Raw genomic sequence first — 1,153,433 nt, 5'->3', positions numbered from 1 at the left:
TGTGATTGTATATCTTCCAAATTGCATTGTGGAATTATTGAAATATTGATTTGGTTATATGTGAGTTGCGTGAAATAATGTTGAGGATTTATGGTTGGTGTATCACGCCTATTCATTTGATTATGTGTATGTGCTGTAAAAAAACTTGTAAAACTATATATTTTACTAAGTTTTAAAAGAATTTACTGAATTTTTTGGAAAGACAATTTGTAATAGTATTCATGGTTAATTTATATAGGGTTGTATCCTATAGGTGGTATCTGGAGATTTCCCACTATTACAACTGATCTCCAGGCGATAGCCATCACTTCACCTGGGAAAAAATGGCTGCTTTGGAAGGTGGACTCTATGGTATCATACCTCATTGAAGTCCCTCCCCTCCACAAACCCCACCCTCCTCAGGATCTGCCCTCAAAATCTCCAAGTATTTCCTGACCGAGATGGCAATTCTAGTTATGAGGTACATTTACATGTTTCAGATAAATACATACATATTTTAACTTTGCTGAGAGCCAGTTTGGTGTGGTGTTTAAGTGTGCAAACTCTTCTCTGGGAGTACCGAGTTTGATTCCCCACTCCTCCACTTGCAGCTGCTGGAATGGCCTTCGGTCAGCCCTAGCTCTCTTGCAGAGCTGTTCTTGAAAGGGCAGCTTCTTGAGGAGCTCTCTCAGCCCCACATACCTCACAGGGTGTCTGTTGTGGGGGGGGGGGGAGGTAAAGGAGATTGTAGGCCACTCCGAGATTCAGAGGGAAGGGTGGGGTATAAATCCAATATCTTCTTCTTCTCCCTCTCTCTGTGTATCTGCCAGGCTGGAATACCAATCATTTATATAAATATTGGTTGTTGCAGATTTTCCGGGCTGGGTGGCCATGGTCTTGGCATTGTGAAACCTTACATTTTGCCAGCAACTACAGATAAGATTAGAATTTCAATAGCCAGTTCATATACAAAAGAACCCCCTTAGGTAAGCTCCTCCATTAGCATGTCACAGCCAAGGAAGCTCCCACAAGATAATGACCCAGTCCTACCCCACCTACCTGAGTAGATATAAATTAAATGCCTGCAACTTCTCAATTTGACCCAGCAAGAACTCCAGTTTTCCGGGTTACACCTCTGAGGATGCCAGTCACAGTAGTTGGCAAAACATCAGGTCTCATAATGCCAATACCATGGCCACACAGCCCGGAATATCTACAACAGCCAATGGACTACAACTGTGAAAGCCTTCGACAACATATTAATATGAATAATCATTCTCATTGAGCCCACAGCAGTGGCTTGCAGGACTTACCATGCTTCCTGTTATTCACCATACATAATCTCCCTTCTCTTCCTTGCCCCATCATTTTCAAATTATTCTCATCATACAAAGCTATGCAGGAGTCAGTTCCATAGAAAAGGAATTGTACAAAATGACACATCTGGAAACCAGCCAACCTGTTTCTGATGCAGAAACTGAAACTAGAGAGTATAAAAAGGCAGTGGGGGTAGGTGGGAAGACAATCGCCAGGTGACCGAGTGCTGTAATGAAATAAATTTGTTCGGTATCAAGCTTTCTGCAAAGTTTGTAATTCCAGATTCCTGTAGGGTACAGCTTTCGGCAGCAGAGCCCCGAACGGCAGAGCACATGGAAGAAAGGTAAGTCTGCTTAAATCCCTCTCTGAGAGATGTCTCCACTAACGCGAGATGGCAGCTATGAAATGAGTACAAAAATATTGCCATTTTTGAAATATATTATTTATGTACCCTTTTGGAAAGCAGGGACCGGCGATGTCAAGAGCTGCTGGAAACATGATGTACATCTTAGCAGCACCTGGCTAGCGGTTACTAATAGTGGGTCAAGGAGGGTGGACGATATTGATTCTCTCTACAGGCTTCTGGGACAGCTGGATGGCCTCCACAGCCTAAGTTGGAATAAGGTTTTCAAAAGGATTCCAAGCCACCTCAAAAGAGGCCATTTCTGGAACTTGCTATCACCTACAGAACTGATCTAGCCCAAGTAGTGGTTGTCCATGATGTATGGTTGCCAGCCTCCAGGTAGGACCTGGAGATCTATTGCCTTTATGACTGATCTCCAGCTGGCAGAGATCAGCTCCCCGGGAGAAAATGGCTGCGTTGAAGGGTGGCATTGTACCCTGCTGAGGCCCCACCCCTCTCCAAACCCCACCCTGTCCCAGCTCCACCCCCAAAGTCTCCAGGTATTTTCCAACACAGACCTGGCAACCCTATTTTGAACTTTCTATAATTTTGTATGCATACCAGAGATCTTTTCGTTTCGTGCATTTTGACTGCTGGTCTTCCCAGTTCCTGTGTTTCTTTCATAGCCACTTTATACCAGTGTATGCCATCAGTAATGAATTAGCACAGTTGTAATATTTAAAATTGTACGTGACAGGGAAGCCTTGATTCTTGAAAGCTCATAATCCCCCCCCCCCCACACACACACTTAATGTTGTTGGTCTCTACTGAACTTGAATGTAGTTCTACCACAGGCCAATATGGCTACCCTCTGGAACTATTTAAAATTGGGTAACTTAATGAGGAACCAACTAACACAAGGAAAATGAATGTGGTGCCAAAATATGAACTCACAGGAGAAAATGAGAAATTAAACTTTCCACATTAGACTTTAATCTTGGTTCAACCCTGTCCAGAGAGCCAGTTTGGTGTAGTAGTTTAGTGCACGGGCTCTTATCTGGGAGAACTGGGTTTGATTCCCCACTCCTCCACCTGCACCTGTTGGAATGGCCTTGGGTTAGCCACAGCTATCACAGGAGTTGTCCTTGAAAGGGCAGCTGCTGTGAGAGCCCTCTCAGCCCCACCCTCCTCACAGGGTGTCTGTTGTGGGGGGAGAAGATATAGGAGACTGAAAGTCGCTCTGAGTCTCTGATTCAGAGAGAAGGGCGGGGTATAAATCTGCAGTCTTCTTCCCCAAACTGACATTCTACACGACACTCGATTTCACCTGTTTCTCTCTCTCTCTCTCTCTCTTATCATTTTCACATTACATTGAGTTCACCCCAGTTTCACCCCACAATTGTCCCATGATATATGAATGCTGTTTTGCCCAGGGTTTTCCTGCAAGGTAAACGAATGAAAGTTGAACTCGGAGGAAACATGAGTGGAGGTCCAAGAGTGGAAAGAGCCAAAATCCATGGGGTTGAGAAACGGGGTACCATCCTTAGGGTACATGTACACATATACATGTATTGCAGTAAACAAATTCAGGTGAAGCAATATTCTATCATCTACTGGAAACAACACAACAGAATAACTGGTCCTACTTTAAATCAACTTTATTGGAGATCTGCAACAAACTGATTACATTTGCGGCATAATTTTTGCAGTTTTCCCAGGGGAAGGATTTGTATTAATGGGCTGTTTTCATTACACAACGACTCCGCTGTTCTGAGAAAGAACTGGGGTGTTTGGCCCCGCATGTAGGCAACTGACTCCCCCCCCCCCAATCCTCAAAGAGCCCTTTGCATTAATGCAACAGATGAAATGTCAGTGTTTCATAATTCATGACAAGATGCCGGGGTATAATGGCACCGCTGAAGGTTCGGCTGAGATTGTATCTGAAATCAAGACAGGCTGATCTTTCCAGGAATGCTCGAAAGCCCCTTTTCTGTCTCAGGTTTTTTTTTAATTTTCGTGTTTGTGTTTGTCAAAGCCCTGCCAGCGAGCATATCGATGTAAAGTGATAAGCGTGGAACAAAACTATATGTTACCTCTAAAGGCTGGACTGGTTTAATCACTGGGGCATTTTTGTATGTAGGCAAAGAGTAGGACTGCCAAGCCTCAGGTGGACAAACAAATACTGCTACAAACAGTACCACTGAAAACAACAACAACAACAATAATAATACATATGCTTCAATCCTTATATTTATTTCTTCTTTCCTCTGAACTTTCTCCAGCAGGGATGAAGTTCTCTGGAGAGCCAGTTTGGCGTAGTGGTTAAGTGTGCGGACTCTTATCTTGGACAACCAGGTTTGATTCCCCACTCCTCCACTTGCTGGAATGGCCTTGGGTCAGCCATAGCTCTGGCAGAGGTTGTCCTTGAAAGGGCAGCTGCTGTGAGAGCCCTCTCCAGCCCCACCCACCTCACAGGGTGTCTGTTGTAGGGGAGGAAGGTAAAGGAGATTGTAAGCCGCTCTGAGACTCTTCGGAGTGGAGGGCGGGATATAAATCCAATATCTTCATCTTCTTCATTTTTATTTTATCAAATTTATATCCCGCCCTCCCCTAACGGGCTCAGGGCGGCTAACAACGGTTAAAACCCACACAGAATACTAAAAACAATATACAAGAAAAGCGATCCACACATTTTAACCATAATATCCAAGATGCACGTCGATCTTTCTGAATATCTACATTTGTCCAGTGGGATTGTCAGTGGTGAGGGACATTTGCTACCTCCCCATAACTATTGAAGGCAAGCTTAAATAGTTCAGTCTTACAGGCCCAGCAGAACTGTGGCATGTCCTGCAGGGCCCTGATGTTTTCGGGGAGGTAGAGCATCTGCTTGGGAAGCAGAAGGTCCCAGGTTCAATCCCTGGCATCTCCAAAAAAGGGTCCAGGCAAATAGGTGTGAAAAACCTCAGCTTGAGACCCTGGAGAGCCGCTGCCAGTCTGAGTAGACAATACTGACTTTGATGGACCAAGGGTCTGATTCAGTATAAGGCAGCTTCATATGTATATGTTCTAATCAATTGCTTCCAGTTTCCAATAGAGGGATTAATAGTCTTCAACAATCCCTTCCTTCAATAAATAAAGTTCATAATGCAGCCCATGAAAAGTTCTGAAATCCTTTTAAGTAGGAAGGACCAGGAAACCCTTACAGCCTTCATAAGACGTCCCCTCTAGATTTCAAGACATTTCAATACCGGTCTTCTTCAGTTATCAGGCTGTCAAACTGGAACTATAGTAAACCACAATTTAAAATGCCCGTACGTAACACCATGTTACAATTCTCTCCGTGCACAAACTTTAAAAATTACTCGCCCAGATTTCAATGACTTCGAATACAGACTCGAGGTTCATAGCTTACAGTTTACGATTGGGGTTTACTACAGTTCGGAGTGGAGGGCAGGATATAAATCCAATATCATCACCATCATCATCCAACCAGAGCGAGAGGTGTCAGATCAGAGACTGTTAAACAATATATTGCAAGTGTGCTAATATTTTAAGCGTGTTTTAAGTAAAAAAAAAATCTTTGCTTGCTCGTGCCCTTTATAAAGTTTATATCTCTGCTACCTGGCATGACATATGACGCACGTGGTCGAGCCTGACAAGGTCTCATGCAAGGCTTTTTTGTAGCAGGAACACCTCTGCATATTAGGCCACATAGCCCTGATGTAGCCAATCCATCTGGAGCTTACAGTAGGCCCTGTACTAAGAGCCCTGACAGCTCTTGGAGGATTGGCTACTTCAGGGGTGTGTGGCCTAATATGCAAAGGAGTACCTGTTACCAAAAAAAGCCCTGGTCTCATGTATGTCAAATCCATCCCTCATAACAAATGAGTTTGACACCCCTCCCCTACAGGGTCACCAAAAATCGGACCATGACTAGGGTTGCTAGGTCCGACTCAGAAAATATCTGGGGACTTTGGGGGTGGAGCCAGGAGCAAAGTTGTGACAAGCACCACTGAACTCTGAAGGGCGTTCTGGCCATCACATTTAAGGGAACGGCGCTCTTTTAAAATGCTTTCCCTTCATTGGAAATAATGGAAGATGGAGGCATCTTCTTTTGGGGCTTACAGAATTAGACCCACTGGTCCAATCTTTTTGAAACTTGGAGGTTTTTTTATGGAAAGGCACCAGATGCTATGCTCAGAATTTAATGCCTCTGTCTCAAAACATCCCAGATACCCACAGACTGATTCTCCATTATACCCTATGTACAAAAGGCCAGCAGGAACTCAGAGTGGCTTACAATCTCCTTTATCTTCCTCCCCCACAACAGACACCCTATGAGGTGGATGGGGCTGAGAGCTCTCCCAGAAGCTGCTGTTTCAAGGACAACTCTGTGAGAGCTATGGCTGACCCAAGACCATTCCAACAGCTGCAAGTGGAGGAGTGGAGAATCAAACCCGGTTCTCCCAGATAAGAGTCCGCACACTTAACCACTACACCAAACTGGCTCTTATTATTGCATCAAAAACTGGAGAATGCCTGTGCTATAGCAATCTTGAGTATGCTGTTCAGGTGTAAGTTACTTTGGTTTTCAAGGCAAGAGACAGAGGTGGTTCATTAGGGTTGCCAAGTCCCCGTAGAGTTTTTCCCTCCCAAATGGCTAGAGCGTCTGGGAAATTCATAGAGTTTTTCCGGAAACACCCAGAGCGGCCGCACGCAATCTCGCCAGCGTGATGACATCACTTCTGGGTGATGTCATCGTGCCAGCGACGTCAGGGGAGGTTCCCCCTGCCAGCTCAATGTGGCCAGCAGGTTGGAAACGTCCCGGGTGGGGGAAGCCTCGCCCGGACTGGGGGCTTGGCAGCCCTATGGTTCATGGTTGCCTGCCTCTGAATAGCACCCCTGGATTCCCTCATCCAAGTACTAACCATGGTTGACCCTGCTGAGCTTGTGCCATCTGACAAGATCAGGCCAGCCTGGGTGGTGGGGAGGGTGAAATGGAGAAGGGGAAAACAATGTTATAAAGCCGCTCTGAGGTCCCGCTGGGAAGAAAAATGCAGGGTGTAAATATCTAAATAAACAAAGAAATTCTGAGATTACCAAAGCAAATCCTTATGCAGCAAAACATAAAACTAAAAAAAAACCCACCACCCCAAGTATTTTTTGCCCATTCCTGGCACCATTCCTAGAAGTATTTTTAAAACAGGGAAACGCAGCATCGGAGCTGGTCTAATTTCAAAATATAATCCAAGATGGGAAGTCATCCTGTCTCCTACACAAACTGTTTACAGTGGAATGCTGGGATCCAGAGCCACAAGTTTAGAATTTGCCCATTTATAACCTTCAGGGCACTCAGGCATGAATGACCAACATTTTGCAATCTACGCCTGAAAACTTACCACAACCTATTTACCACCTAATGGCAAATTCTTTGTTCTATTGCTTCAGACCAAGATGGCTACAAATTCTTTCTGAGCCTTTAAACTGGGGGCCAACCTTGAACTTCCCCCTTTTAAATATTTCTTGGGGTATAGTACTTTGCTATATGCCAGGGGTGGCCAAACTTGTTTAAGGTAAGAGCCACATAGAATAAATATCAGATGTTTAAGAGCCACAAGGAAGGATGGGAGGGAAGGAAGGATGGGAGGGAGAGAAGGAAGGAAGGAAGGAAGGAAGGAAGGAAGGAAGGAAGGAAGGAAGGAAGGAAGAGGAAGGAAGGGAGGGAGGGAGGGAGGGAGGGAGGGAGGGAGGGAGGAAGGAAGGAAGGAAGGAAGGAAGGAAGGAAGGAAGGAAGGAAGGAAGGAAGGAAGGAAGGAAGGAAGGAAGGAAGGAAGGAAGGAAGGAAGGAAGGAAGGAAGGAAGGAAGGAAGGAAGGAAGGAAGGAAAACAGATGGGGAGGGAGGGAGAGATGGAAAGAAAGCACCTTTATGTTTAAATGCAATTCTCCAAGTTGGCCAGCCACAGTTTGGCCACTCCTGATATATACCATTACTTGAACTGTTGTCTAAAAAATGAGGGCTTATTGATGATCTTAGGAGGGTCAGAAGCATTCCATAAAGGAACCGATCCCCATAGGAATAACAGACTGTTGCAGCTAATCATGAGAACTTCATCTCTGCTGGAGAAAGTTCAGAGGAAAGAAACACAGAAATCGTTACGGGGCCAGGGAGGTTGATTAATGGGGAAAAACTGAATTAACTACGGCTCCTAACAGCATTTATAAACCATCCCTATTGCAGTGCATTGTATATTAAGAAGGAGGATGATAAAGAGAGGATCTTAGTGGGTGCAGCCTAACATCACAGAGACATCTGAAGGACAAAAAATGAAAGGGAAAGCCCCTGCCGCATTTTGTGTTCTTTTACAATCTCCTTGACAGGGTGGTCTCAGCCAATGAGCATTGAGGGCAGCTGCCCCAGGCCTCCTCACTGGGAGGGGCACAACAATCTATGGCTCCGCCTCCTCAAGGAGGAGAAAAATAAGGGCGACAGCCTTCTGGGGGTGCTGAATTTGGCACCCCCCCCCCTTGTGACTTAGTGACATTATCAGTGGGGGGGGAATGCCAGAAGTTAGCCTTGCCTAGGGTGCCAGAGAGTCTAGGGCTGGCCCTGAAGGATAGGTTCTTGCAGCTGCTCGTGTCTACCTTGTCTGAGGCCTCCTATGGAGAAAAGGGTACACCTTGCTTGGCCCTGGCTGGACGGGGTGGTGGCAGCAGTAGGGTGGCACTTAGTCTGCAGCCCTGTTCTAGAGTTTTGCCCAGGGAATCACTAAGATCCCCCCTTCTCCTTGGGCCTTTGAAGATATATGGCACGGCCACATTGAGAAGTGGTCCTCTCACTTAGAGTTTGATCCTTGCCTCAGAAATAAACCCAGTGAAGTTCAATGGATCTTATCTAAGTTCATTTGGGGGTGGGACGATGGCTCAGTGGTAAAGCATCTGCTTGGGAAGCAGAAGGTCCCAGGTTCAATCCCTGGCATCTCCAAAAAAGGGTCCAGGCAAATAGGTGTGAAAAACCTCAGCTTGAGACCCTGGAGAGCCACTGCCAGTCTGAGAAGACAATACTGACTTCGATGGACCAAGGGTCTGATTCAGTATAAGGCAGCTTCATATATGTTCATATATATGTTCACCAGAGAATCTCATATATGTTCATCTTTTAATTCAGTCAAGTGGGTTGTAGGTCAGGGACAGAGTGCACGAATACAAGGGGGTCTTTTGCTCAAACCCTGATATCTCCCGTTGAAGGATCTACAGGACAGGGCCCCTCAATAAGGAGCCTGTGGGTATCATGGCCACAGTTTGGTGTAGAGGTTAAATGTGCAGACTCTGGGAGAACTGGGTATGATTCCCCACTCCTCCACTAGCACCTGCTGGAATGGCCTTGGGTCAGCCATAGCTCTCATAGGAGTTGTCCTTGAAAGGACAGCTTCTGGGAAAGCTCTCTCAGCCCCACCTACCTCACAGGGTATCTGTTGTGGGGGGGGGGGGGAGGTAAAGGAGATTGTAAGCCACTCTGAGATTCAGAGTGAAGGGTGGGGTATAAATCCAATATCATCATCATCTTTCCAGGCACCCACCAAATAGGGTTTCCAACCTCAGCCTGGGAAATCCCTGGAGATTGGGAGGTGGTGTCTGGGGAGAGTAGATTTAGGGGAGGGGAGGGAGCACAACAGGGATGCAATGCCACAGAGAGCTCCATCCAAAGCTGCCATTTTCTTCAGGAGAGGGACTGATCTTTGCAGTCTTGAGATCAGCTGTAGTTCTGGGAGTATGCCAGCCCTTGAAGGTTGCAACCAGAGTTGCCAAGGGTGAGTTTGGCTTTTGTAGGGGGATGAGTGGAGAAGGAATGTAGTGCTGCCAATAACAAAAAGTAGTATAGGAACCGCAGAAAAAAAACCAGCCACCATTAGTACATTTTAATAATAATAATGATGATGTGATTATCCCTCATGAAATCAGAAGCAAGTTGTTACACCAGATGGGTAATCATGCAGATGCCTTTGTATTTAAGGAACTGCAGCCAGTAGGGTTTTGTTATTTAAGAAGTTCTTATGGATTATGTGAGACAGATACTACACAATCCTTCCTCACACCTATCTGCTGACCTCCAAGGCAAGAAGATACTGCCACAAAATTACTCTGGCAAAGCAGGGAACTGCAGCCTAAAAGACAGCTCTGTCCCTTTATCATTTCACTCCACTCAGCTTTGTTACTTTGCAGATGATTTCCTGGCTGTGTTTTCTTTTTTCACCTGATCCGTTCCCCATTGTCTCATGCCACCAGAACAGCCCTGAGGACGGGAGGCTGGCTTTACTTTGGGTTAGTCCAGGGGTGGCCAACGGTAGCTCTCCAGATGTTTTTTGCCTACAACTCCCATCAGCCCCAGCCATTAGCCATGCTGGCTGAGGCTGATGGGAGTTGTAGGCAAAAAAACATCTGGAGAGCTACCGTTAGCCACCCCGGGTTAGTCTGTTCTCCAGAACTGTAAACGTTGTCTCCTATTTTCTGTATTTCTCAAGCTTGTAGGCTTCCTGAGGCTAAGGAAGCTTTATTTACTCATAGTTGCCAAGACTTGCTATAAAAGCTGCCAGGAACTAACCTGGCTCTTTTCTTGAAGCAACCTGACTAGGCCTCAGGCCTCCCTTGTCCAGAGTGTGGAAGTGATACTGAGAACTTTGGTGAAGTCTTTTTGAGTGGATGACTGGAGAAGGAGAATGAGGTAGAACTGAATCACAACTGGTTATGAAAATGTGTGAGAGAGGCAAAAGGGGGAGGGACATAGGGTTGCCAATAGAGTTGCCAGCTGCAAGTTGTGAAACCCCTGGAGATTTGAAATGGAGCCTAGGGAAGGCAGTGAGACAGGCCTCGGCAGGGCATAACACCATAGAATTTACCCTTAGGTAGGGGATGGGGGGAAAGGTTGCCAGATCCAGGTGGAGAAACTCTTGGGAGATCTGGGAATGGAACCTGGAGAGGGCAGGGACCTCATTGAGGTACAATAGTATAGAGCAGGAGTGGCCAACGGTAGCTCTCCAGATGTTTTTGCCTACAACTCCCATTAGCCCCAGCCATTGGCCATGCTGGCTGGGGCTGATGGGAGTTGTAGGCAAAAAAAAAACATCTGGAGAGCTACTGTTGGCCACCCCTGCTATAGAGTCTACCCTCCAAAGCATCCATTTTCTCCAGGGGTGGTCAACTGTAATTCCAGGGGATTCCTATGACCTCCAAATAAGACATTTTCTCCAGGGGAACTGGACATTGTCATGTGGAGATCAGTTGTTATTCTGGGAGAACGACAGCCCCCACCTGGAAGTTGGCAACTATGGTTGTCAACCTCTAAGGTGGGTGTTGGAATACTAATGAAATTACAGCCGATATCCAGGCCGCAAAAATCAGTCTCTCCTGAAGAAAATGGCAGCTTTGAGGGAGCTCTCTGTGGCATTTCATTCCTGTGGTGCTTCTTCCCTTCTCCACCCCAAATTCAGCTCTCCCCAGATAATCTCCAGGGATTTCTTGGACAGGAGTTGGCAACCCCAGACATGCCTTCAAAGACGTGTTCCCCCTGCTCTGTGTTGGGAAATACCTGGAGATTTGGGGGATGGAGTTCGAGAGGGTTTGGGGAGGGGAGAGACTTCAATGGGGGTACATTGCCAGAGTTCACCTTCCAAAGCAGCCGTTTTCTTCAGGTTAACTGATCTCTGTTGTCTTAAGATCAGTTGTAGTCGCAGATCTCCAGCCACTACTTAGAGCAGGGGTGTTGATCCCATTTGTTATGAGGGCCGGATCTGACAGAAATGAGACCTTGTTAGGCCGGGCGGTGATGGGCCGGGCCATGTGTGTACCTATTTGAGATTAAATAGCAGAGATGTAAACTTTTTAAAGGACACAGACAAACATGACTGAAGATTTTTTTTTAAAAAAACCCCTTAAAATAAAACATGCTTAAAACATTAGCAGTGGTTGGTCTTAAAGGTGCTTTCTTTGTATTTTGACCATGGGATCTAGGGAGCTGGACAAAGGAAGCTCTGGCTCTTTCCCTCCCTCCCCAGGAGACCAGGAGGGGGAGGAGCCTCAGCCAATGGAGAAAAATCAAGGTTTTGCTCTGTAGCTCCTGTGCGACTGAGCAAGCCTTGCAAAGCAAGTTGAGATGCAGAAGGAAGCAAGAAAGAGGGAGAAGGAAACAGGCAAGAGCCAGTTGCTCAGGGGCCTTGTAGAAACCCTCTTGGGGCCTGATTCGGCCTCTGGGCCACATGTTTGACACCCCTGACCTAGAGGTTAGCAACCACATCACCATTCCTTTTAAACTATTTGCCTGTCTCCTGGATGATAGCTGATGTTCCACAAATATGGACTCTTTGTTCCCTTAACTGTTGCTAAAAAACTTATATCACAACACTGGAGAGAGAAATACAATGGCTTCCCCAAGAGGTGGAGCCAGGCACAAAATGGCTGTAGCAGGTTACCTTCAGTCACAAAGTAAAACTCCTTGTGCTATGGTGGCAGCTGCAGCCCAAGCAATGTCTTTCAAAATCTCCAGTGGCCAATCAGAAGCCTGGCCCTGCCTACTTTCTAAAAAATCTTGGCAGGCACCAGATAGATACTGGCAGGTGCCATGCACCCCTGCTGTACAAATATATATTCTCTCGAGATTTTGTTTTCACAATCGTGAGCTTCTGTGTAAGCTAGAAAAAAATCCAAATAAATAGATGTTAGTAAGTGTGAGAACTATGACAAATGTGAATATTTACCAGTTCATATCCAAATGTCATATTTATTTCAATCACAAATGGGTACTAACAGATAAAGGGCATTTACCATGTCACTGGGTTTAAATGTCAAAAACACGTCATTTCCGTTTCTGACGTTTCTTGCTTGGCCTATGTTGTGTATGTGGACTCAAGTGAGAACTGTATGGGGTGTTCCTGCCTGGCTCACTGGAGCCATACAAAGCTTGGGGACTGCGGAACAATGCGCAGCAGGATCAAAATACCTGCTGCCCTGCACCAATCACAGGCCCCCTGCTGGTTTGAATGATCCAATAGTGTGCTTGTGGGGGAACTCTGAGTTGTATATAGTTGGCCCAGTTAGGCAGTCTTACAGTGTAGCCCAGGGGTGGCCAACGGTATCTCTCCAGAGGTTTTTTTTTGCCTACAACTCCCATCAGCCCCAGCCAGCATGGCCAATGGCTGGGGCTGATGGGAGTTGTAGGCAAAAAAAACCTCTGGAGAGCTACCATGGGCCACCCCTGGTGTAGCCTACCTTATGCTGTACTCAATAAAGAGCTGATGTTCACTACCACCTCGCCTCTTCAGTGCATCGAACCCACTATATTATAGCCTACTAACAATTCTTAACCACACCCAGTGTAAACATTCACCAAGTTTCTGATATTTACTTCCAACAGCATTTCCCACACAGATGTCACAACTATCCAAAGTAAAGCAGTCCCAGATGGATCTGAAACAAGCACTAGATTCTTGTGTTCAGATTTGAAAACCAAGCTCAAGTTCTTTTTTCTTTAGGAACATGCTTCCATTAGGGTCTATTAGATTCAGCGAAGCAGCCATGTTGGTCTGAAGCAGCAGAACAACATTTGAGTCCAGTGACACCTTTAAGACCGACACAATTTTGTTCTGGGTATCACCTTTCTCACAAAAGCTTACACCCTGAGTAAAACTTTCTTGGTCTTAAAGGTGCCACTGGCCTCAGACTTTGTTCATTAACATCTATTAACATTCTGGATTCGAAGAACTGACTGCAAGCAGGGGTCGTTTCATAGAAAAAGAGGTGCTGCAGCTCATTAGCACAAAGTATTTGCATATGCCACACCCCCGACAGCACCAAAAGGTTTACTAAATTCCGTCAGCTCAGCATCTACCTTAAAATGCTTCTTGAACTATAATTGTCACAATAAACCTTACTCCTGTCATACTTTTTAAATTACTTTCTCCTATGTGGCCATGGTGGCATGATGAAGATTTCCATCCATCTGCTTTATATGTTTTGGTTATTTTCCCATTTTTTTTTGTGAGGGGAAATATTAGAAAGCTTGTCCAATCTTAGGAGTTTAAGGGTTTGAACAATGGAACCCAGAAACAAGTATTTTTTGCAGGGTGGGGTGGGGATTAAGAAAGAGCACAATAAAATTTAGAGGTTCCAGAGCTCCACTCCTGTGAGCGCCTGCCCAAAATGAGGTCTGTCTGCAAGTAAGTAAACTGCTTCTGCTGTACTCCAGCCCAGATAAAAGGCAAAGGACTTTTACTGTAATAAAATTGTAAGGGACAGAGCAGGGGAGGGAAAGAAGGCCCATCTAGCTATAGACACCAGGCTTTAGCAGTGAGTGACCACACCATTGCAAATTACTTATTCAAAACACATCTTCTTCCCCAAGTACAAAAAAAATCAGCAAGCAAGAAATGGGAATGGCAGTGGGCCAGAAGCATTGCCAACTCTGGTTGGAGACATTCCTGAAGACTTCATCATGTGATACAAGCTTCTCCGGGGCACACTGCTTCCAGTGGAGTGAGATGTTTTTGCCAGAGCTTTCCCCCTGTTGTTGACCCACAGCCCCCTCAGTTTCAGAGAGTACTTCTGAGCACAGCCCTGGTACCGAAGAGCTGCCGCTGACAGACTTCTCCTCTACAGAATCCCCTTTTAAATTCACCCGTTCATTTATAGCTTCCTTGGCCTTCTCGTGGCAATGAATTCCATAAGCTTAAACAGGGATGACAACTGAGCTCCAGGGGACAGATTCGCTTACCTGGAGAAGACGTTCGCTTTGGAAGGTGGATTCTATGGCATTATACCCCATGAAAGTCCCTTACCTCCCCAAACCTCATCCTCCTCAGGCCCAGCGCAGACTCTGCCACTAGGCAAACTAGGTGACTGCCTAGGGTGCCAGCCTTCTGGTGGAGCCGAGCTGGGCGCACGCCATGTGATGGTGATGTTATCAGCGCATGTGTGGGTATCAGAACTTAGCCTTGCCTGGGGTGCCAGACAGTCAAGAGTTGCCAGGTCTGTGTTGGAAAATCCTTGAAGACTTTGGGGGTGGATTTGAGAGAGGATAGGGTCTGGGGAGGAGTCTCAGCATAGTAGCTGGAGATCAGCTGTAAAAGCAGGAGAGCTCTAGCCGCCACCTGGAGGCTGGCAACCAACTCCAACCTGGAGCTGGCAATCCTATCTTTGTCTCTTTCGAATGGAGGTGATTTCCTATATTTGTGCACCATGTGTCAATTGGTGAGTGCGTGTCTTTTAAAGAAACAAGCCAGTATCTTCCAGAGTTCTGGGATAAGAACAGGAGGTCCTGGGCAACGTTCCTTCTAAGCTGCAGAGTCTTGTGGGCAAGAATTCTACTTCGTGAGCTACTGGTATTAAAGTTGTGAGCTGGTGCATCAATTATTGTGCTCTGGGGCCATTTTTCCTGAGCTAAGCCAAAAATGTGTGAGCTGGAGGCTAAAAATCTGTGAGCTAGCTCACGCTAACTCAGCTTAGAGGGAACACTGGTCCTGGGTTCAAATCCCCACGCAGCCCTGTTCACAGCTGGGTGACCTTGGTCCGCTCACTCTCTTTCAGGCTAAGCAGGGTTGTCGGGACTGTAAAAACTGGGGGGGGGGGGGGCAGGGATGGGCACTATAGGCACCCCTCCTAAACCGCCGGGCAGCAAACCGGGCTTCAGCGGAAGCAGAAGAGACCCCCATCGCCCTCGCCGCAAGCCTGATCTGGCTGCACTCTGGCTTCGGAAGCCAAAAGGGCAGGCGGACGAGCCAGGCGCTTGGCAGGCAGAGAGAGCCGTGCGTGAGCTAGGGCGCATTTCTGCGGCCGCCGCCGCCGCCGCCTCGCTTCTGCTGCTCCCATCCGAGGGGGGCTTCGCTGGCGACGAGAAGGCAGGAGCCAGCCAGGCTCTGCCCCCCGTGTGAATCTGTCTCCCTCTCGCCGGCGGGGGAGGGAAGCCGACCCCATTTCTGGTGGAGCGCAGCAGCAGCAGCCGGCTTTGGCGCTCTCTCCCTCTCTCCAACCGCCAGGGCTTGGGGGGGAAAAGGGGTTTCTCTCCCCCCCAGCAGGCTGCGCTGTGATCAGCAGCGGCGAGTTGGGAATCGCTGCTCTCTCCCCCCCCCTCCCCATCGCCGCCTTCCCCCGTTCTCTTCTCCTCCCCTCGAAGCCCCCCTGAGCCGGGAGCTGCTACCGAGAGCGCTTCTCCGCTCGGCACCAGTCCCGCTTTGCGCGCCGGGAAGGGGAGAGCAAACCGCGGCGGCGGCAGCGAGCGAAGGCGGCGCAGCACTGGGCTTCTTCCACCCCCCAATGGATACCTTAAGCAGAAAGGCGACGGGGGAGCTCCGGAGCTGATTCCCCTCCCGGCGGCTTGGAAGGGTGCGTGGTTTGATTTTGTTGCAACGCGCGTCTTGCGGTTGGTTTGCATGCAGGCGGCGGAGGGGAGATCGAGAGGAGCGGGCACGGGGGGGGGGCGGTTGGGAAATCCCCCCCCCCTTTTCCCCACTTTTGCAAACTTGCCCCTCTTTGCATCTGCAAGGCTCCTGCTGCCAACGTGGGAAGCGCAGAAGCTAGCGTCCCCCACCCCCTTTTCCCGGGGGGCAACGCGAAAGCCTCTCTTTCTCTCTCTCCCTGCAACGTGGAGGCTTTTTTTTTTTTTGTGCGTGTCTGTTTGCATCGCTTTGGGGCAAGTTGCGAAAGTTCGTGCTCGCCCGCCTGGGCTTCTGCGAGGGAACTCGCCTTCTTCTCCTGTGCCCCCCTCCCTTAAAAACACACCGTTGCTGGGGGCGAGCTAGCAACTCGCGCCTTGGGTTTGTGGGGTTTTTTTTATATTTTTGCTCCGCTCTTGCTGCTTTGGCCTCTGCACATGTGCTCCGGGGTAGCGGCAAACGGTCGAGCCCGTGTTTGGAGATGCAAGGTGCGGGCAGCGGCTGCTCCCGGCTGGGTTTCTGTCTGTCTGTCTCCCCTCCAATCCCTGCCTGCTGGTTCTTCAAAACGCAACCGGATGCCCTTTTTGGGGGAGGGGGGAAAGGGGAGAAATCTGGCTTTTCGGTTGCAGTCTGGCAAGCCGCGATCCCTGTGTGTGTGTGTGTTTATTTCTACTGTATTTCTTGACGGAAGGGAGGATTTGCATACGCTGCAGCCCAGCAATGCATTTTTCTGGGTTCTCGATGCGTGCGTGTGGAGGGGTCGGAGCAATCGCGCCGCTTCTGGCTTTTGCAATGCGGCGGCGTCCGGGGGAAGGCTTGCACCTTTGTGAAATGGGGAAGGCGCGGAAGGGGTTTCCCGGGGCTTGCGGGGGCCGGCGAGCGAGCGGCGGCTCCTGCAGGGGGAGCGAGAGAAATTCACTCACCGGAGATTCCCCGCGGGAGTGGGGAGGGAGGGAAAGGCTTGCGGCGCTATTGAGCAGCCGCTGCCCCGGGGGTCAGTGTTTTTTCTCCCCTCCTCCGCTATTGATCACTGTGGATCGATGCGGAATGGGTCGAGGCGGGCGGGGGAAGGCGGCGCTGCCATCTGTCTCCCGTGCTGGCTCTGAGGCCGTGCGGTGAGCAGAGCCGAGAGGGGCCCTGAGCGAGTGCAGAGTGCAGTTCCTTCCCGAAATGCAGAGATTCCCCCTCCCCGGTGTGTCTGCGTTTCCAAATCCTAAATTTAGCGTTAGATTGGCGGGTGTGTCAGGGATTCGCGTTTTTAACTTGGAAGTAAGAAACAGCGGCAGTTCCTCCCCTTAACTCAACCGTGTAGTCCTAGAGGTGTTTTTACACGTGCTAAATAATGCAGTTTCAATCCACTCCAGTGGCCCTTCGCACTTGGATTTTGCAAGTTCACGCAGTAAAATCCAGTTGGAAGGTGCACTGAAAGTGCCTTCTTTAGTGTGTGTGAAAGTGCAGCTAGACAGAGTTTGCTTCCGGGGGTTTAGATTGGAGTAAACTCTGCCCCAGGCTTAAGTAAAAACTGCCTAGGTTTGCATTGCCAATGCCGTGGGACGGGGAGAGATCTGGGGGCGTCGCGAAAGGTTTCGTGTTTTTGGCCCAGAAGGGGAAAGGAAAGGAAGCTTTGGGGGCGGTAGGGGCGCGGATCAGCCGCCGGCTCGCCCCCTAAGTGGGGTAGACTCCCCGGCCTCTTCTGCGGCTAATGACTTTTGCAGTCTCCATCCGGCCGGTTGGAAAGGCGGAGGGGGGGGGGGAAGAAAGGTAGACCCGGGAGAGCCCCCCCCCCATGCATTCGAGTTGGATTAAACTTCCCCTATAGAAAACTGGGAGGGGGGGGTGGCGAGAGGAAATCCAGCCCAGTTAAATTATAAAGCAACCGGTTTTCCAGATGGGAACGCCGTGGCTCACTGGCGGATCTGAAACTTGCTACGGTTGTTGTGGGTTTAGGATAGGATGCTTTGGCTTTGCAGCGTGTTTCCTCGGCAGTAAATTCCCCCTGAGTTCAAGTGGAGGCTTCTTCCAGGGCGCATGCACCCCGGGATTGCAGCCTTGTGCTCGAAAAGAACAAAAAAAATTCCTCTTCCTGCCCCTTAACGACCCCTCAAAACCGGCCAGAGAATAGCATTTTGTGCATCAGGATCTCCCCCCCCCCTTTTCGTGATACCTTCCCGCGTATTTCTCTGTGCCTTCTTGCCCTGAGTGTTCAAAGGATCTGCAGTGTGGGGAGCGATTATCCCCGCAGTCCCCGATCCAATTAAAATAAATGCAAGTGTCAGGAACATTACCAGGTGGAGAGACAGGCAAAACCACCCCCAAGTTGTCCGCCTCACCTACTTAAAAAGAAACTGCTGGAGGAAATTGGTGCTCTCCCTGGTTGCTCGTTTCCTTGGCTCCTTTCTTGGCGATCAGACAGCCTGGATGTGGAGCGAGCATCTTTTGTGGCTTTCTGCTCTGAGAAGAATCTCGAAACCGACTTGCGGCTTCTTCTCTGCACAGAACTTAATTTTAGCAAATGCTTCCCCCCCCCCCCTCTGCCCTTCTCCTCCCTCCGCTAACTTTATGAATGGCTGAGAAGAGAAAGCGTGTGGCTGAAACCCGAATGCTCAGCTGTTCGCCAGCCTGTGCGCTTGCAGTGTGGAAAGAGGTGGCGCAGAACCGGTAGCGGGGGGGAACTAGGTCGCATCTTCACCTGGTTTGCACGCGTCCCGCTGCTGCCTTGTATTTGAAGCTGCTGGAACTTGTGCTAAAGGTAGGCGTAAGAGAGGCTGAGAAGCAAGCCGGCTGTTACGTTGATCTTTGTAATAGCGTGATGATAAAGTGGCGTTTCCTAGGGTTGTTGTATGGACTGTGGCCCACCCCATGTGCTACAGGCTCATCACAGGATGGTCCTTCCACTCTCCCTTGAAGTTTTGTCTGCTTTGATTGCTGTCCAGGCTGATGGGAGTAGGGCCCATGGCTCAGTAATAGAGGCTTTGCACACAGAAGGTCCCAGGTTTAGCCCTCAGCATCTCCAACTAAAAAGGATCAGGTCAGGCGGTGCTCCCTCTAAGCTGTGGAGTCTTGTGAGCAAAAATTCTGCTTTGTGAGCTGCTGGCATTAAAGTTGTGAGCTGCTGCATAAACTAGTTTGCTCTGGGGCCATCCTTCTTCCCGAGCTAAGGCAAAAACGTGTGAGCCAGAGGCTGAAGAACTGTGAGCCAGCTCATGCTAACTCAACTTAGAGGGAACACTGGTCAGAGGTGATGTGAAAGACCTGAGAACTTGCAGAAGACTATCTTGGCGTATTCAGCATGAGGTAGCTTCATTCTAGACTGGGCTTTAACCCACAGAGGATAATTTGTGACCCCTTAAGCATGTGACTGGAAGGCTCATGACATCACAGTCACGTGACAGAAAGCGGATGAGTTAAGCGTCTCCATACCTGCCTGGGCTACAAAGGAATTCTCTCCACTGCTGAGTTGTTTTGCTCCATTGCTTCTCTGCAAAGACCGGTCGGCGGTGCTGCTCCATTTAGGATTGCCAACCTCCAGGTGGGGCCTGGAGTCCCCCTGGAATTACAATTCTCCAGACCTCAGAGATCTGTTCCCCTGAAGAAAACGGCTGCTTTGGAGGGTAGACTCTACAGCATTATACCATGCTGAGGTCCCTCACCTTCTCAAACCTCATCCTTTCCAAGCTCCACCCCAGTTTTTTTTAGGAATTTCCCAATCCATACTTGGTAGCCCCAATTCCATTGCTCTGTTTATGCATGCAGGTACCAGCAGGTCCTTCCCAAAAAGGCGGGAAATGGTAGCTTTATAAGGGCTTGCGACCCACCTGAGAGTCTCAGCCTCTGGTTTTGAAAACCCCCCCGGTCTGCGGTATTTTGCTAAGGAGATACCAAAGACTGAACTCTGAATTGTGTGTGGTGCTTTTTCCACAAGGTGGGAGCCCCTGTAGAAAAGGAATGGTCTCTATGCAGTAGCAGTAGAGCCAGCTGTGGAGTAGCGGTTAAGATTGGGGGGAGGGACGGTGGCTCAGTGGTAGAGCATCTGCTTGGGAAGCAGAAGGTCCCAGGTTCAATCCCTGGCATCTCCAAAAAAGGGTCCAGGCAAATAGGTGTGAAAAACCTCAGCTTGAGACCCTGGGGAGCCGCTGCCAGTCTGAGAAGACAATACTGACTTTGATGGATTAAAGGTTTGATTCAGTATAAGGCAGCTTCATATGTTCATATGTAAGATTCCCCACTCCTCCTCTACATGAAACCTGCTGGGTGACCTTGGGCCAGTGTTTGTTCTCTCAGCTCCACCTAACTCACAGGAATAGAAGTTTGAGTTCAGTGGCACCTTTAAGACCAACAAAGTTTTATTCAAGCTATAAGCAAAGTTTTATTCAAGCTCAAACTTTGTCCTGCTGCTTCGGACCAGCACGGCCACTCATCTGGCTCTACCTCATAGTGTGTCTGTTATGGAGAGAGGAAGGGAAGGTAAGCCACTCTGAGACTCCTTCAGGTAGTGAAGAGCAGGGTATAAAACCAACTCTTCTTTAGTAGGTGCTCAGTAAGCCACCTGAGGCAGGGAACCAACTAGAAGGCGGCAACCAGAAGACACACGAAGCTGCCTTATACTGCATCAGATGCCTGGTCCATCGGAATCAGTATTGTTTCCTCAGTGGAATTCACTGCCACAGGAAGTGGTGGCAGCTTCAGGCATAGCCAGCTCCAAGAGGGAATTGGCATAGCGGCTACCGGCATAGCCAGCTTCAAGAGAGGATTGGTTTCAAGAGGGGACTGGCATAGCCGATTTCAAGAGGGAATTGGATAAACGTATGGAGCGGAGGCTCATCAGCGGCTAATAGTTACAGCATATTGTTGGAACTCCCTGTCTGGGGCAGTGATGCTCTGTATTCTTGGTGCTTGGAAGGGGCAACAGTGTGAAGACTTCTAGTGTCCTGGCCCCACTTATGGACCTCCTGATAGCACCTGGGTTTTTTGGCCACTGTGTGACACACAGTGTTGGACTGGATGGGTCACTGACCTGATCCAACATGGCTTCTCTTATGTGGTTCTCCAGGGTCTCAGGCTGAGGTCTTTCACATCACCTCCCACCTGATCCTTTTAACCAGAAATGCCAGGGATTGAACCTGGGACCTTCTGCATGCTGAACAGATTTTCTGCCAGTGAGTCACAGCCCCTCTCTGAAGACTGGTCTTGGTGCACAAGGCCACACAAGAAGAGATGCCTCTTCGGATAGGTGAGTCCTAGGTTATGAAAGGTTATAAGCAGTGACTTGGATTGAACTCAGAAGAAATTGGCAACCATTGTACCTTCTCCCAAGAGGTATTCCTGTCTGCTTGCCCCTGGCAGTAGTTGAACTGCCTGCCTTTGAACTAGTAGTGTCTCGGTTTTCTTCAAGGGCAGCTTTAAATATGTTCAGCATACGTTTCTGGGTTCATTCCTTGATGACTCTCAAGCTAAATGACATAACACAGCTTTGGATGCATCCAACAAATTCCATAGACCCTGAGATGCTCGGGGCTAAACTTGAGATTGCCTTATCTACTTGAGGGGATGCCAAAGCTTAGAACTTGAATCTTCTAGCATCTCCCAGTGGTATGGCAGTTTTCCATGTATACACTCAGCACCACTTTATATCCTTTGCAGTTGTCAGGGATAGAACCTAAGACCTTCATCATTCTAGGTCCTCCTCTGATATAGCTTTACCTCTTTACCTGTGTCCAGATCCATCGCGAGGATCCGTCTTAGAGAGTTGTTTGAGAAGGTTTATTAAAAGTGCTGCTTCACCTAACCCTTTCCACGCTCCAGATTACTATGTTTATGGTGCCTGCTTGAGAGAATAATTTATTGATTTATCCCATCTAAAAAAACCCTTTCTCTTAGAACTGTACAGAGGTGTGTATTGGGGGCATTTTATTTTTACAGCGTCCCTCTGAACTTGGTTGTGGTGAAATGCATTGACTGACTAAAGCTGCTATTTTGCTTTGGAGCCCAGGTTTTCCTGGTCCACGCCTCTTAGGGGAAGGGCTGCGGTTCAGTAGAAGAGCCTCTGCTTTGCGTGCAGAAGGTCCCAGGTTCAATCTCCAGCATCTTCAGTTAAAAGGGCGGGGCAGAGAGATGTGTTAGCAGGGCTGGCCAATGGTAGCTCTCCAGATGGTTTTTTGCCTACAACTCCCATCAGCCCCAGCCAGCATCGCCAATGGCTGGGGCTGATGGGAGTTGTAGGCAAAAAAAATCTGGGGAGCTACCGTTGGCCACCCCTGTGTTAGAGCTTTGCCTGAGACCCTGGAGAGCTGCTCCCAGTCTGAGTAGACAATGCTGACCTTGATGTATGTTCATGTCACTGTATGTATTCAGTGCTCTGTTCACTTGAGCCCACTGGATCTTTTTGTTAACAGGTTTCAGGAGACACTGAATATAGGTAAAGGGGAAATGCAAAGGTCATCTAGTCCAGCCCCTTCAAGGAGACAGGAGGAGTGCTCTGTACTTGCATTATAGGCAGTGCATGCCTATGCATGTTTACTCAGAAGTAAGTCCCATTGAGTTCAGGGGGTCTTACCCCTTTTCAGCTAAATATTAGGAAGAACTTCCTGACAGAGCAATTCCTCAGTGGAACAAGCTTCTTCAGGAGGTGGTGGGCTCTCCTTCCTTGGAAGTTTTTAAACGGAAGCTAGATGGCCATCTGACAGCAATGCTGATTCTGTGTAACTGAAGTTCTGCCAGAGTTTCCCCCCTCATATCTGAGGATGTTGGCATATGTGGGAGAACTATGACAGGGCCTTTGATACTTCATTGGGGTAGGGGGGTTAAATCATAGAGTTGGAAGGGATCTCCAGGATCTTCTAGTCCAATCCCCTTTACAGTGCAGGAAATTCACAAATACCTACACACACACATACACAAATACCTACACACACATACATCCCCAGTGATCCCTGCTCCATGCCCAGAAGATGGCAAAAAGCCTCCAGGATCCCTTGCCAAATTGGCCTGGGGAAAAATTGCTTCCTGACCCCAGAGTGGCAATTAGCATTTCCTTGAACATGTAAAAAGGAGCCAAGAGAAGTAAGCACTGATGCAACCCTTCCTTGCCCTCCTTCTCATGATCTGCCTAATTCACAGAATCCGCATTGCATTTTCCTAATTCCTAATAGCCGTTTGTACCATCGAAGAGCCCTTTGCTTCTGCTTCACCGTGGGGATGAGAAAAGAGGCTGCAACGGTATCCAGTCCACCATAGAATTTTTCCTACACATTCTCTTATATTAGACAAGAGCAAGGACAAAAAAAAGGGGGGGGGGGAATCAACTCAGTACTGAAAAGATAACCAAGGAGGTTAGGGCGAACACAATAAACAAATATAGCTAAACACACAGTGTTAATATAAAAATACACTATATTTTAATTATGCATGGGAAATATTAAAACCATAATAAAAACCTCATGTCTGAGGTTCTGTATACAAACTGTTGCGGATTTAGAAATCCTTTAGCAGAGTTGCGTGGAGATAGCCATGAACAAAACAGACAGGCAGACAGTTTAGCTTAAGAATAAAGTAGTTTACTTTTACTATTGAGGAAAAGGTAGACTGGGATTACTAGAAAACAAAGAAGGATTCAATATCCTTTCTAGTTTCTAAGCTACATCTCGACTCTCAGGAGTCCAAACTCTAACTGCATGGAGATCTGAGGACTGAACACAAAGGGCAATAAAAACTGACCAAATGGTTGCCAACACCAAACACCCTTTAACTTGTATTTTAGCTATACAAGTACCTTTTCTTACATTTGTCCTGTTATTGGGTATAGCTACTTATAGCCCAGTAGCACCTTGAAGGCTATCAGAATTTGTGGCTGGTAGGAACTTTTGTGAGTCATTGCATCCAAAGAAGTGAGCAGTGACTCAGGAAAGTTCCTACCCTGGCACAAATTTTGTTAGTCTTGAAAGTACTACTGGACTGTTGCTGTTTCCCACTGCTACAGACTGACTAAGATGGCTGCCCATCTTGATCTGTTCTCTACTCCAAACCTCCATGGTTTTGACTGGGAAGGATGTACTACTTCAGGGATTGGTGTCTGCGGGAACATAAGGCCTTTCTTGGGACACAGGCCTCTGACAGGAATCTTATTTTTTGAAAAAAAAATACCCGTACCTTTCAAAAATGTGTGGAGTATTCATGAAAAGTGTGGGTTTTGTGTCCCAAGGGTGTTTTTTTGCGAGCAGAGTAGTAGATGGTTGTGCCCTTCTGCTCAGAAGTGCCTTCTGGGAAAACCTCTGTGGACGTGGCCCCTCAACATAAACGTATTCCATGATAATCCTGTGGCAGAAGAGCAGTATAGCTTTGGAAGTGGCTCTGAGGTACTATTTACTAGCAGTAATAGCAGTGAGCGGTAGGCTACATTTCCTCCTGTCCCTTGGCCGTTCTGCTAGTGCAGCGCTTGTTTCTTAGGCACTCTTTCTTCCTGTCTTCCACACAAAGTGCTTGCTATTGTCTCCGCTTACCTTATCTGCTGCGATCATCCAGCACTGCGATGTGACCTGCTACAACCTGGTTGATGGATTATGTCAGAGAGAGCCAATGGCACAATTAAGAGGTCTCCGTTTCTTCTTTAGGTGCCAGCTTGGGGAGCTGTATTCAGCTATAAATGTAGTCAGCTTTGGAGTAGAGCACAGATTCTTCATAGCAGCAGCTGCTCAGGTTTATAGGCAGGCATTTCTCCTAGATGCGTAAAGGCCAAACCTGGAAATGCCGGGGAAAAGAAGCTATTGATTTTTCACTTGCAAGTTTGCATCCCAGTCGGACAAAGGTGATCTGAAAGCGGAGTGGTTTGTTGGTTCGTTCATTGCATGGATTCTGTGAAATTCCCTCAGCTGCCTTTAGCATCTTCTCCAACAGCATTTGGACGTGGTGTGGTTTGAGTAGTGAGGAGGGAAAAAACTGTTACTTCCAGCTCAAGCTGGGCGAGGGGGACATGGATTGGGGACAGAGCATGTGCTTTGTATATGGAAGGTCCCAGTTTAGCCTCCAGTGAGAGGCTGTGAAACCCAGTGTGGTGTAGAGGTTAGGATATCAGACTGGAATCTGGGATATCCTTGTACAAATACCCAGTCTGCCTGGAAACTTCTTGGTGGTTTTGGGTCAGACATTCTCTCTTAGCCCAACATTCCTCAAAGGATTATTGTGATGATATAGCAGAGGAAGAGAGAGATATTTGTGCCTCATTGAGCTCCTTAGACGAAGGGCAGGATATAAATTGGATAGATCAGGGGTCCCCAAACTTTGTTAGCCTGTGGGCACATTTGGTGTTCTGACATGTTGTGGGCGCAGCCACAAAATGGCTGTCGCAAAAGAGCTGCTGTAAGAGGTGAAGCCAGCTGTAAAATGGCTGCCACATTTTACCTTCAGCCACACAGTGCTGTGGCAGCTCCTACTGCTGAAGCAAGCTTTAAAATAATTGCACAGCAAATCAAGTCTCCAGTAGTGAATCAGAAGGCTTGCTAGGCAAATGTCCACCTGGCCCCACCTACTTTCTAAAAATACTTGGTGGGTACCAGAAAAGACATTGGCAGGCACCATGGTATACATCCCAGGGATATATACGGTACATGCACTTCTACAGAGTCAGACCATTGTTCTGCCAGTCAGCATTGTCTGCTCAGATTGGCAGTCTCAAGGCAAAGATCTTTCCTCTCATCTACAACTGGATCCTCTTAAAATGAAGATGCTGGGGACTGTAGTATAGATTGCAGGTAGCAAGTCTAAGGAGGATCTCTTCTTGAGGCCTTGTAGAACATCTGCCAGTCAGAACAGACAGCTCTGAGCTGAAGTGCACTGGTGTGCTTCTGTGTACTTAACCTCATATTTTCACTCTGATCTTCCACCAAGAGCATATATGTGGTTTTAATCCCCGTTTATGCCCCTCCAGGTGATGTCTAGGGAAGAAGAAGAGATTGGATTTATACCTCACCCTTCACATGGGGTCTCAGAGCAGTTTACAATCTCCTTTCCCTTCCCACAACAGACACCCCTGTGAGCTAGGTGGGGCTGAGAGAGCTCAGTCATAGAACTGCTCTTGAGAGAACTTGTGACAGACCCAAGGTCACCCAGCAGGCTTCATGTGGAGGAGTGGGGAATCAACACTGGTTCGCCCAGATAAGAGACTGTGCTCCTAACCACTACACCAAACTGGCTCGCATTGTCATAGAATGCGTTAGTTCCATTCTGATGGGTTCACACACCAGAAGGAGAGTCACGGAATGTGCTAGTTCCATTCTGAGGCCCTTGCAGAACCTTCATGCAACACAAAATGTGGCAACCCCCCAAATATATGGAATGCAGTGGAATGTTGAACTTTCTTTGCATAGCTGGGTCTCAATGACTGAAAACAACTCGGCCAGTGGGATGGAGCTTATTTTGGTGTAGAGCCAGTTTGGTGTAGTGGTTAAGTGTGCAGACTCTTATCTGGGAGAACCGGGTTTGATTCCCCACTCCTCCACTTGCACCTGCTGGAATGGCCTTGGGTCAGCCATAGCTCTGGCAGAGGTTGTCCTTGAAAGGGCAGCTGCTGTGAGAGCCCTCTCCAGCCCCACCCATCTCACAGGGTATCTGTTGTGGGGGAGGAAGGTAAAGGAGATTGTGAGCCGCTCTGAGACTCTTCGGAGTGGAGGGCGGGATATAAATCCAATATCATCTTCTTCTATCTTCTTGTGCAGATCTGTGATTGCATCAGGACTGGCAGGGTGCCGTGTCTGTAGTGGTGGGGAGATCCACAACCACACTGGGGTGCATGAACCCTGGAATTACTGTTTCAGCACTGCATTTCAAATGGGATTTCTTTTTTTAACTTAAAGGGTTGGGAGTGAAAACATTGTGGCCGAGTTAAGGGGGAAAGGAAAACAACACACATCCATTTCTAGTTGGGATAGCTTTCTCCCATATAAATCTGCCTGGAGAAAGCTTTCTCTCCATATAAATCTGCTATGATCATCTTCAGAAGCTTTGGAATGGGTTAGCCATAGCTCTTGCAGAGCTGTCCCTGAAAGGGCAGCTTCTGTGGGAGAGCTCTCTCTGCCCCACCCACTTCACAGGGTGCGTGTCTGTTGCGGGGGAAGAAGATAAATGAGATTGTAAGCCACTCTGATTCAGAAAGATGGGCGGGGAATAAATCTGTAGTCTTCGTCGTCTGCTTTGGGTGCTGCCGCCACCTGAGGACTAGATGGGTGCCAACCCAAGAAAGGGCCTTTCTGCCTGGCTGTGATGCTGAAACATTGGAATTCCCTCCAGAGATTTGTCTGCCTCCTGGAGGGTAAAGGCTTCTTTTGTTTTGGTGTTCTTTTGTATGTACTCTCAGTAACTCTTATTGGCTGTTTCCCTTGGTTGTGTTATGCTTTTATGTCTGTATGTTTTTTATTGAATTGCTTAAATACTCCCCCCACACACACACACACACATTGCTGTCTATAGAGCAAAGTTGAGTCCAGTGGCACGTTTAAGTCCAACAAAGTTTAATTCTGGGTCTGTGCTTTTGTGTGCATGCACACAAAAGCTTAGGCCCAGAATTAAAACTTTGTTGGATTCCCCACTACCTTACCCCGCTCTCACTCCCCTCTTCTCCGCGGGGCGTCCGTTGGATTTCGCACAAACTGTCCCGGGGTTGCAACTTGCTTTGCTTCTTTCGCACGGCAAATAGAAACTGGTTTTTAAAGAATCTTTTTTGCTGCACGAAAGAGGTGGGAGTGAGTTGCAGCTTGTACGAAATCTGACAGAAGCCTGGCGGAGAAGAGGAGAGTGAGAGCGGGGTAAGACTCCCCACCGAGTGGGGAATCGGTCTTGGTCTTGAAGGTGTCAGTGGATTCAAAATTCATTCTATTGCTTCAGCCCAACATGACTAACCACCTAAATCTGCATTGCTGTCAAGTCACAGATGACTTACTGGCAACCCCATGGGATTTTTGAGGCAAGAGGTGTTTAGAGGTGTTTGCCATTTCCTGCTTCCGCATCACAACCCTGATATTCCTTGGTGGTCTCCTTTCCAAATACAAACCATGGCCGACCTTGCTTCGCTTCAGAGATCTGAGGAGATTGGGTTAGCCTGGGCCAGGGGTGGCCAAACTATGTTTTTTATTGAATTGCCACATGCAATTCGGGAGCCACATGTGACTCTTTCACACATACTGTGTGGCTCTCGAAGGACCCCCCCCCCCCAATTGGCCAGCATGGAGAGGGCATTCGTCTTTTTAAATCACTTCTCTAAGCCAAGCCAGTTGATAACTTAGAGAATGCATTTAAAGTTAAAGTTGCTTTCTTTCCATCTCTCTCCCTCCCCATCTATTTGCCTTCCTTTCTTCCACATTTTCCTTCCTTCCTTCCTTCCTTCCTTCCTTCCTTCCTTCCTTCCTTCCTTCCTTCCTTCCTTCCTTCCTTCCTTCCTTCCTGCCTTCCTGCCTTCCTGCCTTCCTGCCTTCCTGCCAGTTTGGTGTAGTGGTTAAGTGTGCGGACTCTTATCTGGGAGAACCGGGTTTGATTCCCCACTCCTCCACTTGCACCTGCTGGAATGGCCTTGGGTCAGCCATAGCTCTGGCAGAAGTTGTCCTTGAAAGGGTATCTGCTGTGGGAGCCCTCTCCAGCCCCACCCACCTCACAGGGTGTCTGTTGTGGGGGAGGAAGGTAAAGGAGATTGTGAGCCGCTCTGAGACTCTTCGGAGTGGAGGGTGGGATATAAAATCCAATAACTTCTTCTTCCTTCCTTCCTTCCTTCCTTCCTTCCTTCCTTCCTTCCTTCCTTCCTTCCTTCCTTCCTTCCTTCCTTCCTTCCTTCCTTCCTTCCTTCCTTCCTTCCTTCCTTCCTTCCTTCCTTCCTTCCTTCCTTCCTTCCTTCCCTGATATTCATGTCTTGCAGCTTTCAAACATCTGACATTTATTCTATGTGGCTCTTAAGTTAAGCAAGTTTGACCACCTCTGGCCTGGGCCATTTTCAGGTCAAGGGCAAGGCCATTTTATGTATACCTTATATGCCTTACTTTAAGTGCAGTTTTGATGTTTTGATATTTACAGCCTTGGGGGACGCTATTTGAATGGAAATGTGGCATAGAAGAGTTTTAAATAAATAATTAGTTTGCTGGCATTTTGGGGTTGTAGTTTTGCCTTCCTGTGCCGATCTTCGTTGTCATCTATTAGGTGCCGCGTCTGTGTCTTTGTGCACAGGCAAGTAGGCCACCCTGCCTTGTCAGTTTTCCACGCTCTTTCTCTTCTGTGTCGGGCTCTGGATGCCGTCCAAAGAGTCTCGCTTTACTGCAAGGAGAGAAAATGGAAACGACAAACCAGGAACGTTGCCAGAAGCTTCGTGTTGGTGAGGGGCAAAAGGTATCACAAGTTACTGTAAAACAGCAAAAACCTAAACACTGGTAGTTAAATGGGTTTGAAATGATGTGATTTTATTTGCAGGATTTGAGGCAATAAAACTGAACACTAGCCTAACCGAAGAGGTACTGTGCACCTACCAATTTGAGCCGCACAGACTTCACACCGATGCTGCCTCTGTGTTTCTCATCTCTGCAAATAAAAGGCCTTAGGGACATGGATTTTCTTAAAAGCTGAAAACAAGCAAATGAACAACAGCCCCCTCACTTGTTGGATCCAGTGGGAAAATGGTCCATTTGGATCTGGCCAGTGATCTGTGTGACTCAGTGCTTATTCTTCCTTCCAAGAGTTCCTTTTTTAGGTACCTCCAATTGGGCAGCTGTGTTGGTCTGAAGCAGCAGAACAAAGCAGGAGTCCAGTAGCACCTTTAAGACCAGGGGTGGCTAAACTGTGACTCTTTCACACATATTGTGTGGCTCTCAAAGCCCCCACTCCACCAGCTGGCGACTTGGAGAATGCATGTAAAGATAAAGTTGCTTTCTTTCCATCTCTGCCTCCCCCATCTATTTTCCTTCCTTCCTTCCTTCCTTCCTTCCTTCCTTCCTTCCTTCCTTCCTTCCTTCCTTCCTTCCTTCCTTCCTTCCTTCCTTCCTTCCTTCCTTTCTTCCTTCCTACCTACCTACCTACCTACATCTGATGTTTAAGTCTTGTGGCTCTCAAACATCTGACATTTATTCTATGTGGATCTTATGTTTAGCAAGTTTGGCCACCCCTATTTAAGACCAACAAAGTTTTATTCATAATCTAAGCTTTCATATGCATTCATACTTCATCAGACAATGGATTGGGGTTCATAGACAGGGCATGAAGGCCTTGTAGCTTCCCTTTATTGCTTGACCTAACCATTTGGCTTTCAGATGTAGCTACATCTGGGCATGGAGGTTCTGTTTAACTCTTTAGGTTCTATTAGACCTGTTCCTGAATTTTTATACAGCTTTATTAAATCTGTCAGACCAATGTCCCTCACTGTATCTAGTAGTTGTTATCTCCCTCCCTCAGGGCTATTCTAGCATCTTCTTTCCCCTTTTTATAGTCTTGGATAGGTAACGTTATTTCGGTCAATGGGATGGGTTGGCGAGTGGTGTTTACTTGGGCACAAGGCCTTTTGCTTGTGGAATGTGATTTTCCTCACACTCTCCTTCTGAGGGAGCCCACAAATGGGATCATTATGGCTCACATGAGGAGGAGAAAGGAAAATTGAAGTCTGTGAGCAGAAGTTCTGCCTGTCAAAATGGAAGCTGGGAATCCAAGCTAATATATGTAGGTACAAGCTAATGTGATTAGAGAGGAAACTGCAGTAAGTGTTCTAGTCGTAGTATATGATGTGTGTACAGGGTCTTTCTTATTTTTTGTGGTGCATTTGCAGGCACCGAAGTTGATTAGCCGGAGTTTTATGTCTGAGGAAAGAAAGTAGATTTTTCCATATAGCTCCTAATTAACTCACAGGACATACTGCCATCTAGTATGCGGGTCATTTTAAAATATAAAGAAAAATAACTCAGGCGGCTTTAAAAGGTTATGGTGTTGCCCGAAGCTACATAAACTAGATTGCATTTTGGTAATTTGGGAGGATATCCAAAATTAGTCCACATTTTGAGGGGCTTTGCCTCAGAATTATCATAGAGTTGGAAGGGAACTCCAGGGTCATCTAGTCCAACCCCTTGCACAATGCAGAAAGTTCACAAATCCTTCCCCTCACCACACACCCAGTGACCCCTGCTCCGTGTCCAGAAGATGGCTATCCCCCCCCCAAAAAAAAAAAAAACAAAAACTCTCCGGGATCTCTGGAGAAACTGTCCAGGAGAAAATTGCTTTTTGACCCCAAAGTGGCATTTAACATTTCCTTTAGTGTTCAAGAAAAGGCCACAAGAACTAGTTGATACCTTCCATAGACTAAACTAGGTAAAAGGTAAAGGTAGTCCCCTGTTGCAAGCATCAGTCATTTCCGACTCTGGGGTGACGTCGCATCACAATGTTTTCATGGCAGACTTTTTACAGAGTGATTTGCCATTGCCTTCCCCACTCAGCTACACTTCCCCCCCCCCACCCCCCAGCAAGCTGGGTACTCATTTTACCGACCTCGGAAGGATGGATGGCTGAGTCAACCTTGAGCCGACTACCTGAACCCAGCTTCCGCCGGGATTGAACTCAGGTCGTGAGCAATGAGCTCGGACTGCAGTACTGCAGCTTTACCACTCTGTGCCAAGGGGCTATCTTAGACTTAACTAAGTTATTTTAGACTAAACTGAGTTATCTTAGACTAAACTGAGTTTTGCTTAAATAAAAAAAGACACAAGCACGCATCTATATCTTTATTTTGTTTAAATGATTCACTCATTCCATTCACTTCTATGCCACCATTCTGGCAAGGAACTCAGAATGTATGAATTTTATTCCATTTTCTCCATCAAAACTACCCAACAAGGTAAGTTAGGCTGAGAGAGTGTTATTGGCCCAAGATAACTCAGTAAGCTTCCTGTTACAGCAAGAGTTTGAACCTGGAACTCCCTGGTCTAGCCCAGTGACCATGGCACCCGTTTAGCTAGCAGCTGTAAATACATTCTGTCAAACCTGCTCTGTAGTCAGTTCCAAGCAAGGGTATTTTTCCTGCGAGTTCAGAGGGAACTGAATTGGGCTATTGCTGAGTATGTTTCAAGAATTTTAACTTACGATGCCAGTGAACAGAAGGTTGCTATCCAGCTTCACATGTGCCAGCTGGAGCAATCCAGTAGTTCTGACTATTGTACAGAGCGTTGGAAAGAGATGGGGTATTTCTTCCCCTCCCCCAACAAATGTTCCCTTTAAGCTGTGGAGTCTTGGGAGCAAAAATTCTGCTTTGTGAGCTATTGGCATTAAAGTTGTGAGCTGCTGCATCAATTAGTTTGCTCTGGGGCCATTTTTCCTGAGCTAAGACAAAAATATGTGAGCTGGAGGCTAAAAAAACTGTGAGCTAGCTCACACTAACTCAGCGTAGAGGGAGCATTGGCCCCAACCAATGTTCCCCCTAAGCCAGTTGGAGAGCCAGTTTGGTGTAGTGGTTAAGTGTGCGGACTCTTATCTGGGAGAACCGGGTTTGATTCCCCACTCCTCCACTTGCACCTGCTAGCATGGCCTTGGGTCAGCCATAGCTCTGGCAGAGGTTGTCCTTGAAAGGGCAGCTGCTGTGAGAGCCCTCTCAGCCCCACCCACCTCGCAGGGTGTCTGTTGTGGGGGAGGAAGGTAAAGGAGATTGTGAACTGCTCTGAGACTCTTTGGAGTAGAGGGCGGGATATAAATCCAATATCATCATCATCTTCTTCTAAGCTGCAGAGTCTTGTGAGCAAAAATTCTACTTTGTGAGCTACTGGCATTAAAGTTGTCAGCTATTGGCATTAAAATTGTGAGCCATTGCATAAATTAGTGCGCTCTGGGATCATCCTTCCTGAGCTAAGACAAAAACGTGTGAGCTGGTGGCTAGAGATCTGTGAGCTAGCTAACGCTAACTCAGCTTAGAGGGAACACTGCTCCCAACATACCTGTGCTAGCTTGCTGGTTTTTGGAATGAGTGATCTAGTTGCAAGCAATACTTCATCTGACCTTCCCTCTTTCATTTTTGGCAAGTTTTAAAGATCACTGGCTATTAAGAAGTAGCCTGGCTTGGAAAAGGTGCCCTGCGTTTTGCTCGCTCTTTTGGCATCTAGGGTGACTCCAGATTGCAAACAGCCTGATAAAAATGGCAGCCACTTGAATGTTGCTAAAGGTTAAGCATAAGCCCTTTTCGAAGTCACGTCGTAGCGTTTTGCATTTATTTTGATAATAAATGGCCCTATTAGTACTAAATTAACGTCGCATCTTGCCTTGCAACCACTTCAGAGGTATAATACGGATTAAATTTAGTCAGGAGAGCGTATAATGAGAGGGTAAATGCCAATTTTGCTGTTGGATATGGTGCTCTTCCACAGTGAACTCTTTAATAATGTCTCACTTTGCATATACAAATTATTGTGGCATTTAGGCACTCTTTAAGAAGGAGGAGCAGCGTTGCATTGCAGGGTGGAATATTTCATTGCCTTTTCAGATTAACTTGTTTCATTATTTGAGAACCTCAGAAGATCCCTGCTGGATCAGACCAGTGGTCTGTTCGGACCAGCCTTGTTTCACATAGTAGTAGCCACAGTAGTTGTCGCAGACAGCCAACAAAAGGGCCATAGAGGGCTTTCTCCTCTCACCACTGGTATTCAGAAGTTTGTTGCCTCTAAATATGGAGGTTCTCTTCAGTCACCATGGCTAGTAGCAGGGCTTTTTTGTAGCAGGAACTCTTTTGCATATTAGGCCACACGCCCCTGATGTAGCCAATCCTCCAAGAGCTTGCAGGGCTCTTCGTACAGGACCTACTGTAAGCTCCAGGAGGATTGGCTACCTCAGGCCTAATATGCAGAGGAGTTCCTGCTACAAAAAAGAGCCCTGTTGGCTTCTGTGGTCTGGTGGTGTTTTAACGCTTTAAGTGTATGGTAGTGGTGGAAGGTGCGGTCAAGTCTCAGCTGATTTATGGTGACCCTGTAGGGTTTTCAAGGCAAGAGATGAACAGAGGGAGGCCACTGCATGATTCTTGTGTTAGCTACCCACCACTTCCTTGGTGGTCTCCCATACTAGTATTAACCAGGGCCAACCCTGCTTATCATCTGAGACCTGACGGGATTGGGCTAGCCTGGGCCATCCAGGTCAGGGCATTAGCGGAGCATCACATTTCAAGTTCTCGGCAGCTGCACAGCCTCTGACCTTGTGCATGGAATGCAGAGTTTCTTTATTCAGTTTCTGTACCCTTTTGCAGTCACCAGAACAATCATCTCCAGAGCTGTATGACCTGTGAGAATGAACAGCTGCATGGCTTGGGGGTGAACCTGCTCCTCCCTCCTCTTCAGCAAGCGGAACTCCATGATGGAAAGGAGGCAATTCCACACAACTTTCCCTCCTTGTAGAACCTCTAGAACAGGGGTGTCAAACATGCGGCCCGGGGGCTGAATCAGGCCCCCGGAGGGCTCCTATCTGCCCCCCCGAGCAACTGGCTGTCATCTGCTTCCTTCTCCCTCCCTCTTGCTTCCGTCTGCATAACAGCTTGCTTTGCAAGGCTAGCCCAATCACACAGGAGCTACAGAGCAAATCCTCTATTTTCTCCTTTGGCTGAGGCTCCTCCCTTGGAGAGGAAGAGGGGACAGCAGAGCTTGTTTTTATGTATTTATTTATTCGATTTATATCCCGCCCTCCCCGCCGAAGCAGGCTCAGGGCGGCTCACATTAAGAAGTCACAAGACCAATATTAATAGACAAAGGAAAAAAATACAAGTACATCATAAATAAAACATATGAAACAATTAGATTTTTCCATTCTCAATCGCACAGCAGAGCTACTGAGCCAGGCCTCTCTTCCATCCCCCTTCTGGTCCCCTTGGGAAGGAAGGAGGGAGCCAGAGTTTCCTTTGCCCAGTTCCCTGGATCTCATGGGAGAGATGCAAAGAAAGCACCTTTAATACCAACAAGCGTCAAGCATGTTTTAAGTTTTTTTTTTAAATTGTGTTTATTTTCATAAAGTTTATATCTCTGCTACCTAATCTTAAATAGGTATACACGTGGCCCAGCCCAACAAGGTCTCAATTCTATCAGAACCGTCCCTCATAACAAATAGGTTGGACACCCCTGCTCTAGAATGCATTCTGCTTAGCCCTAATTTTGGGAATTACGTGATGCTCATCAGAGTGACAGTACAGTTTTTTGTGGCGGCGGGATAGACATTCGCTCATGCCATGCATCAGAAAGTTAATGTCATTTTCTTCCTTTTCTTTGAGGCAGAAAAGCTTTGTAAATGGCACCTGTGCCCTGATCCCTTAGATCACGTGTTACCTTTTGTGGTCGATGGAGAAGAGATTATTGGGGCAGCCAAAAAGGTGGTTTTTCCTTTCTCCGTATTTCTGTGTCAGGTTGCCAGACTCCAGCTGGTTCCTGGAAAGTCTCTCAGAATTACAACACATCTCTAGACCAGTGATTAGTTTCCCCTGAAAAAATGGCTGCTTTCGAGTATGGACCTTCACCCATCCACTCACCTTCAAATTTCCAAGAATTTTCCAGTTCAAAGTTGGCAACCGTATTTCTCTGTCCGGTTTTACTGGCGATTGACGCGTACGGAAAAAAACTGACTGGCTTCAGTGGCTCCTTGTCAGGCCTAGATTTAATCGTGGCTCTTCTGAGGATCAGCTGCGATATATGCTAAAATACCTTACGGTGAAACATACATAGAATTAAGGCAGGGGGTCTCCAAAGTTTGTGAGCCTGTGGGAACCTTTAGAATTCTGATACAGCATGGGAGGGGCTGCTAGAAAATGGCTGCCGGAAGAGGCGGGGCCAACCAGGAAATGGCTGCTGAAGCTGGCCTTCAGCCACACAGTGAAGACCCTTGTGGTCTGGTGGGCAGCTGTTGCCCAAGGAACTTTTTAAAAAAATCTGCACAGTCAAAACAAATTTCTGATGGCCAATCGGAAATCTTCCTGAGCAAAAGCCCCACCCGCTTTGTAAATTTACAATACTTGCCAGGTGCCAGGAAGGGTGTCGATCAGGGGTGGAATTCTAGCAGGAGCTCCTCTGCATATTAGGCCACATACTCCTGATGTAGCCAATCCTCCAAGAGCTTACAAGGCTCTTGTTTGTAAGCTCTTGAAGGATTGGTTGTATCAAGGAGGTGTGGCCTAATATGCAAAGGAGCTCCTGCTAGAATTCCACCCCTGGTGTTGATAGTGCCATGGCCCTCATAGGGGGACCTCTGAATTTAGGGAATGATCCACCTACCAAAAAGCAAGCTGATTTCAAGGAGTGGCATTTAATAATAACCAAAGTAACACAAATAGAACGTAAGCACCTTTTTTAGCTTGCCTGTTGAAATTTAAAGAGATTTTTTTGAACGCTTTTCTTTGGCTGGCAGATGCTCAGGTTTAATTTTAAACTTGTGCATTGTTTGAGCTCATTCGTCAAAGCGCATTTTGCTATTTAGATTATTTCAGCCACGTCAGTGTGGGAAAGATGAATGTGTACTGAACAAAAAAAAAAAAGCCTACCTCGCTTCTATTCATAGGCTGGCAAAGGAAGACAAGTTTCGCTGCTTTCCCAAGTCCCCATTGAATTCCTCGCTCTGAAATGAATTAGTGCAACGGAGAGAATTTATGTCCGCACCTGCAGAAGCCGCTCCTAGAGCTAAGGCAGCAGTCCTGCAACACTGAGGATGCTTGAATCCCCACTGATGTCGGTGGCCTTTGTGGGCAGCCAAAAATGGGATTATCGCTTCAGTGGTGTGGGCGGGGGATGGCTTCCACCCATTCGGCCCTGCGACTTTTCCTAACACCTCATCAGGAAACGTACATTTATGGATTAATCAGTACCACTCAAAACGTTTTGGAAATTCTTCTCCCGGCTGCTTTGACTCCGTTGTATGCCCTGAACCTTGCCTTACACTACATTTCCTCCATAAAATGTACACATATTTAATGTTATTTTGTATTTATCATTGCCCTGACCTGAGTGGTTCAGGCTAGAGTGAATTCATCAGATCTTGGAAGCTAAGCAGGTTCAGCCCTGGCTAGTATTTGGATGGGAGACCACCAAGGAAGTCCAGTGGTTGCTATGCAGAGGCAGGGAAGAGCAAATCATCTCTGCTTCTTGCCTTGAAAACCTCACAGGGTTGCTTTAAGTCAGCTGCGACTGAGCCAGTTTGGTGTAGTGGTTAAGTGCACGGAGTCTTATCTGGGAGAACCGGGTTTGATTCCTCACTCCTCCACTTGCACCTGCTGGAATGGCCTTGGGTCAGCCATAGGTTTCGCAGAGTTGTCCTCGGAAGGGCAGCTTCTGTGAGAGCCCTCTCAGCCCCACCCACCTCACAGGGTGTCTGTTGTGGGGGAAGAAGATGAGGGAGATTGTAAGCCACTCGGAGACTCTGATTCAGAGAGAAGGGCGGGATATAAATCTACGGTCTTCTTCTTGGGCGGGGTATAAATCTACGGTCGTCGTCGTCTCTTCTTCGCAATCACGCATGAAGCTGCCTTACACTGAATCACACCATCGGTCCATCAAGGTCAGTATTGTCTGTCCACATTGGCAACTCTTCAGGATATATGTAGAGGCCTTTCACATCACCTTCTACCTGGTCCTTTTTAAACGGAGAAGCCGGGGATTGAACTGGGGACCTTCTGATTGCCAGGCAGATGCCCTACCAATGAGCCACAGTTCGTCTTCAAGTATTTACATAGTATTAGGGATGGTTGAACACCCACTGGCTCAGCTAATTCTTTGTCCACCAGTTATGAGCAGGGAAATGATCTTTTGGTGGTTGCTTTGCAGTCTGCAGGGCCTGAACTTGTTTATCGGGCCTATTGAAGCCCTCATCAGATGCTCTCCCTTCTTCTCCACAGGCTTAATAATAATAATAATAATTTTTTATTTATATCCCGCCCTGCCCGCCGAGGCAGGCTCAGGGCGGCTTACAGACATGGAAAGTGCCACGATTACAATAAATACATTATACAATAAAATACATTTAAATAATTTAATTAAAACCACAACAGTTAAGGTGCTATAATACAAGACAGTATATATCAGATGGCTAGGTGTCGTTTCAGGATCCAATCTTGAAGGCCATTTGAAAAAGGACAGTTTTACAGGACCTGCGGAACCGATTATAGTCCCGCGGGGCTCGAACCTCCGCTGGTAATTGATTCCACCGTTGCGGCTTGCTGTACTCCCTTGCTGTACTCCCCCGACCCATCACTACTGCCCATCCGTGATCTTGTGCCTCTCTCAGACCTACTGATTGGCAGCCCCAACATTCAACTCTCCCATGACATTTTTTGTAGCAGAACCTCCTTTGCAGAACCCCCCCCTCCCCCGATGTAGCCAATCCTTCGAGAGCTTACATGGCTCTCAGTGCGAGGCCTACTGTGAGCTCTTGGAGGATTGGTTATATCAGGGAGGTGTAGCTTAATATGCGAAGGAGCTCATGCTACAAAGAAAGCCCTGAACTCCCCTCTCACTGATGACCCAATGTGTTTGTGGGGAGGAGTTGATCCAGCCAACTTCCTCATTGGTTGGGGATGGAGTGCCTGGAAGAATGAGACAGAACTGGTTCAGTGCAGCAGTGGACCTACCTCACAGGACTGTTGTGAAATTAAACAAGGAAGGGAAGACCACATGTATTGCTCTGAGCTCCTTGGGGAAGGCTGGGGATAAAAATGCGCTAGACGTGACCTAGGGATATGCTCCATGCACCTTACTGTCTGTGCCTCTGCGATAGATTGTCAGATTGAGGGCACCTGCTGGCTTGTTCTCTGTAATACTCTACTGCCCCCGTTCAGTGTGGCCAGAAGGTAGTATTGCAGCTATCAGCTCAGGAGGAGTCAGAAGACATAACAGGCAGTGCCGTAGCCACTGTCTGTGTGAAACTTCTGACTCTTGAGCTTACTGTCTCCCTGTCTTGTCAGGATCTCTAACGGAGGTGTGGTACCACTTCAGACAACAGAAAGAGGAGGACCGCATGTGTGAATGCTCCTCCGTGTCATGAACTTGCAACGTGTCAAAGACTAACTCAGCAGAGAGATGAGTTTTATCCTAGTTTGTCTCCGTAATGTGCTAGCATTCTGTGTACTTGGATTTTTTTTTCTTTTACGGAGGGAAGCAGTCAAACATGCAGCTCCCCTTTCCCCTCAAGCCTCCAGTGGCACAATCCAAGAGGGATTGTGTCACCTGCACAGTTTCATTCAGCATTGATCCATGTTTAAAAGAGGTTTCCAAGGAGTGCTTCATGAATTGGGAGGTCTTCCCTTTGCTTTCTTCTAGGTTTCTTCTCATAAGAACATAAGAGAAGCCATGTTGGATCAGGCCAATGGCCCATCCAGTCCAACACTCTGTGTCACACAGTGGCCAAAAAACCCAGGCGCCATCAAGAGGTCTGTCAGTGGGGCCAGAACACTAGAAGCCCTCCCACTGTTGCCTCTTCCAAGCACCAGAATACAGAGCATCTCTGGCCCCAGACGGAGAGTTCCAACAATAAGCTGTGGCTAAGAGCCACTGATGGACCTCTGCTCCATCTTTATCCAACCTCCTCTTGAAGCTGTTTATGCTGGCAGCCGCCACCACCTCCTGTGGCAGTGAATTCCATGTGTTAATCACCCTTTGGGTGAAGAAGGACTTCCTTTTATCCGTTCTAACCTTGACTGCTCAGCAATTTCATTGAATACTCAACAATTTCATCAAGTGTTCTCATTTCTGCTTCCGGTGGTGTCTGATGAGTTTTTGCATTTGCCATTTGAATTTCTGCTCGCAGTTTGCTTAAAGCTTTATACATTTAACACTGCGCTTTCTGGCATGCTAAACCTTATGTCGCAAGTTGTTTGTTAGCATTTAAGATGCTTCAAGAGTCTGTAGAGGTTTTTTTTTTTTTACAGCTTGCCTATGACTTTCCTCTTTAAGTGTTCTCTTCTGTGTGGGTTTTGTGATATATCACTCGTTCCCATAAACCTGACAGACTCTTTTGCTGCCCTCGAACAAGCACACATTACCAGCTCGTTGTGGCTGTTTGCTCCACCCGTCGAGACCCAGGCTAACAATTTTTCGCTCTATCGTTTTCTGCTCATTGTTCAATTTCCTTCTCATAGGCTCCATCCATCAGATTGCCTGTGATAATCTACTCCGTCGATGGACGGTGGCTGGGCCGTTGCAACCGAAGCGTATCAGTGAAGGGTGTGCGCTCGGAATATGCGTTGCATAAATAACCCAAGCAAATTTGTCACCATTTCCGTCTTGTTGGAGCCCTTTGGTTCTTATTACAAAGCCATCTGTAGTTTTTCTTTGGGCGGAGGAAGATGCAAAAATACAGACAATAATAGTGTCTGGTACGTGTTTGCCTGGAACGCTGGTATCAGCAGATAACTTGAAGAAGAAGACTGCAGATTTATACCCTGCCTTTCTCTATGAATCAGAAACTCAGTGGCTTACAATCTCCTATATCTTCTCCCCCCACAACAGACACCCTGTGAGGTGGGTGGGGCTGAGAGGGCTCTCACAGCAGCTACCCTTTCAAGGACAACTCCTGCGATAGCTATGGCTAACCCAAGGCCATGCCAGCAGCTGCAAGTGGAGGAGTGGGGAATCAAGTCGGTTCTCCCAGATAAGAGTCTGCACACTTAACCACTACACCAAACTTGGAGACTGAAGATAGATTCAAGTGGGCAGCCGTGTTCGTCTGAAGCAGCAGAACAGAGTTTGAGTCCAAGGGCACCTTTAGGATCAACAAAGTTTAATTCTGGGTATAATTTTTTTTGCATGTACATGTATGTATCTGAAGAAGTGTGCATGCACACAAAAGCTTATACCCAGAATCGGGTGGAATGCTAGCAGGAGCTCCTTTGCATATTAGGCCACGCACCCCCGATGTAGCCAGTCCTCCAAGAGCTTTCAAAAAAGAGCCTTGTAAGCTCTTGGAGGATTGGCTACATCAGGGAGGTGTGGCCTAATATGCCAAGGCGCTCCTGCTAGAATTGCACCCCTGCCCAGAATAAAACTTCATTGGTCTTAAAAGTGCCACTCGACTCTTAACTTTGAGACGATGAGCGACATTTAGATGCTTGCTAGCCTCACTCTGCAAGGAACATTTCCAAGCAGTTAATGTGCTCCTTTGGTATTGTTAATGCTGTACTGAATATCCCAATACTCCCCCGGGTGAAAGCTGCATTGCCCATGCTGTACAGTGGAGGGCCTGGAGAGAGGAGCAGGTTGCATCACCTTATTCCGCTGCCTTTCCGAATCCTCTAGTTTTCTACACCTCCTGAGCAAGGGATACTTCATCCTCCCAGGCCTGCTGCAGATCCTCCTTAAACAGGCCAGCATTCCCATGCCTCCCCCCCCCCCCACCCGGCTTGCTCTGCCCCTGTACCCCTTCATCCAACCAGAAGCCCTGTCTCAGTTGCAGTTGCCTCCCAGGTGGCTCCCTTTCTCAGATAAGGCTTGCGATTGGCTCCACCTGGCTGCCAGGCAGAACTTGGGAGTATGCAGACCTGCCCTACTTGTCTGGGAGTGGCTGCTGCAGCTGCCAGTTGAATCTGGCTAGTTTCAGCCAAGCTAAGTTGATCCTCGCAAGTCCCAGGTGGGTCCTGTCACCAGGCAATACTCTAAATTAGGGGTGGCCAAGCTTGCTTGATGTAACAGCCACATAGAATAAATGTCGGATGTTTGAGAGCTGCAAGACATGAGTCAGACATTTGAGAGCCTCAGGGAAGGAAGGAAAGCAAATAGATGGAGGGAGAGGTGGAAACAAAGCAACTTTAAATGCATTCTCTGAGCTGCTGGCTGACTTGGCTTGGAGGAGTGATTTAAAGAGACAAATGCCTTCTCCAAGCTGGCCAATGGGATGGTGTGTGTGGGGGCTTCAGGAGCCACAAAATGGCCATTTCCCCACTGACCTTACTCCGGAGCAACGTCCCTCTTCACCGCGCAGCGTCTGCATGGATTTCCCACCAACTGCTGCGCACAACCAGGAAGTGCCGCGGCTTTTGCGTCGCAGATGTAAACTGCTAAAAACCAGTTTACATCTGCGACGCAAAAGCCGCGGCTCTTCCTAGTTGTGCGCAGCAATTGGTGGGAAATCCACGCAGACGCTGCGCAGTGAAGAGGGACGTCGCTCCGGAGTAAGGTCAGTGGGAAAACGGCCAATGTATGTGAAAAAGACTCATGTGGCTCCTGAGCCACAGTTTGGCCACCCCTGGTCTAAAGTCACAGGTAGGATTTGTATCCATTTTTTTTTTTAAGTATGAGAGCTGACGTGTGTAACGAATAAGGGAGCATTTGGCTCAGAGTTTGCTTCCACTGTTTACCCAATGTTGGCAGATCCAGGCAACAAAGCAGGGTCAGTACTGGTTAGTACTTGGATGGGTAAGCTCCAAGGAAGCCCAGGGTTACTGTGCAGAGGCAGCCAATGGCAACCCACCTCTGTTTGTCTCTTGCCTTGAAAGTCTTATGGAGCTACCTGCAACGTGATCACACTTTCCACAGCCCTGTACCTACTGGCCTGCGTTCAGATGTCAGATGTGATTGGGACAAGTCAGGCTTATTCTTTGGATCATCTGTTCCCTTTCTACTTGCGGCAATCAAAATCTTCCAAGTTCAGACTAACTGGTAATTTCAGGGGTGTCAAACTCATTTGTTACGAGGGCCAGATCTGACATAAATGAGACCTTGTCGGGACAGGCCATGTCAGGGCGGGCCACGTGTGAACCTAGTGGTAAAGTCGGAACCCTCTGCTCACGACCTGAGTTCGATCCCAGCAGAAGCTGGTTCAGGTAGCCGGCTCCAGGTTGACTCAGCCTTCCATCCTTCCGAGCTCGGTAAAATGAGTACCCAGCTTGCTGGGGGGAAAGTGTAGATGACTGGGGAAGGCAATGGCAAACCACCCTGTAAAAAGTCTGCCATGAAAACGTGAAATCAACGTCACCCCAGAGTTGAAAACGACTGGTGCTTGCACAGGGGACTACCTTTACCTTTTAGCAGAGATGTAAACTTTATAAAGGACACAAAGACAAAGATTTAAAAAAAAATTTAAAGCATGCTTAAAGCATTAGCACTCATTGGTCTTAAAGGTGCTTTCTTTGTATTTTTCCCATGGGATGCAGGGAACTGGGCAAAGGAAGCTCTGGCTCTTTCCTTCCTTCCCTAGGGGACCAGGAGGGGGAAGATTTTAAGTCAATAGAAGGAAGATTGGCTTAGCTCATTAGCTCTGTTGTGGGATTGAAGGATCCTGGCAAAGCAAACTCTGCCTCATTCCTTTCCTCCCCAAGGGAGGAGCCTAAGCCAATGGAGAAAATATAGGTTTTGCTCTGTAGCTCCTGTGCAATTGAGCAAGCCTGGCAAAGCAAGCTGTGATGCAGAAGGGAGCAAGAGAGAGGGAGAAGGAAGCAGTTGCTCAGGGGTGTGATAGGAGCCATTTGGGGGCCTGATTCGCCCCCTGGGCCACATGGTTGACACCCCTGGGTAATTTGTTGCAGTGGACAGCTTTGGAACTGGAACAAACGGGATTATTTCTTTCCTAGTTACTCTTAAACCCCACTTCAATGTCCGGTCAGAATCCTGGGGAAAAAACAGAACTCGGTTTGTTAAGATGCCCTCATTTGGACATCACAAGAAGCTGGAGTCAGATCAAAGACTTCTTAAAGCAGGAAGTCTTCGATTGTGGCTTGAAGCCTAAGTGGAGGAGGGAATTCTTGAGTCTGAGAATGAGCCAGGCTTTCCTTTCTCTTGAACAAACCAGGTTTGATTCCCTACTCCTCCATTGGCAGCTGCTGGAATGGTCTTGGGTCAGCCATCGCTCTGGCAGAGTTGTCCTTGAAAGGGCAGCTTCTGTCAGAGCTCTCTCAGCCCCACCTACCTCACTGGGTGTTTGTTGTGGAGGAGAGAGATAAAGGAGATTGTGAGCCACTCTGAGATTCAGAGTGGAGGGCGGGATATAAATCCATTGTCATCTTCTTGATATCTGATGAGTCCAGGCATCCTACTGTTTCTAAGCCATAGCCTCCTCTCATCACAACATGAGGTTAAGATGGTGACCAGTATTCATTGCTCATTAAGGATCATTAACATCATAAAGGACATGAGGAACAAGACCCAGGATCTGTACTCTCTTCCACTGCAGTAGTTTCCCATAACGGGGAGATGTTGACCCACTCTCCATTGGACTCATATACAGCGCCAAGTTCACCAGGCGAGGTGAAGAAGCCTTGCAGTTACTCTCTGAGAAGGGGCCTCATAGGACACCCAGGTTAAATATCTGGTGCTGTGCAGTTGTGACTCTTCCCAGACATCTTAGCTTGAACAAAGGTAGACCCAGGGCTTTTTTTTTGAGCAGGAACGCACAGGAACACAGTTCCGGCTGGCTTAACATCAGGGTGTGTGTCCTAATATGCAAATGAGTGGTGGTTGGTTTTTTTCTACAAAAAAAGCCCCATGTGAAACAATGGTGATGTCAAGGAGGTGTGGCCTAATATGCAACTGAGTTCCTGCTGGGCTTTTTCTACAAAAAAAAACCCCTCGGTAGACCAGACACCTGAAGTACTCTAACTGTAGAATGCTACAAGTTAGTTTTGCATTGCAATGAAATTCACAAGTCATCCTTTCAAGAAACATGATTGCAAGGAAGCTGGCAGTTTCACTAACCAGTAGATTTTGCGAGTTACCAGTATATAGGACTCCGTTCTGCACTGATAAGCGTTATCGCTTGAAACAACCTGTCTCACGTGGGTTATTCGAAAATTATTTTTAGTTGCAGTTCCAGCAGGAGGAGGGCTGGGCCAAACGTAAACAGAGCCAAAGCAGGTATTTGTGCATAATTGGTTTGCTCCTCTCCAAAGCATTTCCTGAAAATAGCATTCATTGAATGTATCTGAGGCCAATTAAACCAGCTAACTCCCTCTGGTTTCCAGTAGAGATTCGTAGCAAGGTGTTTTTTTTTTTCCTTTTTGAGTTTAATCAAAAATGAACAAGCGATCTCAGAAGGACTAAGCAAAGCCTGGTATTTATCATACACCCTCCGGCAGAAATGATGAGAGATTTCACAGAGGCCTAAGGCTTCTCCAGCTGGAAATGCATCAATTTCTTCCTTGTTTCCAGAATAATCTATGTTATAATGTGCTACATGATTTGTATTTCTTTTCTTTTCTTCTGGTGGGGAATTCCGTGGCAGACACCTGCAGAACTGGCCCAGTGTCACAAATGAGTGGAGTAGGCAGAAGAGTCTCTGAATACTGTTGGTTGAGGGTTTTTTTTTTATCCTGTATAGATTTAGGGCAGAGAGATGGAACTAGGAAAGGATAGCGTGAAAGCTTGGGAGTTCCAGTCTTGTACAGCCTGTGGGTTTTACTGGAATACTGAGAAGAGTATCGGGTTCCACCACAAGATGGCTGAAATAAGGGCTCAACAAACACAAAATGGTGGTCATGGTGGTGGGGGGCTGCAACTGCAGGGATCTCTGAACACATAGTATAGCCTGCTTCTTACTTACAGAAATTTGTATTTTAATGACTGCAAATTTATTTCTGTTTTCATTTAATTTTTTTTACCATAGCATAAGGAGAGCAGGTATTTTTGTCATTGGCTTAAATATCAAACCTGCTGAACATCATAGTATCATTATTATTGTTCTAATGAAGTTAGAGCTTCAGAAATAGTTGACAGTATGGACCGTTCAGTTGACCAAATCTTTTTTGAGTAGGGCTAGCCTATCCAGAACAATTGTCTATTGCAACTTTCACAGGCAAATAAGTAGTAACTGTAATCAAAGACAGAATTGTTGGGCGCATGGAGGGACAAAGCCTGTTGAGGGGAAAGCAGCATGGCTTCTGCAAAGGGAAGTCTTGCCTCATCAACCTTTTGGAGTTCTTTGAGAAAATGAACAAGCATGTAGACAATGGTGACCCAGTAGACATTATATAATTGGACTTTCAAAGGGTTTTTGACAAGGTACCTCGCCAAAGACTGATGAGTACGTTTAGCAGTCATGGGATAAGAGGATGGGTTCCCTTATGGATTAGAAACTGGTTAAAATGACAGGAAGCAAAGAGTAGCAAACAATAAACAGTTCTCACAATGGAGGGAAGCAAGCGGTGGGATCCCACAGGATTGGTATTTGGGCTGGTACTATTTACTTTGTTCATAAATTATCTTGAACTGGGATTGAGTAGTGTAGTGGCCAAGTTTGCAGATGATACCAAATTATTCAGAATGGTGAAAACCAAGGGCAACTGTGAAGAGCTCCCAAGAGGACTTTCATAAATTGAATGAGTGGGTGACTATGTGCCAAATGAAATTCAATGTTGGTAAATATAACACAGGGACAAAAAAAAAAAAAAATCCCAGTTTCAAGTACAGGCTAATGGGGTCTGGAGTCTGGACTTGGTGAAACTGAGAGGGAGAAAGATTTTGGAGTCATAGTGGGTAGCTCAATGAAAGTGTCAACCCAGTGTGCTGCAGTGGTGGGGAAAAAAAGGCAAACTCTGTTAGGGATTATTAGGAAAGGGATTGAGAATAAAATGGATGATGTTGTGATGCCCCCTGTATAGATCTATAGCACGGTGCAGCCTCATTTGGAGTATTGTGTACAGTTCTGGTCTCCGTATTGCCATATCTGCTACCTATGGTGACTGAGGGGAACCTCCACATTCAGAGGCAGTAATCCTCCGAATCTCAAAGCCAGGAGGCAACATGAGGGGAAGTCCTTGGTCTCTCTGTTGTGTTGATGACTGTTTAGAGGAACTGGTTGGCTACTGTGAAACAGGATGTTGGGCTGGATGGACCACTGATCTGATCCAAAAGGGCTCTTCTCTTGGAGAACCAGACCGATGTCACACTCCGCTTACTCCACTGTCACGTTCCTCTTCTCCGCGCAGCGTCCTTCGGATTTCCCGCTATCTGCTCTGGAGCTGCAGGAAGCATCGCGGCTTTTGTGTGGCAAACGGAAACTGCTAAAACCCAGTTTCCGTTTGCCCCACGAAAACCGCAATGTTTGCTGCAGCTCTGGAGCAGATAGTGGGAAATCTGAAGGACGCTGTGCAAAGAGGAATGTAACGACGGGGTAAACTGAGTGTGAAATCAGTCCCGGTTTGGTGCAGTCAATAGTTAAGTGTGCGGACTCTTACCTGGGAGAACCGGGTTTGATTCCCCATTCCTCCACTTGCACCTGCTAGCATGGCCTTGGGTCAGCCATAGCTCTGGCAGAGCTTGTCCTTGAAAGGGCAGCTGCTGTGAGAGCCCTCTCCAGCCCCACCCACCTCACAGGGTGTCTGTTGTGGGGGAGGAAGGTAAAGGAGATTGTGAGCCACTCTGAGATTCAGAGTATAGGGCGGGATATAAATCCAGTATCATCATCATCATCATCTTACATTTTTACCTTGGATAATGCGATAGCTTGCAACTGGATTTTCCTGTTTCACGCAGGAAAATTTCCACAGCTGCACCGTGTACCTAAACATTACTGATTGTTGAGACACTGGCCAATAATCCATAAAGCTTCTGCAGCCCGAGCACTGGCTGTTGTCAGTCATTTATTAGGAAGCGAAGTACATGAGGTCTCATGCTAAGTAATAAATATACACAGGGGCACCGTGTGCAATTGTTTTAGGGCACTTGGCATAAATCTGTGCGTGGTTTGCATTTGGATTACTGGCAGCTGTTCACTGTTGATCATCTTGCTATCTGTAAAGCATCTTTAAGAAGCCCTTTAGTCCCTTAAAGAAATCTTTGCCTGCCATTTCCTCCACGCACTGGTTATTCTGGCATTCCACCTACTTCTTCCTTGCACCTTGTACGAAAGATTTAATTTCCTTTGTGGAAGAGGCATGTTTTGTTCCGTTCTGAACCACACTGGGGTCCAGAGCTATGGGTTGAAGACCTCTGTCTTTGTGCTTTCTCAGAGTGCCACGGCTCTCGGGAAAACTCTGGGGAGACTGTATTTTTTTCCCTGCTCCTGCACACATGATTTAGAATGCTGCTGGCTTCTTTAATCTTGAGATTTACACGCGGTGTCTTCCTGTTTGTGCAGTTATTTTGCCAGTGTTTCAAAATCTCATTGTTGACCTTCTGCACTTTAATGTTGCTCTCTGTCTCTCAGAGGTTCTTTGCGGGCTTCCAGGACAGATTTATGGGCCTTGTCATGTTTTTTTATGATATTCCGAGGCTTGACCTTCCATCTCTTCCTCCTTCTCTCACTTCTGTAATTTCCGAGCAATTTGCTCTCTTTTGGTGGAGTTCCTTCTTCCCTCCTGCCACAGCGGGAATCGATGTACAGTTTTAATGCACAGCGGAAAGCGGTTCCCATTTATAGAACATTCTTGAGTTAATATTAGCTTGGGTGTTTAGCACAAGCCCATTTGCCTCCAGTCTTTTGTTTTCAGCTGTGGTCATATTTAATCCATCAGGGAAATTAAGACGTTTCTTCTTGGAGTGTAGTGAGTCTGTGGGTGCAATCGCATATGGATCAGAGATCACATAGGGATAAACATATGAAGAAGAAGAAGAATTGCAGATTTATACCCCGCCCTTCTCTCTGAATCAGAGACACAGAGCGGCTTACAATCTCCTTTATCTTCTCCCTCCACAACAGACATCCTGTGAGGTGGGTGTGGCTGAGAGGGCTCTCACAGCAGCTGCCTTTTCAAGGACAACCTCTGCCAGAGCTATGGCTAACCCAATGTCATTCCAGCAGGTGCAAGTGGAGGAGACTACACCAAACTGGCTCATATGGAGCAGAGGTCCATGAATAAACATCTGGAGCAGAGGTCCATCAGTGGCTATTAGCCACAGCGTATTGTTGGAATGCTCTGAGATATGTGATGCTCTACTTCTTGGTGCTGGGGAGGGCACAGTGGGAGGGCTTCTAGTGTCCTGGCCCCACTGATGGACCTCCTGATGGCGCTTGGGTTTTTTTGGCCACTGTGTGACACAGAGTGTTGGACTGGATGGGCCATTGGCTTGATCCAACATAGCTTCTCTTACGTACTTATCCCACAAGGAATCTGGCCCGGCAGTATCCCAAGCTTTGAAAAAGCCAATATTCTTCGATGCGTGCCAGGACATTCACACAGCCCCTGTCCTGCTGCCAGGAGAGGAACCAGCTGCACATATGCAAGAGGAGCATTCAGACTGCTCATGTGCACATGGGGTGCCTGCAGTGCGCCTTTGGCTGTTCAGACAGCTGGGAAACAAGCTATACGTACATTTTAGAGATTTGCTACTGGGAAGTACCCTGTGGCTATTTAATCCGGTTCCAGCTAGTCCTAAAACAAGGTAAAGATGGATGGGACTTGGGAGGCAGATGTGTGCGTGTGATTGTGCACATTAAATCCAGATGGGAGGAGTTGCTAGGTTGGGCCAAATGCTCATGTGATTGCGCCCAATGACTATGTATTGTCAAAAATCAGACCACAGTGAATTTTGAACTAAGGCCATAAAACTATCCTGTGTTAGAATCTTCCTGTTTTTGCACATCTTGGGCTGATGAGTAGTTTATGGAATGCTGGTGTGTCTGGAAGCGTACCTGGCTATGGCCTGGTCTGTGGCATTTGTTTTAAGCTGGGGTTTTCCGTGTGTTTATGTGTGATTCTTTGATTGTTTCACAGTTTGCTCTAGTTCAGGGGTGGCCAAACTGTGGCTCGAGAGCGACATGTGGCTCTTTCACACAAGTTGTGTGGCTCTTGAAGCCCCTTCCCCCAGCTGACTTGGAGAAGGCATTTCTCTCTGTCAATCACTTCTCCAAGCCAAGCCAGCTGGCAGCTTAGAGAATGCATTTAAAGTTAAATTTGCTTTCTTTCCATCTCTTTCCTCTCCTATCTATTTGCCTTTCCTTCCTCCCTCCCTCCCTCCCTTCCTTCCTTCCTTCCTTCCTTCCTTCCTTCCTTCCTTCCTTCCTTCCTTCCTTCCTTCCTTCCTTCCTTCCTTCCTTCCTTCCTTCCTGTCTCCCTCCCTCCCTCCCTTCCTTCCTTCCTTCCTTCCTTCCTTCCTTCCTTCCTTCCTTCCTTCCTTCCTTCCTTCCTTCCTTCCTTCCTTCCTTCCTTCCTTCCTTCTCTTGCTGCTCTAAAGCATCTGATGTTCATGTCTTGCGACTCTCAAACATCTGATGCTTAGTCTATGTGGCTCTTAGGTTAGGCAAGTTTGGCCACCCCCGCTCTAGTTTGATTTTTACCATCTTGGGTCTTTGGTAGCATATACTTGGCTTATCCTGTTAAATCCTTGGAGAACATGCAGAAGGCCTCTGCTGTCAACTCAGGGAACCTGCACAGCCTCCTACGTTTTGTTTTTTTAAAAGGAAACGAGGCTTGTTTTAAACCATTAACCCGACCCCTCAGTTATCAGGTGTTGTAAAGGCTTAAGGCTCGTTGCCTTGAAGTTATGTCGTGAGCAAATAGAATACGGTGATGATGAAGGAGGGAGGGTTTTTATATAAACAATAAAGAAGATTTATTTATTTACAGATTGGTTTCAAGGAACAGATCAGCAGCACAGGTCTCCAGCTGAGGCACATTAATTAAAACTAGTTATGGCTTCAGAGAGTAGTTTGAATTTCTTTGAATACTTTCAGGCCTAGACAGGCTCTTACTGACTAGCCTGTAGGTTGGATCCTCTCACACAGACGGAGTCTACTCACGCCAGCCTGCCCTTTCCCAAGAGTCAGACTAAGTGGCCCAAAGCAGGGCTTTTTTGGAAGCAGAACATCTTTGCATATTAGGCCACGCTCCCCTGTAGCTGTGGCATCAAGCCAAAATCAATACAAATACCCTGTACTAAGAGCCCTGTAAGCTCTTGATTGGCTACATCAGGGGTGTGTGGCCTAATGTGCAAAGGAGTTCCTGCTACAAAAAAAAAGCCCTGGCCCAAAGGTATGGATGGGATACTGTTTTGTTTGCACCACATGGAATGATTAGGGGCGATAGCGTATTGTTCGCAAGCATGTTTGAGTGTGTGGAAAACACACGCAAGGTCTCAACTGCTCTACCCAAAGCCAAATCAATGGTTAGCAATGCATTATCATAATGTGTCCCCGTTCTGAGTCAAAGTGAACTTGAGGGCATGCAGTTAGAAAGTAAGCTGAGGGGTTGCTAATGTCTTTCAGGCTAGCAAAGATTTATAGACACTAGGAGGGAGGGAGGTTTTTCCCACAAGTTGGTAGATACGTGAACAGATTATTGGAAACAAGCAGCAGAAATTATATTGTTCAGATAGGAGAGACAGATTCTCTATGAACATACTGTTGTGTAATTGACAATGTCCATGTGTAAAATGCTGTCAAGTTGTAGCCAAATTATGGCAACCCCTGGCTTGCCATTGCCTTCCTCTGCAGACCCTCCCTGGATAGTTTCCCTTCCAAGCACCCACCCTGCTTAACTTCTGAGACCTGATGAGATTGGGCTATACCAGGGGTGGGGAACAGTGGCTCTTCAGGTGTTTGGTTTTTTTTGCCTACAACTCCCATCAACCCCAGCCATTGGCCATGCTGGTTGGGGCTGATGGGAGTTGTAGGCAAAAAACATCTGGAGAACAACCATTGGCCACCCCTGGGCTATACCATGCCACCTCCTCTCTTTTGTTGACAATACATACCTAAAAGTCTTTAAGTGATAGCTTTTCATGATTACCAAAACCGGATTGGTCATACCTAGGAATTCGTAGCAAACAAATAGGCCTGAAATTCATGACTGGCTGAGGAAAGTAAAAGACACCAACACACTGGTAAGCACTAATGGCCTACCAATAAAATAGAGACACTTCCAGATTAGATAAATTATGGTTGAGGGTTGTACGGAGAATGGAACTTGCTGCAGAATCTGAGAAATAAACTTCATAATTTCACAGAGTTTTCATTGGATGGATGGACATGCTTACCATGGCCCTATTATATGCACTCTTTATTTTATATATTATCTTATGTTAATATATGTATTAAAGGTAAAGTGAGGGATTGGAGGTGTGTTGAGGATACATGGGAACTGCATGCTTATCAAACCGGTTCCCAACCATTTTGAGTCTATTCTGTGATACAAGATGGTGGGCACAACTACAAAATGGCTGCTCCAGGAGTTGGAACCAACCACAAAATGTCAGGGAGTAAATCTTGTAGTAATTTGACATTTCAGACAGAAGCTCAGTTTAAAAAGCTGCCTTTTAAAATGAGGATAGTGTTAAAAAAAAGATAGTGTTCTTGAATACTCACAAAGCAAGTATATGTATTGAACTGTGAAAGAACCCCACATCTGGTGGCATCTGTCTTCATTTTGCAGGCATCTAACTTGGCTATCTCCTAATCTGATTCCCCTGTCTGGCCCCTTCCATTTTTTAAAAAATCACCTGGGCAACAGGAAAGGTGTTGGTGAGTACCATGGCACCTGCAGGCACCTCAGGACCCCTGTTATAAAACAATGCCTCCCTTAAACTGATTGGTGGTTTTATGTAGTTGGAGACCAATCAACTGCGTGCTGGAAAATACCAGACTGTGTGAACAAACATTAAGAGCTGAACTGTGTCTCAGATATGAGGATGAAAGCTGTAGTGCATCCTGCTGGCTGGTGCTCTCATACTCTTTGAGTGTGGAGATTTTGATGCGGAGAACATTCAAAGATCTTCACATAGATTCTGGAAGTGGTACAAACCCATGGGGTGTTTCTCTGTGCTAGTTGGACTTTGTGGATTGGCTCACAAAGTGGTTCTTCTGGGACTCCTGTACGCGTGATAGAGCATTGGACCAAATCTGCAGTTGACGTCACACAGATAATTTTATGCATTTATTTTAAACACTTTTAAAATGCCATCCTTCTCTGCAGGGCTTTTTTTTTTGTAGCAGGAACTCCTTTGCATATTAGGCCACACACCCCAATCCTCCAAGAGCTCACAGGTCTCTTCGTACAGGGCCTAATGTAAGCTCCAGGAGGACTGGCTACATCAGGGGTGTGTGGCCTAATATGCAAAGGAGTTCTTGCTACAAAAAAAGCCCTGCTTCTCTGTAAAAATATGGATTCATTATGCCAGATGCCAGGCATATAAGTGAGTCAGCAGCAGCCTATAACGATCAGTTGGTGCGCATATCGTTTTGCCATGCTGTTTGCTGGTGGTTTCTGTTCAGGCCAGTGCGCCTTTCATATGTTTTAATGAGAATTCTGATGGGGGAAGACAGTCTGCCAATATGGAAGACAAATGTCCACATGCATTGAAAAGCAATTTGGGCTTTTCATTGGTAAAGACCTCCTGGGAGTGACATTAATTTGCCAGACATTAACTCAGCCTTCCATCCCTTCCATCCTTCTGGGTTTGGTCAAATGAGTACCCAGCTTGCTGGGGGTAAAGTGTAGATGACTGGGGAAGGAAATGGCAAATCACCCTGCAACAAAAAGTCTGCCAAGGAAACATCATGACGTAACATCACCCCATGGATCGGTAACCACTCGGTGCTTGCACTGGGGACTACCTTTACCTTTTAACCTTTGGAATTCTGACACAGGGTGATGAGCATAACCACAAAATGGCTGCTGTGAGAAGCTGAACGGCATACACAGAGAAAGCCAGAGTGCTGGGGAGAAGAGAGGTGATTAAAAAAATATACTGGGAAAGAGGAATGAGAGAGAATAAAACCAATATTGTGGTAGCTGGTGCCAAAACAACATTATTTTAATCTGCACAGCCAGTCAGATCTCCAGTGGCCAATCAGAAGACCTATTGGGCAGGAATCCCACCCACTTTCCAAAAACTCCTGGTGGGCAGGGCTTTTCTTGTAGCAGGATCTCCTTTGCATATTAGGCCACACACTCCTGATGTAGCCAATCCTCCAAGAGTTTACAGGGCTCTTAGTACAGGGCCTATTGTAAGCTCCAGGAGGATTGGCTACATCAGGGGTGTGTGGCCTAATATGCAAAGGAGGTCCTGCTACAAAAAAAAGCCCTGCTGATAGGCATTAGGAAAGGCATTAGAAAAGATGTTGGTAGGTGCTATGACATTCATAGGCATCATGTTGGGGATCCTAATGTGAGCCATCGGGGCTTCTGAGGCTTCTAGGGAGGGGATATCAAAGCTGTCCAATTCAGGATTGGGTTGAAGGCTCAGAACTTGGCAACCAAGGCGGAGGACTGCCTCTCCTATCCCTTTACTCTTGAGCTGAAGAGAAGATGATGGCTTAGATGAAGCCATGATTTGAATCCAGTAGCACCTTAAAGGCTACAGAATTTTCCAGGATATAAGTTCCCATGAGTCAAAGCTCATTGCATCAGATACAGAAGGACTGGAGATCCATCAGCCCTCATGTGTGGGTCAAAAAGTGAGTGTTACAAAAGAGGGCAAGTCGGGATGCAGAGGTACTCTGCAAAACTTAATTAGTTTGATTAGAGCTGGGAGATATATGTAGAGGAGGGTTGCCAAGTCCAATTTAAGAAATATCTGGGGACTTTGGGGGTGGAGCCAGGAGACATCGGGGTGGAGCCAAGAGCAAGGGTGTGACAAGCATCATTGAACTTCAAGGGAGTTCTGGCCATCACATTTAAAGGGACTGCACAAATTTTTAAATGCCTTCCTTCCATAGGAAATAATGAAGGATAGGGGCACCTTCTTTTGGGGCGCATAGAATTGGACACCCTGGTCCAATCTTTTTGAAACTTGGGAGGTATTTTGGGGAGAGGCACTAGATGCTATACTGAAAATTTGGTGCCTCTATCTCAAAAAACAGTGCCCCCAGAGCCCCTGATATCCACAGATCAATTCCCCATCATTCCCTATGGGAATCGTTCATGGAGGTGCATGATGGCTCTGGGGGCGGGGCTTCCCCCGCCGGCCAGCTGGCTGGGGGAGGGGGGAAGCCTGTAAAACCGGGGGATCCCCCTCTGGGACCTGGGGATTGGGAAGCCTAACGTAGAGGAGGGAAAGCTTATACTTCAGAAAATGTAGTTGGTCTTTAAGGTGCCACTGGACTCAACTTGAAGGTGCTACTGGCCAAACTTGCTTAATGTAAGAGCCACCGAATAGATGCTTGAGAGCCGCAAGACATGAACCTCATTCGTTTGAGAGCTGGGAGGAAGGAAGGCAGACAGACAGATAGATAAATAGGGAGGGAGGGAGCGGTAGAAAGAAAGCAACTTTAAGTGGCTTGGCAAACTGATTTAAAGAGACAAATGCCTTCTCCAAGCCATCTGGCATGGTGTTGGGAGCTGCAAGAGTCACACAATATGTGTGAAAGAGCCACATGTGGCTCCTGAGCCACAGTTTGGCCACCCCTGCTATAGACTGTACAGTTGAAAACATCCAATCCTGCATTAACCTATGGCAGGGTGAGAGATACATAATCATTAATTATGCTCTTTAGTACAGCTTGTTGTGAACTGGGGTATAGTATAGATCCAGGTGGGTAGCCATGTTGGTCTAAAGCAGGGGTCCTCAAACTACGGCCCGCGGGCCAGATGCGGCCCGCTGAGGACGTTTATGCGGCCCGCCGGGTTATGGCAAAATCAGACCGGAAGTGACGTTCGACCTAAATTCGCGTTAGCAACGCACACTTCCGGCACTGGGCTGAGGCGGTGGAGACAGAGTGTGAGGTGATACCGAGGTGAGGTGAGTTCCCAGGCCGGGGTGTGTGGTGTGGGGAAGGGAGAGAGATGCAGAAGACGGAGAACTGACGGCCCGCGGCCTTGTACAGTAACGGCAGTCCGGCCCTCCAACAGTCTGAGGGACAGTGAACTGGCCCCCTATTTAAAAAGTTTGAGGACCCCTGGTCTAAAGCAAATGAATAGAGTCCAGTGACATCTTTAAGACCCACCAAGTTTTATCCAAGATATGAGCTTTTGTGTGCACGAAAGCCCATATCCTGAATAAAACTTAGTCTTAAAGGTGCCATCGGGCTCTAACTTAATTCTATTGCGTTAATTTAAAAAAAATGGAATAGTGCTTTTCCCATCATCTTCTGATTATGAAAGGGGTGCTAGGTCTCGTTTAAATCTTGGATACATAGACGCATAGGCATATTAAGCTCATTTATATCAAATCTGTGCATGTATGTTGTGACTTGGATTTTGCCTAAAATGTCTGTGGATGGAAAGATAGTGCAGCTTCTCTTCTTCTGCCTTTTTGTTGCAGTTCAAAATCCTTCCCCCCATCGCCCCGGCCATTCCTAAGGGTGGGCCACCCCCAGGTATAGCACGGGGGAATTAGAGATTTGCTGTATGTGTGTGTGTGTGTGTTGGGGGGAAATCAGCAAAAATATCTCCCTCCTTGTACGTGTAGAAACGATCACTGGGCTCCAATCTCATACATTCTACGCTAAATTATTTCCTCATTTCATGTTTGTGCTTTTGTGTATATACATTTTAATCTCTTTTCAATAAAAGTATATATTATGTATGCTAAAATTAATATACTTGGCAACAAATGCTTGCATATGAAGTAACGGTTACGAGGAAAACAGGTTAATGCACTGTTATACATAATAATGTTGTAATGTAAGATATAATAGGTTTCTATCAGCCCCAGAGCTAATAAAAATACGCACATAGAACGTTCATGCATAAATCAAAGGTGTTTGAAAGAACACAGGCTCCATTTTCCATGTGCAAGCGCACATAACACAGTGGGATTTGCCCCTCCCCCCTGTCTGTAGGGTATTTGTAAGATCCGAGCCGTAAATATTATTACCTCTGTGAAGTCACTTGTGGTCATAAAGTACAAATAAAGCTGTACTTAAATGTTAACTGTGCTTTTAAAAAGCGGGTGTCAATGTATAAATTTGCTGTCTGCATTTTATAGAGGAGTTTGTTTCCTCTTCTTTTTAAGCACATGTAGATATCTGTAACCAGGGCTTTTTTCCTGGGGGGGGGGGGCACAGCAGAATGGAGTTGTGGAATCTCTTTGCGGAAACAAAATTCTCAAAAAAATGTTTCAAAGTTCGTGAGGGGTGCCTGTTTGTTTCTCCTTCATTTCCCTCTTGAGAGTTCCAGCACCTCCTTTTCCAGAAAAAATAGTCCTACCTGTAACAGAGAACAGCCATTTCATGTGTGGCGTGCCTTGTCAGTGACAATTCTCTCACACAGTTTAGTAAGTAGTAACTTCAAATGCACAAGAGTTATTGTAGTGATGGGCAATATCTCCCTTAGCTCAGAACAGGCACTAGTTAAACTGTTCTCTCTGTGGTTCCACTGGAAAATATATCATTTTCAGGGGTGGGATTCTAGCAGGAGCTCCTTTGCATATTAAGCCACACCCTCTTGATGTAGCCAATCCTCCAAGAACTTACAAAAAAAGAGCCTTGTAAGCTCTTGGGGATTGGCTACATCAGGGGTGTGTGGCCTAATATGCAAAGGAGCTCTTGCTAGAATTCCACCCCTGACCATGTTATTTCTTAGCCCGTTCTGAAGGGCAGCCCTGCAACATCCCCAGTTGATCACAGTGGCCATGATAGTTTCAATAAATTAATAAATAACTAAAAGCTACCTCCCTTGGATTGTGTGTTTAACTACTTCAGAACCAAGAGGAAGTCTTTTGTTCTGTTTTGTGTGGGAAGACTTGGAACTAACCTAAACTCTTCCAAGATTTCAAGAGAAAAAAAATCCCCAGTGTTTCAGGCTTGAAGAAATAGCAGGAGATGGTGGTGGGGGGAGGGTTAGATAGCTCTAGCTAGGCCTTGGTGCTTCTATAACCCTTTAAAATTCCCTTTAAATTTTAATGGTCCTAGGTGGTACCATTTTATCTTAATGGCTGCTTAATAGGTATTTGGCAATAGAAACTTTCTTCTCTTAAATGTAAAGTCCAATCACATCATACACAGAGAAAACAGCTGAAGGCTGCAACACACACGTCTTCTGAAAGTGCATCCCGGCCATTTCACTGATAAATTGTTTTGCAAATCGTCTGTGACTCTTCTTCACTCTAATCAGTTTAATGCAGTGATACTTGGAGGCTTGGGAGCTTGGTGGCTCATTCATATGCCATCTATGGCTCTCACCAGCGCAGTTCCATATGGCACCCATCCCTTTATTCCAGGAAACTGGGCAATATCTGTTGAAATCAGAATAAGTTTATCATTATTGTGGGTCTGAGATAAAACTGTTCCATATTTAAACTTGCCTGCGATGGTTATAGCAGGGGTGGCCAAACTGCGGCTTGGTGGGAGGGCTTCTAGTGTCCTGGCCCCACTGGTAGACCTTCTGCCTTTATATCACGTCTCTGATATTCTTTGGAGCTCTCCTATTGAAATGCTAGCTAGGGTCGACTCTGCTTAGCTTTCAAGATCTGATGAGACTGGCCTATCCAGTTCCGGATGGATGAATGGGGCATACCAGTGCTGAATGCTGGCCCATAGAACAAACTCCCAGTAGAGAACTCTAGATGCTCAGACAGAGTCTGGCTAGTAAAAGGGTATCATTTGTGTGTGGGCATGCAGGAATCATGTGACTCTTGGATGATGATGGGAATTGCTAGGGCTTTTTTCCATAGAAAAAGCCCAGCCCTTTGTCAGGCAGTCTTATTCCACTTAAGGATAATTCTATTGGTCTAATTATTCACATTCATCCAAGAAAATTTTCCTATTCGGGGTCCCGATTAATACATCCTCACAGCCATGCAGCTTCATAAAATTCAAGTTCGGGTAGAGGGAAGCTACCCGAACTTGAATTTTGTAGAGGGAAGCTACCCGAACTTGAATTTTGTGAAGCTGCATGGCTGTGAGGATGTATTAATTAAGGGCATTTTCGCACAGGGCTTACCCCGGAGCGACGTCCCTCTTCACCGCGCAGCATCTGCGCGGATTTCGCACCAACTGCTCTGCAGAGCCGCAAAGAGCCGTGGCTTTTGCGTCATGAATGTAAACTGGTTTTTGGCGGTTTACATTTGTGACGCAAAAGCCGCAGCACTTTGTGGCTCTTCCGGGTTCTGCGGAGCAGTTGGTGCGAAATCTGCGCAGATGCTGCGTGGTGAAGAGGGACGTTGCTCTGGGGTAAGCCCTGTGCGAAAACGCCCTCAGTTTTTTAAAAAAGAGTAAAGGTAGTCCCCTGTGCAAGCACCAGTCGTTTTTGACTCTGTGGTGATGTTGCTTTCATGGCAGACTTTTTTTACGGGGTGGTTTGCCATTGCCTTCCCCAGTCGTCTACGCTTTCCCCCCAGCAATCTGGGTACTCATTTTACCGACCTCGGAAGGATGGAAGGCTGAGTCAACCTTGAGCCGGCTACCTGAACTCAGCTTCTGCCGGAATCGAGCTCAGGTAGTGAGCAGAGGGCTCCGACTGCAGTACTGCAGCTTTACCACACTGTGCCACGGGGCTCTTAGGCATGTATTAATTGGGACCCCAAAAAGGAACGTTTTCTTGTATGAGTGAATAATTAGACCAATAGAATTATCCTTAAGTGGAATAAGACTGCCTGACGAAGGGCTATGCTCTGAAACGCACCAAGACATCTGGAAATCGTGTTGTATATCTCAGGAGGCTTCTGTACATCAGATTATACCTATTTGGGAATATTACCAGCAAAATATCTGGAGGAGGGCTTTCTGCCCCATTTCGAGGGCACTGTTTATAACTGAGCCTTTTGGATTTTTGATACTTGTTATTGGTTTGTTATGTGTTGCTGATATTGTAAGAATATTATTTGCATGATTTTGTAGCAATATTGAACACAACTCTTGACAGGTAGCAGCTTCCCAGGGTCTCAGGCACATGGTCTTTAGTGATTCTGCTACGTGCATGTACTACCACTGATGTAAGTCTGCTTCTCCCCCCCCCCCCCCAAAAAAAATTGTATTTGTAGGCTAAATGAAAACATTTGGAAAGCTTCCCAGCCTAGAGGCAAGTCTTGCTCCTTATGCATTATAAATGCTGAATTAGACATTACGAAGGTAGCTTCGTTCTACCATTGAAAGGCTTCTCTTGAGGGCGGAGTGAAACAACAGCTATTAATATTAGCGATGTTCTGATGGTGACACACACAAGTTTTGCCCCTTCATGCTTGAAGAGTTCTAATTGTCAGTGCGATTATGAGAATAAGTTTTCAAGGACAATAAGGGGGGGGGGATTTTTTCATTCCCCGAGTCATAAACTTTGTCAATGAGACTGTTTTTTTTTTTTTACGATACCAAACGTTGCTTAAAGAGATGGATTAATGTGTTTTGTGAGGGAAAAAACAAACATTGAATGTGATTGAATATGCATCATATGGATATAACATCCAAGAAGAAGACATATCTTTTTTGGGTACTTATTGTATCAAGAACCTCTTAGGGCCAAACTAGATTGCGATAGCATCCCGTTAGCCAGCCAGCGCAGGGACAGTGTGGCCATTTTAAAGTGATTTTCAAGTGCTGCGAAGGCCTGATCCACAGCACAGCGGGTTGAGGCGCTGTTACTCCCCTGTGCGCCAAACCAGGTGTCGAAATCTCCACCCTGCGCGTGGCCATTTGAAACTGTGCTGGGGGAAACAAGAGAGCCCCCTCCGCAGGCTCAACCCAAACCAGGCCCTCACAGCATTTTAAAATGGCTTTTAAAATGAGGGCGGTGTCCCCCGTGGCGCAGAGTGTTAAAAGTTGCAGTCCTAAGCTCTGCTCACGACCTGAGCTCGATCCCCGGCGGAAGCTGGGTTTTCAGGTAGCCGGCTCGAGGTTGACTCAGCCTTCCATCCTTCCGAGGTTGGTAAAACAAGGACCCAGCTTGCTGTGTGTGTGTGTGGGGGGGGAATGTAGATGACTGGGGAAGGCAATGGCAAAACCACCCGTAAAAAGTCTGCTGTGAAAATGTTGTGAACGCAACATCACCCCAGAGTTGGAAATGACTGGTGCTTGCACAGGGGATCTTTCCTTTCCCTGTGGTGGCCATGAGGACTCCGTCACATGTAATTTGGATAAGGTTGACAACTCTGGGTTAGGAAAATACCTGGATATTTGAAGGGGGGGGGTGGAGCCTGGGGGTGGTGGGGTTTGGGGAGGGGTGGAACCTCAGCAGGATTTGATGCCATAGACTCCACCCTCCAAAGCAGCCATCCCGCCCCCCCCCCCCCGGGAATGGATTTTTGTCATCCAGAGGTCAGCTGTGATTCTGGGAGATCTCCAGGTCTCACCTGGAGGTTAGGAACTAAATTTGGCCCTTAAGCTCTTTGCTTTGAGAGCTGAGCGGCCATCCTTTGAAATATAGGGCTTGGCTGGATGGCTAAAGCCAACTGGAGGTATTTGTTCTAAAAGCAATTTTCTGCAGTGAACCTCTCATAAACATATGAAGTGTTGCATACCTCTAGCCAGGGGTTTTTTGGTAGCAGGAACTCCTTTGCATATTAGACCACACCCCCTTGATGTAGCCAGTCCTCCTGGAGCTTAAAGGGCTGGAACACCTTCCCTATGAAGAAAGGTTGAACCGCTTAGGGCTCTTTAGCTTGGAGAAACGTCGACTGAGGGGTGACATGATAGAAGTTTACAAGATAATGCATGGGATGGAGAAAGTAGAGAAAGAAGTACTTTTCTCCCTTTCTCACAATACAAGAACTCGTGGGCATTCGATGAAATTGCTGAGCAGACAGGTTAAAACGGATAAAAGGAAGTACTTCTTCACCCAAAGGGTGATTAACATGTGGAATTCACTGCCACAGGAGGTGGTGGCGTCCACAAGCATAGCCACCTTCAAGAAGGGGTTATATAAAAATATGGAGCAGAGGTCCATCAGTGGCTATTAGCCACAGTGTGTGTGTGTGTGTATATATATATATTTGGCCGATGTGTGACACAGAATGTTGGACTGGATGGGCCATTGGCCTGATCTAACATGGCTTCTCTTATGTTCTTATGTTCTTACAGTACCTCAGGGGGGTGTTGCCTATTTTGCAATGGAGTTCCTGCAAACAAAGAAAGCCCTACCTCTGGCTATTCCAAGTATAGAATCCTAGACTCACAGAGTTGGAAGGCACCATACAGGCCATCTAGCCCAACCCCTGCTCAGTGCAGGGATTCAGCCTAGAGCAGGGATGGCCAAACTGTGGCTCAGGAGCCACATGTGGCTCTTTCGCAGTTATTGTGTGGCTCTCAAAGCCCCCATTGCTCCATAGGCTGGCTTGGAGAAGGTGTTTGTCTCTTTAAATCACTTCTCCAAGCCAGACAGCAGCTTGGAAAATGCATTTAAAAGTTGCATTCTTTCCACCTCTCACTCCTCCGTCAGTTTGCTTTCCTGCCCCCTACCTCACTGCTCCCAAACATCTGACGTTCATGTCTTGTGGCTCTCAGACACCTGACATTTATTCTTTGTAGCTCTTACCTTCAACAGGTTTGGCCACCTCTGGTCTAGAGCATCTCTGACAAGTGTTCATCCATACTTGTTGCTTCTTGAGTTTACCTGCTTTTTGTCAACAGCTATTGTCGAGCATTTTGAGGATATAATAGAACAGAAGCCTTCTCTGCTGCCTACCTACCTCTCTTGTGCTGACTTTTCTACATGAAGTGACTCTATGACAGTCATGTCTGTCCCAAACAAACCTTGTGTTTACTTGCCTGTAGTTTCTGTGGCTATTTTGAGCCTATGCTGTAGCAAAAGGATTAGGAAGTTTCAGCATATCGAGAATTTTGAGATGTTTGAAGTGATTAGCCAAGTGTTCTTATGGAGATGAGTGATAATTTACCCTTCTCTTCCAAGTCCTAGGTTGTGGGTGGAATCTTGTGCTGAATGTATCCTGATTGTTCATAGCCTTCCTAGGTGATTTCCCCCAACTGCACTGCAGTTGCTATTTTTGACTTACAGGTGCAAAGTTGTAGAGAAAAAACGCAAAATGGAATTGGAAGAACTAAAGACGCTGAGCATGTGTGTGTGTTTCAAATCTGGTTCCTTTGTTGTGGTCCTTTTTGCAGTGAGAAGGAGCATTTACACTGTTCCTGGATGTAGTGGAAAACCAAGATGGTGTTTGAGGAAGAAAAGAGCAACTTGGGGTTATGTTGGTGGTGACTTGTTTACTGCTTGCAGTACTCAAATAAGTGAGATTACTCAAATAAGTGAGTCAATTGTTTAGAGCAGGGGTGTCAGACATGTGGCCCGGAGGCCGAATCAGGACTCGGAGGGTTCCTTTCAGGCCCCCAAGCATCTGGCTGTCATCTGCTTCCTTCTGCATAACAGCTTGTTTTGCAAGGCTTGCTCAGTTGCACAGGAGCTACAGAGCAAAACCTCTATTTTCTCCATTGGCTGAGGCTCCTCCCTTGGGGAGGAAGGGAGGAGGAATAGCTTGCTTTGCCAGGCTCTGTCAGTCGCACAGCGGAGCTACTGAGCCAAGCCTCCCTTCTATTGGCTGAGGCTCCTCTCCCTCCTGGTCCCCTGGAGAAGGAAGGAAAGAGCCAGAGCTTCCTTTGCCCAGTTCCCTGGATCGCACGGGAGAGATACAAAGAAAGCATCTTTAAGACCAATGAATGTTTATGTTTTGAGCATGTTTTAAGTTTTTAAAAAGAAAATCTTTAATTGTGATTGTCTGTGTCGTTTATAAAGTTTATATTTCTGCTACCTGATCTTAAATAGGTACAGACATGGCCCAGCCCAACAAGGTCTCATTTATGTCAGATCCGTCCCTCATAACAAATGAGTTTGACACCCCTGGTTTAGAGAGTGTTTCCTTTCCCCTCTTCATCCTTTCGTTCTTCTGAAGAGTTCATGACAACATACATACTTCTGCTCTTCCCATTTTCTCATCAATGCTGTTGTATAGAACAGGCTCAGGAATCCAAGTCTGTCCAGTGAGTCTCATGTTTGGGTTGAACCTGGGTTTGCCTGATTTTAGTTCTAATCCAACACTCTACCCTACACTGCTCCTTGCCTTATCTGTTAAAAAAAAGGTAGTCCCCTGTGCAAGCACCAGTTGTTTTTGACTCTGGGGTGACGTTGCTTTCACAGCGTTTTCACGGCAGACTTTTTACGGGGTGGTTTGCCATTGCCTTCCCTAGTCATCTACACTTCCCCCCCAGCAAGCTGGGTACTCATTTTACCGACCTCAGAAGGGTGGAAGGCTGAGTCAACCTGGAACTGGCTATCTGAACCAGCTTCCGCTGGGATCGAACTCAGGTCGTGAGCAGAGGGCTCCGACTGCAGTACTGCAGCTTTACCACTTTGCGCCACGGGGCTCTCCTTATCTGTTACTTCAGACTTATCTGGACTATAGTTCCTTCATGACATCGTCTCAGTTTTCCTGATCATCCAAATCATGAGGGCTAGATGAAGCCGAGAGAACACGTTTTCCCATATTGAGTGAATGGATGTGGAAAAACCCACATGATTACTGAGCACAAAAATTATATGTTCAGTGTGTCTATTGCAGAGAAAGGCGAAAAGCCGAACTTGTGTATTAGCTGTGGGTGTGAGCAAAATTCATCCACTGAGCCAGTCAGCTAGGGGTGTGCATTTGGGCAGGGCTTTTTTTGTAGCTGGAACTCCTTTGCATATTAAGCCACACACCCCTGAGGTAGCCAATCCTCCTGGAGCTTACAGAAGGCCCTGTAAGAAAAGCCCTGTAAGCTCTTGGAGGATTGGCTACATCAGGGGTGTGCGGTCTAATACGCAAAGGAGTTCCAGCTACAAAAAAAGCCCTGCATTTGGGTATATCCAAGCTGAAAAAACAGCCAGAAAATACCTTATTGGTATTTTAAAGCTAGTTATTCAGCAAAATATAAATTCTCGGTTCATTTTGGCTATCCAATATAGCCAATTCTGAAAAAAAAACTGAAAATATTTGGGATTATTTGGATAGTTGCAGTTAAAGGGCATTTAAAGGGATTGCAGTACTTTTTAAGCACTTCTGGGGTGAACTATTTATTTAGTAAACTAGTAGCTGGTGGTCTGGATTTGTGTACCAACTGTGGCTTGGAGGCTTTCGACTTGGGCAGGCTTGAATTACATAGCACGTGGAAGGTCCCTTAACTGTCAGACTGTGCTAGCAATGCATTGATTTTGCTTCATCGTGAGCAATATATCGACCTACCTGACAGATAAAGGTTTAGGTACCCAGGAGGTTTGTGGGGTAGGGAATAGGAGCGAACAGCTATGGAAAACTCTTGGCAGTGGAGGGAATTTACATGCAGGAGCCTTGCCGACTTGTGACAAGAGAGAAATCAATTACACTCAAACCTACGGCACTTTGAATCCCATCCGTCGATTGCTGTTTGTTAGAAGCGGGAAACTTTACGTGCAAATGGACTGAAGTCTCCTCTGTCCGGATGTGTAGGTAATGGCCACTGACGGATGCTACCGTCACACCCGATTTCTTATTCTTTTAGACTTTGTGCCATCTAAAATACCTGGTAGCTTACTGATCGGCTTTTTGAGTCGTCGTGCAGGCTCATACATTACCTTTGGGGGAGCTGGATTGTTACTGTGACTCTTGTTCCTTTTCTTGCACCACTGATAATAGTTGGCACTTTGTGGGGTAACGCAGGGACCCCCCGGTTGAGCTGAGGGCACATTTGGTGTTTGGCAGGGCTTTTTTTGTAGCAAGAATTCCTTTGCATATTAGGACACACCCCCTTGATGTAGCCAATCCTCCTGGAGCTTACAGTATGCCCTGTACTAAGAGCCCTGTAAGCTCTTGGAGGATTGGCTACATCAGGGGGATGTGGCCTGATATGCAAAGGAGTTCCTGCTACAAAAAAAGCCCTGGTGTTTGGAAAGAGGATGGTGGGCACCATCACAGAATTGCCGTCACAGGAGATGGAGCCAAAGATGTGCATGTACACAAACTAGAGAAAGGGGAATGGGGAAAGCACACAAGAAGAGCGACCCGACCCAGATGCCCGCTGAGGGGAGAGGAGGAAGGGCCCCTTTATTTCTATTGAGGCAGCCAATTGCAGATCTGGCTTTCACACTGCCCCGCCCGCATCCCGAAAACACATAGCAGGCACTATAATGCCCATGGTCACCGGGTTGTGGAATGCTTTTTAGCTAGAAGAAATGACAGTTGACGGGTGACACAACAGAGGTTTACAAAATTTTGCATGGGATAGAGAAAGTGGAAAAAGAAGTACTTTTCTCCCTTACTCACAATATGAGAACTTGTTGTGGGCACTCGATGAAAGAGTAATTAAGGGGTGGGATTCACTGCCGCAGGAAGCGATGGTGGTTACAAGCATTGACAGGTTCCAAAGGAACTTGGATGAACATATGGAGCAGAGGTCCGTCAGTAGCTACTAACTACAAGGTTTAGATGGAACACTGTGTGGGGCAGTGATTGTAGTGTTCGGCACCCAGGAACAACGAACAACAATCCTGAGGTGTTGTTTACAGAACAGCTTTATTGGCAAAAGCAAAACACCAGGGAGGAGAGCCAACAACAAATAATATGTAGCCCAGAGTTCAGTGACCATTCCGCTCTAAACAAGTTAAATACATAACAATGGGATGGAAACCCTCCTACTTAAAGGCACATACATCACATCTCTCCTTCCAAGATACAAAAAAAAAGACATTTGAACTAACTGTTGAACAATTGATGATTAAAACATACACCTTGTATAACATTCAACAATAAAACTTCACATAACCGATGCAACAGTAGGTACAAGAATATAACAACATAAAAATACTGATTTCAAATTTATGGTGTGTATCTCTCTGGAGAGAATACACATCTACCATAAAATGTCGCACACCTAGGGATCCTTTCCACTCTCTGGAAACTATTAAGTTCTTCATTTTCCCTTTCTGTTGCTCTGTATTCTTGGAGTTGGGGGGAGGGCTTCAGAAGTTCTGAGTCCTCTGGTGGAACTCCTGATGGCCCCTGGGTTTTGGTCACTGTATGACACAGTGTTGGGTTAGATGGGCCACTGACCTGATCCGACATGGCTTCTCACCACGAAGATCACCACAGATGGCACAAAATCAGTAAATGCTGATAGGCTGGGGTCTTATGCCTCCCACTACCAAAGCTACCAAATTTCCTGCAGAATGTTATGATGTAATGATTACAGTAATGGAATGGTGGAAGAAAAACAAGCAAGCCAGAGACAACATCACATGATCAAACCGTGGCCCCCAAATGAAATAAATCATGAGTTGGGAGTCCTCAAATGGTGAGGGTTTGCTATACCTAAAACAGTGGTCCCCAACCTTTTCTGAGCCTGTGAGAACCTTTGGAACTTTGAAACAGCTTGATGGTCGAAGCCACAAAATGGTTGCCACAAAAGAGCTGCCACAGATGGCGGAGCAAACCACAAAATGGCTGCTATAGCTTACCTTCAGTCACAAAGTGCAGTGATGTTCTGTATTCTTGGTGCTTGGGGGGGCACAGTGGGAGGGTTTCTAGTGTCCTGGACCCACTGGTGGACCTCCTGGTGGCACTTGGTGTTTTTTTGGCCACTGTGTGACACACAGTGTTAGACTGGTTGGGCCATTGGCCTAATCCAACATGACTTCTCTTATGTTCTTAAAGTGAAGATTCTCGTGATGTGGAGGCAGTTGCTCACAGAACAATGTTTTTAAAAATCTGTACAATCTGATCTCCAGTGGCCAATCAGAAGCTCCATCTGGCCCCACCCCCTTCATGCAAACACTTGTGGGGCACCAGGAAAGCTGTTTTGGGGCGCCATCATGTTCATCTGACCCCGGGGGGCCCTGACCTAAAACACGCTTGTCTATTCTTTTCTTGAAAACTGTTGAAGAAAATAAGGTTGCCATAGTTTGCCTGTGTAGTGTATACTATTCCCTCGAGAGAGCCAGTTTGGTGTAGTGGTTAAGTGTGCGGACTCTTATCTGGGAGAACCAGGTTTGATTCCCCACTCCTCGGCTTGCAGCTACTGGAATGGCCTTGGGTCAGCCATAGCTCTTGTAGAGTTGTCCTTGAAAGGGCAGCTGCTGTGAGAGCCCTCAGCCCCACCCACCTCACAGGGTGTCTGTTGTGGGGGGAGAAGATATAGGAGATTGCTCTGAGTCTCTGATTCAGAGAGAAGGGCGGGGCATAAATCTGCAGTCTTCTACGTTTTTCATACATATACCTTTTTGTGGGCTCAGCACTGATCCATGCTTCCGATTTTGTCTGACAGTCTGAGTTCATTTGTCAGACTATGTTTGTTCACTGTGAGTGGGCTAAGATGGGGAAGAGAGAAAATGAAGTGCTCCGTACATTTGGCAAGAGAACTTTCCTTAACGATCTCCGCTTTAACTGTCATGTTTTAATAGAGTTCGCAAGAGGAAATTTCAGCGGCTCCGGAATCAAACTTGCGCTGCTTTTTTAACTCAAAAGACCCTGACTTGTGATGTATTACAGCAGGGGGAACCAAATAAAAGTCAGTTCCTACAATCATGATTGCTAGAAGTTGTTTTCTCAAGAGTTTTGCCAAGCCAAATGAATGTATTTATTCTACTTGATTTACTGTCCACTTTTCTCATGGAGACCCAGGGAGGATTAAGAAAGATCAGCAGATGCATACAATTAGCAGAATGAAATCGGATTGCACAGGGAATGGAGAAATAAAAATGGAAATAAAAATACATCCAATACATTTGATTGCACAAAGAACAATGAAATGAGGACAGTGTGATATATCCTGTGAACAATGGGGTGGTAGTGCAGACCGTTAAAACTACAACCTTGTGTGTGTGTGTAAAGTGTCATCAAGTCGTTTTTGACTTACGGTGACCCTATGAATTAATGACCTCCAAAAGGTCCTGTTATTGAGAGGACATTTCATAGAGTCATAAAGTTGGAAGGGACCTCCAGGGTAATCTAGTCCAACCCCATGCACAATGCAGGAAATTCACAAGCACTGCCCCCCCCCCCTCTAAATTCACAGGATTTTCATTGCTGTCAGATGGCCATCCAGCCTCTGCTTAAAAAGCTCCAAAGAAGGAGAGCCCACCACTTCCCAAGGAAGCCCGTTCCCTGAGCCTGCTTCGGTGGGGAGGGCAGGATATAAATCCAATAAATAAATAACTGCTGTAACGGTCAGGAAGTTCTTCCTAATATTGAGACAGAAACTCTTGTGATTTAATTTCAATTCATTGGTTCTGGTCCTACCTTCTGAGGCCACAGAAAACAATTCTACACCATCCAGTCTTGAAGATGGTGATCATATCACCTCTCAGCTGCCTCCTCTCCAGGCTAAACATTCCCAGCTCCTTCAGCCTTTCTTCATAGGACTTGGTCTCTAGACCCCTCACCATCTTTGTTGTCCTCCTCTGGATCCATTCCAGCTTGTCTATATCCTCCTTAAAATGTGGGGCCCAAAAGTGAACACAATACTCCAGGTGAGACCTTACCAGAGCAGAGCAAAGTGATACCATCGCTTCATGTGATCTGGACATTTTTTTGTTGTTCATTCGCACCGTCGAGTCTGACTCTTTGCAACCCCATGGACAAAGTCATGCCAGGCTCTCCTGTCTTTCACCATCCTCCGAAGTCTGCTCAAATTTGTGTTTGTTACATTAATAATGCTGTCCAGCCATCTCATCTTTTGCCGTCCCCTTCTTCTTTTGCCTTCCGTCTTTCCCAGCATCAGGGTCTTCTCCGGTGACCCTTCTCATTGGGTGGCCAAAGTATTTGAGCTTCAGCTTCTGGACGTTATAGTTCTGTTAATACAGCCCAATATTGCATTTGCCTTTTTTAGCCACCGCATCACACTGTTGACTCATTTTTCAGCGTACGGTCCACTAAGACCCCTAGATCCTTTTTGCACATACTACTGCTAAGACAAGTCTCCCTCATTTGAGTCCTGTAATCTGAGGATTGTGGCTTCCTTGAAAGAGTCAATCCATTTCACGTTGGGTCTTCCTCTGTTCCTGCTGCCTTCCACTTTCCTTAGCATTGTGGTTTTCCCAGTGACTCCTGTTCTCTCATAACATGACCAAAGTGCAATAATCTCAGTTTACTCATTTTAGCTTCTAGGGAGAGCTCAGGCTTAATTGGATGTAAAACACACAAATGAAACTGCCTTAATACTTACAGAGAGAGCCAGTTTGGTGTAGTGGTTAAGTGTGTGGACTCTTATCTAGGAGAACCGGGTTTGATTTCCCCACTCCTTCACTTGCAGCTGCTGGAATGACCTTGGGTCAGTTATAGCTCTCACAGAGTTGTCCTTGAAATGGCAGCTTCAGGGAGAGCCCTCTCAACCCCACCCACCTCACAGGGTGTCTGTTGTGGGGGGAGAAGATATAGGAGATTGTAAGCCGCTCTGTCACTGATTCAGAGAGAAAGGCGGGGTATAAATCTGCAGTCTTCTTCTTCTTCTTCCTCCAGCCATTGGTCCACCCAGGTCAGTATCATATACTTAGACTGGCAGTGGTTTTTCAGGGTGCTATACAGAGGTCTTTCATATCACCGACGGACGGGTCTTTTTAGCTGAGGATTGAAGCTGGATGCCAAGCAGATGCTCTACCATTGAGTCACAGACTTCCTAAAAACCCATTTATTTGTCCTTTTGGCAGTCTACAGCATCCATAAAACTCTCCTCCGACACCACATTTCAAATGAATCAACTTTCTTCCTGGTAGCTTTCTTCATTGTCCAACTTTCACACCCATAAATACTAGCGAGGAATACTGTCCCCTATTATAAAAGGCCCTCCTGAACTCCTCCATTGGTATACATTCTGTGAAATTTAGGAATGTACATGAGCGCATAAAATTGCCTTACACTGAATTTCAGACCATTGGTCCATTAAGGACAGAATTGTCTACTCAGACTGGCAGTGCCTTTCCAGGGTCTCAGGTTATTTCACATGGCTTCCTACCTGATCCTTGTTTATGGGAGATGCTAGAGCAGGGGTGGCCAAACTGTGGCTCAGGTGCCACATGTGGCTCTTTCACACATATTGTGTGGCTCTTGAAGCTGCTACCACTGGCAGCTTGGAGAATGCATTTAAAGTTAAAGTTGATTTCTTTTCACTTCTCCTTCCCTCCCCCCACTTATTTTCCTTCCTTCCCTCCCTCCTCCCTTCCCTCCTTCCTGCCCTCCTTCCCTCCCTCCTTCCTGCCCTTCTTCCCTCCTTCCTGCCCTTCTTCCTGCCCTCCTTCCTTCCCTCTTTCCTGCCCTCCTTCCCTCCTTCCTTCCCTTCTTCCCTCCTTCCTTCCCTCCTTCCCTCCCTCCTTCCTGCCCTTCTTCCCTCCTTCCTTCCCTCATTCCTGCCCTCCTTCCTTCTCTCTTTCCTTCCCTCCCTGCCCTCCTTCCCTCCTTCCTGCCCTTCTTCCCTCCTTCCTTCCCTCCTTCCTGCCCTCCTTCCTTCCTTGTGGCTCTCAAACCTCCAACATTTGTATCTTGTGGCTCTCAAACCTCTGACATTCGTATCTTGTGGCTCTCAAACATCTGACATTCATTCTATGCGGCTCTTACATTAAGTAAGTTTGGCCATCCCTGTGCTAGAGATTGAATCTGGGGCCTCCTTTATGCCCAGCAGATGCCACAGTCCCTCTCTTTAGGAGCCTCCCTGACACTACCAAGCAAGTCATTCCACCAGGTGATAACCACAATAGAGAATTCTCAGGTACAGGCAACTACTTATCTTATGAATTTGCAAGGTGCCACCTTCAGACACCTTTGTTGAGATGGATGAAACTGTCTTAGCAAAGCTGTCTTACTCAGACCTGTAGTCCACCTAGCTTGATGTAATCTATTCTGCCTGCCACTCCTGTGTTTTAGGTAAAGGTCTTTTGTAACCCTGCTCCTTTTAAGAGATGATGGGGGTATCGGGGAATGTACTTCAGCTGGCCTCTGAGCTCTGGGTGAATATATACCACTGAATATTTTATCATATTGCTGCATTAACAAAATGGCTTTAGTACCTTCTGAACAAATTGTTTTCATTCTGCATTTCGTAAATAAGAATGCCATTTAGAAGTGGATAGCCTCTTGTGCCATTGCCGCACTCCAGGAATGCAACCATTTTGAAAAGGTTTATGGAGCCTCTTCTTCTGCAGTGATCCTGCCCCCCTTGCTCACCCAGCATGAGCGAGTTGTTCGCTTCTCTGGTGCTGGCTTGAGTTTCTAGGGGACGGGTGAAGGAGCAAGTGAATTGGTAGCTCCGCTTCCTCCACCATCATCCCTTTCCCAAGATAAAGCAAATGAAGAGCTGGTGTCCGGGAGGAACAGGAGCGGCAGCAGCCAACACCATTTAATCACTTGCCTTTTTTCCTGTCAGCCAGTGTGGTGTACATAAGAACATAAGAGAAGCCATGTTGGATCCGACCAATGGCCCATCCAGTCTAATACTCTGTGTCACACAGTGGCCAAACCCCCCAAATGCCATCTAGAGGTCCACCAGTGGGGCTAGAAGCCCTCCCACTGTACCTCCCCCCAAGCACCAAGAATACAGAGCATCACTGCCCCAGAAAGAGAGTTCCAACAATATGCTGTGGCTAATAGCCACTGATGGGCCTCTGTTCCATATACTTATCCAATCCCCTCTTGAAGCTGTCTATGCTTGTAGTTAAGAGTGGCGGTGTCTGGTCTGGAGAATCAGGTTTGATTCCTCATTTGTCTGCTTGAGATCTGCTGGGTGACTCGGCATGGTTCTCTCAGAGCTTTCTCAGCCCTACTTACTTCACAAGATATCTGTTGTGGGAAGGCAGTTTTAACCCCTTTTGAAGAAGAAGATTATACTGGATTTATATCCTGCCCTATACTCTGAATCTCAGAGTCTCTCAGTGGCACACAATCTCCTTTACCTTTCTCCCTCCACAACAGATACCCTATGAGGTAGGTGGGATTGAGAGAGCTCTCACAGTAGCTGCCCTTTCAAGGACAACTCCTGTGAAAGTTATGGCTGACCCAAGGCCATTCCAGCAGTTGCAAGTGGAGGGGAATCAAACCTGGTTCTCCCAGGTAAGAGTCCGTGCCCACACACTCAACCATTACTGGAGAGCCAGTTTGGTGTAGTGGTTAAGTGTGTGGACTCTTATCTGGGAGAACTGGGTTTGATTCCCCACTCCTCCACTTGCACCTGCTGGAATGACCTTGGGTTAGCCATAGCCCTGGCAGAGGTTGTCCTTGAAAGGGCAGCTGCTGTAAGAGCTCTCTTAGCCCCACCCACCTCACAGGGTGTCTGTTGTGGAGGAGGAAGGTAAAGGAGATTGTGAGCCGCTCTGAGACTCTTCGGAGTGGAGGGCGGGATATAAATCCAATATCTTCTTCTTCTTACACCCAGTTGACTCTTGATACTCCTTAAGATAGAGAAATTGGGATAGAAAAACCTTCTCTTCTTCTCTCAGGAGGTAGGGACAATCAGGCCTGGAGGAATGAGGAAGGGGGCAGCAGCTGCTGCTGCTTCCTGCCCTTGTTCCTTCTTGGCTAATCTGAGTAGTGATGGAGGGTAGATGGAGCTTAGAGTAGCGTCTGGCTGGGGCTTGGCCTTCCATAAGGTACCTAGTTATTTTGACCCCTCTGCTGCCAGCTCTTGACCTGTCAAGCCAGACATCAGCCACACATGGAAGCCCACCTGGGCTTTCGAAGCCTCTTGCTTGTTTTGCCTGTCAGGGACTGGAGAAACTTCAGGTTCTCAACAAGTGATTGTGTTGGTAGAATTCACTGCTGGGTGAAGTTAATGATGGCCGCTAGCAAAGGCTTTGCGAGAGGGTAAGACAGATTCATGGAGACCCCCATGGCGCAGAGTGGTCAGCTGCAGTACTGCAGTCCAAGCTCTGCTCACAACCTAAATTCGATCCCGGCGGAAGCTGGGTTCAGGTAGCTAGCTCAAGGTTGACTCAGCCTTCCATCCTTGTGAGGTCGGTAAAATGAGTACCCAGCTTGCTGCGGTTAAAGCGTAGATGACTGGGGAAGCCAATGGCAAACCATGCCGTAAAAAGTCTGCCAAGAAAACATCATGATGTGACGTCACCCCATGGGTTGGTAACGACTCGGTGCTTGCACAGGGGACTACTTTTACCTTTACGACAGATTCATGGAGGATACCTCCAGATCGACCATGGTGAATAAAGGTACTCTCTATGCCTAGAGGCAGTAAACCTCTGAATACCAGTGCTGGGAGGCAACATCTTGGGAGGGGCCTTGGTGTCTGCGCCCAGTTTGACAAAAGGAGCTTTGACTCTTGAAAGCAAATACTTTAAAAATCTTGTCGGTTTCTAAGGCGCTACTAAAGTTGAATCTAGATGTTTTGTTGGAAACCGACGTGGCTCACCTCTGAAACGATAGCCTGCCACAATATTTCTGTCAGTCTCGAAAGTGCTGCTGGACTCTTGCTCCATTCTGCTGCTACAGATGGAGTAACATGGCTCCCCATCTTGATCTTTGTTAGTCTTGAAGGTGCTACGGGACTCTTAAGAACATAAGAAACACCACGTTGGATCAAGCCAGTGGCCCATCCAGTCCAACGCTGTGGCTGACTTCGCACTCATCCTTATGCTGCTCTCATGTCCGTCTTCTCAGCGCGGCGTCCTCCCGATTTCCCACTATTTGCATTGGGGCTGCAGCAAACATCGTGGTTTTTGTGCAGCAAACGGAAACTGGTTTTTAGCGGTTTCCGTTTGCTGCGCAAAAACCTCAATGTTTGCTGCAGCCCCAGCGCAAATAGTGGGAAATCGGGAGGACGCCGCGCTGAGAAGACGGATGTGAAAGCGGCGTAAGGATGAGCGCGAAATCGGTCTGTCACACAGTGGCTAAAAAAACCAGGCACCATCAGGAGGTCCATCAGTGGGTCAGGACACTAGAAGCCCTCCCACTGTATCCTCCCAAGCACCAAGAATACAGAGCATCACTGCCCCAGGCAGACAGTTCCAACAATACGCTGTGGCTAATAGCCACTGATGGACCTCTGCTCCATACGTTTATCGAATCCCCTCTTGAAGACTCTTGCTCTTTCTCCTGCTAGAGGCAGACTAAAATATTTACCCAGCTTGATTTCTCTCTGAAACTATGCCCAGCTTATGATAAACGATGCTGTACTAGACGGAGCAATAGCCCAATCGAACAGGACTGTTCTTACATTGGGGAAGGATGGTGGTTCAGTGGTAGAGCATCTGCTTGGTAAGCAGAAGGTCCCAGGTTCAATCCCTGGCATCTCCAAAAAGGGTCAAGGCAAGTAGGCGTGAAAAACCTCAGCTTGAGACCCTGGAGAGCCGCTGCCAGTCTGAGAAGACAATACTGACTTTGATGGACCAAGGGTCTGATTCAGTATAAGGCAGCTTCATATGTTCATATGTTCATTCTCTTTGGAGTGTGTATCAAGAACCCTGTCTTGATTCGCGTTTGTTGAGTTGTGCCTGGTTCAGGGGGTCACGAGTTATGAGTCTGAGATGGGCCCCCGTTTTTGTAACCGGCACATGATAAGGCACTCCGGTGCATCAGAAAGTGACAGTGATTTAGATGCTGACAACCAGCCCATGTCCAATTTACTTCTATTACCTTGCCACCTCCAGTTTATCCGTTTCTCTCTTGCCATTTACCCAAGCGTGTATGGCGTTGCTGGCATGAACATCTTAAGATAAATTTTCAACAGAGATCTCTTTTCACAGCTGTCTGCTCGGTTCCAAGTCGAGCCGAAATTATTAATCTGGTAGTTACATCAGAGATGTTCCATCTCAAAACATCAAGGCGAGAGAAGCGTCAAGCAGAGCTGCTTAAAAAAGAGAGACATACACAGAAGACCAGGGGAAAGCTTAGTAAAGCTTTGCATTACGTTATCAGGTCATTTAAAAATATATGAACTGTTAAAGAGTATTCTATCACTATAATTATGGATATATGTGTGTATATGTGTGTACATATACTGCAGTCCAAGCCCTGCTCACGATCGGAGTTTGATCCCGGCGGAATCTGGGTTCAGGTAGCCAGCTCAAGATTGACTCAGCCTTCCATCCTTCCGAGGTCGGTAAAATGAGTACCCAGCTTGCTGGGGGTAAAGTGTAGGTCAGGGGTGGCCAATAGTAGCTCTCCAGATGTTTTTTTGCCTACAATTCCCATCAGCCCCAGCCATTGGCCATGCTGGCTGGGGCTGATGGGAGTTGTAGGCAAAAAGAAACATCTGGAGAGCTAGCGTTGGCCACCTCTGGTGTAGATGACTGGGGGAGGCAATGGCAAACTACCAGGTAACAAAAAGTCTGCCGTGAAAACGTCATGATGTGACGTCATCCCATGGGTCAGTAACGCTTCGGTGCTTGCACAGGAGACTACCTTTACCTTCTTAAAATATGTGTATTCCCTCCTTCCTTCTCTCATTACAGTGTATGTCTTCAGACCATTTATTTCACTGCACAGGTTGTGTTACCCTAAATACTGCATCCCTAGGCTGTAATCCATGAGCTGGATAGCCCAACCTAGCCCCATCTCATCAGATCTTGGAAGCTAAGCAGGGTTGTCACGGCTCAGTATTTGAATGGGAGACATACCAAGGAATACCGAGGTTGCTATGCAGAAGCAGGCAATGGCGAACCACCTCTGAATGTCTCTTGCCTTGGAAACCTATGAGGCTGCCATATGTCGACAAACAAAGCAACACAAAAAAGTTGGCCATAAATTTATTTTATTTTATTTTATTTTATTGGATTTATATCCTCCCCCCCCCCCCCCCGCTGAAGCGAGGACTGGTGGATTCTGCCCTGCTTCTGATATTCTTTCATATGGGCGTTCATGTAGCGCTTCTTTTCCATGAGCATTAAGGGAGGGACGGTGGGTCAGTGGTAGAGCATCTGCTTGGTAAGCAGAAGGTCCCAGGTTCAGTCCCCAGCATCTCCAACTAAAAAGGATCCAGGGAAGTAGGCATGAAAAACCTCAGCTTGAGACCCTGTAGAGCCACTGCCAGTCTGAGTAGACAGTACTGACTTTGATGGACCGAGGGTCTGAGTCAGTAGAAGACAGCTTCATATGTTCCTTCCTTCCTTCTCTCTCTCCCTCCCTTCCTTCATTAGAGGAGGGACAGTGGCTCAGTGGTAGAGCATCTGCTTGGTAAGCAGAAGGTCCCAGGTTCAATTCCCGGCATCCCCAACAAAAAAGGGTTCGGGCAAATAAGCGTGAAAAACCTCAGCTTGAGACCTTGGAGAGCCACTGCCAGTCTGAGTAGACAATACTGACTTTAATGGACCAAGGGTCTGATTCAGTAGAAGGCAGCTTCATATGTTCCTTCCTTCCTTCTCTCCCTCCCTCCCTCTCTTCCTTCATTAGGGGAGGGACGGTGGCTCAGTGGTAGAGCATCTGCTTGGTAAGCAGAAGGTCCCAGGTTCAATCCCCGGCATCTCCAACAAAAAAGGGTACGGGCAAATAAGCGTGAAAAACCTCAGCTTGAGACCCTGGAGAGCTGCTGCCAGTCTGAGTAGACAATACTGACTTTGATGGACCAAGGGTCTGATTCAGTAGAAGGCAGCTTCATATGTTCAACACACTTCATGGTTGCTACAAGGTGTGAGAAGAAGAGGAGAGGCATGTTGGGGTTTTGGTTGACTCCTCTCACCAGCAGCTCGGGTGGGTTCATTTTCATCAAATTTGCAGTGTCCTATTTCATGTATTCCCAGAACAATTGTGCGCGCTATTTGGTTGCTATAACAATTAAAAGCTGTTGGGTTTTTAACTCAGTGTAGCTTTGATACTCCCTTGGAGCATAATCCAAAACCTCTGGCCAGGAAGCTGTTTGTCCTGTAGAATATATGTCTACTTACAAGAGAGAGACTGCGAAAGTAGAGGTTTGTTTGACTCTGTATATATTCGCACGGTTATTTAGCAAGACAAGTGCATGTGAAGACTTAGAGCGCCATCCAAAGAAGAGTTACACCCTTGAAATCAATATGCATGGAAGGGTGTAACTGTTAAAGGCGTGCACAGTAAGTGCCCAATAATTTTTTGGAAGGGATAGCTAGGAGTTAGTTCAGGGGTGGCCAAAGTTGCTTAACACAAGAGTCACATAGAATAAACATCATGTGTCTGAGGGCCACAAGACAGGCAGGAAGGAAGGAAGGAAGGAGGGAAGGAAGGAAGGAAAATAGATGGTAGGGGAAGGAAAAGTGGAAAGAAAGCAGCTCGCCTAGGGCACCAAAAACCCCAGCTCCAGCCCCGCTGAACAGCGAGTCAAGAACACTGGTCTATCAGGCCAAGGTCTTTTGCATTGCCTCCTACCAGATCCTTTTAACTGGAGATACCGAGGATTGAACTTGGACCTTCTGCAAGCAAACAGGTCCTACCAGCCCTGGCTACTTCTTGACTGGGAACCACCAAAGAAATCTAGGATTGTTATGAGACTCTTCGGAGTGGAGGGCGGGACATAAATCCAATATCTTCTTCTTCTTCTTCTTATGCAGTGTCAGCCACTGGCAAACCACCTGTATTCATCTCTTGCCTCGCTACTGTTTACGTCCAAGATTGCTGTGCAGAAGTAGATAATGGCAAACCATCTCTGTTCATTTCTTGCCTTTCCGCCAAGGAAGTAAAGGTGTGAGAAGAAGAGGAGAGGCATGTTGGGGTTTTGGTTGACTCCTCTCCCCAGCAGCTCGGGTGGGTTCATTTTCATCAAATTTGCAGTGTCATCTCTATTTATATTGTGCCTTGAATACCATATGGGGATTGCTGTAAGTCGGCTGCAACTCAGCGGCCCTTTCCACCGCCAGCATGCATTGGCTAGTTTGGATCCGGTTCAATACAATACAGAACCGTGTGACATCAAAAGATTAAATAGATTTTTTTTTCTTTTTCAACATTTATTGAGAGCCAGTTTGGTGTAGTGGTTAAGTGTGTGGACTCTTATCTGGGAGAACTGGGTTTGATTCCCCTCTCCTCCAGTTGCAGGTGCTGGAATGGCCTTGGGTCAGCCATAGCTCCCATAGGAGTTGTCCTTGAAAGGGCAGCTGCTGTGAGAGCCCTCTCAGCCCCACCCACCTCACAGGGTGTCTGTTGTGGGGGAATAAGATATAGGAGATTGTAAGCCACTCTGAGACTCTGATTCAGAGAGAAGGGCAGGGTATAAATCTGCAGTTGTCTTCTATATAAGAGATGATTCCGTAATAAACAACAGTTACACAGAACACACTGACTTGTGTTTGTCTAGTAATTTCCTAAGTACAAAACACCATATAATTATTGTGACCAAAGTTTTAAAATCCTTTTGTTCAGTCCACAAGTCTGCTACAGTTCACTTCTGGAACCCCTCCGATGTGTGCATGGAAATTTGGTGCAAAAGGAACTGGTTTCAGTCTTAAGACCAGGGCTTTTTTTGTAGCCGGAACTCATTTGCATATTAGCCTACATTCGCCTGATGTAGCCAATCCTCCAAGAGCTTACAGGATTCTTCTTACAGGGCCTACTGTAAGCTCTCGAAGGATTGGCTACATCAGGGGGTGTAGCTTATTATGCAAAGGAGTTCGCGCTACATAAAAAGCCCTGCCTAAGACCTTCTTCAGCTAAAAGGTTAAAACGCTTGGGGCTCTTTAGCTTGGAGAAACGTCAGCCGAGGGGTGACATGATAGAGGTTTACAAGATCATGCAGGAGATAGAGAAAGTAAAGAAAGAAGTACCTTTCTCCCTTTCTCACAATACAAGAACTTGTGGTCACTCAATGAAATTGCTGAGCAGTCGGGTTAGAATGGATAAAAGGAAGTACTTCTTCACCCAAAGGGTGATTAACCCGTGGAATTCACTGCCACAGGAGGTGTCGGCGGCTACAAGCATAGCCAGCTTCAAGAGGGGATTGGATAAACATATGGAGCAGAGGTCTATCAGTGGCTATTGGCTGCAGCGTATTGTTGGAACTCTCTGTCTGGGGCAAGTGATGCTCTGTATTTTTTGTGTTTGGAAGGGGCAACAGTGGGAGGGCTTCTAGTGTCCTGGCCCCACTGATGGACCTTCTGATGGCACTTGGGGTTTTTTGGCCACTGTGTGACACAGAGTGTTGGACTGGATGGGCCATTGGCCTGATCCGACATGGCTTCTCTTATGTTCTTATGACTTCGCAGCCCAAATTTTATAGTATTATTCTTGGAAGCACCAGTGCAAATTAAAGTCGACCCGTGTTCTGAAACTCTCCAGTCTGGATCTGGAGCAGGGGTTCTCTGACAGGAAGTTTGTTCTTCTGAAGGACTCTGAAAGCCCGTCTTTTGGGGCGTCAGAGTGTGAATCACAGCTTTCCACATTATTTCAGGGGGAAAAGAAGACGTCACCCACCTGAATATTTGAAAGCACTGCGGTACTGCTGGCTGTTGAAGTCCTTGCCGTAGTAATTTTGCATTGATCACCGTGCAGGGGAAAACAATAGACAAAGTGATCCTGCAGAAGTATCAATTTGGGGGGAGAGTGGCTCAGAGTTGCCTTAGCTCTAGCAGTTGTAATGCCATTATCGTTTGCATCGAGCCGCACTTCCAGATCAATCCCGGTGCCATTGTACAACTTAAATCCTGTGACAGTTACACAATGATGCCGTGTCGAGTACAAAAGTAAAAAAAAGTGCCGAGGGATCGATGCAAGTTGTAACCGCTCCCGGTCTCTCTGGGGTTTGTTTGTTTGTTGCCGCCACACGTTTTATGGTCCCGTTTCCAGTAAGGAAGACCATTAGTGGGGGATGGCTTTTGTTAGGTCTCCCTCGAGATTTTGCTGTGCGTTGCGTGAGGGAAATTCAGAGCTCAAGAGAGCAGCAGTCGCTGGCAGTCAGAGAAATGCCTGGTTTGTTTCAGTCGATATGCAAAAATCACTCATCTCTTTTTCCTGTTTGTTGGTCTTCATCGCCTCTTCAGGAATGTGTGGTCCCGGAGCCGAGCGGGCAGTAGGAGCCGCAACTGACAGTATTCACCTTCTCTCCACGACTAAATCTATGATATAGTGGGTTCCACACAACGAAGAGGCAAGGTGGTAGTGAACATAGCTCTTTCATTTGTACAGCATAGCGTAGGGCTGCACTCAAAGACTGACTACTGGGCCAACAGGGCCCTATATATATATATACATTCCACTAGCATCCTATTGGACCATTCAAACCGACAGGGGGCCCGTGATTGGAGCAGGGCAGAAAGGATTTGGAGCCTACTGCTCATTGTTCCCGAGTCCCCAAGCTCGGCCCTAAAGGCTCCAATGAGCCAGGCAAGAACATACAATACAGGTGTGGCCAAACTGTGGCTCGGGAGCCACATGTGGCTCTTTCACACATAGTGTGTGGCTCTTGAAGCCCCCACCACCCCATCGGCCAGCTTGGAGAAGGGATTTCTCTCTTTAAATCACTTCTTTAAGCAATCTGGCTTGGAGAATGAATTTAAATTTGAAGTTGCTTTTCCCCACCTCTCCCCCCATCTTTCTGCCATTCCCCCATCTTCCCTTTCTGCCTTCCTTCCAGCTCTCAAACATCTAAAATTCATGTCTTAAGGCTCTCAAACATCAGCTGTTTATTCTATGTGACTCTTATCTTAAGCAAGTTTGGCCACCCCTGATATGATAGATACATTACCCATCACATATATAACAAAATCTGATAGGTCTTGAATTTTCTCGATCTTGTTCTGTTTTCTTCCTGCAAACAGGTTAAATCCGTTGCTTTTCTGGGCCCATCCCTTTATTCATCCCTGTGTATCTGGCACCACTCTTGGTCACTGCTGTTCCCTCAGGAGGGTGGACCGGAGCCAATGGGTTGAAATTAAATCAAAAATGTTTTCAGTTAAATGTTAGAAAGGACTTCCTGACAGAGCGGTTCTTTCAGTGGAAGAGGCTTCCTCGGGAGGTGGTGGGCTCTCCTTCTTTGGAGGCCATCTTGACAGCAAATCTGATTCTGTGAACTAAGGCAGATCATGAGAAGGAGGGCAGGAAGGGTTGCATCAGTGCTTAGTTCTCGTGGCTCTTTTTGATCCACCCAGGGAAATGCTGCTTGCCACTTTGGGGTCAGTCAGTAATTTTTCTCTAGTTCAGTTTGGCCAGGAATCCTGGAGAGGTTTTTTGCCGTGTTCTGGGCATGAAGCAGAGGTCACTGGGTTGTGTGTGTAGAGGGAGGTACTTCCTGCATTGTGCAGGGGGTTGGACTAGATGACCCAGGAGGTCCCTGCCGACTCTATGAATCCAGCGGCAGTTTAAAGCATCTTCACCTTCCCTTGTGGTTCACCACTGTTGGAGGAAATAACCTTCCATACCTCTTTGTTGCCTCTCCTCTCTTTAAAAAGAGCACGGCAAAGTCTTCATGCCCTGCAGAGATTCCCAAACTCTCAGAAGATTATTTCATTTCACAAGAGTTTTGCTACTTTTGTTTTGGTTTTCCACGCAACCAGAAACTGCGGTTGATCTCTTGTTAGGAGAAGAAATCTTGGGCGAGTTTGGGAGCTGATCAGAACGGTTTGTTGAACTGCTTATGAAGAGGACTGGGGGAACAAGAAGATAAAGAGGATTGCCTCCTCTAGCTCCCATACGAGGCCAGCAGAGGGGACTGGATAAACATATGGAGCAGAGGTCCATCAGTGGGCATTAGCCACAGCGTATTGTTGGAACTCTCTGTCTGGGGCAAGTGATGCTCTGTATTCTCAGTGCTTGGGGAGGGGCAACAGTGGGAAGGCTTCTAGTGTCCTGGCCCCACTGATTTATTTATTTATTTATGATTTGTATCCCGCCCTTCCCACAAGTGGCTCAGGGCGGATAGACCTCCTGATAGCACCTGTGGTTTTTTGGCCACTGTGTGACACAGAGTGTTGGACTGGATGGGCCACTGGCCTGATTCAACATGGCTTCTGTTATGTAGCGGTCAGGCAGACAGCTGGGTTACTCTTGATGGGCAGGGCTAGAGGTTCCCAGCCTTCTCAGGACATTCCCTGCTCTGTGCTGTTCCTTCGTATCTGCCCCTTAAGTTCCCAATCTTCTGGGGCCTCTTCCCAGGCAATTACTTCTGTTCCAGTCAAACTGACAACGTTGCCCTCCCTGAGAGAAGCTGGAATGCAAGCATTCTGTGGGCTTTGTGCTCTGAACAGCTGGATGGATTGGTTGTGAATATTTTGTATCAGCTCAGTTCGTGCACATGGGGTGCAGGCCTTGACTTCAGCACAGGAGTGCAGCTCCTGAACCTTTCTGAGGGTTCCCCCTCCTCCTCCCCACCTACCTTGTCCATTGAATAGTAGGTGCAACTGCATAACAATCCCTGGATTAGGAGAGTGGGCAGCCAGACAGCCAGCCACCAGGAGCTTTGCCACGCCCCCAGCAGCCCTCATTAACCTCTGGAGAAGCCCACACCACCCTTTCTCCATTTCTCATGCGAATTTTGGCGGTAGGTGGCTTGCTGGCCTTTTGACTGTGGGGGTGGTGGCCCGGGAGAGCCCCTGGTAAGAGAGTTCTGCTTGGGCTGTCTGGATCTCTAGTCAGTCCAGGCAGGCCTCTCTCACCTGGGGCTCTCCTTTCTTGCATCAGGTTGCTTTTGGGGTGTGTGACATATGCTAATGAGTTATGCTAATCAGCTCCCACCATCTATTTTTTCTACAAAACAACCCCTGGAGGGGTGTATCTCTGCTGCAAGCACAAAACCATGCAGATAATAGGGAAATAGTCAGTTTTTACAGATAAGCAATCAGGCTGTGGCGGGTAATGATACAAAATCGGGATGATAATCAGGATTCAGCCCAAGCGATTGCTGGCCGTGTTAATTAACCACAGCTTCACACATTAGTGGTGTTAAGTGGCAACTCTACTTATCATGTAAATAACTGCATGCAAATAACTTTGTGAATTTTACAATATAGTGGGTTCAATGCATAGAGGAGACGCGGTTGCAGTGATCGTAGTTCTTTATGTAGTTACAGCAAGGTAACTAGTAGCTAAAGAAGGCTGCCAAACTGGGCCAACTATATACAGTCTTGGGTTCCCGTGCAGGTCCGTAGCCACAGGGGGCCTGGGGGGCACGGCCCCTCTATTGAACCCCCCTTTGACTAGAGTGGCCCCTCCTGGTGACCCCCAAACTCCCTGCCGCTCTTGTGGCTCCCACTCCCCTCAGCACCTCCCCCTTCCTTCCTCCTTCCCATCCTGTAAAGTGCCGGCTCCTCCCAGCTCCCCCGATCATGGGAAAAGCCGTGCGGGGAAGCTGGCGCTCCTCTGCCGGCCCTCTAGCGCTCTCTGGATGCTGGGGCCGCGGCGAAAGGAAGCACCAGCAAGCCCTGCAAGAGTGCCCGCCGACTCTGCTGCTTTCTCCCTACCTCCCTCTCCGGATCGTGTGGGAGGGAAGTAGGGAGGAAGCAGCAGAGGCGGCGGGCACTCCTGCAGGGCTTGCTGGTGCTTCCTTTCGCTGCGGCCCCAGCGCTAAAGCTCTGGAGAGCACTGGAGGGCCAGCAGAGGAGCGCCAGCCTCCCCGCACGGCTTTTCCCGTGATTGGTGTGGAGGGGGACCCTGGAAAGAGCCTCAGGAGGAGCTGGCGCTTCACGGGGTGGGAGGAAGGGAGAGGAGGTGCCGCGTGGAGGGGGCCGGGGGGGCACTTGATAAGTGGCGTAAGAGAGAGCGGGGGCTGCGAGAGGGGGGTCCCTCCATCCGAAATGCCCCCCCCCCCCCAAAAGATTTTCTGGCTGCAGGCCTGTTCCCGCACTAGAATGCCATTGGATCGTTTGAACCAGCAGGGGGCTTCCGATTGGACCAGGGCAGCAGGGATTTGGATCCTACTGCCCATTCTTCTAGAGTAGCAGTCCCCAACCTTTTTGTCACCAGGGATCGGTTTTGTGGAAGACAGTTTTCCCGGGGACTGGGGGTGGGGGGTGGGGCGATGGTTTTGGGATGATACAATTGTGCACTTTATTTCTATTCATTTGCCATGGTAGTTAAGTGTGCAGACTCTTATCTGGGAGAACCAGGTTTGATTTCCTACTCCTCCACTTGTGGCTGCTGGAATGGCCTTGCGTCAGTCATAGCTCTCGCAGGAGTTGTCCTTGAAAGGGCATCCGCTGCGAGAGCTCTCTCTCAGCCCCACCTACCTCACAGAGTGTCTGTTGTGTGTGTGTGGGGGGGGGGAGATAAAGGAGATTGTGAGCTGCTCTGAGACTCTGAAATTTGGAGTGGAGGGCAGGATATAAATCCAATATTCTTGTTATTATTTTTATTATTACTGCATTGTAATATATAATGAAATCATTATACCACTCACGGCCCAGTTGCTAACAGGCCACAGACTGGTACCGGTCCACGGCCCGGGGGTTGGGGACCTCTGCTCTAGAGTCCCCACGCTCAGTCCTCAAGGCTCCACTGAGCCAGGCAGAAACACTGGTGAGGAACCTACACATGAGTCCACACACACAACACTTTCAGTGGGAAGAAAGAAGGTAGGAAGATTCCAAAACATACTAGGGGTCAGTCCATATCAGGGGTGGCCAAACTTGCTTAATGTAAGAGCCACATAGAATAAATGCCAGATGTCTGAGAGCCGCAAGACATGAATGTCAAATATTTCAGAATTGCAAGAAGGGAGGGAGGGAGGGAAGGATTGAGGGAGAGAGGAAGGGAGGAAGGCAAATAGATGCTGAGAAGGAGGGAGGGAGAGGTGGAAAGAAAGAAACGTTAACTTTTAATGCATTCTTCAAGCTGCCAGCTGACTTGGCTTGGTGAAGTGATTTAAAGAGACGAATGCCTTCTTCAAGCCAGCCGACAGGGCAGTGGGGATTTTGAGAGCCACAGAATATGTGTGAAAGAGCCACATGTGGCTCCCGAACCACAGTTTGGCCACCCCGGTCCAGGTCAAGGGAAGTAAAGAGAGAGGTGGCCGGAGAGGCACAGAAGGGATCTGTCAATCAGTGTGCAAGAGGAACTACTTACAGTTGGGGTGTTTACACAAAAGAATTTAAGGGGACTTTGAAAGAGGAGGTCCAGCATCTGGGAGCATGATGGTGCAGTAAACCCCAAAAACCAAGGAGCGAGGTGCAGAAATTGGGAGCATTATATCGCTGTTTTCGTGGCTGATGCTTGTTCCCGGTGAGAATACTGCCTTTCACGACCAGTCAACGTTTTCATTTCCAATACTCCGAGTTGCTTTACAAGGTCAGGTGCTGGGTACATTGTGTAGCTAGCGTCGTCGTGTAGTTTGATCTAGCCTCTGCTAATGAGTCCTATAAAACAAGCCAGAACGTTGGAACCACAGGCACAGAGCACCCTGGGTGCTAAACAAGCAATAAATAAGCAGGGTAATGTAGAAGCAAGTCTGTGGGAAGAAAGGGAGGAAGCGATCGTTATCGTGTTGTGGTTTCCCCTGCTTTCTCCGTGTGCTTCGGGTTGAAAACCAAGGGGAGAGAACTCAGTGGAGAGCACATGCTTTGCATATAGAAGGATCTGGGTTTATCCTGTGCTTCATTATGCCAAGAAGAAGTCTAAGTGGACACGCAGGGGAAAGCAGTGGGCAAGGAAAACATTAAGCAGCCTCCATATACTCTCTCCCCATCTTGTATTTTTTTATGTTTGGCAGATAACAGGCTAAGAGATGAGCAAAGATTCCCTATTTTGTTCCCTTTTTCATTTGGTTCTCCAGTTGGCTTTCTCAATTTATTTTCATTGTGTATACACAGGGGTGGAATTCTAGCAGGAGCTCTTCTGCATATTAGGCCACACGCCCCTAATGTAGCCAATCCTCCAAGAGCTTACAAAAAAGAGCCTTGTAAGCTCTTGGGAGGATTGGCTACATCAGGGGCGTGTGGCCTAATAGGCAAAGGAGCTCCTGCTAGAATTCCACCCCTCTGTATACATATGTTATGGTTTTCATATGTAGTTTAGGTAGTTTCTGTTTGTGCCATGTGTGTCACCCATAAATGTAATGCATAATAAAAAACACAGATTTGATTTCGTTAAGGAAGAAGCGAAGGGAGAACAGGTGTTTGAGCTGGAAAAGCACAAATGAGACATTTGAACTTTGCTCAGGAGACATGGGGGATATAACATTGTTGACACCACTACATCCGTTCCTGATACAACCTGGAAGTGAAAATTAAAAACATAAGAGAAACCATGTTGGATCAGGCCAACGGCCCATCCAGTCCAACACTCTGTGTCACACAGTGGCAAATTTTTTTTATATATACACACACACTGTGGCTAATAGCCACTGATGGACCTCTGCTCCATATTTTTATCTAAACCCCTCTTGAAGGTGGCTATGCTTGTGGCCGCCACCACCTCCTGTGGCAGTGAATTCCACATGTTAATCACCCTTTGGGTGAAGAAGTACTTCCTTTTATCTGTTTTAACCTGTCTGCTCAGCAATTTCATCGAATGCCCACGAGTTCTTGTATTGTGAGAAAGGGAGAAAAGTACTCTTTTCTCTGCTTTCTCCATCCCATGCATTATCTTGTAAACCTCTATCATGTCACCCCGCAGTCGACATGTCTCCAAGCTAAAGAGTCCCAGGCGTTTCAACCTTTCTTCATAGGAAAAGTGTTCCAGTCCTTTAATCATTCTAGTTGCCCTTTTCTGGACTTTCTCCAATGCTATAATATCCTTTTTGAGGTGCGGCGACCAGAACTGCACACAGTACTCCAAATGAGACCGCACCATCGATTTATACAAAATTGACAGCTCTAGGAATTGCCGGAAACTCTTGCTGGAAACTCTGGTGATTTCTAGATTTCTGGTGATTTCTAGAGCTACCCATTGTCAGTTATGGGTACTAATGTAATAGATGATGATTTTAAAAAATTCTCCTTTTGCTGCTTTGGGCAGCAGCGGGCAACAGTTCCTCTTGGCATGAGGCCTAGCAACTGTAGCTGGAGTCCTTTGGCAGACGTGCGAGGATTCTCATGTTTGTTCCATGCATGTCAACTGTACTTATAATGAATAATAACAATCACAGATTTGATCTCATCAAAGAAGAAACTAAATGGAAATGGAGGCTTTTGAGCTGCAAAAGCAGAAATGAGGCATTCATACTCTGCTCAGGGTCTCCAGACTTCCGTTTCTCCACCTCGCTCCTGGTTATTTAGATGCTCTGAACACTCAGAGCTGCAAAAGTCTGGCTTGGCCTCTAGTAAGGTCTTTTCTGATGAGCAACCAGTTTAATCTGCTTGGCAACCTGAGGCTGTGATTTTAGGTCCTCCAGAATTTGAAAAGCTCTATATTACAAAGTCAGCAAAAGCAAAAAAAGAAAAGAAGAAAAGGTTTGTTTTTGCCATGATTATTCATTTAGCACACGTGGCTCTTTCTCACGTACTGTGTGGCTTTCAAAGCCCCCAACACCCTGTTGGCCAGCTTGGAGAAGGCATTTCTCTCTTTAAATCACTTCTCCAAGCCAACAATTTCATTGGAGAATGCATTTAAAGCTTCCTTCCTTCCTTCCTTCCTTCCTTCCTTCCTTCCTTCCTTCCTTCCTTCCTTCCTTCCTTCCTTCCTTCCTTCCTTCCTTCCTTCCTGTTTGGTGAGCCAGTTTAGTGTAGTGGTTAAGTGTGCGGACTCTGGGAGAACCAGTTTTGATTCCCCACTCCTCCACTTGCACCTGCTGGAATGGCCTTGGGTTAGCCATAGCTATTGCAGGAGTTGTCGTTGAAAAGGCAGCTGCTGTGAGAGCCCTCTCCGCCCCACCCTCCTCACAGGGTATGCGGGGAGAAGATATAGGAGATTGTAAGCCGCTCTTAGTCTCTGATTCAGAGAAAATGTTGGGGTATAAATCTGCTGTCTTCTCCTTCCTCCCTTCCTTCCTTCCTTCCTTCCTTCCTTCCTTCCTTCCTTCCTTCCTTCCTTCCTTCCTTCCTTCCTTCCTTCCTTCCTTCCTTCCTTCCTTCCTTCCTTCCTTCCTTCTCTCATTTATTCTATGTGGCTCTTACATTAAGCAAATTTGGCCACACCCATTTAGCATATTTCTGTGCTGCCTTTTCTTAGTCCTGCTCGAGGTGATTTATAATTAAAACACTGTAACTGCATAAAAGAAGCTACACGAACCATGATTATGCGCATAGAAAATTTCGGCTTTCTACAGGAGAGGGGGGGACAAGGAGCATTGCGCACGTTCCACCCCGACTAGATCCCTGGTTTGTGAAACAAGATGGAACTTCTGGCTGGGTGAGAATAAGAACTGTTACAGTGAAGTGCTTCCAGCTGTTAAACAAGCATGGGGGACTCTTGGCTGATGGCATCAAAACCAGCGAGAGATTCAGGGTAGTCAACAAGGTCTCACTCCCCCAGATGTCATCAGCAGAAATGGACTGTAAGAGCCATCAAAGCACTCTTAGTCCCAAAATTGGCATTATTACCTCTGTGGGAGGGCGACTGTTGTGAACTTGGGAGATCATCGTCTGATGAGGGTCAAAGCCTCAATGTCCTTGTAAAGGTGGTTGTTCAGTCGCACAGTCGAGTCTGACTCTTTGAGACCCCATGGAGCAAGTCACGCCAGGCCTTCCTGTCTTCCACCATCCTCCGAAGTCTGCTCAAATTCATGTTTGTTACATCAGCAACACTGTCCAGCCCTCTCATCTTCTGCCGTCCCCTTCTTCTTTTGCCTTCTGTCTTTCCCAGAATCAGGGTCTTCTCCAGTGAGTGCTCCCTTCTCATTTGGTGGCCAAAGTATTTGAGCTTCAGCTTCAGCATCTGACCTTCCAGGGAACAGTCTGGGTTGATTTCCCTTAGGACTGACTGATTGGATCTTCTTGCAGTCCAAGGGAATCGTCAGGGATTGCATAAATTGGTCTAAATCTGGAGGACCCTGACCCCAGATGGCCCGGGCTAGCCTGATCTTGTCAGATCTTGGAAGATAAGCAGGGTTGGCTTTGATTTGTATTTGGATGGGAGACCAGCAAGGAAGTCCAGGGTTGGTACACAGACGCAGGCAATGACATGCCACCTCTGAATTTCTCCTGCCTTGTAAACCCTATGGTGTCACTGTGAGCAGGATGCAAATTGAGGGCAGTTTCCATCACAACTCCTAAAGTCTAATATATCCTTTTTTTTTTCTTTCCAGAATGCCTTTGGGGTCTTGTGGGGAAAGTCACTCCCACTGAATTTTTCTGCTTATCACTTGGTTTTCAAAAGCTTAGGAGCTCCATCATGAAAGGGGGGGGGAAACAGTGGAAATTCAAGTATAGCACAGAAGAGTGTTCTGCAGAGACAACGTGACAGAAGGAAGGTTTCCAGCTCTTCAGATGGTTTCTGGACTGTATCTTGAATAAATGCCTTGACCTGGACAGCCAGATCTCAGAAGCTAAGCAGACACAGCCCTGGTCAGTATTTGGAAGGGGAGACCACCAAGGAATCCCAGGGTTGCTATGCAGAGGCAGACAATAGCAAGCCACTTCTGAATGTCTCTTGCCTTGAAAACTCTATGGGACCACTGTAAGTCAGCTGTGACTCAATGTAATTTTCCACCACCATCTTGAATAAGCAGCCTAATGCACATACATTTGGGGGGGGGGGGCTGTGGCTTAACGGTAGAGCATCTGCTTGGTATGTAGAAGGTCCCTCGTTCAATCCTTGGCATCTCCATTAAAATGACTGGGCAGTAGGTGATGAGAAAGACCTCTGCCTGAGATACTGAAGAGGTGCTGCCAATTTGAATAGACAATGACCGATTTCCCACTAGCCATATGCCGCTCTCACGCTCCTCTTCTCCGTCGGATTTCACACTATCTGCCCCGGGGCTGCAACTCGCTTTGCCTTTTTCATGTGGCAAACAGAAATTGGTTTGCTACACGAAAGAGGTGGAGTTAGTTGCCGCCTCGGGGCAGCTTCTGCGAAATCTGACAGAATCCCCACTGAGAAGAGACAGAGCGAGGTAAGACTAGTGGGAAATCGGTCAATAACTGATCTCGATGGACCAAGGGTCCGATTTAGTACATGGGAGATTCCTGTGTTTATTGGTAGGGGGTCATGTTCGTCTATGGGGTACGAAAAGCATCATCTAATTTTATCTCACCAGCTTTTGTGAGAAGCACTAGAGCAGCCTTTTCTGGTCAGTTGGTAACCCTAGACACTGGAGATAATAGCTGCGTCAGTAGTAGAATCTTCTACTGTTCCTGTTCAAACAAAGCAAATGCAGGAAACAAAACACAGAAACGGTGCCAAGCATTGTGTTAAAACGTCTCCCTTTTGGTAAGCAGGTGGGATGTTACACTTAAAAAAACAAAAGAATAGCAAGAACAGTATCAGACATATCCTTTGCCAGACGCTACTAATACGTCGTCATGCCACTTTAAAACCAAAATCGATATATGTGGAATGAATGGGGCTCTGCTCTTAACAAAAGCAGGATTCTGCAAGATTCCTGCATCTCCTGCGGTTTAGACCTCTCTGTGCCCCGTTCTGGTTCTCTTGATGGACAGTATCGAATTGCAGTGCTGCCTTGTATTTGTTAAAACTGCTAGGTAGCTTTTGACAGTTATCTTTGTCAATGTTGGCAAATGAGAGAGCACTGAAAGGATATGCAAATGACGGGACCTCTGTAGCCATCAGGGGTGAAATTGATCCCGTGCTACCCAGGAACACTTGGCTTGGAGCGGTGTGGACTGGTTTTAACTAGCTGCCTGTCTGCTGAGACAGTCTGCGGTGCGTTTTGTTCAGTCCTCGCATGGGGTGGCCAGGCATAAATGGGGAACGCGTCAGCTTTAACTTTATAGATTCAGTGGGTAGAATCTATAACAGAGTTTCAGTCCAGGGGCACCTTTAAGACCAATGTAATTACAAGGAGCCCTGCGGTGCAGAATGGTAAAGCTGCAGTACTGCAGTCCAAGCTCTCTGCTCACGACCTGCGTTTGATCCCGGCAGAAGCTGGGTTCAGGTAGCTGGCTCAAGGTTGACTCAGCCTTCCATCCTTCCAAGGTTGGTAAAATGAGTGCCCAGCTTGCTGGGGGTAAAGATGACTGGGGAAGGCAATGGCAAACCACCCCTAAAAAGTATGCCGTGAAAACATTGTGATGCAATGTCACCCCAGAGTCAGAAACGACTGGGGCTTTGCACAGGGGACTATCTTTAATTTTTTTTTAGTTTTATTCTGGGGAGGTCTCATTTTGGGCAGGAGCTCACAGAAGTGGAGCTCTGGAACCTCTAAATTTTATTGTTCTCTTTCTTTATTAACCCCCCCCCCCCAAAAAAAAAAATTATACACACACACACACACACACACACACACTTGCTTCTGGGCTCCGTTGTTCAAACCCCCTGTGAGAATTTTGCTGAACTAAGATTTGACAAACTTAATAATATTTCCCACCACAGAAAAATAGGAAAATAACCAAAACATATAAAGCAGACAGATGGAAATCTTCATCATGCCCCTGTGCCCTCATAGGAGAAAGTAATTTTAAAAGTGTGATGGGAGTGAGGTTTTATTATGGCAATTATAATCCAAGAAGCATCCTAAAATTGATGCTGAGCTGTTATAATTTACTACATCTCCTGGTGATGTCAGGGTTGTGTGGCATGTACAAATGAGTTGTGTTAATTGAGTTCCAGCATCTCTTTCCCTAAAAAATGATCCGATTCTGGGTATCGGGTTTTGTGTGCATGCACACTTCCTCAGATTGGTATCTGAAGAAACTTTGTTGTGCTTTAACTTTGTAGAAAAGGAAAGGAAAACGGGGGTATCAGTAAGTAGTTTGTCTGATTTGACCCGCTTGCAAATCCACTCCAAAGCTCACCGGGTGACCTAGGGGCAAATCTTTCTCTCTCCCTCTCTCTCAGTTTAACACACCTCAAAGCATTGTTTTGAAGATAAAAAATGGGTGTGTGTGGAATCTTTGAACTTGGAGGTTAAGAGCAGGGTACAGACAATTTGAGTAAGTTTAGCTTTTCTTACCTATATTCTCATGCCTGATTTGCTGTGGTCTATGTAGACATTGGACCAATTTCACACTACGGCTTGTTCCGGGTGGAGAGCCCTTTTGCCTCCGGCGCTTCTCTCGGTTTTCGCACAAGTGTGCCGCTTTTCCGCGGCAAGCAGAAACCACTTGTAAGCAGTGTTCCCCCTTAGCTGAGTTAGTGTGAGCTAGCTCACAGATTTTTGGCCTCTGGCTCACACATTTTTGTCTTAGCTCTGGAAAAATAGCCCCAGAGCAAACAGTTATGCAGTAGCTCACAACTTTAATGCCAGTAGCTCACAAAGTAGAATTTTGGCTCGCAAGACTCCATGGCTTAGAGGGAACATTGCTTATAAGAGGATCTCGCATGCTGCGGAAAAGCAGCGTGCCAACTCGCAGCTCCGGGGCAGCTTGTATGAAAACGGAGAGAAGCGCTGGGAGAAAAAGGGCTCTCCACTCGAAACAAGCCCTAGTGGAAAATTGGTCATCTTTGTTCCTAAAGATAGGAAGTTTGAAGATCATTAGCATTTTAGAAAGTATTTAGCTATTGAATTTTGATCATATTATTTACTCTTGTAAGCCATCTTTTTTCCCATTTGGGGAATGCTAGAAGTCTTCCAAGAGGACTTTCATCCAGGTTCTGATTGGATCAATACCTGCTAAGCTTCCACTCTGCTGCTGCGTTGTGTGCTCTTAGATCATATCCTGGATCAAACCTACCCTTGTTCCTAAGAGCCCATGACTCTCAGTTTTCACAGCAGCCCTACAAAGGGGGTTAAGCTAAGTTAGGTTTAAGTTGAGAGATGACTATTGGACACTGGCTATTGGTCACCTATGAAACGTTTGGCTTAGAATTTGAGTCTTTGCATCCTTATTTCAGGTCCCTCACTCCAGTGTGGTGTAGTGGTTAAGAGTAACAGTCTCTAATCTGAAGAACTGGGTTTGATTCCCCACTCCTTCACATGAAGCCTGCTGGGCGGCTTTGGGCCAGTCACAGTTGTCTCAGAACTCTCTCAGCCTCACCTACTTCTCAGGGTGTCTGTTGCGGGGAGAGGAAGGGGAGAGATTGTAAGCTACTCCAAGATTCCTTTGGGTAGTGAAAGGCAGTATAAAAACCAACTCTTCTTCTTTTATTGCCCTGACCTGGATGGATCAGGCTAGCCTAATATCATCAGAACTTGGAAGCTAAGTACTGTCAGCTCTGGTTAATATTTGGATGGGAGACCACCAGGGCACACCAGCAGGAACTCATTTGCATATTAGGTCACACCCCCTGATGTCACCATTGTTCCGCGCAGGGCTTTTTTGTAGAAAATGCCCAGCAGGAACCTATTTGCATATTAGGCCACACCCCTGACACCAAGCCAGCCAGAACTGCGGTCCTATGCGTTCCTGCTCCAAAAAAGCCCTGGAGACCACCAAGGAATTCCAAGGTCACTATACAGAGGAAGGCAATGGCAAACTGCTTCTGAGCATCTTTTCCCTTGAAAACCCTATGGAAGGGGGGTCCAACACGCAATCCAGGGGCCAAATCAGGCCCCCTGAAGGCTCCTATCAGGCTCCCAAGCAACTGTCATCTGCTTCCTTCTCCCTCTCTCTTGCTTCCTTCTGCATCCCAGTTTGCTTTGCCAGGCTTCCTCAATTGCACAGGACCTACAGAGCAAAGCTTTTGTTTTCTCCATTGACTGGGGCTCCTCCCTTGGGGAGGAAGGGGGGAGAAATAGCTTGCTTTGCCTGGCTCTCTCAATCGCAAAGCACTGAGCCAAGCCTCTCTTCCTTCTATTGGCTGAGGCTCCTCCCCTTCCTGATCCCTTGAGGAAGAAAGGAAAGGGACAGAGCTTCCTTTGCCCAGTTCCCTAGATCACATGGGAGAGATACAAAGAAAGCACCTTTAAGAAGGCGAAGTTCTAGGCATGAAAGCAACAAGAGCTGAAGTTCTAAGCATGGTTTATTTTAAGTTTTTTTAAAAAAATATTTAATTGTGTTTGTCTGTGTCCTTTATAAAGCTTATATCTCTGCTGCCTGGCATTACATTTTATGACATGCACGGCCCAGCCCGACAAGGTCTCATTTATGTCAGATCTGGCCCTCATAACAAATGAGTTCGACACCCCTGCCCTGTGGGGGGGGGTCACTGTTAGTGGGTTGCAGCTTGATGTCTCTCTCTCTCTTTGCCTCTCTCTCCACCACCTCCACGCTGGCTCTCAATGATAGCTCATGCTTAATTTTGAAACCACTTCCTTTTTAAAACAGAAATGTTGCTGTGAGACGGCAGACTCTTGTTCATGAGCCTGGTGGCTGGCAAGGACATAGATAATATGATAATGTGTAAACACAGTGTTGCCGGACGGAGAATAAATGCTCCATTGTACCAGGACATGAGCAGTCCAATAATTTTTTTTTACTAGGAAACGGGCAAAATTTATCTTCATAGATTAGATGGTTTAACAATTTCCTTGCTCTGTTCTTTAAGTTTAGGGTCGGCTATAAAAATACCATCTTATCTCTCGTTGGGTGGCCGTTAAAACCAAACCCAAACCTGCGTTAGTTCATGGCAATTATGTTTTAACCCTGTCTCTGAGCTGTGAGGAATGGCAATGGAGATATTTCAAAGTGCACTTGGAGTTCAGACAGTTTTTTTTTTCCCCCCTCCTGGCATGAAACTTGAAGGTGAATACGGAGACTTCTGAGAATGTGCAGAATGCAGACTCTGCCACTCGCTGGACTATGCCCTCCCTGGTTTATTTTTTTTAGACAATTTAAACACCGCCTCTCCAGAGAAGCGGCTCAAACTGAAAAGATAAAAGAGGCTCAAACAAAGCAAGTTTAAAAACAAGCCTGGGCAATAAAAACCGCACCAAACTAACAGAGGGCAGCCTAAAACGATACCGATAAACCAGTACTAAGGCCAGAGACAGACTATAAAACAGCTAAAAATGATGGAACCCTCACAGTTAAAAGCTTTGGTGAAAAGAAATACTTTGGCCTGATTTTTAAGAGATCTGTCACACTGACCTGGATGGACCAGGCTAGCCTGGTTTTGTCAGATCTTGGACGCTAAGTAGGGTTGGCGCTGAAATTGTATTTGGATGGGAGACCACTGAGGAAATCTAGGGTTGCTACACAGAGGAACAGGACCTGGTGGATCACGTCTGAATGCTCGTTGTCTTGAAAACCCTATTGGGTCACCATGAGTTAGCTATCTTGATGGTACTTTCCTCCTCCTCCTCTACCATCACCACCACCTAAGGGACAGTAAACATAGTGCCGCCGCCATTGAAAAAACTCTCTCTCTGCTTGCTACCCACCTCATCTCTGTGGTAGGCCCAGGGGTGGAATTCTAGCAGGACCTCCTTTGCCTATGAGGCCACACACCCCTGATGTAGCCAATCCTCCAAGAGCTTACAGAAAAGAGCCTTATAAGCTCTTGGAGGATTGGCTACACCAGAGGTATGCGGCCTAATATGCAAAGGAGCTCCTGCTAGAATTCCACCCCGGGTTCTAGGAATTGCTGGAAATTCTGTGGTAAAACCAGGCAATAGAGTTCCCAGCAGTTCCTAGAGTTATCCATTGTAATTCCCGGGTTGTACTCATAAGTAATCTACTGGTGCAGTGGACACTGGAATTTAAAAGACAGAAAATTCTCCTGCAGCAAGCGATAGCACTGATTGACAGGAGGGCTGGCAACCCCGACTGGAGTTCTTTGGCAGAAATGAAGGAATCCTTAGATGACAAACTGCTAACCAGAAAGATTCCCTGAAGCCGGAAAATTTGAAAAGCACAACCGTAGGAGAGTGTCATCTTGTTGATGTTTCCACCACTTGAAAGCAAGCGCTGTGGGAACTTTCCACACAATTCACAGGCCCACAGTCCTCTTTTAAGAGTTACTCATGTGAACCAGTGTGGTGTACTGGTTAAGAGCAGTGGACTAGTCTGGAGAACCAAGTTTGACTCCCCACTTTTCCTCTGCACGAAGCTTGAGACTCCTTAAGTTAGAGAAATCACCATCACCACCTCTTCCTCCTCCTCCTCTTTTGGGAGAGGAGGCTCACCAGTATGTGAGGAGATTGCGATCAGGGTCTTGCATAGAGACATAATTGTGGGATGCTATTTGAAGCAACTAAATATGGAGGATGCTTCCCAATCTTGCAATGCCATTTTGGGCTGTTATTTGATATATCTCTGTACCATTATTCTGAGCTCTTTGTTTATTTTTTATTCCCACCGTGTTGATTTGACTACTAGGGAAATGTGATATCTGTACATAGATATTTGCGGGAACAGATAAAAATCTGTTCAGTTATTGTACTTGGGGAGGGAAAAAAGGAAAGAAAGAAAAAAGACTTACTTTTCTTGTTCCAAGGGATATACGACTTCGGGCATATCTAATCAGGTTTAATAAGTCTTTTTCTCTGTGGGAGTTTCTAGGGTTATAATTCTGTGAGGGAAGGGTCTCTAACAAAAAAAATCTCATCTAATCTCAAATAAAGGCATGATTCCCAGTATTCTTTACATTACAATTAAACTTGTGTAAACGTGGCTGATATTTATAATGTACATGGGGCCTTTGACTATAAGATGCTGTCTCTCCACCCCCCACCCCCCACCCCACCCCCGGTTCTCTGAGGGAGAAGGAAGACAATGTAGGGGGAAAATGGGGAAATATTGAAGAAGAGGAACAAAGACCCATGTTTGAGAAATGAGCCAAACACTTGGGACTGTAAATCAGATTGATTTTTCTCAGTCAGAGTTGGTTGCCAGAATTTTGCTCAGAGAGCTTACAAGGTGCGTGTGCGTTCACACATATTAAGGCAGTTGCACAATGTGGAACAGAATTAGCATCTGTTGTAGATGACGCCTTTTTCTCCTGGGTGAAGATGACAATATATAACCCTATGTATATATAGTGGCATATTTCTGACTATACAGCAGCTGTCGTTGAGTCTATAAAAGAATTTTGCTGAGCGTTTCCCCCCCCCTCCCCATTGAGAGCGCTTTGTGAGGACTGTTGTTGTGCTATCAAATCCAGGATGCATAACTGACTCTGGAGTGGGGGTGGGGGGAGAGAACAGGAAATGTGTCTCCTTTGTGAGAGGAAACCCCCGCTTTTGTCAAAATTCTTGCACTCCCAAGTTTCAGAAAAGTAAGGAAACTAAGCAATATGAATGACATCAGTATAGACTTGAGAAACGCTCTCTGTGGGGGAGTATGCAGGTGGGAGACTCCAGGTTCAATTCCCGTTTTTTGTGATTGAAGGACCAGGTAGTAGGTAGGTTTGCCAACCTCATGTTGGGAAATTCCTAGAGACTGGGGGTGGATCCTAGGAAGGACAGGCTTTGGAGAGGGACCTCAGCAGGGTGTAATGTCTTAGAGCAGGGGTGTCAAACATGCAGCCTGAGGGCCGAATCAGGCCCCCCCGGAAGGCTTCTATTAGGCCCGCAAGCAACTCACTGCTGTCTGCTTCTTTCTCCCTCTCTTGCTTCCTTCTGCATCACAACTTGTTTTGCCAGGCTTGCTCAATCACACAGGAGCTACAGAGCAAAGCTCCTCCCTTCAGGAGGAAGTGGCGGAAGGAGAGCTTGCTTTGCCAGGCTCTCTCAATTGCACAGCAGAGCTACTGAGCCAAGCCGCTCTTCCTTCTGTTGGCTGAGGCTCAAGAAGCCTGTGAGGTGGATTAAGCTGAGTGTGTGTGTTTGTATCCTTTATAAAGTTTATATCTCCCCTACCTGGCATTACAGTTTATGGCACACATGGCCGGGCCCGACAAGGTCAAGATCCAGCCCACATAACAAATGAGTTTGACACCCCTGCCTTTGCGTTAACCTTTAAACAGGGCTGATCCTGCTGCTAGGCAAACTAGGTGATTGCCTAGGGCACCAGCCTTCTGGGGGGGGGTGTGCCAAATTGGGCAACCCCGTGTGACTCGGTCACGTTATCAGTGTGGGAGGGGGACGCCAGAAGTTAGACTTGCCTAGGTTGCCAGAGAGCCTAGGCCGGCCATGCCCTTAAAAGCCCACTTTTTCTCCAGGGGAAGTGATCTTTGTAGTCTGAAGATCGGTTGTAATTTTGGGAGATTACCCACTCTCTCTTTACGAAGAATGAGCTAGAGCCTTGTGAGGAGGAGACAGGATTTTTGGGTTCCACTTAAAAGCCATCAGTCTTGACAAAGGCAACGAAACATTTGACACTGGCTAGTGTGGACTGGCTGTATCCTAGCATCTCATTGAAACAATAGTGGACTGAATGTTCAAGGCTGTGAAGTGGGACAATTTGTTTGATAAAGTGTCTGTGTGCAATCTGGATGAAAGAATTCATTTCAGACTGTTTTCTTATGATTTTGGTTTATGAGTCACATGCAGACTCTTAACCTTTAAAAAGTGCCTGTGTGCACTCTGGTTTATTTTTCTGCAGACTGTTTGGATTCATTTTGTGCAGACTGTTTGGGAAAAGAGGTTTTGTTAGAGTGCCTGCGTGCACTCTTGTGGGGGGTTTTTTTGCAGTCTGTTTAAAGATAGAGGCTTTGGAATATTAAAGTGCCTATGTGCACACTTATATTTTTCATCACAGACTGCTTAGAAGTAGAGTTTACTTAGAAGTAGAATTTACTTAGAAGTACTTACAAGGTTTTTCCGATCACCCAATTTTTCCCCTGTAATAAATGTTTTGATAGTATAGTTTCACCCTGATATTTTTTCTATTATAGTACCACCTGGAGGCTGGCAACCCTATGCTAGTAGGGGATGTGAAAGACCTCTCTTGAGACCCTGCAGCCAGCCAGAGCAGAGTAGATACTACTGAGCTTGGTTGACCAAAGATCTGGTTCAGTGTAAGGCAGCTTCATGCGTATAGCTCCTTGCTTCTTAGAAAGAGCAAAACCTGTCAATCATTACCTTATTCGTATTCATATTTCTGCCTTTCTCCCTAACATCTTGGGAATGCAAGTCAAGTTATAACAATACAAAGCAACTGGATACAAATAAATCATAAGAACATAATAACATAAGAGAATAATCTTTTGTATCTCTACTTAAAACATAAGAGAAGCCATGTTGGATCAGGTCAGTGGCCCGTCCAGTCCAACACTCTGTGTCACACAGTGGCCAAAAAACCCCAGGTGCCATCAGGAGGTCCGTCAGCGAGGCCAGGACATCTTAAAACAGCCACATAACACACTAAAGCCATATTAGAAACCAAACTTCTGTACCATTACTAGGATATTCTTTTCTCTAAGGTCTCTGGAATAACTCTCTCTTACAACCCCACCAAAAATTCTGGTGAGTAAAAGTCCCTTGACCACTTCTGGGAGGCTGTTCCACAGACATGGGCAGCCATGATAAAACTTGAGTCCAGACAGAAGGTGGACTTTCCTTAGATTGAGGGACCCCAACTTTGTTGAGTCTGTAAGCATGCTGGAATTTTGAGAACAAGTGATGGGCACCAACACAAAATGGCTTCCTGCCAAGGACAAAATGGTGGGCCCAGCTTAGGACAAATGGGTGCTTTGGCGGCTGGGGCTATGCACTGAAGGCTGGGAAATTCCAAGCCAGGTATCCTCCTGTGATGGAGACAGCAGTTTCTAAATTGTAAATGCAAAAGTTGTGTCTCCTGGACACCATGTTGGGAACCACTACCTTAGATAAAAGGGTTACTGATATTAGGGTTGCCAAGTCCAATTCAAGAAATATCTGGGAACTTTGGGGGTGGAGCCAGGAGACCTGGGGATGGAGCCAGAAGAAAGGTTGTTACAAGAATAATTGAACTCCAAAGGGAGTTCTGGCCATCACATTTAAAGGGACAGCACACCTTTAAAATGCCTTCCCTCCATTGGAAATAATGAAGGACAGGGGCAGCTTCTTTGGGGACTCATAGAATTGGACTCCATGGTCCAATCTTTTTGAAACTTGGAGGGTGTTTTGAAGAGTGGTATTGGATGCTATGCTGCAAATTTGGTGCCTCTACCTCAAAAAAACAGCCTCCCCAGAGCCTCAGATACCCAGGGATCAATTCTCCATTTTTCCCTATGGGAATTGGTCTCCATAAGGAATGATGAGTGTTCAGCAGACATTTCCCTCCTCCCCCCTGCTTTCTGATGACCCTGAAGTGGGGGGAGCGCCTCCAAACTGGGGGATCCCCTGCCCCCACCTGGGCATTGGCAACCCTACTGACAGTAGACTATGTTGGTTAAATCATTTATTCATTTTTAAAGTTAATTTTATCATATTCATATCCCGTCCTTCCCTAACACCCGATATAAGCTCCTCAGTATGCACACAAGATACGTGTGCCTGATTATATCTCTTGAGTAACTACCATAAATAATGGAAATTAATGGAGAACATTTACTGGGATTTGTGTATTGTATTTACTATTTCGCTCTTACAGCATTGTTTTCTAATTTAGTTTTTTTTTTAATCGATCCTTTTGCTGTGCATTGTTTCTAATTTTTGTAATCTTGGTTTTATTGCATTATTTATTGGATGCATCATGCTATTTGATTGCATGGCTTTGCTCTATGCAGTACGGTTAAATAAAGAAAAATAATACAACCAAGCTGTGATTCTTAGAAAATGAACGGGGCATAGCTTTCTGAAGCACTTCTGTCTCCTTTGAATCGCCTTCCCTTCTAGTAATTTTACAAGGTGCCATGGAAAGAGGTTGCTAGGGGTTTGACATGTGTGTTTATGTGTTTGTATACATGTCCTGGTTTCCTCAGCCTCAACTTCTTTTTTACAGATAAGCAGGAATGGAAATCTAGCAGGAGCTCCTTTGCATATTAGGCCCCACACCCCTGATGTAGCCAATCCACCAACAGCTTACAAAAAAGAGCCTTGTAAACTCTTGGAGGATTGGCTACATCATGGGGGTGTGGCCTAATATGCAAAGGAGCTCCTGCTAGAATTCCACCCCTGCAGATAAGGCAGTCTAGTTTCTTTTGCATCAGTGTCTTTGTCACACATACATCTCTTATTAGCTGTGTGGCACTGTGGCATTTTTGTGTTCAGAGCATGATCCCTGACTGGAAGGGATCATTTTTTTAAACCATCAAGTTGCAGCCTACTTATGGTGGCACTTACTGGACTGTTTTAATGCTGTTAAGTTAATGTTTACTGTTTTATATTGTTAAATTTAAAGGCTTTTAACCACTGTATGTTTTTATGAAATGTTGTTAGCCGCCCTGAGCCTGCCGAGGTGGGGAGGGCGGGATAGAAATAAAATTTATTATTATTATTATTATTATTATTATTATTATTATTATTATTATTCTGTATGGTTTCCACGGTAAGGGACATTCAGGGGTGGTTTGCCATTGCTTGCCTCTGGGTAGTGACCCTGAACTTCCTTAGTTTCCCAACCAAATACTGACCAGGGCTGACCCTTTTTAGCTTTTGAGATCTGACAAGGTTGAGCTAGCCATGGTCATCTAGGTCAGGGCAGACATTCAAGGTGTTTGGCCATTGCTAGGACTTTTCCCTGGAAAAAGAGGAAGAAGAAGTCCACGGATTTATACCCCACCCTTCTCTCTGAATCAGAGTCTCAGAGTGGCTTACAATCTCCTTTATCTCCTTCCCCCACAACAGACACCCTGTGAGATGGGTGGGGCTGTGAGGGCTCTCACAGCAGCTGCTCTTTCATGGACAACTCCTACAAGAGCTATGGCTGACCCAAGGCCATTCCAGCAGCTGCAAGTGGAGGAGTGGGGAATCAAACTTGGTTCTCCCAGATAAGAGTCCGCACACTTAACCACTACGCCAAATTGGCTCTCTGGCTATTCTGGACTAATCATCATGGAATTTGACTCTTTTGTTAGTGTCATTTGTGGATCTGAAGTTTATTGCAACCTGACAGCTAGAAGAAGAATATCCTTTATCTAAAACATTCCTGAACTAAGAATTATAATTAACATAAGAGCTATATAAAGTGAAATACAGTGCCGGAACTCTCAAGAGGAAAATTAAGGAGAAGTACATGGATGCCCCTTGTGAACTTTTAAACATTTTTTGAGAATTTTGTTTCCACTAAGAGATTCCGGAACTCTGTTCCACCGTGTTCGCCCAGGACAAAAGCCCTGGCCATTGCCTGCCTGTGTTGCGACCCTGGTGTCCCGTCAAAATACTGACCAGGGCCAATCCTGCTTAGCTTCCAAGTTCTATCCACGTCAGGATCATATAGACCTCTCAAAATATTCGGAAGCGAATATTCAGTTCCATTCGGATTCGGAATGTACAAGTGTACAAGGTTCTCCCCCCCACCTCCACCCGTGGAAGTATGGCACGTCCTGATCATATCACGTGTTGACTCCTCCCCTCTTATTGTGTTCCTCTTATTCTTCTATATTCTGCTCTGTCAGCTGCCACGTGCACAAGTCTAAGCTTCCTCCCCGTCCCCCCCCTCCGGCCACCCATCTCAGATTAATACTTTACATATTTCCTAAGGCATGCTCGGAAGCCAAGTTGCTGTAAGTTCCAGAATGGTACTGATTACCATTTAGAGACATAGCTTAAAACTCACCCTTTTCTTAAGAGGAAAGAATCTGACCTACAATTTTGTTCTTTGAAGTTAGGAATGGCTTGTATTAGGGAGGGGCAACCTTCATTAATGAATATTAAGAGTTAGCTCTGATGTGTTTTGAGATAGGGTTGTTTTTTTTTAGTTTCTATCCCTTGATCATATTTGGAAAAAGGGGTGGGGAATAAAGACTGAAACAACACCGATTATGGAGTCTTTTATGTGAGGAGGCTGGAAATGGAACGTGAAGGGTAGTTCCCCGGCCCCTGTATTCTCCAGGGTGGAGAAATCACCATATCTGAATTTGCCACCTCTTAGAGCATATTAGCTGAATAATTCAGGATGGTGAAGTAGGCGAATTAGAAGAGATTTGTATTGGGTCTAGAGGAGGGGGTCAACAGCTAGAATTTTGTGCAAGAGCAAAATGAGTTGGAATTTTGAAAAGATATGAGTGACACGGCCCAATGGAGTGTCACAGTTAGAGTGTCTTTTCTCCTTAGCCCCTTTGTCCGGTAGTGTCTTGAATTCAAATTACCTTCCCCTCTTTTCTTTGCATAGCAGTGCTTGACCTTACACAGAAATGCATGTGAATAAAAATTTGTCAGTAGAGCATTAAAAAAAAAAAAGGAGGGGGGATTTTAATGAATAGTTCCAAGAACCTGCTTTGGTTAAGATAGATATTTAAAGCTGATTTTCTGTTCCTCCTTCCCCGCGAGCGAGCCAGACTGATTTCAGTTCACTTTGAGCAAGGTTTTTTCCCCCCTCGTTTGATTGATCTGCAAATAGCTTTGATGTTCCCTGACATAACGTTAATAGAGTTTGCGGCAGGGAGTCCTAAGGAAGGCATAGGGAAGGAGGAGGGGGGGAAATCCCTTCCTAAAAATACAGAGCATTGATTTCCTCTCTACCGTGCAAAATGAATGTGAAGTGTACAGAGCAGACAATTAAAGAGGAATCATGAGCCAGATTTGCTATGGGGAACTGGTCCACCTCGCTCCCCTCCCCCAGCAAAAGGCTTGGAATTTTGCATTCTGTTGCAGTCTCCGCCTAGCTGGTCTCTCCTGGAAATCAGAAACCAGACCATGTGCCTGCTTTTAATGCCTTTGCTGTGCAGTTGCTGCCGTGCTGATCACAGAGAATGAGGGTCATAAATGCATCCTGGGATTTGGGACTGGTGGAGCTTTGGAGTTTCACGGAGGTTTTTTGCCAGCTCTGGTTACTCGATAAGCAGCAGTTGTGAAATCAAATGGCTGTTCTGGAGCAGCGAGGATTTCAGATAGGGTTGCTTGGCCTGACTCAGGAAACATCTGGGGACTTTGGGGGTGGAGCCAGGAGACGCTGGGGTGGAGCCAGGAGCAAGCATGAGTAAGCTCCAGAAGGGAGTGAGGGATACCTGTGTGTACACCTGCCAGTATGTGTCAGTGATCAGAATGAAAACTGGGGTTGGGGTGATACCCAGGAGGTGGTGCGTGTGCGTGTGTGCACTTGCACCTGGAAGTCATGTTGACTTCTGGTGACTGATCCTTATTGGGGGCCTGGAGAAGATTCAGAGAAGTGACTGAATAAAGTCTGCCCCTGTCCTCCCAGCTTGGTATTTCAAAGAGGTCTCCCACCCAAGCACTTTAAAGAGTCGACCCTGCTTAGCTTCTGAGATCTGATGAGATTGGGCTTGCCTGGGCTATCCCCTTCAGGGCCCAGGAGGCGTGTTTTGAGTGGTAATGAACATCACTCACAGCATTCCGTAGTTTTGCTCTATCACATACTCCATTCTGGATCCTCGAGAATTTGTTTGTGAATTTCTTTGAACTTCTGTTGTCGTGATCTCATTCTGTCTGAATCCTGTAGGCATGTACCGCTATGCATACTTTCGCAATAATTAATATTGATCCAATATGTCCCTCCCTTTGTCATTATGGATACCTACTCCCTCCAGTACCTCAAATTTCAATTGTTAGATAATCATTTGAGGTACATAAGATTCCTGAGAGATCAGACCAGTGGCCCATCTAGTCCAGCATCCTGCCTCACACGGTAGCTAAACAAAGTTCGAGTTTAGTGGCACCTTTAAGACCAACAAAGTTGTATTCAAAGTATGAGCTTTGGTGCGCAAGCGCATTTCTTCAAATGAAATGGAAGAAAACCATTCAAACTTCTAGATAGGGTTGGAAAGCAAATTAGCATATAACATGATGTAGATATTCGAGACAAAACAGGAACAATAAGCCAAGTGTACAGGGTCAACAGCTGTATGGATCCAATTAAGGAGGAACAACGGTTTGAAGCAATAAATATGTCAAAATAGGAGATAAGTGTGTAAGAGAATCTTTTCTAATTGTGGGAAGTTAACTGAGATTCCTTTACGATGCCCCATTCATCCCTCCTCAAGGGTGAAGGTAACAAACACCATTTTTTCTTTTAGTTAAACAGTTCCTCTGGATGGCCAACAACACAGGGCATAGAGACTGAGGCCTTCCCCGGGCTGTGGGATTCACAGGCTTCTGAATGTGGAGGTTTCCCTCAGTCACCGTGGCTAGTAACCACTGACAGACTTCTCCTCCATGAATCTATCTAATCCCAGAGAATTCCACATTTTAATTACTCTCTGTGTAAAGTAGTAAGGCTTGAGGTTGCAAGAAGGGCCCGAGGGTGGTAAGATTGGGGATTTGTCGATCACGATCAGGGATACAGTTGGGGACAGGGGGAAGCAAGCTGTGTGATGGGCAATGACTCACCAACCAACAAGAAGACATTTTGGGCAGAGAACTTCCATTTGCCTTAATGGGAAGGGCTGCTGGGCAGTCATTGTTGCTGTCAGAAGATCAATAAGGCTATTCTTGCTGCTTCTCGCCTAGTCAGCTTTCACCTCAGTTATCGTAACAAACTTCAAGCTTCTCCCAACAAAGGATGAAGGGCTCAGGAGATCCCACTGGGATTTGAAACTGTGGCAGACAGGATTGGGTAGCCGAGGCTTAGATCAGTAAGCTTTCCCCCTCCAGACAGACTTTTCGGAAGAGATCTCTCCTGAATGCAGAGTAAGAAGGTTGAAAGCTTCTCTCCCCCCCCCCCCCCCATCCCGTAGGACTGTGTCTATATTTCTGTACATCACATTAAGGCATGTCTTTAGCTCATGCCGCAGCTCCCATCCAGCATGCAGTAAGAGCTTTCAGACTAAGCCTGGTTTTTCGCTTTTGCCATAAACCTTGCAAAAGGAATGAATGTACACTTTGAAGCTCTTAGGGAAGTTCAGAAGTTATTTCTTGAAGGAAGGGAGACCTGTGTGTGCCACCTCGAAAGGAGTGTGGGATTAAAATGTGATAGATGGAGAGAGAGAGAGAGGAATCTTGGCAGTGGCCTCCCCTTTTCATTTTCAGCTGAGAGCCTTTTAGCGGAGTGGCTAAGATTTCGTTATGAATCAGGAACTTGCTCAGATTCACTAAGTAGAGCTTCGGTAAGAGATGTGGGGAAGATGGCGCATCGTCCTCTGCTAACTGCAGTTTGGTGCAGCTTCAGTTTGTCCTGCAGAAAGCGCCGGGCTTAACCTTTTAGCTCCCTCTTGGTTTTGCTACTTGAAACGGATTTAATTTAATTTAATTTTTAGATTTGTATCCCATCCTATCCCACCAGCGGGCTCAGGGCGGCTTACAGCAATAAAACAACAGTTAAAATAATATCATAAAAACAGACATCTCTTCTTTGTCGTTAGCATTTTTCAATTAAGAGAAAGAAGTATATGTTTTAAAGGGCACAGCCTTTTCTTTTAAAAATGCTAATAAATGGCACAGCTGGTTTGGATTGAAAATGGGTGTACATCAAGATGGGGAGCTGTGTTAGCCTGCCTATCACAGGAGAAAAGAGCACCTTGAAGATTAACATAATTTGTGGCAGGGTACGAGCTTTCATGAGTCACTGCTAACTTCTTCAGAGATGTATTAGGACTAGATAGAGCATTGGAATATGGCGGGGAAGCCCAAGGGTCAAATCCTCGCTCTCCTTGGAAACTCAGTGTGTGATCTTGGGCCAGTCAGTAGCTTTCAGTCAAACCAACCTCCCAGGGTTATGATCATTGTCAGAATAAATGGAGGAGGAGAGGCAGATGTTTAGAGAGGAGCTGTGGCTTAGTGGCAGAGCATCTGCTTGGCAGGCAGAAAGTGTCTGGTTCAGTCCCTGGCATCCCCAGTTAAAAGGGCTCAGGTTGACTCAGCCTTCCATCCTTCCGAGGTTGGTAAAATGAGTACCCAGCTTGCTGGGAGGAAAGTGTAGATGACTGGGGAAGGCAATGGCGAACCAACCCATAAAAAGCCTGCTGTGAAAACATTGTGAAAGCAACATCACCCCAGAGTCGGAAACGACTGGTGCTTGCACAGGGGACTACCTTTACCTTTAGTAGATCAGGGGTGGCTAAACTTGGTTGAACAGAAGAGCCATGTAGAATAAATGTCAGGTGTTTGAGAGAAGGAAGGAAGGAAGATAGAGGGGGGAGAGGTGGAAAGAAAGCAACTTTAAATGCATTCCCCAAGCCACCTGCCAGCTTCATTGACTTGGAGAAGTGCTTTAAAGAAACACATGCCTTCTTCAAGCTGGCCAACGAAGCGGTGGGAGCTCTGAGCAGGGCTAGTGCATGGGAGTAGGGGCGCCACCTGGCCTAGGGGCATCATGAGGCGCCCCCTCTCCTCACCTGCCGCACCTGCTAACTTCCTGACCTCGCCGAGGCTTGGAAAGCCTTGGTGAAGTTGGAGGGGGAAGGGCGTGGCTGTCTTCCCGAACTGTCCCGTGCATGCCCGGTCCTCTCCAACTTCCTTTGAAGCGGGAGAGGGCCAAGCACAGGGGTGAGGTAAGCGCGCATGGCTAATGACGTCACTTCTGGTGACGTCATTGGATTGCGCGCGATAACAGTTGGTGGGGGTAGGGGGGCAGGTTTCACCCCGGGAGGCTAGAACCCCTACCGCTGGGCCTGGCTCTGAGAGCCACACAATATGTGTGAAAGAGCCACATGTGGCTCCCAAGTCACAGTATGGCCACCCCTGTAGTAGGTGATGTGATGTGAAGCATCCCTTCCGGGGACCCTGGAGAGTTGCTGCTGCTCTGAGTAGACAGTACTGACCTTGGTGGACTAAGAAGAAGAAGAAGATATTGGATTTATATCCCGCCCTCCACTCCGAAGAGTCTCATAGCGGCTCACAATCTCCTTTACCTTCCTCCACCCAACAGACACCCTGTGAGGTAGATGAAGATATTGGATTTATATCCCGCCCTCCACTCTGAAGAGTCTCAGAGCGGCTCACAATCTCCTTTACCTTCCTCCACCCAACAGACACCCTGTGAGGTAGATGAAGATATTGGATTTATATCCCGCCCTCCACTCTGAAGAGTCTCAGAGCGGCTCACAATCTCCTTTACCTTCCTCCACCCAACAGACACCCTGTGAGGTAGATGAAGATATTGGATTTATATCCCGCCCTCCACTCTGAAGAGTCTCAGAGCGGCTCACAATCTCCTTTACCTTCCTCCCCCACAACAGACACCCTGTGAGGTGGGTGGGACTGGAGAGGGCTCTCACAGCAGCTGCCCTTTCAAGGACAACCTCTGCCAGAGCTATGGCTGACCCAAGGCCATGCTAGCAGCTGCAAGTGGAGGAGTGGGGAATCAAACCCGGTTCTCCCAGATAAGAGTCCGCACACTTAACCACTACACCAAACTGGCTCTCCAGTCTGTGTCTTATGTTTACTCTGCCTGGTGCCTCTCTGAGGAGGGACAGGGGAGTGTGATGGAATAGATAAGCTTAGTGCTCTTGAGCCATTTCAGTGTGGGAGCGATGAATATAAAAAGGAGAAAAACCACACATTATACGAACGCTTCCCTAATTAGACAGGGTTGTGATGGTGAGGAATCCTCATGTAAAGCACATCTAGCAATCATTTAGAGTGTAACGTCTCTCTAAGATGTTTTAGGGATTTAAATTCTGACGAAGGGAGGATTTGTGACCTGCTGCGTGGCCTTTTAATGTTAGGCGGGGATATTGATCTTCCAATAAATTTCTCCTGCCGAGATGGCTGTAATAACGGTATGATGTTCTTGCACTGTATGAATGATAATGTAAAAAGTGCACATGAGGCTACTGAACAATCGGCTGAAAACAGACAATACCATGAAAAGCGGGGGCAGAACCCTTGAGAACCGTGCTGGGAAGGCCGGGAACAGAAGTTTGGAGGGAACATGACGCCTTAACCCAAGTTTTCACATTTTTAACAAGAAGTTTTTAATTATATGTTTCCCTTACAGTTAGAGCCCCGTGGCGCAGAGTATTAAGGCTTGCAGTACTGCAGTCCTAAGCTCTGCTCACGACCTGAGTGCGATCCCAGCAGAAGCTGGTTCAGGTAGCCGGCTCAAGGTTGGCTCAGCCTTCCACCCTTCCGAGGTCGGTAAAATGAGTCCCCGGCTTGCTGGGGGGAAAGTGGGGAAGGCAATGGCAAAGCACCCCGTAAAAAGTCTGCTGTGAAAACGCTGTGAAAGCAATGTCACCCCAGAGTTGGAAACGACTGGTGCTTGCACAGGGGACCTTTCCTTTCCTTCCCTTACAGTACAAGCTTGACATTAAATCGGAACTTTGTTGCCACTTCTAGCCAACAGGAGGCAGATTCTTGGAAATCCTGACCTGGGAAGGGAACATTCCATTTTACTGCAATCTGAATAATCACTTTTAGAAGAACGTTAGGAGCGTGTGGTCTGGCTTAGAAAACCGTCACAAGGCAAGCACAGCATTACTGCCTTGCGCCCTGAGAAGACAGGTACCTCTAGGGACTGATCTCAGATATTTCATAATCAGCCTCTTGACTTTCTTAAGGGGCTTTTTTGACCACTTTCCGATTCCGAGATGAACGCTTAGTGCTGTATTCAGAAAAAGTCACCAGGCAAGAATTCGTATTTTCATTCTTGCACGTCGTAGAACTGCTCCCATGCACTCTGCTGTCACGCACAAGCACAGAAGAGATCCAGAGTTTGGCAGTATTTTGTTTACTTGTTTAGGGTTCACCTTTCTGGCATAAACTCAGGGCAAATTACAAAACGCACCACCACCAGAGGAATAGTAAAAAGAATGTAATAAAGCACGTTTAGCCCGAAGAGGAGGTGGCTGATATAATCACCATCTTCAAGTTCAAAAAAGATGCGGACAAAATTGAGCGGGTGTAGAAGAGAGCATCTGCCCCGTGGCGCAGAGTGGTAAAGCTGCAGTACTGCAGTCTGAACTCTCTGCTCACGACCTGAGTTCGATCCCAGCAGAAGCTGGTTTCAGGTAGCCGGCTCAGGGTGACTCAGCCTTCCATCCTTCCAAGGTTGGTCAAATGAGCACCCAGCTTGCTGGGGGGAAAGCGTAGATGACTGGGGAAGGCAATGACAAACCACCCCGTAAAAAGTCTGCTGTGAAAACGCTGTGAAAGCAACGTCACCCCAGAGTCGGAAACAACTGGTGCTTGCACAGGGGACTACCTTTACCTTTTTTTTTTTTTTAAGAAGAGAATGACAAGGATGATCAGGGCCTGGAGGAAGAACCCTATGAGGAAAGGCTGAGGGCGTTGGGAATGTTCAGTCTGGAGAAGAGGAGACTGAGGGGGGACCTGATTGCTCTCTTTAAATATTTGAAAGGCTGTCATTTAGAGGAGGGCAAGGAGCTGTTCCACTTGGCAGATGAGGATAGGACTCAAAGCAATGGGCTCAGATTACAGGCAGAAAGGTACCGGCTGGATATTAGGAAAAATCTTTTTACTGTCAGAGTAGTTCAAAGGTGGAACCAGTTGCCTAAGAAGGTGGTGAGCTCCCCTTCATTGGCAGCCTTCAAAACATGGCTGGATGATTATTTGTCGGAGGTGCTTTAGGATGATCCTGCATGGAGCAGGGGGTTGGACTAGATGGTCTGTAGGGCCCCTTCCAACCTACGATTCTATGATTCTGTTTGAAGGGCTGTCATATTGGGCGATGGTGTGGAATTGTTTTTTGTGGCCCTGGAAGGTAGGACCAGAACTAATGGGTTGAAATTAAATAAGAAGAATTTCCAGCTCAACATTAGGAAGAATTTCCTGACCGTTAGAGCGGTTCCTCAGTGGAACAGGCTTCCTCGGGAGGTGGTGGGCTCTCCTTCTTGGGAGGTTTTTAAACAGAATTTAGATGGCCATCTGACAGCAATGCGGCTCCTGTGAATTTAGGGGGAGGCATTTCTGAATTTCCTGCATTGAGCAGGGAGGTTGGATTAGATGTCCCTGGAGGCCCCTTCCAACTCTTATTATTCTGTGATTCTATGAACACTGCGGTATAGCAGGAGTCGAGTTGCACCTTTAAGACCAACCAAGTTTTATTCAGAACGTAAGCTTTCGTGTGCTCTCTAAGCACGCTTCATCAGACGAGGGGATCAGGCTGCCCACTTGGATCTATTGTGTTAAGAGTGTCGGACTAGAATCTATGAGACCTGCATTCAAATCCCTACACGTGCCATGGAAGCTTGGCAGGTGATCTTGGGCCAGTTACTCTCCGCCTAATCTACCTCACAGGGTTGTTGTGAGGATATAATGGAGGCGGGGAGAACTATGTAAGTGGCTTTGGGTTCCCCACTGGGGCGACAAGCAGGGTACAAATGCATTACATAAATAAATAATAAAAATTGTGATAAGACAGGGATACAAAGTTAGAAAACAATGCAACAAAAACAGTATAAAACACCCTAAGAAAAGGGTTACAGAAATCAGGAAACCGTGCAGTGAAACAAAGAAATGCCTTGCATACAGAGTGGTAACAGTGTGATAATCTATAGCCCTTACCAGGGTTTTTTTTGTAGCAGGAACTCCTTTGCGTATTAGGCCACACCCCTCCTATGTAGCCAATCCTCCAAGAGCTTACAGGGCTCTTATTATGAGGCCTCCTGTAAACTCTTGAAGGATTGGCTACATTAGGGGTGTGTGGCCTAATATGCAAAGGAGTTTCTGCTACAAAAAAAGCCCTGGCCCATGCCCCTTTGCAAAAGCATTCTCCTGGACCATTCCAATTTTATTACAGCCCAGAGAGCCATTTTGGTGTAGTAGTTAAGTGTGCGGACTCTTATCTGGGAGAACCGGGTTTGATTCCCCACTCCTCCATTTGCACCTGCTGGAATGGCCTTGGGTCAGCCATAGCTCTCATAGAGTTGTCCTTAAAAGGGCAGGTTTTGCGAGAACTCTCTCAGCCCTGCCTACCTCACAGGGTGTCTGTTGTGGGGGGGGGGGGAGGTAAAGGAGACTGTGACCGCTCTGAGACTCTGAGATTCAGAGTGGGATATAAATCCAATATCATCTTCTTATAAAAACGCCTTCCATAACTGAAGAGTTCTGGGTTGCTGTTTTTTTTACATTCTGTGGAATAATAAAAATGCGGAGGCCTTCTTGACCTCCTCCACAGGTGGGGCATTCCACCAAGTGGGAGCCACATTCCCTTATGACTGTTCTGGATGACAGTATGTTTTGTGTGTTGGGGCAGGATCCAGGAGATCTGGGTTGAACTCCTCACTGTGGTATGAAGCTTTCAAGGTGGCATTGGGCCACATTCTTAGCCTAATCTAATGCGAAGGGTTATAGCTAGGAGGGAATGGGGGAAAGGACAATGACATTTGCCGCTTTGCTGCATTGAGTTCAGTAAAGGAAGAGTAGGAAAAGACTGTAAGACAGATTTTTGTTTTTCAAAAATAAATCTCTCCCGTTTTGGAGATTTCACCATCCATTGCCTTAAAAACAGGGCTTGGTTTCATATTACTGATACTAAGAGCATAAGAGAAGCCATGTTGGATCAGGCCAATGGCCCATCCAGTCCAACACTCTGTGTCACATAAGAACATAAGAGAAGACATGTTGGATCAGACCAGTGGCCCATCCAGTCCAACACTCTGGGCATTTTCGCACTCACCTTCAAGTGGTGCGACCACCCTCCTCACGCCGGCGGATCTGCAGGGATTTCGCACCAGAAGCGCCGGCGCACCCAAAAGAGCCGGCGACTTCCGTCGCGAAACCAGCTCAAATGTTTTCCTGCTTCTTGGCGGTTTCCGTTTGAGCTGGTTTCGCGACGGAAGTCGCTGGCTCTTTTGGGTGCGCCGGCGCTTCTGGTGCGAAATCCCTGCAGATCTGCCGGCGTGAGGAGGGTGGTCGCACCACTTGAAGGTCAGTGCGAAAACGCCCTCTGTGTCACATAAGAACATAAGAGAAGCCATATTGGATCAGGCCAATGGCCCATCCAGTCCAACACTCTGTGTCACGCAGTGACCAATATATGTGTGTGTACACAAATACATGCACACACACATATATATACTGTGGCTAATAGCCACTGATAGACCTCTGCTCCATATTTTTATCCAATCCCCTCTTAAAGCTGGCTATGCTTGTAGCCGCCGCCAACTCCTGTGGCAGTGAATTCCACATGATACTGTTTTGTATGTTGTTGATATAAAATTTGTTTTTGTATTTGATAATCAATGCTAATGCTAAAACACGTAGATAGTTCTTCTATGTTAGTTTTCCCCCCCTTTTCTTGTTTTTTCCATTATTTATATGGAAAAGTTAAACAGTGTAAAGTGATAAATCCAAGAGGGCAGCCGTGTTGGTCTGAAGTCAGCAGTTGAACAAGTCAGCAGTCAAGTGCACCTTTAAGACCAACCAAGTTTTATTGAGAACGTAAGCTTTAGGGAGCGCATGAAAGCTTACGTTCTCAATAAAACTTGGTTGGTCTTTATGGTGCCACTTGACTCCTGCTTTGTTCAAGTGTAAAGTGATGTACAGAACATGAATGTTGTTGAGTTGTTATATTTTTTTTCTTAAAAATTAATAAAAATTAAAGTGGCAAAAAAACCCAACAGAAAATGGTGCTTGGGTTTCCAGCTGCTGTGATACCTGTCTTCCTTTCGTACCCTCTGGAGCTCACTGGCTGCGAACAGACTGGCATTTTGGGCCGACTCAGAGACACTTCTGAAATCAACCCCAAAACCCTCTCCACACGCAAACGTCTGCCGCCCGTCCTCGTCCCACCCTCCAGCCTCTGCAGTGTGGCTGGAAAATGCGACCACTTCCAAAGCGGTAGCAAATTTTTGAGCCGCATGCCAGTTGCCTCCTTGGCGTCTGGTAGCGGAAGGGTGCAAGCGAGGTGCTTTGGCAGTGTGAAACTTATGCATGCGCATGCGTGTGACTACTGGAAATGTATGGGGATAGGAACGGTGCCTAACAGCTGTCTGAGCATGCCCATGTCATCCCATGGATGGGATGGGGTCAGCTTGTGGGGGAGCGTGTGGGGGCTCCAGGACGGTTCTTTTTGAGCTGTCCTGATTTGGGATGCCTTCCAGCCACTCCAAAACGCATGTCCGTTACCAGCCATTGATTCACAAATATTTTTTGATGTATGGTTCAGTATTAAATTTGTTCTCTAACAATGGACTTGGATCAACCAAAATGCTTCCATAGGCAGAAAGATTTCTTGGTGGGCATTTTTGGTAGGGTTGCCAGGTGTGTGTTGGGAAAAACCTGGAAACTTTGGGGGTGGATCCAAGAGAGGGCAGGGGTTGGAGAAGGGCAGGACCTCAGTGTGGAACAAGGCCACAGAGCCCACCCTTCCAAGCAGCCATTTTCTCCAGGGGAGCTGACCTCTGCCAGCTGGAGAATAGTTGTCAAAGCGGGAGATCTCCAGGCCCCACCCAGAGGCTGGCAACCCTAATTTTTAAAGGGGTGAGGGGAGGCGAAAAAGACATGTTCTGCAGACAGAAATCTTTCTGTATGTGAAAATGCTCCAGTGGATCAAGCCATGGGGAGGAACAAAATTAAGGAAGCATGCAATTATGTTTAATTTGCACAGTTTAGACACCACTTCAGCTGCTGCTGGAACAGTTTTTTCTTTCTTTCTTTCTAAAAACCTTAATATTTATATTTGGGTGCCGAATATATAACCTAGTAACAACCGTCTAAACACATTTGGTGAGACTGTATTCCCTTACAGATGTTTTGATGAGGGCTTCAAAGGCACGAATCCGTTAACACCCCAGGTTAGAGCCCCCAGAGGCAGGCGGAGAAGTCCTTTCCCTTTTAAGGCCTTATCATGGGACAGCCAGCAGTTTGAGAAATGGCTGCTTGCCATTTAGGCATTCTTATGAATCAGTTAAGTCACTCTTAGTCTAATGAGAACTTCCTATTATTATTTTTTAATCAGATTAAGTCTCAACTACAGACCTCGAGAGTGGAGCGGTGTTTTTTTTTTTTTAATTAAAACCCCTCTCTATAATTCAAGTTTCCTTCCACATTTCCCCCCCTTAATACTTTCATACCCTGTATGGCCTCGTGCTTAGTTTGCTAGGAACAATAGAGCACAATGAAAAGGAGAGTATCTCTGATGATTTCCCCCCCCCCCCACTCCCTTGTCTTATTCAAGAAAAGCTTTCTGGTTTCAAAGTGGTTCTTTCAATCTCCCCCCCCCCCCCCCCCGCCCCTTTAAATTAGATTCCTTTGGCCAGTTCACTTCTGGAGTTAAGGAATAATGAGACCCAGGGTATTCTGTGTGTTCCTTTTAGCTGTGGAGGCACAGTGCAAAATAATACGTCTCCTGCTTTCTCTGTCTCCGCCTCCGGGTGCATGGATGTGATGGTTAACACTCATTTTGCAGGAAGAATGCAAAATCTTTGTGTTGGGGGGGTGGGGGAGGTTGGTCTATATCAGGGTTGGTCTATATCACATGTGGCTCTTTCACATATATTGTGCGGCTCTTAACGCCCTGTCAGTTTGAAGAAGGCATTTTTTCTTTAAATCACTTGTTCAAGTCAAGCCAAACAGCAGCTTGGAGAATGCATTTAAAGTTAAAGTTGCTTTCTTTCCATCTCTCCCTACCCCAACTATTTGCCTCCCTTCCTCCCTCCCTACCTTCACTCCTCTCTCAAACATCTGGCATTCATGTCTTGCGGCTCTCCAACATCTAACATTTATTCTGTGTGGCTCTTACATTAAGCAAGTTTAGCTACCCCTGGTCTATATCAAAAGGTTCTCTTGGTTAATAACAGATGGGCATTTTGAGGTGTCCCAAATGGGGACAGCTCAGAAAGAGCCATCCTGAAGCCTCCACACGCTCTCCCGCAAGCCGTCCCCATCCCATCCATGGGGTGACATGGACATGTTCAGACGGCTGTTGTGCACCATTCCTGTCCCCATGCATTTTCAGTAGTTACGGACACGCGTGCACATAAGTGTGCATATGCTAATGCCTCTCCTCACCTGATAGAAAAATTGTGAGATCTTCCCACCAAACATGCTTTCATGAAAGTCTCTTTGAAATGAATGTCTCAGATGGCTTCAGGAATGAGTCCTAATTAGATTATGCATACCACTTTAACCAATTAACTGTGTGTGTGTGTTTTACTAGAAAAGGCAATTCTGTAGAATTCCTGGTCTGAGATGGTGTGATGGCTTCTTTCTGGTGCATTCCTATCCAGCCTTTTCCTAGTAGTCTACATGGTTCTTCCTTTTATTGTCACAGCAGTCCTGTGGAGTAGGCTGTGCTGAGAGAGAGGGGAGAGAGAGAGAGAGAGAGACTTGCTCAATAAGGGCTCATAATTGCAATAAAGATTTAAAATGCTTGGAAATCCAAAAACTTCATATAAACATTGTGCCTTATTAGATCTCTTCCCCAAGCCTAGGCTGACAGGCTACCAAGTACCCCCCAATCTTATACATGAAGCAGTCTTGTACATGAAGCTGCCTTACTCAGCTGTTTACTCAGACTGGCAATGGCCTTCCAGTGTCTCAGACCGAAGTCTTTCACATCATCTACAGCCTGGTCCTTTTTAAACTGTAGATGCTGGGAATTGAACCTGGGACCTTCTGCATTCAAAGCAGATGCTCTACCACTGAGCCACGGCCCCTCCCAGTTGCAAGTATGTGCTGATATGGGGAGGCTCCTTCCTTTTGAACCCAGGGAGAGGTTTCTTTGTCTTCTAGCCTGGCATGCCTTAATTGCTTTTGTCCAGTTGGCTCCCTGATTTCTCCTAAAAAGGGTTCTTTGAAAGTTGACGTTGTTGCAAGGTCCATTGAGAGATGCAAAAACATGGTGACTGGCTCTGAGGTTGCCTCATGGACCTGCTCACAATGTTACAGGTGTTAAGAACATAAGAGAAGCCATGTTGGATCAGGCCAATGGACCATCCAGTCCACCACTCTGTGTTACACAGTGGCCAAAAACAGGTGCCATCAGGAGGTCCACCAGTGAGGCCAAGACACTAGAAGCCCTCCCACTGTTGCCGCCCCCCCAAGCACCAAGAATACAGAGCATCACTGCCCCAGACAGAGAGTTCCATCTATACCCTGTGGCTAATAGCCACTGATGAACCTCTGCTCCATATGCTTATCCAATCCCACCTTGAAGCTGTCTATGCCTGTAGCCGCCGCCACCTCCTGTGGCAGTGAATTCCATGCGTTAATCACCCTTTGAGTGAAGAAGTACTTCCTTTTATCCGTTCTAACCCGACTGCTCAGCGATTTCATTGAGCGTCCATGAGTTCTTGTATTGTGAGAAAGGAAGAAAAGTACTTCTTTCTCTACCTTCGCTGTCTCATGCATAATGTTGTAAACCTCTGCATGCTGCTGCTAGATCTAATGTTATTTGCAGCAATGGTTTGTTCAACTCTGTTCCTATAGGAGCATGTCAGTAATGTAGGGAAAGCCACTGTTGTCATTATTTTTCACATATGGCACAAGGGTGTGTGAAACAGAACAACAGTGACTTTCCCTACTGTTCTATTTCACACACCCTTGTGAATATGTGTGAATAATAATGACCTCTCTCACTGTACTGTATTGAGCGTGAGACGCATTATAGGTTGACCTGGAAACTGTACAGGTGGTAAAGTCAAGATACTGAGTAGGATTTCTGCTACCAGGGAGTTACGTTTATACTTTGGAGACTGGGATAAGCAAGTGTACATGGCTTGTGGTTCAGACCTTGGCTTGAGTCCATGGGAATATTGCTGTGAACAGAAGAGGGAAATTTTCATTGTTTTCCCTCTTTTCAGCTTTGCATCTCAGACCTCCGTCCCCAGGCTATTCTTAGGGGTTGTTCTTCCAGAAGCAGCATTTGGAGAAAAGTAGTTTAAACTACAGTGGGAGGAGGAAGTCAAGAAAGTTCTGATCAACTGGTGGAAAGGTTTTTATTGAATTTACGGCTATATTAAAATCATTACTTCTGGCAACATCTGTCAAGACTTCTTTCCATGCTTGGGCAAGTCCACCAGTGAGCCAAACACTCATAACTTTGGTGATTAGCATCAGGAAGATTCCCCTCCCCCACGCAGTTCAACCCTCTCTTATTCTCTAAACATGCTGCTTGGCTTACTTTTTTGAGCCAGCTGCTTTGCAGAACTGCTCCCTGCATGTGGACAAATTTTGAACTGGCGCATGTATTTGGGCTGGTCCCTGCTTAAGACACACGGTAACCTGCGTACTGTAGGTTGCACTTCTGAAGCATGGAATTATTGATGCTGCAATCAGATTAGCAGCAGCTGGACTAAATGACCTTTGAGCTCCTTCCAGCTATAACATTTGATGGTATCGTTTTGTTGGATATGGTAACTCTGCATGCAAAAAGATCTGGAAGGGAAAGGGTTACAAGAATTCTCTCTCTCTCTCTCTCTCTGGGGTACACTGGGAGGTTGGCCCCTCTCTGGTCGGTTATATGTTGAGCCTTTTTGACCGCTGCTTGTCTTCTGTGTTTTTGTCTTATATAGGACCTCTCATCTTCTCTCTCACTGGAGGAGGGGGGGCTTGGAACTGTAGCAAATTAACTTTTTTGAAGTTAATCTGTTTGCAATATGTTAAATGTACCCAGGGCTTTTTTTTGTAGCAGAAACTCAACTCCTTTGCATATTGGGCCACACACCCCTGATGTAGCCAATCCTCTTGGAGCTTACAGTAGGCCCTGTATTAAGAGCCCTGTAAGCTCTTGGAGGATTGGCTACATCAGAGGTGTGGGGCCTAATATGCAAAGAAGTTCCTGCTCCAAAGAAAGCCCGGAACACAGATATATAATGTAAGATATGCTTCTATTTTTGTAAGTAAAATTTCCTTCTCTTGTTACCACTGGAGTCAGATCATCTTTGTAATTGAACAGCATTTTCCCCTGAATTGGGGATAGTACATAAAGCTGCTGTGCTTTCGAGGCAAATGTTTTTGGGTTTTTTTACATTGAACCCAATAGATTTATGGACTATCTATAGTGCACCCGTAGTTAAGGTCAACCTCCCTCCCCAGGTAAATAGGAGCACTATAAATTTGAGCCTTCTCTCTTTGAGAGGCGGCAAGCTGGCATTTATTGGATGCACTCCATTTTTGTCCCAACAATTTGGCCTTTAAGAGTGCTTGGAAGTATGGTATGCTGAGCAAGCTTCTATGTACTTGGGAGCCAAACAGCACAGCGGCGCTGAATGGGAATTGCACCCACTGCAGATTTGAGAAGTATCTGGCACTCATCATAACTTCCTCTCCCATTTTGCGGCTCCCACATGCTGCTTTTTGAAGGGCGCAGCTCCAGCAGCTAGTCCTTAGTCTCCTTTAACATCTGGTGGCAAGCAGATAGGTTGGATGTACGCTTGCCGACTGATAAGTACATAGAGCGAAATGTCAATACAATGCCGTTTATGTGAAGGCAGAAGTGGATCGCTGTGCAGCAAACTGTTTTCGGTACAATGTCACTCAGAGTCGATTTTGATAATGGTGATGGGCCTCTTATGCTGGGAAGGGTACCGGTTCTGGTGGCTCCAGATGCTTCTTTAGCTAGCAGAACGGACGAGGCTTTAACGCAGAGGTGTTGTATTGAATCAGAGCAGACCACGTGGTTGCAGAGTTACACAGAGCCACCATTTCTAGTTGAAACTAAACAATAACTACTTTATGACAGAAGCACATGTCTGATATTGCAGGGTAAGGGATAGAGAAAGATGTTAAGCGATCTACCTGGCAGATGGGGATGGATGCAGAGAGGAGTTCCATGCAGATGCATCTTGTGGGTAAAGGAGGAAGAGAGAGAGAGAAGAGGAAGGAAGGTGCTTTTCCATAGGAGTGCTCACCTGCATCTCGAAGAGAGACTGTGACAATAGACCAGGGGTGTCAAACTCAATTGTTACGAGGGCTAGATCTGACATAAATGAGACTTTGTTGGGCCAGGCCGTGTCAGGCCAGGCCATGTGTGTATCTATTTAAGATTAGGTAGCAGAGATATAAACTTTTTAAAGGACACAGACAAACACAACTGATTTTTTTTAAATAAACTTAAAATAAAACATGCTTAAAAATTAGCACTTGTTGGTCTTAAAGGTGCTTTCTTCGTCTTTCTCCCATGGGATCCTGGGAACTGGACAATGGAAGTTCTGGCTCTTTCCCTGCCTCCCCATGTGACCAGGAGGGGGAGGAGCCTCAACCAATGGAGAAAATTGAGGTTTTGCTCTATAGCTGTTGTGCAGTTGAGCAAGCCTTGCAAAGCAAGTTGAGATGCAGATGGAAGCAAGAGAGAAGGAGAAAGGAGCACACAAGAGTCAGTTGCTTGGGCGCCTGATAGGAGCCTTCCAGGGACTTGATTCGGCCCCTGGGCCGCATGTTTGACACCCCTGTGAAATGGGCAATAATGAAATAATTACATCTGTGAAATGGCAATAATGAAAAGAATGGATTGTTCAGTGTAGAGAGATCATCATAAGCAGGGATTCGAACACTGCTCAAAATTCAATTGATTACTTAACCTGCTACTTTTTTTTGCCATCAAGTTGCAGCTGACTTATGGTGACCCTGCAGGTGTGGGGTTTTCAAGGCAAGAGACATTCAGAGCTGGCTTGCCATTGCCTGTTTCTGCATAATGACCCTTAAGGCTTTTTTTGTTGCAGAACTCCTTTGCATATTAGGCCTCACACCCCTGATGTAGCCAATCCTCCAAGAGCTTATAGAGCTCTTAGTACAGGGCCTACTGTAAGTTCCCAGAGGATTGGCTACATCAGGGAGGTGCGGCCTAATATGCAAAGGAGTTCCTGCTACAAAAAAGCCCTAATGACCCTGGACTTCCTTAGTGGTCTCCCATCCAAGTACTGACCAGGGTTGACGCTACTTCGCTTCCAAGATCTGAGGAGATATTAAAGTCTATCCGTTGGCCCTCCCTCAATAGTACCCATTTCCTGTTTCAGTAGGAAATAGGAGTAATATTGGCACTCCAAGGTTAAATTATTAGACTGTGTGTGTTAGAGAGTGTGTCTTAACACTGTTGGCCCTTCAGAGGGAAGAATGTGTGCCTTAGGCATGCGGGTACTTAACTGTTTAGAAAAGCTCCTCAAGGGTTCTGAAGATGTGGTACAGATACAGGTCCTTTTTGTGTCTATAAAGGCAAAAGCATACAGGTTGGATCCAGATTAATTTTTCCATCAGCAGAAGAGGTGTGTGTTGCCTTCCCCTCTCCCTCTGCAGCTCACTGATCTCCTTGAAATGCTGCAAAAAAATTTTTCTCTTCTGATTTTAAATGGAATTAAAACGTTTTCGTGGGCCTCTAAAAGTATCATGGTCCCCTAGGCATTGTGCCTACTGTTCCTGATGGAGAGGTCTGCCCTGTCAACGTCTGTGAGGTAATCTAGTTAGACAGAGGCTGCAATGTGCTTTCAATCCACTCTCAATGTACTTTCCAACTGGATTTTGCCATTTCACACCGTCTGATTCTACACTCATTTTAAATGACTAATTTCACCACACCCCCTCCAGCCTAGAAATAGCAGCTCTCCAGCAGCCCTGGCCTCACTCAATGCACAGCAGCCAAGAAGGTCAGAGCGCCTGCTCCAGCTGCAACGCCACTGAGGATGTTCTCCGCAGCCGAGAACGAAACGTCTGGAAGAAAAACTTTCTCCAGTAGAACACGGCACTTGAGCCCGAAAGATTCTACAAACTCTACACTCATTGTTGATTCTGACTTTTTAAGCATTGAGTTCGCCTGCTAGAAATCCGCATAATATTATTGGATCTACATTGAAAATTTTGCTCCTCACCTTTTCTGGAGTTTCAGCTCTACACTTACGGCTTTAGATCCAAAGCTGCAGAAAACTCCTGTTCGAAAGTATTCTTGTAAGGTACTTGTAAGCAACTCCGGTGTAAAACTACTTTCGGTGCTAATCCAAGAAATTGATTGTGAACGACTTCAGAAAATGCAAAGCAAGACAGATGTGACGGCGGTATGCAATGTAGATGAACACTTTTAAATGCGCACTGAGAATCTCACGGAGAACCAGTTTGGTGTAGTGGTTAAGTGTTCCCAGAGGATTGGCTACATCAGGGAGGTGCGGGACAACCGGGTTTGATTCCCCACTCCTCCACTTGTACCCAATGTTCCCTCTAAGCTGCGGAGTCTTGTGAGCAAAAATTCTACTTTGTGAGCTACTGGCATTAAAGTTGTGAGCTACTGCATAAATTAGTGTGCTCTGGGGTCATCCTTCCTGAGCTAATACAAAAATGTGTGAGCTGGAGGCTAAAAATCTGAGCTAGCTCATGCTAACTCAGCTTAGAGGGAACACTGCTTGTACCTGCTGGAATGACCTTGGGTCAGCCATAGCTTTCAGAGGAGTTGTTCTTTGAAAGGGGCAGCTGCTGTAAAAAGCTCTCTCAGCCCCACCTACCTCACAGGGTTTCTGTTGTGGGGGGGGAGGAGGGGGGAGGTAAAGGATATTGTGACCGCTCTGAGACTCTGAGATTCAGAGTATAGGGCAGAATATAAATCCAATATCATCATCATCATCAATCATCGTCATCTTCTTCTTCCCAGTGTATAATCCAGTTAGAAAATGCACTGAGAGTGTCTTGCAAGTGCATTATTTAGTGTGCATGACTGCAGCCAACGAGAGTGATTGGCCCGAGTTTGCCCACTGAACTTCACGTCACAGTGACAATTTGAACCTGGGTCCCTCAGTGCCTAATCCGACACTTGAACTACAACTCCGAGCCCGTCTATGGATGCCCGGAGCGCTAACGAAGCACATGTAGCTGATCTGCAGGAGCCCAGACTCTGTTTAAAACAAACCACCCGTTTGAGTGCAAAGTTCCCATGAACCTTTGCCGCTTTACTGCAGGTTTAAATCAGGCCCAAGGCTTAAGCAGTGGAGTTGCTGATAAAAAGGTAGGTGGGTGGGAGGAAAATAAATCAATGCAAAACCATTTCCGCTCCTTATCTGCTGAGGTTGGCACTTTGAGGCTCTAAAAGCCTGCTCGTGTAAGTGTCTGTTGGGGAAGGCCTTGTCCAAGGTGGTTCCATGCTCATTAAAACTGGTGTCTTGTGGAAGACGCTCAGTATATCATCTTGACTGTAAGTTGGCTCGAGATGCCAAAGTTTGGGTGGGGAAACACAGAGCGAACAAAGCTTTATTACTGTTTGGATCCCTGCCTTTCAGGAGCTGACCTTTCAGCCTTCTTTGTAAACATGGGGCGGAGGGGGGGGGGTGTCTTGCTTTTCTGTGCTCAGTGAAATGGCCTTTTGTGTGTCTGTTCCAACGAGAAGAGCTGTTCTGGAGTTTTTTGTTTTGTTTTAAAAGTGCCCTAAAATAGCTTAACTCACAGCACTGGTCAGGAGCTACACATGTAGGACAAGAGCATGAGAGTCAAGTTTGTTCTTTTTTAAAAAAGGAGAATCTAGAAACAAATACTTGTTAAAAGTTAGGCACCTTTAAGACCAATGACGTTTTACAGGCTGTGAGCTTTCGTGTGCATGCACACTTTGTCAAACAGGATGGAATCAGACTTGCCTGTCCATATATATATATATAATCTTCAGGAGTGGTTTCTTAAAGTAAAGGAAACATATACTGTGGGGAAGTTGACGGCTTACCAAAAGAATAAAGACATAGACAGCTTAGCCTGCTCATGGAATAAAACAATTCAAATGATGGAATTGTTAATTGATAAGTAGACTTAACTGTAATGTTTTGGCCCTTTCTTATGACAGACTCTTCTCTGTATTCTGAGGTGAGGTAATTGATAATACAGTAATACAGTACACATCAATTGTGCAGGGGGTTGGACTGGATGACTCTGGAGGTCCCTTTCAACTCTATGATTCTATGATTCTAATTATGCTGTTTATATATAAACAGACTTATGCTGCATATATATGTGTATATATACAGCATATATATATGATTTATCCTTAGTTATTCCGTATTATCAGAAAGCTTCTGTCTGAGTTCCTTTCCTCAGACCTGCTGAGAGCAAGGGGTTCAGATCACCACTCTGCCACAAAACTTGTTAGGTGAATCACACGCATGTTGTGGGGACAAAATGGAGGGGATGAGAGCCCGGAGCTTTTTTAGAGGATGGGTATAAAGCAGAGAGCAGAGAGCGAGGCCTCATGTTGCAGAACGACATCGCTGAGGGGAAGTATATCAAAATGTTCATTTAAGGGAAGGGAAGACTAGTAGAGTAGTTTGATCTTGTCCAAGGTTGGAAGCTAAGCTGGGCTAGCCCTGGTTTGGATTTGGATAGGAGATCACCAGGGAAGACCAGGGCCAGAGCTTTTTTTGTAGCAGGAACTTCTTTGCATATTATGCCATACACCCCTGGTGTGGCCAATCCTCCAAGAACTTACAGGGCCAGTTTGGTGTTGTGGTGAAGTGAGCGGACTCTTATCCAGGAGAACTGGGTTTGATTCCCCACTTCTTCAGATGCACTTGCTGGAATGACCTTGGGTCAACCATAGCTCTTGTAGGAGTTGTCCTTGAAAGGGCAGCTGCTGTGAGAGTCCTCTCAGCCCCACCCACCTCACAGGGTGCCTGTTGTGGGGGAGGAAGGTAAAGGAGATTGTGAGCTGCTCTGAGACTCTGAGATTTGGAGTGGAGGGCGGGATATAAATCCAATATCATCTTCTTCTTCTTCTTAGTACAGGGCCTATTGTAAGCTCCAGGAAGATTGGCTACATCAGGGGTGTGTGGCCTAATGCGCAAAGGAGTTCCTGCTACAAAAAAAGCGCTGACCAGGGCTGATATCCAGGGGCAGGCAATGGCAAAAGCTCTTTGTCTCTTGCCTTAAAAAACCCACGATGGGGTCGCCATTAGGCAGCTGAGTCTTGACAGCAGAAAGAAAGAAACCAAAGCAGAGTAGCTAGCGGCCTGAAGAAGAAATGTCCCATTCAATTAACAGAACCATAACAGGATATTATTTAGCCACAAAAAAACCCTTTTCCTGCCCATTTCCAGACATTAAAACACTGTTAAGGGGGTAAGATGTTTTTTTCCAGGCCTGCTGGCAGCATTAGAGATTGGAAGTGTTTTGATTCTAACACGGATGGAATTCTAGCAGAAGCTCCTTTGCATATTAGGCCATATCCCCTGATGTAGCCAATCGTCCAAGAGCTTACAAAAAGGAGCCTTGTAAGCTCTTGGAGGATTGGCTACATCAGGGGTGTGTGGCCTAATATGCAAAGGAGCTCCTGCTAGAATTCCACCCCTGGATTCTAATGGGAAAGAAATACTATCTCCTGCCCTGCTCCTAAACTTGAGAGGAGTATTCGTCAAAGGTTCTTCCGGGATAAAAGAAATAAAACGTCTCTGCCCACCCAAATAGAGAATGAATTTATACATTTTTAATAAGGCTGTGATGATCTAGTTTGGATAGGATATAAAACAACTCAAGCCTCTAGCCACAGGGAGACCTGTGGGGGCACTGCCCCCCCCTGACATCCTGGCAGGGCCCCCCCCCCCAACATCCAGGGGGCCTCCAGCACACAGTCTGCTCTTTTCGTTGTGTTTTTCCAATGGCTGAGCTGGCGAAGCATCATCAGTAGCAGCCAGAGCCAGGGGAGCTGAGCAGGGCATAGTTCATTGTGGCAGCAAAAGCAACAGGTAGAGAGGAGGGTGGCAGAGGAAGCCGTATGGAATGGGCTGGGGATGGATGGAGCTGCTGGCTGCAAAGTGTCATAGTGGGAGAGAGGGAGTGGAAGGAAACACACACCCACACCCACTAGCACACAAGATGCAGCCCCTTCTTCACTCCAAATTTTTTAGGGCTGGCTGCCTCAATTTGGCCACATTCAGAGCCTCCAGCTTTTGCCCCTACCCCAGAAAGCTTCTGAGAAGCAGCAAGCCCTGCAGTGGATGGGAAACGGTGCCCCCTGACTTTTTAAGAAGCCCCCCAATTTGTAAAATCCTGGCTACGGCCCTGAAATAACTTCAGAGGTATTTGGCTGGGTTCAGAGGTGTCCCCCACCCCCCCGGGAAATGAATAAGATCTAAAGTGAAATATGCTTTATGCAATGGGCTGAGTAGAAATTTGCATCTAGAAATTTGCACCAAATGCTGCTTTTCCGCATCCTTTGACCTGCGCTTTGTGCTGTTCCGCAAGAGCTCCCTGAAGTTCCTTTGGGGGTGGTGAACTCTTGCCTTGCCCTCGTGCTCCGGCACTCCTGTCCTCTCTATTATCCTGCCAGGGTGACAGATTGGCTGACACGTTACCAGCTGCAAGGACCCAGCTGCTCTGTTACTCTGCCAGGGCAGCCCAGAGCTGTTTCGTATCCCTCCTACCTTTCAGTCTGTTAAAAGGAAAGAAAGAGAAGAAATGTTGGCACTCCATTTCCGTTATAGTTCTGTTACCCATAAGGTATAAGAAGATGCAGTCCAGTGCACGCTTCACCTGGGAGTGAACCCCCCTTGGAATGTGGTAGGACTGACTTCTGAGTAAACCTTCACGACATTGCACTGCTATGGATTTGGTTGGGTAACATTATGATGAAAAGCATTAGTGGGTTGAACAAGGCTGTCGAAAGGGTTCGAGGTTTGTAGCTTGTGTTTACAGGACGAAGGCAAAACCCTCAAGTTTCTAGTCCTCATCACGGCTTTTTTTGTAGCAGGAACTCCTTTGCATTTGAGGCCGCAACCCCCCTGATGTAGCCAATCCTCCTGGAGCTTACAGCAGGCCCTGCACTAAGAGCCCTGCAAGCTCCAGGAGGATTGGCTACGTCAGGGGTGTGTGGCCTAATATGCAAAGGAGTTCCTGCTGCAAAAAAAGCCATGGTCCTCATGATTGGCTGCCTAGAGAAGGTACCCCAAAAGTGCTTGTAATGTGTCTTCAATATGATTTTGTAATATACGTTGTTAGGCTTTGTTTTGTGGCGGCATGCAGCTGGCAGGGCTGTTCTTGGAGACTTTTGAGTGCCTTATAAGGAAAAGTATTTTCAGGTGGGTAGCCATGTTGGTCCACCAAAGAAGAGCAAGATTCTAGTCCACAGAACCTTAAAGATTTCCTGAGGATAAACTCAACAGAGTCAAAGCTCTGTTCATCAGTTACCTAAGAGATTTCCACAATGTATTGAACCAGCACAGCAGTTATGTAGGGTTGCATGGAGCTGAAAGAGTAACCCACAGGTCTTGCTTTGTGTTGACAACGTATTCTTCAGCTTGAGCTCCTGATCAAGCCCAAGTTGTGAAACTCACATTATTCTCGAATCACCCATCCCTGGTCACCAGGGCTTCTTTTGTAGCAGGAGCTCCTTTACATATTAGGCCACACACCCCTGAGGTAGCAATCCTCCTGGAGCTTACAGGGCTGTTCTTACAGGGCCTACTGTAAGCTCCAGGATTGGCTACCTCAGGGGTGTGTGGCCTAATATGCAAATGAGTTCCTGTTACAAAAAATGTCCTGCTGGTCACCATTGGCCTTTACTCCTTCTCTGGTGATGGTTGGCTCCCATTAACAGCTGCCATATTCTTTGCTAATGCTCAGTGGTAGTCACATGAGATGGAAATGGGGCAGCTGAAGCTTTTTCAAAGCATGGAGGATAGACAACATCACCCCGTAAAATAACATCCCATTCTCTCTCTATTAAAGGGATGCTCTTTGCTAGGCAGTTGGCATCTCTACTTTGCAGGGTTGTTGTGAAGATAAAATGGAAGCAGAGGAAACTATTCTGGGCTTCTTGAGTAGGACAAAAATATGACAGATCGGAGGTCGGCAAGCAACTACAAACTGCATAGCTGTAGAAAGGCTAATTGATTTCCTTCCTTCCTTCCTTCCTTCCTTCCTTCCTTCCTTCCTTCCTTCCTTCCTTCCTTCCTTCCTTCCTTCCTTCCTTCCTTCCTTCCTTCCTTCCTTCCTTTCCAGTACAATCCTAAGAAGAGTTAACACCACTGACTTTGATGGACTTGGAGGGGTATTAACTCTTAGGATCCTGCTGTTGATTCTCAAGGACTGCATTCACTAACGTTAATTGCGGCCCAGACTGGTCAGTCAAACCGGTTTAAATCAGATGATGCCTTCCAGGGAAGGGAGCCTCTGAAGATGACCCATTGCTTGGAAAAAACCAAGCCATAAACATTTTCCCTGCCCTGGCAGCTGAGTCTTCCTGAAAACTTGTGCTAACCCATTTCTCCCAGCTGCAGTTTAGACCGCGGGATGTGGTCCTGTCATATTTGTCCCTGACCCACTTTTCATCCTGGCAACCCCTTATTATTTTGTCATCGGCAGAGGCGACGTCTCAGTATAACCCAATTCCTCGAGGAAGGCCCTGTCGTTTCCCATCAGTTGGCCTTGTGCTTTGCCGGCTGTTGATCCGCCACAGTCAGGGGGTCAGAAGGGCACATGCATGCATCAGTGGAACTCCATCTCCCGTTTTGCCCTGGCCTCTTTCCTACAGAGCCAAGGAAGGCACCAAAAGCAGCTGAAATGCCTGGGAATGAAGATGGTGGTACATTTTTCCTTATGAAGGAAGGCTTAAATAATTAGGGTCGTTAGTAGAGAGGCTTATGCAATTGTGAACACTCCTCAGAGTGTTAATAGAAGCAAATAATTGTATCTGTCTTAAAATTCCCTGGTTAGATCTCTCCAGCTTTTCCACTGGTGTGAGGGGGTGAAGGCATTGCTTCAAATTCCACTGTAAGTCCAAACGAAGCAGAGCCTTTTTTGAGCAGAAACGCCGTTCTGACTGACTTGGTGTCAGGGGGTGTGGCCTAATATGCAAATAAGTTCTTGCTGGGCTTTTTCTACCAAAAAAGGCCCTGATAGCAAGCGTACCTCACAGCTCTCGACCAGTACGATTCATTGCCTAAGTTCAGAATATGCTTCGTATTGTAGCCCTTTTCCCCCAACCTTTCCCCCCCCAAAGAAAATTTGCCTTATTCAATAATTTCCAACAAACAATACAGATATTGCTACATTATTACAGTTGTGACAAGATTGCATTACTTTAGCTCAACATAAAAGGATACAAATAGTTGTCAAAAGTAAATTTGTTTTTTATAATAAAGATTCTTGGGAATAATGTCATCTTCCGGAAAGTAAGTCATTACAGGGTACCAAACAGCAACAAAGTGCCTCTCCTATGAGTCATATGTTATTGCATATGAGTTGTAGGCAATCTTACACATAATAAACATATCCCAGACTCTATTATACCACATTTCAAGGTAGGGATTGTTTTGTCTGTCCGTAGTGATGCAATGACCATTCTGGCTGTTGCTATTAGGACATGAATTAGTTCCGTTATGCCACCACTAAGCTTAATGTTTTTCCAATTATGTAGTAAAAAAATTGTCTGGCTCTAGTGGTAAATCTACTGAAGTGATTACTTTGATTAGGTTTTTAATTTGGTACCAAAATTTGGCAATGTGTCTACGCTTCCAGCATCCGTGTATGAAGTCTTCTTTCTCACCACATTGTTTTTTGCAACTCGGCTCAATTGAAGAATCAGTGTTCCTTTCCCCCCAACTTGGAAGGTTCAGTAGGTTCTGGGTGTTGGATCCTACCAGTTTGCCTGTAGGAGTGAGAGAGAGGAAGGGTGATTTCACCCCAGTCTTCACTGTAGTCCTTTAAAAAGGTAAAGTTAATCCCCTGTGCAAGCACCAGTCTGACTGCTCCCGACTCTGGGGTGACGTTGCTTTCACAACTTTTTCACGGCAGACTTTTTATGGGGTAGTTTGCCATTGCCTTTCCCTGTCAGCTACACTTTCCCCTCAGCAAGCTGGGTACTCGTTGTATCGACCTTGGAAGGATGAGTCAACCTTGAGCCGGCTACCTGAACCCAGCTTCCGCCGGGATGGAACTCGGATCATGAGCAGAGAGCTTGGACTGCAGTACTGCAGCTTTACCACTCTGCGCCACGGGGCTTCTCATTCCTTTACAGCCCTCCGAAAGCCGCAACAGAGATCACTGGAGCATTGTGGAGAAAAATGCACCTGGGAAAGATGTCAAAAAAACCAGGGAGGCCCGCCAAACCGGTTTGCATTGGGTTTTTGCACACTTGTGCATGCACAAAGTTGCTGCTGATTCAAGCCGATCAGTGGCAATTATCGACACTAAGGACCATTTAGATGAACACCGAAGGATAGGATTTTATTGAAAAACCATGTTCATTTACGAGTGATTTCTGTGATTGTTGAGTGATCAAATTGTCTATTTAAATAATTGCAAACTAAAGAATTTAACAATTCAAACAATTGGCTCAGGTTCGCAGGAAGGGTGAGGGGCAGTGGAGCTTGTGTCAGGATGTGCATACGCAAAAAGCTAGCTGCGCTGCAAGGCATTGTTAGGAAGGAACGAATACAGTGAAGAAATACAGTGAAGCAACCTGTCACTCGCTGACTAACAAACTGGCAAGCTGCTGAACCGACTGTTGAAAAATTAGGTCACCGTTCGCAGCCGGCAAAGAGGATGCAATCCAAACCAGTGTGTGTTTGAGCATCCTTAGAGAGGACTCTTCTTCTTCAGTTCTTAGATGACACCAACCTACGTGATGTTCTTTCTTCTCCTGCCCCCACTTCCCCTTTGTCTCTTCCACCTTTGCTGGTCCTCCTCATCTTCTTCTGGTTGTGACTGCTGCCTCTTTGGCATTCTGAGTTGCGTGGAAGCCGCTTTTGGAACTGGCAATGCCTCCAACTTGTGCTGCATTTTAGAGGATTCTGTAGGAGGTTTTACTGCCCTCTGCCAAGAATCCAGTGAGCCACTTTGCACCTTATATTTTGCAAAGAGCAATAAAATGCAACACTAAGATTTTCATAATGGAACCAGAAGTGGGGGGGTTCATTGTTGTGAGAGATTGTGTCGAAAACAGAGACATTGTGATGTGTTCTCCTGAGATCTTGGTTGGCCATGAACTCTGTGGGGTCAAGAGACGTAGGCAATCCATCATGGGGGGGATATGCCCCAGTTAACACATTTTTTTTTTGGCAAACCTCTGTTTTCCTGGGTTTGCAGAATCCTATACCTAGTCCAGGGGTGTTGAACATGCATCCTGGGGGCCGAATCAGGCCCCTGGAGGGCTCCTATCAGGCCCCCGAACAACTTGCTGCCATCGGCTTCCTTCTCCCTCTCTCTTGCTTCCTTCTGCATCACAGCTTGCTTTGCCAGGCTTGCTCAATTGCACAGGAGCAACCTCTATTTTCTCCATTGGCTGAGGCTCCTCCCTTGGGGAGGAGAGAGGGAGGGATAGTATCTCTCAGTCGCACAGCAGAGCTACTGAGCCAGTCCTCTCTCTTTTCTATTGTCTGAGACTTCTCCCCCTCCTGGTCCCCTGAGGAAGGAAGGAAAGAACCAGAGCTTTCTTTGCCCATAGATACAAAGAAAGCACCTTTACGTCCAAAAAGTACTAATGTTTTACGCATAGTTTATTTTAAGCTTTAAAAAATCTTTGTGTTTGTCTGTGTCCTTTATAAAGTTTATATCTCTGCTACCTGCTGTTACATTTTATGACACACATAGCCCGGCCTGACGAACTTTCATTTATGTCAGATCTGGCTCTTTTGTAACAAATAAGTTTGACACCCCTTCCCTAATCCTTTGTGGCCTCATTGTTTGGATGTTTTGATCCCCTTACATCAGAGGTGGACAGAAAGCTATCAAGTATGTTTGCTCTGCAAAGGTTCTAGAAGAAGAAGAAGACGACTGCAGATTTTATACCCCACCCTTCTTTCTGAATCAGAGACTCAGAGCAGCTTACACTCTCCTATATCTTCTCCCCGCACATCCTGTGAGGTGGGCGGGGCTGAGAGAGCTCTCACAGCAGCTGCCTTTTCAAGGACAACTCCTGCGAGAGCTATGGCTGACCCAAGGCCATTCCAGCAGCTGCAAGTGGAGGAGTGGGGAATCAAACCCGGTTCTCCCAGATAAGAGTCCGCGCACTTAACCGCTACACCAAACTGGCTCTCAAGAAGGAAGTTCACAGAGTTGATAGAAGAAAGGTCCCTGCCCCCTAGAGGTTTAGAGAAAAAAGGGAGAGGGGCAGGGGATGTTTTATGTGGATTTGACCTACCTGCAATATCTGCTGCCCTTCATGGGCATACCAACCAGTCCTGGGATCAAGGGAGGCAGGCATGGTCTTCCAGGTTGCCTGTCCTATGGAGACCCAACAGTATCATGTCTGAACAGGGTTACCGTGTCGAGGTTAGAAGTAGGCCTGTAGTTACAGTGGGGCCTGGGAGGGGCCAGACCCATTCCTTCACACACACCCCTTTCAACTATATGGCCTCTCCATTGGATGTCCTCTTTGCTCACCGCTACTCTGAACAAGTAGGAGCATTGCTGCAGGAGAGCCAGTTTGGTGTAGTGGTTAAGTGTGCGGACTCTTATCTGGGAGAACCGGGTTTGATTCCCCACTCCTCCACTTGCACCTGCTGGAATGGCCTTGGGTCAGCCATAGCCCTGGCAGAGGTTGTCCTTGAAAGGGCAGCTGCTGTGAGAGCCTTCTCCAGCCCCACCCACCTCACAGGGTGTCTGTTGTGGGGGAGGAAGGTAAAGGAGATTGTGAGCCGCTCTGAGACTCTTCGGAGTGGAGGGTGGGATATAAATAGGGTTGCCAAGTCCAATTAAAGAAAAATCTGGGGACTTTGGGGGCGGAGCCAGGAGACTTTGGGGGTGGAGCCAGGAGACACTGGGGGTGGAGCCAGGAACAAGGGTGTGACAAGCATAATTGAACTCCAAGGGAGTTCTGGCCATCACATTTAAAGGGGCAGCACACCTTTTCAAATGCCTTTCTTCCATAGGAAATAATTAAGGATAGGGGCACCATCTTTTGGGGCTCATAGAATTGGACCCTCTGGTCCAATCGTTTTGAAACTTGGGGGGTATTTTGGGGAGAGGCACTAGATGCTATACTAAAAATCTGGTGCCTCTACCTCAAAAAATAGCCCCCCCAGGGCCCCCAATACCCACGGATCAATTCCCTATTATTCCCTATGGGAATCATTCTCCATAGGGAATAATAGAGTGCCCAGTAGACATTTCCCTCCCCCCCCACACACACTTTCTAAAGGGAGGGAGGGCCTCCATACCAGGGAATCCCCCTCCCTCTCTCACACACACACAAATACTTACTTGGTCTTCTTCCGGAGAACTGTGCCTGCTGAGAAAACGAAAGCAAAGAAGGGAGGGGCCGTTCTCCGAAGCCCTTCCTGTTTCCTCCTTCCTGCCCAGCCTTAAAGGGACAGGGATTTTACAAACTGCTCAGGAGCTCTACAACAGGAGCTCTATAGGTATGTTCTCCCCCCCTCCCCCCCCCCGCTTCTCAATTTTTGAAGACCGGGAGATTAAGCTGGGAACCCAGAAGTCTCCTGCTAAAGCGGGGGGATTGGGAACCCTAGATATAAATCCAATATCGTCATCTACCTCACAGGGTGTCTGTTGTGGGGGAAGAAGGTAAAGGAGATTGTGAGCCGCTCTGAGACTCTTCAGAGTGGAGGGCGGGATATAAATCCAATATCTTCTTCTTCTTCTTAATCAGGCCTGAGAGCCAGTTTGGTGTAGTGGTTAAGTGTGCAGACTCTTATCTGGGAGAACTGGGTTTGATTCCCCACTCCTCCACCTGCACCTGCTAGCATGGCCTTGGGTCAGCCAGAGCTCTGGCAGAGTTTGTCCTTGAAAGGGCAGCTGCTGTGAGAGCCCTCTCCAGCCCCACCCACCTCTCAGGGTGTCTGTTGTGGGGGAGGAAGGTAAAGGAGATTGTGAGCCGCTCTGAGACTCTTCGGAGTGGAGGGCGGAATATAAATCCAATATCTTCTTCTTTTTGCTTTTTTCCCCTCTCCCCTTCCCTAACACACCTTGCAGAGCAAAGGCGGGGTGGGGAGATTCAAGAGGTCTCTGTCTCTTTCTGAGAGATGGGCACATAAGAAAGGGGTGGGGGGAGCAGAGCTGCTGTGACTGCCGAGGCGAAAGAGGGTTAGCTTGTGGAACTCAAGGCAATTTAAGGTGCCCAGAGCCCTGGGCTGTCAAATCGGATGGTCCCCTGCTCCCCCCTCAAACAACAAATCCTGCTGTTGGCCCCACCAAACCTGAAATCCTGGCTACGGCCCTGGCTAGTAGGGGCTTTTGTTCTGACCCGGCATGGCGATAATTAAGTTTCTACACGGCATGATTCAGGAGCGCAGTTCTCTGTGTTTCCCCCCTCGCAGGTCTTAAAGCTAAATCGAGTTGCCGCTTTGTGTTTAAGCTCATTCATCTGCGCTTTCTGTTTTATTTAGTTAGTTAGTTATTTGCACGGCACTCAGTCTCGATAATACCCTGGCATTCATTTTTGATGCCGCTTCCACCCTCCGATCAATTTTCTCCCCTTGATTTGACATCGAGTGTTTCTGCATGGGCGGGGAGGGGGGGGGGACTTAAAACAAAAAAAGCCTTCCACAAAACGTGCCATGTTCCGCCGGCTTTCAAGGAATTGGGTTGCTCCGATGCTCCCGATGCCTCCAGGTGGCTGCAGATGAGCGATTGTACATTCCCCCCCTCCCCTTTCTATTTACAATTAAAAACTTATTTTGCAGCAATTCAGGGGAAAGGGGAAGTGAACATTGCTCGCCTGCGGATCTGAGTCTCTCTGCTGGTATTCCGCATAGGTCTTAAATTAATGTTTTCTTAGCAAACGAAAACACTGATGTTATCCTGGTTTGAGGAAGGTTTTCTTTCTGAAATCTGCGGCCACTCTGCGGTTTTCACCCTTGCCCACAAGCTCGTGTTTTTAATGGCTTTGGGTCAGTGGAATGCTGGGAATTCTTAGCCGGAGTGTAGTTTTGTTAGGGTATCTTTTATGCCCATGGGAAATAGGAAGGATGGTGTGTGCTTGTGTGTGTGTGTGTGTGTATCCCCTGTGTGACTGAATTTCTCTCCCCCCCCCCCCCAATATACCACCATGCCCTATGGATTAGTATGTGCTGCCAATCATAACGGGTCTGGCTGCCCCTTCGAAATTGGAGATCTGGGACTCAGGCATTAAACACTAACCTGGGGCAGGGTGGGGGAAGAGTGTTCTAAAACTGCTTTGCCTGGCAGACCTTGTAACCGCCATAATGAGGCCTGCCAGCCCAAATCTTGTCTGCCATCTTCTGTGAAATGGCCTGCTTGTTTTGGCTGGGTTGTGTCAGCGAAATTCACTGTTTCCAGTGGCGTGTGTGAAAAACCACTGGTCTACGTAGCATGCAACTTCTGTGGAGGCTATCCCAGAGTTCTTTTTTTAACCAGGGACTTGGGAAGTTTTAGATAGGGATGTTGAGATGGTCAGTAATCAGGAACAGGAGCTGTAGTCCAGTGGCAGAGCATCTGCTTTGCATGCAGAAGGTCTCAGGTTTAACCTCCCAGCATCTCCAGTTAAAAGGCCCCGGTAATAAGTGATGAAGAAGATAGAAGAAGAAGATATTGGATTTATATCCCACCCTCCACTCCGAAGAGTCTCAGAGCGGCTCACAATCTCCTTTCCCTTCCTCCCCCACAACAAACACCCTGTGAGGTGGGTGGGGCTGGAGAGGGCTCTCACAGCAGCTGCCCTTTCAAGGACAACCTCTGCCAGAGCTATGGCTGACCCAAGGCCATGCTAGCAGCTGCAAGTGGAGGAGTGGGGAATCAAACCCAGTTCTCCCAGATAAGAGTCTGCACACTTAACCACTACACCAAACTGGCTCTCCTTGGGAAAGACCTGATGGGAAAGACCTCTGCCAGAGACCCTGGAGAGCTGCTGCCAGTCTGATAAGATAATACTGACTTTGATGAACCAGCTACCTGATTCAGTATAAAGCAGGTTTGTGTGTGTGTTCATTTGAGAAGGGGTCCTCTTTTTAAGGAAGGGCTGTGGCTCAGTGGAAAAGCATGCAGAAAATCCCAGGTGTAGTCCTTGGCATTTCCGTTCAAAAGGATTCAGAAGTGATGTGAAAGACCCCTGCCTGTGATTTTGGAGAGCTGCTGCCAGTTTGTGTAGGCAGTACAAGTAGATTTAGGTTATACATGTGTGGAGGGGGAATGTTTTCGTTTTTTTAAAATCTCTCTATGTATCAGCTAGGAAGATGGTTGAGAGCGGAAGTCTGGGAGACTGTTGGAGATGTCTTCTTGACTCTGAGTCAGGGATGGCCAAACTTAATGTAAATAGATCCCGTGTTGGTCTGAAGCAATAGAACAAAGCAGTAGACAAGTGCACCTTTAAGACCAACTAAGTTTTATTCAGAATATAAGCTTTCGTATGCTCTTAAGCAGAAGTGTATCAGAATATTTGGGGGTTTTGTTTTTGTTTTTTGTATTGACATGCTCAAATGAGGGATATTGGCTGTTTGTCTTATTGCATGTACTAACCCATCCTCCACTGTATTTTAATGTCTTCCTTTTTTTCTAATGGCAAACTATAATGGATGTTATAACTTCTTGAGAAACCATGCCCTCTATTTAAACTAACAAAGCCAGAATGTTATCTAGGTTTATGGCACTTCGCACCTACAGCAGCAGTCTGCTTTTTATCACCCTCCACTGTTGTTTCAGCCCTGCTTTGTTCTAACACTAACAAACACAGATCCCTATTTGTGGTTCTGTTGATCTGCTAAAAACATTCCCATGATTCTTCAGGCCAACTCACTGCCCACTTATATTAAGAATTGCTGCTTGCCATTCCCATTTTGTCTGACGAAGTCTGCTTAAGAGCATACGAAAGCTTACATTCTGAATAAAACTTAGTTGGTCTTTTTTTTTTTTGTCCAAAAACTTTTTTATTGAATTTAATAAACATACAAATAAAGCAATCAATGACTGTATCTGCAATCATTCTTTGTGTATAAGTATAGCATACCAACAGAAAACAAAATATAAAAATATATACAAAATACAAACAAAACAAAACATACATACATTCACTCACACATACATAATTGGCAGCTGAATTAAAAAAATAAGTACTCTGTCCATATGTTAATTACATCAAATTAATAATGTCATAATATCTACCAGGTATACATGTACGCATCTGATCTACAGGACCAAAAGAAAATTTAAGAAATGGAAGCCACTTGTACATCAGAGATTCGTTACTTTCTGAATTGTTTATATTGCATAAACTATCTGCTATCTTGTCCATAGCATAGACCTCCCAGATTTTAGCATACCAGGTTTTAACTGGAGGAATATTGGGAGATTTCCAAAATTGGGCTAACACCATTTTAGCAGCAGCTAGTAAAAGGGATATCAGGGATTTATTGAGAGAAGTAATAGAAAAATCTTTCCAACAGTCAAGCAAAATGAGTTCCAATCTTAAGGGTAAACTATAGCCCGTGATATCCTTGATTTTCGCCACAATTACTGCCCAAAACGACTGCACCCTCGGGCAAGACCACCAGCAGTGTATAAATGTGCCCACCTCTCCACAATTTTTCCACTTAGTTGGTCTTAAAGGTGCACTTGTCTACTGCTTTGTTCTATTACTTAGTGTAAGTGCCGCATACAAAAAATGTCAGATGTTTGAGACCCGAAGGAAGGAAGGAAGGAAGGAAGGAAGGAAGGAAAATAGATGGGGGAAGGAGGGAGAGAGAGGTAGAAAGAAAGCAACTTTAACGTTAAATGCATTCTCGAAGTCACCAGCTGGCTGGGCTTGGAGAAGTGATTTAAAGAGAGAAATGCCTTCACCAGGATGGCTGACGTAGCGGTGGGGGCTTTGCGAGCCACACAATATGTGTGAAAGAGCCACATGTGACACGTGAGCCACAGTTTGGCCACCCCTGCTCTGAGTTTTCCCCAAGGTAGAATTCAATAGTGTTGCTCCAAATAAATAATTATCTACTTCAGATGTCCTTGGATAGTCCCAGAGAAGTCACATTCCCTCATTTTCAGTCCCTTTGAGTTGATGTGAAGGCAAAAGCTACACATTATATTTGTATCCCATCCAGAGAACTCAGGAGGCATGCATGGTTCTTCTTTACCTTTTGGTCTTACAACAACCTTGTGAGGTAGGCTAGATGGAAAGAGTAAAAGCTCTAAGGTTCCTCAGTGAGCTTCATGTCAGAGATGGGATATGAACTTGGGATTCCCCAAACCACTGTATTTCATTTTATATAGCTCTTCTGTTAATTATAATTCCTAGTTCAGGAATGTTTGAGATAAAGGATATTCTTCTTCTAGCTGTCAGGTTGCAATAAACTTCAGATCCACAAATGACACTAACAAAAGAGTCAAATTCCATGATGATTAGTCCAGAATAGCCAGAGACCCAGTTTGGTGTTGTGGTTAAGTGGACAGATTCTTGTCTGGGAGAACTGGGGTTGATTCCCCACTCCTCCACTTGCAGCTGCTGGAATGGCCTTGGGTCAGCCATAACTTTTGTAGAAGTTGCCCTTGAAAGGGCAGTTGCTGTAAGAGCTCTCTCAGCCCCACCTACCTCACATGGTGTCTGTTGTGGTGGGGGTGGGGAGGTAAAGGAGATTGTGACTGCTCTGAGACTCTGAGATTCACAGTATAGGGCAGGGTATAAATCCAGTATCTTCTAAATCCAATAAATGCCCCCTTGGTTTTGTTTTCCTGTACCCCTTCAGATGTATACACACGTGTCAAGTACTGCACAGCTTCGGCGAGCAATACTTCTTCATTTTATAAAGGTGTTTATTGGATATCAGAAGTCATTACAGGCAGGCAGGCTCTTGCTGAAACGAATGACAATAGCCCCTGCTCACATAGATATACCCCTCCGTTACATGTTTCAAATGCTAAAGCGCCAAAATCTGCCAATAGCACCCTCCCTAGCATTCCAAGCCCCCCTAACTCTGCAGAAACGATGGAAGTCTCTGGGAGCCAGATAACAGTGTGTGGCCTTGGAGGCTGCCTGTAACCACTTCTCAGGGTGGAAGGTAGATACTTGATACGTTGCAGACACAAAAAGAAGAATTGCAGATTTGTACCCCGCCCTTCTCTCTGAATCAGAGCGGCTTACAATCTCCTTTATCTTCTTCCCCTACAACAGACACCCTGTGAGGTGGATGGGACTGAGAGAGCTCTCACAAAAACTGCCCTTTCAAGGACAGCTCCTACAAGAGCTATGGCTGACTCAAGGCCATTCCAGCAGGTGCAAGCGGAGGAGTGGGGAATCAAACCTGGTTCTCCCAGATAGGAGTCCACGCACTTCACCACTACACCAAACTGGCTCTCACCAGGTTCAGTGTGCAGAGCAAAACAATAACAGCCAAGCAAGACCCAAGGGTTACTACAAGTTACTTACAGGCCCAAACCTTCTTCCCCCTGAAATCATGGCAAGACATGCCCTTGACAACATGGTGAGCCACGTGGAAACTCTCCCACCTCTCCCCCAATAGTCCTGTTCCAACCAGCTGTGGGAAATATAGGAAAAGAGGCTGATTGCTTCGGGTTTCCCCACCTTCCTTCCAGAATCCCCAGTGTGTAAAACAGAGATTATCTGGTTTGAAGTTGATCCTATTGGGCTTTGGTGTGGGACTGGCACTTCCACAGTGGTACTTGTCCTGCTGTGCACTTAGCAGTGTTAGGTTACAAGCAACCTCCCAACAGTTCACTTCCCATGAGATTCTTTGGGAGAGTTTGACTGCTGGGTGCTTGCCTAGGATCTTTTTTTACAGCCATAGAAAACGTTTAAAGCCTTATGCGGCCTGGGACCAACATACTTGCGGGACCCATATATGCCCGGGAGGTCGTTACATTCAGCCTCCCAACATCTGTTGGCCGTCCCCGGCCCAAGAGACTCCTGCCTTGCCTCAACTAGGGCCAGGGCTTTTTCAGTCCTGGCCCCAACCTGGTGGAATCAGCTCCCTACAGAGATCCGGGCCCTACCCGGCCTATTAGCCTTCCGTAGGGTCTGTAAAACGGAGCTGTTCTGCCAGGCTTCTAGTTGAGGCTGCGGGCGTCTATTCTGGTTGGCCTCCCCTGACAGCACTGTCACCTGTGCTATCAAATGGAATGATATCTGCCACCTCTATGGGATAACATCTTATCGTGATGTGAGACGGCCAGGCTGGGCAGTATGTGAAGTTACGGAAAATGCTGATGATATGGAAAATTTTCTGAGTGTTGCTGAGTTGTCTGTTTATAAAATGTTTTTATTATATTTTATTGTTTTATCATATGTTGAGCCCTATGGGGAATGGGTGGAACAAATAAAATAAATAAAAATCCCTTCCCAGGGGTGTTGTCCAAGTGAGTGAGACACTCCTGATTGTCATGGGTGTGTTGGACATATTATTTATTATTTATTTATTTATTAATTTCATTTATATCCCGCCCTCCCCCACCTTGGCAGGCTCAGGGCGGCTAACAGCAATCCATAAAAACACACCATAATAAATAAAACATTAGAATTACATTATAGAACAATAAAACATTAAAACATTAAATTAAAAACCAGTCTAGTAGATACAATTATACTGCGGTATAGATCTTTGGACCGCATTGGCGGATCTTTAATTACCATTTTTCTTAGCAGTCCGAATATGCTGATTTAAAAAGGATGGTCTTGCAGGCCCTGCGGAACTGTTCAAGGCTCCGCAGGGCCCGCACCTTCTCGGGGAGTCGGTTCCATAGGGTAGGGGCCGCGATCGAAAAGGCCCGTATTCTGGTGCTCTGATATTTAACTTCCTTCGGCCCAGGGATAGTCATTAAGTTTTTCCCCGTTGACCTCAGTGCTCTCTGGGGTTCATATGGGGAAAGACGGTCCCTCAGGTAGGCAGGTCCTCGGCCATATAAGGCTTTAAAGGTAACGACCAACACTTTGTACTGGACCCGGTATATAATCGGCAGCCAGTGCAGTTCACGTAGTCCCGGCCATATATGCTCCCGTTTCGGGAGTCCCAACAACAGCCTGGCCGCCGCGTTCTGCACTAGCTGCAATTTCCGGGTCCGGCACAGAGGTAGCCCCAAGTAGAGGGCGTTACAGTAGTCTAGTCTTGAGGTGACCGTTGCGTGGATCACTGTTGCGAGGTCCCGGCGCTCAAGGAAAGGGGCCAACTGCCTTGCCCGCCTCAGATGGAAGAATGCTGACTTGGCAGTGGCTGCTATCTGGGCCTCCATCGATAATGAAGGCTCCAGTAAAACACCCAGACTCTTTACCTGGCGCGCTGCTTTCAATGGCGCACCATCGAAGGCCGGGAGAGCTATTTCCCTTCCCAGAGCGCCGCGACCCACGCATAGGACCTCTGTCTTCGCTGGGTTCAACTTCAGCCCACTCAGCCTGAGCCATGTCGCTACAGCCTGTAATGCCCGGTCGAGATTCCCTGGAGCGGGGTCGGGCCAGCCATCCATTAGTAGATAGAGCTGGGTGTCATCTGCATATTGATGACAACCCAGCCCAAACCGCCGGGCAATCTGGGCAAGGGGGCGCATATAGATGTTAAACAGCATCGGGGAGAGAACTGCTCCCTGGGGCACCCCACAATCCAGTGTGCGCCTCCGGGACCGCTCGCTCCCGATAGCCACCCTCTGTCCCCGACCTAGGAGAAAGGAGGAAAGCCATTGCAAGGCCAACCCCTCGACCCCAATGTCGGCGAGGCGGCGCGTCAGTAGCCGATGGTCGACTGTATCAAATGCAACCGACAGATCTAACAGCATCAGTACCGCAACGCCGCCCCGATCCAGTTGCCGTTGGAGGTCATCTACTAAGGCGACCAGCACCGTCTCCGTCCCATGGCCCGGCCGGAAACCAGACTGACATGGGTCTAAGACAGAAGCGTCATCCAGAAACCCCTGTAGCTGCAACGCCACGGCCCTCTCAATAATTTTACCTAAGAACGGTAAATTGGACACCGGCCGGTAGTTCGCCAATTCGGCCGGGTCTGCTGTAGCTTTTTTCAGGAGAGGGCGGACCAAAGCCTCTTTCAGAGGTGTTGGAAAATGCCCCTCTAAAAGGGATCTATTTATGATGTCCCGTAAAGGGCATCTAAGCTCCCCTTGGCAAGATTTAATCAGCCAGGAGGGGCAAGGGTCCAGATCACATGTTGTCGGGCGAGCAGCAGAGAGGATTCTGTCGACTTCCTCCAGGCTGAGTGGGTCGAAGTGGTCCAGCACTAAACCTGAAGACAGGCACGGAGCCTCAATTTCACTCACTGTATCTAATGTGGTAGGCAGGTCTTGGCGGAGCAGCGAGATTTTATCTGCAAAGTATTTCGCAAATGCCTCACAGCCTATTCCTAATTCTCTAACATTTGGTTTGCCTTGTGGCAACGTTGTAAGATCCCCAATTATTCTAAATAATTGTGCTGGGCGCGAGTTTGCAGATGCAATCTTGGTTGCAAAGTAATCTTTCTTTGCAGCCTTGACTGCCACCTCATAAGACTTCATAAACGTTCTATAGGATGTTCTCGTTGCTTCGTCCCGAGTATGCCTCCACTGCCTCTCTAGTCGTCTGAGCCCTTGTTTCAGCTGGCGTAACTCCAAGGTATACCATGGAGCCAGCTTCGTGCGAGGGCGCAGAGGGCGCCGGGGTGCAATTTCGTCGATAGCCCTGGACAGCTGGCCCTGCCAGATTTCCACCAGGTCATCGAGGGAATTGCCAGTGGGCCAGGGATCCCTTAGGGCCGTTTGGAACCGTTCCGGGTCCATCAAGCCCCGAGGGCGAGCCAAAATAGGCTCTCCGCCCATACAGGGTTGGGGCGGCATCCCCACACGGGCCTTAAGGGCTAGGTGATCCGACCATGGTACCGCTTCTCCGGCGATATCGTTCACCAAAATCCCGGCTGCAAAGATCAGGTCTAATGTATGCCCGGCCTGATGCGTGGGAGTCGTGACAAATTGAGAGAGTCCCAGTGTCGCCATGGACGACACTAGGTCCATCGCCTGAGTGGAGGCCGTGTCGTCGGCATGGACGTTGAAGTCACCCAGGACCATAAGCCTCGGGTACTCCAACGCCCAGCCCGCCACTGCCTCCAATAGTGATGGTAAGGCGTTAGCTGGTGCGTTGGGCGGACGGTACACCAGCCAAACCGCCAACCCCTCTCCAACATCCCATGCCAGACCGGTGCATTCAATCCCATCAATCTTTGGATCCGGGAGAGCCCGAAAGGAGTAATCCTCCCGTATGAGTAGTGCTACCCCTCCCCCCCGCCCGCTCATCCGTGATTGGTGAAAGACCGAGTATCATATGAAGCTGCCTTATACTGAATCAGACCCTCAGTCCATCAAAGTCAGTATTCTCTACTCAGACTGGCAGCGGCTCTCCAGGGTCTCAAGCTGAGGTTTTTCACACCTATTTGCCTGGACCCTTTTTTGGAGATGCCAGGGATTGAACCTGGGACCTTCTGCTTCCCAAGCAGATGCTCTACCACTGATCCACCGTCCCTCCAGCATCTGCAAGTGGAGGAGTGGGGAATCCAACCCGGTTCTCCCAAATAAGAGTCCGCACACTTAACCACTGCACCAGGCTAGCTGCAAGGATGAAATTGTGCAGGGGTGAAACCTGTGATGTGATCGGGCACTTACCACTCTGGAACTGAAAAGAGTCGGCAACAATGTTTGGATTGGATAAACATATGAATTGGATAAACATTTGGAGCAGAGGTCCATCAGTGGCTATTAGCCACAGCGTATTGATGGAACTCTCTGTCTGACTTGAAGGCCATTCCTATTTTAAGAATCATTGGTTTCGAAAATCCTTGTACCACACGTGGTCATGGTTAAAAATCAGAATTTATCAAAAAAATTCCAAGATGGGTCTCTCCAGTAGAAGCATCCAAATCTTCTAAAACCAAATCAGAATTATAGGTATGATGATCTGTTGGGAAAAGATAATCAGTTGAAAACCAGAGAAGAGTTGGAAAATATGGACATCAAAATGAACTGGTGGTTGAGCATGCAAGTTGAATCTAGGTATGCCAAAGACAAGACGACATTTCAACACAGCAGCCAGGTTTCTCTTGGCGCAGAGATGGAAATCTCAGGAAATTCCCACGAAAATGGACTTGGTGGGAAAAATTCTGGAAACAGCAGAGCTGGACTTTCTATCCCAGCTGCTGGCTGGGAGATCTAAGGAAGAAGCAAAAAAATACTGGATGAAATTCTATGCCTGGTTAGACCCTCAAGACTCTTAAGATTCTCTGATGTGAACTTATTTCTCCTCCCCAACCCCCCTGTATTTTATATTACAAAATTGCCTTTACTGGAATTGTCAAAACCAATAAATAACTTAACCAAAAGATTTATAATATAAGATTTTAAAATGCTGATGATGTCTAGCTTAGAGATAATAATATGGGACAATTTATGTAAAGAAACCCCGCTCCGGTGGGGTAGGGCGGGATATAAATCGAATGAAATAAATAAATAAAGATGTAGGCTTGTATTCTTTGAAAGTATCTTTATGCAGAATAAGGTTAAGATGTATTGTGCTCTCTATTCCCTCTATTCCCTGCTCCTATTTTTTTTCTGAAACTAATAAAACTTTTTAAAACTGGAACTCTCTGCTCGAGGCAGTGATGCTCTGTATAAATTATACAACATCAGAGAGGCTAGCGCCAAATCATTTTCTTTGCCTGTTTTAATTATTGAATGTGAAATTTTATAATACTGTATGGACTTTAATTGTTCGTTGTGCTTTTATGCTGTGAGCCGCCCTGAGCCTGCCTCGGCGGGGAGGGTGGGATATAAATCAAATAAAGTATAAAGTGCAAAGCGTGGCAAGCCCAGGCTAAATGAGTGTATGCATAACACATGTGTTGCAGCTGCATGGGAAAGCATCTTGGAAAGGTTTGCTGCTTGAATGTGTGAAAGGGGACCTAGATGCAGGCTAGAATCCATAAGCAGGCACAGATGGATGGGAAACGGAGAGGGGGGGGGGACTATCGCACTGTAACCAGCCCTGATTGCAAGTTACAACAGCTGGGATGCAATTTTTTTTTCCCGTCCTGGGGAAAAAAAAGGAAAAGTAATTTAAGAAAATGTTGCTTTTCTAAATACCCACTCTAAACCTGGCAGCTGCTTCATTGTTTGCTTGGATTTGTAGGAGTGATCGTTCTTTCTTCGCCTGAAGTATTTATTTGGCTGCCAGTGTAGAGGAGCAACCATTGTGAGGATTAACAGCTCCCCTTGACAGGGGAATAAATATCTCGTACATGCGTTTACACCCTTCTCCTGGTATTCCTGCTCCCTTTCACATGCTCTTCTTTTAGTTCTGTCTTTCGAAGCTTCGATTTATGTGTCTCTTCTCCTCGTGGCTTTCTGGGATGACTCAAGGCCAACTTGGTTTTAGGTCTGGTGTCTTCTTTCAAAACTGCAGCGTGCCCAGTCATCCGGAGATCCATTACATTATGGGATCGGTTCAAATAGTGGCTGATTTGTGCCAGTCTGTTATTTTGTGAATGTGTGCAAAATTTCCATTTTAATATTACGTTTGTCACAGCAGAATTGATTTCTGAACAGCCAGTTTGGCATAGTGGTTAAGTGTACGGACTCTTCTCTGGGAGAACCGGGTTTGATGCCCCACTCCTCCACTTGCACCTGCTGGAATGGCCTTGGGTCAGCCAGAGCTCTCTTATCTGGGAGAACCGGGTTTGATGCCCCACTCCTCCACTTGCACCTGCTGGAATGGCCTTGGGTCAGCCAGAGCTCTCTTATCTGGAAGAACCGGGTTTGATTCCCCGCTCCTCCACTTGCAGCTGCTGGAATGGCCTTGGGTCAGCCATAGCTCTCTTATCTGGGAGAACTGGGTTTGATTCCCTGCTCCTCCACTTGCAGCTGCTGGAATAGCCCTGGGTCAGCCATAGCTCTCACAAAGCTGTCCTTGAAAGGGCAGCTTCTGTGAGAGCTTCTCTAAGCCCCACCCATCTCACAGGGTGTCTGTTGTCGGGGCGGGGGGGGGGGGAGGTAAAGGAGATTGTGAACCACTCTGAGGGTGCTATCACACTGGGAAATTGACCAAATATTATCTCGTCCTGAAAAAACCCGCTTCAGTTATGTCAATTTCAGAGGGATCAGACAGACATCTCAGGCAGGATCCTGGCAGCAGTGCGTGCTTGCCTCTTCAGACTGCTAGCCTGGCTCAAGCATTCACCCCTGCTGAAAGGGAGGTTTTTTCTAAAATAAGATCCCCCTTGTGTACACTCACCCAGGGAAGTGCACAAGTGCACCTCAGAGAGACTTCCTGGGGGGGAAAAAACGGAGGTGCTGCAAACGGCCTGGCATGATCACACAGCTCTTCCGCTCATGAGTTGCCTTCAGACAGCAGGAGATTATGCGACCTGTAGCCGATTCTCAGGGATGCCACTGGGAAGATCCAGGTAGCTTTTTAAGGTGAATAGGAGGCGTCTGGAGACGGGGTGAGAATGGGCTGGGCTCAGAGGGCAGATGTGGTTGTGTGAACGTGGTTGTTTGAATCGAGTGGGAGGCATTTCTGGGTCGGGCCAGATCTCTAGTCTGAAAGCACCCTGAGATTCAGAGTATGGCATGGGATATAAATCCAACATACTCCTCCTCCTTCTTCTTGACTTCAGTGTCTACTGACTTCAGTGCATGTAGACTGGCATAACTGTGGTTAGGATGGCAGTGTAAACAACAAAAGAAAACGGTAAACTTGGAGGGTATCTAGAGTCCCACTTGGGCAAGCAAAAAGTTACTTCTGCTTGTGCATGTGCGGGTAGGTGGGCCATTTTTTCTATCAGTTCTTTCACTGCAGACCTCTGCAGTACACAAAGTAATGTTTGCAGGCATATTAAAGAGACATATAGCCAAAGGTATGAGTAGTGTAAATCCTCTCTTTCTTCAGAGTCCCAATCAAAAAAGCGCTTTTACTGTGCATTCATCACCTTACTCACCTTGCATTTGATGGCAAATGATACCTGGGTGCGTCAGGTATGGGAGAATAGCGCTATGGGCAAGCAATAGGGAGACATGCACATGTGACTTTGGATGGGTCACACGCACAACGCCTGGTGAGCACCAGGTACCTGAAACTCAGCCAACACTTGGACAGATCCTGAGATGCATTGGGTCTTCTTGAGATTCGGCACTTTGTAGCAGGAGCTCCTTTGCATATTAGACCACACCCCCTCGATGTAGCCAATCCTCCTGGAGCTTACAGTAGGCCCTGTATTAAGAGCCCTGTAAGCTCTTGGAGGATTGGCTACATCAGGGGTGTGTGGCCTAATATGCAAAGAAGCTCCTGCTACAAAGTGAGTTCCGGGCACTACACATGTTGAAAGAAAACTCTAGCTTTAAGGCAGCCATAGACAGCTGTAGAGAGAACTAAAGGCAGGGCTTCTGGAATCACAAGCCAGTAGATATTGTTCTTGATTAGAAGTCCTGTCCTGTTCTTAGAAGCCTTTTCTGTCCTTCCAGTCAAGGGAAGCCAGAATGATGCCAAAACCTAGGAACTCTCCACTATGGCTCTGAACTGCAGGCCTGCTGGCTCTCCACACAGCGCAGACACCCAGAGAGAAGTCACTACGGAGTATGCAATACAAAGCACAACCTACAGGTTATGACGATAGATAACGATGTAATAAACAGTACAATAAAGTCCCATCCAAAGTCACAGTCTCTTCTCATTATTCAAGTTACAAAGAGGAAGTCCATACTGTTCTTGTTCTTGAAGAACTCACAACCACTGCTGCAATAAAACCTGATCGCAAAGGAGCTTGCGAACGAATGTCTTCGTGCAATGAGAAGAAAAAATCCCGTATTTTCTCCTCCTCCTCCTCCTCTTCTTCATCCACTGTATAATATCAAGAATGAAATTCCCTGGACAGGTCGTCGACTTCTGCCACACCTGTTTCAATTCCTTTATCAACGGGGGATATTTCATAGCTTCAGTACAATGATTAAAAAAATGTTTTATAAATAAAACAGACGCCCCCAAAACCTAAGAACCTAATTACCATATACACTTAATCATACACTGTTCTGGGACTGCCCTTGTTTAGCTCTCTCTCTCTTTTTCCTTACACTATTTAGGAAGGAAATTTGCTCCATCTTGATGGGTGCTGTTGATGGAGACCAAAGGTGATGGGACCTTTGATATTTTTCTGCCCTGAGGACTCTGCTTAGTGGTGTATATTAAGTGCTGTCAAGTTGTTTCCTGCTTACGGCGCCCCTATAAATTAATGATCACCACATCCTGTTGATAACAGCCTTGCTCAGGTCTTGCAAACTGAGGGCCATGGATTCCTTTATTGAGTCCAGGGCTTTTTTTTTTTCTGTAGAAGGAACTCCTTTGCATATTAGGCCACACCTCCCTGATGTAGCCAATCTTCCTGGAGCTTACAGTAGGCCCTGTAAGAAGAGCCCGGTAAGCTCTTGGAGGATTGGCTACATCAGGGAGGTGTGGCCTAATATGTAAAGGAGTTCCTGCTGCAAAAAAGCCCTGATTGAGCCAATCCAGCTCATGTTGAGCCTTCCTTCCTCTTTGCCTTCACCTTTCCCTAGCATTATTGCCTTTCTCAGTGACTTCATAATGTGGCCAAAATAGCTTCAGTCTTTCTAGCTCTTAGGGAGAGTTCCGGCTTGATTTGATGTAGACCTTTGATCTGTTTGACTTGTCCTATTGCGATTGCCAGTCCCGCAAGTTAAGAGAGGAATGTCAAATCCAAGACTTGAAAATTCTAGGCATTTCTATAGCTAACCTACGCCGGTTGATTATTAGACTAGAATGTATGGAACAATGCGCTTTTGTATGCATGTGTTCACGACACAGAAAGGTGCGTGTGTGTGTGTGGGGGGTGTGAAACCATCCAGTATAACACTCGAGTTTGATTGACAGCCCAGCTGGTGGAGATCAGTAATTGGAAATTCATTGCACATAAATCTTCTGTACTTATCAGGAGACACAGGAAAGGAGAAGATCTAAGCAGTGAAGCATTTAACTCTTTCAGAACAATGCACAGAACAATGCACAGCCTTCCCGTGTATATTAAAGCATGTACCGTACACACTGTGTGAACAAAATTGGTTAACTTCCTTTCCGCCCTTTTTCTGTTGCATTAGCAAGAAAGGAGTGATAGCATTTGGCAGTTTGACTTACCATTTAAATATTTAATACGGGGCTAGGAAAACATTTTACATTTCTGAGCGCCAGCATCCGGTTTTTATGAGCTATGGGTGGAGGTTCTGTAGTCCTGCACAAAACAAAATAATTTATTTCAAAATTTCTGAAGGGGGGGGGGGCGATGCTCAGGCAAGTGATCACTTGGGAGGTTTTCGATGAATTGCTGTAAAAGCAAAACGTGCCATGGTTTGAAAATGTACCTTCAAATTTGGTGGTAAAGGTCATTCTCCCCCACCCCAGGAAAGCTGGCATGGTTTTGGACAGATGCATTGACAGCAGGCCTCAGATTCAGCAGGAGCTCACAGGAGCACAGCTCCTGAACCTTTCTGAGGGTTCCCCCTCCTCCTCCCCACTTACCCTGTCCATTGAATAGTACGTGCAGCTGCATAACAATCCCTGGATTAGGAGAGTGAGCAGCCAGCCAGCCATCAGGGGCTTCGCCACACCCCCAACAGCCCTCATTAACCCCTGGAGAAGCCTGCACCACCCTTTCTCCACTTCTTATATGACTTTGGGTGGCTTGCTGGCCTTTCGACTGGGGGCAGGGAGTGGCCCTGGAGAACCCCAGGCGAGCGAGGCCTGCTTGGGCTGGCTGGATCTCAAGCCAACCCAAGCAGGCCTCGCTCATCTGGGGCTCTCCTTTCTGGCATCAGGTTGCTTTTGGCTGGGGGGGGCATATACTAATGAGCTCCACCACCTATTTTTCTACAAAATGACTCTTGGTTGACAGGTATCCTTAACAATGGGTACTTGTGGCAATTATATCACTTAAATGTTGCAGGTGCCTTGTCTGGTGCTGTGGGAGTTGAACCAGGAAGATCGGGCATGGTCTTCCTGCTTTCTAGGGCGCTTTCACACATGCTGAATAAATGCACTTTCAATCCACTTTCAAAGCACTTGAGCAGTCGTTTGCAAGGGGATCTTGCCTTTTCACACAGTAAGATCCAGTTGCAACATGCATTGAAAGTGCCCTATTTAGCAAATGTGAGCTACCCTGATCATCCCGGTGGGAGGAGAGAACTTCAGGCTGTTCTGCGTGGGATATGCACATAATTATCCAGAAGCCTCTAGCTGAGGAGTCAGGTGATACTGGAGGGCCAACTCTTGCCACTGTTCAAAATAAATCTCCCCAAATGGTGGTCTGTTTGCAGCATTGGCAGCTTGTTGCTGAAAACGGCTATTAGATGGGTTGTTTTCAGCAGCCTACCTCTCTGTCTGCTGGTTGCATACCTGGTGTACACACGGTAATTCCTCCAACCTCACATGGACAAGTGACACAGCATTTGCGTGCTTGTTGATACTTGTATTTTTAATACTTGAGTGCAAGGGTGGAATTCTATCAGGAGCACATTTGCATATTAGGCCACCCCCACCCCCCCCACCCCGATGTAGCCAATCCTCCAAGAGCTTACAAGGTTATTTTTGTAAGCTCTTGGAGGATTGTCTACATCAGGGATGTGTGGCTTAATATGCAAAGTAACTCCTGCTAGAATTCCACCCCTGTTTAACAGATTGGAAGACGTCTCAGGGAGTGCCCTCCCATTTTTAAAGATTTTACTCCACCTTCTGAATCTGCAGAAAGGAAAACAACCACCTATCATTCATTAATCAGTTTCAGAGCTTGCCTGTCCACTAGGTATCCCCAGGCAATTGCCTACAACTTGAATCTGTCTGGAAGATGGAGGGGTGCCTACCCAGCCCTCTGTGGTGCCACAGGATTGGCCACAGCAGGGGGCACTATGTGGAGGTGGGTTAGGCCTTCCCCCTTCACAAATTCCAGGGTGGCATCTGGAGGTGTGCCTCCACAGCAACCTAAAAGCCCTAGGTGCTTTTTGGCGGCATAAAGGCATCTGGGCAACTGGTGGAACTTTCCTTTGTCACTAATTGTGGGATAGGTTGCAGGGTTGCTGTGGTAAGCTGCAGCCTCTTTCCCAATAGGGACGCAATGAACTTGCTGACCAGATGGAGGCAGCAGCATTCCAATTTTGTGCAAGATCTGAACATTGTGAAATTCTCTACACATATACTGCAAGACGCTCCCTGGAGGAAGGACCTGGCGGTCCGAAACGGACTTTACACTGCTAGCTGTCCGTTGGAGCTCTTTTTGGATTCATGTCTTGGATTTATTTATGACTTTGACTGATATATATATATATATGCATAAATATGCACATGCGGTATGTAAAATGATGAGGTAGCTGAATGGCACTTTTTTTCTTGTATGAATCACATTTTGTAAATATATTTTTCACAGAGTGGTTTTGATTTATTTGATTGCAACTTAATTCCTCTGTGTAGCCTATTGTGTATCTTCTCTTTCCCAGTAGGGGCAGGAAGAGTAGTGTTCTCATGGTGTGTGTGCATGTGTGTGCACATGCGTGTGTAGAGGAGCAGTGGAATTCACTGCATCATGGAATTCACTACTACAGGAGGTGGTGGCAGCTATAAGCATAGACAGCTTCAAAAAGGGATGGAATAAACATATGGTGCAGAGGTCCATAGGTGGAATATCAATGGAACTCACTCTGGGGCAGTGATGCTCTGTATTCTTGGTGCTGGGGGTGGGGGAAGCAACAGTGGGAGGGCTTCTAGTGTCCTGGCCCCACTGATGGACCTCCTGATGGCACCTGGGTTTTTTGACCACTGTGTGACACAGAGTGTTGGACTGGATGGGCCATTGGCCTGCTCCAACATGGCTTCTCTTTTGTTCTTATGTTATGAATCAGAGTCATTATGAATTTGCCTAGGTTGGCAGTCCTGATCAGTTTAGAAGCACTGTGTGCATTCTTTTTATCACTCAGCCTAGAACTTGGAAGTAATGATAAAGCCTTCTTAAATTGTCTCCTGGACTGGAGAATGCTGTAGATACCAATACAGTCATGAAGCTGCCTGGGATAGACTTCCTGACCTGACATGCATTTTTGTTTGTTTGTTGTTTGCTTGCCATTGTTCTCAGACCAACAAAGAAACAGTGATTTGTGAGAAATAATACTTATTGGAGCTGTTCTAGTAAAATGAGTACCCAGCTTGCTTGGGGGTACAGCGTAGATGACTGGGGAAGGCAATGGCAAACCACACCGTAAAAAGTCTGCCAAGAAAACGTCATGATGTGATGTCACCCCTTGGTTCAGTAATGACTAGGTGCTTGCACAGGGAACTACCTTTTCTTTTATCTTTAGAAGACTGCAGATTTATACCCTGCCTTCCTCTCTGAGAGACTCAGAGTAGCTTCCAATCTCCTATATCTTCTCTCCCCACAACAGACACCCTGTGAGGTGGATGGTGCTGAGAGGGCTCTCACAGCAGCTGCCTTTTCAAGGACAACTCCAGGGATAGCTGTGGCCACTCCAAGGCCATTCCAGCCAGGTACAAGTGGAGGAGTGGGGAATCAAACCCGGTTCTCCCAGATAAGAGTCCGCACGCTTAACCACTGCAACAAACTGGCTCTGATCTGACTGAGACAGCCATGTTTGTTCACAATTTGAAATGGAACGTGGGTAGGGTCTGTTTACAACAAAAAAGGTATGTTTAGGTAATTAAAAGCTTGCTCTCTGTTTCTTCTGCCATTAATGCTGATGTGCTCTGCCATTTGGAAATGCTTTTCTACCACTCTGCGCTTCTGCCGAAACCTGTGGTGAGTTATTCAGGGCCCCCCAGCAACTGCCCAGCCATGCCAACTTCTGCCTCTGGCCCCACACAACATGCACTGTGGTGACGCAAGGAAGGAAAGAGAGCTTTTCAGAAAGCTACTCCTCAGCACAATCTTGACAGCAGTATTTTTCAAACTGCTTTCTGTGGGGACCCCAGGGTCCTTTGGAATCGTATTAAGAGTTCATCAGTGAGAAGGTCATGGGTGGCAGACAATCATCTCAAGAATTAGATCCTTCAGACAACAGAGGCTGCAAATTTTGCCACAAACACATTCAGAAGTCAGACTTAACTGCCTGCGAAAGTGTCCCATCAGATGCGAGTTTGATCATCCAGTGTCTTCAGGTTGGTGTTAAAAATACAGTCTGTTCTCTTGAACAGCCTCCAGTGCGGACTCTGTAGGCTGGTGTGGAATACATTCTTCTTGCTGGGTGACTTGAGATATTTGTTTAAAATTCAGAGGTGATGTGCGGACAGAATGGAGATAAGACACATGCTTAAAAAAAGAAATTACAGTTTACTGGAAAAGCATTAGGGAAGGGTACTTGGGATCAGTGTTCCCTCTAAGTTGAGTTAGTGTGAGCTAGCTCACAGTTTTTTAGCCTCTGACTCACACATTTTTGCCTTAGCTCAAGAAAAATGGCCCCAGAGCAAACTAGTTTATGCAGTAGCTCACAACGTCAGTGCCAGTAGCTCACAAAGTAGAATTTTTTGCTCACAAGACTCCGCAGTTTAGAGGGAGTATTGCTTGGGATTCTCTCTCTTGGCTTGGCTTCGCGAACGAAGATTTAAGAAGGGTGCAATAGTCCATGTTTGCTGCAGGCTCGCTGGTGGCTGACAAGACCAATGTGGGACAGGCAGGTCCGGCCACAGCGGCTGCAGGGAAAAGTCTGATTTAGGGTTGGTCCTGTAGCAGTGCGATTCTTCCTCAATCTCCTTTTGTCCTCAAGACCAGCTATACGTGTGTTCTCAAAGGAAGAGACAGCCTGGTGGATGGTGTGCCTCCATGCTTTGCGATCTGAGGCTAGGTCAGACCACTGGTGATGGTTGATGTGACAGGTGCTAAGGGATTTCTTCAAGGAGTCCTTGTACCTCTTCTTTGGTGCCCCTCTATTTCGATGGCCGGTGGAGAGTTCGCCATACAGGGCAATCTTGGGAAGGCGGTGGTTTTCCATCCTAGAAATATGCCCTGCCCAGCGCAGCTGCGTCTTCAACAGCAGTGCCTCGATGCTGGTAACCTCTGCCCGCTTGAGGACTTCAGTGTTGGTCACAAAGTCACTCCAGTGGATGTTGAGGATGGTGCGAAGGCAGCGCTGATGAAAGCGCTCAAGGAGTCGCAGGTGATGACGGTATAAAACCCACGATTCGGAGCCATAGATGAGGGTTGTCATCACAACCGCTTTGTAAACATTGATCTTTGTGCCTTTTTTCAGATGCTTGTTGCTCCACAGTCTTTTGTGCAGTCAGCCAAATGCACGGTTTGCCTTTGCCAGCCTGTTGTCAATCTCCTTGTCGATCTTGGCATCTGAGGAGATGATGCACCCCAGGTAGCTTGGGATTAAAGAAATATAAAAATGCATTCTATCTTGCTAAAAAAGTAAAGGTAGTCCCCTGTGCAAGCACAAGTTATTTCTGACTCTGAGATGACATCACATCACGACCTTTTCACTGCAGACTTTTTACGGGGTGGTTTGCCATTGCCTTCCCCAGTCCACCTTGCTAGCTACATCCTAATAGTTACAGGCCTATATTCGTAATGGTGGTCTTTGTTGGTTCTTGTTCCCAGCCAGACGAAGACCAAAAGATCTGCTATTAACCTTGCATAGAAGATAAAAGCATTCTTACAAACAAGGTGCTAACTGACCAATAGTAAGGTTACAGGTCAAACTCACTTCCTTCTTGGTTTTCCTGGGCATACTACCGATGGTTTCTAATTGGTACAAGCTATGTAACATCATATCCTGTTTACTAGCAATTAACATCTGTTAACCCCATAATGGCTGGAATGTATGCAACTTGAAATTCCAACAGTGACCTTGGGCCAGTCACAAAGTCTGAGGCTAACCTGCCTTACAGGATTTTTGTGAGAATAAAATGGAGGAGAGAACAGTGTATGCTGCTTTAGGTCCCTGCTGAAGAGAAAAGTAGATTATAAATGAAGCAAATAAATAAATGAAGCCCAACTTTCCTGACCAGCATAGCATCCAAACTGAATATTCATTGTAGGACATTTCCCAGAATTCTTGGCAAGTGTCAGCCATTCCTCCACAAAAAATTTATGTGGAAAGGATTCTCCAGAAGTAGGGCTGCGATCACACACATGAAATAATGCACTTTCAATCCACTTTTCCAACTGGATTTTGCTAGTTCACATAATAAAATCCAATTGGAAAGTGCAGTGAAAGTGGATTGAAAGTACATTATTTAGTGTGTGGGATCACATCCTAGAATATTTGAAAACTACTGCTGTAATCAACTGGATTTTTAAATAATTAGCATACTAATTTACCTTCTTTGGATGTCTGCCCTCTATCACTCCATGTTTCTTTGGTTCATGTCTATGGTTTTTGGCTGGGGTGGAATTCTAGCAGGAGCTCCTTTGCATATTAGGCCGCACCCCCCTGATGTAGGCAATCCTCCAAGAGCTTACAAAAAAGAGCCTTGTGAGCTCTTGAAGGATTGGCTACATCAGGGGTGTGTGGCCTAACATGCAAAGGAGTTCCTGCTAGAATTCCACCCCTGTTTTTTGGAAATGTGAGGTTTTCTGAGGAAGGCTATAAACATGCACAAGGAATCGCAGGGCAACTCTTTCATTGCCTGGTGCCACTGTAGTTCAGCTCTGAAAGCTCTGAAGTAAAACAGATCTTATTTAAACCATCTATACAGTACAGAAGAATGGGCGGATTATTTTCCTAGTCTGAGGAATTAATATGAGAGGAGGGAGGAGTGGAATTTAACTAATGAGATATCCCCTGTCTGTGCCATTTTTGGTGCCCTTTCTCTGCTGACTCATCATTGGTCTTCACAGTTCCTTTTGTTTTCTTTAAAAGTTTGATATTCTTTTGTTTCTTGGCCGTTCAGACAATTCCCCCCTTCTGGAAGAAATCTGCAATAATCTGCTTTGATAGCTGTTGGCTTCCATTTGTACAATGCCTTTTATTTCCCTCTCTGGTCCCAGCGTGGTTTATTTATTTAAAGAGTTTTAAGTGTCTGTAACTGTCACTGAGTTTGGAAAAGAGAAGAGCATATAAAAAAAATATACAGAACCCCAAGCACTTAGCAGACAGGAGGCGCTTGCTTGCCTACTGCCATCTCCAGGAAATAACCATAAACTTAATTAATCAGAAGGGATGCCATTGACATTTACAACACTTGCCTTTTTCCACGAGGGATCTCATTCTGGCTTAGCTGTGGTGCTGTAATTGCAGATATGAGCAGCTGACGGATCCCAGGCTGAATCTGGCCTCCAGATTTAATCTGGTCCCCTCCCACCCCTCCCACAGTGGTCTTTCCAAATTAGATTGACATTATAGTAAAACAAAAATGGCTACAGTATTGCTCGGGGTGGGGTGGGGAGCAGAAAGCAATGATCGTTATTTGTAAGGCATGGAGATGTTGCGCATAGTAACGAGACCTCTTTCAATGATTTTTGTATAGAATTGTCACAGGAGGAATTTTGGAACAAAGGTGACGTCTGGGAAGGGATGCCAGCCTCCAGGTGGAACCTGAGGACACCCCAGAATTACAGTTTCTCTTGAGACTACAGAGATAGTTCCCCTGGAGAAAATGGATGTTTTGAAGGGTGGACTCTATTGTAGCCCAATGAGGTCCTATCCTTCCCAGGTTCCATCCTCAAAATCCCAAGAGTTTCCCAACATGGATCTGGCCCCCCATCCCCTGCATCCCCCTTCTGGGAAAGTTATTAGGTGCCAATTCAAGTGTGTTATCAAAACGTGCATGTTGTGTACATGGACTTTGCATTTCATGGAGAATGATCGTTCCTGCCTGGCTCATTGGAGCCTTTAGGGCTGAGTTTGGGGACTTGGGAACAACGGGAAGCGGGATCCAAATCTCTGCTTCCTCGGTCCAATCGCCAGCCCCCTGCTGGTTCAAATGATCCAATAACATTCAAGCACAGGAACTTTGGAGTGCATATAGTTGGTCCCGCTGGCCCAGTTTAGCAGTCTTAGTCTGCCTCTTTCCATGCTGTAATCACAATGAAGAACTTGGATCACTGCAACCTCGCCTCTTCATGTATCAAACCCACTATTTAACAGTGCATATATATATAAAAATAAGTGCTCAGTAACTTCACCCTTGCCGGACCAAATGTTCCTCTACTTCAGCATCCTCTTTTCCTCAGCAGTCAGCTAGATGCTTCTGGAAAGCCCCCTAATAGTACCTGAAATCAGTGCTCCCTCCCCGCAACACACACATTGTTACTCAACAACACTTGTTGTTCAGATGGTTACTCTGCTCTAAGGGAGATCTAATTTGGGCACTAGGGTTAATTGTCATTGATAGACCTACCCTCCAGGAATTGATCTGGTTGCCTTTTAAAGCCATCTGAGTTCGTGGCTGTCTGTACCTCTCATAGCCATGAATGACCTAAGTTAATTCTGCTTGGTATAAATATGTGCTCTCTTTTATCCTTTATGGAGCTACTGTGCATGTGTTTTCTTGATTGACCCTCAGTTCAGGCGATGTGAGAAAAGGGTCTTTGTACCTGGTTTTTCCACACCAGGCATAATTTTATAAAACTTCATCATCCCCCTGGTTGTTCTCCCCCCCCCCCATTCTACTACCCCCACATCAAAGGTTTAGTCTTTCTTTGTAGGGAAGGTTTTTCAATCCTCTTGATCACATTAGTAGTCTCTTTCTTACAATATCCTTTTGAAATGGGGCCACTAGAACTATGTGAGGTGTCCAGCGTGGATCTACACAAGGGTATTACAATACTGGCTATTCTGTTTCCAGTCTCTTTTGTAATAATCCTTCACTTGGGATGTGCCTTTTTCAAAACATTTATATCCGGAGCTTCTGTTGTTATGGTATCTACCACAACCTCAATATTTATTTCCTGGTTATTCCCTTCGAGTTCCACACATTCAGCTGTGTGGGTGTTGAGTGTAACATGAGAATTAGTCAATGCAAAAAGAACAAGTGTGTGTACACTGTAACCTGGGAATAGGGCTAGTGAGGTAAGGTGGGGTAAAGACTGGTTTTCCTTTTGTTCATGTGGTACAGTGGTTAGGTTGTCCAAGTAGGATATTGGAGGATGTCACCTGCTTTGGGTCCCCACTTGGGAGAAAAGTAGGGCATAAATATCTTAATAAATACAGCCTTAAGGGTTTGGACGTCTGTTGGCATTTGAGGGTAAAGGTATTTTGTCCCTGAGAAGGGGATGCAGGAGAGCCCTGAGGGGAAAAGGGGGAGAGTTCTGAGGGAAAAAGAGTTCTAAGGAGAAAAGGGAGAGAGAGGCCAACAAATTTGAGAGGAAGACTTATTAAACAAACCCTGTTCCCATAATCTCTTTCCTCAACTGAAGCTGGTTGGAGAAATGCGGGTTTCATACACACATAAAAATGTGTTTAATTTTTGTTATAAATACTAGCTCCACTTCCTTCTACTTTTAGTTTGACTGGTGGATGTACATATAAATATACATGGAATCCCAGCAACGTCTCAAGGGTTGTCCTGTGGTCAAGGATTCAGTTCTGTCAAGTGCTGCTACCCTTTTCATAGATCCCAGTAGACAGCCATGTTGGGCTGAAGCAATAGAAAAAAAGCAGTAGACAAGTGCACCTTTTTAAAGATCTTAAAGGTGCACTTGTCTATTGCTACGCTTTTCAGTGAGACTTGCTGCTAAAAGTAAGGTGAAGAAATTTGGCTATCCCTTTCTGAAAATCGAGTTGTCTCTCACCCTGTGAGGAAAAGAACAGTGCCCATTTCTTAAGAACCATCCAAGAAGTGTTACCAAAACAAAATATCAACATCTGGGTAGAGTGTGGAAAATCTTTGTTTATTTTAATACCTTTTGAAGGAGTAAAGCTTACAATGGGTATATGAGTCATTCCTTTCTCCTAGCCTTTGCTTTAGTCATCCAGAAGTCTCAGTTTTACCAACGCATTAATGAGCACCTAATAAAAGTCCAAGTTGGAAAGATTTGTCAAAGAAACAAAAGCTCCTTACCAAAAGGGAAAGGACAATTAGTGTTTACTGCTGTAGGGCAGGAACTAACGACCAGCGTTAATGGAGCAATACTGTAGAACATGCCGGAACTGTCAAGAAAAACCCTGTGGGGGATTTTGGCCTGTTCCCCCCTTCTGAGAAGAAGTGATATTAAAAAATGTCAGGGCTTGAATAAATGCTGGGACTTTGTAATTTGCACATGCTCCCAGCACACCTTTGACCCAAACAACAAATGTTGTAGATTAGGGGAAGAAACAAGGGAAGATACAAATTGTCTTAACACCATGTAGCAATTAATCCACTTTATTACAAAACAGCATCACCGTTTCTCATTATCTAACCCTTGTGATTTTAACTGCTTGTGCACCATAAGGCTTCCTGCCCTTAGGCCTCCTTGTAGATTTGATACCGCTTTGATGATTAGAAAGAAGGAGGGAAGAAAATGCTTCTAGTCTTTTATCAGTCTTTCAATCTTGCCAAAAGCAGAGGATCCGGAAAGCGCAGTACCTCGCTGCCAAAAATAAATAGGGGGAAGGAGATCTTTTGCTAAATAAAAACCCTGATTACTTCAAGGCATTGATTTTTTCATTTTTTTCAGGAACAATAGACCATACATGTGTTGATTTGATCTTTGTTGCAACAGAGCGAGCATTTACTGTGGCCATTTTAAACCACTTAATTCAGTAAGCATTTATCTTGGGTTACATAGGCCTGGGTTATCTATGTGCTTTCTGCAGAGATGAATATTGCAGTCGGGGACCTTTAAAATCAACTCCCTCCATTTAATTTCGTACTGGAATAAACAGAATGCTTCAACAACGCAATTACCTATTTTTCAGTGTTTGAGCCTGGAGATGGTTAGCTAGATAATTACAATTTATGATGGCCCCCTGAAGTTCAGCTGAGGAATGATTCTGGTCTTATTATGTCACCCACATTAGAGATAAAGGCCAAGTTCCTATTGGGCTGTTCAGTTTCAGCGAATGGCAAGTAGGTATCTGGTAGATGGATTATTACTTAGACAGGATCATTAATCTTACAAGAATCTAGGGACTGGACAGTTGCTCTGATCAGCATCCTTTTCTTGGCTTCCTCTTTCTGTTTCTATTGAACTCTGTAACCCTTTTTAAAAAGTGTTGTATTGTTCCATAATGTAGGAAAATCATGTAACGATTTGTGTAATCTGTCCACATTATGGAATTTCTGGGCATGCAGAGTACAAGTTGTGTTTTCACTGAAATTTGATTTGACATTGCTTATGTTGCCCAGATCCCTGTTCCTTATTGTAAAAATGTTTCATTTCGTGTAAAAGAAAAGAGAAAAACAGGCTTAAGAGCAGAAGGATAAGCAGAAAGAGTAGATTATATGAAACGCAGAATCAAGGCCAGGAAGTGGAAGACGAATGGTGCTAAGATCATGGCAGATACTTGTAACTGTTGTGGATAATAAGGAACTGACTTCCTTGTTACAGAGCACACAGGTTTGGTCTGGTTCCCAACTTTTTTGTTGGAAAGTAATACTGATATGAGTTGCAAATTCTTCTCATTTCCTGTGCATTCAGTGTCCAATTCAGATCAGAACCATGGTTGATGAGGTACTCCAGAGGGATCTGTTGAGGGTAGCCGAATGGGCGTCAGTGTGGCAAATGAGGTTCAAAGTGGGCAAGTGCAAAGTAATGCCCATTGGAACAAAACAGTTCAAACTCTAAATACCTGTTAATGGGGTTCGAACTTGTGGTAACTGACCAGGAGAGAGATCTTGGAGTCATGGTAGATAACTGACTGACAATCTGGACTCAGTGAGTGACAGCAATTTTAAAAAGGTAAATGCTACGCTGGAGATTATTAGGAAGGGGCTTGAAAACAAATCAGACAGTATCATAATGTCCCCGTATAAATCTATGGTACACCTCATCTGGAATACTGTGCACAGTTCTGGTCACTGTACCTCGAACTCATTAGTTATGAGGGCCGAATTTGACATAAATGAGACCTTGTCGGGCTGGGCCATGCGTGTCACAAAATGCAATGCCAGGTAGTGGAGATATAAACATTTTAGGGCGAAGACAAACACAATTAAATATTTTATAGAATCATAGATTGGAAGGGACCTCCAGGGTCATCTTGTCCAACCCCTGTGCATTGCAGGAAATTCACAAATGCCTTCCCCCATGTCCATGACTCCTGCTTTTTTTTTTAACTTTTTTAACAGTTTAACTTAAAATACAAACATGCTTAAAATATTAACGCTCTTGCAGTATTTTGTTGCTGATCCCCTGTTGATGCTGCCTGGAGTGGTGGAGTCTACAAAACTAATCTGGAGTGTTTGTCTTCCCCAGAAAAATAACTACAACTCCTATGAGGCAGTGCAATGTACTGCCCATGAGGCAGCAATGTACAGTGGCCAGTATAAGCCTACTATTTGGGAGGTTTAAGTTCAAAATACCCAGTGTATAAAAGGAAATGTGCTGGGTAACCTTGATCTGGACAAACAATCTCAGCCTAACCCACTTCTGTGTTTTGCATAAGCACAGAGATGTGGTAGCAAGGCTAGGGAAAAAGAGAGGGGGACCCAGTTGCACCAAAGAAAACTGCAGCATAAGGAGGAGAGGGAGGGGGAAGGGGAGAGAGGGGGGGAGTAAGGCACAGGAAAACTAATAACTTGAAAGAAATGTACATCTTTAGGTTTGCACACACCCAGATGCGTAGAGAAGAGGAAGGCCAGGGGGGTGGGGAGAGAGAGAGGGGGAAAGGGATCAGAGTCTTGAAATCAGATATCTTGAAAGAAACTTCTGTCATTTGGTACCACGAACTCAAACTTTACATACATACATATAGCCACGTGGGGGAAGGAAGAGGCAGGCGGGGAGGCGAGGCGGGGGGAGAAGAGGGAGAGGAGGAGGAAGTACAGCCGACTCATATCTTGAGGGAAAGGATCATCTTTAGGTGCCAACAGACTCAAACTTAGCTTTGAGCACACTCAGACGCCTGGGAGGGGAAGGGGGGGGGGGCGGAAAGGAAGCAGAACCAGCTCATACCTTGAAAGAAATATATGTCTTTAGGTGCTACTGGACTCAAGCACAGCCAGGCAGCTGCTTTCTGGGACTCAGCTTCTCTAGTTCTCTCGACCATGCAGAGAGCAGAATCTGCCCCCTGCCCCAAATTAAACGTTGCTGCTGCCACCCAGGAGCAAGGTGAGACCGTGACCGGCTGGGGAGCTGTTTTCTGGGATTCTGCCCCTCCAGTTCTCATGGCCATGCAGAGCAGCATGCCCCCCTGCCCTGCTCCCTCCCCCCAAGTTAAACATTACCGCTGCCCAGGAGCAAGGTGAGACTGTGGAGCTTCTGGGCCTCGGTGCTTCAAGCTTGCGCTGCTGTAACCCAAAGGCAACAGACCCCTTTGCTGCTAGCCCTGGGCCGAGGGGGGGGGGGGCGCCAAATTGGGTATGGAGCCCATTGTATTCTATGGGACTATAAGATAGAATGGCCCATAAGGGGGCGCCATTTTTTGATTTTGCCCCCCTCAAAAAAGCATGTAGATTCGGTCCTGGCTCCAACTTTATGCAGCAGCTGCCTGCCAGAGATCTCGGTGAGGTGGGCAGCAGGGCTTGAACTATGCGACATGCTGGAGGTCTTCCCTGCTCAGCCGCATCAGAGCCATCCCAGCAGGGTGTGTACATGACTCCTTCTAGCAGCTGATTACAGGAGGCAGCCTCTAGCCTCCTGGAAAAATGACAAAATGGGGGGGGGGGGAAGCTGCTACTCGGAGCTGTGGAATGAGCGACGATCACACAGTTAACCCAAGAGGGCCGAGTTGAGGACCTTGGCGGGGCGGATTTGGCCCGCGGGCCAGACGTTTGACATCCATGCACTAACCAATCCACTTTTAACGCGATTTGCTATTAGATTTTCAAGGTTAAATAGAAAAATCCACTTGCAAACAATTGTAGTGTGAATGCACCTTTTGTCACTTCCAGGTTTTCCCCAGAAGTGATGATGATGTTGCAGTCCCCCATGTCTGTGCCCCCAAACCTCTTACTGGTTGCCAGACTTGGCCTGATAACGCCCCAGGGTGTGCCCAATGCTCGCTAACTGGCCCAGAGCTTCCACCAATCCATTCTGATCATGCCAGCCATTACCTGCCAACATGGATTCTCATTTCTTTGCAACGCTAGCCCCGGATTCTCTCTTTCTTGCTGTTACTCCGTCCAAGCACACTGTTCTCCATACCCCCTTGCATCCCAATTCTGGCCAAAGCTCAGGGCCAGATTAACAATTAGGCCAAGTAGGCACTGGCCTATGGGCCCCTATTCCTTTAGGGGCCCCAGGCTGGCTTGGCCCCCTCGGTTTCCCCCTTACTTGCAACCCTCCCAGCCTCACACCAGCCAGCAACTGAGCTACTCTTTGCCCAACTTGCCTGGTGTGGCGGCTGCTGGTGTCGTTGCCAAGTTTGCATCTTTCTGCTTCTCTCCTGTAGTTTTGTCAAAGGGCCTTTTGGGAAAGTTCCTGCAGACTGCAGTGGGGGCTGCAGGTGGCGGGGTGGGCACTCCAACTCTGAGATAATTTGCAAGGGGTTTACAGTCTTCTGTCCTGATTTTCAGCTCTAAACCTCTCCTAGGCTTCCCACCCCCCCCCCCCCCGCCCTGCCGGGGGACCCCTGGATTAGCAGCCTTTTCCCCCGCTCTCCCAAAACGTGGCAGCAGGGGTGGGGAAACGGCGCGGCCTCCCTTCGCGAGGTGCATGCTGGGACTCGTAGTCCTTGCATCCTCTCTGGCTGCTACAGGCGTCTCCTCGGGGAGTCTGGCCGGCGGAGGGGGGGGAGCTCCGCCCCCAGAGGACCATGTGCGTTTCTACCTCCGGAGGCTTCAGTTACTGATTGAAAGGCTTCCTCTTGGGATGGGGTGTCTGTGTTACTTTGAAGAAGTTGGCAGCAACTCGTGAGTAGAGAGGCCAGTCCCCCTTCAGTGTTGCCAGAAATGGGGGGGGGGGGGAGAGTCTTCTGAGTACTTCATTATTCTCTATGTGGAGATCGATTCTCATAGGGTATAATGGGGAATTGATCTGGAGGTTTCGGGGGCTCTGGGGGCGCTGTTTTTTGAGGTAGAGGCACCAAATTTTCAGTATAGTATCTAGTGACTCTCCCCAAAGTATCTCCCAAGTTTCAAAACGATTGGACCAGGGGGTCCCATTCTGTGAGCCCCAAAAGAAGGTGCCCCTATCCTTCATTATTTCCTATGGAAGGAAGACATTTAAAAAGGTGTGTGGTTCCTTTAAATGTGATGGCCAGAACTCCCTTGGAGTTCAATTATGCTTGTCACACCCTTGTTCCTGGCTCCGCCCCGATGTCTCCTGGCTCCACCCCCAAAGTCCCCAGATATTTCTTGAATTGGACTTGGCAACCATAACCTCTCCCCATTTTTTTAAAATAATAAATAAAATGCTAGGGCTTCAGTACTCAGATTTGCATCTAATGGATTGGACCTAATCTGCTTTTGTGGTGATAAGTAAGGGAAGAAGAGTCCCCTTTGACCACCCAAAAAGGCTCAGCTGAGGATCATGGGATATGCATGGACAAAAGCCACACTGGATGGGAGGGTGGCTGCAGGAAGTAAATAGGGGAATTGGTTCAGGCGGAACAAAAAAGTTGGCTAGAAAGCCTAAAGTAGCATGTAGTTAAACTCTGAGCTTCTAATTATTGAATGAGGATTTTCAAGTTGCACTTAGGGCAGACATTGAAACTTCCCTTTCAGGAGTATTGAATAATCCATAGAATAATCATCATAATAACATGCAATTCAAAAACCTCTTGTGCTCGGTAATAATTCAGGTTCAAGAGTGTCATCTGCTCTCAACGTAATTCCTTAGCATGGTAAGTGGGGCTTTAAAAAAAAAAAAATCTAAATTAGAACTGACCTGCTTTTAGTTTGTAATATTTGATTTGTCCTACACAATGTGAGGTTCACCATGGTGAAATTCAGTGCAATCCTAAGAACAGTTTCTTAGAAGTAAGCCCGACTGAGCAGCCTTGAGCGGGGTTCTGAGTACCTTTCACTTTGTGGAGTGACAAAATCCACTTGCAAGTGATAGCTGAACTACATTCAAAGCGGGTTGAAAGTGAAATATTCAGTGTGCGTGAAAGTGAGAGTATTGCACTGATCAGTCATGGGTTGTGTGGATCTTCATCCCAACATATGAAGCTGCCTTATACTGAATAAGGTCCATCTAGTTTAGTTGAACAAAGAGAGCCAGTTTGGTGCAGTGGTTAAGTGCGCGGGCTCTTATCTGGGAGAACCGGGTTTGATTCCCCACTTCTGCACTTGCACCTGCAGGAATGGCCTTGGGTCAGCCATAGCTCTGGCAGAGGTTGTCCTTGAAAGGGCAGCTGCTGTGAGAGCCCTCTCAGCCCCACCCACCGCACAGGGTGTCTGTTGTGGGAGGAGAAGATATAGGAGATTGTGAGCCGCTCTGGGTCTCTGATTCAGAGAGAAGGGCGGGGTATAAATCTGCAGCCACGTCATTGTCAAGTTGCACCTTTAAGACCAACCAAGTTTTATTCAGAACGTAAGCTTTCGTGTGCTCTTTAAGCACACTTCATCAGACGAGGAGATCGGGTATTCCACAATACCTGATCCCCTCGTCTGATGAAGCGTGCTTAGAGAGCACACGAAAGCTTACGTTCTGAATAAAACTTAGTTGGTCTTAAAGGTACAACTTGACTCCTGCTTTGTTCAACTACTTTGTTCAACACGGCTTCCCACTTGGATCTATCTAGTTTAGTATCATCTGTTCTACCCATTAGCAGCAGTCCAGTATTTTAGGCAGAGAAATGTCTTTCTCAATACTTGTCACATAAGATCTGCAAATAACACTTTTTACCAGTGGGTGGGGATGTTGTGGACCTGAGTGTTTGGGGTTGGCTCAAAGTTGGTTCTAGTTGGGAGAGTTGACTGCTTAACTGTTGTAAATGTTTTAAAATCTGTTCTGAAGAGCACTGGGAAATCTTTTATTAGGGGTGGTTCCTTAAATAAGTATGTTACAGCTGTTGGGATTATCACAAGAATGAATAAACGGAAGATGTGGACCAGTACCTTCTGGTGGCTGAAAGCCGAATGAGACAGAAACTCATCAAAAGCTCTGAAATGCTGAGCTAGAGTGGAAGACCTAGATTTGAGTGCTGTAGAACCTTAAGATACCAACCAAGTTTAGGGGGTATAAGCTTATATCCCCAAAATATGGTTGGTCTCTAGGGTGATACTGAACTTCTAACTAGGGGAATGCTGACTCTTGAGAGCTTATACTAGGGTTTGCCAAACTGTGGCTCTTTCACACATATTGTGGACTGCTGAAGCCCCCACTGCCTTGTCGGCTAGCTTAGAGAAACTGTCTCTTGACTTTTTAAAAGTTTTATTGATTTAAACTACAAAAGAAAGAAGCATTGCAGAAAATACATAAAAAAGGGGGAAGAAGGGCCTGACAGAATGGGGAAACTGTCTCTTTAAATCACTTATCTGGGGCATTTTCTTTTCACCTTGCCCTCCCTTCGCCTCCCATATCTATTTCCCTCCCTCCCTTCCAACATCTGACGTTCATGTCTTGTGACTCTCAAACGTCTGACATTTATTCTATGTGGCTTTTATATTAAGCAAGTTTGGCCACCCCAGCTCATACGTGAATATCCTGTTGGCCGGCTTATAGCAACTCCAGCAAGGGGCTTTCAAGGCAAGTGAGAAGCAGAAGTGGTTTGCCACTGCTTTCCTCTGCAGTCTTCTTTGAAGGTCTCGACTGAGCCAGCTGTTTCATACTGACTTGGACCCCACATATTCCTGAAGATGGAAGGAAGAGGGATTTTTACTAATTCCCTCTCCCATGGGATTCCCTCTTCCTTTTTCATGCTGTTCCTGAGAGTCCCCATTCCTCCAGGAACATCATTTCTAGAGGCTCAGCAGCAGGTAGGAGCAGGTGAAAAAGTCATAGTACACTGGCAAGCATTCTTCTGTCACCAGATTTTTTTTGGGGGGTGGGACCTAAGCAATTGTTTTGCTCTGAGTGGTAGATAATAGGACTGTAGTGTAACAAAAGGGTTGTGTAATGAGGGTCCTCAACCTTTTTGAGCTTCTGGGTACTTTTGAAATTCTGCCATGAGATGGTGGGCATGACCACAAAATGGCTGCCTCGGGAGGCAAAGCCGCTTACACGGAGGAAGCCCAAGTGCAGTAATTTATAAAACACACTGGGAAAAAGGAGTGGGAGAGAATAAAACTAACACTGTGGTGGCAGCTGCCGCTGAAACAGTGTGATTTTAATCTGTCCAGTCAATCAGATCTCTAGTGGCCTATCAGATGCCTTGCTTGGGCAAGGGTCACACCCACTTTCTAAAAAGACTTGGTGGGTCCCGGGAAAGGTATTAGCAGCACTACGCAGCTCAGAGGCACCGCACTGGAGGATCCTTGAGTTAGGGACTGTGGTCTGTACTCCTGGGTACAGTTTGTACTGCAGGTTGGGTGCAACTAGGACTTTTGGGGGTTTTTTTGCAGGAAAGCAGTTGCACCTGGCTTGATGTCAGGGGTGTGGCCTAATACGCAAATGAGGTCCTGCTGGGCTTTTTCTACAAAAAAGCCCTGTGAGAAACAATAGTGACATCAGGGGGCATGACCTAATATTCAAATAAGTTCTTGCTGGACTTTTTTTGTAGAAAAAAAAATGGTGACGCCAGGGTGTGTGTCCTAATATGCAAATGAGTTCCTGCTGGGCGTTTTCTTCCCAAAAAAGCCTTGGGCACTACTGTATAATTTTTGCATTGTTTTAATGTATTTGCCAATACTAGGCTTTATTTCAGCTGTTTCAGATTTCTGGTGGGTTCTGCAATCCCAGATCATATTCTATTGTCTATCTGATGTCCCACCCTCTTGATTGTCTTGATTTACTCTGTGTAATCCACCTTGAATCTCAATAGAAGAGGTGATCTATAAATAATATAAAATAAAAACACTTGGGGATCTCCAGCAAAGAAGAGTCTTTCCCAGCAGCTGCTACCGGAGACCTTTCAGCTGGTGGCGCTGGGAACTGAACCCACGACTTTCTTTATGGCCCCTAGCACTGAGTTACAAGAGCTCTCTGAATGTATATTTGAAACTGCCCTTATACCAAGTTTGGTCCACGAAGCCCTCTGTTTGTTTTGACTGATATCTGCTCTCTCAGGAGCAGATCTTACTGGATAAAATATCTTACTGGATAAAATATACTGTGACAATATATGTTAATAAGGAATGGAAATTTCTTACAAAAATTAAAATAAAATAGCACCGTATTTAGGAGCCAAGCAGGCAGACCGTCATCAATGCTGACAGCTCACTGTCATTTAAATTTGTTCTGTTTTCTTCCCCTGGTTTAGTATCATCGCCCTGGAAATAATTTAAACATAGGCTGTTAATATTCATTAATTTAACTCTTCGGTGCCTTCAGCCTTCCCCGCTCCTGCATTAATGATACCTTCCTCCATGAGCATTTTAAACTGACCTTATTCTTATGGAAATACAAGCGCCTATTAAATTCAAGGGGCTAGATTGGAGGCTACTGTAAAACCCAGCTGTTGTATCAATGGACTTGCTGAATGTTTCTTACTGTTGATGCCTTGAAGGCCTGGGCCACCCACCCATAAACAAACATTCACAAAAGGTAGCTGAAAGTGAGAACGGAAAGGGGTGTATATGCGAAAGTTCACTTGGCGAGGGGGGATTTGTCTGGGTTTTGCATGAGCGATCTAAAGGCAGTGCTGGTTTTCCCTTCCTTGTTCATATTTTCCTTTCATTTTCATAGGATTAAAGAAGGGAGGGGGGATTAAATATCAGCAAAAAGAGAAGTTTATTAAACTGAGTGTTCTGAGCAAACAGTTCGTAGTTAATGGCAATACCTGAGCTTGTTCAATCATCTGCCATGCAAGCCGCTGCGGTACACGTTGCACAATACAGGAGATTCTATACCTGCAGTGTCAGTCTAGCTTCTGAGTTTTGCAATTTTTATTATTATTATTTTGGTGACACTCCTACATACTACTGAATTGAATGCTTGTTCTGCAGTCAGTTTTACCCTTTCATTTGGTTCAGACATACCACCACATGCTTTTTAAAAACGTCATTTTTCAAAGCACTTGATATGAAGAAGAAGAAGAAGAAGATATTGGTTTTATATCCCGCCCTCCACTCTGAAGAGTCTCAGAGCGGCTCACAATCTCCTTTCCATTCCTCCCCCACAACAGACACCCTGTGAGGTGGGTGGGGCTGGAGAGGGCTCTCACAGCAGCTGCCCTTTCAAGGACAACCTCTGCCAGAGCTATGGCTGACCCAAGGCCATGCCAGCAGGTGCAAGTGGAGGAGTGGGGAATCAAACCCGGTTCTCCCAGATAAGAGTCCGCACACTTAACCACTACACCAAACCGGCTCTCCACACCAATATGCATTAATATAGTCTTGTGCTGATTCCACTTAGAAGGAGACCAGGGTGTTTTGGGGGGTTTTTTAGCAGGAATGCAATTCTGACTGGCTTGGCGTCAGGGGGTGTGGCCTAATATGCAAATGAATTTTTGCTGGGCTTTTCCTACAAGAAAGCCCTGTGTGAAGCAGTGGTGATCTCAGGGGGCATGGCCTAATATGCAAATGAGTTTCTGCTGGGCTTTTCCTACAAAAAATAACCCTGAAGGAGACACACCAAAGAATTACAAATCTGCTTCATGAACTGGGATGGGAGGGTTGAGAACATCAAGCTTCAAGAGAAAAATAAAACAGGAGGCTGAAGGTATCTTAAAGATAGGGTTCCCAACCTCTGATTGCAGATGACACCAAACTATTCAGGGAGCTGAAAACTGTGAAGAGCTCCAAGAGAACCTCCACAAACTGGATGAGTAGCTGACAGTGTGGTGAATGAAGTTCAGTATATTGGTAAGTGTAAAGCAAGGGTGGTCAGACTCGCTTAACATAAGAGCCACATAGAATACACATCAGATGTTTGAGAGCAGAAAGACATGAACATCAGGTGTTCGAAGGAAGGAAGGAAATAGGTTTGCTGGCCTTTTGTCTACTTGGGGGGGCAGCCCAGGAGAGCCCCAGGCAAGCAAGGCCTGCTTGGGCTGGCTGGATATCTAGCCAGCTCAAGCAGGCCTCGCTCGCCTGGGGCTCTCCTTTCTTGCATCGTGTTGCTTTTGGCAGGGGGGCATATGCTAATGAGTTATGCTAATAAGCTCCGCTACCTATTTTTCTACAAAATGACCGCTGGTGACTCCACATTCAGAGGCGCTGATCCTCTCAATCCCAGAGCCAGGAGGCAACATCAGGGGAAGGCCTCAGCCTCTATGCCCTGTTGATGGGCCTCCAGAGGAAATGGTTAGCCACTGTGTGAGGCAGGATGCTGGCCTGAATGGATTATTGGTTTGATCCAGCAGGGCTCCTCTTATGTTCAGGTGGGGTGGCTTGACACCTCCCAGAATTACAGCTGGTCTCCAGATGGAAGATTAGTTCCCCTGGAGAAAATGGCTGCTTTAGAAGGTGGACTCTACAGTGCTATAACTTGCTGAAGTCCCTCCCCTCCCCAGACATCGCTCTCCCCAGGCTCCACCCCCAAAATATCCATGAATTTCCCAACCCAGATTTAGCAATCCTACCTAAAGATGAATAAAATTTATTCCAGCATACGTGTTCGTGACTTAGTGCTCACTTCATCAGATGCATGGTGGGTGCAGAAGTATTTGCCTTTCTTACATCTGATGACGTGAACTCTAACCCTGGAAGGCTTATGATGGAATAAAGTGGGTTCACTCTTTCAAGTGCTGCTAGACTCCAGTTTCGTTCTGCTGCTACAGATTGATGCAGCCACCTGTCTCGCAAGCCAAAAGGCGGTTTTTGGAGGTGCCTTTTCCTAGTCGAGCTCCACCACATTGAAAACCTGCACGGTTGTCTCTTTGCTTTATCCTTCTTTTAAAAAGTGTTTGCCTTGGAAAAAATAAAGAACACATTTGTGAAAAGCACCATGGTAACTTCTCCGACCGTCGCAGTAATGTGTTCCTATGCGCCTTAAAGAAAATGTTCTCTGGGAAGATAAGCTGTTTCCTTTATTGCTCTGATGCATAGACTGCAAATGATCACTATCTTTTCTTTGTAGATCTGTTTGGACTTCTTTGGCTCCGGCATCTTATATTGCAGGGGTGGCCAGCGGTAGATCTCCAGATGTTTTTTTTGCCTACAACTCCCATCAGCCCCAGCCATTGGCCATGCTGGCTGGGGCTAATGGGAGTTGTAGGCAAAAAGCATCTGGAGAGCTACCGTTGGCCACCCCTGTTATATCACACAGTTCAGGTTGTCTAATGTAGAGTTATTCCATTTCAGATTGCATGTCCTTCCTGCTTTGGCCCATTTTGATTTCGCTTCTTTTTTGTGCAGTTTGGATCTGTGATTCCTATTTTTGTTCCTTATTGGCAGTTTGGATTTGCGATTTCTTTGTTTTTGTTACTTGCCACCCCACCCTATGTTTGTCACCTTCAGATGGTACATTTTTGGCGGTATCCTAGCCTAGGCTGGAGGAAGGGTCTGAACTTTTGGCGGGTGGAGTGGTATACACTGCATATAAAACTCCTCCCTAGTTTTAGTATTGTGTGTTAAACGTGGTGTTAGGTCTGGTATCTAACAAGAGAGCAGTGAAGGCATTAGAAGAAGAAGAAGATGATATTGGATTTATATCCCGCCCTCCGCTCCGAAGAGTCTCAGAGCGGCTCACAATCTCCTTTACCTTCCTCCCCCACAACAGACACCCTGTGAGGTGGGTGGGGCTGGAGAGGGCTCTCACAGCAGCTGCCCTTTCAAGAACAACCTCTGCCAGAGCTGTGGCTGACTCAAGGCCATGCTAGAGGGTGCAAGTGGAGGAGTGGGGAATTAAACCCGGTTCTCCCAGATAAGAGTCTGCACACTTAACCGCTACACCAAACTGGCTCGTAGGCGAGTCGCATAGGGAGGGGCATTCCATAGGGAAAGTGCCACTACTGAAGAAGCCCCATCTCTGGTTGCCATCTGCCTCACCTCTGAAGGAGGGAGCACAGAAACCGGGGCTCGTTTTAAAAGGCAGCACCACAAAGAACGCATCGCAGCTAATCTAACCTGGCTGTAATCGCAGCAAGGATCACTGCGGCCAGATCATGCTTTTTGAGGAACGGTTGTAGCTGGTGTATCAGCCGCAGCTGATGAAAGGCACTGCATGCTATAGAGAGGATCAGAACCTCTAGCTATAGGCCATAAGCTAGCTGTACCCCCCAAGGTATTAACCTGTTCCCTCAAGGCCACCCCTGTGTTTGGGGTTGGTCATTTCTCCAGCCTCCTCAAACACCCATCATGGCAGCTTCTGCATTTCCCTCCCACATGGAGGCGCCCTTTCTTCAAAAGGGCAACTCCATCTGAGTGAACCTATGACACTGTGTTATACTGAATCAGACCCTCAGTCCATCAAAGTCAATATTGTCTACTCAGACTGGTAGCGGCTCTCCAGGATCTCAAGCTGAGGTTTTTCACGCCTGTTTGCCTGGACCCTTTTTACTTGGAGATGCCAGGGATCGAACCTGGGACCTTCTGCTTACCGAGCAGATGCTCTACCACTGAGCCACTGTCCCTCCCCAATTGGCCGCCGCCCCTCCCCGATTGGCCACCGGCTTGGTGGTGCTCCCGAGTGGCGCACACGTGGGAGGGCGGCTGTAAACGTGACCCGGTTCTGCGTGTTTTCGTTTGCCTTTGCCTAGAGCCATTCGTTTAAATAATGAGTAGTCCTGCCCAGTGTCTGGCTAGGATGGTTGTTATTCTCGCAAGCCTTTGGTGCGTTTTTTCTGTCGAATCATCAGTTCATTTCCCTCCCCCCCTCCCCCGTTTCTGTGCTGTTGGGAACAGAGGCAGCATGCCGGCGTGGCTTCTGCTGGCACTGCCTTTCTTTCCTCCCCCCCATCTAACACTTCTAAAATCATAGTTTATTTTAAAATCAATCGTGCACAGAGCAGCTTGCGAGGCAGCGTGTTAATTGGGTCCAGTGGAATTCTCGTCCCCGTGGGATGGAGAGAGAGCTTCTTAGGAAACAGTAAAAAAGGGGTGGAGAGTTGAAAGGAAATAGCTAGCTCCCTAAACGGTAAGCAGGCAAGGTATCTGTTGTAAGGGTGTGAACACACACACGGGACCGGATCTAGAGAGCCAGTTTGGTGTAGTGGGTTAAGTGTGCTGACTCTTAATTGGGAGAACCGGGTTTGATTCCCCACTCCTCCACTTGCAGCTGCTGGAATGGCCTTGGGTCAGTCATAGCTATTGCAGAGCTGTCCTTGAAAGGGCAGCTGCTGGGAGAGCCCTCTCCAGCCCCACCAACCTCGCAGGGTGTCTGTTGCCGTGGGCGGAGGGGGGGGGGAAAGATAAAGGAGATTGTAAGCCGCTGAGTCTCTGATTCAGAGAGAAGGGCGGGGTATAAATCCCCAGTCTTCTTCTACTTGTTTTTTTGAAAGGGCAGAATTTAAAAATGACGCCCCCTTGTGGGCCCATTCTATTTTATGGGACAACAGAATAGAATGGACTCCATACCCAATTTCCTGCCCTCCCCCCTATCCCTAGCCTTGCTCTGATGCTTTTATTTTTGGAAAGTCCTCACAGGTTTGGCCCACGGGCAACTTCTTTCTCCCTCTCTAAGCCTGGTAGTTCGGATGCAAAAAAGGAAAGGTGTGTGTATGTGGTGGGGGGTGGTATCACAGTTGTCTCTAATCTGGATGTCAGGGAGCCTGCCGGGGTCTCTCCATTGCAAACCCCTGCCCCCCAGTGCGGTCGCTTCCTTGCCTGTCCTGTCAGCATTGTTCTGTTACTAATTCCATATGTATGTCACATAGGAACTCTCTGCTGTCCCTCTCTTCTTCTCCCCCCTCCCCGCCACAGCCTACTTCGCTCCCCTTCCCCCAATCCATGCATTTTGCTCTCCCCCCCTCCTCTTCCTCGAGATAGACTCCCTCCCCTCTCCTCTCCCCTCCTGGGAAAAAGCGTGCAAGCAGGGAAATTCAAACTTTGGTACCTCTTCCCAGCATTGTGTGCCTACCTGGCAGAGATGAGCCGTCTGCTGAGCGAGGATGATTTCCCCCTCCTCCCCACCACCACCTTTTCAGATTTTTCCTCCCCTCTTTCCCCTTCCAGCCTCTATTTTTAACACAAAGCTTCTGAAAGAAAACTAAGCCCGGGCCCCCTGTTCTTTTTTCCGCGTTCCCCGTTACCGTGGCAGCATGTGCATCCCTGGCTGGCTGAAGAATGAGGCAAGCTGGCAGCCCTGGTTTCTGGTCGTGGCTTTGGGGAGCGCGGGAGAGGCGTCCGCAGAGAAATGTTTCCAGCAAGGGTTCCCCACTCAGAACTCAGAAGTCTTGTTAGGCGGCACTTGTTCCAGCTAAAAAAGGTGAGTGCATCTCTAGATGCTTCCCCCCTCCCTCCCTCTTCCCGTAAAGTCAGTGTTCATTGTTCTGTGGGGCTAGCCTTGGCTTAGAGAGGGAGAGAGAGAGACAAGACACCCTGTATGCGTCTGAGTGTGTGCCGAGGAGATGTGAAATCTTTGGAAATAATCCACCTAAGCCTTTGGTCACCCGGAGAGAAACGGCTGTTGCTTTGTGATTTTTCTTTGCTGCCTGGCACAAGCGCTTTTCACTAGTGAAATTATAAGCCCGAAGGTAATAGAACACAGCTTGTTTTGTCTCTCCATTGAGATCCTGAGGCGTATTGTCATATGGGGGGGTTGTATGGAAGGTTGGGCTAGGGAGAGAGAGGGGCTGGAGAAGGTGGGCGGATATATCTATATCTGTTCATAGTTTGAAGGAAGAAGGAAAAGAAGAAGGAAAAAAGAGGCAGCAAGCTGGCTCGATAAATCCCTTTTATGGTAATCATATCCTCAGCGGTTGGTGCATGGTACAGATGTCTTCATCGTGTAGACCCAAATTTACCTCTGTTTTAAAACCGTTTGGCTGTTTGGATTCCAGTTTGTATGGTGGAGAGTTATTAGCTGCCAGAACAAAGTTTGAGTTTGGTGTCACCTTTAAGACCAACAAAGTTTTATTGGCACAAAATAGGATTCAAGTTGCACCTTTAAGACCAACTTAGTTTTATTCAGAACGTAAGCACACTTCATCAGACGAGGAATCCGGTACGGTGAGCAGAGCCACACATAGTTGATAGTCGGTGGCTCAGAATGCAAACTGGTGCAAATTTAAGATCCAATGACAGTGTAGTAAAATTATCTGGTAGGGAGTGGTTTAGAATGCAAAATGGTACAAATGTAAGATTCAATGACAGAATAGTAAAATTAACAAATTGAGCAAACCCTTGATCTGAGTAGCATGAGCATGCAAAAGCAATAAAACAGTAATATGTCAAAATGTGAGAATGTCTGTTCACGACTATATTGTATTAAGCCTGGGTCAAAGCATGGAAGCTTATACCAGGAATAAAACTTGGTTGGTCTTAAAGGGGCCGTGGACTCAAACTTTGTTCTGCTGCTTCTAACCAACACAGCTACCCACCTGAATCTAGCTTCCACTGAGTTCAGGGGTTGGGTATGATAGTTGCAGTGACTCTGGTGTCCTTGTGTCACCTTTGGACAGTGTTGTTTCAGAACTTTTACAGTAAAAACCCGAAGTCTGTGTTCCTTCAGGTACCTTTACTTGTGAGTAAGCAACACCTCCCCAGAAATATTTATGCATCCAGGTTTGTTTGTTTTGTTAAATGCATATCCTGTGTCAGATGTAAAGTGTGCATTTTCCAGAGCCGGTGCCTTTTCGAGCACACACAGTTTTCCTCAAGTTCTGTTCGGGCAAAACTGTATGCATAGACACACACAGACACCGCTGCTCAACTTATACAACTCTGTACTTGGGAAATGCTCCCAGGTACAAAATTATTCTCACAAAGCATCCCTGACTCTTGTTGGTTTGGGAAAGTGTGTGAAATCAGTGGTCGAAGTGACGCCGGTGAGGTGTTCTTTCTCAGTACTAGATAGGCACACTTTAAGAACATAAGAACATAAGAGAAGCCATGTTAGATCAGGCCAATGGCCAATCCAGTCCAACATTCTGTGTCACACAGCGGCCAAGAACAGGGGTGTCAAACTCGTTCGTTATGAGGGCCAGATCTGACATAAAAAAGACTTTGTCGGGCCAGGCCATGTTCAGCTGGCCCATGTGTGTACCTATTTAAGATTAGGTAACAAAGATATAAACTTTTTAAAGGACACAGACAAACATGCTTGGAGATCTTTTTTTTTTTTTTAAACCCTTAAGATAAAACATGCTTAAAACATTAGCACTTATTGGTCTGAAAGGTGCTTTCTTTGTATTTCTCCCATGGGATGCAGGGAACTGGGCAAAGGAAGCTCTGGCTCTTTCCTTCCCTCCCAAGGGGACCAGGAGGGGGAGGAGCCTCAACCAGTTCCATTCATACAGCAAGCAGACTATAGGTTTGGAATTTTCTTTCAAGAGAGGCTCACTTAGGTGTGTACCTGGCTTTTAATGTTGTGTTAGTGTGTGTGAAGTGCTGTCAAGTTGCAGCTAACATATGATGGCCCCAGCAGAGGGCTTTTAAGCATGTGAGAAGCAGAGGTGGTTTGTCGTTGCCGTCCTCTGCAGAGTCTTCCTTGGTGGTCTCCCCCCCAGGTACCCACTCTACTTACCTTGCAAGATCTGTTGAGATCAGGCTATGCAATGCTGCCAGTTTGGTGTAGTGGTTAAGTGTGCGGACTCTTATCTGGGAGAACCGGGTTTGATTCCCCACTCCTCCACTTGCAGCTGCTAGCATGGCCTTGGGTCAGCCATAGCTCTGGCAGAGGTTGTCCTTGAAAGGGCAGCTGCTGTGAGAGCCCTCTCCAGCCCCACCCACCTCACAGGGTGTCTGTTGTGGGGGAGGAAGGTAAAGGAGATTGTGAGCCGCTCTGAGACTCTTCGGAGTGGAGGGCGGGATATGAATCCAATATCTTCATCTACCTCACAGGGTGTCTGTTGTGGGGGAGGAAGGTAAAGGAGATTGTGAGCCGCTCTGAGACTCTTTGGAGTGGAGGGCGGGATATAAATCCAATATCTTCTTCTTCTTCTCTGCCTTTAATGTTATAAATTGTGCTAAAATGGGGGATTTGGTGCCAGAGGATGTCATGATAGCCACAAGCACAGACAGCTTTAAAAGGGAATTAGATTCATGGAGAATAGGTCTATAAGAGAGCCAGTTTGGTGTAGTGGTTAAGTGTGTGGAGAACCGGGTTTGATTCCCCACTCCTCCACTTGCACCTGCTGGCATGGCCTTGGGTTAGCCATAGCTATTGCAGGAGTTGTCCTTGAAAGGCCAGCTGCTGTGAGAGCCCTCTCAGCCCCACCCACCTCACAGGGTGTCTGTTGTGGGGGAAGAAGGTAAAATAAATTGTAAACCGCTCTGAGTCTCTGTTTCACAGAGAAGAGCGGGGTATAAATCTGAATTCTAATTCTTCTTCTTCTTCTTCTTCTTCTTCTTCTTCTTCTTCTTCTTCTTCTTCCAGTGCCTGATGTAGCCAATCATCGTAGAGCTTATAGTAGGCCCTGTACTAAGAGCCCTCTAAGCTCTTGGAGGACTGGCTACATCAGGGGTGTGTGGCCTAATATGCAGAGGAGCTCCTGCTAGAAAAAGAGCCCTACTACTAGCGATGGTGATTAAAGGGAATCTCCACATTCTGAGGCAGGAAACCTCTGAACCCCAGCGCCAGGAGGCAATTTCAGGGGAAGGCCTTGGCCTCCATGCTCTGTTGTTGAACATCAAGGCCTCTGTGACTTCTTGTTGGCCTTTCAGAGGAACTGGTTGCCACTGTGTGAGAAAGGATTCTGGATGGACTGCTGGTCTGATCCAGCAAAGCTCTTATGTTTTAAGTGGATCTGGGGCAATTTGCAAAGAAGTAGCCAACCAGGAGTGGAAGATAACAAGGATCTAGTTCTCAGTTCATCCACAAAGCTCATTGAATGACCTTTGGGACAGTCATTATTATTACCTCTCAGCAGGAGTGAAATTGTAGCAGGAGCTCCTTTGCATATTAGGCCACGCACCCTGATGTAGCCAATCCTCCTGGAGCTTACAAAAAAGAGCCTTGTAAGCTGTTGGAGGACTGGCTACATCAGGGGTGTGTGGCCTAATATGCAATGGAGCTCCTGCTAGAATTCCACCCCTGCTTCTCAGCATGACATTCCTCAGAAAGATGTGGTAGGGATAATGGGGGAAGTCAGTGCATGTGTATGTGTGTACAAACTTTAATGCCAGTAGCTCACAAAGTAGAATTATTGCTTACAGAACTCCACAGCTTAGAGGGAACATTGCCTGGCGGTAGATTTTATGCCAAAACAGAGTTCCGCTTGACATTTATGTCAGATCCAGCCCTTGTAATAAATGAGTTTGACGCCTCTGTGTTAGAACTGAGGCTTTTTGTGTGCAGAAAGTCAGCATCTCCAGTTCAATTGATTTTTGACAGTAGACATGAGAAAGATCGTTGTTTACAACCTTGGAGAGCTTGCTGCTGATAGGATTGGGCAGCTTCATCTGTTCAAAAGGTGAAAGAGAGTCAGTCTGATGTAGTGGTTAAGAGTGCTGGAGTGGTATCTGGGGCAAACCAGGTTTGAATTCCCACTTCTGCTGCAGAAACTGGCTGAGTGACTTTGGGCCGGTCACACTCTTTCAGCCTAGCCTACCTCATGTGGTGGTTGTTCTTGTAGAAGGAGAAGGCAGAGAAGAAGAAGGAGACTGCGGATTTATACCCTGCCTTTCTCTCTGAATCAGAGACTCAGAGCAGCTTACAATCTCCTTTATCTCCTTCCCTCGCAACAGACACCCCCGTGAGGTTGGTGGGGCTGAGAGGGTTCTCACAGAAGCAGCCCTGCATGCAGCTGCTTTATGACCTTGAGCAAGCCAGTTCCTCACAGCTGTTCCCTCAAGAGCAGTTCTCAAAAGAGCACAATCAGCTGTACCTACCTGTCTGTTGTGGGGAGAGGAAGGAAAGGTAACTATAAGCCACTTTTGAGACTCCTTTGGGTAGTGAAGAGTGGAGTATAAAACCAACTCCTCATCCTTCCATCCCCCCGTGGCCCTGGTTAGTATTTGAATGAGAGACCAGGCCAAGTTTAGTATGCAGGGAAAGAAATTGGCAAACCTTGTTAGTCTCTTGCCTGTTCCTGGCTGCCATTAGTAGTCTGTGACTTGGTGGCACATTTATACACATCTAGAATGGGACACAAGTTTGGAACTGCCTTTAAATACACACAATAGTACCAGAGCCCTTTTTGTAGCGGGAACTCCTTTGCATATTAGACGACACCTCCCTGATGCAGCCAACCCTCCAAGAGTTTACAGGGCTCTTAGTACAGGGCCTACTGTAAGCTCCAGGAGGATTGGCTACATCAGGGGGTGTGGCCTAATACGCAAAGGAGTTCCTGCTACAAAAAAAGCCCTGACGGTATCTAAAATAGCTCCCTGTCTTACCAAGCTATTTTTCTTGTTAGAGAAAGCTGCGCTTGCCAGGCAAATTTTCGCTTAATGGGCCCATGTTGAAAAGGCACCCTTTCAGAGCATCTCCTCTAAGATGATCAGGAGGAAATCCAGCCGAACAGCCGCTTCTTCTTCTTAATCCGACTTTGCCTTGAGTCTCGCCTGTATGTAGGCTTTTAAATAAGTGGGAAGCCTAGCAGAAGCCTGGTGATTATGGGGAAGCTATCATCTGCTGTGCTTTCAAAAATCCGAGGTGCGATGGGAAAGGAAAATCACATTTGAAGGACACGAGTGCCGTGTCACAGTTATTAATACGCGCGTGGAACAGGGCGGGTTATTTTCTATGTGCAGGGCAGAGCATGATAAAAAGGTTTGAAGGTTCATTAGGGCTTATTTGGGCATTAATATTAAAAAGGATCTTATCCTCCCCCCCCCCCCCCCCATCCAAAGCCGGGAGCACGGCTTGCCAGCATCCCCCTGTTGTAATCTACACATGCTCAGCTGTTTGAGAGCCCAAAGAGCACACTGCAGCTGCCAAATTGATGTTTGCCTGGCAATGGCATCCTGAACTTATAACTCCCTCGGCCTTGGCTCCAGTCTGGTTGCTGGCACCTCCGTGGTGCCTGTGGCTATAGGGAATGAGACGGAACCAAAAGGTTGGCCTGGGAACCACTTCGCGCCAATATGTGGCACACTTATGGATTGGGATCTTGAAATAGCCCTGGAGTAAGCAAGAGTCACATGGCCCCTGTGGAGCAGGTGGAACCACAGGACGCATTTGGCTTGGACCCTTTGGATAGGCAGTCAATGGTTCTGCAGGTCAGTACCCCTTGTGGGACTTTTCCCAGGATTGTTCATGGTCCGGTCTGTCACCCAGCACTGCCATCAATGGGACAAACATTCCAAGCAAGCCTCATTTTGGTTAGCAGCTCACTGGAGCGGTGGAGTTCCGGAAACTCTAGATTTTATTGTGCTCTTTCTTTCTTGCCCCCACCCCAGATACTTGCTTCTGGGCTCCATTGTTCAAACCCTGGTTTTTTTGGCCACTGTGTGACACAGAGTATTGTACTGGATGGGCCACTGGCCTGATCCAAAATGGTTTCTCTTGTGTTCTTATGTCTGGGGCAGTGATGCTCTGTGTATTCTTGGTGCTTGGGGGGGGGGGCATAGTGGGAGGGCTTCTAGTGTCCTGGCCCCACTGATGGACCTCCTGATGGTGCCTAGTTTTTTTGGCCACTGTGTGACACAGAGTGTTGGACTGGATGGGCCATTGGCCTGATCCAGCATGGCTTCTCTTATGTTCTTACGTGACACAGAGTGTTGGACTGGATGGGCCATTGGCCAGATCCAACATGGCTTCTCTTATGCTCTTCTGTGACACAGAGTGTTGGACTGGATGGGCCATTGGCCTGATCCAACAGGGCTTCTCTTATGTTCTTATGTGACACAGAGTGTTGGACTGGATGGGCCATTGGCCTGATCCAACAGGGCTTCTCTTATATTCTTATGTGACACAGAGTGTTGGACTGGATGGGCCATTGGCCTGATCCAACATGGCTTCTCTTATGTTTTATGTGACACAGAGTGTTGGACTGGATGGGCCACTGGCCTGATCCAACAGGGCTTCTCTTATGTTCTTATGTGACACAGAGTGTTGGACTGGATGGGCCATTGGCCTGATCCAACATGGCTTCTCTTATGTTCTTATGTTCTAAACCCCCTGTGAGAATTTTGCTGAACTTTAAGATCTGACAAACTTTCTCATATTTTCCCCCACAAAAAAATGGGAAAATAACCAAATCCTATAAAGCAGACAGACGGAAATCTTCCTCATGCCACTGTGGCCACATAGGAGAAAGTAATTTTAAAAGGATGATTGGGAGTAAGGTTTTATGATGACAATTCTAATTCAAGAAGCCTTTTAAGGTAGATGCTGAGCTGATATAATTTAGTCCGCCTTCTGGTGATGTCAGCAGTGTGTGGCATATGCAAATGAGTTATTCAAATGAGTCACGCTAATGAGCTTCGGCACCTCTTTTTCTACATAATGACCCTTGGGGCATTGGGTGTGGATGAAATGAGTGTGTGTGCAGTACTACAGAGAAACTGGTTGGGGGTTACTGGGCGATGTCTTGGATAGTAGGAGGTCTTTTCGGGTCTCCTGCTATTTGACAAAAGGTGTGCAGCCATGACCCAGAGAGATGGCGTAAGTTCTGGTGTTCCGATTGTGTTGTCTAAAAATAAAAGCAGCCTCACAAACGCCAGCTGTGTGAAGTTTGCTGATATTCGCTAATAAATTTAATTGTTGTCATCGTTCAAAAGGAGTCCGCATTTACTGAGGCAAGCCCAAAGGAGCAAATCATACAGGGATACACCTGGCAACCTCTTCTGAGAATATACTCCTGGAGCCCAGAGCTTTTAATGTAATTACTTTTCTTGCCGCCTGATCTCTTCAAGGTGCAGTAGCCCACCTCTTCAGTTACTATTCTGCAGCTTTCTTTCAAGTCAGGTAGAATGTGGTTAAAATCAAGCCAGGGGAGAGGAGGACAGAACTGCAGTTTTCCAGCTTCTAAACATATCACTGGCTTTCGAGCTTCTCATTTTTAGCTATCTGCCATCGCCTGACTGGTCATTTAAAATATAAATTTGTTGAATACCCAGACAGTGGTTGCTGGACCAGAGTCTGTTTTGTCTTCCATGATGGTACAGTATATCCAGAGGTGGAATTCTAGCAGAAGCTCCTTTGCATATTACGCCACACACCCCTGATGTAGCCAATCCTCCTGGAGCTTACAAGGCTCTTTTTTGTAAGCTCTTGGAGGATTGGCTACATCAGGGGTGTGTGGCCTAATATGCAAAGTTGCTCCTGCTAGAATTCCACCCCTTGGTATATCCATAGATCTTTGCATATTCAGTGGTGCCTCTTGTGGAATGAATCCTTTGGAAGGGAATCCAGCTGGTGATAATTGGCTTATAGGCAGTTTTTGTCCCGCCTTCCCTTCAAGGAGCTTCAGGGCGACAAACGTAATCCTTGCCTACCATTTTATCCTCACAACAACCCTTTGAGGTAGTTTTGGCAGAGAGAATGATTGGTCCAAAATCAACCACTGAGCTTCCACAGTAGGGTTGCCAGCTCCGGGTAGGGAAATTCCTGGAGATTTTGAAGTTGGAGCATGGAGAGGGATTTCATTGGGACATAATGCCACCCCACCCTCCAAAGCAGCCATTTTCTCCATGGGAAATGGATCTCTTGTCATTTGGAGACTGGTTGTAATTCTGGAAGATCGCCGGGCTCTACCTGGAGGCTGGCAACCTTGTTCCATGTCCAAAGGGGGTTTTGAAACCCTGGGTCTTCCCTTTTTTAGTAGCAGGAACTCCTTTGCATATTAGGCCACACACCCCTGATGTAGCCAATCCACCTGGAGCTTACAGTAGGCCCTGTACTAAGAGTCCTGTAAGCTCTTGGAGGATTGGCTACATCAAGGGTGTGTGGCCTAATATGCAAAGAAGTTCCTGCTGCAAAAAATAGCCCTGGGTCTATTGGTGGCTATTGGTTGATCCTATGGTGGCCATTAGGCAGCCCCATGGCGCAGAGTGGTAAAGCTGCAGTACTGCAGTCTGAGCTCTCTTCTCATGACCTGAGTTTGATGCTGGTGGAAGCTGGGTTCAGGTAGCCAGCTCAAGGTTGACTCAGCCTTCCATCCTTCTGAGGTCGGTAAAATAAGTACCCAGCTTGCTGGGGGGGAAGTGTAGATGACTGGGAAAGGCAATGGCAAACCACCCTGTAAAAAGTCTGCTGTGAAAACGTTGTGATGGGACGTCACGTCACGTCACGTCACGACTGGTGCTTGTACAGGGGACTACCTTTATTTTTTTAATGGTGGCCATTGGTGGATCTGACCATTTTGGTATAGTGCCAGTTTTGGTATTTGAGCCAGTTTGGTATAGTGGTAAGTGCGTGGACTCTTATCTGAGAGAACCGGGTTTGATTCCCCACTCCTCCACTTGCAGCTGCTGGAATGGCCTTGGGTCAGCCATAACTCTTGCAGAGTTGTCCTTGAAAGGGCAGCTTCTTGGAGAGCTCTCTCAGCCCCACCGACCTCACAGGGTGTCTGTTGTGGGGGGGGGGGGAGGGAAAGGAGATTGTGAGCTGCTCTGAGACTCTGAGATTCAGTGGAGGGTGGGATATAAATCCAATATCATCATCATCATTTGGATCATCATTCAGATATACATTGAATCAGACCCTTCTATCCATGCATGGGTGTTCAAGGGAAAGAAAAGGAGGGGGGAAGAAAGAAAATAATAATACAAGAATTGTCCAGGCCTTAGTTTTCAGTCAATGTGGTGTCTACAACAGCAGTATACTGGCGTCGATGGGAAACGGCTTATAACTTTGTGGCAACTCCCCTTAATTTTTGCTTTGCTTTCCCTCCCTCCCTGGAAATGAATGAGCGAATCATGTTTTCTCTATGGAACTGGCGCTGTTCAAAATGACAGGGGAAAGTGTTTCTAAAGACAGGCTTACTGCCCAAAGGAGAGAAAATACAGGGCTCCTTGTTTGAAAGGCATTAGCATGAGAATGAAGGACTGCATGGTGTGCTGGTTAAGGTGGCCATGCAGAACTGGGGGGAGGGGAGACCAGGACCCGTGGTTGTTTGGGCAGCCCGGAGGCCATTCAGAGTCAGGGAGAGATAAACCTTCCTCCTGCAAAAATTGACAAGTGCGTAGAAGCGAAACTGTTTGTGAGCCATTAAAAGAGCGTGCATGTTTACAATAGCCACCTGCAGCCCTCTCCTCAGGCTCGCTTTCTGATTATGGTTATTTTCTGCGATTTTTATTTGAGGCTACTTTTCTTGCTCAACTAAGCAAAAGGAGGAGAAATTAAATTTTTTTAACCAGCAGCCAGAGTTGCAGTGTGAGTGCTCCTGGAACTTATTCCCTGTATTTCACTGAGTTGGGATGCTCAGGAACAAGAAGAAGAGTAGGTTTGTACACACTGCTTTTCTCTACCTTAAGGAGTCTCAAGGCCTGACCTAGATACCCCAGGCTAGCCTGATCTCCCCAGATCAGGGAATCTAAGCAGTGTCAGCTCTGTCTGTTATATGGATGGGAGTTGGGCTTTTTTTTTGTAGCAGGAACTCCTTTGCATATTAGGCTACACCCCCCCTGATGTAGCCAATCCTCCAGGAGCTTACAGTAGGCCGTGTACTAAGAGCTCTGTAAGCTCTTGGAGGATTGGCTACATCAGGAGGGTGTAGCCTAATATGCAGAGTTCCTGCTACAAAAAAAAAAAAAAAAAACCCTGGATGGGAGACCTGAAGAAGAAGACTGTAGATTTATGCCTCGCCCATCAGAGTGGCTTACAATCTCGTTTATCTTCTTCCCCTACAACAGACACGCTGTGCGGTGGGTGGGGCTGAGAGAGCTCTCACGGCAGCTGCCCTTTCAAGGACAACTCCTGTTATAGCTCTGGCTGACCCAAGGCCATTCCAGCAGGTGCAAGTGGAGGAGTGGGGAATCAAACCCAGTTCTCCCAGATAAGAGAGTTATGGCTGACCAAAGGCCATTCCAGCAGGTGCAAGTGGAGGAGTGGGGATTCAAACTCGGTTCTCCCAGATAAGAGTCCACACAACCACTACACCAAAATGCAAGGCATACCTGGGTCCAGTTGCGGATGCAGGCAATGGTAAACCACCTCTGAACGTCTCTTGCCTTGATGACCTTATGGTGTCACCGTAAGCCAGCTGTGATGACAAAAAAGAAAAGGAATCTCAAAGCATCACGTTCCCTTCCTCTCCCCATACCAGGCACCTTGTGAGGCAGATGGGACCGAGAGAGCTCTTAGAGGACTGTGACTGGCCCAAAATCATCCAGCAGCCTTCAGGTGGGGGAGGAGTGGGGAAGCAAACCCAGCTCTTTAGATTAGAGTTCGCTGCTGTTTACCAAGTGCATTTTTATTCTTCCTTTCCTTCCAGGGAGTTCAAGGTGGCATATATGGTTTTTTCTTTCGCTTTTTAATTTTCACAACAATCTAGAAAAGCTGGTTAGGATGAGAGAGTGTGAATGTCTCAAGACTACCCAGCAAACCTCAATGTAGAATCCAGAATTTGAATCTGAAGTCTATTCCAGGGGTGGCCAAACTGTGGCTCTTTCACACATATTGTGTGGCTTTTGGAGCCTGCCCCATCGGCTGGCTTGAAGAAGGCATTTATTTCTTTAAATCACTTTTCCAAGCCAAGCCAGCTGGCGGCTAGGAGTATGCATTTAAAGTTAAAGTTACTTTCTTTCCAGTTCTCCCTGCTTGTCTTGTGGCTCTCAAACATCTGATGTTCATGTCCTGTGACTCTCAAGCATCTGATGTTTATTCTATGTGGTTCTTACAGTAACCAAATTTGGCCACCCCGGTCTAGTCTGACTGCTACACAGTTCTATATCAAATCTCCAAATCTCCAAATTTCAGTACCATTTGAGAGAAGTTCACCTCTGCTTTTAGAATGGATGGTCCTCATCACCTATCTTAAGGCAGCTGCAGCATCATATATTCAGTTCTGTGCCTCCCTATTTTGCCTTGCTGTCTTCTGGTTGGTAGAAGCCAGCATGGTGGAATGGTTTGCGTTTCAGACTAGGATTGGGGAGACCCAGTTTCAAATCCTCTACTACCATGAATCTTACTGGGTGACCTTGGACTTGTCACTCAGCCTGTCTTACCCTACAGGGTTGTTGTGAGGAGAAAAGGGAGGAGAAGAGAGCCATGTAAGCCACTTTGGGTCCCCAGCGTGGAGAAAGATGGAATACAAATGAAGTAAGTAACTAATCTGCCTCTTTGTTTCCTCCTGATTCACTCTGGCATTTTGCCTTTCTAACTTAATCTGCAGATTGTACGTAAGCAAAGCCAGCTTTCTCCCTTGGCATCCTACCTCCTTAGTTTCATGTCTCAGCATTTCCTAGGTTTTCATAGCCACCTATCCCAGTTGATTTCCCTAAGGGAGATGTGTAGTGGCTAAAATGACAGAGCCAGGTATATAATATCCATATCCCCGCTCATATCTCCAGTGGTGGGCTCTTGCAGGGTAGATCTCTTGAATTCCCACCCACCAAACATGCCCTAGCAGTTATCTATGGTGCCTTACCAGAGATGTAAATACAGGGAGCTTGGTAAATACCCATCAGGCTGTGGTTCAATTTGGTGATTATGTATTGTGCAGGCCTGCCTGGATGGGTCGCTGGATTGGTTCAGTATAAATAAGGATTTATTCCGTGGTTTTGTTACACTCCACCCCCTTGAGTGAACAGTGTCCAAAGGAGTTTGGAGATTTCATTCAATAGTTCACCATCAATCATCTGTGCAGCCCCACATGGGGACTGCACATAAGAAGGCCTGCCTATCAGTATTTTTTCCTTGAAATTTTCCTCAGTGCTCATTCTTGAAATTTTCCCCAGAAAACGTTATATTCTCTCTCATGTCTCAGTTTTTTTGCCCAAAGTGGTTTCAAGGTTTCACCTCTCAGAATATATCATTTTACTTACCGTATATTTTCCCCCTACACTGCGTTTGGAGGGTGAAAGAAGATTACACTCCTCCATGCAGCTGCTAGAATGGTCTTGGGTCAGCCATAGCTCTTGCAGAGTTGTCCTTGAAGGGCAGCTTCTGGGAGAGCTTTCTCAGCCCCACCTACCTCACAGGGTGTCTGTTGTGGGGGAAGAAGATAAAGGAGATTGTAAGCCGCTCTGAGACTCCGATTCAGAGAGAAGGGCGGAGTATTAATATACTGTCTTCTACGGTCTTCTTTAGATGTTAGGAGGGCATTGTTGTTCTACCTGAAGTGGTCAAATGAGTTCCATTTATTGCACTTGTTATTTATATTGTTCTGGAGACCTAACAGAGGAGAGAAGGCCTCTCCTTAAACAGTTTCTCCATGGGTTGCATTTACTATAAGGCAGTGTTACTTTTTAGCCAATATTCCATTCCTCGTCCCCCTCGAGGTACAGACATGTTCTATTAGGGCCATGGCCTCTTCAGCTGCGTTCTGGAATGGAGTACCACTGACAGAAATATGTAGAGCAGCTACTTGGTCCTCTGAGGATACTTTCATTCGTCACACTCTGGACCTGCAGGCAAGATGTGAATCCCAACTGGGAAAGACGGTGCTTCAATCCTTGTTTAGATAGGTGAGCATGCCCTGCCACCTGGTGTTTAGCTCGCTAGCATCCCCACGTGGGCCGCACAGAAGATACTTGATGAAAATAGGGCTGCGCTTACCTATAATTGTTGTTCATGGATTATCAGAAGAACATAAGAGAAGCCATGTTGGATCAGGCCAGTGATCCATCCAGTCCAACACTCTTGTCACACAGTGGCCAAAGAAACCAGGTTCCATCAGGAGGTCCACCAGTGGGGTCAGGACATCAGAAGCCCTCCCACTGTTGCCCCACCCCACCCCAGGCACCAAGAATACAGAGCATCACTGCCCCAGACAGCGAGTTCCATCATTATGCTGTGGCTAATAGCCACTGATGGACCTCTGCTCCATATGCTTATCCAATCCCTTCTTGAAGTCGCCTTTGCTTGTAGCTGCCACCATCTCTTGTGGCAGTGAATTCCATGTGTTAATCACTCTTTGGGTGAAGAAGTACTTCCTTTTATCTTCTGTGCAGGCACACATACCCTCCTGCCCTGCTTTCTTCAATGGATTAGGAGGTACGGAGGGTAGGGGTGCTTCTGTGTGGGAGCACGTGATCTCTGGGTGGGAATGAGTTTCTGGATCCAGTGCGCAGCGCCCCCTGGAGGCTCTTAGCTGTAAAAACCTACTGATAGGCAGGCATGCTCATGCGTAGTTCCCACCTGGAGGACTTGATGATCAAGTTACAGGTAAATGCAATCCTGATTTCTATTGAATACCCTATGAATTTAAATTCCATATCACTGTAATGACCATCATTTGGAACCAAATGAAAGATGAGGAGTCTTTTGCTTCATTACAGGGTATTCCGTTTTTGCTCTTTCATTACCTTCTATTCATTTGCAACAAACATCCTCATGCATTCAGTTTTCATTATTTCCAGAAGTGTCATCCAGGAGCCTCAGACAAATGTTTTTCCTTGCTTCTGCCAAGGACCTGGCTGTTAATAATTCTATAATCCATGATGATGAGTCCTTTTAGTCTTGAGCTGATTAGGAAAGGCTCGATGTACACCGAGAGATCTTGATGACGAGATCTGCCTACATCTTTCACCCGTGCTCTGATCGAGAGCAATCCAGAGGGTAATTACAGAAGTATTCTGTGCATTTTGTACTGCAATATAAATGATGTCTGCTAATGAGACTACGAGGCTGGAAATAAATATTCCAGGTGCTTGAAGTCAGCCTGTTATTTTAAGTGGCCTGGGCCCATAAGTTTCTGGTTTTTGACTTTCCCAGTTCTACTGGTGTGAAGAAGGAGGCTAGAATCGTAGCATCATAGAGTTGGAAGAAACCTCCAGGGTCATCTAGTCCAACCCCCAAAGGCTAGTTTGAGAATTTTGAATTTGCAGGAAAGTTTTTCCTTGTAAGACAGACGTGCTGGTTCTGTCTGCATTTTGAGCCAGGATTTTCATGCCACTTTGCCTTTTACTCCGATTTGTTCAATGTTTGCAAAACCAGGATTTCAATACTTGGCATGCCACCACTGTGAATTAATGTGGCTAACTCCCCAGAAGTCCCCAAAGCATCACGACCAAGGTTCCTCAGGTGAGGAAAGGAAAGGTCCCCTGTGCAAGCACCAGTCGTTTCCGACTCTGGGGTGACGTTGCTTTCACAACGTTTTCATGGCAGACTTTTTACGGGGTGGTTTGCCATTGCCTTCCCCAGTCATCTACACTTTCCCCCCAGCAAGCTGGGTACTCATTTTACCGACCTCGGAAGGATGGAAGGCTGAGTCAACCTCGAGCGGGCTACCTGAAAACCCAGCTACCGCCGGGGATCAAACTCAGGTCGTGAGCAGAGCTTAGGACTGCAGTACTGCAGCTTTAACCCTCTACGCCACGGGGCTCTTTCCTCAGGTGAAGGGAGTGCTAAATATAAGGATTAAAAGATGGACACAAAATGAGTACCTGTTCATTTTACCTTCTAGCACTAAAAGCAGCCCAAAGTAGGGCGTTTTTCACCAGGAAGTTTGTGTGGGCCAAGAATTAAACCTTCTATTGTTTTTCAGCACTGCTACTCCATGATTCGTATTGCCCATTCAACCTACCTGCAGCTGTTTTTAAGGCTAAAAAGGTCACAATTCAGAACTGTAACATCATGCATAAAGTTGGGTAGGGTGTATATGTGTGTGAGATACCACCACCATTTCCTGTGTCAGACTAAGGTCTGGGAGACCTACGTTTGAATCTGCCATGGAAGCTTGTTGGGTGACCTTGGATGAGTCACACACTCGCAGCTCCACCTGAAGATAAAACGGAAGAGAGGAGAGCAATATAAGCAGGGGTCATCTTGTAAAAACGTGGTGCTGGAGCTCATTAGCACAACTCATTTGCATATGCCACACACCCTTGACATCACCGGAAGGTGTACTAAATTATATCAGCTCAGCATCTACCTTCAAATGCTTCTTGAATTAGAATTGTCATCATAAAACTTTACTCCCATCATACTTTTTCAGTTACTTTTTCCTATGTGGCCACAGTGGCATGAGGAAGATTTCCATCTGTCTGCTTTATATGTTTTGGTTATTTTCCCATTTTTTTGTGAGGAAAAATACTAGAAAGTTTGTCAAATCTTCGAGTTCAGCAGAATTCTCACCGGGGGTTTGAACAACAGAGCCCAGAAACAAGTATTTTTTTGCGGGGTGGGGATAAGGAAGAAAGAGCACAATAAAGTTTAGAGGTTCCGGAGCTCTGCTCCTGTGAGCTCCTGCCCAAAATGAGGCCTGAATATAAGCCTGTCTGGGTCCCTGTTGGGGAGAAATATATTTAAATAAATAAATTCTTAGCAGCTTTGTCATGTGTTGCTACAGAAGCATGGGTTGCATTCCTGAAAGTGTTGGTATTTGAGAAATGCACGTTTTTTTCCTCCTAAAATTGTTGAGTAATATTGATGTAAAAGGCAGAACATGTACAGTCATCAGGAAAAAAAAGATTTCTAAAAGAAGCTGGCAACGAAAATAAAAAAGGCGAAATCAGCAAGGGATGCTGTCAAGGTGAGTTGCACACCTTGAGTGGATCAAGAGCCCAATTTAGATAACAAAGAAATGAGGTATTTCTCAGATAGAGCCGTTGGAGATGTAGGGATGAGATTAGCGGATTGCTGCGAGGGGATCAGCATTTGGGCGGGATTGCTGAAGTTAAGTACGGCTAATCCAGGAGGAGGAATATGCCTCAAGAAGGCAAATTTCTGCTGACAGAAAATAAAGTAAGGGCTCCGGCCTAAGACCAAGAGAGGGATGGAGTTATCAGAGGCATCTCTTTTGAGGCAAATGGGTCTTCCAGATACTATGTAATGTAAACATAAAGAGGCAGTTTCATAACGACTAGGAAAGGGATCTAGCGATTTTCAGCAGTTGTTTCTGAAGTCTTGTTAAGGCCTTCTTTCTAAGTTTATTCTTTCTGAGCCTGCTGGCCCACCCTTTAGCACCCTTGCACTCAGCTGCATGTCTACAGCACTGTTTATAAGGATCTACAGATTGAAGCACTAAGCCAGAACAGAAACAAAGCATGTTAGATATCCTTAAAATAAGCCGTGCAAGGATGCAGTCAGTTATGATGGAATCTCCCATATGCTTGCTCCTAGCTTCTCTGTAGCTTCCATGGTTAGCATTTCAAGCTTAATCTAGACAATGCAGGCATCATACAGGGATATTTCCATTATGTGTCTATACAGTGCCGCCAAGTCACACAGCCAGTTTATGGCAATCTTTCATGGGGTTTTTGAGGCAGGAGACAAACGGGGGTGGTTCGCCATTTCCTGCCTCTTTGTAGAGACCCTGGACTTCCTTGCTGGTCTTAAGAACATAAGAGAAGCCATGTTGGATCAGGCCAATGGCCCATCCAGTCTAACACTCTGTGTCACACAGTGGCCAAAAAACCCAAGTGCCATCAGGAGGTCCACCAGTGGGGCTAGAAGCCCTCCCACTGTGCCCCCCCAGCACCAAGAATACAGAGCATGCTACCGGCCATTATATAGCCCTGCCTGACGCGATCTTATTTGTGTCAGATCTGGCCCTCATAAGTTTGACATCCCTGCATCCTGTTGTTGGCCTTTCAGAGGCACCGATTGGCTAGTGTGTGAGACAGGATGCTGGATTAGATGGACCACTGGTCTGATCCAGTGGTGGCCTTCTTCCTGAGGGTCCTATATTTATTTATCATTGCCCCTGAATTCTGTGATATTTTCTTCATAGAAGGTGTGCTTAAGATTGTGGACATTTTTATTTTATTTTTTGGCACAGCTTCAGCTAATTGTAAGCGAATAATAAAAGCTTCAGGTTTTAGATTTCAATTTCATTTGGGCAAGGTCACCCAGAAAAAGAGGAGGGGGGAATTGATACAGCACTTGGTTCAGTGAGATGGAATTCTGAGGAACCAATAGCACAAACTGGTGTTACCCAAATTAATGCCCATGTTAAGCCTATCACATGTAGGCCCTGTTCGCACAGCGTGTTGAGTCCGTGTTAAACTGACCCGGTTCTGTTCCGAATATCTTTGTTCCGGATATTATCGATCAGACTGCCATACTGCAGTTTGAATCACTCCGCAGTGAAACTGTCTTCTGCCATCCACACGACGGCACCATGCATTTCTCCCCCCCCTCCATTATTATGCACATGTGTGCATTATGCGCACATGCACATAGATTAAAACATGTGGTTATGCGGTTATGCGCATATTGCTAAATAGTAAAAAAAAAAAATGGTGACTGTAAACCGGCTGTCTGAGGCACCTTTTGCTCTGGGACAGCCTTCAGACATCCGGAAGTTGGTTAATATTGCAGCAAAACTATCCAGACGCAGAAAACGACAAGGTGAAACTGGAGAACTCAAAAAAACACTGCAAAGGAGCAGGTAACAAAATAATCCAGTTGCGGGAAGGGTGGGTGGGGGGGACTACCACGAGTTAATACCGGGAGGCAGATGTTGCTGTCTGATCGGCCGCTTTAAATCCGGAAGGAAACAGCAGTAATATCTGACTATACTGTGCGTCTGAACAGGGCCGTAGAGAGTTGTGGCAGTCATTCTTAAATGTCCCACCTCTCCTGCAGGACTCTGAACTTATCCAGGTGACGTCAGCCAGTCAGAGACCATGGAACTCCACTAGATGGGGGACTGGGCCAGCCTCACCTTCATAAGGTGGAAGAAACCTTTTCCCTTTTGGATAGGGATTTCATGTCTCTGGAAAGGAGCATCAACTTACCTGGGCTTTTATTTGGCTTTTTAGTTAGGGTTTGGAGGTCAACTTAGGGAAGAAAGCTTTTTTTGTGTGTGCGACCAATAAGGGCCCATCGTTCCTAACGGTGTGAGTGCGTAAGTTCTCTATTAAGGTCCTCCCTGAGAGAAAATCAGCATCCTTGAACCTGCTGAGATAACCTGTCCAGAGCAAAGAGGAATCAATTTTCTCCTCAAAGGTTATCTACCTTACTTGAGAGCCAGCTTTACTTTATATTTCTAAGATGGGTAGCTGTGTTAGCCTGTCCGTAGCAGTAGAAAAGAGGAAGCGTCTAGTAGCACCTTCAAGACAAACAAAATTCGTGGCAGGATAGCAGCTTTCGTGAGTCGCTGCTCACTTCAAATATCAAATTGGGTATCTTATCTAGGGCTCTGGCAGTGAAGTCAGAGGGTCTTTTGGGGTGAAAGAAAGTTCCAAAATGAAAATGAACTTTAATACTGGGGATTCAGGTGAAGGTGGTACCTTATGAGGTGTGTGTGTGTGGGGGTTTCATAAGTAACACTGGTTGTAGGTCAGACAGTAGTCCTTATCTATTCTTGGGAGTACCAGAAAATATGTACCCAAATGTGTTTATGTAAGGGTTTTTAATAATACAACAGAGAACAGAACCTACCCGCCACTTCCGTGATGATTAAGTGTCTCGCACAGGGATGGTGGCGCATCATGTTTTATGGTGTTTAATTAATGACAGGAGTTGAGGGTTGGCAAAGTATTTATCTAGTTTTCTCACACAGGAGAAAACAGAGTTTCAGTTTAAGGCATCAATACCTTCTGTTACCGCAACCGCTTTCTAAGAAGGAATGCTGTTGAGGATTATTGTTGTTGTTGCTGTTAATGACAAAAGTTGAAGCCAGAATCTAAGCAGTGGCAGACGGTTAGTCTGTATAACCTAATAAAAATTTACTGTGGCCGGCAAAGGCTTTCTGCAGCCTCAAATGGAGTCGTCCCCCCCCGAGCTCTTTTAAACAGATTGTTATGTCTGTTAGTGTAATTTATGTTTATTTGTGACCTCAGCATGGAGCCCCGTGGTGCAGAGTGGTAAAGCTGCAGTACTGCAGTCCAAGTTCTCTGCTCACGACCTGAGTTCGATCCTGGTGGAAGCTGGGTTCAGGTAACCGGCTCAAGGTTGACTCAGCCTTCCATTCTTCCGAGGTCGGTAAAATGAGTTCCCAGTGTAGATGATTGGGGAAGGCAATGGCAAACCACCCTGTAAAAAGTCTGCTGTGAAAACGTTATGATGCAACGTCATCACCTCAGAGTTGGAAACGACTGGTGCTTGCATAGGGTCATTGGATTTACAAAACCTTTATCCGGATGCCTGCAAAGGGAACTGAATTTCCTGCTAGGCTGGATGTCTGTGCTTTATTTTCACCTGTATGTTATGTGTTTTGAGCAGGAGTGTGCTAGCTTCAGTTCTGGGAGGTCCTCTCCCTTTTTTTTACTAATATCCTTCTGGTTTATCAAAGGGCCACTGGATTTACAAAACAATACTGCATGCTCAGGAGCAGTTATGGCATCATGAGCCTATGGCCAGTGATCATAATTGGGAGCTTTTGCTGAAGAATATAAGAAGTGCCTTGGAGAGTCAAATTAAGGGCCTCTTACTGCTACATTCTTTGCAATCGGCCAGGCTGGGCAGCAGAGGGGCACTGATGGTTCTGGAAAAGGGATGAGGTGCAGTGGAAGATCCCCTCTGGTTTGCATGCAGAAGGTCCCAGGTTCAATCCCCAGCATCTCCACCTAAAAAAGATCAGGTGGTGGGTGATGTGGATGACCCTGGAGAGCCATTGCTGGTTTGAGTAGACAATACTGATCCTGATGGACCAATGAGCTTAGAAAAGTGCACCTTTGCTTAAGAATGCACTGATAGCTTCCGTGACGTTAGAGGCTGTGATTTTTTATGAATTAGTAAGTGGTTCAAGGAAGCGGAATTCAAACTGTTTGACATGTACCGTATGTCTTTCTCCTCTGTTCTGGCAACAACAACTACGATTAATATAGGATTGCAGTAGATTGATGGCTTTTGTTTAAAAGGGACCATTCAAATAGATCAAGGGTGTGGTCACGCATGCTAAATAATGCGCTATATCTATCTGTTTTCAAGGCACCTTCCAACTGGATTTTGCTGTGTGAAATGGTAAAACCCACTCTCAAACACTTACCATTTGTGACTGCACCCCAAGGGGTTTATAATCAATTGCTGTAACCAGCTAATTGACTAACGTTATAGTCTTTTTATCAATTTGTATTGGTTTTTTTTTAAAAAAATTGTATCTTACTGTTACCCTTTTTAATGGTGGAGTTTATTGGGTGACCTTTACTGCTTCTAAGTCTACTCAAGAGTAAGTTCCTTGTTAGTCCATGGGGCTAACAAAGAAAGCATCTTTAGGATTGCATTGTCACAGTTTAATCCAAAGCGGAATCGTATCCGTCTAAATCTGTTGAAGTGGGTTTAGCTCTTGAGTGTTTCTCCAGCCTTCAGTCCATTTTAAATAGATCAAGGAATCTGCAATAGATTGATCCTGCCAGTCCGTTAACTAAACATTGCAGCTCAACTAATTTTCTTACGAATAATGTTAGCGGTGGTATTTATTGGACCATTTGCAGTGCTGTTCCACAGCTTAGTCCTGCTCTTGGGATCTGAGGTTATTTATTATGTCTGGGAAATCAGTCTCAGCTCCTGGCCACAGTGTGAAACTCTGGTGAGACTATTTGCAGCAGCTTCTTTAAACCAGCATAGGCCAGAGCAAATTAGGTGGCATTCTGAGTGGTCATTAAAATAATTTCAAATTGGGCTTCACCACTAGTCTGAGCACCTAGGAGATATCTAGTGACGCTTCTTCCTATCCTGGGGCCACAGGCCGGCTTAACTTCTTAGCTATAATTAGCCAGAATGGATCTAGTGGTACCTCATGACCCTTGTAAGGTTTCTGAGTGAGACATGCTTACCTTGTGTAGGGTTTCCAAGCTCCCTCCAGGGGTGGGGGATTCCCCGCCCGGGAGGGCCCCAACCCACTGGCAGGGAGCAGGCCCTGAAGATACCCGTTGGCATGCGCTGTTGTCGGTGCTATAGTCACCCAGAAGTGATGTCATCCTGCCAGGGATGTTGTGTGGGGACGCTCTAGGACTTGTGCTAAAACCTCTATGGAAATGCTCTAGGAATCACAATAAAACTCTATGGTGCCATAGAGTTTTACTGTGATTCCTAGAGCGTTTCCATGGAGTTTTTATCACAAGTCCTAGAGCGTCCCCGCACGACATCCCTGGTGTGATTGTACCGTGCACACAATGAAGCTCATCCCTGCCACACACGGTGAATTTCCTTTATTAAATGTGGTGATAGGAAAAAAAACCCCCTCTTCCTCCAAGAAACTCAGGGTGGCATAGGCAGTTTCAGGGCTTTTTTTTTTTTTAGAAAAACCCAGCAGGAACTCATTTGCATATTAGGCCACACCCCATGATGCCAAGCCAGCCAGAACTGCGTTCCTGCTCAAAAAAAGCCTATGCGGTTCTCCCCTTCATTGTTCTTCTGCCTTCAAAACAACTCTGTGATGTAGATTAGGCTGGGAGAGAGTGACAGGCCCAAGGTCTCCAGCAACTGTTATGGTGCTGTTCGGATTTGAACTCAAATCTTTGGCCGTACTGGTTTGACATTTTAACGACTGCAGCATGCTGGCTTTCTTGTGTGGGCTGTACATCTCGTCTTCTGTGTCACTTCTTCCCTTCTTGCTTTGCCCTGCTCCCAACAGTAAGAAAACCAAGTCTGAGGACGAGTCACCAATTTCAGTGCGTTGACCAAACTGATGCAAAAATAGGTTGGTGCAGCGGCGTCACTAGGGCGGGGCTTAGGGGGCCATCGGCCCTCCCCCAGAGCATTCTCATTGGCCCCAAGCACTGACCCATGGTCCCCCCCAACAGGAAGGGGCTGGCCCTGGGACTAGAACGCTGCTGCTGTGTGTGGGCTGGCCGGGATTCTGAAACCGGGGCCGCGCTGCCGCCGGCTCAGCTAAAAGCGTGTGGGTGAGTGGGGGAAACTTAAATGCTGCAAAACTGGTATCTTGGATTACGGATGAGGGAGGGGCCATGTGAAGTGGGCGGGGTTGTGTGCAGAGGGGGTGACGCAGCCCTCCAAAAGGGGTGATGCCCAATGGGGGTGACTTGAATCAGTTACACCCCAGGGTGCAACCCACCCTAGTGACGCCTCTGGTTTGGTGTGTGCAGTATCAGAAGACCTGTTTTCACAGGAGGACTAAATTGTCAGATGATTGCTTTCTTGAGGGCATCACTTGAACTCGGAGCACCCAAACCAGTTTCCCATGTACATACTGTGCTTTTCCTCTTTGGCTTCCACTTGCAAACCTCTCATTTCCCTACCAAACAATACTGCATAGTGAGCGCGTGGAAACCAGGAAATAAACATTTTTCTTCTGAGCCACCTCCTGTAATTTGCAGCTACAAAAATTCTGTTTGACCGGCCACAAATACTAAAATCTTACAAAGTTAAAAAAAAAGGGGAGGGGAAGAGCCATTTCCAGGAGTTAAATGATTGCTATGCTTCTGAATGGCTGCCCTTTGTGAGCTGTGAGCAAACTAAAATATGTCATTATATCCTTTTGCCGCTTGCTGTGGGATTATAGCTGCTGTTGGAATGCAAGCTTTTTTTTTTTTTTTTAAGGACAGGGAAGAGAAGGATAAAAAAGAAATCTTGTGAAGAATAGCAATAGCTCCGTGTATGCATCTGCTGTGTGATATTTCCTGCCGTTCCTTCTTGTAACAAGATTCTAAGAGGGGGCCCCCCGCTTTTCCCCTGCAAACAATAGGATCCTTTCTTGAAAAGGTACCTTGTTAGCATTTCCCTTCCTTCTATCCCACTCCCAGGCCTGAAACATGTTTAAGCGATCAGGGCGGCGTTAGCAGCATTGACAGTTTTTCACGCTAATAAGTAGCCCCAACGCTTTGGAAATTCTCGGAGCTGATTTAGGAGTTGTGTCGATATATACCACACGGTCTAATTTCACCGCAACAGTTTCCTTGGATACGGAACATTTTTGCATACCCTTCCGAGATGCCTTTTTTCTGTGTTCTAAGCGTTCCAAGAAAGTTGGGGGGCTTTGTAAAGAGGGAAGCTCAGGCGCGAGGGCTTGATGAATGCTTTTTGTATTCTCATCACTAGAGAGGAGGATGGGAGGAGAGGAGTCTTGAGTGTTGTCAATTAACCTGTGCGATTGGCTTGAAGTCGACGGCAGGCTGCGGTGTGGGCTCACGTGGCAGTCGTAGGTTTGTTAGCGGAAATGCCTATGGCAGGATTAGGCTGCAAGACTAGCGCATGCAACCCAGGTGAGGAGAAGTAAGACATTTCCGTAAGAGACATTTAAAAGAGTGTGGCTTCTTTTACTATTTATAGCCTCCTTTCTTGCCAAGATGGAATTCAAATAGCTATCAGGCAAGGGGAGGGAGGGAGGAAGGGAACAACAGTGGCCCAAAGACAGTCCAGGGTCAAGGCACAGGGGTTTAGAAGTTCAGGCCTCGAACCAGAATGTCAGATCCGAAGAGTGCAAGTCCAGACACAGTCCAGAAGGTCAAACGCACTGAAGTCTAGAACGAGACACAGATCAACGGCAGGTCCACAAAGGTTGTGGACGGGTTGCTTCCATGCAGGCTCATCTTTAACCTCATTCGGGCAGGGACAACTCATCAGTAGCTGAACAGCCTGTGGGGCTATTGGCTGTGATCAGGGGTGGAATGATAGCAGGAGAGCCAGTTTGGTGTAGTGGTTAAGTGTGTGGACTCTTATCTGGGAGAACCAGGTTTGAGTCCCCACTCCTCCACTTGCAGCTGCTGGCATGGCCTTGGGTCAGCCAGAGCTCTGGCAGAGGTTGTCCTTGAAAGGGCAGCTGCTGTGAGAGCCCTCTCCATCCCCACCCACCTCACAGGGTGTCTTTTGTGGGGGAGAAAGGTAAAGGAGATTGTGAGCCACTCTGAGACTCTTCGGAGTGGAGGGCGGGATATAAATCCAATATCTTCTTCTTATGCATATTAGGCCACACCCCCCACAATGTAGCCAATCCTCCAAGAGCTTACAAAAAAAGAGCCTTGTAAGCTCTTGGAGGATTGGCTATCTCAGGGGTGTGTGGCCTAATCTGCAAAGGAGCTCCTGCTAGAATTCCACCCCTGGCTGTGATTCTGTGGTGACCTGAACTCACAGCCTGTGTCAGGGGTGCAGGACGGAGGGTGTGACATGCTGGCTTTGGCCTGACACTCTCCCTCTGCACCTGACAAAGTCTTCTCCCTGCCCGGTGGTTCTTCCTGCAGCATCTGAAAGGGTGAGGCCAGCTTCCTTCATTATCTCATCCAAGGAGGCATTGCCAGCCACACCACAATGGCTCACTAGAATCTCTAGGAGGTTTCCTGTGCAGAGACTGAGCATCTTAGCTTCAGCAAGTCTACAGCAGGGGTGTCAAACTCATTTGTTATGAGGACCAGATCTGACATAAATGAGACCTTGTTGGGCCAGGCCATGTTGGGTTGGGCCAATACATGGCGAGCTGGGGCATGTGAGTACCTAAGATTAAGATTAGATAGCAGAGATACAAATTTTATAAAGAACACAGACAAACACAAATATATATATTTTAAAAACTTAAAACATGCTTTAAAAGTTAGCACTCATTGGTCTTAAAGATGTCTTCATATTTCTCCCGTGAGATCGAGGGAACTGGGCAAAGGAAGCTCTGGCTCTTTCCTTCCTTCCCCAAGGGACTGGGAGGAGGAGACTCAGCTAATAGAAGGAAGAGAGGCTTTGCTCAGTAGCTCCACTGTGCAATTGAGAGAGCCTAGCAAAGCAAGCTATTCCTCTCCCCTTCTTCCCCAAGGGAGGAGCCTCAGCCAATGGAGAAAATAGAGGTTTTGCTCTGTAGCTCCTGTGCAGTTGAGCAAGCCTTGCCAATTGATATGCAGAACGAAGCAAGATACAGGGAGAAAGAAGCAGATGACAGCCAGTTGCTCGGGGGCCTGATAGGAGCCCTCTAGGGGCTTGATTTGGCCCCTGAACTGCATTTTTGACACCCCTAGTCTAGGGTGTCATGAGCCATCTGACTGTACTGGATGGGGCTGTGGCTCAACAGTGGAGTACTTGCTTTGCATGGAAATGGTCCCAGGTCCATCCCCTAGCATCTCCAGTTAAGTCGGGAAGTAGGTGATGTTAAAGATCTCTGTCTGAGCTTCAGAAAGGGATATATTGAGTGGGAAAGTGGTGGGCAACATATGAACATATGAAGCTGCCTTATACTGAATCAGACCTTTGGTCTATCAAAGTCAGTATTGTCTACTCAGACTGGCAGTGGCTCTCCAGGGTCTCAAGCTGAGGTTTTTCACACCTATTTGCCTGGACCCTTTTTTGGAGATGCCAGGGATTGAACCTGGGACCTTCTGCTTCCCAAGCAGATGCTCTACCACTGAGGCACCGTCCCTCCCCTATAGGATTTGAATACCCTCTCGTTAGCTGTTGCTTCTCCATTCCAAACCATTGGGGGTTTGCTTCTAATACACAGGGCTTTTATTGTAGCAGGAACTCCTTTGCATATTAGGCCACACCCCCTGATGTAGCCAATCCTCCTGGAGCTTACAGTAGGCCCTGTAACAAGTGCCCTATAAGCTTTTGGAGGATTGGCTACATCAGGTGTGTGTAGCCTAATAGTATGCAAAGGAGCTCCTGCTACAAAAAAAAAGCCCTGGTAATACATAATTTTGTCACAATATGGCTGCCCCTCTGGCATTTCCTTCATCATTCACAAGTGAACAGGTCAACGTACTAGTCCAGAAAGTGCTCCCCTACCAAAGTCATATAATGCATCTTTACTAAATAAAGATATCTTTTACTTAAAAGCAGGGGTGGAATTCTATTAAGAGCTCCTTTGCATATTAGGCCACACACCCCTAATGTAGCCAATCCTCCAAGAGCTTACAAAAAATAGCCTTGTAAGCTCTTGGAGGATTGGCTACATCAGGGGTGAGTAGTGGCCTAATATGCAAAGGAGCTCCTGATAGAATTCCACCCCTGCTTAAAAGATATTACATGGGGTTTGTGCTCTTCAATAAGCAGGCCATCTAACAAGTGTTCAGAGCTTTGTCAGGGGAGAAACATCTTTACCTTTGTCTCAGAAACTTAGAAGAAGAAGAAGAAGAAGAAGAAGAAGAAGAAGAAGAAGAAGAAGAAGAAGAAGAAGAAGAAGAAGAAGAAGAAGAAGAAGAAGAAGAAGAAGAAGAAGAAGAAGAATTGCAGATTTATACCCCGCCCTTCTCTCTGAATCAGAGACTCAGAGCGGCTTACAATCTCCTATATCTTCTCCCCCCACAACAGACACCCTGTGAGGTGGGTGGGGCTGGAGAGGGCTCTCACAGCAGCTGCCCTTTCAAGGACAACCTCTGCCAGAGCTATGGCTGACCCAAGGCCATTCCAGCAGGTGCAAATGGAGGAGTGGGGAATCAAACCCAGTTCTCCCAGATAAGAGTCCACTCACTTAACCACTACACCAAACTGGCTCTTACAGTGTCAGGTGTTGGCAAGCCCTGTTGGGCAAGTGGCTCTGCAGTTCAGAGGCCACTACAGGAAAGGTCCTGTTCTGGCCCTTTAACTTTTTCAGGAACAGAATCTCACAAAGCAGCACCATATTGGTTAACGTCCTGGGAAATGTAGGTCAAAACCTGCCCCATTTGAAACACCCAGTCAAGTTTTTCATGCGGGAGTGCATTCAGACAAATAACTTCCCCTATCTAATCTGAGCCTCCAGGACAACCGCTTCCTGTAAGGAGCCTATTAAGCCTAACGCTTGGCCGTTTGAGTTGCAACCACACAGAAGGCACCACACACAAGAAATTATACCTACTTCTGGAGACAGTAACTTATTGAAGGCAGCTGATAAGCAAAGTGGGAAGCTCTATTACTGACTTCTTTTTTTTAACACTTTGTTCCTCGAAGTACCTTTCATAGAAACGCTCTGTCTTTCCGACAAGCAATATATTTCCCAGTTCATTTAATAAAATAAAGTTCTTGTCTCCCAGGCATGCAAAGCGCAGATAATACCACAATAACATTTGGACATAAATTCCTGGGACAGGTGCAAAATGAGGCTTTTCTCTCTCCCCCCCCCCCCCTCTTTTTCTTTTTCTGCCACCGTTTTGGCTGCATTTGAAATTCTGTTCATAAAGCTTTCCGTCTTCCGGATGCCAAAACCTGTTTTCCAAGCTTCTTTTTAGAAAATGACATATAGAAATGTATTATGCCTGCAGCAGTTCTTCTCAGCTGTAAGAGTTAGCTGCTGCTTAGAGGGGGGGGGGGGAGCTATTCCAGAGAGATTTTTAATATTGCAAACTTGATTTTAAAGGAAAAAAATCTTTTAAGCTTAACAAGGAGGCTAAGTATAATTTTCTACACAACTTGTGAGCCCAGGCCCCTCTGGCAAACAGAGCAGATTTACCATGTGTAGAATCCTGATTCCTGGCAAGTGCTTGATAATCCATGTATAAAAAGACAGCCCCCTGTGCAAGCACCAGTCTGGGGTGATGTTGCTTTCACAACGTTTTCACATCAGACTTTTTATTGGGTGGTCTGCCATTGCCTTCCCCAGTCATCTACACTTTCCCCTCAGCAAGCTGGGTACTCATTTTACCGTCCTCGGAAGGATGGAAGACTGAGTCATCCTGGAGCCGGCTACCTGAACCAGCTTTTGCTAGGATCAAACTTAGGTTGTGAGCAGAGGGCTCTGACTGCAGTACTGCAACTTTAGCACTCTGTGCCACGGGGCTCTTCAATCCATGTATACGGGGCTTTTTTGAGCAGGAATGCAGTTCTGGCTGGCTTGATGTCAGGGGGTGTGGCCTAATATCATAATGCCCCTGTATAAATCGATGGTGCGGTCTCATTTGGAGTACTGTGTGCAGTTCTGGTCGCCGCACCTCAAAAAGGATATTATAGCATTGGAGAAAGTTCAGAAAAGGGCAACTAGAATGATTAAAGGGCTGGAACACCTTCCCTATGAAGAAAGGTTGAAACGCTTAGGGCTCTTTAGCTTGGAGAAACGTCGACTGAGGGGTGACATGATAGAGGTTTACAAGATAATGCATGGGATGGAGAAAGTAGAGAAAGAAGTACTTTTCTCCCTTTCTCACAATACGAGAACTCGTGGGCATTCGATGAAATTGCTGAGCAGACAGGTTAAAACGGATAAAAGGAAGTACTTCTTCACCCAAAGGGTGATTAACATGTGGAATTCACTGCCACAGGAGGTGGTGGCGGCCACAAGCATGGCCACCTTCAAGAGGGGGTTAGATAAAAATATGGAGCAGAGGTCCATCAGTGGCTATTAGCCACAGTGTGTATGTGTGTGTGTGTGTATATACCGTATATATATATATATATTTGGCCGCTGTGTGACACAGAATGTTGGACTGGATGGGCCATTGGCCTGATCTAACATGGCTTCTCTTATGTTCTTAATATTCAAATGAGTTCATGCTGGGCTTTTTCTGCAAAAAAAGCCCTGTGTGAAACAATGGTGATGTCAGGGGTGTGGCCTACTATGCAAATGAGTTCCTGCTGGGCTTTTTTGGCAAAAAAGGTCCTGTGTGAAACAATGGTGATGTCAGGGGTGTGGCCTACTATGCAAATGAGTTCCTGCTGGGCTTTTCCGGCAAAAAAAAGCCCTGTGTGAAACAATGGTGATGTCAGAGGTATGGCCTAATGCGGAAATGAGTTCCTGCTGGGCTTTTTCTATCAAAAAAGCCCTGCATATATATGTTTTTTGTAGTCCCAGATGGGCTGAGAAGCGGATTTGTTGAATCCATGGTGGTTACCACCATGTGGGATTGGGAGGCTGTATTTCGCTAAGTAGTCTGCAAGTTTCTACGGAGGGGTGATATGATAGAGGTTTACAAGCTTATGCATGGGATAGAGAAGGTAGAGAAAGAACTACTTAAGGAGCAGAGGTCCATCAGTGGCTATTAGCCAACAGCATATTGATGGAACTCTGTCTGGGGCAGTGATGCTCTGTATTCTTGATGCTTGGAGGAGGGGGGCACAGTGGGAGGGCTTCTAGTGTCCTGGCCCACTGGTGGACCTCCTGATAGTGCCTGGGATTTTTGGCCACTGTGTGACAGAATGTTGGACTAGATGGGCCACTGACCTGATCCAACATGACTTCTCTTATGTTCTTATGTCATAATGAGCCAGCATGCTGCAGTGATTAGAGCAGGGGTCCCCAACTGCTCCAGTTTGGTATAGTGGTTAAGTGTGCAGACTCTTTATCTGGGAGAACCGGGTTTGATTCCCCACTCCTTCACATGCACCTGCTGGAATAGCCTTGGGTCAGCCATAGCTCTGGCAGAGGTTGTCCTTGAAAGGGCAGCTGCTGTGTGAGCTCTCTCAGCCCCATCTACCTCACAGGTCATCTGTTGTGGGGGAGAAGATATAGGTAAGCTGCTCTAAGTCTCCGATTCAGAGAGAAGGGTGGGGTATAAATCTGCAATTCTTCTTCTTCTTCTTCTTCTTCTTCTTCTTCTTCTTCTTCTTCTTCTTCTTCTTCTTCTTCTTCTTCTTCTTCTTCTTCTTCTTCTTCTTCTTCTTCTTCTTCTTCTTCTTCTTCTTCCTCCTCCTCCTCTAAGCCAGAGGTGTCAAACATGCAGCCCAGGGGCTGAATCAGACCCCTGGAGGGCTCCTATCAGGCCCCCAAGCCATCTGCTTCCTTCTCCCTCTCTCTTGCTACCTTCTGCATCACAGCTTGCTTTGCTAAACTTGCTTAACCGCACAGGAGCTACAGAGCAAAGCCTCTATTTTCTCCATTGGCTGAGGTTCCTCCTTTGGGAAGGGATAGCTTGCTTCAAAGGAAGCTCTTGCTCTTTCCTTCCTTTTCCAGGGGAGGAGCCTCAGCCAATAAAAGGAAGAGAGGCTTGGCTCAGTAGCTCTGCTGTGCAACTGAGAGAATCTAGATTGCATGGAAGAGATACAAAGAAAGCACCTTTAAGACCAACAAGTTCTAATGTTTTTAAGCATGTTTTATTTTCAGTTTTTAAAAAACCTTTGTGTTTGTCTGTGTCCTTTATAAAGTTTATATCTCTGCTATCTGGCATTACATTTTATGACACACATGACCTGGCCTGACAAAGTCTCATTTATGTCAGATATGGCCCTCAGAACAAATGAGTTTGACACCCCTGCTCTAAGCTGTGGAGTCTTGTGAGAAAAAATTCTACTTTCTGAGCTACTGTCATTAAAGTTGTGAGCTTCTGCATAAATTACTTTGCTCTGGGGCCATCCTTCCTGAAGTAAGACAAAAAAATGTGTGAGCTGAAGGCTAAGCAATTGTGAGCTAGCTCACACTAACTCAGCTTAGAGGGAACACTGGTCCCAAACATGATGAGGAGTTTTAGAAAGGGGTTGGAGACACGTGGGGCTTGTCCCCTCTAGGGCTTTTGATTGGCCACTGGAGATCTGATTGGCGGCACAGAGTAAAGTAACAGTATTTCAGCGGTAGTAGTGTTGGTTCTGTTCTCTCTCACTCCACTTCCCAAATGTATTTTTAAAAATTACTCCTTTTGTCCCTACACTTGGGGATCCTCTGTGTGTATGTGGCTCCATCTCCCACGGCAGCCATTTTGTGGTTGCACCCACCACTCGACATTAGAATTCCAAAGGTGTCCACAGGCTCAGAAAGGCTGGGGAACCCTGGACTAGGAGGTGGGATACTCAAGTTGGATGTCACGACCCGGACCTTCAGGTAGAGACGGGTGGCTGCTGTTGCCCTGGCAATCTGCCAGGACGCTGGCAGCCGGCTACGGTGCTTTCAAGGAGCAGCACAAGCGTTATCTAGCAGTCCTAATTAGTCCCTACCATAAATCAGTCCAGCCGAAGGGAGAAGCAGGGCGCGTCGTCACAGGAATGCAGTGGGTCAAAAGCCAGAGGAAGCAAGCCGAATATATTCAAAGTACCTAAGCCAGTCCACAGAGCAAAAGCAGAGTCCAGTTCCAAGTCCAAGATTCAAGCCGGGTCAGGAGCAAACGGGTTCTCTCAGCAGGCAAGAGGGTGCAGGGCGTGGTCACGTCCGAGGAGGATCGTTCGTTGCCAGCACAGTTTGCCCTAAGGCCAGGACTACAGATATACTGTGCTGGCTTGTTAACTCGTTAGTACTCCGGGCTTAGATCTCTCCTCCCACGCATGCGTGCTTCTTTCCGTCTGTCTTTGAACTCCTGCCGTCTCCTTTCACGGAGCCGGCTCAAAGGTGGCGGGGATTCAGGAGGTGATGCACTAGGGCCCGGTGTGGCCTGATCAGTTTCAGGAGGGGATGAGCTAGGGCCTGGTGTGGCCTGATCAGTTTCAGGTGGCTCCTGCTCTGGGTTAGCAAGGGCTGGGTCTGCTGCAGGCATGACATTGGAGTCCCCAGTCTGCCATGGAAACGTGTGGGGTGACCTTAACATAAGAGAAGCCATGTTGGATCAGGCCAATGGCCCATCCAGTCCAGCACTCTGTGTCACGTAGTGGCCAAAAAACCAGGCGCCATCAGGAGGTCCATCAGAGGGGCCAGGACACCAGAAGCCCTCCCTCTGTGCCCCCCACCCCAAGACTTGGCCCTGTACCTCTCTTGGTCTAACCTATCTCACAGAGTTAAGGATAAAATGGAGGAAAGTAGAAAGGTGTTATGTCAGGAAGATGCTTTGGCAGGGCTTTTTTTGTAGCAGGAACTCATTTGCATATTAGGCCACACCTTCCTGGTGTAGTCAATCCTCCGAGAGCTTACAGGGCTCTTCTTACAGGGCCTGCTGTAAGCTCTGGGAGGATTGGCTACATTAGGAAGGTGTGGCCTAATATGCAAAGGAGTTCCTGCCCTGAATTTGTACAGTAAATATAGATGATAATTTGGTAGATTTCATGACTGAATAAAATGTGCTCCATGAGAAACAGCTGAGGAATTCCCAAGGGGAAGACCAAAGCACCGCAACAAGATTTGCAAGTATTCCTCGCTGGATTGGGGATTTTGCACAGCCCCAGTTTTTTTTTAAAAATGATCCTTTTTTAAAAAAAAGTTCAAACATTAGCTTAAGTTTCCTTGCGACACAATGTCACAATGGTCTTGTATAGTTTCCCCTCTCTGAGCTTGCCGGAATGCACATCTCGTTATCCTTGCTGAGGATACATGTAGCTGATGTGTCAAGAAGAGAAGATACTCCTAAATTTCATCAATATGCTAATGAAATATTTGTCTTGGACTTTAGAAATCTGCATTTACAAGGTGAATGTCGGGCGGAGCGTCTTTGGCTCCAAAACCTGAGGATCTGTTGTCAAAGGGTTCTTCCTGCCAAAGTCACCTTGACTGGTAGAGAGAATTCCTCTAGCATGGCTTCAGTTTTTTAATTGACAATGTTGTTCAAAGGAGATTGTTCTCTTTTCTATAAAAGAATCCCAGCGTAATTTCAAGCAGTTGTTTCAAAACCACGCAGCAGTAATCACACTCTAATCTTCCACTCACAACCATAATATTTAGACGAGTTTGTTTCATTTTTAAAAAAAAATTAGAAATGTTTGTGAAGGGGATGTTTGTTGATTTGCATTTGGTTCCTTTGTAACTAGTTGCCTCTTATTGCATTGCATTTCCTGCCCACCGAACACGCCGTTCAAACAACAAAAAAGAGATTGCACAAGGAACATCGATCTCTTCCGTGCCAGTCAGCCATCCTGGTTGATTAGATTAGTGCAGGTTGCATATTCTGATAGAGAACTTGCATATGCTGTCCAGAAACCAGTTCGATGTAGTGGTTCAGTGCGCTGACAGGTTTGATTCCCCACTCCTCCACTTGCAGCAGCTGGAATGGCCTTGGGTCAGCCATAGCTCTCGCAGGAGTTGTCCTTGAAAGGGCAGCTTCTGTCAGAACTCTCTCAGCCCCACCCACCTCACAGGGTGTCTGTTGCGGGGGAGGAAGGTAAAAGAGATTGTAAGCCACTCTGAGATTCAGAGTGTAGGGCGGGATATAAATCCAATTTCATCTTCTTCATTCTATAAATACTGTTTTCATGGCCTATCTGAAGTTCTTGGTTAGACACTGACTGCTAGGAATGGGGGGCTGAGATCGGACTATGCTGTTGCGGTTAAGGGGAAAGAGAGCTGATTACATTTGCCACAGAGGTAGGAAGCCCAGTGTGCTCTCTCCAGGGCTTTTTTTTTGTAGCAGGAACTCCTTTGCATCTTAGGCCACACACCCCTGATGTAGCCAATCCTTCAAGAGCTTACAGGGCTCTTAGTACAGGGTCTACTGTATGCTCCAGGAGGATTGGCTACATTAGGAGGTGTGTCGCCTAATATGCCAATGAGTTATTTATTTATTTTATTTATTTTGGTAACTTTATATTCCACCCTTTCCCAAACGGACTCAGGGCAGATTCGCTCTCTCTCTCTCGGCTTAACTTCGCGAACGAAGATTTAAGAAAGGTGCAGTAGTCCACGTCTGCTGCAGGCTCGCTGGTGGCTGACAAGACCAATGCGGGACAGGCAGATTACAACCAAGTAAAAACAGTCAAATACAATAAAATGGAATTAAAAGCAAAACGACACAACACAGTACTATCTAACAAAGGCGGGTGGGCTCATAGTGCAGGTTGGAATATAATCAGTGGCCCAGATATAATAATTCAGATGACAGATCACTGTGGGAGAGGATAGCAAGTGGTTTAGGCAATGAGGCCCGCTCGCCTCAACCAAACACCTGGCAGAACAGCTCCGTCTTACAGGCCCTACGGAAAGGTAGCAAATCCAGTAGGGCCCGTATCTCCATAGGGAGCTGATTCCACCGGGTTGGGGCCAGGACTGAAAAGGCCCGGACCCTGGTCGAGGCAAGATGGATGTCCTTTGGGCCAAGGATGGCCAGAAGATGTTGTTTGGGAGATCGCAGCAACCTTCGGGGCTCATATGGAGAGAGGTGGTCCCACAGGTATGTCGGCCCCAGGCCGCATAAGGCTTGAATGTCAATACTAGAACCTTGAAGTGGATCCGGTTCTCAACTGGTAACCAGTGCAATTTGCACAGCACCAGTCAACTGCTTGCCCGTAAAGGCAATCCAGTTAGGAGCCGTGCTGTCGCATTTTATACCAGTTGGAATTTCCGGATCAGTCTCAAGTGCAAGCCTGCGTAGAGCGAGTTACAGTAGCTGAACCTGGAAGTGACCATTGCATGGTCCTGGAACATCAGATAGGGCACCAGCTGTTTGGCCTGCCAAAGATGGTAGAAGGCAGATTGTGCAACTGCTGTGACCTGGGCCTCCATGGAAAGGGAGGCATCCAGTATCACCCCCAATCTCATCACCTTCTGAGCTGGCACCAAAGGGGCACCATCTAGGGTGGGAAGTTGGATGCCCGATCCTAATCCCCACCAACCCAGGTACAGGACCTCCGTCTTTTGGAGTTTCCGCTCCATAACCCCCCCCCCCCCTCCTCGGTTCTGTCCATGGTGGGTGATCCCTTTCCATCCGCCATAGTCTTTGGAAGCAATTTCACATGGGTTGAGATGAGCCATCATGTGAATGAGCAAGCTCTTACATCACATAGTGGAGGGGCTGTGGCTCAGTAGAAGACCTTCTGCTTGGCCACCACAATAGGTGGACACACAAATATCGACACTTAGGAGGACTAAATGAAGGGGACAAGAGGAGTCATTTTTAAAAATATACTGGGGAGAAAAGGCGTGAGAGAGAATTAAAACCAGCTGCCACAATTGTTTTAATCTGCACAGCCCATCATGGAGCAGAGGTCCACTAGTGGCTATTAGCCCCAGAATATAGGTGGAACTCTGTCTGGGGCAGTGATGCTCTGTATTCTTGGTGCTTGGGTGGGCAACAGTGGGAGGCCTTCTAGTGTTGTGGCCCCACTAGTGGACCTCCTGGTGGCACCTGGTATTTTGGCTACTGTGTGACAGTGTGTTGGACTGGATGAGCCATTGACCTGATCCAATATGGCTTCTCTTATGTTCTTATCTTCAATGGCCAATCAGAAACCCTGCTCGGCATGTTCTAAAAAAAAAACTGGGCACCAGGAAAGCGATTTATGGGTTCCATGCTGCTCACAGACTCCATCTTGGGGGACACCTCTACATCACTTTGGTTTGTGTCACCGTTCCTGACACCCCATGAGGGTGAGGCTGAACAGTTCTTTGCTGTCTGGAAGCTATTAAAAATGGAGCCATGCAAGAAAGCGAGGATTTTGAAAACATGTATGCTTGGCGAGAACCTATGAGCACATCGATCAGGTGTTATTGTTTAATGTGCCGGGCTCTTGAGTATAGACTCCGGGGTTATAGCTAAGGCGTTTTGTGGGAGTGTTATAACATCATTGCCATAAATCGATTTCCACTGTACTTAAAATCAGCAGCGGAGTATGTTATAGAATTACATTCTGTTTGGAAAAGATGTCTGTGGTCAGAAATCCGGCCATAAAAACTGCGTTCAGCTGGTAGAGATTTCTCATTGGATGTCACTGTTCCCCGTCTCACCCTTTCTGTGCTCTGGCATTTTGTGGTTTTAGAGTTGCTCTAAAATTACTGCCACTCGACTGTTCCCGTATATGTATTCGTGTTCTGCAAACAATGGGTGTTTTCATAACTGAAGTCCATTAGCTAAAGTTATTTGTAACAAGATAACTGACTGGCCGGGCTTCAGAGACTCATCGGGGAATCAGAAGAAAACACGGTGCTTTTCTAGAGATAACCTACCCAAGTTATGTTTTTAAACTTCTCTGTCCAGAATCTCTTTGTAAATGAAATGAGAGTCACTCAGACTTGAACAAATATTGGACTGTAGAACTGTTTTACCGAGGGGGGGGAGGGGGGACAAGAACGAAAGCTCTTAAAAAGGAGAACGTGAAACTTTAAGATATCCTTTCCAAAAACTGCATTTACATGCTGCTTTTGTTATGTTTGGCAGGTGGTATTTGGAGATCCAGTTTATATTTAATGAATCACCAACCAAAGACACATGGTTTTTCCTGGTGTTCTTCTGTGACCCCTGGAAAGATTACTTCTGGGATCATGGGACCAGTTGGTGTGAATGATTGGCCACGCAGGTTGGGGGTAGGCTAAAAGAAGGAGAGGGAAGGGGGTGAAGCCACCCCTTCTTTCTCTTCCATCACTCCAGTTGCACTAATGACTGAGATGTATGGCTTTTCCCGTGCTCTAAAATGCCCATCCTAGAGGGTCATTTGGTTCTCTCTCTTCTGATGGTTTCCAGATAATTGACGCTCCACCCTTTAATGTTAACATTTGGTAACTAGCATTCATTTCTGAGTTTCCTAGTCCTTATTATATTTTACATGACCTGCTGTTTCATTGTTCTCTACTTTTTTGGTTGTAGTTTTTAAAAAAGTATTTGTGTTATGGATGATCTTATGGAGCTCTGTGCCATTTTGCCATTTCTTTCAAAGCGGGCTGTCCATTTTGCAAATGAGAAACTAAATAAAATAGCATTGTTCCTAAGTTCAGTGTTTTCCAGTTCCTCATTAAGCTGATGTCACTCTGCTAGGAAGGAGGGCAGTGACCATCTCTAGATGCTTTTTAGATGTAGCTGCAAGGGTAATTTTATTTGCTGGGGCGTTCAACCCCCTGACCTATATGGCCTAGGCTAGCCTGATCTCGTCAGATCTCGGAAGCAATATTCCGTCTAAGCCATGGAGTCTTGTGAGCAAAAATTCCACTTTGTGAGCTATTGGCAGGGCTTTTTTTTTTGAGCAGGAATGCAGTTCCGGCTGGCTTGGTGTCAGGGGGTGTGGCCTAATATGCAAACGAGCCCCTGCTGGACTTTTTCTACAAACGAAGCCCCGGCTATTGGCATTAAAGTTGTGAGCTACTGGTATTAAAGTTGTGAGCTACCTACTGCATAAATTAGTTTGCTCTGGGGCTATTTTTCCTGAGCTAAGACAAAAATCTGTGAGCTGGAGGCCAGAAATCTGTGAGCTAGCTCACACTAACTCAGCTTAGAGGGAACACTGCCTGGAAGCTAAGCAGGGTCGGCAGTGGCCAGTATTCGGATGGGAGACCCCCAAGGAGGCCTAGAGTTGCTACGCAGGGGTAGGCAACAGCAACTCACCTCTGAATGTCTCTTGCCTTGAAAACCCTACGAGTTTGCCATAAGTCAGCTGCAATTTGTCGGGGGGGGGGGGAGCTGTAGTCGTTTGTAAGTGTATTATTCTGGGTACTTTGTGTGATTTAAATTTAGATTTGTCAGCTACCTTGAGCCTCAAAGAAAAAGCAAGGTATAAATGTCTTAACAAATAGATAACTCTTATGAGAATTAAAAAGGGTGCACTCAGGAATGTCATTGGGTAAGGCAAAAGCTGGCCTGCAAGCCTGGTGTACCCCATTGTGTGATAGAGGGCAGGCACCCATGCCTTCTAAACTTTGCCCAAAATTGCAACCCATTTACAATCAGCTTTGTGTGTGTAATCAGATTCCTGGACTAGAGGGGACTTGCACAAGATGGGACCCACCCAGTCAAACACAGTCCCCCCCAGTAGGGTTGCCAAGTCCAATTCAAGAAATATCTGGGGACTTTGGGGGTGGAGCCAGGAGACTTTGGGGGTGGAGCCAGGAGACATTAGGGGTGGAGCCGAGATCAAGGCTGTGACAAGCATAATTGAACTCCAAAGGGAGTTCCGGCCATCACATTTAAAGGGACGGCGCACCTTTTCAATCCCTTCCTTCCATAGGAAATCATGAAGGATAGGGGCACCTTCTTTTGGGGCTCATAGAATTGGACCCCCTGGTCCAATCTTTTTGAAACTTGGGGGGTATTTTGGGGAGAGGCACTAGATGCTATTCTGAAAATTTGGTGCCTCTACCTCAAAAAACAGGGCCCCCCCCAGGGCCCCAGATACCTGCAGATCAATTCTTCATTATTTTCAATGGGAATAAATCTCCCTAGGGAATAAAAGAGTTCCCAGCAGACATTTCCCTCCCCTCCCCCCGCTTTCTGATGACCCTGAAGCGGGGGGAGGGCCTCCAAACCGGGGGATCCCCTGCCTCTACCTGGGGATTGGCATCCCTACCCCCCAGCCTCGTGGGTCAGCCTACCGCTGTCTCAATAAATATTCTGTTTTTTGCAGGCTCTCTATGTCAGGTTGGTTGTATAGCAAGAGTACAGTAACAAACTTATTGCATATGACTATCGGCCTTCACAACCCAAAACACATTTACAAGCAAGCAACCGCCCAAGTTGAACATTTCTAAAATTTATCGCATCCTATTTATTTCCCATCCTTTCTGTGAGCGGACTCAGGATGACTAACAATCCAAAAGTGGTATCTAAAAACAAGTACAATTAAAAACTTAAAAAACATTTTTTAAAAATCGTGGTGCTATACATCAAAATAGTACAAGCAAAATTTCTAAAAAGCCCTTTCGGTTTTTCACAATAACTGTCAGTAATCCTTAGAGGCGATGTTACAAACACTGGTAGACAATAGTCAGACCCAGGCAAGACAGCTGGTAGACAGTGGTCAGATCCAGATACATTGGCATTCCTCTCCTGTCTTTAGATGTTGCATGCAAGCTTGAATAATTCGGATTTACAGGACCTATGGAATTGGGAATGGTCCCGGAGGGCCCTAGGAGCCTCCGGGAGGGTGTCATCTTTAAAATTTCTCAGTCCAGCTCAACATTGCAATTCCATTTTGTTGTTTACTTTCTTAGAAACCACATTTGCTCTGATTTTTGTGACAGCCAGAGAGAAAAGTGCCGTTTTATGGGAAACAGAAGAATCCATACCTGACAACATAAAAACTAAGTTTTGGAGAGCCGGTTTGGTGTAGTGGTTAAGTGTGCGGACTCTTATCTGGGAGAACCGGCTTTGATTCCCCACTCCTCCACTTGCACCTGCTAGCATGGCCTTGGGTCAGCCATAGCTCTGGCAGAGGTTGTCCTTGAAAGAGCAGCTGCTGTGAGAGCCCTCTCCAGCCCCACCCACCTCACAGGGTGTCTGTTGTGGGGGAGGAAGGTAAAGGAGATTGTGAGCCGCTCTGAAACTCTTCGGAGTGGAGGGTGGGATATAAATCCAATATCTTCATCTTTTTCTAAGTTATTAAGGTCAGACAAGGAATGTAAAGTGATTAAAATCTTAGCCAGAAGTTTGTTCCTAGGCTCCAGTTATAGGGGGGAAACCAAGATATAATGGGGGAGGTCTTCCACTGAAAGCAGTCTGACAGGAAATGGCTCATGCAGGGCTTTATATATATATATATATATATATATATATATATATATATATATATATATATATATATATATATATATATATATATATATATATATATATATAACGGTCTCCTTTGCATATTAGGCCACACACCCCTGATGTAGCCAATCCTCCAAGAGCTTACAGGGCTCTTAGAACAGGGCCTACTGTAATCTCCAGGAGGATTGGCTACATCAGGGGTGTGTGGCCTAATATGCAAAGGAGTTTCTGCTACAAAAAAAATCTCTGTGTACATGCATGGGTTACTCTGAGCCTGGATGAGCACGTGTTTTGTTAGTCTCCGCTAGAGGCTGTTGCTGTTTTCAAAGAGCTGGAAGAAACATTGATAACTGACTTATAGACATTATGGTTAAGCTTACTGTGTTTCCCACCAATTAATCGTTGTCCTTTTCTTTTTCTTTCCCAAAGGATGAAAGAATGATGTGATGGAGAGAACTATGGGCCATTGGTCAGGTCCTTTGGCCCCCGTGTCTGGCCTTGCCTTCTTGCTTGCTCACCTTTTCGCCAATGTTTGCCATGGCCTTCAAGGGACAGCACCGCTCAGTTTCCACTTCACACATTCCATGTACAACGCAACAGTGTATGAAAACTCTGCTGCGAGGACCTATCTTAACAGCCAAAGCCGGATGGGAATCACTATGGCAGACCTTTCCTGGGATATCAAATACAGGATAGTGTCCGGTGATGAGGAGGGATTTTTCAAAGCAGATGAAGTCGTGATAGCAGATTTCTGTTTTCTTAGGATAAGAACTAAAGGTGGGAATTCCGCTATATTGAACAGAGAGATTCAGGACAACTATTTATTGCTCATAAAGGGCTCTGTCCGGGGAGAGGACTTGGAAGCCTGGACAAAAGTGAACGTACAGGTTTTAGACATGAACGATTTGCGGCCGTTGTTTTCACCGACTACCTATTCAGTCACGATAGCAGAAAGCACTCCTTTAAGGACTAGCATCGCACAAGTCACAGCAACGGATGCTGACATTGGTTCCAATGGCGAATTCTATTACTACTTCAAAAATAAAGTTGACCTTTTCTCCGTCCATCCAACTAGTGGGGTTATCTCTTTAAGTGGACGGCTAAACTACGATGAGAAGAACCGGTATGACCTTGAGGTTCTGGCTGTAGATCGTGGAATGAAACTGTATGGTAACAACGGTGTAAGCAGCACTGCCAAACTTTATATCCACATTGAACGTATCAATGAACATGCCCCGACTCTCAGTGTGGTAACCCACGTCCCCTTCTCGTTGGATAAGGAGCCTACTTATGCCATTGTTAACGCTGATGATCTCGATGAAGGTGCCAATGGTGAGATTGAATCTGTTACTATTGTTGCTGGAGATCCCTTGGAATACTTCGTTTTGACTAAGGAGGGTAGATGGATGAACGAGTACAAAATCAAAGAGCGGAAGCCCATTGATTGGGACAGTTTCCCCTATGGTTGCAATCTCACCCTCCAAGCTAAGGACAAGGGGTCCCCTCAGAAGTTTTCAGCCGTCAAACTGGTCCATATTGCCAGTCCCAAAAGAGAAAGCAACCCCCCAAAGTTTGAGAAGGAGACATACGATGTGGCCATCAGTGAATTCTCCCCTCCGGGAGTAGCTGTTGCTGTAGTCAAGCTAACCCCAGAACCCCAAGGGGATGAATATAAATTATCACCTAGCGAGGATGCTGAGTATTTTAAGATTAATCCCAGGACAGGTCTAATTACCACTGCACAGCCTTTAAAAATTGTTGACAAGGAATTTTACGATTTCGAAGTAATAAGTAAAGAAGGGGACTTAAAAGCACACGTCACTGTTAGAATAGAGGATGCCAACGATCACATTCCAGAGTTCACACAGCCTTCATACAGCTCCTTTGTCAATGAAAGTGTCCCTGTGGGGACTAGCATTTTGTCAGTTTCTGCATTTGATAAGGACAGAGGAGAAAATGGCTATATCACGTATAGCATTGGTAGTTTAAATTCACTTCCTTTTTCCATCAACCAATTTACTGGAATTATTAGCACGTCCGAGGAATTGGATTTTGAGTCTTCCCCAGAGAGCTACAGGTTTATTGTTAGGGCTTCCGACTGGGGTTCCCCTTACCGCCACGAGAGCGAGGTAAATGTCACCATATACATAGGTAATGTGAATGATAACAAGCCCTTGTTTGAAAAGGTGGCTTGTCAGGGGGTCATTTCATCTGATTTCCCTGTTGGTGGCCACATCACTGCTGTTTCTGCTATAGACATAGACGAACTAGAGCTTGTGAAGTACAAAATCATCTCCGGTAACGAACTAGGGTTTTTCTACCTGAATCCAGATTCGGGGGTTCTGCAGCTTAAAAAGTCCTTGGTTAATGCTGGCGTCAAGAACAATAATTTTGGACTTAAGATTACGGCGACTGACGGGGAGAATTTTGCAGATACCATGTTTGTGAACATCTCGGTAGTTCATGGGAAAGTATCTTCCAAGACCTTCAGTTGCCGAGAGACTAGGGTTGCCCAGAGGCTGGCAGAGAAGCTTCTCAAAAAGGCAAAAGCCAACGTGAAACTAAACTCAGAAGATGGCTTCTTGGATTTTTATTCCATGAACAGGCAGGCCCCCCACTTCGATAAATCATTTCCTACTGATATATCAGTCAGAGAGGACCTTCCTGTTGGTGGTACCATATTTAGAATCAAGGCCTATGATGCCGATTCTGGCTTTAATGGAAAGGTAGTCTATACTATATCAGACGGCAACACAGATAGCTGCTTTGATCTTGAAATGGAGACAGGTCTGCTGAAGGTCCTTATGCCCATGGACCGTGAGAAGACAGAGCTGTATCTCCTTAATATAACCATCTATGATTTAGGCAGCCCTCAGAAAGCCATGTGGAGATTACTTACTGTAACTATCGAGGATGCTAATGATAACAGGCCTGTATTTTTACAGGAAAGTTACTCTGTTAGTCTTTTGGAAAGCACAAGTATTGGTACTGAGATTATCCAAGTAGAGGCCAGGGACAAAGATCTGGGACCAAACGGTGAGGTCACTTACTCCATATTGACCAATACACAACAGTTTGTTATCAATACCTCTACGGGAGTCATATATGTAGGTGACCATTTAGACAGGGAATCAAAGGCAAATTATACATTAAAGATAGAGGCAAGGGACAGGGCAGACAGTGGGCACCAGCAATTTTCTGTTATTCCTCTAAGGGTGTTTTTGGATGATGTCAATGATTGCTCTCCAGCTTTCATACCACCCAGCTACAGTGTGAAGGTCCTGGAGGATCTGCCCATTGGTACTGTCATCGCTTGGCTTGAAACTCAAGACCCGGATCTCGGTCTGGGGGGACAAGTACGCTATTCCCTGGTGAACGATTACAACGGGCGGTTCGAGATAGACAAGGCCAGTGGAGCTATCCGGCTGAGCAAAGAACTGGACTACGAGAAGCAACAGTTCTACAACCTGACGGTCCGCGCAAAGGATAAGGGGCGCCCCGTTTCTTTGTCTTCCGTTTCCTTTGTGGAAGTGGAAGTTGTGGATGTGAACGAAAATCTCTACACCCCTTATTTTTCTGACTTTGCAGTCATTGGATCTGTAAAAGAAAATTCGCGCATTGGAACTAGTGTTTTGCAAGTGAACGCTCAGGACGAAGACGTGGGCAGGGACGGGGAGATCCAGTATTCCATCCGGGATGGCAGTGGACTGGGAAGGTTTAACATAGACGAAGAAACTGGTAAGTTGTTCTTTGTTTCCATTGCGATAGGCCATTTTAAAAGGCATAAAATGCCTCACAGCCATCCATCTAGGCCTCGATCCAAATATAATTGCACGCAGCATTGACCTTACCTTGACCTAGTGGCTGGAGATTTGCCTTTTACGCACGCATGACCAAAGCTGGATTACGCCATTAAAATTTAGGCATTGGATATATATGAGTTTCTGGTTTCCTTGAGCAACCTTTGTGCCGATGAAATTAGGAATGAATACATACATATACATTAATGGTTTCTATCCCAGCCTTGGTGGCAAAATGCCTTTCCTTTAACAACTTGCTCTGCCCTCATTGAAAGGCAATGGCAGCCTGTCTGCGACTCCATTAGGAGCAGTGTATTATGCAGCGATAACCGTAAATTATTCAGGTCACCGCAGTAGACGGTCAGTGCACTCTTCACCCCATTGAAAACGGGAAGCCAAATAAAGCAAAATTATGACTGCAAAATCAGAGCGTCGGATGTGTGGAAGGTACATTATTTTGGCTTGTGTGCATTGTGCTTCGTGCTTTGTTTGGTGCTTTTTTTGAAACGTAGGAATTTGGCAGCCTCTGAACAAATGTCAATTGCGGTAGAAACGAGCTTAATGTAGAGATCGGTTAGATGTTTGAGCTTTGGGCTTGTATCAGGGTTTTTTTTCAAAACGCAAAAGGCGTTTAAAAGTATTCGTTTTCCAAAGATGATTAAAAGTTTCAGAGATTTCAGTCGCCCCCTCACTGCCATTATGGAACATTATCAAAATGGGTGAAGGGGGGGGGGGATCCAGGCATCTGATAAAATGGCAGTTCAACAAGCTGGTTGTTTAAGTATCTAATAGCTGCTGGCATTAATAGGGCAGCTGTGACATTCGATTAAGTGAGGAAATTAGAAGGCATTACTTGGCGTTTTTTGAGAAATTTCATTAAGAGCTGCCTTCGCGTTAAGGTCTGCCCCGAGACGAAGCAGGAGACAAGGGCGATTGTCTCTTCCATCTTTCCCTACAGCCAGGGAAGCAAATGCATATAAAAGTTTACAACGTGAAGCTTGGAGGACTGGAAATCACTGATAAATGTGGTGTTTTCTTGGAGCCCAAGGAAAGATTGAGATGGGACTTTCATCATACCTTTGTGCATATTGTGCTCGTCATGAGGCGAGAGGATTTGGGAATGCACCTCTCACAGCTCATGTCCCCCCCATCAAGTCTGGTTCCAGGTTTTGGGGGGCCCTGGACAGAGAGTTCCCAGGGGTCCCCTTCCCGCTCATGCACCCGCACGTCTCACTTCCTGCTTGGACATCCTTCCCTGCCCTGCTCGTAAGCTGCCCATGCTCAAAGCTAGCTGCAATGCCCACGTTTCTTTCCCTGATGGCAGTGGGCCATGCGTGCACTTGAATGTTTTGCCAGGGATCCTTGAGGTTTTTTGCCATCTTCTGGGCATGGAGCAGGGGTCACTTAAATGTGTGTGTGTTGGGGGGGGGAGGTATTTGTGAATTTCCTGCATTGTGCAAGGGGTTGGACTAGATGACCCTGGAGATCCCTTCTAGCACTATGATTCTATGAATGCATGGGTAGCAAAGCATTCACAAGTGAGCAGGCAAAGGAATGGCACATTGTGGGGCTTGTTCACAGTAGGCCCTGTTGGAAGCCCTGGACCCTGGTAGCTGCCCACCTGAGGGGATGCTGATGCTGGCCCTGCCGCTGACATTAATTCCAGCCCCCATGCCAGGTTGTTTTGAGCCAGGGGTGGCCAGACTTGCTTAACATAAGAGCCACATAGAATACCCGTCATATGTTTGAGAGCTGCAAGAGGAAGGAAGGAAGGAAGGAAGGAAGGAAGGAAGGAAGGAAGGAAGGAAGGAAGGAAGGAAGGAAGGAAGGAAGGAAGGAAGGAAGGAAGGAAGGAAGGAAGATAATAGAGGAAGGAGAGGTGGAAAAGAAAGCAACTTTAACTTTAAATGCATTCTCCAAGCCGCTGGCTGACTTAGCTTGGAGAAGTGATTTAAAGAGACAAATGCCTTCTCCAAGCCAGCTGATGGGGTGGTGGGGGCTTTGAGAACCACACAAAATATGTGTGAAAGAGCCACATGTGGCTCTTGAGCCACAGTTTGGCCACCCCTGTTTTAAGCTCTTAATGGGTCCGCTGTCTGCACTGCAGAGTTCTTGGTGTAATTAATTAGAACAGGGGGAAGCACCTTCCTTCCGTCTCTAACGGAAGGGTTTCTTTTATCTTCAAAGTGCATAGAGCCCTTAACAACGCTTTTCTGGGCTGATGAGGAGGGGATTAAAGTAGGGGGATGTACATTAACCCAATCTCCCCTTTCGGGGATATTATAAGCCACTTGAGGAAGCCGGTTTGCCCATTTCCCCATCTCCTTCCATCTTCCTTTGTTTCCTCTTTCATTGGTGCTCAGCTGACCTCTTCATTCTGCGGCTTCAAGAGGACAATAAACTTTTCTATTTTTGGCTGGTTCTCCTTCAGGTTTTTTTTTTTTAAAAAGATTAAAATAATAAATTTCTGAATATCTATGGTGTTCCCCCAATAATGGAAAATTGTTATTTTGCGTATGGCCCTGTTTGGCTACTGTAGGCACAGGGAACCATCTCCAGGCACAATGTAAAGCAAAATTCACATTCTGTTCAGCCCCTTCAGGAGCCCTGTGGTGCAGAGTGCTAAGCTGCAGTTCAAGCTCTGCTCGTGACCTGAGTTCGATCCCAGAGGAAGCTGGTTTCAGGTAGCCGACTCAAGGTTGACTCAGCCTTCCATCCTTCCGAGGTCGGTAAAATGAGTACCCAGCTTGCTGGGGAAGGCAATGGCAAGGAAAGGAAAGGTCCCCTGGGCAAGCACCAGTTGTTTCTGACTCTGGGGTGATGTTGATTTCACAATGTTTTCACGGCAGACTTTTTACGGGGTGGTTTGCCATTGCCTTCCCCACAATGGTAAACCACCCCATAAAAAGTCTGCCGTGAAAATGTCCTGATGTAATGTCACCCCATGGGTCGGTGCTTGCACGGGGGGGGGGGGACAACCTTTTTAGCTTTCAGCCTAAACTAGAGGGTTTGTTTGGGGCAGACGAGATCCTTGTCGCTGCATAGTTGTGCAAAATTCTCCTCCGTAGAAGCTAATGATATATTTTTAAATAACTCCCAATATTGCCACGCAGTCAGCTATGAAATCTAAAGAGCCCTGTATATTCAGCACTGAGGAGAATTTTAATGATTCATGGAGCAGCTGTGCTTTTCCCCAGATAATTACCCCACCGAAAGGACTCCAGTTTAGTTGGATAAGTTCTGCGGTGCACCCGGCATAACGGTTAATCTGGCCCCAAGAATAGGGTTGTTGGTTTTGGGTTTTTTTTACATAGCTGTGGTTTGTGAGGTTTGCTGTGGTCAAAGTAGATAATGAGTTTCTTTCTACAAAGGCCTGTCATTTTTCAATTTGGTCTTAAAGCCCAAGATGAAGAAAAGTCTCTGTTTGGGCTAATTCATGCTGTTTAATCAGATGTCAGTATTCCAAGTTGATGGTAAAAGCCAGACAGCAGTGTATATACACTCTGGGGGACTGGTTTATAAGGGGAAAAATACTCAGCAAAAACATTTAACTCTCTTGGAGCTGCAACTGAGACACTTGAATTGTGCAAAGTCAGTGTAGCTAAACAGCGACAAGGTCCGAAGATTTAGGTGCCAGCCAATGTTCCCTCTACACTTCACAGTCTTGTGAGGAAAAATTCTACTTTGTGAGCTACTGGCATTAAAGTTGTGAGCGACTGCATAAATTAGTGTGCTCTGGGGTCATCCTTCCTGAGCTAAGGCCAAAATGTGTAAGCTGGAGGCTAAAAATCTGTGAGCTAGCTCACGCTCACTCAGCTTGGAGGGAACACTGGTGCCAACCTCTTTTAGAGTGTCTGAAGATTCCCCCTCACCCCCAGGTGCTGCGTAGCTTGGGAACCAGGCACAGCAGTGGAGAGAATTAAGGCCAACATCAGCCAAACTTGGTATTACAAGAGACATGGGCTTCCGCCGTTCTGTGTCTTTTCATTCTCTTTCCCTTCGTACATATAAACAAGCAGTGTGTAATACGACATCATTGCTTAGAGTGTGTGTCCACCCAAAGCAGTGGAAGAGGGAAAAAAAATGCATGGCTATCCAGTTGTGCGTCTGGTGTTTCCTTTTTGCGCAGCTCTTACTTGGAAGCCCTGCCATGTTGTTGGAACTTCTGTATTGTGGAAAAGAGGTGTTAGGATTTGATGAGGGTGTGGTGGTGGTGGAGAAATCACGCATAACATCTGAGAGACACATCCAGATGGTCTGAAGCAAAAGAACAAAGTTAGAGTCCGGTAGCTCCTTTAAGGCCGACAAAGATTTATTCAAGGTGTGAGCTTGTATGCGCACTTTCTCAGATGTCATTGGGTGCTCCCTTAAAGTTTGACCATGATGTTAGGGGGAAACTTTTCTTGATGACGCTTCCTGTTGTGCTTTTTCTCCCAAAACTGGACCCAAAGCATCTTGCAATACTGGCGGGCAGGGCTTTTTTTTTTTTTATAGCAGGCACTCCTTTGCATATTAGGCCACACACCCCTGATGTAGCCAATCCTCCCGGAGCTTACAGTAGGCCCTGTACTAAGAGCCCTGGAAGCGCTTAAAGGATTGGCTACATCAGGGTTGTGTTGTCAGGTCTATGACTATCTTCAATAATAACAGTTCTCCAGGGCTCTCCAGCAGCCCTGGCCTCACTCAATGCACAGCAGCCAAGAAGGTCAAAGTGCCTGCTCCGGCTGCAACGCCACTGAGGATGTTCTCCGCAGCTGAGAACGAAACGTCTGGAAGAAAAACTTTCTCCAGTAGAACACGGCACTTGAGCCTGAAAGATTCTGCAAACCCTAATGAGTTCTCCATTTCATCAGGATTTGCGTTTATTGTAAGACAGGATAGTACCACTGGCAAGGCCACTGGCGAAATTAAGGCAGTTAAAACGGAGGTGAATATATATAGAAACAGTTAGCTGTTACATGCACGCCTAGTTTTCTGCTGTGAGAGAAGACATTCTCATACCAACATAGTCGTTAGCAAAACACTCCAACAGATGATGATCTTGATGGTTAGATGGTGTTAGAGTGCCCAGATACTTTCGTTTTCTCAGCCAGCATAGCAGGTGTTTTATAACAGAACAGTAAGACAGTGATACAATAAAATGGCAAGGGATTGGAAAAGTCAAAACAGTTAGACCAGAGGTGTCGAACTCATTTGTCATGAGGGCCGGATCTGACTTAAATTAGACATTGTCCAGCCAAGGCATGTCACGCTGGGCTGTGTGTGTACCTATTAGGTAGATATATAAATTTTATAAAAGGCACAGACAAACACAAAGATTTAAAACATGCTTAAAACATTAGCACTAAACATTAGCGCCTTAAAAGATTAAAGGTGCTTTCTTTGTATCTGGACAAAGAAAGCTCTGTCTCTTTCCTTCCTTCTACAGGGGGCCAAGAGGGGGAGGAGCCTCAGCCAATAGAAGAAAGAGAGGCTTGGCTCAGTAGCTCTGCTGTACGATTGAGAGAGCCTGACAAAGCAAGCTCTCCCTCTCCAAGGGAGGACCCTTGGCCAATGGAGAAAATAGAGACTTTGCTCTGTAGCTCCTGTGCGATTGAGCAAGCCTTGCAAAGCAAGCTGTGATGCGGAAGGAAACAAGAGAGAGGGAGAAGGAAGTACATGACAGCCAGTTGCTTGGGGGCCTGATTTGGCCCCCGGGCTGCATGCTTGACACCCCTGAGTTAGACAGTGATACAAAAAAAATGACACGTGCGGCCTAATATGCAAAGGAGTTCGTGCTACAAAAAAAGCCTGACTGGTGGTAGAAAGTGCTATCAAATTGCACCGGATTTAAAGTGACTCTGTGGGGTTTTTGGAGCGAGAGAGGAACAGAGGTGGTTTGCCATTGCCTGCTTCTGCATAGCAACCCTGCACAGCAACACCAGCTTCCTTGGTGGTCTCCCATCCAAGTACGAATCATGCCTGACCCTGCTTAGCTTCCGAGATCTGACAAGGTCTAACTAGGGTCATCCAGGTCAGGGCACAAGTAATATTAATACAGCCTGGGGAGGGGGCCGTGGCTCAATAGTAGAGCATCTGCTTCTGATGCAGAATATCCCACTGACATCTCCAGTTAAAAGGATCACAGAGCTGCTGTCAGAGTAGACAGTACTGATCTGGATGGAACTGTGGTCTGATTCAGTATTACGCAGGTGCATATGTATGAGTATGTGAGCCATGGGTGAAAAACCCCTTTGACTCACAAAATTCTCACATCCAGGCTTTGAACCTACAAGGGAAACAAACTCAGCTTCGGTCTTAAACAGAATCATAGAGTAAGGGACCTCCAGGGTCATCTAGTCCAACCCCCTGCACAATGCAGGGACTTCACAAATGCTTCCCTCCCCCCCCCCCACACACACATCTCCAGTGACCCCTGTGCTAGGCACAGAAGATGGCAACAACCTTCAGGATCCCTTTCCAAACTGGGCTGGAGAAAAATAGCTAACTGAACCCAAAGTGTCAGTCAGCATTTCCCTGGGTGTGTAAAAAAGGGCCATGGGATCTTAGTGCTGATGCAACCCTTCCCACTCTCCTTCTCATGATCTGCCTAAGTTCACAAACTCAGCATTGCTGTCAGATGGCCATCTAGAAGGAGAGCCCACCACCTCCCGGGGAAACCTATTCCACTGAGGAACCTCTCTCTCTGGAAGTTCTTCCTAATGTTTAGTCAAGAACTCTTTTGATTTAATTTCAACCTTTTGGTTCTGGTCCAACCTTCTGGGGCAACAGAAAGCAAATCATCTCACCATCCCCCCCTCCCCTGTTACCCCAAAATCAATTGATTTTGTTTGGTTAGTACTAATGCACTCTCATATGAAGATACCTATATAAAACAATCCAAGCACTAATAATAGCTAGAAACACACTTTTTGAAGAGCACTTGCTTTTTGCTTGCATGGGCCACACATCTGGCCCACACATGGCTAGCTCTTATTTATATTAGGATGTTTCAGAAGGCCACTCTCTGAAAATCTGGAGAACTGGCAGTGCTCTGCCGGCAGAACTATAGAAGGAGATTCCTTGGTGGTGGAATCTGCTGCCAAGTTGCAGCCGACTTAGGCGACCCAGTAGGTTTTTCAAGGTAAGAACATAAAGAGAAGCCATGTTGGATCAGGCCAATGGCCCATCCAGTCCAACACTCTGTCTCACACAGTGGCCAAAAACCAGGCACCACCAGGAGGTCCACCAAGTGGGGCCAGGACACTTGAAGCCCTCCCACTACCCTCCCCCCCCCCAAGCACCAAGAATACAGAGTATAACTTGTCCCAGACAGAGAGTTCCATCTATACCTTGTAGCCACTGATGGACCTCTGTGCCATATGTTTATCCAATCCCCTCCTGAGGCAGTCTATGCTTGTAGCTGCCACCACCTCCAGTGGCAGTGAGATAAAAGGTGAACAAAGGTTGTTTGCCTTTGCCTGCCTCTGTGCAGCAAACTTGTTTTTCCTTGGTGGTTTCCTGCCCAGATAACTAGGAATGACCCTGGTTAGCTTCTGAGATCTGACAATATTGGGCTAGCCTGAGCCATCCTGGTTAGGATAAGGAGCTTCCTTAGTATAGAGCAGAGTTGGCCAAACTATGGCTTGGGAGCTGCATCTGGCTCTTTCACAAATATTGTATAGCTCTTGAAGCTGCCACTACCCCATCAACCAGCTTGGAGAAGGCACTTAACGTTAAAGTTGCTTTCTTTTCACCTCTCCCTCCCTCCCCTTCCTTTCTTCCTTCCTCCCTCCCTCCAACAGCTGGCATTCATGTTTTCTCTCAAACATGTGATGTTTATTCTATGCGGCTCTTACGTTAAGCAAGTTTGGCCACCCCTGGCATAGGGCATTAGCAAAGAGCCCAGGAACCTTGCCTGTGGGGGCTGGTCCATTCAGGGATGGGGTAGGTCTTTGGCCCAGACTTGTCCGATGAAACAACTTTGGCCTTTCAACCATCCATTTATGAGAAAAACATTAAAAGGTCACTTCAGGATAACATCGGCGGGAGAGCTAAACATTTTCCCTGCCCCTGGTAATTCATGACATTGAGAATTGATCCTGCTTTTTTGTGTCTAAATCACCTTTACTTATTATCTATTTTGTCAAAATAAATTGCTGTAATCTCAGGAAATAGCTGTTACGCGTAGGCTGATAGATAAATGAGGGGAAAGTCAGTGGCTTAGGGTTTTTCAAGAGACAGGAAAAGCAAAATCTGTTAAATCGTTATACAGAGACCCTACACAGGGCAGAAAAGTGGGATATAAAGTTTGTAAAATAAAATCCTCTTAGGACAAAGGGACAAGCTACTCGTGACATTTTTCTTTTTCTATTTTTTTGCTTTCCACATTGTCACCCAGCTGGAGTCCAGTAGCACCTTTAAGAACAACGAAGTTTTCTTCAAAATGTAAAGTTTTATTCAAAATAGCATCAAGTTGGATGGCAGAATAGATCAGTACTATTTTGCTTGCTTAATCGCTGCCCACCAGCTATATGTAGCTCTGCTCTCTGTATCCCATTTCATTGTTTGATGAAGTGTGCATGCACACGAAAGCATACATTCTGAATAAAACTTCATTGATCTTAAAGGTGATACTGGACTCCAACTTTGTTCTGTTGTTTCAGACCAACACAGCTGCCCACTTGGATCAATCTGTGATGTCCCCTTTGAGCTAGCAGTGTCAAACATGTGGCCCGGGGGCCGAATCAGACCTCCAGAGTGCTCCTGTTAGGCCCCCAGACAACTGGCTCTTGTCTGCTTCCTTCTGTCTCTCTCTTGCTTCCTTCTGCATCTTAACTTGCTTTGCAAGGCTTGCTCAATCGCACAGGAGCAAAACCTCAATTTTCTCCATTGGTTGAGGCTCCTCCCCTTCCTGGTCCCCTGGGGAGGGAGGGAAAGAGGCAGAGCTTCCTTTGCTCAGTTCCCTGGATCCCACAGGAGAAATACAAAGAAAGCAACTTTAAGACCAGCAAGTGCTAGTGTTTTAAACATGTTTTGTTATAAGGATTTTTTTTTAAAAAAAATCTTTATTGTGTTTATCTGTGTCCTTTAAAAAGTTTATATCTTTGCTATCTAATCTTAAATAGGTACATCATTACATGCATGGCTCAGCCTAACCCGGCCCGACAAGGTCTTATTTATTTCAGATCCGTTTAACACCCCTGCCCTAAACTGTGTAGTCTTGTGAGCAAAAATTCTACTTTGTGAGTTACTGGCATTAAAGTTGTGAGCTACTGCATAAGTTAGTTTGCTCCTGCGGCCATTTTTCCTGAACTGAGACAAAAATGTGTGAGCCAAAGGGGGAAAAAAAAAAGTGAGCTAGCTTACACTAACTCAGCTTAGAGGAAACACTGTCTGTGACAGTGTTTTTCTCGCCTTCTAATGTTGGGCAGCTCTTGCTGCATCAACTCCTCCTCTGCTGAGGGACCCTTTCACGTTGCAGACATTTCTAGGGCATGTGCCGGTTTCGGTAAGGCTTTGGCCAGGCGCATTGTGATTTGCTGGAGAGCGCACACATCCAGTCCTTCTTCCCAGCTGGTCATTTCATGCCAAGTACAGCAGCAGCAGAACTGTCTTTCACGGAAGCCTGGCTACTGTTACGGATCTTCCCACTGAGGAATTCCAGATTCACTTCTGAGGAATCTTGAAATCGACGAGGGAACTCAGTTTGTAAACTATCGGTCGAAAGTGTGCAAAGGCCATTGCGGGGACTCGGCGTCTGCAGCGTTTCTCCACTGTGACTACAGAGGAGCCTGCTCTGTTCTGCATAATGGTGCAAAAAATGATCAGATAATTTCTCTTAAGACAGGGACTGCTTAAACACCGTTGAATAGCTGTCCAGCTGTAAAGTCACAGGCTCAAATGAACTATTAAACTGAGAAAAAATCTATTTATTTTATGTGTGGCTCCTTCATCACGGCTTAGGAACTGACCTTGTCTATTGGATTTGTTTATTGGCATCCTGGAAACTTGTGGAAGGAAGCAAAATTGTGAAGGCAATCTCTCCCCCTTCAAACAAATAGCAAAACAAGATCGATATTTTTGTAACCTGTATTTTCACAGGAAGAGAGCTGCAATAATTGGCCCAGAGAACATCATTAGATACAGCATCTCAAACTCTGGCTCTGTGTGATCAGGGACAGGGCCTGAGGAAGCCAGAGAGTCTGTATCGAGACGTCATGTTTTTCTCCTCAGAGTCTCATGGGCAGGGCTATTTGCTGTAGCAGGAACTCCTTTGCATATTAGGCCACACACCCCTGATGTAGCCAGTCCTCCTGGAGCTTACAGTAGGCCCTGTACTAAGAGCCCTGTAAGCTCTTGGAGGATTGGCTACATTGGGGTGTGTGGCCTAACATGAGATTAGGTAGCAGAGATATTAACTTTTTAAAGGACACAGACAAACATGACCAAATTTTTTTTATTTTTTAAAAACCCTTAAAATAAAACATGCTTAAAACATTAATGCTTGCTGGTCTTAAAGGTGCTTTCTTTGTATTTCTCCCATGGGATCCAGGGAACTGAGCAAATGAAGCTCTGGCTCGTTCCCTCCCTCCCCAGGGGACTAGGAGGGGAAGGAGCCTCAACCAATTGAGAAAATTGAGGTTTTGCTCTGTAGCTCCTGTGCGATTGAGCAAGCCTTGCAAAGCAAGCTGAGATGCAGAAGGAAGCAAGAGAGAGTGAGAAGGAAGCAGACAAGAGCTAGTTGCTTGGGGATCTGATAAGAGTCATCCAGAGTCCTGATTCGGCCCATGGGCCACGTGCTTGACACCCCAGGTCTAGGGTGTCATGAGCCAGCCATCTGACTGTGCTGGATGAGGCTGCGGCTCAACAGCAGAAAACTTGCTTTGCATGGAAAAGGTCCCAAGTTCACCCCCTAGCATCTCCAGTTAAGCCAGGTAGTAGGTGATGTGAAAGACCTCTATCCTGAGCTTCAGAAGGGGATGTATTGTGTGGGAAAGTGGAGGGCAAAGTCGGAATTGAATACCCCCTCATTAGCTGCTGCTTCTCCATTCCAAATCATTGGGGATTTGCTTTCTAAGACACAGGGCTTTTATTGTAGCAGGAACTCCTTTGCATATTAGGCCACACCTCCTGATGTCGCCAATCCTCCAAGAGCTTACAGTAGGTCCTGTAAGCTCTTGGAGGATTGGCTACATCAGGGGTATGTGGCCTAATATGCAAAGGAGTTCCTGCTACAAACCGCCCCCTGCATATAGGCTAAGACACGGGAAAACATGAAACGTCTGAGCATTGCAGTCTTTTGTACATAAGTTGCTTCATGCCAAATGAAGAAAATAGATGCTTTGCTGTGTAGTTCCTGTGCTATTGAGCAAGCTTGCCAAAGCAAGCTGTGATGCAGAAGGAAGCAAGAGAGGGAGAAGGAAACAGATGATAGTGAGTTGCTTGCGGGCCTGATAGAAGCCCTCTAGGGGCCTGTTCTGGCCCACGGGCCACATGTTTGACACCACTGGGACAACCCATGTTCAAATCCTCACTCTGCCACGTAAGCTCAATGGGTGACCCTGAGCAAGCTCTGTCTCTCAACCTAACAGATCTAATAGGGTTGTGTGGATAAAATTGATATGGGAGAACAATGTTGTAAGCCCCTTTGGATTCTGGCTTTGGGAGAAAGTGGTACAAGTATCTAAATAAAATAAATAAAACGGAGATACAGCTAGTTTTACAGGTGCTTTCCACATGATTCTGTTAAATTCATCTGTAAGATATATGCATTTCACAATAACCACTTCTAATTTTTTTTTTAAGTACGCCTAAATGCTTCACGGGTGAGACACCTCTCAGTCTTGTGGATGTCATTGAAAGAGAGCAGACTTTAGTTGTGCTTTATTTGTCTTGTGGAGATCATTCTCCGAAGTGACATTTTCGGACACCTTTCACACATGAGCCCCCTCAGCTGTCAACATTTCTACCGGGTTTATTTTTGTCACTCCAGGAGAAGCTAGTTTGTTTATTTTTGCAGGATAAGCATATGGTACAGGGAGGGGGCTTGAATGTGTTGTGAACAAATGTGTTGTGAACAAAGTAGGAGGAGGTTTCAGAGAACTTCAGTGCGAGGAGTGGACAGAGTTAGGCTGTAATACTGGAAATCCAAATTTCAAATCTTCCCTTGGCTGTGCAGCATGCTGAGTCATTCTGGAAAGACATAAGAATGGGTCCAAACGATAATTAAAATTGGAGCCAACCATAATGAGGAGTTGGATGGATGGGAAAAGCAGCCTGTAGAGGAGGAGGATGGATGGTACTGTAGCTGCATCCTCTTGATAACCCCAGAGCACTGAATGTGTAGAATCTTAGAGTTGGAAAGGACCTCCAGGGTCATCTAGTCCAACCCCTTGCTCAGTGCAGGAAACTCACAAACACCTCCCCCTAAATTCACAGGATCTTCATTGCTGTCAGATGGCCACCCAGCCTCTGTTTAAAAGCCTCCAAGGAAGGAGAGCCCATCACCTCCTGAGGAAGCCTGTTCCACTGAGGCAGTGGTCCCCAACCTTTTTGGCACCAGAGACCAGTTTTGTGGAAGACAATTTTTCCACGGACCAGGCAGGGCAGGGTGTGTGTGTGTGATGGTTTCAGGAGGATACAATTGTGCACTTTATTTTGGTGCGGTGGTTAAATGTGCGGACTCTTATCTGGGAGAACTGGGTTTGATTCCCCACTCCTCCACTTGCAGCTGCTGGAATGGCCTTGGGTTAGCCATAGCTGTCGCAGAGCTGTCCTTGAAAGAGCAGCTTTTGAAGAGAGCTCTCTCAGCCCCACCTACCTTACAGGGTGTCTGTTGTGGGGGAGGAAGATAAAGGAGATTGTGAGCCACTCATATATTTGGAGTGGAGGGCAGAATATAAATCCAAATGTATTATTATTATTACTACATTGTGATATATAATGATATAATTATATATCACAACTCACGGCCTGGTTGTTAACAGACCACAGACCGGGACCGGTCCATGGCCTGGGGGTTGGGGACCCCTGCACTGAGGAACCGCTCTAACGGTCAGGAAGTTCTCCCTAATGTTTAGCCGGAAACTCTTTTGATTTAATTTCAACCCATTGGTTCTGGTCCTACCCATTGGTTCTGGTCCTAGAGACAGACCAATTTCTCAGTAGGGCTTGTTCCAGTCTTGGAGCTCTTCTTCCCCCAGTGCTTCTGTCCAATTTCACACATGCTACCGTGGGGCTGCGACTTGCCCTGCCTCTTTCCCGTGGCAAGCAGAAACCAGTTTTCAGAGGATCTTGTTTGCTACGGGAAAGAGACAGGGCAAATTGGCAGCTTACGCAAAATCGAACAGAAGCGCCGTGGGGACAAGGGCTGCGAGACTGGAACAAGCCCTAGTGATAAATCGGTCCCATAATGATGATTAAACCATGGCAAGTGAAGGGCTTCTAAACAGGGAATACTAGTTGCCCAACTCTGCCTGGTGGCTCTTTCTGTCTCTGTGCTCAAAATATTAATTGTGTAGTAGTGAATGAGTGGGCTGGCGGCCAGATTCACACAGGAGCTCCTCAGCAAGGCTGCATGTGATGGGAAGCCTCCAGGCGATGGGGCATATGCACTAGTGATTCTCTAACACTTTGGTGCTGTCACCTGTAGACGGCCTCCCAGCCCTAACTCTCTCTCATTGCCACCTGCTGCACAGGTGTGCCACTTCAATTCCTTGAGTCCAGAATGAAGCCAGGCGCTGCTGGAAGAAGTATGAGCCAGCAAGCAGATGGACGACACTGAGAAAGAAATGGAAGGGAACTGTGCTTAAGTGACTGTAGCAGCTGTCGGATCCACAAGCTACTGCTGTCACCTGGAGGCTTTTTGGGAGGTTCAGGCTTATTTGATATAAGAGAAGAATTCTAAGCCTGGTTGGGCCAATAGTTTAAATGTCATTACTTTGAAAAATGCCAGAACTGTGAGGCAGATTGTACAGTAAAGATATATAACGAGATTGTACAGTAACGATAAAGTTGAGCCAGTTTGGTGTAGTAGTTAAGTGTGTGGACTCTTATCTGGGAGAACCGGGTTTGATTCCCCACTCCTCCATTTACAGCTGCTAGAATGGCCTTGGGTCAGCCATAGCTCTCGTAGAGCAGGGGTGGGGAACCTTTTTTCTGCCAAGGGCCATATGGATATTTATAACATCATTCGTGGACCATAAAAAATTATCAACTTAAAAAACAGTGCTCCGCCGAGGAAGAATGATTCAGGCCAGCAAAATTAATGCAAATAATTGTTTTTCTACTTGAAGTCATGTGGGGAGAGCCTAATCTGGCACACACACACACAGACAAACGGCCCGCCACCCTAGGCAAATGCATAGGTTCAGGGCTTTTTTGTAGAAAAAGCCCAGCAGGAACTCAATAGCATATTAGACCACATCCCCTAATATTAGCATATTAGGTCACACACTTATTAGAATATTAGGCCACACCATCTGGGATAATCAAGTGCGAACTGAACTGTGACAGTAACTTTTCCAGGCCCCACAGCCGTTCTGGCTGGCCAGCCAGGCCCCAGGGAGGCTGCCACACAGTACACCCGGGCCCGTGATCCCTGCCTGGCCCTGGGGAGGCTGCTGCACAGTGCGGCTGGGCTCCACGATCCTCGCTGGCCAGCCAGGCCCCAGGGAGGCTGCCACATGGCTCGGTTCGGCCCAGCAATCCCTGAGGGCCACAACAAGCGATCTCGAGGGCCACATTCGGCCCTCAGGACGGAGGTTCCCCACCCCTGTCTTAGAGGTTGTCCTTGAAAGAGCAGCTGCTGTGAGAGCCCTCTCAGCCCCACCCTCCTCACAAGGTGTCTGTTGTGGGGGGAGAAGATAAAGGAGATTGTAAGCCGCTCTGAGTCTCTGATTCAGAGAGAAGGGCGGGGTATAAATCTGCAATTCTTCTTCTTCTATTGTGTGGAAGTACAGTTCCAGTCAAGACAATGAAGTGAACTCTCTTATTATTGGAAGTTCTGACACCTTCTTGAGGACCATAGAAAGTGTACAGTTTCTTGATATTTTAAGACCTGGTCTGAAAAGGATATTCAGACAGTAAATAGCTTGGGCTGAAATTGATCTCCTTAAATTGCATGGCAGATTTCAGTCAGCATTGTTAGGATTTAGGGGACGATCTAAGTTTTTTTTTTTTTATTATACAGCATTTAAATTGTTAACCTACCCTCTGGCTGTGCGGCATTATTTTCTCCTTCTTTAAGTGATAAAGGGTTGGAAATTCCATTAAGCGAAGATGGGATTTTAAATGATTACAAATTGGAAGGATGGATCTCCTTTGACTCTGCGTAGCAATTCAGTAACACAATCCTAAATTCTCTAATTTTCGCCTCCGGAGTGATTGAAATACCCTGACAAATGGGTTTTGCGTGAATCCAAATAGAATTGGGGAAGAGGATGGAAAGGAAATACTTGAGCGGTGAGTGGAAATTAACTTGTGCTGAGAATCTGGAACACCAAGAAATGCCAATGGGGCGGCGGCGGGGGTGGAGGGGGATATTTCCTGCTGCTGTTATATTGCAAGACAAAATGGAATAAATACATTGCTAGAGATAGCTTGCTTCTCGTTTTGGTCCTCCCAAATACTTTTTTCAGGTACTGGGCATATTTGAGTTGAAGGAAACTTTCATTTATCATTACCGTTTGGAGAGAGTTTGATAAATATGCATGTTTTGCTGCTGCCGGGATAGTGTTTCATTTAAAGGAAAATGAAATAAAAAATGAGAGAGAGAGAGAGAGAGAGAGAGAGAGAGACCCTGCAAGCCTACGATTGGTATTTTTAGCTTGCTCAATTTTTATGAAAGGGTGCCTTATCTATGGGCTAGATCGATTGGAAGAGTTGCCTGTGCCATTCAAGTTTATATTAAAATCTTGGCCAGTGTGATGCGAGCTATAAATGGAAGCTCCTGGATTTTGGTGTTGAACAGTTTTTAATTACCCCAGGATACAGCCTTCCCTAGATAGCCAGAAGCCACAGAACTGTACATTGCTCCAGTTTGCTCCACCAAATAAAATAAATCATTTGCAACTATTAAACAAAAACACACCACATAGAGAACCTATTTGGTGTAGTAGTGAAGAGTGCAGACTTTAATCTGGGAGAACTGGGTTTGATTCCCCACTCCTCCACATGCACATAGTTTTCCTTCGGGCCAGTTCTGCACTCAGGCAAACTAGGCAATTGCGTAGAGCGCCAGCCTTCTGGGGGCACCAAATTGGGCACCCCTGTGTTACTTGGTGACTTTATCAGTGTATTTGCGGGGGGGGGGGAGCTGTGTGCCAGAAGTTAGCCTTGCCTAGGGTGCCCGACAGTCTAGAACTGACCCTGTTTGCACTAGACCTTTAATCCTGGTTCAGCCCTGTCCCTAAACTGACATTCTACACTTGACTCATGGAATCATAGAAACCAACTCTATGAGTTTATGATTCTGTGATTCTAGTGTAGAAAATCAGTTTGGGCTGAACCAGGTTAAAAGGTCTAGTGCGGAATTGGCCTGTGTGTATTTCTGCTTCCTTTCTGTCTTCTGACCTGTGAATCCACCAAGTCATACTATAGCTTGGATCTGACCAGGTACAGGTGAAAAGGCCAGAAAAACTGCATGTGATACTATGGCTAGCAACTAGAACGGGCAGCAATTGATACGTGAGAAGAAGAGACATACAAGTCTTGCGGAGTGTGTCCCAAGTTTAAGGGCTTTTTGAACAGGCCAACAGAATTCTGTTCTGTAACAAAATGAAATTAAAAGACGTTTGCTCCTTGGGAGGACAGCTATGGTGAACCTGCGCTGTATAATAAAAAGTAGAGACACCACCCTGCCATGGTTTGTTCTAAATCATTACTCCACATGTGCTACCCGCTGTGTTGTGTATTTGATCATCTGTGGGTGTGGCCTACGGTATGTTGGCAGCACTACTCGAGCCCTTAGAGTACGTGTTCTGGAACACAGGAGCAGACTTAGGACCCATGTGATTGAAGCTCCTATGGTCAGGCATTTTATGCAAAAGAATCATGACTGTGAAGATTTTTGTTTTTTCACCTTATACAAATATGAACAAACAGATAGAAATGAAGACGTGCACAAGATCCTGCTGCAAAAAGAGGCATACTGGATACACCAGTTGAATTGCATTTCTCCATAAGGAATGAATATGACCAATGATTTGACATGCTTTTTATGAATGGTCTTCTTTATAATATTATGAGTGCTGTGCATAATTTGCCTGTGTGATAACATAATTTTGTATAAATTATGGGATTTGACATTCTTTGTATGGAATACTTTGTATGTTGTATCTGTTGTGATATAGTTTGTGGTGTTTGTGTCTTTTATCATGCTGCATTAGAAATATGTTACTTTACCTTTAAGAGGTTTGTGTAAAGGCGGCTGTAAATGAGATGTTTGCCTTTTTAAACATGTTAGTTGCACCATTAGGGTGCACAAGAAGCCACATACTGAGCTGCAGCCGCTGCTGGTGACACTCCGCGTCCCTTTTTTTTGAAAATTGTGTAAAAAATCTATATAATTGAATCAATATGTAAGTATGATGTATTTTTCCACTGGAAGAGGGTTGGTGGTGTCTAAATGTCCTTCTGATATTTTTGTATAATATTTTCTTTTGTTAGTGGTCCCAGGTCTGATGAAGACTGGAAAGAAACAAGTACTTAATCGATTGGCTTGTCACCACACTACTTTGGGACTTGAATATACATGTTTTGGACATTTGGACTGATTTCTACATACTTCTTAGTAAATTGGTCACTAGCATGCATTTTTTGTTGCATAATCCATTATAGTGACCTCTCTCGGATTGTATTCAGTCCCCACGTGGAGGCAGGGGATCCCCCTGTTTGGAGGCTCTCCCCCTGCTTCAGTGTCATCAGAAAGCGGGGGGGGGGGGAGGGAAATGTCTGCTGGGCGATCCATTATTCCCTATGAAGATGGATTCCCATAGGATATAATGGAGAATTGATCCGTGGGTATCTGGGGCTCTGGGAAGACTGTTTTTTGAGGTAGAGGCACCAAATCTTCAGCATAGCATCCAGTGCCTCTCCCTTAAATACCATCCAGGTTTTAAAAGAATTGGACCAGGGCGGATAGGGGCACCTTCTATTGGAGTTCATAGGATTGGACTCTATCCTTCATTATTTCTAGTGGAGAGAAGGCATTTAAAAGGTGTGGTCCCTTTGGAGTTCAATGATGCTTGTCACAACCTTGCTCCTGGCTCCATCCCCAAAGTCTCCTGGCTCCACCCCCAAAGGCCCCAGATATTTCTTGAATTGGATTTGGCAATTCTAATCCCGGCAGAAGCTGGGTTCAGGTACTAGACTCAAAGTTGACTCAACAAGTCAGTAAAACGAGTACTCGGCTTGCTGAGGGTAAAGCATAGATGACTGGGGAAGGCAATGGCAAACCACAACGGAACAAGAAAGCCTACCAAGAAAACGCCGTGATGTGATGTCACTGCATGGGTCAGTAACGACTCGGTGCTTGCACAGGGGACTACCTTTACCTTTTTAGAAAGGGACTTCTTTTGCTAGCAGCTAAGATTGTGATAGCTTGCTGCTAGGGGTGGGGAATTGGTTCCTATGGTTCGGAACTGATTCCTTAATGTTTGGGACCTACTTGTGTCTGATAAAATAGTGACTCAGCTATTAATAGCTGATAATCCGTTGTATAAATCTGATTTTGAGACTTGGTTTCTCTTTTTTCAATATGTTGCCTCTCATAATACAATAGATTGTAAATTGCCCAGGAAGTATCTCAATGTTATTTTCTATTGATTTGCATTTTCTAGTCTGAATTTGTAAATTATTATTTAACTCTATGCATTATTTGTTTGTAATTCTGTAAGTCTTGCTCCATTTTGCTTGTTTTGTTTCTTTGTATTGTTTTGAAATTTTGAATAAATATTTTAAATGGTATAGATGACTGGGGAAGGCAATGGCAATCCAACCCATAAGAGCATAAGAGAAGCCATGTTGGATCAGGCCAATGGCCCATCCAGTCCAACACTCTGTGTCACACAGTGGCAAAAAATTTTATATATACACACACACTGTAGCTAATAGCCACTGATGGACCTCTGCTCCATATTTTTATCTAAACCCCTCTTGAAGGTGGCTATGCTTATGGCCGCCACCACCTCCTGTGGCAGTGAATTCCACATGTTAATCACCCTTTGGGTGAAGAAGTACTTCCCTTTATCCGTTTTAACCTGGCTGCTCAGCAATTTCATCGAATGCCCACGAGTTCTTGTATTGTGAGAAAGGGAGAAAAGGACTTCTTTCTCTACTTTCTCCATCCCATGCATTATCTTGTAAACCTCTATCATGTCACCCCGCAGTCGACGTTTCTCCAAGCTAAAGAGTCCCAAGCGTTTCAACCTTTCTTCATAGGGAAAGTGCCCCAGCCCTTTAATCATTCTAGTTGCCCTTTTCTGGACTTTCTCCAATGCTATAATATCCTTTTTGAGGTGCGGCGACCAGAACTGCACACAGTACTCCAACAAAAAAGTATGCCAAGAAAATGTCGTGATGTGACATCACACCATTGATCAGTAATGACTTGGTGCCTGCACAGTGGTGCTTACACACCTTTACCTTTAATATTATTTTTTAACAACAACAAGAATAACAGATCCACAAGATTTCCCCACTTGTTGTTTCCTTGAACGAACTGATAAAAGGAAGTCCTTCTTCACCCAAAGGGTGATTAGCACATGAAATTCACTGCCATAGGAGGTGATAGCGGCTGCAAGCATAGACAGCTTCAAGAGGGGACTGGATCAACATATAGAGCAGGGATCCATCAGTGGCTATTAGCCACAGTGTATTGTTGGAACTCTCTGTCTGGGGCAGTGATGCTCTGTCTTCTTGGTGCTTGGGAGGGGGGCACAGTGGGAGGGTTTCTAGTGTCCTGGCCCCACTGATGGATCTCCTGATGGCACCTGGTTTCTTTTGTGTGACACAGTGTTGGACTGGATGGGCCATTGGCCTGATCCAACATGGCTTCTCTTATGTTCTTATGTTTCCCCACCTTTGACACCATTTAATGCAGGGGTGTCAAACATGCAGTTTCGGGGCTGAATCGGGCCCCCGAGCAACTGGCTGTCAAGCCACTTCCTTCTCCCTATATCTTGCTTCCTTCTGCATAACAGCTTGCTTTGCAAGGCTTGCTCAATCGCACAGGAACTATAGAGCAAAGCCTCTATTTTCTCCATTGACTGAGACTCTCCCCCCAGTCCCCTGGGGAAGGAAGGAAAGAGCCAGAGCTTCCTTTGCCCACTTCCCTGCATCCCGTGGGAGAAATACAAAGAAAGCATCTTTAAGACCAATGAGTGCTAATGTTTAAAGCATGTTTTTAAGTTTTTAAGAAATATATATTTTATGTTTGTGTGTGTTCTTTATAAAGTTTATATCTCTGCTACCTAATCTTAAATAGGTATACACATGGCCCAGCCTGACATGGCCCAGCCCAGCAAGGTCTCCTTTATGTCAGATCCGGACCTCATAACAAATGAGTTCGACGCCCCTGATTTAATGGAATTGAAAAATAACCCCAATTTCCTGGTAGCCATTAAGATTCTGTTATTCACACAACCTGGCATTCTTTACTTTCTGTTCTTCCCCAGCTCTTCTTGTCATTTGAGCGATACGATGCTAAAACTTTTGGCACAGGCAGTAAATAGGACTGAATTGTTGGAGCAGACGCTGCTGTATGGGAGAATGTCTCTTTTCCCTTTCCTCCTGACATACTGCACTGGTACGAGTCGTCGAGCTCCTTCCGCTGGGCGAGAATAAACCGATCAATATCGTCTGAGCGCCGTTTCCTTCTTCTGTGACTGGGGATTTGCCCTGGACCGTTCTGTCTTCGAAAGAACAGAAAAGAAAGGTGAAGGTTGACCATGCAAGCAGCGCAAGTCTGATCCTTGCCATCCAGACCCCGCCAGTGTTAGGAGTTGCTTGTACCGTGTTCCTTAACACATAGTTATAAGGCTGGCAGATCCCATGAGAACAATGCAGTAAACAATCTTCTGTTCTCTAGTAAGAGCTGTGGCCAATAAGACATTTTAAAAGGAAAGGTGAGACTCTGTAGACGGGCTGTTGCAGATAAAGAAAAAAAAAATCCATGGCTCTTTGGAACTGATGGAATTAGCAAGGTGCATTATTAAAACAGTGATTTATGAAGTCTGTCTTGCAAGCACGTATATCTTACTGGAAACCCAATATTGGGAGGAGTTGCATGTAGAAAAACGAATATCTGAGCTTATAGTCAGTTGATGTCATATGACAGGGAACTGCAGTCAGCGTGGTCCGTGCGGGGCTATTTTTGTAGCAGGAACTCCTTTGCATATTGGGCCACACACCCCTGTTTTAACCAATCCTCCTGGAGCTTACAGTAGGCCCTGTACTAAAAGCCCTGGAAGCTCTTGGAGGATTGGCTGCATCAGGGGTGTGTGGCCTAATATGCAAAGGAGTTCCTGCTACAAAAATGACCCTGGATCCCTGGTTTCAGATTGTGTCAGTTTCTTAACTGTGGTCTCAAGCTGCCAGCTTTCTACCTCAGCTTCCCATTTGTAATATGATACACCTTACAAGGCTGCTGTAAGAATTCTCATAATTATACTCCACTGCCCCCCCAGTGGGTACTCAATTACAATATTCTCCCCTTCTTCATTTTGTTCTTACAACAACCTTCTGAGGTAGGTTAGGCTGAGTGACTGGCTCCCAGGTCACCCAGCAATCTTCTGTGGTGAGTGTTGTTTCGAACTTGGGTCTCTCAGCTCCTAGGCTGAAACTCTGACCCACCACACTATGCCGGTTGTCTAATTTGTATATGCTGCTTTGAATACTGAAGCTACTAATTAATTATAACTATTGTACTTCGACAGACAGATTTTTCACCCCCATTCATCATGTATAGAAGCACCTATTATAGCAAGTTTTTAAAGTTTAAAAGCAACTTTGGAAGGGTGTGGTTTTTGGTAACATAACCTTTCCCCCTGCTATTTTAACACTCTGCATGTTTTGCTTCCCGCAGTGGTTCCAGATGTGCTTTTCCAATGATGTACATCTTGGAACCCTTTAGGACAAAAGGACCTCTGAGTATAAAAAATGGCTAGCACAGGGGGAAAAAATACAGCATCCTTTCCCGCTCAAAAATCCCGTCTTCCCAAAGTTGATTTTTCATTTTCTTTCTTTCATCCCTCAGATGCGTGCTTACTTACATGCATTTGCGTGTAAATACATAGTTTGCCCTTCAGTGTTCCCTCTGAAGTTAATGTTACTATAACAAGCAAAGTCCCTTTTCTAGCTGAAGTTCATTACGACTCAGTTTCATTGAAAGGAATGGAGTGGGGTTAATGAAGACTGATTTATTTTGGTATATCCAATGATCTAGTAGTCATAGTAGTTGTCATAATACAGTCTAGGACTGCACATCAGCTTTCCTGATTCAGGTGTGTTGTCTGCAGCCGGCCTTGCTACTGTTCATTCTTACAGATGGGCATATCCAGGCCTCAGATTCAGCGGGAGCTCACAGGAGCACAGCGCCTGCACCTTTCTGAGAGTTCCACCTCCTCCTTCCCACCTTGTCCATTGAATAGTAGGTGCAGCTGCATAACAATCCCTGGATGAGCTCCATCACCTATTTTTCTATAGAGTGACCACTGGGCATATCTATACTGTGCGTGGGTTGCGGAGGGACCTGTAAGCCTGAGCAGAATTATGTTATGGCCTGTAGAAGTCATGGACTCATCAGACAGACACCAGACTTGTAAGAGGCAGTATGGTGTAATGGTTAAGAGTTGCAGATCCTAATCTGGAGAACCGGGTTTGATTCCCCGCTCCTCCTCCACATAAAGCCCAGCTGGGTGCTTTTGAGTCAATCTCAGTTCTCTCAGAGCTCTCTCAGCCTGACCTACTTCACAGGGTGTCTGTTGTTGGGAGAGGAAGGAAAGGTGATGGTGAGCTGTTGGGAGACTCATGTAGTGAAGGGTGGGGGTATAAAACCAACTTCTCCTCCTCCCTCTCCTCCAGCTACAGCCTATTCACCTGTAATCTTTCTTCTGTTACTTCACCTCCTAGCCAATCACAGGCCTGTAAGCTAGTTCATTCTTGGCTAAGGCACGAACCCCTTGGCTCTTCAGTTTATGGGCCATACCCCAGTTTTATATCTGAGGAAAAGGAAAGATCCCCTGTGCAAGCACCAGTCGTTTCCAACTCTGGGGTGACGTTGCTTTCACAACGTTTTTACGGCAGACTTTTCACGGGGTGGTTTGCCATTGTCTTCCCCAGTCATCTACACTTTCACCCCAGCAAGCTGGGTACTCATTTTACCGACCTGAGAAGGATGGAAGGCTGAGTCAACCTCGAGCTGGCTACCTGAAAACCCAGCTTCCGCCAGGGATCGAACTCAGGTTGTGAGCAGAGCTTAGGACTGCAGTACTGCAATTTTAACACTCTGTGCCACGGGTCTCGTTTTATATCTGAACAGGGGTGGAATTCTAACAGGAGCTCTTTTGCATATTAGGCCACACACCCCTGATGTAGCCAATCCTCCAAGAGCTTACAAGGCTCTTTTTTGTAAGCTCTTGGAGGATTGGCTACATCAGGGGTGTGTGGCCTAATATGCAAAGGAGCTCCTGCTAGAATTCCACCCCTGTATTTGAAGTTATGCTAAGCAAATGAAAGAGCATCTTCGATGCTGGAGCTGGTAACAGTATTTCTCCCAGCCTGCCCTACCTGCTGTGACCAGACCCTCTTTGTTGCCTTCAGAATGATACGAAGAAACTGGGAATTTTTTTTTTTAAGCAAAGAATATGTGGCAGTGGTGCTTTCCCCTTTGTATGCCAGTGTTGGTGTTTTAGTTGTCATGTGGTGAATGTGCATTTGGTCACTGACCCCTGGTCAGAAAGTGAGTATTCTCGTTCTTTTCGAGATGCAGAGGGAGAAAAAAAATCCTGTGATGGAATCCCGACAATTGCACAGGGGTTTTGAAGAAATCAGATTAATCCCCTAATAGTTCAACTGCTCGGAAATCACGTGCCTTCTAGAACTTTTGCTGTGCTTTATCTGATGACCGAGTCTCCTTCTTTTAATGAAAAAAGGATACCGAAGCATTAATGTAATGCTATAATCGAGTTTTGGACCTCAGATGTACATTCTAAGGAATGGAAATGAATAGTTTCCTAACTAAGATTTTTGCTTTGGGCTGCATTCGGTCTTATTTCATTAAAAAGTGCTTGTTCCGGGAAGCCTAGTTTTCAATTTTGAGTGTAGATGCTGCATTATGGCTTCGATATATATATAATTAGTTCAGGTTTCCCTGGCCTTTTCAATCAAGAATGGGGCATTTCAATAACTGCGGAAATTATACATCAACATTGGGTAACTAAGAGAAAGCCAGAGGACTTTTTTTTTTTGCTGATCTGGACTTCTTTCTTAATCTGCTTGGAATGTCCTATTCAATTTTAAAACCTACCCATGCATATTAATAATTAGAAGAGAAAGAGAAGTTATTAATGTGAGCGCTGTATATATTTGCATGTGCTTTCCATCCCAGCTTCCAAGAATAGTTTGGTCGTTCTCCAGTTACTTACTACTTAGATTTAAGCTATAATTTAATGTAGACGTTCTGCCTGTGATGGTAATCTGCTGTCTTAAGGGTTGCTAGTTCTGTTTTGTTGTCTTTCCTATTATATGTTGGTAGGGTTTGTTGCAGCAGGAACTCCTTTGCATATTAGGCCACGCCCCCCAATGTAGCCAATCCTCGTGGAGCTTACAGTAGCCTCTGTACTAAGATCCCTGCAGCCTCTTAGAGGATTGGCTATGTCAGGAGGGTGTGGCCTAATATCCAAAAAAGGGCCTGTATATTGGTGGTATGGCTTCAGGGTGGAATGCATTTTGGCTTGCTAGTAGAAAAACTAAGGAAAGCAAAGAGGTTTTAGGTGAGGAAGGTCTCAGGTGTTTGGCTAGCTCTTGGTTTGCACAGCTTCTTTTCCCAGAGCAGAGCAGTGGTTCAGGAGCCGCATGCGGCCCTTTGACATGCCCCCTGTTGATTTTGTGAGCTCTTGGCTCCAGATTTGAGGACAGTACTCCTCCCCAGGCTGTGCTCCCAAATCTCCAGGAGTTTCCCAACTTGGAGCCCATAATCCTATCTCCCACTCCCTCTAGGGTTGCCAGGTCTGTGCTGGAAAATACCTGGAGATTTTAGGGAGAGGGTGAGGTTTGAGGAGGGGAGGAGCCTCGGCAGGGATGGAATTCTAGCAGGAGCTCCTTTGCATATTAGGCCACACACCCCTGGTGTAGCCAATCCTCCAAGAGCTTACAAGGCTCTTTTTTTGTAAGCTCTTGGAAGATTGGCTACATCAGGGGTGTGTGGCCTATTATGCAAAAGAGCTCCTGCTAGAATTCCACCCCTGGGCCCTCGGCATGGTACAATGCCATAGAGTCCACTGTTCAAAGCAGCCATTTTCTCCAGAGGAGCTGATCTCTGCCAGCTGGAGATCAGTTGTCAAAGCTGTAGATCTCCAAGCTCCACCTGGAGGCTGGCAACCCTAACCTCTCTGTCCGGTGGCCATGGGGGATCTGGAAACTCTAGGTGGGTGATTGCAAGGACTGCAACACGATAATGTGTTGGTTCTCAACTCCTGCAAATGGAGAGAATTCATGGAAGGAGACACCCCTCCAGTCTCCCTCCCTCTAGCAACCTCCATGTCCTCCAAATAGCCCTCCTGAGCATAACTGAATGCAGTATTGTGTGAGGACGGGGGCGGGGGGAGCGCTGTTGCAGGAAGAAACCTGCCTTGGCGGGGAGGGCGGGGTATAAATAAAAGTTTATTATTATTATTATTATTATTATTATTATTATTATTATTGTGTAATGGGAATTTGGCAAATTATCCCCCACTCATTCTTGCATGAGATGCCCTCCTTTTGTTATCTGGATTTTGGATGTATATAAAGGTCTTTGTACACTTCAAGAACATAGCTGCTATGATGTTTACCCCCTACAATTAAGAACCAACCAAAATCCAGAAGAGTTTTCAATAGTAAGGTTTAAGCAAATACAAGGCAATTTTCATCCACTGTAGATCACATGCTTCACAAAAGCTTTTTAAAAAAATTGTTGGCTTTATTTCCTTGTTTTAAGTGTCGCTGGGCGGAGGGGTGGGCACTTGGTACAGAACGAAGCACTTCAGAATGGAATTCTTGGAATGAAACACTTTAGAAAATGAGAGAGGGAGGGGGAATAAAATGAGCAAACTGGTTTTGTTATGTTTAAACACGAGGTTAAGTTGCATTAAAACAGATCAGAAGCTAATGGTGGTAGAGTACCTGTTTTGGATGCACAAAACCTTAGGACTCCTCTTGGGCCTCTCCCATAAAAAAGGTAGTCCCAGGTAACAGGTTTGGGAAAGATCTCTCCCCATACTTGGAAGAACCACTGTAAGTGGAAACAAACCATAATGAGCAGGACAGATTCTCACACTGGGAGTCCAATTCTATGAGCCCAAAAAGAAGGTGCCCCTCGTTCTCCATTATATCCAATGGAAGGAAAGCATTTAAAAGAAATGCGATCCATTTAAAATTGACGGCCAGAACTCTGTTTGGAGTTCAGTCTTGCTTGTCACAACCTTGCTCCTGGCTCCACCCCCAAAGCCTCCTGGCTCCACCTCCATTCTCCTGGCTCCACCCCGAAAGTCCCCAGATATTTCCTGAGTTGAACCTGGCTGCCCCTAGCACCGTTCCCTCAGTGTTTCCTGTTCTGTTTTTCCCTTGTGCAAATACAGCTTTGATAACAAAATTATCGGCAATGTTTCTGCACTGTTTATAAAATATGAAATATCTTTTCTCTGTCTCTATGCTCTTGGCTACCTCTTCTTTCCCCTTGCCCCCTTCCAGCTGTTTTATGGGTGGGCAGAAGGGAGGAATCGAGAGGTGAGCAGATTGAGGGTAAATCCTGTTTGACAAATTGAGGGTAAATAAGCCATTGCTATTACTGGGGGAATATCGCTGCAGAAGCCTGTGAACACTCAAGGCCTGCATTAAAATTGTGGGAGGAAATAAGCAGTGTCAGCTAAAACTAGTTGGAAATACAATATCAGGCTTGCAGCTATAAATCTGGAATTGGCCCGAAGCTGGGAGTGAAATTATCTCAGTGAGGGTCGCAGGGTGTGTTTACCACAGAATTCAGGTTGTATTTGGCAGTCATAAAGGGCCTAGAACACCTTGACACCCAGGACTGGACTGATGAATGGAGATGCCTTGAGAAGTGCCGTTCTTCTCATTAGACAAGCCATTCCCTTGTCTCCTAGGGTAGAATTATGGGGCTGTAACTTGTAAGAGAGCAGAAGGCCACCCAGCCTTTCCCATAACGGAGCCCCAGATTTATCTGCTCCCTTTTCTTTGTCTTCCTCATCCCGGAAAATGAAGCAGCAAAGTTGAGGTCGAAGAATGGATGATGACAAGGACTCCAGGTGGCAGGCGAAGGATCGTATTTTGGGAATACTTCCTGGTGTTAAAAACTGCTTGCAACTCTCACCCCCCAAGGCCCCCCTCCCCCACAGCAAGCATCATCATCTGACTGTGACAATCAGGGCATTTTTTGTAGCAGGAACTCCTTTGCATATTACGCCACACCTCCCTGATGTAGCCAATCCTCCTGCAGCTTACAATAGGCCCTGTACTAAGAGCCCTGTAAGCTCCTGGAGGATTGGCTACATCAGGGGTGTGTGGCCTCATATGCAAAGGAGTTCCTGCTACAAAAAAAAAAACCCTGGTGACTAATAACAATAAACCAGGGCTTTTTTCTTTTTGAGCAGGAACGCACAGGAACACAGTTCCGGCTGGCTTGCCATCAGGGGGTGTGGCCTAATGTACAAATGAGTCCCTTCTGGGCTTTTTCCACCAAAAAAGCCCTGTGTGAAACAATGGTGTGGCCTAATATGCAAATGAGTTCCTGCTGGGCTTTCTCCTACAAAAAAGCCCTGATTAATAATAATCAGGACTCACTTTGTAGCAGGAGCTCCTTTGCATATTAGGTCACACCACACTGATGTAGCCAATCGTACAAAAGCTTACAGTAGGCCCTGTAAGAAGAGCCCTGTAAGTATTTGGAGGATTGGCTACATAAAGGGTGTATGGCCTAATATGCAAAGGAGCTCCTGCTACAAAGTAAGCTGCCATACTACTACTACTACTAATAATAATAATAATAGAAGAAGAAGAAAGAAAGAGGAGGAGGAGGAGAAGCCCTCCCTTGAAAACACAACGTTTGAGAGCATTTTGGTCTGCCATAGCAACCGTCTTAGATAGCCCTTTGGCGCAGAGTGGTAAAGCTGCATTCCTGCAGTCCGAGCTCTCTGCTCACGACCTGAGTTCGATCCCGGCGGAAGCTGGGTTCAAGTAGCCGACTTGAGGTTGACTCAGCCTTCCATCCTTCCGAGGTCGTAAAATGAGTACCCAGCTTGCTGGGGGGAAAGTGTAGATGACTGGAGAAGGCAATGACAAACCACCCTGTAAAAAGTCTGTCATGAACGTCCGAAACGACTGGTGCTTAGACAGGCGACAACATTTACCATTTTTTTTTTAGCAACCACCTTGATCCACAGACACAGTCGGCAGACAGGCCATGATGCTCAGGAGAAGGTGAAGAGGAGGGGAATCCAGAGTTGCAGACAGGAGATATAGAGGTTGTGGGGGAGGGGAAAAGGAGAGCTTGCAGCTGGATGGAGGAGGGGAAAAGGAGAGCATGCAGCTGTTTCTGGCTGACTGGTGGGGTCTCTCCATGGCTCATACTGAGAGATGTCCTGCTGTGAGCCAGTGGAGAAGAGAGTGATAGGAGCCTCATTGGGTCTGCTTTAGGAAGAAAGATAGGGTATAAAAGAAGTGAATAAATACATAAAATAAATAGTAAAACCCTAAGCAAAGTTATTCCCTTCAAAACCCATTGACTTCAGTGAACATAGAAAGGTGCACTGTTGATTAAGAGGAGAGCCATTTTCTAATTTTGCTAGATTTGAGTCCAGTGGCACCTTAGAAACCACCAAGAGTTTCAGGGGAGAAGCTTCCGAGAATCAAAGAGCCCTCAGGCACTTGGTTCTCATGGCCCCTTCTTTCATGCCCAAGGAAATGCTGGTTGCCGCTTTGGGGTCAGGAAGCCATTTTTTCCCCAGACCAGTTTGGCCAGGGATCCTGAAGGGTTTTTCTGCCATCTTCTTGGCAAGGAGCAGGGGTCACTGGGGACATGGGGGGAGGTATTTGTGAATTCCCTGCATTGTGCATGGGGTTAGACTAGATGATGGTGAAAAAGAAGAAAACTGCAGATTTATACCCCGCCCTTCCATCTGAATCAGAGACTCAGAGTGGCTTACAATCTCCTATATCTCCTCCCCCCACAACAGACACCCTGTGAGGTGGGTGGGCTGAGAGGGCTGTCACAGCAGCTGCCCTTTCAAGGCTGACCCAAGGCCATTCCAGCAGCTGTAAGTGGAGGAGTGGGGAATCAAACCCAGTTCTCCCAGATAAGAGTCTGCACACTTAACCACTACACCAAACTGGCTCTTCAGTTTGGCCCTGGTTGGCCCTTCTACCTCTATGTTTCTATGATTCTATTCAGCTCTGGTGAAAGGATGAAGGCTGCAGGAAAACCTTGGAGCCAATAAAGCAGAACAGGTCAGTGGTTCTCTCTGACCTATCTCATGGCTTGTTAGCAGGGTTGTTTGCTGACCTTAGCAACCAGGAAGGTGTTCTCTTGTTGGAAGTGGCCTTTTCCCCCTTTTTCTTTTCGATTATGGTTCTTCTGTTTCTTGCTTTACCCAACCTGCCCCTCCAAACTTCAACTGGATTGGTAGTTAGCAGAATGTTTCCTACTGGACGCAACCTTTTCTTAGAAATAGCCAGAAGACTGTGGGTGGAATCTTACATGTTCACAGTCTACTACATATCCAGAATTTACTCCAGGGAAATTTTGCTGGAGAGCTTAGAGGAAAAATATCCCAGTATTTATGTCTCTCCCACATCTCTTCCCACCAAAGCCAGTGAGTATTTTCTGCAAATTGGGCCATGCAGGCAGATGTCTGGAGAAGGCTGTTTGTGAGCGCATCCCCTGGAGCTTCTTGTATGGCAGGGAGGATACAGATTTCATAATTAAAAGCCGAATACACGTTGAAAACTCGCAGGGGTGGGAATTGCAAGAGTTTCTGTGAGTCTTACTTAACTTCCCCCAATGGCCCAGAAGGGCTTTGAGCCCGCGCTGCGTACACCAGAGTTGCAATTTGTGAACAGTTAATATTCTCCTGTGTAGAGCAGGAAAAGCTTCTTGTCAGCTTTTTATCATCACAAAAAATCCTCCGTCTGGGAAAAATCTTCCCGGCTGGCTCAGTTATTTTATGGGTTCCATTTTTTGTGTTGTTTAATTTCTCACTTGTCAACAGTGACTTTATCCAGTCATTAGCTGAAAGTCTAGATAGAGTAACAGTCCGGAGGAAACTGCTTCATTGCCTAGACGTCTTTTATTTAAAAACAGTACAAAAACACATCCATCCGCATGGAAAAATCATTTTGAGATCTACCCAAATGATGACAATGTGTTGAGATATCATAGAAGAAGAGAGCCAAATTTATATAAGCTTCTTCCACAGATATCAACCAGATATATCCCAGTTCTTTGGGAGGCCACCTTGTTCTCTGGGCAGTGTTTCATGGCCTAAATAAAGCTTTACCCCTTCATTGAGAGGGTGTGTCCAAACCAGGGCTTTTTTGTAGCAGGAACTCCTTTGCATATTAGGCCACACACCTCTGATGTAGCCAATCCTCCAAGAGCTTACAGGGCTCTTAGTACAGGGCCTACAGTAAGCTCCAGGAGGATTGACTACATCAGGGATGTATGGCCTAATATACAAAGGAGTACTGCTATAAAAAAAAACCCTGGTCCAAACAGATGCTATGATGTTGACAGTTCCATGTAGGGGTTCCCAAAGTATGTTTTTTTGGGCGAGGAAGGAGTAGACCCTGATTTCGACTAGAAGAAGAGCATAAAGGGAAGGAAGATTTGTGTTGTCCCCTCACACTGATTTCCTAAAGTGAAATAAAGCTGCGTTGGCCTCCCATTTACCCCATTTCGTCCCTGATCCAGATCTGCTGTGGGGTCATTTTAGGTGGGGAAATGGCGTGGAGGTGGAAAGGCTTAACATCTCTCCTGTTTCCATAATCCCAGTCTGAATCATGGCTCCGTGCACCTGCTTATTCTTTATTTGCACTAGCTGTTGTCTAGATCACACCAAATATGTTGGCTCATGGCTGCTTTCAGTTCCTAGTGTAAATAGCAAGGAGACATATGATGTGAAGGCTCACACATTCCACTCCTTCTGGTATATGTCTTGTGTATTCATCTCACTCCCTGAAACTGGAATGCACAGTTAGAACTGAATAAACAATACGGAAGAATACCTGTTGTGCTTTCCTGTATTGGTTAGATCACTATGGATGTCTGATTTATCGTGCTTAAATACCTCTTACAGCGAAGATTATATATAAAATGTTGACTTTGTAGGAGTAATCATCCTATTAGTAGGAATCTATGGCTATGAAATTCTTGTTTTAAATTTCGTTCAAGGATATATGCTCTCTCTTTTTTATAACTTGATGTGAATTAACATGAGCAAGTAATTTCCATTTCAGGGCTTCAAGCCAACTTCTTGAAGACAAGGATATTAGAGAAGTTGAATTACCAAGGCCTACATTGTTTGATGTTTTAGCTCCGAACTGGGAAAGGAATTTGAGCCTAATTTCATTAGCATGTGCTCAGGAAGAATCAGAAACCACTTTAAATAAACTGGTGATTAAGGTGTAAAATGAAACGGAAACAAAATATACATTAATTTTTAATAAGTGGCTGGTGAACGTGAGCTGCGAAGTTTGTGGCTGAAATTTCACCTTAGCCGTGGATCCCTTAGGTAGCCTGTGGAAAATAATTTTTGGCTTCCTTTCTCTATCTGGAATATGGGGATGTCGCGGGGCATGACAGGGAGGCAATAGTGTTTTCCTACCTTACAAGCTTCAAAGACTCACAAAACACTGTAGCAATATTATCAATTCCTGGCCATGGAATATTTTTCCAGGCAGAAGAGATCCGGTGTGCTTTTAGTAGAACGCCAAGAAACTCAGTTTTGGTCAGGGCTTTTGTTGTAACGGGAACTCCTTTGCATATTAGGCCGCATCCCTCTGATGTAGCCAATACTGCAGGAGCTCTCACAGTAAGAACCAATGGTCGTTTTTGTAAAGCTTCAAAAGAGGGAGGCGGTCGCTGAGAATGGATTATCTGCATGCTCTTAAAATATGGTAAAGGAGTGAAGTTTGAGTCCAGCAGCACTGTTATGTCTTGAAACATTAGCTAAGGTACCGCATGGCAAGCGCTACAGAGGAGACCACGGGAAACCCACGGGTCCCCGGATGTAGCTCGCCAGACGCCCCGCCCATCAAGATCTGTGGTGGGAAGTTTAACTGGCCAGGATTGGACTGGTCAGACTGGGGGGCAGTTCCGGGAAATGTATATAAACGGGGCCCAGCCCGCGTGCTCCCTCTCTTGTATTGTACCACCGAATAAAGCATGTTGCCTTCAACCCATCTCGCAACTCAGTACATCACAAGCACATTTAAAACCAACGAAGTTTATGCATTTATTTATTCAGTTTGTATCCTGCCCCACCCAGCAAGCGGTCTAAGTTTAATTCTTTAATTCTATATATATAAGGTTTCATGTGCATGCATACTTCATCAGATAAAACATAGTGTTATCTGGAGCTATTCGCAACACATATAATTATCTATTAGCCAGTATGGTATAGTGACTACGATCTGGGAGGTCCAGGCTCAGGTCCCTGCTCTATTGTGGATCCCCTTGAGCCAATCAAGCTCGGTTTTAGCTTTGCAGAGTTCTCATGGTGAGGATCAAATGGAAGTGGGACATCATAAGCTTCTCTGGGTCCCTGTTTGGGAAAAAGTGTGATATCAATATTTAAATAAATCCCGGGGGGGGGGGGGGTTGTAGCAGGAACTCCTTTGCATATTAGGCCACACATCCCTGATGCAGCCGATATCTCCTCTGTTATGAAGCAACAGGGATTTAACAACTTCCTTGCATAAGAAGAGCCTTGCTGGATCAGATCAGTGGTCCATCCTGTCTCACACAGTGACTAGTCAGTTCCTCTACAGCAGGTGTCCCCAACACCCGGGCCGCGGATCAGTACCAGTCCGCGGCCTGTTAGCAACCGGGCCGCACCATCTCGCCCCCCCCCCCATATCCCCACGGTGCCGCACATTCTCGCCACCCCCCCCACGGCACCTCCTCCCCCCTCCGTTTTCACAATTTTAAGGCCCGGGAAGGGGCGGTGAAGTGCCTCTCAGGCCCTTTAAAGACTGACAGCAGCAGCAGCGAGCGACCAACTGAAAAATCGGCTCTGCCCTTGCCTCCTCCCCACTTCCTTGTGGGGAGGAGGCAAGGGCAGCACCGTTTTTTCAGCGGCCCGATCGCGGCTACTGCTGCAGTTTTTGGCGAGGGGGGTGTCAGCCTTTATAGAATCCAGGAGGTGCTTCACCGCCCTTTCCCGGGCCTTAAAATTGTGAAAACGGAGAGGGGAGGAGGCACCGCGGGGGGCAGGGTGGGGAGGCCAATTTTGGTGCCCCCACCCTGCCGGCCCTGGTGCTGCGGTGGGCTGGCCGGCCCTGGTGCCAAAAAGGTTGGGGGACACTGCTCTAGAGGGCCCACAACAGGGCACTAAGGCTGAGGCCTTCCCCTTTTGCTGCCTCCTGGCAGTGGCGTCCAGAGGATTAGTGGGGCCTGAAGACCTCCCACTTTTACAACTGATCTCCAGCTGGCAGAGATCAGCTCCCCTGGAGAAAATGGTTGCTTTGAAGGGGAGGACTCTGTGGCATGTTATCATGCTGAAGTCCCTCCCCTCCCCAAACCCTGCCCTCTCCCAGATACACTCCTAAAATCTCCAGGTATTTTCCAACACTGATCCGGCAACCCTAGGCCAGTCATACACTGTCAGCCTAAGGACTGTAAGGTCCCTCACAGGGTTGTTGTTGTGATGATAAAATGGAGGAGACAAAAAAAATGTAAGACGCTTTCAGTCAGTCAGTCAGTTACATTTTATTTGTATCCCGCCCTCCCCGCCGAAGCGGCTCAGGGCGGCTAACAACAAGAACTTAATACATACATTGTACAATAAATAACATTTAACTACAATTGATTAAAATCTATAAAAATTCTAAAAACATCAGTGTATTTGGTGCTTTGAGTCCCCATTGGGGAGAAAGAAGGGGTATGACATTTGTTACAATTTGAATGTTGGAAGGAGTTGGCAAAAAAAAGGGGGGGGGGATGATCGCTCATGCTTCATCTGGTATTGTTGCACCTCTTTTGGTGAGAACTGTGTTCATTCAGTATTTTGGCAAGAAACTGCTCATTCAGTATCACCTCTGTAAACGCTTGCTGTACAGAAAAACCGCTACCCTGTTGAATCATAGGCTGCTGATGGAGAGGGTGAGGAGGTTTATAGAGACGCTTGTAAAGTGTGTTGTGGAAGAGTTACCATTTGGGGGCTCTTGAAGCCCCGTATTTCTGTTAAGCTGCATTTTGACTTTTTGGCTTTCACTATGTATTCTGTGCCTGACCCATGAACTGATATAACTGTTTCTCTCAGCTAATGCTTGGGTTCACTCTCACGATTGCTGCAGATTAGGCACAGCATTAATGCCTTCATTACCACTGACTGGCAATTTTGTCTGCAAATGCTTTCTATTCGTGCTCGCTCTCTCTCTCTTCTCCCTCCCCCATTTTTGGGGGGCTAACGACGCAGATTCTTTGAAGGTCAGAATTATTTACCAAGCTCTTTCCTGCTTGGCTTTTTTTTTTAATATACTAAACTGGGGTTTCTAGGATTTCGGGATTAGCTGACGTATTTACCCAAACATTATGAGGTAATTTCCAGGGGATACAACGATCTTGTTTACACTATGTATAAAAAGCTTAAAGGGAATTAATTTAATTGTGGTAGAATATTTTGCAATCTCGTGCCTTCTGCTATGAATTCCACATGCCTTGGCTTTCCATTTAAGGTTGTGTTTTCACTTCACTCTACTCCTCTGATTAACCAGAGTGCACTTAGACCTTCCCTTAATGCGCCGAAAAGAAATTTTCTCAGGCAATTCAAATGCGGTTCAGCAAAATGTAATGGACAACGACACCCTGTAATCCCATTTCTTTATTCTGTGGACCACATTAGAAGTCTCTCCTGCTCCTGTTGACAGAAGACGTGGCTAGCTGCTGAGAGGTTAGGATGGTGGCTTAGAAGCTTTAACGTCTTGGTTTTTAGGGAATTGAAGGCTTGGCATGCTGTGCATACACAGCAGCTTATATTGAGCACTGTTTGCTTGTGCGAATTGCAATATCTCCCTGAAAAACTAGGGACGTGCAAAATTTTCTCTCGCTTCATTCTGCTTTCTCACACGCTAGCGTTGCCTTTCCATGACGCTTATTGGCAGAAAGAGATAGGGTCGTCGAGTCCTATCAAGCCAGTTAAGCGTGCGGACTCTTATCTGGGAGAACCGGGTTTGATTCCCCACTCCTCCACTTGCACCTGCTGGAACGGACTTGAGTTAGCCATAGTTCTTGCAGAGTTGTCCTTGAAAGGGCAGCTTCTGTGAGAGCCCTCTGAGCCCCACCCACCTCACAGAGTGTCTGTTGTGGGGGTGGGGAAGGTGAAGGAGATTGTGACCGCTCTGGGACTCTGAGATTCAGAGTATAGGGTGGGGTATAAATCCAATATCTTCTTCTTCTACTTTGGCTTCAGCAGGGGATTTTCCTTGCATTCACAAAGCACATGCAGCACGATGACATCACTCAGAAGTGATGTCATTGCGCCGGCACGCCACGCCAGGGATCCTCTAGGTACCATAGAGTTTTTACCTGAATGTTAGAGCGTCCCCTGTGTGATGTGCCTGTCACGATGGCATCTCTTCTGATGGAGAGACGTGGCGTCTCTCCACAATGGCTCTCCTTGACTGCCCCCCCCCACAGTCAAAAGGCCAGTAAGCTACCTGCTGTCCAGAATCACATAAGAAGTGGAGAAAGGGTGGCGTGGGCTTCTCCAGGGGTCAATGAGGGCTGCTGGGGGTGTGGCAAAGCTCTTGGTCTGGCTGCCCACTCTCCTAATCCAGGGACTGTTATGCAGCTGCACCCACTATTCAATGGACAAGGTAGGTGGGGAAGAGGAGGAGGGACCATCAGAAAGGTTCAGGAGCTGCACTCCTGTGAGCTCCTGGTGAATTCAAGGCCTGCTTTAGTGTCATTAAACTGAGTTAGAACAACGTTTGAGTCGAGAGGCACCTTTGAGACCAACAAAGTTTAATTCTGGGTACAAGCTTTCATGCGCAAGCCCACTCCATCGGACAAAATCTTATACCCAGAATTAAACTCCGTTGGTCTTAAAGGTGCCACTGGACTCAAACTTTGTTCTGTCGCTTCAGACGAACATGGCTACCCAAATTATATAGTTGTGCCAGTTCGGTGTAGTGGTTAAGTGTGCGGACTCTTATCTGGGAGAGCCGCGTTTGATTCCCCACTCCTCCACTTGCAGCTGCTGGAATGGCCTTGGGTCAGCCATAGCTCTCGCAGGAGTTGTCCTTGAAAGGGCAGCTTCTGGGAGAGCTCTCTCAGCCCCACCCACCTCACAGGGTGTCTGTTGTCGGGCAGGAAGATAAAGGAGATTGTGAGCCGCTCTGAGACTGAGATTCGGAGTGGAGGGCGGGATATAAATCCAATATCATCATCATGTTCTCTAGTCCAAAGCAAAGGCGTCGCTCTTAGAAGTTTGATACAGATCTAAATCAGCACTGTGCTTCATAAGCTTCTTATTTATTTGCAGTTGACTTAATTGCACATTATTATGTACATCCAGTTGCCCCTCCCCCCCCCTCTTGTGCAGCTTTAGTCATAATATTCTCAAATTCATTAATTGCCTGTCCTGGTCATTTATCTGAAGCAATGGAGATACAGTATTTTGCATAAGGAACAGCAACTTACTTGTTTGTGGCATCCCTAGCAAGAAATAGCTCCCAGTTCACGTATTTTATTAAATAACCTAATTGCAGCTTTTTGGGGGACAATCTTGTTACTATGCCATAAGTTGTACTTCTCTGCATTACTCAGTGGCAACATGAAGTGGTAAGTAACTTCCATATCTAAGAGTGCCATCAAAGATCCTGTGCTATAGGCCTAATTTAAATGTTTACAGGTTGGGCACTAGTAAAACTCACTGCCACAGGAGGTGGGGGCAGCTACAAGTATAAACAGCTTCAAGAGGAGAGTGGATAAACATATGGAGCAGAGCTCCATGAGTGGCTATTAGCCACAAGGTATAGATGAAATATTCTGTCTGGGACAGTGATGCTCTATATTCTTGGTGTTTGGAGGTGGGGGGGCAACAGTGGCAGTTCTAGTGTCCTGGCCCCACCGGTGGACCTCCTGATGGCACCTGGTTTCTTTGGCCACTGTGTGACAGAGTGTTGGACTGGATGGGCCATTGGCCTGATCCAACATGGCTTCTCTTCTGTTTGGGGCAGTGATGCTCTGTATTCTTGGTGGCTGGGACGGGGCAACCATGGGAGGTCATCTGAAGTTCTGGCCCTGCTGTTGGACCTCCTGATGGCATCTGGGGTTTTGGCCACTATGTGACACAGAGTGTTGGATTGGATGGGCCATTGGCCTGATCCAACATGGCTTCTCTTAAGTTCTTAACTCATGGGGGGGGGGAGACTCTCTATTTCCAGCCCTCTCTTACCACCCACCAGCATTTTCTCCACCCCCATTTTCACACTTTTCCTTCCCCCTGTTTTTCACCTGTTTTCACTTCCTCTGTTCATCACTTTCTCCCCCTTTTTCTTGCCGCTGCTTTCCCCCAAGGTGAAGTCTTGCTGGAGTTGCCTAGGCCCAGACTCTGCTGTCTTGGTTGATAGACAACCTCTCAGTACCAATTGCAATTTTGTGAGATCCCAGTCAGCATTGTTCATTTTGGGTGTGTTTTATACCTTCCAATTGTTTTATTAAGTTTGTGCGCTCTCCCTATCTTTTATTGCTCTATTGTATGGATTTTCCTCCCTGTTTTAAAATATATTTTATTTTTCAAAGGGATAAGGGGATGGAGATGAGCGTAAAAAAGGAAAATGCACATATCTTAAATTGCACTCCATATAAGATACTATAAGGATATTCAAGCCATTTCCTAACAAAGAAGTAGTTTCCATGAGTGTTTTAAATATAACATGTATGCCAATATAGCTTAATATAAGTATTGAGCCTCCATTTCTTAGTATAACATCATAAATGTATTTCGAGCCATCTGTAAAAAGGGTCCCGACTGTCTCTACACCTTTTTTATTTCACCATCTTTTATAAATGTTGATAATCTGTCCATTTCCGCTGCTTCTAGTATCTTCTCAATGGAATTCAACTTTGATGGTGTGTCAGTGTTTTTCCCTCCTTTAGCAAGGAGAATTCTGACTACATGTAATAACAAACATCTTACTTTTCTAACTATATTCTCAGGCAACATATTTAACAAGAAAAATTCGGGCTTAAAAGGTATTAAACATTTTAACATCTTCTGCAAACGTTCATGAACCATTTGCCCCAATATCTTTTTGTGATCTCATAGGACCACTGAACATGAATAAAGTTACCAGTTTGGCTTTTACATTTCAAACATTTATTTGATATGTTAGAATACATTTTTGCAAGCTTATCTTGTGTCAAATACCACCTGTAAAACTTTTTATAAATATTCTCCTTGTAAGCAACAGACTTAGTCATTTTAATATTAAATTTCCATATCTGTGACCATTTCTCCAAGTCAATACTGTGACCTAAGTTTTGAGCCCATTTCACCATCGACTCCTTCACCATCTCATCTGCCATCTTTGATCCACATTAGGGGGAGGGAGGGGCCTCAACCAATAGAAGGAAGAGAGGCTTGGCTCAGTAGCTCTGTTGTGCGATTGGGACAGCCTGGCAAAGCAGACTATCCCTCCTCCCTTTCCTCCCCAGCTGAGGAGCCTCAGCCAATGGAGAAAATAGAGGTTTTGCTCTGTAGTTTCTGTGCGATTGAGCAAGTCTTACAAAGCAAGCTTTTATGCTGAAGAAAGCCAGAGAGAGGAAGAAGGAAGCAGATGATAGCCAGTTACTTGGGGGCCTGATAGGAGCACTCCGGGGGGCCTAATTTGGCACCCGGGCTGCATGTTTGACACCCCTGTGTTAAGTCATTCCAGAGTGTCAGAGTTTCTTGATGTACAAATAAAAAGCAGAGTCACAACTTTTCTCTAGAAGTGGCAGCTTTCAAGTTCCCCCCCCCTCCCCTTCCATTTTATGCTGATTTCCCTGGATCTTTGTGAATGGCACCTGCAATGAACTAATAATTCATGATTTGACATTTAGCCATAAAAACCCTTGGAACACAGATAGCCTACATTTGTCCTTGATAAAGTTCAGGCAGACCCTGTTTTGTTAGATAAGAACATTGACCTATCCAAATAATCTTCCTAATATCCAAAAAATCATTCTACTCTTCGTTATATTATCAACACACTGACTGTTATAGCGATAACAGGATTTGCAATGCACGTTAAAAACTTTTCACACTGGATTTTTGAATATCGCATTGGATCTGTACAGCTGTACTGCAACAGTAGTCTGATTAAATACCAGGGTTTGGGTTTTTTTTAAAGGGAAATGCAGCCCATTTCATGAGATTATTTTGGTAATGGTGACCCCCCCCCCCCCCCCCGGTGTTCGGCCTGCTGAGGGACTATATGGTAGATTATTGGGGGAGGTTTTCTTTCAAATACATTTTATTGTAATTTTACATAATATATAGAATACAGATATGAGATGGAGTAGTATAAAATCACAGTACTTATTGCAGATAACCCAAAAACATTTACGAATAATCAGTAATATGAGACAACTGAACCATAAATACAATCAAATTTAGAAATGAGAAATAGAGGCGGCTCGGCAGTGCTGATGTTATTGGACCTGTCGGCGGCATTCAACACGGTTGATGATCAGCTGCTGACCCGTCACCTCACCGACACTGGATTGGCCTTGAAGTGGCTCTCCTCCTTTCTACAGGGTTGGGGACAGAGGGTGGCGGTTGGGGACGAACTATCCCGACGACTCCCACTCATGTGCGGTGTGCCGCAGGGAGTGCTTTTTTCCCTGATGTTATTTAACATCTTCATGCGCCCCCTCGCCCGGGTTGCTCAGAGGCATGGGCTGGGTTGTCACCAGTATGCAGATGACACCCAGCTCTATCTGTTGATGGGTGGTCAGTCCGACTCCACCCCAGATGATCTGTCCACGGCGTTACAAGCTGTGGCAGTGTGGCTCAAGCTGAGTGGACTGAAATTAAATCCGATGAAGACATAGGTCCTGTATCTAAGCCATCGCAGTCCGGGACCAGAGGTCCGTTTACCAACCCTTGATGGAGCGCAGCTCATGCCGGCGCCCAAAGTTAAAAGCCTAGGGGTGCTCTTGGATCCCTCACTAACAATGGAGGCCCAAGTAGCTGCCACTGCCAAGTCAGATTTCTACCAACTACGGATGGTGAGGCAGTTGGTCCCCTTTCTCAAACACGATGACTTGGCAACTGTGATCCATGCTATGGTCACCTCGAGGCTGGATTACTGTAATGCCCTCTACATGGGGCTGCCCTTGTCCCAAATCAGGCATCTTCAGCTAGTGTAGAACGCCGCCGCCAGGCTGTTAATGGGAGTTCCTTTACGGGAACACATTCAGCCTGTGCTGAAAGCGCTGCACTGGCTACCAATAATGTACCGAATTCACTTCAAGGTGCTGGTTTTAACCTTTAAAGACCTATAGGGTCCTGCATACCTTAGGGACCGTCTTTCCCCGTATATGCCCCAGCAAGCACTTCGGTCCGGGTCTCAAAACCTGTTGGCAGTCCTCAGCATCAGGGAAGTTAGGCTTCAGTCAACTAGAGCGAGGGCCTTTTCCACGGCTGCACCTAGCTGGTGGAATGAGTTGCCGAAGGATGTTAGGGCCCTGCGAGAGCTCCCACAGTTCCACAGGGCCTGTAAAACGGCACTCTTCCACATTGCTTTTCCATAATGACAACTTACAGCAACGGACTAGGCCCATAAACCGGAACTTAACATCATTCTGGACTTCCTACCACTCTATGGCGATTTGGGGTCCCTTGGAACATCTAATATTGACTATCCAGTTATACTGCTACCATCGAAATTTAATTGCATCATGAATCATTCTACTAGCATCTACTGTTATATTGTTTTTAACTGATATTTTAAAATTGTTTTATGTCTTATGCATTATCGATGTTTTACCTTGTTTGGTCGTTTTTTCGACCCTAACCTGTGAGCCGCCCTGAGCCTGCCTTCGGTGGGGAGGGCGGGATGTAAATAAAATAAAACAAAAATAAATGAAAATAAAATAGTACTGGAAATCCCTGTATTTTTGACCTCTAATCACTTTGTTAGCCAAAATGTAAACACTACCACAAAGAAAGGTCATTAACTATATCTGGAATAACTTCTTGTGAAAGGAGATATTCTAGAATAGGAAACCATATAGCAGGGGTGGCCAATAGTAGCTCTCCAGATGTTTTTTGCCTACAACTCCCATCACCCCCAGCCAGCATGGCCAATGGCTGGGGCTGATGGGAGTTGTAGGCAAAAAACATCTGGAGAGCTACCGTTGGCCACCCCTGCCATACAGCATAGAAGTTGGAAGAATAGAGAGGACGTTCTAGTTAGCTAATGTTGTCAGAAATTTTGGCCATTATATAAGTGCTCCAAAGTTGCTTGTGCCAGAGGTTTAGATCAGGAGATTTAATAGATTTCCATCTGTTGGCACAACAGAGCGAGCAGCCAATAAAAGGAAGGAGATTGTCTCTTTTTTATGCAATGGATGTGTAGTATTGGGGGGGGGGGGTTTAGGCAAAATTTCATTGGTACACTCCAGCTATTCCAGTGTGAAAGGTGGGCTATGTTCACACATATGCAAGCATAAGAGTGAGAAGGAGCAAAGAAATACATTGATTGGTGAGATCCACTTGCCCTCTGCCCTGAGCCTTGGGAACAAGAAGAGTCTAGGGCAGAGGACAAGTGTCTCCCCCAACAATGATTGCAGACCTTTCCCCTTTCTCAGTACAAATCAACAGAGCAGTCTTTTTGCAAGTGTGGCTCAACTCTTCTTTGGAACCACTTTTCTAAATGAAAAGGGGTTATCTTTTCTTGAGGGTCTCCATGCACCCATCCGTCTTATCCTCCTTGGCAATGAAAGCGGCCACCATCTTTCAGGGGAAAAGAAGGCACCTCAGAGTGTCCTAGCACAAAAGATTGACAGGGGGCATTCAGATGATTTATAGATAATCTGCAAACTGCCTCTTGAACAGAAGTAGCTGCACTTTGATTAGAAGAAATAGAGCATTCGCACCAATGTCAGCAGAAGGAAGACATAGGCCAGAAATGAGAAAGCAGAAGGATGATGGTGGGAAAAAATGAGATTTTTTGGTTTTTTGCTAAAATACTTACATTATTATATATCACATAGATCAGGGTACCCAAACTCCTCCTCCTCTCGGAAGCTAAACAGGATCAACCAAGGGTGGAATTCTAGCAGGAGCTCCTTTGCATATTAGGCCACATACCCCTGATGTAGCCAATCCTCCAAGAGCTTGCAAAAAAGAGCCTTGTAAGCTCTTGGAGGACTGGCTGCATCAGGGGTGTGTGGCCTAATATGCAAAGGAGCTCCTGCTAGAATTCCAGCCCTGGAATCAACCCTGATTAGTATTTGGGTGGGATACTACCAAGGAAGCCCATGGTTGCTATGCAGAGGCAGGCAATGACAAGCCACCTCTGTTCGTTTCTTACCTAGAAAACCCTATAGGGTTGCTATAAGCAGGCTATGACTTGATGGCCCTACACACATGTACAAAATAGAACAGAGTGAGGTGGTAGAATTTTGCGGTGGTGGTACGGTGCCATCCTGAGAATGTTTTTTGTTAGGATTTCGTTAGCAGATTAAATCACAAAAAAGTCAGGCACACGCATTTAGCTTTAACAAGGTCATCTTTACTTGTCTAGTGAAGGAAAGGGTAACTTGGAGTCCTAACTGAGAGCCAGTTTGGTGCAGTGGTTAAGGGTGCTGACTCTTATCTGGGAGAACCAGGTTTGATTCCCTACTCCTCCACTTGCACCTGCTGGCATGGCCTTGGGTCAGCCACAGCTCTCGGTGGGTTGTCCTTGAAAGGGCAGCTGCTGTGAGAGCCCTCTCCAGCCCCACCCACCTCACAGGGTGTCTGTTGTGGGGGAGGAAGGTAAAGGAGATTGTGAGCCGTTCTGAGACTCTTCGGAGTGGAGGGCGAGATATAAACCCAATATCTTCTTCTACAAAACAAGAAAAGGATTTAACATCCTATCTGGCTTCTCTAATTACATGTTGATTCTCTGAGTTCTAAACAGCAACTGGCAAGGAAGACTAGAGACTTAAACAAAGGACCATAAACTGAAAGCCAACACTTTCTCCCTAGTCCATCCCCAATGTATTGATTAGCCAATTAGAGTTTACCAACACAGGTTAATATGTGTATTGACACCTAGCCTCTGGCGGGAAGTACGTGCAGTCTAGTGCAGTGGCCCTACCACTGACTGGCTAAGTACCAGCATGCATAAACAAACAATTAATTAATTCATGACTCCAGGAAGTGAAGTTGCCAAAACCCAACAGTTTCCCAATTCCTCCTAATAAGCTCCACTGAATTGACCTGTGTTTGATTCTGAGTTAGACCTGCATCTCAGTGCCCTTTTCATACTGCAGGTGAGGTAGTGCCAGTTTAGAATGCTACCCATCTAAAAATCTCCTTGCAGGTACAAAGCTAGCACCTCAGGGGGAAAAGGTCCTAGCCAATCTCTTTTTTGGTCTTCTTCTTCACAGGACATTTTATAATGCGAAAGCATTTACAATACCTGATGAATGCACTTGAGATCTTCAACTTGAAGTGGTAGAGTCCTTTTTTGTTGTCCCCTGAAATTGTACTACCTCCTTCCAACATTACCCTGTTCTAGCAGGAGTTCCTTTGCATATTAGGCCACACTAGGGTTGCCAAGTCCAATTCAAGAAATCTCTGGGGACTTTGGGGGTGGAGCCAGGAGACACTGGGGTGGAGCTAGGAGCAAGGGTGTGACAAGCATCACTGAACCCCAACGGGAGTTTTGGCCATCGCATTTCAAGGGACGGCACACCTTTTTAAATGTCTTCCTTCCCTCCACCCTCCCCTTCTCTGAATTTACCTCAGAGGCGGAGTGGAGCGGGCAATGCCGCTGCGCTGCTGCCGCCTCTTCTCCGGTTCACCTTAGCTGCTCTTCCGAGATGGGGTGGCTCGCCATGCTCCTTGGCGCCGTTTCCCCCCCTCCCCCTGCGTCCGTTTTTTTGGAGAGCGGGGGAAGAGGCTGTAAATTCTGGGGTCCCCTGCCAGGGCGGGAGGGTTGGGAAGCCTAGGCCACACACCCCTGATGTAGCCAGTCCTCTTGGAGCTTACAAAAGAGAGCCTTGTGAGCTCCTGGAGGATCGGCTACATCAGGGGTGTGTGGCCTAATATGCAAAGGAGCTTCCGTTAGAATTCCACCTCTGCTCTGTTCCCATGTATAGACAAGGCCCAAATGCTGTAGGGCCAGTTTTTACATAGTGCTGGCTGGCAAAGAGAATTTGCCTGTGCACACTCAGTGCAGTTTTTAAAATGGGCCCTCCACCACTCCACCTGCTAGCATGCCAGAGAGATCTGTAGCACATGTAGCTGCAGTGTTGCCATGCTAAAGTCAAGCACGTATTTCTATTGCATGCATCGTAATCCAGTATAAATAAGAACCTGGATGCCTGCCCCAAATGCACGGGCAAGAAGTTCTTGCCCATCAATTCAAAATAATCCAATATATGTGTACACTGTGGCAGTGGAATTCTGAACTGCACCGCTTCAGTCTGTAGGTCGGCGAAACACATTTTTGAATGTTTGTAATGACCCTTCGCTTAACTAAATGATTATCTTGTTGATTATGCTTTAAGTCAAACTTAAGAAAAAAAACCCCTTCATGTAGAAATGTAGCACATCAAGAAGATGTCTATGCTAAGAAGTAGATTTATCCCCCGCCCTGCTCTCTGAATCAGAGTCTCAGAACGGCTCACAATTTCCTTTATCTTCTTCCCTCACAACCAAGGTCGGCGTGTGAGAGTCAGTGAAGTAGACAGCCGCCTGGGACACCACCTCTCTGCAGGGGCGGGGGGCGCCCCTCCCCATCCCACTCATGCCAACCCGAATGCGGAGCCTTGGAGGACCGAGCCAGGCCCACGCCCCAGCACAGCATGCTTCAGCCTGCCTGCAGCCTGCGGGGAGGGGGCCACCAAGCCCTCCAATCCAGGTGCACCTGACTTGTGTGGGGGGGGTGCAGCTGGCTGGCCAGGGGGCTGAGCGTTCGTGCGATGAACGCAGCCTGATAACGTCACTTCCGGGTGGGGCGCAGGGTTTGGCCTAGGGCGCCAGAACCCCTGCCTTGGGCCTGTCCACAACAGACACCCTGTGAGGTAGTTGAGGCTGAGAGAGCTCTCTCTCACAGCAGCTGCTCTTTCAAGAACAACCTCTGCGAGAGCTATGGCTGATCCAAGGCCATTCCAGCAGCTGCAAGTGGAGGAGTGGGGAATCAAACCCAGTCCAGAGTCCACACACTTAACCACTACACCAAACTGGCTCTCTAAACCATTCGCCTTGATGTGTTAGCGTTCTGCATGCGAAGCTTCTGTTTTTGACGTAAACTGTCATTCAGAAACCAGTGGCTGCTTCGGGCGATGCTTCCCAAGAACTGCCAGAGGTTCAAGTTCAGGTTTGCTGCCTAGCCTGAGCATCTTTGTTGCTGAATAATTAGCTTTGCTTTTAAGCAGGATGGGGAAGGGGGTGTTTTAAAGCAATATCAGGACTACGTAGGATTCTGGTTTTGTGCTCTCCCATCACATCCTTGGTTTGGTTGTTTTGTCCTGGGTGCAACTGGAAAACCTCCTTCAAAGACATTGCCATCATTATTTCAAAGTGTACACTTAACCCAGGTGCCTCCGGGACCTTCTGAGCTAGTGCTTTCACCCACATCTGCTCCTGGAAGACGGGGCCTGGCCGTGTGTCAACTACCCTTTCGGTGAGTCAGTCAATTAGAGTGCTGGCTGTTTGCTCCTGCGGCCCTGAACTCTTCGTCAGCCCAGGCTTTTAGCTGCACTTCATGAAGTTTCTTATCTAATTGCAGTTTTCATACATCATGAGCTTTTAACATTTTTTTTTTTTTTTTAAAAGAAGACAATCGGCTTGGCCCTAATGAGCTGTTCCTTAAATATTTAAGTCTCACAGTGTCTCCCAGCTCAATGCAGAAGCAAGATTTTGGTAACTCCTAATATACCATGGTCTGGTTGCTGTCTCCTAGAAACAATGGGTTGGATAAGAACTGCTTTGCATATTAGGCCACACACCCCTGATGTAACATATCTACGGGACTTCTGCTGACCATCCCTGGCCCAAAGGACGTCCGTCTTGCCTCAACCAGGGCTAGGGCCTTTTCAGCCTTGGCCCCAGCCTGGTGGAATCAGCTCCCCCTAGAAATCTGGGCCCTCACCGAACTGTTATCTTTCCATAGGGCCTGTAAAATGGAGCTATTCCGCCAGGCCTTTGATTGAGGCATCAGGCGTCCTACTCCACCGGCTGGCCCTGTGTGGCGATCCGTCTCTGCTGTGACATAAATTTATTTTGTTTACTAACTTCGGTTATGTGCCCAGCTGAGCCGCCATTTATAATTTGTACGATCTGTCAAACTGTATTGTCCACATCACTCTGGTTTTAACTCTTGTTTTTTATACTGTTTTTAGAATGTTGTTATCTGCTAGGGGTCCCAAATCCCCCGGTAGGCCTGGAGACTCCCGATTTGGAGCCTCCTCCCCCCGCTGGCCATAAAAGGGAAAGCGGGGGGGGGAGGGGAGGAGGAGAATGGCAGCCCTTCGCACCCAGCCCCGATCGCAGCAGCCAGAGCTCTTTCGTTTTCTCAGGCTGCTTCCCGCCCCCAGTCAGCTGGCCGGTGAAGGGAGGGGAGCCCAGCCACGCCCCCAAAGGACCATGTGCCTTTGCACCTCCGGAGGTGAGTGAGTTCTGTCTCCTGCATCAGATTTCCCAGAAAGGGGGGGGCGGGGGGTGGAGAGGGAAACGTCTTCTCATAGGGTATAATGGGGAATTGATCTGGAGGTTTCGGGGGCTCTGGGGGAGCTGTTTTTTGAGGTAGAGGCACCAAATTTTCAATATAGTATCTAGTGCCTCTCCCCAAAGTATCCCCCAAATTTCAAAACGATTGGACCAGGGGGTCCAATTCTATGAGCCCCAAAAGAAGGTGCCCTTATCCTTCATTATTTCCTATGGAAGGAAGACATTTAAAAAGGTGTGCTGTCCCTTTAAATGTGATGGCCAGAACTCTCTTGGAGTTCAATTATGCTTGTCACACTCTTGTTCCTGGCTCCGCCCCAAAGTCTCCTGGCTCCACCCCCAAAGTCTCCTGGCTCCACCCCCAAAGTCCCCAGATATTTCTTGAATTGGACTTGGCAACCCTATTATCTGCCCTGAGCACACCCTTGGGAAAGGGTGGATTATAAATTTGCGTAAAGTAAATAAATAAATGTAGCCAGAGCTTACAGTAGACCCTGTACTAAAAGCCCTGTAAGCTCTTGGAGGATTGGCTACATCGGGGAGGTGTGGCTTAATATGCAAAGGAGTTCCTGCTACAGAAAAAAAACCCCTGGGTTGGATCTTTCTATGAAATCTTTCTATGAGCGCAGGGATTTCCACCCATGGAGAGCAATACTCCTGCCTCCCACGCACAATGCCCCCCACAATCCTGTTCTTTTATTGTGTCTCTAAGGACATGCAAAAATCCTTTGAGGTTAAATTCCTGCCATATTACCAAAACCCTTTTGGCTTCCTTTGAAATTACCCTTATGTTTTAGCTGATGGGAAACACCCTGAATAACATACAAAATTGCCAGGGGCAAAATTTGCAAACAAAGGATCTGTGACATTCTGCCAATTCCCCCACTTCTGAGGAATCATGTCAAGACTTTGCTGACTTTCCTAGAAATTAATTCACTGCTGTGCTTCAGAAGGGGACCCTAAAACATCAGTGCAGAATTTCACGTGTACTCAGCCACGTACCCAGTACCTAGCTGGAGCTCCTTTGCATATTAGGCCACACACCCCTGATGTAGCCAATCCTCCAAGAGCTTACCAAAAAGAGCCTTGTAAGCTCTTGGAGGATTGGCTACATCAGGGGTATGTGGCCTAATATGCAAAAGAGCTCATGCATGTTAAGTTGCTTAGCATCACACTGGCATGGTTATTTTCCAGGGGTGATTTTTATTCAGAAATATAAAACTTCATTGGAGGAAACAAGGAAGCAGATTGAACATCTATACACTAGGGTACTACCAGGGTGACCTATACCCCATATTGTGTATTGGTATTGTGGAAAGTAGACCTATCACATGAAGTTGCCTTATACTGAATCAGACCCTTGGTCCATCAAAGCTAGTATTGTCTACTCAGACTGGTAGCGGCTCCCCATGGTCTCAGGTAGAGGACTTTCCATTCACCTATTACCTGATTTTTTTAACTGGTGTTGCCGAGCATTGAACCTGGTATCCTTCTGCATGCCAAGCAGATGCTGTACCACTGAGCCACAGAACTTTAGTGAACCTGTCATCCACATGAAGATAGCCTAAAGCTCCGTATGGCTTTTTCTTCTCCACTGAGCCACAGCCCCTACTAAAAAATAGTTGGGGACCCCTGCTCTACTCTGATTGGCTTTCAGAGACAAATACGTTGCCTATATTCTTAAAGAATGTATTTCATATAGTTAATTTTAGCTCCATCCAGGGGTGGAATTCTAGCTGGAGCTCCTTTGCATATTAGGCCACACACCCCTGATGTAGCCAATCCTCCAAGAGCTTACAAAAAAGAGCCTTGTAAGCTCTTGGAGGATTGGCTAAATCAGGGGTGTGTGGCCTAATATGCAAAAGAGCTCATGCTAAAATTCCACCCCTGGTTGGATAAAGCTTCAGTGAAACGGGGTGTTTGAATATTGATTTTGCCCATTAGCTGGATCTGTTTATCAGGTGCAACTAGGACTATTGATCTGCACTATGAATGTCTACATTATGTCTTTGCGAACAGAGATTCCCACCTTTGAAAACTTCAGTTTGTCTTACCAGGGACTTTGTGATTAGACTGCGGGGTTGCTTTCTCTGTTCCGTGACTCATGAACTGTGACATATTTCCCCTTTTTTGCGCAATTGTGTATTAATGTATGATTATTACTATACGTTATGAAGTTCTCTAGGAGCCCCGTGGCGCAGAGTGGTAAGCTGCAGTATTGCAGTCCAAGCTCTGCTCACAACCTGAGTTTGATCCCTGCGGAAGCTGGGTTCAGGTAGCCAGCTCAAGGTTGACTCAGCCTTCCATCCTTCCAAGGTTGGTAAAATGAGTACCCAGCTTGCTGGGGGTAAAGTGTAAGTGACTGGGGAAGGCAATGGCAAACTACCCCTTAGAAAAAGTCTGCTAAGAAAACTTCATGACGTGACATCACCCAATGCATCAGTAACGATTTGGTGCTTGTACAGTGGACTACCTGTACCTACCTTTATGAAGAGCCAGCTTGGTGTAGTAGTTAAGTGCCCGGATTCTTATCTGGGAGAACCAGGTTTGATTCCCCACTCCTCCATTTGCAGCTGCTGGAATGGCCTTGGGTCAGCATAGCTCTCGTAGGAGTTGTCCTTGAAAGGGCAGCTGCTGTAAGAGCTCTCTCAGCCCCACCTACCTCACAGGGTGTCTGTTGTGTGTGTGTGTGTGGGGGGGGAAGATAAAGGAGATTGTGACTGCTCTGAGATTCAGAGTATAGGGCGGGATATAAATCCAATATCTTCTTATCTGGATTTTTGGATATTATAATTAAGAATTTCTTTATGGGTTTTTGAGGGTGTTTTTACACGGAGGTTTTCCCTTTGTTTTCTCCTACTCTGATTGTCAGCAGCTCTGTGGAATCTAAGGAAGTGGTCTTCCACGTCACCTCCTACCTGACCCTTTTAACTGGGGATGCTGGGGACTGAACCTGGGACCTTCTGCATGCCAAGCAGATGCTCTCCCACTGAGCCAGTGAACTTTAGTGAACCTGTCAGCTTCATGAAGCTGCCCTAAGGCTCTGGGTGGCTTTTCCTTCTCTGCTTTCTGGTATCCTGGCTCTCTGGCAGCCCTTCGTTGCTTCTATAGCATGCCTCTCGAACGCTGCGTGACCATCTTCTTTTGCTTTAGCCGGAAGGCACGGCTCATCGTAAGGTAAATGTAATCAAGTGACAAGAGAATGTAACCATGCTATGAACTAATTTAATGAAAAAATCACCCAAATGATAAAGTGTGTAATTATGCTAAATTTCTTGACACCCAGGGTCACAAATGGATTTCTTCCTTTTGCTCGGCTGACATCAATTAATACCGGTTATAGCTGTCTGTTAAGCAGTAGATTTGGTAATGTATTATATTAAATGGACATTAATTCTTACTGAATTATTATGGAACTCCTGCTGCATTAGTTATAATAGACAGGCGAATGCTATGAGGCTTCTGTTCCCGTACTTAGGGCCGCCAGATATTATTAAAGGGGGGGGGTGGGTGGGAATCCATCATGAAGGGGGTTTTTTTGCCGTTAATACTGTTTTCATGTAGCACACAAGAAAGTGAGTTGAGTCAGGAAGGAATTTTCTTCCAGGCCAGATTCAAACAGGGATCCTGGAGGGTTTTTTTGGTGTAATTTTGTGCCAGCTTGGTGTAGTATATTCATTTATCCATAACTGCATTGTTTTAGGTGTTCCTACATGTATTCATGCACGTATATTCACAACTGTACTGACCCATGTATTACAATACCACTATTCACTAACCCCCATATATGTTCATTGTATTCTTTTAAAGTTTATGCATAATAAAACTGGTAGCCAAGGAGGCCACAGTACAGGGTAAGCCACTGAGGGAAGCAAGAGCCTAATCTTGTCTCCCTAGTAACGGCAGATAGGTGCCAACAAAAGATGCCTGCCAGTTGGAATGCGACCTTGGAGAAGAGTAACATGGGAGTCTGGGAACTAATTCAAAGACTTTTGAGTGGGAGACATTTAGCTGGGGAAAATGATGGGCCGTTAACCTATAACCTATATTTGGACTGTAACTTTCATTTTATGCCAGTCTGGCAAGACCAGTAGTCTTGCGTGCACGTGCTACAAGTGTTTGCTACCTGATTCCTCATTAAAAGCTTCTTTGGCATTTACTCAAGAAGCCTTGTGATAGATTCTGGGCAAAACCTTACAACCTGAGATCTTCTGCATGCAAAGCAAATGTTCTATCATTCAGCCAATACCCCTTTCTAACTTCCTCAAGCCCTAGGAACAAATGGGACAGAAACTGAATGAATGAACTAGCTACATTGAAAAAAAAATTCTCAGGTAAAGGATCCCTGTTTGCAAATATCCCATGAACCAGCTGTGAAATTTCCACCTTTGGTAGAAATGTAGTAGCAGGGATGTATTTCTGTACAATGCTCTGATACAATATGAGAACTCGTGGACATTCAATGAAATTGCTGAGCAGGTTAGAACGGATAAAAGGAAGTACTTCTTCCCCCAAAGGGTAATTAACACATGGAATTCACTGCCACAGGAGGTGGTGGCGGCTGCAAGCATAAACAGCTTCAAGAGGAGATTGGATAAACATATGGAGAGCAGAGGTCCATCAGGGGCTATTAGCCACAGCATATTGATGGAACTCTCTGTCTGGAGCAGTGATGTTCTGTATTCTTGGTGCTTGGGGAGTGAAACAGTGGGAGGGCTTCTAGTGTCCTAGCCCCACTGATGGACCTCCTGATGGCACCTAGTTTCTTTTTTGCCACTGTGTGACACAGAGTGTTGGACTGGAGGGGCCATTGGCCTGATGCAACATGGCTTCTCTTATGTTCTTATGGACTTCTTAGTTCTGTGGGTGTAGTTGGCTGGAACTCCTTGAGGGAAGAAATCTCTTGAGAGAAGCTATCAGTATTCAGTTGTACTGTATATTTTCAGAATCCGATACTCAGTTCTTATAATGTCCATCCCTCATGCTGGCACAACAGACAGATTTTGCACATAATGTTTCACTGAATCTAACAGTAAACTGGTTGGCCTATGTGTGGACAATGCAAGGTGTAAAAAGGAGCCATCTACAGATAAGTTAAGGGTATCTGGGTACTTGTAGTATCTCTACAGGAATGCAGAGAAGTGTGACTGTTAATAAATCAAAAGGAAAGGTTTTTGGGGAGGGGAGAGAAACAGGAAATGCTCCATAAGGGAGGAAGAAGACGATGATATATATATATATATATATATATATATATATATATATATATATATATATATATATATATATATATATGATTTATACCCTGCCCTATACTCCAAATCTCCAAGTCTCAGAGCGGCTTACAATCTCGTTTACCTTCCTCCCCAACGACAGACACCCTGTGAGGTGGGTGGGGCTGAGAGAGCTCTCCTGGTAGTTGCCCTTTCAAGGACAACTCTGCAAGAGCTATGGTTGACCCTAGGCCATTTCAGCAGCTGCAAGTGGAGGAGTGGGGAATCAAACCCAGTTCTCCCAGATAAGAGTCTGCGCACTGAACCACTACACCAAACTGGCTCTCAGAAGGGACAGCAGTGTCACTTAAGTGAATGGGAAGGAGAAACCAATCTGCTCAAATCCATGAGAATTTAGATAATCCTTGAGGAAGGGGATTTTGAGATGTAGGAGGGGCTTTTCAAAACTATCCCCCCCCCCTCAAGAGACACCCAAGTTGTCAGCTGCTAGCATCCACCAGCATTATGCAGCCCTGGTAATTATTTCAGATTTCCAGGAGAGCGCTTGCTGTCGAATGTGAGGTAGCAAACCCCAGTTACATACACCATAGCATCACACCACAGTGAAACAGGCTGTGATCGCACACGATATTCCACAGGCAAGTTATTAATATTACTTATTGAAAGCGTTAAACCTTTTAAGGAAAGAAAAAGGATTTTTTTGGGGGGGGGGGAGTGGAGTGGAGCGTTTGCTGTGATTCTGCCTTTCTTTTATTAAATTCAGCTCTAGGAGCACCCCGAGTTCCTCCTCTCTCAGTCGATCTTATCAGGTCTTGATGAATTAAACATTTTTGGGTCTCTTATAAAATATTATTCCGGCTTTCTCGGCAGTTTATAATCCTCTGGAGGGAGGGCTGTTTCCCCGTCTTCCTCTGTCCCCCTCCCACCCCGGCCCTCCTGCACCAATGAAGAGCATGCTGATCGAAGAGCGCTGCTAACTGCATCGTTCTGGTCCACATAGATAAACACATAAAGACTCATCCCCGCCTCCATTGCTCTTTTCAGCACATGCAATCCATTTGCAGGGGCGCCCTATTAGATAAGCCTTATTTTTCAATCTTACAAGGTTCTCCTTTGAACTCAAAGCGTCTACTGGTGGTTGTTGCTGTTGTTTTAAATTTCCATCTCTTATTTCCTGGTTTTTTTTTTAAACAAAAAAAAAATAGAGAAAAATCTTGCGAGCGTGTTCTGTCAGCCTGCCAAGGAAGCAGCTTCGTAGCTTCTAGTTAAATATTCTGCTTATAAGCCTCCGCTACTTAGCAATCTAACGAGCCTAATGCTGGACTGGGGGATAAAAGTTATATCTCGGCAATGTTCCTGGACTCAGCGAGAGCATTTATATCCCTCCAGCCTGGAAAGGTAACGCGGAGTTAGCTGATGCGATGAGCAGAAATAATATGCGTACCCTGTTGTGTGTGCTGTCAAATTACCGCTTTTTAGCGCTCGGTTCCTGTATTTATGTATTAAAGGAAACCTTCCATTTTAGGGCATTCAGGGGGAAATTAGATCACTGCTCTGTTTCATCGCCGCATTTCACAGTAGATAGCAGAGAGCAGAATATAGATGAATGCCAGCACTCTCCTCCCTTCGCATAAGAGAATCTGTTTTTCTTCTGCCGGCTGACGGCCAGCCAAGAAAAGAGTGAGCTTTGCTGGGTTCCCAGCTTCTCCTTTGGTAGGACTTGAACCCACACCCTCTAATTTACGATGTGTGTGGCTTGAGCCCCACTCGGTTATTGTCAGGATGGCAGAAATGCCTTCTGGGATGGTTCTCTTGTGTGTTCTCTAGTGTTTGTATGGTCTCCAGGCTGGCCCAATCTCATCAGATCTTGGATACTAGACAGAGTTGGCTCTGGGTAGTACTTGGATGGGAGATCACCAGGTAAGACTTAGGTTGCTACACAGAGGCAGGCAATAATGAACCACCTCTGTTAGTCTCTAGGCCTAGAAAATCCCATGAGGGGTTGCCATAAATCAGTTACGACTTGAGGACACTTTCCGCCACTAGTGTCTTTGCAGGATTGTGGGATGTTGTCCTCCCTTTCTAGAGACCTGTTGTCTCAGGAGAGGTCATGAGTTTTCCTGTGCCAAGCAGGTTATAGTCTAAGTGACATGGTTGGATCTCCATGCTTCTTTCTGGCCATGTACATTGTTGCAAACGTGTTTGGATAAGAACAAAAGAGAAGCCATGTTGGATCAGGCCAGTGGCCCATCCAGTCCAGCACTCTGTGTCACACAGTGGCCAAAAAAGCCAAGTGCCATCAGGAGGTCAATCAGTGGGGCCAGGACACTAGAAGCCCTCCCACTATTGCCCCTCCTAGCACCAAGAATACAGAGCATCACTTGCCCCAGACAGAGAATTCCAACAATATGCTGTGGCTAATAGCCACTGATGGACCTCTGCTCTCACATAAGGTGCCCTTTCAAGGACAAGCTCTGCGAGAACCATGACTGACCCAAGGTCATTCCAGTAGCTGCAAGTGGATGAAGAGGGAATCAAACTTGGTTCTCCCAGATAAGAGTCTGCACACTTAACCACTACACCAAACTGGCTCAGTTTGCAGTTCCAACTCACAAAGGCTTGTCCTGGAATAAACTTGGTTGGTCTTAAAGTTGGTTAGTCTTAAAGATTAATGGGTGATTTCTGTTTTATTTGTTAGAATATGATTATGATGATGATATTGGATTTATATCCCACCCTCCACTCCGAGTCTCAGAGCGGCTCACACATCTCCTTTATCTTCTTCCCCCACAACAGCCACTCTGTGTGGTGGGTGGGGCTGAGAGAGCTCTCCCCAGAAGCTGCCCTTTCAAGGACAGCTCTGCGAGAGCCGTGACTGACCCAGGGCCATTTCAGCAGCTGCAAGTGGAGGAGTGGGGAATCAAACCCGGTTCTCCCAGATAAGAGTCTGCACACTTAACTATTACACCAAATTGGCTTTCAGTTTGGCTACTGTTTGGAAATCATTATAATGGGAGGTGCCTCAAAGGAAGGGGGGGAAGTAATAATGCAGTAGACCTGAGTTTGCTAAGAGGTGGGCAAGTGTATTCCTCCAGGTAGAGCACCAACATCTGTGAGAGTGCTTGGAGAAGAAAATAGCAGGTTCCCGCCCAGTATCTGTGCTGTTTCTTTATAGAACAGTATGTAACTGGCTGCTTTAAAACAATCTAGTTTTTAATGTGTGGGTGATATCAGAATTTATGGTTGACTGCTCTTGTTGTGAATCTGAATGGCAGGAGAAACAGAATAAGGCTTGATCACACAATACCTTAAAAGACCAAAATCCAGATAATAAATTTTGTTACAAAAGAGCTCATATGTGTTTTGAGTTCTACAGTTTTTGCGTTAGGCTAGGTTTTGTTTAAGAACAGGGGCGAAAGGTACATCATGTCATATTGCCTCTTTTTCTTTTCTTTTTTTAACCTCCTGTATAGTTCTGAGCAGGACTGTTACAACAGGATGGGATTGGGTTTTTTTTGGGGGGGGGGGGTGGCGTCATGACTTCATAGGGTTGCCATAAATGAAGAGTGACTTAACCGTGCACAGACTGCTGGGAAAACTTGAACGGGGTGGTGCTGGATGGAGCTAGTATCTGGTGGCGATGGCAGCCTATCATTGCAAAGTAGGGTTGCCAATCCCCAGCTGGGGACAGGAGATCTCCCGATTTGGAGGCCCTCCCCCTGCTTCAGGGTTATCAGAAAGCAGGGGGTGGGGGGAAGGGAAATGTCTGCTGGGCACTCCATTATTTCCTATTGGAGACTGATTCCCATAGGGTATAATGGATAATTGATCTGTGGATATATGGGGCTTTGGAGGGGAGGCTGTTTTTTGTGATAGAGGCACGAAATTTGCAACATAGCATCCAGTGCCTCTCCTCAAAACACCCTCCAAGATTCAAAAGGATTGGACCAGGGGGTCCAATTCTATGAGCCCCCAAAAGAAGGTGCCCCTATCCATTATTTCCAATGGAGGGAAGGCATTTAAAAGGTGTGCGGTCCCTTTAAATGTGATGGTCAGAACTCCCTTTAGAGTTCAGTCATGCTTGTGACAACCTTGGTCCTGGCTCCATCCCCAAAATGTCTCCTGGCTCCACCCCCCAAATCTCCTGGCTCCATCCCCAAAATCCCCAGATATTTCTTGAATTGGACTTGGCAACCCTATTGCAAAGTTTTTAAAAAATCAACTTTCTCCCTCTAATTCCCTCCAGTGTAAGTCATTCGTGAGAGATTGACAATATGGAAGCGGGGCTGATAGACACCAACTCCCTGGCTCTTTTGCCTAAAGGCACCATTAATCAGCACAAAGCAGACAGGCTGGTGGCTATTTACAGGCCTAAAATAACTACCTCACAGTGCAGTCCTAAACAGAGTTCCACCCTTCCCAATCCACTGGGGCCAGTGGGTTTAGAAGGGCATAACACTCCTTACGATGGCACTGTCAGTTTGCTGGCGGAATGCGGGTCAGAAATCCAGGCTGCCTCATATCTATCTGATTTGCAGTAGGATCCTAAGTTAAATATAGATTTTGCTTTTCTTTTTTAAACACAGAGCAGTCCAGCGCTTGGCAGGATGTTGGAGGCTGGGTTGTATTTACATTTGCAAATTACGTGCTCTGTATTCACGCCTCTGCCTTCCCACTGACTTATGCTTAGCGTGAATCCGCCGCCGCCGTGTACACCACTGCAGAATGTGTCTCAGGCAGATTAACCACGTGGCGACAAATTGAGTCGGCTGCTCCGAAGCTCCCGGAGGAGCGCTTGATTGCCAATTACACTGTTTCTTCTTTCTCTCAAATTGCTAAGAAACACTAACTCACTTGATTTAAGGTTATTTCCATAGTCTGTACACTAGGCAACCGCTTTGTTATATTTAGGTATGCGATCGTTCTGCCTCCATCCATTGTGTGTTTTTTTCCCCCAGCCGTTCTCTTAATGATCCTGGTTTGACTTCCATTTATTAACATTTTTTCGCGCAGCATTATCTGTGTACCCGATCGGATCGTTCTTCCTGCCTGTTGTGTTGATTAAAAAGAGGAAGAAAGAACAAACAAAACCTACAGCTAGGAAGGGGATTGTTCATATGTGTAAAATGTTTTGATTATTTCCTTTTTAATGCGTTTAAACAATTGCATTGTTGTGGAAATGGGAGAAAGCTCTATTTGGATTAGGCAGTAAAAAATAGGGATGCCAGCCTCCAGGTGGGACCTGGGAATCCCCCTGGAATTACAGCTGCTCTCCAGACTACAGAGAGCAGGACCCGTGGAGAAAAAGGATGTATTGAAGGGTGGACTCTATGTCATCGTACCCCACTGATGTCCCAGTTCTCCCCAGCTCCATCCTGGTTAAGTGTGCGGATTCTTATCTGGGAGAACCGGGTTTGATTCCCCACTCCTCCACTTGCAGCTGCTGGAATGGCCTTGGGTCAGCCATAGCTCTGGCAGAGGTTGTCCTTGAAAGGGCAGCTGCTGTGAGAGCCCTCTCCAGCCCCACCCACCCCACAGGGCGTCTGTTGTGGGGGAGGAAGGTAAAGGAGATTGTGAGCCGCTCTGAGACTCTTCGGAGTGGAGGGCGGGATATAAATCCAATGTCTTCATCTACCTCACAGGGTGTCTGTTGTGGGGGAGGAAGGTAAAGGAGATTGTGAGCCACTCTGAGATTCTTCGGAGTGGAGGGCGGGATATAAATCCAATGTCTTCATCTACCTCACAGGGTGTCTGTTGTGGGGGAGGAAGGTAAAGGAGATTGTGAGCCGCTCTGAGAGTCTTCAGAGTGGAGGGCGGGATATAAATCCAATGTCTTCATCTACCTCACAGGGTGTCTGTTGTGGGGGAGGAAGGTAAAGGAGATTGTGAGCCACTCTGAGATTCTTCGGAGTGGAGGGCGGGATATAAATCCAATGTCTTCTTCTTCATCATCATCCCTAAATCTCTAGGACAGGGGCGGCCAAACTTGTTTAATGTAAAAACCACATAGAATAAACATTAGATGTTTGAGAGCCGCAAGACATGAATGTCAGATGTTTGAGAGCCACAAGGAAGGAAGGAAGGAAGGAAGGAAGGAAGGAAGGAAAATAGATGGAGGGGAGGGAGGAGGAAAGGAGAGGTGGAAATAAAGCAACTTTAAGTATATTCTCCAAACTGCCAGCTGGCTTAGAGCAGTGATTTAAAGAGAGAACTGCCTTCTCCATGTTGGTTGACAGGGCAGTGGGGGCTTTGAGAGCCACAGTTGACCATCCCAACTCTAGGATGTTCCCAATCTGGATCTGGCAATCCTACCCCCCCCCCCCAAAAAAAGAAAAAAAATATCTCCCACTGTTGGTCAGGGGGAACCTGCCAATCCCAAGTAAAAATGACCAGGCCCAATTTCCACAAAGATTTGAATAATATCCTCGCCATTTCTGCTACTGCCCCCAAGTCATCAAGAGCCAGTGAGGTGTTGTGGTTTGGGTGATGAATTAGGAGGCTGGAGACCCAGGTTGAAATTTCCATTCTGCAGTGGAAGTTCACTGGGTGACCTTGGTTCAGTCACAGTTTCCCAGCTCGGTCTAGCCCAGGGATCCCCAGCCTGTTGGATCCTGCAGGCACCTTTGGAAGTTTGAAGTTTGTGTGCACAGCCACAAAAATCACTGCCAAACGAGGGGAAGCCAGCCATTGAGTTGCCAGCTTCCTTTCTAGCATGGCATTTGTGCACTCAGCAGTTTTCAGTTTCCCTCACTATTTTTTTTTTCCATATCAGGCAGCTAAAGGCTCAAAAACCACACCAGAAACTCATCTGGCAACCCTACAATCTGAGTATCAGCAGGGTAGATAGATGAAGCTGCATCATTGTTATCCCTTCTCAGGTGGACTGAAGCAAGTAAAAAAAAAAGAGGGGGGGAATTGGCCCCAGTGAGGAGGGGGCCACCTAAACGGATCCAGCACCCTCCAATTGGAGAAAAGAAGACTGTAGATTTATACCCTGTCCTTCTCTCTGAATCAGAGACTCTGCGATAGCTATGACTGACCCAAGGCCAGTTTGGTGTAGTAGTTAAGTGTGAGGACTTTTTGCAATAGGGTTGCCATCCTGGTTAAGTGTGCGGACTCTTATCTGGGAGAACCGGGTTTGATTCCCCACTCCTCCACTTGCACCTGCTAGCATGGCCTTGGGTCAGCCATAGCTCTGGCAAAGATTGTCCTTGAAAGGGCAGCTGCTGTGAGAGCCCTCTCCGCCCCACCCACCTCACAGGGTGTCTGTTGTGGGGGAGGAAGATAAAGGAGATTGTAAGCCGCTCTGAGTCCCTGATTCAGAGAGAAGGGCGGGGTATAAATCTGCAGTCTTCTTCTTCTTCCACCAGGCATTTGTAAACTAGACTGCTGACCACTACAGTTTTTAGGCAACATACAGACCACCCCTTGCAATCTGCTGTACAGCAGCAGCAGAGAGGACAATCTGAGATCTGCTTTACAGGGAAATTATAAATCTGAAACTTAAGATCATAGCACCGAAATGTTAATTATTCTATGTGTTTTATGTTTTTATACTATTCTATGTTTTTATGGTTTTAACGTCACACCATTACGTCTACTCATGCATATGCACGTCTATGTAAGCTGCCCTGAGCCTGCTTTTGTGGGGAGGGCAGGATATAAATGGAATAAAATAAATACATACATACATACATACATACATACATACATACATACATACATACATGGAATAAAATAAATAAATACATACATACATACATACATACATACATATGTGATGCTGTCTTGGTCAAGCTGGAAGTCTAGAAGTGAAGGTGGGAGACAGGTCACTGGTGTTGCAGCCAACAGCACTGTATCTTAAAGGTTGTTCCAGCAGAGGCTGAAGGTGGACTGAAGTCAACCTCTTTGGTGAAGAAGAAGAAGACTGCAGATTTATACCCCGCCCTTCTCTTTGAATCAGAGAGGCTTACATTCTCCTATATCTTCTCCCCCCACAACAGACAACCTGTGAGGTGGGTGGGGCTGAGAGGGCTCTCACAGCAGCTGCCCTTTCAAGGACAACTTCTTGTGATAGTTACGGCTAATCCAAGGCCATTCCAGTGTGGATCATTTTGTGGTTTCATGTTGGGAAATGTAATTTCATAAAAGTAAATGTCACTTGGTGACCTTATGTGAGAGCCAGATTCATGTTTGGATTCCTGCATTAGTTTTGGTGGTAAGTTTTCACTTCTGAAATATGGACGAAGACCATGAAAAAATAAGGATTTATTGGCGGAGAAACATGCTGTCAACTTGCAGCTGACTTATGACATAAGCCAGTTTGGTGTAGTGGTTAAGTGCACGGACTCTTATCTGGGAGAACCGAGTTTGATTCCCCACTCCTCCACTTGCAGCTGCTGGAATGGTCTTGGGTCAGCCATAGCTCTTGTAGGAGTTGTCCTTGAAAGGGTAGCTGCTGCAAGAGCTCTCTCAGCCACACCTACCTCACAGGGTGTCTGTTGTGGGGGAGGAAGATAAAGGAGCTTGTAAACCACTCTGAAATTCAGAGTGAAATGTGGGCTATACATCCAATATCATCATCATCATCATCAGCTCCTCCTCCTCCTCCTCATGAACATAAGAACATAAGAGAAGCCATGTTGGATCAGGCCAATGGCCCATCCAGTCCAACACTCTGTGTCACACAGTGGTCAAAATATATATATATATATATACACACACACTGTGGCTAATAGCCACTGATGGACCTCTGCTCCATATTTTTATCTAAACCCCTCTTGAAGGTGGCCATGCTTGTGGCCACCACCACCTCCTGTGGCAGTGAATTCCACATGTTAATCACCCTTTGGGTGAAGAAGTACTTCCTTTTCTCCGTTCTAACCCAACTGCTCAGCAATTTCATTGAATGCCCACAAGTTCTTGTATTGTGAGAAAGGGAGAAAAGTACGTCTTTCTCTACTTTCTCCATCCCATGCATAATCCTGTAAACCTCTATCATGTCACCCCGCAGTCGACGTTTCTCCAAGCTAAACATATGAAGCTGCCTTATACTGAATCAGACCCTCGGTCCATCAAAGTCAGTAATGTCTACTCAGACTGGCAGTGGCTCTCCAAGGGTCTCAAGCTGAAGTTTGTCATGCCTATTTGCCTAGACCCTTTTTAGTTCGAGATTCCGGGGATTGAACCTGGGACCTTTTGCTTACCAAGCAGATGCTCCACCACTGAGCCACCATCCCTCCTTCTTCTTGGTGGTCCATCCAAGTGCTAACCAGGCCAACCCTGCTTAGCTTCTGAGAGTTGATAAGATTGGGCTAGCCGGGGCCATTGTCCCAGTCAGGGCAAGGATTCAGTAGTCATTTATATAATGTAAGCATCTGAACTTTTCCGAAGGTCTGGAAAACTGGCAGAGAGTTAGCTATGCACTCAAGGATAGCTCCTGTGCATGCAGAATATGTGTTTTCTCAATGTTCACTGCACTGTTAATCCCCTGTGTGCACCAGAGCATGTTACCATGTTAATTTTTCTTAACTAAAATCAATAGCTGAGCTGCATAATACATAGGAATATGTATGTGGGCTAGATTGTGAGTTTGTTAATGTTTAAATGATAAAAATGTTGACAATTTAAACAGTTTGCTTTATTTAATGGAATTTGCGTCCCTGTTTTTATGTTGGTTTGCACTCGTTATTTGCATTTTCTCGAAGTACTCCTCTGAAGAAAGACTTTGTGGTGTTAATTTATTGCTTTGAAGTTTTGCTAGCGATTAATCATAGAAAACTTCTGATCTACGATGTGCCAGATAAAGTTTTTGATATTAATCTTTATAACAGTCCCCCTCCAGTGTATGCCTTCATATTTGGTGAAAATTGTTGGTTTTTTTCTTATGTCAGCGTGGGCGTCTCTGTGTAGCTGATGAAGGTTGTTTATCCTGCATATCCATAATATATTGAGTTTGTTTCTTTTGCCTAATGAGCTAGTTAATTTTTACCCTTTTGTCTGACAACTCATATAATTCACTGTAGCTCTGAAGGTCCGCTGTGACTGCGTTGGTGAATCACAAGCTTGTGGATCATCCAGAACAGTCCTTTAGGGCACAGCATCTCTCCAGTGGAACTTCTGTTAATGAGAGACAGCAGAGCAGGATAGATCCTTAGGAGAAACGAGTTCCTAGATGCTCAGGCCAGGACACAAGTCTAACCCAGAAGCCTTTATGGGGATCAGGGAGTACCACCTGACCTCTTCTGGCCTGTTGGTCTAAGGCAAGGGTCCCCAACCCGGGCCGTGGACTGGTACCAATCCATGGCCTGTTAGCAACCAGGCTGTGAGTTGTATAGTTATTTCATTATATATTACTATGTAGTAATAATAATGAGATGACAACATTGGATTTATATCCTGCCTTCCACTCCAAATTTCAAAGTGGCTCACAATCTCCTTTATCTTCCTCCCCCCCCCCCAACAGACACCCTATGAGGTAGGTGGGGCTGAGAGAGCTCTCCCAGAAGCTGCCCTTTCCAGGACAGCTCTGCGAGAGCTATGGCTGACCCAAGGCAATTCCAGCAGCTGCAAGTGGAGGAGTGGGGAATCAAACCTGGTTCGCCCAGATAAGAGACTACACACTTAGCCTCTACAGCAAAATAAAGTGCACAATTGTATCATCCTGAAACCATCTCTCTCCCCCGCCCCCCTCCCTGCTGCCAGAATGGTTGTGGATCACTGGTCTAAGGAGACTTTGTTATTGCCATGCTTGGCTTCCTTGCTGATTCTGCCATTTGATCTGAACTGACCGAAGAAAAAGAAAGGAAGGTTTTTATACCCTATTTTTCTCTACCATAAGGATTCTCAAAGCAGCTTACAATCACCTTTCCCTTTCTCCTCCCCACAAGAAGTGGGGCTGAGAGGGTTCTGAGAGGACTGTGACCGGCCCAAGGACTGGCCCCTGCAGGCTGGATGAGAGGGGAATCAGGGAATCAAACTTGGTTCTCCAGATTAGAGACTGCTGCTTTTAGCTACCACACCACACTGAAGACGCAGTGACTCAGCCCTGTCTCTTATCCCTCTGTCCAAGATATGATAGTTTGCTCCACACTCTGAATTTTTTCAGCAGGCTTTTCACATTCTGAACAGGGTGATCAGTAGACCTGGAGGCTTAAATGTGCGGAAAGGAGCATTTAATGCTGTTCACGGTATGGAAGAAAAGAACATCCTATTAATGCTCTACTAAAGGGGCAGGGCATTTTTCTCCTGGCCTGTGGTCAGGGGTGGAATTCTAGCAGGAGCTCCTTTGCATATTAGGCCACACCCCACTGATGTAGCCAGTCCTCCCAAGAGCTTACCAAAAAAGAGCCTTGTAAACTCTTGGGGGATTGGCTACATCAGGGGTGTGTGGCCTAATATGCAAAGGAGCTCCTGCTAGAATTTCACCCCTATAATCACCAGTTTGGTGTAGTGGTTAAGTGTGCGGACTCTTATCTGGGAGAACCGGGTTTGATTCCCCACTCCTCCACTTGCAACTGCTGGAATGGCCTTGGTTCAGCCATAGCTCTGGCAGAGGTTGTCCTTGAAAGGGCAGTTGCTGTGAGAGCCCTCTCCAGCCCCACCCACCTCACAGGGTGTCTGTTGTGGGGGAGGAAGGTAAAGGAGATTGTGAGCCGCTCTGAGACTCTTCGGAGTGTAGGGCGGGATATAAATCCAATATCATCTTCTTCTTCTTCTTCTTCTTCTTCTTCTTCTTCTTCTTCTTCTTCTTCTTCTTCTTCTTCTTCTTCTTCTTCTTCTTCTTCTTTTTCTGTTTCAGTTTTGTCTTCTTCACCAGCACAGTTCCAGGAGCACACCAAGGCATTATTTCTGGCCTATCTTGTTTCTCTTTTACATAAAGGCTTATGAATCAAAACTCATGGAAGGGATTTTGGCCTCTGGAAAAGAAGTTCTTCCCTGTGGTCATGGTTGGATGTCATGGGACTCTTCTATCTTTGACCTACCCTTTCCTCAGGATACAGAAGACAAACTTTTAAATTGAGCCATCTAGAGAATTTTTATCCCCTTTCCTGCAGTTGTCCCATGCTTGTCCTTATATTCCTGCACCAACCATTCTACAGCACTTAGGCTTCAGGAATTTGTCATAAGAGGTGGGGTGGGGCTGTGACAAAATCGTAGAGCATTTGCTTGTCTAGCGGAAGGTCCCAGCTTCAATCTCCAGTATCTCCAGCCAAAAGAGCCAGGTGATATGAAAGACCTTCACCTAAGACACTGGAGAACTTCTGCTGTTCTTATACAATACTGGCCTTGATGGTTTAGTTCAGTGCAAACCAGCTTCATTTTCGTCTGAGCATCTTGCCAAGACTTTCTTTGAAGTGCTGTGATCCGTCTGTGCCTCCAATGACCACAGCCTTTGGTCTTTGAAGTGTTCTGGCCCTACTTGAGAGCCAGTTTGGTGTAGTGGTTAATGCGCGGACTCTTATCTGGGGGAACCAGGTTTTACTCCCCACTCCTCCAATTGCACCTGCTGGAATGGCCTTGTGGGAGTTGTCCTTGAAAGAGCAGCTTCTGTGGGAGCTCTCTCAGCCCCAACCACCTCACAGAGTGTCTGTTGTGGGGGGAAGGTAAAGGAGGTTGTGATCGTTCTGAGACTCTGAGATTCAGAGTATAGGGTGGGATATAAATCCAATATCATCATAATCTTCTTCTTCTTTTGTTTCAGTTTTGTCTTCTTCACCAGCACAGTTCCAGGAGCACACCAAGGCATTATTTCTGGCCTATCTTGTTTCTCTTTTACATAAAGGCTTATGAGATGTGCAAATTGCATTACTCGACACTCCACCCATCACACTGACTATTGTTTAGTCTAGACAGTTCAGGCATCATGGGGAAATTTCTATTTCTATGTGTCATATTAGTTTAGCCATAAGACTTGCTGTGTGCATTTGCCGCCACAGGAATCCAGTTCAATCATTCTGTGATGGTTTCCCCATTATTCTTTGAAAGGTAAAGTGTGCTGTTGAGTCACTCACAACCAACTCATGGGAATCCCATGAAATTCCACCTCATGGGGTTTTCAGGCAAGAGATAAGCAGAGGTGGTTTGTCATTGCATGTCTCTGCATAGTATTCCTTGATGGTCTCCCACAAAATTACCAACACTGCTTAGCTTTTGAACTCTGACAAGATCAGGCTTGCCCAGACTATTAGAAAGGGAAGTTTCAGTATCAGCCAGACATAGAGATCTGATTCCAAACTGTCTGGAAGAACAAGGACTATCTAGCCACCTGTGCCTCCATTCAAAGGGCGATGGCACATGGGGGAGGGGCACAGGCCTCCATATATGACTGCATTATAGGGTGATAGGGGGGTGATGGGAAATGCTGCCTTTTTGGCGGTACAGCGGATTTATCAATAACAGCTGAAGTTTAGCTGTAAATTAGCTACATCAGCTTTGTGGAATTACTCAACACTTGTTGTGGTGAGTCCACAAAGACCACAGATCAAATTCCCAACTTTGCCATGGATGATCATTGGGCAGCCTTAGGGTACCCGCTGTCTCTCAACCTTACCTATCTGACCAGGTGTATCATGAGGATGAATACTGTGGCATCTACTCCTTGGAAGAAGAAGAAGAGAGAGAGATTGAAATTGTGACCTGACAAAATCCAGTTGGAAAGTGCATGGAAAGTGGATTGAAAGTGCATTATTTAGTGTGTGTGATCGCAGTCATAGATGTACAAGCAACTGTAGCTGCGGCAGGAAGCAGTAAAGTTAAGATAACAATCGAATGGAGGCCTAATTTACAGTCCCATGTGCAGCCTGGAAAAAAAATGCCTATTAGGAATGCTGTGATACGGGAAGCAGAAGGATTTAGCGATGCTCTTGCTGTATGCACCCATGTGTCATAGGGCAAGTCAACTAATGAGTCCAGCATTTATTTGCCTGAAAATAATTGTTATTCACCTGGGGTGAGAGACTTAAAGCCAAGCTGTTCTAATACTGATTATGAAGTTAGGGTCTATATATTTGAAGTGTTAACTATTGGGGTGGGGCGGGGGGTGTATTCTGGCCTCTTATCAAGGGGGGGACAAAATTTAGAAGACTACGGCAATTCCAATTGCAGTAGCAGAAGTACCATTTTTTAACATCCACCCCTTTGCACGCTTCCCCTGCCTTGAGATGTTTGTTTCATTCAAAGCGGATGACGGATGGCCTTGACAGCCCTATCCAATTGGGATTCAATGTGCCTCTGTTGGTGAAGAGACTTTTGACAGCTTCAGACTGCGAGATGACACCGCACTGCAAGCAGGGGAGTAAATATGGTGTATCTAATACATTTTATTAAAATATTTTTAAGAAAAGAGTTTATATATAAAACACAGAGACGCGTTTGGTTCTCAGTGGCTCACACGCTCGCTCGTGAGGGTCTCCGTATTGCAGGGGGCTTTTCGCCCAACAGACTGAATGCTCAATTTTGGTTCCCCGTAAAGCAGCTTTTTATGAATTTGTGTGTGTGACTTTTCTGCACTGTTGGAAAGTGACCTTGCATTTTCAGGGCATTCTTCCACAAAAATGGATATGCAAAGTTTTGGGGATTTTTTTTTTGGGGGGGGGGGAGGTTATCCAAATGTGTGTTAGTGTGGACCGTTTCAAAAGCAGTGGCGTGTTCCGCTTTCATTGAAAGGCACTGGAGCTTGGAGTTTGCTTTACAGTTACATATGCATGTCCTTCAAAACAAAGTTTGAGTCGAATGGCACCTTTAAGACCAAAAAAGTTTTCTTCGAGGTATAAGTTTTCCTGCGCAAGCACACTTCTTTAGATGCAGTGAAACAGAATTTCCTCAACCATTACATATAGGAAGAGAGAGGGTGAGGTGTTCGTTTCCAGGGAGCAGCTTCCTGTTGCATTTGCTTCAGGCTATTTCTCAACACCCCTGATTTAAACTTTAAATGGATTTCCTACGCACAAGATTTTGTACAACAAATCAACAACTGTCCTTTTGCTTTTTTGTGTTTCTGCTATTACTGTATGGGGAGGGAGTACGTGGGATTGAACTTTCAAGCCTCTATAAATATGCTTTTCACCAACTTCTGGAAGCAAAAGAAATAGTCATGCAATCTTTATATGCATGTTGATGAGTCACCCAAATTGTTAGGCAAGTATGAATATAGGACATTTTTTTTATGCCTCTCGCGTGAGACCCTCAGCCTGCTTTTGACTTCTTAATAGTAGCCGGAAGGCTCGCACAAAATAAGCCAGCTCACGTCTTAGGCAGGATATAGGGATATAAGGGCCTACAAGGGATCATGTGAATGCGGAAGTCTCACCCCATCCCAAAAGATATCCCCTTTACAGCATTCTGTAAGCTCTCAGGGGTTGAGAAGTCCAGGTCTCTCCATCTCCTTTTTATGAACTCCCAGCTCTTCTCAGTGTCCTACCGTGCCTCTCGAAACATATTCAGTCCTAAGCAGGAGTGGGATTCAGCAGGAGCTCCTTTGCATATTAGGCCACACACCCTGATGTGGCCAATCCTCCAAGAGCTTACAAAAAAGAGCCTTGTAAGCTGTTTGAGGATTGGCTACATCAGGGGTGTGTGGCCTAATATGCAAAGGAGCTCCTGCTAGATTTCCACCCCTGGTCCTAAGTAGACATTTTGAGGTAAGAATTAATGTAAATTTTCTGCATACCTGGGGAGGCCCCCTATGTAAAGACCCCATAAGTTCTCTGAGGGCCAGTTTGCTGTAGTGGTTAAGTGTGCGGACTCTTATCTGGGAGAACCAGGTTTTATCCCCCACTCCTCCACATCCACCTGCTGATGTGACCTTGGGTCAGCCACAAGTTCTTTCAAAGCCGTTCTGCTTAAGAGCAGTTCTGGGAGAGCTCTCTCAGCCTCACCTACCTCACAGAGCATCTGTTGTGGGGAGGGGGAGGGGAAAGGAGATTGTAAGCCATTCTGAGACTTTTTTGATTAGTGAAGGGCAGGGAATAAATCCAGTCTACGCCTCCTCCTCCTTCTTCCTCCATTGCCGAAGTGTTGTGATCATAATGGGTTCCAGATCGAAGGAACAATTTACTGCTCTCTTATCTCACACACTCTTTTTCTGCATTTGCAGAAATACTTATTTCAAAACTGTGTCCAGATTTCTGACGCCCCGATGCTAATCGGCGCTCTTGCCAAGTCGTTATTTACCATGATGTCCTTCGGAGAAACAGTCCTGCGTTAAGTACTTAATCACTCTCCTGTTATCCCGCTTCAGGAGAAACACCGAATGCCTGGCCAAGTAGGAAGGAAATCAATGGGCCGATTTTGATGCAGAAGCAAAAACTTCATCAAGCTGGTTGACGAGAGGAGCTTTGCCCCGTAGCAGATGACGCTGAGCACATTTCTGATCGTTTAGTAGAAAATTAATATTGAATGGAATGGCTGCTGCTAATCAGAATCCATACTAAATTCCCTTGGCATTTTAATCATTCCAAGACAGGCGAGCCAGATGACCATTTTGGTATGCTGCAGACCCAGTAAGCTACTGGTTTGATTTCAGAAGGTGATGAGGCTGGAAGCAGGACCAGACATGGTTTTTGGTTTTTTTGTAGCAGGAACTCCTTTGCATATTAGGCCACACCCCTCTGTTGTAGCCAGTCCTCCAAGAGTTTACAGTAGGCCCTGTAAGAAGAGCCCTGTAAGCTCTTGAAGGATTGGCTACATAAGAGGGGTGTGGCCTAATATGCAAAGGAGTTCTTGCTACAAAAAACCCCTGTTGATAATTGATGTGCACTTAAGTCAAAAATTGAATATATTTTGAACACACTAGTCTTACCTCAGCATGCCCAGTGCAGCAGTTGTGTGAAAAGGTCAGTAACAGATATAGGTTTGTCTGAGAGGTGAAAGATTAAACCTTGCTTAAAATGTTTCATAATACCTGATACATTCTTCTAATGTATGTCAATAAGCAGGCCTCATTTTGAGCAGAGGTCCAGAACCTCTGGATTTTAATTGTGTTCTTTCTTTCTTATGCACCTGCCCCCCCACCCAAAAAAATAGTTGCTGTTGGGCTCCATTGTTCAAACCCCCTGTGAGAATTTTGCTGAACTCTTAAGATCTGACAAATTTTGCAATATTTCCCCACACAAAAAAATGAGAAAACAAGCAAAACATATAAAGCAGGCAGTTGGAAATCTTCATCATGCCACTGTGGCCACATAGGAGAAGGTAATTTTAAAAGTATGTTGGAAGTAAGGTTTTATTATGACAATTATAATTCAAGAAGCCTTTTAAATGCTGAGCTGATATAATTTAGTACCCGTGATGTCAGGGGTGTGTGACATATGCAAATGACGTCTGCCAGTGAACTCTGGAATTTCTTTTTCTACAAAATGACCCCTGTTAGTAAGTACCTTCCGATCTCAACTGACATGGCAACCCCAGCAAGGAGTTTTCAAGGCAAGAGAGAAGCTGAGGTGTTTTGCTGTTGCCTCCCTCAGCACAGTCCTCGTTGGTTGTCTTCCATCTGAGTACCAACCCAGTTTAGTTTCTGAGATCAGACGAGACCATGCCACCGTCCCTACCTTAAACTCCTCTTTTTACTGAGCAATATTTCATCCTGTGCGACGACATTCAGTTCACTCAATCAAAAATTAATAACAACACCATCTTGGGACAAAAATTGTATATGTTCATGTTGAGATGTTTTAATGACTTTTATGATTTTATTGTATATTTACTTTTGTGTATTTTAGCCTCCCTTAGCCCGATAGGGGACCGTGGGTTATAAATATAACAAACAAACAAAGTTCTGTGAATTAGCCGTTGTGTCATTGGAAACCTCTGTTTGCCCGTAGCAGCTGCAAGCTCTGTCCGCACTTATAAACATCGGGAGAGAGTTTCATTCCTTTCAGAAGTTCTCCATCTCCCAGGACATCTTTGTAACTCCTTTCTAATGATTGAAGAAGATGGGAACTCTCTCAGCCCCACCCTCATCACAGGGTGTCTGTTGTGGGGGGGAAAGGTAAAGGTGATTGTAAGCCGCTCTGAGACTCTGATTCAGAGAGAAGGGCAGGGTATAAATTTACAGTGTTAAAGCTGCAGTACTGCAGTCCTAAGCTCTGCTCACGATCTGAGTTCGATCCCCGGCAGAAGCTGGGTTTTCAGGTAGCCGCCTCGAGGTTGACTCAGCCTTCCATCCTTCTGAGGTCAGTAAAATGAGTGCCCAGCTTGCTGTGGGGAAAGTGTAGATGACTGGGGAAGGCAATGGCAAACCATCCTGTAAAAAAAAGTCTGCTGTGAAAATGTTGTGAAAGCAACGTCACCCCAGAGTTGGAAACGACTGGTGCTTGCTCAGGGGACCTTTCCTGTCTTTCCTCTTCTTTGAGGAGGCAGTTTGGGTAGAATGGGGTTTTGTAGCTGGCCACAGGAAATCAGAGTCCTTGTTTCTTAAGTCAACTGATCAGTGGAGGTCCTATTAGTTGATAGGCACCAGGAAGCTGGCATCCCTATGTCTTGATTCAGGCGGCTTCATGTGTTCAGCCAAAAAAGATCAGGCTGAGTTTATTTCTCCACTGCTTGTAGGTGTTTAAGGTCTGGGCATGCCAGAGGTATGAGCTAAGGGCAGGAGCCAAATGGCTGTTTGGCTCAGGACTCTTTTCTTAACGGGAACGCCTTTGCCTGTTAGGCCACACACCTCTGATGTAACCAATCCTCTGAGAGCTAACAATAGGCCCTGTACTAAGAGCCCTGTAAGCTCTTGGAGGATTGGCTACATAAAAGGGGTGTGGCTTAATAGGCAAAGGAGCTCCTGCTACAAAAAGAACCCCGGAAGCCTGTATCTAAAAGCTGCTTGTAACATCTGAGAGAGAGACTTGCTCTTTACCCACTCTTCTGCTGTTGTATAAAGGCCCTCTGGGTCCCCAGTGGGGAGGAAAGCAGGATATAAATGAATAACATGCCCTTCCTCCTGAGGTTTGCCTCACACCTGCTCTACTGCCTTTTAGGCTTCAGGACAAAATGCTTCTTTTCGCTGAGACTTTTAATTAAAAGGGTTGTTGCTTTAAAAGTGTTTTTACAGTCTGCTTCTAGCCTGAGGACTGTGTTATAAGAACTGTTTTATGTTGCTGATTTATTATGCTGTTTTTCTGCTCTGGCGGGGATTTTAGTAGTTTGTTAATGTTAAACTGTCATGATTTAATGCCGTTTAATGGTTTCCGCACGTTTTTGCTTTGCTGGAAGAAGAAGAGTTGGTTTTTGTAGCCCTTTTTTCTCCCACCTTACCAAGCGGTTCACAGTCTTCCTTCCCTTCCTCTCCTCACAACAGGCACCTTGTGAGGCAGATGGGGCTAAGAGAGTTCTGAGGGAAATTGTCACTGACCGAGGGTCACCCAGCAGGCTTCATGTGGAGGGGGAGTGGGGAATCAAACTATGTTCTCCAGAACAGAATCTACCACTCTTCTCCACGACTCTAGAAGTGCTATGCTCTTAACCTCTACACCACTTCAAACATGATATCTGGGAAAGACGGCCTATAAATTAAAAATAAAGTTGTCTCTTTCTGTCTGTCTGTCTCTCTCTGTCTCTTTCTGTCTGTCTCTCTCTCTCTGTCTCTGTCTGTCTGTCTGTGTCTTTCTCTCTCTCTGTCTTTCTCTCTGTCTCTCTCTCTGTCTCTCTCTGACTCTCTCAGTTTGGTGTAGTGGTTAAGTGTGCGGACTCTTATCTGGGAGAACCGGGTTTGATTCCCCACTCCTCCACTTGCACCTGCTGGAATGGCCTTGGGTCAGCCATAGCTCTGGCAGAGGTTGTCCTTGAAAGGGCAGCTCTCAGCCCCACCCACCTCACAGGGTGTCTGTTGTGAGGGAGGGAGATAAAGGAGATTGTGAGCCGCTCTGAGACTCTTCGGAGTGGAGGGCGGGATATAAATCCAATATCATCTTCTTCTTCTCTCTCTCTCTTTCTGTCTGTCTCTCTCTCTCAGAAGATGGCAATGGCTGCGTTTGAGAAGAACTTTTTATGCTCCGCACCAGTTGCCCCATATTCTAGGCCCCTAAACCAACCTCAGTGTCAGGTCTAGGGGGAAGCTTTCCTAAAACAGACCAGATTTGTCGAGTGGAATGCATGCTGTGGAGCAGCAGAATGGAACTAAATAGAGGACAAATCCCAATTGTTCTGTGAGGAAGGGATGCCCTGAGAGAGTTTATATGTTAGACATGCACGTGGCAAGTCAGATGCTAACCCCGGCCTGTTTTATTATTTTCCCCATTCCCCCTGTCCCCTGAGATGTATGTAAAAGAAGGAATGATGGGTCCTTGTGTTCTCTTTTTAAATACAGGGTGTGGGGGGGGGAATAGGCACAAATAAATTATATTGTGTTTGTGATCCACCTGGATTATGCAGCTCAGTGCTATAGTTTTGAGGTACTATTCCCCCGCCACCCCAAACCAGTTATAAATATAAGTTTTGATGTGGAATATAATGTAAAGATGAAAAAAAAAAGATGCACAAATATAGAAAAAAACCCTGTTCTTTGGTAGGGACTACCATCTGTTCTTCTGTTACAGCTGGAATGTGCTGCCCTCTGAATGGTAGGGAGAGCGCTCAGCACAGTTGACTGAAATCCAAGAAGCCAGGGCTATTATAGGCTAATGGTGCATTGAATATTTGTACCTTTCTGCCCCCAAAGTGATATATTTGGCATGACGGATACTGGTTCCCAACACGCAGCAGGCTTGCAACATCCTCGTAGATTTTGCAATTAAAAAAAAAAAACCTGTATCAGCTTCGTTCCAGACGGGTTTCTGTACAATTAAGCCAATGATTAGACTCAGGGATGGGTTTCAAATCTCTCATTCCCAACTGCTTTGATGGCAGGATCCCTGCTTTAATTTAACTTCTCCCCTCTGCGTATGGGATGTGTGATTCTTTTGTTTTGCACTATTTTCAGTTTGCTCTCACTTTATCTCCCCCCCCCCCAATAAAATATTCAGGGCTTTTTTGTAGCAGGAACTCCTTTGCATATTAGGCCACACACCTCTAACGTAGCCAATCCTCCAAGAGCTTACAGTAAACCCTGTACTAAGAAATCTATAAGCTCTTGGAGGATTGGCTACAAAAGAGGGATGTGGCCTAACATGCAAAGGAGTTCCTGCTACAAAAAAGGCCTGAAAATATCTATGAAATCATTACTGAATTTTTTTGGGGGGGTGAGGTGGGATTGACAACAACTTTTTTTTTAGTGAAAAGGGTAATTAACATGATAGAACATTCGCTCATTCCTGCTCGAAATAGGAATCTGTGTTACTATATGGTGGTTCGCCCTGAACTGGATGGCCCAGGCTAGCCTGATCTCATCAGGTATCAGAAGCTAAGCAGGGTCAGGCCTGGCTAGTATTTGGATAAGAGACCAGTCAGGATTTCCAGGGTTGCTAAGCGGAGGCAGGTAATGGCAAGCTGCCTTAGTTAGTCTGTTGCCTTGAAAAACTCTACAGGTTCGCCGTAAGTCAGCTGTGACTTGGTGGCAGCTCACACACACATAGGGTGATAACAGATGGGCAGTTTGGGGTGGATGGGAGGCGTTCCAAATCTGGCCGGCCCTGAAGCCTCCCCAGCGAAGCGGCCCCATCCTGCCTGCAAGGCGACTTGGCGCGTTCAGACAGGGAGGCGCCTCAGAAACCGAAGAGTCTCCCCTGAAGAGTCAAGTGCTTGTGCGCTCATGCGCTTGTGCGCTCTGGGAAGGTTTTACGGAAAAAAAAGAGCTGAAAATGCTTGAGGCAGCTTGGTGTCTTCACACCACCAAGGCGCCTCCCTTGCGTCCTTCCGCTTCCAGACGCTGAGGAGGCGACAGAGGTACTTTGACAGAGGTAGCTTTTTGAGCTGCTCTGAGGCTGTGGGAGGACAGGGTGTTTGTGTGTGGAAGGATTTTTTGGGTCAATTTCAGAGCCGTTTCTGAGTTGGCCCAAAGTGCCGGTCCACGATCACCCATAGAGTGGGTCTTCTCCAGATAACAGGACGAACGTGGATTTTTAAACTGAGATTGACATCTGGTCTATATTTGTATTTTCTTCATTAAAAAGGTAAATGCTGCAAGCACCATTCGTTTCCGACTCTGGGGTGATGTCACATCATGGCATTTTCACAGCAGACTTTTTACAGGGTGGTTTGCCATTTCCTTCCCCAGTCCTCTACACTTTCCCCCCAGCAAGCTGGATACTCATTTTACCGACCTCAGAAGGATGGAAGGCTGAGTCAACCCTGAGCCAGCTACCTGAACCCAGCTTCTGCCGGGATTGAACTCGGGTCGTGAGCAGAGAGCTCAGACTACAGTACTGCAACTTTATCACTCTGTGCCACGGGGCTGCCTATTTTCTTCATTACAAGCCTTTAATCTTTTCCGCATACTACATCCCCTCCCTCTCCGATTGAAGGACACCTGGTCTCCTTTGACTGTATAGTTCTGCTATCTCAGTAAGGAATTAATAATACAGTAAAAATGCTAATTAACTTCAGTGGCTTTTGGTATGTGGAAAGGGGGGAAATTCCCCAGAGCAGTAGCCTTATAAGGGAAAGGAGCTGGTAAGAAAGATAACACAGTGAAATGCAAGACTTTAGACTTAATATTTCCCAAATGTTCACGCTTAACACCTCAGAGGCTGGATCCAGATGGGTGATTTGGGGCGACAAGATCTGATGAGACTGGGCTAACCTGGGCCAATCAGTTTAGAGCTGCCACCTTGTGGGGGAGAATATTTCATGGAGTCTTTGCATTGGGAATCCTGCAGTGGTCTATTAATTTACACTGTAGGATTGCAGCAAGATGACTTGTCTCTACTAAAGGTTGAGACAAGTCATTGTCTCATTGGTGAGGGCCATAGCTTGCTGGTAGCCACTTTGGTATAATGTTTAAGTGAACGGACTCTTATGTGGGAGAACTGAGTTTGATTCCCCACTCCTTCACATGCACCTGCTGATGTGAGCTTGAGTAGGTCACAAGTTCTCGCAGAGCTGTTCCTCTCAAGAGCAGTTTCTGTCAGAGCTCTTTCAGCCACACCTACCTCATAGGATGTCTGTTGTGGGGAAGGGAAGAAGAAGAAGAAGAAGACAACTGGCATATATAAATCTTATCAACATCAATCTATAAATTATAAACACACAAACATATATACATATACACATACACACACACACACACACACACACACATTATAAAGAAGAGCACTGTGGTGGAGAGTGGTAAAGCCACAGTACTGCAGTCGGAGCCCTATGCTCACGACCTGAGTTCGATCCCAGCAGAAGCTGGTTCAGGTAGCCGGCTCCAGGTTGACTCAGCCTTCCATCCTTCCGAGGCCGGTAAAATGAGTACCCAGCTTGCTGGGGGGAAAGTGTAGATGATTGGGGAAGGCAATGACAAACCACCCCGTAAAAAAGTCTGCCATGAAAACGTTGTGAAAGCAATGTCACCCCAGAGTCAAAAACGACTGGTGTTTGCACAGGGGACTACCTTTACCTTTTTATACATTATAAACATTATATACAGTATAAACTAGAATGATGTTTATAATGTATAGATTGATGCTGATAATTAAATAGGTGGACTACAACTAGGAAATACACGTCCTTTTGTGATTCACCTAGATTTACAGAAACACCAATTGGCAGAGGACTTTATTACCTTTTATGGCTATCCAGACCAAATGGCCAAGCCACACTGGTTTATGGCTATCCAGACCAAATGGCTAAGCCACATGTGATCAGTCTGCATACTTAATCAACAAACTGCTTGTATTTCAGCCCACAATACCTGATCCCCTTGTCTGATGAAGTGCGGTTAGAGAACACACGAAAGCTTGCATTCTGAATAAAATGCCACAGGATGTGGCAGCGGCTACAAGCATAGACAGCTTCAAGAGGAGATTGGATAAAAATATGGAGCAGGAGTCCTTCAGTGGCTATTAGCCACCATATATTATTGGAACTGTCTGGGGGCAGTGATGCTCTGTATTCTTGGTGCTGGGGGGGGGGGAGCAAAGTGGAAGGACTTCTAGATCCACTTGTGAACCTCCTTATGGCACTTGGTGGTGGTTGTTTTTTTGGCCACTGTGTGACACAGAGTGTTGGACTAGATGGGCCATTGGCCTGATCCAACATGGCTCCTCTTATGTTCTTATGTAAAACTTGGTTGATCTTAAAGGTGAAACTTGACTCCTGCCTTGTTCAACTACTTCAAACCAACACGGCTGCCCACTTGGATATATCTACATTTAGTCTAGTTATTCACATCATTGGCAATATTGATGTGTGGATAGAGTGGGACACAAGCATTCTCTTGAATAAGGACATGACTTCTCCTCCCCCCACCCAGGACAGCCTGGGTGCCCCCCTCCAACCTGGTGATAAAACAGCGTCAGCATGTGATTCGGCTGATTGTGTAAATTGGCCCTCTGTTCAAAAAAGTGAGAATACAATTGTTGCCTTTAAACTTCAAAAGAAACGGGAAGATTTCAAAAGGCGGCAGAAGCTGCCCCCAAACCTAACCTTCCCCACTCCCACAACACACAGCTTCAAAAGCATAGCTTGGGATCTCTCCCTACCCCCTTCCTTTTTTTGTGGGTAAAAGGTTATCTTTTCAACTACAAAGTCGGGAGGGGGGGGGGGAGACATCATTTCTCTTTCTCTAAATTAAAGTTTTAAATTCCGCAGGCAGCTTTGGGTAAATAGGCTGGTGGGATTCGTCTTTAATCTTTAGTTTATTATTGCTGCGAGGTCAGAACTGGGCGCTCGCTCCTCTGAAGGGGATAGCTGAGAAGGGTAATATCTGAAAGGCTTTGCGAAGTCGATAATGGGAGGAGAGCAAAGATGGCATTCGCTGGATTTTCACATCAAAGTGAATTTGATAGGAGAGATCTGTTGTCATTTTCAGTGTGACCTCCCTTCCCCCCCCCCACCCCTCTTCTTTCCCTTCCACAGCTGGAACCCATTTGCCTGTTTTGCTTTGCATAGGACATAACAGATAGCATCTGACAATAGGGGCCCTGAGTTCAAAGTATGCTTACTTAGGAAGTTCACCGAATGCCCTTGCAGCTTATCCTCCCCAAGAACAACTCACTCCAAATTGAGCTCTTTTTTTCCAGTCCCATGGATTGTGATAGGAAGAGGCGATCTGTGTGCATGGTTAATTCTCCCAATAATTAATGTAAATAGGACGGGGGGGGGGGGAGAGAGGTTAATTGTCAGTGAGATCTAGGTTTGCCAGCCTCCAGGTGGGGACTGGTGATCTCCCAGAACCAGGGTTTTTTTTTTTTTTTTTGTAGTGGGAACTCCTTTGCATATTAGGCCACACACCCCTGGTGTAGCCAATCATCCAGGAGCTTACAGGGTTCTTCTTACAGGGCCTACTGTAAGCTTCAGGATTGGCTACATCAGAGGTGTGTGACCTAATATGCAAAGGAGTTCCTGCTACAAAAAAAGCCCTGGTCAGGACTGAAGGACACCTGGCCTTACCTAGAAGGACGGTTTATCTCCAGTTGACGGAGGTCAGTTCCCTTGAAGAAAACGGCTGCTAAGCATGGCGGACTCTATGGAGTTATATCCCACCGAGGCCCCTCCTTAAAACCCACCTCCCCCTGGCTCAGTGCCAAACATCCAGGAATTTCCCAACCCAGAGTTGGAAACCCTAATGGGATCGCAGCCAGGATGGTTTTTTCAGACTTGTGGTGCTTGAGTGGCAGCCATGCCCCTCCCCCACCCATCCTCAGGTTGTCCTTGAAAGGGCAGCTGCTGTGAGAGCCCTCTCCAGCCCCACCCACCTCACAGGGTGTCTGTTGTGGGGGAGGAAGGTAAAGGAGATTGTGAGCCACTCTGAGACTCTTCGGAGTGGAGGGCGAGATATAAATCCAATATCTTCATCTACCTCACAGGGTGTCTGTTGTGGAGGAGGAAGGTAAAGGAGATTGTGAGCCGCTCTGAGACTCTTCGGAGTGGAGGGCGGGATATAAATCCAATATCTTCTTCTTCCTCCTCAGGTGGCAAGCAAAGGGGTGGTGCCAATCCAATTTATATTGTTCAGAGAAGAGTCCCCCCTCTTTTTTAAAATAGGAAATGAAGCAGATGGAGGTTTTGCCTACTGTAATTAATCTATTGTAGTCTGTGATGCTAATGGGATGCTTTGGGGGGGAAGGCATCTTGTATTTAACAAATCCACCTGGAGGGGCCACGGCTATCTGTACAAAGAAAGATATTGAAATCCCTACTCTGCATTGTTGCAGCTTCATGCATTCATGTGTGTGTGTGCAGGGCTTTTTTGTAGCAGGAACTCCATTGCATATTAGGCCACACCCTCTGATGTAGCCAATCCTCCTAGAGTTTACAGTAGGCCCTGTAAGAAGAGCCCTGTAAGCTCCAGGAGGATTGGCTATATCAGGGGTGTGTGGCTAATATACAAAGGCATTCCTGCTACAAAACAAGCCCTGTGTGTATGAATGCAATCTGGATGAGAGTAAAATCAGCTTCCGCCCCACTCTCTGAAAACAAACTGCTACAAAAACCCCATGGGGCTTTTGCCAGAGGAGCCCCAAAACTGCAGAATGATGTGCTAAAAAGTTAATGCCTCTTTACTGACTTGCATTAAGGACTGAGAAACATTCTTTTCATCTTTGTTATAACTCACCAGTCTTTTATGAAAGCATTTCTAATGGCACATGAACATATGAAGCTGGCTTATACTGAATCAGACCCTCGGTCCATCAAAGTCAGTATTGTCTACTCAGACTGGCAGCGGCTCTCCAGGGTCTCAAGCTGAGGTTTTTCACGCCTATTTGCCTGGACCCTTTTAGTTGGAAATGCCAGGGAATGAACCTGGGACCTTCTGTTTACCAAGCAGATGCTCTACCACTGAGCCACCGTCCCTCCCCAGGCTTTCTTACGAGGTAACAGACTGGTTACAGTGAAAACATGTGACTTCCTGTTCACCAGCAAAACACAGATAGCGCTATAATTACTGAAGTGTTTCTAACTTGCTAAAACACTAGAAAATAGTAAGCAGGTAATGATTCCATACAGGTGCAGAACTCTAGTTCTGTGGTTGTCTCTGTAACGTTTTAGAATCCACTCATTTCTCGTTGGAGTTTGCCCCGTGATGGAAGTGGTTAATATTTCCCATTTTGCTCTGTGGAGCTGAGGCTGCAAAAAAGACATCTCTTCAAGGTCACCCTTTGGATTCACAGTCAGGAAGGGATTTTAACTCCAGTCTCCCAAACCCTTTTGCCTTTGACCATATCATCGGCATTTCAGCTACTGTGCAAAATTCCTTTTGCCTGACTGCGTTTCACATTCTCCAGCCTCTCTCATGCAGTGGCATTTGGACATTTAATGATTTCTTTTCCCCCTGTTGGTTCTCAGAGCTGTTTTGGCAACTGGGGGGTGGCATTAGTTTCCTGGACTGACAGCTTTACTCTGGAACATACGTTTTAAGAGATTAACGGAGAGGGCTGCCTCAGAAAAGTTTTAATCCCCTGCCTTTGGTGATAGTGCAAAACAGATAACTTAAAGTAGTTAATGGTTAACTACCACTCCCTCAAAGCATTCAAGTACCCAAAAGGAATCACAGTGGGGCCCTTGCTGTGTGAGGAGGCTTTGTATGGGCTAAAGTTAGAGTCCAAAGGAGAGCCAGTTTGGTGTAGTGGTTAAGTGCATGGACTCTTATCTGGGAGAACCGGGTTTGATTCCCCACTCCTCCACTTGCACCTGCTGGAATGGTCTTGGGTCAGCCATAGCTCTCACAGGAGTCCTTGAAAGGGCAGCTGCTGTGAGAGCATCATTAGCACAACTCATTTGCATAACTCATTTGCATATGACACATACCCCGACCTCACCAGAAGGTGTACTAAATTATTTCAGCTCAGCATCTACCTTAAAATGCTTCTGGAATTATAATTGTCATAATAAAACCTTACTCCCATCAAACTTGTTAAATTACTTTCTCCTATGTGGCCACAGTGGCGTGATGAAGATTTCCATTTGTCTGCTTTGGTTATTTTTTTGGGAGGGGTGTGTGTGGAATATTAGAAAGTTTGTCAAATCTTAAGAGTTCAGCAAAATTATCACAGGGGGTTTGAACAGCGGAGCCCAGAAGCAAGTATTGGGGTAGGGGGGAAAGAGAAAGAAGATATTGGATTTATATCCCGCCCTGTACTCTGAATCTCAGAGTCTTAGAATGGTCACAATCTCCGTTACCTCCCCCCCCCCCCACAACAGACACACTGTGAGGTAGGTGGGACTGAGAGAGCTCTGACAGAAGCTGCCCTTTCAAGGACAGCTCTGTGAGAGCTATGGCTGACTCAAGGCCATTCCAGCAGCTGCAAGTGGAGGAGTGGGGAATCAAACCTGGTTCTCCCAGATTAAGAGTCCACGCACTTAAGCACTGCACCAAACTGGCTCTCTAAGAAAGAAAGAGCACAATAAAATATAGATGTTCTGGAGCTCTGCTCCTGTGAGCTCCTGCCCAAAATGAGGCCTGATCTGCCTCAGTATTCCAAGTTCAAACATCACATATTCAACCTATAAGTAGGCTAGCAATCAACACTGTATAGTAATTAATTCTTTTTGTTGTTCAGTCGCACAGTCGATTCCGACTCTGCTACCCCATGGATCAAGTCACGCCGGGCTCTCCTGTCTGCTGTGGTTAGGTTAAATGCAGGGTTATGAAGGATTATCTGTTTTAGATGTATTTAATGGTTTAAATGGTTTTAATGGTTTTATGAATGTTTAATGGTTTTATGAATGTTTATTTAATGGTTTTAATGGTTTTAATGGTTTTATGAATGTTTAATGGTTTTATGAATGTTTATTTAATGGTTTAAATGGTTTTAATGGTTTTATGAATGTTTATCCGTTTTAGATGTATTTAAATGGTTTTAATGGTTTAAATGGTTTAATGGTTTTAGATGTATTTAAATGGTTTATGAATATGTGCGTTTGATGTGTTGGTATGTTTGTGGAAGAGCACCTCATTTCGTTGCTCTCTTTTTGTTGAGAACAATGACAATAAATTCATCTATCTATCTATCTATCTATCTATCTATCTATCTATCTATCTATCTATCTATCTATCTATCTATCTATCTATCTATCATCTATCTGTCTTGGACTATCCTCCGAAGTCTGCTCAAATTCGTGTTAGTTACATCAGTAACGCTGTCCAGCCCTCTCATCTTTTGCCGTCCCCTTCTTCTTTTGCCTTCTGTCTTTCCCAGATCAGGGTCTTCTCCAGTGAGTGCTCCCTTCTCATTTGGTGGCCAAAGTATTTGAGCTTCAGCTTCAGCATCTGACCTTCCAGGGAACAGTGAGGGTTGATTTGCCTTCTGATTTGATCTTCTTGCAGTCCAAGGGACTCTCAAGATTCTTCTCCAGCACCACATCTCGAAAGCATCTGTTATTCTACTCCGTATATATTCCCAGTAATAACTTGCTTCTATGCACTTATTCCAGATCCATTCTTCCTCATGTTCTCATATCCAATATGTGTGTGGCTTGAGCAACCTTGGCTGTTTTCTAACTGGATCCAGTTTATTTCTGTTTAAAATTAATGACATCATGCCATTTTGAAAAGAGGCAACATCTGGGCCACACATATCCGCCGGTCATTCCAAAGCTCCGTCGTTGCCATCTTAGAGACAGGATTAAAATTTACATTCTGCTAACATTTCTGAAAGGGATTTCTTGTTGTTGAAATTTTTCAAATAAAAATACATCAAAGGTTCATTCCTGAAATAGGACCAAGTTTTTTACAAGCAATAATATGCTTTTCCTTGGAAGTGATTTTTTTGTCAATCACTTGACTGCATATTGTCAGTAGATCTGTAACCAAGCTGTAGGTCGTCTCTAGACCAGGGGTGGCCAAATTGCAGCTCTGAAGCCACATGTGGCTCTTTCATACGTATTGTGTGGCTCTCGAAGCCCCCACCACCCCATTGGCCAGCTTGGAGAAGGCATTTGTCTCTTTATGTTGATGATGATGATGATGATGATATTGGATTTATATCCCGCCCTCCACTCCAAAGAGTCTCAGAGCGGCTCACAATCTCCTATATCTTCTCCCCCCACAACAGACACCCTGTGAGGTGGCTGGGGCTGGAGAGGGCTCTCACAGCAGCTGCCCTTTCAAGGACAACCTCTGCCAGAGCTGTGGCTGACCCAAGGCCATTCCAGCAGGTGCAAGTGGAGGAGTAGGGAATCAAACCCGGTTCTCCCAGATAAGAGTCCGCACACTTAACCACTACACCAAACTGGCTTTATATCACTTCTCCAAGCAAAGCCACCCAGCAACTTGGAGAATGCATTTAAAGTTAAAGTTGCTTTATTTCCACCTCTCCCTCCCTCCTTCCCCCCCATCTGTTTGCCTGCCTGCCTGCCTTCCTTCCTTCCCTTAAACATTTGGCATTCATGTCTTAGGGAGGGATGGTGGCTCAGTGGTAGAGCATCTGCTTGGCAAGCAGAAGGTTCCAGGTTCAATCCCCAGCATCTCCAAAAAAGGGTCCAGACAAATAGGTGTGAAAAACCTCAGCCTGAGATCCTGGGGAGCTGCTGCCAGTCTGAGTAGACAATACTTACTTTGATGGACCGAGGGTCTGATTCAGTAGAAGGCAGTGTTTCAGTGCTTCTACTGATTCAGTAGAAGGCATATGTTTGTGGCTCTCTTAACATCTGACATTTATCCTACGTGGCTCTTACATTAAGCAAGTTTGGCCACCCCTACTCTAGAAAAAAAAAGTCAAAATAAATATATAAGAAATCCATTCCACTAATTCTGTCACTTTCCACTGGCACAAGGCAACTTCCACTGGGCAAGAAGCTCTTCCATCAGTAAAAGAGACTTTTGTGTCAGTAGAAGGCTTGTGCTGGAGAAGATAACTTCCATTAGCATAACAGATCTACAGGATCCAGCCTGTTAGACAGAATACAGGGCTGCTGTTAGAAGAAGGAAGAAAAAGAAGAAGACGACCGTATATTTATACCCCGCCCTTCTCTCTGAGTCAGTCTCAGAGGGGCTCACAATCTCCTTTATCTTCTTCCCCCACAACAGACACCCTGTGAGGTAAGTGAGGCTGAGAGAGCTCTCCCAGAAGCTGGCCTTTCAAGGACAACTCTGTGCGAGCTATGGCTGACCCAAGGCCATTCCAGCAGCTGCAAGTGGAGGAGTGGGGAATCAAACCCGGTTCTTCCAGATAAGAGTCCACACACTTAACCACTACACCAAACTGTCTCTCAATGAAAATGGTATCCCCTGGTCAAGATCCACCCCTCCATGGTCTGTTAAGATCATATACCACATTTTAATTGGCTGCTAATATTGGATTACAGAATTAAGCATAATGTGTGTGTGTGGGTAAGCGGTACAAGGAGAGGGGGGAAACTTGCCATGGAGCGATTGTCCTTGGTGACTCCTCATATTGTGAATCTTGTTTCTGTCTTACTTGCACTGATAAAGTTGGCTCTAAAGGTGCCAGTGACAAAGCTTTGACAATAAAGTTTTGGCCCATGTGACATTTAATTATTTCTACATGTGATATGAACCAGTATGGTCTAATGTGGTTTAAGTCAGTCAGTCTAGAACTGCAAAACCTGAGTTCACATGTTGGATTGGGCACTCACTCTTAACCTTACAGAGTTGTTACTGTCAGGGCTATTTTTGTAGAAAAAGCCCAGCAGGAACTCATTTGCATATTAGGCCACACCCCTGGCATCACCATTGTTTAACATAGGGGTTTTTTGTAGAAAAAGCCCAGCAGGAATTCATTTTCATATTAGGCCACACCCCCTGATGCCAAGCCAGCCGGAACTTAATTCCTGTGCGTTCCTACTCAAAAAAGCCCCGGTTACTAAGTTTTCTGAAGGAAGGGTGGTATAAAATTATGATAAACAGTTTCATTTTGACATCATTTTAATATGCTTCTTGAATTATAATTGTCATAATAAAACCTTTTACTTTTTAAATTACTTTTTCCTGTGCAGCCGCAATGGCATGATGAAGATTTCTGTCTGCTTTATATGTTTTCGTTATTTTCCCCATTTTTTAGTGTGTGGGGGGGAATATTAGAAAGTTTGTCAAATCTTAAAGTTCATCTAAATTCTCACAGAGGGTTTGAAAAATGGAGCCCAGGAGCAATTTTTTTGAGAGGGGGGGGCGTTTAAGAAAGAACACAATAAAATGTAAAGGTTCCGGCACTCCAGTCCTGTGAGCTCCTGCCCAAAATGAGGCCTGGTCAGCATACTTTGTTATTTTTCTATGGAAAGCTCCAGAAGCCTTTGAACGGAAGAAGGAAGTACTCCTCTCCTCAGGGGTGAAAAGGAAATGACCTAAATCCTGTCTCCAGGGTTTGTAGGAGAAGAAGTACCCAAACATCAGGATGTCCTCTTCTACCTCAAATTGAAGGAACCTGCACAATAAGTCCAAAGTTCATGTCCATTCCTTTGTCTTTGTTCAGTTGTCAGTCATTTGGATTGTCAAAGATGGAGATTTTACAGAGACATCCACAACTGGCCTAATTTCTTAGTTCTCACTATAGACAGTTTAGAAGTGTGATTCCTAACATTTTACAGCACTGAGCAGTCTCCATAAGCAAGTTTTGGCCAATTGAGGCAATTCTATGGGGCTGATGTGTTCTGGAGGTTTGACAGGATATTCACAGTAGGTCTCTTGGGCCTCCAAAAACTATGGAACTATTACGTAAAATTATTAATGTCAGTGTTTCATGGCTGAGTTTTTTATTTTGTCTGTTAAATGCTAAATAAGCATCAGTTGAAGGATATGTGAAATTGATTTATCCAGTCATGGCCGAGGACAAAGGGTTCAACACATTTTATTAGTTTGGGCAGATCTGCAATAAATTGAAACAAAAGCTTGATAAGAATCCAGCCGAATATCGTATACGAATAGCATGCTGATACCATTAAGAAAATTATGACAAATGCAGAGTCTGTGACAATAACATTATAGATCTGGTTGTTGCCAAGTAGATAAATATATATATTCGTTTTATGTAAATTAGATGGTTATGGATTTGTAACTACATTTTATTAGAAATGCAGCTAAAAGCTTACATTCTCAGTAGAAAGATTTAATGCACAGTACGATATTTTTCCAGCAATAAATCAGGAGCAGTGTTAATAAAGAATACTGGGATAAATATAGCAAACTCTATAATAACTTCATTCTTTTGATAAAGGAATATAGTTTTGGAAGACAGTCAATAGAATAGATGCCAACATAACATCATTACAATGCTTTTATTTGCTAAACGCAAACACATGTTGGGGGCTTTTATACGTGTAAAATTAGAGTACTTCTACAATACCATATGGAAAGGAAAGGTCCCCTGTGCAAGCACCAGTCATTTTCGACTCTGGGGTGATGCTGCTTTCACAACGTTTTCACGGCAGACCTTTTTTACGGGGTGGTTTGCCATTGCCTTCCCTGGTCATTACACTTTCCCCCCAGCAAGCTGGGTACTCATTTTACCGACCTTGGAAGGATGGAAGGCTGAGTCAACTTTGCGCCGGCTACCTGAACAAGCTTCCACTGGAATCGAACTCAGGTTGTGACAGAGGGCTCCGACTGCAGTGCTGCAGCTTTACCACTCTGCGCCACGGGGCTCTTCACAATCCCATATAAACTGAAGTAAATAATTACTCCCAGTGTTTCCAAAACTATATGCTGGAATAGACTAATATACCTGCAATTCTGTGATCCCCAACATGGCTTCTGTGAGTGCCATGACACTTGACAATGGGTTTCCTGGTGCTTAATTTGCTTCATCCATAACGTTTCTCTTACCCAAACAACGAGCCAGTCCAGGCCTCCTCCACCTCATTGGAGCAAAAGAATCCAGAACTGTAACTTCCCAACATTTTATGATGGCCCCAGTGCCCCATGGGAGCCATTTTCTGATTGAAGAAGAAGATATTGGATTTATATCCTGCCCTCCACTCAGAACGGCTCACAAGAGATACCCTGTGAAATTAGTGTCTCACAGCGGCTCACAATCTCCTTTACCTTCCTCCCCCACAACAGAGACCCTGTGAGGTGCGTGGGGCTGGAGAGGGCTCTCACAGCAGCTGCCCTTTCAAGGACAACCTCTGCCAGAGCTATGGCTGACCCAAGGCCATGCCAGCAGCTGCAAGTGGAGGAGTGGGGAATCAGACCTGGTTCTCCCAGATAAGAGTCCACACACTTAACCACCACACCAAACTGGCTCTCGATTGGCTTCAGCCCTTGCTGGCCATTTTGTGGTTATCCCCATTCCCTCTACTCAAAAGTTCTAAAAGTGCTCTCTGTCTTGATTAGATTTGGGTACCCTCGCTCTATTTCAGACTTGAAAATTAGGCCACCATATTGGATTTGTCCACTGCTCTTTGTAAGAACATAAGAACATAAGAGAAGCCATGTTAGATCAGGCCAATGGCCCATCCAGTCCAACATTCTGTGTCACACAGCGGCCAAATATATATATATATATATATATATATATATATATATATATATATATATATATATATATACACACACACACATACACACTGTGGCTAATAGCCACTGATGGACCTCTGCTCCATATTTTTATCTAACCCCTTCTTGAAGGTGGCTATGCTTGTGGACTCCACCACCTCCTGTGGCAGTGAATTCCACATGTTAATCACCCTTTGGGTGAAAAAGTACTTCCTTTTATCCGTTTTAACCTGTCTGCTCAGCAATTTCATCGAATGCCCACGAGTTCTTGTATTGTGAGAAAGGGAGAAAAGTACTTCTTTCTCTACTTTCTCCATCCCATGCATTATCTTGTAAACTTCTATCATGTCACCCCTCAGTCGACGTTTCTCCAAGCTAAAGAGCCCTAAGCGTTTCAACCTTTCTTCATAGGGAAGGTGTTCCAGCCCTTTAATCATTTTAGTTGCCCTTTTCTGAACTTTCTCCAATGCTATAATATCCTTTTTGAGGTGCGGCGACCAGAACTGCACACAGTACTCCAAATGAGACCGCACCATCGATTTATACAGAGGCATTATGATACTGGCTGATTTGTTTTCAATTCCCTTCCTAATAATTCCCAGCATGGCGTTGGCCTTTTTTATTGCAAACGCACACTGTCTTGACATTTTCAGTGAATTATCTACCATGACCCCAAGATCTCTCTCTTGGTCTGTCTCTGCCAGTTCACACCCCATCAACTTGTATTTGTAGCTGGGATTCTTGGCCCCAATGTGCATTACTTTGCACTTGGCCACATTGAACCGCATCTGCCACGTTGACGCCCACTCACCCAGCCTCAACAGATCCCTTTGGAGTTCCTCACAATCCTCTCTGGTTCTCACCACCCTGAACAATTTAGTGTCATCCGCAAATTTGGCCACTTCACTGCTCACTCCCAACTCTAAATCATTTATGAACAAGTTAAAGAGGATGGGACCCAGTACCGAGCCCTGCGGCACCCCACTGCTTACCGTCCTCCACTGCGAAGACTGCCCATTTATACTCACTCTCTGCTTCCTATTACTCAGCCAGTTTTTGATCCACCTTGTCTTCGAAAGTGGGAGACCCTGGGCAGCAGTGATTGCTGTAGCCTTCCTCCCCCCATTAAATGTTTTTTTCAAGTAAGGTTCCAACAGATTATACAGATTTACATTAATATTTCAAAATTATACTTCTGAAATAATACAAAGGTACTAAGGCTGAATAAATTAAACAATTAACATTGGATAACAATCTTACAGTAATACAGTCAGGTTGTGCTTAGGTAATATATATAGAATACTTGTACAGGGCTTTTTTTGTAGCAGGAACTCCTTTGCATATTAGGCCACACACCTTTGACGTAGCCAATCCTCCAAGAGCTGGCAGGACTCTTAGTACAGGGCCTACTGTAAGCTCCAGGAGGATTGGCTACAGCAGGAGTGCGTGGCCTAATATGCAAAGGAATTCCTGCTACAAAAAAGCCATATAAATATCAAAAGCAACACCATTCAGAGGAGGGAATGAAGGCACACTGGAAGTCTTTGATGCAACCCCCATTTAAATGAAGTGGTTCATGAGAATTCTAGCATTTTTAGTCCCATTTCCCAGAAAGTATAGTTGTTTTTGCAAACCCTGGCAAAGAGACGTGGGATGGCCGAAGGCAATATTAATTGGGCTGTCTTACAGTTCCACAAGAATTCCTGGATCCAGGCAATTAAAATTTGCAGCTGTACTGACAATTGACTCCCAGTTCATTAGATCAGTTATCTCTGTGGGTTTTTACAAAAAAAATGTTAGTCGTATCAAACTAATTCAGGAATTTGTGAAAACAAAAACATGTTGTCTTTTATGCTGATTAAACGCTCTGAGATTTTTGGTTGCTGCCAGATATCTTTTGTACATGGCACTAAACGACACATTTGCCATGACATAGGTTGGTTCAAGTCTGCATCGCTTGTTTAACGGCTGCAAATTCAGGTCACACCTTTTAAACTTATTTTTGGTATATTGTGGTGGCGTACTTGGGAAAGGAAAAGGAAAACATTTAAAAATAGCCTCTGCTTCGAGCTACGAGCGGTAGCTAATTAAAATGCAAGTTATGTTGTTTTCCAGCGCAATAAGCCCATCAAATTTGCCTGATTAATTAATTGATTAATTGGGTAAGAGCAGATGATGAGTCATGTAAAATTTCTTTAATCAGTTCCAGCTATTTGGAAACCTCTATGTGCTCAAGTAGTAACCATGGGCTGCAGTAACTGTGGTCTGATGCAGTCAGTTCATGCACATGATTTGATTTCTGTAAACTTGCTGACTGGCAGCTGGGAAAAAATTAGGGTTGCCAATCCCCAGGTGGGGGCAGGGGATCCCCCGGTTTGGAGACCCTACCCCCGCTTCAGGGTTGTCAGAAAGCAAGGGGAGGGGAGGGAAATGTCTGCTGGGAACTCTATTATTCCCTATGGAGATTTATTCCCATAGAAAATCATGGAGAATTGATCCATATGTATCTGGGGCTCTGGGGGGGGCTGTTTTTTGGGGTAGAGGCACCAAATTTTCAGTATAGCACCTAGTGCCTCTCCCCAAAGTATCCCCCAAGTTTCAAAAAGATTGGACCAGGGAGTCCAATTCTATGAGCCTCAAAAGAAAGTGCCCCTATCCTTCATTATTTCCTATGGAAGGAAGGAATTGAAAAGGTGTGCTGTCCCTTTAAATATGATGGCCAGAACTCCCTTTGGAGTTCAATTATGCTTGTCATAGCCTTGATATTGGCTCCACCCCTAATGTCTCCTGGCTCCACCCCCAAAGTCCCCAGATATTTCTTGAATTGGACTTGGCAAGCCTAGAAAAAATGCAAACAGACACCACTGAAAAGGTATTCAGAGCGTCATTAAAAATAGCTATGAAATGATGAACCTGATGCAGAGATGAGAAGCCCCTCCCACCACAAAATGTGTGGAATACTCAGTGCAGGGGTGGAATTCTAGCAGGAGCTCCTTTGCATATTAGGCCACACACCCCTGATGTAGCCAATCCTCCAAGAGCTTACAAAAAAGAGCCTTGTAAGCGCTTGGAGGATTGGCTACATCGGGTGTGTGGCCTAATATGCAAAGGAGCTCCTGCTAGAATTCCACTCCTGACTCTGTGACACAAACACACCAGCTTTTTCTCGTTTTGCCCACAGAAACATTGGAATATTTGGGAAACACTTAACAAACCTACTATGATGTTCTCAGATCCCAGTGGGCAGCCATGTTGGTCTGAAGCAATAGAACAAAGCAGTAGACAACTGCACCTTTAAGACCAACTAAGTTTTATTCAGAATGTAAATTTTCGTATGTTCTTAAACAGACTTCATCAGACAAATGGGAATGGAAGCAGCAATTCTTAATATAAGTGGGCAGTGTGGAATCATGGGAATATTTTTAGCAGATTAAAAGAATCACAAATAGGGAACTGTGTTTGTTAGTATTAGGACAAAACAGGGCTGAAAAAACAGCGGAGGGTGATAAAAAGCAGACTGCTGCCGTAGGTGCCATAAATCTAGGTAACATTCTGGCTTTGTTAGTTTAAATAGAGGGCATGGTTTCTCAAGAGATTATAACATCAATATAGTTTGCCATTAGAAACAAAGGAAGACATTAAAATACAGTGGAGGATGGGTTGGTGTATGCACTTAAGAGCATACGAAAGCTTACAGTCTGAATAAAACTTCGTTGGTCTTATACACTTGTCTACTGCGTGGTTCTGTGATGTTCTCAGTTTGGTGTAGTGGTTAAGTGTGCAGACTCTTATCTGGGAGAACTGGGTTTGATTCCCCACTCCTCCGCTTGCAGCTGCTGGAATGGCCTTGGGTCAGCCATAGCTCTGGCAGAGGTTGTCCTTGAAAGGGCAGCTGCTGTGAGAGCCCTCTCCAGCCCCACCCACCTCACAGGGTGTCTGTTGTGGGGGAGGAAGGTAAAGGAGATTGTGAGCCACTCTGAGACTCTGATTCAGAGAGAAGGGCAGGGTACAAAGCTGCAGTTGTCTTCTTTTTTTATGAAATGATTTTTAAGACCGTAGACTATACATATTCAGAATGTGCTATATAAAGATTTTGAAGTAAGACAGGCTACCAGGGGTGTTGGACTCATTTGTTTTTAGCGGTTTACATCTGCGACGCAAAAGCCGCGGCTCTTCCTGGTTATGCGGAGCAATTGGTGTGAAATCCGCGCAGACGCTGTGCGGTGAAGAGGGACGTCGTTCCGAGGTAAGCTATGTGGGAAAACGCTCTTAGAGTTCTTTCAGCCCCACCCACCTTACAAGGTGTCTGTTCTGAGGGGAGGAAGGGAAGGCAATTGTAAGCTGCTTTTGAGATACATGAGGCCTGCTGGGTAACTTTGGGCCAATCTCAGTTTTCTCAGAACTCTCTCAGCCTGCCTTCTTCTTCTTCTTGCAGTTGCATCAGAAGGAACCATGCATACTTCTTCTGGGAGATTCTGGGAGGAGGGGCAAGATAAAAACCTAAACAAACAAATTGATGACAAAATTATATTTTTATATTGATTCTAAGAAGGTCTGTGTTTAATCAGTGGCTTCATGGGAGACTGCTGGGTTCCATGAACAGCATATTGAATTTCGTAAAAGAACACAGGATATAAATTTAAAGAATAAGTATGAAAATATTGTGCAATTGTTGTTGGAGAGAGATACCGTACATCACTACAAGGTAGCAATCAAATCTACAGAATAGAACAAAGCTTATTTCATTTTTTTATTTTTTTTTCATAGTTTTATTTTTGCAAATGCTGGATAAATTTCACAGAGGGGTCAAATGCCTTTTGTAACTCTGAACTGTCTTCATTAGCTGAGATAATTTCCTAATTCAGAACAGGTGATCCCGTTTAGAATGGCTGTTTTTATTCCGCTCTCTGGCCACCAGCCACCCGTTCCTTATTGCAGCGCGAAATTTTTGTCAAGAGTAACAATAAGACTGCTTTAAATTATTTGTGGCGTGCAGCCTTTCACCCCAATCCGGCAATTTCTTCCAGGCTTAGGAGCTCTTTTGGCATGCAGGGAGCTCTCCCTCTCCTTTTGAAGGCTGTCCGTTTGCTTCACTTGCGAAAGCGAATCTGCCCGTGAATTCTTTTGTGTGTGCAAATTTAGTCTCTTTGTTTTTTAAAGAGATGTTTGCAATCCTCTTGAGAAGCTCTGCTCACCATCAGGAGCTTTTTACTGCTTCTAAGGCACACACGGAGCTCCCTCCCCTTTTCAAATGGACATACAGTTCAACAGAGGAAGCAGATAATGCGTTCGCTTGCGTAATCGAATCTCCTTCTGGTTGCGTGTAACCCTTCTGAGGAATCCAGTTACTCCCGGTGTAATTTTTTGAACTTTTCTCAGAAAAAAAGTTTGGACTGAAGGTTTAGTCACCTCCTTCGCCATGCCATCATGATCTAAATTAGGCCTCCAGGTCACATCTGATTTATCTGTAAGAAGCAGGAGGACTTGGATGTCTTTCTGCCACATGGCTGAATCAATGACAGGCTTGGGAGACTTGATCAGACATTGCCTTCTGAAGCGCTTCCTGCTCCAGTGAAGAGGAAGAAAGCGAGATCTAGCTTTTTGCTTTGAGAAAGAAGCCAGTGGGAACAACCTTACATAGGAGTATATGTTAGACCAGGGGTGTCAAACTTATTTGTTATTAGGGCCAGATCTGACATACTGTAAATGAGACCTTGCTGGGCCGAACCACGTGTGTCGTAAAATGTAATGCCAGGTAGCAGAGAAGCACATAAACACAATTAAAGATTTAAAAAACTTAAAATAAAACATGCTTAAAACATTAGGACTCGTTGGTCTTAAAGGTGCTTTCTTGGCTCTTTCCTTCCTTCCCCAGGGGATCAGGAAGGAAGAGAGGCTTGACTCAGTAGCTCTACTGTGTGATTGAGAGAGCCTGGTAAGCAAGCTGTGATGCAGAAGGAAGCAAGAGAGCAGGAGAAGGAAGCAGATGACAGCCAGTTGCTCGAGGGCCTGATAGGGCCTTATTTGGCCCCCGGGCCGCATGTTTGACACCCCTTAGACTTTGGTTGGGGTGCTAGTATAAAACATTCACATGTAAATGCATTTGTTTAATGAACAAGACAGTCATTAAAATGTACAATTCTGGAAAGAGTTTTTTTCTTAATCCCAGGCATACCAGCCTAGCTTCAGAACAGCTTGATTGGTTCAACGGGCAAATAAAAACTCAGTGCTTGTGCTGAAGAATTCTGATTAAAAAAATTATCCCGCCTCTCACCAGCCTTTTTGCTAAGGGCCCATTACCTCCCCAAACAAGTCTGTTGGCAAGTCTTTAACATTTTGTTCTGGTGCCAACAAATGTGAACTCCTTTTCAGTCTGTATGCCCTTAATTAAGCATCGAGTCTCTTCCATCCCCCCCTTTCCCTGTGATGTGAGGGAGAGCAGGTGAAGTACGCACTTGTAGATAAGTTTCCCACAGGTTACAATTCAGCGGTACGAATAGTTGCTTAAGAGCTCTTTCTTCACACAGCTCACTTGATCCGAAGAGGCGTTGAGCTGAGGACATTGTGACCATTTTCCACACAGGTGTTTTTTTGTTTTTTGGTTTTTTTCTAAGGAGCCCTCTTGCGGACATAGCCAGAAGCATATATATATTTCGGTGTTTCAGTTACTCTGTTAAATTCTCAAGAGCGTTGCTGGGAAACGCCATCGCAGACAACCTGCCAAGGTGTGAATGACACAGCCTGCGGATACGCAGTGGGGAACCGAGGACCAGCCGGTAATCCCAGGCACATCTACCTGAGTGCTGAAGGATGTGCATCTGTCAGATTGTTAGCACGTCATACGGTTACACCAGTGAGACGTAGCAGTTGGAGAGTTGCACTAGGATCTAGGACAAGGGTGGCCAAACTTGCTTCACATAAGAGCCACAAAGAATAAATGTCAGATGTTTGACAGCCGCAAGACATGAGTGTCAAATGTTCGAGAGCTCACTGGAGAAGGCTCTGATGCTGGGAAAGACAGAAGGCAAAAGAAGAAGGGGACGGCAAAAGAGGAGATGGCTGGACAGCATTACTGATGTAACTAACATGAATTTGAGCAGACTTCGGAGGATGGTGGAAGACAGGAGTGCCTGGAGTGACTTGGTCCATGGGATTGCAAAGAGTCAGACTCGACTGTGCGACTGAACAACAACAAGAAGCCCTGGCTCCCATTCAGATTAAATGTGCACAATCACACAAGCAGATCTGCCCTCTGAGCTGCACCCTGTCTACAGATGCCTCCTATCTGGATTTAAAAGCCATCTGGATCTTCCTAGTAGTTTCCCCCTGAATCACATTTAGGTCACATATTCGCTGGCTGTCTGAACACCCGGGCATGACTCATAAGCAGAAGAGCAGTGTGATCACACCAAGCTGTTTCTGGCTCATTCAGGGTTCCCCCCACCAACCCTACTCCAAGGAGCGCTTGTGTGCTTGAGCGCACACACTGGGGGGACTTTAAATAAAAACAAAACCTTTCCACAGCAGATCCGTGGTTGAGGCATGCTAGCAGTCTGAACGGGCAACCATGGACTGCTTCCAGGATCCTGCCGCTTCAACAGCCAATGTCTGATCCCTCTGAAACTGACCAAACTCAAGCAGGTTTTTTTTGGCGACGAGATAATATTGCATTAATTTCCCAGTGTGATAGCACCCTGTAGGTCACCTGTAGCTTCCCTGAGAGAGGTTGGGACAGGTAGACTTGTACCCAGGCCAAACACAATGATGCTGCAAAGCATTAAACTTCTATGAAAAGTCATAATCAAGACCGGCTCTCCCACTAGGCAAATTAGGCATTTGCCTAGGACGCCGGGCTGGGGAGGGTGCCAACTTGGGCCCTCCTGGCCCAGCACCATAAACAAATGGCCAAATTTTGCCACCTGTGAGGGCTCCTGGCTGGAGCACAGTCTCTGTATCACTCCCTGAACGTCTGCTCAGGGAATGATACAGAGACTGTGCGCCGACCAGGAGCCCCCTCCCTGCCCCTCTCTGATGATTCCGATCATCAGAGAGGGGCAGGGAGGGCTCCTGGTCGGTGCGAAGTCTCTGTATCACTCTACAGAAACTGCATGAGCGTCCGCTCAGGGAATGATACAGAGATTGTGCACTGGCCAGGAGCCCTCCCTGCCCCTCTCTGATGATTCCGATCATCAGAGAGGGGCAGGGAGGGCTCCTGGCCAGCGCGCAGTCTCAGTATCGCTCCCTGAGTGTTGTCCAGGTGGAGGACGCTCAGAGAGTGCCACAGTCATCATTGTCAGCGGTGGGGGCCGGAACACAAGAGGGGAGGGGAGGTGGCAGCTTGGGGGGGGGCAGTTCCATGGAGGGGGCCGCAGGTGGCAAGTCTGCCTGGGGTGCCGTGCACCCTAGGGCCGGCCCTGGGCATAACTGTTACCTTGCTGCTCACACTGGGAAAGTTCACTCCGTTCTTGAAACATACATTGAGACTGTGGTTGCACACCTTAAATAATGCCCTTTCCAATGGGATTTTACTGTGTGAACTGACAAAATCCCGTTGGAAAGTGAATTGAAATTGGACTGAAAGTGCATTATTTTGTGTGTGTGATCACAGCTTGGATGAGGACACCATAGCACAATCAAAGCCATTTGTGTGGTACAAAACACACACATGCTTATGTATTAGTCTCTCCAAGCAGTCCTCGGCATGTCTACTCAGAAGTAAGCCCCACGATGTTCAGTGGTGCCTTCCCTCAGGCACATCTGCTTTGAATTTCACCCTGTATATACAACATATAAAAACAAAAGCTGGTACTTGATTTCAGCAGAGGGATACATTGTAGTATGCTTAATTATTATTACTATTACCTGAGTGTACCAGCCGGATTCTAGAGCATAGGAATTGTGGCCCGTGCCCTCTTTTACTCTGAATTGCTTCCTCTATTCCCCCCCCCCCTTTTATTTTTAAGTCATTATGGTACAACTGTGAAGTGTGTAAATGTAATAAACTGTTAGCAGTGGATGAAAAATGGCAAGAAATATCTTAAAGCAAAATAAGCAGTGGGAGATTTCCTTCGCAGTGTCAGGCTGACCAAACCCGTTGTGGTTGCGTGCAACAAATTATCTTCCTTTAGTTCATCTTCTTCACCCATTCTTCTCCCTCCCCCCACTATCTCTCTGGCTCCAATCGATAAATGCATATTGATCTGTATTTAAGGGAGTTATCTATTGGTTCTTCTCTTAAACCCTGCACAGCATATTAATGGCATCCAAGTAAATGAAGAAATAAAAAAACCTGAGACATTTGCAAGCCCATTCAAAATGCTAAGCTGATGCATTAGCTTTTCTAGCACCGCAACATTCCTAATTTTGCATTGATCCTAGATCAGCAGTTTTGCTGTTGTCGTTTGTTTTTGCCGTGATTTTTTAAAATATTCCTACTTTTGTATTTGCAATATTCCTATTTTTGTATTGATCCTAGATCAGCAGTTTTGTTTTTGCTGTGTGTGTGTGTTTTCTTTTAAAACAATTTTATTTATGGTAACAATATCTATTTCTTGCATCATTAATAATTCCTTTTTATCCCATATATTACTTTCTAACCACCCCTCCTCCTGTTACTTGACCCCCGCCGGTGTTATTTACTTAAAATACTAATGTTTAAAGGTACCCCTAACTAATAAAAACAAAAATTAATATCCTTCTTCCTTCTAATACTTAATCATTATCAAGAATTGTCCAATGTCCTTTTATTTTCCACTCTTTTCCTACATATCTTCTGAACTTTTTTCACTGCATCTTGAAAACTTCAAAATCATAGTTTCTTAAAATTATTGTTAATTTGTCCATTTCACTCCATGTCATAACTTTTACAATCCTATTCCATTTCTCTGGTATTTTTTCTTTCTTCCACAACTGCACAATTTATAGTTCTATCTTCTTTTGGAAATTTTTCCATTTGTAATCCCAACAGAAAAGTCTTTGCAACTTTCTTAAATTCACATCCCAGGATCCTAGAAATTTCTTGTTGAATCATCTGCCAATACTTTTTTGCTCTTTCACAAGTCCACCACATATGGTAGAAAGAACCTTCATGTTTTTTACATTTCCAATATCTGTCTGGCATCTTATTGTTCATCTTTGTCAATATTTTAGGAGTCATATACCATCTATACATCATTTTAAAACAGTTCTCTTTAATACTGTGATATGTCAAAAGCTTAATAGAATTCTTCCACAAATATTCCCAAGTTTCCATCTGTATTTCTTTATTTACATTAATTGCTCACTTAATCATTTGAGATTTCACTACTTCATCTTCTGTAGACCATTTTAAAAGTAATTTATATAGTTTTGAAATTAATTTTTCATGGTCTCCAAGCAGAACTTTTTCCATTTCTGTTTGCTCTTTTCTTATTCCTTCAGTTTTAATATATTTTTCCACCAAGCTCTTTATTTGTTGCATTTGGAACCAATCATATTTATTATTCAACTCTTCAGCAGTTTTCAATTCTATTTTGCCACTTTGTATTTTTAATAGTTGATTATATGACAACCACTTTTCTTCACCCGTCTCAGCTGTTATTTTTATTACTTCAGTTGGCACTATCCATAACGGCTTTTTTTTATCACCATATTTCTTATATTTCATCCAAGTATTTAACAAATTGTTTCTTATGTAATGGTGAGAAAAAAAAACATCCATCTTTTTTTTTCCCATAATACATATAAGCGTGCCAGCCAAATTTATTTCCATGACCTTCCAACGCTAAGAGTTTTTTGTTTAACAGCGTCACCCATTCTTTTATCCACACTAAACAAACTGCTTCATTATATAATTTTAAATCTGGTAATTGGAATCCTCCTCTCTCTTTTGCGTCTGTTTTGTGCTATTTTAATATTTTATAAATACGCTTCCATCTTTTCTTTCTTTATTTTAACACCTTTAAATAATTTGGCATAGTACTTAAAGAATTCTCTTTTTATTCCTTCCTGGTCTACCAACTCTCTTCCATCAACCACAATTTTATTAATGATTTTACTTTCTCTCTCTTTTTTTCAGTTGCCAGGCCAAATACTTTCCAGGTTTATTTGCTCCCTCGAAAGATTTCTGCTGTAATTTTTTCAAATTCCATTCCAATTCTTTATTTAACAAATGTCTCATTTGTGTTTGTAATATTGTAATCTCCCTCATAATTTTCTTTTTCCCTGGCCTTTTTCTCAATTCACCTTTTTTTATTTCATTTTGAATATCTAGCATCTCTTTTTCTTTTGCTTTCTTATCTTTATTGTTCAGTGTAATCAATATTCCTCTCATTACTGCTTTATAAGCATCCCAAACTGTCTGAAATTCTATATCTTCTTTATCATTTATTTGGAAGAAAGCTTTAGTTTCATTTTCTAGAGATGTCACAATTTATTTATTCTGTAGTAAATCTTCATTTAATCTCCATCTTCTCGACTTTTTAGATAGTTTTGTAATCCACATTATTGGGTTATGATCAGCTTCTATTTTAGGTAGGATCTCTATTTTCTTTGTTATAAGGCCTAAATCCTTAGTGACCAACAACATGTCAATTCTAGAAAAAAGTATTATGTCTTCCTGAAAAAAAGGTATAGTCCCGCACTTCAGGGTTGAATTTTCTCCATATATCTTCCAAGTTTTCTTAACCAGTTCAAAAAAAGACTTTGGCAATTTCCTTTCTTTTTTATTCCCCCCCCCCCAGACCTATCCAGTGTATTCTTAATTGTTTCATTAAAGTCCCCCATTATCAAAACTTGATCATATGTCACTTCAAATTGTTGTATTTTGTTTTTGTTTTGTTTTGTTTTTTAAAAAAGTATCCTTTGCTCCATTTGGTGCATACAATCCCAATAACAACGGGGTTTTTTGCATTTAATATTATTTCTACCGCTACAAATCTTCCATCTTTATCTTTAAACACTAATTTCGGATCCAATTCTTGTTTAATATAAAAAATCACTCCCCTTTTCTTCTGTTCAGCCAATGAATGAAATTCTAGTCCCAATTGCTTATTCCATAAAAATTTGTAATCCTTTTGTTTAATATGTACTTCTTGTAGACAAACTATATTACAATTTTGCTTTTTAATCCAATGAAATGTTGCCTTTCTTTTTGTGGTGAATTTAGTCAATTTACAGTCCAAGATAATAATTTGTAATCCATCATGGTGCAAATTCTCTGTGTTCTTCACAAAATCTACACAGTTCCTGTGTATTTGTAATTGTAATCCTTCTTCCTTGAAGTTCAAAGCTCAAACCTTCAGGTATTATCTATCTATACCTTATTTCATTGTCCCGTAATTTTTCTGTCAATTTCTTATATGCTCTTCTGTCATTTATCACTTGTCTTGGCAACTCCTTCATAATTCTTACTCTGCTGCCACCCACTATCAATGTTTTTTTTTCAAAATTTTTATTCATAATCTTTCCCACCATTTCTTTTGTGTTATATCTTATAACCACATCTCTTGGTAGATAGGGGTTTTTTTTGCATGAAGTGAATTCACTCTAAACATATAGTCATACATGTTTCTAGTCCCTTCAGGATCTTCCTCCAAAAATTCTGCAATTATTTTTATTATATATTCTTTCAAGTCAGTTTCTTCCTCCTCAGGTACTCCTCTCAGACGTATCTGGGTCTCCAATAATTTGCAGTCATGAATTGCCCCTTTTTCTTGTATTTTTAGCAAGGTGGAATCATGTATTTTCACTCTCCCTTCCACCTCTTGCACTTTCTTTGATGTTGCCACAGTCTCATTTCTGAGATCCTCTATATCTTTTTTTTAGCTCTTCAGTATCTTTTCTAATTTCTTTTTTGGAAGCAGTTATCATCTCCTTCATCCCTTTCATCATCCTGGCTTCCATTGCATCCAATTGCTCCTTTATTTTCTCCAATGAAGCAGCCCTTGCACGGGTTTGCTTGTGTTCTGACATGTAAAAACACTGAAAAACTTGACCTCACCAAATGGAATTTCAATATCAGGTTTAAAAGAATGAAGCTTGCTTTCTTCAATAAGCCTAATTTCGCCGTCCTCAGAGCCTCCTGGGCTCAGATATTAATTTTTGAAGTTTTTATTTTCTCCAAAATAGTAGTCGCGACTTTCTGCCTCACTTTAATTTTTTCTTTTTTCTCTAGAGGTTTCTAAAATAGTTATTAACAATAATGTCCAATAGCATTTACCTTATAATCGTCACCTCTGTCGGCTCCACCAATTTTTAATGTCCCAAACACTTTAAATTTGTTTTTGAAACTTTGACCTCCTTGCAATGGGTGCCAATGTTTTTCTATGATATTACAGTCCTAGAGTAGGCTGGCTGCTTTAGTGATTTCCTTTTTTCATCCAATACTCCCTGCTTTTCTGGCCACCAAATCCCGTTTTCACTGGTAGAGAGATTTCATGACTTATTTCCTGTATTGACTATGGAAGCTGCAATTCTATGACGATGGGGCTTTTTCTCAGAAACTGCAAGTAGACCAAACAATAAATTCCTTCTCATTTTTTAACACTGTCCTTTAAATTTACACAGTCCAAATTTCGCCCCTTCTCCCCTTCTTCTTCCAAGCTTTCTAAATTCCAATTTCCCACCTTCTGATTTTATATTGTTTAATTTTAATTAGTCCCGGAATGAAAGATAGCGATCTGTACCTTTTCTGTAGTTATCCAAATCAACACCGGTCTTGCATAGTTTTAGATGTTTAGTAGAATCAAAGAAGATTAGGATCCTGTCGAGCTTAAGTCAAATAAATGACTCTGGAAACCTCTGCAGATGATGAAAATGCAACTCGTCTCCGGAGACTCTTCAAAGCCTCAAAGGAGCGCCCCCCCCCGGGACTCCCTTTTAGCCAAGGTAAATCTTCTCAAAGTTTCCTGTGCATATCTTGGACTAATCTCTGACTGAGAAAAGTGGGCAGTAGGCATTGGATTGCCTTCCACTACCCCAAACAGAAGTTCTAGCCTGCTCCCCTTCTGAGAAGCAATTCAGCTCGGCATTTTCCAACCCCGGAAGTCGTGTGTGTGTGTTTTCTAATGCAACACAATGTGCTGCTTTCAGGTCACATTGTTTGGTTTAGCACTGAATCTTTTTTTCTTTCACAGCGTGGGGGGGGGGGGAGGAGAGGGGGGAAGATATTTCACCTTGGGCAGCCTTGAGGATTTGCATGCTTAATTCCCAAGAGCAGGATTCTCTGAAGAGCTCAGGGGAGACAGTCCGGATTGACAGGCAGAGCAGGAGAAACAAGAAGAATTTTGAATGGATGGTATTACAGACTGCCTAGACCAGGAAACAATTAACAGCAAGCGGGGTCCACTTGTTCTCTCCTGGGTGGGGGAGGAAATTTTAGGTCCCAAGACTAATGAAACCCAGGTAAGCAATTAGGAATAATCCTCCGGCAGACAGATTGTCCAGCGAGAGATGTCAAGCCAACCAATAAACCCTAATTGGTTTCTTCCTGTGGTCTTCTCTTTCCTGAGATAGTTGTTTCGGGCAGTCAGCCGCTAAACCAGGGCTTGCCTCGGTGCAGACAAGATCTAACGCAGGGGTAGCCAAACTTGCTTAACGTAAAAGCCATGTAGAATAATTGTCAGATGCTTGAGAGCCGCAAGGCATGAACCTCAGATGTCTATGAGCCGCAAAGCAAAAAGGAAGGAAGAAGATGAAGATGAAGATATTGGATTTATATCCCGCTCTCCACTCCAAAGAGTCTCACAGCAGCTCACAATCTTCTTTACCTTCCTCCCCCGCAGGACACCCTGTGAGGTGGGTGGGGCTGGAGAAGCTGTCACAGCAGTTGCCCTTTCAAGGACAATCTCTGCCAGAGGCTGACTCAAGGCCATTCCAGCAGCTGCGAGTAGAGGAGTGGGGAATCAAACCTGGGTCTCCCATATAAGAGTCCACACACTTAACCACTACACCAAAGAAAGGAAGGAAGGAAGGGGATGGGAGGGGAGGGTAGAAAGAAAGCAACTTTAAATACATTCTCCAAGCCACCAGCTGACTTAGGTTGGAGAAGTGATTTAAAGAGAGAAATGCCTGCTCCAAGCTGGCCGATGGGATGGTGGGGGCTTCAAGAGCCACACAATATATGTGAAAGACCTACATGTGGCTCCTGAGCCACAGTTTGGCCGCCCCTGATCTAATGCCTGATGCAGACAGATCCCTGTGAATGGTCAGACAGAGCATGACTGCAGGCACCTTGCTAGGCTGTGGACTTCTCACAATTTGCCATCAGTTGCTCTTATTCCTCCTTTAGTTGTTAACTGCTTGAGGAAGGGGTGTGTGTGAGGGACTAGAATCGTAAAAGCAGGAATGGTGAGCCCTGGAAGCAAAGTCTCTATGCTGTCACTATTGTTTCCGGAATGCTTCACTTGTGCATGTTGGGCTGTCAGTGAACATAAAGTCAGGGAGAGGAATCAGAAACAACAGTATTGACTGTCATACCAGAAGTGCAGTGAAGAATGTAAGTGGATATTTGAATCCAGAAATGTCTCCATAGACATAAATATTAAAACAAGCAACTATGCTGCTACTGCTACTAGTAGTAATTACTGCTGCTGAAACTACTACTACTTTGTTGTTGTTCAGTCGCACAGTCGAGTCCAACTCTTTGTGACCCCGTGGACCAAGTCACGCAAGGCCCTCCTGTCTTCCACCATCCTCCGAAGTCTGCTCAAATTTGTGTTAGTTACATCGGTAATGCTGTCCAGCCATCTCATCTTTTGCCATCCTCTTCTTCTTTTGCCTTCTGTCTTTCCCAGCATCAGGGTCTTCTCCAGTGAGTTCTTCCTTCTCATTTGGTGACCAAAGTATTTGAGCTTCAGCATCTGAGTGTATAGTAATTAATTCTTTTTGTTGTTCAGTCGCACAGTCGATTCCGACTCTGCTTACCCCATGGATCAAGTTACATCAGTAACGCTGTCCAGCCCTCTCATCTTTTGCCGTCCCCTTCTTCTTTTGCCTTCTGTCTTTCCCAGCACCAGGATCTTCTCCCGTGAGTGCTCCCTTCTCATTTGATGGCCAAAGTATTGGAGCTTCAGCTTCAGCATCTGACCTTCCAAGGAACAGTCAGGGTTGATTTCCCCTAGGACTGACTGAATTGATCTTCTTGCAGTCCAAGGCACTCTCAAGATTCTTCTCCAGCTCCACACCTCAAAAGCATCTGTTCTTCTGTGCTCGGCCTTCCTTATGGTCCAGCTCTCACAGCCATACATTACTATACTAGTAATGTATACTAGTATAGCGTTATCTATACTAGTAAAGTGTTATCAAGTCAAAACAAACTTACGGTTACCCCTCAAGGGGTTATCCTGTAATATAGGAACAGAGGTGGATTTCCATTGCCTGCCTCTGCCTAGCACCCCTGGACTTCTTTGGTGGTCTCCCATCCAGGGCTTTTTTGGTAGCAGGAACTCCTTTGCATATTAGGCCATGCAACCCTGAAGTAGCCAATCCTCCTAAAGCTTACTGTAAGCCCCTGGAGGATTGGCTACATCAGGGGTGTGTGGCGTAATATGCAAAGTAATTCCTGCCACCAAAAAAGCTCTGCTCCCACCCAAGTACTAACCCAGGCTAAACCTGCTTAGCTTCCAAGCCCTGATGACCTTGGGCTAGTCGGATCTATTCAGGCTGCTGCTATTACTATTACTGCTACTTATGCCAGTTGTTATAATCATTGGGAGGAAAGGTCATATGTTGACATCAGTACCTGAAGTGAAGGGTAGCCCATCCCTACATTTTCTTCCAAGTGGTTGCAGCAAGCTTGCGTTATTCCACAGAACCGAATCCAATCCTGTTTTCACAGCTCCATCGTGGATTCTGTTGATTGGTCGCATTGGTAAGTGCTCCCGTCCAGCATGCTGTCTTACACTTTGGCCAACCAGTTATTCTGGAAGGCCAACCACAGGACATAGAGACCAAGGCCTTCCCTTGATGGTGCCTCCTGGCTCTGGGTTTCAGACCCTGACTGCCTCTGAATGTGGAAGTTCCCCTCAGTCACCATAGGAAATATCCACTGAGCCAGTTTGGTGTAGTGATTAAGTGTGCGGACTCTTATCTGGGAGAGCCGGGTTTGATTCCCCACTCCTCCACTTGCACCTGCTGGAATGGCCTTGGGTCAGCCATAGCTCTCTTATCTGGGAGAACCGGGTTTGATTCCCCACTCCTCCATTTGCACCTGCTGGAACGGCCTTGGGTCAGCCATAGCTATCGCAGGAGTTGTCCTTGAAAGGGCAGCTGCTGGGAGAGCCCTCTCAACCCCACCCACCTCACAGGGTGTCTGTTGTGGGGGGAGAAGATATGGGAGATTGTAAGCCGCTCTGAGTCTCTGATTCAGAGAGAAGGGTGGGGTATAAATCTGCAGTTCTTCTTCTTCTTCCATCTCGTCTAGGATCCTGTCTTACACTGTAGTCAACTAGTTACTTTGGAGGGCCAACAACAGTCAAAAACATCGCACTTTCCTCCAATGTTGCCTCCTAGCACTAGTATTCAGAGGTTTACCACCTGTGAATGTGGAGGTTTCCCTTGAGTCATCAAGGCTAGTTCCCATGATAGACTGATCTTCCATGAAACTGTCTAATCCCCTTTTGAATCCTCCATGACTGTGGCCATCACTGCATCCTCTGACAGTGCGGGTTCTTAAGCGTGTGTCAAAGACAGTTTCATAACTATGCAGATTTTCACCTGAATTTTGTCAGCCCAGGATTCCAAGCTACTACTCTGCCTTGCTGTACATTATCATTTCATTAGCATTCATTTATTTATAATGCTATCTCCACCACCTGCCTTCTTTTAAAAGAGTATTCAAAGAGGCTTACGGTTAATGAAGACAATACAAATCAACCCTGAAGTAGCATAAAACAACAAGAAATAACAATTAGGCTGTACAAATATTACTCCGATGACAAACAGACTTTCTATTAAGTGCTTCAAAGGGAGATGCATGCAAAATTAAAACAAAACACATTTGTAGATTAACGGGGAGAAAAAAAACCCCACATAAGCAGGGCTTCGTGATTTCCAATTGGTTGGGGACTTAATTGGAAACAGTTCACTTTCTAAACCGAGGGGAGAAAATTGTAAAATCAAATGTTGTGACATTCCAGAATATTATGAAAGACTAATTACTAACATTTGAATCCAGTGTGTTAGTATTTAAATGTCAGCTGTGATTAAACACGATGGCAGCTCCAGGAGGACAGACAATGAAGATGTCGTTGCTGAGGAAAAAGAAACAGGGACAGTGAAGGTCGTCTTCTACAGCATTATATGGAGGGGAAATTCTGTATCCATCTGGGCTGCTGTATACATTTAGATTATATATGATTATTAGTGCCTATCAGGGGAATTTTTTGTAGAAAAAGCCAAGCAGGAACTCATTTGCATACTAGGCCACACACCCTGATGCCAAACCAGCTGGAACTCTGTTCCTGTGCATTCTGGCTCAAAAAAAAAATGCTTTGGTGCCTATCAAGGGTGGAGAGGAAAACCTCAGCGCCAGAGCTGGGTTTGTGAGGTAAAATTTGGTTTTAAAGCCGTTTAACCTTGCAGGACTTACTTTTGTCCGTTACAAGGATACATATTAAAGTACCTGTGACCAGAAGAACAGTCCACTTTATGATGATCCAGTAAAAAAAGAACCTGTTCTAGAAGCCCAATGCAAAGAGAAAAACTCCGTCAGTACCTCAATATTGTGTAAAATTACTTCTGCCTTCTAGGACAGGAAAAATATGCAATATTCCAAGTGACAGCATTTTTGCAAACATATATATTTCTTTCAGGAAAAGCACACTTCAGTAGAATACGGAGTGGACATAATGTGAGAAATCAAAAAGTAACTGGTGCAGACTGGAAATTCAGTGGAACGTAATTAAATAAGAACATAAGAACATAAGAGAAGCCATGTTGGATCAGGCCAACGGCCCATCAAGTCCAACACTCTGTGTCACACAGTGGCATGAGGATGAGAAAGTATGTTCTTAAAAGGAAACAGCAGCTTTTATTGGGAGAAGAAGACTGCAGATTTATAGCCCGCCCTTTTCTCTGAATCAGAGTCTCAGAGTGGTTTACAATCTCCGTTATCTTCTTCCCCCACAACAGACACCCTGTGAGGTAGGTGGGGCTGAGAGAGCTCTCACAGAAGCTGCCCTTTCAAGGACAGCTCTGTGAGAGCTATGGCTGACCCAAGGCAATGGCAGGTGCAAGTGGAGTCTCCAGACCTAAACCAAGCATGTCTCCAGATCTAAACCCTATTGAGCATCTGTGGGGCATCCTGAAATGGAAAGTGGAGGTGTGCAAGGTCTCTAACATCCACCAGCTACGTGACGTCGTCATGGAGGAGTGGAAGAGGACTCCAGTAGCAATCTGTGAAGCTCTAGTGAACTCTATGCCCAAGAGGGTTAAGGCAGTGCTGGAAAATAATGGTGGCCACACAAAATATTGACACTTTGGGCTCCATTTGGACATTATCACTTAGGGGTGTTCTCACTTTTGTTGCCAGCAGTTTAGCTGTGTGTTGCGTAATTTTGAGGGGACAGCACATTTACACTGTTATATGAGCTGTAGACTCACTACTTTACATTGTAGCTAAGTGTCATTTCTTCAGTGTTGACACATGAAAAGATATACTTAAATATTTACAAAATGTGAGGGGGTGTACTCACTTTGTGACATACTGTATGTATAGCTTTGGTGGCATAAAATACAACTAAATTGTATAATATCTAGGGCTTGTTTTGTAGAAAAAGCCCAGCAGGAACTCATTTGCATATTAGGCCACACACCCTGATGTCACCATTGTTCCACACAGGGCTTTTTGGAGAAAAAGCCCAACAGGAACTCATTTGCATATTAGGGCACACCCGCTGACACCAAGCCAGCCAGAACTGCGTTCTTGCTAAAAAAAAAAAAGCCCTATCTGCTAATTTACATAGAGTGATTAAAATATGGAATTTGCTGCCAGAGAATGTAGTGATGGCTACAGTCATAGACAGCTTTAAAAGGAGATTAGATAGATTTCTGGAGGATTATAGTCTGTAAATGGCTACTAGCCACTGAAGGGAACCTACCCATACAGAGGCACTAAACTGCAGAGGCCTCAGCCTCTGTGCCCTTTTGTGATGGCTGTCCAGAGGAACTGGTTGGCCACTGTGTGAGACAAGATGCGGACTGTTGGTCTGATCCAGCAGGACTTTTATGTTCCTAACTTCAATGGTGGAAGAGTGAAACTAGATTATTTGTTTTAGGTTTTATTACTGACTGAGACATGATATGGTTTTAATTGTGATTTTGTTGCTGGATGTTTATTGCTGGATGCTACGGATGGAGGGCGGTTTAAAAATTGAATGAAATAAATAAAAATAAATGAAGTATTGGTCACTTTGAAGAAAGAAAGTTATTTACATATCTCTGGACTCAGTATAATTGGTTTGAGACAGAGGGGAACGGAGTGAGGTTTCTTTGCTCTTTAAAATACGAAGGTGCAGGTTAATTCATGGATTTCAATTCTCTATTTTGTACAAAAATTGTGCAGAAAAATTCAGAACAAATATGGAGAGCAGAAATAGACTATGTCTTCAGTGAAGAGCCTGTTGGCAGTGCTGGGGCTTGTGGTGCTTAATCCGCCGCTGGCCAGAGACGCCTGGCCTCTTCTGGGAGATCACCTCAGAGCTCTTCAGCCTTTACAACTTTCTCACCAGTACTTGAGAGATGTTCTTGCATAGACTTGTGGGATAATCTCTCGTTTCCTGGGAGGAGGTGAGGGAGCCACACCTCATAGCTTTCCAGGTGACTTTCTGGCCAGGGAATGGAGGGGATCATTGCGGAAATCTCTGGAACAATCTCACAACCTTGTAGAGAGGCAGTCTCTCCCCCTCCCCCAACACTGCCTTTAGTCTGCCTCACCAGATCCATTAATTCCAGAGAGGCAGGGCTGATCTTAGACAGTCTGGCACCCCAGGCAAGGCTAACTTCCGGCACCCCCCGCCCCATACTGATAATATCACAAGTCACATGAGGGGGTGTCCCAATTTGGCACCTCCAGAAGGCCGGAGCCCTAGGCAATCACCTAGCTTGCCTAGCGGCAGGGCTGATCCTGCAGTTAGGTAGGTTGCATGTGAGTGAAGAAGACTGATGGAATGGAAGAGGATGAGGCATGGTGGTGTGCTTTGGTACAGTGTGTGTGTGTGTTGCCTCCCCCAAAATCTGGAGCGAGCTCTGTTTATTCATGCGGGATCACTGTCTCTGCTGCTTAACTCACATGGAAGCTAACAATTAATGAGCACATACAAAAAGCAAGCAAACAAACAAACAAAAAACCCAGATTCCTTTGTCCTGGCTAAAGAAGCCAATAAATCAACTGCAGATTAAGGGTCAAATTTGCTCTCTCTTTTTTTTGGCTGTGTTCTGCCACAGCTTCTGGCAGGGCCAATGAGCTGTCAGACCCCTCTTGGCTGGCATTGTGCAAGTTTTGTTTGTAGCAAGGGCTTAGGACACTTTTTGTATTCCCTGACTACTTCTTCCATAGCCTTCTTCTGGCAAGGACACCGGCCAGATGATGTAATAGTCCCCTTTCTGGTTTTCACAGAAGCAAAGCCACTGAAAAGAGCTTGTTTTGCCAACTTTCCTGTAAGTGCCTCTTTGTCCTCTCTTTAGTCGTGTTTTAAAATAAACAGAAAGCTGGATATTTTAGGAACCTAGGAAAGAGTGATAATATATCACGAGTACAGTATCAGAAGCCATATTTTTAATTTAAAAAATAAACTATTATTGGGTTGTTTAAGGTCTCAGTGCTGTTTTCGGTGCTCCCTGCTGTTTCAAGTGGCGGTAAGTTCCAGAGACTATGCTAACAAAGTTTGGTTTTTGTCTGGATAATCTATAGCAGCGTTCCCCAACCCTTTTGGCACCAGGGACCAGTTTTATGAAAAACATTTTTTCCACCGGCTGGGGGGGGGGTGGGGGCGATGGTTTTGGGATGATACAATTGTACACTTTATTTTGGTGTGGTGGTTAAGTGTGCAGATTCTTATCTGGAAGAACTGGGTTTCATTCCCCACTCCTCCATTTGCAGCTGTTGGAATGGCCTTGGGTCAGCCATAGCTCTTGTAGGAGCTGTCCTTGAAAGGCCAGCTGTAAATGCAATGTCATATTATTATTGCTGCTGCTGCTGCTACTACTACTACATTGTAATATATAATTAAATACTTATACAACTCACGGCCCGGTCGCTAACAGGCCATGGACTGGTACCGGTCCACAGACCAGGGATATATAGCACTGGAGAGTCTTGGGATCTTTGTAATGTTTGATTTGCAGTGTATACCTGCGGTACTTAGTGGAATCAAATGGACACTCTTTGTACAGGCTGCAGATTCCCAGAGCCATTTCTAGAGCATCTTTCGCCATTACTTCTGCACCCTTATTTGTAACCAGCTTCAAATAAAAAATCACCCCTTTGCTCCTTTGACTTTCTCATTTCAGATAGCACTGTGGCCTCTTGCTGTTTCCCTGCCCTATTCTCTAAGGTGTTCACCAAGCCTTGATGGGTATCACATTTCCAAAGCTCAAGAGAGAGACTGGATTATCTGGAGATCATCTCCTGTCATTACCTTCCTTTGAGGAGACATCAGCTGATTGCCTTGCATTATGAGCCAGACATGAGCCTTAGCAAAGGAATGTTCAACAATCCACTCTAAGAGTATGTTAAAAAAATAAATATATATCCCTTTTAAAAGTCTGCCTATAACCATTTTTGAAAATTAGGTGTGTTACAGAGATCCAGTATAAGAAACATCTTAGATCAGAGGTTTCAGACATGCGGCCCAAGGGCAGAATTAGGCCCCCAGAGGGCTCCTATCAGGCCCCCAAGCAACTGGCTGTCGTCTGTTTCCTTCTCCCTCTCTTGCTTCCCTCTGCATCAAAGTTTGCTTTGCTAGGCTTGCCCAGCTGCACAGAGCAAAATCTCTGTTTTCTCCGTTGGCTGAGGCTCCTCCCTTGGGGAGGAATAGCTCGCTTTGCCAGGCTCTTTCAATCACACAGCAGAGCTACTGAGCCAAGCCTCTCTTCCTTCTTTTGGTTGAGGCTCCTCCTGGTCCCCTAGGAAGGGAGGGAAAGAGCCAGAGCCTCCTTTGCCGAGTTCCCTGGATCACATGGAGATACAAAGAAAGCACCTTTAAAATGAATGAGTGCTCATTTTTTAAGCATGTTTTAAGTTTTTTTTTAAAAAAACAAATATTTAATTGTGTTTGTCTGTGTCCTTGATGATGTTTATAACTTTGCTATCTGGCATTACATTTTATGACACCCATGGCCTGACCTTACCAGGTCTCATTTATGTTGGATTTGGCCCTCATAACAAATGAGTTCAACACCCCTGTCTTAGATGATAAAACATTATGCCAAATAATGATGCCATTTAGCAAATCCAAATGTCATTTGAAGTTTCAAATGTTACTTGAAACTTCTCATACTTCTGAACTATGTTATAAAACATTGATATAGTTGTTGTGTTAACCATTTCTGATCATGGATTAGAAGATGAAGAAGAAGATATTGGATTTATATCCCGCCCTCCACTCCGAAGAGTCTCAGAGCGGCTCACAATCTCCTTTACCTCCCTCCCCCACAACAGACACCCTGTGAGGTGGGTGGGGCTGAAGAGGGCTCTCACAGCAGCTGCCCTTTCAAGGACAACCTCTGCCAGAGCTATGGTTGACCCAAGGCCATGCTAGCAGGTGCAGGTGGAGGAGTGGGGAATCAAACCCGGTTCTCCCAGATAAGAGTCCACACACTTAACCACTACACCAAACTGGCTCTAGAATTTTGTTGTTGTTGTGAGTTGTTTGATTGTTTTGTGAACTTCTTTTGGTTGTGAGTTGTTTGATTGCTTTGCAAACTGCCTGTCAGATATAGCTGTGTAGCAGCAACACACAAGATAGCTTTAAAATAAAATAAAGTCCCACCACCTTAAAACAAACAAATATCTGCAACTAGACAAGGCTAGGCGGGGCATGATCTGCCTCAGCCGCAGATCCCTGGCATGAGAACTACTCAAGCTGCCAAGCCAGCGTGGTTTCGAGGAAGAACTGAATGTGCAAAACACGGCATGGGGAGTTTTCCATACATGCCTGGCTCCACACTGAAATCTGGCCTCGTTTGGTGCATGCAGAGGATTTTTTTTCCAGTGTGGGAAAGCATTAAAACACCTGATTCTCTCACCTGCACTCAGAAATGATACTATGGTTGGCAGTCCAGCACCTGCAAATTTCAGGGGATTCAAGGAAAGGTGCCTGGAAGGCTGGAGTTTCAGAGGGATGCAGTATCATTTCTGGGTGGCACTCTAGGGATTGCCTCAGTCTCTGTGGTAAAAACTATACCACAGAGACAGGAAGTTCCTTGAGTGTCATTGAGCATGTGAAGTCACTTCCGGGGAGGGGGACTGGCATCTTTAGAGCTTGAGGAAATTCCTAGAATATATCATAAAGGCCGCGCCCCGCTCCCCTCGCAGATTTTTCTTCCTTCTCCTGAAATGATCAAGGCTTTGGAACTGAGGGCAGGGCCTACAGATTGCCTCCTGTGCCCCAGGCAAATGGCTTGGCTGTTTGGAAAGAAATTTCCCTGTAAAGGGGAGGGGAATTGCAGGCATCCTGCAAGCCTGTCATTTTCTGTAGCATAGGGAGGTCATTTTGATAAACTTATAGCTGAGAGGTGGAATACATCCTTTTCAAGATGACCCTATTTATTATTTATTTTAATTCATTTGTACCCTATATTTCTCCCCAATGGGAACCCAAAGGGGTTTACATCATTCTCATCACTTCTCAACAACCCTGAGAGGTAGGTTAGGCTGAGAGTTTGTGACCGACCCAAGGTCACCCAGCAAGCTTCCATAGCATGAGTGGGGATTCGAACTCAGGTCTTACATATCCTAGTCTGGCATTCTTAACTGCTGCACCACTAGACCACACTGGCTCTAGGTAGCCGATATTAGGAAAAAACTTTCTCTGCGTGAGATGCTGAAGAACTACTGATAATGCTGAGCCATTTGGGTCAGACTAAGTAGAAGGCAGCTTTATATGTTTATATATAAAGTTCATATTGGAAGAGTTAAATCCTGTTCTCTCCTACCCACTGCAGTGCCAACTCAAATACTTTATGTGGTTTTTGTGATATTTGTAAGTTCCTTTTCAATTTTTAAAAAAAATGCTCAATTCAGCTTACTTTAAAAATATTTAACAATATTTAAAAGAAGAACAAAACTATTGAATCAAAGCCTTTTTTGAAATTAAACAAAAATCTTCTGGGATTAAAAAAAAGAAGATATTTTTACCCGGCACGGATAGGAAAGGCAGGGATTTCAAGAGAATAGGAGCAGCTGCTGAAATTGTTTTTTTATGAATTCCCTACAGACTGTGTTGTGGATTGTTCTGTATTTTAAAACCTCTGGGGAGATGCACTTGTAGATCTCCCAATGTTTTTGGGGACCCGAACAGATGTAAAAACTGAGTAGCAGCTGTGTCATTTTGCGGCCTCACACTTCAGAGGAATGAAAGAGAGAAATAAGAGAAAAAGAAGAAAGAAGGACCAATTAGGGCTGACTGAGAGCAGTGGCGTTGGAGGGTCTGAAGAGATCAAAAAATCCCTAATTGGTTTAAACGGCCAATATGGGTTGACTGTGGACTACTTTACTTTTCTTGAGTAATTTTCCCCGACAGGCTGTAATGCATTCTGTTAAAACCTATCAGTACTTTCCAGAAGACTGAATCTCCACAAGGCTTTGATAATATTCAGGGTTTTGGCAACTGTCATTTGGAGCTCCACAGAGTTTGGAAAGAACAAAGTGAGGGTTTTCTTTTTTTTTTTTCTCCCTTTTCTTTTGTCTACAATAAATTCAGGCAAAGTATCAGTAAGAGCTTATACTCCCCCCTCCCCGCTTTTCGATTTCTCTTTTTGGCAGGTCTCCTCCTGCTGATGGTTTCATCCAGAGGTTTCACAAAGCCCATAACTTCCGATCAAGCTAGGAGGAGCCCAGTCTCTGGTTCTGAGGGAAAATATGTTAACTGCACTTCTGAGGACCGCTTCAAACACTGCAAAATGTCTGCCTAGGGATTACCGTGCAAACTGAGTTGAGAACTGCGCTTCCCAAACTTTTAAGGCACAGTGGTTTTTTTGTTCTGGATTAAAGTCAGAGATTCACTTCACCCGCACTTTCAGAAAGTAACCAGAATATATATTTTCTCAGTCACCTCTCAGAATAATACGTCGGCAACTGTAGTCGAGCTTCTGTTATCTAGGGCTGCCAATCTCCAGGTGGGGGCAGGGGATCCCCCGGTTTGGAGGCCCTCCCCCCACTTCAGGGTCATCAGAAAATGGGGGGGGGGGAGGGAAATGTCTGCTGGGCACTCCATTATTCCTTATGAAGACTGCTCCCCATAGGGTATAATGGAGAATTGATCCACAGGTAGCTGGGGCTCTGGCGAGCTTGTTTTTTGAGGTTAGGGGCACCATATTTTCAGCGTTGCGTTCAGTGCCTCTTCCAAGAATTCCCTCCAAGTTTCAAAAAGATTGGACCAGGGGGGGTCCAATTCTATGAGCCCCCCAAAAAGGTGCCCCTATTCTTCATCATTTCCAAAGGAGGGAAGGCATTTAAAAGGTGCGCAGTCCCTTTAAATGTGATGGCCAGAACTCCCTTTGGAGATCAGTTATGCTGGTCACAACCTCACTCCACCCTCAGTGTCTCCTGGCTCCACCCCCAAAGTCTCCTGACTCCACCCACAAAGCACCCAGATATTTCTTGAATTGGACTCAGCAACCCTACTGTTATCTCTGGCACAAAGCCCTTTTCATTGCTCAGGCATGGGATTGAGGTTTCAGAACCATACTGTTTTATCTGAAATTCCCACTTGCTCGTAGGGTACAGCTCCAGCTATATCAGGAAATCCCAGGGTGATTACAGACCGGCACTTTGAGCCAACTCAGAGATGTCTGAAATCGACCCAAAACATCCTTCCACACACAAACATCTGCTGCTTGTCCTTGTTTTGTACCCACTCCGGCCTCCGGCTTCCACAGGCCGGCTCAAAAAGCTACCACTTCCAAAGTGGTAACAAATTTCTGAGCCGACAGCCAGTCGCCCAGTTGGCGTCTGGAAGCGGCAGGGCGGATGCAAGGCGACTTGACTGTGTGAAAGCGCCAAGCTGCCCCAAGCCATTTCTGCCTTTCCCCCCCTTAAAAACTGTTGGGAGCACTTGGGCGCTTAACTTGCTGGGGAAGAAAAAGCAGTCCGGCTTCTGAGGCGCATCTGGAGGCACCCGACCACCTGGCAGACGGGATGCAGTTGCTTCACTGGGGAGCGTGTGGAGGCTTCCGGACGGCTCTTGGAACGCCTCCCAACCACCCCAAACTGCCAATATGGCTTGGGTCTCTCCCTCATTATGCTTCTGCTGGAATTCATGGGACAATCCAAGACTCAGTAGTATCTGTGGTCCCACCCAGGTTCAACCTTGGGCATATCCAGCTAAAAGGATCACGTAGTAGGTGAGCTGAAAGACTTTTACCTTCAGACTTTAGAGAGTGCCTGTCAGAGCCAACCTTGACAGAGCAATGATTTAATATTAAGGCACTTCCATGTTTGTGTTTGATATATCACCACCCGGTGTCAGGTAATAGGTGAGTTCAAAGACCTCTGCCTTGAGACTTTGGAGAGTGCCTGTCAGAGTCAACCTTGCTAGAGCAATGATCTGACGTTAATATTTAAGGTAGCCTCGTGTTTGTGTTTGATTTATTACTGTCCGGTGATGGGACTCACCATGGACGTTCAAGGATGACTCACCTTGGCTGAGAGAAACCCAACACAACTAGAAGCCAGGCCAAGAGGCTCCCAGAACTGGCATGGTGGGGTCATAGGATATCTGTTTGTGTGAGTCTGTGTGTGTTTTGCTTTTCTATTTGTCAATATTCCTGCTTTAGAAACCTCAAAGCAGTGGTCATGATCTTCCTCTGCAGTCTCTCATATGTCATCGCAGCAACCCCATGGGATACGTTAGGTTGAAAAAGGGGGATTTGCCCAGTGAGCTTCATGGATGAACGATAATCCAGGTTTCCTGGCTCTTAGCCCAACAGGCTAACCACCACACCGTGCTGAGGCGCTGGTTTGCACATGATTTCTCTGGGTAGCCCTCTTAAAACATCTTTGCAGCTGTGACTTATAGACGCACTCCCATGTTACCGTGCTTCCTTTAGAAAGAGGAATTTAATGCAAAAATAAAAGCACAAATGAACACGAGGCCATTATGGGGTGCAGTCAGTGCCAGCTCTAGGGCACATGGAGCCCCAGGCAGGCTCCCTGCCCACTGCCCCACCACCGCCGCCGTGCTCTGTCCCTCCACAGCTCTGCAACTCAGTGCTGCGCTCCGTTGCCCCTCCCATCAGAGCATGCTGCACCGTGACTGGGCCCTACTGGCTTCGATGTGGCCGGCACGCCATCTAATCCTTTGAAGCGTGTGCGGGAGAAGGCTTCTCCCCCCTCCCTCCTGGAACCGGAAGTGAGGGAAAGCGAAGCCTTCTCTTGCACATGCTTCAAAGGATTATATGGCGCACTTCCCGCATCGCAGCCAGTAGGGCCCAGCTGGGGCACAGCATGCTCTGATGGGGGGGGGGCAACAGAATAATAGAATCAGAGTTGGAAGGGACCTCCAGGGTCATCTAGTCCAACCCCTTGAACAATGCAGGAAACCCACAAATACCTACCCCAAATTCACAGGATTTTCATTGCTGTCAGATGCGTTGCAGCACTGTGGAGGGAGGGTGGTGGGGGAGGCAGGCAGGCAAACTAGGCGGTTGTCATGGGCACTGGGAAGGGGGAACCCAGTTCAGTGCCCCCCTCCTCCCGGCGCTCTAGGCAACCACCTAGTTTGCCTAGTGGGCGAACTGGCCCTGGATGCAGTATAAAATAATTTGTTATTTTCCCTTGGCATGTTAGGATCTCCAACAAGTGCAGTTGTTCAACCTGTCTATTCCTCAACTCCGACCTCTGTCTAGATATTTGCTGTTTCTTGATCATATAAGCCTGGATTAATATTAAGGAACTGTTTGAGCCGCTCATTGGGAGGTAGATGTGCTTTGTCATTTTTTTTCCCCTTGTCCAAGAGGTGACAAAAGGGGCCCAAACACTGAAGTTTTTGCTGCTGTTAAAGAGAGTGTAGATAATTAAACAGTTACCTGGGTCTGAACAGCTTGCAGTAACTTGCACATGATTTCTCTGGGTAGCCCAGTTGAAACGTCTTTGCTGCTGTGGCTTTTATAGATGTACTCCATGTTGTCGCGCTTCTCCTGTAGACGGAGGAATTTAATGCAAAAATAAAAGCACACATGAACACGAGGCCATTATGGGGCGCAGTATAAAATAATTGGTTATTTTCCCTTGGAACGTTAAGATCTCTGACATGCTCAGCAATCTTTTCTTTTTTAAGTGCAGTCGTTAACCTGCCTATTCCTCGGCTCCGACCTCTTGTCTAGATAGTCGCTGCTTCTAGATCATGCACGCCCGGATTAATATTAGGGAACTGTCTGAAATGCTCACTGGGAGATAAATGTGCTTTGTCATTTTTCCCCCCTTGTCCGAGAGGTGAGAAAAGGGGCACAAACGCTGAAGCTTTGGCTGCTGTTAAGGAGGGTGCAGATAATTAAACAGTTGCCTGAGTCTGGGCAGCTCCTTGACGTGTTTTTGTTTTGCGGCGAATGAGTGATGGTCTTCAAAAGAGAGCTGTCGCCAGGGAAATCAAAGAGCCGCTGAGGCATGGCAGCGATCCCTCACATTGTCATGTTTTGAAGCCCGTCCAGGGCTAATACAGAACCGCCGCTGGGCAGAGTTAATTTTTTGCGACTGTCAATAGGAGAGGCCTGTGCTCGGTGTTCCCGTGCTCCGCGTGTGACGTGTTATTATGTCGATCTTAGATGCTGAAACGTTTGCGCAGATTACGCAACAAATCCCGTTTTTAGACGCACAGGCTGCCTGCGGCTCCATAACTGTGAACAGAGCTGTCAAACAGAAGGCTGGGAGGTCTTATCGGTCCCACTAGGGAGTTTCCTGTGTGGGCTGCAGGTACCTCTCCGTGGGCACCAGAGGAAGTGGCAGCTCAGCTCTAATCACTGTGTTGGACAACCTTGCTTTAGAACGGGGGTGGCCACACTGTGGCTCAGGAGCCACATGTGGCTTTTTCATGCATAGTGTGTGGCTCTTGAAGCCCCCACCACCACACCAGCAGCTGGCTCGGAGAAGGCTGGAAGCATGGGGAAAAGTTCGGGAATGCAGATAATTTAGAACAGGGGTGGCCAAACTCGCTTAACATAAGAGCCACATAGAATGTGTTTGAGAGAAGGAAGGGAGGGAGGGAGGGAGTAAGGCAAATAGGTGGAAGGGAGAGGGAGAAAGAAGTGGCAAGAAAGCAGCTTTTTCAAACGCATTCTCCAAGCCGCTGATGGGGGGCAGTGGGGGCTTTGAGAGCCACACAATATACGTGAAAGAGCCACATGTGGCTCCCGAGTTGCAGTTTGGCCACTGGGTTTTGATGTGGGAGAGCAGTCGGCAACTGGGGCAGAAGCGGTGCTGGTAAATGGATTTTGCCAGACAAGACATGCAATTTTAATACCTGTTATGGTTGCAGTATTTTTGGAGGCCAATTGTAGGCTCTACTGCTAGCCTTTCATCAGAATTAAAGTGGGCTAATTCAGGTGTGACTCTAGGCCTTACATGGGTAAGGTATAATAATGACAATAATAATTTTTTATTTATACCCCGCCCTCCCCACCGAAGCAGGCTCAGGGCGGCTTACAGGACATGGTATAAACCATGTTATAACAGTAAAAACAAGATAATACAGTTAAAATACAATTCATAGGTTAAATATATTAAATAAATAGTCTAAAACCAGTATAACTTAATAGTGCCACAATCTCAGTATGTACAAAGATGGCTTGATGTTACTACCAGGTTCTGTTTTAGAAAGCTAGTTGGAAGAGGGCGGTTTTGCAAGCCCTACGGAACTGATTGAGATCCCGTAGGGCCCGCACCTCCTCCAGCAGCTGGTTCCACCATTGGGGTGCCTGTATCAAGAAGGCCTGCCCTCTAGTTGTTTCTAATTTGGCCTCCTTCGGCCCAGGGATTTCTAGAAGATTTTGTGAACTAGATCGCAGTGCTCTCTGGGGAATAGAATGAATGGGCCTGCAGCCCAGAGTTCTACGATGATAGTGTCAGGGCCCCTTTTGGTGTTGTTCCTACTATCTCTAGCAACATGGATTGTTTGTGGTGCTTGAAATAACAAAATACATAGAGTCACCTGTGATGTAGAAGCTGCGGCATAGCCATTGTGGGGTGCTGCCACTTCTGTAGGTATGAAGTGACATGGGTGCTTGCATGCTTCCGTCTTGTTTTGATTGTCTGATTGTTTTTAACTTGGCTTTTGTTGTATGTTACTGTTATTTATTTATATCATAATTGCTGTGTGCTACCCTGAGCCCATTTTTGGGATAGAGTGGGATATAAACCCAAACAAACAAACAAGCTAGTCTTCTGTCCTTGTGGAAAGCTAACGCATCAGGGAGCAATGTTCTACCCTGTGGTGTTATTTTCCCCTCTGCTAGTTGTCTATGTCCAACAACATTTCCATATGGGGGAGTATTCATACATATATCTCTTCCACCTGAATTTTCCATTGGAACTGTCTGGGGATGTCTCTCTATCATTCCCTCTTCCCCCCACAGTGAACCTAGTTGAATTAAGTCTGGACGTTTTGTCCAGGAACATAAGAACATAAGAGAAGCCATGTTGGATCAGGCGAATGGCCCATCCAGTCCAACACTCTGTGTCACATAAGAACATCAGAGAAGCCATGTTGGATCAGGCCGTTGGCCCATCCAGTCCAACACTCTGTGTCACATAAGAACATAAGAGAGGCCATTTTGGATCAGGCCGTTGGCCCATCCAGTCCAACACTCTGTGTCACATAAGAACATAAGAGAAGCCATGTTGGATCAGGCGAATGGCCCATCCAGTCCAACACTCTGTGTCACATAAGAACATCAGAGAAGCCATGTTGGATCAGGCCGTTGGCCCATCCAGTCCAACACTCTGTGTCACATAAGAACATAAGAGAAGCCATTTTGGATCAGGCCGTTGGCCCATCCAGTCCAACACTCTGTGTCACATAAGAACATAAGAGAAGCCATGTTGGATCAGGCGAATGGCCCATCCAGTCCAACACTCTGTGTCACATAAGAACATAAGAGAAGCCATGTTGGATCAGGCCAATGGCCCATCCAGTCCAACACTCTGTGTCACATAAGAACATAAGAGAAGCCATGTTGGATCAGGCTGTTGGCCCATCCAGTCCAACACTCTGTCACACAGTGGCACAAAAAAAAAGAAAAGTGCCATGGCATAATTTCCTCTGTTGTGCTTTGAGCACGGACATATCACATTGCCCTGTACTAACGTAAGACCATTGTCCCAACTAGGTCAGTTTTATCTACTCTGGCTAACAGCACTTATTTCTGTATCTCTAGCACTGAAAGGTTTTTTTCCACTGGAGATACCAATGAACTAACATGATCTTCTGCACAGAAAGTATGTCCTCTATCACTGAGCAACGACCCCCCCCCCTCTTTACTTCAAAGTTATAAACATTTTCATTGCAAACCCTCCCCCCACCCAAAAAATACAGACTTTTCCAAATTAACATTGCAGTCCAAAGCAGAGGTAGACCCTTCTAAGTAGACTGATGTTAATGAGCTTAGAAGGGTCAGTTCTGTTCAGGACTACAATAAGGGTGCAAAACATGCATTTAAAGACGAATAATTTCATATTAACTTGAAGAGAATATTAGTTTAACAGACAAATGCTGGCCGTCTAAAAAATTTTCAACTAGCTGTCTTCCTGGGTGCACGGATCAGAACCGCCGCACCCATCTTCTTCAGAACCACTTCTCTACGTACAGTTAGAGGCCCATTGTCTGTCGTGGCCCTCTCATTATGAAACAGAAATATCCTACGGCGCAAATGACCTACTCTAAAAGGACAATGCTGTTTCAGGCTGTGTTAATGAGAAGTCCATGGCATACATATGATAAGCTTTGTCATCCTTTTGTCTGAGGATCATAGACCCTGCATTTTAATTTACTATACATAATGCTTTCTTAATGAGTTCCAGTGGATAACCATTGAAACATGCCATTGCAGCTGCCGAGGTGATTATGGGAGAGTCTCCATTATTTGATTTACGTGATAGTCCGTTATGGTAACTAATATTTGCAGACGGTGTTCAATAGACGGGGAGGGGGCTGAGAGAACCCCTCCACCCCTCCATTTAGGCTTTGGCAGAAAACGAAGAAGATGCTAAATCAATTTATTTTGCCTTACGTCTGCAAGCTGCTAATTGAAATCTAACAGAATTACAGTGGATGTTGAAATTCTTGAGGGACTGCAGTTTGCTTTGTTTCTGGCGAGTTCAAGCACTGCCAATAACACAAGAAGGTTAGAATTCTTTCCTCCTCTCCCGCCACCCCCCCCCCCCCCATGCAAATTACTTTTCTGTTTCGGTGCACAGAAGCATTATTACTGTATAGGCCTCAAAACAGAAGCAGATGGAAAAGATAAAACAACACAAACAGATGGGAAGAAGTTGCAAAACTACAGCAAAGATAATGTTTCTCTTACGTTTGGGGGAGGGTTCGTTTGTTTAGAGGGGGTTAGGTTTCTTTTATTTTGTCCTCAGTTGGCAGGAGAGCTTAATGGAGAAAACCAAAAAAACGAACCCACAATATGCCTTGCAGTGATGCTATCTCGAGGCCTGCAAGTTCAGTTTTCGGATTCACTCACAAGTTTCTTTCGGAATTCTGGGGTTCTTCATGGCCATGCTGAAGCAGAAGTACCTGGTAGCGGTTAGAGTGTTGGATTAGGCTAGGCTTGCCAGTTTGGTGTAGTGGTTAAGTGTGCGGACTCTTATCTGGGAGAACCGGGTTTGATCCCCCACTCCTCCACTTGCACCTGCTGGCATGGCCTTGGGTCAGCCATAGCCCTGGCAGAGGTTGTCCTTGAAAGGGCAGCTGCTGTGAGAGCCCTCTCCAGGGTGTCTGTTGTGGGGGAGGAAGGTAAAGGAGATTGTGAGCCACTCTGAGACTCTTTAGAGTGGAGGGCGGGATATAAATCCAATATCATCATCTTCTTCTTCTTCTTCTTCTTCTTCTTCTTCTTCTTCTTCTTCTTCTTCTTCTTCTTCTTCTTCTTCTTCTTCTTCTTCTTCTTCTTGCCATTCCCCAGTTTGGAGTGGGGCATCCCTTAGGGTTGCCAAGTCCAATTCGAGAAACATCTGGGGGCTTTGGGAATGGAGCCAGTAGACTTTAGAGATAGAACCAGGAGACCTTGGGGGTGGAGCCAAGAACAAGGTTGTGACAAGCATAATTGAACTCCAAGGGAATTCTGGCCATCACATTTAAAGGGACAGCACATCTTTTAAATGCCTTCCCTCCACTGGAAATAATGGATAGGGGCACCTCTTTTGGGGGCTCATAGAATTGGACCCCCTGGTCCAGTCTTTTTTTAAACTTGGAGTGTGTTTTGAGGAGAGGCATCGGATGCTATGCTGGAAATGTGGTGCCTCTGCCTCCAAAAAACAGCCTGCCCCTTGAGCCCCAAATACCTGAAGATCAGTTCTCCATTATACCCTATGGGAATCAGTCTCCATAGGAAATAATGGAGTGCCCAGCAGACATTTCCCTCCCCTGCCCCCCACTTTCTGATGACCCTGAAGTGGGGGGAGAGCCTCCAAAACCAGGGGATCCCCTGCCCCCACCTGGGGATTGGCAACTGTAGTATACCCTGTTTTTGCAGGCTCCTGCCAACTGGCCAGCAGAAGGAAATCCCCCCCCCCCCCCCACAGCTATGTTGTGAGGTGTACCTGTGTCACCCAGAAGTTACATGGGCACGGTGGGGGTGATACTCTGGTTTTGGGGCAAAACTCTATGGTTTGAGGGTGATTTTGCCATAGAGTTTTGCTCAGAAACCAGAGTGTTGTCCCCAATATGCCTCTGTCACCTGGAGGTGTCGTGGGCATGCTGGGGGCAGTGCTCTGGTTTTGGGGCAGAACCATGATCTGAGGGTGATTTTACTATAGAGTTTTGCCCCAAAACCAGAGTGTCACCCCTAGACATGCGTACATCACTTCTGGATGATGTCGGCGTGGCGTGCAATGTCACTTCCGGTGATGACATGTTGGGGGTATAAATAAATAAATAACCTCAGCTAACTAAACACTGGTGTTGCATGTTCAGGATAATTTTCACAGTTTCCCCCAGTGGTTATTCCACATTGTATCACAGGAAGGTTATTTGTACTGCGAGGTGTTCTCTAGATATATTCATGAAGGAGAGGTCCTTCCATGGTTTTTAGCAAGGATGACTGAAGAGGATCTTCACATCCAGAGTCAGTAAACCTCCGGTTACCAATACTAGGAGATAGCATCCAGGGCAACTGGTTGACCACTGTGTGAAATAGGTTGCTGGTCTAGATGGACCACGGGATCCAGAAAGCCGCTCTGAGACTCTGATTGTGAGAGAAGGGTGAAGTATAAATCTACGGTCTTCTTCTTCATCATCATCATCATCATCTTAGTTGTCTCAGATTGACTTTTGACCCCTCAGCTTTGGAGTGGAAGAGGTTAAATGAATAATAATCCTCCTCTTTTGCTTGACTGTACCCTATAGGTCTTCTTTCTGTGCAGAACCTCAAAAGAATCTGTGCTCATGTGTTTGTTTTTGTTTTTCAGAACGGGCATGGTTACTGTTTTCATGACATTTAGGCAAATTTGGAGGTGCAGGAATATTGGGTATCGGTAGACGGTTTGGTGGAAAGTACTGTCTAGTTGCAGCCAATTTATGGCAATCCTATGGGATCAACACAGGGTTTTTTTGTAGAAAAAGCCCAGCAATGACTCATTTGCATATTAGACCACACCCCCTGAGACCAAGCCAATCGGAACTGCGTTCCTGCTCAAAAAAAAAAAAGCCCTGTTTGTTAATCAGCTGTACAGCAGTTATCACATTATTTTTGTCCCTTTCATGACACTTGCATGTGCTCACATTGCAATCCATCTCCATGCCAATAGGGCTACTGCTTACATCTCATTTCGCATTGTAGACTCCCCATATTCTTGGTCTCTGATTGCCTTGGCAACTGGAACCTTGTTGATATCCGAATAAGTCTTAGGACAGCTTTTTTTTTCAGCCGCTCAAGGGGGCTGTTCAGATGCACAGTATAATCAGTTGTTGCTGCTGTTTCATACCAGATTAAAAGTGGCTGATCAGACAGCAACATCTGCCTCCCGGTATTAACTCATAGTAGCCCCCCCAAATCCTTCTCAGAACCGGAGTATTTTGTTACCTGCTGCTTTGCGGTGTTTTTTGAGTTCTCTGGTTTCACCTCGTAGTTTCCCCTTCTGAATAGTTCTTGACCAACTTCCGGATGTCTGAAGGCTGTCCCGGAGCAAAAGGAGCCTCAGACATCCGGTTTACGGTCGCCATTTTTTTTTTTTTACTACTTAGCGATATGCGCATAACTGCATAACCACATAGTGTTTTAACCTATGTGTGTGTGCATAATGTGTGCTTGCGCATCATGCGCATAAAAGTGGAGAAAAAAAGAACTGCATGGTGCTGTCGTGTGGACGGCAGAAGTCGGTTTCACCACGGAGTGATTCGAATTGCAGTATGGCAGTCTGATCGATAATATCCGGAACAAAGATATTCGGAACAGAACTGGGTCAGTTTAACACGGACTCAACACGCTGTGTGAACAGGGCCTTGGTGTAATCTTGACCCACTGCAGGAATCGGAGATGAACCCCAGAGGCATGTATTATTCCCTACTATGCTAAGTGCAGGCTGGCTTGATCTTGCTTACAGTGTTGAGTGCCTACTTTAGCCAACACTCAGTACAGCGATTTTTATTTTATCCCTGTTTATTCATGAGATTTACAGGTCCCTCTTTCAACAGTTGTGTTTCCAGGGTGTTATTAGAACATAAAATAAAAGATAAAAATCCTGTAACTGAATAGCAGTAAAAGATCAAATAAAAACAGTTGCCTCTTCTCTTTTAGTTAGTTGCGTCAGGGCTTTTTACATACATAAAACCTGTGCTTTATGTGGGATATTTGCATGTCCACTTGCAAAACTGCTGTTTTAACTCAGAGATGACAATTAGGGAGATTTTCATGTTCTACAATAGAAAGTAGAAATTAGCTTCAAAGGTACAGTCCTGAGAAGTCAGTTTTTGGAGGAAAATGCTATTATTGCTATCACCCCATCGTTTCCAGTGGTTCTTCATTCGTATCAACATCTGCCCATATGGTGAAATCATAATCCCTGAAAGCAAATGCTTCCCCTTTAGTGGCAGCATCTTTTAAAAGAAAATAATAATATAAGCAGCTTACATTTTCTTTAACAACCATGGTTGCGGAAATAACCGCACGAACACATCAGCAGATTGGAAATTTGGGGAACATGACTCAGTCTGTGTAGGCTTCCAATATTGGCTTGGCATGCCTCTTAAGTTCTGCATGAAAAGAATAAATTAAATGGTTGTAGCCTTTCCTGGCATGGCAGTGCAATGAGGGACGCTCTTTTTAAACTAAACCTGCCTTGAAGTTTTATATAAGTACACACACACACACACACACACACACATATATAGGGTTGCCAAGTCTAATTCAAGAAATATCTGGGGACTTTGGGGGTGGAGCCAAGAGACTTTGGGGGTGGAGCCAGGAACAAGGATGTGACAAGCATAATTGAACTCCAAGGAAGTTCTGGCCATCACATTTAAAGGGACAGCACACCTTTTTAAATGTCTTCCTTTCATAGGAAATAATGAAGGGGCTCATAGAATTGAACCCCGTAGTCCAATCGTTTTGAAACTTGGGGGGGGGGTACTTTGGGGAGAGGCACTAGATACTATACTGAAAATTTGGTGCCTCTACCTCAGAAAACAGCTCCCCCAGAGCCCCTGAAACCTCCAGATCAATTCCCCATTATACCCTATGAGAATCGATCTCCGCATAGGGAATAATGAAGTGCTCAGCAGACGTTTCCCTCCCCCCCACCCCGTTTCTGGCAACTCTGAAGCGAAGGATTGGCTTCTCTACTCACGAGTTGCTGCCACCTTCTTCAAAGTAGCACAGACACCCCATCCCAAGAGGAAGCCTTTCAATCGGAGACTGGAGCCTCCGGAGGTTGAAAGGCACATGGTCCTCTAGGGGCAGGGCTCCCCCCCCCCCGCCAGCCAGCTGACTGGGGGCGGGAAGGAGCCTGGGAAAGCAGAAGAACCCCTGCTGGGACATGGAGATTGGCAAGCCTACACACATACAGCAAGCCATCCTGACCTGGATGGTCCAAGCTAGCCTGTTCTCATTTAGATCTTGGAAGCTAAGCAGGCTTGGCTTTTATCATGATCCTAGGTCTAGCGAGGCCTATAGGCTCCAAGAAAGCCTATGTTAGAGTAGCTATTGGGCCTACATTTCCCAGGATCCCTTCTGTCCCTCTGACTGGGTGCACAGCGGTTTTGGAGGGAAAACTTGCCCAGTGGAGACTAGAGGGGTAGGACCTAGGAGGAAATGATAAAAGGGTTTTATCGTGAGTCCTAGAACGTCCCTGGCGTGATGTCCCCGGCACAACATCGCTGGTGTGATGACATCACTTCCAAGTGATGTCATTGCAAAGCACGTATGAGGAACAAATCTCCCGCCGCAGCGGCAGAGGGACTTGGCAACCCTAAGCCTGGAGGAAGGCTGCAGTCATGAGAGCTCCCTCATCCAAAGAGTGGTGAGTCAGTTGGAATTAGAGGAAGGGAATGTATAGTTGGTTGCATCAGGGCCTTTTATTTTGCTTTGTACCACCTTTACTGTTTCCATGTTCACTATTGCACTAAAAGTTACAACCCAGTTTTTGTTCTTGAGCACTTACAATAAAGTTATTGTTGATATATTGCCTGGGTCTGCATGCCTCTTTGGTCACAGATAAAAGGTGCTTGCTGAGAAGGAAGACAGGGGTCGGGTGGATGCTCTGGGCCCTCCTAGACAGTCCCTTATCAGTGGTGGCAGCCAGTAGAGGCCCTTCTTGGTCAGTACTTGGATGGGAGACAACTAAGGAAGTCCACAGTTGCAATGCAGAGGCAGGTAATAGCAAACCACTTCAGTCCACTTCTTGTCTTGACAGTCCAAGAAGGGTTATTGTAAGTCAGCTGTGACTTGATGGCACACAGTGTGTGTGGGGGGAACCCTGCAGAAGAACGGTGGTAACTTCAAAAATGCATTTCCAGGATTCCTCCCCCCCCCCCCCCCCGCCGCCCTTTACAGTGGTGTGATCTGGCAACCTGATTATTTTAAATGAGATCCTTGGGCTTTTCTTCAGGTTTCTCAGTGCTGCCTTTCATTCCATGTTAATGTATTTGTGGCAAGACCCCAGCCCTGTATATTCTGTGATAAATTATGGCACCGATCTCTAATGCGCAGCTCCATTACATGCTTTATAACAAGGTATATCCATATGTGTGCTGGTAATGAAGCTATCCGGGCCTGCACAATTGGTGACCCACCAAACCATGCATCCTGGCCTGCAAGGTCCTTTTTCTTCATCACTTTATTATACTGTCTATAGGCTGCCAGTTTGGTCTTCAGCTCCATGTGAGCAGTACAGACATTCTATTGGCTGATACATGTTAGGGTTGCCAAGTCTTACCTTGGCTCTGGCAGGGGATCAATCTGGAAGTGACATCATCATACTGGACATGTTGCACCAGGGACACTCTAGCATTTGGAGTAAAACTCTGTGGTACCATAGAGTTTTTACCTGAATGCTAGAGCATTCCCAGCATGATGATGTCATTTGCGGGTGATGTCATTGCACCAGGCATGTCATGCAGCGATGGAGCTCTTTGGAGGCTGGGATTCCCCGGTGGCCTGCTCCGTGCCAGTGGGTTGAGGGCCTCCAAACCAGGGGAAACCCCTCCCCTGGCAGGAGTTTAGCAGCCCTAACACATGATTACTTAATTTAATTTAATTTCTGTTTATACCCCGCCCTATCCCTCAAGTGGGCTTACAGTTCAATGCTGCTATATTTTGCCTTGCTTGCCAAATCGGCATCCCCACTCATGGACATTACACAGAAGTTAATTTCCGTATATAAATTCTTGTATGTGTTTGGTGTTAGGTGCCCAAGTTGCCAAGGAAAAGAATGAGGGATAAAAAACACACGACAGGTGTAAGCAAGCATGTATGTCTACCACATTTGTACAGTACTATTTGTATAGCACAGGAACTTACCATTTCCTGGTTAGGGTTGCCAAGTCCAATTAAAGAAAAATCTGGGGACTTTGGGGGTGGAGCCAGGAGACATTGGGGGATGGAGCCAGAAACAAGGGTGTGACAGGCATAATTGAACTCCCTGGCCATCACATTGAAAGGGACAGCACACCTTTTTAAATGCCTTTCTTCCATAGGAAATAATTAAGGATAGGGGCACCATCTTTTGGGGCTCATAGAATTGGACCCTCTGGTCCAATCGTTTTGAAACTTAGGGGGTATTTTGGGGAGAGGCACTAGATGCTATACGAAAAATATGGTGCCTCTACCTCAAAAAATAGCCCCCCCAGAGCCCCCAATACCCATGGATCAATTCCCTATTATTCCCTATGGGAATTGTTCTCCATAGGGAATAATAGAGTGCCCAGTAGACATTTCCCCCCCCCCCCAATGCTTTCTAAAGCAGGGGGAGGGCCTCCAAACCAGGGAATCCTTTGGCTCCTCCCTCTCTCACACACACAAATACTTACTAGATCTTCTTCCTGCAGAACTTTCCTCGCTGTGAAAACGAAAGCAAAAGAAAGGGAGGGGCCGTTCTCCATGGAAACTGTTACTGACCCTTTCCAATGAAGCCCTTCCTGTTTCCTGCGCAGCCTTAAAGGAACAGCCTTAAACGGATCAGTTTGCAGGTTTCTAAACCTGCAGGAGCTCTACAGCTGCATGTTGCCTACACGCATGTTCTCCCCCCCCTCTTCCGGGTTTTTGGAGACCGGGGAAGGAGGCTGCAAATTCGGGGGTCCCCCGCCAGGGCGGGTGGTGGTGGTTGGGAAGCCTATTCCTGGTTGTTTGGAGTGTGAGTGTATTTCTCAGTTCCTGGACTGTACCCTTAATCTGAAGGATTTCTGGAATGTAGAATATTCTATAGGCCTGAGCTAGGGTTGCCAATCCCCAGGTGGGGGCAGGGGATCCCCCGGTTTGGAGACCCTCCCCCCGCTTCAGGGTCGTCAGAAAGCAGGGGGAGGGGAGGGAAATGTCTGCTGGGAACTCTGTTATTCCCTATGGAGATTGATTCCCATAGAAAATCATGGAGAATTGATCCGTGGGTATCTGGGGCTCTGCGGGGGCTGTTTTTTGGGTTAGAGGCACCAAATTTTCAGTATGAGCCCCAGAAGAAAGTGCCCCTATCATTCATTATTTCCTATGGAAGGAAGGAATTGAAAAGGTGTGCCGTCCCTTTAAATGTGATGTCCGGAACTCCCTTTGTTCAATTATGCTTCTCACAGCCTTGCTCTTGGCTCCACCCCTAATGTCTCCTGGCTCCACCCCCCAAAGTCTCCTGGCTCCACCCCCAAAGTCCCCAGATATTTCTTGAATAGGACTTGGCAACCCTAGCCTGAGCCCTGTGGGATTAAAGACAGCTAGGCCCAATTAAGACTGGCCTTGTGGGCCTGCCAGCAATGTGTGGTACTAAGAGCTCTGGATTGGAAATACCCGGAGATTTTGAGGGTGGAGCCTGAGAAGGGTGAGTTTTGGAGAGGGGAGGGGCCTCAATGAGGCATAATGCCACAGGGTCCACCATTTTCTTCATTTCAAGTGGTTTCTGTTGCCTGGAGATCAGTTGCAACAGTGGGGGATCTCCAGCTACCACCTGACGATCCTATTTCTCACCCAGCTGTTCAGATGTGAATGTTTTGCTTTCACCGGTGCGTTGTGAAAATGAAACTTGCAGGGTTGTTTTTAAAAAAAAAAAATCAGACCATTCCCTTCCACCAATTTTCCCCATGAAATCTGAACGTTTTTCCCAGTTGACTACCAATGAACCAGCATTAGAGCTTGCACATATAGATGACACATGTGTTGGATACATATACCATATAAACATTTATGTAATACAGATGAATATATGAAACCCGACAGTAAAAAGGTGTGGAATTGAACCTCTTCAGTACTGCTAGTAGATAGTTGAAATAAAAATCAAATAAAAAGGGATGCTTGAAGGTTTAAATCCCCGCTGTGCATATGAAGAACACTCATCTACGCACAGTTAATATCTGACGGCTTTTTTTGAATTTGCTCTGCAAAGTAAGTGCATATCTGCTTTAATGGTAATATATAATGTGCTTTTAGGTAATCAATCAATATTAACACAGTTTAAACTGACAAACTATAAAACATTCTTCTGATGAAGACTAGTATATAGCGAAACAAAACAAAATATCCCCACTTCATTTGAGCTAATGGAACATACCCAGTTCCTAAATTATTGTCATTTATTGTTTTCGAAGGTAATTAGGAAAAGATTGCCTCGCATTAACTGCAAAGAAAATGAGAACTCTTTATTGCCCTTGTTTATAAAGCAGCCCACTTTGCTCTTATTTGCCTCCCCAAATTATTTTGTTGTCCAAGTTGCCATCTGTCTTTCCAGAGCAAAACAAAGCAGCTCGAAAGAACCCATAGAGTATGGCTTGAGATAATTATGGGGCAACTAATAAGAGAGCTGGAGTTGTACTAATTGCTGGGGCCCATGTGTTCGAGAAGTCCCCACAAGGTTGAATTCCTTTATGTCTTAGGGAAGAGACAGCAGATTCTTAGGAAAGTTCTCTTGTTAAAAAAAAAAAAAGCCCCCCCCCCCCCAATATAGCAAGACCTGGTCTCCAGAGGCCTCTACAACAAGCCCCCCCCCTCCCAGACAATAAATCAAGTGCTGCTGGTAAACTCAGGAGGACTGTGAAGCAGAATTTGGGATGCAGTGTTAAGCATATTTATTTGGAAGGCCATCCTGCTGAGATCATAGAATCATAGAGTTGGAAGGGACCTCCAGGGTCATCTAGTCCAACCCCCTGCACAATGCAGGAAACTCACAGATACCTCCCCCTAAATTCACAGGATCCTCCTTGCTGTCAGATGGCCATCTAGCCTCTGTTTAAAAGCCTCCAAGGAAGAAGAGCCCACCACCTCCAGAGGAAGCCTGTTCCACTGAGGAACTGCTCTAATGGCCAGGAAGTTCTTCCTAATGTACAGCCGGAAACTTTTTTGATTTAATTTCAACACACTGGTTCTGGTCCTACCTTCTGGGGCCACAGAAAACAATTCCACACCATCCTCTATATCAGGGGTTCCCAAGCCCCAGGTCGGGGACCGGTACCAGGCCGCAGTGAGTTTGAAATGGGCCGTGTAGCCTTGCCACCCCCCCCCCCCCGCGGCACCTCCTCTTTCCCCCCATTTTCACCATTTTAAGGCTGGGAAGGGAAGGAGGCAAGGTGCTGCTGCGGTTTTCCCGCCCATCAGCTGATGGGGGGAGGTCAACCTGGGAGGTCCTTCACGGCACTTCCCAGGCCTTAAAATGGTGAAAACGGGGGGAGCAGATGGTGGCGAGGCTGTGGGGGGGGCGGTGGCAAAGGAGGCAGGAGGAAATGAGAGAGGACAATGGGAGGAGGAGGCAGTGAGGCTGCACGGGAGCAGCGAAGGAGGGAGAAGGAAATGGGGGGGAGGAACAGGTGGTGAGGCTGTGGGGGGGAGAAGGAGGAGGAAACGGGGGAGAAAAATACGAGGAGGAGGCTGCAAGGCTGTGGGGGGGCTGCATGGGGAGCAGAGGAGGGAGGAGGAAATGTCATGGGGGGCGGGGGAGGCTAAATTGGGTGCCCCCACCCTGCCGGCCCTGGGGCCGTGGTTGGTTTGGCCCCAGGGCCAAAAAGGTTGGGGACCACTGCTCTATATGACAGCCCTTCAAGTACTTGATGGTGATCATATCACCTCTCAGCCGCCTCCTCTCCAGGCTAAACATGCCAGCTCCTTCAGTCTTTCTTTGTAGGGCTTGGTCTCCAGACCCCTCATCAACTTTGTCGCCCTCCTCTGGACCCGTTCCAGCTTGTCTATATCCTTCTTAAAATGTGGTACCCAAAACTGAACACAATACTCCAGGTGAGGTCTTACCAGAGTAAAGTGATACCATCATATCACGTGACCTGGACACTATACTTCTGTTGATACAGCCCAAAATTGCATCAGTGGGGCTTTTTAATAAATGGGGTTAGGACTGGAATACTAGTAAAATGGATGAATAGTTGCTGTTAAGATGGTGGGCTATGTAGTAGTCTGAAAGGAAACCAGGTCATGCGGTTCCAAAGTGTGTCACAGCTGATTGTGGGTCCATTCTAGTTGAGCTCAAGAGGAACTCTCCTGTCCCCTCAGCCTCCTGCAGACCCTATAGGAAGTGGCCATAACATCTCCTGTAGCACGCGTAGCCTTTTATATGTACCTAGAATGGGCCCCGTGGCGCAGAGTGGTAAAGCTGCAGTGCTGCAGTCCTAAGCTCTGCTCACGACCTGAGTTCAATCCCAGCGAAAGCTGGGTTCAGGTAGCTGGCTCCAGGTTGACTCAGCCTCCCATCCTTCCGAGGTTGGTCAAATGAGTACCCAGCTTGCTGGGGGGAAAGTGTAGATGACTGGGGAAGGCAATGGCAAACCACCCCGTAAAAAGTCTGCCGGAAAACGTCATGATGCAACGTCACCCCAGAGTTGGAAGCGACTGGTGCTTGCACAGGGGACTATCTTTACCTTTAGAATGGGCTCAGGAGGGAAGGCAGCTTGTTAATGCTCAGTCTCCTTAGATCTTGGAAGTTAAGCAGGTCAGGTGATTGTATAAGGTTGCCCTGTCTGATTCAAAAATATCTGCAGGGGAAGACCATGGCAAACCACCTCCACTTCTCACTTGCCTTTATTATTAGGAAGGGAATTGAAAACAAATCAGCCAGTATCATAATGCCCCTGTATAAATCGATGGTGCGGTCTCATTTGGAGTACTGTGTGCAGTTCTGGTCGCTGCACCTCGAAAAGGATATTATAGCATTGGAGAAAGTCCAGAGAAGGGCAACTAGAATGATTAAAGGGCTGGAGCACTTTCCCTATGAAAATGATTAAAGGGCTGGAGCACTTTCCCTATGCCTTTATTATTAGGAAGGGAATTGAAAACAAATCAGCCAGTATCATAATGCCCCTGTATAAATCGATGGTGCGGTCTCATTTGGAGTACTGTGTGCAGTTCTGGTCGCCGCACCTCAAAAAGGATATTATAGCATTGGAGAAAGTCCAGAGAAGGACAACTAGAATGATTAAAGGGCTGGAGCACTTTCCCTATGAAGAAAGGTTGAAACGCTTGGGACTCTTTAGCTTGGAGAAACGTCGACTGCGGGGTGACATGATAGAGGTTTACAAGATAATGCATGGGATGGAGAAAGTAGAGAAAGAAGTACTTTTCTCCCTTTCTCACAATACAAGAACTCGTGGGCATTCGATGAAATTGCTGAGTAGAAAGGTTAAAACGGATAAAAGGAAGTACTTCTTCACCCAAAGGGTGATTAACATGTGGAATTCACTGCCACAGGAGGTGGTGGCGGCCACAAGTATAGCCACCTTCAAGAGGGGTTTAGATAAAAATATGGAGCACAGGTCCATCAGTGGATATTAGCCACAGTGTATATGTGTATATAAAATTTTTTGCCACTGTGTGACACAGAGTGTTGGACTTGATGTGCCGTTGGCCTGATCCAACATGGCTTCTCTTATGTTCTTATGTTCTTATGCCTTGAATATTCTTGCTGGGGTTGCCATAGGTTGGTTGCCACTGGATGGAGCTTATGTACATGCACAGAATGGGCTCAGGAGTAGGATTGCCAACTCTGGTTTGGGAAGTTCCTGGATATTAGGGGTGTGGAGCCTGAGGAGGGTCTTCAGTGAAGTATAATGCTCAATTCACAAAGCAGCCATTGTCTTCATTTTCTGCTCTGTTTCCTGGGGTTTAGTTGCATTTCCGGGAGATCTCCAGGCCCTGCCTGGAGGTTGGCAACCCTAGAATCCACTTGGCACGAGCTGGTCTGGAGCCTACTGTTTCTGTGCCAACAGAGACTGCGATGACATTGACTTCATATCGGGTGACATAAAATATCTATCTCCAGTAATGCGTTTCTAATGGTTCATTCACATCAGCAACTTATCATTGGATGCTGCAGCTAAACCATTCATTTCCAAACGCTGTGCAATGACAAATAAAATAATACCCAGAGAGCCGTGTATCCTGAGCATTGCCAGAAGGCATTTACAGAGCAAATGCATCAAGCTGACCCTTGGCAAGTGATAACACAGAGTGCAAACTATGCACACTTAAGGGGCTTCGTCTCCGCACTGCTCTCCCCCACTCCTCATTCTTATGGGGATCATTGTAATGACATCATGATGTATGTTGGCCAGCAAGGATGTCTCCAGGAAAAAAGGTTCTTCCCTGTAGTAGCCAAGGATATGGATTTAGCGGCGTGAGCAATAGCATAGAACTGGGAGTGTGAGGACTAGGGTTGCCAGGTCCAATTCAAGAAATATCTGGAGACTTTGGGGCTGGAGCCAGGAGCAAGGTTGTGACAAGCATAACTGAACTCCAAAGGGAGTGCTGGCCATCACAATTAAGGGGACCGCACACCTTTTAAATGCCTTCCCTCCATTGGAAATAATGAAGGATAGGGGCACCTCCTTTTGAGGCTCATAGAATTAGACCCCCTGGTCCATTCTTTTTGAAACTTGGAGGGTATTTTGAGGAGAGGTACCAGATGCTATGCTGCAGATTTAGTACCTTTACCTCAAAAAACAGGCCCCCCCGGCAGAACTCCAGACACCCATGGATCAATTCTCCATTATACCCTATGGGAATCGGTCCCCATAGGGAATAATGGAGTGCCCAGCAGACATTCCCCCCCCCCCCGCTTTCTGATGACCCTGAAGTGGGGTGGACGGCCTCCAATTGGGGGGGGGGAATCCTCTGCCTCCACCTGGGGATTAGCAAACACTAGAAATAAACCACTGCATTTTTATGTTGGAAATAAACGCTTAAGCAATTTCTTTCATAATGATGCAATTATATTATCATCATCACAAACCAAAATTCATTAAATGTCCATAGAAAAATCAAAAAGTTATTTCACACCGCTCTTGTAAGGTAGTCCTTTACAGTCCACTGTCTCAGTTCTCCTTTGCTTGAAAGACGTAGACAGTCCCATGCTTGTATAGGATTCCTCCTATGGGTAGCAGACCGAGGTCTGACAGATGCGGTGGCTACACAGGTCCTAAGTTCAGTTCTGTGTTTCGTTTACCTTCCACTGGCCGCTTTTCTTTTAGCTTTGGAACCTGTGCTAAAGGCAGTCGCTCACACATTACAATACAATGTTACTTTGCAACTTGCACGCTGCACCTGTCGGAGTGGTGTGAAATAACATTTTTATTTTGAAAGTACTACCTTACAAGAATGGTGTGAAATAACATCCTGATTTTAAAAGTACTACCTTACAAGAGTGGTGTGAAATAACTTTGATTTTGAAAGTACTACCTTGCAAGAGTGGTGTGAAATAACATTCTGATTTTGAAAGTACTACCTTACAAGAGTGGTGTGAAATAACTTTTTGATTTTTAAAGTACTACCTTACAAGAGTGGTGTGAAATAACTTTTTGATTTTGAAAGTACTACCTTACAAGAGTGGTGTGAAATAACATTCTGATTTTGAAAGTATTACCTTACAAGAATGGTGTGAAATAACTGTTTGATTTTTTTCTATGGACGTTTAATGAATTTTGGTTTGTTATGATAATAATATAATTGCATCATTATGAAAGAAATTGTTTAAGCATTTATTTGCCACATTAAAAAGCAGTGGCTTATTTCTAGTGTTTGCTAATCAGTACACTGCAGTTTCCGGTTTGCCCACCTGGGGATTGGCAACTGTAGTGGGGACCCAGCCTATTTCTTACGTGCCAATGTGGGGGGGGTGTGTGGAAATGAAATGTAGCAATGATAGAAAACTGGGCTTAACAGTTGTGAAGATGAACTGTGGTAATGAAATATAATTTTCTGAAGCCCATGGTGCAGAGCAGAAAATAACGTAGATTTTTTAAAAAGTAACTGATGTGTGCAGACAGCTGTAGTTTGGATCTAGGCTGCACAGCAGGAGAAGAGGGGATTTAATTCTTCAAGTCCCACTCAACTTTCACTAATTGAAACTGAACTTCCAGTGCTGATATCCTGAGTTTTTAAAAACAGCAATCTTTTTATCTCTTTAAAATTCAGATAAATAGTGTGGCCGTCTTACTTTCAGTTAGCAAAGCAAAGTAGGGGTTGAAGGGTTAAACCCCTCCTCTTCTTGGGCTTCCCAAACCTAAATCGTGGATGAAACACAATTTACTTTTCAGAGGCTGGAGGGAATCTGTGTTCTCTGTCACGTCTGGCTTGGCCCTGAGGTCACAGCAAACTGTGTCAAATAGAACTTTCCCCCACAGAAATTTGATGTTTGTTTTATTTTCATGTGGGTTCCTCCCCCGATTTTGGGATTGTTGTGTTTTTCAAAGGGATTGTACAGATGGTCTTCCCTTTACTTCATGTAAAGCACTGAAGTATGTGTAGTTTTGTCTTCTTAAAACATCAGGGCCCAGAGCTGCAGAATATGCCAGTTTTCTGATAATGCGACTTGCAGAGGCAGATGGTCATAGGCAGAGTTTTCATCAGTCGGATTTGAAGGGGGGTGGGAAACGATAAAGATTTTATGAACTCAGGGACTCACTACACAGATCTATCTTTCTTTCTCTCTCTCTCTCTCCTTCCCTCCCTCCCTCCTCCCTGGAGAGCCAGTTTGGTGTAGTGGTTAAGTGTGCAGACTCTTATCTGGGAGAACCGGGTCTGATTCCCCACTCCTCCACTTGCACTTGCTGGAATGGCCGTGGGTCAGCCATAGCTCTGGCAGAGTTGTCCTTGAAAGGGCAGCTTCTGTCAGAGCTCTCTCAGCCCCACCCATCTCACAGGGTGTCTGTTGTGGGGGAGGAAGGGAAAGGAGATTGTGAGCCGCTCTGAGACTCTTTGGAGTGGAGGGTGGGATATAAATCCAATATCTTCTTCTTTGTCTTCCTCCCTCCCTTCTGGGGTGGAATTATACATATACATACAGTTTACAAAATGGACCATGCTAGAAGGAGACTTTAAAAAGCTGAGAATAACAATTTCCATAAGGCGAGCATAGGGAAAGTTTAGGGAATTATTTTTTGGCACCACCTTCACCATTCAGCTGGATAGGAGGGGACTTACTGGCAGGGAAACTAAGCCAATAGTCCTAGGCCTGAATTGCCAGCCAAGTGGTGATGCCACTTCTGGTGTGCGCTAGAAGTGATGTCATTATGTTGTCGGCAACTTAGGGATGCTCTGGTATTTGGGCACTCTATGGTAAAAATGACTTCTACCATAGAAATTTTGCCCAGATACCAGAATTTTCCCCATGTCACCAGCAATGTGATGACGTCACCTCATTGTGCGACAGAAGTAATGTCACTATGTCACTGGTGATGCAGGCCCAGGCCTTGTTTTCCTGCCATTAAGTCTTCCCCTACCTCCTGCCAGTTGCCAGGGAGATCTTGGCAACCCTTTCCAGGAAAGTCAGTGTTAACTCACCATCTACAAATTACAAGGCCTATATACAGATGTCCCCCTCAAATCAGAAACTAGTCAGGTTTGAAAGACTTGTTCAAGGGGTCCTTCTTGTTTTCTTGCTGATTTTACAGGGACAAGGTCCTCACCCAGCAGACCTGGGACTCCAGTGCATTCATTCATTCATTCATTCTGGATTTATATCCCACCCTCCCTGCCGAAGCAGGCTCAGGGCAGCTTGCAAATGTGCTCCCGCATAAACACAGGTATAAGAATGCTCCTTCCCCCCCCCCCAAAAAAAATTGAATTTACCTTATGTAAAGAAAAGGAAAATGACCTTTAAAAACGAAGCCACTCCGTCAAGCATAAGTTGTGGTAAAGCACACATCCAGTATCTGTTTGCCGACACTAGGGATTTACCGTTTCAAAGTGTGTCACTTCCTAAAGTTTTGGATTTGCAGGCATGGAGGTTATGCATAACCACAGTTGTGGTGTTATTCTGCAGCCCTTCTTTCATGGCCACCTGGCTCCAATCTGTGTAAGCATTCCCTCAAGACTTCAAAAAAAAAAAATGCACGGAAAACTTTTATCTTGGAAGAAGAAGCAAAAATGGCAAATGGCGGCATGTTGTCATGCATATTTATTCACTAATTAAAATATTTCTGTCCAACCGGCAGGGCTCAAGGTGGCTTACAAAGGAAGCGTGTGCCCCTCAAAAACTAGGTGCAGTTCAAAATACATTAAAAAGAACAGCGGAGACCCTCACAAACCAAAAGATATCCACAAAAAATTGGCAAAGTTTCCAATCTGATACCCACTGGAAAAAAGCCGCAAGAAACATAAAGATTACTCTCCCATATACATTCTCCTAAACACCACTGCTTTATGGAGCCTTTGAAAAGTTGCGAAGGTGAGAGGCCCCCTCCCTCTTACTGTTCCCTCCATGGGGCTACCACTAAGAATGCCCTGTGACCAGACTTGAGACAGAAATAATTACGAGCCAGTAGTTAATACATAATGTTGTCATTGCAGAATTTGGTTGAATTTGGTGCATAATACAGATAGCCATGATCTTTCAGGGGTGTTTGGGCTGTAATGTTTTGTTGTTGGAAATAAATGCCCTTTTCCACTTAGGGTTGCCAAGTCCGACTCAAGAAATACCTGGGAACTTTGGGGGTGGAGCAAGGTGCAAGGGTGTGACAAGCACGATTGAACTCCAAAAGGAGTTCTGGCCACCGCATTTAAAGGAACCATGCTCCTTTTAAATGTGTTCCTTCCATAGGAAATAATGGAGGATAGCGGCACCTTCTTTTGGGGCTCATAGAATTGAACCCCCTGGCCAATCTTTTAGAAACTTGGGGGAGTATTTTGAGGAGAGGCACCAGATGCTTCTGCCTAAAAAAACCCAGCCCCTCTGGAGTCCCAGATACTCATGGATCAGTTCTCCATTATACCCTATGTGAATTGGTCTCAATAGGAATAATGGAGTGCAGGCAGACATTCTTACAAATGTCCATGAATACAGCACAACTCAAAATACAAATTAATTTCCAATTGCTTTAATGGTACCAAAGTCCACTGTCTGTATCCTTTCGTTGATAGATGTGTGCAGTACCAATAAATTTGCTACTTCTTGCTTGGGTAGCAATCTGAAATCCAACAGGTACGGCGTATGCTACTTCTTGCTTGGGTAGCAGTCCGAAATCCAACAGGTGCGGCGACACAGGTCCTAGGTTCAGTCTGTGTTTCATTCATCTTTCTACTGGCTGCTTTTCTTATGTTCTGGAACCCGTGCTTAAGGCAAAAGCTCACATGACATGTTATATGTCTTCAGTTTGCACGAATGGTTCCCCTACCTGGGGATTGGAAACCCTGTTTCCACTTAAAGACAAACCAACAGTGCAGTCCTAAACAGAGCTACACCCTCCTAAGTACATTCACTTCAGCAGATTTAGAAGGACATAACTTTTCTTAGGATTCCATTGTAGGGATCTGATTTTTATCCTAGAGAAGCTGTTTATCCTAGCTTAGAACCAACAACAAGTCATTCCCAGCATATTCCACCTTCTGAGCAAATTGACAGTTCAGGATTCCCTCGACCACCATATGCTCACGTTTAATAACAGTTTATAAGAATGTGAATTTTGCCTAAGGGAGAGTTGTGACAACTCCAGGGTCATGTAAACTAATACGACGCAGCTTCTTATTGTGTATGTAACTGAATTTAAATACCTCAAAGCAAACATAAGGGGATTATTAACTCTTCCTCTTATTAGTTTTAATAAATTTTCTGTACTTGAGAGAAGTATACCCATTAAAAACTCGTCCTCCTAAAGTGGGTGTACTCAGCTTTTGCAAGAAAATGCAGCCAAGAAAGAGATGAATAACCAAAATATATCAGGGTTGTTGTTGTTGTTTTTTAACTTGCTTGAGCATAAGGCTTTTACAAAATTGTTCCATACATTGTTTAATCTCAGTAATTAATTTTTTAAAAGTCTAATAGTAACTTACCGACAGGAACTCATTTACATATTAGGCCACGCCCCTTATCTCACCATCGTTTCAATGGCTTGTAGAAAACAGCCCAACAGGAACTCGTTTGCATATCAGGCCACGCCCCCTGACACCAAGCCAGCCAGAACTGCATTCCTGTGCATTCCTGTTCATAAAAAGCCCTGGTTACTGACACTGCTTTGTGGGTAATTTGGCTGGCCAAGCAAAGTTGTCAGACTGTTAGCCAGGTGCACTGAGTTAGTAGCCCACAGCACTTTCTTACAGCAGGAACTCATTTGCATATTAGGCCACACACTCCTAATGTAGCCAATCCTCCAAGAGCTTACAGGGCTCTTAGTACAGGGCCTACCATAAGCTCCAGGAGGATTGGCTACATCAGGGGTGTGTGGCCTAATATGCAAAGGAGTTTCTGCTGCAAAAAAAAAGCCTGGTAGCCCACATATCTACAGTGGATCTGGGCCAAGTGCATCTCATTAGCATCCTCTGTTTTGCTTAGGGCTGCAAGGATATGATGGGTTATCAAGTATATAGTGGCCACAATATTCAGACTGGTGGGTGCTTTTGTTTGGGTGGGTCACATTTTCCAGGCCTGCTATAAAATGAGCCTCTCTGTCATCGCAACGGTCCAAGGTTTTTCTTTATTCTTGAGCTCAGTAGTGTGGGAATCCTCCATTTCTTGTTTTGGCCTCTGCTTTAGTTTTCCAGTTGACTTCGATCCAGTTGAAAATCTCCATTGAAAGAGGTATTTCATTGGCCAAGTACAATTTCTCTACTTTCCCCCTTCCTACTATGGCCCCAAATACTCCGCTAAATGCTGATTCTGCTAGGGAACAGTAGGAGGGGGTCAGAGGTCTTTTAGGGGAGGGAGAAATCAGTGAAAATCGCTCTTTCCCTTCCATCAACTGATTGGTTGGACCCTGCTATGTAATCTGACATTAAGAATGGCTGGGGGATTTGCCATGGCTGCAGCCCAGAGCTAAGGCAGGCAGTTCCATGATCCTAGTATGTTGCAGCACGTTCTGATTGTGGAAATGCCTCCTGTGAACAGTTTGGATATGCCATTGTGTACATCGTCTTGCCTAGCTTCGTGGGAATAGAATCATAGAGTTGGAAGGGACCTCCAGGGTCATCTAGTCCAACCCCCTGCACAATGCAGGAAACTCACAAATACCTCCCCCTAAGTTCACAGGATCTGCATTGCTGTCAGATGGCCATCTAGCCTCTGTTTAAAAACCTCCAAGGAAGGAGAGCCCACCACCTCCCGAGGAAGCCTGTTCCACTGAGGAACCGCTCTAACGGGTCAGGAAGTTCTTCCTAATGTTGAGCCGGGAACTTTTTTGATTTAATTTCAACCCATTGGTTCTGGTCCTACCTTCTGGAGCCACGGAAAACAATCCCACACCATCCTCTATATGGCAGCCCTTCAAGTACTTGAAGATGGTGACCATATCACCTCTCAATGACTTGGGGTGGCTTGGTGGGTTCACTCCACCAAGCCGCCTTGCTTGCACGCTTTTGCGTCCAGACACTAGTGAGGCGACTGGTGTCCGGCTCAGAAGTTTGCTACCACTTCGAAAGTGGTATTTTTTTGAGCCACGCTGAGGATACCAGAAGATAGGTTGAGTACAGGATAGGGGTGGGCGGCAGATGTGATCATTTGGACAGGTTTTTCTAGTTGGTTTCTGAGGCGCCTCTGGGTTGCCCTTAAACTGCCCTTCTTTGAGCAGCCATAGATTATTTTATAGTCTATATAGAAAGTCCTGTTTCTGGTTGGCAAGTTCTCTGTTCATCTTTACACTGTGTTATTCCTTATTATTTATTTGCCATGACCTGGATGGTCTAGGTTAGCTTGATTTCATCAGAAGCCCTGTAGTACTTGGGTGGGAGACCACCAAAGAAATCCAGGCTGGCCGTGACAAATCACCACGGTTCATCTGTCGCTTTGAAAACCCTACAGGGTCACCGCAAGTCAGCTTCGACTTGATTGCACAGCCCGTGTTTATTTGGGGAGTGGATAGAAGGAGTAGCAAAAATATGGCTTTATTATAAAACAGACTAAACATTTAAAAAGCAGCAGTATACTTAAAACCTACAGCAAAGATTAATGCCTGATTTAAAAAAAGTTACAATATTAAACACACTTAGCTTGGAAAGTATTCCCCTAAGCCAAGGGTAGCCAAACTTGCTTTTAGTGTAAGAGTCACATAGAATGAATGTCATATATGAGAGCCGCAAGACATGAACATCAGGTGTTGGAGAAAGGAAGGGAAGGAGGGAGGGAGAAGAGGGAGTGAGAGGATGGAGGAGGGAGGGAGAGGTGGGAAGAAAGCAACTTTAACTTTAAATGCATTCTCCAAACCGCTGGCTGATTTAAAGAGACAATTGCCTTCTCCAAGCTGTCTGACAGAGTGATGGGGGCTTCAAGATCCATACAATATCTGTGAAAGAGCCATATGTGGTTCCTTAGCCGCAGTTTGGTCACCCCTGCCATAAACTCTTGTTCTTCCAAGTGGATAAACCAATGATCTGACTCACGATAAGACAGCTTCCTGTTCAAATGTGTATCCTTGGTATCAGGATATAAATTTGCCCCTAAAAATGTATTTGGTTTGGGTTTTTCAAATTAAGATTTGTCATAGTCTTTCTGTCAGCGCAAACCGATTGGTGAACGATGCCAGAATCTTATAAAGACAGGAACTCTAATCTTGTAATGCCCATTTGGGGGATTTTGGAGCAATTTTACCATTAGTGGTTCAGGCCTCCTTGACTGTTATGTTTTCTCTCACACACCCTCCCCCCCCCCCGTTCTTTTTGACATCAGTTCCCTGGGTAATGTTACATACTTCAATGAGTCATTGCTTTTGGACCAGAAATAGAGCTATCATCCTTAGTCCAGAAGCCTTTAGCTGACAGCCAGCTTACATGCTTTTATAGATGAGTTGAAAAGGGTCTGAGCAGGGAATGGTCTTTTCTTTTTGCAATCATTCCGTCTGTCCCAATATTGCCGCAATGAAAGCTAGATGGAAGGCAGCGAGGCACAATGAACTCTTGACTCCCTTGGAAAATAGCAGTTCATACTAGAGCCACCAGTAAATATTGTAAAGGTGGAAAATACAGTATTCCTTTGGATGTGCGTCCTCCGCCTAATTCTTCCTAGTACTTTTATTTCCAGTTGTAGTTGTGATGCTCCCTCAAGCCAGGTCGTTAGTCTATTAAGTTCAGCGTTGTCCCCTCTGACAAGCTCTAAAGGAGTTTGGGGCAAGGGCTTTTCCACTTCGGTTGGTCGAGATCCTTTAAACGGTGAGTTTCTGCAGATTGAATCCAGGATCTTGTACACGTGAAGAATGTGCTGTGCTGTTCAATCCACAGCCCTGCCGCAATCCCCACAACCAGCGAGCATCATTCAGGGAAGGAGAGCAGGTCTCCCCTGAATTTCTGACCTGGTCTCTGGTTCGACATGCAAACAGTGAAATGAACCTGTGAATCAAATATGGATGCCAAATAGACTGATCTCTTAAGATAATAGTTCCATATGGCAGAAATGCTGGTCTGCAGGAGAACAGAAGGATGTAGATTCAGTTGCACCTTACAGACCAAGAAGACATCCAAGAATTATAAGTGTCCAGATCATGTGAAGTGATGGTATTGCTTACTCTGTTCTGGTAAGAGCTCACCAGGAGTATTGTGTTCAGTTTTGGGCACCACATTTAAGAAGGATATAGACAAGCTGGAATGAGTCCAGAGGAGGGCGATGAAGATGGTGAGGGGTCTGGAGACCAAGTCCTATGAAGAAAGGTTGAAGGAGCTGGGCATGTTTTAGGGTTGCCAAGTCCAACCCCAGAAATATCTGGGGACTTTGGGGGTGGAGCCAGGAGACACTGGGGTGGAGCTAGGGGGAGGGGGGAAACGGCGCCAGGGAGCGTGGCGAGCCGCCCCGCCGCTGCCGCCTCTTCTCCGCTCGCCATGGCTGCTCCTCCGAGATGGGCTCAGGCTGAGCCCATCTCGGAGGAGCAGCCACGGCAAGCAGAGAAGAGGCGGCAGCGGTGCGGCGGCCTCGCTCGCTCCGCCTCTGGGGTGGAAGGGGAGGGGGTGGAGGCGGGCCCGGGGGCGTGGCGAGCCGCAAGTCCGGGTCCTAGAAGGGCCCGGATTCACGCTCGCCATGCTCCTGGCCTGCCTCGCCCTCCCCTGCGCTGCTGCCGTCTCTTGGCTGCTCCTCCGAGATGGGCTCAGCCTGGGCCCATCTCGGAGGAGCAGCTGCGGTGGGTGGGGAGGGGGCAGCAGCGGTGCGGTGGCCTCGCCCGCTCCAGGATCGGGCCGGCTCGCCATGCTCCCCGGCGCCGTTTCCCCCCCTCCCCCCGCTTCCTTTTTTTGGGGAGCGGGGGAAGAGGGTGGAAATTCTGGGGTCCCCCGCCAGGGCGGGAGGGTTGGGAAGCCTAGCATGTTTAGCCTGGAGAGGAGGCAGCTGAGAGGTGATATGATCACTTTCTTCAAGTACTTAAAGGACTGTCATATAGAGGATGGTGCGGAATTGTTTTCTGTGGCCCCAGAAGGTAGGCCCAGAACCAGTGAGTTGAAATTAAATCAAAAGCGTTTCTGGCTCAACATTAGGAAGAATTTCCAGACGGTTAGAGTGGTTCCTCAGTGGAACAGGCTTCCTCAGGATTCTAAACAGAGTCTAGATGGCCATCTGACAGCAATGAGGACCCTGTGAATTTAGGGGGAGGTAGTTGTGAGGAAAACTCTTACAGGTTATACTAGTTTTTGAAATAAAATCTCGAATATATCCAAAACAGGCCTTTCAGTATTGCAGAGAAATCTCTTCTCCATCCTATGGCTGCTGTAAATCAGATAACTTTCCATGTCTTGCAGTGGGCTCTTTTGAATCCATGAATTAATATGGGGGTTGGGGAGGTTCAATCATAGAGGTTCATTACTCAATGATTGCGGTAATATGCAAACGATAATATGCAAATATGCCATGAACCTATAGTCAGAAGTAAAACTTTGGAATACCGACTGTGACTTGAGCCCTATATGGCCTAGGACCTGCCTACCTTAGGGACCGTCTCTCCCCACATGTTCCCCAGAGAGTACTGAGATCGGGTTCTCAAAACCTGCTTGTAATCCCCGGGCCAAAGGAGGCCCGTCTGAAATCTACCAGGGACCGGCCTTTTCGGTAATAGCGCCTTGCTGGTGGAACCAGCTGCTGGAAGAGGTGAGGGCCCTGCGGGACCTTGGGCAGTTCCACAGGGCCTGCAAGACAGCCCTCTTCCGGCTGGCCTATAACTAACTGACACTGGAAACTTTGGAAGGCTGTAGTGTAACATTTCGACAGACCGCTGTTTTATATGTTTTATTATCTTACTGTTTAAAATTGTTGTAAATTGTTGTAAATTTTAAAGTTAAACCTATGTTAGATTTTATATGTTGTAAGCCGCCTGAGCCGCTTCGGTGGGAAGGGCGGGATATAAATCGAAATATAAATAAATGAATGAATGAATGGCGGGATATAAATCGAAATATAACTAACTAACTAACTAACTAACTAACTAACTAACTAGCATGTTGCAATTGAACCAGGCCATATATTTGGGTCAAAATAACCACCTTCTGAGAAATGTAATCTTAAGAGTACTCATCTCTCTATCTGTTTGACAGTGTGTGAGAGCAAACGAACCTGCCCAAGACAGATCCAGTGGGCAGCTGTGTTGGGCTGAAGCAATGGGACAAAATTGGAGTCCAATAGCACTTTTAAGACCAATGAAGTGTTTATTCAGGTTGTGACCTTTTGTGTGCATGCACCCTTTGCCAGACAGGATTGAAGCCTCTTTGACAAACTGTCCATGCACATGAAAGCTCACATCCTGAATTAAACTTCCTTGGTCTTAAAGATGCTATTGGACTCTGATGCTCTGCCTGAGACAGAAAACAGATGAACATAGGAAGTAGATGAAGAGATTTGGTAGACTTATCTGTAAGGATAGCCATGCAATTTTTGCTTTACTGTTTTTAATCAATACCCAGGGCTTTTTTTGAGCAGGAACGCACAGGAATGCAGTTCCAGCTGGCTTGGCATCAGGAGGTGTGGCCTAATATACAAATAAGTTCCTGCTGGGCTTTTTTCTACAAAACCCTATTAATACCGTCCATAATTAACACATCAGTTTTGCCAATCAAAAGTGCATATGCTTCTGTGAGCACATGACACGGACCTCAGTTTCTTATGCACAACGGCTCTGTGTCCAGAGAGAGCTTTTTATTTCTCTTTCAGCTTATTCAGGACACTTCCTCTGCAAAAGTGAATTTAAAAACCTTTGGTTTTTTACGCAAGAGGAAAACTACAGCTATTTGGGACATCCTATTTTTACTTTGTGCAGGGCTTTTTTTGTAGCTGGAACTCCTTTGCATATTAAGCCACACACCTCTGATGTAGCCAATCCTCCAAGAGCTTACAGGGCTCTTAGTACAGGGCCTACTGTAGGCTCTTGGAGGATTGGCTACATCAGGGGTGTGTGGTCTAATAGGCAAAGGAGTTCTGCTACAAAAAAAGCCCTCACTTTGTGTAACACAGCACATTACTAAGGCTGCCTTTCTCCTGTTTAAACCTATATAAATGTCTGTTTCTTCCACAGGGTACTATGGCAGATTGACATTTAGTGGCACAATTGTATAGAGTGTAATATATACATGTAGGTTGTGAGTAGGACCAATTTTCAAGCTGGTTAGCATCATTACCTAATTATGTACAAAACCAGCTCAAAATTAATGGGTTGCTCAAAAGAACTGGCCTTTCATAAAAGCAATTACAATTAACTCCTACAAAACTCATTGGCTGATGCCAAGTTCAGTGGCGGATGTGCCAAGGAATATTATGGCTTTCCTAACGGTATTCAAAATTCTAATTAAAAACAGAGATATATAAAGTAGGTAGGTTAGCAAAGGTAACATTGCCAGAGGGATTCTCTGGAGAAGCTCTGGCGCTTTTCCTGGTTGTGGTTTTGGATTTTGTTTTCTCCCCACCTTTGCAAAGACATACTGATATTCAGGGCTTTTTTTGTAGCAGGAACTCCTTTGCATATTAGGCCACACCCCCTGGTGTAGCCAATTCTCCAGGAGCTTACAGGGCCTACTGTAAGTTCTTGGAGGATTGGCTACATCAGGGGTGTGTGGCCTAATATGCAAAAGAGTTCCTGCTACAAATAAAGCCCTGCTGATATTGAATGGGGACGATTTCCTTCAACTACTTATCTACTGCTGCGGTCCCTATGTACATTAGAACTCACTCTTCATGCCTAAAGGTAAAGGTAGTCCCCCTGTGTAAGCACCTTTATGCAGTTCCACAGGGCCTTTAACAGGCAGAGATGTTCCGCTAGGCCTTTGATTGAGGACAGCAATTATTTGTCATTGGCTAGCATCTCCTCTTTCCAGTGCTTTGTACATTTTTCTCCCCCCCCACCCCCAACAATGCTTTGTAAGTTTTTCTCCTCCCTCTGGTAGTCCAGAATGTAAACAAAAACTCATAGGATTCCATCTGGGATTTAATTTTTTTTTTAATTTTTGTGTTGGTTTTAACTATATGTTTTTATGATGTACATCCGGGGTGCCCAAATTGTGGCTTGGGAGCCACATGTGGCTTTTTCACACACATTGTGTGGCTCTTGAAGGCTAGCTTAAAGACATTTCTCTTTTTTAATCACTTCCCCAAGCCAAGCCAGCAAAGTGGCTTGGAGAATGCATTTAAAGTTGCTTTCCCCCCACCTGTTCTCCCCATCTTTTGACTTCCTTCCTTCCTTCCTTCCTTCCTTCCTTCCTTCCTTCCTTCCTTCCTTCCTTCCTTCCTTCCTTCCTTCCTTCCTTCCTTCCTTCCTTCCTTCCTTCCTTCCTTCCTCCCTCCCTCCCTCCCTCCCTCCCTCCCTTCCTTCCTTCCTCCCTTCCTTCCTTCCTCCCTCCCTCCCTCCCTCAAAGATCCAATGTACATTTCTTGTAGCTCTCAAACATCTGGCATTTATTCTATGTGGCTCTTACATTAAGCAAGTTTGACCACCCCTGATATATGTTGTACATTGCCCAGAGACCTTGGGCTAGTCACTCTCTCTCAGCCTACCCTACTTCGCACGGTTGTTGATAAAAGATGGTGGACTTGAGAGTGACGTGTGCCTCCCCGTCTTCCTTCAAAGAGGGGCAGGAGAAAAACTGACAAAATAACCAAAAATGCATAAGTATGAGTTAGATTTGTGTCTGGTAGCAACTTAGAAATCAACAAGATTTCCTGGGTGAGGGCTTTCAGGAGTCGGAGCATCCCTTCATTTTGTCTGACGAAAGCTCATACTCCAAAAATCTTTTTCGTCTGCTGAGGTGTTACTGAGCTCGAATCTCGTTCTTCTGATGTTGACCAGCGGGGCTACCTTGCTGAAACTATACATAAATATGGAACGTTACATTCATCCTTAACCCCGAGTTCACAAAAACAATAGGAAATGGTATTTTCATTCTGCAAGACCATTGACAATGCGTTACATAAATCGTGCGCCATGCTCTTCAGTTGTTTTTCCGTTCCTTTATTGGTTATTATCTCTGCCGCATTATAAATTCATGCAGCGTGTTATAGAGTAACGGAGGCGAAATACAAGATCCTAGTCTTCTGGAACTTGCAATCTAAATTTTGATGGAGTGGTTGATGGAAAAGGTGAAGGAGGTTGATGGAAGCAATAGTAAAGGGGGGGGGGGGGGACATGCACAAACACAACTAAATGTACTAAGGCTTACTATGCTGTGAGAGGCGAAAACCATTGCATGTAGTTCTCACCTTAGGCATTGTTAGCTTCAATTACGGACAGATTTGCTGTCTGTCTCGCTTCCCCCCTCCTATAGTGATCTCATTTCCCCCCCTCCTTCCCACATTGCTTTCATTATAGCCTCCGGCTTACAAAATCCCCAATTATTGGACTGTCCTCCTGGGATACCCCCTTCATCCCTCTTCTCCTCAGACCATGACAAGCCCACCATTGTTGGCCCGGCATTTTCTGCATTATTTACGATAGCTGGTCAGAAGTCCCAGCTCACTTCTTTGGACGGCACTGCGCCCTTTGTGAAAGCTGATCTCCAGAAATGAGTGAACGGAGTAATTAAAGGCAGCCATATGTTGTACAACAGACACATCAGGATTCAGGTGTGATGTTGCACAGAACGCACCAACTGTTACTGTGAATTGCCAGATGCAACTTGAGGAGCCAGGAATAAAAGCAAAAAAATTTAAAAAAAGAATAATGTTAATTTACCTCAGGGTAATGGAGGAGGAGGAGGAAAGAAAGAAAGAAAGAAAGAAAGAAAGAAAGAAAGAAAGAAAGAAAGAAAGAAAGAAAGAAAGAAAGAAAGAAAGAAAGAAAGAAAGAAAGAAAGAAAGAAAGAAAGAAAGAAAGAAAGAAAAGGCCCGTGTCATGCCTAAGGCCTTCGGTATATCATCATCACCATAACATAACAAAATAAAAGCTGCCATAGGGCCTGTTTTCAATGACAAGGAAATAGATTCCCTCACATTAATCCATTACATTCAGAACATATGTGTCAATGTAATGGTGACATTTAGACTGGGATTCCTGTGAGCGAAATCCCTGAGAAAACTCGGGCTCAAATTGCCCGTGACAGCAGCAGGATACATCTGTGAAAACTAGGCCTGCCCCCAAAAAGCAGAACTTGAAGGGTTTGAAGTTAAGGGTCAAGGGAGAAAGAGTCTGAGCGGGGAGCTGTGAGCTCTTCCCCCCCCCCCCCCGGTGTTTTGCCTTCGCACAGTCTGTGCCCCTATTTCACATTTCCCTCATTCAGGGCCCAGCTCCGCATTACAAAGTCCTCTTGTTTGTTGGAGAACAACACGAGGAGTTTATTTTACACAGACAATGAGGGAGTTGTGCCTCCCAGAAGCACCCAGGCTCTTCTTAGTTTTCAACTACAATACAAAGGGGGGAAGTGACTATAGCTCCCTGCCTCCCTCTGTCTTTGCATCCTCAAGCGGTCCCATGTAGCTACTATTGGATGGTGAAGGAAAGTGCTGTTAGCTCACTTTTGATCAACAACAATCCTGTAGGGTTTTCAATGCAAGAGGCCATCAGTGGTGGTTTGCTGTTGACCGCCTCTGCGAAGCAGTTCTTGGTTGTCTCCCGTCCATGCTTCCCAAGGCTGACCTTGCTTAGCTTTCGAGATCTGACGAGATCGGGCTAGCCTGGGCCACCCACAGCACCTGTGCTAGAGTGCTGACACAAGGCTGGTGCCCCAGGCACAGCGCCCCTCCCCACCCCTGCCCGGTGCACTCCTCCTCCCCCCACTCTCACCCCCAGTAAGGGCGAGCTCGGTCAGTGCAGTTCCGTAGCTCCACCTCATGTGCTCCGTCTGTGCTTCAAGCACCGCCGCCACCAAGCTAATAAATTTTGTGGGACGAAGCCAGCACCCTCCCCCGCAGGCTGCCTTCTAGGCAGCCACCTAAGTCCACCTAATGGATGTGCCGGCCGTGGTCATTCAAGTCAGAGCAACTGCGGTTGCCTCCGTTATAGAAACTGCAGGTGTGCTGTGTGGTTCAGCCCTTGAATCTAAGACAGGGCAGAATTGAAATCTTCCCTTTCCCTTAACCCTCCGGATTCATTGATAAACAGCGCACCTTCAAAGGGTGATGATTCTGAGGCTTCAAGCAGAAGTCTCTGGAGCTTGGACCAAGTTTTGGAGTGCAGAAAGGTTTCTTCTTGCCGCTACAGCGATTGAACTAGAATTGGTGAGCTTGTCCGCATCTAGCACCAAAGCCTGGTGAAAGGGCCTCAAGATTTGGGCATGGAAAAATCTGCTCTCCTCCTCCCTCTTCATATTAAGTTTTCAAAAATCTGTCCAAATAAGCGTTCTGATGAGCATGAAAGTGGACAATGTTTAATGTCATGCACATTGGACTCAATAAAAGGTATTTCAGGGGTTTGTTTCTTTTCCCGTATTTTACATGAGCCAATATAGCTTTTTTTTTGGAGGGGGGGGTGTTGCTGCTTAAAGACTGTCAGTGAGCCAGGTCTGGTCTTTGCATCATAATTTTTTATCCCATCCTTCTTCCAGGAGCTCAGGGCATGGTATATGGTTCTTCCCTTCTCCATTTCATCCTGTGAGGAATGTTAAGTGAAGAGATGCGATTGGCCTAAGGTCACCCATTTAATTTCATGACTGAGTGAGGTCCGAATGCAGTTCACCTCAATCAGAGCTCCTGACAGCCACCACCCAACCCCAGACCAATTTCTCCTGTCTTCTCTCCCTACACCAGCCTCAATCCAAATGTCACATAAAAACACATCACATCATTTGCCTAGCCTCATGGTCCCTCATGTTGAATCTCCTGGCAGCACAATCAAACCTGCCTTATACTGAACGAGACCCTTGGCCCATCAAAATCAGTATTGTCTTCTTAGACTAGCAGCAGCTGTCTCGGGTCAAAGGCAGAGATCTTTCACATCACTTCCCACAGATCTTTTAACAGGGGATGCCAGGGGTTGAACCTGGGACCTTCTGCATGCCAGGCAGATGCTCTACCACTGAGCCATGGCCCCTCCCCAACAGACTGTAACCATTAGGGTTTGTAGAGTCTTTCGGGATCGAGTGCCGTGTTCTACTGGAGAAAGTTTTCCTTCCAGACGTTTCGTTCTCAGCTGCGGAGAACATCCTTAGTGGCGTTGCAGCCGGAGCAGGCGCTCAGACCTTCTTGGCTGCTGTGCATTGAGTGGGGCCAGGGCTGCTGGAGAGCTGCTATTTGTAGGCTGGAGGGGGTGTGATGAAAGGGCAATTGTTTTGTGGATGTGCCCATTGTTTGGTGGGGCTTCCTGGAAGGGTAGTGATAAGGAAACTGGCTGTTGAATGTGACCATTGTTCTGTGTTAATTGCTGGGAGGGTTGGAAGGGGTTTGAAGATAAGGAAGATGGTTGTTGACTGTGCTGTTCTGTGCTGATTGTTCTGACTGTGCTGATTGTTTGATCTCGAAAGACTCTACAAACCCTAATGATGTTACCAGCCGTGAAAACCTGAAATCTTTGATAGACTCTAACCAGTCCCTGTATAACTATTTACACTGCATAGACTTCAGCAGAGTCTCTTGCTCTTTCCTGGTCAACAGAGAAATGACACCAGTTATTTCTACACATTAAACTCTCACTTCCACCTCACATGAAACTACCTTTGATTGGGTCAGGTTGCTGGTCTAGCCAGGTCTCTGTTGTCTACTCTGAGTGACAGCGACTCACCAGGGTCTCTTATGGGAGTCTTTCCCATCACCTTCTGCCCAATCTGGGGATGTCAGAGGTTGAATTTGGGACCTTGGGCATGTAGAGCAGGTAGAGACCTTTGAGTCGTGGCCCTTCCAACCTCATTTCTAGCCACTAACATCCGGGACTAAGTTACAGGGGTGGCCAAACTTGCTTAATGTAAGAGACACAGAATAAACACCAGATGTCTGAGAGCTGAGTCATGAATGTCAGATGTTTGAGAGCCACAAGACAGGAAGGGAGGAAGGAAAGCAAATAAATGGGGGAGGGGGAGGGAGAAAGAAAGCACCTTTAACTTTAAATGCATTTTCCAAGCTGCCAGCTGGCTTGGCTTGGCGAAGTGATTTAAAGACAGCAATATCTTCTCCAAGCCAGGTGGTGGAGTGGTGGGGACTTGGAGAGCCGCACAATATGTGTGAAAGAGCCACTTGTGGCTCCCGAGCCACAGTTTGGCCTCCCCTGGACTAAGAGCTGAAGTATAGATTCATGGTTGACTGCTGATAGCCCTGAATAATATTAAAGATTAAGAAATTGCTTGTAAAGTTAAGACAGAGGTGTTTTGTTCAACATGTTCCAGATGGGCTTTTCTAAAAAAATGATTACACACTGGTCTCTTTAGGTCCCTGCTCATTTCAGTAACCATCCAAATGGGACTCTTCCTTCCAAAGGTGATGCTCATACCCAATGTTCCCTCTAAGCTCTGGAGTCCTGTGAGCAGAAATTCTGCTTTGTGAGCGACTATCATTAAAGTTGTGAGCTACTGCATAAATTAGTTTGCTCTGGGGCTGTTTTTTGTGAGCTAAGACAAAAATGTGTGAGCCAGAGGCTAAAAAGTTGTGAGCTAGCTCACACTAACCTAGCTCAGAGGGAACACTGATCAGATCTGTGAACAGACTATTCAAAGAAGGCTCCCTTTAATTAGTTTGCAGCGGCAAATTTCACGGGGGATTTCCCATGAATGGATTTTTGCTGCTGAGTTTAGAAAGTATCAGTTTTGTTTTGTTTTTAATTGTGCTGAGATCCTGTATTCCAGGTCTGTTTACTAGCCTTTTTAAAAACGAATTAATGATGACAACAAGCTGTTAGGAAAACTTATTATGTTGCATAAATCCTGGAAATAGTCTTTTTTTTTTTTTTTAAAGGCAGATGATGAATGTGACTGGTGATGGATGCCTGAATCACCGCAGGAGTGGTTTGTGTAACTGAGCATAAGGCAGATCCATATATCTCAAGTATGTCCTGGGGAACAATAACAAACAAAACTTAGTCCTAACAAGATGGATGGGTGAAGGGACCGGATGGATGATCGGACAGGGAAGACGAACTTCCAGTTTTTTAGCTGAGAGGCCACTCGTGATTCCATGTAGGGCTTAGGCCCCAGACCCCAGCACATCAGCAGTACCAACAGTGCTCCTACATACCTTGTCATATCCTATGCACTTTCAGTAGATACATGCGTTTATTTTAAAAATTTGAAGGAACTGAGCACAGAATTTGAAGTCCATGCCGACATCTGCCAAACAAGTGGCATGATGACATCCCCATATTAGTGTAGTGATTAAGTGTGTGAACTCTTATCTGGGAGGACCGGGTTTGATTCCCCACTCCTCCACTTGCAGCTGCTGGAATGGCCTTGGGTCAGCCATCGCTCTGGCAGAGGTTGTCCTTGAAAGGGCAGCTGCTGTGAGAGCTCTTTCAGCCCCACCTAGCTCACAGGATGTCTATTGTGGGGGAAGAAGGCAAACGGGATTGTAAGCTGCTGTGAGACAGTTTCAGAAAGAAGGGCACGGTATAAATCTGTGGTCTTCTTCTTCTTCTTGGAAAGGAACATTGTGTAGATCAGAGGTCCCCAATGTGGTCATGAAGGGAACCATGGCAACCCACTGACACTTTTCCTGGTGCCTACCAAGTGGCTTTTCAGAGAGGGCAGGGCTTTGCCCAGCAAGGCTTCTCATTGGCTATAGGAGATTTGGTTGACTGTGTAGATTTTTAAAAAAAAATGTTTCCACAGCAGCTGCCATCACAGCACCAAGGTTCTTGACTGTATGGCTGAAGATAAGCTGCAGCAATCATTGTACGGCTGGCTGTGCCTCCTTTTGTGGCTGTGTCCGCCACACTGCGTTAGAATTCCAAGGGTGTTTGTAGGCTCAAAAAACTTGGGGATTCCTTGCGTGGATTGTTGTAGGGTTGTGTGTGTGAGATAAAACTTGTAGAGTGTCCCTTTAAATGAGGATGTAATCTACAGCCCAGGGTGGAAAGCAATGAGTTGGCACAGATTTTCTTTGCGCAATGCCCAGATCACTTCAGCACGGCACACCCCCTCAGTTTGACCAGACCCTTCTTCTGTAGCATTCTTAGAATAACGATGGATCCACTCTTTCTCTCTCGGCAATTACTTAGCCTCATTTATTTTTTTAAAAATGAAACCCTCTTTGGATCTTCTCGAACAACATTGTTCTGCCTGAGAGGCCTGGAAAATGTTTACACAACATCCGTCTAAATTTAACAGTTTGTAAAGCCCATTCGAAAAGTAACTTCAGAGCAATTCATTATTGCTTTAATTAAATGACAAAACGTCAGGATGGGCTAGGAGAGAAAAATGATAATTTACCAACTCTTGTTTTGGGACCTTCAGAGGAGAGCTTTGTTACCACCTGGTAAGAGATGGTTCAATATGTTACTTTCCTGCTTGCCTCTCTGGTGTGGCTACCTTTCCAAATGGTTTCACAGCAGCGCAGAATGAATGAGATTTCTACCCCATCATTCCTCTGCTGTTATTTCTATCTATCTATCTATCTCTTCTAATCGATACTTAATTGCATTTTTTCCCCTTGCCCATTTATTGGCTAAGTTTCCTTTTCTACCTTTCCACAAAGTTGTATTAGTAGTTATTTCACCTACTTATCATGCTATCTTCTGCTCCATTCTACTTCTAAATTAAACAATGTAGCCAAAGCAACAAACAGCCTCTTAGTACCTGTGAGGTTAACAAATGCAGGGTTTTTTTTGTAGCAGGAATTCCTTTGCATATTACGCCACACAGCCCTGATGTAACCAACAAGCATGGCCATCTTCAAGAGGGGTTTAGATAAAAATATGGAGCAGAGGTCCATCAGTGGCTATTAGCCACAGTGTGTGTGTGTGTGTGTGTATATATATATATATATATAAAATTTTGGCCACTGTGTGACACAGAGTGTTGGACTGGATGGAACATTGGCCTGATCCAATATGGCTTCTCTTATGTTCTTATCCTCCAAGCGCTTACAGGGCTCTTAGTTCAGGACCTACTGTAAGCTCCAGGGGGATTGGCTACAACAGGAGTGTGTGGCCTAATATGAAAAGGAGTTCCTGATCCAAAAAAAAAGCCCTCAACAAATTTATCATGGCATATGTTTATGGCGTATCCTTTTGTAAATGAAAGCGCACTTCACCACTGAAGCTCACAATCGTTTAAGCCATGAGAAATGGGTTAGTCCTTGCTCTGAGGAGTTTTTGTTGTGTCTCCACCAGGGGTGGAATTCTAGCAGGAGCTCCTTTGCATATTAGGCCACACACCCCTGATGTAGCCAATCCTCCAAGAGCTTACAAGGCTCTTTTTTGTAAGCTCTGGGAGGATTGGCTACATCAGGGGTGTGTGGCCTAATATGCAAAGGAGCTCCTGCTAGAATTCCAACCCTGGTCTCCACCCACTGATGGGGTCAAGGAAACTTTTCCTGGAGATGCTGGACTAGATGGACCAGTGATGCGACCCAGCAGGACTCCTCTTGTGTTCTTATGTTTAGGTATCAAATATAGAGAGAAATAATGTGGCAAAGGTTAGGAGAGGGAAAGAAGTGGGGCAGATTACACTCCCCTTTATCTGATGGGTACCACATCATCATAATCCCATACAGAGCAGTGTTTACAAGCCTCCTTTCCACAGAGGGTGATTTTCGAAACGATATATCTACTGAGAAACCCCTGGGCATCTGCTATGGATTCTGGTGGGAGACCTCAGGGCTAAACTAGATGTGATGGCCTCCACAAAGATGCTGCTATCGATTTAAAGTAATTTAGAAATGCTCTGAATAGGTCTAAAGTGTGGCAGGCTGAGGCGCACTACCCTCACTGTGTGACTGTTTTGGTGCTTGAAAAGGTGCGGGGAGGGGGCAGGGAGGACTGTGCCACAGGCTCAATCAAGATTATGTCCTCTGCAGGGGTGGAATTCTTGCAGGAGCTCCTTTGCATATTAGGCCACACACCCCTGATGTAGCCAATACTCCAAGAGCTTACAAGGCTCTTTTTCATAAGCTCCAGGAGGATTGACTACATCAGGGTGTGTGGCCTAATATGCAGAGGAGCTCCTGCTAGAATTCCACCCCTGGTCCTCTGTCACATTTAGTTCGGCCCTCAGCCATGCATTCTGTTTGCATCAGACATCAGAGATAGCTGTTAGAGTCTTCATCCCAGCGAAATTATTTAGCTCTCAGAAATACCCTTCTGTGGTGGCATATTGGAAGGGAAGATTGTTTAGGACAGATAGATCATCTGACAGGAAATTTGTCTTCCCCACTGATCTTTTCACTTGAGGAACCTTCACTTTGCTTCTGAAGAACTCCAGGATTCCACAAAACACATTTTAGAAATCCACCATCACGCAACATAACACGGGGCTGTAAAACATAAAAAAACTCATCAGGCCCTTAGGGATCTCCAGTACAACCTGCTGCATCTGAATTGTCACTTCTGACAAATTATTTGAATGAATGAGATGTAAGAAGAAAAGACATTCCCCTCAGAAAGGATGAAGGACTCATTCAGAAGCTGTTGACACCACATGATATCCCATCATCCTCTCTGACCATCCATTTTAGACTTAGTAGTACAGGTACCTTGGCAGAGTAGAGATCTGAACCTGAGTCTCTCAGATCCTCAGTCCTGAACTGTTTAGCCAAGGCTAGCCTGATCTCATCAGATCTTGAAAGCTAAGCAAGGTCAGCCCTGGCTCGTACAGGAACTACCAGGAATTCCTTCAGATATTAGGCCACACCCCTCTTACGTAGCCAATCCTCCAAGAGCTTACAGTAGGCCCTGTAAGAAGAGTTCTGTAAGCTCTTGGAGGACTGGCTACATCATGTGGCCTAACATGCAAAGGACTTCCTGCTACATCATGTGGCCAAACATGCAAAGGAGTTCCTGCTACAAAAAAAAAGCCCTGGATGAGAGACCTCCAACAAATACCAGGGATGTGACGTGGAGGTAAGCAATTGCAAACCACCTCCAAATGTCTCTTGCCTTGAATACCCCAGGGGGTCACCGTAAGTCAACTGTGACTTCATGGCAAAAAAAAAAAAAAATCAGGGAGAAGGCAGGGAGAGCCTGTTTGGTGTAGTGGTTAAGTGTGTAGACTCTTATCTGGGAGAACCGGGTTTGGTTCCCCACTCCTCCACTTACAACTGCTTGGAATGGCCTTTGGTTAGCCATAGCTCTCGCAGGAGTTGTCCTTGAAAGGGCAGCTGCTGTGAGAGCCCTCTCCGCCCCACCTACCTCACAGGGTGTCTGTTGTGGGGGGAGAAAATATAGGAGATTATAAGCCACTCTGAGTCTCTGATTCAGAGAGAAGGGCGGGGTGTAAATTTGCAGTCTTCTTCTTCTTCAGTGGATGGGTGTGTGTGTGTGTAGAACAACACAATACAATACATGACTATAGAACTATACTGTCATTCTTTGCAGTCTTCCCTTACTTACAGCCAGGTTTGGAAGAGTGTGGAATGTGGTGCATATGACCTGTGGCTAACTGTAGAGGATAATCAGCAAAGACAAGGGACATTCAGGCTAATTGTGAGCAGTGGTACTAGTTGTTCCGAACACTCAGCAGGGAGTGGCCTTTACCTGTGAACTCTGCTGGTGCACTTTCAGAAGCCTCCAGCTGGCCTCCTCCTGGAAACAGGTTGGATGTTTGCAACATTCTTACTTCAGAGCCTCAGGGCAAATTACGCAGACCAGTTGAGGATGATCACATCTAATCTTGGTCTGGCCTGATATTCTTTGTGTATGTATAAATTCAGTGTATAAATTAAGCAGATTTACATATATTTGTGCATCCTTTCTTCTGTTATGGCACTCAAAGCAGGTTAGATAGAGTTCCCTTGAGATCCCCATCCAGGAACCAAACTGACCCACGCCTTTTCATTTCCACAGGGGCTGCTATTGTTAATATCACATATCACAATCTGAGACCAGGGGTAAATGTGTTAATTTTTAACTGGTTCTACTTCTCACTAACCATGGTGGAGGGACATGCATGGTGCAATCTTAAAAGCCCTTTCCTGGGAATAAACCTCTTTGAATGTACCTGAGTAAGCATGATTCTGAGTAAACATCCTTAGGATAATTCTCATAGGCCACGGCCAAATGCACCATTTAACCCGTCAGCAAGGTGCCCCCTTATTTGAAATGCAGTTGCCTGATCACATGTCCTGACCTTAATCCGCCTTGCTGAGTGCCTGTCCCATCATTGACCAATCCGACAACCCAGCCTTTGTGCATATGCATAAACAATGCTGCTGATTGGCTCACCCACGTAGGGACTATTTTTTAGGAGTGTGGACCAAATGGTGATGGTGTTACTCACAAATCTCAGCCTAAAAAAAATAAACTCCAAAAAAACTGTTTGCGCTTGCTAAGAATGTGTCTCTTGCAGTGCTTAAGGTACCCACAAGCTCCTGCCAGCTTTTCACCGATTATGCAGTTATGCGTGTATTGCTAAGATTTTTTTAAAAATGGCACCAAACCTGGATTGACGGGGACAGAAGTTGCAACGGTTTGATTACTCTGGAGCAATCAGACAGGGAAAATATGTTTGTGGCCCATCACCAAGCGTTTAGGACTGGACTTTATGCGCTGTCAAATAACTCCAGAACTAAGTTGGGGCAGGACGGTTTGCCCGTGTCTCACAGACCATTCCCAGATGTTGCTCTCTGGATGTGCACTTTAAATCCAACAGGCATCCATGGCTATTTCAGATATAAATTCATATCTGACCATAGTAAGGCAGTGCACACCACAGTCAGCCAATGGCTTCAGTTCAGTCCCCAGCACTTCCAGTTAAAAGGGGGAAGAGTGTCGGTGTTGTGAAAAATCTCTGCCTGAAACCCTCCCTTTCCAGTTATGAAAATAAAGTTTGCATATTTGCTTTTCATTACGTTTAAAAATATCACTCGCTGCCAAATGCACTGCATAACGATCGTGTCACACACTGGGCTTCCAGACCACTTGCAATCCCAGTCATCCTTCGCGGCTGTGCCGCTGCTCGAAGAAAATACCGTTCGAAAGGCGAACAGCAAATTGCAGAGATTGTGCTCCGTTTGCAAATAGTTTTAACTTAGTGGTTTAATATTGCTGCTCTGTGGGAAGCCATGCAAATGCCTGATTATCTTTACCTATTAATGTGAAAAGAAAAGAAAGAAACCCTCACGATTATTTATAGCCGAATTAAAATTAAAGCATCTGTTGTGTCCCGAGAAAATAAAAAGAATAAGCCACCTGCGTCAGCTTGTTCTACTTCATGTACTTACTGTCTCTTGTCACCCCCTAAATGTTTAACATTTCTGTTAATAATGCTCTGTTTCTTTGCCTGCGAAACGTGAAGCAGAGAGAGATTTGCCCACCGGCCGTTTGCACCATATTGTCACACACCTCTGCGGCACACTTGCTTTCGCCCATTTAGTAAACCTGCCCTGTTTTACATGTGGGACCCCAACACAATCATTGGGGCATGTTTACCCAGTCGCTTGGTTAAGCTCTCTGGTTAATGATGTGTAAGAACTTTGCACTGATCTTACGTTCTGGAGGATTCCCCCGTGCCAAAGTTTATCCATGAGTAGGGGTATGCGTGTGTGTGTGTGTCTGCCTGTACGTGTTTGTTTTGTCTCCTTTGGCTTGTTTTGGCTGCCTGTTGTAAGAATTAGCAGATGTTTCCGTTGATTCACAACGCTCAGTGCCACCTAATGGAACTGGCACTTTAATTGCCTGGCACCAGATGCTTGATGGGTAGCCCGCATGTTAAAAGAACAGTCATGCTATGAATGCCAATGTTCTTGAGAGTGCCATGGCTGGCAGTAGCGAGGCTTCAGCACAGCAGGGGCTTGCGCCACCCAAAGCTAGTTGCGATCAAAGCTCCACCCCAGCTCTGGCCCATGCCCCACAAGCTACCTTCTCCCACACAAACTGTCCCTTCCACTTAAACAGAACCCCTCGGAGTATAATATCAGAGAGAGTCAAACCTTGCCATGATTGTATGACTGACTGATGCTTTGCCTCGAACCTGTGTCTCTGCTCTGTTTTGACTATGCAACCATTCTACCCTGGACAACAAATGGACTTCCCAGACAGCTTGCATTCCTCCCTATTTTGTGAAGGCATGGCTTTTTTTGTAGCAGGAACTCCTCTGCATATTAGGCCACACACCCCTGATGTAGCCAGTCCTCCTGGAGCTTACAGTAGGCCCCGTACTAAGAGCTCTGTAACCTCTTGGAGGATTGGCTACACCAGGGGGCATGGCCTAATATGCAGAGGAGTTCCTGCTACAAAGAAAGCCCTGGTGAAGGCCATATATTATCTGTTGTACCAAGCTCTGTTTTTAGCACACTGCTCCAAGAAGGGGCCTCTTTCTCCTCTTGGGAAAATACTTTGGATCTTAACTCCCGCTTGGCGAACCTGCCAAATTTTGCTTACATAGTAATGGTTAAGGTGATGGTATAACTGTATGGGCTGACCCTCTGGGGTCAGTCCTTTCCAAGAGTTATCTTGGTTTTAATGGCAACTAATAGACCGGCACTTTGGGCCAACCCAGAGATGCCTTAGAAGGTGCCTGAAAAAAACCGTCCACACGGTAACATCTGTAGACATTAATTTGCCTTCCACTACCCCGAACAGAAGTTCCAGCCTGCTCCCGTTATGAGAGACAGCTCAGCTCGGCATTTTCCTCCCCCGGAAGTGCATTTTCCTCCCCCGGTAACATCTGGTGGCCATCCCAATCCTCTGGGCCGATCCACTCACCTCAAAAAGGCACCATGTCAAAAGTGGTGCCTTTTTGCTGGGGCGCTTCCGAGGCGGCTCCCGGCCGTCCAGAATACTGGGAAGTGCCTGAAGAGCACCCGGGGAGCCGCAAATGGGACGCATGCCCAGGCACCCATGGCCCACCCCTTTTTCAAGTGCCATCCGGCAGCTCCAGGGCGCTCTATTTCCGGCCGGCTTTATATGGGGCGGCCTCAAGCCGCCCCAAACCGGCCATCTGATATCACCCAACATGTCTCGATATAGTACCTTATTTGATTGACATCATAAAGGTGTGCTTGCTGAGAACTGTGCAGAACTTGACAGCCGTGTTGGTCTGTAGTGGAACAGGGAGATTGTGCTCCGGCACACCACAGAGACCATCTAATAAATAAGATAATTTCAGCTGTTGTTCTGCAGCAGGAGAGCAAGAGCTGAGTCCAGTGCTACCTTAAGGACTGACAAGATTTCCAAGGTATACGTTTTGAAGAGTCAAAATGTCTGAACGTGGATAACCCGGGCAAGCTCGATCTTAGCAGATCTCACAAGCTAAGCAGGGTCAACTCCAGCAAGTACTTGGATGGGAGACCTGCTTGGAATACCAGCAGTCGGGAGGCAGGGGCAGGCTTTATTCAGCCACCTCTCTGAATATCCTCCAGGCCCCCAGTAGGGGTGAGTCCCAGAGGCAGGATTCTATATTAACAGAAGCCACCAAACTCTCTATGGTGCTACTGAGAAGCCCAGAGTGGAGAGTTGGGGTCAGTTAACAGAGACCGCCATGACTTCCAGGTGTATGCACATATTCATACACATATCAAATACAAAAATACCAAAAGGAAAGGAAAGGTCCCCTGCGCAAGCACCAGTCGTTTTCGACTCTGGGGTGACGTTTTCACGGCAGAATTTTTACGGGGTGGTTTGCCATTGCCTTCCCCAGTCATCTACGCTTTCCCCCCAGCAAGCTGGGTACTCATTTTACCCACCTCGGAAGGATGGAAGGCTGAGTCAACCTTGAGCCGGCTACCTGAAAACCCAGCTTCCACCGGGGATCGAACTCAAGTCGTGAGCAGAGCTAAAATACCAAAACAAAGTTAAAAATTATCCGATTAGGCGAATTTTGACTCTCAAAAGTTCATATCCCGAAAATCATATTGGTGCTTCTGGGCTTGAATCTATCTGTTTTTGGAATGCAGCTTGCCCACGGCTGAATAGTAAGTCTGTGGCCAAAGCAGCATTAACAAAATCAGTCCATCTGTTCATTTCTGTATGCAAGCTGTGAGCCAAGGCTTCTATCCTGTTCATGCTTACCTTTTTATTCCTCGCTTCTGTCTACCCCTAAAGAGTCTCAAAGCAGCTTACAATACCCCTCTCCCCATAATGGGGACCTTGTGGGGTACGAGAGGCTGAGAGAGTTCTGAGAGAACCATGATTGGCCCAAGGTCACCCAGCAGGCCTCATGTGTCTCAAAGCAGCCTACAATTGCCATTCCCTTCCTCTCCCCACAGCAGGCACTTTGTGAGGCAGGCGGGACTGAGAGAGTTCAGAAAGAACTGTGACTGGCCCAAGGTCACACAGCAAGGCCTCGTGTCTCAAAGCAGCTGACAATTGCCTTCTGTTCCTTTCCCCACAATGGGCCTTTTTTGAGATAGGTGGAGCTGAGAGAGTTCCGAGATAACCGTGACTGGCCCAAGGTCACCCAAGTGGACTCCATGTGAAGGAGTGGGGAATCAAACCCAGTTCTCCAGATTAGAGTCCTCTGCTCTTAACTATGCTGTAAGCCCAAGGGCAGTTAATGGCCTTTAAAAAAAAAACCTTTGCACTTTCACCAAAAAACAGCTGGCATCCTGAAGAAAGGTTGCTTAGAGACTTACGAGAGGCTGAATTATCCTCAAGAATTGTGAAGGAACATAAAATAGATGGAAGTAAATAAATACTCCTGAAAGGTGGGGTGACCTTTGGAACAGGCTTCTACCCTTCCTGGCCAACAGGAGTGAGACTTGCTTTCGCAAAATAAATGAGCCATATGTGCTTCTCAGGGTGGATGCACGATCAGTGGAGTTCTGTATAAAGAACCATCCCAAACGAGACGAGAGAGGATTACTTGCGACTAGACTCTTGTGCTTTAAATGAGAAATGTGCGACTGAAGAATGGCCTTCCTTCCAAGGTGTGGCCCCGGGGAGACTAGTTCACAGGGTTGCCGCCCTCTAGGTGGCACCTGGACCAGGGCTTTTTTTGTAGCAGGAACTCCTTTGCATTTTAGGCCACACCCCTCCTATGTAGCCAATCCTCCTGGAGCTAACAGGGCTCTTAGTACAGGGCTTACTGTAAGCTCTTGGAGGACTGGCTTCATCAGGGGTGCGTGGCCTAATATGCAAATAAAAGCTGGACACATGAAAGCTACCTTATACTAAATCAGACTCTTGGTCCATCAAGATCAGTATTGTCTACTCAGACTGTCAGTGGCTCTCGAGTCTCTCTGGGGTGTTTCCCATCACCTACCACCTGAGCTTTTAAACTGGAGACACCGGGAACTGACCCAAGGACCTTTTGCATGCCAAGCAGATGATCTACTACTGAACCACACACAGCTCCTCCCAGGAGGACGTACCTGGTGACCTGTTATTGTGCTCCAGACCTCCAGATGACCAAGAGCGATTCCTCTGGGGAAAATGGTTGCTCTGGAGGCTGTATTTTTCCCCTCTGAGGTCCCCCCCTCCCCAAATCCCCTGGGCTCCACCCCCAAAATCTCCAGGTATTTCCCAACCCAGAGCTGGGAACCCTACTCATTTACCATGTTTCTGACCTGAATTATTGCACTGAAATCAGAATTAAGATGATTTCATGACTTGTTCTCTCCCAAAGACCTTCACCTATTTCTCAATTTCTTATTATTGCTGTATGGTGGAAAGGCCAGTTCTTTTGTAAAGAAAAGGCTAAACAACAACAGCACAAATATAATCATAATTGTTGCTCTGGACTTCTCCAAACTGAATTCTTTAAACAGGAGTCTATTTCTCCACCCACATCGTCTTAGGAGCTCAACGCTGGGCAGGGGGACACATTACATCTCAATTAGGAACCGAAGATAAATGTAGTGTGGTAAATGGAGGTCATAGGGTTACAGTCAATGAATGGGAGGACTGGAAATGGAAATTGGAAAACAATCCAGGACATTTTAAGAGATAAGAAAGAGGGAAACTTGATTAAAGGAATCCATCCTCTCTTTGACCTGAGGGATAGTTTCCCACATTTAACAAAATGGTACAGGCTGACAGTACGGCAGTTTTGGAAGTAAACAGTTAGGCAAAGCGTGTGGGAGTTTGCTCATCTTGAAACCAATTTCACATATGCACACCCATTATGGTGAAAAATCAGGACAGAGGAGGCTGCCTGATGGCCCCTTTTATGTCTTCCTCTACCACCCCTCATGCTGCATTGCTATCTTCAGATCAAAAAATAATTCTAGTGCTTTATTGTTATTTAGCATACCCCATAAAGGAAAGGAAAGGTCCCCTGTGCAAGCACCAGTCTTTTCCGACTCTGGGGTGACGTCGTTTTCATGGCAGACTTTTTACGGGGTGGCTTGCCATTGCCTTCCCCAGTTATCTACACTTTCCCCCCAGCAAGCTGGGTACTCATTTGACTGACCTCGGAAGGATGGAAGGCTGAGTCAACCTCGAGCTGCCTACCTGAAAACCCAGCTTCCGCCGGGGATCGAACTCAGGTTGTGAGCAGAGCTTAGGACTGCAGTACTGCAGCTTTAACCAGAATCACAGATTGTGAAAAGGAATTATTCAGGTAAATTATGGGCTTTCTCCTTCAGTTTTGTCAAGTATGTGGGGAAACCAGGCAACCTTATAGCCCAGCCTAACTAGCATTGCCAATCTCAAGGAGGGGCCTGAAGATCTCTTGATTTTACAGCTGATCTCTAGCTGGCAGGGATCAACTCTCGCTGAGAAAATGGCTGATTTGAAAAGTGGACTTTATGGCATTGGACCATGCTGAGGCCCCTCCCCAAACCTCACCCTCACCCAGATCCACCCCCAAAGGCTCCAGGTATTCTCCAGCACAGACCTGGAAACCCTAGCTCAGACTTCTTAGTGTTTGGAAGCTAAGCAGGGTTAGTACATGGATGGAAAGCCACCAAAGGGGAGGGACGGTGGCTCAGTGGTAGAGCATCTGCTTGGGAAGCAGAAGGTCCCAGGTTCGATCCCTGGCATCTCCAAAAAAGGGTCCAGGCAAATAGGTGTGAAAAACCTCAGCTTGAGACCCTGGAGAGCCGCTGCCAGTCTGAGAAGACAATACTGACTTTGATGGACCAAAGGTCTGATTCAGTATAAGGCAGCTTCATATGTTCAAAGAATATTGGAGGCTACACTAGGGTTGCCAATCCCCAGGTGAGGGCAGGGGATCCCCGGTTTGGAGGCCCTCCCCCCGCTTCAGGGTCATCACAAATTGGGGGAGAGGGAAGGGAAATGTCTGCTGGGCACTCCATGATTCCCTATGGAGACCAATTCCCATAGGGTATAATGGAAAATTGATCCGTAGGTATCTGAACTCTGGGGGAGCTATTGTTTGGGGCAGATGCATCAGCATAGCATCTGATGCCTCTTCCCAATATACCCTCCAATTTTAAAAAAAGATTGGACCAGGGAGTCCAATTCTATGAGCCCCAAAAGGAGGTACCCCTATCCTTCATTATTTCCAGTGGAGGGAAGGCATTTAAAAGGTGTGCGGTCCCTTTAAATGTGATGGCCAGAACTCCCTTTGGAGTTCAATTATCCTTGTCACAACCTTGCTCTTGACTGTACCCCCAATGTCTCCTGGCTCCACTCCCAAAGTCCCCAGATATTTCTTGAATTGGACTTGGCAGCCCTATGCTACACAGAGGGATGTAATGGCGAGCCATCTGTGCTCATCTCTTGCCTTAGAAGCCTCATGGTCCTGGGGTCACTGTAGTTGGTTGTGACTTGACAGCACACACATATTACATGCACAGAACCAAACTTAATAAATGTGCATGAACCAAACATGGTGACTCGCATCAAATTCCCCTCTCTTGTTTCTATACATTTTAGAACAGCTTGCCCAAGTGGGCTCATAAGCTCTTCCATAGTGCGGATGACAATTTTATTTGTGTTGCTCACTGAAAATGTCAACTGTAGTTCCATAGGTTGTCCAAATGCTGCATGACCATTTGAATGCTCCGGTTTTTTGAATACTCATTCTCGAATTGTGAGATCCAGTTTATGTGATTTATGTTACTGTTCTTTAATTTGTGCAATCCAACTTTTATTGCGTTGCTCATTCTCTTTATTATATTGTCTTTTTGCATTGCCTTTTATAACCCCATAATCCTCCTTGTGTCTCAGCGAGAAAGCTCGATGAGAAATGAAATGCAAACATGAGAAATTAAGTACTTTGTTTAGTCAAATGCAAGACTAGTTTTTCCCCCCAGATATGCCATTTTTAAAAACAGGTGACCTTAAAGTCACATACAAATTATCATTACGTCCAATAAGAAAGATCTTTTAAGGATTTTGGGGGAAAGGGTTGTTTAACATTCAGGGTCCTCTTCCCTTTGAGTAAATACGGTAAACAGATAAATAAACACATGCATGTATCACAAATATCAAAGGAGACTTCATAGTATAGTGGTTGGATGGGGAGGAGTATACCAGATTTGACACTCAAACAGGCCACACCCCTCGATGTAGCCAATCCTCCAAGAGCTTACAAAAAAGAGCCTTGTAAACTCTTGGAGGATTGCAAAGGAGTTCCTGCTAGAATTCCACCCCTGCATTGAAACAATAGCATCTTGTAACCAGGCTCTCTTTGGTACTCTTGTGTGGTCATGTTGAACTCATGAATCAGACCATTGGTCTGTCAGACAGGCAGCAGCTCTCCACTAGCCAGTTTGGTGTAGCGGTCAAGTGTGCGGACTCTTATCTGGGAGAACCGGGTTTGATTCCCCACTCCTCCACTTGCACCTGCTAGCATGTCCTTGAAAGGGCAGCTGCTGTGAGAGCCCTCTCCAGCCCCACCCACCTCACAGGGTGTCTGTTGTGGGGGAGGAAGGTAAAGGAGATTGTGAGCCGCTCTGAGACTCTTCGGAGTGGAGGGCGGGATAAAAATCCAATATCATCATCATCTTCTTCTTCACTACATGACCTTCCCCCTTCCTCCAACCAGAGATGTTGGGAATTGAACCTGGGCCCTTCTGCATGCCAAGCAGATGTTCTGCTCACTGTATGTTCTCTTTCAAAGACTGAGAAGGAAAAGAGGAGAACCCATCAGTGCTTAGTTCTCATGGGCCTTTCTCTATCTGGGATAATTCTAGCCAGGATCAGATTTCTGTGTCACTGTAGCACATTTACGCTCCTATGACTTTATTATGACTCCCATTCATAAACCAACCCAATGCAGATTTGTACTATTGTTTACCTTCACTTTTGTATCATTGTGCATTCACACAATTGTGCATCATTGTCCATTTACACATTAGTCAAGCTAATGCAGTACAAACTAATGCAACTTACTGTTGCACTTTGCATGTACAGCTGGTTTAACTGCGCAACAGCTTGTGTGGCTAAACCACCCCTTTCCCTCCCCTCCCACGGATCTAATGAAAGTTGTCATGCTTTTCCACAGCAATGGCATTAATAACTTCCTTGTGGGATACTCCTTCAACCTCAGCCATGCACAGTAAATAACCTGTGAGCCAACGGGGTCACAAAACTTTACCGTAACAATTTGTGCAATTGGAAGGCGGGGGGGGGGCGGTTGGGTGGACTACAGCTATATTGTCAATCAGAATGTTTGTGACCTAATCCTAGCTACACTACAGCGAAGTAGAAGGTGCCAGTTTTTTATGAAGCAGAACGTCGATCAATGCTACCCAACTTCTCCATCATTAGAAGCTGCATTGGCACAGTGCCAAAAACCTTAAGGGTATTTTGAATTTTCTTATAAATATGCATAGGCTTTTTAATCAGGGATAAATGGACTCTAGTGTTAGGATTTTTACACACACATACACACACACCCTGCAAGCAGACATTTTCAGAGTGTTCTTACTATGCATAAGTGCCATAGAGATCAAATGTAAGGTGGAGTTCTGGAATGGATGAAGGACATTTTATCTAGATGGGCAATTTTAGAGACACCATTGGGGGAAAGACGAGAATGAGGGTCACACATTGTATAAAATTTAGGTGGTGGATTTCTTAATGGGCAAGCAGCTTATTTTGTGTATAATTGCCTAAAGTATAATTATCCCCTACAAATTCAGCTGTAATCTGCATTCTCCCCCCCCCCCCCTTTCTGGTATAGTGCCATCTACTGAGTTATTTGCAAATTGTTTCATACAGAAGTAGTGCATTTAGGTGGTTTGGATCTTAGAACCAAATCCTTATGTGTTGTGTGCCATAGAGTCACATCTGACGCACAGCAACCCTATGAATTAATAACTACCCAAATGTCCTCTTGTTAACAGCCTTGCTCAGGTCTTGCAAATCGAGGGCTGTGGCTTCCTTGACTGAATTAATCCGTCTCCCATTGGGTCTCCCTCTTTTCCTGATGCCTTCGGCTTTTCCAAGCGTTATTGTCTTTTTCATTGACTTCTTGTCTCCTCATAAATCCTTACACCAGATCACACAGTCAGTTTGGACCTGCCCAGGTTAGAGATGCGAGGGACCTGGGGGGAGGGGGAAGACAAGGAAAAGAAAAATTCTGGAATTGGGAGTCCATTTTTCCCCTGAGGACCAGCCTGTTTTCAGTTTTTAATACAGAAAAAAAATGGAGGACACAGTGAAAAGAAACACCTATGAACAGGGGTCGTTTTGTAGAAAAATAGGTGGTGGAGCTCATCCAGGGATTGTTATGCAGCTGCACCTACTATTCAAGATGGGGAGGAGGAGGGGGAACCTTCAGAAAGATTCAGGAGCTGTGCTCCTGTGAGTTCCTGCTGAATCCGAGGCCTGCCTATGAGGTATTTTCTTTTAGAGTGAACAAAATGCTCCCTGAGAGGAAGTTTTTTACACTTAAAATGAAAAGGTTTGAGAACCTTTTCCCCCCTTCATTTTTCCCCATGGAACAATAAGTAAATTTTGAGGGGCACTAAAAAAAATCCCTTTTCTTATGAAATATTTCCTTTTTTGAGCGAGAAAAACCTTGTCTTACAAATCATCTCACTCATTCCAAATGTATAACATGAAATTCTGAGTATATTTGGCCAAGTTTTGGTGGGGGAGATCTTATACTATTGACATATAGAATATTTTCAATTTTTTGTTTACTATGCAATAATTTGACAACTATTTATATTGTCTAGTATGTTTAATGATAATACACTATTAAAGAGTTCAGTGTTTTTAAGTTAATACCCAAACATTGTGGCAATCGCTGATTGTGATTGTACAAGTTTCTGCCCCAATAATATCTTTTCCTTTGTTAACTACAAAAATTGTTTTCTCCTTCAACTGTTCTTCCATCAGATGGTAAAGAATTAAAAATACATGTTCTATGGTGAATTAAGGAAACTTGTGCTAAAGCAGCTTAGGGCGTGTAGGAGTTCTCATCTTTTTCTCAAGTAGTGGGTATACTTGCAGTGTTTCTTTTAGAAGAGATATCTCTACTTTTAAATTCCATAAATATGTCAAAAAGTACAATTTTGTATGATAAATTGTAAATGATGCATTTTATCTTGTTTAATCACTAAAGCAAATTTAGAATACATAGGAAAATAAATATTTCAGAAATTCCAATATTTTGTAAAATTCCCAGGCTGTTTTTCTTGGGGGGGGGGGGATGGTGAAAAAAAAAGGCATTCCTCCCTCCCATGACTTCAGTACCGCATGACTTACTACCATTTTGTAGGGCCTATAAGATGGAGCTATTCCGCCAGGCTTTTGGTTGAGACAAGCAGGCGTCCTTGTTCCCTTGCTTATACCATCTGTATGCCCTCCCTTGCAGTGACTTATCATCTTATCATCTGGATTATTGTATTTTGGGCCGATTTATATATATGTTATAATCTAAAACATATGTCCACACCGCCTATGTTGTATTTTACCGTATTGTTTTGTCCTGATTAGGCTTCCCAATCCCCAGGTCCAGCGGGGGATCCCCCGTTTTTACAGGCTTCTCCCCGCCCCCAGCCAACTGGCCGGCAGGGGAAGCCCCGCCCCCTACAGTCACCATGTAGTTTTAGAGCTCCTGCAGGTCTGTTTTTAAAATATGTACCTTTAAGGCTGAGGAGGAAGCAGGAAACAGAAAGGGCTTCGGAGAACGGCCCCTCTCTATGTTTTGCTTTCGTTTTCAGCTCAAGTAAAGTTCTGCAGGAACAAGACCCAGTAAGTGTTTGTGTGTGAGAGAGAGGGAGGGGGCAGGGGATTCCCTGGTTTGGAGGCCCTCCCCCTGCTTTAGAAAGCGTGTGGGGGGGAGGGAAATGTTTACTGGGCACTCTATTATTCCCTATGGAGAATGATTCCCATAGGGAATAATGGGGAATTGATCTGTGGGTATTGGGGGCTCTGGGGGGGGGCTATGTTTTGAGGTAGAGGCTCCAAATTTTTAGTATAGCATCTAGTGCCTCTCCCCAAAATACCCCCAAGTTTCAAAATGATTGGACCAGGGGGTCCAATTCTATGAGCCCCAAAAGACGGTGCCCCTATCCTTCATTATTTCCTATGGAAGAAAGGCATTTAAAAAGGTGTGCTGTCCCTTTAAATGTGATGGCTGGAACTCCTTTGAAGTTCAATTATGCTTGTCACACCCTTGTTCCTGGCTCCACCCCCAATGTCTCCTGGCTCCGCCCCAAAGTCCCCAGATATTTTTTGAATTGGACTTGGCAACCCTAGTCCTGATACTGTTTTATTGTTATTTTAACTGGGTTTTAATTGTCACCTATTGTGTCTGTAATCCACCCTGAGCCCGCCTATGGGAAAGAAAGTATCAAAAAACAAATGTGTAGTAGATATAGAAACTTTCACAATATTTATAATAATTGAACTGATAATATCCTAAACATCTTCATAACTACACAATATAAAAGGTTCCAAATAGTACAAGCAAGGAACCAGAAACTCACTGCAATTATTAGTTCAGTCTTTCGTAATGAATTCATAGTCAATTCCAAAGCTTATTTCCTCATGGAGTCCAGTTCTCTTGGAGTAGTCTGGCCCTCAAGCTTGTGCCTTATGAGAATCAAGTAAGAGAGGATTTTGTTGACATCAATTTGATTTATGTACAGGAATATTGGCTTCAGAAAAAGCACCTTTGGGCAAAACGTGTATTTAGTCGGCAAGCAAATAAAGGAAGGACCAAGTTTTCCTATCCTTTGGGCCAGACTACTTCAAGAGTACCGAACTTCTCAAGGAAATAAGCTTTGGCATTGACTATGCATTCATTATGAAAGAATTGCAGTGGAGTTCTGGTTCCTTGCTGAATAGTCCTTCTTGTACTATTTGGTATCTTTTGTATTGTGTAGTTATGAAGGGAGGGTGCAGGGGATTCCCCAGTTTGGAGGCCCTCCCCCCACTTTAGAAAGCTTTAGAAAGTGAGGGGGGGAGGGAAATGTCTGCTGGGCACTCTGTTATTCCCTATGGAGAACGATTCCCATAGAGAATAATGGGGAATTGATCCACAGGTATCTTGGGGGGGGGCGTGTTTTTTTGAGGTAGAGGCACCAAATTTGCAGCATAGCATCTGATGCCTTTCCTCAAAACACCCTCCAAGTTTCAAAAGGATTAGACCTTATTCATAGTGTTGCATATCTTTTCTGCCAATGTGTGCTGGACCAGAAAAAAAAAATAAATTTCATTATTTCTAATGGACAGAAGGCATTGAAAAGGTGTGCAGTTCCTTTCAATGTGATGGCCAGAACTCCCTTTGGAGTTCAATTGTACTTGTTCCAACCTTGCTCATGGCTCCACCCCCAATGTCTCCTGGCCCCTTCCCCAAAGTCTCCTTGCTCCACCTCCAACGTCCCCAGATATTTCTTGAATTGGACAGCATCCCTAGTCCAGTAGCACCTTGAAGACCCAACACAATTTCTGAGATATAAACTTTCAGTGACTTCCAGCATGCGCTGAGTGGTGTTATCGCAATGCTAGCACCACAGGGACGCTCTGGTATTTGGGCAAAGAATCACCATGTCTCTGGCAATGTGATGACATCACTTCCTGTGCACCCCAGAAGTGACATCACTGTGTTGCTGGTAACAGTGGGCCAGGCCTCCCCCCTCACTGCTAGTAAGTCCCTCCTCCTCAATGCTTAGCTGACTGGGGGGAAAGGGCGGGAACTCTGTCCCAGTCCACAAAAGTCTAACAGAATCAGAAGAGCAGCAAAAAAGAGGAAGAATCCAGTAGCACCTTAAAGACTCACACAATTTGTGGTAGGGCATAAGCTTTTGTGAGGCACTGCTTACTTCCTCAGCGTCATCAAAGCATAAGGCTCGCTGTAGGTGCAGAAAGGAATAGGGGCGTGCAACATAACTTTCTGGGATTGGCAGTGTTAGGGCTTTTTTTGTAGGAGGGATTCCTTTGTGTATTAGGCCACACGCCCCTGATATAGTCAGTGCTTCTGGAGCTCACAGTAGACCCCATACTAAGAGCTCTTGGAGGATTGGCTATATCAGGGAGGTGTGGCCTAATATGCAAAGGAGTTCCTGCTACAAAAAAAGCCCTGGCAGTGTCTATGATGCCTCTTCATTGGTCAGGCCTGGCTGAAATGTAGGAGCCTAGCTGTTTTTTCTTGCATGGCCAACCAAACAGTACCTTCTGTACTTCAGATTGCACCTAGCTACAACCTCAGGGGCCCCTAGGATGAAGAAACTTCTCAAGTATGGAATTTTGGGGGGGGGGGGGAGGGTATGGATTTGGCTACCCTTAGCTATGTCCTACTTTTGATCTTCACCCAGAGCGCAGACTCAAATACTGACTTGTATGTGTGCTGATCCCTTGGACTTAAAAATGTGTCTAAGGCTGGGTCCAGACCGGCAGTTTAAGCTGACACAGGGACTGCTTGCAGATGGATTAAAAAAAATCAAGTCCAGGTGTGCACATCTGCCATCCATCCAGTTCCTGTACTCACCCTGTCCTCCGGCAGCTGAGGCGGCTCAAAAAGCTACCACTTACAAAGTGGTAGCAAATTATTTTGCCGCACGCCATCCATGGTTAAGTGTGTGGACTGATATCTGGGAGAACCGGGTTTCATTCCCCACTCCTCCACTTGCACCTGCTGGAATGGCCTTGGGTCAGCCATAGCTCTGGCAGAGGTTGTCCTTGAAAGGGCAGGCTCTTATCTGGGAGAACCAGGTTTGATTCCCCACTCCTCCACTTGCACCTGCTAGCATGGTCTTGGGTCAGCCATAGCTCTGGCAGAGGTTGTCCTTGAAAGGGCAGCTGCTGTGAGAACCCTCTCCAGCCCCACCCACCTCACAGGGTGTCTATTGTGGGGGAGGAAGATAAAGGAGATTGTGAGCGCTCTGAGACTCTTCGGAGTGGAGGGCGGGATATAAATCCAATATCTTCTTCTTCTTTCCAGGTATCTGAATGCCAGAAAGCGCAAGTGAAGTGGATTGGCAGTATGAACCCACCAATCTGCTCTAGGCGTTCACCAGCAGTGTTCCCTTTAAGCTGAGTTAGTGTGAGCTGGCTCACAGATTTTTAGCCTCCAGCTCACACATTTTTGTATTAGCTCAGGAAAAATGGTCCCAGAGCAAACTAATTAATGCAGTAGCTCACAACATAAGAGAAGCCATGGTAGATCAGGCCAATGGCCCATCCAGTCCAACACTCTGTGTCACACAGTGGCAAAAAATTATAAACACACACACTGTGGCTAATAGCCACTTTAATGCCAATAGCTCACAAAATAGCTCACAACTTTAATGCCAATAGCTCACAAAATACCGTAGCTCACAACTTTAATGCCAATCGCTCACAAAGTAGAATTTTTGCTCACCAGACTCTGCAGCTTAGAGGGAACATTGCACAGTATTCTTTTAAAAAAAACAACTGCCCTAGGCACATGGATGTGCACAAGGGGATGGTGTGCAACAATGGTCTGACTGTGCTGAAGTGTCCCTCATGCGAGATACATGTGCCTTGCACAGGAGCGTCTGATCGCTCTTTGTCTGGTACAGTTTGGGGCGCCTCCGGTGCATCCAAAGCTGCCCATCTGTACCCAGCCAAGAAGTCTCTTTATCATCTCTTTATATAATAGTGGGCAACTTATCCACCAGCCCTTCACAATGCTCATGACATTGATATCAGACTTAGAATTTTTTGTCATGGTTGTTCTGTGGTCTTAGCATCATCTGTCTTTTGATGAATCACTGTCTGGCTTGCCACTTTTATGGTTGTGATTTCTTATTTTCCCCGGCGTTGCTTTCACATATTTACATCCACAGAGCACAGTTTATCAGGGCCTTTTTTCACTCACAGGATGCTCTTCCTCTTCTGATGTTCATGGTGTTTCCACACCACAATTCAAAACATATTTCACACGTACCTCTTTTGGACAGTCAACATTACACCAGAGAGAAGAATTCTTAGGAAACATAGCTTGTGTCTCAGATGAGTAACACACTGTCATGGGGATGTATAACAAGATATGCACTTGATATGTTCGCTGGAGCTAACATGGAATAATTTTACATAACAACACTCACTAATAGATTTAAGATTGGGCTCCACAGTTGTTGGAGTGAGAAGTGACTGGCTAAGATCCTTGCTGGAACTGAGAAATTGAGTGTTACTTGCTGTTGGTTGGCTTTAATTTTTATCATATGCCATCTCTGTAATTACTTAGCATCAGGACACTGGAACCCAGTATGGAAAATTTCCAGGACTCATTGTGCCTCCAAATCCTAACTCAATAGTATAGTATAGCCCAGGAGTGGCCAAATCCTAACTCAATAGTATAGTATAGCCCAGGAGTGGCCAAACTTGCTTAAGAGCCACATAGAATAATTGTCAGATGTTTGAGAGCTGGAAGACAGGAAGGAAGGAAGGAAGGAAGGAAGGAAGGAAGGAAGGAAGGAAGGAAGGAAGGAAGGAAGGAAGGAAGGAAGGAAGGAAGGAAGGAAGGAAGGAAGGAAGAGAGAGAGAGAGAGGTGGAAAGAAAGCAGTTTTAACTTTAAATGCATTCTCCAAACTGCTGAATGGCTTGGCTTGGAGAAATGATTTAAAGAGAGAAATGCCTTCTCTAAGCTGGTTGATGGGATGGTGGGGGCTTCAAGAGCCACACAATATGTGTGAAAGAGCCACATGCAGCTCTCAAGCCACAGTTTGGCCACCGCTGGTATAGCCCATTAATCACTTTCATATCCTAGGACAACATCCTACAATTTTTTTCTTCCCAGTGGTTTTTTGACTCACATCTTTCTGAGGAGGCTTCTAAATTTCACGTTCTTGCAGATTTGATTTTAAACGCCTGTTACTGACATAGGTCCTTTCCCACAGGAAATGACAGCCTTCTTTTTGCCTGACTGCACTAACAAATTTTGATATAAAATAACTGCTAAAATCTATCATTATTTCTGTGTCAGTTGTGTATAAGTGACATGAAAGTGAAGTAAAATGCCAGACTTGATTAAATTAAACACTCACAAGACAATGTAGAGAAAGAAAAAGGCATAGTTATATATCTGTAATGGTAAGAAAGCATGGCATCTGTTTTCCTGCCTACTGATATTTGAAAGTTCAACAAAGCATGTGAAATCTTCCACCTGGTTGATTGACAGCTAGAGTGGTGTAGTGGTTATGAGCAGGGGTGGAATTCTAACAGGAGCTCCTTTGCATATTAGGCCACACACCCCTGATGTAGCCAATCCTCCAAGAGCTTGCAAGGCTCTTTTTTGTAAGCTCTTGGAGGATTGGCAAAATCAGGTGGGTGTGGCCTAATATGCAAAGCAGCTCCTGCTAGAATTCCATCCCCGGTTATGAACAGCAAACTCTAGTATGGAGAACCAGGTTTGATTCCTCACTCCTCCTCCACATGAAGCCTACTAGGTGACCTTGGATCAGTCTTAGCCAGCCTCACAAGGTGCCTGTTGTGGGGAGAGGAAGGGAAGGCAATTGTATGCTGCTTTTGAGACTCCTTAAGGTACAGAAAAGTGAGGTATAAAAACTCCTCCTCCTCATAGTGGGACTAAAGCACAAGACCAAACCACGAAAACTGGCGTCTTACCAGTGCTGTCTCAGACAATTGGACCCTGACTGACACAAATTAGGTGACATTCTTTAATTTGCCCTGTTAAACTTGCAGTCAGACTGACCCCCAACATCACAAAACCGTAGATGTTTTTTACCGTTTCATTGTTTGTGAATGAAATGGCAAATTCTAATCCGCTGAGAAGTAGCGTTGATTCCACATTAAATTAACCAGCACTGAGACAGACAAAGTATATTATTTTGGCCAACATTCCAAATCCATTAGATTAATATATCAGGAGCTCAGTGGCAATTTGGAAGACTTAACAAAATGTATTCTAGCAGAAGATGTCATGAGCCAGAGCTGATGGATGAAATCCTAACAAAAACCCACAACACACACACTGCCACACACACACTGCCCTAGGAGCAGGGTTGGAATTCTAGCGGGAGCTCATTTGCATATTAGGCCACACACCTCTGATGTAGCCAATCCTCCAAGAGTTTATAAAAATGAGCCTTGTAAGCTCTTGGAGGATTGGCTGCATCAGTGGGTGTGCGGCCTAATATTCAAAGGAGCTCCTGCTAGAATTCCAACCCTGCCTAGGAGTAAGCCCAATTAAATAAAACAAGCGTTACTTCTGAGTAGAACTGCTTAAGATTTCTCCTGACATAAGACTTACATAAGGTTATGGTGGCTGGAATAAATTTTCTTAGTCTTTAAAGTGCCAGTGATTTTGCTTCAACAGATTAACAGAGGTACATTGGTAAGATTATCCTGGAAGGAAAGTCTTTGGTTTGAATTTAACAAAGGTTTTGGTGTGTGTGTATACACACACACACACACTCATACCCTGAATAAACTTTTTTTGGTCTTAAAGGTGCCACTGGACTCAAAATCGTTCTTCTGCAGAGGAATGGAATGAAAAAAACAACTGTATGGCTTCCAAATACAGTTTGGGGAGGGACGGTGGCTCAGTGGTAGAGCATCTGCTTGGTAAGCAGAAGGTCCCAGATTCAATCCCGGACATCTCCAGCTAAAAAGGCTCCAGGAAAGTAGGTGTGAAAAACCTCAGCTTGAGACCCTGGAGAGCCGCTGCCAGGGACAATACTGACTTTGCTAGACCGAGGGTCTGATTCGGTAGAAGGAAGCTTCATATGTTCAAATAAAATGTCAAGTACAAATAATCAGTAATTTTCATTCATGTACAACCTGAAGACAAAATCCAGATTCTAATAATGGATGGAATTTGGACTTTGAAGTTCCATCTATTATTAGAATTCAATTTTTGGCTTCTGTGTACCATTGGTTCTGCCGTTTACCTTGAACCTGTTCATTTTTGTGACTATTATATTGTATATTTTGTAGCATTCCATGTTCTGTAGTTGTGGTTGTACATGAATGGAAATTACTGGTTATTTGTAATTGAAGTTTTATTTGGAATCCCTGCAGTTGTTTTTGTATTCCATTGTACTTACACTGTGTGACCACTTGTGATTGTTACATTGCCTTCTACAGAGGAAGGCATTGGCACGCACCACCTCTGCCTCTCCTGCTTTTAAAAACCGCTTGCCGGGGTCTCCATAAGTCAACTGTGACTTAATGACACTTCGCACACACTCCTTCAGGTTTTTCTTTCAAAAAGCCAACAGCAGTGATTGCTTACATAAAAAGTTTAAAAAAAAAAAATAAACACAAATCAACTGAAAAATATGAAACCCGATGACAATAAAGTGCCTGGAAAATAGAAGTTTACAGCAAACGGAGTTTTTTAAAATGATTGGTATTTTGAACCTTGAATCTGAAGTATGTCAATGAAGCACTTGTTGACATTTTTAAATTGTTTTCTGGCTCATGACCCCAGAAGAATTTGACATGGTTTTGGCTGTGGCTCCATGAAAATCATGTCCTAATCTCTAATCAGGATTGCCACTAGCGTCAGCACTCTTCTCCAACCTTGCATAAGACTTCAGGCAGTCCCAGAGAAATGTGTGCAGGATAGTACAGTAAAAAAAAAAAAAAAACTCTATTAGCTCTTGCCCAAGAGCCAGATCTTCCTCCTGTGAACGACAAATTGATGTACTTAAAACTCTTTAACTGGCATAGGCAGCTAAACCCGACTTTATTTTCCTCCCATTTTGCCCCGCAGTTTCTTTGCTAATATCTCTCTATTATTCACTCCCAGGCTATCTCTTTCAAAACGTTTCATCCCTGAATTTTAATGATGGATTTAGGATGACACAAATAAAGCGTGGTGAGCTTATATAGTTGAACTTGCTGGCTTTAGAAGTATGACTCGACATGGATTATCACTGTATGCTTAACGGTATCTATGCCAGTCGATAATCAGTATGACGGTTTTGACTCGGCAAGTAAGTCTGGGAGGTTAGATTTCATGTCACTATCTTCAGTGTGCATTTAATTGAAGTCGGTCTGCAGTGCAGCTTTCAAGTTCAATATGAGGCGGGAGTGAGTCTTAAATTGCTTTGGACTGTGAACTAAAGTGACGCTTTAAGCTAAGCTTCCAAATTTCTGTAACATGAAACATTCCTATGTAGGAATTTATTTATTTATTTATGTAAATTTATAGTCTGCCCTCTCCCATAGTGGGCTCAGGGTGGATTCCAACATGGCAAAACAATTAAAACTAACAGTAAACAATCGAACAGAAAAATAATAAAGCAGTGGAGGAACCAGGGAAGATCCTGCTAGTAACCAGGCAGTCACACTGGGTAATGTCTTGGTGAGTTCGCTCTGCTTTTTGCACACAGTAGTTTAAGGCCTGGGTGTGCCCAGAGGCACAAAATGTACCCAGCTTCTCCATGCAAAAACTCCCTGCACATTTAAAAAAAAACACTCTAGGGAGAAACGTTGCAGTTTAACATTTCACACTCTGTACTGTTTCTATTTACAGAGAAAGATTAATGTTTGGGAACTTTGAACAAACAATTAAAACAGATTTAAAAATTAAAACAGTTAGTGTATTAGTGTATATCTCATGTTTAGATTGTCCTGCATAATAAATTTCATACTAACACATTTTGTAGTGATGATGGTATTGATGATATTGGATTTTTATATTCCGCCCTCCGCTCTGAAACTCAGAGTCTCAGAGCGGCTCACAATCTCCTTTATCTTCCTCCCCCACAACAGACACCCTGTGAGGTAGGTGGGGCTGAGAGAGCTCTCCCAGAAGCTGCCCTTTCAAGGACAAACTCTGCAAGAGCTACGGCTGACCCAAGGCCATTCCAGCATCTGGAATGTGGAGGAGTGGGAAATCAAATCCGGTTCTTCCAGATAAGAGGCCGCACACTTACTCTCTCTCTCTCTCGGCTTGGCTTCGTGAACGAAGATTTAAGAAGGGTGCAATAGTCCACGTCTGCTGCAGGCTCGCTGGTGGCTGACAAGACCAATGCGGGACAGGCAGGTCCGGCCACAGTGGCTGCAGGGAAAAGTCTGATTTCTCCGGGTTAGCATCAGGCGACCAATACCCTGAACCGCCTACATGCAGGATCGGGACTATGGCTTCCAGTGGCACCTTCCACCTGCCGTTTCGCCCCTTGCCCATCGCTGCAGGACTTGATGCGTTGTGGGTTGTGTATGTGGATATGCCCTTCAGGCCTGCGCAGAGGAATTTTTTAGGTGAAGCCCAGTGTGCGCGGTACTGGCTCCACCCTTTCACCTGGGGGCACACTTAACCGCCACACCAAACTGAGCTAAAGAAAGCTGACGTTCACATAGTAATTGATGGTAGTTCTGGCTGCTGGTGTGTAATACCATGGCATCAAAAGGTTTCTTTGTATGTTCTTCGTGAAGACGTTCCTATTAGAAATCTCCTTTTGTCTGTTTTTTTCCCCACCAGTAGCCTGAATCTTTCTCCATTTCTTCTTACAGGAGTTATCTACACTGCAGATGTCCTAGATCGAGAGACAACCCAGTCTTACTGGCTGACTGTGTATGCAACAGACCGTGGTGTCGTCCCTCTTTACACCACCATTGAAGTCTATATAGAAGTCGAAGATGTGAATGACAATGCCCCATTAACTTCGGAACCCATTTACTACCCATCAGTTTTGGAAAACTCACCCAAGGATGTATCCGTTATCCAGATCCAGGCTCAGGATCCTGACTCCAGCACAAATGAGAAGATGACCTATCGGATTACCAGTGGAAATCCCCAGAATTTCTTCATCATCAATCCAAAAACAGGTAAGGAGATTTTTAGATGTTTATCAGAAAATGCTCTTTGTGTGCATTGTCAATAGATTTTATTTGCAAATGCTGTTCAGATGTCTACAGAATCCTATAAGGACTGACAAAGGTTTAATGGTGGCCAGGGCTTTTTTTTGTAGCAGGAGCTCCTTTGCCTATTAGGCAACACCCCCTGATGTAGCCAATCCTCCGGGAGCTTACAGGAGGCCCTGTACGAAGAGCCCTGTAAGCTCTTGGAGGATTGGCTACATCAGGGGGTGTGGCCTAATAGGCAAATGAGTTCTTGTTATTAAAAAAAAGCCCTGCCCACAATTATGTGTGTTTGCAGATGACATGTTTATTTTGTGGTGCTATCCTGCTCCCTTTATTTACAAAACTTTACAGTTTTGTAAATAAACTTTACAGAACTCGGCAAGGTTGAAAAGCTATTTGTTTGTTTAATGAATTTGGCAAAACTTTACAGAACTCGGCAAGGTTGAAAAGCTATTTGTTTGTTTAATGAATTCGGCAAAACTTTACAGAACTCGGCAAGGTTGAAAAGCTATTTGTTTGTTTAATGAATTCGGCAAAACTTTACAGAACTCGGCAAGGTTGAAAAGCTATTTGTTTGTTTAATGAATTCGGCAAAACTTTACAGAACTCGGCAAGGTTGAAAAGCTATTTGTTTGTTTAATGAATTCGGCAAAACTTTACAGAACTCGGCAAGGTTGAAAAGCTATTTGTTTGTTTAATGAATTGATTAATTTAAAACATTTCTTAGCCACCTTTCTCCATTGTGGAACTCAAGGTGGATCATAATATAAACAGTGCATTATAAAACCACAATAAAAACAACAATGATGAAACCTATAAAAACTCACAATTTAAAAACTCAGGATTGCTAAGAATAAAAGCTAAATCAGTCAAATGCAGTCGTAAACGGGGTGGAATTCTAGCAGGAGCTCCTTTACATAGTAGGCCACACACCTCTGATGTAGCCAATCCTCCAAGAGCTTACAAAAAAAGAGCCTTGAAAACTCTTGGAGGATTGGCTACATCAGGGGTGTGTGGCCTAATATGCAAAGGAGCTCCTGCTAAAATTCCACCCCTGGTCATAAATAAATTTGTCTTCAACTGCCTCCTGAAGATGAACAATGAGGGGGTCAGGCACACCTCCATGGGAAGGTTGGTTGTTCCATCATTGTGGGGCTGCCATGGAAAAGGCCCTCTGTCATGTACTCACCAAATGAGCCATCTTTAATTGGTGGGGTGGTCAGGAAGTTATATCCCTGAGATCTTTATCTCCAGACAGGAATGTATGAGAAAAGATGATCCTTTAGATGATCCTTTAGATGATCGCGTCCCCAGCCATAGGAGGCTTCAAAGGACAAAACCAATACGTTGAATTTGGCTCAGGAGCAGATTGTTAGTGCAACTGTTGTAGTGTCAGGGACGTATGCTTACAGTAGGTGGTCCTGGCTAGCACTCGCTACAGCTTCTGAACATTCTCCAAGGGTAGCCCTAAGTGCAGCTCATTGCAGTAGTCCAGTCTAGATGCAACTGAGACATGAATCACTGCAGCTAGATCTGACTTACCCTGGAATGGACACAGCTCATGCACCAGAAAGAGCTGGGCAAAAGCACTCTGAGCCACAGTAGCCACCTGCTTTTCTAAGGTAGATCTTTTCTTTGTGGAGAAGCCAATACAATTTGAGGTGTTTGTAAGAGCAAAACAAATGCATAATGTCCAGAGATGCGTTGATGGAGTTCCCATGCTCAGTAGAAATGGTGGGGCTGAACTGTTCTTTAGTTTTCACCCTCATCAATATGTGCCATTTTTGCCTCTCCACAAGCATTTAAAAAGCCAAAATAACTTATGGCGTTAATGATGACGTGAAAAGTTACCCAGAAGGCCAGAAAGGTTTAGTCATAATTTCCTCTCTCCCATAATGCTCACATCTTTGTGAGATTAGTAGTGCAGTTCTAAACAGAGTTGTCCCTTTCAAAGCCCATCGACTTTAGTAGATTTAGCAGGGTACAACAGGTTCAGGATTGCACTGTGTGTATCTGTAAGTGACTCAAAGAGCAATTCTAGCAACTCAGTTCAGAATGCTGTTCAGATTTTTTCAGTGGAGTTTATTCCCAGAGAAAGAGCCCCGTGGCGCAGTGTTAAAGCTGCAGTACTGCAGTCCTAAGCTCTGCTCACGACCTGAGTTCGGTCCCTGGTGGAAGCTGGGTTTTCAGGCAGCCAGCTCGAGGTTGACTCAGCCTTCCATCCTTCCGAGGTCGGTAAAATGAGTACCCAGCTTGCTGGGGGGAAAGTGTAGATGACCGGGGAAGGCAATGGCAAACCACCCCGTAAAAAGTCTGCCATGAAAACGTGAAAGCAACATCACCCCAGAGTCGGAAACGACTGGTGCTTGCACAGGGGACCTTTCCTTTCCTTTCCTTTCCTTTCCTTTCCTTTCCTTTCCTTTCCTTTCCTTTCCTTTCCTTTCCTTTCCTTTCCTCTCCTCTCCTCTCCTCTCCTCTCCTCTCCTCTCCTTTCCTTTCCTCTCCTCTCCTCTCCTCTCCTCTCCTCTCCTCTCCTCTCCTCTCCTTTCCTTTCCTTTCCTTTCCTTTCCTTTCCTCTCCTCTCCTCTCCTCTCCTCTCCTCTCCTCTCCTCTCCTCTCCTCTCCTCTCCTTTCCTCTCCTTTCCTTTCCTTTCCTTTCCTTTCCTTTCCTTTCCTTTCCTTTCCTTTCCTTTCCTTTCCTTTCCTTTCCTTTCCTTTTTCCCAGAGAAATGCTGCCACAACTCACAAACTTACTTATCTTTTTCATTGTTAAGTGTCTTGTGAAATTATCTGGTTTTGACCATAAGAAAGAAAGAAACCCATGGAGTTTTGCTGTTGTGTGTGTGTGACACAGAACTGGTATATGCATTGCTTATTCCTGTTTAGGACAGCATTATATGCCCCTCCAGTTCACCCTTTTATGGAATGAATATTCCCCCTATCCTATTCTGTTATTTCTAACCAGAGGCAGTTATTAATTGGCAGTGGTCTTCATTACAGTTGGGCTATATAAATTCCCTGCTGAATTCTGGATTTGAAACCCTGGTTGGAAACTGTCCCCTCTGCTGTATAAAATTCTACATCCCATTCTGTGTGTCTCTGTGTGTATGTGTGTGTATGTTTTCTTGAATTGTTTTAAATACTGTATTTATTTGAATATTTGATACAGTATACACTGTTTTCATTGTTGCTGTTGGATGGAAAGGTGGCATACAAATGTTTTAAAGACATAAAATATAAGGCGCTTTCACACATGCTAAATAATGTCGTTCTAATCCACTTCAGCAATACTTTGCAAGTGGATTTTGCCGCTTCACACGGTAAAATCCAGTTGCAAAGTAAATTGATGGTAGATTGAAAGTGTAATTTAGTGTGTGCAAAAGTGTGTAGAAGAAGTGCATTCCCACATCAACATTATCAAATTGCCTAAGCCACTTCTAACCTCCTTATTCCTGATTTCTCCGGGCCATGTAGATTTATCTTCTCTATCTTTTAGTGTGAGGACCAGTATGTCTGAGAAAGCGAGTTGCCTTATTTCAGTAAATGCTTTGCCCTCTTTCCTTGGAAAAGTTGCAAGCGAATGGAATATAGAAGCACATTTGAAGTTTTCTTCTTCTTTTGCTTTCATGCAGTTCTATAATTTGTTTTTGCCTGTTCACTAATCTGGAAAACTTCTCAAAAATGCTATAAACTCAAGGAGCACAGAATGTGTGCCTGCACTGAACTGATATTCAGAAATCCTGGCGGGTTACAAGTGAGTTTGCTGAAATGCAGTATCCTTAAGCTGGTGAATAGGATACTGAATACAGAAAGGCTCCTTGTGGTAGATCACTGTGAATAGGATACTGCAGGGGTGGCCAGCAGTAGCTCTCCAGATGTTTTTTTGCCTACAACTCCCATCAGCCCCAGCCATTGGCCATGCTGGCTGGGGCTGATGGGAGTTGTAGGCAAAAAACATCTGGAGAGCTACTATTGGCCACCTCTAATGCAGAGGAGCTCCCTGAGGTGGAATCATGCTTAAAATAGCCTTATTGTGCAAAAGGCATTAACTATGGTCTCTGTGCCCAATTGCTCTTTTACAATGGGAAAAAAAAATCATGGCATTTTATTGAAAGGGTTGCACACAAACACACACACACTTGCAGATGAAAAGGATGGGTACATGCCAGACGTATTGTCTCCTTCACTGTTTCTGCGTAAGTTCCTGCAGTTCTTCAGATTGCTTCTCAATTATCCTTGCTTCGTATGTACATATGAAACTGCCTTATACTGAAATAGGGTTTCGAGGTCCGACTCAAGAAATATCTGGGGACTTTGGGGGTAGAGCTGGGAATAAGGGTGTGACAAGCACGACTGAACTCCAAAGGGAGTTCTGACCATCACATTTAGAGGGACCACTCACTTTTTAAATGCCTTCCCTCCATTTGGAATAATGAAGGATATCAGCATCTTTTGAGGGACTCTGGTCCAATCTTTTTGAAACTTGGGAGGGGAGGGTGTTTTGAGGGGTGGCACCAGATGCTATGCTGAAAATGTGGTGCCTCTACCTCAAAAAACAGCCCCCCCAGAGGCCCAGATACCCACGGATCAATTCTTCCTTATACCCCATGGGAATCAGTCTCCATAGGGTATAATGGAGTGCCCAGCAGACATTTCCCCCCCCCGGCTTTCTGATGACCCTGAAGCGGGGGGGGAGGGCCTCCAAACTAGGGGATCCCCTGCCCCCATGTGGGGATTGGCAACCCCAAATGTTCCATCAGGATTAGTGTGGTTTACTCAGACTGGAATTGGCTCTGCAGGGTCACATGACCTAGTACCTGATTCTCTCCTCTGGAGATGACAGGAATCAAACCTAAGACCTGCATGCCAAACAAAAGCCCTACTACTGTTCCACAGTCTTTCCTCAGTTCATTCTTTGTGTTCCTTTACTTTGGTGTCTCACCCTGATTCAAAGCTAGACTGTAAGCACCCTAGGGCAGGGACGAAGATTGGATTTGGATTTATATTGGATTTAGGGACATGTCTTGTTTGCATATGCTACTATATATGTCAAGTTTCATATATGCTGTTCTATAAACAATACCATATATATTTTTAAAGTTTGCTGTGTGAACTGCTGTTCAAAGGAAGTCAGAACTTAACAGCTGTGTGATTCTTTGGATCCTCTTGTTCAAGCATCCAAGAACTATCTGCAAACTACTGGTGTAACTTTCAGTGTTAATTTAATGTTGAACTACTTCACTTCATTTATTCTCCCCAAAGCAGCTACCATTATTCTTCTCTCCATTTTTACCCTCACAACAAGCTTGTGAGGTAGGCTTGAGTGTGTGTGATTGGCCCAATGAGCTGAGAGGTGAGATGATCACCATCTTCAAGTACTTGAAGGGCTTTCATCTAGAGGACGGTGTGGAATTGTTTTCTGTGGTCCCAGAAGGCAGGACCAGAACCCAGTGGGTTGAAATTAAATCAAAAGAGCTTCCGGCTCAACATTAGGAAGAACTTCCTGACCGTTAAAGCGGTTCCTCAGTGGAACAGGCTTCCTCAGGAGGTGGTGGGCTCTCCTATCTTGGAGGTTTTTAAGCAGAGGCTAGATGGCCATCTGACAACAAAGCTGATTTTGTAAATTTACAGGCAGGTGTTTGTGAATTTCCTGCATTGTGCAAGGGGTTGGACTAGATGACGCTGAGGGTCAATTCCAACTCTATGATTCTAAACTTCTGTAGCAGAGTGGGGATTTGAACCTGAATCTCCCAGATCCCCAGTCCAATATTCAAACTGCTATAACACACTGGCTATTTTTTGTGAAGTGTAAACTTTTCGGCCCTTCGTGTTAACAGTCAACATAAGGATGGCCCAGGCTAGCCTGATCTTGTTAATTTCAGCAGCTAAGCAATGTAGGCCCTGGTTAATACTTGGATGTGAGACCACCAAGGAATACCAGGGTTGGGATGCAGAGGTGGGAAATGGCAAAATACCTCTGAACTTCTCTTGCTTTGAAACCCCTGTGGGGTCACCATAAGTTAGCTATAACTTGTCAGCAAAAAAACGCCCAAAAATGACATCTTTCTATCACACTTTTTTAATCCCATCCTTGATCCAAGGAGCTCCGAGCAGAATATATTCCTCCCCTGCCCCAATCTAAACAACAATCCTGTGGGGTAAGTTAACCTGAACAAGGTGACCTGATCCAGCATCTCCCATAAGCTTTACAGCTAAGAGGCTCTTGAGCTTCAGGTTGCTGCTATGCCTAGAGCTAGATTATATGACATATACGTTTGTTGTTGTTTAGTTGCACAGTCGAGTCCAACTCCTTGTGACCCCATGGACAAAGTCACACCAGGCCCCCCTGTCTTCCACCATCCTCCAAAGTCTGCTCAAATTTGTGTTAGTTACATCAGTAACGCTGTCCACCCATCTCATCTCTTGCCGTCCCCTTCTTCTTTTGCCTTCTGTCTTTCCCAGCAACAGGATCTTCTCCAGTGAGTACTCCCTTCTCATTTGGTGGCCAAAGTATTTGAGCTTCAGCTTTAGCATCTGACCTTCCAGGGAACAGTCTGGGTTTATTTCCCTTAGGACTGACTGATTTGATCCTTGCGGTCCAAGGGACTCTCAAGATTCTTCTCCAGCACCACAGCTTGAAAGCATCTATTCTTCTATGCTCGGCCTTCCTTATAGTCCAGCTCTCACAGCCATACATTATTACTGGGTATACCATCGCTTTGACTATACAGACTTTTGTTGGCAGGGTGATGTCTCTACTTTTTATTATACTGCCCAGGTTTGCCACAGCTGTCCTCCCAAGGAGCAAACATCTTTTAATTTCATGGCTACAGTCACCACCTGCAGTGATCTTGGATCCCAGGAATATGAAATGTGTCACGACTTCCATGTCTTCTTCTTCTATGTATCTACCACCAATGGTACATATATGTACCTACTACCAGTGTTCCCTCTAAGCTGCAGAGTCTTGTGAGCAAAAATTCTACTTTGTGATCTACTGACATTAAAGTTGTGAGCTACTTGCATAAATTAGTGTGCTCTGGGGTCATCATTTCTAAGACAAAAATCTGTGAGCTGGAGGCTAAAAATCTGTGAACTAGCTCACGCTAACTCTGCTTAGAAGGAACACTGCCTACCACTGAGAACAGTAGCCCTGCATCTTCCTCTCCAGAGCCAGTTTGGTGTAGTGGTTAAGTGTGCGGACTCTTATCTGGGAGAACCGGGTTTGATTCCCCACTCCTCCACTTGCACCTGCTGAGATGGCCTTGGGTCAGCCATAGCCCTGGCAGAGGTTGTCCTTGAAAGGGCAGCTGCTGTGAGAGCCCTCTCCAGCCCCACCCACTTCACAGGGTGTCTGTTGTGGGGGAGGAAGGGAAAGGAGATTGTGAGCCGCTCTGAGACTCTTTGGAGTGGAGGGCGGGATATAAATCCAATATCTTCATCTACCTCACAGGGTGTCTGTTGTGGGGGAGGAAGGGAAAGGAGATTGTGAGCCGCTCTGAGACTCTTTGGAGTGGAGGGCGGGATATAAATCCAATATCTTCATCTACCTCACAGGGTGTCTGTTGTGGGGGAGGAAGGTAAAGGAGATTGTGAGCCGCTCTGAGACTCTTTGGAGTGGAGGGCGGGATATAAATCCAATATCTTCTTCTTCTTCTTCCTTCTCTGCCCTCCCCTCCCCAAGTTATGTGTACTAATACAAAACGGTGTGACATCATTGCATTGTCTGTCTCTGTAAGCACTAGCTGGTAAAGTACAATAGCAGCTCTGGGAAGCTTGCAGCAAGATTGCATCATACATTTCATATCATTGTTTGTTATGGAGGGGATGGGAAGAAGAGGAGAAGGGCGCTAGTGCAGCAGTCGCATCCATGCTGTGACCTAAAGCTCTTGTTTCTGTATCAGAAATTTTTGCTTAGCTGTTACGCTTCTGAACATAACTATAGTGGGGACCACACTCCTAGTCTCTCATGTGGCAGCCACTAGGCTAGAGGTTCCTCTAATGGTTCCTGTAATATGCCGCAATTCTGAATGCTGTCAAAACACAATCCATAGCAAGCCATTACCTTTAAGTCTAGCAGCTACTTTTTAAAAAGGCATAGTTAGGGACAGGGAATGGTGCAAGAAGATAAATAAAACAGAAAATGGAGTTATATACGTTAGAACAGGTTGATTGAGGCTATAAATTTTCAGTTTTATTTCTCATACATGGGTGTTAATTCCACCGCAAAGCATTGAGATAATTTACTACATTGATTTATTACTCTTTTTTTGTGCTCGGAGGGAAGCAATGAATTTTAATTCAGGCCATTAGAGTCTTTTAAAATATATATGTATATATATATATACACGATTCACAACAAACCGGTACACCAGACACACTAGGGAAACCAACCACATTCTAATTATGAATAATGAGGATAAGTCAAGGTTAGTTTTTGTTTTACTGCAGGGGCAATAACAGGCTTTAAAATTAGAGGATCTTTTTGCTGTTTATTTGATTACGAATTGCTCTGCTGTTATGAACTTTCTCAAGCTCATGTTGCTGAAGAATCTACAGGTATTGTGGATAAGCCATAGTAGTGTAAATAGACTGAAATTCAGTCCAGATGAAAAAGAGATTGCGGCCTCTATGAAGAAGAAGACTGAAGATTTATACCCCACCCTTCTCTCTGAATCAGAGACTCAGAGCGGCTTACAATCTCCTATATCTTCTCCCCCCACAGCAGACATCCTGTGAGATGGTTGGAGCTGAGAGGGCTCTCACAGCAGCTGCCCTTTCAAGGACAACTCCTGTGATATCTGTGGCTAACCCAAGGCCATTCCAGCAGCTGTAAGTGGAGGAGTGGGGAATTAAACCCGGTTCTCCCAGAGTCCCACATTTAACCACTACACCAAACTGGCTGACTGACCAAAGAATCTGCCCTATACTTCATCAGGTCACTCCAATTAAGGTACATTGCAACATCCTAGACTTGATTCTGTTAGTTGATGCTGAGCTGGCATCTGTGACCAAAAGTTCCAGTTTGCCTACTGCTCCCTTTCCACTGATATCATGACAAGCATACAAGCATAGACGGCTTCAAGAGGGGATTGGATAAGCATATGGAGCAGAGGTTCATCAGTGGCTATTAGCAACAGGGTGTAGATGGAACTCTCTTTCTGGGGCAATGGTGCTTTATATTCTTGGTGCTTGAGGGGGGGGGGACCTCTTGATGGCACGCGGTCTTTTTGGCCCACTGTGTGACACAGAGTGTTGGACTGGATGGGCCACTGGCCTGATCTAACATGGCTTCTCTTATGTTCTTGTGCTCTTATAACATGGCCACTGTTGGACTTTGGTAAGCTCTATGTTGGACTATTGTAGTACACTCTACATGGGGCTGCCCTTGAACACTTTGGAAACATCAACTGATCTAAATATTGACCGGCATTATAACCCTGATTGGAGTTCTCCACTGGTAGTTAGTTTAGCACACAGGGTATCAATTTTGCACCATAATGTACTATCATCACATATGTTCTCTCTGGATTTTATTAACTCCAGCTTAGATATAATGTACGAACCAACCTATAGAGCACTGCACACACATGCACACAGAAACACACACACACTTTTCTGCCATTTGTAATCTTGTTTGGTTTGGTTCAGCACAGGCAGCCTTTCCAAATGAATTTTACATTCATCTTGTTGACAGAAGTGTTGGTAGATGCGCATAATCTCGAATGCACTGGGTTCATCAATATTTATGTTTTATGAAGATTAATATAGGGTTAATGAATCTTCGTGATTAATTTCCTAGTTCAATTTGCACATGCATCAGTAAAGAACCTCTTCTGTTCCTTCTTTGTTGGATGGCTTTGATTCTGCTGTTTCCTTTAGGGGGAGTATGCCAATTTTTATGTTGTACAGAGGGCCACAATAGACATGTTGGTAGACATGGGTGGTACCAGGAATGGGAAATGCACAACTAAATCCCCTTTCTGCATTATTTGGTAGAATCAGCATCATCTTGTGACCTTGCAGCATCCCACATTTCAGTGGATTTGGCAGCCAGTGATGTGGATTGGATGACCATCCTGTTGTATGCTCAGTTGCGTTGGGTTGGGGAGACATGTGGTGCTCTCTTTTGGCAACTTTCATGCCTTCAACGTCATGTGTTGTGCGGCTCCAGAAAATGAACGTAATGAATGAGGTTATTTTCTTAGTCATCTATTTATAAATCCTTCCAGTTAAACTTTCCCCAGTACGTTTGCATTTCTTTTCTGCTACAAAAGACCATGTAACCTGGAAATAACCTTTGTAGAAAGCTATCCTCCTTCACATCTGGAGTGCTAAGCTATGCTTTATGCAGCTTCAGGGATATCCCTTTATTTGCTGAGGTATCTATGGAAAGTGGGAAGGGAGATGGTTCCAAAGGGTGGATGGATGTACACTGTTGAGCCACAGTTAAACAGAGTGCTGTTTTTTATCCAATTCTTCCTCCAAGTCAGCTAGTTGGATATTTATTTGCCACTTTTCTTCCCAAAGGGACCCAAAGAAGCTTTTTGATGGTGGAAAATGTTATCAAGCTGCTGCCAACTTATGGTGCCCCTGTAGAGGACAGGGAAAGAGGGCTTAAGTCTCTCTCTCTCCCCCCGCCCCTCCCGCTCCCCATGCTCTTTTCTTGTTCTGAAATAGCCTTGGGGAGCCACTGTTTTCCCTGTTGGGGAAACCTGACACGTATTGATAGGCAGTCTCTCATATGTGATTGCAGAGGTCTTGTGGGAGCAGGAAAAGGTGGAGGAAAGGTTTGCTTCTGTGAGCACAACCACTGACTAGCTCTGGTATTTCCTAAATGAATGTAAATATTGCATTGATTTCTCAAATGATTTCCAGCTTTCCCTGCTGTTTATATTTTAAAGCCTCCTCCACATACTCAGAGAGGGCAAACAAATCCTTTCCCCTTCGATTTAGGATGCTTTATAATGAATCTGGGTGGCGCTGCGTATGCTGTAAAATATTCAATTAAGCCTCCTCTCGCTGGTCATTTTATTTGTCTCGTAAATACATTTTTTTAGACATTCTTATGTGAGGCTTTTGAATAGTGACACAGACGACTTTCACTTAATCAGGGCACGCCAGTCCCGAGTACGATCCAATATCAGTGATGTGGAATAATATAAATTTTTAAAATCTGTATCTGTTACGTTACTTTATTTATAGATTTTGTTCTTTAACGGCAATCTGAATCCTTGGTAAGCACTGGATTTCCCTTAACGGGATGTCTTTCTAAAGAGCCAAAATAATTGGGTGAGGAGGACTTGACTATCGGGCATTGTGCCCTGACCCAGATGGAATGTTTGTGTGTGAAGAAGTGTGTTGTGTACTTTGTGACATGCCTCAGGGGGTGTGTGTTTATAAGTTATTTATTTACAAAACGCATAGCCTGTTTTTCTGCCCTCATTGGGGCCATCGAGGTGGCTAACAATCTAATGACACACTTAATAAAGATGTTAAAACCAAACAAGAACAAATAATTAAAGCAATTTTCAAAAACTCAAGTTAAAATACATATATAAAACCAAAAAGTTAAACAAAGGGAAGGAAGGAGCATGGAAGAAATGTTAGATGAAAGGCGGGTAGGGTGGAGGACTTTACCCATTGGCACAAGACAGCATTTGAAGCAACAGACAAGTCTCTCCATGGAGACAGTTCCAGAGCTTTGGTGCCGCAACTAAGAAGACCCTCTCACAGGTTGTCATCATCCTAATTTCAGAAGGTCACCCAATTTGACCAGGAAGCATTAAGGAGATGACCGTAGTGTTTGGGTAGGTCCGTAAGGGATAGGTTGTCCTTCAGATATGTTGAGTATAGATATAACTATAGAGGACTTCGAAGGTCAGCACTACAACCTTGAATTGTGCTAGAAACAAATTGAGAGCCTGTTTCTATAGGCCGAGACAGGAGTTAATGGTCCCTATGACCCATTCCAGATAATGTCTGCGCTGCATCATTCTGCACCAGTCAGTGCTTCTGAATACTTTTCAAGGGCAGCCCCACTCGGAATGCATTGCTGTAATCTAACCTCGGAGTGATTCCTCACCGGCGTTTGCTCCGCCCCTGCACGTCTTGCATTGGCACAGGCCATCGATTCCCCACCAGTCGCTCCACAGCACCTCTTGCTTCAGGGCTACTTCCGATTCCCGTCGCGGCAACTGGAACTCCGAAAAACCACCTTCCTGTTGCTGCGACAGTAATAGGGAGAAGCCACGATGTAAGAGACGCCTGTGGAGCAACTAGTGGGGAATCCATCGCTTGAGCCGGCACAGGGAGAAAAGCGGGGGTGGAGCAAATGCCAGTGAGGAATAACTCTAGATGTAACTAGGGCATGTACGGCAGCCAAAGGCACTAATACACTGGTACACTGGTAAAAGGCACTCCTGCTGACAGATGCCAGCGGCTCATCCAATAGTAGGTCTCGGTCCAAGAGCACTCCTAAACTCTGGACCTGTTACTTCAAGAGGAGTTCAGCCCCATCCAGAACAGGTAGCACATTGTCCTGGATGAGACCTTCCACTCACCAGTATCGCTTCCATCTTGTCAAGATTAATCTTCAGTTGATTAGTCCACATCTCTTTCAGTACTTCCGTCAGGCACCAGTTCCTGGGATCAGCTAAGAAACTGCCTTCCTGGGGTCAGCTAAGAAACTTGAGATACAGCTGAGTTGTCCTATTTCTGACAATTTAACCCAGATATCGAGATGACCTTACCCAGTAGATGTTGAAGAGCATAAGGAACAAGATGGATCTTTTTGGATATATCTTGCAGCATGGGGCTGTCTAATGGAAGAACATTATCAATGGATGGAGATGCAGACGTAGATTTTCATCCTCAAGTTCTTCCTGATCCACAGTGTTGGTGCCACTGTAAAATAGGCCCTGTCAGTAGTAGCCACCACCAGGCACAAGGAACAGGGATTCTGAAGAAAATCTTAATGCTGTGAGCCCCTGGACGATCCTCAATAATCAGCCTTTCTGGTATTCAGAAAAGTTTTACTTTATTGATAGATACGTCATAGCAGTATAACTTTTTGTGTCGGATCTGGCCATTACAGTTGGGGCCATTATGAGCCCAATGGGTGATTAACACGTGGAATTCACTGCCACAGGTGATGGTGGCCGCTACAAGCATAGCCAGCTTCAAGAGGGGATTGGATAAACATCTGGAGCAGAGGTCCATCAGTGGCTATTAGCCACAGCGTATTGTTGGAACTCTCTGTCTGGGGCAAGTGATGCTCTGAATTCTTGGTGCTTGGGAGGGGCAACAGGGTGAGGGCTTCTGGTGTCCTGATCCCACTGATGGACCTCCTGATGGCACCTGTTTTTTTTTTTGGGGGGGGGGGTTGCCACTGTGTGACACAGAGTATTGGACTGGATGGGCCATTGGCCTGATCCAACATGGCTCCTCTTATGTTCTTATGAGCCTGCCAAAATTCACAGTAAAAAGCCCTCACAAAGCAAGGGTGAGCATTTCTCACCCAGCCCCCCCCCCATTGCACGTTAGCAAGTGCTAAGTGTCAAGCATGCATATTTCTGAGTGCCATTATAGTCCACCAGACAAAGAGCAGAATACCAAGCTCTCCTGCTCCCCCTCTTTTACAACCTAAGGGCAATAATAAATCCATCTGGCCCAAAGATGTTTAGGTTAGCCTTGCTGGTAACAGTGCGATGTGCCTCTCCCCCAGATTCACACAGACAGGTCTTATCTACTCACAGAGAAAGTGTGAGAAAGGGAGATGTTTTTATTAACCTATATTCCTTAGTATAAAAGAGATACTTTGTAGTAACCTTTGAACCCGTGACTCAAATTGCATCTGTATGTTATCCTTTGAAGCTATCCTATAAAGTAACTATGTAAGTCTGTATACGTCATTACTTCCAAGGATCTGTCCTTGGTAAAGCTGTGGAGTTTCTACAATAAAGCAACTTTTGTTTCAATAACAAAAGACTGATTATTGGGAAATATTGATGCTTGACACTAAGACAGTCTCTGAGGAAGAGATAGTATGTCCTTGAAAGCTGAACACAGGCCTCTCCACAAGGGCAGAGCAATTACTTTGTAAGGTACAGACTGAAGCAAAGTAAGCCAAGCAAACCCCCCCCATACATTCCCAGTATGGTTACGGAGATTCACAGAGACTTAGAACATCTTCACTCATGGCAAATCCCCTTGACAAATGCTTGGGTAGCTTTGTATGGGAGCCAATGGTCCTTAAGGTGCCATCCCAGTGATTCCAGGGCTTTAAAGATCAGACCAACCCTTTAAATTGGACCCAGAATCCACCTTAGAGCCAAGGAGGTCATTGTAAGATTGATTGCATGTTAATCGCCGCTTTATTGCAATGCCGGGAGATATCCACCATCCAGTTGCATGTGATTAGTTTCTATGCCAGGAATAAGGTCAAAGGTGTTTTTGAAAAAAGAGTTTTGATAGGGATGGGTGAAATCGATAAATCCAGAATTCGCCCATGCATATATATATATATATATTTTAATGCACATTATGTGTTTTTATGCGTGTGCAAATTCCAAATCTTCCTGCGCTAGAAAAGCAATGCAAACCCCTTTGGGGGCGAGCTAAGCAATGCTTTTGTATTTCCAACCAAGCATTCCCCTTTCTAGGGCCTGAGGAGACTTCATCCTTTTTGCTGCTGCGGTGAATTCAAAACTAGGTCAGGTCAGGAAGCAGCTCCCAGTCAATCGGAAAACTGGTTTGAGAGCCGGAGAGATCACGGAACGAAGAGGGAGCATTTGCAGTAATGTGACTTTTCAGTTCTTCTTGTGCAATTTACTATCAGACTTCTGTGGCAAAAGATACTCGGGCAGCTTTGGGTTTTTTACAAGTTTGTTCCATAGAAGAGAGGTTAATCAATGGGTCTTAAACATAACAGCTAAACAGAGCGCCTCCCCATATGCAGAAGATTCATCTGATGCAAGGGAAAGCAAGACGGATGAGTTACTTTAAATGTCTTATTGTGAATTTATGAGCGCAACTGGATAGCGGAAGCATGGTAGTCTAGATGGATCTTTGGTTAGATCCATTGAGGCAATTCTCACATGTCTCTGGACTTCTGGTGGTCCTATAACTCTGGCCATTGGGAAAAGGTTCCAGGAATATTACTGAAGTATATAAAATTATACCGTTGGTGTTTCTTGTATCAAGTACCGATTGATTTTATTTTTTAGGGGAAAGTTTCAAGAATGGGTATTTAGCTGCTAAACCCCTTCGTGGGCAAGCTGAGCTAGAGTTTTGTTTTTAAAAAGGTAAAGATAGTGCCCTGTGCAAGCACCAACTCTGGGGAGACATCGCATCACAACATAGTTTTGTTAAATGGATATAAATCTTTATTTGAATGTGGAAGAGAAGCTAGACAAGGCTGTCCTCTCTCGCCTCTTTAATGTGCATTGAAACAGTGGCCGATTTCGCACTCGCCTTACGCCGCTCTCATCGTCTTCACGCAGCAAAGAGAAACCCCTAAAAACCAGTTTCTGTTTGCTGCACAAAAACGCTGATCCTTGCTGCAGCCCCGGGGCAGATAGTGGGAAATTGGAAGAAAGCCGCTCTGAGAAGACGACTGTGAGAGCAGCGTAAGGTGAGTGTGAAATCGGTCTCTGAGTGTTGATAGGTTGAAGGAAAGAAGGAAGGCAGGCAGGCTAGTCTGAGGAGTACAAAGAAAGAAGACGGGGTAGAAATTTAAGCCAAGTTAAAGTGCCCGAGAAACTCCTCTGGAAAGTGTAATTTTGTTCTGCTGCCTAAGCACTAGGGTTTGTAGAATCTTTCGGGCTCAAGTGCCGTGTTCTACTGGAGAAAGTTTTTTTCCAGACGTTTCATTCTCAGCTGCGGAGAACATCCTCAGTGGCGTTGCAGCCAGAGCAGGCGCTCTGACCTTCTTGGCTGCTGTGCATTGAGTGAGGCCAGGGCTGCTGGAGAGCTGCTATTTCTAGGCTGGAGGGGGTGTGGTGAAAGGGCAATAGGTTTGTGGATGTGCCCATTGTTTGGTGGGGCTTCCTGGAAGGGTAGTGATAAGGAAACTGGCTGTTGAATGTGACCATTGTTCTGTGTTAATTGCTGGGAGGGTTGGAAGGGGTGTGAAGATAAGGAAGATGGTTGTTGACTGTGCTGATTGTTCTGTGGAATATGCTGGTTATTCTGTGACTTTCTTCAATTTATAGTCTGTAGGGTGTTTTGCAGAGCTGGATACCAAGACTGGTGGATGGAAATGCCTTTCTGTTAAAGTTGTGTTGGAGTTTGTAAATCTCAATAGCTTCTCTGTTCAGGTGGGTATGATAATGTGAGACCGTAGAAAGGACTTCAGTTCTTTCAAAGTGGATGACGTGGTCTCCTTCTTGAAGTGCATGTTCAGCTACAGCTGGCTGAAACAAGCGACAGTGTCTCTTGTGTTTGGTGAGGCAGGTGTTGATACTGCGTTGGGTAGTGCCAATGTAGACTGCACCACAGGAGCAGGGTATTTTGTAGACTCCAGGGGTTGAAAGTGGATCTCTCATATCTTTGGCCGAGCACAGCATGTGGCGGATCTGTTGTGTGGGCTTGAAGACTGTGTCAACATTGTGGCATTTGAGAATTTTGCCAATGCTGTCGGTGACAGATTTTATATAGGGCAGGAAGGCTGTACCTACATTTGTGTGTCCTTCCGAAGCACTAATGGGGAAGGACCAGGCAGACGTTGCTCGGGGTGAAATTCTGCAGTTTTGGTGCTGCAAGAAAAGGTGCTATTAGGAATAGCCATTCAACAGATACCATGTAGACACATCGAAACAGGGCCTCTATAAAGAATCGTAATGTCTCTGGGTAGGTTTCTATGGGAAAGCCCGTAGCAACAGCCAAACTAGTTGCTTTCCACATTCATAAAAGACCAAAACATTTCTGTTCTTGCTCATCCTAGTGAAGCTGGCAAATGCCTTCTCTTTATCTTGACTGTCACTCCAGCTCTCTTTTATTCATTGCTTTGCAAGACGGCTTTGATTAGCTAGAATTGCTCCAGCAGTCAGTCACATTTTGATGTATAGCCTACCCATTTCATGGTCTCCTACTGATCGCTCAAGAAAGTCATTAGGACGGCTGTTATAGACACTTTTGTTCAGTCAATATTAGCCCTGAAAGTTCTGTCAAGGACAGAGACGTAATTGAGAGATCCTCAGCCAAAAGACTTGACTCACACAAGCCTGTCATACCTCAGATGCTGGCTATTCCCTTTGTCCTTATCGTACCACACAGCCCCTCCCATCATATACAGGGTGGTTTAGCAGATGATTGGAAATTCCCACTGTGTTTGTCGTCTGAGGCATGCCGACAAACCAAAACAAGAGGTTTACTGAACCCTAATGCAGAGGTCCTCAACGTTTCTGGCATCAGGGACCGGTTTTGTGGAAGACAATTTTTCCACAGACTGGGGCAGGCTGGGGGTACGATGATGGTTTCAGTATGATACAATTGTGCGCTTTATTTCTATTAGTTTGGTATAATGTTTAAGTGTGCGGACTCTTATCTGGGAGAGCCAGGTTTGATTCCCCATTCCTTCACTTGCAGCTGCTGGAATGGCCTTGGGTCAGCCACAGCTCTTGCAGAGTTGTCGTTGAAAGGGCAGCTTCTGGGAGAGCTCTCTCAACCCCACCCACCTCACAGGGTGTCTGTTGTGGGGGAGGAAGATGAGATGGTATGCTGCTCTGAGACTCTGAGATTCAGAGCGAAGGCTGGGATATAAATCCAATGTCTTCTTCTTATTACTATTACTGCATTGTAATATATAATGTAAAATTATATAACTCAAGGCCTGATTGCTAATAGGCCACGGACTGGTACCGGTCCATGGCCCCGGGGTTGGGGCCCCCTGCTCTAACGGACCTTGATCCATGGCTACTGAGCTCTGTTTGGCTGGATGGAATCCAAATTGTACTAACCTGACCTCAAAGCTTCTTTGGTCATTACACTAAGAGAATGAGTAAGCATCAGGTTAAGCCAGTTTGGTGTAGTGGTTAAGTGTGCGGACTCTTATCTGGGAGAACCGGGTTTGATTCCCCACTCCTCCACTTGCACCTGCTAGCATGGCCTTGGGTCAGCCATAGCTCTGGCAGAGGTTGTCCTTGAAAGGGCAGCTGCTGTGAGAGCCCTCTCCAGCCCCACCCACCTCACAGGGTGTCTGTTGTGGGGGAGGAAGGTAAAGGAGATTGTGAGCCGCTCTGAGACTCTTCGGAGTGGAGGGCGGGATATAAATCCAATATCTTCTTCTTCATCATCTTCTTCTACAACTGTAGTATCTGCAACCCCAATATAGTGTCCCAAAAGAAAACTGTGGAAAGAGAACACATAAGCCAGGGACCGCCCACTGCATGGTGCCCACCTACAAAACTTCCCTGGTCATTGCAGGAGGTGCCGGGTGGCCATATGATTTTAGAAAGGGGGTAGGGGCAGATGGGGCTTTTGCTCAGGAAGGCTTCTGATTGGTTGAGCACAGGGGTCTTCACTTCATCATTGAAAGATAACTACGTGTACGTGCAATAAAATATTTTAAAACAGTATGTTCATTTAAAAAGGCATCCTGTTAAATAGAACAGAGTTTCCGCCTGAAATGTCGAAGAGCTATTAGACTTATGCATAACTTCAATCCCTGACATTTTGGCTGTTGGCTCTGCCCTCTGTGACGACCATTTTGAATTTGGCCCTACCTCCCGCAACGACCATATTGTGGCTGCATCCACCACCCTGTCTCATAATTCAAAACACTACTGCAGGCTAAAAAGATACGGGTACCCCAGCATCAGCAATGCGCCACTAAGATGGCTTACACATTGCCTCTTAACAACTTGCATTTTGGAATGTATTTCAGAAGCACAGTGGGAGTTGCTCAGTAGCTGTTCTGCCATGCCTTCTCAGAATAACATTAAGCAATACTCAGAGATAAAATGGTTGATATAGCCAGGAGATCCGAAAATTGTCCAACAGCCCGAAGTGCTTTTAGCATCATGCATCGCTAGATGGTGAGCTAGACATTTTTGGGGCTGAGAGAGCTCACTAAGCTGAGACTGCATGGAGAGGTGACTTTTGTGGATTCTCTTAGAGATGCTAATCAACAGAGAAGATGTGGTGACTAAAACAGATTTTGGAGGACAGCTGTTGAGAAACAAGCAGTGCAGTTACTCATTGTATTCTTTGGGGCTTACCTGCTGACTGGAGGGGACAGGACTGTAGGCTAAGGAAGATATATATATATATATTTTTTTTTAAATTAGATTTTATTTTATTGAATCAAATCCATCTTCACTCAAATGCACAATCAGGTCTTTTCACAGACATGCTATCCAAAAAGGGGGGAGGGTTGTCATATATTTGCATACAAGTTACAGTTACGTTGAATAAATAATATATGTGTCTTTTGGAGGGGGGTGTTTCACATTTTGGGTTGTCTTCCATTCAAGGAAATACGGTATAAACTTCACAGCAGCAAGGAAGGTATTCAAGAGAGAGAGAGTCAGATGAATAGGAGATATTGGTAGAAGAAACAGGGGGAGGACCAAAACCAAGAGGGGAACCACAGACGAGAATTGGGGGAGAGAGACCTCCTGTGGCAATAGCCAGGCCTACAACTGAACCCCCCCCCCTCTCTCTGACAGCCAGACAAGAAATGACAAATCTCAATTTTCTTGCATTACGATTATCTGTTTTGTTTTGTTTTAAACAATGTTAGGAATTGTGTTCATATGATGAACACAAAGCGAACAAAGCAATCATTAAAATAATAATCGTCCTACTAGTGAGCTCTTTAGCCACCATACCAGATCAGTAGTTCTATACAGAAGAACACCAGCCCCGAGATTAATGCCAGATGTGCGTCCCTTCTTCAAGGGGCTATTTTGCTCTTAATTAATCACACTTAACACCTGTTGTGTCTCATTTTCTAATCTTCAATAGATCTGCAGACCACCTTGTAAAAATTATGCTGTATTCTTTTTTTAAAAAATGTTCAAGCCCAGCGAAGCGTATATACTGGGCATCGTTTGACCTCAATGGGTTGTGACAGGTTAATAGCGCCTTGAGTATATAGATTTTATGTACTCAAGTAATCTTGGAAGGCCACTGGTGGTTATAATGTTTTTTAATTATGTTGGGATCCTACTGTTCTTCCAAGCTCTTTGAAATGGCTTTTAGCGTCATCAGACAGAAAACTTGGAGGGAGATTAAGGCGTGAGACAGTGATTTGCTGTGGGCTATTCTGGGAGGAGAGTGGTTTACTTCTCATCTCTAAACCCAGTGTTCTACACCAGGGGTGGCCAACGGTAGCTCTCCAGATGTTTTTTGCCTACAACTCCCATCAGCCCCAGCCATCAGCCGGGCCATGCCGGACCCGGAAGCTGCAGCTGGTGCAGAACGCGTCGGCCAGGCTACTATTGGGGCTCTCGAAATGGGAGCACATACGGCCGGGGCTGCGCGGACTGCGCTGGCTGCCAATCACCTACCGAGTCCAGTACAAAGTGTTGGTTATTACCTTTAAAGCCCTATATGGCCGAGGACCAGCCTACCTAAGGGACCGTCTCTCCCCATATGAACCCCAGAGGGCACTGAGGTCAGTGGGTAAAAATAAAATGACCATCCCTGGGCCGAGAGAGGTCAAACTCCAAAACACCAGAGCACGGGCCTTTTCAGCCGTGGCTCCTGCACTGTGGAACCAGCTTCCGTAGGAAGTGCGGGCCCTGCGGAACCTCGACCAGTTCCGCAGGGCCTGCAAGACCGCCCTTTTCAGACAAGCCTATACTGATATCGACTGCTGAGTTGCTAGGAATAAAAGAACCGCCATCTATAATATTACCATGGAACTATCTAAACTGGCAGAACCAGCGCCAGAACAGTTTTATTGCTGCCAGATACATTTAATGCAACTTAAATTATGTATTTTAACTCAATTAACTGGTTTTTATATGTTTAAATTTTTTTAATTGTTAAATTTAAAGTTTTACCTATTTATGTTAATGTATGGAATGTTGTTAGCCGCCCTGAGCCACCTAGGCGGGGAGGGCGGGATACAAATAAAATCTATTATTATTATTATTAGGCAAAAAACATCTGGAAAGCTACTGTGGGCCACCCCTGTTCTACACATTACAACCTGGACCTTAACACCCACTACTAAGCAGTTCTGAAGGGAAGGTTCATAAAAAGGTAGTCCCCTGTGCAAGCACCGAGTCATTTCTGACCCACGGGGTGACGTCACATCAGGACGTTTTCTTGGCGGACTTTTTGTGGGGTGGTTTGCCATTGCCTTCCTCAGTCATTTACACTTTACCCCCCAGCAAGCTGGGTACTCATTTTACCAACCTTGGAAGGATGGAAGGCTGAGTCAACCTGGAGCCGGCTACTTGAACCCAGCTTCCACTGGGATCGAACTTAGGTCGTAAGCAGAGCTTGGACTGCAGTACTGCAGCTTACCACTCTGCGCCACAGGGCTCATGTACTTTATTCGGAAGAAATGTGCCCCTGTTGCTTAGGTAAGACTTAACACAGTTGCACATACTCTTTTGTAGAATGAAGTTCGAGTTCAGTGGTGCCTTTAAGACCAACAGTGTTTTTATTCAAGGTATAAGCTTTCATGTGCGTGCACACCTTTGCAGGTATTTTGAAATGGAAGTTACCACTCCATGCATATGTAGGCGAAGGTCCTTGCATCTGTTAAACATCTCCATTATGCTGTATACTAATTTTGCTGCTCACTCTCTACCTGTGTGTATGGACTGGTAACGTCCATTTCAGTGTATCTGAGGAAGTGTGCATGCACACAGAAGCTTGAATAAAACTTGGTTGGCCTTAAAGGTGCCGCTGGACTCAAAGTTAGTTCTGCTGCTTCAGACCAACCCAGCTGAATCTATATCCTGTTGTATTGTCCATTGTATGGTAATCTCAGGAGGCATTATATTTCACCATATTTGCAGGCAAGGGTGGAATTCTAGCAGGAGCTCCTTTGCACATTAGGCCACACACCCCTGACGTAGCCAATCCTCCAAGAGATTACAAGGCTCTTTTTTGTAAGCTCTTGGAGGATTGGCTACATCAGGGGGGGTGTGGCCTAATATGCAAAGGAGCTCATGCTAGAATCCCACCCTTTTGCAAGATATAATATTCGTATGACCCATTCACGTATCTGCTCGCTGACAAGCAGAGTTGCCAGCCGTATGTTGGAAAATACTTGGAGACTTTGGGGGTGGAACCAGGAGAGAGGGGTTTGGGGAGGGGAGGAGCCTCAGCAGAGTCCACCTTTCAAAGCAGCCATCTTCTCCAGGGGAGCTGACCTCTGCCAGCTGGAGATCAGTTGGAAAAGTGGGAGACCCCCAGGCCCCACCTGGAGGCTGGCAACCCTATCAGGGACCCAAAAAGAACTCTAGCAGTTGCATGGAGGTGCGAGCCCTGCGAGCCCTGAATCAGTTTCGCAGGGCTTGCAAAACCGCCCTCTTTCAGCTCGCTTTTAAGATGGAACCCGGTTAATGACATCTAGCCATCCTATACATATTCTGAACTGTAGCACCTTAATTAATAATCTACAATGGTTTAACTGTTTTACTTAACTTTTAACTTAATTTATGAATGTAATTCAACTATATTTTAACTGTTTTTATAGCAATGATTGTATTTTACTGTAATCATGGTATACACCATGTCCTGTGAGCCGCCCTGAGCCTGCCTTCGGCAGGGGAGGGCAGGATATAAAAATAAATTTATTATTATTATTATTATTTTATGTCTGCTGTCTACTGAGAGATAAGTGATTAACAGCAATTGCTCACTGCTCACTGTCGATGTATCATAGAGCTTTAATTAGAAAAAAGGAAAGGACAACCTGAGCCTTCAATGAGTAGGTCATGACCCAAACTTGGGCGTGACGTGGTGCCAGCAATGCCGCAGCTATGTTCGGAAGAGAGAGAGAGAGCGAAGAGGGAAAAAAATGAATATGGAACAAAAGAGGAGAGAGAGAGACAGACAGAGAAGAAGAAAGAGGACAGAATGCCAATCGATGCATTCTTTCCTTTTCATTTGCTTCCTTGGTTTGCTTTCTTAACAATGCAATCCTGCGCAGAGTTACTCCAGTCTAAGCCCTTTGAAATCAGTGTCCTTAGACTGCAGTAAGGCTGCACAGGATTACACGGCTAGTGTATTGCATTGTGGGTCCCCAGGGAGCATTTCCACCTTCTGCCTTCTTTTTGCAGAGTGGTTAGGTTTTTAAGTGCTATAGGAATAATATTTATTATTATTGACACTGTGATAATGAAATATTGATGAAAATGGTGTATGACCCATTTAATATAGGCTGGAGTTAAAGGCGCATCCTGTGTCTCGAAAGGTTGAAAATCCCTGTTAAGGTTACCATGTTTTGGAAAGCAAAAAAGAGGCCCTGTTTCCTGACTGATTACTTCAAACAAATGATCACTCTGACAAATCTTATTTCAGATATCCCTACTATTTAAGCTGCGATAATTGCTACTAAATAAGAATGTTTCTAATCTTCCAACCTAAAAAGAGGAGATTTTCATCAGGTATTTTAAAAAGATTTAAAAGGTATTTTTTTAAAAAAAGAAAAGAAAAAGAGTCCTGTGACACAGAGTGGTAAAGCTGCAGTACTGCAGTCCAAGCGCTCTGCTCACTACCTGAGTTCCGGGCAGAAGCTGGGTTCAGGTAGCCGGCTCAAGGTTGACTTAGCCTTCCATCCTTCTGAGGTGGGTAAAATGAGTACCCAGCTTGCTGGGGGAAAAGTGTAGATGATTGGGGAAGGCGATGGCAAACCACCCGGTAAAAAGTCTGCTGTGAAGACATCATGATGCGACGTCACCCCAAAGTCAGAAATGACTGGTGCTTGCACCTTTACCTTTACTTTATTTTTAAAAGAATCCAAAAGATAGAATTTTTTTAAAAAGAGGACATGTCCTCTAAAAAGAGAATATCTGGTAAGCTTAATGCTTGTAGAAGAAGAAGAAGATATTGGATTTATATCCCGCCCTCCACTCCGAAGAGTCTCAGAGCGGCTCACAATCTCCTTTGCCTTCCTCCCCCACAACAGACACCCTGTGAGGTGGGTGGGGCTGGAGAGGACTCTCACAGCAGCTGCCCTTTCAAGGGCAACCTCTGCCAGAGCTACGGCTGACCCAAGGCCATTCCAGCAGGTGCAAGTGGAGGAGTGGGGAGTCAAACCGGTTCTCCCAGATAAGAGTCCGTACTCTTAACCACTACACCAAACTGGCTCTCCTCTTGTAGTATATCCTGCCAGCTCTCTTGCAGGTGAGAAGACTGAGATCAGGTCTGTACTCACCCACCTATCCAGAACTATGTATGCACAAAATTCAAATTTGTGTGAGCAAGAAGCTTGTGTGTCCCAAGGCAAGTGCCCCCAGCTCTTCATGGAAATCTGTTTTGGACTTTGAGAAAGAGACATTGTCTCCCAAATTTCTTCTAGCTCAATCTCATTCTCTTTCTGACACTTTCTTACACCTTTTCCGTTTTCCTTTCCCTGGCCTAAAAGCCATGCTTCCTTACTCTTAACCAGGGGTCGACCAAACTTGCTTAATGTAAGAACCACATAGAATAACTAACTGCCAGATGTTTGAGAGCCACAAGACATGAATGTCAGATGTTTCAGAGCTGCAAGACAGGAAGGAAGGGAGGGAGGAAGGAAGGAAGGAAGGAAGGAAGGAAGGAAGGAAGGAAGGAAGGAAGGAAGGAAGGAAGGAAGGAAGGAAGGAAGGAAAATAGACGGAGAGAGAGGTGGAAAGAAAGCAATTTTAAATGGATTTTCCAAGCCACCAGCTGGCTTGGCTTGGAGAAGTGATTTAAAGAGAGAAATGCCTTCCCCAAGCTGGCCAACAGGGTGGTAGGGGTTCGAGAGCCACACATGTGTGAAAGAGCTGCATGTTGCTTCCGAGCTACAATTTGGCCACCCCTGCTTTAAACTCAGTTTGTCAGGTGTGCAGAAATTATATAGCAAACTAAAGCCATGACCACCATGCTTCTTTTTTTTTAAGTTTGCAGAAATTAGGAATTTTCTTTTCTGAGCATCTGGAATGCTTGCCATGTGTCCAATCCAGGGAGTAATATATTTATAATGAGGCTTTAAATTACAACAATATTAAAAAGTATGAAATATACCATCTGGTAGATCAGAACAAAAAACACATCTGCAGTTTTCTGAAGGGATATTTTTAAACCGTCCCATCATTTGGCAAAGTTAAAAGCATTGCAGCGCCGTAACGTATATGCTTATCTAAATTTAGAAATTGTCAAATAATAAAAATAATTCTGGAGAGCAAAAGCATTCTTAAATGCTATGTTATAATGCAGAGGAGAGCATTTACATTCGGCATCGGTCGTTAACAAACCCTAAGTCTCTTTTTACAGTATTTTCCTGGGTTGGTATAAAGATTCTCTTTGGCAGGGACTTACTTATTAAAACTGGCTTTATAAACATTGTTCGTTGGCCTTTTGGCTAAGATCAAGTGTAGTATCTTGCACCTTTTAAAGTACAAGAGGATATTGCATGCTGCCAATTTGAAGTATGAATCAAAAATTTAAACGATGAGCTTAAATAATTCTGTCATGTTTCTGTATCTGGAGCGATTGGAGTAAGCCATTCCTGATGTTCTGTGCAAGAACATTACCTGAACTAAGAAGAAATTGGAAAAGGAACACTAAGAACCTTCCACTACAGCCTCTTTTAAATTAACTATTTGTTCACAACACATTAGGCAGTCCTTCAGCTCATTCGAGTGTGGTTTCACTTCATACACTGTTAGGAAAATACTTGAATGAAGAAGAAAAAGAATTGCAGATTTATACCCTACCCTTCTCTCTGAATCAGAGACTCAGAGCAGTTTACAATCTCCTTTATCTTCTCCCCTCACAACAGACACCCTGTGAGGTGGGTGGGGCTGAGAGAGCTTTCACAGAAACTGCCCTTTCAAGGACAACCTCTGTGATAGCTATGGCTAACCCAAGGCCATTCCAGCAGGTGCAAGTGGAGGAGTGGGGAATCAAACCCAGTTCTCCCAGATAAGAGTCCACGCACTTAACCACTACACCAAACTGACTTAACCATGTGTTTGCAAGGGTCTCTGCCTCAGGAAAGAGATGGGGTGGGGCACAAAATACAGACACAGGATTCAAAAAGAGAGAGGGAAATCTGAAAAAGATATCCTCAAATTTTTTATGAGTTCCATTGTCTCCATTGGGCTATGGTTACTCCTGTTGAAGAGAGTTACTTCTATGGTTACTCCTGTTGAAGAGATTGCTTTTGAAAACTATGGTTTTCACTATGGTTACTCCTGTTGAAGAGATTGCTTTTGAAAACTGCTGAGCTGTATTCAAGACTTACATTTTAAGCTAGCATGGAATGTCTCTGTCTCGTCAGATCTCAGAAGCTAAGCAGGGCCAGTACCAATATTCCCCCTAAGCTGCGGAGTCTTGTGAGCAAAAATTCTACTTTGTGAGCTACTGGCATTAAAGTTGTGAGCTACTGCATAAATTAGTTTGCTCCGGGGACATTTTTCCTGAGCTAAATCAAAAATGAGTGAGCTGGAGTCTAAATAACTGAGAGCTAGCTCACACTAACTCAGCTTAGAGGGAACACTGGTCAGTACTTGGAAGGGAGACCACCAAGGAAGGCTCTGCAGAAGAAGGCCATAGCCAACCACCTCTGCTTCTCACTTGCCTTGAAAGCCCATTGTTGGGGTCACCATAAGTTGGCTGTGTTCAGGGCTTTTTTTGTAGCAGGAACTCCTTTGCATATTAGGCCACACCCCTCTGGGCCAGTTTGGTGTAGTGGTTAAGTGTGCGGACTCTTATCTGGGAGAACCGGGTTTGATTCCCCACTCCTCCACTTGCACCTGCTAGCATGGCCTTGGGTCAGCCATAGCCCTGGCAGAGGTTGTCCTTGAAAGGGCAGCTGCTGTGAGAGCCCTCTCCAGCCCCACCCACCTCACAGGGTGTCTGTTGTGGGGGAGGAAGGCAAAGGAGATTGTGAGCCGCTCTGAGACTCTTCGGAGTGGAGGGCGGGATATAAATCCAATATCTTCATCTACCTCACAGGGTGTCTGTTGTGGGGGAGGAAAATAAAGGAGATTGTGAGCCGCTCTGAGACTCTTCGGAGTGGAGGGCAGGATATAAATCCAATATCTTCTTCTTCTTCTTCTTCTCTGATGTAGCCAGTCTGCCTGGAGCTTACAGTAGGCCCTGCAAAAGCCCTATAAGCTCTTGGAGGATTGGCGACATCAGGAGTGTGTGGCCTAATATACAAAGGAGTTCCTGCTATAAAAAATGCCCTGGCTGCGCTTGACAGTATTTTATACATGCGCGTGCACACGCATCATTCCAGATCCCCCTCCCTTGAATCCCTTGTATGGATGTTCTCCCCACCGCTCCAGTCTTGAGTTCTGTGCCCTGAGATTGATCCTGACATGAAGTCGATGCGCATCTCATCAATTTGTAAGTGCCATCTATACCGAATTGCAGAATGCAGATTCTAATGTTGCCATTGATGTAACGCGAAGTAATCTTGGTTTAGAGGCCCCTCCGAGGCTGATACTAATAAGACGTGGCCTAGTTTCCACAACACTGGTGTCCCTTTCGACCTCTTGTGGAAATCTCCTTTTAAGTGGCATTTATTGTTTTGAAACGTTTGTGCGTGTAAAATTCTGCTTGACTTTAAAATGGAAACCGTGCTGCTCGTTTCAGCTCCCTTCCCACAGACAGGCCCTGGTTTTATGCCTACTTTTTAGCCTTTTTATGATGAATGTGGATTTTTTTTTTTGTTTGATTGTTTTTACTCCAGGCACTGTGTCTGAAAGTGCCAGATAGGGTTGAAAGTGTATGAAGAAGAACGTCCCGAGCTGGCTGCCATTCTGAGATAATTTTGATTTTCCCTTGGCTGCAGAAAGGGTTTTGGCTTGTACCTCTTAAGAACATAAGAAGAGCCCTACTGATCAGACCAGTGGTCCATTTGGTCCAGCATCCTGTCTCTCACCAGTTCCTCTGGACGGCCAACAACAGGGCATAGGGGCTGAGGCCTTCCCTTAATGTTGCCTCCTGGCTTCGGGATTTAAAGTCTCAGTGCCTCGGAATGTGGAGATTCCCCTCAATCACCATAGGTAGTAGCTATTGGCAGACTTATCCTCCATGAATCTTTCTTCCCCTTTAAAGCTGTTTATTCCTGTGGCCATCATTACATCGTCTGGCAGCCAATTCCACATTTTAATCATTCTCTGTGTAAAGTACTATTTCCTTGTGTGTCTGTCCAGTCATCTCCCTGCATAATTATCTTTGCAGAAACAGTTTGTCCCCCCGCCATCTTTTCAAAGCCTTCGTTGCTCAAGTGGGGTGTGTGTGTGGGGTGTGTGATAAATATATCGAACGGGTGTATGCCAATGCCATGCGTAGGGTGGATGTGGATGTATTTTCCCTCTGCTCCTGCTCCCTCTCTATCTCTCTTCTCCATGCCTTGGTGCTTAATTTGCTTGTTCCCTCTGGCTCAGCCAGCAGCAAGAGACCTGGCTTACTTTTGTTTCCCTCCCCTCCCCCCCCCCCAAAAAAAACTCCTGCATGCTGGCCTATTTTTGACAGATCAGCAGAAAGAGAACAAAGTAAGCACTCTGGTTTCACGACAGTAATGTGCCTTGTCGGTTTCCCCAGCCAAGGAGACGGGTGAAGTTCCAAAACTGATGTGGAAGTTATATCTAAAACAGAACTATATTTCCCCCTTAACTCAGGGAAAATTTGGCATTGAATAGCAAATGCATGATTTAAAAAAAAAAATCACTGTAAACTAAGAGTAGCATTTCCTCTAAATGTACATGAAATCCAACCTGCAACATAGGGGTGCGGGGTGAGGGAGTTAAACCTTTAAAAAGGCAACATGAAAAATACCGGCACAAAACAGAAAGAACATTTTAGAATTCATCGGTGCAGTTGGAGATCAACATTTTAAAAGAAGAAGGCTTTCTGAAACAAGTGAGTATTCATTTATTGGCGAGACCTATGGTTGGCACCTTCCAGGTGGGTCTAATAGAAAAAAACACAGGCCGTTTTCCCACTGACCTTACCCCGGAGCAACGTCCCTCTTCACCGCGCAGCGTCTGCGCGGATTTCCCACCAACTGCTTCACAGAACCAGGAAGTTCCGCGGCTTTTGCGTCGCAGATGTAAACCGCTAAAAACCAGTTTACATCTGCCAACGCAAAAGCCGCGGCTCTTCCTGGTTATGCGCAGCAATTGGTGGGAAATCCGCGCAGACGCTGCGCGGTGAAGAGGGACGTCACTCCGGGGTAAGGTCAGTGGGAAAACGGCCACAGTGAAATTGTCCCATGTGCATTCAATGTAAATTTCATTTAACTGTAATATTAAAGTCCATGTACACAAAATCCTTCAAGGGATAACGCACTGCAACAAAAAGATGTAGTAGGCTGATAACAGGTGGGCAGTGTGGGGTGGATGGGAGGCGTTCCAAATCGGGCCAGATCAAAAAGAGCCGTCCCAAGGCCTCCACGCACTCACCCACAGGCCATCCCCTTTCCATCCACAGGGCGACATGGGCGCGAACATACGACCGTCATGCACCATTCCTGTTCCTTGGTTTGGGTTTTCCCCCCCATACATTTTTAGTGGTCGTGCGCATGTGCTAATGAGTGCGCACGTGTGCTCACCCACTTGTGCCAATATGATATGAACAGGTTTTTTGTAAAAAAAACAAACTGCAGAGGGTGAGGAGGCGACTGGATTCAGCTCAAAAATCTGCTACCACTTCAAAATCTGCTACCACTGTGGAGGCCAGAAGACAGGATGAGGACAGGTGGCAGATGTTTTGTGTGGAAGGATTTTTCTGGTCGATTTCTAAGCCGTCTCTGAGTTGACCCAAAGTGCTGGTCTGTAATCACCCATGTTATCTCAGTATAGAGTAAGCAAGTTCCACAGGTTGCAATGATGTCCCAGTGTGAAGGACAAAAATTAAATTAAGACCTGAGAATCCCCTGCCTGGAGATTGGCAATCCATTGAAAACCCTTCCCTGTGAATGTATCTGCTAGAACACACCAGTACGTATATCCGTATGTGGGGCCTGAGGTTCTCCCACCATTACAAGTGATCTCCAGATGACCAAGATGAAAATGGCTGGTTTGAAGGGTGGGTTTTATGGCATTTATACCCTGCTGAGACCACTCCCCTTCCCAAACCCCAACCTCCCCAGGCTACACTCCCAAAATTTCCAGGTGTTTTCCAACTCAGAGCTGGCAGGACCGACTCACAGGGCGCCATCTTCTTTAGGAAGGAATATCTACAATTCAGGTACTGCTGCAGAGAAATTTCTGCTTCATGTCCCCATCCATTTTGACTGCGTAAATGAAGGAATTAAGAGCAAGATCTCACTTGATTTAGTGGACAAGAAAGAAGCAGTGATAAATGAACTTGGTGCCATATTTATGGCCTTTCTTAGCGAACACTTTAGGGAAAAAGAGATCACCTTTTTCTGCGAGTCCTCTGTAAACTCGTAATTTATGTTGCGCTACCAGTTCTAAGTACACGCTTGGTTTGTAAATCAGCGAACTCTCCAGAGTGTAACTGCCTCTTATCCCATGCCAAGTTATTGTGAGATGTGCTTATGTTATTTGTGGAGCTAATTTATTTTATCATCCTTTTCCTCCAAAAAGTTTAGGGTCACATGCCTGGGTCCCTTGAGTCTCAGTGAGAAAGATGGATTATAAACAGGGGTGGAATTCTAGCAGGAACTCCTTTGCATATTAGGCCAGGCCCCCCTGGTTTAGCCAATCCTCCAAGAGCTTACAAGGCTCTTTTTTGTAAGCTCATGGAGGATTGGCTACACACGGGGTGTGGCCTGTGATGCAAAGGAACTCCTGCTAGAATTCAACCTCTGATTATAAATAATCTTATTTTTCACAACAACCCTACGCAGTAGGTTTGACTGGAAGGCTCTGAGTGGCACAAGCACCCCCAGTGAGGCTCATGGCAGAGTAGGGGTTTTATTTAGGGTTGCCAGCTTCAGGTTGGAAAACTCCTGGAGATATGAGAGTAGAGCCCAGGGAGGGCAGGGAACTCAGTGGGGTACAAGGCTACAGAGTCCAGCCTCCAAAACAGCCATTTTCTCCAAGGAGATTGATCTCTGTAGTATGGATTTCCGTAATTCCAGGCATCCTCAGATCCCTGGCGTCCCTAATTTTATCCCAGGTCTCTCTGGTTTTAGTCCAGCACTCTTAACTACTACACGTAAGAACATAAGAGAAGCCATGTTGGATCAGGCCAATGGCCCATCCAATCCAACACTCTGTGTCACACAGTGGTCAAAAAACCCAGGTGCCATCAGGGGGTCCATCAGTGGGGCCAGGATACTAGAAGCACCTCCCACTGTTGCCACTCCCCAGCACCAAGAATACAGAGCATCACTTGCCCCAGACAGAGTTCCAACAGTAATGAATCTCAGGCCGCACCCTTGCCTGCTTGGTGGATGATGGCGGTGAGGGAAGAGCATTTGGAGAGCAAACTTTGGTAAGGGCAAGCCTGAAGAAGGGTTCTCTTTATTGCTCAGATCAGTCACCAGAAAGTAAATTTGACCTGAACCGTGTAACATGCGTCAGAACTGGTAGCATTATCTACTGTTGCCTTCTGCTGTCCATGAGGCATTCAGAAGTTCCATTCATACATCAGAACTCAATGATGGTACAGAGGCTGCATCACCACCTGCTGATTCTTCAGCTTATCTATGGTGGGCTTGAGTTTGGACATCATCTTCCTGGAATCCTCCCTCTAGAACCTTAGTAACTTCCTGGCAGAAGACAATATGGCAGGTTGAGTGTGTTGGCATCTGATAAAAAGAAGAAGAAGGATGATGATATTGGATTTATATCCCACCCTCCACTTTGAGTCTCAGAGTGGCTTACAATCTCCTTTACCTTCCTCCCCCACAACAGACACCCTGTGAGGTAGGTGAGGCTGAGAGAGCTCTCCCAGAAGCTGCCCTTTCAAGGACGGTTTTGGGAGAGCTATGGCTGACCTAAGGCCATTCCAGCAGCTGCAAATGGAGGAGTGAGGAATCAAACCTGGATCTCCCTGACAGGAGTCCGCGCACTTAACTGGCATGTTTGGAGGAAGGTGTTCCCTCATTCCAGATATATTTGTGACCAGAATGTCCCATTGCTCCTTGTCGTGTATGCCTTCTTTCCTCCAGCGCGTGGATTGGCTGATCAGCTAACTGTTCAAGGGATCCTTTGTTTCATAGTTCTTTCTCTTATTTTGGCCTTGTAAGCGTTATGATCCAAATAGTATGGGTAAATCTGTGAAGGGCTTATTACGATTTGACTCCTCCATGACTTACTGAAACAAACCGAACAGAACACATATCCTTTTCCTAATTCCTATTATCCTCATACCCATTTTCTTCCTTTTCCTGTTTTTTTTTCCTCTCTTCCCTTCATATTATAATATCCTGTCTGATGGTTACTTGGAAAGTACAATAAAGGTAAAGGTAGTCCCTTGTGCAAGCACCAGTCGTTTCCTACTCTGGAGTGCCATCTCATCACAATGTTTTCATGGCAGACTTTTTTGCGGGGTGGTTTGCCATGGCCTTCCCCAGTCATCTACACTTCCCCCCCCAAGAATGCTGGGTACTCCTTTTACCAACCTTGGCATGATGGAAGACTGAGTCAACCTTGAGATGGCTACCTGAACCCAGCTTCCTCCAGGATCAAACTCAGATTGTGAGCAGAGTTTGGACTGCAAGTACTGCAGCTTTCCACTCTGTGCCATGGGGCAATACACATTAGATAAAATAGAAAAGAGAATGTGTATTATTAGCCCAAGGCCACCCAGTGAGTTTCCATGGCAGAGTGGAGATTCGAACTTGGGTTTGACATTGTAACACCTACACAGCACTGTGTGTTGTAGCACTGCAGAGTTACAGAAAATTTAGCTCATTGTCAGGAAAATGGAGAAGATCCTGACTTGGACCACTTTTTAATTGTGCACCCCTGTTTTCATGTATCCAGGATCTGACCATTTACAGCAGTGGCTCCCAATCTTTTTGGCACCAGGGACCGGTTTTGTGGAAGACAGTGTTTCCACGAACCAGTGGGGGTGCTGGGGTTTTTTGCTGCCCCAGGCTGCCTGACCACACCCCATCCCTGTCCCCCCTGGAGGTCTTGAAATAGGGGTAGGTGAAGGTTGCTGTTGCACTGCCCCTTCTGCCCATCTGGAACCTGGATGGATGAAAGAGGTGGTGCTTTGGATCAAAGCCACACTGCCTGGATGGATGGAAGGGGTGGCGGGGGCTGCTCTGCTCGCTCCGCGAGGGAGGCAGCTTCAGAGTGAGGCCGGGCTGCCTCTTCTGTCTGCCTGGGTTCTGGCCGGGTGAAAGGGACAGTGTGGCCCGGTTACTAACAGGCCATGGACCAGTACCAGTCTGTGGCCTAGGGGTTGGGGACCCCTGATTTACAGTACGCAGTGGGCATAGCACACCAGGCTTGATTTTGTTTTCAGAAGAGAGGGGAGAAAACCCTGCATTTCATATAACATTTTGTATGGCTTGCTATACCCTGAGACATTTATTTGACTCCTTAGGATATTTTAATATTTAATCATTATTCAAGCATGTATAACCCCAGAAATCTACCGCATGGAGTAAACAGATGGATTAGCAATTGTGCATGTAATTAGAAATAACCCTTGAAATGCAGAAAAATTAAAGCGTTTAAATATTCAGCTTCCTCTGTGCGCCAAAAAAAAATAAAAATTAAAAATTATCTTGATAGGAACCACTGATGCACGGCAATAAAATGAATGCGAATCTTTCTGCAAGTTTGTCACTCAGTGCACTTTTGACATATAATATTAATGTTAAATAAATTGCAGAAGGAATTAGCTTGTGAAGGATTTTAATGGAATTTGGGGGTGGGGGTGGGGGAGAAGTAGAACCAGCAGAGCAAAATTTGGTTTAAGTTCACATCTTCACCGACTTCTGTCAGATAGCTAGGGATGAGTGAATGTTTCTTGCTTCATTTCTTTTTTTTTATATTACGTTTATATATTTTTTCATCGGTATCAGTTTATTGGCTCGGCTCCACCGGCGTGTTTCTGTGGGTGGAAGAATGACTCTCATCTGCCCCCCCCCCCGCCCCTCACCTCCAAATTCCCTCCCACCCCAGGGAGCAACATTCCGGGGGTGTATTTCAAGCTGCAGAGATAGGGGAGGTGAGAAAGTTATGCTGTGTGGGTGGAAAATTTTTCTGCTTACTGAAAAAAAGGCTCTGGTGGATATAAGCCTCTGTTTTTTCCTTGTAGGCTCCAGCTATATTTTATACACATGTACGGTTTTTATAACACGTATATGCTTTTCTGTGATTATTGGCTTATTTCAATAGCTATATCCTATTTTCCCTCTTAGAAAATGAGGGATCGAGGCACACAAGGAGAGGCGTATTGGTTAAAGCTAACAGCTAACTATATTACAAGGGGGGGGGGAGTCAGGAAACCTGTAAAATAGCCCACCATGTGACCTAGTAGTCTTAACAAAAATATCTTTGAAATAATAGTATCTTCTAAAAATCAGCAGGGAGCGTGTTTTCCTTACTTCTCCTGGCAATGGTTATTGGTAATATGTAATTTTATTTATTCCTTGCCTCTCTCCCTGAGGGGTAACCAATGTGGCTTACTGCATACCATTGGCCTAACATGAATTACTGACATCATAGAATATATGCTTTATCTATCAAGGGTCCCAGGAAAGCTCTAGTGTAGGGGTCCCTAACATTTTTGAGTCTTTGGGCACTTTCAAATTCTGACACAGCATGTTGAGTGCAGCCACAAAATGGCCACCACAAAATGGCCACCGCAACTTGCCTTCAGTTACAGTGAAAATCCTTGTACTGTGGTGGCAACTGCTGCCAAACTAATATTCTTTAAAATCTGCGCAGCCAATCAAATTGCACGAACTTCACAGTGGTTCTAACCACTGCAGCCATGTTCACAGGGCTCCAGTTGGGTTAGTGGTTTCCCCATGGAGGGGGCCCTTCCGTTTGTCAGGATACCTTTGAGGCACATGCCGTAGACATGCAGATGACACATTCACCCTCTGCATGAGCTGCGCCTTAAGTGTATTTAGTCCAGGGGTGTCAAACATGTGACCCGAGGGCCATATCAGGCCCCCCAGAGAGTTCCTAAAAAGCCAGCAAGCAACTCTGTCCACTGTCATCTGCTTCCTTTTCTCTCTTTTGCTTCCTTCTGCATCACAGCTTGCTTTGCCAGGCTTGCTCTGTAGCTCCTGCACAATTGAGCAAGCCTGGCAAAGCCTCTATTTTCTCCTCTGGCTGACCAGCACATGAAGCAACTTATGTACAAAAGCTCATCATGCGAGCCATTTCATGCTTTCCCCTGGGTCTTAGGCTCAAAGCATTGGCCACGAGATATCAGTAATGCATGTCAGTAAATCAAAAGTAAGTTTGCAACTTACAGATACACACCTGACAGCAAGATTGCGACAACACAGACATTGTCTTCAGATCTTGATGCACTAAGCAAGAGGTGTCAGTTATCAGAAACTGTTAAATAAACAAAATATTGCAAGAGTGCTAATCCTTTAATCTAGGGTTGCCAAGTCCAATTTAAGAAATATCTGGGGACTTTGGGGGTGGAGCCAAGATCAAGGCTGTGACAAGCATAATTGAACTCCAAAGGGAGTTCTGGCCATCACATTTAAAGGGACGGCACACCTTTTCAATTCGTTCCTTCCATAGGAAATAATGAAGGATAGGGGCACCTTCTTTTGGGGCTCATAGAATTGGACCCCATGGTCCAATTGTTTTGAAACTTGGAGGGTATTTTGGGGAGAGGCACTAGATGCTATACTGAAAATTTGGTGCCTCTACCTCAAAAAACAGAAATACACCCCATTGCATGACATAGGGCATGCTGCTGGGTGGAGCTGCCAAAGGTTTCTCCCATATACCTGTATCACTAGTTGTAGGAGCCCCCATTGGCAAGGTAGTACCCAGGGTGCATCAAGGGAGACAAGGGAAGGAAGTATATTAGTGGTATAGCAGTGTCAGATTAGGATCTGGGAGACCCAAATCCAAATCCTCACTCTCTTAGTGAGCTTGGGCACGTCACCAATTATTGTCCGTACAACAAATTGTAAACAATACAGGAACTCGTGGGCATTCGATAAACTGCTGAGGAGTTGAGTTAAAACAGATAAAAGGAAGTACTTCTTCACTCAAAGGGTGATTAACATGTGGAATTCACTGCCACAGGAGGTGGTGGCGGCTACAAGCATAGCCAGCTTCAAGAGGGGGTTAGATAAAAATATGGAGCAGAGGTCCATCAGTGGCTATTAGCCACAGTGCGTGTATGTATGTATGTATGTATGTGTGTGTGTGTGTGTGTGTGTAGATAGATAGATAGATGATAGATAGATAGATAGATATAGATATATGGCCACTGTGTGATACAGAGTGTTGGACTGGATGGGCCATTGGCCTGATCCAACATGGCTTCTCTTATGTTCTTATGTTCTTAAATTGTATTTTTCTGCATGGGGGGCTGGGGTACAAGCTACTTTGGGACTACAGAGGAGAGGAAAGCAGCATATGAATAAATGAACACATTTGCTGGGCTTTTTTTTGTAGCAGGAGCTTACAGTAGGCCCTACACTAAGAGCCCTGAAAGCTGTTGGAGGATTGACTACATCAGGGGTGCGTGGCCTAATATGCAAAGGAGTTCCTGCTACAAAAAAAGCCCTGCATTGACCCCAAAGTAAATACATGAAGAAGAGTATGTAGATATAATACTGGTAATCTTAATTAATAGTACTGGTAAATGAAGCATAGTATCATGTGATCTGGGAAGTGCAAACCCACACTTTGCCAGATGGCTGGCTCCCTTTTTTTCATAATGGTACTCTGCCCCCACCCCCTTTTTGCTGTCAACGCCACTGTGACTTTTCAGAAGTGACTTATTGGATATGAAAACGGGATGGTTTTCCAAGGTGGAACGTCAACCCTTGTGCGAAAACAGAGCTTAACGCAACACCCTGGGGGACACACATCAAAGAAGACATTAAAATGTGGCGTAGATTTAAAAGACATTCATCTTTGTACATTTTAATTGTTAGAGATTTGAACATCATTGTTCATTCTGTTCCTTTCTTAAATAAAAACATAACTGTAACAGCACATGTGGACCTGATTATAGATGGCATTTTTAACAAACCGCACTCCTGTTAATAACCTTCTGTATTATTATTTGCTGGCCTTGGGCCACGCAGTAGCAAGTGTAGTTCTGGAGGCCTCACTTCAAAAAAGATGTGGACAAAATTGCGTGGGTTCAGAAGAGAGCAACAAGAATGATCAGGGGCCTGGAGGAAGAACGCTATGAGCAAAGGCTGAGGGCCTTGGGAATGTTCCGTCTGGAGAAGAGGAGATTGAGAGGGGACATGATTGCTTCCTTTAAATATTTGAAAAGCTGTCGTTTAGAGGAGGGCAAGGAGCTATTCCACTTGGCAGCTGAGGACAGGACCCAAAGCAGTGGGCTCAAATTACAAGCAGAAAAGTACCGGCTGGATATTAGGGGGAAATTTTTTACGGTCAGAGTAGTTCAGAGTTGGAACCAGCTGCCTAGGAAGGTGGTGAACTCGCCTTCATTGGCAGTCTTCAAAACGTGGCTGGGTGATTATTTGTCGGAGATGCTTTAGGCTGATCCTGTGTGGAGCAGAGGGTTGGATTAGATGGTCTGTATGGCCCCTTCCAACTCTTATGATTCTATGACCCTTTCTCCTTTTGTCCTCATTGGCTCAACTTCTAATCAATGAGATGGTGAATCCAACTGCCAGGTATACCCCAGTGAGATAATTCTCTTAAGCCTTTCCTTCAAGATCCTCTAGCATGCAGAGTTACCAGGGCTTTTTTTTTGTAGCAGGAACTTCTTTGCATATTAGGCCACACACCCCTGATGTAGCCAATCCTCCAAGAGCTTACAGTTGACCTTGTACGAAGAGCCCTGTAAACTCTTGGAGGATTGGCTATATCGGGGTGTGCGGCCTAATATGCAAAGGAGTTCCTGCTACAAAAAAAAGCCCTGAGAGTTATATCCAACAGAAGATATTGGATTTATATCCCGCCCTCCACTCCGAAGAGTCTCAGAGCGGCTCACAATCTCCTTTACCTTCCTCCCCCACAACAGACACCCTGTGAGGTAGATAAAGATATTGGATTTATATCCCGCCCTCCACTCCCAAGAATCTCAGAGCGGCTCACAATCTCCTTTACCTTCCTCCCCCACAACAGACACCCTGTGAGGTAGATAAAGATATTGGATTTATATCCCGCCCTCCACTCCCAAGAATCTCTGAGCGGCTCACAATCTCCTTTACCTTCCTCCCCCACAACAATCACACTGTGAGGTGGGTGGGGCTAAGAGGGCTCTCACAGCAGCTGCCCTTTCAAGGACAACCTCTGCCAAGGCCATGCTAGCAGGTGCAAGTGGAGGAGTGGGGAATCAAACCCGGTTCTCCCAGAGAAGAGTCTCCCAGAAGCAGCCCCACTGAGCATTAAGCCCACTCGTCTTCCTCTGTTTTACATTTTCCCTTGCCCAAAATTTCAGTTTTATTCCCCTCTCAAGACCCATCTTATTCCAAAGCACTGGAAACGAGGAAACATTCTTGATACCGAAGGTGCGTGCTGGGTAGAAATGCCACCTCTGCTCTTAGCTGCACGCAAGAATCTTCTTCAGTAGGTTGATTATCATATTCTAGCAATTAAACACCTTTGACCTTTTTGCGACTGTGGTTTTGTTCAGTTAATGAAACCAAAAAAAGGGAAAAGATAGCATCTCGGAGAACGTTAAACATACTTAAAGGATGCCGTTGAGCACATCTTATTAGATTTATGTAGCGAGTTCAATTATTATTTTCAACATGCCCTTCACATGTTAAGTGTCTCGGGAAGACTTCTGTAGCTGAAAACATCATTCTCAAATTGCTTAGGCGGCCCAAGATTCATTAATTGATTGGAACTTCTGCTGACAGAGAGGTCAGAGATCACAGTGGTATTATTTAAGCTGGGGAGGGGGGGGTAGCCCTGGAAGAAAGGGGGTTTGCTTTCTTTGAGTAGCAAAAATACTGTGTGCTATTCAAATCGAATGCTCCTTAATCCACCAGTTGACTCATAAGAACATAAGAGAAGCCATGTTGGATCAGGCCAATGGCCCATCCAGTCCAACACTCTGTGTCACATAAGAACATAAGAGAAGCCATGTTGGATCAGGCCAATGGCCCATCCAGTCCAACACTCTGTGTCACATAAGAACATAAGAGAAGCCATGTTGGATCAGGCCAATGGCCCATCCAGTCCAACACTCTGTGTCACACAGTGGCCAAAAAAACCACAACCAAGTGCCATCAGGAAGTCCACCAGTGGGACCAGGACACTAGACGCCCTCCCACTGTGCCCCCCCCCAAGCACCCAGAATACAGAGCATCACTGCCACAGACAGAGTTCCAACGATAAGCTGTGGCTAATAGCCACTGGTGGAACTCTGCTCCATATGCTTATCCAATTTCCTCTTGAAAGGTTAAAACTCTTGGGGCTTTTTAGCTAGGAGAAACATTGACAGCAGGGTGACATGATAGAGGTTTACAAGATTGTGCATGGGATAGAGAAGGTAGAGAAAGATGTACTTTCCCCCCTTTCTCACAATATGAGAACACATGGACATTCAATGAAATTGCTGAGCAGTCGGGTTACAAATGATAAAAGGAAGTACTTCTTCCCCCAAAGGGTGATTAACACGTGGAATTCACTGCCACAGGAAGTGGTGGCGACTACAGCATAGCAAGCTTCAAGAGGGGATTGGATAAGCATATGGAGCAGAGGTCCATCAGTGGCTATTAGCCATAGCATATTGTTGGAACTCTCTGTCTGGGGCAGTGATGCTCTGTATTCTTATGCTTGGGGGCGGGGCACAGTGGGAGGGCTTCTGGCCCCACTGATGAACCTCCCGATGCACTTGGGGTTTTTGGCCACTGTATGACACACAGGGTTGGACTGCATGGACCATTGTTCTGATCCAGCATGGCTTCTCTTATGTTCTTATCTTCTTATGAAGTTGTCTATGCTTGTAGCCACGCCTCTTCTTATTTCCAGATACATGCTGACACAAGTTGTTCTGTATTAAAACTGTTTTGAGGTATTGTGTGGGGATTAGAGATCTAAAGGCCTACGAGAGATGGAAGCATCAGGGTTGTCCAGGGCCTTCACCTACATTTTGACAATGAAATAATAGAGATGGGATTCTAGCTCAGTGGTAGAGCACCTGTTTTTAAATCTAGCAACTACAGTTAAAAGGACTGGGCAGTTGATGATCTGAAAGACCTCTAATGGAAACCTGCAGAGCCGCTACCAGCCAGAGTAAAGCTGTAGTCTCATTCAGTTGAAGGTAACTTTGTATGTGTGCTCGAAAATGGAGAAGCCTCTTATGAAGCCATATTTGAGTTTGCGTGACAATCGTATGCTTATTAAGGCAAAGGTTTGAAATACCGTCTTGCCTTTTTAATCTCTTAAAATATTTTTCTAACAGCTATGTAAGAGAATCAATGGTATCTAGTAATTGCATTTCCTTTTTTTTCTGGAAAAAAGCGGTAAACGTAGTCCCCTGTGCAAGCACTAGCTTGCTTTCACGTTTTCATGGCAGACTTTTTTTACGGGGTGGTTTGCCATTGCCTTCCCCAGTCATCTACACTCCCCCCCCCCCAGCAAGCTGGGTACTCATTTTACCCACCTCGGAAGGATGGAAGGCTGAGTCAACCTGGAGCTGGCTACCTGAACCAGCTTCCAACTGGGATCGAACACAGGTCATGAGCAAAGGGCTCTGACTGCAGTACTGCAGCTTTACCACTCTGTGCCACGGGGCTTTTTTTTTTTCTTACTTGTTTCAGATTATTCCATATTATGCAGTATATGGGCCTGTGTTTGGAAATACAGGCACCAAATCAAGAAATAGACTAACATGGAAGGGGAGAGAAACTTATTTCAGTCTGTTCGGGTCTTCCGTTTCCTGAAGTTTCCATGTAGACTAGGAATTGATAGTGCAGAATTAGAACCTATTGGTATTTCCAAAACAGAAACTTGCCAGTGATATTTTGGAGAAATGCTTTTTGTTGCTTTCATGAGCTGATCAGGGATTCTGGTGACAATTTTTGTCTATCCCCATGTCTAATAACCATGCAGGCAGGCAAATCTACACAAGAGGATCAGCTTCAGCTACAGTTTGTGGTTCCACACATCTAAGTGGGGCAAGTTTGGAGAGAAATCTTGTTTGTTTATTTTACAGCTAATATAGCATAAAGAAAACTGGAGTTCACATGCCATTTTGGGTGCCATAGCAACAACGTGGCACAAAAGTATGTGGCTACCTATGACTGATAGGAGGAGGCAAGGCTTTTTATGTAGCAGGAACTCCTTTGCATATTAGGACACACCCCTGATGTAGCCAAGAGCTTACAGTAGGTCCTGTAAGAAGAGCCCTGTAAGCTCTTGGAGGATTGGCTACATCCAGGGCCAGTGCTAGGGTTTTTGGTGCCCTAGGTGAGTTGCACACTAGAGCCTCCCCTCCTCCCCATAAATTTAAAAACAGAGAATTGTAGGAGAAATGAAGAAACTTGAAACTATATTTTTCATTTACAGTGTTTTATTTTAAATTAAAAAAAAAACAATTCTGAGATTAAGCAATAAAAATTGTGATAATACTACTTGATCCTTTTTGCTGGAGGTGCAAGGGACAAGACCTTCTCATGACCATTTCTACTTGATCCTTTTAGTTGGAGGTGCCAGGGACGAGGCCTTCACATGACCATTTCTACTTGATCCTTTTAGTTGGAGGTGTCAGGGACAAGACCTTCTCATGACCATTTCTACTTGATCCTTTTAGCTGGAGGTGCCAGGGACAAGACCTTCACATGACCATTTCTACTTGATCCCTTTAGTTGGAGGTGTCAGGGACAAGACCTTCTCATGACCATTTCTACTTGATCCTATTAGCTGGAGGTGCCAGGGACAAGACCTTCACATGACCATTTCTACTTGATCCCTTTAGTTGGAGGTGCCAGGGACAAGGCCTTCACATGACCATTTCTACTTGATCCTTTTAGTTGGAGGTGTCAGGGACAAGACCTTCTCATGACCATTTCTACTTGATCCTTTTAGTTGGAGGTGCCAGGGATGAGGCCTTCACATGACCATTTCTACTTGATCCTTTTAGTTGGAGGTGTCAGGGACAAGACCTTCTCATGACCATTTCTACTTGATCCTATTAGCTGGAGGTGCCAGGGACAAGACCTTCACATGACCATTTCTACTTGATCCTTTTAGTTGGAGTTGCCAGGGACAAGACCTTGTGCATGCAAGAAAGAGGCCCTACCACTGAGCTATGGCTCCCACCCCATGGCTCCGTTAAAGTAGAATAGGAAGGATGAGTGGCAGCTTACAACTTCAACAGGAGCCAATTTTTAGAAGCTGTAATTGGCTCTTCTTCAGATTTTACAATTGGTTAATTTATCCCTGCCAGGCTTGAAGGAGCTCTCTGCGCAGGCGCTGTCTGCTTTCGCATTTCCTGGGTCTGTAACCAGCCGGGCAGCATCTGTGCTCCATGGAAACTGCTTTCCATTGTGGTCAGCAGGCTCCAAGGAGCACACATGCTGTACATGGGGAGGGGGGGCACCTGGAGGCTGCCTACTTGGCCTATTCCCATGCACTGGCCATGGCTACATCAGGAAGGTGTAGCCTAATATACAAGGGAGTTCCTGCTCCAAAGAAAGCCCTTGGAGGAGGCAACAAAGAAGGAAGGGAGATCTGGGCCAGTGGAGGTGAGTCAGCATTGGTAGAAGCCAGAGAAGCTGGTGAAGGCATTGCTAATAGCGAGGGAGAGAAGAAGGCAAGCTGGAGTCAGCAGGCTGAAAATGGGACTTCCCTGTCATTGAATCCTCTCCTGTTGTTCTTACGATTCTTACTGTGTGTCGTGATACATTATGGGAAACGATGCCATATTATGACTCAATATCCAGATTTACTTCTGGTCCTTAATACTGTGTTCTGCCAGGCCGGAGGCAAACACTGGTGGTGGGAAGTGCCATCAAATCACTGCTAATCTGCAGCGACCCCAGAGGGATTTAAAGGCAAGAGACAAAAAGAGGTGGTTTGCCATTGTCTGCCTCCGCCTCACAGCCCTGGTATTCCTTGGAGGTCTCTGACAGAAGCACTAACCAGGGCCAACCTCACTTAGCTTCTGAGATCTGACAAGATCAGGCTAGCCTGAGCCACGCGGGCCAAAGCAGACGCAAGGCCTGGTGTTCTCTCCCTCTCGAAAATTTGTTTATTTGTTGTCGTGCAATTTTGCTGTGCAGCCTTTCTGCACTCATCTGCTGCCTCCTTGCGGTTTGTACATTGTGGTGGTTAATAATGTGAGTTTGGTTTTGGCATCTTGGTGAGCGTGTGCATGCATGTGCTTGCAGAAATGGCACCATGTGGACAGACTGTCCTCTGTGTGGCAGTCATCTTGCCTGAAGGGGGATGCTTACCGATCACCCCCTCTGAGCGGCATCGGGCTGCCCCGGAAGTGAGCCAGTGGAAACTGGAGCGCCCAGACAGCCTGCGGAAGAGGGACAGGCTGTGGGCATCCCAGGGAGTGTCCAGAGCAGGGCTGCCAAACTTGCTTAACGCAAGAGCCACAAAGAATAAACATCAGATGTTTGAGAGCCACAAGACATGAATGCCAGATGATTGAGGGAAGGAAAATAGATGGGAGACAGGGAAAGGTAGAATGAAAGCAACTTTAGCTTTAAGTGCATTCTCCAAGCCACCAGCTGGTTTGGCTTGCAGAAGTGATTTAAAGAGACAAATGTCTTCTCCAAGCTTGCCGACAGGGCAGTGGGGGCTTCAAGAGCCACACACTATGTGTGAAAGAGCCACATGTGGCTCCCGAGCCTCAGTTTGGCCACCCCTGGTCCAGAACATTCACGCGCCCCGTCCCTGGCTCCCCGGGTGCTTCCTGGCTGTCCAGCGAAAAGGTAAGTCGGCTTTTTGAGCCGGCTCCCAGTAAGTCGGCGACAGGAGCAGGACTGCAGGCAGATGTGCGCGTCTGGAAGCGCTTTTGGGGGGCACTTGCCTGTCATCCCCAGGGTGGGTTAAACCGCCCAGATCCCTGCCATTTAGAAGAACAAACCATGTTTAAGGTGTCATAGATACCGTTTATCCACACTGGAAACAACTCCAGCAGTCTGGTTTGTCACATGGAGGCATCCTTAATAGATGCATTTTGACTAGACAGTTATGTAAAAAAAAAGAGAGAAATCCTGGCAATGTACCTAGTTTTCCTGGAACTCTTTTGCCTTCTCTTGAAATTTGTCAGACACGTCTTTGCTAAGGCAGAATCTGCAAATGCACTTTGAATTTTACCCAAGCGGAAACCAAGCTGTTGCCTAGCAAGTCAGATCTCTGGACCTAACTAAGTATATATTGTCTACTCCAGCTTGCAGCAGCCCTTGCTAAGGCATGGTGTTTTCTTTGTCCTGCGAGTTCCTTGTCCTTGTTTCTGTTTGGTCCCACATGGAGTACCCTGTTAATGTCCTTAGGATCTTCTCCATACAAGCCATGCATTCATTCTACCACTGCGCTAAGGGGTAGCTAAAGAGGGATCAGTAGATTCTAGACTGGGGGTGTCGAACTCATTTGTTATGAGGGCTGGATCTGACATAAATGAGACCTTGTTGGGCCAGGCCATGTCAGGCTGGCCCTGTGTGTTCCTATTTAAGATTAGGTAGCAGAGATATAAACTTTACAAAGGACACCGACAAACACAATTAGAGATTTAAAATAAAAATAAAACATGCCTAAAGCATTAGCATTCGTTGGTCTTAAAGGTGCTTCTTTGTATCTCTTCCATGGGATCCAGAGAACTAATCAAAGGTAGCTCTGACTCTTTCCTTCCTTTCTCAGGGGACCAGGAGGGGGAGGAGCCTCAGCCAATAGAAGAAAGAGAGAATTGGCTCAGTATCACTGCTGTGCGATTCAGAGAGTCTGGCAAAGCAAGCTCTCTCCCCCCCTTTCCTCTCCAATAGAGGAGCCTCAGCCAATGGAGAAAATAGAGGTTTTGCTATGTAGCTCCTGTGCGATTGAGCAAGCCCTTCAGAAGGAAGCAAAAGAGAGGGAGAATGAAGCAGATGACAGCCAGTCGCTCAGGGGCCTGATTTGGCCCCTAGGCTGCATTTTTGACACCTTTGTTCTAGACTTTTCTGCATCCACATTTTCCTCACTTGTAAGTTCTTGTTTCTTTCATGGGTTTTTTTCTCCTGTTTTGCATGTGTTTTGCTCCCTCTAGTGACCAGTTTGACATCACAGCGGCTTTTGCCTGCTGTCTCTCCCTACAGATTTAAACTGCAGAGTTTTATGCCGGTAATAAACCAGTGTAATATTAAATTGATTGCTAGAGGGGAGTAAAACATGGAATGGGGGGGGGGGGAACTTGCAGAAACAGGAACTTGCTCACGAGGATAATGAGAATGCAGAAGGCCTGCCGACTGATATGACAATATATTTCTGGTCATGTCTAAAGATTAACAGAACTCAGCTAGTGTCTGGGGTTCTGGTCATTTCCATCAGCCCTTCCATGGGCATCGTACTTTTCTAAGACAGTCAGTGATCCTTCTGGCTCAAGATCGTTCACTCAGGTTGGCAACAGGTCTTCAGATTCCCAGAACACCTACCTCACAGGGCTTCTGTTGTAGGTGGGGAGGAGGTAAAGGAGACTGTGACCGCTCTGAGACTCTGAGATTCAGAGTATAGGGCGGGATATAAATCCAATATCACCATCGTCACCACCACACTACCTTCTCTGTTCTTCAGTGGTTGATCTGCTGCAGTGCTTGTGAGTCTCTTATTTAGGTGACTGTATTTGGCACTTACAATCTTACCGTATTCTCTAGATAGTTTGTTCCTCTTTGCACCCACTTATATGTGATGGTGTAGAAGAAAGAGACCAACCTTGCTGGCATAGCATTATTATATGCTTGAAAATTCGCTGTTCAGATTTTAGCAGATAATTTTGTCCTCCAGGGAAGAGCAATTAAACCTTGGGTTAAACTTCAATCTGCCATGATTAATGACCAGAAATGACATGGGACTCAACTCTTAGAACAGATATATTTGCCATTCATTATCTTGGTTTGTAGTTCCTTGTCCTTGATCACAACTCCTAATTATGAAGATACTGCGGAGCTGCAACCTTTATCTAGCTTCTTGTTTGATTTCCATCTGGGGACACAAACCATCAGTGGCTTGGATCCAAATGGAAGATTTCTGGAGGGGTTTGTCAGTGGAGCGCAATTTTCCTGCTTTCCCCTACCACTGCAGCAAAAACAAAACAATCCCCCGCCTCCAAATCAGGGGTGTCAAACTCATTTGTCATGAGGGCCAGATCTGACATAAAGGAGACTTTGTTGGGTTGGGCCATGTGTGTCATAAAATGTAATGTCAAGTAGTAGAGAGATGTAAACTTCACAAAGAACACAAACACAATTAAAGATTTTTTTTTAAAAAAAAAAACTTAAATATGCTTAAAAGCTTAGCTTTCTTGTAATCTTTCGATTATTTAACAATTTCTGATAACTGACACCTCTTGCTCTGAATTACTGCATCAAAATCTGGAGACAATGCTAGAGCAATGTTGACTATGCTGTTCAGATGTTGTACAGGGATCTGTAGGTTGCAAACCTACTTTTGATCTATTGATATTCATTACAGAAATCTCATGGTCAGTGCTTTGAGCCTAAGGCCCAGGGGAAAGCATGAAACGGCTGGGCATTGCGAGCTTTTGTACATAAGTTGTTTCATGTGCTGGTCAGCCAATGGAGAAAATAGAGGATTTGCTCTGTAGCTCCTGTGCGATTGAGCAAGCCTGGCAAAGCTAGCTGTGATGCAGAAGGAAGCAAGAGAGAGAGAAGGAAACAGATGGCAGTTAGTTGCTCATGGGCCTGATAGGAGCCCCCTGGGGCCTGATAAGGCCCTTGGGCTGCACATTTGACACCCTGCTCCAAATTCTACTTCTCAGAGATGGGGTGCTCCCGGAAAAGCATGAATGGGGAGCTGGAGGACTACCCTGGGAAGGGAAATCAGTGAAAATCACTCCTACCTCTCTGGTGGAACAGCGCCTGTATCCATAGAACTTAATTTAAGCTGGCCTTAAAGCCAAAGTTTCCTGGTTCTTGTACTATTATTAGATTTGCGAACAGATGCTGAATGTGTGAAGGGAGACTGTGGTGTGGTTTTGCGCCTGCAAATCTTGGTTTCTAAGCACTTCCTTTCTTTCCTTTTTGCTGCCCATAAGGACAGCCACTGTGTTGGACAAGAACGGAATTAAATGGCTCCTTGCAGAGTCTGTTTCTTTTCCACTCTGGTGTGTTAAAAAAAAAAAAACCCTCAGGATAGAAGTGAAATTGGAAAGAATCTTATCAGCTTCATTATTGTGCTGCTTGGAAGAACTGGAAGCTGAAGTCGCCTTAGGCATTGGAGTCCTTCGGAATACATTATCATGAGGTGCTTAGATACCAAATATGTCTGCGTATGCAAGAGGGAAAAAATGCATTCTCTTATGCATGAGACACTAGTCATATACTCATGAGTAATATGTGCTAAAATCAGGTTGCAGAGGGGATCTCTGGTACTGCCTTCATCTGGTTGTGAAAGAGAAGGAGAAGAAGAGATTAAATTTATACCCTACTCTTCACTTGTGATGCGCCGTCACCCCAGAGTCGAAAATGACTGGTGCTTGCACAGGGGGCTTTTCCTCTTCCTTCACTTGGAGTCTCAGAACAGTTTATTTATTTATTTAATTCCATTTTTATCCCACCCTCCCCACCTAGGTGGGCTCAGAGCGGCTTACAGGGTCATGCAAGTGTAAACATACAATATGACATAAAAAACATCAAACGGTTTAAAAACATAAAAAGATTGACATTTTGGTGCTATGATCTTAAGCGTCAGATTGATGTTGATGTTATAATCTCCTTCCTCTTCCCACAACAGACAGCCTATGAAGTAGTTGGGGCTGAGAAGAGAGCTCTTTCGAGAACTGCTCTTGAGAGAGCAGCTCTTTCGAGAACTGTGACTGACCCAAGGTCACCCAGCAGCTGCATGCGGAAGAGTGGGGAATCAAACCCGGTTCTCCAGATTAGAGTCCACTGCTCTTAATTGCTGCATCAAACTGGCTCTGAGGGATTTGCACCACTGTGCTCATCTCTTACCTAGAAAACCCATTCGTCCTGGAGTTGCCGTTAATCAATTACAACTTGATAGCACACAATTATTATTATTATTATTATTCCTTGGTTAAGCAGCCTTCATATGTGAGAGTCTGTGTGCTGTAATGGTTAAGGAGCATCAGACCAGGATCAGGGGGAGCCAGGTTCGAATCCCTGCTCATGCCATGGAAGCTCACTGTGTGACCTTGAGCCATTTGTACTCTCTCTCAGACTAAACTGCCTCACAGGGTTGTTGTTATGAGTGTAAAATGGAGGAGAGGAGGCTAATGCAAGCCTCTTTGGGTTCCCATAAGGGGAGAAAGGCGGGGTACAAATGAATGAATGAATGAAATAAATAGCACAATTCCTCCTTCATTCCAAACCTTGTAGGAAATAGTGCTCACTCAGTAATACATTTAGCAGTGCATGTAAATTACTTCAGATCAACCCGATAGATAAAAAGTTGAATAGGCTAATGCGATCCTGGGGTGTATCAGCAGAGGCATAACATCCAAGTTGTGAGTTGTTGTAGTCCCACGGCACTCAGCAGTGTAGTCCCACTGTACTCAGGTCATACCTGGAGCACTGTGTGCAGTTTTGGAGGCGTCACTTCAAGAAGGATGTGGGCAGAATGGAGCAGGTGCAGAGAAGAGTGACAAGGATGGTAAAGGGCCTGGAGACCAAGTCATGTGAGGAAAGGCTGAGGGACTTGAGGATGTTCAGTCTGGAGAAGAGGAGGTTGAGGGGGGACATACATGACTGCTCTCTTGAAGTATTTGAAGGACTGTCACTTAGAGGAGGGCAGGGAACCGTTCCTGTTGGCAGCTGGGGACACGACTCACAATAATGGGTTGAAATTAAGGGCAGGAAGGTACTGGCTGGATATTAGGAAAGATTTCTTTACAGTCAGAGTGGTTCAACAGTGGAATCCGCTACCAAGGGAGCTACTCCTCCTTGGCCATCTTGAAGCAGCGGCTGGACAAACACTAGTCAGGGAAGCTCTAGGTCACGGGTGGCCAAACTGTGGCTCGGAAGCCACATGTGGCTCTTTCACACATGTTGTGTGGCTCTTGAAGCCGCCCCCCCCCTCCAGTCAGCTGGCTTGGAGAAGTCATTAGTCTCTTCAAATCACTTCTCCAAGCCAAGCCAGCCAGCAGCTTGGAGAATGCATTTAAAGTTAAAGTTGCTTTCTTTCCACCTCTGCCTCCCTTCCTCCATGTCTTGAGGCTCTCAAACATCTGATGTTTATTCTGTGTGTCTCTTATGTTAAGCAAGTTTGGCCGCGCCTGCTGTGGTCCGTGACAGGCTGTAAATGGTTCTGGCTGAGGAGGTGCTGAATCAAGCACCTGCCTTTCCTCATTCATGCTGGTGTCAGCACAGATTCACACCACACGCATTCACACCACACACGCTGTATCATTTCTAAGGATGTTGGGAGTGGGAGCGGTCATATTTTATAGAGAGGTTATTAGAAACTGTCAGCGAAGGAGGTAGGCTACTCATGTTTTTAAGGCGGTACAAAGCTGTGTTCATTTAAAAATGATAATAACCTGTCTACTGATTGGGGAAGGCAGAAATTGAGGTACCTGTTACGTTAGATATTCTTCTAGTTGTGTCAAAACAATCTGTGATCAGATGGCTGGGAAACCTGTTTAAGTGCTCTGGCCTTGGGGTTGTGAAGTGATTTTGTCTGTCAATGGAATCCACACCATGATACAAGGAAAGTGCCTGTTCCCTGAGAGAGAAATGTACAATTGGCTTTGCCTGTGTTTTTCAGTCCGTTATACGTTTGCCTAGCTGTACAGGAACTCCTGAAGGAGAAGCGACACATATGCAGCTGGGAGAACATCTAAAAGGCACCTGAAAGGCACTGTTTATGGTAAAGCTGTTAAAGCTCTCAATGAGGCAGCCTCTGTAAAACAGAACAGAACTCATAAGTTGAGCAGACAGCTTTGCCCGAGGCTTCAAAAACTGCTCCTCAGGCAAGGGAACTCCAAAAGCACTAAAAAAATTTCATGCGGGAAAGTGGATCTGCAGTGTGTTATGTGTGCGCTTATTCTCCTTAGGTTCTGTCAGTTGAATGGCAAAGCATTGCTGGGGGTAGGGCGAGGTAAGCTATAAATCATTTTTTCTCTTGAGAGAATGAACGGAAGCAACTCAACTCGAACGCTTCTGCCTTAATGAATTCCATTTTGGAAGAGACGTTTGAAGAACGCTGGGGGTATGAGGAAAAGAATTTTGAGCCAGCAACTGGAGTTGAGGTTTGGTATTGGAGAAACTGTTATGAAGGCATGGCGTGCCCTTTATTCTTTTGTAGACTGACAGACATCCGTAATCCTTGCCACAGCCTGTTTGACCTTCTAGCATGGATCCAGAATGGTCTCCAAAGCTCACGTCGATCATACCCTGCAAGCGGCGGTGGTGCTTGTAGACACACAGGGTCAGAAATCACTTCCTCTGTACGGCAATGACTCCTGCCATTTTGTCTGGAATTGGCATGTATGAGTATGAGAAATACAGTTTAATTTTCCGAATGTCCGACTGGCCTATGAAGCTTTGTGGTCACATTCTGTCCCTCTTGCTTCACCTGTTCTGTCTCGCTTCACCAATCCACCTCTCAAACATACTGCAAAGGTCTTGCAGTTGTACACGAAGGGTGCTCTCACACAAGAGATTTGGCCTGATTTATCCATGCCTCCCATTTGGATTAAATGTTCATGATCGCACGAGCACATCTGCCCTCTGGGCCACATCCATTCTCACCCCTATCTGGATTAAAAAGCCACCTGGATCTTCCCAGTAGTTCCCCCCTAAATTGCATTCAGGTTGCCTATTCGCTGTCTGTCTGAGCGCCTGGTTGTGTCTCATAAGCAGACGAGCATGTGATCACACCAAGCCGTTTCTGGTGCATTCAGGGTTGTTGTTTTTTCTAACCCCACTTTGAAGAGTGCTTGTGCGCGTCTCTGCTCGAGCGCACACACCTGGGGACTTTTTTTTAAAAAAAAAAAAACTTTCCGCTGTAGGTCCGTGGTTGAGGCATGTTAGCAGTGTGAATGGCCAACCACAGACGACTGAAATGTTGGTGCCTCTACCTCAAAAAACAGCCTCCCAAGACCCCTGGACACCTTCAGATTCCCCTTTGACTATAATGGTCCCAAAGAGTATGATGGTGCCAAAGAAATTCTGGATTTCTGGAAAAACAAAACAAAATCCAAATACCATGCCAATGTTGGAATTATTGGGGGGGGGGGGGTTGGTGGGGGGGGGGATTCTGAATTTTGGGGGGTCCAATATATCTGAATACAAAAAAACCTGCTTTTTTTGTTGTGTGCCTGTTGTCCACCTACATCTGCCTAAGACTTAGTTCAACTACTTATCCTCCAAACTCAGTGCATTCTATTAGCTATGAATTCATGGTTTGCATTGGTGGAATAGAGTGAGGAATGAGATTTTGCCAGGTTGCCCCAGTGCCCGATCCGTCCTTGTGAGCCTCTCCCAGTCCACAGAACAGCGTGCTGGTACAAACAGCTGGGTGCTCAGAGGAAGGGAAGACGAGGAACAATCTATTCCTCCAACTCCTTCCAAGAACATTTCCTCTGAATTCATCCGGGCATGCAGGGGTGGAGTTCTAGCAGGAGCTCCTTTGCATATTAAGCCACACATCCCTGATGTAGCCAATGCTCCAAGAGTTTATAAAAAAGAGCCTTGTAAGCTCCTGGAGGATTGGCTACATCGGTGTGTGTGGCCTAATATGCAAAGGAGCTCCTGCTAGAATTCCATCCCTGCTGGCATGAATGTTTGGGATTCATTACACATAGAAATTTATCAACTATTTTTTAAAAAAAATCAAATTAAGGAAGCTTCCCTCAAGAAGAATCCTCACTCCTGGGAGTTTCTGTAATTTTGAATATTGGAAAGAACCAGGGCTTTTTTTGTAGGAAAAAACCCAGCAGGAACTAATTTGCATATTAGGCCACACCCCCTGACATCACCATTGTTTCACACAAGGCTTTTTTGTAGAGAAAGCCCAGCAGGAATGCATTTACATATTAGGCCACACACCCTGACACTAAGCCAGCTGGAACTGTGTTCCTGTGTGTTCCTGCTCAAAAAAAGCCATGGAAAGAACTATGTACTTACTCAATGACCCAATGATAAAAATAGGATAAGTTTATTGGAGTTTGAAGTTCTCTGCATTGTTTGGTTCTTATGTAAAAAGTGGCCATAACATGATGGTAAAATAGACCAAGAAATTTTCTGACGTTTGACTACAGAATCACTTGTTTTCGTCTTTGAAGATTAAAAAAAAACAAAACAGAGTGATAACAGTACAGCCGCCCTGAGCCACTTGTGGGAAGGGCGGGATATAAATCTTAAATAAATAAATAAATAAATAAAAAATACAGCTTCTCAAGATAAATTTGCTGTTGGATGTAGTCAGCAGACTATATTAGCTTCAGGCCAGGAGTACACATGGACTCGGATGTCACCTTTTAAAAAAAGAAATAACCACTGGAAATGTAGCCTGCGTGTGTCTGATTAATGCAGGTATTTCAGTGGAAATTGGAAAAACAGAAGGGGGTTAATAATGTTTTTGTGAGTGTTGGAATTGAATTAATTTGCCTGTGTTAGAAGTAAAAGCCGTTTCTGCATCCATCGCACACAAAACCCACACATCAAACAGTAACTTGAGCCCAGCTTTTAAACATTTCATTTCAGGGCTTTTTTTTGTAGCAGGAACTCCTTTGCATATTAGGCCACACACCCCTGATGTAGCCAATCTTCCAGGAGCTTACAGAAGGCCCTATGCTAAGAGCCCTGTAAGCTCTTGGAGGATTGGTTACATCAGGGAGGTGTGGCCTAATATGCAAAGGAGTTCCTGCTGCAAAAAAAGTCCTGTAATATTTCATTATAACAGAAACAACCCCTCCAGATTCCCTGCCCTTTTCCCAACCTGTAAAGAGGGTTGGGCTAGTATCTGAGAGTGACAGTAAATAGTGTCATCAGGTTGCAGCGAACTTATGATGATCTCATAGATTTTTCAAGACGAGATAAACTCAGGTGCCTGGGGTGCCACGCCCACTAGAGTTGGCGCTGGACACAGTGTAATCCTACCAGTCAAAGCGAGTGAATGATTCTTTACACAGAGAGTTATTAAAATGTGGAATTTGCTGCCAAATAGTGTAGTCGTGACCACAGGAATAAACAGCTTTAAAAGGGAGTTAGATAGATTCATGGAGGATAGGTCTATCAGTGGCTACTAGTCAGGGTGACTGAGGGGAACTTCCATATTCAGAGGCTCTAGGCCTCCAAATCCTAGAGTCCAGGAGGCAAAATCAAGGGAAGGCCTCGGCCTCTATGCCCTGTTGTTGAGAGGAACTGATTGGCCAACATGCGTGACAGGATGCTGAATTAGATGGACCACTGGTCTGATCCACCAGGGTTCTTCTTATGTGCTTATGTTCTTATGGCCACTTGTGAGGTTGTGTGAGCCCATAAATAGACAACAGTATCATCTAAACTGCCCCATAATCAGAAATATCCTGGTGCTGGGCTGCCCTAGCACCAAAGTATGTCAGATAAGGGCTTTTTTTTGAGCAGGAACACCCGGCTGGCTTAGCAATCAGGGGGTGTGGCCTAATATGCAATTGAGTTCCTGCTGGGCTTTTTCTACAAAAAAGCCCTGTGTGAAACTATGATGACATCTGGGGTGTGGCCTAATATGCAAATAAAGCCCTGCAGACAACTTACTATTTCTGTATAGAAGTGGCAATTAAATCTTGATTGGCTCCTAAAATTGAAACGTAACGCACATACCATCCACAAATGCCCATGACTGTATTTCACTGCCAATCTATTGTCATGACATATTTTGCTTCTCAGTTACCACAATGGTGAGAATTCCAACATGCGGTATGCAGGCAGCCAGACTGAGAGATCTAATTCCCTTTCAGTTAGGCAGTGCCATGCAAGCCAAAACTGGTGCAGTTGCAAATTACTTACATGATTAAATCTAATTTTGTACACAACCATTTACACTTGAGTAACATTATGCCCCCACAATCTAGATCCGCATGCTGTTCCTCTACCCATGCCAGATTTGCTCATTGAGATGTACTTTATTAAGTTGCATGTGAATTTCATTGCCTGGAGCAAACCCAGAAGTTGTGAGAATTTGTTAGTTAGATACATATTTAAAAGAAATTATTATCAATGCCAACAGTCATTCAAAAGGAGTATTATTTGTAAGATCGTTTAAAGCACATATTTTGATTAACAAAAATACCATATGTTCCGCGACGCTGTGTGTTCAGAGCAGCAGGGGCTTGTATTTAATCTTAAAAATAAAGTAGTGAAAGATTCTGCCCCCCCCCCGCCCCCCGTGGTTGCAAACTGAGCTTGTTTCAGTAAATCTAAGTTGAGGTTAAAAATCAGAAAGCAGCATTAAATCTGTTCCCTTGAATTACCAGCTGGAGTACTTGACGTAGTACTTGCAGTGCTGGGCTAAGGTCTGGGAGAACCATAGTGCAATCCTTTGCAGAGTTATACCAGTTGAGGTCCACTAAAATGGTGGACTGAGACTGTAGGGAACTCTGCATAAGATCGCAGTGCCACTTTCAAATCCCGACTGTGCCATGAAGCTCACTAGGCAGGGGTGGAATTCTAGCAGAAGCTCCTTTGCATATTAGGCCACACACCCCTGATGTAGCCAATCCTCCAAGAGTTTACAAAAAAGAGCCCTGTAAGCTCCAGGAGGATTGGCTACATCAGGAGTGTGTGGCCTAATATGCAAAGGAGCTCCTGCTAGAATTCCACCCCTGTCACTAGGTAATCATTTACCAGTCATTATCTGCTTAACCTACCTCACAGTGTTGCTGCTAGTGTAAAATGAAAAACGGAAGACCAGGGTATTCTGTTTGAGTTCCCTGAAGGAAGGGTGAGATTTAAAAATATATAGCAAATCTTTAAAATAAAACAGATAATTTTAATGCAAGCAGATCACTTTCACCTAACGAGTAGCATCTTGTTCTTCTGTCCGATGTCTTTTGATTTCAGATCCTGGTTCAGGTTTCACTCAGGACCTCTTTGGATATTCCTGACACTTAAAACCAAATACAAATGTGTTGACTGACTCACGTATCATATAGGGACATATGTTGAAACTGAGACTGGCTGTGATTGCAGCAAAGTATAAGCATAAGTGTGTGGTCTCAAGTCACAGCTATCTCATAGTTACCAAGGTCCATGAGAAAAGCAAAGGTAAATTGGCATTGGCTTTACTCTGCATGGCACCCTCATCCTGATTGGTCGGTCTCTCATGCATATACTACCTGTTGCTGACTATGCTTAGCTTCCAAATTCTGATGAGATTGGGCTAGGCTGAGATAACAGGCCGCTAATTAGATATACACCCAGTGATGTCACCTTCTGTCCGGCCACATCTTTTTGGCATTTTCCCTTGCCTTCAATGACAGTTAGAGCAGAGCAGTATGCTAGGGAAAACAAGTATGGCCTTCTGTACTTTATTAAAATCTGGATGAGATAACCACACTACATATGAACATATCTAAGGAATGCAAAATCCCAAATTTACAGTGAAGCATCTTTCTTTAAACCAAATGTTTCTAAATTTGTTCAGCCCCCTTTTTTCCCCTGTATCTCTTGCCCAAAATTATTTAATGCCTTTCCTAGCCCTTACCAGTCATCGATCAGGGGATTATATCTTAACAATTAACACCCACTGGGAAAGATCAGCAGATTATTCTGATTCAGCTGCAGATTGAAGGGAGGGGGGGTCGCAAACAATTTTAATCCCCAAATCTTGAATAACAGCTGTGAATGTATATTTTTTTTCCTCCCTTATTGAAGTTTGAGTGTAAATTGAACATGTTCAGCAGCTGTCGTTTTGGCCTGCAGATTAAAATAACTCAACAGGATTGCCAGTGTTCAAGTCGAACTAGTGACCCAATGAAATTCTTCTGCATCCTTAATTAGATGCCATAGACTTTAGGCCAGATGTTCCATCACATAGTTTGAGTGTTCAGAGTCTTGTTCAAAGGTCTGCTCTTCCATATATTCAGCATTAATTTGGAGATTAAAAAGTGACTTGGCTCCTAACCTACCTTTCTCCATGTAGTAGGCACTGCTGCCCAAGGAAGAGGAGGAGGGCAATTCTTATTAATTCCTCCCTCTCATTGCATTTGCCCAACATTCATGATATTTGGGGGGGAGGTTCACGGCTCCATGGGGGGTACAATTTGGGGGTAAGACTTCAATGGAAAGGAATCTATGTGAAAGTTGCCATTTATAAGGCAGAATCATATTCATACTGCCTTAAAAAAAAAAAGGTAGTCCCTGTGCAAGCACCAGTCGTTTCCAACTCTGGGGTGATGTTGTTTTCACGGCCGACTTTTTACAGGGTGGTTTGCCATTGCCTTCCCCAGTCATCTACACTCCCCCCCCCCCAGCAAGCTGGGTACTCATTGTACCGACCTCGGAAGGATGGAAAACTGAGTCAGCCTTGAGCCGGCTACCTGAACCCAGCTTCCGCCAAGATCGAACTCAGGTCATGAGCAGAGCTTAGGCAATTTCTTTGCCACTTTTCCAGAGTCCTGCTCAAATTGGTTTACATAAAAATAATAATGATTTTATGTGTATTAAAATACAATATCCATAGTGATGTAATCAAACTGGTCAAATAATCATCCTTTAAGCAACGGGATTTTTGCTTTAGGTACGCAGCTGTTCTACAGAGAGCTCTTAAATTATCTGTGGGTTCTTAGTATGTGGATGCAGTGAGTTAGCTTGAGATATTGAAGCATCAGGGAAGCAGCTATGTTTTTCTGAAACATGAAAAGGAATCCCCCCCCCCTTGAGAGCCAGTTTGGTGTAGTGGTTAAGTGCACGGACTCTTATCTGGGAGAACCGGGTTTGATTCCCCACTCCTCCACTTGCACCTGCTAGCATGGTCTTGGGTCAGCCATAGCTCTGGCAGAGGTTGTCCTTGAAAGGGCAGCTGCTGTGAGAGCCCTCTCCAACCCCACCCACCTCACAGGGTGTCTGTTGTGGGAGAGGAAGGTAAAGGAGATTGTGAGCCGCTCTGAGACTCTTCGGAGTGGAGGGTGGGATATAAATCCAATATCTTCTTCTTCTTCTACTTCAGACGTTGCCACCCAAGGATAAATGATTATTTGCCTATCGTTTTTATCTTGCCTTTCTGCCAAATAACTCAGTGAAGGATATATCTGTTTCTTCCTTCTGTTCTCACAACAACCTTGCAAGTGAGGTTGGCCGACTCAGTATCACCCAGTGAACAGAGATTTGAACTCAGGTTTCCCAAATCCTAGACTTAACCACCATGCTGCATTGGCTCCCATGTAACTAGATAGCACAGCTTTGCATCTGTGTGGATAAATGATAAAATCTGACTACTGAAGATACTGAATACGTGTGTGGACTTAGTGACGGCCATGAACATAGAGGCCTTTCAAAGGAAAGCATACAGATTTATAGAGGTTAGGTCCATCAGTGGCTACTAAACCATAGTGACTAAAGGGGAGCCACTAGTGATTAAACGGACTAAAGGGAATCTTGGTGTCCAGAGGAAACTTAAGGGAAGATCTTGGCTTCTTTTCCCAGTTAGTTAGCTCTCCAGGCCAGCTTGGTCAGCCGCTGTGTGAAGCAAGATGCTGGACTAGATGGGCCGCTGGTCTGATGTTGCAGAGCGTTTCTTGGATTCTTCTGTGCGTGTGTGTTATTACTCAAAACTTTTTGGGGGACAGGCGCATCACAAACATGTGTATTGGCAGGCCTCAGATTCAGTGGGAGCTCACAGGAGCACAGCTCCTGAACCTTTCTGAGAATTCCACCTCCTCCTCCTTCTGAGAGTTCCACCTCCTTGTCCATTGAATAGCAGGTGCAGCTGCATAACAATTCCTGGATGAGTGCCACCACCTATTTTTTTACAAAGTGGCCCCTGTGTATTGGTATGGTTCCTTTGAATTCTGTAGGCCTGCACTGCTGTAAATGGTTCCAGGTTCATCTCTTTGGCATTTGTGGAGGAAGTGTTTTCTGTGATTTTCCTCTTAAACAGTGCAGTCCATCACAAACCTATAAAGGGCCATTCATAGACTGTGGATGTGGAAATACATGTGGGTTTTGTAAATTCATTTTTATTCTTGTAGGTCAGGAAACCTGATTTTGCGTTATCTACTTTCTTTGGCAATTCTCCAATTTTCGTTTGTTCCTCTTGGTAGCATTTTTGTGCCATTTTTACAATATTTATATATTGCATTTATAATATCCTTCTACACAATGGATGCAAAACTGAGCACCAACAGATACAACATTTCTGTAGAATTTGGTAAAGTGATTGAGGGAAAAAAATGCAATAACTCAGTATCTTCCTCATGGATATGGTACTCATTTTACCTTTGCAACTTGAAGAAGAAGAAGAAGATGATATTGGATTTATATCCCACCCTCCACTCCGAAGAGTCTCAGAGAGGCTCACAATCTCCTTTACCTTCCTCCCCCACAACAGACACCCTGTGAGGTAGATGAAGATATTGGATTTATATCCCACCCTCCACTCCGAAGAGTCTCAGAGCGGCTCACAATCTCCTTTACCTTCCTCCCCCACAACAGACACCCTGTGAAGTGGGTGGGGCTGGAGAGGGCTCTCACAGCAGCTGCCCTTTCAAGGACAACCTCTGCCAGGGCTATGGCTGACCCAGGGCCATGCTAGCAGGTACAAGTGGAGGAGTGGGGAATCAAACCCGGTTCTCCCAGATAAGAGTCCGCACACTTAACCACTACACCAAACTTGGCACACATGCAGGTATATTTTAGAGTTCTAATTGTTCCACATATATTATCTTGACAGTTTTGACGACAGCCCTGTAAGGCTGTCCAGACTTAATGATCTAATAATTACAAATGGATGGAGTCTGAGGGGACAGTGGCTTACCAAAGGTCACACAGTTTGTAGCTAAAGTGAGATTTGAGCCAGGGATTTTCCAGCTCCTGCTCTTCGCTTCTGTGCTGCCCTCCATCTAGTCCTCTGACCTACACAATAAACAACCGCTTAACATAACTAGACCTGAACAGAAATTGCAGTGTGAATTGGGGGTTGTAACAATAACCTAACTTGAATTTGAGTTCCTCTTATATATGAGATTTGTATGCAGTGGGAATTGCATGGATATTATAGCTGTGTTTGAATGGTAAATTCTGGTAGGGGCCAGTCTTTTAAAAATAGCTAAGCATTTCGTGCATTTTGTGCTAACATTTCCTTCAGATGCGCTGGTAAAAGCATTCTTCTACTCAGTTAAAGGAAATACAACTGTTTTGGGGTTGATCTACAAATTCACAAAGTCCTCGTGGCCGCAATTAGGATTTTGGATCACATGCAGGACATTTTTTTTGTAACAGGAACTTCTTTGCATATTAGGCCACACACCCCTGATGTAGCCAATCCTACAAGAGCTTACTGGATTGTTCGTACAGGGCCTATTGTAAGTTCCTGGTGGATTGGCTACACCAGGGGTGTGTGGCCTAATATGCAAAGGAGGTCCTGCTACAAAAAAAGCCCTGGGGAGGGTGACAAAGGGTGCTTTGGAATGCATATACCCCCAAAGCCTTGTCTGGACTCAAATCTCGTTCTTCTACTGCAGACAAGCACAGCTGCCCTCTGATACCCTCATACATGCATTGTTACATATAAGTTTCCTGACAGAGCAAATTGTGCCTCCCAAGGGCCATATTAGGAAGGAAGGCAGTATGGTATAGCCCAGTCTCATCAGATCTCAGAAGCTAATCAGGGTCACTGTTGGGAGGAAAACTACTGAGGAAGATTTCAGGGGAAGGCAATGGCAACCCCCCTTCTGCTTCTCACTTGCCTCGAAAGCCCCTTGCTGGGGTTTCTATAAACCAGCTGTGATTTAACGGCATTTTACATACATCCACAAAAGGACCATGTAAGGTCAGGTGTCATAGCTGAAAGCCCTTCTCTGTAGACACACTTGGACACATTTCAGAGGTGGTTTGCCATTTCCTGCCTCTGTGTGACGCCCCTCGTGTTCCTAAGAGGCCGCTAGCCGAGGCTGACCCTGCTTTAGCTTCCAAGATCTTATGGGATCAGGCTAGCCAGGGCTATTCAGGTCAGATAACGGGGGGCTGTATCCAAATGAGCAAAGTTTGAAGCCTTCCTCCAATTTCAGTTTCAGCTCTTCTGCTAACAGAGGAGCTGGCCAAGGTTGAAGATGTCTCCTTAGGCTGAAGGAATGCCCAAGCCAGAGGAACGTCATCCAACATGTGGTGAGAACACCGCTCAGTGCCTTTGTTATCCCTGAAGACAATACATCTCAGACATGCCTTGTAATCTCTCAAGCAGTCCTTTCCCGTCTTGGCATTTTGGCAGGAGATGTAGACATCCCCAACACCAGCGGATGGTCGTCTGTCTGTGTAGTGGGCCCATCGGCCACGCTCATTGATTCGTCTCTGTCAGCAGCCACTCAGTGACTTGGCACGAGTACTTGACTTCTCAGCTGTGCAGCACGCAAGGTATCTGGCAAAAGCACCATGGAGGAAGGCGTAAGCCCTTTTCAGCTCATCTCATCTCCTTTGTCCCTTTGGCTGAGGCTGTAGCAGTGGTTGACATTATCTGTTGCCCTTTCCCCCTTGCAGCTGTGTGCATTGCTCACTGCCTTCAAATTGTTCTGGGGAGAGAGGAAGGACTGAAAATATAGGAAAAGGTGGACACGGTGATGCTGAAGCTGGCACTGCATAGTAAAGAGAGGAAGGACTGAAAATATAAATTCACACTAAGGAGCCCTTTATCCACTGTGTAGAAGCCTGAAGCTCTGCTGTTATGTCTTGGGATTTTAGAACTTGTGGGGTGCGGGAGGCAATTTTGAATGAACTTTTTAAAAAATTGTTAATGTTTCTCCACATCCAGAATCATCAGACGTGTTCAGACATGGAGGATCAATATTTGATTAAAGCTTGCGGGGCGTGTTAAATTGAACTCCTCAGAACTTTCCTGGTGACCTAGAATGCTTCAGGAATTATTATTTTTTTGAAGATGAGCTGAAAAGTTGGGAAATACTGACTTTGTCTCCCCTCCCCTTCATATTTCCATTTTTAAAAAGTCCAGTAACGCCTTAAGTCAGGGGTGTCAAACATGCAGTTCAGGGGCCAAATCAGGCCCCAGGAGGGCTCCTAGCAACTGGCTTTTGAGAAAGTTCCTCATCAAAGGCTCCTCAGTAAACTCAAGAGTCATGGAGTAAAAGGACAAGTCCTCTTGTGGATCAAAAACTGACTAATTAATAGGAAACAGAGAGTGAGTATAAATGGGAAATCTTCGCAGTGGAAGACGGTAAGCAGTGGGGTTCTGCAGGGCTCAGTACTGGGTCCCATGCTCTTTAACTTGTTCATAAATGATTTGGAATTTAGAGTAAACAGTGAAGTGGCTAAGTTTGCACATGACACTAAATTGTTCAGGGTGGTGAGAACCAGAGAGGATTGTGAGGCACTCCAAAGGGATCTGTTGAGGCTGGGTGAGTGGGCGTCAATGTGGCAGATGAGGTTCAATGTGGCCAAGTGCAAAGTAATGCACATTGAGACCAAAAATCCCAGCTACAAATATGAGGAGTGAACTGGCAGAGACTGACCAAGAGAGAGATCTTGGGGTCATTGTAGATAACTCACTGAAAATGTCAAGACTGTTTTCGACTGCAATAAAAAAAGGACAACGCCATGCTGGGAATTATTAGGAAGGGAACTGAAAACAAATCAGCCAGTATCATAATGCCCCTGTATAAATTGATGGTGCGGTCTCATTTGGAATACTGTGTACAATTCTGGTCACCACACCTCAAAAAGGATATTATAGCATTGGAAAAAGTGCAGAAAAGGGCAACTAGAATGATTAAAGATTTGGAACACTTTCCCTATGAAGAAAGGTTAAAACTCTTGGGGCTCTTTAGCTTGGAGAAATGTCGACTGCGGGGTGACATGATAGAGGTTTACAAGATAATGCATGGGATGGAGAAAGTAGAGAAAGAAGTACTTTTCTCCCTTTCTCACAATACAAGAACTCGTGGGCATTCAATGAAATTGCTGAGCAGTCGGGTTAGAACAGATAAAAGGAAGTGCTTCTTCATGCAAAGGGTGATTAACATGTGGAATTCACTGCCACAGGAGGTGGTAGCAGCTACAAGCATAGCCAGCTTCAAGAGGGGTTTGGATAAAAATACGGAGCAGAGGTCCATCAGTGGCTATTCGCCACAGCATATTATTGGAACTGTCTGGGGCAGTGATGCTCTGTATTCTTGGTGCTTGAGGGGTGGGCAAAGTGGAAGGGCTTCTAGCCCCACTTGTGAACCTCCTTTCTTTTTGGCCACTGTGTGACACAGAGTGTTGGAATGGATGGTCCATTGACCTGATCCAACATGACTTCTCTTATGTTCTTATGGCTGTTATGTGCTTCTCCCTATATCTTGCTTCCTTCTGCATCACAATTTGCTGTGCAAGGCTTGCTCTATTGCACAGGAGCTACAGAGCAAAACTTCTGTTTTCTCAATTGACTGAGGCTCCTCTCTTGGGGAGGAAGGGGGGAGGAATAACTTGCTTTGCCAGGCTCTCTCAGTTGCACAGCTGAGCTACTGAGCCAAGCCTCTCTTCCTTCTATTGGTTGAGGCTCCTCCCCTTCCTGGTCCCCTGGGGAAGGAAGGAAAGAGCCAGAGCTTCCTTTGCCCAGTTCCCTGGATCCCATGAGAGAATACAAAGAAAGCATCTTTAAGACCAGTGAGTGCTAACGTTTTAAGTTTTTAAACAATATATATTTGTGTTTGTGTTCTTTATAAAATTTGTATCTCTGCTCCCTAATCTTAAAGAGGCACACGCATGGCCCAGCCCGACATGGCTCAGCCCAACCCAACGTGGCTGGCCCAACAAGATCTCATTTATGTCAGATCCGGCCTTCATTGCAAATGAGTTTGACACCTTTGCCTTCAGTGTTAGGAAGAGAGTGCTGACTTTGTAAACCTCAAACCTAAATCTCAGATTCTTGTTATTAATACTTTTAATAATTTTTAACATTGTACTATAGTTATTTATATGTTGTTATGTTTAAATCATGTTGTAACCCACGCTGGGCCTGTGTGCAGGGGAGGGCAGGCTAAAATTCAAATAACTACCCCAACAATCTTATTGGTTTTTTGGGGTATATGAGCTTTAGCAAGTCAGAGCTTCCTTCATGGCCAGTTGTTCTGCTTCAGGCCAATATGGCTACCTTCTGAAACTGGATATACTTGAGTATTCTGCTGCTTTCCAGCTGATCCTTATGGTTTAGTAGCAACATGCTGATCTACTCTTTATAGGTTTGGCATCAGCAAGAAAGCCATGTAAAGCAGGATGAATTAAACTGGAGAGCCAGTTTGGTGTAGTGGTTAAGTGTGCGGACTCTTATCTGGGAGAACCGGGTTTGATTCCCCACTCCTTCACTTGCACCTGCTGGAATGGCCTTGGGTCAGCCATAGCTCTGGCAGAGGTTGTCCTTGAAAGGGCAGCAGCTGTGAGAGCCCTCTCCAGCCCCACCCACCTCACAGGGTGTCTGTTGCGGGGGAGGAAGGTAAAGGAGATTGTGAGCCGCTCTGAGACTCTTCGGAGTGGAGGGCAGGATATAAATCCAATATCTTCATCTCCCTCACAGGGTGTCTGTTGCGGGGGAGGAAGGTAAAGGAGATTGTGAGCCGCTCTGAGACTCTTCGGAGTGGAGGGCGGGATATAAATCCAATTTCTTCTTCTTCTTCTTCTTAAACACAGCTTGTACTTATCTTTCTTTGATCTCCGGTGGGCATTTTATTCTATAGTAAAGGATGGCTATCATTCAGTTCTGTTGGAGAAACTAAAGGAGTGCGCTCCAAATTACTGCTAAGATATGAGGGGAAGTCACGAAAGCTGTCTTGAATCCAGCAAATCCATTATCTGGGATGAGTGGCATGCTTTCCCACTCCCACTGTTGTCCGATAGAACTTAATGGGGGCAGTTCTTACCAACATAGTTCTTACCAACATAACTCCTTCAGCTGCATAGACCCTCCCGCATTGTGTCACATGTCCACGCTCTCGTATCGCATCGAACTGTGATGAAGCAGGGGTATTTCTCTTTATATTGTTATTCTTATCTTAGGCCAGCTAGATCCCAGATATAGTTAGGAGATCCGATTTGGTGATTTAAACTGTACTTATCCAGGAGGATCCCTGAAGGTGTGGTCTTGCTTTTCCCTGCCTTCACTAAGTGACTCTTGCCTCTGCAATAAAGATAAATACTCTGGCAACACACAGGGTAACTGGGGGTCGTTCACATTTCTGTCAGCTTCTGTATCAAGAACGATTTGTCATGCAAGGATGCATAAATACAGGAAATCAATCTTGCGCAAGCAGCCGGCTCGGTGGGTCGGAGTAGCAAACATGTGTTATGCTCTCCGCGTTCTTTCTCCGAAGCGAGATCCCCAGTGCCGCGCCCCGAGCAAGGGGAGAAGACTCGCTGTCAATCACGATGGTTTGAAATCTGGCGTGACAGAAAAGACGACGCTCTCCCATGCTGTGTTTTGTGCCGTTCAAGGCGGGTTTTGCTCCAACTCCCCATCGTAAAGCGCCATACTTGGATGGAAGACCAGCAAGGAAGTCCAGGGGTTGCTACGAAAAGAGAGAGGTGATGGTATGAACATATGAAGCTGCCTTATACTGAATCAGACTCTGGGTCCATCAAAGTCAGTATTGTCTACTCAGACTGGCAGCGGCTCTCCAGGGTCTCGAGCTGAGGTTTTTCACACCTATTTGCCTGGACCTTTTTTGGAGATGACAGGGATTGAACCTGGGACCTTCTGCTTACCAAGCAGATGGTCTACCACTGAGCCACCGTCCCTCCCCTAATGAAGGGAGGGAGGGAGAGAAGGAAGGAAGGAACATATGAAGCTGCCTTATACTGAATCCGACCCTCGGTCCATCAAAGTCAGTATTGTCTACTCAGACTGGCAGCGGCTCTCCAGGGTCTCAAGCTGAGGTTTTTCACACCTATTTGCCTGGACCCTTCCTAGTTGGAGATGCCAGGGACTGAACCTGGGACCTTCTGCTTACCAAGCAGATGCTCTACCACTGAGCCATCATCCCTCCCCTATACCCATATACCAGAGGTATACCACCTCTGTTAATCTCTTGGCTTGGGGTCACCATAAATTGGCTCTGATTTGATCACGCTTTCCACCGCCATCTCCTCCTTTCTGTTGTTTCTCTGTTCAAATTGACTCCTCCCCCCCCCCCAAAAAAGCTTTCCTTTTAAAGCACAGGTTATTGGGCCTTTATTACACCTATTTCTGTGTGTCCCGTAGCAACACGCTTTATCTTATCTTACCGAGGATAGAACCATTGTAAGCTTTCTCTTGCTTTATCTGTGCCTCAAAAGGCTTTCGCTACACCAGTTGGAAAGGAGGAGCTGATAGCTACAAATCATGAAAGCTCAGCAATGCAGGATGTACAACAGGAGGAGCCGATGGGTACAAATAATAAAGCGGAGTTCAGAAACCCGGGATGTGGGAACAAGAGACTGCTTTTCGAGTCAGAGATTATTAGTAAGACTCTGGGAAAGATAACTGATATGAAGGGTGCTGGTCCTGAGGCTGCAGAATGGAAAATTGCCACCTGCTGAGGCCAAATAGGGGGGGGAAATCCTCTCTGATGTCTGGTGTTACATCCTTGAGAACATAATGGAGGTTTGATATCTCTTTAGGAAGCATCCAGTACTGGCCATTGTTAGAGTCATAATAGCAAATTGTGGCAAAAGGCCCTCTTTTCTGCCCCCCCCCCCCCCACTCCTTTCTGTTTCTTAAAACCTATTCTTCTTTTCTTAAGGATCAGACCGGGAGGTCACAAAAGCCATCATTTATGAAATAGGAAGCAATTACATTGGAAAAGATCTCCAATAGACCTCTTTGGACGCAGGTCTTCCAAACCTTGTGCTCTAGGATTCTTTGTCCCCCCTCGCTCCTTTTCACAATAGATTTATCAGACGAGCTGTCAACTTCTTAGAATGTGGTGGGTGATATTGTAATGTACAGAAACCATTGACTGGGATTTCATAAAGCTTGGCGTGAGTCATACATCAGAAGCTTTCTTACCCTTCCGTGGGCCTCCATCTTCTACCTTCCCTTCATCTTTCCCCCTTCTCTGTAGTGTCTTGAAATTACTAGCAAGAGAAAGTTAGCCTGGAGGTTCTGAAAGCCGATTCTTTCGCTTCCACAAATCCAGGCTGATGTTGTTCACCCTAATTGTAGATCACAATGGAGATGAAAATGCAGTAATCATCAGATATGTCATTATCCAAAGAACTGTATGTTTAGACGGCAGCATAAATTCACTGAGCATTAGTGCAAACGTGACACTTCATGCACTCGAGTTGACATAAAGGCCAGTGGTTGTGTCATAATGCGATGGGATTTTTTTCTTCTCTCAGTCCCCTATCTGGGTTTAAGTCACATATTTAAACCCTTTTTTCCTAAGGAATGGAGCCCTTCATTCCATTTTGCAGTGCAGCTGTTTAAAGGAAATAGAAAACATGAATGATTTTTGCTTCCTCTCTTATACTTCTTAGCCAAAAGGTAAACATGAAAAGAGTAAGAACATAAGAAAGGCCCTGCTGGATCAGATCAGTGGTCCATCTAGTTCAGCATCCTGTCTCACATAGTAGCCAACCAGTTTCTCTGGAGGTCCAACAACAGGGCTTAGAGGCCATGGCCTTCATAAGAACATAAGAAGACAGCCCTGCTGGACCAGATCAGGGGTCCATCTAGTTCAGCATCCTGTCTCACATAGTGGCCAACCAGTTTCTCTGGAGGTCCAACAACAGGGCTTAGAGGCCAAGGCCTTCATAAGAACATAAGAAGAGCCCTGCTGGACCAGATCAGTGGTCCATCTAGTTCAGCATCCTGTCTCACATAGTGGCCAACCAGTTTCTCTGGAGGTCCAACAACAGGGCATAGAGGCCGAGACCTTCCCTTGATGTTGTCTCCTGGCTCTGGGATTAAAAGAATTAGTGTGTCTGAACACTGAGGTTCCCTTCAGTCATCATGTCTAGTAACCACTGAGAGACCTATCCTCCATGAATCCAGTCTCCTTTTAAAGCTGCTTTTTCCTGAAGCCATCACAACATCCACATTTTAGTCACTCACTGTAAAGAACTTCATAGAATCATAGAGTTGGAAGGGACCTCCATCTAATTCAACCCCCTGCACAGTGCAGGAACTTCACAAATACCTCTCCCACACACATATATCCGCAGTGACCCCTGCTCCATGCCCAGAAGATCACAAAAACCTCCAGGATCCCTTTCCAGAGCAGCCTGGAGGGGGAAAAAATGCTGACGACCCCATCCTGAATCTACTGCTCATCAGTTTTATTTGATGCCCACTAGTTCTAGTATTTTGGGAGAGGGAGAAAAAGCTCTCTTGGTCAACTCTCTTGACCCCATGCAAATAAACATCTATTATATCCCCCCCCCCCCACACATCTTGGCCTTGTTTCTGAACAAGTATGTACTGCTAGACGTTGCCTCTTGAATGACTCTCTGGATTTAGCCTTCCATCATTCTTCCATCATTAGGGGAGGGACGGTGGCTCAGTGGTAGAGCATCTGCTTGGGAAGCAGAAGGTCCCAGGTTCAATCCCCAGCATCTCCAAAAAAGGGTCCAGGCAAATAGGTGCAAAGAACCTCAGCTTGAGACCCTGGAGAGCCTCTGCCAGTCTGAGAAGACAATACTGACTTTGATGGACCAAGTGTCTGATTCAGTATAAGGCAGCTTCATATGTTCATATGGTGATGTGATCTCTGGACTGGACTCTTGGCTGCAGTACTTGGGACTAGTGTCCTCTGTCTGTCTGCACCCCAAGTATTTCTGTTTCTTGCAAAACCCACAAAAACAGCTGAGTGGGGGGAGCACCTGCCCTTCATTCCGTTTTGCTTTATTGCTTTCTGCAAACCCTGTTGGAAGGGAGTGTGGTTTGCGGTTCATGGTGCGTGGTCCTGCAAACCCTGTTGAAAGGAACCATAGTCCCTTTCAACAGGGTTTGCGGGGCCATGAAGTGGTTCAGTTCATCAGTGAACTTCCTGGTCCAGTTCGTTGTTCAGCCATGAACAACGAACCAGCCATGAACAACGAACCAACACGAATTGCATTTTTCCAGGTAGTGCCCATTGGCACTGCTCACTTGTCAACAGGATATTCCTTTAATTTGTTATCTGACAAAGGGAGCTTCGACTTTTGAAAGCTTATACCCCCAAAAAATCTTGTTGGTATCTAAGGTGCTCCTGGACTGAAATTTAGCTGTTCTTCTGCAGACCAACATGGTTACCCTCTGAAACTAGACCCCTTAATTTCGTTAATGTTGTGATTGGCTTACCACCATAAATGAAGATATGCAAGATTTGACATGTTCATCCATAAGCTTGTTACACAGAATGTTGCTAAAAATCAGTGGTAGACCACCACCCAAGTAAACACACAACATATCCTTAAAAATGGAACACAAGCAAGTTGGAAGTGCATATATAAGCATGTCCCTGCATAAATGAGGAAACATTAAATGCAGATGAATGCTAGAAAACATTGCTGAAACTACGGCTGTATTTGTAGGTAAAATACATCTAAAATTCGCTTTGTAATCATTCAGTTGGGCGACACCCTCCAAATATTCTGTATCTCAGCTGGTGCATAATCTTTGCAGATGAAATGACAAATTTGCGGTTGAATTGCTGTCGTTGAGAAGTTCAACAGTGTCCCTAATTCTAACACATACCTAAATTCTCTCCCTCATGCCTGCATGGACAGGTTTCTCAGACCTCATAGGAAAGGGATAAAATGGCTGACATAAATAAGACATCTTCTGTATTGGGTATAAAGAGCTTCTGAGACAATCTCTTTGCCCACTGCAGTTAAATGCCAGTATCTCAAAATAGAAGAGAGTTCCCCTAGGGGAAAAATGACAATTTGTTCACTGAATGTTTTAGAAGACTTCAGGTTTCAAAAAGGTTATCCTTCTCTTGTATATCAAACGATGGCCTATTTATGTCTTTTTTCTTTTATGAGCCTCTGTTGAATCTTTGTGAGAGATTGTAGTTTTTTGGTGTGTTTTTTTTCAGTTCACTTCTTTGAACGTCTGATGGTGAGGTCCAAAGGCATTATTCTGTCAACATCTATTTGGGTTTCACTCAGGTGGCCTGGCCTGTCTCACAGTTTATTCTAAGGGAAATAAATAAAGACTTGACAGGAAAGGGGACCTGTTAGCTGAAGGCTGATGCCTTTTAAACCCATGGTCTTAACAGATGCTGAAGTACAGGCAGAATAAAATGGAGTGAAACTCAGAGAAGGGACTCCATCTCTGTGCAATGTTTATAGCTCCAAATAATAATAATAATAAAGAAGAGTTGGTTCTTATACCCTGCTTTATACACCAATATGGTATAGTGATTAGGAGTGGCAGACTTTAATCTGGAGAACTGGGTTTGATTCCCCACTCCTCCACATGCACCTGCTGGGTAAACTTGGGTCAGTCACAGTATTCTCAGAGCTGTTCTCTCAAGAGCAGCTGCCTTAGAGCTCTATCAGCCCCACCTCCCTCACAGGGAGAGGAAGGGAAGTAGATTGTAAACTGCTCTGAGATGCCAAGTGAAGGGCAGGGTATAAATCCATTGTCCTCTTCTTATCTCTACTTTAAGGAGTCTCAAAGTGGTTTACAATCTGCAGTTCTTTTCCTCTCCGCACAACCAGCACCTTGTGGAGCAGGTAGGTCTGAGGGAAGTCTGTGAAACAATGGTTACAGCCTGCAGCAAAAATAACCATAATTGTCCCTGGCCAATTTTCACCCATTAGACCCTCCATGGTCAAACAAATGACATTACAGGAATGGATCCATTTGCACCTGCTGGAATGGCCTTGGGTCAGCCATAGCTCTGGCAGAGGTTGTCCTTAAAAGGGCAGCTGCTGTGAGAGTCCTCTCAGCGCCACTCACATCACAGGGTGTCTGTTGTGGGGGAGGAAGATAAAGGCGATTGTAAGCCACTCTGAGTCTCTGAGATGCAGAGTGGAGGGCGGAATATAAATCCAATATCATCTTCTTCATCATCCTGACAAGCCTGAGCTATCCAGGTCAGGGCAGAAACCAAACAATTAAAATTGACATTTTATAAGCGGATGCCCCTCATGCAGACAGCTCTTGCCTAGATGGTCCAGTGGTTTGTCTGAGTATGTATGCACACTTGCAAAATCAGGATAATAGGAGAGTTGCTTTCAGTGCGTATATGTTCATTTTGTTCCTGCTTGTTAGGACATAGTACAACAATTCAGTAGCTGCTGGAGTTTTCTCCCAAGATTAATCAGATAGCCTTTTAACAAGATAGCCTTTCTAATGGTTCACTTCAAAGAGGTGATCGTCATGTCTGCTCATTCGATAGATTCCGACAAAGGATGAATTCACTTTATTTTCTTCTTTTTTTTTAAAAAAAAAAATCATTTTCTTCACTAAAGATAAGGCTGTTCAAAGCCACCCCCAGCAATGATGCCTGCGACTGCCTTACAGTATTGCTTATTGTTACGAAGTCTGCGAGGAGCCACGCTTGAATCGTTCCGTAGTGATTAGTTAAATTGGAGCTTTGAGTTGGTGCCTGTGTTTCTCTGCACGTCAACAATGTTTATTGCAGCGCCCCCATTGGGCTTTCTGAAAAGCCCGCATGGCCTAGTAGGTGGCATAACCTGGTGTCGAATTCATTTGTTCTGAGGGCTGGATCTGACATAAATGAGACTTTGTCGGACTGGGCCATGTCAGGCTGGGCCATGTGTGTATCTATTTAAGATTAGGTAGCAGAGGTACAAACTTTATAACAGGGGAGGGACGGTGGCTCAGTGGTAGAGCATCTGCTTGGGAAGCAGAAGGTCCCAGGTTCAATCCCTGGCATCTCCAAAAAAGGGTCCAGGCAAACAGGTGTGAAAAACCTCAGCTTGAGATCCTGGAGAGCCGCTGCCAGTCTGAGTAGACAATACTGACTTTGATGGACCGAGGGTCTGATTCAGTATAAGGTAGCTTCATATGTCCATATGACACAGACAAACACAATTAAAGATTTTTTTTAAAAAAAACTTAAACCATGCTTAAAAATTAGCACTCATTGGTCTTAAAGATGCTTTCTTTATATTTCCCCCATGGGATCCAGGGAACTGGGCAAAGGAAACTAGCTCTTTCCTTCCTTCCCCGGGGATCCAGGAGGGGGAGGAGCCACAGCCAATAGAAGGAAGAGAGGCTTGGCTCAGTAGCTCTGCAGTGTGATTGATAGAGTCTGGCAAAGCAAGCTCTGCCTCCCCTCCTTCCTCCCCAAGGGAGGAGACTCAGCCAATGAAGAAAATAGGGGTTTTGCTCTGTGTAATTGATCAAGCCCTGCAAAGCAAACTATTATGCAGAAGGAAGCAAGAGAGAGGGAGAAGGAGGCAGATTGCAGCCAGTTGCTTGGGGGCCTGATTCGGCCCCTGGACCGCATGTTTGACACCCCTGGTATAGTAGGTAGCATAACCTAAAGCCAATAGCAAAGCACATCTCTGAGAGCCAGTCTGGTGTAGTGGTTAAGTGTGCAGACTCTTATCTGGGAGAACTGGATTTGATTCCCCACTCCTCCACTTGCACCTGCTAGCATGGCCTTGGGTCAGCCATAGGTCTCACAGAGTTGTCCTTGAAAAGGACAGCTTTTCTGTGAGAGCGCTCTCAGCCCCACCCATGTCACAGGATGTCTGTTGTGGGGAAAGAAGATAAAGGAGATTGTAAGCCGCTCTGAGACTCTGATTTAGAGAGAAGGGTGGGGTATAAATCTATGGAGTTTATCTTCATCATCTTCTTCTTTGTCTTTGTCTTCTTCCCTTGAAAACCCCATGAAGGGTCACCATAAATTGGCTGCAACTTGATGTTACACACACACATACGCACAGACACACACAGGAATCAGAGTTTATTCAGCTATTTGTGATTTTTGAAGGTGACTAGTTGCCCCAGTAGATCTTAACAGTGGGGCAGATTTGTAAGAAGACTAGTTTCTGCTTCTCTAGCAAACAGTTAATAGATTAAAAATACAGCTCATCCACGATTTGCTATTATTAGCTCTGTCGTGCTAGATTTATTCTACACCATGGGCTGTGTTGGCTATTAAGTGCCATTCTTTCACTTCTGGTGAGCCATGCATTACGGCAGCTCCCGTTACGGGCGCTTCTCCTCTTATCAGTGCATGTCATCATAGCATATGTAATTTATCTAATTTTTCTCTGCTCAGTCACCAGGCAGTTATATCCTTTCTGCACACGAGAGTCATTGGGAAGAACAGACTATTTTGCAAAATCCAGACTTGTGTTGGGGAAGAAAGAAAACATGACAAGTGTCAAAGCCTACATGTTTCTGCTGCAGGCTGCAACCGTTGTATCACTCAGTGTTTTGACAGAGGCCAACATCTTGATTTACAGCGCGGTCCTAAACAGAGTTACACTCCGCTGTAGTCAGCACTCTTCTAAGATGGTAACTGTGTTTAGTATTACACTGGTAAAGTTTCTTTCAGGAAACATGCAGATCTGGTTTTGTTGTACCCTCTTGAGAAGCTGTGCAGTTCAACTTACTTGGGTTTTAGAAGCAGAGGATGGTGAGTTCTGGTGTGTGGTAAACAAATCAGGGCAAAGAGTTTTCACAAGCATTTTCACTGCCCTAAACACAACACAGGAGAGAAGGTCATTCCTATTGATACTGAAGGAGTTTCCCAGAATCCTGTAGTTGAGTCTCAGCGTGTAGAGAGAAGTGTTTAAGTTAAGTTTAAGTTTATTTCAATTTATATCCCGCCCTTCCCACCGAAGTGGCTCAGGGCGGCTCACAACATATAAAATCTAACACAGAATTTTAAATTTAAAATACATCAATTACAACAGTTAAAACAGTAAAATAATAAAACATTTAAACAGCGATCTATCAAAATACTACACTGAACCTTCTATAGAATTTCTAATGCCAGTTAATTATAGGCCAGCCGGAAGAGGGCTTTCTTACAGGCCCTGCGGAACTGGCCAAGGTCCCTCAGGGCCCTCACCTCTTCCGGCAGCTGGTTCCACCAGCAAGGAGCCATTACAGAAAAGGCCCTGTCCCTGGTGGATTTCAGACGGGCCTCCTTTGGCCCAGGGATAGCAAGCAGATTTTTAGAGCCCGATCTCAGTACTCTCTGGGGAACATGTGGGGAGAGACGGTCCCTAAGGTAGGCAGGTCCTAGGCCATATGTGGTGCAGGAAACCAGAGCTTTATGCTACTTCTAACATAATGTATGTTTCCTGCATTATGCCCCCTATCCGGGCTTTTTTTGTAGCAGAAACTCATTTGCATATTAGGCCACACACCCCTGATGTAGCCAATCCTCCTGGAGCTTACAGTAGGCCCTGTAATAAGAGCCCCATAAGCTCTTGGAGGATTGGCTACATCAGGGGTGTGTGGCCTAATATGCAAATGAATTCTGCTACAAAAAAGCCCTGCTGTCTATTCAGTATTCCTATAATCCCTGAGGCTGTCTTGAGTGCAGACAAGCCTGTATGTGGGGCATAGTCCCATGAGTGACAAGCATCAGCCTGCTGTCTCTTTCAGATAGGCCAGATGTAACCGTGGCTGAGGCAGCAGTAACATGATGCCAACAGGAAAGGAAGGCACCCCCCCCCCCCCCGGTTTGGATACATTTTTAAGGAGCGCAAAGCCGGTTGGGGAGGTGGTAGGTGGCAGGGTTAGAGGAAGTCCACCTGAGAGGGGTCAGATGTTTACCTGGGGCTCCTTCTGTTCTTTGCCAAAGGGCACTTCAGAGTAGAGGGCTCTGCTGAGAACTATCACACCTGCTCCATGACAGAGAAGAACCTGTACTTTTTTTTTTTTTTTAAGGAAACATGAGTAACAGTGAGGAGTAAGGCCAACTCACATACTGGTCGCCCAATGAAATGGACCCTTGTTAAGATGCCAAGAAATCCAGGGCTTTTTTGGTAGCAGGAGCTCCTTTGCATATTAGCCTATGCCTCCCTGATGTATCCAATCCTCCTGGAGCTTACAGAAGGCCCTGTGAGAAGATCCCTGAAAGCTCTTGGAGAATTGGTTACATCAGGGAGGTGTAGCCTAATATGCAAAGGAGTTCCTGCTACAAATAAAAAACCTTGGAGAAGTCACCGACATGCCTCCCTTCCTCTTCACTGCTTCTTATTCCAATGTAATTTTGTTTCTCAGATGGAAAAAATTAGATACATTTGACATTAGGATTTAATACAGCAGAATATTCCAATTTTGTGTCTCAAAAATGAAAGACTCCACTCCTCAATATTCTTGAATTGACTTGGCTAATACAACAACCCTGGGGATGTCTTTTCACATTTCATCAGCTACCGTAAACATCAAAAGCAGTCTTAAAGAGCATGTTTATTTATTTGTATTTATTTTTTAATTAAAAGCATTTTTGCTCTGCCATTTCCTTGTGGTCCAACATTTGCACGTAAGGATGAACTTTGCACAGGTTTATACAACATCCATCTTCTCTCCCATACTTTTCTTGGAGTACTTCTCTTGTGGTAAATTAAGTCATGAGCCCTTCATAATACCTTTCTTTCAGAAAACAGCATTGCAAATAGGAAAGGTTTTGGACATGGAATTCACTGCCACAGGAGGTGGTGGTGGCTACAAGCATATCCACATTCAAGAGGGGATGGGATAAACATATGAAACAGAGGTCCATCAGTGGCTATTAGCCACAGCGTATTGTTGGAACCCTCTGTCTGGGGCAAGTGATGCTCTGTATTCTTGGTGCTTGGGAGGGGCAACAGTGGGAGGGCTTCTAGTGTCCTGGCCCCACTGACAGACCTCCTGATGGCACCTGGGGGTTTTTGGCCACTGTGTGACACAGAATGTTGGACTGGATGAGCCATTGGCCTGATCCAACATTGCTTCTCTTACGTTCTTATGTTTTTATGAATTTTTGACACAGCATGTTAACGAATTATTGTTTTTTGCACCTGGGGAAATTGACCCCATTTTAAAGGCTCCATGCACAAACCATCATTCACAATTATAGACTTTGATCTGATGGTGTTTAATGAGATACTTCCTGTTTGGTGTCATGTCCCCATGCTTGATATCACTGTGATTTGGATAACATTTTGAAGCCCCAACAAACATCTTACATAGAAGGCCAAGTTAGGTTGGGGTGCAACGGACAAGGAGTTCTAGCTGATTTTCAAGTGAATGAAATTTCCACTCAGATTTGAAGAAGAAGAGCATAGATTTATACCCCACCCTTCTCTCTGAATCAGAGACTCAGAGCGGCTTACAATCTCCTATATCTTCTTCCCCCACAACAGACACCCTGTGAGCTGGGTGGGGCTGAGAGAGCTCTCACAGCAGCTGCCTTTTCAAGGACAACTCCTCCGATAGCTATGGCTGACCCAAGGCCATTCCAGCAGGTGCAAGTGGAGGAGTGGGGAATCAAACCCCATTCTCCCAGACAAGAGTCCGTGCACGTAGCCACTACATCAAACTTGTAATGGAAAATAAAGGCACGCAATATTCAAGCTGCATTTTTTCAGGAAGATTTTCAAAAGTGAAACTTAGCAATAGGAACCTACTTGAAAGTCAGCGGGAATATAGCGCCTGCTTTCCTCAGAAGCTTTTTTAAAAGACTCCCCTTTGGGCCTGCGTGCTTTGAAGAAATTATGGTCTTTTTGCTTTGGAGTTCATCTCTTTGCACTGATTTGTTTACCACACACCAGAACTCACCATCCTCTGCTTTCTAAAACCCCAATAAGTTGCTGCTGGGACGAATTTGAATTCTCAAGGGCGGTCTTATGACTACAGGTGAAGATTAAGGGGGAGTGGGGGACAGATGATTTCCTGCACAGCAGTAATCAATTTTTCATGCTAAATCCCTTGGTAAGAGAAAAACAGAGATGGGGGTGGGGGGAGAGGGAAGTGAGGATAAAAACCAAGTAAGGAAATGTAACCATTCAGCAGAATTTCGTAATGTGGGTTTCGCCATTTTCTCAGAAGTATCTCTTCTTTAAAATAAAAACGTGGGCCGCAAATCACCAGCAGCATTAAATATTTCATTACAGGTAGTATATTATCAGTTCAGAAAATGAGGTTCTAGTGCAGTATATCATTACTGATCAGAAACCAGAGCATTTTAAATGAAACCAGCGAGTTCTCCCGTGAGGTCTGCTCTAATGGCAGGTCACTTGGAAGGAAAGAGAGAGGGAGAAAGAAAGAAAGAGTTGCCAAGTAATAAGGTGAGCAGATACAAAAGAGGACAAGGTCTTTCATCTTGTTGAGCAAAATAGGGGGTTTCAGGAGGGGCAACAGTGAAGCAGGACAATCTGTGCCAGCCAAAATTTCTTCTTCACAGTTGCTGAAGGCAGGAAACCCCCCAAGGGTCATTAAGACTCTCTCCAAGTCAGTGAATTGCTTGGAGCCAACCATCTTAGAGGGGATTGCCCACACTGCAGAGGTTACAGTGTTCTTTAAATCTCAAGTAATGATTGGGCCATGACAGTGAGGTCACTGAAACATCTCCCATTCCTAAGTCCGAACCAAAACAAGATTGAGTTTATGATCTTCCACATATGCGGGGATCATGACCTTCCAGGCCAGCCCCATGGAAACTACAGGGACTTAGAAGTCACTTGAAAACATGAAGCTGCTTTATACTGAATCAGATCTTTGGTGGTAGAAGATCTCCAGGGTCTCAGGCAGAGGTCTTTCACATCACCTTTAACTTGAGATGCCACGGATTGAACCTGGGACTTTCTGCATGCCAAACAGATGCTCTACCACTGAGCTGTAGACCGTCCATGCATGCATAGATTTGGCACACACGTCAGTGTCTCAACGAAATAAGAACCTCTGGGACCTTCACATCTGCATGAAGCCACCTCCAGTACTCAGCTGGGCAACTATAAGGTTATGGGATGGGTGATAAGGTTATGGGAATGATGAACGTTAGATTAGATGGACCTTTAACTGTCCCAGCAAAGCATTTGTGTCCTTCAGTAGGAATTATACTTGGGTTCTGTTAGTGCAGGGGTCCCCAATCTTTTTGAGTCTGTGGGCACTTCTGGAATTTTGCTGTGGTGGAGGCGGCCACAAAATGGCTGCTGTAGAACGTGGGTCCAATGACAAAATAGCTACCTTGGAAGGTAGAATCACATACACAGAGGAAGCCCAAGCATGGAGAAGAGGGATAATTAAAAGTACTCTGGGGAAAAGGGATGAATGGGAATAAAACAAACACTTTGGTGGCAGCTGCTGCTGAAACAGTGTCATTTTAAACTGCATAGCCAATCAGAAGAAGAAGAAGGCTGCAGATTTATACCCCGCCCTTCTCTCTGAATCAAAGACTCAGAGCGGCTCACAATCTCCTATATCTTCTCCCCCCACAACAGACACCTTGTGAGGTGTGTGGGTCTGAGAGGGCTCTCACAGCAGCTGCCCTTTCAAGGACAACTCCTGCGAGAGCTATGGCTGACCCAAGGCCATTCCAGCAGATGCAAGTGGAGGAGTGGGGAATCAAACCCAGTTCTCCAAGATAAGAGTCTGCACACTTAACCACTACACCAAACTGGCATAAGCCCCACCTGGTCCCACCCACTTTCTAAAAATACTTGGTGGGTTCCAAAGAAAGGTGTTGATGGGCACCATAACATGCCACAGGCACCACTTTGGAGACCCCTTACTTCCTACATATGCCTTTGTTGTTGAGTTCTGAGTGATAGATAAGTAGAGCCAAGGAATCTAGTTCCGTTTGTTTGTTTAATCACCCAAGAGAATAGTCAGCCCATCCATTCTGTGCTGTAGCTGTCTCCCAATAAGGCAGCACTACTTCTTCATCCTCCATTCATTCCATGGGGAATAGCAAAGTTTTCCCAACCCACAGTTCTTCAGATGGGTAGCCCAAACCTCACAAGTTCACTACTTACGTGCTTATTGCTTCTCTCCTGCCTTCGTAGCCCAAAGGGATCTCAAAATGGATTACAGAATCAATTTGAAAGCATGCAATGAAACCACAATCAATACAATAAGATACAAGCAGTCACTGTAACCAAATAAAAACCTAATTTTCTTTCAATGACCTTTAAACTAGTTGAAACTAAACCCATATCTGAAGGAGCTGGAGTAGCCTCATCTCCACCAGCTTTCTGTAAACCTGTGAGTTCAAAGGTCATTGAAAGAAAATTAAGATTCTCTACCTCAGGCTTTTATGTTAAGTCCACATCAAAATAAGTCTTGAATCCAGGTTCCCTAGAACTACGCCATCTCTGTTTCTCTGCCTGCGACTAAGAATACTGTGATAGTTGCTACTCATAGTGTCATGATCAACTCATGAGTTTTACTGCCACCCCCAATCCACCTTATCGACTGTCCCTGGTCATAGGACATAACCTGAGAAGATGAATTGATGGAGAACATTTTCCCTGAAAGGAGAAAGCTCAAAAACCACTGTGTTTAGACAGATGGTAAACCAGTTGGTGGTGGAACAGTTCCAAGAAAATAAAGGATTACTCTCTTGTCTTATTTTGGATGTTTGTTAAAGTGTTGCTCATCTGCTAGCTGGAAAGGCCAAACAGAACACCTAGGATGGAATGTGAGGGATTCTATTATTCCAGAATTCATTGGGAGTGTGATTGAAATGCTTCCGGATGAAGGGAGGGAAGGTTTTTTTGTAGCAGGAATTCCTTTGCATATTAGGCCACACACCTCTGATGTAGCCAATCCTTCAAGAGCTTACAGTAGGCCGTGTACTAAGAACCGTGTAAGCTCTTGGAGGATTGGCTTAAACTATTGCGAGCTTCAGTGGTGAAGTGTGTTTTCATTTACAAAAGGATATGCCATAAACATATGCCATGATACCTTTGTTCAGGGCTTTTTTTGGAGCAGGAACTTCTTTCCATATTAGGCCACACACCCCTGTTGTAGCCAATCCCCTTGGAGCTTACAGTAGGTGCTTAATAAGAGCCCTGTAAGCTCATGGAGGATTGGCTACATCAGGGTTGTGTGGCCTGATATGCAAAGGAGTTGCTGCTACAAAAAAAGCCTTGGATGGATGGATGGATGGATGGATGGATGGATGATTAAATGTATTATTCTATCTGTGAATTTCAGCTCCCATTTAAAATCAGGTCAGTACTACAGTGTGTTTTCAGTTTTTCACACACGCATCCCCAAAAAACCTCTCTACCCCTCAAGGAAAAAGCTTACATCTGAGGAGGCTCTGCATCTTCACACATATAATGTAGGTTCCTGTGCAAATCTTAGCAGTTCACGCTAGTAGGTTAACCCCTTTCTCCCTCTCTATGCTTTCATTTATGTGTTAGGAAGGACACTGGAGGCTGCTGATAAGGATATTTATGCTGTCCACTTGGCAGAGCTCAAAATGCATTGACGTACATGATCGGGGGTCGGGGGGAGGGAAAGGGAAATTGTATTGATGGGAAAGGAGACTTAAGAAAAAGGGTAGATTACAAATGCACAAATGATTGTGGAATGAAATTGTTATAAATACTTGATTAGATGGAATATAATATGGAGGAAGTGTGCATTGTGGTGATAAAGGTGGAAGGTTGGATTCTGCAAGGTTTCCACTCATGCAACGGGAAGGTGGGTCCCCGCCCCCCACAAAATCCAATTTCCTCTCTTCACAGTAGCCCTCCAAGCCATGGGGCATATTGCTCACAAGACACTTCTGACCCCAACATCAGTTATTCAGGGAGGTGCTGGAGGAAGGGGAGGTGGAAAAGTTCCTTCTGCACAAGCAGGAATCTCATAGAATTCAACCCACTATCAGCTAATGATTTTTTTTTTTAAGTTGCTATAGCTATGGGCAGGGCTTTTTTTGGAGCAAGAACTCATTTGCACATTAGGCCACACACTCCTGATGTAGCCAATCCTCCAAGAGCTTACATGGCTCTTAGTATGGGGCCTACTCTAAGCTCCAGAAGGATTGGCTGCATCAGGGGGTATGGCCTAATATGCAAAGGAGTTCCTGCTACAAAAAGCCCCCACCCTGATTATGGTTATATCTTACAGATTTGTTCTGCTGTTGGGAGCACCATCTGCTAGCACCAGGGGTGGAATTCTAACAGGAGCTGCTTTGCATATTAGGCCACACACCCCTGATGTAGCCAATCCTCTAGGAGCTTACAAAAAAGAGCCTTGTAAGCTCTTGGAGGATTGGCTACTTCAAGGGTGTGTGCCTAATATACAAAGGAGCTCCTGCTAGAATTCCACCCCTAGCTAGCACAACCATGCTGTAGCAGAAAACCTCATGCATCTAGGGGAGGCATTTTGCTCAGGAGGAAGGTGTTGCCCTCAGTGGAACAGATCCAATCCATTCGGCGTCAGGAATTTTGCATTATAATTATAGTTGCTATTTTAAGGGCCCAAGAAGTGGGAAAACACAGTCACGCTCCTTGCCAATCAGCTAACTTAATGTGGCATAAGCAAACATATATGAAAAAGATAATATTGCTAGTAAGTTTGTTTTACAATTGAATATCTACAAAGGCTGCACAGCTGTATTGCTTGGGGGAGAAATGCTGTCAAATCGCACCTGACTTACGATGACCTCATCGGGGACCCAAGGCAAGCAGGGAGCAGAGGTGGTTTGGCATTTGCCGCTGTGTCACGACCCTCGTCTTTCTTGGTGGTCTCCCATCCAAGTTCTAATGAGGGCTGACCCTGCTTAGCATCTGACATCTAATGTGATTGGGCTAACCGGGCCATCCAGGTCAGAGCCCTCAATTTCAATAGGAAAACTTTTCCTCTCCTCGTTTTTTAGGCACTACAAGAATTTAAAATGCCCATGGCTGGAGAATGCACTAGGTAAAAAGAGTGTCTGGGAACTTTTAATTGCCAAGGAGTTAGTGATATACAAAAATATGGAATAAACATATTGAGCAGAGGTCCATCAGTGGTTCTTACCCACAGCGTATTTTTGGAACTCTCTGTCTGGGGCAAGTGATGCTCTGTATTCTTGGTGCTTGGGAGGGGCAACTTGAGAGCCAGTTTGGTGTAGTGGTTAAGTATGCGGACTCTTATCTGGGAGAACCAGGTTTGATTCCCCACTCCTCCACTTGCAGCTACTGGAATGGCCTTGGGCTAGTCATAGCTCTCTGCAGAGCTCTCCTTGAAAGGGCAGCTGCTGTGAGAGCGCATTCAGCCCCACCCACCTCACAGGGTGTCTGTTGTGGGGGAGTAAGATAAAGGAGATTGTGAGCTGCTCTGAGACTCTGAGATTTGGAGTGGTGGGCAAGATATAAATCCAATATCATCAAAAGTGTGAGGACTTCTAGTGTCCTGGTCACACTGGTGGACCTCCTAATGGCACCTGGGTTTTTTGGCCACTGTGTGACACAGAGTGTTCGACTGGATGGGCCATTGGCCTGATCCAAAATGGCTTCTCTTAAGTTCTTAAAATAATTATAATGTTCAAGAATAAGTTGAGATCCGGTGGCACCTTTAAGACCAACAAAGTTTAATTCTGGGTATAAGCTTTCGTGTGCGTGCACACTTCTTATAGCCAGAATTAAACTCTGTTCATCAGAAAGGTGCCACAGGATTCAAACTTGGTTCTATTGCTTCAGACCAACACAGCTACCCACCTGATACTGTAGCGTTCAACGTTATGATCATACAGTAAAACAAGTGTGTGTGTGTTTGTGTATGTATACACAGAAGATAAATCATATTTGGGAACCTTTTCCCCAACTTCACAGGTGCTACAGGGCACCTGATACTTCCAGAAATGCTTTCACAGAAGATTTTTATATATAGCAAGCTGGGGACTCGTTTTACCGACCTCGGAAGGATGGAAGGCTGAGTCAACCTTGAGCCGGCAACCTGAACCAGCTTCTGCTGGGGTCGAACTCATGTCATGAGCAGAGGGCTCCGACTGCAGTACTGCAGCTTTACCACTCTGCGCCATGGGGCTTATATATATAGTATGTATATATATATGGAATAAACATATATTTACACACATACTGGATAGATAGATAGATGATAGATAGATGATAGATGATAGATGATAGATAGATAGATAGATAGATAGATAGATAGATAGATAGATAGATAGATAGATAGATAGATAGATGATAGATAGATAGATAGATAGATAGATAGATAGATAGATAGATAGATAGATAGATAGATAGATAGATAGATAGATAGATTGATTGATTCTGGTCCCTATAACACTTAGGAGAAGTAGACCCAAAGGAGCAACAGAGAATGACTATCATGTTCCTCTTTCTAAACAAGGACAGTAAGGAATAAACATCTTTGCATCAGAAAGTTAGCACAGGCAAAGCTTGCTTCCTTGAATCTGGGATTTTTTATAATTTTGTTTTACGAACAGCAAGAGTCAATTTGTTGATTTGTTGAAGAGTGAGAGCCAGTTTTAAATGCCTGTGAGTTAAATGCAAACTCTTTTCTAACAAGCTCTTTTCGTCCTGATGTGGGACTGAGGTGAAGACACCTGCAAATGTTTGAGTAAGTGGAGGTTGCATGGGTGGCGAAGGCAGGGGTGGAATGTAGCCAATTCTCCAAGAGCTTATAGGGCTCCTTTTTGTAACCTCTTGGAGGATTGGCTACATCAGGGGTGTGTGGCCTAATATGCAAAGGAGCTCCTGCTAGAATTCCACCCCTGGGCGAAGGAGTATATGATCTCATGTCTTAACGTTCAACCATGGGTGGATGTTACGTCAGAACTGAGCCAAAACTGGTTTATCAGTGTTACCTCAAATTTTCTAACTTGGAATAGACTGGGTGGCTTGCTTAGTAATCTTAAAAAAGAAGAGAAGATCTGCATTAACTTTGGTAGTAAAATACTTGTCATTGGCACTGCTGGACAGGCTTGTGATGGACTGCACTTTTAAAAGCTTAGAACTGCTGCATCAACAGATAAAGGATTGTGAGGGTCAATTCTTCAAAGAGCCTTGAGGGACAGGCTGCTCCAAGCAATCTGATTGATTAGCATCAGCTGAGCAGAGAAAGACTTTTGAACTGGATGCTGAGAAGATTCAGTCTGATTTCAGCCCTAGCTGAGAGCAGTTTAACACAGACAGGAGAAATGGGGGAAAGTTTGCAAGGAAACTTGGGGAAGTAGGTGAAAACTCCCATTCGGACCACAGAAATGGGATAGATCTTTTAGCGAGAGGAGAATTTCCCTACACAGTCAGACAGGGAGTTAGCTCTGAAGATGCAGAGATCCCTGGTGTGGTGTGGTTAGAAACTGCCTTTGGAGACATTTAGAGTCAGATAAAAACTCAAGACAAGTACTGGTGTTCAAGAGAAGAGGTTTGGGTACTGGAAAGAATGCACCAAGGCCACCCAGTGAGTTTCAGTGGCACTATACCATACTGGCTCTGAGAAAGACAGAGAATCATAGAGTTGGAAGGGACCTCCAGGATCATCTAGTCCAACCCCCTGCATAATGCAGGAAACTCACAAATACCTCTTCCTAAATTCAGAGGATCTTCATTGCTGTCAGATGGCCATCTAGCCTCTGTTTAAAAACCTCTAAGGAAGGAGAACCCACCACCTCCTGAAGAAGCCTGTTCCACTGAGGAACCACTCTAACAGTCAGGAAATTCTTCCTAATATTGAGCCGGAAACTCTTTAATTTCAACCCATTGGTTCCGGTCCTACCTTCCGGGGCCACAGAAAACAATTCCACACCATCCTCTCTGTGACAGCCCTTCAAGTACTTGAGGATGGTGATCATATCACCTCTCAGCCGCCTGCTCTCCAGGCTAACCATGCCCAGCTCCTTCAACCTTTCTTCATAGGACTTGGTCTCCAGACCCCTCACCATCTTCATCACCCTCCTCTGGACCCGTTCCGGCTTGTCTATATCTTTCTTAAAATGTGGTGCCCAAAACTGAACACAATACTCCAGGTGAGGTCTTACCAGAGTAGAGTAAATCAATACCATCACTCACGTGATCGGGACACAATACTTCTGTTGATACAGCCCAAAATTGCATTTGCCTTTTTAGCCACCGCATCACACCGTTGACTCATGTTCAGCGTATGATCCACTAAGACCCCTAGATCCTTTTTGCACATACTACTGCTAAGACAACTCTCCCCCATCTTATAGCCATGCATTGGATTTTTCCTACCTAAATGCAGAACTTTACATTTATCCCTGTTTAAATTAATTTTATTGGTTAAAATTCATTTTATTGGTGATGGGCAAAATAGCGTTGCCAACTCCAGGTTGGTAAGTTCCTGGAGATCTGAAGGCAGGTGGGCTTTGAGGAAGAGAGAGACCTCAGTGAGGAATAATGCTATAGAATCCATCCTATAAAGCAGCCATTTTCTCCATGGAAACTGTCACCTGGAGATCAGTTGTAATTCCAGGAGATCTGCACCCCCATCCCTTACTGGAGTTTGACAGCTCCTAGGTGTGTCATGTGAGGGCTTTCACTGAACTGCAAACAGTAAAATGGATAGGAAGAACCTAGCTGAACAAGGGAGTTATAGGAGAAAATGGTTGGAATGAAGGACTGGTCATTGGTTGAGTTGCCTGTGGTTGGTCAAGTTGGGCAGCTGGTTGGTGGTTGAAAATTTGGTTGGTTGAAAATTTAAATACTGGGAAGAGTCAGTTAGCAACAGTTGGGCAAACAGTGGGCTGAAGTGATGACACGCTGAAAAAATAGGTTGTAGAAAGGCTTAGCAGAGGAAGAAAGTTGTGGTTACAAATCCTTTGTGTCTGGACATGGAATTCTCTTTGGGTATTGTGGCTCAGAGTCTATGCATGTATTTATCTAAGCTGGTTCCCCTCAGCCATCTGTGTTAGTTCCCATAACTACAAGTTGTGGTGGATCTAATGTGTTGTATGAAGAATACTTCCATGTGCTGTCCTGAATCTACCTCTTAGTTTCATTGGGTGTCTCTGAATCTAGTATTTTTGGGAGACAAAGAGAGAGAAGAGTTCTCTACCCACTTTCACTACATCACACTTGATTTTATAAATCTTGATCATGTCATCTTCCCCCCCCCCTTTAAAATAGAAAAGCCCAAATTCTTTACCCTTTCCTTATGCAGTTAAAAAAAAATCCCTTCAGCTTGATTTTCCATTTGTTGGCAATAAGAAAGTTCTCAACAGAGTACAGTTGATGGCTTCAGAAATCTACTACCAATAGCAAAACGTGGAATTGCACCATTGAAAGAAATAATTAGCTGTTCTTAGGTCAAGAGTAACTAATATGGAAGTAAGAGCAAAATGACAGTGAAACGCAAGTTTATTCTCCTCTCTGCGGAATTAGCAAAAAAAGGAGAAAGATTTAATGTGCGACTTGCCTGACATCAGCTGAATTGCATGTCAAATGAATGGCTTATAATTATGTGCCATGGCTTTTAAAGAAAGAAGCATCATCACACCGCTGTTTAGCTATTTGAAAGGACAGTTTTTCCATATGCCTTCGGAGCCAGACACGTTGGCTTGCAAACTGCTCTTGGCCATGGATATTGAAAACACATTGAAGCGCAGCGTGGTGTGGGTCAACCACCTGGCTGTGTGATATAGTCAGCTGGCAACAGTGTGTGTTCTAGTGCTACACTTCACAGCCAGCACTGTGGAAAGGCTGGGAACAGAAACACAGATAACTCTCAGAATGGAGATGGAAATGCTGCAGTCCAGTTCCCAAACGTGGGCATTTATTTATTTATCTGCTATATTTTATAGTCCAGCTATAAAATAACCACTGCAGTTTGGTGTAGTGGTTAAGTGTGCAGACTCTTATCTGGGAGAACCGGGTTTGATTCCCCACTCCTCCACTTGCAGCTGCTGGAATGGCCTTGGGCTAGCCATAGCTCTGGCAGAGGTTGTCCTTGAAAGGGCAGCTGCCGTGAGAGTTCTCTCAGCCCCACCCACCTCACAGGATGTCTGTTGTGGGGGAGAAAGATAAAGGAGATTGTGAGTCACTCTGAGATTCGGAGTGGAGGGCGGGATATAAATCCATTATCTTCTTCTTCTACAGTCCAAACAGCTGTGACTAGACCAATCTCATTAGAGCTTGGAAGCTAATCATTGTCAGGCCCGGTTAGTATTTGGATGGGAGACCGCCAAGGAAGTGAAGGATTGCTGTGCAGAGGAAGGTGATGGCAAACCAATTCTGCTTTGCTTTTGCCTTGAAAGCCCCATGGCCCTGAGGTCCCTATGAACTGGTTGATATGCGATGGCACACAATTATTATTTCCTACTCAGACTCAAGGCAGATTACACAGTGTAAGTCAGTGTGATCAATATGATGAAGTGTTTGTGAGGTAGGTGGGGCGGAGAGAATTCTGAGGAAACTGAAACTAGCCCAAGGTCACCCAGCTGGCCAGAATTAAATTGGCTAAAGCATCCTTTACTCCGTGCCCCTTTGGGCATTATAACCACTACCATCCCAACATTTCCCCCCTGAAATAAACCAGCTTTGGGGAGGAAGTGGCGATTATGAAGGATACAGATGCCCACATTATTCCTGATCAACACAGCTAAGGAGAGCCGGTTTGGTGTAGTGGTTAAGTGTGCGGACTCTTATCTGGGAGAACCGGGTTTGATTCCCCACTCCTCCACTTGCACCTGCTAGCATGGCCTTGGGTCAGCCATAGCTCTGGCAGAGGTTGTCCTTGAAATGGCAGCTGCTGTGAGAGCCCTCTCCAGCCCCACCCACCTCACAGGGTGTCTGTTGTGGGGGAGGAAGGTAAAGGAGATTGTGAGCCACTCTGAGACTCTTCGGAGTGGAGGACGGGATAGAAATCCAATATCTTCATCTACCTCACAGGGTGTCTGCTGTGGGGGAGGAAGGTAAAGGAGATTGTGAGCCGCTCTGAGACTCTTCAGAGTGGAGGGCGGGATATAAATCCAATATCTTCTTAAGTGACCACTCTTATTCAAATGCTGCGTCAATCAGCTTTAAGGGGCAGAGGAAGTTTATTCATGCCAGTAAGCTCACTAGCTTTGAAATGCAAACTTTTCATACCAGTCTACGGTGAATCTTCTGCCGGGCCAAGAAGAATCAGGTTTCAAGTCGCTTCAGCCGAGGGGGTCATAAAAGCGAAAGGTAATAAATCAATTGGACTCCCCAGCAACAATTCCTGACAGTGCCTCTTATAACTAGTAAGAATCCAGGAAGGCAGAGCAGAAATTGCTTAGAAGTCATTGTATTAACTCAGGAGATAAATTCCCAATGTTAAGAAGTGTATATAGTCAATCAAGGCTAAATTAGGTAGTCATTACTTCATACTGCATTTTCTGTATTCATGCACTCTTGCTAATCCCGTTAGCCTCCAGATGTCATGCACCTCTCTCGAACTGCTGAATTCTGGTATCATACACATTGACAAGTTGTTCGCAGGCGTATTGGTTCAACAAGACATCTAAAAAGCGAAGAACACAGCCCATGTGATAACTCCACAACTGCAACCACGTGTCTGCTAGATCGCAAAATACATCGGATCCCGACTCTCTGATGAATTCACAAGTATGACACAAGTGAACTTGAAAGGTTGCATACTGCTATGTGTTCTGGGGTTGGTCCTAATTAAAGGTTCCGGCATGTCATATATGGAATATATTTTTGCAGAAGCGTAGCCAGACAATGCATATCATCATAGTATGCTGGAACCAGGACAAAGAAAAGGCAAGAAGATGAAGATGATGGTATTGGATTTATACCCTACCCTTTGCTCTGAATCTCAGAGCGGCTTACAATCTCCTTTACCTTCCTCCTGCACAACAGACACCTTTCAAGGTAGGTGGGGCTGAGAGAGCACTCACAGAAGCTGCCCTTTCAAGGCAGCTCTGCGAGACCTATGACTGACCCAAGGCCATTCCAGCAGCTGCAAGTGGAGGAGTGGGGAATCAAATGCAGTTCTTCCAGATAAGAGTCTGTGCACTTAACCACTACACCAAACTGGCTCTTACTCACCCGCCTTGATAATGAATAATCTTTTGGGTGTCAAATGCGGTTCTCCCACTCAGTTAAAACTTTTTAAAAAGTTATTCAAATAAACCAGCTTCTTGTAAGAGAACAAGGAGAGGGGAAACATGAATTTTGACATCCTGTGTTTTCTTAATTGAGGATTTGTTCCACAGTCTCTGTACATAAATACCAAACATATATTTATCTCCCCAGGGTAGGGGGTGGGAGAATTGGATGAACCTCGCTGCTTTCTAGAGGATCTGGAAACTATAAACAATGTTCTCTCTTGGCCAAAAACAACAGTTTGCAAGGCTGCATTGAAAAATACTAATGTTTAAAGATTCCATGGTACTTTGAGGGAGAACTTCACCTCAGTATGAGGTGCTTGCTGTGGGAAGGGAATAGGGTCTCTAAACCGGATGGTGGTCTCATTGGCTTTAGTATGAAGACTGATGCCAATGCCTTCTCTTCAAATATGCACTCATTTCTGATATCTGTCACAGCATACCGGAGAAAGGGAAGCATTAAAAAAAAAGTTTAAAGGATATACTACTTTATGCAGACAGTGGTTAAAATGTGGCATTCACTGCCAGAGGATGTAGTGATGGCCACAAGAACAGGGCTACCAAGCCCCCGGGCTGGGCGGGGTTTCTCCCGCCCTGGAGGTTCCCAACTCGCTGACCCACATTGGGCCAGCAGGGGGAACCTCCCCCCGACGTTGCTCTAGGCATTTCCAGGAAAACTCTCTGGTTTTTCCGGACGCTGTAGCAATTTGGGAGGGAAAAGTCTATGATACAATAGGTCCACAGGGGACTTGGCAACCCTACACAAAAATAGCTTTTAAACAGGATTAGACAGATTCATGGAGGTAAAGTATAGCCATGGTGACTGAGGAGAACTTCCACATTCAGAGGGACTGATCCTCTGAATCCCAGTGCTAGGAGGCAACATTAGGGGAAGGTCTTGGCCTGTATGCCCTGTTGTTGGCCCTCCAGAGGAACTGGTTGGCCACTGGGTGAGACAGGAGGCTGGACAAGATGGGCTATTGGTCTGATCCAGCAGGGCTCTTCTTATGTTCCTGTGTTCTTAAACAAAATCTCATCATTGGTTAAGTATTCCTTGTGTATTTAAGCTTCATTATTAATTTGTTACGTATCTTATATGTTCAGTAAGGCATAGAGGTCCTTTGTAATCAGTATTCCTCAATAAAAAAAATATGGGCTTACTTTTCATTTTAAAACTAAGCTGCTAATCTTCATGTCTCACAAGGACAAAAAAAATATCTTTGCCGTCTGGTGAAGACTACATAATTAAATGGAGCTTTGGTCAAGTCTTCCGAAACCAAAAAGCACACTATAGAGTTCATACGTCCTCCCTCAGACTAAATAGCCCTGAGCAACCTGAAGCCACCAGAGACTGGAAGCAAAGCATGGTTGACCACAGTTCATATTCGGATGGGAAACCACCAAGGAAGATCGGGGTTGCTGTTAGGAATGCATTAAAAAAAATCATTATTTTTAAGGTTCGGGTATATTGAATATTTCTTGAATATTTCCCAGTATCCCCAAATCCCAATACCAGATTTGGAAAATATTCAGGATTACCAATTTTATTTTTTGCTCCATTATACCCTATGGGGACCATGATAGTCAACGGTCCCTATAGGCTATAATGGAGAATCAAGCCAGGGTATCTGCTACAAGCACACACCCTTAGTTGCTATGCAGAGGGCAAGGCAATGGCAGACTACCTCTGCCCATTGTCAGGTTCCAGGGCTTCTCTGTGGATGCTGAGGGAGGGCAGTGGCTCCAGGACATGATTCTCTTAGTCTTAGCTTTGTTGTGCTGCCTCAGAGGGTGGTTCTCTCTGCTTTTTTCCCTCTTGGTCATTCCTGTGCTTAACTCAGCTATCTCTCTGTACTGGAGAGCCAGTTTGGTGTAGTGGTTAAGTGTGCAGACTCTTATCTGGGAGAACCGGGTTTGATTCCCCACTCTTCCACCTGCAGCTGCTGGAATGACCTTGGGTCAGCCATAGCTCTCGTAGGAGTTGTCCTTGAAAGGGCAGCTGCTGTAGGAGCTCTCTCAGCTCCACCTACCTCACAGGGTGTCTGTGGTGGGAGAGGGGAAGATAAAGGAGATTGTGAGCACTCTGAGGTTAAGGGTATAGGGCAGGATATAAATTCAATATCATCATCTTCTACTACTACTGTTCCTGGTGTAAGTCATTGGCTTTTCCTCCCCAGCACGCATACGCCAGAGAGGTTAAATCACCCATCCCATGCCCACCACCAACCTCCTCCCCCAATCTCCAAGGAGATCCTGAAAGGGTAGGGAGGTGCTATTGGCTACATCAATGGGATGTGGTCTAATATGCAAAGGAGTCTTTCCCTAATATGCAAAGGAGTTCCTGCAACAAAAAAAGCACTGGTCCTTCTAAGGAACTTAGAGTGACACAGAGTGTTGGACTGGATGGGCCACTGGCCTGATCCAACATGGCTTCTCTTATGTTCTGAGGGATGACTGGGCAGATTTGTCTGCTGAAAAGGGATGTTGCCTGGTGCCTGTCTCTGTTCCTGTGGATAGTTCTGCAGCGTAACCGAATAGTTCTGCAGTGTAACCGAATCGCGTAACCGAATAGTTCTGCAGTGTAACCGAATCGCATGGCGTGGTGTCCCAGTTGTGTCCTGCTTTGCCTTGACAAGGACTGTGGAGCAAGTGGACTGGGATATCCGGGGTCTGATTCAAGAGACCAGACTCCGAACACTCATATCTTGCCTTGAAAACGCCATGGCCCTGTGGCTGCCATAAGTTGGTTGCAACCCGACGGCGCACAGTTACTGCAGTTGTAGATCAGATTAAAACAGGGTTTTGTTGAAAACATTCATAACAAAGATAAACTCTGCAGAAGGACAATCGGTGAAGCATGACTCTAGATTGGCGTTCAGGCCCCTCCCTTTGTGCACATCCATTCTTCTACCAAATTGGCTGCAAGTGAGAAAAGTATCATTCAAATGCACAATCATCTAAAGATTTAGTTTAATGTTTTGTAATTTGTAGCACAGCCATGACAGTAACAGTGATGAGGAGATTCCGTTGCTCAGAAAGTTGTAATTATTTTTTTTTTTTCCCGAGCAGTGAAAAGTGATTAACTTATAACATTGTCATCTCCACTTATCTAGCTTTTGGACAGATTTTGATTAAATTTTCCATTAAGCGAGTTCATCGGTGCACGCTACCACACTGCCATAGTCTTGTGTGTCACAATAATTTGAGTCACGTGATCTTCTCGGGTGCCAAGGGCAAGAAACCAATAGGGCTGACGTGCCTTGATTAATTATTTGCACCACTTCCTTTTTGTACCCCCATCGTCAGGCTATATGTTGCCCATTGGGGCGGATTCAAAAGTTAATTAGAATGAGCACTGCTTCTTATCTCATAACGAAATTACCAGCCGCTTCTTATCTCGTAAGCAATTACTACTCTGAACATATGAGAATATATAACATGGCTGCCTGCCAGTTCGGCTGTCATACAGAAATACAAAACTGTGCACCTTTCTCTTATTTACAGACCAATAGAACTGATGATGAATCGCTTCTTTACATCTTGACCCCCTTTCAGAAGGCTCCTGTAGGTGTTTGTATCTTACATCTGTTCTAGCTTGGCTGGAGCTCCTGTGTCCAACCCACACACATATACGTTCTGCTGTAATTATTGACACATAACTATTACCCTTTGACCTCTGGTACAGTGGAGGCGTTCAAAGTCATAAGAGAACATAAGAGAAGCCATGTTGGATCAGGCCAGTGCCCCATCCAGTCCAACACTCTGTGTCACTCTAAGTACCTTAGAAGGACCAGTGCTTTTTTTTGTTGCAGGAATTCCTTTGCATATTACCAGTTGGTGTAGTGGTTAAGTGTGCGGACTCTTATCTGGGAGACCCAGGTTTGATTCCCCACTCCTCCACTCGCAGCTGCTTGAATGGCCTTGAGTCAGCCTCTGGCAGAGGTTGTCCTTGAAAGGGCAGCTGCTGTGAGAGCCCTCTCCAGCCCCACCCACCTCACAGGGTGTCTGTTGTGGGGGAGGAAGGTAAAGGAGATTGTGAGCCACTCTGAGACTCTTCGGAGTGGAGGGCGGGATATAAATCCAATATCTTCTTCTTCTTCTTCTATTAGGCAATATTAGACCATATTGCATATAAGACCACACTCCATTGATGTAACCAATCCACCAAGAGCTTAGAGGGCTCTTCTTACAGGGCCTACTGTAAGCTCCAGGAGGATTGGCTACATCCAGGGGGTGTGGCCTAATAGGTAAAGGAGTTCCTTTATAAACTTTACATATCCACTACCTGGCATTGCATTTTATGACACACATGGCTCGGCCCAACGAGATCTCATGTACGTCAGATCCAGCCCTCATAACACATGAGTTTGAGACCCCTCGCCTAGGGAGATTTGCACTGTCCCCAATATTGTAGCCATTTGCAGGCTGTTTATCCCACACAACACTGCAAGGAGGGTTGCCATCTCTGGCTCAGGAAAGACCTGGAGATTTTGGGGGCGGGGAGCCTGAGGAGGGCAAGATTTGAGGAGGGGAGGGGCTTCAGTGGGGTGTGACCCCATAGAGCCCACCTTCCAAAGCAGCCATTTTCTCCAGGGGGACTGATGTTTGTCAGCTGGAGATCAGTTGTAATCCCAGGATCTCTCTCTCTCTCTTTCTCTCTCTCTCTCTCTCTGTAATTTTTTTGTACGCATTTGTAAATGTGTGTCCCCCTGGAAATCAAGGCGACCTCTGATGACTGACCCCTACTGAGGGATGGAGAATATTCAAGGAGGTGGCTGAATAAACCTTGCCCCCACCTCCTGACTGCTTGTATTCCAAGGAGGTCTCCCATCCAAGCCCTTCCCGTAGTCTACTCTGTTTAGCTTCTGAGATCTGATGAGACTGGGCTTGCCTGGGCTATCCAGGTCAGGGTATCCCAGGAGATCTCGCTCCACTACGTGGAGGTTGGCAGCTCTCACAACAAGGCTGACTGATCACTGAGCCCGCACCTATGTGCATAGCATAGGGTTGCCAATCCCCAGGTGGGGGCAGGGGATTCTCCGGTTTGGAGGCCCCCCCCCCGCTTCAGGGTCATCAGAAAGCGGGGGAGGAGGGGAGGGGAGGGGAGGGAAATGTCTTCTGGGAACTCTTATTCCCTATGGAGATTTATTCCCATAGAAAATCATGGAGAATTGATCTGCGGGTATCTGGGGCTCTGGGGGGGGGCTGTTTTTTGGGGGTAGAGGCACCAAATTTTCAGTATAGCATCTAGTGCCTTTCCCCAAAATACCCCCCAAGTTTCAAAAAGATTGGACCAGGGGGTCCAATTCTATGAGCCCCAAAAGACGGTGCCCCTGTCCTTCATTATTTCCTATGGAAGGAAGGCATTGAAAAGGTGTGCTGTCCCTTTAAATGTGATGGCCAGAACTCCCTTGGAGTTCAATTATGCTTGTCACACCCTTGTTCCTGGCTCTGCCCCCAATGTCTCCTGGCTCCACCCCCAAAGTCTCCTGGCTCCACCCCCAAAGTCCCCAGATATTTCTTGAATTGGACTTGGCAACCCTAGCATAGCATCTCCTCTTCGTCTGCTTAATTCTGCTCCGTGTTCCACTTCTTAGACCTGCTTTATGCACATCTTAAAGGGATGTGGTGATCGGATGGACTGCACTGTGGGAGCAATCCTAAGCAGGTCTACTCAGAATCCTTCTCAGGCCTGTTCAGTGGGGCTTACTCCCAGGAAAGTCTTCTTCAGATTGTGTTGCAAGTCAGAGACTGTTGGTTGAAGTTTTTGGCATGTCCCTTTATGATACAAATTCATTGCAAAACAGAAAGCTAGCACCAAAAGGAAAGGTGTGGATAGAAGATTTCTACCCCTGGGGCTAATTTTCTATTTGCAAGGTGTGCGTTGTTTTATAATATAGGCAAAGGAGCGTTCAAAACTGGAATGCACTTCCAGCGGTCTGTAGCGGTACAGTCCATTTGAACGCTTCAGCATTCTACTGAAGCCTTTTTTTTTTTTAGCAGGGACTCCTGATGTAGCCAATCTTCCAAGAGCTTATAGGGCTCTTAGTACAGGGCCTCTATAAACTCCAGGAGGATTAGCTACATCAGGGGTACGTGGCCCAATATGCAAAGAAGTTCCTGCTACAAAAAAAATCCCTGATTCTACCACCTCATGCTCACACGTGTAAATGAGGCCAAGGTCGTACCCGCATTTGCCAATACATATCGTCTCTAACACGTCAGTCTGGTAACAGAGCTCTTTCCCTGAAATTTATTAATGTAACCCTGCCATCAGTCTAAATATAGAAAGATTCAAGTAATGATGTTTGGGAGCCAAAATCTTTTATGTGGAGCTCTAAGCAGTAAGATGCCACTCAGAATGAGAGGTTTGGTATTATATTGGGAACAAGGGAATAATTCTCCATCAACTCTTGTTTGGAAAGCACTTTAAGCTTGAGTGCCAGCCCCTTCTTCAGCAGAGGGTATTATTTCCCATACTTTTAAAAATGTTAAGCTCAGACATTTTATGCCAATCTCCATAATTTTTTTTTGGGGGGGGGGGTTGGCAAAGGCATCCCAAAGTGCAATCCTTAAAGTGTGTGACTACAAATTGTTTTTTTTAAAAAAATAAAAATTTAAAAATCTTAATTGCAGTTTAGACTTCAGATTTATTTGAAAAGGGGATAATGATAGTAATTACCCAGTTTGAGTTTTGGAGAAAGCTAATTAGATCCCCCCCCCCCACATTTGTATGCACAAAGCAAACCATAAATACAAAAGACCATCTGGTCCTTATCAGCTTACAACACTAACACTGTCTGTAATTATTTTCCCCCCCTATATTGTTTTGATGTTGACATTTGATGCCGCAATATACCGGGCCTCGGTAAGGGAATAACCTGCCAGAAAACTCTGATGGGAGAGCACGTTTTAAAAAAAAGAAAATCCATATCAGCTCATTCCCTGCACACCTCAAAGGATCCTGTGTACTTTATCGGAACTTAAAAAGTGTATGTGATAATTTTCCTTCTGTCGGACGGGTGTGTGTGTGTGTGTGTGTGTGTGTGTGTGCATTTCTTGCATCTTGAGAGGGTGTTGTAGTTCAACAAGACCTTCACAGCATCCTTGCTTTTTAAAACCTGCCAAACTCTGCTACCACATGTTGCTGGGCTTTTTTAAACTACAATTGGAGGATGGATGTCGCCTTGCCTTCTGGTTCCACTGTGTCGGTGAGCCAGCTTCTTCTGCACGCTAATCTTACTGAGAACAACTTGCTCATTTATCCTTATGGCCTGTGGCGCATCAAGATGTTTGGATAATTAGTCTGGAGCTGTGATCCTAGGTGCATTCTTTGAGGATGAGTACAAATGGAAGCAGTGGCGCTCTCACTTCTAAGTGCATGTGTTTAAGATTTTATTCCTCTGTGCTCCTCTCTCAGTTATCCCATCACCCATCCAAAGCTGGGGAGGATGAATCTTTGCTTTCCTCCTAGTTCTTGATCTCTTCACTTGAGAGAATGATGTAGTGTAGTGATTTGGTGTGGTGGTTAAGTGCACAGACTACAGTTTGGTATAGCTAAGTGTACAGTTACGTGCATGGACTACAGTTTGGTATAGTTAAGTGTATGGTTTAATGCGTGGACTTCAGTTTGATGTAGTGGTTAAGTGCACGGACTCTAATCTGGGAGAACCGGGTTTGATTCCCCACTCTTCCACGTTCAACTGCTTGGGTGTCCTTGAGTCAGCCACAGTTCTTGCAGAGCTGTTCTCACAAGAGCAGTTCTCTGAGAGCTCTCTCAGCCCCACCTACCACCACACAAGGTGTTCGTTGTGTGGAGAGGAAGGGAAGGTGATTGTAAGCCACTTTGAGACGCCTTTTGAGTAGTGAAGAATGGGGCATAAAAACAACACCTCCTCCTCCTCTCTGGGACAGCAGGCTGTGGACTTGCTTCAGTTTCTCATTGGTTTAGCTATTGATGTGCGTGACCTAGCAGCTCCAGTTTGGTTGGAGCTCGTTGGGACCTGGGAGCTAAGCAGGGTCAGCTACAGCCCATATTTAGATGGGAGATCATGAAGGGAGGGAGGGAGGGAGGAAGGAAGGAAGGAAGGAAGGAAGGAAGGAAGGAAGGAAGGAAGGAAGGAACTGTGGAGGAAGGAAGGAACTGTGGAGGAAGGCAGTGGCAAAACCACCTCTGCTTGTTTCATGCCCAGGTTTTTTGTTTGTTTTTTTGTAGCAGGAACTCCTTTGCATATTAGGCCACACACCCCTGATGTAGCCAATCCCCCTGGAGCTTACAGGACTTTTCTCACAGGGCCTACTATAAGCTCTTGGAGGATTGGCTACATCAGGGGGGTGTAGGCTAATATGCAAAGGAGTCCCTGCTACAAAAAAAAACAAACCCTGGAATGCCTCATGGACAGTCACCATAAGTCTGTTGCAATTCAGCAGCATGTTCTTTTTCTTTTTAATGTGGTCCATGAGAGGCTGGCATAAATGAAAAGTGAAACAGCAACTCTTGGCAAGAGCATGATATGACTTAAGGGCTTTTTTCACCCCAGGATTCCCCCCCCCCTCATTTCTAGACTAATCGTGATATAAACCCTGTAAACTGGATGCCATAGCTCCTTGCCCCAGATGTATAACACTCAGCTGCTCATAGGACTGGTGCAAGATTCTGCTCTCTTGAGTCAAAAGTGAGGACTCTGCAAAGTTCCATGGGCCAGATGTCTCAGACCAGATAGATGCCTTGTTTTTGCCAGAATCAGCAAGTGCTGTTTGGTTTATGCATCTGGAAGGTTATTTATTTATTACATTAAGCTTATATCCCGCCCTCTCCGCAAGCGGACTCAGGGCGGCTCACAACATTACATTACTGCCATTAAAACCAATAAAACATAATTGCATATTAAATTATTTAAATTATTTAAAACCATTTCATGGTGCTGTATTAATACAATACAATATCGGCGGTTCTGAAAGTTCGGTGGTGACCACCAGTACTCTACATGGTGCTCTATATGATGTCCAGTGGCAGCTCTCTCTCGGTTAGATATCGAAGGCCTGTCGGAAGGTTATAAAGGCCGCAGTGCATTGAGACTTCGAGTGAAATGTACTATTGTGTAAAATCTGCTGTATAGTGTTCAGACTAGAATCCCCATAATATGCGGTAATAGAATGAGAGCTAATTGTAAACATAACGGACTTATGGCAGCCCCAGCAAGGGGCTTTCAAGGTAAGTGAGTAGCTGATGTGGTGAGTCCAGACCTCATTTTGGGCAGGAGCTTACAGGAGCAGAGGGAGGGACGGTGGCTCAGTGGTAGAGCATCTGCTTGGGAAGCAGAAAGTCCCAGGTTCAATCCCCGGCATCTCCAACTAAAAAGGGTCCAGGCAAATAGGTGTGAAAAACCTCAGCTTGAGACCCTGGAGAGTTGCTGCCAGTCTGAGTAGACAAGACTGACTTTGATGGACCAAGGGTCTGATTCAGTATAAGGCAGCTTCATATGTTCATATGTTTGAGCAGAGCTCCGGAACTTCTAAATTGTGTTTGTGCTCTTTCTTTTTCCACCCACCACCAAAATACTTGCTTCTGGGCTCCATTGTTCAAACTCCCTGTGAGAATTTTGCTGAACTTTAAGATTTGACAAACTCTCTCATATTTTTCTCCACAAAAAAAAGGGCAAATAACCAAACCATATCAAGCAGACTGATGGAAATCTTCATCATGCCACTGTGGCCACATAGGAGAAAGTAATTTAGGAAGTGTAATGGGAGTAAGGTTTTAAGAAGCATTTTAAGGTAGCTGCTAAGCTGATATAATTTAGTACACCTTCTGGTGACGTTGGGTGTGTGGCATATGCAAATAAGGTATGCAAATGAGTTGTGCTAATGAGCTCCAGCACCTCTTTTTCTACAAAGTGACCTCTTGGTGTGTCATTGTCTTCCTCTGCAGAGCCTTCCTTGGTGGTCTCCCATCCAAGTGCTGCTTAGCTTCCAAGATTTGATATGATTGAGCTATAACATGCCCCCTTCATTTCCTAAGAACTAATTACCCTGAACTAGATTCTTCATTTTTAAAAAATGTTTGGTGGCATTTGCAATATCCTAAACCAGGGGTCCCCAACAATAGTACCTATGGGCCCTGACACCTATCCTCATCTGGATCAAGGCGGCTTGGCGGTGCTGGTGTTGTTAGACCTATCGGCAGCGTTCGATACGGTTGACCACCAGGTGCTGACTTGCCGTCTCGCCGACGCAGGGATTCAGGGGTTGGCCTTACAATGGCTCTCCTCGTTCCTTGATGGTCGGGGACAAAGGATGGCAATTGGGGGTGAGTTGTCCCAGAGGCACACGCTTGATTGTGGGGTGCCTCAGGGGGCAGTTCTTTCCCCAATGTGCCCCCTTGCCCAGATTGCCCGGAGGTATGGGCTGGGTTGCCACCAGTACGCTGATGACACCCAGCTCTATCTATTCATGGACGGACGGCCTGACTGTGTCCCAGAAAACCTAGACCGGGCATTACAAGCCGTGGCTAGATGGCTCAGGCTGAGTAGGTTGAAACTAAATCCAGTGAAGACAGAGGTCCTTTGCTTGGGTCGCCGTGGTCTGGGAGGGGAAATTCCCCTTCCAGCTCTTGACGGTGTGCCACTGACAATGGCGCACAGGGTCAAGAGCTTGGGGGTACTACTTGAGCCTGCCTTAACTATGGAGGCCCAGGTAGCAGCCACTGCTAAGACCGCATTTTTTCATCTTAGGCGGGCAAGGCAGTTGGCTCCCTTCCTGGAGCAGGACGATCTGGCAACAGTGATCCATGCAACGGTCACCTCAAGGTTGGATTACTGTAATGCCCTCTACATGGGGCTGCCCCTGTGCCGAACTCGGAAGTTGCAGCTAGTGCAGAACGCCGCCTCTCAGCTGTTATTAGGGCTCCCTAGACGGGAGCACATTCAGCCGGGCCTCCGGGGACTGCACTGGCTGCCAATAATATACCGAGTCCGGTATAAGGTGCTGGTTATTACCTTTAAAGCCCTATATGGCCTAGGACTTGCCTACCTTAGGGGACCGTCTCTTCCCACATGTCCCCCAGAGAGTACTGCGATCTGGCTCTCAAAATCTGCTTGTAATCCCCGGGCCAAAGGAGGCCCGGTCGAAGTCAACCAGGGACAGGGCCTTCTCAATCACAGCCCCTCGCTGGTGGAACCAGTTACCGGAAGAGGTCAGGGCCCTGCGGGATATTGGACAGTTCCGCAGGGCCTGTAAGACAGTCTTCTTCCAGTTGGCTTATAACTGACCGGCACCAAAATACTGAAGGAAGTCTATAGATAGCACACTTTTGGATCGATGTATTGATATTAACGTTTTAATTATGTAAATTGCTATTGTATTTTAATTCTGAATTTTATCGTTAGAACTTTTATGCTGTGAGCCGCCCTGAGCCCGCTTCGGTGGGGTAGGGCGGGATATAAATTAAATAAATAAATAAATAAATAAATATCCTGCAGCCTGCCAAGTGTTTTTAGAAAGCTGGGAGGCAAAGGCCGGGGGGGGGGGGGCTTTTGCCCAGTTAGGCTTCTGGTCAGCCATTAGAGATTTGATTGGTTATGCAGATTTTTAAAACCATTAGTTTGGCAGCAGCTGCCGCCACAGCACAAGGATCTTCATAATGTGGCTGAAGGTAAGCAGGGGCAGCCATTTTGTGGCAGCCATTTTATGACTGAGCCCGTCATGCTGTATCAGAATTCCGAAGGTGTCCACAGGCTGGAAAAGGATGAGGAACCCCCGGCCTAAACATTGAGCAGAGCGGCGTGATAAAGATGAACGGATGTCCCAAGCTCAGAAATTGGAAGCTGGTAAAAAACGCAGAGCCAGAAAAAAAAATCTGCAAAAAAAAATGTAAGCATGGTCAAAACCTATATTCCATCCTTGAGACCGAGAGCCTGTGTTTACTGTAATACTCATAACTGAAAGACTTTCTTAATTTGGAAATGTAAATTACGGCTGTTGATTAATGGCGTTTCTCCCTCTCCAGAGCCAGAAAAGGGAAGGGGAAGGCGGTGTCCTTGTCAGTCTGATTACTGAGCTGATCACAAACTGACAGCCTTATCTGATGTGCTATGCTGTGAAACGTGAAGTGATGCTTCAGGATGTCAATCACTTCTATATGAGACTAGTTCATGCGTTCAGTTGCTGAAACGGTGGAGTCTTCTGTCTTAAAGCATACCTGACTTGGAATTCAGATCAGCCTGGTTTGCCATATAGTATTTGTTATTGCTTTCTGTTGATCAGTCCATAGCAAGTATGCCTTTTCATGCTTGATCTCTGTTCTCATAGTAGAGACTAGCAGGTATGACATGCTTACCCTCTCTTATAGGCCATTGGCTTATCAGTATTATGATCTTTATCTAGCAGTTCATCTTCCGCAGCCTTTCTCCACGAGCTCCTTTAACTAGAGCCAGTTTGGTGTACCGGTTAAGAGCAGCAGACCGTAATCCGGAGAACCGGGTTTGATCCTCCACATGCAGCCAGCTGGGGTGACCTTGGGACCGATTTCGCACTAGGCTTGTTCCGGGTAGAGAACCCTTTTGCTCCCAGGGCTTCTCTCCATTTTTGCACAAGTTGCCCCAGAGCTGCGAGTTGGCCTTCCGCTTTTCCACAGCAAGTGAGATCCTCTGACAAGATCCCTGTTGGTGGAAAGAGAAAGACAAAGGGTTTGTAAATTGCTCTTCTAAGACTCAGAGTGAAAAGCAGGGTATAAATCCAAACTCATCTTCTTCATCGTCTTTTTCTTCATCGTCATTGTCTTCTTTGTCATTTTCTTTGTTATCTTCTTCATCTTTATCGTCGTCGTCTTCGTTGTCATCTACTTTGACCTGTGACATTATGCATGCAAAGGATGTACTCTACCATGGGCTATCTTTTATGATTAACTGGGTGCTCCTCTTAGTACAGAATATATCAATTACCTAGCAGTTATGGGTTGGATCCTGCCAGGTTTTCACTCAGTCTCACCTAATCCTCCTATTGCTTAGTGTAGGTGCCAGTCCAAATGGCTTTGTCCAGGCAGATATCATGATCCTGAGTATAGTCCTTTTGGTGGTCAAAGGGGACCCTTCTTCCCCTTTTCAGCTGATTGGATCCAACCTTGTAGATAGGTCCAAGTGGGCAGCTGTGTTGGTCTGAAGCAGTAGAACAAAGTAGGAGACAAGTGGCACCTTTAAGACCAACCAAGTTTTATTCAGAATGTAAGCTTTCGTATGCATGCATACTACCCACCAGCTATATGGAAGTTTGACATTTGACAGGAAGAGGAGGTGCCAAAATCTCTGTGTTTGCCTGTACTAAAAAAAAATCCTGTGTCTCCCATCACTAACAGTGCGATCCTGTGGTGAGTTACCCCACTCCAGCGATGGCCAAATTGTGCCTCAGGAGGCACATGTGGTTCTTTCACACATGTTGTGTGGTTCTCAAAGCCCCCACCACCCCATTGGTTGGCTTGCAGAAGGCATTTGTCGCTTTAAATCTCTTCTCCGAGCCAAGCCACCTAGCAGCTTGGAGACTGCGTTTAAACTTAAAGTTGGTTTGTTTCCTTCCTTCCTTCCTTCCTTCCTTCCTTCCTTCCTTCCTTCCTTCCTTCCTTCCTTCCTTCCTTCCTTCCTTCCTTCCTTCCTTCCTTCCTTCTCTCAAACATCTATCTTGCGGCTCTCAAACCTCTGAAGTTTATTCTATGTGGTTCTTATGTTAAGCAAGTTTGGCCATCTCTGCTCCAGTGTAAGCCCATTGAAGTCAATGAATTTAGCCTGGGGTAACTCTTCAGTGGGCATACCCTGAAGTAAATTGCCACAGGATTGCACTATTAGTGACCTCGCATACATGGAAAGAAAGGTCCAGGGTGTGTGGCATCCTTCCTCTCAACTCCTATGCTTAGTCTTTCCAAAAACACAACAAAATGGCAGGCAGGTCTGTAAGTGCTTGCGACTCAGCCGGCAAGTTCTGTGACTCAGCTGAAGGTCACACCCCAGAGGCTGAGGACTATTCATCTAAATGGCTTTCAGAATTCTCCTCGTCTTGTACATTAATAATGCTAAATTCCTCTGCCATTCAAAAAAGGAAAGAAAGAGAGAAAGGGGTCATGACTCCGTAGCAGCAGCTCTCCAAGGTGTCAGACACAGCATTGGCCTTTCTCAGCTCTGCCATCTGAGATTCTTCACACTGGAGATGCCAAGCATTAAACCTGGTATTTTACACATACAAAACATATGCCCTTGAACTAGGACATGGGCTATCCCAAATTGTTACTCTGAAATTCCTAGGGACAGAAAACATGCATGCTTTCTTTCTTTCTTTCTTTTCCCGCCGGAAGTTCCAGTTATTGAACCAGAACTAATAAGATTATTCTCTCCCCCCCATTCCAGTACAAATTCACGCCAGCCATTTGCCTCTGACTTGCCAGTTCCTCACAGCTTGCTATTAATACGCTCACAATGTATGTGCATAATGTGCCAGGAGCTATTATTTGGAACAAGAGCCGGTGTGATGACAAGCTCGATAAGTGGCACGCTTAACCTGCGAGGTGACCGAGAAGAGAATTTTCCTGTTATTGCAGCTTTGGTACACTTTATAGACGGTAGAGGGGAACTGCGAGGAAGATGCTGTTTCTTCTGGAAGCTCCCATGTACCTTTACAAGGGATGCCACATTCGTGCCGTTTAGAAAACAGGCTTTCTTTCAGTATTTGAAGATTAATATAGACAGGGATTTCTGTACAGCAAGGGTGTATAACTCATTTGTTATGAGGCCCGGATCTGACATAAATAAGACCTTGTTGGGCCATGCCATGTCGGGTCCGGCCAGGCCATGTATGTACCTATTTAAGATTAGGTAGCAGAGATATAAATTTTATAAAGAACACAGACAAACACAAATATATTTTTTAAAAAACTTAAAACATGCTTAAAGCTTTAGCACTCATTCGTCTTAAAGATGCTTTCTTTGTAATTCTCCCATGGAAACCAGGGAACCGGGCAAAGGAAGCTCTGGCTCTTTCCTTCCTTCCCTGGGGAGGGGGAGGAGCCTCAGCTAACAGAAGGAAGAGAGGCTTGGATCCATAGCTCTGCTGTGCAATTGAGAGAGCCTGGCAAAGCAAGCTATTCCACCCCCTCTTCTTCTCCAAGGGAGGAGACTCACTCAGTGGAGAACATAGAGGTTTTGCTCTCCAGCTCCTGTGCAGATGAGCAAGCCTTGTAAAGCAAACTGCTACGCAGAAGGAAGCAAGAGAGAGGGAGAAAGAAGCAGATGACAGTCAGTTGCTCAGAGGCCTGATAGGAGCCCTCTGGGGGCTTGATTTGGCCCCCGAATTGCATGTTTGACACCCCTGCTTGTACAGTGTGATTCTTATAAAAAGTGGAATTTTGCACCAGTGTTATCCAAATTTTATATCCCGATAATTTAAGCATCATTGCATACGTTCTGCTTTTCTGATTATTTATTTCTTTCATTTTTTAACTGCTGCTGTGGTTTGCAGAGAGGCACAGAGCTTTATCAAGTATAAATGCCCCATCTCGGGCATGGGGAATATTGTTCAGTTCCCCTTGTTTCAGAGATTTCAGCTGGTATTACACACACACTTTTGAACATTGCATCAGAAGCGTAAGAACTAGAAACTTGCAGTACTTATTAGAGAGTTTGGTGTAGTGGTTAAGTGCGCAGACTCTTATCTGGGAGAACCAAGTTCTATTCCCCACTCCTCCACTTTCAGCTGCTGGAATTGCCTTGAGTTAGCCATAGCTTTTGCAGGGAGAAAAACCCAGCAGGAACTCATTTGCATATTAGGCCACACCCCCTGATGTCACCTTTGTTTCTCTCAGGACTTTTTGTAGAAAAGGCCCAACAGGAACTCATTAGGCCACTCCCCCTGAAGCCAAGCCAACCAGAACTGCATTCCTGTGGATTACTGCTCAAAAAAAGCCCTGTTAAAGTATGTTACAGGAGAGTAAAGAAGAAAGAGACATGCGGCTGCCGGTAGCCCTGCGTCTCTTGTAATTTCCATCCTAAGAAATCTGATAAATTAAAAATAAGAGATTTTTTTAAAAATGTGGATATTGAAGATACATATAGCTGAGTCTGCAGCAAGGATGTAGCTCTAATCAGAAGCACAGATGCATGTCTTTCATTACAAGAATTCCTAGTGATTAAAAAATATCTGATGATATAGGCAATAAAGATCTACCCCCCCAAAAAACACCTGCAATTGCTGAATGAAAACTGGGTTATGTGCTCTCTCTCTTTCGCTCTCTCTCTCTCTCACACACACAACTCTCTCTCTCTCTCTCTTTCCGTCTCTTTTAAGCTGGAGAAGAATGAATAATAGGACCCCAGTGTGTTCTGGTCTATACAGTTTTGTGGACTCGCTAAGTAATTTGTCATGTTTCATTTCATCTCCCTGAAAGTTTAATGCCTTCAGTGTGCCAAAGTGCTCTTGCCATTTGTTCCAGCTTTCCAGCTAGCAGATAAAGCTGTAGGCTGCGCTAGGAATATCAGGAGGTTTGAGTAGAACAACATTTGAGGGGAAAGAGAGGGGAGGAACTGTGATTGGTCCATGACTCCTTGTGTACGGAGCTTCACTTAGAATATGATGGTCAGTGCAGAATTTGATTTTCAGCTTTCGGCTGTTAAAGAGGTGCATTGAGAGGTTCCCAGCAGTGTTCATATGGTTTGACCTCTCGTATTGTATGGCTAACAGCAGCTGCTGTGTTGATGCATGCCACAGTCACTGATAGTTGCTCCGTTGCACCTCCCCCATTCCTCTCCTTCCTCCCCTGCTGGGTAAGAAGGCAGCCCGTCCCGGAGATGCAGGCCAATCTTGGCAAGTAATGGGCGGGCTGGGAGGCGGAGACACCAAGGGTCTCAGAGCCCACCCACTATTTCAGTCTGGGGGAAACGTGGAAGTAAGAGAGGATAGCCCTAGGAATCCCCGGAAAGTCTGGCAGTTCATAGAGCAACCCTACATCACATCCAGGTTTCCGTCAGAAGCGACATAGCAACATTTCCAACATTGCTGGTTTTGTTTTGTTTTTCTTTCTCCCACCACTGCTCAGAGTAGTAGCAGACAATGAAGGCTTTCAGCAGGAGGCCTTCTGCCATAGCAGAAGGTCTGGCAACCCAGGGCTACAGTCTAGGCTAGGGGTATCAAACATGCGGCCCAGGGGTCGAATCAGACCTCCAGAGGGCTCCTATCAGGCTCCCGAGCAATTGGCTCTTGTACAGGGAGGTCTGCTAGAGATGTCAGCAGTAAGGTAAGATGCCCCTGAAGAAGTTACCTCTGGCCAACAGAAGTTTAAAGGTAAAGGTAGTCCCCTGTGCAAGCACAGAGTCATTACCAACCCTTGGGGTGATGTCACATCACAATGTTTCCTTGGCAGACTTTTTGTTATGGGGTGGTTTGCCATTGCCTTCCCCAGTCGTCTACACTTTACCCTCAAGCAACCTGGGTACTTATTTTACCGACCTCGGAAGGATGGAAGGCGGAGTCAATCTTGAATCGGCTGCCTGAACCCAGTTTCTGCCGGGATCGAACTCAGATCATGAGCAGAGCTTGGACTGCAGAACTGCAGCTTACCACTCTGCGCCACGAGGCTCCTTAACTGGAGTTTACTCTGGCATAACGTTTTGTTGGCCCTACAGGTGCCACAAGGCTCCTGTGTGTTTTGGCTTCATAACGAAGTTCTGGATTTTCCTTTTTTTCAGTGCAACCCAGTGGCCTATATTTACATGCCCTTGTCTGTCATAAAACTACAGCCCTCACAGTTCCTTGGTTGGAATCTTCTCAGTTAAAGCAGGAGCACAACCAGCTCTGATTCGTCGTCAGAATGCCCCCTGAAATCAAGCAGCGCCGCCAAATGCTACTTCCTTTTGGTTCTCGTAAAAAGTTAACGTCTTTTCGAAACCTCTGTCCGGAAATATAAAAGAGCAAGCGCTCCGTCCAAGGAGATCTGTAAGTAGCTCCCAAATCTCTTTTTAAAAACTGCAGCCAGCCCTGCTTGGGCTTGTCCCCGCTGAACCTTGGCTGTCAAGTCCTGGCAGCGGAACCTTCCCTGAATGGACTCTCACAGTGGCGGGGCTGATTAATGAGGTGAACACCATCCCAGAGAGAAAGGCCCCAGCGACCAAGGGGTGATGTCATCCCTAGCAACAGATGGCCAAATGCCTCCCCTCCTGGCTTTTCCTAGCGTTGCTCAAGTGTCAGTGCCTATGAATGTATGTGGCAATAAAGCCACCGCTGGGTTAACTGCCACTTTTTATCTGTTCCTTTTATGCTGTCTCAGCACTTTCCCCATGGAAACGTCATTTGTTGAATCGCTGGCTGGCGAGGGCTCTCTCTCTCTCCTCTCCGTCCTCTCCCCCCCCCCTTTTTTTCCCCTCTCTCTTTTCTTTTGGCTCTTCAGCCTCACAGATAATATATAAAAGTGGTCACAAGCAACTTCTGCCTCTTTTAGGGCCTGGCACAAAGCAAATGGGAAACAAAAGAGAATAAAACCCCCCAAAAAGGACAGGGTGTGGCGTCATCGGGCTTCCTGTCAGAACCAGTTTGGAACTGCAGTTGTTTTGTAAAGGCCCTGGAGAGCACCGTTGAGTTGTTACGGGTCACTTGCCTGTTGCAAGACATTGGCGCCTTCAAAATGGCTCTTTAGAAAAGACGGGATAGGGGGAGGGAGAGTTGTGAGGCAAAACTCCAAAGTCAAACAGTCTGCCTCTTGAAATGAGACACATATGAGAGAGAATCCATCGCTATCCAATGTATTTATCTTTTACCTGTATTGACACACTCAAACAGGGATATTGGTTGCTTATCCCATTACATGAATTGAACCCATCTCCCACTAAATTTTAATGTATTTTTCTCCTAATGACAAACTATATGTATGTTGGATGTTTAAAGGTGGGTTAGTTGGATGGAAAACATAATAATTCCTTCCTTTTGACCCAGGTTCATAGCAATAGAGTCATTGACAGACACTCTCACATTTTGACATGCTCATGCTACTCAGATCAAAGGTTTGCTCAGTTTGTTAATTTTACTATTCTGTCATTGAATCTCATATTTGTACCATCTTACCTTCTAAACCACTGCCTACCAGATAGTTTTACTTCACTGTCATTGGTTCTTAAATTTGTACCATTTTGCATTCTGGGCCACTGCCTACCAGCTATGTATGGCTTTGCTCACTGTGCCAGATTCCTCGTCTGATGAAGTGTGCTTAGTGCACGAAAGCTTACATTCTGAATAAAACTAAGTTGGTCTTAAAGGTGCAATCGACTCCTATTTTGCTCTACTACTTCAGACCAACACGGCTCCCTACTTGGATCTATCTATATGAGAGAGCATATTCCTCTGTATGTGCTTGTATGTCCTGCACTACGTATGTAAGTTCAGGCCTCAGGATTGTGTGCCACCATGCATGAGTACCATCAGGGCATTTTTAGTAGAAAAAGCCCAGCAGGAACTCATTTGTATTTTAGGCCATGCCCCCTGACCGCCATTGTTTTACACAGGGCTTTTTGTAGAAAAAGCCCAGCATGAACTCGTTTGCATATTAGGCCACACCCTTGACACCAAGCCTGCCGGAACTGCATTCCTGTGCGTTCCTGCTAAAAAAAAAAACAAAAAAAGCCCTGAGTACCATTAAGGCTGCAGTAAGACATCACACCAAATCGTGGTTCAAACTGCCCTTAGGTTAGAATCCCTATGATGGTTGCGACTTCTAAAACTATGTTCAGACAGAGCAGGAAACCATGGTTTGCTTAACTAGAGGTGGAAAAAATTGCTTAACATAAGAGCCACATAGAATAAACATCAGATATTTGAGAACTGCAAGACATGAATGCAAGGGGGAGAAAGCAAAAGAGGGAGGGAGGGGGATGAGTAGGAAGGTAGAGGTGGAAAGAAAGCAACTTTAACTTTAAATGTGTTCTCCAAGGCCCCCCCCCACCACGTCAGCTGGCTTCACTTGGAGAAAGGATTTAAAGAGACAAATGCCTTCTCCAAGCTGGTCAATGGGGTCGTGGGGGCTTCAAGAGCCACACAATAGGTGTGAAAGAGCCACATGTGGCTCCCGAGCCACAATTTGGCCACCCCGGGTTTTAACTATAGTTAGTTTGTGAAATCAGGGTTCATCTAGAGGACAGCTGCTCAAGTTGTGGTTTGCCTCAGCAAATGCTGGTCAGGCACTCACGTACCTGGGGGATGTGCAGGGCCACAAGGTGAGTGTCTAGGATGAAGCCTAGGATGAAGCCTGGATGTCGGCATCACATGAAACCTTTGTTAAGAATAACTGTGGTTAATCCATCCATTTCAAGCCATGGTTTCAGATCCTGATCTGTTCTGATGGACTCTAAGCAACTGTAATAAGTGGAACGGCCTGTGTTCATTCCGGTGAAAGGTGCCATCAAGTTGCAGCCAGTTTATAGCGACCTCATGGGGTTTCAAGGCAAAAGAAGAAGAAGAAGAAGAAGAAGAAGAAGAAGAAGAAGAAGAAGAAGAAGAAGAAGAAGAAGAAGAAGAAGAAGATATTGGATTTATATCCCGCCCTCCACTCCGAAGAGTCTCAGAGCGGCTCACAATCTCCTTTACCTTCCTCCCCCACAACAGACACCCTGTGAGGTGGGTGGGGCTGGAGAGGGCTCTCACAGCAGCTGCCCTTTCAAGGACAACCTCTGCCAGAGCTATGGCTGACCCAAGGCCATTCCAGCAGGTGCAAGTGGAGGAGTGGGGAATCAAACCTGGTTCTCCCAGATAAGAGTCCACACACTTAACCACTACACCAAACTGAACAGAAGAGGTTTGCCATGGCTTGCCTTTGTGATTTCCCATTCAAGTACTAACTGGAGTTGACCCTTTTCAGCCTCTGAGATCTGATAAGAGTGTCAAACTCATTTGTTTTCAGGATCTGACATAAATGAGAACTTGTCGAGCCAGGCCATGTGTGTCATAAAACATAACCCAGGTAGCAGAGGTATAAACTTTATAAAGGACACAGACAAGCACAATTAAAGATTTAAAAGAACTTAAAATAAAACCTGATTAATACATTAGTCTGCCTTTGTTGGTCTTAATGGTGCTTTCTTTGCATCTCTCCCATGCGATCCAGGGAACTGGGCAAAGGAAGCCCTGGCTCTTTCCTTCTTTCCCCAGGGGACCAGGAGGGGGAGGAGCTTCAGCCAATAGAAGGAAGAGGCTAAGTAGTTCTGCTGTGTGATTGAGAGAGCCTGGCAAAGCAAGCTCTCCCTCCCCCACTTCTTCCCCAAGGGAAGAGCCTCAGTCAATGGAGAAAATAGAGGCTTTGCTTTGTAACTCCTGTGTGATTGAGCAAGCCTGGCAAAGCAAACTGTGATGCAAGAGAGAGGGAGAAGGAAGCAGATGACAGTGAGTTGCTCAGGGGTGCCTGATAGGAGCCCTCTGGGGGCCTAATTCAGTCCCCAGGCCACATGTTTGACACCCCTGGGGCTGTGCCATCCAGGTCACCATGTAACAGATCTGTCTCTCTGGAAATTGTGGTGGTTGGTAGTTGTTTCTTTTGCATGGTTTACAATTCCTTGTTACATTTCCATGAAGCCGCCAAGTCACAATGGCAACCCCAGCAGGGGTTTTTCAAGCAAGTGAGGTGGATTACCGTTACTTTCCTCTGCAGAGTCTTCCTTGGTGGTCTCCCATCCGAGTGCTGGCCCTGCATAGCTTCTGAGATCTGACAGAATCGGGCTATATCAATATCGCCTTCCCTCCCTTTGCAACCAACTGCAGGATGCCAAATTAATTTGCTGTCCCTCAGAGTCTTATGAATGACTGAATAAATGTTGAGCAAGTCTCATAGTGTTGCGTAGTCTTACCACTGCAAGGGATGGTATTCAATAGTAGTCGTTTTCTATAATTGTACAATATATATTGTTGCATATAATCATATATGTGCTGAGCACAATCCACCAGGGTGCTCCTATGCAGCTTCTATTCACAGCATTTGGGCCCGTGCAGGATAACTTTGGTAATAATAGCGATAAGAAATAATAGTAATAATAAAAATAATGTGCATTTGTATAGAGTCTAAATGCTTTGCAAAGGTGGTAGGTTTTTGTTTAGTAAATACAATTTAATTGGGGTGGGGGGAGAGAGATGTTTGAAATTCCTGGGCTGGACCAGACTTTTTGTTGAATTCTTCTCCAGCAGTACATAATTTGAATTTACACTGTCCACACCCTTGTATCATGTGAATTTATTCATGTGTTGCCAAATTGCATGTGATGCCAAGTTGTGATGGACTTATGGCAGCCCTAGCAAGAGGTCTCTTCAAGACACAGGAGAAGCATAGGTGGTTTGCCATTGCCTTCCTCTGTAGAGTCTTCCTTGGTGGTCTCCCATCCAAGTACCCACCATGTTTAGCTTCCAAGATCTGACAAGATCCAGCTATACCATGCCACCTTCTGTCTGAGCATTAGCACCTAGGTACCAATTTAAAAATGCCCTAATTAGAGTGGCCCAGACAAGCCTGATCTCATCAGTTCGTGGAAGCTAAGGTGTCCTGTGTACCTGATTCTATATTCTATGTATGCCACTTTGATTTCGGAGACAGAAACAAGATTTAAAAAATGGTAACAAAAGGGATGAGGAGAACGAGGCGGAAAGTGATTACTGCTCATGTGTAAGCATCCACATTGTCTCCAAATGATCTGATTTCGAACCAGTTTGAACGTCCTTGTATGCCACCCAATCCAGCTTTTTAAACAAACAGATTCTCACATGCAAACACAGGCAGTAAATCAGTGAATCATGTCCCAAGACTCTGCTTTGACTCTCAATGGATGATTTTGAACCCGTGCTTATTTCTGGTACTAGTCAGTGTGTGGGTTCTTGCTTACTCAGAAATAGGTTCCAGAGAGCTGTGTATAAGACTGTGTATGTTGCATAAGACTACTTTAGTGGACATAGGACAAGGACAGCTCCTTGGCTTAGTCATCAATCAAAAGGGAGACTACAACTGAGAAATCAGAAGGAGATTGAGACCGGGAAGGGCAGCCATGAAGGGCCTAGAAAAGATCCTTAAGTGTAAGGACGTGTCGCTGGAGACCAAGATCAGTTTAATTCATGCCACAGTATTCCCCATTCTTACGTACAGGTGTGAAAGCTGGACATTGAAAAGTGCTAAAAGTTGATTAATGGGAAACGTGGTGTTGGAGGAGAGTTCTACAGATACCATGGGCCGCCAAAAAGACAGATCAGTGGGTTCTAGATCAAATCAGGCCTGAGCTCCCCCTAGAAGCTAAAATGACTCGGCTAAGGCTATTGTATTTCAGTCATGTTGTAGGAAGACAAAAGTCACGGCAGCTTTGCCTGATTTCAATTGCAAAATTAGATCTTTAACTAATTTTGCAATTGAAATCAGGTAAAGCTGCGCTGAAAAAAACAAGTAAGGCTAGGAAAAGTTGAAGGCAGCAGGGAACGAGAAAGACCAGGCATGAGATGAATTGATTCAGTCAGTCCATCTCTACAAAGGATGGATCGATTCAATCAAGAAAACCTTGGCCTTCAGTTTGCAAGACCTAAGCAAGGTTGTTGAGGATAGGATGACCTGGAGGTAATTAGTTCATAGGATTGCCATAATTCAGAAGTAACCTGGTGGCCCTTCACAAACACACACACACACAGGACTATAGCTTTAAAGTGCTGGAAGAGGAACAATTTTCTGGACACTTTTCCCTAAATCTAAGCCCCTTATCTTCTTCATGCATCTAATATTGTTGTTAGTTTTGTTTGTTTTCTTCCATTTTTATCCCACCCCTCCCTGCAAGCAGGCTCCGGGTGAGTGACAAGTCACCCCCATGACGATTTATGTCTTCAGTCCTCCTCCTCATGATCCCCTGATTTTTTACTACAAGAAACAATGCACGGTTATTTAATTTTCTAGGTGTTTTGACGGTCTCCTTTACTTAAAACATCATTGCAGGTAGCGTTTAGAAATATAATTGGATATATTTTCCCCTATAGAATCCATTTGTGTTCATGGAATACGTTTTTGGTTTGACAGTTTCGAGAATCCATTGTGCTGTGAAATTTCAACAGCCAAGGTGAAAGCTATCAGCTGGGGCCACTGAAAATATTTATCTCTCCCCGCTATACCGGGAGTTTGTCCTGCAAAATGCAGATGTGCCGCTCCAGGCGTCACGTTAACGTCATTATCTGGCGGCACCATTTTATTTAATGAGCTGAAAAGCAACCCAAAATGGAAAACGAAATGAGAGCATTTTATTCTAGGTGACAGAAACAGCGAAATAATTAAAAGACTGAGGTGTTTGTTTTTGTTTGCATCCCACCCTTCTCAGTGGGACTTCAGGCAGATACTATTTTGAGATCTTGGTTGACAAAAAGGCCATACAGATGTAACCAGGCACAGGTAAAATGTGAGCGGAAGGAATCTGAACGTAGACATGAACGAGTATCAGTTGTTAGACCGATACAAGTTCCTCACAAGCTGTGGGATACTGCACTGTTCTCAATAATACTAGAGCAGGGGTGTCAAACATGCAGCTTGGGGGCCAGATCAGGCCCCTGGAAGGCTCCTATCAGGCCCCTCAGCAACTGGTTGTTGTCTGCTTCCTTCTGCCTCTCTCTTGCTTCCTTCTGCATAACAGCTTGCTTTGCAAGGCTTGCTCAATCACACAGGAGCTACAGAGCAGAACCTCTGTTTTCTCCATTGACTGAGGCTCCTCCCTTGGGAAGGAAGGGGGGGGAGGGAGGCAGAGCTTGCTTTGCCAGGCTCTCTCAATCATACAGCAGAGCTACTGAGCCAAGCTTCTCTTCCTTCTGTTGGCTGAGTCTCCTCCCCCTCCTGGTCCCCTGGAGAGAGAAGGAAAGAGCCAAGGCTTCCTTGGCCCAGTTCCCTGGATCCCATGGGAGGAAATATAAAGAAAGCACCTTTAAGACCAACAAGCACTAATGTTTTAAGCATGTTTTAAGGATTTAAAACAATATTTAGTTGTGTTTTGTCAGTGTCCTTTATTAGGTTTATATCTCTGCTATCTGATCTTAAATAGGTACACACATGACCTGGCTGGACATGGCCCAGCCCGACAAGGCCTCATTCATGTCAGATTCAGCCCTCATGAGTTCGACACCCCTGCGCTAACATTCCGCTTCTCTGTCTACCAGTGAAGCAGAGGAGCTGTCCAGCATGGAAAGTCAGCAGACAAAGCAAGAAGGAGAATTGTTGCTAGAATTGGAGGCCAGGTAGGATGAGCTGTTGAAGAACAGGTGCTGCATCTGCCAGGTCCAGGCAGCTGCTGAAATGTTTTATAGCTGACTCTGCACCCACACCCACACCCACACCCCACTGGTGCATTGGTGGCGGGAAGTGCCAGAGCTCATTTTGCAGCAGGAGCTCCTCTGCATATTAGGCCACACACCCCTGATGTAGCCAAACCTCCTGGAGCTTACGGTAGGCCCTGTACTATGATCCCTCTAAGCTCTTGGAGGATTGGCTACGTCAGGGGTGTGTGGCATAATAGGCAAAGGAGTTTCTGCTACAAAAAAAGCCTTGGTAAGTGCCATCAATTTGCAGTCGATTTATAGCTGTGATGTAGGGTTTTCAAAGCAAAGAGACAAACAGAGGCTGTTTGCCATTGCTGGCCCCTGTGTAGCATCCCTGGACCTTGCTGGTCTCCCCTCAAAGAACTTGCCAGGGCTGACGCTACTTGGCTTCCAAGAGCTAGATGAGATCAGACTAGCCTGGACCATCCAGGTCAGGGCACCTGGTCATACTTTGGAGAAAAGCCCTTTCCTTAGAAGTGGTGTTAAAAGCAGGGAGGCCCTTGCTGCAAGGCAGGCACTATCTTTGGCTTGTGCTCCTCATGACATTTCTTCCTGCAGCTCCTGCACTAGGGGGAGGTGGAGGATAAGTTGAAGCATGGGACGCTGGATGTGTCTCTACTGGATCCCAGGATTCAGCAGCTTTGATTGATGCATCTACTTTGATTGATGCATCTACTTTTGAGACCACTCTTCTTGGAGCAGGGTTCACAGTGAGACCCACCTGACCCGTTGTGCCATCAATTACAGCTGTTTTCTTCCAAGTCACTCTTAATACTGGGAGTGAGACAGGCTGAGAAGAGAAGTTTTTGGAGCAACAGAGAAGAAGAAGAAGAAGAAGAAGAAGAAGAAGAAGAAGAAGAAGAAGAAGAAGAAGAAGAAGAAGAAGAAGAAGAAGAAGAAGAAGAAGAAGAAGAAGAAGAAGAAGAAGAAGAAGAAGATGATGATGATCTTGGATTTCTATCCCACTCTACTCTGAAATTTCTATCCCACTCTACTCTACTCGGATTTCTATCCCACTCTACTCGGAGCGGCTTACAATCTCCTATACCTTCCCCCTGTGAGGTGAGTGGGACTGAGAGAGTTCTCCCAGAAGCTGCACTGTCCTTTTTGAGATACAGGGACCAGAACTGCGCGTAGTATTCCAAATGAGGCTGCACCAGAGATCTTTTACAAGGGCATTACAATGTCAGCTGTTTTATCCTTAATCCTTTTCCTACTTGAAGACAGAGTTTTTGTCTCTTTCCTTCAAAGTTCTATAGCTCAGTACCTTGAGCAGTATGACCATCCGAAATTTCATTTATAGTCTCTGTTTCCCAAAAGACAAAAGAAATAAGCAAGTCTTTGTGACATCCAGAGTTATATTTTGATCTGAAAGTAAGGAGACCAGCCTGCGTGGATTAGAATAATAGAAATTCACCAAAAATGGTAGAATCAGGGCTTTTGTAGCAGGAACTCCTTTGCCTATTACAGGGGTGGCCAGCGGTAGCTCTCCAGAAGTTTTTTGCCTACAACTCCCATCAGCCCCAGCCAGCATGGTCTGGCTGGGGCTGATGGGAGTTGTAAGCAAAAAACATCTGGAGAGCTTCCATTGGCCACCCCTGGCCTATTAGATCACACACCCCTGATGTAGCCAGTCCTCCTGGAGCTTACAGTAGGCCCTGTACTAAGAGCCCTGTAAGCTCTTAAGTTTAAGTTTATTCACAGCAAAAGCCAGCAAAAACAATACAGATAAAACCAACGTTGGTTACAGTAACCCATATAAATTGTGCTGAGAGAACAGAGGTAAAATTGCTACAATCAATTATAAAACATACATACAGTTTATAATGGGATTAAACATTTTTAAAACTACCAACTAAGAGAGAAAGAAAATGCCTAGCTATTTCCCTTCAGAGCTATGAGTGACTTTCTAGTTCTGGTGACAAGCCAGCCAAATTTAGCTAATTTGAGTATAACCATAGGGTTCCTATCATTTGGCCTTGCAAATAAAGGCTTGATGCTTTGAGCCAGCTTGTCTCTGCTGAATGGACCTGACCTAGTGAGTACTCTATCCTGGGAACCCGGGACTGCATGTTTCCGACATTGGGAACGCAGACACAGACCTTGAGCTCCATGAATTTTAAGGTTTTATTTTATTGCTAAAGACTGTTAATTTCAGCTCAAACCTGTAAGCTCTTGAAGGATTGGTTACACCGGGATGTGTGAACTAGTAAGCAGATTAGTTCCTGCTACAAAAACAAAAAAGTCCTAGTTAGAATATTGAGGACATTCAATAAAACGTGAGAAGCCGTATCTATTTTTACCAAGGGAGCAAGTGCAAATTCTGTCAGAGAAGAGAAGATGCAGAATGCATCCTTTGGTGACTCTTTTAAAAGGGCATTCATTCTATCAAGAGTAAAAGCCCTAAGAAAACCAGGTGAACGAAATGTGCTGCTTTCTTGGTGGCATATAATTTGGCCCATAAAGTTTGCATGTTTGGTGTCATGATCGGACTTCTGAGCATCTCATTGTTCAGCTCATCATACCCTTGCCAAGCAAATATGCAGCATTTCTGAAGTGCTCTTTACATTTCAGAATTTGATCAGCTATTGCCAGAACAAAGGGAGCTGGGAGAGGGCTTTGCTCTGTCTTACGCTAATAGAAGTAAAAGCAATGTTCCGCACACTTCAGGCTTCTAATAACTGCTGACTTGCTAGGGAAGCGCAAATACTTTGGAGTGTCTGAAACTGCAGGCTTAAGTACGGTCTGACATGCTACACTTTTAATTGGGTGTTACAGCATTTGAAAGAAGTTCGGCCGTCTTTAAAGTGACAAGAGCTATGTCAGAGAGATGAAATATGCTGAGAAGGCATGCCTCCGTTGCTAGACCCTTGGAATTAGTTCAGATGCTACAGGGAAATGCAGAATTAGAGGAACCCAAAGTGGGCTGGAAGGTTGGAATACCTTTCCATGGAAGAAAAAAGAAAATTGTTTGGAGATTTTAGGGTTTACAGGCATAGATAGCTGTGGGAGGGGAACACCATCGATATTTATAATATAAATGTTATACAGAATGTGCGTAGAAAGAACTATCATAGATTAGAGCAGGGATGGAGAGACAGTTTGGTGTAGTGGTTAAGTGTGCGGACTCTTATCTGGGAGAACCGGGATTGATTCTCCACTCCTCCACTTGCACCTGCTAGCATGGCCTTGGGTCAGCCAGAGCTCTGGCAAAGGTTGTCCTTGAAAGGGCAGCTGCTGTGAGAGCCCTCTCCAGCCCCACCCACCTCACAGGGTGTTTATTGTGTGGGAGGAAAGTAAAGGAGATTGTGAGCCGCTCTGAGACTCTTCTGAGTGGAGAGCGGGATATAAATCCAATATCTTCTTCTTAAAACTCATTTGTTAGGAGGGCCGAATCTGACATAAACGAGACATTGTTGGGCCAGGCCAGGTTAGGTTGGGCCAGGCCATTTGTTAATTTAAGATTAGGTAGCAGAGATGTTAAACTTTATAAAGGACACAGAAAAACACAAAGTTTTTTTTAAAAAAAACTTCAGTTAGCACTCATTGGTCTTAAAGGTGTTTTCTTTGTATTTCTCCCATGGGATCCAGGGAACTGGGACAAAGGAAGCTCTGGCTCTTTCCTTCCTTCTCCAGGGGACCGGGAGGGGGAGGAGCCTCAGCCAATAGAAGGAAGAGAGGCTTGGCTCAGTAGCTCTGCTGTGTGATTGAGAGAGCCTGGCAAAACAAGCTATTCCTCCTCCCTTCCTCCCCAAAGGAGGAGCCTCAGCCAATGGAGAACATAGAGACTTTGCTCTGTAGCTCCTGTGCAATTGAGCATGCCTGGCAAAGCAAGCTGTGATGCAGAAGGAAGCAAGAGATAGGGAGAAGGAAGCAGATGACAGCCAGCTGCTCGAGGGCCTGACAGGAGCCTTCTGGGGGCCTGATTCAGCTCCGGGCTTCATGTTTGACATGGGTTAGAGTGTTGGGTCACTCATTGGAACATATCAGGCACCATTTTGAGAACCTCTGAGGCACAATCAGCCAGCAAGCTGGAATTCGAAACTGGGGTTTGAAGTTGTTTTGTAGATTACGGTTTGTGTTGTGATTTGGTGCAATATCTTAATGGCATATAAGATCAGAAGGCTGACAAAATGTGGAAGAAACAAGCAGACACATGGCTCAAATCATTGGTATTTTGAAGAGGGGAGACTAGAAACTATAGTTTCTAAAACTTGGTCCCAATCAATGTTCCCTCTAAGCTGAGTTGGTGTGGGCTAGTTGTTTTTTAGCCTGCAGTTCACACATTTTTGTCTTCGCTCAGGAAAAATGGCCCCAGAACAGACTAATTTATGCCATAGCTCACAACTTTAATACCAGTAGCTCATGAAATAGAATTTTTGCTCACAAGACTCCACAGCTTAGTGGAAGTATCGGTCCCAATTCTCTTGGTGTGCTGAGTGAATCCAGTCCACCACAACTGGGAGAGGAGAAAATGGGCACGTTTGTTTTTTGACAGCTGTTACACAAAAATCTGTTTTTAGCCTCTAGATTCTGAACCAAATCCTGCAGCTGTTGCTTCTGAGGGGCTGAATACCCCACCCCCTCCCCAGCACTTGATGAAAGAGAATTTCAAGGCATTGCCCCGTGATGACCTGCGCATATGTTTTTCGAAAGAAAAGACGGGAGACTCTCCGCATTCCTTCTCCCATATTAATATGGAATCACCCAAACAGAACAATTGCTTTGCAGTTCCTTCAAAGTGCAGAATACCCAATTGTCATACAGCTTGTTTTTTTGCCCCTGTTCCTCCCCAAGTGCCATAGTTCCCACTTCCCCACCCTGTTAACGTGGCACGAGTTGGCTTTCTGCTATAGGACCAGAATAATTAGCATAAATTATACCCAGAGGCTTCCCAAGTTTTACCCAGTTTCCCCTGGCATTTATGCGTGGAAAAATTGAAGAAAATTGTATAATGATCATGTGCGCTGGATACCAAACTAGCCAGCGGTTAGATAAGTATTTATAGCTGCTGCTGTAAGTACTAATTACATGCTAATTACAAGCAGACGAGAATACCGTAATTTTCGCTGAAAACGAGAGAGTGACACAGTTGTTAAAATCCATGCGGAGGCTCCGTATTAACAATTAGCTGTTTAGGAGACACTGAATTTTGTCTAAAGAGGCAGACAAAAAGGACACAAATTTTGTTTTATGCTGATCTATGTTTTCATTTGTCTTCATATGGGGGACATTTTGAAACCTTTATAGCTGCGGAGCACAAATAGACTTCTTGCCGCTTAGAGGACTCATCCAATTGTTTAGTTGTGTCATTCGTTGGAGTCGGTTGGACCGCTTTAGTTTGGGAGCCGCTCGTTTGTCATGCATAGTTCAGAATGAATGGCGCACTCCCTGTAGATGGGTGCCTCCATTCCAGTGATTTCCCTCTGCCAAGCAGGGAAGCTCCGTCAACAGAATAGGTGCTCTGCGCTGCAGTCAGATCCCTGTCCTGTCAAGGCAACCCATAGCAATGATCCAAGCACTCCCCGCAGCTGTTGTAAGCTGAGGGACTTTTTATATGGGTGAGAGAGTATTGCCTTGATCTTCCTTGTGGCTAAAAATTGTAATTTTTTTTTGTATGCCTGTCATGTCTCTTTTGGCCATACCCATCTAATGGCACATAAGGCAGAGTCTCCTTTTTAGCACGTAAGAAGAGTTGTGTTGGATCAGACCAGCGGTCTATCTATTCTAGCATCCTTTCTCACACATTGGCCAACTGGTTTTTCTGGAGGGTCAATATCAAGAAGAAGAAGATATTGGATTTATATCCCGCCCTCCACTCCGAAGAGTCTCAGAGCGGCTCACAATCTCCTTTACCTTCCTCCCCCACAACAGACACCCTGTGAGGTGGGTGGGGCTGGAGAGGGCTCTCACAGCAGCTGCCCTTTCAAGGACAACCTCTGCCAGAGCTATGGCTGACCCAAGGCCATGCTAGCAGGTGCAAGTGGAGGAGTGGGGAATCAGACCCGGTTCTCCCAGATAAGAGTCCGCACACTTAACCACTACACCAAACTGGCATAGTGGATGAGACCTTCCCCTCTGATGTTGTTTGCTGGCTCTGGGATTCAGAGGTCTGGTGTCTCTGAATGTGTAGATTTCCCTCAGTCACCATGACTAGTAGCCACTGAAAGACCTCTCCTCAGCGAATCCATCTTATCCGCTTTTGAAGCTGTCTATTCCTGTGGCCATCACTACACCATCTGGCAGCAAATTCTAGATTTTAATCACTCTCTGTGTAATCTCTTTGTGACCTACCTTAGCACCAGGGCTTTTTTTGTAGGCCGCACATTCCTGATGTAGCCAATCCTCCAAGAGCATACAGGGTTCTTTGTACAGGGCCTACTATAAGCTCTAGGAAGATTGGCTGCATCAGAGGTGTGTGCCCTAATATGCAAAGGAGTTCCTGCTACAAAAAAAAGCCCTGCTTAGCACCACATTTTGGATCTATCGTTGGTTTGGGTCCTGACATGTAGAATTTGCCAGGAAATCATTCTGCATGCAGAAAATGATTTATTTTTAAGCAATTATGTTATTTATGGTCCACCTTTCTGACACGCAGATTACATATAGTGAGACAATAACATAATCAGACATTCAGTAAGCAACATGTTAGGATTGCAGATGTCTGGAACCATCCATAAAGACTTGAACCATCGCATAAGTAATAACATGACACATTAAACGGTGTAAAAAATTACATAATAAGTTCCTACGTATAATAAGCAATACACAGCAGCATAGATTGCAGTTCCTAATCCAAGTAAATTTATGAATGGTTTTGTATAGTGCTGACCATGTGGCCCCAGAAGGTAGGAGCAGAACCAATGGGTTGAAATTAAATCAAAAGAGTTTTTGGCTCAACATTAGGAAGAACTTCCTGATCGTTAGAGCGGTTCCTCAGTGGAACAGGCTTCCTCGGGAGGTGGTGGGCTCTCCTTCCTTGGAGGTTTTTAAACAGAGGCTAGATGGCCATCTGACAGCAATGACGATCCTGTGAATTTAGGGGGAGGTGTTGCTTTACTCTGGTAAGACCTCACCTGGAGTATTGTGTTCAGTTTTGGGCATCACATTTTAAGAAGGATATAGACAAGCTGGAACGGGTCCAGAGGAGGGCGATGAAGATGGTGAGGGATCTGGAGACCAAGTTCTATGAAGAAAGGATGAAGGAGCTGGGCCTTTTTAGCCTGGAGAGGAGGCGGCTGAGAGGTGATATGATCACCATCTTCAAGTACTCAAAGGGCTGCCATATAGAGGATGGTGTGGTTTTCTGTGGCCCCAGAAGATAGGACCAGAACCAGTGGGTTGAAATTAAATCAAAAGAATTTCCAGCTCCACATTAGGAAGAACTTCCTGACCGTTAGAGCGGTTCCTCAGTGGAACAGGTTTCATTGGGAGGTGGTGGGCTCTCCTTCCTTGGAGTTTTTTAAACAGAGGCTAGATGACCATCTGACAGCAATGACGATCCTGTGAATTTAGGGGGAGGTATTTGTGAGTTTCCTGCATTGGGCAGGGGGTTGCACTAGATGACCCTGGAGGTCCCTTCCAACTCTGTGACCCTGTAATCTGTGCAGAAAAGCCCTCTTGAATAATACAGCTTTTATAGACTCAGGTGAGTAACAGCATTGGTCTGAAGCAACAGAACAAAGTTCGAGTCCAGTGGCACCTTTAAGACCAATAAGGTTTAATTCTGGGTATAAGCTTTTGTGTGCACACACCTTTGTAAGTGGGCATGCACACAAAAGCTTATACCCAGAATTAAACCTTATTGATCCTAAAAGTGCCACTGGACTCAAACTTTGTTCAGGTTTTTTTTAGTAGTTTGCGGAAAGCCGGGCGAGAGGGTCCTTCATGACCTCCTTGGGTGGCTTTCAGTCCTTTCTCCGGGATGTATACGGACCTGGTGAGCATCAGACAGCCTACTGTGAAGAATGCAGATTTCCTTCATATCATCTGCATTTTATCGCTCTGATTTTCACAGGACTCTTTGATTGTAAACACATGTCATATCTCAAGTGAACACAGAACATTATCTGACAGTTCCATCCGACTGCCTCCGTTTAGTGTTTCTGTACTTATACACACTATTAGCTTTTGATACTGTTGCTGTTGGGTTGACCTTTGTTCCCTAGATTTTATACACCTAGGCTTTTATTATTCTGCAACTGCTGAAAATATTTCCTCTCAAACAGGTGGATTCCTCAGTTTCTCTGTTTAGCCGGCTTCCTTACCAACTTTGATCTCCCCTTATCTCTTTATACTGCACCGACTCCATCTTCTTTTGCCAACAGTGTCGCAGCCTTCTTGAGGCATCTTTAAGCACCCTGACCCTCTTTTAGGAAAGCGCCATTTTGAGGCATACGAGAGCATTGGGGGTAGACACATTCTCAATCCTGACAACTTTTCCCTGACCTCACAAAGTCCTGTTGTAGCTTAGTGGACTGGCGGCAGCTGTCCGGTACAGGAAAATCTGAGATCTGACCCCAAAGCAAGCACAGAGCCACCCATGACATGACTAAGTTTACAAAACTCTCCATTTGGGTCTCCAGACGGCCATATTATTGTTCGTGTATTGATCACAAAGAATGTGGTGGGTATGATAACATGCATAATGTGCTAAGAATGACAAACGAGTGGTATGGATTCTTGTTTTCTGTTCGTGTCGTCAGAAGAATTCATAGGTCTTTAGCTACATACTGTGTTGAACCCACTTAAGGAGCTGAAGTTCAACCTCAGTTCCCTATTTTAACTTCAGGGGAAAGTCTTGGCTTTTCTGTCCTGTTTGTTGGCCCTTCAGGACAACCAGGCTTTTTTTGTAGAAAAAGCCCAGCAGGAACTCATTTGCCTATCAGACCACACCCCTTGACATCACCATTGTTTCACACAGGGCTTTTTGTGTAGAAAAAGCCCACCAGGAACTCATTTGCATATTAGGCCACACTCCCGATACCAAGCCATCCAGAACTGCGTTCCTGCTCCGAAAAAGCCCTGAGGAGAACTGGTTGGCCACTTCGTGAAACAGGGTGCTTATCAAAATGGAGCATCAGTCTAATCCAGCAGTGTATCTCTTATCTTCTATTTAACTCATCCCAAACTAGATGGGAACAGAGTCTGACAAGTACATTGTGGAGTAGTCCACAAAGTTACACTTATGTGAAAACTTCTGTGAAAACTTGTTTTCACTTCTATGAAAACAAAGTTACACTTCTGTAAAACCTCACCTTGGCCACAATTGTTCAATTTTAACCAATACCCAGTCCATCTTTTCCCCATTTTCTCTCCACTGGTGGAGAACAAGAAGCAACATGATGTGCAAGAGGCAAACAGGAACTCCCACAATCCTGGCTTCTTGTAGCACATGGTTGGTCACCTTTGCCCCAGATACTCAGTCGCTCAACTTTTAACCTGATTGGTTTCCCCCTGCATAACCTACCATCCAAGATAGAGTCATTTGCCACTCCCTTTTCTCTTATGTCTCCTCCTCGTTACGAGCCTAGCATAAAAAGACCTTCCGTGGATACAGTACATCTGGGAGGTGCAATTATATAGTGATGCTTGATTTATACATGATCTTAATATATTCATTGCAAGCCACTTTGTTGCATTAGAAAAAAATAAAGAGCTTGTGCCATTTCATTTTTAGTGTTCTTTGGGGAGGAACAAATATATCTTCAGCCTTTGCTGGCAGTTCAGTTGTTGGATATGTGTTACAAAATTTGTAAATAAGACAATTTATGCTCTCTCCAGCTCTCGATAGGTCCATAAAAAGCATTGACTGGAATAGGCCAAATCTGAATCGCTCAGGCAAACGCTCGTCCACATTCCAGTAACTGCAGCTGGCTTGGAGCTAATGACTTGGAATGCAAAACTCCCGGATCCTGAGGCAATGGGCCAGCTCAGACATAAAGCCACAGTTCATTGTCATGTGAGCAAGCCATAGCGTGCTTTCACATGGATTTACAAGTGGATTTTGCCATTCTTACCCAGTCAAAATCCAGTTGCAAAGCATGCTGTTCAGTGTGTGTGAATGCAGCCACAGTTTTACCGTGGTTTCTAGTTCTGCACATACCAAAAATGGAGGCAGGTGACTGAAGCCAGGGGATGGGAAAGAAGAAGAAGATATTGGATTTATATCCCACCCTATACTCTGAATCTCAGGCTGGTTTCACACTGCGAAATTGACATGATTTTATCCCATTCAAGAAAAAATCCGCTAAAGTTTTAACCGTTTCTGGACAGTCAGAAAGCTGCTGCTGAAGCGGCAGGATTCCGGCAGTGATCAGTGGACATTCATACGGCTAGCCCAGTATAATGCGGCAGTGCGCATTCATACTGCTAGCCCAGCTCAACCACGGCCCTGCTGAGGAAAGGGTCGTCTCTTTTAAAAAGACCCCTGTGTGTGCGCTCAAGTGGAGAAGCGGAGAAGCGCACCTCGGAGAGGGGGGGGGGACCCCGACCTTGCCAGAAATGGCTTGGCGTGATCACACAACTTTGGGGGTGGAGTCAGGAGACTTTGGGGGAGGAGCCAGGAGACATTGGGGTGGAGCCAAGATCAAGGCTGTGACAAGCATAATTGAACTCCAAAGGGGAGTTCTGGCCATCACATTTAAAGGGACGGCACACCTTTTCAATGCCTTCCTTCCATAGGAAATAATGGATAGGGGCACCTTCTTTTAGGGTTCATAGAATTGGACCCCCTCGTCCAATCGTTTTGAAACTTGGGGGATATTTTGGGGAGAGGCACTAGATGCTATACGGAAAATTTGGTGCCTCTACCTCAAAAAACAGCCCCCCCCCCGAGCCCCAGATACCTGCGGATCAATTCGCCATGATTTTCTATGGGAATAAATCTCTATAGGGAATAATAGAGTTCCCAGCAGACATATCCTTCCCCTCCCCCTGCTTTCTGACGACTCTGAAGCGGGGGGAGGGCCTCCAAACCGGGGGATCCCCTGCCCTCACCTGGGGATTGGCAACCCTATCGTGTGATCGTGCACTTTTAATCTGAATGGGAGGCGGGGCTAGGTTGGGGCAAATCTACTGTGTGAAACCACCCTCCCAGTCTCAGAGCGGTTACAATCTCCTTTACCTTCCCCCCCACACACACAACAAAAACCCTGTGAGGTAGGTAGGGCTGAGAGTGCTCTTACAGCAGCTGCTCTTTCAAGGACAACTCCTACGAAGAGCTATGGCTGTCCCAAAAGAGAGCGCACGGTCCTGAGGCTCATGTATATAACACAAAACCCATGATTTGGTGTTATATCTGAACTGAGCCTGTGCCTGCAGCAGAAACTAGTTATCGAGTTCATACCACTGGATTACTGGAATGGCGTCTCCCCAAGAATCCAGGGAATTTTAGTTTGGTGAGGCAGTTGACCATTTCTTCCTAGAGATTTTCTAGAGATTGCTAGTTCTCCTGCCTCACCAAACTAGTTCCCGTCAATCGCGGTAACTGATTTAATTCTGCCGTGTGGCTAAAAATGCAACCTCTAGGTGGGGCCTGGGGATCTCCCAGAATTAGAGCTCATCTCCAGACCACAGAGATTAGTGACCCTGGAGAAAATGAATCCTTTGGAGGGAGGATTCAATGGACCAGAGCCAGTGGGCTGAAAGTAAATCAGAAGAGTTTGTGGCTCAACATTAGGAAGAACTTCCTGACCGTTTGGGTGGTTCCTCAGTGGAACAGGCTTCCTCAGGAGGTGGTGGGCTCTCCTTCCTTGGAGGTTTTTAAACAGAGGCTAGATGGCCATCTGACAGAAATGAAGTTCCTGTGACTTTAGAGGGGAGAGGTATTTGTGAATTTCCTACATTGTGCAGGGAGCTGGACTAGATGATCCTGGAGGTCCCTTCCAACTCTGATTCTATGATTGTACCCAAGGGTGGAATTCTAGCAGGAGCTCCTTTACATATTAGGCCACACACCCCTGACATAGCCAATCCTTCAAGAGCTTACAAGGCTCTTTTTTGTAAGCTTTTGGAGGATTGGCTACATCACGAGGGTGTGACCTAATATGCAAAGGAGCTCCTGCTGGAATTCCACCCCTGATTATACCTTCATTTAGGCCCCTGTCTCTCCCAGGCTCCAGTTCTACATCTCCAGGAATTTCCCAACCTGGCGTTGGTAACTCTGTCCTCCTTGCCAGTGGCCAGGGAGAATCTGGCACCCCTAATTGTGGGCATACTCTCTGTGGGGTGGGATGGTACATTCTCTTTTTCTGTAGTGTAGTTTTGAAACACCTGAGGAGCAGCTGCTACAACTTAGCCAGCACTACAGTTGTCACAAAACGACTGTGAGATACTTCATTTTCTTTGCCTTATTAAAGCAAGTAAGGATTCACTGTAGAAAACTGTGAGATTTTTCAGTCATAGGAGGTGTCACGGGGGGGAATGTGAATTCCACATGATGAAATCTTGCCAGTCCCATCCCTGAGTACCATACAGCAGTCCGTGTCGGTCATGTCCTTCTCAGAATTGACAGAGGCTGTCTTCACTCCTCAAAGCGCCCAATCAGTGGTAGTCTTGTTTCAAGATCTGAGATTTCTGTCTGAACAGGGTCATGAAACAAATCATGCAGCCCACTGTTACACAGAAATTTCCAATTCGAATGTTCCCTTATACTTAAGGCACAAAGAAACTCCTCTAAACTTTGCCATTTTATGACTGGCTTAGGGTCTCAAGCCTGAGGCATCCTTAAGTAGGGATGAGTATGAACTGGCACACAAACTAGTGCATGTCACAAATGTTGGCTGGTTCATGGTTTGTAAAGCGATGTTCATAAACTAAAGAGTCACCACGAACTTCCACAAATTTTAAGGCATTTCATGGTGGTTCATGAAGAGCTGAAAACAGGGGTTTCAATGTCTCCAAGCCTTTTAAACCCCTGATTTCTGTTCCCCACTGCTCAACTGTTTGGTTTAAATGTCTCAGAGCCATTTATGCTCCTGCTTTCTGCTAGCAGCTGCTTTTGGCGGGGAGCAGAAAGCAGAGTGTTAAATGGCTCGAAGCCATTTAAACCCTTGCAGAAAGCAGTGGGTTAAAACCCCTACCCTCTGCTCCCCGCCAAAAGTAGTAGGAAGCAGAAATAAGAGTCATAAGTCCATACAAACTGGTTTAGTTTGTGGACCCAACATATCTGTTCCTAGTTCGATTTGTGATCAGCCATGAACCAAACCTCAAAACAGTGGTTCATGTCAATTCCTATATTTAAACCCTTGCCCTTTAGGGCTGAATTTAAGGGTTACGAAGCTGCTTTGTGGGAGGGTTTTAATTTAATTATGAGATGGAATGTCCCAGAAACAAAGTACAATGAGAAAAATCAAGACGACTGGTACTTGATGTTTTCTAACCACAATGACACACTTCAGGGACTATGTGTGCGTTCTGTCTTGAAGACAGAAGCAGCATAATACTTAATTCAGTCCCGTCTGTAGATGCTTAAATCCAGAGACTGGATCCATAAACTGACAGGACACATCTTTCTACAAACCCAGAAAAAGCCCAAGTTCAGAGAAAAAATTGATTTTTTTTTTAAAAAAAGGGTCTTAAATGTCCCCTCCAAAGTAGTTCAAAGTTCAGACCTTTATTGACATAAGAGCAATAATGATTCACAATCAAAAGTAGATACAAAGAACAATACGTAAACAATCAATTAAAATAGCAGCCAATAATACTAATCAAGAATAGACACCCAGCAATTAAAATACAGTAGTAATGCCTAGATTTAATTTTATAGGCTTCTACTAAGAAGTTCACAACACATGTAATATGGGGATTAACATCTTCTAAAAGGTAGGATAGAATTTTCCTTTTAGTAAATACATTGCGTTGGAGATATTCAGCTAAAAATTGTCTACATTGTGAGGCCAGGAGAGGACATTCTAAAATAATATGGGATATAGAATCAAGGACTCCTAATTCACATGAGCATAATGTATTTTGGAGAGGTATCTGTCTAAACCTACCATAGAGAACTGTTGATGGGAAGGCATTTAAGTGCGCCAAAGTAAAAGCCCGACAATGGAATGGGGAGTCTAAAGTAAAAAAAATAATGGGGTATCTTCCCATGTCTTTTGGGTATACCTAGATTGGCTGCAGAGCAAACAGGGGAATGTGAGGGGAACACTTTTTGGTATTCGTGGTCCATAAGCCTTAGTTGGATTGTTCTTAAGATGTATAATTCGTCACATAAGAAAAGAGTGTCCACCTCAATACCAAGTTTTTGTAGTTTGTGGGTATATGTAGAGAGCCAAGTAATTCTATGCCTGTCTTTCATCAGGTAGTGTAATAAACTTCCTGAATCCGTTCTGAAATGAATTTTTAACCAGAACTTAAAAGGCATAATCCAGGCTCTGGTTTCTAAAAGGTGTAAGCCTAGCTCTGCACAAATGGATGAGTAGGGGACACAAAGTATAGAAGCAGCACTTGAACCTTTAAGAAATGAATGCCCTTTGAGATCTCAGCCACAACAATATTGCCAGTCTTCAAGCCTGGGTTTCTTTAAGAAAAAGGCAGCGGGGGACCTATTTCGCCTTTGAGGGGGTCTCAACATGGCCAAGCACAGCAGCAACCACTGGCAGGCCTGCCTACTCACTACTGTTCAACCAAGTAATATAATGGTTAGAATTTCAGACTCGAATCTAGAAGATCTAGGTTCAAATCTCTAATCTACCTTGGGTGATTGCTGGATGACCTTGGGCCAGTCACTGTCTTGCAGCTTAATCTACCTCACTGGGCTGCTGTGAGAATAAAATGGAGGAGGGAAGAACAATGAAAGTTGCTGTCGTTGGAGAGAAACATGGGATACAAATAAAGCAAATAAGAAATAAAGCTGGAGACTGGAGGGCAGATGAAAGGTTGGTGTGTGGAAAGAAGAAAAGGAAGCCATGAAAGGGGAAAAGATACGAGGGGCTGCCAGGAGGAGAAAAAGGAAATAGTGTGGTGAGAAGGATACGGGGGGGGGGGGGGGCGGAATGTGCCCCTGCAAGTCATTATGTGTTCCCTGCTTTTGTGTGTGTGTGTCTCTCTCTCTCTATATATATGTGTGTGTGTGTGTACATTTTCATTTCTCTCACAGCTTTTACATTTCACAAGTCACTTTATGAGAACCAAGTAACTGGCATTCCTAATGCACTGCAGAATAAAATCTACCCAAAATAAAATCTTTTTTTGTTAATTCCAGCCAAAGTTAGAAAAAAAAAATATCATTCTGGCTGAAGAAGGTTCTACTTTAGAACAGAATTTTGGCAATGGGAGGGGGGAAATGTATGGAAGAAATAAATGGAACACAATGATCCTAGTTTAACAGCCGCTTTAAAAAGGAAAACTCTCCACAGAAAGCATTCTGCCTTTTAACAAGCTGCATTATTTCTGTTTTCATTTATCTCAGAGAGAGGTCATTTCACTCACATTGTCCTGTCAGCTAGTAACAACAAAGGAATGAAAACGCCAGTTTTAAAAATAATTGCACATTTGGCCTTGGGATTATTATTATTATTATTTCATATTTAACAAATTCCCCATTCATCCCAGATGAAAATGCATCCTGTTTCACACTGCAGGCTTGCAGGGGTAATTATATTAAATGATATGTTTATTTATATCTCCAAGTCACATTTAAGTTATTTTCTGTGATTTATTTTTTTAACTCGTGTTTCATTATATCAATTTCTAATTCACCATGCAAGCTAGATGAATACACCGTTCATGTTTGAAAGACATCTTATTTGCAGTAGGCTATAAAATTGCTCTGCATTATTGAGGTCCCTTTTCACATGCCTGCTGTCGGGAAGACTAGAAACTCTTGCTTGTGGAGCTGAAAAGACCTCTGATGTATTAGGATAGATGAGACTCTTTTTTTCCAGTTTTGATCACAAAGTCTCCTTTAAAATAAGAAGAAAAGAAAGAAATGCTGTATATGTGTGTGTGTATACACACACACACAGGGCTTTTTTTGGTAGAAAAAGCCTAGCAGGAACTTATTTGCATATTAGGCCGCACCCCCTGATGTCACTATTGTTTCACATAGGGCTTTTTGTTGAAAAAGCACAGCAGGAATTCAGTAGCATATTAGGCCATACCCCCAACACCAAGCCAACTGGAACTGTGTTCCTGTGCGTTCCTGCCCCAAAAAAGCCCTCTGTTTGTGTGTGTGTGTGTGTGTGTATAGGGCTTTTTTTGAGCAGGAACACAGTTTTTCTACAAACAAAGACCTCTGAGTTTGTGTGTAAACAGAACCAAGAAATATGTAAAGCTATCAACTGGTTTTTAGTTGAATGAGCAATCTGAACCTATATCGAATCACAGTGCTTTTTTTGTAGAAAAAGCCCTTAAGGAACTCATTTGAATATTAGGCCACACCCCATGATGTCACCATTGTTTCACACTGGCCTTTTTTGTAGAAAAAGCCCAGCAAGAATTCATTTGCATATTAGGCCAAACTCCCTGACACCAAGCCAGCCAGAATTGTGTTCCTGTGCATTCCTGCTCAAAAAAAGCTATATCGAATCATAACTGAGACAGGGGTCTCCAATCTTGAGGAATTCTGAGAGTGGGAGATGGGCACAGCCACAAAATGGCTGCCACAAGAAGCAGGTCTTCTTACCATTTCAGGCAGAAGCTCTGTTTAACAAGAAGCCTTTTAAAATTAATTTATTGTGTAAATATGTTTGTGTGTGTGTGCATATTTTGCATACACACAGCTTATCCGCAGTCATACAGTGAAGATCCAATTTGATGTAGTGGTTACGTGTGCAGACTCTTATCTGGGGCAGCTGCTGGAATGGACTTGTGTCAGCTGTAACTATCATAGAGTTGCCCTTGAAAGGGCAGCTGCTGTAAGAATTCTCTCAGCCCTACTCACCTCACAGGTGGTGGCGGGGAGAGGGAAGTAAAGGTGATTGTAAGCCAATCTGAGATTTCAGAGTGGGAAATAAATCCAAGATCTTTTTCTTCTTCTTGTGCTGTGGTGGAAGCTGCAGGCAAAGCAAGTTTTTGTTTTTGTTTTTTTAATGTGCATTACCAATCAGACATGCAGTAGCTGTTTCAGAAGCCTTCCATTGGGTGATCAGAAGTTCTGCCCCACTCAGTTTCTAAAAACACTTGGTGGCCACCAAGAATGGTGTGCGCAGACCCCATGATTCCCTCCGGGCACCACATTGTGGAACCCTTAGTAGGGGCATCAGAGGAGGCCCAGGTTCAAATGCCCACTCGGGCATGAAACATCCTGGTTGTCCTTGGACTATTTCCCTGCTTGACTAGGACTGCCAATCCCCAGGTGGGGGCAGGGGATCCCCCGGTTTGGAGGCCCTCCCCCCGCTTCAGGGTCGTCAGAAACCGGGGGGAGGGGAGGGAAATGTCTGCTGGGAACTCTGTTATTCCCTATGGAGATTTATTCCCGTAGAAAATAATGGAGAATTGATCCGCTGGGCTCTGGGGGGGGGGCTGATTTTTGAGGTAGAAGCACCAAATTTTCAGTACAGCTTCTAGTGCCTCTCCCCAAAATACCCCCCAAGTTTCAAAACGATTGGACCAGGGGGTCCAATTCTGTGAGCCCCAAAAGAAGGTGCCCCTATCCTTCATTATTTCCTATGGAAGGAAGGCATTGAAAAGGTGTGCCGTCCCTTTAAATGTGATGGCCAGAACTCCCTTTGGAGTTCAATTATGCTTGTCACAGCCTTGATCTTGGCTCCACCCCTAATGTCTCCTGGCTCCACCTCCAAAGTCTCCTGGCTCCACCCCCAAAGTCCCCAGATATTTCTTAAATTGGACTTGGCAGCCCTATGCTTGACCCACGCCGGAGGGTTGTTGTGAAGGTGAAAATGAGGAGGACAGAACTATGCATGCTGTGCTGAGCAGTTCTTTGGAGGAAAGGTGAGATAAAACTGTAATAAATGTACATCAAGTTGACCAACAGAAGGTCATAGACTCCAACCCTCAGATAAGAAATACCGTGCAAAGGGCATTAACTTTGGCAGCATGGACTCACGCTGGATTGACAGTGTCATCAGACAAGAGTGTGCATGTGTGAATTAGCAGATCCAAACCTTCTCAATACAGTCTGGGAAAGTGAAATAAAATCTGTTCAGTGATACATCCTTAAAAGACTAACACTTATTTCTAGATGAACTCTGATGAGTCCAAGACTACTACTACTACTACTACTACTTCTTGTAGCTGGAACTTCTTTGCGTATTAGGCCATACACTTCTGATGCAGCCAATCCTCCAAGAGCTTACAGGGCTCTTCAGGGCCTACTATAAACTCCAGGAGGATTGGCTACATCAGGGGTGTATGGCCTAACATGCAAAGCAGTTCCTGCTACCATGGATGAGTCACAGTTCGTTTCTACAGATGCATGAAAGGAAATATACTGGGAATCCTACTTAAGGGGGGAAATTTTGGAGGGGGAGTGAGGGCACTCTCTGCCTTAACTCCTATTCCCTTCCCCTCTCTTATAATCTTTTCTTTCCAATTCTAAGAACCTTTATCTGGAGGTGATAGACAAAGGTGGCATTGAGGTTGGTGGCAGGGAGTAGTGCTTGGGTTCCTATCTTCATTGGGAATAGCAGATTCTTCAAATTGGGGAGCAGATACGCTTACAAGGATCCAAGGCCTATAAAAGAGAAAGAAGATCCTGAAGCAGAAGTTGTAATCCATGATGAATAGAAATGGTCAGAGCTTTTTTGTAGCAAAAGCCCAGCAGGAACTCATTTGCATATTAGACCATACCCACTGATACCAAACCAGCCGGAACTGCGTTCCTGTGTGTTTCCTGCTCAAAAAAAAGCCCTGGAAATGGTAGGCCCAGAAGTTACTGGTTATGTTTGAACAAATCAGAGGAATAGGGAAGGGACAGACTAGGGGTTTTTTGAGCAGGAACAGACAGGAACGCAGTTCCAGCTGGCTTGGCATCAGGGGGTGTGGCCTAATATAAAAATGAGTTCCTGCTGGGCTTTTTGTACACCCCCCCTCAAAGCCCTGCAGACTCTTAATAGTGAAGGGAGGTGGTTCAATGGCAGATTATCTGCTTTGCATGCAGAAGGTCCAAGATTCAGTCTCCATTGTTTTCCATTAAGAGGATCTTGTGGTAGGTGACGTGAAAGGCCTCAGCCTGAGATCCCAGAGAGCCGCCGTTGGTCAGAGTAGGTAATATTGACCTTGATAGCTCATGTTCTATATCTCACTAGCCAAAGTCTAGGGTTGCCAGCTCTGGGTTGGGAATTCCTGGAGATTTGGGAGTGGAGACTGGGAAATGAGGAACCTAGAAGGCAGAGTGCCATAGAGTGCATCCTCCAAAGCAGTCACTTCCTCCGAGGGAATTGATCTCTTCAGTCTGTAATTCTGGTAGTTCTCCAAGCACAACCTTGAGGTTGGCAACCTTACCCAGGATTCCTTCATGTAGCAAGTGCTTTTGGCATTATTCCTGGACCACACTGATATTTTTTGAAGTGCACACCTGAAAATGTAAACTGTGAATGTGGCAGAAAGTTAAGATATGCCTCCAATTAACGAGAAGCCAAGTCTTTAGATACTAGTCACAGTCAGCTGTGAAGACAGAAAGTAGTAAATGTTTTCTGCTCATCACAGCATGTTGTGAAAGACAGAAGCATGCTTTAGTTTGACCTCTCTAATTGCAGTTAAAGGAAAAATGAAAGTTAAAATTTCTTTAATGAGTCAGCCAGGACTACAAATCAAGGAGACACTTCAGTGTGTTAGGTTCTTTGTTTTTAAGGACCACACAGAGACCATGCATTAGTGGAAGGACAGTCATTAAAAGGGAAAGATCAAGATTTTTTTTTTTTTAATGTACAGGTCAGAATTGTCTCTGCTTCCTATTTGGGCTACAAAATCCAAGTGAAGGAGCAGAATACTTGGCAGGCATCTCAACTTACATCCCGCCAGTATCCGTATCAAGGAACTAAAGGCAATACTCATTGGGTCTACTAAACAAGACAGCTGTGGTATGTTCTGTGGAACCACAGATGGCCGAGACCTTTGGAGTTACATTGGAACAAGTGTAATGGACTGGGATCTCCCTCCCCACGTTCTAATGTAATCCTTATTGGAAGATTGCACCCAAATGCATTGTAACTGTACAAATAAAATAACATATCACTTGCTTTTTGGTTCCCTGCCCCCCCATGTTGCAGTGGGTAACTTTAAGACTTTTTTATATCTTAGTGCTGTCATTGTTTAAAAGAGAACAAGAACTCTGTGCACAATTCATGTACCACTTAATTTTGCCTTTTCAGCCTTCCATCATGTGATCCATAGGAGACCTTGTACTTGTCTGACAGTTAACTGAAAAGCAAACATTTCTCCTCTCTCTTACAGGTCTCATAACCACGACGTCAAGAAAATTGGATCGAGAACAGCAGGCAGAACATTTTCTTGAGGTAAGATGATAGAACAAATCTGCTCTGCGAGGCAATTTTATAACAATAATTATGGAGACCCGAAATGAGATGAATTAACTCTATAAAGGAAACCACAGCCTGCGGTTTGCAAGACTGTTAACAATAGGACTTTTTAGAGGTCATTAATTCATATGCCATGATAAGTTGGAAGCAGCTTGACGGCACTTAACAAATGTACAGTTTTTGAAATCAGCGACAGAAATAAGAGTAACCTAGTTATCTATCTCTGTGTCTCTCGGCTTGACTTCGCGAACCAAGATTTAAGAAGGGTGCAGTAGTCCACGTCTGCTGCAGGCTCGCTGGTGGCTGACAAGACCAATGCGGGACAGGCAGATCCGGCCACAGTGGCTGCAGGGAAAAGTCTGATTTGAGGTTGGTGCTGTAGCAGTGCGATTCTTCCTCAATCTCCTTTTGTCCTCAAGACCAGCTGTGCGTGCGTTCTCAAAGGAAGAGACAGCCTGGTGGATGGTGTGCCTCCATACTTTGCGATCTGAGGCTAGGTCAGACCACTGGTGATGGTTGATGCGACAGGTGCCAAGGGATTTCTTCAAGGAGTCCTTGTACCTCTTCTTTGGTGCCCCTCTATTTCGATGGCCGGTGGAGAGTTCGCCATACAGAGCAATCTTGGGAAGGCGGTGGTTTTCCATCCTAGAAATATGCCCTGCCCAGCGCAGCTGCGTCTCTGTGTAGTTCCCTTGAAATTCACTTCACATTGTGTTTTTATCAGAATCTGATAACAGTCTAGAAATGGTCATTAAGAACATAAGAGAAGCCATGTTAGATCAGGCCAATGGCCCATCCAGTCCAACATTCTGTGTCACACAGTGCCCAAAAAACCAGATGCCATCAGGAGGTCCATCAGTGGGGCTAGAAGCCCTTCCACTGTGCCCCCCCCCCAAGCACAAGAATTCAGAGCATCACTGCCCCAGACAGAGAGTTCCAACAATACACTGTGGCTAATAGCCACTGATGGACCTCTGCTTCATATGCTTATCCAGTCCCCTCTTGAAGCTATCTATACTTGTAGCCGCCACCTCCTGTGGCAGTGAATTCCACATGTTAATCATCCTTTGGGTGAAAAAGTACTTCCTTTTATCAATTTCATTGAATGCCCACAAGTTCTTGCATTGTGAGGAATTTCACTGAATGCCCACGAGTTCTTCTATTCTCAGATGATTTCATTCATCTGAAAAAACACCTTTTATTATTCTGCAAAATCTTCCAATTTCCCTTGAAGTTCTTCAGACGTTTCATTTAAGGAAGAGCTCTCCAATTCCCCTTGAGTGCGCCTTTAAGCAAAACATTCTTCAGTAGTCTTTCTGCTTCTTGTGAGTGAAATGCAAATAGGGTCAAAGGAGAAAAAGTGGGCCATACTATGTTCCATGACTCGGTAATCTGCACCATCCTGCCGTAAAGGTGCCATTTTCACTACTGAGGAAAAAACAGCCAAATGAAATTAACTTGGAGTGGAAATGTGTACACTAATGAGAAGTTTGGGGGCCTGTATCTTTTTTTTTTTTTTTTTACTGCCTTGGGTGCACAACAGAACAAAACAGATTGAGGTCTCCTTAAAATAAAAAAAGTAATATATTTTAATGGAGAAGGAGTAGAAGGGGAAATCATTTATTACCATTTAGACCTTTGTTGTCTGAGCAAGACTGACTCATGTTCTTCGAACAGAGAAACCAGTACCTCATATATTGCAGTAATAGGATGAAGAGGAACACAAAACCATACAATGGCAGGCTGTTTGAACCAGTGAATAACAAGGGAGAATGATTTAGTGTCCTACTGCTTTGGGATCTTCTAGATTAGAAGAAGCCAAATTATAGACTGGCAGGTGCAAAAGATTAGAGGCCTAGCTAGGCCATTCTCGGATGTTAATAATGCATTAGCATTTTGCCTGTTTTATACATCCTCTTCTATATATATCCTCTGTAAGGACTATACATACATATTTTAATGCATCCCCAGCACTCTCTCTTTTCTCCCTTTTGAATAATACAGTGGAATACTGTTTGTAATAGAATGCAACATGTAGGAATAGATTTTTTTCCGGACGTAACACCTCTAAGAACAGCATATTGGTATGGTATTTAGAACCAAATATAGTGATTGTCACCTTCACGCTGGAGGGGGGCAGATGGGCATCATAAAATTAACTTGCTGACAATTAGAAAAGATTGTCTTACACACTTATCTCCTATTTTTAACATATTTATTACATTAACTGTTGTTTCCCCTTAATTGGAACCTGTGTTGAACATGTGCGCTTGGCTTGTTATCCCTGCTTTGTCTCAAAGTGTTTACATCATGTTCTATGCTAATTCACTTTTTAAAATTCTATCTATAAATTTGAAGTCTTTTCTCCCATTTCATTGTATCTGAAGAAGTGTGTGTGTGACACACAAAAACTTATGCCTTGAATAAAAACTTCGTTGGTCTTAGAGGTTCTCCTGGACTCTCACTTTCTTTATTATTTTGCCTGTTTGACAGCGCATTCCTCCATGCCAGAAAATAAACAGACTGTTGACAGTTCAGCACAAAGTTGTCTGGGAAGGAAGCGTCCCTTTTATGACACTCGCTTAGTGTTTTGTGAAATGGTTGGCTCTTAATGTGGTTAATTAACCTCCTGGGGGAACCCTTAATTGCCAATATAACCGTGGTCTTCCCGTCACCCCCCTTCAGCCTTCCGGATTTATTTCATACTCTTCCTCCCATTAGAGTCTGACTGACATAAAAAGAGAATAAAATTGGCTCCCCGTGAAAAGCTATCTGACGGGAGGTTGACCTGAAAGCTTCCGTTTCCCGCTTCCATGGGGCGTGTGCAAGCATGGGAGAGGGGAAGAGGGACAGAAGCATTGATGGGCTCCCAGGAGGATGAAGGTCTCTTAATTATTTCTTGAAATCAGCCTGCCCCTCAGTTCCACTAATTTTGACTGTGACACATAATGCCCTCAAAGGTCTTTCTTTACCCTATTCATAACCAATCAATGCAAAACTTGAATAGTATGAAAGCGTTGGAGTTCCCTAGGCAAAGAGGATGAAGCATTAATTTGCCTTTCATATGATGCTTTAACATACAGAGGTTAACTTTTCATTATGACATCAAATTCACTATCCTGGGTAGTTAAAGCCAACGTTCCCTCTAAGCTGCAGAGTCTTGTGAGCAAAAATTCTACTTTGGGAGCCACTGGTGGTATTAAAGTTGTGAGCTGCTGCATAAATTATTATGCTCTGGAATCATCCTTCCTGAGCTAAGACAAAAATGTGTGAGCTGGGGGGCTAAAAATCTGTGAGCTAGCTCACACTAACTCAGCTTAGAGGGAACACTGGTTACAGCCAATGTATTTATAAAGATAAGGTCCTCCTGAGAAGGGTTTTTTTTTGTCTGTTTGTTTTAACCAAGAAAGAGCCCTTTGGTGCAGAGTGTTAAAGCTGCAGTACTGCAATCCTAAGTTCTGCTCACAACCTGAGTTTGATCCCTGGCGGAAGCTGGGTTTTTAGGTAACCGGCTCGAGGTTGACTCAGCCTTCCATCCTTCCAAGGTCGGTCAAATGAGTACCCAGCTTGCTGGGGTGAAAGCATATGACTGGGGAAGGCAATGGCAAACCACCCTGTAAAAAGTCTGCTGTGAAAACGTTGTGAAAGCAACATCACTCCAGAGTCAGAAACGACTGGTGCTTGCACAGGGGACCTTTCCTTTCCTTTAACTAAGAAGTTAAGAGGACCTATCACTTGAATCTTGGAATCACTAGAACCGATTCCACACTAGGCTCGTTCCAGCGCCGGAGCTCTTCCCCCCCCCCCCGCACCCCGACGCTTCTGTCCAATTTCACACAAGCTACCATGGGGCTGCAACTTGCCCCACCTCTTTCCCACAGCAAGCAGAAACTGGTTTTCAGAGGATCTTGCTTGCCACGGAAAAGAGGCAGGGCAAGTCGCAGCTCTGCAGCGGCTTGTGCAAAATCGGACAGAAGTGTTGGGGGCGGGCGAGAGAGCTCTAATGCTGGAGCAAGCCTGGTGGGGAATCAGTCTAGGTCTCCGCCAGATCACCCTTCTACATCCTCCCTGACACTCACAAACAGTTCTCAAAGATGGATGATGCAAGACTTCATCTTACAGAAGACCTTCCTCCACCAGGAGCACTATAGCACTCATCTCCTTCTCCTGATCAATAGCCTCCAACAGACCTTATCCCTTAGGCCCCAAGTCACTATTTTCTTTATTTGTTGACACAATGGAGGTCTTCTTACTTCTCCAGATGCCCAAAGTTACTTAAACAGCAGCCAGTAAACCACCATTACACAAACCCCAGTGGTAAAGTCCTGCTGTGTAGCTTGGTTCAATAATGAAGGTCCATCCTTCTAGAATGGCCACCCTGTTTCAGGAGTCCCTTTATGAACGTTCAGATTTTAGCAACCATAACATAAATATGCCGTCTTGAAGCTTACGATTGCCTCTGCCAGGTACCGACTAGACTTGGAAGATCACAGGCTGTGCTTTTTCTTTCCCGAGGAGTGGTGTGAGATTAAACTGGATGGGAAATACTTGAGCATTACATTACATTATAACCTTCAGTCACCCGAATGTAGTTTCTCTGATGATTCCACAAAAAAAGAATACCTTAAGTGCTCAGTGCTTGGAACGGCGGTAGGCTCTTTGAACCTTGGAAGTGGTAAAAGAAATGACATTGAGGTGGGCTACCTTCTTGTGGAACCCGATAAACGAAAATAACTACCTCCTGTAAAATGAGCTTGTGATTGCAGTATCCAGGAAATGCTTACTTGTTTCCTTGCAACACTGGGCCAACCTAGCAATTATAACAAGCCTGTCTTTCCTTCTCTTGTGGGTGCCCAGTCAGGTGTGTGCAAGAGAGAAAATGAAAGATGGCTTTTATTGTTTTCTTTTTTTAGAGAACGTCCCCATTACCTCGTATTGTCATTCATCCATAAGAAGATGTGAGGCGGGTAAAGGGAGGAATAACACTGAAAATTGGGATGGTTGCTCACGAGGGATCTTCAGTTTTTCAAGCAGAAGGAGACCTGCACATATCTTCAACTTAGAAGGTATTGAATGGATGGTATAGGTATTTAATAACATAAGAGAAGCCATGTTGGATCAGGCCAATGGCCCATCCAGTCCCAACAGTGGGATGGCTTCTAGTGTCCCGGCCCCATTGATGGACCTCCTGATGGCACCTACTTTTTGGCCATTGTGTGACACAGAGTGTTGGACTGGATGGGCCATTGGCCAGATCCAACATGGCTTCTCTTATGTTCTTAATACTGGACTGTGTCCTGTCACTCCAGTTTGAAGCCATCCCCCAACCTAGGCCACACACCCCTGATGTAGCCAATCCTCCAAGAGCTTACAGGGCTGTTAGTACAGGGCCTACTGTAAGCTCTTGGAGGATTGGCTACATCAGGGGGGTATAGCCTGATATGCAAAGGAGTTCCTGCTACGGAAAAAGCCCTGGCTAGAAGAGTTGAAGGAAGCAGGAGAAGAAGACCAGACATGCAATGGATTGACTCAGTCAAGGAAGCCACGGCCCTCAATTTGCAAGACCTGAGTAAAGCTGTTAATAATAGGATGTTTGGGTGGACATTATTTATTTATTTATTTAGTTACTTATTTAGTTAATTTATATTAATTAAGTTATTTAGTTAATTTATATTCCCACAAACGGGCTCAGGGTGGAGTACAACATACAAAACCATTAAAACAATTCAACGATAAATAATTATAACCATTAGGACTATAAATCAATCAATTCCAATAGGAGGTGACCCAGTAATAGGCCAGAAAGGTGTCATATAACTCTACAGCAACAACACACAGCGAGGAAGGCCTGATTAGATGTATCATGGATGCCCGCTACCTCAAGTAAAGGCCTGGCAGAACAGCTCCGTCTTACAGGCCCTACGAAAAGATAACAATTTGGGTACAGCCTGGATCTCTACTGGGAGTTGATTTCACCAGGCCGGAGCCAGGGCAGAAAAGGGTCTGTCCCTGGTAGAGGCAGGACGGATGTCCCTTGGGCAGGGGGCAGTCAACAGATGTTGCAAAGTTGAACGTAAAGATCTTCGGGGCTTATACGGAGGGAGGCAGTCCCAGGTGCATCAGTCCCAGCCGTTAATTCACTCACTGACAGCACTTAACATACATACACATATTTCAAGATGCGTGGGACCGCCACTGAAAATGGCAGCCACCAATAAATTGCCATTGTCCCTTCTTAACGCAACTGGCCTCCGCTCCTGATATCTTTGTATTGCGCATACCCCCACCCCACGGCATCCGCTTCATTACCTACTGTTGATGGCGCAGAGGAAAGGCACACATCAAGATAACAGAATCGTTTCCCTATGTGTAACAGCGGAGGAGTGGCAGGACATGGCACGGAACTACAGTTTTCTGCTAATGATAAACATGGACTTTCCTATTATACAGGCGTCAGCCTGATCCTCTGTGACAACAACCCCTGTAAGCGTTTTACCCGAGGAACGTCTCCCGAGTGCCTCTTCCCGCCCACATATTTGCCGCGTGTTCATATATTGAAATCAGTCGTCTGGTTTTGTTCAGATAGCAAATGGAGTGACAGCTGTCTGATACATATGCTGAAAGTGAATCTTTCTCCGATATGAATATACAAGCTCCTTCCTCCCCTCCACCAGCTTACCGTAGAGAGAGAATATAAAGTACGCCTGTTCTGCTCCGCCAGTACCCATGTGCAGTTTGGTGGAACTGAAAGGTTTTATCCAGTTACAGCTCATTGGCTTGCACATTGGTGCATAAAAAAGAAAAATAGATCCCCAGCCTTTGTTCTGAGTCCCGTAACTGAGAGGGGTTTTTTGGAACTGCAGTAGAGCCGACATGGGCTCATTCATGCCGTCATGGGTAGGCATCTAGCTTTCAAAAGCCCATTTTGTGCCTGATAAGCATAGATTTTTGAGAATCTCTTGCTGTAGGCACTTCCTCGCTCTCTTTAATGAGGGTAATAGCTGGTAATAGAGGGGCAATATGGGTTCTAATTTACGGTGCTTCATCGTCATGGTATCGTTATTGTGTGTTTGTTTCCTGAGCAACGTTCTTATACGTGTACACGCAATATATCAGCAACAAGAGTTCTCATGGTGCAACGTCAGCTTCCCTGAGGAGCATAATTTCCTTCTTACCCCCATGGTTCCCCCAACTTAGAAGAAGAAGAAGATACTGGATTTATATCCTGCCTTCTACTCCGAATGTCAGAGTCTCAGAGTGGCTCACAATCTCCTTTATCTTCCTCCCCCACAACAGACACCCCGTGAGGTGGGTGGGGCTGAGAGGGCTCCCACAGCAGCTGCCCATTCAAGGAAAACCTCTGCCAGAGCTATGGCTGACCCAAGGCCATTCCAGCAGCTGCAGGTGGAGGAGTGAGGAATCAAACCCGGTTCTCCCAGATAAGAGTTGCGCACTTAACCACTACATCAAACTTGCTCTCAAGAATTCATGAGGTTCAAAGTGACTGAAGGTAATCATGCTACACCCTACATATATCCACATGCCTTAAGGTAGTGGTCTTTGACATATGGATTGAGGCCCTCCAATGGTTCATAGTGCCCCACCTGCTGCAGCTCAAACATCTGTAGAGCTGTGGGGGCTGTACTGCTGCCTTTAGGAAATGCCTATGAACATAAGAGAAGCCAGGTTGGATCAGGCCAATGGCCCTTCCAGTCCAACACTCTGTGTCACACAGTGGCCCAAAAAACTAATACTACTTATAGAGAATAAGGGTGCCAAATCTCTTCTTTCTCATTTCATACATGCAAGAGATGCAGCAGGCAAGGTCAGTCATGGTGGAGAGGAGTCCTTCATGGCTCTGGCCCTTGGCTCATTTCCTCACCATGGCACATCTCCTGTTACTTATCTTGTATTTCCTGACCTTTCATCTCTCAGTCTGCTGTCCACAGCCCTAGTTCTGACACCTGCGTGGTTGTGACTCCACCTCCCCACATTATGTCATGTGAGAGCCAGTTTGGTGTAGTGGTTAAGCGCGCAGACTCCTTTCTGGGAGAACTGGGTTCGATTCCCCACTCCTCCACTTGCAGCTGCTGGAATGGCCTTGGGTCAGCCATAGCTCTCACAGGGCTGTCCTTGAAAGAGCAGCTTCCCAGAGAGCTCTCTCAGCCCCACCTACCTCACAGGGTGCCTGTTGTGGGGGAGGAAGGTAAAGAAGATTGTGGGCCGCTCTGAGATTCAGAGTGGAGAGCAGGGTATAAATCCAATATAATCTTCTTCATGATGACACCTGACTTCCTGTCAATTGCTTGCCAGGCCCATAGCAGTGTTGGAGCACAGTGGAGTCATGCTCCCTGCTCACATGCCCACATCCCAGCAGATACTTGCATATGTTGTTGGCCCTCAGCGCTTGCATTCAGATGGTTACTGTCTCCAACCATTGGGAATCTATTTAGACTGTGGCTTATAACCATTATGTTCCATCTATTGTCTATTGCCAAATGGATGGAAAATAATGCCGGCTAAACTTGTGAGCATCGCTACATTTCACAGAATTGAATTCTGCAGGTGTGTGGTTGTGCGGCATAATGTTTACATTGTAGGGGATAATACCCAGACTTTTTAAAGTTAAGGAAACACCTTCTCTATCCCTATGTAGCCCTGTTGTGCAGATTTACTGGTCTGCATCTTGGAGCCAGTTTCGAAATTAGATACATATGATCAATAGCCACAGTTTTTTGGCATTACAATTACCTATGTGGTGTCAAAAAAAATACAGAAGGTTCTAGTCAACTTTGGGAGGTTACTCCCTTGTAATGCCACGGTTAACATGGGTTTTTAGCTTTTGTAGGCTTCTGTAGCATTCAACCACATTTATAAATACTTTGAGCTGTTACTCCAGTGTAGCCTGGTCCTGTATTGCTTGTAAGCAGTTTGGAAGATGAAAGCTGTAAGTGCGTTTAAACGTTCTGTTTGTCTTATAAATGTACACAAAGAGTTGATATGTTGATTTAATTTTATGTCTTAAACTGGGTTCTAGAAAAACTGAGTGTTCTGAAATTCTTGCTGTAAGTCCTCTGCAGACTAACCCCAAAATATTCTCTGGTCATGTTGAATATACTCTATGGAGGATAGAAATATGTGACGCTGTGGCAGCACTGACCACATATGGCTTACATTCTGTTTGAGCTTCTGAACGCTTACGGCGAGCTCAAATTATTGGGGGAAGGGTTGCTTGACCAATAACAAATTGTATAGTAGTTTCATTTCTGGGTACAGGAGGTATTTCAGAGAACTTCTGATTAAGTAAACTAATGTTCAAGCCATAAGAAGCAATTTACTCTTCATCTGGTGCCATCTTGGGGAGACATTTCACCTCAGGCAGAACTTTGTCTATATTGTGGCCCAAACGCTATCATGCTATGCACAGAAGGATTGCCCAGGGTTTTTTTTCTATGATGAATTATTAAAAATATGCTTAGGCACATGGTTTAAATTTCAAAGCAGTTAGCCTTCTGCCCGCTGCTGTGTGTTACGTACCTTTAAGTCACTTCAGACAGATTTTTGGGGAGCCAGTTTAGTGTAGTGGTTAAGTGTGTGGACTCTTATCTAGGAGAACCGGGTTTGATTCCCCACTCCTCCACTTGCACCTGCTGGAATGGCCTTGGTCAGCCATAGCTCTCATAGAGTTGTCCTTGAATGGGCAGCTGCTGTGAGAGTCCTCTCAGCCCCACCCACCTCACAGGGTGTCTGTTGTGAGGGAGGAAGATAAAAGAGATTGTGAGCCGCTCTGAGATTTGGAGCGGAGGGCAAGATATAAATCCAATGTTATCGTCGTCTTCTTCTTCTGACCCTACGATTTAATGGCTTTCATTAATGCAATGGCTAAAAAGGCAAATGCAATTTTGGGCTGTATCAACAGAAGTATAGTGTCCAGATCACGTGATGTGATGGTATCACTTTACCCTGCTCTGGTAAGATCTCACCTGGAGTATTGTGTTCAGTTTTGGGCACCACATTTTAAGAAGGATATAGAGAAGCTGGAACGGGTCCAGAGGAGGGCGACGAAGATGGTGAGGGGTCTGAGGAAAGGTTGAAGGAGCTGGGGATGTTTAGCCTGGAGAGGAGGCAGCTGAGAGGTGATATGATCACCATCTTCAAGTACTTGAAGGGCTGTCATATAGAGGATGGTGTGGAATTGTTTTCTGTGGCCCTGAAAGGTAGGACCAGAACCAATGGGTTGAAATTAAATCAAAAGAGTTTCCAGCTCAACATTAGGAAGAACTTCCTGACGGTTAGAGCGATTCCTCAGTGGAACAGGCTTCATTGGGAGGTGGTGGGCTCTCCTTCCTTGGAGATTTTTAAACAGAGGCTAGATGGCCATCTAACAGCAATGAAGATCCTGTGAATTTAGGGGGAAGTGTTTGTGAGTTTCCTGCATTGAGCAGGGGGTTGGACTAGATGACCCTAGAAGTCCCTTCAACTCTATGATTCTATGAAACTGAGGGCCATGGATTCCTTTACTGCATAAATCCACCTTATGTGTGTTCTTCCTCTTTTCATACTACCTTCAGCTTTTTCCAGCATTATTGTCTTTTCCAATGAGTTTTGTCTTCTCCTGATGGTCCACTGCTAGGACATGACAGAAACTTAAAGGAGGAAATGGGCACCATCCACAAAATAGCAAGAAACTCCTGGTATTAACAACTCAACATCAAGAAAGGCAATAGGTCTGGCTCATATCCAAATGGGAGAGTAGCTCTCAAGGAGAGTCCACACAGTGATAATTAGACATGCCATAAGTACCACAAAAAAGGCCTGTCATCATGACTACTATGTGCATTAAGAATGCAGCCACCACCTGTGGACCTACATGGGACTTCTCTTAACCCAGTAATACCATCCTCCCTGATACTGGGAAAGAATTCTTTCTTCTCTCCCTTCTGCAGATTCACTGTGGGAGCTATTTTACTGATCCCCCATCAGCTGTGAGTCAGCTTCTAACCAACAGGCAGCTACAAAGTTGTTTGCTCGCTTTTGGCATTATTTGATGCAATCAGGACATAAGAATGTAAGAATATGAGAAGCCGTGGTGGATCAGGTCAATGGTCCATTCAGTCCATCACTCTGTGTCACACAATGGCTAAAAACCAGGTGTCATCAAGAGGTCCACCATTGGGGCCATACTCCTGATCGGCTTACTGTGTGATCATGATTGTGAAACAGGATACTTACGAGTACCAAACATGTTTGGTGAGAAACTCACAGTATACCTACTTGTCACAAGCAGGGGACTAGGGAGGGCCTTCCGTGGGCTGCCACCACTTTGGTAAGGGTCTGTCTGGGAGGGCCCAGAGCACCCAACCAACCTCTGTCTTCCTTCTCAGCAAGCATCTTTTCTCTGAGACCAAAGAGGTGTGTAGACACAGGCGGTATAACAGCAGTCAGTTTATTGTAAGTGCTCAAGAACAAACAAGTGGGTTGTAACTTTTAGTGCAATGGTGAACATGGAAACAGTAAAGCCCTGACGCAACTAACTATACATTCCCTTCCTCTAATTCCAACTGACTTGCCACTCTTTGGATGAGGGAACCCTCCTGTCTACAGCCTCTCTCTCTCCACCCAGCCTTTCCAGAGAGAACTCTCCTGACTGCAGCATCTCCAAAGAAAACAACCTTCCCTCTCTAGCTGGGCCTTTTATTTCCTTCCTTCCAGGTCCCACCCCACTGGGCAAGTCCCCTCCATTAATGGGACAGAAGAGATCCTGGGAAATGTAGGCCCTGTAGATACTCTAACACAGGCTTCCCGGAACACTACTGCACGAGTGTTCAGCCAAGCTTCGGCACAGAGCATACACATCTATAAACCATATGCCTAGAGGTGCTGTCCAAGGTACTGGAACACAAGGGAGACCTGTACATAGGATATGTGCCAATGCTATGCGTTAACACATGTATAGCCAGCATCAATAGAAGCAATCTCACTCCACTCTCTGTATGGGTCTACCAGTATGTAGTTCATATAGAGCTCATGAGAGCTGCATGGTGTAGTGGGTAAAATGTTGGACTAGAATCAGGGAGACCCAAGTTCAAATCACCATTTTGTCATGGAACAGGGGTGGCCAAACTTGCGTGATGTAAGAGCCAAGCAGAATAAATGCCAGATGTTTGAGAGTCACAAGACATGAATGCCAGATGTTCTAGTCAGATAACTAGAACATCAACGTGCATCTTGAACTTTTAATGATTATATAATGGAAATGATCTTATTGTATATTTGTTTTTAATATTTGATGTTGTTTTTATTTGTTGTTAGCCCCCCTAAGCCCATCAGGGAAGGCCGGGATATAAATTTGATTAATTAAATAAATAAATGTTTGAGAGCTGCAAGACAAGAAAGGAAGGAAACAACAGCAGGATGATGATATTGAATTTATATCCCGCCATATACGCTGTGCCTCAGAGCGGTCACAATCTCCTTTACCTTCCCCCCCACACACACACACATCAGACACTCTGTGGGGTAGGTGGGGCTGAGAGAGCTCTCCCAGAAGCTGCCCTTTCAAGAACAGTCCTGCAAGAGCTATGGCTGACCCAAGGCTGCAAGTGGGGTTGCAGGGAATCAAACCCGGTTCTCCCAGATAAGAGTCCGCACACTTAACCACGACACCAAACTGGCTCCGAAATTAATGGGGGAGGGAGAGGTGGAAAGAAAACAACTTTAAATGCATTATCCAAGCTACTGGCTGGCTTGGCTTGGAGAAGTGAGCTAAAGAGAAAAATGTCTTCTCCAAGCCGGCCTATGGGGTGGCGGGGTCTTCGAGAGCCACACAAAATGTGTAAAAGAGCCACATTTGGCTCCCAAGCCACAGTTTGGCCACCCCTGCCATAGAAGCTCACGGGGTGACTTTGGGCCATTCATTCTCAGCCCAACCTGTCTGACACAGCGATTGCTGTTGTGAGGATAAAATGGAGAAGGGTAAAGCAATATTATGAGCTGTTTTGGGTCTTCATTGGGAAGAAAACAGGAGGATATATACCTAAATAAATCAGTAAACATGGTTTCTGTTGAACTGCATCTCCTCATACTTCTCTCTTGTAAGGGTTTGTTAAAGAAAATGCAGGAGCTGATCTTAATTGATCGCCTCATTGTCTCCCCACCTCCTCTCCAACCAGAAGTCTGTGGAATGTTCTCTTATTGTCATGAGAGTGTCATACATTTCAGTGCCTGTGTGGTCAGTCGGCCTTGTGGAAGGTCCCATTTGGGATGTGAAAGGCCTGAATTCACACAGCTTCTGAGAAAAAAGGAAATCAGATATGAGCCATCCCAGGGGCTCAGCCTAGGGCTCCTGTGTGTAACATCATCCAGAGGCATAGTACAGCAATGTGGATAGGGAAAAGGCAAATGTCTTTTTTTTTCCTTTTTAACTGGGGAAATAGGAGGAGAACTGGGGAGGAACTAATTCCCAGGGCTTTTTTTGAAGCAGGAACTCCTTTGCATATTAGGCCACACACCCCTGATATAGCCTGTTCTCTTGGAGATTACAGTCGGCCCTGTACGCTCTTGAAGGATTGGCTATATCAGGGCCTAATATGCAAAGGAGTTCCTGCTACAAAAAAAAAGCCCTGCTAATCCCCACTCTTTCACTATCATAGGCCCAGCCCATATTGACCAAATGCCATTTACAGAGTCACATGTGCTTTGGCACTGGAAGGTCAAGCCTAAATTGGGGGCTGTGTAGACCCCACTTTGAGCATTTTACTTTAGAGCATTTGCTTTAGTGGCTCTAAAGTATGTAGAGAGCTGGCCAGCAATTTTCCCCTCTGAAAATCACCATGGTACCAGAGAGAGAGAGAGATGGGTCCTGCTACAATAGTCTCTAGTTCACAGTCCCTTACAAACTAATTAATACAACATTTATTTATTTCCATATCAGCCATGTGGACCAGCTGTCTCCAGCTTATACATATAGCAGAGGGAATAGTTATAATTCATGCTATGGCCACAAGCAAGTCTTGTAATATAGGTAACTGCGGGTGGGTGGGAACATGATTAGTGAACTGATGAGTTCACACATTAGAGTTGTCCACAGGGCTGCATGGAGAAGCAGAGCAGACAAAAACACACACCCCATGTGAACGTGCTCTCTGTGTGCTGTTCCTCACTTTTCAGCCGGATATAAGAATCTTGGCTCCTCAGTCTGGCTGCTGTTACAACTGTCTGTACCGATAAGTAGGTTCATAGCTTGTAGCGCTGCTCCTAATTGATAGGATCCAACAAGGTGAAGGATTGTCAGCGGCATCACCGAGAGCACCGCTGTTTCATTTTCAGGCCCTGTAGCTCTCTTTGCATGCTACCTGAACATTGAGATTCTGCAAAATGGTTTAATGGCACGGTTGCAGAGACCGCTGTCTTCCCTCAGCCCTCCTTCAATTACCACAGCTTTGGTGGCTCCCAACTATCCCATTATTTTATCAAGGCTGCTAGAGAAGAAGGGCTGTTTGAGAACAGCAGGAAAGCCAGATAAAATACCTGCAGTTAGTGGCTTTAATGCAAACACGGCCTGCTCAAACTGAACTGAGTGTGAACAAAAAATCCCCCGTCTGTTATACAGTATACAATGAAAGAACTGGAGTGGAAGGACAGTGTGTTCACTGTCCATGACACAAATGTCGATTTTCATGTTCTCTTGGTAAAAAAAAAAAAAGTGGTTCAGAGGTAGAATTGCCAGTCTCTCAGTGGGCAACTAGTAAACAACCCGAAAAGGTTATATATTACTACAATATAATGCACTACAATAACAATTTTATAGTAAAAACAATAATAACACTTGTACATCTCGATACGGAACACTCTCAACACGATACTGAGTCCATTCACATCATAGTATCGTTCCAGTAGTAGAGTTCCAATGTTACAGGAGGCCGGCTTTATATCCTGCTTCGGAGTTTCTTCCAGCAAAGGTGCACTCTACATTCCTTTCTCCAATGGAGACCACTCCAGTAATTCTAAGAACTTCCGCGGCCGTATTGAGCTGTTGCCTGTTTGAAAAATAAGGAGACCGTTGTCTATTTTTAATGTACTATAGGATGTGTATTTAACTATTGAAGGAGGAAGAGCTTGAAGTTGCCTTCCATGTGGAAGTTCTTAGAATTACTTTGGAGCAGGATATAAAGCCGGCCTCCTGTAACATTGGAACTCTGCTACTGGGACTATATTATGATGTGAATGAACTCGGTATCGTGTCGAGAGTGTTTCATGTCAAGATGTACAAGTGTTATTATTGTTTTTACCTATAAAATTGTTATTGCAGTGCACTATATTGTAGTAATTGTGTCACTATACCCTTTTCGGATTGTTTACTAGTTGCAATCTTGAGTGACTTCTCTCTAAAAAATTTTAGCCTCTCAGTGGGGCCTGGAGATTTCCTGGAATCACAGCTGGTCTCCAGATAACAGAAATGAGTTCCCCTGGAGAAAAATGGTTGCTTTGGAGGGTAGACTCTATGGCATTACATGCCGTTTACCTCCCTCTCCTCTGTAGACCCCATCCCCCAAATCTCCAGGAATTTCCTAATCTGGAGTTGGCAACCCCTCGGCAGAAAAAAAATGCATTCCCTTTTGCTGTCCCACTTTTCATAGGGCTTCAGGACCCTGAAAACCAGAGAGATCACAGGACAGGGGAAATGGTTATTTGTACCACAGGCCCTGATGGTTATTTGACACTGCCCCTAAGTTACCTGAAAAACTTGTCTTCTGGCCTCACTCTGTCAGTTTAGATTTATAGCCTGTCCTGTCCCTGTGATTCAGGGCTTAATTCATGTACTACATTATCTTTGCCTTGGGTCCTATGAGATACACACTATGTATTGGACCTCAATTCCCAAGTGGTCATAGGTTTGGATGGACATTGCCATGTGGGGAGAGGGGGTTCAAGTCTTCTTCTCTATACTGTTGCGTCAACCTGAAACTCCTCCAAGGAGCTATTCTTTTCCACGCTGGAGAAATATAAATTACCTGAGGAGGATTTAAGGATAATATAATGGTAGGAAATGCGTTATATCAAAAGTAGTTGTTGACACGGGTCCCGATTCAGTGCCATCCATGTCCTCCCTCATCTACAAGAACATGGAACGATGGAAAAAGATTCGACAGAGGTGGAAGGAGGCCTCGCACAAGAACCAGCTGCGCTACACAGAGAGCATGAAGATCTTGAAGGAGATGTATGAGCGGCAGTGAAGGAGGATGCGTTTGGTTTGCACTTGAATTCCTCACTGTTGCCCCCTCATTCTTTTGAGTCCCTTATTCTACGAGAATCCCTCGCTTTCTGGGTTATTGGGTGTTGAGTATCAATAAACGCAGTATTTGGAGTAAGAAAAAAAAAGAGAGCCGGTTTGGTGTAGTGGTTAAGTGTGTGGACTCTTATCTGGGAGAACCGGGTTTGATTCCCCACTCCTCCACTTGCACCTGCTAGCATGGCCTTGGGTCAGCCATAGCTCTGGCAGAGGTTGTCCTTGAAAGGGCAGCTGTTGTGAGAGCCCTCTCCAGCCCCACCCACCTCACAGGGTGTTTGTTGTGGGGGAGGAAGGTAAAGGAGATTGTGAGCCGCTCTGAGACTCTTCGGAGTGGAGGGCGGGATATAAATCCAATATCTTCATCTACCTCACAGGGTGTCTGTTGTGGGGGAGGAAGGTAAAGGAGATTGTGAGCCGCTCTGAGACTCTTCGGAGTGGAGGGCAGGATATAAATCCAGTATCTTCATCTACCTCACAGGGTGTCTGTTGTGGGGAAGGAAGGGAAAGGAGATTGTGAGCCGCTCTGAGACTTCGGAGTGGAGGGCGGGATATAAATCCAATATCTTCTTCATCTTCTTCTTCTTATAATTCAAGAGCAGCATGAGTCCCTTTTTAGAGTAAATGGTTTAGAATTTTGGAATAAGAGTGAAGGCATCTTAATAATAAAAGTACGTGATTCTCAGTAAGGAAAAAGAAAAAGAGGGATTAAGAATGCTTTCCCTCACCTGGGTAGGGAACTGGTGAACCAGAAAGAGTTGGAAGCAAAAAAGATATACAGATAACGGTGCCATTATCAATGGTGCAAGATCCTTTAGTTAGCAAAGTTAAGCAAAAGGATAGCTCTGTAGAATTACTAAATATCTATTGGTTATTCATTAAGTGATCCTGATTGGATAATGTCTATATCGCTATGGAAATGCCGACTTGGATGTTTTCATAGGCCTTCAGATGATGAGTGGAATGGGATTTTTCAAGCGACAGGAACTCATGGCAGGCAAAAAAATGGAGAGCAGCACTTCATGGAAGGGTTTCCAGAAATCCTTCCTTGAACACACAAAGCTGTGTTATTCTAATAAAGACTAGGGGTGTGCATTTGGCAAATACCAAGATGGAAAAAAATACCCAGAAATACCTTATCAATATTTCCTGAATATTTTTTTCCGATTAAATATAAAGCTTGTTATTGTCTAAAGCTATCCTAAATGGCCAAGCTCAAAAATCCTAAAAAATATTCAGGATATTTTGGGGCCGCCACATAGCTGGTGTTTAAAGGGATTGCCTTCCCTTTAAACACCTTCCAGGGGAACTCTCCACTTCAAAGTTCATTCGTGGCACTGTTTGCAAAAGGCATTCAAAGGGATTGCATTCCCTTTAAATGCCTTTCCTATCTCCATTGTAAATAATGAAGGATGGCGGCACCTTCTATTAGGCCTCATAGAACTGAACCCCCTGGTCCAATCATTTTCAAACTTGGGGAGAAGGTGCATTGAGGAGAGGCACCAGCAGTTTTGCTGCAAATTTGTTGCCTCTGCCTAAAAAAACAGCTCCCACAGAGCCCCCGATATCCCTGGATTGATTCTTCATTATACCCTATGGGGACTATTCCCCATCGGGTATAATGGAGCTCAAAAAATTCAGGAATCCTGAATATTTATTGAATCTGAATACCATAGTATTAGAATTTGGGAATATCAGGAAATATCAATATTTGTCAGGTTCAATAGACCTGACCCTGGTAAATACCGGGTGGGGGGTAGGGTTGTACACCTCTAATAAAGACCATTGATCTGCTTAGTCCAGTATTGTTTGGCAGCAGAGTTTCCAGCAGTGATCTTACCCAGTGCCAGGGCTCATTTTGTAGCAGGAGCTCCTTTGCATATTAGGCCACACACCCCTGGCGTAGCCAATCCTCCTGGAGCTTACAGGGCTCTTAGTATAAGGCCTACTGTAAGCTCCAGGAAGATTGGCTACATCAAGGGTGTGTGGCCTAATGTGCAAAGGAGCTCCTGCTACAAAATGAGCCCTGCCCAGTGCCTGATAACTTTAACTAGAGATGGGAGATACTGGACTTGGGACGTTCTATACTCATTCAGAACATGCTCTTCCAGTGAGCTGTGGCCCTCCGCGAGAGTGTACTCTCCAGCACTGCACAGATGAAAAGACTTGTGCATTTAAAATATCTCTCATCTCACATCCAGGGTCACTCCCTGAGCTTGACAGCAGCCTGTACACTGCCCAGAATAGTAGGCTTATGTAATGATTTGAAGGTCAGGTTCGGCCTGAGGAGACCTGAGATCAAAGTTCTACTCAGTCTAAAACAAATTGGATGATCTTGGGCCAGTTATTCTTAGCTTAACCTACCCCTAAGGCTTGTTGTGAGGATAAACTAGAAGGAGGAGAATCATGTCTGTCTTCCTGTAGGAAGGACAAGCTAAAAAATGTGTGAAATAAATGTCAGACTCTTTAATGCGCGCTAATGTGCATACACACCGGTCTGCAAGTCACTCGACAGATGTCATAGGGAATGAAACTAGAATGTGAAAATGTCATTCTAATTAAGGCTGGACTCGATTATGATTACACTCTGGGCTTCAGTTTCAGGAGGGTTGAGACCAGTTGATTCTGAGGAGAAAATTCCAAATGGTAAGAGGAATTCCACTATAGAACTAATCACTTTCGGAGAATTTCAAGCAGGCTCTGGGTAGCCACCTGTCTGGCATGCTCTGGCTTTGCATGTCCTACATCAAGCAGAAGGTTGGAGTGGATGGCCTACAAGACCCTCTCGCAAGCATTTGTAGAAGCGCCTCCTTAAATTAGGGATAACTTATAAGGGACAGGAATCAGAGCACAGGAACTATTCTTGGTCAATAGGGACTGTTAGAATAGGTGTGAGATGGTTTCTGAAATTGGAGTTGAGATGAGGGGGGAATTGCCGGGCCCCCATCATGGGCAAGGGATCCTCCACTTTGTGCCTCCCCGCCCCCCCGTGCCAATCAGCTGACCAGTGGGAGACAAATTGACAGAAGAACCTGGCCTGTGTCTCCAGCAACATGGCAGCATCACTTCCGGCGTGCACCAGAAGTGACATCAGCAGGGGTGGAATTCTAGCAGGAGCTCCTTTGCGTATTAGGCCACATTCCCCTGATGTAGCCAATCCTCCAAGAGCTTACAAAAAAGAGCCATGTAAGCTCTTGGAAGATTGGCTACATCAGGAGGTGTGGCCTAATATGCAAAGGAGCTCCTGCTAGAATCCTATCCCTGGACATCAGCATTGTCATTGGTAACACAGGGATGCTCTGGTATGTGGGCAAACAACTCTACAGTAAAAATGACTTCTGTTATAGAGTTTTTGCCGAAATACCAGAGTGTCACTGGTGATGCGATGACATCACTTCCAGTGCATGCCAGAATTGACGTCACCATATCGCTGGTGATACAGGCATAGGTCTGGTTTTCCTGGGGTGCCTAGCAACCATATGCAGGGGGGGAGGCTATTTCTGATCAATGGGGTAAGAAGATAAGACAGTAAGGAGCAGGAAGAAACCAAAATAGGATTTCCTAGGTAAAGACATGGAAAGTAATTTGCCTGTGCACAATTTAAGATTTGCTTGAGCCTTTGTCATTCTATAACACTAAGTGCCAGCTAGTTTCTGCATGGGAACAACAACACAGAAGGTACATCTCCCCAGTCAAGCAGATGATCGGTGCTCCACGGGTATTTCCAACTCTGAGGAATGGAGACAGAGCAGCAGGGGGTGCAGTGGGATTGGCCTCCCATCAGCTGGGGGCTGGAGATGTCCCAGTGTTAAATCTGATGTCCAGTTGACAGAGGCGAGTTCCCTTGAAGAAAACATCTTCTTTGGAAGGTGAACTCTATGGTAATATATCCCACTGAGGTCCCTCCCCTTCCTGAACTCCACCCTCCCAAGACTCCACCCCCAAATCTCCCAGTATTTCCCAAGCAGAAATGGACAGCCTTATTCCCACTCCTCTTGCTTTTCGTAGCAGCAGCTAAGATGAGACCCGTTACATCCTGCCTCCTTGGATGGTTGTCCCTCCTCCCCTAATTTTGCCAATTGTCGATCAGTTAGTACAGCGTAAGACTCGCTTACCCATTTCCCATCAGTCAGAGAGGTTAATAGAAGCAAACTGTGGCAAGGTGAGCTCTTGTTACATTTTAATTTAAAATTAATCATCCTATCTGTTGCCTTGTTCTAGCAACAGTTAATTGAATATCTCAAAGGCAAATATAATTAATTTATCCTAAGTTAGGTAAGTGGGCTCTTGTTCTGGTCGGTATCAAATAGGAACAGCGGAGCTAGTTAAATCTTATTTGACGTCGGTTTTTAGCAGTGGACAAAGTCTGGAATTCTCTGTTATATCTCACTGTCTGTAATGCTGTTTTGCTTCGAGATTAGTTAGGGTTCATGGGTTTTTCTTACTTTGGCATATGCTTCTTAAGCTCTATGGCACTGCAGTTTTTGTACCCACCCACCAGCACAAATAAGGTTGATACAGCAGTATTCTCCTTTTATTGCATCTCCCTCCAGGGCTTTTGCCATGCTCTGTGCCTTCCCAGACAGAGAGGCATCAGTAAGGGCCTTCTGATTTATTAAATCTCTGCCTTTCTTTCCTCCCCTCCCCCCATAAATGTTCCAGCGTTTCAAAAGATTCACAAACAGCAGGGTGTCTTTCGCGGTTTGCCTTGACAAGCTTCCCATGTTATCTGAAGTGTATCTTTGGCACTGTGTTATGGTGTTTTTACAACATTTAAGGTCCCCGAGTGCCAGCCACGGATTCCTAATTTGCTAATGCTGCATTGTTTTCATGTATGTAATATAGACACGGTGGGCTTTCTTTCTGTGGCTATTATAGCTACTCCAGGCATGGGCTGACCCAGCTAATCAGATAGGGTTGCCAAGTCCCCAGTGCCCCGCAGCCATAGAGTTTTCCCTCCCAAATAGCTAGAGCATCTGGGAAAACTATAGAGTTGTCCCAGCTGCCGCGCAACATTGCCACCACGAAGACGTCACTTCCGGGTGACGCCAGTGATGTAGGGGGAGCTTCCCCCCCACCGACCCACATTGGGAACCTCCCGGGCGGGGGAACCCCCACTCGGACCAGGGGCTTGGGAGCCCTATAATCAGGCCATGGATGACAAGACACGTATAGGTGTGTGTGTTTCTCTGTGTGTTGAAAGACAGAGATTTCTTCCTGTTGGAATATCTCCTTGACCACATTGTGTCCCCTTTACCCATCCGACCAATGTGGGCTTCGATACACAGAGTCTAAAATCAGCATTGAGTCACAAATATAGACTAAGTATATAGATAAATACATATATGTCAGCTAAAATTTAGGATCCCGCTGACATCCTTCTCCCTCTAGTTTAATAACATATCATTTTGACAAAAAAAAGTCTGTTCTTCACTGGCAGCCATGGAAAGCAAGGCTCCAGAATTTGTCATAATTTGTATTGCCATAACATTGTATTTGTATTGTCATAAAATTGTCAGAATTGTCATAAAATATATCCATCAGAAGCCCTCTGATTCCAGCAGGGATTATGTGTAATAAATATGATACCCTTCAATTTTATCTTCCCTTGAACTCATTTTTCAAAGGCAGGAGAAGCCAAAAAACTTTGCTTCACTAACACAGGTAGGTGGGCCATAACTCAAAATAAGATCAACTACATAGTGAGATCTTAAAAACCATATTCAGAGGCAGGGCTTTGCAGCAGGAACAACTTTGCATATTGAGCCACACCCTCCTGATGTAGCCAATCCTTCAAGAGCTTACAGGGCTCTTAGTACAGGGCCTACTGTAAGCTCCAGGAGGATTGGCTACATCAGGGGGGTGTAGCCTAATATGCAAGGGAGTTCCTGCTACAAAAAAAGCCCTGTCCATTGGTATAGAATAATTTAGCTTGGCGAGCACTTAAAACAGTGGTTCCCAAAGTAAGTGTTACCACCACCTAAGAGGGAAGGGGGTGGGAGGGGGTCATTAGACGTGGGCCTCTTTTACTACATTGTTCACTTATTTTTGATTGACCAAGCTAGAGCTAGAAGATGGCAGATGGCAATCCAGGTTTCTGCCTCTGCATGACGCTGAAATTTGGTGGAAACTATCAGAGTTTTTAGTAAATACTCCAGCAGACCTCTCGTCAGACCAATATACCGCATTTGGGGAAACTTATCAGACTTTGAAAAGCTGGTATCACTGAATCGGTTTTCACCAATATTGTTGAATGCATTAAACTGAAAAGTTTTAATTGGATTTAGAATAAAAGTGCAATTAATTGTAACTGTTTTTTGTTGTTATTATCTTCCATTAGCATGTTATCCAAATTGAGGGTCTCCAAATTAATTGGGGGTATTCGCTAGCTGGAGACAAGCGAGAGGCAGTCACGAGAAAGATCTCCACAGCGTTTATGAGAATTTTTATCTCGAGAACTCTTGAAATAAACCAGTCCAAATGAAATTAAAAGGGTTTTATCTAAAATAAATAAAAGAGCGAGACATACACAAGAGCACACAGGAGAACGCACATATAAGACTAATAAGAATAAAAAGAGTAGCTGGGATAAAGATTGGGAGTGGGTGATATTTACCTATCTAGATGAACAAAGTCCACAGAAGAGTAAGGACGAAACTATTTGCATTTCAGGTGTGAGATTTGGATCCTGAGGAACACATATACGACTGAGGCTCAGAAAACCAAATTATAGGGAAAATTCTCCCTGGGGCAGGGAGATATGGGTGCCCCAAAACAATACTCTTGACGAGTACAATGAGTTGGGCGAAGCTCTGATTGCTTCATGCATGGCAAACTGTGGTGTCAAGGGTATTTTTTGTAGCAGGAACTCCTTTGCATATTAGGCCACGCACCCCTGATGTAGCCAGTCCTCCTGAAGCTTACAGTAGGCCTTGTACTAAGAGCCCTGTAAGCTCTTGGAGGATTGGCTACATCAGGGGGTGTGGCCTAATATGCAAAGGGGTTCTTGCTACAAAAAAAGCCCTGGTGGTGTCTAATGGTTCATGTGATTATTACAAAGCACTGCTTGATGGATGGGAAAGCTGTCAGTGTTAAGTGTTGCTATTGAAAAGTTGGTGTGGGAAGGGGAAACTGAGGTCTGGTAGTTGATAGGATTAGTTAATTTGGAGTGAGGCAACCTATTCTGGGAATCCCATTTTTTTGACTAATGCATACCTTTTTGATTGGGGAGGAAGGTCACAGCAGGGTCAGACTCGGACACCTTGACATTACACCATTCAGAATCTGTGCCCAGGTATATTTCTTTCTGGCCTGTCAGACTGGCATTCATTTTGTGTTTTTGAATCAGACTGCATAGCATTTGTGACTTTGGGGTAGTCGATTGGAGGGGATCTGCCTGCTAACAAGTGAGTTGTTTGGTGTAGTGGTTAAGTTCATGGACTCTTATCTGGGAGAACTGTGTTTGATTCCCTACTCCTCCCCTTGCAGCTGCTGGAATGGCCTTGGGTCAGCCATAGCTCTCGTAGAGTTGTCCTTGAAAGGGCAGCTTCTGGGAGAGCTCTCTCAGCCCCACCTACCTCACAGAGTGTCTGTTGTGGGGGGAGGAAGGTAAAGGAGATTGTGAGCCACTCTGAGATTTAGAGTGGAGGGCGAGATATAGATCCCATGTTGTTGTCATCTTCTTCTTCTTCCCACAATTTCTGAACAGTGCTGTGTTGTGGGGGAGGAAGGTAAAGGAGATTGTGAGCCGCTCTGAGACTCTTCGGAGTGGAGGGCGGGATATAAATCCAATATCTTCTTCTTCTTCTTTTTATAGGGTAGGATAGGGGGCATTCAGGATGAGATTGTTGGAGGCAAAAAGGTGGTGCCCCCCCCCCCAAAAAAAATTGGGAACCACTGATTTATAACCAACTATTCAGTACATGCATGAGAAGATTTTCCAGCTAACAGTAACACAAGAGGCTTTCACTTAGTTCTTACTTGAGGCTTAGGAGGTTGATTCAAAACAACGCCTTTTTCAGTGCGAGTTTGCCGTGACAAAGAATGAGGGGGCCTTGTGTTTAGTTACAGAATGCATACAGCGCCTGGCGGAGGTGTTGACTGAAACAGATCAGTGCTTTTCTCACGCAGAAAGTTAAAGACCTCATTGCAACTTGAAATGTTAAGGCAAGTGCTTTTTGAACACTGCCATAAGTGTATACACTAAAATACAGTAGAGGGAAACATGCCAACTTGCCATCAGAACAATGATAAATTAAGGTTGTTGATTTTTGCAGAGAGTTGCCACCTTTCATTCTTGCGTTGTTTGGTTGCTTATAAGTAGGGATTTTCCTCCTGTAATAACCAACTGATTCTGACAGTAAAATATTACTTACTTTGTCATCAATAGACCTAATATTTCAGGTATTCACCAGGGCATAACTTCAGAAGTAAAAGTAACTGAAGCTCTAACGTGTCAAGTTCAGTGAAGTCTACCCTCAAAAAAGCAATTTCTTTCTCCTAGCCTGAGGAATTCAAGATGCCCAGAAACAGAGGAATATTATGAAACATAATATCATTTTCTGACCTGTCGCATTACCAAGATAGTTTGTAAGATAGTACATTACTCTTCCCTTCCCCCTTCCTTCCTTTCTTCCTGAGAACTGTGCTTATTCTTAGCACTTTTGTGAGAAACAGTGAACGAAGACATCCAAAAGAATAAAAATATTAATGATAAATTAATGTGCCCCTTCTTTGAGGAATGGCCGGGAGAAAAGCAATAATAGATTATTTCTGATACAGGGCTCATCCTTCCCGTGCCTTTTCAAGTACAATCTCCTATTTTTGGAGCGGAAGAGATTGAGGAGGTCCTTCTGGAACATTCTAAACTCTAGTAAGTCAGAGTAGAGAATGTAACCAGACCTACCTCTTAACTTGCTACTGCTTTCTACCACAAAAATGTCTCATCCCGCCTGCACTTTGTCCCATCCATTCTTGAATGATGTCCTGCCTCATCTTACTTTTATCCTCCTCAGTCCTTGCCTTCCTCACCTCATAAAAACATGGACAGGAGCCCATTCTGATACTGGTGGCCAATTGAACATTATGAAGATGTCTTATCAATTTTTTTATCCTGTCTTTCATTGAAAAATATGAGAGGGGCATCCATCTTGGTTGCACCCACAGGATATCATGCTGTCATTGAGTAATAACAATCATTCGCCTCCTGGATTGTCTCCTCAACACAGAACAATCCAGTTATAAATGAGTTAGGCTTGCCATGACCCCCAACAAGCACTTCCCTGCCTCCGCTCAGGTGGCTCACCAAGGAAAATAGCAGCAAATGGGGGACAAACTCCATCAGCCTCCCAATGTGCTGATGTCATTCTCCATGCTCCCAGAAGTTACATCAACATGACACTGGGGACACTCTGGTATTTGAGCAAAACTCTGTGGTTAAACCATAGAGTTTTGTCCAAATGCCAGAGCGTTCTCTGCGCCGCGTTGGTGACACACTGATGTCACTTCCCGGCTCACAGAGAGTGATGGCAATTTGTTGCCAGCAATGTCATTATATCACTTGTTGTGAGGCTCCCTGCCACTGCAAAATCTGCCCCCCCCCCCCGGTGCTTGTTGTTAGGCCCTGCCTGACAACCCTAAAATGATTGTTATAATGCAATATCCAGCTATGGTTGGATTCCACCCTCCACTTCATAACAGTCCTGTAAATTAAGTTAGGCTAATTGACCCAAGGTCACCCAAGGAGTTTTCTGGCTGAGTAGTGAGCTGAACCCGAGTGTCCTAGTTTTAGTGTCACAAGATAACTGCTACACCAGCACCCCTCCACCAGCACCCCTGTTTTCATTCTCCTAGTCCAAAACATCCTTTCTCTTTTATACCTTCCGTACAAATAGGCTGTATTTCATCTGTAGACTTCGGCAAACCCCCTAGGGCTGCTGGAGAGGAACATTGACTATATGATCCTCTTCCTTTCAACAAGAGGCTTTAGAGTTCAGCCCACCAACGTTTCACTTCCTTCGATCTCCATGTTAACAAAAATCTAATGATACTATTCATCAGAAGGAGATTACTTGGAAAATAAATTGTGCATAATCAAAAGTGATTCTCCCATTTCAGTTAAGCAGCGAAGGACATCCGTGCGGCCTCAATATTCCAATCACTGTGGCCAGCGCTTTTTTTGTAGCAGGAACTCCTTTGCATATTAGACCACACACCCCTGAAGTAGCCAATCCTCCAAGAGCTTACAGGGCTCTTTTTACAGGGCCTACTGTAAACTCTTGGAGGATTGGCTACATCAGGGGTGTGTGGCCTAATATGCAAAGGAGTTCCCACTACAAAAAAGCCCTCACTCCCCCCCACACACACTTTCACATAAGATACTGGACATTGTACTAATGAATGAAGACGGTTCTTTGGCTTAACATACTCCCTCTCGTTGCCAACTGGGCCATATTGTATTAGAACTTTGGACTTGTGCATGACTGGATGGAGTGTATTTATCCCCTATTATCCTTGTGTTTTACTCACAATGTTGAGTATCTGTTGTTGAAATTTAGACTATGCCCTCAACCAAACTATGCCATCTTTTGTTTATATAAGGCAGCCAAGCATAGTGATTATGCTGTATAAATGATATAAATGTTGACTTATAAGAATATAAATATTTGCTCTCTCTCGCTCACTCTCACTCTGCGTGTGTGTGTGATAATGTTAAAGTTCCTAGGGCAGCCTTGAGATTTTTCAAATTATGCCTGTGGTAGAAGCTGAATGGTCTGTTTAGCATTAATCTAGCTCAGGGATGACCAAACTGCAGCTTGGGAGCCACATGTGGCTCTTTCACACCTAATGTGTGGCTCTTGAAGCTCTCACCACCCCACCACCCCATCAGCTAGCTTGGAGAAGGCATTTGTCAGTTTAAATCACTTCTCCAAGCCAGCTGGTGGCTTGGACAGTGCATTTAAAATTAAAGTTGCTTTCTTTCCACCTCTCCACCCTGCCTCCCCGCCCCCTACTCTATTTGCCTTTCTTCCTTGCAGCTCTCAGACATCTGATGTTCATGTCTTGTGGCTCTCAAGCATCTGATGTTTATTCTGTGTGGCTCTTATGTTAATCAAGTTTGGCCACCTCTGATGCCAAGCAATATCATATTGTAGAAGCATCTTGCGGTGTGACTTTGTGCTTCGCACAAGCTGAGTCTCCCCGCTAACACCACGGTGAGATCCCTTTCATTCTTAGGAGTAAGGGTGTTTTTGCTCCTTTCCACTGCACAGCCTGCCAGGACTTCCATAATCCGCTGTGGGACCCCAAATGAAGGTTCCCTTTGGTCCCCTCCATCAGTGCTCAAGCAGTTTGAGAGCCAGTTTGATGTAGTGGTTAAGTGTGTGGACTCTTATCTGGGAGAACCGGGGTCCATTCCCCCACTCCTCCACTTGCACCTGCTGGAATGGCCCTGGGTCAGCCATAGCTCTGGCAGAGGTTGTCCTTGAAAGGGTAGCTGCTGGGTAGCAGCCCCACCCACTTCACAGGGTGTCTGTTGTGGGGGAGGCAGATAAAGGAGATTGTGAGCCACTCTGAGATTCGGAGTGGAGGGTGGGATATAAATCCAATATCATCATCACCATAGTCATACCTCATGTGGAAGCAAATTACATGACTTACCTACCTCTGTGGCTGCCAATGGGTCACCAAGGCACCCGCAGTTTTACGCCTTGTCTCTCCCAGCAGTCCTTGCACCTGCATCATGCTGATTTCAGCTACCTCTGACCTTCATATTTGCCTCTTGCTTCCTGTCCATAAGGGCTCATAGCAATTTCCCTGTTCCCTTCTGAACTGCTGCTAAGAGATCTCTTCCTACCCAATCCTGTGGAGCTTTCTAAGTGGCCGCTGCTGAGGCCTCCTTCGAGAGACAGTAAAGCTGTCATTATAAAGAAGAAATATGGGGATGGCTACAGACTCTTTGTTCCTGTGGAAAAGCAGCAGAGCTCAGACCAGGATTTTGAACCGGTGTCATTGTTCCTGTAACACAGTTCAGTGACTTGAGTCCTTCGAAAACAAAGTGCTGTGTATTTTAGTTCTACTGATAGCAACGGAGCTTTCTTCCAAATGAGGCTGCCGTCTCCAGAGAACTCGGTGGCAACCAGGGCTACTAAGAGAGTAAGCAGCTGTGATAGTGGAAAGAAAGTTCCGTCAAGTTGCAGCCAACCTATACAGACCCAGTAGAGTTTTTAAGGCAAGAGACAAACAAAGGTGGTTTGCCATTGCCTGCCTCTGCATAGCAGCCCTGGACCTTCTTGGTAGTCTTCCATCCAAGTACTAACCAGGGCCAATCCTGTTGAGCTTCCAAAACGGGAGGGCTGACCTGTGCCAATCAGGTCACAGCAGATGCAGAACTAGTAGGTTTGCCAATCCCCAGGTGGGGGCAGGGGATCCCCCGGTTTGGAGACCCTCCCCCCGCTTCAGGGTCATCAGAAAGCGGGGGAGGTGGGGAGAAAAATGTCTGCTGGGAACTCTATTATTTTCTATGGAGATTTATTTCCATAGAAAATCATGGAGAATTGATCCGCGGGTATCTGGGGCTCTGGGGGGGCTGTTTTCTAGGGTAGAGGCACCAAATTTTCAGTATAGCATCTAGTGCCTCTCCCCAAAATACCCCCCAAGTTTCAAAAAGATTGGACCAGGGGGTCCAATTCTATGAGCCCCAACAGAAGGTGCCCATATCCTTCATGATTTCCTATGGAAGGAAGGAATTGAAAAGGTGTGCCGTCCCTTTAAATGTGAGGGCCAGAGCTCCCTTGGAGTTCATTTGTGCTTGTCACACCCTTGCTCCTGGCTCCGCCCCAATGTCTCCTGGCTCCACCCCCAAAGTCTCCTGGCTCCACCCCCAAAGTCCCCAGATATTTCTTGAATTGGACTTGGCAACCCTAAGAACTAGTGTTAGAAAATTCCAGGAGGCCATGTCACCCTGGGGCCAGGGGGAGAGAGGAAATGCTCCTGAAGGTTAATGCAGTATACTATTTCTTATCAAGGATCTTCTGAAGGTGTGGGGCAGTGGGAATCTTTGTGTGGGGCCCCGTGTTGGCTCTTAACACTTCTTATAGCATTTTCTGCCAGTATGTTTACTCCCAGGGTTTGTTTGGGGTTTTTTTGTAGCAGGTACTCTTTTGCATATTACGCCACACACCCCTGATGTAGCCAATCCTCCAAGAGCTTACAGGGCTGTTAGTACAGGGCCTACTGTAAGCTCCAGGATTGGCTACATCAAGGGTCTGTGGCCTAATATGCAAAGGAGTTCCTTGTACAAAAAAAGTCCTACTCCTGTTTACTCCCAACATGGGTCCTACGGATTTCAGTGAGAATTACTCCTGAGTTATAGAACAAAGTTAGAGTCCAATGGAACCCTAAAGACCAATGAAGATTTATTTAGGGCGTGAGCTTTTGTGTCCATCTACACTTCCTCAGTCAGAATGGAATGGAAACAGAAACGACAATCTTACATATAAAGATGGGCAGTAAATTAGCATACAGAAGATGTTTCTTCACAATTAAGAATAATCTGTTAATAATCTGCTGTGCAGGGCAATTTTTTTGTAGCAGGAACTCCTTTGCGTATTAGGCCACAATAGGGGTCGTTTTGTAGGAAAATAGGTGGTGGAGCTCATCCAAGGATTGTCATGTAGCTGCCCCTACTATTCAATGGACGTGGTGGGAAGGAGGAGGGGGAACTGTCAGAAAGGTTCAGGAGCTGTGCTGCTGTGAGCTCCTGCTGAATTCAAGACCTGGGCCACACACCCCTGATGTAGCCAATCCTCTTGGAGCTTACAGTAGACCCTGTACTTAGAGCCTTGTAAACTCCAGGAGGATTGGCTATATCCAGGGGTGTGTGGCCTAATATGCAAAGGAGTTCCTGCTACAAAAAAAAAGCCCTGGTTATATGGCTGTTGCTTGTTAGAGTTCAACTGGGGGGGGAGCAACATCACAAGGACATAAATATGTCAGAATTGGAGACTGATTTGTCCTTGATGGTGAGAGACTGTCATTGGTCTTCGTTATTGTAATTAATAATAAATTTAGAATCTGTAAAGCTTTGTTGATCTTAAAGATGCCATAGGAGTCTTACTTTGTTCTGTTGCTTCAGAGCAACATGGCTACCCACCTGGGTCCCTGAGTATTTGAGCATGGGTTTGTAGTCCTGCATGCTGCAACTCCATCTCTGCACACACTTACTTGAGTGTAAGTGGCATTGAAATCAGTGGTGCTTACTTCTGAGTAAACATGCTTAGACTCGGTAGAGCTGGTAGAGAGCTCTGTTTCTATAAAACGGCATCATTTCCCAGTTTGAAAATAACAAAGCATTTTTTTTACAAATTTGCAAAAAAGGATAGGCAATAGGGCTGTTTGCAGGGAGGGCTATTGCTCTGTGTTTCTGAAGCAAAAGGAGTCTGTAAAATCAAAATTGCCTCTGCTCCTGGAGGAAACGCCGCTCAAGGTCCCATGGACAATTCCATAAATTTGGGCCTGGCTGTCTGAAAGGGAGGAGATTAGAATTCTATAGCAATCACCATAAATTGAAGGAAATTTTGAAGGAAGGTGTTTAGTTCCTGCTGGCTGTGGAGATTGGAATCAAGCAAGGTACGTGAATAGCAAATGAGGAGCAGATGAGCCTAGGAGAAGATGGTAATGTGATGAGCTTTGTAGTCTGTACGTACTTCTCAGCAGGCGCGAGGACTCTGAGAGCAGTCAGGCTGGGAGATACTTTATCCCCCGAAGTGCACAGACAAGAGGTTTTGAACAACTATTATCCACCAGAGTGGAGTCAGTCAAAGTTAGAGAAAAACGTCTCCTCCTATCGATACTTGATGTAAAAGCTTCTTAGGACCCCATAGCAGGAAGCAACGCAGGCAGCTAAATGCAGGTGGAATTTTTTTAATTCTTTTTTTTAAAAAATACGTTCTGGCTTGTAGATACCTTCCAGCTGAGTAAAAACCTCACCATTTGCTGCTTGGGAAGAAGTTCTGAGAATGTTCATTTATAGAGCATGAAGAGAATGGAACTTTTTCTCTCTCTCTGGGGGGCCATAAGATTTTTCTCTTTCATATGCAAAGGAGAATACATAGCTAATAAAATATATCAAGAAGGCAGATGGGATAGTAAATACAAAGGGAGAAGTTAACTCCTGGAACATAGCCAATGAAGAAAGGTCGCTGGATGTTTCCTGAGGAGAAACACTGTGGTGTAGTAGCTCATTTTGACATTTTACTTTACTTCGTTCTTGACTTGAGCGGTCACTTGGTTTCTGGTCTTATGAATTTTTGAATTGTTTCCCATTAATTTGAAATGGCAAGTTTCAATTTGTTATCACTTTAAAAAATTCTCCTCAGAATCAGATGAAATGTGAAGGGGTGGGAGTCTCTCCATGAAGAAACAGTGGAAGGGATCCAGCAGGGATCCAGCAGGATTTCTGCTAATGGAAGGAGGAGTGATATATCCCAATCCCTCCTCCTCCTCCTTTCCTGATGCTACAGACCTCCAACTCCCCCTCATGCTGTTCCTGGAGTTTCTGTCCCTCCACAAGCGGCATATCAATTGGCATGATGGGTAACAGTAGGAGGAAGAAGGTGAGAAAGTCTGGTTCCACTGACAGAAATGCCTTCCCTCAGTAGAGACTCTCTGTGGAATCCAAGGGAATCCCTGCTAAATTTCATCCAAATTGTTTAGAGGGAGGGGGGAGGAGTATTCTGGGACAATTAAATTTGACCATTTGAAAATGGTTCTGCTGATCCTGTTATGTGGTTTTGTGGCTAATTCCATAAAACCCTCTTAGAAACTAGAGATGTACTTTGCTTAAGAGCTATGCTGGTAGGTTCTTGTTAGTAGGAGCAGACATTATTCATAAAAACAGCATTACATATGCAAGCGCTGTCAGGTCACAATTGACTTCTGGAAACTCCAGCCCAAATCACTACTGGATGTTTCCTGCATAGAAACACTGCTGTGTGGGCTCATTTCAACATTTTGCTTGGGGTTGGGGACCTCCTCAGGGCTGGCAACCCTAGGCAAGTGAGAAGCAGAGGTGATTTGCCAGTGCTTTTCTCTGCAGTGGTGTCCCATCCAAGTACCGTCCCTGCTTGGCTTCTGAGATCCAACTAGATGATGATGATGATGATGATGATGATGATGATGATGATGATGATGATGATGATGATGATGATGATGATGATGATGATGATGATAATAATAATAATAATAATAATAATCTTTTATTTATATCCCGCCCTCCCTGCCAAGGCAGCCTCAGGGCGGCTAACAAGACATAGATCAAGCTTCACCGTGCCAGGTTCCTCCCCCAAAATAGCATTAGACCTAATTTCTAGTTGTTTTGTTTTCTAACCACTTGGTACCAAAGTCCCTAGAAATATAAGAGCTCCCATGGCAAAATTTCAGAGTGATGTAAGTAGGGGTTTCCAAGGAAAGCAGCAGGGGGGTTGTCATGGGTGCTGGGGACCCTGCAGAAGAAACCGAGCCTGCAGAGCCTGCAGAAGCAACTGTGCCTCTGCCACCTGCACCAGTGCCCCTGCCTCCTGCTGAAGAAGATCCAAGCCCCCCTGCCTCGCCCTCTCGGGTGGCTCGTGTGCGTGACCGCCTCCGTCAGGACCTCAGGGATCGGAGGAGGGCGGCACGCTCACAAGCAAGACGCTCCCTGAGCCCTGAGTGGTGAAAGGATTCTGGCCCTTCTAAGTGTGAGGATGCTTAAGTTTCGGCAGGATCCTGGCTGCTGCTCTGAGACAGCAATTAGCCCAAATGAGCAACAGGCAGCAGAGGGCTATATAGCTGTGGGCTTTGGGAGGAGGCTTTGTGGAAGCAACTAGTCACATACCTGACATCCTAGCATCCACTCCGGCTCTTGACTTTGGCTTTTGGATTCCTGACTTTGGCTTGGACCTCTGGACCCCCTGACTTCGGCTTCTGAACCTCTGACCTGTGATACCTGGATTACGATTCTGTTTTGGAGCCTTGGACCCACCTTGCTCACCAGTTGCAGACCCTGGACCGCCCCTGGACTTTGCCTGACTCAGCCCCAGCTCGTGACAGGGGTTTTTTTGTAGCAGAAACTCCATTGCATATTAGGTAGGGTTGCCAAGTCCCCCGCAGCCTCTGGTAGGGGACTTTTTTCACGTGCACATAGCACGTGTGGCACAATGACATCACTCAGAAGTGAAGACATCACACCGGCAGCTCTAGGAGCTTCTGGGGAAACTCTGTGGTTTCCCCAGATGCTCTAGCATCCCTCACCCTCACCCCACCCGGGAGCTTGGCAGCCCTACATATTAGGCCACATATCCCCGATGTAGCCAATCCTCCAAGAAGAAGAAGAAGATATTGGATTTATATCCCGCCCTCCACTCCGAAGAGTCTCAGAGTTGCTCACAATCTCCTTTACCTTCCTCCCCCACAACAGACACCCTGTGAGGTGGGTGGGGCTAAGAGAGCTCTTACAGCAGCCGCCCTTTCAAGGACAACCTCTGCCAGAGCTGTGGCTGACCCAAGGCCATTCCAGCAGGTGCAAGTGGAGGAGTGGGGAATCAAACCCGGTTCTCCCAGATAAGAGTCCACACACTTAACCACTACACCAAACTGGACTCTTAGTACAAAGCCTACTGTAAGCTCTTGGAGGTCTGGCTACATCAGTGGTATTTGGCCTAATATGCAAAGAAGTTCTTGCTACAAAAAAAAGCTCTGGAAAGCAGTATTAAATTTGTAGGTGTCGTACTTTTGTGTGTTGGGAGTTTAAATGCTGAGTCAAAATGAAACTTACTCAGGTGTTGGGATCTTATTAATAGAAATATGATTTATTATCAGTAGAAATAGGGAAAGTATTGGTGTAATGAGCACTCCAAAACTTCCTTCAGCCATTCATTCCAAGGACCTAGGGATAGCTGCTTATCATATCAGGCTATATTAAGAATTACGTGGAGGACGGGGGAGCTATTTATGTCCCTGTGAGCTAGAGTTCGGTATTTTGGCTAGTAAAATGAAAAAGAACAAAAGTAGGAGTCCAGTAGCACCTTTAAAACCAACGGTTTTTTTATTCAGAATGTAAGCTTTCGTATCCATTCATCAGACCATGGAATCGGGTACAGTGAGCAGAGCTACATATAGCTGGTGAGCATTGATTAAGAACGCAAAGTGGTACAGAATTAGAATCCAGTGGCAATCCACTTTGCATTCTTAACCCCTCCCACCAGCTATATGTAGCTCTCTTCACTGAACCGCATTCCATTGTCTGCCGAAGTATGCATGGATACGAAGGCTTACATTCTGGATAAAACGTTGTTGGTCTTAAAGGTGCAGTTTGATTCCTACTTTGTTCTATTGCTTCAGGCCAACACAGCTGCCCACCTGGATCCATCAAAATGAAATAGAGTTTGGTATTTGACTAGCAAAATGTTTCAGCAAGGTTCTTCAGCTTCAATGGTGTCCACAGAAACCATAGATGCGATCGTGCTGAGAGTTTCGTCTCTTCACTGGATGCAGATGGCTGTCCTTCGAAGTTTATGTATTTTATGGAACATTCTTTTCAATATATTTTACAATCCATAATAAATTGGATTTGGGGCTTATAGTAGAACAAAATTTTATAGATAAATAGATGGATGGATATCCAGAAGAATGGATGGAAACACTGCTTTGTAAACACGCACACATTTTTGTCTGCCTTTGCTGTTTCTTTTATTCTTTCTTCTCACTGTGGTGTCATCTTTTTGTTATCTGTGCTTCAAAGTTAAACATCTTGAGCAGTATTAGTCTTCTGCGGCAGTTTCTCCCTGCAGACTAATTTCGACTTGCAGGTGTGGAATCGCATTCTCCCCCCCCCCGCCCCCCTTCTGCGGTGGTGTCACATCCTTCAAAATCTTGAAGTTCGTTCATTTTCAAATGATGCTGCTACCTCAACACACTGCTGATTAATAAGGACAATTTGAAAAGTGATGAGAATTGCAAGAAATTTCCTTCTTCCCTTGACACAAAACTGCTGAGTGTTTCCTGTTTTTTAAGAGGATGAACGTCATGCAGTTTACCAGCTCTGCCTTGCATATCGTATTTCACTTTTCGAAGGATGTGAAGCTAATAGACGCCCCCGCATGAAAGTTTTAGGAAATAACCTCTTGTAAAAATCCAAAATCGGTCACTGCTGAAAACAGTCTTCTACTGTTGTGATAAAGCAGGTGTCCCTTTGCTCATTAAAGGTATAAACCTTTGCTCATTAAAGCCCTGTTTGTGGGGACCCTATTCCCTGTTTGTTAGACCATGTCTCTCCCTGAACTCCACCACTTCTGGGTGACGTCAGCATGTCGAGCAGCATCACTGCCCATTCACAGAACACCCCTCCATCCCCTCACCGTCATGACAGTCCTACAGCCGACTTACATTCAGAGGTGGTTTGCCATTGCTTACCTCTGCGTAGTGACCCTAGGGTTCCTTGTTGGTCTTCCATCCAAATACTAACCAAGGCCAGGGCTGATTATTTTTTTTTAGCAGGAACACAGTTCCGGCTGACTTGGCATCAGGGGTATGTGGCCTGATATTCAAATGAGTTCCTGCTGGGCTTTTTCTACAAAAAAGCCCTGCGCAAAACAATGGTGATGTCGGGGGCATGGCGTAATATACAAATGAGTTCCTGCTGGGCTTTTCCCACCAAAAAAGCCCTGTGCAAACCAATGGTGATGTTAGGGGGATGGCCTAATATGCAAATGAGTTCCTGCTGGGCTTTTCCCACAGAAAAGCCCTGCGCAAAACAAATGTGACGGCAGGGGGTGTGGCCTAATATGCAAATGAGTTCCTGCTGGGCTTTTAAAAACACACACAAACAAACAAAATAGCCCTGATTCAAGGCCAGTCGTTCTTAGCTTCTGAGATCTGGGCCATTCAGGTCATGGCTTATGGTTGAATGGGCTGCAACATCTTTAAGGTTACAAAGGAATCTCAGGGGCTCTGATTGGGATCACGTGGTGGACATTCCTTGGCACATATTTCCTAATTGGACCCCCAAAGCTGTTAGCTCTAATCGGGAAAGCGAGACAGATACCTATATTATATATCTGGATCAGAGCTGATTAACACCTCAGAAGCAGTACCGGCCCGATGCCCCCTGGCGCCCTAGGCCCTGATCTACAGCATACAGGAATGTGTATATGTTTAATATTCAGAGAATCAGGCGACCAAAAAGTGTGTAGGTGTTCATTTTTTACTTATGTTCTGAAAATATCTCTGGCTGTTTGCTTGGAATCTGACAGCTAATTAATTGCATAACTCTGTTGCGTGACTGCAAGTAATGCGGAGGAGCCGGTAGTATAGCGAGAGGGGGGAGAGATCTTGGCTTGTGCTGTAGTTCAAAGGGCAGAGCATTGGAAGGTGGCTGGAGGGGAAGGGGTTAAGCTGCCTTCTGGACTGCAGCCTTCCATGGAGTGGCTCATAATTTAATGGGGAAGTATCATAGAAATAAATAATGCAAGATCAGACAGCTATCGGGAGATAAAAGTAACGTGTATCCTTTAAAAAAAAAAATAAAATCACATATATATTTCAACGTTATCCTCCTCATTTCAACGGTAACTTTTGTAACATTAGAGCGGTGAGGCAGAAATGGATTTTTGCTTGCTTGAAAGCAGTTTGGATTCCACTTCTGCAAATAGCTGCTAACATACCAGTTCCCCGTTGTGGCAGAATTTTATGTCTTCAAGCCAAGGTCTTCTGTTTTCCTCAGTCTGGCAGTGCTGACCTCCATTTTCACATTGATTATCTTCCTGCTTAACCGCCGCATAGTTATTCAGCTCTGGGGGGTTTTTTTCTCCATCAGAAATACAAACTAGTATCTCTGAATCATCATGCTAAGAAATATCCCTGCAAAGTTTCGACAGATACTCATTTATTTAGGTTTGTAAGCCTCTACATCCCCCTCCTTGGGAAATAAACCACTCTTCACCACCACCGAATAGAGTCATTTAGCCCAATGTATTGAGAATCAGACTATTCATTATTTCAGAGGGACATGTTCAAATCTTCGAACGTGTATTTTAATATTACAGAGCAGTCGGAGAATATTGTGAAGGGTGCAGAGCCAGAATGAAGGGGTTTATTACAGCTTGCAGGTGTCACGTTCTGCACAGTCTTCATCAATGATCGCCTCTATGAGTTTTATCAAAGAAGGTTTATTGCATGATAATAGACAGGTACAGAAGCCCCGTGGCGCAGAGTGGTAAAGCTGCAGTACTGCAATCCGAACTCTCTGCTCACAACCTGAGTTCAATCCCGGCCGAAGCTGGGTTCAGGTAGCCAGCTCCAGGTTGACTCAGCTTTCCATCCGTCTGAGGTCGGAAAAATTAGCACCCAGCTTGCTGGGGGGGAAGTGTAGATGACTGAGGAAGCAATGGCAAACCACCCCATAAAAAAGTCCACCGTGAAAATGTCGTGATGCCACCTCACCCCAGAGTCAGAAACAACTGGTGCTTGCACAGGGGACTACCTTTACCTTTTAGGCAGGTACAGCAAGCAAGACTTCCCTTGCAGAAACTGAGGCCCAGGACCTCAGTCTCTCCAGATATAGGTCCAGGTCCGTCTGTTATACATTCAAAATGCTAAGCGCCAAAATCTACCAATCGGAAGCCCCCTACTCCCCCCGAGGAACATTCCAAGCATTAATGGTGAGGAAGAAATGAAAGTACATTCTCTGAGAGTCAGATAACGCTGGGTAACCCTGGTGCCTTCGCATGCACTTTCTCAGGGCAGAAGTGATTACTTAGTAAAGTAAAGACATAGCAGGCAAAATACATTTGTGAGCAAAGTAATAACAAGGTCAAAGCTTGGACCCTTTGTAGCCACATTAATCATGGCAAGAAGAAAGAAGAAGAAGAAGAAGAAGAAGAAGAAGAAGAAGAAGAAGAAGAAGAAGAAGAAGAAGAAGAAGAAGAAGAAGAAGAAGAAGAAGAAGAAGAAGAAGAAGAAGAAGAAGAAGAAGAAGATGATGATGATGATGATATTGGATTTATATCCTGCCCTCCACTCCGAAGAGTCTCAGAGCGGCTCACAATCTCCTTTCCCTTCCTCCCCCACAACAGACACCCTGTGAGGTGGGTGGGGCTAAGAGAGCTCTTACAGCAGCTGCCCTTTCAAGAACAACCTCTGCCAGAGCTATGGCTAACCCAAGGCCATTCCAGCAGGTGTAAGTGGAGGAGTGGGGAATCAAACCCAGTTCTCCCAGATAAGAGTCCACACACTTAACCACTACACTAAACTGGCAAGAGACATTCTTGACAGCGGGGAGGGAGCTGTTAAGAAAGGAGCATGGGAGAACAGCCAGACCCATCCACCCTGGAACCCAGAACTATGTGTGTGATCCAAATCACTCGTTGTACCCTGTTGGTGCTTTTAACATTACACATGCTGAGAGGTGATATGATCACCATCTTCAAGTACTTGAAGGGCTGTCGTATAGAGGATGGCGCAGAATTGTTTTCTGTGGCCCCAGAAGGTCGGACGAGAACCAGTGGGTTGAAATTAAATCAAAAGAGTTTCTGGCTCAGCATTAGGAAGAACTTCCTGACCGTTAGAGCGGTTCCTCAGTGGAACAGGCTTCCTCGGGAGGTGGTGGGCTCTCCTTCTTTGCAGGCTTTTAAACAAAGGCTGCATTGCCATCTGACAGCAATGCAGATCATGTTAATTTAGGGGGGAGCAGTATTTGTAAATTTTCCGCATTGTGCAGGGGGTTGGAGGAGATGACCCTGGAGGTCCCTTCCAGCTCTATGATTCTATACATGCCTCAGGAAGTCCATGGACACCCTTATTATTTGAACTCACTTCATAGAGACATGGTATCCGGGGAATCCTTTGGGTGAATCTCAGATTGTGATAAGAGGAAAGTCTCTCTCGAGTATCAAGACAAACGTAATTCCATTCAAATTATTGAACACACCAAAGAAGCAACAGCGTTGATAGAATAAATACACCAGGCCATCCAGGGACTCCCACCTGTCTCGATAGCAGCCACTGCACCATTCCATTTAAATTGGCAGCATATGTTTCCAAAAGCATACACTTTGCAGTTGTCGGTCGTTTGCAGTTGTCAGGGGGAAAGGTACGGAACAGGCAGCGAGGGCCCGTGGCCAGAGAAGTGGGTGATGTTGATTATAGGGTTCTTTTTCGGGAGGCAGACGAGTTTTTGGCATGGGGAAATGTTTTAAGGACAAGCGATGACACAGGAAGGAGGGAGCTTGGATGATGAGGGAGCCGCTCAGTGACTGGAGGCAGCAAGCTGGAAAGAGGCTGGCTGCGAGGAGAGATTTTGGCAGACAAGATGGGGAAAGGGTTGCACGTTAGGATCAGATGACAAGGGACATTTTTTTTAGAAGTCAACGGTGCAGCCTGCTTAGGACTGCCAAATCTTGCCGTAAACAATTCTCAACAGAAAATGTGTAAATCATCCCTTTGAGGCCTGGAGTGATGGGACCTGATACCTCAAAACATTTGGCGCTGAACTCGCCATAGCTACGAATGACTACAGGATGAGTAATGGGAACTGTGTACCATGGCGAATGAGGCTGCTTTTCTGATCCAGAAAGACTGGGACCGATTCCCCACTAGCCTCATGGGGTTCTCACTCTCCTCTCCTCTGCGGGGCTTCCGTCGGATTTCACACTATCTGCCCCGGGGCTGCAACTCACTCTGCTTTTTTCACACAGCAAACAAGATCCTCTAAAAACCAGTTTCTGTTTGTTGCGTGAAAATGGCAGACTACTCCTCCACACGAAGCCTGCTGGGTGACCTTGGGTCAGTCACGGTTCTCTCAGAACTAAGAACTTTACAGAAGCCATGTTGGGTCAGGCCAGTAGCCCATCCAGTCCAACACTCTGTGTCACACAGTTGCCAAAACCCAAGTGTCAGGAGGTCCACTAATGGGGCTAAAACTCCAGAAACCTTCCCACTGTGGCCCCCAAGCACCAAGAATACAGGTCATCACTGTCCCAGACATAGTGTTCTATCTATACTTTGTGGTTAATAACACACTGATGGACCTCTGCTCCATTTGTTTATCCAGTCCCTTCTTTAAGCTCTCTAGGCTTGTAGCTGCCACCACTTCCTGCAGTAGCGAATTCCACACATTAATTAATCTTTGAGTGAAGTAGTACTTCATCTGTTTTATGCCTACTGCTCATTCATTTCTTAAGTGCTCATGAGTTCTTGTATTGTGAAAAAGGGGCCGGGGAGTACTTATTTCTCTACCTTTTCTATCACATGCATAATTTTGTAACCCTCTATTATGTCACCCCTCAGTAGTCATTTCTCCAAGCTAAAGAGCCCTAGCTTCCTTAACCTCCACTGTTGTTACAGCCCAGTTAACAATGCTAACAAACAAACACAGACCCCAATTTGTGATTCTTTTAATCTGCTAAAAACATTCCCATGACTCTGCATACCAACTCACTGCCCACTTTCTCTATATTTAAAGATGGCTTGCCATTCCAATTTTGTCTGATGAAGTCTGCTTAGAGCATACAAAAGCTTACATTCCGAATAAAACTTAGTCTTAAAGGTGCAACTTGTCTACTGCTTTCTCCTTAACTTTTCTTCATAGGGAAGATGTTCCATCTCCTTAATCATTTTAGTTGCCTTTTTCTTTTTGCACCTTTTCCAATGCTATAATATATTTCTTGAGGTACAGTGACCAGAACTGTACACAGTATTCCAAATGAGGCTGCACGATAGATTTATACCGGGGCATTATGATACTGGCTGATTTGTTTTCAGTTCTTTTTCTGATAATCTCTAGTACAGCATTTGCCTTTTTTTTTATTGCAGTCACACACTGAGTTGACATTTTCAATGAGTTATCTACCATGACACCAAGATCTCTTTCCTGGTCAATTACCAGCAGTTTAGACCCCATCCATGTGTACTTACAGTTGGGATTTTTGGCTCCAATGTGCATTACTTTTCACTTGCCCACGTTGAACCTCATTTGCCATATTGACACCCACTTGTCTAGTCTTGTCAGGTCCCTCTGGAGCGCCTCACAGTCTTTCCTGGTTTTCACCGCCCTGAACAACTTAGTGTCATCTGCAACATTAGCCACTTCACTGCTTACTCCCAACTCCAGTCATTAATGAACAAGTTAAAAAGCAACCGATGTAGTCCTGAGCCCTGTGTTACCCCGCTGCTTACCACCATTGACTGTGAAAACTACCCATTTATACTCTCTGTTAATCAGCTACCTCATCCTGTAAGCGCTATTAGCACAGCAAATTTCCTCAGCAGGAAAAAAAAATCAAAGGCACTTAATGAAGTAATTGATGAGGTAATTGAGATTTTTTTTTAATTTGGTAATTTATTCATTTTGTGTTTTCCAAAAAAAAAAGAATTCCTTTTTCATAATGTTTAGTACACATTCCTTGTTTTTTCATAATGTTCCACTGTTGTATATTGTTTTATATTTCACAGCTGCTGAAGAAGACTTTATTGAAATATGTTTGATTTTTTTTATCATTGTGTGAGATAGTCATTACTATCTTATATATCAGGGGTGGCCAACAGTAGCTCTCCAGATGTTTTTTTGCCTACAACTCCCATCAGCCCCAGCCAGCGTGGCCAATGGCTGGGGCTTATAGGAGTTGTAGGCAAAAAACATCTGGAGAGCTACCGTTGGCCACCCCTGTTACATATAAAAGGGTATTTTGTACCAATTTTTGATTATATATAATATATAGATTTGTTGTTCTTGCTTTTGACGGACATAAAGACTACTTTTGTTAAAAAATTCCCTGCTACTTTTTTATTTTCTGGTTTCCTTTAGTCATCGTGGCTTGTAGCCTGTGGTAGACCTGTCCTCCATTTTGAGCCATTGCCCACACAATATGTTTGGTGTGATTCTTACCTCTTGTCATTATCATCTCTCCTCCCCAGGTTACAGTCACAGATGGAGGCGTCTCCCCCAGGCAGTCTACCGTCTGGCTGGTTGTGCAGGTTCTGGATGAAAATGACAACAAGCCCCAGTTCCCCGAGAAAGTCTATCAGATCAAGCTGCCTGAGAGAGACCGGAAGAAGAGAGGAGAGCCCATCTACCGAGCCTTTGCCTTCGACAAGGATGATGGTCCTAACGCCGAAATCTCCTACAGCATTGTGGATGGAAACGACGATGGGAAGTTTTTCATTGACCCAAAGACTGGAATGGTGTCTTCCCGGAAGCAGTTCACAGCTGGGAGCTATGATATATTAACTGTAAGCATTTGAGACTGGTAGGAAACAAAAGTTGTGGTCCATTTTCAACTGTCAGTTACTGGTTTTCTTTTTTAAAATGTTACTCTGTCCCCCTTTTAAGCTGACATAGGAGCAGCATGGGTGTGGCTAATCCATTCCAAATCTGGAGGCTTGTTCAGCTTTTCTACCCCTAGAGATTACAAATTCTTCTAATCCCCGGGAGGGAATTTATTTGATTCCAGGGATTTGGTGGGGAGAGGAAATTTAGTCAGAATGTTCATCCAGCACTGTCTCTCTCTGCCATTTGGAGCCCATAAGATGACAATGGTGGCCATGATTTACGGTTGCCAAGTCCAATTCCAAAAATATCTGGAGGATCTTCTTCGTGGTCTCTGTGCAGTCCCATACATGGGTCTTGCCGCAGGCAACGGATCCATACCTCGGAGCTCCAATAGCTCGCCTATAACGTCTTTTGGCGCGCTTTCCTCCCGCTCTGGGGAGCAGGCAGCGACCGCGCATGCCTGGAGCGGGGGGAGAGCGCCCATTCCACTCAGTTTCTTTCCTACCGCCGCCCGGACAACACCTTCCTCGCTGCGTTCCTCCTTAGCTCGTCCATTACCTCATCCTTTCGACCTTTTTCCTTCACCTGGTATCGTATTTTCTTTTTCTTATATCTTCGCCTTTCGTCCCGAAAAATCTAAAAAAAAAAAAAAAAACCCGTTTCTGCGCTATCTTTCCCCTTTTCTCCCTTCCCCCCCCCCTCCCTTGTCCGGAGCGCATGGAAGGGAAAGTTACCTTCAAAAAGTGCACGCGCTGTGGGACCAAAATCCCTACTTCAGACGGCCACAGCCACTGCCTTTTTTGCTTGGGGGAATCTCACCGAGTTGACTCCTGCCCTCATTGTGCGAACTTCGGAAAGCAGGCCCGGAAAAACCGTGCGGCAAGGCTCCGGAGTTTCCTGATTGAGCTGTCCTTAAGGGCTATGCCCGCATCGGACTCGCCGCCTCCCCAACAACAAGCGGGAGATTCGGCTTCTACGGACGCGTCTCTCTCCAAACAGAAACACAAGTCTGATAAAAAGTCTTCGAAGCACGCCGAGACCGGCCATAAGGCTTCGAAGAAATCGCGCCATTTGGAATCTACGGATCCGGCGCACAAAAAATCTCGTCATTCCGGATCGGCCGATTCGGCTCCGAGGAAACTCCACTCGCACTCGGCTCCCAAGAAGCCTCAGGCTCCAATCTCGACATCGACGTCTATGGATCCTGCGACTCCAACACAACCTGCTCTTCCGCCTGAGTTGTCGGTTCCGTCGGACGTCATCACCGACATGCCCCAACTGACACCTCACACATCCACAGCAGTGGAGGTTATACCAGTCCACTCTCGTTCGCCTTCGGTGCACAGCGTGGTCCCGACCGACTTTCTTGAACCCGATCTCACCACCGAGTCTACCCAGACCTACCTTAAACCTCCGCTTCGAATCGGATCCTTCCGAGACATCGGAATTTCTCCCCTGTATAAGGACTTCCGAGACATCGGGATTTCTCCCCTGTACAAGGACTCGGCCGCTCAGGCCTCAAACAACGGTCGCTCTCGTTCACCCTCACGTCGAGTCCGATCCCGGTCGCCGCTCCTCAAAGACCGCTCCAGATCGCCACGTCGGCGCCGAGACTCCGACTCCTCGGATTATTATCGCGACTACTATGCCACTCCCAGATACGACCGTCACTACTCTCGTTTCCATCGTCCTTCTCGGTCTCCATCTCTGGAGGGTTCAGGTTATTCCCCATACCGCTACGAGGACTCTCCTAGACCCCGTGATCGACTCCGTGACTTCTCCCGACGACTCCGCGATTCTCCACGGGCTCGTGGTTTCGACCGTGACCTCTCTTCTCCTCGACCCCGTGATTACTCTCGAGATCGGATCCGAGAGCCACGCCCCCGTGGTTTCGACCGTGACCTCTCTTCTCGATCCCGCGATCAAGATCGGACCCGAGAACATGACTATCCTTGGGATCGGATCCGAGAGCCTGATTACTCTCGCTATTCCCCTCGACTCCGTGATAGGCTTCGGGAATGCGTACGTCTCTCCGATCTACAGCGATCCCGGGACCACTACCAGGCAGAGGACGCTAGACCGCGCACTCCATCAGCCTCGGCCTCGATTGCTCCTCCGGTCTCCACTCCTACAGACCAACCTGCTCAGACGGTGAAACCTAAGACCGTTCCTTCGGACCCGATCCGGCCTCCACATCCTCCTTCGGGTGAGGATTCCCGCTCCGACCCTGAATCGTCAGCATCGTCAGACTCCGAGGACCGCCCTGACTCGGTAGCCTCGGACTCGGTACCACAGCCCCGACTCTCTCCATCAGATGCGTCCAAGGCCTATCTCCATCTAATCACCACCATGGCCGAAGCCCTCAACATTACTCTTCCGTCGGACTCACCTAAGGTCTCTGACGTTGTACACGACCTCGTGCAAACGGACTTTCCACCTGGCTCATTGCTTCCTATGCTTCCGGTGCACCTCGAAGGCCTCCGCGAAACCTGGGACAAACCTGCCTCGGTCCCACCAACCGCTAAACGCTTTGACTCTCTCTACAGAGTTCACGCTCCTGAGGCTAAATTTCTTGCTTCTCATCCGGCACCCAACTCTATTATTGTGCACTCAGCCACTAAGGCTAAGCCATCCAGACATCCGACACCTCCTGACCGTGAAGGCAGGAAATTAGACACCCTGGCAAGGAAGATATTCACCCTTGCCTCCACAAATTCTAAACTGAACAATTATTTAGCCTACTTTTCGGCTTATGTCTTCAACTTGGCCAACCAATTTACGCCTCTTATTCCCGCCCTTCCTGAACCCTCCCAAAGAACGGCCTCCGGCTTGGTATCAGAGCTCTCTAGAGTGTCGAAGCAACAGATCAACACCATACGCCATGCTGTCTCCTGCTCTTCCAGGGTCTTTGCGTCCTCTGTTGCCCTACATCGCCACGCCTGGCTGAGGTCCACAAATTTACAACCGGACATTAAACAAAAGATCGAAGACCTCCCCTTCGATGGCCTCGGCCTTTTCCATGCTTCTACTGACGAGGTCCTAGCCTCGGTGGATGACGGCCGCAAGCGTGCTAAGCGCTTGGGAGTTTCCCAACCGTTCTCCCAGCATTCCAACCGTGCAAAGCCCTGGAGACCATCATTTCAAAGGCGTCAAAGGTCACCTAAGCGTACTGATTTCTGGAAGAGAAAGACTGGCCAGCAGAAACCTCAGTTTCAACAGAGGCCGCGGTCACAACAGCCTAAAAAGTCCTCCCTTCCTTCTAAACAGTCTCTTTGACTTTCCCGAACCGTTTTTCCACACACGTCTGTCACCATTCCTTCCCACTTGGAACTCGATAACAACCGACTCCTGGGTGCTGACCATCGTGCGTCTAGGTTACGCAATCGAGTTCATTTCTCCACCTCGCCACCACTATTTCATAGCTACCCCTCCGTCTTCTCTCCTCCGTCAGGAGATTCTGGACTTGCTCCACAAGGAAGCCATAGAGCCCGTCCCCCCCCCTACATCGGGGGACAGGCTTCTATTCAAGATACTTCCTAGTTCCCAAGAGGGATGGAGGAAGGCGTCCCATTCTAGATCTAAGGAAGCTCAACAAGCACATCGCATACAGGAAGTTCAGAATGATCTCCCTGCAGTCCATCCTGCCCCTTATTCCCAGGAATTCCTGGATGGCTTCCCTAGACCTTCAGGACGCTTACTTCCATGTGACCATTCGACCTCAACATCGGAAGTATCTGCGATTTGCCATGGGCCGGGACCACTACCAATATGTGTCCCTACCTTTCGGCCTTTCCACTGCGCCGCGCGTGTTCACCAAGTGCATGGCGGTTGTGGCAGCTGCGCTTCGCACTCGGAACATCCCAGTCTTCCCATACATCGACGACTGGCTCCTTGTGGCCCCGACACAACAGCAATTGGAGCACAACCTCGACACAGCTCTCACTCTTCTGAACTCCCTGGGCCTTCGCGTGAATGCATCAAAATCGCACCTCACACCTACCCAGGACCTCAAGTTTATAGGCGCCCTTCTCTGCACCTCCCTGCATCGAGCCTTTCTCCCCGAGGATCGGGCACACACTATTATTGCCCTAGCCAAGTCAGTTCAACAACAACCTCGTCAGTCTGCGTTCACAATCCAACGCCTGCTGGGCCTTATGGCCGCTACGACATCTGTCCTTCATTTTGCCAGACTGCGAATGCGACAACTACAAACCTGGTTTGTCCGAGCCTACCACCCTCAAACGCAACCGCAAGCTGTTCTGCTCACTGTTCCACAGAGAGCGCTTCTATCTCTCACGTGGTGGACTGTACCCAACAATCTCCTCGAGGGCAAGCCGTTTCTACCGACTTCCCCGACGGCCACAATAACAACAGATGCCTCCAAGTGGGGATGGGGAGCCCACCTAGAGGACAAAACTGTCAGAGGGCTTTGGACGACCGCTGAGAGCCTCATGCATATAAACTGCTTAGAACTGATCGCGGTGCACAGAGCTCTTCAATCATTTCTTCCACTAATAAAGGGCCAGCATGTTCAGATCTCTACGGACAATATGGCAACTGTTTATTACATAAACAAGCAAGGGGGCACCAGATCCCTCCGTCTCTGCCGTATAGCCGTACTGCTTTGGGAATGGTGTGTCAAGCACAACATATTCATGACTGCCATTCATCTTCCCGGTGTGGAGAATATTTTGGCCGACTCCCTCAGCAGGATTCGCATAGACGACCACGAATGGTCCATCAATCCGATCTACCTTCGGCGCATCTTCCGTTGCTTCGGAACACCCAAGGTGGACGCCTTTGCATCCAGGGACAATGCCAAGTGTCCTCAGTTTTATTGCAGGAGGGGCAACGACGCATTTCTGCACAATTGGACAGGTCCCCTTCACTACTTCTTTCCACCGACCCCCCTTCTGACACGTGTGTTGGTGAAAATAGCTCGGGATGGCACAGACTGCATCCTCATTGCGCCATGGTGGCCTCGGCAACCGTGGTTCACGCGGCTGCTTCAACTGTCACGCCACACTTACTGCCGGCTTCCTCCTGCGGGCGACCTCCTCTCTCAAGCCAACGGTCAGGTTCTTCATCACAACCCTCGAGTCCTGGCCCTGGCTGCCTGGAGAATACATCCACCTACCTCTCAACAGAGGTAGCCAATGTCATACTCAACGCAAGAAAGCCTTCCACGAGACTTTCTTATCAGCGTAAATGGAAGCGCTTCTGTTCCTTTGCGACATCTTCTCATCTGCAGCCGGAAACGGCTCCACTTCCCCTAATCCTGGACTACCTGCTTTCTCTACAGAAATCGGGACTCTGTTATTCCTCCTTGAAGGTTCACCTTTCTGCGGTTTCTGCTTTCCACAATCCGATTGATGGCAAGACTGTGTTCTCCCATCCTTTATCAAAGTCCTTTCTTAAGGGCATGTTGCACCTCAACCCACCTGTTAAGCCCTTTGTTCCGACTTGGAGTTTATCGTTAGTCCTTTCCTGCCTGATGAAAGCCCCTTTTGAGCCTATGGCTACCATAGACCTCAACCTTCTTTCCTGGAAGACAGCATTACTCGTAGCCCTTACCTCGGGCAAACGGGCAAGTGACTTATGCGCCTTCCGCTACGATCCTCCCTACACCATTTTCCACAAGGACAAAGTTGTTTTGCGACCGGACCCTGCGTTCCTGCCTAAGGTTGTCTCCCAGTTCCACCTATCAACCTCAACTTCTCTACCAACCTTTTTCTCCAACCCATCCGACCAGGGTCAACGAGCCCTACATTCCTTGGACGTTAGAAGGGCTTTATCCTTCTACCTTGACCGTACACAACCTTTCCGTAAGGACCCTAACCTGTTTGTGGCCTATGGAAACCCTCACAAGGGTCTTAAAATTTCTACCCAACGTCTGTCGAAGTGGGTAGTCAGTGCCATCAGGTTGTGCTACGAACTGGCTAAACAGCCTTTGCCCGAAGGCCTTAAGGCCCACTCTACTAGAGCGATCTCGACGTCTTCGGCCTTTCTACAAGGCGTTTCTCTAGAGGACATTTGTGCGGCTGCATCCTGGTCCTCTCCATCCACGTTCGTCTCCCATTATGCGCTGGACGTTCGTGCGAGACGTGACGCCTCCTTCGGTCAAGCGGTCCTCAGATCCATCTTCCACTGAAGCCAGGGGTGAGTGCATCCGCTTCCATCTTTACGCTGCATACCATGTCACATGATGGGTGATTGCGTGATTGCATGTGATCTGATTGCTTCCTGTGACTAACTTTCTTCTTTACCAGCACCCTCCTCCAGGTCATCTAGCTGGCTAGTCACCCATGTGTGGGACTGCACAGAGACCACGAAGAAGATAAACAGGTTGCTTACCTGTAACTGATGATCTTCGAGTGGTCATCTGTGCAGTCACACACGCCCACCCAGCCTTCCCCGCTGCTGGCCTCTTGTAATTGTTGCTTAACCTTGTATAGTGTCAGTGCCGGCGGCGGCTGGAAGAAACTGAGTGGAATGGGCGCTCTCCCCCCGCTCCAGGCATGCGCGGTCGCTGCCTGCTCCCCAGAGCGGGAGGAAAGCGCGCCAAAAGACGTTATAGGCGAGCTATTGGAGCTCCGAGGTATGGATCCGTTGCCTGCGGCAAGACCCATGTGTGTGACTGCACAGATGACCACTCGAAGATCATCAGTTACAGGTAAGCAACCTGTTTTTTTCGGGGTGGAGACATTGGAAGTGGAGTCATGAGCAAGGTTGTGACAAGCATAACTGAACTCCAAAGGGAGTTCTGGCCATCACATTTAAAGTGACCACACACCTTTTATATGCTTTCCCTTCACTGGAAATAATGAAGGCTAGGGGCACCTTCTTTTGGGGCTCATAGAATTGGACCCCTTGGTTCAATCTTTTTGAACCTTGGAGGGTATTTGGAGGAGAGGCATTAGATGCTATGCTGCAAGTTTGGTGCCCCTACCTCAAAAAACAACACCCCCCCTAGAACCCCAGATACCCACAGATCAATTCTCCATTATACCCTATGGGAATCAGTCCCCAAAGGGAATAATAGAGAGCATAGCAGACATTTCCCTTCCTCACTCCCACTTTCTGATGATCCTGAAGCAGGGGGAGGGCCTCCAAACCAGGAGATTACCTGCCCCCACCTGGGGGTTAAAGACAGCACAACGGAAGTTATAGTGACCAAATAACTAAGAATGTACTGAAACAAAATCGTACAAATAGGTTCAATAGAAGACTAAATAGCAATAACAATTCCCCAAAAGTTTCACAGTTCCATCAAAGGAGCCCCAATGAACAGGAGGTCGATTTGATTATTCCTGCTCCAAAAGCTCTTCTAGCATAGGGTACTCCAACCACATAAACCAAAGGCAATAGCTCAGAAAAGATATCAAAGTATTTCTGATGCATCAGTAAGTTGCAAAACCCACACGATTTTTATCAGTGCATCCAGAGACTGCCCATAGAATTCTCAATGGACAAACGGGACAGAAAGTCTCCAGTAAGATTTCAAGATGGCACTAAACTCCCAAAAAACCTTGTGGGTTTTGCAACTTTTTGCAAACTTATTGATGCATCAGAAACACGTTGATATCTTTTCTGAGCTTTTGCCTTTGGTTGAGATATGTGGTTGGAGCACCCAGTGCTAGAAGAGCTTTTGAAGCAGGAATAATCAAGTCGGCCTCCTGTTCATTGGGACTCCTTTGATGGAACTCTGAAACTTTTGGGGAATTCTTATTGCTATTTAGTCTTCTATTGAACATATTTGTATGATTTTGTTTCAATACATTCTAAGTTATTTGGTCACTATAACTTCGGTTGTGCTGTCTTTATCCTACAAGTAACCTCCCTTCCCCACCTGGAGGTTGGCAGCTCTACCATGATCTCTGGATCCCGAAGCCTTTGGGCCCCATCAACGTCCTTCCTCTGTTTCCCAGCCTCCTGATGGAATACATTTGAATTTTTTAAAAGGTAAAGGTGCAAGCACCCTGTGCAAGCACTGGTCGTTTTCACGGCAGATTTTTTACGGGGTGGTTTGCCATTGCCTTCCCCAGTCATCTACACTTTCTCCCCAGCAAGCTGGGTACTCATTTTACCAATCTCAGAAGGATGGAAGGCTGAGTCAACCTGGAGCCGGCTACTTGAACCAGCTTATGCTGGGATCGAACTCAGGTCGTGAGCAGAGGGCTCCGACTGCAGTACTGCAGCTTTACCACTCTGCACCACGGGGCTCTTCACGTTTGAATTAGTCATATCTAAAGTCCTCTGGCTCCTTTAAAGTTTGCCATGGCACATCCTTTCAGTAGTGCAACGGCCTGGTTTGTCATCATATTTAGGGCAGGATATTAGCTTCCCTGTTCACTCCGTTGAATTCCCATTCTACTCAAACAGCTCTCCTCGCCTGTTTGTCAAATACGGGGAAGAATTTTTTATAACCTGCGTCTTAAACGAACACAAAGAGGCCTTGGCAGAACTCCTCATCACACTGAGCGTTAATTAGGATCCATTTTCACTGGAACAATATTCTGTGGACTTGGCAACGGTTAGATGGAGGAGGAACTTAAACGAATGGTAAACAGAAAAGTATTGAGTGGGCACAGGTGTCTGGTGTCGTGCCACGCAGATCGATAGCTCTTTCTTCTCCCCACCCCTCCCCTACAACCCATCTTGTTTGAATGACTCATCAGTGACTTCCAAGATGAGAGCAAACAACAGTGCAAGCAGGGGCTTTGTCACAGCTCACCCTGGGAAGCTCTTTTGGACACATTCTCCTACACCTGGTTTAGCGGACAACAGCAACTTCTTGACACCAGAGCATAGTGCAGGGGTGTCGAACTCATGAAGGCCAGATCTGACATAAAATGAGACTAAGAAGAAGAACTGCAGATTTATACCCCGCCCTTCTCTCTGAATCAGAGACTCAGAGCGACTTACAATCTCCTTTACCTTCCTCCCCCACAACAGACACCCTGTGAGGTGGGTGGGGCTAAGAGAGCTCTCACAGCAGCTGCCCTTTCAAGGACAACCTCTGCCAGAGCTAGTGGCTGACCCAAGGCCATTCCAGCAGGTGCAAGTGGAGGAGTGGGGACTCAAACCTGGTTCTTCCAGACAAGAGTCCACACACTTAACCACTACACCAAACTGGCTCTCTTGTCGGGTTGGGCCATGTGTGTCATGAAACGTAATTCCAGGTAGCAGAGATATAAACTTTATAAAGGACACAGACGAACACAAAAAGTTTTTAAAGCTTAAAATAAAACACGCTTACAACATTAGCACTCATTGGTCTTAAAGGTGCTTTCTTTGTATCTCTCTCATGTGAACCAGGGAACTGGGCAAAGGAAGCTCTGGCTCTTTCCTCCCTTCCCCAGGTGACCATGAAGGGGAGGAGCTGTCCATTGTGGACTGACAGTACTCTCTTAGAGACAAAACTAAACCCTAAAGAGCCAGTTCGGAGTAGCGGTTAAGTGCGCGAACTCTTATCTGGGAGAACTGAGTTTGATTCCCCACTCCTTCACATGCCCCTGCTGATGTGACCTTGAGTCAGTTACAAGTTCTCCCAGAGCTGTTCCTCTCAAGAGCAGTTTTGTCAGAGCTCTCTCAGTTCCACCTATCTCACAGGCTGTCTGTTGTGGCGATGGGAAGAGAAAGGAGATTCCCTCTGAGACTCCTTCGGGTAGTGAAGAGTGTGGTATAAATCCAGTCTCCTCTTCTTCTAAAACCCTTTCACCAAGAAGTACACTAATATTTCCTACTATATCCTCTCCAGATAAAAGCAGTTGACAACGGCCGGCCGCAGAAGTCTTCAACCGCCAGGCTGCACATCGAGTGGATTAAGAAACCGTCGCCATCGCCGATCCCACTGACTTTCGACGAACCCTTCTACAACTTCACCATCATGGAAAGCGACAGAGTGACAGAAATCGTCGGGGTGGTCTCAGTGCAGCCAGCGAATATCCCTCTGTGGTTTGACATCGTCGGTAAGCCCAGCCGTGGTGGAAATAAGCGGCAAAAGTCCTGTGTGGTTTGTGAGAGAGAACTAACAAGGAATCAGCTTCCTGGGACTGAAACTGCATTTGTGATGCTGAAAAGGAAATGGCTTTTTTTTAATATACTACTATACTACCTCTCACGCTTTGGTTATGATTCCTTAGCTAAGCTGTATGGCTGGATTTGTTTCTTTCTCTTCCATAATATGTGATTTGACTTGCGATTCCTAATGTTGTCTGTCATTTAAAATCTCTGGCCATAGTTTGCTAAATCTCATTTCTAAATGTATTTTTGATGGTTAACTTAGATTGGCTGTCCCTCATCTCTCTCTCTCTCTTTTCTCTTCACGCTTTTTGTTTGTTTCTTTTGCATTCTGTTATTCTTGTTTTTTTGTTTTCTGCTTCCGACTTCTGTGCTTCAAGGTGGCAAGCATGCACGAGAGATGTTCTATATCCTACAGACAGCTTGTGGGCAGAACTGTTCAACAGAAGGTACCTTCAGTGCAAAACACATTTGCTACAGTGGACTTTTTAAACTGCTTTTCTTTTGGGGGGTTTATTTTGGTATTATTAATATTTTTTTAAGTGTTCTCTGAAACCAGTTGTACTTGCATCTTTTCTAGCTGCTTGGGACACAATACGTGGATGTTATGCGTCCGTTCTCAGCATTTTGCGCATTTGCGCCTAATTACTGTCTTCCTCTTGGATCGTCAGAAGTTTTATCTTTCAAAATACAGTTTTGAACATTTTTGCAAATGCGTCGATGGAAGTGGTTAGCCTGTGGATGTTGGTACTAGCCTGGAGGGAGGGGCACATCAAAGGCTCTTTCCATAGCTGGACAAACGAGTTCACAAACTGGGTTCTCCAATTATTCTCTTTTATAGGTGGCACTGCAGTACATTATCCTGTGGTTAACTTCATAAGAGCTTGGCTGCTGCTTTGGTCTCCTCTCCAGCCCACTTCCTTCATGGGTGCCTCCTAAGTCCCTCTCCTTGAGAGCTGACCTTCCTGCTTAGTCCACTAGCATGGGCGCTGTCCTCCTCCTATCATGCTCTAGCTGTCTCTCTTTCACCTTCCTTTCCCATCTTCTGCCTTCTCAGTCAGTTCCCCTCACTTTTTATCTCTTTTTGCCTTTTCTTTTTTCTCTGGTCCCCTTCCCAAGGACCTGCCCAACTCTTCTCTTTCTCACTCACACAGAGTGCCTACCATCCTCCACAACCTCTCTCCCTCAGGTTCAGGGTTACAAGTAGGTCAGGAAGTCACACATTGCTTTCGACCTTGCTTCTTTTAAAATATAGAGAGAGCCATGACCATTTCACATCCCAGGTCCCCTCTCTCACTCATACAGACATCACTAGACAGAGTAGCTCAGCCCCCTTTAATAATTGCCCCTCACTGTACAGAACTATTGGGGTTAGGGATTCAAACATTGTTTCATTCCCACTCTGCCATCATTTATTCATATCCGAAAATATACCCAGACCGAGATCTCAGATTGTGTGCGTTTCTTTCCATGAGACAACCAGACCACAGGGTTAAGCAAACAAGCATTTAACGTTCATTTATAGTTTGAACATAACATTGGAGTAGATCTAATAGAGGTCACAAAGTTTTGTTTCAGTTGAAATTCTGAATTGTTACCCTATTTCAGCATTTTAGATCCTTTGTTACAAACTTTGTTACCAAGCATTTGCTTGGTAAGCAGAAGGTCCCAGGTTCAATCCTTGACATCTCCAACTAAAAAAGGGTCCAGGCAAATAGGCATGAGAAATCTCAACTTGAGACTCTGGAGAGCTGCTGCCAGTCTGAGTAGACAATACTGACTTTGATGGACCAAGGGTCTGATTCAGTATAAGGCAGCTTCATATGTTCATAACTGACCCTTTTCAGTCAGCTTTAAGCTGTTCTTCTCCACAGCTTCACTCAGCCAGATTCTCTCATAACTCCCCAATGGCTGTCTTCAACTGTCTTAACTACTGTTTTTAATTGTCCCTCTCACTAACATTCCATCTGTTCCCATTTGTCACTCTGAGGGAGAGGCAGAACCTAACCTGTCCCTCACATCTTCCCACATGGCCTTCTTATGGCCTGTCAGAGCCTGCCATTGCCCTCACAGCCACATGCATCAAGGCTTCTCCCGTGCTTCTTGTATTCCCAGTTGTTTGGCCCATTCTTGGGTAGTTCTGTGTCTCACCAACACTCCCTCAAAGGGCCAGAATTCACATCCCCCAATCTGACCTCAGCCACAGTCCTGCCACTTCAGCCTTTCTCATGCCATCCTCTTTGGAGCATGGGCCACTTTGGGATGAGAGGTGTTTACCAAATGGGCCACTTTGGTAAACACCTCTCATCCCACCCTTAGGTCAGGCTGTTTTGGGGCCAACACACTAGTCCCATTTATTATTAGCAGCCCATCTAAAATCAAGTAATTTATTTAGTGTTTCAGGCATCAGCTGTCTGAAAGAAAGGGGCAAAATGACCAAGCCAATGGTTTGCAATCCATATGGCTTGTTTGTTTCTTTTGCTCACCGATTTCCACCATCACCACCCCCTTGTCTGATCACCTGAAGGCAGTAGTTACACACCTCTGGTGCTGAAGTATGTGGCTGGATAGAACCCTGGTTTAAAGTGTTAATGTTATTTTTTTTAAAAAAAAGAGAGAGACGATATCGGGAAGAAACAGGAGTCCATTTATAGGATCGGTTAGCACAGGGCTTTTTTTTGTAGCAGAAACTCCTTTGCATATTAGGCCACACACCCCTGATGTAGCCAGTCCTCCAAAAGCTTACAGTAGGCCCTGTAAGAAGAGCCCTGTAAGCTCTTGGGGGATTGGCTACATCAGGGGTGTGTGGCCTAATATGCAAACGAGTTCCTGTTACAAAAAAAGACCTGGGTTAGCAGGTGCGTTACAGCTGAAGGTTGTTGCTTTGAATCTGTTTTCCTATCCTTAAATCCCACTGTCAACCATGAGAGTTGTGAGTGTCTTTACTGCTGCAGTTGATATTACTAAATTTGTCTCCTCTTGAATGCATGCTGATGTCAATAGTCACTCCGTCTTGTTCCTCTGTCATGTGTATTCAATTGTACAATGCTATGCTGTGCTTCAATGCTATGCTGCGCTTGCTATGCCTTTGATATAACTGTAACTTGTTGCTTGTCTGGAGGGAGGATGGCATGTCTGGGAATTGGCTAGTTGCTAGGTAACCAAGGTCAAAGAGCTGGAGGAGATGCGAACCATGAACTGATAGTGGGCACCTGCGGACGGTGATGAGAGCTTAGCAAAAACCCTGCACAAAACCCCTGCTTTTGCTTGGCGCACTTTGGCTTGAATTATAACGGTCAGGGCAAAGGTTTATAAGTTGGGGGAACTGACAGAGAGGTCAGTTCCGACAATGCGTATGTATGCCCATGAAGCTGGAATGAAGATCTTGAACTTCAACTGTCTTTTCCTTGACTCTGCTCTGACATTTTGTCGGAACTCCCTTATCACCATGGCCTAGCCTAACCCCAGACTCACGATGGCTGGAGAACAGGACCAGGCTACGGGGATTACTAAAACAGACGGTGAGGAAGAACCCAAGCTCGAAGGGCCGCAGGTCACCCCGGTCACCATAACGGTGCGGAGGAAAAACTAGGGCTCCATGGATTTCCAGGAGAGTATTATCAGAGATCTGAGAGAGGACCCCCAGCAGCACCACCGACTTTTGGGACTTTAATGCTCCTACCACCCGTGGGGGTTCCAGGGCAACGAAAGTTGAGGGGAGGACCCCCGGACTGGCGGGCCAGGGGACGCAACCATGGAGTGGATGCAAGAAGCTTTAGCCGCTCAAAGCACCCAACTTTGGGAGGAAATGCAAGCCATGCATGCCTTCATGATCCAAGTGATGCAGAACCTCGCCCGGCAAGTGCGAGCGATGGGGGAGCGGATCGCAGCTGCACCACCCCCCTGCAACCAGCCCCTGGGGGGGAAAGACTGCTGATCCTCGCTGCGGGGGGGCCCTGCAGGAGGCGAACAACCCGTGGGTGGCGACTGGGTGCCACAACCTCAACCTGAGGCGGAGGAGTCGGTGGCGGTGCCCAGACGCCCCCGAGTAAGTGAAGCGAGATTTGATGGGGACCCATCAGAACTAGCCTACTTCATTGTGATTGTATGAGGGCATCTCAGTGTCTGGACCCATAACTTCCCGATGGAACAGTCATGAGTGGTGTACATTGGCAGCTGCCTCCGGGGCCCGGCGGCCCAATGGTATGTCACCCTATTCGAGAGGCAATCCCCTGCGCTCAACTCAGACATGGACCTCCTGAGGGCTCTATGATGCCACTTCAAAGACCCTCTACAGGAGACTAACGCTGTAGTGGCCCTACAAGACCTGAAGCAGGGTGCTGGATCGGTCCGAGAGTACCTCAGCGAGTTCAGGGGGCCTGGGAATGGATCCTACCAAAGTACAAGCCGTGGTGGAGTGGGAGCCCCCTCAAACCCGTAAACAACTCCAGAGCTTCCTTAGGTTCACAAATTTTTATAGGGGTTTCATCAATAACTTTGCCGAGATCACCCAACCCCTCACAGAACTGTTGAAAACCAAGGGGAAGGGGCCGCAAGCCACTAAGGGTAGCTCTAGCCTCCTGTGGACGGAAGAGTGCCAAAAGGCTTTTGATGAACTTAAGGCCCGGTTCACCTCCAAGCCCTGCCTAATACACCCTGATGAAAACAAAAGGTTTGTGGTCCAATGTGACGCGAGCAACATCGCCCACGCAGCCGTGTTACTCCAGGAGGGGCCAGATGGCCAGCTGCATCCCTGCGCTTACTTGTCTCAAAAGTTCAGCCCGGCTGAATGTAACTGGTCAGTGTGGGACAAGGAAGCCTCCACCATCAAACTGGCCCTAGAGAAGTGGAGACACTACCTAGAAGGGGCGCGGGAATCATTTGAACTCTGGACAGATCATAAAAACTTGGCCGCCCTCATTGCCACCCGCAACCTCAACAATAAGCAAGTAAGGTGGGCAGGGCTATTTCGGCAGTTCAATTTCAAGCTGGGGCACATCCCTGGAAAACTGAACTTTTTGGCGGACGCATTGTCCTGCCTCCCTCAACACGATAGCAAGAGGGAAGAAGTTATCAACTCATTGTTCACGCCCTCCCAAGTAAGCACATTGGTAACCACGCGTGCACAGACTCAGAAAGAAAGGGAGACCCCTGTTGGGTTCCTAACTGAACTGAAACAAGCTTTCCTCGACAGTCCCCCGGAGGAGGATTTACAATTAACAAAAGAGGAGGATGGGTTTTGGCGCCGAGGGGAGAAACTCTGTGTGCCCCCTTCTTTATGTAAGCAAGTGATCCAGAGGGCGCATGACTCCAAACTGGGGGGGGGGGGTGGCATTTTAGGTTTGTAAAGACAGTGCATTTGATTCATTGACAATTCTGGTGGCCAGGTTTACATAAGGATGTGGGAGAATATACAACAGGGTGCCCCACCTGTATCATGGTGAAAAAGAGGGGGGGTTGCCACCAGGGCACTTGCAACCTCTTCCCCCTGCCTCGCGCCCCTGGGAATGCATATCCATGGACTTCATAACTGACTTACCTCCTCGATGGGGAAGACAGTGATCTGGGTGGTAGTAAACACTTTTTCTAAGCAGGCTCACTTCGTGCCCTGTAAGCAACTCCCCACGGCCAAGCAGCTGGCTCAGTTGTTTATCCAGCACATCTTTCGGCTACATGCCTTCCCCGCTAAGGTGGTTTCCAACCGCAGCCCACAATCCGTTGCCAAATTTTGGTTGCACCTCTGTGAACTAGCGGAAATGAAGCAAGAGCTCAGCTCCGCCTACCACCCACAGACGGACAGATGGAACACACCAACGCGATGCATTTTCCAGCTGTCTTGGCTTGGAGAAGTGATTTAAAGAGAAAAATGCCTTCTCCAAACTTGCTGACGGGGTGGTGGAGGCTTTGAGAGCTGCACAATATGTGTAAAAGAGCCACATGTGGCTCTTGAGCTACAGTTTGGCCACCTCTGTCCTAGATCACTGGTCTTTTGCAGGCCACCCACAAGCCTGATATCCACTTTGCTGGTCCTGTGCTGATCTCTGCTAGGACAGACAGGTTCGACCCACAGGAAAGTAGCAGCTGTCATGCAACACCAGGGATAGCCACTCCGAACTCCTGAGATAACGGCGCTCTTGTTATTTATTAAGCACTTTAAAATTCTCCTAAACACTGTTAAGAACAAAGAGAGCAGAACACTGTAAGAATGACTTACAGTCGAATAGGCATCATGCAGAAGGAACAATGAACAAAATATGGCAATTTCCAGAATTCAGCAACGTTCACTTTACCTAATGACAGCTGTAAGATGGAAGAGCTGCTAATGGAGTCTCTTTTATGAACTACTTCCTAATTCACTTCCCCATTTGGCACAAATGTCAGTGGAGAAGCTGACATCTGGATGCCTCTCTGGAGATCAAGAGAACTACAGTCCGCATGTGCATGGTGCTTCAGAGTAAACAAGTAGCCTCCTCATCATGGTGATCTATTAATCTAGAACAGGGATCTCCAACACAGTGACCATGGGAGCCACCAACACCATGGCTGGTGCTCACCAAATGTTTTCAGAAAGTGGGTGGGACCACATGTCGCCTATCACGGCTTCATTACTCCTCTTCTTGCCTGCAATTGAACTCCCTCTGGTGTGTATATATGGCTCTGCCTCCTGCAGCAGCCATTTTGTGCTTAGCTCCACCTCCTGTGGCAGCCATTTTGTGGTTGCACCCACCATCCACTGACAGAATTCCAAAGATGCTAACAGTCTCAAAAAGGTTGGGGAATGGCTGATCTAGAAGAGTTCACTACTAGAGACAAGCTCAGATTTCTAACATGCAAACACAGGCCTTCCCTTTTTGCAGCAGTGGGATAAACCTAAATGAGATTTATTCCGCCTTTAGACCACCTTCACAGTGACAATTTTCTATCCAGTTTCTCAGATATTTGTACATTTGAATTCAAATATTAAAGAGAGAATGCTCTTCTTAGCCCCCCAGTCGCCATTAAATCCACAGAAGGGGGGGCACTTTCTGAATCCTGTGGGTATGCACTTCTGCAGCTCCAGGAATCAGAGATTCTGGGAGAATTGCACCTGAGTGTTGAAAAAGCAAAAAATAAAAAATAAAACTATCCCTTTGATTGCAAAATAATAATTATTATAAGAAACTGAAACTATGGGGATTTTCAGAATTTAGAATGCCCACACACAAGTCCCTTTCAGTCTTAACTAGTCATGCATTTCCATTTCTTTTCCGTGTGTGTGTGTGAAGTGTCCTAAGTCACACCTGTCTTACGGTGACCCCCCACAGGGTTTTCAAGACAAGAGACGTTCAGAGGTGGTTTTCCTTTGCTTGCTACTTGACTTCCGTGGTGGCCTCCTATCCACGTACTAAGCAGGGACCACCGTGCTTAGCTTGTGAGTTCTGATCAGACTGGGCTAGCTGGGGCCATCCAAGTCAGGGCCTTTTCCCAGTGCCAACACTGAACATTAGGGTTCTGTCCCATTCCAGTTTGGTGTAGTGGTTAAGTGCGCAGACTCTTATCTGGGAGATCCAGGTTTGATTCCCCACTGCTCCACTTGCACCTGCTGGAATGGCCTCGGGTTAGCCATAGCTCTCGTAGGAGTTGTCCTTGAAAGGGCAGCTGCTGTAAGAGCTCTCTCAGCCCCATCCACCTCACAGGGTGTCTGTTGTGGGGGAGGGGAGGTAAAGGAAATTGTGACCGCGCTGAGACTCTAAGGCTGATTACAGACCGGCACTTTGGGTATGAAGTTCCAACCTAGGATCAGTGTAGGGGTAGTACATAAACACCTAGTTCGTTCGTTCCTTCCTTCCTTCCTTCCTTCCTTCCTTCCTTCCTTCCTTCCTTCCTTCCTTCCTTCCTTCCTTCCTTCCTTCCTTCCTTCCTTCCTTCTTTCCTTCCTTCCTTCCTTCCTTCCTTCCTTCCTTCCTTCCTTCCCTCCCTCTCTCCCTCCTTCCTTCCTTCTTTCTCTCCCTCCCTCCCTCCTTCCTTCCTTCCTTCCTTCCTTCCTTCCTTCCTTCCTTCCTTCCTTCCTTCCTTCCTTCCTTCCTTCCCTCCTTCCTTCCTTCCTTCCCTCCCTCCTTCCTTCCTGCCTTCCTTCCTGCCTGCCTTCCTGCCTTCCTCCCCGTCTCTGTCTCATCCCATCTTGCAGCTCTCAAGCGATGTGGCTCTTACATTAAATAAATTTGGCCACCCCTGGATAAAACAATAGCAACAATCAAAAATAAATCCTTTTTGTGTGTTTCGAGTTACTGTCCTGGCACTCTAGACAGCCTGCAAAACACAACCCAGCTGAAACCTGTTTTCAGATCCTCGTCTGCCAGTTGCCACAGCTCATTCATCCAACAGATACTTTCATACGTTGACTTTTTGGTCTCTGTGAAATAGACTTTCCAAAAAACATTGCCAGTCGATTGCCAGAAATGAGTTTGCATGATAAAATGAGCATAACACCATCACCAGGCTGCTAAAGGCACACTCTCCGCCTTGCCTGTGCTGAGCCTGCTGTTTTTCCTGGTAAGCACTTTGTTGTGGTGAGTCCAAAGTCAGAGATGGGCAAGGGCCTGTCACTAGCCTCATGCTGGGCTCTGAAGATCCTTCCTTGCTTCTGAACCCTTCTGAAACTCCAGGCAACTGCGGAGAAATATCTCTTCCCTTCCTTACCAGACTCATCGCTGCAATTCCAGTGAATTGTTCATGGAAGCCACTGCTTCGAAGCACCTCTAAAGCTCAATGCAATTCGCACTGCTCACATGAAAAGTGAACAGACAGACATCCTGCATGCACATACTTGCACCCAGGGCTTTCTTTTGTAGCAGGAGCTCCATTTGCATATTAGGCCGCACACCCCTAATGTAGCCAATCCTCCAAGAGCTTACAGGGCTCTTCTTACAGGGCCTACTGTAAGCTCCAGGAGGATTGGCTACGTCAGGGGTGTGTAGCCTAATATGCAAAGGAGTTCCTGCTACAAAAAAAAAAAAAACCCTCTTTGCACCTGTTTGTAAGGAAGAGCCAACACACATACACTCTACAAATGAAACCCCAGATAAATTTTGGGTTTCAATCACACATTCAGCTGTACATGCATTGAATGTAACAACACAGAATTGCTCAATGCATGTTTTAAAAAAATCGAGTCTCCACTGTACATGGGTTGTATATTTGTTCATTGTAACTTGTGCACTGGGCTACTGTGTACGTGTGTAGGGCAGCTGTTAACATAAGACAAGGCAACTGTGCAACTGACGGTAAGGCACAGCAGCCATTTTATGACTGGCTTTACCTCCTGTGGCAGTCATTTCATGGCTGTGCCCACAACCTGGTGTCAAAATTCCAAAGGTGCTTCCAAGCTCAAAAAGATTGGAGACGCTGTGGTGCTGGAGAAGACTCTTGAGAGTCCCTTGGACTGCAAGAAGATCGAATCAGTCAGTCCTAAGGGAAATCAACCCTGATTGTTCCCTGGAAGGTCAGATGCTGAAGGTGAAGCTCAAATACTTTGGCCACCCAATGAGAAGGGAGCACTCACTGGAGAAGATCCTGATGCTGGGAAAGACAGAAGGCAAAAGAAGATGGGGACGGCAGAAGATGAGATGGCTGGACAGCGTTATTGATGTAACTAACATGAATTTGAGCAGACTTCGGAGGATGGTGGAAGACAGGAGGGCCTGCCGTGACTTTGTCCATGGGGTCGCAAAGAGTTGGACTCGACTGTGCGACTGAACAGCAACAAAAGTTGTAGGATGTACATGCACACACTGTTCTACAAAGATCAGGAGAAGGGGGGGGGGGAGAAGATGATGATGATGGTGATGATGATGATGATGATGATATTGGATTTATATTTCGCCCTTCTCTCAATCTCAGAGTCTCAGAGCAGCTCACAATCTTCTTTATCTTTCTCCTCCACAACAGACATCCTGTGAGGTGAGTGGAGCTGAGAAAGCTCTTATAGCGGCTGCCCTTTCATGGACAACTCCTACAAGAGCTATGGCTGACCCAAGGCCATTCCAGCAGCTGCAAATGGAGGAGTGGGGAATCAAACCTGGTTCTCCCAGATAAGAGTCCGTGCACTACCAATTAAACCAAACAGACTCTTTTTATGGTAGAGGGCAAGACCCTGCCAGCTCACTAGACTTGAATGTTGCCGCTTCAGAGGAGCGACAGAGTCCAATAAGGCTAGACGACTAGCTCCCCTGTCTTCTTCAAAGCTTGGGGGACTTGATGTTACAGACTTGTCTTTATGGTCCTACCGATCTTTGGAAGGGAAGGGTCAGCTTCAATAGCAACCACTGATCTTGGCTGGGTACCCAGACTAGCTGATGTTTGTGCCTGCTGACAAAACTCTTCCTCTTTGGCAATAATTCTTCTTTCATTATACGTTCAAAACTTCTGCTGCACCCTGGAGGGAAGCTGTTGTGCTTTTTATGGTCCAAGTCTTTATTGTTTGTTGTCCTCTTTCAAGCATTCATCTAAAGAGGGATTATTGGAGGTGCGGCAAGATTTACCTCCTGTTACAATCCAAAGGGGGAAGACTCCAAAAGAAGAAAGGAAATAAGTGGTTCTTTTTTCACATATTAATCTATCCCGCCTTACACGCATTTAGATTTTTCTTGCCTGCCTCACATTAAGCCCAACTACAAAGAAATCAATTGAACAAAAAGGTCGGAGTCTGTTGTTAGGCCTTTTTCAACTTCTGTGTGCATTCTTGACTGTAAGAAAAGAGTTAGGTACAGGAACCTTTAAAAATAAGATGGCTGATTTTTTTTGTTTTTTAAACTCTGGACCATGAAATTATAACTGTTCCTCATAACCCAATTTTTGAATGAGACAAACATGCCCAAAGAGAAAGACCTAGAGATGGCAACTTTATTCTTACCTTCCAGATCGTCGTTGCTTCATCCTCTGAAAGGATGAAACCAGGCCTTCAATTCAGCAGGAGCTCACTGGAGCGCAGCTCCATCGCACCTCAAAAAGGATATTATAGCACTGGAAAAAGTGCAGAAAAGGGCAACTGGAATGATTAAAGGGTTGGAACACTTTTCCTATGAAGAAAGGTTAAAACGGTTGGGGCTCTTTAGCTTGGAGAAACGTCAACTGCAGGGTGACATGATAGGCTTACAAGATTATGCATGGGATGGAGAAGGTAGAGAAAGAAGTCCTTTTCTCCCTTTCTCACAATACAAGAACTCGTGGGCATTCAATGAAATTGCTGAGTAGTCAGGTTAGAACGGATAAAAGGAGGTACTTCTTCACCCAAAGGGTGATTAACATGTGGAATTCACTGCCACAAGAGGTGGTGGCGGCTACAAGCATAACCAGCTTCAAGAGGGGGTTAGATAAAAATATGGAGCAGAGGTCCATCAGTGGCTATTAGCCACAGTGTGTGTATATATGTATGTGTGTGTGTGTGTGTGTATGTGTATATATATATATATATATAAAATTCTTTGGTCTTGTGTGATACAGAGTGTTGGACTGGATGGGCCATTGGCCTGATCCAACATGGCTTCTCTTATGTGACACAGAGTGTTGGACTGGGTGGGCCATTGCCCTGATCCAACATGGCTTCTCTTATGTGACACAGAGTGTTGGACTGGATGGGCCATTGGCCTGATCCAACATGGCTTCTCTTATGTTGTTATGTTCTTTCTGACAGTCCCCCCTCCTCCTCCCCACCTTGTCCGTTGAATAGTAGGTGCAGCTGCATAACAGTCCCTGGATGAGCTCCACCACCTATTTTTCTACAAAACAACCCCTGGATGGAACAAAAGCTAAAGGACAAAATGGCTGTTAACAGACAGGCATTGTGGGGTGGTTGGGAGGCATCCCAAATCGGGATGGCTCAAAAAGAGCCATCCTGAACCCTCCACGTGCTCCCCTGCAAGCCCTCCCCATCACGTCCTTGGGGCGACATGGGCACGTTCAGATGACTGTTGTTTTTAACCAATTTATTGATAGCATATGGTTACAAAACTTAATTTCCCTTCGTTGCTTCAATACTAACCCATATGACTTTTCAATCCCCCCTCCCTCCAATATAGACTTCCCCGAGGTTATAGATTCTAATTCAATACTAAAGATACATCTGACTAATCAAAATTCGTTATATAAATATTTCCCCCCCTTCTTGCTTCTTCGTTGTTTTTTTTCCCCCATTATTACTAAAAAATTGTCCAATGTCTTCTTACATTCGACTCTTTCTCTATGTATTCTTTAAACTTCCTCCACTCTTTTTTAAATATCTCCAAATCATAGTCTCTTAATGTTCTAGTTAATTTATCCATTTCACTCCACGATAGAACTTTCATAGTCCAATCCCATTTATCCGGTATTTTTTCTTGCTTCCAAAGCTGCGCATACAATGTCCTAGCAGCTGATAGCAGGTACCAAATTAGAGTCCTATCTTCCTTTGGATATTTTTCTAATTGTACTCCAAGCAAAAATGTCTCTGCAATTTTCTTAAAGTCGTAACCCAATATTTTGGAGATTTCTTGTTGTATCATCTTCCAATACTCTTTCGCTTTTTCACATGTCCACCACATATGGAAGAAAGAACCTTCATGTTTTTTACACTTCCAACATCTATCCGACGTTCAGATGACTGTTAAGCACCATTCCTGCCCCCATACATTTTCAGTAGTCACACCTATGCGGACATGGGTACATGCCCGTGCACATGTGCGCACATGCGCTCATGCGCACTGAACAGTTTTAATTTTTTAAAATCGGATGCGACTTGGGGCAGCTTGGCGGTTTCACACCGCCGAGGCGCCTCACTTGCGCCCTTCCGCTTCCAGACACCAAGGAGGCGACTGGCGTGCGGCTCAAAAATTTGCTACCACTTTGGAAGCAGTAGCTTTTTCAGTCGCACTGCGGAGGCTGGAGGACTGGGTGAGGATGAGATGAGGACGGGCAGCAGATGTTTGCGTGTGGAGGGGTTTTTGGGGTCGATTTCAGAGGCGTCTCTGAGACGGCCCAAGGTGCTGGTCTATTAGCAGCCAATGAATCTCTCAATAAGGTTGAGAATGGCCCATATAAATCTCTAAATAAGACAAGAACGAGCCATTTTGAGGAAGCTGAGAGAGCAAGAATATTGTAGTCAACTCAAAGTCACTCTTGTCTTGTTGCGAAGGACTTTCCCACCTCTGCGTAGAAGCAGAGCCTTTTCAGGCGGAGTGGCCTTTGTGGGCCATTCCATGTTTGTGATCCTGGCTAAGATGCCTTGTTGATGAAACCGAGGATGCCGGGAGGAGGTCAGTCCTGAAAGCCGTCAGATGGAGCAAAGGGGGCAAAAGACCGGGACCGGCAAGAATTTCAACAAAGCAGGGTCAAGGCCATAAAACAAGCTCTTCACTGAACACAATGATGGGAAACAAAGAGCCCCCATTAACTGTGCATGGGAAAATGCATCTGGGAAATGAAGCTTACCTGGGGCATGGAATGTGAGGTTGAAGGACAGTTGCCTTTGGAAGAAACTTTGAGGGACAAGCTACACAAAAGTTAATGTGACAGACCCTTCATTTAAGGAGAGAGGGAGAGCCGGTTTGGTGTAGTGGTTAAGTGTTCGGACTCTTATCTGGGAGAACTGGGTTTCATTCCCCACTCCTCCACTTGCACCTGCTGGAAAGGCCTTGGGTCAGCTGTAGCTCTTGCAGGAGTTGTCCTTGAAACTCTCAGCCTCACCCACCTCACAGGGTGCCTGTTGTGGGGAAGGAAGATAAAGGAGATTGTAAGCCGCTCTGAGACTGAAATTTGGAGTGTTGGGGGTGGGATATACATCCAATATCTTCTTCTTAAAAGGCAGAATTTGGAAAAGAGACTCCAGCAGAGAGTCTGTGACATTTCCTTCCAATCACAGCTTTTCCTTTTCATCTTCCTACCAAGCCACTCCCCCTCCCCTTCCAGGCTTTTGCCCTTCCCGCCTGTCAGAATGGGCATCTCTTAGCTGCCAGTGGCAATAGGGTTGCCAAGTCCAATTCAAGAAATATTGGGGGACTTTGGGAATGGAGCCAGGAGACTTTGGGGGTGGAGCCAGGAACAAGGGTGTGAACTCCAAGGGAGTTCTGGCCATCACATTTAAAGGGACAGCACACCTTTTTAAATGTCTTCCTTCCATAGGAAATAATGAAGGGGTATATGTGTGTGGTATACATGACTTTTAACTCCTTTGCCTATTAGGCCACACTTCCCTGATGCAGCCAATCCTCCAAGAGCTTATAGTGCTCTTAGTACAGGGCCTACTGTAAGCTCCAGGAGGATTGGCTACATCAGGCAGGTGTGGCCTAATATGCAAAGGAGCTCCTGCCACAAAGAAAAGCCCTGGTGGTCTATGTTCTTTACAGGTACCAGAGGTCTCCAGCGTGGTGCCTGTGGGTGCTGCCATCAACACCTTCCCTGGTGCCCAGCAAGTGTTCTCAGAAAGTGGGTGGAGCCAGGTGATAGCTTTTGCCTAGCACAGCTTCTGATAGGCCATTGGTGATCTGACTGACTGTGTGGACTAAAATAAAGTGCCCCTCTTCTCCGTTATTCTTGGACTTTGTGAGTGTGGCTCCTCCTCCTGCAGCAGCAGCCATTTTGTGGCTGTGCCCACAACCCTGTGTCAGAATTCCAAAGGTTCTAAAAGGTTGGAGACCCCTGACATGCCCCATTCATCAGACTCTGGTGCTTGGGAGGGGCAACAGTGTGAGGACTTCTAGTGTCCTGGCCCCACTGATGGACCTCCTGATGGCACCTGGAGTTTTTTGGCCACTGTGTGTACAGAGTGTTGGAGGGCCATCGGCCTGATCCAACACGACTTCTCTTACGTTCTTATGTTCCCCATCTTCTCACCTCCTAATCCTCATCTTATGGACAATAGAAGGCACATTCGGGAAGCCCTGTATCATAATATCTTTCTATTTGAATTCCTTTTTACTTATAAGCTTAGCGTTTTCTTAGAAGTGTGATGTGATAAGGGTCTGGTTTTTTGATTGCTTATTAAGATGGCTACAAAGTATAATAGTCTCTTCTCTCTTCCTCCCCCGCATGGGTTATCAGTAAAAAACCCATTCTTTTTAAAAAAATTCTGCCAGTCCCAAGGCAAGCCTCATTCCATCACAAAAATTCTGCATTGAAAGATCCACAAGCCTTGTCTTCAAAAAGGTTTTTTTTTTTCCCCTCGAGTCGCTTGAGAGATGGTCTATTTTTTTCCCCTCTGTAGAAAAGGAAGGGAGAGCTTGGCTTCAAACAAATAATGAAAAGCATATAATCCAATAGAAATGTTTTAATACCTTGATATCTTCAGAACTTTAATTAAATGTCAAGAACAATTATGCGTTCGCTTACAATTAAATGGTGTTAAGTGTATAGTACAGCTGAGACGAGAGAAGTCACTTAGGCACGCATAGAAGGGTGTGGGGAAATAGATATGCTTTTGGCAAGAAGTCACATTAGCATCACGTTTTCAGGGCAGCATTCAGTTAAGGGGAGACAAAGAAACCAGGGGGAAATTGCATTAGGTACTAAGCAGCATCTTCCTGGGATAGGAGCAAGGCCATGGTTTAGTGTTAGAACACCTGCTTTTCATTCCTAGATCTCTGTATTCAAACCCTCACATCTCAGTTGAGAAAAAAAAAAGATAGCAAAGGCTGTGGAAGATTCCCACCCAAGACCCAGGAGAGCTGCTGCCAATTCAGATAAAGCAGGGGTGGCCAAACTTACTTAATGTAAGAGGCACATAGAGTAAACGTCAGATGTTTGAGATCTGCAAGACATGAATGTCATATGTTGGAGAACCACAGGAAGGAAGGAAGGAAGGAAGGAAGGAAGGAAGGAAGGAAGGAAGGAAGGAAGGAAGGAAGGAAGGAAGGAAGGAAGGAAGGAAGGAAGGAAGGAAGGAGAAAATAAGAGGAAGAAGAAGAAGAAGATGATGATATTTTATATCCTGCCCTATACTCTGAAACTCAGAGGCTGAGAGTGGTCACACTCTCCTGAAAAACATGAGATCTGCTCTATACAATAGCTCTCGCAGAGCTGTCCTTGAAAGGGCAGCTTCTTGGAGCGCTCTCTCAGCCCCACCCACCTCACAGGATGTTTGTTGTGGGGGGTGGTGGTAAAAAAGATTGTGAGCCACTCTGATACTCTGAGATTCAGAGTGAAGGGCGGGATATAAATCCAATATCATCTTCTTCTCATCTGCATAGCCCATTCTGAGTTTTGTTTCATGGTCACACTATGGTGTGACAGAACCTTGGAGACTGGCCTGCACAGTTCTTCTCAGACTGGATAGGCCCTGCTCTTGTCCTCTTCCTTAACTGAAGCACTCGCATCGGTTCAGAAGCTGTGCCAGCAGCCCTTAGTGGTGGGGGTCAAGTTCCAAGGAAGCATCACACAAACAATGTGCAAATCTTATTCCCAAATTAATTTCTCATAAAGGAGAGAAGTCCTTGTTCGCTCTGACAAGAGGATAAGCCAGTTCAGGTTAATAGCTTTGTAAAGCCCTTTAAAAGAATCAATTATACCTCGCCTGAATGTGCTATAGAATCTTTTGTTTGTCGTGTGAGTTCTTTCTCTTTTTTAATCCCTTTATGACTTCTGTTTTACAATATACAATTGGTGCTTGAAAAGAAAAATTAACTCCAAACAAAGATCGCTAAATGTGCAGTGCTTCTTACGTGTAGCGCTTCTCTGTAAATTACCACACCTTGGCCTGTGCACATTGTTGTGGGGTTGTTTGTTTGTTTTAAGGAAAACATTCCAGAAATTTAACTGCTCCTTTTGTTGTAACAACTAGGCGGAAACTTTGATAGCTCTTTCGACGCAGATAAAGGCGTTGGGACCATTGTCATCGCCAAACCATTGGATGCGGAGCAGAGATCGGTATACAACATGACTGTAGAGGTCACCGATGGGACAAATGTGGCAAGCACTCAGGTATGATAATATCGCTTCCCGGCTCCAAACACATTGGCCTTTGTGTGGGACTTCTGAATTATATTGTGCGTGTTGAATCAAGAGTGCTCTTCAAGGGTCTGAGACTGTTCATAGAGTAAAAGTAAAGGTAGTCCCCTGTGCAAGCACCAGTCGTTTCCAACTCTGGGGTGACGTCACATCACAGTGTTTTCACTGTAGACATTTTCACTGCAGTTAACCTCTGAACCCCAGAGCCAGGAGGAAACATCAGGGGAAGACCTAGGCCTCTAGGCCCTGTTGTTGGCCCTCGAGAGGAACTGGTTGACCACTGTGTGAGGCAGGATGCTGGAGTAGATGGACCACTGATCTGATCCAGCAGCACTCTTCTTACATTTGTACCATGGTTATTGTTGTTGTGAGGATGTTTTGAGTTTGCAGACTTCGTTCCCGGGTTATAATTTGCAATTGTTATTGAATTCTAAGTGCCACTGGCCACTTTGCAGGGAGTATTTAAAAGCAACATTTAAAAGCACCCCTTAATACCTGCAGTTAGCTCCTGTGGGAAAAATACATCTATTCAGGCACATGTGGATTTTGCCAGAAGAGCCAGTTGCAGATTTGGAGATTTAAAACAAGGGAAGAGGCTTGAGAAGAGAGGGTTTACAGGGTTTTTTTTTTTTGTAGCAGGAACTCATTTGCATATTAGGCTACACCCCTCTTATGTAGCCAATCCTCCTGGAGGTTACAGGGCTCTTATTACAGGGCCTACTGCAAGCTCCAGGAGGATTGGCTACATCTGGGGTGTGTGGCGTAATATGCAAAGGAGTTCCTGCAACAAAAAAGCCCTGGGGTTAAAGGCTCTCTTTCCTCTGCCCTCATCTTTGGAGCAACTGCCTGGGACTGCAGGTTGGCATATTTTTAAAAAATGCAGAAGACATCCGATCTTTCGCTTCTCACCTGGATTTGCCCTGAGTCAGGAATTAAGTTTTCCCAGTCGCAGTCTAACCGCAACCCCTACAACCGCATTGGAGAGGACTGCTTAGAAGTTGCACGATCCCATTCCCTCTTTCCAACGCAGAAGTCCTTCCCAGTCCTCTCCCTCTCTGGGTGACATCAAACATTTCCCAGAAACGATGAAGTGTGAATCTTTATCCACTTTACTATGTTGGGTTTTTTTCCTAATGCAGCCGTAAAACGATCCGTTTCATCTTTCTGAAATGTTTTGCAAAAAAGCCATATGCTACGATGAAGCACCGTCCTAAGGAACTATCCATAACAGATCTCCTGATGATCTTTAAATGTCTCATTCTCGGTCTCAGCAGGATCGAGCTTTTTTCCCTTCCCTCCCACACCCGCCTGCCTGTGATGTATAAAAGCACCTGCAGTTGTAATGACAGTTGCCAAAATAATAAAAAAAAAAAAACACGATGATTTTGAAAGAGGTAGGTGGCAGTATGGAATCATCCAAAGAGGCCATTGGCTGCCTTGAAAAGCCCTAAATTCCCGTCTTTGAATCACAGCTCGGTTTTTACCACCAAACAGCTGAGCTGCAGCCCTCGAATTAAGCAGCATTTCATTTGATTCCAGAGCACCTGCTTGTCCTTTTAATTTATTTCTTTTTTATCCTCCATTGTGTCCACTGGGCCGTCGGAGGTGGTAAAAGACACAGCGAAACCACCAGAGATATTTTGTTTCAGTAATGGGATCAGAAACTAGATCTGCTGAACAGCTTCAGTCTCTTCAACAATAACCCCATTACCCCCTTTTATTGCCAGGTATTTCTTCACTTCCCTAACAGCCATCGGGGGTTCCTTTCCGCCGACATATTGTGCGCCGATACCTTAGGAGAAGGAACTGAACAACAACGGTGTAAACTTCACACAGGGCTTATGTTACTGATGTGTCTACTTTGGTGGCAACCCGCTGTATACGCTGAAGAGATTTTTGGAGACACTATACCTCCCTCCTCCCCTTTAAATGCAAAGAGGGGGTGGTGGGAGTGAAACAACCTGAAAGGTTAATATGCAATTAAAGGGCCCAACATTAAAAACAAACTGTAAAATAAATTATAAACCAACATACATGTATTTATTGTAGAAAGCTCAAACCATTATGGGGCCCATCATTTGCCTCTATCCTATGTACAGTCATAAAACCACAATGGGAACTCACTTAACTTGACCTGATGCATTTTGACCTAAACTGGTCTTCCTCAAAAGTCAGAAAAGTATGTACATATAGGCTGATAGCAAACAGGCATTCTGGGGCGGGTTGGAGGCGGCCGAAAGCAGGACGGCTGAAAACAAGCTGTTCCGGAGCCGCCCAACGGCACCGGGGAGGCAGCCCCGTCCCGTTCTTGTGGCAGCCGGGCACCTCCATACGGAGAGGTGCCTCAGAAGCCGCTGCTCGGCGTTTCTTAAAGGGGCAGAACGCTCCTGCTCACAGGCTGCATGGTGGTGGTGGTGGGGGGAGCCGGAAACGGCTCGGGGCGGCTTGGCGCTTCCACACTGCCAAGTCACCTCATGTGCGCGCTTCCCCTTCCGAACGACGTGGAGGCGACTGGCAGCCGGCCCAAAAATTTGTGACCACTTCCAAAGTGGTAGCTTTTGGGACTGGGTGGATCGGGATGGGGACAGGGTGAGTGTGGGATGGGGACGGGAGGCAGATGTTTCCATCCGCAGGGATTTTTTGAGCAGACTTCAGAGGCGTGTCTGAGTCAACCCAAAGTGCCGGTCTGTTATCAGCCATGTTGGCTCATAATACAGAATACAATAAAACAACAGAACAATGCTGGACCACAAGGAAATTTAATGAAGTGTCAAAGGCTTAAAGGTATTCTTGAGGCCTCTTATTCTACAGCCTTATGTCCTAATCAAGGTCATACATATTGCATCCAGTATATGCCACACTGATCAAGGTAGGTGTAAGGTCAGAGCCTACGTGCTGGAAGTTAAGACCTCTGAAGAAGAGCAGTTTAGGTTGAAATGTGTCAGGTCAAGTTAAGTTCCCATTGTGATTTTATGATTATACGTAGGACAGAGGCTGCAATAAATACATGTATGTTGATTTATGATTTATTTTACAGTTGGTTTTTAATGTTTGGCCCTTTAGTTGCATATTAACCTTTCAGGTTTCTTACTCCAGTTTTTGGGCTAAGTTACTTTCCCCTCTTCGTTTTTCCTTGAGAGTTAAACAACAACAACATGACTTCTGGAGCGAATACTTTGAAAGATTAAGTTCGTGTTAATCATCTGTCCTGGGCCTTCATGCTCTGTGGCCAGGCAGCCGCCGCCGCTGCTCGAACGCCAGCAAAGATCCATCTTAATGCGGCTTCACTGGGACTCCAGGCGGGACAGTGGCAGGGAGAATGTTGATTTACTTGATTTATCATCCGAGTGCAGATATGAAGGTACCTGTCAGATTGATTAACTTCAACAAAAACCGAGCCAGGAAGGACCGAGCCAGCAAGGGGGGGGCGGGCAACGGCGTGTGTTTTTGTCTCTGTTCAATTCATCAGCGCTCGAGGCATTGCGGTAATTTACGGAAGGCTGGATTTTTACACCTCTTTTTTTTTTAAAAAAAAATAATTGCCTCAGGATGTTTGGCTTGTAGTTTTCTCTCCCCCAGAAATGCTGGGTAAAGGCACAGCTTTCTCCTTTTGTTCAAATGTGAGAAAAGGCCCGGTTTGCTCAGCAAAAAAAATCGGCTCTTACTGCACAACGACAGTGTACATCCAGGGTAAAACATGCACACAGCACAATGCAGGTCGTGGAGTTCAGTTGGGCATTGACTCACCCCACATTGCAGGGTTGAGCTGGCGCACTTTGCGTCTATAAAGCCCCTATATGACCATTTGAGATTAAGACTATGAATATATGCTATATGTATTAGAAGCACTGCTGATATGAGAGCAGATAACTAGGAAAGGTCTTCTTGGTGATAATCAGGATTTTCTTTCCAGTAGTCGTGGTTTAATTGAGGAAGAATTGCAGATTTATACCCCACCCTTCTCTCTGAATCAGAGACTCAGAGTGGCTTAGAGAGCTCTCCCAGCAGCTGCCCTTTCAAGGACAACCTCTGCAAGAGCTATGGCTGATCCAAGGCCATTCCAGCAGGTGCAAGTGGAAGAGTGGGAAATCAAACCTGGTTCTCCCAGATAAGAGTCTGCACACTTACGAATCCACTACACCACACGCTTAACCACTACACCAAACTGGCTCTAATATTGCTGAATCAAGGATTTCACAAATCATATATGCTGAGGGAGGGTTTATAGACCCCACAAAATAAATTTTGTCCTGGGATCAGTCACTTCAAGCTACAGTGGACAGCCACATATTTGAATGCTTATTTTTTTTTTCAAATCAATGTAAGTAGAAAACTAGCTACTTATGGATTCCACCTGTCCTTTCCCCAGGATGCTACTTTTCTGTGCCCAGTGATGGTTTTCCCCACCTTGGGGAAGCATTTAAACTTGCATTTAGTTGTCACCTTAAGTGGTAATTCCAGAAACAGCTTTACCACCTGATTCTGGTGCACCTTCTATGTGTTGCTTATGGATAGATATTTTCTAGGACTGAATGATGATGATGATATTGGGTTTATATCCTGCCCTCCACTCCGAATCTTAGAGTCTCAAAGCGACTCACAATCCCTTTATCTTCTTCCCCCACAACAGACACCCTGTGAGCTGAGAGAGCTACGGCTAACCCAAGGCCATTCCAGCAGCTGCAGTGGAGCAGTGGGGAATCAAACCCAGTTCTCCCAGATAAGACTCTGCACACTTAACCACTACACCAGACTGGCTCTCCAAATTGGCATGAATGATACAGTGTTGACTGTACACAGCTCTGGCTTGCCTATAATGATTTTTTTTTTTTTCGTTTCAGAGGGTAGCCGTGTTGGCCTGCAGTAGAACAGCTTAAGACAAGTCCAGCAGCACTTTAGAGGCCAGCCAGATTTTCAGGGTATGATCTTTCAGGAATAAAAGCCCATACCCCAAGGGCATCCAACAAAGGGAGCTTTGACTCCGACTCACACACTGAAAATCTTACTGGTCTCTAAGGTGCTACTGGACTCAAATCTGGATTTTTTTATTTTTTTAGAGGACTGTCATTTCACGCATTAGACCCCTTTACTATAGGTCATCTCTCCAGCCCATGCCATGGATTATCCATGCAAACCTATCCCATGACACCTCTGCTGATCTCCCAATAGTTTGGAACAGGGGTGGCCAAACTGCAGTTTGGGAGCCACATGTGGATCTTTCATCTATATGCCGTGGCTCTCGAAGCCCCTATCACCCCATTGACCAGCTTGGAGAAGGCATTTCGTCTCTTTAAATCACTTCTCCAAGCCAAGCCAGCCAGCAGCTTGGAGAATGCATTCAAAGTTAAAGTTGCTTTCTTTCCACATCTTCCTCCCTCCTCCATCTATTTCCTTCCTGCCTGTCTTGTGGCTCTCAAACATATGACGTTTATTCTGCGTGACTCTTACGTTAGGCAAGTTTGGCCACCCCTGGTTTGGAAGAAGGGAATTGCTGGCTGTGCAGTCTAAACCAGGGGAAACTGCTCAGTGCTCTGCCCTTGTGTCTGGCACTCTTCCCCACCCCCATATTGACTTATTTATCAAATGTATATCCCTCTCCCCTGAATAAGACTCGACATGGCTAACTATATAAAATATACTAGATAATAGAAAAAATAGATCTTGGGTGGTTTGTTTGTTTCCTTTTCTGTTTTGCTTTACATATTTGTGACTTTGTTTTTTTTTAATTTCTCTCTTTAGCTGTTCACTAACAATGTAAAACCCTCCCCGCCCCCAAAGCACAAAGAAAGGATGAGAAACGGCTTTGCTTCCTTGCTGTTTATTTCTTCCTATGCTGTGCTTTGGCCCTGTCACTCAAGACCTAAGCAGCAATTATGATTCCTTCTCACGATGTAGAGCTAAGCGCAACGTTGTTTCTATACCATTGTCTTCTTCAAGTCTAATCCTTTTTGAACACCTCTTTAAAGTTCTGCATAAGCATTCCGCCAGTTTCCCAAGCCTGCTGCTAACTGTCTTCGCCCTTTGAAGAAAACCCATGAACGCTCTTTCCCTATAAATAAATCCAGAATAGTAGCTGTGTTAGTCTGTTGCGGCAAAATTAAACAGGATTGCAAGGGGACTTTAAAGACTACAAGATTTATTCTGGCAGGAGTTTTTGTCTGATCCATGTACCATCAGTGCATCTGATGAAGTAATGCCTGACTCACAAAAGCTTATGCTAATATATATGGATTGTTCTTTAAATTGCCCCAAGACTTCTGTTTAATTACCCTGTAAGTTAAAAGATGCATCCGGATTTTCTTAATATTATTTTATATAAAGATTAACTATGCCAAGCATTCAAAATGATTACTATTTACCAGAGCTGTTTTGTAGAAAAAGCCCAGCAGGAACTCATTTGCATATTAGGCCACACCCCTGCATCACCATTGTTTCGTGCGGGTTTTTGTAGAAAAGGCCCAGCAGGAACTCATTTGCATATTAGGCCACCCCCTGCATCACCATTGTTTCGCACGGGGTTTTGTAGAAAAGGCCCAGCAGGAATTCATTTGCATATTAGGCCACACCCCTGCATCAACATTGTTCCACATGGGTTTTTGTGGAAAAAGCCCAGCAGGAACTAATTTGCATATTAGGCCACACCCCTGCATCACCATTGTTTCACGCGGGGTTTTGTAGAAAAGGCCCAGCATGAACTTATTTGCATATTAAGCCACACATCCCTGCATCACCATTGTTTCACACAGGGTTTTTTGTAGAAAAAGCCCAGCAGGAACTCATTTGCACATTAGGCCACACCCACTGATGCTAAGCCAGCCAGAACTGCATTCCTGTGTGTTCCTGCCATTCATTATTCAAGCGCAATCAGTTGCAGAATCATTCAAACTCCAGTGGCCCCAGGTAATTTAAGTTGCTTCCTGCTTGGGCTGTAAACTCCAGTTGTTAATCGTGGACATCTTCCCAATCCTCTGCAGAGTGAAACTCCTTTTTTCTGTTTGCAAATAAATCTTTAGACTCTCCATGCAAAGTTTAACCACAGTTCGTCATTCAGGCTTGACAAGATGAGATAACTTAAGAGTGATATTTAGCTAAACAGATGGAACTGGCTACTTCTGTAAAAATTACAGCTGCTAGAGACAGACAGACTCCATATAATCTGATTGGGGAAACAGTATGAAATCAATCCATTCCACAGTTTCTGAAAAATTAATCTGACCAGGAATACGGTACAGGATGATGATGATATTGGATTTATATCCCGCGCTGTTCTCTGAAAGAGTCTCAGAGCGATCACAATCTCCTTTATCTTCTTCCCCCACAACAGACACCCTGTGAGGTAGGCAGGGCTGAGAGGGCTCTCCCAGAAGCTGCCCTTTCAAGGACAACTCTGCGAGAACTATGGCTGGCCCAAGGCCATTCCAGCAGGTGCATGTAGAGGAGTGGGGAATCAAACCCGGTTCTCCCAAATAAGAGTCCGCACACTTAACCACTACACCAAACTGGTGCTGTTGGAACTCATAGACTTGCCCAAGGTTATAGTGGGGCATAAGGTAATGACATTATGGAGGTGACCATGTTCTAAAAATCCCAGACTTCTGCTGCAAGCTTTGCATTGCCAGTTTGTATCTTTATTCTACAAAATGGATATATATTACAAAGAGAATGAAGAAATCTGTTTGTTGTACAAGCTTTTCAGAGATCGTTTGCATAGTAAAGGGTAAACTTGAACCTTTGGTTTCCCCGTGTTATTGGAAGTTCAGCAACTCATGAGTAAATTGCCCCCGTGAGACCACACAAGTGTGGGATTGCAAACTTTTATTTTTGCTTCTGTGTGTGTGTGAGAGAGAGAGAGAGAGAGAGAGAGAGAGAGAGAGAGAGATGATTTGCCGCTGCTTGGGTGAGGAAATGAAGACTGTATTCAGGGGAACTGCACTGCTATTTATTTATTTTAGGGAAAGTCTCTTGGCTCCACCCCCAAAGTCTCCTGGCCCCACCCCCAAAGTCCCCAGATATTATCTGAGTTAGACTTGGCAACCCTATTGCCAGGTCTGTGTTGGAAAATACCTGGAGGCTTTGGGGGTGGATCTGGGAGAGGGCAGGGTTTGGAGAGGGGAGGGGCCTCAGCATGGTCCAATGCCATAGAGTCCACTCTTTGAAGCAGCCATTTTCTCCAGGGGAGAGGATCTCTGCCAGCTGGAGATCAGTTGTAAATAGGCTTCCCAACCCGCCCCCCCCCCGCCCTGCTGGGGGACCCCTGAATTAGCAGCCTCCTCCCCCGCTCTCCAAAAATCCAGAAGCGGGGTGGGGGGGAATCGGTGCTGTGTCTCTTTCCCTCCCTGCCTCCCTCCCTCACAGGCTTCAGGCTCCACCCTTCCTCCGGGTCACAAAGACCCGCCCACCGCTGGCCTGCTATTCGCTCCAGTCCGGCCTCCCTTCGCGAGGTGCATGCTGGGACTCGTAGTCGCCAGAAATGGGGGGGGGGGGAGAGTCTGCTGAGCACTTCATTATTCTCTATGTGGAGATTGATTCTCGTAGGGTATAATGGGGAATTGATTTGGAGGTTTTGGTGGCTCTGGGGGGAGTTGTTTTTTGAGGTAGAGGCACCAAATTTTCAGTATAGTATCTAGTGACTCCCCCCAAAGTATCCCCCAAGTTTCAAAAAGACTGGACCATGGGGTCCAATTCTATGAGCCCCAAAAGAAGGTGCCCCTATCCTTCATTATTTCCTATGGAAGGAAGACATTTAAAAAGGTGTGTGGTCCCTTTAAATGTGATGGCCAGAACTCCCTTGGAGTTCAATTATGCTTGTCACACCCTTGTTCCTGGCTCCACCCCCAAAGTCCCCAGATATTTCTTGAATTGGACTTGGCGACCCTAGTGGAGGGCCATGGGGGAGGGGGTCCTTTAAGTCATGCAGGAGGCCAGTGCCTGCTCCTGCCACCCCTCCAGCATGATTTGGACCCCACCAATCAGCTGATCTGTGGACCCCTTAAATGGCATGGGAGTAGTGTTGCCAATCCCCAGGTGAGGGCAGGGGATCCCCCGGTTTGGAGGCTCTCCCCCCCCCCGCTTCACGGTCATCAGAAAGTGGGGGGAGGGGAGGGAAATGTCTGCTGGGAACTCTTTTATTCCCTGTGGAGATTTATTCCCATAGAAAATAATGGAGAATTGATCCGCGGGTATCTGGGGTTCTGGGGAGGCTGTTTTTTGAGGTAGAGGCACCAAATTTTCAGTACAGCATCTAGTGCCTCTCCCCAAAATATTAACCAAGTTTCAAAACGATTGGACCAGGGTGTCCAATTCTATGAGCCCCAAAAGAAGGTGCCCCTATCCTTCATTACTTCCTATGGAAGGAAGGCATTGAAAAGGTGTGCTGTCCCTTTAAATGTGATGGCTAGAACTCCCTTTGGAGTTCAGTTATGATTGTCACAGCCTTGATCTTGGCTCCACCCCAATGTCTCCTGGCTCCACCCCCAAAATCTCCTGGCTCCACCCCCAAAGTCCCCAGATATTTCTTAAATTGGACTTGGCAACCCTAGTTGTAAAAGCAGGAGATCTCCAGGCCCTAACTCCAGGTTGGAAAATCTCTTTAAGATTTAGGGGTGGAGACTGAGGAGGACCAGATGTAGAGGCGAGACCTCAGTGGGGTATCATGCTATAGGTTTCATCTCCCAAAACAGCCATTTTCTCCAGAGGAACTGATCTCTGTTACCTGGACACTGGTTGTAATTCCAGAACTCCAGGCCCCACCTGGAAGTTGGAAAGCCTAATATCAGGGCTTTTTTTTGAGCAGGAATGCACAGGAACACAGTTCCGGCTGGCTTGGTGTCAGGAGGTGTGGCCTAATATGCAAATGAGGTTCTGCAGGGCTTTTTCTACAAAAACCCCTGTGTGAAACAATGGTGACATTAGGGGGTGCAAACTAATATGCAAATGAGTTCCTGCTGGCTTTTTCTACAAATAAAAAAGCCCTGCCTAGTATTATACATATTATGCCATAATGAAGACTGTATCAAATACACCTAGCAGTATTAAATCCATAAGCCTCCCCTCTCCTGCTTTCAAAATGAATCTGCATACTTAAAAGATTGCATTACTGCACCATGGCCTGTGCAGAAAATTAGCTGAGAGAATTATTTTAACTTCAGAGGTCAGTAAAACAGTTCTTGGCACTCAGCCACGTCGAATTCAAATGTAATTGGGCTCAAAGCAAAGGTATTTTTGATGGGCAACACTGGGACCAGCTTGCCTGTCCTGGTTTTTCTAATCTGCTTTGATTTAACTGTATTCCTTCAGGTCTTTTTAGTTGCCGGGCTCCCAGCCCCCTCCCCCCCCCCACCCAGGGCTGCGTCTTTTCTAATGCTCCAAGTGTTACTTTGCCTAATTTATAAGCTTGAAAGACTCAAAGAGCCTTTATTTCAAGCTGTTTTAACTGTGGGAAATAGGAAGTGAGCAGGGAGAAGGGGATCTATTACAAGGAGGCAGCGCCTCCTGACTGTAAATAAGGCCTCTTCAACTATTTCTCAGAAACACCAGATAAGGTAGGAAAACTAGGTCATGAACTGTATGTACTACATGAGGCTTCAAGTTCCCATTGGGCCTACACCTAGAATCGGAGCCAGTGGAAACTTTCACCAGTGGAGTGTGGGTTTTGCCAGTTTCCCTGGCCCTCTGCAGACCTCCTCCTTCATACTATTCCTGAGTTTCCGCTTTCCCCCAAGAACAGCATTTCTCCCAAGAACAGCAGGGGCAGCTGAGGGAGAGGGGGAAGCAAGGAAGTCCTGTTGTGCTGATGGAATGTTAGAAGAAGAAGACTGCAGATTTATACCCCGCCCTTCTCTCTGAATAGGGTTGCCAAGTCTCAACTATTCCCCAGCGGGGGAATTTGGGGGGCGTTCCGGGTGGGGGCGGGGATACCCTCAATACAATGATGTCATGTAGAATGATGTCATCACGCTGAGAACGCAGTGCTGCACACTCACACTGTTTCCCCAAACATTTAAAGGAACCTTCCATTTAAATGGTTGGGGGGGAAACAAGAGTTGGTGCTGCAGACCTGCCAAACCCCGACCAAGGCTTGGAAGGGCAGAAACAAGCAGTTCCTACCTCTCTGAGAGAGCGGGCGTCAGGCTCGACTACCCTTCCAAACCCTGATTGAGGCTTGGAAAGGCAGAAGATAGCTGCTCCCATTGTCTCTCAGAGAGCAGGCGCTGGGCTCAGCTGCCCTTCCAAGCCTTGATCCAAGCTTGGAAAGGCAGGAGCAAGTGGCTCTGCTCCCTCGTTCTGAGAGAGCGGATGCCTGGCGCTGTTCTTCCTCCAAGCCCCCATCGAGGCGTAGAAAGGCAGAAGGTAGCAGGGGTCGGTGCCGGGCATGGCTGGCCTTCCAAGTCCCAATCGAGGCTTGGAAAGGCAGGAGCAAGTGGCTCCTGCACTCTCTGAGAGAGCAGGTGCCCGGCATTACTGCCCTTCCAAGTCCTGATCGAGGTGTGGAAAGGCAGGAGGTAGCGCCGGGCTCAGGTGCCAATCGAGGCTTGGAAAGGCAGGAGCAAGCAGCTCCCGCTCTCTCCCAGAGAGCCCACGCTGAGTGCACTTGCTTCTCAAGCTGCAAATTTGCGGCTTGGGGTAGATGCAGTGGCCATGGGGCCACTGGGGGTGTGGCTTCCCCCACCAGGCAGCTGGCTTGGGGCGGGAAGAAGCCCTCCAAACCGGGGAAACCCCCGCTCGGATTGGGAGGTTGGCAGCCCTATCTTTGAATCAGTTGCAGAACGGCTTACAATCTCCCTTATCTTCTTCCTCCACAACAGACACCCTGTGAGGTGGGTGGAGCTGAGAGGACTCTCACAGCAGCTGCCCTTTCAAGGACAACCTCTGCCAGATCTATGGCTGACCCAAGGCCATTCCAGCAGCTGCAAGTGGAGGAGTGGGGACTCAAACCTGGTTCTCCCAGATAAGACTCCACACACTTAACCACTACACCAAACTGGCTCTGGGTATAGAGCCGGGGGAGGGGGAAAGGCAGCTGAATGTCCTGCATCCTGCAGGGGATTGAAATAGTTGACCTTGGAGGTCCCTTCCAGCTCCATGTTTCCACTAGAGCCCTTCTCTCTGACTTCAGGTTTTCTGTGTGGAAGACTTTTTTTGTTTTTTAAACTGAGTTGCATTCAGTCCTGTGAACTCATACCTGCAGTCTTAATTCTTGGCACCCAAATTAAACATTCCTCAAAAAGTGAAAGGGCAACGGGTGGAAACTACATGCATTCAACACTGGATTCTACTTCTGGAGTCAAATCCACAGTATGTCCTTAACTTGGGAGATGTCAGTAGAGCATTCAGCCTGTGCACCACTGCCCAGCTCTGGCCAAATGAGAATACTGCAAAGAGACCCAAACAGACCACCCTTAGAAACTTCTTTGCAGCAGTAGGACAGACCAAAGGGCCTAGATCGGAATTGCTTGCTGGTCCAAGTGACAAGATAATTCTGTTGCTATTGCTGGTTAACTGGATGGCTACTTTGAGACCGGATGCTGGACTAGATGGGGCACTGGTCTGATCCAGCAGGGCTCTTCTTATGTTCCTATGAAGACCTCTGTGCCCTGTTGTTGGCTATCCAGACAAACTGGTTGGCTACTGTGTGAGGCAGGATGCTGGACTAGATGGACCACTGGTCTGATCCAGCAGAGCTCTTGTTACGTTGTTATGCTGTTTCTATTCTGTGTTAAAGGGGCCCCATGGGGCAGACTGGTGAAGCTGCAGTACTGCAGTCTGAACTCTCTGCTCACGACCTGAGTTTGATTCCGGCAGAAGCTGGGTTCAGGTAGCTGGCTCAAGGTTGACTCAGCTTTCCATCCTTCCGAGGTCGGTAAAATGAGTACCCAGCTTGTTGGGGGGGAAAGTGTAGATGACTGGGGGAGGCAATGGCAAACCAACCTGTAAAAAGTCTGCCGTGAAAACATCGTGATGCGACGTCACCCTAAGGTCGGAAACAACTGGTGCTTGCACAGGGGATTCTGTGTTAAACTTTACCACCCCCAAATTTGCTTGCCACACTGCTTCTGTCTTGCCCTCTCCACCCAGCCAAAGCTGAAACTATGCTTCCTTAGAGAGATCTTCCTCCAAGTCTTATGAATTTTGTGCCATCTTCATCTTTTGTGCCTTGCCATTGCATCGAACAGATCTCATGTTCCTCAGTGTGTTTTGATAAATGAGGCTGTACTGCAGGGGCTAGCCTTGCATAAACTGCATTATGGAGGGCTTCTACAACACAAAGTAATTTTCAGAGCACATCAGTACTTGGCAGAACACAAGTATTCATTTCCCCCCTGACGTTTTCTCAAAACATCTGCATGCAAGAACAGAACTATGGTGCATTACTGAAAAGTTTGGCTGTATTGCAGCAGCACAATTGTCTATTCAGGGCTTTTTTGTTGTAGCAGAAACTCCTTTGCATATTAGGCTACACCCCCACCCTGATGTAGCCAATCCCCCAAGAGCTTACAGGGCTTTTCTTACAGGGACTACTGTAAGCTTTTGGAGGATTGGTTCCATATGTTCATCCAATCCCCTCTTGAAGCTGTCTATGCTGGCAGCCGCCACCACCTCCTGTGGCAGTGAATTCCATGTGTCAATCACCCTTTAGGTGAAGAAATACTTCCTTTTATCTGTTCTAACCCAACTGCTCAGCAATTTCATTGAATGTCCATGAGTTCTTGCATTGTGAGAAAGCGAGAAAAGTACTTCTTTCTCTGTCTTCTCTATCCCATGCATAATCTTGTAAACCTCTATCATGTCATCCCTCAGTCGACGTTTCTCCAAGCTAAGAGCCCCAAGCCCCTTCCTTCATAGGGAAAGTCTTCCAACCCTTGAATCGTTCTAGTTGCCCCTTTCTGCACTTTTTCCAATGCTATATCTTTTTTGAGATGCAGTGACCAGAATTGTACACAGTACTCTAAATTTTATCTTCATAACCACCACCACTTCATAACCTGAATCAGAGAGGAGCCTGCCCATCACAGTGGTCAATAGTGGACTAATCAGAGCCAGTTTGGTGTAGTGGTTAAGTGTGTGGACTCTTATCTGGGAGAACTGGGTTTGATTCCCCACTCCTTCATTTGCACTTGCTGGAATGGTCTTGGGTCAGGCATAGCTCTCGCAGAGCTTGTCCTTGAAAGGGCAGCTGCTGTGAGAGTCCTCTCCAGCCTCACCCACCTCACAGGGTGTTTGTTGTGGGGGAGAAAGATAAAAGAGATTGTGAGCCGCTCTGAGTGGAGGGCGCAATATAAATCCAATGTCTTCTAATCTGCATTGCATGCAGAAGATTCCAGGTTCAGTCCATGGAAATCTGCAGTTAAAGGATCGGGCAGTGGTGACAGAAAGTGCCGTCAAGTTGCAGTTGCCTTACGGCGACCCAATAGGGCTTTTAAGGCCTCAAGCAGAACTATGAAAAGGTGTCTGTGGTATATTCGAAACAAATAAGAGACAAGCAGAAGTGGTTTGCCTTTGCCACCTCTGTGGAGCAATCTTGGACTTTCTTGGTGGGTTCCCATCCAAGTACTAACCAGGGCCAACCCTGCTTAGCTTCTAAGATCAGGCTAGCCTGGGCCTTCTAGGTCAAGGCTGAGGACCCAGGTTCAAATCCCCACACTGATGAGAAAGCTCATTGGGTGACCTTGAGATCGCCAACTCTTCTCTCAGCCTGACTGACTTCCCACGGTGGTGGTAATGAGGATGAAATGGAGGCATGGAAAATGATGTTGCAAGATTCTTTGGTTCCCTATTAGCTTCTGAGATCTAATGAGACTGAGCTAGCCTGGGCCAGTTCAGGCAGTAGGTGACGTGAAATACCTTTAACTGAGACCCTGGAGAACTACTGTCTGATGAGAAGGAGGAGGAGGAGAGATGGAGGAGGAGATTGGATTTATACCCAGCCCTTCTCTTGGAGTCTCACAGCAGCTTACAATCTTCTTCCCTTCCCTTCTCCACAACAGATACCTTGTGAGGCAGGGGTGGAATTCTAGCAGGAGCTCCTTTGTATATTAGGCCCCACCCCCTTGTTGTAGCCAATCCTTTAAGAGATTACAAAAAAGAGCCTTGTAAGCTCTTGGAGGATTGGCTACATCAGCGGTATGTGGCTGTAATATACATAGGAACGTCTGCTGGAATTCCACCCTTGTTGTGACGTAGGTGGGGCTGAGAGTTCTGACAGAAACTGCTCTTGAGCAGAACAGCCCTGAGAGAGTTATGACTGACCCAAGGTCACTCCAGAAGTTGCATGTGGAGGAGTGGGGAATCAAATGTCATTCTCCCAGATAAGAGTCCACACGCTTAACCACTACACCAGACAGGCTCTCGGTAAACACTAGGGGCCTTGACAGATGACTGTAAGGCAGCTTCACGTGTAACTGATACACCCATTTTCCATGAATGCGCCTGCTGTCCTTTTAAAGCCATCTAAGCTAGCAGCCGTCACCATGTCTCGTGGCAGCTCGTTTCATAATGACAGCTCCAGAGCACTTTACAAATGGTAGGTCTTGCCAAGCCCGCCAGCTCCCTTCTGGATGCGTAGCACTCTATTGAAAGCATTATTCCTCTTCTGAGACCTGGTGGTCCTGAGATGATGTGCGAAAAGGTGCTTATGTTCCTAACTGATATTTTGCCTGATGGAGTGGTGACACGGGATGGTATATTACACTGCAGAATCTTGTAACCGTTTGGCAGCAAATGATACAAAGCGAATACAGGCTGGTTTTGTTTTCCCCTGTGGACTTATCATTAATCTTCTCAATCTGAAAGGGGGTTCCCCCCCCTCCCTTTCTTCTTTCCAGCAGGGCCATTTCCATGGAATTAGCACTAAATTCCTGCAAAAATAGAAGCTGTAGGCCACTTAAAAATTTAAGGCTTTTTTTGCATCAGAGACTTGGCTCTATAAATGGAGAATAGAGAGGTATTTGGGGAGTATGTCAAGTTGCAAAGAAAAATTAATAGACTCTCTGGACTGAGTTTGGTGTGTGTTAACTTCTATATGCGCAATGGTGCTCATAAGTCCTTCCATTCTTGAAGCGGCCTTCTGTACTGCCTAAGAAGTTCCTTCCTTGTGGAACTTTGGAAACAGGGTATTAGATCTTGTGGATCTATAGTGCGAATGGCAGCATCTTCCTCTGGTACAAGAGGCCCATAAGAACATAAGAGAAGCCATGTTGGATCAGGCTAATGGCCCATCCAGTCCAACACTCTGTGTCACACAGTGGCCCAGAATACCGGGTGTCATCAGGAGGTCCATCAGTGGGGCCAGGACACTAGAAGCCCTCCCACTGTTGCCCCTCCCAAGCACCAAGAATACAGAGCATCACTTGCCCCAGACAGAGTTCCAACAATACACTGTGGCTAATAGCCACTGATGGACCTCTGCTCCATATGTTTATCCAGTCCCCTCTTGAAGCTGGCTATGCTTGTAGCCGCCACCACCTCCTGTGGCAATGAATTCCATTTGTTAATCATCCTTTGATGTAGAAATACTTCCTTTGATCCGTTCTAACCGGACTGCTCTGTAAGCTCTTTCCTGTAAGGCTCCTTCCCTCAGGGGGAGACGACACAGTTCAATCTGTGGGTACACAGATTCCAACCTGGCTTCCATTACAGTAAAAAAAGATGCTGCTTCGATTAAAAAATAGATGGATCCTAATATGCCTTGACTGGAATGGCCCAGGCTAGCCCAATCTGGTCACATCTCAGAAGCAATGTTCCTTCTAAGCTGTCATGTGAGCAAAAATTATGAACATATGAAGCTGCCTTATACTGAATCAGACCTTCGGCCCATCAAAGTCAGTATTGTCTACTCAGACTGGCAGCGGTTCTCCGGGGTCTACTTTGTGAGCTCCTGGCATTAAAGTTGTGAGCTACTACATAAATTAGTTTGCTCTGGGGCCATTTTTCCTGAGCTAAAACAAAAATCTGTGAGTCGAAGGCTAAAAAAACTGTGAGCTAGCTCACACTAACTCAGCTTAGAGGGAACACTGCTTGGAAGCAAAGTGGAGGCAGCCCTGGTTAGTGGTTGGGTGGGGGGACCATCAAGAAAGCCCAGGTTTGCTCCAAAGAGGCAGGCAATGGGAAACCACCTCAGCTTGTTCTTGCCTTGAAAACCCAATGGGGTTCACCATAACTTGGTGTAACTTGACAGCCATTTTCACCACCACTACTGGTATATGTGCCTGCATGCAAGTCTAGGGAATGTTTTATCATTTTCATGGATTTGATCTGGTAGATGTTTTATGTATTATTAATAATAATGAATTTATTTGTTTAATTATTTACATTATCTGTAGTCCCACTTTCTCACTGAGGCTCAGGGTGGATTACACAGGGTAAATTGACCTGGATGCCCCAGGGTAGGCTGATCTTGTCAGATCATGGAAGAGAAGGGGTTAGCCATGGATAGTATCAGGATGGGACACCACCAAGGAAGTCCACGGTCGCTATGCAGAAGCAGGCAATGGCAAACCACCTTATGCTGTCTGCCCTGACCCAGATAGCCTAGGCTAGCCCAATCTCATCAGATGTAGCCAATTCCCCAAGAGCTTATAGGGCTCTTATTACAGGGCCTACTGTAAGCTCCAGGAGGATTGGTTACATCAGGGGGGTATGGCCTAATGTGCAAAGGAGTTCCTGCTACGAAAAAAGCCCTGCTCCCATCCGAATGGGCTGATCTTGCACTGAGCAGGGGCCCCTTCCAACTCTCTTATTATTCCAATTTCTCAGTACACAAGAATGGTGGAACCTCCTCCCATATAGACACGTCCTTGTGCATAGTGGTTAAACTAGGATTACAGAGATACACACATGAACAGACCTTAAGCTGCCTTATACTACAGGGGTGGCCAAGGGTAGCTCTCCAGACGTTTTTTTGCCTACAACTCCCATCAGCCCCAGCCAGCATGGCCAGTGGCTGGGGCTGATGGGAGTTGTAGGTAAAAAACGTCTGGAGAGCTACCCTTGGCCACCCCTCTTATACTGAATCAGACCATTGGTCCATCAAGATTTGATTTGATTTGATTTATTGGATTTATATCTCACCCTCCCCAGCGAAGCAGGCTCAGGACTGGAGGTCCATATTGACAGCAACTTTCCAGAGCCTGAGTTAGATGTCTTTCCCATCTCCTACTACTTATTTAAAAAAACAAACAAACCTGGAGATGCTGGATATTGAACCTGAGGACTGAATCTTCTGCCTGCTCAGCAGTTGCTCTACCACTGAGTCAAGTCCTCTCCCAGGTCCAAGTCTGCACCCAGCCATAAAGGTCAATTGGTGACCCTGGACTAGCCACACTCTCTTAACCTAGCCTGTTTCACAGGGTTGTTGCAAGGATAAAATGGGAAAGGGAGAGCTATGTAAGCCACCCTGAGCTTCACGGAGAAAAAGGGCGAGATGAAAATGAATCAGGTAGACTTGGGTAGGATACCGTTCCAGAGTATTACTATGGCAGAGGAGATGGAAACATTCCCCAAATTAATTGCATTTTATCGCTCCGTATTAGCCTCCTTTTGGATCCTTTTGGATCGAAAGGCGAAGTAGACATCAAGTAAACAAGTGTGTTCAGTAAGACTCCAGACACAGAGACGACCTGGAAAACACACACACTTCTTACAGACTAGCATCCCAAATCCCTAAATGTGCACTTCACTAACAGTGATTGTACAATTCAGTGTTTTTGTTTTTTGGAAGCTGCCGTAAGAGTACCCCAATGGGCATTAACTAAACCGAAGCCAGAATAAGCAACAGATATTTATCACCATTAGCAGAATGGACTGAGCCGGATATCTGTCCCTCAGCGGTACACTTGCCTCCCCACTCAACAAATCTGGGTACCACTTGCTTCCTTCCTTCGCATTCCGGGGCCCCACCAAGCCTCACAAATTGACTCCTCCCCAAGGCAACTCCAACTTCCGAAACAACATATAACAGTCTTAGCTTACACAGAATTTTATTGCGACTGCCTTCAACTGTTCCCAGGTCGGGTCATTACAGGCAATTTTGGGGGGATTGTTTATGCATTTTCTGGTAAAGCGTTCAACAAACGTCTCGCTAACATCATGGAAAGCTAATGTTTCATGCCTCTCCGAGGGCAAACTCTTTTTCATAAAACAGTGTTATAATAGCATATAAGTAAATCTTTTCCTCCATTAACAGCACAAAAGTGTGGGTGTAAGAGATTGGGCTCAAACAGAGCCCTGTAAACACGTTCTGGTATTCATCTTTCCCCATGCACACACAAACACACACCGATTTTAAAAGTGTGGGGAGTGGGGGGTTTTTTATTGCCTTCACCCTTGCTCCGGGGTTTTTCAGAGCCCACGCTCACCACACACTCAATAAACTTACTAAGGGGAACAGCTGCCGGCTGTCAGTAGCTTCCTTCTGCTTTAAAATGACTGCCACGGATGGTGAAAGCAGTGATGATTGGCCACCATGCACGATTCCACTGATGCCTTACAGATCCACCAGCCTCTTATGGTAGAAACAGCCGTTGCTTTGTACATATGCTATGGCAATTGCTTCATTGCTTAACACTCAGTAGACCTCTTGCACGCTTAGTGCTGCCATGTTGAATTGAGAAGATAGGCCCGGGTATGTTCTCCAGACCATGGCCCTAAGGGCGAGTTGCTAGATCATGAAGTACAGCAGGCCTAGAGCTGGCAGAGCACCAGTTTGCTCCACTGCATATACTCTACCAGTCATAACAAATCTTTTGCATGTTGAAAAGCAGGGAGGGTATTCATAACAGAATAGACTAGAAGAAGTTTCTGGCTTTTTTTTTTTCCTACGATACTGAAGAATGCAACCGTGCACTTCTGTAAGACAGAAACAAAACACTTCCTGAATTAGTCTTTTGTTTGCCCGAAATAAAGACTGTGTGGATGGAGTAATCAGATCATCCCTAATGTTTGTATATAAAATGTAGAGCATTTGTACATATCTGTATATCGAATACTGAGCCTGACCCCACAGTGTGTGGATCAAAAAATCCCATGCAGTAGAGCCAGGGACAGATGGGAGACGTTCTTGTAAACCTAGAGGACATTGGAGAAGAAGATATTGGATTTATATCTCGCCCTATACTCTGAATCTCAGAGTCTCAGAGCAGTCACAATCTCCTTTACCTTCCCCACCCCCACAACAGACGCCCTGTGAGGTAGGTGGGGCTGAGAGAGCTTTCACAGCAACTGCCCTTTCAAGGACAACTCCTGTGACAGCTATGGCTGACCCAAGGCCATTCCAGCAGGTGCAAGTGGAGGAGTGGGGAATCAAACCTGGTTCTCCCAGATAAGAGTCCATGCACTTAACCACTACACCAAACTGAGGAAATGCTTCTGCAAACCTGGAGGAAACCCTCAATTTGCAGGAAAATATTAATTTTAAAAATGGATGGGGGAAAAGAACTTCTTTTTTTTTAGCACGTAATCTTGCAAGGTTTTCTCATGCAATCTTGATGGTCCTTTTGCAGGTGCTCATAAAAGTGTTGGACAATAACGATAACGGCCCAGAATTTTCCCATCCGAGTTACGATGTGACGATTTCCGAAGACATCCTCCCGGATACCGAGATCCTGCAGGTGGAAGCCATTGACAGAGACGAGAAACATAAGCTCAGCTACATCATCCACAGCAGCATCGACTCCGTCAGCATGAGGAAGTTCAGAATGGATCCCAACACAGGAGTGCTGTACACGGCTGAGCGTTTAGACCACGAAGCTCAAGATAAGCACATCCTTAACGTAATGGTAAGAGCAGAATATTAATTTAGTGCTCTTTTATATCTTATAACTTTTATAGGTGCCTGTATTCCCTAGTCTTCTGATAAGCAAATAGGCTTTAAAATGTAGCAAGTAAGTAGTAATTAATTTTCTGCCTTGTGCTCTGGACCATTTTTTTTTCTTTCTGTGTTCATTCATTAATGTATTGCTGTGGCTTTGGGAAGTGTACCACAAAAGACGTTTTTTAAAAAATCTTCCAAAACAGTTTTTGCAATCTTGAGGGAGAACACGGGAGCAATATTACAATCTCTCCATGCCCGGTTCTTTTTTAAAAAAAAAATAAATCTGAGGTGATTTTCTTAAAGAGTTTTAAAAGGAGAAGTTACTTGAGGAAGCCGCTAAACAGGGCGATTATCTCTTCTTTGCCATGCTCAGCTCTTGAAAGCAAAGCGGACTGGTTTATCGTGTGCTCCTGCAGGTAGGAGATACTGGTTTGTGCGCCTAAATTACAGAGCAGAAATTGTTCTGTGGGGAAGTGGATGTTGCACATTAAAGAACAGGAATCAGGTGTGAGGTTTCTTTGTCTGTATAAAACTTGTCTTATATTTCATCTAGGGTGCTAAAGCTCCTGAGAAATTGCGCAAAAGTCTTTTATCGTCCTTCAGAGTTCCTTCCATTCCTCGCTCAAGTGGGAAAACCCACTGGTTCTTCCAAAATTGTGATGTGGGCAGGCCTCAGATTCAGCAGGAGCACAGCTCCTGAACCTTTCTGATGGTTCCCCCTCTTCCTCCCCACATACCTTGTCTATTGAATTGTAGGTGCAGCTGCATAACAAACCCTGGATTAGGAGAGCGGGCAGCCAGTCAGGCACCAGGGGCTTTGCCAAGCCCCCAGCAGCCCTCATTAACCCCTGGAGAAGCCCACACCACCATTTCTCCACTTCTTATGTGATTTTGGGCGGTGGGTGGCTTGCTGGCCTTTTGACTGGGGGTGGGGAGCGGCCCAGGAGAGCCCCAGGTGAGCAAGGCCTGCTTGGGCTGGCTAGAATTCTAGCCAACCCAAGCAGGCCTCGCTCACCCAGGGCTCTCCTTTCTTGCATTGGGTTGCTTTTGGCTGGGGGGCATATGCTAATGAGTTATGCTGATGAGCTCCGCCAGCTATTTTGCTACAAAACGACCCCTGACTGTAGGCAAAATAAAGTTCTGGGCTTTCACATAAACTTCATGCTTGTGTCTCCCATCCAGGTTCGTGACCAAGAGTTTCCTTATCGACGGAACTTGGCCAGGGTCATCGTCAACGTGGAAGATTCCAACGATCACAGCCCCTACTTCACCAGCCCTTTGTATGAAGCCTCCGTGTTTGAGTCAGCAGCCATTGGATCTGCAGTTTTGCAGGTCACTGCACTGGACAAAGATAAAGGAGAAAACGCGGAGCTGATCTACTCAATAGAATCAGGTTAGCGTGCAGGGACTAAAACACCTGCTGTAGAACCCCATACAAGACGCTGCATGATGTCATTCCCTGATGGAAGCCAGAGAAGGATAAACAGAAAGAGAGAAAGACAGAAGGGTGTTCAAATCCCATAAAAATCAATGAAGATTTAAGTGCCTAATTTGACCTGATATTGGCTTCATTGGCCTTTACATTTGTCTTCTAGAAGGCCTGGCTTACAGAGCAGGGTGCATTTATCGGCAGTATATTTTGCTTTAATATGATATCAGTTATTTGGGGAGCAATGCTAAAAACACCGCGGACCGCTTCTTAGCTGCATTTCCCTCCTTTCGTTCAACAAACAACACAGAACTGATCTCGAAGTCCTCGAGTAAACGAATTGGGGAAATGGTTCCATCTTCCCACTCGCGGCCACGTGCTTAATTTCTGTGCGTGGTCTTGGTCCGCACGTTCTGCTTGCCACATGCACATGCGGAGTTTTCGGTGTCCATATTTATTTATTTATTTTATTTCATTCGATTTATATCCCGCCCTACCCCACCGAAGCGGGCTCAGGGCGGCTCGCGACACAAAATTCTAACAATAAAAACAAAAATTAAAATACATTAATAATTTACACAATGAAATAAACACAATTGTCAGCGTGCTGTGCTACAGTCTTCTTTAAAATTCAGATATTCAGGTATTCAGATATACAGATGCCGGTCAGTTGTATGCCAGTTGGAAGAGGACTGTCTTACAGGGCAGTTCCGCAAGGCCCTCACCTCCTCCGGCAGTTGGTTCCACCAGCAAGGGGCTGTGATCGAAAAAGCCCTGTCCCTAGTTGACTTCAGACGGGCCTCCTTTGGCCCCGGGGATTGTAAGATTCTGAGAACCCGATCTCAGCACTCTCTGGGGCACATATGGGGAGAGACGGTCCCTAAGGTAAGCAGGTAATAAAATCATGCACGTTTGCCTGGCGGGATACAAATATAATAAAATAAAAATAAAATAAATCATGTACCATCTGGTATGGCTCACGTATGATCAAGCGTATGCACATGCTCAGCGTGGCAGCGAGTGGGTTACCTAGATAAGTCACACATGGCCCATTGTACATTTATCCAGTTTGCTAACTGTGTGCTTAGTTTTTTTGTAAGTCAGAAGGGCCAGATCTAGGGCATGTACTCATGTCCGAGGCTGTGTTCAGGGTAGAACATAAGAAGAGTTAGGACAGATAAAAGGAAGTACTTCTTCACCCAAAGAGTGATTAACACGTGGAATTCACTGCCACAGCAGGTGATGGCAACTGCAAGCATAGACAGCTTCAAGAGGGGATTGGATAAACATGTGGAGCAGAGGTCCATCAGTGGCTATTAGCCACAGGGTATAGATGGAACTCTTTGTCTGGGGCAGTGATGCTCTCTGTTCTTGGTGCTCGGGAGGGGCAACAGTGTGAGGGCTTCTGGCCCCTCTGATGGACCTCCTGATGGCGCCTGGGTTTTTTGGCCACTGTGTGACACGGAGTGTTGGACTGGATGGGCCATTGGCCTGATCCAACATCGCTTATGTTCTTAAGAGCTCTTCTGGATCAGACCATTGGACCATCTTGTTCCACACAGTGGCCATCCAGATGATCAAAGCAGGCCTACAAGCTTGGCCCAAAGACTTTTCACTGATATTCAGTCTTTGAACACTGTGGCTTCTTTGAGACATTGTGAGTAATAGCCACGGATATACCTATTCTCCATAAGTCTCTCTAGTCCCCTCTAAAAGCCAGCTAAAGTAGCAGCCATCTCTACATCCTGCAGCAATGAAGTTAATTATTCTTTGAATGAAAAAGTACTTCCTCCCACGCTTGTACTACATCTTACTAGATTTCTGTTTCACTCCTCAGTTTTCTAGTGCGGTCATAGCTTTCTCATATGTACACCCTGCCATTTTGTTAGAATTGCAGGCTTCTTTTTGTTTGTGTTTGTGCATTGATCCACATAATCCATGCGCTCCCCATTCAATAAAGTATCAAGGTGCTAACGATAACAGGTGCCGTGGACCAGTGATAGGGCATCTGCTTCACATGCAGAAGGTCCCAGGTTCAATTGTGAGCATCTCCAATTAAAAACACCAGAAGAGCCCTGCAGATCAGAGCAGTGGCCCGTCTAGTCCAGCATCCTGTCTCTACAGTAGTCAACCAGTTCCTCTGGACAGCCAACAACAGAGCACAGAGGCCGAGGCCTTTGTAAGAACATAAGAAGAGCCCTGCTGGCTCAGACCAGTGGTCCATCTAGTCCAGCATCCTGTCTCACACAGTGACCAACCGGTTCCTCTGGACAGCCAACAACAGGGCACAGAGGCCGAGGCCTTTGTAAGGACATAAGAAGAGCCCTGCTGGCTCAGACCAGTGGTCCATCTAGTCCAGCATCCTGTCTCACACAGTGGCCAACCGGTTTCTCCAGAGGTCTAACAACAAAATATAAAGGCTGAGGCTTTCCACTGATGTTGCCCCTGGCTCTGGGATTCAGAAGCTTAGTGCCTCTGATTTAGAGCAGGAATGCCGTTCCGGCTGGCTTGGCATTAAGCGGTGTAACCTAATATGGGGGTGGGGGGGGGAAGTATTACAGCTCCGGTAATGAAGGGGGTGAGATGGGGCCATGACCAGGAAGTGGGACAGCGTGAGGCTTCTGTCCAGACCGATTGCGCAAAAGCTTGAATCCTGTTAATGAGACTTTTATCTCCCCATGACGGCCTCTGCTTTCTATTTCATCCATCTCCCTGCCTGCGATTTGAGGCTTCAAGCTTCTGTTTCGGATAAAGCTGCGAATTCCCACTGTTTCATTATCCACCAGTGCTTCTAGCTGCAGCATAATGCAGCTTTCGCAGGCTGTATTTCCCGTGACCCATGAAAGGATGTGCAGCAAGGATGCTAATTTTAACTGATGGTTTCAGCTTAAATACAAGGTTCCGTACTTGGCAGGAAATTCAGCTGGAGCATCCACGGCACTGAAAAACAGAAACCAATAATCTTGTGCTTTAATAATATCTGATCTAGGAGAGAAGGCCCTTCTGTGATGAGCACATGACCAACACAGAGATGCTCCATTTCAAAAAATACAGAGGGGGGGTGCAAACTGCAACTCGGGAGCCGCATGTGGCTCTTTCACACATATTGTGTGGCTCTCAAAGCCCCCACCGCCCTGTCTGGGCATTTATCTCTTTAAATCACTTCCCCAAGCCAAGCCAGCTGACAGCTTGGAGAATGCAGTTAAAGTTAAAGTTGCTTTCTTTCCACCTCCATCTCCCTCCCCCATCTATTTGCTTGCCTGCTCTCAAACATCTGATGTTTGTTCCATGTGGCTCTTTACGTTAAGCAAGTTTGGCCACCCCTGAAAAAAATACCTCACTGGTGATAGAGAGGCAAAGTTGACAGTCCCGTGTAAGGTGTTTCCAACATGGGCCACTGGGCAGCCGTGTTGGTCTGAAGCAACAGAATAAAGCTGTAGTAGACAAGTTACACCTTTAAGACCAACTAAGTTTTATTCAGAATGTGAGTTTAGTTGGTCTTAAAGGTGCAACTTGTCTACTGCTTTATTCACATGTGAAACTGTTCTCTGTCAACCAGGAACTCAGCCCTTAATGTGAAGGAGCATGGAATCCATATCATAAGCAACACACACCTGCTACTGAAAATGGCAACCCTGTGGAATTCTAACAAGAGCTCCTTTGCATATTAGGCCACACACCCCTGATGTACCCAATCCTCCAAGAGCTTTCAAAAAAAGAACCTTGTAAGCTCCTGGAGGATTGGCTACATCATTGGGGTGTGGCCTAATATGCAAAGGAGCTCCTGCTAGAATTCCACCCCTGCCTGTATTGAGTTCTCTCCTCTTTTCCTCTGTAACACAGTTACAGAGTCACACTGACACCATCACTGGGTAGCAGGCAATGTTTTGCAGTGGGGACGGAGAATTCAACATAATGCTGCTGTTTTCAATGTCAGCTCTGTGTTTCTTGTAACTGTAGTCCCATCTTCAGTGTATGTTTTTGATTGGAAAAGCCCATCAATGAATCCTGATTATTTTGTTCTTTGTGTAGCCAACAATACTTCATACAAACACATTTAAGCCCTTTCCAAACACTGGTTCGTCTTGATTTGTCCCTGTCTGTTCAGATCGATAAGCAAATATTGCCGCTACGAGTTTCTGTTCTCCACTTCCTGGACCATTATCTCTATTGTGCAACAAAAAAAAACCTGTTTCATGTTCATACTTCACATATTGTCCAGTTGAGGCATTGAATCAGTATATTTTTAAAATGGTTTATAATCATCCTCGTGGTTTGATCATGGCTTTTTTTGTAGCAGGAGCTCCTTTGCATATTAGGTCGCACACCCCTGATGTGGCCAATCCTCCTGGAGCTTACAATAGGCCCTGTACGAAGAGCCCTGTAAGCTCTTGGAGGATTGGCTACATCAGGAGGATGTGGCCTAATATGCAAAGGAGCTTCTGCTACAAAAAATGCCCTGTATTGAAGAATTTAGCTGCTAGTTTTTCATGCCTATTTTGTCCATGTTCCGTAATCCTAAATTGGTTAACTTGAATTTAAATTCTGTTGCTGTCAGTGGAATACCCTTTGAAACAAACTGTGCAGAATCACAGCCTTAGTTACAGAGTTCTTTGACAAGCAAGCTCAAGAGTTTCAATGTTGTTTTCTACATACACAATGGGGAGTGATCCCCTGCTTGAAGTTGATGGCGCTACGCCAAGCAGCCTACTGCAGAAGAATTGCTCTGCAGTATTGCTTTTATGCCTGCCCTATGAAACTGAAACCATCGTGGAGCGCTGGGAATTGTAGCTCTGTGAGTTGGAGTGCATAACACAATTTTCAAAACTTTCTTAAAGCTTCAGTTTCTGTGGTTCTTCAGGGAAAGCCGTGGCTATTGAATGCGTTTTGAAAGTGACTCGGGCCATCTGTCACTGATAGAACTTTTAAACAGTTTCCATGTAGACATTTGGTTTTAAAATACCTGCATTGTATAACTTGTGCCATATATGTATGTGGGTTGTTATACTACATGTGAGTGGATCTTAAAAAGACTATTTTCAACTCTATCTGCTTATGCAGATATCGCACCCATCCTGCAGGGAATTCTAAGCAACTTGTATGGGGATTCTATACAATTTCTTTTCCAGGCATTACGTCGGCCAATTAGCTGTGCTTCACCAAACCAAGCCCTCTAGTCATATATTGTGGTCCACCAAATGCATATTTAAGTTCCTGGTTTTTTCTGCCTCCCTAAGGTTCCAAAAATGGATGGTTAGGTTGACATTTACCTTGTAGTCCACAACGTATGCCTGGTGATCTGTCTTCAGCTTACTGGACCCCAGGGCTTTTTTTGTAACAGGAACTCCTTTGCGTATTAGGCCACACCCCTGATGTAGCCAATCGTCCAAGTGCTTACAGGGCTCTTAGTACGGGGCCTACTGTAAGTTCCAGGAGGATTGGTTACATCAGGGGTGTGTGGCCTAATATGCAAAGGAGTTCCTGCTACTAAAAAAGCCCTGATGGACCCCAACTGTATGTCATCTGTCCCTGGAACATTCTATAGGACCCTACATTATAGTTGGATTGCATTTTTAAATTTCACCTTTAATGTGTCTTCTTCTTTTGCTATTTCAGGGAACACCGGGAATACGTTCAAGATTGAACCGGTTCTGGGCATCATCACAGTGCTGAAGGAACCAGATTTGACCACAATGGGCCAATTTGTTTTATCCGTCAAAGTGACTGACCAGGGTTCCCCACCCCTATCAGCCACAGCCATCGTCCGCATATCCGTAACCATGTCAGACAATTCTCACCCCAGATTCATGCACAAGGAATGGCAAGCTGAAGTGAATGAAAACGTTGACTTTGGAACGTCAGTCATCATGGTCTCTGCGATCAGCCAGTCCACACTAGTTTATGAGGTCAAGGATGGTAACATCAATGGAGCCTTCGTAATAAACCCTTACTCAGGAGTCATCACTACTCAAAAGCTGCTTGACTATGAGCACACATCTGCTTACCAGCTCACTGTGCAAGCCATGAACATGGCGGGAATGGCATCCAATGTCACTGTGAACATCCAGGTTGTTGATGAAAACGACAACCCTCCTGTCTTTCTCTTCTCGCAGTATAGGGGCACCATCAGTGAAGCTGCTCCAATAAACAGCATTGTCCGGAGTTTAGGCAATAATCCCCTCGTGATACGAGCCACAGATGCTGACAGCAATCAGAATGCCTTGCTTGTTTACCAGATCGTTGAGTCCACTGCTAAGAAGTATTTCACAGTAGACTCCAGCACAGGTGCCATTAGAACCATTGCTGACTTAGACCATGAAACTATCGCTCATTTCCATTTTCACGTCCACGTACGAGACAGCGGCAACCCACAGCTCACTGCTGAAAGTCCAGTTGAGGTTACTATTGATGTAACAGATGTCAATGATAACCCTCCGGTTTTCAGTCAGGCTATGTTCGAGACCATCTTACTTCTGCCAACTTTCATTGGGGTTGAGGTTCTCAAAGTCAAGGCTGCCGACCCGGATTCAGAAGTCCCACCTGAAATGACTTACAGCCTGATTGAAGGTAACATGGAACACTTTGTAATTGATTCTACTTCAGGGGTGGTGACTATAAAAAACAACAGCCTTTCCAAAGACCATTATATGCTCATAGCAAAAGTGTCTGATGGGAAGTTCTATAGTACTGCTGTAGTGACCATAATGGTCAAAGAAGCCATGGACAGTGGTCTCCACTTTACCCAAAACCTTTATTCCACATCCATCTCAGAAAACAGCACCAATATCACACAGGTAGCAGTGGTCAACGCTGTTGGAAACCGCCTTAATGAGCCCTTGAAGTACAGCATACTAAACCCAGGGAACAAATTCAAGATCAAACCCACCTTGGGTGTCATTCAAACTACGGGCATCCCATTTGATAGAGAAGAACAGGAATTATATGAACTGGTGGTAGAGGCTAGCCGTGAACTGGACCATCTACGAGTCGCCAGGGTGGTTGTCAGAGTTCACATTGAAGACATCAATGACAATGCCCCTGTATTTATAGGGCTTCCATATTACGCTGCCGTACAGGTTGAAGCTGATCCAGGAACCCTGATATACCGAGTGACTGCCATTGATAAAGATAAGGGTGCTAATGGCGATGTATCTTACCTGCTGAAGGAGGACTATGGGCACTTTGAAATTGACAGGCATACTGGCAGTGTTACTTTAAAAGCAGCCTTTAACTCTGACTTATCTAACATAGAGTATTTAATTATCGTCATCGCTAAAGATGGAGGCAATCCATCACTGTCTGCTTCTGTAGAATTGCCTATTACAATAGTTAACAAAGCGATGCCTGTTTTTGACAAGCCCTTCTATACAGCCTCTGTAAATGAAGACATAGAAATGCATACCCCAATCCTGAGCATCAATGCAACCAGCCCAGAAGGCCAAGGGATCATTTATATCATTGTGGACGGAGATCCCTATAATCAGTTCAACATTGATTTTGATACTGGAGTCCTCAGCGTCATCAGCCCATTAGACTATGAAGTCAACCCTATTTTCAAGCTCACCGTGAGAGCCAGCGATGCCCTCACTGGTGCCCGAGCTGAGGTCACAGTGGATCTAATTATTAACGACGTCAATGATAACGCTCCCATTTTTGACCACTTTGCATATAATGCCACCTTGACGGAAGCTTCATTGATTGGCACTCCGGTCCTGCATGTTGTTGCCACGGATGCAGATTCTGAGAATAACAAAATTATTCAATATCAAATAGTCCAGGACACTTTCAACAGCACGGATTATTTTCACATAGATGGCACAAGTGGGCTGATCCTAACGGCCCGCTTATTGGACCATGAAGTGATGCAGCAATGCAGTTTGAAAGTAAGGGCAACAGATAATGGATTCCCACCTCTGAGCAGTGAAGTTCTCGTCAGCATTTTTGTGACTGACATGAATGACAACCCTCCAGTTTTCAACCAGTTGATATACGAATCATATGTCAGTGAGCTAGCTCCACGGGGTCATTTTGTTACTTGTGTCCAGGCCTCTGATGCAGACAGCTCTGATTTTGACCGATTGGAGTACAGTATCTTGTCTGGAAATGACCGTACAAGTTTTGTAATGGACAGTAAGAGTGGAGTGATCACCCTCTCGAACCATCGGAAGCAGAGGATGGAGTCAATGTACAGTTTGAATGTCTCTGTCTCTGATGGTTTGTTCACAAGCACAGCTCAGGTTCATATCTACATTCTCGGAGCAAATTTATACAGCCCCGTCTTCACACAGAGTATTTATGTGGCAGAGGTTCGAGAAAACGCTCCCCCTGGAACCAAAGTAATTCACGTAAAAGCAACTGATGGAGATTCAGGCATGTACGGGCAAATAAGCTACTCGATTATGAATGATTTCGCCAAGGATCGCTTTTTAATTGATAACAATGGACAGATTATCACCACTGAGAAACTTGACCGGGAGATCCCCTTAGAAGGCGATATTACCATATCGTTGAGAGCCCTCGATGGCGGAGGGAGAGTGACCTTCTGTACTGTGCGCATGATTGTGGTGGATGAGAACGACAATGCTCCCCAGTTTATGACAGTGGAATACAGGGCAAGTGTCAAAGCAGATGTTGGGAGAGGTCACCTGGTCACTCAAGTGCAAGCGATCGACTTAGATGATGGTGCAAACGCACGGATTGCCTATTCGTTGTACAGTGAAGCCTCGGTTTCCGTCGCAGATCTGCTGGAAATTGATCCCGACAATGGATGGATGGTCACCAAGGGGAATTTTAACCAGCTAAAAAGCACAGTGCTCTCCTTCTTTGTCAAAGCTGTCGATGGAGGCATTCCTGTAAGGCATTCCCTTATCCCTGTGTACATTCATGTGTTACCTCCTGAAACAATCTTGCCTTCATTTTCCCAGCCTCAATATTCCTTCACTGTATCAGAAGACACACTGATAGGTAGTACTATTGATGTTCTGCATGTGTTGCCTAATGAAGGTGCCACCTATAGCACAGTGAATGGTGAACTGACTGAAAACAATAAGGATGGTGTTTTCCTTATAGAGCGAGACACAGGCATCATAAAACTAGACAAGAGACTTGACCATGAGACAACTCCCGTCTTCCACTTCAAAGTTGCAGCAACTATACAGCTAGGTAAAGTGGACATAGTGTTAACTGTGGATGTGGACATTAAAATTTTGGACCTCAATGACAACAAACCTGTGTTTGACTCAGCCAGCTATGAAGCCATCATAATGGAAGGGATGCCAATAGGGACGAAACTTCTCCAGGTCAAAGCAGTCGATGCCGATTGGGGGGCAAACGGCCAAGTGACATATTCTCTCTTAGCAGAATCAGAGACTGACAAAATCACAGAGACATTTGCCATTGATAGCAACAGCGGCTGGATCAGCACTTTGAAAGACCTAGACCATGAGAAGAACCCAACTTTCACCTTCACAGTGGTGGCTTCAGACCTGGGAGAAGCCCTGTCCCTTTCCTCAACCACTTTGATCTCTGTCACAGTGACAGACATCAATGATAACGCTCCTGTATTTGAGCACGAGATATACCGCGGATCTGTGAAAGAGAGTGACTCACCGGGTGAAGTTGTTGCTGTTCTCAGCACTTGGGACGAGGATACCTCTGATGCCAACCGTCAAGTCAGCTACCATATTACAGGTAAGATCTCTGTGGGGAATGATGTCCAAAGGAGGTGAAGCAAGGCAGATAAAGGGCAACTAGAATGATCAAAGGATTGGAACACTTTCCCTATGAAGGAAGGTTAAAACGCTTGGGCTCTTTAGCTTGGAGAAATGTCAACTGAGGGGTGACATGATAGAGGTTACAAGATTATGCATGGGATGGAGAAGGCAGAAAAATAAGTACTTTTCTCCCTTTCTCACAATATAAATTGAAATAAAATGAAATATGAGAACTCATGGACATTCAATGAAATTGCTGAGCAGTCAGGTTAGAATTGATAAAAGGAAGTACTATTTCACTCAAAGGGTGATTAACACATGGAATTCACTTCCACAGGAGGTGGTTGTGGCTGCAAGCATAGACAGCTTCAAGAGGGGATTGGATAAACATATGGAGCGGAGGTCTATCATTGGCTATTAGCCACAGCATATTGTTGGAACTCTATCTGGGGCAGTGATGCTCTGTATTCTTGGTGCTTTGAGGGGGGCACAGTGGGAGAGCTTCTGGTGTCCTGGCCACACTGATGGACCTCCTGATAGCGCCTGGTTTTTTTGGCCGCTGTGTGACACAGAGTGTTGGACTGGAAGGGCCATTGGCCTGATCCAACATAGCTTCTCTTATGTTCTTATGACTTGGTGTGCACTGAGAGCTGGCAGATAGTTGGGTAGCACCAGTTGTTTCCAACTCTGGGGTGACGTTGCATCACAACGCTTTCATGGCAGACTTTTTATGGGGTGGTTTGCCATTGCCTTTCCCAGTCATCCACACTTTCCCCCCTAGCAAGCTGGATACTCATTTTACCAACCTTGGAAGGATGGAGGGCTGAGTCAACCTTGAGCCAGCTACCTGAACCCAGTTTCCACCGGGATCAAACTCAGGTCGTGAGCAAAACTTGGACCGCAGTACTGCAACCTGCCACTCTGCGCCACAGGTCTTGTGGCACAGATCCACAAAACCTACTTTTTGAGTTTTAGGGAGTCCCCCTATCCCCTTAGCATCCAAAACAGCTAAAAGGAAAGGGGAAAGTGAAAGAAAACTGTATAGGTCTTTTTAATCTGCTAGATTTGATACTTGGCACTGTGTTCTTATATCACAGTCTATAACACCTCGTGATTGATGTATCAGCATAGACAGGACTGCAGCATTGTGCAGAAAGAATGAGCAACATTCATTCTTCCTGATTGCGGGTATGGGGGGGGGAGCCATTAGTTTATAACTGCCTTGTTTTATTTAATTAAAAGCATCCTTTCGGTTTCTTGATCGAAAATCTCATTAAAAACACTCATTTTAAATGCAGTGGAGATCCAGAGCATTCTATAAACAAATAAATAATGATAATAATGATGCCATACACTGTGTGGACCCTTTTAACAAATAGCTAGTGGGCAGTTCAGCTCATGGTGGATTTACTGTCTCCCCCTTGAGAAGAAAACACATCTTGGGGTTGTGTTGCATATTAAAATTGAAATCAGGCCAACTGTGACACACCAGGCTGGACTCAACCTACAAACTGCGTAATGTGCCCTGTCCGATGCTTCTCTTTTTCCAGGTCCAAGTAGGCAGAAATGTAAAAGGGTTTATTGAAATCCTGGCTGCCTACCATATCTGACCAGCGGGCCAAGTTTGGCTTTGTTGATCACATGTTGTGTAAGCCTGGAGGGCACAGTGCCTTTTCTAGCAAGTTTTGGGGTACTGTTCCTCTGGAAAGAAAGTCAGTGTGGTATGGGAGTTAGAAAGCTGAGAGGTCAACAAAATTGTTGGGTGGTCTTGAACCTGTACAGTTTCCTTCTAAGTCCATATATCCCTTGACTGTCTGCTATTAGCAGGGAGCAATTCCCCAAAGCCTCAGTTCTTTCCTAATACAAGATTCGTTTCTGAACTAGAGACCGAATATTGAACTGGAAACCGAATGTTCATGTGCTACTTAAAGGAGCTTTAAGCCTATCTTCCACACTGATTACACATGTGCGAAAGAGAGGACTTTAGTATGAAATGTACTTGTCTCCATTTTCTGTATCAACTGATGGTCATGCAGGAATATTGACTTACAGTCACCTTCCTACAATTTATACGTTACCTGTAAAGCAGAGGTGTTTAAGTTCGATGCACATTTTTCCTCTCCGGGATAGAATTACTTTGGGGAAGGCTTTTAAAACATTTTAACCTCTTCTAATCCAAGTGCATCATAGGCCAGCATTTGAGGAAAGCAGTTGGGAGGGAATCTTCTCTTTGCAAAGGCTGAAGGGGGTGTGTGGTAATACCTTTATTTATTTTATAAATTAAATTAAGTTGGCAATGACTTCCAATTAAATTAAAATTCTATATATCCCCATCTTTCTGCCTTTCTCCTGAGCATCTCAAAATGGAAAAATTTTGTGTTCATGATGGCAGTTCATGTACTAAATGAAGCAGGAGAAGATTCAGTGCCTTCCACTACGGAAGCAAACACCAAGTAAATGCAGTCCTATGCATACTTATTTGGAAGGAAGGCCAGCTCTGCATATTACAATTAATACAGAAAAAAACGAGAGTTACACCTTAAGAATATAAGGTTGGATCAGACTAGTGGTCTTTCTGATTCAGCATCCTGTCTCACACAGTGACCAACCAGTTCCTCTGGAGGTTCAGCAACAGGACGTATAGGCTGAGGCCTTCTTAAGAACATAAGAAGAGCCCTGCTGGATGAGACCAGTGGTCCATCTAGTCCAGCATCCTGTCTCAGTGGCCAACCATTTCCTCTGGAGGGCCAACAACAGGGCATAGAGACTGAGATTTCATAAGAAGAGCCTTAGTGGATCAAACCAGTGGTCCATCCAGTCCAACATCCTGTCTCAGACAGTGGCCAACCAGTTCCTCTGGATGGCCAACGACAGGGCATAGAGGCCGAGGCCTCTCGTATTCAGAATTTAGTTGCCTCTGGATGTGGAAGTTCCCTTTAGTTACCGTGACTAGCAGCCTCTGACAGACATATCCTCTACTTTAGCAGACATCATACAGCCATGTCTGGAAACTCTGACCCAATCACATTTCCTAGGCAATGTTTAAAGATACATTTCTTTAGTGTTTATTTTGTAGGAAAATACCAATCCACACCTTCTATCTTAAAATGGATCCACAAGGCAGGTTTTTATGTATGCAATGTCATGCCTTCGATGCAGGAAAACTTGGTATTAACACAGGTGTTTCCTGCAGCAATGTGCAGTGCTGCCCACTGAAGTCAGTGGGGCTTGGTTCCAAGCAAACAGATGCAGGATTTGGCTTCACATCTGGTTTAGGTAAGGGAGTCCCTAGTGGTAGTGATGCAGTAGAGTTGCCAAGTCCAGTTCAAGAAATATCTGGGAACTTTGGGGGTGGAGCCAGGAGTAAGGTTGTGACAGGAATAACTTAAACGCCAAAGGGAGTTCTGACCATCACATTTAAACCTTTTAAATGTTTTCCCTCCATTGGAAATAATGAAGGATAGAGGCACCTTTTTGGGGGGCTCATAGAATTGGACCCTCCGGTCCAATCCTCTTTAAACTTGGAGGGTGTTTTGAAGAGAGGCATCAGATGCTATGCTGTAAATTTGATGTCTCTACCTCAGAAAATAGCCTCCCCCAGAGCCCCAGATACCCATGGTTCAATTCTTCATTATTCCCTATGGGAATCGGTCTCCACATAAGGAATGATGGAGTGCCCAGCAGACATTTCCCTCCCCCCCCCCCCGCCGCTTTCTGATTATCCTGAAGCGGGGGGAAGACCTCCAAACCAGGGGTTCCCCTGCCCCCACTTGGGGATTGGGGAAATAGGTTACAAAAACCTCCGCGAAAAACCAGCCTCCAAAATTATACACAATTCATATAATTCATAAATTATTCAAGAAATATTCAGAATATTCAAAATGCATTATAAATCATCTGTACAATAACAAAAGTGTATAAGGAACCTATACCCTCACCCACAGTCACTCAAAGACAAATAAATGTCCAGTATTCCTCAACAGCTGGGTGTAGGCAGAAATTCCAGCGGTGAAGTCTTGCATGGAGAACAGAGCTCCTGAAAGTTTATGTTGCAATAAGAAAGTCGTCCACAGAGACCAAAGCTCCAACAAGTCCTTCTTCTGTACAGCCAGGCATAGGAAGTGAAACACTACGCAGCAGTACTTTAACCCACGTTTCGCATTCGCTTCTACGAGCTTCTTGGAGAACAGCATCAGGTTTGCTCCATATAGCCCCAAAGTACTCCAGAAGAGAGACCTCCAAGGGTTACTGGGGCAAGGAGGCAGAGGCAAGCAATAGCAAGCCACCTCTCTGAAACATTCTATACTTACTAGGGGTTGCCAGAAGTTGGCAATGACTTCCAAGCATGCAAGCACAAACACACACACACAAAATACCATAAAAAAATGAATTCAGATTTTCAAACATCTACGTCATGTTCATATTTATTTATTTATTTATATCCTTCCCTTTCCCAAATTGGGCTCGGGGCGGATTCCAACATATCAAACAGTAAAACCAATAATTACACTATTACAATAAAGCAGTAAAACAATTAAAAATTAAAACAGTTAAGCCAATAATAGCGTGGATGGTGTGGACACTTAAATACACAGCCTGGTGTCCAAGGATGCCAACTATGTCGGCTCGATTTTCTCCTCCGTCCAGATGGTAATTGGTATTGGTAGTCAGTGTTGTCAGCCCTGGCCTTAGTCGAGGCAGGTCGGACGTCCTTGGGGTCAGGGATGACCAGAAGGTGTTGGTTGGACTAGAGGAAATTTTGCACTAGAGGACATTTTGTCCGAGATACAACCCAGTGTGTTTCCACAAGTGGATTTAATTACTGGAAAAGAAATAGCGGAGCAATAAATACGTCAACATAGGAGGCTATTGTGTTAAAGTATATTTTGTAATTGTTAAGAATAATTGAGACTTTTCAAGGCATATCTTAGCATCCTAAGAACCATTGATTAAATAAATGATGTAAGGACTTTCAGATAAAAGGGCCTACATCTTGTGAAGGTTTGGGCATACATTATCTACTGGTATCCCCTTCATTTACAGTCTATACCATGAATGCATCAATATTAGAAGTAATAAATTAATGAAATTTGAGTCCAGAGGCACCGTTAAGACCAACAAAGTTGAATAAAACTTTGTTGGTCTTAGAAGTAACAACGCTACATTTTTATAATGAAAAGCTAAGCAGTGTGAAGGGACAAAAGAGAATGGTGTCTATTGAAATATATGTTGGCGGGGTGGAATTCTAGCAGGAACTCCTTTGCATATTAGGCCACACACCCCTTATGTAGCCAGTCCTTCAAGAGCTTACAAGAAAGACTTGTGAGTTCTTGGAGGATTGGCTACATCAGGGGTGTGTGGCCTAATATGCAAAGGAGCTCCTGCTAGAATTCCACCCCTGTATGTTGGAGAGAGTAGCAGCATAGTCGTGTCACTATATTTTCTAAGACAAGAGCAACAGAAATTCTGAAGGTCTTTCTGATTTTAAAACAGTGTAACTTGAAGGGAGAGGGTTTCCACTGGTGGAACATCCGGAGGACAGATTGCCCCAAATGAGGTCAGTGTCCGGACTTAAGTATTCCACTGGGATCAATTCAGTTGTTTGGCTTTCCTTTGCCAAAGCCCGTCTGTCATTCTCAGACTGTAAATGCATGAACCATTTGCTTTAAAAAGTCTTGAGTGAGGAAACAGAGCACTGAATTAAAAGGCAAGTGAGGAGGGATAATTAATGAGAATAGAGTTCGGGGTATTCCGAGCAGAGTTTAATATCTGTTCTCCAAGGAGAGTAACCATTACGTACAAGATGTGAAAAATCCGTCTTGAGGAGGGAATGTCGTATATCTAATCCTGCATTTGGCCCCAGAGTTAGGACCTAAAAATGTACACAAGGGGCAGGGGTTGGAAAGCACAGCTGTTTCTACAAACCTGGGGAAACCAGTTTGCGGAAAAATCCCAAAATTAAAGCAAGAAAGGGGGGGGGGGGGTTGAATGGAGAAAAGCACATGCACACACATTGCAACTTAAAAAAAAAAAGATCTCATGCGATTATCGTCAGCATTATGGGGTATACCTAGTAATCCCATGCATGAGGCATTTTTAATTAAAAGGGGTGGGGGGCTAGACCAAAGGGAGAAGCAGCAACTGTTTGAGGATAAAAAGCAGAGACAAGAAGATTGGAGAGAAAGTATCAAGCAGAGAGGTGGGCGAAAAAAAGCAACCACAGAAATGTTCTGTTTGAAGGAGTCATTTCTCCTAAGAGATCATTCTGTCCAGGGCTTTTTTTGTAGCAGGAACTCTTTTGCATATTAGGCCACACACCCCTGATGTAGCCAATCCTCCAAGAGTTTACAGGGCTCTTTGTACAGGGCCTACTGAAAGCTCCAGGAGGATTGGCTACATGAGGGGGTGTACAGCCTAATATGCAAAGCAGTTCCTGCTACAAAAAAAGCCCTGATTCTGTCATGTGAGCCTTTACCTAGGCTTGCTAGAGCCAGTTGGGGGTGGAAATCCTCCCCCCAACTGGCGCAAAAGGCAATGTGATTACATCACCTGAAAGTGAGTGAAATCATCATGCCACACAGTGACACTCTAGTTTTTGGGCAACACTCTATGGTAAAATCGGCTACAAACCATAAAGTTTTGCTCAAAAACTAGAGCGCCACCCCCCTCCCCCCAATGTCTGTGATGTGATGACATCACTACCAGATGGCATCATTGTGCCGCACATGCAGAAGATCTCAGAAAGGAAAAAGGATCCCCACCAACAGCCGGGTAGGACCTGGCAACCCTACCTCTACCTGTTGTGTCATGTGTATTGCCTTAGGGCCTAATTACACATTACACTGTTTCTGGGCCTACCTCAAGTCCCGTCAAACCAGAATCTGCAGCATTCCCAGCAGTGTTCCCTCTAAGCTGAGTTAGCGTGAGCTAGCTCACAGATTTTTAGCCTCCAGCTCGCACATTTTTTGTCTTAGCTCAGGAAGGATGACCCCGGAGCACACTAATTTATGCAGTAGCTCACTACTTGAATGCCAGCAGCTCACAAAGTAGAATTTTTGCTTTCAAGACTCTGCTGCGTAGAGGGAGCATTGTTTCCCAGTGATTTTTGAAGTTTAATTCTCAGGTTTGTGGGATCAAGACTGCGGGGAGAACGAGCGTAAGCCTAGGGGTGTGCATTTGGATCCCAAGCTGAAATGGCCCTGGGGAGCCACTATTTGTCCCACTGGGAAAACTTGTACTGATATAAGTTTCCACAGTGGGGCAAATGGCTGCTCCACGGGGCCACCATTGCCCCCCAATCACGATTCAAAGTGGGTGCACCATGCACTTGAGAATTAAGTTTCATCATGAAACTCCCAGCATGAATCTGGTTTGACAGGATCTGGATGAACTCAGAAACAGCTTAACAACTAGTGACCTCTTGTAAGAACTGGGCCCTTGACAGTTGTTTTCCTAATTATCCACATATCTTACAAGGGCGGGCATTGCCTTGTGTAGCAATCACTATAAGAAACAATCCACAATTAAGTGGAGATAGAAAGTCCAGTAGACTTGTGTTTTCACGAAAATTTGATCAGATTTTACAATAAAGCAACAGCATTTTAAAAATCTGTTCATCTTAAGTTGTTTTATATGTGCTTGGCTAAAGTATGTTTAAACAGCCCCATGGCGCAGAGTGGTTAAGCAGCAGTACTGCAGTACTGTCGTCTGAACTCTGCTCACAACCTGAGTTCGATTCTGGCGGAAGCTGGATTCAGGTAGCCGGCCCAAGGTTGACTCAGCCTTCCATCCTTCCGAGGTCGGTAAAATGAGTACCCAGCTTGCTGGGGGGGGGGGGGAGTGTAAAAGACTGGGGAAGGCAATGGCAAACCACCCCATAAAAAGTCTGCCATGAAAACGTTGTGAAAGCAACGTCACCCCAGAGTCGGAAACGACTGGTGCTTGCACGGGGGACCTTTCCTTTCAAAGTATGTTTAAAATATTTGAGATCTCAGTTCCCTTTCATCTACTAAAACTCAAATTAGTTTTGTAACATTCGCTAAGAGGGAGGTTGGATGCAGGACGTTATTCAAACACCAAATAAACAAAAAAACAACAACAGATAAATAGATTTTTTTTTTAACCTTAAGGCCTTCTGGGAATGTTATTTTCAGAGGTAATGCTTGGATCTTGTAATGCTCAAACAGAATATAAAAAGAAAACTGCTGACAGATTTTAAAGAATCCATTAATATGTACAGTCAGAAAGCTTCCATTTTTAAAAGCTACAGTTGAAAATGAATTAATTAGAATACCCTTGGGAAACAGAACCAGCTTGGAAACGTTGATGGAAAATTTAATTTATTAGTGCCGAATGAGGTCTGCGTGAGGGCACTGGTTTTTTTTAAAAAAAACAGATCTCAGAAAGACACCTTTACTCTCTGAACCATATTGTACTGTTTTTATCTCATTATTAGTATTATCTCTTGTCAAATCTGAGTCACACATTCAGGAAGAGCTCATGCTATCCCTCAGAATTCAAATAGGGGCTCACTTCTTTGAATGCACCAGCCCCCGGTGACGGAATCTTCCCTTTCGTAGTGAGACTTGTTCCACCTGTGAGGAAGGACTCTTTGTACCATTTTAAAAGGAGTGTGGGCCCTTTGTAGTCAGACCTACCTTTGTGATTCAGGGGATTGCCAACTCTGGGTAGGGAAATTCCTGGAGATTTGGGAGCAGAGCCTGAGGACAGCGGAGTTTAGGAGAAGAGGGAGAAGCTCATCTGAGATGTGATGTCATGGAGCTCACCCAAAAAAGCTGCCGTTTTCTCCAGGGAATTTATCTCTTCAGGGGATAGGCTATGGGGGCTTTCAGTTAAGGGAAAAGGAAATAGTGGGGAACAGGAAGTCCTTGTGGGTCTCCTGCTTATATCTGACTAAAAGAAAGAGTGGTGAAGGACATTTGAGAACCAGCTATCATTTTTTATTTTATCTGGTTAGTTTGACGGAAGATGAAATGCACGTAGACTGTGGTGAAAAAGTATTTCTCAAAGTCTTTAACAGCTGAAGATGAGGACCAGTATTCTGTGTACGTTATGCTTTTGTAGAAGTACATAAAGGTGTTGTAGGCACCTGTCTGAAAATATAATGTACGGATTCAGCAAGCACATGTGATGGCTGAGGTATACTTTTCTGGGAAACCTAATTTGCTGCTCCTGTCTCATGAGGCTGGGCTGACTGAGAAACCAGAAGTGACTTTGGTGTGATGTGGAAGATATCCCGATGGTTGAATTCCAGCATTTCTAAAAGTAGCTACCACAGTGTAAGAATTAAGACCAGAGGCCTATCTGGTCTCTGAGATTGGCCGGCCAGACACCACAAGATGCGGATAATCATGGGTAGTCCTGCAAAAGGTGATTACGGTGTGGAGCAGGCAGGCAAACATAACATTTTAATTGAAGGTACACATACCCACTGGGATCATTAACAGCCAGCACTTTTTTTTTTTTGCACAGTGTTTAATTCCCTCTATCCCCTGGTGTGTGAAATGGCCTTATATTCCTCTCGGAAGACGACTGGGGAGGAGAATTCCATGCTGCTTTTGTCACCGTGCAGTTTAATGGGGTAGAAAAGCAAAACTGACTGTTTCGGTGTCACAGTTTCACTGGAACAGAAAGCCAATTGGTTTCCTCTCCTCTCTTCCTCCCTGGTTTTCCCTCTTGTATAAATTTGATCTAATTGGTGGTCTTATCTTTAAGCTGCTCCTTAAACGACCTCTCGTTAGGTCTACTTAAGACAGGCACATCCTCACCCGTTATGCAGACTGCACGCTCGCGCCACCCGAACAAGACTCATAATGAATACAAAAACAATACTGTGGTGTGATAAAGCTTTCATTAAAGGATTCCTTAATGGAACCTGCTGCACTCTCTTGATCGCATAATCAACAGCTAATGAAATTGTCTTGGTAACAAGAGCGACGGGGTTGTCGTACATCCTCTCTTGAGACCGAAGTGGGTAGGCGATTGTCTCACAGTGAGGAAGGGCGGCCATTGATTGTTCACAGTTTGCATCTGATTGCCCGTAAGGGGAGCTAAACAAGGAGATCATCTCCAAATGTCTTAAAATGTTTCTATTGTCTTGGGAAGTTAACCATTTTGATTTGTGTATAGGAGAGGCACCCTGATCTGGATAGCCAGGTCATTTTTCTACAAAATGATAGATAGCCAGTTCTCAAAATCTAAGCAGAGTTAGCCCTGATTGGTATTTGGATGGGAGAGTACCAAGGTATTCCAGGGTTGCTATGCAGAGGCAGGTAACAGCAACCCCCCCTATGAATGTCTCTTGTCTTGAAAACCCTACTGGGTCACCATGTTCTGTCTGCAACTTGACGCCCCCCCCCCCCCCAAAGGAGGTATAAGTACATCAAGCTGTAGTCTCAGCGTAATTTCAGGAGAGAGATGACCTCGTTTGGCCAAACAGCTATTGGTAAACTAACATGAAGTCACCAATTCCTAATGTTGAACATATGAACATATGAACATATATGAAGCTGCCTTATACTGAATCAGACCTTTGGTCCATCAAAGTCAGTATTGTCTTCTCAGACTGGCGGCGGCTCTCCAGGGTCTCAAGCTGAGGTTTTTCACACCTATTTGCCTGGACCCTTTTTTGGAGATGCCAGGGATTGAACCTGGGACCCTCTGCTTCCCAAGCAGATGCTCTACCACTGAGCCACCGTCCCTCCCACCGTCCCTCCCTTAAAGATGTTTTGCAAGTGCTGGTACTGAAAGGATTGTGTGAAATTGGGAAAGGATGAAAGGAAAAAGGGCGGGCGGGGTTGACTAAAAAGGTCTGGAGAAGCACAGTCTTTTATTTTAAAAAATCAAAGGGAAACATCTTTGCATCACTCAATTGTAGCTTGGGGCAGATGAAATGTTGTTCATTCTCTTAACTACAGTATGGCATGATGTGAGTTAAAACCATACATGGCTTGCGATCAGGGTATCTGAAGGACCATCTTCTCCCATGTATTCTTACAGGGAGAGGCACTTGCCGTGACTGTGACATCAAATCAGAGATATAGAAATGCCTCCAAAAGTTTCCCATTGTCTTTTTTTGTGCTTTTTCCACAGGAGGGAACCCCAAAGGGAAGTTTGCTCTTGGCCTGGTCCAGAACGAATGGAAGGTCTATGTCAAGAGGCCGCTTGATCGAGAAGAGCAAGACATCTATCTTCTGAACATTACAGCCACTGATGGGCTGTTTGTAACTCAGACTGCGGTGGAAGTGTTAGTCACAGATGTTAATGACAACAGCCCTGTCTGTGATCAGGTTAGCCGGCAAAGCATATTCATATATTATTTATCTGTGTACTAAATTCCTGCCCCACCTTTTGTCATCGGCACGCTCAGAGCAGCGAATAAAATTATAATTACAAAAAAAAAAGTCAGTAGTTCAATACAGGATTACAGAATACATTGTTCTCTGTGCCTCTGTTGTATCCTCACAATAAACCAGGTCATAAGAATAATCATAATACAGGTGATTGTTGGCGCTGGATTTTGTCCCCTCTGTTGGTCAGGAGTCAGTTAAAGGTCTTTTGGCAGCCGCAGCTGTGTTAAAAAGTTTTCATTAGCTTTCTCTGTGATGGAGTTTACAACACTGGGAAAATAACAGCCCATTTCCGGTAAATCAATGGATCCTTAGAACTCTATCAGCAGGCCTCGGATTCAGTGGGAGCTCACAGGAGCACAGCTCCTGAACCTTTCTGGGAGTTCCTCCTCCTCCTGAGAGTTCCGCCTCCTTGTCCATTGAATAGTATGTGCAGCTGCATATCAATCCCTGGATGAGCTCCACCACCTATTTTTCTACAAAATGACCCCCGTCTATCAGCATCTGAACACAATTCATATAAAAAGCAATTGCATAGGGACTGATTTTTAGATAACTGGAAATAATTTATAGAAACATGTATAGATCGTGCGCCACTGTTGTCTTGTCTTTATGTATTTTTCCTTTTTGAAAAAAAAAACCCCTTACTTTGATGGATTTTAAGGTTTTTTCCTCATTTGTTCTCTCTTTTTTCCTGTTTAAAGAATTTTTTAAAACTTTCTCTGTGATTGCAAATGGAGGGCTATGTTTTCCCCCATATCGGCTGCTGTACCCCATCCTTATATAAGTCTGACTCAGTGAATTTAGGCAGATTGTAAGAGGGAGGGCAAGAAGGGGTGAGACAGTGCTTGGCTTTTATGATCCTTTCTTGTATGCCCAGGGAAATGCAGGCTGCTACTTTGGGGTCAGGAAGGAATTTTCCTCCAAGCCAGATTGGCTCAGGGATCCTGGAAGTTTTTTGCCTTCCTCTAGACATAGAGCATGGGTCCCTGGGGGAGTGCAAAGGGGAGGTAACTGTGGATTTCTTGCATGGGGCAGGGGGTTGAGCTAGATGATCCTTGCAGTTCCTTCCAGCTCTGTGTTTTCTGTGTTTCTGAGTGCCACCATTCCCACATTTGCTTGTCCTTTTCCAGATTCTGTTTAATCGTAATGGTAAAATTCAGCTGGAATTTTCTTCCATCATGTTTGCAAGTTCCAATTTCAACAGAGCACTGAGCTCACCTAACAGTAACGATGAGGAATTGTGTTGGCAACTTTTCTGAAGGGGAAAAAAAAATACAAATCCCTCGTCAGCCGCTGTTACTTTTTGTCATTGTTTTTCTCCCCTAAGGTTACATACATGGCAGTGTTTCCTGAAGATATCCCGCCAAATAAAGTCATCCTTAAATTCGGTGCCAAAGACGTGGACATTGGCTCCAGCGGTGAAATTCGGTATTCGCTGTATGGCCCCGGGAATAGCAAGTTCTTCTTAGATCCAGAAACCGGTAAGATCACAAGGACTTTTCACAGAGCAGTAAATTCACAGTGGAAGGATGACTGACTCCGTACAGTGTCATGCATCCCACGGGAGTTCAGTGTTAAATTATTTCTGTAAGGGTAGAAATAATTTACTGCTCGTTCTCTTGAGACCCACGCAAGAGGCAACACAAATAGTTCTGACTAGGATGCAGTTACATCTTCTGAGAAAGAGAACAGTCCGGGGTTATGCTCTTTTCAAGGCATTACCCTCTAGACTTCTGTAGTAAGTTGAAGAGAAAATGAGATCACCATTCAATGGGGTGAAGGAAGCAAATAGAGGAGCGGGCGTGGTTTTGTGGTAGAGCACATGTTTTGTGTACAGAAGGGCCTCCAAGTTCAACCCCTGATATCGCTGGTTAAAGAATTTTAAAGACAAAGTGTGGTGAAAGGCCTTTGTGGCCAGGGACCACGGCTAGTTAAAGGGTTTTTGGGGGCGGGGGCAGACAGAGAGGTCCCAGGGCTGCTTTCTCCTCTTCTGCTCACCCCAAAGGCTCTCCCCTCACATGCTCCTTCTTTCCCACCCTCTGCATGTTTCTCAGATGCCTTGCTCTTCCCATTTCAGGGGAACTGAAAACTTCAGCTCCACTCGACCGTGAGAAGATCCCTGTTTACAACCTGATCGCAAGGGCGAGTGACGGAGGAGGCAGATTCTGTCAGTCCGAAATCCGTCTCATCCTGGAGGACATCAACGATAACCCCCCAGCCTTTTCCTCCGATCACTACACGGCATGCGTCTATGAGAACACAGCCACCAAAGCCCTGCTAACAAGAGTCCAAGCCAATGACCCTGATGTCGGTAAGTGGATAAGTCTGCCAAGAATCCTAACTGTGAATGCTTCTTAAGCAGATGGAATTGATCAGGATCCATCCTTGCCTTCCCTTCACCCTTCATTTTTTCCTTCTTGTGCCTGTAGCCTTTCTTACTGCAACAAAGGTGAGTGGGCGTCAATGTGGCAGATGAGGTTCAGTGTGGCCAAGTGCAAAGTAATGCACATTAGGGCCAAGAATCCCAGCTACAAATACAAGTTGATGGGGTGTGAACTGGCAGAGACTGACCAAGAGAGAGATCTTGGGGTTGTGGTAGATAACTCACTGAAAATGTCAAGACAGTGTGCGATTGCAATAAAAAAGGCCAACGCCATGCTGGGAATTATTAGGAAGGGAACTGAAAACAAATCAGCCAGTATCATAATGCCCCTGTATAAATCGATGGTGTGGTCTCATTTGGAGTACTGTGTGCAATTCTGGTCACCGCACCTCAAAAAGGATATTATAGCATTGAAAAAAGTGCAGAAAAGGGCAACTAGAATCATTAAATGATTTGGAGCACTTTCCCTATGAAGACAGGGTTAAAACGCTTGGGGCTCTTTAGCTTGGAGAAACGTCGACTGCGGGGTGACATGATAGAGGTTTACAAGATTATGCATGGGATGGAGAAAGGAGAGAAAGAGGTACTTTTCTCCCTTTCTCACAATACAAGAACTCGTGGGCATTCGATGAAATTCCTGAGCAGTCAGGTTAGAACAGATAAAAGGAAGTACTTCTTCACCCAAAGGGTGATTAACATGTGGAATTCACTGCCACAGAAGGTGGTGGCAGCTACAATCATAGCCAGCTTCAAGAGGGGATTGGATAAAAATATGGAGCAGAGGTCCAAGGGGGAAAGACGAAGGACCTCCAGAGGAACCGGTTGGTCACTTTGTGAGACAGGATGCTGGACTAAATGAACCAGTGGTGTGCTCCAGCAGGGCTCTTTGTATGTTCTTATGGCAAAACAAACCAATAAAATTCATGGCCATCTTAGCCAAATGGAGTTTAATTCTGATTTAGTGTGACATCTGTGTAAAGCTAATGTGGCTTTTTAAAAAAAACACCGTTATCTAGTTTTGTATGAAATTCAGCTCTCAAATTCAGACTCTCTCAGATTTTGAAATGTAAATGAGATGCAAAATATTGTTATTTTTTACAGTTCTCTTCTGTTTCTGATCCTGCACAGCATGTTGGTGTCAGAATGACACCGTTATGCCCATGGGCAGGAAAAAGCTAGCGTTAGCGGCTTTTATGGTAATGATTAGTAATGCAGACATGAATTGCAGCCTTCGTTCTATAATTTTCGACCTGCCGATCTGCAGTTCTCCATGCTGATTAGCTATTAGGGTCAAACGCCAGTAACACCAGATGCTGGTAATGAAACATGACAGTATTCATATGCAGATATTAAAAGAGAGATCTCTTGATTCAGCTCTCTGTTAATACAGCCATAAATCTTTCTGTACCGAAGACATGAAGCTGTCACCCACTCCTACAATTTGCAAACAGGCCCCGCACTTAGTTTTATTATCTGCTTTAAAAGGTTATGTTTATTACAGTTATGGAGCAGTGGGGAGGAAGAAGAGTTGGGGGACAGTGGGCAGATTCAAATGATTAGTTTGGGGGAAGTTAATGGATTTTTTTTTTGGAAGCCTGAAGTGTAGAGAGTGATTTTTCCATTGGGAGTGTTTTTCTTGCCAAAAGATACATAAATCAGCCTAGCTCATGGGGTGGAATTCTAGCAGGAGCTCCTTTGCATATTAGGCCACACACCCCTGATGTAGCCAATCCACCAAGAGCTTACAAAAAAGAGCCTTGTAAGCTCTACATCAGGGGTGTGTGGCCTAATATGCAAAGGAGCTCCTGTTAGAATTCCACCCCCGGCCTAGCTGATGCTGATCCATGAAGCTGCAGCAAAGTAGAAGATGAAGAAGATATTGGATTTATATCCCGCCCTCCACTCTGAAGAGTCTCAGAGCGGCTCACAATCTCCTTTACCTTCCTCCCCCACAACAGTCACCCTGTGAGGTGGGTGGGGCTGGAGAGGGCTCTCCCAGCAGCTGCCCTTTCAAGGACAACTCCCGCGAGAGCTATGGCTGACCCAAGGCCATTCCAGCAGGTGCAAGTGGAGGAGTGGGGAATCAAACCCGGTTCTCCCAGATAAGAGTCCACACACTTAACCACTACACCAAACCGGCTCTCATACATGACTTTTTGTCTCATACATGACTTTTTGTACCTTTTCTCCTGCATAGAAAGGAAAAATGTAATTATGAAGATATCCAAAGCGGTTGTTGTCCTGACCTGGATAGCCCAAGCTAGTCCAATCTTGTTAGATGTTGGAACATAAGCAGGGCTGGCCCTGGTTAGTTTTTGGATGGGAGACCACCAAGGAAGTCCAGAGTCATTACGCAGAGGCAGGCTATAGCAAACCACCTCTGAGTCTCTCTCTCTTATGGGTTGCCATAAGGCAGCTGTGACCTGATGCTCCCCCCCCCCCCAAAAAAATGCTTGTTCAGACCAGCACTGTAGGGTTGCCAATCCCCAGGTGGGGGCAGGGGATCCCCCGGTTTAGAGACCCTCCCCCCGCTTCAGGGTCATCAGGAAGCGGGGGGAGGGGAGGGAAATGTCTGCTGGGAACTCTATTATTCCCTATGCAGATTTATTCCCATAGAAAATCATGGAGAATTGATCTGTGGGTAACTGGGGCTCTGGGGGGGGTGTTTTTGGGGGTAGAGGCACCAGATTTTCAGTATAGCATCTAGTGCCTCTCCCCAAAATACCCCCCAAGTTTCAAAAAGATTGGACCAGGGGGTCCAATTCTATGAGCCCCAAAAGAAGGTGCCCCTATCCTTCATTATTTCCTATGAAAGGAAGGAATTGGAAAGGTGTGCCGTCCCTTTAAATGTGATGGCCAGAACTCCCTTTGGAGTTCAATTTTGCTTGTCACAGCCTTGATCTTGGCTCCACTCCTAATGTCTGCTGGCTCCACCTCCAAAGTCTCCTGGCTCCACCCCCAAAGTCCCCAGATATTTCTTGAATTGGATTTCGCAACCCTAAAGCACTTTCAAAAGTAAGGAACAAGGGGGATAACATTTTGAGGCTGTTATCAATTCCTCTAAGCTGTGGAGTCTTGTGAGCAAAAATTCTACTTCGTTAGTTACTGGCATTAAAGTTGTGAGCTGCTGCATAAAATAGTTTGCTCTGGGACCAGTTTTCTTGAGCTAAGGCAAAAATGTGTGAGCTAGAGGCTTAAAAAAACTGTGAGCTAGCTCACACCCTGCGGGGTCCAGTCATGTGATTTGGGACAGGTTACAGTTTGGTGTAGTGATTAAGTGCGCAGACTCTTATCTGGGAGAAACGGGTTTGATTCCCCACTCCTCCACTTACAGCTGCTGGAATGGCCTTGGGTCAGCCATAGCTATCACAAGAGTTGTCCGTGAAAGGGCAGCTGCTGTAAGAGCTCTCTCAGCCTCACCTACCTCACAGGGTGTCTGTTGTGGGGGGGGGGGGAAGGTAAAGGAGATTGTGACTGCTCTGAGACTCAGAGTATAGGGCGGGATATAAATCCAATTTCTTCTTCTTCTTCTTCTTCTTCTTCTTAGTCTAAGTCTAAGTATTTCTTTGGTATCAAGCATACAGTAGCAGACTTTCCATTTATGTATTCCCAAAAAAACACCCACTTTTTGACAAATGTGTTAGCTAACAATAGGTTTTTAGCCTTGACAATCTGTGCTGCAATTTGCCCTACAGTTGAGCCATGGCTTCTTCCACATAAATAAAGGTGGTACAGCAAAGATTCTGGTCTGATGCTGACCTCTGTGAGAACTAGGCCCATAAGTAAGCAGGCCAGGGATGCAAAATCTCACTCCTTAACCCAGGGGTGTCAAATGTTTGGCCTGAGGGCTGAATCAGGCCCCCGAAGGGCTCCTATCAGGCCCTGAGTAACTGCCTCATCTGCTTCCTTCTCCCTCTCTTTTGCTCCCTTCTGCATCTCAACTTGCTTTGCAAGGCTTGCTCAATCACACAGGAGCTACAGAGCAAAACCTCTATTTTCTCCATTGGTTGAAGCTCCTCCCCCTCCTGGTCGCCTGAGGAGGGAAGGAAAGAGCCAGAGCTTCCTTTGCCCAGTTCCCTGGATCCCATGGGAGAAATACAAATACAATTTTAAGAAATACACTTTTAAGACCAACAAATACACTTTTAAGAAATACACTTTTAATACCAACAAATACACTTTTAAGACCAATGTGCTAATTTTTAAAGCATGTTTTAAGGTTTGTTTGTTTTTTAAATTAAGTCGTGTTTGTGTCCTTTAAAAAGTTCAAGTTCAAGTTTATTTATATCCCGCCCTTCCCACCGAAGTGTATTTCTCTGCTACATCTTAAATAGGTTCATAGATGGCCCGGCCCGACAAGGTCTCATTTATGTCAGATCCAGCCCTCATAACAAATGAGTTTGACACCCCTTCTTTAACCATTATGTTTTGAGCACAATAGGATAATTTAAAGGCATTTTATGGTACCTAACCTAAATTAAACTGATTTAAACGTTGCTTCACTGGGTGGGTCCGGCATCAACTCTCCAAAAGGGTCCAAAGTGATACCTCTGGAAAGCAGGTAAGCAGGACATGAGGTCATCCCACGTGGCTTGTCCATTGTGGCAGTCTGAGGTGTACTCCCTCCGTCAACACCAAGAGAAAACAATCCAAGTTACAAACTATCTCAAACTTATAATATGATGTGCTCAATGGGTACGGTCCCACATACCCCATTTTACTGCAGTGCAAGGAGTGCTTCGTTGATTTAAGAGCAGTGTTCCCTCTAAGCTGAGTTAGCGTGAGCTAGCTCACAGATTTTTAGCCTCCAGCTCACACATTTTTGCCTTAGGTCAGGAAGGATGACGCCGGAGCACACTAATTTATACAATAGCTCACAACTTTAATGCCAGTAGCTCACAACGTTAATATCAGTAGCTCACAAAGTAGAATTTTTTGCTCAAAAGCTTAGAGGGAACATTGCTCAAGAGGTGCCTCTTTAAAGGGGATTAATAATTGTGCAGGATCCAACCAAGTCTTCCTCTTCCTTACATTTCAGACTAATAGTAATGGGTATCCCTTACAGCAAGCCCATATTGAAAAGGAGTTAAAATGAATCCTTCTAAATCCTCTGTGACCAATAAAAGTTAAAGCTACCCCCAGATTTATGACATACCAGCGCCTTATCTCACATGGGGGCCACTAGGAAACACTGCTGTACAAATAAATAATAGTATTGACGAGTGATAGAGCCGTCATTAAAATGCCTTTCATTAGTAATAGGTTCTGAATGGCTGGAAATCTGTCCTAGATGTATCAGATTAGCAAATAATGAAATCATCATTTAAATGCCACATACTTTAACGACTGCGGCATGTCAAAAACACATCCTAGGTGTATCCGCACGGTAAATGGTAACATCGTCATTTAAATACCATTTAATCCATAATGACTTTTTCAAGGCTCAATGATATTATCTTGGGTGTATCACTGAGAAGTATTTAAGGAGGGGGGAGGGAAATCTGTTCCTCGGAGAATCGGCTGATCTTTCGTAAGGCAATTAGAAAAAGTCTCCACGTTTTCATCTCACAGCCAGTGTTCCCTCTAAGCTGAGTTAGCGTGAGCTAGCTCACAGATTTTTAGCCTCCAGCTCACACATTTCTGTCTTAGCTCAGGAAGGATGACCCCAGAGCACACTGATTTATGAGTAGCTTACAACTTTAATGCCAGTAGCTCCACAAAATAGAATTTTTGCTCACAAAACCCTGCAGCTTAGAGGGAACATTGCTCACGGCATCTCTTTATAAATGCGGCCGCAGAGGAGGGAGTCTCCCGGTTCCCTCTGGTGCAGCTATTCTGCTTGTACTACGTCGAGCCAAAAACAAATGCAATTTGCTTGGCTTTTGATCAGTCTTTTTGAACAATGTTTCTCTGCCATCACGGAAAAAAAAAAATCCTGAAGCACTGTCACAAATTTTTTAAATTAACTGAGCATGCCTGGAAGGGAGATCAGTAGCTCTGGCGTGTCTGATTAATGTCAGACTTGTAGCTTCTGCTTTCAAACAATAGGGCCATAGATACCGCAAATCGCCACGGAGAGCGGGGAATCGCAGGCTTCAAAGCAGCGTTGTGTGTTGCAGCAGTGGTCTTTGTTCACCGTTCCCACCGCTGGGCCGCCCAGATGAAAACAACCCTGGAACATATCTGGCTTTGTTTTGGCATTTGTGCTTAATTAGGTTTTGAGTTGTTGTAATCAGGAGATGAGCGCCCTAGGTGAAGGACAGCTAATGAGGCTAACCTTTGAAATAAAGAACAAAATTTGAGTCCAGTGGCACTCAAAGTTTTGCTCATGGTATAAGCTCCTGTTTGCAAACACACTTCGTCAGATACGAAATAGTGTCCTCAAGCCTTCCTTTTAGGAGGAGGAGGAGAAGAAGATGATGATGATTATATTGGATTTATACTCCTATACTCTGAATCTCAGAGTGGTCACAACCTCCTTTACCTTCCCCCCACACACAATAGACACCCTGTGAGGTAGGTGGGGCTGAGAGAGCTCTTACAGCAGCTGCCCTTTCAAGGACAACTCCTGTGAGAGCTATGGCTGACCCAAGGCCACTCCAGCAGCTACAAGTGGAGGAGTGGGGAATCAAACCCGGTTCTCCCAGATAAGAGTCTGCGCACTTAACCACTACACCAAACTGGTAGGCTTGTACCATAAATAAAACTTTATTGGCCTTAAAGGTGCCATTGGACTCAAACTTTGTTCTGTTGCTTCAGACCAACATGTCTACCCCACCTGAATCGATCTTTGAAATAAAGGTTCGTATTGGTGGTTTGGTTTCCACCTCTGGAAGTTCCACACCAGAAGTACCTCAAAAAAGGCTAAGCCCAAACAATACCCCTTATCCCATTGCTGGTTGTGAGGTGATGTCGGGTGTGGGTACTTGCTAGTTTGATACAGTGGTTAAGAGTGGCGGACTCTAATCTGGAAATTGAAGTTTGATTCCCCGCTCATCCATATGTAGCCAGCTGGGTGACCTTGGGTTAGTCACAGGTTCTCTCAGTTCTCAAAGAGCTCTCTCAGCCTCACCTATCTCATGCGGTGCCTGTTGTGGGGTGAGGAGAGAAAGGGAAGGAGATTGTAAACCACTCTGAGACTTCAAAGGGCAGGGTATAAATCCGACTCTTCTTCTTCATGGGGTGTTTGCTGAAACGTTAATAGTTTAGTGGGGGGGGGAGGGGACTCTTTTTGTTCAGGATTTCCCCCTTGCCCCCTTTCTCCTGCTGTTCTAGAGGTCTCTTATCCCACAAACCACTGCTGAGATCTTAACAGAAGGTTGTAGAGGACAGCATTTTAAATAGCAAACCACAGATAGATTCCATTCTCTCAACTGGAATCAGAAATCTGTGATGGATGATACCAAAAGCTCTGGTCCCTGTAAGCAAAATCTAAATACTTAGAATGCTATGGGCCTAAAAAAATACCATGCAAAGTCCTTACAGAATTCTTGAGGTGGATCACTGAGGTGGCAAGCTACTAATTCAACATACCAAATGTACATGGTATCTCTTCTAAACAAAAAAGTATGCCACCTGAAAACGGAAATCTCACTGTAATCAGTGTATCATTTTATACTAGCCCAAACAGGTACTTTCTAGTGTTTGTGAGCTTTGCCACCTATGTTGGGCTTCTCAGACTTTTTCAAGCTAATTTGATGTGGTTAAGTGTATGGGCTCTTATCTGGGAGAACCGGTATCTGGGGGAACCCATTCCTCCACTTGCAGCTGCTGGAATGGCCTTGAGTTAGCCATAGCTCTTGCAAAGCTGTCCTTGAAAGGGCAGCTTCTGGGAGAGCTCTCTGAGCCCCACCTCCCAGGGTGTTTGTTGTGGGGGAGGAAGATAAAGGAGATTGTGAGCCACTCTGAGTGGAGGGCAGAGTATAAATTCAATGTCTTCTTTTTCTTCTTCTTCTTCTTGGTGTAATCTGTGGAGATGTTCGGTGCCTGCAAAGTCAGTCATTCATAACTGATAGGAGTGTAAATTGGTTATGCTTTGTTTCCTTTGTCTTATCTCGCTTTGTTCCCCAGGGAGTTCATCAGTTATACCTTTTCTTTGGCTCAAGACATCTTAGGCCACTCAAGCTGTGCATTCCACTTGTCTTCCTTGTTCCCGCTGAGTTTGTAATTACAATGTTAATAGCCATCGTCAGAATGGATCCGCCACATTTTGGTCTCAGATCTCACCTTTCCTCAATTGTAGTAAAAACAATGAACTAAATAATTGACAATTTGCTGACCTTCCCTAAATCAGTGCTCCCTCTAAGCTGCGGGGTCTTGTGAGCAAAAATTCTACTTTGTGAGCTACTGGCATTCAAGTTGTGAGCTCCTGCATAAATTAGTATGCTCGGGGGCCATCCTTCCCGAGGAGGCTGACCTAAGACAAAAATGTGTGAGCCAGAGGCTAAAAAACTGAGCTAGCTTACATGAACTCAACTTAGAGGGAACCAGGGGTGGAATTCTAGCAGGAGCTCCCTTGCATATCAGACCACACACCCCTGATGTAGCCAATCCTTCAAGAGCTTACAAAAAAGAGCCTTGAAAGCTCTTGGAGGATTGGCTACATCAGGGGTGTGTGGCCTAATATGCAAAGGAGCTCCTGCTAGAAGTCCACCCCTGGAGGGAACACTGCCCACTACTTACTGCCTGGGCGTGGCCTTCTGCCAAGTGCTGAAGCCAGCTCTGACCATAATAACCTAGCTGGTTATCTAGCTTTTGTTGCCCCAGCCTGATCAGCCTCTGTCCCTAAGTGGTTATGTAGCTTTTAGGTCAAAATAGAACAAACTGTCAGCCAGGTGAGGAGGCCAGAGACCAATGTGGGGAAGTGCCATCAAGTTGCAACCAACTTGTGGTGATCCCGTAGGGTTTTCAAAGCAAGAGACAAAGAGAGGTGGTTGGCCACTGCCTTGCCTCTGCATAGCAACCCTGACCTTCCTCAATGATCTCCCATCCAGGTACTTACCAGGGCTGACCCTGCTTTGCTTCCAAGATCTGACAAGGGAAGGGAGGGAGGGAGGAAGGAAGGGAGGAAGGAAGGAAGGAAGGAAGGAAGGAAGGAAGGAAGGAAGGAAGGAAGGAAGCTGCGCCTTGCCAAAGGCTGAGCACATCTCACAGAGGTCTGGGAGGAGCAGAGCAGAGCAGCTCTGATAGCTGAGACAGCTGGAGAAATTGCTGAGAATTTCTGAGTTTTGAAGGACTACATTCTAAGGTTTGTGGGGCTGCCTAAAATTCTAAGGTGTGATAGCTGGGGAACTGCTCTTTGTTTGGTTGACTGCCTTAAGGGTGAAAGAGATTGAGAGTGATTGCTGCTGATTGAGAGTGATTGCTGAGGAGTGCCCTGCTCCACCTCTTTGCATTTTAAGCTGCGCCTTGCCAAAGGCGCGAGCCTTTGGCGCGAGCCGAAGGGCGAGAGCTAAAGGGCTCTTGGCCTGTGGCTCTTCGCCTAGGGGCTCTCTAAGGAGCAGGAACCCAGATCCCTGGCTTCCTTGTTCTCCAAATAAGGTAAGTTCCCAATAAGGTAAGTTTAGGTAAGTTGACCCGCCAGAAGGGGAGCCACTTAAACAGCATTTAAAGAGGACTGTATATTTTAATATATATATATATATATACAATGAAGATAGAATGCCAGCAGGGGGTTGGGGGCTTTCCAGTGTTTTGCACTGAGTGTCACATGTATGACTATCTGCCCAAAGGACAGAAGTCTTGGGTGTGTGCTCGATGCAAGGAGCTCCTGGTCCTCAGGGAACGAGTTCGTACCCTTGAGGCCGAGGTGACTGCCCTGGAGAAGCAGAGACGGTCAGTTAGGCACTTGGGGAAGACTCTCGGGGGCGTATTAGATGAGCCCCGCTCTGAACGTAGCAGCCCCGTTGCTGCCAGAGAGCGTGAGGGTCGAGAGGGAACAGGGCACCGTGCTGAGGATAAGGGGAATGCGCCCTCAGAAGGGACCTCTTCTTCGGTCGGTGAGCGGGAATCCTTTCGCGCCAAGGAACCATCCCTGAGCAGGGGGAGAGGGGGGGTATTGGTAGTTGGTGATTCGATCATTAGGCAAGTAGACAGCCGGGTGGCGAAACCGCGTACTGACCGTATGGTGACTTGCCTGCCTGGTGCGAAGGTAGCGGACATTACGCGTGTAGTAGATAGACTGATAGACAGTGCTGGGGAGGAGCCTGTGGTCGTGGTGCATGTTGGCACCAACGATGTGGGGAAATGCAGTCGTGAGGTCCTGGAGGAAAAATTTAGGCTGCTAGGCGGGAGACTTAAGGCCAGGACCTCCAAGGTAGCCTTCTCGGAAGTGCTACCTGTTCCACGTGCAGGGCAGGAGAGACAGGCACAAATTAGAAGTCTCAATGTGTGGATGAGACGATGGTGTAAGGAGGAAGGGTTTAAGTTTGTTAGGCACTGGGATGCTTTCTGGAACAAGCGGGAGCTGTACAAAAGAGACGGTCTCCACTTGTCCCCGGATGGAACCAGGCTGCTGGCGCTTAAAATCAAAAAGGTGGCAGAGCAGTTTTTAAACTAAATCTTGGGGGAAAGCCGACAGGAGATGAAATGTCTCTGGTTCGGGAGGACTCGTCTCAAAGAGATGAAGGGTTAGCTGCTATTTTTCTACCGGGTAACGGACCGGAGTTGTCCACTGTGAAGGTGACAAACAATATGGACTGTCTGCCAGTGTCTCGAGGCGGCAGGAGGAAGGTGGCGGGCCTAGCTCGCCTGGGAAATTATAGATGTTTGTATGCAAATGCTAGAAGTGTTCAAAGTAAAATTGGTGAATTGGAATGTTTAGTGCTGGGAGAAAACATAGACATTGTGGGAATTTCAGAAACTTGGTGGAATGAGGAGAATCAGTGGGACACGGTGATTCCTGGATATAAGCTATATCGGAAGGATAGGGAGGGAAGGGTTGGAGGTGGGGTGGCTCTGTATGTCAGAGAGGATATACGGTCCAGTAAGGCTGAGATCAGAGAATTAGATTCACTTTTAGAAATGCTTTGGGTTGAAATAGAGGGCCCAAAAGGAAATTTAACTATGGGAGTTTGTTATCGCCCACCAAATCAAAAGAGAGAGGACGATTATAATATGATGGAAGGCTTAAAGATAGCGGCTAAACGTAAAAACTGTGTTGTAATAGGTGATTTTAACTACCCGCAGATTGATTGGGTCAATATGTGTTCTGGTCGAGAGAAAGAGATTGAGTTTCTTGATGCTCTCAATGACTGTGCTATGGAGCAGATGGTCTCAGAACCTACCAGGGGTGGGGCGATCCTGGATTTGGTCCTAAGTAATGCCCAGGACTTGGTGAGAGATGTAAAAGTGATTGCGCCGCTTGGGAGCAGTGACCATAATGTTATTGATTTCACCGTTTGTATAAATAGGGAGTTGTCCAAAAAGACCACCACAACCACGTTTAACTTTAAAAGGGGTAAATACACTGAGATGAGGAGGCATGTGAGGAAGAAACTGAAAGGAAAGGTACATACGGCCAAAACCCTTGAGAAAGCTTGGACGCTATTTAAAACTATAATCCTAGAAGCTCAGATAAAATACATACCACAAGTTAGGAAAGGCACAAACAGGCATAAGAAAAGGCCTGCGTGGTTAACAAATAAAGTAATGGAAGCTGTAAAAGGTAAGAAGGACTCCTTTAAGCGGTGGAAAACCAGTCCAAGTGAGATTAGTAAAAGGGAACACAGGCTGTGGCAAATCAAATGTAAGACTGTGATCAGGCAGGCAAAAAGGGACTATGAGGAGCATATTGCAAAAAACATAAAGACCAACAATAAAACTTTCTTCAAATATATTAGAAGTAGGAAACCAGCCAGGGAGGCAGTGGGGCCCTTGGATGACCATGGGGTAAAAGGATTACTGAAGGAGGATAGGGAAATGGCTGAAAAGCTAAATGAATTTTTTGCCTCCGTCTTCACTGTAGAAGACGAGAACTTTTTGCCCGCCCCAGAACCACTAATTTTGGAAGGGGTGTTGAAAGACCTGAGTCAGATTGAGGTGACAAATGAGGAGGTCCTACAACTGATAGACAAATTAAAAACTAATAAGTCACCGGGTCCGGATGGCATACATCCGAGAGTTCTGAAGGAACTCAAAGTTGAACTTGTGGATCTTCTAACAAAAATCTGTAATCTTTCATTGAAATCTGCCTCCATTCCTGAGGACTGGAAGGTAGCAAATGTCACCCCCATCTTTAAAAAAGGTTCCAGAGGAGATCCGGGAAACTACAGGCCAGTCAGTCTGACTTCAATACCGGGAAAGTTGGTAGAAACCATTATCAAGGACAGAATGAGTAGGCACATTGATGAACACGGGTTATTGAGGAAGACTCAGCATGGGTTCTGCAAGGGAAGATCTTGCCTCACTAACCTGTTGCATTTCTTTGAGGGGGTGAACAAACATGTGGACAAAGGAGACCCGATAGATGTTGTTTACCTTGACTTCCAGAAAGCTTTTGATAAAGTTCCTCATCAAAGGCTCCTTAGAAAGCTTGAGAATCATGGAGTAAAAGGACAGGTCCTCTTGTGGATCAAAAACTGGCTGAGTAATAGGAAGCAGAGAGTGAGTATAAATGGGCAGTCTTCGCAGTGGAGGACGGTAAGCAGTGGGGTGCCGCAGGGCTCGGTACTGGGTCCAATGCTTTTTAACTTGTTCATAAATGATTTAGAGTTCGGAGTGAGCAGTGAAGTGGCCAAGTTTGCGGATGACACTAAATTGTTCAGGGTGGTGAGAACCAGAGAGGATTGTGAGGAACTCCAAAGGGATCTGTTGAGGCTGGGTGAGTGGGCGTCAACGTGGCAGATGCGGTTCAATGTGGCCAAGTGCAAAGTAATGCACATTGGGGCTAAGAATCCCAGCTACAAATACAAGTTGATGGGGTGTGAACTGGCAGAGACTGATCAAGAGAGAGATCTTGGGGTCATGATAGATAACTCACTGAAAGTGTCAAGACAGTGTGCGTTTGCAATAAAAAAGGCCAATGCCATGCTGGGAATTATTAGGAAGGGAATTGAAAACAAATCAGCCAGTATCATAATGCCCCTGTATAAATCGATGGTGCGGTCTCATTTGGAGTACTGTGTGCAGTTCTGGTCGCCGCACCTCAAAAAGGATATTATAGCTTTAGAGAAGGTGCAGAGAAGGGCAACTAGAATGATTAAAGGGCTGGAGCACTTTCCCTATGAAGAAAGGTTGAAACGCTTGGGACTCTTTAGCTTGGAGAAACGTCGACTGCGGGGTGACATGATAGAGGTTTACAAGATAATGCATGGAATGGAGAAAGTAGAGAAAGAAGTACTTTTCTCCCTTTCTCACAATACAAGAACTCGTGGGCATTCGATGAAATTGCTGAGCAGACAGGTTAAGACGGATAAAAGGAAGTACTTCTTCACCCAAAGGGTGATTAACATGTGGAATTCACTGCCACAGGAGGTGGTGGCGGCCACAAGTATAGCCACCTTCAAGAGGGGTTTAGATAAAAATATGGAGCACAGGTCCATCAGTGGCTATTAGCCACAGTGTATGGAGCACAGGTCCATCAGTGGCTATTAGCCACAGTGTATGGAGCACAGGTCCATCAGTGGCTATTAGCCACAGTGTATGTGTGTATATAACATTTTTTGCCACTGTGTGACACAGAGTGTTGGACTTGATGGGCCGTTGGCCTGATCCAACATGGCTTCTCTTATGTTCTTATGATAGATAGATAGATAGATAGATAGATAGATAGATAGATAGATAGATAGATAGATAGATAGATAGATAGATAGATAGATAGATAGATAGATAGATGGATGGATGGATGGATGGATGGATGGATGGATGGATGGATGGATGGATGGATGGATGGATGGATGGATGGATGGATGGATGGATGGATGGATGGATAGATAGATAGATAGATAGATAGATAGATAGATAGATAGATAGATAGATAGATAGATAGATAGATAGATAGATAGATAGATAGATAGATAGATAGATAGATGGATGGATGGATGGATGGATGGATGGAGAGGTGGATAGAAAGCAACTTTAACTTTAAATGCCTTCTCCAAGTTGGCCAACAGGGCAGTGGGGGCTTCAAGAGCCACACAATATATGTGAAAGAGCCACAGTTTGACCATCCCTGGTCTAGGATCTGGAAGATCCAGGTTTGAATCCCGGAGGGGGGTGAGGCTCTACCATGGAAGCCTGCTGGTTGACTTCTCTCCCAGCTTTTGTTGCGAGTATAAAATGAAGGTGGGGACAGTGATGCCTCTTTAAGTGTCATCAGGGAGAAAAGCAGAGAATATATATCTAAATAACTAAATCCGTGAGATAATACTGGTTTCTTTTCTTTTCCCCGCAGGTGTGAACAGAAAGATTGTCTATTCTCTTGCGGACTCTTCAGAAGGCTTCTTCTCTGTGGACAAGTCCTCAGGAATCATCATTTTGGAACATCCACTGGACAGAGAACTTCAGCCTTCCTACAACATCACAGTCAAGGCCTCTGACCAGGGCATCGTGCAAACCCTGTTCTCGCTTGCCACAGTTACAATTACAGTCCTGGACATTAATGACAACCCTCCAGTGTTTGAAAGAAGAGATTACCTTGTTACTGTGCCTGAGGACACCTCGCCCAGCGCTGAGATTCTTTCTGTTTTTGCCACAAGCAAAGACATTGGCACCAATGCAGAGATTACCTACCTCATCCGGTCTGGGAATGAAAAGGCGAAATTCAGGATCAATTCAACAACAGGTATGTAAAACCATGTCCATAAAAACAAAACAAAAAAAACTTCTTCATCTCTTTGTTCAAACTGTGTGCCCACAAGGTTCATAGAGCTAACGGGAGGAGGAGGAGAAGAAGAAGAAGATGATGATATTTATATCCCACCCTCTACTCCGAATTTCAGAGTCTCAGAGCAGCTCAGAATCTCCTTTACCTTTCTCTCCCACAACAGATACCCTGTGAGGTAGGTGGGACTGAGAGAGCTCTCACAGAAGCTGTCCTTTCAAGTACAACCTCTGCCAGAGCTATGGCTGACCCAAGGCCATTCCAGCAGCTGCAAGTGGAGGAGTGGGGATTCAAACCCAGTTCTCCCAGATAAGAGTCCGCACACTTAACCACTACACTAAACTGGCTCCCTGGGAGGAGGAGGAAGAAGAAGAATTTGATGATGATGACGACAGTGATGATGATGGATTTATATCCCACCCTACACTCTGAATCTCATTCAGAGTGGCCTACAATCTCCTTTACCTTCCTCCCCCACAACAGACACCCTGTGAGGTGGGTGGGGTTGGAGAGGGCTCTCATAGCAGCTGCCCTTTCAAGGACAACCTCTGCCAGAGCTATGGCTGACCCAAGGCCATTCCAGCAGCTGCAAGTGGAGGAGTGGGAAATCAAACCCGATTCTCCCAGATAAGAGTTTGTGCACTTAACCACTATACCAGACTGGCTCTCAGATGAGATGAGATAAATGAGATGTAGGGTCCAGTCCAGAAAACTGCAGAAGTGCCACAACACCCCTGTTAGGAAAGACAATGTTCTTATCTGGCTATTACCTGTATGGATGAAAGATGTTCCAAGGTCCACTGGCATTTGAAATAGGACCCAAATCAAATGTTCATGCACCAATAACCATCTCTCACTGCCATAGTTAACAGCAGGATAGCAACGCTGTCCTTCTCTATAGAAACGGACAGGTCCATAGTTGGAGGTATTTATTGCATATTTATGTCTTCCTTCCTTCAAAGAACTAAGAATGGTGAATTAAGTACTGTTCCCATTTCCCTTTTTATCATCACAGAAACTCTGTTGGGTAGGGCAGGTAGACCAAAAATGTATCAGTGGACTTCATAGAGAAGGAGATAATACAAAGCTAGATGGATGTATAGTATGAGGCCAGCTTGTGTGTTCAGTTCCTCTCCTTTCATTATATGGGAGGTTCACTTTCTCCTCTTCCTGGGGCCTAGTCTCCAGGGTTTCTTAGAGCATGATTGGCAGCTACAAGCATGACTTTTGGTGGCCCAAGGCCCAGTGGGTCTTTATCATGGAAACATCCCTAGTCCATGACTGGCTCCCATCTCCACATTCCCCAGCACCATCCCTTTGCTGCCTCATGCATTCCCTTCCTTCCTGCAAAGCCAGCGCCAAGCTAGTCTTTGGCAAAGGGCTAAGACTCTTGGAATTGCTATTGGCATAGATTATGCTGATCTCTAATATTCTCCATGCGTACGTTGTCGGGCTGATTTACCGCTTATCAATCCTTTGTGTTATCTGGAAAACGGCAGTGCTGCAGAGTTGATTAGGACTCACGCGTGCAGGTTTGTCCTCACGTCTTCCGAGTTTATCGTTACCAGCCCAGAGCCCGCCTATAGATTTATATTCATGGACACAACTTGGTCTCTGAAATATTCGGGTACATTAAACGTTAAGTCTATATTACTATGACGGCTACAGTTTCTCTTCTTATGATGGCCTTTTCATTATCCCAGCTTTTGAAATCCGGTGAGCTGTTGGCAACTTTTATCATACCCACTGAGTTTGGAATTCCCTCAAGTTGAACAGCAAAAAATGTGCGTGGATATACCACCTAATCCTATATTGAAATCAGCAGATTGCCGTGGCTTAAGCCAACTGGAAAATGCATTCAGAAAGACTGTCAGGGTTTCATCTTTCGCTGCTCCCAACCAGTACTTATTTCATGAATTCCCTTTCCTTATGGCAGCTTCTGAACGATTTAAGTTTGTGGATGGGCTCCTCACCCCTCCCTACCCAGCAAAATGGCCCCCTTCTTTCAAGGGGAGAGCCAGTTTGGTGTAGTGGTTAAGTGTGCGGACTCTTATCTGGGAGAACCAGGTTTGATTCCCCACTCCTCCACTTGCACCTGCTGGGATGGCCTTGGGTCAGCCATAGCTCTGGCAGAGGTTGTCCTTGAAAGGGCAGCTGCTGTGAGAGCCCGCTCCAGCCCCACCCACCTCACAGGGTGTCTGTTGTGGGGGAGGAAGGTAAAGGATATTGTGAGCCGCTCTGAGACTCTTCGGAGTGGAGGGCGGGATATAAATCCAATATCTTCTTCTTCTTCTTTAATTTTTCCCTATCACAGAGAAATAAAATGAGCAATTGCTGCAGGCCCAAAACATCTTTTAGAGTGCCCGAGGCAACATCTTTTGGAAGGCCCACAAAAAGAGAGTTTATCTGTAATAGGGATGAGTTAATATTCCCTGTTTTGTTTCCTGTAATATTTATGTGTTCTCAGCAGTTTCCATTCCTTGTTTTGGGGGTTTTTTTGAACATTCATTTCCATGCAGACAGATAGGAGGGGAGAGGGGAGGAGGATTAGACTAGGCCAAAGCCTTGCCTAAAGTTTGATGGCCTCTTCCTGCCAACTCCCAGATAACCATAGCCTAAAATAGCATTTCTCCTCAGCATGCTTTTTCCAACATATTTATATATTCAGTTGATATTGTATATACATAAAATCAGGGGTTGTTTTGTAGAAAAATAGGTGGAGCTCATTAGCATAACTCATTAGCATATGCCACCACCCCCCACACACCAGCCAAAAGCAACCCAATGCAAGAAAGGAGAGCCCTGGGCGAGCAAGGCCTGTTTGGGCTGGCTAGAGATCCACCTGAGGCTCTTCTTGGCCACCATGCCTCACACAGTTAAAAGGCCAGCAAACCACCTGCCACCTAAAATCACATAAGAAGTGGAGAAAGGGTGGTGTGGGTTTCTCCAGGGATTAATGAGGGCTGCTGGAGGTGTGGCGAAGCTCCTGGTGGCTGGTTGGCTGCCCACTCTCCTAATTCAGGGATTGTTATGTAGCTGCAACTACTATTCAATGGGCAAGGTAGGTGGGGAGGAGGAGGGACCATCAGAAAGGTTCAGGAGCTGCACTTCTGTGAGCTCCAGCTGAATTCAAGGCCTGCATAAAATATATGTCTAATGCTGGCTTATTGAAGCATAAATGCCTGCAGGAAAATATCAGTGAAAGGAAACAGAAAATGGCATAGTTTCAGAGGATAACCATGTTGGTCCACAGTAGGACAGCTGGATTTGAGTCCAGTTGCACCTTAGAAACCCACAAGATTGGGGGGGGGGATGGGCTTTTGAGAATCAAAGCTCCCTTCGTCAGATACAAGTAGGAACAGAGATTCTCACCTTTAGACTAGGATATAAAGACTCGGGGATGTCTATTCCTACTTGTATATGTCTCTCAAAAGTGTATACCCACCCCCCAAATCTTCCTGGACTCTGGAAAGCTCCTGGCCTCAAATCTCGAAAGTGGCATGCAAATAAAGGCTCATGGGATCAGTCTGCACCAGTGTTCCTTCTAAACTGAGTTAGAGTGAGCTGGCTCACAGTTTTTTAGCCTCAGGCTCACACATTTTCGTCTTAGCTCAGGAAAAATGGCCCCAGAGCAAACTAATTAATGCTAGTAGAATTTTTGCTCACAAGACATGAGCTAGCTCACAGACAATGGGTGCTTTCCCAGTGCTAAATAATGCCATGTAGAGGGAGTAATGGTCTGCACAAGGATGAACTGGTCGCGAAAAAGGATATCTTGAGGGGGTCTGAAAAGCAGAAAATAGAAATTCAGAAATCAACCCTATTCTTTACCTTCTAACATTACTAATAGACAAAGAGATATACATTTAAGGATCCCCTATCCCACTGTCTTTCCAATCAGGGCCTTCATACTGCAGGTTCTGTGATACCACCCACTCTCCTTCATATGCCAGTAAAAGAGGAAGGGCGTTTTCGCACTTACCTTTTACTGGCGCGACCACCCTCCTCACGCCAGCGGATCTGCAGGGATTTCGCACCAGAAGCGCCGGCGCAGCCAAAAGAGCCGGCAACTTCCGTCGCGGAGCCAGCTCAAACGTTTTCCTGCTTCTTGGCGGTTTCCGTTTGAGCTGGCTCCGCGACGGAAGTTGCCGGCTCTTTTGGCTGCGCCGGCGCTTCTGGTGCGAAATCCCTGCAGATCCGCCGGCGTGAGGAGGGTGGTCGCGCCAGTAAAAGGTAAGTGCGAAAACGCCCGAAGAGTATCCTTCATTGGCTTGGCTCTGTGCACTTTGGTTTCCTCATGGTGCTTTTATCAACGTTCCAGTTGCCAAGGGCTGGCCTGTCGCTAAGTGGTACAGCACCTGCATTTTGCGTAGAAGGCACCAGGTTGAATCCCCCACTGCATCCACTTTAAAAGGGTCAGGTGATAAGTAATGTGAAAGACCACTCTACTAGTGTTCCCTCTAAGCATGAGCTAGCTCACAGTTTTTTAGCCTGTGTCTTAGCTCGGGAAGGATGACCCCAAAGCACAATAATTTATGCAGGAGCTCACAACTTTAATGCCAGTAGCTCACAAAGTAGAATTTTGGCTGACAAGACTCTGCAGCTCAGAGGGAACATTGCTCTCTACCTATCACCCTAGAAAGTTGCTGCCACTCAGAGGAGACAGTGGGTGCTTTCCCAGTGCTAAATAATGCCATTTCAGTCCAGCGACCATTTGCAAGTGGATTTTGACATTTCACACAGTAAAATCCAGTTGCAAAGTGCATTGAAAGTGGATTGAAAGTGCATTATTTAAAGCGCGTGAAAGCACCCAGGGCTGATCTTGCCAGACCAATGGTCTGACTAGTATTCAGCAGCCTCATGTGTTCAGTGAGCTCTTCTTTGAAATCCCATAAAATGACTATAGTCCTATGTAGTGTTCCCTATAAGCTGAGTTAGCGTGAGTTAGCTCACAGATTTTTAGCTTCCAGCTCTCACACATTTTTGTCTTAGCTCAGGAAGGATGACCCCAGAGCACACTAATTTATGCAGTAGCTCACAACTTTAATGCCAGTAGCTCACAAAGTAGAGTTTTTGCTCACAAGACTCTGCAGCTTAGAGGGAACATTGACCCTATGGAATGCCATTGTTCCCAGCATTCCTTCTGATCTGACCCTGTGTGGAAGCCCAGCCTCTCTTGGACCCTATAAAAACATTCTTGCCGCATCAGATTTACAGCATCCTCTGTTCAGCCCTGGCAAGTTGATAACTCTGGGACTCAAGCTTGGAAGCACTCCCCTTTAGTAGGACCCCAGGTGGCCAGAGAGATATGGCCTCTGAACATCGAGATTTCGTTTAGCTGCCATGCCTAACAGATGTTGATAGACCCATCTTCCATTCACTTGTGTAACCTCCTTTTACAGCCTTCTAAAGTACGCAACAGTTACCCCACTCCTGATTTCAATATCCCTTAGAGCCCTTTCTCTGTTTTTAATTTTCCCCCCTTTAAATAAAGACAGGAAAAATCACAGAAATGTCTGCCTCCGAGGAGCTCAGAGTACCACGCTTGGTTTTCATCTCTTTCACTTTACACTTAGCAATCTTGCAAGGCAGGTTAGGCTAAAAGAAGGGCTTTTTTGTAGGAGGAATTCCTTTGCCTATTAGGCCACACACCCTTGATGTAGCCAATCCTCCTGGAGCTTACAGTAGACCCTGTACAAAAAGCCCTGAAAACTCTTGGAAGATTGGCTAGATCAGGGGTGTGTGGCCTAATATGCAAAGGAACTCTTGCTCCAAAAAAAAGCCGTGGCTATAAGAGTATGAGAGGTCTAGGATTAAGGGGAAAGTTGTCAAGAGTCACAAATCTGGTCGGCACAAGCTTCAAAGCCAAGAATAAAATCAACATCGTATCTTATATTAGGACCAACCAAATTGACACATAAGGAGCATCTGAGCTCACTAGAACTCTCCATTGGACTGGTTGTTAAAGAATTCAGGAAGACAGAGGGGTGGGAATCAGGTTTTTCAGGACATGATATTACCACCTGAGATTACAAACATCACTTGAGCTGCGGTCACGCACACTAAGTAATGTACTTTCAATCCACTTTCGATGCACTTTTCAACTGGATTTCACTGTGAACAGGCATCTTCCAGTTGGAAAGTGCATTGAAAGTGCATTATTTAGTGCGTGTGACCGCAGCCCTAGTGAACTTCCTGGATAATCAGAGATTTTGACCATGATTTCCCCCCCTCCCCCTCCCTAGTTTAACATGCTGGACATAACACAGGAGCAAAAGAGAAGACTTTGCTGCTTCTTTATACCCTTGATCCTCACCAACCTACGGGAGGCCCTCTTTTTTCCATTAAAAATGGTTGGCTTAGAATGATGAGTTAACATTCTTCCTTGCTACCCAGGTGGCCGTCACTCCTCTCATTTTCCTTCTCCCTCTGCTTACTAAAACTTATTTCTTGGTCAAAAGGATTTTTATTTTTATTTTTTTTAAAAAAACACTTTTTAAGGTTTTATGGTTTGGTAGAGCTGGAATGACATCAGCATATCAACACCTCCGGAAGGAAGAGGTAGGGAAAAAATAATGGTGCTAAAGCTGTATTTTGTGAGGAGATAAATCATTAAGAAAGCCTCGGTGACGTTTAATCACCAAAGAGGACGAAAAGGGCATTTATTATGCATTAGCGTGTGACAGCTCCCTTATCAAGAGCTCAGTAGCAGGAGCTGAAAATTTCCAACCATCCTGTAATTATGTAAAATGCTCGATCAAGGCTTTGAAAGAAAATCTTCTTCTTCTCCGTGGACCGCAGACAAATGGATATTTTGTGCCGGTGGATGGCTGCACAGGCAGCACGTGTTTGGGGGAGGGGGGGTGGAGAGGATACAGAACTCTCAAAACCATATATCTGTGGCTGGGGTGGGGGTGGGGGGGGAAGGAAGGGTTTAGCTAGCAGTGGCCCACTGTCTGACCACAAGGCTGACAAAGCAGCTCAGACCATACTGATAGGTTTTTGCTTTGGTTTTTAGACCAACTTAAAGAATTCAGATTTTGTAAGCTGCAGTACTGCAGTCCAAGCTCTGCCTTCTGACCTGTGTTCGATCCTAGCAGAAGCTGGGTTCGGGTAGCCGGCTCAAGGTTGACTCAGCCTTCCATCCTTCTGAGATCAGTAAAATGAGTAGTAGAAGAAGACGACTGCAGATTTATACCCCACCCTTCTCTCTGAATCAGAGACTCAGAGTAGCTTACAATCTCCTATATCTTCTCCCCCCACAACGGACACCCTGTGAGGTGGGTGGGGCTGAGAGAGCTCTCACAGCAGCTGCCCTTTCAAGGACAACTCCTGCGAGACCTATGGCTGACCCAAGGCCATTCCAGCAGGTGCAGGTGGAGGAGTTGGAAATCAAACCTGGTTCTCCCAGATAAGAGTCCACATACTTAACCACTACACCAAACTGGCTCTTATATCCAGCTTGCTGGGGGTAAACTGTAGATGACTGGGGAAGGCAATGGCAAACCACCCCATTAAAAGTCATCCAAGAAATCGTCATGATCTGATGTCACCCCATGGGTTGGTGATGACCCAGTGCTTGCATAGGGGACTACCTTTACCTTTTTATTTCAAATAGGAGCCAAGTTGGTTTGCTGTGGAATAGCTTGATTTGAGTCCAGTAGCCAGGCCTGTAGCCATCGGGGGGTGGGGGTTGTATTTGGGAGCAATGTCCCCTCCAAGGATGAGCGCCGCCCCTGCAGGGAAAAAAAATCAACATCTTTTTTAAAATTAAAAAATATAAACAATTCAAAAAAATATTTAGAATGTAAGCTGCACACGGGGTTTCCAAAATGACCCCGGGCACAGTCGGGGAAGCTTCATTCATTCTTTTTTTTTTTTTCCAGGCAGGAAATAAATAGATTTTTAAATACTCAAAATAAAATAAAATTGCAAAACATACGGACATACGAAGCTGCCTTCTACTGAATCAGACCCTCAGCCCATCAAAGTCAGTATTGTCTACTCAGACTGGCAGCGGCTCTCCAGGGTCTCAAGCTGAGGTTTTTCACACTTATTACCTGGACCCTTTTTAGTTGGAGATGCCGGGGATTGAACCTGGGACCTTCTGCTTACCAAGCAGATGCTCTACCACTGAGCCACTGTCCCTCCCCTGACTGGCAGCAGCTCTCCAGGGTCTCAAGCTGAGGTTTTTCACACTTATTACCTGGACCCTTTTTAGTTGGAGATGCCGGGGATTGAACCTGGGACCTTCTGCTTACCAAGCAGATGCTCTACCACTGAGCCACTGTCCCTCCCCTGACTGGCAGCAGCTCTCCAGGGTCTCAAGCTGAGGTTTTTCACACTTATTACCTGGACCCTTTTTAGTTGGAGATGCCGGGGATTGAACCTGGGACCTTCTGCTTACCAAGCAGATGCTCTACCACTGAGCCACTGTCCCTCCCCTGACTGGCAGCAGCTCTCCAGGGTCTCAAGCTGAGGTTTTTCACACTTATTTCCTGGACCCTTTTTAGTTGGAGATGCCGGGGATTGAACCTGGGACCTTCTGCTTACCAAGCAGATGCTCTACCACTGAGCCACTGTCCCTCCCCTGACTGGCAGCAGCTCTCCAGGGTCTCAAGCTGAGGTTTTTCACACTTATTACCTGGACCCTTTTTAGTTGGAGATGCCGGGGATTGAACCTGGGACCTTCTGCTTACCAAGCAGATGCTCTACCACTGAGCCACTGTCCCTCCCCTGACTGGCAGCAGCTCTCCAGGGTCTCAAGCTGAGGTTTTTCACACTTATTACCTGGACCCTTTTTAGTTGGAGATGCCGGGGATTGAACCTGGGACCTTCTGCTTACCAAGCAGATGCTCTACCAATGAGCCACTGTCTCTCCCCTGACTGGCAGCAGCTCTCCAGGGTCTCAAGCTGAGGTTTTTCACACTTATTACCTGGACCCTTTTTAGTTGGAGATGCCGGGGATTGAACCTGGGACCTTCTGCTTACCAAGCAGATGCTCTACCAATGAGCCACTGTCCCCCCCCCCCCCCCCAAAAAGAGAAAGTCAGAGATTCTCCCTCTCCCCAATGAGAAAGCCTGTAGAGTCACGAGTGCTGCAGGCAGGGGTGCCATTCTGTTGGCCACTTCCAACTCTCTTTCTTTCTGTCTTCCCCCCAGCTCCCCTACTCTGCAGGATTTCTCAGCGCCCACCATCCAAAATTTTCTGACAACATCCCTGCCAATACCACATTAGAGATGGATGAGATTCAGGTCTTTTTTTGTAGCAGGAACTCCTTTGCATATTAGGCCACGCAGCCCTGATGTAGCCAATCTTCCAAGAGCTTACAGGGCTCTTAGTACAGGGCCTACTGTAAGCTCCAAGAGGATTGGCTACATCAGAGGGGGTGTGGCCTCATGTGCAAAGGAGGTCCTGCTAGAATTCCTTACAGGGCTCTAAGTACAGGGCCTACTGAAAGCTCCAGGAGGATTGGCTACATCAGGGGGGCGTGGCCTAATATGCAAAGGAGGTCCTGCTAGAATTCCTTACAGGGCTCTCAGTACAGGGCCTACTGGAAGCTCCAGGAGGATTGGCTACATCAGGGGTGTGTGGCCTAATATGCAAAGGAGGTCCTGCTAGAATTCCTTACAGGGCTCTTAGTACAGGGCCTACTGTAAGCTTCAGAAGGATTGGCTACATCAGGGAGGTGTGGCCTAATATGCAAAGGAGTTCCTGCTACAAAAAAAAAGCCTTGGCTAGGGGTATTTGATGACGATAGCTTTGACTCTCCAAAGGTTATACTCCCAAAAATCTCATGAGTCTCTAAGGTGCTACTGAACTTGAATCTAGCTGCAACTTACGTGTGTTTCAAGGCTGTTCTAACATCATGAGGATTTCAGTGTCATTTTTCCCCACGTGGTTATTTGGAAAATAGCAAAAGAAAACAAAAAACAGCCCTCGTCGTCTAGAATGACTCTTGGCTACCATCGCGAACGTTGATATTCAAAGAATTGTCATCGTCCTTGTGTTTGTCCTCTATTAAACGCCTGCTTCCATTTTCAAGGGTCCATATCTGTAGTCGAAGCTCTGGACTACGAAACGTGTAAGGATTTCTACCTCGTTGTGGAAGCCAAAGATGGGGGCAGCCCGGCACTAAGCGCGGTGACAACCGTGAATATCAATGTGACAGACGTCAACGACAACGCACCAAGGTTCAGCCAAGAAGTCTACAGTGCCGTTATCAGCGAAGATGCCTCAGTCGGTGATTCAGTCATCACAGTGAGTAGTGAGACCTTCCAACACGTACACGTGCCAGATCTCTGCGAGTTTCTCGTATCCTGCCCCTACGCAGAACCCAAAGCCTTCTTCCCTCCTGCAGAGGCTTCAGCTTAAGTGAAAGCCAGACCAATTTCACGCTAGGGCTTGTTCCAGGTAGAGAGCCCTTTTGCCCCCAGGGCTTCTCTCCCATTTTTGCATAAGCTGCTGCGGAGCTTATTGGCGTGCTGCTTTTCTGACGCAAGCTTGTCAGAGGATCTCGCTTGCTGCGGAATAGCTGCACGCCAACTCGCAGCTCCAGGGCAACTTGTGCAAAAATGAAGAGAAGTCCCGGTAGCAAAAAGACTCTCCACTAGAAACCAGCCTAGTGCGAAATTGGTCCCAGTGTGTTGCGGTGTTTATTTATTTTGCATCATTTAGACCTCTCTTTTCTCCCCTTCTGAAAGGAGGTACTACTCACAGAATTAGAGGGTGGAGCCTGTGCCTTCCCCCAGTTATAAGAAAAGCCCCAAACCAGGTTGGTGGCTGTGGGTCAGTGGTAGAGCATCTGCTTTGCACACCGAAGGTTCCAGGTTCAATCCCCAGCATCTCCAGGTAGTGGGTGATGTGGAAGACCTCAGCCGGAGACCCTGGAGAGCCGCTCCCAGTCTGAGCAGAAGAAACAGAAGAGGTTGGATTTATACCCCGCTCTTCAGTACCTGAAGGAGTCTCAGCAGTTTACAATCTCCTTCCCCTTCCCCTCCCCAGAAAAGACACCCTGCTCCTCTCCTCGAGAGCAGTTTCTGTCAGAACTCTCTCAGCTCCACCTATCTCACAGTTTCCAGGGGAAATCCAAAGCTCAGATGGTACTGACTTTGATGGACTGATGGCTTGATTCATTAGCAGGCAGCTTCATGAGTTTCTGGTCTATTTCGAGGGTTAGGAGCCAGTTTGGTGTAGTGGTTAAGTGCGCGGACTCTTATCTGGGAGAACCGAGTTTGATTCCCCGCTCCTCCATTTGCACCTGCTGGAATGGCCTTGGGTCAGCCATAGCTCTGGCAGAGGTTGTCCTTGAAAGGGCAGCTGCTGTGAGAGCCCTCTCCAGCCCCACCCACCTCACAGGGTGTCTGTTGTGGGGGAGGAAGATAAAGGAGATTGTGACTGCTGTGAGATTCAGAGTATAGGGTGGGATATAAATCCAATATCTTCTTATTCTTTAATGAGGGCAAGCAGAAGTGAAGAGTGAGACAGGGGGACGTGCAGATCTGTCTGCTACCCAGGAAAGGGTCATCTTAGCCAGGATCCCTTGCCCATCTGGAAGCAGCATCCTGCTTCCACTATAGTCATGTTAGGGAAAGTGCATGCTCTTATGTGTGTTTTATTGATGGAGTTTAATAAAGGGTTTTGCAGAGACTGGAAGATTGGAGTGTCATGGAATCTGTTATGCGTTCATCCGCCTCCCTAACTTCTGTTTCTCTTCCAATCCTCCGAAGCTGATAGCTGAAGACCTGGACAGTCCTCCCAATGGCCAGATTCATTTCTCCATAGTCAACGGAGATCGGGACAATGAATTTTCAGTTGATCCCAGCTTAGGACTTATAAAGGTTAAAAAGAGATTGGACCGAGAACGGGTAAGGTCGCATTGGGTTGATTTGCTTCTCCGCCTTGTTAGAAAAGCTGTTTCGTCCTCAGCTTTACTTTAGCTGGCGTGAATGCTGACCTACCATTTTTACATTGTATAATTAGCACAAGCAAACAATCCCTAGATCCTCTTTTTTGTTTGGCCTGGCCTCTGCACGTGCCGTTTTGAAACATTTAACGAGCTCCAACATGTTTTGTTGCAATGGCATTTGAAAGTTCAGAGTTGGCAGATTTTGGGGGGGGGGGGGGCGGGCAGGGACAGTGATGCAAAAATAAGTCCCCATGTTCAATACAAGCAGCATGCACACTTCAGAATCCCCATGTCTGGGCACTATATCTCCACAGAGCATGGAACTGATCACCAAAAAGAAGTGTCTCCAACCGTCCACACGCTCCAGCACAGGTTGCCCCTATCCCGCCCTCGTGGCACCTTGGTGCAGTCAGATGGCTGTAGCGCACCATTTCCTTGGTGCAGTTTGGGTGGGTTTTTTCCCCCATACATTTTTAGGGGACATGCACTCATGCATGTCCCCTAAAAGTTTAAAAAAAGAAAAAAAAGAATACCGGTGAGTGCCTAGAGTGGATTGGTGGGCTCTCTTCCACGTCCAGGTGCCAAAGAGGCGACTGGCATGCGGTTGAGAAATTTGCTACCACTTCAAAAGTGGCAGCTTTTGGAGGCGCTCTGAGGTCGCCAGAGGACGGGACGGGGGTGGGCGGCAGATGCGTATGTTTGGAAAGGTTTTTCTAGTCGGTTTCTAAGGCGTCTCTGGGTCGCCTTAAGCTGCCCGTTTGTTATCAGCTTGAAGTGTCTCTTAGTTTGGGAGGAAGAAACGGGCGTTATTTTGTGGCATGATCTGTGTTATCTGAGTACTGTTGCATTGTTTATTGGATGTCATGCACTGCCTTGTTTGAATTGTTGTTCTTGTTGGTTTGGGGGGGAGGGGGTTGTATATTTTGTAATCTGTCTTGGGGAGGGAAGGCAACGTGATCTGGCCCAGAAGTTAAGTAGGATCAGTGCTTAGATGGGGAACCACCAAGGAAGGTTCTGCAGAGGAAGGCAATGACAAACCACCTCTGCTTCTCACTGGCGTCAGCAGCCCCTTTCTGGGATTGGTGTTAAGTCTTGACAGCACTTATGCGTGCCCAGGCATCCTTTTGGGCAGGACAACCTCTGTCAGAGCTATGGCTAACCCAAGGCCATTCCAGCAGGTGCAAGTGTAGGAGTGGGGAATCAAACCCGGTTCTCCCAGATAAGAGTCCACACACTTAACCACTACACCAAACTGGCAGGTGTGTCTTTGAGGATTGCTGCTGTAGGCATTAGAACTGGCACACTCCACCTGAATAAAAAATGTAGTCTAGCCCCCAGAAATCAGAGTAGGAACACAGTATAGCAAACAGCTTGTTTTAAAAAAAAATTGTTGGATTAAACTTGGAACACAAAACTAAATCCCACCTGATGTCTCTAAACAAGCAAGGTAACGGTAAGGGCATTTAAGTGAAAGAAGCAAACGTGTACCAAAAAACCCCTTGAGTTAGAGAGCAGCTCTGTTTGCCTCAAGGCTGCAAAAGAAAGCATCCTTCCTGTATTAACATGACAGCAGGATAAAGCTGTCGATATTTGGAATCACCACCGCAAACAGTTTCCCTGCAGAACACGGGAGAAGCAGAGGCTGGGCGTATTTATTGCCATCTGTGGACTATCAAGGGGGGAAATCTTGAGCAGGAATTAGGCACAGTTAAATTCCATTAGAATACGCAGGGCAATCAGGAAACACCGAGTAAGCTGAAGTTCTATTGATCTGGATGGAATTAGAGGCTACCATCCTATCTACCTGGAAGCGAAGCTGAAAGCCCACATTGCAAAGAATCAGGCAGGGAGCCACGTGCCAACCTTTTCTCTAGAAATACCTAGCTGAAGTGACAATCGATCATCCAATTAGCATTTCAGGCCACCGCTCCATTCATTAGGAGGTCATATTACCAGGGAGGTAAAGGTCAGCATGGCATGATCTTCCCCCAATTCCAGGGGTGGAATTCTAGCAGGAGCTCCTTTGCATATTAGGCCACGCCTCGTTGATGTAGCCAATCCTCCAAGAGCTTACAAGGCTCTTTTTTGTAAGCTCTTGGAGGATTGGCTACATCAGGGGTGCGTGGCCTAATATGCAAAGAATTCCACCCCTGCCCAAATCAGTTGGAATGATGGTGGAATGTGTTGTCCAGTCACAGCCACTGAGCCACCGTCCCTCCCCAATTCAAGGCAGTCCTGTAGGACTTCAAGGCAAGAGACTTTCACAGCTGGTTTGCCATTGCCTGCTTCTGTACGGCAACCCTGGACTTCCTAGGTTGGTTTCTCATCCAAGTACTAAGCAAGGCTAACTCTGGTTAGTTTGCAAGCTCTGATGACATTTGGGCTAGCCTGGGCCATCCAGGTGGGGGGGTGGGGGCGGGCAGAGCCTGTTCATCTGTGGGCCTGTAAGACCAAACTATTTAAGCTTGCCTTCAACAGTTAAGGGGAGGTAGCAATTGCCCCACAGCATTGACACTGGACAAATATCGATATTCAGAAACCTCGACGTGCATCTTGGATTTTATGGTTAAAATGTGTAGAATTGATTTTGTTATATATTGGTTTTAATATTCTATGTGGTTTTTCACTGTTGTTAGCCACCCTGAGCCTGTTAGGGGAGGGCGGGATATAAACTCGATAAAATAAATAATGTGGAGTCCAAACTATCGTTCACTCCAAGCGGAGTGAAAACGAAGAAGTTTAAATGACTGTGTAAGGTCCAATTGATCCTGGCAATCGGGTCAGTGTTATAAGTAATACTGTGGTCGGATTGGACTTTACAGCTGGCTAGTTGTGGCGCAGAGTGGTAAAGCTGCAGTATTGCAGTCGGAGCTCTCTGCTCATGGCCTGAGTTCGATCCCGGCAGAAGCTGGGTTCAGGTAGCTGACTCAAGGTTGACTCAGCCTTCCTTCCTTCCAAGGTCAGTAAAATGAGTACGCAGCTTGCTGGGGCGGGAGGGGGAGGGAGTGTAGGTGACTGGGGAAGTCAATGGCAAACCACCCCGTGAAAAGTTTGCTGTGAAAATGTTTTGATGCGACGTCACCTGAGTCAGAAAAAGAGGCCGTTTCCCCACAGAGCTTACCGCGGGGCGACGTCCCTCTTCATCACGCAGCATCTGCGCGGATTTCCCACCAACTGCTCCAGATAACCAGGAAGAGCCGCGGCTTTTGTGTCGCTAATGTAAACTTGTTTTTAGCGGTTTACATCTGCGATACAAAAGGTCCGGCACTTCCTGGTTCTGCGGAGCAGTTGGTGGGAAATCCGCGCAGACGCTGCGCGGTGAAGAGGGACGTCGCTCCGCGGTAAGCTCTGTGGGAAAACGGCCAGAGTCAGCGTCAGAGGTCCGTGAAGCTTAAAAGCATTATCAAAGATTTCAGGTTTTCATGGCTGGTAACATCATTAGGGTTTGTAGAATCTTTCGGGATCAAGTGCCGTGTTCTACTGGAGAAAGTTTTCCTTCCAGACGTTTCGTTCTCAGCTGCGGAGAACATCCTCAGTGGCGTTGCAGCCGGAGCAGGCGCTCAGACCTTCTTGGCTGCAGCCGCCCTGAGCCATTCGTGGGAAGGGCGGGATATAAATTCTAAATAAATAAATAAATAAAGGTCTGAGCGCCTGCTCCGGCTGCAACGCTACTGAGGATGTTCTCCGCAGCTGAGAACGAAACGTCTGGAAGGAAAACTTTCTCCAGTAGAACACGGCACTTGATCCCGAAAGATTCTACAAACTTAAAAGCATTCCTTGCAGCTTGCATAGGGGGACTACCTTTACCTGGTGCTTGCATAGGGGGACTACCTTTACCTTTAGTAGAGAATGATTTGGTTAGCTACCAAGCCAACCTGCCGTGGTGTGTGGATCCCTATCAGGTCCCATGCGGCTTCCTGTGAAATTTGGATAGATTCAGGTGTGTCGTCATGTTGGTCTGAAACAACAGAACAAAGTTTGAGTCCAATGGCACCTTTAAGGCCAACAAATTTTTATTCTGGGCTTAAACTTTCGTGTGCATGCAGAACAAACTTTGTTGGTTTTAAAGGTGTCACTGGACTCAAACTTCATTACAGAATTTCATGAAATTTGGGTCTGTGTGTGTGTCAACAAAGCTAAGGGGACTGAACTTCCAGATAAAAGGGGTTTAGGATTATGCTGTTTACAACTTTCTCTGGATTTTTGACACTCAAAGTCAGTTTCAGAATTCTGAAACAGCACGTCACAGAGTTCTGCTGGGAGCGTTTTTCATCTATAGGCATCTGGGTGGAGATGCACGTTTGAACGCGTGCAGGGCTTTTTTTGTAGCAGGAACTCCTTTGAATATTGGGCCACACACCTCCAAGCAGCCAATCCTCCAAGAGCTTACAGTAGGCCCTGTACGAAGAGCCCTGTAAGCTCTTGGAGGATTGGCTACATCAGGGTGTTTGGCTCAATATGCAAAGGAGTTCCTGCTACAAAAGAATTTAAGGCTTCTGCTTTCACTGAACGACCAAAACCGATGGCCAGGTTACTATCAGCGAGTGAACTTTTTAACTGTTCTTAACTTTTTTACATCCTTCAGGATTCTGTTCTCACAATTCAGTTATAAGTGTAATGCCACACGGTTACAACTGAGGTCCGTGAAGCTTAAAAGCATTCCTTGCAGCTGCACGTTTGTCCAAATTACAACTGCTGGATTTCCTATGTAAAGCACTGAAGGTGTTTATTTTTTGTTAAGTGTCCCATTATCTGTGACTTGGATCATCCAAGGTAGCAATTTTAATGCCAAGGAGCCATTACGAATATGAATTGCCTTATAAAAACACAGAGGCTAAGACACACTGTGGCAATAAAAGGGGAAATAAGTGTTATACAAAGGCCAGGGAGAGTAACAAGACCAGAGGCCTTTTCTTAGAATATACCAGAGCTTTTTTTTTTTAGCAGGAACACACAGGAACGCAGTTCCGGCTGACTTTATGTCAGGGGGTGTGGCCTGATATGCAAATGAACTCCTGCTGAGCTTTTTCTAAAAAAAAGCCCTGTGCGAAACAGTGTCAGAGGGTGTGGACTAATATGCAGATGAGTCCCTGCTGGGTTCTTTCCACAAAAAACACACACACACCCCTTAATATACACCTCAAGGCCTGAATCTGTGCATATACTGGCAGAAGGTGGAAGAGTCCTGAATTGGTAAGCATGGACTGTACCACTTCAGGCTGCAGGCGGGAGGGATGGTATAGTTTTTGTCTCCTGAAATCAACCCTGCAAGAGGAAATCTAGTTTATCGGTATGGAAGTTTCTATCTAGGATTGGGCCAAAGTTTACCCACAGGTATCTTTAACATTTAAACAGTGTTTTGGGTGAAGGCTGAATATTTTGGGGGAGGGACGTGCCCTGTTTTTAACAGTTGTTAGAAGGCTTGTGGCTGCCTGATTGGCATCTGACTTTAAATAAACTGGCATTCCGTAAATGGGATCCCAGCCAATCAGAATCACAGACATCACAGTGTCATGTAGCCTATCATTTCTGGCTATTTTACTGTGCCCCAAAGCCATTTCAGAGCAAGAGCTTTTACCGTCTCTTCACCTTCCAACTGAAGAATCATAGCTGACCAAACATTTAGGGAACAACCTCCCTCCACTACCATTTTCAGCTAAACTCTGCTTCTAGTTTCCTACTTGAAGGGTGCTACTTTCCTACTTGAAGGGAGACTTCACAGAGACCTTTTAAAGTACAGTCTGAAGTGATGTAATCCATTCTATTCCAGCAGGGCTCTTCTAGTTCTCTTGCACTGTCTGTGCATACACAAATATGAACCAAAGAGCAACTGAGGGCAGATGCCTTAGCAGCAGCACAGTAAATAGAGAAGGGGGGAGGGCACGCAGAGGCCCAACGCAGGATACTCACCAAATCCCCCACCCCTCCCAGGCTGACCTGGGATGAAACTAGCCAGCCTGGGTGCCACAACTGGGAATCCACATCCCCTGAGCACCACGTGGTCAGCATAAAGCAGGGTGCCAATTTCCACACTCTTACTCCAGGCCACAAAGATGACCTTTGATAAATCAGGACTGAGGCCTTATGCCATTCTTTTCCAGCAACGCTCTTCCAGTTCTCCTGCACATCCATGCGTATACAGATACAAGCAGGGGTCATTTCGTAGAAAAAGAGGTGCTGGGGCTCATTAGAATAACTCATTTGCATAATGTATTTGCACATGCCACACATTACCTAATGCCTGACATTACCTAAATTCTTTCAGCTCAGCATTTACCTTATAATGCTTCTTGAATTATAATTCTCATAATGAAATCTTACTCCCATCATCCTTTATAAATTACTTTCTCCTGTTGGCCACATAGAACCACATAAGAGCCCCGTGGCGCAGAGTGGTAAAGCTGCAGTACTGCAGTCCAAGCTCTGCTCGCGGCCTGAGTTCGATCCCGGCGAAAGCTGGGTTCGGGTAGCCGGATCAAGGTTGACTCAGTCTTCCATCCTTCTGAGGTCAGTAAAATGAGTACCCAGCTTGCTGGGGGTAAAGCGTAGATGACTGGGGAAAGTTATGGCAAATCACTCCATAAGAAGTCTGCCGTGAAAACATGATGCAACATCACCCCAGAGTCAGAAATGACTGGTGCTTGCATAAGGGACTACCTTTACATTATGTGGCCACAGAAGCATAATGAAGATTTCCATATGTCTGCTTTATATGTTTAAATTATTTTCCCATTTTTGGTGGGGAAAAATATTAGAAAGTTTGTCAAATCTTAAGAGTTCAGGAAAGTTTGTCAAATCTTAAGAGTTACAGGGAGGTTGAACAATAGAACCCAGAAGCAAGGGTTTTTTTTCTTTTTTGGTGGGGAGGGGGTCGTAAGAACGAAAAAGTGCAATAAAATTTAGAGGTTCCGGATCTCCCCTCCTGCTCAAAAGGATTCCACACTTCTTTCCAGGATCATTTACATTTCCTTTCTTTTTTTAACCTTCTTCAGGTATCCGGGTATTCTTTAGCCATTCAAGCAAGAGACAGCGGCATTCCTTCATTGTCAGCATCTGTAACGGTCAATGTCGACATTTCAGACGTGAACGATAACAGCCCCATATTTACACCTGCCAACTACACAGCTGTGATTCAAGTGAGTTTATCCTGGACATCATCATTCCTACCCCCCCCCAAAAAAAAATATTAATCTGACCTTTAAAATATGAAGACATTTGTGTTTTAGTGGCTTTGATGATTTATCAGCCCACGGTGTGTTGAATTACTTGTCTTTGTCAAGGAAAGGATAAGAATGTTGCTCGTCAATTCCATAACATTCTGTATTTGCAGAGATAACCCAGCACAGTGCGTTGCTACAGGACTTGCTGATGATAAAACATATGGGGAACTGTTTCTGCTTTCAGAAGTGGCAACTATAGCTGAGTCCTGCCTTCTTAAGGGATGAAAACTGCAATCCTGTGCATGCATACTTACACTGGGGTGAATCCAGCTTGTGTGGTGTTATAGGGTGCCAATGACACCCAGTTCTATCTACTGATGGACGGCCAGTCTGACTGCGTCCCAGAAAATTTGGACCTGGCATTGCAAGCCATGGCAGGATGGCTCAGGCTGAGTAGGTTGAAGTTGAATCCAGCGAAGACAGAGGTCCTTTGCCTGAGCTGTGGCGGTCTGGGAAGGGAAATCCCCCTACCAGCCTTTGACAGTGCGCCATTGAAAACGGTGCGCAAGGTCAAGAGCTTGGGGATGCTGCTGGAGCCTGCCTTGTCAAGGGAGGCCCAGATAGCAGCCACTGCTAAATCCGCTTTTTTTCATCTTAGGCGGGCGAGGCAGTTGGCCCCCTTCCTGGAGTGCGACGACCTGGCAACAGTGATCCATGCAACGGTCACCTCGAGGTTGGACTACTGTAATGCCCTCTACATGGGGCTGCCCCTGTGCCGAACCCGGAAACTGCAGCTAGTGCAGAACGCGGCAGCCAGGCTGCTGTTGAGGCTCCCTAGGTGGGATCACATACAGCTGAGGCTGCAGGAACTGCACTGGCTGCCAATAGTGTACCGGATTTGTTGCAAGGTGCTGGTTATCACCTTTAAAGCCCTATACGGCCGAGGATCTGCCTACTTTAGGGACCGTGTCTCCCCATACGTTCCCCAGAGGGTACTGCAATCTGGTTCTCAAAATCTTTTGGTAGTCCCCAGGCCAAGGGAGGCCAAACTGAAGGTCATCAAGGAAAGGGCCTTCTCAATTATAACTCCCCACTGGTGGAACCAACTACCGGAGGAGGTGCAGGCCTTGCAGAGCCTTACCCAGTTCCGCAAGCCCTGCAAGACCACCCTCTTCCAGCTAATATGGAAGTTACTGTAGAAGAAATACCGTCGCCACAGAAAAACTATAAGATGGATAACACCGAGGTTTTAGCACTAAATTAACTGATGGTTTTAATTAGATGATTTTAATGTAGGATAATATATGTATATATAGGATTTGTAATATGTTTTGTAATCACCTTGTTTTAACTGTTGTAATGTAGCATATTATATTATGCCATGTGAACCGCCCTGAGCATGCCTCGGCGGGGAGGGCGGGATACAAATTAAAGATTATTATTATTATATAGGGCTGCAGGGCTAAGCGGCAGTCATATAAGAAGAGAAGCCATGTTGGATCAGGCCAAAGATCCATGAACATATGAAGCTGCCTTATACTGAATCAGGCCCTCGGTCCATCAAAGTCAGTATTGTCTACTCAGACTGGCAGCAGCTCTCCAGGGTCTCAAGGTTTTTCTTACCTATTTCCCTGGACCCTTTTTAGTTAGAGATGCCAGGAATTGAACCTGGGACCTTCTGCTTATCTACCACTGAGTCACTGTCCCTGCCCAAACTCCCTCCCTCCCTCCCATCCCTCGCTCATCCTGTCCAACACCTTGTGTCACACAGTGGCCAAAACAAAAACAAAACCAGGTGCCATCAGGAGGTCCATCAGTGGGGCCAGGACACTAGAAGCCCTCCCACTACTGCCCCTCCCAAGCATCAAGAAAACAGAGCATCACTTGCCCCAGACAGAGAGTTCCAACAATACTGTGTGGCTAATAGCCACTGATGGACCTCTGCTCCAGATGTTTATCCAATCCCCTCTTGAAGCTGGCTAAGCTTGTCATGGCCACGTGGGATACTAATGCTACTTTAATTTGTGCATTAGACATTCCAGACACCACCCTTCGTCATTAATCCTTTCAACAGTCTTGCAAGGTAGGGCAGCATTGTTCTTCCCATCTTGCAAATGGGTGGGTGGAAGCTGAGACACAGGGGCTTCCCTATGGCTACCTTTGTGAGTTCATGGCTCTGGTAAGAGTTGCAGGGAGACTTGTATGATGCATTCTTATGCTCAGGGCTTTTTTTTGGGAGCAGGAACTCCTTTGCCTATTAAGCCACACACCCCTGATGTAGACAGTCCGCCTGGAGCTTACAGTAGGCCCTGTACTAAGAGCCCTGTAAGCTCTTGGAGGATTGGCTACATCAGGGGTGTGTGGACTAAGATGCAAAGGAGTTCCTGCTACCCAAAAAGCCCTGCTTATGCTGTCCATCCCAGATCAATGGGGCATATTTCCAAGTAAATGTATGTAGGATTGCAACCTGAGCCTCTGCACTATGCTGGCTCTCAGAATGCATGACTGCTGTGTATTCTAGATGGACATGAAACACCCCAGCAAAACAGGGTTTGTATTGGTCCCCACCTGGGATACAACCCTGTGGAGCAGTGCAAAACTAAGCATTCCTTCTCCTTAGCGTTCAGCGTGGGAAACCACAGAATTCGTAAATCCCTGACTGAGTGCTGCCTGAAAGCTCACAGAGCAGAAGGGCTTTTTTCGTAGCAGGGACGCCTTTGCATAGTAGACCACATACCCCTGATGCAGCCAATCCTCCAAGAGCTTATAGGACTCTTCGTACAGAAGAAGAATTGCAGATTTATACCCCGCCCTTCTCTCTGAATCAGAGACTCAGAGTGGCTCACAATCTCCTTTATGTCTTTCCCCCACAACAGACACCCAGTGAGATGGGTAGGGCTGAGAGGGCTCTCGCAGCAGCTGCCCTTTCAAGGACAACCTCTGCGATAGCTGTGGCTGACCCAAGGCTATTCCAGTAGGGTTTACTGTAAACAGGGTGTGTGGCCTAATATGCATTTATTTTATTTTTATTTCTTTTAGTATATTTCTATTCCACCCATTCCCCGTAGGGCTCAGGGCGGATTACAACATATGATAAAACGATATAATACAATAAAAAACATTTTATAAGCAAACAACTCAACGGCACTCAGAAAATTGCATAGGAGTTCCTGCTACAAAAAAAACCCCGCAGAGCTGTAAAGGCCATTCTGCCTCTTGGGGTGACTCCTCTTTTCTGCATGCCTTTGCATATCTGGGCTCTCTGTGAGCGCCTAGGGACAAAGCATGTCTGTCGGGATCTGCCAGTCTAGGATCATCCAGACCAAGATGGCCTCGTCTAGCCTGATCTCATAAGCTCAGAAGCTAAGCAGCGTCAGCCCTGGCTAGTACTTGGATGGGAAGCCACCAAGGAAGTGCAGATTGCCGTGCAGAGACAAGCTGGCCAATCACCTCTGCTCATCTAAGAACATAAGAGAAGCCATGTTGGATCAGGCCAGTGGCCCATCCAGTCCAACCCTCTGTGTCACACAGTGGCCAAAAGACCCCAGGTGCCATCCGGAGGTCCATCAGTGGGGCCAGGACACAAGAAGTCCTCTCACTGTTGCCCCTCCCAAGCATCTCTTGCTTTAGATCCAGCTGGGCAACCGTGTTGGTCTCAATTAATAGAACAAAGTTGGAGTCCAGTAGCCCCTTTAAGACCAACAAAGTTTCATTGAGAATGTAAGCTTTCGTGTGCGTGCACGCTTCGTCAGACAATGGAATGGGGGTACAGTTAGCAGTGCTACATATAACTTGTGGGCAGGGCTTTTTTTGTAGCAAAACCCAGCAGGAACTCATTTGCATATTAGGCCACTCCCCCTGCCATCACTGGAAGTCATGTTACCGATTCAGTATTTTCCACATATTGACAGCACAGTACAGTGCCACCAGCAGTATTTCTTGGATGTGTGTTCTCGCACAGCACCATGAGAGATCTTGTGTGCCCCCCCCCAAAAAAAAACATGGCCGGAGAGAGAGAGCCACATGGAGTGGAGCAGGCAGCGGCAAGTCCAGCTTCTCCTGGGAGGGGGAGATCATGGGTGGCTCCGTGTCTCTCGCTCTCTTCGCAGGCCCATTGGAGGCTGGAGGTGGCAGAGAGGATGGAGCACGCAGTCTGGGAGCGAGCACGTGGCTGCCTAGTGCCTTCTTTCTGCTGGAGACCCTTTTTTGAGCCGGACCCCTGGCCAAGCCAGCCGGAACTGCGTTCCTGTATGTTCCGTCTCAAAAAAAGCCCTGTTTGTGGGTAGTGGTTGTTATTCTTTCCATTTGTTAATTTCGCTATTTTGCCATTGAATTCTAACTTTGTAGTATTTTGCATGCCTAACCAGTACCCACGAGATATATGTAGCGATATGTAACACTGCTCACTGTACCCCATTTCATTGTCTGACGAAGTGTGCATGCGCGTGAAAGCTTGCATTCTCAATCAAACTTTGTTGGTCTTAAAGGTGTTCCTGGACTCCATCACTTGCTTTGAGAACTTTGTGAGGTCGTTGTGAGTCGGCTGCAACTTGACACTACTTTCCACCACAAAGTCTAGGGCCTGAGATGGCCCATCTCACCTCACTTAAGTGTATGCGAAAAGCAACCCTAGTTCAGGATTGCCAGTTTTGTTCTAAATGACTGTGCAAACAAGTCCTTTAAGAACATCATAACATAAGAGAAGCCACGTTGGATCAGGCCAGTGGCCCATCCAGTGCAACACTCTGTGTCACACAGTGGCCAAAAAACCAGATGCCATCAGGAGTTCCATCAGTGGGGCCAGGACACTAGAAGCCCTCCCACTGTTGCCCCTCCCAAGCACCAAGAATACAGAGCATCACTTGCCTCAGACAAAGAGTTCCAATACTCTCTGATAAATAAAACTGATAAATAAACAATACGCTGTGGCTAATAGCCACTGATGAACCTCTGCATCTGTTTATCCAATCTCCTCTTGAAGCTGGCTATGCTTGTTGCCACCACCACCTCCTGTGGCAGTGAATTCCATGTGTTCATCATCCTTTGGGTGAAGAAGTACTTCCTTTTATTGGTTCTAATCCGATTGCTCAGCAATTTCATTGAGTGCCCACGAGTTCTTGTGCTGTGAGAAAGGGAGAAAAGTACTTCTTTCTCTACCTTCTCTATCCCCTGCATAATATTGTAAACCTCTATCATGTCACCCTTCAGTCGGCTTTTCTCCAAGCTAAAGAGCCCCAAGCGTTTTAACCTTTCTTCATAGGGAAAGTGTTCCGACCCTTTCATGTTGTACAAACCGGTAGAGTTGACACACACCCTGCAGTCACTGGACTTTCTCAGGCCGCATTCAGACACCCAAACTGAAGCAGAATGGGACAGAAGGACTGCCAAAAACAATATCTTCTGTTGCAGAAACACCACGTCCTTACATATTCTAGGCAGGAAACATGTTTGTCTCAGCAGCATGCCAAGATGTGCAATTAAAATCCTCTCTTTCCTCCCTGCATCTGCACAAAAGGAAAACAAACCGGTGGGAACAAGCATTTTGCAGCTGGTGGTGACAGACAAAGACTCCCTGCACAACGGGCCCCCTTTCACCTTCTCCATCTTGGCGGGCAACGAAGAGGAGGAGTTCACGCTGGATCCGCAAGGCGTCTTGCGTTCGGCAGTGGAGTTCAAGCACATGGTAGCGACTGAATACATGCTCTGCGTTCAGGTGCCTGTGTTACTTGTACCCACTTCCGCGAGAAGCAGACATAAATCATTCTTAGAGAATTATCTTGTCAATATACCTATGCCACTTATTTATAATAAGAATATTAATAATATATTTCTCCACATTCTTTTATACTGTGGGCAACCCTTATTAGCAATGCTGAATGCTGTATAGATGATCACATTAACCAGCTGTCTTCCAAATCATTTGCACGAAATGGAATTTTGGAAGTAGCTGACATTAACGCTGTAAGGTTCCCCCCACCCCACCCCTTTTCTTTTGCATATGAATGGGCAAGAACATAGAAAAAGCATACCTCTGTAGCAAGGGGGAAATTGCAGATGGCAAAAAGCCCAAGCACAAAGAAGAGGGGTGATTTTCTCCCCCCAAAAAACTATGCTGGGTAAATAAAATGTGTGCGAGAATAAAACCAAAACTGGTGGCAGCTGCCATTGAAATGTTATTTGAATCTGTGCAGCCAATCAGATTTCTAGTGGCCAAAAAGAAGCTGGAAAGAGTCCCACCTGGCCCCATCCACATTCTAAAAACAGTTGGTGGGCCCCAGGGAAAGTGTTGGCAGGTGCCATAGTGCCCACAATGGCCACATCAGGGACCCCTGTTCTACAGCTCCCTAGGCCACCAAAACTGTCCTGAAGTCCCCCTCAATGTCAACTGGGAAATCCATAAAAATCTCAGATCCCTCCTTGTGCGAGTGAAAGTCCCTTCCGTTTACACAAGGGAGTCTAGGGAATTCAGAGTTTTAAGAAACAGAAACCAGTTTCTCACTAGGCTTGTTCCTGTCTCAGATTCATTTCCCCCCAGCGCTTCTGTTCAATTTCATACAAGTTGCCGCAGGGCTGCAACATCCTCCGCCTCTTTCCTGTGGCAAGCAGAAACCGGTTTTCAGAGGATCTGTCTTGCCACAGGAAAGAGGTAGGGCAGGTCGCAGACCTCCAGCAGCTTGTGTGAAATCAAACAGAAGCACCAGGGGGAAAAGGGCTCTGAGAATGGAACAAGCTTAGTGAGAAATCAGTCAGAGATTCTGAAATCCTCAAAGGGATGCTAAGAAAGTTTGGCCAGTATTTAAGGTGATGGGTTTTTTTTTTTTTTTTTGCCCCTAAAATAAATCTTTTGATAAATTTTTATCAGGCAAAGGATTCTGGGAAGCCTCAGCAGACATCCCAAACCTACATACAGATCCGAGTGATTGAAGAAAGCATCCACAAGCCCACAGCCATTCCTCTGGAGATCTTTATTGTCACCATGGAAGATGATTTCCCAGGCGGTGTGATCGGGAAGATTCACGCCACAGACCAGGATATGTACGACGTTCTCACGTATGGCCTGAAGCCGGAGCAGAAGAGTTTGTTCAAGGTCAACCACCATGACGGAAAGATCATTGCCCTTGGAGGGCTGGATAGTGGGAAGTACATTCTGAACGTGTCCGTGAGCGACGGGCGGTTCCAGGTGCCCATGGATGTGACAGTCCACGTGGAACAGCTGGTGCAGGAGATGCTGCAGAACACGGTCACCATCCGCTTCGAGAACGTCTCCCCCGAGGATTTCGTGGGGCTCCACATGCACGGGTTCCGGCGCACCCTGCGCAACGCCGTCCTCACCCAGAAGCAAGACAGCCTGCACATCATCAGTATTCAGCCCGTCGCCGGCACCGTGCAGCTTGACATGCTGTTCGCCGTTCAGATGCACACCGGCGGTTTCTATAAGCCGGCCTACTTGATACAGAAGCTCACCAATGCAAGGCGACACTTGGAAAACGTGATCCGAATCTCTGCCATCCTGGAGAAGAATTGCTCGGGGATGGATTGTCAGGAGCAGCACTGCGAGCAGAGCCTGTCCATCGATTCCCACTCCCTGATGACCTACAGCACGGCGCGCATAAGCTTCGTGTGTCCCCGCTTCTACCGAAACGTGCGCTGCTCTTGCAATGGTGAGTGGTACCCCCCTCCCTGCCACCGGACTTCGCCCGGGGGCACTTATTTTTTTATTGCTCTGACGCCAGTCGGCCGAGTCAGTTCATTTCAGTTGGGTTAAGAGGGCTTTTTGGCAGACTAGAGTGGCAGGGAGAATTGATTTCTTGTGCTCAGCAGGAACGGTTGGTGTTTATTGACGGCAAATGGGAGGTGAGGAACTTTGACCCCTTGAAACAAAGCCGGAGTCATTTTGGTCAAAGAGGTCTATAAACCTCGGGCCATGGGTTGTAGGGTTTCCAGCCAAAGGTTCTGGGGCCTGAAAAGGATGGCTATGTCAGGGCAGCCCCAGTCCACATTCAGCATTTTCAGATGGAGGGTGACATTTGACCCGAGTGATAAAGTTAAAAGGTCTCTTCTCAGTCTTGATCTCCTGGGCTCTTCTCTTTTTCTTCCAGGAAAGAGAGGGAAGCCAGTAAAATATTTCATTAAGTAATTGGGAGCAGAGGCGAGCCTCTGACCTTTTTCAGCCTACATGCTCTCGGAGGCTGTAGCTGGGTGTTTTTTGTTTTTTAATTAACCACCCTGGGAACATTTTCTGCAGCACTTCCTACCATTTTAAGGGTCTTTGGAGATCCACTCTCTGCTTTCTCATGGCCTCGGGCACCGTCTTACGTGCTACAGCTACATGCCGCTTTTTAGAGTTGTCATCTGGATATGGGGTAGTGGCGAGTGGCAAATGACCACTGACTGCTTGGGACTTGTCTTCCGACATTTGTTGTGTGGTGCATTTTGACAAGAATTGTGGCATTGTGTGTGGTGTGAAAGCAAATAGTTGCCCCAGTGTACACACATATGAGCGATCCTTTTTTTTCTTCAGTGTTGAGCAACAGTGCTGATCTTACAGGGAGCGGAGCAGTATCCTTTCCCAGCTCACATAGAACTTTTTTCTCGCGATTGTAGCCTCACAGAAATTTGGATTTGGTGGTTCCTCATTTCTCCCTCCCAATACTCAAATTCTATTGCTGCTGCTACCTAGTAAAGGTAAAGGTAGTCCCCTGTGCAAGCACCAATCGTTTCTGACTCCTGGGTGACGTCCCATCACAACGTTTTCACGGCAGACTTTTTATGGGGTGGTTTACCATTGCTTTCCCCAGTCATCTACGCTTTCCCCCCAGCAAGCTGGGTACTCATTTTACCGACCTCAGAAGGATGGAAGGCTGAGTCAACCTCAAGCCAGCTACCTGAACCCAGTTTCTCTGGGGTCGAACTCAGGTCGTGAGCAGAGAGCTTGGACTGCAGTACTGCAGCTTTACCACTCTGCGCCACGCGGCTCCTCTGCTGCTACCTACCTTGGGTTTATCACCAAGACGTGCCAACTACAGAAGAGAATGTGGAAACCAGATTGTCCTAACGTTTTTGCAGTCAATGCAGTGGGTCGGGTTAGGCAGATGAGACAAATTAATATTGGGAAAGGGATAAGGGAGTCCAAGTTGACTGTGAATTGCTGATATTTGAGAAAAGTTTGTATTAGCCATCATGAGGAGCCCAACTCTAACAGGGTTGCTAACTCCAGGTTGGAAAGGCATGCAGATTTTGGGGGTGGAGCCTCAGGAGAGCGGGATTTGGGGTATAATACCATAGAGTCCAACATCCAAAGCAGCCATTTTCTCCAGGTGAACTGATCTCTGTCTCCTGGAGATCAGTTGTAATAGCAGGAGGTCTCTGGAAGTTGGCAGCCCTGCTCTCAGAGATCTGTATTACATGTAGCTGTGCGCTGGTATTTCACTGCCATAATAATCCAGTTGCTCGTTGTGGTTAGGAGGGTGCGAGAGAGCCACAAAGCTTTATTCTCAGCAGGAGGGAATCAGGTGATGTTTGTCCACCATCAGTAACCAGCCAAGAGGGTGGTTTCAAGCGTGTTTTGTTGGCTTAGACCAGGGGTCCTCAAACTTTTTAAATAGGGGGCCAGTTCACTGTCCCTCAGACTGTTGGAGGGCCGGACTGCCGTTACTGTACAAGGCCGCGGGCCTTGTTCTCCGTCTTCTGCATCTCTCTCCCTTCCCCACACCACACACCCCGGCCTGGGAACTCACCTCACCTCGGTATCACCTCACACTCTGTCTCCGCCGCCTCAGCCCAGTGCCGGAAGTGTGCGTTGCTAACGCGAGTTTAGGTCGAACGTCACTTCCGGTCTGATTTTGCCATAACCCGGCGGGCCGCATAAACGTCCTCAGCGGGCCGCATCTGGCCTGCAGGCTGTAGTTTGAGGACCCCTGGCTTAGACTATTGTTAACTGCTGAAACATCATGAGATGGAATGGAACAGAAATATTTGAAAGAAAGCACAGGAGGAAAATGTCTTCTGGTTATACTAGCAGAGGAGCAGTAAAGTTGCATTTCTGTAGGGTTGCCAGGTACCAATGGTGCGCCGGTGGGGAGTCGGAGTGACTTTTCTTGGAGCGGGGAGGAGCCATGTGACATGCCTGTGTCACTTGGAAGTGACGCAGGGACATCAAGCGGCGACACTGGTTTTTTGAGCAAAACTCTATGGTAGAATTAGCTACAAATCATAGAGTTTTGCCCCAAAACCAGAGCATCACCATCTGATGTGCCTACATCACTTCCTGGATAAATAAGCACATGGCAGTTATTTCCAGCTTCTCAAAGGCGAGAGGAGTAATGCGGGGGAGAGGAGTGCCCGAAAGGAAGAGAACCCTGCTAGGACCATGGTGTTCCGGCAGCCCTACATTTCTGTAAAACAGGGGTCCCCAACTTCCAGGCCGTGGACCGGTCCCGGTCCGTGGTCTGTTAACAACCGGGCCGCAGAATGAGGCAGAGCAGCCCTGCCACCCCTTTTGCCCACCCAGAACCTGGGCAGATGAAAGAGGCAGCTGGCCTTGCTCAGAAGCTGGCTCCTCCTTGCAGGGGTGGCAGCCTTAGAACGAGGCACAGCAGCTCCGCCGCCCCTTCTGCCTGCCTGGGACCCGGTAGGTGAAGGTCGCAGCTTCACTCCAAGGCACCACCTCTTTCATCTGTCTGGGCCCCAAGTGGACAGAAGGGGCAGCGCAGCAGCGACCTTTGCCTACCCCTCATTTAAAGACCCCCATTGGGGGGGGGCTGGGACAGGGCTTGGGGACAGCAAAAACCCCAGCACCTTACACACACACACACACACACTGGTCTGGGGAAAAGTTATCTTCCACGAAACCGGTCCCTGGTGCCAAAAAGCTTGGGAGCCACTGCTGCAAAATACACAACACCCCCCCCTTCCCGGTTGCCATGGCTCTCAAGTGCTTTCTCCGTGGTCTCATAAGAACATAAGAGAAGCCATGTTAGATCAGGCCAATGGCCCATCCAGTCCAACACTCTGTGTCACACAGTGGCAAAATTTATATATACACACTGTGGCTAATAGCCACTGATGGACCTCTGCTCCATATTTTTATCTAAACCCCTCTTGAAGGTGGCCATGCTTGTGGCCGCCACCACCTCCTGTGGCAGTGAATTCCACATGTTAATCACCCTTTGGGTGAAGAAGTACTTCCTTTTATCCGTTTTAACCTGTCTGCTCAGCAATTTCATCAAATGCCCACCAGTTCTTGTATTGTGAGTAAGGGAGAAAAGTACCTCTTTCTCTACTTTCTCCATCCCATGCATTATCTTGTAAACCTCTATCATGTCACCCCGCAGTCGACGTTTCTCCAAGCTAAAGAGTCCCAAGCGTTTCAACCTTTCTTCATAGGGAAAGTGTTCCAGCCCTTTAATCATTCTAGTTGCCCTTTTCTGGACTTTCTCCAATGCTATAATATCCTTTTTGAGGTGCGGCGACCAGAACTGCACACAGTACTCCAAATGAGACCGCACCATCGATTTATACAGGGGCATTATGATACTGGCTCAACCAGGTGGGGGTGGGGATTCTGGCCTAACTGGAGCCCACAGCGTGGCTTGCCCTCCTCAGCAGTGTTCCCTCTCAGCTGAGTTCTAGTGAGCTAGCTCACAGTTTTTTAAATAATTGTAAATAACCATGGCATCTGCCAATGGGAATAGCCTTTCTTTTAAGAAACATATTTCAAGAATGCTCAGTTCCTTCTTCGGGTGAGAGCCAGTTTGGTGTAGTGGTTAAGTGCACGGACTCTTATCTGGGAGAACCGGGTTTGATTCCCCGCTCCTCCACTTGCACCTGCTGGAAAGGCCTTGGGTCAGCCATAGCTCTGGCAGAGGTTGTCCTTGAAAGGGCAGCTGCTGTAAGAGCTCTCTCAGCCCCACCCACCTCCCAGGGTGTCTGTTGTGGGGGAGGGAGATAAAGGAGATTGTGAGCCGCTCTGATAAATTTGGAGTGGAGGGCGGGATATAAATCCAATATCATCATCATCATCATCATTTAGCCTCTATTTTTGACATAGCTCAGCCTGCTCAGGAAGGATGGCCCTAAAGCAAACTCATTTATGCAGGAGCTCACAACTTCAATGCCAGTAGTTCACAAAGTAGAATTTGTGCTCACAAGACTCTGCAGTTTCAAGGGAACATCGCTCCTCAGCCCTCCTTCCCATTCATTTTAAACAGGCAGCAGCCTTCCCCCCTGTTGCATAAGCGCTCCTTGCTGGAGTCAGGGTCTGCCGTGCCCCCCCCTCCTGCCTCAGGAATTGGGAGGATATGCTTGAGCAGAAATAAATCCATGAAAATCCTGCCTGCATATTCATGGACAAACTTGGTTACATGCCCAAGAGCTCCTCACCAGAAGCAGGAACTGCACGTTCTTGAAATACGTTTCTGAAAAGGAAGGCTATTCCCACTGGCAGATGCCATGGTTATTTACAAATTATGCGTGCCAGATGTCCAGAGGTTTTACCTAGTTTACCTTGATTAGCAAACTGAGTTATCAAAACACGGAACAGGCTGGAAGACAGGGAAGCAAGGACCAGGGAGCCTCCAAGGGTCCAGAAGTTTGTTTCGGCTTGGAGAATGGCCAGAACAAGGAGATGCTTCCGTCCGGATCTTTAGACTGCAATCCCTAAAGTTTCGTTTTCGAGCCATCTGAATTAATCCCGTTGACATTAATGAAATTGGTCAGACATGTGGATGCCCCCACCAGATGTCCCAAGCAATAAGAGAAGAGGGATGGGGAATTTTCTTTCTTGCTGGTAATGTAAACACTCACAAGGTGGTTCTTTTCCCGCACAGAACCGTCTGCGCTGGACGTAACGTGTGTTAATAAAACCCCAAGTAATTAAATCCTACAAGGTTTGGAAATGGTTTCCATTGGCAGCCTTCCTTTCCCACCAGGAGGCAAGCGGGACTACACAAACCCTTCTTCCTTGTTCAAATTTACCTCCCTGCATTTCAGGAATTGTATTTCACTTGCACAGTTACCTGATATGGAGTTGGGCTGTTGGCCCGTCTCACTATGCAAGCTGACGGCAGCTGTCCCAGCCTTTAGGCAAGAAATCTTTCCCAACTATTCCTGCTGTTCTTTCAGTGGAGATACTGGGGACTGGACCGCCTTCATTCAAAGTATGTGCTCTTAAAAAGGTAAAGGTAGTCCCCTGTGCAAGCACCAGTCGTTTCCAACTCTGGGGTGACGTCGCATCACGACATTTTCACGGCAGACTATTTACAGGGTGGTTTGCCATTGCCTTCCTCAGGGTTGCCAAGTCCAATTCAAGAAATATCTAGGGACTTTGGGGGTGGAGCCAGGAGACTTTGGGGGCGGAGCCAGGAGCAAGGGTGTGACAAGCATAATTGAACTCCAAAGGGAGTTCTGGCCATCACATTTAAAGGGACAGCACACCTTTTCAAATGCCTTCCTTCCATAGAAAATAATGAAGGATAGGGGCACCTTCTTTTGGGGCTCATAGAATTGGACCCCCTGGTCCAATCCTTTTGAAACTTGGGAGGTATTTTGGGGAGAGGCACTAGATGCTACACAGAAAATTTGGCACCTCTACCTCAAAAAACAGCCTTCCCAGAGCCCCTGACACCCGCGGATCAATTCCCCATCATTCCCTATGGGAATCGTTCCTGGAGGTGCATAATGGCTGTGGGGGTGGAGCTTCCCCCGCCGGCCAGCTGGCTGGGGGAGGGGGGAAGCCTGTAAAACCAGGGGATCCCCCGCTGGGACCTGGGGATTGGGAAGCCTACCCCCCCAGCAAGCTGGGTGCTCATTTTACCAACCTCGGAAGGATGGAAGGCTGAGTCAACCTTGAGCCGGCCACCTGAACCAAGCTTTCGCCAGGATCGAACTCAGGTTGTGAGCAGAGAGCTCAGACCGCAGTACTGCAGCTTTACCACTCTGCGCCATGGGGCTCTTGATATGTGCTCTTAAACACCACCAAATTTGATTTCTACCATAAAGGCCCAAAGCCTGCAATGCATGTTTTGTTACCTGGGTGTCATCCTTAGGAAAGCATCCCTCCCATCCTTCCTTCTCTGTAACAGAAACACAGAAACATAAATCTGGATCCCGAGGGTCATATAGTCCAACCTTTTGCACAATGCAGGACATTCACAGCTCATCTCCTCTCCCCTCGGTTTGGTGTTGTGGTTAAGTGCGCAGACTCTTATCTGGGAGAACTGATGTGACCTTGGGTCAGCCACCAGTTCTCTCAAGGCTGTTCTGCTCAAGAGCAGTTCTGAGAGAGCTCTCTCAGCTCCACCTACCTCACAGGGTGTCACTTTTGGGAGGGGAAGGGAAAGGAGATTTGTAAGCTGCTCTGAGACTCCTTTGGCTAGTGAAGGGCGGGGTATAAATCCAATCTCTTCTCTTCTTCTTTTTCTCTTCCTCTTGTCAACTGAACCAATGCTAATCATGGGTGAATGATAACCATGTTTGCGGACGAATCCTTTTTGTGATGGAATTGTGAGTAGAATAAATGAAGCCTTTACGGTAGAATAGCAGAATAAACCATTATTCATTCTGTGCTCAAGCAATGTTAAGCCATTGGCTCAGTTTGCACATTATGTGAAACCATGGTTTTCTTAAAGTAACCGTGGTTAGTGTGATTGTCTGAATGCAGACCACTCATAAGAGCACACTTGCTGGATCAGACCAGTGTTCCATTAAGTACTGACCTGACCTGAAGTTGGTTTATTAATCACAGTTAGTCTTAATCATAGAGATAGATCAAGATGGGTAGCCATGTTAGTCTGTCTGTAGCAGTAGAAAAGAGCGAGAGTCCAGGAGCGCCTTAAAGGCTGACAAAATTTTTGACAGGGTATGAGTTTTTGTGAGTCACCACTCACTTCATCACATACCTGAAAATAACTGTATCTGAAGAAGTGACTCACAAAAGCCTGTACCCCTCACAAATTTTGTTAGTCTTAAAGGTGCTACTGGATTCTTAATCTTTTTTACTGCTATAATCTTAGCCATGATTTTATATGATATATAAGTACCAGGGCTTTTTTATAGGAAAAAGCCCAGCAGGAACTCATTTGCATATTAGGCCACACACCCCTGACATCACCATTGTTTTGCACAGGGCTTTTTTGTAGAGAAGCCCAGCAGGGGCTCATTTGCATATTAGGCCACACCCCCTGACATCGCCATTGTTTTGCACAGGGCTTTTTGTGGAGAAGCCCAGCAGCGACTCATGATATATACGGTAAGTACCAGGGCTTTTTTGTAGGAGAAAGCCCAGCAGGAACTCATTTGCATATTAGGCCACACCCTCTGACATCGCCATTCCGCGCGGGGCTTTTGTAGAGGAGCCCAGCAGGAACTCATTTGCATATTAGGCCACACCCTCTGACATCGCCATTGTTCTGCGCGGGGCTTTTTTTGTAGAGAAGCCCAGCAGGAACTCATTTGCGTATTAGGCCACACCCCCTGACATCGCCATTGTTTTGCGCAGGGCTTTTTGTGGAGAAGCCCAGCAGCGACTCATGATATATAAGTACCAGGGCTTTTTTGTAGGAAAAAGCCCAGCAGAAACTCATTTGCATATTAGGCCACACACCCCTAACATTTGCATATTAGGCCATCACACCCCTGACATTGTTTTGCACATGGCTTTTTGTAGAGAAGCCCAGCAGGGACTCATTTGCATATTAGGCCACACCCCCTAATACCAAGCCAGCCAGAATTGCATTCCTGCTCCAAAAAAGCCCTGATAAGTAGAGATCCTGGTTTAATCCTGGCTTGTCCTCTGGCCGCACCCTCCCAGGCTATAGAGAGAAACCAGCATTTGTCAAAGGGAACGAATATGTGAGTGATCTGTGAATGAAATCTCGGTTTCACAAACTACAGGCAAAATTCGTCACGGTTTCTTTCGTATGATGTCTGTACTGAGCCATGTGTTGTATCCATCAAAGGTACGGGATTCGCTCAGAAGAGCACAGAAAGCAGCATATGTTTCCCGAGGCTGATTATGTGCAAATCACAGTTTACAAGGAGCCAGCATTTTTGACTGCCCCAAGCCACACTGTGCTGAATCATCCTATTTAAGCAATTCTCAAATAGCTTTCTGTGCCACGTTGGGAAACTTTAGAGTGCTTACAGCTGCCGTGGGTGGAGGAACAGACATCTCCAAGGAAGCAGTTTTGAGAGCCACAGTTAGAGAAGAACATGCATGTTGGGAGGGGGGGATTAAAGAATCTCTAATGCGACAATGATTTCACCATTCGAGGATTTTGCTGATGCTGTTGTTAGAATGCAGCTTGTCACAAGTCGGCATAAGTGCTGACACACTTGTCACCCTGTTGGATGACAGCGGTTGGTTTCCCTGTCGGAAGGATAAATATAAGAATCAACAACAGCAGCAATAATGAAGAGGAAGACGGGCTCTCGGCTTCGGATCTCTGGCCTTGTTTTCTAAATGACACTTCGAAGGTAGTCATCGATAGCCTGAGCTTCTGCCACAACCTCAATCATTCAATAATAAGCATCCAGTTTAGGGAAAGCGCTTTCATTTCACACTGCTCGGCTGTATCTGCGTATACTGTGAGAGCCAGTTTGGTGCAGTGGTTAAGAGTGGTGGACTCTAATCTGGAGAACCGGGTTTGATTCCCCACTCGTCCACATGCAGTTGCTGCATGACCTTGGGTCAGTTACAGTTCTCGCAGAGCTGTTCTCTCAAGAGCATTTTTAAAAGAACTCTCTCAGCTCCACCTACCTCACAGAAGTCCGTTGTGGGGAGAGTAAAGGAAGGAGATTGTAAGCCACTCTGAGAGAAGGGCAGGGTATAAATCCAGTCTACTCCTCTTCTTCCTCTTCTTTTTCCTCTTTCTCCTTTTCTTCTGCTTCTTCTGGTCATGAGTTGCCTGACATCAGAGCTGAAGCTAGATGTCTCAGCTGTTGCACTGCACCAATTCTGACATGGCAAGGAGCAGATGTGGAGTAATGGCCAAGCTGCACATTGCCTTTCCTGAATTAAGAACAGTATGCTATGAGTTTACTTCGTAACCACCCCACGTCTGACATCATGCGCAATAGTGACCAGAGTAGATCAGCATTCATCCCTTGTACAACTGGTTGACAAGACAGTGCAGAATGTCCAGTCCAGATGTGCACTAATGTACATCCACTGTGTAATTTTTTTAAGAAACGAAGGCACTGATCCATGTACTCGGGCAACCATTGCCTGAGCCTATTCTTCAGTCCTGATATGTTTTTGGTTCTTGGGATCACCTTCTGCGACAGTGAGATGCCTTGATTAAGGTTGATCGACACTTGAGTGCTTTCCTTTCTTGAATACAGAGTGATTCTCTAGTGGCAGTCTGTGTGAACTTCCTCTCTACATCTGTTTCAAGGAGAATAGAAGAACGCAGCAGAAGTGGCACCGAAGAATCCCCAGTGCATTGATTAAGGGTTTCTTCAAGGCTTATAACCTCCCAGCTAATCACACCCTGTGCTACCACTGTAGGTCTGAGCAGAGATCTTGGGGGTTCCGCTTGAACTCGGCCAGTGGCGAGCTGGTCCAGGAGGTGATGCCTGCTGCTTCTCACGCTACCAGTGGCCAGGAGCAAGCAGACTCCCCCCTGTGGTACATCAGTGCCCCCCCCCCAATCCCTCAGGTCGCTTGGCCAGAGAGCCGCTCAGATACATGAGGGGATGGAGAACAGTGTCCTGTTGAGGAAAGTCATTTGTTGTACTTAGTTTTAATCTTAGATGCTCTAGTCTAGTAGTTATCCATGCCTGCTCAGGTAAAGGAAGGTCGAGAAATGAGTTTAGTAAATTCTCCTCAATTGAGTTTTCAGGAGAAAAGTGTGTTGATGCTTGTATTCTTGGTGCTTGGGACGGGCAACAGTGTGAGGACTTCTAGTGTCCTGGCCCCACTGATAGACCTCCTGATGGCACCTGGGGTTTTTTGGCCACTGTGTGACATGGAGTGTTGGACTGGATGGGCCATTGGCCTGATCCAACATGGCTTCTCTTATGTTCTTATCATGATGAATAGAAGAAACAGGCCACCCAACCTGGCTCTGATAGTTAACCTGCATCAGTTCATTGCTGAGAGAAACATCAGCCGGGCCATGAACCGGTACTGGTCCGTGGCCTGTTAGCAACCGGGCCGTGAGTTGTATAATTATTTCATTATATATTACAATATAGTGATAATAAGAAGACAATATTGCAGGGATGGCCAACGATAGCTCTCCAGATGTTTTTTGCCTACAACTCCCATCAGCCCCAGCCATTGACCATGCAGGCTGGGTCTGATGGGAATTGTAGGCAAAAACATCTGGAGAGCTACCATTGGCCACCCCTGCAATTTTGGATTTATATCCTGCCCTCTACTCCAAATCTCAAAGTGGCTCACAATCTCCTTTATCTTCCTCCCACACAACAGACACCCTGTGAGGTGGGTGGGGCTGAGAGAGCCTTCACAGCAGCTGCCCTTTCAAGGACAGCTCTGCAAGAGCTATGGCTGACCCAAGGCCATTCCAGCAGCTTCAAGTGGAGGAGTGGGAAATCAAACCCGGTTCTCCCAGATAAGAGTCCACACACTTAACCACCACACCAAAATAAAGTGCACAATTGTATCATCCCAAAACCATCACGCCCCTGGAAAAATAGTCTTCCACAAAACTGATCCCTGGTGTCAAAAAAGCTGGGGACCGCTGCTTTACAACAGAGAACCGGTCCCCCATCAGTTCCACTTTGGAAACCAGGCCAGGCAGTTCAGAACTCAAAAATCTAGGGGAGAAATTGAGAAGCTGAAGATTTCAGAAGTATTCCGACTCCCAGTTCTCAGAATAGCATTCTTGAGCCTTAGGGTACTGGTTTCTTCACAGCTTGCCTAGAGAGACCAAAATTACCATTTAATATAAAAATGTTGAATTTAATTCTGGGAGAAGCAAAGAAGGAGAGAAAAACTGCTGGACTTCAGAGGAGATACTCCAGCCTGGGCTATAAATCCTTCAAGGTGGATAACGTACCTGTGAGTGCTTTAGTGGCTTTTAGTCTCTGCAGTTGTGAAATCACCCTGGCAATGCGTGTTAGCTAGGAGCAACGCTATAAGACATGATTTGTTGCTGGGGGCCCTTTGAAGTACAAAGGCAGACATAAAGAACTGTCTCCAGAGCTTCAGTATTTCAAAAGTTTTGTGACAGCTATAAAATTCACCTACGGGATCATGAATAAAGAAGTCGAGGTGCCAGTGGTTTATCTGCCAGGATCTCTCTTGTGCTTTGATAGGAATACCGGCATCCACCGAATGTTGGCTTTGTGAAAGCACAAGACTGCCCTTCGGAAGCAAATGCAATGATCGGCAAAATGGGGCAGAACCATTCAATCCCCTGCCACGATTCCTTAGGACAGGTTTTAAAAAGTGGACTCACAATTCCAGATCCGGTGTCTCTAACCTGTATTAGGCATATAAGAACCAAAGTGGGTTTTTTAGTATGCAAGTGATGGGATTGCCACGTTGTTAGAAATTATGGGAATCGTATTCATCAGGAAATAAGGAGAAGGCTGGGTTTTGAGTTAGTATCTTGGTTTTTTGTTTAGATTTTAGTGTATAATTTTGTCTATAATACAAGAAGGAAGTCTAAAGGGCAGCTGTGTCTTTTGAAGAAGAATATATTGGATTTATATCCCGCCCTATACTCAGAGTCTCAGAGCGGTCAGTCTTCTTTACCTTCCCCCCCACACACACAACAGACACCCTCTGAGGTAGGTGGGACAGAGAGAGCTTTTTACAGCAGCTGCCCTTTCAAGGACAACTCTGCCAGAGCTCTGGCTGACCCAAGGCCATTCCAGCAGGTGCAATTGGAGGAGTGGGGAATCAAACCCAGTTCTCTCAAATAAGAGTCTGCACACTTAACCACTACACCAAACTGGCTTTGGGAAGGCTAACTGCAGCGGCCAGGAGAATTTTCACTCAAAACTGGAAATAGAAATGTTTTGCCATAGATTGCGATCTGTTTACATGAGAGATCTGGGTGTGTCGTATTAACGGATGAGATGGAGTTAGGGGAACAAAGACACAAGGACAGCTTCTTCTGGTCCATTGTTGATCTCCTTTTTTGTGTGTTTTGAACAAGAAGTTGCCTGCCAAGAGGGAAGTTTTAAATATATTTTAATACATGTAGCATTAGTATGTAATTAAAAGATTTTGGCATTTGATATATTCATGTATAAGAGGCATTTTTCTTACTTTTCCCCTGTTTTTCTAAAAGACAGTTCTGGCTCCTGAGCCAGAGAGTTCTAAGGGGGGGGGGGGCGTCATTGGGGTCCTATCCTTCTCATCAGAGGTCATTTTGTAGAAAAATAGGTGGTGGAGCTCATCCAGGGATTGTTATGCAGCTACCCCTACTATTCAGTGGACAAGGTGGGAAGAAGGAGGTGGAACTCTCAGAAAGGTTCAGGAGCTGTGCTCCTGTGAGCTCCCACTGAATCCGAGGCCTGCTTTTCATCCCCAATATATCTACAGATATGTCCATTTGAATTGCCACTGTAGTGCAGAGATGACGGGTACAATTGTTCACAGCCATTTCCAGAAATATGACCTAATTCCTGCTCAGTGGCACAAGTTGGAAATGGAGCGCCAAGCGCATAGAGCTGATCTTAAATATTGTATCACTAACAGTGGTTGTTCAGTTCTGTCTGCAACCTACTGGATCAGATGGGTTCTGCTACTTGGATGCCAGTCTTCTCACCTTCACCGAAACCTTTAGACAAACACTGATTTGTCTGCAGAAGAACCTGCCATGGGCATCTTTTGTAGAATTTACATGTTGCAGAAGATTCTGAGCGCCTTAAACCAGTGCTTTTTCAGCTTTTCCAGACCTCAGAATCATATTTAACACCTCACACAACAGTTGGGACCATCTGAGCTTCAAGAACATGATATCACAGGCGACAGAGTCACATGAAAGGAAGAGGGGGTGCCATGCTGGACACCCCTGCTTTACCAGCACTTTCTTGCAGCTACACATTGTCTACTAATTGCAGACAAGCTTACCACTGTTTGAACCGCTCTTTCACTGTTACTGAACTTCTGTTTGAGGATCTCTGAATAAACTCCAGAGGAATCCCAGGCTGGGTTCACCGTTTGAAAACCATAATATTTTCTTCAATTTGGTCCTATGTTCAGAGGGTTAAGATAGCAACCTTCTACCTGGACACTATGATAGACAGCCTAGAGAGCCAGTTGAATGGAGAGCAGAAGAAGAAGAAGATATTAGATTTATATCTCACCCTATACCCTGAATCTCAAAGTCTCAGAGCGGTCACAATCTCCTTTACCTCCCCCCCCCCCAAGAGACACTCTGTGAGGTGGGCAGGGCTGAGAGAGCTCTTCCAGCAGCTGCTCTTTCAAGGACAACTCCTACAAGAGCTATGGTTGACCCAAGGCCATTCCAGCAGCTGCAAGTGGAGGAGTGGGGAATCAAACCTGGTTCTCCCAGATAAGAGTCCACGCACTTAACCACTACACCAAACTGGCTCTCAATGTGTGGGATTGGGGCCTAAGGGGAAATCATCACCCAGATAAGGGAATCAGCCAGTAATAACATATTCAGTCAGAGGGACAGAAGGGATCTTGGGAAATCTAGGCCCTGTAGCTACTCCAACACAGGCTTCCCTGGAGCTTGTAGGCTGCACTAGACCTAGGATCATGACAGGTACCTAACAGGCCCCACCTAAATGCTGCCGGCAATCTCTGTTTGGCATCCCAGGTAACAAGTCCTACTAGCCCTTCGAATTAAATTATTATTTTCCCCATGTGCTGCTGGACTTCATAGAAGGACTTACTCAACATAGTTTCTGAATATGGCAAAGATTGATTGCAAAACTGCCTATTGATTTTATTGCTCAGTGTCAGACATTTTCACCAGGGGTTAAAAGGTTGTGAAAACATGCAGCGGCTTGTTCCAAAAATCTCAGCAGGGTTGTCTTCCCACAAGCTTATGTATATTCATGAGTTCCGGAGCTTTTCGGCCCCAGCGACTTGCCTATCTGTCAGCCACAGAGAGGCTTGTTGAAAATTATCGCCTGACATGACATAAAATTTAATTGCGCTCTGGGAACAAATGCACCATGCATACAGATCCGGAGAGTAGTGCCCGTGCTAGGGGGAGGGATCAGATGGTACAATCAAGAACTTTGGTAAAAACTGCCTTAAGTGTCCTGTTTTAACTAATATGTATTTTTAAAATACAGTGTTCTGTCACAGCTGTGAAATGCTTTATACATATGCTTCTGAAAGCCAAAAACACAGGCGATGAGAACAAGGATTTACTTCCCTATTAGGCCCAAGAGAGGGTGACCGGAACTGTCAGTGTATCATGTGACCCTGAAAGAAGCTATGGGAATCCTGATTTGGATTAGGGTTGGAGCACCGGAAAAGGGGGGTTAAATCTTTCCCCTGTGTCATTTCTCAAGTTAAAAATGGCTCCCTAGGCTGCTTTAAACTCCTGAATTGGTGGGGTGTGGGGGAGGGGAGATACATAGTTCCATTATAACTTTGTTTTCCATATTGTGTATAAAGAAGCTGGAAGGTGAGCATTTTTATCGGCGTAGAGAGACAAGTTAAACACACACACACCCTTCCCCATATCTGTGGCCCTGATCCAGATCACACACATGTAAATAGTTTCGCGGAAGGGGGCAAATTATATCTCTGGACTGAAAATCCAATATCACACACAGCTTGGCCCTTGGAAGACACCCCATAGTTTTACCCCAGGATAATCCCAAAACATGCCCTTTTGGTATGTGTATTGTATTTCCTGGAGTTTATTTCCTGCCCACAAATCGGAATGCTAAGCCAGCATTAAACTGTGGTTGAGAAACCTGGCTTTGTAGGAAGGAAGCTAGGTTAAAAACCCGGTTTGTGGGAAGGGGGAAAAGTCCAGTTTGATTAAGGGCCAGCACTTGGATGTCATGGCAAATTAGTGTTTGATTCAAGGGTTCCAAAACTTGGAGCCTTCAGTGACCTTCTGCATGCAAGTAGAGGAGGGTATGAGAATGTGCCCATCATGAATAAACAAAGGGTTCTTGTGAATGCCTGTCTTTCTCACACACTTTCCCAAAACACCAGAATCGCCCAATGAATGTCCCAATAAGTACTGAATAGATATCAAATGGGAGTATGATGGCGACTGATGGCATAGATTCCATATGTCAGTGGGGGATGGCTTGGTAGACCATAAATTAAGGACCCTACATGGCCAGAGATGTGGTACTTCTTATTGCTGTATGCTAGGGACCAAAGTAGGTGAGAACTGCCCTTGATACAAGCATTCCAGAGGTATCTGTCAGGCCCACTGGATCCAAAGTTTCTTTGGTCCAATCCAAGAAAGATAACCTTTCTGATAAAGGCAAGTAACTAGAATTGTCCTCCATGAAAATAGTTTCAGCAGGATATCCAGGGCTGGAATTCTAGCAGGAGCTCCTTTGCATAGTAGGCCACACACCCCTGATGCAGCCAATCCTCCAAGAGCTTCTTTTTGTAAGCTCTTGGAGGATTGGCTACCGAAGGGGTGTGTGGCCTAATATGCAAAGGGGCTCCTGCTGGAATTCCACCCCTGAGGATATTCATGTGGGTCTGCAATAGAAGAGCTAGATTCATGTTAGTAGCCTCTTAGAGATCAACAAAGTGTTTAGGGTATAAAGTCAAAGCCTGAGAGTCAAAGCTCCCTTTGTCAAATATGAAGGGAGTTTTGCCTCTCAAAAGCTTGTATCCCAAAAATTCCACTGGTCTCTATGAAACTCAAATCCAGCTCTAGAATTGCCCTGAGTGTTTAGCAGATCAGGTACTGACAGATGATACTGAATTAGGTACTACAGGTACGGTTGCCAATCCCCAATTGGGGGCAGGTTTGAAGGCCCTCCCCCCACTTCAGGGGGAGAGGGAAATGTCTGCTGAGCACTCCATTATATCCTATGGAGACCAATTCCCAAAGTGTATAATGGAGAATTGATCTGTGGGTATCTGGGGCTCTCGGGGGGGATGCTTTTTAGGTAGAGGCCACATTTCCACCATAGCATCAGCTGCATCTCCTCAAAACACCTTCCAAGTTTCAAAAAGATTGGACTGGGGGGTCCAATTCTTTGAGCCTCAAAAGACGGTGCCCCCATCCTTCATTATTTCCAAATGGATTGAAGACATTTAAAAGGTGGGTGGTCCCTTTAAATGTGATTGACAGAACTCCCTTTGGAGTTCAATTCTGCTGCTCTGAGATTCGGAGCGGAGGGCGGGATATAAATCCAATATCTTCTTCTTCTTCTTCTTCTTCTTCTTCTGTTTATTTCCTTGCAGTGAGGATCATCATCATTATCATAAACTTAATTGCATTCGCTCTGACGACCGTCGCAAGCTGATTTCCCTAGATCAAACTGCTGTTGCTATAAGCTTGAGAGCAGATCAGAGTCCCTGGCCTGCTGCCCAGCCCCATCTCTGAATGGCCATCTATCAAAAGCCGCTGCTTACATTGTTACGATGCACCATTCGGATGAATGATGTGTGTCTCAGCACCATGTGCACAGTACTTTGAAAAGCATAAAGTCGGTCCTGGTGTGAGGGTTTCCAGTTTGGTCATATATTCCGGTCATTGTGCACCTAGTACTGCAATTTGTTCATAAGTTTCCCACGCATCATTTTGCAGAGCAGCGGTAAGGAAGGGCTAGGAGTTCTTTGCCGCCTCCAAGACTTGGCGGGTGAGCTTTCGACAAAGCAGAGGGAGGACTCTGGGAGATTAAATTGCCCACAATGCACTGTGCGTTGAGCACAAGCATCTGCCACTGCTATATTTGCAAGATCATGTCTACCCTCAAATTTGCAGACAGATCATGTCTACCCTCCTGTACCGATTTTTTCCTGCTTCCCAGAAAAAGACCTTATGGCGCTCGCTCATTCAAGCAGCTCATGTTTACCTGCTACAGTCATTCCCTCACTGTTTGTGATAACTACAAAGCAGGGCTGGCCCTGCCACTAGGCAATTGCCTAGGGTGCCAGCCTTCTGAGGGCACTGAACTGGGCACTCACCATGAACATAAGAACATAAGAGAAGCCACGTTGGATCAGGCCAATGGCCCATCCAGTCCAACACTCTGTGTCACATAAGAACATAAGAGAAGCCATGTTGGATCAGGCCAATGGCCCATCCAGTCCAACACTCTGAGTCACATAAGAACATAAGAGAAGCCATGTTGGATCAGGCCAATGGCCCATCCAGTCCAACACTCTGAGTCACATAAGAACATAAGAGAAGCCATGTTGGATCAGGCCAATGGCCCATCCAGTCCAACACTCTGAGTCACATAAGAACATAAGAGAAGCCATGTTGGATCAGGCCAATGGCCCATCCAGTCCAACACTCTGTGTCACATAAGAACATAAGAGAAGCCATGTTGGATCAGGCCAATGGCCCATCCAGTCCAACACTCTGAGTCACATAAGAACATAAGAGAAGCCATGTTGGATCAGGCCAATGGCCCATCCAGTCCAACACTCTGAGTCACATAAGAACATAAGAGAAGCCATGTTGGATCAGGCCAATAGCCCATCCAGTCCAACACTCTGTATCACACAGTGGCCAAATATATATATATATATATATATATATATATATATTTATATATTTACACGCACTGTGGCTAATAGCCACTGATGGACCTCTGCTCCATATTTTTATCTAACCCCCTCTTGAAGCTGGCTATGCTTGTAGCCGCCACCACCTCCTGTGGCAGTGAATTCCACATGTCAATCACCCTTTGGATGAAGAAGTACCTCCTTTTATCCATTCTAACCCGACTGCTCAGCAATTTCATCGAATGCCCACAAGTTCTTGTATTGTGAGAAAGGGAGAAAAGTACTTCTTTCTCTACCTTCTCCATCCCATGCATAATCTTGTAAACCTCTGTCATATCACCCCGCAGTCGACGGTTCTCCAAGCTAAAGAGCCCCAAGCTCCCCGCCTGGAGAATCTACTTACCTTATTGGGAACACAAGGAAATAGGGATCTGGGTTCCTGGTCCTTACACAGCCCCCAGGCTAAGACTCAGTGTGACTCAGTGACGTCATCAGCATGGGGGGGGCAGAACTCAGCCTCACCTAGGATGGACAGTCTAGGGCCAGCCCTGACTGCAAGGGGTTTGCCTCCATGCAAGTTCACTTGTAGAGATGGTGGCAGCTGCAAACATAGACAGCTTCAAGAGGGGACTGGATAAACATATGGAGCAGAGGTCCATCATTGGCTGTTAGCCACAGGGTGTTGATGGAACTCTCTGTCTGGGGCAGTCATGCTCTGTATTCTTGGTGCTTGGAGGGGGGGCAACAGTGTGAGGGCTTCTAGTGTCCTGGCCCCACAGATGGACCTCCTGATGGTGCCTGGGTTTTTTGACCCCTGTGTGACAAAGTGTTGGACTGGATGGGCTATTGGCCTGATCCAATTTGGCTTATGTTCTTAAACCTCATCAACCTAATACGGAAATAAGTGACATGGTCAGAGGATGTGGGAGGGGGCAGTTATGCACTAACATGGGCAACTTTTATTCATTGTGAGAGATTTCTTGTTTGGAGGGCTATACTAGATGAGACATTGGGAGATCCATTACCAGATCTTCCCAAGAGTTCCCAAAAGTTATAAGAAGCCGCATAGTAAACCAACTGCATTCAAGTCCATTGGCACCTTAGAGACCAATAAGATTTTTGGGGTATGAACTTTCAAGAGCCAAAGATCCTTTCATCAGCTTTTGAGTCTTGAAAGCCTGTACTTTGAAAAATATTGTCAGTCTCTAAGCTGCTGTTGCTCTCAAGCCTAGCCGTTCTGCTGCAGACTCACGGATACCTCTGAAACTTACCTGCATAGTGCACCTGTTCCAGATCAGAGGTGAACAGGAAGTACTTCTTCACCCAAAGGGTGATTAATACGTGGAATTCACTGCCACAGGAGGTGGTGGCAGCTACAAGCATAGCTTTAAGAGGGGATTGGATAAACATATGGAGCAGAGGTCCATCAGTGGCTACTAGCCACAGAGTATTGTTGGAACTCTCTGTCTGGGGTAGTAATGCTCTGTATTCTTGGTGCTTGGGGGGGGGGGTGCACAGTGGGAGGGCTTCTAGTCCCACTGGTGGACTTCCTGATGGCTGCCCTGAGCCCGCTTCGGTGGGGTAGGGCGGGATATAAATCGAATGAAATAAATAAATAAATAAATAAATAAATAAAATTTTTATGGCCACTGAGTGACACTGAGTGTTGAACTGGATGAGCCATTGACCTGATCCAACATGGCTTCTCTTATGTTCTTAACAGGGATGTGAGGTATGTGAATAGAGTTTAATGCTTCAGTTCCATGCACTTAAAAGAAGCCATGTTGGATCAGTCCAGTGGCCCATCCAGTCCAATACTCTGTGTCACCCATTGCCCCCCCCCCAAAAAAAACAGGTGCCATCAGGCAGTCCACCAGTGGGGCCAGGACACTAGAAGTCCTCTCACTGTCGTCCCCCCCCCCCCGCTCCAAGCACCGAGGATACAGAGCATCACTGCCCCAAACAGAGAGTTCCATCAGTACGCTGTGGCTAATAGCCTCTGATGGACCTCTGCTCCACTTTGGCCAGTTGAAAATGACAGTCAAATACCAATGCTGTTGAGCACATGAAGCTGTCTTATATTCCTTACCAATCAAGGTCAGTGTTGTCTATCTACTTTGACTGGCAGCAGCTCATCAGGGTCTAAAGTGGAGCCTTTCACATCACCCGATACCTGAGCCTTTAATTGGATGCTGGGGATCTTTTACCCAAAGCAGTTCCTGGGTCAGAGCGTGCATGCGGAACTGGACAAAGATTCTGGGGGATTCTTTGACCCTGGGGTATACAGATGTTCCCAGATTGGATTAATAAGTTTCCCAGGGCATGAAAGAGGGAGATTGGGTAAATATCTAATTAGGTGGACATGAGTAAGGTACAGAATAGCAAAGGGAAACAAAACGATAGAAGCAGAAGACAGCAAAACTGAACTACTCATGGCAACTGTGCAGTATTTGTGGCAGTCTACTAAAGCCCAAAGGAGAGGGCCACAGCACTGAGTAGAACAAGAAAAGGCAATGGGTTGGTCCATAGGGAAACATATTTTTCCTTAGCTCCCAGGACATCAGTGTATTAACTAATTTTTCTCAGATACTGTCTTTTCGGAACTCATTTTTAAATTTTGTGCTCCTAATCAATGTACCCTGTCAGCTGTGGAGTCTTGTGAGTAAAAATTCTACTTCGTGAGCTACTGGCATTACAATTGGGAGCTACTGGCATTAGTTGTGAGTTACTGCATAAATTAGTTTGCTCTGGGGCCATTTTTTCTAAGCTGACACAAAAATGTGTGAGTTGGAGGCTAAAAAAATTGTGAGCTAGCTCACACTAACTCAGCTTAGAGGGAACATTGCTCTTAATTATATATGTGCCTGTTATTTCTAAGGTTTCTCTGTATTTATATGACAAAGCAGCAAGACACGTAGGCATCATCAAGTAGAATAAAAATGCTTTTCCCAACTGCACCCATTGCTTTTTTGCCTATTCTTATTCCACAGTCCAGTGAAATCATTCACCCTTGCTCATTTCCAGTATTCGCTTGTATTACTTTACTGATACCAAGTAATCTGACTTTTGTCCCAAATTGTGTACCTCCCACATTGCTAGACCAGAGAAATCAACCAGTAGACGAGGAACAGGTACAGTGAGTTACTAAAGAAAGGGGACCAGAAAATGTGAAGGAAGAATGGAGAAGGGTTTTCGAGATAGTAATGGAAATCAGGAGGAAATGCTATGGGAGAAGACCAGATAGCTATAGGGCAGACCGGCCTGAGAGCAGGGAGGGGGGAAAGCTAGGAGACTGGACCAAGTAGAAAGATATAAAGGGGAAATCTGAGAGAAAGACGCAGGGCAGGAGAAGAAAGAATCATACTCTGCCTTTCTTGGCAAAGAACTTCAGTGATTTCATGTGTAGTGATGGTAGCAGGCTTGAGAGCAGGACCAACTCCAAAAACGAAGGCCTTTGCATGACTTTTTTTATGCACCTAGTTTTATCTGGGCTCAGATGGGGAAGCAGATAAATGGGCTGCTCCTCGGTGAAATGGGAGGTTGTATTTGTGATGGATGAGACTTTAGAATCCATCACCCCACTGGTGGAAAGGTCAGAATCCAAAGCTGTCATTGGATAATTCAAGCCTTCTATTGTAAGGGTACTTGTGAGATGCACGGATGCGATGCAGTGAAATTCATGGATGTGATACAGGAAATTCACAAGTACCTCCCCCCTGCACACGACCCCAGTGACCCCTGCTCCAAAGCCCAGAAGATGGCAAAAAAAAAAAAGCCTCTTCAGGATCCCAGGCCGAACTGGCCTGGAGAAAAATGGCTGCCTGACCTCAAAGTGATGAACAGCATTTCCATGGGCATTGAAGAAGGGGCCACAAGAACTGACGAAACCCCTCCCACCCTCCTCCTCACGATCAGCCTTGATCCACGTGAGCCAGCCTGCAACTTTCCTCAGCATTTTTAGAATGGCTGCAGATACATATTTAGTGAACACAGTTGATTTGGGCTTTGCGGTGGGCGGTTTGTTCTCTGCTTCTTCCTTTGCCTTCTTTGGTTTTTCTATCCCCATGGTGCTCTGGATGCAAGTCAACAGAAGCAGAGCAACGTCTTGCTCGGGGAGCCTCTCCGTCTTTCTAAATTTGCACTTAAATGCCTGAATGCACCCAGGAGTCCCACAAGCGGCAACATGGGTCGAAGTTGGCCCTCGCAGACTTTCATTTCCTCTGAGTGCCTTTTGCTTAACAACTTGGGAAGATTGATGCCATATGTTTTAAAGGCTCTTGTCAGAGGTTGTGAGGTCTTTCTGTGGGCAAATGGCGGTTTCCTTATTTAAAAGGGAAAAAAAACAGGACTAGCTTGGCTTACATTTATCGGCAAGGCTGTATTGAGATGAACAGAAGCGGTTAGAGTTGCCGTTCCTTTGGCCGTTTGAACATATGAAGCTCCTTTATCCTGGATCAGACCACTGCCCCATCCGTGTTGGTATTGTTTGCTCAGGTTGGCAGTTGCTTCTTTGGGTCCCAGGCAGAGGTCTTTCACATCTCCTTCTACCTGCTCCTTTTTAGATGAAGATCCCAGCCCTTGAAATGAGGATCTTCTGCAGGGCCACTGAGCACAGCCCCGAGGGCTTTTTTTTTTAGCAGGAACTCCTTTGCATATTAGGCTCCACCCCCAATACATCCTTCCCAGGTATACAAGACGTTTGGAAACAATTCTTCATCAGTTACATGGCTGAAAAATGGAACCCGGTTTCCACATTACTCTAGGCTCAGCTCATGCCTCCAACGGAATCTTCAGGGGAACAGGAGACAATCCCTTCTGCCACCTGGTTCCATGAACACTTCTGGTGGATGCAACCCAATAACAACAAGTATTGGGAGCGTCTCCAAGACAGGAATCTTGACGCAGCACTGCTGCTGCTGCCGCCACCCAGAGAAAGAAAACAAGCCTTAGTTTCCCCCTGTATTTATTTAAAAAGCACAGTTCTGGGCAATGTTCCCTTTAAGCTGCAGAGTTTTGAGAGCAAAAATTCTACTTTGTGAGCTGCTGGTATTAAAGCTGTGAGGTACTGGCATTAAAGTTGTGAGCTGCTGCATAAATCAGTGTGCTCTGGGGTCATCCTTCCTGAGCTAAGGCAAAAATGTGTGAGCCGGAGGCTAAACATCTGTGAGCTAGCTCACACTCACTCCGCTTAGAGGGAATACTGGTCCTGGGGGAAATTTTGCTTTCTGTGATTGGGATTGTTTTCTTCTTTACCTCGAACAGGAGAGTTGTGTCCCGGCTCCAGTGATCCTTGCACAGAGAAGCCCTGCCCAGGAGACATGCAGTGTGTGGGCTACGAAATCAACCGAAGGCCTTTCATCTGCCAGTGTCCTCCTGGGAAGCTTGGGGAGTGCTCAGGTACTTGTCCTGTTACCTTTTTAGACATAAAACAGACAGTGCTTCCCTTTCTCCTTGACCTCCTCTTTCCCTTTTCTTTTGATTTTGGGGGTGGAGCCAGGAGCAAGGTTGTGACAAGCATAATTGAACTCCAAAGGGAGTTTTGAAAGGGACTGCACACCTTTTAAATGCCTTCCTTCCATCTGAAATAATGAAGGATAGGGACACTTTCTTTTGGGGCTCATAGAATTGGACCCCCTGGTCCAATCTTTTTTAAATTTGTGGGGGTGTTTTGAGGAGAGGTACTGGATGCTATGATGAAAATTTGGTGCCTCTACCTCAAACCCCCCCCCCACCCCGAGCCCCAGATACACATGGATAAATTTTCTATTATTCCCTATGGGAATTAGTCTCCATAGGGTATAATGGAGTGCCCAGCAGACATTCCCATCCCACCTGCTTTCTGATGACTCTGAAGCAGGTAGAAAGCCTCCAAACCAGGAGATCTCCTGCCTCCACCTGGGGATTGGCAACCCTATTTAATCTTCCAAGGACAAGAGTCAAGGTTTCAGAGTGACCCTTTTCTCCATCTGCGTGTATGATCTGATAATTCCTTGAGCTGATGAGCGCCCAGCATGACGGAGGCCTTCTCAGTATAATGTCATTGGAAAAACCCCAGAGAATTCAACAATTAGTATTTCTACTTTTATTTAAAACAGTGTTGTCCAGTTAAGAGGGAATCTTGGCTTGGACCTGGGCCCATAAACAACAAAATCCCTGAATTGGAGAGGCGCAAAAGTCCAGTGTGGCGTGGTAAACAGCAGGGTTGAACTTGGACTAGAAAGATTGGAGTTCAGATCACTGCCAGCTGACCTACCGCTGAGGGATTTTAGTGATGATCAGGGCTGGCGTGTGGGAGTAGACCAAGTACGCAGCCGCCTGGGGTGGCACCTGGCCTGGGGCGCCATGAGGTGCCCCCCCATGCACCCCGCCCGCTGCCTTCCCAACCTCGCCGAGGTTCGGGAAGCCTCGGCAAAGTCAGGGGGCGTAACAGCGAGCGCGCTCAGAGCTCAGCTCTAAGTGCACCCGCTGCTATCTGGACCTCACTGAGGCTTGGGAAGTTGGGCAGGGGGCAGGGCTGGCGCGTGGGAGTCTGCCACATTTTGGGACCCTTCCTCCGTGGCAATATTTGTGTCTCTCTCTTCTTTCACTATATCCTCACAACAACCCTGTGAGGTATGTTAGGCCCATGACCTCCCAAGTGAGCGGCATAGTTTGGTAAGGATTTGAACCTGGCTCTCCCATCCTACCCCGTACTATTTTTCAAGCAGTAGTTCAGCCCACACTGCATGTTTTTGCTCAGACTGAGCAGCCAGTCCTGTAGAATCCTTTGGCCTTCCTGCCGCACATGATCTTTGCAGGAATGAAAGCTTCAATTCACTCTCTGGAGCCTTACAGAGTCCTGCATAAGCTGGGACCTGCTTCAGGGGTTTAAGTGGCCTCCTGATTGCAGTGCCTGCCTGGGACACAAAAAAAGCAGAGGCCAATTCCCCACTAGCCTTACGCCGCTTTCACTTTCCTCTTCTCCGCGGGGCTTCTGCTGAATTTTGCACAAGTTGCTCCGGACTAGCGAGTTGCCCCGCCTCTCTTCAAGTTCCATCCACAGCAGGCAGGATGCTCTGAAAACTGGCTTCTATTTGCCGTGGAGGGAAATTGAAAAGGGGCGGGGAAACTCACCGGCTCAGGGCAACCTGTGTGAAATCCAGCAGCAGCGCCGCAGGGGAAAGGAGCAACGAGACCGGAACAAGGTGAGTGGGAAATCAGTCAGAGTAAGAGCAGGGAATCCCACAGTACATATGGTAACTGCTGGGTTGCATTTGGCTGGATGGATCGCCAGCTGTGCAGGCCTTGCCTCAGTTATCCCAAAGTGATAATTGTACTAAAATGATAATATCCCGCTATCTGCCACAACTCATCTGATTTGATTCACGGCGGTGCTTCCTATCAAGAAACAAATTTCTCCCCTTATTAGTGAATTAATCTTCTTTAACATAAGGTGCATACTGTAGAATACAACAGAGACGGGTTTTTAATCAGTCGAAGGTGGGGGCTTCATTTGTAACATTGTTCCTTATCAGCCTTGTTAACCAAGCATGTTACTTAATTAACTTTTTCCCCCCTTGGCGGCAGAGTGGGATAATCTCCTGTGTCTTTTTCCAGAATGCAGAAGTAAAAAAGGTTGTGTCTTTTCTCCGAATGGTTAATTTCAGGACACACTTCCCTTAGCTTTGCCGGGAACAGCTACATCAAATACCGGGTTTCTGAAAATAGCAAGAAGGAGGAATTCAAGTTGGCCCTGCGTCTGCGGACTCTGCAGAGCAACGGGATTATCATGTACACTCGAGCAAATCCCTGTATAATTCTGAAGGTAATTAAAATAAGTTTATCTTTTCCCGCAGTTATTTTTCTTGATTATATGCTTCCCTCTCATCGGGCCCTGGCTATCGGGAATGCAGTTCTCATTTTAGCTGGGGATGCAGAAAGTGAAGCGTGCTTCGTTTGGCGGATAATGAGGAAAGAAACCGCCGTTTCAGCAACAATGAGGGAAGGATCTCATTGTTCCTGATAGCCGTATTTCTATTAAAATAAGCTCCTGCAGCTATTATGTGCAGTAGGGGGACTGGGCAGCTTGTGTGTTGGCAAGATCTATTGGGTGAAATGTAAAAAAAAAAAAAAGTCAATTGCCTTGAAAGCACAGAAACTTTACACAGTATCCTTGATGCTGCATATTTCCTGGTTAAGGAGGAAAATGCTGTTCAAACATATTACAAATGCGATCTGACTCCTGTGGTAACAAGAGAAAGAAATTTTACTGACAAAAAACAGGTCTCTTTTTCTAGCAGGAGCTCCTCTGCATATTAGGCCACACACCCCTGATGTAGCCAATCCTTCTGGAGCTTACAGTAAGCCCTGTACTAAGAGGGTTGGCTACATCAGGGGAGCGTGGCCTAATATGCAGAGGACCTCCTGCTAGAAAAAGAGCCCTGCAAAAATATAGAAGCGCATCTTGTATGATGTATTTTTGTAGATACATTTAGCTTCCTGTTTATAGGTTAATTTCAAAAAGGTTAACTTGCAACAGCTCCAAGCCCAGGTGTGTGAGAGAAGAGAGTTCCTATATAAGATGAAACAGAAGGAAAGCAACAGCCAAAGAAGCTCAGTATCTAACCAGTGAGAGAATGGGGCCAACTGTGCCTAGTGTGCCTGAGTGAAAGAATTCTCTTTACACTTTCCCTCCCAGATCATCTTGCATGCAGAGTTACAATATCCATCAAGATCAGCTTAGATGGCCTTTGGTTAAAGAGGTTAGTACCCTAAAATGGGGAGTGCAGCTGTGTTAATTCTGTTGGAGCTCTCAGTGCAGGGCCGGATTAAACCCTGTGGAGGCCCCTAGGCAGTCAAAATCTCAGTGGCCCCCCTAGTAAATTCTCTCAGAGTTAGAGCACCCGCCTCACTGTCTGCGGTCCCTGCTACAGCCACCGGTGGCTAAAAAGACAAATGCAATCTGGGCTGTATTAAGAAAAGTATAGTGTCCAGATCATGTGAAGTGATGGTATCACTTTACTCTGCTCTGGTAAGACCTCACCTGGAGTATTGTGTTCAGTTTTGGGCACCACATATTAAGAAGGATATAGACAAGCTAGAACGGGTCCAGAGGAGGGTAACGAAGATGGTGAGGGGTCTGGAGACCACGTCCTATGAAGAAAGGTTGAAGGAGCTGGGCATGTTTAGCCTGGAGAGGAGACGGCTGAGAGGCATTACGATCACCATCTTCAAGTACTTGAAGGGCTGTCATCTAGAGGATGGTGTGGGATTGTTTTCTGTGGCCCCGGAAGGTAGGACCAGAACCAGTGGGTTGAAACTTCATCAAAAGAGTTTCCGGCTCAACATTTGGAAGTGGTTAATACAAATCTGATCTCAAATCAGTGGGCAGTAGGGTTCAGCAAAATATAAGAAGGCAGCATGGTGACAGTGTTGGCTGAACAGTGGAGCAGGGAATGTCAAGGGTGGAAAGCTTAGCATAACAATTATAGCAGCTGTATAGCAAAGCAAACAGTACACAGCGTCTGGAAATGGAAGGGGAAAGGAAGGGTGGAGGACGAGAACCAATAGGATGACTATATGTGCTGCGCAGTTGCAGCCAACCAGAACCATGAGCCAACCAATGTGCTATGCTGGAAGCGGGTAGTTTTAAAAAGTCAGTACAAAACAATGGAAAAATCAGCTGGAGATGGTTCAGCCAGAGCCAGCCAGCATGTTCTGCACAGGCTATGGGCATAAGTGTGTGTGTGGGGGGGGAGGAGTGGGTGGCCAGCCGACAGCAGCACCATCAAGAGGAGGGAGGTGCAAGGAGGCGAGAGTAAGGGAAGGAGGCTACTTATTTGTGGACACGACTGCAGTGCGAGTGAACCTCGATCCGCTTTAGCCAGTCCAGTGACTCGTGAGGAGAAGGGAGAGAGCGTGCGGAGGGCAAAACTAAACAACAACTCGGCTCCAAGCCCTCCAAGCAGCCAGTCGCTTAGAACAAAGTAGAAGTCAAGTAGCTCCTTTAAGACCAACAAAGTTTTATTCGGAATGTGCGCTTTCGTGAGCATGCCAATCACTTAGTTTTTGCAGCAGGGGCTGCACTCACAAGTCCTTCTGCCCAACAAGCCTCTTGGAGAAATTTGCAGTTCCTTCCTTTTCACAACGCACAAGCTCCCCTGTATCGGGCCAAGAAGTCACTACGGCCCACGCTGCTCCCCCTCCCTTGCCGTAAGTCTAGGCTGGGGAGGAGCAGACCAAGCGATCCCAAACCCTTCTCTCCGCCAAAACGCCGTTACCTGTTGTCTGCTGATATCTTCCCCCACAGCTCGCTACAGCTTATTATTATATGAGGTCCTCCTTTAGCTTGGGCAAAGCGCGCCCGCTCTCTCCTATCCGCCCTCCTCCCTGCCTGCTTTACATGCACGAGGAAAGGGAAAGCGGGAGGGGGGGGCAGAGTTGTGCTGCCGGCAAAGAGCAGCCCCGGAGTCTCAGGCTGCTGCTGCTAAGTCTCCAGAACCAATGCAGAGGAGGAGGTTAAGGGAGCAGCTCTGCTTTTGGCGGAGATTGTCTGCCTGCTCTCTGTGGACACTTCGCTAGCCACTCGTGCAGCTGCTGCTGCTCTACGGAAGGCAGCCGAGCTGGCAGCAAGCGGCCTCAGCCCCAAGGGCCACCATGTCAGGTCCGGCTGCAGAGGAGGGCAGGTGACACGCTTTCCCCGTCCCCACCAGTCCCCACAGCACTACTGGAAGGCGGAAAGGTGGGTGGCGGCAAGGAGGGCGAGTGTGGCAGCTGTGGCAAAGGGGCGCAAGGACCACGGGGGCACATGCTGGCCATGAAAACTGGGGGAGGAGCTGCCCAGGGGCCCCTAAAGACCCACAGGCAGGTGCCTAATTTGCCTAATTGTTAATCTAGCTCTGTCTCAGTGGCTTTTGATACCATGAATCATGGTATTCTTCTGGACCACTTTTTGGGGCAAGGACTAGGAGACACTGTTGTGTTGTAGTGCTGATTCTCCCTAGAAAGTGTCAAGAATTATGTCTTGCCTACCTGTTTTTCCCATGTGTAATGCTTGCAGATGTTTTGCTTGCCCTTATCTGTCTTTTTGTAACTGTTCACATATAACCACTATGCCTCAGCTGCATATTTCTGTGAAAGATGGTCACTGGTTATCTGCAGTCTGAAGTTAATTTTTGCTTTGGAGAAGAACTGTGAACTGTGGGAGGGAATGGATAAGGTGTCTCTCTATGAGAACCAGTTTGGTGTAGTGGTTAAGTGCACTGACTCTTATCTGGGAGAACTGGGTTTGATTGCCCACTCTTCCACTTGCACCTGCTGGAATGACCTTGGGTCAGCCATAGCTCTCTTAGGAGTTGTCCTTGAAAGGCCAGCTGCTGTGAGAGCTCTCTCAGCCGCACCTACCTAACAGGGTGTCTGTTGTACGTGGGGGTGGGAAGGTAAAGGAGATTGTGACCGCTCTGAGACTCTGAGATTCAGAGTATAGGGCAGGATAGAAATCTAATATCTTTTTCTTCTTCTTGAATAACTGTTTGCCAAAATCTGCACACCTGTTTGCACTGCATAGGGAAAGTGTAGATGACTGGGGAAGGCAATGGCAAACCACCCTGTAAAAAGTCTGCCGTGAAAATGTTGTGAAAGCAACGTCACCCCAGAGTCGGAAACGACTGGTGCTTGCACAGGGGACCTTTCCTTTTCCTTGCACTGCATAACTAACGTCTTTTGACTTGTTATAAAAGTGTGACCTGCCCAGTGTTCATCAGTTTTGGCAAAGTGTGTCTTTGCCGTGACCATGTTCATAATTTCCAATAAAAGCCTAATTTGATTTACATCAAAGAGGTAAACTGGGTGATAACTGCACAGAACTTGAGAAAAAGTAGGTTTCAGATTGTGGTCCTGGGGAACTGCAGTTTTGGTCCTTGGCCTCTGGCCTAGGGGGTCCCACACGGTTCTGTTTTGTTCCCTGTGCTTTTCAACCACCGGGCAAAGCTGCTGGACGGGACCATCCAGAAATCTGGGCTGAGCTGCCACCAATATTAGGATTACTCTGAGCTCTACCTTATGCTTCCAGCAAATACTAGGGGTGGAATTCTAGCAGGAGCTCCTTTGCATATTAGGCCACCCACCCCTGATGTAGCTAATCCTCTAACAGCTTTCAAAAAAGAGCCTTGTAAGCTCTTGGTGGATTGGCTACATCAGGAGTGGGCGGCCTAATATGCTGAGGAACACCTGCTAGAATTCCACCCCTGGCAGAGAGGCTGCGAATCTATGCACAAATGCCTGGAGAGACCATTTTAGGATGAATGTGGGCTCACAAACTTAAACCTGAGAAAACAGCTGCTTCTAATTTGGGGAGGGGGCGTGTCTGACCCAGGAAAGTGGATATCTCTTGATCTGGATGGGGTTGTCCTACCCCTAAAAGATCAGGTTCATAGCTTGGACTGGAGCTACTTGTTGGATAAACAGGGGGCTGCAGTGGCCAGGGGTACCTTTCTCCTGCTTAAGCTGGTGAGCCAGATGCTACTCTCACCACTGTGGTGCATTTCCTGGTAACAAGGGCTTTTTTTGTAGCAGGAACTCCTTTGAATAGTAGGCCACTCACCACTGATGTAGCCAGTCCTCCAATAGTTTACAGGGCTCTTAGTACAGGGCCTACTGTAAGCCCGGGCCTAATATGCAAAGGAGTTCCTGCTACAAAAAAAAGCTACAGCGGTCCAAAATGCTGTGGCCAGAATGCTGACTAAGTGGTTCGTAGGAACACGAACATCCCACTCTTGTTTCAACTAAACTGGTTCTGAGCTCGAACCGGAAGTGGTAGTATTGACTTTTAAAGCCCTGTATGACTTCAGGACAGCATAATTTCCCAGATAAGCCTAACTGTCCACTCTGGTCATCTTTAGAGGCTCTGCTTTTGGTTCCCAAGCCATCTGAAGCCAGACGAGTGGTAACCAAAGAAAGGACGGTGTTGCTTGTAGCACCTAAACTTTGAAATGGAGATTTGTCCATTTGCTTGTATTGTTGCCTTCTGCCAGCTAGCAGGTGAAGACGTTGTGTTTTGTTTGGTGAACTCCCAGTAATAGTTACTGGCCTTGGTTGTGTGTAGGGTTGCCATGTCCCTCCTGTGGCAACTGTTAGGGGATGGGGCAGCTTACTGTGAGCAGCAGGGAGGCCCAGCCGATGTACAGAGAGGTGTTTACATCACTGCCCATGTGACCCAGAAGTGATGTCATCATGTCTGGGGTGACACTCTGTATATATAAATATAACCCTCAGACAACGTTTTGGTGTCTGTATACTTGGGAGACTCCCCGAGTATACAGAAAGAAATATTCTTTCACAGCTTTTTTTTTTTTTTTAAAGCACGTTCTCTGCCCTGCCTAGAACTGAGCATGCTCAGAAGCCTGAAGAGCAGGCCGGGATTGTTGAGGGCTGTTTGATTGTCAGTTAAACGAAAAAGGAGAATTAAGCAGAAATTGGCCTGTTCAAGTTTGTAAGAATTTATTGAATCCTAGGGTGGAAGTTATGGGTCAGGAGGAAATTTCCCCATTGGTTACTTCCATGACCTACGATTCCTCATAGGGCCCTCACTTATCATCGTTATTCTGTAAGTCATTTACTTTTTTGAGATACAGGCCGGTGATCACATTATTTAGCAACAAGGGGAAGCGACTTTTTCAGGCCATAAAACAAATACAACAGATCTCCCCAGCTATTCCCGAACCACAAATACTAAATCTTAAATCGCAGGGTATGTTTTGATAGCTTCCCTCAAGAATTGTGGAGGTATTATGTTAAATATAAGAAGGGTAAGTTAATTACATGGTGCAAAGCTAGTGATGTCAGTTCTCAGAACCACATCTTGACTTAAACTTGGCATACCGAGGACCAACCTTGAAACTGGCCAGAAGTAGCAAGACATAAACATCTATTACCCCTTCTTTTGAATTCAAGCTTGGCGGTGGCTGCCCTGAAATTGGAAAAATAATCCAAAAAGCACACAAAAAAAATGTACAATTGGTTCATCTACCTAACTGTGCAGCTGTAATTTTCAAACCAAATTGGCTCTGCTCTAATAAACTGATTTTTGGAAGTCTTTTATCAGCCATAAATAATAACTTAATCCAATAATTAAATAAGTAGAGTGAGACTTTCTGTTGAAAAGGTAATAGGCTAGTCTTGGCAGCCCTCAAAACTATTTTAAGCACCGAGTCCCAAGCTTGGTACACTAAATATCGTTCTCTTTAGCATATCAAGGCTACCTTGTGAGGAGAAATCTCCTCGTGGGTTGCTTTTGAAATGAACAGTCCCTTCTCCTATGTATTCTTTGGTAAGGGCCTCTGCAGGGCTTTTTTTGTAGCAGGAACTCCTTTGCATATTGGGCCACACACCCCTATTGTAGCCAATCCTCCAAGAGTTTACAGTAGGCCCTGTAAAAAGAGCCCTGTAAGCTCCTGGAGGACTGGCTACATCATGAAGATGCAGCCTAATATGCAAAGGAGTTCCTACCACAAAAAAAAACCCTGATCATAATTCTGTCAGGGACTGTTCTGGAAAGAGCAGTTTCTGTCAGGGGTCTCTCAGCCCTACCTACCTTACAGGGTAGGGTGTCTGTTGTGGGAAGGGGAAGGAAAAGGAGATTGTAAGCCACTCTGAGACTCCTTCAGGCAGTGAAGGGCAGGGTATAAATCTAATCTCCTCCTGCTCCTCCTCCTCTTCTTCTTCTTTGTTCGCCTACTGGAAACATCCATGAAAACCCTGAATTTTAACTCAGCTGATCCCAGAACTCTAGATCTTCATAATTCAGTCTATGGTGACTGGAGGCTCTGGTTTCAAATGGGGAATAGGAAATATGTATTTGGTGAGTTTAAAAATATCTCTAGGACTGAATCGATTCCCCTAGACAGCACTTGGCAGTGTGCACGTGGCTTTATTCGGTAAAATACAGTACCCTTTTCTGTGTGCTGGCCATATGTTACCTCAGTCAAGACTTGCCTGAAACTTCCATCACTCCAAGCAGCAAGGAGCTTTGGATGTGATCCCAGGTGTGACAGGAAACGGAGAGAGCAATATTTTAATTAAATCCACCATTTTTTTGCTCAAATGAATCCGAAATGTAATCCCACTAACTAAATATCCCCCTAGATGGATGGGCAGGCACCATTCCGTATTCATGGGCTGTGACTGCAGATGGACTTAGCAAGCCCAGGGTGGTCCCCAAAGGGCCATTTGATCGTTTTATTGCCAATGTTGATATACAGAAATGGAAGGTAGCCAAGCACCTTAGCTAGGCTAATATTCCGAAATGATATACGATGCCCATTCATCTCATTTTGCTTATTTGGTGAAGCAATCAAACCATGCCAATTTGTATAACCCCCTTAGAGTTTTCTGCCCAGCCTCCTGCCTGGTCAGTTTAATGAGCTATTATGTACATAACGTATTTATCTCTGGTGCCAGTCCTCACCCCGGGGGGTCCCTCAAAACTCTGGCACCGGGACAATGTAATAGTGGCAGTTCACTGCTGTTCGAAGCATTTCCCTCACTTGCTCTGCTCACCCACCCACAGAATCGTGGTTCGTTTTCCCCATGTTTTCTCCGAACTTTCCCAAACATGCTTCACTGCAAAATTTTGGAGAAGATCACAGCAAAGCTTGGATGGTTGCTCTGTATGGGGGGAAGTTTGGATTTTCCCAGTCCTGTTCACATGGCAGCCGTTCGCCCCGCCCTTGTCCCCACAGCTGCCATTTTTCCCCCACCACCAGGGGGCTTTTTAAAAATTGGTGGTTGAATGTTATCATATCATTATAACGATCTGCATCAGGTTCTCTAAATTCCCAGTTTTCTTGGTGGAAAAAAAATACTAAGTACCTCCTTTCTATGGATGTACAAGACATGTATCTTTGGGAATTCAGGGAAGCGGATACACACATTGTTATAATATAGGGGTGGCCAAACTATGGCTCGGGAGCCACATGTGGCTCTTTATTGTGTGGCTCTCAAAGCCCCCACCACCCCACTGACCAGCTTGGAAAAGGCATTTGTCTCCATAAATCACTTCTCCATGCTAAGCCAGCCAGCAGCTTGGAGAATGTATTTAAAGTTAAAGTTGCTTCCTTTCCACCTTTCCCTCTCCCATCTATTTTCCTTCCTTCCTTCCTTCCTTCCTTCCTTCCTTCCTTCCTTCCTTCCTTCCTTCCTTCCTTCCTTCCTTCCTTCCTTCCTTCCTTCCTTCCTTCCTTCCTTCCTTGTAGCTCTCAAACTTCTGATGCTCATGCCTTGCGTTTCTCAAAGCATTTGACGTTTATTCTATGTGGCTCTTACATTAAGCAAGTTTGACCTCCCCCGTTATAATATGATGATATGACCACATTCAATTACTGATTTTTTAAAAAGAAAAGAAAAGACGCTCAGGAAGGCTGCTTGAAGGGGGGCTGAAGCAGGGAACCATGTGCCATTGCCTCTGTGTCGTATTAGCAGTGGCAGCAGCCACAACAGGGAAACCGCATAACAGCCACAACAGGGAAACTATCCCTGCGTAGAAATCACCATTGTCAATAGAGCTGCCAAGCCTCCCGCTATGGTGGGAAGTCTCCTGTTAGCCTTTTTTACCACTGTTGTTCAGAGCAACAGCAGGAGCAAATTTTTAAAAAACAGCAGTGTCACCTATGTCGCTTCATCGCTTCCAGGGGAAATCTGGAAACAGCATACGGTAGCTCCAGGAATGGCTGGAAACTTTATTGTTACTGTAGCGCTCCCGGCTGTTACTAGAACTACCCTATGCCATTTCAGGCTAGCCTTCTAATTAACAAAGACTCCCTAAAGGAAGAAAAATCCACTGGGTTTAGGTTTGATCAAAAGCAGAGCAGCTTACAATCTCCTATGTCTTCTCCCCCCACAACAAACACCCTATGAGATGAGTGGGGCTGAGAGGCCTCTCACAGCAGCTGCCCTTTCAAGGACAACTCCTGCAAGAGCTATGGCTAACCCGTGGCCATTCCAGCAGCTGCAAGTGGAGGAGTGGGGAATCAAACCCGGATCTCCCAGATAAGAGTCTGTACACTTAACCACTACACCACACTGGTGGCTCCCCTTCAGTTGGACTCTAATCTGGAAAACTGGGTTTGGTTCCCATCTCCTCCATATACAACCAGCTGGGTGACCTTGGGTCAGTCACAGCTCTCTCAGAGCTCTCTCAGCCCCACGTACCTCACAGTGTGTCTGTTGTAGGGAGAGGAAGGGAAGGTGGTTGTAAGCCAATGAGACCCTTTGGGTAGTAAAGGGTAGGATATAAGACCAGCTCTTCTTCATTCATTATGGTGTCGCATATTAAAAACGGCAAGAGGAAGGCATGTTTGCCCCATAGCTGTGCCGTAACCAGGGGCAGACCTAGCAGCTCCTCAGAGGCTCACTTCTGGGCCATGTGCTATATCCACAGGCATCTTCAAGCAGACATATGTTCTTGAGCAATTATTCTTGCTTTGTTTTATTTTTGTTGTCATTTCTTTCTCTTTTTCTGTTATTTTATAGCATTAGCTGACCGTAGTAGTCTAGGATACCAGCCAAAGAGAAGTGCTCAGTGAATCGTTCCCATTTATATATACCACACCTAACATTTGTTATCACTTGTAACAATCCATTCCATTTTAAAGGGTTTTTAAAAGAACAATTAACTAATTTGTTTTTGTAATTAGCCTCAGTATAAAGTCTGGTGCTGCTCTAATGGAGTGAATGCTTTCAGAATATTTTCAGAGGATAGCCATGTTGGTCTGTTGTGAAACAGCTAGATTCGAGTCCACATCTTAAAGACTTACAAGATTTCTGGGATATTAGCTTCCAGTTGTCAAAGCTCCCTTTGTCTTTCAAAATATTGTAATGTTGTTTTGTCAATATTTAAACAGTTGGTTATTCAAATCTTTCTAAACTATCAAACGTCCAACCTTCATGATGATTCACCTTTGTGCCCCACCAAGGACAGCAATGAAGGAGACAAAGTCTGGAGTGAGGAATTACCGTATTTTTCGGACTATTAGACGCACCGGACGATAAGACGCATCTAGTTTTTAGAGGAGGAAAACAGGGAAAAATTGTTTGAAGCTGTGCACCCAGATCTGGGCACCTTCCCCCTCTCAATCCTGCCTCCGATCCCAGCCCTTGCTAGAAGCAGCAGCTGAAGCCTGGCAGACAGGCACAGAGGAAGCCCCCCCCCTCCGTAAACCCAGCGCTTTGCCAAGCGCTGCGTTTGCGGAGGGGGGGGGGCTTCCTCTTTACCTGGCTTCAGCTTCTGCTGATAGCAAGGGCTGGGATCCGAGGCTTAGCTGCCTCCGAACCCAGCCCTTGCTATCAGCACAAGCTGAAGCCACACAGACAGGGACAGAGGAAGCCCCCCCCCCAAACGCAGCGCTTGGCGAAGTGCTGCCTTTGCAGAGGGGGGGGGGGTGATTCCTCTCTGCCTGGCTACAGCTTGTAGCGGGGCTTCCCCCTCCCTTCCTCAGAGGGAGCGATCTCGCTGCTTGTCTCCCAGCCAGGCAGGCAAGCGCGGGGAAAGCATGCCTGGCTGGGAGAGAAGGGGCAGGATCGCTCCCTTCAGCGTGCTGGGGTGGGGGTGGAGGGAGCGATCTCGTTGCTTCTCTCCCAGCCAAGCAACCAAGAACGGGGAAAGAATGCCTGGCTGGGAGAGAAGGGGCAGGATCGCTCCCTTCAGAGTGCTGGGGTGGGGGTGGAGGGAGCGATCTCACTGCTTCTCTCCCAGCCAAGCACCCAAGAACGGGGAAAGAATGCCTGGCTGGGAGAGAAGGGGCAGGATCGCTCCCTTCAGAGTGCTGGGGTGGGGGTGGGGGTGGAGGGAGCGATCCTGCCCACCCCAGCACTCTGAAGGGAGCGATCCTGCCCCTTCTCTCCCAGCCAGGCATTCTTTCCCCGTTCTTGGGTGCTTGGCTGGGAGAGAAGCAGCGAGATCGCTCTCTCCACCCCCACCCCAGCACGCTGAAGGGAGCGATCCTGCTCCTTCTCTCCCAGCCAGGCACACAAGGACGGGGAAAGCATGCCTGGCTGGGAGAGAAGCGGCGAGATCGCTCCCTGCGAAGTGCTGGGTTGGCGATGGGGGCGGAGGGAGCGATCTTGCCGCTTCTCTCCCGGGGGCTGCAGGCCCCTCCCCCCCTCATCTTTTAGTATTCGGACCATAAGACGCACGCACTTTCCCCCCCACTTTTCTGGGGGGGGGGAGTGCGTCTTATGGTCCGAAAAATACGGTAAATGGTAGGTAATGGTGTAAACTCAGTATATACCAAGTTTAGTAATTTTCAGGTATTTATTCAGCCGAATACAGATTATTTGGCTTTTATTTGGATGTGGCTAGAGGGCATTTAAAGTTTAAATGCCTTCTGAATTTGCAGAGTCATGCTGCTGCCATGATGCAACTTGGCAAGTGAACTGAGAAGGCATTTCAAGTTTAAATGCCCTGTGGAGATGGTTCCCATAGGGTATAATGGAGCTGAATTAATTTGGGTTTCCTGAATATTTACCTGAATCCCAATGTTGAGATTTGGGAATACTCAGTAATACCGATATCTTTCAGGTCCAGTAGACCCAAATCTGAAAAATTCCTTCCTTCCTTCCTTCCTTCCTTCCTTCCTTCCTTCCTTCCTTCCTTCCTTCCTTCCTTCCTTCCTTCCTTCCTTCCTTCCTTCCTTCCTTCCTTCCTTCCTTCCTTCCTTCCTTCCTTCCTTTCGCACACCCCTAATGGTAGGTTACATGAGCAATAGAAGAAAGGGACTGTGGAACACAGGAGGAAATATGACTGTGGGAGGGAGCATGGCTCAGTGGTAGAGCATCTACTTGGCAAGCAGAAGGTCCCAGATTCGATGTTTAGAATTTCCTGTTGAAATGATGAGGTAGTATATCATGTAGAAGACCTCTGTCTGAGATTCTGGGGGAGCTGCTGCCAGTCTTTGTAGCCCATAGTGACCTTGATGGATCAGTAGTCTGATTCAGTATAAGGCAGTTCAACCCCCAGCACATACTCCAAGAATGATATGCATCAACCATTTACCTGCCTCTCCCTCTCTTCTGCACCTTATGCTAGATCCAGAATAAATTAGCAAATTTCATCTATCTCATCATCCCTCTGCGGACCCCCCCCCCCCCCACACACACACACATATCATTCTTCAGGGTCCTCTCTCTCCCAGGAGCAGCATTTCCTAGAGATCAGTGGGCAGGAGTGGGAGGGGAGAGGCAGGAGAGTTTCATTCTGCTAACTGAAAATTCAGTTTGGATCCAGTCCCTTAGTTGGACAAATTCCCCAGTTGATGCCACAAATGTTGCTACTTGGGGCTACCAAGAGTCAACGAGAGCAAATGCTGCTCCAGCAGACTGACTTCCTTTAAAGCAAGGGCTGTCAGCTCTGCTTCTAAGCCATGCCCCGCTTGTCCACCCTGTGCCCCAGTGGAAGGGAACCGAGACCCCAGGTCCACACTCCCCCCTCCCCGGGATGATTTCTCTTACGCTTGCAAAGAGAAAAAAATTACAAACTCATGTTTCTCCTGTGCCCTTAATAGACTGGCTATTTAATTAATCATTTCCAGGAGCACAATTACACTGTCGCACTGAAGCAGAACAGAAAATATTAATTAAAAAGTTCCACACTTGCAAGTGAAACAAGTTAATGCTTCTCCCCCCTCCCCCTTGTTATAAATGTCCTTTTAATTAAACACTTCTTGGTCTCATTTCCTTTTGCAGAAAGTGTGTAAAAATAATGAGGAAGATGCCACCCAACGGGACATTTACAAAATGTCAGTACGACCAGGAAGTAGTGGGGCAGTACCAACCGTGTCACCAACCCACCCTCCTCCTATACGTAGTATCAGGGCTTCTTTTGAGCAGGAACACAGTTCTAGCTGGCTTGGTATCAGGGGTGTGGCCTAATATGCAAATGAGTTCTTGATGAGCTTTTTCTACAAAAAAAGACCTGTGTGAAACAATAGTGACATCGACATCAGGGGGTGTGGTCTAATATGCAAATGAGTTCCTGCTGGGCTTTTTCTACCAAAAAAAGCCCTGCGTACTGTCAGTAACATTTCTGCTAATCCATTCTGGAAAAGCTAAGCAGTGCTGTCCCACTCAGAGCCCAAACCATTGCCCCGAACCAGCTCTGAAAAAGACGGTAGGAAACATGGGAAGTATATAATTGCTTTGGTTTGACAGTGATATTATTGGTGGTCTCAGTGTACAACTGCATGGACAAATGATGGCAATTCTAGACAAAATGGCTAGTGAAGGAGTGGATTCCTTCACCAGCTACCTTAAAGGTTCTTAAAGGACTACTTCCCCCATTTCCAGCTGGCTTTTTTGGTGGCGGGGGGGCTAACTTGGTGATCTCTCCAGTGCCTACTCCTGAATTTGCTACAAGATTGTCACTACTCTGCATTATTTTAAGCTCCTAAAATCTTACTGAGTACTCCATCACAAGTAAAAGGAATGGCATGCAGCAGGACTTCTTTTCTGCCAGAGCCCACAGGAACAGAGCTCCACCTGGGCTGGCCAGGGCTCCGACTGGCCAGACTCTCCGTGCAGCGGCCACATGCTCCCCGGCCAGGTGGTGTGGCCTAATATGCAAATAAGCTTCCTGGGGATGGGGGGGAGGAGCCTCAGCCAATACAAGGGAGAGAAGCTTGAATCAGTAGCTCTGCTGTGTGATTGAGAGAGCCTGGAAAAACAAGCTCTGCCTTCCTCCCCAAGGGAGGCTCCTCAGCCAATGGATAAAATAGAGGTTTTGCTCTACAAAAAAAGCACTGGCATTCAGAATGGTTTGCAATCTGTTGGATGTGGCACAAAAGGAAGAGAGATGGGAAGGAAGAGGGAAATAAGAAAAATAGGCAGGGGTCTGGTAGAATGGCCACTGATTCTTTACATAAAGGGTTTGCCCTATTTTATGGGTAGGGTTACCAAGCCAAGGCAAACCTGGCAACCGGGGGGAGAATTGGGAGGCAGAGACATAGAGAAGCATTTAACCTTAGTTGTATCCCTACATCACTTCTGGGGAAAATCTGTAGTTGTTATAGCTCTAAGAATTGCCAGAAAATCTATGATAAAGTGATAGAGCTTCCCGCAGTTCCTAGAGCTATCTATGTCATTTCCAGGTTTTTCCTGGGAGGATTTAGAGATGCAGTCTAACTTTGCCCAAACCAGAGGATTAGCAAGTCTATTTACAGGTGAGCTATGTGTCCTCATCTGCTTACTTCATATTCTCTCTAGCAGCCCACAGATACTAAAATCAGTCTCTGACTTTTCTTTGGGATCTTGGGTCTAGTGTTGCCGTTTTTAAAATAGCTATTTCAAGACATGTGATACAGGACCAAGAACAAGTCCTCCTCTGCACCCCACACATAATCTGTGACCCATCCTCTCCGCAATGAAGCTCGTGGGAAAGCCCTTTGGAAAAACCCCAAATCTTTCAGCTGAGGAGCCCTTGTTAACAGATGTCGGTTTCTATGCTTGGTATCTCAGGCCTCTTTTCTTCTTTTACAATATTCTCCCCATACATCCTGAATGGACCTCAACGTTTTTTGGAGGGTGTAACTTTGTCTAGGATGCCTCTGTCCGTTACCTAGGTTTCAGGACCGTCACCACCTGCTTTTCTCATCCATACATAGCGGTGTTACAAAATACTCCTAGTGGGGCCCTGTGTAACATGCAATGAAATGTCTCTATCCAGTAGAATATAACGGGAAATTAAAGACAACAGTCCTCGGTGTCACAGTGACAAACTTTCAGTGATAAGGTGTTGGGTGGAGGGCTCTTAACTGTATGTTGTAAACACTAAGCAGAAAAAAAAATGTGGAGGAAACAAAAGCAAGAAAGAACAGAGCATGAAATAAAGAACTATAAATCCTATTTTTTGCGCTAACACCCACTGTATTATTTCTGCGAGATATATATCTCCTGTGTAACTGTATTTGTAAATACGTCTTTGGCACTTCATTTAGGTAGAGGGAAAAGCATATTATCCCTGCAGTGAAATGCGTATGATGCACCCTTCAGCATATAATAGATTTGGGGGAGGAAACGGTATGCATATCATATGCAAGGAAATAGACTCTATATGAAATATTCTGTCCACAGGAATTCCTCCCGCTATATCTCAAAATTCACGCCTCTCTGTTCACTTTTGCATTTAAATTGGTCGGCCCGGCATTCTGTCATGTCTCTCTGAACTGCCACTTTCAAGCTACCAATCTCCATCGCTGTGGTTTTGCAGTCCCAGCAAAAAACAGAATGCACGCTATTGACCCCTGTTTATTTGTGCTGCAGCAGACTAACACGTCTGCTCCTCTGGAAATTCTGAATCACGTAGGACTCCGTACATGGCTGGTGAGCTGGGTACAGCTTGATGTGACCTAAGTTTCGCAGGCCTGCTTTAAACAGAGCCTACAAGTCCTGGATCCCTTTTCTCACGTTCTGTCTTAATTTAGAAAGTGCCAATTCGAGGTATTTGCAGGATCTCAGCTTGTAGATGATTCCCCTCCGGGTCAGACCTTAAGTCCAGAAGGTAATTGTTTCTAGGCAAACGCAGAGCCTCGTATGTAAAGACTACGTAATGCGAGGGGGATACAGGCTAACTGTTAACAATGATTGCACTGAATTTTTGCCCTTTTTGTAACCTATCGGAAACAGTATTAAATGTTACTTCGGCTAGGAACAAGACAGATACCGTTACGTCCCAAACATTGGAAAATCAAGAAAGGATCCAGCATCGAAACTGAACCAAAGTAGTTATGAAATTTGACCTGACCTGGGTGGCCCAGGCTAGCTCGATCTCATCAGATCTTGAAAGCTAAACTGAATTCCAGGAGATCACTAGTTCAAATCTCTATTAGGTGAGATTAGGTAAATCACTCTCAAATTTAGACCCCTCTCTGCAATACAGAGATAATGCCATCCAGAGCTTTTTTTTTTTAATCGGGAACACACAGGAATGCGGTTCCAGCTGGCTTGGCATCAGGAGGTGTGGCCTAATATGCAAATGAGTTCCTGCTGGGCTTTTTCTACCAAAAAAAAAGCCCTGATACTGTCCAACTTTGCTGGACTATTGTACAAGTTGCAGAGATAATGTATGTGAAAACCATTAAACTCATCAAGCGCTGTTTACATAGCTTAGCATTATTATTCACCGTGGGAATTCACCTTTTTGTCACGTTAGCGACTCTGACATTAAGAAGTGTGTATGAACACACTGTCTGGATGGCCCAGGCTAGACCAGTCTTCTCAGATCTTAGAAGCTAAGCAGGGTCAGCCCTGGTCAGTACTCAGATGGGAGACCTCCAAGGAAGACCAGGGTCGCTACGCAGAGGCAGGCAACAGCAGACCAAATTAATCTGTTGCCTTGAAAACCTTATTGAATTGCTGCAAGCCAGCTGTAACTTGATGGCACTTTCCTACACCCCCATAAATGCACCAGACGGCTTCACACACATATTGATTGATACAAAACCTATGCACTTTGCTGGAGTTGTCCCACGTGATATGCTGCTGTGGCCTTTCTGCAGGGCTAGATTAACAATTAGACCAAACAGGCACTGGCCTATGGGCCCCCACACCTTTAGGGGCCCCAAGCTGGCTTCCCCGCAATTTTCCCCCTGCTTGCAGCCTTCCCAGCCTGCATACGCAGCCAGCGACTGAGCTGCTCTTTGCCTGACTTGCCCAATACGGCTGCTGCTGGCGTCGTCGCCAAGTTTGCCTCTCTCTGCCTCTCCCCCGCAGCTTTGTCAAAGGGGCTTTTGGGAAAAGTGTCTGCAGCTGCAGTGGGGGTGGCGGGGTGGGTACTCTGACTCTGAGTTAATTTGCAAGGGGGCCCCCCCGAGATTTTGACTGCCTAGGGGCCTCCACAGGGTTCACTCCGGCACTGCCTTTCTGTGATCAAGTAAAAGCAAATGCATGTGTGAGTACTGATGCACGTTGTTAGTTTTTTTTTCTCTGCAGAGCTCTGGAACGAATGCAAGGATTCTGTTGCAAGCATTGACTTTCTATGGTTTTGGTTTCCTCCCGCAGATTGTAGATGGCAAGCTGTGGTTCCAGTTGGACTGCGGCACTGGCCCGGGCATCCTGGGAATCTCCGGTCGGGCTGTCAATGATGGCAGCTGGCACTCGGTCTTCCTGGAGCTGAATCGGAATTTCACCAGCCTGTCCCTGGACGACAGCTACGTGGAACGGCGCAAGGCCCCCCTCTACTTCCAGACGCTGAGCACCGACAGCTCGGTTTACTTCGGCGCCCAGGTGCAAGTGGATAACATCCGCAGCCTGACGGACAAGAGGACCACGCAGGTCTTGAGCGGCTTCCAGGGCTGCCTGGATTCCGTCATCTTGAACAACAACGAGCTGCCGCTGCAAAACAAGCGCAGCACCTTCGCCGAAGTGGTCGGCCTGACAGAGCTGAAGCTGGGCTGCGTGCTGTATCCCGACGCCTGCGAGAGGAGCCCCTGCCAGAACGGAGGGACCTGCACAAGTGTGCCATCTGGTGGTGAATATCTTGCATTCAACATTCTGTTTCAGTTTTTCTTGGAGAAGGGGAGCTTAGTTTTCAGGTCCCGGTCCTGGGATTCTTTTCAAGAAAAACCTCTGGCACCAGACTTCAGAAGGTGGTAGAACCGTCCTAGACCTTCCTAAGGAGTTTCCTGGATTTAACCCACAAAACTACCCATTTAAAAATTTCACCTCCCATTCGTCCTTAGTGTGAATTGTTGCTCTGTTCCTGATAATCCTCATCACGTCAGTCACACGCAGGGGTGGAATTCTAGCAGGAGCTCCTTTGCATATTAGGCCACACTCCCCTGATGTAGCCAATCCTCCAAGAGATTACAGAACTCTTAGTACAGGGCCTCCTGTAAGCTCCAGGAGGATTGGCTACATCAGGGGGTGTGTGGCCTAATATGCAAAGCAGCTCCTCCTAGAATTCTGCTCCTGGTCACACAGTTCACATTTATGGTGACCCCTGTGAAAGATGGAGTGGAGGTCCATCAGTGGCTATTAGCCACAGCATATTGTTGGAACTCTCTGTCCGGGGCAGTGATGCTCTGTATTCTTGGTGCTTGTGGAGGCCACAGTGGGAGGGCTTCTAGTGTCCTCCCACTGATGGACCTCCTGATGGCACCTGTTTGTTTTTGGGTTTTTTGGCCACTGTTTGACACAGAGTGTTGGACTGGATGGGCCATTGGCCTGATCCAACATGGCTTCTCTTATGTTCTTACCTCTGATCTTGTGGTTGGGCAGCCCTATGTAAAAGATCTCTTTATCACTTTCTCACGTGGCTGCTGTAATCATAGAAATCACATGATGGTACTCATAAAGCGATCCTTTACATACGGCTGCCCAGCCACAGGATCCGAGACACTCTCCTCGTGATCCTCCCAAGAAATCACAGCATCCATGCTCTCCTGCAGAGTACTGGTTATCAGAAATGGTCTTCCCTGGCTAGCCACATATGTGGGAACAATCTTAAATGTTGGCTGACCTTTAAAATCATTAAACTGGAAGGACCCAGCCTGGTCTCTCAAACCAAAACACCCCCAAAATCTGGGGTCGTTTTGTAGAAAAATAGGTGGTGGAGCTCATCCAGGGATTGTTATGCAGCTGCACCTACTATTCAATGGACAAAGTGGGGAGGAGGAGGGGGAACCCTTAAAAAGGTTCAGAAGCTGCGCTCTTGTGAGCTCTTGCTGAATCCGAGGCCTGCCCGAAACAATAGCTGTCCAGGTTTTTTCCCCCCAGTTTTCCCTTTTTTTCAGCTTCCAGAGTTTCTTCGTTTTGCGGTGCTCAGAACATTTCCTGAGCCAATGTTCCCTTGGTATACCTTCACATGCTTCGGAGAAATGCACAGCCACGTGTATTTCTTGCAGGTGGTTGCTGCATTGCTCTGGTGGGCAAAGAAAAACTTGCACAAGCAAGATTCTCAGGCTAGATATGTGTCCACCCAGGCTTACCGACCTTTTCTGTACGCATTGTCCTTCAATGCAACACTCAGAGCCAGAAGGCATCCGGGAGGCAGGAGGTGATGGTTGGCCACAAGGCTCAGCCGGAGACATCATGAGCCAATTCCGGCATTATAAAATGTGGATTGCCGGGACGACGTCATTCATGTTAACCACAGACACCATTTCAATAATAACCTTAATGTTCTTGTACTTGACTTGATGTCACTTGATGTATCACTTTTTAAAGGTTTATATATATATATATATATATATTTTAAAAAAAAGACTTGCTAGATCAGGCACAATTCAAAATGATTCTTACCTCCCATAGCTGGAGGTTAGGGTACTTGAAGGTGTCTATACGAACTTGCCCTGACCTGGACGTCCCAAGCTTGCCCAGTCTCATCAGATTTTGGATTCTAAGAAAGGTCAGCCCCAGTTAGTGTTTTAATGGGAGACCTCCAAGGAAAATTCACTGCCACAGGAGGTGGTGGCAGCTACAACCATAGCCAGCTTCAAGAGGGAATTGGATAAACATATGGAGCAGAGGTCCATCTATGAGCCACAGCGTATTGATGGAACTCTCTGTCTGGGGCAGTGATGCTCTGTATTCTTGGTGCTTGGGGGGGGCAACAGTGGGAGGGCTTCTAGTGTCCTGTCCCCACTGATGGACCTGGGTTTTTTGGCCACTGTGTGACACAGAGTGTTGGACTGGATGGTCCATTGACCTGATCCAACATGGCTTCTCTTATGTTCTCTTATGTTCTTAAATCAAGATCACTACAAAGCAGGCCCATAGCTAACCAGGGGCCACAGGGCTGGCCTCTTGACATTTTTTTGGTGGGGGGGGGCCTCACCCCATCCCAGGACCACCCCCTCCTGTCTGATTTAAATTTCATGGGAGGGACTTGCAGGAGCAGCCACTGCCTCTCCCATGCCATTTAAAGGCCCTGCCAATCAGCTGATCAGCAGGGTCTTTGAATCATGTAGGAGGGAGAGGGATGCCCCCCCAACCTCTCCAGCTTTCTACCCCCATGGGCCCCTCCCAAGTGGCCCCCTGTGGCCCCCTTCCCCCATGGCCCCTAATGCCAGTAGCTCATGAAGTAGAACTTTTGCTCACAAAGCAAAGCAAAAGCAAAGCAAATTTTATTTTTATATCCCGCCCTCCCCCACCACAAGACTCCACAGCTTAGAGGGAGTATGGATCCCAACCCACATTTCCATGAGAACAGTGCTAGTATTAAGCCAGGACGTCCATATATTTATACAAAGCCATAGTTCAACGATGGCTAATTAACTACATTTAGAAGAAAAGCCCTGCTGAATTGGACCAGTGGCCCATCTAATCCAGCATCTTGTTTCATTCACACAGTGACTGACAAGATACTGTGGAGGACAACAAGAAGACATAGAGAAGGAGGCCTCCCCCTGATGTTGCCTCCTGGCACTGGGGGTTAGAAGTATCAATTCCTGGTTCAACAATTCCTAACTAACGATAGTTAGTAGAGCAGCCCATGTTCAGAAGATCACACTGAGTATGCTTCAATTAATATTTTATCCAAATCTCTCTCTCCAACCATCACCATATTTATAGTTCTACCTAGGGTTATTTTTTGTAGCAGGAACTCCTTTGCATAATAGGTCGCACTTCCCTGATGTACCCAATCCTCCTGGAGCTTACAGTAGGCCTGGTACTAAGAGCCCTGTAAGCTCTTGGAAGATTGGCTACATCAGGAAGGAGTGGCCTAACATGCAAAGGAGTTCCTCCTGGAGCTTACAGTAGGCCCTGCACTAAGAGCCCTGTAAGCTCTTGGAGGATTGGCTACATCAGGAAGGAGTGGCCTAATATGCAAAGGAGTTCCTGCTACAAAAAAGAAAGCCCTGGTTCTGCCTCATTTGGGCCAGAGAATCCTTCGGTGATCTGACACTCACCTTTACTGCTTCTCAGTTTGATTTTGTTTTATTGCGACTCTGCCCAAGAGCATGTTCGCCAGACTGAAAACGGTGCCGGCCAAGCTGAAGGAGCATTGGGACATTAAACATCTAGACCAGAGGCGGGGCGGTGGGAATCCGATCGGTGGCAACTGGGCGCATGTCAGCCCTAACCTGTGTATTTAAGTGTTCTTTATCTGCAAATAGAAGGTTAAGAAAAGAGAGCACATAGAATGGTGAGGAGGGGAAGGGTAATAATTCAAAAGACGGGTAGGCTTTCGAAAAAATTGCTAAACAAGATTATTTATGTCCCCCCAGGGAGGGAGGATGAAATGAGTGCCTGACTTTAACTCGGACTTTGTATAACAAATTAGGTCAGGCTTTCCCCATGTGAATAAAGGGAAGGGGGGGAAAAAACGGTTCCCTCTTCCGATTGATTTTGCTGGCGTCTCTTTTACACCATCACTCAGCAAATAGCGTGATGTGCAAATTGAAACCTTTCTAACAAATCACTTTAGGATAATTTCCCCCTTCCTACTTTCCATCCCTCCCTCGACAGGGTAGGGGATTCGCCATTTGCATCGGCTGCCGGGCGGAAAGGGCTACACACATTCATCTCCAATTGATGGGTCCATTTTATTAGGAGAGGCACATAAACAACTCAAGTCAGGCTGGCTCACTGTGGCATTCTGCGCTCCAAAGCTACTCAGGTCTCCATGCGCCACCGCCGCCGCTATCGGGAAGCATGCGCCCTCAGGGGATAAGTTCAGCTCTCGCTCTCTTGTTAGGAAATCTATTTGCTCAGGGTTTTGTTTGGGTTTTTTTTTTTTTTGCACTGTCTCAGCAGTATATGTAAATAAAGGATTGTTAGGGTGCCATAATTTTAAAGCAATGGGGCCTAACTATACATCAGCCGATCTATAAAGCAATCTGCTGTGACATCGCTAGGGCCGCTCTCTCCTTCTACTCCCCCGGGCGAAATAATTTAGTTAGGCCAAGCAATCCTCCGTATAAAAAAAAAAGAGAGCATCTATAATGAAATCGGATTCAACGGGAGGCCTCGTTCTATGTCAAATGCTCTCGGATTGCAGCCCAGAGTCTGAGACAGGCGGGTGACTGAGTTTGCTGGCAGAGATTCCAAGAGAAGAAGATGAAGAAGATATTGGATTTATATTCCGCCCTCCACTCTGAAGAGTCTCAGAGTGGCTCACAATCTCCTTTATCTTCCTCCCCCACAACAGACACCCTGTGAGGTGGGTGGGGCTGGAGAGGGCTCTCACAGCAGCTGCCCTTTCAAGGACAACTCCTGCGAGAGCTATGGCTGACCCAAGGCCATTCCAGCAGCTGCAAGTGGAGGAGTGGGGAATCAAACTCAGTTTTCCCAGATAAGAGTCCGCACACTTAACCACTACACCAAACTGGCTCTCCAGAGCAACCACGAGTCGGGCCCTTTAGTTCGTGTAGTCATGACAGTCGCAAACCTTTTATACCCTGCCTTTCTCCCCAGTGGGAACACACAGCGGCTTACAATATCATCCTCTCTTTTCCTGCTGTGTCCTCACAACAACAACCCTGTGATGTGGGTTAGGCCGTTTCCACATGGGGGGGGGGGAGGCCCTGGTCACAGAGTTCTCAGGGCCTCCTTCCCACTCACATACTCACATGTGTCACTCATCCACGTGCCTCACTTATGCACCCCTCTGTTAAATACTGGGTTCGATGCATGAGGAGACTCTTGCATATATACAGTTGGGGCAGGAGAAACCCAGCCCCCAAGAAGCAGAAACCCTCCTGTGATTGTGCCCTTTTTTGGATCCTTCATTAGAATATGCATCCCCATTGGCAGATCCTCTGATATCGCCTCCCGATTGGCCAGTTTGAATCATGCAGCCGATTGGGATGCAGATCTTTGGATTGTCTCAGTCTATTGTGTTGCACCTCAAGCTCGGGACACTAAACCCAACTTGTCCAGCCATGCCTTCACATGCATAACACCCTCCTTCCCTCAGCCCATTCTCACAACCATCTGCACTGCCCACAGCTGGGCAGCGTGTTCTTGGGGGGGCAAAGCTCTCGCCAAGGAGCAGGCAGGGAAATGGCGTGTGGCGAGGGTCGGCCGCAGCGAGCCCTCTCCGAACCTTTGGGGGCCAGGCAGTTGCCCAGCCTGGGAAAGGGATACACTGATAACAGCCCTGGACCCACCAAGCCCAGTGGCAGTCGTATGGGGGGCGGGGGGCACCAGGTGCTTCCACTTGTGCTAACAACCTGAACCTGAAAAAAGGAGAAAGAAGCCACTTTCTGCTCATTTGTGAGTTATGCATGCTAGGGAGATCATTCTACGGATAGAAGGAGTGGGATCTATGGATAGGATGCATTGCCCATCAGCAAAGCAATTCATTGCAACTGTTTCTATGATTTAGCTCCTCGCTTTGCTTAAAGTAAAGAATCATTCATATCGCAAAAGATACTTATTTAAAATCATTTGTTTGTTTGTTTAAGATATTTCCGTGCTGCCTCCCAGAGAGCCTGCTGGAGACTCCTTATTTAACTCTTTTTTTTTTTTGGTATGACGTTTAGATATCCAGCAGTCTTGTAAAAAATTCTCACACCCACGCTGAGACACCACAAGTGACGTCCTTTGCATGAGATCCCTGTCTCCCGTGTACAGTCATTCAGATACAACATTTCTCATCAGGACTGGCATCAGCATACCCTCAGGCGGGGCAGTTGCCGGGGCCCAGGGCTTTTTGCAGGGTTCGCTGCTGCCCCCCTCAATATGCCCTTTCCCTGCCTGCTCCCTTGTGAATGCCCCCCTCCATGCTGATGGCCACTTTGGGGTCCAGAAACAATTTTTCTCCAGGCCAGTTTGGCCGGGGATCCCAGAGGATTTGGGGGGGGGGGGGGTTACCTCTTCTGGGCACAGAGCAGGGGTCATGGGGTTGTGGGGGTGGAGGTATTTGTGAATTCCCTGCACTGTGCAGGGGGTTGAACTAGATGACCCTGGAGGTCCCTTCATAAGAACATAAGAGAAGCCATGTTGGATCAGGCCAATGGCCCATCCAGTCCAACACTCTGTATCACACAGTGGCCAATAATTTATACACACACACATATATATACACACTGTGGCTAATAGCCACTGATGGACCTCTGCTCCATATTTTTATCTAACCCCCTGTTGAAGCTTTCCATGCTTGTGGCCACCACCACCTCCTGTGGCAGTGAATTCCACATGTTAATCACCCTTTGTGTGAAGAAGTACTTCCTTCTCTCCGTTCTAACCCGACTGCTCAGCAATTTCATTGAATGCCCACGAGTTCTTGTATTGTGAGAAAGGGGGAAAAGTACTTCTTTCTCTACTTTCTCCATCCCATGCATAATCTTGTAAGCCTCTATGTCACCCTGCAGTCGACGTTTCTCCAAGCTAAAGAGCCCCAAGCGTTTTAACCTTTCTTCATAGGGAAAGTGTTCCAAACCTGTAATCATTCTAGTTGCCCTTTTCTGCACTTTTTCCAGTGCTATAATATCCTTTTAATATCCCTTCCCTTCCATGATTCTATGATTTGTCTATTTTTTTAAAAAATTCATTTATACCTTGACTTTCTCCCAAGTGGAAAATGCAAAGCGGCTTCCATGCTTTCCACTCTTCCCCGTTTCATTCTCACAATTCTCCTATGAGGTAAGTTAGGCCCAGGGAGTGTGACTGAGCCCCAAGATGTGCAGCCGCGCAATGAGACACATGGGTGAGAGGGCATGAAGGGGGCACCTGAGAACCGTCTGCCTAGGACCCCCCAAAATCTGGAACCACCTTAGTTGTACTTATAAACATGTATGAAGATTTTTCTCGGTGCTTTCAGCAGAGAAAAAAAAATCCTTAAAAACCGGCAAGTTCCCAAAGCCAGCCACTAGAGGGAAATAAAGACTCACGCAAAGGTGTTCCACGTAACATATCTACTCCGCGCTGACCCTCAAGGCAGATGCTGTTCTGCTTGGAGATTTCTGTTGACCAGTCATTCCTGACATTTTTCTTCTCTCCCCCCCCCCTCCCATTTTCCTAGGATACCAATGCAGTTGCCTGTCTCAGTTCACAGGCCGAAACTGCGAGTCAGAGATCACGGCCTGCTTTCCGAACCCTTGCCGCAACGGGGGGTCGTGCGATCCCATAGGCAGTGCCTTCATCTGCAACTGCAAGAACGGGTTGACAGGAGTGACGTAAGTAAGCTTTTGCTGCCGGGAGCACAGAGAGCCCCTTTGCTTCAAGGAACCACAGGCTGACCACGCTGTTGGTCATGTAAGAAGGATATAGAGTCACCCTCTTGCATTTAATCTCATTTCATTTATTCGACTTGTATCCCGGCCTCCCTGCAAAAGGAGGCTTACTTGTGAATGCCCTGCATCCCGGTGGAATACATTGTGCGGTTCTCTGGGCCACTCGGAATACCAGGAACATTGGCCTGACTCAGTATCAGCTGCACATATTCTACTCTGATTATGAGATAATTGTCAAGATGCAAAGAGGAACCATGGCTCAGTGGTAGAGCATCTCCTTGTTATTCAGAAGGTGGGCATGAAGGGTTGCATCAGTGCTTAGTTCTCATGGCCCTTTCTTATATGCCTAGGGAAACGCTGATCACCAGGGGTGGAATTCTAGCAGGAGCTCCTTTGCATATTAGGTCACACACCCCAATGTAGCCAATCCTCCAAGAGCTTACAAGGCTCTTTTTTGTAAGCTCTTGGAGGATTGGCTACATCAGGGGTGTGTGGCCTAATCTGCAAAGGAGCTCCTGCTAGAATTCTACCCCTGCTGATAGCCACTTTGGGGTCAGGAAGCCATTTTTTTCTAAGCCAGTTTTGTCAAGGATCCTGGAGGTTTTTACCATCTTCTGGGCATGAAACAGGGGTCACTGGGGAAGTGGGGGGAGGTACTTGTGAATTTCCTGCGTTGTGCAGGGGGTTCGACTAGATCAGGGGTGGAGAACAGTGGCTCTCCAGAGGTTTTTGCCTTCAACTCCCATCAGCCCCAGCCAGCATGGCCAATGGCTGGGGCTGATGGGAGTTATAGGCAAAAACATCTGGAGAGCCACTGTTCCCCACCCTTGGACCAGATGGCCTTGGAGGTCCCTTCCAACTCTGTGATTCTATGATCTCGCAGCGTGTGCAACTGGAAGAATCAGGTGGGAGGTAATATAAAACATTACAGCTTGAGATCCTGGAGAGCTGCTAATCAGAGCAGTAGATGAGAGCCAGTTTGGTGTGGTGGTTAATTGTGCAGACCCTTATCTGGGAGAACTGGGTTTGATTCCCCACTCCACCACTTGCACCTGCTGGAATGGCCTTGGGTCAGCCATAGCTCTCATAGGGGTTGTCCTTGAAAGGGCAGCTTCTGTGAAAGCTCTCTCAGCCCCACCCACCTCACAGGGTGTCTGTTGTGGGGGAGAAGATATTGGAGATTGTAAGCCGCTCTGAGTCTCTGATTTAGAGAGAAGGGCGGGGTATAATTCTGCAGTTGTCTTCTTCTTCAATAGACCAAGGCAGATTTATATGGAGATTTTTTTTTTTTGTCGCTGATTTAATGCTAAGCTGGAAATGGCTTGATCAAGGGCGTGAATGAGAGGCTTCCCTTGAATTGCTTAGGACAGGTCTACTCTGCTTGGAAACTACTGGGCTGTTTATTAGTGGCCTGCCATGGAATATCCTGCAAAGCAACCAGCAGGCCAGAATACTTGCTACACAAAGGCAGGCAACAGCAAACCACCTTTGTTCATCTCTTTGCTTTGAAACCCAATGGGGTTACCCTGAGTCAACTGCAACCCGACAGTACTAATAGTTAATCATTGTATGGCACTGTGTATTGTATAGCCAGGAGATTCTGAGGTCATCAGGGAGACAGAGGTTGTAGCTCTTTTAGCGTTATACACCACTAGGTGGCGAGCTAGACCTGGTTTTTAGGTAAGAGACGTTTCAAAGGTGGCTTGCCATTGCCTGCCTCTGCGTCATAGCCCTGGTATTCCTTGGAGGTTGCCCTTTCAGGTACTAGCTATGGCCGACCCTGCTTTGTTCCCGAGATCTGACGAGATCAGGCTATCTCAGGCTCTCAAGGTCAGGGCTCCTGACAGCATTTCTCACCACCAAGGATAAGGGACATGACAACGTGGAGTACTGCTTAGAACAGGATCTAGGAGACCTGGGTTCAATGCCCCATTCTGCCGTGAAAACCCTGGGTCAATCACTCTCTGCCAACCTAAACTACCTTAGCAGATTGTGAGATAAAAGAAAATGAGGATAGGAGAATGATGTTTGCTCTCTTGAGAGCCAGTTTGGTGTAGTGGTTAAGTGTGCAGACTCTTATCTGGGAGAACCGGGTTTGATTCCCCACTCCTCCACTTGCACCTGCTAGCATGGCCTTGGGTCAGCCATAGCTCTCGCATGAGTTGTCCTTGAAAGGGAAGCTGCTATGAGAGCTCTCTCAGTCCCACCCACCTCACAGGATGCCTGTTGTGGGGAAGGAAGGTAAAGGAGAGCTGCTCTGAGACTTTGAGATTCAGAGTGGAGGGTGGGATATAAATCCAGTTTCTTCTTCAGCATCATCATCTTGGGTACCTTGGAGAAAACACGTATTAGAGCTACGGTTTGCACTTTTCAGCTCCTGCCAGATCTTTCTCATACACTGTGCCAGAAATCTGGTAAGAGGAAGTACAGCTTGCTTGTGTTTCTCCTAACCCTGCTCTCTGCACATCTGTACAACTTTTGACCCACTGAACAAAATAACTGCTTGATAACCTCACTGTTTCCCACCCCCCCTCCTCAAACAGATATACAATAAGGTATTCTATTGAGCACTCGACTGACCAGATTCTGATTGCCTCTTACACATTAGGCACTCCCGCTGTAAATATGAAGCCCCTCCATCCATCATTTTACTGGGCCCACAATGAGTTAACAGATGAAACAAGATTTAAAAATAAGCAAAACAAAGAAATTTGGGTGTTGTAATAAGCATTGAAATCCATCATCCACCTCTCTTATTTTCCCTCCAGGTGTGAGGAAGATATTAATGAATGTGAGAGAGAGGAATGTGAAAATGGCGGCTCTTGCGTCAATGTCTTTGGCTCGTTTTTGTGTAACTGCACTCCTGGATTTGTGGGCCAGCACTGTGGTCTGAGGCCGGTGGTTGTCCCCAACATCCAAGCCGGACATTCTTACGTGGGCAAAGAAGAGCTGATCGGCATCGCTGTGGTTCTTTTCGTCATCTTTGTGCTCGTCATCCTTTTCATCGTGTTCCGCAAGAAAGTCTTCCGGAAGAACTATTCCCGCAACAACATCACGTTGGTCCAAGACCCAGCGACTGCCGCACTGCTTCACAAGAGCAACGGGATCCAGTTCAAAAACATGAGGAACAGCGGGGATGGTCGTAACATCTACCAAGAGGTGGGGCCCCCTCAGGTCCCCGTAAGGCCAATGGCCTACACCCCTTGCTTTCAAAGCGACTCCAGAAATAACCTGGACAAGATTGTGGATGGACTCGGGGTGGAGCATCAGGAGATGACAACGTTCCACCCGGAATCTCCCCGGATCCTGACTGCGAGGCGGGGGGTCGTGGTGTGCAGTGTGGCTCCCAACCTTCCAGCTGTGTCTCCATGCCGCTCAGATTGTGATTCCATCAGGAAGACCTGGGAAAATGGCACTGAAGGTGAGTACTGGAGGTGAAGGCAATATGTCACGGGGAATGCAGAGGATTTCTTTTTTTCCTTCTCCCTTCGGCATTTTTTGTTGATGTTTGCCCCACGTCACAATGCCCATGAATACCAAGTCCATTTCACGTTACCCAGTTTTAAGAACATAAGAAGAGTCCTGGTGGATCAGACCAGAAGTCCAACATCCTGTCCCGCCCAGTGGCCAACCAGTTCCTCTGGATGGCCAACATCAGGGCATAGAGGCTGTGTCCTCCCCCTGATGTTTCCTCCTGCTGTATGTTCCCTCTAAGCTGAGTTAGCGTGAGCTAGCGCATAGATTTTTAGCCTCCAGCTCACACATTTTTGTCTTAGCTGAGGAAGGGAACCCCAGAACACACTAATCGATGCAGTCGCTCACAATTTTAATGCCAGTAGCTCACAAAGTAGAATTTTTGCTCACAAGATTCTGCAGCTTAGAGGGAGCCCTGCTCCTGACGCTGGGATCCAGAGGTTTAGTGCCCCTGAATGCGGAGGTTCCCCTCAGTCACCATGGTTAGTAGCCACTGATAGACCTACCCTCTTTGAATCTAACTAGTCCCCTTTTAAAGCTATTTAAAACTATTTATTTCTGTGGCCATCACTACGTTCTCTGGCAACAAATTTCACATTTTAATCAGCCTCTATGTAAAGTACTATTTCCTTTTGTCCATCCTGAACCAACTGCCCGTCAGTTTCATTGAATGCCCTTGAGTTCTGGTATTTTGGGAGAGAGAGAAAAATTCCTCTTTGTCAGCTCTCTCCACCCCGTGCATAATTTCATAAATCTCGATCATGTCCCCCTTAGTTATCTCTTTTCTAAATTGAAAAGTCACAGGCCCTCGGTCTTCTCCTCATAGAGAAGGTGCTTTATGGTGGAAGCCGCATCATGATTCATATGTTCAAAAAGCAAAGCAAACAAATGATCCGTGAAACAAAAGCTGTACACATATACTGCGTGTCTTAATTAAACTTTTATTTGTTGGGTGACCAGGACTCTTAAGTATGACAAGATTATTTGCAAGATTATGCACAGGATAGAGAAGGCAGAGAAAGAAGTATTTTATCCATTTCTCACATTACAAGAACTCGTGGGCACTCAATGAAATTGCTGAGCAGTCGGGTTAGAATGGATAAAAGGAAGTACTTCTTCACCTAACGGGTGATTAACACGTGGAATTCACTGCCACAGGCGGTGGTGGTGGCTACATCCATAGACAGCTTCAAGAGGGGATTGGATAAACATATGGAGTAGAGGTTCGTCAGTGGCCACTCTTTCTGGGGCAGTGATGCTCGGTATTCTTGGTGCTTGGGGGGGGGGGGGGCAACAGTGCGAGGGCTTCTATTTATTATTTATTTATTTATTACTTCGCATTTATATCCCGCCCTCTCCGCGAGCGGACTCAGGGCAGTTCACAACATTATAAAAACAATCAATCCAATAAAACATATAAAACCATAATTTACATATATCAACTTTAAAACCATTCTATAGCGCTATTTCAGTCCAGTATAGGCGGAGTGACTTCTCGACTATGATCGCCAGCATTCTGTAGGATGTCCGGTGGCAGCCCTTTTTCGATCAAACCGCAAAAGCCTGTTTAAACAATTCGGTCTTACAGGCCCTGCGGAACGCAGACAAATCCCGCAGGGCCCTTATAGCTTCTGGGAGGGTGTTCCAAAGTTCTGGTGCTGCCACCGAAAAAGCCCTGGATCTTGTTGTACATAGCCTGGCTTCTTTTGGGCCAGGGGCAGACAACAGATTTTTTGTCCCTGATCGCAGTGCTCTCTGGGGGATATATGGGGAAAGGCGGTCCCGTAGATAGTGCCCTGGCCCCACTGATGGACCTCCTGATGGCACTTGGGGGGGAGGGGGTTGGCCCCACTGTGTGACAGTGTTGGACTGGATGGGTCATTGGCCTGGTCCAACATGGCTTCTCTTAGGTTCTTATATGACTTCCGCTTAGCCCTGCAGCCCACTCTTATGACAGTGCACCAGCTCTCCGAGTGGGTAACACCACATTGGCTCTTCCATTATCCCAGTGGTTGATCCTTGCTCGCTGCAGTAAGCCTGCAAAGCTTAGAACTCTTATTTCATCACTTTCCCCAATGCCTTGGGTCGCATTACTCTCTTGCATAATTGAAGCCCCTCGATTGACAGGTGTCTTGATCTGCAGATTTGATAATTACTCTTCCGCTAAGTAAATGACTGTTCCTGCCACATGAAGTGAAAATCAGTGTGTGCTTAGCATTAAATCAAATCATTTTGTAGCTTAAAGAGAGAGCCATCTACCCATCCTATCCAGTCCTGTTTCTCATGTACATATAGAACCAGTTTTGTGTAGTGGTTAAGTGTGCGGACTCTTATCTGGGAAAATCGGGTTTGATTCCCCACTCCTCCACTTGCACCTGCTGGAATGGCCTTGGGTCAGCCATAGCTCTCGAAGAGTTGTCCTTGAAAGGGCAGCTGCTGTGAGAGCTCTCTCAGCCCCACCCACCTCACAGGGTGTCTGTTGTGGGGGAAGAAGATAAGGGGGATTGTGAGCCACTCTGAGACTTTGATTCAGAGAGAAGAGCAGGGTATAAATCTGCAGTCTTCTTTTTCTAAAGGCAAAGAAGTTGATGATGCGGAGGAAGTCACCTGTTTCTCCGGAAGTAATAAAGGCAGCAATTCCGAAGTTCAGTCCCTCAGCTCTTACCAGTCGGACTCCGGCGATGACAACGGTAAGAGCGTCATTATCATGTGACTTGCAGCAAATATAAATTTAACTTTGGTTCTCATCAGTCGCATGGTTAGAAAACTTGGTTGTGCCAGAGGTCACAGATCCACCTGGAGAGTTTTTGGAAAGTATCGATGGGGCAGATCTTTCCCCACCATTTTTGCAAGCAGTCTGCCCTTCATTGTGAAGCTCCACTCTGAAGATCAGAAGAGCCTCATATGCAAAACCATCCCATGGGACAGGACGCTGCATCAATGAAGGAAATCAGAAGGGATGGATTTCTAGCAGGAGCTCCTTTGCATATTAACCCACACATCCGGATGTAGCCAATCCTCCAAGAGCTTACAAAAAAGAGCCTTGCAAGCTCCAGGAGGATTGGCTACATCAGGGGTGTGCGGCCTAATATGCAAAGGAGCTCCTGCTAGAATTCCACCGCTGGAAATCAGTTCTTTCTCCCACTTCCAACTTGCAGCTTGTATCAGTGGGACAGAAAGAGGTGATTTTTCTCAGATTCTCTCTCATTGCTGCAACCCACTGTCCCTGTGGCATTTTTTGCTTATTCAGCTCTCCCAGTCTTCACGTAGGAGTTTCAGGGCAAATGGTAAGATACCTTCAGAATGGAAGGCAGGGAACAATCTGTCCTGTCAACGCCATCAGTTAATTCTTCTGCTGGATGCAATCCTATGTCCTGCCCAAAGAGTCGGATCCCTTCAGAAGGAAAAGTAGAGAAAATCCCCTTCCATCAACACCTTCCGTTAATTCTTCAAGTCCTGTCCACAGTGCAGTGTGGCTGTTCCGGGACAGGGTTCTAGCAGGATGAGGTTAAGTTATTATTGATCGCTGAGTATTTAGTTAAAAGGAACCAAAAGCTTGACAGATATTTGACACCAGTGGTTCCCAAGCTTTGCTGTAATGAAAAGGGCCCTTTGGCTTGTGTATTCTGTATGGGCCGCCACATTTTTTTACAAATGGCCACCCTGTGGGAGGATGCTTGAAAAGCTTCTAAATTGAAAGGTTTAAAAAAAAAACCCAATCTGAAGAAATCGATCTCTGGGGTTGCTTTGTATTTGCTTCCTTTAAACGTTGGGTAAAACTGCTTTTTATTTAAGATGTGGTTCAAAAACAAAGGACTACAAATGGCTATTGCAATTGCGGAAATGTAGTTCTTCCCACAAGAGGACAGGGTTACCTTGGCAAACAGTATTCCCAAGATGCAAAGGGGGAGGGGGTAGTTGCACGAGAGAATCTGGGGGAAAGAGGACATTGAACCTGTTCTTTGCTGCTGAGTCTGTCTTGTTAATGCTCCCCCCAAGAATGTTTTTCTTACAGTTGGGCTATCTTCTGGTCACAAGCAGAAGCCAATGAAACTGGTCTGTGGGTGGAGCTAATGCAACAATGTCACGTTATGGTTTTTTTTTCCCCCTAAATGCCATGTTACAAGGGATTCGCAGGATAAGGGAGGGAACAGACACATGTAAATCAATGTCCTGTTAACATCTTGATCAGGTTTTGGATCAGTTTAAATGTGACTTGGTTCTCCTCCAAGGCAGTAATTTTCAAACTTTTTGAAGCGGGACCCACTTTTAAACTTATTCGACGTCTGGTGCTCAGCTTGGCCTCAGACGCTGGTGATGCAGGTCCACATAGGTTCTGTTGGGGGTGGAATTCTAGCAGGAGCTCCTTTGCATATTAGGCCACACACCCCTGATGTAGCCAATCCTCCAAGAGCTTACAAAAAAAAAAGAACCTTGTAAGCTCTTGGAGGATTGGCTACATCAAGGGTGTGTGGCCTAATATGCAAAGGGGCTCCTGCTAGAATTCCACCCCTGGGCTCTGTCCATCACCACCCCTGGTGCTAGTGCTTGGGAACATGAAGAACCCCTGGTAACAAACTAAGGCTGCCACTGCCAGATTGGGAAATTCCTGGGGATTTGGAGGCAGAAACAGGGGATAGCAGAGTCTGGGGAAAGGAGGGATGTGATGTCATAGAGTCCACCCTCCGAAGCTGCCATTTCCTCCAGGGATGTCTGTGGCATAAAGATCAGTGGTAATTCTGGGAGAACTCCCGGCCATATCTGTAGGCTAGCTACCCTAGAACGAACAGGGCTACATAACAGAGGGGAGTAGGAGGACAGAATGACTCAGGTCCTGCTACTGGGAGGTTCTGCTACTGGGAGGAGAGGGGACTAGGGCTCAGAAGTTGGAGCCTCACAGTCCATTTATGAGAGAGAGTCAAAGCCGCTTTGGTTGTAATTGTGACAACTACCGATCCGAGGAGTTACTCGAAGCGGTTATCTCTCAGACATGAACATAAGAGAAGCCACGTTGGATCAGGCCAACAGCCCATCCAGTCCAACACTCTGTGTCACACAGTGGCAAAAAATTTTATATACACACACACACTGTGGCTAATAGCCACTGATGGACCTGTGCTCCATATTTTTATCTAAACCCTTCTTGAAGGTGGCTATACTTGTGGCCGCCACCACCTCCTGTGGCAGTGAATTCCACATGCTTCACTGGGCACTCTCTTTGGGATATGGGGTAGACCAAAATCGGATGATCTGGGTGTTTTTAAATTAGTTTGCCTCAAGATACTCACTAGGAGGGGCGGCAGAACCATGAGCCGGGGGGACCCCTCTTCTTCTGCATGGCTGCAAGCAATGCAGAAGTGCAAGCTCTGAAAGGCATAACCATCTGTGTTCAATCTATAGCATTTTTTTTTTTAAAAAAAGAAATGCAACCCAATCTTTAAACCCTAGCCATTTGATAATGGCTTTTTAATTATGACGGCTAAACTTGGTCATTTTCCCCAAGGACTTTGTCCTACGGGCAGTAAATAATAAGTTAAAGGCTTCTGGCTGCCAAAAGAGAGAAGAAAGAAAGAAGGGGGTGGGGGAGAGATTGAAGGCAAAAGACGTTCCCACTATCTCGGATCCTTACGATTGCTGAAAAAAGATAATGATCCCTCGGAGTATAGCAGTCTGCCTTTGGAGGCCTTTAAGCGAGGATTAATTAGAGATTAGTGTCAGGTAGACAAAATACTGTCCCGGTTAATTGAATCTGCTGGACAGTCCAGCCTGAATTTATGAGCTGATATTCATCACACCATATGAGCTTTTGTGGAAGTGCCGGCTTTGAATGTATCACCATTTGCTTTTCTGTTGCGGGAGGAGAAAAAAATTGTATGGGATTATCTGAAATTGAAATGTCCTTCAAGCTGCATAATTCATTGGGACTGCCTTCCCTCCCCCTCCCGTTCCCTCCACCTGGCAAATCTGTCTGTGAGAATATAGTATTGGTAACCTCACAACGTTGTGTGCTATAAATACTAACCTGCAGCTATCCTTCCCTTTCTTTCTGCTTTCCTTCTTCCGCAAGCTTCGATAGTGACTGTCATACAGCTTGTCAACAATGTAGTTGACACTATAGAAAATGAAGGTATTTAATCTTTTTCCATTATTCTCGTCGCATTGCCACATATTGTTGTCTCGCTCTTCCGTGCACAAAAGACCGCAGCAGAACCTCATCAACTCGCACTCGTTAGCCAAACCACAGCGAATGATTTACAAAACAAGCAAGGTCACGGAAAGAAAGGGGAGAAGATGGCATTAAGTACCACAGCAAGTAATCAAAGTACTTATTTTTACCGTTTCCATTGACGGCTAATGGTCAATTCAGATAATTGGGCTTCCTCCCCCCCACTTTTGATGTGCAGTGACTATTGTAGTCATTCGGCAGAGAATAGGTGATTCAGAGGAATTCCTGTGTTTATCCGAAAGGAAGACAACCACTCCCTGGAAAAAAGGTTATACGCTAAAAGACTTACTGTACATTAGCTAGCATGCAAATTGAAGACAACCTCTTATTTCTCTAGATGACACTCCTGAGGAACAAAGCCTAGAGTAAGAGATCAGGGGAGGTCCCAACAAAAACGGATTCAGCAAGCCACAGTAGCGTCAACAACTAACATAGTTGCGGAAAGTTCCATCAAGCGGCTGCCAACTGCAGTCACCCCATACTCGGGGCCAGTACCAGAGTTCCTGGCACCCTAGGCCCTGCTTCGCCCCTGCCCCAGGCAGACCCAGGAAGGCGAGAGCAGAGGGGTGGTGCATGTTTCCCTCGGAGCAAGGTGAGCTCCAAGGAAAGTACACACCAGCACGCCGCTTTCACCTTCCCAGGTCTGTGCAGACCCAGGAAGGAGAGAGCAGCGGGGCAGGAGGAGGGATGCCCCACAGCGCCCCTGTAGGTCGGGTAACGCCCTAGGCAGCCGCCTACCTGGGCTACTTTCATGTGCCAGCCTTGCCCATAGTGCTACCAAATGAAAGCAATAGCTCCGTGCAGAATACACCTCTTATCAGTCTCTTGTCTTCAAAAAATCATTCAAAATGTTGGTTTAGTATATCAAATTTTTACTTTACAAAATACGTCCGGATTTGCACAATGTAGGCACAAAATACTCAAAAACACTTCCAGTATCAGCTTACAGGCATAACCGGTCTACAATTCTCCTGTTTCGCAACTGCTTTATCCAAGCCACATTTTCCAATACTTTGCTTATATTTCACACACGTCTATGTCATTCTCATTAAGTTTTCTCCAACCTTCACTGTGGGATGCCCCACAGCGCCCCTGTAGGCGGGGTAATGCCCTAGACAGCCGCCTATCTGGCCTACTTTTATGTGCCAGCCTTGCCCATAGTGTTGGCAAGAAACAAACAGAATGGGCTTGCCCTAGGCTGGCTTTGCATAACCACCCGGGATCCAGTTTGGTGTAGTGGTTAAGTACGCGGACTCTTATCTGGGAGAGCCAGGTTTGATTCCCCACTCCTCCACTTGCACCTGCTAGCATGGCCTTGGGTCAGCCATAGCTCTGGCAGAGGTTGTCCTTGAAAGGGCAGCTGCTGTGAGAGCCCTCTCCATCCCCACCCACCTCACAGGGTGTCTGTTGTGGGGGAGGAAGGGAAAGGAGATTGTGAGCCGCTCTGAGACTCTTCGGAGTGGAGGGCGGGATATAAATCCAATATCTTCTTCTTCTTATCCAGTGTGAAATGATTAGTAAGTAATGTACAGAGAAAGAACCTATCAGCAGATGTATTTATGGTTCACACACATCATCTTAGTAACATGGATCCTTAAAGACTAACCAATAACAATAACAATATATGTGTCGTGCCATAAATACTATTTCATACGTTGGTCTCCCCTCTGCATTTTACCCTCACAACAAGCTGGTCAGGCGAGTGAGGCTGAGAGAGGGATCATCCCTCCAAGACCAGCTTGCAAGTTTTGTGGCACAGTGCAGATTCGAACATGGGTCCCTCAGATCCTGGTCTGACATGCTAACCACTAACTACCCCAAGCAGGCTGACAGTCAAGGATCACACCAGTAACCCTACAACAGCCCTGTAAAGTATATCAACCTTCCTACATGCAGACTGAGGATGAGTTGGACAGAAGGTGGCTTGTGTAAGGCCACCTACAATGCATCCCAGTCTTAACAACTAGCACAACTTGGCCAGGCCCAACACTAGCCACCACACAACTCACCACACAACAACTGAGCAACTTGCCACTGCAGAACTTTAGTGATTTCCAGAAGACCAACGGGGGGAAAGGTGAAAGCCAGAGTGGTGTAGGGATTGGAGTGTCAAATTAAGGTCTGGGAAGTAAAGGTAGTCCCTGTGCAAGCATTAGGTCGTTACCAACCCATGAAGTGACATCACGTCATGATGTTTTCTTGGCAGTCTTTTTTATGGGGTGGTTTGCCATTGCCTTCCCCAGTCATCTTCACTTTACCCCCAGCAAGCTGGGTACTCATCCTCAGAAGGATGGAAGGCTGAGTCAACCTCGAGCCGGCTTCTTGAACCCAGCTTCTGCCGGGGATCGAACTCAAGTCGTGAGCAGAGCTTAGACTGCAGTACTGCAGCTGACCACTCTGTACCGGGGACCCAGCATCAAATCCCCACTCTGGCACGAAAAGCTCACAAGATGGCTTGGGGCCAGTTACATACTCTCTCAGCTGAATCTGCCTCACAGGGTAGAGAATTATGAAAATGAAATGGAAGAGGAAAGAATGAGATAAGCTGCTTTTGGGGTCCTTATTAGGGAGAAAGTAAATAAATAAAGCTGAAGTTGAGGGTGTCAGGTAAAAGGTGAGTTGTGTGGTGAGTGGGACTGAGAGAAAGAAGCAGGAAAAAGGTGTGGGGACTGCAAGAAAGATAAAAAGAGGAAATAGTGTGGAGCACCGAATGCAGGGGGAAATGAAGTGCCCCCCCCACCAAGTCCTTGCGAGTTCCCTGTTTGCCATTTGCTAATGCTGTAGGATGTCTTGCATAAAATATTATACATTTTCTGTAAAGCATTGTCCAAAAAAACATTTCATTCATCCTATTCCAAAAGGAGACCCCAAATTTCCCCAAAAAAAAATCGGGGAGGGGGGGGGGCTTCAAATCTTTAGGAAGTCCCCTCATGAGGGTGTTCTTGGAGACCACCCTAGTCTTTTTCAGGGATATTCATGTGTCAATAAATCAGCATTATCTAGCGTACATACGTTACGCATATGAAACCATATTCCTCGTATGTAGAAACCATGTAACGTGCATATGCACAAACAGAAATCTACGAAGTTTGACTGGGATGAACAGAAAACTGAAGACTTCTAACAAAGTATATGAAAGAAGTGAAACTGTTGACCCCTCAGCAAAATAGGGCACATTTACTTTTCCCTACCTGTATTCTATATTATTGATATTTCTGAAGGGTGGGGAGATCCAATTTTGGAGACTGTAAATTGTATTTTGGTTGTCAGTTCAAGCTAAACAAAGTTGCTTTGGACTTTCTCCCTCCAAATGAACTTCCAGGGCTCTTTTTCTAGCAGGAGCTTCTCTGCATATTAGGCCACGCCCCCCCGATGTAGCCAATCCTCCTGGAGCTTACAGTTGGCCCTGTACTAAGAGCCCTCTAAGCTCTTAGAGGATTGGCTACATCAGGGGGGCGTGGCCTAACATGCAGAGCAGCTCATGCGAGAAAAAGAGCCCTGCGCTTGACAATTTGTAAGTTCAGCCATCCTCGGAAAGTTTCTGAGAGATATTTGGGAACAGCTGTGAATTTCGATATTGCATAGACCTTGCTTGTGTTATTTTTGCTTCGAAAACTACAAAGAAAGGCATTGGCTTTGTTTTTTGTTTGGTGGACAAGCTCGCGAGGCAGATGAGGTTCTGCTGCATCATATAAAGATAACTCCTCGTTGTGCGTTCACACATGCAGCGTAATAATCACAGAGTGGGGTGCGAGCATGACATTTAGCAAACCAGAAAAAATTCCTTGTGTCTGACCCTTATAATTTGAGTCAAGTTTGGTTTTGGTTTTCATTTTTTTTCATTTTGGAATAGTCAGGGCCGGTTCAGACGGTGCTGCCTGAGCAGCAACCACTGGATAGTGTAAGAAAGTGTCTTCCTTCTGCTCATCAGTTTGCTACTTTAGTTTCCATTGAACATCCATCACTACCATGAAAACACCTGTGGCCAAGGGAGAGCAGTGTCGAATAATCCCCTGTAAGAACACACAGGGCTTTTTTTTATTTTTTTTAAAAACCTAGCAGGAACTCTTTTGCATATTAGGCCACACCCCCTGGCATCATTGTCTCACACAGGGCTTTTTTGTTGAAAAAGCTCAGCAGGAACTCATTTGAATATTAGGCCACACATCCCTGATGCCAGCCAGGACCTCATTTGCATATTAGGCCACACCCCCTGGCATCGGCATTGTTTCACACAGGGCTTTTTGTGTTGAAAAAGCCCAGCAGAAACACATTTGCATATTAGGCCACACCCCCTGACATCACCATTGTGTCGCACAGGGCTTTCTGTGTTGAGAAAGCCCAGCAGGAACTCATTTGCATATTAGGCAACACCCCCTGGCACCGCTATTGTTTCACACGGCTTTTTGTGTCGAAAAAGCCCAGCTGGAACTCATTTGCATATTAGGCCACATCCCCTGATGCCAAGCCAGCTGGAACTGCGTTCCTTTGCATTCCTGCTCAAAAAAAGCCCTGAGCACACATCCCAATCGATGGCCTCCTATACAGGACAAAAGGGGGGCGGAGATAAGGTGTAAAAGATCCTTGCATCTGTTCAATGCAAATTTCACTGTTCCACAAGCACCCTAGAACCACACAGGAGGTTTTTCTGCTGTGGGATGGTGGAAGCCCCAAGCAAAATCTCATACAAATGGTTCCTGGTCAGAAAGGTACAAGGTGCTACTGATTAATACCACTCACACCCAAACACAAACTCCAGCTAAAAAATAGCCTCTATAGCCCAGAGTGTTTTCTGGAGGCATTTCCTGCCCAGGGCTGGCCTGTTCAAAGTTTGCCCTCAAATTTAAGCAGAATTTGGTGCATAGAATCATAGAGTTGGAAGGGACCTCCAGAGTCATCTAGTCCAACCCCCTACACACAACTAGTGACCCCTGCTCTATGGCGAAAGGAAGGAAGGAAGGAAGAAAGAAAGAAAGAAAGAAAGAAAGAAAGAAAGAAAGAAGGAAGGAAGGAAGAAAGAAAGAAAGGAAGAAAGAAAGAAAGAAAGAAAGAAAGAAAGAAAGGAAGGAAGGAAGGAAGGAAGGAAAGAAGAAAGAAAGAAAGAAAGGAAGGAAGAAAGAAAGAAAGAAAGGAAGGAAGGAAGGAAGAAAGAAAGGAAGAAAGAAAGAAAGAAAGAAAGAAAGAAAGAAAGAAAGAAAGAAAGAAAGGAAGAAAGGAAGAAAGAAAGAAAGGAAGGAAGAAAGAAAGGAAGGAAGGAAGAAAGGAAGGAAGGAAGAAAGAAAGAAAGAAAGAAAGAAAGAAAGGAAGAAAGAAAGGAAGAAAGAAAGGAAGGAAGGAAGGAAGGAAGGAAGGAAGGAAGAAAGGAAGAAAGAAAGAAAGAAAGAAAGGAAGAAAGGAAGAAAGAAAGAAAGAAAGAAAGGAAGGAAGGAAGAAAGAAAGGAAGGAAGAAAGAAAGAAAGGAAGAAAGAAAGAAAGGAAGGAAGAAAGAAAGAAAGAAAGAAAGAAAGGAAGGAAGAAAGAAAGGAAGGAAGAAAGAAAGGAAGGAAGGAAGAAAGGAAGGAAGGAAGGAAGAAAGAAAGAAAGAAAGAAAGGAAGGAAGGAAGGAAGAAAGAAAGGAAGGAAGGAAGGAAGAAAGAAAGGAAGGAAGGAAGGAAGAAAGAAAGGAAGAAAGAAAGAAAGAAAGGAAGGAAGAAAGAAAGGAAGAAAGAAAGAAAGAAAGGAAGGAAGGAAGAAAGAAAGAAAGGAAGAAAGAAAGAAAGAAAGGAAGGAAGGAAGAAAGAAAGAAAGGAAGAAAGGAAGGAAGGAAGGAAGGAAGAAAGAAAGAAAGAAAGAAAGGAAGGAAGGAAGGAAGAAAGAAAGAAAGGAAGGAAGGAAGGAAGAAAGGAAGGAAGAAAGAAAGAAAGAAAGGAAGAAAGGAAGAAAGAAAGAAAGAAAGGAAGAAAGAAAGAAAGAAAGGAAGAAAGAAAGAAAGGAAGAAAGGAAGAAAGGAAGAAAGAAAGGAAGGAAGGAAGAAAGAAAGAAAGAAAGAAAGAAAGAAAGAAAGAAAGAAAGAAAGAAAGAAAGAAAGAAAGAAAGAAAGAAAGAAAGAAAGAAAGAAAGAAAGAAAGAAAGAAAGAAAGAAAGAAAGAGCTCCACAATCCCTGGCCAAATTGGCCTGGAGAAAAATTGCTGTCTGCCCCCAAAGTGGCAAACAGCATTTCCCTAGACGTGTCAGAAAAGACACTAAGCACTAATGCAACCTTTCCTTCCCTCTTTCTCATCATCTGCCTAATTCACAGAATCAGCATTGCTGTCAGATGCCCATCTAGCCTTAGATGGCCATCTGGCAGCAATGCTGATTCTGTGAACTTAGGCAGTTCAGTCGTATTTAATGAATTGCTTGAAAAGACAAATACGCAAAGCGCGCTGTCTCAAGCAGATCACAAGATGCAAGCTACTCCACCAGCGTGCACCATTTCATAACCTTGTACATCTTCATCATCTCTTTGCAGACTACCAGAGACATTTCTCTGGAAGTCATACCAAAGAAGAGATCTTATTGGAAAAATCAAACAATACTGTCAATGGCTTCTTGCCGCCAGTCTTTACCGTTAAAAATGAAAACAAAAAAGCAAGTTCCTAGTCTTCACAGTCTAAAAAACATACAGACCATCTATCCCTAGAAATAAACTAAGGGAGCCCTCTGGGTCTACTCTACAAATGACATTCTTTTAGCTCCATTTGCTGGCTTTTACAACTGGCACCCATCTTGCAGCAGCAGCTCCATGGGCAGACATTACCATCTATCTTGGGCTTGGATCTGGCACAGTTTTTCTATGGATGAAAAAATTCTGCCTAGGGAGCGTGACTTTCTCACCTCCCACCCCCTGCTGTAGCTCCAACTGGACCCTCCAAAAAATGTTGTTCCTGGTGGCTCCCTCTCCTATTCAGAGCAACCGAGGCATTTTTTTTTTTTTAGTAGGAACTCCTTTGCCTATTAGGCTACACCCCGCCCCCGATGCAGCCAATCCTCCAAGGGCTTACAGGGCTCTTCTTACAGGGCCTCCCTTAAGCTCTTGGAGGATTGGCTACATCAGAGGGGTGTAGCCTAATAGGCAAAGGAGTTCCTGCTACAAAAAAAAGCTCTGAGAGCAACATTTTGGTTGGCATTTCAGGCCACAGTGAGAAAAGGGGAGAAGATACATTTCACAAGCTGAGATGTTCCCCCCCACGGACACACTACACTGGCTCCAAGCCTACACTCGGCTCTCTGCCTTAGCAAGACTCCCCTGTTGATTTCTGCACTGAAGCAGCCCTCATGGGCCCCGGAGAAACACAGCCCATTCTTTTCCCAACATGGAACCCCATAATACTTACTTTAACGATGCTGCTCATGAAGGACTCAAGCAATGACACACTAGATGCAACACAGAGTAAGTAATTTAAATAACCAAGCAGTTACCACGCTTGAGGTCCTTTGGATTTTATGACAGAGGCAGAAAATTCAGCTGCAGCCAATGTATCTCCTAACTCTACCCCTACCAAGAGTTTCTTACTCTTCTCTGATGTTAGCAACCCCTCATTATCATCAAAAAGAGGTGTCATCCACAAACCTCTAATACTGCGGAAGGTATCGCGTTCCAATAAGCAATGCTCCGAAGCTTCTATCTGCCCAGGAGCACCAAGTCTTATCGGAGTATGAGGTCAAGAACATAAGAGAAGCCATGTTGGAGCAGGCCAGTGGCCCATCCAGTTCAACACTCTGTCACACAGTGGCCAAAACCCCCCAGGTGCCATTAGGAAGTCCAGTAGTGGGGCCACTAGAAGCCCTCCCACTGTTCCCCCCGCCCCCCCCGCCAAGCACCAAGAATACAGAGCGTCACTTGCCCCAGACAGAGAGTTCCATCAATACGCTGTGGCTAATAGCCACTGATGGACCTCTGCTCCATACATTGATCCACTCCCCTCTTGAAGCTGTCTACGCTTGCAGCTGCCACCACCTCCTGTGGCAGTGAATCCCATGTGTTAATCACTCTTGGGAGGCCCTTCCATTATTCAGGAAGGAACAGAATTTAATCTTGCAAGCATAAATGTTCTCCTCTATCAAGAAACAGTTAAAGAATCCAAATATGGCAGGGGCACCTTTGGAGAAGGCAATGTAAAGGGGAGCATACCCTGCAGGCTGTCTTCCTGATGGTAACAAAGCCCAAGATATTCAGGTGTTTATTCATTACAGAGTGCATTGCTGAGCTACCCGAATCCCACAATACTTTTGACTTAAGACGTGGACTCTGTTGTGTTTGCTTCGGGTGGCGCCATTGACTGCCTTTCTATTCTGTTCCGTTCAGGTTGTTATACTGTGCCCCTCACCGTGGTATCTGAGCGTACTTGGGCCCAGATTTGTTTGAACCGGCCCTGAGAATGGTAGATTTTTATTTTTTTATTTTTTCTGTTTCAAAACCGAGTGAGAGAGAAAACAAACCGTACTTTTTTGCAGTTTAAAACAGAAATGTCTAAACGTTTTGTGCTAAAAGCTGGACACTTGAGCCAGTTCTGCATGTTTGATTCAGAGAACTGAAATGAGAAAAGGCATATGTTCCTACCCAATAGATGTAATGCGATGTTTTGTCTAGATTAGAAAAAGTAGTTCCCCCCACAGTCCTTTTAATGTTAAAAGCGAAGCGTTGCTTATTACTTGAATCCTGATAAGTTTTAGAACCAGGCACCGCATTGTCAGAGGGGTCTGCCCTTCCAACGGGGCAGCCATGTTAGGCCACAAGCCTAAAGACCCTTTCCTGAATAACGCCCCACTAAATAACTTCCAAGTAGCCCTGAGCAAAATCGCTCCCTTAGTCTGCTGGAGCCAAGTAAACGAAGAGTTGGCTGATCTAGGATTGTGTAATAAAATTGATGAGGATTAATAGAGTCACTGGACACCTTCAAGTAATCTGTTGGCTGTGGCACAAGGTTTAGTGGTTATGCCACACAGTTGAGGCTTTTTCTGTAGCAGGAACTCCTTTGCATATTAGGCTACATCCCCTTGATATAGCCAATCCTGCGAGAGCTTACAGGGCCTACTGTAAACTCTTGGAGGATTGGCTACATTAGGGGAATGTAGCCTGGTATGCAAAGGAGTTCCTACTACAAAAAAAAGCCCTGCCACAATGAATCTGTTTGGCTTGGAGTTGTCACATGACCCTTGGTTACCGTCTGCACTTTGTCTGTTTAAACCTGTAACCGGTTTCAAACTTGAGAATTTCCAGTGTTCCTCTTTTCCACTTTGTATTTAACAGTGACTGGTATGGATCAAGGACAGAACTACAACAGAGGTGACTTTTCCATCGGCCGCAGTGGGTGGGAGAGGGCAGTCTTGGGAGGCAGCTTTTGGGGCATTTTTTTGGTTTTTTAAACATTTTACTAATCTGCTTTGTTTGATCTCCACTTTGGGGATCAGGCTATGCCCGAATTCTGCATGTTTAAGCATGCTACAGTGTGTATTTTGATTGCTTTCGGGAGGGGGGGGGGGAATCCTTATTTTTTTTTTAATTACAGGAATCAGCTGTTTCTTTCTCATATTTCTCATTGTGTGCCTGTGTAATTACTTTTCTCTCCAGATCCAGATTGGAGCACGGCAATGCCAGCATGCTAGCTGTTATTAATGTGTTTATTTATTTAAGTGATGGATGGATTTCCACATCCTTCCACCTTACTCTAGGTTTTTAGCATTTTATTTCCTGGATCCTTTACTTTCTAACAGAATCTGCAAACGTGAAATATTCGTGTTGTGTCGTGTTCGTGTCGTATCATGGTCCTTGTGACATAAAACTGCTTCTACCAACTATGGGCCAGAGCATGGTTGGCCAGTGTTGTGGGGCTGGGGGGGGGGGACAACACTGTGGTGCATGTTAATTATTTGCATATGCAACTGCAATTGGCTGATCCCCTACCCCCCCCCCCACCCCCAGAGGTTTGCTTCCTAGCAGGTGCATGCTGTAGATTTCATTTCTGCTAAAAGTTCCGTTTCCCCTCCGGATTCATTGCGCTCTTGTTTCCTCCCGTAGCTTATCACTGGGACACTTCTGACTGGATGCCGAGTGCTCGCTTATCTGACATTGAGGAAGTGCCCAATTACGAGACGGCAGATGGTGGCTCGGCGCATCATGGGAGCACGAGAGAATTGGAAACAGATTATTACCTTGGCGGTTACGATATCGACAGCGACTACCCGCCGCCGCACGAGGAGGAGTTTTTAAACCAGGACCAGTTGCCCCCTCCTCTCCCGGAGGACTACCCAGACCAGTACGAAGCGCTTCCCCCCTCGCAGCCCATCTCCATGGCCAGCACACTTAGCCCGGATTGTCGACGAAGGCCACAGTTCCACCCGAGCCAGTACCTCCCCCCGCATCAGTTCCCCAATGAGATGGACAATGGCGGGTCTCAAACTGGGAATGAATTTAGTACTTTTGGCATTGGCCCCGGACCAAATATAGAAAATGTTAGCGCAACAAAGAAGCCCTTGCCCTTACACAATTCCCTGGATGCATCCTCATCTGACATTTCAGCAGGCTGCGGCTTTGATGACTCAGAGGTCACCATGAGCGACTACGAAAGCATCGAAGAGCTCTGTCTGGATCACCATCATATGCACATTCCCTTTGTGGAGACCCATCAACAGACTCAAGTGTGAAGGAACTGGTTTCGTTGACGTCGTCGTTACTGTTGTTTGGTTCCATCCATAGCATAACTGTTGCAAATAATTGTGTTGTTTTTTTTTTTTTTTGCTAAGAACATAGATGTCTCTCAATATATATATTCGTATTGATATATATTGGGTCAGGCAGAAATATAACATAACCCATTTTTAACCCTGTTGAGAAATCAGTACTGTATATGCACGTACGAAGAGAATGGTTCCATAGGATCAGAATTCAAGCGGAGTGGTCATCTTCCTGTTTTTGGAGATGTGAGGTTCACCAGGAGGATAATGTTCAGCGATGGGCAGAGAGGCTTCATTCTCCTAGTTTTGTCTAGTATTGTACTATTAAAAGTGTTACAAGGCTAAAGCACTTACAGTATTAAGATAAAAACAATCCCCATCCAGGCACTGCTGTGTATTCTAAACTTCATCCTTCTAATGGATGAAAGGAAACGCAGGTGGCAACGCTGAGTAATTCACTTTTTTAAGAAAAAAAAATCCCCTTCCAATTCCAAAGTTACTAGTCCTCAGGCACATTCCTCTCTGTAACTCTTTAGAGATAATGACTTTGTTCAAACGTATATTCAAAGGTTTTGACTGCACCTATGGCTCCAAAATATGACAGGGTGGAGAGGTACATGAGGACCAGACTAAGCAGGGAGGAAAGTCCATATCTGAATCCAGTACATTCTCTCAGTTGCGTAGAAAATGCAATGGGACAATTGCCACGAGCCCTCACTTGAATAGATCGGGTTGCGTTGTGTTAGCACAGACCTACTGCCCAACCAACCAGCAGTGCTTTGCTGATCAAAAGGCGAGAGGCAGATGGGCCAGTGTAGACTTGTTGCTAAACAGTCCTTTAATAGTATCCAATGCCCTGAACTGAGGAAACGAGGGGGAAAGACGGTGAACCTATTTCTTTCGGCTCCAATGAACAAGCAGACATAGAGTTTTTCCATATGTCTTATTATCATTGCTTAAGTACACATAGAGGATCAGGGTGGTTCCCCCCCCCATGTGATTTGCGCCCTCTAGTGCTCACTTTGATATTTCATCCCTGTATCTCCGGCTTATTTATGAGCACTTTAATTGTGCTCATAAACCAGAGATACAGTGAAGAAATACTGAAGTGACCACTAGAGACAGCAAAACACATGCGGAAATGGTGTGTGGGGGGGTGGACAATACAAGCACACAGGCTAGGAAATGACAAGTGGGGAAAAGTCCATTATTAGGGAACGGGGCATCCTTATACCTGGGCAGAAGAGGGAATTTTGATGAAAACAGCCTCATGAAGGTGTGGAAAGCTGTATCCGCCAAAATTCCCTCTTCTTCCAGAGTTGTTGAAGAATGCTTCCTTTGCAACCTCTGCAGGGACCACGAGTTTGTATGTGTACAAAATACAAATGTCCAGATGATTTTGTTTAATCTGGGCCTGGAGTGGGGGAGATACAGAATCTTTGGCTTCGGCAGTGTTTTGAATTAAGAGCCATGTGCCATTTAAATACAACAGGAAATCTTTGGGCAGACAGTAAGCGTGTGCAAATAAACCCTGGTATTTTTCCGGTTCAGGTATATTGAACCACAAATTATCAGCGTTTTTCAATATTCCTGAATCCCAATACCAGTATGGTATGCAGATTCAGGAAACCCAAAACGTTTTGACTCCATTGTACCCTATAGGGACCATTATGGTCAATGGTCCCCTTAAGCTATAATAGAAAATCGATCTGGGGTTCGGGGGGGGGCTGTTTTTTGAGGTAAGGGCACCAAATTTGCAGCATAGCTGCTGACATCTCTCCTCAGACACAAAAAAAACCACCTACCCAAGTTTCAAAAAGATTTTATAGTCCCCCAAAGAAGGTACCGCTATCCTCCAGCTGCATGACTCCAGTCATCAGACGAAGGGAGCTTTGTCTCAAAAGCTTATACCCCAAAAATCTTGTCGGTTTCTGAGGTGCTACTGGACTTGAATCTAGCTCTTCTGCTACAGATCGACATGGCTACTCTCCTATAAGCAAGGGGGTTGAATTCAATAATACAGAGGGTCAGGGCTTTTTTTGTAGCAGGAACTCCTTTGCATATTAGGCCACACACCCCTGATGTAGCCAGTCCTCCAAGAGCTTACAGGACTCTTATTATAGGGCCTACTGTAAGCTTTTGGGGAATTGGCTGCATCAGGGTTGTGTGGCCTAATTGGCAAAGGAGTTCCTGTTACAAAAAAAAAAAAGAAACCCTGCAGAGGGTTTATTTACAAAAAGAGACACACCTTCCAAGATGCCCTCACTTTATTGTAGTTCTGTGTCAACACAACAGTAAATGAATGTTTCCATCACATGCTGTCCCACAAGTGAGAGATTTACTTGACTTCCAACCATTTCTGGTTTTGTTAAACTAATTAATGACCTGGTTCTTTCAGTGAAAGAAGATACGAGTTGACGATTTACCAACTCAACATAGCAAAATGAGTTTAAAAAATAGTAACAAAACCCAGCAATGACCAGGTAACACTTTTAATAGCAAAAGGAGTCTGAAACCTGCATAATTCATTGATTATTTACAGCACTTTTTTGTAGCAGGAACTCCTTTGCATATTAAGCTACATACACACCTCAATGTAGCCAATCTTCCAAGAGTTCACAGTAGGCCCTGTAAGAAGAGAGCCCTGTAAGCTCTTGGAGGACTGGCTACATCAGGGGTGTGTGGCTTAATATGCAAAGGAGCTCTTGCTACAAAAAAGCCCTGATATAGTTTACTGTCCCCATTCCCACCCCCTGCACTGAGAATTTGGTTACAAAGGTTTGCGTGGATACTTTCATTGCTTCACCGGCAAGTATTTAGTTTAGAATTCAGAGTCGCGTTAAAAATGGGTTTCGAGCACAGAATATTCGGAAAGTACTGGCCCACCTATTCCTCCTGTTCAACTCAGTGACATATTTTCTCTTTCCACATGCACCCCTTTGTGAATACAAGAATCTGTTTATAGCATGTCTGTGATCGGTGCGCTTCCTCCATCCCAGCCTCCTCTTTAGTCCCCTCCCAGGGTTTTATGCAGAGGGAACAGAAAGCAATGATACTTGAATTTTTGCATCTGCCAGTTGTGAAGGAAATGAAGAACGAGTTTACCTTCCAAAATTCTAAACAGTTCTTCCAAATGAAGTGAAGGAGGCGAACGTAGCCTTGCGTTTGTCAAAGACACGGACTCTGTGGAGATAAAAGATGGTTTCTGGGTTACCCTAACTGAAGGGCAAACTTTTATTATTCTCATTTTCTTTTAGAAAGGGACAGAGATGGGTAATAAGATATTGTGATTCCTCTAAACATTGGTCACCATCTGTCATAGCTTTTGCACATACTTCAACAGAACCAGTGGGTTCCAGTTTTTGTCCCCCACCAAGTAATTATGACATAATTCTTGCAGGCTTCCACGTACAGAGAAAATCACTCGTGCTTCCTTGAGCTTATTTTATTATTATCATTATTCCAAAGACATATCAGTGATAGCATCCAGGGAAATAAATGGAAACTTGGGGGATTGGTATGTGTGAGAAAGTGGCTAACCATTGCTGTTTTGTATGCTTTCTATTTGTCTTCCACTGATCAGCCTCAAATGCTGCTTAAGCTAGGCCACCTAAACATATGGGAGAACTAGGTATGGACCACCTTTCTTCCTGCAAACCCTGTTTCCCTCCTGCTTCCTAGGACATATGGTATTTTGGACCCTCTTATTACCCGATTTTACCTACATCCTTTTGATGAACCTCCTCCCATTGTCTTATCAGCAGGGGTTTTTTTGTAGCAGGAACTCCTTTGCATATTAGGCCACACAGAACCCGATGTAGCCAATCATCCAAGAGTTTACAGGGCTCTTAGTACAGGGCCTACTGTAAGCTCCAGGAGGATTGGTTACAGTGTGGGGGTGGCCTAAAATACAAAGGAGTTCCTGCTATAAAAAATGCCATGCTTATCAGTAATGTTCCCCAAAATCCTAATGCCCAAACAATCGTACCACTGCTCTAAGGAAGAGGATGGTTCTACGAACCTCAAAAATAATTATGCCTAAACCCACCCTTCACTGATTCATTTTTTCTGTATTTTTTTAGGCCTACATCTCATCAAGGTAGTAAAACTGTATCTTTGGGTAACATTATCTCAGACAGCAGATGGGGGTTCTTCCGTACAAAAATAGTAAATAATTCCCCTCATGCAGAAAAATTGTTCTACCCAAGCCTTTTTCTTGAAATGCTAGTTTTATACATACAGGGATGGGGTGAATTGCTACCCAGCAAAGACCCACATTTCTGTTCAGAGCCAGGTTTCTATAATCAGGCTTTTTTTTGTATCAGGAACTCCTTTGCATATTAGGCTACACCCCCCCCCCCCAGATGTAGCCAATCCTCCAAGAACTTATGGGGCTCTTCATACAGGGCCTGCTGTAAGCTCTTGGAGGATTGGCTACATCATGGGGGTGTAGCCTAATATGCAGAGGAGTTCCTGATACAAAAAAAAAAGCCCTGTAGCCACCAAGGGCTTTCTTTGATTCCATCTGTTCTCAGAATTCTATTCTGATCACTGTCAAACTAAACAAAAAATGAGGAAGCTTAGGTGAGCATACCATTGTGTTGGATTGGGGCCTGTGTCTTTCAGTAATGTCTTCAAGAAGTTTTTGTCACCTCCCCAAGACTATAGAACCGACCAGGTATTGCTACAGAGGACTCTTCCAGAAACCAGTTGGTGGGACATTGGTTGAACTGCAGTTTCAGAAATCATCATAAATTGCTGCAATGTGTTATTTTTTTTAAAAAAAAAAAATCATGATAATGCACCCGCGGTGATCTTTGTTTGGGCCTGTTTTTGCATACTTGATCTCAAATCCCACATACCCATAATGCAGTTCCCACCGGAAGTTCATCCATAAAAGACCTTTATGTTACACTTGAAATTTCCAAGGCTATGCATCAAAACAGAAAGGCACTGAAACATTTTACATGGGAGAAGGCAGGTGAGAGAGCGTCATGCAAATAAGTTAATTTCATTGCGTACGATTTTTTTAAAAAAGCAATAATATACAAACATACTACAAGGCCATATAGCCAGGCTTCGATCGTGTTTAGGAAATGTTTGAACCAGAGGGTGGAAATCGGAATCCTCGTTAATCTAACTCAGTCCCATCCGTGAAGACCTGGGGTGTACGTGAGCAATTTTATCATCCCATCTTAACTTTATCGGGGAAGTTCATTTGGGAAATGTAAGAAGGTTCTCTTGAAAGCACTGTATGAGAAGGATAGTTGTCTTGTAAATTTTTACCTGTTGTAAGCAGGCTGGTTTGTAAAAGATGTATGTTTTTGGTGTTTAAAAGAGAAGGAAAAAAAATTTATAAAATAATGTAAATAATAATTTTGAAATCACCGGGCTTTTGTAGATAATTCAATGCCAATCAGGTTGCTTTTAATTTCCTTGTCAGTGGTCACTTATGTATTCTGGAGGACATCGTTTGTGTCAAGGTAGCGGGGGAAAGCAGCGAACAGGTTTGAAAATGGTACTTTTTAATCGCTTCAGAGCATACTGCTAATTTTTCCTTTGGACCAATTGTTTTTAACCATTTCTTTCCTCTAAGAGACTGTTTCCGAACAACTTTGGTTTTTCCAATGAATGGGCTGTCTCCTACCGTGTGCAGCTAAGCCTAGTCTGAAGCCTTCTTCCTACTTAGTGCAGTCCTTAGCAGAGTTGTAGCCTTTTAAGTCTATTGTAGTCTTATCAGCTTAGAAAGGTGGAACTGTACTTAGGATCACTGCACCCTAAGGGGCTCTTCTTCCATTAGAAGAGCCATTTAAATCAGAGGGAAGGCTCCTTTCACTGGAGGAAAGCCCTTTAGGCCAGAGGAATTTCCTTCAGCCTATAGTAGGATACTACCCAGTTCATCTTTGCACAACTCCGATGGATTCATAGCATCACTTCCAAGTAGCCATTCAAGAGGTCCAGTCATTCTTGCAACCACACAACAACAGCCTTATGCAAAAGGGAGGGTTATCACTTCAAGTGGATCTGGCCCCTCGTGGGCAGAAGCATCGGTCTTTTATATTTGCTGTTGGCAGTATTGTCTTGTGTTATTTTGCTATAAAAACTGAAAACAAAACAAAAAAAAATTGTACAGGTTTGTAACTGCCAAAATTTGCTAAGTTGATCGTTAAAACCAGTTTTCAAGTAAAAAAAAAAAATGTCGACTTTTTTATTGACTTTCTTCCACTGTAGCTATTCGCTGCCAGTCATCCTGACAGCTTAAGGCTTGGGAAATAATGGATAGGGCCCCGCACAATATGGGCTATCTGTGAATCACCCCTTCTCTTTTGTCCCCAAAATCCACTTTCAAGATTGCTTACTTCTTGGTGGTCTTAGGGCATCACCAGGGCTTTTCTTTGTACAAAAAGCCCAGCAGGGACTCATTTGCATATTAGACCACACCCCCATGACATCACCATTGTTTCGCACAGGAACTCATTTGCATATTAGGCCACACCACCTAGAGCCAAGCAAGCCGGAACTGAGTTCCTGTGCATTCCTGCTGAAAAAAAGCCCTGGGCATCACACTGATGAGCAAAGAAGCTGATCTCAGAAACTTCTAGAACTATAGGAATCCCCTCCCACCTGGGCATACACCTATTCCCTCTGCTGTATGCCCATTATGTGTCTGTGTCAGATGAGGGGATTATTGTGCCTTTTTTAGTAACTCAAGTTTCCAAAATCAGATCCTGTGCAGGCGCTGGACCTATAAGTGCAAATGCAGCAATGATCGCTCAAAGAACAACAGGGACAGGTAAACAAGCTGTCTTTCTCCCTTGTACATATTGAATTTGAAAGCCTTTGTTTTTCAAGCAGAACACAAAATGTCCATCCAACTGTACTATAGGTATAAAGTTAGGAAGTGGCAGGATTCGACCTGCCTCATGAAATTTCCCTGGGGAAAATGTACCCCAACCCCACAAGATAATTCTTCCTATGATCCCCCCAGCTTGGTCTTCCAGTGAGCACAAAAGATAGGAGGAACATAGCATTGGTTCCCCTGCCATTTTCATCTCCTATCCTAGAGCCCTTCATTTTGTCCTATGTTTTCTATAGACAAAGAGCCCCCGTGGCGCAGAGATTTAAAGCTGCAGTACTGCAGTCCTAAACTTTGCTCACGACCTGAGTTCGATCCCCGGTGGAAGCTGGGTTTTCAGGTAGCCAGCTCAAGGTTGACTCAGCCTTCCATCCTTCTGAGGTCGGTAAAATGAGTACCCAGCTTGCTGAGGGAAAAGTGTAGATGACTGGGGAAGACAATGGCAAACCACCCCATAGAAAGTCTGCCCTGAAAACGTGATGCGACGTCACCGCAGACTCAGAAACAACTGGTGCTTGCACAGGGGACTACCTTTACCTTTTTATATGATTCCTTTAGGATACTCCTAAGAGATTTCTTGAGAGGGAAGGCAGCATGGCATAACCTGATCTCATCAGATCTCAGAAGCTAAGCAGGGTTTGTACTTGGAAGGGAGACCACAAAAGAAGACCCTACAAAAGAAGGCAACGGCAAACCATGTCTGCTTCTCACTTGCCTTGAAAGCCTCTTGCTGGGGTCACTATAGGTCAGCCATGACTTAACAGCACTTTACACACACAAGAAATTTCTTAGTAATGGTTCTTATCCTTTCTTCCCATCTCAAGTCCATCTTCATCCAAATTCAGAACCATTTCCTTAATAATATTACCAGAAATTTCCCCTTTCTCTCACATACACCCTCAGGGTTCTTTCTTTCACTCAAACCCACCAATACTAAGGTATCCTTAATAGAAGAAGATACTGGATTTATATTCTGCCCTCCACTCAAGAGTCTCAGAGCGGCTTTCAATCTCCTATATCTTCTCCCCCCACAACAGACACCCTGTGAGGTGGGTGGGGCTGAGAGGACTCTTACAGCAGCTGCCCTTTCAAGGAAACCTCTGCCAGAGCTATGGCTGACCCAAGGCAATTCCAACAGCTGCAAGTGGAGGAGTGGGGAATCAAACCCGGTTCTCCCAGATAGAGAGTCCACACACCTAACCACTACACCAAACTGGCTCTCCTTTTGTCTACTAAATGTTTTATACAACAGTGTTGAGGTCAGCCTGTCTTAAGAGTGCTCCTCAGTGAGATAGTCACAAATGCCAAGGGTCAAAGGAGCTACATTATCCTGTTAGGTCAGTCGCCCAAGAAGCTAATACCGCCCTTCCCTGGCAGAGTAAATTATTTGTGTGGATTATTTTGGTACATAAAGTAAAACTGGCTTTTGACTTCACTCCCACAGGTTATAATTTTTTTTCCTCAGCATTTGAAGCAGAGCCTCAAGTAATGTAAATCAGCACTGAGGGTAGATTCGAATCCCCTTCTTTAGGCAGGCTACCTCAGCTTACAAAGTTTCACTAGTTCCATAACAGGCAAGATCCTATCCAGGTCAAAGTTGCTCTTTTAACATACAGAGATCTTACCTACAGAACCAGTACTCATAAGTTAGGAATGCTAGGCCTTTAACACATAAGTTAAGAATGCAGGGCTTATTTCTCTCACTAAAACAAGCTCCCCGCCCCTTACAGCAACCCCGGCAAGGGGCTTTCAAGGCAAGTGAGAAGCAGAAGTGCTTTGCTATTGCCTTCCTCTGCAGAGTCTTCCTTGGTTTCCCATCCCAAGTATCAATCCTGCTTAGCTGACATGATCTAATGAGAGAGGGCTATATCGCATTGCCTCCCTTCCCATGTGTGAGATACTGCAAGGCAAAATACATCCCCGCCTCCCCTAGGGCTGGAGGCAGCGAAGAGGGGAAAGGGTATAGGCCTTATAAGAATTACTTTAGAATCCAATCTTTTTAAAATGTTGGGCAGGGAAAATTAACAGATAACTTGTTCAGAGACCCAGATATATATATTTTAAGCAAGAATTCAAATGTTCTTTGATTGGGCTCTTGCTTCCAAGAAAGCTGAACCTGGGATTCTTGAGACAGCCTTCTGTATTTGTTGTTGTCCTACGATGATTCATTTCCTGTGCCTTTTCCACACTGACAGTGCCTCGTGTCCCTTGTAGTCTTCGTGGGAGTGGTACTGGGCATTTGATTCCTGCCTTCCAAACATGCCACCTCCTCCTCACCCTTACCCTGACAGATATCCTCAGGCTTCCACCTATTGAGAAACCATGAAGAAACAACAGCGGCCTCCTCTAGACAACCCACATCTCTGCCCTGTGTTCTCTCTTCAGTTTTCAGTACACAGTTTGAGTCAGCCTAGGGCTGCCAATCCCCAGGTGGGGGCAGGGGATCCCCCCGTTTGGAGGCCCTCCCCCCACTTCAGGGTCGTCAGGAACCGGGGGGAGGGGAGGGAAATGTCTGCTGGGAACTCTATTATTCCCTATAGAGATTTATTCCCATAAAAAATAATGGAGAATTGATCTGTGGGTATCTGGGGCTCTGGGGGAGCTGATTTTTTGAGCTAGGCACCAAAGTTTCAGTACAGCATCTAGTGCCTCTCCCCAAAATATCCCCCAAGTTTCAAAACGATTGAACCAGGGGGTCCAATTCTATGAGCCCCAAAAGAAGATGCCCCTATCCATTATTTCCTTTGGAAGGAAGGCATTGAAAAGGTGTGCCGTCCCTTTAAATGTGATGGCCAGAACTCCCTTTGGAGTTCAATTATGCTTGTCACAGCCTTGATCTTGGCTCCACCCCTAATGTCTCCTGGCTCCACCCCTAAAGTCTCCTGGCTTCACCCCCAAAGTCCCCAGATATTTCTTAAATTGAACTTGGCAACCCTAAGTCACCCTCACCTGTAATATTTACCGTGTGGCATTTGTTTCCTTTTCGTTGATGTGGGCTCTCCTTCATGGGAAATTTTTAAACAGAGGCGAATGGCCATCTGACAAGCAATGCTGATTCTGTAAATTAGCAGATCATGAGAAGGAGGCAGGGAGGGTTTTATCAGTGCTTAGTTCTTATGGCCCTTTTTTACATGCCAGGGAAATGCTGTTCGACACTTTGGGGTCAGTCAGCGATTTTTCTCCAGGCCAGTTTGGCCAAGGATCCTGGAGTTTTTTTTTGCCATCTTCTGGGCATGGAGCAGGGGTCCCTGGGGATATGTGGAGGAGAGGTATTTATGAAGTTCCTGCACTGTGCAGGGGGTTGGATTAGATGACCCTGGAGGTCCCTTCCAACTCTATGATTCTATGACTTGTCTAAGCCAACCAGTCCAAGAAACATTCAGGAATCAGCCTAAATATCAGTACAGCATGGTAGAACTCCACTTTGAGCTTTCCTTCCTTCCCCCCCCCCTTCATCTAAATCAGAATGCATGCACTCCCTCTCAGCGCCTAATTTTTAAAACGATTTAAGTTTGTTTTAAAACTATGGCCTGGAAACTCTTCTCTGCAACCAGTATTAGCAGGGCCAGCCCTGGACTGTATGGCATGCTAGGCAACGCTAACATCTGGTCCACACACACACACAACCCCCCCCCACACACACACTGATAGAAGAAGACTGCATATTTATACCCCGCCCTTCTCTCTGAATCAGAGACTCAGAGTGGCTTACAATCTCCTATGTCTCCTCCCCCCACAACAGACATCCTGTGAGGTGGGTGGGGCTGAGAGGGCTCTCACAGCAGCTGCCCTTTCAAGGACAACTCTATGAGAGCTATGGCTGACCCAAGGCCATTCCAGCAGGTGCAATTGGAGGAGCGGGGAATCAAACCCGGTTCTCCCAGATAAGAGTCCGCGCACTTAACCATTACACCAAACTGGCTCTAATGCCACCAAGTCACGGGGGCGCACCCAGAAGGCTGGCATCCTAGGCAATTGCCTAGTTTGCCTAGTGGCAGAGCCAACCTTGAATATTAGAATAGGTTGTGGTTAGAGATACTGGAACACCTGCTGGTTCAGCCCAAGTCCTGTTCATCAATTGCCAATGAGAGCTGAGTTTTCAAGAGGCTGGTTGGTTTGTCTGTTTGTTGTCCTATTCTTGGCTGTTGGGCAGATGGGTTGATCATATTCCCTCCTAACAATGCAGTATGGTGCACTTTGCTTTTTTCATACAGCCTGTTGGAGTTCTACTTCCCCTCCACCGTGCTCTGTCATTGCTCCGCTCAGCCTGAGCTATCCAAGTCAGAGGAAATAGTATAAATCATATGAACATATGAAGCTGCCTTATACTGAATCAGACCCTCGGTCCATCAAAGTCAGTATTGTCTTCTCAGACTGGCAGCGGCTCTCCAGGGTCTCAAGCTGAGGCCTTTCACACCTATTTGCCTGGATCCTTTTTTGGAGATGCCAGGGATTGAACCTGGGACGTTCTGCTTCCCAAGCAGATGCTCTACCACTGAGCCACCGTATTTTTTTACCAGCATTTTCCATTTCGTGTCTACTGGAATCAAAATAATTTGAGGATTTCCAGAAAATCCCAGATCCAATACCAATAGAACTCATCCCCCCCCCCCAAAAAAAAACACCAGTGAAAAAAAAATGTACACCCTTAGATATGAGGGAGAAGGTCCTTTTCAGTACAGAAATGCCAGGGGTTGAATGTGCAGGGAAAGCTGGTAGAGCCACTCTTGTTAACAGTAGATGATTATAGTTGTAGACTTGTTCTCGTGAGCATATAAAGCTGCTGTGAAGATGTGCCCCTTTTTAAAAGCAGGAAAGTGGTGTGCAGAGTATGGCATGAGAGGGGCTGCTTCTTCCCAGAAGAGCCTTGAGTGACAGGCTGCTCTGAGCAATCCGACTGGGCAGCATCAGCTGGGCAGGCACAAGAGAGATGCTGGGGAGGGTCAAATCAATTAGGCACTAAGGATTTTGTTTTGTTTTGTTTTTAATCCTGCCTTTTGGTGTTTAATTTGGTGTTTAGTGATTGAGAGCATTGTCACACACGTGCAGCTTTGCAGAATCTGGCAGGAATTCGAGTCATTTGTGGGGAACCAACCAGACCTGGTGACTGGCTGCCGTCTGATCATCACAGGCAAACAAGGCAGGGTTGAGTGTCAAACACAGCCGCTGTAAAATCCACAGCATGCCTAGATGCTGTTGCTCAAAACCAATTCAAAGGCAGAAACAAGTACACAGATCCATCCTTCTCGGATGGCACAATTTTCGAGGGCAGGTGCGTGACTGGATGTTTAAATGCTCCTGGTGGAAAGGGGGAATTTATGTAAAAACAGAAAGTAGATGTGCCATGGTGAAGGCAATGCTACCCCCTTTTTCCTTGAGATGCAAGCTTTCCAAAGGCAGAGTGCTTTTGAACCCAACATCTTCTATTTGTACAGTTGGGATTACCACATGCTCAGCCAGTTTGGTGTAGTGGTTAAGTGCACGGACTCTTATCTGGGAGAACTGGGTTTGATTCCCCACTCCTCCACTTGCACCTGCTGGAATGGCCTTGGGTCAGCCATAGCTCTGGCAGAGGTTGTCCTTGAAAGGGCAGCTGCTGTGAGAGCCCTCTCCAGCCCCACCCACCTCACAGGGTGTCTGTTGTGGGGGAGGAAGGTAAAGGAGATTGTGAGCCGCTCTGAGACTCTTCGGAGTGGAGGGCGGGATATAAATCCAATATCTTCTTCTTCAATCAGATTTACTTGCCAGTAGTACTACACTGCAGCATGGAACCCATTCTGGGCCACCCTGAAGTATTGATGTGGCAATACATTCCGGTCATAAGAACCTAAGAGAAGCCATTTTGAATCAGACCAATGGCCCATCCAGTCCAACAGTCTGTGTCACACAGTGGCCAAAACCCAGGTGTCATCAGGAGATCCACCAGCAGGTCCAGAAGCCCTCCCACTGTTGCTCCTCAAGCACCAAGAATACAGAGCATCACTGCCCCCAAACATAGCATCCCATCTATACCTTCTGGCTAATAGCCACTGATGAACCTCCGTTCTACATATTTATCCAATACCCTCTTGAAGCTGTCTATACTTGTAACCGCCACCATCAGATTTAGGTCTTCTTTGCTTTCAATTTACATCAACTAGACAATCTCAGTGACAGTTCGGTCTTTTAGAAGAACTTCAGAACCACGGGGTGCTCCAGCAAAAAACATCTGAGAGACACAAATTCAAATCTCAGTTCCTTGGGTAACCCTAGACAACTTTTCTTCATCATCTGTAAAATGGAAATCCTGATCACTTCCCTCATAGGGCTGAGAAAATTCTGCAGATATGACTTCCCAAATAAGATAACAGTCCTAGAGCTTGTGTCTGCTGTGTCCTGTCTCAAAAAATGGGGTAGTCTTTTGAGTTAGAAGTCTGGATGGCAAAGTAATAACTTCAAAATACAGGATCTCCAAAGAATAACCCAGTTAGAGCTGGAAAGATTCAGACGCCTCAAAAATCATGGTGTAGTTAGTTACAAAGACATATAATAAAGTAAATTATTGGGGGAAACTTCAAAATCATGTAGAACTTAACAGGTTTCTAAGAAGAAGGCCCTAAAAGCTATCCTCTCTCGGCTTGACTTCGCGAACGAAGATTTAAGAAGGGTGCAGTAGTCCACGTCTGCTGCAGGCTCGCTGGTGGCTGACAAGACCAATGCGGGACAGGCAGATCCGGCCACAGTGGCCGCAGGGAAAAGTCTGACTTGGGGTTGATGCTGTAGCAGTGCGATTCTTCCTCAATCTCCTTTTGTCCTCAAGACCAGCTATGCGTGCGTTCTCAAAGGAAGAGACAGCCTGGTGGATGGTGTGCCTCCATGCTTTGCGATCTGAGGCTAGGTCAGACCACTGGTGATGGTTGATGCGACAGGTGCCAAGGGATTTCTTCAAGGAGTCCTTGTACCTCTTCTTTGGTGCCCCTCTATTTCGATGGCCGATGGAAAGTTCGCCATACAGAGCAATCTTGGGAAGGCGGTGGTTTTCCATCCTAGAAATATGCCCTGCCCAGCGCAGCTGCGTCTTCAACAGCAGTGCCTCGATGCTTGTAACCTCCGCCCTCTTGAGGACTTCAGTGTTGGTCACAAAGTCACTCCAGTGGATGTTGAGGATGGTGCGAAGGCAGCGCTGATGAAAGCGCTCAAGGAGTCGCAGGTGATGACGGTATAAAACCCATGATTCGGAGCCGTAGATGAGAGTTGTCATCACAACCGCTTTATAAACATTGATCTTTGTGCCTTTTTTCAGATGCTTGTTGCTCCACACTCTTTTGTGCAGTCGGCCAAATGCACGATTTGCCTTTGCCAGCCTGTTGTCAATCTCCTTGTCGATCTTGGCATCTGAGGAGATGATGCACCCTAGGTAGCTGAACTGCTGGACTGTCTTCAGAACTGATTCACCCACAGTGATGCAGGGAGGGTGATAATCTTCCTGGGGTGCAGGCTGGTGGAGAACTTCTGTCTTCTTCAGACTAACTTCTAGGCCGAATAGCTTGGCAGCCTCTGCAAAGCAGGACGTCATATGCTGCAGAGCTGATACCTAGTGGGAGACGAGTGCAGCATCATCAGCAAATAGTAGCTCTCGGATGAGTTTTTCCATTGTCTTGGAGTGAGCCTTTAGTCGCCTCAGGTTGAACAGGCTGCCATCAGTGCGATAGCGGATGTAGACACCATCGTCATCATCTAGATCTACTGCGGCTCTTTGAAGCATCATGCTAAAGAAGATCGTAAAGAGAGTTGTAAAAAGCTATCCACCCTCTTTGAAGTACCTGGATGAACAGAAAGAAGAAGACTGCAAATTTATACCCCACCCTTCTTTCTGAATCAGAGACTCAGAGTGGCTTATAATCTCCTATATATTCTCCCCACCCCCCACAACAGACACCCTGTGAGGTAGGTGGGGCTGAGAGAACTCTTATAGCAGCTGCCCTTTCAAGAACACCTCCTGCGATAGCTATGGCTGACCCAAGGCCATTCTAGCAGGTGCAAGTGGAGGAGTGGGCAATCAAACCTGGTTCTCCCAGATAAGAGTCCGCACACTTAACCATTACCCGAAACTGGCTCGCCAGAAACTGGGATTGGAAGGTGTCAGACTGGAATCACTGGGAGAGGAGGAAGGGACCTTTGTCTCCTCACATATAAAGGTAAACTCAGGGAGAAAGCTGGTTCTGATAAAATATGCACACAGTGCTGCTGCCCCAATTATCTCTAATTGATAATGACTTCATCAGGGAGAACAATCTCCCCTAAAACAATTTGATTGCACAGATATTCACCTTACTCTTCATTGGTCACAATCCTGCTGCTTTGGTCCCAGCCAATCAGGGTTTACCTAGTAAATGAGTTAACACTGCAGGATGTTTCTCACAGAATGTTTTGCCTTGGCCATTAATTGGCGACAGCGTTCACCTCCTAGAGAATGAAAAAGAATCTACTCCATAAAAGTTGCTAAAATGGAAACTCTGTGTGTGTGTGTGTGTGTGTGTGTGTGTGCATATCTGTGTCTGTGTCTTTGTCTAAAGTGCTATCAAGTCACAGCAAACGTATAGAAATCCCAGCCAGGGTCTTTCAAAACAAGTGAGAAGCAGAGGTGGTTTGCCATTGCCTTCCTCTACAGAGCCTTCCTTGGTGGTCTCCCTTCCAAGTACCAAGTATTAAGCTGCTTAGCTTCCAATATCAGGCCTTCCTTCTGGTGGTATATCTGAAGAAGAAGCATTGAATATATACCCCCTGCTTCACTCAGAGTCTCAGAGCAGCTTACAATCGCCTTCCCTTCTTCTCCCCACAACAGACACCCTGAGAGGTAAGGGGCTGAGAGAGCTCTTTCAAGAACTGCTCTTGAGAGAATAGCTCTGAGAGAACAGTGACTGACCCAAGGTCACCCAGCAGCTGCATGCGGAGGAGTGGGGAACCAGATCCAGTTCCCCAGATTAGAATCTGGTGCTTTTAACCACTACTACACCAAACTCAGTTTCTTAACTGCTACACCAAACTAAATCTGATTGTATTCAGTCAAGTGATCTTTATGGAAGAAGGCATTCCGGAGCTTTGAGGCAACCACCGAGAAGAACATGTTGTACAATAGCTGGAACCCTGGAAGTGAGCTAACTACTTACAGAGCAAACCTTTAAATTTCCCTATGTCAAAAGATCTTTAAAAAAAAAAAAGCTTAAAATTCAAGGAAAAGTGCCAGTTTGCATTCCTGAAACTGCACTGATTTTTAGGGTATGTCATCCAGAAAAACAGAACTAGCTGGCCACACCACGGGATATCATTCCAGCAACTAAACAACTGTCAAAAAGTTCTCTGTAATGTATATCTCAGATCCACGATCTGGAAAGCAAAAGCAGCGTCTCATATTTTCCCCCTCATTTCATATGTGGCTCTACTATTTATTCACCATCGTTTTGAAATTCACATATAGTTGTGTGCACACAAGCACGAAACTGTCATGCCCCTGGGGCGAAAAACTACTGACCATTCTAGAAGTGCAAATATACAATGTTAGCAACATTTCTCTGAATTAAATATTGGTCTCGTAATTACTTTTGTGGTTGCAAGTGTGATTGATAAGCTCCGATCGATCAGCAGCAGTTCTGTTAATGCAGCAATCACTCCACTGCTGTGAAATGGCTCGGCACGTCGCTGTCGTTCAACAGTAGCCAAATAATTATGTTTAACCAGCTAAAGAAAACATAGGTGGGAAGGATGAAACCGCTTTCTTTGAAACTGAGTCGGGGGGTAGACATTTCTGTACCACGGAGGCCAAGTCTCAAACCTAAATTCTGCCATGAAAGAATCCAGGAAGTGTCCCCCATTTGAACTTCCAGTTTCTGTGCTGGATAAAATGTCTACAGCTGTTCTAAAATGATGATGAAGAAGAAGATATTGGATTTATATCCCGCCCTCCACTCCAAAGAGTCTCAGAGCGGCTCACAATCTCCTTTACCTTCCTCCCCCACAACAGACACCCTGTGAGGTAGATGAAGATATTGGATTTATATCCCGCCCTCCACTCCGAAGAGTCTCAGAGCGGCTCACAATCTCCTTTACCTTCCTCCCCCACAACAGACACCCTGTGAGGTAGATGAAGATATTGGATTTATATCCCGCCCTCCACTCCAAAGAGTCTCAGAGCGGCTCACAATCTTCTTTACCTTCCTCCCTGACAACAGACACCCTGTGAGGTAGATGAAGATATTGGATTTATATCCCGCCCTCCACTCCGAAGAGTCTCAGAGCGGCTCACAATCTCCTTTACCTTCCTCCCCCACAACAGACACTCTGTGAAGTAGATGAAGATATTGGATTTATATCCCGCCCTCCACTCCAAAGAGTCTCAGAGCGGCTCACAATCTCCTTTCCCTCCCCCCACCACAACAGACACTCTGTGAAGTAGATGAAGATATTGGATTTATATCCCGCCCTCCACTCCAAAGAGTCTCAGAGCGGCTCACAATCTCCTTTTCCTTCCTCCCCCACAACAGACACCCTGTGAGGTGGGTGGGGCTGGAGAGGGCTCTCCCAGCAGCTGCCCATTCAAGGACAACCTCTGCCAGAGCTACGGCTGACCCAAGGCCATTCCAGCAGGTGCAAGTGGAGGAGTGGGGAATCAAACCCGGTTCTCCCAGATAAGAGTTTGCACACTTAACCACTACACCAAACTGAAGGTATGAGGAACTGGATGCTTTAAGGAGAGAGATTAATGAAATTATTGGTCGGCCGTAGTTTGAGACTACAACAAACAGATTAAAATAATCCAAACAATAACTCTTTGTGGTCAAGTCGGTGTGGTCGACATGTGTTTGCATTAGGATTGGGACAAATAATTGGATTCAAAAGAGTTAAGTGGATTTCTGAAGGAAAAGGAATGGAATTAGAGTTTAGAAACTTTCAAATCAGAGTGGTTTGGGCTAAGAGAAAGAAATACCACAGGATGGCAGTGTTGGATAAGAAATTGTTTGAGCTACAAACTATCAAATGAGGTATTGTGGTTTTATTTTTTTAAGCAGCCTTATATTTTGCTGATGTGGGCAGAGATTAGTTCAAGCATACAGAAATCCATCCAAAACAAAGCATAATTGATGCAACTAAATTAGCAGTAGCATTGATATTCTTTTTGGAGATTAAAAATGAATAACAGAGAGTGAGGGTGCGGGGGTGGGGGAGAGAAATATGACAGTCACAAAGACTACAAAAAGACCACAAAACCAGAGTAGACAGTCCATCAGAGAACTTGTAGTCAAGTTTCTGGTGGGTTTACTTGTGATGGATTCATACATCATAGGGATCATTAGGACAGAGTCATACATCATTTAGCTATTAGCCACAGCGTATTGTTGGAATTCTCTGCCTGGGGCAGTGATGCTCTGTATTCTTGGTGCTTTGGAAGGGGCACAGTGAGAGAGCTTCTAATGTCCTGGCCCCACTGATGGACCTCCTGATGGCACCTGGTTTTTGGCCACTGTGTGACACAGAGTGTTGGACTGGATGGGCCATTGGCCTGATCCAACATGGCCTCTCTTATGTTCTTATGTTCACTGGATAGTGTACTGTTAAATGCTTCATCTCTTGGGTGTGTCTGTTTTTTGTTTCACAGCCAGTGGATAACAGCCCCTGGTGAGGGTTTCCAGGAAAAAGATATTCAGAAGTGGTTAGCCACTGCCTGCCTCTGCATTGCAACCCTGAACTTCCTTGGGGTAGACATTTTTCACATCCAAATACTAGCCAAGTCCAACCCTTCTTAGCTTCTGAGGTCTGATACGATTTGTCTAGCCTGAGCTATCGTGGTCAGGGCACTGAACTAGTACAACAGTGCAATATCCAATAGTATGTGGATCCAGAGTTAGTGTTGGGATTGTAGGAAGAAATGCTGTACTAGGTTCCAACCAGTGTTCTCTCGAAGCTGAGTTAGGATGAGCTCACAGGGGGTTTTGCCTCTGTATGTGTGTCTGAGTTTGTCTTAGCTTAGGAAGGAAGGAAGGAAGGAAGGAAGGAAGGAAGGAAGGAAGGAAGGAAGGAAGGAAGGAAGGAAGGAAGGAAGGAAGGAAGGAAGAGGAGGAGAAGACTGCAGATTTATACGCTGCCCTTCACTCTGAATCTCAACATTTCAGAGTGGCTTACAATCTCCTTTACCTTCCTCCCCCACGACAGACACCCTGTGGGGTTGAGAGAGCTCTCTCAGAAGCTGCCCTTTCAAGGACAGCTTTGCAAGTGCAACTGCGGCTGACCCAAAGCCATTCCAGCAGCTGCAAGTGGAGGTGTGGGGAATTAAACCCAGTTCTCCCAGACAAGAGCTCACACACTTAACCACTACACCAAACTGGCCTTCGCCAAAATGACCCCCGAGCAAACTAAATTAAGCAGAAGCCAAATTGCTTGCTCACAACTTTAATGCCAGTAGCTCACAGAGTAGAATTTTTGCTCACAAGACTCCACAGCTTAGTGGGAGCATTGGTTCCAGCCTCTTCTTGAAAATCTCCAGGAGGTTGCAGCCCTCCCAATAGCTACCTGGGAGTAAGCCTCATTGAATAAAATGGGGCTTACCAGCTGAGTAAACATGCATAGGATTGCACTGTAGCTCATGAGCTCCCTCTTCAGGCTGAGCAGGGGAGGGGAGCAGGACTCAACTGAGAGAGAGAGCTCCCTCTGGATCAGTCACCCAGACCCAGCTCACAGAGTGCGCAGACAGACACTCCGGGTCAGTCATGGTCTCTGAAATACTCATTCTGCACTCCGACACACATACATATACCTCCATCTGACATAACAGGAACATTGCATTATATAAAATACCTTCCAAAGCATGATCACATTCAGGGCTTTTTTTGTAACAGGAACTCCTTTGCTGCTGTGCATTGAGTGGGGCCAAGAAGGTCTGAGCGCCTGCTCCGGCTGCAACGCCACTGAGGATGTTCTCCTCAGCTGAGAACGAAACGTCTGGAAGGAAAACTTTCTCCAGTAGAACACGGCACTTGATCCCGAAAGAGTCTACAAACCCTAATCTTGGAGGATCGACTACATCAGGGTGTGTGGCCTCATATCCAAAGGAGTCCTGCTACAAAAAAAAACCCCTGGTCACTTTTCTCAGGATCAGTGGTCCCTCTAAGCTGAGGTAGCGTGAGCTAGCTCACAGATTTTTAGCCTCCAGCTCACACATTTTTGTCTTAGCTGAGGAAGGATGACCCCAGAGCCCACTAATTTATGCAGTATCTCACAACTTTAATGCCAGCAGCTCACAAATTAGAATTTTGGCTCACAAGACTCTGCAGCTTAGAGGGAACATTGCAGAAGAAGAAGATATTGGATTTATATCCCGCCCTATACTCTGAATCTCAGAGTCTCAGAGCGGTCTTTTACCTTCCTACCCCACAACAGACACCCTGTGAGGTGCATAGGGCTGAGAGAGCTGCCCTTTCAAGGACAACTCGTACGAGAGCTATGGCTGCCCTTTCAAGGACAATTCATACGAGAGCTATGGCTGACCCAAGGCCATTCCAGCAGCTGCAAGTGGAGGAGTGGGGAATCAAACCCGTGATTATAATAATTTTATTATTGCTCATGATTATAAATTTAAAAAACCTACAGAGCTGTAAACAATAGAGATGTTGTGATCTCTTATTGCATGGCTCAGGTGGATGAAGGAGGAATGGGGAGGCAAATGGTCTTCTGGGCAGACAGGGAAACGCAGTGACCTACCAGACATTCAGGAAGAAGAGCACAATGACTAAAATGCTCCAAGGGTCTTGTTCCTCTCCTCCTCTGGAGAGGTCATGCTGGGGGCGGAAAGAGCTTTGTGGAGACCGAGTCAAATGCTACTGATTTGCAGTTCTGACTGAGTCATCTCGCAAAGCCCGAGAAGGCCTCCTTGGTAGTCACAGGCTGCATCATAAGGTTGGCAAACATCTCCAAGTCATTTAAGGCAACCTAGGCCAGAAGCTGTGTGATACAAATCTGTAGCAGGCCCAGGCAAGGGTTGCCTTAGTGTAGCACTTGGCATGGAAGGGGTGTCCTCTCACTCAGCGTCTAGGTCAGGGGTGGCCAAACTATGGCTCAGGAGCCACATGTGGCTTTTTCACACATATTGTGCAGCTCTCAAAGCCCCCACCGCCCTATCAGCTGGCTTGGAGAAGGCATTTGTCTCTTTAAATCACTTCGCCAAGCTAGCCAGAAGCTTGGAGAATGCATTTAAAGTTGCTCTATTTCCATCTCTCTCTCCCCATCTATCTTCCTTCCTTCCTTCCTTCCTTCCTTCCTTCCTTCCTTCCTTCCTTCCTTCCTTCCTTCCTTCCTTCCTTCCTTCCTTCCTTCCTTCCTTCCTTCCTTCCTTCCTTCCTTCCTTCATCTTCTGGCTCTCAGACATCTGATGTTCATGTCTTTCAACTCTCAAACATGTGACATTTATTCTATGTGGCTCTTACATTAAGCAAGTTTAACACCACTGGTCTAGAGCCAGAACTCTGAATGCGCAGAGCAGAAGGCTCTTCTCATTTATTCTGTATTCAGATAATTTTTATGGCACGTCTCTGGAGACCTGCTTGAGGAAGCTCAAGCCAAGACCAACAAAAAACAACAACAAAATCATTAAAAACAACATTAAAACGATCAATAATAAAACAAGTCATAAAAACAAGACAGTGGCATTGAAACTACAGGTAAGAACATTCAACAAGCTTAAAATATATTCATCAAACAATCCTCAGGCTAGACACGAAGCATAAGAAGGACTTTAGGTGTTTTTACTGCACATGCATGTTATTGAATACGGCATTTTGGATTACATAGTTGATGTTTTACATACAGGGATCACCATTTAGATGCATAGTGTGTTAGCAGGATGTAGAATGCTGACTGAGTGGTGCACAAGAAATGTCTGAAAATACATATTTTTTTACAGATAGAATTCATTGCGTGAGGGAGTTTTGGGCTGGAATTTTGGGGCTGAAACATCCTTAGATTAACTCACCAGTTTAATCATGAGACGCAGAACATTTCCTTATAAATGTCCCACTCCCCAACCCCCAGCATAGTCCTTTGGCTCCTAGAAATAAAAATGGCTTGCCGTCACAGTTTTCCAAAAAGAAAAACGAGCAGAAACATAACCTACAGTCCTGTTTCTCATATGAAAAACACAGAGCCAGGTTGGACCAAGTAAGATTGGTCCCATCCAGGTCTGCCCCCAATTCAACCCTGTCTTCTAGTTCCTGGAACAAGAAACAGCGACACCTGCCTGCCACATTAAACATCAACAACCTCAGATATGCAGATGACACCACTCTAATGGCAGAAAGTGAGGAGGACCTAAAGAACCTCTTGTTGAGGGTGAAAGAGGAGAGCACAAAAGTAGTCTTGAAATTCAACATCAAAAAAACTAAGATCATGGCATCTGGCCTCATCACACTTTGTCAAATAGAAGGGGAAGACATGGAAGTAGTGACAGACTTCACATTTCTGGGATCCAAGATCACTGCAGATGGTGACTGTAGCCATGAAATTAAAAGACGTTTGCTCCCTGGGAGGACAGCTATGGCGAATCTGGGCAGTATAATAAAAAGTAGAGACACCGCCCAGCCAACAAAAGTCCATATAGTCAAAGCAATGATATTCCCAGTAGTAATGCATGGCTGTGAGAGCTGGACCATAAGGAAGGTTGAGTGCAGAATCATAGAATCATAGAGTTGGAAGGGATCTCAAAGGTCATCTAGTCCAACTCCCTGCACAATGCTGGAAACTCACAAACACCTCCCCCTAAATTCACAAGATCTTCATTGCTGTCAGATGGCCATCTAGCCTCTGTTTAAAAACCTCCAAGGAAGGAGAGCCCACCACCTCCCAATGAAGCCTGTTCCACTGAGGAACCGTTCTAACAGTCAGGAAGTTCTTCCTAATGTTGAGCTGGAAACTCTTTTGATTTAATTTCAACCCATTGGTTCTGGCCCTACCTTCCGGGGCCACAGAAAACAATTCCACACCATCCTCTATATGACAGCCCTTCAAGTACTTGAAGATAGTGATCATATCACCTCTCAGCCGCCTCCTCTCCAGGCTAAACATCCCCAGCTCCTTCAACCTTTCCTCATAGGACTTGGTCTCCAGACCCCTCACCATCTTCGTCACCCTCCTCTGGACCCATTCCAGCTTGTCTATATCCTTCTTAAAATGTGGTGCCCAAAACTGAACACAATACTCCAGGTGAGGTCTTACCAGAGCAGAGCAAAGTGATACCATCACATCATGTGATCTGGACACAGTACTTCTGTGGATACAGCCCAAAATTGCATTTGCCTTTTTAGCCACCGCATCACACTCTTCACTCATGTTCAGCATATGATCCACTAAGACCCCTAGATCCTTTCTGCACATACTACTGCTAAGACAAGTCTCCCCCATCCTAGAACCATGCATTGGATTTTTCCTACCTAAATGCAGAACTTTACATTTATCCCGGTTAAAATTCATTTTATTGGTTTTAGCCCAGTTTTCCAGTCTGTCAAGGTCATCCTGTGTCCTGTTTCTGTCTTCTTATGTGTTTGCAACCCCTCCCAATTTAGTATCATCTGCAAATTTAATAAGCATTCCCTCTATTCCTTTATCCAAATAATTGATAAAGATGTTGATGTTGAACAAAACAGGTGCCAGGACAGATCCCAGAGGCACTCCACTTGTCACTCCTCTCCAAGAGGATGAGGAACTATTCACAAGCACTCTTTGGGTGCAATCTGTCAACCAGTTACAGATCCACCTAACGGTAACAGGATCCAAACCACATTTTACCAACTTGTCAACAAGGATAGTATGTGGAACCTTATCAAAAGCCTTACTGAAATCAAGATAAAAGATGTCTACAGCATTCCCCTGATCCAGCAAGATAGTCATTTTCTCAAAAAAAGAGATCAGGTTAGTCTGACATGACTTGTTCTTGAGAAAACCATGCTGGCTCTTAGTAATCACATCCATTCTTTCTAAATGTTTCAGGACCGACTGTTTGATGATTTGTTCTAAAACTCTTCCAGATATAGACATCAAGCTGACCAGTCAGTAGTTACCCGGATCTTCCTTTTTCCCCTTCTTGAAGATTGGGACAACATTCGCCCACCTCCAATCTTTTAGAACCCTTGGAACTTGTGGATGTAATTTCTGAGCCTCTGGCTATTATTTTTGAAAAATCTTGGAGAACATGAGAGATGCTTTTGAGCTGTGATGCTGGAGAAGAATCTTGAGAATCCCTTGGACTGCAAGAAGATCAAATCAGTCAGTTCTAAGGGAAATCAACCCTGACTGTTCTCTGGAGGTCAGATGCTGAAGCTGAAGCTCAAATACTTTGGCCACCAAATGAGAAGGGAGCACTCGCTGGAGAAGATCCTGATGCTAGGAAGGACAGAAGGCAAAAGAAGAAGGGGACGGCAAAAGATGAGATGGCTGTACAGCGTTACTAATGTAACTAACACGAATTTGAGCAGACGTCGGAGGATGGTGGAAGACAGGAGGGCCTGGTGTGACTTTGTCCATGGGATCGCAAAGAGTCGGACTCAACTGTGCGACTGAACAACAAAAAGCACTAGATGGCAGCAGAGTGTCACAGTTGATGTTCTTTTATGATGTTTTCACTTTAAAACAGGGGTGGCCAAACTGCCTCAGGAGCCCCAAGTGGCTTTTTCACATATATTTTGTGTGGCACTCAAAGGCCCCACCACTTCATCAGCCAGCTTGGAGAAGGCATTTGTTTCTTTAAATCTCTTATCCAAGCCAAGCCAGCCAGTGGCATTTAAAGTTAACATTACTTTCTTTCCACCTCTCTTTCCCTCACTCCATCTATTTTCCTTCCTTCCTTCCTTCCTTCCTTCCTTCCTTCCTTCCTTCCTTCCTTCCTTCCTTCCTTCCTTCCTTCCTTCCTTCCTTCCTTCCTTCCTTCCTCCCTCCCTCCCTCCCTTCCTGTCTTGTGTGACTATTACCCAATGTCATAATGTGCCTTCTAGGGACCATCATGGCATCCCATGGTAGTACATTCCAGTTTATCTCCGGAACTCACTGACACGGGATGTGATGATGGACAGGAGCTTAAAAAGGTAAAGGTAGACCCCTGTGCAAGCACCAGCCGTTTCTGACTCTGGGGGTGATGTCACATCATGATGTTTTCACGGCCGACTTTTTGCGGGGTGGTTTGCCATTGCCTTCCCCAGACATCTACACTTTCCCCCCAGCAAGCTGGGTACTCATTTTACCCACCTCAAAAGGATGGGTCAGGAGCTTAGATGGCTTTAAAAAGGAATTTGACACATACAGGGAGGATGTCCATGGATAGGGCTGGTATCAGCATACCAAGGTGGGGCAGCTGCTGGAAAGAAGAGGGGAGATGGACCCTGGGCAAAGGATGGGAAGAGCTGGGTGGAGGAGGGGGTGAACCCTGGAAATTCTTGCCCTCCCCTCAAAACCTGGAATCAACTCTGGCTATTGTTATGGTTGCTAACTGAAATCTGAAGAAGAGGAAGAAGAGGAGGAGGAGGAGGAGGATATTGGATTTATATCCCATCCTCCACTCCAAATCTCAGTCTCAGAGCAGCTCACAATCTCCTTTTCCTTCCTCCCCCACAACAGACACCCCGTGAGGTGGGTGGGGCTGAGAGGGCTCTCCCAGCAGTTGCCCTTTCAAGGACAACCTCTGCCAGAGCTATGGCTGACCCAAGGCCATTGCAGCAGGTGCAAGTGGAGGAGTGGGGAATCAAACCCGATTCTCCCAGATAAGAGTCCTCACACTTAACCACTACACCAACCAGTATGTATATCTCCTTGTATGGAGTGCGTCTCTTTGTCTTAGACCTGGGAGTTTCTCTCTGACTTCTCATTCTCTCTCTTTGCCCCTTGTTCTCTACCACTGTTCACATGGCTCCTCATGGAGTCAGACACATTTATAGCTCTCTGCTGTAGAAACAATGGCATCCTACTTCCAGATACGTGAAGCCAGATTTAGCTGGCTGCTTGTGATAGAGGAAAATATTCTTTAGGTTAGGGTTCTCTCTCTCCTTTTGACTGCCACCTAAATGTGAATTAAATCTACCTGAATGAATGTAAGTTTTACTTCTGCAATGTATTTCCTGGGAATTTATTTACTGCACACAATACCATACTTCTATCATGGGGCAAACTCTGCTATATTAACCAAATATCTCAATATTCACTAGGTCACCTTGGCGCATTCCTTATCTCATAGTCTCACCTACTTCACAGGGTTGTTGTGAGAAAGCAAGATAGGAAAGGCGAACCATAGGGTTGGATCTAGATTAAATTTCCCATCAGTGGATTGGAATGTCCCTGCCTCCCCCACTCCCAGTCACACACACTGCAACCCAAATCACCACACAATGTGTCACCTTTAAGTTCTGAGACTCTTCCGCCTGCCTGTCCTTCCTGTGACATCACAGCAGTTCGGCCAATCACAGCCAAAGGTGACATCCCTACTGCATACGCTTTTAACACATTACAGAAAATTAAGTATCTGACCTATCTCTTATCCAACTTCCTAGGAGTCATACCAGAGAGAGTTTTACTTGATGAGTAACACCAGGTCTAGTTATCAGCATATAATATCTGTGACTTTCACCTCTCAGCAAAGGAATGATGAAGTGTAGGAAGAATGAAGCCAGGAAAGGAAACTGGTAATAAATCATGCAGTGAGCTGAACAGAAATCTCATTACCTCTGGTGAAATATAAAAACTGCCACACCAGTGACAGGTTCTTATATAAAAGTAAAATCTCCTTCGGGGCAAGTTATTGTCTGGGGGGTGGGGGCGGGGGGGTGATTTGATTTAGAATCCCAGCAGGGGAAATTTTCCCCATCCAAGCCTCACAGGCCTGCTCTGAACTTCCGTGATTTTTGTTCCACCCGCCATTTTGTGACTGGCTTCACTCGCTGAGCCACCATTTTGGGAGTGGTAGCTCACAGAGAAGTTCTTTTCTTTTTTAAAATCAAGGTGATCCCAGAAACATGAAATCTGCCTACCTCTGCTACAAGGCACCCTGCATAATGAAGACATGATATCGATACATGCCGAACTGGACTGCAAAATTAAAACAGGCATCCAGTGTTAAAAGACTAACAAAAATTTATTCTATCACAACAAGCGTTTGCCCGCTGAAGCTCTGTTCAGCAGATCCACGTATAATTAGATATACTTCTGATTCTTGTATTGGATGAATTGAGTTCTGGATGAATTGGATATATTGAGCTCTGACCCATGAAAGCTTGTTTGGCAGGACTTCTGATTTATGCAGGTAACTAATAATAGTAGTTATATTTTCCAAAGAATTACAGCTAATATCCAGACAACAGACATCAGTTCTCCTTGAGGAAACAGCAGTTTCAAAGGGTGGACAGTCTCTGTAGCATCACATCTGTGCTTACCTCCTTCTGCCCTATTATCTTACTGCCCAAGCTGGTTCCCAAAATCCCTAGAACTTTCCCGAGTTGGAGTTGGCAGTAGTAGTGGTGGTGGTGATAGTAGCGGTAGTGGTGGAGGAGGAGGAGGAGGTGGTGGTGGCTGTAGTGGTGGTGATACTAGTAGTAGTACTTCACTCAGGACCAAAACATACATGACAAACTGGGGGGGGGGGGGGTGTCCACAAAGAGGTCCCCTGATTAAGCTGCAAAGGTCATCTCCAAGAAAGTCCATGTAAAGAAATTGGGGGAGGGGGCACAAATAGATATTTGTATATATAATTGTAAGTAGAAAAGTATATCTATTAGAATGAATGTGTATGTATTAGAAGCTGCCCAGTCATGCAAGTAAGTTCAGGGTTTATACAGCTAACCAATCGGGGAAGAAGCAGGGAAAATATAGTTGCCGTATTGGTCCCTTACAAATACAAGCACAACCCAAAGATTATAGTGACAAATGACTAATATTTGTATAAAATTACAATACAATAAAGAGAAACGAGTCCCTTAATGAAAAACACCAAAAAGTGTCAATTTCTTATATCCAAAACGGACTTGGTGCCAATTCCAGTAGATGCAAAGGCATTCAGTTTTTCACATGTAGGAAGAAGTTGGAATTCCCTGGATAGGTCGTCGACTTCTGCCACACCTGTTTCAAGCTTTTGTTAATGATGGATATTCCACAGTATTTCTAAAATATAAAGAATGCCAATTTATCAACAAAGCAGTACATAATTAACAGAATACAAATAGTGCTATACACCATACCCACATACAATACACAATTTTGTAATACTCAGACAAAATTCATCGGGACCTGACATCTTCACAAGACGCTCTCTCAATTACGGCTCACACTCCGAAACGGTTCAAAGCTGCAACACATTCAGAATCCAAGTGTACAAAATACCATAATTGCAAGCACCTGTATTCAGTTTTAAAGGACTCATATGAAATATGCAAAAGCAGAAAGCCCAAATCTTATTACAAAAAAACCAAGACAGATCAATGCAATTATTAAGACCATTAGGAGAAACAGTATTTAATGTGTAAATTCACCTACTTGGTATTGGTCCCTCAGCCTGGTTAGAAAGCAACCAAAAAAAAAACCAGCAAGGAGAATGTAGCAAATCTATTGGCCCCTTCAATGAACTCAGATAGGAGCCAATCAAAAGTTAGATCTTTTCCCCTCAGAAAGCAGGGGCAGAGCTGTGACTTGCTGCAGAAAATTCCCTCAGGAGGGAGCAGATCCCTGAGAGCTGAGGGAGGGCTGAATACTTGTGGAGAGAGCTAGGCCCAAGTACCTGGAGGTTTTGAGGGTGGAGCCTGAAGATGCTGGGATTTGGAGAAGAGAGGGACTTCAGTGGGGTATAATGCCATAGAGTCCACTTTCCAAAGTGGCCATTTTTCCCCAGGTGAAGTGATCTCTGTCTCCTGGAGATCAGTTATAATCCTAGGAGCTCTCAAGCCACCACCTGGAGTTCGGCAACATAATCAGAATACCGGCAGGGGGAAAAAGCAAATGAATAAATAAGAACAAAGACAATTCTCTTGTACCCAGTTCTGTATTTTTCTTTTGTTCTTATCAAGATGGTGTGAAATATTAAAGATTACACTTTGTTTGAATCTGAGAAGAAACGAGTTGTTCTTTTACTTGGGAAGCAAGTGCCTAAGGCCAAACTATGCTAACTATGAATAAATGCATTTTTTTTCCCCTTTGGAGGTTTGAAATGAGAAAAACCTTCACTATGAATTTTAAAAGTTTTTGTTTTCTCTTTGGGGAGAGAATAGGCAGGAAGGGGAGAAGTCAGTTCAGTTGCTTTCCAGACTTACCTCAGCTCACCTTCATGGAGATACTAATAGGCCTTGACAATGGGATGGTCAAGATCCCCTTCTTCAAGCAGGGAACAAAGACTTGGAGGTGTTAAATACTAGAGATACTTCAGGAAGGAATTCCTGAAGAATCTCCAGGAAAAGCTGCTCTAAGCTGGCCTGACCTGGTTGGTGGGTGGGGAAAGAGAGGTGATAAAACTCCTGGAAGCAAGAAGAGAGGTCTCTTTTGGCGCCACGTCCATCAAAACAGATAGAACTCTTAAATGAGGTCTGCAGGAGGTAGCCATTAGCCATATGTTGGTCTGGACAGCTAAAGGAAGTTTCAATGTAATGGTGACTCTGTAGAGACTTGTAACTTCCTAAGTTAAGGAGCCTGTCCTATATTTTAACATCTGATAGGGCAAGAATAGAGAAAGGGACAGAAAAATTGCATTTTAAGCATTATTTTCTAATCAATTGCTCATTCTGGTGCTCGGGGACATTTTCTTTTAAATGAATTCTTTATAACTTTTGGTGCTGGTAATGGTTCTTTGTACTACATAAACCTCCACCATCTATTTTAAAAGTAGTGCCAGGGAAGGAAGTCAGTTGGGAAACAGCTATTCTTCCAATGGCACACAGGGCAGTAAACTGTCCCTGTGGTGCCAGGTGCTGGGCTGGAAAACTGGGCTAAAACCAGTGAAATGAATTCTAACAGGGTCAAATGTAAAGTTCTCCATTAAGGTAGGGAAAATCCACTGCATAGTTGTAGGATGAGGGAGATTTGCCTTGGCAGTGGTCTGAGCTAAAAGGATCTAGGGGTCTTAGTGGACCATACGCTGAACATGAGTCAACAGTGTGATGCGAGGACTAAAAAGGCAAAAGCAATTATGGACTGTGTCAACAGAAGTATAGTGTCCAGATCACGTGAAGTGATGGTATCATTTTGCTCTGGTAAGACCTCACCTGGAGTATTGTGTTCAGTTTGGGGCACCACATTTTAAGGATTATGTAGACAAGCTTGAATGGGTCCAGAGAAGTGTGACAAAGATGGTGAGGGGTCTGGAGGCCAAGTCCTATGAAGAAAGATGAAGGAGCTGGGGATGTTTAGCCTGGAGGAGGCAGCTGAGAGATGATATTATCAGCATCTTCAAGAACTTCCTGTCATATAGAGGATGGTGCAGAATTGTTTTCTGTTGCACCAGAAGGTTGGACCAGAACCAATGGGTTGAAATTAGAAGAGTTTCTGGCTCAACATTAGGAAGAACTTCCTGACAGAGTGGTTCCTCAGTGGAACAGGCTTCCTCGGGAGGCTGTGAGCTCTCTTTCCTTGGAGGTTTTTAAACAAAGGCTTAGATGGCCACCCAACAGCAATGCTGATCCTGTGAATTTAGGAGCAGGTATTTGTGAAGTTCCTGCATTGTGCAGGGAGTTGGACTAGATGACCTTGGAGTAGGCTTCCCAACCCCCCCACCCTGGCGGGGGACCCCGGAATTTGCAGCCACCTCCCCCGCTCTCTAAAAATCTGGAAGCGGGGGGGGGGGAACGGCGCCACTCTCCCCCATTGTCTCCTCGGCTGTCACCCGCCAGCCCTTGCCTCGATCAGGGCATGACTAACGCTCACTTGCCTACTCACGTCCCTTCCAACCTTCAGTTGCTCGGCCAGCACAACAAGACATGTCCCGACAAAGGAGCAGCACGCCTGGAGCCACCGCGGACCCTACTACATCCCCACATGCCGGGTCCTAGTGCCTGCCGTTTTCTTGGACTCTTCCTCAGTCCCAGTGCTCACAGGCTCGGCCTTAATTATTCCAACTCTGGCCAAAACCCAGCCTACAAGTTTCTGCCTTTCTGCTGTTCATTAACGAGTTGGCGTTGGGAGTTAGCAGTAGGGTTGCCAATCCCCAGGTGGGAGCAGGGGATACCCCGGTTTGGAGGCCCTCCCCCCCACTTCAGGGTCATCAGAAAGAGAGGGGAGGGGAGGGAAATGTCTGCTGGGAACTCTGTTATTCCTTATGGAGATTTATTCCCATAGAAAATCATGGAGAATTGATCCGCGGGTATCTGGGGCTCTGGGGGGGGGCTGTTTTGGGGGGTAAATGCACCAAATTTGCAGTATAGCATCTAGCCTCTCCCCAAAATACCTCCCAAGTTTCAAAAAGATTGGACCAGGGGGGCCAATTCTATGAGCCTCAAAAAAGGTGCCCCTATCCTTCATTATTTCCTATGGAAGGAAGGAATTGAAAAGGTCTGCCATCCCTTTAAATGTGATGGCCAGAATTCCCTTTGGAGTTCAATTATGCTTGTCACAGCCTTGTTCTTGGCTCCACCCCTAATGTCTCCTGGCTCCACCCCCAAAGTCTCCTGGCTCCACCCCCAAAGTCCCCAGATATTTCTTGAATTGGACTTGGTAACCCTACCTTGGAGGTCCCTTCCAACTCTGTGATTTTATGGGCAGTGAGAAACATAGAGGCAAGGCTTCTAAAGAGAAGCTGGGAGTCCCGATCCTTCCAGCGGGCAGTTCCTTACAATGGCCAGGTGGTGGTGGAAAGCCTCGCCAGGTGTTGGGAAAAGCTTGACGGGCAGGGCAGAAGAAGAAGAAGATGATATTGGATTTATATCCTGCCCTCCACTCCGAAGAGTCTCAGAGCGGTTCACAATCTCCTTTACCTTCCTCCCCCGCAGCAGACACCCTGTGAGGTGGGTGGGGCTGGAGAGGGCTCTCACGGCAGCTGCCCTTTCAAGGACAACCTCTGCCAGAGCTATGGCTGACCCAAGGCCATGCTAGCAGGTGCAAATGGAAGAGTGGGGAATCAAACCCAGTTCTCCCAGATAAGAGTCCACACACTTAACCACTACACCAAACTGGCTCTCCAGAACAGGGCCCGCAGGCCGGAGCAGGCCCATTCCACCATACTAACCAACCCAGAGTAACCTGACAGTCCAATATGGTTCAAGGCTAGGGTTGCCAACTCCAGCTTGGAAAAGTCCTGGAGATTTGGGAGCAGGCCTTGGGGAGGGTACAGTCTGATTAACAGAAGTGCCCATGTTCTATAGCTGCCATTTCTTCCAGGGGTACTGATCTCTGTAGTCCGGAAATTAACTGTAATCTTAGGGGCTCCGTGGTGCTCGGTAAGTGGATTCATGCTTCCCTTCCACATCATTTTTCCAATGAAACTGGGAGCAATGAGGAAAATCATGCAAGAGGGATAAAAACCTCCGTTACCCTGGTACTACCTCCTTCTCATCCTACTACTACTCTTCTGAATGCCTGTTTAGCCCTTAATATCTTGCATGTGGTCATTTAAACTGCTCTGAAGGGACCTAAAAGACCTATTAGGGTTCCCAAGTCCCCCGCGGCCTCCGGTGGGGGACTTTTTTCAGGTGTGCATTGCGCACACGGCACGATGACATCACCCAGAAGTGACGTCATCACGCCAGTGACGTCGCTTGCCGGCCACTCTAGGCATTTCTGGGAAAACTCTATTATTTCCCTGAACACTCTAGCAATTTGGGAGGGGAAAACTCTATGGTACCCATTGTATCTCTCCCAAATCTCACTCCCAAATCACTAGAGCGTCCAGGAAAACCATAGAATTTGCCTGGAAATGCCTAGAGCAGCCAGCGAGCAACGTCCCAGGCGGGATGATGTCATTTCCGGGTGATGTCATCACACTGGTGACATTGGGGGAGGCTCCCCCCACCGGCTCGATGTGGGCCAGTGGGTTGGGAACCTTCAGGGCAGGAGAACCCCCACCCAGCCCCGGGGGCTTGGCAGCCCTAAGGTCTATCAACAATGAAACTTCCAGCAAACAAAAGTCAGAGAAATCAAAGGAATAGATGTCAGCTGCTGACAGTTGAGCGGCAGCGTCCTTCCACTGAGGTGCACCTCAAAAGAAATTATAGTTTGCATTTGAGTTTTACGGAAAACCATCTTCCAGGAATTCAGTGGGAAACCGTTTTGCTTTGAAGTTCTTTGTGTTAGATCTCTGCCTGAACACGATGGAGGAGAAGAGCACCACAGGTGCCTTCAAGACTCCTGTCCAAATTTCTTTTCAGCAGTGCCTCCTGCTAGGGCCCCAGCCTTTCTCTGTGCATCAATAAATCAGAAACCCACATTTTGGGCCATTTTTCTGCCTTCCCTCATCCCCATTATTCACAGCTTCAAGGTTCTTTGTCCCATTGGCTCCCAACTGTCCTTGACAAAACAAATTTTTAAAACCTTGTGATCAAGGGGTTTTTTTCTTCCTTAAGAAAGGATTGTTTTAGGTTGTCTGCCAATTCAGGCACTCTGAATCTGAAATTCCTTCCTTGTCAACAAAAGGAAGGAAGCAGATTATGATGGGAGGTGGGGTGCCTACATCCACAAATTCTATAGTGAAAACAAACAAACAAACAAACAAACAAAATCACCCCATCAAAACCAGCATCCCAGTTCCTGTGAACAGGAAGGCTTTAATTCGGTAGCTAAAATGTATTTTGCCAATAATTTATTATGCATATATGTGTAATTTAAATAATTCTGGGTATGGCAGTTTCATAGATGGAACTCTCTGTCTGGGGCAGTGATGCTCTGTATTCTTGGTGGGGAGGCAACAGGGGGAGGGCTTCTAGTGTCCTGAGCCCACTAGTGGACCTCCTGAAGGCACCCGGAGATACCAGGGATTAAACCTGAGACCTTCTATATGCCAAGCAGAGGCTCTACCACTGTGTCACAGGCCCTCCCATGACTGTCCAGGAAAATCTCTCTTCATCTTCATTCAGTCTTCCTCTGTTCAGGTCATTCTGTGTTTTTTCTCCTAAGAGAACATAAGAGAAGCCATGTTGGACCAGGCCAATGGCCCACCCAATCCAACACTCTGTAACACAGTGGCCAAAAAAACCCAGGTGCCATCAGGTTAAAGGTTTATTGGATTTATATCCCACCCTCCCCTCCAAAGCAGCCTCAGGGCAGCAAACAACTACGGCAGTAGAAACCAGCTATACATTCATATTACTTACATCATAAATTAAAATTAGACAATTAAAACAGTCTGGTGCTAATATCATTTGGTATTATCTCATTTCAGATGACGTTCAGTATATATTAGATGTGTATCAATCACACCATATCAGTCATTCCAGATCAGTTAAAGGCCTGCCGGAATAGTGTTGTCTTACAGGCCTTCTGGAACTGGATGAGGTCCCGCAAGGCCCTAACCTCTTCCGGCAGCTGATTTCACCAGTAGGGGGCAGCAACTGAGAAGGCCCTCTCTCTAGTGGACTTTAATCTAGCCCTCCTCAGCCCAGGGATCATTAAGTACCCTCTGGGGAACATGTGGGGAGAGACGGTCCCTAAGGTAAACACCTGTGGGGCCAGGTATATAACCAATCACAGTAACAATCATAAAGGTAAATACATCCAAATAAGCACAGTCTCTCTTAAAGTAACGGTCAATTCTCCTATGACTCATTAATAGTCCTTAATCTTTCAAAACAGTCATAGAAGATCCAAAATTCAATCACAGAAAGAAGTCTAACCACAGAGTCCGGCTCCAAAGGGTAATTTTCCTTCATATGATCACCAGCTTAAAGATACACGTTCTGCTACATGAAGCTTTTCCCACAAGCCGAATGAAATGATTACTCAAAAGGTAACATTCCAATGTCACATTTATTTGCACCCATTTTCAAAGCATTCCTTCAAAAGCCGCCACCTCCTGTGGCAGTGAATTCCACGTGTTAATCACCCTTTGGGCGAAGAAGTGCTTCCTTTTATCCGTTCCTTATCTCCGACATATTTCGCTTGTGGGCGTTCATTGGATGGCTTCTGTCTCCCTCTTTTGGGAAAACGAATCCAGCCTCGTTTATTTCCACCAAACCTGTGTCTAATTATTTGTGGCCTTTACCTCTTCCAGTTTGAGGATTAGGGTTGGCTTTGTGTTTAAATTAGACTCGAAATCTACTGGGGAGAATTTGCCCGTTTGCATTTCTTTTTTTGCTCTTGATAATTCGTTAGAAAACACTGCCTTTTGGAAATACAGAAAGTTTTGAGTTTTCCAACCTTGAGCTCCTTTCTAAACTCCAAGCAGTGTCTTTGGGCTGGGGTGGGAGGGTGGAGGGAGCTTTGAAATAATTCAGAGCTGCTCCCGAAGTTGAAAGCCATGATTTGCATTTGGAACTCTGGGTTCATTGGAGCGCCTTTCTTCCTCTCATTGCCTCTCTCTGTATTCTGCCTGTGATGCTTCCACACTCCTCTTGGGGTGATCTTTGAAGCTAATGTGGATTGATTCTACTCCCCCCCTTCCCATTTCTTCTTTTGTTTCGGAAGCCTTTATGGAGGCTGTCTGGGTGCGGCGGAGGGGGCCAACCCATGACCAGCTTCAGAGCGTTCGTTCTGATGGAGCTGACAGCCAACAGCCAAACTGCAGCAGAAAACTTACTCAATAGCTTCCCGTCATTCCAAGTTTTCTTTTAAAAAGACACTACTTGGGCTCTCCAGTGCAGGAAGATCTATTTGCTTTCACAGGTAGCTAAGACTTCTTAAGCAGACAAAATGTTGGAGGTTCCCAGAATTTTCCCTTTGGAATGAAGAAGAAGAATTGCAGATTTATACCCCGCCCTTCTCCCTGAATCAGAGACTCAGAGCCGCTTACAATCTCCTTTATCTTCTCCCCCAACAACAGACACCCTGTGAGGTGGGTGGGGCTGAGAGAGCTCTCACAGCAGCTGCCCTTTCAAGTACAACTCCTATGAGAGCTATGGCTGACCCAAGACCATTCCAGTCGGTGCAAATGGAGGAGTGGGGAATCAAATCCAATTCTCCCAGATAAGAGCCCGCACACTTAACCACTACATCAAACTGGCACCATGAGCAGCCATGGTAGTCCCTGATCCAATCTGAGAGATAAGGGATTAAACCAGGGCACTTTTTTTGGAAAAATGCCAGAATACAAACACTCATGGAACAGAAACACCTTCCCAAAAATTATTTTATTTATTTTATTTATTACTTTTCATTTATATCCCGCCCTCTCCGCAAGCGGACTCAGGGCGGCTTACAACATTATAAAACAATTAATCCGATAAAACATATAAAACCATAATTTACATATCAACAAGAACACACACAGGACTTTTTTTTTTTTGAGCAGGTACATACAGGAATGCAGTCCCAGCTGGCTTGGCATCAGGGGGTGTGGCCTAATAGGCAAATAAATTTGTGCTGTTTTTCCTACAAAAAGCCCTGTGTGAAACAATGGTGCTGTCAGAGGTTGTGGCCTAATATGCAAATGAGTTCCTGCTGGGCATTTTGTACCAAAAAAACCCTGTGTGAAACAATGGTGATGTCAGGGGTTGAGTTCTAATATGCAAATGAGTTCCTGCTGGGCTTTTTCTACAAAGAGCCAGTTTGGTGTGGTGAAGTGTGGGAGAACCGGATTTGATTCTCCACTCCTCCACTTGCAGCTGCTGGAATGGCCTTGGGTCAGCCATAGCTCTTGCAGAGCTGTCCTTGAAAGGGCAGCTTTTGTCAGAGCTCTCTCAGGCCCACCTACCTCACACGGTGTTTGTTGTGGAGAAGGGTAAAGGAGATTGTAAGATGCTCTGAGGGTAAAGGAGATTGTAAGCCGCTCTGCAAAAAAAGCTGCTACTTCCTCTATTTATTTATTTTTTAAAAAAACCCTTCTAAACATATGTGTCTTCATCATCACCCAAATGAAGTTGATTGCCATTTGACCTTCTTGGAAATCAAATTTAATTTGCTGTACGCAACTTTCTGTGTCATCAGAAAACCAACTTTTCAGCAACAGAATGTAAAAGGAATGTCAGCAGGAAAGAACAAGACCAGGTGATTTTTGTCTTTAAAAATCAGCCCAGAGAAGCCTGTGTTTTTTGGCTGCATTACCTTACAGCAAAAGGTGACATTCACCTGCATGTAAAAACCTCTCAGGAAGGTTTGGTGTCTTGCCCAGTCGTTGAGATGACTTGCCAATATTATCTGGTTCTTGGCTTCACACCAACCATCAGGAGTCCCTGATGCCCTTCAGCGTGTGAGAAAGCTGACGGTGATTTGAGTACAAGGAAGGAAATCCCTATAATAGGATTATCTTTCTGAAGAAAGACCTGTCGCTTTTGAAAATTCACATTTTTGTTTCACTCTTGGCGATCTGGGCTGCTGAAAACATGGAGAGTTGGCTGCACTGAGTGTTCTGTTCTGCATCCTTCAGATGGCTTCACAGCAAATTTCTGAGAACGTCATTTATATGGATGCTGGCATGCTGCACATTTTGATACGTAAGAGAGCCAGTTTGGTGTAGTGGTTAAGTGCGTGGACTCTTATCTGGGAGAACTGGGTTTGATTCCCCACTCCTCCACTTGCACCTGGGTTAGCCATACCTATCGCAGGAGTTGTCCTTGAAAGGGCAGCTGCTGTGAGAGCCCTCTCAGCCTCACCCACCTCACAGGGTGTCTGTTGTTGGGGAGAAGATAGGAAATTGTAAGGCGCTCTGAGTCTCTGATTTAGAGAGAAGGGCAGGGTATAAATCTGCAGTCTTCTTCTTCTTAATGCATTTTGTTTTACAGGAGCCTGAAAACATGTTGCAATCCACACTTAGAATCCTAGAGCTGGAAGGGACTTCCAGGTCATCTAGTCCAATCCCCTGCACAATGCAGGAAATTCACAAATACCTCTCCCACACACATATATCCCCAGTGACCCTTGTTCCATACCCAGGAGATAGCAAAAACCTCCAGGACTCGTAGCTAAACTGCCCTGGAGGAAAAAAATGCTGCCTGACACCAAAGTGTCAATCAGCATTTCCCTGAGTGTGTAAGAAAGGGCCATGAGAACTAAGCACTGATGCAACCCTTCCACGGCAATTCCATAGACATCCAGATGTGTACCTAATGTATACCTCTCTCATCCTCAAAGAAAACTGGGAAACTTCCATGGTTTTGGAAGCCTCCTACTCAGGGCTCTTTTTGTAGCAGGAACTCCTTTGCATATTAGGCCACACCCCCTTATGTAGCCTATCCTACAAGATAATGGTTTCTACCGGGAAAGTTGGTAGAAACCATTATCAAGGACAGAATGAGTAGGCACATTGATGAACACGGGTTATTGAGGAAGACTCAGCATGGGTTCTGCAAGGGAAGATCTTGCCTCACTAACCTGTTGCATTTCTTTGAGGGGGTGAACAAACATGTGGACAAAGGAGACCCGATAGATGTTGTTTACCTTGACTTCCAGAAAGCTTTTGATAAAGTTCCTCATCAAAGGCTCCTTAGAAAGCTTGAGAATCATGGAGTAAAAGGACAGGTCCTCTTGTGGATCAAAAACTGGCTGAGTAATAGGAAGCAGAGAGTGAGTATAAATGGGCAGTCTTCGCAGTGGAGGACGGTAAGCAGTGGGGTGCCGCAGGGCTCGGTACTGGGTCCCATGCTTTTTAACTTGTTCATAAATGATTTAGAGTTCGGAGTGAGCAGTGAAGTGGCCAAGTTTGCGGATGACACTAAATTGTTCAGGGTGGTGAGAACCAGAGAGGATTGTGAGGAACTCCAAAGGGATCTGTTGAGGCTGGGTGAGTGGGCGTCAACGTGGCAGATGCGGTTCAATGTGGCCAAGTGCAAAGTAATGCACATTGGGGCTAAGAATCCCAGCTACAAATACAAGTTGATGGGGTGTGAACTGGCAGAGACTGATCAAGAGAGAGATCTTGGGGTCATGATAGATAACTCACTGAAAGTGTCAAGACAGTGTGCGTTTGCAATAAAAAAGGCCAATGCCATGCTGGGAATTATTAGGAAGGGAATTGAAAACAAATCAGCCAGTATCATAATGCCCCTGTATAAATCGATGGTGCGGTCTCATTTGGAGTACTGTGTGCAGTTCTGGTCGCCGCACCTCAAAAAGGATATTATAGCTTTAGAGAAGGTGCAGAGAAGGGCAACTAGAATGATTAAAGGGCTGGAGCACTTTCCCTATGAAGAAAGGTTGAAACGCTTGGGACTCTTTAGCTTGGAGAAACGTCGACTGCGGGGTGACATGATAGAGGTTTACAAGATAATGCATGGAATGGAGAAAGTAGAGAAAGAAGTACTTTTCTCCCTTTCTCACAATACAAGAACTCGTGGGCATTCGATGAAATTGCTGAGCAGACAGGTTAAGACGGATAAAAGGAAGTACTTCTTCACCCAAAGGGTGATTAACATGTGGAATTCACTGCCACAGGAGGTGGTGGCGGCCACAAGTATAGCCACCTTCAAGAGGGGTTTAGATAAAAATATGGAGCACAGGTCCATCAGTGGCTATTAGCCACAGTGTATGGAGCACAGGTCCATCAGTGGCTATTAGCCACAGTGTATGGAGCACAGGTCCATCAGTGGCTATTAGCCACAGTGTATGTGTGTATATAACATTTTTTGCCACTGTGTGACACAGAGTGTTGGACTTGATGGGCCGTTGGCCTGATCCAACATGGCTTCTCTTATGTTCTTATGTTAAGAGCTTACAGGGCTCTCAGTACAGGGTCTGCTGTAAGCTTCAGGAGGATTGGCTACATCAGGGGTGTGGCGTAATATGCAAAAGAGTTCCTGCTACAAAAAAAGTCCTGTTCCTACTTATGGTGACTCATGAATTAATGTCCATCCAGTCATTAACAGCCCTGCTCAGGTTTTGCAAACTGAAGGCCGTGCCTTCTTCAATTGAGTCCATCCATCTCATGTTGGATCTTCCTCTTTTCCAGTGGTTAAGTGTTCAGACTCTTATCTGGGAGAACTGGGTTTGATTCTCCACTCCTCCACTTGCAGCTGCTGGAATGGCCTTGGGTTAGCCATAGCTATCACAGGAGTTGTCCTTGAAAGGGTAGCTGTTGTGAGAGCCCTCTCAACCCCACACACCTCACAGGGTGTCTGTTGTGGGGGGAGAAGATATAGGAGATTGTAAGCTGCTCTGAGTCTCTGATTCAGAAAGAAGGGTGAGGTATAAATCTACAATTCTTCTTCTTCCTGCTGCCTAGCATTATTGTCTTTTCCAAAGTATGATAGCTTAACTCAGTTTAGTCATTTTAGCTTCTAGGGAGAATTCAGGTTTCATTTGATTCAGAACCTGTTTATTTATCTTTTTGACAGTCCATGGTATCCATCAAATTCTCCCCGACACCACATTTCAGAGGAATCTGCTTTCATCCTGTCAGCTTTCTTCATTGTCCAACTTTCACATCCACACATAGTAATCAGGGCTTTTTTTTTTTTGAAGCAAGAACTCTTTTGCATATTAGGCCACACACCCCTGATGTAGCCAATCCTCCTGGAGCTTACAGTAGGCCCTGTACAAAGAGCCCTGTCAGCTCTTGGAGGATTGGCTACATCAGGGGCGTGTGGCCTAATATGCAAAGGAGTTCCTGCTACAGAAAAGAAAAGCCCTGATAGTAATCAGAAATACTGTGACATGAATTATCTAGATCTTGGTCGCACTTCCATGGGAAAGGGGGAAAAGAATTTGCAGTGACTTAGTCAAACTCTGCATATTTGGGGGAGGATTCCTGCCAGAAGGGAATTCAGATCCTTAAAAGCTGCTTTACAACAGAGGCCAGCACAGAGTATGCCCAGTCATAGATGGGAAGGAATGTTGAATGCAAGAGACTCCCCCAACTGGGTCAGCCAGGACAGGGTTGCCAGCTTTGGGTTGGGAAATTTTTTGGAGATTTGTGGGATGGGGCCTACTGAGACTGGAGTTTGGGGGAGTGAGGGACCGCAGTGGCATATAATGCCATAAAGTCAACCTTTCAAATAAGCCATTTTTTTCTTGGGGAGCTCATCTTTATAGGCCACTATAGAAAAAGCCCAGCAGGAACTCATTTGCATGTTAGGCCACACACCCCTGACACCAAGCCAGCTAGAACTGCATTCCTGCTTTTTAAAAAAGCCCTGATTCTGAGAGATCTCCAGACCACACCTGGAAAGTGAGAACTTTAGCCACAGGGGAGGGGCTTTCCATGAGCAGCAGCCAGGAAAAAGAAGATGACCGTAGATTTATATCCCACCCTTCTCCCTAAAGGATAGGGGCACTTTCTTTTGGGGCTCATAGAACTGGGCCCCCAGTCCAATCTTTTTGAAACTTAGGTGGTGCTATGAGGAGAAGCGTAATGGAGAATTGATTCATGCATACCTGGGGCTCTGGGGGGCTGTTTTTTTATGTAGTGGCACCAAATTTTCTGTATAGCTTCCAGAGCCTCTCCTCATAGCACCACCTAAGTTTAAAAAAAGATTGGACCAAGGGGTCCAATTCTATGAGCCCCAAAAGAAGGTGCCCCTATCCTTCATTATTTCCAAATGGAGGGAAGGCATTCAAGAGGTGTGCAGTCCCTTTAAATATGATGGCCAGAACTCCCTTCCCAAGTTCAGTTGTGCTTGCCACACCCTTGCTCCACCCCCAAAGTCTTTTGGCAACACCTCCAAAGTCTCTAGATATTTCTTGAGTCGGACCTGGCAACCTTACATGTTAGGCACTCCTAATCTATTCTAACGGATGCCATGAACAAATCTGTTCAAAACAGCTGGCACTACCAATACTAAGCATGAATAGCAAATGTGTGAAAGAAAGGAGGAATACTAGTCTGCATAGTGTGCAAAAGCATCCATAATCCGTGCTGGGAGCTTTTTATAAAATGGTAGAGCATATGTCCCCTAGGCTTGTGCGCCATTGAAAGGGGAAACGACACAGCATCAAACGTGCCAGAAAAGAAGAATGAAGGTCGTCCCTTTCACTCAAGAAGAGTGTTCTTTCAGAGGACTTCTTTTTCCTGATGTTCTAGCCTGCCTTCACCTCTTATGTATGCAGTCAAGCCAAGGTTGAGTGCAGAATACTGGGCCAAGATTCAGGGTAGCTAAAGGACAGACGGAATAGTCAGTAGAATGAAAAACACAGATCTGGAGAAAAAAAGGATGGGTTACAAAAGGAAGTGGGGCAGATGAAGGACCACTTCCAGGTCATAACAGCAGGAGAGGTTAGTGGAAAGGCAGGGAAGAGAGTGGGCCGAAAAGACAAGGCAGATTGACTGGTCTAGATCTAGAGCTGCCATCTCTGGATTGGGAAAGACCTGGAGATTGGAGGGGAGGGAGGTGGAAGAAGAAGTTATTGGATTTATACCCCGCACTTCACTCTGAATCTCAGAGTGGCCTAAAATCTCCTTTACCCTCCCCCCTGCCCACAACAGACACCTTGTGAGGTAGGTGGGGCTGAGAGAGATCATACAGCAGCTGCCCTTTCAACTCCTACAAGAGCTATGGCTGACCCAAGGCCGTTCCAGCAGCTGCAAGTAGAAGAGTGGGGAATCAAACCTGGTTCTCCCAGATAAGGGTCCACACACTTAACCACTACACCAAACTGGAGCCTGAGGAGGGCAAATTTTGGGGGAGGGAGGGACCTCAGCAGTGTATAATGCCATAGAGTCCACCCTCCAAGGCAGCCATTTTCTCCAGGAGAACTGATCTTAGTAATTTGGTCATCAGTTGTAATAGTGGGAAGAGCCCCATGGCGCAGAGTGGTAAAGCTGCAGTACTGCAGTCGGAACCCTCTGCTCACGACTTGAGTTCGATCCCTGCAGAAGCTGGTTCAGGTAGCCGACTCCAGGTTGACTCAATCTTCCATCCTTCCAAGATTGGTAAAATGAGTACCCAGCTTGCTGGGGAGAAAGTGTAGATGACTGGGGGAGGCCATGGCAAACCACCCCATAAAAGTCTGCCATGAAAACATTGTGAAAGCAACGTCACCCCAGAGTCGAAAACGACTGGTGCTTGCACAGGGGACTACCTTTACCTTTGTCTTTTTACTGTAATACTGGGAGCTACCCAGACACTGGCAACATTATCAAGACCCAAGAGGGTCCCTGATGTACTTTTAAGTGTTTCATAGAAAGAAGAATCCTGCCAAAGCTCTCTTCATATATCTGAACAGTTGTATGGCCTGTCAAGTCACACAATGGAACAAGAGCCAAGAAAGTGTAGAGAGTATGTGAGTATTTGTGAGTGCTGGATTAATTTGAACGAACCAGCCTATTAAAAACAAGAGAGAAGCTGGGCTGCATCAGGCCAGTGGCTCATCCAGTCCAATGTTCTATCTCACACAGTGGACAAAAACCAGGTGCCATCAGGAGGTCCACATGTAGGGTCAGAACTCCAAAAGCCCTCCCACTGTGGGCCCCCAAGCACCAAGAAGACAGAGCACCACTGCCCTGGACAGAGTGTTCCATCTATAACAGGGGTGTTGAACTCATTTTTTATGAGGGCCGGACCTGACATAAACGAGACCTTGTCTGACCGAGCCATGTGCGTCATGAAACATAATGCCAGGTAGGGGAGATATAAACTTTATAAAGGACACAGACAAACACACACACTCAGCCTAATCCATCTCACTGGCTTGTTGAGCTTCAGCCAACAGAAGGAAGAGAGTTTTGGCTCAGTAGCTCTGCTGTGCAATTGAGAGAACCTGGCAAACCTAGCTCTCCTTCCCCCACTTCCTCCCCAAGGGAGGACCGTTGCTCTGTAGGTCCTGTGCGATTGAGCAAGTCCAGCAAAGCAAGTGGTGATGCAGAAAGAAGCAAGAGACTGAGGAGAAATCAGATGACAGTGAGTTGCTTGCAGGCCCGATAGGAGCCCTCTGAGGGCCTGATTCGGCCCCTGGGCCTCATGTTTGACACCCCTGATCTATACCTTGTGGCTAATAGGCTTGCCTTCTTTTCTCACCCCACCGCACAACCTGGAATCAGACTTCACCCCATGTAGGGGGGTGTATGGTGGCTCAGTGGTAGAGCATCTGCTCGGTAAGCAGAAGGTCCCAGGTTCAATCCATGGCATCTCCAACTAAAAAGGTCCAGGCAAATAGGTGTGGAAAACCTCAGCTTGAGACCCTGGAGAGCCGCTGCCAGTCTGCATAGACAGTACTGACTTGATGGACCGAGGGTCTGATTCAGTATAAGGCAGCTTCATATGTTCATATGTTCAACTGCTCATTCAGGAAACCATTTGTAGACATTAAGAAACATTAACATTTTTCAGCCGGCTCCCCTGACTCCTCCCTCACAGTAATAAAGCCAATCAAACTCAAGATAATTGCCTAAATTCTCCTACTCGTGAAAACTAGATATGATTTTTGACATGCCTTTATTGCCTGGGGCTTTAGCCTTCATAGGGGTCTATGGGACTTTGCATGGCTACTTGATTTTTAAATGAAAGGCGAGTAGAGATCTTTCCAGACCCTTAAGGCTTCAATGAACTGGCCACAAAGAGTGAAAGAGGCATAGTATTCTCCCTGTGACACTGAAGAGCAAAAGAGTATGGGAAAGCACAGCATTCTGGGAGTGGAACTAGGGAAGTGAAGGAGCCAAGCCTCAAGCCAACAGAGGCTCCCTTAAGCACCATTCGCCAGCTGGTGCTTTCTAGAACGATCTGTGAGCATATCTAATCAGAACCAAGGGGGAAATCAGGGCATAATTTAACTAGTCTCCTGGGTTGGCTTCTTCTCCGTTGCTCGCAGCAGAAGCAAGACACAACAGATGCTCCAGTTAGAAACTCCCTGGGGTAGATTTGTTCATTAATAGTGTTGCTCAGCCGTACAGCTAGGATGGGACAGGCTTCTAACCTAACGTACGATGAAGCAGTATCCTTCATGCCTATTAGATCAAGCAATACTGTTCAGTTTTATGATGCCCATGAAGAAGGACTATGGTGAACCATACCAGAGGAAAAGGAAGGACAAATGGAAATGCTACTTTACATAGAGAGCGATCGAAAGATGGGATTCACTGCCAGAGGATGCAGCGATGGCCACAAAAACAAACAGCTTTAAGGAGGGATTAGAGAGATACCTGGAGGACAAATCTGTCAATGGCTACTAGCCATGGTGACTGAGGGGAAGCGCCACATTCAGAAACCTCTGAATCCTAGAGTCAAGAGGCAACCTCAGGGGAAGGTCTCGGCCTCCATGCCCTGTTATTGGCCCTCCAGAGGAACTGGTTGGCCACCGTGTGAGACAAGATGCAGGACCAGATGGACCACTGGCCTGATCCACCAGAGCTCTTCTTATGTTCTGATAGGAGCCATGGAATGTTTGTTCCTGTTCATCTGAATGGAACCAGACAGCTATAAGCTCACAGTACTTCCTTGGTGAAATCATCCAACTCCCCCTATTAGCTGTAGTTGAGGGAAACGCTTGTATTCAACTGGGGAGAGTGGAAAAGCTAGCAAGGTGTTAATGTTCTTCTTGCACATCAGGGTGCTAGTCCAGACTATGGGAGCTTTCACCCGGCAACTGTTTGCAAGTGGATTTTGCTTTTCTTACACAGTAAAAACCCAGTTGCAAACTGCATTGTTTAGCGTGTGTGAATGCGCTCTATGCCTCCAGCAGCTGCTTTTCAAGGTTCAATATATCTTGTGAAAGCTGAGCATAGATCTCCCATGTCACATGTAACCAAACCCTCAGCCAGGATAGTAACAATTTTGGATTTTTCGGTTTTTCTGTTGAGACCTGGGCTTCTTTTTTGAGGATAGCCCAGGCTGGCCTGATACCAGATCTCAGAAACTAAGCAAACCTGGCTTTGATTAGTACTTGAATGAGAGACCACCAAGAAAGCCTAGAGCTACTATGCCAAAGCAGGCAATGGCAAACCATCTCTGTTTTTCTCTTGAAGGTCACTATTAGCCAGCTGCAACTTGATGACAACATCCAAACCCGCAGTGAACATAAGAACATCAGAGAAGCCATGTTGGATCAGGCCAATGGCCCATCCAGTCCAACACTCTGTGTCACATAAGAACATAAGAAAAGCCATGCTGGATCAGGCCAATGGCCCATCCAGTCCAACACTCTGTGTCACATAAGAACATAAGAGAAGCCATGCTGGATCAGGCCAGTGGCCCATCCAGTCCAACACTCTGTGTCACATAAGAACATAAGAGAAGCCATGCTGGATCAGGCCAGTGGCCCATCCAGTCCGTGTCACATAAGAACATAAGAGAAGCCATGTTGGATCAGGCCAAGGGCCCATCCAGTCCAACACTCTGTGACACATAAGAACATCAGAGAAGCCATGTTGGATCAGGCCAATGGCCCATCCAGTCCAACACTCTGTGTCACGCAGTGGCCAAAAAACCAGGTGCCATCAGAAGGTCCGTCAGTGGGGCCAGGACACTAGAAACCCTCCCACTATTGTCCCTCCCAAGCACCAAGAATACAGAGCATCACTGCCCCGGACAGAGAGTTCCAACAGTACCCTGTGGCCTCTGATGGACCGACACCTCTTTTCATGCTCTCACAACTTCTGATCCTCAAATGCTGGCCTGCCCTACTAAGTCAGAGAAAGAGAGAGTGGATCCTCAGCAGTGGCCTATAGAAGAAGAAGAGAATTGGAGGAAATCAGCTCAACTATATATAGACGAGTACTGATACCTTTTTTAAAACAAAAAAAAAGGGTACTGATTTTTAGACTATCACTCGCTTAATGAACTCTAGGTCCTTCGGAATGATGCAAATGCAAGCCTCAAAGAGAGGATATTGGACAAAAGCACAAAACATTCCAAACCATGTGAGCATATGGGAGTGGAAACAAAAATTGATTTTAACTTTGTTATGAACTTCTATTTTTCTTAAGGCAATGAAAATATAATGGAAAGGGTTTGTTTGTTTGTTTGTTTCTCTTAAAGAAAGCTCTGAAGGGGTTTTTTTTTGCCTGCCTGTTGAAATGAGTCAAGTTTAATTTATTTTTTCCTGGAAATCATTCCACAGTGCTTACATAAAGCATGCTTGCACGCAGTTGCCCTTTGACTTTAAAATTGCATTTTAAAATAGCAAGCAAAACCAGCTACCAGGAATAGATAGTGTGAGCAGCAAGACACGTCTTGTGGATATCAACCTTTTGAACCCTGGCGGGCTATCCGCAAGTGGTGATGCTGAAGACACCAGGGACAGTGTATCTTTGACTGCAGAAGACCCAACCTATGTAACCTTGGCCACAACCCCAATAACTTTGCTTCCATGGATGTGAAGTTGGTAGCTGAAACTCCTTTGCATATTAGGCCGCACCCCTCTTATGTAGCCAATCCTTCAAGAGCTTTTAGGGCTCTTAGTACAGGGCCTACTGTGAGCTCCAGGAGGACTGGCTACATCAGGAGTGTGTGGTCTAATACGCAAAGGAGCTCCTGCTACAAAAAAAAGCTCTGGATGTGAAAATAGGGTTCCCAAGTCCAATTCGATAAATATCTGGGGACCGTGGAGACAGAGCCAGGAGACTTTGGGGATAGAGCCAGGAGACATTAGGGGTTGAGCCAGGAGCAAGGTTGTGACAAGCATAATTAAACTCCAAAGAGAGATCTCCAAAGAGAGATCTGGCTATCACATTTAAAGGGACCGCACACCTTTTAGAAGCCTTACCTCCATTGGAAATAATGAAGGATAGGGGCACCTTTTTGGGGGGGCTTATAGCATTGGCCCCCCTGGTCCACTCTTTTTGAAACTTGGAGGGTGTTTTGAGGAGAAGCACTGGATGCTATGCTGAAACACTGGTGCATCTGTCTCAAACAACAGCCTCCCCAGAGCCCCAGATACTTGAGGATCAATTCTCCATTATACCCTATGGGAATTGGTCTCCATAGGGAATAATGGAGTGCCCAGCAGACATTTCCCTCCCCCCCCCCCATAGCTTTCTGATGACCCTGAAGCGAGGGGAGGGCCTCCAAACTGGGGGATCCGCTGCTCCCACCTGGGGATTGACAACCTACGTGACAAAGTCTGGGGAAGGAAGGATTTAGGAGCAAGAGCTTGACTTTTATAGTTTTGTGAGATTCAGAGGCTAATGCCAGAATCTGTCAGAGACAGAAAGATCACGCAAATGGACTCTTCGATCGTTTTCGCACACAGCTCACCTCGCAGTCACAATCCTGTTCCCTCCGCAGCGTCTGTCGGATTTCCCACCATCTGCGCCGGAGTTACAGGAAGTGCCGCGGCTTTTGCGTAGCAAGCGTAAACTGGGTTTTAGCGGTTTAAGTTTGCTACGCAAAAGCTGCGGCACTTCCTGTAACTTCGGCACAGATGGTGGGAAATCCGACCAGACGCTGCGGAGGGAACAGGATTGTGACTGCGAGGTGAGCTGTGTGCGAAAACGGTCTTCTTCTCCCATCACAGTATTTTTATGTTTTTAAAATTAAAAATTCCCATCCAGAGGAAAATGTCACAAAACAAGCCATACTAGAATGCAGCACCACCTGTTCCTGTCAGGCTTTTCTACCCTGTTTCAGAATCTGGTCACTGCCTCACGTTTTCCACAAGACCCTTTCAATCTTCTGAACATATAATATAGTGGGTTCTATACAATAATGAGGAGAGGTGGTGGTGAACATAGCTTTTATTGAATACAGCATGGTATAGCGCTGCCTACGAAGACTGGAAACTAGGGCCGCAGGGCCCCCTATATATGCACACCCAAAGTTCCCACGCTGCTTGTGACTGGACTATTCAAACCAGTCGGGGGCTCTTGATTGTTCCCGAGTCCCCCAAGTTCTGTCCTTCAGGCCCCAGTGAGCCAGGCAAGAACTCCAGCTTATAGATACAATTCTAAGCACATATGCAACAGAACATAAGGGGGGGGGGTGGAATGTCACGTTGTGATAATATTTGCTTCTCAAGAAATTATGGTTTGGATCCAAACTAAATTTTTCCAGGGGTGTAGTGGTTTAGTGCGCAGACTACACCTTCCTGTTTGGTGTAGTGGTTTAGTGCGCAGACTCTTACGTGGGAGTATTGGGTTTGATTCCCCACTCCTTCACTTGCAGCTGCTGGAATGGCCTTGGCTCAGCCATAGCTCCTGCAGCATTGTCCTCGAATGGACAGCTGCTGTAAGAGCTCTCTCAGCCTCACCTACCTCGCAGGGTGTCTGTTGTGTGGAGGGGGGGGGGGAGGTAAAGGAGATTGTGACCATTCTGAGATTCAGAGTATAGGGTGGGATATAAATCCAATATTTTCTATCTTCCTTCCTTCTCTCACTGCGACCCACTGATCTCCACGGAATACTGCTCCTGAGAGACAGGGGACCATGAGGAATTACATGGGGCAGTGGAAAGGGAGAATCAGTCAAAATTGCCAGTTAACTTGAGATCTTTCCCCACACCTAAAATCTACTCATTTGAGGGTGGGAGGGTTGGTAAGCTCCTGCCTTGCAGCTTAGGTTTTGGGGTTAATTCTTGAGGCAGTGATATGAAATCTCTTTGCTGTCAAGTTGCCTACATACACAAGAGATCCCGACTATGAGAGTAGACTGGAGATAGAAAGCAAAAAAATATCTGGCATTAACTGCTCAACTGTGTTTTATATTTAGATATAGTTATTTTCTGTGTTTCTTTTTTCATGTTGTGTATAATGAATAGTCTATTTCCTCTTCACTTGCAACTGTAATTCACAAGGATACAGTTCCTAGTGGTGTGCATGGAACTATGTGACCTCTCCCTCCCTCACCCCATGAATATGGGATCTGTTGTCATTAGTCTTAGGTTTTGGACCATTTTAATTAGGGGCCCGTCCAGAGTGAGGAACACATGCCTTCCTCCTTAGAAATGTCACCAATGTTCCTTCTAGGCTGAGTTAGTGTGAGCTAGCCCACAATTTTTTAGCCTCCAGCTCACACATTTTTTTCTCAGCTCAGGAAAAGTGACCCTAGAGCAAACTAATTTATGCAGTAGTTCCAGGGCTTTTTTTGTAGCAGGAACTCCTTTGCATATTAGGTCACACAGCCCTGATGTAGCCAATCCTCCAAGACCCTACAGGAGGTCCTGTACTAAGAGCCTTGTAAGCTTTTGGAGGATTGGCTACAATAGGGGTGTGAGGCCTAATATGCAAAGGAGTTCCTGATACAAAAAAAGCCAGCCCTGAGTAGCTCACAATTTAATGCCACTAGCTCACAACTTTAATGCCAGTAGCTCACAAAGTACAGGTGAGCATACAGCTGGCGCTCCGTGACCTGCACTGGATGCCTATAGAGTACCGGATCCGTTTCAAGGTGTTAGTTTTGACTTTTAAGGCCTTGTGCAGCCTGGGACCAACATACCTACAGGACCATCTCCTCCCATATACACCCCGGAGGTTGCTTCGTTCGACCTCCCAAGATCTTCTGATAGTGCCCGGCCCAAGAGATGCCCGTCATGCCTCTACCAGGGTCAGGACTTTCTCGGTCCTGGCCCCGACCTGGTGGAATCAGCTCCCTATGGAGATCCGGGCCCTACCTGGCTTGCTGGCCTTCCGTAGGGCCTTCAAAATGGCTGTTCCGCCAGGTCTTTGGATGATGCAGCGGGCATCTATTTATCGATCGGTTGGCCTCCCCCCTACTGCTCTGCTGCTCTACTGCACTATTGTACTGTGATGCTGTATTGCGGTACTATTTTGTGCTACACCACCTTGCTGTCATGCCATTTTGCTGAATCATCTTGCTGCACTTTGATGAATGTTGTAATTGGTTTTGTTATGATTTTATGGTGATTTTATTTCTATTTGCTGTGCTCCACTCTGAGCCCCCAGTGGGGGAATGGGCAGAATATAAATAATAATAAGAAGGAGGAGGAGGAGGAGGAGAAGAAGAAGAAGGAGAAGAAGGAGGAGGAGGGGAGGAGAAGAGAAGAAGGAGAAGAGAAGAAGAAGAAGGAGAAGAAGAAGAAGAGAAGAAGAAGAAGAAGAAGAAGAAGAAGAAGAAGAAGAAGAAGAAGAAGAAGAAGAAGAAGAAGAAGAAGAAGAAGAAGAAGAAGAAGAAGAAGAAGAAGGAGAAGGAGAAGGAGAAGAAGAATTTTTGCTCACAAGACTCCACAGCTTAGAGGGAACATTGAATGTCAGCACTCTATTCTAAGGTTGCCAACCTCCAGGAGGTTACAAGATAAAAAGCAAGCCTCTGTGTAATCTTAGCCTCAATATGTGGGAGGGGAAAGAATTCAACACAATGGTGAATAAATTATTATTCTAATTCTATTTCATTATCAAAAGTGAATTCTCACAATAATATCCATCCTATACGAACCACATCTATTACAACACATCAAGCAGAATAACTGAATATTAAATATCCATTAGTCCTTTTCAAAATTTCAGTCCATGTTTACTTCCATTAGTCCATTTAAATTTTTCAGCTGGGAGCCTTCTGCTCTTGATGTATACTTCGGCTTGTGCAAATACAGTAGTGTTCAGCTTGTGCAGATATAGCAGCCACAGATCAGCACTCAATGCCCGTTTCACTCATGCATTTCCCAAGCTTTTCATAGACAAGACATAACACAGGCTTGAAATGCTCACAGTCAATATCTGCTCCCTCTCTCTAAAGAAAATTTCTTGGCAAGGACTAAAAGATACTGAATATTGAGTTATTCTGCTTGATGTTGTGCAATGTATGTGGTTCTTACTGGATGGATATTATTGTGAGAATTCACTTTTGATAATGAAATAGAATAAGAGTAATAATTTCTTCACTGTTGTGTGTGTGTGGGGGGGGGGAGGAAGGCCTGTTCTGCCAGGCCTTCAAGTGAGATAGTGGACGCTCACAGTAGAGTCCGGCCTCCCTTGGTGCAGTATTCCATCTTCTATTGAGCCTATAGTAGGACCCCCATGGCACAGAGTGGTAAAGCTGCAGTACTGCAGTCCGAGCTCTCTGCTCACAACCTGCGTTTGATCCTGGTGGAAGCTGGGTTCAGGGAACCAGCTCAAGGTTGACTAGGGTTGCCAAGTCCAATTTAAGAAATATCTGGGGACTTTGGGGGTGGAGCCAGGAGACATTAGGTGTGGAGCCAAGATCAAGGCTGTGACAAGCATAATTGAACTCCAAAGGGAGTTCTGGGCATCACATTTAAAGGGACGGCACCTTTTCAATGCCTTCCTTCCATAGGAAATAATTAATAGGGGCACCTTCTTTTGGGGCTCATAGAATTGGACCCCCTGGTCCAATAGTTTTGAAACTTGGGGGATAATTTGAGGAGAGATACTAGATGCTATACTGAAAATTTGGTGCCTCTACCTCAAAAAACAGCTCCCCCAGAGCCCTGGATACCCACAGATCAATTCTTCATTATTTTCTATGGGAATAAATCTCCATAGGGAATAACAGAGTTCCCAGCAGACATTTCCCTCCCCTCCCCCCACTTTCTGATGACCCTGAAGCGGGGGGAGGGCCTCCAAACCAGGGGATCCCCTGCCCCCACCTGGGGATTGGCAACCCTAAGGTTGACTCAGCCTTCCATCCTTCTGAGGTTGCTGGGTGGGGGGGGGGGGAAATGCAGATATCTGGAGAAGGCAATGGCAAACCACCCCATTAAAAGTCTGCCATGAAAATGCCGTGATGCAACGTCACCCCAGAGTTGGAAACGACTGGTGCTTGCACCTTTACCTTTTATTGGGCCTGTTAATGTATAATTGGTTCCAGCTCTGTTTGTATTATGGCCTGATTAATTTGTCTACCGCCTGAAATGGAGTAATTGGAATTAATTCTAATTGTTTCATTGCTTTAACCATTTAGATTTGTTGTTAATTGCACTTTGTTTCATTGTTACTTGTTCAGATTTGTTGTAATTCACCCTGAGCCTGCCTGCGGGATAGGGTGGAATAGAAATTAGCAAGAAAAATTAAAAATTGAGGCGAAGGCTGCAGGGAGGCTTGCTTTGTTTCTTGTTACCATTATCCATGAGTCTTAGTGGGTTGCTCAACCTCTCCTGGGGTTACAACCGATCTCCAGGTAAGTTTCCAGGCGCAAACGGCTGCTTTGGAAGGTGGACTCTGGCATCACAATTCACTGAAGTCCCTTCGCTCCCCAAACCCCACTTTCCTCAGGCTTTACCCTCCTGTCCCCCCCAAAATCTCCAAGTATTTCCCACCCTAGAGCTGGCAACCCTGTCTTTCAGTTTTCTTCTGTTATTTAGATATTTTGCCTGAGCATGAATTTTTCAAAACTCGGTTTAGGCACACTTAGGTGACAACCTAAGGATGTATAGATTTTCCCCTCCCCTCCCCAAATTGAAGAAGATATTGTATTTATATCCCGCCCTATACTCTGATTCTCAAAGTCTCAGAGTGGTCACAATCTCCTTTACCTTCACCCCCCACAACAGACATCCTGTGAGGTGGGTGGGGCTGAGAGAGCTCTTACAGCAGTTGCCCTTTCAAGGACGACTCCTGCGAGAGCTATGGCTGACCCAAGGCCATTCCAGCAGCTGCAAGTGGAGGAGTGGGGAATCAAACTCAGTTTTCCCAGATAAGAGTCCGCACACTTAACCACTACACCAAACTGGCTCTTATAAAGAAAACATAGTGGTAATTCAGGGATATGTGAATGTCACCCTCTATCCTCAAGAAATTTCAGAAGTCTATTTTAGATTAAATCTAAATATTGGACTTCCTCAGAAGTGTGCTTTGAATTTTAGTTTTGGCCAGGGCTTTTTTTTTTTCTTTCGGAGCCCCCATGGGCGGAGCTCCACCAGGGCGGGCTAGGGCTCCAGCGGGCCAAACCCACCATGCGGCAGCCATGCCCTCCCAAGACCAGGTGGTGTGGCCTAATATGTAAAATGAGATCCTGCTGGGCCTTTTCTACCAAAAAAGCACCGGTTTTGGCACCTTTGGAGGGTGACAGATCCTCTGGAGTTGGAGACAAACCAATAATAACATTGCTTCATCTGCTTGTCTCTTTTGAACTCAGCCTACACATGATGGTGTCTGGGTAATTATGCAGATCAGCTGCAAAAGGGTGACACTTGGAGAGCTGTAATCAGAAGTGCACGCAAAAGTCATGTAAACTACTGCAACGGTACACAATTAGACTGAAGCTGAAAACTTCCCAGCAATTTTGTTCTGGCCCTGACACAAAACAGACTATTCAAACTGCCCCAAGATTGCTTCTGAGAATCATGAACTTTTTCATTAACACCTCGGCTTCAAAGAGGTAAACACTATAATACGATTTTATGAATGCTAAAAGCTGTGATAGCTTGTAAAAAAAAAATACAGTCATTTGAAGGTCTCCTTATACACCCCCTATTAAAAGCTTTAAGGTTATAATCCCTATGAAAAGTACAAATTACTTTTTTCCCATCAAGTTGAAACAGCTTAAATCAGCTTTCCCTTATTTTATGGGGTGTCATTGTAAAGTGAGAGATTTCTCGCACAAAACTTGCTTTTCACCATAGCTATTCTACTAGAGGGATTAGACCTACGGTCCATCTTGCCTAGTATCCTAATTCCCACGGGGGCCAATCTGATGCCCCCAGAAAGCCTCCAAAAATGACATGGAGGCCCAAACCTTCCCTGTTGTATTCAAAAAGCTTACTGCTTCTGAACATAGAAGATCTGTTTTTGCCATCATGGCTCATGGCCACTGGTGGACCTCTCCATCATCCAGGGTGGTGATAGGGGAAGAATTGTCCCAGAGGCACCCACTCACATGTGGTGTGCCGCAAGAGGCAGTTCTGTCCCCGATATTATTTAACATCTATATGCACCTCCTTGCCCAGATTGTCAGGAGGTATGAGCTGGGGTGTCATCAATATGCAGATGACACCCTGCTCTATCTATTGATGGGTGGCCGATCTAACTGTGCCCCGGACAATTTAGACCTGGCATTACAAGCCATGACATCTTGGCTCAGGCTGAGTCAACTGAAGTTGAATCCAACAAAGATGGAGGTTCTCTATATGAGCCGTGGTAGCCTGGGAAAGAAGATCCCCTTGCCAGCCTTTGACAGGGCGCCACTAATTCCGGCCTCAAAGGTCAAGAGCCTGGGAGTGCTCCTGGAGCCATCCTTGTCTATGGAGGCCCAAGTAGCAACCACTGCCTAGTCCACCTTTTTCCATCTGCGGCAAGTATGGCAGTTGGCCCCTTTTCTGGAGCACTGCAACTTAGCGATGGTGATCCATGCTACATCACCTCAAGAACAGACTACTGTAACGCCCTCTACCTGGGGCTGCCTTTGACTCTGATTTGGAGACTGCAGCTAGTGCAGAATGCTGCAGCATGGTTGTTGATGGGGCTCCCTCGATGGGAGCACATTCAACCAGTGTTGAAAGAGCTGCACTGGCTGCCTATTATGTACCAAGTCCGTTTCAAAGTGCTGGTATTGACCTTTAAAGCCCTATATGGCTGAGGACCTATCTATCTAAGGGACCGCCTTTCCCCATGTGTTCCCCAGAGAGCACTGAGTTCGGGAACTCAAAATAATCTAATCAAAATGATCTCTGTTCATTTCTTGCCTTGAAAACTCTAGAGCAGGAGTGTCAAATTCCTGGCCAACAGGCCACAGCCTGCCCACTTAGGGCTTTAATCAGGCCCGTGGGACTCTTTTCTCCCCCTCCTGTCCTCTCCGTTTGAAGCTCCAATGCTGCAGACAACATTTCCAGCGCCTTCTGCCTGGTCTTTGCTGGCTTCTGGGCTTGCAAAGCTGCAAGAAAAACATGGAATGGATTTCCCATTGAAGTCTATGCAACCACAGATTTTAAAGGAAAATCCAGTCTGTGTTTTCCTTGCAACTCTGCTGCAATGTATTTCAATGGACTGGAGCTAAGGCTGTGTTTTGCAGTTTTTTGCAACATTTATGGCCAGTTGAAGCTCCTTGAAAATAAAAGGGTTGCTCCTTTGAGGCAGCTTGTCTCTGATGAATGCACTGGTGCCTAGTGAGTACTCTAACCTGGGAACCCACATCCAAAGGGGGATATTATACTAGAGAGAGCCACTGCCAATCTGAGTGGACCCGGTGGGTGGGGAGGAGAAGCTTGCAATACCTAATCGTTTCATGTTTTCCCAGGCTCAGAGCATTTTATATTTTTAGTTTATATTTTTAGTTTCTGCTGTAATCTTTGTGCTTTTTCTTCATGTTTTGTTTTAAAAATTGCATTGCCAAATCTCAGTATTCCCCCACCTTTCCATTTGAAACAAAATATCACAAGAGTTTTAAACAGGTTTGTAGTTTAAATTAAAAATAATACCTTTAATTGTGTTTATCTGTATCCTTTATAAAGTTTACATCTCCACTACCTGGCAATACATTTTATGACATGCATGGCTCGGCCCCAAAAAGTCCCATTAGTGTCAAATCTGGCCCTCGTAATAAATGAGTTCGACACCCCTGAGACTCACCATACTAGGGTGGCTGTGTCTTGATGGCACTTTTCACCACCAAAATGGCAGATAGAACTAAATTTGGTGCACATGAAGTTGCCTTGTACCAAATCAGACTGCTGGTCCACCAAAGTCAGTATTGTCTCCTCAGACCGTCAGCAGCTCTCCTGGGTCTCAGGCAGAGGTCTTTCACATCACCTACTATTTCATCATTCAACTGAGGATGCTTGGGATTGAACCTGGGGCTTTCTATATGCCAGGCACCACCAAGCCATAGTAAAACCAGCCAAGGAACATGGCATTGGTTAGGTTGCCAAGCGCTTGCAGAGTTTTTTGTGTGCCTTCTCGCCTGCACAAGCTATGGGCATTCAGGTCCACAAGTGAAAAGATGCTGGAATCGGACAGCATCCAACATTTGAGTCCCATGGTACCTTTAAGCCCAACTAAATCTTATTCGAAGTATTTTATTTATTTATTTTATTCCATTTGTATCCCGCCCTCCTCGCCAAGGCGGACTCAGGGCGGCTGACATAGACATGCATGTGCATGAGTAAATACGGTAATACATTAAAACCATAAACCACAGAGTAATATAAAAACATAAAAACACATTAAATATTTCAGCGCTATAATCTTAATTTCCGATTCTCTGGAAGCCGATCTTAAATAGTCTTCTCCACAGATGATGTATAGAGGATTTCAAGGGATGGATCCTATGTTACCTAGGACTGTAGTGGCCAGCTGTCTAGTTTAGAAATGCCTGGTGGAAGAGTGCCGTCTTACAGGCCATGCGGAACAAAGGGTGATTAACATGTGGAATTCACTGCCACAGGAGGTGGTGGCAGCTGCAAGCATAGACAGCTTCAAGAGGGGGGTTAGATAAAAATATGGAGCAGAGGTCCATCAGTGGCTATTAGCCACAGTGTGTATATATGTGTGTGTGTGTGTATAATTTTTTTTGGCCACTGTGACACAGAGTGTTGGACTGGGTGGGCCATTGGCCTGATCCAACTTGGCTTCTCTTATGTTCTTAACTGTATGAGCTCTCGCAGGGCCCTGACCTCTTCCGGCAACTCATTCCACCAGTGTGGAGCCACTACAGAGAAGGCTCTGGCTCTAGTTGTCATGAGCCTGGCCTCCTTAGGGCCGAGGATTGTAAGTAGATTTTGTGATCCAGACCGAAGTGCTCTCCAGGGAACATATGGGGAAAGGCGGTCCCTAAGGTATGCAGGCCCCTGGCCATATAGGGCCTTAAAGGTGAGAAACAACACCTTGAAACAAACCCGGTATGCAATAGGCAACCAGTGCAGTGCTTTCAGCACAGGTTGAATGTGTTCCCGTAAAGGAAGGCCCATTAACAACCTGGCTGCTGCGTTCTGCACTAGTTGAAGCTTCCAGGTTTGAGACAAGGGTAGCCCCATGTAGAGGGCATTGCAGTAATCCAATCTTGAGGTGACTGTGGTGTGGCTCACTGTTGCCAAGGCGCTGTGCTCGAGGTAGGGGACGAACTGCCTTATCAGCCGCAGATGATAGAAGACTGATCTGGCAGTGGCTGCCACCTGGGCCTCCATATTTAAAGAGGGATCCAGGAGCACCCCTAAACTTTTGACCTTGGACACCGGTGTAAGTGGTGCCCCATCCAAGGTCGTAGTAAGACCTCAGTCCCAAGACCGCCATGCCTTAGGTACAGGACCTTCGTCTTCGTCGGATTCAACTTCAGTTGACTCAGCCTGAGCCACCCTGCCACAGCTTGAACCACCTTGGTCAGATCTTCTATGGAGGAGTTGGACTGGCCGCCCATCAGTAGATAAAGCTGGGTATAAGCTTTTGTGTGCATGTGTATTTATCTGAAGAAGCGTGCATGCACACGAAAGCATCTATCTTGAATAAAACTTTGTTGATCTTAAATGTGCCACAGGACTGAAACTTTGTTCTGCTGCTTCAGACCAGTATAGCTACCTGCAAGAATAGGGCAGAGTAACTCAGTGTCACTTGGATTCAGCTACTGGAGGATCAGGTCTGATCATTCATAATGTCCTGGTTTTACTCTAAGAACATAAGAGAAGCCATGTTGGATCAGGCCAATGGCCCATCCAGTCCAACACTCTGTGTCACATAAGAACATCAGAGAAGCCATGTTGGATCAGGCCAATGGCCCTTCCAGTCCAACACTCTGTGTCACATAAGAATATAAGAGAAGCCATGTTGGATCAGGCCAATGGCCCATCCAGTCCAACACTCTGTGTCACATAAGAACATAAGAGAAGCCCTGTTGGATCAGGCCAGTGGCCCATCCAGTCCAACACTCTGTGTCACATAAGAACATAAGAGAAGCCATTCTTATTGCCACAGGAGGTGGTGGCGGCCACAAGTATAGCCACCTTCAAGAGGGGTTTAGATAAAAATATGGAGCACAGGTCCATCAGTGGCTATTAGCCACAGTGTATGGAGCACAGGTCCATCAGTGGCTATTAGCCACAGTGTATGGAGCACAGGTCCATCAGTGGCTATTAGCCACAGTGTATGTGTGTATATAACATTTTTTGCCACTGTGTGACACAGAGTGTTGGACTTGATGGGCCGTTGGCCTGATCCAACATGGCTTCTCTTATGTTCTTATGTTCTTATGTTCATGTTGGGTCAGGCCAATGGCCCATCCAGTCCAACACTCTGTGTCACATAAGAACGTAAGAGAAGCCATGTTGGGTCAGGCCAATGGCCCATCCAGTCCAACACTCTGTGTCACATAAGAACATAAGAGAAGCCATGTTGGATCAGGCCAATGGCCCATCCAGTCCAACACTCTATGTCACACAGTGGCCAAAAAAACCCAGGTGCCATCAGGAGGTCCATCAGTGGGGCCAGGACACTAGTGAGCTAGAGTTGCCATTGCACATCTTCCACCATGCCACCCTAAGCTGCCTCACACCCAAGTCCTTTGACTTGAAAGGATGTCATAGAGTCCACCCTCCAAAGCAGCCATTTCCCCCCTGGAGAACTCATCTTTATAGCTGGAGATGAGCTATAATTCCAGGATCCAACATGGCTTCTCTTACCCATAGCACCAGCCCGCTGAGACTGTAATATTGGGTGACCATAAATTTTGGGACGTTGGGTTTATTTGTGGTATTGGAAAGGGACCAATGGGGAGGGAAGAATTATTTTGCAGTATGTAATTTCCAGTCAGACAAGTTCCCTGCTCCTCTTAAAGATGTCCATCAATTGAACTTGGCATAGTCAAAAGCATATTCATCAAACTAAATCCTCCTCCCTTGCTGTCAGGAGCAAGATACGGCTAAGCAGGGGAAGCAATCCACAATTAGTTACAACCTGCCAAGCCGCATTTTGAAACACCATAAACGATACTGAAGTTCCTAAGAACCAGTGGGGTTCATTTAGGGTTGCCAAGTCCAATTCAAGAAATATCTGGGGACTTTGGGGGTGGAGCCAGGAGACATTAGGGGTGGAGCCAGGAGCAAGGGTGTGACAAGCATAAATGAACTCCAAGGGAGTTCCAGCCATCACATTTAAAAGGACGGCACCCCTTTTCAATTCCTTCCTTCCATAGGAAATAATGAAGGATGGGGGCACCTTCTTTTGTGGCTCATAGAATTGGACCCCCTGGTCCAATCTTTTTGAAACTTGGGGGGTATTTTGGGGAGAGGCCCTAGATGCTATATTGAAAATTTGGTGCCTCTGCCCTAAACAACAACCCCCCCCCCAGAGCTCCAGATACCCACGGATCAATTCTCCATGATTTTCTATGGGAATAAATCTCCATAGGGAATAATAGAGTTCCCAGCAGACATTTCCCTCCCCTCCCCCCGCTTTCTGATGGCCCTGAAGCGGGGGGAAGGCCTCCAAACCAGGGGATCCCCTGCTCCCACCTGGGGATTTGCAACCCTAGGTTCATTAGAGGAGGGGATGAGAAGCTCCTAAAAAGCAAAACTGCATTTGAGAGTACAACATTATTAAAAGTGTGATGCAGAAGATTGCCCTCTGCCTAACACTTTTACATCATAAGCAAAGGTTGAAGGAGCTGGGTGGAAGCAGAGAATGTGAGTTGGCTTGAATATGCATTAGAATAAACCAAAGGTGAAAAGACTGAAGTTCTTTTCAGAAGTTATACCTATGCATACCTGGGGCCTTACAACTGCACCATAGATCCTTCCAACATGCCTAGCCACAAGGGCTTTTTTTGTAACAAGAACTCCTTTGCATATTAGGCCACACTAGGCCATATTAGGCCATATTAGGTAGCCAATCCTCCAAGAGCTTACAGGGCTCTTAGTACAGGGCCTACAAAAAACCCCCTGCTGGCCACCATATAATCTGAATGGGTGTACAGTTTAAGAATGCATGAATGGACCTCTTGATTTTTTTAGGGTCCTGGGTCATTCATCCCAGAATTGTGTGCATATGCAAAAGGCATTTGTTGCATAATACTCTTATAATACCAGAACTTCCAACTAAATAGCTGAGAAATAAGTTCAGGACAGGCAAAAGGAAATGCATAATGAGCCCTGTTTACAGAAGGATAGTTTGCCTTCTAGAGCCATTCAGAAATCTGCCTTACACTGCGGAATTCCCTGGCACTTAACAAAGGCCCATTGGCTGTTTCCTGTGCCATTAAGTTCTTGCCAGTTCTTTGTTTAACGAGGCAAAACTGGTACCCAGGTTAATGTCCCTGATAGTTTTTCTGCACACATTTGGAGCTCCTTTTTCCCACTCCCCTAAAATTAAAAACTTCCAATACAATTTGAATTTTCTAGCTGGAACCCAATCCAGTCACAGCAGAGACACTGTCCCCTTTCTCAACACAACCAAGGTACATAAAAGTAATCTCTCAGCCCCTGAAGCTTTGTGGCTGATTTCTGGACCTTACCTGCTATCCTGGCCTCATCACTGGTCTTCCTCCTTACTGAAATCATGAAGTATGATCCTGGCTTCCAGCTGAATGGCAATGGGGCTCCCAACGCACACTGGACCCCTCCTTTGGTTTGATTGTTTCCCAGACTAGGACAGGTGTATCTTTGCTCCCCATATTGATCCATGGTTTTCCAGACCACACTTGCACCATTCACTTTTTCAGAAAAGTGAAACTTTGCACCATACACTTTCGATCGCCAAGTTCACTGGATTGTTCCACCAGGTGAATGAGCTCCCTTCTGCTGGACGCTAATGAAATTGCTGAGCAGTAGAGTTAGAACAGATAAAAGGAAGTACTTCTTCACCCAAACAGTGATTAACACATGCAATTCACTGCCACAGGAGGTGGTGGCAGCTACAAGCATAGACAGCTTGAAGAGGAGATTGGATAAAAGTATGGCGCAGAGATCCATCAGTGGCTGCTAGCCACAGCATATAGATGGAACTCTCTGTCTGGGGCAGTGGTGCTCTGTATTCTTGGTGCTTGGGGGGAAAACAGTGGGAGAGCTTCTATTGTCCTGGCCCCACTGATGGACCTCCTGATGGCACCTGGGTTTTTTTGGCCACTGTGTGACGCAGAGTGTTGAACTGCATGCCTGATCCAACATGGCTTCCCTTATGTTCGGCTGTTTAGGCCTTCACATCTGGAAGACTGTCCACTGTCCACCTCTGTCCCAACTGATTTCACTTCGCCTCTGTTGTAGTCCCCATTTTATCACATTTACATCTTTAGCTAAGGAGTAACTCCAGAGTGGAGTAGTTCTGCTGAATTGTTGTTGGTGTTATATTTTTAGCTAGGATAAAAAACCGTGCTATTAATCTGTGTTTAATTTGGTATTTGCTAATGTTAGGAAAGCCCCCCCCCCTTGTCTCAAATCCCTCAATAAACATGACATTCCTTTAAAATGTTTAAACCTTATCCTTTTCCTACTGAAAACTTGCTACTCACAGCAACTTCTTTAGGTAAAAAAATCCTGATTTTAGGCTCCCTGCACAAAGCTAATTCCCTGTGTTAATCTGAATGTATGTTCATGTGCTTGTGAGGGATGGTAACAATATCAGAAGCGTAGCAGGCATTGTGTGTTCCTGATATACATGATATATAAGAGCCTGCTCTTATATGTGGATGTAACATCTGAAAAGACTGGAGACAACTTGAAAATATTTTCCTCCAGGCCTTTAGGTCCCTCAGTTTTCACTATCTTACAGATTTAGGTTCTCTCTGTGTGTGTATAAAGCGCCATCAAGTGGCAGATGACTTATGGTGACCCCAGCAAGAGAAAAGGAAGAAGCATTTGAAGGTCTCCTTACACCCCCCCCCTCCCTATTTGCCATTGCTTTCCTCTGCAGAGTCTTCCCTTGGAGGTCTCCCATCCAAGTACTAACCAGGGCTGACCTAGCTTAGCTTCCGGGATCTGACAAGATTGGACTATACCATGAAGCTTTTCTTCTCTTCCTTCCCTTCCCTCTTAGATTTTACTTAACCTCCATTCTGTAAGGAACTCGTATTTAATATATATTTAATATAGGTGTGAAGATTTGTATGGCCTTTATCATACCTTAGCTTGTATAGGAGAGAAGAAGGTAGTAGCTGCATATTTCTGAGGCTCTCCCACTCTCACTCTTACTCAATTTTAATACCTTTAAATACCTTCAGCTTATTAGGAACTCCTTTGCATATTAGGCCAAACCCCGTGACATAGCCAATCCTCCAAGAGCTTACAGGGCTCTTAGTACAGGGCCTACTGTAAGCTCCAGGAAGATTGGCTACATCAGGGGGTTTGGCCTAATATGCAAAGGAGCTCCTGCTACAAAACAAAAAGCCCTGCAAATATTTTATATATATGGGAAGATCTTGCTCAATAGTGATCTTTGCCTCTCCTGCGTTCCCCCAAACCAGCTCTTAAGAGTTTTACTCAGTTAACACAGTAATTCTGTTCACACATTACAGTGAATACATGTATGTCCTGCATATATCTGTGTACACTTTTTTGCATTAAAACAACCAACGTGTGTTCACTTCACAAATGGAACCAGGAACCTGTACCTGGATAAATGTGTGGTTTATATCACACATTCAGCTGTGCCTGTGCTGAATGAAACATAAGTATTGCTCCACACGTGTATATTCAGGGGTGGAATTCTAGCAGGAGCACCTTTGCATATTAGGGCACACACCCTTGATGTAGCCAATCCGCCAAGAGCTTACAGGGGTCTTTTTTTGTAAGATCTTGGAGGATTGGCTACATGAGGGGTGCGTGGCCGAATATTCGAAGGAGTTCCTGCTAGAATTCCACTCGTGTGTATATTTTAAAAATATGTGTATATCTTAAAAATATGTGTATGTTCACTGTAACTTGTAAGCAGGGCTCATTTCTGGCAATCAAGGAGGTCCAATCCTTTGCCATAACAATAGTCTCATGATGTGTATCCCAACTTTCTGATAGTGAGATGCCTTGTTTCCCTGAATTAATATCAGACTCACTTTACCCTCACAGGTAACTTCTATACTGTGAAACAGTAAGGTAGGCTCCACACATATATTTGATTTATTTTATTTAAAATATTTATATGCCACCTTTCCACCCAAATAGGGTCCCCCAGGCAGTGGATGTCATTAAATAATGTCCATAAAGGAAAATTCAAGAGGGGAATGATTACGATAGTGCAAGATCCAATGACGCGTGGATCCACTTTCTGAATTTCCTGCCCTTTGAAGAACAAGAGTCGCCGTCTGCTGCTGTTCCGGCCTCCTGCTTAAAAGAAGACAGCCTTAGAACAGCAACTCACACAGAGTCACAGTGAGCCCCCTGTGAATGTTTCTATATATTCACCACTGTGAATGTTTCTATATATTTGCTGCTGCCTGCTAGCTGCTGTCTCACAGAATCACGAGGTGCACTGCAGAATATGATTTTGGGAAGTCATCTAGCACATATATTGATATACCCGCTCAACATTGACCCCAAAGTCTTAAATATAGACAGCCAGGGCTTTTTTTGTAGCAGGAATTCCTTTGTATATTAGACCTCATCTCCCTCATGTAGCCAATCCTCCAAGAGCTTACAGGGCTCTTAGTACAGGGCCTACTGTAAACTCCAGGAGGATTGCCTACAGCAGGGGTGTGTGGCCTAATATGCAAAAGAGTTCCTGCTACAAAAAAACCCCCTCCCTGTAGGCAGCTGTCTTGTGCCAAATGAGACCATCAGCTTCTCTAGGCCTGTGTTCTCTGTTCTGAGAGACTCTCTCTAGGCTTTCCACCAATATCTGATATCCTCTTAACAGCAGATGCCGAGGTGAAATCTGGGACCTTTGTCATGAGAATCACATGCATGACTGCTCAACCACAGCGCCTCCCCTTGAGACATGGCTGCTGGACTTGGCCTGGAAGCCCTCGTGGAATTCACATGACAAGACTATTTTGAGGTTTGACAGCACTGCCAAAAACAGATCAAGTGAAGGGGGGAAAGGAAAAAAAGAGAAGACCAACAGGAAACAGAAGAAATGAATCTGAGGGTGGTGTTCGGTGTTTCCACTGCTGCTTTCTATTTCTCCTTTCGTATTCCTTCTATCTTTTCCACGCAGGTTTCCTAAACAGGAGCCAGGAGGCACAGAATCAGAATTGTGCTGTACTAACCATGTTCCTCTAAGCTGAATTAGTGTGAGCTAGCTGGCGGGTTTTTTTAACCTCTAGCTTGTACATTTTTGTCTTAGCTAGGGTTGCTGAGTCCAATTCAAGAAATATCTGGGGACTTTGGGGGCGGAGCCAGGAGACATTGAGGGTGGAGCCAGGAGCAAGGTTGTGACAAGCGTAACTGAATTCCAAAGGGAGTTCTGCTCATCACATTTAAAGGGACTACATACCTTTTAAATGCCTTCCCTCCATTAGAAATAATGAAGAATAGGGGCTCCTTCTTTGGGGGCTCATAGAATTGGACCTCCTAGTCTAATCCCTTTGAAACCTGGAGGGTATTTTGAGGAGAGGCAATGGATGCTATGCTGCAAATTTGGTGCCTCTACCTCACAAAACAGCCGCCCCCAGAGCCCCAGATACCTGCAGATCAATTCATTATCCCCTATGGGGATCTGTCTTCATAGGGAATAATGGAGTGCCCAGAAGACATTTCCCTCCCCCCTCCCACTTCCCAAATACCCTGAAGAAGAAGAAGAAAAAGAAGAAGATATTGGATTTATGTCCCGCCCTCCACTCCGAAGAGTCTCAGAGCGACTCACAATCTCCTTTACCTTCCTCCCCCACAACAGACACCCTGTGAGGTGGGTGGGGCTGGAGAGGGCTCTCACAGCAGCTGCCCTTTCAAGGACAACCTCTGCCAGAGCTATGGCTGACCCAAGGCCATTCTAGCAGGTGCAAGTGGAGGAGTGGGGAATCAAACCCGGTTCTCCCAGATAAGAGTCTGCACACTTAACCAGTACACCAAACTGAAATGGGAGAGGGCCTCCAAACTGGGGGATCCCCTGCCCCTACCTGGGGATTTATACAAAAAATAAAATACATGTCTGTGATATGAATAGGCTACCAGACTTTTTAATAATTTTTAAATATGTTTACATGCTTTTTAAATATAAAACTGCTTCAGACTTTATCAATGTATTTGACACAAAAGTTCACATTGACAACCATAAAATGCATTTGAATCCTTATAAACAGAGCCCATAGTGTTTAACTGGTACAGCAGACACATAACTAGTTAATAATATAATAGACACGTTTCATGTTGCCACTTCATCAGTATTACGATATCTTCCACTTGTGCTGTATATTACAAGGGAGTAAGCCACTTCCTTTTACTAGAAGCATAGTACTTCCACTCCATCGCTGGCCACAATACTCTTCATACAAATTAGATACAAGCACTAAGGCTTCATGAAGGAACCACCTTGAAAATATAAATAACAAAACTCTAATACAGGTTGTTTATGAACTAATGTGATGTATTTCAAGGACCCAGGGGTGAAACCAAAACTTTATCTCCAAACAATTTAGCTATTACAGGGAGCAAACACTCTTAAAACTCACCCATTGTTGGCTTCCGGTTTCAGCGACCGAACGTAGAGAGCGATCCCGGAAGGCTCCTGAGAATCGCTCACTAATCGGACAGTATGGGGCTCCTCACTGTTGGGGGGCTCGATTCCTGGACCCAGGGAGGATCCGGGGAGGCTGGTGGCTTGACGGCGCAGAGCGGGATTGACAGCAGCGGCTGTTTCCCTAGCCCGCTGCCACTGTAAGCTTCACTGTCCCAATCGCCATTTTAATGGCATCGGGGTTGAACACCAGCTCTTTCTTCTTCTGATTTCAACCTTAAATTCCTGTTTGGACTGCTTCCATTAAACAAGTGGATTGTAAGTGCTTCCTTACATTTGTTTTACTTTCAAAGCTGGATAGTTGATGTGATGGGACGTGGAGAGTGGGCAGCTCAAGGGACAAAGAGACTGAGGTGATCGTAAAGGAGAAGGGGAGGGGAATCTCCCATCTCCCTCTTCCCTGCTTCTGAGGCCTCCCAAAGACTTGCCCAGAAGTTGAGCTTGTCATTGTAACTCTGTGACCTGAAGACTGTGTTGACTACCAGTAATTTTAATATGAAGACTTTCTAACTCATTTGCACAAATCGGACATGGTTAAAACCAAGAATCTATCAGAAAATTCCAAGATGGATGTCGCCGGTGGAAGCATTTACACCTCTAAACCTTTTAAAGCCGAACCAGAGTTATAGATATGAAAAACTGTTGAAAAAAAGATAAACAACTGAAAACTAAGGAAGAATTAGAAAATATGGAAATTAAAATGAGTTGGTGGTTGAGAACACAAGTAGAATCCAGATATGCCAAAGATAAGACAATAGACTTTAATATGGATCAATACCCATTTGATAAAATCCTCTTGGGTCCCTAAGAAAAATTAATCTCCAATCTATATTCATATTTACTACAGATGAAGATGCAGGATGAGACTGTAAAAGATTGCATGGTCTAATGGGCTTAGAATGGGGGTCGTAATATCATGTTAGAGGAATAGGAGAAGTTATGGAAAATTAATATTAAACTAAGTCAGTAACCTTTAAAGAAAATTTGTTTAAGATGTTTTACAGATGGTATATAACCCCACAGAAACTTTCTAAAATGTACTGTAACATGTCAAATAAGTGTTGGAAATGTACTAAGCATGTTGGGTCCTTTTACCATATGTGGTGGACTTGCGAGGTGGGGAAAGACTATTGGAAGATCGTGCATGAGTTAGTACAAAAAATCTTAAAGATACAAATTCAATTTAAACCAGAACTATTTTTATTGAATATATATCCCAATGATTATATGAAAGAGATTAGACATTTGTTGGCACATATTAATACAGCAGCTAGGATTCTTTTGGCACAGAAATGGAAACTCCAAGAAATTCCCACGAGATCGGACTTGATGGAGAAAATATTGGAAACGGCTGAGATGGACTATTTATCCCAGTTACTAGCCAGCAAATCTATGGAAGAAGCAAGAAAACTTTGGGTGAAGCTGTATGCATGGTTAGATACTTAAGATTCTTTGGTGTCCATTTATATCTCCTGTTCCTTTAATGTATATTATAATACTATATTTATTAGAAATGTAAAGCTAACTGGATAATTTAGCCAAAGGCTTACAATCGTTAAAACATTTTAATAAGAGTGTGATGATATAGAGTAAAGTGATAATAATATTAGATATGGTGTGACTTTAAGGAAGTATTGCCATACAGGCTAACTATATCGCTATTGATGTTTATATCTGATTTTCTATTTCCTTTTCCCCTGTTCCCTTCAATTTTCTGGAAAACTAATAAAAATTATACTATGAAAACTCACCCATTGTTGCAATATATATTTGGGGATTGGCAGCCCTAGAGAATTTGGCAGCCCTAGTCTTCGCTGAGGAAGGATGGCCCCGGAGCACACTAATTGATGCAGCAGCTCACAACTTGAATGCCAGTAGCTCACAAAGTACAATTTTTGCTCAGAAAACTCCACGGCTTAGGGAGCATGGACTACTAACCTCAAGGAGCTTCAGATGTAAGCTTCGCAAACAGCAGCCTCTTTGCCATGTGACAAATTCCTTTTTTAAATTTTTTTACGAAGGAGGCAAATTTCATGGGAAGTTTGGCATCAGGGGAATGTAGGCTCCTTTCCCCAATGGGAAAAAAAAGATAAAGCATTCAACTGGAACAGGGGTCCCACGAACCTAAGCAAGTACTGGATCCTGGCTGGGGAAATCCTACCAAAAAAACTTTGCAAGACTGCTCTGCTACTTGACCAGTACTAGGAGGAAACATCAGGGGAAGGCCTTGGTGTCTAAACCCTGTTCATTGGCACTTCAGGGCCAATGGACCAGAGTGTAAAATGATGGTGGTGGTGGTGATGATGATGATGGATTTATATCCTGCACTATATGCTGAATCTCAGAGTGGTCACAATCTCCTTTATCTCCCCCCCCAAAAAAAGACACCCTGTGAGGTAGGTGGGGCTGAGAGAGCTCTTACAGCAGCTGCCCTTTTACGGACAACTCCTGTGAGAACTATGGCTGACCCAAGGCCATTCCAGCAGCTGCAAGTGGAGGAGTAGGGAATCAAACCTGGTTCTCCCAGATAAGAATCTGCGCACTTAACCACTACACCAAATTGGCTCTGGACTAGATGGATGCTGGACTAGACGGATCACTGGTTTGATCCAGCAGGACTACTGTCTTGTGTTCTATTTGTGTTCATTTATATCCCACCTTTCACCACAAGTGGAACTGTAAGTGGCTTACACTGTTCTCCTCTGCTCCATTTTTATCCTCACAACAACCCTCTGAGGTAGGTTAGGCTGACCGAGTGTGCCTGATCCAAGACTACAAAGTCAGTTTCCACAGCAGAGTAGGGATTCAAACCTGCTTCTCTCAGATCCTAGTCTGACATTCTAACTACTACACCATACTGGCTTTAGCAGTGACAGTGCCATCCAACACAGAATTGCACCCTTCTAGGACTTTGGAAGGAGCCCATGGTTCAGAGCGGTGAGCTGCAGTACTGCAGTCCAAGTTCTGCTCACGATCTGAGTTCAATCCCGGCAGAAGCTGCATTCAGGTAGCTGGCTCCAGGTTGACTCAGCCTTCCATCCTTCCAAGGTCGGTAAAATGAGTACCCAGCTTGCTGGGGAGAAAGCGTAGATGACTGCAGAGGGCAATGACAAACCACCAGGTAAAAAGTCTGCCAAGAAATCATCATGATGGGATATCACCCCATGGTCAGGAACGACTCGGTGCTTGCATGGGGAGGGGGGGGGAGCAGCGAGGCTGCGTGGCCCTTTGGAAACAGGCCACGGCCTGGTACCAGTCCCCAGGCCAGAGGTTGGGGACCCCTGCTCTAAGAGCTTACAGTAGGCCCTGTAATAAGTGCCCTGTAAGCTCCTGGAGGATTGGCTACATCCAGCACCAACTCTAGGGCATGTGGTACCCAGGCAGGCTCCCTGTCAACCCCCACACCCCCACCCCCCGCCGTCCTCCCTGCCTCCACAGCGCTGCAATGCAGTGCGGCGCTCCATTGCTTCCCCATCAGAGCGCGCCACACCATGGCACGGCTGGGCTCTACTGACTGCGATGCAGGTGGCATGCCATCTAATCCTTTGACGCACACATGGGAGAAGGCTTCTCCCCCTTCCTTCCTGGAACTGGACTTGAGGGGGAGCAAAGCCGTCACATCGGGGGCATCTGGAATAAATTTGCCCTCAAACCATAGAGCTTTTGTTCAAAAAACAGAGCATCGCCCCAGCATACCTGATATGATGATGTCACCTATGGGTTTACCTTTTTTTAGGACTACAGAAATCAATGGGCCTAGAAGACTGTAACTCAGTTTAGGACAACACTGAACTTCTGCAGGGTTCGCATCTGCTTCCTTGGCAGGCAGGTCTTCAAGTTTAGGAGCTTCGATTTATAAATGTATTCCATGTGTTCTGAATCATCCCCTTTGCCAGCAAATTCTCTGGGAACAGTCAACAAGAAGGCAGCAAGAAACCAACAATAAATACCCAGGTTCAATCCAAGTCAGGTGAAAAAGAGGTGAACTCTCAAGAGGGAAAAGCAGGAGAAACACATGGGTGCCCTTCATGAACTTTTAAACATTGTTTGGTGTAGTGTATCAGCAGCCAGACGCGACATGCGCAGAGGCGACTGGGCTGTCCCAGACGCCTCCAGCGCGGGGCGCGAAATCCCCCGCCAATCACCAGCTGTGGCGGGAAGTTTGACAAGTCAGGATTGGCCTGACCTGTCCTGTAGGCTGTACCGGGGACTGTACATAAGCGGGACCCGGCCCGCGTGTTCTCTCTCTTGCAACGTGCTCCTAATAAAAAATGTTGCCCTACTCGTGTCTCCAGCTTGAGTACGTTACATTTTGGGAAATTTGTTTGCACAAAGAGGTTCCAGAACTCCATTCCATCATGTTCCCCCAGGTGAAAAAGCCCTGCTCCAAGTTTTTGTGCAGGGAATTACTCATATGTGCATGGAATTCATGTTTCTTGTGAAACCCGGGGCTTTTTTGGAGTAGGAACACACAGGAACGCAGTTCCGGCTAGCTTGGTGTCAGCGGGTGTGGCCCAATATGCAAATGAGTTCCTGTTGGGCTTTTTCTACAAACAAAGCCCTGGTGAAACCTATTAGTGAGGCTTGCTTATATAAAATAATTCACAGACATGTTTGAATATATATATATTTCTTCTGCACTCATTCAATCTCTTTCCCCTTTATTTTCACTGGGGCTTTGAAATGCTAGAGCAGCATATAGTTTGAGGAAACGACTGGATGCGTCACTCGCTATGGTCTATTGTGAATCGGTTGACAGCTCCGGAGCGGAAGAACTGTTACTCATCAGACCAGCGGTTAAATCTCTGGATTCTAATTAACATTCTAATAAGATTGCTGTCACCTCCTCAGTCAATGGACTGGTACACTGCTCTTTCACAGTCACTCCACATGGCTCCTCGGCAACTCTACACACAATAACAGACAGCTATAATTTAAACTGTGTTAGCCCTAAAAAAAAAAAATCTTACAGAATGCTAATGTATCAATACATCTAATTTTCAATGTGGCCCCATCTGCAGATACTATAACCAAGAGATTGGAGCCATAAATAGACAAGATGAGGGCTTGAATTTAGCAGGAGCTCACAGGAGCACAGCTCCTGAACCTCCAGCCTGGGTCTGCACACTGCACACAGATCATGGGGCATATGCCAGTGAGATATGCAACTGAGTTCCTGCACCTTTTTTCCTACAAAACGACCCCTGGGTGAGACAGATTGGAGAGGAAAGCCCCAGGTTTACAGACAGGGCCAGCCCTAGACTATTTGGCACCCTAGGAAAGACTAACTTCTGGCACACACATATACATCTCCGCACTGATAACCAATTTTCAAAAACAGCTGAATTGTCACGTGGTATCCCCCGAGGGTCAGGGGAAGGGCTGGCCCTGTTTTCAGAGTGGGGGAGAATCTGAAATCTTAAAAAAAAAAAATCCCCTGGGGATGATAACTAGGGTTGCCAAGTCTAACTCAGAAAATATCTTGGGACTTTGAGGGTGGAGCCAGGAGACTTTAGGGCAGAGCCAGGAGACTTTCCCATTCCCAAAATAAATACAAAAAATACAGCAGTGCAGTTCCCCTGGATACAGCCTTCATTTCCTCATACCCAAGCAGCCGCTGTCCCTGTACACACTCTTTCTCTCTAGCTGTCTCTCTCTCTCTCTCTCTCACACACACACACACACACGGAGAAGGAGAGAGCAGTCAAAATAAACAGTCTGCTATCCCACACTTGTGTGGTCTCACTGGGGAATTTACTCAAGAGTTGCTGAAGTTCCAAGTCCTATCAGACTAACACAGGGAAAACAAAGGTTCTAGTTCCTCTTTTACTATGCAAATGTATTGTAAAAGGATAGTGAAACAAATGGAGGGTCCCTGGACTGCTACAGCTTCACAGCTAACTGAGAGCAGCCATCTTGTTCTGCCACCTCACCCCATCCTCATTTAGCCTGGCTGGGTCCTAGATTTAAAGGCACATACACACCATCCAGAAAGGAAGCCTTTCCAAGGTTCCTCTAGTTCTAAAGTGGAAAGGCAGGTGCTGGCTGTGGGGCAGGGCTTCCCCCCACTGGCCAGCTGATCCCCCACTGATACCTGAGTATTGGCAAGCTTAATGATAATCCCCTCCCTCAAAATAGAAGCAAAATAGAAGCAAACCAAGGAAGGAGAGCCCACCACCTCCCAAGGAAGCCTGTTCCACTGAGGAACCGGTCTAACGGTCAGGAAGTTCTTCCTAATGTTGAACCGGAAATTCTTTTGATTTAATTTCAACCCATTGGTTCTGGTCCTACCTTCTGGGGCAACGGAAAACAATTCTGCACCATCTTCTATAGGACAGCCCTTCAAGTACTTGAAGATGGTGATCATATCACCTCTCAGCCACCTCCTCTCCAGGCTAACTATACCCAGCTCCTTCAACCTTTCCTCATAGGACTTGGTCTCCAGACCCCTCACCATCTCCGTTGCCCTCCTCTAGATGCATTCCAGCTTGTCTAGATCCTTCTTAAAATGTGGTGCACAAAACTGAACACAGTACTCCAGGTAAGATCTTACCAGAGCAGAGTAAAGCGATACCATCACTGATCTGGACACTATACTTCTGTTGATACTTGTGCCACTTGGTCATGCCCACCCATGGCCACCAGAAAAAACACCTGAATAGGATCCCTGGCCTCCCAGTAGGGGTGACAGATCTTCCTCCCCCACTTCTCATTTCTCACCAGTCTCACTTAGGAAGGTGGGATGAGAATTTTTTTAAAATAGCTTTTAAGCTGATGGCATGATGTCATTTCCAAGAGACAACCCTACATCTGAGCTACTTGCTACTCCATGACTTTTGCAACTTGGCCAATGTTTTCCCAGGGAGAAGCTGCTGGAGGAGGGAAGGGACGAAGACTAAGAATCAGAGTGGTGTCAAAGTAGAGTCTGGAAGACCCAAGTTCAAATCCGCGCTCATGCCACAGAAGCTTGCTAGTTGACTTTGGATCACCCTAACCTGTCTCATAGGGTTGTTGTGAGGGTAAAACCAGGGCTTTTTTGTAGCAGAAGCTCCTTTGCATATTAGGCCACACACCCTTGATGTAGCCAATCCTCCTGGAGCTTACAGTAGGCCCTGCACTAAGAGCCCTGTAAGCTCCTGGAGGATTGGTTACATTAGGGGTGTGTGGCCTAATATGCAAAGGAGTTCCTGATAAAAAAAAAATCCTGAGTAAAACAGAGGAGAGAACAACATATGCTGTCTTGGGTCCTCATTGGGGAGAAAGGTGGGGTATAAATGAATTAAATAACAATCAATAAAGCTGAAGATTGTGGAGGCAGATAAAACAACAATGATTGGTGAATGGGAAGGAGAGAAGAAAGCAGTCTAATCTTGACGCTTCTCCACAGACCTACTCAAGGCAGCAAACCATGATAAAAGCACAACAAAAAAGCAGCATAAACTAAAGAGCATAAAAACCACCAAGAGCACAATCCAAAGGGGGGGGGGGGCTGGAAAGTCTTTTGGGAGCAGACAATCCGCTACGTGGGCGCAGGAAGGATTTGCGTTCACGTGGGCGCCACCACAGTGGAGGGGAGTTATGTGGGGGGGGCAGCCCCAGCGCTGCTCCGCCTGAGGGCAGCAGCGCCTGAAGGCTGCGCCCGAGCGTTGGCAGAAATGAGGCGGAGCACAGTGCTCAGGTGGAGGAGGGGGTGGAGTTGGGGGCGTGGCCAGGCTTAAGCAGCTTCCTGAGCAGTTTGGCCCATGACACGCCCCCCCCCGAGAGGCGCAACGTTACGCCTGCAAAAACAGCGGCATGTCCCTTAGGCACTCATTGAAGCCAAAAACAAAGGTTGCCTCCGCCACTGCAGAAGCTCACAAACCCCTTAGGGAGCGGTGTGATTGCCTCACCAATCCCCTAGCGCATCGGCCTGGTGAGCCCCCTCCCCAGCACTCAATCGCAGTTCCCCCCTCCTAGAAATACTTCTGCTCTGCCTCGCACAACTCAGTTGTTAGGGAGAGGAGCGCATGGCGGGAAGCTCCCTGCCAGCAAGCTCCCTGCCATACGGACTTAGAGCGAGGGACAGACAGGCACGTTGGTGACGTGTTTTGCACTGCGCCGTAGCTTTGACAGTATCTTTGACTTGCGTGAGGGAGAGCAAGGTCTCTCCCCTGGGGCTAACTGCTCTCGTTTCCAGGTCTCCACAGGTTCCGAGATCGTGGAGGCTCTGCATGTGAGCGAGGACTGTCACCCATAGCTGGGTAAGTTTCACTGTGCACCCCCACTATCCTCCCCCTCCCCTCGCTCTCGACCACTCAGTCTGCGAGTGTCTCTGGCACTTGAACCAGGCAGTGGGCTCTGGCAGGGGGCATTTGCTGAGCCCGCTCCCCTGTGCTGCTGCCTGCCGCCTTCCCTTGGTCTGCCCTCTGCCGCATTCCCAACCCCTGGCAGGGCACGGTGTGTGTGTGTGTGGCAGCTGCCCCGATGCAGGGAGGTGGGTCAGAGACTGTCCTTTAAGAGAGCGCCCGGCTGAAATGCAGCCTGCTCTTCCAGCTGCCACCCCTGCAGGTATTCTTGATCTCTGTCTCTGTTTTTCAGGTGGGACTCCAACACAGAGGCTTCCGCATGTGTTGCTCCACACCCCCTCCACTCCTTCAGCTTTCCCACCGCTCCGAATGGAGCCCCACCCACAGCAAGGCTGCCCAGCGCGCACCAGGAAGACTGTTGCACTCTGTTCTGGAAAAATAAAGTCTGATCTGTGCCCTCTGTTGTCTCTCTTGCTTGGTATCTGCTGCACGTTCCCTGAGCAACCTCCACCCTCTGTCAGTGGCCTCTCCGAGGGAATGCCTAGGAGGGTGGGCAAACTTGGTTCTTGGGAGGGGAATGGGCTATGAGCCGCCACACTGCCCCCCGCGTGGCTGAACACGGGAGGGGGTGCTGCCCCTTGGCCTGCCCGGGCTGATAGCCTACCCGACCCCAGAGGGCTGTTGTGTGCAGGGCACTAAGGGGGGCTGCTGGAGTGGATGCATGCACAGTGGCTCGCACTCTGAGTTCTGTGGCCCCCAGGGGAGGTGTTTCTTGCACATAGCCGGGGGCAGAAGCAGGGCAACACCGGGGGAGGGCTCCGGGGGGGTGTCTTTTGGACTTGGTCTGCTCGCTCCCAGACACACATTCCAGCCGCTGTCTAGGACAGCAAACTCTTGCACTTGGCACTTCCTGCTTGTCTGCACATGCCTCTGCCCGCCTGCTTGCCAGTTGCAAAGTCTCTGATAGCAGGAGAGAGTGAGGGGATTGATGACCTCTCAGACGTGGGCTTTCCACCCCCTTGCCCGGTCATGTGTAACAGCCTGTCCAATCCTGTGGTCCCACGCGAGCCTGTGCCTCCCCCACCCCCGCCTCGGCAGCAGGCCAATGGCATGCACCTGGGTGGAATCACCATGGCAACGAGTTCTCTCTTGCTCGTCGGGCTGCTCTCCCCCGCCAAGCGTGGCGTAACGTCTCCCCTTTGGGAACCGGCTGTGGCCGCCGACACTAGTTCTGCACTCAAGTGCAGCTACACGGTGGTTCTCTGGATTGGACTGCCCATCACCAAGTCATCAAAGACAGCATCAAATTTTTCACAGACAAAAGCAATCTTTGTCCAATAGTCCAAAGGCATAAAGCAGAGTGCCCAACCGATTTGAAAAGACCACATTGTTTAGTTAAAAGCCTGGTCATAACAGAAACTTTATGGCCTGGTGCCTAAAAGAGAGTAGGGTAAGCACCAGGTGAGCCTCAAGAAGAAGTTGAGGGGCCAACAGCAAAAAGGCCCTGTCTCTTTTTGCTACCCTCTTCCCCCCTGCAGGTACAGAGGGCAGAGTTGGAGAGAAGGCTCTTAAGTGGCAGGTCAAATTGTGGGGAAGGAGCTATGCCGAAAACTTTATGATCACCTGCTGAACTCCACTTGATCTGATCCCTCAAGCACCCTGGCAAGAAGAGGTTATGCTTGTCCTATGTAATAACTTTCTCAGATGACCTTTCCTTTGAAATTTTTTATTGTTTTGACAGCCTCTTGGGGATCTGACACTAGGTGACAAGGTTACGCTGTGGAAGAAGAAGAAGAAAATGTCAATAGATTTTATCAGGTTTCAGCTGCCACCTCTCCGAGGAAGCAGACTGAAAACCACCCCAAGGGAAATCTCTGGTGAGTCATTTTGACGGCCTTTGAAACATTGAACCTGTGCTCCTGTGCTCAAGAATGATGCATCTGTCTGTTGCTCCCATGACCTTTCCTCTTAGACATCTGCACACATTTAAGCAAGAAGGCTCAAAGACCTCCACATCAGACCAGTGAGCTTCCATGGAATGATACACATTCCCTGAACTGCTGCGAGAGTTCACAAACACCTCAAGACGTGGTTCATGGGAGAACAGAAATCTTTCCTTCCACTTTGGCATCTGCTATGTCAGGGGTCCCCAGTCGTTTTGAGCCTGTGGGCACTTCTGGAATTGTGACACAGCACAGTGGGCACAGCTACAAAATGGCTGCCACAAAATGACTTCTACGGGAAGTGGAGCCAACCACAAGATGGTTGCTGCAGATTACCTTCAGTAGTACAGTGAAGATCCTTGGGCTGTGGTGGAAGGTGCTGCCAAAGCAACGTTTTTTTTAAAAAAAAAAAATCTGCACAGCAGCCAATCAAAACACCAATGGCCAATCAGAAGTCTTGCTGAGCAAAAGCCCCACCTGGCCCCACCCATTTTCTAAACACACTTAGTGGGTGCCAAGGAGAGTTGTCAGTGAACACCACTTGGGGTGGGGGGCTTGTTATACATGATACTTACCCACTGGGCCATCTGGATGAGTGGATTGATTCTTCCTTGCAACATAAAACTCCAATGTTTACTTCACTCATACAAACAAGAGAGTTATGGTTCATTTTATTCATATTTGTGAGGAGGGGGAGACAACAGGGAAGAGGCTGAAGGCATCTGAAATGAGATGACCTTGTACTGCAATGAGTCTGGCTGCATTTGCTGGGTACACTTGACCTCAATAACACCCCAAAAATTATTGGTGTGAAGCTCAGAATGGACAGGTGGGGTTGTAGTGATTCACATGTGGAATCTGCTGCCAGAGGGTGTAGCGATGGCATAGACAGCTTTAAAAGAAGATTAGACAGATTTGTGGAGGATCTGTCTATCAGTAGGGAAGGGCCTAAATCAGCTCATGAATTTTGTGCTGAATTTTGGCTGGATCATGGTTTGCAAAGTGAAGTTCATGGCAGGCCAACTGGCATGAAATTTCCACAAACTTTCAAGCTGTTCGTGGAGGTTCATTCCCGTTCATGGACAGATATATTTCCAGACAGACTGTCTCTGCTCAGTCTAAATGTTTACCAAACTTCAAAGCAATGGTGGGCAGAACTTGGAGGGCATGTAGAGGAGCATCTGGGGGAGGTCCCCTGTGACTTTGATGTCTCTAGCTTACACAGGATCCATTCCATATGCTCCTGAATCTGTGCCTGTCAAAATGTCATTTTGTCAGGGGCAGGTTCAGGAGGTTCAGAGGTGTATAGAATGGATCCTGTGCAAGTTAGAGACACCAAACTTGCAGGTGATCTGTAGCTGACTCTTCTACCTGCCCGCCAAGTTTGATGAGGATTTGATTGATGGGGTCTGGGTTGCAGCCCCCCAGATAAGGTACCCCCAGGAGTTTCTGAGGATATGGCAGATCATCATTTCTCCAGAAAGCATTCTCATGGGGGTACCTTCTTTGGGGGGCTGTAACTCAGACCCAGAAAATCCAATTCTCACCAAACATGGAGGGCAGGTACAGGAGAGTAAGCTAGAGTATCCTGTGAGTTTGGTGACTCTAGTTTCCACAGGATCCATTCTACCAGGTCACAGACCTCATAAACTGAAGCAGTTCATTTGGCTGCTAAAAGTTCATGACAGTTTGTGGTTCATGAACTGGGCACACCATGAACCACAAACCAAACTACATTTTCCTGGTTCATGCCAGTCTTTTTATGGAGATTTCCAGTCATGGCCAGGCTGCTCAGTCTTCCAGGAGAAGAAAGAGATGCCACAGAGGCCAGTAACTCCATCTCCACCAGCATCTCCAAAACCAGCAGAGAGTACAAGGAGGAGAGAGTGCTTGACAGCTCTAGAGAGAAGACAAAGCACTCACCTGATTGCTCAACAGTATTCCTGGAGCGGAGTCCTTACAGGACCAGGACTGACAGGCTGATAGGGAAACAGTAAAGACCTGCCCCTGTAGGAAGGAGCAACATCTGGGTCTTAGGAAATGAGTCAGCAAAGGAGACAGATAAAAAGAACACACTGAAAAAGACTTGATGTGGAGGCAGCCTTGCTTGCTACTCCTTTGGACACTGACCTGCTTAGCAAACAGAGCTCTACTCTGACTTGCTGCCTTGTACCTTGCTGTTGGTAACCTGTGCTTGTTCCTACAGCCTGGGACCCGATTCTGAATCCTGATGTTCCCAAGCCCTGGAACTGGACCCTTGACCCTCCACCCTCCTTACCCTGACCCTTGGGCTAGACCTTCGATCTCTGACTCTGGACTGGTTTGTAGACCTTGCCTCTGTATCTATCATTGTGCCTATTGTTACTGTATTTGTGTATCCCAGAAACCCCGCGAAGAGCAACAGCAACAGGCTTGGCCCTGAATGTGACAGCTTTCTTTCTTGAGCAGCATGTGAGTTCTAGGCAGAGCATCTGTTATAAGGGATCTTATTTGTAACAGTAAGAAAAATGAGGGGAAATAGATCCAAAAATACATTAACAAAGTCATATTGCACAAAAGCCCCAAAGTGGGATGTACAACACAGATGTTCAGGGCATCTCTACCCCTTTCTCAAGCTGGCTTTTGCGTTGTCAAACAAAGCAGTTCATTCCCCTTGGCTTCTACAGCATATGCAATGTTTTCACATCATGCTTTCCTGCTCTGAGCAACACACCAGGGATGCTTAAAGGCAATTTTCCCAGGCATATCAAAGGCCTCGCAAAGCTTTCAATGTCACGCCTTCATTATCTTTCCCCCACACCTGTCGCTCCCTTTTTACCCAAGCCAGCCAACCTGACAAACACACCCCCAAGTCTGTACCTTTCTTATCCTCCCTTCCAGCCCAGAATCTTGAAACACACACATTTGATTGTCCAAATGTCATTGCAGGAGACGTTGGGCGGCTTGTGTCCACTGGCTTCGATCCCACCGCTGCACTTCACAACATTTGAATCCTGCCTACAGTCTAAGGAGCCTTCGTCTGATGGAAGTGACTCTTCGGCTGGAGGAAAACTTCAGACTTGGCTGAGAGAGTAGCAATAAGATAAAACCAGCCTTTGAAAAACATCTCTCCGTTCCTCCTCTCTGCCTCCTGAACAACCACATCAACAAAAGCCCACAAATACAATTTTTAAAAGCGACGGCAGCACTGAAAGGGAAGTGAAATCCTGTTTTCACCTTTAAGTAGAAGAAAGGAACAAATCGCACGGAGAAGATAATAGCCACATGCTTCAAACTTCAAATGTGCTTTTCAATTAATCTGTAACTTTACGCTGGCTCCCACCCACCGTTTGACATAAGTTTCAAAGTCTCCCCATGTGGGATTTCCAGTGAATTGCTTTGACAGATGCTCCTGTAGAAAGAAAAATTAACCAGGTGTTCCAGTAGACTCGAACAACCAGCTGACTCATTTTTTTGCAAGAGAGGTCATTTTCAGAATCCTGTGGGGATTTTCATCGTCTGGTTCAGCCCTTTGGGACAAGAATGGGACAGTCGTGAACCTCACGAGGCCGATCAGTAATACACCGTTATTACAGCAGAAGCTCTTTGAAGTCAGTGGGTTGGTTCCTGCAGAACGTTTCTGCTCATGAAAGAGCTCTGCTGCAAGTGGAAACACAAGAGTGCCATTAAGAACATAAGAAGAGTCCTGCTGGATCCATCTAGTCCAGCATCCTGTCTCACATGGTGGCCAACTAGTTCCTCTGGACAGACAACAACAGGGCATAGAGGGCGAGGCCTTCCCCCGATGCTGCCTTCTGGCTCTGGGATTCAGAGGTTTAATTTCTCTGAATGTGGAGGTTCACCTCAGTCACCGAGGCTAGTAGCCATTGATAGACTTATCCAGGCCTCGGATTCAGCAGGAGCTCACAGGAGCACAGTTTGGTGTAGAGCCAGTTTGGTGTAGTGGTTAAGTGTGCGGACTCTTATCTGGGAGAACCGGGTTTGATTCCCCACTCCTCCACTTGCACCTGCTGGAATGGCCTTGGGTCAGCCATAGCTCTGGCAGAGGTTGTCCTTGAAAGGGCAGCTGCTGTGAGAGCCCTCTCCAGCCCCACCCACCTCACAGGGTGTCTGTTGTGGAGGAGGAAGGTAAAGGAGATTGTGAGCCGCTCTGAGACTCTTCGGAGTGGAGGGCGGGATATAAATCCAATATCTTCTTCTTCTTCTTCTCCTGAACCTTTCTGAGGGTTCCCTCTCCTCCTTCCTACCTTGTCCATTGAATAGTAGGTGCAACTGCATAACAATCCCTGGATGAACTTCAGCACCTGTTTTTCTACAAAGTGACCGCTGGATTTATCCTCCATTAATCTATCTAATCCCCCTTTAAAGTAGTTGCCCAGAACAACCACATCAACAAAAGCAGTGAAAGGAAAAGAAAGTGAAATCCTGTTTTCGCCTCTAGCATCAAAAGGAATAAATTGCAAGAAGCCCTTGAATGAAACCAACTTGACCATGTTCTGTATCCCACCCAATCGGCTTAGAAGGGTGTATGTCTGCATAGGACCACACTAGTAGCCTACGATTGTCCAACTCAAAGTGGTTGTCACTCTCCAAGATCTCAAGATGTTTCTCTGCCCTGCTGCTACCTGAAATCCATGAACTGATGATGTCTGAATTCAGGCACTTCCACAAATTGTGGTTTGTTTCTTATCTACAAACTGAGATTCAGAATTCTAAAACCTGGTTTAAAATTCCGTTATAGGCTACCCCTCCTCTTGGTAATTTGCTAACTGTTTTGGAAGTCATAGCAACTTGCAGTGAGATCAAAGAGTTCCTAAATTAGAAAGTCTCCCGTCTTGGCTCATGAGCCCAAGGGTAAAACCAGCCTGCCAACCAAGCGAGAGTGTATAACATCTGGATTCAGCCTCAGTGCAAACATTTCAGTTAACAGGAAAGTAATATGGAAACAGATAGCTCCAAAGATGCTTGTGACAGCACAAATTATATGTATCTACCTGGATGTGCTGTAGATAATCTTTCCCACACCAAAGACAGGTGTAAAGAGGATAGTGCCATGCCCAATGGGGCTTCTTGCTCTTTCTTCTAAACAAACAAAAACACGTCTTCTGCTATTGAGTTCTTTGTCTTCCTAGTGGAAAAAAGAAAATCAGAAAGCACAACAGATGAGCACAAGATGGAACAGAGAAGAAAAGAGTTGGAGAAATTCTGCTGAATTTTAAACGTGGAAAGCCAACTTTACAGCATTATTCATTTTAAGACCACTACTGGAAATGCTTGATGCAACAGGTTTGCACAGTTTAGCAAAAGGTTTTAACCTTGAAATCAAATTAGTGGCTAAGTTATGGTCTTTACCTGAATTGGCTGCGACTTGATGGTACTTTCCGCCACCAGTGTAGTGAGTGGTTGAGCGCCAGTGTGACATAGTGATTAAGTGTGCAGACTTTTATCTGGGGAATCCGGGTTTGATTTCCCCACTCCTCCACATGCACCTGCTGATGTGACCTTGAGTCAGGCACAAGCTCTCACAGAGCTGTTCTGCTCAAGGGCAGTTGTCAAAAGAGCTCTCTCAACTCTACCTACCTCACAGAGTATCTGAGACTCCTTCAGGGTATAAATCCAATTTCCTCCTCCTCCTCCTCTTCTTGTTCTCCTCCTCCACCTCCTCCATCTTATGTCCTGGCAAAATCAGCAGTAGAAAAGAGCAAGAGCCCAGTAGCACCTTAAAGACTAAGACATTTTGTGGCAGGGCAGGAACTTTTGTGCATCATTACTCACTCCTAAAAAAACCCCACACCCTGCCACAAATTTTGTTAGTCTGTAAGGTGCTACTGGACTTTTGCTCTTTTCTACTGCTACAGACAGACTGACACAGCTACCCATCTTGATCTATCTCCATCAAAGTCAGCAGTTCCTCTCAGTAATGATCTGGAAAGTTTTTTTAAAAAAAGTTTTCACTCTGAAAAGAAGAGGACATTTTCGGCAAAATGCTGAACACTTTTGACATTGAATTTTTAAAAAAGGACGAATCCCTTTTCTCAAAGGTCTGTCTATTGGTCCACCCAGGTGCACAGTTATCCTGGATCTTGGGGTCTTCATCAATAGGTGCTCCCTGACGTCTTTGAACTAGAGACACCAAGGATTTTACCTGGGACTTTCTACTGGGAATTGTTCCACAGAGCCATTACTCATAGGTACAGACTGCTAGTTTGGAATTTAAAATGGTCGGAGGCCCCAACAATGGTGGCTTCAGTATCTGATCGATTCACTTATTAGAACAGAGACAATCGACCTCTTTATTCTCAGGGGCCACGCTATTTTTTCAGTCTGGTTGAGAGAAGTGTGTCTAGTTGGGCTCTTGGAGGACTTGGAGAAATTGTTAAACCATATGGTGTTGGTATGGTAGTGAAACCATCAAGTCATAGCTGACTTATGGCAACCCTGTGGGGTTTCCAAAGCAAGAGACAATCAGAGGTGGTTTGCCGTTGCCTGCCTCTGCGTAGCGACCCTCGACTTCCTCTGTGGTTTCCCATCCAAGTACCAACCAGGACCCAGCTTAGCTACTGAGATCTTATGAGATTGGGCTCTACTGGGCAGTGTTAGTACACTTTTTGATATTTCTTTTTTTTTTTGTTACAGAGTTTTTACAAACATGTAACACACTTGCATCAGACAATCTTTTTAAACATTTTGTAATCACCGGTTTGTAAACCTCCCCCCCACACACACACACACAAAACATAGAAAGGCTTACTTCTCCCACCTAATGCTGTTTTGTTGGAATCAAGGGGGAAATCTGTATTTCAACACATTCACTTTCAAAATCCAAGAACCCCAACCCAGTTCTAGGATGTTGGGTATTGTTCAGAGCTGCTCTAGTTTTCCTTTGAATCTGAATTAATCCCAGTGGTGAGACACTGAAAAGATCACAGCAGCCTGAAGAGAGCAAGTTTGGTGTAGTGGTTAAGTGTGCGGACTCTTATCTGGGAGAACCAGGTTTGATTCCCACTCCTCTACTTGCACCTGCTAGCATGGCCTTGGGTCAGCCATAGCTCTGGCAGAGGTTGTCCTTGAAAGGGCAGCTGCTGTGAGAGCCCTTTCCAGCCCCACCCACCTCACAGGGTGTTTGTTGTGGGGAAGGAAGGTAAAGGAGATTGTGAGCCACTCTGAGACTCTTCGGAGTGGAGGGCGGGATATAAATCCAATATCTTCTATCTTCTTCTTCTTCTGAACCCTCAACACTTGGGAACCGAAGAGGAGCCTTTTCGGAACCAACTATGTAGAAAGTTTAATTTTTATGTCGATTCACTGAGGAACGTGAAGATATGATCTTGGCCTCAAGCTCTTGCTAAACCCTGTTTCTCCCTTGTGTGGATTTCTCAATGCTTAAGGAGAGCAGAACTGGTCTTGAATCTCCTTCCACCTTTAGAGAACATCTTTACTTTTTCCCTTTTGAGATCTGTTTGAGGCTTCAATCATGGCTGAAGCTCTTTGCACAATCCAAGCATTTATACTTATTTATAAATTTGATATTACTCAGTAGTGGAATCTTCTTTTAGGCATGATGCCTTCAAACTTGCTGGATCACATCTTCTGGTAACTTCCTGGGCATCAGTTACACTCCTCAGACAGCCTTCACCTGATGGTCCCCTTGCCAGTTTGGTGCAGTGGTTAAGTGTGCAGACTCTTATCAGGGAAAACTGGGTTTGATTCCCCACTCCTCCACTTGCAGCTGCTGGAATGGCCTTGGGTCAGCCATAGATATCTCAGAGCTGTCCTTGAAAGGGCAGCTTCTGGGAGAGCTCTCTCAGCCTCATCTACCTTACAGGGTGTCTGTTGTGGGGAAAGAAGATTGTAAGCCGCTTTGAGACTCTGAGAATCAAAGTGAAGGGTGGGGTATAAATCCAATTTCTTCTTCTTCTTCTTCTTCTTCTTCTTCTTCTTCTTCTTCTTCTTCTTCTTCTTCTTCTTCTTCTTCTTCTTCTTCTTCTTCTTCTTCTTCTTCTTCTCCTCCTTCTCCTCCTCTTCCTTCTCCTCCTTCTTCAATGATCCATTTGGCAGCAGCTGGGTCATGAGCTTTATCTGCAGAGGGCCTGTTCCTCTGGAATTATTTGTCACCCTGAGTGCCCAAGGTGCCTTCCCTTGCCATGGTCCAGAAGGCATGGAGGGTAGGCCGTTCTGGCAGATTTTGCTGTGTTTTAATGGTGTGTGTATCAGTTTTGAACAGGTTTTACTTGTCTCTTAGCTGCCCGGTGTCTAGAACAGGAAATAAATATTTCAAAATAAATAATATATCTTGGAATGTTGAATTGACAGCGGCTTTCAGGTTCCCACTGGTTGGTCATATGGCTACTTCCTTCCCTCCCGCTGCACAATAAATAGATTCAATCTTGTGTTTTGCCCTTGACTAGATACCACCCTAATCCTGATCCGCCAAGACTTGTTCCCCCAGCCCTCATTTTGCTGATGAGGCTCATGGCACTGTCATTTCCTGACACAGCTCCTTCGCCTCTTCGGCAGACACGTGCCTACTCTCCCTTCTGTTCCAATCTACTTCTACCAGCGGGGAAAAAAGCTGGTTGACTTCTCAGTCAGAGCAGCCAATTAACCTCCTTCCTTGGAAGAGCTGCTGTTGCCCGGCTGAGATTCATTACAAGATATTGACAGAGGATTGCAGGTAGGTGACAAATTTGGGTAATGTTTGGAACACGGTATGTCACGCACTGTGCATTACCTGCAAACGGTGTCTGGTGTCCTTGAGGAGGAGTGGAGGGATGGAAAATAAATTGGTAGATGCTCTTCCACAGCTGCAAGTCCCCTATTGCTGAATGTGGGTGATCGTTGACTGGGATTTCTTGGAGCGTTAAATAATATAAACTCTGCGGCTGAAATACACAACATTCTCTGGGGATTAACAGATATGGGATGAATACCCTCTCATGTCAGCAATCCCTCCAGACATCCATTAATCCCCAGGCAATAACCAGTGCCTGCCTCCACAATCTTCACTGCCACTGATATGCAATCATATCCACTTTCCTAAGTCTAAATCTGTCAAGCATCGATATTTCACAATAATCAAGCTTTTGTTCTTCAATCAAAAGTTGCTTTATTGTTGAAACTCCATAGTTTACCAAGGACAGACTCCTTGGAAGTAATGACATACATAGTATTGCAAAGTAACTTATAGGCATACTCCAAAGGGATAGGTTACAGATAACTTCAAAAGGATAACATAAAGATACAAATTGAGTTGAGGGTTCAAATGCTACTCACTGGTATCTCTTTGTGACTAAGGAATGTCCACTAATAAAAACATCTCCCTTTCTCACACATTCTCTGGGAACTGATAAGACCTGGCTGTGTGAATATGGGGGAGAGGCACTCTACACGGTTAGCACAAGGTTGTTCTAAACATTCTGGACCCAGATGGATTTATTATGCACCCTTTGGTCAGAAGGAGAAAGCGGGGGGGGGGGAGGAAGAGAGCATGAAGAGAGTTCTGCTTTGTATCTGGCCTGTCTACAAAATGCCATTAAGAATAGCATATAGAAATGACATGCTTGACAAAATCCTACTCAAGATGCAACTTATGTTCTTATAAGGAAGTACTTCATCACCCAAAGGGTGATTAATACATGGGATTCACTGCCACAGGAGGTGGTGGCAGCTATACACATAGATAGCTTCAAGAGGGGATTGGAGAAACATATGGAGCAGTGGTCCATCAGTGGCTATTAGTCACTGTGGGCAGGGGTGGAATTGTAGCAGGAGTTCCTTTGCCTATTAGGCCACACACCCCTGATATCGCCAATCCTCCAAGAGCTTACAAGGCTCTTTTTTGTAAGCTCTTGGAGGATTGGCCACATCAGGGGTGTATAGCCTAATATGCAAAGGAGCTCCTGCTACAATTCCACCCCTGACTGTGGGTATTGATGGAACTCTCTGTCTGGGGCTGTGATGCTCTGTACTCTTGGTGCTGGGGAGGGGACAGCAGAGGGAGGGCTTCTAGTGTCCTGGCCCCATTGATGGACCTCCTAATGGCACCTGGTTTCTTTGGCCACTGTGTGACAGAGTGTTGGACTGGATGGGCCACTGGCCTGATCCAATGTGGCTTCTCTTATGTTCTAACTTTGTTGCTTTTGCTTCTAGATGCATGAAGCTGCCGTATACGGAATCAGACCATTAGTCAATCAAAGTTCATTCATATTGTCTATCAAGGTTGGCGGCAGCACTCCAGGGTCTCCAGGACAGAACTTTCACATCACCTGCTACCTGATCCTTTAAAAACACCTGGAGAAGTCAGGGATTAAACAAGAGACCTTCTGCATTCTAGGAAGACACTAGGCCACTGAGCCACAATTATCAGAGATGGCTTACTTAAATATTCTCAGGAATCCCACTTTTCTCCTGGATCCAGAAGCATATTTTGACAAATCCTCTGAACCCATTCACTTCAATTGACCTAGAAGAGGGTTAACTCTTTGCTCATGTCAGCAGGGGGTTCTGTGAGTGCCAGCAGCCAAATGAGCAAACTCAGCGGCTGCCTGTACACTTGCTTTCTCCGTTGTGGCTCCTGCCTTGTAGAACAGCCTGCCCAAGGAGGTCAAGAAAGCACCAGCTCTCCTGGCTCTCCACAAGCTATGCAAAACCAACTCATTCAAGGGAGCTTTTCTGCACAGGTTGCACTGTACAAAATGATTCACAAACTTACATGGATAATGTTATTAGAGACTGTGGTCTATAGTGCTGTGTATAGCTTATCGTATGTACATCGCGTTTATGTAATTTCTGTACCACTCAATGTGTCTTGTGAATACTTGTGCTATGCTTCAGCTCTTTCTGTTATTTCCAGCTTTCTAAAATGCTAATGCTGTGGTTATTGAATAGTCCCATTTTGTTAATTGTACTGACTTACTTTGCGTTATCCACCTTGAGTTGCTGTGAGAACGGCAAACCATAAATAATGATAATAATTAAATAAATAATTAAATGAATAAGCAGCACACCGATGTCTTTAATGTTACAAAATTAGCTTTTTGAGCATTGAAAGCACTTTCCAAGTATTCCACTGCGGATGTCATGAGTCAGTCGGGGCTCAGCAATAGCAAGGGACTCCTCAGGAGAACAGGGCTCCTTGGGAGCTGAAGATTCCCATGTAACCAACCTTGAGTCAACAAAAGCTAACCAGCAGGAAACTGAGTGGTAGGCTTATCAAGATTCACAGTCAACAGCTGGCGTTGAGCTACCAACACCCTCCAGCCCTGATTCAGCAGATGAACCTCAACTGGCCATTCCCAGCCTACCAGTAACACCTACACCCTTTGAGTGCTGCAAACAAAGGCTGAGAACAAAGCTACAGACAAGACAGCACAGTGCACGCCTCCTAGACCAATGCCGACTGCTTGCTAATAACAAAGATGAGTAGTTGCAGGATTATTTCTGAACATGTAGCTGCAATCCTGATCCTTAGGTGGGTGGCTATAAAACCAGCCAAGAGAGGCTGTTTGGAATGGACCCAAAGTGTACAACAGACACCAAGTCAGGGATTCTGCCTTGGCTGATTCTTGAAACCTGATATTTCACTGAGCAACTCTGCCTTGCCTGACTTCTGGAACTCTGATCTTGGACTGAATAACTTAACCTTGTATGACTCTTGGCACCTGAGACTTAGAGCCTGCAAGCCAGTACAACGGTATTTCTTCCAACAACCCTCTAATGTTGGTAGGGTTGCCAATTCCCAGGTAGGTGAAGGGGATCCCCCAGTTTGGAGGCCGTCCCCCCACTTCAGGGTCATCAGAAAGCGGAGGGGGGAATGTCTGCTGGGCATTCCATTATTCCCTATGGAGACTGATTCCTGTAGAGTATAATGGAGAATTCATCCATGGGTATCTGGAGCTCAGAGGGTGGACTGTTTTTTGAGATAGAGGCACCAAATTTGCAGCATAGCATCCAGTACCTCTCCTCAAGACACCTTCCAAGTTTCAAAAATATTGAACCAGGGGGTTCAATTCTATGAACCCCAAAAGAAGGTGCCCCTATCCTTCATTATTTCCAAAGGAGAGAAGGCACTTAAAAGGTGTGCAGTCCCTTAGATGTGATTGCCAGAACTCCCTTCAGAGTTCAATCACACTTATCACAATTTTGCTCCTCGCTCCACCCCCATATCTCCTGGCTCCACCCCCCAAAGTCTCCAGATAATTCTTGAATTGGACTTAGCAACCTTAAATGTTGGCCACTTATTATTGTTGATGGTAGGGGAAGCTGAAGCTGATGGTGAATAATTTGACTGAGGCCAGGAAGTCAACTCATGGAAGAGGTTAGCTTTGAACCAGGGATGTCTTGGCCTTTGGCTCCATTTCTTAATCCATTTCTTACCCACACAGCAGATGTGATCTGGCATAGCATTGACTACAGATACACTCCTTTATATATGACACACATGGTAATATATGTGCCTGAAGAAGGATACAAAATTAAAATATAAAATGTCTAACTTTTTCACAGCTTGCAAACACTGAGTTGGAGCCAAAGGATTCAGTTGGCTCCAGAGATCCCCTTCTGCTCATGGAGAGCGTCCATCTGTTCCTTCTGTGATCCAACACACAGTTATTTTCTCAATAGGTGAAACTGTCAGCAAACTATTAACACATCTTGCTTAAAACGAGCCGGGGCTCACTGGCAGAGCATCTGCTCAACATGCAGAAGGTCCCAGGTTCAAGTCTAGGCATCTCCAGTTGAAAGGTTTTTAAACAGAGGCTAGATGGCCATCTGACAGCAATGAGGATCCTGTGAATTTAGGGGAGGTATTGTGAGTTTCCTGCATTGTGCAGGGGGTTGGACTTGATGACCCTGGATGTCCCTTTCAACTCTTATGATTCTATGATCATAGAATCATAGAGTTGGAAGGGGCCATACAGACCATCTAGCCCAACCCCCTGCTCCACGCAGAATCAGCCTAATGCATCTCCGACAAATAATCATCCAGCCACGTTTTGAAGACTGCCAATGAGGGGGAGCTCACCACCTTCCTAGGCAGCTGGTTCCACCTCTGAACTACTCTATAATGTTTTTTTTCCTAATATCCAGTCAGTACCTTTCTGCTTGTAATTTGAGCCCATTGCTTCGGGTCCTATCCTCAGCTGCCAAATGGAACAATTCCTTGCCCTCCTCTAAATGGTAAAAAAGGTAAAGGTAGTCCCCTGTGCAAACACTAGTTGTTTCTGACTCTGGGGTGATGTCACATCACAACGTTTTCACGGCAGACTTTTTACTGGGTGGTTTGCCATCGCCTTCCCCAGTCATCTACACTTTCCCCCCAGCAAGCTGGGTACTCATTTTACCGACCTCGGAAGGATGGAAGGCTGAGTCACCAATGAGCCGGCTACCTGAACCCAGCTTCTGCTGGAATCGAACTCAGGTCCTGAGCAAAGCTTAGAACTGCAGTACTGCAGCTTTAACACTCTGTGCCATGGGGCTCTCTCCTCTAAATGACAGCCCTTCAAATATTTAAAGAGAGCAATCATGTATCCCCTCAATCTTCTCTTCTCCAGACTGAACATTCCCAAGACCCTCAGCCTTTTCTCATAGGGTTCTTCTTCTAGATCAAGTAGCAGACGATGTGAATGTTCAGAAAGCCTGGAGAACTGCTGCCAGTCTGAGTGGGCAATACTGACCCTTGATGGACCAAGGGTCTGATTCTATGCTCTGGGACATGCCAGATTTCTCCCGCTCCTGTCGGGAGGCCAGGAGATTATATATTTACTCCATCGAGACAGACGTGAGACCTGGGGTACTTTGGACTTTATTGCTACATGAACTCTTGAATACTTCGCCTTGGATTGGAACTTTATGTTCTCTGAATGTTTTGCATTTGCTTTGAACATTTCCCTGCTTTAGAATTTATGTACTCCAAAGTTTTGTATATTAGCAACTATTTGGGACTGATATGACAATATTTTTGAAATGATAGTAATTATATGAGACAAGACACGATTTAATGTTTGATACATTTATTGTGGTCGTATCAGTTTCTAGTGCATTTCTGTTCTCTGAACATTTTGCATTTGCTTTGAACATTTCCCTGCTTTAGAATTTATGTACTCCAAGGTTTTGTATATTAGCAACTGCTTGGCTCTGTTATGACAATTTTTTTTAAATGATAGTAATTATATGAGACGAGAAACGATTTAATATTTGATGCATTTATTGTGCTCATATCACAATTTTTAGTGCATTTCTGTTAGCTTATTTGACTGATTCCCCTTTTGTTTGGTTCTCTGATTCTATATAAGGCAGCTTCATATGTACAAAATGAGGCAAGATCAGGAAATTCACTTCCAGAAGAGTTGGATCCAACCATCACTTGGCCACCCCTGCCATCTTTACATAACTACAGAGCATGGGTGAAATTCTAGCAGGAGCTCCTTTGCATATTAGGCCACACACCCCTGATGTAGCCAATCCTCCAAGAGCTTACAAGGCTCTTTTTTGTAAGCTTGTGGAGGATTGGCTACATCAGGGGAGGATTAGCTACATCAGGGGAGGATTAGCTACATCAGGGGAGCTCCTGCTAGAATTCCACCCCTGGTAGCAAGTGAGCTAAAATGGTTAGGTGGAAGATCCCTGGGTCAAATCTCGCCTCAGATGTAAGTTCACCAAATGACCTGAGACAAAACACTTGGAATGGGAAACAGTCACTTCTTTAAATGGAAAGTCTGTAGGTATTGTAGGAATTCTTGGAATAAATACATCCTGTTCTGCTACGTGGCCTGTAATTATTGTCACTTCCATAACATCGCTGAAAAGCTACTTTGCTAGAAGTCTATTTCCGTTGCCTAGTGTTGGTGGATTTAGCAACTACATGATGGGTGAATGCATTTTGAAGTTCAGCATATGTTGTGGTAATCCTGATGCTTCTAAAGGTTTCAGAAGTTCAACTGGATAGGGTCCAAATTGGTTAGCAGCCACCAGTTTGTACTCCTGGTATTTCAGTAGAAGAGTTCTCTCTGTTAATCATATCTATGGCGTCATTTCTAGGTGTCCTAGATATAACCACATCCATATCACAATGTGCTACATTTGGAAGGACTGAGTTCTGTAGAACTTCTAAGTTCTCTACAATATCCCTAGTGTTTTCCTTGCATATATTTCCTTGTCAATCAGATTTCATAGCACCATTACCGAATCTCAAGAGATTCTCTGAAAATTCATGAACTGCGGTATAAGCAGCTAGTTATCAAACCATCATGAATTTAATGTCCAACAGGTGGTCTTTGGGTACAACTTGCAAGCTATGTTACAGTTCTTTGGAAGCAACCAGATTGAGGTTATAGCGAAGGGGGAAGTAGATTCACAGAGCAATTTTAAATGGATTTACATCATCAGCATGTTCCCCAGACAAGGGATCCCCAGCCTTTCTCATCCTGTGAGCACCTTTGGAATTTTCAAAGGAGGTAGTGAGTGCCAGTCCAAAATGGCTGCCACTGGAGGCAGAGCGAAACACAAAATGGCTGCCCCAGGAAGTGGCTGAGACTGCCTGCTTCCTCACTTGTGAAAAAAAATTCAGTAGGAGAATAAAAAGAAATGAAGGAAAACTCAAGGAAGGAGGGAGAGGGAAATTAGAAAATAAAAAGAAGCAAAGCCTGAAGGGGGATGAAATCACACAGTAATTAAGAAAAGTCCTTTTAATCCCCTAGTTGGCTGTAGCTGGTATTGCAGCTGAGGGGAACAAAACCTTTCCTTTGAATGAGGGCAGCCAATAACAATAATATTGGAAGGGGTGTTGAAAGACCTGAGTCAGTTTGAGGTGACAAAAGAGGAGGTCCTACAACTGATAGACAAATTAAAAACTAATAAGTCACCGGGTCCGGATGGCATACATCCGAGAGTTCTGAAAGAACTCAAAGTTGAACTTGTGGATCTTCTAACAAAAATCTGTAATCTTTCATTGAAATCTGCCTCCGTTCCTGAGGACTGGAAGGTAGCAAATGTCACCCCCATCTTTAAAAAGGGTTCCAGAGGAGATCCGGGAAATTACAGGCCAGTCAGTCTGACTTCAATACCGGGAAAGTTGGTAGAAACCATTATCAAGGACAGAATGAGTAGGCACATTGATGAACACGGGTTATTGAGGAAGACTCAGCATGGGTTCTGCAAGGGAAGATCTTGCCTCACTAACCTGTTACATTTCTTTGAGGGGGTGAACAAACATGTGGACAAAGGAGACCCGATAGATGTTGTTTACCTTGACGTCCAGAAAGCTTTTGATAAAGTTCCTCATCAAAGGCTCCTTAGAAAGCTTGAGAGTCATGGAGTAAAAGGACAGGTCCTCTTGTGGATCAAAAACTGGCTGAGTAATAGGAAGCAGAGAGTGAGTATAAATGGGCAGTCTTCGCAGTGGAGGACGGTAAGCAGTGGGGTGCCGCAGGGCTCGGTACTGGGTCCCATCCTCTTTAACTTGTTCATAAATGATTTAGAGTTGGGAGTGAGCAGTGAAGTGGCCAAATTTGCGGATGACACTAAATTGTTCAGGGTGGTGAGAACCAGAGAGGATTGTGAGGAACTCCAAAGGGATCTGTTGAGGCTGGGTGAGTGGGCGTCAACGTGGCAGATGCGGTTCAATGTGGCCAAGTGCAAAGTAATGCACATTGGGGCCAAGAATCCCAGCTACAAATACAAGTTGATGGGGTGTGAACTGGCAGAGACAGACCAAGAGAGAGATCTTGGGGTCATGGTAGATAATTCACTGAAAATGTCAAGACAGTGTGCGTTTGCAATAAAAAAGGCCAACGCCATGCTGGGAATTATTAGGAAGGGAATTGAAAACAAATCAGCCAGTATCATAATGCCTCTGTATAAATCGATGGTGCGGTCTCATTTGGAGTACTGTGTGCAGTTCTGGTCGCCGCACCTCAAAAAGGATATTATAGCATTGGAGAAAGTTCAGAAAAGGGCAACTAAAATGATTAAAGGGCTGGAACACCTTCCCTATGAAGAAAGGTTGAAACGCTTAGGGCTCTTTAGCTTGGAGAAACGTCGACTGAGGGGTGACATGATAGAAGTTTACAAGATAATGCATGGGATGGAGAAAGTAGAGAAAGAAGTACTTTTCTCCCTTTCTCACAATACAAGAACTCGTGGGCATTCGATGAAATTGCTGAGCAGACAGGTTAAAACGGATAAAAGGAAGTATTTCTTCACCCAAAGGGTGATTAACATGTGGAATTCACTGCCACAGGAGGTGGTGGCGTCCACAAGCATAGCCACCTTCAAGAAGGGGTTAGATAAAAATATGGAGCAGAGGTCCATCAGTGGCTATTAGCCACAGTGTGTGTGTGTGTGTGTATATATATATATATATATATATTTGGCCGCTGTGTGACACAGAATGTTGGACTGGATGGGCCATTGGCCTGATCTAACATGGCTTCTCTTATGTTCTTATGTTCTTATGTTCTAAGTTATGCCTTACAATGACCCCACCCACTTTCTGTAAAGCTTGGCAAACACCAGAAGAACCACTGGGGGAGACCTTGCCCCCACCATTTTCTTCTACAGCTGCCATTGATCCTGGAAGGGGAAAATTTGCATGGTACCTGTGTGTTTTCTCCCTGAGAGAAATAGCAGATGGGGTGAAGGTGAAACCCCCTCTTTCCCTAGCACTGCAACCCTGATCTCTCCCAGCATGGAGCAGAGGTCCATCAGTGGCTATTAGCCACAGTGTATATGTGTGTGTGTGTGTGTGTGTGTGTATGTATGTATATGTGTGTGTGTATATATATATATACACACACATATATTGGCCACTGTGTGACACAGAGTGTTGGTCTGGATGGGCCATTGGCCTGATCCAACATGGCTTCTGTTATGTTCTTATCTTTCTAACCATTAAAAAGGTAACCTCCAATCACCAGTCTCCCACCATCTCAACTAATTTGGGAGGGAGGGGAGATCAGTTTTTTTGAATTTGCTGCCACAAGACAAAGTGACGGACATAAGAACATAAGATAAGTCATGTTGGATCAGGCCAATGGCACATCCACTCCAACACTCTGTTCACACAGTGGCCAAAACAAAAACAGAAAAGGGTGCCATCAGGAGATCCACCAGTGGGGCCTGGACACTAGAAGCCCTCCCACTGTTGCCTCCCCCAAGCACCAAGAGTACAGAGCATCACTGCCCCAGACAATTTCGACAATATGCTGTGGCTAATAGCCACTGATGGACCTCTGCCCTATATATTTAGCCAATCCCCTCTTGAAGCTATCTACACTTGTAGCCACCACCTTCTCCTGTGGCAGTGAATTCCATGTGTTAATCACCCTTTGGCCAAAGAAGTACTTCCATCCATCCATCCATCCATCCATCCATCCATCCATCCATCCATCCATCCATCCATTTATTTATTTATTTATTTATTCATTCATTCATTTATTTATTCGATTTATATCCCGCCCTACCCCACCAAGGCAGGCTCAGGGCGGCTTACAATTCCAAAAGCTAACTAAATCAGTTTAAAATACATTAATAATTATACAATAAAATATATAAAATACATAAAACTACATAAAATACATAAAACCCGACTGCTCAGCAATTTCATTGGACCTCAACTTAGATGGCATGATAGGAGGATGAGACCAATTCTATCAACTAGGATTCACCATGGCAGCTCAATGGAACCTCCAATTTCAGTGGCAGTGTACCTCCTGAATGGCAAACAGCATGGAAGCCTTCTTGACCACTGCTGGAAATAATATGCTGGAGTAAACAGAGATTTCCTCTGGTCCAGTAGGTGTCTTCTGCTGAGGATTGTTTCAGACAGGTCTGCAGTAGAACTATTAGGACTGTTAGTGTCCAAGACCCTAATAGGACTCAAATCTGTATGTTCCGCTATGAATTGTTTGGGGACCTCTATAATATTCAATTCAATTTTATTTGAATTGAATTTTTCAATATACCCCGCAAGTGGCGTAGGAACGATGAGTTTCCATTGTGCATCCTTCTGCTTCACCGTATCCCCCTTGGAACTCTCACATCCTTTTTTTTAAAAAAGCAAGCAAGCAGGTGTTAAGATCATTGTGAATCGAGAGGGTTTTCACAATGGCATTTAAACAGCCAACAAGCCACCCACCCGCTCACGCGTCCTCTTTCCCCCTCCCGCTGACTGCCTTCCCGGCGAACGCGCGCCTTCTTCCCCTTTGCCCGAGTGAGTAATCGGCGTCATTCCGAGCGTGGCCGAGGCCAAGGGCGCGTTCCCACGTGCGCTTCCACCTCCGCGGTTCCCCGCCGGGCTCGCCTGTCTCGTCTGCCAAGGTTGGCATGGCGTGGGGGGGGGGGGGACTCCAACCCTTCCCAAGAAACGAATTCAAGTTCCAGCAAAGTTGGAGTCCAGGCCAGGGGGCACCTTTAGGACCAACCAAGTTTGAATCCGGATCGAGGCTTTCGTGTGCACGGGGTAGGGTTGCCAATCCCCAGGTGGGATAGAATGCAATCTGAGAGAGGTCACTATAATGGATTGCACAACAAAAAATGCAAGCTAGTGACCAATTTTCTAAGAAGTATATAGAAATCAGTCCAAATGTCCAAAACATGTATATTCAAGTCCCAAAGTAGTGCGGTGACAAGCCAATCGATTAAGTACTTGTTTCTTTCCAGTCTTCATCAGACGTGGGACCAATATTGATTCAATTATATCGATTCTTTACACAATTTTCAAAAAAGAGGGATGCAGAGCGTCTCCAGCAGCAATTTCACATCAGCTACAGCTCAGTATGTGGCTTCCTGTTGTGTAATCCCCAGGTGGGGCTAGGGGATCCCCCGGTTTGGAGGCCCTCACCCCCCTCTTCAGGGTCATCAGAAAGCCGGGGGTGGGGTGGAGGGAAATGTCTGCTGGGTATTCCATTATTCCCTATAGAGGCCAATTCCCATAGGGTAAAATGGAGAATTGATCCACGGGTATCTGGAGCTCTCTGGTGGGGTTGTTTTTTGAGATAGAGGCATCACATTTTCAGCATATCATCCAGTATCTCTTCCCAAAATACCCTCCAAGTTTCAAAAGGATTGGACCAGGGGGTCCAATTCTATGAGCCCCCAAAGAAGGTGCCCCTATCCATTATTTCCAATGGAGGGAAGGTATTTAAAAGGTCTGCGGCCCCTTTAAATGTGATGGCCAGAACTCCCTTTGGAGTTCAATTGTGCTTGTCACAATCTTGCTCCTGGCTCCACCCAATGTCTCCTGGCTCCACCCCCAAAGTCCCCAGATATTTCTTGAATTGGACTTGGCAAGCCTAGCAAGGGGGACGGGTCCTTCGCTTAAAGTTAATTCATGAATGTGTGTGTGTGTGTGTTGGCAGACATGATCTAGACAATATCAGCCTATTCATGTTTTATTTATAATTGCATTATTCATAATTGTATTTAAAACCAAATAAACTGTTAATTTACAAAAAAAAAAAAATTAATTCCGAAAAACGCCCACCTAAGCGCCAGACTTGGGACTGGGCGGAGTTTTGTGCAAGAAGCCCTTCCTTCTTCTCCCCACCAAGACCAGGTGGGGGCGGAGCTTAGCTCGGGCGACCCCGCCCACACATGGCCCGAAGCCCCGCCTTCCTGATGGCTTGCATGCTTTTGGAAGCGCTGGCTCCCTCCCTTCCCCGGCGACCACCCAGTTGCAAAGGCGGAGGAGGAGGAGGAGGCGGTGCGAGGAGTGGGAAGCAGCCGGTTGAAACCCTTCCCGCTCTCCGGCGCCGGCCAGTCAGCGGCGGCAGCGCGGTCGGGAGCAGCGCCCGCGGGCGCCCGGTTGCTCCTGCAGCTCCCCTTCCCATGCTGGCCGCGCCAGGCAGCGATGCTGGAGAATGGGTCGCTGAGGAACTGCTGCGGCGGGCTGGGCGGGCGAGGGGCCTTCGAAGGCTTCCCCCCGCCTGGGGAGCCGCGGGAGGCGGCCGTGGCGGCGGCCCCGAGGCCGGGCTGGGTGGTGCCGGCGCTGTCCAGCGTGCTGATCTTCACCACGGTGGTGGATATCGTGGGCAACTTGCTGGTGGTCGTCTCGGTGTCCAAGAACCGCAAGCTCAGGAACTCAGGTGCGTGGGGCGCGACCGGGTCGGCTCGGAAGGAAAGCCCCCTTGGAATCAATGGGGCTTACTCCCGGGGAAGTGTTTCAGGATCGTAGCTTTGTTTTCTTGAGGGCAGTGTTCCCTCTAAGATGCAAAAATTCTACTTCGTGAGCTACTGCTATTAAAGCTGTGAGCTGCTGGCATTCAAGTTGTGAGCTACTAGATGAATTGTTGTGCTCTGGGGCCATTTTTCCTGAGCTAAGACAAAAATGTGTGAGCTGGAGGCCATTTTTCCTGAGCTAAGGCAAAAATCTGTGAGCTAGCTCACACTAACCCAGCTTAAAGGAAACAGTGCTGGGGGGGGGGCGGTGTTCCCTCTAAGCTGTGGAGTCTTGTGAGCAAAGATTGTGCTTTGTGAGCTACTGGCGTTAAAGTTGTGAGCTACTGCATCAATTAGCTTGCTCTAGGACCATTTTTCCTGCACTAAGATAAAAACGTGCGAGCCGGAGGCAAAGAAATTGTGAGCTAACTCACACTAACTCAGCCTAGAGGGAACACTGGGGGAGGGGGATGTTTGTTGCAATGCTTTCAGGAGGGTGGTAATTGGGGACAGGGGTCTTGACTTAGCTAGCCTTTCTGGTAACCTTGGACATATTTGCTGCTTGTGATTCGGAAACTGAGCTTGAGAGATCCACAATCACGTGCCCCACGATTATTGTTTTTTGAGCTTCTGTATACCTTTTTCTTTATGGTTTTCAAAAAACTTTGGAAAAAGGGGGGGGGGGGATCACATGCCCCACAAGTATGGGATTTCTTATTCTCAGTCACTGCCACAGTTCTTTACAGTCTGAACACACATAGGTCGAAACGGGTGAGTATTATGACAGGAAGATCTCACAAAAAGGATCCTTTGGGGAAACTGTCTGGGCTACTTAACCACCAAAGCTGTTGTCTCACTTCTCCACTTAAAACAATCCCATTACCAAATGCCCAAATATGCCATCCACTGGGTGGATAATCGCTAAACTGCGAGTCTCTCAGATTCAAGCATTTTTGGAAACCATAAACTTTGCTTTAGGGGAGGGACGGTGGCTCAGTGGTAGAGCATCTGCTTGGTAAGCAGAAGATCCCAGGTTCAATCCCTGGCATCTCCAACTTAAAAAAGGTCCAGGCAAGAAGGCATGAAAAATCTCAGCTTGAGACCCTGGAGAGCCTCTGCCAATCTGAATAAATACTGACTTTGATGGACTAAGGGTCTGATTCAGTATAAGGCAACTTCATATGTTCAGATGCTCTCAAAGCCATTCATCCTGATTCAAGGTGTCTGAGATTTCAGATCTTTGGTGCAGATGAAACGCACTCTGTTCATACTCATATGTATTGTGTAGTCATTAAAGTGTCGAACTAGGATGTGGAAGATCCAGGCTCAAATCCCTACATGCCCTGGAAGCTTCCTAGGTGACCTCGGGCCAGTCACACATACCCAACCTAACCTACTTAACAGGGCTGTTGTGACGCTAAAACAGAGGAAAGGAGAATGTTGTAGGCCACTCTGGATCTCCATTGGGGGAAAAGGTAGAGCACAAATAGAGTAAATAAATAAACATTACTTTCCCTGTCCAGGGCTGAATAGAGAACTTGTTCCACACCTGAGACCTGGGAAGCTTTACCAAGACTCTCATCCCCAAAATCCTAAAAAAAAAAAAAAAATCCCTCCAAAATATGCTGAGTATCTCCATTCAGCCTTGAAAGTACCCCTAACACATGATGGAAATCCTCATTCTATCCCTTATAGCAGGGGTGGCCAACGGTAGCTCTCCAGATGTTTTTTGCCTACAACTCCCATCAGCCACAGCCAGCATGGCCAATGGCTGGGGCTGATGGGAGTTGTAGGCAAAAAACATCTGGAGAGCTACCGTTGACCACCCCTGCCTTATAGTAACTGTCCAGTTATTTTCTTCTTTGCCAAATGTACAATGGTTTTGCATCTCTTTCCCTCTACCCTCCATTGCACCTTAACTTCCAACTGTTTCAGGACTAGGTACCAGCTTGTGTTGTTAACCCTAACATTAAGTCATTCTATGGAATTCTCAGATTCTGTGCTGGCAAGCACCGAATTCTCATGCTTTTAACTGCAAGATGCGGGAATCTATTGGTTTAGAAATTATCTAGTTGCATTCCAGCACATCGGTTGATTTTCACTCTTACAGTATGCATTATGAAAATGGTTCCACCTCCCTTGCTCTGCTGCTTGGTCCAGATCCATCTTTCTAGCAAAGGCAATCAGGTGTGTGTTATTGTCTCCCTGAAGGCACCATCTAGATCTCAGCTCACTGTTTTGGAGAGTGGGAGATGAGAACGAGGTGGGAGAGATTTACACAGAAACAGAGATGCAATGCTGTTTACTTAGAAATAAATCCCACTGAGTTAAATTGGACACTCCTAGGTAAGTTTGCAATCTGGTGTTCTTTTAATGACAAATGCACTCTCTCTGTTACTAATAAAACATATTTCCTATTGTTTAGAGATAAATTAGACCAGGGATGGCCAAACTGTGGCTCGGGAGCCACATATGGCTCTTCTACACATATTGTGTGGCTCTTGAAGCCCCCACCACCCTGTCAGTTGACTTGGAGAAAGCATCTGTCTCTTTAAAATCACTTCTCCAAGCCAAGCCAGCTGGTGGCTAGGAGAATGCATTTAAAGCTAAAGTTGCTTTCTTCCCACCTCTCCCTCCCTACTCCCTCCCCCATCTATTTTCCTCCCTTACAGCTCTCAAACATCTGATGTTCACGTCTTGTGGCTCTTAAACATCTGATGTTTATTCTGTGTGGCTCCTACATTAAGCAAGTTTGGCCAGCCCTGAATTAGACCTACAAAAATGTTCTCATCTCAGTCTACAGCTTCTTAAGATGACTTTAAGAATCATTTATCAAGAACCATGTCCCACAGGGTGGCTCAAACTAGTCAGATCTTGGAAGCTAAGCAGGGTCAGCCCTGGATCACTAAGGAAGTTCAGTGTTGCTACTGGGATGGAATTCTAGCAGGAGCTCCTTTGCATATTAGGCCACACACCCCTGATGTAGCCAGTCCTCCAAGAGCTTACAAAAAAGAGCCTTGTAAGCTCTTGCAGGATTGGCTGCATCAGGGGTGTGTGGCCTAAAATCCAAAGGAGCTCCTGCTAGAATTCCACCCCTGGTTGCTACACAGAAGAGCCAGGCAATGGCGAACCACCTTTGAATGTCTCTTGCCTTAAAAGCCCTACGAGGTTGCCCTGAGTCAGCTGGGACTGGGTAGGACTTTCCATCACCACTACCATGTCGCACAGGTTTCCACGGCTCTTACTTCCCTTCCAGCCCAGTACCTCAGGACTGCAGCTCACTTTTGCTTATATCTAAGATTGCCTCAAAAGTTCATAAAATACTTCCTCTTAGGTATTGCGAGTTCTTTCTCTCTGTGATCGGGGTATGGAAATCTTGAGCAGAATGACAATAGAGTGCAATCCAGCTGAAGCCATGATGGTTTGAACACATGACGCTGCCTTGTACTAAGTCAGGCTATTAGGTTATCAAGGTTTGTATTATCTACCCTGACTGGCAGCAGCTGTCCATTGTTTCAGGTGGAGGTCTTTCATATCACCTGCTACCAGTATTCCCTCTAAACTGAGTTAGTGTGAGCTAGCTCATAGATTTTTAGCCTCCAGCTCACACTAATTTATGCAGTAGCTCACAACTTTCATGCCAGTAGCCAGGGCTTTTTTTTGTAGCAAGAACTCCTTTGCATATTAGGCCACACCTTCCTGATGTAGCCAATCTTCCAAGAGCTTAGTACAGGGCCTACTGTAAGCTCCAGGAGGATTGGCTACATTAGGGGTGTGTGGCCTAATATGCAAAGGAGTTCCTGCTACAAAAAAAGCCCTGCCAGTAGCTCACAAAGTAGAATTTTTGCTCACAAGACTCTGCAGCTTAGAGGGAACGTTGCCTGCTACCTGATCCTTTTTCCTGAAGATGCTGGGAATTGAACTTGAGACTTTCTGCATACAAAATAGATGCAATATCACTGAACCATGGCCCCTCATCGAAGTCAAGGGGAGAGACTTAAGCTTGTGTTTCATACACCAGTTAAACAACTTTGTGTTTATTTGGCTGCATCAGAAGTGCAAAGTGATCAGGCACCCTGGAGCAAACATCCCTGACTTTAAATATATGCAGATAGGTTCTGAACTGATAGTGGTAGGAGGGGGTTGAGATCTTGGGAATGTAGTAAGCAGTTTACTGAAAATGTTAACTCACCTTGTGACAGCAACCCAGTAGAATTGATAGTCAATAGAGTCAGGACTGAGCAATAGATTCAGAGAGTCCTGCAGTCTGTGAGTAATTGAATTGTGTAGTCTTTTGCCAGTGGGCAAAGTGATGGCCATGAACACAGTTGCTTTTAAAGGGGGATTAGAGAGATTCATGGAGCAGAGGTCGATCAGTAGCTACTGGCCATGGTGACTAAAGAGAAGCTGTGTAGTCAGAAACTGCAGCGTTCTAAATACCAATGCTGGAAACAATATCAGAGGAAGGCCTTAGCCTCTGTACCCTGTTTGTTGGTCCTCCGTGAGAACAAGGTTAGTGGGAGGAGGAGGAGGATTTATACCCCACCCTTCACTCAGAGTCTCAGAGCAGCTTTCAATTCTCTCTTCTCTTCCCTCCCCTTCCCTTTCCCCTCCCCACACAAACACTCAGTGAGGTAGGTGGGGGTAAGAGAGCTATTTCAAGAAACTGCTTTTGAGAGAACAGCTTTGAGAGAGTTATGACTGAGCCAAGGTCACCCAGATGGCTGCGTGTGGAGGAGTGAGGATTCAAACCCAGTTCTCCCAGATCAGTCCACACACTTCACCACTATACCAAACTGGCTCTCGGGAGTGAAAGAAGATGTTGAGTGAAAGAGGATATTGGACTAGCTGAACCATCTGATATACCTGTTTCACCATGCCCAACACAGATCCTAAACTATGATTAAATTTCTTTTGCCAAAGTTGCAGGAGTTCCATTGTATCCTGGATTCCAAGCAGACCAGAGGCTTTCAGATTTCTCTTGCTATCCATAATAACTGCACTGATTGTAGAAAAGAGTAAGAGTCCAGCAACACCTTAAAGACTAACAAAATCTGTGGCAGGGTATAACTTCCTGCTCACTCTAGATACAGCTAGAATATGAGTCTTTTTGTCCTTTATATTGGAAGCTGAGGTGATTTCAAATGCTGAACGATAATAGCAGGTGAATAACAATAGCAGGTGTGATAGGATTAGGTGCGATATGCAGAGTGTTAGTCAATGCGGAGAAATCAGCATAGGTGATGAGACAGGAAACCTAGGCCTCGATTCAGTCCAGGTGGATGCATTGTCTTGAGCTACATTATTAGTTGCAATTCAGTAGTTTCTCTTTCTAATCTCCCTTGGAAATTCTTTTGTAAGATAGCTGCTACTCTTAGGTTAGCAACTGAATGACCTGAAACTTTACTAACAGTTGTGTCTTTCCAAAATGTTGGTAGCTTGTTTGTAGTTGGATTAAGTAAGAGAGTCCTCTGTGGGGTTTTTTTTTTTCACTCTTTGCTGAAACTGCCAGCATTTTTAGTAGCTGCATGCAAAGTTCAGCCTCCGCAGAGGGGATCTTCTTAACTGCAAGCTGTCAGAAGGAATGTGTGCGTTTCAGCACCTGAGAGGTGGACAGCTCCAGCCGGCCGGTTTTATCTGGTCTTGAATCCTCAGTGACCAAGGATTGCAGGTGGGGATTTCCTCCAGTTGCTGGATTTAGAGTAGTGAATTACGTTGACTCTATTTTAAAAGAAGAAGAACTCCAGGCACTAAACAGCAACATGCTTGTTTTGCCATTATAGTGCATCAATTTTTCTTGATAAATGCTAACTTTATGCTAAACAAGAGTGCTTTAGCACAGAGGAGGTTCAAAATTTGCATCTGTGGGGATGAGGCTTTGTGTAGATCACAGTTTGGGGGTGGAATGAACAGTGCATTAAAAAAAAAAAGTGTAATCAGGAGTTCATTTTGGTTTCTGGTCCCACAAGTTCTTGGCTGCAGCCTCACTTGCCAAGTCAATGAAGAGAGTATGATCAGGTGAGCGCTCCAGAGCAGAAGAAATGTGTATTTCTCTCCCCAATGAATCATTACACAGAATCCTAAAAATCAGAGAGAAAAATGTCTGCATTGGTTGGGAGCTCTACCTAGATAGCCTTGAGCCCTGGATTTCATCTCCCCCCCTCCCTACTCAGACACTGGATGTCATCTCTCAAGCAATGTTCCCTCTAAGCTGCAGAGTCTTGTGAGCAAAAATTTTACTTTGTGAACTACTGGTATTAAAATTGTGAGCTATTGGCATTAAAGTTGCGAGCTGCTGCATCAATTATTGTGCTCTGAGGCCATTTTTCCTGAGCAAATACCAAAATGTGTGAGTTGAAGGTTAAAAATCTGTGAGCTAGCTCACGCTAACTGAGCTTAGAGGGAACACTGCTCCCAAGTATTACCAAGCAGGGCCGGATTAACAATTAGGCCAAGTAGACACTGGCCTATGGACCCCCATGCCTTTAGAGGCCCCAGGCTGGCTCCCCCCCACCCGTTTCCCCCCCTGCTTGCAGCCCTTCCAACCTGCATGCACAGTCAGCAACTGAGCCGCTCTTTGCCCAACTTGCCTTGTGAGGCTGCTGCTGGCGTTGTCGCCAAGTTTGCCTCTCTGCCTCTCCCCTGCAGCTTTGTCAAAGGGGCTTTTGAGAAGGTGCCTGCTGGCTGCAGCGGGGGTCACAGGTGGTGGGGTGGGTGCTCCGACTCTGAGATAATTTGTGAGATGACCCCCTGTGATTTTGACTGCCTAGGGGCCTCCACAGGGTTTAATCCAGCACTGTAACCAAGGAAAGAATGAAGTCTTAAGAACGGGGTTTTTTACATTTATAACAAACTTTTCTCCCCAGTGGGAATTTAACAGTGCAATCCTAAAGAGAGTTACACCAGTCTAAGCCTATTCGTTTTAATGGGCTTAGGCTGGAGTACCGTAAGTCTCTTTAGGATTGTATTGTAAATGGCTTACAACATCATGCTCCTCTTCTCTATTTTATGCTGTGAGGTAAGTTAGGCTTAGAGGGCGTGACTGGCCTGAGGTCATTCAGCAAGATTCCATGCCAGAAGAGGGGTCCATTGGTCCTTGTCCAGCGTTCTAATGAGAATAACACGCTGCTTCTGCTCTTGAAAGTCTCAGAGTGTGTACAAATTTTTAGGTTTTTTAAAGTGAGAAACTGAATAATGTGCAAGACTCCTAAGGCAAGTAGTGAGAAGGAAAAAACAGTGCCCCCCCAAAAAAATTTTTTCCCATGCATTGTAAGATCAACATAAGAACATAAGAGAAGCCATGTTGGATCAGGCCAATGGCCCATCCAGTCCAACACTCTGGGTCACTCAGTGGCCAAAAAATCCAAGTGCCATCAGGAGGTCTACCAGTGGGGCCAGGACACTAGAAACCCTCCCAGTGTTGCACCCGCCCGCCCCCCAAGCACCAGGAATACAGAGCATCACTGCCGCAGACAGAGAGTTCCAACAATAGGCTGTGACTAATAGCCGCTGATGGACCTCTGCTCCATATGCTTATCCAGTCCCCTCTTGAAGCTGTCTATGCTTGTAGCCGCCGCCACCTCCTGTGGCAGTGAATTTCCTTTGGGTGAAGAAGTACTTCCTTTTATCCGTTCTAACCCAACCTCTCAGCAATTTCATTGAATGCGCACGAGTTCTCTTATTGTGAAAAAGGGGGAAAAGTACTTCTTTTTCTACCTTCTCTATCCCATACATAATCAAAACTTGGGGGTGGAAGAAAAATTTTGTTTCTTTGACTTTAGATTAAGGAACCATTAAGTGGTGTTAAAGAAATCCAGCCCCAGTCCTGACCTGGAAAGCCCAGGCAAGCCAGATCCTGTTAGATCTTGGAAGCTAAACAGGGTCAACGCTGGGAAGTACTTGGATGGGAGACTTCCTTGAAATACCAACTCAGGAGGACAGGTGTGGAGAGCCAGTTTGGTGTAGTGGTTAAGTGTGCGGACTCTTATCTGGGAGAACCGGGTTTGATTCCCCACTCCTCCACTTGCACCTGCTGAAATGGCCTTGAGTCAGCCAGAGCTCTGGCAGAGGTTGTCCTTGAAAGGGCAGCTGCTGGGAGAGCCCTCTCCAGCCCCACCCACCTCACAGGGTGTCTGTTGTGGGGGAGGAAGGTAAAGGAGATTGTGAGCCGCTCTGAGACTCTTTGGAGTGGAGGGCGGGATATAAATCCAATATCTTCATCTTCTTCATCTTCTTATTCAGCCACCTCCCTAAATATTCTCCAGCAGCCCAATAGGGGTCAGTCACCAGAAGTCACATGACTCCAGGTGCAGATACACACAGAGAGATATAAAAATACCAAAAAGAAAAAGAGAAAAAGAAATTCAGCCCCTGATCATATCATGGAAGTGTGGTGTGCTGGATGGAGGGACTAATATCTAGGTTCCAATCCCCATGCTGCCATAGAATCTGGGGACAGGCATTCTCTCTCAGTCTAACCTACTTCCTGGACTTTTTTGTAGCAGGAACTCCTTTGCATATTAGACCACCCCCCCCCCTGATGTAGCCAGTCCTCCTTGAGCTTATAGTAGGCCCTGCACAAAGAGCCCTGTAAGCTCCAGGAGGATTGGCTACATCAGGGGTGTGTGGCCTAATATGCAAAGGAGTTCCTGCTACAAAAAAGCCCCGCCTACCTCACAGGATGGTTGTGAGGATAAAATGCAGAAGGGGAGAACAATGTACAGCCCCCTTGGATGAATAACTGAATTAAATATGTACTAAATAAGAAGAACATGGCATGCAATCGCAACACGACAACCCCACTCAGAGGCCATTGCCTTCCTCCACATAGCAACCCTGATCTACTTTGGTGGTCTCCCATCCAAGTACTGATCATGGGTGACCTTGCTTAGCACCCAGGCTCCAATAAGCCCGGACTAAACTGGGCTATTCAGGCTGCTGAGCTGGTACTAAATAAACGAATCTCTTAAGGGTTGAAGGCGCACCAACCTTCTCTATTGGGTTAGCAACTTTAGGAATAGTTTTCAGGTTTTAGGAAAGAATTCTTCTTTGATTTTAGCATACTGATAAGCAGTGTTCCATTTAAGCTGAGGTAGCGTAAGCTAGCTCACAGATTTTTAGCCTCCGGCTCACACATTTTTGTCTTAGCTCAGGAAGGATGACCCCAGAGAACAATAATTTATGCAGGAGCTCACAACTTTAATGCCAGAAGTTCACAAAGTACAATTTTTGTTAAGATGTTGCTTAGTTGAAGGGGTACCCATTAGATGGGACTAAGCCAAACATTCAATTTATGATGTCCCTTTCCTATGCTTCCTTCCCTGTCCTGTGCTTTCCTATGCTTCCAGATGCTTTAAAATTAGTGAGCTCATGAAGTGCCTGTACTTCATTGCACTAGCATGCTATTATCCACTACCACTGGAAAGACCTTATAATCAAGTTACTGTCAGGAGTGCCTTTTGCCATAATTGAACTTACAGGGGAACAAAGCAAACGCAGCTGCGATTAATAGCCTCCAAAAAATAAAGAAACCAAAACGGATAAACTATATCACAATTGGGGAGGGACGGTGGCTCAGTGGTAGAGCATCTGCTTGGGAAGCAGAAGGTCCCAGGTTCAATCCCTGGCATCTCCAACTAAAAAGGGGTCCAGGCAAATAGGTGTGAAAAACCTCAGCTTGAGACCCTGGAGAGCCGCTGCCGGTCTGAGAAGACAATACTGACTTTGATGGACCAAGTGTCTGATTCAGTATAAGGCAGCTTCATATGTTGTTCAACTTACAGCAGTATCAATGACTTTATGTAACTTCTCAGGGTCCTGCTTAGCTCTTATCAGCCTACTCTGCCTGCTTCATCTATGCCAGGGGTGGCCAAACTGAGGCTTGGGAGCCACATATGGCTCTTTCACACATATTGTGTGGTTCTCTAAGCCCCCACCACTTTGTCAGACATCTTGGAGAAGGTATTTAAAGTTAAAGTTACTTTCTTTCAACCTCTCCCTCCTGCCTCCCACCATCTATTTGCCTTCCTCCCTCCCTCCCTCGGCTCTCAAAGATCTGATGTTCATGTCTTGTGACTCAAACATCAGACGTGTATTCTAGGTGGTTCTTATGTTGAGCTAGTTTGGCCACCCTGGTCTATACCTTACTATGTAACCATTTCTGCCTTGGGAAGAGTGATGAACGTCATGACACCAAGGCCAGCTCATGTTATCTGACTCCCAAGGAATGTATGCTTTCGTTTCTCTCATGCAAAGGGGGCTTGGAATGTTGGTGGAGGGATGGAAGGGGAAGCAATTGGTAGATTTTGGCACTTAGCATTTTGAATGTATAACGGACAGACCCAACCATATAACTAAAGGAACTGAGGCATGAAGCCTCAGTTTCAGCAAGAAGTATCATGTATGCTGTACCTGTTTAATCACTTATTAAACCACCCTTTCTCAAATGATGCAGGACCGATTATTGGTGATAACTGTGCAGAACTTCAGTTACACGCATCATTGGGCATGGACTGAAATCTTGGCCAAGGAGCTGTTAACAACTAGTAGACCAGACCTGGAGAAAACATCCCACACTGCCTTCGGGGCAAATATGGATGTATTTTCTTACGGCTGCCCTAAAGGCATTGTGATTGGCTAGATCTCATCAAAAGAGAACTTAATAGGCCACCTGTGGTTATTTGGCACATCTTCGTTGAAGGAGGCCTGAATCGTCTGCTTTCTCTCCAGTCCTTGTTTGACAGTTTCAGATTTTGTGAAACTGTCAATCTCAGGGAAAGAACAAAGAAAGAAAGACAAAAGAGAATGAAGAAAACGTACAGGGGAAAAAAAAGATTCTCCATGGGGAGGCTGTATGAGTTGGGAGGCGAAGCAATTATAATCAATATTAATCAAAGTACGGTTTTGATTTAGGAAATAAATTGCTCAGCGGCTTGTTTAGTCATCAGTCACTTAGTAATTTAGGAGTTTTGTTTCAGAAAGTAGTAATGAAGGAGTGGTGGGATGCAGTTGGATGAAGCAATTCAATTAAGACAGGAAAGGGGGGGGTTGCCTGTTGGTCAGAGAAGGATGCATGCAAAGGACCTTGCATCTTATCCTGTAGGCATCTCCTCTTCGTGATTTCATGTTTGACATGCATTGCAGTTGCAGGTCTCCTTCAGGCAGGGGTGTCAAACTCATTTATTACGAGGGATGGATCTGACATTAATGCAGGGGTCATTTTGTAGAAAAAAGAGGTGCCGGAGCTCATTAGCACAACTCATTTGCATAACTCATTTGCATATGCCACACACCTCTGACATCACCAGAAGGTGTACTGAATTATATCAGCTCAGCATCTACCTTAAAATGCTTCATGAATTATAATTGTCTATAGTTGAGCTTCCGTGGGGAGGGCGGGATATACATCAAATAAACTAAACTAAACTATAATAAAACCTTCCTCCCATCATATTTTTTAAATTACTTTCTCCTATGTGGCCAGAGTGGCATGATGAAGATTTCCATCTGTCTGCTTTATCTGTTTGGTTATTTTTCCCATTTTGTGTGGTGGGGGGGGGGGGAATCAGAAAGTTTGTCAAATTAAGATTCAGCAAAAGTTTGTCAAATTAAGAGTTCAGCAAAATTCTCACAGGAAGTTTGAACAATGGAGCCCAGAAGCAAGTATTGGGGGGTGCGGGTTATAAAAGAAAGAGCACAATAAAATTTAGAGGTTCTGGAGCTCCATGTCTGTGAGCTCCTGCCCAAAAATGAGGCCTGCATAAATGAGACCTTATTGAGCCGGGCCATGTGTGTCATAAAATGTAATGCCAGGTAGCAGTGATGTAAACTTTATAAAGGACACAAACTACAACTAAAGAGGGGTGTTTTTTTTTAATAAACATGCTTAAAACAGTTGCACTTGTTGGTCTTAAAAGTGCTTTCTTTGTATTTCTCCCATGGGATCCAGGGAACTGGGCAAAGGAAGCTCTGGCTCTTTCCTTCCTTCCTCAGTGGACCAGCAGGGGGAGGAGCCTCAGCCAATAGGAAGGAAGGCTTGATTCAGTAGCTCTGCTGTGCGATTGAGAGAGCCTTGGCAAAGCAAGCAATTCGTTCCCCTCTTCCTCCCCAAGGGAGGAGCCTCAGCCAATGCAGAAAACAGGCTTCGCTCTGTAGCTCCTGTGTGATTGAGCAAGCCTGGAAAGCAAGCTGGGATGCAAAAGGAAGCAAGAGAGAGAGAAGGAAACAGATGACAGCCAGTTGCTCAGGGGCCTGATAGGAGCCCTCCAGGGGCTTGATGCAGCCTCCAGGCCCCATGTTTGATACCCCCTGCCTTAGGGCATAGGCAAAAAGTTCCTCCACTCTCTCAGCTTCACTCTTCTCTCCCCAAGAGTACCCAGAAAGCAGTGGGGAAGATTGTGTGTGTGAGAGAGGGCTCACCCCCATGTTCCCTTTCCCTTTCTGCCATACAGGGTAGCATGACAACATTCAGTCTCTGTCCTTTCTCTCTGTGGAGCAGATAGAGGCTGAGTGTGTGTGTGTTTGTGTCTGCATGCGCTGCTTCTGGTCTATGCATAGACAAGCAGACAAGAGCCCTGGTTGAGATCTTTGAACACAGTCTGAAATCTTCCAAAGGGAAAAAAAAATCTTTATTTATCAAAATGCAATCTAAATTTGCCAGAGTGCAAGAGCAGTGGAAACTAGATCAAAACACGACAGGGTGTTACAGAACTAAGAAAAGAAGCAAAACTGTGAGACTAAGTAAATGGCATAAGTCATTGGTGTTATCCTGGCATTTCCCTCCCGCGGAGGGAACACTGGAATTTGGAAAGATAGGCTGGTCGAGGCTGAGTTCACACTACACTTAATTATGTGTTTTACATCCGGATTTTTGCTATTCTTACACAATAAAAAAAATCTGGATGTAAAACACATTATTTAGTGTAGTGTGAACGCACTGAGAGAGACCTGTTTCTCCTAGCCAGGAGGGTTTCATCCATCCTGAAATTGGGTTTTAGTATCCATATCCAACTATCCATAAAGAGGGAAAAAGTTCAAGAGCCCTTCTTTCCTGAAAGATTTCCACATCTTAATTTGCTGGCCGGAATGCACCTTCTCTCTTCTCAATGTGGCCAGCCCTCTCGATAATGGGAAGAAGAATTCCTCTCAGCATGACTTCACTCAATCTTGATTTCTGGTTTTGTTTTGTAACTGAGGATCCATTTTAGTTTTCTTTTGTTCATTTCGGAGCGGATAACTTTCCCATTCTAATTCCGCAGACGTCACCAGAATCTCTTTAGCACCCAGTTCATGTAGATTTGAAAGTTCGCTAGCTTTCAGCATAAAAGCTCCCATTTGCTTTCTAATCAGCTGCATTAATGAGCCAAGATCCTATTTCAGAGAAGTAATATTCTGTAATATATCTTTTTTATAGGACATTTCGCTTGGCAGTGCCATTTTTCTCTGTCAGCAAACTCAGTCTCTTAGGGTGGCCATAATGTCTGAAGGCCAGCCAGGGACACCTGGGGGGGGGGGGGGAAGGTAGGGGTGCGCGCGCGCGAAGCGCGCCCGTGCCGCCGGAAACAGGAAGTGACGTCACTTCCGGTGACGTCACTTCCGGTGATGTCATGCCACCACCGAAAACAGGAAGTGACAGCACTTCCTGTGACATCATTTCCCCCGCACCACCTGCCGGAAACGGGAAGTGACATCACTTCCTGTGACATCATTTCCCCCGCGCCACCTGCCGGAAGCAGGAAGTGACATCACTTCCTGTGACATCATTTCCCCCAAATGACATCATTTCCCCCAAATGCCACTGCCGGAAACAGGAAGTGACTTCACAGCACTTCCTGTGACGTCCCCAAAAATCCCCCAAACATCACCGCCGGAAACAATTTTGTTCTCAAATCCTGTATATACTTCATCAGTATATGGGATAAGGCACTTTCTCAACTGTGCTGCATAATGCAGCCTATTTATTTTGTCCTGTTGGCTCTGTTGGTTCTATCTGCGCCACCTTCATCACTTTCGGGGTGTGGATCCCCCAGTGGGGTGGGCTCCCGACTCCCTCTGCCGGCTGTTTCTGATAGCCCTGCGCACCCTCTTTCATTTGATATGTGTCCCGTGCGGGTGCCACCCTCCTGCCGGGAGATGCCGCAAAATGAGCCCCCTTGAGGCTTATGGCGGCAGGGCTCGGGGGAAGCAAGCTAGACTGCTGTTCTTTTGAGGGGTTATAGAGTGTTTCGAGCCCCTCCCTGTGGCATTGGTCCCATCATTGTGGGACCCAGGGGGCCGGCGCAGCGGCCCGCTGAAGCAGCCTGTCAGTCACTTCCACATCTCGAGCTGTGTTATTAGTGACAGGCTGCTTCGGCAGGCCGCTGTGCCGGCCCCCTGGGTCCCACAACGATGGCCCGGGCGGCCTCCCTGTGAGTCGGGGAGGGAAGGGGAGGGAAGGGGAGGCCAAGGGAGGCCGCCGCCGGGCCGCGCTGCGGCCCGGGCGGCCTCCCTGTGAGTCGGGGAGGGAAGGGGAGGCCAAGGGAGGCCGCCGCCGGGCCGCGCTGCGGCCCGGGCGGCCTCCCGGTGAGTCGGGGAGGGAAGGGGAGGCCAAGGGAGGCCGCCGCCGGGTCGCGCTGCGGCCCGGGCGGCCTCCCGGTGAGTCGGGGAGGGAAGGGGAGGGGAGCCCAAGGGAGGCCGCCGCCGCGCCGCACTGCGGCCCGGGCGGCCTCCCTGTGAGTCGGGGAGGGAAGGGGAGGCCAAGGGAGGACTTTTAATGGTCCCGGTATAGCCAGCTCGGGAGCCGGGAATTGGGGGCCAGAATCGGGACTTTCCCGGGCAACCGGGACGATCTGGCCACCCTACTCTTAATCCAAGTTGAAAAGTAGTTTGAAGATCCTGTTAGATTGTCATTCCAAATCAGCTCCAGCTGAGATTTCAAATATTATCATTTCAATTGCAGTGAGACGACAGGGACCCATCTCTCTAGAATATATGTCATTTATGTTCAGATCATATTGCAGCCAAATAATAGTCTCTTTAACATATATCCAATTATAATCCGGGTCAATTTAGTATTTGTATTCAATCCAATTCAAGTTATTACTGATACTTAAGATTGCTCTTTGACTTTTTGAGGCCTCATTTGCAGGAGAAGTAGGCTTATAGTCAGCGTCTATCCCTTCCTTTGAGCTGCCCGCTCGTTGTTATGTAAAACGACCCATTAGCCAATGATATTGAAAGCTCACTTACTTGCCAAGTAGAATTACCACGCTAGAAGTAGAAAAGCGATACATCAAAAGCTTACTGAAAGGAGCGAAAGAAAGCAGTCGGGCGTTTATCTTTTTCTGCTGCACCAGCTATCATGGCAGCAAAGCCTCGGGACACGCAAGAAGAAGAGGAGCAGCTGCCGCTGAACCTCTAACTTTCCGCACAAGTCCCATGCCGAAGAAAAACCCCTCCAGGGTCTTCCTATGACCCTCCAACTGCCTGATTCAAAGGAGCTGCAGGAGGACAATCTGCAGACACCCCCGAAGTCAAGATGACATAACCCGGAAGCCAAGTGTGTGGACTCTTATCTGGAAGAACCGGGTTTGATTCCCCTCTCCTCCACTTGCACCTGCTGGAATGGCCTTGGGTTAGCCATAGCTCTCACAGAGCTGTCCTAGAAAGGGCAGCGCTGTAAGAGCTCTCTCAGCCCCACCTACCTCACAGGGTGTCTTATGTGGGGGAGGAAGATAAAGGAGATTGTGAGCCGCTCTGAGACTCTGAAGATTCAGAGTGGGGGAAGGAATATAAATCCAAAGTTGTCTTCTTCTTCACCCTGTCCATAAAGCAAAATTCATTTACTCTCATCCTGGAATCTAAAGAGTATGTTGCTTTGTTCCCAGGGAAAGATGTTTTTCTGAGATCAGGGCCTCCAAAATTGGTGAACAGCATATAGTTAAGGCATTTTGGATGCCGGTGCCTTAAATTCCTGCAAGCTTTCCCTCTCCATCGCATTTTCAAATTGGCATGAATCAGCTGCTCTTTTTTGTTACATAAACACATCTAACCTCTTTTGCAACATGTGGAAGTGGTCTTTAAAAACAGTGTGGCTTGGGGAGGAATTGGTGCTTTCAGGGCTTTTTTGTAGCAGGAACTCCTTTGCATATTAGGCCACACACCCCTGATGTAGCCAATCTTAGTACAAGAGCTCTTAGTACAAGACCTATTGCAAACTCCAGGAGGACTGGCTACATTATGGAGGTGTGGCCTAATATGCAAAGGGTTTCCTGCTACAAAAAGAGCCCTGGTTTCCACCATCTCCACCACCACCTGTTGCTTACTGAGAGTGCCAGAGATTGAACCAGAAACTATCTGTATTCCAAACAGATGCTCTACCACTGAGCCACAGCCTCTCCCAATTACAGTTCAGAGGAGGAGGAGGATTTATCTTTGGCAAGGATCTTGGGGGTTTTCTTACTGACAGTTAGGAAGCCTGCTTGGGGTAAGATCACAATACTTCCCTCCTTTCTTCTCCTGGCTGCTCGAGTCAAGGTGATTGGTAGGCAGAGTTTTGCAGGCTGGGAGAAACTAATTATGGCCCTAATCTTGCAATCGCTACCTGCAGTCTCCATGAAAACTCTCTGACGACTCCTTCTAGAGCGGCACTATCAATTGTATGATCTGTGACCCTGAACCACTTTGTGATGGACAGAGATGATACGTTCAGAACAGTGCCAATTAAATGATATTTCAGAAGAAAAGTACTTTCTAAAAATTGCAGGAGAATGGGGGGGGGGGGGAATAGGAATGATGGACTAGAAATGCAACTCTCTTCAATCAAGAAGAGGCTTGCCTGAGTGCCAGAGTGCATACTTTGCATGCTAACGTTGCAGGTTTGAACCTTGATGCTGTCACTACTTAATGGCTTTGAGGGACCAGAGGCTGGGAAAGACCTTTCTTTGCCTGAGTCCCTGGAGAGCTGCTATCAGTCAAAAGTTGGCCATAATGAGTTAGATGGACCAAAACCCTGAGGCAATTCCTGTGGCTCTTTTGGAATCAGAGAAATTAGCGAAGGATAGGTGTATCAATTGCTGTTAGCTAAATGGAACTGTCAGTCCTTATCACATTCTTATCCTCCAGGACCATTCCCCACACAAGCCTCAGAGAGCACTACGATCAAGCTCACAAAACCTCTTAACGATCTCCAGGCCAAAGGATGCTTGGCTGTCCACCACCAAGGCAAGAGCCTTTTTGGTGGCGGCCCCTACCCTCTGGAATGCTCTCCCTGAAAACATCAAGGCCTGCGGGACTTGCCACAATTCTGCAGGGCCTGCAAGACAGAACTGTTTAAACAGGCTTTTAACATCTAATGGAGATGTCTAGTATTTCACCACCCCCACAGCATGAATATCTTAATCCGACCCAAACAGAAATGCAAGGCGCTCAATAACATCCAATAACATCACAGTAAACAGCGCTAATCGAGAAGTAATAACGATGCTATCTAGGGATTAAAATTGTATACGTTTGAGATGTTTTAATAACTTATTGTGATTTTATTGTAATAATGTAATTTTATGTTGTTTTAATTGATGTTCGCCACCCTCAGCCCGTCAGGGGAGGGCAGAATACAAATGTAATAAAATAAAATTAAAAATCTGGGTTCAATCAAACTGGATAGGTGCCTGCAAAGCAGTAGCCATATTAGTCTGTGGTGGTGGTGGAGGAAGAGGCGGAGGGGATTGGGTTTATACCCCACCTTTCACTCAGAGTCTCAGAGCAGCTTACAATCTCCCGCCCTTCCTTTCCTCACAACAGACACCCTCTGGGGTAGGTAGGGCTGCTGAGAGAGCTCTGAGAGAACTGTGACCGACCCTGCTGGCTGCATGTGGAGGAGTGGGGAATCAACCCCAGTTCTCCAGTCCACCGCTCTTGACCACTGCACAAAACCAAAGTCCAGTGGCTTCTTAAAGACTAACAACAATTATTTAATTGGAGCTCTCATGGATCCTATCCGATAGATACTTACCTAAGAGCAGGGATGGAATTCTAGCAGGAGCTCCTTTGCCTATTAGGCCACACCCCCTTGATGTAGCCAATCCTCCAAGAGCTTACAGGGCTCTTTTTTTGTAAGCTCTTGGAGGATTGGCTGCATCAGGGGGTGTGGCCTAATAGGCAAAGGAACTCCTGCTAGAATTCCACCCCTGCCTAAGAGAAATGCCCAGCAGGACATATGCATGTGTAAAGAGTCATCAAGTCAAAGCCGATGTATGGTAACCCTAGCACGGGCAGAGCTGGCGCTGCCACTAGGCAAACTAGGCATTTGCCTAGGGCACAGGCCTTCTGGGGGCTCCAAATTCGGCACCCCCCACATGACTCAGAGAGGTAACTGCCTCTCCAAGTCCCCCCATGACTCTTGGGAGTCTGCCAAGAAGCGGCAGGGGCTTTCTCCCTGCTTTTGAACCCTGGGGGGAGTCCTCTATTCTATGAGCTCCTATGATAGAATAGAGTCCCATAGGCCCATAGAATAAAATGGAGGGATCGGGTGCCGCTGCAGCGCATCACTACAGAAGGGAAGCCCTTCTCTGAGGTCACACCACAGCAGCAGCTAGATCTTCCCATTCTATCCTATGGGCCTATAGGATAGAATGGAGACATCTGGCCTCAGCAACCTCAGAGAAGGGGCAGGGGGTGCAAGTAGCTAGCCTTGCCTAGGGAGCCAAAGGGTCTAGAGCCAGTCCTGAGCGCAGGGCTTTCAAGGCAAGTGAGAAGCAGAGCTGGTTTGCCATTGCCTTCCTCTGCAAGGTCTCCCTTGGAAGGTCACCCTTCCAAGCACTGACCCTCCTTGGCTTTTGAGATCTGATGAGACTGGGCTATACTATACTGCCTTCCTTCCCCCAGTAGGACATGCTTCTGCGTAAATATAAATGCAAGCAGCTGACTTATACTGAGTCAGACCATCTGCCTATCAAAGGTTCCTGACTGCAAAATTACAACCAACTGATAGGCAAACAGTTAAATAACTTCACCCTTTACCTGTCAGTCTTTGGCCGCTAGAACAATGATGCCTCATGATCAGGGGTGGGATTCGAGCAGGAGCTCCTTTGCATATTAGGCCACCCCCCTCCCCGATGTAGCCAATCCTCCAAGAGCTTACAAAAAAGAGCCTTGTGAGCTCTTGGAGGATTGGCTACATCAGGGGGTGTGGCCTAATATGCAAAGGAGCTCCTGCTAGGATTCCACCCCTGCTCATGATCATTTTCTTAGTATATTCTGAAGCATTTCTACCAGTGACCAATGTTCCCTCTAAGCTGAGTTAGTGTGAGCTAGCTTACTGTTTATTTGCCTCCAGCTCACACATTTTTGTCTTCGCTCAGGGCAAATGGCTCCAGAGCAAACTAATTTATGCAGCAGCTCCCAAAGTAGAATTTTGGTTCAAAAAATTCCACAGCTTAGAGGGAGTATTGCCAGTGACCCTTGTATAATGTGCTGCCCGCTGTTGTGTTTCCTAATGCCCACTTCCTCTGGCACCAACTCAAAGATCCTGTCCTGATTTGCAGAAGGAGTTGTTTCTAAGCAGTCCGGCAGATGTCATCTTTGTGTCTACGCTCAGCAACAGCCACTGGGAAACAGGAAGATGATTACTTTGGAACCTGCCAGCATTCTGTGATTCCTTGTCGCCCCTCCTCCCATGACAGCCATTTTTGTGGTGGTGTTAGAGTTGCCAGCCATTGGTGGGATGGCGGGTAGGGGGAGAGAATCCTGTGTCCATGAGGTGATGTCACTTCTAGTAGATACCTGAACATGACATCATACTGATGTCATACTGACGTCATGCACTGGGATTTGCCACAACCATAGCATTTTGGCTGGCTCCTTCAGCGTCACTTTAGTACTTCCAGGTACCTGCTGGAAGTGACATTGTACTAGGGGTGCAACTCTGCTTTTCCTCCTGTTCTTCCCCCTGCTCCCACACCTAATGATGGAAGGTAGAGATGAGGGAAGCTGGTGGGTGTGTGTTTGTATGTTTCCCACTAAAGGGGTGAAACTGGCATCTGTAGGTGGTACCCACGGTTTATTCTCAAAATTCCAAGCATGTTCACAGACTCAAACAAGATTGGAGACATCTGCTTTAGACTTTAAGGAGTGAAGTGGGGGGGGGACAGTCTTCAAGGATCCTGTTGGATTCTAAGGTGCATTCCATCTGACCCCTCATCTTCCCTGCCAGCCTATTTGAAATTTCTAACTATTCCCGCCGATAGTCAAGCCTTTTTTCTAGTCAGGATGAATGCGCTCCCATCAGACATTCTGAGGGAACGCTATATGCAGATGACATTCCAGGACAGTAGAAAAGAGCAAGAGTTCTGTAGCACCTTAAACAAAATTTGTGGCAGGGCATGAGTTTTCATGAGTCACTGCTCACTTTTTTAGATAACAGCTAGAATGTGAGTCCATCTGTCCTTATACACACAGTAGTGGAGTGCTTTCAAATGCCGGATGATAATAGCAAGGAACAAAAGCAGAACCACAGTACAAAGTTAGCAAAACAACAACTGTGTACACAAATAAGTCTACTACTACAGATATAAATATTCAAACATGTAAAATTATAAATATTAAACTAGAAAATCACTGTATAAAGAATAAGAGGAACATTTTTAAAAAATGTAGTCCCCTGTGCAAGCACCAGTCGTTTCTGACTCTGGGGTAATGTCGCATCACAACATTTTAACGGCAGACTTTTATGGGGTGGTTTGCCATTGCTTTCCCCAGTCATCTACACTTTCCCCTCAGCAAGCTGGGTATTCATTTTACCGACCTCGGATGGATGGAAGGTTGAGTCAACCTTGAGCCGGCTACCTGAACCCAGCTTTGAACTCAGGTTGTGACATAAAGGACCCAAAAAAAGTTCTCACAACTCCAAATGAGTGAACACAGTTTCATTCAGAATGGTGACTGTGTTCACTCATTTGGAGTTGTGAGAACCTTTTTGGGGGGGTCCTCTGTTCCACTTATTCTTGATGAGGATGACAATAGCAGGCATGATTTAAATAGGTGTGATAGGAGGGGTAGCAGGTGTGGAGAAATCAGCATTGGGAATGAGACAGGAAACCTAGGTCTCAGTTCAGTCCAGGAGGATGCATGGTCTTGAACTTCATTAGCAGTTGCAACTCAGCAGTCTCTCTAATCTCCCTTTGGAATTGCTTTGAAAGATACCTGTTACTCTTTAAGTCACCAACTGAATGTCCTGGAAGTTTAAAATGTCCCTCTACCAATTTTTGAATGTTGTGGCTTCTATTCCAGGACAGGTATTGCAGCAGTGAATGGAGACAGCTTGAAACACTGGATCATACAATCTTATTTTGCCCATATCTATATAGAGTGAATGAATCCAATGTAGCCAGTTTGGTGTAGTGGTTAAGTGCACGGACTCTTATCTGGGAGAACCAAGTTTGATTCCCCACTCCTCCAAGTGCGGCTGCTGGAATGGCCTAGGAGCAGCCATAGCTCTTGTAGGAGTTGTCCTTGAAAGGGCAGCTTCTGGGAGAGCTCTCTCAGCTCCTATCTCACAGGGTGTCTGTTGTGGGGAAGGAAGGCAAAGGAGATTGTGACCGCTCTGAGACTCAGATTCAGAGTATAGGGCGGGATATAAATCCAATATCTTCATCATCTTCTTCTTGAGGAATCTAGAGTCTGTAGATAGAACTAAGATTATACTATTTATATTAAAAGATGGTGATTTGTGAACTACATTAGCCCAGGCAGAATTCTTCTTGGTGGTAATTACATGGAAGAAAAAAAGATGAACTTTTTTATGATAGGGTCAAGAGAATGTAGAGGGATAATCACAAACTTAGAAATACAGTGGAATTTAAAGTATATAGAAATATATATTTCTAATAATAATTAATCAAGGGAAAAAATAAAAATAACTTAGCATGGCCTGACTTGAGAGCCAGTTTGATGTAATGGTTAAGTGTGCGGACTCTTATCTGGGAGAACCGGGTTTGATTCCCCACTCCTCCACTTGCACCTGCTGGAATGGCCTTGGGTCAGCCAGAGCTCTGGCAGAGGTTGTCCTTGAAAGGGCAGCTGCTGTGAGAGCCCTCTCAGCCCCACCCACCTCACAGGGTGTCTCTTGTGGGGGAGGAAGATAAAGGAGCCACTCTGAGACTCTGAGATTCGGAGTGGAGGGCGGGATATAAATCCAATATCTTCTTCTTCTTCTTCTTCTTCTTCTTCTTCTTCTTTTTCTTCGGTCAAATGAGTTGATCATTAAAGGAGTTATGTACTATCAGTCTCCACCCATGTTGTTCAGTATTCACCCATATAACTCCAAATGTGTGGGATCGCACCATAAGGCAGAGGCTCTCCTGTACAGTAGAGGGCATTTGTGAACATAAGAACATCAGAGAAACCATGTTAGATCAGGGCAGTGGCCCATCCAGTCCAACACTCTGTGTCACACAGTGGCCAAAAAAAACCCCCACACCAGGTGCCATCAGGTGGTCCGCCAGTGGGGCCAGGACACTAGAAGTCCTCCCACTGTTGCCACCCCCCCCAAGCACCAAGAATCCAGAGCATCACTGCTCCTACAGAGTTCCATCTCTACCTTATGGCTAATAGCCACTGATAGACCTCTGCTCCATATGTTTATCCAGTCCCCTCTTGAAGTCATCTATGCATGCAGCTGCCACCACCTCCTCTGGCAGTGAATATGTTAATCACTCCTTGAAAGTGAAGGTGGCCTAAGGCTGCCCTACCAGAATCCTTTCCAAGGATCAGTTTTGGCTCCCCTGACAGCTGTTTTATTACAGTTTTCTAGAAAGCATCGCAGCGCTATGAAAGGTCTCCGCAAATTATTAGCTAAACATCACTCTCTCTCTATAATAACTGAGCCCTGCTTACCAACCAATCTGAAGCGAACGTTTGTTTTGTTGCTATCGTTACGAAAAATGTGGGGCTCTCAGGCTTCCACCTGACTGTGCCATTTACCTTTTTCTCATAAAGTGGTCCAGCAGCTGGTGATAATTTGCGCTGCCGTTCAGCTCTGCCACTGAGAGAAAAAAACCCGGATTCCAGAGGGAATGAACAATCAAAGAAATCTGGGGAGGAAAGCCAGTTTGGGGTAGTGGTTAAGAGCAGTGGACACTAGTCTGGAGTCTGATCCCCTTCTCCTCCATTTGCAGCTGCTGGTGTGACCTTGGGCCAGCCACACTTCTCTCAAAGCTGTTTTCTCAAGAGCAGTTCTCAAAAGAGCTCTCTCAGCCTCACAGAGTGTCCATTGTGGGGAGAGGAAGGGAAAGAGATGGCAAGCTACTCTGAGACATTTTCAGATAGTGAAGGGTGGGGTATAAAGCCAGCTCTTCGACTCTTTTTCTGAGTTTCTTTTGGAACACTTTCCCTATGAAGAAAGGTTAAAACGCTTGGGGCTCTTTAGCTTGGAAAAACATCGACTGAGGGGTGACATGAAAGAGGTTCACAAGATTATGCATGGGACAGAGAAGGTAGAGAAAGAACTACTTATCTCCCTTTCTCGCAATATGAGAACTCATGGACATTCAATGAAATTGCTGAGCAGTCGGGTTAGAACGGATAAAAAGAAGTACTTCTTCACCCAAAGGGTAATTAACACATGGAATTCACTACCACAGGAGGTGATGGCAGCTACAGGCATAGACAGCTTCAAGAGGGGATTGGATCAGCATATGGAGCAGAGGTTCATCAGCGGCTATAAGCCACAGCTTATCGTTGGGACTCTCTGTCTGGGGCAGTGATGCTTTGTATTGTTTGTGCTTGGGGGGGGGGGGGCACAGTGGGAGGGTTTCTAGTGTCCTGTCCCCACTGGTGGACCTCCTGGTGGCATCTGGTTTTTTGGCCACTGTGTGACACATAGTGTTGGACTGGATGGGCCATTGGCCTGATCCAACATGGCTTCTCTTATGTTCTTATGTTCCTTCCTTCCAGCATCTGATGTTCATGTCTTGCAGCTCTCAAATATCTAGCATTTATTCTGCGTTGCTCTTACATTAAGCAAGTTTGGCCACCCCTGTTGTAAAACTTGCTATTTGTAATCAGAAGAACCTGACCTGGATAGCCCAGATAATACCATGTTCTTGTCAGATCTCAGAAGCAAAGCCATGTCGGACCTGGTTAGTACTTCGATGGGAGCCCACCAAGGAATACCAGGCTTGCTAGGCAGAAGAAGGCAATGGCAAACAATCCCTTAACATTTCTTGCCTAGAAAACCCTTCAGGGTTGCCATTAGACTGCTGCAATGTGACATCACCTTCCACCATCACCAGTAGAGCAGAACAAACAATATTTAGCTGAATTATTTGGCTTGGTCCCTCCTCTCCAGAAGAGTACTGAGAGTGTGTGCCTGCTACTATTCTCAGCAGGAACAGCCCCAAGAGATTTATCTAGGCCACTTATTGGCTCAAGGCAAAGGTAGTCCCCTGTACAAGCACTGAGTCAATACCGACCCATGGGATGACGTCACATCAGGACATTTTCTTGGCAGACTTTTAATGAGGTGGTTTGCCATTTTGGTGGTTTGGTGTAGTGGTTAAGTGTGCGGTGTAGTGGTTATCTGGGAGAACCGGGTTTGATTCCCCACTCCTCCACTTGCACCTGCTAGCATGGCCTTGGGTCAGCCATAGCTCTGGCAGAGGTTGTCCTTGAAAGGGCAGCTGCTGTGAGAGCCCTCTCCAGCCCCACCCACCTCACAGGGTGTCTGTTGTGGGGGAGGAAGGTAAAGGAGATTGTGAGCCGCTCTGAGACTCTTCGGAGTGGAGGGCGGGATATAAATCCAATATCTTCTTCTTCTTCTTCATTGCCTGCCCCAGTCATCTACACTTTTTCCCACAGCAAGCTGGGTACTCATTTTATTGACCTCGGAAGAAGGAGAAACCCGTAGATTTATACCCGTAGATGAGCATGTAAGGCACTCTGAGCCCGCTTCGGCAGGGAGGGCGGAATATAAATGGAATTAAATAAATATATAATAAATACCCCACCTTTCTCTCTGAATCAGAGTTTCAGAGCGGTCACAATCTCCTTTACCTTCTTCCTCCACAACAGACACCCTGTGAGATAGGTGGGGCTGTGAGAGCTTTCTCAGAAGCTGCCCTTTCAAGGACAATTCTTGCGAGAGCTATGGCTGACCCAAGGCCATTCCAGCAGCTACAAGTGGAGGAATGGAGAATCAAACCCGGTTCTCTCAGATAAGAGTCTGCATACTTAACCACTATACCAAACTGGGAAGGATGGAAGGCTGAGTCAACCTTGAGCCACTACTTGAATGCAGCTTCCACCAGGATCGAACTCAGGTCGTGAGCAGAGCTTGGACTGCAGTACTGCAGCTTACCACTCTACTCCATGGGGCTAGTGAAGGCCTAACGGCAGAAAGCACTGTTAAGTCTCAGCTGACCTATGACACTCCTGTAGGGTTTTCAAGGCAAGAGATATTCAGAGGTGGTTTGCTTTTACTTTGAATATTTCTCCAGCTCTCCAGGCCAACACAGTCAATGGCTGCCCTCTTCCAGACCTCGGATAAGAGTTCTGTCACCTCTGATGGACTCAGCACAAGAAAAAGCTTCCTTTACACTCCCCTGAGTATTATTACCTCTCTTTTCCCCACCCACTGACCAGGTCAGAGACATTTTTCCTGAAGTTTCCAGAAATTTTCCTTCCTGAAGTTAGGGTTGCCAGGTCCGACTCAAGGGAGTTCTGGCCATCACATTTAAAGTGACTGTAATGCCTTTAATACCTTCCCTCCATTTAGAAATAATGAAGGATAGGGGTGCCTTCTTTGGGGGCTCATAGAACTGGACCCTCTGGTCCAATCTTTTTTGAAACTTGGGGGATGTTTTGAAGAGAGGCACCAGATGCTATGCTGAAAATTTGGTGCCTCTGCCTAAAACAACAGCCTCCCCAGATACTCACAGATCAATTCTCCATTATACCCTATGTGAATCAGTCTCCATAGGGAATAATGGAGTGTCCAGCAGACATTTCCTTCCCCCCCCCCCCCCCGCCCCTTGCTTTCTGAATATCCTGAAACAGGGGGAGGGCCTCCAAACCAGGGGATCCCTTGCCCCCAACTGGGGATTGGCAACCCTGCCTGAAGTCTTTCTGGTATCTAATTCCTCCAAATCTCTGTTCCCTGCTTGTGGAGCAGGGAGAGTGTGACCCATCCATTATCTCTCCTGCTGGTTCTATTAGCATTTGTATGAAGGTGGGCTGAGGTATGTCTGGAAAGCAACTAGACTGACCTCTCCTATTTCTGCTTGCCTTCTGCCCCAAAAAAGGTGGGGGGAAATTCCTTCAGAGTGAAGGTTTTGCTCATTTTGAACCTCCAAAGGGGAAAAAAAATACATTTCTTCACAGCATGTTTTGTTTTTAACCTATTTTTACATGCATTTTTATAGTAATCTCTTCTGCATCCCTGCTTCTAAAAGCTATTATTTGATTAACTAATGAATTAATTTGTGGTTGCCAGGGAAAGCTGTTTCACAGAGCTGATGGATAGGACAGAAATGCTGATGGATAGGACAGAAATGCTTTCCCTCATACTTCCTCGTTTGTTCAGCTTAATTGCACTTTCCTTCCCAATTTCCTAGTGTTTAAAACATTGTTTTGTCTTTAATTAAAGGCATAAATCATGGCAGGGTGCGACTAAAACAACCTAATCTTGATGGTTTTTCCAGTAACCGTGGGGTTACTTTGGGGTTCTGGTACATCCTTCGTGAATATCCCAAGCCAGAATTCTGTGATCTGTTGCAAATAAAAACTGCTTAATTGTTTGGAACTTTTTTGGTTGTTGTTTTTTAAAGGTTGTTGCTTGCAGTGCTGGAAGGAGCTGAGAAACGGCACATGGAAATCAGCAGGGCTCATTACCCCCCCCCTCCCCCTGGATTAAATCACTAACAAATAGAATATTCACCATGACACATGGAATTAACTCACCTGTCAGTCTGCCCCTCACTCAGCAGGGAGAGAGCAGCCCATGGAAGTACCCTTTTTTGCATAGAGGCAGACACGCAACCACACCCACCACTCTCCACACAGGAAATAATCCTATTCCTATAGACTTCTAGCTGCAGAATTTAGGTGCCCGCTTGGGACCAGGGTAGATTACCCTCAACCAGGGCTTTTTTTTGTAGCAGGAGCTCCTTTGCATATTAGGCCACACCCCCTGATGTAGCCAATCCTCCTGGAGCTTACAGGGCCTAATATGCAAAGTAGTTCCTGCTACAAAAAAGCCCTGCCCTCAGCATATATATAATGTTATCGAATTTATATCCTGCCCTCCCCTGATGGGCTTAGGGCGGCTAACTTCACGGCACTTTCAATTTATTTATTGATTTGATTTGATTTATATCCCGCCCGAAGCGGGCTCAGGGCGGCTTACAATACAGAGATTCCAACAATAAAATTCAAATTTTAAATATTTACATAATTGAGAAATTAAAAACATTAAAAAAACATTAACAAATCAGTACATCAATCCAACAATATGCAATCTATAAACTTCTTCAGTATTTTGGTAGTTTGGTGCCGGTCAGTTATAGGCCAACCGGAAGAGGACTGTCTTACAGGCCCTGCGGAATTGTCCAATATCCCGCAGGGCCCTGACCTCTTCCGGTAACTGGTTCCACCAGCAAGGGGCTGTTATTGAGAAGGCCCTGTCTCTGGTTGACTTCAACCGGGCCTCCTTTGGCCCGGGGATTACGAGCAGATTTGGGAGCCAGAACGCAGTACTCTCTGGGGAACATATGGGAAGAGACGGTCCCCTAAGGCAGGCAGGTCCTCGACCATATAGGGCTTTAAAGGTAATAACCAGCACCTTGTACTGGACTCGGTATATTATTGGGAGCCAGTGCAGTCCCCGAAGGCCCGGGCTGAATGTGCTCCCGTTTAGGAAGCCCTAATAAACAGCCGAGCGGCGGCGTTCTGCACTAGCTGCAACTTCCGGGTTCGGCACAGGGGCAGCCCAATGTAGAGGGCATTACAGTAATCCAACCTTGAGGTGACCATGGAGCCCTGTCCAAATCTGTCTAGGAAAGGTGGCAGAAAAGTCTGGTGGGCTTTTGTTAAGTCCTAACCATGACTGCAAACATACAGATGTTGGACCACCTATAACCATGGACAATGCAACCTCTAGGGGCAATGAAAGCCAAAGGAAGTTCATTTCCCCATGGTTCTTGGAACCTCTAGACCAGGGTGGCCAAACTATGGCTTGGGGGCCGCATGTGGCTTTTTCATATGTATGATGTGGCTCTCAAAGCCTTCACCACCCCATTGGCTAGCTTGTAGAAGGCATTTGTCTCTTTGAATCGCTTATCCAAACCAAGCCAGCTGATGATTCAGAGAATGCATTTAAAGTTAAAATTGCTTTCTTTCCACCTCTCTCTCCCTCCCTCCCTCCCTCCCTCCCTCCCTCCCTCCCTCCCTCCCTCCCTTCCTTCCTTCCTTCCTTCCTTCCTTCCTTCCTTCCTTCCTTCCTTCCTTCCTTCCTTCCTTCCTTCCTTCCTTCCTTCCTTCCTTCCTCTGACATCCATGTCTTGTGGCTCTCAAACATCTGACGTTTATTCTATGCAGCGCTTATGTTAAGGAAGTTTGGCTACCCCTGCTTTAGACAGTGCTGTGCATGCTTTGTGGTACTTTCCAGGGCATAAAGAAGAAGCTGCTTCTATGAAGACCCGTCGAGACTGTTGGATTCAGGAGGAACAGAAAGGTCCCCTGTGCAAGTACCAGTCGTTTTTGACTCTGGGGTGATTTCGCATCATGACGTTTTCACGGCAGACTTTTTACGGGGTGGTTTGCCATTTCCTTCCCCAGTCATCTACACTTTTCCCCCAGCAACCTGGGTACTCATTTTACCCACCTCGGAAGGATGGAAGGCTGAGTTAACCCTTGAGCCGGCTACCTGAATCCAGCTTCCACCGGAATCGAACTCAGGTCGTGAGCAGAGAGTTCAGACTGCAGTACTGCAGCTTTACTACTCTGTGCCACGGGGCTCAGATGGATTCAGGAGACCCAGGTTCAAAGCTTGCCAGGTGACCCTGGGCCAGTCACGCTCTCTCAGCCTAACCTACCTCGCAGAGTTGTTATGAGGATAAAATAGAGAACAAGAGATTGAGCTAAGCTGCTCTAGGTGCCCATTAGAAGGAAAGGCAGGATATAAATGAATTAAATAAGTAAGTAATAAATGAATAAGCAGCATCCACACAAATGCAAAAAGCTGCTTTACTCAAAGTCAGACTGTTGGTTTATCAAGGCCAGCATCATCTACTCTGACCAGGTGTCTTTTGCATCATGGGCTACCTTGATTTTTAAACTGCAGATGCTGAGGATTGAACCTGGGACCTTTTGGGCACAAAGCAGATGCTCTGCCACTCAGCCACATTTCCTGTTGGTGGGAACAAACAACTTTCTTGCCACATGACTTCATATTGGTTGCTCTCTTCTGGGCTTGTGTTCAGTTGCACCATGTGCCAGCAGTTGATCAAAATGTTCTCTTAATGACCTAACTATGGAGGCTTATAGCTTACCGGAGGAAAGGATCGTCCCCAATCTTTTTCTCCCCTGCCTCCTCTCATAAGCCTGAAGTCCCAAATGGGTTGAGAAACGATCCCTCACATTTCAGCTCCTGGGGAGTCTAATACTAAGCAAAAAATTAAAGCTAATTTCGAAACCCATAATTAAGCCTTGCTAATCAGTAGGCAACTTAATCCTCTTTTGCAGCTCTTGCACAACACCTATTAGGAAGGGGGGGGCGGAATCTCCAGTTGCGCTCTATTCGTAAGGTTAGTCATACTTTTGAGCAGATGGCTGCAACAGACCTTTAGGCTGATCTGAGAATGTGTTTGCTTTAACCTGATCTCCTTTTTTGGGAAAGTGACTACCTTGCTGGATCAGGGGAATGATGTAGACGAAGTTTATCTTGATTTCAGTAAGACCTTTGATAAGGTTCCATATCCTGTTCTTGTTGATGAGTTGGTAAAATGTGGTTTGGATCCTAAACAAAGTGTGGATGCACATGAAAGCTCACAGCCTAAATAAAATTTTGTTTGTCCCAAAGGTGCTATTGGACTCTAAATTTGTAACATTGCTTCAGACCAACATGGCACCCATTGACAGATCACACCCAAGGAGTGCTTATGCATGGTTCCTCATCCTCTTGGAGAGGAGTGATAAGTGGAGTGCCTCAGGGATCTGTCCTGGGACCTGTTTTGTTCAACATCTTTATAAATTATTTGGATGAAGGAATAGAGGGAATGCTTATTAAATCTGCAGGTGGTACTAAATTGGGAAGGGTTGCAAATACAGTAGAAGACAGAGACAGGATGCAGGAGACGAAGACAGGATATAGGATGATCTTGACAGGCTGGAAAACTGAGCTAAAACAAATAAAATGAATTTCAATAAGGATAAATGTAAAGTTCTGCATTTCAGTAGGAAAAATCCCATGCATCATTACAGGATCGGAGAAACTTGTATTGACAGTAGTATCTGCAAAAAGGATCTAGGGGTCTTAGTGGACGATACACTGAACATGAGTCAGCAGTGTGATGCAGTAGCTAAAAATGCAAATTTGGGCTGTATCAACAGAAGTATAGAGCCCAGATCACATGAAGTGATGGAGGCATACATCCGATCTCTTCTTCTACACCAATTACTGGCTTTTGGAAAGGTCCACCAGTAAGATGGGAGCATGGAGCAGAGGTGATTCACAGACAATTTCCTTTCTTTGCCGATGTCTCGAAGGGCCAACAAGGACAGAGGGTGCCAAGTGTGGACTGTACCAAGGAGGCGATTCTGAGGACACCGTTATGTCACTTACCAATTTAAAATAAAGCAGGGATGAGGAATGGCTTCTTCCACACAAGTCAAGGTAGATGACATCACTCTGGGAGGAGATCTGTAACAATATGGAGATACCCAGGCCTTTTTGTAGCAGGAACTCCTTTGCATATTAAGCCACACACCTCTGATGTCGCAGTACATATGAACATATGAAGCTGCCTTATACTGAATCAGACCCTCGGTCCATCAAAGTCAGTATTGTCTACTCAGACTGGCAGCGACTCTCCAGGGTCTCAAGCTGAGGTTTTTCACATCTATTTGCCTGGACCCTTTTTTGGAGATGCCAGGGATTGAACCTGGGGCCTTCTGCTTCCCAAGCAGATGCTCTACCACTGAGCCACCGTCCCTCCCACTAAGTAAGCCCTGCACTAAGAGCCCTGTAAGCTCTTGGAGGATTGGCTACATCAGGGGTGTGTGGCCTAATATGCAAAGGCATTCCTGTTACGAAAAAAGCCCTGGTGATACCTTCCTACATGGTGTAGCCAATGTGCTGCAGCTGCAGTCTTTCCAAAAAGGGTCATAACCAGGGCTTTTTTTTGTAGCAAGGACTCATTTGGATATTAGGCCACACACCTTTGACGTAGCCAATCCTCCAGGAGCTTACAGGGCTCTTAGTACAGGGCCTACTGTAAGCTCCAGGAGAATTGGCTGCATCAGGAGTGTGTAGCCTTATATGTAAAGGAGTTCCTGCTGCAAAAAAAAGCTCTGGTCATAACAAATCAGATAACTCATGACAATTCAGGGGCATGTGGACAGATGACATCACAAGTATGTGCCTGGAAACTGTGCTGCTGTAAGGAAGCCATGCCAAAGTATACCATCCATCCAGAGGCAACAGAGGATGACCCTGGAATGGCATATCCTATTTTTAGAAAGCGTCTGCTTTTTAAAAACTTATTTGTGCAAAATTTCCATAATGCCCTTGAGTTACCAACGTCTGTCTCTGCCTCAAGCGTGCCTGTCTTGTTCCCCAGATAATGTGGGGATTCGTTGTGATTCTGGCATAAATGGTTCGAGTGGCTGACAGCCAAACGATAGGGGTTTGATGCATTTCAATAGGTTTGATCCTTGGCTGGGTCAGAGTTGGGGAAGTGGGGTAAGAATTCAGGTTAATAAGCACGCTGCACACCTCCAGGAGCCCAGATGCCATGGCCAGACTCAAAATTTCCCCCAACCCCAAAACCCTTCCAAACACCCACTTTTTGCAATCCATGACTAAGGTTTCTGTCCATCAGGGCTTTTCTTTTTGTAGCAGGAGCTCCTTTGCATATTAGGCCACACACCCCTGATGTAGCCAATCCTCCAAGAGATTACACGGCTCTTAGTACAGGGCCTTCTGTAAACTCCAGGAGGATTGACTACATCAGGGGGTGTGGCCTAATATGCTTGATCTTATCAGATCTCAGAAGCTTAGCAGAGTATTTAGAGGGGTAACCATTGAGGAATTCCAGGGTCATAATGCAGAGACAGGCAATGGCAAACTACTTCTGAACAAACTCCTATGCAGGGGTGATCAGGCCGGTGGGACTCTTTTCTCCCCCCTCCTGTCCTTACCCTTTGAAGTTCCCAGGCACTTATAGCTCCCAGGCTCTTTGAAGCTTCCAGACTGAGACTCTTTCAGTTTCAGCCTGGGAGCTTCTTTGAAGCACCCTTTGAAGCTTGCAGGCTGAGTCCCAGGTTCTTCCTGCCTTTCTTTACTGGCTGCTGCAAGGAAAACGTGGGGTGGATTTTAAGATCCATTCCACATTTTCCTTGCAGCTTTGTCTGTTCTCTGCAATGGTTTCAAATGGAGTGGAGATGGTTACATTTTCAGCTTTCCTATAGCTAGCTGGAACTCATGCTTCCTGGAGTTGTGTCCTTGCAAACAAGGGTTGATGCTTTCAACCAGCTTATGTCTTATCTCAGTTTGATGTGGAGAGCCAGTTTGGTGTAGTGGTTAAGTGTGTGGACTCTTATCTGGGAGAACCGGGTTTGATTCCCCACTCCTCCACTGGCACCTGCTAGCATGGTCTTGGGTCAGCCATAGCTCTGGCAGAGGTTGTCCTTGAAAGGGCAGCTGCTGTGAGAGCCCTCTCCAGTCCCATCCACCTCACAGGGTGTCTGTTATGGGGGAGGAAGGTAAAGGAGATTGTGAGCCGCTCTGAGACTCTTCGAAGTGGAGGGCGGGATATAAATCCAATATCTTCATCTACCTCACAGGGTGTCTGTTGTGGGGGAAGAAAGTAAAGGAGATTGTGAGCCGCTCTGAGACTCTTCGGAGTGGAGGGCGGGATATAAATCCAATATCATCTTCTTCCTGAATGGACCTAACCTAGTGAGTCCTCTAATGTGGGGACTCACAGCCAAAGGGGGATATTATACTGGAAAGGCTTTGCCAATCTGAGTAGACTTGTAGGGAGAAGTTTACAATGTCATTTCATTGCTTCCATGGAGTCAGAGCCTTGTGCTTTTTCTTGATGTTTTATTTTAAAAATTGCATTGCCAAATTCCACAAGTCCCCCACCTTTCCAACTTAAACCATTGGAAGAGTTCTAAGCATGTTTGTATTTTAAGTATTTAAAAATATCTTTAATTGGGTTTGTCTGTGTCCATTATAAAGTTTATATCTCCACTTCCTGACATATTTTATGACACTCATGGCTCGGCCCCACAAAGTCCCATTTGTGTCAGATCCGGCCCTCCTAAGAAATGAGTTTGACACCCCTGCCCTACGGGATTGCCATAAGTCATCTGTGACTTGGCATCACTTTCAACCACCATCAATCATCTTTGGCTTCACAATAATGTTGCAGAGAATCAGTTTGGTGTAATGGTTAAGTGTGAGGACTCTTATCTGGGAGAACCCACTCCTCCACTTGCACCTGCTGGAATGGCCTTGGGTCAGCCAGAGCTCTGGCAGAGGTTGTCTTTGATTCCCCACCCCTCCACTTCCACCTGCTGGAATGGCCTTGGGTCAGCCAGAGCTCTGGCAGAGGTTGTCTTTGAAAGGACAGCTGCTGTGAGAGCCCTCTCCAGCCCCACCCACCTCACAGGGTGTCTGTTGTGGGGGAGGAAGATAAAGGAGATTGTGAGGCACTCTGAGACTCTGAGTGGAGGGTGGAATATAAATTAAATTATTATTCTTCTTGCAACATTTCCTGCCTCCACTCTGAAGCACTTTCACAATACTTGCAGACCCACACAAAACTACCTCACCAAAAGCAGATCTATCTTTCTTTCTTTCTTTCTTTCTTTCTTTCTTTCTTTCTTTCTTTCTTTCTTTCTTTCTTTCTTTCTTTCTTTCTTTCTTTCTTTCTTTCTTTCTTTCTTTCTTTCTTTCTGGCAAAAACTTTCCTTGAATGCACCCCTTATTCACTTAGCTATGTCTCATTTTTTGCCATCAAGTCACAGAGAAGAGAGAGGTTGGATTTATACTCTGCCCTTCACTACCTGAAGGCGTCTCAGAGTGACTTATAACCTCTTTTCCCTTTCCCTTCCCCTCCCCACAACATACACCCTGTGAGGTAGGTGGGGTTGAGAGAGCTGTGACAGAAACTGCCTTTTCCAGAACAGCTTCCAGCAGAGTTATGACTGACCGAAGGTCTCTCCAGCAGCTGCATGTGCAGGAGTGGGGAATCAAACTACAGCCAACTAAAGGTTACCCTGTAGGATTTTCAGAGGTGGTTTGCCATTGCCTGCCTTCACACCAGGAACCTGGACTTCCTTGGAGGTCTCCCATGCAAATACTAGCCGGGGCTGACCCTTCTTAGCTTCCAAAATCTGATGAGATTGGGCTAACCCGGGCTATCTAGGTGAGAGGTGTAAATTGCCATAGCTGACTTGTAGAGTACCTAGCAAGGGGCTTTCAAGGCAAGTGAGTTGGTTTGCCATTGGTTGTCCTCTGCAAAGCTTTCCTTGGTGGTCTCCCTTCCAAGTAGCTTCTGAGATCCACTTAGCTTTGAGATCTGCCCAGATCAGGCTATGTCATGCCACCTTCCCTCTTCCAGAGCCAGTTTGGTGTAGTGGTTAAGTGTGCAGACTCTTATCTGGAAGAACTAGGTTTGATCCCCCACTTCTCCACTTGCATCTGATGATGTGACTGTGGATTAGCTAAAAATTCTCTCAGAGCTGTTCTGCTCAAAGACTAGTTCTGGTAGAGCTTTCTTAGCCCACCTACCTCACAGAGTATCTGTAGAGAGGAGGGGAAGGGGAAGGAGATTGTAAGCCACTCTGAGACTCCTTTGGGTAGTAAAGGGTGGGGTATCAATCCAAACTCCTCTTCTTCATTCCCCAAGTCTATTTCTACACACTGGTAAATGCCCTCAAATGTGGATTAGGAGAATTTTGGGAGCATTCTGAAGTAAAACTGACAAGGAGGTATAGAGGAGACTGACACACAAAATCAAGCTTTCATTTATGTAATGTTTGCTATGTTATCTCAGGAATGGTGGGCCAGCGGTGGTATCCTCACACTGAAATGGAGATCGAGGCTTTGATAAGGACACCTGGTGAGCATATCACCAAGCAAGGGCCTTTCTGGCGCTTAGTTCATACATTACCCCAGCAGTCATCATTTACATTTTGACCTGTGGGTTGTAGCAGACTGTAATCCTCCCTGAGTTATTGTAATGAGGAGGGATAGAAAGAGGAATAGAGGGAAAGAGGAATAAAATGAATATAAATGGGGGGATATAAATGCAAGATTTGTAGAGAAGGAGAATCCAGTCTGCATCTACTGGATCCCCAATTTCTTATTTTTTGCTCCCCTTCATGCACCCATACAGAGCACCTGGCTGTCAGAAGTACACTACCTCTGAACCAGCAGCGAGGGATGGTGGCTCAGTGGTAGGGCATCTGCTTGGTAAGCAGAAGGTCCCAGGTTCAATCCCTGGCATCTCCAACTAAAAAGGGTCCAGGCAAACAGGCATGAAAAACCTCAGCTTGAGTCCCTGGAGAACCGCTGCCAGTCTGAATAGACAATACTGACTTTGATGGACCGAGAGTCTGATTCAGTATAAGGCAGCTTCATATGTCCGTTTATGTTCCCTCTAAGCTGTGTTAGCCCATAGAGTTTTGGCCTCCGGCTCACACATTTTTATCTTAGCTCAGGAAAAATAGCCCCAGAGCAAACTAATTTATGTAGCTCACCACTTTAATGCCGGTAGCTCACACAGTAGAATTTTTGCTCACAAGACTCCAAGACTTAGCGGGAACATTGCTCGGAACAGGAAGGCTTCATTTAGTGGTTTCGACACGGTGTTTGCACACAGGACACACGTCCTGTTTCTATCAGCTAAGGCTGAGCGACAGAAGAAAGTTTCTTCAATTCCGCATGTGGGAAACTAAACAAGAAAAAAGCAGAATTAATATCAATCTTACCAGGCCTCGGATTCAGCAGGAGCTCACAGGAGCACAGCTGAGAGTTCCCCCTCCTCCTCCCCCCCACCTACCTTACTCATTGAATAGTAGGTGCAGCTGCATAACAATCCCTGGATTAGGAGAGTGGGCAGCCAGCCACCCACCAGGGGCTTTGCCACACCCCCAGCAGCCCTCATTAACCCCTGGAGAAGCCCACACCACCCTTTCTCCACTTCTTATGTGACTTCGGGTGGCGGGTGGCTTGCTGGCCTTTTGACTGGGAAGGGCAGCCCAGGAGAGCCGCAGGCAAGCAAGGCCTGCTTGGGCTGGCTGGATCTCTAGCCAGCCCAAGCAGGCCTCACTTGCCTGAGGCTCTCCTTTCTTGTATCGGGCTACTTTTGGCCGGGGGTGGGGGTGGCATATGCTAATGAGTTATGCTAATGAGCTCCACCACCTATTTTTCTATAAAATGACCCCTGAATCTTACTATCCACAGCCAGATTAACTTTGGCTGCTAAATGGATAGACCATTCTCCCCCCCCCCTTACTATGGAGCAATAGCAATGAAAAAAAATGGGAATGTTTTGTATTGCACAAATTAGCATACATTCTCACAAACTCACCTAGTGAACAATATCAAAATAAAGTGGTAGCGGTATGGTATCCTCTAGTAAATTATATGGCAGAACACGATATGGTTCCAAAAAATCATTATTATAGAAGTTTAATATATTTTTGATTATATAGCTGTTGTTAAATTAATATCGTATAAACTTTAAATTGTTGTTTTATGTATCATTTGGTTGGATTAATAAAAAAAATTTGTTAATATAAAAAAAAATTCTGCATGTGAGATCTATACCTGGGAGGTAAATCCGACTGCAGGGAAAAGTGTAAATTAGCTTATCTCGACATTATTCTTGTTTTCGGTGTGTTGGAATCTTGAGTGGTGTACTTATATTTGCGTTATCCTCTTTTTTAAATAAATAAATAAATAAATCTTCCTTCTTTTTAAAGGAAGGTTGTGGGTACTCGGGGTGTACCCTGGATCCTTAAAAAGGACTCACAAGCTCACGGAATGTTGCTGGGTCTCCTGGGCTGGAGGTGGCAACACCCTGTGAGAGCATCATCAGTCAGGCTGTTTAATGAAAAGCTATGTGAGGCTGTGGCTCAATGGAGAGCCTCTGCTTGGCATTTAGGAAGTCCTAGGTTTAATCCTCAGCAACTCCAGTAGAAATGATCAGGCGGCAGGTGAGATGAAAGAACCCTACTTGAAGCCGAGGAGAGCTGCTGCCAGTCTGAGTAGACAATACTGACCTTGATGCACCAATGGTCCAATTCACTGTAAGGTGTGAGTGTGAAAGAGATGAAAGAAAAATAAGTGTTGTCAGATGCAGAAATAGGGACCGGTAGGTGGAATACCTTGAAGACCCATCTAGCGTCATAGGACTTGGGAGCCACATGTGGCTTTTTCACATATATTGTGTGGCTCTCAAAGCCCCTACCACCCTGGAGGCCAGCCTGGAGAAGGCATTTGTCTCTTTAAATCATTTCTCCAAGCCAGCCAGCAGCTTGGATAATGCATTTAAAGTTGCTTTCTTTCTTCCTCTCCCTCCCTCTCTATCTGAAAAAGCTATGAGGGGTATGGCCTTCCTTCCTTCCTTCCTTCCTTCCTTCCTTCCTTCCTTCCTTCCTTCCTTCCTTCCTTCCTTCCTTCCTTCCTTCCATCCATCTTGCAGTTCTCAAACATCTGATGTTCATATCTTGTGGCCCTCAAACATCTGACATTTATTCGCTGTGGCTCTTACATTAAGCAAGTTTGTCTTCCCCTTTATTCTGGTGGTTTTGGGAGCCAAAGGACTACTGAGAGCTGTCCATTGTCCTGCAGACATCCATTTACTGTCTCCCCATACATGTTAAAACAGAGTGCCAAAGCAGCAGTACTGCAGTCCTAAGCTCTGCTCACGATCTGAGTTCGATCCCCGGTGGAAGCTGGGTTTTCAGGTAGCCGGCTTGAGGATGACTCAGCCTTCCATCCTTCCGAGGTGGGTAAAATGAGTACCCAGCTTGCTGGGGGGAAAGCATAGATGACTGGGGAAGGCAATGGCAAACCACCCCATAAAAAGTCTGCCGTGAAAACATTGTGAAAGCAACGTCACCCCAGAAATGGAAACAACTGGTGCTTGCACAGGGGACCTTTCCTTCCTTTCCATACATGTTTAAGCTGCTGATCTGATCTGGTCACCAGCCTTCCCTGTGAGACACCAGACTGTGCTTGCTAAATTTTGTCTTGCCCTTATGGACCTAGAGCAGCCATGACAGGACTATGGTGAAGGATCTGGTAGTACCTAATACTATATAGCAGCAACAAGAAGAGTGGCCATGTTAGTCTATCTATAGCAGTAGAAAAGAGCAAGAGTCCAGTAGCACCCTCAAGACTAACAGAATTTGTGGCAGGGTGGGAGCTTTCGTGAGTAGTGATTCAGGAAAGCTAATGCCCTGTCAACCAATATTCTCTCTAAGCTGTGGAGTCTTGTGAGCATAAATTCAACCTCGTGAACCTAAAGAGCCACTAGCAATAAAATTGTGAGTAAGCCGACATTTGATTATTGTGCAAATTACTTTTTTTTTTAGATTGTCACCATAACCAGGGGGTTTTTTGTAGCAGGAACTCCTTTGCATATTTGGCCACACACCCCTGATGTAGCCAATCCTCCAAGATCTTACAGGGCTCTTAGTGCAGGGCCTACTGTAAGCTCCAAGAGGATTGGCTACATCAGGGGGGAGTAGCCTAATAGGCAAAGGAGTTCCTGCTACACAAAAAGCCCCGACCATAACCTTTTAAAAATCTCAGAATGAATTCTTTTAAAATATATTACTTTTAAAACTATAGCTTGTGTTCCAGGAAGTCAGTGCCTCAAATTTCTAGGTGGCCTTCCCTCTCCAAAAAAGTTTTCTCAGTCCCACTCCCAATCTATAATACAGGAATAATCAGGGCTTTTTTTGTAGCAGGAACTCCTTTGCTTTTTTTGTAGCAGGAACTCCTTTGCATATTAGGCCACACACCCCTAATGAAGCCAATCCTTCAAGAGCTTACAGTAGGTCCTGTAAGAAGAGTCCTGTAAGCTCTTGGAGGATTGGCTACATCAGGGGTGTTTGGCCTAATATGCGGGGGTGGGAAAGCCCTGGGGATAATAATGCTGGTCTAGTGTAGTGGTTAAGTGTGTGGTTTGGTGTAGTAGTTAAGTGTGCGGACTCTTATCTGGGAGAACCGGGTTTGATTCCCCACTCCTTCACTTGCAGCTGCTGGCATGGCCTTGGGTCAGCCATAGCTCTGGCAGAGGTTGTCCTTGAAAGGGCAGCTGCTGGGAGAGCCCTCTCCAGCCCCACTCACCTCACAGGGTGTCTGTTGTGAGGGAGGAAGGTAAAGGAGATTGTGAGCCGCTCTGAGACTCTTTGGAGTGGAGGGCGGGATATAAAAACAATATCTTCTTCTTCTTCTACTTTGCAAGGCTATTGTAAAGATTCTGACTGCAATTATACAATAGATTTGGAACACTGAAAGCCCTATATAATTGCTAAATATTGCTATCTCACACACTTGTACAACAGCAAAAGTGTGCACTGAAATTCCTCACATTGACTATTTGCATAGATTATTCTCTCTGTGCAGCTCCCTGAAGAATTCCTCTCTCCCTCCTGGCCTCTCAGCAACTCTAATTAGGAGCCTTTTACTCAGAGACCAGTTCAGTCCCTATTAGGGTAGTCAAAATGGGAAACCTTAATTGAGCACACTAAGACTCTAACAACGTTCTAATTCCTCATCGAAGTCTTTTTGCATTAGACCATATTGGCTGTATTTCTTTGATCCTTGGTTTATCCATGCAATTTAAAATCAAGACAGGAAAGTTGTTTTAAGGGTAAAAAAAAGATCTCGTTAAGATTATATCTAAAGAGTAGCTGAACTGCTTTAAATAAATTTGGGTAACTGTCATCGACTATCTTTTTAAAATGATCACAGGAATAACACAAGTTGTGAAGTGCCTTCAGAGAAGATCAATCGCTGGGCACCATCGCTTACTTTATCTGGAAAAGTCAAAGAGCCTAATTCAGATACAGTTCAGTGTTCAAATTTGCATTTCATCAAATTTCTCAGGTAGTCATAGGGCTGTCAGTTCTGGGGGTGGGAGATTTGGGGATGGAGGCTGCGGTGGACAGGGTTTGGGGAGCTGCTGGGCGACCTTGGTTCAGTCACAATTCTCTCAGAGCTCTCTCAGCACAGCCTACTTCACAGAGTGCCTGTTGTGGGGAGGGGAAGGAAGAAGAAGATATTGAAGAAGATATTGGATTTATATCCCGCCCTCCACTCCGAAGAGTCTCAGAGCGGCTCACAATCTCCTTTACCTTCCTCCCCCACAATAATAATAATAATAATAATAAATTTTATTTGTACTTCGCCCTCCCCTGCCGAAGCAGGCTCAGGGCGGCTAACAATACGGTGACCAATGGTGCACCAACAATAAAACAGTTACATTAGAAACATTAAACATTAATTGACCTTAAAAACCTGATTAAAACAATTAACTAAACATATTATAACGCTATCCTTGACGCTCTTCTAGTTGATGCTAATGGCGGATTTTCTTCTTATCAGTATAATTCAGTTATTCATAAGCTAATTTAAAAAAGGGGGTCTTGCAGGCCCTGCGGAACTGATCAAGGTTCCGCAGGGCCCGCACCTCCTCTGGAAGTTGGTTCCAGAGATATGGGGCTGCGGCCGAAAAGGCCCGAGAGCGAGTGTTCTGTAGTTTGATTTGTCTTGGCCCAGGGGTAGTCAGTCTGTTCTTTCCTACTGACCTCAGTGCTCTCTGGGGTTCATACGGGGAGAGACGGTCCTTCAGGTAGGCTGGTCCTCGGCCATATAGGGCTTTAAAGGTGATAACCAGCACTTTGTACTGGACCCGGTATACAATCGGTAACCAGTGCAGTTCGCGTAGCCCCGGCCGTACATGTTCCCATCTTGGGAGACCAAGCAACAGCCTGGCCGCCGCGTTCTGCACTAGCTGTAACTTCCGGGTCCGGCACAGAGGCAGCCCCATGTAGAGGGCGTTACAGTAGTCCAATCGTGAGGTGACCGTCGCATGGATCACCGTTGCTAGGTCCCGACGCTCCAGGAAAGGGGCCAACTGCTTTGCCCGCCTCAGATGGAAGAATGCTGACTTGGCAGTGGCTGTTATCTGGGCCTCCATTGATAATGAAGGCTCCAGTAAAACACCCAGACTCTTCACCTGCTGCGCCGCCTTTAGCTGCACACCATCGAAGGTCGGGAGGGATATTTCCCCCCCTGGAGCGCCGCGACCCACACAGAGAACCTCTGTCTTTGCCGGATTCAGCTTCAGCCCACTCAGTCTAAGCCACGTTGCGATAGCCTGTAACGCCCGATCCAGGCCTTCCGGGGGGGAGGCGGGCCGGCCGTCCATCAGCAGATAGAGCTGGGTGTCATCTGCATATTGGTGACAACCCAGCCCAAACCTCCTGGCAATCTGGGCAAGGGGGCACATATAGATGTTAAATAACATCGGGGAGAGGACTGCTCCCTGAGGCACCCCACAGTCTAGTGTGCGCCTCTGGGATCGTTCACCCCCGATCGCCACCCTTTGTCCCCGACCCGTGAGGAAAGAGGAGAGCCATTGTAAAGCAGACCCCTTAACCCCAATGTCGGCGAGGCGGTGGATCAGTAGCCGATGGTCGACCGTATCAAATGCAGCCGACAGATCTAATAACATCAGCACTGCTACACCGCCTCGATCCAGTTGCCGTTGGAGGTCATCTGCTAAGGCGACCAAGACCGTCTCCGTCCCGTGGCCCGGTCGGAAGCCAGACTGGCACGGGTCTAGGACAGAAGCGTCGTCTAGAAATCTCTGTAGCTGCAACGCCACTGCCCTCTCGATGATTTTACCTAAAAATGGTAAATTAGACACCGGTCGATAGTTCGCCAATTTGGCCGGGTCTGCTGTTGATTTTTTCAAGAGGGGGCGGACCAAGGCCTCTTTCAGAGGCGTTGGAAAACGCCCCTCTAAGAGGGATCTATTTATGATGTCCCGTAAAGGACATCTAAGCTCCCTCTGGCAAGATTTAATCAGCCAGGAGGGGCAAGGGTCCAGATCGCATGTTGTTGGGCGAGCAGCGGAGAGAATTCCATCAACTTCTTCCAGGCTGAGTGGGTCGAAGTGGTCCAGCAGTAAATCCGAAGACAGGCGCGGAGCCTCAGTCTGACTTACTGTATCTAATGTGATAGGTAGGTCTTGGCGGAGTGATGAGATTTTATCTGCAAAATATTTCGCAAATGCCTCAAAGCCTATCTCCAATTCTCTAACGTTTGGTTTGCCTTGTGGCAGTGTTATAAGATCTCCAATTACCCTAAATAATTGTGCTGGGCGCGAATTTGCAGATGCAATCTTGGCTGCAAAGTATTGTTTCTTTGCAGTCTTGACTGCCATCTCATATGACTTCATAAACGTTCTATAGGATGTTCTCGTCACTTCGTCCCGAGTATGCCTCCACCGCCTCTCTAGTCGTCTGAGCCCTTGCTTCAGCTGGCGTAGCTCCAAGGTATACCATGGAGCCAGCTTCATACGAGGGCGCAGAGGGCGCCGGGGTGCGATTTCGTCGATGGCCCTGGATAGCTGATCTTGCCAGACTTCCACCAGGTCATTGAGGGAATCGCCAGTGGGCCAGGGGTCCCTCAGGGCCGTTTGGAACCGTTCCGGGTCCATCAGGCCCCGAGGGCGAGCCAAAATAGGCTCTCCGCCCATACAGGGTTGGGGCGGCATCTCCATACGGGCCTTAAGGGCTAGGTGATCCGACCATGGGACCGCTTCATCTGCGATATCGTTCACCAAAATCCCAGACGCAAAGATCAGGTCTAGTGTGTGTCCGGCCTGATGCGTGGGTGTTGTAACAAATTGAGAGAGTCCTAGTGTCGCCATGGAAGACACTAGGTCCATCGCCTGAGTGGAGGCCGTGTCGTCGACATGGACATTGAAGTCACCCAGGACCATAAGTCCTGGGCTCTCCAATGCCCAGCCAGCCACTGCCTCCAATAGTGATGGTAAGGCGCTGGCTGGTGCGTTAGGCGGACGGTACACCAGCCAGATCGCCAACCCCCCTCCAACATCCCACCACAGACCGACACACTCGATGCCATCGATCTTTGGGGCCGGGAGAGCCCTAAAGGAGTAAGCCTCCCGTATGAGTAATGCCACCCCTCCCCCCCGCCCGTTACTCCGTGACTGGTGAAAGACCGAGTAACCTGGGGGGGTCATCTGGGAGAGAACTACTGTCTCTCCATCCCGCACCCAGGTCTCGGTCACGCAAGCCAGGTCCACGTCCTGCCTAAGCAGGAACTCCTTAAGGGTCAAGGTCTTATTATTGATGGACCTGGTGTTGCATAACACCAGTGACGGAGACGAGCATTTCCTCTTAGGCCCACTACCTGCCACCGTTGGGATGGGCAATAGACTGGAAGGTGGCCGAGCACTGATTTGTCTCTGTCTCCTTCCCTTATATAATTGTCTATTCCCACCGTCATATCTTCCCCTCCCCAGGAGCACAACAGACACCCTGTGAGGTATATCCCAACCTCCACTCTGAATCTCAGAGTGGCCTACAATTTCCTTTTCTTTCCTCCCCCACAACAGACACCCTGTGAAGTAGGTGGGGCTGAGAGAGCTCTCACAGAAGCTGCCCTTTCTAGGATAGTTCTGCGAGAGCTGTGGCTGACCCAAGACCATTCCAGCACCTGCAAGTGGAGGAATGGGGAATCAAGCCCGGTTCTTCCAGATAAGAGTCTGCACATTTAACCACTACACCAAACTGGCACTCAGAAAGATTGTAAACCACTCTGCAATGCCTTCAGGTAGTGATGGACGGGTTATAAATCCAATCCCTTCTTCTTTCTTAGAATAGGCCAAAATAATTCCCTTTTAATTCTCATTTTCCCTTATCCCAACATGTCTTTGCCAGGCCTCCTTGTGTGTTTGTGTGTGTGTGTGAGAGAGAGAGATTATCTCAAAGTAAACAGCAGAACAGGGCAACAGAGGTGTATTAATGCATGATCAAGATCCTTGATCTTTTTTTAAAAAAATTTTTTAAAAAAATTTATTTTATATTCCAACACCACTCCACCTCTGTGAGAGTCCCAGGCCATAGATACATTATAATATTCCATAAATTTATAACTATTAACATTTTATCCAAATACAACTCCATCACTCTATTTAAACATCTTGTCCATTCATTTTCTTATTAACCAACCAATCGTCTTAAATTGTTTAAACTTTTCCAAATATCTCACCATCTTCCTAAACCACCCCTCCTCCTGTTCCCTAACCTTTAATCCGTTCATTCTTCGTATCTTCATTGTTAAATACTCCAAAATAATTATAGTATTCATTTTATCCCTCCAATGATTAATTGACAATTCCTCAGCTTCTTTCCAATTCCTTGCTATCACTTGTCTTGCTGCTACTAACATCAAATTAATCCATTTACTATCCTCTTTTGATCTTAATCCCACACCATCCAAATTAATAATTGCCATTGCTTTAGATATACTTATTTTCCATCCCACAATCTTTGTCATCTCTATTCCAACCTGCAACCAGAATTTTTTCACTAAGGGACAATCCCACCACATGTGACTGAAAGTTCCAATTTCTCCACATTTCCTCCAACAATTTTTACTCCCTGATTTAGAAATATAATACATCTTAATGGGTGTATAATACCATTTCTGTATCATCTTCAATCCCTGCTCCTGCACTAACCTAGATGTTGTAACAAAGGGAGGTAATCTAAACATCCTCTCCCAATCTTCATCTAAAATTTTATCTCCAATATCTGTTTCCCAATGTTCCTTCAAAAATTCTCTCGGGGATTTCCCTGTATCTAATAAAATCTTATACAATTTTGAAACTATTTTTGACTTATCTTCTCTATACTCTTTCACCAATTTTTCAAAGGGAGTATTAATTCTTTTACCAATATTATTAAGTTCTTCCTCCTTCAGCAATGAGGAGATTTGACTTTTTAACAGCCAATTAATATTATTCAAAATATTATACTCCTCTTTCTTCACCCCATCAGTACCCCAAACCTCTTTCAATTCTCGAATCGTAATCCTCTTCAGTTTATCTCCTACTTCCTTTGACAGTGATCCCCTTAATGGAGCAAATTTATCATAGTACCACATTTTAGTAATAGATGATATCTCCAGAGCGAGTTCTTTTTTCCACTTCTCCCATACCCTACTGGGCCCCATAAAGGTTGATAATTTATCACCTATCTTCTTCCTCCTTTTCGTTCTATCAAATAAACTTTCCATTCCTACTACTACCTCTAAATTTTCCTTTTCTATCCCGTTCAACTCTTCTCCTAACTCTCCCTCCAACCAAATCATTAAGTGCCTTAATTGATATGCATCATAATAGTAAATTATATTGGGAATCCCCCATTCCCCATCTTTAATACCATAATATCTATACCTACTAGCTGTCCTTGGTTTCTTTGATGCAAAAACAAATCTATCTATATCTCCTTGCCACCTCTTCAATACGTGTTCTGGTATATGCCAAGGCAATACATAAAATAAATAAGTCAACCTAGGAACTAGAAACATTTTAACCATAGCATTCCTTGTACTAATTGACTCCTTCCTCTTCCTCCAGTCTCTCATTTTAACTTGAATTCCACTCCAGATTCTTTTATAATTATACTCAAATATTTTTTTTAATATTCCTAGATCTGTTGTAGAAACTGAACCTGGAGTTGATGGGAGTCTCCAGATCTTGACTTGAGGAGTGCCTGCCTTGTCTTCCATTTACTAATCTCCAGGGCTTTTTTGTAGCAGGAACTCCTTTGCATATTAAGCCACACCCCCTGATGTAGCCAGTCCTCCAGGAAATTACAGGGCTCTTCTTACAGGGCCTACTGTAAGCTCCAGGAGGATTGGCTACATCAGGGTGTGTGTGGCCTAATATGCAAAGGATTCTGTTACAAAAAAAGCCCTGTTAACCTCTAACATAGCAGGTTTGAAAATCTCACAAAATGTGAAATCTCTTCCTAAAATAATAACACTTTGAAGACAAGTGAGTCCTGTTTCACAAAAATTCATGCTGGAATAAATTTTGCCCCTTTTAAAGATGCCATTGGAGTTCTGTTTAATACATCCCTAAGTGCAATTTAGGGTGGGCATTTCACCAAACTAAGGCCCTAACCTGGACGGTCCAGGCAAGCCTGATCTTGTCAGTTCTCAGAAGCTGAGCAGGGTGGGCCCTGATTACAGGGCCTTTTTTCTGTAGAAAAAGTCCTGCAGGAACTCATTTGCATCTTAGGCCATATCCCCTGACATCATCATCATTTCAAATAGGGCTTTTGTGTGGTAAAAGTCCAGCAGGAAATAATTTGCATATTAGTCCACACCCCCTGACATCACCATTATCTCACATAGGACTTTTGTGTAGAAAAAGCCCAGCAGGGACTCATTTGCATATAAGGCCACACCCCCTGACACCAAGCCAGCTGAAACTATGTTCCTTTGCATTCCAGCTCAAAAAAAGCCTTGTCTGGTTAATACTTAGATAGGAGACCACCAAAGAAGTTCTGGGTTGCTACACAGAGGCCAGCAATGGAAAACCGCCTCTGTTTGTCTCTTGCCTTGAAAACCCTACAGGGTGGCCATATAAGTCAGCTGTGACTTCAACCCACCAAGGAGATAAAATGCGGAAGAAATGGAGAAGCTTGAGAGGTGCCCGCAGCGCAATGGATTCTCACAGCGTGTAGTGACGATAAATACAGCCGCTGCAAAGAACTCTGCGCCGCTGATCACTGTGCTGGGAAAAAATTGTTAACAAGAGCCTTCGACGGCCTTCAGAGTCTTTTAGCGCTCACCCCCGGAGTGGTGCTTTAACTGGCCATTTAAAGAGAGCTGCAAGGAAGATTTCTTTCTTGGAACGCCCGCTGCTCTTCCGGCCAGGTTATGTTGCCGCACCGAGCCTGTAAGAAGCAAGGGGGAGGCTGTTAATTGTTTTCTCGTGGGCCCAGAAGCCACGTGCTCTCCACGCCTGGGGCTTGGGGTCATGCTGTGGAGCGGTAATGGAATTCAATACCGGCCTGTCATTGCAAATTGCACAACATTCCTCATTAGCACCAAAAGGGCAATTTCCCCATGGCTTGTGGCATAATGCGACATGTGGCTGTCTCCTAGATACCTACGGTCCCATCCGTAGGACAAGCTTAGCTCAGCCTGAGGATAAGTTACCCTGCTGGATTAAGCCTTGGTTAAGTAACAGGACCAAGCATCTATCTGGGGGGCCAGCTGGGATCAAAGTGCCTCTCGCACAGCCTCTCAGTCATGCTTTCATTTAGTTGAGATGTCGCTTTTCTCCCCCACAGCGGCCTGAATAGCCCAGCCTTCGCCTGATCTCATCAGATCTTGGAAGTCAAGCAGGGTCAGCCAGAGGGGAGGAGTTTAGCGGGGTTAGTTTGTTGCTGCAAAATAGTAGAGAGTCCAGGAGCACTTTTAAGACCAACAAATGTTATTGTAGCGTTAAGCTTTTGAGAAACACAAGCTCTCTTCGTCAGATGTATGGAGAGTATGTAGAAACTGGCTAGAAAAATAGACAGACAGAGAGAGACAGAGAGACAGAGACAGACAGAGACAGAGACAGACAGACAAACAGATAGATAGATATCATTAGGGTTTGTAGAATCTTTCGGGATCAAGTGCCGTGTTCTACTGGAGAAAGTTTTCCTTCCAGACGTTTCGTTCTCAGCTGCGGAGAACATCCTCAGTGGCATTGCAGCTGGAGCAGGCGCTCAGACCTTCTTGGCTGCTGTGCATTGAGCAGGTCAATGTCTGGAAGGAAAACTTTTTCCAGTAGAACACGGCACTTGATCCCGAAAGATTCTACAAACCCTAATGTTACCAGCCGTGAAAACCTAGATAGATAGATAGATGATAGATAGATAGATGATAGATAGATAGATAGATAGATAGATAGATAGATAGATAGATAGATAGATAGATAGATAGATAGATAGATAGATAGATAGATAGATAGATAGATAGATACACAAGCAGGCAGATAGGGCTTTTTTTATAGCAGGAACTCCTTTGCATATTAGGCCACACACCTCTATGTAGCCAATCCTCCAAGAGCTTACATGGCTCTTCTTACAGGTCCTTCTGTAAGGTCTTGGAGGACTGGCTGCATCGGGGGTGGGGGGTGGGGTGGGTGGCCTAATATGCAAAGGAGTTCTGCTACAAAAAAAGCTCTATCATCTATCTATCATCTATCTACCATCTATCTATCAATCTACCTACCTACTAAATAAATCTATCCAAAGGAGTTCCTGCTACCAAAAAAGCCGTGTGTGTGTGGTAAAGGGAGGGGCCCCTTGGCACAGAGTGGTAAGCTGCAGTACTGCAGTCCAAGCTCTGCTCATGACCTGAGTTCGATCCTGGTAGAAGCTGGGTTCAGGTAGCCGACTCAAGGTTGACTCAGGTTTCCATCCTTCCGAGGTCAGTAAAATGAGTGCCCAGCTTGCTGGGCGGAAAGTGTAGGTGACTGGGGAAGGCAATGGCAAACCATCCTAGGATAGTCTGCCAAGAAAACATCATGATATGATGTTACCCCATGGGTCAGTAATGACCTGGTGCTTGCCTTTACATTTTTAAGGGGAGGGGATGCAGGAAGTGAGTGTCATGTAAAAGGTCGAATGTGCAATCCAGGCAGGGTGAGACCGCTTCCTTCTGTTAATGAATCTGAATGGAATCCCTGAAAGGGAAAGGCACTTCTGATAATGAGACAATCACCCAAAGTCCCTCTTCAATTCAGGCCTGGATGAGCCAAATTTACATATGAATTCCAATTCAGCAATTTCCTCCTTGGATTTTGTTTTTGAAATGTTTCTGTTCAGCTATGGTGACCTTTAAGTCCTGGATGGAATAGAAGGAAGTTTGTTAGTCTTAAAGATGCTGAAAGGTAAAAGCAGTCCCCTGGGCAAGCACCGACCGAGTCATTACCAACCCATGGGGTGACGTCACATCATAATGTTTTCTTGGCAGACTTTTTATGGGGTGTACCCAGCTGGCTGAGGGAAAAGGTTAGATGACTGGGGAAGGCAATGGCAAACCACCCTGTAAAAAGTCTGCCATGAAAACGTCATGATGCAACGTCACCCCAGAGTCGGAAACAACTGGTGCTTGCACAAGGGACTACCTTTACCTTTTTTTGCCATTGCCTTCCCCAGTCATCTACACTTTATCCCCAACAAGCTGAGTACTCATTTTACCAACCTCAGAAAGATGAAAGGCTGAGTTAACCTTGAGCCGGCTACTTGAACCCAGCTTCCGCCAGGATCGAACTCAGGTCGTGAGCAGAGCTTGGACTGCAGTACCACTCTGTGCCACGGGGGCTCCTCCTTAAAGGTACTACTGGACTCTTTATTATCAGTCAGATGGGATATCACCAAGGACGTCCAAGGTTGCTACTTGGAGGCAGGCAATAACAAAGCAGTCCTGCTTGTCTCTTGCCTGTAATGCCCCATGGATGGTGTTGCCATCAGCCATTGGCGATGACTGCATGTTCTTACTCTTTCTCCTTAGTGGGTTCCCAAAGCAGCTTACAATGTTGTTCACCCTTCCTCCATTTTATTCTCAGAGCAAAGTTGGAGTCCAGTGGCACCTCAAGACCAACAAAGTTTTATTCAAGGTGAGCTTTCGTGTGCAAGCACACTTCGTCATTGCCTCACCCTGAATAAAACTTAGCTGGTCTTAAAGGTGCCACTGGGTTCTTACTTTGTTCTGTTGCTTCAGACTAACACGGCTACCCACACAGATTTATTTTCAGAGTGACAACTTTATGAGGAAAGGTGAAGCGGAGAGAGAGTCACTAGCCCCAGGTTACCCGATTAGCTTTCATGTCAAAGTGTTTCAAGAGGTGACTGGATAAACATCTGGAGCAGAGGTCCATCAGTGGCTATTAGCCACAAGGTATAGATGGAACTCTCTGTCTGGGGCAAGTGATGTTCTGTATTCTTGGTGCTTGGGGAGGCAACAGTGGGAGGGCTTCTAGTGTCCTGGTCCACTAATGGACCTCCTGATGGCGCCTGGTTTTCTGGCCACTGTGTGACACAGTTTGGTGTAGTGCCAGTTTGGTGTAGTGGAGTGTAGTGGAGAGCCAGTTTGGTGTAGTGGTTAAGTGTGCGGACTCTTATCTGGGAGAACCGGGTTTGATTCCCCACTCCTCCACTTGCATCTGCTAGAATGGCCTTGGGTCAGCCATAGCTCTGGCAGAGGTTGTCCTTGAAAGGGCAGCTGCTGTGAGAGCCCTCTCCAGCCCCACCCACCTCACAGGGTGTCTGTTGTGGGGGAGGAAGGAAAGGAGATTGTGAGCCGCTCTGAGACTCTTCGGAGTGGAGGGCGGGATATAAAAACAATATCTTCTTCTTCTTCTTGGATGGACCACTGGCCTGATCCAAAATGGCTTCTCTTATGTTCTTATGGGGATTCAAACATGGGCCCCACAGATCCTAGTCCAGTTCTCTCACCAGTGTTCCCTCTAAGCTGAGTTAGTGTGAGCTGTCTCACAGTTCTTTAGCCTCCGGCTCTCCCATTTTTGTTTTAGCTCAGGAAAAATGGCCTCGGAGCAAACTAATTTATGCAGTAGCCACATCGCTTGCTCACAACTTTGATGCCAAGTAGCTCATGAAGTAGAATTTTTGCTCACAAGCTTCCACAGCTTGGAGAGAGCAGGCCTTGAATTCAGTAGCAGCTCACAAGAGCACAGCTCCTGAACCTTTCTAAGGGTCCCCCCCTCCTCCTCCCCACCTACCTACCTATTCCATTGAATAGTAGGTGCAGCAGCAGAACAATCCCTGGATGAGCTCCACCACCTATTTTTCTACAAAACAGCCCCAGAGAGGGAGCATTGTCTCTAAGCACCTCACCCAGCTGGCTGTCCTGTGTTTCGACACAGCTTTCCTAGAAAGGCTGAAATGCACGTTCAAAGTCATAACAGCTGTTTGTTTTTTTTCCATCTTAAAACATGCCCCTTTCTCTCTCTTTTTGAGGCTGCTTTGGGTTGACTGCAATTTATTCTATCCAATTTAACTGAGCCACAAGGCTGTAAATAGAGAGCCATTAGATTCAACTTTATGGGAGCTGAATGAAATCGTTATGGGAGACGGGAGCTGAGAAAATCTATGCGGACAACTTTTTTTTTTTTTAATTATAAAAGGAATGCAGATTACATTCCTGCCTGTGGTCGGTTAGGGGAATTCGCAAGCGCAGAAAAAGATTCATGAATGCCAAAATAGATTAAAGGAAAAAGACTGGGAAAATATCTGGACCTCACCGGGCTACAAATCCAAAACCTACAATATAAAGTACCAAACAAAATTATGAGGAGATGGTACACTCCGTCCATTATGTTACATCATATGAGACAGGATATTTCTCCATTATGTGTAAAACCATGCAGGCTTCAAGGAGATTATATACACAGTTGGTGGAAGAGTCAATACATTCAACAATTCTGGCATGTAATAGCAAAAGAAATTAAGAAAATCACACAGATCGATCTTCCCTTTAATCCTGAAACCTTTTTATTAGGAAACTGGGTAAATCATACAGGTATTAGGCAAAAATCAGAAACGGTTCACATTCTTTTGTCAGCAGCAAGAACATATATTGCCTTTCATTGGAAAGAGAAATCAATCCCTAAAATCACAGATTGGCATAATAGGTTGTGGGAATCATTTGTCATGCATAAAATTTCAACTAATGTAGACAATTTGCAAACAGAAAAACAAGAAACAAGATTTATTGCATCGTGGTTTTCAATTGTTAATTATCTTAACTCAGAAAATATTATTCCTAAAAATAAGGTTTATGACAAAATGCTATTTTTTAATTATTGTTTAAAACTTATTCTGGATTGTAGTAATCTGAAATAGATGAATATTACAGTAACCTTTGTTACTTTGTTAGTTAGATTTTAAATTTGATGGTGTAATTTTATTCTGAAAAACTATTATACTGTATTACATATATAAAATAATCAGCATTAATGCAATACTTTTATTGTTCTTATGTAAGATGCATTATTGTTCAATAAAGTTTTTTGAAAATTAAAAAGAAAAAAAGAAAAAAATTCATCAGATCCAAACTCCATTGGGCTGAGCATCCTGTTTCCCCAGCCACCAACCAGTTGCCCCTGGGAAACCCACAAGCCAGTCATGAGAGAAGCTGGCTTCCTTGGTTACCTCCCTTTTGGCCCCTGGTTCTTAGAGGCATGCTGAGTATGGAGGCTTCATTTAGTTCTCACAGTGAAGAGCCACTGATAGATCTGTCATCCATGGATTTGTGCAATCGCCTTCTATAAAACATCTGAAGTCAAGGTCATCACCTCTACAAATTAAGCATGCAGTGCAAGAATGCTGACTTTGTTTTGGGGCAGATGCAGTTCATCCACCTGCAGGGAAGCCAAACAAGAAGCAGAACTTGGGCTCAATAAAATTCTAGTATGGACCTGTGCAAACCCAGGGGAAGGCATGGAGCAAATGAGGCATTTGAAGTACTCCTGTGGGATCTTTAGTAATTTATTCTGCTTGGAGAAGAATGCATAGCGTGTTAGTTCATGCATTAGCATAGGACTCAAGTAGGGGTGTCAATTCCAATTCAAGAAATATCTGGGGACTTTGGGGGCGGAGCCAGGAGACTTTGGGGGTGGAGCCAGAATACATTGGGTGTGGCGCCAGTAGCAAGGTCGGGACAAGCATAATTGAAGTCCAAAGGGAGTTCTGGCCATCACGTTTAAAGGGACTGCACACCTTTTAAATGCCTTCCATCCATCGGAAATAATGAAGGATAGGGGCACCTTCTTTTGGGGCTTATAGAATTAGACCCCCTGGTCCAATCCTTTTGAAACTTGGAGGGTATTTTGAGGAGAGGCATTGAATGCATCCACAGCCAGTATCATAATGCCCCTGTATAAATCGATGGTGCGGTCTCATTTGGAGTACTGTGTGCAGTTCTGGTCGCCGCACCTCAAAAAGGATATTATAGCATTGGAGAAAGTCCAGAAAAGGGCAACTAGAATGATTAAAGGGCTGGAACACTTTCCCTATGAAGAAAGGTTGAAACGCTTGGGACTCTTTAGCTTGGAGAAACATCGACTGTGGGGTGACATGATAGAGGTTTACAAGATAATGCATGGGATGGAGAAAGTAGAGAAAGAAGTACTTTTCTCCCTTTCTCACAATACAAGAACTCGTGGGCATTCGATAAAATTGCTGAGCAGACAGGTTAAAACGGATAAAAGGAAGTACTTCTTCACCCAAAGGGTGATTAACATGTGGAATTCACTGCCACAGGAGGTGGTGGCGGCCACAAGCATAGCCACCTTCAAGAGGGGTTTAGATAAAAATATGGAGCAGAGGTCCATCAGTGGCTATTAGCCACAGTGTGTGTGTATGTATAAAATTTTTTGCCACTGTGTGACACAGAGTGCTGCACTGGATGGGCCATTGGCCTGATCCAACATGGCTTCTGTTATGTTATGTTATTAATGCTATGCTGCAAAGTTGGTGCTTCTACCTCAAAAAACAGTCCCCCGAGTCCCAGATACCCGCAGATCAATTCTCCATTGTACCCTATGGGAATCTGTCTCCATAAGGAATAATGCAATGCTCAGCAGACAATTCCCCCCTGCTTTCTGATGACCCTGAAGCAGGGGGAGGGCCTCCAAATGGGGGGATGCCCTGCTGCCACCTGGGGATTGGCAGCCCCAGACACAAGAGGTCCAGAGAGGGAAGGCAGCCCAGTTTCATCACATCTTAGAAGCTAAGCAGGGTCAGAAATTGGATTGGAGACCACCAAGGAAGGCTCTGCAGAAGAAGGCCATGGCAAACCCCTCTGCTTCCCACTTGGCTTGTGGGGGATCACTGTAATTCAATTGTAACTTGATGGCATGTACATACATAGGGAGATCGGGACTCACACTGTATTCTGTGCGACCTATCTCGTAGAGTTGTTGTCACAGTAAAATTGGAAGGGGGCAAATATATGCATCTATGAGATTCCTGAGGAAGGGTGAGCCAGGGTGAAATCTGTGTAGTTTTGGATGAAACTGATGACTCACAGGCAGTACCTGGTAGACTTAATAGGAATGGCTGACCTCACAGTGTTGTTGTAAACATCTGTGGTAAAATTAAAGAGTCACGCTGTAAGTACCTACTCTGTGTGAACCAATTTCTCTTTTAATTGGTCTCTAATTGCAATGTTTTCGTAAGCATCTCTGCTGGATATTTAGTCGGGCCTAATGGAAGTGAGCTGTAATTTTCGAAAGTTAATCTTTAAGGTGCAACCAGACTTATGCAGGTCTCTAAAACAGTTTTTGAGATTTGCAACTCTTCTTGTATATTAGCAGAAGGATGTTGTTTTAGCATATCCAAACAGTTTGTTCTGGAGAGCTTCAAAAACACTATAGTCCTTTAAATTTCCACAATTAAATTACCACATAAAGGGGGTCCCCAACCTTTTTGAGCCTGCAGACATCTTCGGAATTCTGACACAGTACAGTGGGCATGGCCACAAAATGGCTGCCATAAAATGGCTGCTATAGGAGGTGGAGCCAGCTACAGAATTGTCACCCTTCAGTCGCATAGTGATGATCCTTGGGATGTGGGGGCAGCTGCTGCCAATGCAATGTTTTTAAAAACCTGCACAGCCAATCAAATCTCCAGTAGCCAAGCAAAACCCCTGCTGGGCAAAACCACAACTGGCTATATCCTAATCATCTTGGTTGCCCTCCTTTGTACTTTGAAGAGCATCGGATAGTATCTGGGAGAATTCTCGCTCATACCATGGAAGCTTGCTGGGTGGCCTTGGGCCAGTCACATTCTCGCAGCCTAGCCTACCTCACAGGGTGGTTGTGAGGGTAAAACAGAGGAGAGGAGAAAGCCGACAGCAGCCTTGGAGCCCCACTCTGGAGAAAGGCGGGGTGTAAATGAAATAAATAGATATGAGCGGCAACAGCAGGCAAAGCCCACAAATGGCCTTTAAATAACCTCCTTAGTGACCACTGAGAAAGAGCTAGGTGCGGGGCTTTTTTGTAGCAGGAACCCCTTTGCCTATAAGAAGAAACTCATCTTCCGCACTCCCAAGTCCCCCAAGTGTTGGTGTGACTTCAATCCGCAGATTTAGGTATTGGGGGCCGCATGTCATTATTAGATATATGGATAATCATCACAGTCCTATTATGTTATTATTGTTGCTCTTTTGATTTGAAAAGGTGTTTACAGGGATAATTCCTGATATGAAGTCATGCCCCCCCCCCCAATGTGGTGTTTGTGGGTGCCACTGCACCTGCCAGTGCCAGTTTAGTGTAGTGGTTAAGTGTGCGGACTCTTATCTGGGAGAACCGGGTTCAATTCCCCACTCCTCCACTTGCACCTGCTGGAATGGCCTTGGGTCATCCATCGCTCTCCTAGGAGTTGTCCTTGAAAGGGCAGCTTCTGGGAGAGCTTTCTCAGCCCCACCTACCTCACAGGGTCTGTTGGGGGGGGGGGAGGTAAAGGAAATTGGGACCACTCTGAGACTGATTACAGATCGGCACTTTGGGCTGACTCAGAGGTTGGCCCAAAAAATCTGTTCAGACGGCAACATTTGCCGGCTGTCCTCCTCCCGTCCTCACCTCATCCTCCAGGCACCCAAGACCGGCTGAAAAAGCTACCACTTCTAAAGTGGTAGCAAATTTTTGAGCCGGCTGTCAGTCACCTCCCTGCCGTCTGGACGGGGAAGGGCACAAGTGAGGGGACTTGTGGAACTGCCAAGCCGCCCCAAGCTGTTCCCGGGTTGTTGTTTTTATGAAACCATTCAGAGCGCTGGAGCGCTCATGCACAACAGCGCTTGCCCCCACTACTCCTTCACTTGCAGCTGCTGGAATGGCCTTGGGTCACCCATAGCCTCTCAGCCCCACCTACCTCACAGGGTGTCTGTTGTGGGGGGAGAAGATATAGGAGATTGTAAGCCGCTCTGAGTCTCTGATTCAGAGAGAAGAGTGGGGTATAAATCTGCAGTCGTCTTCTTTAAAAAACAAAAAAAATCTATGCGGTGTTTGCTCCACAGGATTCTTCTGCATTGATTTGCAAAATGTTATTCCACTTTTCTACTGAAAGGTCTGAATGCAATTAGCAGAAAAAATAAAACCCTGAAAACAACAAAAATCAGAAAAAGCAATATAAGCAATTATTTTAAAAGTGCCCAATTACTAGATGACATTTGAAGGCATTTGTTAGTTACTACTCTGATGTCAATCAATTACATATGGAGCAGAGGTCCATCCGTGGCTATTAGCCACATGGTATAGATGAAACTCTCTGTCTGAGGCACATGATGCTCTGTATTCTTGGTGCTTGGGAGGGCTTCTAGTGTCCCGGTCCCACTAGTGGACCTCCTGATAGAACCTGGGTTTTTTGCTCACTGTGTGACACAGATTGCTGGACTGGATGGGCCATTGACTTCTCTTACGTTTTTTTTTTTTTTGTAGCTGGGATTCTTGGCCCCAATGTGCATTACTTTGCACTCGGCCACATTGAACCGCATCTGCCTAGTTGACGCCCACTCACCCAGCCTCAACAGATCCCTTTGGAGTGCCTCACAATCCTCTCTGGTTCTCACCACCCTGAACAAAAAGGATATTATAGCATTGGAGAAAGTCCAGAAAAGGGCAACTAGAATCATTAAAGGGCTGGAACACTTTCCCTATGAAGAAAGGTTGAAACGCTTAGGGCTCTTTAGCTTGGAGAAACGTTGACTGCGGGGTGACATGATAGAGGTTTACAAGATAATGCATGGGATGGAGAAAGTAGAGAAAGAAGTACTTTTCTCCCTTTCTCACAATACAAGAACTCGTGGGAATTCGATGAAATTGCTGAGCAGCCAGGTTAAAACGGATAAAAGGAAGTACTTCTTCACCCAAAGGGTGATTAACATGTGGAATTCACTGCCACAGGAGGTGGTGGCGGCCACAAGCATAGCCACCTTCAAGAGGGGTTTAGATAAAAATATGGAGCAGAGTTCCATCAGTGGCTATTAGCCACAGTGTGTGTGTATGTATAAAATTTTTTGCCACTGTGTGACACAGAGTGTTGGACTGGATGGGCCATTGGCCCGATCCAACATGGCTTCTCTTATGTTCTTATGTACGTTCTTATGTTCTAACTTTTCTTCCTCCTTTTCTTTCCTAGGCAATGTGTTTGTGGTCAGCCTGGCGTTGGCAGACTTAGCCGTGGCCTTGTACCCTTATCCTTTAGTGCTGGTTGCTATTTTCCACAATGGCTGGTCTTTGGGGGAGATACACTGTAAAATCAGCGGCTTCGTGATGGGACTCAGCGTCATCGGCTCCATCTTCAACATCACCGCCATTGCAATCAACCGATACTGCTACATCTGCCACAGCTTCGCGTATGACAAAGTGTACAGCTGTTGGAACACCATGCTATACGTCTGCCTGGTGTGGGTATTGACCGTGGTCGCGACACTGCCGAACTTTTTTGTCGGCTCGCTCGAGTACGATCCCCGCATTTACTCGTGCACCTTCACCCAGACGGCCAGCTCGTATTACACCATCGCTGTTGTCGTCGTCCATTTCATCCTCCCCATCACCATCGTGAGCTTCTGCTACCTTCGGATCTGGGTCCTCGTGCTCCAGGTGAGAAGACGGGTCAAGTCAGAAGTCAAGCCCAGGCTGAAGCCGAGCGACTTCAGAAACTTTCTCACCATGTTTGTCGTCTTTGTGATCTTTGCTTTCTGCTGGGCGCCCCTGAACTTCATCGGGTTGGCTGTCGCCAGCAACCCCTCGGAAATAGCACCCAAAGTTCCAGAGTGGCTGTTCGTCGTGAGCTATTTTATGGCCTACTTCAACAGTTGCCTTAATGCAATAATATATGGACTCCTGAACCAAAACTTCCGGAAGGAATACAAACGAATCCTGATGTCACTGTGGTTGCCGAGGCGGGTTCTTCAGGATACGTCCCGAGGGGGAACGGAGGGCCAGAAGAGCAAGCCTTCTCCCATTTTAAATAACAATGACCAAATGAAAACAGACACCATATAAATGTAATATGGCAAACGCCAAAAGAGTGCCATTCGATGAACTGGAAATGTAAGGTCATACACCTTGTTCTCGCTTACCTTTTTCTGTGCTCTCTGTTTGAACAACATCCCACTATGGCTGTAATCTTTCCTATCCCCTTGAGAAAGCACATTTCCTGTTACATGTTTGTTATCGATGGGAAATTGGCCTCAGGTTTCACGACAGGAGAAAAAGTAAACAGACCAATGGGTTTTGGGGGCTGATGCTGTGCCAGGAAGTCTGGGTGAGATCAAACATGGGAGACTTCCCAATGGGTCACCTACATCTCTGTAACGCGTGCCAGGTCAGCTTCTTCACTGAGTATTAAATCCTAAAAATGTTACTACCAAGTTCCAGCTTAGCTTACAATACAACATCCCCCATCTGGGGACTAATAGCAGCAGCAGCAGCAGTTGTAAGCTTGATGGGTGGTCCACAAGAGGACTTGGATCCCTTTGGTTGACAGAAGGACCAGAAAAAGGAATGGTGAGTGGTGACCTCCTTGTTCCCTTTTCCTGAGTTGTCATTCTCCACCATCCCTGGAGCATCTCTGGAGCCAGCAGTGACAATGGAAAACCGGCTGTACACCATCTAGTGTGTGAGTGACCAGGGCTCTTTTTCTAGCAGGAGCTCGTCTGCATATTAGGCCATGCCCCCCTGATGTAGCCAATTCTCCAAGAGCTTAGAGGGCTTTTAGTACAGGGCCTACTGTAAGCGCCAGGATGATTGGCTACATCAGGGGGCGTGGCCTAATATGCAGAGGAGCTCCTGCTAGGAAAAAAGCCCTGCCTATGACCATCCTCATAAGGATGGTCTCATATCTTTGGAGCAGGCAGGGGAGTCATGCAGAGTTGATGCCCTAACCTATAGAGCTGTGGAGACTAGACGTGCAGCACAGCAAGTGCACAAGGGACTCCTGAAATAAAAAGGAAACACATCAAGTGCCCTTTTATCTCTTCCTTACTGCATCAGGGCTCTTTTTGTAGCAGGAGCTCCTTTGCATATTAGGCCACGCCCCCTGGTGTAGCCAATCCTCCAAGAGCTTACAGGGTTCTTAGTACAGAGCCTACTGTAAGCTCCAGGAGGATTGGCTACATCAGGGGGCGTGGCCTAATAATGCAGAGGAGCTCCTGCTACAAAAAGAGCTCTGTCAGCAACTATGAGTGTTGGTGTTTGCTGGGAAAAACTGAACAGCTGAGGGCAAAATGAGATGATACACAGGAGAATGTGCTTGACAGGGTCTTCATTGTTTCATCAAAAGCAGCTTTGGGAGGCTACTAGCTTAGAACACAGGAATGGTGGGGAGGGAAGAGCGGCTTAACCCATACTCCTCTGGCCATTTTTGATACTCCAGAGTACCCTGAAAAATGTGTTTCCCCCCCATAAAAACAAAAAAGGGTCAAGGGAGGCACAACTGGAGTGGACAAATGGCTGGAGGGGAATGGGTTAGGAAACCCTTCCCTCAATATTTCACAACTCCCAGAAGTGGTTCTCCAGAGCTGCATTTTACATAGGAAACCACTCAGGACAAAGCCTTGTATTCATGGCTTTTTTGGTAGAAGAAGCCCAGCGGGAACTCATTTGCATATTAGGCCACACCCCCTTGATGCCAAGCCAGCCAGAACTGTGTTCCTGTGCATTCCTGCTAAAAAAAAAGCCCTGCTTGTATTCTTGCTTGGCCGAGAATATATCCTGAAGGTGGTCAGAACAGGAGAATACGTGTGCTAGAAGTTCCAGATTTCCTTGGGAACATCTCACCATTTCTCAGTCATCATATATATCATAATTATCTCCAAGAGTGGAATTCTAGCAGGAGCTCCTTTGCATATTTGGCCACACCTCTCTGATGTAGCCAATCCTCCAAGAGCTTACAAGGCTCTTTTTTGTAAGCTCTTGGAGAATTGGCTACATCAGGGAGGTATGGCCTAATATGCAAAGGAGCTTCTGCTAGAACTCCACCCCTACTTATCTTATCATGGAAAAAGTCTTGACTAAAGAAGCAATACAGTGCTTTCAGAGTCACTTTTTCTAAACACCGTCCTCCATCTGGACCCAGCTGAGAGTTTCTTCTTGGCACATATTCTATTTAAGTCAGATGAGATCCATCAAATTAAAACTGTCATTACAACCAGATGATGAGGTCAAGGTGTGATCCAGCCAAAGTTAAGTACTTTTCAGTGTTTAACTGACTCAGAATACAAATGTAACACACGTTCTTGAATCTCTCCTTTGAAACTGAGGACACTTAAAAGCCCTTGGTATTAGCCAAATTGTGTCCATCATTTGTCAATGGTGAATTCTTCCTGGTGTAACTTAGCAATACTCTGTTTTTTCATGTAAAACATTCCTAAGTACTCTGGGGGAGGGAGGGGGAGTAATGAATTTCAGGGGATTTTCCCCTTCAATCTTTACTTCTCCCCAGTTATGGAAATTACTCTGTTCACTTTTAATTGCAAATCCAAGAAGCAAATTATTCCTCTCTATTTTCATAGTCTTTTTTTCCCTTTTTTTTTTTTAGATATGTTTTAGTATGATCTGATGCTCAGGATGGGTTTTCTAAACTGTGAAGACTTTTGTGCGCCTTTAAGGAAATCAATATCTCACATTTACAGGGTTTGAAGATTTGATACCAGCATTTGAAATATTGATATTTTAATATGTCGGAGAGCAAAAGAGAACTGAAGTTTAACATTCATAGAAAAAATATTTTGGAGAACGTGACACTTCAGGGATAGAAAACGTCTGCTTTTGGAAGAGACTGTTGAGTCCTTTTGAACATGTTATTCCTTCTTAAAGGACCTTTTTATTTCTTAAAGCGGCTGTATTTATTTCCAATAAATATCATTTACTCTCCATAAAACTTGTGCAGCTTACCGTAATACCTCTGTAAATACTAAAGTACCAGTTGAACTCCAAGTTGAACTCTGTCTCTGAATTGTTCCTCAGAGCTTCAGGAAATCCAGTTCACACTGGGGGGCTGGCCTGTACACAAGGATTTCTAATTCATTTTGATTTGAGGTGAGGGACTTATATGAGCTCAGGGAGATCCTTGGTGGTTGGAGGGGGCACAGTGGGAGGGCTTCTAGTGTCTTGGCACAACTGCTGGACCTCCTGATGGCACCTGCGTTTTTTGGCCACTGCGTGACACAGAATGTTGGACTGGATGGGCCATTGGCCTGATCCAACATGGCTTCTCTTCTGTTCTTATGTGACACAGAATGTTGGACTGGATGGGCCATTGGCCTGATCCAACATGGCTTCTCTTATGTTCTTATGTGACACAGAGTGTTGGACTGGATGGGCCATTGGCCTGATCCAACATGGCTTCTCTTCTGTTCTTATGTGACACAGAATGTTGAACTGGATGGGCCACTGGCCTGATCCAACATGGCTTCTCTTATGTTCGTATGTGACACCGAGTGTTGGACTGAATGGGCTATTGGCCTGATCCAAAATGGCTTCTCTTCTGTTCTTATGGTCTTACTTCATCTACTGAATTGGTTTTAATGGTTTTAAAATGTGGCTTTATTATGAATGTTATAATTTGTCAGCTGTGTCAATGGTGACCAAGAGTAACATAATTCATGCCATAATATTCCCCATTACTATGTATGAGTCTGAAAGCTGGAAATCGAAAGCTGACAGGAAGCGAGTTGATTCACTGGAAATGTGTTATTAGAGGAGAGTTTTATTGGTATTGTGGACTGCCAAAAAAGATGAATCAGTGGGTTCTAGATCCAATCAAGCCTGAATTTTCCCTATACGCTAAAATGACTAAACTGAGGCTATTGTACTTTGGTCATATTATGAAAAGAGGATAAAGAAAAGGCAAGGATGCTAGGGAAAGTTGAAGGCAGCAGGGAAGAGGAAGACCAAACATGAGATGAATGGACTGAATCAAAGACGCTCCAGCCCTCCGTTTGCAAGATCTGAGCAAATGACAGGTCGTTTTGGAGGACATTCATTCATGGGGTCGTTGTAAGTCTGAGCAACTTGATGAGCACTTGACACACAATTTGTTAGCCACCTTGGTGACCCTTGTGGAGTCAGAAAGGCGGGATATAAATTTTGTAAAATAGCAATCCATCAATAAATATGGATGTCCACGCAAGCAGGACCACCACGTGTATCAGGGCACACATGGAACTTCAAAGCAGGGCCTGAAACTGCTCTAGCTGAAACCTGGGTGAGGAGTTGAAAAACAAATATATGGGTGCATTCACATGGTGAATGGTTGCAAAGGGATCTGTTGAGGCTGGGTGAGTGGGCATCAACGTGGCAGATGAGGTTCAATATGGACAAGTGCAAAGTAATGCACATTGGGGCCAAGAATCCCAGCTGCAAATACAAGTTGATGGGGTGTGAACTGGCAGAGACTGACCAAGAGAGAGATCTTGGGGTCGTGGTAGATAACTCACTGAAAATGTCAAGACAGTGTGTGATTGCAATAAAAAAGGGCAACGCCATGCTGGGAATTATTAGGAAGGGAACTAAAAACAAATCAGCCAGTATCATAATGCCCCTGTATAAATCTATGGTGCGGTCTCATTTGGAATACTGTGTACAATTCTGGTCACCACACCTCAAAAAGGATACTATAGCATTGGAAAAAGTCCAGAAAAGGGCAATTATAGAGGTTTACAAGATTATGCATGGGATGCAGAAAGTGGAGAAAGAAGTCCTTTTCTCCCTTTCTCACAATACAAGAACTCATGGGCATTCAATGAAATTGCTGAGCAGTCGGGTTAGAATGGATAAAAGGAAGTACTTCTTCACCCAAAGGGTGATTAACATGTGGAATTCACTGCCACAGGAGGTAGCTCTCAAACATCTGATGTTTCTTCTATGTGGTTCTCATGTTAAACAAGTTTGGCCACCCTTACAGTACAGATCATCCTCTCCCCTCATAGTTTAAGAAAACATTTTAAGATAAAGAAATTACGTTTTTCCTGCTTCTCTCTTTTAATTGAGATGAAAAATTTCAAACAGACATTTCTCTGTGCAGCAATAAAGTATTCTGTAAAATATTTATGTACTTTGTGCATTGTTAAAAACAATTCATTCTGCAGAACCATTCTTCTTCCAAATCTTTTTGTTTTCCTGATTAAAATTATATACCCTATCACAGGGGTGGCCAAACCTGCTTTACGTAAGAGCCATATAGAATAAACAGATGTTTGAGAGCCACAAGACATGAATGTCAGATAAGAACATAAGAGAAGCCATGTTGGATCAGGCCAATGGCCCATCCAGTCCAACACTCTGTGTCACACAGTGGCCAAATATATATATATATTAGCCACAGTGTGTGTGTGTGTATATATATACACACACACTGTGGCTAATAGCCACTGATGGACCTCTGCTCCATATTTTTATCCAAACCCCTCTTGAAGCTGGCTATGCTTGTAGCCGCCGCCACCTCCTGTGGCAGTGAATTCCACATGTTAATCACCCTTTTGATGTTTGAGAGATGGATGGATGGATGGAAGGAAGGAAGGCAGGACGGACAGACGGACGGAAGGAAGGAAGGAGGTGGAAAGAAAGCAACTTTAAATGCATTCTCCAAGCCACAGCTGGCTTGGCTTGAAGAAGTTATTTAAAGAAAGAAATGCCTTCTCCAAGCCGGCTGACAGGATGCTAAGGACTTCAAGAGCCACACAATATGTGTGAACTCCCAAGCCACAGTTTGGCCATCCTTGCCTTATCATAAAAAAATCCAGAGGCTGCCTCAAATGTTGCCAAATGTTGTAAGGAACTAAGTATCAATGTCTACTCATATAATTGATCTTGTTGATCCCTATTCAGTGTAGATAGCAAGATGGTCCCATCAGATTTACATTTACTCCTTCCTTTGCGTGAGTTGGAAAAGACTGGTGCTTGCACAGGGGACCTTTCCTTTCCTTGTGATGAATTCAGTTTTATGGACAAGTTGAGCATGCACTTGGTTCCTGCAAAGTGTGGTTTTTATATCCCTCTCTTGAGCATGGGACGTGAAAGAAGATGAATCTCAACAGCTTCAGAAGAAAGCCTAGGGCAGAACAGACTTTCAGTCCAACACAATTGTTTAATCTGATCAACACACAGCCTCAGAATGGAATCCATTCACCGTCCTCTCCACCAACCATAGAAGCAAGGAAAGGTCAGGGAAGGGAACAGAGTGAAATCAGTCCTCCATTTCTGATATTCTCACTGAAGAACTCCTGATAAGGTTCTAAACAGGGTCATAGACAGGATTTTAAGTCGGGGCGGGGGGGAGCTTTTTAAAAAGTCAGGGGGCACCTTTTCCATCTACTGCGGGGCTTAGTGCTTCTCAGAATCAGAAAATCATCAGTGCTTTGGGATTTGAAGAACAGAGAAAAGTAAAGTAAAGTAAGTAAAGTAAATTTATTTTTCTATCCCGCCCTCCCCCGCCAAAGGCAGGCTCAGGGCGGCTCACAGACATGGAATACCATGAAAACCATGGACAGCAACTAATTAGGCATATCCTGTGATGGAAGGCAGGAAGGGTTTCATCAGTTCTCCGTGGCCCAGGGAAATGCTGATTGCCACTTTGGAGTTGGTCAGCTATTATTTTCTCCAGGTCAGTTTGGTAGTGGACCCTGGAGGTTTTTACCATCTTCTAGGCATGGAGCAAGGGTCACTGGGAATGTATGTGTGCGAGGGGGGGGGTACTGCGCAGGGGGTTTGGACTAGATCAGGGGTGTCGGACTCATTTGTTATGAGGGCCAGATCTGACATAAAAGAGGCCTCATTGGGCAAGGCCATGTCAGGCCAGGCCATGTGTGTACCTATTTAAGATTAGGTAGCAGAGATATAAATTTTATAAAGAACATAGACAAACACAAATATATATTTTAAAAAACTTAAAACATTAGCACTCATTGGTCTTAAAGATGCCTTCTTTGTATCTCTACCATGGAATCCAGGGAACTGAGTAAAGGGCACTCGGGCTCTTTCCTTCCTTCCCCAGGGGATCAGGAAGGGAAGGAGCTTCAGTCAATAGAAGGAAAAGAGCCTTGGCTCAGTAGATCTGCTGTGCGATTGAGAGAGCCTGGCAAAGCAAGCTATTCCTCCCCAAGAGAGGAGCCTCAGCCAATGGAGAAAATAGAAATTTTGTTCTGTAGCTCCTGTACAACTGAGCAAGCCTGGCAAAGCGAGCTGTTATGCAGAAGGAAGTAAGAGAGAGTGGGAAGAAAGCAGATGACTGCTAGTTGCTCGGGGGCCTGATAGGAGCCCTCCAGGGGCTTGATTTGGCCCCCGAACTTCATGTTTGACACCCCTGGACTAGATGACTTTGGAAGTCCCTTCCAACTCTATGGTTCTATGATTCTACTGTTTGCCTTTCAAAATCCATTGGCGTTTACAGTTTGAAGTTTGAAGAAATACCGTGATTTAAATTCAAAGCCTTGTTCCAGCTCCATTGGGGATTGGGTAGGGGTGCACATCAAAAGACACATCCATCCAGGTCAATGAGCCATGGATGATCATTCTGAAAGGGGATGTCAGGCAGAGAAGGATGTAGAGGAGGAACAAAATTCATAAATCTACTCAAGTCAAGTGTTGCCTACGAAGGCATTGTAGAGGATAATGGATTAGGAATGCAGTCGGCGGTGTTTCTTTTTTTTCTTCCCCCCCCCCTCCAAAAAAGCTGATGAACAATACTTGTTCTGATATTTTAAATGCCTGTAAATTAAGCATACCATTAAAGATCAGCCAGACATCTGGTATCATCACATCAACTGAGAATGAGGAAACTAAAACAAAAGCATAAGATTAATACCCTTTCTTTTTTTCAAAATTAGAGGTGTCCCAGAGTTTCTGTCTCTAGCAAATAAGTTTTTATTGCTGTGCTAATACAAAGGCTGATATAGCATCCAAATGAACATGAAAAGAGGGGAATGCAACATGATCAGGGCTGCTTCGCATGGTGCTCTTTTCTCTCAGTCCCAACATATAGATGCTTCATGCGATGGGGAACAGGGATAATGGATTCTGCTGACTTCCTTTGGAGATCTGCCTTTGTAACCTCTATGTCAGACTACTTCACAGGGCTGCTTTTGAAACAGGGCTGGATCTAGGGGGTACAGAGGGGGCACCTGCCCTGGGCGCTGCTGGGGGTGGTGGTGCCAAATTGGGTGCCCCGGGGGAGCAATTAAAGCTCCACTGATCCACTGCCCTCCCCTCACACACACCCCTTCTTCCTTTCCTGGGACTGTGCACAGCTTCCCCTCCAGCTCCCATCTCTCAAACTGATCTTGGGTTTCCACTAGAAGCTTCACTTGGGGGGACGTTCTTGGCTACAGCAGATTGGGGAAGGTGAAAAAGTCCAATTCCACTGACAGAGATGTCCTCCATCAATGAAAATTACCACTGGATCAAACTCAGAGAATTGAGGGCCAAAGGAGCAGGCATAATGCATGACTGTTGAGGATCACTGAGATTGGGGAGGCTAGCATCCTCCAGGAGAGCCAGTTTGGTGTAGTGGTTAAGTGTGTGGGAGTATCTGGGAGAACCGGGTTTGGTTCCCCACTCCTCCACTTACACCTGCTGGAATGGCCTTGGGTCAGCCATAGCTCTGGCAGAGTTGTCCTTGAAAAGGCAGCCTCTGTGAGAACTCTCTCAGCCCCATCCACTTCACAGGGTGTCTGTTGTGGGGGAAGAAGATAAAGGAGATTGTAAACCACTCTGAGATTCTGATTCAGAGAGAAGGGCGGAGTATAAATCCACAGTCGTCGTCTTCTTCTTCTGCTTCTGCTTGCAGGTAAACACTTTCACTTCCCCCCTATAAATGGCTGACTGAACTGATATTGGGGCAACAGGGATTATTTCATAAATAAGAAATGAGATTTCTTTAAACTCATCTGTGTGTTTGCATTAAAAATGACTGCAATTACTTCATGCACATTTAGCGGGGGGGGGGGGTGGCGGGGAATGAGTGTACTTCATTGAAATAAGCCAGCGTTTAATTTATATACTGCTGCGTTCGCTTATGTTATTTCCCAACACTTTGGTTACTTATAGGGAACATTGTATGAATCAATAACCACCCCTTACTAAAGGAACAAGAGACAATTTTCTTATTAAAGGTTTCTAGAACAAGAGTAAATACGCTGAGATTCCCATTGATGTGATTGCATTGAACTAATTTCCTTGGGCCGAGATCCACTCCAGCACTGGTACTTCAAATAATTCATCTAATATGCATTCAGAGAGTATCATATTAATTTCCCTCTCCTTGGATTTTACATCTTTTTTTGCTCCTTGAGAGTATTTTAACCTGGGTTGTGCAGTTTCAATGGAATGACTTTTCACTTTTCTCTCTGAGAAATGGTGTGTCTGTGTGTGTGTGTGTAGGAGAGGGGGGTGGCGATTCACCTAGACCCCCAAAATCTGTTAGACTGGCCCTGCACTGAGCTGTTACCTTCCTTACCCCCAACATAAGTGTTTGACATTTAAAAGTTTGGTCCAAAGAGGTCCTTCGTTCTCCACAATTATTGCACTGTTATTTCACACCCAGCAAAATCCGTAGTTGAACAGACCATGGGAGTGACATGAAGATTGCTCTCAACAAGTGCAATTATCAAGCCCTTTGGAGTGTCATTAAACTCTTTGAGGCACACTGGACGACTCTAAATGCAACCCAATGGTGGAAGAGAAATTGTTATTGAAACATTAATCTGGAAAGTTTTGTAGAGAAGTACATAGCATAATCATCAGTAATAAATAAAAGCCCTACCGTGGTGGCAAATCTGAGGATTTTCATTGGTTGGATGTGGGCTATGTAGAATTGGCTCACATTCTGTCTCTGGCATGCCATTGGCTGATTCTGCTCTCCCCCACCTGCTGGCAGCCCTATCAGACAAGAACCCCACCAGACAGTCACTAACCTCTGAGGGAAACAGAACCTGTCAACCTCTCTGTTGACAGGTTCTCCTGGGGGTATACTGATCACTACTGCCTGTCCTCAGGGCCCATTCTGAAGCCCTAACTTCTATGCCATCCTCAAACTCCACCACAGAATCTCCAGGAATTTTCCACCAACCTGGAAACGTACCACTAAAGGCCTCTGGGTGAACACCCTTCCACCCTTGCTGTCTTACAACCCATCCAAGTGAAGGCATTCACTCCTCCCCCACTTCAAGGGGAGCTGATTGCTACCCTCTGGAGAGCAGTTGTAATTCTGCTCCCCAGATGCTCTCCTCACCTGCTATGAATGAACACTCCTTTTATGTCAGTTGAAGAGAAGTAACTGCTACTGTTTTGTTTCACGAACATGTCTCTCACAGTTTACTGTTTGCTTCATGGCAGCATTAGGGGGTTTTTTTTGGGGGGGGGGGCGGTGGAGATGGACTGTCCCAGACTTCCTGCTACAAAAAAAAAGCCCTGGTTTTGACACCTCTTCCCAGGGTACAGCTACCATCAAATCATAACACCTTTCAATCCCCCATCCAGCCCCTGTCTTTCTTACTCTAAAGGCCTGCATTTTAACCCACAGCAACATACATATAAAACCCACAGTCAATCACAGTGTCCTGGCCCCACTGCTGGACTTCCTGATGGCGCCTGGGTTTTTTGGCCACTGTGTGACACAGAGTGTTGGACTGGATGGGCCACTGGCCTGATCCAACATGGCTTCTCTTATGTTCTTACAGAAATAACACACACAAAAATGAGTTCCTGCTGGGCTTTTTCTACAAAAAAAAAAAAAAAAGCCCTGTGCTAAACAATGATGATGTCAAGGGGTGTGGCTTAATATGAAAATGAGTTCCTGCTGGGCTTTTTCAGCAAAAGAAGAAGAAGCCCTGCACAAAATATTTAAATAGTGAAACAGTTCCTAGGCTCCTACAGACTTACCTTATTCGAAGGAGTTGACTCTCCGTTTCTTCCTCACAGGCCAAGGTCACAGGTTAAAGACTGCAAAGCAAAGTTCTCCAAATTGCAGTCGTTTGAAATGAATTCTCGCCACGAAACAAAGAGGGCTTTCTGGCATCAGCTACCTCTTATCAGTACAGGCAAGCGCTCGTTGCTGCTAAGCCCAATTTAGACTGACATGAGAGGACTCTAATCTTTCAGCACTTGCAGTGACAGCTCTTCCAAACTACCAGCTGCATTTTGGCAAGCTGACAACTCTCTCCTCTGAGGAACATTTTTTTTATGATTACTTGGGGATTGATTATCAGCAAAACTCCAGGAAGCACACATCAACTGTTCCAGGAGAGCCCATTGTCAGAACAATGAACTTAGAGCCAATAAAGTTGTCGGAGGAATTTTCATCATGGTGTTTTCTACATGGGGACAGGTTTCTGTGGTTTACCCATTTCTGTTGCAGTAGCCAATACAGGGCAGTGGGAAAGAGAGCCAGTTTGGTGTAGTGGTTAAGTGTGCAGACTCTTATCTGGGAAAACTGGGATTGATTCCCCACTCCTCCACTTGCAGCTGCTGAAATAGCCTTGGTTCAGCCATTGTTCTGGCAGAGGTTGTCCTTGAAAGAGCAGCTGCTGTGAGAGTCCTCTCAGCCCCACCCACCTCAAAGGGTGTCTGTTGTGGGGGAGAAAGACAAAGGAGATTGTGAGCTACTCTGGGACTCTGAGATTCGGAGTGGAGGACAGGATATAAATCCAATTTCTTCTTCTTCTAAAGGGTCCCCCAAAAGGCTAGTTCCCCAAACATTATGTGCCCCAGTCCCCTGGCAGTTGCCACCCCTCCCCTAATTTCTCAGCTATTTTTTAAAATCTACAATCGAATATTCTTATAACAACATAACAAACTGTATAATAGGTTCTCCAAATTCTGAGTTTTCATTCTTCTTCTTTTTTAAAGTGTCTCTATTTCCTTTTGATGTGGAGATATAAAGGGAAAGGTATATCTCTGCAATGAAAAGTGGGGTGGAGACAGTTTAAATTGACAAAGGGAGAGTTCAGATAATCTGATATACAAGTTGTTACGAAATATCAAAGTAAACAACTCAGGCAGACAGCATGAGACATCCAACAGGTAATGCATTAGGGCTGGGATTGTGTGTGAGTAAATGACATCAAGCTTCAGCTGGTTGATGGTAACCCTGTAGGGTGTTCAAGGCAAGAGACAAACAGAGGTAGTTTGCCATTGCCTGCCTCTGCGCAGCAACCCCAGACTTCATAGCAGTCTCCCAACCAAGTACCATCCAGGGCCGACCCTGCTTAGCATCTGAGTTCTGAAAAAGGTAGCTAGAACGTGTTGCAAACGGGAAAGAGTTAAAGGCATGACACACCATAATGCAGAACGTGGAATGTGTTACCTACTACCTGCCTTCCACAAACAGCCATCACAGATGGAGAGCGACAGAGAAGTTTTCAGGATTATTTACTGCTTGCCTCTCCTTCTGCTCCAGGGACTGCTATATGTCAAGCTGTCATTAGAACAGTCGAGGTGGAATTCTAGCAGGAGCTCCTTTGCCTATTAGGCCACACACACCCCTGATGTAGCCAATCCTCCAAGAGCTTACAAAAAAGAGCCTTGTAGGCTCCAAGAGGATTGGCTACATCAGGGGTGTGTGGCCTCATATGCAAAGGAGCTCCTGCTAGAATTCCACCCCTGAGAACAGTAGCATTGAGCAGTCAAGCCGAAGTACCTGCTTTGTGGATTCTGAAGGATGCAAAAAGCACTTGACACCTTCTCCTCCTCCTTTCCAGGAATGAGGTGATTGCCTGATGGGGGAGCCATTGGTGTGCTTTGCTCATTTTAGCAGTCGTTTTGCAAGTTATTGCATTGTTGATGTTTGGAAGTGTGCCCCCTCCTGAGCACACCAATTTAGACATCAATGTTGTTGTTGATGATGATGATGTCTGGAGCTTGTTGCTGGAGGCCTAGAGAGGGCAGAGTCTACAGGGCAGGGGTGGCCATGCTTTCTTAATGTAAAAGCCACATAGAATAAATGTCAGATGTTTGAGAGAAGGAAGGAAGGAAGGAAGGAAGGAAGGAAGGAAGGAAGGAAGGAAGGAAGGAAGGAAGGAAGGAAGGAAGGAAGGAAGGAAGGAAGGAAGGAAGGAAGGAAGGAAGGAAGGAAGGAAGGCAAATAAATTGGGGAGGGGGACGTGGAAAGAAAGCAACTTTAAATGCATTCTCCAAGCTATCAACTGGCTTGGGCTGGGGAAGTTATTTAAAGAGGCAAATTGCTTCTCCAAGCCGGCCAACAGGGTGGGTGGGTGGCTTTGAAAGCCACGTGATATGTATGAAAGAGCAGCATGTGGTTCCCAAGCCACAGTTTGGCCACCCCTCATATAGAAAGAAGTAGTGGAGGAGAAGGAAATGAGATGCCCTGTGCAAGTCCATGTGAGTCCCCTACTTGTAATCTCTATAGCTGTATACACACACACATTATTCATATAATACAGGAGTCCCCAACCCCTGAGCTGCGAACCTGTACCGGTCCATGGCCTGTTAGCAACTGGGCCATGAGTTGTATAATTATTTCATTATATATTACAATGTAATAATAGAAATAAAGTGCACAGTTGTATCCCGCCTGCCCCCCCCCCCCAGTCCATGGAAAAATTGTCTTCCACAAAACCGGCCCCTGGTGCCAAAAAAGTTGGTGACTGCTGATATAATAGATCAAAAAATGCAAACTGTTTGAATATTGTCTCAAGGTTTCGTGTTCCAACAGTCAATAAATAAATCTATTTTTCTACAAATTTATCAGCCAATTCACTTTGTTTCCTGATCTTTTGAAGTGCATCAATTTAGACATCAAAGCAGGCTCTTCTAAAGCTGCCTGTCAAAGAAATGTCTTCTCTTTTTCCAATGAAAAGCAATGCATATTTAAGCAAAAGACAACGAATTCACTGCCAAAGATTTCTTTCAGAGATCCAAGCAACATCACTTTAGGATTAAAAAGTAAACATGACTTGTTCTACTCCTGAGGTTTCTTAAAGGGACAGAAAGGGACAATACGAGTATTCTTTCCGTGAAGAAGAAGCAGACTGGAGATTTATACCTCGCCCTTCTCTCTGAATCAGAGACTCAGAGCAGTTTACAATCTCCTTTATCTTCTCCCCCTACAACAGACACCCTGTAAGGTAGGTGGGGCTGAGAGAGCTCTTACAACAGTTGCCCTTTCAAGGACAACCTCTGCGATAGCTATGGCTGACCCAAGACCAGTTTGGTGTAGTGGTTAAGTGCGTGGACTCTTATCTGGGAGAACAGGGTTTGATTCCCCACTCCTCCACTTGCACCTGCTGGAATGACCTTAGGTCTGCCATAGCTCCGGCAGAGGTTGTCCTTGAAAGGGCAGCTGCTATGAGAGCCCTCTCAGCCCCACCCACCTCACAGGGTGTCTGTTGTGGGGGAAGAAGATATAGGAGATTGTAAGCCACTCTGAGTCTCTGATGCAGAGAGAAGGGCGGGGTATATAATGTACAGAGGAGCTCCTGCTAGAAAAAGAGCCCTGATCTTCTCTGATAAAGGGATGCTTCCAAGTGTTAGAGGGCCCCAGGCAGAGAGTGACCAGGGGCCCCCACTAGAGTTCCCAGTCCCTCCTTGACCATCAGCAGGGATGGAGGGTAGGGTTGGCAGAGTCAATATGGGCAATGTAGGTAGCGGACATTACGCGTGTAGGTAGATAGGCTGATAGTGCTGGGGAGGAGCCAGTGGTCGTGGTGCATGTTGGCACCAATGATGTGGGGAAATGCAGTCGTGAGGTCCTGGAGGATAAATTTAGGCTGCTAGGTGGGAGACTTAAGGTCAGGACCTCCAAGGTAGCCTTCTCAGAAGTGCTACCTGTTCCACGTGCAGGGCAGGAGAGACAGGCACAAATTAGAAGTCTCAATATGTGGATGAGATGATGGTGTAAGGAAGAAGGGTTTAAGTTTGTTAGGCACTGGGATGCTTTCTGGAACAAGCGGGAGCTGTACAAAAGAGACGGTCTCCACTTGTCCCCAGATGGAACCAGGCTGCTGGCGCTTAAAATCAAAAAGGTGGCAGAGCAGTTTTTAAACTAAATCTTGGGGGGAAGCCGACAGAAGATGAAATGTCTCTGGTTCGGGAGGACTCATCTCAAAGAGATTAAGGGTTAGCTGTTACTTTTCTACCGGGTAATGGATCAGAGTTGTTCACTGAGATGGTGACAAACAGTATAGACTGTCTGCCAGAGTCTTGAGGCGGCAGGAGGAAGATTGCGGGCTTAGCTTGCCTGGGAAATTATAGATGTTTGTATGCAAATGCTAGAAGTGTTCCAAGTAAAATTGGTGAGTTGGAATGTTTAGTGTTGGGGGAAAACATAGACATTGTGGGAATTTCAGAAACTTGGTGGAATGAGGAGAATCAGTGGGACACGGTGATTCCTGGATATAAGTTATATTGGAAGGATAGGGAGGGAAGGGTTGGAGGTGGGGTGGCTCTGTATGTCAGAGAGGATATACGGTCCAGTAAGACTGAGGTCAGAGAATTAGATTCCCTTCTAGAAATCCATTGGGTTGAAATAGAGGGCCCAAAAGGAAATTTAACTCTGGGAGTTTGTTATCGCTTACCAAATCAAAAGATAGAGGACGATTATAATAAGATAGAAGGATTAAAGATAGTGGCTAAATGTAAAAACTGTGTAGTAATAGATGATTTTAACTACCCGCAGATTGATTGGGTCAATATGTGTTCTGGTTGAGAGAAAGAGATTGAGTTTCTTGATGTTCTCAGTGACTGTGCTATGGAGCAGATGGTCTCAAAACCTACCAGGGGTGGGGCAATCCTGGATGTGGTCCTAAGTAATGCCCAAGACTTGGTGAGAGATGTAAAAGTGATCGCACCGCTTGGGAGCAGTGACCATAATGTTATTGATTTCACCGTTTGTATAAATAGAGAGTTGCCCCAAAAGACTGGCACAACCACGTTTAACTTTAAAAGGGGTAAATTCTCTGAGATGAGGAGGCATGTGAAGAGAAAACTGAAAGGAAAGGTAAATACAGTCAAAACCCTTGGGGAAGCTTGGAGGCTATTTAAAACTACAATCCTAGAAGCTCAGATGAAATATATATCACAAGTTAGGAAAGGCACAAACAGGTATAAGAAAAGGCCTGCATGGTTAAGAAACAAAGTAATGGAAGCTGTAAAAGGAAAGAAGGACTCCTTTAAGCGGTGGAAAGCTAGTCCAAGTGAGATTAATAAAAGGGAACACAGGCTGTGGCAAATCAAATGCAAGGCTGTGATCAGGAAGGCAAAAAGGGGCTATGAGGAACATATTGCAAAAAACATAAAGACCAACAATAAAAATTTCTTCAAATATATTAGAAGCAGGAAACCAGCCAGGGAGGCAGTGGGGCCCTTGGATGACCAAGGGGTAAAAGGATTACTGAAGGAGGATAGGGGAATGGCTGAAAAGCTGAATGCATTTTTTGCCTCCATCTTCACTGTGGAAGACGAGAAGTGTTTGCCCGCTCCAGAACCACTAATTTTGGAAGGGGTGTTGAAAGACCTGAGTCAGATTGAGGTGACAAGAGAGGAGGTCCTACAACTGATAGACGAATTAAAAACTAATAAGTCACCAGGTCCGGATGGCATACATCCAAGAGTTCTGAAAGAACTCAAAGTTGAACTTGTGGATCTTCTGACAAAAATCTGTAATCTTTCATTGAAATCTGCCTCCGTTCCTGAGGACTGGAAGGTAGCAAATGTCACCCCCGTCTTTAAAAAGGGTTCCAGAGGAGATCTGGGAAATTACAGGCCAGTCCGTCTGACTTCAATACCGGGAAAGTTGGTAGAATCCATTATCAAAGACAGAATGAGTAGGCACATTGATGAACACGGGTTATTGAGGAAGACTCAGCATGGGTTCTGTAAGGGAAGATCTTACCTCACTAACCTGTTACATTTCTTTGAGGGGGTGAACAAACATGTGGACAAAGGGGACCCAATAGATGTTGTTTACCTTGGCTTCCAGAAAGCTTTTGATAAAGTTCCTCATCAAAGGCTCCTTAGTAAGCTCAAGAGTCATGGAGTAAAAGGACAGGTCCTCTTGTGGATCAAAAACTGGCTAATTAATAGGAAGCAGAGAGTGAGTATAAATGGGCAGTCTTCGCAGTGGAGGACGGTAAGCAGTGGGGTGCCACAGGGTTCAGTACTGGGTCCCATGCTCTTTAACTTGTTCATAAATGATTTGGAGTTGGGAGTGAGCAGTGAAGTTGCCAAGTTTGCAGATGACACTAAATTGTTCAGGGTGGTGAGAACCAGAGAGGATTGTGAGGCACCCCAAAGGGATCTGTTGAGGCTGGGTGAGTGGGTGTCAACGTGGCAGATGAGGTTCAATGTGGCCATGTGGAAAGTAATGCACATTGGGGCCAAGAATCCCAGCTGCAAATACAAGTTGATGGGGTGTGAACTGGCAGAGATGACCAAGAAAGAGATCTTGGGGTCGTGGTAGATAACTCACTGAAAATGTCAAGACAGTGTGTGATTGCAATAAAAAAGGCCAATGCCATGCTGGGAATTATTAGGAAGGGAATTGAAAACAAATCAGCCAGTATCATAATGCCCCTGTATAAATCGATGGTGCGGTCTCATTTGGAATACTGTGTGCAATTCTGGTCACTGCACCTCAAAAAAGATATTATAGCATTGGAAAAAGTCCAGAAAAGGGCAACTAGAATGATTAAAGGTTTGGAACACTTTCCCTATGAAGAAAGGTTAAAACGTTTGGGGCTCTTTAGCTTGGAGAAACGTCGACTGCGGGGTGACATGATAGAGGTTTACAAGATAATGCATGGGATGGAGAAAGTGGAGGAAGAAGTCCTTTTCTCCCTTTCTCACAATACAAGAACTCGTGGGCATTCGATGAAATTGCTGAGCAGACAGGTTAAAACGGATAAAAGGAAGTACTTCTTCACCCAAAGGGTGATTAACATGTGGAATTCACTGCCACAGGAGGTGGTGGCGGCTACAAGCATAGACAGCTTCAGGAGGGGGTTAGATAAAAATATGGAGCAGAGGTCCCTCAGTGGCTATTAGCCACAGTGTGTGTGTGTGTGTAATTTTTTTTTTTTGTCACTGTGTGACACAGTGTTGGACTGGATGGGCCACTGGCCTGATCCAACATGGCTTCTCTTACGTTCTTAAATGTTCCAGGACCGACTGTTTGATGATTTGTTCTAAAACTTTTCCAGGTTTAGACATCATATATTCATACTCAATTCAAAGACAAGGATGTCCAGGAGGAGCCAGCTACCTTTGACTTGAAATGTTTTTGAATTGAGTATGAATATATGAAAATTTGTATAACCCCAACGTGAACATCTGACAAAGCCTCCGTGTGAAACGGCCAGCTCCAGCTTGCGGCCCCGTGATCAATTTATGGAATTGGGGTTCAGTTTCTTTGCCACTGACAGTCTCTGAAGAATGGCACTGGTTTCTGCCTCTGAATCAATGGAACGATTGCAGTGGATTTAAGTGCATTTTGAGCTGCTGGTTTGTTGTTTCCCTGTTGCACCGGGAGTTTATCGGGTCAAAGTGAAATTTGGATGAACACAACATATATGAAATTGTTTTAATGTTTACATTGCACTTTTTTGAAATTTTTCGCAATTATACTCTTTAAACTGATTATAAATCTGTTGCCAGTAATTTGCAGCCGTGAACCTTTGAGTGGTTTTTGTGGGCATTTATCTCATGGCTTCCTCTTGTTGTGTATAGTCTCCAGGTGGGGCCTGGGGATCTCCCATAATTACAGCTCGTTGTAATGTCCCCCCTTGGCTGTGGGTTTTCAGATTAGAGTACTCACCAGGGCTTTTTTTGTAGCAGGAACTCCTTTGCATATTAGGCCACACACCCCCAATGTAGCCAATCCTCCAAGATCTTACAGTAGGCCCTGTACTAAGAGCCCTGTAAGCTCTTGGAGGATTGGCTGCCTTAGGGGATGTGGCCTAATATACAAAGGAGTTCCTGCTACAAAAAAAGCCCTGGTACTCACTCAGGCTCCCATCCTCAGGTCCATTCAGCAGAGACATGCTGGCTCAAAGAATCAAGGGGGCAACTCTCACAACCAACAACTATAGCTAAATACAAGACTGGAAACTGAACAAGAGCTCCACCCAATAGACCCAAACTAAATCACACAGATATTAGGAGGCAGGGAGAAGACTGTTCCATTACATATATTTTTTAAAAAGTGAAGGTACTCCCCTGTGCAAGCACCAGTCGTTTCCGACTCTGGGGTGACATCGCATCACAATGTTTTCACGGCAGACTCTTTACGGGGTGGTTTGCCATTGCCTTCCTCAGTCATCTACACTTTCCCCCCAGAAAGCTGGGTACTCATTTGACTGACCTCAGAAGGATGGAAGGCTGAGTCAACGTTGAGCTGGCTACCTGAACCCAGCTTCCACTGGGATCAAACTCAGGTCGTGAGCAGAGAGCTTGAACTGCAGTACTGCAGCTTTACCACTGTGTGCCATAGGGCTCCTATATTACATATATACAATAGATATACCACACTTAACATGGTGATGGTAACAGGGCAAAGTCAGACCTCACTTTCAGATCTGACACCAAAATCACTGTAACACTCTCTACATGGAGCTACCCTTGACGCTAACCCGGAGACTACAGCTAGTGCAGAACGCTGCGGTGCGGCTTTTAATGAGACTCCCTCGATGGGAGCACATTCAGCTGGTGCTGAAAGAGCTGCGCTGGCTTCCTGTTGTGTTCCGAGTTCGTTTCAAGGTGTTGGTGTTGACCTTTAAAGCCCTTTATGGTCAGGGACCTGTCTATCTGCGGGACCGCCTTTCTCCGCATATTCCCCAGAGAGCACTGCGTTCAGGGACGAAAAATCTATTTTTTTTATTTATTTATTTTTATCCCTGGACCAATAGAAGCCAGGTTGCGTACGACACGAGCCAGGGCCTTCTCAGTGGCAGCGCCAGAACTCTGGAACGCTCTCCCGGAGGCCATAAAGGCCCTGCGGGATTTGTCTACATTCCGCAGGGCCTGTGAGACCGAATTGTTCTGACAGGCCTTCGACATTTAACTGAGAGAGAGCTGCCACTGGACATTATATAGAGCTCCATGCAGAGTACCAATGGTCACCATCGAATTTTCAGAACCGCTATACTGTACTGTATTAATACAGCACCATGAAATGTGTTTAAATAATTTAAATATGTAATTATGTTTTATATGTTTTATTGTTTTTTAATGGAATTAATGTGATGTTGTGAGCTGCCCTGAGTCCGCTTGCGGAGAGGGCGGGATATAAGCTTAACGTAATAAATAAATAAATAAACCAGTGCCAGAAGCCACCCTGTTCAGGCTCAGAGTCTGACATGAAAATAAAATGCCAAGTTGAACAGGTGGAATGCAAAGTGAGGCTTTCCGGTACCCTTTGCCAGAAAGTTCATTCTCAAGGCAATTATCCTGATTAGTGAAGACCATTTCCGATTCCAGACACATAAAGAGCATTCAATGCTCATAGCAGATAGAAGGCCAAATACGACAGGAGACTTGAAGGGCTTTTAAAAGAAAACATCTGACGCATCCAAGGGAGCCAGCTAGACTCCTTCCTGAGTTCCTCATCATGGCAAAACACATCTCCTGTACCTGCACCCCAAGCTATGGTTGCCAACTCAAGAGTGGGAGATTCTTGGACATTTGGGGGTGGAGTTTGGAGAGGGGAGCTCAGCAGAGATGTGATGTCATACTATTCACCTTCGGACACAGCTGTTTCCTATAAACAGGGGTCATTTTGTAGGAAAAAAAGATACAGGAGCTCAGTACCTTATATCTCATTTGCATATACCCTGGGATCTGTGTGCAGTGGGGAGAGAACTCCCCACTGCTTGCAGACCCTGGCTGGAGGTTCAGGAGCCGCGCTCCCGTGAGCTCCTGCTGAATTCGAGTCCTGCGTATAAGAGAACTGATCTTTGTAGTCTGGAGATCAGCTGTAATTACAAGAGGTCTCCAAAACCCACCTGGAGGATGGCAGCACTAGCCCCAACACATCTGTAAGCAAAGATTTGAGTTAATCACAATCATAGAAAAAAAAAAATCATAGAGTTGGAAGTTACCTCCAGGGTCATCTAGCCCTGTGCCCCCTGCAGAAATGTTTTATAATGTTTTGTTTTTAATCTGTAGTAGGTGTCTAAATTTCTCTTGTAAGCCGCCCTGAGCCCGCTTGTGGGAAAGGGTGGGATGTAGATCTAAAATTAGATTAGATTAGATTAGATTAGATTACCTTCCCCAAAGTTCACAGAATCAGCACTGCTGTCAAGTGACCACCTAGTCTTCTCTGCCACCAAATCCTGACCAGGAGTCTCAGCAAATACCATCGGATAGCTTTATCCTGCTCCATCTTTCCTCTAAGTCAAAATTTATTGCAGCATCAAGCCATTTACAGGAATATAAAATACTGGGAGCATATGAAGTACAAAGTTAAATATACATATATACTTGGGTCTCTTGTAAGAATCTCAATTACATAAAAAACTATATTAAAAATCCAATTCAATAGGAGCGAGAAGATAAAACCACAACCCAAGTTATTATTACAGAATGGACTGTCTTTTCCTGATGCTATAAGAAGCTACCCAAAATTTTGCCACAGATTCCTCTTTTTCCTTCTATCTCACCATGACAGCCCCCCCCCATCTTTCTGCCTCTTCAGTCACTACCCAGAAACTGTCCCCTCACTCGCACTCTCTGTAAGCATAGCCCCCTGGATTAATGGAATCATAGAATCACAGAGTTAGAAGGGGCCATCCAGGCCATCTAGTCCAACCCCTCGCTCAGTGCAGGGATTCAACCTAGAGCAGTGGTGTCGAACTCATTTGTTATGAGGGCTGGATTTGACATAACTGAGACCTTGTCGGGCTGGGCCATGTGTGTCATACAATGTAATGCTAGGTAGCAGAGATATAACCTTTACAAAGGACACAGATAAACACAATGATTTCTAACAAAATGAAATATGCTTAAAAGATTGGCACTTGTTGGTCTTAAGGGCGCTTTCTTTGTATTTCTTCCATGGGATCCAGAGAACTGAGCAAAGGAAGCTCTGGCTCTTTCCTTCCTTCCCCAGGGGACCAGAAGGGGGAGGAGCCTTAGACAATAGAAGGAAGAGACACTTTGTGATTGAGAGAGCCTGGCAAAGCAAGCTATTCCTCCGCCCTTCCTCCCCAAGAGAGGAGCCTCAGCCAATGGAGAAAATAGAGGCTTTGCTTTGTAGCTCCTGTGCAATTAAGCAAGCCTGGCAAAGCAAGCTGTGACGCAGAAGAAAGCAAGAGAGAGGGAGAAGGAAGCAGATGACAGCCAGTTGCTCAGGGGGCTGATAGGAGCCCTCTGGGGCCCTGATTTGGCCCCTGGGCCGCATGATTGACACCCCTGGCCTAGAGCATCCCTGACAACAAGTGTTTCTTCAACCACTGTGAGGGGATGCTCACCACCACCCTCAGTAGCTGATTCCACTCTTGAACAACCCTTACTGTAAAAAAAAAAAATTTCCTAATATCCAGCAAGTATGCCTTTAATTTAAACCCATTCTTGTGAGTCCTCTCCTCTTCTGCTACCAATAGGAATATGAACATATGAACATATATGAACATATGAAGCTGCCTTATACTGAATCAGACCCCTGGTCCATCAAAGTCAGTATTGTCTTCTCAGACTGGCAGCGGTTCTCCAGGGTCTCAAGCTGAGGTTTTTCACACCTATTTGCCTGGACCCTTTTTTGGAGATGCCGGGGATTGAACCTGGGACTTTCTGCTTCCCAAGCAGATGCTCTACCACTGAGCCCCCTGCCTTCCTCTAAATGACAGCCCTTCAAATACTTCAAGAGAACAACCATGTCCCCCCTCAGCCTCCTCTTCTCCGGATTGAACATTCACAAGTCCCTCAGCCTTTCCTCACAGGGCTTGGTCTCCTGATCATCCTTCTTGCTCTCTTCTGCATCTGCTTCAGTTGGAATTCCAGGAGATCTCCATGTCCCACCTGGAGGCTGGCCAGCTGGGGTTGTACACCTGTTACAGGGAACACCTACATCTGTCAGCTTTAGGTTTGGGGTGACACATTTGATTGTTAAACACTATCAGGACATCAACTAATGTTTTGCTTATTGAAGCATAACAGGGACAGATTAGCTTCACAGTGCACCCGAGTGCTAAATTTTCCTAATTATGCAACAAATTACTTTTTTTCTTCTTTTTGTAGGAGTTGTGCTAATTCAGTTCATTTTTTTGCTTTGTCTCACATGGATACCCAATCAAACTGAGGTCTAATTTTTCTCAAGCTTCCCACACAAAGCATTTAATTTTCTCTCCACCATCTGAGGAACTCCTCAAGGGGAGCTTGTAATTCGGCCGCAATGAAGCCGATTAGGACCAATCAACTCCTCCTTGACTGTGGGGAAAAAAGACAGAAGAGGAATAATTCCATAGGTTCACCCAGACAGTCAGATCTTGTGTGACCTGTGTCCACATGTGGAGCCTCCTAAGTCAACATTATTAAATGATGGCAGGCCTACAACCAAACATTGGGGGGCTGTATGTCCATAGTTAGTTACTGTTACCATGCTTTATATAGAATGGAATGTTGTTTGGATTAATGGGGATTTGATGCCATAGCATCTGCTCTCCAAAGCTGCCATTTCCTTCTGGAATTACAGCTCATCTGCAGACTAAAGAGATCATTTCCTCAGGAATGACACTTTGGAGGGTGAACTCTATGCCATAGTATCCTGCCAGTTTGGTGTAGTGGTTAGGTGCATGGACTCTTATCTGGGAGAACTAGGTCTGATTCCCCACTCCTCCACTTGCAGCTGCTGGAATGGCCTTGCGTCAGCCATAACTCTGGCAGAAGTTGTTCATGAAAGGGCAGCTGCTGTGAGAGTCCTCTCAGCCCTGTAAAGCCAATTGCCCTAAAAATAGGGTTTGGGGGAATTTAAAGTGGAGGGCAATCAGCCTTTCAGCGAGATCTAAAACCTATTTATACAGAAGGCGTCTGCTTTGGACGTTACCCAATAACGAGGCAAGATAATATAATAATTAAGGAGTTCTATTATAGAATAAAAGCAAACATACAAGGGTATAAAGCCACACAACACACATACAGTCCTACTAAAGATAAGGTTGAAATAGACAGGGGTAAACACAAGGACTGACAAACAGGGTAACAATTACCTATTGTAGTCTTTGAGGAAGGCTCCAATAGCGACGAAAAAGGAGATGGGGGACGGACCCTCAACTGATCAGGTATTGGGGGCGTATCTAACAGTGGGGTATGTGCCGCCGTCAGATGTACACGTGTGGGATGTAGGGTCAGAGCTTATAAGGTCTTTCTTAAGCCCGTAGGAGGGCAAAAGGATTATGACGCTGGGTCAGATGGGGCATGATGCAGTGTCACATGGTGTATTACCTCAGGAAAAGGGGAGGCTCCAGAATGACAGTTAGGGCATGGCATGGGTGGAGGCATGGGTGGAGGTGATTAAGCAAGCTATCCAAACTTATCTAAAGGCGACAATAGAGGTACCTAAGGTGACACCCGATTTATACAAAGAACTCTGGCTCTAGGTGAAGCTGGTCTTCCTCTTCTTTACTCCTCTGCTGGCACCATCCTTTGTCTTGGGTTCCGTTGGACAAAAGCTTAGGCAGTCTGGCAGGATCCATGCCTAAGATAAGCTTGATTGCCTTATGCAGAAGTTGAAGCAGCTGTTGAGTACGTGAGTCTCTCGCTTCTCTGTCATGGAATCTGGCACTGCAGGAAGATGGTCGCTGATGATGTTAGCCTACCAACATGGCTTTCATGGTCAAGACTGGAGACCGCTTGCTTGGACAGTTGCTGGCGGCACAACTTCTTCCACTGCAACGGCCAAGATGGTGCACGCATGGAACGGCTGAAACTCATCTGTATTCCTGGCTAGCACTCTTCCACACATATAGAGTGCTGTTCTAACGCTGAGGCTGTTAGTATTCACATAAGTCTCTTATACAAAGGTAGATAAAACCCACGTGCGAGTTGAATCTCCAGGCACCCTGGCAACCAAACGGGTGATTACGATGTCCGTATATAACTGAAATTAGGGGTTCTCTTGCTCACAGCCCCACCTACCTCACAGGGTGTCTGTTGTGGGGGAGGAGATTGTGATCCACTCTGATGCTCTGAGATTCAAGATGGAGGACAAAATATAAATCCAATGTCTTTTTCTGCTGCTGCTGACGTCCCTGTCTTCCTCAGGCTGTACCCCCAAACCTCTAGAAGTTTCCCAACCTGCATTTGACAACCCTATTCCCCATTCCCCACTGGTGGCCATGGGGGACCTGGCAACTGTATTCCCAGGAGAAAAAGTTTTAAAAAGAAAAATAAGGCCTCATCTTACCATGGAGTTTCCAGCAATTCCTAGAACTACCCTTTGTCACTTCTGGGCAGTCTAGGAATTGCCAGGAACTCTACGGTACGAACTTCCTGTAAGTAGACAATGCCTTGTTTTTCTTTTTTTCTCCTGCTGCTACTTTTAGCAACAGTAGGCAACAGGACCTAGGGGTGGAAGATTCCACACCTCCAGTGTGTGCTTGGCAGCCTTATGACTCTATTATGGCCTCCCAGCATGGCTCCCACAGAGAAACTGGAGCATTACAAAAACAGCAAGAGAAAAACTACACATTTTTTGCTGTAACAGACTAGGGAATCCCAAGCTAATTATACACTCTCAGTTTGCCTTTTCTGTAGCATGTAGGGTTTTTTTAAAAAATAAAAGAACAGAAGCAGGCATGAATATTATATTAGCAAGTGTCAGTCCAAACTTAATCATTTGGTGATATTAGGTGAGAACCAACGCCATAGAAACAAACATTGTCAAACTGTTCTGCCGAGGTTAGCAATCTCACATTGGAAGCAGATTTGCATCAGAATTACCTAACGTGTTTTCATGTAATTAACCTCATGGAACAAAGAACTAAGCCCATATAATTCAGTATGTATGGACCTCTATTATCTTCTCCATTGCTCCGTAAAAATGCACCATGCTCATTTGCACAGGGATATAGAGAAAAAATACCACTGTGCAATGTGCCCAGGAAAACATCTGTTGCATGGGCTCTAGCAAATAAAATTGGCATTTTAACTATGTCTGATTGCATCTTAAAAATAAAATTGTGTTTCAGCTGCATTGCTCTGAGTCTTAAATCAGCTGCATGTGAAACAGCACTAGGCCAATCAAAGCGGTCCAGGGTTGCCCCAAAACCTTATGCAGGGGTGGAATTCTAGCAGAAGCTCCTTTGCATATTAGGCCACACACCCCTGATATAGCCAATCCTCCAAGAGCTTACAAAAAAGAGCCTTGTAAGCTCTTGGAGGATTGGCTACATCAGAGGGATGTGGCCTAATATGCAAAGGAGCTCCTGCTGGAATTCCACCCCTGGACTTATGACATTTCATCATAAAACAGCAGTTCTCTAGCATGGTGCCTGATGATTCCATGGTGCCCACCAATGCTTTTTCTGGCTCCCACCTGCTTCTTCCACAATTAAGCATCTCTTCCTCAATGCAAAGAACCAGTCCTGACTTTCCTCCACCTCAACTGAAGAATGACCCCTGGAGTGAGGGTGACTCTGCATGGCTGGGCACTAGGGGGTGCTATGCTTTCCTCTTCTTCATAGAGTTGGAAGGGATCTCCAGGGTCATCCAGTCTAACCCCCTGCATGTTGCAGGAAATTCACAAATGCCTCCTGCCCACACACCCTCAGTGACCCTTGTTCCATGCCCAGATGGCAATTTTTTTTTTTTTTTTTTTTTTTTAGAATCCCTCTTGGATCCCTGGTCAAACTGACCTGGAGAAAAATCGCTGCCTGACTCTAAACTGGCAAGCAGCATTTCCTGGGGTGTGTAAGAAAGGGCCATGAGAACTAAGCACTGATGCAGCCCTTCCTTCCCTCCCTCACATGATCTGCCTAAATTTGTATGTGATGTCTCTCTTTGTCAATGCTGATAGAAGCTTCTCTGTGACTCCTCCTACTCAGTTTGGAGCCTTTCCCCCCTCTCTCCTCCTGCTCTTGCAAGAGACAGGATGCTCCTGTCAATCTCCCCTGGGCACACATGCCAGGACCACACCCCTGCTCTCCAACTTGCAAAGGGCTGCTGCTGGATTAACTGGCCGCTTGTGATAGAGCCCGGTATTCTTTATTTTGACTAGATGCAAATTGCATGAGAATGTGATGCACGCACTTCAATAAAAGCAAGTTCTCCTTTAGTTCAGTTGCAGTCTGCTGACTTGAAGACAGTTTAATGCAGGGGTGCTGAACTCATTTGCTATGAGGGCCAGATCTGACATAAATGAGACTTTTTCAGGCCGGGCCGGGCCGTGTTGGACTGGGCTATGTGTGTACCTATTTAAGATTAGGTAGCAGGGATATAAACTTTTTAAAGGACACAGACAAACACAACTAAATGTTTTTTTTAAATAAAACCTTAAAATAAAACATGCTTGAAACATTAGCACTTGATGGTCTTAAAGTGGCTTTCTTTGTATCTCTCCCATGGGATCCAGGGAACTGGGCAAAGGAAGTTCTGGCTCTTTCCCTCCCTCCCCAGTGAACCAGGAGAGAGAGGAGCCTCAACCAATGGAAAAAAATCAAGGTTTTGCTCTGTAGCTTCTGTCTAATTGAACAAGCCTTGCAAAGCAAGTTGAGATGCAGAAGGAAGTAGACAAGAGCCAGTTGCTCAGGGGCCTGATAGGAGCCCTCTGGGGGCCTGATTTGGCCCCTGAGCCACATGTTTGACACCCCTGGTTTAGCGCATGGCTTTCCACACTCCCTGACTAAGATTCTTTGCCACACATACAGTTGCCGAACTCCAGGTGTAGGCTGGAGATCTTCTGGAATTAGAAGGGAGTTCTCCTGGAATGAATGGGTGCTTTGGAAAGCAAACTCTAAGCGTATTTAAAAGCCTTCTATGGCATTATAGTTCATCCCTCCCCAAATCCTGCCCTCTGTAGGCTCCAATCACAAATCCCTAGGAATTCCCCACTTGGAGTCAGCAAACCTAGTAATGAATGCTATTACCCATTATGGATAGGGTTGCCAGGTCCAACTCAAGAAATATCTGGGGACTTTGGGGGTGGAGCCAGGAGACTTTGGGGGTGGAGCCAGGAGCAAGGGCATGACAAGCATGATTAAACTCTGAAAGGAGTTCTGGCAATTGCATTTTAAGGGACCGTGCGCCTTTTAAATGCCTTCCCTCCATTTGGAAATAATGAAGGATAGGGGCACCTTCTTTTGGGGCTCATAGAATTGAACTCCCTGGTCCAACCTTTTTGAAACTTGGAGGGGTGTTTTGAGAAGAGGCGCTGGATACTATGCTGGAAATTTGGTGCCTCTACCTCAAAAAACAGACACCCCCTCCCGAGTCCCATATTCTCATGGATCAATTCTCCATTGTACCCTATGGGAATCAGTCTCCATAGGATATAATGGAGTGCTCATTTCCCTCCCCCTCTCCCACTTTCTGATAACCCTGAAGTGGAGGGAGGGCCTCCAAACTGGGGGATCCCCTGCCTCCAACTGGAGATTGGTAACCCTAGATATGGAGCATCCATTTGGAAACATCTGCCTCCATCATAGGCAGATGCTTGAACTTACAACACTTTGTGGAACCTCTCAGTGTTTTGCTTTGGCCTCAGGTTTCCACGGCAGCCATTTTGTGATTAGTCCCACTCACCCAGGATAGCCATTTTGTGATGGTCCCCACAGGCCCCTGATATGTTCTCAGAATTCCAAAACTTTCCTCTGCCTCAACAAGGTTTGAAACCGCTGGCATAGTTCACCAGGAAATGATTCCTGGCCTTACAAAAGTGGTGTTGATAAAGCTGCTTGCACCTCACAAGTAGCAACAAGTGTATTAGCAACAGGTTTACTAGAGAAAACAAGGCAATAATTAAAAGCTTCTTGGGTGCTTTCCAAGTGGTGTGGCTTCAGGTATTAATTTAAATGTGGGGCATTGGGAACACTGTTAGTGGTTTCTGACTTATGAAGAAAATTGGATTGCTATGTAAACCATACCAGGGGAGGGGTAAAACTGCCTCAAATTACTTGTTAAGACTCATAGGAAAAAACTGGAGAACCCAGACGAGGGTAGATAGCTGTTAGTACAAAATACCTGCAAGGGAATCATTGTATGGTATGAGCTACATTTATCAACATGCCCATTAAAACAACGTGATTGCACAAATATTTATCCTTAAAGACGAGACGTTTGATTAAAAGTACAAAATGGAGGGAGAAGAATTTCACTGCTGCCTGATGGCTCCCCTCAGCTCCATTTCTGGCTGCAGGATTTCAGGTTCGTTTCCATCAGACTGTAAGAACAGAGAATGAAATTTAACTTCTTGACAGTTTTCCAAATGATAATAATCTTAGACCTGTTCACAAAATATAGTGAATGGTCATATAGTCTGTGTGCACTGCAGACTCACTTCTGTACACATGTGCTGAGTGATTCTCATGTTGCATGCAATGCATATATCCAAATACATGATTGAACCCATACAATGAAACCCTTGAAGACTGTTCAGAGCTTCAGCCATTGCAGAATACTGTGCCTAGACTGCTGGTCATATGCCAGGACCATATGAGCTCTTGGAGGATTGGCTACATCAGGGGTGTGTAGCCTAATATGCAAAGGAGTTCCTGCTAGAGAAAAAAGCCCTGGACTGCCAGCCTAGGATCTGGGAATGCCCAGCCAAGCTCATGCTGGCTTGGGACATTCCTGCAGATTTTGGGGTGGTGACCAAGGATGGGTGGAGTTTGGGGAAGGGAGGAAGTTCAGTGGCTGTGTGAGGGTGGATAGAGTTTGGATAGAGGCTGTGGCTCAGCAGTAGAGCTTCTGCTTGGCACGTAGAAGGTCCCAGGTTCCCAGTCCTGGGATATACAAGTTGGAAAGATCAAGTAGTAGGTGATGAGAAAGACCTCAGCCTGAGACCCTGGAGATCTGCTGCCAGTATGAGAAGACAATACTGACCTAAATGGACCAAGGCAGCTTCATGTGTTGATGTGATACCACACAACGTTCCCTCTAAGCTGCAGAGTCTTGTGAGCCAAAATTCTACTTTGTGAGCTACTGGCATTAAAGTTGTGAGCTACTGCATAAATTATTGTGCTCTGGGGCCATTTTTCCTGAGCTAAGACAAAAACGTGTGAGCTGGAGGCTAAGAATCTGTGAGCTAGCTCACACTAACTCGGCTTAGAGGGGACACTAATACCACAGGTACTACATTATAAAGCATTCCTGACAGGGCTGCCGGCTCTAAGTTGGGAAATTTCTGAAGATTTTGGAGTGGAACCTGAGAAAGGACAAGGATAGAGGATGGATGTGAGATAATGCTCAATAATTCTGGCAGGTTTCTGGGCCCCTCTTGGATGGGGCTTAGAAACCATAGGTCTGGAGTTCTCCCAGAATTGCAACTGATTTCCAAATGTCAGCTACCAGGTCCACTGGAGAAAGGCAGCTTTGAAAGGCAGACTGAGTCTGGCAGCACATCCCTGCTGAGCTCCCTCCCCAGGCCCAGCCCCAAAGTCTCCAGAAGTTTCCAGACTCAGGATGGCAGCCCTAAGAACAGAGCCCTGGATAACCATGTGATTCTATACAATGTACAAAACTGGTCTGGTGGATCAGACCAGTGGTTCACTAGTGGATCAGACCAGTGGTTCATCTAGTGGATCAGTGGATCATCAGTGGATCAGACCCATCTCGTGGATCAGTAGTTCATCAGTGGTCAGACCAGTGGCTCATCTGGGGAGCTAGTTTGACATAGTGGTTAAGAGCAGCAGACTGTAACCTGGAGAACTGGTTTGATTCCCCAACCTACATGCAGCCAGCTGAGTGACCTTGGGTCAGTAACAGTTCTTTCAAGAGCAGTTCTCTCAGAGCACTCTCCAGAGGGCCAACACACAGCATTCAAGCTAATGCCTTCCAAAGTCTTAGACTAGGCTAACTTCCGGTGCCCCCCGCTGAACTGATAATGTCACCGAGTCACATGGGGGGCACCCAATTTGGAGCAGCCAGAAGGCTGGCACCCTAGGCAGTCACCTAGTTTGCCTAGTGACAGGGCCAGCCCTGTGCCTTCCTCTCTGGTGCTGCCTCCGAGCACTGTTATTTAGAGGCTTCTTCGAAAACCAGAGCTAGTAGCCACCTTGAGCCCTAGATGATGGGGATGGGGGTGGGAGAGAAATGTTTTCTCCCAACACCTTCTTACCTTTAATTGGTGGTGCCCAAGTTTAAACTTAAGGTCTTCTCCTTCCCTAAATCTTCTCAATCATCTCGCCATGCTGATTAGGGCTCAGAGAATTGGACCCCTTGGTCCAATGTTTTTTTTTAAACTTGGAAGGTGTTTTGAAGAGAGACACCAGTTGCTATGATCGCATGTTAAATCTGCAGCAATCTGATTCACTTAAGTGTCTGTCACAACTGATTGATAAACTCCCATCGCAAACTCAGAAAACAAAGTGAACGAACGGCCTTCTTTTTTCACATTGTGCCTCTTTACACATCACAGATGTTGTATCCTAAGCAAGTTCATTTAATAGTCCTTTTAAAGTCTTTCTAAATCTAGGGGGGGAAATGCACTGCTTTTTTTTAAAAAAGACATCTGGATATGGGAACATAAGCAAAGAACTGCAAAAGGGTATGGTGCGGGGGTGGGGGGGGAAGGATATGTCATTGATTAAGTCTAGTATGAACAGGACCTTGAATTCAGCAGATAATGTGTGAGTGATTGAGTGGACAGAGCCAAACTTCCTGCAGTTTGCAGAAACCTCTGCTTTGGGTTGCCAAGTCTGACTCAAGAAATATCTGTGGACTTTGGGGGCAGAGCCAGGAGACTTTGGGGGTGGAGCCAGGAACAAGGATGTGACAAGTATGTTTGAACGCCAAAGGGAGTTCTGGCCATCACATTTAAAGGGACCACGTGCCTTTTAAATGCCTTCCCTCCATTTGGAAATAATGAAGGACAGTGACACTTTCTTTTGGGGCTCATAGAATTGGACCCCTTGGTCCAATGTTTTTTTTAAACTTGGAAGGTGTTTTGAAGAGAGACACCAGATGCTATGCTGCAAATTTGGTGCCTCTGCCTCAAAAAACATCCCTCTCCCCAGAAGCCCAGATACCCACAGATCATTTCTCCATTATACTCTGGAGTAGGTTTCCATAGAGAATTATGGAGTGCCCAGCAGACATTTCCCTCCCCCTGCCCCACTTTCTGATGACCCTGAAGCAGGGCCTCCAAACTGGGGGATCCCCTGCCCCCCAACTGGGGATTGGCTTTATGAAGTCCCCTGCTTTTTAGCACAGACGTCCGCATAGGCCTATCATTTCCAGTGTAGCAGCTGTAACAGATAGAACATGATTTCAGGATGGATTATGGCCCTCTGTGGTATTCAGAGTTACTGATGCATCCCTGAGAAGATTGATATGGAGCCTGTAGTTAGTATCGGTGAAAAAATGGCAGAAGAAAAGCAATTGTGTTGTTTCTGCTCTGTGATTGCGCTCCTTTCCGGCTTCCTTTGATTTTCAAAACCATCTTGTGGCTTTAGGGGACACTTTCATTCTTCAGGCTTAAATTGGCCACATGCTTCAGTGAACTTTGAAAAGTGAACATCAATCCTATTTTGACCAGAATGCTAATTTGCATTACAAATGCCTCTACTCCTGCGCACACTCCTCTCTCTCCCTACCATGAACAATGACCAGCCATTAACATAGCACGAAAGAAGTAATTTAGGCCTTCCTTGTTCTCCATTTCAGCTCTGATTTCCCATGGACTGCTGAGCTTGAACTCATTCACAAATTCAGAACAATGGATCCCCCGCCTCCAGAGCTGAATAGGGACATAAGATTTTTATCTAGGGTAGCCAATTCCCAGATGAGGACAGGGGATCCCCTGATTTGGAGGCCTGCCCCCCCCACTTCAAGAAAGCTCAGGGTGGGGGAGAGAGAAATGTCTGCTGGGCACTCCATTATACCCTATGAAGACCGATTCCCATAGGGCATAATGGAGGATTGATCTGTGGGTATCTGGGGCTCCAGGGGGGGCTGTTTTTTGAGATAGAGGCACCAAATTTTCAGCATAGTATCAAGTGCCTCTCCTCAAATTTAAAAAAGATTGGATCAGGGGATCCGATTCTATGATCCCCCAAAGAAGGTGCCCCTATCCTTCATTATTCCAAATGGAAGGAAGGCATTTAAAAGGAGTGAGGTCCCTTTAAATGTGAAGGCCAGAACTCCCTTTGGTGCCTGTCACACCCTTGCTCCTGGCTCCACCCCAGAAGTCTCCTGGCTCCAACCCCAAAGTCCCCAGATATTTCTTCAGTCGGACTTGGCAACTCTATTTTTATCTTACTACATGTACTAATTTTATGCCCCTAAGCATTTCTCCATGGCTTTAATTGAGCGAATTTCATTTTGCATTGCACGTCTCTATTCTGACTCCTTTCAACATCCCTTCCGCCTTCAGACTAGGGGATATAAGGATTTAGGGATCACTATTCCTACTTGTATCAGACAAAAGAAGTTTTGAGACTTGGGAGCTCAATTTGGTGTAACGCTGAGTTGCCAAGTCCAATTCAAGAAATATCTGAGGACTTTGGGGGTGGAGCCAGGAGACTTTGGGGTTGGAGCCAGGAGCAAGGTTGTGACAAGCACAATTGAACTCTGAAGGGACTTCTGGCCATCCCATTTAAAGGGACCGCACACCTTTTAAATGCCTTCCCTCCATTGTAATGAAGGATAGGGGCACCTTCTTTTGTGGCTCACAAAATTGGATCCCCTGCTCCAATCCTTTTGAAACATGGAGGGTATTTTGAGGAGGGGCACCAGATGCTATGCTGAAAATTTGGTGCTTCTGCCTCAAACAACAGCCCCCCAGATACCTGCAGATCAATTCTCCATGATACCCTATGGGAATCAGTTTCCATAGGGAATAATGGAGCACCCAGCAGACATTTCCCTCCCTCCCCCCCCCCGCTTTCTGATGACCCTGAAGCAGGAGGAGGGCCTCCAAACCGGGGGATCCCCTGCCCCCACCTGGGGATTGGCAACCCTAGTGTAGTGGTTAAGAGCGGCAGACTCTAACCTCCACATGCAGCCAGGTGGGAGACCTTGGGCAGTCATGACTCTCTCTCAAGAGCAGTTTCTTGAAATAGCTCTCTCAGCCCCACCTATCTTACTGGGTGTCTGTTGTGGGGCAAGAAAGGGAAGGAGATTGTAAGCCACTCAGAGGAGATTGCAAGCCACTCAGCGAAGAGGGCAGGGTATAAATCCAACTGTTCTTCTTTATGTCCCCCCTTGTTGGTCTTTAAGGAGTTGCTGAACTGTAATCTAGCTGTCCCCATGGATGGACATGGCCCACGGTTCCCATGACCAAAGGCTAAAGAGAGACAAAAGCAGATCTGAGCAGGCCTGTTTATAATTACAGCTTGTGCAAAAATAAATAGAGGGATGTGCTCAAAATCAATGTTTTCGAAATTAAAGCAACATGATATTCAGTTCATTCCCAGCTGGAACTTAGTTTTTAATGTCCAAAACAGCCTGGGACACTAAGACCACAACCACACAAGCATTGTGAATCTCAGGGCGGTTGAAATGCAATCGGAAATTGGCTTTTCCACATGGCCATTGATCAGCTCAAGGGCTCGGAGAGAGGCGAACGCATGAAACTGCCTTACCCTTGGTTCATCAAAGTCACTGTTGTCCACTCTGACCGACAGCGGCTCTCCAAGGTCTCATGCAGAGGTCTTCGCATCACCTACTGCCAGATCTTTTAACCTGGGGATTGAACCTGGGACCTTCTGCATGCCAAGCAGATGCCCTACCACTGAGCCACAGCCCTTCCAAAGAAGATCATAATACTGATTCTGCATTAGCATTTGTCCTAGTTGCATCCTTGGCTCTTGAGTTTGCACAGGGTAGGGAGCAAGCAGGGAACACACAGCCCTGCTCCAGAGATGCCAGTGCAGAAGGGAGGCAAGTGCTAAGCGTACAATTGGTCAGAGTCTCCATCATACAGCCTCAGGCAGCCGCAATTTGCCTGGGATCATGCAAAGAAAGGGAGAGGGATTTAACCTTTCAGCATCCACTTGGCTTCACAATTGAAGCTCCTTGTTTTGGTTATGAGTGCATTAAAGGGGGGAGGAAGGCCCAGAAGATAGACATATCTTCCTGGGGAGGGAATTCCGCAGTTTTGGTGCCATAACCAAGAAGGCCCTTTCTGACTGGTTGTTATGAATAGCCACTCAGATTTCCAAAAGATACCTAGGCATGCAGAATAAGTAATGATCCTTGCTTTTCTCGTACCCAGCTGTTATATTTGATTGCATTGCTTGCTGGATGACAGAACACTAGATATCAAAGGCAGCTAATATTGGAGCAAAGCCCCCTACCATCCTCAATACTTGAAACACCGCAAGTGGGATAAATGTTGCAGTAATTAAAGAGCACAGGCATGCTCAGTTACTAATCCTTTCTTGTCCTCATTAAATCCACGTTACCAGAGGCTTAACATATGAAAGCACATTACATTCCCCAGTTTGGCAAATTTGGAATGAAAGCTGGTTCTGAAACACTGCGCTTTTGGCGGGCAATTTCTCTCTTTTAAAAAAAAAAAAAAAATTGGAAGCAAAGAAATATCAGCAAAAATGCCATGATCTAAACAACATAAAGTTAAGATTTATTTAGGTGAGCTGATGTCCACAATTGGAGAGCTGTGTAGCATGGCAGCTAACAGAATGGGATGTGATCCAGAAAGTCCCTCGTTCAAATCTTACGTCTTCCATGAATGTGCTACATCTCGGCTCAACAAATCCCAGGTGCCAGGTTGCCGTAGTACCTAGCAATTTCATTGTGGTACCTAGTCTTTTCAGCTATTTCATTGTAGCATCTTCCACAATAGCCAGCCTCCAGGTGGGACCTGGACGTCTCCTAGCATTACAGTTGATTTCCAGATAACAGAAATCAGTTCTCCTGGAGAAAATGGCTGCTTTGGATGATGGACTTCTATGATATTATGCCCCCTTGAGGTCTAGGGCTGCCAATCCCCAGTTAGGGGCAGGGGTTCCCCCGGCCTGGAGGTCCTCCTCCTGCTTCAGGGTCATCAGAAAGCAGAGGGGGGGAGGGAAATGTCTGCTGGGTACTCCATTATTCCCTATGGAGACCAATAGTGTTATTCCCTATGGAGACCAGAGTGTTGGACTGGATGGGCCATTGGCCTGATCCAACATGGCTTCTCTTATGTTCTCTTATGTTCTTATGTTCTTAGGGTATAATGGAGAATTGATCTGCAGGTGTCTAGGGCTCTGGAGGAGCTGCGGTTTTTTAGGTAGAGGCACCAAATTTGCAGCATAGCATCCAGTGCCTCTCCTCAAAACACCCTCCAATTTTCAAAAATATTGGACCAGGGGGTCCAATTCTATGAGCCCCCCAAAAAGATGCCCCTATCCTTCATTGTTTCCAGTGGAGGGAAGGCATTTAAAAGGTGTGTGGTTCCTTTAAATATGATGACCAGAATTCCCTTTGGAGTTCGTCAACCTTGTTCTCAGCTCCACCCTCAATGTCTCCTGGCTCCACCCCCAAAGTCCCCAGATCTTTCTTGAATTGGGCCTAGCAACTCTCATCTCCCCAAACTCTGCCATCCCCAAGTTCCACCCCCAAAAAATCTTCAGGAATTTCCCAACTTGGAGTTAGGAACCCTGTCTTTTAGTGATCCTCAGGAGATATCCAAGTTTATCATTTCCAATCAGCATATGTCATTATTGTTCTGTACTCTATTTTTTTTTTCGATACCGTACTTAAAATTCTTCAAGTGCTGAATGCCTTTTGAATGGCAGGCAGTATATGCATTTCATAAATAAATCATTCCGCTCAATCCAATTGTTTGTAGAATGTTAGAATCCAATGAGAAGATGGAGGTACAACGCTCCTGCTGGTTGCCTGGCAACCCTGGTAGATACTGGCGGGCCAAAAAGAGCCCAGCCCCAATTTAAACAAGCTAAAAGGTGACCAGACCTCTACCCGTATCTATTCTGACTAGCAAGATTTTTCCTCAGAGGTGAAGGTAGAAGTCAGAGAGAAGAGTCAGGCAGAACATTCTGAATACAAAAGTACTGTTTATTAATTTCAGAGCAAGGGAATTCAAAAGCACTTCATTTTATTCCACTCATATACGCTCATACACAGGCTCACCTCCATACATACTGAGGCCAGCTTTAGAGGCAGCTTTTACAATTCAAACTGGAGGATCCTGACAGGTGGTAAAGGAGAGTTTGCCCCTCTCTTGCCCTTTTGCTAGTTTTATACTCCTCCGCATGGTTTATGCCCTCTTGCTTTCCATTTAATAAGTGACGTGAAAGTCCTCTAACCTGAGACCCTGGAGAGCTGATACCAGTGCAAATACACAAGAGCATTTTGATATAGGTCAATGGTCTGACTCAGTATAAGTTAGCTTCATGTGAGATTTCTGGAATTTTGTGTTAATGGATTCTGCATGTCGGGCTGATATATTCATTGAGCTCGCCACAAAAGCCCTAAGATCTCTTTTCGTATTCATTCACTGCCGGTTCAGGCAGCATCAAAGTACATGTGAAATTAGGTCACAACAGGTATCTGTTCTGAATTTCATGTGGCACTTGCTGGTCCAATAGGCCTGAACAGTTTCTTGGGGAGCTCTTGAAAGCCGCCACCTTCCTGAATAATTACAATCCACCCACAATCTTTGGTATCTCTCTGCTCATTCCATTTGTACCTATCTAATCTGTTATTATGATCTCCAGTGTTCTCTTACGAAGAGAGACACCTTACAAAGAGGCCCCTTCCCTTCCAATTTGTGCATGGGGCCCATATAAAAACTTAGTACTGGGCAGAAGCCATGGCTCAGTAACACAGCATGTGATCTGTATGCAGGAAGTCCAAGATTCAAGCCCCAGCATCTCCATTTTAAGTGATCAAGCAGAAGACCTCCTCAGCATGGTTCTCTGGCACACTGCTGTCAGTCAAAGCAGCACTGATGATGATAGGTCAGGAGTCTGATTCAGTACAGGGCAGCTTTTAAGAATTTAGATTACCTTATTGTGAAATATGCCACATTTCAGTAGCAGAATTCCCTGCACAGCTACCCAATGTAACTGGTAAAGGCGCAATACACCGACGGTGTATTCCCTTTTCCACTACTTTTTTCAGCAGCAGTTGCAGTCATCGCACTTGCACAATTAAAACAGTTCACTCCCAGCCAACTTAGTATGATTTTATTTATTGGAAATGTTTTGGATTTTTTAAATTGGATTTAATTTACATTTGTTATTTTATAAAGCAAAACATTTTAAAAATGATAAAAACAGCCACACTTTAATTAGCACAGACAATTTGCATCAACCTAAAAGAATCTGATGTTGTGGTATTTCATGTGTCCCCCACCTTCTGAGATGACACAGGTGGCCATGAGGGTCAGGGTCTTTTCTGTGGCTGCCCTGCAAGCTTTAGAATGTAGGGTTGCCAAGTCCAATTCAAGAAATATCTGGGGACTTTGGGGGTGGAGCCAGGAGACTTTGGGGGTGGAGCCAGGAGACTTTGGGGCGGAGCCAGGAACAAGAGTGTGACAAGCATAATTGAACTCCAAGAGAGTTCTGGCCATCACATTTAAAGGGACAGCACACCTTTTTAAATGTCTTCCTTCCATAGGAAATAATGAAGGATAAGGGCACCTTCTTTGGGGGCTCATAGAATTGGACCCCCTGGTCCAATCGTTTTGAAATTTGGGGGATACTTTGGGGAGAGGCACTAGATACTATATTGAAAATTTGGTGCCTCTACCTCAAAAAACAGCTCCCCCAGAGCCCCCGAAACCTCCAGATCAATTCCCCATTATACCCTATGAGAAGACGTTTCCCTCTCCACCCCCCTCCACCCCGCCCCCCCCTTTCTGGGAAATCTGATGCAGGAGACAGAACTCACTCACCTCCGGAGGTGCAAAGGCACATGGTCCTTTGGGGGCGTGGCTGGGCTCCCCTCCCTTCACCGGCCAGCTGACTGGGGGCGGGAAGCAGCCTGAGAAAACGGAAGAGCTCTGGCTGCTGCGATCGGGGCTGGGCGCGAAGGGCTGCCGTTCTCCTCCTCCCCTCCCCCCCGCTTTCCCTTTTATGGCCAGCGGGGGGAGGAGGCTCCAAATCGGGAGTCTCCAGGCCTACCGGGGGATTTGGGACCCCTATTAGAATGCCTTCCACCCTTCCTTGCCTCTGGTGCCTTTGCTTGTTTCCCTCAGTTAGCTTTTAACTGAATAACTGAACATTTTAATCCCCTTTTTGCTAGTCTTGGTTTTATGTCAGTCTCTTCCATGTGGCTGCTATCTGTCTAATGTGGATTTAATGAAGTTTGAGTCCAGTAGGTCGTTAAAGACCAACAAAATTTTCCAGGGTATAAGCTTTTGTGAGTTAATCTCTGCTTTCACTCATAAAAATTGATATCCTAGAAAATGCTGTTGCTCTTTAAGGTGCTACTGGGTTCAGATTTGTTCTGCTACTATAGACTAACACAGCTAGTTAGCTACCCATCTGAGACAATTTAACTATTGTTACTGTGGTTCTGCTTTCTGGCAAGTTGTTAAATTGTTGTTGTTTTTTTTAAAGAAAGGTTGATGGCTTTAATTTTGATGGTTATCGTAAATTTGGCTTTGACCGATTTTTACTGTTCTTAACTGCCTCAAAAACTCTGGCAGAAAATTGAAAATCAGTATTTTAAATAAAATCCACTCCTAATTTCATGGCTAAGAGTTGAACTCTCTTACTGGAGGGGAGAAATTCTTTTATCACTTAAAACAGACTGATGTGATTGCTATTACTTCATTCACTGAGTATCTTCAACGATCCACTCCTCTGGTGTTGCTTTTCTTACAATTTTAAGTTAATTCAGAACATTTTGGGAAGCTCAGCCTCACATCCAAAACACTGTTGATAAAAACCAGAGGTGAGCCAAATTGTGAAAGGCCAGAATCTGCTAGAGTTGCCAGCCTCCATGTGATAACTGGAGATCTCCTGGTATTACAAGTGATCTCCAAGTGAATAGATCAAGATGGGTAGGTAGCCCTGTTAGAAAAGAGCAAGAGTCCAGTAGCACTTTCAAGATTCACAAAATTTGTGGCAGGGTAGGAGCTTTCCTGAATCACTGCTCACTTTTTCAGATACAGCCAAAGATCTCCAAGTGGCAAAGATCAGTTCACCTGGAGAAAATGGCTGCTCTGGAAGGTGGACTCTGTGGCATTAAACCCCATGGAAGTTCCTCCCATCCCCAAACCTTGCCCTCCTCAGTCTCCACCATCAAAATCTCCAGGCATTTCCCAGTGGCTTGGAGAATGCGTTTAAAATTAAAGTTGCTTTCTTTCCACCTCCACCTCCCCCATCTTCCTTCCTTCCTTCCTTCCTTCCTTCCTTCCTTCCTTCCTTCCTTCCTTCCTTCCTTCCTTCCTTCCTTCCTTCCTTCCTTCCTTCCTTCCTTCCTTCCTTCCTGTCTTGCAGCTCTCAAACATCTGACATTTATTTTATGTGACTCTTATGTCAAGCAAGTTTGGTTACCCCTGTCCTAGCTCAAGGGTTGCTTTTAGGAAGACTTTGATCTTAACTTCTAAAGGGGTTAACTTCTAAACTTCTTAACTTCTAATCTTCTGATCTTAACTTCTAAAGGGGTTAGATAAAAATATGGAGCAGAGGTCCATCAGTGGCTATTAGCCACAGTGTGTGTGTGTGTGTGTGTGTATATATATATATATATTTGGCCGCTGTGTGACACAGAATGTTGGACTGGATGGGCCATTGGCCTGATCTAACATGGCTTCTCTTATGTTCTTATGTTCTTAAAGCTACTCCTAAAAGATGCCCATAGTTTCAAAAGTTCTTCACTATACATGACTACCTCCTGCCTGAATTACTCTGTAACTTTCTGTTGTCTGCTTGCTATCCCCGTTCAACAAGTCAGTGGGTGGGAAATTGGTGAGGCACCGAGGAGAAAACTTGATGTACCAGCAGCTCAACACCACTTCTCTCACAAACCCGGAAGTGATGTCACTGCATCAGCATGACAGCACCCCCCCCACACACACACACACACACTTCCATGCTTTTACCATTTAGTTTGGGGAATCCTAGAGCATCACACTGACATTTGTGAAGGAAGTGATGCTGAGTGACATCATTCCCCCATCTCTCCCTCTGGTAACCAGCCAATGGAAACCTTAGTGTAATTATATATTTACTGATTATTTATGTTGTTTATGAAATGTATATTCCCACCTCGCTGCCTAATCAGGGGCACCAAGGCAGCTAACAATGGGGGAAAAGAACATTATAAAAGCACACCAGTTAAAACCAAAACGAAAATATATAAAAACACAAAAAACTCAGTTTAAAAACTGGGCAAGCAGGAGAGATCATTGAGTGACTGCCATATGAAACAAAGAAGTCTTCAAGTCTGTGAGCAGAAAACTGTGATAAAAAGAGACATTTTAATATCCTTAAGGAGGGAATTCCATAATTCCAACCAAAAGACTTTCTCTGGTGTTATCACCTGCAAACCTCAGAAGCAAAGTCTCAGAAAATGACTATAACTATTGGGTAGGTTCATATGGAAAGAGCCCCATGGCACAGAGTGGTAAAGCTGCAGTACTGCAGTCCAAGCTCTGCTCACGACCTGAGTTCGATCCCAGCAGAAACTGGGTTCAGGTAGCCAGCTCAAGGTTGACTCAGCCTTCCATCCTTCCGAGGTTGGTGAAATGAGTACTCAGCTTGCTGGGGGGGGGAAGTGTAGATGACTGGGGAAGGAAAGGTCCCCTGTGCAAGCACCACTCGTTTTTTGACTCTGGGGTGACGTTGCTTTCACAACATTTTCACAGCAGACTTTTTATGGGGTGGTTTGCCATTGCCTTCCCCAGTCATCTACGCTTTCCCCCCAGCAAGCTGGGTACTCATTTTACCAACCTCGGAAGGATGGAAGGCTGAGTCCCATACCATACCATACCATACCATACCATACCATACCATACCATACCATACCATACCATACCATACCATACCATACCATACCATACCATACCAAACCTTTAATGGCATAATAGATTCAGATAAAAATACACAGAATATAAAAATTTAAACATTGGAGATAAAATCAAAATGAAACCGAGCTTACAGATGCATTCAAACATGGTCAGAATTAAATTTAAGGATGTCAGCTGGAAATTTTGCCACAGCCTCACTAACCACCCCCTCAGTATCACTCAATAAATAATAACAGGGTGGCAGAATAGACAAATCTGGTGAAAAAGAAAGTTTGCCAAATAAATCTTTACGGAGGTTATGGTAAAAAGAACAATCAAGCAATATATGCTGGATTGAGTCAGGAGTATTCGCTCCACAGGAGCAAAGTCTGTCGGCTAAAGGGACTCACTGATATCTCCCTTGTAAAACTTTGGAGGGAAACGTATTTAGTCTAGCCAACATAAATGCCCTGCGATGACTTGGAGTGGTTAAGTCTGATAGATAATTGAGCATTTTGCCACAGAAAGTATAGCGACCTAAGGAAGCTGGAGAGCAAATATAAGGGTCAGTTGGCCGTAATTTCGTTTCCTCCGATTCCCACAGTCTCAATTTAATACATCTGAAGATATATGACTCATCAGAGGTAGAAAAATCATCTACCTCTAACCCCAATTGATTGAGTTTGGACAGAAGCACTGCTGTCCAGGATGAAATATATGGGTCTCTTTTCATACAATCAAGAAGGCTGTTAGGATCTGTTCTAAAGTGAATTTTGAGCCAGAATTTAAACACTGCAATCCGGGCTTTTGTCTCCACCAAAGACTGACCCACTTCAGAGCAGAGGCTGAGTCAACCTCGAGCCGGCTACCTGAAAACCCAGCTTCCACTGGGGATCGAACTCAGGTCATGAGCAGGGTTTAGGACTGCAGTACTGCAGCTTTAACACTCTGTGCCACGGGGCTCTTCAGGCAATGGCAAGCCATCCCATAAAAAGTCTGCTGTGAAAACATCATGATGCAACATCACTCCAGAGTTGGAAATGACTGGTGCTTGAACAGGGGACTACCTTCACCTTTAGGTTCATATGGGTGTAGGTGGTCATTAAGGTATGCTGGCCCTAAACTGTATGTGGTTTTAAAGGTCAACACCAACACCTTGATTTGGGCCCGGAAACAAACCAGGAGTCAATGTAGATGGACCAAGACAGGAGTGATATGTTCACCTCTGTGCACTTGTGACTATTTGATGGAATGGAATGTTTCTTTTTTTAAAAAAATGGTTGCTATGAGAAGTAATATGTATGTATTTATATATATATTCAACAATGAAGTCCTCAAGCAGGTGGAGGTTACAAGCATCGAGGCACTTTCATCAGCGCTGCCGTCGCACCATCCTCAACATCCACTGGAGTGACTTTGTGACCAACACTGAAGTCCTCAAGCGGGCGGAGGTTACAAGCATCGAGGCACTGCTGTTGAAGACGCAGCTGCGCTGGGCAGGGCATATTTCTAGGATGGAAAACCACCGCCTTCCCAAGATTGCCCTGTATGGTGAACTTTCCACCGGCCATCGAAATAGAGGGGCACCAAAGAAGAGGTACAAGGACTCCTTGAAGAAATCCCTTGGCACCTGTCGCATCAACCATCACCAGTGGTCTGACCTAGCCTCAGATCGCAAAGCATGGAGGCACACCATCCACCAGGCTGTCTCTTCCTTTGAGAACGCACGCATAGCTGGTCTTGAGGACAAAAGGAGATTGAGGAAGAATCGCACTGCTACAGCACCAACCCTAAATCAGACTTTTCCCTGCAGCCACTGTGGCCGGACCTGCCTGTCCCACATTGGTCTTGTCAGCCACCAGCGAGCCTGCAGCAGACGTGGACTATTGCACCTTTCTTAAATCTTCGTTCACGAAGTCAAACCGAGAGAGATATATATATAGCCATGGCCATGCTGTTCTCTGGTAATTTTGCCACTGTGTAGCCTTCACATTGAAACAAGCGTGCAATGGTGATTTTCAGAGGTCAGTATATGATAGGCATAATGCTGTCCTGCAGATTTATCAGTAATTTGGGCACAGGAACAACAGCAGCAGCGGTAAGTCAGGTAAAACCAGATGTTATGCAATGCCTGCATTAAAATAACCAGCCAAACGGTGTAGGATTAAAATCTAAAAGGGAAAAAAAAAACCCAGACAGTGTAGTAGATGATGCTGAATAAGGAGGAATTGCAATCGTTTGATAGCAAAAAAGAATAGAAATGATCTCAATCAATAGACAACTGGATGGAACAAAAGAATGATGACAGAAAGCACAGGTTATCTGTATCCAAGAGAACTGGGATCCGTGTTCCAACCTCCATTCATCCTTCCCCCACAACACTATTTGCTAAGCAGAGAAAGATGAGAACAGAAACTTAGATGCTCTCCATTTCCTGTCCTTTCTAGAAAATGCATTGAGTCATTAAATTTGATTTGTATAATAAGTGCAGTATTTTTTTTGTCTCTCCGCCCATGCTAATGAGGCATCATTTCTGTAAAGGGCTGGGAAAGAGATCAGGCTAGGTTGCTGTTTAGGAACGGATAGGTCCTCATCCCCGCTTCTTGCCCTCATTTCTTGTGCATTACACACACACACACACACAGAGACGTAGAATAGCACTTAGTCTTGTCTTCAGAGTACCTGCACCGATTGGAGTGACTCTCTGGAATTACAAACCTTGTTTTATCAGTGATGTGCTCGATGGAGCGAGGCTGGTAGATAAAATAGAGCTGCCACAGAAGGGTCGGGCTACCTTGAGCCGGTCTCCTCGTGAGTAAACTCACTGCCTCAGCAGGTAATTGAAGCTAGCTAATTTGACTGTAGAGCAGAAATAAAATCACGGCAGGAGAAACGAGCTACCTTGAGTCGATCTCCTTACGCACAACAGAGCCACCTCACAGGGAAAGTGCTAACCTAAGCTGAGAGCAAGCCATAGATTACAACAGGAGAATTTGGGCTACCTTGAGCTGGTCTCCTTGTGCATAAATAATCGCCTAAATCAGGTTGCGCACTAGTTGGAGTGGCCCTGATCCTAGAGCAAGAAAATTCCCTGCCTCATCTGGTTGTGCACGTGTTGAAGTGACCCAGGTAGAGCGCAGACCCCTTTCCCCTTTTTGAAATTAGAAAACTCAACAAGGAAACAAAAAAGACATATAGGAGCCGTTTGAGAGAAAGGAAGTAGCCATTTCTCTCTCTCTCTCTCTCTCTCTCTCTCTCTCTCTCTATCTATCTATCTATCTATCTATCTATCTATCTATCTATCTATCTATCTATCTCTCTCTCTCTCTCTCTCTCGTTTAAAAATTAGTTCTTGTTAAAAACTAAAAGCAGCAAACATGATGGCAAAGAACTCCTTTTAAATTGGATAAACGCAAAGAAGGGAGACAGTCCCTGGGAACCAGGCTCTTTTAAAGGATCAATTCCCCTGCAGACTTTGAGAACTGCATATCAAGAGCTATATGAAAAAGATCATCCAGTAAAAAGGAAAAATGCGTAATATTCCACCAAATCCTATTTTTAGGGCAATTTGCCTAACACTCCCCCGTGTCAAACCCCCGGGGAGCCCGGATCGCTTCTGGCACCTCTTGTAGGTCGGGAGCTCAGTCCGGGTACATGTGGTCAAGCAGGGTTGTCAGCCACCGCCCCATGAGATGCGCGGCTGGGCTGCGGCCGGTGACGGTGCTGGGGGTGGGGGTGGAATGTTGTGCCAGGAGGCACTTGGCTAAGCGAGCTTCCCACTCCCCATGTATGATGCGGCGGAGCATTTCCTTCGTAACCTGCACCATCGTCTCTGCTTGTCCATTGGTGGCAGGATGAAAGGGGGCAGACCGTATGTGCTTTATTAAGCCACAGTAATCCTGGAACTCGGCTGAGGTGAAAGTCGTCCTGTTATCCGATACCAACATATCCGGGAGGCCACATATGGCGAAAACTCTGTGAAGGGCCCCTAGCGCTGTCCGAGTGGATGTGGACGCTACTGGAACTACCTCCATCCACTTAGAGTAAGAGTCCACAATAATGAAGAATACCTTCCCCTGGACTGGCCCTGCAAAGTCAAGGTGCAAGCGGGACCAGGGGTTGCGAGTGGACTCCCAATGTTGTGCTGGGGCACAGGGTGGTGCTGAACGGGTCTCCTGGAATGGCTGACATCTGGCCATCCAGGATTCAATTGCCTCGTCTATCCTGGGACACCAAACATAGCTGCAGGTGGGTCTCGTGCAGTGCTGTTAGGACTTGCTGCCGCAGTACCGGGGGCACCCACCACCCTACTTCCCCAAAACAAACACCCTTTATGCACAGACAGTTCGTCCCTGCGGGGTGCAAACACCGAGAATTCCGAGCCCCCCCCCCCCCAGCCTTCTGACCACCCCCTCCACACCCAGTCTGGAACTCGGGATAGAGTTTTGTCCTCCCAGCCTTCTGACCACCCCCTCCACACCCAGTCTGGAACTCGGGATAGAGTTTTGTCCTTAGAGGAGCAGTGGGCAAAGTCCTTGGCGTGCACTGGGCGGCCTGGGAGGGTCTCCAGTGACATGATCTGGAATGATGGGGCTGGATCAGGGTCCATTGAGGGCAGCAGCAGGCGGCTCAGGGCATTGGTGTGGCCCATCGCCTTCCCCGGGCGGTACTTGAGGTCATACTGGTACCCCGCAAGGAAGATGGACCACCTCAACACCCGCGGTGAAAGCATTTGAGGTGTTTGGCAATCAGGGGGGAACAGGCCCAGTAGGGGCTAGTGGTCCATCAAGATGGTGAAGGACCGGCCATACAAGAAATCGTGGAATGTTTTTACCCCCACCACAATGGCCAGGTCCTCTTTGTCTATCTGAGTGTAGTTACGCTCTGGTTTCTGTAGAGTCCTTGAGTAGTAAGCTACCGGAACCTCACGGCAATCCGGTAGGATGTGGGCCAGAATGGTGCCCATTCTGTAGGGTGAAGCATCGCACGCTAAAACAACAGGCAGTCTCTCGTCGAAGTGCACCAGCAAGCTGTTGGAAGTTAAAATGTCCTTTACAGCCTGAAAATCAGCCGCTTGCCAGCAACCCCAAACCCATGGTGCCCGTTTGTCCAATGGTCTGTGTAAGCTCTGCTACCGCCGCCTTGTGGAGGAGGAAGGCATGGTAGAAATTGAGGATCCCCAAGAAGGATTGTAATTCCGCCTTGGTGGGCGCCAGCACATCACAAATGGCCTTTATTTTATCCTGGACCGGGTGATTGCCACTCGTGTCCACCATATGCCCCAGGAAGTCAATGGAGGGCACCCCCAACGCACATTTCTCATGTTTCACCTTCAGCCCTGCCCCGTCGAATCTCTGCAACACAGCCCAGAGGCAGCCGGCAAACTCCTCTTCGGTGGCAGCTGCTATTAGCACATTGTCGAAGAAAGGCTGGACTCCAGGAATACCTTTGAGAAGGGAGTCCATTAAGTTCTGAAAGACCTCGAACTGCAAGCGCTTTACTCTGAAAGCCCCCGGTGTGTAACGATCATTTGAACCTCTGCTGTGGTGGTGTCCGCAGGGAACTGTTGGTACGCCTGTGCCAGGTCCAGTTTCCCAAAAATCTTTGCCCCCGCCAATGACACTAGTATGTAGCTCACCACCGGAAATGAGTAGGCGTGGCCCTGCAGCGCCTTATTAATCATGCATTTGTAATCGGCACAGATGCGGACACTGCCATTAGACTTGATCAGGGTGACGATGGGGGTTTCCCACTTCGCGTTTGCTACTGGTTCTAGAACCCCTTGGACCATGAGTTGGTAAAGCTCCTCTTCAATCTTGGGTCTCAACGCTAGGGGCACACGCCTGGCCTTCAGCCATATGGGCTGCACGTTAGGATTTAGCTGTAGTGCTACAGGGTCCCCTGTGTACGTTCCCAGGGTTCCATCAAACACCGTGGGAAATTCCTCGCACACAGTTTAGAAATCTCTTTGAATGATGGATACCCGTTACTCGTATCCCCAAGGCCTTGAACCAGGCCTGCCCCAGGAGGCTACTCAGGTCCCCTTCTGCAATTATTAGGGGAAGCTTGCCCTTGAACCTCCCGTATGTAACATGGACCAGGCCCACCCCCAGGACTGCAACCTCCTGCTTTTGAAAACTGTGGACTATGAATGGGGACGGTTGAAGTTGGGCCTCTCCCCCTGGGCACAACTCCCTAAATGTGCGGGCTGAAATGACCGTCTGGCCTGCCCCCGAGTCTACTTCCATTTTGCAGGGCTTTCTGCCATGAACACAGTCACGTGGTACTTGTCTGGGGATGGAAGGGGCAGTTGGCATACCTGGGTCCCCATCGTGGAGAGTGCCTGGATGTCATTCACGAGTGTGACCTCACGGCAGTTGCCATCTTGTTGGTTTCCATCTTGCTGCTTCGCTGATGATCAGCATACCTGGGCCAGATGCCCGGCCTTTCCATAAGTGTGGCAGGTTGTGCTCCGGAACCTGCAGGTGCATCGCTCATGCGGCTCCCCAGAGCTGGCGCAGGTCTTGGCGGTGGTAATTTCTGTCATCCGTGCCCTTGGCTTTTGTCGACCTGCCTGATGCAGCTTAAGGGCATCATCCCTGTCTTCCGACTCTGCGGCCAGTCGCAGCTGGTGAGCGCTGGTACCTGAGCGGTGGGCCTTCTCCTTACTCGCATCCTTAGTGGCAGTGACTATCTGTAGGGCCTTCGCCAGGGTAGGATCTTCTTCCATGGCAATTTTCTGATGTGCCTTCAAGTCCCATAGGCTGTGAGTGAACTTCATGAGCAGGGCGTCTTCAAGTTGCACGCCGTACTCCGCCTTCCTTCCCATGTCGCGCAGGTGGGCTAGGAAGGTCGCTGCAGTCTCGTTCGGTTCCTGGAATCTGTTGAGGAACTGTAACCGCCGGGTGAGGCGGGTTGGTTACGAGACTAAATGGCCGGTCAGTGCCTTGATGATCTCATCAAAGTAGGATGCCTCGAGCGTTCCTGGCACAACCAGGCCCTCCGCGAGCTGTAGGGTTGCGATCCCACAGTTGCTCAGCAGGATGGCCTCTTTTATTTCTGGTTCGTCATCCTTGATTCGTTGCACCACAAGGTGGTACTTGAGTTTTTTGACCCAGGCTTCCCAAGCCTTGGGCTGCGCTATGTTGAACTCTGGAATGGAGTTTTGTGATCCGAACACAGTGGCCATTGTCTGACCGGGCAGCGATGCCTGTTGCGTGGTAGCACTGGAGTTCTGTGCGCTTGGCGATGCCGGTTGGTGCTGGGCCTCGCTCATCCGGATCCCACCTTCATCACCACTATAATATAGTGGGTTCTATGCATGGAGGAGTCACCCGTTGAGTGATAACAAGGTCTTTAATAGACATGGCATAGTATGTGGCTACATTACAAAACTGGAGATGGGGGCCTACCGGCCCAACTTATATACATCTCTGTGTTCCCGTGCAAGCACGTCATTGGGTCATTCAAACCAGCAGGGGCTTGTGATTGGTCTAGGGCTGCAGAGATTTGGATCCTGCAGCCCTTTGTTCCCAAATCCCCATGCTCAGTCCGTATGGCTCCAATGAGCCCGGCAGGCACACCCAAAGTCTTCCCTTGAGTCCACATACATAACACTGCCCTTTCAAGGACAACTCTGCAAGAGCTGTGGCTGACCCAAGGCCATTCCAGCAGCTGCAAGTGGAGGAGTGGGAAATCAAACCCGGTTCTCCCAGAAGAGTCCTCACACTTAACCACTATACCAAACTGGAGATGGTAGCCCATCATTAACAGATATGTATTTAGCCTGTGTTCAAATTGGGAAACAGAAGCTAAAGCTCTTAGTTTTAAGAAAAAAGGTGAAACATTGAGAAAGGATTTGAAGGATGAGAGAGAAGCAGCTCTTAGCATGTGTTCTATGAGGGAGGTCCAGGGTTGGGGGGGGGCGTGGGAGAATGGGGGCCGGGATGATTAATTCGTGGGTGACAGAGGGATGATGACTTCAGAAGAGTGGGGAACTGGTAGGAACATAACAGGGAATGAAAGAAGAAAATTGGGTGAAGGCAAGCTTTTCTAAGGAAACATCATTGTCGGCAGCTACGAACGCACAATGAGGATGTGGCCAGTATGTACAACTGAGGCCTTGATCCTGTTTGAGTGGGCTGGAGCATATGCAATGGAAAGGACCATGAGTCAGTTCTGCTATCTCTCACATTCCTCTGAATTTTCAAAGCAGTTTGAAGGCAGAAACGTGGAACCCAATATCCCTACTGCCCAGAGACTGAACTTCTGTTTGGGTGCTTGTAAAGTCACGGTCTCTGTTTTATGCCTTTGGTGGGTCTGTTTGAAATATCTTTTAAAATATTGCTCACAGGAGCAATAAATTACTTGAGCTCTCAGGCCTTGGGTCTGCAGAAGTCAGAGCCCTTTAAGCTCTCATTTTAAGGAGAGCCAGCAGCAACTGATGAGAGCATCCATAGACCCATGCTGAAAAAATTGAGCTGAGGCTCCATGTAACCTTGGGAGAAGGAGGCTGACGAAGTGATCGAAACCGTGAGGAGTCCTTTCATAAGCAATTCCTTCCTTACTCTCTCCGCATTGTTAGGAGTCGGGTACTGAGAAAAAAGCATTCACTCACAACTGAGTCTACTCCAAGGAAGCCGATTTATGTTTTTTCCATTGATTACACCGGTTCCAGTTGTTCTGATAGAGCTTTAAGCCCAGCTGGTGGCAGCAAGGAGTATAGTTTTTACTTCTGCCTTTTGAAATCCCTTCCCAAAAGAACACTGCAAAGCTCACTGTATTAATTTTTTAGGTAGCTGTTGAGTGCTCTTTTGCATTTCCACTGCTTCTTCTGGCTCTTATACTGTGATACGAAAACAGGGAGAAGCCTAAATAGCACTGACTAATCTGAACTAAAGCAGGGTAAGTACTTGAATGGGAAACCTGCAAGGAAGTCCAAAGTTGCTAACCTGATCTTATCATATCTAGAAAGCTAAGCAGAAGTCAGCTCTGGTTAGTAATTGGTTGGAAGACCACCAAGAAAGTCCAGAGGCAGGCAATGGCAAACCACCTCTGAGCATCTCTTGTCTTGAAAACCCTACATTGTCGCCAAAAACTGATTGCGACTTGACAGCACTTTCCATCAACACTAAAAACAAACAGACCTGTTTTATGGGGTCATTAATAAGATACCCACACAGAAATCAGGGGTCATGGCAGGTCTAATTTCACTCTTTCCTTGTAATCCCCAGGAAATGGCTGTTTTTGCCAAGCTAGGGCAGAATCACTGATGAAAATGTTAACATTGGACCGGTGGGGGGAACCTCCCCCCAAGTCGCCACACGACGACATCATCCGGAAGTGATGTCATCACGCTGGAGATGTTGCGCAGTGGCCGCTCTAGGCGTTTCCAGGGAAACTATGGTTTTCCCGGACGCTTTAGCCATTTGGGAGGGAAAACTCTATGGTACAATGGGTACCATAGAGTTTCCCTCTCCCAAATGGCTAGAGAATTCCAGAATGCTGGGGACTTGGCACCCCCCACCACATTATTGAATGAATAAATATTGTTCAGCCTCATTTAAAAAACCAAACTTTTGTAACATTTATTTATCTTTGTGGAAGAGCATGCTGAATCCACAGTCTTGTTTTCCACCATGGTGGCCAGTGGAGCTAAGAAAGAAGGTTGATAAAACAGAATCAGAAAACAGGATTGATGTTCTGTGAATCGTTAACTCAACTCCTTTGGTACAGCATAAAAATATAAATGTTGCCTGCAGAGAGGATGTGGGATATTAAAAAACTGAACCGAGTAACAAGCTGTGCTTAATTTCTCAAGCGACAGGTCCCAGGGATTGATTTCTGACCTGACAAGTCTGTACCACAGCCCCTACATGTTTGTGGGGCTCCCTGTGGTCACAAAATGGTGAGAGAAAGTTCCTTCACACACAAAGAAAGGCAGTGTCCTTTATTTTATTTTATTTTATTTTTTAGCTTTTAACTTTTCCCATCTCCATAGCTGGGCTGTAGATTTGAAAACATGTCAAAAGGACAGGCAGGCTCACATTGAATGAGGCCTAAAGGAGGCCCAAGTTCGAGGGGCATAACCAGTGTCACTGTGCAACACGACAGCAGCAAGTTACCTCAGCAAATGTGAGTTCCCACATTCGTGTCTGCTGAGGTAAAGTAAATGCAATGAAAAAGACTTTCCAACTCTTTGCAACACAGGTAAATTGCCCGCCGTACAGGTTTTTCAAGAAATCCAGTTCCCACAAGGTGGCTGGTGATGGAAACACAGGAAAGGATTGGGTGAGGTAATATTAATTGACAAAAGGCAAACAGGCTGCCTTGAGTCAGCCATTCTTAAGCTAACTGGATCATAGCCTTTAGATAGAAGAGAAATGGTGGTCCATCTTTAGGGTTGCAAGCACTTGTGTTTTAACCACGGAGAGAATCAGAAGAATCCAGAAGTGACATCACCTCATCAGCGTGATGTTCTAGGATTTTCCCTTACCATAGAGTAAGGAGTGAATCTTAGAGTGTCACTCTGATGCAGTGACATCACTTCCTGGTTCACACCAGAAGAGATGGTGTGGCATTGACATGACACCAGTTCCTCCTCCCCCAAATTTTATTTCCATTGCCAAACCGAGATGTATCAGGAGTGTGGGGTCCAGGCAGGAGACCTGCTGTCCTAATGTTTCAGCTTCCTAGAATCCCCCCAGATGCTGGAGGGAGGGTTGAAATATTTGTTTAGATATTTATAACCCACTTTTTTCCCTCGTGAGAACTCAAAGCAGCTTATAATATTGCTGTCCCCTTTTTTCCCTTGAAGGTTAAGCTGAGACAATGTGATTGGCCCAAGGTTATTCAGCAAGGGTCCATGAATGGGAATTTGAAACTGGGTGTCTCAAATCCTAATCTAAAACTCTGACCACTGCTGGCTAACATCAGTCTCCAACAGGGAAGGTAGCATCCTGTGATAACTGCCATTGGAAGGAAGAAATAGCATTGGTTTCCTCATCTCTTGACAGGGCTTCTACAAAAAAAAAGATAGAAACTTCACATTCAGAATACCAACGGTAGGAGGAAGATCAATGGAAAGCCTTGCCCTCTGTGCCCTATTTGTTGCCCTCACCCCCCTGGGCAACTGATTGGCCACTGTAGAGAGCCAGTTTGGTGTAGTGGTTAAGTGTGCAGACTCTTAGCTGGAAGAAGCAGGTTTGATTCCCCATTCCTCCACTTGCAGCTGCTGGAATGGCCTTGGGTCAGCCATAGCTCTTGCAGGAGTTGTCATTGAAAGGACAGCTTTTGTGAGAGCTCTCTCAGCCCCACCCACCTCACAGGGTGTCTGTTGTGGGTGAAAAAGATAAAGGAGATTGTAAGCTACTCTGAGACTCTGATTCAGAGAGAAGGGCAAAGTATAAATCAACCGTCTTCTTCTTCTTGCGGGGTATAAATCAACGGTCTTCTTCTACTTCTTCTTCTTGAAACAGGAAGCTGGATTAGATGGGTCACTGGTCCAATTCATCAGGGCACCACTTATGTGAAGGGAAATGACCAATCTGGAGTGTTTGTGAGGGAACACGATATAAAAGCCTTCTCCTCAGAAGCATTTCAAAGTGTTTACAGCATCGTTTCAGGCTAGCAGATGAGGCTGAAACTGTCAAACTCACCATGGAAGTTGTGCCCCAATTCATATTGAAATGAGCTAGCGTTCCAGAGACCCCTTCAACAATTACGCCTGAAAGCTGATGGCAGCCCTGTGTGAGTTTCCTTGTTGTATTACTGATCCTAAACATGCCGCCTGAGGTGAAATACATCCCAGGATCTATGAATAAATGCCACTTGCCATGAATGCAATGCAGTATTTATCCCAGCATGTTCTGAATGTAGTGGTATGGTGCTGTCTTTTTCTACTGTTCAGTCTCTGCTCAGTAGGAGGCAACTTCCTTGGTTTCCTACACTGTTCAAAAATTCATAAGCAAGCTTTCATCTTTCAAAATCATGTTGCCATCACAGTTTGATCCTAAGCAGAGTTAACCCCCCCACAGGCTGCGGAAGTCAGTGTGTTTAAATGGGTGTAACTATGCTTAGAGCTGCCCATGCCCCTCCTGGCTAATTAAATCTTGCCTGAGGGAGCTTGAATGTCCTCTACGGGACATCATAAATAGATCCCTCTCGGAGGGGCGCTTTCCATCATCCCTGAAAGAGGCTCTGGTCCGACCCCTCTTGAAAAAAAGTACAGCAGACCCGGCCGAATTGGCAAACTACCGACCGGTCTCTAATTTACCGTTTTTAGGTAAAATGATAGAGAGGGCAGTGGCGTCGCAGTTGCAGAGTTTTCTGGATGACGCTTCCATCCTAGACCCTTGCCAGTCCGGCTTTCGCCCGGGTCATGGGACGGAGACAGTACTGGTCGCCCTGGTAGATGATCTCCAACGGCATCTGGATCGGGGCGGTGTGGCGGTGCTGATGCTGTTGGATCTGTCGGCCGCGTTCGACACGGTCGACCATCGGCTACTGACCCGCCGCCTAGCCGATATAGGGGTGAGGGGGTCTGCCTTACAATGGCTCTCCTCCTTCCTCGAGGATCGGGGACAAAGGGTGGCAATTGGTGGCGAGCGGTCCCAGAGGCGCACACTGGATTGTGGAGTGCCTCAAGGGGCAGTTCTCTCACCAATATTATTCAATATCTATATGCGCCCTCTTGCCCAGATTGCCAGGAGATATGGACTTGGGTGCCACCAATATGCAGATGACACCCAACTCTATCTGCTGATGGACGGCCGGCCTGGCTGCGTCCCTGAAAATTTAGACCGGGCCTTGCAGGATATGGCAATGTGGTTGAGGGGGAGCGGGCTGAAATTGAATCCAGCGAAGACAGAAGTCCTTTGTCTGGGTCGGGGCGCCCGGGAAGGGGAAATACCTCTCCCGGTCTTCGACGGGGCGCCGCTGAAAGCGACGCACCGGGTTAGGAGTCTGGGAGTTTTACTGGAGCCTTCTTTATCAATGGAGGCCCAGATTGCAGCCACTTCCAAGTCAGCCTTTTTTCACCTGAGGCGGGCAAGGCAGTTGGCTCCCTTCCTAGAGCGCCAAGACCTGGCAACGGTACTTCACGCAACGGTCACCTCGAGACTGGATTACTGTAATGCCCTCTACATGGGGCTGCCTCTGTACCGAACCCGGAAGCTGCAGCTGGTGCAGAACGCAGCGGCCAGACTGTTGTTGGGGCTCCCTAAATGGGAGCACATACAGCCTGGGCTGCGCGAGCTGCACTGGCTGCCAGTTACATACCGGATTCGTTACAAAGTGCTGGTCATTACCTTTAAAGCCCTATATGGTCGAGGACCTGTCTACCCTAGGGACCGTCTCTCCCCATATGAACCCCAGAGAGCACTGAGGTCAGCTGGAAAAAACTTGTTGACCACCCCCGGACCGAAAGAGGTGAAGCTGCAATGCACCCGTAACCGGGCCTTCTCCTCTGCAGCCCCGAACCTATGGAACCAACTTCCAGAGGAAATGCGGGCCCTGCGGGACCTTGAACAATTCCGCAGGGCCTGCAAGACCTTCCTCTTCCGACTGGCTTTCGCTGACGAAGAAAGAAATTGCTAATGATTACCGCCATTATAAAAGCACAATTAGCATTAGCACTTTTATCAATTTAATTAAGCGATTTTAAACTTATCAGAATTTTTTAATGTTTAATGTTAATGTAACCTTGTCTTTTGTATAAGGGAAATTGAATGATGTTGTTAGCCGCCCTGAGCCTGCTCCGGCGGGGAGGGCGGGATATAAATAAAATTATCTATCTATCTATCTATCTATTGTCAAGTTTCTCACATATTCTGCCATAGCAAATGCCCATCACACAGAGACAATATATAAAAGTTCATAAAGTTTTGTAATCAGTTCTGTTCAACAGTGATTTATCCACTTCCCCATTCCCCCCATCTACTTGATTCAAAAATCAACAACTAAATAACACACACACTTTTGCTCAGAGAGGCTGACAGATTTGAGCCAAGCTGTGTGAAAAGACTTTGTTGCTATTCTCTCCGCCCCCCAAAGATGGGTCTTAAGGATACACTGCAGAACAGAAATGCAGTAAATAAATGAATGAATATCAGTAAGAAAATGTTGCAACTACAGAAATGCAGTAAATTAAAAAAATGAATATCAGTCAGAAAGTGTTAGCCTGGAGAGGAGGCGGCTGAGAGGTGATATGACCACCATCTTCAAGTACTTGAAGGGCTGTCATATAGAGGATGGTGTGGAATTGTTTTCTGTGGCCCCAGAAAGTAGGACCAGAACCAATGGGTTGAAATTAAATCAAAAAAAAAAAAAAGAAAGAAATTAAATCAAAAGAGTTTCCGGCTCAACATTAGGAAGAACTTCCTGACCGTTAGAGCGATTCCTCAGTGGAACAGGCTTCCTTAGGAGGTGGTGGGCTCTCCTTTCTTAGAGGTTTTAAACAGAGGCTAGATGGTCATCTGACAGCAATGAAGATCCTGTGAATTTAGGGGGAAGTGTTTCTGAGTTTCCTGCATTGTGCAGGGGGTTGGACTAGATTACCTTAGAGGTCCTTCCAGCTCTATGATTCTATGAGCTGAAGGAGTAAAGTTTCTGATTATCGCTTCTTCATAGAATCATAGAATTGGAAGGGACCTCCAGGGTCATCTAGTCCAACCCCCCGCACGATGCAGGAAATTCACAAATACCTCCCCCTAAGTTCACAGGATCTGCATTGCTGTCAGATGGCCATCTAGCATCTGTTTTAAAACCTCCAAGGAAAGAGAGCCCACCACCTCCCGAGGAGTCCTGTTCCACTGAGGAACCACTCTATCAGGAAATTTTTCCTAATGTTGAGCGGTCCCTTGGTGGAACAGGCTTCCTTGGGAGGTGGTGGGCTCTCCTTCTTGGTGGTTTTTAAACAGAGGCTAGATGGCCATCTGATAGCAATGCCGATCCTGTGAATGTCAGGGGAGGTATTTGTGACTTTCCTGCATTGTGTAGGGAGTTGGACTAGATGACCTTGGAGGTCCCTTCCAACTCTGTGATTCTGTTGTTGTTGTTTTCCTATTGGTTGTAGGAGTTCTATTTTTATTGGCTCTCAGGTTGTCAGTGGTTTTTTTTTTCCTCCTCTGACCTCACTGCATTATGTATTGCAGGTTTGGGTGATCTGGGTATAATCCACTTCCTGTTGCATGCAACTTTTCTGGGCTGAAGAAGGTACAAAATGGCAGCACTGGGAAAAGAGGAATACGCTTCTTACAGTGGGTCATTTTATTTAATCTCCATTACATATTTTTTAAAGCTTGCAATTCTACTGTGAATTGAAAGCAAAGATATCACAGCTTTTTCTTTCTCTCCCCGAGCATTATTGCTTTAAAAAAAGGCCTGTATTTCAAGAGCTTGTGGTTTCCTGTTAACTTTTCATCAGTATTGCTTAAACAACCAGTGTCAAAAGAATGACATCCGGTTTGCTGAATCTGACTGATCATTCTATATCCTCACTGAGGCTGTCGATCTCTTTCAATTCAGTTAGCCCAAGGATGACAGTGTGTTTTCCCCAATGTTAGGTTAAAAACATGATTGAGCAGTCATGCCCTGGTTCTAAGTTTGTGACAGTATCTAAGGACTTCATAACATGGTGTCCCGGATTCTTTTTTAAAGAACGTCATTGGACTTTTACAAGCTAAAACTTTCTCTTCATGCTGTCAGAGAGAGCTCTGACCTTCGGGCCTTGTTTCTTCTCAGAAGCATCTGCTGGCCATACTGCAAACTGAATGCTGACCTAGATAGAGCTTCAATCTGATACATTAAGGAAACTCCAGGGGAAGAACTAGGGTTGCCAGGTCCAATTCAAGAAATATCTGGGGACTTTGGGGGTGGAGCCAAGAGCAAGGGTGTGACAAGCATAATTGAACTCCAAGGGGAGTTCTGGCCATCACATTTAAGGGGCCGCACACCTTTTAAATGCCTTTCCTTCACTGGAAATAATGAAGGATAGGGGCACCTTCTTTGGGGGCTCATAGAATTGGACCCCCTAGTCCAATCTTTTTTAAACTTGGAGGATGTTTTGAGGAGAAGCACCGGATGCCATGCTGCAAGTTTGGTGCCTCCACCACAAAAAAACACTCCCCCAAGCCTCAGATACCTGCGGATCAATTCTCCATTATACCCTATGGGAATTGATCTCCATAGGGAGTAATGAAGTGCCCAGCAGACATTCACCGCCCCTCCCCCAGCTTTCTGATGACTCTGAAGTGGGGGAGAGGGCCTCAAAACCAAGGATCCCCTGCCCCCATCTGGGGATTGACAACCCTAGGAAGAACTGTGGCTCAGTGGTAGAGCCTCTGCTTTGCATGCAGAAGGTCCCAGATTCAGTCCCTAGCATCTCAACTTTAAAAGGTTCAGGTGGTAGGTAATGTGAAAGACCTCTGCCTGAGACCCTGGAGTGCCACTGGCAGTCAGAGTAGACCAGGGGTGTCAAACATGCAGCCCACATGACTGATTTGATCCCACAGGGCTCCTATCAGGCCCCTGAGCAACTCACTATCATCTGCTTCCTTCTCCCTCTCTTGCTTCCTTCTGCATCACAGCTTGCGTTGCCATGCTCTCTCAATCACACAGCAGAGCTACTGAACCAAGCCTCTTTTCCTTCCACTGGCTGAGGCGCCTCCTCCTCTTCATTCCCTCACTTTGCCCTGTTCCCTCAATTGCAGGGAGAAATACAAAGCACCTTTAAGATTAACAAAGTTTTGTTCAAGATAATGAATAAATAAATAAGTTTTGCCTTGCTACACAGAGAGAGTTGTGTGTGTGTTCTTGGGCTTGCTGTGCCAGGACATACTTATAGTATTAGCACAGCAATAATGAATGCTTGTAGGAGAGCCAGTTTGGTGTAGTGGTTAAGTGTGCGGACTCTTATCTGGGAGAACCGGGTTTGATTCCCCACTCCTCCACTTGCACCTGCTAGCATGGCCTTGGGTCAGCCATAGCTGTGGCAGAGGTTGTCCTTGAAAGGGCAGCTGCTGTGAGAGCCCTCTCCAGCCCCACCCACCTCACAGGGTGTCTGTTGTGGGGGAGGGAGATAAAGGAGATTGTGAGCCGCTCTGAGACTCTTCGGAGTGGAGGGCGGGATATAAATCCAATATCTTCTTCTTCTTCTTCTTCTAGTTATAGCATATACATTCTGAAAAAAACAAAACCACAAAATTATCAAGCCAGAAGGAAGTGTGGAAAGAGAGAGTATAAGCTGCTCTGAGACTCCAAGTGAACAGCGGGGAATAAAAAGGGCAGGAGTCTCAAAGCAGCATAGAATCATATTCCCTTCCTCTCTCCACAACAGATATCTTTATTGAGTGATACTGAGGGGGTGGTTAGTGAGACTGTGGCAAAATTTCTGGCTGGCATCCTTAAATTTAATTCTGACCATGTTTGAATGTATCTGTAAGCTCGGTTTTATTTTGATTTTATCTCTAAATTTTTATATTCTGTGTATTTTTATCTGAATCTATTATGCCATTAAAGGTTTGGTATGAACAGATATCTTGTGAGGTGGGCAGAGCTGAGAGAGTTCTGAGAGAACTGTAACCGGCCCAAGGTCAACCAGCTGGCTGCATGTGGAGGAGAAATCAGATTCTCCAAATTAGTCTGCCACTTTTCACGGCTACTCCATGCTGGCTTCCCCCTCCAAGGGCAGACCTCTGACTCCCCTCTTATGCAGTTCCTGGGGTACTCTGTTGCATTGGGGATAATTTTGACTGCAACAAGAGCAGTTGGACAGTTCCATGCCCCTTGATGGAAATCCTTTCTCTCTGCAAAAACCTTCTATTAGATCCAAGCCCCTAGGCAGGGCTTTTTTTTGTAGCAGAAACTATGGTTGCCAAGTCCCTCTGCCGCTGCAATGGGAGACTTGTTCTTCACATGTACTTTGAGCACGTGGTGCAATGACATCACCTGAAAGTGACATCATCACACTGGGGACATCATGTGGGGACGCTCTAGGACTCATACTAAAAACTCTGTGGTACCATAGAGGTTTACCGTGATTCCTAGAGTGCCACACTGGGAAAACTCTAGGAATTGTAGTAAAGCTCTATGGTACCATAGAGGTTTTTGTGTGAGTCCTAGAGCATCCCCACACAATGTCCCCAGTGTTATGACATCACTTCTGGGTGGCATTATGATGCCAGGTTGGCGCACACCGACGGGGCTCTTTGGGGTGGGGATCCCCTGCAGCCTGCTTCCTACCAGTGGGTTGGTGCCCTCCAGGTTGGGGGATCCCCCGCCCCTGGTGGGAGCTTGGCAGCCCTAGCAGGAACTCCTTTGCACACCCCTGATGTAGCCAATCCTCTTGAAGCTTACAGTAGGCCCTGCAATAAGAGCCCTGTAAGCTGTTGGAGGATTGGCTACATCAGGGGTGTGTGGCCTAAAATTCAAAGGAGTTCCTGCTACAAAAAAGCCCTGCCCATAGGCTATCCCAAGCGCCTTGGTTGAGGGGTCAGATAGAAATGAGACAGAAGATAAATCCGAAAAATATCCTTCATTTGCCTGCCCGTCACTCATTGCACCTTCCTTTGACTTTCAAAAGAGTTCTATATTCTATGAAAACAAAAGTCTGCAGGGAATCAGTGACCTCACTTCATTGAAGCAACAGTTGATTAAGGGGATGCGTTTCGCTTGTTCTGTCTTCCCTCTGTGAAAGTCACAGTCGATCACATTATGCAGCAGGAATTGGCTTTCATGCCCACGACACTCCGAAAAGCATAAAAAGCCTTTGGTTTGTTTATTCCAGTCCTTTATCAAATCATCCTGGTTCAACATTTCCAGAGCTTTGGCAAGGGATAAACTCGGACTGGGAAATAGAAATCCCACCAGTGATAACAGCAACCGAAGCAAAGCTCAATATTTTCTGTTCAGAGAGTGCAGAGGTGAACAATTTGATTTCTGCTGTCCTCGGGGAGCTTTGCAACAAAGCAAGTTTGGGGAGAGAGGGAAAAGAACAAGGTCTCCAAAAATATATATTGCCTGTATGTTGATTTAGGATCGTTGTGCAAGTTCTGTGCAGGTTTGGCTAAAACGGCCCCTAGTGGGTAACCAGGGCTTTTGACTAAAGCCTTTGTGGCTGGTGTGGTTTCCTAAATGAGAGCAAATGGGTGGTGTTCATAGGGCTACCAACTCTGAACATAAGAACATTAGAAGAGCCCTGCTGGATCAGACCAGTAGTCCATCTAGTCCAGCATCCTGTCTCACACAGTGGCCAACCAGTTCCTCTGGAGGGCCAAAAACATGACATACAGGCTGAGGCCTTCATAAGAGCAGAAGAAAAGCCTTGCTGGATCAGACCAGTGGTCCATCTAGTCCAGCATCCTGTCTCACACAGTGGCCAACCAGTTCCTCTGGAGGGCCAACAACATGACACAGAGGCTGAGGCCTTCATAAGAACCGAAGAAAAGCCTTGCTGGATCAGACCAGTGGTCCACCTAGTCCAGCATCCTGTCTCACACAGTGGCCAACCAGTTCCTCTGGAGGGCCAACAACAGGGCATAGAGGCCGAGGCCTTCCCTTGATGTTGCCTCCTGGCTCTGGGATTCAGAGGTTTAGTGCCTCTGGGTGTGGAGAATCCCCTCAGTCACCTTGGCTAATAGCTATTGACAGACTTATCTATCTAATCCACTTTGAAAGCCTGTGGCCATCACTACATCCTCTGGCAGTGAATTCCAGGTTTTAATCATAGAATCCTAGAACTGGAAGAAGAAGACAAAGATGAAGATGAAGAAGAAGATGATATTGTATTTATATTCCACCCTCCACGCCGAATCTCAGAGTCTCTGAGTGGCTCTCAATCTCCTTTATCTTCTCCCCCCACAACAGGCACCCTTTGAGGTGGGTAAGGCTGAGAGGACTCTCACAACAGCTGCCTTTTCAAGGACAACGTCCGCCAGAGCTATGGCTGACCCAAGGCCGTCCCAGCAGCTGCAAGTGGAGGAAGGGACCTCCAGACTCCATACACAGTCACCATGGCTAGTTGCCACTGACAGACCTAGCCTTTTTGAATCTGTCTAAGCCCTTTTTAAAGCCCTCCTGGGTCTGTGGCTATCCCCACCTCCACAAATTTCACATTTTAATCACTCCTTGTGTAGAGAAGTATTTCTTTTTGACCATTCTGAATCTACTACCCATCAGCTTCATTGGATGCCCTCAGGGTAATAGTAGATAGCTCAATGAAGCTGTCAACTCACTGTGCTGCAGCTGTGAAAGAGGCAAACTTTGTGCTGGGGATTGTTAGGGAAGGGTTTGAAAATAAAACTCTGTCTTGAGAAATCCCTGGGAATTTGAGGATGAGCCTTTGGAGGGTGGAATTTGGGAAGCGGAGGGAACTCACTGGGATGTGATGCTATAGAGCAGGAGTGGCCAAACTTGCTGAACATAAGAGCCATATAGAATAAATGTCAGATGTTTGAGAGCCACAAGGAAGGAAGGAAGGAAGGAAGGAAGGAAGGAAGGAAGGAAGGAAGGAAGGAAGGAAGGAAGGAAGGAAGGAAGGAAGGAAGGGAGGGAGGGAGGGAGGGAGATGGATGGATGGATGGATGGATGGATGGATGGATGGATGGATGATAGATGGATGGATGGATGGATGGATGGATGGATGGATGGATGGATGGATGGATGATGGATGGATGGATGGATGGATGGATGGATGGATGGATGGATGGATGATAGATGGATGATAGATGGAAGATAGATGGAAGATAGATAGATAGATAGATAGATAGATAGATAGATAGATAGATAGATAGATAGATAGATAGATAGATAGATAGATAGATAGATAGTGGAAATAAAGAAACTTTAACTTTAAATGCATTCTCCAAACCACTGGCTGGCTTGGCTTGGATAAATGATTTAAAGAGACAAATGCCTTCTCCAAGCCAGCCAATGGGGCAGTGGAGGCCAATGGGGCAGTGATTGTGACTGCAGTTTGAACAGTAAAAGATTTCTTGAGTTGCGTGTGAGGATTGCAGCATTGATGATTGGTAGCAAAATGCAGCTGTTGGAACAATGAAAGACATTTGCTGTGAATGCATTCAGTTGATGCGTGAGGGTTGGAACTTTGGCTATTGGTAACAAGCCCCGTCTAGAAAAGGCACTGGGAAAATGGACTGCAGGTGGACGAGTTTGTTGGTAGTGGTGACTACAGAACATCCTTGCCTGGTTCCCCTGGATTATTATTAAAAGAAGACTTTGGACTTTAAACATCTTTATGGAGGTCTTCAATCCATATATGGCACACATAACATGTACTCTGGTTGTATAGGGTAATATGAGCATTCATGGTTGTAAAAGATATATGTTAGTTATAATAGTGTATAAGGTGACACATAAAGACTTTGTTGTATACTTTTTGAGGAGATTTATGTTTTAGTGAAGAGGGATTGTGACAGCCTTCTGGCTTTTTGTGTTTAACCTCCAGATGGTGACTGGAGATCTCCTGGGATTTCCACTGATCTCCAGGTGACAGAGAACAGTCCCTCTGGAGAAAATGGCTGCTGTGGAAGGTGAAGTCCCTCCATTCCCCAAACACTCATCTCTTCAGGCTCCATTCCCAATAAGTCCAGGGATTCCCCAGCCTGGAGTTGCCCAGCCATCTCATCTCTTGCCGTCCCCTTCTTCTTTTGCCTTCTGTCTTTCCCAGCATCAGGACCTTCTCCAGTGAGTGCTCCCTTTTCATTTGCTGGCCAAAGGATTTGAGCTTCAGCATCTGACCTTCCAGGGAACATATCTCTGCTACCTAATCTTAAATAGGTACACATACGGCCCAGCCCAACATGGCTCGGCCCAGCAAGGTCTCATTTATGTCAGATCCAGCCCTCATAACAGATGAATTTGGCACCCCTGCCATGCAAAGACCTTCTACATGCAAAGCAGAGGTTTTTCCACTGATCTGTAGCCCTTCCCCATTAGGTGAGGGGAGGGTTGATTTTGGCTTCATTTTGTAGCACAAAATTATACTTGCTGCATTTTCTTTCAGTTTAGAAGAACGGCTACAGATAACCGTGTGGCTTAATGAGACGAGAGCGCTGGGATCTGCCAAGACGGAACCGGAGCTGCAGAAGATTCTCAGCAGTCCCAAGAAAATCCATCTCGCATCAAGCTTATCAACGGAACCCTTTTTTCCTTATTGTTTCTGGGGTGAAAGCCTTCTTAAACATCTGCTGAATTAAAAAAAAACGTCTTGAAGAAACCCGATAAGAGATTTTTAACAGAACAAACACCTCCTGGGTGTTTGCGTTTCAACAGCCTTGCCTCATTTGCATTGAACATTAATTCTTCAAGGAATGCCATGTGGATAGATATTTGCATAAGTAGTTTGAAAAACACATTTGCTGGAGAACTGGCTGCGTGTGGGTAGAGGGAACTCACATCTCGAAGAACTTTTCATACGGCGCTAATGAAGAATCCTTCCTCACTAAGGTCTCTGGGATAGAAAAAAGAGGCACACATATGAATCATGTTTTCCGAAACCAATCAGAAAAATGCACTACCCTATTCCCCCTTGCATGAATATTTCATCATAGCCACATTCGCTTTGCATTGACAAAAAAAGTTCCATGTGAGAGTTGGACCATGAGGAAGGCCCAACGCAGAAGAACAGATGCTTTCAAGCTGTGGTGCTGGAGAAGACTCTTGAGAGTCCCTTGGACTGCAAGAAGATCCAATCAGTCAGTCCTAAGGGAAATCAACCCTGACTGTTCCTTGGAAGGTCAGATGCTGAAGCTGAAGCTCAAATACTTTGGCCACCAAATGAGAAGGGAGCACTCACTGGAGAAGACCCTGATGCTGGGAAAAGACAGAAGGCAAAAGAAGAAGGGGACGGCAAAAGATGAGAGGGCTGGACTGATGTAACTAACATGAATTTGAGCAGACTTCGGAGGATGGTGGAAGACAGGAGGGCCTGGCATGACTTGATCCATGGGGTTTCAAAGAGTCGGATTTGACTGTGTGACTGAGCAACAACTAAAGCACTAACCCATAACACTGCACACATTAGTATCTTTTTAACAATACCCATACCATTTGAAGAGCAACTCGGTTCTTGGAAATACGATCCATTAAGGGTTGACCTAGTCGGAAACCTCTCCCAAGCCAGATGTTGCTTTGTGTTGCTTTCTTCAAGCTCAATTCTGTCTTCTCTTTTTCGTTTCATCTCTGAAAGGAAGTCACAAAGGTCTACCATCGTTTCGCAGCATAGAACCAAACAGAAGGCTCTGCTAGCAAATCTATTAGGAATTTACGAGCTCGAAAAAGACACAGAACAAAACAGGATGCTGGTTAAATTCCTGTTTTGATGTATGACTCTTCATCAGGCATGAACGACTTTATGCAAGTTAATTGAGAAGACAGAAATTCGAAAGCAAATTGATGGTATGCAGCGTGATGTAACTTCAAAGGACAATTATTATGGCTTCAATCTTCATAGGTCATGAAAGTCTTAGGCCGTTTTCCCACTGACCTTACTCCGGAGCGACGTCCCTCTTCACCGCGCAGCGTCTGCGTGGATTTCCCACCAACTGCTGCGCACAATCAGGAAGTGCCGCGGCTTTTGCGTCGCAGATGTAAATCGCTAAAAACCCGTTTACATCTGCGACACAAAAGCTGCGGCTCTTCCTGGTTGTGCGCAGCAGTTGGTGGGAAATCCGCGCAGACGCTGCGCGGTGAAGAGGGACGTCGCTCCGGAGTAAGGTCAGTGGGAAAACGGCCTTAGTGTGTAGTTCTATGTAGCTTCAAAAATGAACAATGTAGCTCAAATTCAAAGGGCAACTTTTGCAAGCATTGTATATATGTAAAAGAAAGCGCTGCTTATAGGAATTCAGCCAGCATCCTGTCTCATTGTGTCTTTTTCGCTCATAAATTCCTTATAGATATGCCAGTTTACAGTATGTTTTTGCTAATTTGTTAACTGTATTGAGATATGCCATTGTAGTTGTATGCAGGGCTTTTTTTGTAGCAGGAACTCTTTTGCATAAGAGGCTACACACACACACACACACACCGATGTAGCCAATCCTCAAGAGCTTACAGGGCTTACTGTAAGCTCCAGGAGGCTTGGGTACATCAGGGGTGTGTGGCCTAATATGCTCCTGGTACAGAAAAAGCCCTGGTTCCTTGTAATATAACTGTAATTGTCATCACTGTAAAAATTCCTCGCTACTGTTCCAATATATTGCTATTATGGGCACGTTGGGGTGGATTTTTTTGTGATTTTGTAATTGTAATCATTTGCACATTTTTTTTGTAATTTTTGAATCATATATGCACCTTCAATATTCCTTCCACAATTCTTCTATCATTACTCTCAAACTGTTATTTCGTACACCACCACCCCCTTCTCTCTTATTCAGAGACTGCCTACCTTTTTCTCATTCTGCTATCAAATCTTCTGCCTTGGGATTTCTCTTTCAAAACTGTCCGGATTTGCTAACGGATTTGTGCCGCTGAGGCTTGTGTGACAGGAGATCAAAGGTCTGCTGCAACGAGAAACACTAAAGATGGTGTCTGGTTCGTTCCATGTTGAAAGGGATTTCATATTGCTTTCAGGGAAAAAATCCTCTCCTATCTTAATTTTCTTGTCAATCTTTCGCCTGTTTTTCTACTACCTGACAAGCATAAAGCAGCACAGGCAATACAGTGGAGGGAGAGAGAGAGAGAGATTGTGTTGTTGTTGTTCAGTTGCACAGTCGAGTCTGACGCTTTGCGACCCCATGGACAAAGTCACGCAAGGCCCTCCTGTCTTCCACCATCCTCCGAAGTCTGCTCAAATTCGTGTTTGTTACATCAGTAACACTGTCCAGCCATCTCATCTTTTGCTGTCCCCTTCTTCTTTTGTCTTCTGTCTTTCCTAGCATCAGGATCTTCTCCAGGGAATGCTCCCTTCTCATTTGGTGGCCAAAGTATTTCAGCTTCAGCATCTGACCTTCCAGTGAACAGTCTGGGTTGATGTCCCTTAGGACTGACTGATTTGATCTTCTTGCAGTCCAAGGGACTCTCAAGATTCTTCTCCAGCACCATAGCTCATAAACATCTATTCTTCTGTGCTCGGCCTTCCTTATGGTCCAGCTCTCACAGCCATACGTTACTACTGCAAATACCATCACTTTGACTATACAGACTTTTGTTGGCAGGGTGTCTCTACTTTTTATTGTACTGCCCAGGTTCGCCATAGCTGTCCTCCCAAGGAGCAAATGTCTTTTAATTTCATGACTACAGTCACCATCTGCAGTGACCTTGGATCCCAGAAATATGAAGTCTGTCACTACTTCCATTTCTTCCCCTTCTATTTGCCCGGTGTGATGGGTCCGGATGCCATGATTACGATGTATAGTATTTTATAGCACCTATTTTATCTATTTTTAACTAATTTATTTATGTAATCGATTGTATTTAAAATTGTTGTTTATATTGTTTTATTTTTGGTTTTAAACAATTTATTGGTAGCATATGGTTACAAAACTTATCTATTTCTTATTTTTTTCTTTTTTCACATTAACCCATATGACATTTCCATCCCCCCTCCCTCCAATATTGACTTCCCCGAGGTTATAAGTTCAAATCCATACTAAAGGCACTTCTGACTACTCAAAGTTCCGTATATATATTCTTACAACTAAAAAATTGTCCAATATTTCTTTACTTTCCAAGTTTTCTCCATATATCCTTTAAATTTTCTCCACTCCCTTTTGAATATCTCTAGATCATAGTCTCTTAGTGTTCTGGTTAATTTGTCCATTTCACACCACGATAAAACTTTCATGGTCCATTCCCATTTCTCTGGTATTTTTTCTTGCTTCCAAAGCTGCGCATACAAAGTCCTAGCAGCTGATAACAGGTACCAAATTAAAGTCCTGTCTTCTTTTGGGTATTTTTCTAATTGTAATCCAAGTAAAAACGTCTCTGCAATTTTCTTAAAATCATAGCCCAAAATTTTGGTAATTTCTTGTTGTATCATCTTCCAGAATTCTTTCGCTTTTTCACATGTCCACCACATATGGAAGAAAGAACCTTCATGTTTTTTACATTTCCAACATCTATCCGACATTTTCTTACTTATCTTAGCCAATTTTTTCGGAGTCATATACCACCTATACATCATTTTAAAACAGTTCTCCTTAATGCTTTGACAAGTTGATATCTTCATTGAGTTCTTCCAGAGGTGCTCCCATGTTTCCATTTGTATTTCTCTATTCACATTAATTGCCCATTTGACCATTTGAGACTTTACTACTTCTTCTTCTGTAGACCATTTCAATAATAACTTATATACTTTTGATATCAATTTTTCATTATCACTTAACAGGACCCTTTCCAGTTCTGTTTGTTCTCGTCTAATTCCCTCTGATTTTATGTCATTTTCCATCAAACTTTTAATTTGTTGCATTTGAAACCAGTCATAATTGTTATTTAACTCTTCTGAGGTTTTTAATTCAATTTTATCTCCTTGAATCTTAAGCAGTTGGTTATATGACATTTCTCTTTTTTCTTCAGAATCAGCTGTTATTTTTATTACTTCTGCTGGCACTATCCATAGTGGTTTTCTCTCGTCTCCGTATTTCTTGTATTTTATCCAAGTATTTAGTAATGTATTTCTGACATAATGGTGAGAGAAAAAACCATCCATTTTATTCTTCCCATAGTACATATATGCATGCCAGCCGAATCTATTTCCGTGAGCTTCTAACCACAAAGGTTTTTTGTCTAACAGCATTATCCAATCTTTTATCCATGTCAAACAAACTGCATCGTGATATAGTCTTAGATCGGGAAGTTGAAAACCTCCTCTCTCTTTGGCATCCGTTAAGATCTTCATCTTTATCCTTGGTTTCTTTCCGGCCCAAATGAAATCAGAAATTTTCCTTTGCCATTTGTTGAATTGTTTTGCTTCTTTTACAATCGGGATGGTTTGAAACAAATACATTATCCTTGGCAAAATATTCATTTTGATTGCAGCTATCCTGCCCAGTAAGGACAAGTTGAGTTTATTCCATTTCATCAAATCTTTGTCCATCTTACACCACAGTTTTTCATAATTGTTTTTGAATAAATCAATGTTCTTCATTGTTATCTCTATTCCAAGGTACCTAACTTTGGTTGTGACTTCACAACCTGTCACCTTTTGTAGTTCTTTTGTTTTATTTGGTTGCATGTTTTTACAGAGGAATTTCGATTTCTCCTTATTTATGTATAATCCTGCTAGTTCTCCGTACTCTTTTATCTTAGCTAACAGCAGTGGTGACACTTGAACCGGATTCTCCATTATGAACACTATATCGTCTGCAAAAGCTTTGTATTTATAAGAGAATCTTCTAATTTTTAGACCTTCTATTTTTTCATCTTTCTGAATTTGTTGTAACAGAATTTCAAGAGTCATTATAAACAACAATGGTGATAGCGGGCATCCTTGCCTTGTTCCTTTACTCACTTTCAATTCTTTGGTAAGGTCTGCATTTATACACAATTTTGCATGCTGATCTGTATATATTGCTCTTGTCATTTTTATAAATTGTTCCCCTAAATTAATTTTTTCCATTACCGCAAACATAAAGTCCCAATTTAAGTTGTCAAAGGCTTTTTCTGCGTCAACAAAAAATAAGGCCACTTCTTTTTCCGGGTGCTTTTCATAGTATTCCACGACATTAATAACAGCTCTTACATTGTCCCTTATTTGTCTTTTAGGAAGAAATCCCGCTTGGTCTTTGTTTATATAGTTGGTCAGGTATTGTTTCAGTCGCTCTGCTAAGATTCTTGTGTAGATCTTATAGTCATTATTCAACAATGAGATTGGTCTATAATTTTTTACGTTTGTGCTATCTTTATCTTCCTTAGGGATCAAAGAGATTACAGCTTCCCTCCAGGTCTTTGGGATTTTCCCTTCTTCTCTTATCGTGTTTAACAACTTCAACAGTTTGGGTGTTAATTCATCCTTAAGAGATTTGTAAAATTTTGATGTAAATCCATCTGGCCCTGGAGCTTTGCCCTCTTGCATTGCTTTTATTGCTGCTTCTATTTCAATTTTCTCTATTGGGTCATTTAATATCTTTTTCATATACTCCGTCAAAGGTGCCACCTGAATGTTTCGTAGATACTCTTCCACTTTTTCTTTACTTACGTTCACACCCTTGAATAAATTTGCATAGTATTTAAAGAATTCTCTTTTAATTCCTTCTTGATCCACTACTGTTTTCCCATTTGCCATAATTTTATTTATAGTCTTATTTTCTTTCTTTTTTTTTAATTGCCAGGCCAGGTATTTACCAGGTTTGTTTGCACTTTCAAACGATTTCTGTTTCAAATTTTTTAAGTTCCATTCTAGTTCTTTATTCAACAAATGTTTAACTTGGGATTGTAATATCGTAATTTCTTTTATTAATTTTTTTCTTCCCTGGTCTTTTTTTTAAGTCCTTTTCTTTTTTATTTATTTCATTTTGCAGTGCTGACAGTCTTTCTTCTCTTGCTCTTTTGTCTTTATTATTCAATGTAATTAATATACCCCTCATTACTGCTTTATAAGTGTCCCATATTGTTTGATACTCCATATCATCCGTTTCATTTATTTGGAAGAATGCTGCAGTCTCCTTTTCTAAGAATGACACAGTGTCTTTATTTTGTAGTAAGTCCTCATTAATTCTCCATCTTCTCGATTTTCTTTGCAATTTTGTGGACCAGCATATTGGATTATGGTCCGCCCAAACCTTTGGAAGAATCTCAATTTTTTTTGTTATGAGGCCCAAGCCTTGGGAACCCCACAACATGTCAATTCTGGAAAAAGAGTTATGCCTTGCTGAAAAAAATGTATAGTCTCTTACCTCAGGGTTGAATTTTCTCCAAATGTCTTCTAGATTTTCCTGTTTTATCAACTCAAAGAAAGAATTGGGCAGCTTCCCTTCTTTATCATTCTTCTTTGGACTTGATCTGTCAAGTTTATTTTGTATTGTCCCATTAAAATCGCCCATCATCAATACCTGTTCATAGGTCACTTCATCCATTTGTCGATTTATGTCTTTAAAGAATTTATCTTTCGCTCCATTGGGTGCATAAAGTCCTAATAGTAACGTTTTTTTCGCCTCTATCGTCACCTCCACAGCAATATATCTTCCTTCTTTATCTTTGAAGATTAATTTTGGGTCAAGTTGTTCTTTAATGTAAAAAACCACCCCTCTTTTCTTTTGCTCTGCTAGTGAAAAAAATTCCAACCCCAAATTTCTATTCCACAAAAATTTACTGTCCTTGCGTTGTATATGAACTTCTTGTAGACAAATTATATTACATTTTTGCTTTTTAATCCAATGAAATGTTCTCCTTCTTTTCTGTGGTGAATTTAGTCCATTTATATTCCAAGATAGTAATTTGTACTCCATTATGATGTTGGTTCTTTATTTTCTTCAAAAAAGCTATGCATCTCTTGTTCGCTTCTTATTGTAATCCTTTTGCCATTTTGTTCAAATCCAAGACCCTCTGGTATTATCCATCTATATCTTGTGCCCTCTGCACGCAACTGATCGGTTAGCTTCTTATACTTTTTCCTATCGCTGATCACTTCTCTTGGTAGCTCTTTCATTATTTTAACTCTGCTCCCTTCTATTGCCCAGGCTTTTTGGTACCCTTTCCTCAAGATTTTCTCTGCCACCTCTTTTGATCTTAATCTTATGACGATGTCTCTTGGCAGGCCTTTATTTTTCGCATAAACTGAGTTAACTCTATAGGCACCCTCCAACATACTCTTAAATCTGTCAGGGTCTTCTTCTATGTACTCAGTGATGATAGCCACCATATAACCTTTTAAATCTGTCTCTTCTTTTTCAGGTACCCCTCTTAGACGCACTTGTGACTCCAGCAACTTACAGTCGTGTATTATGACCTTTTCTTGAATTTTTAGCAAGGCAGAGGCCTGTGTATCCACTTTCATCTCTACCTCTTTCACTTTATTTTGAGTCTCTTCCTTAAGGCCCTCTATCTCCTTCCTAAGGTCTCCAACTTCTTTTTTAATATCTTTTTTTATTGCCAAATGCAATTTGTCCATAGCTTTTAACATTTTTGCCTCCAGAGCGTCAAATTGAGACTGCATCTTGTCAAATGATTGGGCTCTTGCACGTGTTGTTCTTTCTACTGACATATAAAAAAATCACCAAACCTTAAAAAAATCCCCACATAAAGTTTAGCATCCAATCCAATAGCTTAAAGCCAGCTCTTTCAGGTGAGACTAGTTTCGTTTTTCTCCCTTCTTCCTGAGCAAAGATATTGAATTTTAACAATTTTGACAGTTTTTCTCCCTTTTAAAATGGCAATCGTTATTTCTCTATGGTACAGTTCCAGCCTAGAGAGGTCTCTCTTCGTCTTTCTTGGTCTGAGTCTTGGACTCAATTCCTTCCTAGTTCAAAGGTCGGATGTCACAGCTCTTGTAATCCTTATAGGCTCTGATTTATTGTCCAGCCCCTTTTTGTTTTACTTCCTGTCACAGCTCAGACTGATCTCGTGTCTAATCTCGCAGTTTTATGAGCTGCATGAAGAAACCGCAACCACAAAAATCCACAACAATATGTCCTTTCTCCAAATATCTTTGAAGGCAATTATTTTTACGGCGTTCAATTTTCACAAGCTGAATTCTTTTCCCACCATGCCCCCACTCAGCTCAGTTCATTCAAGGTTCTGCAATTTATGGGCATATATACACGGCAACTCTCTTTTCTTTCTTCTACGTCACCAGCCTCCGACTGCCAATTTTTTCACTCTTATCTTGAGGGGGTTTTTTCTGCTGTTGTTCACTTCCAAAGCCACAGAGCTCAGCTTAACAAGGTAAAAGTTTTTTTTTTCCATTCAATTATGCTTGCCTTCGTCTGTTGTTAATCCACTCAGTGTTTAAATTATATTCAAAGTCTCTCAGAGTGAAGATAAGAATAATGAGCGTACCTTTTAGATGTTCTCAACTCCCCCGGCTGTTCTTTTCTTGCAATTAAAATCAGTCCTTCTAGAGTGCTTGGATTCCGACAGCCTTAAGTGACCGAAGTCACTTTAGAGTCACTGCAGACGATGGTTGACAGAGTCCATTGCCGGACATCAAGAACTGAGGGAGTCAGCTTCCTGCCTCCTCCAGATTGATATCGACAGCATTAAAGGAAGATAAGTCGTCTTGGGTTAACCCTTGCCTAGGGTTAATGAGCATAGACCTTATCAGGGGTCTTTAATACCCTGAACAGTGACACTAAAATCCCCCTCTGTTGGGGAGCTGCAGACTGTCTTCCAGCCAAACAGGAAGTCCTGTTTGTTTTATTGAATCATGGAATTCCATGTCTGTGAGCCACCCTGAGCCCGCCTTTGGTGGGGGAGGGCGGGATATAAAAATAAAGTTGTTGTTGTTGTTATTATTATTATTATTATTATTATGATCTCAGGTTTTTCTATGTTGAGTTTTGAGCCTACTTTTGTGCTCTCCTCTTTCACCCTCAACAAGAAGTTCTTTAGGTCCTCCTCACTTTCTGCCATTAGAGTGATATCATCTGCATATCTGAGGTTGTTGATGTTTTTCCCGGCAAGAGAGATTGTGTACATACTAGCAAACAAATGTAAATGACATGTAACGGCTGCTGGTTGAAACCGATAGAAATGCAGACGCATTCATGAAGTTCTTCTACATAGATCGGCTCTGGACCATCTCAACTCATGGATCTTTGGAATCATGATTCCCTACAAGGTGTCACACCGTGTAAAAGTTGTGATAAGCAGCCTTGAAGATATTTTATTTTAAAAAATGCAAAAATATGCAAAATAAAAGCTTCCAACCAAGGCATGGCAGCTTTCAGGGTGTCACCCACCTGATGTTAGGAAGCTATGTGTTGGAGCGGTCAAAAATGATCTTTGAAGTGCAACGATTCTTATATCTTTATTTTTCAACTTCTTGCCAATGCAATGCAATCATATTCCTGGATGGCTTTGGAGGGGAGGGGGAAGCAAGCTTTGGGGTGGACTCCACTGTATGCATGGGATAGAGAAGGTAGAGAAATAAGTCCTTTTCTCCCTTTCTCACAATACGAGAACTCATGGGCATTCATTGAAATTGCTGAGCAGTCAAGTTAAAATGGATAAAAGGAAGTACTTCTTCACCCAAAGGATGATTAACACGTGGAATTCACTGCCACAGGAGATGGAGGCGGCTACATGACAGTGTTAGTCTGCGTGGGAAGTTCCCCTGTGTGAGCAAACTGTAGAGTGCACTCCAGAAACTGTGATAAAGAGACAAAACTCCAAACAGCCAGTCAACAGTTATATTTGGGTTAATACGTTAGAGGCCGTCACAGGCAGTCCAATGGTTCATACACATAAAGCAGTCCTTCCAATATACAGTACCAAATCAGTATCCTAGTAGAGAAGTCAAGAATCCAGTCCATACATTACATCAATAGCCATGCAATCCTCCAGAGTAACAGTATATCAGTCAAGATGTTCCTCCTCACTCACGCACGTCCTTCTGCTCCTTCTCATCACCCACAAAAGCTAAGAGCAAGGCTTTCACTATTGTAGTGCAGCTATCCAATCCTATCACTGATTGTTACATTAGCTGCACCTGTTACTCTCGTGACTTTCATCACACCTGTATAGCTTAGTTGCATAACAATGACTCAGCAGTTATAGTTCCCTTAAAGAAACTTAACTCTGACACTACAAACATAGCTTCAAGAGGGAACTGGATAAACATATGGAGCAGAGGTCCATCAGTGGCTATTAGCCACAGGGTATTGATGGAACTCTCTGTCTGGGGCAATGATGCTGTGTATTCTTGGTGCTTGGGGGGGGGGGGCACAGTGGGAGGGCTTCTAGTGCCCTGGCCCCACTGATGGACATCCTGATGGCACCTGGGTTTTTTGGCCACTGTGTGACACGGAGTGTTGGACTGGATGGGCCATTGGCCTGATCCAACATGGCTTCTTTTATATGTTCTTATGGAACCCTGCACCATACCCACAGGAATAGCGGCATTCCTTGTCTTATGTTCGATGCTGAACTGATCACACATCATCAGTAGTGATTGGCTTTGTCTCCTTTATCAGGGGTGTGTGGCCTAATATGCAAAGGAGCTCCTGTGAGAATTCCACCTCTGAGTATGAGCTGGCTCACAGTTTTTTAGCCTCTGGATCACGCATTTTTGTCTTAGCTCAAGAAGGATGGCCCCAGAGCAAACTAATTTTAGGCAGTAGCTCGCAACTTTGATGCCAGTAGCTCACAAAGTAGAATTTTTGCTCACGAGACTCACATGGGGAATTTGTGCCCACCACCCTGTTCCTAATGTGCTCACAGGCTCAGAAAGGTTGGGGACATATGTTCTTACCCAGGGGTATCAAATTGGTTTGTTATGAGGGCCAGATCTGAGATAAATGCGACCTTGTCGGGCTGGGCCATGTGTGTCATAAAATGTAATGCCAGATAGCAGAGTTTAAAGCTCACAAACACAATTTTAAAAATTTTAAAATGTAAAACATGCTTAAAACATGAGCACTTGTTGGTCTTAAAGGTGCTTTCTTTGTATCTCTCCTGTGCAATCCAGGAACTGGGCAAAGGAAGCACTTTCCTTCCTTCCCCAGGGGACCAGGAGGAGGAGCACTCCTGCTCAGCCAATAGAAGGAAGAGAAGCCTGGCTCAGCAGCTCTGCTGTGCAATTGAGAGAGCCTGACAAACCAAACTATCTCTCCCTCCCTTGCTCCCCAAGGGAGGAGTCCTAGCTATTAGAGAAAACAGAAGCTTTGCTCTGTTGCTCCTGTGCGATTCAGCAAGCCTGGCAAAGCAAGCTGTGATGCAGAAGGAGCAAGAGAGAGGGAGAAGGAAACAGATGACAGCCAGTTGCTCAGGGGCCTGATAGGAGCCCTCCGAGGACCTGATTCAGCCCCTGGGCCGCACGTTTGACACCCCTGCTCTAACTATTACATCATGCTTGCCTTGCAGTGGAAAGAAATACAGATGACTTTGTGCTAATTAAGGCCGGGTGTTTTAATTAGGGCCATTGTTCGACTTCTTTATGTTGCTTTCCATTGAAAAGAGCATGCTAATTACATTTAGCCTTCGCTGCTCTGTCTACCTCCACAGGTCATTTCTCTTTTCTGATCTCTGTTTTGACACATTAACAGATGGATGCTAACTCCTGATCCAAAGCAAACTCCTTTTCATTTATGAATGATACCTCAGGCAGACGTTTGGCAGCCTTGGTGAGAAAGCCAAGCCTGCAAATGCTTTAGGCTTTTAAGTATGGGGGAAACAAAGCCAGGCCTTTGCTCACCTGTTCATGATGGACAATCTCAGAAGAGCCAATATCCAGCAGTGCAAACAGCTGTGAGATTCTAGCATGGATGAGCAGAGCTTGGAAACGGTGATGCATGTATGCTATGGTAGTCCCGCATCAGGACCTTGGACAGCACACTCCAAGAGGCAGTCCGTGTTGGGGCAGAATACTGTCAGCGAAGGGGGCATTGAGGTTTCAAGAATGAATAGACTTGTCTTTGTGTAAAACTAAGTTTCCATTTTATTGATTACAACAATACTACTCTCTACACAGGTTCATTGAAACTGATAACGAAATAGGCAAAGGCATTGGCATTTATGGACATACATCAAAGCATAGGGGGTTTAAATCATTTCCCACAATAAAACTAGGGTCCATCCGATGATAGTAACCAGTTCACATCCTCCTTATCTTCTCCGTGCACAGACTGTCTCTCCTCCCCTGCTGTGGCCTTGCTCGTCTCTAGCAAGCGCCTGAGAAACAGCCGAATGTTTTGCACTTCAAAGACCTTGCTGGCCTTTGGCACCTTAATCATCCCTCCCTGTTCCCCTTCACATTCTAACATGACACTAGTGTTAGTAAGGCAAAGATTTACAGAATTAGTTAGTGGTAAATAAACATTTCAGACCATAGAATATACTTCAAGGTACACAAGCTGACAAATACCTGCGACTCTTGATGTATCACCAGGTACCTTTTACATTTCTTGGACAATCAGCTCCTTTCTATACCCTCTCTCAAGTTCATTTGCCCTTTGTCATTTTGAGGGGTATTCTTGGTGATGGGACCATTGCTTCAGAAACCCTTCAGTTTGGGGGTGGGTAAGATGGTAGCTGTAGCCATGAAATTAAAAGACGTTTACTCCTTGGGAGGACAGCTATGGCAAACCTAGGCAGTAAAATAAAAAGTAGAGACATCACCCTGCCAACAAAAATCTATATAGCCAAAGCAATGGTATTCCCAGTAGTAATGTATGGCTGTGAGAGTTGGACCATCAGGGAGGCCGAGTGCAGAAGAACAGATGCTTTCGAGCTGTGGTGATGTAGAAGAATCTTGAGAGCCCCTTGGACTGCAAGGAGATCAAATCAGGGAAATCAACCCAGACTGTTCCCTGGAAGGTCAGATGCTGAAGCTGAAGCTCAAATACTTTGGCCACCAAATGAGAAGGGAGCACTCACTGGAGAAGACCCTCAGAGCCCTTTTTTTCTTAATTGCAGTTTCAATCAAGACAATGGTTCAGGAGAGAAGAGTTAATCACTTCTCCCTTCCCCAGCACAGTGAACCCAATTAGGGTTTCTAATTCTGGATTGAGAAATTCTGGGAAAATTGTGGGTGGAGCCTGAAGAGGGCAGGGTTTGGGGAGGGGAGACACCTCAGCAGAGTATAATGCCATAAGAACATAAGAAGAGCCTTGCTGGATCAGACCAATCATCCGTCTAGTCCAACATCCCATCTCACACAGCAGCCAACCAGTTTCTCTGAAAAGCCAACAACAGGACATAGAGGCTGAGGCCTTCCCATGATGTTGCTTCCTGGGTTGGAGCTTCTTCTTCCTGTGAGGTTTCACCCTTCTTCACCTAAAGGATGATTAACACATGGAATTCACTGCCCCAGGAGGTGGTGGTGGCTACAAGCATAGCCAGCTTCAAGAGGGGATTGGATAAACATATGCAGCAGAGGTCCATCAGTGGCTATTAGCCACAGGGTATTGTTGGAACTCTATCTGGGGCATGTGATGTTCTGTATTTTTGGTGCTTGGGATGGGCATCAGTGTGAGGACTTTTAGCATCCTGGCCCCACTGATGGACCTCCTGATGGCACCTGGGGTTTTTGGCCACTGTGTAACACAGAGTGTTGGACTGGATGGGCCATTGGCCTGATCCAACATGGCTTCTCTTAAGTTATGTTCCTATTTCTAGCATACAGACTGACCAAGCCCTACCAGGAAAGGCTGAGGGACTTGGGAATGTTCAGTGTGAAGAAGAGGAGGTTAAGGAAGGAAATGATTACACTCTTTAAGTATCTGAAAAGCTGTCACTTAGAAGAGGGCAGGGAGCTGTTCCTGCTGGCTGCGCAGGAGAGAACGCACAATAATGGGTTTACAAGCTTTAAGGTATTGTCTGGTTATTAGGGGGATTTTTTTTTAATGGCCAGAGTAGTTCAGCAGTGAAGTCCGCTGCCTAGGGAGGTGGTGAGCTCCCCCTCACTGGTAGTCTTCAAGCAGCAGTTGGATTAACATTTGTCAGGGGTATTTTAGACTGATCCTGCATTAACCATGGCCTCTTCCAACTCTATGATTCTATGACGTATCTTCTAGAAAAGTTTAAAGCTTATGAACATGCAAAACGACCTCCTCTTGAATAAAATGAGAGTACCACAGAACAGCCTATCACTTGGTGGTACATGACTACAAAAGAAATCAAAATTAAAGCTTGCCTCAGGCAAATCAACACTTCAGCTATCAACAATGTAAATATTTAGTCCCAAAAAGAGAGACAGGAAACCAAGATTTATCAGATCAAAGACTCCACTTTATTCTGCTCCAATTCATGAAGCAGGATGAAAAGGGTAATGGATTAAACCCCACAGGTGTAGCATTTAAGCAGTCCACAAATTATTTTGGTTGCATCCACTGTTATTCTGCCATGAAACATTTGAAGCCCATTGAGCTAGGAGATTTCTTTTTTTTAAAGCTAATCTCCTAGAAAAATTATTGTCTTATTTCTAGCACTGGACACACAACAGAATTTAATTCTTGTGGTGTTCAGAGACAGACTTCAAATGATTTCCCCCTGCTTTTGAGGTCTTTCTAAGAAGATGATGTTGTACGTAGACAAGAGACCTGTGGCTATCCTTAAGCAAAACTCGGAACAATGTCCGCCTTGTCCCTCATAGATGACTGACAGCTTGGAAGGCCTTGGCGACCGCCATAGAAGTGAGGCTGACTAGAATGTGTCCAATTAACTTTGTTCCCCACAGCGACGGCTCAGCACCAAAAGCCAGGTGGGCACCGGAGGACTTCAGAGAACTTCAGGCAGGATTAATACACTGAAAAGAAACACAGCCCGCAGCAAACACACCAAGAGGCTTTCTCCAGATAAAAGCGTCAAGAAGATTGTTTTCCTCCCTCCGTTAATATCAGGGCTCGGGCCTGCAGCACAGCTGCTGTATCAACAGCAGCAACGAGGCTAAACAGACACTTTAAAAAATCCTCTTCGCTGAAGGAGCTGGCGGGGGGGGGGGGGGAGTCTCAGACTCTGCTGTAATAATAATGCAACAGGCCCATCTTCCATACCAAGTAAGAAAGTCATAAAGTGAGTCTTGGACAAGGATTGGAGCTAGGGTGCCCGACCCACTCCTTGCCACCTTTACACCCTGTGGCTAGAGTTGCCAGCTCTGGAAAATAAAATTCTGAGTGATTTGGGGGTAGATCTGGGCGGGGCGGGGTTTGGGGAGGGAAGGGACCTCAGGAGGGCATAATTCCGTAGTGTCACGGGCTGAGTGCAAGCAAGAGCAAAGTCCAAGTCCAGTCCGGGGTCAAGCTAAAGAGTTCAAACTGAAGCCGAGTCAGATAGCCGAGTCAGGGGGGCGGAGAGCGAGGTCATCTGGAGCCGGGAGTCAGGAAACCAAAGAGGTCATCTGAAGCCGGGAGAGCAAACAAGAGCGCAGGAGTCAGGGTGGATTCAAATCATCATGAAAGCGACTTGTTGCTTCCCCAGAGAGCCCAGCCCTGAGCAGGGGGCTAAATGGGCCTCTGGTGATCAGGCCTTGAATTCAGCAGGAGCTCACAGGAGCACAGCTCCTGAACCTTTCTGAGGGTTCCACCTCATCCTCCCCACCTACCCTGTCCATTGAATACTGGGTGCAGCTGCATAACAATCCCTGGATTAGGAGAGCTGGCAGCCAGCCAGCTACCAGGGGCTTTGCCACACCCCCAGCAGCCCTCATTAACACCTGGAGAAGCTCATGTCACCCTTTCTCCACTTCTTATGTGATTCTGGTTAGTGGGTGGCTTGCTGGCCTTTTGACTGTGTGGGGTGGAGTGGCTAAGGAGAGCCCCAGATGAGTGAAGCCTGCTTGGGCTGGCTGAATCTCTAGCCAGCCCAAGCAAGCCTCGCTCTCCCGGGGCTCTTTTGTGTCGGGTTGCTTTTGGCTGGTGGGAGCTCTGCAGCATATGCTAATGAGCTCCACCACCTATTTTTCTACAAAATGACCCCTGTCGGTGATGCTCCAATTAGCAAGCAGGGCTGTCCCGCTAAAACTCAGGACTCAGCGACCTCCTTCCTCATAGGCTTGCATCCCTCTGTCGGGCCGCTAAGTCTCAGCAGAGTCGCTCCCTCAACCAAGTTACCCATGGGGGTGAGTTGGGTGGGTTCCCTGCTTGCAGCTGTGCCTCCTTGTCCTCTGCTGCCAGGTCAGGTGTGGGGGATGACAGCTCAGGCAGCAGCAAGCTGTCAACCTCAGAAGTGCTAGAGGGGCCAACTAGGCTCGACTGCCAGCTTGAGCAGGGGTCCTGCCTGGTTGTCATCACCCATGACATATAGCCCACCTTCCCAAAGTATCCATTGTCCCCAGGGGAAATGATCTCTGTAGTCTAGAGGCCAGTTGTAATTCTGGAAGAACTCCAGGCCTCATCTGGAGGCTGGAAACCCTAAACACTCATCCTGACCCCTGCTCATGGCCACCTATGTCACCTAGGGCTGGGGAACTCTGGTTTGGAGAAGTCCTGAAGATTTGGGGGTGGTGTCTGGGGAGAGAACTCAGTAGGGTATAATGCCACAGAGTCCACCTTCCAAAGCAGTCATTGTTTCCATGGGAACTGTAGCCTGGAGACCAGTTGAAATTCTGAAGAACTCTAGGTCCTGCCTGTAGGCTAGGCAAGCTTATGGTCACCCACTGCCTTCTACCACTGAAGATCATTCCTCCCAAAGAAAATGGCTGCTTTGAAGGATGGACTATGGGGCGGACCTCGCTGAGGTGCCTCCCCTCCCCAAACCCTCCCTTCTTCACACTTCACCTCTAAAAGCTCCAGGACTTTCCCAACCTTCAGTTAACAACCCTAGAATTTATGGGGCTACCTCTCTGGTATCTATGCAAAGATTAATGTGAAGGAGTTTCTAATGCAGCAATTAAGATCTTTGGGTCTGTTCGAACTCTCCAGGTGTTTAGAGATGTTACTTCATTGTATTTTAGGCATACATTTAAATAATACCAAGAGCCCTGTGGTGCAGAGTGTTAAAGCTACAGTCCTGCAGTCCTAAGTTCTGCTCACGACCTGAGTTCGATCACTGGTGGAAGCTGGGTTTTCAGGTAGCTGGCTCGAGGTTGACTCAGCCTTCCATCCTTCCAAGGTCGGTAAAATGAGTACCCAGCTTGCTGGGGGGAAAGTGTAGGTGACTGGGGAAGGCAATGGCAAACCCGTAAAAAGTCTGCCATGAAAACGTTTTGATGCGACGTCACCCCAGTCAGAAATGACTGGTGCTTGCACAGAGGACCTTTCCTATACGCATGAACATGACATGCATGTTTTCAAACATCTGCATTGTACATGGTGACTTTGCGTATCAGGAAGATACTAGTGGCTAGACTCCTGGTATGTGCACCCATAAGCTCTGAAAAGGGCTTTGGTTACACTCAAATATATAAATGATCAAATGACAGGGCAATGTCTGTACGGTTGCAAAGTACAGATCTTGACATTAATGTCTCAGACATTTTTGATGGCCTCCCATCACTGGGCCCTATGAGACCACCTTCATTTTGTTGTTGTTCTCAAAGGTCAGCAAAAAGAACACTTGCCCTTCTGTCCTGCAAAGATATGGCATGGTGGGAGATATTTCTGCAGATGGGAAACCAAAACTTCTTGAGAAAAATCATCACACCTCCTTGAGAAGACAAGAGAGTCACAGGAAATGACCAAACAGTCCTTCCTTCATTCCAGTTTGATGTAATGGTTAAGTGTGCAAACTCTTTATGTGGGAGAACCGGGTTTGATTCCCCACTCCTCCGCTTGCAGCTGCTGGAATGGCCTTGGGTCAGCCTTGAAAGGCAGCTGCTGTGGGAGCCCTCTCAGCCCCACCCACCTCCCAGGGTGCCTGTTGTGGGGGGAGAAGATATAGAAGATTTTATTTATTTATTTATTTATTACTTTACATTTATATCCCGCCCTCTCCGCAAGTGGACTCAGGGCGGCTTACAATATCATAAAAACAATCAATTCCATAAAACATATAAAACCATAATTCACTTATCAATTTAAAACTATTTGCGCTGTCTCAATCCAGTCTGGCGGTATTGGGTTCTGACTATAATCGCCAGCTTCTGTAGGATGTCCGGTGGCAGCCCATTTTCAGTCAACCAGAAAAGCCTGTCTAAACAGTTCGGTCTTACAGGCCCTGCGGAACGCCGACAAATCCCGCAGGGCCCTTATAGCTTCTGGGAGGGTGTTCCAAAGTTCTGGTGCTGCCACCGAGAAAGCCCTGGATCTTGTTGCGCATAGCCTGGCTTCTTTTGGGCCAGGGGCAGACAGCAGATTTTTTGTCCCTGATTGTAAGTCGCTCTGAGTCTCTGATTCAGAGAAGGGCGGGGTATAAATCTGCAGTCTTCTTCTATCATCTGCACAGGATTCTACATGGAGAGTGAATAAAGTATGGAATTCACTGCCAGACGATGTAGTGATGGCCACAGGAATAAACACCTTTAAAAGGGGATTAGATAAGATTCATGGAGGATAAGTCTGTCAATGGCTACTAGCCAAAGTGACTAGGGCAATCTCCACATTTGGAGGCACTAAACCTCTGAATTCCAGAGCCAGGAAGCAACATCAGGGGAAGGCCTCAGCCTCCATGCCCTGTTGTTGGCCCTCTAGAGGAACTGGTTGGCCAATGTATGAGACAGGATGCTGGACTAGAGGGACCACTGCTCTGATCCAGCAGGGCTCTTATGGTTTTATGAGGCACACTCGATGTTTCAAACATGCATTGAAGTAGGGGAGCTAACTGGCACAGTGCTGTGAGGATTTCTTCACTTAGGCACAGATGATTCCCAGAATAGCCACTCTTCAGCTGTTTGCCATGCTCATCCCATGTCTGGAAGCGCAGAGGAAAAAAATCATCAGTTTCTGCCTCAAAAGCGAGAGAGATCGAAGGCTTTAAGAAAAACAAACACAAGCAGAAGTTCTATTCCTGTAAGAAGGCTTCAGAGCTTCTAGGAAACCGTCTTTAGGGAAAGTAGTATAAAGAAATCTAAACAAAAGGTCCCCTTAAAGGAACCTTGATTCTCTATAGAAAAGCCACTTCAATTCTCAAGGAATGGTAGCTATGTTTTTCTTACTTTATGTCTTTGAAAGCATGAGGGAGATTTTTCACTGCAGGCCTTAACTAGTCATCCATCCCTCCCCCAAAAAAACAAATAGTTAGCTCTTCTTCCTGACAGAACCATCTCTCTCTGCTCTCCTTTCCCCTCTTCCAAAAGTTCATGTTAGCCAAAAGAATCACCAAGTCTTCTTACTTGTTTTCTACCCTGGCTAACTAGATGCCTCAGGAGGACTCAGTGCTGGAACATCTGCTTGGCATGCAGAAGGTTCCAGGATCAATCCCTGGCATCTCCAGTAACAATTAGGAAGACCTCTACCTGAACCCCTGAAGAGCCGTTGCCAGTCTTGGTAGACAACACCGATTTTGATGGACCTGTGGTCCCATTCAATATAAGGCAGTTTCACACATTCATTTGGTTTAAGGTCCCATAGTGGGGACATAGATGCCAACCCTCTCTTTGCTATTGCTCCCAGCAAATGGCACTGGAATGTACTGGCTCTCAGCATGGAGGTTTCATTCATCCCTGCCCCCAACAACTATCTAACCTAGCTGCTTGGTGTAGTGGTTAAGTGTGCGGACTCTTATCTGGGAGAACCGAGTTTGATTCCCCACTCCTCCACTTTCAACTGCTGGAATGGCCTTGGGTTAGCCATAGCTCTCGCAGTTGTCTTTGAAAGGGCAGCTGCTGTGAGAGCCCTCTCAGCCCCATCCACCTCACAGGGTGTCTGTTGTGGGGGGAGAAGATACAGGAGATTGTAAGCCGCTCTGAGTCTCTGATTCAGAGAGAAGGGTGGGGTATAAATCTGCAGTCTTCTTCTTACGGTAGTAGCCATCACCATATCCAGCAGCAGAGTGTGAAGTAGTATTTTTCTTTTCTCTGATCACATACAAAAGCAATCTGCAAGACAAATATTTTTTTTCTTGCTTGCAAGAAAAAGGGGCTATCTCAGAAACTGTTGCAGGCTTCATGTATCTCACTGAGGTTCAGACCTCATTATACAGGAGGTGACATACACAGCCAGCATGCTCTAGTGATTAAAGCAGGGGTGGCCAAACTTGCTTAATGTAAGAGCCCGGTAGAATAATGGTCAGACATTTGAGAGCTGCAAGACATGAACATCAGATATTTGAGAGGCTCAGGGAGGGAAAGAAAGAAGGAAATATATAGGGAGGGTGAGGTGGAAAGAAAGCAACTTTAACTTTAAATGCATTCTCCAAGCAGCTAGCTGGCTTGGAGAGGTGATTTAAAGAGACAAATGCCTTCTCCAAGCCAGCCAATGGGGCAGTGGAGGCTTTGATAGCCACACAATATGTGTGAAAGAGCTACACGAGGCTCCCAAGCCACAATTTCACCACCCCTGGATTAGAGCATCAGACCAGGGGTCCTGGAAGACCCAGGTTCAAATCCTTGTTTTGCTGTGTACTTTTCTTAATGACCATGCGTCAGTCACCTTTGCTTGGCCTGACCCACCTCACAAGATTGCTGCAAGGCTAAAAAAAGAGGACCGTTTGTTCTAGTTAGTGTAAATTTACATTCTCGGAGGTAGGGAGTATAACAGCCTTCCCCATGGGATTGCAAATGTTACGGGCAACCTTTGAACATCACTGCAACTAATGAAAGGAAAAACAAGGCACAAAATGACAGTCCGTTCTCCCACGTCTGAATAGCTGCACAGAACAGATTGAAGAGTATCAAGAAACAGCTCAGAGAGCGGTTGTACTGCCAAGTTTTTATTGAGACGGAGAACATGTAGGCTACCAAAACATACGGAAGAAATCTTGCTGGCTTCAATATCCAAGTTATGTGTCTAAGGAACACTGCAAAACGGGCCAGTGATTTCTTTAAAACACAGCCTACGGTGTTAAAAATATCCATCATATAACCCATTTCAATATAAAACACACCCTCCGTGTTAACATAACCCCATTGTTTCCTATAGTTTAAGAACATAAAAATATCCCACTGGAACAGATTATTTTATGCCGCTGTTTGTTCCCTCCATAAATACATACCTGCATTTAAACCCCTGAAGCCATTTGTTCCTTTCGACAGCCCCCTCCCCTAAGCACCTACCCCAGTTTAGTTTCAGGAGGGTACCTTTGTTGGTCTACAGCGGAACGAGTAGACCGAAGTCCAGGAGCACCTTAGAAACCAGCAAGACTTTTTTTTGTGGGGGAGGGAGCTTTCGAGAATGCTCCCTTCCTTCACCAGATATCTGGAAAAGGGAGATTTGATTCTTGAAAGCTTATTCCCTGGAAATCTTAGAATCACAGTGTTTGAAGGGACCACCAGGGTCATCTAGTCCAGCCCCCATGCACAGTGCAGGAACTTCACAAATACCTCACTCACCCCATGCATGTACACCCCCAGTGACCCCTGCTCCATGCCCAGAAAATGGCAAAAACCTCCAGGATCCTTTGCCAATCTGGCCGGGAGAAAAACTGCTGACTGACACCAAAGTGTCAATCAGCATTTCCATGGAGAAAAGGGAAATGAGAAATAAGGAAAAACTAAGAACTACGGTAAGTGTGCTGAATCTCTCCACAATCCTGCAAGTTATTCAGAGAGTAGTTCATCCAAGCATACATTGCAGAAAACCTTGTTGGTCCCAACGGTGCTACTGGACTCAAATCTACCTAATTTACAGTACCTTAAAAGCTAACTGCATCACTGATGTGGTTTTTTTTCCCCCACTTCTAAAAAAGGATTTTGTGACATTTCAACATCTTTGGCATTTCAACATCCATGGAGTTCATTTGGAACACAGAGATTGCTCCGCTTTTATTTGACACGTACGTCCATAAATGCATTCTCCCGGAGAATCTCTCTTCACATTTTCCTCGATCCACAGAAGTGAAGCAAAACATGCGCTTGGGCAGCTATTTCCGGCCTGCTTAGAGTAGTGCCACTGACATCAAAAGGGCTTACGGCTATGCAAATCTTCCACAAGCCAGCCCCTCAAAAGTAATAATGGTCCGCTGTGATAGATAAACATTGCAATACATGTTGTGCATAATGCTCGAAATGCAATGCGCACGGTGAGGGCTTAAACACCGCTCTGTTTTGGAGTTAAGCTCTCATCTGCCAGCACTTTTTAAAACGGTTAAGTAGATAGTTAGCAGCTACATCATGCTCAGCTGCAATGCATGAAAGGAATCTGAATCGCTGGTTGCCGATGAAAAGCATTCAAGTTTGGTCAGAGGGTGTTGACTCTCTCCACAATCCAGCAGAAGTTCTTCAGAGAGCAATTCTTCCAAGGATACATTGCAGAAAACCTTGGTCCTTCCAAAGGCACTTATGGTCTTATCAGCAAGACACTGGAGACAATGGACTCGTTTCCATTGTGCCAGATGGCGTTAGTATGAGCTGACGTCAGCTGCTGGCCAAAGTGTTCCTTCTCTAGTCCTTCAGTCCATTTGTACAGATCCGATGCAAAAGCCTCCACATTATAATTCACAGGACAGAGAAGAGATTATTTAAGTCCAGGGCTTTCTTTGTAGCAGGAACTCCTTTGCATATTAGGCTACACCCCCTAAGAAGAGCCCTGTAAGCTCTTGGAGGATTGGCGACATCAGGGGGGGGGGTGTAGCCTAATATGCAAAGGAGTTCCTGCTGAAAGTGTTTAAGTGGATTTCATGCCCCCTGAACTCACACCCAGGGAACTGCCGAAACCAAAGTACTGGGAGAAAGAGAAGGTGCCACTGCATTAACCGGAACGCATTAAGAATATATTTATGCCCAATATATTCACGCTTCGAGCAAAGAGGTATCAAAGCACAGCAGATCTGTGATTCTGCCAAAGCTGCACAAGAAGCAGAAGGGACAGGTCCAGTTTAAGGAAGAGGAGAGACACCTGGGCGATGAACATGAATCCCCCTCTCCCAGTTTACTGCTTCACTACCTGCATCTTTCCTCTCCAAGCGCATTTCTACCAGTCACCCAATTTTGGTGCACAGTTAAGGGGCAGAAAGTGACTATGGGGGACAGAATCTGGCTGTTTCATTGGATTGCCCCAACCAGTATTCCCTCTAAGCTGAGTTAGCGTGAACTAAAAAGGTAAAGGTAGTCCCCTGTGCAAGCCTCAGTCGTTTCCGACTCTGAGGTGACATCGCATCACCATTTTTTAGCCTCCAGCTCACACATTTTTGTCTTAGCTCAGGGAAAATAGCCCCAGAGCAAACTAATTTATGCAGTAGCTCACAATTTTAGTGCCAGTAGCTCACAAAGTAGAATTTTTGCTCACAAGACTCCACAGCTTAGAGGGAGTATTGCCTCCCCCCCCCACCCCCCACCGATTGTACGAATTGCCTGGGGTCCAAACGCAAAAAAAACAGCTGCCATCATCACATATAGTGTGTCTCTCCGTTAAAGCAAAATCCATGAAAACAAAAAAGTGTGCATTTTTCATGGACTTAAGTGACATCTAAACATTTCTTTTATACATTGGTTATAAATTGTTTATCATGCATAGTGTTCTCAAACAAGGGGAAGAGAAAGAGAGAGAAAGTGCTAAAAAAAAGGAGTAATGCCTTAGTCATATGTATATACATACATACACACAGGCTTTTTTTGTAGCAGGAGCTCCTTTGCATATTAGGCCACACACCCCTGATGTAGCCAATCCTCCTGGAGCTTACAGGAGGCCCTGTACTAAGAGTTCTGTAATCTCTTGGAGGATTGGCTACATCAGGGGAGTGTGGCCTAATACATAAAGGAGCTCCTGCTACAAAAAACCCCCTGCGATACACACAATGAACGAGCTAATTCCCATGTTACTACTGCATATGCCTGGTCCATTAAAAGCGCACACTGAACACGACACATTTAAAAAAGTGGGGCCACGACACACAACCACCTATCTGAAGATCCTGTCCACAGAGTGGGAAGCATAAGCAGGGGAGCTGAGTGGATACTGTCCATGTGGTGCACACCCATGCACACATAGGCCTGATTCACACAGCCTTTTGTCAGCTTGCACTTTGGGAGAGCAAATGAACACATATCATCCCTGAACTGTGCTTTACTTTGACGATGGTATCTGCGGGCGGGGCAGGTGGGTGGGATGCAGAATCATACCCATACTAGTACATGGAACTGCCATTCGTGTTACACTAAACATGGAATTCACCACATGTGCTGACTAAAAGGTTTTTCTTTCCTGCACATGTTAATTTGTTGGTTGTGTGCCCATACTTTGTCAAGAGGTTCCCCTCCCCTTTTCTGCACACGTTTCGCTCCCTGTAGCAGCTGCTTCGACCTTTCATAGCTATTTCTCCAGATTTTAAGGAGCATTTTAAAAGTACGTGTAAAATACTTGGAGAAACAGCTATGAAAGATCGAAGCGGCTCCAAGAGGAAGCGAAACATGCACAGAAAAGGGGGGAGGAGCAGGGCCCTGCAAGAAGAGCCCTGTAAGCTCTCCGAGAATTGGCTACATCAGGGGGTGTGGCCTAATACACAAAGGAGTTCCTGCTACAAAACCCCCCCTAAAAAAAAGACTCAGTAAGGGCACACAAGTGATCGAAATAATGTGTGGAGAAACCCAAAGTGAGGCAGGTGGTCTGTCATGCAGGTTCTCCTCAGCTCCCACCAAAGACACACCACATTTATAAACAAGAACCTCCCCCACCTCCACACACACACTGACACTACAAACGTACAAAGTTCTTCCAGAAAGTTCTCCCACACAAGCTGCTCGCATTCATTTCAAAATTGAGCTTGTGAAGCAGAAGTTCTGGGTGGCTTTCCCTCTAGAAAAAAATGAAAGCACACCGGGTATGATCAGTGTTCGCTTTAAGCTGAGTTAGTGTGAGCTAGCTCACGGTTTTTCAACCTCTGTTTTTGTCTTCGCTCAGGAAAAATGGCCCCAGAGCCAACTAATTGACGCAGCAGCTCACAGCTTTACTGCCAGTAGCTCATGGAGTAGAATTTTTCCTCACAAGACTCCACAGCTTAGCGGGAGCACTGGGTATGATACATTATGCAAAAATGTGAATTCTGCATGGCCTTTAACGTGCATGAAGCAAGCTGATTTTAACCCTTGTTTAAAACTTTTTAACTTTTCTGATTTATATCCAGGGCTTCTTTACTTTCTTAAGATTTGTTTTCCTCATTTCACCCTCTCCCCACCCCAAAGCAGAGAACGGCAACTGGCATATTCATTTAAGGCAGAATACTGTAGAAACACCTCATCTGTACAGTAATATACAGGGCTACAGTACAAATATAGGGTTACTCTGTTAGGAATAAATAGAAAAAAATAAAGCATACTGGCAGATTTGTACAGCTGCAATTACGTAGAGTGTAAAGAAAACAATTCACTGAAGGCTGGAACAAAGTTTGTGTCACCATTCACAATCTTATTTCTGCTCTGCTAAAAAAAACCCAAAAACCTAAGCAGACATTGTGAGTGCAAAATCCCATCAATGCAAGGGGCCTTTTTTTTCTTGCATGTAAACAGACTACAGCAAGAAACCCCCAAAACACTTTTTTTCAGTCATTATACAGGAATGTGTAACCATCTCCTTTTGTTTTTAATACCTTTATGGATAGCTACCTCTTTAGACCCCCCCCCTAACCTGGATAGCTCAGGACCACCTGATCTGGTCAAATTTGGAAGCTAAGCAGCATCCATCCTGGTTAGTATTGGGATGGGAGTCCATCAAGGAATACCAGGGTCATTACACAGGGGGAGGGAAAGGGCAAACTACTTCTCACTGTTTCTTGCTTTGAAAACTCTATGGGTTGACATAAGTCAATAGCAAAAGAAAAAAAAAAGAAAATCTTGTGGAAGGAGCAGGCTGACTCCAAGCCCTGTCCCACTGGGAAACACAGCTTATTGCGAGTCCCAGATGCATAAGAAGAAGATATTGGATTTATATCCCACCCTATACTCAGAGTCTCAGAGCGGTCACAATCTCCTCTACCTTCCCCCTTCAACCCACAACAGACACCCTGTAAGGTAGGTGGGGCTGAGAGAGCTTTTACAGCAGCTGCCCTTTCAAGGACAAGCTCTGTGAGAGCTATGGCTGACCCAAGGCCATGCCAGCAGGTGCAAGAGGAGGAGTGGGGAAATCAAACCCGGTTCTCCCAGATAAGAGTCCACGCACTTAACCACTACACCAAACTGGCTCTCAGTAAAATGGTGTAGTATTTGCATAACACCTCATCTGCTATCTTGCACGAAGTGGCAGGGCCTGCACTGGAGAGGCTCCTGACAGGCAGCGCCCCCTACAGCATATGAATAGAAGAATGGATGAAGACAACCCCTCATGGCTTGTGTCAGCCAAATCTGCAACATTTGAGGGAGGGGCAGCATTTTACTTTCCAAAGTGCTTTCATCCAGAAATAAATAGACCAAAATTTCTCATTACTATCTACCAAAAAAAAATATATAGATTTCTCTGCTACACACAGCACTAGGGGTTTGAATTAGAAGGCAGGAATAGATGGAGACTTTGGTCTGCAAGATGCATACACACTGGGCAGAAGGTATTTTAATTTTCCCAGACACTCATTCAGGGTCCCAGCTTCACCCTGTGGAATCCAGCATTCTCTTTGGTTCCCGAGGAAATCCATGGTAACAAACTCCGTGGAATGACAGTCTTCCAGCGTTAATCTAAACCCGCGGCCAAGTGTGAAACGTTCAAACAGCCCGGAGATATTGTGGCATTGACAGAAGACGAGGAAGTGGGACAAATGATTTCTTCAATGGTCACGTAAGTGCCAGTGACAAAGCCCATCACTCCCAGGGAGGCGATGAAGATGTCTTTCACGACCATCCCCAGGTCATCCTTGTCCTTGTAGAAAGTGAGGATCTCAACCAACGGCGGCAAGATCAAAGCCAGAGTGCTGCTGCTCACAGCTCCTACCAACGAGATCACCAGGTCCAGGCGAGGGATCAGAATTGCTACAGCACCTGAAAGAGAGAAGGCCTCTTTATAAAATAAATCTATATATATATATATAGAGGCACAGCCACGTGGGCATGAAGGAAAGCGAAGAAAACTGAATGAGTCACAGCTTAAAACTTTCTGATAGTTTGGAAGGAGAAGAAACCCCCAGAGCTAAATTTTGCCAAGCAGAACCAACAGAACGGGAGAGCGGACCACTTCTTTTAAGCACACAATGTGGGTCGGAATCCACAGGATCTAATGGGCTGCATTCCACGACTTGTGAAAGAGCAGAGGAATATGACAGATGGGCACAAGAAAGGAAGAGTTTGTATTTATTACCAATGATCAGGGGTGGAATTCTAGCAGGAGGTCCTTTGCATATTAGGCCACACCCCCATGATGTAGCCTGTCCTCCAAGAGCTTACAAAAAAGAGCCATGTAAGCTCTTGGAGGATTGGCTACATCATAGAGGTGCGGCCTAACATGCAAAGGACCTCCTGCTAGAATTCCACCCCTGGCAATGATAGAATATCATATTCCAACCTGGATGGCCCAAGCTAGACCAATGCTGTCAGATCTTGGAAGTTAAACAGGGTTAGCCCTAGTTATTACTTGGATGGAAGCAGGGCTGGCCCTGTCACTAGGCAAACTAGGTGATTGCCTAGGGCGCTGGCCTTTTGGGGGTGCTGAATTGGGCACCCCAACGTGACACGGTGCTATCATCAGTGCTGGGGGGGGTGTGTCAGAAGTTAGTTTTGTCTAGGATGCCAGACAGTCTAAGGCTTGCCCTGGATGGGAGACCACCAAGAAAGTCCAGGTCAGAGGGAGGCAATGGAAGGGCAATGGCTAACCATCTCAGTTTGCCGCTAGCTTTCAAAACCCTATGCCAGGGGTGTCAAACATGCGGCCCCGGGGCTGAAACTAAGACCAATGAGTGCTAACGTTGTAAGCATGTTTTATTTTATTCTTCAACGGTCACGTAAGTGCCAGTGACAAAGCCCATCACTCCCAGGGAGGCGATGAAGATGTCTTTCACGACCATCCCCAGGTCATCCTTGTCCTTGTAGAAAGTGAGGATCTCAACCAACAGCGGCAAGATCAAAGCCAGTTTGCTTTTGTTTGCATCCTCTATAAAGTTTGTATCTCTGCTACCTAATCTTAAATACGTACACATGGCCCAGCCTGACATGGCCCGGCCCAACAAGGCCTCATTAAGCCGCCCTGAGCCTGCCTTGGTGGGGAGGGCGGGGTATAAATAAAAACTTATTATTATCATCATCATCATCATCATCATCATCATCATCATTATTATGTCAGATCTGTCCTTCATAACAAATGAGTTTGACACCCCTACCCTATGGTCTCTGAAAGTCGGCTGCAACTTGGTGGCTCTTTATACACACACACACACACACACACACACACACACACAAAGTATCACCCTTTTTTCTGCTTGCAATGGATGAATGCTCTCATGATCAGTCTCTGGCATCTCCAGCTAAGGCTACTGCCTGCCAGAATACGTAACTACTGAGCTAGAGGGACCTGAAAAGCAGTTCATATGTCTAGGGCAGTGATGCTCTTTACTCTTGGTGCTTGGGGAGGGGGGCCACAATGGGAGGGCTTCTAGTGTCCTCGCCCCACTGGTGGGCCTCCTGAGGGTGCCTGGGTTTTTTTGGCCACTGTGTGACACAGAGAGTTGGACCAGATGGGCCATTGGCCTGATCCAACATGGCTTCTCTTATGTTCATATGAATATCAGATACCGCTCTCCTGCAGTCCTTATCACTACTATAACAAAGAGAGGAATCTCACTCCAAAATAGGGGAGGAGGCTGCGGCTCAGTGGTACAGCACCTGCTTGGCATGCGGAAGGTCCCGGGTTCAGTCCCCAGCATCTCCTATTAGATGCATCAGGTGTTAGATAATGTGAAAGACCTCCCTCTCAGACCCTGTAGAGCCACTGACAGCCAGTGCAGACAATACTGATCTTGGCAGACCCATAGTACAACTCAGTAGAAGGCAGCATCATGCGTTTGCAACTGTACAGGGGAACACGCATCCTACAACGCCATCTTAAACCAGCTGACTTCAATGGCATTAGAGGAGCGTAATGCTGCTTAGGACTGCTTAGACCAAGTCCTATGAAGAAAGGTTGAAGGAGCTGGGTATGTGTACCCTGGAGAGGAGGCGGCTGAGAGGTGATAGGATCACCATCTTTGAGTCCTTGAAGGGCTGTCATATAGAGGATGGTATGGAATTGTTTTCTGTGGCCCCAGAAGGTAGGCCCAGAACCAACGGGTTGAAATTAAAGCAGAAGATTTCAGGTTTTCACGGCTGGTAACATCATTAGGGTTTGTAGAATCTTTCGGGCTCAAGTGCCATGTTCTACTGGAGAAAGTTGGAAGAAAAACTTTCTCCAGTAGAACACGGTACTTGAGCCCGAAAGATTCTACAAACCCTAATAAATCAGAAGAGTTTCTGGCTCAACATTAGGAAGAACTTCCTGACTGTTAGAGAGGTTCTTCAGTGGAACAGGCTTCCTCAGGAGGTGGTGGGCTCTCCTTCCTTGGAGATTTTTAAACAGAGGCTAGATGGCCATCTGACAGCAATGAAGATCCTGTGAATTTAGGGGGAGGCGTTTGTGAGTTTCCTGCATTGTGCAGGGGGTTGGACTAGATGGCCCTGAGAGGTCCCTTCCAACTCTATGAGTCTATGATTCTATGTCTGCACTCCTTGTGACCTCAGGCTGTGGAAACTGAGCCTCCTCCCAGCCACCTGCATGTAATCCTGTCTTTCAGCTGTACAGTCCCACCTAGGTTTTTATCTCACAATTACCTTCCCATACGCTGCACTGGAATCATGGCAGCTTCTGTCTACAACAAGTAAAAAATATAACCTCGAAGAACCATTAAAAGCTTTCTAAAGTACAATTACAGACAGCAACTTTAATATCTGGATGAACCCTCAATAGGAAGAACAAAAAAGAATCCGGCTCTTCTAATGGTCTAAGGAAGAGAATCCTCTTATTAAAATAAAATAATCAGTCCCACACACTCGAAGGCGGACTGTATTCTGCTTAGAGCTGCACAAGAGAGCCAGCGTGGTATAGTGGTTAAGAGCGGCGGGCTCTAATATGGAGAACAAGGTTTGATTCCCCACTCCTCCTCCACATGAAGCCTGCTGGGTGACCTTGGGCTGGACACAGTTCTCTCAGAACTCTCTCAGCCCCAACTACCTCACAAAGTGACTGTTGGGAGAGAGAGGAAGCTGCTTTGAGACTCCTTAGGGCAGGGGAAAGTGGAGTATAAGAACCAGCTCTTCTTCAGTGCAAAGAGGGAGATGATAAACTCAATGTGTAAAGTCCCTTGTTTTATATTATACCATCTGGAACTTTTTCTCTTTCAGTGGATCTATGCAACCAATAGCCCCCAAAATATTCCTCATTAAATTTCTTGCAATTTTTTAAAGGATACAGATGCTAAAAAAAAGAGAGAGAGAGAGAGAGAGAGCCAGTTTGGTGTAGTGGTTAAGTGTGCAGACTCTTTTCTGGGAGAACTGGGTTTGATTCCCCACTCCTCCACTTGCAGCTGCTGGAATGACCTTGGGTCAGCCATAGCTATCGCAGAGCTGTCCTTGAAAGGGCAGCTGCCGTGAAAGCTCTCTCAGCCCCACCTACCTCTCAGGGTGCCTGTTGTGGGGGAGGAAGGGAAAAGAGATTGTAGGCCACTCTGAGATTCAGTGTGAATGGCAGGGTATAAATCCAATATCATCATCTTCTTCTTCTAAAACTAATTTGTGCAAAATTTGCTTTTGGCAAATTTGGGCTAACAGGACTGAGATGGACTGGATGAGATCATATAATATGAAAATAATCAGTGAAAACATTCTGAAAGCCATTAAAAAAAAACAAAAACCTTATGGAAGACAAAAACCTTACGGAAGATGGAAAGCGATATCAAGTCACAACCTGACCCTGTGAGGTTTTCAAGGCAAGAGACGTTCAGAGGTGGCTTGCCATTGCCTGCCTCCACCTCACAACCCTGGTATTCCTTGGAGGTCTCCCATTCAAATACTGCCAGGCCTGACCCTGCTTAGCTTTCGAGATCCGATGAGACCAGGATCGCCTGGGCCATCCATATGATACAACTTTCACACATTAAAAATCATACTTTGCACATCTTCCCCAGCAGGACTTCTGACTGGCTGCACAGACTTTTTGAAAGTTTATTTGGCAGCAGCTGCCACGACAGCACAAAAATCTTCACTGCGTGGCTGTAGGTACTAATTAGCCTTAACAAGAGGGGCGGGGAGAGATTGTAGGGAGAAGTAGGAGCTTTGCTGCGGGTGATTTATTCCTAAAACAGAGCATGTGGATGGATTTTGACAGGGGATACAGCCCTTCATTCAGGGCTATATATAGAATTCCCGTTTCAGTTCTGCTCGCAGCTGAATGCCGAAAGCCAATAGCGCAGAGAAGGTTCCAGCATGGAAAGGGAGGCACGCGAAGATATGGCAACCCTACGCTGGCCGTCATGCAGGGCAGAGAGGTGGATCTGGGAGGCTCCGCCTTTTTAGTAAGCACAAAGAAATCAGAACTTAGCCAACAGGAAGAGTGGCCATAATGCACACTTAATTAGAGCTATAAGATCTCTTGTTCAACTCTCCTTCACGAAGTCTTCATGGCAGTCGGTTATTGGGTATTAGATACCATGTGAGGCTAAAATCCTGATAAGAAGGCATCTGTGCGTATAGGCAGAGCCCCTTGGCGCAGAACAGTAAAGCTGCAGTACTGAAGTCCAAGCTCTGCACATGACCTGAGTTCGATCCCAGAAGAAGCTGGGTTCAGGTAGCCGGCTCAAGGTTGACTCAGCCTTCCATCCTTCCGAGGTGGGTAAAATGAGTACCCAGCTTGTGTGGGGTAAAGTATAGATGACTGGGGAAAGCAATGGCAAACCACCCTGTAAAAAGTCTGCCAAGACGACGTCCTGATGTGACGTCACCCCATGTGTCAGTAATGGCTCAGTGCTTGCACAGGGGGACTACCTTTACCTTTTTACTCTCACTTAGTCCCTTATGGGCACCAGAGAAAATGGCTGCTTGTGAAGTGGACAGCAGAGAACCTGGGAACATGAGCCTGCTGGTTTTATTCTGTTTTAAAGAAGTGCACCACAATCCGCTTTTCGTTCACACCGGTCAATTCCTAAGAACTGGCACCCCATATTACCGCCACTTTTTAAATTCCTCTCCTCTGGTCTGAAGAAGCCAAGCACTGATTCATGAAAGCTCCTACCCGGCCCTGCTTTTGTTAGTCTTTAAGGTGTTGCCGGACTCTTGCTCTTTTCTACTGCTACAGAAAGATTAACACAGCTACCTATCTAGACCTATCTCCTCCGGTCTATTACTCTGGCCTCTTCTTGACTTCTCCCTTGTTCAGCTGCTTCCCATTCTTAATTAGGTGTTTCTTCATTAGCCCGTACATACCATGCTCACTGAATGCATTGTTCGATACCCCTGTACAAACATACAATCCATGTTAGGGTTGCCAATCCCCAGCTGGGGGCAGGGGATCCCCTGGTTTGGAGGCACCCCCCGCTTCAGGGTCTTCAGAAAGTGGCAGAGGGGGGAAAGAAGAGAAATGTATGCCGGGCACTCCATTATACTCCAATATACTCCATTATACTCGACTCCATTGTACTCTTATTATACTCCCACAGGGTAGAATGGAGAATTGATCCATGGGTATCTGGGGCTCTGAGGGAGCTGTTTTCTGAGGGAGAGCCAGTTTGGTGTAGTGGTTAAGTGTGCGGACTCTTATCTGGGAGAACCGGGTTTGATTCCCCACTCCTCCACTTGCACCTGCTGGAATGGCCTTGGGTCAGCCATAGCTCTGGCAGAGGTTGTCCTTGAAAGGGCCGCTGCTGTGAGAGCCCTCTCCAGCCCCACCCACCTCACAGGGTGTCTGTTGTGGGGGAGGAAGGTAAAGGAGATTGTGAGCCGCTCTGAGATTCTTCGGAGTGGAGGGCGGGATATAAATCCAATATCTTCTTCTTCTTTTTTGAGGTAGAGGCACCAAATTTTCAGCACAGCATCCAGTGCCTCTCCTCAAAACACCCCCCTCCAAGTTTCAAAAAAGACTGGACCAGGGAATCCAATTCTATGAGCCCCTAAATAAGGTGCCCCTATCCTTCATTATTCCAAATGGAGGGAAGGCATGTAAACACCTTTTACATGCCTTCCCTCCATTTGGAATAATGAAGGATAGGGGCACCTTATTTAGGGGCTCATAGAATTGAATTGGACTCTAAAAGGAGTTCTGGCCATCACATTTAAAGGGACTGTTCCTTTAAATGTGATGGCCAGAACTCCTTTTAGAGTTCAATTCTACTTGTCACACCCTTGTTCCTGGCTCCACCACAAAGTCCCTAGATATTTCTTGAGTCAGACCTGGCAACCCTAATCCATGTACAACATACTTTACGCTCCAATTGGGGGAAAAGGTACAACATGGGGAAAATGTTGGTTTTAATTTAAGAACGCACCCAACAGGAACTAAAACACTTTCAGAACCAAAATCACCTCCGCACTTAAGTCTGCTAACTGCAGTCATTAACTGCTACCTCCATTTCCCCAGAATGCCATATGGTTCAATCTTAAAGGGGCACTGGCATATAAAACTCAAACAAAAAAACTTACATCAACTATTCCTCCCTGTCACACATACATGTGGTTTTTCCTTGTACCCGCATGCAGCAATCCTTACATTCCAACATCCAGCACGTGAACAGCTGTAACGTTCTCAGGGCACAGGCAGGCTGGAGTCCAAAGCCAGTCAAAGTCCAGCAGGAGCCAAGTCACCAAAGCAAAATCGCAAATCGGAATCAGAAGTTAGTGTCCAAAAGCCAAAGGGTCAGGATATCAAGGAATTCAAGCAGGTCAGGATCAGGATTCAGGAAGGAGCGTGGATGCAAGCCAGAGAATAGACTTGTTGCTTCCACAAGGTTACCAGGTCCTGGGTGGGAGTTATATGGGAGCCTCAATCAGCCTGCTCCCTGGGTGGCAGTGACTCTGTTAGAACTCAGGGCTGAGAGATCTGAAGCATCGGCGTGCCTCATGTCTTCGCTCTGAAAGCTCTTTCCGGAGCCTGCTTCGAACTCTTGAGATGGGAGGGGAAGAGCTTGGAGGAGATTGATTGTCAACAGCTGACACTGGTGCCTGGAATGTGGGGAGAGTGATTGATGGGCCAGCTGCTGGTTGTTCAGCAGAGGAACGGGCTGGCAACTCTTCCAGATCTGTTAACCCTTACAGCTCTCCTTTGTCAGGGCTCAGGACAACAGCTGAAGAAGAAGAATGTTCAGTTCAGGCGCAACTGATTCATGGCAACCCTATCCATGGGGTACTCCAGGCAAAAGATAACCAAAGGTAGTTTGGCATTGCCTCAGGGCTTTTTTTTTGTAGCAGGAACTCCTTTGCATATTAGGCCACACATCCCTGATGTAGCCAATTTACAGCAGGCCCTGTAAGAAGAGCTCTGTAAGTTCTTGGGAGGATAGGCTACATCAGGGGTGTGTGGCCTAATATCCAAAAGAGTTTCTGCTACAAAAAAAGTCCTGGCCTTCCCTCACATAGCAGACCCAGCCCTTCTTGGTGGTCTCCCATCCAAGCACTCCCAGGGCCAACACTGCTTAACACCCGCATGATTTAAACCTCACATTCACCCAGGTACAGGTCCTTGTTTTTTTTTGTTTTTAATTAAATGCCCACTGACTCTGTCTTGCAAAGAGATAGATGTATGTACAGGGGCAAAGGCGAAAAAGATGGATGGAGGCGTAGCAAGCATGCTTTTGAACGCAAGTTGGGAAAAAGTAAAGGCTGACAAACCAAAGCGACTGAAACACTCTCCTCTTTTTTATTTTGCTGCTAGAGAACAGAATCCTTTCATTATTAAAACCAAGCAAAACACAGCATGACAAGGGAGGTCAAAAACAGCTCCATTTTCCCCCTCTCAAGAACCATCCTTCTCCCACTGTTTTCAGCGGTTTTATCGTACATTAAGCCAAGGGTCAACCAACAAAAGATTTCTTAAAATTGCAGCATTTTATTCTTTCCAGGGTACAGAAAACCATTTCTCAAGCGCTGCAGTGGATTAAAGTTTGAGAGAGAGAGAGAAATACAGGGGTCCCCCTCCCCTTCACAAACTATTAAAATGTTAGAAAAAATGTAAATAAACAAAATGACAACTGTCTTCCTCTCTGGAAGGTTCAAGATGGACAGGTTGCTTCAGGAAAAGAAGTCAGATGCTACAGATGTCTTGAGATGTCACTTACGGTGGTCTAAACCTCAAATGGTTTGGGGATTTAACCCTTCAAAAAGAAAGGCCACCCAACCGATTGTATAATCAAATAGGGAGGGACGGTGGCTCAGTGGTAGAGCATCTGCTTGGGAAGCAGAAGGTCCCAGGTTCAATCCCTGGCATCTCCAACTAAAAAGGGTCCAGGCAAATAGGTGTGAAAAACCTCGGCTTGAGACCCTGGAGAGCCGCTGCCAGTCTGAGTAGACAATACTGACTTTGATGGACCAAGGGTCTGATTCAGTATATGTGTGTGTGTGTGTGTATTCAAATGTCAAGTCTCCCATGGCTTCCAGAGGGGGATTTTTTCTTTTTTTCAATTTAAATTTTATTGAATTTTTTAAACTTAGCTGACATAACAAACAGGGGACATTTTTCGTACACGCACAATGACATCATCCGGAAGTAACGTATTGCGCCAGGCACGTCACACGGGGATGCTCTAGGAATTCGCAGGCAACTATATGGATTCGCACAGGGATGCTCTAGCAATTTGGGGGAAATTGCTAGAGTTTTCATAGAGTTTTCTCCAACATTGCTAGAGAGTGCCTGTGTGAAACCATAGAGTTTCCTGCAAATTCCTAGAGCATCCCCATGCGATACGTCACTTCCGGGCACCACACACACACTGAGTGGTGACAGGACTCTTTGAGGGCAGGGATCCCCCAGTGGCCTGCTCCCTGCCGGCGGGTTGGGGCCTGCCAAAACGGGGGGATCCCCGCCCTCGGTGGGAACTTAGCAGCCAACCCAAGAACAGAGAGACTTTTGTTAATATCCAAAGCGGCTTTCAGAAGTCTCAGGGGGCTAGTCTCTCCTGCCTGACAAATACACTCGGCCACAAAGGAGTGAATCAGAATGGGGGGCCACTAGCTGATAGGAGATGTGGGCTGGGAAGCAGGGGAGGGGTTAAGATTTGATTGATGAGGCATTCTGATACTTAGGAATTCAAGAGGAGTTTAGTAAAAAGGTTATGGTAACCCAGAGAGAGAGAGGTAAGGAGAGTTGTAAGGATCAGAATACTCATTTGTCCTGGAAGTGAATGGCCTGGAAGTGAAAGTGCTATGGAGATGCAGCAAGGTGCTGTGTATATTTGTGACTCTCTGACCAATATTGTCTTGCTTACACACAGCTTAACTTCAAGGGAAGATTCTTAAGGTGTGGTGACAGCGTTTAATAGTATGCACAGCCAGTCAGATCTCCAGTGGCCAATCAGAAATCCTGCTGAGCAAAAGCCTCATCTGGCCCTGTCCACTTTCTAAAAATACTTGATGGGCACCCCACTGGAGACCCTGATGGAGGAAGTATGTCTGAACTCATACGGCTGGAGGTAGGAAATGGCATTCTTTGAAGGCTACATTCTCCTTTTCTGCACACAGCAAGCTCAGTCACAAGCTTCTTTCCAGCAGCTAGCTTTCTATGAGCAAGAAGGGACATTCCATTATTCCACTTCCCACCTGTCATGCAAAGTTCAGGGGTGTAGGGCAAGGCCTTGAGGAGGAGGAGGAGGAAGAAGAAGAAGAGGAGGAGGAGGAGGTGGTGGTAGTAGTGAAAAAAGAAGCAGGAGGAGGAGGAGGAAGAAGATGATGAAGAAGAGGAGAAAGAGGAGGAGGAGATGGAGGGAAAAGAAGAAGCAGGAGGAGGAGGAGGAGATGGAGGGAAAAGAAGAAGCAGCAGGAGGAGGAGGAGGGAAAAGAAGAAGCAGGAGGAAGAGAAGGAAAAAGAACATAAAGAAGAAGAGTTGGATTTATACCCTGCCCTTCACTCAAGAGTCTTAGACCAGCTTACAATTTCCTTCCTTTCTCCTCTCCACAACAGACACCCTATGAGGTGGCGGGGGAAGGGGGGCTGAGAGAGCTCTGAGAGAATTGCTCTTATGAGAACAGCTCTGAGAGAACTGTGACTGACCCAAGGTCCCCCAGCTGGCTGCATGTGGAGGAGTGGGGAATCAAACCCGGTTCTCCCAGATTTGAATCAGCACTCTTAACCACCACACCAAACTGGGATTAACTTTCCAAAGTGGGGCTAACTTTCTTCCTCCTCGTGGTTCAGCTAAGGTTTCCAGGGCATGTCGGGAGCAAAAATCCTCAAGACAAGGCTTAATTTCTTCCACCAGCAACATGCAATTAAAAGAAGCAAGGCGTTTATGTCTGTGGGGGAGTTGCAGAGGCAGCGACAGTGAAACTTTGACAGGCTGTCAAGAGTAAAGGCCCGTGGAATATTGTATCATCTCAGCAGGTTCTAGGGAGACTGTGGTTTTCTCTGTTCCAAATTCTCTCAAACTCATTTAATGCTGAATATAATTCTACTCCAGTGTTCCCTCTAAGCTGAGTTAGCATGAGCTAGCTCACAGAATTTTAGCCTCCAGCTCACACATTTTTGTCTTAGCTCAGGAAAATTGACCCCAGAGCACAATAATGTATGCGTAGCTCACAGCTTTAATATCAGTAGCTCACGAAGTAGAATTTTTGCTCACAAGATTGCAGCTTAGAGGGAACATACTGGATTCAGTTCTCTTCTGGATGGACACACTGGACTGGATCCAGTGATGTCTTCACAGAGGGAGCTGGTGGGCCTTCCCCAAGCAGCCTGAATAATCTCTCTGAGGATTGGGAGGCAAGCATACCAAAGAGGGTTGCCAATCCCCAGTTGGGGGCGGGGGATTCCCTGGTTTGGAGGTCCTCCCCCTGCTTCAGGGTTATCAGAAGGGATCTCCGGCAGCCGGCCACATTGCGGCTCGGCTGTCGGGGATTGATTTGCCCCCTTGGAGGGAAGAGTGGGCTTTCCATTTGGGCGCGCGTTCTCTGAGGCGGGGCTTGGGCGTCCTAACGGCCAAGCCTCTGCCTTGTTTCAGTCCCTCGTCAGTGCTCAGCAAGAGAGGAGCGTGTGCGTGCTCTCCGCCAACAGCGAGGGATTAGGCCTGGTTGGAGGCCGTTGGGGGCTTTCATTGTCGGGATCGGGCCAGGCTGAAGGTCTTATCTGTCGTGTGGAGTGCTTTGCAGGGCAGCATCGGTCAAAAGAGAATGCAGCGCTGGATTTTCAGTTTGTGATATTTAAAGAAAAAGAACAAGAAGAGAACGTCGGGGGTTGTGTACTGCGGCAGGGTGCCCAGCCCAGTCGGGTTGGGAACTGGGGGTGTGCCAGGTGGCAATCTGGGGGTTCCCCTTCGTATTGTCGTCACTAACGCTCCCTCCCCCCCTCCCATCCCCTCTTCTTCTGTGGGACGGACAGTGGCTCAGTGGTAAAGCATCTGCTTGGGAAGCAGAAGGTCCCAGGTTCAATCCCTGGCATCTCCAAAAAAGGGTCCAGGCAAATAGGTGTGAAAAACCTCAGCTTGAGACCCTGGAGGGCCGCTGCCAGTCTGAGAAGACAATACTGACTTTGATGGGCCGAGGGTCTGATTCAGTATAAGGCAGCTTCATATGTTCATATGTTCATATGTGCCTCGTGGCTGGGCGGCCATTTTAGTTGGGATCTGTCAGGGGCCATTTTTGGGTGTCAGAGGGAGGCCATTTTAGGGGTGGATATTTGGCAGCCATTTTAGGGGTTGCGTGTGTGGAATTTTGCCTGTGGGTCTTTAAGGGCCTTACAGTGCTTGGGACTTGGTATCCTTCAGTATCTGGAAATGTCTGGGCGGAAGGGTACGGGGAAATCAAAGGGCAAGCAGCCTGCGCATAAGGATCCCAAGCCTCCGCAGAAGCATTCCCCGCAGAAGCGTCCCCCGCCTCCTTCATCATCTGATGAAGAGGGGGAGGATGAGGTGAACGCTGCTATTCTTTTAAGGTTGAGGGCCCTGGAGCAGGCATCTGGGTTACCACCTTCACTGGTTTCTCTGAAGGATCAAGTTTCAAAGGTGGCTTTTCAGGCTGAGATATTAACAAGGTTATCTATTTTAGAAGGGAGGTCAGCTGTCAATGCCTCTGGAGGAGCCGTGGGTTTGGGTGCTCCGGTTGCTGGATCGGGCCCTTCGACTGGCGTTGTTGGGGCAGGTACTGCTTTGGTGCCTGCCGGCTTGCCAGGTATTTAGGGAGCCGGCAAAGAAAAGACAAGGAGGATCTTGATGACAAGGAGAAGGAGAAGTTGAAAAAACGGAAGGTGGACCGGACCTGGGCTGGATCTGGAAGGTGGTCTCGGAACCTTAGTTCTGTTAAGGGTTTAGAACATGCAGTGGAGGCCAAGATCGCCAAGGAGCTGGCGGAGGGCAGGATTTTGGGCCCTTTTTCTAATCCTCCGGTGGTCAACCTTAGGGTTTCCCCTTTGGGGGTGTACCAAAGAAGGCGCCTGGTGAATTCCGTTTGATTCACCACCTTTCTTACCCAAGGGTTCTTCAGTTAATGATGTGATTCCAGAGGAGCTATGCTCAGTTAGGTATACTACCTTTGATCAGGCCGTGGGTGTAGTTCGACGCTGTGGGCAGGGGGCTGAGTTGGCTAAATGCAATATCAGATCTGCATTTTGTCTTCTCCCTGTCCACCCGGGCGATTTTGAGCTTTTGGGTTTTTCTTCTGCAGGACAATTTTATATGGACAGGGCGTTGCCTATGGGCTGCTCTGTATCATGTGCGGCTTTTGAGTGTTTCAGCACATTCCTTGAATGGGCTGTTTGCAAAAAAGTGGGTTTACACAATGTTGTCCAATATTTAGATGACTACCTTTTTGTGAGTCCTGCGGGTACTGGGCGTTCCGCTCAGTTGTTGTCCAGGTTTATTGAGCTGGCCGCTGAGTTAGGGGTGCCATTGGCCGAGGAGAAAACTGAGGGCCCGGTTCAATGCCTTGTCTTTTTGGGAATTGAACTGGACACCCTAGCACAATCGTCCAGAATACCTGGTCAGAAGCTGGAGGATTTAAAGAACAGGATTAGTACTTTCCTCCTCAAGAGAAAGGTTACACTGCTTGAGCTTCAGCAGTTAGTCGGGCATCTTAACTTTGCTTGCAAAGTGGTTGCCCAGGGAAGGGCTTTTCTTCGCAGGTTTTGTGATGCTATGGCGGGCCTACGCTTGCCTCAGCACAGGACTAGGGTTACCAGCAGCATGAGGGAGGATCTGCAGGTATAGCAGGAGTTTTTGGAATCCTTCAGTGGGATTTCCTTCTGGAGAGAGGACATGAGACTTGAGGCGGAGCTTCAGGTCATGTCTGATGCTGCTGGTTCGTTAGGTTTTGGGGTTTACTTCCGTGGACACTGGTGCGCAGATGTTTGGCCGGAATCATGGGTGCAGGCAGGGTTGAGCTGGGATCTCACTTTTTTAGAGTTTCCCCCCATTTTGGCTGTGGTTTGGCTGTGGGGGAGTGATATGGTCGATCGCACGGTACATTTTTGGTGCGATAACAAGGCTGTGGTTCATGTAATTAACTCCCTTTCATCCAAATTGCAAAGGGTTATGAGGTTGGTGAGGGCCTTCAATCTGCGTTGTCTGCGGCTTAATGTTCTGTTTTTGGCCAAGCATGTTCCTGGGGTGAATGACGGGGTGGCTGACGCTCTCTCTCGTAAACAGATGGAGAGGTTCCGTCAGCTGGCCCCAGAAGCCGATCGAGAGGCAGTGACAATGCCCCAGGAGCTATGGCTGATTGGAGAGCCGAGGCCTGCAGAGCGATAGGCCTAGCCATTGCGCCTAGCACCAGGAAGTCTTACGAACATGCTGTGCGGCAGTTTGAAGACTTTGGGGGAGGTAGGGTATTGCATTGTTTGGCCCCTCCTGGTGGAGTAGTTGCTCCATTATTGTGCTTCATCACGGCTCGGCTGTTGGGGATTGATTTGCCACCCTGGAGGGAAGAGCGGGCTTTCTGGGCCCATTTGGGCGCACGTTCTTGGAGGCGGAGCTTGGGTGTCCTAACGGCCAAGCCTCCGCCTCGCTGTTTCAGTCCCTCGTCAATGCTCGGCCCTCCCGCCCACCCTGTTCGTTATGTAGGCATGAGCTGGTCACCTCTTTTTTTGAGGGGCCGGGTAGAAATTTTTTACTCCCCAGCTGATTGGCTGTTGTCTGGGGTGTATTTTTTGCTTACCCTGCATAGCATGTGGATAGTGGATTTGGCTTCGGGTTGGTGCCTTAAGTAGGTTGGTCACTTTTGTGGACAGGTTTTACTGGGTTTATGGTTCTATGCGGCTTGGGGAGGACCAGTAAGCCTCCCCCTTTTGTGGAGTTAGGGGTCTGGCAGGATCAACCTTTTAGGTAGTTGTGACCTGAGGTGTGAGAATGCAGACTGTCCTGGAGGCTCGATCGGACAGTGCCTTCCACTGAGACGTGCGTCTGGTGGTTGGGATTTCCGGGGCGAGCCTCCCTGCTGGGTCTGCCTGACGGGAGCTGTGACACACAGTTCCAGCCAGGGGGCCGGGTCTCTCGTGCGCTAATGGCAGGGGAGCGGTCTGTTGAGACCCCTGGCCCTGACCTGGCCGCAGTTCTGGTTGCCCTTGCCGGTTGTGTGTTTGCATTTAATAACGTGGCCCTTAGTTTTACCAACTCCCTGTGTCCGTCTCTTCATTCCGACCGGGATGGCAAAGTGCAGGGGGAGGGAAATGTCTCCTGGGCACTCCAATATTCCCTATGGAAACCGATTCTTATAGGGTATAATGGAGAATTGATCTGCAGGTATCTGGGGCTCTGATGGAGCTGAGGTTTTTTAGGTAGAGGCACCAAATTTTCAGTATAACATCTGGTATCTCTCCTCAAAACACCTTCCAAGTTTAGAAAAGATTGGACCAGGGGGTCCAATTCTAAGAGCCCCAAAAGAACATGCCCTATCCTTCATTATTTCCTATAGAAGGAAGGCATTTAAAAGGTGTGCGGTCCCTTTAAATGCGATGGGCAGAACTCCCTTTGGAGTTCAATTATGCTTGTCACAACCTTGCTCCTGGCTCCACCCCCAATGTCTCCTAACCCACCCCCAAAGTCCCCAGTTATTTCTTGAATTAGACTTGGCAACCCTAATACCAAGACTGGGTGCTGCAGGAACAAGTTTGAATTGAGTAACATTGCCTCCTCTTCCTTTCTGAAGCTTGCAACAGCAGAGAAGGAAGGAAGGCAAATTTACTTTATTCCCCCCCATGGAACACACAGTCCTGCGATGCTCTCGGTCTCCCAGTTCCCCAGAGTAGTTTTGGGGCAAATGGCAGGGTGGTTGGGAACAGTGGGGAACGATCCACTCCACCAGCTGTTTCCATAAACTCTTCTGCCGGATCCAGCCCATTGTAGCAGCGTACCCCTCACTCAAAATCAATTTGCAGAGGGAGCCAAGTGTGAAATTTCATCAGTGTAGCAGCAGTGAGGGAAACATGGCACCAATCTGGGCACTGGGCTGCAGTGACAGGGTCTGCCTCTAAGCGCTGAAACACTAATTGTCAAGGAAGAGGAAAGACAATAAAGAGCATCATCCTCTCTCCTACGGCAGGAGAAAACTGAAGTTGCCTAAGAAATAAGCATTGCTGGGAAATGCCCATCACGAGAAACATGCGACAAAAGTGCTGGAAATTTAGAAGTGCTCATTTCTCCTTCTGGCAGAAGAGGTAACTTCCAAACTACAGCTCTGCTTCTACCATGTTTCCTGCAGATGGAATCCATCCTGTTGCTTGAGGCAGTAGCTCGTGGGAAGGGCTGTGGCTTAGTGGTCAGAGCATCTGCTTGCCATGCTGAAGGCCCCAGGTTCAATCCCCAGCATCTCCAGTTAAAAAGCAGCATTAAAGGTAGCAGTTGATATGAAGGACATCTCCCTGAGATCCCAAAGAGCCGCTGCCAGTCTGAGTAGACAATACTAAGAAGAAGAAGACCATAGATTTATATCCCACCCTTCGCTCTGAATCAGTGTCTCAGAGTGGCTTACAATCGCTTTTATCTTCTTTCCCCACAACAGACACCCTGTGAGGTGGGTGGGGCTGAGAGAGCTCTCACAGAAGCTGCCCTTTCAAGGACAACTCTGCAAAAGCTATGGCTTGGCCAAGGTCATTCCAGCAGCTGCAAGTGGAGGAGTGGGGAACCAAACCTGGTTCTCCCAGATAAGAGTCTGCGCGCTTAACCACTACACCAAACTGGCTCTCTAACCTTGATGGACGAATGGTTTGGCTCAGTATAAGGCAGCCTCATATTAAAAAATTGGTTGGACTTCCCAAAAGCTCTGTCTCCAAAAGGCTTCAAGGGATGGCATAGCCTGAAGTTCCAAAGACAGAACCTGACTTAAAAGATTGTTAATTCAGTCCCTTTTAAGAAGGATGCCTTTATTTATGGAATCATAGAGTTGGAAGGGGCCATACAGGTCATCTAGTCCAACCCCCTGCTCAATGCAGGATCAACCTAGAGCATCCCTGACAAGTGTTTGTACAGCTGCTGCTTCAAGACTGCCAATGAGGGGGAGCTCAACACCTTCCTCGGTAGCCGATTCCACTGTTGAACAATTTTTACTGTAAAAAAAGTTTATAAAATCATTTTTTAAAAAGTGTATAGAATCTAGCAGAGAATGGTTGATCTTTCCTTCCAACTCTGTGATTCTATGATCATACAGGTTCTTATTACCCCGGTGGGCATACGACCGTCAGTAGAAGACACCAACTCTGAAGTGTTATTAATATGAATTGGACAGTTTCTTAGAAGGCATTACTGCACATTACAGAAAGCAAATCTGTACATCGCAAACTAAATCAGATGCATGATACAGAAATACATACGAAAAAACATGGATAAACCTTTAGGCACTGTCGACACATTTATTTTATTTGACTTATATCCCGCCTTTCCCGCAAAGTGAGCTCAGGGCGGGTTTGTGACTTCTTGAACAAGAAACATAAGCACAAACTTAATGCATATTAGCCAACAGGGCCGGCCCTGTCACTAGGCAAACTAGGCAACTGCCTAGGGGAGGGGTGGCCAACAGTAGCTCTTCAGATGTTTTTTGCCTACAACTCCCATCAGCCCCAGCCATTGGCCATGGAGAGCTATCGTTGGCCACCCCTGGCCTAGGGCACTGGCCTTTAGGGGGCACCATGTGACTCGGGGATGTTATCAGTGTGAGGGGAGGGGGGGGCAGAAGCTAGCCTTGCCTAGGGTGCCAGACAGTCTAGGGCTGGCCCCGTTAGCCAATCTAAACATGAAGCCATTAACTGCCACCCTACCCCCCTACTGTCCTTCTATATTGAGCACGGTTCCCTAACAAGCAAGCTGATGCAGCTTCACAGCTACCTATCCAAGGATCCAGGAAGGCTGAAGAGGCGGGACTCTCACAGGCTTGTGAGCCTCTAGACCCTCTTGAGAATTAGGAGGAGAGGAGGTCAGGGTGAAGAGAGGCCTCTGGAGGACTCAAGACATCCTCAAAGCATGAGGCCATTAAACAGAAATGGCTGCTTCTGACCTGCAAAGAAATACTGCCATTAGCTGCTCCCGGATCCTGCTTTCCTCCTGCACTTCCCTTGGGCAGGGGTTAAATAGTGAGTTCGATACAGCAGAGTTCAACACAAACCATACTTTATTGCTACTACATACTAAAGACGTGGCGGGGCCACGACCTCGCTTATAAAACATGCAAACGAAACACCCCCCTGAGTCCCATACCAAATCGCTGAGGTCAAGTTTCATGCCACGACCGCACATTGGTTCCTGCGTACAGTTCAAATCAATCAAGGTAACCCGTGGTTTCCCACGGTTACTCGAATGCACGCAAAGCAGTCGCGAAGCTTTCAATTCAGTACATAACACCACCACCACCACCACCACCACCCCGCCCTCAGCCCAGGATCCAACATACTAGCATATATAGTCCTCTAAGTACTCTGATCGATGATGTTCCCTCTGTGAGCACCAGGGCTCTGCCTGAGGAGGCGGTGCTGAAGGAGCCAAGCCAGGTGTGGCCGCACTCTCACTCAGATTCAGCAGGGAAGCAGGGGCGCTTGGCTGCAGCGGAGGAAGTGGGCCCCCTTCGGAACTTTCTCCCGATGAGGGTGGAGGGCCCACTGTGGGTCTCAGAGGCTGGAAGAAGTGGCGTCGGTGTGCCCCCAGTCTGAGGCAACGTTGGCCCTTCCCCATCCCCTGTATGAGGTAACGCTGGCCCTTCCCCGTCCCTGTCTTCCTCTGTTACGGCTGGGCTCTCCGGCTCTTCTGGAAGCATTCTGTGGTGCAGCTGGTCGATGTGCCGACAGAGGAGCTGGCCCCCTTCAGTCGACACTTTGTACAAATGACTTTGTACAAATGACAAATGGCCCAGTGACTCTAATTACCCCGGATGGAATCCATTCTAGGCCGTTCGAGAAGTTCTGGACATACACAGGGTCGCCTGGGAAGAAGCCTTTTGGCGTTTCTTGGCTTTCCAGGTTTGGGCGCTGTTCTAGAGCCCAGTCTGGGTGTAGTCAGTCCAAACGTGTTGTCAAGCGCTGCCCCTTAAGCAGTTTTTGTCAAAGTGTCTGTCCTCGTACTCTAAGCATCTCCAGAAATTTCACTAATACTGAAACAGATCCTTAGCCCATCAAGGTCAGATTGTCTACTCAGACTGGCAGCAGCTTTTCAAGGTTACAGAATCCTAGAGTTGGAAGGGACCTCCGGGGTCATCTAGTACAAATCCTTGCACAATGCAAGAACTTCTCAAATACCTCCCCTCACCACACACATACATCCCCAGGGACCCCTGCTCCATGCCCAGAAGATGGCAAAAACCTCCAGGATCCCTTGCCAAACTGGCCTGGAGAAAAATGGCTTCCTGACCCCAGAGTTGCAATCAGCATTTTCCTGCGCGTGTAAGAAAGGGCCATGAGAACTAAGCACTGATGCAACCCTTCCTGCCCTCCTTCTCACAATCTGCCTAATCACAGGGCCTCAGGCAGAGGTCATTCACATCACCTATTGAAGAAGACTGAAGATTTATACCCCGCCCTTCTCTCTGAATCAGAGACTCCGAGCGGCTTACAATCTCCTATGTCTTCTCCCCCCACAACAGACACCCTGTGAGGTGGGTGAGGCGGAGAGGGCTCTCACAGCAGCTGCCCTTTCAAGGAAACCTCTGCCAGAGCTATGGCTGACCCAAGGCCATTCCAGCAGGTGCAAGTGGAGGAGTGGGGGATCAAACCCGGTTCTCCCAGATAAGAGTCCGCACACTTAACCACTACACCAAACTGGCTCTTTCAACTGGAGATGCTGGGGACTGAACCTTGGACCTTCTGTATGTAAAGCAGAGTCTCTTCCACTGAGCCACAGTTCCTGCCCGCCTGTCTCACAAGTGACATGACGCATCTGTTGTTTCAAGTACAAACTATAATCAGTTACATGAATTTGGAGGAAATATTTTTACACGCTTTTATCCCGCCTTTCTCTTCTATTTGCTTTGGCTCAGAGGGCTTACATACGTACTGTGGTAAAGTACCCCTTTGTCAATTTGCCTTTATTCACGCATAACATGGGCATGTTTCTCCTCGCTTTCATTCCCCCATCTTTACAACGGAAACAAGAGATTCAAATGCTCTCGCGGCCTGGCAGAAGGTTTTTGCGAGAGAAACGTAACGAAGGGCTGCCAGCTGCTTTGCCACCTAGAATGATAACTAACAGCTTCTATGTACCATCTCGCTTCAGATTTGCATCTATGACCACAGTTCTATTTATTTTATTTATTCCTGGCGTTTCTGTCCCGTTTGAGCCTCAAAGCGTCTCACAATAAACAACAAAAATCTTAACCATGCGCAACCCAAGTTTGTTATAAACAAATCCAATACATCCAAGATTTTTTTTAAAAAATTCAGTGTTGTACCAGGGTTTAGGCATGTAACACCTCATTCAATTTAAATCAATTCTGGAAGAGCAACATCTCCTGAGGGGGAAAGACTGCTTTCAGCTGCTCGACAAATGTCGAGCTGGCTAGGCCAGTTTTACCTGTGGGCACAGTGTCAGCTCTTAGATTACAGCTCTCTCCTTCTCTGGGATCAGGAATTGTTGGTCTTTGTAAATATGTTCCATCAAGGGAACCCATAAAGCAAGCTAGCTATTTTTGCCCTAAAGTACACATTATTAAATGGCATTCTGTGGTTGCCGACACAATAACAGGTGAACATGTGCTAGGACTTTTAAGATGAGTCTTGAGTGGTCCCTTTCAGATTGAATAAGAAGAAGTACAGGTGGGGAATCGTTCCTGCTATGTAGTCTTCAAAAGTTACTTTTTTCAGTCTATGATGGGCATATGTGAATGTAGCTCTCTAGCTTATTTGCATGGCTCCCTGCTTGCATACACATTTCTGGCTCCACTTCAGTGAGATTGAAGACCATCGATCCTGCAAAGTCAATACTATCTACTCAGACTGGTAGTGGATCTCCAGAGTCTCAGGCTGAGGTCTTTTGCATCACCCGCTACCTGATCCTTTCAACTAGAGATGCTGGGGATTGAATAGGGTTGCCAATCCCCAGGTGGGGGCAGGGAACCTCCTAGTTTGGAGGCCCTCCCCCCACTTATCATCAGAAAGTGGGGGGAGGGGAGGGAAATGTCTGCTGGGAACTATATTATTCCCCATGGAGACTTATTCCCATAGGAAATAATGGAGAATTGATCCATGGGTATCTGCGGCTCTGGGGGGGGGCTGCTTTTTGAGGTAGAGGCACCAAATTTCAGTATAGCATCCAGTGCCTCTCCTCAAAATACCTCCCAAGTTTCAAAGAGATTGGACCAGGAGGTCCAATTCTATGGGCCCCAAAAGAAGGTGCCCATATCCTTCATTATTTCCTATGGAAGGAAGGCATTTAAAAGGTGTGCAGTCCCTTTAAATGTGATGGGCAGAATTCCCTTTGGCGTTCAATTATGCTTGTCACACCTTTGCTCCTGGCTCCACCCCCAATGTCTTCTGGCTCCACCCGCAAAGTCCCCGGATATTTCTCGAATTGGACTTGGCAACCCTAGGATTGAACCTTGGAATTTCTGCATGCCAAGCAGATGCTCTACCACTGAGCCACAACCCCTCCTCTCAATGGGGATGAGGAACAAAGAGGTATCCCTACCAGGGTGAAAGCGTTGACGTGGCAAGCTCTGTTACTGGTGGCTGCCTGCTGAAGAACCGATCTAGGTGAAATGTGACCTAGTTAAAGGACAGAGTTGGTTATTTTTTAAAAAACTATATCCTTTAGAACCAATCCCTCTTTGTTTCAAAATTTAACTTGAGAGAGTCATGGTAGGATTCTGCAACACTGTGGTTTGTCTAAGGTGTCCTACTCTCAAACAATGCTGCCCATTCTCTCTTGACATTTCTTATGCCTGGAGCCCTTTTTCCGAACACTTACACAGCAGCGCTGCTTTTCTTCCAAACGCGCCCTTGAAAATCAGAGTTTTCTGGTGCTAATTACCTGGGCTTTTCTTGTAGCAGGAACTCCTTTGCATATTAAGCCACACACCCCTGATGTAGCAAATCCTCCTGGAGCTTACACTAGGCCCTGTAAGAAGAGCCCTGTAAGCTCTTGGAGGATTGGATACATCAGGGATGTGTGGCCTAATACGCAAAGGAGTTCCTGCTACAAAAAAAAGCCCTGACTTTAACTTGATCTCTATTGACATTTCTTACGCCTGGAGCACCTTTTCCAAACACTTACACAGCAGTGTCGCTTCTCTTCCAAACGTGCCCTTGAAAATCAGTTTTCTGATGCTAATTACCTGAGCTTTTCTTATAGCAGGAACTCCTTTGTATATTAGGCCGCACCCCCCTGATGTAGCCAATTCTCCTGGAACTTACAGTAGGCCCTGTACTAAGAGCCCTGTAAGCTCTTGAAGGACTGGCTACATAAGGGGATGGTGGTGGTGTGGCCTAATATGCAAATGAGTTCCTGCTACAAAAAAAAGCTCTACTGTCACATATTTTTTTAAAAAATATTTATTTCCACAGTGCTGGTGTCTACCCTGAGCTCTTGAGATGCTGATGAAATAACTGGCCAAAATATTTGTCTCCACAGTGCTAGTGCCTACCCTGAGCTCTTGAGATGCTGATGAAATAACTGGCCAAAATATTTGACTCCACAGTGCTAGTGCCTACCCTGAGCTCTTGAGACGTTGATGAAATAACTGGCCAAAATTATATTTGGTATTATAAATGGGTAAGAAACTAGACAGGATTAGAAGACGGAACACTGAAGGAATCCACGACCCTATTTTGCAATTCCATCAATGCCTTGCCAAAGTTCAAATTGCTGTTCCATGTTGCCATCCGTGTCAATTGATAAATTAGTTTAGAGACCTGCTCTGAAGAGAAAGAGATGGCTCTTTCCTGCTCTTCCTATCTCCTGTTGACAGCATTAAAAATTATGACTAAGGAGTAATTATACAGTGTGGTGCCCTGAAGGAACAGCCAGGCTCCACCACAACCGGGAAGACACAAAAAAACAATTTTCATGCATACCCAAACAAAGATTTAGCTTCCGGGTATTATTAACAAGAGCATCCATACATGTCATTTTAATGAAAACTTTCAAACGCAAACTTGAGCTTCTCCAAGCCACCGTCTGCGTATTTTTCGATTTTCCACTGGAACTTTAGCAAAAAAAAAAAATCAACAGGAATGAAAGCCGGGGAGGGGAGAAATAGGGGGAGGAAAGAAGGAGAAAATGTGGTACTAATATATGTTTAAGATAGGGGATTCATTAGGAGAAGCGGTGGCCATGTTCTTTTGCTTATACAGCAGTGAAACGGGATTAGACAAGCAACATGGAGGACACGTCCATTGAAGGTTACTAGCCACAGTAGCGCATCCAGAGATAGTATCACTTTAATTGTAGGCTGGCAGGTCTTCAATATGGTTACAAACTGGGGGAGTTTTTTTGTAACAGGAGCTCTTTTGCATATTAGGCCACACACCCCTGATGTAGCCAATCCTCCAAGAGCTTACAGGGCTCTTCTTACAGGACCTACTGTAAGCTCTTCGAGGATCGGCTACATCGGGGTGTGTGGCCTAATATGCAAAGGAGTTCCTACTACAAAAAAAGAAGCCTTGGTAACAAATGCAGTGAGCCACCCTGACAAGATTTAGGTTTCTCCATCCAGAGTTATAGCGCCCTGGCCTAAATAGACCCAGTTAGCTCAATCTTTTCTGACCTCAGAACCTCAGCAGAGTTGACCCTGGTTAGTATTTGGATGGGAGATCCTCAAAGAAGGTCAGGGTCGCTACACAGAGGCAGGCGATGGCAAACCCTATGAATATCTCTTGCCTTAAAAAACCTATTGGGGTTGCCGCAAATGGGCGACAACTTGGTGGGGAAAAATTACAGTCTGCCCAACTTCCCAGACATGTAGAAAGATATGGATTTTCCTATCTAACCAAAAGATGGTGGAAAGCTTGATGAGGGCTGAATACGGTCAAGGAAGCACAGATTGTTGAAAGCAGCTTAGAGTCAATGAAAGGGGCAGGGAAGTTAAAGGGAAACCTTCTGTTAAGTGCTCCATTATCAGAAATGATCAAACCACACCATAAAACTACCCACATTTTAAACTAAAATGTTAAAAAAAAGCAATCAGGGAAAGCAAAAATGTTTGTGTGAATTGCCAAGAGGAAAGGCAAAACCCAAAGGTATCTTAAATCTTTTGCCGGACATTTTATCTTGTCTAAACAGCTGCCCAGGTAGACCAGTTCTTTCTTCTGCAAGGCTAAATACGGTATATGAAATAGAGTTTGAATTCAGAAGCAGTTGCCACTGCGATGTGCTCACAATCAGCAACATTCCCAAAGATGCAAGCATCATTATTACACATACTCCTGTGGCGTGAAATGTTTCAAAAAGGATATTGTTAAGTCAAGCTACCTAGGTTTTCAAGGCTGTTAGCATTATACAAGGGATTCTCAATTCAGATGAAGATTCACTTGGCCTAAAAAGGGAAGCAACTGAATATAGCAAGTCAAGAAACATTTCAAGAGAAGTGTGGAAACAATCCAGAACCTGCCTCTTTAACAAATCATTGCATTAAGAAAGAAAATTCCTGCCTCCCAGGTATTTCCTCCAAGTGCTGTTTCATGCAGTGGATTAGTGACTTTAAAAGGTAAAGGTAGACCCCTGCGCAAGCACCATCGTTACTGACCCATGGGATGACGTCACATCATGACGTTTTCACAGCAGACTTTTTGTGGGGTAGTTTGCCATTGCCTTCCCCAGTTATCTACACTTTACCCCTAGCAAGCTGGGTACTCATTTTACCGACCTCGGAAGAATGGAAGGCTGAGTCGGCCTTGAGCCGGCTACTTGAACCCAGTTTCTGTCAGCATGAGCAGTTTCTATCATGAGCAGAGCTTGGACTGCAGTACTGCAGCTTACCACTCTGCACCACGGGGCTCCTAGATCAGTGACTTAGGAGCCCCCAAATCAGATACTGGTTCTGAGGAGCTGACAGGAGTATGGACTGAGTAGTCTGCCACAGGGAATTCAATAGCCGCTCGCTCAAGGCTGGTGGCTTGGAGAATGCATATAAATTTAAAGTTGCTTTATTTCCACCTCTCCCTTTCTCCTCCCTCCCCCATCTATTTTCCTTCCTTCCCTTCCCACCCTCGTCAAACATCTGACATTATTCTATGTGGATCTTGCATTAAGCAATTTTAGCCACCCTTGCTCTCAGGACTGGTGCGTTCATTGAGCCATAACAGGTGGCTGCCTGGAGCACCGAGCTGGGGAGAGGGCACCAGTGTCTCCCTACCTCCCACTGATGCTTCTTAGCGGACTGAAATAGTCCACTTAGAAACAACAGTGAGGCTCCGGGTTTCAGCGTGCGCGCTGCTGCCATCTGCCGTCGCTCTGCCTCTCACGTCACAAATGCAAGAGGCTGAGTAACAGTGAGCAGCAGTGGTGCGCACACTTACACTGGGAACCCTGCTGCAGCTGCACTTGCCATCACCGGCGTTGGGACGATGATGGCACCTTGCCTAGGGCACCAGCCTCAGGCCAGCATCCTAGCACCGCCACTGCCTGCTCTGAATACTCATAACAATTGATGAGCAAACTACGTTCAGACCATTTGGTGCAGAGCCGGTTTGGTGTAGTGGTTAAGTGTGCGGACTCTTATCTGGGAGATCCGGGTTTGATTCCCCACTCCACCACTTGCACCTGCTGGAATGGCCTTGGGTCAGCCATAGCTCTGGCAGAGGTTGTCCTTGAAAGGGCAGCTGCTGTGAGAGCCCTCTCCAGCCCCACCCACCTCACAGGGTGTCTGTTGTGGGGGAGGAAGGTAAAGGAGATTGTGAGCCGCTCTGAGACTCTTCTGAGTGGAGGGCAGGATATAAATCCAATATCTTCATCTACCTCACAGGTTGTCTGTTGTGGGGGGGGGAGGAAGATAAAGGAGATTGTGAGCTGCTCTGAGACTCTTCGGAGTGGAGGGTGGGATATAAATCCAATATCATCATCATCATCATCATCATCATCATCATCATCATCATCATCATCATCATCATCATCATCATCTTCTTCTTCTTCTTCTTCTTCTTCTTCTTCTTCTTCTTCTTCTTCTTCTTCTTCTTCTTCTTCTTCTTCTTCTTCTTCTTCTTCTTCTTCTTCTTCTTCTATGCACAGGTTCTATCCATGTGATCTGTACCCTGCATACAATTTAACAATATACGCAATGGTACGATTTTAACAATAAATGTAGTTTTCCCCCCAAAAAAGGAAATTTAAGTATTCCTCAGTTTCTGTTAGATGGGGAAATGAAACTTAAAGAAAGAAACCATTTGCCTTTCAGTAACACCCCCCCCCCAACCCCCAAATGTTATATTCTAGGTTTAGAAACAATAAACCCAGAAACATGGATTTCTAACATGGGTTAGAAACATGGTCCAGAAGATGGGTGAGCCCAAGGCAAGTAGAAGAAAAAGAGGCTCTGAGGCAGTATTATACAATGGCCTTGACATCAGACCACCATTTATTGTATTAAATGTATTAGCATCATTAAACATGAACTGAAGAAATTCAGTTTTTCACTAGAAGCTCAGAAAATAAAGAGATCCTCCAATACAATTTAGGAGTAGCAATAAATCTGGACATTCAGTTAAAATTTAGCAAAGATCCCTATTGTCACAGAGGATATGGTGAAAATTCTAAGAATGCTTGCCCAGAAATCTCCTGCTGAACTCCACGGAGCATGCTCTCAAGTAAACACGCATAGGATCGGGTTGCCAAGCAAAGATAAAATGATCTATAAACTCATATTACGTTTATATCCTGTTCCATCTCATTATTCCACTCCAGCACTGACATTAGCATAGTCCATGTGTCACATGTCCTTTCAAGCACTCAAGGATTTACCGCATGTGATATTTCCTTGCCCCTATGCCCATATTGTGTCTTCCTCCCCCTCTTTTCTGCACACGCTTTTGCTCTGTCTAGTGGCCATTTCAATATTCCATCACTGTATCTCCAATTTATTTAAGAGCACTTTAAAAATGCTTATAAATAAGCCAGAGATACGGTGATGAAATATCGAAGCAACCGCTACAGCAGGGGTGGCCAAAGTGTGGCTCAGGAGCCACATGTGGCTCTTTCACACATATTGTGTGGCTCTGGAAGCCCACACTGTCCCATTGGCTGGTTTAGATAAGGCTTTTGTCTCCTTAAATAACTTCCCCAAGCCAAGCCAGCAGCTTGGAGAATGCATTTAAAGTTAAAGTTGCTTTCTTTCTACCTTTCCCTCCCCCCACAATCTATTTGCCTGCCTTCTTTTCTTCCTGTCTTGCGGCTCTCAAATACCGTATCTGACATTCATGTCTTGTGGCTCTCAAACATATGATGTTTATTTTATGTGGTTCTCACATTAAGCAAGTTTGGTCACTCTTGTGCTAGAGGGAGCAAAACACATTAAGGAAAGGGAAAGAACAATACACTACAGCACACAAGCAACAAAAATAAGACAGGAGGAAAAAAACCCTCAGTTTATTTCATGGTCCAGAAGATGGGTGAGCCCAAGGCAAGTAGAAGAAAAAGAGGCTCTGAGGCAGTATTATACAATGGCCTTGACATCAGACCACCATTTATTGTATTAACAATAAGCTTCTCTTTGTTGTAGTATCTATAATACAATTATAAATCCGATGTGGAATGGTGCAAGTCATTTGGCTGCATCGCTAATTTCTTTTTTCATGTCAAGGTCACCCTGAAAGTTTGGTTGGGGGACATGGAACAGATGCTAGGTCATGATATTACTTTCTATTTCCAGCCAAAGTAATTTGGTAGATGAGTTTACAGACAAAGAACTAGATGCAGACAAAGAAGCACTAATTTCCTATTTACCTGAGGTGTTTTTTAAGGACAAACGACACAGTATAACAAAAGGCCGTTTCAATTAGCCCTCTTAAGTCAATCCAAGCCACCAATCGATTCACAATTGCAGAAAATGTCATGAAACACGTACATGAGACTGAGATGAAGCCGTCATAATGTCTACCAAAGTCAATTCTAGAACATGTCTACCCCTTTATTCCAGCTTCAGACACTAGCATTTCTCTCGTCTAATTTAACAATGCCTCATCCCTTCAGAAAGATTGTGTCTCAAGTACATAGTTATGCACTCAAATATCGGGGACAATGAAGAAATTATGCAACTGATGCGGAAGCAAAGGAATTAAAACTCAAGTTGCTAGGGGAAATTTATAAACTATTATGTAGAAACGTTTCCAGTCCTGAAAAACATAAAATGCTCTACATCTTACAGCACTACAGATAAGATTAGAATTTCAACAGCCAATTGATATGGCAAAAGAACCTCCTCAGGAAAGCTCCTCCATTAGCATGTCACAGCCTGGGAAACGCCTACAAGATAATGACTCAGCAATACCCCACCTTCCTGAGTAGATATATATTACTTGACTACCATCTTCTTCTCACTTTGACACAGAGAGAACTCTAGCCTTCTGTGTTAGACCCCTGAGGATGCCAGTCACAGTTGCTGGTGAAACGTCAGGTTATACAATGCCCATGGCCATGCAGCCCGGAAAATCTACAACTAACTGGCCATGATCCATCAAGCCAACTTCCATTTTCATATAAAATCATACAGAAGAAGACTTGCCTTCCTGATATCAGCAAAGATACTTACCAACATGGGAGTTATTCGGAAGTTATTCAGAACTTTTACCCCCGCTCCCTTTCTTCTAGTGTAGGGAAAAGATCCCTAAAATTGTTATGTAGAATTTTAAATAGTACCTCTTCCCTGTTTTCCCTAAGTACTGCTAGCTATGCAGATAGCAGATCAGAAACACAAGAGCGGCAGAAATAAAATCCACGATTTCCCTCCCTCCCCCCCAAAAAATTCCTGCCTAGCTAAAAAGCAGCAGAAGGAACTGGCTTCACAAACAGATAAATCTGCCCTATTCATTGTGGTCTTAAAGGATGCAAACTAGCTTAGATTTCCATTTCCTCCGGCAAGTTATTGAATACGAATTCTTTGTACTGGCTTATTTCAAAGTAGTATAGATATGTAAAGCCTCCATCAGCTCCTTTTAACGTCATTAGCTTAGGCTTTCAAACCATGGCACTAACTTCCTCCTCTCCGCCTTCTGTATACACACGCATCAGTACTATTATCTCAAAGGTTTTTGTTCCTTTATTTTTTTAAAGCATCAACTCTGTAAAAAATTGTCGATTGTGCATTTAAAAAGGGTTTGTTCTTTCCAGAAAATAAGCACCTAATACAGGAGTGTGATATTAGCCCAAGCACAACCTCAGCGCATGAATGGTGGGGGGTGGGTGAGAATTGGCTGGTGATTAGATGGATTGTTTGGTTTTCTAAGTTAGTTGGGACAGACCTTACATGTGGAAAGTTCAAAATCAGGAATCTCAAATAAAAAGTCGCAGAGAAAGATTTATTTTTCCTGAGAACTTGGAGAGGCACTGCCAGTCAGAGAAGATGGACGTCATATGTTCAGAGCCAGTTTGGTGTAGTGGTTAAGTGCGTGGACTCTTATCTAGGCGAACCGGGTTTGAAACCCCACTCCTCCACTTGCACCTGCTGGAATAGCCTTGGGTCAGTCATAGCTCTCGTAGGAGCTGTCCTTGAAAGGGCAGTTTCTATGAAAGCTCTCTCAGCCCCACTACCTCACAGGGTGTCTGTCATGGGGGAAGAAGATAAAGGAGATTGTAAGCCGCTCTGAGTCTCTGATTCCGAGAGGGCGGGGTATAAATCTGCAATTCTTCTTCTTCTACTTGCTGCAGTATCACAAAAGCAGGCCATATTTGCACAGGGATAGAGTTGCCATGAGAACCCAAGAGCCACTGGGAGACAATCATGCAAGGAAAAGCTGAAGGCGGAAGGAAAAGAAGATGACCCAAACATGAGACCAATGGACTCAACCAAGGAAACCATGGCCCTTGGTTAGCAAGACCTGAGCAAAGGATAGGTCATTCTGGAGGACATTAATTCATGGGGTCAATGTAAGTCAGAAGCAATTTGATGGCGCTTGACACACATAGGGTTGCCAACCTCTAGGTGGAACAGGAGAACAAGCAGACACTCCGTGTACAAATGGCTCTAATTACCACTCTACCTTTTTAAAGTTGTGGCGTCCAATAAAGCAATTTAAACTTCCATTCGTCTTGATTTATTTTCTGAGCAATACAGCTTCATACAAGTGTAGAAATAGTCCAAGTTCAACAGAATTTCCAGCACCAATAATCAAATTCAGAACCAGCAGTATCCTCCATAGTGCGACAGGTGATTCCGGTCTTACTTACTTCCTGTTTTCGCTCAATTGCTTTATCTCAGCTACAGCTTGCTCATTTAGTTGACACTTCAACTATTCCAGAATGCTTCCCTCTTACATTTTCAACCTCAATTTAAGAGGGAAGCATTCTGGAATTGTTGACGTGTCAACTAAATGAGCAAGCTGTAGCTGAGATAAAGCAATATCTCAGATATGAGATCTCAGATTGTATGAAACTGTATTGCTCAGAAAATGAATCAAGATGAATGGAAGTTTAAATCGTTTTACTGGACGCTACCACTTTAAAAAGGGAGAGTGGTAATTACAGCCGCTTGTACATGGAGCGTCTGCTTGTTCTCCTGTTCTACTTTCTGTGTGACTTTTGTTTGGTTGCTTAACCTCCAGGTGGGATCTGGAGATCTCCCAGAATTTCAACTGATCTCCGGCCACAATTGTGCTGGAGAAAATGGCTGCTTTGGAGGGCATGGCTCCCCCCTCTCCTCAAACCCTGCTCTCATCAGGCCCCACCTTCAAAATCTCCAGGAACTTCCCAACCCAGAGTTGGCAACCCATAGGACCACCTTTCAAATCATGGCCAAGGAGTCTGATGGGGAGGGAGAAGCAGTGGCCCATTTCCAGCCACCGACTCTATCAGTTATGGCAATCACAGCTGCAAATCAATTCTCTTCAGAAAGTCCTTGTTTCTACTTTTAAAAAAACACCATTTGCTAAATAAAAAGAAAACATTTCTGACTTGACCTCATTCATAACTCATTTCTTCAGTTCAAGACAACAACTCTTCTCCCCTTTCATCCGCACACCAAATTAACTGGGCATGTTAGAGCCATGGGAAGTTACTTTATCATCTGCATTCTGTGACAGGCTGCCCAAGAGAAACGACCATTTTCTGAGAGTTTACAAGAGGCCAGTGTTTCTTGGCATGAGCTCAGGGACAACGTTTGAGATCCCCGGCTATTTTATCATTGTCACTTTATGTATTCTTTTTTTACAGCTTGTTGACAAGCTTTTCCAGAACAAAATTTAAGTCAAGCAGCATCTTTAAGACCAACGAAGTTTTATTCAAGGTATCAGCTTTCATGTATACGCACACTTTACCAGAGAGACAGACTCCGTAATTTAGTAGTACAGCATGTACCACATTCCCAACAACAATTCCCAACAAATTCCCTAATGAATAAAAAGACCCAAAAGGTTGGGGTTTTCTTACTGTGCTCGTTCAGTGAGGGCAAATGAAGGAGGGATATGCCCAGGTTGTCTTCAAGGAGGCAACTCCATCTTTGAACAATTCGGATGCAGTACAGAAGGACAAGTACAAGCACTTCCCATCTCCCACAGTAAAGGCAGAGGCAAAAAAAACCATTCAGTCTCTCTGCCATTTCTCTATCATCCTTTAGTAATCCTTTCACTCTTTGGTCATCCAAGGGCCCTACTGCCTCCTTGACTGGTTTTCTGCTTCAAATGAATTTGAAGAAAAATTTTATTGCTGGTCTTTATGTTTTTTAAAAAATATGCTCCTCATAGTCCCTTTTTGCCTGTCTGCTCACCAAATTTCATTTTATTTGCCAAAGCCTGTGCTCTTTTTTTTTCTTTTTACCTTGCTCAAACTAGTCTTCCACTGCTTAAAGGAGCCCTTTGTCTATAATTTCTCAGACACGTTAGGCCTGCAACCTTCCTTCTGTCACCTCTAGATCTTGGCAGACAGTCAATATTGTTTGTCACCCTCTCAGTGGTCCGTCCTAATCCATTTGCCTCTAGAACAGGAACCTTCATCTCTTAGAGATGAGGCATCTTGATTCAGAGACATTTTTATCTCCTGGCAGCTTTCCTCCCATGATTTTGTTTAAAAACTGCTCTGCTGCCTTTTTTATTTTCAGGGCTTTTTTTGTAGCAGGAACTCCTTTGCATATTAGGCCACACATCCCTAATGTAGCCAATCCTCCAAGAGCTTACAGGGCTCTTAGTACGGGGCCTACTGTAAGCTCCAAGAGGATTGGCTACATCAGGGGTGTGTGGCCTAATATGCAAAAGAGTTCCAGCTATAAAAAAAGCCCTTAAAGCCTAAGGAATAACTGTAGTTACAGCAGCTCTAGTAGGAATGTGAAACGCTTTAAGGAAATACTCCCAGACAAAGCATGTATAATATTTTATTGGGTATGAAGAGACGAGGAAGAACTGCAACAAACTTATTTGGGAGAGTTGTTTTATGCACTGACTTATTGGGGGAGGGGCGGTAATTGTTCTTTTTCCATCTTTCAAGTCTTTCGCTAAATGTTATCTTTAACACAACACATGCAACTCATGCTTTCAAGTTGTATATATGTTTTTTGCTTACTTGAAGAGGTTTCTTGAAGCAAAAATAGTCATACATATAGACAACTTGAAAGCAAGAGTGTTACTAATTTCTGCCAAAGCTCTTCAGCTACCAGTCTTGCAAATCCAACGCTTTAACCACGACAGCACACTCGCTCTTTCAGATTACCTTTTCCAAGCTTTAAAAGAAGCTCTTGACATTTGATAGTTGACTTGTCTCTAATTACCGTTGTGCTACATCTTTTAATTTTTAGCGCTGCTAATTTTTCTGTTGGCTCTTGATGCTTTGAGTATTAACAAGAAGCCTCAGATGTGAGAAAGATTACAGAATATTAAGGGAATCCAAAAGAAGAAATAATTCAACCCATCGAATGAACAAGCACTGGATCAAGCAACGTATAACAATATATATGAACATTAAATCATTTGTGTGAATTGGGTATTTTTAACACTTTATATCTTCTCAATAACTGCAAATTGCATGGCCATTACAGCATATTTTATACCTTGGATATCTCACAGATCAAACGTACTAATATGTATGTATTTGTGTCTGTTCTGAGCAGACTGCGGAAGATGGTGGAAGACAGGAGGGCCTGGAGTGACTTTGTCCATGGGGTCGCAAAGAGTCGGACTCGACTGTGCAACTGAACAACTACAAAATTTGTGTCTGACGAAGGGTCCGGCCAGACAGAGCCAACAGGGTTAACAGACCTGGCAGAGCCGACAGCCAGGCCCTCGCACAGCGTGACTGATTTACTGCCGCCACCTGGCTCTCCTGCTAACAACCGCAGGCAGACACACACCCCAGCTCACCACCTCACCTTGTGCACGTCTATGAAAGGCTCCGTCAGGACTTAAAAACCCAACAGAAAGAGGCCAGGATGTGGGCAAGATGGTCTATCAACCCTGAGTTTTAGCAGACGCCAGACTGGCCCCGGCGGTCGCTAAGCTCCTGCTTCGGGCCGCATGCTCTGTGAAAGCAACAAGTCCATCTGGTGATTTGCGACCACTCCAGCTCCCATTCCTTGGCTCTGTTCCTGCTCTGACTCCCCTAGTTTCCTGACTCCCGGCCTGATGTAGCCAATCCTCCTGGAGCTTACCGTAAGCCTTGTACTAAGAGCCCTGCAAGCTCTTGGAGGATTGGCTACATCAGCAGTGTGTGGCCTAATATGCAAAGGAGTTCCTGCTACAAAAAAAGCCCTGGGCCTTTAACTAAATCAAAAAGTGGCGGAGCAGTTTTTAAACAAAATCATGGGGCGGAGGGGGAAGCTGCCAGGAGATAAAATGTCTCTGGTTCAAGATGGCTCATCTCTAAAAGATGAAGGTTCCTGTTCTAGAGGCAAATGGATAAGGACTGGCCACTGAGAGGGTGACAAACAGGCCTTGCTCTTGGACTGTGATTTAAACTTGACTTTTTGTTCCTGCAGTGCTTTCCCGGCTCTGACGCAGACTACACTATGACTATTCCCTTGCCTATATCCCAGCGCGTGACAGTCTGGAGATGCCTGTGATACTCAGCTCTCTGGACATTCCCACCGGTTCCCTGCCCTCTCCCCTACTGGAGAAAGACACCTCAAATCTTTTCAACCAGATGCAGTTTTCTCACTTACCTGAAGAAGCTGCTGGGCTGAGAGGAAAGCTGGCAGGAAGGAGAGTCCCAGTGCTGCGCTCTGTAGCAGCGGGAAGGGAGCCAGCAGCCAAATCAGCTTCGCAGACACAGCAGCTGCCCCGGGAGCCCAAAAGGAGGCTTGCCTTGCCCATTTCACCCCTTGCTTAGCCACACCCACCTCACCAAAAAAAAGAGCCCCGTGGCGCAGAGTGGTCGGCCGCAGTACTGCAGTCCAAGCTCTGCTCATGAGCTGAGTTCGATCCCACCAGAAGCTGAGTTCAGGTAGCCAGCTCAGGGTTGACTCAGCCTTCCATCCTTCCATGGTCTGTAAAATGAGTCCCCAGCTTGCTGGGGGTAAAGAGTAGATGACTGGAGAAGGCAATTGCAAACCACCCCGTAAATGTCTGCCAAGAAAATGTCAGGATGTGATGTCACCCCATGGGTTGGTAATGATTTGGTGCTGCACAGGTACCTTTACCTTTGAGGTACCTTTACCTCTGAGAGCCAGTTTGGTGTAGTGGTTAAGTGTGCGGATTGTTATCTGGGAGAACCGGGTTTGATTCCCCACTCCTCCACTTGCACCTGCTGGAATGGCCTTGGGCCAGCCATAGCTCTGGCAGAGGTTGTCTTTGAAAGGACAGCTGCTGTGAGAGCCCTCTCAGCCCCACCCACCTCACAGGGTGTCTGTTGTGGGGGAGGAAGGTAAAGGAGATTGTGAGCCGCTCTGAGACTCTTCGGAGTGGAGGGCAGGATATAAATCCAATATCTTCATCTACCTCACAGGATGTCTGTTGTGGGGGAGGAAGGTAAAGGAGATTGTGAGCCGCTCTGAGACTCTTCGGAGTGGAGGGCAGGATATAAATCCAATATCTTCATCTACCTCACAGGGTGTCTGTTGTCAGGGAGGGAGATAAAGGAGATTGTGAGCCGCTCTGAGACTCTTCGGAGTGGAGGGCGGGATATAAATCCAATATCATCTTCTTCTTCTTAATCAGGCCTGAGAGCCAGTTTGGTGTAGTGGTTAAGTGTGCGGACTCTTATCTGGGAGAACCGGGTTTGATTCCCCACTCCTCCACTTGCACCTGCTGGCATGGCCTTGGGTCAGCCATAGCTCTGGCAGAGGTTGTCCTTGAAAGGGCAGCTGCTGTGAGAACCCTCTCCAGCCCCACCCACATCACAGGGTGTCTGTTGTGGGGGAGGAAGGTAAAGGAGATTGTGAGCCGCTCTGAGACTCTTCGGAGTGGAGGGCGGGATATAAATCCAATATCATCTTCTTCTTCTTAATCAGGCCTGAGAGCCAGTTTGGTGTAGTGGTTAAGTGTGCGGACTCTTATCTGGGAGAACCGGGTTTGATTCCCCACTCCTCCACTTGCACCTGCTGGCATGGCCTTGGGTCAGCCATAGCTCTGGCAGAGGTTGTCCTTGAAAGGGCAGCTGCTGTGAGAGCCCCCTCCAGCCCCACCCACCTCACAGGGTGTCTGTTGTGGGGGAGGAAGGTAAAGGAGATTGTGAGCCGCTCTGAGACTCTTCAGAGTGGAGGGCGGGATATAAATCAAATATCTTCATCTACCTCACAGGGTGTCTGTTGTGGGGGAGGAAAATAAAGGAGATTGTGAGCCGCTCTGAGACTCTTCGGAGTGGAGGGCAGGATATAAATCCAATATCTTCTTCTTCTTCTACCTTTTTACCTCACCAAAAGAGGGAGAGACCCTATAGGCCACTGAACAGGAAACCAGGGATGTTGTCATGCCCAGTATGGATTCTACCCAATTTGGACAGTGGTTATAGAGCACCAGGAGTGCCTCCTACATGAGGTTACTTAGCAACAACAAGAAGCACAGGCCACCCTGGTAAAAGATTTGTCATGCCTCGGAGGTGGGACAGGCTTCATAAAACACCAGGCTGGCTGAACTGGAGGCTGCAGCTTTGGATCAGGGGCACCACCCCTGTGTGCCACTAACAAAACTAGGACCTGAGATGATCTGGATGAATACTCAGAAGCTTTTGAGAGGATAACAGAGGCAGCGGTTTTGCCCAAGGACAGGTAGGCTTTCGTAATAGGCCTGTACTTGACAGGGGAAGCTCAGGCAACACTTAAGGCTCTTCCCAAAGAAGACAGGGCTGATCGTGACAGACTGAAAGCGGCCATCTTAGATCACTATGTGACCTGCCAGCAGACATTCCACTCCCTTCTCTTTTAAAAGTCTGAGAACCAAGAGGCTTAGTGATGACTCTAAGGGCTCAGGCTGACAATGGAGGGGAAAAGAAGCTAGTGTGGCATGTGGTTCTTGAACAACTTCTTCAGGTAGTGCCCCCCCACCGGGTCTGAAGCTGGATTCTTTATAGCAAACTAGCTGCCTTGAGGGAGGCTACCAAATTGTTAAGAGAACTTCCTGAGAGGGTACCTCACAATTTGTTCCACCTCAGCCCTGATTAGTACTAGACAAGCCACCTCTATTCGTCTCTTGTCTTGAGGGTCTCCAAAAACCAGCTGCAATCTGACAAAACTTTCCACCACCATATGTTCCAGACATCTGTTTATTCCAGGGGTGGCCAACAGTAGCTCTCCAGATGTTTTTTTTGCCTACAACTCCCATCAGCCCCAGCCATTGGCCATGCTTGCTGGGGCTGATGGGAGTTGTAGGCAAAAAACATCTGGAGAGCTACCGTTGGCCACCCCTGATTTATTGTATGGATTAATAGGTTCCTTATTCTGGATTGCCAAAATAATCTTGTTTCACTCTTGTCCTTGTTTCTTTTGTATCTAGCGAGGTCTCCCTCCCTTTTTCTTGGTGCTTGGCAGCATTTTGTTATTTCACAGAACAAAACCTAGTTTTAAAAGTGAAAACATCTCCAAAACAGTGAAAAATTATTACTCCATATAGTCACGGTTGCTAGAATTTTATATGCAAAATATTGGAAGATTGCCAAAATACCTGATAGAGAAGAATTTCTATTAAAACTATTTGAAGCCGCTGAATTGGATACTTTGACTACGAGGCTACGGGATGGAAATTTGCAAGAATGTAGAGAGACATGGGAAGCAATATATGTATGGGCTAAAAGTATGGGATTTGTTATGAGAACATAGAAACTGTATATTGATAAGCCTTTCAAGCTCCTTGTATGGATGGGTGGAAGGGTGGTGGTGGATTGACGGTGTGTAAGAGGATAATGGTTAGAGGAAAACGTTGTATGTTAGTTACAGATGTTTGTCTGTTGTATGTTGTGTATTGATCAATAAAGGTTTTTTTAAAAAAAAATTTTTAAAGTGAAAACATGGGATCATGCTCCAATGAACGGATGTTCTGTTTGGCCACTGCTGGGCTTGGATGCTCCAGTGTTTCCCCAACAAAGCAAGAGAAAACATTTGACAATGGGAAAAGTTGTTCTCTTGTCTACAGGGAGAGGTAAGCAAGGGAGAGAAACTTGGATGATGACGGAATTCCAATGCCCTTCCCATAATGAGGGATGGAAAGCTAAACGAAGTGAGGAAAGATTAAGTTTCAGTTGATTAGTTGGTGAGGACAGATTTTAGACTAATAGGCTGTGAATCGATGGCTCATTTGCTTTTTTAAAAAGTGAGTGATGGGGTTCTGCAAAATAACTACCACAAGAAATGACAGAGAACATCGAAAGTGGCAACGATCGGTTTTATGATTAAATCACAAATTAAAAAGGTGATCTCTATCCAAGTATTGATAGCATGCAAATTATGAGCTACTCGATTAACCTCTTGCCTAAATCAGCTAAAAGTTTTCTTGATTGGCAGCTGCCTTTGCTTCTACCACGAGATAAGCGAGCAGCCTGTTGTGATGTGAACATATGAGACTCTGGTTGGCCTAGATGACTTTTGGCCGGCTTATCAGACACGGAAAACAATGGCTGATTGGAATACCAAGTAAATTACATTTTTTCCAGGCTGCATCCCCAAGGTCATAAACTTATAACAGAGTGTTGATGATCTTACAGTGATAATTTGGACGTTTACGAAATTATGCATGGAATAGAGAACCTAGAAAGAAGTACTTTCCTCCCTTTCTCACAATACAAGGTCTTGTGGGCACTCAATGAAATTAATGAGCAGTCATGCGGGCTGCGCTAGAGAATCTTGATGCTTCTCCTTTGTGAATAGGGCTATTTCTTATATACCAATGCATACACAGGGAATAACGGCATACATGGTTCTGCCCTTTTCCAATTTAACCTCACAGCAACCCTGCAAGGTAGGCTAGGTTAAGAGAGTGACTGGCCCAAGGTCATCCAGTCAGTTTCATGACAAGTGGGGCTTTGAACCCAGACCTTGCTGGTTCTAGTCAGGGCCAGCCCTGCCACTAAGCAAACGAGGCAATTGCCTATGGCACCGGCCTTCTGGGGGTGCCAAATTGGGCACCCCCATGTGACTCAGTGATGTTATTAGTGGGGGGGGGGGGCACAAGAAGCTAGCCTTGCCTAGAGTGCCAGACAGTTTAGGGTCGACCTTGGTTCTGGTCAGACATTCTAACCACTACACAGCCTGTCAGAATTGCTGTCCATTTTACTGTCAGACAGTGCCTTCTGAAACCTCAAGATTACACTTTTATCTACAGGCGCTAACAATTCCCAAAAAAGAAAAGGTCTGTAGAAACCTGTCAAAGTTCTTAGGCTGGGTAGTTTTAGCAGTGGAATACATGGTTATAGTGACAAAGCTATACTGTGGAGCTCACAGCAGAAAACTAAAAGGAGAAAAAAAATCTTTATCTTAAGGTCAGCACCGTAATTTTATTTCCTCCTAACAATCCCTCATTATAGAAGAGTATTCATGCTCAGTTAAATTCGCTCAGTTAAATTCTTTTCCCTCGCCTATACCGGAAGTATAGTATCTGGACAGAGTTTGTAACTGGTCACCTTGAATCCTTAGAACATATTTTATCAAACTGTGAAATCTGACAGAAAGGTATTTGTCCTTCCTCTTAATAAGTTAGGCAAATTTATCCTCTAAAAAAACTGCCCAGTTTTTCCTTATAGATGAGGACTGGAAAACCACTTTAGCAGTTGCTAAATATTTAGCTGTGGTGATTGTCTGACAGAGGGTTGGATTTTGATCTGTTCAATAACACTAAATTAGAAGAATAGTAAGATAAGAAGAAATTTTATTTCCTGAAGTTTCTGAAGGTACTATTCCACCAGATTATGCCCAGTCCTTCATTAGTCCCGTAAGGCCTTTTATAAAAAAAAGGTGAAAAGCATAAGAACAAGAACATAAGAGAAGCCATGTTGGATTAGGCCAATGGCCCAACCAATGCAACACTGTCACACAGTGATCAAAACCAAGGTGCCATCAGGAGGTCCACCAGCATGATCAGAACCCCAGAAGCGTGCCCACTGTTGCCCCCCCCCCTCCCAAACACCAAGAATACAGAACATCACTGCTCCAGACAGAATGTTCTTTTTATTCCTTGTGGCTAATAGCAGCTGACGGACCTCTGCTCCATATATTTATCCAAAAAGCGGCTCTATCTTTCACAGTACCAGAGTGTTTTCAACACAGAGACAGACTTCTGGGTTTCCTCACTGCTGCCACAGTGGCAACAGGGCTTCCACATACCAGTTTCTCCCCAATTTTTGCTTCCCCAGTCTTCTAACAGTGACTACCACCCTCAATGACCAGTAGGACCTTTTTAAAAAAAAATCTGCAACTCAGTATCGTTACAACAATACATGTATCATGTTCCCTGAATTCCCAGCTTTCATTTTAAAAAGTAAGTCTTTAGCCCAGGGCTCCCCAACCTTTTTAGAGCCTGTTGGCCCTTTGGCATTCTGACACACCATAGTACGCAAAACCACAAAATGGCTGCCAAAAAATAGCTGTTGCAAGAGGCACATCTCCAGTCACATAGTGAAAATCTTTGTGCTGTGGCGGCAGCTGCTGTCAGAGCAATGTTTCTAAAAATCTGCACAGCCAAGCAAATCTCAGTTTGGCATAGTGGTTAAGTGCGTGGACTCTTACCTGAGAGAACCAGGTTTGATTCCCCACTCCTCCACATGCAGTTGCTGGAGTGACCTTTGGTCAGGCACAGTTCTCTCAGTCAGAGCTGCTCTCAACAGCAGTTCTCTGAGAGCTCTCTCCGTTCCACCTGCCTCATAGGGGTGTCTGTTGTGTGGAGGGGAAGGGAAAAGAGATTGTAAGCCACTCTGAAATTCCTTCAGGTAGTGAAGGGCAGGGTATAACTCCAATCTCTTCTTCTCTAGTGGTCAACTGGAAGACTTGCCCAGAAAAATTCCCAGTCCACTTTTCTTGGTGGGCATCACGAAAGATGTGGGCATCAGGAAAGGCGTTGGTGGATATCACATTGGGGACCCCTGCTCCATCCCCTTTAGTTGTGGAGATTGAAGGAGAAAGGTGCTATCTTCACAACAAAAAGGGCTAGGGACTTTTTAAAAAAGAACTGGGAATTCAGAGAAACCAATGGACACATTATATCATTATAAAAATGATATTCAACTGATATATTTTTTTTAAGTCTGGTGTCAGCAGTGGACTGGGGCAGGGGAAATCATTGCTGTACAAACTGGGCAAATTCTAGCTTTCCCTGACTACATATCCATCCAGGGCTTTGCTAAGACCTTTCCCAAAACTTCATAGCAAAGCAGTCTGAACGAGACAAGAGAAAGGCCAGGGAAGAAGAAGAAGAAGAAGAAGAAGAAGAAGAAGAAGAAGAAGAAGAAGAAGAAGAAGAAGAAGAAGAAGAAGAAGAAGAAGAAGAAGAAGAAGAAGAAGAAGAAGAAGAAGAAGAAGAAGAAGAAGAAGAAGAAGAAGAAGAAGAAGAAGAAGAAGAAGAAGAAGAAGAAGAAGAAGAAGAAGAAGATATTGGATTTATATCCCGCCCCCCACTCCCAGGAGGTGCACAAATGCACCATGATGCTGTTGTGAAGGAGGGCAAAAACCCACTTCCCAACAGCAGAGAACCCAGGGCAAACAATCCATGTGGGAAAAGTCTAGGGGTGGCCAAACTGTGTCTCGGGAGCCACTTGTGGCTCTTTCACACATATAATGTGGCTCTCAAAGCCCCCACCGTCTTATCAGCCAGCTTGGAGAAGGCATTTATCTCTTTAAATCACTTTGCCAAGCCAAGCCAGCCAGCAGCTTGGAGAATGCATTTAAAGTTAAAGTTGCTTTCTTTCCATATCTCCCTCCCTTCTTCCCTCCCTCCTTCCCTTCCAGCTCTCAAGCCTCTGACGTTCACTTCTTGAGGCTTTCAAACATCTGACATTTATTCTGTGTGGCTCTTATGCCTCGGCGGGGAGGGCGGGGTAGAAATCGAATCAAACATAAACAAGCATTAAAACATGTTAAGCAAGTTTGGCCACCCCTGGTTTAGATGATGGCGGGTTCTGACGACAGACAGCCCCAAACAGCAACAGGAAGAAATAAAAGTCTATTGTAAGCAAGCGACAGAGTGAAGTGAATTAGATTACATACTCAGGTTGACACGCAACTGCACAACACTGTAATAATCTCATTAGTTGCCATTAGAATCAGCTGGATAAAGACAAAGCCCAGACACCGCAGGAGTGCCGCGCAGCCTATTGTGAAACGGAAATCCTTTTTTTACTTCGCACAAAAAAGGTACGCCTTCATACTTTACCTTGGAACAGGGGTTCGCATTTCAAAAAAGAGCGCTTTTGACACAGCCACACAAGTCAGGGAAAACAAAAGGAACAAAAAAAAAAACCCAACCCAGAAGAGTTGTGTTGTTTTAATAATGCCAGGCACAGGGTTGCCAGGTCTCCTTTGCCCACTGGCGGGGGATGGGGAGGTAGGATTACCAGATCCAGGTTGGAAAACTGGAGCTTTGGGAATGGAGCCTGGGAAAGGCAATGCCATACAATCCGCCCTCCAAAGCATCTATTTTCTCCAGGGGAACTGATCTCTGTAGTCTGGAGATGAGCTGCAATACCAGGGGATCCCCAGGTTCCACTGGAAGGGGTGGAATTCTATTAGGAGCTCCTTTGCATATTAGGCCACAGCCCCTGATGTAGCCAATCCTCCAAGAGCTTACAAGGCTCCTTTTCGTAAGCTCTTGGAGGATCAGCTACATCAGGGGTGTGTGGTCTAATATGCAAAGGAGCTCCTAATAGAATTCCACCCCTGGAGGCTGGCATGCCTAGCTGAGTCCCTCTTTGCTCGCCTCTGGCTGTGGCTCAAAATTTTCTCTTTCGTCTCCAGCTCTTCACTGTGTTCCACCACCCCCACCCCCACCCATGATAGATTGGTTCAGTTTTTAGCCTGTACTTCTCACAAACAGGCTCAGAGCATAGTTTTAATGATGCTATGTGCTATATATATATAACGCACTTGCAACAATCCCAAATATTTGAGGTTTATTTGGGGAAACCATGTGGGCTACTCGGTCCTTAAATTTAACAGTACCGTGGGTAAGTCAAAATATGGGGCTGGATCCGGTGGAGGATTTTCACGGGCAGAAGAAATTTCTGGCCAAAGAACATAACTTTCTTGCTTTCCTGCCTTGCTGGTGCGCAAATGCCTCCCCCAATGCTGCTCCTGAGAGGCGAGTCTCCCCTGGAACAGCATAGGTGGGAGAGCCAGCAAAAAGTCCTTCTGGTGTAGTCGTTAAGAGTCTCAAACTAGTATCTGGAAGACCAAGTTCTAACCTCCTAGGGTTGCCAATCCCCAGTTGGGGGCAGGGGATCCCCCAGTTTGGAGGCCTTCCCCCCACTTCAGGGTTATCGGAAAGCAAGGGGGGAGGGAAATGTCTGCTAGGCATTCCATTATTCCCTATGGAGACTGGTTCCCATAGGGTATAATGGAGAATCCATCTGTGGGTATCAGGGGTTCTGGGAGGGCTAGTTGTTGAGGTAGAGGCACCAACTTTTCAGCATAGCATCTGGAGCCTCTCCTCAAAACACCCAAAGAAGTTTGGACCAGGGGGGCCAATTTTATGAATCCCCAAAAGAAAGTGCCCCATATCCTTCATTATTTCCAAATTGAGGGAAGGCATTTAAAAGGTGCGCAGTCCCTTTAATGTGATGGCCAGAACTCCCTTCGGAGTTCAATCATGCTTGTCACGACCTTGAAGAAGAAGATAGGGTTGCCAAGTCCAATTCAAGAAATATCTGGGGACTTTGGGGGTGGAGCCAGGAGACATGGGGGGTGGAGCCAGGAACAAGGGTGTAACAAGCGTAATTGAACTCCAAGGGAGTTCTGGCCATCACATTTAAAGGGACAGCACACCTTTTTAAAAGCCTTCCTTCCATAGGAAATAATGAAGGATAGGAGCACCTTCTTTTAGGGCTCATAAAATTGGACCCCCTGACCCAATCGTTTTGAAACTTGAGGTGTATTTTGGGGAGAGACACTAGATACTATACTAAAAATTTGGTGCCTCTACCTCAAAAAACAGCCCCCCCCAAAGCCCCCGATACCCGCAGATCAATTCCCCATTATTCCCTATGGGAATCATTCTCCATAGGGAATAACAGAGTGCCCAGTAGACATTTCCCTCCCCTCCCCCAAATTCTAAAGCGGGAGGAGGGCCTCCAAACCAGGGAATCCCCTGCCCCCTCCCTCTCTCACACACTCAAACACTTACTGAGATTGGTTCCTGCACAACTTTACTTGCTCTGAAAATGAAAGCAAAACAAAGGGAGGGGCTGTTCTCTGATGAAACTGTTACTGATCCTTTTTCATGAAGTGCTTCCTGTTTCCTGCTCAGCTTTAAAGGTACACATTTTAAAAATGGACCTGTTTGCAGGTTTCTAAACCTGCTGGAGCTCTAAAGGTACATGGTGACTGTGGGGGCGGGGCTTCCCCTGCCGGCCAGCTGGCTGGGGGGGAGGGGGAGCCTGTAAGAATGGGGGATCCCTCGCTGGGACCTGGGGATTGGGAAGCCTAGAAGATGATGATGATATTGGAATTATACCCGCCTTATACTCTGAATCTCATAGTCTCAGAGCAGCTTACAATCTCCTTTACCTCCCCCCCCACAACACACACCCTGTGAGGTAGATGGGGCTGAGAGAGTTCTCACAGAAGCTGCCCTTTCAAGGACAACTCTGCGAGAGCTATGGGTGACCCAAGGCCATTCCAGCAGCTGCAAGTGGAGGAATGGGGAATCAAACCCGGTTCTCCAGATAAGAGTCTGCGCGGTTAAGCACAACAAACTGGGTCATGGCTCCACCCCCAAAGTCCCCAAATATTTCTTGAGTCAGACCTGGCAACCCTATAACCCCTACTTGTGCCCATGGAAGCTCACCAGCAACCCTGGGCCAGTCATACACTCTCAGTCTAACCTACCTCACAGGGCTGTTGTGATTATAAAATGGAGGAGAGGTGAATTATGTAAGCCTCTTTGAGTCCCCACTGAGGAGAAATGCAGGGTATAATCAAATTAACAAATGAACAAAATTAAATTTTGAGGACAATGATCATCCATGGAATCCAGTCCAAAGTTCAGGAAGAAAAGCATCTAAACACTATGAAAAAAACCCACCACAAAAGTTGAAAGTTGGTGAGAACAGGAAGCAATTTGTGACTTCATAGAAGCAAACATGAAACAAGCCTAACTGTTCCAGCTCACGTTAGCCTGAATTTCAGCCCCACAAAAGCTTTCCTTACAAGAATTTACAAATCCACCCAAGAGTGTCCTGGTTTTAGGGTAGCTGCCTTCCAACCTGGATGCCGTCGGCACGCCTTCAAATTCACAATCGCAGTGAGAAACAACTAACTGCGCCCCCAGTCCTGCCTTTTGCCCCAACTGCTTACCCCTAATGGCAGAATTCCAGCAGTGCTAAGAAGGAACAGAGCTGGGGACACAATGAGCGAAGCAACAGGTACCTTCTTTCCTGAGAGTTAAGAGCTGTGCAGACAGCGACCATCCACCGCAGGCGTAATTGGTTTCACGGGAAGAAGAGATTAGGAAGTGAATACCAAGTCAGCTCAAAGCAAGGGGGAAAAATAAGTCCAAAGGAATAGTAATAAGCGTACTATTAGAGTGGGCCTCTTGACTTCTTGTTAGTTACACAAGAGCAAGGCTAAGTCTTTCCTTTGAATTTAACTACATTTATTTCTGAAGAACATTTCTTCTGAACTCAATGCTTCTGACAACCACATTTAACCACATTTATTTCTGAAGAACACTTCTTGTGAACTCCACGTTTCTGACAATCACAGGCCGATAAACCAAGCGACAAGTAGTAGTCCGCAGCTCAAATCGAAAGCTGATTTAATCGCTTTTGTTTTTATTAGCAGGTAAAATGATTTTAGCTCCGAGTTGGAAATCAAAAACCATGCCTGCGGTTAGACATTGGTTCAACAAGATATGGGACATTGTAGTTAATGATAAGCTCGCTTCTCAGGTTCTTCAAAATGATAACCCTTCCGTAAAGAATAACTTTCTTGAAAAGTGGTTTGATTTTTTTTTCAATATGTTAATGAAAAAAGCGACAATGTCTCTTCAATGCCAATAAAATATTTAGACTTTATGTTTTATTGATGCATCCTATGTGAACAATTATCTATGAAAACAGTAAATGTTGAACTAGATGTAATGTTTACTGCATGAGCCTGAAGTTAAGGTAGCCCCCCTGTGCTGGGGTGATGTCGCATCACGACGTTTTCATGGCAGACTTTTTACAGGGTGGTTTTCCATTGCCTTCCCCAATCATCTGCACTTCCCCCCCAGCAAGCTGGGTACTCATTTTACTGACCTCGGAAGGATGGAAGGCTGAGTCAACCTGGAGCCGGCTACCTGAACCCAGCTTCCGCAAAGACTGAACTCAGTTCGTGAGCAGAGGGCTCCGACTGCAGTACTGCAGCTTTACCACTCTGTGCCACGGGGCTGCTGAACCTGAAGTTACTCTTGGTATTATTATTTTCTTCTTTTTTGTTCTATAAGTTGGAAGCTGTGATTTAAAACGTAATATGAACATATGAAGCTGCCTTATACTGAAGCAGACCCTTGGTCCATCAAAGTCAGTATTGTCTTCTCAGACTGGCAGTGGCTCTCCAGGGTCTCAAGCTGAGGTTTTTCACACCTATTTGCCTGGACCCTTTTTTTGGAGATGCCAGGGATTGAACCTGGGATCTTTTGCTTCCCAAGCAGATGCTCTACCACTGAGCCACCGTCCCATCGTCCCTTAAATAATAAAATTTAAGTTATAAAAAACCAAAGTGACATTTATGACATCTCTATTTGAGGGTGCTGAGTAGGGCTGCCGTGTCCCCCTTGGTCACCAGCAAGGGACAGGGGAGCATAGGATTGTCAGATCCAGCTTGGGAAACTCCTGTGGATTTGGGGATGGAGTCTGGGGAAGACGGGGACCTCAGTGGGGCACAATGCCATTGAGTCCACCCTCCAAAGCATCCATTTTCTCTAGGGAAACTGATCTCTGCAGTCTGGAGATGAGCTGAAATTCCAGAGGATCTCCAGGCCCCACCTGGAGGCTTGGCAACCAAACAAGGGAAACTACAGCCAAGGTTGAGAAAAACGTAGGAGGCTGTGAAAAATTACTGTGCAAAAAACAACTGCAACTCGTGTAATACAGCTTAATACCAGAATTACATGCTCTCCACAAACATATCAGTGCTTAATCGCACTCTGCAATACATAAATACTCAATATATTGCAGAGTGCGATTGAGCACTGATATGTTGTTTGTGGAGCGTGTGCAATTCTTGTATTAAGCTGTGTTACACGAGTTGCAGTTGTTCTTTGTACAGTAATTTTTCACAGCCTCCTACGTTTTTCCCCACCTGGAGGCTGGTATCCTTAGTGGGAGATCAACATCTAGGAGTCAAACCCAAAATAGGAGGGGGGGGGGTTGCAGATGAACTAGCCAAGGCAGACACTGAGGGTTGGGGAGAAAGGTAGGGTATATATGAAACATTTTATTTGTTTATTCACATTATTCGTACTCTCACTGGGACTCTAGGCAGACTGCAAAGTGAGTCAAGATAATCAACATGATGGAACATTCAGTAAACAAAGAAATAGGTTTTGGCTTGTTGAACCAACCAGATGCCTAGAAAGGAGAACTGAAGCAAAGCACAGGTGTTAATGTGACACATTAAATGATGCAAAATTGAATAACAGGATCCAACTGACAGCAAATGTACACAATAATATACACCACAGTCCCAAATAATTGATTTAAATAAATCTGTGAAGTGTTTTGTGCAGTGCAGTGCTACCGTATTGCCTGTGTAGAAAAGGGGAGGGACGGTGGCAGAGCATCTGCTTGGTAAGTATAAGGTCCCAGGTTCAATCCCTGGCACTTCCAACTAAAAAGCGTCCAGGCAAATAGGCGTGAAAAACCTCAGCTTGAAACCCTGGAGAGCCGCTGCCAGTCTGAGTAGACAATACTGACTTTGATGGACCAAGGGTCTGATTCAGTATAAGGCAGCTTCATATGTTCATATGCCCATCACTGTGTAGAGAAGCCACAGTTTTCAAAAAGCCAGAAGAAGAGATTGGATTTATACCCTGCCCTTTACTACTCGAAGGAGTCAAAGCAGTTTACAGTCTCCTTTCCTTCCCCTCCCTACAACTGACACCCTGTGAGGTAGATGGAGCTGAGAGAGTTCTGACAGAAACTGCTCTTGAAAGGAACAGCTCTGCAAGAACTTGTGACTGACTCAAGGCCACATCAGCAGGTGCATGTGGGGAGTGGGGAATCAAACCTGGAGTCTCCCAGAGTCCACACACTTAACTACTGCACCAAATTGGCTCAAAGGAAAGCAGAAGCCTTCCTGATCTCCTCAGACAAGCCATTCCACAAGGCAGGGGCCACGACAGAGAAGGCACATCTATGACTTTGCCCATTTGCAGGTTAGCACCTGCAGTAGAATTGCCAAGTCCCCTGCAGCCTCCTGTCCAAGTCCCCCGCAGCCTCCTGGTACCATAGAGTTTTCCCTCCCAAATTGCTAGAGCGTTCAAAAAAACACAAAGAGTTTTTCCAGAAGCTCCTAGAGCGGCCGGCACGCGATGTCGTCAGTGTGATGACATCACTGTGAGCCAGCAGGTTGGAACCTTCTGGGCGGGGGAACCCCCACTCAGTCTGGGAACCTGCAGAATGACCTGCTCGGATGAGCGAACCAGATGTGGTAGAGCAGAGTGGCAGTCTTGCAAATATGTGGGCCCAAGGCCATGAAGAGCTTTTTATGTGATAGTTGACCTTAAATTTAGCCCAGCAACTGATGGGCAACTAATGGAGTGACTGCAGAATGGGAGTAATCTCTCTCTCTCTCTCGGCTTGGCTTCGCGAACGAAGATTTAAGAAGGGTGCAATAGTCCACGTCTGCTGCTTGCTCTATCTAGCTCCTGCTCTAGCATTCTGCACCAACTGGAGTTTCCAAATTGATTTTTAAGGGAGACCAATGAACAACGCATTACAGTAATCTAGTCTCAATGTCTCTGTGGCATAGATTTAGAAGGTCAAATCAGCCTTCTCAAGGTAAAAGGCCATTTTTTGAGCTAGGCTAAGTTGAAAGACAGCCTTTTTTGCAACTACCTTTTATCACAAAGGCAGTGATGAATTAAAACAGAGGAAGTGAGGCGTGACTCATAAAAGCTCATATTGAAATAAGCAGGGGTGGAATCCTAGCAGGAGCTCCTTTGCATATTAGGCCACATACCCCTGACGTAGCCAATCCTCCAAGAGCTTACAAAAAAGAGCCTTGTAAGCTCTTGGAGGATTTGCTACATCAAGGGATGTGGCCTAAAATGCGAAGGAGCTCCTACAACAATTCCACCCCTGGAAATAAGTGCTGTGAGTCTTAAAGAGCTGTGATCTAGATAGCCCAGGCCAACCCAATCTTGTCAGATATTGGAAGCTAAGCAGGGTCAGCTCTGGTTTCTATTTGGATGAGTGACCACCAAGGAAGACCAAGGTTGCTATGCAGAGGCAGGCAACGGCTAACCACCTCTGAACGTCTCTTGCCTTGAAAAACCGACTGGGTTCGCCATAACTCAGATGCAACTTGACAGCACTTTGACAGCACCATAAAGGTGCTGCTGAACTTCTGATTCATAATGAATTAAAACTCCTCAACCTGTTTTGGCTGCTGTGAAACTTGGTACAAAGGAATACTTTAAGAGCACTATCCAGCCCATTTCTGAGAGCCAGTCTGGTGTAGTGGTTAAGTGCGCGGACTCTTATCTGGGAGAACCAGGATTGATTCCCCACTCCCCCACTTGCACCTGTTGGGATGGCCTTGGGTCAGCCATAGCTCTTGCAGAGGTTGTCCTTGAAGGGGCAGCTTCTGGGAGAGCCCTCTCCAGCCCCACCCACCTCACAGGGTGTCTGTTGTGGGGGAGGAAGGTAAAGGAGATTGTGAGCCGCTCTGAGACTCTTCGGAGTGGAGGGCGGGATATAAATCCAATATCATCATCTACCTCACAGGGTGTCTGTTGTGGTGGGGAGGAAGATAAAGGAGGTTGTGAGCCGCTCTGAGACTCTTCAGAGTGGAGGGCGGGATATAAATCCAATATCTTCATCTACCTCACAGGGTGTCTGTTGGGTGGAGGAAGGTAAAGGAGATTGTGAGCCGCTGTGAGACTCTTCGGAGTGGAGGGCGGGATATAAATCCAATATCTTCATCTACCTCACAGGGTGTCTGTTGTGGGGGAGGAAGATAAAGGAGATTGTAAGTCACTCTGAGATCTGGAGTGGAGGGTCGGATATAAATCCAATATCATCATCATCTTCTTCTTCTTCTCTGGGAGAGTTTGGAAAAAAGATCTCCAAAGAAAAGGAAAGCAAGGTCCATCTTCTGGCGCCCTCTATTGTTCCATTCTTGCAAACGTCAGACAGCCTGCAAGCACGCTCCTGCGGCCACTTCATTGAGGACAGTGCAGACTGTGAAGCTGCGGGCAGCCTCTGTTACCAGTTGCATAAAACCGTTAGAGAGCAAACAAACTACAAAGCTGCAAACTGCAAACCAACCACTGCGATCTGTTTAAAAAGGCCACCTGCACCTTGGGCTACTGCTCCGATCTCTCTCTCTCCTGTGCCTCAGGCCTGGTTCTCAGAGAAGCTAATGGTTCATCAAGGAGGCCATCAGTCTGAAGCAACACCTGATGGGAATGATTGCCTTTTCTGGAATCCCAAGGCAAACATTACAATCCTTTTATGAGAACGCTCGCCAAGTTTATAATCTCTTATCTCAGAGCAAAGAGGACGAGTCAGAAGCCTCCCCGCTCCCGCCAAAACTAGGGTTGTCAAGTCCAATTCAAGAAATATCTGGGGACTTTGGGGGTGGAGCCAGGAGACATCAGGGGTGGAGCCAGGAGACATTGGGGTGGGGCCAGGAGACTTTGGGGGTGGAGCCAGGTTGTGACAAGCATAATTGAACTCCAAAGGGAGTTCTGGCCATCACATTTAAAGGGACGGCACACCTTTTAAAATGTCTTCCTTTCATAGAAAATAATGAATAATAGGGGTACCTTCTTTTGGGGCTCATAGTATTGGACACCCTCGTCCAATCTTTTTAAAACTTGGGGGGTATTTTGGGGAGAAGCACAGAATGCTATACTGAAAATCTGGTGCCTCTACATCAGAAAACAGCCTCCTCAGAGCCCCAGATACCCACAGATCAATTCTCCATTATTTCCTATGGGAATAAGTCTCCATAGGGAATAATAAGAGTTCCCAGCAGACATTCCCCTCCCCTCCCCCCACTTTCTGATGACTCTGAAGCAAGGGGACAGCCTCCAAACCAGGGGATCCCCTGCCCCCACCTGGGGATTAGATACACAATAGGCTACACCGAGGAATGAAGTTGCAACCAAATAAATCCAAACCACTCTGTGAAAAATATATTTACAAAATGTGATTTATACAAGAAAATAAGTGCCATTCAGCAACCTCATCATTTTATATACCGCATGTGCATATATATAAGAGCCCCGTGGCGCAGAGGTAGTCCCCTGTGCAAGCACCATTCGTTTCTGACTCTGGGATGACGTTGCTTTCACAATGTTTTCATGGCAGACTTTTTACAGGGTGGTTTGCCATTGCCTTCCCCTGTCATCTACACTTTTCCCCCAGCAAGCTGGGTACTCATTTTACTGACCTCGGAAGGATGGAAGGCTGAGTCAACCTGAGCCAGCTGCCTGAACCAGCTTCTGCTGGGATCGAGCTCAGGTTGTGAGCAGAAGACTCTGACTGCAATACTGCAGCTTTACCACTCTGCACCACTGGGCTCATATATATTTATATAAAGTCCAAATCATAACTAAATCCAAGACATGAATCCAAAAAGAGCTCCAGCGGACAGCAAGCACTGTAAAGCCCGTTTTGGACCACCAGGTCCTTCCTCCAGGGAGCGTCTTGAAGAACTTGCGGTATATGTGTAGAGAATTTCACAATGTTCAGATCTTTCACAAATTTATGCACAAAACTGGAACACTGCTGCATCCATTTGGAGATTCAAACAGTGGCCTGCTGCTTTATTTATTTATTTAGATTTTTATCCTGCCCTCTCCGCAAGCAGTCTCAGAGTGGCTAACAGTCAATTTAAAACAATTTTAAGAGTACAATTTAAAACGATAAAAAAAAAAACTCATGGCACTGCTCAAAACTTCAATATTGGCGGGATCATAACTTCCTTCTGACAGTGATCCTATGGCAATCATAATTCCTCATGAGTGATGCCGCTTAGCAGTGTAAGGTGACAGTTTTCACCCATTTAGATATTAAAGGCCTGTCGAAATAATTCAGTTTTACGGACCCTGCGGAATAGGGAGAGATCCCACAGGGCCCTTATGGCCTCTGGGAGGGCATTCCACATTGTTGGTGCTGCCACTGAGAAGGCCTTAGCCCGTGTAGAGCACAATCTGGCCTCCCTTGGCCCGGGGACAGATAGTAGATTTTGTGTCCCTGAACACAGTGGTCCCTGGGGAACATATGGAGAAAGGCGATCCCATAGATAAGCAGGCCCTTGACCACATAGGGCTTTAAAGGTTCAATGTGGAAACTGGTTTTCTGGACCAATGTTCTTCAGCACCACCACAGAATCCCCCAGCTTGGTTTGCCTGAAGGACAGTGGCCATGGAATGCATTGTGTCAGACAGAAATCTTCAGGGCTATGCAGCCACAAGGACTGCTGGAATTGTAACAGAGTGGGAAAAGTCAGCGAGTGAATGCATCTTTGCTTTGATCCAGTGCAGGGCTGGATTAACAATTAAGCCAAGTAGGCACTGGCCTATGGGCCCCCACACCTTTAGGGGCCCCAGGATGGCTTTCTCCCCCCCCACCCCTGAGTTTCCTCCTTAAGCATGCAGCCCTCCCAGCCTGCATGCGCAGCCAGCAACTGAGTTTTTGCCTGACTTGCCTGGTGCGGCTACTGCTGGTGTCGTCGCCAAGTTTGCCTCTCTTTGTCTCTCCCCCGCAGCTTAGTAAAACGGGCTTTTAAGAAGGTGCCTGCAGGTGCAGCAGTGGCCATGGGTGGCGAGGCGGGCGCTCCAACTCTGAGATAATTTGTAAGGGGGGGGGCGAGATTTCGATGGCCTGGGGGCCTCCACAGGGTTTAATCCAGCACTGATCCAGTGCACTCAGGCACCGATGACAGGAATTGCTTGGAATCCACAGGAAAGAGAGCTGCCTGCAACTAGGCACTTAATATGAGGTTACCACCACCACACCTGTACATCCGAGCAACTATTTTTGCAATAACATGCCCCAGAAAGGTTTAAGAAAGCAACACAGATACAGTTGCATATGAATGGTGTATCGTGAGCCAGAATTTCGGAACTCTGACCAGAAGCCCAATACTTGTATGAAGTGGCTCCTTACAGAACAAACATTTGGTGCCGGACCAAACATAGACAACTATTCACCAGAGATTGTATTACATGCTGTTAATTAATACCCAGCTGAGGAACTCTTCTAACTAAACCAACTGAACATTAAAAAGCCACATGTCTGCCCAGTTGTGAGGTCCGTTTAAAGATGAACCATTCTAAGCTTAAAAGCTATGCAGCACATAGCCAGAGATTGCAAGACCTCAACCCCCACACCAAAAAAATGTAAAGACAAGACAGCTCGAATCATACCTGTTCATGAAAGTGCACAAAATTTGCGTCCTCTGAGTACTTAACTTTTGCAAAATCCCTCCTAATAGGATTCTGTGGTCATCCTTATTAACAATGAGAAAACGCAGCTTCAATCCTAAATTCACTTAGTTTCAATACAATTTTATTTGTTTGTTTATTTCAAAACATTTCTTAGCTGCCTTTCTGCCTTATGGAACTCAAGGTGGCTTACAATATACATACAATTGTGTACAAAAATACACAAAACCCAAAATTTAAAACCACAATTTTTAAAATCAAATGCAGTCTTAAAAATGTCTTCAAGCTGCCTCCTAAAGATCAAAGGTAAGGGGGCCAGGCACACTTCCCAAGGGAGGCTGTTCCATAATCATGGGGCTGCCACCAAAAAGGCCCTCTCTTGTGCAGTGCCAGCCCAAAGGCACATGGCGCCCAAGACAACCACCCCCTCCCCGCAGCGCTGCAACACAGCGCCATGCTCCGTCGCACCCCCCCGAGGGCACCGTGCCAAGGTGCAGTGCCCACAGGCCCCCTCTTTCCCTTCCAGTCGCACCCCCCCCCCCCCCATGATCAGACGCGCTGTGCCTGGGTCGTACTGCTGCGATGTGGCGTGCATCTTAGCTTTCAAAAAACACGCTGAGTGCCTCCTCCACTGCGTTCTTCGAAAGATAAGATGCACGCCCCATCATGGCTGGTAAGGCTCAAGTGTGGCGCACTCTGATGGTGGGGTGGGGGGGGAAGCGAAGGGAAGGAGGGGGCCGGGGGCACCGTGCCATGGCACAGAGTCCTGGGGGGCATGCAATGGAGTGTGGCACTGTGTTGCAGTGCTGCAGAGGCAGCAATGGCGGGGGGGGGGGCGAAGGGATGCTCTGATCGCACCGGGGCGGGGAAGGCAGGCAGGTGGAGGAAGCAGGCATACTAGGCACTTGCCTGGGGCACCGAGAGGGGAGGGAGCCCTCCCAGTGCCCTAGACAACCGCCTAGTTTTCCTAGTGGGCGAGCTGGCCCTGCTCTTGTGCCCCCATTGATTTATGGGAGGTGGGCCTCTTCCTTTGATTTTAATTCCTGGGCAGGATCATATGAGAGAACATGATCCTTCAGATACCCTGGTTCCAAGGCATGTAGGACTTCGATTTCACATCCCAAGAAAATGTTCTGTGAACCAGCACGCTTCAGCGCCATCACCAGACCTACCAGCTTAAATTGCCTGAAGAATTATAAGGAAGGCAATAATAATAATAATAATAATAAATAAATAAAATCTTTTGACTTACATGTTGAGCAGACCAAGAGCATCCTCACCACCAGCTCATAGAAAAGTTTCAGCTTCTGCTGTACTCCAGAGGTGATAGCTGGAACAATGATGTCTGCCGGAACAAAGAACTGAATCGCGTAGGTCACAAAAATCCCAAAGGAATAGAAAATCTTGACCAGTTGATACACCCTGTGGGACACGTTTGGACAGAATGCAAGTTGGGTCAGATTACAGCACACACGTTTGTCTGTGAGACAAGGAAATTGCCTGGAAGAATGTCTGGCACATGTCAATCATTTCTCTTTGCTTCCAGCTTCCATAAAAACAGAATTTGCCTTGCTAAATTAGACGCACCAATGCTTCTAGACTAGTAATTACCCAGATGCTTCCAGATGCTCACTATCAAAGCATGAACTTACCATCTGTTAATCAAAAGCATATTGCATTTGAATATGAGAGGTTCCATTTTTTTATCCTTTTAAGGCTAGCATCCCTTGAAATAAATTCATGGAGGATAGGTCCCTGATCTTCCTTAGAACCTCATCTGCTGAGTCAGTCAAAGAACTCCATCAGTCACATGGAGCAGGAATTTCTTCTGTGCCTATTTGCCAATCTTCTAGTGTGATCAGAGTTCCCTGCTTGAATAGTTCACAACTTCATAAGTTTCTTACTCTATTCCACCCCCTTCCACTCCTTGCCAGTTCAAAATGCCCATCTAATATGGGTTCAGGAATTCCAGTCCAATCCGCACATGTTAATGTGTTATAGATAAATTATGCCAATAAAGGTTTTTGGAAGTGGATATAGATAAAACATCTCAAAAGCTTGATATAATAACCAACACAAGTCAATAATGTTCTCTTAATTACCCTAACTATTGATGGGTGCCAAAAGAGTTTTGGAGACTGCAGTCCAAAAACTTCTCACATGAGATAAGCACAAGCTACACAAATTAAAATTAAGTGGCAGATGCAGTGTGGTAGGAATATTCTACCACAACAATGCGTGTTTCCTTCTCCCTAAATAATTTCCTAACCTTTCCCTATGCTGGTCTTATGGAGACTGTTATTCCCAGCTTTAGTTTTTTCTCCTAGCATGGTCATGCTGTAAAGTGCACACATGTGTATTTTATCTTTTTGTCCAAAGAAAGTATGAAGAGTTTTAATAAGGATGTGTGTGTAATACTTGTTCATTTATTTATTTATTCGATTTATATCCCGCCCTACCCCACCAAGGCGGGCTCAGGGCGGCTTACAATTCAAAAAGCTAACAAAATCAGTTTAAAATACATTAATAATTATACAATAAAATGTGTAAAATACATAAAAATACATAAAACTCATGTCTTGTGGCTCTCAAACATCTGACATTTTTTCTGTGTGGCTCTTATGTAAAGAAAGTTTGGCCACCCCTGCCATATGAGGTAGATGGGGCTGAGAAAGCTCTAAGAGCAGTGACTGACCCTAGGTCACCCAGCAGGCTTCGTGTGAAGGACGAGTGGGGAATCAAGCCCAGTTCTCCACACTGGAGTCCATGCTCTTAACCATTACACCAAACTGCCCCCAGTTAATAATTTTAACCAATACAATTAAAACCAAGTGCAGTCAGAGTGAAGAAAGTAATCATAACTGAAGTTTTCTTGATATTCATAGGCACCTAATGCCATATCGTGTATTACAGATTTTTAAGAAAGGCATACAATAAGATTAGTTCCTAACCAGTTTCCTTTCTCAAAAAGAGATTAGGTAAGAAAGATCACCAAAAATGAATTTCTGAATGCTGAAAATAGGCTTTATAAGCAAGGCTGAGGCCAGCTGTTACTGATTTTCCCTCCAATCTCATTTCCAACTGTGAGTAACTGCAATGCAGTTTATTCCAGTATTAATATTGCATCAGTTTTGTTAGCATTGCCATCTTCTGCCAAGAATAATACATTTGAGATGTTAAAAGAAACAGAGAATGTTATATTTATTGGACCCCCATCAGCTCATGAAGACTGCAGCATTACACAGTCTGGCCAATGTACTCCTTTATTAACTCCTCTGTTTATAGGACCCACCAGGACTGTGTTTCTGCTATGATTTTAAAGTGGAGACAAAGGCAAAATGGGAGATCTGGCATCATTCAGCTTCCAGGTTTCAACTTTTCTTTGACAAGTGAAGTGAAGACAAAGGCAAAATGGGAGATCTGGCATCGTTCAGCTTCCAGGTTTCAACTTTTCTTTGACAAGTGAAATGAAGACAACGGCAAAATGGGAGATCTGGCATCGTTCAGCTTCCAGGTTTCAACTTTTCTTTGACAAGTGAAGTGAAGACAAAGGCAAAATGGGAGATCTGGCATCGTTCAGCTTCCAGGTTTCAACTTTTCTTTGACAACATTCAGTATCTAGTTCCTGTTTCTGCCAGTGTAGGCTCAAATGCACATCAGCAATGCTAGCTGAATTCTCAGAAAGGAGTGTGTGTTGGGGGGGGGGGGTGTATGGTTAAAGTGGGGTTGCCAGGTCCAACTCAAGAAATATCTGCGGACTTTGGGGGTGGAGCTAAGAGACTTTAGGATGGAGCCAGAAGACTTTAGGGGTGGAGCCAGGAGACAGTAGGGGTGGAGCCAGGAGCAAAGTTGTGACAAGCATAATTGAACTCCAAAGAGAGTTCTGGCCATCACATTTAAAGGACCCGCACACCTTTTAAATGCCTTCCCTCCATTTGGAATAATGAAGGATATGAGCACCTTCTTTTGGGGTTCATAGAATTGGACCCCCTGGTCCAATCCTTTTGAAACCTGGAGGGTATTTTGGGGAGAGGCAACAGATGCTATGCTGAAAATAGGGTGCTTCTACCTCAAAAGACAGCTTCCCCCAGAGCCCCAGATACCCATGGAACAATTCTCCATTATACCCTATGGGGAATTGGTCTCCATAGGAAATAATGGAATGCCGAGCAGACGTTTCCTTACCCCACACACACACATTTTCTGATGACCCTGAAGCAGGGGGAGGGCCTCCAAACTGGGGGACCCCCTGCCCCCACCTGGGAATTGGCAACCCTAGGTTAAAGGTTTGTCAGGATTGGAACCCAGGGCCTCACTGCATAGCTCTTTGCCTACCCCTATAACCAGCAGAATAAGTTATGCAAAGTGCTGAACTCTGTGGAGCAGGGGTGTTGAACTCATCTGTTATGAGGGCCGGATCTTACATAAATGAAACCATGTTGGGCTGAGCCATGTTGAGCCGGGCCGTATGTGTACCTATTTAAGATTAGGTAGCAGAGAAATAAACTTTATAAAGGACACAGATAAACACAATTAAAGATTTTCTTTTTTAAAATACTTAAAATAAAACATGCTTAAAACATTAGCACTCGGTCTTCAAGGTGCTTTCTTTGTATCTCTCCCATGGGATCTAGGTAACTGGGCAAAGAAAGCTCTGGCTCTTTTCTCCCTTCCCCAGGGGACCAGGAGGGAGAGGAGCCTCAGTCAATAGAAGGAAGAGAGGCTTGGCTCAGTAGCTCTGCTGTGCAACTGAGAGAGCCTGGCAAAGCAAGCTCTGCTTCCCCACCCCCTTCCCCAAGGGAGGAGCCTCAGCAAATGGAGAAGATAAGAGACTTTGCTCTGTAGCTCCTGTGAGATTGAGCAAGCCTTGCAAAGCAAGCTGCGATGCAGAAGGAAGCAAGAGAGAAGGAGAAGGAAGCAGATGACAGCCAATTGTTTGGGGGCCTGATAGGAGCCTTCCGAGGACCTGATTTGGTCCCCAAGCCATATGTTTGACACTCCTGCGAGTGGAGTCTAAACACGTTTGCATTATTTGCATAATTTGCTCAGACTGCAAATTTGGGTTGCAGAATTTCAATCATGTATGTTAAACATGAGGGCACACAACCTTCTATTGTTATCGAAACCAAGAGGAAATGTCTATAAAATATTATATGTAGCTAGACTGCTTCAGTTTTTGCAGCTGGGAGTACTGATTCACTGCTTTTAGCAATTTCAGTCTGTCCTGAAATGCTAGGAATTTCAGCATGTGCTGGGCGACAAGACTGAAGGGGGGGGGGACAAGCAAAGCACCTTATACCCCCTTCCACAGCAGCCTTCCCAGACCAGGGACAGGTCAGCTCAGAACTATTCCTGCTGGCTCCATCACAATCAAGTTCATAAACAAAGAATGGTTTGAAAGCAGCCCCTAAAGAATCATGCATGGTCGAGCTCTCAGAAAGGAAAGGAGTTCTAAGTTTGCAACAAATATTTGGAACCTGGTGGGAGGGAGAGGGAAGGGGGTTGAAAGCCCCATTAAAAGCCGTAACCTGAAAACGGAATTGCTTCATCAGCTTCAAAGCTCAGTACACAACATTCGTTAATTAACTTCAAAGCAAGCTTTCCATACCAATGAGTAAGCAAGTCACCAGCAGTGAAAGACAAGCAAGAATCTCTCGTATTAAGAAACTGTTTTAAGAAAGACTAAATGGTGCTGTTAGCTTACTGTTTCCTAACAAAATCTCCCGGCGCTATCTTTTTAAAAAGACATTTGTGATTTTAAGCTAACAGCTGTCTTAATCTCATTCTATCCAGATAATGTTATATTAATAATTGGAACAATTGCCATAGCTAGAAGTTTTGTTTTTTGGGGGGGCGGGGGGGAGTGGAGAGAAAAAAGATTACAGATGACTATGTAGTGCTGAACACACACTAACTATGTTTTTGGAAGAGCTGGAAACGCTAATTAAGTGTGGCAAAATACACACAGAAACACAGAGCTGGAAGGGACCCCAAGGGTCATCTAGTCCAAGCCCCTGAACATTGCAGGAAATTCACAACTACCTCCCTCCAGAGCCAGCTGTGGTGTAGTGGTTAAGAGCGGCAGAACAAGAACCTGGAAAACCAGGTTTGATTCCCAACTCCTCCTCATGCAGTCAGCTGGGTGACCTTGGGTCAGTCACTGTTCTCTCAGCCCCACCTATCTCACAGGGTGTCTGTTGTGGGGAGAGGAAGGAAGGTGACTGGAAGCTGCCCTGAGACTCCTTTGTGTAGTGAAGGGTGCGGTATTAAGACTTCTTCTTCTTCCCTCAGTGACCCCTGCTCTAAACCCAACGGAAGGGAGGGGGGACCTCAGGATCTCTGGGCCAATCTGTCCTGCAGGAAAATCAGGAGGTGGTGGCGGCTGCAAGCAAAGACAGCTTCAAGAGGGGATTGAATAAACATATGGAGCAGAGGTCCAGCATGGGCTATTAGTCACAGGATATTGATGGAACTCTCTGTCTGGGGCAAGTGATGCTCTGTATTCTTGGTTCTTGGAGGGAGGGGCCACAGTGGGAGGTCTTCTAGTGTCCTGGCTCCACTGACAGACCTCCTGATGGTGCCTGTTTTTTTTGGCCACTGTGTGACACAGAGTGTTGGACAGGATGGGCCATTGGCCTGATCCAACATGGCTTCTCTTACGTTCTTAATCCCTTCTTGACCCCCAAGTAGCAACTGGTATTACTCAGGGCATATAAGAAAGGGCCACGAGAGCTGATCCCTTCCTGCCTTTTGTCTCATGATCAGCCTAAATTTATAGCGAGTCACAGAATCAGCCCTGTTGTCAAAGAGCCATCTAGTTTCTGCTTTAAAACGTCCAAAGAAGAGCCCACTAACTGCCAAGGAAGCCTGTTCCACTGGGGTACCATTTTCACTGTCAAGAAGTTCTTCCTAATGTTTAAGCCGAAAACTTTTAACCAAATCTTGAATGTCCACAACAGGAAGCACAAACTAACGTTGGACTTAAGCCAAAATGCCAAACTCATTCAGGGGGGGTGCTTTTATCAAGGAAACAGGGTTGCAGTTTATTGCACGTATCATCTTGTTTATACTGAATTTTCTCATTTTTGCGATCCAGTTATTGCATCATTTGTGACATATGTCTTCATACTTTTTATTGCACTGTTCCTCTACTTTGGCAGTCCGCCTTGAGTCGCAGTAAGAAAGGTAGAGTGTGAAAGATATTTAAGTTTCAGCAAGTATCTCCAAGCTACTTTCAAGCAGCTTTAATGGGGTTACTTCTATACAAGTAACTACGACCTTGGCTTTATTCCAAATTTTCAGTGGGTAACCAAGAAGGCAATACCTGGAGATTCAGTAAGTCCCTCCCCTGCCCAGTAATAATGCTATAAAATCCACCTTCCAAAGCAGCCATTTTCTCCAGGCGAACTGATCTCTGCCACCTGGAGAGCAGCTGTAATCCCAGGAGATCTCCCGCTACCACCTGGAGCTTGGCTACCACAGGATAAAGAATCTGGTTAGCATCTGACTCGGCCATCATCCCATTTGCAAGCACTGCTTTGTCACCGTGATGGTTTTATGGGCTGACTGATCCTTTAAAAACCCCAATTTATGTCAGTAGCAAAGGCCCGAAACAAAATTTAAATCGGACCCTTTCCTTTGCCTTTACATTTCCGTAATCTTATGCACAGGGGTCGTTTTGTAGAAAAATAGGTGATGGAGCTCATCCAGGGATTGTTATGCAGCTGCGCCTACTATTCATTTGGAATACTGTGTGCAATTCTGGTCACCGCACCTCAAAAAGGATATTATAGCATTGGAAAAAGTCCAGAAAAGGGCAAGTAGAATGATTAAAGGGCTGGAGCACTTTCCCTATGAAGAAAGATTAAAACGCTTGGGGCTCTTTAGCTTGGAGAAACGTCGACTGCGGGGTGACATGATAGAGATTTACAAGATAATGCATGGGATGGAGAAAGTAGAGAAAGAAGTACTTTACAAGAATTCGTGGGCATTCGATGAGATTGCTGAGCAGTCAGGTTAAAACAGATAAAAGGAAGTACTTCTTCACCCAAAGGGTGAGTAACATGTGGAATTCACTGCCACAGGAGGTGGTGGCGGCTACAAGCATAGACAGCTTCAAGAGGGGGTTAGATAAAAATATGGAGCAGAGGTCCATCAGTGGCTATTAGCCACTTTTTTGGCCACTGTGTGACACAGAGTGTTGGACTGGATGAGCCACTGGCCTGATCCAACATGGCTTCTCTTATGTTCTTATGTTCAATGGACAAGGAGGTGGACCTCTCAGAAGGAGGAGATGGAACTCTCAGAAAGGTTCAGAAGCTGTGCTCCTGTGAGCTCCCACTGAATCTGAGGCCTGCTTATACAGCCTACATTAGCAATTCCCAAGCAGGGCATACTAATGTGCTGGCAGGAAGATTGCTCCAAAGTGTATCCTTAAAAGCTCCCATGAACCCAAACCACTCATCCATGAAGAAGTCTGCCTGCAAGTGCTATATCAGTGAAAGACTTTCTGCTCTGGCCCGGTCTCATCTGTTAAGAGATCAACAGCTTGACTGTGTACCTGCAATGGATGTGGTCGACTCACCCAGCATCAACGTTAGCTGCCTGGTGTGTCTCTGCACGCATCAGTGCCCTAAGACTGTCTGTTAGGGGAGCTTTTCTTGTTCTAATTCTTGTTTTGGGTCTAAAATCCCAAAACAACGTTCACCAGCTCTGTTCTCAGACATAATACAATTTTAGCCCCCTTCCAGAGTACACACTGCATTCCTTCCAGGGAGAAAAGGGAAATAAGCCTTTTGCACATGTTCTTGGGAGATAAGGATGGGACAGACCCCTTGACTGAGATAAGGTCGCTTAGCGATCAGCAGGTCAAAGAGCACATTTTGGGCAAGGATGGGAGGAAGGACAGAAACATCCTAAAATATACCAGAGCGGGGTAGCCAAACTTGCTTAATGTAAGAGTCACATAGAATAAATGTCAGAGCCTCAATACACAAATGTCAGATGTTTGACAAGAGGGAGGGAAGACAAATAGGTGGTGGAGGGGGAAAGAAAGCAACTTTAACTTTACATACATTTTCCAAGCCACCAACTGGCTTGGAGTAGTGATTTAAAGAGATAAAAGCCTTCCCCAAGCTGGCCCGGTCAGCTCTTTGAAAGTTAGGAAACACCTGCCTACCAGTTTCCCCTCTAAGCTAAGTTAGCGTGAGCTAGCTCACAGATTTTTAGCCTCCAGCTCACACATTTTTGTCTTAGCTCAGGAAAAATGGCCCCAGAGCACAATAATTTCTGCAGTCGCTCACAACTTTAATGCCAGCAGCTCACAAAGTAGAATTCTTGCTCACAAGATTCCGCAGCTTATAGGGAACATTGCTGCCTACTATGCCTAGCATTTAAAAACTTGAACCTGTCCTTCTTCCTTAAGCCCACCCCACCCCAACTGCTGCTGCTCAACAAGCTTTGAACTATACTTCATAGAATGTTCAGAATCCAGAAAGACTCCCAAATCATTTCGACCGGTCATCTACTCACAATTTATTTTGTGGCAGGTTCAGTGTTATGCTGCCTTGGATTTCATCCCCAAAGCGCATGTAACCCAGAGTAGACAGGGAGATGTACAAGGTCATCACAATCCCCATGCCGATGTTCAGAGCCTGTGGGAAACGGCCAGCATCCTTCATTCTGTTCTCAAGGGGAAGCACCTGAAAGAGACAGAAGAGGCCTGCAGAGGTAACTAACAGCTTCCTTTGTTTAGACCCCAAAAACTGGTAAAAATCCACAGCTCTCTGTGTCCAAGGATTCTCTCTAAGGGGCTCTCAACTGGTCAAACAGGCCTGCCTGATGAGGTCAGGAAGATACTTCCTCTCTCATTCTTCAGAATGCTTACCACCAAGGAGTTTAGGAGAGCCTTTTCTATAATTTGGAATGAAACTGCTTCTGAGTAGATCCATGCTGAAAGTAACATCTTTAAGCTGTGGAGTCTAGAAAGCCAGTTTGGTGTAGTGGTTAAGTGCGTGGACTCTTATCTGGGAGAACCAGGTGTGATTCCCCACTCCTCCACTTGCACCTGCTGGAATGGCCTTGGAACATAAGAGAAGCCATGTTGGATCAGGCCAACACAGAGTGTTGGTGTCGCATAGTGGCCAAAAAACCCAAGTGCCATCAAGAGGTCCACCAGTGGGGCTAGAAGCCCTCCCACTGTGCCCCCCCCAAGCACAAGAATATAGAGCATCACTGCCCCAGACAGAGAGTTCCAACAATAAGCCACAGATATCTCAAGAGCTGTCCTTGAAAGGGAAGCTGCTGTGAAAGCCCTCTCAGCCCCACCCACCTCACAGGGTGTCTGTTGTGGGGGAGGAAGGTAAAGGAGATTGTGACCACTCTGAGACTCGGAGATTCTAAGTGGAGGTTGGGATATATATCCAAAATCATCATCATCTTGCAAATGAGTGAGATCAGCAGCTGCCTGAGGGCCAAACTAGATGTGCTCATTTTTAACAAGTTGGATCTGGGTTTTCTGCACCCAAAATGGGTTCCCTGAAAAAATTAAACAACCATTCGGAATGGCTTTTTAAAAATAGAGAGTACCTTTGGGCTCAAGATGTCACTGTAGAGAGGAGGAAGGCTTCTTGTTGGGCCATTTTTCTGTACTGAAAGCAGTACAGGGGGATGTTTCATGGGCAAATAACTTTCCCCAGCACAATTTTGGTGTGGAAAAACGGCCGGGGAGGGGGGGAGTAAGCACCAACCCAGCCAATCTAAGGGTCACAACCAATATTCCTTCTAAGCTGTGGGGTCTTGTGAGCAAAAATTCATGAGCTACTGGTATGGAGGAGGAGACTGGATTTACTTGGCATCTTATAGCAGCTTTCAACGTTCCCTCTCAGCTGTGGAATCTTGTGAGCAAAAATTCTACTTTGTGCGCTACTGACATGAAAGTTGTGAGCTACTGAATAAGAACATAAGAACATAAGAGAAGCCATGTTGGATCAGGCCAACGGCCCATCAAGTCCAACACTCTGTGTCACACAGTGGCAAAAAATGTTATATACACACATACACTGTGGCTAATAGCCACTGATGGACCTGTGCTCCATATTTTTATCTAAACCCCTCTTGAAGGTGGCTATACTTGTGGCCGCCACCACCTCCTGTAAATAAATTAGTTTATAAATAAATTAGTAATAAATTAGTTTGTTCTGGGGCCATTTTTCCTGAACTAAAGCGCAAATGTGTGAGCAGGAGGCTGAAAAACTGTGAGCTATTTCACACTAACTCAGAGGGAACATTGCTTATGATCTCTTTTTCCTTCCTCTCTCTACAACAGACATCCTGTGAGCAATACTCCCTCTAAGCTCTGGAGTCTTGTAAGCAAAAATTCTACTTTGTGAGCTACTGGCATTAACAAGCCGAAAACTTTTAACCAAATCTTGAATGTCCACAACAGGAAGCACAAACGAACGTTGGACTTAAGCCAAAATGCCAAACTCATTCAGGGGGGTGCTTTTATCAAGGAAAGGTTGCAGTTTATTGCACGTATCATCTTGTTTATATTGAATTTTTTCATTTTTGCGATCCAGTTATTGCATCATTTGTGATTGTGTCTTCATACTTTTTATTGTACTGTTCTTCTAATTTGGCAGTCCTCCTTGAGTCCCAGCAAGAAAGGTAGAGTGTGAAAGATATTTAAGTTTCAGCAACTTTCGGCTACTGCATAAATGAGTTTGCTCTAGGGCTATTTTTCCTGTGCTAAGACAAAAATGTGTGATCCAGAGGCTAAAATACTGTGAGCTATCTCACACTAACTCAGCTTAGAATGAACACTGGACCCAACCTATTTAAGCCCATTTAATCTGAAGCAAAAATGGGGGGGGGGGTATTTTCCAAGATTTTAGCTATTTAAAACTGCATTTTTAAAGGGAGTTTAGCAACTTTTAAAGTTTCTGCAAGCTGTAGAGAAGCTGCTTTGAGCACACTCTTTTGAGCCCGAAAGATTCTACAAACTCTTGTGAATGTTATGCACAGAACGTCTGAAATCAATCCCTGAACATACTGTGGGGTTATTTGTTTCCTCTTGAACTATATATACACCATATAAGCCTTCCTGCCTTGTGTTTTAATTGTCGTTTTTGCATACATATCTTTAGTTTTGCTCTTAATTGGTTTTATGATCTGTTTTTATAGCGTTCTGTGTTTAACTGTTTGCAGCCTTGGTGGTTCTGATTGGGAAGAAAGGTGAGATATAAAATGATATCAAGTTGCAGCTGATTTATGGTGACCCTGTAATGTTTTCAAGGCAAGAGATGGACATAAGAACATAAGAGAAGCAATGCTGGATCAGGCCAATGGCCCATCCAGTCCAACACTCTGTGTCACACAGTGGCCAAAAAACTAGCACCATCAGGAGGTTCATCAGTGGGGCCAGGACACTAGAATCCCTCCCACTGTTGCCCCCCCAAGCACCAAGAATACAGAGCATCACTGCCCCAGACAGCGTGTTCCAACAATACACTGGCTAATAGCCACTGATAGACCTCTGCTCCATATGTTTATCCAATCCTGTCTTGAAGCTGGCTATGCTTGTAGCCGTCACTACCTCCTGTGGCAGTGAATTCCATGTGCTAATCACCCTTTGGGTGAAGAAATACTTCCTTTTATTCGTTCTAACCCAACTACTCAGTAATTTCACTGAGTGTCCACAAATTCTCGTATTGTGAGCAAGAGAGAAAAGTATTTCTTTCTCTGCCTTCTCTATCCCATGCATAATCTTGTAAACCTCTATTATATCACTCCTCAGTTGATGTTTCTCCAAGCTAAAGAGCTCCAAGCATTTTAACCTTTCTTCCTAGCGAAAGTGTTTCAACCCTTTAAGTTGCCCTTTTCTGGACTTTTTCCAATGCTATAATATCTTTTTTGAGCTGCGGTGACCAGAATTATACACAGTACTCCAAATGAGGCCGCACCATTGATTTATACTGGCTGATTTGTTTTCAATTCTCTTCCTAATAATTCCCAGCATAGCGTTGGCCTTTTTTATTGCAGTTGCACACTGTCTCAGCATTTTCAGTGAGTTATCTACCACGACCCCAAGATCTCTCTCTTGGTCAGTCTCTGCCAGTTCACACCCCATCAACTTGTATTTATAGTTAGGATTTTTGGCCCCAGTGTGCATTACCTTGCACTTGGCCACGTTGAACCTCCTTTGCCATGTTGACGCCTACTCACCCAGCCTCAACAGATCCTTTTGGAGGACCTCACAATCCTCTTTGGTTCTCATCACCCTGAACAATTCAATGTCATCCGCAAACTTGGCCACTTCACTGCTTACTCCCAACTCCAAATCACTAATGAACAGAGGTGGTTTGCCATTGCCTGCCTCTGCAGAGTGACCCTGGCCTTCCCTGGTGGTCTCCCATCCAAGTTCTAACCAGGGCCAACACTGCTTAGCTTCCAAGATCTAATGAGATTGGTCTAGCTTGGGCCGCCCAGGTCAGGACAAGGTAGGACATGCATTTTATAAATAAAATACATAATAGGTGGATTTTAACAAGCAGGGGGAAATGCAGCAGGGCATGAGGGGTTCAAAAATTTACTTAGGTCATTTATACCTCCACCATCTCTCCAAACATCCAGTGTACAGTTTTGAACTCATTTTGGTTTAAAATCTTAATCCCCCAACTGTTTGATCAACTGAGCACCAGGAAAAGCTTACAAAAGATACACATCTTAGAGATTAGGGGGAAAAAATACAAGAAATGTGTCATTATATAGAGCATGGCTCCCAGCTCATCTCTTGATGGTGAAGAGACACATTGACAATACAAGATTTTACAGCCCAGCTCTCTGGTGTTCATGCTGCTGTCCTTAGGGGGCCATAATGAGACCTGAGGAAAATAATTCCTCGGCGAAAGGGGCATTCAAGCATCAGTGTGCCTTTATGGCTGAGTCTTTTTACATAGGTCAGATGAAATGTAGCTTCTATTATCTCTTTTAGTATGCAAGAGAGATGCTGGTTGAGGTGGTCTTTCCTCAGCACTTTGGAGAGGACACCCCTCTCTTGAAGGCCTAAAATCCAGAGTCCACACCAAAGATGGTGAGAATTCTGGGAAACAAAGCCTAAGAATTAATACTGCTGAGGAGAAAATGTTCACAGAAGATGACCTCTTAAGATGTTGAACCTAAGAAGAGCCATGCTGGCTTAGACCAAGGGCCCATAAAGTCTAGCGTTCTGTTCACGTAATAGGGGAAAGGTCAACATTCAGTCCTTTACAGACCATAATGCCTTGTCTCCCCTCCCCTTGCAAAAATGTCCCACTTCATAAGAACATAAGAGAAGCCATGTTGGATCAGATCAATCGCCCATCCAGTCCAACACTCTGTGTCACACAGTGGCCAAAAAACTTCCATCCCCTTCAGAAAGACCCAACCACATCCCACAAACAGTGTGGTATAGTGGTTAAGAATGTCAGGCTAGTATCTGGAAGACTTAAGTTCAAATCTACATTAATGCCATGGAAACTTGCTGGGTGAACTTTGGGTCACTCACACACTCTCACAGGGTTATTCTGAGGATAAAATGGAGGGGAGGAGGAAGGGTGGAATTACTCACCCATTGGGGAGAAAGGTGAGGAATAAACAGGGCTTTTTTGTAGCAGGAACTCCTTTACATATGAGGCCACATCCTGCTGATGTAGCCAATCCTCCAAGAGCTTACAGGGCTTTTATTACAGGGCCTACTGTAAGCTCTTAGAGGATTGGCTACATCAGGGATTTGTGGCCTAATATGCAAAGGAGTTCCTGCTATAAAAAAAGCCCTGGATATAAATAAATACATCTCACTGGCATCGAGACTAACGTGAGACTGGTTTCCCTGGGAAGGTTCAAACACATTTTAGGACAGCACCAGAGAGAGATGAAGAAAGGGAAGAAAAAGAAGGTATAACTATTAAGATTAACAAAAGAAAAGAAAATGCCCCAACAAGTAGAAGTTAATAAAAAAGAGTTTGCATTACTTCTCAATATCCAAGATAGACCTTTTGAAAATGATAATCTGTTTTTTTTAAAAAAAAAAAAAAGATTTGTAAAGGTGGAGGAGACGCTAAGTTTGGAAGTTAATTTACAGATGTCTACTGACAAATTCAAAACCTGTGCTGTAAACAAAACACTGGTTCTTACTGAAAAGCTGTGTGATTATCTGTAATTCTAGAAGTCAGGATTTGAGATCTTTTTTTAAAAAAAGAAGAAGAAATAGGCTAAGGAGTTGAGGAACTTTTATTTCCCCCCAGTTTCATGTCTGAAAAACGATGTTAGATTTCCATTTTGCTGAGGTAATCAAAACTACAGCACTTTATGGGAACAGGTGGAAGGGGGGAAAAACTACTGACAGAAATCGCTTTGCATAAGTAGGATACAAAGGAACAACTCATTCTGCTTGAACAGCACAGATCAATTATTTTTTCCCACATTTTAGCACTTAAAAAGCATACTTTAATCACCAGCTCCGAAAAAAAGAAGAGTGAGGCAGCCCCATGGCCGTCCGTGTGGGACACATTTTCTGCTACTGTATTTTTCAACTTCAAATGCTCAGCTTCTTAAAATGCACTCATTAAATTACTAATTAGGTTGCAGAATAGGCCTCCAATTAATAGATCCCAACTGAGGGCATCAGAAGAATTTTCCAGGAAACTCAGCAAACTGCAGCAATGTTCCAGGAGAGGCTATGGATGTTTCCATGTGACTGCAACTGTCAATCTATGCAGCTTGTTAAATTCTCCTCCCTTCAGCCGCACTGTGAGCAAGCCTTTTGCGGGGGAGACAAGTATAATTGTATTAGATTGAGAAGTTCCAGTGGCACTTTCTGTAGATCAGGGGAAGACAGTTTTGTCTGCTGCCCTGTTACTGTAAAAGGAATCAGCTTGGGAAATTATATTAAGAGCGGGGCTCTTTTTTTGAGCAGGAATGCAGTTCCAGCTGGCTTGGCGTCAGGGGGAATGGCCTAATATGCAAATGAGTTCCTGCTGGGCTTTTTCTACTAAACAATGGCGATGCCAAGGGGTGTGGCCTAATATGCAAATGAGTTCCTACTGGGCTTTTTTGGGGGGGAAGCCCTGATTAAGAGCATGTGCCTAGAGGCAGTAGCAAAAAACCCTTACCACTCCTATTCCTTCGAAAGCAAATATAGCCGTGCCAAAGAAAAGTGGATATTTCTTCAAATCAGCAATTAGAGGCAGCTTCTTCACAGGTGCATGTTTCAAACCCTGGTGAGAGAGAGAGACAGATCAAAGCGAAGAAGTTTACTCCTTCAAGAACAACCTCCTTCAGGAAGGTGGGCCCCTGCGCCTACCAAAGCTACCCCATTGCAGCCAGCTCACAAAGCCAAGCAACCATGGAACGAGAGATCCTAGGGGCTTGAAGAGAGTTAAGCTAAACACGGAGTGATTGTGCTTCTGTTTCACTATCCAAATCTTGATGTATTTATCAACAGCCGCCACCAGTGTTCCCTCTAAGCTGAGTTAGTGTGAGCCGACGCACAGTTTTTTAGCCTCTGGCTCACACATTTTGGTCTTCGCTCAGGAAGGATGGCCCCAGAGCAAACAAATTTATGCAGTTATCACAACTTTAATGCCAGCAGCTCGCAAAGTAGAATTTTTGCTCACAAGAATCCACAGCTTAGCAGGAACATTACCATCAGTTTTCCTCATATACACTGGCAGAGTATATTGGATTTGGATGGCCACAAACTGGGAAAATGGGAGTTTCAACCCAGTTCATCGGGTGTCATGAACCACGATCTTTCACATTTACTAAATTGGTTCATTTCATGAGGTTTGTGGCAGGTTAGAACAGCTTCCCTGCAGGCTACAGATGTCAAACTCACAGCAGATCTCCAGCAGACTGTCCAGCATGGTGAAATTCCAATGCTAATTGATTGTTTTAGGGTCCTGCCTAAACCAGATCTGGGAAGTGTCATGGAGGGACCCATTTTGTCAGCTTGTTATCCTTTCCCTTCCCCCCTTCCTTGCTTTATGGCTTGTAATTAGAAGTAGTGAGAACCAAAACTAAATAATCAGCACCTTCCCAGACATTCTGTTAGGGGAGTACGGGACATCTGGAGAAAGCAAGGACGAAGTCCTGATAACGCTATGGGAATGTAGACATTTATGATGCTTTATGTGTGAATGCTACCCCGCAACCCCATCCCTTGGCATTCCTTTGAAGTAAGCCTTAAAAGTATTGTATCAATGTATCAGTTTCATTATTCTCAAGCAATGGCTATGCCAAAAGTATCAGTCTATCAATAAACATAGTCTTTGTATCAACTTCGACTCATCATTGAACCCGCATGCTTGACACAGACTCTCCTCTACCTGCCCTCCAAGTTTGGTGAGGATTGGATTGGGGGGGGGGGAGGGGTGAGTTACAATTCCTCAACAGGTGCTCCCAGGAAAGTGCTGTCTGGGGAAATTATAGCCACAGGGTCAGGAGTGCGTCGAGCAGCCCCCCTGCAAGCTAGAGGCATCGAATTCACCAAGCACTTCCACAGGATGCCCCTCTACCTGCCCTCCAAGTCTGGCAAAGATTGGATTTAGGAGAACTGAGTAGTGCCCCCCCCCCAAAGCAGGTGCCCTCTGGGAAAATCACAGCCACAGGAGGAGTGTGCCAAACATGCCCACCCATCACCCACCAACTAGAAGCATCTAAGTGCAAAATCGGGGGTCTAACAGGAGGGGGGGTTGAGAGTTGTAAAACCAAGTTGTTCCTTATATCCAGTTGATACCATCCCACCCTTAATTTAAACCCATTATTACAAGTCCTCTCCTCTGCTGCCAACAGGAACAGCTCCCTGCCCTCCTCTAAGTGACAGCCCTTCAAATACTTCAAGTGAGCCATCATGTCCCCACTCTACTTTGCCTTCTCCAGACTGAACATTCTCAACTCCCTCAGCCTTTCCTTGTAGGGGTTGGTCTCCAGGTCTGGTGATCACCCAAAATTACACTGATGAATGAAAAGGGACAGTAAGAGGTTGTCCCAATCTCCTAAAAGGGATGGTTATTCAGAGTAATTTTGTCATGCAGTAGTGAGAGCTCAAATCAGTCAGTCCTAAGGGAGATCAACTCAGACTGTTCCCTGGAAGGTCAGATGCTGAAGCTGAAGCTCAAATACTTTGGCCACCAAATGAGAAGGGAGCACTCACTGGAGAAGACCCTGATGCTGGGAAAGACAGAAGGCAAAATAAGAAGGGGACGGCAATAGATGAGATGGCTGGACAGTGTTACTTATGTAACAAACACGAATTTGAGCAGACTTCGGAGGATGGTGGAAGACAGGAGGGCCTGGCGTGACTTTGTCCATGGGGTCGCAAAGAGTCAGATCTGACTGTGCGACTGAACAACAACAAAGTGCGAACTTTCCCTGGCTACTGTCACAAATCTCATTTTAGATGTTTGCTGCAACATGCATCCACCCAACACATGACTGCGGTATGAAAAGGTCTCAAGAATACATAGAAGAGCCAGTTTGGTGTAGTGGTTAAATGTGCGCACTCTTATCTGGGAGAACCGGGTTTGATTCCCCACTCCTCTACTTGCAGCTGCTGGAATCGCCTTGGGTCAGCCATAGCTCTCACGGAGTTGTCCTTGAAAGGGCAGCTTCTGTCAGAGCTCTCTCAGCCCAACCTATCTCATAGGGTGTTTGTTGTGGGGAAGGAAGGTAAAGAAAATTGTGAGCCACTCTGAGATTCAAAGTGAAGAGCAGGATATAAATCCAATATCATAATCATCTTCTTCTAGAAAGGTGTTGGATTTCGACTTGACCATCTGCAAGATCCCCCCCAGGACAAACTCAGGAGGAGTTGAAGTAAAAACAGTGGATTCCAAAACTGAGAACCAAAAAGGGAGAGTGGGGGGGGAGGGGGTTCTCTCTCTACTCACGTGAATAACATATTGATAAATGATGACAAGGCTGATAGCCATGGATATGTTTGCAAAGAAGGAAAGCACAGACAGAGTCCGAAGGTCACGGATGAAAACCAAGACGATGATAAACGGAAGGAAACACAGCATGTACAGCCGCAGATCGATGGTCCTTTTGTCCGAGGACCCACTGGTTTCGGTGGCATTCGCTGATTTCTGCTCAAAGAATCCTTCACATACCTACAGGAAAAACATGACAGGGTGACATGATAGAGGTTTACAAGATCATGCATGGGACAGAGAAGGTAGAGAAAGAATTACTTTTCTCCCTTTCTCACAATACAAGAACTCGTGGACACTCAATGAAATTGCTCAGCGGTCAGGTTCGATTGGATAAAAGGAAGTACTTCTTCACCCAAAGAGTGATTAACACATGGAATGCACTGCCACAGGAGGTGGCAGCAGCTACAAGCATAGACAGATTCAAGAGGGGACTGGATAAACATATGGAGCAGAGGTCTATCAGTGTCCTGGCCCCACTGATGGACCTCCTGATGGCACTTGGGTTTTTTGGCCACTGTGTGACACAGAGTGTTGGACTGGATGGGCCACTGGCCTGATCCAACATGGCTTCTCTTATGTTCACACACTGATGATTACTTACATTGTAGAAAAAAATGTTTTGAGTTCCATAAGTTTTGATGCCCTGGCCTGGATGGGCTAGCCCAATCTCGTCAGATCTTGAAAAGAAGCAGGGTCAGCCCTGGCCAATATTTAGATGGGAAAACATGATGAAATATGACAGTCACTATGCAGGGGCAGGCGATGGCAAACCATCTCTTGCCTTGAAACCCCTATGGTGTCACCGTAAGTCAGCTGCAACTTGATGGCACTTTCTTCCACCAAAAAGCTTCCTAATGCATAATTAGCTCCGGCATCTCCTGAATTTAAGAGAACCACAACATTCCCCAGCTAAAAGTATTCCCTGCTATCGAGTGACACCCACAGAGGTGGGTAAAACACTGAATCAGCATGATCTTCTGTAGCGGGACATAAACAGTACAGGCTATAATAGGCTGAAGAAATTCTGAATGTGCCCAGCTCTAAGTCCTTGAGGATCTAGAAATAGCCTCTCTTTTTGGATTAGCATCTTGGTATGGCCTTCATTCATGCTGAAAAAGGCAATGTGTACAAAGAAGAAAAGATCCCGCAAGACGACAATTAGGATAATGAGGTCAGCATCTTCTCTCCTGTTAAGTGTCATTCCATGGCTGTCTGTCTCCAGATTGCTACTCTTTAAGCAATTTCCCGCTTCTTCTCAGAAGTGCCACACTCAGTCTTCCCCTCTCTCTCAGTTAGAGATGTAGTTAGGAACCTGTATCTGTCTCTCCTCTTTTTATCAAGTATGTTAATTCCCAGGGCTTTTTTTGTAGCAGGAACTCCTTTTTGTATTAGGCCACATACCCCCTGATGTAACCAATCCTCCAAGAGTTTACTGTAGGCCCTGTACTAAGAGCCCTGTAAGCTCTTGAAGGATTGGCTACATCAGGGGTATGTGGCCTAATATGCAAAGGCGTTCCTGCTACAAAAAAAAAAAGCTCTGCTAATTCCTAAATAAACCTTTATCTACTCAGGTTGTGCACCTTTGCTGTGTTTATTACTCAGCCAACAATTTGTTCATTCATTTTCTCAATTAAACAAAACAAACACACAAACAGAGAAGAGGGCTAACAAGAGTTAGTGAAGGAACCCCTACCAAGACAAAAGTCTTTATGGTTCTACTGAGGCTATAGGTGATGGTGGAAAGTTCCCTCACGTCAGAACGATGTAAAAAGCATGAACGTCCCTGGTAGTCTCCCATTCAAGTACTAATGAGGGCTGACCATGCTTAGCTTCTGAGACCATTCAGGTTAGATCTACAGTTGGTTATGTCAGAACTTGTAACTTTCCTATATGCTGTTAGCTTAACTGACTCCATATTGTAACCAGATACTAACTCAATGTGCTCTCAGCCAGGCCACTAACCAGACCGCTATGCATATCAAACAAACTGTGATCATTGAAGGGTGGCAGATAGCCTCTGGCCAACATCTGCAGGTGCCCTTTGAAGCCGGCCGGCCAGGACATCTCAGCAAGGCTCCATCCTCCCTTACTGATAACAGACCCTGGGAAACAGACAGTTGTCTCTGGCCATGTGAAAGATCGTTTTATTGTTGTTGCCACAAGCACATAAAAATGTAACCAATGCTAACTTCGTTATCAGTGTTATTCTGTGCCTTCAGTACTGTAGTTCTCAATAAACACCTATACTTTTGTAACGAAGTCCTGGGCCTCGATTGGAGTTCTTCCAGTTCTGACAGGTTAACGCTAAGAAATACACATAGGAATATTCTAATCCTTATCTCCCAAAGACTCTCACAGTTCAGTCCTACACACATTTACCCCAAAGCACTCCCTCTCTCATGTACTTTTAAACGTATATTAGCTCGGCAGCCTTAGAGAGCAATTCTATGCAGAGATACTCCAGTCTAGGGCCATAGAAATAGATTGATTCTGTCTAGGATTGTACTGATAATCCTAGACACATCATCCACACCAGCATTAAGGGCTGTTTGCTTTGGAAACAACGTTGCTTGTTCACCCTGCAAAAGAGAGTTTATATGAGCCTAACATTTCCATCTATTCACTTCACAGGGCCGGCGGGATTTTTAATACATATATTTGAACAATGCTTTCGAGTGGATGCATTGAAGGAGAATCTGGTTGCTTCTTTCCGCAGATGAATCAGACAAGCTATCACCCCTCACGTAAATATCTGTCTAGTTGTGGAGGGAAAGGGGGGGGAATGGATACAACCGCTGCATCACCTTAGAAGACTTCAAAGCCATAACAGGCAATGCAGCTGTCTGGTGTGACCCTTCCCCATCATTTGGATCTCCCTAAACCAACTTAGAACATCTCAACAATGGCCCATCTAACAAGGAGTTCTTTCCGCATCAACCAGATGCAAAAAGTAATAATTATGGAACTGCCTCTCAATGTTGTTGAGTAAAGTTTTGTGGTTGCATCAAGACCTTGAGAAAATCACCAGACAAGCCTTCAATTTCAATACCTTTTTTAAAAATTAAAATTTAACAAGTAATTATATGTTTTAGAAAACACATTTTAGGTAGGTACTATCTCGCCTGCAAAACAACAGCAAAAAAACCATTCTATAAAGCTTTGGGGTCAGTTTCTTTTGTGCGTGAGGACAATTCCCACTAGTTTCTCCTACTCATAACAGACCTTCAGTTTGCCTTTATGTTATTTATTTATTTAAAGGGCTTTCTTGGTAGGAAAAGCCCAGCAGGAACCCATTAGCATATTAGGCCACACCCCTTATTTGCATATTAGGCCACACCTTTAGTGCCAGATGACAAATGCTGTGGATTATGTCCCCGTATAATGTCCCAGAGCTAATGAATAATGGACAGTGGAAGTGGGAAGGTGGGAATCAGGGGGATACTATAAGGAAATACTGTGAAAGTGTTAATGCTTAAACCATGTTTGTATTTTGAGTGGGGGGGGGGGGAAGAGTATTGTTAATCGGGTTTGCCTGTGTCCTTTATGAAGCTGGAATCTCAGGTACCTGGCATTACATTTTATGGCACATGTGGACGGGCTGACAAAGTTGACATTTATGTCAGAGCTGGCCCTTGTAACAAATGAATTTGACTCCTCTAATTAAAGCTTACATAGTTTCTTTTAAACTGAACTTTTGAACTGTTTCCCTCTTCCAGCATTTGGGATCCTTCTTTACAAATAGGTCTTTTTCGCTGTCAGTATTAAGCTGCTCTTCTCCACAGCTTCACTCAACCAGATGCAATTTCCCAACTCCACCAACAGCCCTTTTCAACTGTCACCATAAGTCGCCTGAGACTTAACACACAAGCTTTACACATAAGCTACAGCCAATAAATTGGATACTTAAACCGTACAGCTGTTCAATTTTTTGAAAAGTCTGACATTTGTATTCCTTTCTTTCTTCTTTTGGCCACAAGAGCAGCTTCCATCTTGTTCTTAGGAAGAAGCGGAGCCTAACCTGTCTGTCACAGAAGAGGAATCAGAAAGGTTCCATTTCATAGATGAAACTTTGTTCTGCTAATGGAGACCAAAGGTTGGCTCCGATCCCTGAAGTTTGAGTGCACTTCAGAGTCCAGAACCTCTTCAAAAAAAGTACTCTGCCACCTCTATAGATAGCAACATTCATATTCCTAAGAACATCTGTCAAATATCTATGGGTTTCTATGGTTTCCCTTGGGTTCGTGATACTTCTTACAGCAATGCTTAGAATTTGAGACACTATTTTTTTTAAAAAAATCAGCCATTGTCCACAAACAAGGAAATCAGCCTGAGGGAACAAAAGCTACCATTTTAATTTGCTGTTTGGGATAGAAGCTGCTCTTGTTGCTAAAATAAGAAACAAAGGAATACAAATGTTGGCCTTTTCAGAAAATTGAACAGCTGTATGGTTTTAAGCAGGGCTTTTTCTGTAGCAGAACTCCTTTGCATATTAGGCTACACCCCCTGATGTAGCCAATTGTCCAAGAGCTTACAGTAGACCCTGTACTAAGAGCCCTGTAAGCTCTTGCAGGATTGGCTACATCAAGGGGTGTGTGGCCTAATATGCAAAGGGGTTCCTGCTACAAAAAAAGCCCTGGTTTTAAGTGTCCAATTTGCCAGGTGCAGTTTGTGCGTAAACTGCTGTCAAGTCGCAGCCGACTTTTGGTGACCCTGCAGGGTTTTCTTCTTTCTTTCCCCACCCCCCAAGATAATAAAAAGTTTATTTATCGTTTGCCAATATTAAATACAAAGGCTCTACACTGATGTAACCAGCACGAATTAAAATCAGCATACGTCATGTGAGACGTATGAAAATAACATTAAACTAAGCCAAGTCAAAAGCGGATCAACTTTTTGTAGAATGAACGATTAGGTACAATGTCATGTTTAGTTAAACACGTTACAAGAGGAAATCAGACAGCTACCACACGATGTTCATATTGCTCAATAGAAAAATCCAAAGACTCGCATGCAGTTTTATTAAGAGCAAACCATTCCCACAGCCTACGAAACCCCTGATCCAATAAGGGTGGTAAAGAACCTATCCCGTTTGAAGCTGTCGTAAGCCGGGCTGCTGCAATCAAAATATTAATTAACTTTGTAGGGTTTTTCAAGGCGAGGGACGTTCGGGGGTGGCTTGCCATTGCCTGCCTCTGGGGAGCAACCCTGGACTTCCCATCATAGTGTCAGACGTGTAACTTAGATATAATACTGTAACTGGTAGAGTGTAGCTACTTGACATGACTAACCCCATATTGTATTCTGCTATGCTGTATTTCCTGCTTCTACTAACCGTGAGAACAGCAACGTGCATCTTTCCCCAAGGCAATTCCTAACCGCAAGGAGAAGAATTTCACACTAAGCCTAGAAGCCATCTGGGCCTTTGAAGTTAGCATATTCAAGGTAACCAGTGGGTAGCTTCCTGGGAGAGAGATAAGAAAGTATGGGAAGCGCCGACTGTCTCCAAGGGTGTGAGAATGCTGTATTGTCCCTCCTCTTTGAAATGTACAAAAAGGCAAGACTCAGCCTTGCCTGTTATCAAACTCAACTTGCTACTTTGCCAGACTGTTTGTTCTCAAATAAATGGATTAATTTTACAACATTATGATCCGTCTCTGTTTGAAGTTCCACGTCTTGACACATAGTACTAACTTACTTAGCTTGAGATCAGGCTAGCCTGAGCCATCCAGCTACAACTAAAAACCCAACACACTTTGAATGGTTAAACACAAAACCGGCTTACATAGGAAGTTAGCAAAAACTTGAAAGAGCAGCATCCCTCCAATTCCGACTCCCGCATACTGTATGGAGAACAGCAACAGTTTGCTGTAGCTCTTAATATGCCAGCCTGCATATATGACTCATCTCTGGCCTTGCCTAGCCCGGGTTGTGCAATGTCAGACTCTGTATCATCACTGGCTCCGACTGCTCAGCCGCCACCGCTCTGAAGCCACGGAAACTTCCCCCGGTGCGTCGTTACATGGAGTTAGTCATCCTGGGACAGGGCATGCTAAGGGCTGCCCCCTCGCCCTCTCGACCAAAGGGCTCGGCAAAACAAAAATCTCTGTCCAAGAATTGACATGATGGAATATGATGCATATAATTGATTTGATTCTCAAGCTCCTTTATTTGCTCTTTGTCATGTCTATTGTGTGGTTGTTCTTTGTCAAATAAAAGTCGTAAATTTAAAAAAAAAAATCTCTGTCCATGCTATTGTTTAATCTTAGAACAGTGCCATTTTCATCCTCATAACCTCTTGAAGGGTGGGAAAAAACTGTACTCACAACTTGCTTTTTTTGATGTGAACAAACCCATAAGAACGCAAGGAGAGATCAAGGAGAGGACGCTTAAAACCAGGGCTTTTGTAGCGGTGTTAATCTCATCTAAAGAAGTGAGAAGTGACTCGATGAAAGCTCATCCCCTGCCACAAATTTTGTTAGTCTTTAAGATGCTACTGGATCCTTGCTCTGTTCTACTGCACAAGAACATAAGAACCACCCTGCAGGATCAGACCAGCATCCATCTAAGCCAGCATCCTCCCTCACAGTGCCCAATCAGTTCCTATGGAAGGTAAACAACAGGGCACAGAAGCTGAGGACTTCCCTGATGTTGCCTGCTGCCTCTGGGATTCACAGGATTAGTTCCTCTGAATGTGGAGGTTCCCCTCAGTCACCATGCCTAGCAGCCTCTGATAGACTTATCCTCCACAAATCTATCTAATCCCTTCTAAAACTGTTTATTCCGGAGTCCATCACTACATCCTCTGGCAGCAAATTCCACATTTTATATCACTCTCTATTTACTTTTGTCCATCCTGAATCTACTGCGTTGCTAAGGCTCAAGACGTCAGGCGCATGACTGTGACATAGACCCTTATAGAGCCAGTTTGGTGTAGTGGTTAAGTGTGAGGACTCTTATCTGAGAGAACCAGGTTTGATTCCCTACTCTTCCACTTGCAGCTGATGGAATGGCCTTGGTTCAGCCATAGCTCTGGCAGAGGTTGTCCTTGAAAGGACAGCTGCTGTGAGAGCCCTCTCAGCCCCACCTACCTCACATGCTGTCTGTTGTGGGGGAGGAAGAGAAAGGAGATTGTGAGCCACTCTGAGATTCAGAGTGGAGGGCAGGATATAAATCCAATATTATTATTATTATTATTATTATTATTATTATTATTATTATTATTATTCGCTGGGGGAAAGCTTCCAAAGTGGTACATTTCAAACAGACATGACTCATCACCACCAATGCTCCCCCTAAGCTGTGAAGTCTTGTGAGGAATAACTCTACTTTGTGAGCAACTAGCATGAAAGTTGTGAGCTACAGCACAAATTAGCTTGCTCTGGGGCCATTTTTCCTGAGTTGAGACAAAAACTGTGAGCTATCTCACACTAACTTAGCTTAGAGGGAACACTGCTCATCATGGTTTTTAACCAACCCTTCCTCCAAAAAGGCTCAGGGCAGCACAGATGGTTCTTCATTCCCCAGTTGAGGCTCACAACGACCCTGTGAGGTGGGCAAGGCTGAGTAAGTGAGGGAGACCCAAGGTCAAGCAGCAAGCTCCCAAAGCAGTCATGATCTGAACCCAGGCCTCCCAGAATCTAGCACTAACCACTATACCAACATTATGCAGGCAACCACCAGCTCTAAAACAATGGTTTTAGCACAAGGCACTTTTGCTTATACTACTGGGGTGGGTGGGGATGGGACAGGGTCTAATTCTCTTCCATACAACATCTGCACTGAATGCCATACAGGGGTCCCCTGGACCTCAGGAAGGATGAGAAAGACCCCCCCCCCACCCCACGTGGTTCTTTGGACCCAAGCCTTTAAAAACAGGAAGTTACAATACATCCATACTTATTCATTCAAAACATTTATTTGCTGCATTTCTGCCATAAGGAACTCAAGACAGCTTACAATGCAGATAAAATATATTTTTAAAACTTAAAATCACAATTTAAGGCATGGGGGCATTGTGGCACGGATTACATGAAGTGATGGTATTGCTTTACTCTGCTCTGGCTAGACCTCACCTAGAGTATTGTGTTCAGTTTTGGGTACCATAATTTAAGAAGGATATAGACGAGCTGGAACATGTCCAGAAGAGGGCAGTGAAGATGGTGAGGGATCTGGAGACCAAGTCCTATGAGGAAAGGTTTAAGGAGCTGGTATCATTAACCTGGAGAGGAGATGACTGACAGATATGATCACCATCCTCAAGTACTTGAAGGGCTGTCATATACAGGATGGTGCAGAATTGTTTTCTGTTGCCCCAGAAGGTCGGCCCAGAACCAATGGGTTGAAATTAAATCAAAAGAGTTTTCGGCTAAACATTAGGAAGAACTTCCTGCCAGAGTGCTTCCTCAGCGGAACAGGCTTGCTCGGGAGGTGGTGGGCTCTCCTTCCTTGGAGGTTTTTAAACAAAGGCTAGATGGACAACAGCATTGCTGATTCTGTGAACTTACGCAGTACATGAGAAGGTCAGGAAGGGGGTGTGGGGGGTATCTGTGAAGTTCCTGCATTGTGCAGAGGGTTGGACTAGATGATCCTGGAAGTCCCTTCCAACTCTATGATTCTGTGATATGATACAGAAGGGAGAGAAGAGCACTTAAGAGCGCAATCCAGAGGGGGGGGGGCGGAAAGTCTTTTGGGAGCAGATGAGCCGCTACGTGGGCGCAGGAAGGGTTTGTGCTGACGTTCGACCGGCGGCACCACAGCGAAGGGGAGTTCCACAGGCGGCGGGTTGCCTGAGCGCCGCTCCATCTGAGGGCAGCGGCACCTGATGGCTGCGCCTGAGCGTGGGCGGAAGTGAGGCAGAGCGCGGCGTTCAGGCGGAGGAGGAGGAGGTGGAGTTGGGGGCGCGGCCAGGCTTCGGTGGCTTCCTGAGCAGTTTGGCCCATGACACGCCCCCCCGAGAGGCGCAACTTTATGCTTGCGAAAACGGCAGCGTGCCCCATAGGCACTCATTGAAACCAAAAACAAAGGTCGCCTCCGCCACTGCGGAAGCTCGGAAACCCCTTAGGGAGTGGCGTGATTGCCTCGCCAATCCTCTCGCGCCTTGGACTGACGAGCCCCCTCCCCAGCACCCAATCGCAGTCTCCCCCCTCCTAGAAATACTTTCGCTCTGGCCTCACACAACACAGTTGTTAGGGAGAGGAGCGCGTGGCGGAAGTTCTGCCGGTGAGCTCCCAGCCGTACGGACTTAAGAGTGAGGGACAGGCAGGCACGTTGGTTGCTTTGACAGTATCTGTGACTTGCGAGGGGGAGAGGGAGGTCTCTCCCCTGGGGCTAACTGCTCTTGTTTCCAGGTCTCCACAGGTTCTGGGCTCCCGGAGGCTCTGCATGCGAGGACTGTCGCCCATGGCTGGGTAAGTTCCACTGTCCCCTTCCCGCCTCCCCCTCCCCTCGCTCTCAACCGCTCGGTGTTCGAGCGTCTCTGGCACTTGAACCAGGCAGTGGGCTCCAGCAGAGGGTATCAACTGACCTCACTCCCCTGTGCTGCCACCTGCTCCCTTCCCTTGGTCTGCCCTCTGCTGCGTTCCCAACCCCTGGCAGGGCACAGGGCGTATGTGCGTGACAGCTGCCCCCTTGCGGGGTGGTGGGTCAGAGACTGTCCCTTTAAGAGAGTGCCCAGCTGAAACGCAGCCTGCTCTTCCAGCCGCCGCCCCTGCAGGTGCTCTTGATCCCTATCTCCGTTTTGCAGGTGGGACTTCAACACAGAGGCTTCTGCATGTGCCGTTCCACCGCACCCCCACTCCCTCAGCTGCTTCTGCCCCCCGCTTGGAGCGGAGCCCCGCCCACGGCGAGACTGCCCTGCGTGCACTAGGGAAACTGCTGCACTCTGTTCCAGAAAAATAAAGTCTGAGTTGTGCCCTCTGTTGTTTCTCCTGTTTGGCATATGCTGCACGTTCCTGAGGCAACCCTCCCCCCCTCTGTCAGTGGCCTCTCCAAGGGAGTGCCTGGGAGGGTGGGCAGACTTGGTTCTTGAGGGCGGGGAATGGGCTATGAGCTGCCACACTGCCCCCCGCATGGCTGGACAGGGGAGGGGGGGTGGAATGTGTGTCTGGGAGCGGCCAGACCAAGTCCAAAAGACACCACTACCGCCACCCGGAGCCCCCCCTCGGTGTTGCCTGCTGCCGCCCCACAGCCTGCCCGGGCTGACGACCTACCCAACTGCACAGGGCTGCTGTGTGCTGGGCACTTAGGGTGGGTGTTGCTGAAGTGGATGCATGCCCAGCGGCTCACACTCCAAGTTCTGCGGCCCCTAGGGGAGGTGTTCCTTGCACATAGCGGGGGGCGGCAGCAGGCAACACCGAGGGGGGGCTCCGGGTGGCGGTGGTGGTGTCTTTTGGACTTGGTCTGGCCGCTCCCAGACACACATTCCAGCCGCTCTCTAGGACAGGGAACTCCTGCACTTGGCACTTCCTGCTTGTCTGCTTATGCCCCTGGCCGCCAGCCTGCCATTGGCAGAGTCTTTGACAGCGAAAGGGAGTGGGGGGATTGATGACCTCTCAGATCCGGGCTTTCCGCCCCCTCGCCCGGTCACATGCAACGGGCTGGCCAATTCCGTGATCCTGCACAAACCTGCGCCTCCCCCACCCCCGCCTCGGCAGCGGGCCAATGGCATGCGCCTGGGCGGAATCACCATGGCGACGGGTTCTCTCTCGCTCATCAGGCCCCTCTTCCCTCTTCCAGCGTGGCGTACTGTCTCCCCTTTGGAAGCCAACAAGCGGCGCCTTAGATGCGCCCATGCCCGAGCAGCCGCCCGCCATGTATGTCTGGATTGGGCTGTAAGCCTCACGGCATTTTGAAAGGACTTTTCCATGGCAGCCATAAGAATGCCATCATGTCTAGTTCAGCTCTAAGAATGTGGCAGGAAGCATCTCTAATTCATGCACCAGAGCACAGCACCGAGGGAGGGTTATACTTTGAAGAGAGGTTAGGAGGGAAGAAAGCAAGTGGAAAAGCAATTTATAACTTATTACCGATGGTAATTCTGAAGCGCACAGTTGTCAACTACAATAGAAGTTTTTCTCCCCCCGCCCCATTTCAGAAATACTATTACAGGGACAAGAAATACCAATAGCCATCCCTTCAGTGCCCCCTACAGGGCAACCTGTACAATTAAACTGGAATCCCAATTCCATGAACGGAGGACTCTGAAATTGAATACATCTAGATCAATATGAACTGGCTAACTAAAGAGCCACTGACGTGCATCAAATCACTATGTCAAAACGGCAAGCCGACTCACCGGTTAAATTCTGCTGAATTCAGTGGGATCTACGTCTGGGCAAACACACACAGGATTCTGTTCTCTCTCCGGTGGTGTTTTAACTCGAAGACTGTGTGAAGTGAGTACAACAGTCCACAGTTCCGTCACATCATACACCATGGCAATGGACGAACGCAGAGGGTTCAAACCAGATCAGTTGATACCAAGTCAGGATTTCCAGTTAGGGTTCACTGCTGGTTTGTTAAATCACTGTTTGCATTAACCATGGAAAAAGCTAACAAAATTTATTTCAGCATGAGGTTTTGTGAGTCAGACCTCGGATGCACAGACAAGGACACTGCGGTTTGTCGGGATGTCAATTTACAAGCCAGTTCACTGAAGGGCACTGGTTTTTCACAAAAAGAAAACAAGATAGCAACGAGTTCTCTCCTTCCGCTCTCTACAGTGGTATGATTTAGGTTGCTTCCACATTGAGGTTTTGCTCCAGGTTAACATCTGAACGGGAGCAGGCATGTTTGGAGTATCCACACCACACTGTAGCTTCATCATAAGAACATAAGAAAACATAAGAGAAGCCATGTATATCCCGCCCTCCACTCCGAAGCGTCTCAGAGTGGCTCACAATCTCCTTTACCTTCCTCCCCCACAACAGACACCCTGTGAGGTGGGTGGGGCTGGAGAGGGCTCTCACAGCAGCTGCCCTTTCAAGGACAACCTCTGCCAGAGCTATGGCTGACCCAAGGCCATGCTAGCAGCTGCAAGTGGAGGAGTGGGGAATCAAACCCGGTTCTCCCAGATAAGAGTCCGCACACTTAACCACTACACCAGACTGGCTCTCATATTGTTGTCCACTGTTTACTATCATATTGTAATCCACTGCTTGTTTTGTTTAGTTTAGTTTATTTATATCCTGTCTTCCCTGCCGAAGCTGGCTCAGAGTACTCCCTTCATGGAACTGAGATTCCAGTTTAAATGTACAGATTGCCCTGTAGGGGGCACCAAAGGAACAACTATTGGTATTTATTCTCCCAAAAATAGTATTTCTGGAATGGGGAGAGGGGAGAAAAACTTCTATTGTAGTTGACAAGTGTGTGCTTCAGAATTACCAACGGTGTCTTATCAAAAGTCTGTCCTGTCAAAAATCTGTACTGCAAAAAGAAAACGGATTTCAGGTAGGATTTCCCCTTTTTAAGTACGCCTCCCCTTCACCCCCTCCAAAAAAGAATAAAAACTATGCAAATTAAGTGTTTCACCAAATAGCTGTGTGTTCTTAACAGCTAGGAGGGATGAAGAGACCAGCAGCAGATGTTACTTTGACTTCTTACTTTTAAGTGATGCTTGTGTTCACATAGTCAGGAAAATTGTATGGGCAGATATTTGAGCTGCTACTGTGAGAGCCCTTCATATGAGAAGGTTTGAAGAATATGTAAAGATGATAGATGACTTTTCCCCCCTGTAGGTTCACATTTAAATCTTAATCCCATATGTGCTAATTTAACTTCCAAGTTCTACAAAAACTATTAGGACACTTTCAGAAGATCTCTAAGTTTCTGCCCATGAATGGGAAGGCTTATGCCAATTAAGGTTCTACAGTGTGATGAATCAGTGGGAACACATTAAAACCACCACCGGGACTTGTGCTGGAAGAGATCATAAGAACAGAAGAGTGTAAGAAAAGTCCTGCCGGATCAGACAAATAGTCCATCTAGTCCAGCATCCTGCCTCACACAGTGGCCAACCAGTTCCTCTGGAGGGTCAACAGCAGGGCATAGAGGCTGAGCCCTTCATAAGAACATCAGAAGAGCCCTGCTGGATCAGACCAGTGGTCCATCTAGTCCAGCATCCTGTCTCACACAGTGGCCAACCAGTTCCTCTGGAGGGCCAATGGCAGGACATAGAGACCTAGGCCTTCATAAGAACAAGAGAAGAGCCCTGCTGAATCAGACCAGTGGTCCATCTAGTCCAACATCCTGTCTCACACAGTGGCCAACCAGTTCCTCTGGAGGGCCAATGGCAGGGCCTTCATAAGAACATCAGAAGAGCCCTGCTGGATCAGACCAGTGGTCCATCTAGTCCAACATCCTGTCTCACACAGTGGCCAACCAGTTCCTCTGGAGGGCCAATGGCAGGGCTTTCATAAGAACATCAGAAGAGCCCTGCTGGATCAGACCAGTGGTCCATCTAGCCCAGCATCCTGTCTCACACAGTGGCCAACCAGTTCCTCTGGAGGGCCAATGGCAGGACATAGAGACCTAGGCCTTCATAAGAACAAGAGAAGAGCCCTGCTGGATCAGACCAGTGGTCCATCTAGTCCAACATCCTGTCTCACACAGTGGCCAACCAGTTCCTCTGGAGGGCCAATGGCAGGGCCTTCATAAGAACATCAGCAGAGACCTGCTGGATCAGACCAGTGGTCCATCTAGTCCAGCATCCTGTCTCACACAGTGGCCAACCAGTTCCTCTGGAGGGCCAGTGGCAGGGCCTTCATAAGAACATCAGAAGAGCCCTGCTGGATCAGACCAGTGGTCCATCTAGTCCAGCATCCTGTCTCACACAGTGGCCAACCAGTTCCTCTGGAGGGCCAACAACAGGGCATAGAGGTTGAGGCCTTCCCCTGATGTTGCCTCCTGGCTCTGGGAGTCAGAGGATTACTGCCTCTGAATGTGGAGGTTCCCTTCAATCACTATGGCTAAGGATGAGGGGACTAATACAATCTGCCAGAGCATCATTTGCTCCCAGTGACTCAGCATTGTCAGGATGTAGCCCGCTACAGACTCTTCAGTCAGCACAGAATGAACTGTTATCAAGGGCCGCCCTGGACAAATCACACTGTAGCAGTCTGGTCTGAAGCTCACAAGAGGGTCAACAACTGAAGGAGCACATTTAGCCTTATTTTTTAAAAAACAGACGTCATTCAAATGGGATTAGATGTAAGAACTCTCTTCCTCCCCCCGAATTTTCATCTCCGGCACTACTTACATGCTTCATATTTTCTGCTAAAAATACTATATAAACGCTGCAGAAACCCAGTTGTGTAATCACCAGGAAGAAGTCAACGATGCACCTAAGAGGAAAAGAAAACCAACTGAAGGTTAAGAGATACATGCTTTGCAGAGAGGCAGCTGGCACTGAGATCAAATCAAACACACTGAAGTCGTCTTGAAGCTATTCAATGAAGCTATTCCTGCAAGGCCATGGAGTGGGCTCTGTGAGCATTTCTATGTTAAGAAGGCCCTATTCAGAAATCCAAGTAGAAACCCAAGGCTGCACACTCTGAAAAGCTCGAGATGCTTCAGTGAAGAGGAGTGCAAGGAGATCACTTCGACAACAGTCGGAATAAAAAGAAACAAAGGCTTTCAAAAGAGTATTGAATTCTGACCTGGCATGGCCTGTTCTCATTGGATCTTGGGAGCTAAGCAGGGTCAGCCCTGGGTAGTAGTAGTAGAAGATGGTATCGGATTTATATCCTGCCCTTTACTCTGAATCTCAGAGCAGCTTACAATCTCCTTTTCCTTCCTCCCCCACAGCAGACACCCTGTGAGGTGGGTGGGGCTGAGAGAGCTTTCACAGAAGCTGCCCTTTCAAGGAAAGCTCTGCAAGAGCTATGGCTGACCCAAGGCCATTCCAGCAGGTGCAAGTGGAGGAGTGGGGAATCAAACCCACTTCTCCCAGATAAGAGTCCGCACACTTAGCCACTACATCAAACTGATTCTCTTCTAGTACTTGGATGGGAAACCCCCATGTCAGTCCAGAGTTGCTGCACAGAGGCAAATGGAAGTGCTGGTGGTGGTTACAAGGTTAGACAACTTTGAGAGAGGACTAGATAAACATATGGAGCAGAGATCCATAAGTGGTTATTAGCCACAAGGTACAGACTGAACACAATGTCTGGGCAGTGATGCTCTGTGTTCTAATTTGGGGGGAACAGTGGGAAGGCTTCTGGAGTTCTAGCCCTGCTGGTGGACCTCCTGATGGGACCTGGGTTTTTGGCCATTGTGTGGCACAGAGTGGTGAACTGGATGGGCCAATGGCCTGATCCAACACGGCTTCTCTTATTTTCTTTAACCTCCTCTGAACATTTTTTGCCTTGAAAACCCTACTAGGTCAGCTATGTCAGCTAAAACCCTAAGTCAGCTATAACTTGATGTCACTTTTCTCCACCACCACTGAATTCTTTGGGGGCAAGAGTGATGTTCCCTTCATGGTCATACACTCCTCACACAGAAGAATATTTCAGACAGATATCTGTCAGCCAGAAGAAAAGAGCGACCAATGCAGTTTCTAAGTTCACACATCAAAGGATGAGCTCCGAAGCATGCAGAAGACACAACACTTTAAGCATTCCCCCCCTCAAAAAAGCACATGCATATCACCATAAGCAATGTACATCCTTAAGGGGACAGCAACTGCATCACCAGGCACCTTGTGGTAACTCAGTATTTGGGGCTGGATCCCAGAGATTTCCATGCACAGAGAGTCTTTGCAGTGATCTCCAGACTACCAAGCTGTTTCCCCTGGAAGAAACAACACCTTGGAAGAGTAGACTGTATAGCATGCCATAGAGCCTGAGAGCAAAGGAAGTCCTAAAGTGACATCCCATCCCTTCTGAGCTCCTTCCTGTCCCTAAACTCCACCCTCCCCAGCCACTGCCCTCCTGTATCTCCAGGAATTTTCAAAGTCAGAGTTGGCAACCCTACACTAGTGAGCAACAGTAATGCTAATCAGGAGATGGTGGGATGGTATGAGGGTCTTCCAGTTAACTGCCATACTAAGGCTTTTACTGCTCATGAAGATATGCATTACAGTAGTCAACACACAGGCACACCTTCGAAGTACGTATTTCAGCCTTCGAAGTAGGTATTTCAGTATTGCTGCAACCAGGGGTGGAATTCTAGCAGGAGCTCCTTTGCATATTAGGCCACACACCCCTGATGTAGCCAATCCTCCAGGAGCTTACAAGGTTCATTTTTGTAAGCTCCAGGATTGGCTACATCAGGGGTGTGTGGTCTAATATGCAAAGGAGCGCCTGCTAGAATTCCACCCCTAGCTGCAACATACAACTTCACCACTTTTTTAAATTATTCAATGTGCATCTAACTCTTTTTTTTTTTCCCATATAAGGCCACACAAATGCATACAAGCGAGCTCTCTGTGACTATGGATCGCTGAACTGGGAAGGCATGCAAATGCTGAAAGCCTTGCAAAGCGTGTTGAAGAAGATCCATTTTTAAAAAAATAGGAGTTGACCAGCTGGGATTTCTCTCTTCAGAGCTTCTGCCACACTGTTTTCTTTCAAAGGAGGAGAACTGTTACCATGCGAACGAGCAACACCCTCATCCCATTTCAAGACAGGCTCCACAGACCCGCAACAATACAAACTTCGCCTTGGAGTTCATAAACTCGGGATGCAGATTCTGCCCAGCATCCAGCACAGGTGATGTAAAGGTTTGTGGGAGTGGTGGTAGAAGTTGCAGATGACTTATGGCGATGCTGCAGGGTTTTAGAGGCAAGAGACAAACAGAGGCAGTTTGCCATTGCCTGTCTTCGCATAGGAATCCTGGACTTCCTTAACGGTCTTGCATCCGAATACTAGAAAAATCCAACCCTGTGTAGCTTTCAAGAGCCAATGAGATCAGTCTAGCATGGACCACCCAAGTCAGGGCAGTGCCTCTGGTAGAATCACAGGGTTGGAAGGGATCCCCAGGGTCATCTAGTCCAACCCCCTGCACAATGCCAGAAACTCACAAATACCTCCCCCTAAATTCCCAGGATTAGCACTGGTATATTTACAGTGTAATCCTAAAGAGAGTTACTCCAGTCTAAGCCTATTCATTTCAATGGGCTTAGAATCGTCACAGTCAGGCCTTGAATTCAGCAGGAGCTCACAGGAGTGCAGGGGAGGGGGAACTCACAGGAGTGCAGGGGAGGAGTGCAGGAGGAGGGGGAATCCCCTTTCTGAGGGTTCCCCCTCCTCCTCCCCACCTACCTACCTTGTCCATTGAATAGTAGGTCCAGCTGCATAACAATCCCTGGATGAGCTCCATCACCTATTTTTCTACAAAACGACCCCTGGGTCACAGTTAATAAATAGCTTTGGAACTGGGAGCACGGGGACAGCAGGTACTGTCACCAAGAATGCAATCCTAAGCAGAGCTACGCCTTCCAAAGAACATTGACCACAGCAGACTTAGATGGTATAAATCTGTTCAGGATTGCACCGTTAGATACGCAGCCTGTGTACTGAAGGGCAGCCGGTTTCACTACCATCCAAATGGGACTTATTCCAGAGAGGAAACCCCAGACGTTGTGACCTCCTCTGTACTCGTTACTGGGCAGATGCCGCAATATGAATTTTATGCACCAAAATAAGAAGTCTGCATTGGATTTGGCCCCGATTGTGCAAACTTGCAGGTTTTTCTCCTTCCTGGCACATTTGGCAGCGTTACACTCATGTGCTTTCTTTTAAACCAGCAATGCATCATGTCGATTCTCTAAACTACAGGCAATGCTGAAGAGGTGCTTACCTGCCCCAAGCGGCTCTCTTCTGGAATGTGTCAAAGGGACCCACTTCCATTGCATAGCTCACCGTGTCACTGTACCCTAAGGAGGTCTTTTTCAACCTAAAAGCGGGGTGGGTGGACAAAAGAAAGGAAGTGGGAAAGAGTAATCATTTCCTCATTGAGAGTTATTGACCAACATCAAGGGGGACTGCACCTTGTTTACAAAAACTCGCTCACAATCAGCAAGCGTCAATGCTTTTCAAATTAAGCAACTCCAACGGGACCATATCCATTGGGAGGAAGCAAGCCGAACACAAGTCACGGTCATTCTTTAAGAGCGGATAAAAGCCTCTACCTGAGAAAAGGTAAAGCTCCAGGAGGAGAAACAGACAAGAACCCAGTCACAAGCTCGCAAGTATGTATCCAGGATGAGAGGGGATGCAAGGGAAACTCTCACTAATGCCCCTGTATAAACTGATGGTCTCATTTGAAGTACTGTGTACAATTCTGGTCACCGCACCTCAAAAAAGATATTATAGTATTGGGAAAAGTGCAGAAAAGGGCAACTAGGATTTTTAAAAGGGTTGGAACACTTTCCCTATGGTTAAAACGCTCAGGCTCTTTAGCTTGGAGAAACGTCGACTGAGGGGTGACATGAGTGCGGTTTACAAGATCTTGCCTGGGATAGAGAAGGTAGAGAAAGAGGCACTTTTCTCCCTTTCTCACAATACGAGAACGAGTGCACACTCCATGAAATTGCTGACCAGTCGGGTTAGAATGTATAAAAGGAAGTCCTTCTTCACCCAAAGGGTGATTAACACATGGAATTCACTGCCACAGGAGGTGGTGGGAGCTACAAGCATAGTCAGCTTCAAGAGGGGATTGGATAAACATATGGAGCGGAGGTCCATCAGTGGCTATTAGCCACAGCGTATTGTTGGAACTCTCTGTCCGGGGCAGTGATGGTCTGTATTCTTGGTGCTTGGGAGGGGCAACAGTGGGAGGGTTTCTAGTGTTCTGCTCCACTGATGGACCTCCTGATGGTGCTTGGGTTTTTTGGGCCACTGTGTGACACCGTGTTGGACTGGATGGGCCACTGGCCTGATCCAACATGGCTTGTCTTATGTTCTTATGAACTCTGGAAGAAAATGAGTTTGGTTCCTTGCTGCTGCTTACCTCTGACATAGGTTATGGCTGCACCGAACCAGAATATGCATGCAGTGAACAGACACGAATCCAATGAACACAAGGCTGATTGGTCCAAGCTGTATGGGGAAGGCATTAAAAAAGCCATGCAAAATTAGTACCTGAAAACCTTATGAAGAGTACTCTGCTTATATTGCACATGAAATGCAATAGCAATGGAGGGAGGGAGGGAGGGAGGGAGGGAGGGAGGGAATTTCGTACTGGGCAGGGATTCCCACTTTGGAAAAGCAGAGCATATAAGTTTCTAGCTCTTATGGTGCTGGCGATATGCTCGGAAATAAGCAGAAACCCAGTTTTGTTCCCTCAAGATAAGCAACCAGCAGATGCCGAAAGGGGAAAGAAGGTCAGCAAGCAACCCTCAGAGTATGTCTCTGCGAGGAGCCATTTTCAAAACATTTTATTTATTCGATTCCTATCCCGCCCTTCCCACAAGTGGGCTGCAGATGGGTGACATCATAGAAATATCTAACAATAAATCAAACCAAGGCCTAAAAACATCATTTCTTAAAACCACAACGACGACAAGATGGCATCCAAAAACTGCCATATCTTGGCTCTGCTCATTTTGAAAGATACGAGGTCTGATTAATGGGTTCCCGAGCTGTTTAGGTCCCTGCCAGTATCAGTCCAGCGGTCAGTCTGGCAGGTCATTTCAGCAGGAGGGGCCAGAATGATGGGGAGATGTCCACTGTGAAGAAGAGCAGCTCTGTGCCCATGTCTCGCTTTCCTCCCCGCCACACTTCAAGGGAGAAGGTGGCAACTGGCACGCTTTTTGAACCTTGACAAGAACCATGCAACTTAGGCCCAGAATTCTCCAATGCCATGGGAAAGTGAGTTTACCTCCAAGGGGACTAGCAGCGTGTAGCCATCCATGGCAAGATCTGAAGCAATAGCCCAAGCTGCCTTACACAGCGTCAGAACATCCATCTACCTCTCTCAGCATCATCTACTCCCACCAGGGAACTCTTCCCCCAGGGTCTCAGGCAGAGATCAGCATCAGAGGAGAGCCAGTTTAGCGTAGTGGTTAAGTGTGCGGACTCTTCTCTGGGAGAACCGGGTTTGATTCCACACTCCTCCACTTGCAGCTGCTGGAATGGCCTTTGGTCACCCATAGCTCTCAGAGTTGTCCTTGAAAGGGCAGCTTCTGAGAGAGCTCTCTCAGCCCCATCCACCTCACAAGGTGTATGTTGGGGGGGGGGGGGGAGGTAAAGCTAAGTTTTGTTTAGTTAATTAAATTTATACCCCGCCCTCCCTGCCGAGGCAGGCTCAGGGCGGCTTACAACATTGGTCATAATAGCAATAAAAGATTAACACGCTGGTACCTCATAATAATAAAATCAGTCAATTAATAAAACAATTTAAACAGTTGGTGGTAATAACATGGTATTATTCAGTTACCCTGGCGTCAGTATTTCCTGGATTCCTCCTGCTGTTATAGGTCTCAAGGGTCAGCTGAAAGCAAGCTGGAAGAGTATGGTCTTACAGGCCTTGCGGAACTGAGTGAGGTCCCGCAAGGCCCTAACCTCTTCCGGCAGCTGGTTCCACAAGTAGGGGGCTACTACTGAGAAGGCACGATCCCTAGTAGTCGTCAATCTCACCTCTCTCGCCACTGGGATCACTAAGAGATGTTGAGTTCCTGGTCTTAGTACCCTCTGGGGAACATGTGGGGACAGACAGTCCCTCAGGTAGGCAGGTCCTCGGCTGTAAAGGGCCTTAAAGGTAATGACCAGCACCTTGTAGCCAATCCAGTATACTATTGGCAGTAAAGGAGATTGTAAGACGCTCTGAGACTCTGAGATTCAGAGTATAGGGCAGGATATAAATCCAATATCATCTTCTGCTGCTGCTGCTGCAGGACTTTCACATGGAGCTGAAAGGGATTGAATGTGGGACTTCCAGAACACAACACAGGTGGTTCCTCCTCCAGAACGGTAATTTCAATTGTTTTAATTGTTTGAGCTTCTTAAATTTGTTGCTAATTGTCTACTGTTCATTGTTACCTGTTTAAGCTTGTTACCTCAGCCCGTTCATGGGATAGGATAGAATAGAAATTAACAAAATAAATGAATAAATGTTACGACTTGGAGAAGTGATTTAAAGAGACAAATGCCTTCTCCACGCCAGCCAATATGGCGGTAGAGGCTTCAAGAGCCACACAACGTGTGTGAAAGAGCCACATGTGGCTCCTGAGCCACAGTTTGGCCACCCGGCACTATAATGTATAAAATATGCATGGGATGGAGGGGGTTGACAGAGAGAAATTTTTCTCCCTCTCCCGCACTTACCACAAGGCCTGCATTTTTTATTGCAAGTGGCAGGCCTAAAAGTCCAGTTCCAATGTTCCCTTTGAGGAGGTGAATGAGCGTTTGGATGTACCTGGAAAAAAGAAGATCAGAGACCATAGAATAGCATCAGTAAACTGAAAAACTGCATCGTTAAAATGCAGATAGCTGAAGTACAAATGTGGCAGTGGTTAGCGTGGCTAGCTCTGGGTGGAGAAATTTGAGGGGTGGAGCCTGAGGAGGGCGGGGCTTGGGAAGGGAAGGGGCTTCAGCAGGGTACAATGCCACAGAGTCCACTTTCCAAAGCAACCACTGTCTCTAGGGGTATTCAATACAAAATAATAGGTTCCAATGTGAATATGCACTATAGACTGAAACGGACACTGGAAATATATTCACATTCACACTAACACGTGTGCAAAAACATATATTACTGACAAAGGCAATCCAACAATGCTTCAGTACACATAAATACAAACTTATTGCTCCCAAAATAAAAAGGTAAAGGTAGTCCCCTGTGCAAGCACCAGTCGTTTTCGACTCTGGGGTGACGTTGCTTTCACGTTTTCACGGCAACTTTTTACAGGGTGGTTTGCCACTGCCTTCCCCAGTCATCTACACTTTCCCCCCCAGCAAACTGGATATTCATTTTACCGACCTTAGAAGGATGGAAGGTTGAGTCAACCTGAGCTGGCTACCTGAACCCAGCTTCCGCCGGGATCGAACTCAGGTCATGAGCAGAAAGTTCAGACTGCGATACTGCAGCTTTACCACTCTGCGCCACGGAATAACAGCTGGTTTTTTAGAAGAAGAAGATATTGAAGAAGATATTGGATTTATATCCCGCCCTGTACTCTGAACCTCAGAGTCTCAGGGCGGTCACAATCTCCTATACCTTCCACTCCTCCCCACAACAACAGACACCCTGTGAGGTAGGTAGAGCTAAGAGAGCTCTTACAGCAGCTGCCCTTTCAAGGGCAACTCCTATGAAAGCTATGCCTGACTCAAGATCATTCCAGTTTGGAGAGCCAGTTTGGTGTAGTGGTTAAGTGTGCGGACTCTTATCTGGGAGAACCAGGTTTGATTCCCCACTTCTCCACTTGCACCTACTAGCATGGCCTTGGGTCAGCCATAGCCCTGGCAGAGGTTGTCCTTGAAAGGGCAGCTGCTGTGAGAGCCCTCTCCAGCCTCACCCACCTCACAGGGTGTCTGTTGTGGGGGAGGAAGGTAAAGGAGATTGTGAGCCGCTCTGAGACTCTTCGGAGTGGAGGGCGGGATATAAATCCAATATCATCATCTTCTTCTTCTTCTATTCCAGCAAGTGCAAGTGGAGGAGTGGGGAATCAAACCCGGTTCTTCCAGATAAGAGTCCGCACACTTAACCACTACACCAAACTGGCACTCAACCACTACATCAAACTGGCTTAGCACAATTACGGCAAGAAGTCCATACAGTAGAGTCTTGTTGGGCTGGTGCTCCCTTAATATGCATATCTTGCACCCTCTTGACGTCCAAGGAATCCAAAATTTCACGAGAAAAAATGGGACCGTACTCCTAGGACATCTTACAGTTTCGATCCTTCATCAGCTTGACCTCTCCACAAAAACTGCTTCACGGAGCCACAGAGAAAAATTTACAATCGGATCAATGCATTTCATAGAATCACAGAGTTGGAAGGGACCTCCAGGGTCATTTCCTTGTTGCTCTGCACATGGCTCTTCTCTAGAGGAACTGATCTCTATCTTCTGGAAATCAAATTTAACAGTGGGAGTTTGGCCACTATACCAATGGTGCATATCTACGGCAGCCACAAGAAAGGAAAGAAATATAACAGTTACGTCTCCCAGAAGGAGTACGGTACTTACGTAATTCCTTCTTCATCCTCAAGCTCGTATTTCTTTTCTGCCGGCAGCAACTTTTTTTTCTCCTTATCTCCACCTTTGTCTTCCGTTTCCTCTTCTGCACCTTCACTTTCAGATTCCCCACCTTCAATTAAAGGCTCCATTACTTCCAAGTCTATTGAAAAACAAAAACTGCATTTTTACCATTATCGACTCATTACTATTTATAGCCACAGAGATGACGTACAGTCACTCATCCTGCCAGAAATCCTGTAATGCAAGTAATTATGAACCCAAATACAAGGTGCTAGTCTAACAGGGCTGTTCTTAGTTTTTTTTTTTAAAAAAGTTTAGTTTAGTTTAATTTTTTAAAAGTGTTACAAAGAACCATTGATTTTTATTGCCTTCCAAAGCCAAAACTGAAAGTGGGAAATTTCTTCTTCCCCTCCAACTGTAACAGGTCAGGACTGCAGACGGGAGAATCATATGGACAGTCATTCAAACAAAATCCCCCAAGCGCAAGAGGACAATCTACAGTACCTTGCTCCAACCCTTCACCAGCAAGACTCTAGCTGCAATTTCGTATGTACTGCAGAAGTAAGGTATTTTCAGAGACTGTGTTTACACAGATTTAATTTTCTGTACAATTAATATTCTATATTGGCCAAACTTTCTTAATGTAGGAGCCTCATAGCATAAACATAAGATGTTTGAGAGGAGGGAGGGAGGAAGAAGACACCATTGGATTTATATTCCACCCTCCACTCAAGAGTCTCAGAGCGGCTCACAATCTCCTTTATCTTCCTCCCCCACAACAAACACCCTGTGAGGTGGGTGGGGCTGAGAGGACTCTCCCAGCAGCTGCCCTTTCAAGGACAACCTCTGCCAGAGCTATGGCTGACCCAAGGTCATTCCAGCAGATGCAAGTGGAGGAGTGGAATCAAACCCGGTTATCCCAGATAAGAGTCCGCACACTTAACCACTACACCGGAAGGAAGGAAGGAAGGAAGGAAGGAAGGAAGGAAGGAAGGAAGGAAGGAAGGAAGGAAGGAAGGAAGGAAGGAAGGAAGGAAGGAAGGAAGGAAGGAAGGAAGGAAGGAAGGAAGGGGGAGGGAGGGAGGGGGAGGGAGGGGAAGAGAGATGGAAAGAAAGCAACTTTAAATGTATTCTCCAAGCCACCAGCTGGCTTGGAGAAGTGATTTAAAGAGAGAAATGCCTTCTCCATGCTGACCAACAGGGAGGTGTGGGCTTCAAGAGCCACACAATACGTGTGAAAAAGCCACATGTGGCTCCTGAGCCACAGTTTGGCTACCCCTGCACTATAATGTAGAATATGCATGAGATGGAGGGGCTTTGACAGAGAGATTTTTCGCCCTCTCCCAAGATACTGGAACTCGAGGGTATCCAATGAAGCTGAGGGGCAGTAGGTTCAGGATGGACAAAAAGAAATACACCTTTACACAGAAGATGAGGACTTAGCAATGCTATTGTACCCAAGCAGGTGTGGAGGGCCCCTACTAGAGTGGATAAATCAGCAATTTTTTTTTTAAAAAAATAGGATTTTTAAAATTTAAATTGGATTTTAAATTGGATAAGAGTCATATCTGATCAGGAAGGTCTGGGGTGCTGGGTGTCCCCAGTGTTAAACGTGGAGGTGGGGGGGATCATTTGCCTTGGAAGCGCAAAAGCTTCATGCAGTAGCCCCAGCCATCCATGTTTTCCAGCTAAGGGGGAAATGCTGTGCAAACAAATTGCAAAGACGATCTGATTTCAATGGTAACAGAAAAAAGAAATTTTTACTTACAATAACAAAAGCACACCTTACATGACGTATTACATCTACTTGACCTCCCTTGCTGCGACGTTGTTTTTCTGATAATACCATCCTTTTACTAAACTTCAAGCCTAGAGCTACATTGACACGCCGAGCGTACCTAATTGGAACTGCTGCCTATATTGTCATATTACTGTTTTAACGGTTTTACTATGGTTTTAATATGTATGCAGTGATTGTGGTTTAAATTATGTTGTTCTCCGCTCAGAGTCTACTCACGGGAAAGGGCAGAATATAAGTCAACTAAACAAATACGCAGAGTGGTAAAGCTGCAGTACTGCAGTCCAAGCTCTCTGCTCATGACCTGAGTTTGATCCTGGCAGAAGCTGGGTTCAGGTAGCCGGCTCAAGGTTGACTCAGCCTTCCATCCTTCCGAGGTCAGTAAAATGAGTACCCAGCTCGCTGGGGGGAACGTGTAGATGACTGGGGAAGGCGATGGAAAACCATCCTGTAAAAAAGTCTGCCGTGAAACTGTTGTGATGAGACATCACCCCAGAGTTGGAAACAGCTGGTGCTTGCACAGGGGACTACCTTTACCTTTATGTGCCATTTACTGAGAACAGATTAACTTCCAAAAGGTTAACTTACTACAGCTCTGAGCCCAGGAGAGAGAAAAAGAGAAGTCCTATGTAAGATGAAACAGAAGGCAAGCAGGGGCCAAAGAGGTTCAACATCTAAACGATGAGAGGGTTTGAGTCAACTGCCAGATGGACCCTAGTGAGAGTTATAATAGCCAACAATAAATACAAACTGCATGCTATAAAAATGTGGAAAGATTTGGCAGTGTACAAGATGTATATGTGAGAGCTCTACAGCTGATCAGGCAGGTGGACCAAAAAGAAGACTCACCTGCCAAACCAGTTTAAAGTTCATGAATACCTGCCCGTGTCTGATAGTCATCTCTGTGAATCAGCAGACGGTTTAACAAGTTTATAACTATTTGCCTAGAGACTACTGGGTAATGCTCTTGCAAACAATCAAATCGTACAACAGGCTTAAAGTTTTCGGCAAGATTGCAGCTTCTGAGCAGCGATATGTCTGCTAAACCTGATGGAACAGGAAGGTGGTAGGAAACAACATGAAACAGTGAAGGGGGGGGCGGAAATTGGTCCAAATGAAACACACTAATACACTGCAGTCTTCAAAACAAACTGGAATCACTCAATATGTAAGTTACAAACGGGTGGAATTCTCGCAAGAGCTCATTTGCATATTAGGCCACCCACCCACCCAGATGTAGCCAATCCTCCAAGAGCTTACAAAAAAGAGTCTTGTAAACTCTTGGAGGATTGGCTACATCAAGGGTGGGTGCAAAGGGGCTCCTGCTAGATTTCCACCCCTGGTTACAAATTACAGGGTTACACCATGGGGGAAGATTCAGCTGGGTAGGCATGTTGGCCTGAAGTAGCAGAACAAAGTTTGAGTCCACTGGCACCTTTAAGACCAACAACGTTACGTTTTACACAAGGTACGAGCTTTTGTGTGCAAACACACTTCTTCAGATACAGTGAAACAGTGGGGAAGGAGAGAGAATTAAGTTAGTTAGCAGATATTTCTAAGGCATTTCTGCTTGGCTCTGGCATTCTCCCATCAACTAGGGTTGCCAAATCCAATTCAAGAAATATCTGGGGACTTTGGGGGTGGAGCCAGGAGACATGGGGTGGAGCCAGGAGCAAGGTTGTGATAAGCAGAATTGAACTCCAAAGGGAGTTCTGGCCATCACATTTAAAGGGACCACACACCTTTTAAATGCCTTCAATTCATTGGAAATAATGTAGGGGCACCTTGTTTTGGGGCTCATAGAATTGGACCCCTCGGTTCAATCTTTTTGAAACTTGGAGGGTCTTTTGAGAAGAGGCATTGGATACTATGCTGCAAATTTGGTGTCTCTCAAACCGCCCCCCCCCCCAGAGCCCCAGGTACCCGTGGATAAATTCTCCATTATTCCCTATGAGAATTGGTCTCTATAGGGAATAATGGAGTGCCCAGCAGACATTTCCCTCCCCTCCCCCCAGTTCCTGACGACCCTGAAGTGGGGGGAGCGCCTCCAAACTGAGGGATCCCCTGCCTCCACCTGGGGATTGGCAACCCTACCATCAACATGTCCAAGACTTCTGTTCCACATTTAATCCCACCACTCTCCTAGGACTGCCAGCCTCCAGGTTATAGAAAGTTCCCACCGTTATTTTTGCCAAAGAGAAGATGGCCAGTGGAGTTTGCTTGCAAGTGGACTTATGGTTCGGGGTTGGAAAATACCTAGGGATTTGGGAAGTGGAGCCTGAGGATTGTGGGCTTTGGGAGAGGGAGTGAAGGGACTTCCAAAGCGGCTGTTTTCTCCAAGTGAACTGATCTGTATTGCTTGCAGATCAGCTGTAATCCCAGGAGATCTCCAGCCACCACCTGGAGCTTGGCCACCTTGTCCCTCTAGCTCAACATCTGGTTTCTAAATGCAAGACCCCTAATTGGACAACCAGCCCTCTCCTGTGGCTGGAGATCTCCTGGGATTACAGCTGATCTGCAAGCAATACAGATCAGTTCACTTGGGGAAAACAGCCACTTTGGAAGTCCCTTTGCTCCCGCCCTCAAAGCCCACAATCCGGCTACACTCTGTCAGTCCATCAGTCATCAAGGCCAGTATTGTCTACTCAGACTGGCAGCAGCTCTCCAGGGTCTCAGGCAGAGGTCTTTCCCATCACCTACTGCAGGGTCCTTTTTAATTGGAGTTGCTGGGGGCTGAAACTGGGATCTTCACCATGCAAAGCAGAGGCTCTTCCCCTCAACCATGGCCAGAAAGGATCATCTAATATTCCGTGAAAAAATGCTTAAATCCACACACAAGGCCTGATGTCTCTATGTGCCTTTACCAACTGTTTGTGTTAGAGGAGTATTTCTAGAAGGAGGAGGAGGAGAAGGAAGAGGAAGAGGAGGAGGAGGAAGAAGACCGCAGATTTATACCCCGCCCTTCTCTTTGAATCAGAGTCTCAGAGCAGCTTACAATCTCCTATATCTTCTCCACCCCCCAGAACAGACACCCTGTGAGGCAGGTGGGGCTGAGAGAGCTCTCCCAGAAGCTGCCATTTCAAGAACACTTCTATGAACATACAAAAATACCTTAACAGAAAAACGGCTCCCTTATCAAGAATATGTGAATTCTACTGCTACGGAAAGTGAAAAGTTGCCTCCTGAAATGTTGGATTTCGTTAGTATTTAAGGAAATTATCCTGTATGTACGTAATGTCTGAATCAAATCTGTAGTGTAAGGATTTGTTATGTATTTTTTATAATTATGATTTGTACTAAATTGTTTATTTTTGGTTATAATAAAATTAAAAAATTAAAAAAAGAACACTTCTATGAGAGCTATAGTGGACCCAAGGCCATTCCAGCAGTTGCAAGTGGAGGAGTGGGGAATCCAACCCGGTTCTCCCAGATAAGAGAGCTATGGTTGACCCAAGACCATTCCAGCAGGTGCAAGAGGAGGAGTGGGGAATCAAACCCGGTTCTCCCAGATAAGAGAGCTATGGTTGACCCAAGGCCATTCCAGCAGTTGCAAGTGGAGGAGTGGGGAATCAAACCCGGTTCTCCCAGATAAGAGAGCTATGGTTGACCCAAGGCCATTCCAGCAGTTGCAAGTGAAGGAGTGGGGAATCAAACCTGGTACTTCCAGATAAGAGTCTGTACACTTACCCACTACACCAAACTGGCTCTGATATGACCAAACTGATATGACATCATCACCTAAAAGTGTACATGGTGCATTCCAGAATTTCATAAATCAAAGGGGAGGTGGGGAGGAGTCAGACCCTTGCTGCCCAAAAGCTCACCCTATAGCAATAACCAGTGGCAGACTGGGTCTAAAAATATTGCTTGCCAGGAGACAAAGGGGGCCCACCCACAACTATAAGGCTATCATTTAATTTTTATAAGAAATAAACAAACTTTTTCAAAAAAATACATAAGTGGAAAAAAGGTACAATTAAAACTTTTGCAAAATAAATGTGTGTGTGTGTGTATTAGTAATTACAGTGTACATATATTGCACATTTTACTGGCAGTATGCAGTCGATATTAAATGTAAATACAGATTGCATTTTCTCCAGGGGAGCTGATCTCTGCCAGATGGAGGTCAGTTGTAAAAGTGGGAGATCCCCAGACCCCACCTGGAGGCTGGCAACCCTAAATACTATGCAAATTTTAGTTGCATTCCAGTAATAACACTGGAACTTCTATTATATTTTCAAGCTACTAAAAGGACATTAACATTTTTAACATATTGTCTAATGTTTAAGAGGGTCCACTTCATCAGGGGCCCACTTGCCATTGGGCAAGCTGACACCCTGGCCAGTCCGCCACTGGCAATAACTCTCTTCTCCATATGAGGCACAGCAAGGAAGTGGTGGACATACAAAAAGAAGGCTGATTCAGGTAGGTTAGCAATAGTAGTCTGAAGCAGGAGTGGCCAAACTGTGGCTCAGGAACCACATATGGCTCTTTCACACACATTGTGAGCTTCTTGAAGCTCTACTTCCCCATCAGCCAGCCTGGAGAAGGCATTTGTCTCTTTAAATCACTTCTCCAAGCCAAGCAAGCCAGCAGCCTGGAGAATGCATTTAAAGTTAAAGTTGCTTTCTTTCCACCTCTTCTCCTGCCTCCCCATCTATTTGCATTCCTTCCTTCCTTCCTTCCTTCCTTCCTTCCTTCCTTCCTTCCTTCCTTCCTTCCTTCCTTCCTTCCTTCCTTCCTTCTCTCGCAGCTCTCAAACATCTGACATTCATGTCTTACAGCTCTCAAACATCTGATGTTTATTCTGTATGGCTCTTTCGTTAAGCAAGTTCGGCCACCCTTGGTCTGAAGCAATCGAACAAAGTTTGGAGCAGAGTGGCACCTTTAAGACCACCAAAGTTTAATTCTGGGTATAAGCCTTTGTGTGTATGCCCATTTCATCAGATACACTGAAACAGATTTCCAGAACCATTACATACAGGCAGAGAGATGGTGTGTACGGGAAGGACTCTGGGGTAGTTGCCAGGAAGCAACAGTTAGAGTCAAGATGGATAAGCAAGCAGAGCTAAGTATAGCTAAGATGGGGTGATAAATATAGTTAAAATTGGATTAAGGCAGAATAGCAGCAAATTAGCAGAATACAGCCTATTATAGAAAATTCCCGCTGTTATGTTTGCTAAAAAGAAGACTGCAAGTGGAGTTTGCTTGCAAGTGGATTTATGGGCAATGTTGCATACAATCATAGAGTTGGAAGGGACCTCCAAGGTCATCAAGTCCAATCCCCTGAACAATGCAGGAAATTCAAATTCCTCCCCCTAAATTCACAGGATCTTCATTGCTGTCAGATGGCCATCTAGCCTCTGTACAAAAACCTCCAAGGAAGGAGAGCCTACCACCTCCCAAGGAAGCCTGTTCCACTGAGGAACACCTCAATTAAAGTTGATCATTTGTGCCCCTCCCCCTTCTGCATATTTCAGACCATTTTACAGGTTTGCCTACTTTTCCCATCCAGACCAGAGTACAATTCTACGCCCACCCTTCCATGCAAGACTAAAAGATCCAGTCAGAGGGATGACAGCTCGATGACACTGTAGTCTTAAGTATTCTTGCGTGCAAATAATGCACACGGATCTTATTTCCATGCAAGTGTGCTTTAGGCTTAGCAGCTGGCTGTCCCACCCTATTTCCTTCTCTTAGAAGTCAGAAGCCCAGAGAAATCAGTGTAGAGTTAGCAGCCGCCACTCGCATCACTGGAGTGGAAAAAGGGAGGTGGTGATGTGGCCAGTTCAGGTGAAGGTGCTGGCAGCAGGACATCACAACCGAACAGCAAAACCACCTTCGCTCTCCCTACACTTCGAAGCCGCTCCAAGGGGCTGTGCGCCTACAGAGGGAGCATTCACACAAACCAGCCAACACACCGAAACAAAACAGGCAAATCTCCCCTCCCCTGCAAGGGGGGAAGACTAGGGTTGCCAAGTCCAATTCAAGAAATATCTGGGGACTTTAGGGGTGGAGCCAGGAGCAAGGGTGTGACAAGCATAACTGAACTCCAAAGGAAGTTCTGGTCATCACATTTAAAGGGACCACACATCTTTTAAAATGCCTTCCTTCCCTAGGAAATAATGAAGGATAGGAGCTAACAGAATTAGACCCCCTGGTCCAATCTTTTTGAAACTTGGGGGGTATTTTGGGGGGAGGCACGGGATGCTATACTGAAAATTTGGTGCCTCTGCCTCAAAAAACAGCTCCCTCCCCCCCCCCCCGCGAGCCCCAGATATCCGCGGATCAATTCTCCATTATTTCCTATGGGAATAAGTCTCCATAGGGAATAACAGAGTTCCCAGCAGACATTTCCCTCCTTTCCCCCGCTTTCTGATGACCCTGAAGCCGGGCGAGGGCCTTCAAACCGGGGATCCCCTGCCCCCACCTTGGGATTGGCAACTCTAGGGAAGACCCTTTCTTCATCTGCGTCTGCGATCCTAATGCACGCAAGCCATTTCAGTCGCGGATTACTGCTCTCGTGTGCATCGCTAGCCTAGCATCCAGGGAACCGTCCATGCATCGGTTTGAATCCATGCATGAAGCCACCGACCGTCAACTTCAAGTTTTCAGCCGCCACCGTAACGATCATCTCCCACTCCCTTTCGCCGCGCAGTCGTTTAAAGAAAAGGAAAGCCTCAGTCACCCAAATTAAAAGCTCAGCTATGTTTATTCGACAACTGCCGCGTCTTGACATATGTATCCATTGTTGCAAATGCATTTACTTCTGCGAACACTCTTTTTACACAGCGCAACTTTAAGCCGGAGTTCTAACATACGCGCCCATCGCCGTTTGCAGCCACTGCAAGTACAGAATGCTGCCGATTCTGCAAACTATGCAGGAGATGCGGGGAAGGGGCGAAGTTGCCTACTTCCCCCCGCCCCTTCGAGATGGTTTGTCCGACTCCTAGGATACCATAAGCTTAATGGAACGAGCCATCCCCTTTCGGGGGGTGCAAAAGAGGGGTGAATAGGACATCCGCTCCCTCTTTCTCAGACTCCCATGTTTCAGCGGAGGGGCTTCTCTCCCTCCCCATTTTGCGGGTCTCCATTCAGGCCACCCCTTTGCACATCCCTTCCAGAGAACGGTACCTAATTCTTCTCTTGCCGCCGTCTTCATCGCGCGCTCTATGGTTCCCTCCGTTCGCCCTTCCGCCAATGTGGAACTGGAGCGCCAAAAGGAGCAACTGCGCGTGCGCAGTCAGGTGGCCTAGTTTCTGTCTCCTCCGCCAAGCGTACCATAGACGACAAGGCAACTGCTAGAAGGGACCTAAGGAGCCGTTGGCCTGTGTGGGGAAAGCTGTGTGCGGCCATTGCTTTGTTGGGAAAGACTTCTGAACTGTGGGAAGCAGAAAACATCCGCAGCAGAAAAGCTTTTGAAGCATACCTCTGAAGGATGTAGTTTTGCTACACGGGAGAATTCTGGCTCTCCAGCTCAAGGACCCTAAGCATTTCTTTCCACTCTCAAAAGTGTCTCATTCACCATCTAAACGCCTAGAGAAACTTTGCACAGTATAAAATACACAAGTCAAAATTAAAGTCATAAAGTGCCTAGCCAAGAAGACCTAACATTTTGTTATAAATATTTAGTAAGCAACAACAAAGAATAGAATCACAAAAATCCTGGTTTAATTCCTGGCCACCTAATAGGATTGCCAGGTCTGTGTTAGAAAATACTTGGAGACTTTGGGGGGGGGGTGGACCCCGGGGGAGGGGAGGGGCCTCAACAGGGTCCAAAGCCATAGAGTCCACTCTTTCAAACAGCCATTTTTTTTCCAGAGGAGCCAATCTCTGCCAGCTGGGGATCAGTTGCAAAAGCAGATCTTCAGGCCTAGGGTTGCCAGGTCCTACCTGGCTCTGGATGGGAATTTCTGCTGTGTGGGCAAAGCGACTGCAGACCAATGACATCACTGAGGATGCCCTAGGATTTGGATAAAAGCTCTATGGCACCATAGAATTTTTACCCAAATGCTAGAGTGTCCCCGTGCAATGTGCTGACACGATGATATCACTTCCAAGTGACGTCATCATCGGGCACATTGCATGCCAACAGAGCTCTTTGGGGCATGGATACCCCTGCAGGCCAGCTCCATGCCCCCAAACCGGGGGAAAACCCACCCCCAGCAGGAGCCTGGGAGCCCTATCCAGGCCCCATCTGGAGGCTGAGCAACCGCTATGTCCTTAGAAAGACAAAACTAGGGTTGCCAATCGCCAGGTGGGGGCAGGGGATCCCCCATTTTGGATGCCCTCCCCCCACTTCAGGGTCATCAGAAAGCAGGGGGAGGAGAGGGAAATGTCTGCTGGGAACTTTATTATTCCCTATGGAGATGTATTCCCATAGAAAATCATGGAGAATTGATCCGCGGGTATCTGGGGCTCTGGGGGGGCTGTTTTTTGGACCAGAGGCACCAAATTTTCAGTACAGCATCTACTGCCTCTCCCCAAAATACCCCCCAAGTTTCAAAACGATTGGACCAGGGGGTCCAATTCTATGAGCCCCCAAAAAAGGTGCCGCTCTCCTTCATTATTTCCTATGGAAGGAAGGCATTGAAAAGGTGTGCCGTCCCTTTAAATGTGATGGCCAGAACTCCCTCTGGAGTTCAATGAAGCTTGTCACAGCCTTGATCTTGGCTCCACCCCTAATGTCTCCTGGCTCCACCCCCAAAGTCCCCAGATATTTATTAAATTGGACTTGGCAACCCTAGACAAAACACTGCATACAATTGCTTATCTTGCATGTACAAACTTAACACATCTGTGTAGTCTTTAATATATTGTTGTGTGTTTTAAAGACAATAGGTACAGCCGCAAAACAAAGGCTCAATTTACAAGCACAATTTGCGCAGCACAATTACAAGAGTCCATTATAAAAGTTCTAGTCAATTTCCAAAATTCTGGTCTGTTTCTTGTGGTGATTCTTCCTGTGCTGACAGGGGGCGATAAAACATGTCTCCTGGGCTTGATGCACAATAATCACCCACTCAGATTTGGGTTTGGAACCACTGGTCTAGCTGTTCACATTCATGCATTTGCTTCTCTGTAATACAGGCAGTCTTGGTCCACGTTATGGAGAAGCAAATGCATGAACATGAATAGCTAGAGCAGTGGTTCCAACTCTGAGTGGGTGATTTGACAAAGGGAGACTGTCCCGAAACACGCTTTGCATCAAGCCCAGGAGGCGTGTTTTTTCACCCCCTGCAGGACATAAGAAGAATCACCACAAGAAACAGACCAGAATTTTGGAAATTGACCAGAACCTTTATTGTGGACTCTTGTAATTGTGTCATGCAAATTGCGCTTGCCAATTGTGCCTTTGTATTGTGGTTGTACCTATTGTCTTTAAAACATATATGTATTTAAAACACATACGTATTAAAGACTACACAGAGGTGTTAAGTTTGTAATAGTACACAGTGTTTTGCGTGCACAGTAAGCAACAGTACACAGTGTTTTGTCTTACATGGTTGCTCAACTTCACACTGCTAAGTATCGTGTTTGTTGGAACCCACCTGGAGGCTGGCAACCCTACCACCTAAATGCCCTTTTGTGGAGGCAGGAACTCCAAATGTGTGTGTTAAAGATCAAGTTTTCCTCCAATTAAACTTGCCTCTTACTATCAAATGCTCCCCAGCCAGGAAAGCCTTTGCAGTAAACACACATTCCTTCCAAAGTTTCAGGTGAGCACCCAGGTTGGTCTGAAGCAGCAGAACGAAGTTTGAGTCCAGTGGCACCTTAAGACTGACAAAGTTTTAATTCTGGGTAGAAGCTTTTATATGTGCATGCCCACTTCATCAGATACAATGAAACAGACTTCCAGAACAGTTACATATAGGTGGAGAGATGGTGTGTAAGTCCTCAGAAGTTAAAGTTTGGAGGCTTGCTATATATTGTGTTTAAAGGTTTAATTAAAAAGAAAAAAAGGAAATGAGAGAAAACTGGCCTCCAGCTTCAGGATGACAGTGAGTTTTGCTGTGCTCGAACCTTATCAGACACGGCAGCCCTAAGCAGAGTTACACCCTTCTCAAGCCATCGAAGTCATTGAGTCACGGGTTGCCAACCCTCCCCAGGCGGAGGCTGGAGAACTCCAAGGATTACAGCTGCTCTCCAAATGACAGATATCCATTCCCTTGAAGAGAGTGGCTGCTTTGGAGGGTGGATTCTATGGCATTATACTCTGCTCTCCTCTCTAAACCTCACCCTTCTCAGGCTGCAACTGCAAATCTCCAGGTATGTCCCGTGGCGGACTGGTCAGGGTGTCAGCATGCCCAATGGCAGGTGGGCCCTGTAGACCCCTGATGAAGTGGGCCCCCTTAAACATTGGACAATATGTTAAAAATGTTAATAACCTTTTAGTAGCTTGAAAATATAATAGAAGCCCCAATATTATTACTGTAATGCAGCTAAAATTTACATTGCATTTAGGGTTGCCAGCCTCCAGGTGGGGCCTGGGGAGCTCCCTCTTTTACAAGCGATCTCCAGCTGGCAGAGATCAGCTCCCCAGGAGAAAAGGCAATCTGTATTTACATTTAGTATCTACTCCATACTGCCAGTAATATGTGCACTCTATGTACACTGTAATTACTAAAAAGATATACATTTAGTTGGCAAGATTTTTTAATTGTACCTTTTTTCCACTTATGTGGGGTTTTTTTGAAAATTTTATTTATTTCTTATATAAATTAAATGATAGCCTTATAGTTGTGGGTGCGCCCCCTATGTTTCCTGGCAACCAATAATTTTAGACCCCGTCCGCCACTGGGTATGTCCCAAGCAGGAGTTGGCATGCCTAGGAAATGGGCCACTGCAGATAGGATTGCATTACAGCAATTATGGGATTTTTCACCTTAGTAGCATTTAAAAACCGAACCCTATTTACAAGTCAGAAGGCATTGCCGTAATTGTGGAGCACCAAGGAATCCTGGGGTCATAAAATGCAAATTTAAAAATATATGACATTGATTTCATTCCAACCTTTGCGTTCCAGTCTTTTGCTTCATTCCAAACAGGCTGCTACTTTGGCAATTCTTTACACCAAGGATCTTGCAGGGGAAATATTTAGGCTTGCTTCCTGGGTTCAAATGTCAAACCAGTGAGATTAAAATAATTGAAGATAATAGTTCAGCCTATCTTCTCAAATTAGCTTAGCTTTTAAAACAGATAAATAGCAGCTCCAATTTTCTCCCAATTACAAGGTAAGCACAAGTGCTTCTGGAGTAATAGCATGTAAGGCAAAAATTAGAGTCCTTTTTCTAAAGTGGCAGAGATGTTAAATGCTCCCTTTCAGCCTAACTGAATTACCTATAGCCCATACTGGTATTTGAAGCCTGCATTTTCCAGTGGCTCAAAGTTGTTTATGATTCTAGCAAATACACATGGAACTGACATGTTTAAGTCATTCCACACCACTGAATGTAATCTCCAGGATGAAATAAATGGGTGGATCCATCAGTGTAAAGGTTTACAATCACCTTCCCTTCCTCTCTCCACAACAGGCAGCTTGTGAGGCAGGTGGGGCTGAGAGAGCTCTGAGAAAGCTGTGACTGGCCCAGAGTCACCCAGAAGGCTTCATGTGGAGGACTGGAGCATCAAATCTGGTTCTCCAGATTAGAATCCCCCCCCATTTTTAATCAATGCACCATGATCAGAGAAGGTGCTGGTAGAACCACCAAAACGGAAGACTTCTAGTTGGAGACAACTATCGTGTTATTTATTTATTTAAACCAAGGCCTTTTTTGAGCAGGTATGCAGCTCTGGCTGGCTTGGTGCCAGAGGGTGTGGCCTAATATGCAAATGAGGTCCTGCTGAGCTTTTTCTACAGAAAGCCTTATGTGAAACAATGGTGATATTGGAGGTGTGGCCTAATAGGCAAATGAGTTCCTGCTGGGCTTTTTCTATAAAAAGCCCTATGTGAAACAATGGTGATGTCAGGGGTGTGGCCTAGTATGCAAATGAGTTCCTGCTGGGCTTTTTCTACAAAAAAAATCCTGATTTAAACATTTATATCCCACCTTTCCTCTTAGTTCAAGAAATCATAGCTTGAAAATGAAGAAGTTGAAGACAAAAATGAAAAGATTATGTATTTATACCCACTCTTCACTTGGAGTCTCAGAGCAGTTTATAATCTCCTTTTCCTTCCCCTCTCGTGTGACGTAGGAGGAGCTGAGACAGTTCTAAGAGAACAGCTCTGAAAGAACTGAGACTGACCCAAGGTCACCCAGCTGGCTGCATGTGGAAGAGTGGGGAATAAAACCTGGTTCTCCCAGATTAGTGTCAGCACGCTTAACCACTACACCAAACTGGCACATGTGGTCCTCCACTGGTCACTAGTTTAGGCCATCACCCAGTTAGTTCCATGGCTGAGCAGAGACTTGTGCTTGGATCCTCTAGACTCCAACACTATCAAGTACCGGATCCAGTTCAAGGTTTTATTGGTACTTACCTTCAAGGCCCTATACGGTCAGGGGCCAGAATACCTTTGGGACCATCTCTCCCCAAATGAGCCCTGCAGGTCTCTGAGATCAGCTACAGAACATCTCTTGGTGGTTCCTGGTCCCAGAGACATCTGACTGGCCTCGACTAGTGCCATGGCCTTCTCGGCCCTGGCCCCTGCTTGAGAGAATGAGCTCCCTTTGGAGATCCAGGCCTGCAAAACAGAGCTCTTCCGCCAAGCCTTTAGCTGAGGCAGCGGACATCTCTTATTGGCCTCCTCCTCCCATATCTCTGTTATATGGGATCTTACAAATTTTGGTATGGAACTTTACTGTAGAGGCATGGTTTTAATGCCTATGCTGTATTTCTACAGTTTGGAGAGACAGTTTGATGTAGTGTGCGGACTCTTATCTGGGAGAACCGGGTTTGATTCTCCACTCCTCCACTTGCACCTGCTAGCATGGCCTTGGGCCAGCCATAGCTCTGGCAGAGGTTGTCCTTGAAAGGGCAGCTGCTGTGAGAGCCCTCTCCAGCCCCACCCACCTCACAGGGTGTCTGTTGTGGGGGAGGAAGGTAAAGGAGATTGTGAGCTGCTCTGAGACTCTTCGGAGTGGAGGGCGGGATATAAATCCAATATCATCATCTTCTTCTTCTTCTTAACCATTCTTAATATAAATTAATTTATTTTAATTGTCTTATTGCTTGATGTAACCTGCCCTGAGTCTGAATCTCAGGGAGAGTGGGATATAAATCAAATCAAATAAATAAACACTTCATCACATTAGAATCATAGAGAGAGCCAGTTTGGTGTAGTGGTTAAGTGTGCGGACTCTTATCTGGGAGAACTGGGTTTGATTCCCCATTCCTCCACTGCAGCTGCTGGAATGGCCTTGGGTTAGCCATAGCTCTCGTAAAAGGGCAGCTTCTGGGAGAGCCCTCTCAACCCCACCCACATCACAGGATGTCTGTTGTGGGGGGAGAAGGTATAGGAGATTGTAAGCTGTTCTGAGTCTCTGATTCAGAGAGAAGGGCAGGGTATAAATTTGCAATTCTTCTTCTTCTACAGTTGGAAGGGATGTCATGGGTGCTGGGGACCCTTCAGAGGAAGTTGAGTCTGATGAGGAAACTGTGCCCCTGCCACCTGCACCAGTGCCCCTGCCTCCTGCTGGAGAAGATCCCAGCCCCCCTGCCTCGCCCTCTCGGGTGGCTCGTGTGCGTGACCGCCTCCGGCAGGACCTCAGGGATCGGAGGAGGGCGGCACGCTCACAAGCAAGACGCTCCCTGAGCCCTGAGTTCTGAGAGGATTCTGGCCCTTCTAAGAGCAAGGATGCTTGAGTGGTAACAGGATCCTGGCTGCCTCCCTGAGCCAGCAATTAGCCCAAACGGGCAACAGCCAGCAGAGGGCTATATAGCTGTGGGCTTTGGGAGGAAGCTTTGTGGAAGCAACTAGTCATCTCCCTGACATTCTAGCATCCACTCCGGCTTGACTTTGGTTCCTGACTCCCTGACTTTGGCTTTGGACTTCTGGACTCCCTGACCTCGGCTTCTGGACCTCAGACCTGCGATACTTCTACAGTGATTCGGATTTGGCGCCTCGGACCCTCCTGCTTACTGGCTACAGACCTCGGACTGCCTCTGGACTTTGCCTGACCCGGCCCCAGCCGTGACAGATTGCTTCCACCGACAAACACCCACTCCACAGGATGGATGCTGAAGCAAGTGAAACCACAGAACTACTGGCTGCGCTCCAAGCCCAGGTACAGCAGCTAACACAGGCAGTAGTGCACTTGCAGCAACAACCTGCGGCCAGTGCTCCAGCCAAGTGCCCAGTTCCCCCACCTGACAGATTTGGGGGTGCCGTGGAAGAATTTCCTGCCTTCCTAGCACAGTGTCGGCTGTACTTTGAACTGAGAGCACGGGACTTCCTCAATGACAAAACCAAGGTGTGTTTCGTCATCAGTCTGTTAAAGGGGCAGGCGGCCAAATGGGCCACACCCTTACTGGTCGCGTCCTCTCCCCTACTGACTTATTACCAGGGGTTTGAGGCCCACCTGTCTGCTGCTTTCTCAAACCCAGTCCAAGCAGCCACAGCTAACCGGAAGATCAGGGCACTGAAACAAGGCAACTCCTCGGTGGCTCAATATGCCACTGAATTCAAGCTCCTGACCCAGGACTTGGCGTGGAATGAGGCTGCCCAGATGGACCAGTTTACTGAGGGGTTGGCAGAGGAGGTCCTGGATGAACTGGCCAGGGTGGAGCAGCCACCCACGCTCCAAGAACTTATCACCCTCTGCCTCCGCATCGATGGCCGCCTGGAAAGTCGCCGCCAAGCCAAGACCAGAGGGTGCCAGCTCCCTGCGCCGTGCTACCTGGCTCCTCGCCCGTCCCCAGCTAGTACCAGCACCAAGGACGAGCCTATGCAGCTTGGAGCTGCTCGACCCCGCCTGACCCCAGAGGAAAAGACCAGACGCCGCACGCAGAATCTGTGCCTCTACTGCGGCACGGCAGGCCACTATGCCTCTGGCTGCCCTGCTAAGCATCGGATACCTGGACCTTCGCTGCCACCGCCGCCAAAAGGGCAGCCCCAGGCGTAAGTGGACCCCCCAGCCTGGGGCGACTAGCTGGGTCCTCCGAACAGCGGGCTGATACCCCAGGGCCATTCCTGCTACCAGTCAAACTCCGTCTGCCTGACGAACGCTGGCTGTTCGTGTATGCCATGCTGGACTCGGGAGCGGCCCACTGTTTTATAGATGCCGCCTTTGTGAAGCAGCACCAGATCCCTGTGCAGACAAAAGGGATTCCGTCGCTGGTGGAGGCTATTGACGGGCGCCTCCTCCGTTCTGGCCCCGTCACCCAGGAGACCTGTCCCATCACCTTCCACGTCCAGCAGCACCAAGAACAGCTGCGGTTTGATGTCGCCCGCATGCCTCGCTTCCCGCTGATTCTAGGCCTTTCCTGGCTGAAGCTGCACAACCCCATCGTGGACTGGGCCCAGCAGGAACTACGCTTCCGAGACCCATGCCCCCATCTGACTCCTCCCACCACTCTAGCAGCTGGCATCCCGAGTGGTGGTCCTCAGCTCCCTCAGAAGTATGTGGACTTTGCTGATGTCTTTGAAGAGACAGGAGCTGATCAGCTTCCCCCTCACCGGCCCTACGACTGTGCCATTGATTTGGTACCTGGGGCACCACTCCCGGTGGGGCGTCTGTACCCAATGTCGGAGCCGGAGTTGGCAGCTCTGCGAGACTTCCTGGACAAGAACCTGAAACGCGGATTCATCCGACCCTCAACCTCTCCCCTATCTGCTCCAGTGCTCTTCGTGAAGAAGAAAAGTGGGGAGCTCCGGCTGTGCAATGACTACCGGGCCCTGAACAAGATCACCATCCGCGACCGGTACCCTCTACCACTGATCCCTGAACTCTTGGATCGCCTAAAGGGGGCCCAAATCTACACCAAGCTGGACCTCCGTGGAGCGTACAATTTGGTGCGCATACGGCCCGGAGACGAATGGAAGACCGCGTTTGGGACCCGATACGGGCAGTACGAGCACCTGGTAATGCCCTTCGGACTGACCAATGCCCCCGCTGTCTTCCAGAGGTTCATGAATGACATATTCCGGGACCTGCTCGACCGCTTCGCGATCATATACCTGGATGACATCCTAATTTACTCCCGCAATCCTGCCCAGCACGCCGAGCACGTCCGCCAGGTCCTGCAGCGCCTACGAGCCCATGGTCTCTACGCCAAGCTGGAGAAGTGCGACTTCGACCTGCGCTCCGTCGAGTTCCTTGGGCACATCGTGTCACCGCAGGGGATCCTCATGGACCCGAAAAAAGTAGAAGCGGTCCTGACCTGGCAGGCTCCTCAGAATCGCAAAGACCTGCAGCGGTTCCTCGGTTTTGCCAACTACTATCGGCAATTCATCCCGGCCTACGCATCCCTGACCACACCCCTGACTCAACTACTCCGCCCCAAAGAACCCTTCCACTGGTCCCCAGAGGCCGATAACGCCTTCTCCACCCTGAAGACTCGCTTTGCCACCGGGCCACTCCTGAGATACCCCGACCCCCAGCTTCCCTTTACGGTGGAAGCTGATGCCTCCAACGTGGCCCTGGGAGCAGTGCTGTCCCAGCGCGAGGAGCCGTCCCCGCCACTACAGCCCTGCGCCTATTACTCGCGGCAGCTCACTGCTGCAGAGAGGAACTATACCATCTGGGAGAGGGAGTTGCTCGCGATCAAGGCGGCGTTTGAGGTTTGGCGACATTACCTCGAAGGGGCTCGCCACCCTGTTCAAGTGCTCACCGATCACCGGAACTTGGAACACCTCCAGACCACCCGCCGTCTCAACCAGCGCCAGATCCGGTGGTCCCTATTCTTCTCTCGCTTCGACTTCCGGATCTCCTACATCCCCCATACCCAGAACCGGAAAGCAGACGCGCTCTCCCGGAAACCGGAATACGCCCCTGCCTCAACTGAGACCGCGCCCGCTGCTCCAATCCTGCCGCCCTCAGTATTTGCAGCCACCTCCACTTCACCAGCACTCATGGAGGACATTCGGGCTAGCCAGGCCAATGATCCCTGGGTCCAGCAACACCTCCAGGCTCTCCAAGATGACCCAACAGGGGAGTTCACGACTCGAGGCGGCCTCTTGCTACACCGCGAACGCCTCTATGTGCCGCCCGGGCCCTTGCGGGCAGAAGTGCTACGCCTGACCCACGACTCGTTACCCGCCGGGCACTTTGGACAGCATAAGACCGCCCACTTGCTGACAAGGGAATTCTGGTGGCCACGAGTTCGCGCTGATGTTGCCCGCTATGTCAGCTCCTGTGACGTCTGCCGACGGGCCAAAGACATCCCAGCCAAACCCTCAGGGTTGCTGCAGCCCTTGCCCACATCTTCAGGACCCTGGGATACCATCTCGATGGACTTCATCACGGAACTTCCACGCTCCAAGGGTCAGACTTGTATCTGGGTGGTCGTCGACCTATTTACCAAGATGGCCCACTTTGTTCCGTGCCCGAAACTCCCCACAGCTCAGGAGACGGCCCAGCTTTACCTGCAACACATCTTTCGTCTGCATGGACTCCCAGCCCATCTGATCTCCGATCGGGGCCCTCAGTTCTCCTCTCGGTTCTGGCAAGCCCTCCATTCCAGCCTGGGTACTCGAGTGCACCTGTCCTCGGCCTACCACCCACAGACAGATGGCCAGACAGAGCGCACCAATGCCACGCTAGAGCAATATCTCCGCTGTTACACCTGTTACCAGCAGGATGACTGGACCACTCTATTGCCCCTAGCGGAGTTTGCATACAACAACGCGGTCCATTCATCCACCCAAATGACCCCGTTTGCTGCAACCTACGGGTACCACCCTCGGTTCTTCCCAGCGATCCTACCACCCACGAATGTCCCCGCCGTCGATGCCTACCTGCAAGAACTCTGTGCCAGCCAAGACTTGCTCCGAGAGCAGCTACAGCAAGCCAAGGAGGCATATAAACGGGCTGCGGACCGAAAGAGGCAAGAAGGCCCTCCAGTGCAGCCGGGGGATCAGGTGTGGCTCTCAACTCGCTACCTGCGCCGGCCTGGTCGGTCTCACAAGCTGGATGCACGGTTCATTGGACCCTACCCCGTCGTTGAACAAATAAACCCCGTCGCCTTCAGGCTCCAGTTGCCACCCCACCTCCGCATTCACCCCGTGTTTCATCGCTCCCTCCTTGTTCCGGCTGCACCCCCTGACCCAGCTCGGACTCCTTCCCCACCGCCGCCACCACCAGTGTTGGTGGATGACGAGGAAGAATATGAGGTGCGCCAGATCCTGGACTCCCGGTACCATCGTGGAGGCCTCCAGTACCTGGTGGACTGGGAGGGATACGGCCCAGAAGACCGGTCTTGGGAGCCCGAGGACAATCTTCATGCCCCGGACTTGGTGCACCAGTTCCACAACGACCACCCCGACCTTCCAGGTCCCTCGACGGAGGGGGGCCCTGGGGGGGGGGATAGTGTCATGGGTGCTGGGGACCCTTCAGAGGAAGTTGAGTCTGATGAGGAAACTGTGCCCCTGCCACCTGCACCAGTGCCCCTGCCTCCTGCTGGAGAAGATCCCAGCCCCCCTGCCTCGCCCTCTCGGGTGGCTCGTGTGCGTGACCGCCTCCGGCAGGACCTCAGGGATCGGAGGAGGGCGGCATGCTCACAAGCAAGACGCTCCCTGAGCCCTGAGTTCTGAGAGGATTCTGGCCCTTCTAAGAGCAAGGATGCTTGAGTGGTAACAGGATCCTGGCTGCCTCCCTGAGCCAGCAATTAGCCCAAACGGGCAACAGCCAGCAGAGGGCTATATAGCTGTGGGCTTTGGGAGGAAGCTTTGTGGAAGCAACTAGTCATCTCCCTGACATTCTAGCATCCACTCCGGCTTGACTTTGGTTCCTGACTCCCTGACTTTGGCTTTGGACTTCTGGACTCCCTGACCTCGGCTTCTGGACCTCAGACCTGCGATACTTCTACAGTGATTCGGATTTGGCGCCTCGGACCCTCCTGCTTACTGGCTACAGACCTCGGACTGCCTCTGGACTTTGCCTGACCCGGCCCCAGCCGTGACAAGGGACCTCCAGAGTCATCTAGTCCAACCCCTTGCACAATGCAGGAAACTAACACATTAGTTCTCACATTAGTTTTCAGGGCATTTATCCAGCTTTGCATTCCAAGCCAGCGACGGGACTTCCAAATGCAGAACTTCAGCCCTACCTCAGCCACCAACCAGTAAGACGCAAACTTTTCAGTTCGTGCTCTAAGACTGCTGCATTATAACGTCGTTTCATTTGTTGCTAGTACTTCATTCTGAAAATCAAGCTCTCACTGATTTCCTTTATTTAATAGTATTGAGTCTGATGGTGACCCTGGTAAACACAAGCACATGAGAAGCTCATGAAAAGTAGCTTAAACACATCAGGCATTTTGATCGGTGTTCACATGACATGGGCAGCTAATCACACCAACAAGTCTGACAAAGGGAGCTTTGACTCTCAAATTTGGGTGCGGTCACACATACCATTAAAAGCGTGTGTGTAGCGCTCAAATCTGAACTGCTGAATATTGATTCGATGCAGGGCAGTTTAGACGAGCATCCAAGAATGTGATTCATTCTGTTGTGCGCGATCAGACATCCAATACCATCACGCTCATTTCTTGGAGCATGTGTAATCAGATGGTGATTTCTGGGAGGGGAGGGGGTCCATTGAACATGCACCCAACTGTTTGGAGGTGGGAAATCAAAATTTTCTTCAGAGGCAGGGGGGAAGGGCGAAAGTTTCCAGAATTAACGTTGCCGATCCAAACCACGGAACTGCCAGGAATTATTTTCCTAGAAATTGGCAGTGAAAATGATATCTTGAAATCCTCCACATTGAAAAAAAAAAGAATTTTTTCCTGTTCTGAATAGTGGGATAACGTTTCCCCCCCTCCGATCCTGTGTTGATTGGAGAAGCAAAAGCGCCACCTCAGATTCCTGGATGATCTGACAATGCGCATGTCTGCTGGGGCTTTTTTTTTTAAAAGGTGAGAGGCAGTATCGTGCGTGAGCTGTCCAAACAACAAAAAGCCGATCTTGTGCCGCTGTTTTTAAAAAGGGCCGGACTTTATGTGCTGTCAAATTAACGCGGCACTGATCCGCAGCAAGTCGGAATGACCCTGGATGACGCTCGATTGCCAGATGTGGCTGTCTGAATGAACACATTTAATCCGTCAGCCAGACGGAGCTGTGTCGTCACTAATGGTACGTGTGACCGCACCCAAAGACTCATGCTCTGAAACAATCTGGTTGGTCTCTAACGTGCTACTGGACACAATCTAGTTATAACACCACAAAGGTTTTCTGGAAGAAAAGTCAAGCTAAGGATGACTTGATGTGTAGAAACTTCTAGTCAAGGGATAGTGGCTCAGTGGCAGAGCATCTGCTTGGTAAGCAGAAAGTCCCAGGTTCAATCCCCGACATCTCCAACTAAAAAGGGTCCAGGTAAATAGGTGTGAAAAACCTCAGCTGAGACTCTGGAGAGCCCCTGCCAGTCTGAGTAGACAATACTGACTTGATTGACCAAGGGTCTGATTCAGTATAAGGCAGTTTCATATGTTCATATGTTCTAGAAAACACAGACTACGTTTTATTATGCATGTCCGTGCTTATGAAAACCTGGCCCATATTTTATTATCTAAATTGTGTTTGAGTATAGGGGGGGGATGAACCTGATTTTATTCGAGTAACCTCAAGTCATTCGCAGTATCATCCACTTGTGGTCAGGCCTTGTGGTCAGGCCTCATTTTTAGCAGTGGAGCTCCAGAAACTCTAAATTTTATTGTGATCATTTTTTTTAACCCTCACCCAACACTCGCTTCTGGGCTCCATTGTTAAAAACCCCTGTGAGAATTTTGCCGAACTCTAAGATTTGACAAACTTTCTAATATTTCCCCCCACAAATAAATGGGAAAATAACCAAAACAAATAAAGCAGACAGAGGGAATTCTTCATCATGCCACTGTGGTCACATAGGAGAAAGTAATTGTTAAAGTATGATGGGAGTAAGGTTTTAGTATGACAATTTATTACGACAAGAAGCATTTTAAGGTAGATGCTGAACTGATATAATTTAGTGCCCCTTCCGGTGACGTCAGGGGTGTGTGGTATATGCAAATAAGATATGCTAATGAGCCAGCGTTGCCAAGTCCCCTGCGTTCTAGAGTGGGGGACTTTCACGTGCGTGACACAATGACATCACCTGGAAGTGACGTCATCACGGCAGCGATGTAGGGGGAGGTCCCCCTGCTGGCCCAATGTGGGCCGGTGGGTTGGGAACCTCCCAGGCGGGGGAATCCCCGCCCGGACCAGGGGCTTGGCAGCCCTATAATGAGCTCCAGCACCTCTTTTTCTACAAAATGATCCCTGCTTGTGGTATATTTATTTTAAACAGCTCCAGATGGCGGTACCCATTGGTGATGAACCTTGGTTAAACCTAGAACTGAAGGAGCTGAAAAGCCACTCTTCTTAGGTGACTGGAGTGCCATCAGCAAACATTCTCTCATAGTTCTCTCTTAAGAAGTTCATTCTATTTTTTGAACTCTGTAGCCTCTTCAAGCTCACCTCCTACACTGTACAAGAATGTCAGTAATCAGGTTAGCTAGCTTGCTTACGTGTAGCTGTTAAATGTCAGTTATATAAGCTCTTTGGTGTGGAGATGGAAAGGGAGGCCATTTTTCCCCCCTCTCCCATAGCTGTGTTCACATCCTCCACCGCTTGGCCCCTCCGGATTGAAAATGTTCTGCGTCTTTCTAAAAGAATGTCACACACAATACAATAGGTTGAAGGCAGCCACTTAAACTGCTAATTGAACAGTTTAAAGCAGCAGAATAGTTTTTTTAAAATCCTCTTTCCCATTACCTCAGATAGTTTTACAGTGCAAAGTGATAACGAAAGCCTTTTTTGTTTCAGCAGAAATGTAAATGGATTCACCAGAGAAAAGTCTGCTAAAAGTCTTTCACCGTCCTTTCATACTTTCAATTTCAACTTCCTGTATTTCAAGTTAATTAAAAAATGGATACCCCAACTTTCCTCTTAGCAACTTACAAATGGTTTCACAAGTGTCGTTTCTCTGAGAAACTGTTTCCAACCGAAACCAGGATTTTTTATTTTTTTTTTAAAAAAAACCCTGGGAATTGAGCTATTGACTTACCATTTTATTACCATACTGATATATTGATTACCTTTTTAAAAAACTGCAACCCCACCAACCCCCCTATCCACCTCCAGAACATTGGGGTGGGATCCTTTCCGTGTGGTAAATGGTATCAATGTTGGCAGGACCAGTAAAATCTAAACTTTGCTTCCCACACTGCAGCCACCACAGCTTTGCTGCAATCTATCCCAAATTATTGCAATAAAACAGGTGTGGGAAACATTGCTGAAGAGATAAGGTGAAATCAGGAGTGCACAGAAGCACCCTGATGCTGTGGGAAAGAGCAGCAGGGTGGTGGTGTGGGGGGGGGGGGTGAGAACTGTTTCCCAATAGCATTCAGACAACCCATGTGTAAGCAACAATCTCACATTGCTCTATTTATCTGTAAAAGACAAATTGCATGTGTATGGAAGTTAGTTTTTTTTGTTTTGTTTTTTTAAAAACCCACACACTTGGTTTTTCTATTAAAAATGATGAGTCACAGTTGAAAATAGGGTTGCCACTCCTGGGGTGCGTTCAGACGTACCATTAGTGGCGACACAGCTCCGTCTCACTGACGGATTAAATATGTTCGTTCAGACATCCACATCTGGCAATCGAGGGTCATCCCAGCTTGCTGCGCCTCAATGCCGCATTAATTTGACAGCGCAGGGGAGCAGTCAGACGTACCATTAAAAGCGGGTGTATAGCGCTCAAATTTGAACCGCTGAATATTGATTCGATGCAGGGCCATTCAGACGAGCATCCAAGAATGCGACTCATTCTGTTGTTGAGCGATCAAACATCCAATACTATCACGTTCTTTTCTTGGAGCATGGGTGATCAGGTGGTGATTTCTGGGAGGGGGGGTCCATTGAACATGCGCCCAACTGTTTGGAGGCGGGAAATCAAATGTTGCTTCAGAGGCGGGGGAGGGGGGAAAGTTTCCGGAATTAACGTTGCCGATTCAAACCAAGGAACTGCCAGGAATTACTTTCCTAGAAATTGGCAGTGACAATGATATCTGGAAATCCTCCACATTGAAAAAAAAGATTTTTTCCCCTGTTCTGAATAGTGGGATAACGTTTCCCACCCCACCCCCCTTCGATCCTGTGTTGATTGGAGAAGCAGAAGCGTCACCTCAGATTCCCGGATGATCTGGCAATGCGCATGTCTGCTGGGGCTTTTAAAAAAAAAAAGGTGGGAGGGGCGATAAACATTCCAAGGGGCAGTATCGCGCGTGAGCTGTCCAAACAGGAAAAAGCCAATCTTGTGCCGCTTTTTTAAAAAAGGGCCAGAATTTCTGCGCTGTCAAAATAATGCGGCATTGAGGCACAGCAAGCTGGGATGATGACCCTGGATGACGCTCGATTGCCAGATGTGGATATCTGAACGAACACATTTAATCCGTCAGCGAGACGGAGCTGTGTCGCCACTAATGGTACGTCTGAACGCACCTCAGAAAGACTGGCCCTTTTTCAAAAAAGCGGCACAAGATCGGCTTTTTCCTGTTTGGACAGCTCATGTGCGATACTGCCCCTTGGAATGTTTATCGCCCCTCCCACCTTTTTTTAAAAAAAAAGCCCCAGCAGACATGCGCATTGCCAGATCATCCGGGAATCTGAGGTGACGCTTCTGCTTCTCCAATCAACACAGGATCGGGAGGGGGGGGAACGTTATCCCACTATTCAGAACAGGGGGGGGAAATCTTTGTTTTCAATGTGGAGGATTTCCAGATATCATTGCCACTGCCAATTTCTAGGAAAGTAATTCCTGGCAGTTCCTTGGTTTGAATCGGCAACGTTAATTCCGGAAACTTCCTCCCCTCCCCCGCCTCTGAAGCAACATTTGATTTCCCACTTCCAAACAGTTGGGCGCATGTTCAATGGACCCCCCCCCCGCTCAACAACAGAATGAGTCGCATCTTGGATGCTCGTCTGAGGGTGCGGTCACACATCACATTAAAAGCGGGTGTGTAGCGCTCAAATTTGAACCGCTGAATATTGTTTCGTTGCAGGGCCATTCAGACAAGCATCCAAGAATGCGACTCATTCTGTTGTTGAGCGATCAGACATCCAATACTATCATGCTCTTTTCTTGGAGCATGTGTGATCAGATGGTGATTTCTGGAAGGGGGGGTCCATTGAACATGCGCCCAACTGTTTGGAGGTGGGAAATCAAACATTGCTTCAGAGGTGGGGGGGAAGGGGGGAAAGTTTCCGGAATTAACATTGCCAATTCAAACCAAGGAACTGCCAGGAATTACTTTCCTAGAAATTGGCAGTGACAATGATATCTGGAAATCCTCCACATTGAAAAAAAAGATTTTTTTCCCTGTTCTGAATAGTGGAAAAACGTTTCCCCCCCCCCCCTCCGATCCTGTGTTGATTGGAGAAGCAGAAGCGTCACCTCAGATTCCCGGATGATCTGGCAATGCGCATGTCTGCTGGGGCTTTTTTTTTTAAAAAAAGGTGGGGGGGCGGTAGACATTCCAATGGGCAGTATCTCACGTGAGCTGTCCAAACAGGAAAAAGCCGATCTTGTGCTGCTTTTTTGAAAAAGGGCGGACTTTCTGCGCTGTCAAATTAATGCAGCATTGAGGCGCAGCAAGCTGGGATGACCCTGGATGACACTCGATTGCCAGATGTGGATGTCTGAACGAACACATTTAATCCGTCAGCAAGATGGAGCTGTGTCGCCACTAATGGTACGTCTGAACGCACCCTGAATGGCCCTGCATCGAATCAATATTCAGCGGTTCAAATTTGAGCTCTACACACCCGCTTTTAACACCCGTCTGACTGCACTCCTGGATTTGAAGATGGAACCTGGGTAGGACAGGAAGCTCAATGGGAACAATGCCATACAGTCCCTCTTCCAGTGCATCCATTTTCTACAGGGGAACTGATCTCCCTAATCCGAAGGTAAACTCGAATTCCAGGGGGTCCCACCTGGATTCTGGCATCTGTAGTAGAAAAGTTAACCTGCCTCTGTCTCCCTACTGCTGCCTCTATCTATATCCCACTTGTTTGAAGCAACATAAACCTTGTATTTGAAGCAATTTTTCTCCAGCTAGGCTTGCCAGCTCTGAGTTAGGAAATACCTGGAGATTCTTGGGGTGAAGCCTGAGTAGTGGATGTTGCCTTCTAATGCACTTCCGGTGATGTCAGGCGGTATGGGTGGCATATGCAAATGAGTTGTGCTAATGAGCTCTGATACCTCTTTGATGCCAGTTTGGTGTAGACAGCCAGTTTGGTGCATAGTTAAGTGCGTGGACTCTTATCTGGGAGAACTGGGTTTGATTCCCCACTCCTCCACTTGCAGCTGCTGGAATGGCCTTGGGTCTGCCATAGCTCTGGCAGAGGTTGTCCTTGAAAGGGCAGCTGCTGTGAGAGCCCTCTCAGTCCCACACACCTCACAAGGTGGCTGTTGACGGGAGGGGAAGATATAGGAGATTGTGAGCCACTCTGATTCAGAGAGAAGGGTGAGGTATAAATTTGCAATTCTTCTTCTTCCTCTTTTTCTACAAAATGACCCCCATCTCTTGGTGACTTAAGTGCAGTTTGGTTAGAGAGCTAGCCTGCAGAAAACCAAGTTTCAACCCACTCCTCTCCTAAAGCCTTTTTCATATGCCTCAAAGCTCTCTTCCCTGAACTTTGTGTCAGCTGTTTTCTCTCAGCCTAGTCTAAACTCACATGGTTATTGTAAGGATAAAATGGGGAAGGGCATGACTGTGTAATGCTACCCTGCATAGAGGAGAGGATGAAAGAAAAATGCCATAGTTAAAATCAAAACTCATACAAGTTTCATAAAGAAAGACGAGATTTCTTTGACCTTTCCCCCCATTCCAGATGACCTTTAGATCGATTCTTGCACAAGCACAAATGACATTCAAATGGAAAACGTGACCGGGAGGTTAATAAAAACCATAAAGGTTGCTAGGCATGCATATGGTATGAAGCTGTCTTTAATAGGTTTCCTAGCAAAAGGTAAGGAATGCTTTTTGCTCAAAGTGTCCCCCAGAGTTAGGTTTTAACCCTTTGGAGTCAGAAGAAACTGAAGCGACTTCAGGCTGAATCTGAAGTTAACCAATTAAACTACCAAGTCCAGGTTCAGTGAGAAACATGGAATCCATAGCTATTACCCTTTTGTAAATCTCTACAACATGATCCAAATAATAGAAAGACATGAGAATAGCTTAGGTAGCTCTTCCAACAACAGAAAAGACCCATGTTGGAGGGAGGCACTTAGACTGAAAGAACTTCCTCCAGCCAGACAGAAAACCACCTATAGAAAAATGCATTATGTCCCCAGGAGTACAAATTTGTTTTGTATTGATTTATTTAGGTGGCAAAATCAAATCAAATCATTTTTTTAAAAAACAGTATATATGCTAATAATATGGTTTGTTAAGAACATAAGAGAAGTCATGTTGGATCAGGCCAATGGCCTATCCAGTCTAACACTGTGTCACACAGTGGCCCAAAAAACCCAGGAGGTCCATCAGTGGGGCCAGGACACTAGAAGTCCTCACACTGTTGCCCCTCCCAAGCACCAAGAATACAGAGCATCACTTGCCCCAGACAGAGAGTTCCAACAATATGCTGTGTTTGTTCAACTTGTTTCTTCCAATTCCGTGTTTTTTAAATATTTTACATATTAAATATCACTTCTGAACTGCCTTATGTACCTAAGCATTTAAGCTCCAGTATGTTATTTAGAAACACATTGCACCTTAAGAAAGTATAACACACACACAATGCAGAGCTAGATAAAAACCCCAAGATTTTTAAAGCATTGCTTTTTGGCCATAAGAACATAACAGAAGTCATGTTGGACCAAGGCAAATGGCCCATCCAGCCTAACACTCTGTGTCACACAGTGACCAAAACTCCAGTACCATGAAGAAGTCTGCTAGCAGAACCAGAACTCCAAAAGCCCTCCCACTGTGGCCCCCCAAGCACCAAGAATACGGAGCATCACTGTCCCAGACCTCTATACCTTGTGGCTAATAAACACTGATGGACTTCTGCTCCATATGTTTTATCTAATCTTTTCTTGAACCTGTCTATGCTTGTAGCTGCCACCGTTTCCTGCAGCACTGAATTCCACGTGTTCATTACTCTTTGGGCAAAGGACTTCTTTGATCTGTTCTACTGCTTCTTAATTTCATTGAGCGCTCAAGAGTTCTTAGTTTAGTTTAGTTTATTTGACTTATATCCCACCCTCCCAGCCGAAGCAGGCTCAGGGCAGTTCACAATACACAGTAAATAAAACAATTTAGGTAGTCATTAAGTTAAAACAGTTAAAACAACTTAAACAGTTTGGTGCTAATTTCCATTTAGTTACAGATGACATTCGATGTTCTTAGACATCCTATTAGATCTTATATCTTGACAGGTTCAGTAAGAAGAAGAAGATATTGGATAATATCCCGCCCTCCACTCCGAAGAGTCTCAGAGCGGCTCACAATCTCCTTTACCTTCCTCCCCCACAACAGACACCCTGTGAGGTGGGTGGGGCTGGAGAGGGCTCTCACAGCAGCTGCCCTTTCAAGGACAATTCCTACCAGAGCTATGGCTGACCCATGCTAGCAGGTACAAGTGGAGGAGTGGGGAATCAAACCCGGCTCTCCCAGATAAGAGTCCGCACACTTAACCACTACACCAAACTGGATCTCAGTTAAAGGCTAGCTAGAATAGTATTGTCTTTCAGGCCTTGCAGAACTGGGCAAGGTCCCGCAAAGCTCTGACCTCCTCAGGCAGTTGGTTCTACCAATGAGAGGCAGCAATTGAGAAGGCTCTTTCTCTGGTTGATTTCAATCTTGCATCCCTCGGCCCGGGGATTGATAGTAAATTTTGCATTCCAGATCTAAGTACCCTCTGGGGAACATGTGGGGAGACACAGTCCCTAAGGCAGGCAGGTCCACAGCCATATAGGGCTTTAAAGGTAATAACCAGCATCCCGTAGCGAATCTGGTATACCACTGGCAGCCACTGCAGTTTCCACAGCCCCGGCTGTATGTGCTCCCACATGGGGAGCCCCAGTAGCAGCCTGGCTGCCGCATTCTGCACCAGCTATAGTTTCCAGATTCAGGACAGGGGCAGCCCCATGTAGAGGGCATTACAGTAGTCCAATCTCAAGGTAACCATAGCATGAATTGCAGTTGCCAGGTTGCCGTGCTCGAGGAAGGGAATCATCTGTCTTACCCACCTAAGATGATAGAAGGTGGAACCTGCAGTGGTTGCTATCTGGGCCTCCATTGTCAAAGAAGGCTCCAGTAGCACCCCCAAGCTTCTGACTCTGGGCGCCGTTGTATGTGGCGCACCATCAAAAGCCGGTAGGAGGATTTCCCTGCCAGGACTGCTGCGACTCAGGCATTGTGAGAAAGGGAGAAAAGTACTTCTTTCTCTGCTTTCTCTAGCCCACACATAATTTTGTAATGCCATGCTTATCATGTCACCCCTCAATCGCCATTTCTCCAAGCTAAGAAGCCGTAACCTCTCTAACCTTCCTTCATAAGGAAGATTTTGCATCCTCTTAATCATTTCAGTTGCCCTTTTCTGCACTTCTTCCAGTGCTATAATATCTTTTTTGAGGTGCGGAGGCCAGAATTGTACACCGTATTCCAAATGAGGCCACACCATCGATTTATACAGGGGCATTATGATACTGGCTGATTTGTTTTGTACAAATCCTTATGTCCCAGCATATATGAACTGACCATGTCTGAAGCCAAGCCTTGGCCCCCTTCGTGTGCCAATATAATTCATCATTAAATCAGAAAATAATTCTTGAGAACCATCTCTGCCAGTGGCAGAGAAAATGAATCAGAGGGTTCTTCTTTATCCGTCTTGTTAAATACATATTCTCTGTAATGGTCAACGCCATCACCTTGAAGACTGTGCTGCTATCTGAACTTTCTCATTCACTGAGATCTGCCCAGATGACCTTTCTTCTGGGTTCATTTACCACTACTGTGCAGGGGCTTCCTTAAAGACAGCTTGTTTGTTTTGCACAGAACTCATTACTCTAATTAGGGTTGCCAATTCCCAGGTGGGGGCAGGGGATCCCCCGGTTTGGAGGCCCTCCCCCCCCCCCGCTTCAGGTCATCAGAAAGCGGGAGGGGGGAGGGAAATGTCTGCTGGGAACTCTATTCCCCATGGTGACTTATTCCCATAGGAAATAATGGAGAATTGATCCGCGGGTATCTGGAGCTCTGGGTGGGCTGTTTTCTGAGGTAGAAGCACCAAATTTTCAGTATAGCATCCAGTGCTGCTCCCCAAAATACCCCCCCAAGTTTCAAAAAGATTGGACCAAGTGGTCCAATTCTATGAGCCCCAAAAGAAGGTGCCCCTATCCTTCATTATTTCCTACGGAAGGAAGGCATTTAAAAAGGTGTGTGGTCCCATTTAAATGTGATGGCCAGAACTCCCTTTGGAGTTCAATTATGCTTGTCACAACCTTGCTCCTGGCTCCACCCCCAAAGTCTCCTGGCTCCACCCCCAAAGTCTCCTGGCTCCACCCCCAAAGTCCCCAGATATTTCTTGAATTGGACTTGGCAACCCTAACTCTAATGTTGAAGCAGCTGTATTAGTTGTCTGTTTGGCCCAAACGCAATTTAATTAGTTTGTTCGTACCTTCCAAGATCTTTTATTTTATTTATTTATTTGGTCGATTTATATTCCGCCCTTTCCCATATGGGCTCAGGGCGGATCACAGTCGCAATAAAACAATTAAAATACAATAATAACTCAATAATATACAGATAAAACAAAGTTACAAGGAATATACATAGGCGGGCTGGCACATACCTGTGACCTGGGACCCAGCGGAAAGATTCTTTGATAAGGAACACTCTTTGAACGCACACTTTTATTCAGAGTCCTATCACAATCTGCTAGTTTCTTCGAATGATCCTCCTAATTCCTACAAAAAAAATGTGGATGAGAGAGAAGAGGGTGAAAGTGTTGTTTTCAGAGCTTTTTTTGAGCAGGAACACACAGGAACGCAGTTCTGGCTGTCTTGGTGTCAGGGGTGTGGCCAAATATGCAAATAAGTTCCTGCTGGGCTTTTTCTACAAAAAAGCCCTAGCTGTTTTAATGACGAAACAGAGCGTGAAAAGATCTCTGGTTCCTGCTGTAACCAAGAAGCGAACGCCTTTCATAAAATGGCTCCAGTCATAAAAATTTCAGGCCTGTCTTCGATCTAACAATAGCCTATATATTCACAGCTCTCTTTCTAACAGTAAGTTAGGGTTCCTGTTATTGCAACTGGCTCCAGGTATTAGAGGACAGGAAGGATCAGTTAGGAAGTAGCAAAATGTCTCTGAATATACCATATGAATCTGGGCTGAAACACTGTTCCAGTCTGTCTCCTTCTAAGCACGCATCCCACTGGGTAGATTTGTGTGTTTGTGTGTTTTCTATTATTTATAAAGAATGGGGATTTCCTCCACATCACGCAGGGTGAAAGGGGATGGCCACCACAGGGAAAATATGGGGGAAATTCTCATTGCTATTGGGCTGCATCAGTAGCCAGAGAAGTGCCAAGACTTTTGAAGGAAAGTGCTGCTATATGGAAAAGGTCCCAAAAGCTTGAGCCAGTGAATATGCCTGGATTTAAAACCCACTGAAAATCCATCCAGATGTGCGCTGAGAGTTTAGAGTGCATAATTATTTTTTCCACTTAATTTTCCTTGTAACTCATTTGAATTATCTTTAGAACACTATGAAGAGTGTGTTGTGTCTGTTTCCCTTTGATTTCTTATTTAATGGAACATAATATTGTACCTCAAAATTCATTTTATAAGAAACTGATTTATTTATTTAGTTTATTCTGCTGTATTGACTGCTAGACCTTGTAGTTGTCATTAACATTAGACCGATCCTGTCTTTGTAAAATGTACGGACATGTCATTGCTGTATTGATAAACATTCGATAAAGCTTTATAATTTTAAAAAAAACCCTTAATTTTCAGGCTTCCAAAGGGGCTTAGTTTAGATTGGGACCACCACCCCTCATCACGGTCCCAATCTGAATTAGCTCCCTCACACACACATTTCAAAATTACATGTAAAAAAAACCCACCGGAAGTTTTTTAAAAAAAAAAAACCTCCCAGCATGCATCTGGTTTGGCTCTGAGAGCTCCATTTCCTCCTGTTTCCAACCACCATTTACAAAACCATCAGAGGGAGGTCAGGAAGTAACCAGACACCACATTGTACTTTCTTGAGCTATTTTGGATGTCAGTTTTGTCCGGAAGGTGGGACTTTAAAAACGGTCTTGGAAGTATAAAGGGAAGGCCTGGCCAAGAAGTAAAAATAATTTAGAATGGGCCAGTTTCTGATGTTAAGAAGTCAGACTTAATGGGATAAATGGCAAACTAGACAAATTGTGCTTGAATGCTGGAGGCCCTCCCCCCGTTTCAGGGTCATCAGAAAGCGGGCAGGGAGAGGGAAATGTCTGTTGAGCATTCCATTGTTCTCTATGGTTCCCATAGGGTATAGTGGAGAATTGATCCATGGGTATCTGGTGCTCTGGGGGGGTTGGTTTTCTGAGGTAGAGGCAACAAATTTGCAGCATAGCATCCAATGCCTCTCCTCAAAACACTCTCCAAGTTTCAAAAGGATTGGGACAGGGGGTCCAATTTTATGAGCCCCAAAAGAAGGTGCCTCTATCCTTCATTATTTCCAATGCAGGGAAGGCATTTAAAAGGTGTCCGGCCCCTTTAAATGTGATGGCCAGCCCAGAACTCCCTTTGGAGTTCAACAGTGCTCGTCACAACCTTGCTCCTGGCTCCACCCCCAAAGTCTCCTGGCTCCACCCCCAAAGTTCCCAGATATTTCTTGAATTGGACTTGGAAACCCTAGCAGGGTCTCATGTAATTTGCTGTTTTATAGTTGCACATAATTATAGTGTGTCATGTTTTTAAAATACGGCAGATGCCAAATTATACCTGATAACCATATTTCATTTCAACAGCAGTTATTTTAGTCTGAAGTTGTCACCCTCAGGTGTGAAGACATTTGTAATCATTCTATGGGGTGGGGATGTAAAGGAATGATATATAGACTTAAAAACCATTCTTTCTTGTTCCCAAATCTCGAGGCACATCCACTGTCAAATTTTCACATTTGTCTAATGAGGACTAGAAACTTACAACCTGATGCTAAAGTATGCATGTACTCAGAAGCAAGTCCTAATATATTCATTGGAACTTACTTAGGAGGGGGCAAGCTGCCCAGAATTACAACTGATCTCCAAACTACAGAAATCAGTTCCCCTGAAGAAAATGGCAGCTTGGGATGGTGGACTCTATGGTACCATACCCTGCTGAGGTCCCGCCTGTCTCCTTCCCTCCCCACAAGCCCCATCCCCAAATCTCCAGGAATTTCCCAGCTCAGAGTCGGCATCCCTAGTTTTTCATGCTGCTCTGCTTGATCTGTATTTCCTCACACACATACACCTTTTCTATCTGCTTCTCCAGAGCCAATGAATCACAGCTCCATTCCCTCCAGCTTCCGTCCAACAAGGAAATGGTGCCACAGAAGCCTCTGTGACATCACAAGTTACCATCCCTCCCTGAAGCCCTTATGACATCACTGTTGTGTCTGCAGACCTGGAAACCATGACAACTGTTATTTCCACAAGAGAGGTCCAATAAAATGTGCAGAGAGTCACGAGAAACAGGAACTGGGTTTCCACCCAGAGATAACTCAATTGGTTTCCATGCCAAATGGAGGAAATGGATTAGGGTTGCCAGGTCTGGGTTGGAAAATACTTGGAGACTTTGGGGTGGATCCAGGGGAGGGGAGAGGCCTTAGCATGCCATAGAGTCCACCGTCCAAAGCAGCCATTTTCTCCAGGGGAGCTGATTTCTGTGCCAGCTGGAAATCGGTTGTAAAAGCAGATCTCTAGACCCCACCTGGAGGCTGGCATAGACCTAAAATCTACATAGGTCATAACAACTTGATTGGGGATAGGGAAATGTGGGCTATATACCAGATAACATGATTGGAAGAGGTTGGGGGTATCTCCCACAAGGGAAGAAGAAGATGATATTGGATTTATATCCTGCCCTATACTCTGAATCTCAGAGGGGCACAATCTCCTTTACCTTCCCCCTCCCACACAACAGACACCCTGTGAGGTAGGTGGGGCTAAGAGAGCTTCAGGGACAACTCCTACAAAAGCTATGGCTGACCCAAGGCCATTCCAGCAGGTACAAGTGGAGGAGTGGGGAATCAAACCTGGTTCTCCCAGGTAAGAGTCCATGCACTTAACCACTACACCAAACTGGCTCTCTGATACTGAACTGAGCAGGGGAGAGGTTTCCATCAAAGCAGGCAGAAAGGTTTAAAGGGTGAAATCTATTGGGATATTTGGTTAACATGGCATAGTTTTGCCCAGTCATAGAAGCATGATACTGAGTACAGTAACTAAATCTCTCAAGAAGTATATTGCAAAAAAAGGAAATGTACATATGTTTATCTAAATAGATCCCGTTCACATTCAGGTTGCAGTCAAAAGCAGAGAAATAAGCCTAATCTAAAGAGTGCTTTCTCTATCACAAACGGCCAGCTTGTCCTGCATCATGTGTGTGGGAGTGTGGGGGCATTGTATCTACAGGAGAGACCTGCAGAGACGTCACATGTTTCCATGGAAGGCCATGTGAATAGAGTGAGAGGACAAAATGAGAAAAAGAAGGGGTTAGAGAGAGGCATCCCATTCAAGGGGATAGCACCCATACACATTGATGTACCCCCAGGTCTATGCATGCTGAGGGGGGGGGGGACGGTGGTTCAGTGGTAGAGCATCTGCTTGGTAAGCAGAAGGTCCCAGGTTCAATCCCCGGCATCTCCAACTAAAAAGGATCCAGGCAAATAAGCGTGAAAAACCTCAGCTTGAGACCCTGGAGAGCCGCTGCCAGTCTGAGTAGACAATACTGACTTTGATGAACCGAGGGTCTGATTTAGTATAAGGCAGCTTCATATGTTCACTCACTCAAAAGAATCTTCCTTTGTTCTTTGTTCATATACTTTGCCCAGATGTTGGGAGTCGGAGTCGGGACCCTAACTCCTCTGCAAAGGGGGCAGTAGGGAGTGTGAAACTTAAATGTTCTTCCCTGGAATTTCATTTCTTTCAAGAAAGACTCTGCTGCCACCATGTGGAATGCAATATAATTCCTACTTTCATTTGAAGGCATTTGTCGCTGATGTTTTATTGCCATTGTCGTTGTTATTCCAAGCAGAACGGCCAAACAGAGTAAGTGGGCCTTGCAGTAGGGTTGCCAGCTCTGGGTTGTAAACTTCCTGGAGATTTGTGGGGGGAGAAGAAGAAGAAGATGATGATGATATTGGATTTATATCCTGTCCTATACTCTGAATCTCAGAGTCTCAGAGTGGTCACAATCTCCTTTACCTTCCCACACACACAACAGACACCCTGTGAGGTAGGTGAGGCTGAGAGAGCTCTCTCAGAAGCTGCCCTTTCAAGGACAACTCCTACAAGAACTAAGGCCATTCCAGCAGCTGCGAGTGGAGGAGTGGGGAATCAAACCCGGTTCTCCCAGATAAGAGTCTGCACACTTAACCACTATACCAAACTGGCTCTCGCCTAGGGAGAGTGGGATTTGAGGAGGGTATAATGGGCATAATGCCCTGGAGTCCACCTTGTTGGGGCGTAATGCCATAGCATCAGCCTTCCAAAGTAGCCATTTTCTCCAGGGAAACTGATCTCTTTTATCTGGAGACCAGCTGTAAGCCCGGGAGATGTCCAGCCACCACCTGGAGACTGAGCAAAAAAACAGGAACACAGCTAGGTTGAGCAAAACTGGCGAAAACCGTGCTATAATAAACACAATTAAGACAAGGCATCAAATAACTCACATCTGACTCCAGGCAATACGGTCCCTGTACCCATTGTTGCTTGACAGGGCAAGGAAGGGAAATGGGTTAGGAAGCATCCGTCTCACGATGCTGCAACATTTCTTCCAGTGTCAACGTGGAAACGATGTACGTGTGGTGCTCTAGGATTTACCTGAAAACTTATGGCAAAACCAGAAAGTCTGGGGGATCCTGGAGCTGATGTGATGTCACTTCTTGTTTTTCGCTGGAAGTGATGTCATGCTGTGTTGGTGTGATGTAATTCTCCTGTTCCTGTGCCCTTTCTCTAGTGCTGGTTGCCACCCCAACTGATTCTCACTGATTATAGAAAGTAGTTCATAACAGTGCAGTCCTCTGTATGAGGCTTTTCAAACATTACAATAATGCATACCTTGACCTCACCAACCACATGTAATAGAAGTGCTATCTATGATTTTCCCAATTTGCCATGTTGTGTAAACTTTACAACACATATTTACCGTGCACATACATTCTTGGTACACAGGAACACAGGTAGATCATTGGATTTTTCAAGGTCTGTGTTCACACATACTGAGGTGGTATGCACATAATAAATATGTACAATATGGCAACTGTACATATCAGAAGCATGAGTTCTCCTATTGTGTGCCATTGGTGGACTCCACTGAAATCACTAGGGAAGAAGAACAAGTAGAAGAAGAAGAGGAGGAGGTAGATGGGGCTAAGAGAGCTCTTACAGCAGCTGCCTTTTCAAGGACAACTATAAAAGCTATGGCTGACCCAAGGCCGTTCCAGCAGGTGCAAGTGGAAGAGTGGGGAATCAAACCCGGTTCTCCCAGATAAGAGTCCGCGCACTTAACCACTATGCCAAACTGGCTCAAAAAAGCATAACTTGGGCAATAACATGCCTGAGTAAACATTTCATTCTCCAAGTAACATTTCCAAAGCAAAATTATTACATTTGAATTCTGAAATCTTGCCAAATTTGTAAGTTGTATTGCATTTTGCTTCATCTTTAGAGTGTGATTAAGCATACAAGGCATACAAATTGCATGGCAGTTCACTGTGTCTGCAACTTCCTATTTTTCAGGTTATTCCTATGTTCTGCTTTGGCTGGTTGTCTGGAAGTAAGCAAGTAGTCAAATAGGGATGGGCTATTCAAGAGTGGCTCAGTCTGCAGTTGTGTAATAAGTTGCTCTACTGTGGAGACAGGCCAATCAACCGCTCTAGAATGCCGGAGCAGACACTCTTGGCTCCTCGTCTCACCAGATTCCTCCTATTGGGCTGGTAGCTGCAATTCCACCTTGCATCCATTTGAAATGGTGGCGCTGCTGTGCTGCAGAGAACAGCAAGCTAATGAAAGCTGATGCCTTTGAAACGTGGCGTCGGAGGAGAGTTTTGCAGACGCTGAGGACCACCAACCCCCCCCCCGCCCCCAAATCAGTGGGCTCTAGATCAAATCAAGCCTGAACTTCCCCTAGCAGCTAAAATGATTACACTGAGGTTATCATTATTTATTTAGATTTATAACCCGCCCTCCCCTGCAAACAGGGCTTACAGTGGGGAACATTTGTAGCAATATCCACAAACCATTTAAAGTTTAAAAATTAACATAACTTTAACAGTGCAATTAACAATTTCAGATGGTGCAAAGGAGACACACAATTTAGTATCCTTTTTCCGATAAGGGGGAAGGAAGGAAGGAAGGAGCCAGGCTAGGTAGAAAACTGTTGCTATCCTCGCCATAGGCCTGGAGCAGGGATGGCCAAACTGTGGCTCAGGAGCCACATGTGACTCTTTCACACATTTTGTGTGCAGTGTTCCCTCTAAGCTGAGTTAGCGTGAGCTAGCTCACAGATTTGTAGCCTCCAGCTCACATAATTTTAAGGTAGTCCCCTGTGCAAGCACCAGTCGTTTCCGACTCGGGTCACAACATTTTCACGGCAGACTTTTTATGGGGTGGTTTGCCATTGCCTTCCCCAGTCATCTACACTTTCCCCCCAGCAACCCGGGTACTCGTTTTACCAACCTCGGAAGGATGGAAGTCTGAGTCAACCCTGAGCCAGCTACCTGAACCCAGCTTCCGCCGGGATCGAACTCAGATCAAGAGCAGAGAGTTCAGACTGCAGTATGGCAGCTATACCACTCTGTGCCACGGGGCTCCTAGGTTTTTTGTTTGTTTGTTTTTTGTCTTAGCTCAGGAAAAATAGCCCCAGAGCACAATAATTTATACAGCTGCTCACAACTTTAATGTCAGTGCCTCACAACTTTAATACCAGTAGCTCACAAAGTAGAATTTTTGCTCACAAGACTTCATGGCTTAGAGGGAACATTGATTATGTATCTCTCAAAGCTCCCACGACCCCCTCTGCTGGCTTGGAGAAGGCATCTCTTTAAATCTCTTCTCCAAGCCAAGCCAGCCAGCAGTATGGAGAATGTATTTAGAGTTAAAGTTGCTTTCCTTCCACCTCATCCTCTCTCTTCCCTCCCCCCATCTATTTTCCTTCCTTCCTTCCTTCTCTCAAACAACTGATGTTTATTCTATGTGGCTCCTACATTAAGCAAGTTTGGCCACCCCTGGCCTGGAGGAACAGCTGTGTCTTACACGCAATGCAGAACTGCATTAGGTCCTGCAGGACATGGATGTCATTCAGCAGAGAGTTCCAGCAGGTTGGTGCCAAGGCTGAGAAAACCCTGGCTCTGGTTGAAGCCAGCTGGATGCTTTTGGGGTCAGGAACCACCAGTAAGTTCTTCTCACCTGAGTGTAGTGCTCTTTGGGGGATATACCAAGAGAGGCAGTCCAGTAGATAACATTGGTCCCAGACTGCTTAGGGCCTTGAAGGTTAGTACCGAAACCTTGAACCTGACCCGGTATTCAACCCAGAGCCAGTGCAGCTAGCAAAACACCAGTCGAATATGGGCTGTCAATGGAGTTCTGATGAGAACTCGCATCCTCACATTCTGGACCAGTTGTCATTTCCAGGCCAGTCTCGAGGCTAGCCCTACATAGAGTGAGTTACAGTAGTCTAGTCGGAAGGTGACTGTGGCATGGGTCACTGTGGCTAGGTCAGGGCGAGGCAAGCAGGGAACCAGTTGCCTGACCTGGCGTAACTGATCACATCATGAGAAGACGAGTCATTGGAAAAGGCAGTAATGCTAGGGAAGGTTGAAGGCAGCAGGAAAAGAAGACCCAACAGGAAATTGATTGACTCAAGTCAAGGAGGCCATTGTCGGAAGTACCTGGTGCAAGACCCTGTGCCTCAGACCTTCAGAAGCAAGTGACCACAGAGCAAGCAGGTATGCACTGAACTCATACTCTCTATTGTAAACAGTCTCCTTTTGAAGTCCAAATGAACACTGCTAAGGAAAACCAACTTCCTTCCTGCTCTCTCTCTGTCTCCCCCCCATCCAAAGCAGATGGAGGTTCAGGATGCTCCTTTCTACATCCAACCCCATCTGCCAGGTAGACATCATAGGATCTTTCTCTGTCTCTTATCCTACACTATCAAACATGTATTTCTATAACAACACATCTACACCATCATTGTAGGATCAGATTCAGACAGGCAAAGTTCAAGGAGTAGATACAATACGATCAACATAAAAAGCTGCAAAATAAACTCCCTACATAGAGAATACATACTGATAGGTTTTTGTCTGGGGGCAAGGGGGATTTAAAGGATTAAGATTTTGTGAATATTAGTAGTAGATAGGGGGCCCCTATCATCATCAAAGTGACAGCTGCCCCGCCCACACATGCGCACGCACACACAAAAAACGAAGGCCGTATGTTTCCTTATGGGGGAGTTACACAACAGTCCCCGATGGGAAGCTAGGGATCCACCCACCCCAAGGAATGCCGGATGTTTCCTAAGGGGGAAAGGAAGGTCAGCCACAGGTGTAGCAGGCTTCGTATTGTCTGGGGAAAGCGTGTTTTGCAATACAGACGTTATTTAGAGAATTGTGGAGATGCAACGGTTCTAAGCGGACATAGTTTGGAGAGGAGACATACCCAACGGATAAAACGATGGCTTTAAAACTGAACACGGCTAACCTTATACGTGTAACACGTCCCTTTAACATCAGGTTGCGTGTCGATACAACTCATGCTCTTTAACTTGTTCATTAATGATCCGGAGTCGGGAGTAAGCAGGAGAGTGGCCAAAGTTTGCAGATGACACTAAATTGTTCAGGGTGGTGAGAACCAGAGAGGATTGCGAGGCACTCCAAAGGGGTCTGTTGAGACGGGGTGAGTGGGCGACAACGTGGCAGATGAGGTTCAATGTGGCCCAAGTGCAAAACAATGCACATCGGGGCCAAGAATCCCGGCTACAAATACAAGTTGATGGGGGTGTGAACCGGTAGAGACTGACCAAGAGAGAGATCTTGGGGTCGTGGTAGATAACTCACTGAAAATGTCAAGACAGTGTGCGTTTGCAATAAAAAAGGCCAACACCACGCTGGGAATTATTAAGAAGGGGATTGAAAACAAAGCAGCCGGTATCATAATGCCCCCCTGTATAAATCTATGGTGCGGACTCATTTGGAATACTGTGTACAGTTCTGGTCACCGCACCTCAAAAAGGGTATTATAGCATTGGAAAAAAGTGTAGAAAAGGACAACTAGAACAATTAAAGGTTTGGAACACTTTCCCTATGAAGAAAGGTTAAAACACTTGGGGCTCTTTAGCTCGGAGAAATGTCGACTGCGGGGTGACACGATAGAAGTTTACAAGGTTATGCATGGGATAGAGAAAGCAGAGAAAGAGGTACTTTTCTCCCTTTCTCACAATACAAGAACTCGTGGGCATTCAATGAAATTGCTTAAAACAAATAAAACAAATAACAACAAATAAAAGGAAGTACTTCTTCACCTAAAGGGTGATTAACGTGGAATTCACCGCCACAGGAGGTGATGGAGGCTACAAGCATAGCCAGCTTCAAGGGGGGGGGGGGTAGATGAAAATATGGAGCAGAGGCTATTAGCCACAATGTGTGTGTGTGTGTGTGTGTATATATATATATATATATATATATATATATATATATATATATATATATATATATATATATATATATATATATATATATATATATATATATATATATATATATATATATATATATATATATATATATATATTGGCCACTGTGTGACACAGAGTGTTGGCCTGATCCAACACGGCTTCTCTTATGTTCTTATCATGATCTGCAACTTGTGTTTCACAACTTGGTGCACGCTTAAAGTCACCTTTGCCAAGGATGGCTGTTGGAGGAAAATAAAGAAGATCGTGAGCCACTCTGAGATTCGGAGTGAGGGGAAGGATATAAATCCAATATCTTCTTCTTGATCATCCCTTCTCTGTCTGCTGCTTTTCTCCTCCCAACTGCACCCTCCCCTTAATGGACTTAAGGATGTAGCTCTGCTTGGGACCACACTATTTATTCTCTTAATTTATACATTGTCTTCCTCTTCCATTTTATCCTCATAATGACCCTGTGTGTTAGGGTAGACAGAGAACGTGTGACTCCCTCCAAGTCACTCAGCAGGCTTCCATAGGTGGCTGGGGATTTGAACCCAGGTCAGACAGATCTAAGTCCAACACTCTAACCACTACACCGGACAGGCTATAGCTTGGACTTTAGCGCTATCTATGTGTCAAGGGAAAGGCATAAGGCCTGGCCCATCTGCTTGCATTCACAGGCTCTTAATGAGCCTGGGGAACTGCAATCATTTTTCTCAAACCCTTGTTTCTTTAGTGTTCAATTGATCTTATTTCTTTTTCCGCTCCTGTTTTTAAAATTATTTCCAAGGTATTCAGAGTATGACTGCGATCCCTCTCCCCCCACTCTGCTGCCAATACGTAACCAACAGTAATACGGATACACAGTCAGCTTTAAGGTTTGTTTTTTGAAGTCTAAAACACAGAACTGTGATAATGCAACAGCAGTGCCGTTCGTTATCTCCATGTCTTTAAATGGCAATAGAAACAGCCGTTGCAAAAATGTCCTTAAATGAAGAAGAAGAAGAAGATATTGGATGAAGAAATGAAGAAAACAAAGTGTGGCGCGAGACATGACCCAAGGGTTGCACACCATGGAAAGCGGAGAGCCATCTACTCATTAAAAGAAGAATTTTTAAAAGCTAAAGAATTCATGTCATGGTATTCCCCATTACCGTGTATAGGAGTGAAAGCTGGATAATGAAGAAAGCTAGCAACACTTAGTCCTGTAAAGTTGCAGCGTAGAAACTCCAGTAAAGGGATGCATCTCTGTGTGTGTGTGTGTGTGTGTGTGGTCACTTCCAACTAATAGTAACTCTATGAACTAATGTCCTCCAAAACATCCTGTCATTAACAGCCTTGCTCAGGTCTTGCAAACTGAAAGCCATGGCTACTGGGAAGGGTATTGGTTTTGGTTGGTCCAGATCTTTGGTTGGTCCAGAGTGGACAAGACTTTAATGCAGAGGTTCTTATTGTTAGACCCAGAGGCAAGGATAAGACAAATAGAGTTCAAGATCTTTATTCCAGCATCATGGGCATACACACGTGTTGTCGGAACTGGCCTTTCCGCCAGTTCCTAGTGCTTATAAACCTTTGTCCTGACCGTTATAATTCAAGCCAAAGCAAGCTAAAGTGGGGGTTTGTGCGGGTTTCTGTTAAGCTCTCATCACCCCAGGTGGCGTTATCAGTTCTTGGGTTACATCTCCTCCAGCTTCTGACCTTGGTTGTGTAGTAACTAGCCAGTTCCCAGACATGCCACCCTCCCTCCAGATAAGCCGCAAGCAACGGGATGCTTCAAAGGCAGCATAGCAAAGCACAAGCATAGCATTGTATAAATTGGATACCTATGGCAAGAGGAACAAAATGGAATGAAACAAAATGGAATGACTCTTAACACTTATTGAATCAGAACAGTTAGAAAGTTACACAGAGCAACCATTCTGAGTTGAAACAAAATAATATCTACTTTGTTCCAAAAATACATGGGTTTTTTTTTTTCAATTCTCTTTTTAAAATTAAACTAAAAAAAAAGCTCCAACGATATACAAGTGCATTCAAATATTAGTAGTAGATAGGGGGCCCCTATCATCATCAAAGTGACAGCTGCCCCACCCAAACATGCGCGCGCACACACAAAAAACGAACGCCGTATGTTTCCTTATGGGGGAGTGACGCAACAGTCCCCGATGGGAGGCTAGGGATCCGCCCACCCCAAGGAATGCCGGATGTTTCCTAAGGGGGAAAGGAGGGTCAGCCACAGGTGTAGCTGTGGATTCTTAGCTGGGAGAATCGGGTTTGATTCCCCACTTCTCCACTTGCAGCTGCTGGAATGCCCTTGAGTCAGCCATAGCTCTCGCAGGAGTTGTCCTTGAAAGGGCAGCTGCTGTGAGAGCTCTCTCAGCCCCACCCACCTCACAGGGTGTCTGTTGTGGGGGAGGAAGGTAAAGGAGATTGTGAGCCCCTCTGAGATTCAGAGTATAGGGCAGGATATAAATCCAATATCTTCTTAAGCACCCTATTAAATGTGAACTGTAGGACTGGGGAATATACAAGACGCCCCACTTTGAGACTTCACAGCAAATCCAACCCAGGGATAGAGTGGGTTCATCACTGCACTTCTAGCTTTGAACTTTTCAGAAATAATCATCGTTAGCACAAACGCATCCTCTAGTACAATGCAATTCAGGACCCACAATTATCTGCATCCCCATTGTTCACTGTTTCCTTTGTGCGATGTGCCCGCAAAGCAGCCAGTCATTTCACAATGATAAGCTTGTGATCTGTGGGAAGGAACTCTGAAGTTTGTCACAGAAGACTTGGGGGGTGGGGGGGAAAACAAGCTAATGTTTAAATCTGTCGGAAACTTTCCCCCCCCCTTTCGTAGACCGAAACTGATAGAATCTTTAATCGAAAGCGGCGCGGTTTTATTGGAAAAGCAGCAGACAAGAAAACAGCACGACGCCTGGAAACGAAGAAACCAAATCCCCCAGCCTTGAGCTCATCTCCCTTTGCTGTTGCCATCAGTGCTTTCTTTTAAAGACCTCTGTGCAAGGAGATAAAAATCCGTCTCTGTCGCTTGCAAAATAATTAGGATGCCCCCAGGGTTCCGGCGGTTTGGAGCACCGGACTCTCAGATCCTGTATTTCATCAGCAAATAACTCAGAAGCAAGGACTTGCCTTTGACAGAGAGCCCATTCGGTCCACCAGTCTGTCACCCGTTCTACCACACGTCGGCGTGTGTGGTGTGGCAGAAAACCTCTTTATCAACCAGCAGGAGAACAAAAATGACCAGGAATGATGAGAACTCCCCCCTCGTTGTGTGGGTGTTTGCAGCAGAATCGGGTAGTGGTTAAAGCCTCAGACTAGATCTGGGAGACCCCAGCTCCAAATTCCTACATAGCTCCACATTCCTACAGTCATGGAGTCTCGGTCTCACCCACCTCACAGAGTCGTTGCAAAAATAAAATAGAGGTGTTAAGGCCCCGGATGCAATTTGTTGTCGTTTTTTGCTTTAGAAGATCTCATGTTGTAATGTACTGAAAACCGAGACGGTTTGAAGGCAACATAGTTTAATCAGAAGTACATCACAAGAGAGGGAACACGCGGGCCGGGCCCCGCTTATATACAATACCCGGAACAGCCCCCTCATCCGTCCAGGCCAATCCTGGTCGGTCAAACTTCCCGCCACAGATCTTGATGGGCGGGGCGTCAGGCGAGCTCCATCCAGGGACCCGAGGGTCACCTTCAGTAGCGATCGCCATGCGGCCTGATCTCATATGTTCAATACATAACACATGTTGTAGGATTATAGGAAGGCTTCTGCTTGAGACCTTGGAAGAGCTACTCTTGATGAGAGTAGCTAATATCAGAGGAGAAGAAGAAATTGGATTTATATCCCGCCCTACACTCTGAATCTCAAGAGACTCAGAGCGACTCACAATCTCCTTGACCTTCCTTTACCTGAGTTTGATCCCGGCAAAAGCTGGGTTCAGGGAGCCAGCTCGAGGTTGACTCAGCCTTCCATCCTTCTGAGGTTGGTAAAATGAGTACCCAGTTTAAAATGTAGATGACTGGGGAAGACAATGGCAAACCATCCTAAAAAGTGCTATGAAAACGTTGTGAAAGCAACGTCACCTCAGAGTTGGAAACGACTGGTGCTTGCACAGGGAACTACCTTTACTTTTTTTTTTTTTACAACACGCTAAATCTCAGAGACTCAGAGTGGCTCACAATCTCATTTACCTTCCTTCCTCACAACAGACACCCTGCAAAGTAGGTGGAGCTGAGAGAACTCTCACAGAAACTGCCCTTTCAAGGACAGACAGACAGACAGACAGACAGACAGACAGACAGACAGACAGACAGACAGACAGACAGACAGACAGACAGACAGATAGATAGATAGATAGATAGATAGATAGATAGATAGATAGATAGATAGATAGATAGATAGATAGATAGATAGATAAATTTATTGTCATTGTTCTCAAAAAAGAAAATGAGAGCAACGAAATGAGGTGCTCTTCCACAAACATACCAACGCATCAACACCCACAAAAGGACATATACATAGACCATTTAAATGCATCTAAAAACAAATAACCATTCATAACCCTGCATTTAGCCTAACCATGGCACTTGGATAGAAGCTGCCCTTGAATCTATTTGTCTTAGCCTTCAACAGCTCTTTGAGAGCTATGAATCCACTTGATGGAGTAAGGATTTGATTGTGCATCTTCATATAAATCCCTAATATCAGTTTCTCGCAACCTAGGATCATCAACTCCAACTTGCAAAACCCCAAGCAGTTTGGGGGGGGGGGTGTCAGAGCCTGGGAGCAGGGTTTGAGGAGGGAAGGGGCTTTAGCAGGGTATAATGCCATAGAATTAATCCCCCAGAGCAGCCATTTTCTTCAGAGAAACTGATGTTTTGCTTTCTGGAGATGAGTTGTAATGAGAGAGACACCCAGGCCCCACCTGGAGGTTGGCAAACCTATCGCATCCTGAAGCATGCTCTCTATTCATAACCCAGAGGGAGGGCAAAGAAGTGTTCTTCAGTAACCTTTGTGTAAAAAAAAAGAAAAGGAATCTAATTCCAACTTTTTGTAATATTGGGTGCTTTCATTATGTGAGAGGCAAATATTTTCTTCAAAAGTTAGAGTTCTCTCCCAGTCAGGCTTTCATGTGAAAAGCTGAAAAGAATTCCCAGTAGATAGTTTTTGCAGCATTATTTCAGCATGTCCATGCTTCATTGACTGCTGTAATTCCTTTGCCATAGGGATTTGGGGACAGCTGGGGGACCAATGGCGGGGGAGGGGGGGAATCAGAGCTTTTCCTTAACAAAGTTGTACTTTTATCAAGAAAAGGACATCTTTGTGTTGGACTAAGATTTGGTTTCCTTGGGCACAGTTATAATGAGCACGATACAGCCTAGGGAGTAAAGAACCAGACAGCGAGACAGACTCATCCTGTTGAAAACACAAGTCACAAGCATTTGTTGCCTCAGTCCTCGTCACTGAGCTCCAGAAGGATGAAGGAATATGAGTTTAATGCAAATTTTAAAGCATTCCTCTTGAAATACCCATATTCAGATCCCCTCTCAGCACGAAGTTCATCAGTGCTCATCTTAACCTACCCCACGGGGTTGTTGCGACGCAAAACCCATAAGAGAGAAGCAAGACGTAAGAGTCATCGTTAGTAATCTCTACATAGTAAATCTCTTAAATTTCTGTTCTCTCTCAGAAAACAGAAAATGGCCTTAAGCCATTCTGATGCTGCCTCGGGTGGAAAATGCAACTAGCACCCCCCTCACTGTATAAAAATATGATAAAATAATTGATATTTTGCTGCCCTGTAATGGCACTCCCTGCTGCCAGAGGCAAGCGATCTTACCCTGCGTAGGAGGAGGGTATATAACTATCAATAAAAATATTCTGCATAAAGTAGGTTTGAGAAATAAATTCTCTGTTTGAGAAGCACTTTGGAAACAGATCTATTTGTATGGGTCATAATGGATTTCTAAATAGTGTCTCGCTTTACTATAATGTGGTCTCCTCCCCTCTCCCTTCTGGTCAGGAATTTGAAACGTAGACCTCAGACATTTAAACAGGAATCCTGTGGCCCCTTAAAGACTGACAAAATTCTATCACAGTAAGCTTTTCTGAGCCAGAGCATGCTTCATGTGTGTGGTATAAATGTATCCGTCTGATGGATGCACTCTTCATGCATCTAGTCAACTGAGCTCTGACTCATGAAAGCTAGAATTGCCAATTCTGCCTTGGAAAGTACTCAGAGATTTTGGGGGTTCAGCTGGGGATGGTGGGGTTTGGAGAGGAGCGGGAACTCAGGGGACAATGCCATAGTGTCCATCCTCCAAAGCAGCCATTTTTTTTACAGGAGCTGATCTTGGTCCTCTGGAGATCATTTTACAGGAGAGCTGATCTTGGTCCTCTGGAGAGCCAGTTTGGTGTAATGGTTAAGTGTGCGGACTCTTATCTGGGAGAACCGGGTTTGATTCCCCACTCCTCCACTTGCACCTGCTGGAATGGCCTTGGGTCAGCCATAGCTCTCATAGGAGTTGTCCTTGAAAGAGCAGCTGCTATGAGAGTCCTCTCAGCCCCACCCACCTCACAGGGTGTCTGTTGTGGGGGAGGAAGGGAAAGGAGATTGTGAGCCGCTCTGAGACTCTTTGGAGTGGAGGGCGGGATACAAATCCAATATCTTCTTCTTCTTCTTCATTTAGATTAGAGGAAGGGAGAGTATTATTTAGAATAGTGGGAATTGGTAATAATGCAGATCTTCCTAGTTTCATAATGCTGTTTTAAAACCTGTAATATCAAGGAGCCCTAGGTTCTTGCTAAATCCTTCAGCAGCCATCTGTCCAGAACAAGGATAAAAGGTTCCTCAGCCATTTCAAGGTGTAAGTTTAGCAAAATCAGGGAAATTACTTTACTGCCAATTACTACTATAGTGAATATCTCTTTTATTACATTTTAACTTCTGTCTGCCTACCTGTCTTCCCCTGCTTTCTGCATTTCATGACTCTGACCATGCAGTTTACAATTTTCCCTCCTTCAGCATTTCATATATAAATATCTGCCATCTGTAGTGGATTTCAGTAGTCCAGAAGAGCTTGGCTTACAAAGCTTTGTTAATCTTTAATGTGTCACAAAACTACTTTAATTTGCCGCAGGTGCTTCAGATTTTTTCCTAATGGAAGCTCAAGCAAAATAGGTACCGCTGGATTAGGGTCTGTGTGAAATGACTGAACAATTTTCTACTGGGGGAAGAGCAACTTAAGTTGGCGGCAGAGTTGACAGCCAAGAAGTGAAACCCCAGAATGACAGCTCATCTCCAGACTACAGAGCTCAGATTTCCTGGAGAAAATGGATGCTTTGGAGCAGGGGTAGCCAAACTGTGGCTTGGGAGCCACATGTGGCTCTTTCACACATATTGGGTGGCTCTTGAAGCCTTCATCACCCCATCAGCCAACTTGGAGAAGGCATTTGTCTCTTTAAATGAATGCTCCAAACCAAGTCAGCCAACCCTGTGGAGAATGCATTTAAAGTTAAAGTTGCTTTCTTTCCACCTCTCTTTCCATCCCCCACCAATCTTCCTTCCTTCCCTTCATCTTGTGGTCCTCAAACATCTGACATTTATTCTATGTGGCTCCTACCTTAAGCAAGTTTGGCCACCCCTGTTTTGGAGGGTAGACTCAATGGCATTGTACCTCACTGAGGTCCCTAACTTCTTCAGGCTTCATGCCCAAATGTCCCCCACCTCCAACAGCAGATGGGGGGGGGGGGAATCATCCATCGGTGGCTGGGGGGGACCTGGAAACTCTAGTTCAGGGGTGGCCAAACTGTGGGTCAGGAGCCGCATGTGGCTCTTTTACCGTCAGCTGGCTTGGAGAATGCATTTAAAGTTGCTTTCTTTCCATCTCTCCCTCTCTCCTCCCTCCCTGGTCTTCCTTCCTTCCTTCCTACATCTGACTTGCAGCTCTCAAACATCTGACACTCACATCTTGCGTCTCTCAAACATCTGACATTTATTCTATGTGGCTCTTATGTTAAGCAAGTTTGGCCACCCCTGCCCTAGTTGCAGGAAGATTCCTGAGACTTAAGAGGAAAGCTTAAAATTCTGCAGAGACGT

At 45.9% G+C, this 1,153,433-nt stretch overlaps 3 protein-coding genes and 1 non-coding gene across 9 annotated transcripts; 2 read left to right on the top strand and 2 right to left on the bottom strand.

Annotated features, from left to right (window-relative positions):
• Positions 1 to 116,922: 116,922 nt before the first annotated feature.
• Positions 116,923 to 116,991, bottom strand: TRNAS-UGA (transfer RNA serine (anticodon UGA)). Its single transcript has one exon. It is a non-coding gene; the product is annotated as a tRNA-Ser (tRNA).
• A 97,804-nt stretch (positions 116,992 to 214,795) lies between these two features.
• Positions 214,796 to 761,013, top strand: FAT3 (FAT atypical cadherin 3). Of its 6 annotated transcripts, XM_060234953.1 has the most exons (29): positions 214,796 to 218,102; positions 397,897 to 398,211; positions 532,426 to 532,487; positions 574,747 to 575,061; positions 584,862 to 585,072; positions 585,505 to 585,573; positions 601,911 to 602,050; positions 622,573 to 622,848; positions 624,066 to 624,276; positions 629,929 to 634,002; positions 645,138 to 645,334; positions 646,725 to 646,878; positions 647,475 to 647,708; positions 662,173 to 662,562; positions 672,648 to 672,862; positions 674,332 to 674,469; positions 681,503 to 681,646; positions 687,186 to 687,383; positions 688,533 to 689,331; positions 712,554 to 712,688; positions 714,938 to 715,095; positions 732,315 to 732,783; positions 740,224 to 740,377; positions 743,203 to 743,855; positions 746,485 to 746,598; positions 749,976 to 750,035; positions 758,462 to 758,537; positions 759,407 to 759,442; positions 760,175 to 760,277. In XM_060234953.1, the coding sequence occupies exons 1-27, from the start codon at positions 214,811 to 214,813 to the stop codon at positions 758,530 to 758,532; spliced, it is 13,248 nt and encodes a 4,415-aa protein (XP_060090936.1). In that variant the 5' UTR covers positions 214,796 to 214,810; the 3' UTR covers positions 758,533 to 758,537; positions 759,407 to 759,442; positions 760,175 to 760,277. The 6 variants fall into 6 exon arrangements, with proteins under 6 accessions (XP_060090936.1, XP_060090931.1, XP_060090933.1 ...); XM_060234948.1 differs by lacking the exon at positions 758,462 to 758,537 and having other exon boundaries at positions 760,175 to 761,013; XM_060234950.1 differs by lacking the exons at positions 585,505 to 585,573; positions 758,462 to 758,537 and having other exon boundaries at positions 760,175 to 761,013.
• A 97,155-nt stretch (positions 761,014 to 858,168) lies between these two features.
• On the top strand, positions 858,169 to 919,709 carry MTNR1B (melatonin receptor 1B). Its single transcript, XM_060235193.1, has 3 exons — positions 858,169 to 858,403; positions 915,963 to 916,833; positions 919,462 to 919,709. The coding sequence occupies exons 1-2, from the start codon at positions 858,169 to 858,171 to the stop codon at positions 916,829 to 916,831; spliced, it is 1,104 nt and encodes a 367-aa protein (XP_060091176.1). The 3' UTR covers positions 916,832 to 916,833; positions 919,462 to 919,709.
• An 88,232-nt stretch (positions 919,710 to 1,007,941) lies between these two features.
• On the bottom strand, positions 1,007,942 to 1,112,449 carry SLC36A4 (solute carrier family 36 member 4). Its single transcript, XM_060234947.1, has 11 exons — positions 1,112,380 to 1,112,449; positions 1,103,436 to 1,103,586; positions 1,101,573 to 1,101,663; positions 1,099,258 to 1,099,346; positions 1,098,106 to 1,098,201; positions 1,094,561 to 1,094,645; positions 1,080,262 to 1,080,483; positions 1,077,484 to 1,077,588; positions 1,070,864 to 1,071,033; positions 1,062,585 to 1,062,754; positions 1,007,942 to 1,008,396 (listed from the first exon to the last, which is right to left on the bottom strand). Exons 1-11 carry the CDS (start codon positions 1,112,405 to 1,112,407, stop codon positions 1,008,092 to 1,008,094), a joined length of 1,512 nt encoding a protein of 503 aa, XP_060090930.1. The 5' UTR covers positions 1,112,408 to 1,112,449; the 3' UTR covers positions 1,007,942 to 1,008,091.
• Positions 1,112,450 to 1,153,433: the final 40,984 nt, after the last annotated feature.

Source organism: Heteronotia binoei, chromosome 3, assembly GCF_032191835.1.
Source record: "Heteronotia binoei isolate CCM8104 ecotype False Entrance Well chromosome 3, APGP_CSIRO_Hbin_v1, whole genome shotgun sequence".
In the NCBI taxonomy this organism is placed as follows: Eukaryota; Metazoa; Chordata; class Lepidosauria; order Squamata; family Gekkonidae; genus Heteronotia; species Heteronotia binoei.
This window is presented reverse-complemented; position numbering and strand designations above follow the sequence as displayed.

Coding starts and splice junctions, on each gene's coding strand:
- FAT3 (XM_060234948.1), top strand. CDS start 214,811: ATGGAGAGAACTATGGGCCATTGGTCAGGTCCTTTGGCCCCCGTGTCT. Junction 647,709..662,172: donor AGCCAATGACCCTGATGTCG/GTAAGTGGATAA, acceptor TTTTCCCCGCAG/GTGTGAACAGAAAGATTGTC. Junction 746,599..749,975: donor GGACTCCGGCGATGACAACG/GTAAGAGCGTCA, acceptor TTCTTCCGCAAG/CTTCGATAGTGACTGTCATA.
- MTNR1B (XM_060235193.1), top strand. CDS start 858,169: ATGCTGGAGAATGGGTCGCTGAGGAACTGCTGCGGCGGGCTGGGCGGG. Junction 858,404..915,962: donor CCGCAAGCTCAGGAACTCAG/GTGCGTGGGGCG, acceptor TTTCTTTCCTAG/GCAATGTGTTTGTGGTCAGC.
- SLC36A4 (XM_060234947.1), bottom strand. CDS start 1,112,407: ATGAAGACGGCGGCAAGAGAAGAATTAG. Junction 1,103,587..1,112,379: donor GGCGGCAAGAGAAGAATTAG/GTACCGTTCTCT, acceptor GTTTTTCAATAG/ACTTGGAAGTAATGGAGCCT. Junction 1,080,484..1,094,560: donor TAGCAGAAAATATGAAGCAT/GTAAGTAGTGCC, acceptor TTTTTCCTGTAG/GTATGTGAAGGATTCTTTGA.